At 48.0% G+C, this 1,098,656-nt stretch overlaps 3 protein-coding genes and 7 pseudogenes across 10 annotated transcripts; 4 read left to right on the top strand and 6 right to left on the bottom strand.

Annotated features, from left to right (window-relative positions):
• The first annotated feature begins 134,183 nt into the window (after window positions 1-134,183).
• LOC311167571 (olfactory receptor 11L1-like) lies at window positions 134,184-135,192 on the top strand (annotated as a pseudogene). The gene has a single exon. The product of its transcript is annotated as an olfactory receptor 11L1-like (transcript).
• Window positions 135,193-230,323: 95,131 nt separating this feature from the next.
• LOC311188283 (class I histocompatibility antigen, Gogo-OKO alpha chain-like) lies at window positions 230,324-242,606 on the bottom strand (the record flags this gene model as incomplete). Its single annotated transcript, XM_084259419.1, has 4 exons — window positions 230,324-230,377; window positions 240,763-241,319; window positions 241,894-242,169; window positions 242,528-242,606. 4 exons carry the CDS (start codon window positions 242,604-242,606, stop codon window positions 230,324-230,326), a joined length of 966 nt encoding a protein of 321 aa, XP_084115545.1.
• A 17-nt stretch (window positions 242,607-242,623) lies between these two features.
• On the bottom strand, window positions 242,624-364,320 carry LOC311188282 (class I histocompatibility antigen, Gogo-C*0101/C*0102 alpha chain-like; annotated as a pseudogene). Its single transcript has 6 exons — window positions 364,260-364,320; window positions 351,451-351,560; window positions 351,345-351,390; window positions 350,814-351,082; window positions 349,949-350,238; window positions 242,624-242,638 (listed from the first exon to the last, which is right to left on the bottom strand). The product of its transcript is annotated as a class I histocompatibility antigen, Gogo-C*0101/C*0102 alpha chain-like (transcript).
• Window positions 364,321-374,571: 10,251 nt separating this feature from the next.
• Window positions 374,572-1,053,282, top strand: LOC311188281 (HLA class I histocompatibility antigen, alpha chain G-like; annotated as a pseudogene). Its single transcript has 5 exons — window positions 374,572-374,635; window positions 955,007-955,428; window positions 1,038,599-1,039,074; window positions 1,052,600-1,052,875; window positions 1,053,272-1,053,282. The product of its transcript is annotated as an HLA class I histocompatibility antigen, alpha chain G-like (transcript).
• Window positions 545,118-547,410, bottom strand: LOC311167653 (class I histocompatibility antigen, Gogo-OKO alpha chain-like; the record flags this gene model as incomplete). Its single annotated transcript, XM_084228718.1, has 5 exons — window positions 545,118-545,161; window positions 545,602-545,721; window positions 545,836-546,111; window positions 546,686-546,961; window positions 547,173-547,410. 5 exons carry the CDS (start codon window positions 547,408-547,410, stop codon window positions 545,118-545,120), a joined length of 954 nt encoding a protein of 317 aa, XP_084084844.1.
• On the top strand, window positions 591,764-592,377 carry LOC311167583 (large ribosomal subunit protein eL21-like; annotated as a pseudogene). The gene has a single exon. The product of its transcript is annotated as a large ribosomal subunit protein eL21-like (transcript).
• LOC311167573 (mitochondrial carrier homolog 2-like) lies at window positions 631,821-632,725 on the bottom strand (annotated as a pseudogene). Its single transcript has one exon. The product of its transcript is annotated as a mitochondrial carrier homolog 2-like (transcript).
• On the bottom strand, window positions 648,478-670,963 carry LOC311167652 (class I histocompatibility antigen, Gogo-OKO alpha chain-like; the record flags this gene model as incomplete). The annotated part of the gene is made up of 7 exons (XM_084228717.1): window positions 648,478-648,521; window positions 648,644-648,676; window positions 648,932-649,048; window positions 649,168-649,443; window positions 650,019-650,294; window positions 650,494-650,772; window positions 670,873-670,963. 7 exons carry the CDS (start codon window positions 670,961-670,963, stop codon window positions 648,478-648,480), a joined length of 1,116 nt encoding a protein of 371 aa, XP_084084843.1.
• LOC311167651 (class I histocompatibility antigen, Gogo-C*0101/C*0102 alpha chain-like) lies at window positions 690,865-779,429 on the bottom strand (annotated as a pseudogene). Its single transcript has 5 exons — window positions 779,312-779,429; window positions 778,826-779,101; window positions 777,975-778,250; window positions 777,724-777,855; window positions 690,865-690,876 (listed from the first exon to the last, which is right to left on the bottom strand). The product of its transcript is annotated as a class I histocompatibility antigen, Gogo-C*0101/C*0102 alpha chain-like (transcript).
• Window positions 911,814-914,015, top strand: LOC311167650 (olfactory receptor 11L1-like; annotated as a pseudogene). Its single transcript has 2 exons — window positions 911,814-913,118; window positions 913,580-914,015. The product of its transcript is annotated as an olfactory receptor 11L1-like (transcript).
• Window positions 1,053,283-1,098,656: the final 45,374 nt, after the last annotated feature.

The following is a 1,098,656-nucleotide window of genomic DNA, read 5'->3' as shown; positions in this document are numbered from 1 at the left end:
GTCCTCGCTCGGAATTCCACACTCCCCGCCTGGAACGCGAGTGTGGCCAGTGGCTCCAAGGACAACTGAAGAAAGGGAACCGGACACTGCGTGCAAGTAAGAGTTGCCTCGGGCCTCCCCTAGGGCCAAGGCTGGCGTCCAGCACAGGGAAGCAGAGTGGGCTCAAGGCCAGATACCACCCTCCTATGGCCCCAGAAGGTGAGGAGTCCTCCTTGGTGTCCAGATCCTGGAAAGTGACCCCTAGAGTGCCAGCCCTTCCTGGGGGCAATTAAGGAAGGCGCTCTCTCCAGGTGAGGAACAGTCCTGAAATAACTGATCTCTCTGATCCTGGCGGTGTTCTGGTGAACCATGTATTTCTTGCTCACATCTGATTCTCAGAGGTCTTGGATCCTGACTCCAACTTTCCTGAGTCACTTGGGCCTCTATCCAGGTCAAGACGAGAAGTCTCTAGTCTCTCCCTCAGAGCCCTGCAGCCTGCCACCCTGCACCCTGCACCCTGATTCTAGAACTTTCCAAGGATTAGGAGACTATCCCAGTGATCCAAGGCCAGGCTGGTGTTCCAGTTTTGCACTCTGTCCACCCAGTGCAATTATCTGTCCATTCTCAGGATGGTCACATGAGGCTGCTTCAGTGGCCTATGAAAGTAACCTAAAGTATGAATTTTCAGAACTCCTAAAGACACTCGTGACCCACCATGCTACCTCTGACCATGAGGTCACCCTGAGGTGCTGGGCCCTGGGCTTCTACCCTGTGGACATCATCCTGACCTGGCAGTGAGATGGGGAGGACCTGACCCATGACATGGAGCTGGTGGACACCCAGCCTGGGGGGGATGGAACCTTCCAGAAGTGGGCGGCTGTGGTGGTGCCTTCTGGAGAGGAGCAGAGATACATGTGCCGTGTGCAGCATGAGGGGCTGCTGGAGCCCCGAGTCCTGAGATGGGGTAAGGAGGGGGTCATGGGCACAGAGCTTCTCAGGGGCATCAGGAGCCCTTCTGGAGCCCTCCAGCAGGATGGAGGCTGAGGCCTGAAAGTCAGAGTTGCAACTTTTCCCTTCCAGAGCCACCTCCTCAGTCCTCCTTACCCACTGTGGACATCATTGCTGTCCTGGTTCTCCTTGGGGCTGTGCTCACTGGACCTGTGATTTGGAGGAAGAGGCTCTCAGGTAGAGAAGACCTCATATGAGGTCTGAGATTTCTTGTCTAACATCTGCTTGATACTGTGAGGCATGGTCTCACATACATGCACTTTCTCAGCTGAGAGCCAGGTTTGCTGACACTTTTTTGTAAAGCTCATGAAACTCCTTGGTATGAAAAATGAAGGACAAATATTTCAACTGATGACTTTGGTCATGGGGACCTCACTTGAGTAGCTGCAGGTAAAAAGGAAATGTCCCTGCTAAGGACGGAGGAGGCTGGCCCAGCTCCCACACGTGCTTTCTCCTCATGTTCCCTGATCCTGTCCTGAAGACCAGGACAGGCCAGTTCCTCAGGACTTCTTGGTCCTGCCTCCTCCCTGACCTCTCACAAAATGTTTTCTTCCTATAGGAAGAGAAGGAGAGAAATACTAAGTCTGGATATGTGGGGTAGGAAGGCCCTTAGAAAAGTGTAGATGGTGGGCCTCCCTGGTGGCACATGGGCTTGGGCACGGCACTATGGGGTGGTCTGCTGCCTCTGCAGAGCGAGTTCAGTCCCCAACCGGCCAGGGTGCATCTCACATGGCGAGACAGACCTCTCCTGTCACGCCCGCTGCTCCCCTCAGCAGTGTATTTCAGTCAATCTGCCTGTTCTGTTCCCCACTCTGTCTCTGGTGAATCCTCTCACCCCCCGCATCTCTGGCCTTTATCCCAGCTCTTATATGCATAAATGAATAAATCTTTAAAAAAAGAAAAGAAAAGTGTAGATGGAGTCCATGGGGGAGCTCACCCACCCCATAATCGCTCCTTAGTCTCATCTTCTGGGCACTCTAACCAGGGTCTGTCTTCTGGTTTTGCCCCAACCAACTTTTAAAGTAAAACTCTGGGGCCTCCCTGGTGGTGAAAGGGTTTAAGATACAACCTATGAAGCTCGCCACAGCCACTACAGCACGAGTTCGATCCCCAGCCAGGGAGCTACCCACATGGCACAGCAGACCTCTCCTGATTCACCCGCTGCTGCCCTCAGCAGTGTATTTCAGCAGATCTGCCTGTTCTGTTCCTCACTCTGTCTCTGGTGAATCCTCTCACCCCCCCCCCACAACTCTGGCCTGTATCCCAGCTCTTATATGCACAAATAAATAAATCTTTAAAAAGAAAAGACCACCTAACTTCTCTTGTTGCAAAGGGTACCTGCATGTGTCTGTCTGTGCTCCTACTAGCATAATGTGAGGAGGTGGGGAGACTGGCCCAGCCCTGCCCACCAGATCCCTCCCCACACTGACCTGTGTCTCTCCCTGATGACTTTCCTGCTCCAGCAGAGGCGGGACTGGGTCGTCTTCATCCCTGTCTTAACTTCTATTGCACTGAGCTGCAGCTTCTCCTCTGTTAAAATAGAGAATCTAAATAAATCTTAAAAAAAAATAAAATAGAGAATCTGATACTAAACAGAAGGGGCTGGGAAAGGCCACATGCAGTCAGATTCTGGCAGCAGCCGTAGCAGCTCTTGCCTTTCCTGGCTCTCCTTGCTTTCTCGGGAAACATGGCTTCCAGCGTGGCTGTCTCTGAAGGTGTCAGGAAAGTGTCCAAGGACATGAAGGTGTGTAAGTCATCAACGCCACAGGAAGTGAAGAGGCGCAAGAAGGTGGTGCTCTTCTGCCCGTGTGAGGACAAGAAGAACATCATCCCGGAGGGCAGAGAAATCCTGGTAGCTGATGTGGGCCAGGCCATGAACAACCCCTACCCATCTTTGTCAAGATACTGCCAGACCAGGACTGTGCCCTCCATGACGCAACCTAACAGACCAAGGAGAGCAAGAAGGAGGCCTTGATGCTTATCTTCTGGGCCCCTGAGTGTGCACCCTTAAGTGCAAAATCATCTCTGCCAGCTCCAAGGAGAAGCTGACATGGATCAAGTATGAATTACAAACTGCTGGGGCCTCCCTGGTGGTGTAAGGGGTTATGTCTCCGCGGTATGAAGCTATCTGCAACCACTGCAGCACGAGTTCGATCCCTGGCCAGGGAGTTACCCACATGGCGCAGCAGACCTCTCCTGTCTCGCCCGCTGCTCCCCTCAGCAGTGTATTTCAGTCAGTCTGCCTGTTCTGCTCCCCACTCTGTCTCTGGTGAATCCTCTCACTCCCCACCCCACACCTCTGGCCTGCACCCTAGCTCTTGTATGCATAATTAAAAAAAAAAAAAACTCTACCCTGGCAGAGAAGCTGGGGGTAGCGTGTCATCTTCCTGGAGGGCAAGCCCCTTCCAACCCCTGCCTAAAACATCTGGCTTCCCCAGACCTGCCCACAGGGGTTGCAGGCTGCCCCCTTCCTGCCAGACCAGAGGGACTAGGGAATCCCAGCAGGGGGAGGACGAAGCCTCCACCTAGTTGCCAAACCCCCCCCCACCCCCAGAACTTTTTCCAACCTCCATCCCTGACAGATCTGGCCTTCCCAAACCACCTTTGATCTGATCCCTCTTGGGTTTAAGCAGACCACGTTCCCCCCAGAAGGGAATTATGACTGTTTTGTGCTCAGTTCTGTTCTCCTCCTCTGGGTGCCCCCATCTCCAGCAGCAAGAGGTATATTGGGGTATTTTTTATAAAGATTTATTTATTTATTTATTTATTTATACAAGAACTGGGGTACAGGCCAGATGCGCGGGAGGGTGAGAGGCTTCACCAGAGACATATATACACAGTTTTCTTTTAATTGTTGTGCTTTTCCTTTGTAATAGAATGTCCCTTACTAGTCCTGCCTCCATGAGTGGCCATGACCAGAGAGGGGGAGGGGAACCAGGCAGTGTGGGGAGTGGGTCATCTCCACGACATCCCGTTTCTACACAGAATCAGACAGCACAGGGTTGCTACTGCGGTTGAAAGGTGGCAGCACGGAAGAGAAGGAACAGTGAGGGCTTGGAGTATTATTAAAAAAAAATAAATACCCCGGGACTCCCCTATGGCGCAGGTGGTTGAGCACAGCGCTGTGAAGCTGTCTGCAGCCTCTGCAGCGCCAGTTCGATCCCAGCCGGCGGGTGAGGGTCCCACATGGCACAGCAGACCTCTCCTGTCTCGTGCGCTGCTCCTCTCAGCAGCGTATTTCATCAGTCTGCCTGTTCTGCTCCCCACTCTGTCTCTGGTGAATCCTCTCACCACCCCTTCCCCCGTACCTCTGGCCTGTACCCCAGTTCTGGTATGCATTAATAAATAAATCTTTAAAAAAAAAAAAGGAAAAAATAAAATGAAAAAAAAAAAAGGAAATGCAGGACTCATCTGGGAGATGAGTCATCAAGATAAATCTCTCAAACAAGGGGGAAATTGCAACAAATGGGGGGAAGACAAACTCTTAGTCTTGCTAATGCCCATCAAAGACAAACCTGTAGGGACATAGGGGAAAGACAACCTTGTTAATGCCTGTCTAAGAGACTAGTCATTTGTAACTGTATCACCCCCACCTGTAGAGGGGCTGAGAGGAGGTCAGGCAGGGAGCAGGTCGGGCAGCAGGGGAGGGAGGGATGTGGAGGTTCCTGTGTCCATTAAGGGGGTCAGTGTAGATGGTGGGATGGGAGCAAAGCCCTGGGGAGGAGTGATGGGGTGAGGGTCCCATGGAGGGAACAGCCTGTGGGGGGCTGGCTGGTGCCCGGTGAGCAAGGACAGAGGGGGTCGCCCGGCTCATTACTTACAGGAAGGACATGAGAGGTGAGCCTCAACTAGTGACTTGATGGTCGTAAGTTATATCTCAATTAAGTGGCTTTAGAACCATATTAAGAAATGGGTCTACAAGTTGCCCTGTGTCTGTCCTCCACTGTATCCACAGTGAGGGCTTGTGGGGCAGGAAACTGCCTCAGCCCACGAGGAGCTGAGCACAGACGGCTTCACTGCACAGATGCTCTCAAGGAACTTCCTCTGCATGGTCCTGAGTCACGTGATGAGATGCTGACATTACGCTGCTTCTGTGATGGGAGAGACTTTTGGGGGCCTTGGGTGGGAGGCAGCTTATTTTTCATGTGGGCAGAATGGAAATAATGAGTGCCCAGAAGTTCTTCTGTGTTGATTTTTGATTTTCCACCAATTCTGTGATAAACATGAGGGGAGACAACTCCCCCCTGTGAGTGTGTCTGACTCTCTGGCTCTTCCTTGTGAGGAGAATGAAGCAGAAGGGACGTGCAGAGTCAGGCTCACAGGGGCTGAGACTTCCCGCCCGGGCTCCCCTCCTGGTCCCTCTCTGGGGTGACTCCCTGCACACGGTGGACCCTCAGCTAAGGGGATGCCCCCAGGACAAGGACCTGAGGGTTTTCTCCAGGAGCCACATGCATGAGCTCTGAGGCAGGTCCTTCCACGCTGATCACGGCCGTTCAGATCCGCCAACATCTCGTCCCCATCGCAGCCTCGTGGGACCCAGAGCTGGAGCCTCTGAGGGAGGCCCCTCCTGCCGCCTCCCCCTCAGAGACTGTGGAGACGCCAGATCTTTGTTTTAGGTGCAAAGGAGGAAAGATTTGGTACAAACCAGTAAAATATTCAGGCGATAAAGTGATCAGTGGCTGTTTTCTCACAAGAAACAGTGGAGGCCAGAGTAGCTCACGTGACGGTCAAGGTCCTGATTGCAATGAGCTGTCAGACAAGGATTCCACATCCTCTGAAGTGTCCTTCAAAATATGTGATTTTAAAAAATGAGTTCTACCGTTTTTAGATTCCCATTTAGTTTTACTCTTTTTTCTTTATACTATCCCCAGAGCGGTGTCTGCAGGGTCATGGCACAGAGGGGCTGTCAGCAGCCTGGAGCTGTAAGCAGGGCTGACTCTGACCCGCCTGCAGGGAGTGGGGCCCTGGAGCCCCAGAATCAGCCCCCAGGGCTGGCCCTCCAGAGCAACACAGGCCTTTCTCCTCTTGATTCCCTGAATCACCTCCTCTTGATTCCAGGAATCTCCCTGCCACCCGAGCATTGGGGAGTTGGGGAGGATGTTGAGGCTCAGGAAATGGGGGCCTCCTCCAAACCATCTGTCCTCTCCTCCTCTCTCTCCTTCATCAGCCTGAGTGTGTGTGTTTGAGTCACACCAGCCCTGCACGGACAGGAGAGGCCCAGAACTTAAGTGATTCCCTGGTCAGTTACAGCACCAGCCCCTCTGCAGTCCCACCAGGGGAGACAGAGACTCTCCCAGCCCCAGCCAGAGCCGTGTCACCCACACAGACCTTCCCCTCACAGTGTCCCCAATGCTGCCCCTTCCTGGCCCCACCCTCCCTGGTGCCCCCACCACTCCTTTTGGGCCCCATTTTCCTAGTCCCCATTTTCATCCTCTGCTCCATTTCCAGGAGCCTCCCTGTCTTCCTAGTCATGCCCTGGGGGCTCTCCTCAACCTCCCCTCATTCAGGGATGGAAAATTTTTTAAATATGTATATTTATTTCCTTACAGCGTGGGTCATCTTTCTATAGTTATTGTTTCTCTTAGGTGCGGCCCTTTCACCAATGATCCACCACACACCACCACCAGCTCCTCGTGTCTCTCCCCGGCTCTGATCACTCCTGCTCCCCTCTGCTGTAAGACGTGGATGGGTGGTTGGCCCACGGGTCTTGGCGTTTTCCTGGAACCTTGTCCTTTTCCTAGGTGAGGACCTGGGCTCCAGGGTAGAATTGAATGTTAATTCCCAGGTGGAAGTGATTTCACCTCTGGAAGCAGAAGCAGAAACAAATGACAGAGACTCTGGAGTCCAAGGATCCATCCAAGACTAAAGGAAACTCTGTATTTGGGAAATCAGCCCATAATCTGGGAATCAGCTGTTATGACCTGGAAACCAGCTTTGTCCTTTGGCCATAGGACAAGAAAATTTGAGGACTTCAGACCTGACACTGGACTTGGGCGCCCCCTTGTGAGCAGATCCCTGTCCTGCCGCTGGGGGCCCAGGGAGCCTGGGGAGGGCCTGGCTGAGCAGGAGAAAGGGCGGCTCTGGGCTCCTGTGCTCAGCCCTGTGGCCACACGGGGGCGCTGCCGCCTGTTCCGGATTCTGGTGGAGCCGCCAGGACGGGGCGGGGGCTGAGGTGGGCAGAGTTGGGGGTCCTGGAGGGCGGCGGCGTGGGGGTGAAATGCTCTGTGAGGAGTCAGAGCAGCAGGGCTCAGAGGAGAGGAGACTCCGGAGCCTGCCCTGTGTGTGAGGTTTCCAGCTTTTCTACTCAGAACCCCTCTCTCCAGTCCCTGGACGGTGATTCCTGGGACCAATGGAAAAAGAGAAAATATTTCCTTCTATAACCTATTAAATATTGAGAGTATTTTAAAAAATAACATTTAAAGAATACTATCAGATTTACAGAAAAGTTGCAAAGGCAGTACAGGTCTTGTTTATCCCACACCATTTCCATGTTAACATCCTACACGAGTACAATTTTTTTTTTTTAACAACTACTGCAGCAATGTTGACATAATAACTAAACGCCATACTTTCATTTCAGTTTTTGCTAATGTCCATTTGATGCTCCATAATCCCATCCAGTTTGCCTGGATGACAGTTCCTCAGACTTTCCTTGTTTTTATAACATTGACACTGGTGAGGAGTGATGTTCGGGAGAGGTGTTGGGGTCACAGATGGAGGTTCTTGGGTCACCTGTAAGAAAAGCTTCACCAGAGTCCTCCTCTCAGTGGCGTGAGGGGACACACACACACACGGAAAGAAGATGATGCTTGTGCAGACACCAGTAGACCGGAGGAGCTGCCCTTGGAGAGGGCGGGTGTGTGAGGAGAAGCCTGCAGGCCCCAGGCGGAGCCTTGGGAGCAGAGCTGCGTCTTCCTGGGGCAGAAAAGGCACTGAGGTCGTGTTCTAGTTGGGAGGGCTCATTCCTTTGTGGAATTGTCATCTGTTGTTAAATTAATTACTTCTATGGTGTGACTAGGCTGATTTGTCAGGAGCAGCGAGTCTCTGCAGTGGCTCCATCCCTGTATCCCGCCTCTGGTCTGCACCTCCTTATACTTCCTGTAGCATCTGATACTTGCTATAGCAGTTGGCCCACAGCGATTTTCATTTCCATAATTGATTTAATGACTATGTTAATCACTTCTACCCCCACCTCCAGTTTCAGGTCTTATGACCCCTCCACCCTAAATTTCCTACTCTTAGCCTCCATCAAGGAGCACTGCTCAGGAGTATTGTCCCTCAATTTAGGTTTTTTGTTTTGACTGGGACTGTGGGTTTGGGGAAGCAGACTCCAGGGGTGCAGGGACATTGTCCACTCACCACGGCAGTGCTCATTATGTCCACCTGACTCATCACTGATGGTGTTAACCTTCAACACCTGGCTAAGTCACACTTCCCCAGATTTCTTCCTGAAAAGCTTCTTTTTCCCATTTATTTAGAGGCTGTTGTCTTTGGAAGGAAGTCACTATGGGCAGCTCACACTTACGGGTGTGCTGCTATAAACATTTACATGCATGATTCTACTCCTAGGCATTGACCCAAATGACACAGAAACATTCATTTCAAGGGCACCTGCACCCCTATGTTTATAGCAGCACTATTTACAATAGTTAAGTTATGGAAACAACCCAAATGCCCAAAAATAGGTGACTGGATCAAGAAGATGTGGTACATATACACCATGGAATATTACTCAGCAATCGAAAAAGGTAAACACATGCAGTTTGCAGCAACATGGATGGAGCTGGAAGGGATCATGCTCAGCGAAATAAGCCAGAAAGAAAAAGAAAAATACCAGATGGTCTCACTCATAGCAGGAATCTAGAAAACCTAAATAAGGGACTAGGAAAAAGAATAACTATAATAAAGAAAAAATCAAAATCAACAAGCAACTATAAACCAGAGACACACTATGGGGGGGAGGGGAGAAGAGGGATTGGGGTCAAAATGAGGGGGGTGCAATTGTATGGGGAATATAAAAAAATAAATCTTAATAAAAAATAAAGTAGAAAAAACCATTTACATGCATGCAGAGTTTTTTAATATAAGTTTTCATTTTTTTTAAAGATTTATTTATTCATGCATACAAGAACTGGGGTACAGGCCAGGGATGAGTGGGTTGAGAGTATTCACCAGAGACAGAGTGGGTGGCAGAACAGGCAGCTAACTGAAATACACTGCTTGAGGGAGCAGTGGACGAGTCAAGAGAGGTCTGCTGTGCCATGTGTGTCACCTCCCCAACTGCACACAGCTTCATAGGTTGCGTCTTAACCACTTGTGCCTCCAGGGAGGCCCCCAAATGTGTTTTCAAAATATTTGGGTAACTAGCTGGGGCAGTGATCGCTGGGCTGTATGTCAGGTTTTTGGGTTTTCAAAGAAACTGTCAAAGATCTTTGACAGTGACCGCACCCTTTAGCATTCCTGCAGGCAGTGTTGAGGCTCCTGTTGTCCACATCCTGGGCAGCACCTGTGCAGGGTTTGCATTTTTCTGCCCCTACCAGGTGTGATGGTGTCACTGTTGTTCCCTTTGTCTTTCCCTAGTGCCCTGTGATGCTGAGCATCTGTTCATGTTCTTCCTTGTCGTCTGTGTCTCTTCTTGGTGACGTGTCTGTTAAAGTCTTTTGTCCATTTTTCAAATGAGGCACCACTCATTTACAACACTGTTTTTGTCCCTTTTAAAATTGTGTTATTTCTCTCTGCTCATTGAGTTTTAAGCGTTATTTTGTAAATTCTAGATACAGTCCTTGATCAGATTCATGATTTGCAAATGTTTCCCCCACTCTGTGTCCTGAACTCCTGTACTGACAGGAAAACAAGCATTGTTGTCCAGACAGAAGCTTGGAGATATATATATATATATATATATATATATATATATATATATATATACATATTTTTTTTTTTTAAAGAAGAGAAATGATAAATCACTAACTGGCTTTGAGCAGATGTCCTAGCTGACTGGGTGTTGGGGGGGGGTGACTTACCTATGTGTGTCCTTGAGTGTTATTTAAATGTTCTTGTATGTGCATGAAATATGCTTTCAAAAGTAAATTACACTACATTACTCAATTTATAACACTCCTCACACATCACGACCAAATCACGTGTTAAGACCAGACTGGCACGTGTGTTACCAGTGATGGACCCGCACGTCACAGTCGCCAAACTCATGGTTTCCCTTTGGGTTCACTCTGGTGTTGTCCGTTCTGTGGGTGTTGTTGGACAAATGTACAATGACCTGTGTCCATCAGAGTATTTTCACTGCCCATAATGTCTTCTGTGCCCCAATGAAACAAAAGCAAAAAAAAACCAAAAACCCAATGGAATCACATGGGACTAAAAAGCTTCTACATAGTGAAGCAAACTATCATTAAAATGAAAAGACAATATAGAGTCAGAGAAAATATTTGCACATCATCAATCCAACAAGGAGTTACTATCCAAGATCTACAAAGAACTCCAAAACAAGGAAACAACCCAATCAAAACAGGGGCAGAGAAGCTAAATAGGTACTTTTCTAAAGAAGACACACATGTGGCCAACAGGTACATGGATACATGTTTATCATCATGTGCTGTCAGGAAAATGCCAATTAAAACCACAATGAGTTACCACCTCACACCTGTGAGAATGACCCGTTGAAGGGTGTGGAGGGAAAGGAACTCTGGCACATGAGGATGAAGTCTGGTCCTGTTAGCGGTCTGAATGAGGGGTTCCCAGGGGCCCTCAAACCTGTACACTCTACATGGGATCTGCATCAGCTGCCTAAAGACAAAATCTAACGCATAACATCTTTGTTAGAAAAGAACTTGAACACAATGTGTGTGCAATAGAGAATTAGTGTGCAATAGGGAAAGAGAAGAGAAAGAACATAGATAAATAATTCCCAATTAAGCACCCAAAGCTACCTGTCCCCTCATGGGTAAATGTCCAGCCAAACAGACTTGGCTCCAAGCAGAACCACTGAGGCCCAAAAGCCTGCCACAATCTATGGCACCTACTGGTGACCCATGGGACAGGGGCAAGAGGGGCCAGGCAAGTCTGGAAGGACAAGAGCAATGTCAAATCCACATCAAGATAACAGCTGCCATTGTCAGGCTCCCCTGGGTCTCTCACCCACATCTCTGTCTCTTTCACGTGTCTCTGACCCTACATAGGTCCTCACACGTGTGCTCACAGGCTGCACCTGCAGAACTTCCTCTTGCACCTGTGCGTGTCCACAGGGCGTCTGTCCTGAAATCCTCCATGTCGCTTCAATAATGATGTATTGTATCGCCTCAGTACCCCGGACTCATAAGTATCCTTTTGCTTTAAACTTGATTCCTCATTTTCCCTCTATATTAACATCCTTTCAGTGAGAAGGTTTGAAGTGTTTGGGGAGAAACAGGAACCCTCTGCTGCATGGTCCCCCTCCTAGATGATGTTGTCATCAGGGCTCACAGCCTTATGGTCACATCTCCTAGCGCACAGCCCTCCCCGGGCAAGGACTGGTCATGGGAGACAGACATACAGCTTCCCGTGGCCTGAACTTTTCTCACCATTTGGCTCCTGCTTTTTCCATGAGGGCCGAGCAGGAGGAGGGGAGTGTCCAGCTCCTCTCCGGACCCTCAGCCTCTGTCCTCCCTCAGGCGTCAGGGCATGAACAAGGACAGGGAGTCGGGGTACCTGCTGTGTCTAGGTTCTGCCATCACTGGCCTGATGCTCTTTTCATTATTTACCCTCATCTAGAAAATAAGAATGAATTTGAAGTTCTTTTTAGCTCAAATCCTAACACTCTGGCAGGCATGGATTTTGTTTTTAAGATTTATTTAATTATTTTTAAATGTATGTGTTTATGCATACAAGAACTGGGGTACAGACCAGAGGTGGGGGTGAGAGGGCTCACCAGAGACAGCGGGAACAGAACAGGCAGAGTGACTGAAATACATTGCTGAGGGGAGCAGTGGGCAAGTCAGGAGAGGTCTGCTGCGCCATGTGGGTATCTCCATGGACAGGGATTGAACTCGTGCTGCAGAGACTGCGGACAGCTTCATAGGTTGCATCTTAAGCCCTTGTGCCACTGGGAGGCCCAAGATTTATTTATTCATGCTTATAAGAACTGGGATACAGGGCAGAGGTGTGGGGGGTAATAGGATTCACCAGAGGCAGTGGGGAGCAGGACAGGCAGACTGACTGAAATCCACTGCTGCGGGGAACAGTGGGTGAGACAGGCGAGGTCTGCTGCACTATGTGGGTTGCTCCCTGGCCTGGGATCTAACTCACGCTTCAGAGTCTGTGGATGGCTTCACAGTGCTGTGCTTAACCCCTTATGCCACCAGGGAGGACGAGGCATGAATTTTTGCAGCTTCACTTGTCACTTTCTCAAGACAGAACAGAGAAGGGGGGGTCAGGTGGGCGCAGGACACCACACCCTGCAGCGGGACAGTCACCAGTTCCACTCTCAGGTTATGTTAAAACAGGGCAATGTTGGGGACAGTCACTGTCTCTGGGTCCTCATCCACGTATTCACACTTGCAAGACAACACTCAGGCTCAGGATGTAAAAGCAACAGGGTTTATTAAAAAGGGGAGACTGCAAACAAGGAAGGAGTGTCTAAGCCCAGAAATGGCCATCCATCCTACCTCAGACAGTGTCCTCAGTGTCCAGTGGTCCAAAACAAAGGCTACTCATACAAGCTGTGCTGTGACAGCCTGGAGCTGGTGACAACAGGTAAGCAGTGGAGCAGGATCCAACTCCCGGTGGCAGCAGGAGGTGATCCCAGGTGGGGCTGCTCAGGTGATGCTGCAGCAGCCAGCAACAGCTGTCCAAAGGCCAGGCGAACAGCACCAGACCCTGGACTGGACACTGTCAAATGCAACAGCACCAGGAGATAGTGCCAAAGAATGAGAAGTGGTGGACAGCTCTCAGAGGAGGCCGGATACAGGTCAGCAGTGCTGGTCAGCACTGGTCCAGCAGGCAATGGTGCCAGAGATGCCAGTTTACATCTTAATCAAGATGCCATTGTACCAACAGCAAACAGCCTTAGAGAGGCTGGACATAAGCCACCAGCAAACAGCCCCTTTAGAAACCCCAGGGACAGCCTGACGATGTTCTCTGCAGGCGGTGTTAGAGCCAGGGCCAGAGGCAGGTGTAGCCATCAGGTCTCAGAAAGGTGTCTGGAAAGGTCTCACACTCTGCAGAGGGCTTGGCAAAGATCTTTCTAGGAGTACCGACAAATCTGACCAGGAGCTGTCTATCAAGTGGCTCAGGCTGGCTGCTGCTCTGGCTTGTATCCTCTTCAGGGTGCCACCTTTCAAGCTTGATTGGCCCCTTTATAATGCCAGCTGTTTGGTTGGTGCCAGTGGAGCTCCAATCAGATTGGTCCATTTAGAGGCCTGGATGGTCTCAAAAACCTTGAATAGTGGGGTGCTCCCTGGCGGTACAGGGGTTAAAGACACAGCACAATCAAGCTATTGCCAGCCACTACAACATGAGTTCGATCCCTGGCCAGGGAGCCAATCCACGTGGCACAGCAGGCCTCTCCTGTCTAGCCCGATGCTCCCCTTAGCAATGTATTTCAGTAGATCCTCCTGTTCTGCTCCCTACTCTGACTCTGGTGAATCCTCTTACCCCTGACCTCTGGCCTAAACCCCCATTCTTGTGTGCATACATAAGTAAAAATAAAAATCTCTTTTAAAACAAACAAACAAAACAAAAAATATCTTGAATGACACCTGTCAGAGCCTGAATCTGTTTGGTCCATTACAATTCTGGCACTGTGTTCTCAAATGAAACACATGCCAGTGTGTCCAGATGCCTGAGGTCAGATAGTCTCACCCTGGAGTGCGGGCTGCTGTCACTCAGAGGGCATCAAACAGGCCCATAGGCTGCACGCAGTAAGGTCCCCTCTCCCCCCAGCATCAGGGATCACAGTGGGTGTGGGCTTCAGCAGGGCCAGATGCTCACCTGAGCATCCAGAGCAGGCACCCCTCTATCACAGGCCACCAGGCCGGTCTCCCACCTGCCACAGCACAGCCCAGGCCAACGCTGCCAGAGCTCAGGGAGGCCCACAGTCCACATGCTGAGTTTGGGCCTAGAATGCCATGGGCCTCTCTCCCCATGGCTTCTGTCAAGGCTTGCTACTGAAGCGGGCCTCAGCAAAGCTGGTCATACCCCACCACTTGCACCAGGCTGCAGGGATCCAGATTAAATGTAAAAGCAGGAAAATGACCTCTGGGCAAGTTTGCTCCCAGAGGACAAACTGACCAGAATAAAACTGAACCTGCTGTTCCCTCTTGTGGTGGCTCCTGGCAGCATGGACAGCACACAGTGACCTCGGCGGGTCAGAGAGTCACTCAGCTGAGAGCAGGCCTGGCAGAAGCTGTGGACACAGGAGATGCTCCCAGGGGCCTCCTGTCTCCAGGCAGATGCTGCAGGTCACTTCTTCCAGGAGGGGTCCAGTAGTGACCCCAAGGCCATGACTGTCCTGCAAGGTGGGTGAGGAAGTTGAACAAGGGAGGGCAGAGGAGACGCTCAGGGAGGAGGTGACCACACCTGCCCTGGTCAGACCGCAGGAGCCTCCTCCCTGCCCCGCACACTCTCACCCTCTCCAGTCTCTGCTCCCCACGGTGCCCCAGGCCTTTCTCAAACTGGACCCTCAGCTGCCTTCTCTGCTCCCCACACCAGGCAGGGAGGGCTCACAGGGCCTGGCATCACCTCCACTTTCTCTCCCACCTCACCTGCCTCCAGCACCAGAGCAACATCAGGAGGAATGTTTTTTAATTTGACTTGTCAGTAGAAGGGCGCCTGGGCAGGTAGTGGGTGGCCATCACTAAGAGGACCCAACCCTCACTCTGGATGTTTCCAGTGGATGTGACCACACTGAGGCCTCAGCCTACTCAGCTCGGAGACCCTTCCTCACTGCAGCTGCCACAGCAGGGGGCCCTGGGTGGTCAGAACCCCGGGTCTCCCGATGTGCGGCCTGGGCTGCGCTTCTGAGTCTCACTCCCCACAGTCATGAGTTACCCTGGGATCATGGTATCTGACAACTCACAGGGTGTCGTGGGTTAACTGAATAATTCATGCAAATGTTTCTCTTATTTTCACTGTTGACTTTTTTTCTTTTTTTTTTTTTTTGGTTGTATTATGAAAACTCAGTTCAACACTTTCTCCTTCTCCCAGGTGTTTTTCTAATTGCACAGCCTTGTTACAGCAACAACCCAAATAAAAGATCTTTTATTGTAAAAAAAAAAAAAATTACCTCCAATCCCAGTAGCAAATATCATGATGATACTTACCTTTCCGTGCTCTCCTCCAGCGTGGCCATGCGGACAAGCAGATGCATCCTGAACACTAGTGGGGAGAGGCATGGGGGAAGCAGCCTGGGTTTGACCTGACATCCTCTCCCTGCTGCACGTGGAGGGTTATGCTGGGGAGACGGGAGAGCCCCAGAATGAGAAAGAAACGTCAGTTCGCCCCTCTAACATTACATCTTCCCCTAAGAGCTGAGGGAGACCCTGGCGGGTCCGCTAAACTTGAGCAGCCTGTTCAGGTGCCATTTGTGTGACCTGCAGTTCTGCATTCCTGCACAAGGTCAGAGCTGCCGGGTCACTCAGTCACGGGAGCCAAGCCTTACAAGGTGCCTTTCAAATCTTTCCAGAGAGAAAGCTTGATCTCCCTGGAAGGCGATGCATCACGAGGTGGGACAAGGGAGCCCAGAAGCTGACCAGGGGACCGCCTTGTTGATAAGATTAGGCCCATGGTCCAGGGTCTGGGGTCTGGTTTCGATTCCAACACGTGATCATCAAGCAGATAAGAATTATCTGGTCAGCAGACTCCTGTGCCCCCAAAGCCCAAGATGACATTCCTTATTTCACCCATCCTTTCCTCCTCGTCCTCCTACCCCACGTAACTGACGCTGTATGATTATTCTAGCAATAAAAACGGCCCAGATCTTCCTCTTCCGCAGCATCCTGCATCATGTAGCCTGCTCCACGACTCCCGTTTCTTTATCAGTGTGATGTTGCCTGACGCAACAGACCCTGCTCCATCTCCCCTCCATTCCTGGACTGTGGACAAAGGCTCAGCTCAGGAACTGGGGTGACTCGGGCTAATCCTGCCCCTGGGCCAGGCCAGTGGGGGGACACACATTCCTCCCTCCCCCTGTGTGGCTCCCTCCAGTTCTGGTTTAGAGAAAAAGTAGCTGAAGCGCATGGAACAACCTCATTTTGAGGCCCGTGGGTTTTCTATGGTGAGTCCAAAGAAGATGAACGTCGGGGACTGAAGATGAACATTGGCGACTGGGGGAGGGAGCTGTCAGGGGTGAAGTTACCACCACATCCTAGCAGGGGTCTGGAGCAGGGGTCCTGCCCAGCTCCTTACACCTCAAGCCAACCATGAGATAGTTCTAAACCTCAGCCTCTTCAGGTCCAATGCCTTTTCAGTCCTGCTTGGAAACTGCTTCTCCACAGAACTGCATTTACTGAGGTGTTGTTCTCACACTCTTTACTCTGTGTGCGATTTCAATTCATTCATTCTGGGGCTTGATGTTAATTGTCTTCCCATCATCTTGTGTTGTATATCCTGTCATTCTTGTTACACACACACACACACACACACACACACACACTCCCCTCTCCTTGGGAACCAGACCCTCACTCAGCACTGGGGTTACTCTGACCCTCTGTCTCTGGTCCCCTCAGAGCCGCCCTCTCTGCAGTGTCTCTACTCAGCAGGGTCTGAGCAGCCCCAGGAGTCCCTGCACCTCCTGCCTCTGACCTTGTGGGAAACCAGCCCCTAAGCCTGCGTGACAATGAGGAGGCGAAGGCAAAGTCCTGAGGTCAGTGACTGCTGGAGGAGACAATTTTTTTTTTCGTTTCTTTTTCCCCTCATTGTACTACTCAGTTGAGGTAACATTGCTTTACACACCGTATGTGTTCAGAGGCCCAGGGTCACCCCTCTTCAGATGTTTGTTACCACATCACGCCTACCATAAGGGCACCCACAGTCTTCACCATAGTTCACTGGGCTCTTTTCCTACCTTGTTTCCTGCTCTTACCCCACTCCATACCTTCAATTCCACCGTCATATTTCTAGAGTTTGTTTTGGTTTAGTTTCACCTGTGCCTGTTTTGTTTCTTTATATTCCACATATGAATGAAATCATCCAGTATTTAACTTTCTCCTTCAAACTTATTTTACTTAGCATAATCCCATCCATATCTATCCTTGTTGCAAAGTCAGTATTTTTCTTTTTCATGACTGAGTAGTATTCCATTGTGTATACGGTTTGTGTTCTTTATCCCCTCACCTGCCGTTGGGCACTTAGGTAGTCTCCATTGCTTGTTTATGGCAGACAGTGCTGCAGTGACCATAGGAGGCGCATATTCCTTTGAATTAGCATTTTACATTCTTTGGATAAATACCAAGGAATGGAATGCTTGACCATGGGACAGGTCTATTTTGAATATTTTGAGGAAACTTCATTTGTTTTCCATAGGGGCAGGACCAATGTGCTATCCGTAGAAAAGAGAGGTTCCAGGTTACCGCCCCACCCAAGGAAATGTGGGGCTGAGCAGGGATGAGAAGCTAAGGAACAGGAGGAAGACGTGGATTGAGATGAGGAAAGAAGACTGGAGGTGTGGTACATATACACCACGGAATATTACTCAGCAATCAGAAAGGATAAACTCATGCCATTTGCAGCAACATGGATAGAGCTAGAAGGGATCATGCTCAGCGAAATAAGCCAGAAAGAAAAAGAAAAATACCGGATGGTCTCACTCATAGCAGGAATTTAGAAAACCAAAATAAGGGACCAGGAAAAAGACTAATTGCAATAAAGTAAAAATCAAAATCAATAAGCACCTCTAGACCAGAGACACACTACAGTGGGGGGCGGGGGGGAGGAGAAGAGGGATTAGGGTCAGAATAAGGGGGGTGGGAATTGTGTGGGGAATATAACCAAAATAAAAATGCATACACTATGCAAAAATGAAAAATGATGTAAGAATTATATAAAATTCAAAAAAAGCCTGCAATTCTCAGATTGGATAATATCAAGGAGATTTGTATTCTGTGTGTGTTAGAAAGACTTTCTATACAAACAAATGTAGTTTAAAAGTGAAAGGGTGAAAGGATATGCCAAGGAAATAGAAAGTAGAACCACAAACCTTTACTGTCATTGCAGAAGGTGGCAGGAGCGAGGCCTGAGGGACCCAGACAGCAGGTCCCTGCCTCTCTGTCCAGGAGGGAGGGTGAGAGCAGAGTGTGGGGGGCACAGTGGATCTGGAAAAGGACTCTGGGCACTGGGGTGGAGGGGTGGTGTGGTCACTACCTCTGAAGAGATGGGAGCCTGTTCCCTACATGAATTGTAAATCAATGTTACTGCAATTTGAAAAACAGCCCTCAGCAAAGGGACAGGGAGTGGAAGAGAAACATATCTGCTTTGGTAATTTCACATCGAAGAGATGTGAAATTATTCCCCTAAATCACACACAGTACTGTAAATCAGTGTTGCTTCAATTAAAAAAAAAAAAATAGGCCTCATGAAAGTAACAGGGCGTTGAAGGGAAAAGCATCTGCTTTGCAGTCTCCAGGGTGTTGTCATCAAGGGGCTCAGAGAGAGGCTGTGGGGAGAGAAGATGGCAGCTCCAGAGCCTCCTCTCCTCACTACCCCCACCCCAGCCTGGTGCCAGGGTTGCTCACAGGGCATCTCACGGCTCCCCTAGTGATGCTCAGCCCCAGCTCACCCTCTCAGCCTGAGTCACACACACCCAGCCTCTCCCCTGGCTGCCAGACTAGGACAGCGCCGCAGCGCCCCCGTGTGGCCACGGGGCAGAGGACAAGGGGCGAGAACCCTTAGGTCTCTCCAGGTTCTCATGGAGCTCCCAGAAGGACAGGGCTGTGCACAAGAGGGGGAACCCCACACAGCTTCAGGTTCTCAGTCTGACCTGTTTCCTAATACACGCTGACATGATGAAGGTCTCCTGTCTCGCCCGCTGCTCCCCTCAGCAGTGTATTTCGTCAGTCACCTATTCTGTCCCCTGCTCTGTCTCTGGTGAATCCTCTCCCGCACATCTGGCCTGAACCCCGGTTCTTGTATGCATGAATAAATAAAACTTTTTTAAAAAAGGGTCTAGAAGTACAGATGATGACTTGAGCTGCAGTATCATCACTGGTCCATACAAGGTGTTTAACCTTAATAAGATCCTTAACGGATCACTGGAGGAGGGGGAGGTTAAGGCAATGCACCAAGAACGCTTTCTGAAGGGACACATTGGAGAGTGATATGATTCTAAATAAAGGCCCAGCTAAACCTGGATTCCAGTGTCTAGGACAGCCATACTAGTTAAATGGAAAGTCCCAGCTCCAGGTTGTGTTGGTATCCTGTGATGAATCCCTGTCTCATTCACCCCCAGGTGCTCTCCAGTGTATCACCCTCTTTTCTCTCTGTTTTATGACTTACTACTCTCCAACATTTTCTAGTTGTTCCACCATTCACTAGTGCATTGTCCATGTTTTCACTGTCATTTGAGATCGTTGAAGTCAGGAGAATTGTCCCATGAACACATTTCCTCAAATGTAGTCATTGGCTAGAAATATCCATTAAAGTAATGAAGAAATGTACTGGCTCCTCTCTCATTACTTCTTGGTTCACATCCTAATCCACTGTCAGTTCTCCCCTGTATCTCTTCTGATTTTTCTATCTCTGTGCCTTCCCCAGACCTCATCTCCTCCCTTAGGCTCCTGCCCCAGACTAACAACTTTTCCTAGATGATCCTGGAGGGGAGGGTTTTAGACCCTTCCTTCCATCTGGAGGACATTAGGTTGAAATAATCCAACCTCAAAAGGAAACACTGAGAATAGTCAACCTTTCATAGGCTAATATTGCTAAATATACAGCTCATGCATTATTATGCCCATAGTTGTTCCTTCTCATCAAAAATGGAATTCTGACCAGGGAATGAGGATGAGGTAGGAGGAGAAAACTCCATCCTGCCACATTATCCAACAAGCATTACTGGTGATATGTTGGAACCCAAAGTGAAAGCCCTCCAAGAAAATGAAGGAGGAGGAAAGTAAGATTACCTTCAGACAGGTGTACAGGAAACGCACTAGTGCTGGAAGCCAGAGGAGGAAGGTAAATCTCAGGTGGAGGCATTACCATGTCTAAGCAAAGAATTTATCCCTGATGAAGGGCTGATCAAAACTGGAATTAGGGGCCTCCCCGGTGGCGCAGCGGTTGAGCGCTGGGTTGCAAAGCTGCCCACAGCCTCTGCAGCGCTGGTTCGATCCCCGGCTGCTCCCCAGCCACCAGAGGAGGGTCCTGCATGGCGCGTACACCTCTTCTGTCGCCCGCTGCTCCCCTCAGCAGTGTACTTTGGTCCTTCTGCCTGCTCTGCTCCCCGCTCTGGCTCTGGTGAATTCTCTCACCCTCCTGCGCTTCTGACTGTACCCAGTGCTTGTATAAGTAACTAAGTAAGTAAGTAAATAAATAAATCTTAAAAAAAAAACTGGAATTAGACTAAATATTTACTTAGCCTCATTATTTCCAAACACCTTACTAAGAGATTTCCTTGTATTATCTCTTGTAATCCTCCAAAGAGCCCATTGGTCACTGATCTTATCATCAGAGCTAGATTACTAAGACCAAGGGAACAGGAACCATGTCTTTTGTTCTCTTAATTCTTTCGCTTGATATTTGTCCAAACATCACAGCACAAAACACAGTAATTGGAAGGAACAACCAACACTGGTTGATTGATTAGTTCCTCTAGTCAGCAATTTCCCTCCCCTCTGAAAATACTCTCCTCCTTTAGCTTTTATCTCTGTAACGGTTATATGCATAGCCTCCTCCTTGCCCTTAACTTTGGGGTCTTCCTTCCCTCTGTGAGAAATGCCTCTTCCATCTTTATTTGGCAGACATCACCTATCTGAAAACAATATAACTTGGTCACTGGGTGTGTGGACTTGTAAGAACAAGATCCACAAAATAGCCATGTGACATTGGGCACATTAACACTTTATGTCTGTTTCCCTTCAGTGAAATGGTACTAAAAATAAATAATTCTAGAATGATTGTAAGAGTTGTTGTAAAGAGTTGAAATATAAAGAGTTATCATAGAGTTAAAACCTAATTACAGACAAAGCATAATACCTCAAATGCAAAGTCAACTGAAGAGAATATTTGGGGGAGAAGAAAATAAGTTCTCACTAAATGATAGCTGGTAGGGTATTTTGATTGTAGGCAAAAGAAATTGCATTTGACTGGTTTAAACCCCCAAGCCCACACCAAATGGCATTTACTAGCATTCTTACTGGCTCAGAGGTAACCAGTCAACATTGGGAAGGATAGACATACAGGGGTCTCAAGTGTTGAAATTCATTTAAGATATCCTGGGGGATGCACTGGCATGATTTTGATCCAACTGTCTTCCATTCTGATCTTGGTCTAGAAAATGTGGGTTATGTCTTTTCTTTGAAGAAGAAGAAAGAGTGGAAAAGTACATGATTAATAGTCACCAAAATCATGTAGAATGGGGCAGGGGTTGAAATCTCTATTGCTATGGAAATAAATTACCACACAGCCAGTGGCTTAAAATAACACAAATCTGTTATTTTGTTGTTATTTTATTGTTCTGGAGATCAGAAGTTCAAAATCAATCACAGTGGACCAAAATCAAGAACCCCTGTAGCGCAGTGTCCCTGCCACCTGCTCTGAAAATCTTATAGAACATTATAGAACATTATATTATTCCCTCATCTTTGTCATATAAAGTAACCTGATCCATGGGACAATAACCCTCCTTAAGCGCAAGTCCTGCCCATATGCAAAGGAAGAGGATTATACACACCCTTTGTGCGTCTAAAAATGAACCCTTTAGTAAGTAGAATGGGTATAGACTGTGACACAGATTGTAGTTCAACCTAGGAGGTGTAGGCACAAAGGTGTGTATGTGAACTTAAGAGCAATTTTGTGTAAAAGTGTCTGAGGAAGGAGAGGGGAAAATTGGGTTCAGAAATGAGGTGATTTCTGAGCTGAGTTTTAATAGACAAGAATTCATCTCTAATGAGTGCTACACATGTAAACCTAAGAGAAGCCAAATTCAGATTTCTGAGTAAAAGACTAATGCTTTACTCTAGACCACAGATGAATTCCCAAAAGAGCCAGAAATTAAATCCAGGCAGAAATAATCATTTAATCAGTCAGTCAGGCCACCTTGCCTTGCTTTGTGATTTAAAAGGGCTTAAAGAATACATCTGGATCCCATTTTGAAAGCTTATTGAATCTTGAAATTCTTGTTATCTTAGGATTACTAGTGATTTTCAGGATCTTTTTGCTAAAAAATGCCATAAAAGAGCAGGCATATGTGGTGTTGCTGGGAGGAAAAGTAGTCATACTATTGTCTAGATGGCACAGTAGTTGAATTCAATGATCAGCCAGTTGCCTTGGGCTTACTAATTTCTTTTTAATCTTACACTGCAATGAAGAATTGCAGGGTGGCGTGAAATGTGAGAAGGGAAAAGGGGGAGAAGACTAGTAAGTCAAACACAAAATAGAAAGGGAGCAAGTAAAAGCAGTGCATGACGTTCCAGCTGGCTAGCAGCGATTCACCACTGCTCCGTTTGCTATTAGAATTCCGGAGGCTTGGAGGGTAAAGGAATGTCCCCAGATATTCCTTTTTCAATGGTTCTAGGGTTGGTTGAATCTAGTGTTCACCTAGTCTGAACACTTTTCCGTATTCAAAGGTTTTTTTTTTTTTGTATTTGCAATTTTTATCCAGCTAGTATATTAACATTTTTTTAAAATCAGGTTTTATAAGGAATTCTCAAGTAGACATGAATTCTCATGTCTCAAGTAGTGTACTAGAGGTATACTAAAAACACTATTCATTTTTTATCTGACACTCTTTTTTGTTCTAGTATTCAACTAGCCTACAGTTAATCAAACAATGAAAAACAGCAGCCTGTCTTGTGCTCTCCCCTGACCGGTTTCAGTATTTTGGATATATTCTATGCTACCTACAGATAATGTATTTATGTCACTCTTGCTTTGTGAGCTTATTTGAGAAATATTTCCTGACACCAGTAGCTTTTTATCACTATTTGTACTTCCTCTCTTGATTAATTTTGCAATAGTAAATGATATCCCCCTTTTACATAGTGTTGGATTATCTGTACAATAGTACCTCTTGACTTTCTCTCTGGCCTTAAAAGGACTTAATAGGAATGATGACAGATGAAAATACTTACACAGAATATTAATAGATGGGTCATAAAGAATGGTGTTTCATGTATAAATGAGTTTAAGAAATTCTGGGTAAATAAGTAGAAGTTGTTTATAATGGAGCATATAGAAGCTTTGATGTGCAAATATGTGCTGTAAAGCTTCAAAAGAGCATGTGATATGCAACATTTTCCAAACTTCTGATGATAGAAACTTTTTCACAGCACATCCAGTGATATCTTAAGGAAATGTTTATAAAAAGGTCCAGGAGACAATCTCCTCTTTGATGTGATGGAAGGAACACAAAGTTACCTTTTAGTGAAACAGTAGTGATCTGCTAGGGCGTTGAGAACTGGATACCTGCAGTGCTATACTGAGTGCTAGCTGTGCTAACAGTACCTCAACTTTACAAAGAGAGAGGCTGAGGTATAGAAATGGCAAATAGTTTGTACAGTGTCCCACCACATTAAGTGGCAGTCATGATTCAAATCGAGGACTCAGGTTTAGAAATCCCCCAGGACACTCTTCTGCCTCCCCCAATGACAGCTAAACTGCCTAAAAGGAAAGCAGTGCAAAAGGACTGTTTAAAGACCCAGGCACATTAATTAGATTCTGTCATTTTCTGTAATCATCATGCTGACTTTTACCTCTGTAGAGCAACTTATTTTACACCAACATCATTTACATTTATTATCTCCTAGAGTCTCACCCAACCCTGTCAGTGGACTGAGAAGTCCACTGGATACAAAAAGTTTGAAGGAAACAAAAGTTTGAATGTGCTGGCTAACTCAACATCACTAATCAAGGACTAAAATAGTCAGGGGTTTGCCTTTTTACTATCTCTATCCTAGCGAGAAGAGTGTCCAAATTTAATGAATAAAAATACAGGAATCTACGATTAAAAAAATAAAAATAAGAATAAAAATCTTTGAATAGTCTAAATTATCAGGTTTGATTAACTCTAGGCTAGTTGAATAGTAGAACAAAAAAGAATGTCAGATAAAGAATGACTAGTGGTTTTAGTATATGTCTAGTACACTACTTGAGACATGCTTACAGTAAGATTTCACATGCATTGTTGATGTAAAAATTTTTATATGCATTTTATCTGGCAACTTGATAACTGGAAACAGAGCTCAGAACACAGGATTGAGTAAAAGTAGAGATGGAAGCTAAGTGACCTGGAAGCAGTGGGACATTAAGCTCTGTCTCTGAGCTTCTCAAGTGGTGTGTGCTGATGGTTTCACAAGATGGAGAGGTACTTGTTCCCTCAGCCCCCTGCACAGTTAAGGAAGTCAGAAGTGGTAGAAACACAAGTTCTTTCCAGGACTCCTTGAAGGGTGACCCAAGCATGATGAGGTCTAAAGGGGGCCCAACATTCTCTCGGATGACTTTCAGAATAGTTCCATCTACATCGGCAGCCAGCTGCAAAGCATGCCACTGCCCATCATGGACAAGGAGACCCATGCACCTTCAAGTTTGTATTCCAAATGCTCGAAGAGCAGGTCTCACAGCCCAAGGTGCAAGTTGTCGGGGTGAAGGTGGTCAGGACATCTTTCAGGTATGGGCCCACACAATATAACTTCAAATCTCTTTCACATATATTGGATAAATGTTGCTTTGTGGCCCATGTGCTCTTACTGGCAATCTAGCAAGCTTCTCAGACGACTGTATTCATGTTCTGTAAATTAGAGTTTCATTGTTACTTTCAAATACTTGATATGTAAAATATAGTTTTTGCACTCTGATTGCATTATTGTAAGCTAAAATTTAACATATCATTTGTCAACAAGGAAAAGGAAAAACTATTTGAAGTCTTTAAATATAAATTTACCCTTGCAAGTGTTTGAATAGGCTGTGAAATAATGGTTTCAAAGTGTTATCACCTATGTGCAAAACTGTTTTTAAGGGTGATGATGAGAATTTCAAGAGAATGCATTAAAAAGTCAATTAGGGTTCACTTGTAATCATTTCAACATAAAACATGATAGAAAAAGCTATCTTGACTTTCACATCCACAAGAGAACACTGCTCCTACCTTAAGAAGAGCAACCCAGATAATCTACAAAAATCATGTTTTTTTAAGCCTGAAGAGAATTCAGGTTGTAAAAAAAGCCTAATGAACCGGATCCAAAAAGTGACAACAACCTCCTAGGAGAGCGGCTTTTATCCTGGGCAGCAAATCCAATGGAAAAGGAAGCTGAAAAAAAAAGCAGCTGAGCCTTCAAGGCAATTTTAAAGGGTTTAGAATCCTCAAGAGCTCAGACACAGGGGGCCTGCATCTATCCTTTGGCCCTTTTCCATGGACCTTCACAGGACAGCTTGAGGGGGCAGGGAGAAAACTGAGAGACCCTGAACTCAGGCATGGAAATCCTGCTGAAGTCAGAGAGGAAGAACTAGGGGAAGTCCCCAACACCCACGTCATGGTGCTGCTGATGAGCAGCATGTATGTCTGGGTGAGGAGCTGCAGAACTGAGAAAAACATCTACTCTCTGCCCCCAGGTACAGATGGGAGTCTAAGGAAAACTGAGAGTGATTCCAGGAGAACTCAGAGTCATCCCAGAGATACACATGGGCCTTACCCTGGGTTAGGTTCTTCTCCCCACTGAGGGAAGGACCAGGAAGTTGAGGTAGACAGCTCACCCCAAACACAACTACAAAAGACCTCCTGAAGACTAAGGGCAGAACAGGGATATGGAGAGAAACCCCAGACCTTGCACTGAGTACTAGGAAGGGACCATATACAGTTGGTAGAGGGCAGGAGCGTGGATACCTGTGTTAGGATACAGGGGGAAATTTTTCCCCACCCCCCTGGGTTCTTCTGACACTAGACAAATACATTTATATCAAACAGATAAGTAGGAGAAAATAGCAAATTTAATAACAGATATATGGAGATTTACATTATAAATTCTAAAATAAATGATGCAAGTCTGGGGTTTATATTCTGTGTGAAGGGATCTAAAGTATAAGGTGGTTGGAGGTCATTTCACATGACGAGGAGGGAACAACTTCATATGACAAAATCTCCCCTCTGGATGTTTGCCCTGCCTTAAGGTAGGTTCCTCTGATTTTAAAAAGGAAAAAAAAAAAAAAAAAGGTTGTTTCTGGAAATATCCTAAATTTAGTAAATCTAGGTAATCATTCTTGAAGAAGTAGTAACAGTTTCAGTTGAGGATCTCAATTGATCCTAGTTCTACATATCAAGATAACATATATGGGGGGGCGGGAATCTAGATATCTTAGAAAAAGTCTATGTGAACCCTTTTCAAGAGACTACTACCACAGAGGAATAAAGCAAAAGCAAACAGATCTTGTTAAAAATGAAGGTATGAAAGAAGTGATTGGCCTCCCTGGTGGCGCAGGGGTGAAGACGTAACCTATGACGCTGCCCACAGCCACTGCAGCATGAGTTTGATCCGGAGCCAGGGAGCAACCTACATCGCACAGCAGACCTCTCCTGACTCGCCTGCTGTTCCCCTCAGCAATGTATTTCAGTCAGTCTGCCTGTTCTGTGCCCGGCTCTGTCTCTGGTGAATCCTCACACCCCCCACAACTCTGACCTGTACCCCAGTTCTTGTATTCATAAATAAATGAATCTTGAAAAAAAAAAAAAAGAAGTGATTAAATACTCCCAGGTGTTCACATCCCAGTTCCTGCTAAAGGGAAGTGGAGGATAGGCCTCTGTAAGTGTTTTAGAAGAGGCTTGATGGAGATGTGTCAATTTGGCATGTGGATTATTTCAAACTAAGGTTAATAAAGACCCTGCAGGTTCTCATAGGAGAAACCTTTACCACTCCCTTAACTATCTTGAAAAATGAAAATTGAGACTATTGCTCAGAATTAGGCTTTTTACCAGAAAGAACCCTTCGATGGTAGAAACCTATCTACAAGGCAGGGCAAACATCTAATTCAAAAATCTGGTCTTTGTCATATGAGTCACCCACTCCTCATAATGTGAGTTCCCTTCCTCTCTCCTTGAAGGCCCTGGCCTCTATCTTATTCCTTAGCTAAGGACATAGACCCTCATTTGCCCCCATTGACCCTGGAATTCACATCCACTTAAATTCTCCATATGTGGGCCTCCCCAGTGGCTCAGCGGCTGAGTGCTGGGTTGCTAAGCTGCCCGCAGCCTCTGCAGCACCAGTTCGATTACCGGCCGCAGGGCGAGGGTCCCACCTGGCGCGCAGACCTCTCCTGCCGCCTGCTGCTCCCCTCAGCAGTGTACTTCGGTCCTTCTGCCTGCTCTGCTCTCTCCTCTGGCTCTGGTGAATTCTCTTACCCTCCCGCGCTTCTGACTGTACCCAGTACTTGTATAAATAAATAATAAATCTTTTAAAAAAATTCTCCATATGTATGTAACTCAATTTTGTTTTTTTTTGTCCTATTGATGTATCTGACATTGCTTTGTTGTTCAGTCAGTCTAAAAGAACCCAAAGGGGTAGGGAGAAACTTCCTCTCTTCCCCTACAGGAAGTTGTGATTCCTCTACCATGTAACATGAAACCTATAATGAACTAAATAACTAAAGCCACAAAACCTTACAGGCCTAGCTCCACTACTGACTAGATTGTCTCAAATCGTCTCACTAATGGTGAGCCAGATAACAAAAGTCAGCCTTTTCTCTAGAGATGATTGCTGTTTTCTTCAGACGCTACTATTTCTTTATAATTGATGATGTCTGAATTTAATCTTTATCAAAATCAAATTATAAAACACATAGAAAAAGTAAGAAAACTAATATGTCCTCAAAGAGAAAACAGTAAATGAAACCTTCCCTACAGAATAAAATTGTTGTTGGAATTATAAGTCAGACACTTTAAAATAATGCTTATAAATATTTAAGATGAAAGAAATAGAATAAGTGAACATGTTTGGATAATTTCAGAGTCAAATGCAAATGCTAGAAATGAAAGATGTATTACAGATAAATAATACTGTCAATGAGTTTATTATGTTGTATACAGCAGAAGAAGGAATCAGTGTCATTGAAAACAGACAATGTGATTTTAAAACATATTTGCGTTCAGGATAAACATGCTAATAAATACATAACTTGATTTCCAGGAGAAATACTTTAATGGCCCAGAACATATGAAAGCCATTGACCCAAGATTCAATAGACTCAGAAACCTAAAGAAGAATAAATACAAAGAAATACCAAAATTATACATCACCGTCTAACTGCTTAAAATCAAACATGAAAAGAAAAATCTTAAAAGCCACAAGAGAAAACAAAACACATTCCAGAAAGGAGAAAAACAATAGAAATTATATCTCCTCATCAGAATCAATAGAGACCAGAAGACACAGCCATGACAACTTTAAAGTGTTAAACAGAAAAACATATTAGTCTAGAATTCTAGAACTAGTTAAATTATCTTTCAAAAATAAAGATATTTCCCCAAGGAAAAGGTGAAAGAAATTGTCTTAAATAGACTTCGATAAGGAATACTAAAATGTATTAGTTCAAGGAATACTAAAGGAACACTAAAATGTTTAGTTCAAAAAGAAAAATACCAAGTAGAGACCCAGTTATTTGGGAAGGTGTGAAGAACACTGGAAAGAGAAAAGACATATCAGTAGATATAAGTAACAAACACATACACACACAAATACATACATTTTAAAGACTATTAATCTTATAAGGTAAAAACAGTAACAACGTAATGTTAGGTTGTACCATATTTAGAAATAAAAAAATGTGTGGCAAGACAGAGCACAGGGGAAGAGAGAGCGATCATTAAAATATGCTATTTTAATATCCTTACATTGTAAAGTAGCAGAATTTTGTTATTATATACATATGACAAGTTAGAGATATATAATGTAATCTTTAAATCAACCACTAAGAACATAACATAAAATGATATAACTAAAGATAATACCTAACATAGAAAATGAAAATAAAAGTAAAGACCTAAAAATACTTAATTAACAATAAAAAGGGAGGAACAAAGAAAGAGCAAATGCAACAATAAAAATCTAATATCAGCATTGTAGTTTAAAACCCACATATACTAATAATAACTAATAATAACTAAAAAAAGAAATTAAAAGATGCAGACTCAGACTGGCTAAAGAATGCAACATCAAAGTAGATGTTTTGACAAGTAACACTCTTTAAACATAGCGACAACAGAAAAGGGGGCCTCCCTGGTGGCGCAGGGGTTAAATACACGCACTATCGAGCTCTCCCCAACCACTGCATCATGAGTTCTACCCTCAGCCAGCCAGGGCGCAACCCACATGGCACAGCAGACCTCTCCTTGTCTTGCCCACTTCTCCCCTCAGCAGTATATTTCAGTAGATCTTCCTGTTCTGCTCCCCACTCTCTCTGGTGAATCCTCTCACCACCCCTCACCCCCCCACACCTCTGGTCTACACCCCAGTTCTTGTGTGCATAAATAAATAAATCTTAAAAAAAAAAGTCAACAGGAAAATTGAAAATGAAAGAATGGAAAATACACAGCATTGAAATACTAATCATAACACATCGTCCATTACCGTATTTTTTATAATAGAAGTAGATTTCAAAGAGTATTACCAAGATAGGCATTTCATAATGATAAAAGGGTTAAGTCATCAAGAAATCTTAAAAATTTTAAAGCTGTCATATTACTAGTTCTGTTATGAACTAATAAAAAGTATAGACAGATCCAAATTATTGTTGCAGATTTTAGAACCTATATCTCAGCAGTTGATAACAAGACAAAAATTTAACAAAGACATCGGAGATATAAATCAACTTAGTTGAAAGTTATAGAACACTACACCCAAGAACCGAAAGGAATTGTATAATCTTCTCATGTGCACTTGAATAATTCACCAAGGTAGACTATACTCTGAGACATAAAACAAGTCTCAATAAATGTCAAAAGTCAAAATCATACAAACAAAGCATGTTCTAAGGCTGTAACAGTATTAGATTAGAAATCATTAACAAAATATTATAATAGAATTTTCTGTAATGATGAAAAGGTTCTATATCTGTACCACCCAAATATGGTACCCATTATCCATATATGACTTTCAAGCAATTAAAATTTGGCTAGAATGCCTTAGCCACTGAATTTTATTTTTTTTTCTAAAAGACACTTCAGTCTTTTTTTTTTTATAATTGCTCTTTTTTGTTTGTTTGTTTTAAAGATTTATTTATTTATTTATACAAGCACTGGGTACAGTCAGAAGCGCAGGAGGGTGAGAGAATTCACCAGAGCCAGGGCAGGGAGCAGAGCAGGCAGAAGGACCAAAGTACACTGCTGAGGGGAGCAACAGGCGGCAGGAGAGGTCTGTGCGCCATGTGAGACCCTCCTCCTGCGGCCGGGGAGCAGCCGGGGATCGAACCGGCCCTGCAGAGGGCAACTCAGCACTCAACCACTGCGCCACCTGGGAGGCCCTGAATTTTAATTTAAATTCATTTAAATAAATTAAATATCCACAACTGACCAATGAATATCATATTGGACAGTTCAGATCCATTAAATCTCCAAATATTCAGAAATTTAAAAGACACATTTTTAATACACTTAATACACAAAACCACATTTTCTTGGGTCAAACAAATCACAAGCAAAACTAGAAAATATTTTGAACAAACTCATAATAAAACACACGATGTCAAATTTCATGGAATACACATAAAGCAGTTCTCAGAGGGTACTTCATAATTTGCAGACTTGTAGATATCACCTAACTTCTCTGAACCTCCATTCTGATTTCTTAATGGGGAAAATAATGCTACCTACCTAGATATTTTTGGAGGAATTAGATGAGAAAATCTTGCATTGGTTTGTGATTATAAAGTGCTATTACTTTAAGACAAACTTAATAAAGATAAGATATCCAAAAAAGCTTATTTAGGAACAAAATATCACCCATGTTTGAATTATTATCTCGCCATTACCTAGTTGGGTGACTGTGGATACTTTGCATAAGGTCACTTGACCTCAGTTTAAAAAAAAGATAAAAACAAAAGCAATGCAATTTTAAAGTTATTTTCAAACTCTAATTTTTAAGAACTATGAAAGTGACACATTTCCTTTGTCATGTCTACATGACTACAAAGTGCACTGCGTTATCATCACCAGGATTCCCTTCTTTCCTGTGGGATCAGGAAAGAGAATGGTGGAACCATCTGCTGCCAAACACTGCACTCACTTCTTCACACGCATCATTCCATTTCTTCCTCACACTCCTCCTGGGGGGCTGGTATTTTAAGAAAAGTGTTACTGAAGAATCTGAGGTTCAGAGAAATAAAATGATTTGCCTAAGTCTGCACAGTTACACAAGAAGGCGCAGTTCTCAAATTTACCCCCCCCCCTTCTCTCTCTCTCTCTCTAACTTCATATTCACCCTGGAAAGTGACCTCGAGGACCCGCCAAGCTCACCAGGGAGCAGGACCCAGGGAGTCTCTGCTCCAGAAGTGGACACGCCCGTCCAGTCACCCGCATCCCCGCGGGGAGCGTCCGGGCCTCGCGCGTCCCCGTCTGTCTCGGGCCCAGGCCCGGGGACTCGCGCTGGGCGGGGCGGGGACGCGAGAACCACGAGGAGCCGCGACCCGCCGCCGGGTGACCGCGAAGACGGTCACGAGCACCAGCGCGGGCGCGTCACGCAGAGACGGGAACAGGGGTTTTCTCTGAGAGAACGTGTGACGTCCCCCAAGGACACCTTCTGTTGGGGCAAATGTTTTCTTTCTAAAGATTTATTTATTTACACACGCAAGAACTGGGCAACCCGCCACCCCGGGGAGGTTCATTACCGGCTCCAGCAGCCCCGGTGGTGTCGTCACGCTCTCCGCGCTCAGCCGTCGCCGCGCTCCGTCTGCTCGGCCGCTCCAGCCCCTCCTCCGGCCTCGGCACCGCACCACACTGCGCTGCGCTGCGCCACGCCACGCCACGCACGCCACGCCACGCACGCCACGCCTGTTACGCATGCCACACACGCCACGCCACGCCACGCCACGCATGCCACGCCGTGCCACAGGGTGCGCCACGCCGTTCTGCCGAGTGCGCATGTGCAGTGGGAGGGGGGCAAAGCCTGAAGCTTCCCCCTCTTCTTACCGGCACACCCCTTCAGATGCATATTGTTATTCCACACCAACCACCAAAGCACCCACAACCCTCCACCAGTCCATTGTGGTTCCCCCTTTCTCTCCCCCAACACGCCCTCTGGTAACCTCAATTCTATAGTAGGATTTCTAGGGTTTGATTTAATTGTGTCCGTTCCTTGGTTTTGATGTTCCGTATATGAGTATAATCATCCAGTATTTGTCTTTCTCCAACTTACTTAGTGTAATCCCCTCCAGTTCCATCAGTTCCCTCCATGTTGTTGCAAATGGCATGACTGCATTTTTTTGTGTAGTTGAACAGTATTTCATTGTGTAAATTTACCATAAATTCTTTATTCACCCATCAGTCCTCGGAAACTTAGACTACTTCCACAACTCAGCTGTTATAAATAGTGCTGGATTTAGCATAGGAATTCATCTATCTCTTTAAGTTAGTGTTTTTGCATTTTGGGAAATAGATACTTAGGAATGGAATTGCCAGACCATATGGAAGATGTATTTTACTTTTTTGAGAAACCTCCATACTGTTTCCGTAAAGGCTGAACCAGTGTACAGTCCCACCAACAGTATATGAGGGTTTCTTTTTCTCCTCATCGATATTGTTGTTTCTGATATTTTTGTTATGGGCCATTCTCACAGGTGTGAGGTGGGTGATATCTTGCCAAATCAATCCAAACCAAAAAGAACAGAAGAATTACACTACTAGACTTCAGACTATACAACAAAACTATAGTAATAAAAATAGTAATTGAATAAAACAGACAAGTAGACCACTGGAATACAATTAAACACCCAGAAAAAAACCCATGCTTATACAGACAAGTAATCTTCAACAAAAGAGCCAAGACTATACATTGGGAAAAGGAAAGCCCCTTCAATAAATGACACTGGGAAAAGTGGACAACCAAATGCAGAGAAATTACACTAGACCACTGTTTCACACCATACACAAAAGTAAACTCAAAATGTATTAAAGACATGAAGGTAAGACCTTAAGTCATAAAATACATAGAAGAAAAACATAGACAAAACACTCCACAACATTGGCTTCAAGGATGTTTTGGGGGACTTGACTCCAAAGGCAAGGTAAACAAAAGCAAAATAAACAAATGGCATTATATCAAACTAAAAGCTTCTGCACAGTGAAATAAATATCATTAAAATAAAAGATATCTACTGAGAGGGAGAAAGTATTTGTACATCACACATTCTACAAAGGACTGATTACCAAAATCTACACAAAATCTACAAAGAACTCATGCAATTTAGTAAAAAGAATGCAAATAACCTAATCAAAAAATGGGCAGGAGAACAAAATAGACACTTCTCCAATTAAGACATGCAGATGGCGAACAGACACAGGGGGAAAATGTGGAGGAGTGAGGGTGCCTGGTGGTGGGTGTGGTGTGGTAAAATATACCTAAAGAGGTGTAAACCTATACCTCTGAATCATACACAGTGTTGTGAGCCAATGTTATCTCAGTGGAAAACTAAACTTTGGTTTTTGTTCTCATTCAGTGAACATACAAAAATATGAGATAGCAAAAGAAGACATCAAAGGAAAAGAATATTCATTGTCTCTTATCATCATTGTTTATTTCTCTGTATTTCATATACGAATCAAATCATCCAGTATTTGTCTTTCTTCTTCTTAGTTCCTTAGCATAATCCCCTCCAGTTCTATGCATGTTGTTCTGGCAAATTTTCATCTATTTTTAAACTGAGTAATATTCATTGTACATGTATGCCACAACTTCTTTACCCACTCATCTATCCTTGGGCACTGAGGTTATTTCTATAACCAATGCAAATAGTGCTGTAGCGAACATAGGAGTGCAAATATCCCTTTGAATTAGTCTTTTTGTAATTCTTCTAGTGCATACCTAAGTAACTTCAGATAGATACCTAGGAATGTTGCATCAACCATCAGATCTGTTTTTAATATTTTGAGCAAACTCCATACTGTTTTCTATAAGGGCTAGCCCTGTCTGCATCCCACCAACATCCTCCCCAACACTTGTTCTGGTCTTATCAATATGGGTCATTCTCACAATGTAAGGTGGTAACCCACTGTGGTTTTGATTTACATATGATGAAAAGTGATGATGAACATTTCTTCATGTTCCTGCTGGTCATCTATATGTTTTCTTTGGAGAAGTGTCTATTTTATTGGATAATTTTTGTTGCTGAATTTTGTAGATCTTTGATATTAGTCCCCTTTGATATTAGAAAATACAAATATTTTCTTCCACTCAGTGGGGCATCTTTTTATTTTAATGATAGTTTATTTCACTGTGCAAAACTTTTCAGTTGGGTGTCATCCCATTTGTTTATTTTTGCTTCTGTTTACCTTGCCGTTGGAGTCAATTCCCCAAATACATCCCTGAAGTCAATGTAGTAGAGTGTTCTGCTTATGTTTTCTTCTATGTATTTTTTACGATTTCAGATCTTACATCCACATCTCTATTCCATTTTGAGTTTTTTGTATGTGGTATGAGACAGTGGTCTAATTTCATTTTTCTGCATGTGACTGTCCAGTTTTCCTAGTGCCATTTGTTGAAGAAAGTTTCCTTTCTCTAATCTATACTTTTGGCTCCTTTGTCATAGATTAATTGTCCATATAAGTATGGGTTTATTTCTGTAGTCTCTAAAAAATGTATGTTAGAAGTTAGTGTGATAGATAATATTTTGTTATTTTATAAAGAACATGGTAAGTTGGGCTAGTTATCTACTTTGGGTTATCTTCCCTCCACATTCAATCTGATGTTAAGCAGACCACTTAGTAGTTTGTTTTGGAATCTTTATGGAGCAGATAAATTTAAAGATTTGGGAATTTGATCCGTAGTAAAGCAAATAAGTATAACTCCATGTCTTACCTACCTATGAAAGATGAAATAATTGAATTTCACAACTCTGAAATATTAAGACAAGAGTCAGTTTTCCTACTATGTAAAAAAATGAAAGGACATTATTCACCACATTATTCACCACTTCCTGAAAGCACAACAGGGAGTTAATTGAGTAATTATAACTAACTTAATCATAATGGAAATGAAAGTGCTATAGCTTATATTTATTAAAAATCTGAAAGGTTACAATTTGCTATAGAATTGAGTCAAAATTGAGAACTATCTATTAACCTAAAATATTCCATGTAATGGTAAAATTACAAGTACTTATGACAATTGAAACTAACAGTAGCATCATTCCATAAATTAGCTTTTGCATTTTAAAAATTGCCACAGTATTATCCTTTGTCACAATAGTTGATAAATAATTTTAATGGATATGGCAATCCTTATTTCATATGATCATTATGAAGTTTACATGATTAAATTCATATAAAGCATATGTCAAACAACAGTTCACGAGTGGAAAATCTTCAATAAATTATAAACTAATAATTAATTGCTACCTATTTCAAATTACCAAATAAGTGAATATCCAAATCGTGATGCAATCTTCCCATTGATGATGGCCTTGATCTTCCACTAGATAATCCATCCATTATTGGATAGCTCTAATGCTGAGAAAGGAAACTTGTATATTACATTCCAGCCTTCAACTTTTGCTGTAAATTTTGTTCATTGGACAACACAGACCAGCTTTCCTGTTTTCCACATGACAACTCTTCAAACATTTCTGTACAGCTACATCCTCTTCCTTCAGACCTATCCCTTGACAGTCATCTTTAGAAAACTGAACCTGGAAATGACCACTGTAGTCCACCCAGTATAATCAGGGCAGAGCTTAGATTTAATACTTTATTAGTACTACCTAGAGATTTAATACTTTATTATTATTCCACCCTTATTCCAGACACGATGTTGGAGGTCAAGTTTAAATATTATTACTGACATTTTGTGTTGCAAATGACAGAATCTTAATTAGCTTGAGTTAAAAGGGAATTTACTAGATTCTGTCAGGTTATTACAGTAGAATGGCACTAAGAGATAAAGATGCACCTCAGCCACAGAAGCAACTGACCCAAGGAAACTAAAAATAGAAAGAAGTCTCTCCTGTTCCTGTCTATACAGATCAGATCCCTGTGTTGCCCCCATAGTGGAGATATGGCTACCACCCAACCCAAGGTTTTACCTCTTAGACCCCAGACTTCCTAAAAGGGACTGTCTTACCATTCTCCGATCTGATTTTGGAATCCTCCGAAACAGATTCTCTTTCTTGTTCAAGTGTCCACTTCTGGTCTTATCACCTACGCCACGTTGTACCTTAAGTGCTTATGTGGCTACCATTCTGTATAGGTAGAGAGTTAATTTCTGGAAAAGATGTGCTAGAAGGACAGCCCTGCCAGTGTTCACTGGAGAACACATTGTTTTAGTTTTCTTTTCTTTTTTTTTTTTTGAATAGCAATTAGTTTAACCCACTTTAACATTTATATTTAAACCTCAGTTTAGTCTCATGTCCTGTTCTATTCTTGTGATTGTGACATCGTTTTTACTAACTGAACTTCAGAACACCTTTGCAGCCTATATCCATTGCTTTTGTATTCTACTTATCCAGAGTCTGACTTTCACATCTTCGTGAGTGAATGATAAAGTTTAGAGAGTTACAGATAGAACCTTGTTGCAGCCCATTAGAAATTTCTTTGGGGGTGAACATGGATCCATTTATCAATACCTTTTGGGTACAATCATTCAAACAACCACGATGTCTTAGAAGTGAATCTTTGTAGGAGCTCATGGATGTAATGTCAGAGACACTGAGGTTAGAACACTCAACATCTCCTCATCCCACGGGCGAAAACTATTTGAGGAGCAATGTTCCTGCTGCACCAAAAGAATAAAAGCATTTCTTTTTTTTCTTTTTTTTAATTAATATTTTATTTTATATAATTCTTATATCATTTTTCATTTTTGCACAATGTCTGCATTTTCATATTGGTTATATTCCCCATACAATTGCACCCCCCCCTTGTTTTGACCCAGTCCTTCCTTTCCCTGCCCGCCCCCCATAGTGTGTCTCTGGTTTATAGTTGCTTGTTGATTTTGATTTTTACTTTGTATTAATTAGTCTTTTTCCTGGTCCCTTATTTAGGTTTTTAAATTCCTGCTTTGAGTGAGGCCATGTGGTATTTTTCTTTTTCTTTCTGACTTATTTCGATGAGCATGATCCCTTCTAGCTCCATCCATGTTGCTGCAAACTGCATGTGCTTATCTTTTTTGATTGCTGAGTAATATTCCATTGTGTATATGTACCACATCTCCTTGATCCAGTCATCTATTTTTGGGCATTTGGGTTGTTGCCATAGCTTAGCTATTGTAAATAGTGCTGCTATAAACAAAGGCGTGCAGGTGCCCTTTGGAATGACTGTTTCTGTGTCATTTGGGTAAATACCTAGGAGTGGAATTGCTGGATCATATGGAAGCTCTATCTTTAGTAGGTCAAGTAACCTCCACACAGCTCTCCATAGTGGTTGGACCAGTTTGCACTCCCACCAGCAATGCAGGAGAGTTCCTTTTTCTCCACAACCTTACCAACATTTGTTGTTGCTAGTTTTTTAATATGTGCCATTCTCACTGGTGTAAGATGGTATCTCATTGCAGTTTTGATTTGTATTTTCCTGATTGCAAGTGATGTTGAACATTTTTTCATATGCCTGTTGGCCATTTGCATTTCCTCTTTGAAGAAGTTTTTTTTAGCTCTTCTGCCCATTTTGTCACTGGAATATTTTCTTTGTTTTTGTTGAGTCTCATCAGCTCTTTGTAGATTTTTGTGATCAGTCCTTTATCATTAGTGTCGTGTGCAAAAATTTTCTTCCAATTGGTGGGATTTCTCTTTGTTTTGGTTATTGCCTCTTTTGCTGTGCAGAAGCTCTTTAATTTGATGTCGTCACAGCTATTCATCTTTTTTTTTAAATTCTCTTTTTTTTTTATAGAGGCACTTTTTTTTATTTACTTATTATTCATTTATTTGTTTGTTTGTTTGTTTGTTTTATACATGCACTGGGTACAGTCGGAAGCACGGGAGGGTGAGAGAATTCACCAGAGCCAGAGCAGGGAGCAGAGCAAGCAGAAGGACCAAAGTACACTGCTGAGGGGAGCAGCGGGCAGCAGGTAGGTCTGCGCGCCATGTGGGACCCTCCTCCTGTGGCCGGGGAGCAGCCGGGGATCGAACCGGCGCCGCAGAGGCCGCGGGCAGCTTCGCAACCCAGCGCTCAACCGCTACACCACTGGGGAGGCCCCCAGCTGTTAATCTTTGCTTTCACTCTCACTGCTTTGGGTGATGTGTCTGTAAAGATGTCTTTGAGGTGCATGTCATGTAGTGTTTCGCCTGTATTTCCTTCTATGTATTTTCAGGTCTTATGTCTAGTTCTTTAATCCATTTTGAGTTGGTTTTTGTGCATGGTGTGAGGTAGTAGTCAAGCTTCATTCTTTTGCATGTAGCGACCCAGTTTTCCCAGCACCATTTATTGAACAAACTTTCTTTGCTCCAATGCATATTCTTTGCTCCTTTGTCAAAGATTAGCTGACCATAAATCTGTGGGCTTATTTCTGGATTTTCTATTCGGTTCCATTGGTCCATTTATCTGTTCTTGGTCCAATACTATGCAGTTCTGATGATTATGGCTTGTTAGTATAGTTTGAAGTCTGAGAGTGTGATGCCTCCATTCCCTTCTTTTTTATTTCAAGCGAGCTTTGGCTATTTGGGGTTTCTGGTGATTCCATATGAATTTCATCAATAATTGTTCTATTTCTTTGAAGAATGTCATTGAAATTTTTATTGGAATAGCATTGAATCTGTAAATTGCTTTTGGTAGGATGGCCATTTTAATAATGTTAATTCTTCCAATCCATGAGCAGGGGATGTCTTTTTTTATTTCAAGATGGGCTTTCCTCTTGGGCATGAAGTGGTGCCTCATTGTGGGTTTACCTTTAAATTTTTTTTTCTCCACTAAAGTGAAAGGCATTTTTTTTAAAGATTTATTTATTTATTTATACAAGCACTGGGTACAGTCAGAAGTGTGGGAGGGTGAGAGAATTCACCACAGCCAGAGCGGAGAACAGAACAGGCAGACTGACGAAATACATGGCTGAGGGGAGCAGCGGGCGGCAGGAGAGGTCTGTGCGCCACGTGGGACCTTCACCAGTGGCTGGGATCGAACTGGTGCTGCAGAGCCTGCAGGCAGCTTCACAGCCCAGCGCTCAACTGCTGTGCCACCAGGGGAGGCCCATGAGAAAGGCATTTTTTAAAAATGAAATCCAAAGCAGCGGAAAAATAATTTTCCACCAATTTTCCCTTGGAAGCAAATTCACTTCCTGCTTATATTTCATTCCTTCACTGTTTTGTGTGCTCACTGAGGAGACTCATTAGCCACCCCCTGTCTTCCTGCCTTCTTTCTCACTGTCCCCCCCACCCCCACCCACTGCTTTTCCAGGCCTGCTAAGTTCTGGTAGCCAACAAGGAATTATTGACAATCCGCCCAGTAATGCCTAATGAAAAAAGTGCAGGCAGTCACAGATGGCCTACTTGAATAAGTGCCGCAGACCAGCTTTTGGCAAAATATTGGGTCAGAAGTCCTTGAACGGAAAAGACGGCCTAGGTGTGGTGTATAGGACTGAGGGGAAGGGGATGAGGCAGTAAGGAGACACTGACACTGGATGAGGTGCAAGTATCTTCTGCTGAGAGACTCAGCAGGTCTTTCTTTAATCAATTTTAGTAATCAGGAAAAAAATGCATTATCATGTGTAAAGCAGAGACAATCAGAGTATTCTATTCCCATGGACTACTGGCTCCTACAGGTTTCAGCTCGACGGTAGCCTTCAAGGTTAATAGATAAAAAACCAAACCTAACACTAAAACTTATGATTTCAGCTAGACAATTACCTAAGACAGTGGATAGACGCCAGTACATCCCTATCAGCTAAAGCTTAAGCAAGAAAAGACTTTCCTTATTCGCATGGCCTTCAGCCGGCACCGGCTGCTACTCAGTTATCAGAACTTTTTCTACCTAGAAACTTAACACAGTTAACTTCATTTTAAAACTTTCCTAAGAAACTTCTAAATAAAAAGGAACTTCTAAAAAAGCAAAAGAAGGACTTACTATAATAGTTGTGCTGGTTTGCTTGTCAGATATGTACAATAAATTGTCTCCCATTGTCAAGTGGGTCAAATTGTTTAATAACTAATTTCTAAACAGACAATTTTCCACACCATCCACCCACAGTCTGCTGACACGTACAATCCACTGCCCAATATACTCTCTAATAAATTTTTCTCTCTCTATGACCAAGAACAAAAAACGAAGGGATGCCAGATCTTCAGCCCCACGGTGTGAGGCCCTTTCTCTTTGCTGATTGTCAGTATCCTATCCGGCTGGGGCAACAAGACCCCCTGCAGCAAATAAGCAAGAGCAGGACCCCTGTAAGAATCTCTCCAGGGAGGGAGAACAATGAATCAGTTTCTCAGCTACCTGGGGTTTCCTCATGCAGGCTTGTCTCCCACCAGCAACCCTATGACACTTTCATTATTGAGGAATCCCAACTCCAATCCTTCAGAGGAATGACATTTTAGGAGCCTTCAAGGAGAAGCAGATGTTTCTCTAGTGAAGAAGGCAGAGAAAGATGGTCCAGGCAAAGGGACCAGCATATACTAAGGGACGAGAAGGCCTAGAAAAGAATGAACATTTAGGAAGTGTCTAGAGGTCAGCTAAGTTAGAGGGTTCCCAGGTAGGGCATGGCAGGGCGTGATGGGAACACACTGGCCATGGAGGGCCAGGTCAAGTCCAGATGTGAAAAGTGAAGGAATCCCTTTGTTACAGGAGGACGAGGGGTACCCCAGGACCTCCAAACCTGTCTACTCTAAATAGGTTCTGCCACCCAGCACATCAAGACAAAACATGCCCCAGTGCATGAAAGTTTCAATGGAAAACAACTTTAATACAATTAGTGTGCAATAAAGAGAAGAAAAACAGGAAGAATACAGTTTCCAAATCAAGCACCAAAAACTACTACCCATGCGCTTGTGGGTAAATGCCCAGCCAAACAGAGTTAGCTCAAAACAGGACCCGAGTCTAAGGCATTTCCTGGTGGGGGCCCATAGGAAAGGGGCAAAAGGGGCCAGGAAAGTCTAGAAGGAAAAGAGCAAAATCAGGGCCTCCCCGTGGTGCAGCGGGTTGAGCGCAGGGCTGTGAAACTGTCTGCAGCCTCTGCAGTGTGGGTTCGATTCTGGCAGGCCAGGGAGATACCCACATGGCGCGGCAGACTTCTTCTGCATCGCCCGCTGTTCCCCTCAGCAGTGTCTTTGGTCCGTCTGCCTGTTCTGCTCCCCACTCTGTCTCTGGTGAATTCTCTCACCCTCCCCTGCACCTGGCCTGTACACCAGATCTTGCATAAAAATAAAATGAAAAACGAACTAACTAAATAAATAAATAAAAAGAAACAAGCAAAATCAAACTCAAAACCCAAATCAGTATAAAGGCTGCCAGTGTCAGCCTCCCCACAGGTCTCTTCCCCACATCTCTGTCTCTTTCAATTGTTTCCTTCCATATCCCCCAAGTTCCTGATACAAGCCCCAGGCCAAGGAGCAAGTACAGCTTCTTCACGTGTCTCCTGCTCACTGTCTCCTCCAGGTGCTGGTCTTGGTATCCCCTTCCTTCCTTCTCCTGCCTTCTCTTGCTCCCCATCGCTGCTCAGCTCCGCACTTCCATGACGGGGCAAGTGAGACACAGGGCAAGCTAGAAATTAGGCAGTTTTAGGGACAGCGCAGGAGGGGACCTCTGAAGAATTTAGGGATTTTCTCCTCAATAAACTTTTTCTTTCTCAAAACAAACCTACCTTTTCTTGCTTGCTTGCCTGAGAGTCTGCGAAGTTCCTGCTGCGGCTTCGGAGACACCATCCCGTGGGGGTCTAGTGGCTGGTACTCAGCCCTGCACCTGCAGCCTGGGATCTGTTCCAGGCTGGAAGACTAGGCCTGACAATTCCGGTATCACAAGGAACCTGGAAACTCCCCTTTCCTGGGGATTGCCTTGTTACACCTTCAGCTCTAAAATCATTCCTGTGTATTGGCAGCAAGGTAGTTTCTCCCTGTTTGGATAATATTAAGTATTCAACTGCAGGAGGGTGGGGGAAGGACTTTCAACAATGCTTAAGAGAAACCCACACCTTGACCATTCTCTCTGCTATCTGATGAGCACTAAATTAATTTCCATATGAACGCATGATGTGGAGGTAAGACACAGAAACGCGAATTACAAGAGACACTGCCAGCTCTTATTAAATTTCCCAGAAACACAGTGTGTGCATTAATTAGTCTAAAGCACCTGGAACCTAATGCAAGAGAGATTTACAGAGAGCAGCTGTACAGAGATGGATTAACCCCAGAAATAGGTTTGGCTCTGAGGCTGATGTTTTCTTTTCCTCTCTGAATGGAACAAGATAAGACACATTACTTACAAAATGTAACCATTTCTGGCAGTTTTACCTCTGATTCCTGCCTCCTAACCCCCATCCCAAGTGCTGCCAGGCACAGAGACTGGTTCTGAACACAAACCCCTGGGGCCTCTTCAGCTCAAGCCCCAGAGACACTTGTGGGTGAATTGTGCAAATCGGGGGGGGGGGGGGGAATATGCCAGTTCCTGATCCTCTCAGGCTTGGCCCTGTTTTCTGTCAATCCAGCTTTGCATGAGGAATTGAAGAATTTCCCATATGGCCGAAGGCACCAAGGCACCATCACCACTGGGCTTAATCCTAATGCATTTTTAACTTCCCCTTTTTTAACCAGGCGCCAAGGAGAAAAGACCAACTTGAAAAAATTCCCTGAACAGGCACCAAGGAAGCAAGAGGCATGAATGCCACTTTCTTTGAAAGGCTGAGGCACTGGGAGTAGAAGAGTTGTCATAAAATGCAGGCTAGAGCTCCAGACCCCCTGGGCTGTGACTGCGGCCAAGGCCAGTGTGGCACCCTCAGGACAGTTGTGACCTGCCTCTTTATGCTCCTGTGGAGAGTTCAGCAGGTGTGATGGGATTTTTTTGGAGTTACTGGGTTTGGAGTGCGGGGTCCTTGGGCTCACTCTGGGAAAGGTTTCACCAGAGCTCCCGTTTCAGCAATACGCGGTGAGTTTCCCAGGCAAGTTCCTCCACGAGAACAGAGACATTGGTTATATTTAAAAAGCAGGTTTGTTAGGGAAAGGGACAGAAGAATAAAGGACACTTGCATAGACACAAGCAGGCAGGAAGAGCTGCCCTGAAAGGGACAGGTTGGCTAAGAGAGGCCTGCATGTTTGCAGGCAGGTGGCCTTGAGGAGAGCGGCCTCCGCTGAAGGAGGTCAATGAGGGGAAGTACAGGTCACGGGCAGGTAGGGAGCTGCTGCCCTGCAGAAGGAGAGGGTTGGTAAAAAGAAGCACCTGCATAGGCACAGATGGGCAGAGAGATGGCTCCCAGAGCCTGTGCAGAGACTGCACTGATAAAGTCTTCTCTTGTTTGGGAGGGGCTCACTCCTTGTGAGCCTTAGGTTAGTTGCTTATTTTTTTTTTAAGATCTATTAATTTATGCATACAAGAGCTGGGGTACAGGCCAGAGGTGTGGGGGGTAAGAGGTTTCACCAGAAACAGAGTGGGGAGCAGAACAGTCAGACTGACAGAAATACACTGCTGAGGGAAGCAGCGGGCGAGTCAGGAGAGCTCTACTGCGCCATGTGGGTTGCTCCCTGGCTGGGGATGGAACTCGTCCTGCAGTGGCTTCAGATAGCTTCATAGGTTGCATCTTAACCCCTTGTGCCACCAGGAAGGCCCATTTGCTCATTTTGGATAACTATGTAGAATCTGAAAAGGACAGGAGATTCCACAATGGACTTGATCTCCATATCTTTACCCCTGAACCTTTGCTCTGGACACTGCCTACAGCAGCTTGATACCTGCTTGGATCTTATGCTTTGTAAATTGGGCTTTGGCACCTAAGGATCTTGGTTTCCATAGCTGTGTCAACAGCTATGCTAATCTCTTCTACCCCCAATTCCTGTGTGAGCCAGGTCGCTGGTCTTGTGGGGCCGCCTTTGCAGTTTTGCTATTCCTGTCCTCCATCAGGTGTATACCATGTGAACAGTCTTGTTCTGGAAAGAACAGACTTATTTTGCTGTAATCTTGCTGAGTGATCATGGGCAAGTCACTGAACCCCACATTTTCCTCCACTGTTCAACAGAGAGGTAGACTGGCATGATCTCCAATATCCGCATGATGTTACGATCCTATTATTTTACTAACAGCAACCTTATGCTTTCACATTGTGGTGGACATGGTGATGGGCCTCCCAGATGGTCCTTCTGTAACAGGGAGCTTCCCAGGAAAAGGGTAAGTGCCAGATTCCCTGCCCCACCCAAGGGAGGTTATAGCTGATCAGGGAAGAGAAGAAGCTGAAGAGGAGACTGGAGAAGGAAGGAAGCAGGATGGAGAGCCAGAAGGAGACCTAGAGGAGGCACATGGAGTGAAGAGACATGTGAAGAAGCTGTGCTTGATGTTTGGTCCTAGACGGACTGAAACAGATGTGGGTGAGAGACCAATGGCAGCATTGATTTTGATTTTGATTTTGCACTTTTCCTCCAGACTTGTCTGGCTGTTTCTGACCCTTTTCTATGGGTCCCCACCAGAAGGTGCTTTAGACTTGTGGCAGAATTTTGGGCCTCAGTGGCCCTGCTTTGGTTCAACCCAGTTTGGCTGGGCATTCACCCATGAGGGCATGGGTAACTTTAGGTGCTTGATTTGGAAACTATATTCTTTGTCTTTTCTGTACTGCACACTAATTGTATTAAAGTTACTTTCAATTAAAGGTCTTGTATGTTTTGTCTTGGTGTGGCAGACGGCAGAACGTATTTAGAATGGGCAGGTTTGGTGGTTCTAGGGTGTCCCTCTCTTGCCCTGTAACACTTAAGTGAAGACCTTATTGTCCAGAGTTGGAAAGTGTCACCAGGAAAAATTGCCTCAAATTGCATAAAACTATATACCAGAGTCAATGATGCTCCTCAGTTCCTCCTGAATAAGCAGCCTTCCTGCTAAGCCCCTTCATGGAGTCAGCTTCCGAGAAAGCCCAGCCTGTCAAGGTCACTCCATAGAGTTGTACAGTTTGAGCCTCTGACTGCGCGTCACCCCAGCCTTCCTCCCTCATTGTAGAGGAAATGATGTCTCAGATAATGACTTGCCAAGTTCATTCTATAAGCAGGGCTGGGACTAAGTCTTCAGTTTCCCACATCTCAACCAAGCCCTCCTATCATTACTCACTGATTTCCTCAACTTAAACCACTTTTCTTTGCATATGGAGAGAGAGAGATGTGTAGACAGAGAGATAAATAGAGTCATCCATCCATCTCCTCTGCGAGGAAGAATAATAAGCAAATGCATGCATTCATGAGCTCATTGCCTCTACTTTATATAAATAAACCATTGGCTTTTGTTTGAGGGAATTTTTTTATGTCCTTGAGAAGCCATATCACATAAAGACAATAAGCTGTAGCTCAGGAACCAGGAAAGGCTTCTTATTCTCAGATCCTCATTCTTGTGCTGCAAATATGCTGCCATTTGAGAGTAGGATTTTTTCAGAATCCAAGACTGATGGCTGGAGGATAAGAGTGGGGAAGGGGTAATCATGTTATGAAATGATGGTTCCACAAAGATTGATGTCATTGGGGAAATCAGAGTGAAGGAGAAATAGGAATTTCTGTATACACACACATATTTGTATATATTTATATACATATATTTTTATATACACATTTATATTTTATATATGTATTTTTAGCAATATCTTGTGGTCAAAATTATTTCATAAACATTTGATAATAATAATAACTCTCAATGGTTTCAGTTATTCTCACAAAGAGTGGATGACTTGAGGGGTGGGGGAGGGATGGGCAAGATACAGAGCATACTCACAGCACCTCATTGCCAAGATAGTGTATTTTGAGTGCCACTCAGTGAGGTAGAGGTGATGAAACTTGTTGCACCAGGCATGTGTTTTTGAAAAACATGCTCTCTATGAAAAAGCTAAGGGACGGATATTCTTTAACCAAAGCACTGAACACTGTCTGCTACAGCACCTGTTTTCTTGTTTGGGTTATATCACCCCAGGTGATTTAAGTCAGACCAGCTCCTTCATTTCATAGGTGAACAAAAACAGAAACCCTGAGAAGAAAACAGCTTTTGCAGGTCGGCCAAAGAGTGACTGATTTAACAAAAGCAAACAATTCCAATTTGGAAATACATACCTGGTCCGTGGTCTGGAGAGCACCCTCTTCTGTTTCAAGAGCCCGGGGTGCATGGGTGGGGAGGAGAGCAAAAGCCAGCTGCCGCTAGGCTCCCCGCCATGTGCACTGGCATCGGGACTGCCCCATGCAGGCTGCAGGCTCCAGCCAAGAGTTGCCTGCAGCATGGTCAGCAGGTTGTCCAAGGACGGTCATGGAAGTCACGTCCTAAGAAAGGAGCCAGAAAGCAAGAATTAAGCATTTCCAGTTTTATAACTAAATAGCATTCCAAGGTACTATCAACTATAAATCAAATGTGATGTTAAAAAGGAAAAGAAACGAATCACCTAAATGGAAATAACTGTCTCCGATCAAAATATCTTGCAATTAAATATCCATTTCTTCTCTAAGTTCTAATTTTCTCTTAGGAGAAGTCAATGTTTTTGCAGTGACAGTCCAAAGTCATGAGGAGAACAGTGTGAGGTTTTATCCCTGGCACTGAACATTTTAAAGGTATATGTTTTTAATAGCGCTTTAAACTGAAATATATCTTATTTATAATCAAGTGCATGGAAATTGGTTTTTACGTTTTATAAACCTGATAACCACTGCCCCGCTGACCAAGACCAAGAGGACATTTCCTGCTCCCTAGAAGCTTCCTGGAGTGCTTGGATATCTAAATAACATTAAAATATTACGAAAATGGAAACCTCCACCATCCGGGTGGCTAGCTCATCCCAAACCCGGCATTTATCCTGAAGACAGGCCTCCTAAGACATTCAGGCACCCGAGCTCAGAACGCCCCACCCACTGCCTTCTCAAAACAGGACCATGCCTTGAGAACATCTTATTGACAAGGTAAAGGAAGGCTAAGGCCTAGGGTAAGGCAAAACTTTATTCTTTGCTCCCTCTAAGGAGCCATGTGGAATGGGGGATTGCCGCAGACCAGCTTTCAGCAAAATGTCAGGTCTGAAGTCCTTGAAAGGAAAAGACGGTCTAGGTGCAGCGAAAAGGACTGAGGGGAAGGGGATGAGGCAGTGAGGAGACACTGACACTGGATGAGGTGCAAGTATCTTCTGCCGAGAGACTCAGCAGGTTCTTTATACTTTTTTAGCAAGCCGTGAGATGACAATATCATGTGCATAGAAACAAAGCAGAAACAATCAGTGCATCCTTTTTTCCATAGACTTTTGGCCACTATGTGCTCTCAGTAAGAAGGCAACCTTCAAGGTTAATAAAAAACTAAGCCTTACACTAAAACTCATTGTTTCAGTTAAACAATAACCTAAGACAGTGGATAGCCGCCAGGACACCCCTATCAGCTAAAGCCTAAGCAAGAAAAGACTTTTCTTATTCGCATGGCCTTCAGCCAGGGGACAGGCTGCTACTCAACTATCAGGACTTTTTCTACCTAGAAACTCCTTAACTCAAATAGCTTCATTAAAAAACTTTCCCAAGAAGCTTCAAGAGAAGGCAAAAGAAGGACCTACTATAATTGTTGTGCTGGATTGCTTGTCAGGCATGTACAATAAATTGTCTCCCATTGTCAAGTGGGCCAAATTGTTTAATAACTAATTTCTAAACAGATAATTTTCCGTGCTGTTCACTTACAATATGCTGATACGTGTAATTTATTGCCTAATAAATTTTTCTCTTTTTGTGACCAAGAACAACAAGCAAAGGGTTGTTAAATCTTCAGCCCCACGGTGTGAGGCCCTTTTTCTTAGCTGCTTGCTAGTACCTTATCTGACTGGGCCAAAAAGGCCCCCTGCAGCCGGGGATGGTGAGAACCTGAGGTTTAAGGAAAACCCGGCGTTTGGGGATGACCTGATAGTTTGTCTTATAAGTTATGGTTTTCAATAAAGAATATTGAATTTAAAAGAGTGTTCATCAGTTTGTTTAATCGCCACTGGGTGGTAGAAACATACACCTTGAAGTTGAAAAACGATGCTTCTGGTCTGTTTAAGTCCCTAAACTGATGTTTGCAGGAAGTTTGCCTTTTCTTTCTTCTGGATTGTAGAATCAAGTGCCAGGTATCAACTTCCATTCCATTTTTTTTTTCCCCCAGTGGGAAATTCTCTTCAATTCACAAGTCAGGATTTACTAATATTTGAAGCTGCTGTCACCTGATGATTTTGGAACGGATTTCCCCAACCTTCTTCATTCCAGTACACATTTCAAAATCCTTCATACTTAGAATCTTCACCCTGAAGATTTCTTCTGTGAGGGGTGTGAAATAGAAAGTTGTGGGCCTCCCTGGTGGTGCAGTGGGTGGAACACTGCACTGTGAAGCTGTCCGCAGCCTCTGCAGTGTGGGTTCGATTCCCGGCCGCCCAGGGAGAAACCCACATGGCACGGCAGACCTCTCCTGCCTCTCCCGCTGCTGCCCTCAGCAGTGTCTTCTGTCTGGCTGCCTGTTCTTCTCCCTGCTCTGTCTCTGGTGAATTCTTTCACCGTCCCATGCCTCTGACTAAACTCCAGTTCTTATATAAATAAAAAAAAATCTTTAAAAAGAAATAGAAAGTTGCCTATATTTTCCAAAATTCAAATCCTAGTTCATAAAAGGGCTTCAATCACTTTCCCCACCTCTCAAAAACACTGTCTCAATTCCTTCCCAGTGCACGTTCTAGTTAGGAACTGAACCAAACTATATTAAGGACAATTATAAATAAAAGACTTGAAACTGTGGATCAGAGGGAGGGATAGTGGAGGAAAGATAATTGTAAATAGATGCCATCATTCCTCATAGGGCCCAAATCAGCCTTTGGAACAAATAAGCCAATTTAATTCCTCTTGTTATCTCTCATAAGTAAGAATTTTGAGGAAATACCAAATGCCTAAGAGTTTAGGACATTTTTTTTCTTTTTCTCCAAGTGGGAGTTGGAGTTATGTGATTTCAGCAAGGTTGGAGGATGGTGTGTGAGGAGAGCAAGAGGTTCCAGTGGAGCTCAGACTGAAGTCCAGCCCTTGCTATGCAACTAGTGGGCTCTGCTCATGCCTTGACACTTGTTTTGACAAGGTAAAACTTCTATTTACTTCTATAGAGATGGGTTTGCTTTCTGGCTTCAGGAAAAAAAGATTGTTATGTGTAGATGTCCAAAGCGAGAAATACCACCTTGGCCCAAAGATCTATTTATTGTCTCATTATTTGTACTCCCATTTTTACTACGTTTCTCTAATTATATAATGTAAATATCACACATTCATTGTGAACAACTCAAACCATTTATAAAATATGAAACTTTTGAAATATAATAAAAATTATCTTGTCATCTTACCATAATAATAAGCATTAATATTTTCGTGACATTTTTGCATGCATCTCTTTACATATCTATGTGTTTTTACATAAACAGCATTTAGCATAAATGATAATTTTCCTGGGATATCTTTCCACACCCATGTCAGCAGATTTATCCCCATCTCCATTTTCCCCAAGTAACACATGTATCTTAGCCAGAAAAAAAACTTGAGGTTTTGCATGCAAATAGTTTGTTTGGGTTCTTTACCATGGGAACAGGAAACATAAAGCAGGGAGTGGAAGAAAAGTTGATACCAGGGTGCTTTACTGACCTGGGTACTGCCATGGGCAACTGGGGTTCAGTCTCCCTGGGGCTCTCGAAGGAGCTAATTCTGTGGAATACAGAAAATTATCCACCGATGGAAGGAAAGATGGAGGGACCTATTAACCCGCTGATTTCTATCTCCCATAGATTGAGGGTCGCCACATGGGCTATTAATTCCCTCTCCTAGGTTGTACATGAGTGAGCAGGTGCCAGACCAGTGCAGCAGTCATCTCACAGAATGGCTTCAGAAAGGACCTGAGGCAGCAAGTGACACATACGGTGCAACTGGACTAAGGTGGTGGAAGGTTATACCTGCATGAAACTGCTCACTATGAAACAATAAACTATAGCAGTAAAAAGGTGAACTGAAGGGATAGAAGACATGAGGCCTGAGAAATTTCCCATACAGTCTACTCCTTACACCACTCAGATCTATTCACGCACTCTGTGGAGTCCAGTCAGTCACAGTCTTTGATGTGGTGGCCAGTGACAAGCTCTACAAAAGACTCTGTTAATGGACCAAGCCTCCACAGATGCATGTGGTCACAACACCATTATTAATGTGCTTTGTCTCTTTCCCACACAGTCATTCCAGATTCCACTCTCCCTGGAGCAAACCTATATTCTTCATCCCTGCAGAGTGGGAGACTGAGTCCCTCACCCCCATCAGGACATGGTTGCTGCATGGCCCGTTTGTATTTCTATTTGGCAAGAAGCCCCAGTTCTCCAGAGTTTCTACATGAGCTCCTTTCTTACTCCATTGTGCAGCAGCAACCCTAGCTCATCATAGTAATCAGGGTCAATTATTCTGAAAACGATCACAATAGAGTTCATTATGGCTCACTGGCTCAAGGAATATAAATGCTTAGGCAGTAGATATAACATCAAATCCAGCAGAACCTTGCTGGTACAAATATGCCTCCCAACCTCCCACCTCACGTCCCTGGAGAGCCTCTAATCTAATAGGGTGAAGGCGTGGGGTGAAAAGTATAAATTCCTCCAGTGCATCATTAGGAGTAATGGTGAGAGTGGCTGATCCTTCTTCACCTCTTAGTTGCAGGATCCATGCTTTCTCAATATTGGAACACAGATTATATATTGGCCATTACTTCAATGTGTATAGCACATGTTGAAAGCTGTCTTCCACCATCTCAGAGTGTTTTGCCCAAGATAAAATGTTAAAAGTTTTTAATGTCTCTCATACTTCAATTATGCTGTCAACTTCCAGGTGACATGCTGTGTGGTAGAATCAGTGATTCCTGCAGACACGCTGCCAATGTCATACTTACTTCACCATAAAATGTGCCCCTTATCAGAGGCAATGTTATATAGGCTCTATGCTGGTGAATCAGGCAATCTGTTGGCTCTTGAAAGGAGATGCTGGCAGTCAGGGAAGGGAATCTTACATCCAGAATGGATGTCAATTCTTGAGAACAAATCACTCTCCATAACAGAGTAAACTGAGTGAAGAAATCCACCTGTTACCATGTAGCTGTCTGGTCTACTTAAGTGATGTTATCACAGCAAGAGCTTGACTGTGATTTCTTTGACTGGAAATCTGGGTATTCGTGAGTGACAGTGACTGATGAATCACCCATGATGAGAAGAAACTCATGCTACTGGACTCAGGTATGATTAAATCACCCTTGATCTCGATTTCTATGACTTTCAGGGACTGTTGAATAAGCCCTGGGGTGACCAACGAGAGAGGCTGAGTGTTATCCACACGAAGGGGACATGATCTGTGGTAGGTGCTCTCTGAGGTGAGAACTAACATGAGACACAAAGGTCTTAAACCCTGTGTCCACTCCCATGGACAAAAATGCCTCATTTCCTAAATTCCTTTGACGTTCATCTTCTCATCTTTCGCCTTCTCAGCACTGAATCATTCAGAAAGTCACAAACCACTGCCAGGAGTCTATTTTATAGCCATAACGGAGGGAGGTCAACATTGGGAGGTCAACATTGCCACCATTCAAATTAAGTCATCAGGGCACTGCCTGCAGCTCTTGCCACTCCTCACTGTCTCATTGGGTGTTCCTGGGTAAGGCTATTTAATGAAATTGTAGCCCTGGATATCCCATTACATCTCTAATCTTAATATCTTCCTCCTAAAACATATGTTCTTATAAATGGATGTCCTAACATGGACTGATATAGACATTAATAATGATTCCTTGATTATACTTATGTAATGACATATGGCTGATTTGATAGATATTGCTCATTTACAAAACCCTACTGTTTAACTAAAATTCAATATCCCCAATTTTTTTTTTCTTTCGGCATAGGGATAAGAGGATTCAGCAGAGACAGACTGGGAAGCAGAACAGGTAGATTTACTGAAATACACTGCTAAGGGGAGCATCTGGTGAGATAGGAGAAGTCTGCTGAGCCCTAGCAGGGTCAGCTACCTGAGCTGGCCTAGATTCAGGCCTCAGTGGTGCAGCACTGAGACTTCACCCCTAGGACACCAGGGAGGCCCAACAAACCAAATTTGCATTACACCTACCATGTGTACTACCTCTATTGTGTACTTTGGAAGATCCCAGGTCACCACTTATTTGGTTCCTGCTCTGTAAAACGCCCGGGTAGAATTCAGAACAGAGGCAGCAGACATGTGAAGGAATCAGGGCCTGAGGGGCCTGGGCAGTGAGTGGTTTGGCTAAAGGGTTTACACTAGTTGTAGATCTTCTGCATAGGCCATAGCAAGAAGGAGGCCAGCACTATGACAGAACTGGACGCAAAAGGAGTGAAAAAATTTGGGTGATACAAAACAAACTTTATTAGTATTTCTATAATGAACAAGAAACCCTGGAGGAAATAAAATGAAAAAAACGTGAAATCAATTAGGAAACAAAGATTTTTGAATTACAAGAGGAGGGCCAGGTGTCAGTGGGTGGAGGGATAGTAGAAGTTAAACGAGGATATGTGGCTAGAGAGGTGGGTGAGGAGAGGTTTGGGGTCAGCGGTGCTTAGTCAATACCAGAGGTGGGCAGGCAGGACAGGGGTCAGGGGATGGGACCCTGGAGGAATGGCATCAGGTGAGCACCCTCTGCATATGTTGTTCCAGAGCAACAGGAGAGCCCAGCAGGCCTGCTGGGTCAGACAGACAATGCCCAGGGTACTGTAGCTGTTCCTGGGCACTCTGAGCTCACTAAACCCCTACATAGCCTGAAACCCTCCAGATTCCAGCAGGATGTCCCCAGGCTGCTGAGCTAATACCAGCCCTGCTGGGGAAACCAGTCCAGGACCTGAAACCTGTGGGACAACCTGCTGGGCATAAGCACACACCACCTGTTTGTGGGGAGCCAGGCCCTAGCCAGGCCATAGCAGGGCATGTTGGCAGTGGTGTGTTTACACCAGCCCCACCGCAGGAGACAGGTAGAGGCCAGGATGCTTCAGGAGCTGCCCAGTGTGGGCAGTTCACACCCCACCCCTTCTGGGGAAGCCAAGACTGGCGCAGGATCCCAAAGACTTCTTTGAGGATTTTGAGATAAGAGGAGTGCTGCAGGAGGAACCAGACAATGACCAGGATGCTGCACCCCATGGGGACATTGCTGAGCTCACTCCACCCTGCTGGAAAAGCCAGGCCCTGGCCAGGAGAATGCAGCCTACGCAAGAGCGTCCTGAGCTCGAACCACACCTGTGGGAGGAAGCCACCTCTGGCCAACATCCTGCAGGTTCAAGTGAGGGTGCGAAGGCAGCAGCAGCCCTGCCTGGGGAACCAGCCCCTGCAGGGATCCTGCAGCACAAGCAGAGACAACCCCGGTGTCTGCTTCTCTCCAATCAGCAACTTGGCCGGGCTCTGGCCTGTCCCATGGGCTGCAGGGGAGCCCGACTGTGCTCCTTGAGAAGCGGCTACAGATGCAAGAGGACAGGCCATCAGCCACACGCCAGATTGCCTCTTGCCTTTTCAAACAGACCACATGCTAGAGCCCTGAGCAGGGACCACCCTAAAATAGGGGGCCCTTGGGATTCTGTTCCTCAAATGAGGCAGTTGCAGATGCCAGGTCAGACTGCTCGTGGTCCAAATCTAGCCCGTGTGGTCTCCTCCAAGAGCCACCTGACCCTACCCCGCCCAGCCGGGCCCATGCACCAGCCTGGGCCACTCACCCTCGGACGGCTCCTCCAGGGATTTCGGGTACTGCAGCCAGTTCCTTTGGACATGTGCCCGAATCTCAAAGTTGCAGGTGCACTTCAACCTGGGCTCTGTGCTGGGACAGATCCCACACTGGGCTGTGGGAGGACAGTCGGGGAATTGCACTGTCTGGATCTCTTCACCTTCCTGGACACAAAAGACCTCCTGGGAGTAAACAGACGCACCTGCTGGGTAGCAACCAGCTGGGGCAAGAGGGAGCAGCCATGACGGTTTGGGTCCCACCACCAGCCAGGCTGGTTCTGGTGTAGACATGAGCAGACTCCTGGGTGGGCCAGACCCTCCTTCCTGGAGCATGCACACACTCACTCTCACCGCACGCACACCCGCACTCACAGGGGGAAGGGAGGGGTGGGGGCATCAGAGCCCTGGCGTGGTCTTACCTGTCCCCAGGGCCCCCCTAGTTACCTGAGGGGCAGTGCTGGCGCTGGCCCGAGGCGTACACACAGGCTCCTCATGCCTTTCGGCAGAGTGTGACACGAGTTTCGTGGACCTTTTTTGGGTCCACTGCGGGGAGACCTGGGCAAACAGCAAGAAAACGTGGGGCCGGGTCCAGGCCCACCAGGCAAGTGAGCTGGGTCAGGTTTGGTTCAGAACCAACTGCCTGGGGACCAGGGTTCCGAGGTCATGTGTGCCCTGTCATCTCGCGGAGGTGATGTCACTTCCTGGGTCCCCTTCCCTGGACTTCCTGCTCAGACAGATGCCCCCCCCGCTCCCCCCCCCCCCGGCCCGCCACATGGCTACCTGGGCCACTTCCTGTTGGCCCTCCATACCAGGCTCATCTCACAACACTGACAGCAGCACAGCCTCCCAGAGACCTTGGATGGAGCCATGCAGCCAGGGACAACCTGGGGACCCAGGTCTCTGGCTGCTGACCTGGCTCATCCTCCCTGCCAGGGAGCAGGCCCTGCAGCATCGGCAACTCCAGGCTCCTGTCTCTCATGGGCCCAGAGGAGCTCCAGAGTGTGGAGCCTCTCCCTGGGGAGTGGGCCACACCTCTCTGCTGCCCTTGGAGGGGAGGCTGGTGTCAGGCTCACAGCACTTGGAGGGTCCCACCCGGGGAAGGGCACCTGCACACGCCTCACCCAGGCCTGGCCAGCCCTGCTGGGGGCAGAGACATCTCCCACCCGGGGTGCCTGTCCTCCCACCCAGTGTACCTGTCAGCCCTGCTCCTCTCTGGCCGTGCCCTACAGGGCTTTGCGGTCCCAGTCAAGGTGCCAGGGCCACAGACAGTGCACACGTGCCGGCCACAGATTTCTCAGGGCCCCCAACCTGCTCACACACCTGCCCACCTGCCTGGAGGTTGTATTGACTTGGGACTGGGTTCTGACGGGGACGAGGCCACCCAAGGCAGGGGGTGTCCACTCCAACAGTGACTGATGCCAGCGAGGCTTCTTCTGTCTCCTTCCCTGTCCTCACTGGCTGACTCTCCCTTTCTCTTTCTGTATGTCCCTCTGATGTTCTCTCTCCCCCTCCTGGTCTGTCCTCATCTCACTCTCTGTGTGTGTCCCTGTCCCTCTTGGCCTCTCTGTCCCTGCCCCATTCCTCTGTGTCCCTGTCTCAGTCTCTCTCTGATCCCCAGTGTGCAGAGGACCAGAGGGAGGGAGGGAGGAGCACAGGGGACTGAGGTGATGGTGCACGGGTGCCTTGGAGAAGGAAACTCTATGGGGACTACACCTGAGGGGGTAGGTGGAAAACAAATAGTCTTTACAAGTGAAAAGTGAAGTTAAAAAATAAAAAAAAGAAGAATATAAAAAAAAATACAATCACGCCTGCAGGATCCTCATCCTGGTCCTGGTTTCTGCAGCAGTGGGGGTGTGAACTGTCCACACTGGGCAGTTCCTCAAGCATCCTGGCCTATACCTGTCTCCCACAGTGGGGCTGTTTTGATCCTGTCTCCTGGAGACAGCATAAAATTGGGTTTTGTTTTTTGGTACAACCAGTCACTCTGTGTCTTTCTCTTTGGTGAGTTCAATTCATTTCCATGAAGGGTGATGACATGATGACTTTCTACTGTGCTTTTGTCTTTAGTCAAATCCAGGCAAGAAATGTGTGGTAGGGCCTCCCCGGTGGCGCAGCGGTTGAGCGCTGGGTTGCAAGGCTGCCCGCAGCCTCTGCAGCATCGGTTCGATCTCTGGCTGCTCCCCGGCCACCTGAGGATGGTCCCACATGGCGCGCAGATCTCTCCTGCTGCCCGCTGCTCCCCTCAGCAGTGTACTTCGTCAGTCTGCCTGTTCTGCAACCTGATCTGGCTCTGGTGAATTCTCTCACCCTCCTGCACTTCTCACTGTACCCAGTGCTTGTATAAATAAATAAATAAATAATTTTTTTTAAAAAGTTATATCTCAATAAATTTGCTTTAAAAACATAACAAATAGGGTCTACAAGTTGCCCTGTGTCTGTCCTCCACAGTATCCTCATCAAGGGCTTGTGTGGCAGGGAACTGCCTGAGCCCATGAGGAGCTGAGCACAGACGGTTTCACTGGACAGAAGCTGTCAAGGCGCCTCCTTTGCGTGGTCCTGAGTCACGCGATGAGATGCTGACATCACGCTGCTTCTGTGATGGGAGAGACTTTAGGGGCCTTGGGTGGGAGGCAGCTTATTTTTCATGTGGGCAGAATGGAAATAATGAGTGTCCAGAAGGTCTACTGTGTTGGTTTTCAATTCTCCACCAGTTCTGGGATACACAGGAGGGGAGACAGCTCCCCCCGTGAGTGTGTCTGACTCCCTGGCTCTTCCTCGTGAGGAGAATGAAGCAGAAGGGACGCGCCACGTCACAGAGTCAGGCTCACAGGGGCTGAGACTTCCCGCCCGGGCTCCCCCTCTCTGGGGTGACTCCCTGCACACGGTGGACCCTCAGCTAAGGGGACGCCCACAGGACAAGGACCTGAGGGTTTTCTCCAGGAGCCACATGCAGGAGCTCTGAGGCAGGTCCTTCCACGCTGATCACGGCCATTCAGAGTCGCCAACATCTCGTCCCCATCACAGCCTCGTGGAACCCAGAGCTGGAGCCTCTGAGTGAGGCCCCACCTGCCGCCTCCCCCTCAGAGACTGTGGAGATGCCAGATCTTTCTTTTAGGTGCAAAGGAGGAAGAGATTTGGTACAAACCAGTAAAATATTCAGGCGATAAAGTGATCAGTGGCTGTTTTCTCACAAGAAACAGTGGAGGCCAGAGTAGCTCACGTGACGGTCAAGGTCCTGATTGCAATGAGCTGTCAGACAAGGAATCCAAGTCCTCTGAAGTGTCCTTCAAAATATGTGATTTTTAAAAATCAGTTCTACCGTTTTCAGATTCCCATTTAATTTTGCTGTTTTGTTTTCTTTATACTATCCCCAGAGCGGTGTCTGCAGGGTCACGGCACAGAGGGGCTGTCAGCAGCCTGGAGCTGTGAGCAGGGCTGACTCTAACCTGCTAGCAGGGAGTGGGGCCCTGGAGCCCCAGAATCATTCCCCACAGATGGCCCTCCAGGGCAGCACAGGCCTTTCTCCTCTTGATTCCCTGAATCACCTCCTCTTCATTGCAGGAATCTCCCTGCCACCCCAGCATTGGGGAGTTGGGGAGGATGTTGAGGCTCAGGAAATGGGGGCCTCCTCCTAACCATCTGTCCTCTCCTCCTCTCTCTCCTTCATCAGCCTGAGTGTGCGTGTTTGAGTCACACCAGCCCTGCACTGACAGGAAAGGCCCAGAACCTAAGTGATTCCCTAATCAGTTACAGCACCAGCCCCTCTGCAGTCCCACCAGGGGAGACAGAGACTCTCCCAGCCCCAGCCAGAGTCGCATCTCCCACACAGACCTTCCCCTCACAGTGTCCCCGATGCTGCCCCTTCCTGGCCCCACCCTTCCTGGTGCCCCCACCACTCCTTTTGGGCCCCATGCCCTAGTCCCCATTTTCATCCTCTGCTCCATTTCCAGGAGCCTCCCTGTCTTCCTAGTCATGCCATGGGGGCTCTCCTCAACCTCCCCTCATTCAGGGATGGAAAATTTTTAAAAGATGTATATTTGTTTATTTATTTCCTTACAGCGTGGGTCATCTTTCTATAGTTATTGTTCCTCTTAGGTGCGGCCCTTCCACCAATGATCCACCACACACCACCACCAGCTCCCCGGGTCTCTCCCCGGCTCTGATCACTCCTGCTCCCCCTTGCTGCAAGACGTGGATGGTGGTTGGCCCCGGGTCTTGGTGTTTTCCTGGAACCTTGTCCTTTTCTTGGGCGAGGCCCTGGGCTCCTGGGTAGAATTGAATGTTAATTCCCTGGAAGCAGAAGCAGAAACAAAGTACAGAGACTCTGGAGTCCAAGGATCCATCCGAGACTGAAGGAACCTCTATATTTGGGGATCAGCCCATAGTCTGGGAATCAGCTGTAATGACCTGGAAACCTGCTTTTGTCCTTTGTCCATAGGACTAAGAAAATTTGGGGACTTCTGACCTGACACTGGACTTGGGCGCCCCCTTGTGAGCAGATCCCTGTCCTGCCGCTGGGGGCCCAGGGAGCCTGGGGAGGGCCTGGCTGAGCAGGAGAAAGGGCGGCTCTGGGCTCCTGTGCTTAGCCCTGTGGCCACACGGGGGCGCTGCCGCGCTGCTCTGGATTTGGTGGCACTGCCAGGACGGGGCGGGGGCTGAGGTGGGCACAGCTGGGGATGCTGGAGGGTGGCGACCTGGGGGTGAGATGCTCTGTGAGGAGTCAGAGCAGCAGGGCTCAGAGGAGAGGAGACTCCGGAGCCTGCCCTGTGTGTGAGGTTTCCATCTTTTCTCCCAGAACCCCTCTCTCCAGTCCCTGGACGGTGATGCCTGGGAAAACTGGAAAAGAAAAAAATTTTTCTTTATATAACCTATTAAATATTGAGAGTATTTTAAAAAATAACATTTAAAGAATACTGTTCGATTTACAGAAAAGTTGCAAAGGCAGTACAGGTCTTGTTTATCCCACACCATTTCCCTTTTGTTAACATCCTACATGAGTACAGATTTTTTTTTTTTGCCACTAATGCAGCAATGTTGACATAATAACTAAACGCCATACTTTAATTCGTTTTTGCTAATGTCCATTTTATGCCCAGTAATCCCATCCAGTTTGCCTGGATGACAGTTTCTCAGACTTTCCTTGTTTCCTTGGGAGAGGTGTTGGGGTCACAGATGGGGGTTCTTGGGTCACCTCTAAGAAAAACTTCACCAGAGTCCTCCTTTCAGTGGGGTGAGGGCACACACACACACGCACACATATGAAAAGAAAGAAGTCCATGCTTGCACAGACACAAATTGTCAGGAGGACCTGATCCTGGAGTGGGGGGGGGTGTTGGGGAAGCCTGTTAATGGAGGCTCATTAGAAATCTGTTGGTGTGTGTGGTGTGGAATTACACATTTTAATAGGTGTGAAGCTGTACTCCAAAAATTTATACAGTGTTATAAACTAGTGTAACACACGCATATATATATTAATTATTGCTTTTGGGTGTTTTGCTTACATTACTGCTAAAAGCCATGATCCATTACGGAGGTCTTACTATGTGGGCCTCTTAGTTGAATCATAGTCTCTGGTATACTATCAGCTTTCCAATCCTCAGATATGGAGGAAATTTCTAATTCCATTTATACCACATCTAGGTCATGGGTAAGAAAATGTTTGCTCCTCAGTTGATCTATGTAGCCAACATCTGCATCAGTAATATAGAGAATCCTTGAATTTCCTCAAATTATGTCCTGGAAAATGTTCCTCAAATTATGTCCCCTGCAGTTATTTCATTGTTTTCCTTTCCTTTCCAGTCTGATTTGGCTAATTTTAATGCCATTCCAATAGGGAACAGTGGTAGAGAAAGAAATAGATGAGATAGTAACACATCACTCCTTAATTCTTGTAGCCCTATGAAAATCAAGTGTTCTCTATGGTGGTGAAAAGAGGAGATTATTTCCTGATGCAGGAGCACTCACAATGTAATGGAAATGCAGGGTTGTATTGCCATGGTTTGATCCATAGCACATTTTGGAATAGTGCCCAAGTCCTGTTTCATAAGCCTAAATAACTAACCTAGACCCGGGTTCCAAGGAGGACCATGAATTTGTGGCTCATGCGTGCACACTCCTCTGCCCCACAGGGGGCATATTGTGGCAACACCCTTGTACAGACTTTGTTTCCTGTGGTTTCCTGAGGGGAGGTTCCCCGAACTGTGTTTGCATGGAATAGCTGTGAGCCATCTACAAACTTCCATAATGGAGTTTCCCTTCATATATTTAAGTTGTATTCTGTTGTATAGTGATTTGTGGACTAGACAATGTAGCAGAAGTACACTGAAGCAAGTTGATTAAGAGTTGATAAATGAATGTAATGTAACAGAATTAGCTGACTGCTTTATTCTCAAAATGTTTATACTTCAGTTAGTTTATGCTTTAGTTGGAATTACCATGTTAATCCCTTCATCATATTGCTCTGTACTATTCTCAAATAGTTTCTCATTAAAGTCTTTTCTCCTTGATCTGCTTTGCAGACTTTCCAAACAAAGACTGCCACCTTTTTCCAATGTATGTTTTTCAAGCATCACAGAACTGGGGTGTAGACCAGAGGTGCAGTGGTTGAAAGGATTCACCAGAGAGAGTGGGGAGCAGAACAGGCAGATGTACTGAAATACACTGCTCCAGGGAGCAGCAGGCATGACAGGAGAAGGCTGCTGTACCCTATGTGGCTTAGCTCCCTCGTGGGGAATTGAACTCAGTCCACAGCAGTGATAGAGCTGAGACTTACTCTCAAAGCCAACAGCGTGGCCCCTTTCCCAATAATTTCTCACTGCACCATTGGCCATATAGAATTTAATATAAAATGAATGTGTCTTTACTGATCAATGAATCATGTCACAGGCAAGTTTTAGATTTAAATTAATTGGTATGCATGTGTAAGGACTACATACTACATGGTTACTATGAATAGTTTTTTCTGAAATTGAAAAGACTCTTTTTGGTAAATGTCAAAGTAAAAACTAATATGAAAATATTTAACCTTTCGTTCTTATTATAACAAAATGGAAAATAACAAATGACAGGGTTTCACATGGTAGCCCTGAAGGATAATGCTTTTCAGATCCCTTTTATCCATCTCTTTTAATAAATAGCCCTTCATTACCTTTTTATGTTACAAGTTTGCATACTGAACCAGATTGCAATGAAATAACAGTCTAATAAAAAACATTATGTTTGAAATAGATGTAGTTCATTCTGTGCCCATAAATTTTTAAGTAGTTGATGGAAAATTGGTCTCTCTAAGTAAGAGATTTTTGTTTTATTTTCAAGTTAGGCTATAGTTTTGGATCTGTGGACAAACCATTTACTCTCCCTGGTATTATCTTTCTTCTAGCTAATTCTGTGAGTCATAGTCTCTTCTGGTACCATCGATATTATTGCAAAGAGGAAGATTTAATCCGGTGGGGTTTTTTTAGTAGCTGAGTAGTATTTGTGTATTGTGCGCCATATTTTTGTAACCAACTCATCTATTGTTGGACCCTTAGGTTGCTTCTAACACTTTGGTATTGAAAATACTATTACAATGAACATAGGAGTGCACATATCCCTTCATATTAGTGTTTTTGTATACTTCAGAGAGATATCTAAGAATGGGATTGCTGGATCATCAGGTAGAACTATTTTTAGTGTTTTCAGAAATACCTATCCTACTTTTCTAGGAAAGGAAACAGTCTTCATTTCCACCAACAGTGGAGTAAAGACATGGATATAAGTTCTGAAATCACAAAATACACAGAAAAACAAAAATGACACAGTTCCTTAATCAGCCTTAGAGATGACTTTTGTCAATCGGATTACATTGGCAAAGGAAACAAAAGCAAATATAAACAAATGGGACAATATTAAACTAAAAGGTTTCTATAGAGTGAAAGAAACCACCATTAAAAAAGCTAATGATTTGGAGAAAATACTTACATATGTCAGACAAGGGCTTAATATAGAAATTTTATAAAGAACTCATTAAACTCATCACCAAAAGAACAAATGTCCCCATTGAAAAGTGGACAGAGATGTTGAAGAGAGCCTTGTCCACAGGAGACAGAGATGGCAGCAGGCACATGAACGTGGTTCCTCCTCTCCTATTCAGAAAGCAAATCAGAAGCAAAATGAGCGATCATCTCCTATCTGTTAAGAGGGTTATTATCAAAATAGACAAGAAACAAGTGATGGTAAAGTTGTGGAGAGAAAAAATTCTTTGTAGATTATTGTTACAAATTTAAACTGTTCTAATCATGGAAATAGTGTAGCAATCCCTCAACAAAATTAAGAAAATAAATATCACATGACCCAGCTAGCTGACTTCTCTTTAGTTGTCAAGCTTTACCACAAAAATATACAAACTTAAATTCAAAGAGATATATGGAACACCATGTTCATCATAACATTATTCACAACACTCAAGACAGAGAAACAAACTCAGAGCCCACTGATAGATGATAAAATAAAAAAAAAGTGACATATATGATATATATATATATCATATATATATACAGTGGGAGACTACTCAGCTATAAAGAAGATGAAATCCTGCCATTTGCAACAACATGGATTGACCTAGAGTATTTATATTTTGCTATCTAAAATAAGTCAGAGGGATAATAAAAGCACCATATCATTTTGTTACAGGGCAATGAGAGGAGCAGCCCAGACACCACAAACCTACCTGTTCTAAATGGGTTCTGCCGTCCACCGCATCACCACAAACATATGAGACTTTACTGGGAAGGAACTTCAATACAATTAGGAAACAATACAGGAAAGGCAGAGACTACAGTTTCTTTTTTTTTAAATATTTTATTTTATATAATTCTTACATCATTTTTCCTCTTGGCACAATGTATGCATTTTCATTTTGGTTATATTCCCAATACAATTGCACCCCCCCCCTTATTTTGACTCTAGTCCTTCCTCTCCCTGCCCTCCCTCCCTCCCCCCACCCCGCACCCCCTCCCCCTGCAGTGTGTCTCTATAGTTTCTAAATAAAGTATCCAATGTTACCAGTCCCCTTGTTGGTAAAAGTCCATCCAAAAGGGATTGGCCCAGAATAAGGTCCCAAAGTCTGCCACAGGTCTAAGGCATCTTCCAGTGGGGACCCATAGAAAAGGATCAGAAACCACCAGACAAGTCTGGAAGGAAAAGAGTAAATTATCAAAAGCAAGACAAAAACCGCCATTGCCACCTCCCCATGGGTCTCTCGCCCACATCTGGGTCACCCAGTCCACGACCAAAAGGCAAGCGTGGTTTCTTCACGCGTCTCTCTGCTCTACGTGCCTCCTCTGGGTCTCCTTCTGGCTCCATCCTGCTTCCTTCCTTCCTCAGTTTCCTCTGCAGCTTCTTCTCTCCCTGCTCAGCTCCACCCTCCCTTGGGTGGGGTGGGAACCTGGAACCTCCCCTTTCCTGGGGACCACCCTGTAACAATTTCACTCCTATATAGATGATAAAGAAACAAAACAAAAGAACAAACAAAACAAACCAAAAACAACATCTTAGTTTGTAAGAACCAAATATTTGCTGCCAGAGGGAAACAGGAAAAGGGGCTGAGGAATTTGGGTAAAGGAGTTCTTGTATGGTGAAGAATAGAAACTGTTTATTCAAATGTTAATTTTCAATGTACACCAAAACCTATCCCTATATAATGGTACAAACCAGTGGAACTTCAGTAAAAATTAAAAGAAAATGAAGTGAAACACAAAGATGTTTATTAGAGCTCATGAAATTTGTGATAATTCCGAAGCTCCATTTGTATATATATGTAAAAAAGTAAAAGCTATTCTGAGATATTTTGACTTGCTCTCTTAGATGCAATCCTCATACTTTTCCTTTTTTAAATTTTTTCTCCCTCAGCAGTTAATTTTTAAAAACAATGGAATCAACTGATGGCCTATGAAGGGACATTTCAAGGTCTTAATTTCAGAGGACATTTATTCTGATTGCTGTGTGTTCTTTACAGTTTTTGCTATAATACATGGGAGTCAGAATCTCCAAGATGGATGAGGGTTGCTCAAAGACTCACATTTTGATGCAAATTTCCTAAGTCATCCTAAATTCCAGCCACTTCAAAATTCATGGAGCAAACCCAAAGATGTAAAATTGTGGAGAAAAGGGAAATGATTTCCTTAGAACAAGAAAATGACACCTCAGGCTAAATTCAACCTTGTAAATACAATGAAAAACCAGCCACATTCATTTGTTAATTGTCCTTGGCTATCTCCTTGCTGTAGTGCAGATTTTAGTAGTTGCAAAAGGAACTACAATATATGGTAAATAAAGTTTGAAATATTTATTCTTTGAGGAGAGAGAAATTTGTCAATCCTTGTTCTACAGTCATGATTTGTAAACATTCACGCCCAGCTTCTCTGGCATAGGGAGGGTGAAGAAAGAGATCTGAGCCTGTGTTCTTCTTCCCTTAGCAGGTCTCTGAATCTACAGAAAATAAAGGAACTTTTTAGAGTTTGAAAATCAGTGAATTTATCTTTGATTGCCCCATCAATATTAGCTTGCTAATGCTGTTAATAACATTTATATCAGAAATAATAATAATTCAGGGTCAGTGATATAAGCGATGATTGGATAGTTCGTTAAGTGGAACAAACATTATTAAGCAGTCTTTGTGGTGGAACCATAGCTGGGGGAGGCGTGAGGTATGGGGGTGTAAGAGTGCAGCAGAGATGGATTAGAGAACAGAAAAGGAGGATATATTGAAATACCCTGCAAGGGAACAGGGGGCAAGAGGGAGCTATACAGCTGTGTGTGAAGGATTTGAGACTTTTACACTAGGGTTCCATAGGGTTTCTTACTTGGGGAGCCAGTTTGCACAGGTTATCGGCTGGGATGTCTGCTCTTGGGTGCAGACCCTTGACACAGACACATGTGCAGGCCCTGCCTCTGCATTCCTGGAGTTGGGCTGGTTTATCTGCCATGGTGGTCAGTCTAGCGGCCCAGTTCCCGTGGCAGCCTTATTGATGCCCTTCTCTGCTCAAGTCTCTCAAACATGACTGTGGGGTAAGAGTGAGAGCTTAGTTTTTAACCTTATGAAATGACACCCTGACACCCGTGTTGGGCCAGATGTATACTGCAGGAGTGACAACATGATCCTTTCTCTGGAAATCACAGTATTTTCTTTCCTTTTTCCAGAATTTATACTATTTTTGCTGATTTGATGGGCTCATGTTTTAATATTTGGTAATTAAACATGGTTTTGACAGGGAATGAGTAATAAAAAAATAAAGCAACCCAATACAACCCCCTTTTGCTCTTTTGATTGTACCATAACTTACAACTTAATTGTCAGAAATTCTCTCTTAAGAAAATGTAGAATTGCTTCCGTGTTTAGCCTTTGGGGATTTGGGGTTCCCTTTTTGGTAATTTACTTGACATTCATTGATATAAGAGTGTTAAGTCATAAAGTGCATGCTTTGGATTGTTTCTGTCAGTAGAGACTTCCAAATTTAATGGATGCAGACAGGTGAAGACCAAGAAGATGGAATGTAAATCGCATATAGGAAATTACCCACTGTGGCAGAAAAACAGAAACCAAATGGTGGGGTAGTGTTAAATAAGGTTAAAATTAAGCCCCTACCCCTTGCCCAGCAGGAAGGTTTGGGAGGCTTCAACACAGAGAGAACTGATGAGGCTGCTCTGGGTCCCAATCTGTAAGATGGATCCCTTTGACCAGGAATGTGGAGGCAAGGCCAGGACACATTCTGGGTCAAAGATCAAGCCCCCAGGATCAGACACCCCTGTACTAACCAGCCCAAAACTAACTCCCCAAAGCAAAACTGACAAAACTATTTATAAAAGGGAGCCCAAAATCTTTCTTCACTTGCAGATCTTTCCTGTCTCCCTAGCTGCTTCTCTTAGCAGTGTATTTGAACAAATGTGCCTTTTCTGTTCTCCACTCTGCCTCTGGTGAAATTTTTCACCCCTGCACCTCTGGTCTGTCAAGGTATCGTTAAGAATTTGAAAACCAAGCCCCCACTCCTTGGCCAGAGGCAAGTTTGGGAGGCTGGAATGATAAAGGGAGTGGATGGAACTGCCATGGAAACATGGACATTAAGCTAGTGAGGCCCAGAACTGATGATCCTCTATGCTGATTCAGATCATCAGTCAGGACACACCCAAGACTAGTCACCCTAACCAGTCAATGGTTCTAAAGCGTAGAGACTTGGGACCCAAACTCTGAGCAGTCCACCCTTCCTGTTTCGCCCTCTGCTTCTTTTAGCAGTGTATTTCAATAAATTCACCTGGTATTTCCCATCTGTATCTGGTGAACTCTTTCACCCTGCAACAGGGCCTCCACCTTGATTCTTCCCCACAACATTCTATATCAATAATCTTTGTTAGATAGAGTGGTGTGATTTCTTATAAAAGAAGATGGAACCTAACCTCTTCAACTACACCAATCTTCCATCTACCCAAACCTCTACTCTTTGTTCTCTGAATTCAGCAAATAAAAATAAAACTTAAAAAAAAAAAAGCATGGGCCTCCCCTGGTGGCGCAGCGGTTGAGTGCTAGGTTGCGAAGCTGCCCGCAGACTCTGCAGTGCCGGTTCGATCCCTGGCCACCAGCGAGAGTCTCACATGGCACCACAGAACTCTCCTGTTGTGCCCGCTGCTCCCCTCAGCAGTGTATTTTGTCACTCTGCCTATTCTGTTCTCTGCTCTGGCTCTGGTGAATTCTCTTACCCTCCCCCACTTCTGACTGTACCCAGGTCTTGTATAAATAAATACATAAATCTTTAAAAAAAAAAAAAAGCAAATAGCAATTACATCTACCAAGTTGCTCAGGATAGAAAGTTTGGCAGCATCTTTAATTTCTGTCTTTCCCTCACTTTCTATATCCATCCAAAGCAGCCCTATTAGCTAACATCCTAAGCAAAGTACCATTCTGACCCACACCTCTCTCTTTGTCTACTGCAAGTTTCTCTGTTGTTTTCCCTGTTGCATCTTGTTCTCCTACAATCTAGTTTCCCCAATGCAAAGAGATTTTCCTCAAACACAAATTATTCAATTCACTCCACTCGCCAACACCTCTCTCCATTTTCACAATTAGCATGAAGTTCAGGCCATCCCCCTGAATTAGGAAGTTCTGAGTGACTAGTTTCTGTGAATATCTTTGACCTTGTCTCACAATTCCTTATCCTTTGTCCACATGAAACACTGACCTGCTTTTTCTTACTGCAGGGTGATTCAGTCCTTTCTGCCTCTCTGTGCTCCCCTCTGCAATTGTGCTTTCTCCCAAACTTTGCTGTATGCATCCTGGTCTGTAAATAGAGTTCATATTGTCATTTATTGAAGTCTTATAATTTCCATGAAAGAATAATGTTTTCATAGCTTTACAGATACATACATTTTATTAAAAATATCTTGATGGGTTTCATATTTTGATGTTATCCTAAATGGCATTGAAAATTCAATTGGTTTGTTTCGATCCTTTGTACAGATCCTATCACCATTTGTTATTTCTCTGTTGGATATTTTAAAACTTATTTATATTGCTTTTATTCCCTGCCACTGAAAAGTCAGTTTTATCACAACAATCTCTCTATATCTTGATCACTAGAACACTATCAATTCTACAAAAGTACAGTGTAGTTTCTCAATAATTAGTCATTGTTTCTTTTGAGTGAATATCATATATAGGTAACCTTGGAAAAAGTAATTAGCCTCTCTAAATCTCCTTCCTCAGATATTAATATATATGTAAGTGCACATATTGATATATGTAATATACATAGAATTAAAACAATGATACTTATACTTCCTGATATTTATCACTATTAAATCACTTTATTTTGGTTGAAGTGTTAAAAGCAACCTAAAAAATAAAGTATTCTGAATTTCCTAACATTTTTGTTTAGTTTGAAGCACACTGGTACTGTTATGACCTATTGGATTTGTTAGTATATTCCTTCTCAAAGGAACTTTTGTGCATATAGTATTATTATTTAATGTTATTTTTCTACTAAACTGACTGCATGACACAATTACAGCCCCCCAAAAAGAAAGACAGGCTGAAAAAGAATCCTGAAATTACCTCTTGAAAATTTTAGAATTTAAACCTTACTAGTTCATTGCAACAGCAGTAACTGTGCCTTTATTTTTTTTTTAATTTTCTTAAAGATGTATTTTATTTATGCAAGCACCGGGGTGCAGGCCAGATGCGCGGGAGGGTGAGAGGATTCCCCAAAGACAGCCTGGAACAGAACAGACAGACTGACTGAAATCCACTGCTGAGGGGAGCAGCGGGCGGGGCAGGAGGGTTCTGCGCGCCACGTGGACCCTCGCGGGCGCGGCAGAGGCTGTGGACAGCTCCCCAGCGCGCGCCCAACCGCCTGCGCCCCCTGTTTGCTGTTCTCCCCACAGTGTGAGCGCGACAGTAAAGCATCTGCACAAGGCAGGGCCAGGATGGGGACGCCTGGAAAAGCCAAAACCCAGGCCGGGATTGCTCAGGACAGATGAAAGGGCCTCCCGGGCATTCCAAGGGTTGTCGTTAAGCGGCAGCTTTTTCGTTAAGGCTGAGAAACCGCTGGCGGTTCCCTCTGCCAATGGCTGTGGCCTGTGGCTCTGACGTCACAAAGAGCCCTTGTGACGGCACCGGCACCGCCTGCATCAGGCCCGCCCGGACTGCGCCTGTGTCCTCAGGAGCCGGGAAGCTTTGGACAGTGACCTGTGCACTCCGGACGACGTGAGAGATAGTGAGAGCCTGTTTTGGTTCTCTTTTGTTTTATTTATCGGTTTATTTATTTAATTATTTGTTTAGGCTATTTATTTTAGTTATTTTATTTTTCTTTCTTTGTTTTTTACGTTATTTTCCTTGTTTTGTTTTTTTTTTTTTTTGTATTTGCTTATACTCAGGGCTGGTGAGGGTGGTCAGCGTAGTCAAGCGCACAGGCGCTATGTCCCAGGGACGGCAAGGGCAAAGCTACCTGGTGCTGCGGGAGCTGGGGCGGGGCTCCCACGCCAAGGTGATGTTGGCGCTGCACGCGCTCACGGGCACGAAGGTGCTCATCAGGGGCGTCCGCAAGTCCGAGGTGCCCGACCTCCGCCTCCTGGCCCGCGAGATGGGGTGCATGAAGGCCCTTCACCACCCGAACATCGTGGAGCTCTTCCAGGTGGTGGACACCGGGCCGGAGCTGCAGCTCGTCATGGAGTACGTGTAGGGGGAGGACCTGCAGGCCTTCCTGGACAGGCGTGGGCGCCTGGGCGAGCGCGAGGCCCGCCCGCTCTTTCGGCAGATCCTCGCGGCCCTCAGCTACTGCCATGCCAAAGGCATCGCGCACAGGGATGTGAGGCCTGAGAACATTCTGCTGACCCGAGAGGGGAAAGTCAAGCTGGTGGACTTTGGGCTCAGCGTCCAGGCCTTCAACCGGGCGCTGAGCACGTGCTGCTGTCGCCCAGAATACAGGGCCCCCGAGGTCTACCTTGGCCAGCGCTACAATGGCCCCAAGGTGGACGTGTGGAGCCTGGGCGTCGTGTTCTATAAAATGGTGACCGGCACACTGCCCTTCAGGGGCCCAAACCTCTGGGCGATCAGGGTGCGCGTCGTGGGCAGGCGGGTCCAGCTGCCCGACTATCTCACGGAGCAATGCCAGGACCTACTGGCCAAAATGCTGGCACCAGACCCCTGGAGGCGCAGCACCCTGGAGAGCATCCGGCAGCACGCCTGGGTAGCAGAAAAGACTGAGGGACTCCTGCCCTTCAGCGAGCCGTCCCTCAGCCCCCAGGACCCGGCCATAATCAAAGGTATGGAGCGCCTGGGCTACCAGAGGCAGGAAATTCGGGAGGCCATTGACGCTAACAAGTACGACAAGGTCATGGCCACCTACCTGATCCTCCGCTCCAGGAAGCAGGCGGGGGAGGAGGACTATGAGGAGGAGGGCCAGGAGCGGCCCAGGCGCGTCACTTTCCAGGTGCCAAAGCTCGTCACCTTCCGGGAGCCCGGTGACCCCGATTCCAAGGACAGCCTCCCGCAGCCTGAGGTTTCGGGGAATACCCCAAGGCCGGGTATCCTGCGAAAGCAGGAAGTCCAAAAGAGGGCAAAGGATGCCACCCCGGGCACCAGGGTCATCTCCGCAGGAGTCCCTGAGCTGGAGGACGCCCAGAAGCACACCACCGCCGCAGGGCCAGGCCGCCTGTTAGATGATGCCCCGAAGGGCAGACCCTCTGCGCTAGGCCCGGTACTGGAGGACGCCTGGGGGGACACCAGCACCTCTGTGGCCAGACCCCAGCAGGAGGACACCAGGGAGCACAGTAGCACCTTGGTGTCAGTCCTCCAGCTGGAGGACACTGGGGAGCACGGCAGCACCACTGAGACAGGCCCCCAGCTGGAGAGGGACCAGGAAAGCAGGGCCAGCACGATCTGTCCAGCTCCACAGGCCTCCAGCACCCCCCTAAGACCTCCCCCAAGACGTGGCTGGCCTTCCAGTGCAGTGGCCCCTTCAGCAATCATCAGGGCCAGAGACAGGGTATTAGATATTATCCTAGAATTTTGTTGCTGCTGTGCAACATTCGAATTGCAGAGCAACAAAGACTAAAAATAGCACCACACCAGACAAAAGCCTCCCCACCCCAAAGCACAAAGTGGCCATGGGGAACAGGAGTACACCAGGGAAGGTTGAGGCTCTGGAGAGGCTCAGGGACTGGGCCCAGTCACAGGAGCCAGGAGCAGCATGAGACCCATGGGACTGCAGCACAGAAATCTGGGCAAAACTGATGTCCCTGAGCAGAGCAGGTGAAGGGCCAGGAGGGCCACGGAACTGGTGAAACACCTGGAGGGGAGCAGAGTGGGTGAGTGGTGGGGTGTGGAGGGGCTGGGGAGAGCTGAGCAGGTACAGGGCCCAGGAGGGGTATGAGGCTGTGTGGGTGGCCCCAGGGCCAGAGGCAGGAAACCCTGGGCCTCTCTCCCCCATCATAGGCTCAGTTCCCTGAGGACCATACTGCCCCCTTGCTGGGAGAGACCTGCTGCTCTATCCTGGGCACAGGGATGGCATAGAGGATGCAGGAGCTCTCGCAAAGGCTTGGGTCCAGGTGGTAAAACGTGCAGATTGCAAGGAGCAGATAGAGAAGGTCTCTAGCTCCCCTTAAGAAAGACTCGGGGACCAGTATATTAGAATCCAAACAGGACTCTTCAAGGTGGACAGAGTTTATGCACAGACCAACCTTACTCCACACGACCTGCTCAGCTGGAAAATCTGCACATCTTCCTACACCAGGAAGCCCTAGGCTGTGACCAAACTCAGTCCCACAGTGAGCATTGTCACCTCAAATTTTTGCAGCTTGGGATTCTTACACAGTGTCAGCCCAACTGGTATTTCCCCTTTTAAAAATCCTCTCCAGAAGGCCACCCACCCCTCCTCCTCCCTGGATTCAAACCCTGCAGGGTGACCTTAGCCAAATTGGAAACGTTAATATCGCCCAACAGATGCGGGCTTTGGACACCAGTCTCTGTCAAGTAAATCACTGGGTCCAGGAACGAAAAGCTACAGGGGCTGTCTACCTTAAATTTGTGTTTTTTATCATTGTTTAGATGGTGTTCAAGATGGGTAAAATGAAATGGCATAAGAAAGAAAGCAAAAGAAAGTGTTGAAGGTCTGAGAGAGATTTTGGTGAGAAATCATGTGTACTCAGGTGTCTCCCCCTCCTCCAACACATTCATGGACTTGCTCATCTGACCAGCAAAGTCCCCTCTGATCGATACTTCGTCAGCCGAAGCTGGGGCCAGGACATCCAAATGTGGACCAGCTCTCCCTTACTGCCATGGATCCTGCCCCTAGTAGGCCCAGTGATTATGATGATGCTTTTCTTTGTTTCTACACCCTGTTTTCTCTGCTTTATCCACGCAAAGCTCTCTGAGATGAGCCTTCGCTCTCCCAGACCCGGGAAAGCCATTCCTGTTATTGACAGATGAGCAACAGGGCATTGCTCTAGGGGTTCTGGGCCAACCTGGGCTGTCCAGCGACCAGTTACTTATTTCCCTAAACAAAGGGATCCCACTGTAAGAGGATGGCAGCCCTGCCTGCACGCACTTGCGGCAGCTGCTCGTCTCGCTAGACAGGCCTTAAAACCCACACTGGGCCAATCTGTAGATGTTAATTCTCCACATCGGCTCCAGGACCTACTCAAGCAGTATGTATGCAAGTGCTGGGCCCAACTCGGGCACGCATCACTGCTCCCCTGGTCCAGGTTCCACTCAGCCTACAGAGCAGAGACCCACTGTTTCTAATCCCATCACTTCAAGCCACTTCCCGTTCTTCTGTCTATACCTGGAAATTCCAGATCAGCGCAGCCTCAGGCAAAGTATTAGCACTCACAGGGCCTCTGAACCTAACCTTATTTTTTTCTTTTTGCCCCATGCTTACTGCATTTCATCCAACACGGGATCCAAGATCCGCCCCGTAGCACCTTTAACCAACTCCTCCACCCATGTCCTCCTCTCCCTGCAAAGACCTTCTCATAACCAGGCCTGAGCCCCCACCCCGGTCTTCGCCCCCGTCCAGCAGGAAGTAGCCAAAGAAAGAACCGTCGCCCCTTTTCCTATCAACAAAAGGCTGGTATGAAAGGTCGATGCAGGGGCCAGGAATGGGGAAGCCCACATACAAACAACAAGATGGCCCTGACACCAGTACCCCTGATTCCATCAAACTGAAACTGAAGCCATAAGCAGGGGAAAACAACTCGGCTCCACGAAAAAACAACTTTGTTCCACCTAAACCTGTTCCCCCCTGCCAACCCAGTTTTCCTGCCTAACCTCTCCTCACCCTATGAAATGACATCTCCCCCCACGACGGGCGTGACTTCAGGGACACCCCACCTTGAATCAGCAAAGCTCGCCTGGGGGCACAATGAATGTCCCTTCCTTTGAGAAAGTTTAGCCTGGCTCCCCTTTTCTTTACCGCGCCAAACCTTTCATCTTGGTGCCCGAAACCTGGAAGGCTGTGTCCCCTGGCGCTGGGGCCGCCTTCCCGTCCCTGGGACCTCTCCTCTCCATGGCAGACGCCTCACATCCACCACCGGCCTTGATCCTCGGGGTGAGTCACCTGCCTGACCCTCCTTCCTAGGAGGCCCTCACCCCTGGTTACCTGGCTCCTCTCCTCACCCCCATCCTGGTCGACTGTTCCATAAACCGCGGGCCTACACCAGCCGACCCCCATTGCTCCTGGTTCTGATTTGGGGAAGCCCATCCAGTCCAGGTGTCCCTTTCTCATGCCCTCCCATCTCTCCCTCCTGCAAACCAGTTGTACTTTCCAAGTCTCCAGTCTCCTCTCCCTCTTCGCCCTCTCCTCTTCTGCGTTCTCTGATCCTCTAGATGTTCAGTCTTCACCTCCTTCAGCTCCCCAGGCCTGCCCCCGCTTCCACCTCCCAGCTACCACACCTGCTCTCACAGTCGTCCTCTTTGTCCCCTTAGGGAGGTTGCGGGGACTGAAGGAGCAGGTGGAGTCCACGATCCTTTCCCTCTGTCTGATCTCTCCCAGATTGAAAAGCATCTCGGCTGTTTCACTAAGGACCCCACTACCTACACCAAAGAATTTCGTTATCTTACCCAAGGTTACACCTAAGGTTACACCTATAACCTTCGGTGTCATGACTACACGTTATCCTCTCTTCCACCCTGACCTCTAATCAAAGAGAACTTGTTTTTCAGTCTGCTCAAGGCCACCCAGATCAGGCCACTTCACTGACACAACCATGCCCCAGGCCCTGAAGCAGGTCCCCGCCAGGAGCCTGGCTGGGAATCCCAGACTGACACTGATGCGGGTCGCAGGGGCAGGGCTCGCTGCCTCTTAGCCAGGCTCCAAGCAGCAGCCTGTCTCCAAGGCAGTTAATTTTGACAAGCACGGGAGATCACCCAGTTCCACCCCATACGAGGAGGACGGTGACTACAAACAGCGATGAAGAGCATGTGGGTGCTAGATCTGTTCATAAACCTACCCGGGATGGGTTGGTTGCACTACAACTAGCGTAGACGGCAGGATGGTTCAAAGCAGGACGGCTCTACGCAGACGAAACCCTTTGGAACCTGGGGAGGGGTTGCCAGGTGGCCAGCCACGAGCAGATGGTACTCGGTGGCCAACCTCCTCGCCCTGTGGGCACCTCTCCAGGAATGGCCAGAGGTAGATGGATCCCCAGGGCAGTTGGAACAGGCCCTGTATGAAATAGAAGAAACCCTGAGTGGATGTGTTATAGGACAGGGAGAGGGGCAGCCCAAACCCCGCAAACCTGCCTATTCTACATGGGTTCTGCCATCCGCCGCATCAACACAAAACATAGGAGACTTTAATGGGAAGGAACTTTAATAAAACTAGGAAACAATACAGGGAAGGCAAAGAGTCTAGTTTCTAAATGAAACATCCAGAGATACCCGTCCCCTCGTGGGTAAAAGTCCATCCAAATGGGATTGGCCCAGAACAAGGCCCCAAAGCCTGCTACAAGTCTAAAGCATCTTCCAGTGGGGACCCACAGAAAAGGGTCACAAACAACTGAACAAGCCCGGAAGGAAAAGAGCAAAATCAACATCAAGATAAAAGCTGCCATTGTCACCTCCCCACGGGTCTCACCCACATCTGTGTTACCCAGTCCACGACCAAAAGACAAGCACAGTTTCTACACATGTCTCTAGGCTCCATGCGCCTCCTCCAGGTCTCCTTGCTCCATCCTGCTTCCTTCCTCAGTCTCTTCTTCAGCTTCTCCTCTTCCTGCTCAGCTCCACCCTCCCTTGGGTGGGGCAGGGAACCTCCCCCTTTCCTGGGGACCACCCTGTTACAGATGCAGTTCCCGCGAGGTGGCAGGAGCAGTGGGATGGGTGTTTCTCACAGCTCTGCTTGAGTCCAGGCAGAAAGAGCAATCTAGAGTCCAGCGAGTATGGGATGAGAAGAGGGAAGAGATGCGAAAACTACAATGTTTGAGGATTCTGGAGGAAGAAGTTCAGAGAAACCAACCCACCATTCTGGAGATGCCAGACTCCAGCTCAGAAAGGAAGGAGAGGGAGGCTGGCCCTTTGCCCGAATCGCAGCTGGTGGTGGGAAACCAACCCATGACTCCAGAGATGCCAGACCCCTCCTCAGGACAGGAGGAGAGGGAGGCTGGCCCTTTGCCCGAGTCACAACCAGCAATGGCAAACCAACCTGCGACCCCTGAGATGCCGGACTCCTCTGGAGAGGAGGTGGAGGCTGGTCCCATGCTCCGGGCCCGCTGAGTGGTGACTCAGAAATAAAGCGGCAGCCACCCATGGCCCCAGGTGGGTGGTCAGGCTGCTGGACCACCACAAATGACAGAATTTACTTCCTATCAACCATACACCCAGGCGGAACTGGTGGACTTGGACAAACAGTTTCCACCAGAAACCAGGGGAACCCTTGGCAGCCTGGCTGCTACATTTGTGGGGCCTGGGGCTGGATGGGATCATTTGCACGGCACAAGTGATGGAGAGACTGGCCTCCATGGTTTACACCCATCCTTGCGACAGAGGCTACAGAACAGACAGCAGTATGGCCAGGGCGACCACACCCTCCGGGAATGGATAATGGCTGCCACACGGACAGTCTGGCTGATGCAGGAGACGTGCCGGACACAGTAAGTGGATGGCAGACGTACGCCGAGCTGGTACAGGTCCTTCGGGAATTGGGGATGCAGCAGGCCATGTTTAATGTGAATTCCCGTGGTCCTGATGATGAGCGTTTCACAGCAGGGATGAGAGACTTGGTATTAAAAAATGTCCCCTCATCCTCATTCGGATCCCTCATGGCAGTTGTAGCACCCCATGTGAGTCGTCAGCTACACGACGTCACAACAGTGATAGCCAGCTTGGGCGAAGTTGAGAACTGGCGCTCTCAAACTCAGGAGGGAATATGGGTAGTTGTTGAAAAGTCAAAAGGAATGCCAAGGAGGGAAAGGAATCTACTTGGCACCACCGAATTTATTAAAGTCACTCATAACCAAATGTGGACAGATTTAGTGAGAGCAGGTGTAGATAGCACTAAAATACACGCACAGCCCAATCTATATTTGTTGGAATTATGGCAGCAGCTGCAAGAAGACCAGAGGTTCACGCCCATGAGAAGGACTGCTGCTCAGAGGGAGCCTGGAAGCTCCAGGCCTCAGGCACATGTCCTGCGCCTGGAAGACACTTGCTGCCAACCCTATCCTCGGGTGAGGCCTGATCGCTTTCAAATAGGGTGAGGGCCAAGGAACCTGTCCACAGGGGACGGGCGGGGACCGGAGGCCACATGTGGAGCTTGCCATCCACTGGTCCCCAACTAACATGCAAAGGGTTTTAGCTCTGGTAGACACAGGAGCAGAATGTACTCTGCTCTATGGAAATCCAGAAAGATTTCACAGGTCTACTTGTATTGATGGCTATGGAGGCCAGAGTGTCAAGGTGACAGCAGTGAGACTATCTCTGGGGATTGGGCCATTACCCCCCAAAAGAGTATAAAGTATATGTGTTGCCCGTCCTGGAGTACATCCTGGGGGTGGATGTACTATGTGGCTTATGGCGAGAGACCACAGCCGGAGAGTTTCACCTTAGAGTGCGTGTGGTAAAGGCAGTGGTGAGAGGACACGCTAAGCATCTGCCCACACAACTGCCAGTCCCTAGGCGAGTGACTAATACCAACCAATATCAGTTGCCCGGAGTCTACAAGGAAATTGGGCACAATATCAGAACTGGAGAAAGCGGGCATTGTGCGTACTGCCCACAGCCCCGACAATTCACCGGTGTGGCCAGTGAAGAAGCCGATGGCTCTTGGCGCATGACGGTAGATTATCATGAGTTAAATAAGCTAGTTCCCACTTTGCATGCTGCAGTGCCTTCGGCAGCAGATTTGGGGATCATCTGCTGGTGCCAATGAATGTCTTTTGCCACTAGGTTGGTACCTCGCCTGGACTAACTTGTGTTCTGTTGTATTTTGTTGTTATAGTGTGATGTGTACTATTTACTTTTATGGGACATGGCTGCGTTGTTTATGTTTGCTAAGAAACAAAATTGTCTATATGTAGATGGTCTGGCAGAAAACCCTGCGGGGGTGGATTGTAGGGTAAGGTAAAAAGTATCAGGCTTTTCTGCTCTCCCGCCATTAGGAGAGATGACGCATCTGTGCGGGCCTGAGCGCAGGCCTGATGGCGGCACCTGGAGTAGGGTGGGGGTGCGGTGTCGAGGGTGGAGGAGGACAGTGGAGTGTGTGGAGGAGAGCGGCGACTACAAACAAGAGCAAGGAGCATGTGGCTGCTAGAACCGTTCATAAACACACCTGGAATGGGTTGGTTGCGTTACAGCGGGGTCCTGGGCTTCACTCTGGGATAGGTATCTGCAGAGCTCCCCTGTCAGTGGCACGCGGCGAGTTTCCCAGGCGAGTTTCTCCACGAGACAGAGACGGTAGTTACATTTAAAAAACAGGTTTATTGGGGAAAGGGAAAGGGGCAGGTTTTGCTGAGAGAGGCCTGCATGGTTGAAGGCTGGCAGCCTTGACAGGTCATAGGCGGGCAGGAAGCTGCTGCCCTGCAGAGGGAGAGAGTTGGTAAGAAGAGGAACCTACACAGTCCCAGGTGGGCAGAGGGAGTGCTGCCCCGAGCCAGTGCAGAGACTTTACAGACACAGTCCTCTTCTGTTTGGGGGGGTCACTCCTTGTGAGCCGTCAGTTGGTTGCTGATTTTGGATAACCACGCAGAATCCAAGAGGCACTGGAGATACCAGGATGGGGAGTGGAGATTCCAGGATGGGCCCAATCTCCAAATCTTTCCCCTCAGGCCTGTGCTCCACTCCCTAGAGCATCTGATCCTGCTTGGGTCTCATGCCTTGTGATAAGGCCCTGGTGCCTAAGGGTCACGACCTCTACCGCTGAGTTAATGGTCATGCTATTTCCCTCTATCCCTACCTCCTTGTGAGTCAGGTTCTGGTGTCAGGGTACCTCCTTTCCAATCTTTCTATTCTGTCTGCTATTAAGGTATTCCTATTTTGTGAGGAGGGGAAGCTGGGTCCCGAATGCTGGGTGAGTATGGAGTAAGTGGCTCCTATAGCAATCAGAGAATTAATATCTTACCTGTGACATCCAGGGTTACTCTAGGCTTAACCACAGAGACCATGACATTGGGGACCTGGTGACGTCCTTGGGCCCTATCACTTGTCATCCAGGAGGTGTCAGTAGTCAGTCTACTACAGGGCAGGGAGAGGGGCACCCCAGAACCCCCAAAGCTGCTTGCTCTAAATAGTTTCTGCCATCTGCCGCATGGACACAAAACATTTAAGACTTTAATGGAAAGGAACTTTAACACAATTAGTAAACAATACAGAAAAGACAAAGAATCTGTTAGAGGTCAGGGAGAAGGGCAGCCCAGACACCACAAACTTGCCTGCTCTAAATAGGTTCTGCCATCCGCCGCATCAACAGAAAACATATGAGACTTAAATGAAAAGGAACGTTAATACAATTAGTAAACAATGCAGGAAAGGTAAAGAATATAGTTTCTAAAATAAGCATCCAAAGTTACCCATCCCCTTGTGGGGAAAAGTCCACCCAAACAGGATTGGCCTAGAGCAAGTCCTGAAAGCCTCTCCAAAGTCTAAAGCGCCTTCCAGTGGGGACCCACAGAAAAGGATCAGAAACAACCAGACAAGTGTGGGAGGAAAACAGCAAAATCAAAATCAAGACAAAAACCACCATTGTCACCTCCCCACAGGTCTCTTGCCCATGCTGATGTCACCCAGTCCACGACCAAAAGGCAAGTGCAGTTTCTGCACGTGTCTCTCGGCTCCATGTGCCTCCTCCAGGTCTCCTTCTGGCTCCATCCTGCTTCTTTCCTTCTCAGTCTCCACTGCAGCTTCTTCTCTCCCTTCTCAGCTCCCTTCTCTCTCTTCCTTTGGGTTGGGCAGGGAACCTGGAACTTCCCCTTTACCTGGGGACCACCCTATTATCTTGGATATCTCATACAGAAACACATATTTTAACTGTCTTAATTTGTTTAGGTGAGATGTCATTAAATTTTAGTTTTCTTATAATAACAAGCAAAAAAATAAACCTGCAAGCTCAACAATATTTAGAGAAAGTGATATTGTTTAACATTCTCATTCTTAAACTTAATAAGACCTTAGTTTTATATGAAATTTGGCCACCATTTAAATAGTGATAAAAGAAAAAATTTAAGGGAGAGATACCAATTGTAGCTGTTAGTTTTTCTTAGGACAGGAATTTTAAATTAATTTCAGAGTTGCAAATTCTAACATCCCAAAAACCAAATTTCTTTCTTAGGCAAGTACTAGATAGATTGATGAAAACCAAGAAAAATAAGAGAGACTTAATATCATATACATTTCCTACATACCTGTGAGGAACACAGTGTTGCTAAGGAACTTGCCCATGAGGCTAGATTTTGCTAGGACAAGGGGAAAGAAAGAAGTCAATCTGGGATTTTTCTGGAAAAGAATTTTATCAAGAGATTTAGGACTAACCATCAAAATGCAAACTTATCTTTTTTGATGTAGACTAGGTCAATTACTCTTTTTTTTTTCCTGAATACTGTGTGCTTCCTTTTGAAAATAGAGACATTTCAACATAAAATATTGATACTCAACATGAAAACTGTAAGGCTTGAATGCTACAAATTCAACCATTAAGTTTTGATCTAGTTTTTGATTACCAAAATCTTAAATCCTGATCTCAAAATTGGGAATTTTTTATTAGACTTTATATAGTTGTCATTTATAACTAATACTCCTAAGGCATTAGATAGTGATACAAACAGATTTTTTGATTTTTTTTTTTTAAACTTTGGTCATGTGCATTAGTTTTAAAAAGTAGTTATTCTTTTTTTTAATAATAAATTTTATTTTTATATTCCCCAACAATTGCAACCCCCCCCCATTCTGACCCCAATCCCTCCCCTCCCGCCACCCACCCCCAAAAAAGTGTCACTGGTTCAAAGTTTTTTGTTGATTTTGATTTTTACTTTCATATAGTTACTCATTTTCCTGGTCCCTTATTTAAGTTTTCTAGATTCCTGCTATGAGTGAGTCCATCCAGTAGTTTTGCTTTTCTTTCTGGCTTATTTCGCTGAGCATGATCCCTTCCAGCGCCATCCATGTTGCTGCAAACTGCATGTGTTTATCTTTTTTGAATGCTGAGTAATATTCCATGGTATATATGTACCACATCTTCTTGATCCAGTCATCTATTTTTGGGCATTTGGGCTGTTTCCAAAGCTTAGCTATTGTAAGTAGTGCTGCTATAAACGTAGGGGTGCAGGTGTTCTTTGGAATTGATGTTTCTGTGTCCTTTGGGTAAATACCTAGGAGTGGAATTGCTGGATCATATGGAAGCTCTATGTTTAGTAGGTCCAGAAATCTCCACACAGCTCTCCATAGTGGTTAGACCAGTTTGCACTCCCACCAACAGTGCAGAGAGTTCCTTTTTCTCCACACCCTCGCCAATATTTGTTGTTGCTAGTTTTTTTAATATGTGCCATTCTCACTGGTGTAAGATGGTATCTCATGGTAGTTTTGATTTGCATTTCCCTGATTACAAGTGATGTTGAACATTTTTTCATATGTCTGTTGGCCATTTGCATTTCCTCTTCAGAGAAGTTTCTTTTTAGCTCTTCTGCCCAATTTTTGACTGGATTATTTTCTTTGTTGTTGTTGAGTCTCATCAGCTCTTTGCAGATTTTTGTGATCAGTTCTTTATCATTAGTGTTGTGTAAAAAAATGTTCTCCCGCAACATGGATGGCGCTGGAAGGGATCATGCTCAGCGAAATAAGCCAAAAAGAAAAAGAAAAATACCGGATGGTCTCACTCATAGCAGGAATCTAGAAAACTTAAATAAGGGACCAGGAAAATGAATAACTATAAGAAAGTGAAAATCAAAATCAACAAAAAACTATGAACCAGAGACACTTTTAGGGGGGCGGGGGCGGGAGGGGAGGGATTGGGGTCAGAATGGGGGGACAGCAATTGTATGGGGAATATAACAATAAAATTTATTATTAAAAAAATAAATAAAAAACAAAATTAAAAAAAAAATAAAAATAAAAAAAAATGTTCTCCCAGTTGGTGGGGTTTCTCTTTGTTTTTGTTATTGTCTCTTTTGCTGTGCAGAAGCTCTTTAATTTGATGTAGTCCCAGCTGTTTATCTTTGCCTTCACTATCACTGCTTTGGGTGATGTGTTTGTAAAGATGTCTTTGATGTGCAAATCATGTAGTGTTTCGCCTATATTTCCTTCTATGTATTTTGTGGTTTCAGGTCTTATGTCTAGTTCTTTAATCCATTTTGAGTTGATTTTTGTGTATGGTGTGAGGTAGTGGTCAAGCTTCATTCTTTTGCATGTGGCAACCCAGTTTTCCCAGCACCATTTATTGAACAAACTTTCTTTGCTCCAATGCATAGTCTTTGCTCCTTTGTCAAAGATTAGTTGACATAAATCTGTGGGTTTATTTCTGGATTTTCTATTCGATTCCATTGGTCTGTGTGTCTGTTCTTCTTCCAATACCATGCAGTTTTGATGATTATGGCTTTGTAGTAGAGTTTGAAGTCTGGGAGTGTGATGCCTCCATTCCCTTCTTTTTTTTTTTCAGGAGAGCTTGGCTATTCGGAGTTTTTTGTAATTCCATATGAATTTCATCAATAATTGTTCTAGTTCTTTGAAGAATGACATTGAGATTTTGATTGGAATAGCATTGAATCTGTATATTGCTTTTGGTAGGATGGCCATTTAATAATGTTTATTCTACCAATCCATGAGCAGGGGATGTCTTTCCATTTATTTGTGTCTTCTTCTATTTCTTTTAATAGTGTTTTATAGTTTTCTTTGTATAGGTCCTTTACCTCTTCGGGCTCAGTGTCCAAGGCTTCCCCCAGGCGCTGAGCACGTGCTGCTGTCGCCTAGAATACAGGGCCCCCAAGGTCTACCTTGGCCAGCAGTACAACGGCCCCAAGGTGGACGTGTGGAGCCTGGGCATCATGCCCTACGAAATGGTGACCGGCACACTGCCCTTCAGGGGGCCCAGCCTCAGGGCAATCAGGGAGTGCGTCCTGGGTGGGAACGTCCACCAGACCACCTACTTCATGGTCCAGGGCGGGGACCTGCTGGCCAAAATGCTGGCACGGGACCCCTGGAAACGCAGCACCCTGGAGAGCATCCAGCAGCACGCCTGGGTAGCAGAAACGAGCAGGGGACTCCTGCCCTTCAGCGAGCCGTCGCTCTGCCCCAGGACCTGGCCATAACCAAAGGTATGGAGCGCCTGGGCTACCAGAGGCAGGAAATTCGGGAGGCCATTGACACTAACAAGTACCGCGAGGTCATGGCCACCTACCTGATCCTCCGCTCCAGGAAGCAGGCGGGGGAGGAGGACTATGAGGAGGAGGGCGAGGAGCGGCCCAGGCGCGTTACCTTCCAGGTGCCGAAGCGCGTCACCTTCCGGGATCCCGGTTACCCTGATTACAAGGACTCCCCACCCACACCCACCCCGCCGGCACCTGAGGTTTCGGGGAATACCCCAAGGCCGGGTATCCTGGGAAAGCACCCAGTGCAGAAGATTGGAAAGGATACCCACCCCACTCCCTCAGCCTGAGGTTTTGGGGAATGCCCCAAGGCCAGGAATCCTGCGAAAGCAGGAAATCCAAAAGAGGGGAAAGGATGCCACCCCGGACAACAGGGTCAACTCCACCAGGTCCCTGAGCTGGAGGATGCGCAGCAGCACACCACTGCTGCAGGTCCAAGCCCCCTGCTAGAGGACACCCCAAAGGGCAGTCCCTCTGCGCTAGGCCCAGAGCTGGAGGATGCCTGGGGGGACACCAGCATCTCTGTGGCTAGACCCCAGCAGGAGGACCCTGGGGAGCACAGGAGCACCGCGGTGTCAGTCCTCCAGCTGGAGAACACTGGGGAGCACGGCAGCACCACTGAGACAGGCCCCCAGCTAGAGAGGGACCAGGAAAGCAGGGCCAACCCAATCAGTCCAGCTCCCCAGCCCTCCAGCACCACCCTAAGACGTCCCCCAATATGTGACTGGCCTTCCAGTGCAGTGGCCCCTTCAGCAATCATCAGGGCCAGAGATAGAGTATTAGAAATTATCCTAGAATTTTGTTGCTGCTGTGCAGCATTGGAACTGGAGAGCAACAAAGATTAAAAATAGCGCCATACCCTGCAGAAGACCCCCCACCCCCAAAGAACAAGCACTCAGTGGCCATGGTGAACAGGAGTACACCAGGGAAGGTTGAGGCTCTGGAGAGGCTCCGGGGCTGGGCCCAGTCAGAGGGGCCAAGAGCAGCATGAGACTCACAGGACTGCAGCACAGAAGTCTGGGCAGCACTGATGTCCCTGGAGCAGAGCAGGTGAAGGACCAGGCAGGCAACGAAACTGGTGAAGCATCTGGAGAGGAGCAGAGCGGGTGAGGGTTGGTGTGTGAAGGGGTTGGGGAGAGTTGAGCAGGTACAGGACCAGGAGAGGGGTGTGGGGCTGTGTGGGCAGAGCCTCCAGAGGTCCCAGGGCCACAGGCGAAGAACCCTAGGCCTCTCTCCCCCATCTTAGGTACTGCCCCCTTGGTGGGAGAGACCTGCTGCTCACCCCTGGGCACACAGATGGTGCAGAGGATGCAGGAGCTCTTGCAAAGGCTTGGGCCTGGGTGGTAAATCGTGCAGATTGCAAGGAGCACAAAGATAGGCTCTCTAGTTCCCCTTAAGAAAGACTCTGGGACCAGTATATTAGAATCCAAACGGGACTCTCCAAGGTGGGCAGAGGTTATTCACAGAGCAGCCCTAATCCACCATGACCTGCTCAGCTGGAAAATCCGCACATCTTCCTGCTCCACGAAGCCTAGGCTATGATCAGTCTCAGTCCCGCAGTGAGCACACCTAGGTGTCCAGTGTCCCCTGGGCTGAAGCTGCAGCTCGTCATGGAGTACGTGCAGAAGGGATTTTGCAACTTGGGATTCTTACACAGTGTCAGTCCAGTTGGAATTTCTCCTTTTAAAAATCCTCTCCAGAGGGCTACCCACCCTTCCTCCTCCCTGGATTCAAACCCTGCAGGGTGACCTTAGCCAAATTGGAAACATTAATATGCCCAACAGATGCAGGCTTTGGACACCATTCCCTGCCAATTAAATCACTGGGTACAGGAATGAAAAACTACAGGGGCTGTCTACCTTAAATTGGTGTTTTTTCATCATTGTTTAGATGGTGTTCAATTCTCTTCTAAAACTAAGGTTTTGCTAAGTCTGGTAAATGCAAGTGAGGTGATTATGTGTGTTTGAAAAAAGAAATGTATGGAAGAGGGATATTCTGAAGGGCCTTAAGATAATGTAAAGCCGGATGGGTAAAATGAAATGGCATTAGAATGAAAGCAAGCAAAAGAAAGTGCTGAAGGTCTGAGAGGGAGGTTTTGGTGAGAAATCGTGTGTACTCAGGTGTCCCCCTCCTCCAACACATTCCTGGGCTTGCTCATCTGACAAGCAAAGCCCCCTCTGACTGACCTTTTGTCAGCTGAAGCTGGGGCCAGGACATCCAAACTTGGACCAACTCTCCCTTACTGCCATGGATCCTTCCCATAGTAGGCCTGGTGATCATGATCATGCTTTTATTTGTTTCTACACCCCATTTTCTCTGCTTTATCCAGGAAAAGCTCTCTGAGATGAGCCTTCGCACTCCCAGACCCGGGAAAGCCATTCCTGTTATTGACAGATGAGGAACAGGGCGTTGCTCTAGGGGTTCTGGGCCAACCTACACCAGTCCAGCGAGCAGTTGCTTATTTCTCTAAACAAATGGATCCCACTGTAAGAGGATGGCAGCCCTGCCTGCGTGCACTTGCGACAGCTTCTCGTCTCGCTAGACCTAAGGCCTTAAAACCCACACTGGGCCAACCTGTAAATGTTAGTTCTCCACATTGGCTCCAGGACCTGCTCACTCATCAGGCTCTCTCCCCTCCATCACCCTCTTGTCTGTTAGATTTCTACTCTCTTTGTCAAAGACCCTCTCATCTCCCTCTCCCAATCCTCGACTCTCCATCCTGCCAGGCTTCACGGGTGTTCCACTCCCTAACGCAGGTAACACCCTCTTCTTACTACGGGGGACACCATCACCATTCGGACAGTGGACCTGCCTTTATCTCAAAGATTACTCCACAGGTCTCCTCCCTGGGCATCACCTGGGAACTACACATTCCCTCCCGACTGCAATCCTCTGGTAAGGTAGAACGGGTAAATGGTCTGACCAGAGACCACCTAGCCAAACTCTCCACAGAGCCCACAAATCCTGGGTGGAGCTGCTCCCACTGGCTTTAGTGCACCTCCGAACCACTCCCCATGGCCCCTTGTTCCTGAGCCCCCTTGAACGGATGTATGGCAGACCTCTTCTTACTAACCATGAGCTCCGCGTCCAACCTACACTGTTGGCTGGATATTTTCCATACTTCTCTTTGCTCAGACAGCTGCTCCAAGAACACGCAGACCTTTGTCTGCCACAACCTGTGCCTCTGTCCCCTGATGCACCTGTCAACCTGCTGTGCCCTGGAGACCAGGTTCTTCTGAAAGCCATCTCTCCAAAACCACTTCCGCCAAGTGGATGGGTCCACACACGATCATCCTGACTACACCAATGGCTGTCAAGGCATCAGCTGTCCAGGGTCAAAGTGGTCCCTGTGGACAAGCAGTATGTATACAAGCACATGGGCCCAACTCGGGTTTGCATCAATGCATCCCTGGTCCACATCCCACTCAGCCTATAGAGTAGAGGCCCTCTGATTCTCCTTCCTCTGTTTCTTTTTTTTTTTTCTTTAAAGATTTATTTATGCAAGCACTGGGTACAGTCAGAAACACAAGAGGGTGAGAGAACTCACCAGAGACAAAGCGAAGAGCAGAACAGGCAGACTTGACGAAGCACACTGCTGAGGGGAGCAGTGGGCGGCAGGAGAGGTCTGCCCGCCATGTGGGACCCTCGCCTTGAGGCCAGGGATTGAACCAGTGCTGTAGAGGCTGTGGGCAGCTTCACAACCCAGCGCTCAACCGTCAACCGCTGCACCACCGGGGAGGCCCCTCTCCTTCCTCTGTTTCTAATCCCATCTCTTCAAGCCACTTCCAGTTCTTCTGTCTATGCCCAGCAATTCCAGATCAGCACAGCCTCGGACCAGGTATTACCACTCACGGGGCTTCTTATCCTAATCTCCTCATTTTTTCTTTTTGCCCCATGCTTAGTCCATTTCATCCAACACCGGATCCAAGAATTGTCCCATACCACCTTTAACCAACTCCTTCTCCACCCATATCCTCGCGCTGCAAAGACTGTCTCATAACCAGGCCTGAGCGCCCACCCTGGTCTTTGCCCCTGTCCAGCAGGAAGTAGCCAAAGAGAGAACCATTGCCCTTTTTCAACAAAAGGCTGGTATGAAAGGTCGATGCAGGGGCCAGGAATGGGGAAGCCCACATACAAACAACAAGATGGCCCTTACACCAGTACCCCTGATTCCATCAAACCGAAACTGAAGCCATAAGCAGGAGAAAACAACTCGGCTCCACGAAAAAACAACTTAGTTCCCCCTAAGCCTGTTTCCCCCCCGCTACCAACCCAGTTTTCCTGCCTAACCTCTCCTCACCCTATGAAATGACATCTCCCCCCACAACGGGCACGATTTCAGGGGCACCCATCTTGGGTATGACGCTTGCCTGGGGGCGCAATGAATTGTCCCTTCCTTTGAGGAAGTTTAGCTTGGCTCCCCGTTTCTTTACTGCGCCAAACTGTTACAGGGCAGCCCTGGTATAAAAAGGGTTGTCTGACTGTTTCCCGATTCTGGTGGAGTGTTTCGGATTCTGGTGCAGCTGCCCGGACAGGGCCGGTTCTGAGATGGGCAGAGTTGGGGGTCCTGGAGGGCGGCATCCTGGTGGTGAGATGCTCTGTGAGGAGTCAGAGAAGCAGGGCTCAGAGGACAGGAGACTCGGGGGAATGCCCTGGGTGTGAGGTTTCCAGCTTTTCTCCCCAGGACCCCTCTCTCCAGCCTCTGGATAACAAAACCTTGGGAAACAGGAAAGTAGATCATTTTTTCCTTTTACAACCTATTTAGTATTGAGGACTTAAAAAAAAAAAAACATAACATTTAATGAATACTGTTAAATTTACAGAAAAGTTGCAAAGATAGTACAGTTCTTATTCATCCCACACCATTTCCACTTTGTTAACATCTTACATGAATACAGTTGTCTTTTTTTTTTTTCACAGCTAATGAAGCAATGTTGACACAGTGACCAAACTCCGTGCTTAATTTCATCAGTTTTTCCTAATGCACATTTTATGTTCCATAATCCAAATTGCCTCACTCAGTTACAGCCAGTTCTCCTCGATGTGCCTCTTGCTGACTGTTTCTCTGACTTTGCTTGTTTTTATAACGTTGACATTGGTGAGGAGTGATATTTTGGAGAGGTGTTGGGTTCACAGTTGGGGTTCTTGGGTCACGTCTGAGAAAAGTTTCACCACCCTCCCCCACCCACTGAGTAGGCTCTCTCCGACCAACGGAAAGGAGGGGAAAAAAAAACTGCAAGAGCGAACTACAGATCAAGTGGGACACTGAGTAGAGAGGAACTATTTCAGGCACCACACCCCACAAATGGGAACTGTGGAGAACGGTGAAGAAATCACCACAGAGGTGATCGAGCGGCTCCGGGCGCCATCAGAGGAAGACAAGGATTCCACGGTGACCTACAAATAGCCTAAGGCCAGCCGAGAACCACTGGGAAAAAGCAAAGGTCAGCAAGGACAGGTCTCTCTGCCACCTCATGACCAGAACAAAATCACCAACTAACTGATTCCCTGTTGGAACTAAGTAAATACAGAGGGAGGGAACAGTAAGGGACAGTGCCCAGCAACACAGCATCAACACTCTGGTGGAGTGTTGTCTCCAGTGCTAGTCTCAGTCTGGTGAACAGTTTCTGACACCCCTAAAGGAGCACTCCAAAGAGATGGAAGCCACCCTTAGGACAACTTGGATCCTTCTCCTTTGGGGAATTGCTGGCGCGGGGTTGCACAGAGAGGAGGGGGCAGAGCTTGCTGGCTTTCAGGGCTGCTTCAGAACCCAGGGGTTCTCTGAGCCCCTCTGGCTGCCCCCCCCAACAGTAAATGGACTGAACGGTGAAGAGGAGGAGGAAGAGGAGGACAAGGGTCCCCTGACAAAACTAAGCATCCCGGATGATCTAGACAGCTGCGAGGCCATGGTGAGCTTGGCCCTGGGGCCCCTTCCCTGACCCACCTTCCCCCTCCCACCAGCACACCCTTCTTCTTGGTTCCCCTCCCTTTGATTAAGCTTTCACCCACCTCTGCTGGGAGCCAGTGGGTAGACACCAACACCATCCTCGAATCTCAGGTGTGCCCACGGAGGCCCTGAGAGGTGTGCCTCCCAACCTCCTGCCGGGCCCACAGGGGCACCCTGCACCTCTGGCCCACAGGTGGCATTTTGTGACTCGGCCTTGGCCAGTGCTGAGGAAGAACAGGCGCGGCTGCACAGACAGCTAAAGGAGCAAAAGCTGCTCTGCTGGCTCCTGGCTCAGCAGGTAGCCCCATGGGACCAGGAGCCTGAGAAGATGGAGGCCCCAGCCCCCGGGGGGAAAGTGTGCCTGGGGAGACCCACCAGGCCCTTCAGGGAGCCTGGTGAGAAGAAGAAACTGCAGGTGAGTGTGTGTAAGGCAGGAAGGAATGGCCACAGGGCAGGTTTTCTGATCCAGCAGACCAGGTACAGGAGAAGTGAGTCCTGGAAGCCTCAGTGAATTTTGCAGACTTTATTGGGATTTACCAGATACATGGCAGGTAGGGGTGCTAGGGGGCCAGAAGGCTGACAGGCCTCCCAGCCCCCAGCAAGTCTTCACTCTTTCTGGGCTCTCTGGCATTCTCTGGTGGTCTCTGCTGCTCTGCTCTCTCGGTTCTGCTTCTGCTTCTCTGCTTCTGCTGGCATCCCCGTGACGCCACCCTTAAAAGCCCATCTTAGCCCAGGTGAATCCCATCTACCTATGCCCACACCCTACTCCAGGTGCCCGCATCAGGCATGCATTCGGGACCACAGGGTTCCATCATCCATCCTATGGGCGGGAGAGCAGAAAAGCCTGATACTTTTACCTTACCCTACAATCCACCCCCTCAGGGTTTTCTGCCAGACAGTCTATACAAGTGATACACACGTTTCTCTTGACGAATATGAACACTGCAGCCATGGCCCACAAAAGCAAATGAAATATATCACAATGAAATATAACAGAACACAAATAAGTCCAGGCAGGGCATCAACCTAGTGCAAAAGACAATTATTGGCACCAGTAGATGATCCACCACTTCCGCTGCCGAAGGCACTGCTCATGCGAGGGAGGGAACCACTCAGGCATCAGCTGTCACACGCCGGGAGCCATCAGGCCTCCCGGCCCCCTCCGGCTGCAGTCTCGGCCACAAGCCACACACCGCATCCACCCCCAGGATGCACTCACTCTTGGGTTGGTGATTCTGTACTCTTTGGGGGTAATCGCCCATCCCTCAGTGTTTTCTATCTGTGGTCGCTCCAACGCTCCAACATGCAGGCCCCTGCACTCAGGCCAACCCACTGCACAAGCACATGGGTCGGGGATCCGTGGATACAAGTCCACATGCGGCCTCTCTTGGGTCCCCTCTTTGGCTGTGGGCTCCACCACAAGCCACGTTCCCTACCCATCCCCCAAAGATGGGCTCCTCAGCTCCTCACCCTCACTCAACTATGAGCAGGGCATCACCCACAGGTGATTTTAAAAGACTCACTGGCCTTTAGCTTACGTAGTGCTTAACAGCCGCTCAGGGCTTCCCGAACTTAGCACAAGCTTTTGCCTTCTCAGTTGGCTTTTCTCCTCTGCTTAGCCGCTGGGCAGTACACCGGCTGCCTTTGGCCACCAAGGCCCACTGACACCCCCAGACTCCCATCTCTGGGGGTGTACAATCCCATCCTTCCTCAGGGTCCCCAAAACATATCAAACTTGCCAAGGTCCTCCCCCTTCTGGCGGGATTGTTAGTCCATTAGTCCAAGTTCATCGTCTTTTCCCTTTGTCCACACTGGGGAGCTCTGAGTCGTGGTCCTTTCTCCCCCGACGATTCTTGCTGCCTAGGCGGGGATTGTTGGCTGGTCCTCTCGGGCATCTCCTCCTCCAGGCGAGGTCTCATCCCGCAGGTCCCGCACCTTTCCCTTCCCCTGTCCCGCCATGACACGTCCAGCGCTGTCACAGGCAAACACTGTCTGCTGCTCCTCAGTCCCTCCCGGTCTTCGGAGGGCTCCATACCGGTCTACATGGATCATCTTGCTGACTTACACCAATTGTAAGAGAGGAAGGAATGGACACGGGGCAGATTTTCTGATCCAGCAGACTCGGTCTTGGAGAAGAGTGTCCTGGAAGCCTCAGTGGCTTTTGTAGGCTTTTATTGGGATTTACTGGATACATGGCAGGTAGGGGTGCTAGGGGGTCAGGAGGCTGGCAGGCCTCCCAGCCCCCAGCAAGTCTTCACTCTTTCTGGGCTCTCTGGCGTTCTCTGGTGGTCTCTGCTGCTCTGCTCTCTCGGTTCTGCTTATGTTTCTCTGCTTTTGCTGTGAATGCCACCCTTAAAAGCCCGGTCTTAGCCCAGGTGAATGCCATCTACATATGCCCACACCCTACTCCAGGTGCCTGCATCAGGCTTGCATTCAGACCACAGGGTTCCCTCATCTATCCTAAAGGCGGGAGGGCAGAAAAGCCTGATAGTTTTATCTTTCCCTACAGTGTGGTTTTCCAGAGGGCTGGGCGGGCTGGGTGCTGGGCAGGACAGCACTGCTGAGCCCCTGAGCCCGCTGTCTGGCTGAGGGCCGATTTACCGAGCTCATGCAGGAAAAAGTGGGCTTACAGGACTGGATGGAGGAGCTGGAGCATCGAAGTATCCAGATGTCTGGAGAGACTGACACCATCGGTGAGCAGGGAGGCTTGTGCCCTGCAGCTGGGGTGCTATGCAGAGGCTGGGGAGACCCCAGCAGCTGAGCTGTCTGCGCGCCCTCCCCCTAGGAGAATACATCGCTCTCTACCAGAACCAGAGAGCAGTGATGAGGGAGGAGCACCAAGAGAAGGAGGAGTCCATAAGGCAGCTGGCCCAGGACAAAGAGGAGATGAAGGTAGTCAGAGCTCTGGCTCCATGGTGGTGCGGCTGGGGGCGGGGCGGGCTTCTGAGCATCTCTGCTTCCAGGTGAAGCTGTTAGAGCTGCAAGAGTTGGTTTTGCGGCTGGTGGAGGCACGCAACGAATGGCGGGCAAAGCCCTGAGCACCCACCCAGAACCCTGCTGCTGAGCCCACTAGCGCATGCCTAGTCCCCAAGAAGCTTGGCACCGCCAACGTCCAAGGTGAGGAAAGCCCCTAACGGGCAGCTGGTCAGGAAGAGCACACTCCGCCAGGCACACAGCATCCTGTCTCTGTCTCTCTGTAGGGTAAAGAAAATATCAGGCTTTTCTGCCCTTCCGCCATCAGGATAGATGATGGATCCTTGTCCTGAATGCATGCCTGATGGCGGGCACCTGGAGTAGGGTGTGGGCATAGGTAGATGGGATTCAGCTGAGCTAAGACTGTGCTTTTAAGGGCGGTGTGACGGGGACGCCAGCAGCAGCAGTAGAAGCCGAAGCTGAAGCCGGTAGAGAAGCCAAGATCACCAGAGAGCCCAGATAAAGTGAAGATTTGCTGGGGGCCGGAGGCCTGCCAGCCTCCCAACCCCCCAGCCAGCACCCCTGCCTGCCATATGCCTGGTGAACCCCAATAACAAACCTGCAAAACCACTGAGGACTCTGACTCCTCCTTTACCCGGTCTGCATGGGATCAGAAAACCTGCGCTGTGCCCTGCTCATGCCCTTACTCTCTCTAAAGAACCAAGTAAGGTGAGCCTTGTCCACGATGTGCAGCCGACCCCGGGTGAGGCCCAGCTGGGCCTGACTCCCCTTGAGAACGCCTCTGCGCAGCAGGTCGTTCAGCTGCTTCAAGAAATGCAGAACTCCCAGGAAGGCGTCACCATTGGAAACAGCCCATGCCTTCCCTTCTTCTACCAGGCTGACGACAACGAGGTGAAGATAATGGTGGTCTAGGCCACCGGCATGGGGCCGGAGGCTCTGCCCCCACCTGGCCCTCACCAACCCATCCCTGTTCCCCAGGCTTTCCCCCCCCATCCTTTGGCTCTCCTTCCCAGTCGTCCTTTCATCCCTCGGCTTAAAAAAGGGGTACAACAACTCCCCTATCTAATAGGGTGAAATAGGTGCAGACCCTAGCCTCTGAGGTTAGGGCTGTGTCTTCATTTAACTCTGGACTAATCATACTTCCAGAGGCAAGGAGCTAGAAATATCCAGCTAGTTATTTAGGGGGCTCCGTTCTACAATATAGGGGCTCCTTGAATGACCAATTGAATCCTTACCAGGCCTTCTTGCAGAGGGCCTAGGTTATATTAGGCAATTTTGGGCCACGTGCCCCCCACCTCACCCCAACCATGTCGAGCGGGGCAGCACTTTGAAAGCCCAGCACGGGGGCTAAGTACAGACAGAGATACCAGCTGGGGCAGGTGGGCACCAACACCTGTCTAGAGTGTAGCCACAGAGATAGCAGTGGTTTATTTGAGACCACCCAGATCCACAAAGGGGTGGCCTCCCCTGCTCCCTTTTGAAATTTCCCCATGGGCCTTTGCACCCAATTTTGTTTTTGTTTTTCTTTGTTTTGTTTTGTTTTTAATTTTTTGTTGGACCCAATAATTGTTTTGATTTTTCTTTATTTTTTTTATTTTTACTTTTTGTTGCACCCAATTATTCTGGAGGTGATCCCTATCTGCAAAGGGGAGGCCTCTCCTACTACCTAGCAAAAGTCCCCATGGGACTGTGTGCCCGATTATTTTGTGGGAACCCACCTGTTAAGGGTGGGCTCTGCTCACTACACATGTCTTGCAGCTTGAGGTTAACCTGTCCCACTCACAAAAGGCCCGCGGGCATGAGGCCACCCCAATCTGCAAAGGGGTGGCCTCCCCCATCACCCCTCAAGTCCTGCGGGCATGAGGCTACCCCAATCCACAAAGGGGTGGCTTCTGCTGTCCTCCTCACAAAAGTCCCACGGGCATGAGGCCACCCCAATGTGCAAAGGGGTGGCCTACTCCTTCCCGCCTCACAAAAGTCCCATGGGCATGAGGCCACCCAATCTGCAGAGGAGTGGCCTCTCCCGTCCCGCCCCTCACAAAAGATCCACAGGCCTGAAGCCACCCCAGTGCACAAAGGGGTGGTCTCCCCCTTGCCCCCTCACAAAAGTATGAGGCCACCCCAATCCACAAAGGGGAGAACTCCCCCATCCCCCTCCTCACATAAGTCCTGCAGGCATGAGGCCACCCCAATCCGCAAAGGGGTGGCCTCCCCCGTCGCTCCTCTCGAATGCCCCACAGGTATGAGGCCACCGCAGTCCACAAGGGGGTGGCCTCCACTTGCTGTCTTTGCAAAAGTCCCGTGGGCCTCTGTGCCTGATTATCTTGGGACCACCCCGGATTTGCACAGAGGTGGCCTTCACTGCTTCTTTTACAGAAAGTACCCATAGAGGGGATGCATGGCTTACTGAGGCAATTTGGGGGTACACACTCCCCCAACCCTGTGGAAAACTGGGCTTGACCAGAAGCCGGGCCGGGGTGGCTGGTGGAGGCCAGGCGGAAGGCGCGCGGGCGCCCCGCGGTGTACATACTGTGCTGGGACATGTGTACATGGGACTGAGATGGCCCCTGTATCACAGCGGAGGCTGGGGTGGCCCCTGGGAGAGGAGGTTTCTATGAATCAGTTGACATCGAGGAAACTTATTTATAGATCGCCCAGGACAGAGGAAGGAGGCAAGGCCAGGGAGTGGTTCCTGGTGTTTCACTTTTGTTTCTGAATAAACCGAACTCACCACGTGGTGGGGCCCTGGGTTCTGGGCTCAGGCGCTGCACTGGGTGTGGGGCCTGCCAGCAGAGGGCAGGCTTCGGGGTGCAAGGTGCGCATTGGCACTGCCTGTCAGGGCATCTAATCCCCCTCAGCTCTCTGACCTGTAGGGCCTGTGGGCTGCTTGCTGCCCCGGGAGGGCCAGAGTACTGGCTTCCAGCCTAGGCATTTCTCCTCTCACCCTGTTCTTCTGGGGCTCCCACCCAGGCCCCATGAGTCCTCCAGGCTGGCACTCTACCCCTGATGGCCACAGCAGGGTTCAGATGAAGACCAGCTAAGTGCAGGTGCTTTCCCGAGCAGCCTGGGAAAAACTGGTGCCTCCCAGGCACCCCTGCGCCCCCATGCTTAAACCTTCCCTTCCCCCTGAACGCCACAGAACACAACCAGCTCACAACACGTTGCTCCCCATTGTTCAGAAATGGGTTTCATTCTCAGCCAAGAGACAGCAGGACTGGTCGTGGCCAGAAGCACACAGCTGCCGGAACAGCACCCCCATGCTCGGGGAAGGGGCAGGAAGGTGGCTGTGGGGGCTGACTGTGCACAGGCCGGGAATGGCAGGGAGGCTTGTCGGAGGCGGCACGTGTTGGCGGGGGTGGCTGGGGTGACAGTGTTTGCTTGTAGTTGGGCCACAAGACTCAGAAGGACAGCACAGCCAGCGGTTCCCAGCACCAGATATGCGCGCTTGCACGTGTGTGTGTGCCCGTGTATTTATAGACATGCATAGAGCAGGGCAGGAGCAATACCACCGAGGAGGCACAAGAGTCACCGAGGTCACGCCTGGGGTGTCAGCTCACCACCACAACAGACTAAAGTCACAGATGAAGGGGGAGGCTTGGGGGCTGGGGGCCAAGTCACAGAACAGTCACCCAGGCAGGCCTGGGAAGAGAGGTGTCCCAGGAAGAGGAGGGGTCTGGTTAGAGGCCGAAGGGGGCCCTGGGTCTCTCAGGTTGGATGGACTTGCCTGACCCGATCAGCTGGCAGCTGGAGAGAAGCAGAGAGAAAACGGGGGAGGGCAGAGAAGGGGGAGAGCTGGGAAGGCAGGTGCAGCCTGGGCTGCAGCGCTGGGGGGGAGGTGGGGAGGGAAGACGAAGCAGGGGAGGGTGTGGGCAGGGGTTCTGGATGAGAGGGGAGGGGGACAGGGAGGGGGGATGCAGGAGCAGGAGCTGGAGCCTCTCCCTGCTCACTCGCCGGCCTCTCACGCACACGAGACAGTGCACCCGTGGGCCAGACATGTGACCGGCCCCCTCCGGCTCCCTCCTCTCTGTTCCCCTGTCTTTCAACCCGCCAGCCCAGGGTCACCCTTAGTGTCAGGAGTAGGGGGCCTCGGGCCCCACGTGACTCCACCATTTCTGATGGAGAAAGACAGGCGGAATACCACTGTTTGCCCCGGGAGGGCAGAGCTGAGAGGATGGCTGGAGGGAGCACCGGGGGCCCCCTGGGGTGGGCAGAAAGCACAGTAGTTCCCCATATGGACCCTGGGGAGGCAGGGAGGGCAGGAGGCCAGATGCTAGTGGCCACAGGCTTATAAGTCTAAGAGGGGAGCCTCAGCTGGCTGGGGGACCACAGGTCGTGTAGGTGAGGCTGGGCCCTTCCTGGTGTGGAAAAGCAGACGAGCAAGCATCAGTGTAGGGGTGCGGGGGCAGGCAGGTCTGTGGGGCAAGTTTTACTGACCAGCTTGGGTAGAACTCAGAGAAGCCGACTTGCCCAGGTCAGCCGACACTGAGGTCCCCTGGCTGAAAAAGGAGAGGTGACACTATGGAACAACAGGCCCAGGTCCACGGGCCTGCAGGCAGGCTTCGGTGCTTCACCTGGGGCACAGGGACTGCGTGGCCCTGTGCTGGCGGAAACAGCAACAGCAGGCACGGAGGGCAAGGCGCTCTGTGGCCTGCCTGGTTGCAAGGTGGCTGCGGGCCGAGGGTGTGGCTTGGACCCTCAGGCTTTCCAAAGCCATCAGACAACCTGAGCCTTCCTGAAGGGACTCAGTTGCCACAATAAGGAGGAGGGGTCAGACCTCCTCTGCCCTGTGGTGGATCCGGTTCCAAAGCTCCCAAGGCGGCTGCCCTGCCCCAGCAGCAAGCTCACATAGGGGGATGGGGGCCGCACCCCCAGCATGAATTTCGAAGGCTCCCTGACAGCCTGCTCCCTGACAGCGGCACAAGCGGCCTATCAGCTCAACACCCTGCGTGACCATCTGCACTGCAGGTCCTCGAGCCTAGAGACTTCCACAGCCAGAGAACATCCACCTAGGTGGAAGGCCCGGGTAAGACAAGTCTCAGTGGCTGTCTTCAGTCGGAGGTACTTTGGGAACCTGGGGTTGGCTTGCCTGTATGAACTTAAGTGTGTGTGTGACCAATATAGGAATCAAATTCTCTCTGAGAGCCAACTTCTGACTGAAGCTTATCTATCACCCTCGCGGCAGATGCCTTCTCTCAAACCTCGGACCCCTGGGGCTTAGGCCAGATATGTGCCCTAAGCGTCTCATCTTTTACTGCAGCGCTGCGTGGCCTCAATACCAATTGGACAATGGCTCCCACGGGCCGAGCATGGCGCTTTTGACTTCTCCATCCTTACAGACCTAAAGAGTTCTGTCACCGCAATGGAAAATGGTCAGAGATCCCTTAGGGCCAGGCTTGCTTTCTCTTGTGCTCCCGTGCCCCCCTCCAGCCCCTCCCTCCTGAAAACCTGCCACACTCTCCAAGTCTTGAGACTCCTCTCACTCTTCCCCTCTCTGGACCCTCTTCAACGTTTTCTGATCCTCTAGATTCTCAGTCTTCACCTCCTCCAGCTCCCCAATCCGGCCTCCCCTCTTTTTTTCACCTCCTAGCCACCACACCCATTCTGGGTGGTTCTCTTCTGGGTCCCCTCAGGGAAGTGGCAGGGACTGAAGGAGGAGTTAGAGTCCATGGTCCTTCCTCTCTGTCTGGTCTCTCCCAGACTGAAAAGCCTCCAGGTTCTTTCACTAACAATCCCACCACCTACACCAAAGAGTTTCCTTGTCTTACCCAAGCCTGTGACCTTACTTGTCATGATTACATGTGATCCTCTCTTCCACCCTGACCTCTGACAAAAGGGAGCAGGTTTTTAGGTCTGCCCAAGACCAAGCAGATCAGGTCCCTGTGACTGACACAACCATGGCCCCAGGCTCTGCAGCAGTTCCCAGCCCAGAGCTGGGGTGGGGCTACCAGACTGACACAGGCAGGGCCCCCAGGGCAGGACTCACCAAGACCATTTTATTACCTGTCTCCTAGCTGGTCTCCAAGAGGCTGTGCACAAAAGTGTAAATTTTGCTAAGCTCAGGGAGATCACCCAGTCTGCCTCAGAAAACCCTGCTGCCTTCCTTAGTCGCCTGACGGAGGCGTTCCAGCGCCATACCAGGCTTGACCCTGACTCAAATGGAGGCTCAACAGTTCTGGCTACCCATTTTATATCTCAGTCAGCTCCTGACATTAATAGAAGCTTAAGAAGTTTGAGAGGACTCCCCTGATGGCGCAGATGGCAAAGCGCCGCGCTGTGAGTCTCTCCGAGGCCTCTGCAGTGCCGGTTCCATGCCGGCCGGCCAGCAAGGGTCCCACATGGCACAGCAGACCTCTCCTGCCTCGCCCGCTACTCCCTTCAGCAGTGTATTTCGTCAGTCGGCCTGATCTGTTCCCCACTCTGTCTCTGGTGAATCCTCTCACCCTCCCACATATCTGGCCTGGACCCCTGTTCTAGTGTAAATGAATAAATAAACCTTTTTTTTTTTTTTTTAAAGAAGGCTGAGGACTGTCCTCAAACCCCTATCCAGGATCTGCTGAATATGGCCTTGACAGTTTTTAAAAACCGGAAGGAACAGGACAGGGCAGAGAGGGAACCCCGTAGTCTCCAGAAGGCTGGGCTTCAAGCTCAGGCCCTGGTAGGGCCTTGAGACTGCCAGGCCATGTTCCTTCAACCACCGCAGTGCCTGCCGGCCGACAGAGGACGACAACGGGCCCCATGGCCCCCAACCGACCACCGCTGGGAGCCTTCTTCAAATGTGGTCGAGAAGGCCACTGGACCAGACAATGCCTCAACACCTGCCAGGACCATGCCCCATCTGCAACGTCCAGGGTCACTGGAAAAGTGACTGTCCCTCCATGCCTGGCTGCGGTGGACCAGTCCTTCCAGCCCCTGCAACTCTTGCCACCGGCGGTCTTCGGTTTGGCAGCTGAGGACTGAAGAGGCCCGGACTCATCGACCCCGATAGACTTCAAGGAGCCCAGGGTAACAGTCAAGGTAGCAGGTAAGTCCAACTCCTTTCTGGGCTCTCCTTTAATATGTTGCTGGCCTCCTTCTCTGCAGACCTTCTCTGCCACAATCTCAGCAACACACTGCACAACTCCTCACCTTCCTGGGCTCAAAAGGATACCGTGTCTCCCCGTCCAAAGCCCAACTTTCAGTTCCCACAGCCGTCTATCTGGGTCTTCCACTAACTCCTTCCTCCAAACAGCTGACGGTGGACCACAAACAGGCCATCCGGGACCTTCCCTCCCCTGAATCGGCAGAACAAATCCTTTCCTTCCTAGGTTTGGTCGGATTCTTCCGTCACTGGATCCCTAATTTTGCTTTCCTAGCCAAGCCACTGTACGACACAGCAAAAGCCTCCCTCGAAGGACGTCTCCAATCTCCCGGGGAGGTCTGCAGGGCCTTCCTTTTACTCACACATATCCTCCTTAGGGCACCTGTCCTTGGCCTTCCTGACCCAGAAAAGCCTTTCCTCCTGTGCACAGACGCACATAGGGGTATGGCGGCAGGTGGCCTTTCCCAGCCTCTGGGCCCAGCCCTGTGTCCTGTCGCTTATCTCTCCAAGCAGATGGATCCCACCGTCAGGGGCTGGCAACCTTGCCTTAGAGCCCTGGCGGCGGCAGCTCTACTCATCCGGGAACCCCTCAAACTTACTCTGGGAGGACCTGTCCAAGCACATTCCTCGCACAGCCTTCAGGCCCTCCTGTCTCCCCGCCCGCTCTCCACTCTCCCTCCTGCCCACTCACAGGACTTCCACGTGCTCTTTATCGAAAACCCTCTGGCGAGTCTCACTCAGTCAACTTCTCTCAACCCAGCCCCTCTTCTGTCTCTGGCCCCCCTTCTGCCGCTCATTCATGCCCTGAAATCCTGGGCGAAATGCAAACCTCCAGACTGGGTTTGGCCAACTCCCCTTTGTCAGCTGCCTACTGGGCTCTGTCTGTAGACTGCAGCTCTTGCGAAGGTGCGCGAGGTCAGCGGAGGGCTGCCTAGGCCATGGTTACCCTCGATCAGGTCATCGAGGCAGGAAAGCTGCCCGGGGGAACCACCTTCTGAAAGGCAGAATTCAGAGCACTTACCGGGGCCCTGACCCTCAGCAACCATAAGAAAGTCACGATCTATACGGATTCAACATATGCCTTCCTTATGGCTCACAGTCCTGCTGCGATTTGGCAGGAAAGGGGGTTCCTCTCCACCCAGGGGTCCCCCATCATGAACGTTAAACTTGCCCTTAAGCTTCTAGCGGCCTTGCAGCTTCCAACTGAAGTCGCCATGATCCACTGTGAAGGACACCACACGGACAATTCTTACGTGACCACAGGGAATAACAAGGCTGATGCAGCAACAAGGGCTCCCACCACTCACTCTGCTGCAGATCCTGGTCCTATTCTCTCTCTATCTGTCCCCTCCATCTCTCCGACTTAGAACCTAATGAACGCCAAATCCTGAGTCTGCTTTTCCACCCCTCCTTGAATGCAAAAGTCTGGCAGCTGTGTTCCCATCGTCAAACCGGTGCTCCTGGATCACCTCAAGGGGGAATTCGCCAACCTCCTTCTTCTGCAGCTCACCAGCTGCGTGGACACTTACCTGGACAGGATTGGCAGGTTGATTTTACTCACCTCCCTACTCACAAAAAAGTTAAATATCTGCTCACAACGGTTGATACAATAACAGGTTGGGTCAAGCCCTTCCCCGCAGCTAGAGAAACGGCTCAGGGGGTAACCGAGGCCCTTCTTAACCACATTATCCCATGCGTTGGCCTCCCCACATCTGTCCTATCTGACAATGGTCCAGCTTTTATCTCAAAGATTACTCAGCAGGTCTCCGCAGCTCTGGGTATCACCTGGAAGCTTCACATTCCCCACCACCAGCAATCCTCAGGGAAAGTGGAGCGCGCCAATGGGCTCATCAAGGGTCACCTGACTAAACTCTCCTGAGAGCTCTGCAACTGCTCCAGGAACATGCAGACCGGTACTTACCCAGTCCTGCCCGAATCTCGACCTCCTCAACTGACCTTCCCCACCACTGAATCCAGGAGACAAAGTTCTGCTCAAACCGCTTCAGCCAAAGCCACTGCAGCCTCCATGGACTGGTCCGCACACAGTCATTCTCACCACGCCTATAGCGGTAACACCTCTGGGAGACCCCTGCTGGCACCATCTCTCTTGGGTCAAACGTGCGCCCGAAGACAAACAGTATGTATGTTGTAACCTGGGTCCTACTAGGATGCGCATTTCTTGTCAAAATCTCCCCTAGCTCAGTGTCCTATGTGTGGAAATTCAAAGTTAGGGAGACCTTTGTCTCAGGATCCACGGAGAGTACCCACTTGGTGGGTACTGCGGATGCCCACAGGCCGGATGCACAGCACCCATCACTCTCACCCTAACTCTTTCATCAATGAACAACACTATGAACACCATGTTTTCTTTCTTTTACCATCAAACCTTATCATTGCAAGAATACCTACAAAGAATATGGGGGGTGCCCTTGCCCGTCATGTGCAGTGCACCTTCCAGACAAAGGCCGAATGTTCTCTCCATCTGTCATAATACAGGTTTCAATACGAATCAAGTTAACTATACTATTTCAGGTCCTTGGGACCTACGCTGGGTACAGGGAGTCCAAGCCACAGGGTACACGGGCTGGCATTCCTACACAGTGGCAACATTTTCCCATCTCAAGGGACTATGTCCCGACACAAAATGCCACAGTCCAAGTCTCCCAGGACATCCTCCATTCAGAGCAAGTCCTACAAAATCAGCTAACATCATCAGAAAAGACTGAGACACCCCCAACCTGGATTCGTAAAATACAAAACGCTATACTATTCCTACATAACTCTTTTGGATCTAATACCTTTCTTGTTTCCTCTGTGCTTCCCTTCAGAGGCCTCTACTGGCAGCAGCTCCAATTCATCTCAATACCACTATGATCAAGATTACAGACGCTGCTTGCCAGACTCCCCAACTCTCAGTCCACCTATGGGACTCCAATCACAGCTACCCCTGCTATCCAACTGATGCCCTTGTCGGCTTTCTTTCCTGCACTTCTAACATTTCGGTTAAAGGTATCTACCCCTCCTTAGAAAAAACCTCTGTGTCTTTAGCATCATCACAAAGACAGCTCCCCTCCCTGGCACAGGCCATGCTCCAAAACCGGCGGGCTCTGGACCTGTTGACGACTAACAAGGGGGGCACCTGCCTGTTCCTCAGGGAAGAATATTGTTATTGTATCAATGAATCAAAGATTGTAGAACAAAATGTGGAAGCCTTCATGAAACTACGCAAAGACATGGAAAGGGAAATTGGGGGCTCCAATTCCCCGCTGACATGGTTTCAAAATCCTATAGTGTCATGGCTCCTCCCACTCTTGGGGCCAATACTAATGATGACTTTACTTTTTTTTTTCTTTTTGCTCCTTGCCTCCTGAAATTCACACAGGCTCACATTCAGGAAATGTCTCCTACCACCTTTGACCAACTCCTTCTCCACCCACGTTATCGCATCCCTGCAGAAGACCCTCATAACCAGGCCTGAGCCACCCCCTTGGCTCTCTGCCAGACCAGAGAGCAGTAATGAGGGAGCAGCACCTAGAGAAGGGGTTCTCATAAACGGGCTGGCCCAGGACAAAGAGGAGCGGCGAATGTGCGTGGAGGGGCAAAGGGTGGAAAGTAGCTACGTCACAATCCCTGGGAACCATCCTTATGTCACATCAAGAGCTGGGTGCTTGATTTGTTGCCCCAGCCCCCAGGACTAACCCCCTTTCAGGTTTCTCTTGTGGCTGCAGATTACCAACTTGAAGGGGACCCAAGACCTGACCCTGGGAGAGGGTTCAGGCTCGCTTGCTCTGTACTGTACCCCACCTTTAAACACTGAGCGCCTACAAAGCCTACGCTTCCCTAGTAAACTTGAAACGCTGGCAACTGCTCTGGGAGACACTGGGAAGAACTGTTTAGTTTGGTTTTCTGCGGGGTTTCTACTTCTCCACGGAGACTTTCCAATTTTTGTCTGACTCCTCCATCTCACATTCTAATTCCTTATGACCCTGGGGCCAGAGTGCCCCCCAATCAGTGCTCTTTGGAGTGATCTGTTTACCCTCTGTGGATCAGATCCCAGCAAACTGACCTTCCCAGTTGGGAATCTTCCCCCAGTCGTCTCAACATGGGTTGCTCTGCTCGCCACAGGATAAACAGGCGACTGAAGCATCAATTCTGCTTGAGTCTCCTGAGAAAAAAAAGCCTTCTGTGTTAATGCACGTATGCAGACATATGTGAGATTGTAACAGATTGCTCTGAAATGGGCCTGGCTGTGCCCCTGGCTGTCCCCTCACTGCCTCCTGCCATCAGCATCCACTGGTGCAGGAGCTTGAGCAGCGCTGCCTGCTGGCAGCTACTGAGTCATGGCATCCCAGAAGTTCGAGTCTGAAGACTGAGTGAAAATTCCTAAACATTTTTTTCTTTAAACCAAGTTATCAGTCCATTTCTTCTGTCATTGGGAGGATGGGACGGGGGGACTACTCACAGCACCTGGTGGAGATGTTGGTGGCATGACGTCAGATGGCAAATCTAACTTGTAAAGTGGGGTGTGAGTACAGTGGCTTGCCGTTCTCGTGAGCCTCAACTCTCTTTTTCCTCTCCACAGTGGAGAGACTACCAAAGGAAAAACATCTTGGGGTCTCCTGCAAGAGACCACTGGAAGTGGTTGTAAGTCATCTGAAGATGTAAGTCTTGCTCAGCCAGGCTGGGAGAGGGGTGCTCCAGGGGCAGCTCAGTGAGAGGTGAAGAGCATGAAAGAAGTGGGTAAGAACCCTGGGTCTGAGTGCGGCCTTTCCATAGCACTGCTGGGGATCTGATTTGGGGCAACACTGTTTAAGCTCTTTGTCCACCTGTGAGTCAGGGTGCTACAGCTCTACTTAAATCTAGGCAGCATCCGTGAGAGGATTGTGCGTTCATCCCTTCGCGTGGGGCCTGGTGCGCAGTGAGCCTTCAGTACAGGGCGTCGCTATGGACTTCTTGCTCTGGCAATTTCCCTCATCCCCAGCCTCAAGGGGAAGCCAGTCAGTGAGGACACCCTCTCCCTTTAGGGCGGCAAAGATGAGCCCCAGGTGCTTGGGATTAGGTGACCTCTGAGGTGGGAGTCCGTCTTTGCCACCGGCTTGCTGGGTGATCCCAGGGAAAGTCACGTCCTTCTCAGGCCTCAGTTTCCTCAACTGGAAGATGAAGTTGTTGGGCCAGATCAGTGTCTTTCAGACTGATTTGGTAGCTTTGATCATCTCTTGGTTCATGTTGCTTTCTGCCTCGGGCGAGGTGGTGAGTGGCCGTTTGGAAAGAAGGCAAGGGCCATGTTATGATCCGTCACCCATGTCTCCATCATCCATCGTCCAGAGCTGCTCTCTCTTTCCTTCTCTGACCTTCTTGTCTTCTCTAAGTCGCTTTTCTCTTCCTCCCCTTGCCCTTGTTTTTCTCTTTTCACCTCCTGTAGATTCAGGACATTCTGCAGGTGCTGTGTCCGACCTTAACCGCTCCAATGGGGTAGCGCTCCCCCCATTGGACAGGAGGAAGGTGAGGCCGTGCCGAGACCCCCTCTCTGGCTTGGCCTCTCCGAGCGTGCATGCCCGAGGCTTGTCTGGTTGAGGTACTTGGCCTCTGGCTGATTTTATGTTGCCATCATTAACCCTCGGTGTGTCCATGTCTGCTGTTTCACCTGCTTGGTTGATCGTTGTTTTCCTTCCCGCACATCTTTATCATCTTGGAGAAGATACAATACACCGTGAAGGGTGAGAGGTCATTTGTGAAGAGCTTCCACAGCAGGAGTGTGAGATTTGGGCCTTCCAAGCCTCCAGGGTGAATGCTCAGGGGCCCGTCCTACTAGGAGAGCCTCAAACCCCCGCCCCAAACACGGGGCTTGCCCTCTGGTCATGTCCCGCAACAACCAACAGTCCACACTGCAGTTGATTTTCCAAAGTGATGAATTCATTTTAGCTTAGGAATGGGAAATGCAGGCTTAGGAGAAAGGGAGCTTTTGTTATAGGTGCAAGGACTAAGGTGAGTTTTGTAGCAGAACTGCATGTGCGTGAGGTTCACCAGAGATGAGTGGCTGGGACATCCTCCCCCACTGTCTTTTAAAAATCAACTGGACACTTACCCATCTCCCATGGGCCCTTGGCAGCAGACACTTTGCTAGGCGGCAAGGTGGGATGTGGCAACTGAGGGAGCAGTTGGCTCTGAAGGGTTTGGAGGCTGGAGGGGTGGCTTTTGAGACTGATGTGTAGAGGTGGGCAGTGTTCATCCCCGTGGAGAGCGGGTGACCTGGGAGTCCCGGGCAGAGGGTGGGTGCAGGAGATGATCAGATTCGGAGCCCAGAGAGTGGTTGGCAAGAAGGTAAGGTGCCTGGGGTGCCCTGGCCTGGGGGATGACCTCTTCCTGATGTGGGAGGGGACACCGAGCTCTGGGTCTCCAGCTGTATTGGGTGGCGTCTCATTGTTACTTCTGTCTGTCCTGGCCCATCAGAGTATGGAGGTGACCGGCTCCCTCCAAACAGAGCAACACACCAAGAGCGAGCTGGCCATGAAACTCGGCCAGGTACGGGAGAAGCTGGCAGAGTTGAAGGAGCTGGTAAGGCCTGCGCTAGCTGGGAAGGGCTCGGAGGCCTCCGGGAGGGAGGTCCTTAGGCCGGGACAGAGATGGCTCCAACTCAGGGCTGGGGGGCACTGAGGACCCTGCAATCCTGCCAGGTCCGTGACCACCTGTGCCCTAGGCTCTGACATGGAGTGGTGGGTTCCTCGGGACTGCAGGTCACCTCCCTGCTGGAGGCATGAGCCAGTAGGGGAGAGACGAGGAGATGTGGAGACATCCTGGTTCCAGAATTGGCTCTGGCTTGCGCTTCACTGAACAGGGCTGAGCCTCAGCATCCTTCACTTCAGAGTGCACTAGAAAGCAGTTCTGCTTCGGTGAGGGAAGGGGTCTGGGCAGGTGGCAAAGTCCCACAGTGCCTGCCTCAGGAAGAGGGGTCCGTGCCTGTCCCCCGCATCTGTGGGCGCAGATCTGGGAGATGACTTGGTGGCGGGAGCCAGTAGCAGCGGTGGTCTCCACTCTGCTGTTCCACCACAAGTCCGTTGTAGCAGTTGCTCTTCATAACTGCCCTTTTCTGCATGCTTCCTGGGTTATGGGCAGGACCAATCAGGTGGTCCAGTCAGCCAAGGATGAAGATGGTCCAGGGCCTCCCTGGTGGCCTAGAGGTTAAGTCTCGGCACCATCACCACTGCTGCCTGAGTTTGATCCCTGGCCGGGTGCTGACCCACAGGGCGTAGCAGACCTCTCCTGCCTTGCCGGCTGCTCCCCTCAGCAGTGTGTTTCAGTCAGTCTGCCTGTTCTGCTCACTCTACACCTTTGGCCAATACCCCAGTTCTTCTGCACAAAAAAAGAAAAATAGTCCAACCAGACTTGATGTTGGGACACCCTGAAGAGTGATATAAGCCAGGGTTAGAGGGAGCTGAGGGGCTCTGTTCCAACCTCCAAAGAAAGAAGGGGAAGACTCTGTTCCTGGCCTCTCAAGAAATGAGGGCCAGAAGCTAAAAGAAGAAAAGCAGCATCCAGTAGCCAACCTCTGTGGGAGGAAGAGAGGATGAAGACCTCTGTCAGAGACTGGGCCTCCAGTCCTCAGTCTGACATCACCGGAAAGGAGCAAAGGCTCCGGGCCTCATGTCTGAAAGAGCTGTTCGTTGTTGGTGTTGTCCAGCAACTCATAAAGAGCTTTTAACACTTGGTGTCTCTGACACCGGCTGGGATCCCAACTGAAATGGGTATTCACGGGGCATGAGGATGGGATGCCAGGATAGGCTGCAGTGGCACCCACCTGCCCGGGCTCTAAGACAAGAGAGCCACCAAAAGCCCCAAAGCTAAAACCAAGGGCTGGAGCATTACAGTACCCATACGATAGGGGCCTACATGCTAGAGCCGATGGAAGGATAGTGCCCAGTAGGGGACTCATCACCGTGGTTCTCAACCGTGTGCACAATTGCAAGAGACTTCAGTCTGGAAACAACCACCTTGAGGGCCTCTGCTGGTGGTGCAGCAGTTGAGTGCTGGGCTGTGAAGCTGCTGCCTCTGCTGCCCGCAGCCTCTGCAGTGCCGGTTCACCGGCTCGATCCCTGGCCGCTGATGAGGGTCCCACATGGTGCGAAGGACCTCTTCTGCCACCCGCTGCTCCCCTCAGCAATATACTTCAGTCCTTCTACCTGTTCTGCTCCCTGCTCTGGCTCTGGTGAATTCTCTCACCCTCCCCCGCTTCTGACTTTACCCAGTGCTTATATAAATAGAAAAAAGTTCTATTTGCAGAACTTCTAACCTCCTGGAATCCCCTGTGCAGAGTAAGCAGGTGCTCTCAGAGACTCCAGCTCCCTTTAGGGTGGCAGGTGCCAGCACACCAGCAGAGGACCTTACACTACTTCAAAGGAAATTGGCACCCCCTGATCACTGCAGCACTATTTACAGTAGCCAGGCTGTGGAAGGGGTCGTACATTGATAATAGAATATTACTCATCAAGAAATATAAACTCATGCCATCTGGGGCAACATGGATGGAGCTAATGGAAATAAGCCCAAAGGAGAAAGACAAAAACATCACTTAGATATGGATATAGAGAAATTAAACAAAGGACTAGATTAAGCTATACCTTGAGTCTCCCAGGTGGTGCCTGACTACTGGCTGGGGCTGCAGACCAGCCTAGACTTCCTGGCCTGGCAGCACTGGATGGTGGACTGACCCTCTCTAGTTTGACATCAAACTTATTTGACGACAAAGCCTGACTCCTGCTGACTGAGTGCCCCATTGTCTTGTTTCACTTACACCACCACTGGGTCCCCAGCCTCTGCTATTTACTGGGTCTGAGATGGATCTTGTACTTGATGCTGCATGTAATTTTTTGTTTCTTTGTTTTTAGATGCATTTTTAATTTATTTATGCATACGAGAACTGGGGTACAGGCCAGAGGTACAGAGGGTGAGAGGATTCACCAGACACAGAGTAGGGAGCAGAATAGGCCGATCCACTGAAATCCACTGCTGAGGGGAGTGGTGGGTGAGACAGGAGAGGTCTGCTGCCCCTGTGGGTTGCTCCCTGGTCAGGAATCAAACTCAGGTGTAAGAAGTGATAGCACTCAGACTTAAACCTTATGCCCCCACGGAGGCCCTGTTTTTTTTTTTTTTTTTTTTTTACATCTTTTGATATTATTTAAAATAATAGAAGCACTCCTTCTGCTCTAATTTCATAATAAACACGCTCCAGCCCTTGGCTCAGGTCAGGTTTACACGTGTCTTTGTCACCTTTACTCAGTGTCCATCTCTCATGACAGTGCAAGCTCCATGTCTCCAGGGTCCTCTCTCTGCTGCCATTGTGTCTGCAGGGGAGGCAGCTTGGGGAGGCAGGAGCCAGCCAGGGAGAGGGATGCTGGGAAGTGAAGAGGAGGCAAAGGCAGAGAACACTTGGGAGATGTTCCCTGGTTCACTGAGAAAAGCATTTCTCAAAGTGTGGTTGTGGAATCCTTGAAGTCACCCAGAGCCTGTCATAGGAGCCACGAGGTCAAAACTATTTTCTAAATGTCACTTAGACACCATTGGCTTTTTCACTATTTTGACATCTGCTGAGGTAAAACTTACTAAAAATGGAGCTTATATTACTAACTGCAGTTATTCTTCACAACTTCTTACCTCAGAAACACAACTCAAAGGCAGTGTCTTTCAAAGTGTCTTGGTTGAAGTATTAAAAATTATCTTCATTATTCTGTCATCCTCAAATCCACATTTTACAGCACCTGATGCGATGACACGCAAGTGCACACACAACACTCCTGTTGCGTCCCCAACTACCATGTGCCAAGGAAAATATTTGCATGAGATGAATTAGACTGTTTTTCTTTTTTTGTAGGCAATACCATCTTCACATGAAGGAATGATTGATAAAATCTGTGGCTATTTGATCTGGTTAATTAGCAGACATTGTCCTGAAAATGAGTGTGTGCTCCTTTGAGAAAATCAACTGACAATTGCTAACTGAGACTAACTTCAACTTGACCAAATGCAAGTGCTCAGAAAAAAAACAGAATCATGGAAAATTGTGTCCTATCACTAACTTGACAACTTCCAGTACTACTTTTACTTTTTGGATTTGTGGTGAAAAATAAAATAAATTTTTTAAAATAATTTGATTCCAGTGTAATGAACATTGAAGAGCTTTATAATTTGTGGAACAATATATTACTTTAAAAAAATCACACATTAAAACTAACTGCAGTTAGTTTTATGCAAGAGAGAACTATGGAAATGTAAGAAATATTTAATGATATTGTTTCAGGTTTGACTTTGCAAATAACCTGGGAGAAAATGCCAGCTGTATAGATTTTTTTTTTATTTGTTTGTTTGTTTGTTTTGTTTATACATGCACTGGGTACAGTCAGAAGCGCGGGAGGGTGAGAGAATTCACCAGAGCCAGAGCGGGGAGCAGAGCAGGCAGAAGGATCGAAGTACACTGCTGAGGGGAGCAGCGGGTGGCAGGAGAGGTCTGCGTGCCATGTGGGACCCTCCTCCGGTGGCGGGGAGCAGCCGGGGATCAAACTGGCGCCGCAGAGGCCGTGAGCAGATTCGCAACCCAGCGCTCAACCGCTGTGCCACAGGGGAGGCCCCAGCTGTATAGATTTAATTTAGTATCCAAGTGGAATATTCACAATAATGTGAAAACACTACTTCAACATATTTGTGTGAGGCTGTAGACATTTTTTTTAATAATAAATTTTATTTTTATATTCCCCATACAATTTCAACACCTCCATTCTGAGCTGTAGACATTTTTTCATAGACTTCAACCAGAACCACAGCTAAATGCAGAAGGAAACATGAAAATCCTACTCTCTTCTAATGAGACAGACAAGAAAAAACAATGAGACAGACAAGAAAGACAACTGCAAACATAAACCACGTGAAAGATCCACTCTTCCCATTGCCCTGATTAAAAGAAGTTATTTAACAGGCATTGGTTATTGATTATCTATTAACAGGCATTGGATTATTATTATTATTCTAAATGAAACAACTACATGATCAAACTCGCTTTATTCCCAGTGTGGTAAGTATGGGGAGTGATACCTCCTAAACAAGATTATGCTTGGCGTCCTCCCTAATTTGTAAGACTGGACACGGATCCGGAAGGAAAATACTGAGAATCGCAGACCCAGTGCTTGGGTCATGGAGACAGGGTGAGGAAGCTTTGGGTGAGGACAGGAGGGGCCAGAGCAAAGCCCCAGGTCCCTAGTCTGGTTCTCATAGTTCCAGGCCCCAGGACTGTGTCTAGGGCAGGAAGGTTACTGTTGGGGATACCCCACTGCCCCCTTAGCCTCCCTTCTGTCTCCACCACCTGTGCTGGGCCCTGGACACTTGTGACTCCTCCCCAGTTCTCATCCCCAGTGCCTAGATGGTTCCCAGGGAAGCCAATCAGCATGGCCCCCGGGTAAGTCTCCACCCACCAGCCTAGAGTCAGGAGCTCCCCAGACCCCAGTAGTGCTGGTCATGGGGTCCCCAACCCTCCTCCTGCTGCTTCTCTCCAGGGCTGTGGCCCAAACCTGGGCTGGTGAGAGCAGGGAGGAGGGAAAAGCCTTCTCTGGAGGAGGCTGTTGCCTTAGGCTCCTCTGTCCCCCCACGCTTCCTCTCAATCCTAGTCCCTTTCTGTCCCCCCACCCTAGCGCCCTCTTCTGTCCCCCTGAGTCCCTCTCCTTCTCCACCTGATGCCCCTTTTCAAGCTCTCGAGCCTCCTCCCTTCCTGAACACGTTCTCCCCTCATGCCCCATCTCCCTGGGACTCAGGACCAGTGCAGGGAGGAGGTTCAGCCCAACTTTCACCCCTTCCTGCCCCCAGGCTCCCACTCTTTAAGGCTTTTAGAAATAAAGACCTCCCAGCCCAGCCTCCAGGAGCCCCGGTACATCACAGTGGGCTACATGGACCACGCACAGTTCAGGCGGTTTGACAGCAACTCTCCAGGTCACAGTGTGGAGATGCTGCAGCCCAGGGCAGAGCAGGTGGGGCAGGAGGACCTGGACTAGGAGACAGAACCAAAGACAATAGGCACAGAGGTTCAAAGCTGCCCTAATGGCTCCTGGAGGACCTGCATGGCTGCTACAACCAGAGCTAGGACAGTGAACAATGCTTGCCCAGGGCCAGGTCACAGCTCCCATTCGCCAGACCTTTGCCCCTAGTCAGGGTCGCAGTGATTCCCAGAGGCTATGGCACCTGCCATAGTGGAGGAGGGAGTTTGGGTAAAGCACGAAATGAACAACCCGGAGGGCAGGTATTTGGAGTGGATCCCAAGTCTCCTGGAGATGGGGAAGGAGGCGCTGCAGCTCAGTGGTAAGAGGGGCTACAGGGCTTTTGATCTCCCTGAGGCTCACACCCTACAGGGAAAACTGAATGGTCAGAAAAGCGCCCCCTTCTGGTCAGAAAGAGAACTGTCTCTCAAGTTTTCAAGCTCTGGGATGGAGACTGGCCCAGAGGGTCCTATTGTTTCTGAAGGACACTTAAGGAATCCAGTTTCTCCCGAGAAAGAGGGGAGACCACCCCTGAAATCACCCTGCACAGGACCCTTTTCACCAGCAGCCATCGTAGGAACAATGAGTTTCTCTCTTGAGATCTTGTTTTTTGGTCAGAGAGCATTTTTGGAGATCTCACTCCTACCTGTGTCCTCACCCTCCACCCAAGTCAGCAACAAAATGTTTAGAGACCTGCATCCCACCCTGGGCTCTCACCTACTATCCCAGACTCCCAGACCAGGCTGGTTTCTGGGGTTTGTGCTACCTCGCTCCAAGCATGTTTTCCTGTCCATTCTGAGGATGGCCATGAGGCTGCTTCAGTGACCATAGAGGAAATAGCAACCATAAAATGTCCGATTCTTCCTGCTCAGACCCCCAAAGGGCATGTGTGACCCAGTACCCCATCTCTGAGCATGACATCACCCTGAGGTTCTGGGTCCTGGGCTTCTACCCTGACCTGGCCCCGTACATGGAGCTGGTGGAGACCAGGCTTGGCGGATGGAAACTTCCGGAAGTGGGCGGCTGTGGTGGTGCCTTCTGGAGAGGAGCAGAGATACATGTGTATCTTCAGCATGAGGGGCTGCTGGAGCCCCTTATCTTGAGATAGGGTAACTAGGGGGACTTGGGCACGGAGCCCATTCTCAGGAGTATTAGGAGCCCTTTGAGAACTTCTAAGGGTCAGACTAAGGACTGGGGTCTCCCCTTCCCTTCCCTTCCAGTGCCCCCTCCTCAGCCTTCCATCCCCACTGTGGGCATCACTGCTGGCCTGGTTCTCCTTGGAGCTCTGCTCACTGGAGCTGCGGTGGCTGCAGCTGTGATGTGGAGGAAGAAGCGCTCAGGTGGGGAAGGGAGTGGGGGAATCTTGTCCACTGGGGGCTTTCATGTCCCAGGGAGAACTTGCCCTGCCTGGTTAATGGGATGTACCATCCACGCATGTGTGTTGCCCAGAGGGCATTTTGTCCAGTCCCCCCTCACCTCCTTTCTTCATTTTTCCCAGTCCTGACCTGGGTCTTTAGTCACAGTATTCCAGGATTAGAAGATTCCTTAAAGACTGCAAGGGCTGACTCCTCCCTTGTCTCACATGATGATTCTTCCCACAGGAAGACAAGGAGGAAGCTACACTCAGGTTGCAGGTAAGTGTGGATCAGGGGTTTGATCCCTGAGGCCCTGTGGATAGTGTTGATGAAGCCATTCAGTTTCCATTCATGATGGTGATATTCATGTCTTCAAATCTTAAGGCCACTTATTAATGGCTCACCTCACCATGCAGACGTTCACCTCTTTGACTTCAACTGTGGACAATAATTTACATTGTGGGGTAGAATTGGAGGGGCATTCTTCCTTGGAAGGAAAGAGACCACAGTTATGTGAAGAAGGTGACGAAGGAAAGCACAGCAGCAAGCAGGGAATGGTTGTAAAAATGAGAAATTAGGGCATCGCTGGTGGTGCAGGCAGTTGAGTGCAGTGCTGTGAAGCAGTCCGCACCCTCTGCAGTGGCACGGCAGACCTGTCCTGTCTTGCCCGCTGCTCCCCTCAGCAGTGGATTTCAGTCAGTCTGCCTGTTCTGTTCCCCACTCTGTCCCTGCTGAATCCTCTCACCCTCCCCCACATCTGGCCTGCACCCTACTTCTTGTATAAATAAATCTTTAAAAAGAAAAGAGAGAGAGAAATGACTCAACGCTGACTTTTCAAAGACTGAGCACATTATTTTTTTTTTTTGGTATGTCATGGCGTGTTCTGTCCTTGTTGTCTTCCATGGATTTTATGGTTTCTTGTCTTAAGTCCCATCCTGTTATCCATTTTGAGTTGATTTTTGTGTGAGGTGGGAGACAGTGGTCTAGTTTCATTCTTTTGCACGTGGCTGTCCAGTGTCCCCAGCACCGTTTATCGAAGAGCCTTTCCTTGTGACCCCCTCATCTTAACCTTGTCTACATAAACTTCACTGGATGGCACGTTGGAGAAAGGGGTTTACTTCTTCCCATCCATAGTTGTATTTTAAAATTACAATTCATTTTACGTTCTCCATTGTCTTTCAGCAACCTTAGGTATTTACCTGGAACTATTTCAAAAGCACTTGAAACAATTGAAAGATTAGCGGCATATGTCCTTTAAAGAGGAAAGTAAATGATGAACCCATCTGGATCAGGACCATTAATATCTGACAAGACAGAACAGGGAACAGTGTGGGCTGACAGAACAGCAGGAACAGGCCCTGAAGGGCTGGGAGATGCAGTGAGGGGGTGAGTGTCCTTCCTGCAGGGTGTCCAGGATCCCCTAGTGTTGTCCAGGGACACCTGCCCTGTGCTCTGTACCCCCCTCTTTTCCCTCTCCACTTGGAACAAAAGGAAGCACTAATGGGGAGACATGTGTCCTCCTGGGGCAGTTTTGATTCCAAGTCACTTCCTGCTCCCCTCCCCATGAGGTGGGTGGATTTAGGGGCTGTACTGTGCTGAGAGCTGGGGTGGGGGTGGTTTATATCCTGCAGCTGCAGCCCTGCCCCCCAAGAAGTCTGGCTGGTCATCTACCCTGGGGAGAGGGGGCATGGTAGTGCCAGAAAGGCACAGAGCTGATTCTCTATGATCTGAGCAAACGTGTAAAGAAAAGTTTGCCCTGGAGCCCTCAGTGGCTTTCTCAGGCTTTTATTGATCTTTTACATGTAGTGCAGAAACCAGGTACACGGCAGACAGGGGTGCTGGGGTGCCAGGAGCTGGCACTCTTTACTGGGCTCTCTGGCAGTTGTCCCTCTCCTGTGTTCTTTGCTTCTCTTGCCAATATAAATACTGCAGCCCCGGCCCACAGAAGTAAACAATACAACTGAATATAACAGTGTAACAAAATGCAGGCGTCCATCAGGCATGCGATGCTAATGGCGGGAGGGCAGAAGCCTGGCAATCATTTACCCCACAGGGTGGGTAACTTTCAGTGTTTTGTTGGGAAACTGTTATCCCACTGTAATAGGATGGTCTCCAGGAAATGGGGAGGTTCCAGGTTTCCTGCCCCACCCAAAAGGAGGGTGGAGCTGAGCGGGGAGAGAAAAAGCTGCAGAGGAGACTGAGGAAAGAGGATGGAGCCAGAGGAGACCTGGAGGAGGCACATGGAGCGGAGAGAAACGTGAAGAAACTGCGCTTGCCCATTGGTCGTGGACTGGGTGACACAGATGTGGGTGAGACCCGTGGGGAGGTGACAATGGCAGCTTTTATCTTTGATTTTGATTTTGCTCTTTTCCTCCCATACTTGTCTGGTTGTTTCTGATCCTTTTCTGTGGGTCCCCACTGGAGGATGCTTTAGACTTGGGGCAGGTTTTGGGGCCTTGCTCGGGGCCAATCCCGTTTGGGTAGACTTTTACCCACGAGGGGATGGATAACTTTGGTTGCTTGATTTAGAAACTATATTCTTTGTCTTTTTTGTACTGTTCCCTAATTGTATTAAATTTACATTTCATTAAAATCTCATATGTTTTGTGTTGATGGGCGCATGGCAGAACCTATATAGAGCAGGCAGGTTAGCGGGGTCAGGGTGCCCGTCTCCCTGCCCTGTAACACCATCTTCCCTTCCCCTCTGGCGCTCCTCTGGTGTGTTCTTTCACACTCAGAGTGTGCTCTGCCTTTATGAGGCAGATGGCAAAAGCCATTTGGAGCATACAGATTTGGGTGTCCCAGGGTGCCCCTCATTCTGCCTAACTGATTGAGGTTGTTTTCTCTGATCAGGACTCATTTCACTTCTCTACTGCTCTGCCTCCACTGGATCCTCACCCAGAGGCAGGAATCCCCCAGGAGGAATAAGCCCTCAGTGGGGATCTGAGCAGGTTCCTGCTGTTTGAGGCAGGACCTTGTCTTCAGCCCTGGCAGGTCAGGGCTGGGGAGGGACTGACCTTCAGGTAAACTAAAGGAGCAGACAGAGCAGAATAGAATAGAGGCCTGTGGGGGGTACCCCAACTCCTTGGGGACAATATTGTGTGTCCTGATGCTTCTCCATGACACCTGCTCACACTGAGGGGCATAGGACCACAAGCAGGTGCTGGCCTGTCCTTCATGGGGGGCCTGGGTCTGGGCCTCTGACCTGGGAAGTCACTGGGTGATGAGGAGGAGGGAAGAGCAGTTTGCAGCCGGGACCAGGTGCTGGGAATGAAGGGGTCCAGTGTTTTGAGCAGAGTGGGTCTGGGGTGTGGGTTCCACGGGGTGGGAAGGGAAGGGAGGATGTTTTTTCCCAATAAACCTCTTGGTCTCTAGCAGCACAGAGGCTCAGCAGCCCTGAGAGTAGCCAGGTGTGTCCTTGGTCTCAGGGCCTAAGGAGTCACCAGAAGGGCCCTGCTCCTGCTGGTGGGGGTCCCTGGGCCCTTCTCCCCCCTGAGCCCAGAGCTCCTGGCTGCCCTGCTCCTCTGTGTGGCCCTGGCTGCCTCTTGCCCTGTTTCTCCCCAGCCCTGAGGAGATGGCGCCTGCTCTTGTCCCAGCTCTGTGCTCCTTGGGGACAATAGCATTAGCCTTGTCCCAGCTCTTCCTCCTCCCCTCCCTGCTGCTCCTCCTCCAGCTGCTCCCCGGGGTCCAAACGTGAGTGTGATGACCGAAGGGCATGATGGCTCAGAGTAGGATCTCTATGAACCCATGCAGAAGTGTGAAGGAGTCCTTGAGCCCTCAGTGGCTTTTTCAGGCTTTTATTGGGATTTTCAGGCTCTTACTGGGCACACCCCTGCCTGCCATGTGCCTGGGGGCCAGGAGGCTGGCAGGCCTCATAGCTCCCGGTGAATCTTCACTTTTTTTTTTTTGCTCCCCACAGCAGTGTATTTCAGTCAATCTGCCACTCTGGTGGATCTCTGGTGGATCCTCTCACCCCCCACCCCTTTCCTCATCGCAGGCCTTACCCCAGCTCTTGTATGCATAAATAAATAAATCTTTAAAAAAAAAAAGAAAAAGAATCTTCACTCTTTCTGGGTGCTCCAGCATTCTCTCATGGTCTTGTTCTCTCACTTCTGGTCGTTTTCCATTCTGCGACACCGCCCTTACAAGCCCCGTCTCAGCACAGGTGCACCCACCTGCGCATGCCCACACCCTTCTCAGGTGCCCGCCATCAGACATGCATTCAGGACCGCAGGGATCCATCATCAATCCTAATGGTGGAAGAGCAGAAAAGCCTGACAATCATTTACCCTACAGTGTCCCTCCGTGTTCTGTGGAAGTGGAAACTGTCCAAAGTAATGTTGAAACTGATGGTGAAGGGGAAAGCAATGAAACAACTGATGCAGTAAAAGGGCCCATCACACCCGCCTGGCACAATTATCACGTTTACCATCTTAGCATTTGCAAGTTCCCCTCTGAGCAATTTATGACTTGACTCTTTTTTTTTAAAGATTTTTATTTTATTTATACAAGAACTGGGGTACAGGCCAGATGCGCGGGAGGGTGAGAGGATTCACCAGAGACAGAGCGCGGAACAGAACAGGCAGACTGACGAAATACTCTGCTGAGGGGAGCAGGGGGCGAGACAGGAGAGGTCTGCTCGCCAGGTGGGTTGCTCCAAGGCTGGCGGGGATCAAAGCGGCACTGTAGTGTCTGCGGACAACTTCACAGCGCTGCGCTCAACCGCCTGAGCCACCAGGGAGGCCCTGGTCTCTATCTTAACTGGGCCTCATTCCAAAAGAAAGGAGTCAAGTGGCTGGCTCCTTCCCCCTCCCATAGCACAGATCCTTGTCTAACCACCCCCCCCCCCCGCCTTTGTCTAAACAGCCCTGTGCTCTACCAAATGGCCTGTGCACTACAAAAAAAATGAAATCTGTCAAATTTATCAGCGTAATGAATGCTGAAATTCCTGAGTATAAATGGAAATCTTTGTGTATGTTGGTGGCCCAGATCTTAGGGGGAGACTCTCCTGTCTGGTGTCCACTAGTGTGATAATAATGAAACCTGTACCCACCTGTCCTTGGAGTGCCCTTTGTTCCTTTCTAGCCTGGCAAAATAGTTTTCGAGTAGGTAGGGCCCTGGGGTCTGGAGCTCTTCCTTCAGGAATGATGGCTGTGTGAGGGGACCCTGGCTCTAGAAAAATTGGGGTACTTCCCAGGGGAGGGAGAGGGATCGAAACAGAAGAGGGAAGAACACAAAGGACAATGCTGATGGTGCGTGGGTGAACTGGTGGTGGGAATTTTAAGGGGACTACACCTGAGAGTGTTACAGGGCAGGGAGAGGGGCACCCCAGAACCCCCAAACCTGCCTGCTTTAAATAGGTTCTGCCATCTGCCTCATCAACACAAAACATATAAGACTTTAATGGAAAGGAGCTTTAATACAATTAGTAAACAATACAGAAAAGACAAAGACTATAATTTCTCAATCAAGCACCTAAAGCTACCCGTCCCCTCGTGGGTAAAAGTTCATCCAAACAGGATTGGCCTCGAGCAAGGCCTGAAAGCCTGCCCCAAGTCTAAGGCACCTTCTGGTGGGGACCCACAGAAAAGGATCAGAAACAACCAAACAAGTCTGGAAGGAAAAGAGCAAAATCAAAATCAAGACAAAAAATACCACTGTCACCTCCCCATGAGTCTCACCCACATCTGTTTCAACCAGTCCACGACCAAAAGGCAAGCACAGTTTTTTCACAGTTCTCTCTGCTCCATGTGCCTCTTCCAGGTCTCCTTCTGGCTCTCTGTCCTGCTTCCTTCCTTCTCCAGTTTCCTCCTCCAGCTTCTGCTCCTCCCTGCTCAGCTCCACCCTACCTTGGGTGGGGCAGGGAACCTGGAACTTCCCCTTTTCGTGGGCACTACCCCGTTACAAGAGGAGAAAGCATACATTCCACAAAAATGTAGAATGATGTGGTAGATAGATAGATAGATAGATAGATAGATAGATAGATAGATAGGTAGATAGATAGATATAAAAGATGGGGGTGCTCTCCAAAAACTATTGTGATGACACAGTTAAGAGCAGTCTCTGAGCTGCAACAAGAGGGGGAGGGATGACCATTGCTCAGTCAGGGGTTATGATGTTTCAAAAAGTGAACTATCAAAAATGTGAACATACCTATCCCCTCATTTTTTACTTTTGATTTATTTGTATCAAACACTTGTCAGTTAACTTAGGGGGAAGAAACAGACACCTTATAAGGGAAAACCAATCAGGTTAACTTCAGACTTCTCTGAAGAAACAATAACAATAATAACAGTACGAAACAATAAAGCAAAAACAGACAATTATAAATGAGAGACATCCTACAGGGGAGGAGGAGGGAGAGGGATCAGAGGGAGGGAGGGAGGAGCACAGGGGACTGTGGTGATGGTGCACGGATACATCGGTGAAGGAAATTCTATGGGGACTACACCTGAGGGTGGGGGAGCAAATATTTTTTTTTTTAAAAATGAACAATGTTGTAAAAAATAAAAAAAAATTAAAAATTAAAAAGAAAAGAAACACTTGTCAGTTACTAATTCATTTAACTCCACCAATATTTGTATGTTATGTGCTTGGTGCTGTGTACAAAACAGAGACATTCCCTAACTTCAGAGAGCTGCTTTCATGCAGGAGGCAGTGAATAATAAAGACAAGAAACCCACCCCATCCTGTAGAGGGGCTGAGGGGAGGGACAGGCAGGGAGCAGGTGGGGCAGCAAGAAAGGGGGGTATGGGGGCAGCTGTGTCCATCAAGGGGGTCAGTGCAGAAGGTGGGATGGAAGCAAAGCCCTGGGAAGGGGATGTTCGGGAGTGAGGTTCCCATGGAAGGAACATCCTGTGGGGGGCTGGCTGGTGCCCGGGGTGCAAGGGCAGAGGGGATGAGGATCAGCTAGAGCAGAGGGAAAGGGAGGGACACAGGAGTGGGTGTCATAGGCCTGGGAAGGGGCCACCTTGTGAGGATGGGGGTGACTGTGGGGTTGGGGCGCCCCTGCCAGGCTGTGAACAGACCAGGGCCTGGTTCAGCTCCCAGGTGGCAGGAGAGACTAGTCTGTGTGTCTCCAGGTGAGAGAGGAGGGGCTCAGGTCAAGCTGGGTGAGAAGTGGCTCTTTGGAGGTGCAGGGGGCTCCCAAGGACAGCACAGTCCTGTCCTGTCTTCCTAGGCCTCATCATCAGGTGAAGGGCCCTGACTGGGGAGCAGGCTGGGTGAAGCTTTTTCTTCTTCTTCTTCTTCTTCTCTCTCTCTCTTTTTTTTTAAAAGATTTATTTATTTATTTATACAAGCACTGGGTACAGTCAAAAGCACGGGAGGGTGAGAGCCAGAGCGGGGAGCAGAGCAGGCAGACTGACGAAGTACACAGCTGAGGGGAGCAGGGGGCAGCAGGAGAGGTCTGCGTGCCATGTGGGACCCTCCTCCGGTGGCCGGGGAGCAGCCGGGGATCAAATCGGTGCTGCAGAGGCTGTGGGCAGCTTGGCAACCCAGCGCTCAACTGCTGCGCCACCGGGGAGGCCCTCCTCTTCTTTTTTTAATTGAGGTAACATTAAATTACACACTGCATAGATGTGAGGTGTAGAGCTTCTCATCAGGCAACTGTATATTTCACACATACCCATTAGCAAAAGTCCAATCACAATCCTTCACCAAGATATTCCCTCTACCCTCCGTCTCCTCTGGTCACTGCCATTTTGTTGTGGTTGTTGATTGCTTTTTTCCCTTCATAGTCCACAAATAAGTACAATCCTATGTTTTCTGTCTTTCTCAATTTGACATAGCATAATTCCCTGAAATTCTATCCACATTGCTGAAAATGGCGAGATTTCTTCTTTTTGCAGTATCTGAGTACTATTCCATTATGTGTGTGTATGATGTATGTAAATCACATTTTGTTAATCCTTTCATCTGTTCTTTAGAACTTGGGTTGTTCCCTATTTTGGCTATTGTAAATAGCACTGCAATGAAAATAGGGGCCCTGTCTCGTTTTGAATAAGTGTTTTCTTATTCATTAGGTCAATATCCAGAGGTGGAAATCCTGTATCATATTGCAATTCTTTTTTATTTTCTTGAGAACCACCGTATTGTTTTTCCAAATGGCTGTACCAATTACATCCAACCATTAGTGCAAAGGGTCCTTTAACCCTTGTTCCTCACAGAATTTATTTCTTGACTTTTGATAATAGACATTTTTACTGGTGTGAGCAGAAATCTAATTGATTTTTTCAAATGTTGACCCATCCTTGTGTTGCTGAGATAAACCCCACTCTGTCATGATGTGTGATCCTTTTTCATGTGTGGTTGAATTTGGTTTGCTAAGGTCTTGTTGAGGATGTTTGCATCTATGTTCATCAGGGATTAGTCTGTAGCTTTCTTTTTGTGTGATGTCCTTCTCTGCTTTTGGATCAAGGGAATGTTGGGCTCATGAGATGTGATGGCAGCATTCCCTCTTCCTCTGTGTTTTTGAAGAGTTGAGAAGTCAGGTGTTAGTTCATCTTTAAAGAGTTTGTAGAAGTGACTGAAAATGTCTGGTCCTGGACTTTGTTTTTCAGGAAACTTTTGATTCATGTTTTAGTGTCTTTGCTTGTAGTTGCTTTGTTCTGAATCTTCCTGACTCAGTCTCAGAAGGTTTGTATACTTCTAAGAATTTGTCACTTTTTTCCAGGTTATTTGAGGTCATTCAATTTATTGACATATAGATATTTGGTATTATGACATATAGATATTTGGTATTATGATCTTTTGTATCCTAATGTGTCTGTTGTAACTTCTCCCCTTTTGTTTCTTATTCTATTAGGTTTTTTTTTCCTTTTTTCCTCCTTGAAAGTGTAGTAAAATATTTGTCTGTTTTGTTTATTTTTTTCAAAGAACCATATTTTGGTTTCATTGATTTTTTTGTCTCTCTTTGATTTCTTTGTCATTTATTTCTGCTTTAATATTTTTTTCCTTATACTGTCTCTTGGTTTCAATTGTTCTTTCTAGCTGTTTAGATTCTTTACCTGAGCTCTGTCTTGACTCTAGGTGTGGCCTGTATTGCTCTGTATTGCCCTCTTAGTGCTGCTTGTGCTGTGTCATTTGTCTCAAGGTATTTTTAAATTTCTTGGTTGTTTTCCTTCTTAACCCAAGAGTGATTTGGTAGTGTGTCGTTCAATATTCACATGTTATTTTTCCCCCTGGTTTCTTTTTATGGTTGATTCGAGTTTGATACCATTGTTATCAGAGAGATAATTGTATGATTTCAGTCATCATGAATTTATGACACTTGTTAGATGACCCAACAAGTGATGTATTCTGGAGGCTATTCCATGTGCACCTGACAAGAATATTATTTAGCTTTTTGGAGTATAGCGCCCTATAAATATCTATTCAGCCCAGATGGTCTAATTTCTCACTTAAAGTTATAGTTTCCCGGAGTTCTGTAGGGTGATGTGTCCTTGATGAAAGTGGAGTGTTGAATTTCTTTACCACTGTTGTGTTGCTGCCAATATCTGTTTTCAGATGTGTTAATATTTGCCTTATGCATTTTGCTGCTCCTTTGTTTGGTGCATGTGTGTTGATGAGTGTTATGTCTTCCTGATGTAGGATTCCTTAATCGTATGATGTTCATCTCTGTCTCTTGTTACCTTTTTTTCTGGAAGCTTATTTTATCTTATATGGCAGCCCCTGCAATTTTGGGGGTGCCCCATTTTCTTGTGTTTTTCCCAAGAACTGTTTTGATCCAGTCTCCTGGAGACAGCATAAAGTTGGGTTTTATTTTTTGGTACAACCAGTCACTCTGTGTCTTTCTCTTTGGTGAGTTCAATTCATTTGCATAAAGGGTGATGACATGATGACTTACTACTGCCCTTTTGTCTTTAGTCAAATCCAGCCCAGAAATGTGTGGTATCTGGAGAGGTTGGTGAGGGCTCCAGGGAACCTGCCTCATAGGTTCCCCGGTCAGATTGCAGGATGGTGTCAGGCGAGAGGCCCAGACATTAACCAGGCAGCTGGGGTTCAGACCTGGACACTGCCATAACCCCTCAGGCTCCATGTCCTTGTTTCTGAAGGGGAATGTGGGGAGGGGTGTCAGGATAGTATCAATTCCCAATTCACAGAGTGCTGGGGAAGAATCCCCGAGGTGACACAGAGAAAGTAACTGCTGAGGTATGTAGCTGGCCTTCAGTCAGCACCCTGAGCCACTTCTGTTCCTGTGCCCACCTCTGGCTTTTGAGACCCAACTCCCATGTCCCCTTCCTGCTGAGGAAGGAACCTCCCTGGCTCTGTGTTGGCCCCCTCTGAGGCAACTACTGCAGCCCTTGTCTCCTCACACACCCCAGGCGGCAGGACCTCCAGGGCGGGGTCACCAGTTCTCTGTGACCCCAGCACCCTGTGGAGTATGTTCCTGGGCAACAGCATGCATTGGGCTTGGGGACCCCAAATGCCTGACTGCAAGTCTGCGCCATCAGAGTCACCTGGGGTGTATTTAGAGAGAAGTTCCCAGGCCTGTCCCCAGAGGCAGAGAGTGGGCTCTGGCTGCCCAGGGCTGGGGAAGGGAAGATCCTTCCAAACTGATCACAGCCCTTCAGATCCACCAACATCTCATCCCCATCGCAGCCTCCTGAGACCCAGAGCAGGAGCCCCTGAGCACGGACCCTCCTGCTGCCTCCCCCTCAGAGACTGTGCGAATTGCCAGATCTTTGTTTAATGTGCAAAGGATGAAGTGATTGGTACAAACTATTAAAAAAATTAAGGCAATAAAGTGATCAGTGTCTGTTTTCTTACAAGAAATAGTGGAGACTGAATAAGTCACGTGACAGTCAAGGTCCTGATAGCAATGAGCTGTCAGACAAGGATTCCACATCCCCTGAAGTGTCTTTCAAAATAAACCTGATTTAAAAAAATTATTCCTAGTGTTTTAAGATTCCATTTAATGTTGCTGTTCATTTTTTTTCACATTATCCTCAGAGCGGTGTCTGCAGGATCACGGCACAGAGGGACTGTCAGCAGCCTGGGGCTGTGAGCAGGGTTGACTCTGACCCACCTGTAGGGAGTGGGGCCCTGGAGCCCCAGAATCAGTCCCAAGGTCTGGTCCTCCAGGGAGGCACAGGCCTTGCTCTGCCTTCCTCTTGGATCCCTGAATCTCCCAGACACCCCAGCATTGGGGAACTGAACGGGGATGTTCCGGATGAGGAAGGGGACTCCCCTTAACTATTATCTCCCCCATCTCCCTGCCATCTGCAGCATCAAGACAAAACATGGAAGACCTTTCATGGAAAGGATTTTTAATACAGTTAGTGTGCAACAAAGACAAATGAAAGAATAAAGTTTCCAAATCAAGCACCAAAGTCACCATCCCTTGTGGGTAAATGTTCAGCCAAACAGGGTTGGCCCAAGCAGGGCCTGAAAGCCTGTCACAGTCTAAAGCACCTCCTGGCGGGACCCATAGAAAAGGGGGGACAGGGCTGTCAAGTCTGGAAGGAAAAGAGCAAAATCAAGATAGAAGCTGCCATTGTCACCTCCCATGGATTTCTCACCCATGTCTGTGTCACCCAGTCCAAGGCCAAGAAGCAAGTGCAGCTTCTTCACGTGTCTCTGCCCCATGCGCCTCCCCCAGGTCTCCTTCTGGTTCTGTCCTGCTTCCTCCCTCCTCAGCCTCCTCTCAAGCTTCCTCTCCCTGCTCAGCTCCACCCTTCTTGGGTGGGGCACGAACCCAGATCCTCCTTGGGGGCCCCCCTGTTACAGTCCTCTCCGTCACCAGCATGTGCATATGTGTGGGTGACACCTGCCCTGCAAGGACAGGCAAGGCCCCAGATGTGCGCAGTTCCCTGGGCAGTTACAGGCCAGCACTGCTGCATCCCCCAGGGGAGACAGACGCTCCAGCTCCCCAGTGAGAGCCTATGTCACCCACGCAGACCTTCCCCCTCAGTGTCCCCCCTGTGGCCCCTTCCCTGCCCGGTCCTCTCTGGCTCTCCCTGCACCCCTTTCCACCTCTGTCCCCTAAAGTCCCCATTTCCATCCTCTGCTCTCTTTTCCAGGAGCTTCCCCATCTTCCTAGCCAGTGCCCTGGGGGCTCTCCTAGGCCCCTCCCCTCCTTCAAAGGATGGAGAATGTAAGGTGATTCCCAGGAGGAGGGGCTTTCGTCCTTGGAAGCAGAGGCAGAAACAAATGACAGGGACCCTGGAATCTAAGTTTTCATATAAAGAGACTGAGGCAATCTATATATTTGGGGATTTGCCCAGAACCTAGGAACCAATTATGTCCTGGAGACCACTGCAGACTAAAAATAAGGACACTGAAACTGACGCAGACTTGGGCGCCCCCTTGTGTGCAGATCCCTGTCCTGCCGCTGGGGGCCCAGGGAGCCTGGGGAGGGCCTGGCTGAGCAGGAGAAAGGGCGGCTCTGGGCTCCTGTGCTCAGCCCTGTGGCCACACGGGGGCGCTGCCGCGCTGCTCCGGATTCTGGTGGAGCCACCAGGACGGGGCGGGGGCTGAGGTGGGCAGAGTTGGGGGTCCTGGAGGGCGGCGTCCTGGGGTGAGATGCTCTGTGAGGAGTCAGAGAAGCAGGGCTCAGAAGAGAGGAGACTCCGGAGCCTGCCCTGTGTGTGAGGTTTCCGTCTTTTCTCCCCAGAACTCCTCTCTCCAGTCCCTGGAAAGTGATACCTGGGAGAATCGGAAAAGAGAAAATTTTTTTCTTCTACAACCTATTCAATATTGAGGGCATTTTTAAAAAAATAATATTTAGGGCCTCCCTGGCGGCTCAAGGAGCTAAGACATAGCACTATGAAGCTCTCCGCAGCCACTACGGCATGAGTTTGATCCCCAGCCAGGGAGCTGCCCATACGGCACGTCAGGCCTCTCCTATCTCGCCCGCTCCTCCCCTCAGCAGTGCATTTCAGGACATCTGCCTGTTCAGCTCCCCACCCTATCTCTGGTGAATCCTCTCACCTCCACATTTCTGGCCTGCACCCCAGTTCTTGTATGCATAAATAAATCTTTATAAAAAATAAATTGATCTTAAAAAATAACATTTAAAGAATACTATCAGATTTATAGAAAAGTTGCAAAGGCAGTACAGGTCTTGTTTATCCCACACCATTTCCATGTTGTTAACATCCTACATGAATACTTTTATTTTTTTACAACTAATGCAGCTATGTTGACATAATTACTAAATGCCATCTTTGCTACTGTCCATTTTATGCTCCATAATCCCATCCAGTTCGCCTGGATGACAGTTTCTCAGATTTTCCTTGTTTTTATAACATTGACACTGGTGAGGAGTGATGTTTGGGAGAGGTGTTGGGGTCACAGATGAGGGTTCTTGGGTCACCTCTAAGAAAAGCGTCACCAAAGTCCTCCTTTCAGTAGCGTGTGGGCACACACACACACACACAAGGAAAGAAGATGATGCTTGCGCAGACACCAGCAGGCAGGAGGAGCTGCCCCTGGAGAGGGTGGGTGTGTGAGGAGAAGCCTGTTAGTAGAGGCTCATTAGAACTCTGTTAGTGTGTGTGGTGTGGAATTACACATTTTAATAGATGTGAAGCTGTACTCCAAAGATTTATACAGTGTTATAAAGTAGTGTAACACACACACACACACACACACACACACATATATATTAATTATTGCTTTTGGGTATTTTGCTTACATAACTGCTAAAAGCCATGATCCATTACGGAGGTCTTACTATGTGGGCCTCTTAGTTGAATTATAGTCTCTGGTATACTATCAGCTTTCCAATCCTCAGATATGGAGGAAATTCTAATTCTGTTTATACCACATCTAGGTCATGGGTAAGAAAATGTTTACTCCTCCGTTGATCTATGTAGCCAACATCTGCATCAATAATATAGAAAATCCTTGAATTTCCTCAAATTATGCCCTGGAAAATGTTCCTCAAATTATGTTCCCTGCAGTTATTTCATTGTTTTCCTTTCCTTTCCAGTCTGATTTGGCTAATTTTAATGCCATTCCAATAGGGAACTGTGGGAGAGAAAGAAATAGATGAGATAGTAATAAATCACTCCTTGAGTCTTGTAGCCCTAGGAAAATCAAGTGTCCTCTGTGGTGGCGAAAAGAGATGATTTCCCGATGCAGGAGCACTCACAGTGTAATGGAAATGCAGGGTTGGATTGCCTTGGGTTTGATCCCTAGCACATTTTGGAACAGGGCCCGAGTCCTGTGTCATAAGCCTATATAACTGACCTGGGACCTGGGTTCCAAGGAGGACAATGGACTTGTGACTCATGCATGCACACTTCTCTGCCCCACCGGGGGCATTTTGTGGCACCACCCTTGTAGAGATTTGGGCCCAAGACCTGTTTCCTGAGGTGAGGTTCCCCAAACTGTGTGTGCATGGAATAGCTGTGAGCCATCCACAAACTTCCACAATGGAGTTTCCCTTCATGTATTTAAGTTTCATTCTATTGTGTAGTGATTTGTGGACTAGACAGTGTAGCAGAAGTACACTGAAGCAAGTTGAATAAGAGTGGATAAATGAATAAAGTGTAACAGAATTAGCTGATTGATTTATTCTCAAAATGTTTATACTTCAGTTAGTTTATGCTCTAGTTTGAGTTACCATGTTTATCCCTTCATCATATTGCTCTGTTAGTATTGTTGGTAGAGTTAAGTTAGCATTGCTAGTATTTAGTGAGGTTAGTGAATACTTTTTGAGTACTATTAATGCTAGATTAATAGTACATTTGTTAATATCGTAGGAGAGTCAGTTGTCAGCAGAGGTAGCGCAAGGGCTGGGAGCACAGTCAGGGCTGGTGAGTGTAGTCAGCGTAGTCCAAGTGCATAGGCGCTATACATAGGCCACCTCCCTGCTGACCTCTGCAGGATTCAGAGGGCAGCAAGCCACTCCTGGGGAGTGGGAGGGGACCCTGACCCCGGCGACCCTGAGCTGGTCCTCAGCCTGCCCCTGCCCACTGCCCACAGGGGCACCCAGGAGCCCCAGGTACGCACACCTGTCAGGTGTGTTCACTCTATGGTGGGTGCCTGGTGTGCACTGTGTGTCACTCCCGCCTGGAGCCATGCACCGCCTGCCCGCCCCTCTGGCCACCCCCACTCTGCTGTCAGGTGCCTGTCCCTCACCCCAGCAGTGAGGCGACACCTGTCTTACCTCAAGAGCAGCTCCCTTGCTCTTTTAAGTGATTCGATGATTCGAGAATGTCTCCTGTGCACATTTTATTCAGAGGCCTCTCTGGCCGGCGTGCTGCCAGGGTCGGCAGGGCTTCAGAGGACAGCACTGCAGGTCTTGTCCTGAGGGACAGCCCGTGTCCCCGCGGACTGTGGGGCCAGCCCCACCTGGGTATTGGACACCAGCCAGCGCTGCCCAGACACCAAACCCTGCCTGCCCGCAGGCCCTGCCCTGCACCCCACCTTCTCCCTGTGGGGACCACGGCCTGGCCCTCGGGGCACAGCCCCTGCTCACCTCAGTGAGCACCGAGAATGGGAACCCCAGGTCCTCCCGGACCCAGCAGGCGAGCATGGGGGTGCAGAGAGAAGCCCTCCCCGCTGCAGGACACAAAGGGAGAGCGACTGGCCAGCTGGTGCGGAGGCGGCGGCCTATGAAGAGGGTTTTCCAAGAGGGAAATCAGCATGAGGCAAAGCACTCAAAAAAAGTACAAGTTTATCTTCAGTTATTTTGCTTAGAAATAAGCACATTTTCAAAGTTTGTAAGAAGTAATGTGATCAGAGCTGGACCCTTAAAAAGCAAAATCAAAAAATACTGTTTGGGAAATTGAAGGTGAAATCCTAACCATTACAGGCGCGGGGCGCACGGCCCTGCTCTGACTTTCTTTCCAGGCGAGGCCAGGGCCTGTGGCCGCCGCCAGGGACTGTTGGGCGGGGAGGCACCCACGGGCGGTCACTGGGCAGCCCCGGGCTCGCAGGCCCTCTCTGGGGGCTGGGGATGTGGCTCGTTGGGCTGCTGGGTAGGGTTCCCAGCTTCCCTGCCGTGGGAATCAAACGTCCTGGTAGTTTCACGCTTTTCCTGGGGAGACCCTGATGAATGGAAAGCAGCTCCCCCAGGTGGACGTGGGGCCGGCACAGGGTGCACCCCACCCGTGAGCAGGCTGCTAGGCCCGCAACTCAGCTGACAGGCTCCGACCTGCCCTACCCATGTGCAGCGACGTTTATGTGCACGATTCCTTGGTGGCCCTATGAGCGGGACTCTACTATCACCCTGCGGTTGCCCCGAAAGCCTGCATGATGGTGAAGGACCTGGAGGCAAGACCTCCCTTCTGACCCTGGTCTAACGCCCCCTCTGCTCCCTGGCACCCCCTCTGTGCCCTAGCACTCCCTCTGCGCCCTGGCACCCCCTCTTCGCCCAGGCACACCCCCTCTGTGCCCTGGTACCCCCTCTGTGTCCTGGCACACCCCCCTCTGTGCCCTGGCGAACCCCCTCCTAGCCCTGGCGCCCCCTCTTCCCCGGGAGCCTCCACTCTCTCCGCCTACAGCTGGTGGGCCCTGGGCCTTGGGCTGGCCTGGGTGGTATGGTGGGGTCTGGCATCTGACCTGCATTGAATAAACGCAAACCCATCACCCGCAAACTCATCGCCCCCGCACACACTGTGCCCCAGAGGAAGGAAGGAAGGAAGGCGGTACCCTGGGACTTGCCTGCCCGGGCTAATTGTTCTGAGCTGGCTCCTCCCGCTGGGTGCTCAGCCTGGGGAGGAGGGAGGCCCCAGCCTGCGGAGGAGGGTGGCCCCAGCCTGGGGAGGAGGAGGTTCTCCTCTTAATAACTTGGGGGGGGGCTGGTGAAGATGCTACCTCCATGTGGTGGCCTTGGAAGTTGTGCCCACGCTTCACTCGCTTGATTCCAGAGGGGGTTTAAATGATAAAAGAAGTCTCTCTCGCTGGGCCTCAAAGGGTCCAAACTGCAGAATCCCCCAGGGAGAGGGAGCAGAGAGGCCTCTGGCTCCCCTGAGGCCCACCCCCAGGGCCCTCAGCACTCTGGGGAAGGCACATCTGAGGTAACCAGCAGGCCTGGGGTACTGGACCCTCCCCCGCACAGAGCCCACGCCCAGGGCCCTTGGGTCTGGGAGTGGTTCTGAGAGCAGGTCTAGACAGACCATCGGGCACCCCCTCACCCTGTTCAGAGGCGGGGTTTGCACTGCTGGAGCTGGATCCAGACTTTGTCCACACTGTGCTCTGATGAATAACTGTCATCTATGAAACTTCCGAAGAAACGCAGGAGTTTTATAATCATTCCCTTTTTCATACCGAACCCAGTGATGCTCCGTGCGGGGCTTCAAGTGTGAGTCTTAGAATTTCCTTCCATGGACCCGGAAGACCTCCTCCTGAAGGCCCGTCTGGAGCGGCGCCTCTACCCTTACGGGTAGAGATTCCACCCCTCCTGTAACGGCCGAGTCCCTGGAGTGACCCCACATAAAGCTCCTGGCCGGGCTTCCTCTGCTGACTGCCACGTCCCCAGCGAGCACAACACACCCTGGCCCCCAGACCCCGGCCTGGGCCCGCGGGGTGGCAGCCCCCACAGCTCGCCAGGGCTCCCCCTGGACTCCTGCTTCCCCTTCCCTGCCTCACAGACCTGCCCCTGCCTGGGCGGCCCTCCCACCCTGGGCCTGGTGCACCCCACATGCCCCAATCCCTGGGCTCCGGCCACGTTGCTCTGGGGCCCACCATGGGATGAGCAAAGCCCCAACTCAGCCGCCCCAGGAAATGGCCGGCCTGGACCACGCACCGTCGCGCCAAGGGGGCAGGTCACTTTGCCTAGACTGAGGTGACTTCAGCACATCTGGTCAGCTTGAGAGTGACCACCGATGGCAGTTTCCGGCACCCCTGCCCGGCCCCTGTGCAGGATGGAGGGGCTGACCGCGTGGGCGTGGGAAAGAGGAAGGAGGGATTCTGGAAGGTACTTCCGGGTGAGGATTTGAACATCTCAAAGTATCTGTGAGCTTGTCTTGGTGGAGACGGATACACAGATGCCGACTTGTAGCCGATGGTGCACCCGCACCCAGGGGCGCCCGCCTGAGTGAGAGCAGGCCGTTGTGCTGGGGACGAGGGCGCGTGCCAGGGTGAGGACGCGTGCCGGAGTGGTGCTGCGGGGATGGCACGGGCGCCTGGGGCTGGTCAGGCAGTGGAGGCTGGGGCCTGGGGAGTGGGGAGGACAGCCTGGGGCGCAGAGAGGTCTTGAGGCCAGTCCTGGGCCTGCATGTGCTCCCAGGGCCGGGACTGGAAGCCTGGGGAAGCCTGCTCTGGCCAGCCGGCTCGGGATGCAGCTGGGGCGCGCGTCTGCCATGGCCCTGCTGCCTCTTGGAGGTGACGTTTTCCGGCCTCTCCTCCGTCGCACGTCTGCCGGGGCGAGGGGCCCCTCGGATGTCAGCACACCTGAGCCGGGCGCTCCCCCCAGGCTCCTCAGGCCAAAACTCAGGCTGGTCGCCTGCTGGCACGTGAGTGCTGGGGTGACCTTGTGAGGCTTGCGTGCCAGCGCCCTTTGCCGGCCACCCTCACATGGCAGCGCTGATGGGGTGGGTGGCCTGGGCGTCCCCAGGTCCCACTGTACCTTGTGCTCTCACCTGCTGGAACCCACCCACCTGCCTGCTCGCCTGCTCCCTGGGTGCCTGCACTGCTCTCCACCCCTGGCTGTGGCGTGCCAGGCAAAGAGTAGGGGCCCAGTGTGAAGACCTCATGGAAGAAGCCTGCCCACAGGCCGGGGTGCAGCTTGTTTTCTTCCCCACCTCTAGCAGTGATAAAGACGGTGATGGAGAGGGGCTAAGGCCAGCCAAGGCCGCAGCCGCAGGGCACGTGCTGCCCGCAAGGAACAGGAGAGCTGGGGGGTGGGCCATCAGGGGGCCAACTCGGGTGGAGCGTAGTGGACTCCACCCTGCCCAGGACCCTGCCCGGGACCCCATCCAGGAGCCTGGACACTCTTCCCCGCAGCCTCGCCCCCATGAACTCAGGTTTCCTGGTGCCGCGTGCACCCCAAGACCCGGTGGTGCCAGCTAGAGCTTGCAGCGGCTCCTCACCCAGTGCCCCAAAATGCACCTGTGTGTGTGCAACCGCCCGTGCCCCTGAGCGTGTTCACAGCGGGCACTCATGCACGCGCCGTGCCCTGGCCGTCTTCTGTCTGCAAGTTTTCTGAAAAATATACACACGGATAACATTATTTTGGAAAATAAGTTATTAAGTCAAGCACAAGTGCGTTGTGAGGCAGTGCCCCCCCATGTAGCGGCCTCTGGTCCTGCTGGTAAGAGGGGGGCGGGGGCACGTGGAGGGCTCCACTCAGGCCTTTCCAGGCTGAGATGCTGCGTTTTCCTTGAGTTGGGAGACGCCCTCGGCGCAGGTGCTCTGGTCGCTGGAAGTTGGCCTAGGTGGGGGTCTCACCGCGTGGGTGCGTGGATGTGCTCTCGTGGGCACACCTGAAACTGCAGTGTGAAGCGGAAGGCCGCTGGCACCTGTCTGTCCTCAGGATGGGCTCCTGGGTACCTGCTCCCTAGATTTTCAAGAAACACCCATTTGTTTGAGTCAGTCCAGTTCAGCATCTCCGGGGCCATCCTAAGCTACGTTTTAAAAAAGTTTTCCAAAGAACTGCTTGGGTCCCAGGGGTGCTGCCCGTGCCTGAGCCCCCTGGGCAGCGGGGAGTCTCAAAAGTTTGCTTTTGCTGCTTATTAACTCGGTTGGCAAATCGTGGAAGAATACCTGGGAGGAGGATTCCCCGAAGGCCAGGCCCCAGGAGACCTGGGTTGTTGAAAGGTGGAGCGTGTTCCAGCCACATCACCCGCAGAAGATGGCCAGTCGCAGCTCACAGGAGGGAGCCAGGGCCGGTGTGCGGGGTGGAGGGCAGCAGGGCCGAGCTGGCAGCAGGGAGGATCGTGGGCACCATGTGCCGGGGAGATGGACAGGTAGGCCCAGGGCTCAGAAGGCCACCAGGAGAGGTGTGTTTGGAGCCAGAGGCCATGCCTGTGGGCGAGGGGCTGCGAGCCTGAGGCTGCAGGCCCTGCGGATGCTCTGTCCAGGTGGGATCGCCGGCCCTGTGGTGCCTGGAGAGCAGCAGGGAGGCCCTAGCCCAGAGGCGCCTGGTGGCCCTGGATGGCGGGAGGTCTGTGGTACTGGGGCCTGTTTATTTCCATAAAGGCTCCAGGGAAGCTGTGAAATGAGATGTGGGGCTGGCGCCTGGGAGGTTCTGTCTCGGGGCGGGTCTTGTTGGCTGAGCTCATTGTAAATCAGGTGATCCAGTCCCTGGAATAGCCAGGACTTTATGTCAGCCCCAAGCAGGTCTGCACCCCCACCCCCATCCCCCCACCACCTGCTCGCACCTCCACCCCTGCCACCCCCCACCCCCGCCAACCCCCCACCCTGTCACCCCGGCACCCCGTCCTGCCGCAAAGGGCTAGGCCCAGCAGGTCCTTTTTCCCTTGTGTCCTTGACTGCGTTTGAGGGGGACTTTAGGTGACTCAGAAATGGGGCCAAATGCCCTGTGACCCAACCACGTTGCCCATGCTGACCCCGTCAACCAGGTCCTGGTGGTCTCGGCATTTAAATTTGTCCGGTCACTGCTCATGTCATGGAAGTGGAAGCAATGTCAGGAATGGACCATGTTCCAAAGTGAATTGCATCACTCGCTGCCCTGTGGGGTCATGCTTCCCCTCAGCCTGGGCTCCTGGACTGGCCTGGGGTCAGCCTGCCCTGGGGCAGGGCCCAGGAACAGTAGTGAGCAGAGAAGGTCAGAGACTGCGGTCTGTGCTGTGCGCAGGAGCTGAGATGGGGTCAGAACAGAGACCCAGAGGTCTGGTGCCTCTGAGGAGGGTGGGGAGTGGCTGGGAGGGAGCAGGGCAGGCCGGCCCTAGGCACAGAGAGCAGACACCACGCAGCAGGGCCAGCTCCTGGGCGCAGCCAGCAGGTGGAGCCAGGGGCCTTTTTCACAGCAGAGCTCCAGGGACCATGGCTCCTTAGCCCTGAACTGGCCGCTCCCTGCAGCCTCATGCCCAAGCCCCTCGCCAAAGCGTTTGCTTTACACTCTGGTTTCCAGCCTAGCAGAGGCCTCTGCTGTGGCAGCTGCTCTGTCCACTTTCCCAGGAGGAAGGACGGGTGTGCCTGGGGCGCAGGGAGACTGGAGCAGTCGGGTGGGAGGGGCGGCGCTCCTTGGGGGGATGCGGCATTTCCAGGGGGGTGTCTGTTAATTTGGGCAAGAGACCAAATAAAGCCACAGCCGGCTCAGGTGCAGCCTCTGCGGGAGAGGGGGGGAGGACAGGGTGATGCACCACCCATCGGGCTCCCTGGGAGACAGAGGGGGGCGGTGAAGGAGGGCCTCCGGGTACTTCAACTTCATCACTTTCCTACACAAAAAGTCTTGGAAGGTTTTGGAGAAGCGCCTGAAATAGTCACTAGGGGAGAAGGAGGGACGTGGAAGGGCCTGCGGCTGGAGTCCTGGGCCTGGGCATTACAGAGGTGACATCACGCTCAGTCCTTGGTGAGGGAAGCCCCTGTTGGCAGGCAGATGCTGGCTTCATCCAGAACTAGGCTAGACCTTGAAAAAAGGGAGGGGTGACTTGTTGACTGGACACAAAGTCCGATCACTAAGCTGGTGTCCACCTGGGTGAGAAGGTACCAGTGGAGATGCAGGCTGGCTCAGCCCTGGCCACACAGACACACACAGACACACTCAGATGCTCAAGTGCCCGGAGGAGGTGTCCATAAACACTGAGGGCAGAACACAGTCTCCCGGGGCTGGGAGACGGGCCAGGTGTGACCTGTTTCCAGATGAGGGTCACCTGTGGGAGGAAAGGGCCCAGGCCCTTTCCAGGAAAACATAGCTATTAATTTTTTTAAAGGTTTATTTATTTATGCATAAAGAACTGGGGTACAGGCCAAAGGTTGGGGGTGGGTGGGTGAGAGGATTTACCAGAGACCAGAGACAGAGTGGGGAGTAGAACAGGCAGATCTACTGAAACACGCTGCTGAGGGGAGCAGCGGGGAGACAGAAGAGGTCTGTCTCGCCCTGTGGGTCACTCCCTGGCTGGGGATTGAACTCATGCCTTAGTGGCTGGCGACAGCTTCACAGTGCTGAGACTTAACCCTCGCGCCACCAGGGAGGCCCGGCTATTAATTGTATTTCCTGTGTTTGGCTCAGTGAGCCCCTTCTTACCTGGGGTGTTGAACCTGAAACTTCTAGATCTCAGAGAGCCTGGTGAGTGGAGCTTGCTGAGGCCCTCCCCCAACTCTTGCGCCCCTTTCGCCTAATGGGTTGAAACCACAGTGGTCTAAAAGCCAGGGGGAGCCGCGCACGTTCTTCCAGAAAGCTGTCGTGGAGACGGGAGTGCTCGAAGACAGTCTCTCATGTTCCAGATAGCACCGAGGATTTTCATGCCTTGTCCGCAGTGCTTTCCAAGGTCCCTTCCCCTCCGCAGGCGATGGAGCCCCCAAATGTGTCTGCTGTCACTGAGTTTCAGCTGCTGGGGTTCCAGAACCTTCTCGAGTGGCAGTCCCTGCTGTTTGCCATCTTTCTGTTCATCTACGTGCTCTCGGTGGTGGGGAACGTCATCATCATCGCCATGGCGAGCCATGACCGGCGGCTGCACACGCCATGTACACGTTCCTCAAGCACCTGTCCTTCCTGGAGGTCTGGGACACCTCCACCGTCGTGCCGCCGCTGCTCGCCGGCCTGCTGTCCCCGGGCCGTGCCATCTCCTTCCCCGCCTGCATGGCCCAGCTCTACTTCTTTGTGTTTTTCGGGGCCACCGAGTGCTTCCTCCTGGCCACGATGGCCTATGACCGCTACCTGGCCGTCTGCAGCCCCCTGCACTACCCCCTCCTGATGCGCCCCAGACCTGCACCAAGCTGGTGGCCGTCTCCTGGGTGACCAGGGTGGGCACGGGGTCCTGCCCTGCCTGATGATCTCCAGGCTGGACTTCTGTGGCCCCAACCGGATCAACCACTTCTTCTGCGACCTGCCCCTCCATGCGGCTATCCTGCTCCCGCGTCTACCTCACCGAGATGGTCATCTTCGCCCTGTCCATCGCCGGCTGCGCGTGTGCCTCCTCCCCACCCTCGTGTCCCACGTCTTCATCGTGGCCGCCATCGTAAGGATCCCCTCCGCCTCCGGCCCGCGAAGACCTTCTCCACGGCGGCTCCCACCTGGCCGTGGTCACTGTCTACTCCGGAACCACGATCTCCATGTACGTGCGCCCCAATGCCCACCTGTCCCCTGAAATCAACAAGATCATTTCCGTCTTCTACACCATGGTCACCCCACTGCAGAACCCCGTCATCTACCATCTACGGTTTGAGGAACAAAGACTTCCAAGAGGCCATCAGGAAAGCGATGACGAGGAGGGGCCGTGTCTGAGGCCTCAGAGTGCAGGGCAGCTTCTCCCTCAGGTGCGGCCAGTGGGCGGGGCCAGGCGCGGCCCAGTGCGGTGGGGCCCTGGGCGGGCGCTGCCCGGGCTGCTGCAGGTGGGGGCTGCTCCCCGCCCCCCGTCCGCCGGCCGCTCGCTGCGGCCCCTGCCGGCCCTGCTGTCCTCGCTCTGCCCTCCGGGGTCCCGCCGTGTGGCCGCGGGCTCCGCACGTCCCGTCCCCGTGCACGGCCGGCCGAGCTCGTGGGGCCGCGGACAGAAGCCGCCCGGGGGCCCGCGCGGGGTGTCCTGGCGTCCCCCGGCCCGCGGCAGGCGGCCCAGGGGCGCTTCCAAACGCCAGGCTGGTCTGCAGAGACTCAGATCCCGGGTGTGTGTTGAATGGAATCTTAGGAAAAGCAGTCACGGCGGGAGGAGAGGGCGGGGCGGGTGAAGGGGGCAGAGGCGAGAGATGGACGGGCGGGGGGAGGAGGGAACCGAGGGGGAGGGCGGGAGGGGCGGGGGGGCGGGGGAGGGACAGGCCGCTGTGGCCCGCGTGGCCGCCCCGTGCAGCTGCCGTCCCCGCCGACTCTGGACCCGCCGTCGACGCGCCGCTGCTGACCGGCTGCCCCTCCCCGGGTGCCTGTCCCCGCCGGCGTGGGGGCCGGGGCGGCCTGGGGCGTCTCTGCCTCGGTGGCGTCTGTCTCTGGCCTGCAGCGGAGGCCGGCAGTGCCCGCGGCGCCCCCGCCCCCGCCTGGCTCAGGCCGCCCGCCGCCCTCCAGCTCGCCCCGGCCCCAGCGCGGGCAGCCAAGCTGCTCCCGCCTCTCCTGGGCCGCCACCCCCCGACGACGTCAGGCCCGCTCGGCGAGAGACACCGGCGCCCGCAGCTGCGTGAGTGGTGGGGTGACACCTGCAGCAAGCGACACCCCAAGACCCCGGACCCCGGGGCGCCTTCCGAGGGCGCCAAAGAAAGAGCAAAGCCTGCTGCCTGCGCCCCCCGCCGGTGTCTGAGCGCCGCCAGCCCTGCTTATAGCTGCTCTCAGGCTGCCCCGCCCACACAGCTGATTGGACCGTTTTTCAATCCTGCGGCTGATTGGACCGTTTAGCACCAGTCAGCTGGTAGCTCACACCTGATTGGGCCAGCCCACAAGCCGGGAAGCACAGGTTGCATAAAAAGGCGCTGAGGCGCCTGTCGGCTCTGGCCCCGCTGCCCCGATGCCGGGGCCGGGCGTGGGGCGGGGCTTGGCCAGGCTCTGCGGGGAGTAGCGGGAGGGGTGACCCGCCGCGCCTGGCGGATGCCCAGCGGTGGTCAGCGGCCTGCCAGGCCAGCGCTGTGGGCCTGTCCCTGACCCCCTACCCTGGCGCCCGCTGTACGGGGAGCAGGCGGGGCTCCCTGCGGACCGAAGAGAGACCTGCGGGCTGAGGCGGGGCTTCCCCGGGTCGGGTCGGGGTGGCGCTGGGGCTTGGAAATCCTCGGAGTTCCCGGGAACAGGACGCGCCCCTGAGCTAACCTGGGGCCGGGCCAGGGCCTCTCGGGCTTGACTGAGCACGGGGCCAGGGCGGGCGGCTGCGTGGACCTGCTGGGCGGGGGGTTGGGGGCGGGCGTGGGGGCTCCGGGGGCGCCATCCTGCGGCATCCGGGACGCACGGGGCTCTGCGGGGCCGGGAGACGCGTGGGTCGCGAGGAACGCTGCGAAGGCGAAGGCGCCCGCGCGGGCTGCGGGTCGGGCGAGGGGCGCGGCGGGGGCGCCCGGGGTGCCCGAGTCCTCGGCGGAGGGGCGTCCCTGCGCCCGGCGACCCCGCCGAGCCCGCACCGAGGCCTGAGGACTCGCGGGCGCGGTGCCGGGTTCCGGGCCCCGAGCGGCCCTGCCTGGCGAGCTGCCTGCGCCCGCCCTGGCGCCGCTGTCCGCGTCCCGGGCGCCCGGGGCGCAGTCCCCCGCCCCCGCTCTTTGGGGCACGGAGTTCTGTGACACCAGCCCCGTCGCCCGAGCCCGTCCCCCGCGAGGTCCGGCTCCGCGCGGCCGGGGCGGGGGGCGCAGCCCAGGTGGCCAGGGGCGCTGCTTCCCCCCAGGCGCGTCGACCCCGGAGCCACCGGGAACGCCCCTCCGCCGGCGGGGGCCGCGGGGCGAGCCGGGTCTGACCCCCTGGCGGGCGGACGCGCCCTGGGCGCTGCCCTGTCCTCTGCAGCCGGCCCGGCCGAGCCGCGGGCCCGGGATGTCCTCGGAGGCTCGGACGCGCGCCCGCCCGCCCCTCGGGCTTCTCTGCGGCCCTGGAGGAGGGTCCTCGCCGGCCGGGCTGGACAAGCGGCAGACGGACCGAGGGGCCCGAGGAGCCGAACCTGCGGGGCGGGGGCGCCTCGGGAAGCACCCGCGGTTTTTGAAAAAAGACATTTATTTATTTATTCATGCGCACAAGAGCCGGGGTGCAGCCAGCGGCGGGGGTGGCGGTGGGGAGACTCCCCAGGACAGCGAGGGGCGGAGCGGGCGGATGGGCTGAGGCGCCGCTGCAGGGCGGCGGGGCCAGAGCATCGGCTGCCCCTGGGGTCTGCGCCAGGCCGACCCACTCGGCGCCCGCCTGAGCCTCGGCCCGCGCGCCCTCGGCGCTCCCCGCCTCGGAGCCGGACTTGGGGACTCTGGGGCGCGTCCCTCAACGCCCGCCTTGGCGCTGCTTCTCCTGATTTTCCCTGCAGCCCCCCACCCCTTGCGCGGAGGGGGCCCCGCCGCGCCCACCCCGCCTGCGTCCAGTCCTCCTGACGCGTGACCCGAGCGGGGGGGGGGGTGCGCGGGGAGCGCCAGAGCCCCTCGGAGCGGGGGCCTGGGCCTGGGAACTGAAGCAGCGGGTGGAGGACACGCGTCTCAGGGGCGTCCCGTTCATCCCTCACGTTGGGTCCTCACCGGACACACCCCCTTCTGCTAACTGGTTCCCCTCACCGCCCCCCTCCCCACCAGCTCCTGGCGGGACCGTCCCCACAGGGGACAGACAGGCTGCTAGGGAGCCAAGGGGCCCTTTTGGTGTCTGCAGCGCGCGCCAGCGCCTCCTCTGCGGCTCCTCACCCGGGCGCCCTGGCGGGGTGAGCAAATGAGCGCGCACCCCCGCCCGCCCCATCACCCCCTCCCCAGCGCGCCCTGCTCTGGGGCTCCCCTGCGGGGCACGGCCATAGTTTCGCAGTTGAGCGTGGCCCCACGATGGGTCTCAGTCCCCCAGCCCCCCCCCTCCGTCACGGGTGCCCCCAGGCGCCCCGAGGAGCCCAGGAAGACCCCGGGCGCGCCGCGGGCGCTGAGGAGGCGTCCAGTTCGCCTAACAAGCCCCGGGCCTCACAGGGGCGGTTTGGAAAGGGGGGGGCTCCGCGCCTTGCTGTCCCCAGCGCGCCTCCCCTGCGCTCCCTCCGCGCGGCCGGGGTAGCTGTTCCCCAGGATGGAAGAAGACCCTGGGGACCCCAGGGGCGCCCATAGACACCGACCTGCGCCGTCCCCGGCTCGAGCTGCTGTCCCGGGTCCCATGGGGGCCTCCAGCAGGGCGTGGAGTCCCCAGCCTGGACCCGGGCCCGGTGGGCGGCAGCGCCCCCCCAGCCCCCGGCCCCCACCCGCGCAGGGGACGGCTAAGGCCGCCTTACCGGGAGAGGGGAGCAGGACAGGGGAGCAAGCCCTGGGCGCCCAGCCGCCCGCGGGCCCCTGGGGGACGGTCCCGGGGAGCCCCCGCTGCTGCCCGGGCTCGGCTCCCGCCTTGTGGTCAGCGCCGAGCTCCCCGGCCGCGGTCACTCCGTCCCCCCAAGACCGTAGTCACCTCCCCGTCCCGGGGGATCCCTCGCGTCCACCTCGCCCCTCACTGACGAGATGGGGGTCGCTACGCCCCCAACCCAGCGCGGGCCCTGACCCGGGGAGGCGGCGTCTACGCGGACCCTTCTCCCGCGGGGTACCTGGCCTGGCGGGTGCGGCGGCCTGAGGCTCCTCCCCTGCCTTGTGTGTGGCCCCGGGCTCCTGCGCCACATGGAACCCAGACAGCAGGGGTGTCGGCACCCTGCTGCGCATCCTCCCTCCTCTGGGCTCCTGCCGGCCTCGGCTCCCCGAGAGGGCGGGATGGGGGCCCCAGGGGCCCTGGTGGGGCAGAGAGCGCGGCCAGGCCCAGCGCCCAGGGATGGCTGGTCTGCGCCGGCTGGGGCGCCACACCTCCTGGACGCACGGCTGGGCGGCTCTGGGGCCTGAGCCCCTGGGCGGGCGAGCAAGGTCCGGGAAGTGGGGCGCGCGCAGAGCAGCGCGGGGTGCGGGCCTTTCCTAAACCGCGGTGCAGCAGGGTCAGCCCAGGACGCTGCCCGCGGCGGAGCTGCCCCTCCTGCGGGCCAGGAAGGGCCGGGAGCCCTGGAAGTGGCTCGGCTCGGGCTCGGACTCGGGGGCGGCCCTCCAGGGGCAGGGCCGGGAACCCCCCTTTCGGGCAGCGGTGGGGCCGGCGGGGCGGAGCTGGTGGGCGGGTGGCGGGCGCTGCAGGGGCCGCGGAGCTGGTCTCCACAGTGACCCGCGCCCCTGCGCACCAGAAAACAGGAGGTGAGTTCTGCTTCCTGTGGTCCAGCTTCTTGTGGTTAATAATTATCTTCCTTCCTTTTTGGCTTTTGATACTTTCTAGTGAATTTAAGTTCGTAATATATTTCTTGACCTTCTAGATCAACAGTTGGAATGTACGACTTCTGGCACATTGAGAATTTATAAAAATGTTATTTAATACCCACAACTGTGCTAGCAGCAAGTTACCATGATAAAAAGAAATAGTGATATAAATCATTTAGTAACGCCAAGTAAGAAAAAAAATCAGAAATCAACGGTTTTAATTGTGATTAAATGTTTGAATTCATACAACTTAGAGCAGTTAATGTTTTATCAACTTATATATCTAATTATGTTGTACAAGGTTGGCAAAAATGTTGGCAGTGAAGAGTATGTGTTTAGAATGGTCTGATCCAGTTTCTTGTTCAATGCACACACTGGATTCTCATTATATTCCATAACGTTTATTGACCAGTGTAACAGCATCATGAATTAATATTAACAGAGTCACTTATCGGCACTAAAAATAAAAAGGCCAATCACTTAAAAGAGCAGTAGGCCTTGTCAGCCCAGAAGTTCAAAGGTCAGGATTCCCCCACCTCTTCTACCGACCCTGGCTGGTCTCCAGATTTGCCTGGTTCCACCTGGAACTCCCCCAGCTGGACGCAAGGTCAGCCTGACTCAGCCCCTCCCAGGTGAGTGCTTGAGAGTGACTGAATGTCTGATATCCAATTGAAACTGCATTTCATCATGAAATATTTGGTGTGAAATTTTCAAAGATGGAACATCACAGATGGGAAAGTAAAGGATGATGCAGTCAGTGGAGAGGAGCTGAAGCCAGACAGCAGCCACAACCAAGGGGCACTTCACTTCCCAAATGAGATCTTCTTCAAATCCTTTGCATGTCTATGAACACACCAAATGATAGTGTTACTTTTTGCACGTAAATCCGACGGCTTTTTTCACTTCAACGAGTTCATAAAAATGCAGACACTCTGTGTGAGATTCCTGTTGATGACCTGCCCAGCCAGGGCATTGTCCTGCCATTCCCACCCGCCCACTCTAGGTGATGAAATAAATGGGGACAACACTCCTGTGAAGTGTGGTGTGAGTCATGGATGGCATCCCTAACACATTTCTAGGAATATTAGATATGAGGTAGACTACTAGCTACCGTTTTGTTTTGAGCAGATTGTTTCTCAAAAATTCCCACCCAATGATTTTTGTAATATTTTAGTAATTATACTGCACAGGAACTTAACTTTCTTATTTCTGCTGTCCACCAAGCGCTGAGTGTGTTTATGGTAAATGTGGTGACACCCATGCCAGAGCTTCCAGAGGGTCTCCACCACATCACGTGTGTGGGTCCTTCTCTACAGTGGATCGCAACTGCTCAGATTCTAACTTGGACCCTAAGACCTTGTTTATTCTGTGAAGGCCTCACTCACTAAGTACAGGGGCCTCTGTCCTACCATGACCCCTGATCCCACATGTGACCGTGAGGGTCAGTGACATTAGAGGGGAAGCCGCCTTAGAGACTGGAGATGCTGCCCCAGGGACAACTAAGATGACAACAGATGAAACTGCTGCTGACAACTGCTGACAACTGAGATGAAACCCAGCCATCTTCTCTCTTGGCCGGGAGCTACAGAAATGGAGAACAGCAAAGAGTGGCTGAAAGTTCAGTTACTCCAGTATACACGGAATATCACATGGCACCTAAGAGGTAAAAAGAGCAACAACTAAAACTAAGGGTATATGAAGTTATCTTAATATACATATTATTATTTATTTTATTTAATATTTATTTTATAATTTATTACATTATTAATATATATTTTATAATTATAAGAATATAGAGTAGTATAATGTGAAAATTTAAAATAATTGTCTTGTAAAGAGTAATGAACTCATCTTCCCTATTATATTTTGGTGAGTCTCCCCTTCATTATTCTCCCCACAGCTGACTTCATGGCTTGGCTCCTCAGACTGTATATAATGGGAGTAAAGGTGGGGGTCACCACCGTGTAGAACATAGAAATGACCAGGTCAGAGATGGACGGGGTTTCTGTGGTCGGCTTCAGATAAGCAAAGCATCCAGTGGAGAAAACCAGCACCACAACCAGCAGGTGGGGAAGGCACTTGGAGTAGACCTTGGCCTTATCTTCAGTGGATGCAATCTTCCTGACAGCAGAGAAGATGTGGACATAGGAAATGATGATGAAAATAAAACAGCAGATACTCAACAGCGAATTAGTGAGAATGGGGACAAGTTCATTGATTAAATTTCCTGAGCAGGAAATAGCCATTAACTGGGGCATGTCACAGAAGAACTGGAGGACCACGTTGGACCCACATAGGACAAAGAGAAGGTTCCAGCTGTGTGTATCACAGCATGGAGACCCCCACCCAGCCAGGACACAGCTGTCAGCTGCACACACCTGTCCCTGCTCATGATGATGTCATAGTGCAGGGGGTGGCAGATGGCTGCATAGCGGTCAAGGCTCATCACCGTGAGCAGGTGCAACTCTGTGGTTGTCGTAAAAACCATCATGAAGACCTGGAGGACACAGCCTGGGAACAAGATGGAGTTGCTGTGCCTCAAAGAGTTGGCAGTGGACTTGGGGACCATGGCTGAGATGAGGCAGAGGTCTGTGAAGGACAAACTCCTCAGGAAGAAGTACATGGGGGTGTGGAGGTGCCGGTCCAGGGTGGTGACGAGGACGATGAGCCCGTTCCCCAGCAGGGAGCACAGGTAGACCAGGGAGAAGAGCAGCGGGTGCAAGAAGCCCATGGTCCCTTGGGTGGGGAACCCCAGGAGGACGAATTCTCTCATAGTCGTGAGATTCATCCCCCCAGAGCCATCATCTGTATAAAAAAAATAAAGAGGAAGAAAACATTGTTAAATCTTCTAATATTGAACATAAGTGGGTTGTCAGCATAGGATAATGATTCAGTCTATCTCCTTCTAGGTCCCATGGCATCTACTATCTTCATCTGTGTGTGCTGCTGTGTTCAACTTTCATTTCCATCTCATGTGAAGGGGACATTATCACACTGTCCAAACATGTCCTGAAAATTGGTGAAGACTTGAAGATTTCCATTGACCCTACAGAACTTTAAGAATTACAGTCTCAAACCTCTCAACAAACCCGACTGACTGTACTTCCTGACTGCCCCACTTTTGCTGCTCCCACCTACTGCCCAGGCCCCAGCATCTCCGCCCAGCACACCTCCCAGAGGTTGTCCAGGGCACAGTCCCAGAGGACACGTGACCATGCCCAGTACCCCCCACCCTAGAGACCCTGTCCCTGCTCCTCCAGCACAGCCCTGGTCAGTGACAGGTGTTCAGGGTATGGGGTGTGCGGGTCCCTGTTTTCCTGCTCCCCGGAACCTGACACTGTCCTGGAACTGAATGATCTGAGCTCAGCATCCCCGTGTGGCGTGTCCTGACGCCTCCTCTGTCAGATTCCTGTGGCCTCACTGCTGACTCCTGGTCCGTCCCCTCGTTTCCTCATCTCCCTGCCCCTGACTCCCCACATCTGAGGACTCAGAGACCACGTTTCCCACAGAGTCTCCTCCTGGGTCACACCCACACGTCCCTCCTGCAGGATGGGCTAGTCCACCCCCGGGTTCCTCCCCGGCCCCTCTGTCCCCCACAGACTCATGCACATCTGTGCAGGGAGGAGGCCGCTCTGGGGCTGAGCCGGATGGTCTGTGCGTGTGGCTGTCCCTGCCGGTCCCAGGGACCCGGGTCCCCCAGGTGCAGGTTTGTTCCTCACCCAGGCCCGTGGGTGAGTGGGGACGTCTGGACACGGGGCAGCCCTGCCCACTCCACTTCCCCTCCCCAATGTCATCCTCTCCCCCCTCTGTGGGGTGACAGAGGGGAAGGCCCTGGGGAGGCAGGATTTTTAAGGTCACATAGTAACATAAAATAATTACAACACATTGGTGGAATCTTCCTAATAATTTAATAAAAACAGGAAAATAAATCGTGTAATGAGATGGTCCAAGATGTAGATACCTTTGGACTGATATTGGTAATGATGACAGAAGCTCTGGCATATTCTCTTCCTGTGCAATATCACTAAACACTCCTGAGTGGTGGAATTGGGGGAAAAAAAACCCAAGTCCATGTCTGTAAAGAGACATTCTTCATCACAAAGTAATTCCATTAATTGTTGTCTTTTATGTAGTGCCCAGAACAACTCAGTGTGCTGAATGCTCAAATCCAGTTATGAAGCATTAATTGTCACATATACGATGCACCACAACGTTCTGTTCAATCCTTTGAACACTTTAAATTCCAGGAGAGTATATTTCCTCTCGCTGAGACTCATCCAGCATGATAAGGCAGTGGGGCACTGAGAAACTTGTACACCTTCAGAATTTAATAGTTTTCATGATTTATAAAACAAATATTTTATTTACTGTGCTTTCTCAGATCTAAAATGAAGCTTGAAATCTAAAAACAGTCAAATCTGAATGATTTCCATTCGAAAACTGTTTAAGAACAGAATACCTGCAGTCTGGGGGGGGGAGTTCCCACTGCCGTGTCGAGTCTCTGTCCTGAGGTTGTCCCCATGGCAAGATAGATGGCATCCCGGCCTCTCACTCCATGGCGGGGATCCTGGGGACACCTCTGAGCACTCACGGGATGTTCCACCCCATCCTGCGCCGCCTCATGGATAGAGCAGGGCCTCAGGGCTGGGCTATTTGAGCTGTGGAGCTGGTGTCCACGTGTTGGACACTGTCCAGATTCCAGCCCTCAGGGACCTTCCTCCAGAGGGAAAGTGCGTGTTTACTTGACTGTGTTAATTGGAGCGTCCTGCAGTGCTTCTCGGGGAGTAAATATCACACTCAGTGTGTAGATGTGATTTTGTGTCTGGCTCACGCCTCTATGGAAGTGAATAGACAAATCCTCATTTCCAGGTTCCATTTCCCACCTGTCGTGTCCACCGTGGTGGGCACCATCAGTCATGACAGTGCCCTGAGTCCCTGTCTAGACAGCTGGAGAGTCGCCCGTCACCCACTGTTGCCCTTCACGGAGAGGCCCTGGGGATGGGCATGAGGGGGATGCAGAAAGGCTGGAGGCGGGAGGGAAGGGACAAGGAGAGAGGCAGGAGGGAGTCAAGGGAGGGGAGTGGGGAGGAAAGACAATGGACGTCCAGCAGAAGTGAGTGACCACGGGGGTCACCAGCCCTTCGGGAAGAGAAACTTTACTCGTCTCTGAAATTATGTATCCTGCGGTTCTTTTCCACCCCAGCACCTGTCACTGCACTTACATTAGAACTGTTATTAGGTTTGAATAATTTTACTTTTAACCTTAACAAAATGGAGTAGAATATTAGGGTTTCTGCACATGATGTCATGTACTTAGGTTTGCAGCATGACTATCATGACACATTTGCTAAGAGGCGTTTATCTGTTTGAGTCTATTCTGTAGGGTGTGGGGCAGTGACCTGCTTCATTCTGCTGCGTGTGTCTGTCTGCTTCTCCCAGCACCATTTCCCCACTTTCCCTCTCCAGTGCCTGCTCTGGCTCCTCTGTCGTAGAGTCACTGGCTGTCCTGATGAGGGTGGGTTCCTGGGCCCTCATTATATTCCAGAGTTCCGTCTGTCTGTTTTGGTCCCAGTACCATGCTGCTTTAATTATTAGAGCTTTATTGTATGGACTGAAGTCTGGAGTGAGCTGCCTCCATTCTTCCTTTTTTTGTCAGTGTTGTTTTGGGTGTTCGGGGCCTTTTATGGTTCCACATACATTTCAGTAATTTTTTTTTTATATCCTTGGAGAATGTCATTGAAGGTCTTATTGGGATTAAGTTGAATCTGTAAGTTGCTTTGGGTCAGATGGGCATTTGGTAATGTTGATTCTTCCAAGCCAAGGGCAGGGAATATCTTTCCATTTCTCTGTCTTTTCTATTTCTTTTGACAATGTCTTTCTCTTTTCTTGTATCTTCACCTCCTTTGTTATGTCTACTCCGTGGTACTTAGTCTCGTGATTATAAGTGGGTTTGTTTTCTTAACTTCTCTTCTAGTTCATTATGTGCATATAGAAGGCAATTGATTTTCGTGTGTTGATTTTGTCAGCTTCCAGCTACACTGATGTGGCTCATTGAGTTAATTTGTTGTTTTCAGTGGAGTCTTTAGTGTTCTTAGTGGATATTATGTTGTACAACTGTTTAAAATGTGCTTAAATGTTTAAATTCATGCGATCTTGAGGCAGTTAATATTTTATTATTTTAAATTTTTATTTATTTTATACACTAGTGGCAAAATGTAGGCAATGAATAGTCTCAGCATATGTTTATAATACCCTGATTCAGGTTCTTAATTCAATACATGTATTGAATTCTCCTTATATCTCGTAACTTTATTGTCATTATGCCCCATAAATTTTATTGACCAGTAAACTATGACAGTATCAAGAATTAATTTTAACAAAGTTATTTATCATCAGATAAATAAAAATGCCAATGATTTAAAATAACAGTAGCAAGTTGTCAACCCAGATATTTATGTATCAAGATGATGTCATCTTTTAACCATTGCTGGCTGCCTCCAAATTTGCCATGTGCCTTACGGGACTCGCCTGGGCTGAAGGCAAGGTCAGCCTGATTCCCTCAGAGGGTGACCTGTTTGAGAAACAGTTAAAGGGCCTGATGTCCAATTGAGACTACATTTTATATTGAAATATTTTGGTGTGAAATTTTCAAACCTTGGAAATCACAACGGGAAACCAAAGGTGGATACAGTCAGCAGAGAGGAGCTGAGGCCAGACAGCAAAGGCACTCAGGGGCTTTTCACTTCCCCAATTTAAACCCTCAAATTCTTTATGTCTTTCCGTCTACACTAAATGATAATATCATTCATGATATGTAAATCTGACGAGTTTTCTTGTTTGAAGAACTCCATATGGAAACGCAAACACTCTGGGTGAGATCCCTGTAATAACGTGCCCAGAAGGACACTGTCATCAAATTCTAAGGCATTCTAGGTAATTAAATAAATGTGGATAATCACACGTGTAAAGTGTGGTGTGATGTGAGTGCCGTTCCTCAACTCTTCCTGGAAATATTAGAATATTGTGCAGTCCATGAGCTATTATTTTGATTTTACCATTATAGTTTCCTAAGTTCCTTTATTGTTTCTTTTTTTAAAAAAGATTTATTTATTTATACAAGAGCTGGGGTACAGGACAGAGGTGTGGGGGGTGAGAGCTGGCATGAGAGGTGTGGGGGGTGAGAGCCAGACTGACCGAAATACACTGCTGAGGGAAGCAGCGGGTGAGGCAGGAGAGGTCTGCAGCGCCATGTGGGTAGCTCCCTGGCTGTCTGGGAACTCAACCCGTGGTGCAGAGGCTGCGGACAGCTTTACAGCACTGTGCTGTACCCACTGTACCACCAGGGACTCCCCTATTACTGTTTCTTAAAAAACCCTACCCACTATATATTGTCAGTTTTTAGTCATTATACTGCACCTGAAATTAACAGCTTTCAAGTCCCTGTCTTATTTCTGGTGTCCACTGTGCTTGGCGTGTTTATGGTAAATGATGGAGGCACCCACACCAGAGCTTCCAGGAGGGGCTCCACCACGTCACGTGTGGTCCTTATCGACAGAAGGTCATGACTACTCGATTCACTATGAATCTTTGGGCCTTATTTATGCTGTGAAGGCCTCACTCACCAACTAAAGGGGCCTCTATCCTACCCGAGTCCCCTGATCCCACAAGTGACCATGCAGGTCAGTGACATTAGAGGGGAAGCTGCCTTAGAAAGACTGGAGATGCTGCCCCAGTGAGAAAACATCTGCTGACGACCGAGATGAAACCCAACCATTGCCCCTATCGGCTGGGAGCACAGAAATGGAGAACAGCAAAGAGTGGCTAGAAATTCAAACACCAGTACACACAGAACATCAAAGAACATCTAAGTGTTAACAAGAGAAACAATTAAAGCTATAGGGGTATATGGAGTTATCTTAAATATAACTTAAAAATAAGAACATATCTTTAATTATACAATGGAATTACATGTAACTATACAAATATAAAGGGGAGAATGATGTGAAGATTTAAAATATGTGTCTCATAATGGAGTCATGAAGTCATCTTCTCTATTACATTTTGGTGAGTCTCCCCTTCATCAGTCTCCCAACAGCCGACTTCATGGCTTGGTTTCTCAGACTGTATATGACCGGATTAAAGGTGGGGGGCACCATCGTGTAGAACATAGAAATGACCAGGTCAGACATGGACGGGGTCTCTGAGGTCGGCTTCAGATAAGCAAAGAATCCAGTGGAGACAAACAGCACCACAACCAGAAGGTGGGGCAGGCAGGTGGAGTAGACTTTGGCCTTACCTTCTGTGGATGGGATCTTCCTGACAGCAGAGAAGATGTGGACATAGGAAATGATGATGAAAATGAAATAGCAGGTGCTCAACACCACACTAATGAGAATGGGGACAAGTTTGTTCATTAGATTTCCTGAGCAGGAAATAGCCAATAACTGGGGAACGTCACAAAAGAACTGGTGGACCACGTTGGACCCACAGTAGGACAAGGAGAAGGTTCCAGCTGTGTTCATCACAGCATAGAGACCCCCACCCAGCCAGGACACAGCTGTCAGCTGCACACACCTGTCCCTGCTCATGATGACATCATAGTGCAGGGGTTGGCAGATTGCAGCATAGCGGTCAAGGCTCATCACCGTGAGCAGGTCATCTCTGCACCTGCCGAAAAAACCATCATGAAGACCTGGACGACACAGCCCGGGAAGGAGATGGAGCTGCTGTGCCTCAGAGAGTTGGCAATGGACTTGGGCACCGTGGTTGTGATGAGGCAGAGGTCCGAGAAGGACAGACTCCTCAGGAAGAAGTACATGGGGGTGTGGAGGTGCCGGTCCAGGGTGGTGATGAGGACGATGAGTCCGTTCCCCAGCAGGGCGCACAGGTAGACCAGGGAGAAGAGCAGCGGGTGCAAGAAGCCCATGGTCCCCTGAGTGGGGAACCCCAGGAGGACGAATTCTGTCACGGCCGTGAGATTGGTCACCTCTGGAGACATCATCTGTACTGGGAAAGGAGAAGGAAAGAAAATGTCTAACTTCCAACGTGGAGCATGTGTGTTATCATAATAGAGTAATGATTCAATGTATTTTCTACATAATTATTCCTTCTAGGTTCTATTGAGTCAAAAATCATCATCTATATAAACTTCATTATTCAGCCCATTTATTTCCACTTCATGTGAATGTGCATGATAACTTTTTCCAGAAGACCTGAAAATTGGTGAAAATTTCCATTATCCCCTACAAATCTTGCATAAATTAAAATCTCATATCTCTCAACAAACCCTACTGACAGCCCCTCCCTACTGCTCCAATCTCTCTGCTCCGGCCTCCTGCCAGGCCCCAGCATCTCGGCCCAGCGACCTCCCAGAGGTCGTCCAGGGCACAGTCCCAGAGGACACGTGACCATGCCCAGCACCCCCCACCCTAGAGAGCCTGTCTCTGCTCCTCCAGCACAGCCCTGGTCTGGGGAGGCCCCACAGTGACAGGTGTGCAGGGAGATGGGGTGTTTAGGTCCCTGTTTTCCTGCTCCCCAGGACCCGACACTGTCCTGGAACTGAATGATCTGGGCTCAGCATCCCCGTGCGGCGTGTCCTGACACCTCCTCTGTCAGATTCCTACCCCTGTGGCCTCACTCCTGACTCTTGGTCTGTCCCCTCGTCTCCTCATCTCCCTGCACCTGACTCCCCACATCTGAGGACTCAGAGACCATGTTTCCCACAGAGTTTCCTCCTGGGTCACACAAACACGTCCCTCCTGCAGGATGGGCTCGTCCACCCCCGGGTCTCTCCCCGGCCCCTCTGTCCCCCTCAGACTCATGCACATCTGTACAGGGAGGAGGCCGCTCCAGAGCTGAGCCGGACGGTCTGTGCGTGTGGTTGTCCCGCCAGTCCCAGGGACCCGGTTCCCCCAGGTGCAGGTTTGTTCCTCACCCCAGGCCTGTGCATGAGTGGTGACGTCTGGACATTGGGCAGCCCTGCCCTCTCCCCTCCTCCCCATCTCATCCTCTCCAACCTCTGTGGGATGAGGGAGGGGCAGCCCCTGGGGAGGGCAGGACTTTTAAGGTCACATGGTAATGTAAAACAATTGCAACACATTGGTAGAAATCTTCCCAGTAATATCATAAAAACAAGGAAATAAATCAGGATATGAGGTGATCCAAGTTGTCGACATCTTTCGAGTATTATGAAACATATATTTATTGATAACAGAAGCTCGACATTTTCTCTTCCTGTGCAGTATCAGTGATAATCCCTGAGTCGTAGAGTTGGGGAAAAATACCCAAGTTCATGTTTGTAAAGAGACCTGAGTCCACACCCAACTTGTCTTTAATGCCAGAGCCATGAAATAATCAACCATGTTGCTGTAAAATTTGCAGAATTTATATTTGACTCTTAGGTCTGTCATAATATGTAGGCAAAAGGCATAACATTCTGATTTTTAACAATAAGTATTACATTAAATTTCCCCCGGAATTTCTTCATCACAATGTATTTCCATTAGCTGTTGTCTTTTATACCGTGCCCAAAACAACTCAGTGTGCTGAATGCTCAAATGCCAGTTATGAAGCATTAATTGTCACATACAATAAATCTTCTAATATATAAAGGTACTACAAGTCAATCTTTTGAACACTTTAAACTCAAGGAGAGTATATTTCCTCTGATTGAGACTCATCCAGCATGATAAGGCAGTGGGGCACTGAGAAGCTTGTGCATCTTCAGAATTTATTAGTTTTCATGATTTATAAAATGAGTATTTTAATTACCTTGCTTTCTCACATCTAAAATGAAGCTTGCATTCTAAAAACATTCAAGTCTGAATGATTTCCATTCTGAAAACTGCCTAAGACTGAATACTTGCAAATTGTGTAGGAAAGTTCCCGCTGCTGTGTCCATCTGTGTCCTGAGGTTGTCCCCGTGGTGCGGACAGAGGGCGTTCTGGCCTCTCACTCCATGGTCGGGGCTCCTGGGGACGCCTCTGAGCACTCACAGGATGTACCACCACGTCCTGCTGCCGCCTCATGGACAGAGCAGGGCCTCAGGGCTGGGCTATTTGAGCTGTGGAGCTGGTGTCCGCGTGTTGGACACTGTCCAGATTCCAGCCCTCAGAGACCTTCCTCCAGAGGGAAAGTGCATGTTTACTTGACTGTGTTAATTGGAGCGTCTTGCAGTGCTTCTCGGGGAGTAATTATCACACTCGGTGTGTAGATGTGATTTTGTGTCTGGCTCACGCCTCTATGGAAGTGAATAGACAAATCCTCACTTCCAGGTTCCATTCCCCACCTGTCGTGTCCACCATGGTGGGCACCATCAGTCATAACAGTGCCCTGAGTCCCTGTCTAGACAGCTGGAGAGTCGCCCGTCACCCACCGTTGCCCTTCACAGAGAGGCCCTGGGGATGGGCGTGAGGGGGATGCAGAAAGGCCTGAGGCGGGAGGGAAGGGACAAGGAGAGAGGCAGAAGGGAGCCAAGGGAGGGGAGTGGGCCGAAAGACAATGGACGTCCAGCAGAAGTGAGTGACCACGGGGATCACCAGCCCTTCAGGAAGAGAAACTTTACTCGTCTCTGAAATTGTGTCTCCTGCGGTTCTTTTCCACCCCAGCACCTGTCACTGCACTTACATTAGAATTGTCCTTTTGTTGGGATAATTTGCTTTTAATCTTTAGGAAATAGTATTTTAGGGTTTCTGCTCATGGTGTTATATACTTAGGTTTGCTGCGTGACGATGGTGACGTCACACATGGAAACAGGTGTTTATTTGTTTGAGTCTATTCTTCTGTAGGGTGTGGGGCAGTGACTGCTTCACTCTGCTGCGTGTGTCTGTCTGCTTCTCCCAGCACCATTTCCCCACTTTCCCTGCTCCAGTGCCTGCTCTGGCTCCTCTGCCGTAGAGTCACTGTCCCTCCTGACGAAAGGAGGATTCCTGGGCCTCATTATATTCCAGTGGCCTGTCTGTCTGTTTTTGTCCCAGTGTCATGCTGCTTTAACTTTTAGAGCCTTATTGTATGGACTGGAGTCTGGAGTGAGCTGCCCCCATTCTTCCTCTTTTTGTCAGTGTTGTTTTGGGTGTTCGGGGTCTTTTACATTTCAGTATTTTTTTTTTATATCCTTGGAGAATGCCACTGAAGTTCTTATTGGCATTGCATTGAATCTGTAAACTGCTTTGGGTCAGATGGGCATTTGGTAATGTTGATTCTTCCAAACCAAGGGCAGGGAATTTCTTTCCATTTCTCTGTACTTTCTATTTCTTTGGACAATGCCTTACTCTTTTCTTGTATCTTCACCTCCTTTGTTATGTCTACTCTGGGGTACTTAGTCTTGTGATTATGAGTGGGATTGTTTTCTTAACTTCTCTTTTGGCTCAATTTTTGCATATAAGAAGGCAATTGATTTTTGTATGTTGATTTTTTAAGCTTCCAACCACACTGAAGTGGCTTATTGTTTTATTTTTCCAGTGGAATCTCTTGTTTTCTTAGTGTATATTATGTTGTCTACAACAGTTTTAATTGTGCTTAAATGTTTAAATCCATACAACCGAGAGACAGTTAATGTTTTTATTATTTTAAAATTTTAATTATGTTACACAAAACTGACAAATTGTAAGCAATGAATAGTCTCAGTATATGTTAATAATAGTCTGATTCAGCTTCTTCATTCATTTATAACTTTCTTCTCTTGATATCCCATAAATTTTATTGACAGTAAACTATGAGAGTATCAAGAATTAATATTAAGAAAGTTATTTATCATCAGAAAAACTACAATGCCAATGATTTAAAAGAACAGCAACAGGTTGTTAACCCAAATATTGAAAGATGGAGATGCTGCCAGTTTTAACCATTCCTGGCTGCCTCCAAACTGACATTGTGCCCACATGGGCCTCACCTGGGCTGAAGGCAAGGGTCAGTCTGAGTAGCACCCTCAGAGGGTGAATGTCTGAGAATGAGTTAAATGTCTGATATCCAATGGGAGCTACATTTTATCATGAAATATTCTGGTGTGAAATTTTCAAACATTGGACATCACAGATGGGACAGCAAAGGTGGATGCTGTCAGCAGAGAGGAGCTGAGGCCAGACAGCAAGTGACAATCATGGGGCCACTTCACTTCCAAATTTAAATCTCCTTCAAGTTCTTTATGTCTTTGCATCTACACTAAATGATAGTGTTATTTATGATATGTAAATCTGATGAGTTTTCTCTTTTGAACTACTCCCGTGGAATCACAAACACTCTGAAATCCCATAATAATGTGGCCAAAAGGACATTGTCCTCAAATTCCCAGAAATTCTAGGAAATTAAATAAATGGGGATAAACACATGAGGAAAGTGTGGCGTGCTGTTGTGGGTGCCCTTCCTCAACTATCTCTTCAAATACTAGAACATGGTTCAGTCCACTAGCTATTATTTTGTTTTTACCATTATAGCTTCCTAAGTTCCTTTATTGTTTCTTGAAAAACCCTACCCAATGTATTTTAGTAAATTTTTGGTAATTATACTGCACATGAAAGTAATAGCTTTCACAGCCACTGTCTTATTTCTGGTGTCCACCATGCACTGAGTGAGTTTATGGTAAATGCCAGCGGCACCCACGCCAGAGCCTCCGGGGGGGGGGTCTCTACCCAATCATGTGTGTGGGTCTTTGTTCACATAAGTTCGTGACTACTGAGATTCCAACTTGGACCAAAGGCCTTATTTATGCTGTGAAGGGGCATAAGTACAGGGGCCTCTGTCCTACCCATGGCCCCTGATCCTACCCGTGACCACGAGGGTCAGTGACATGAAAGGAGAAGCCGCCTTAGAGACTGGAAATGCTGCCCAAGTGAGAGATCTGCTGACCACTGAGATGAAGCCCAACCTCTCTTGGCCCGGAGCACAGAATGGAGAACAGCAGGCAGTGGCTAAAGCTCAGTGATCTCCATCATACAGAGAATATCAAAGTGGAACTAAGTTAAAAAGAGGAACAATCAATGCTAATAAGACTATATGAGCAGCAGAATATATGAAGTCATCGTAAATGTATTTTAAAAAAGAGCATATATTTTTAAATTTTACGATGGAATTATATGAACTTAGAAAAACATAAAGGCCAGTATTATGTGAAATTTTAAAATATGTGTCTCATAATGGAGTTATGAAGTCATCTTCTCTATTACATTTTGGTGAGTCTCCCCTTCATCAGTCTCCCCACCGCCGACTTCATGGCTTCGTTCCTCAGACTGTATATGACGGGATTAAAGGTGGGGGGCATCACCGTGTAGAACATAGAAATGACCAGGTCAAACATGGATGGGTTCTCTGAGGTAGGCTTCAGATAAGCAAAGAATGCAGTACAGACAAACAGCACCACAACCAGCAGGTGGGGAAGGCAGGTGGAGTAGACTTTGGCCTTACCTTCTGTGGATGGGATCGTCTTGACAGCAGAGAAGATGTGGACATAGGAAATTACGATGAAAATAAAACAAGAGGAATCCATCACCGCACTAATGAACATGGGGACAAGTTTGTTCATTAAATTTCCTGAGCAGGAAATAGCCATAAGTTGGGGGATGTCACAGAAGAACTGGTGGACCACGTTGGACCCACAGTAGGACAAAGAGAAGGTTCCAGCTGTGTTCATCACAGCCAATAGACAGCCATCCAGCAAGGACACAGCTGTCAGCTGCACACACCTGTCCCTGCTCATGATGACATCATAGTGCAAGGGGTGGCAGATGGCAGCATAGCGGTCAAGGCTCATCACCGTGAGCAGGGTCAGCTCTGCACCTGCTGACAAATCCAGCATAAAGACCTGGAGGACACAGCCCGGGAAGGAGATGGAGCTGCTGTGCCTCAGAGAGTTGGCAATGGACTTGGGGACCGTGGCTGAGATGAGGCAGAGGTCCGTGAAGGACAGACTCCTCAGGAAGAAGTACATGGGAGTGTGGAGGTGCCGGTCCAGGGTGGTGATGAGGACGATGAGCCCGTTTCCCAGCAGGGCACACAGGTAGACCAGGGAGAAGAGCAGCGGGTGCAAGAAGCCCATGGTCCCCTGAGTGGGGAACCCCAGGATGACGAATTCTGTCACGGCTGTGAGATTCATCCCCCCTGGAGCCGTCATCTGTATAAATGAAAAAGAGGAAAAAAAACATTGTCATATCTTCCAATATTGAACACAAAATGGGTTATTAACACATAATCATCATGCAATCTATGCTTTATTGTTATCTGAGTAATTCATATTTTATCTCATGTGAATGTGCTATTGATGTATTGTCCAAACATGTGTCCATAAATTCATGAAGAAATGAAAATTTTAAATGACCATGATAAAACCTGCATATCAGGTCTCTCAGTGAACTGAATCGACAGAACACCAGTGCCCAGTCATTCCCAGGCCTGCGGCTCCCTCTCCTGCCCGGGCCCCTAGCACCTCTGCCCAGCACACCTCCCAGAGGTTGTCCAGGGTACAGTCCCAGAGGACACGTGACCATGCCCAGCCCCTCCCCACCCCAAAGACCTTGTCCCTACTCCTCCAGCACAGACCTGGTCTGGGGAGGCCCCACAGTGACGGGTGTGCAGGGAGATGAGGTGTGTGAGTCTCTATTTTCCTGCTCCCCAGCACCCGACACTGTCCTGGAACTGAATGATCTGGGCTCAGCATACCCGTGCAACATGTCCTCTGTCAGATTCCTGCCCCTGTGGCCTCACTCCTGACTCCTGGTCTGTCCTCTCATCTCCTCATCTTCCTGTGCCTGACTCCCAACATCTGAGGACTCAGAGACCATGTTTCCCACAGAGTCTCCTCCTGGGTCACACCCACATGTCCCTCCTGCAGGATGGGCTCGTCCACCCCCGGGTCTCTCCCTGGCCCCTCTGTCCCCCTCAGACTCATGCACATCTGTACAGGGAGGAGGCCGCTCTGGAGCTGAGCCGGACGGTCTGTGCGTGTGGTTGTCCCTGCCGGTCCCAGGGACCCAGGTCCCCCGGGTGCAGGTTTGTTCCTCACCCCAGGTCTGTGCGTGAGTGGGGAAGTCTGGACACGGGGCAACCCTGCCCTCTCTCCTCCCCCCAATCTTACCTCTCGCCCCTCTGTGGGGTGACGGAGGGGCAGGCCCTGGGGAGGCAGGGTCACATAGTAACATAAAATAATTGCAACACATTGGTGGCATCTTCCTAATAATTTAATAAAAACAGGAAAATAAATCAGAATATGAGGTGGTCCAAGATGCAGACATCTTGTGACTGATATGAAACATACTGGTAATGATGACAGAAGCTCTAAAGTATTCTCTTCCTGTGCCGTATCATTCACGATCCCTGAGTGGTGTAGTTGGGAAAAACCCCAAGTCCATGTCTATAAAAAACAGGTGTCCACACCCTTCTTCTCTCTAGTGCCAGAGCCTGAAATGGTGAACAATGTTGTGTAGAAGTGAGATAATTTATTTGACTCTTAGGTCTGTCATAATATGTAGGCAAAAGGCACAACATTCTGACAATAAATATTATATTAACTTTCTCCTGGAATTTCTTCATCACGATGTAATTCCATTAATTGTTGTGCTTTTACATAGTACCCAAAACAACTCAGTGTGCTGAATGCTCAAATGCCAGTTATGAAGCATTCATTGTCACATATACGATGCATCACAATCCTTTGAACCCTTTAAAGGAGAGTATATTTCTTCTCGTTGAGACTCATCCAGCATGATAAGGCAGTGGGGCACTGAGAAACTTGTGCACCTTCAGAATTTATTAGTTTTCATAATTTATTAAATGACTATTTTAATTAATGTACTTTCTCACATCTAAAATGAAGCTTGAATTCTAACAACTTTCAAGTCAGAGTGATTTCCATTCTGAAAACTGCCTAAGAACCGAATACCTGCAAATTGCGGGGGAAAGTTCCTGCTGCTGTGTCCATCTGTGTCCTGAGGTTGTCTCCATGGCATGGACAGAGGGTGTCCCGGCCTCTCATTCCATGGTCGGGGCTCTTGGGGACGCCTCTGAGCACTCACAGGATGTTCCACCCTGTCCTGCTGCCGCCTCATGGACAGAGCAGGGCCTCAGGGCTGGGCTATTTGAGCTGTGGAGCTGGTGTCCGCGTGTTGGACACTGTCCAGATTCCAGCCCTCAGAGACCTTCCTCCAGAGGGAAAGTGCGTGTTTACTTGACTGTGTTAATTGGAGCGTCCTGCAGTGCTTCTCGGGGAGTAATTATCACACTCGGTGTGTAGATGTGATTTTGTGTCTGGCTCACACCTCTATGGAAGTGAATAGACAAATCCTCATTTCCAGGTTCCATTCCCCACCTGTCGTGTCCGCCGTGGTGGGCACCATCAGTCATAACAATGCCCCGAGTCCCTGTCTAGACAGCTGGACAGTCGCCCGTCACCCACTGTTGCCCTTCACGGAGAGGCCCTGGGGATGGGCGTGAGGGGGATGCGGGAAGGCCTGAGGTGGGAGGGAAGGGACAAGGAGAGAGGCAGGAGGGAGCCAAGGGAGGGGAGTGGGGAGGAAAGACAATGGACGTCCAGCAGAAGTGAGTGACCACGGGGATCACCAGCCCTTCGGGAAGAGAAACTTTACTCGTCTCTGAAATTGTGTCTCCTGCGGATCTTTTCCACCCCAGCACCTGTCACTGCACTTACATTAGAATTGTCCTTTTGCTGAGATAATTTGCTTTTAATCTTTAGGAAATTTAATGTTTATGAAATGACACCTGCTCATGGTGTCATATACTTAGGTTTGCTGCGTGACGATGGTGACGTCACACATGGAAACAGGCGTTTATCTCTTTGAGTCTATTCTTCTGTAGGGTGTGGGGCAGGACCTGCTTCACTCTGCTGCGTGTGTCTGTCTGCTTTTCCCAGCACCATTTCCCCACTTTCCCTCCTCCAGTGCCTGCTCTGGCTCCTCTGTTGTAGAGTCACTGTCCCTCATCAGGATTGCCTTCAAATTTCTTCTCTTCTGATTCATTTTTTGCACATAGGAAGGCAATTGATGTTCATGTGTTGATTTTGTACTTCTCTCTTTTTTGAAATTTTACTTTTATATTCCCCATACAATTGCAACCCCCTTGTTCATAGTTGTTTGTTGATTTTGATATTTTCTTTCTTATAGTTATTCTTTTTCCTGGTCCCTTATTTAAGTTTTCTAGATTCCTGCTCTGAGTGAGACCATCTGGTATTTTTCTTTTTCTTTCTGGCTTATTTCGCTGAGCATGATCCCTTCCAGCGCCATCCATGTTGCTACAAATTACATGTGTTTATCTTTTTTGAATGCCAAGTTAATAGTCCATGGTGTATATGTACCACATCTTCTTGATCCAGTCATCTATTTTTGGGCATTTGGGTAGTTTCCAAAGCTTAGCTATTGTAAATAGCGCTGCTATAAACATAGGGGTGCAGGTGCTCTTTGGAATTGATGTTTCTGTGTCCTTTGGGTAAATACCTAGGAGTGGAATTGCTGGATCCTATGGAAGCTCTATGTTTAGTAGGTCCAGAAATCTCCACACAGCTCTCCATAGTGGTTGGACCAGTTTGCACTCCCACCAGCAGTGCAGGAGAGTTCCTTTTTCTCCACATCCTCGCCAACATTTGTTGTTGCTAGTTTTTTTTAAAATGTGCCATTCTCACTGGTGTAAGATGGTATCTCATGGGAGTTTTGATTTACATTTCCTGATTACAAGTGATGTTGAACATTTTTTCATATGCCTGTCTTTGTTGGGTTTTGGTATTAATGTAATGTTGGCTTTGTAGAACATATTTGGTAGTATTCCTTCTTTTTCAATTTTTTGAGAGAGTTTGTGTAGGATAAGCAGTAATTCACTGCTGTCTGGGCCTGGGCTTTCGTTTTTTGGGGAGTGCTTGGATTACTGCTTCAATTTCGCTGCTCGTAATTGGTCTATTTACTTGTTCTATTTCTTCTTTGTCTAGCTTTGGATGATTATATCGTTCTAGGAATTTGTCCATCTCTTCTTGGTTGCCGAATTTGTTTGCATATTAGTCTTCATAGTAATCTCTGATTTTTCTTTTGATTTCTACTGAATCTGTTGTAATTTCTCCTCTTTCACTTGTAATCCTATTTATATGTGTTTTTTTCCTTTGTGAGCCTTGGTAGAGTTTGTCTATTTTGTTTATTTTTTCAAAGAACCAACTTTTGGTTTCATTGATCTTTTGGATTTTTTTTTAATTTCGAATTCATTTATTTCTGCTTTGATTTTTATTATTTCCTTTCTTCTACTGGCTTTAGTTTTTTTTGTTGTTGTTGTTCTTTTTCTAGTTCTTTGAGATGTGAGATGAGGTTGTTTCTTTGAGTTCTTTCTTGTTTGTTGATGTGAGCCTGTATTGCTATGTATTTTCCTCTTATAACTGCTTTTGCTGCATCCCATACATTCTGGAAAGTGGTGTCCTCCTTGTCATTCAACTCAAAGTATTTTTTAATTTCTTCTTTGATCCCCTCATTAGTCCAGTGGTCTTCCAGTAGTGTGGATTTCCATCTCCATGAAGTGGGAGGGTTCCTTGTTTTCTTTTTATGATTTATTTCTAGCTCGATGCCTTCATGATTGGAGAAGATAGTTGGAGTGATTTTGATTTTCATGTATTTGTTGATGTTTGTCTTGTGGCCCAGTATGTGATTGATTCTAGAGAATGATCCATGTGCACGTGAGAAAAATGTGTACTCGGATTTTTTTGGGTGCCAGTGTCCTATAGATGTCTGTTAAGTCCATGAGTTCTATGTCTTTATTTAGGGCTCTAGTGTCTTTGTTTATTTTTTGTCTCGTTGATATGTCCATTGGTGAGACTGGGGTGTTGAAATCTCCCACTATATATGTATTTTCTTTAATATCTGCTTTCAGAGCTGATAATAATTGTCTAATATATTTTGGTGCCCCTTCATTTAGTGAGTGTATGTTGATGAGAGTTATATCTTCCTGATGTATTGTACCCTTGATCATAATGTAGTGTCCATCTATGTCTATTTTTACTTTTTTTAATTTGAAGTCTATAGACTTCTGTTCCTGCCTTCTTTTTTGGTCCATTTGCTTGTAGGATTGTTTTCCAACCTTTTACTTTCAGGCTGTGTTTATCTTTTGTGGTTAAATGTGTTTCCTGGAGACAGCAGAAGGTTGGATTTTGTTTTTTAATGCAGCCTGCTACTGTGTGTCTTTTTATTGATGAGTTTAATCCATTTACATTTAGAGTTAATATTGATATGTTGGCATCTGTGTTTGCCATTTTGTTTGTCTTTTTTTTTTTGTGATTTTATTCCTTGCTTTATTCTGTTCTTATTGTTCATTCCTCTGTTGGCTTTGGCTTTAGGACTTCTTGTAGAATTTTTTGGAGTGGGGGTTTAGTTGTGATGAATTTCTGGGGTTTCTGTTTGTCTGGGAAGGGCCATATTTTTTCTTCATAGAGGAAGGAGAGCTTTGCAGGGTAAAGTATTCTTGGTTGGCATTTGCTGTCATGAAGTTTACTAAATATGTTACTCCACTCTCTTCTTCCCCGTAATGTTTCTTTGGAGAAGTCTGAAGTTAACCTGATTGGTTTTCCCTTATAAGTTCTCTGTTTCTTCCCCCTTGCCAGTTTCATTATTTTTTCCTTGTCTTGGACTCTTGCAAGCTTTACTATTCGGTGTCTTGCTGCAGTTTTCTTTTCGTTATGGTGATTGGGGGTTCTTCTCGCTTCTTATATGTCTATATTCATCTCTTTTTTCATGCTTGGGAAGTTTCCTTCAATTATCTCCTTGAATAATTTCTCAGTTCCTTTGTCTCTCTCCTCACCTTCTGGAATACCTATAACTCTTACATTTCCTCTCTTCATGGAGTCTGATAATTGTCTAAGAGTCTCCTCATACTGCTTCATTTTCACTTCTCTCCCTTTCTCTTTTGGCTCTTTTTATTTCTGTATCTTCAATAGTACTGATCCGTTCTTCCATTTCATTGATTCTGTTTTCATTGATTTTCCAGAGTTCTTTATCTCCTCTAGTAATATTTTAACCTCCTGTGCTTCTTTTCTTTCCTTTCTTAAGGTCTCAATTTCATTCTTCAGTTCAGTGATTATTTGTCTCAAATCATTTTTTTTCCTTTTCATTTTCTTTCTGCTTTTTAATGATTATGATTATCAATTCTCTATCTGATAGGCCAAAAAGTTCTTCCTTGTCATTTTTGAGCTTTGGTAATTGTATTTCTTTTTGTGGTATGTCCTCCTGCTGGTTTGCTTGGTTATTTATATTTTTTCTTCTCCTGTTGTTTGCTTTCTAATTAGTTCTATGTGTTGGGATGTTGTGCCACTGGTGTTGGAGGGCATCTCTTTGGAATGCTCCTTTAGGGGTATCAGAAACTGTTTACCAGACTGAGACCAGCACTGGTAGGCAAAAATTCCAGCAGGGTGTTGATGCTGTGTTGCTGGGCTCTGTCCCTTACAGTTCCCTCCCTCTGTATTTACTCAGTTCCAACATGGAATCAGCTAGTTGGTGATTTAGTTCTGGTCACAGGGTGGCACCAGAGGCCTGTACTTGCTGATATGTGCTTTTTCCCAGTGGTTCTCTGAGTTACAGGGGGGGGGGGGGGAGCACCTCAACACAGGGGCTCTTATTCCAGCCAGGTGCTGTGTCTGCCTATGTTCACCCTGTGTTGTGCCCACAGCTGTATGGATCCCATGCCCTAAAGTTTGCACTCTAGGTCTCAGTTCCAAGGCTATCAGATCCAAAATGCCGGCTGTCACCCTGTGCATTGCCCACTACGGATGGTGCGGCCCATGTTCCAGATCCTGTGCCTAGCTCTCAGTACCAGAATGGGATCTTGCTCCATGCCTTATTTCCTCCCTTACCCCCGTTTGCTTGGCCCACCCTCTCTCAGGGCCTGAGGGTGTTTTGGGGTCCCTGGTTTCCAACTATAAGGTGTTGGTGATTTTTTTTGTGGTCACTAGGTGGCGCCAGAACTCTTTCCTGGTGTCCTTCGGTAACTTTTTTACCCCATGGGTCCCGGGGAACAGAATGGGAGTGGAGTGGAGAGCCTCAATGGCGTGGGGGTGCTGTGTCTGCCCTGTGCCCCACCGTCGTGGGGATCCCATGCCCCGAATTTCGTGCCCTGGGTCTCAGTTCCAAAGCCCTCAGGTCCAGGACATGGGCTGTAGCCCAGTTCAGTGTCCGCAGAAATGGCGCCTTTTGCACCCCGCTCCCATGTCGGGCACCTGGTTTCTGATTACTCAGTGAGGGACATTCACCTCAATGAGGGTCCCCGCGTGTCTCCCAGCAGGCCTAGGTCGCAGGCACCACGACCTGGGCAGCCAGGATTCCCAATCTGCATATGCTCTTTGAGCACTGCTTTTCCGCACAAGCTTACCAGCTGGCCTTGGGTTATTTGTAGGTCATCATGGAGTCCTTGTTTTCCTCTAATGGCACCTGGAGCCGTTCGCTCACCTCCATAGCAATTACTGCACCATTCTCCACAGTTCCAGTTCACAGGGTGCAGTGCCTGAAACAGTTCCTTTCCATTCACAGTCCCCCTTGATGCATAGTTTGTTCTTGTTGGTTGTTTTAGTTTTTTTCCCTCCTTTCTGTTGATGGGAGAGTGCCGACTTTTTGTGGGGGGGAGGGTAGCAGGGGTCTGAGCGATCCTCCCTTTTAGTCCTCTTTTATGGCTACTTTCTTTTTCGGGCAGTTTGCCAGAGTTGCCCGTTTATCTTCGTGTCCCAGTTCTTGCAGGGACCTGCTGCTTTTCCTCCCTATTAACTTTATTTTTTATGGGAGGTCTTACTCACAGCATTTCCTGACTGCCATGTTCAATTTTGTACTTTTCAAGTATACTGAAGTGGCTTATTTAATTTAATTTATTTTTCAGTGGAGTCTTTAGAGTTCGCAATGTATATTACCTTGGTGCCCACAACAATTTTCATTGTGCTTACATTTTTAAATTCATAGAATCTTGAGACATTTAATGTTTATTACTTAAATATTTTAATAATAACAACGTTGGCAATGAATATTCTAATAAATGTGTATAATGCTCTGATTCAGGTTATTAATACACATATTAAATTCTCATTATGTCCCGCCAGTGAACTATAACAGTATCAAGAATTGATATTAAGAAATTAATTTATCAGAGAAAAGTTAAAAATACCATTCACTTAAAAGAACAGCACCAAGTTGTCATCCCAGATTTCAAATATCCAGATGTTGCCATTTTCTAACCTTTCCTGGCAGCCTCCATATTTACTTTGTGCCACATGGATCTCACCTGAGCAAGGTCAGCCTCCTTGCAAGGTGAACTGTTTGATAATGATTTAAATGTCTGATATCCAGTTGGAACTATATTTTTGTCATGAAATATTTTGGTGTGAAATTTCCAAATATTGGCCATCACAGACGGGAAAGCAAAAGTGGATGCAGTCAGCAGAGAGGAGCTGAGGCCAGACAGCAAGTGACAATCATGGGGGCATTTCACTTCTCAAATTTAAATCTCCTTCAATTCCTTACATGTCTTTACAAGTATACTAAATGATAGTATCATTTCATTGTACGTAAATCTGATGAGTTTTTTCCATTTCAATGTGCTTTTAAAAAATGCAGATATTCTAGGTAAGATTTCTCTTGATGACCTGCCCAGCCAGGGCATTGTCCTGCCATCCCGCTCACTCTAGGGGATGAAATAAATGGGATAACACTTCTGTAAATTGTGGTGTGAGGTCATGGATGGCATTCCTAACACATATCTGGAAATACTAGATACGAGGCAGGCTACTAGCTATCATTTTGTTTTGACCATCATAACTTGTTAAATTCTCTTATTGTATCTCAAAAATTCCTATCCAGTGCATTTTGGAATTATTTTTGTAATTATACTGCACATGAACCTAACTTTCTTATTTCTGGTGTCCACCATGGGTGAGTGTGATTTTGGCAAATGCGGGTGGCGCCCACACCAGAGCTTCCAGGTTGTCTCCACCACGTCATGTGTCTGTCCTTATCGACAAAGGTCTTGACTACTCAGATTCTAACTTCAGATCCTCAGGCCTTATTTATGCTATGAAGGCCCCACCTACTAAGTAAAGGGATCTCTGTCCTGCCCGTAGCCCCTGATCCCACCCATGATCAAGAAAACATTAAAGGGGAAGCTGCCTTAGAGACTGGAGATGCTGCCCCCGTGAAAGAACTTCTGCTCATGACTGCGATGAAACCCAACCATCGCCTCTCTTGCCAGGAGCACAGAAATGGAGACTAGCAAAGAGTGTCTGGAAGTTCAGTGACCTGCATTGTACAGAGAATATAAAAAAGCATCTAAGTGTAACAAAGAGGAGCAATCAATGCAAATAGAGTCTACGAGCAGCAGACTATATGAAGTCACTGTAAATATAATTTTAAAATGTGCATATATTTTTAAATTGTGCAATGGAATTATATGTAATTAGACAAATATGAAAGGAGTATATTTCAATAACTTAAAATAAATGTCTTGTCATAGAGTCATGAAGTCATCTTCCCTATTACATTTAGGTGCGTCTCCCCTGCATCAGTCTCCCCAAAGCTGACTTCCTGGCTTGGTTCCTCAGACTGTAAATGACGAGATTAAAGGTGGGGGGCACCAGCGTGTAGAACATAGAAATGACCAGGTCAGACATGGACGGGGTCTCTGAGGTCGGCTTCAGATAAGCAAAGCATCCAGTACAGACAAACAGCACAACAACCAGCAGGTGGGGAAGGCAGGTGGAATAGACTTTGGCCTTACCTTCTGTGGATGGGATCTTCCTGACAGCAGAGATGATGTGAACATAGGAAATAATGATGAAAGTAAAAAGCAGGAATCCATCACTGCATTAATGAGAATGGAGACAAGTTCGTTCATTAACTTTCCTGAGCAGGAAATAGCCAAAAGTTGGGGGATGTCACAGAAGAACTGGTGGACCACGTTGGACCTGCAGTAGGACAAGGAGAAGGTTCCAGCTGTGTTCATCACAGCATAGAGACCCCCACACAGCCAGGACACAGCTGTCAGCTGCACACACCTGTCCCTGCTCATGATGATGTCATAGTGTGGGGAGTGGCAGATGGCAGCATAGCAGTCAAGGCTCATCACTGTGAGGAGGGTCATCTCTGCACCTGCTGAAATAACCATCATGAAGAAATGGAGGACACAGCCCGGGAAGGAGATGGAGCTGCTGTGCCTCAGAGAGTTGGCAATGGACTTGGGGACCATGGCTGTGATGAGGCAGAGGTTTGAGAAGGACAGACTCCTCAGGAAGAATTACATGGAGGTGTGGAGGTGCCGGTCCAGGTGGTGATGAGGACGATGAGCCCGTTCCCCAGCAGGGCATACAGGCAGACCAGGGAGAAGAGCAGCGGGTGCAAGAAGCCCATGGTCCCCTGGGTGGGGAACCCCAGGAGGATGAATTCTGTCATGATGGTGAGATTCATCCCCCCTGGAGCCATCACTGCATGAAAGTCTAGAGGAATAAAACTCCAGGACCATCCGCCAGTGCCTGGCCCACGGTGTCTCTCTGCGGATGACCAGTGCTGTCCTTCCCCACTGACCACTCTCCATGCCCTGTCCAGCGTCTCCCAGCAGGGATCTCAGCTCCTGCTCTGCTTGGCCTCTCAAGCTTGTGACCCGCAGGTGCCACTGTACACGCCGCCTGTGGGAGATGCCGAAGTGCAGAGAGTTCAACTGACCACAGCTCCCTGAGCAGTCTCCTCACATCTCACCATGTCCCATGCAAGGGCACCCCTGAAACCCTGAGCCCGGTCCATCTTCTGCCGACTGCAAGCCCCAGTCCATATACCTTTCAAGTGCGGGACCTCCAAGAACTCCCAGGAACATGAACTGTCAAGGATGCCCCAAATCTAGCCTGTGGGGTTCCAACGCCCAGTCCCTGCAAAACACTGGCCAGTTGCAGCTCCAGGCACACGTTTTGGACCAAGTGGACACTGATGGCCCCGAGTCTGTTCCTGGTCGGTGCCTACCTCACTCATTAGGGCAGTGGGTGGGTTGTCCCCGCCCCGTGTCGCGTCGCCGTCTGATGACTGTCTGGCCTTCACCCCTGCTCGTAGGCGCTGAGAAGTTGACCTCCCGCTGCTGCCCTCCCGGTCATTGTCCTGCCCCTCCCCTCACCTGAGGAGCTGAAGTGGTTTCTCCTGCAGCTACTTCCCGCAGGGCTCAGGCGTGGCGGCGGACAGGGCGGGAGGGACGGTCCACCCTATGGTGACAGCCACACGCTCGGGGCTCCCAAGCGGCGACTCTCGCCTGGTCCCCGCCAGACAGACCTGCCGCGGAGTCTGCGACATCCCCCTCCTGCGCCCTGGCCTGACGCGTCCTCGCCCGCTGCTCAGGGGCCTCCCCGGGCCGCTGTCCTGTCCCCATGGGCTTCTCGGCAGCCCCGGTAATGAGCCCCCCAGGTCAGGCGCATCAGGGCCTGGGAGGCTCCGCGGGCAGGACCTGGTCCGCCCTCAGCCCCATCACCCCCCTGACCCCGCAGGGATGGGGTGGCCCCGGCTTGAGAGCCAGGACAAGCCCTGTCCACAGGGAGCGGGAAAGTCACCGCCACCCCGAGGCACACCCTGGGCCTGGCAGGTGGACGGGATGTGGGAAGGAGGGGAGGGAGGGCAACCAAGAAATCCCCCAGGAGCGAGACGGGGAAGCACCTGGGTCTTCTGACATGGGAATTTGTTTGTGTCTCTCAGAATTATTTTATTTAAAAAGGCCGATTATCTCAGCGCCTGGAAATGTAACAACATTTGAACTGTTGTGTCTGATGGAGGCTGGTGTTGACCTTACAATGGGGGGTCAGGCCCGCGGCGGCGCTGTCCGGCATGTCCTCGGGGTGGATGTGTCTTGGGCTCTAACACAGCAGAGTAGGGGACCCTCTCCCAGGTGTGGGTCTCCCCGAGTCCTCACAGGCCCCCCAGGTCTGGGTCACAGACAACAAATGAGCTCATGGGCGGGCACGCTGGGGACTCGTCCCCTGCACGCGCAGGAGGGAAGGCGGAGGCCGGAGCAAGCGTGAGGGACCCGCCCTGATGAGCAGTCCCAGAAGCTGCAGCCCCACAAACTGATGGTGATTCTGGAGTTTCTTGCAGACAATGAGGGGAGGGCCTCACCCCCACAGGCCCTGTCAATGGAAACAGATGCCCCTGCCCCTCTATTCTGGCCGGCACACAGCCCAGCCAGGGATTCGTGTCCACTGGCCCCGGTCCCGTTCGGGCTCTGGTGTCCTGCACCTCAGGGACACAGGTGACACCCATCACGTGGGCTCGTGGGCTGTGGCTTGGAACACCCAGGGGTTCTCGTGCATGGGCAGAGGACAGGGAGGGTCAGCATGGGGGAACCCAGGAATCAAGATCAAATCCCCATGTCCCTGGAGGTAGCCCACGTGGGCAGAGCCCACAGCAATAGTCCGCAGACCAGGCTGGACAGCACCAGATGCCGGGCCAGACATGGCTGGACCATCGAGAGTTCTCAAGGAGGCCAGACACAGGCACCAGCCACCAGGAAATAGGTAGGTGAGCACCCGGCCCCGCAGGCGGTGACAGCAACACCAGTGTTCCAGCTCTTGGGGTGTTCGCGTCCGCCAACTGCAAACAGTCGGCAGAGACCGGGCTGAGGCCCAGGCGCTCTTTGCAGGAGATGCCAGAGGCAGGGCCTGAGGCAGGTGCAGGAGCAGGGTCTCTGTGGAGGTCTCCGGGGGTCTTCAAGTCTATAGAGGTCCTGAAGCCATGACAACTCTGTCTGGGGAGGGTGTGCAGCCATCAGCTCTTGCTTCTCTTCTGAAGCCGCCACGTGCATCCTCTTCTGAAGCCAATTTATCTGTCCGAGCTGGCGCCTGCACGGCTTATATCCTCTCATGGTCCTGCCTTCAAGCCTGATGGATCATTTCCAGTGCTCGCCTTTGTTGTTGTTGGTGAAGCACCCATTGGATGCTCCATGTTCAGTGCTCAGGGGTTCCAGCCCTGCATGCAGCTGGTGAGAGCTCAGCCCTGTGGGTTCTGGAGGGCACTGCCCATTGGGTTCATTTACTATCCTGGCACCTTGTTCCCAAGTGAAACCCCAGCCCCTGCCCAGACCCAAACTGCCCTGAGCTCGGGGCAGGCTCTTGGGCCATTTGCTCAGGGGAGGCGCGGCCAGAGCCAGTTTCAGTGGGCCTGACGCTGCCTGCCCTGAGCACTTCAGGGTATCTGGGCCGGATGCAGGGGCCTCACTGCCGAGCTGAGACATGGGTCCAGCAGCTGCGTCTGGGTTCGGAGGCACCATGATGACAGGGAGTGCCCTGGGCCTGCTCTCCTGTGGCTCATGCCAGGCTGGGTACAGCTGCACTTCAGCCCCAGGGCTAGTGCCCCAGCCAAGCCTACATTCCTTGGGCTCCTCCTGTGGGCAAGGCCCCTGGAACACTGAGACTGGGCAGAGGGACACTGAGGACTCACGAGGCTGAGGAGACTCTAGTGACTCAAGGCCAGCTCTGAGGTCTGTTGGTGGCGTGACCTCGGGGGACCCCCTCCAGCAGCAGGAGGCACAGAGCTTTGCCCTTTGTCTTCTGCCAGATCTGCTTCCTCCTGCTTCTGCCCACGGTGCTGTCCCTGAGGTGCAGGTCACTGTCCTCCTGCACTGCACGTGTCTGGGAGTCCACCTGCCCCCAGCTGAGGCCTCGTCACTTTCTCTTCCTCCACCCTTCAGTGTGGAACGGACAGTGTCCCCCTCGCTGGGCACTCCCGGTGGGCACGGACGCATCACTCTCCCTGCCTCCTCCGCAGTGGCCGGTTGTTTTGAGTTCGTTCCCTGAGGACATCGCCCGCCACCCCCTCTGTTGTGTCCTTGACCGAGCGACCGGCCCTGTGAGTGGGCACCATGGGGACTGCACTGGCCACTGGGGGACGGCGACCTCTGCGGCTCATTCTCCAATCCCAGCTGAGGTTTGGTCTGAGGATGGTCACTGTGGCGTCACCCTCCTGCTGGGCACCTGTCTCGGCCCTGGTGCTTCTGTCTTCACTTTTCCCAGGCACCGCATGCACTCTGAGTCATGGACATCAGCTGGCACCTTTGGGAACAAACACATCGACTCCTGACGGGGTGCTGGAACAAGTCCCTCTGCCCTGGGTAAGGCACCTCGGGGTCCAGGAGCTGGAGACCTCACCCTGGTCTCGGCCAAGCCTCCGTCTCAGGACCCCAGGGCCAGGCCCGAGCAAACAGCCGTCCAGGGAGAGCGGCCAGGCCCACTGCACTCGGGAGGAAGAAAATATTAACGTTGTCTGCTCGAGTGTGAGCAAGTTTCTCCTTGATGGACGTGAAAGTGTGGGGAAATGCAGTTTAGGGTTCCACATGTTCTGCCTTTGAAATCATCTCCTTTATGCTTTTAAATACACCCCACAGTCTCTTTTCATACAAGATAAAGCAAAAACTTTTTCCATTTTGTCTCATTTGTTGTTTGTGTGACAGAGGAACAATCTGTCAGCTGCTCTGAGGAGACAGGGGCAGGGACAAGGCCCACCCGGGTCTGTGAAGGCCACGCTGAGGGGCTGCGGGTGGCGACCCTCACTTCCCTGACACGCCGTGGGTGCCACGGAGCTTGGTGTGTGGTGGGGCCTGGGGTCAGGGCAAACAGCAAAAGCAAAAGTTGGACTGAGTGCAAAAATTTGCTCTTTACCAGACAGAACAGGGGAGGAGAGTAGGAGTGTGGACGGAGGGGCCGGGCACTGCAGGGCATTTAGTAGATTCTGAGTGGACACTGGTGCATGTGGGGGAGTGAAGAGTGACCCACAGTGAAAACAGTAAAAAGTCTAAATGAGTCTTCTCCTTTGATAAGAACAAATAACAAATTAAGGTGAATCTGGGATGAAACACTCATGGTAAACATCCCTTCTCAACAGACACTTACTGGATTTATTCAAGGAAAAATAGAAAATACATCCACAGGAATCTGACCAGGGAAAGACGTCATATCCTGAGGGGATGGGGACTGTGACCTCATACTATCATTGAAATGAGTATTACTTTGAGTGACTTTCTAGTGCAGGTTTCATTCTGAAATTTGAATGGACGAGTCATATCTTGTGATTAACTACATTTTATTATCATAAATAGTTTCATGGATAAAATGTGCTCATCGGTCAGGAGAGTTTGGAGACACAGTGACCTGCTCCCGGAGAGGAGGAACGTCACCCCCAGCTCACGTTCTCAGTGTTAGGATGACAAGAGTGATATCTTCCGACATACAGTACAGACGTGTAGAATTATAAAAAAAAATTGCAAATACGCCATGCTTTAGTTTACATAATAAAATAATAATATAGTTCCCAAGTAGAATAAAAGTGCACTTTAGTTTAATCTACAAGAAGTTGGAGATGAATACCTTGTATAGAATTAAGATAGAAATTGGAAAACTAAGGAACCTAAAAATGAACACAGCAAATTAAAAATTATAAATTTTTAACTAGAAGTGTAGTTCTTCAAAGATAATTCATATAACTTTACTTTTGAAAACACCACATCGAGATTGTGCAGTCACATTGACATCAAAACAGGCATCACAGAAATTAATATTCCCTCAATTCCAGTTTTCAGTCATAGATTCCTACTAACCAAGGAAGCTTCCATCCTTCCACCTCTGGCAGAGTAAAGTGTGGTTTCCCTTGTCCTTTGAGCAGGAACAGGAACTTCTCCTAGAGGAAGATGCCCCGTGAGGAATTGTGAAGGATGGGGGGCCTCACTCTCTCTCTCCCCTGCCATCAACGAGGACAAGGCCCTTGGTGGAGACATACACAGGCTGTGGGAACCGAGCCCCAGGACTGGGGTCCCGTGGCTGTGTGGTCCTGAGGACAGACCCCTTTACCACTGCTTCATGTTATGTAAATGTTGGTGAATGTGAGTTCTAGAACATTCTTTCTACACCAAATACAAGTTTTTAACCACGAGATGGATTCAGTTTATGAACATCACACAGGGAGGGCTTAGGGGAAGGATTGCAGTATTTAGGAAACAGGAGTATAGTGAGGGTTATGAGAATATGAATTTGTGACAAGGGAATAATCCTAATGCAAGAAATCTATGCTAATAAATGATGACATGTAAGAGTTAGGGGGGAAAACCTGAATTAATGAGGGGCTATAAATTTAGGTTGTGGTATCTCACATCTTGGAGTATTGGCCTTTCATCAGTCTCCCCACAGCCGTCTTCAAGGCTTGGCTCCTCAGACTGTATATGACGGGATTAAAGGTGGGGGGCACCATCGTGTAGAACATAGAAATGACCAGGTCAGACATGGATGGAGTGTCTGAAATCGGCTTCAGATAAACAAAGAATCCAGTACAGAGAAATTACATCACAACCAGCAGGTGGGCAAAGCAGGTGGAGTAGACTTTGGCCTTACCTTCTGTGGATGGGATCTTCCTGACAGCAGAGAAGATGTGGACATAGGAAATGACAATGAAAATAAAGCAGCAGATACTCCAGACCACACTAATGAGAATGGGGACAAGTTTGTTCATTAAATTTCCTGAGCAGGAAATAGCCAATAACTGGGGGACGTCACAGAAGAACTGGTGGACCACGTTGGACCCACAGTAGGACAAGGAGAAGGTTCCAGCTGTGCGCATCAAAGAGATGACACCCTCACCCAGCCAGGACACAGCTGTCAGCTGTACGCACCTGTCCCTGCTCATGATGATGTCACAGTGCAGGGGGTGGCAGATTGCAGCATAGCGGTCAAGGCTCATCACTGTGAGGAGGCTCATCTCTGCACCTGCTGACATAACCACCGTGAAGACCTGGAGGACACAGCCCGGGAAGGAGATGGAGCTGCTGTGCCTCAGAGAGTTGGCAATGGACTTGGGGACCGTGGCTGAGATGAGGCAGAGATGGACAGAATCCTCAGGAAGAAGTACATGGGGGTGTGGAGGTGCCGGTCCAGGGTGGTGATGAGGACGATGAGCCCATTCCCCAGCAGGGCGTACAGGTAGACCAGGGAGAAGAGCAGCGGGTGCAAGAAGCTCATGGTCCCCTGGGTGGGGAACCCCAAGAGGACGAATTCTGTCACGGCCTTGAGATTGGTCACCCCTTGAGTCATCATCTGCATAAAATTATCGAGCAGAATACAACATGAGTGAAGCCTTCCAGTCTGAGTCTAGATGACACCGACAAGGACAGTCACAGGCATGTCCCAGCAGTCACTCTCAGGGTGTGGAGTGGAGAGGCTCCTCATGGGATTCTGCTCTAGTTGATCTCATAGCCTGACTGACAGCCCCTCCCCACTGCCCCAATCTTGCTCTCCCACCTCCTGCCCAGGCCCCAGTGTCTCAGCCCAGCACACCTCCCAGAGGTTGTCCAGGGAACAGTCCCAGAGGACACGTGACCATACCCAGCCCCTCCCCACCCTAGAGAGCCTGTACCTGCTCCTCTAGAACAACCCTGGTCTGGGGAGGCCCCACAATGACGGGTGTGCAGGGAGATGGGGTGTGCGGGTTTCTGTTTTCCTGTTCCCCAGGACCCGACACTGTCCCGGAACTGAATTATCTGGGCTCAGCGTCCCCGTGCAGCGTGTCCTGACACCTCCTCTGTCAGATTCCTGCCCCTGTGGCCTCATTGCTGACTCCTGGTCCATCCCCTCATCTCCTCATCTCCCTGCCCCTGACTCCCCACATCTGAGGACTCAGAGACCACGTTTCCCACAGTCTCCTCCTGGGTCACACCCACACGTCCCTCCTGCAGGATGGGCTCGTCCACCCCCAGGTCCCTCCCCGGCCCCTCTGTCCCCCTCAGACTCATGCACATCTGTGCAGAGAGGAGGCCACTCCGGCGCTGAGCCAGACGGTCTGTGCGTGTGGCTGTCCCTGCCAGTCCCAGGGACCTGGGTCCCCCGGGTGCAGGTTTGTTCCTCACCCCAGGCCCGTGCGTGAGTGGGGACGTCTGGACATAGGGCAGCCCTGCCCACTCTCCTCCCCTCAATCTCATCCTCCCCCATGCCCCCATGGGATGACGTGCTGCAGGAGGCCTTGTTGCTCTAGCCAGATAGGATACTGACAAGCAGCAAAGAGAAAGGGCCTCACACCGTGGGGCTGAAGATCTGGCATCCCTTTGCTTTTTGTTCTTGGTCATAGAGAGAGAAAAATTTATCAAAAAGTATATTAGGCAATAAATTATATGTATCAGCATATTGTAAGTAAATAGCATGAAAAATTGTTTGTTTAGAAATTAGTTGTTGGGCAGTTTGGCCCACTTGACAATGGGAGATGGTTTATTAAACATGCCTGACAAGCATTACAATACAATAATTATAATAGGTCCTTCTATTTTGTTTTCTCTTGAAGTTTCTTGGAAAAGTTTTTAATATAAAGCTATTTGAGTTAAGGAATTTCTAGGTAGAAAAAGTTCTGATAGCTAAGCAACAGCTGGTCTCCGGCTGAAGGTCATGTGAATAAAATAGTCCTTTGATGCTTAGGCTTTAGCTGATAGGGATGCACTGGCGGTTACTCACTGTTTTAAATAATTGTCTAAATGAAAAAATAAGTAGCTTTAATGTTAGGTCTGGTTTATTATCTATTAACCTTGAAAGCTGCCATCTAGCTGAGACCTGTAGGGGCCAGTAGTCTATGGGAAACATAATATACTAATTGTTTTTGCTTTACACATGATAATGTATTTCCTTATTATTATTACTAATAATGAATAAAAAAAGACCTGCTGAGTCTCTTGGCAGAAGATACTAGCACCTCAGCAAGTGTCAGTGTCTCCTCATTCTACCTCATCCCCTTCCCCTCAGCCCCTAAGTTTCAGATCATTCGTATTTGCCTTTCAGGAACCCCTGACACGACATTTTGCCTGAGGCTGGTCCCTGGCAATGACGGATGGGAGGCCCTGGTGAGGCAGGATTTTTAGGGGAATGTGGTGATATATAATTATTGTATGAGACTAGAGGAACAATTTTTGCTATTGTAATGGAAACAAGAAAATAAATTCAGAACCTGCTGTTTCGTGCCCTCTGCCAAAACCTTTTCAGTGACTTAAAATAATATTTATATTGATAATACTATTTTTTATATAGCTGTGTTGCTGTGTGGAGTCACGTAAAATGTTCACATCCATGATATCCTGATTTCTACATGTGACCTTCACTTCAGTGTGAAGGAAAAAAAGATCAATATTTATCGCCTCAAAAGTTTATGAATTTCTGTGACTCATGATTGTGTTGTATTCTGGGGATGAACATGTGAAGCTTTCCCTTTTAAACTAGTGTGAATTTTAACTTCTTCTTAAGATTTTTCCTCACTGTTCCTAAATAGCTCTCGTACGTGTGATATTCAACATGTAATGCACTTTCATCTCAATGTTCTCAATGCCGAAATATCATGGCTATGAACAATAATTGTCAGATATACCATAATTAAAATATTATATGACCACAAATATATTAAAAACCTAAGCTGCAGAACTCCTTTAGTTGAAGAAAAGTAAAAAAATATTTTCCCTCTTTGAAATTCATCCCAGAAAATATGGCACTGTGAAATTGAACTGTGCAGTTTTAAATATTAGCTTTCATTTATAAGAAGAATATATTAACTACTGAGACTCTGAAATGCAAAATGCATTGTGAAATGATACTGGGTTGTAAAACATGTTACCTCAAAAGAGAAAAAATAAAATTCCCTTTTGTAGACAAAAAAATAAGGTCAGTTGTTCATATTGAAATGCTAACACTTTAAAATGCAGTTCAATGGAATATATATTTATACTGAATATAAAACATTTAATTAAAGGGGAACTTCTCCACCTTATTTGACAAATGCGTCCAGTCTGCCGTGACATGCCTGTGGGCCCAGAAGTGGCTTCCCACAAAACTTACCCTCACAGAGACGGGAGGAAATGCAAACCTCTCTCGATGGCCCGGTCACCCGCCTCCCTCTGCGGTGCTGGCCTCTGACATCTGGGGTCCAGGCCTCCGGCTCACTGACTCCACAGACAGGCCACAGGGCTCGCTCTCTCCGTCACCGCCACTCCCCCCCATCCAGGCCCTGACACCGTCCCCAGCTCCCCTTCCTCAGGGACCTCACCCGAGGGGCCCGGGTGTTCCTTGTCCCCATGTACTTCTCGGCGGTGTCCCTGATAATGAGCCTCCTGAGTCAGTGGTGCTATCAGGGGGTCCGAGGGGACTCTGTGAGCAGGACCTGGACCCCCTCATCCCCATCAGCCTCCCCTGATCGCCGCGGGGATCTGGGTATGGCCCCGTCAGAGCCACAGATGAGCCCCGTCCATAGGGAGCTGGAAAGTCACCGCCACCCCCTGTGCATCCTCCTGGGGTCCCGGGGGGGGGGCAGGAGGAGGGAATAGACAGGAAGAAAGGAGCACAGGGAGGAACGCCGGGGAGAGACAGGAAGGGCAGCAGAACCGGAGGGCAGCAGGATGGAGCCGGCGCCTGGGACCAGGAATGTTCCTGTCACTGTAGAAACCCTGTGTCACCCCCACGCTGCCGCCTCAGCGCCACCTGCGCCTGAGCCGAGCTGTGCCTGGCGGGTGTGTCTCCCCTTGGCCAGCGCAGCCTGCATGTGTGCCCCGGGGTGGCCGTCGCTGGGCTCTCCCTGGGCTGGTGTCACGTTGGGTCCTGCGTGCATCTGGACGGGGCTTATTTGTGGTTCCCGTCGTGGGACATGCCCAGGAGTTGTCCAGACACTGGAGATACTTGTTGGCCTGGATGGTGACAGGCCCCGTGGGTGGTGTCGTGACCATCGGCACCGCGTCCTGCGTGGTCACCGAGGGCCAGTAAGAAAGGACCTTGTCAAGGGTGGGTCCTGAACCCCAGTGAGCCCTGAGCTGTAGTGACCACTGCAGCCCCAAACTCTGAACCCCAGTGACTTCTGCACTCCAAAGATCTCAGAAACCCAGTGGCCCCGGAACCCCGGTGGCACCTGAGCCCCAGTGACATCACAACCCCAGTGACCCCTGCACCCCAATGACCCCTGAACCCCAGTGACCCCTGGACTCCAGTGACCCCAGAACCCCAGCGACACTGGAGGCCCCGTGGCTTCAGAACCTCTCCTGAGAGTGAGCACGCGTGCACTGTGCATTAAGGCCACAGCTGAATATTAATGAATTTGTAAAATCTTGGGTTCTCTTGCAAAATAATTCCGCAAGTGTCATATGTGCTCATTTGGTTTGGGAAAAGATTTATTTAGTGGAGACCATTACCGGAATGTTTTAATCCACGTGGAATGAGAAGATATCTGAGTACAAAGCTGGTGACTTCATATGAGTTAAAATGCAAACTAAAGACTGAGGTACATGGGAAAACAAAGAACTGGCAACAGGACTCTGAGCCCAAGCGGGGAGGGTGTTCATGTCTGGGCTGGAGAACCCTGCTGCGGCGGCCAGGGGAGGCAGAGGCGTCTTGATGGAGACGAGCCTGCATGCAAAGGGCCCAGGTCCCAGAGGACATGCCTGAGGCAGACCATGGGGCTGCTCGGAGTGGGAGGAGACGAGCTGTCAGCAGCAGGGGCAGAGGAGCTAGGGAGGCTCAGAGGCCTGGATGGTCGTGTGTCCAGCTCTTCCCACTCCGTGACATCCTGCTACAACAAAACTACCAAGACAATCAAAAGGCCGGGGTGGGGGATTGGGGGAGAAATGGGGAGCAGAGAGCTCTGTGGGCCTCCTGTAATATTAGGATACCTACTAAGGCCAAGTGGGGTTGTCTAAACCCACAGAGCGTGGCACCCCGAGAGGGCGCTGAGAGTGACGTGTGCGGGGCCCTAAGACGTGCCAGTGCAGGAATGTGCTTGATTCCTCTGAAAACTTAATTTTCAAAATTCTGGCTTCTCTGACACCCAGACAGACAGACACAGGGCCTGCAGCGCGCGGCTACTTCACCCTCCTATTGCTCCCTCTGGCCCTGAACACTTTCTGGAACGGCCCTCAGTGACCACGTGACCTGCTCCTCAGGACAGTGCCCGCTGCGCCTGTGGGCTGCTCAGTGGCAGCCTCCTGCAGTAAATCTCAGCGAGTGGTTGACGTGCGGGGCCTTCCCAGCTTCCTATCACCGCTGCGCTCTTTCCTGCGGGCAGGTCTGCAGTGGGCCCCAGTTTCCTGGGGGCTGCTTCATTCATCCCAGGTTGAGGCCAGACCCTCCCGTGGCACCGCCTCACAAAACTTACAGTGTCCTGTGTCCGAAATGGGGTTGTGAGGTCACCAGAGGCCGAGACCAGGGGGTGGGACAGAATGGTGGGAGACTCAGAGGTGGCCCAGCAGGAGGGCACGGCCAGTGACGGGTGACCCCTGCACCCCAATGACCGCCTCCCAGATGACGTCAGCTTTGGATTTGAAGACGAGAAGTTGGTGCCTCCAGCTTCATCCTTTCTCAGGATTTCCTTGACCGGCCCAGGGTTGTGCTTCTGTAACGTTTTCAAATTACCTATTCTGGATCTGTGAAAGGGCTCAGAATTCTCACAGGGTGTGCTGTGAATTGGTAGATGGCTCTTGGCCTTTTGACACTTTCTTCTGATTCATAAACTTGGGGTCTCTTTCCATGCAGTGTATCTTCTTCAATTTTATTTGTTGGTGTCTATAGTTTTTAGCATGTAGATTTTCTACCCCTTTGGTTAAACATCTCCCTCAATATGTACTCTTTTTGAGGTTTGTCCAAATGGAATTGCTTTCTTTCTTTTTGGATCATTAGTATAGAAACATAACTATTTTTTGTAAATTGGTTTTGTATCCCGTAACCTTCCTGAGTTTATCAGTTGTGATTGTCTTTGGAGGGAGTTTCTTGGGCAGCCTATAAAAGGCTATTCTGTTTCCAAAGAGACATAATTTTAATTCTTCTTTTCTGATGTTGTATTCCTTTTATTTATTTTTTTTTCTTGCCTTATTGGCCTTCCAGTAAGATACACCATGGGGAAATAACAGTCTCTTCAATAAGTGGAAAAACTGTGACCTCACCTTTTCACATTATTGAACGGCTTTTCCTTCCCTCCCAGCCAAAAAATCATCTATCTACTTATTTTTCTCAAAGATGTTCCTTATTACAAAAAGGCCATTTCCCTTGTCAGTCCTTATCCGGCTGCGATCCCAGCTCTATTAACACAGGCCTCTGCGAGCAGGACACAGAATGGCTCCTCGCTCAGTCACAGCAATTTCAGATTGTTGTCCAGGATTATGTCGGCTCATGCTTCTCTTCCACCCCACCCGATAAACGCATTCAATCCCCACAGCTTCTCCCTCGTCATTCCTTCAATGCCGTGGTCAGTTCTCCCATCCCCAGGCTCTCCTGACCCTCGTGGACGGCGCCTCCGCCCCAGGCCGCCAGGGCAGGGTCCGGCGCCCAGGCTGCTGCCCCGCGGCCGACTGCCCGCCCGCGCCTTCCGCTTCGGCCCCACGCGCTGAACGAGCAGCTGCTATTTTGGCTCTTTCTTCATTTCCTTCACAGTCACTTAATATCATTTCGGACTCCTCATCTGTAACCTCCCAGTACGAGACGTCCCCTCTGCTCTGCTTAACACTGACATTGATGAAGCCCCGTTAGGGCTTTTATCTCTTTACAAACTTTGCTTCGTCACCGTGTCCATCCCCTTCTTATTGCTCACATTCGCGTCATTCCGGCCTCCCAGGCCCCTGTCTGGGGTGATGACAGGGCTGATGCAGCCCTGAGGTGTGGAACGTGTTTGCAGAGCCTATACCTTGCCATTCCTTCTGTCACCAAGGAGCTCGCAGTCGAGCAAAACATGGAACATCCCCCCGCACAAGCACGGGGCATTGTTAGCGCTCGCCTGTTGGTCAGTGCCCCGGCCCTACTTTTCCCTCGGCTGTTAACCTGCGGGCCCCTCAAACCACTGACTTACGGCAGGTGGATGTCACCCCCTTCCATTCTCTTGGTCACTTATCTTGTCTCCATGCCACAGTAGATACCTTTTCAGGATTTCTATGGGCCACGGCTCAGCCCAGTGAACGTTCTTCTCATGTTATTCGTCATCTCTACTTGGCATTTGCAGTAATGGGCCGGCTTCCCCGTATTCAAACTGATAATGGCCCAGCTTATACTTCTAAATCTCTTACTACCTTTTTATCTCAGTGGCACGTTCACCACACTGCCGGGATTCCTTATAACCCCACAGGTCAAGCTATTGTGGAACGAGCTAATGGACTTCTTAAACTTTTCCTTACAAAACAAAAGGGGGAATGATCCTTCCCTCATGCTCAACTTTTGAAAGCTCTATTCACATCAAATCATCTACAGTATAGAGGCACAGATCGGAACCTAGTCACTCCAGTTACACTCCATTTCTCCACATCTAAAAAAAATGATCATAAACCTTTAGAGTTATACAAACAGTTGCCTAATCCTCACTGGTTAGGCCCAGATCCTTTACTCTCCTGGGGAGAGGGTATGCAGCAGTTATGTCTCCACAGGGTGTCCAGTGGATTCCTGCCCGGTGCGTTAAACCTTACCATGATTCGGCACAACCCCACGAACAATCTGATCCCAAACATGCAGAATTTGAGACTCACCTTTCCATCGATGGAGAACCAGTCTTCAAAAAGTAAGCACAAAAATCCTGATTCTCCGGCCCTAATGGGGAGATGTCAAACGCAACTTTGCTGAAGTTTGCACCTCCCGCCCCTATTTGTTTGCTTATCTCCTCCTCTGCCCTTATGCTCACAGGATAATATTTCTTTTCCAAAAGATACTACAGTCACTTCATGTATTGATTCTTCGGTTTTATCTGAACATTCAATTTTCTTTATTAAACAACATATGCATGCAGGGATTCCAGTCAATCTGACCCGTCCATGGGACGGTGGCTCCCCTTTAAATCTATTAGTTCAGGCTTTAGACCGAGTCTGCCGTGTGCAATGCTTTTTAGGCACATTGATTGCTGGGATCATGTTCTTAGTCTCCTTGGCTGCTACTGCAGCAATGGCATCTACTGCATTGGCCAAATCATTACAAACTGCCAGTGAGGTACATCAATACTACTCAGGACTTGCTGGAACAGGCGCACATTGACCAGCAGATTTGAACTAGATTAGATGCTCTTGAATCAGCAGTGCTATGGCTTGGTGAACATCAACAAGCCTTATGGACTTGTTCTCTTCTGAGATGTGATTCCGGATTTACCTGATTATGTGTCACTAATTATACTGCTAAAAATTTAGCTTCATATTCCTGGGATATTCATGAAAAGGATTTGTTACAAGCTTTCCACTCTCCACTGGCTTCCTCTGCTGATGATGTGCAAGAATGATTGTCAATCCAGTTGGACCAGTTTAAAAGGCAAACATCTCAAGAAACCATTGATGTCCTTTTGGCTTTTTCATCCCTTGCAAATCCAAACACTTGGGTGACCAGCCTATCCCTGCAATCACTTATTCAATTGCTGCTCGTTATTTTTCTTGCTGTTATCCTTTTTTTAATAGGATGCTCCTGCTATCGCTGGATACAAGACAGAAGACAAAAACAAGCAATGAGGGCACTTTGCCTGGCCTATCGTCCACCTGGAAGTCCATCCTACTCCCCCTCCGCTTGTCTTTCCTCTCTTTAAATAAAATAAAAAAGGGGGACATGAGGGTCTGCTAGACTTAAGCGGCCTGCTCAGCAACCATTATGGTTACCTGCAGTTCTGCATTCCTATACAAAGGTCAGGACTGTCCAGTCACAACATATGAGCCAAAACTTACAAGGTGCCTTTCATATCAATCAAGAGCAGAAAGCTTGATCACTCTGGGAAGTGTGTGCATCAAGAGGTATGACAGGAACACCCAGGAGGCTGAGGACAGATGCATAAACTTACTCCCAACTCATACATCATGAGGTATGACCAGGAATGCCCAGGGAGCCGAGGACCAATGCATAACAAGGGACCCCAGAAGCTGATCAGTGGAAAGCCTTGTTGATATGATTAGGACCATGGCCGCAGGTCTGGGGTCTAATCTCGATGACAACACCTGCTCATCAAGCTGATAACATGTTCAGCAGACTCGTGTACCCCCAAACTCCAGATAACATTCCTGAGTTTCACCCATCCTTTTCTCCTTGTCCTCCTAACACACGTAACTGATGCTCTAAGATTATTCTATCAATAAAAATGGCCAGGATCTTGCTCTCAGCAGCATCCTGCCTTGTGCAACCTGCTCCATGACTCCCCTTCTTTATCAGTGTGGTGTTGCACAATGCAACATCCACAATCAATAGATTATATTGGACTCTAATCTCAAACTGTACATAAAAGTCATCTCAAATGAATTAAACACTAAACATAAGAGGTGGAATTGTAACAATCCTAGAGGAAACACGGGAAAGCAATCTTTACATTGGCGTTGGGAATGATCTCTGGAAAGTGCTACCAAAAGCACAATCCGCAAGAACAAAATAAATGCTCTGGGCTACATGAAAGTACAACGTTTCTGCATGGCAAAGGGAGCAGCATCAGCAGAATGTGAAGGCTTCCAGGCAGTTGGAGAAAAGGTTGCAAACCATATATTTGATAAATGATTAATATATAAGTGTAGAAGGATCTCAACAACTCAGCAGGGAAAAGCTAAATTCCCCACTTTGAAGTGACAAGGAATATGAATACACTTTTCTAAGCCTTTTTCTTCTGTTCACTGCAACACATTATTTCCACTGGGTTTCTTCTGTCAGTTAATATCAAGTTACTTTTCCCTTTGCTTTCAAATCAGAAGCTTCACACACTCCCTGTGCAACCCTAGTCTCTCAGTTCATAACTGGAGGTGGGACGTTGGCAGGGGAGTCTGCGTCATGGGCAGAGCTGGTGCGCAGCTGAGCTACCTTGGGAAGGGATACAGAGGTTTTAAAAGGTCTTGAATACTCATTTTTAAAGGAGTCAGTTTTTTCCAGAAAGGACCTCCACCCATTATCATACCAATTTAATATAAAGCTGCTCATTTGAATTTTGTAAAAGATCTTGAGATGCAACCAAGGGCTTCAAGATAGAGCCTCTTTTCAATGAAGACCTCTATTGTGGATAACCCACCCCTGCTGCCACTTTGCAAAGCCCGGTATCTCCAAGGCTGCTGTCTGCTGCCACCTCTGTCATTTCAAGAACTGTTTCCCTTAACTGCACTTGGTTTTCATTCCTCTTGGGGAACTTTCTAATTAGTGCTTCAATCTCATGTTCTCTTAATTGGCTTGTCTGGTCCATTTTTCCATTATTCAATGTTGGCACAAAGCATGCTTCAGGGACTCAGGCATTCCTGCCAGGTTACACGATACATAATTGTTCACAATCAGCCATTATTCTCTTTTTTTATTTCTGTGGTAACAGTTGCAATCCCCCTTTTATTTTTTATTTTATTCAGCTCCTGTCTTTTCCCCCCTGGTCTCACTAAGGGTTTGTCTATCTTATCTTTTAAAGAAAAGCTCTCATTTTTTGTGGATTTTTTTTCTACTATCTATTTCATTTATTTGTTGTACTGACACAGGGGTTTGTGTTTCTTTATTGTCCAATATGCGTATATCTGTAGAGTGGAATTACCAGGTCATATAATGCCGCGGACCAGCCCAGCAGTGGCGGGAGATTGAGACAATCTCAGGGTTGAATGTGAATGAGCAAAAGGTGATCGAAGGAATTAGGGATAGGGACAAGAAGGAATGACACACAGACACACTCAAGGGAGAGTGAAAATCTGAGTGCGATTTATTGAAAGCAATCTTCTCTTTTTATACATTTTTACAGTAATTACTTCATTGTGTTTTGCACAGTGTCTGGTTAATCATTTACCAAGGCATAGGTGCATATTGTGTCATATATCATTACATCTTGCTTACTATCTATCAAGAAATCAAGTGCAAATCAAGAACATTTCATATTCTATCCTCCATACTGGAGGTTCGCTCTAGAACATCTGAATTATGATTACATTATTATTATTACTTTATTCATTATGTCTTCCATATACTATTATCTATTCTCGTACCTGTGTTTGGCTATTTTATTTACTAAGTAATAGTTTCTGTTTCCATAGTTGCATTCCTTTACTCTGGCGCCTAGTTGCTGGCAATGAGTAACAACATATTTTGGTGGTGCCTTAACAACGCCCAGGCCTAATTGTTCCAATTATTCGTCATGGCTGCAAAGGTGGGAACCAAATTCCCCTCGGGGACTGCGTCTGTCTTAGGTTGTCAGAATTCACTTCCTGATCTTACCCGTCATTGACTGTCCAGTCCAGCGCACAGGGGCAGGGGGCTTATTATGCCAAACTAGCACAGCCACCCAATTAATGTGAAATTGTGGCAATTGTCACATTGCTCTCAGGAGCCGCCACAATATAACATTTATGTTCTTAATTTTTAAAAGAAACCTCCACAGCTTTCCACATGAGGGCACTGATCTGTACCCTCACCAGCAGTGTCCAGGAGCTCCCTTCTCCCCACATCCCTTGACTCCCAGATGACCTGCGGTGTCCTTATGATTTGACTGTGTTCCCTGGGGATGAGTGATGTCAAGCACTTTCTCAAGGGCCTGTCGGCCATGTCTGTTCAGATCTTCTGCCTGTTTTTTAGTCTGATTGTTGAGGCTTTGCTACTGGGTGTATGAGTTGTTAATATTTTTGGAAATTATGTCTTATGAATTATATAATTTGCAAATACCTTCCCCCATTTGATCAGTTACAGTTTCATTTTGCTGATGGATAATACTTCTTTTATTTAATGATTTTTAGCTATTTTCTTAAAATCAACAAAGAAACTGTATTTATGTTCAATATAGTACTTTTTCTTGAGATGTAATGATTCTCTTAAGTCCCTGAGAGTCCAGAAATGTTATTGCATGAAGAGATTTATCGGGGCTCCCTGGTGGCACAGCGGTTGAGCGCTGGGTTGGGAAGCTGCCCGTAGCCTCTGCAGTGCCAGTTCGATCCCTGGCTGCTTCCCGGAGGGTCCCACATGGCACGCAGACCTCTCCTGCCGCCCGCTGCTCCCCTCAGCAGTGTACTTCGGTCCTTCTGCCTGTTCTGCTCCCCGCTCTGGCTCTGGTGAATTCTCTCACCCTCTCGTGCTTCTGACTGTACCCAGTGCTTGTATAAATAAATAAATCTTTTTTTTAAAAAAGAGATTTATCGTGCTAAAAACAGACATATTGCCTAAATATACTTAATATACTTTAATATACTTAAATGATATTTTGGTCACTTAGACGCGGGTTTATATTCCTGCACATGGAGCCGGGTCCAGGCCGCGCTCCCCCACAGCATGAATAAAAGGGGAGCGCCGGGGTGACGCTGCCCAGGGAGAGGCAACAAAGGTCCAGGGGTGGCTTGAGGAGGGGGTATGGGGGAGCTCCCGCGCGCCCCACGCCCTTGGGGGCCCAAGCCGGGTTTCAACCTCCGGGGGACACTCTCCCCAGGGGCTGTGCTGTGTGCGCCCGCGGGGCCTCCTGTCGGGGTGCGGGGCGGGGGGGGGGGGGGTGCGGGGCCAGTGTGTCTGAGCGCACCTGAGAGACCTCCGCGCGCCACGGGGCTCCAGCCACAGTGTCCACCAGGCGCAGGGCCCGCGGGCCTCACTGGGCCTCACGGAGCGGCCCAGGTCCCGCCTCGACGCGGACAGAGCGCGGGGCGTGTCCAGCCGCTGCCTGCGGGCAGGTGGGGCCTGCGCGCTGCTCCTGTGGACAGCCCTGGGGACCCCGCTGGCCGCAGGCGCCCGCCAGGACGTGTCCCGCAGCCGCGAGCCCCTGAAAACGGAGACTCAGCGGGGAGAGGACATGACCACGCGCTGGACGGGCGAGGAGGCTGGGGTGGTGGCCGCGGGAGCCGGAGCTGAGGCCGGCGGCTCAGAGCGCTTGTTGGCCGCGGCGGGAGCCCCTGGCTGCCGGGAAGGAGGGGGACGCCCAGGGATGAGCTCCCTGGTGCGCAGAGGCGCCCCTTGGGCTCCAGGCGCCCAGCCCTGTGCCCAGCCCAGGCGCCCCATCCAGCCTCCCGCCCCCGAGCGTGTTCCCCGCAATGCCCGCGGCCCAGCCCCAGAGCTCCAGGGCGGCTGCCTTCGCGGGTGGTCCTTGTCCACAGAGGCTGTGACGGCGCAGATGCCAGCTTGACCCTCAGCCCCTCTCATGCTGGGAGGGCCCCACTCACCACGTGCAGGGCCTCTGGCCTCCCCGGCCCGGGTCCCACCGTGACCGCGGGGGTCGCGACATCAGAGGGGAAGTGCCTCAGAGGCCGGGAGGCTGCCCGTGAGGGAACTTCTGCGGACCCCTGAGAGGACACCCCACTGTCGCCTCTCTCGGCCGAGCACAGAATGGAGAACAGCAGACAAGGCTGAAGCTCAGTGCCCTCCCGCCACAGACTGTTGAAGAGCACCAAAGAGTTAACAACAGGAACAACTAAAGCAACGACTGAAACCAAGACCATATGAAGTTATCTTACTACATATTTTAAAAACGAGCATATATTTTAAATTATTCAATGGAATTACATATAATTATAAGAATATAAAGGGGCGTGTGCCTCCCAGGTAGCAGAGTGGGTTGAGCGCAGCACTCTGAAGCTGTCCACAGCCTCTGCCGTGCGGGTTCCATTCCTGGCCAGCCAGGGAGAGTCCCACATGGTGCGGCAGACCTCTCCAGTCTCCCCACTGCTCCCCTTAGCAGTGTCGTCGGTCTATCTGTCTGTCTGTTCTGCTCCCAGTTCTGTCTCCAGTAAACTCTCTCACCATCCCATGCCTCTGGCCTGTACCCCAGCTCTTGTATAAAGAAAAAAAATATGAAGAGGCATATAATGTGAAAACTTAAAATATGTGTCTCATAATGGACTCATGAAGTCAACATCTCTATTACATATAGGTGAGTCTCCTCTTCATCAGAGTCCCCACAGCTGTCTTCAAGGCTTGGTTCCTCAGACTGTATATGGCAGGATTAAAGGTGGGGGGCACCATCGTGTAGAACATAGAAATGACCAGGTCAGACATGGACGGGGTCCCTGAGGTCAGCTTCAGATAAGCAAAGAGTCCAGTGGAGACAAATAGCACCACAACCAGCAGGTGGGGAAGCAGGTGGAGTAGACTTTGGCCTTCCCTTCTGTGGATGGGATCTTCCTGACAGCAGAGAAGATGTGGACATAGGAAATGATGATGAAAATAAAACAACCCATATTCAATATCACACTAATGAGAATGGGGACAAGTTTGTTAATTAAATCTCCTGAACAGGAAAAAGCCAATAACTGGGGGATGTCACAGAAGAACTGGTGGACCACGTTGGACCCATAGTAGGACAAGGAGAAGGTTCCAGCTGTGTGCATCACAGCATAGAGACCCCCACCCAGCCAGGACACAGCTGTCAACTGCACACACCTGTCCCTGCTCATGATGATATCATAGTGCAGGGGGTGGCAGATGGCAGCATAGCAGTCAAGGCTCATCACTGTGAGCAGGTGAAGCTCCGCAGTTGCTGAAATAACCAGCATGAAGACCTGGAGGACACAGCCCAGGAAGGAGATGGAGCCTGTGCCTCAGAGAGTTGGCAATGGACTTGGGGACCGTGGCCGTGATGAGGCAGAGGTCCGTGAAGGACAGACTCCTCAGGAAGAAGCTCATGGGGGTGTGGAGGTGCCGGTCCAGGGTGCTGATGAGGACCATGAGCCTGTTCCCCAGCAGGGTACACAGGTAGACCAGGGAGAAGAGGAGTGGGTACAAGAAGCCCATGGTCCCCTGGGTGGGGAACCCCAAAAGGACGAATTCTGTCACAGCCGTGAGATTCGGCACCACTGGAGCCATCATCTGTGTAAACAAAGAGGAATAAAATGCCACCTTCCAGTCTCCCCATGTTGGACCTAAGTATGCATGTCTATGTGATAACCTCACCATCCATTCACCACTCATCATTCCTTCCTTCCCTTGAGCCTCAGCACCTTTCATCACCTGAGTGGTGCTCTGCTGAGCTATGCACTGTTGCTTGTCCAGTGTAATCTGCGAAAGGCACTGAAGGCTATGAAGTTTCAACCCACCCCATCAGAACCTTAGCATAGCCTTCCCAGTTCTTTCAATAAAATGACGGGGCGACCACCACTGCAACATTGTGCCCCGATCTTCCTGTCCCCATATCCTCACCCATCTTCAAACAGCCGAGGTCAGCACAATGTCCAAGAAGCTAAACTGTCAACAAGCCTTAGGGACCGTGAGCTATCACAGAACCCTCGGTCTCTCCCCCCAAATCTTTCATTTACTGAGTATCCTCAAAGCTTCAATTTAGAGAAACTCTAACATCCAAAATTTCAAGAGAGATTTATGTAGCTGTGTCTTCCTCATTTGCACCACACAGCCTCTCCTGAAATGACTTGTCTTACTGTCCAGATCCCTGTCACGCTTCTCTGGGCACTGGAGTCCTACAATTCCACACTCCCTGAGCTGAGATTGCTGGACCCCTGGACACTAAGTAATTCACTTTGTTATTTTGCCATTCAAACAACCCTCCTCCCATCTCTGATGCCTTAACAACTTTTTCTTGCAGAGTCTCCTCCTGGGTCACATCCACACGTCCCTCCTGCAGGATGGGCTCATCCACCCCCGGGTCCTTCCCTGGCCCCTCTGTCCCCCTCAGACTCATGCACATCTGTGCAGGGAGGACACTGCTCAGTGGCTGAGCCAGACAGTCTGTGTGTGTGGCTGTCCCTGCCAGTCACAGGGACCAGGGCCCCCCGTGTGCAGGTTCTGTCAGTATCGCCCACACGTAAGTGAGGGAGGTGTTAATCCTGTGCTATGTGACATTCCTGCTCTCTCTTTACGGTTTGACCCTCGAATGTTGTGCTCGAGCTCTCTGCTCGATGGAACGTGGGGAGCGACAGTAGGTGCTGGTGGGTGGGTCAGGGGAAGCTGTGACATGACATGGTTATAATTATTAGAGGACCCAACGGGTCACATTGTACTGAAACAACAAAACAACGTGGGATGAATTCTAGTCAGAGACGTAAAAGTCTTGAATGACTTAAATCTTTTTTGCACCAATGACATGAGACGGGGTGCATCCTTGTCGGACATTAGGACCTATGAGATGACAGCAGCCCTGATGACAGAGCCAGATGCATGTCCACCGGTGGTCAAACTCCACTGCTGACCACCACGTCCAGTGAGAGCTAAACCGAGCAGGAAATAGCCCCTCAGAGAGCCCATGATCTTCTCCCTGACTCACATGTATGTCATTACTGTTTCGGGACTGGAAAGTATAACACCAGCGTTTTTTGTTTTTTTTTAAAGATTTACTTATTGATTTATACAAGCACTGGGTACAGTCAGAAGTGCGGGAGGGTAAGAGAGTCCACCAGAGCCAGAGCAAGGAGCAGAACAGGCAGACTGATGAAGTACACTGCTGAGGGGAGCAGCAGGTACAGCAGGAGAGGTCTGTGCGCCTTGTGGGACCCTCACCCGGCAGCCAGGGATCAAACTGGCACTGCAGAGGCTGCAGGCACCTTCGCAGCCCAGCGCTCAACCGCTGTGCCACCAGGGAGGCACTATTAAATATTTTTAATGAGAGAAAATAATCTACATCCAGCCGGGAGATTTGGTAGCGTTTGAAACTCCGCATTGAGGGCCCTGCTGAGAGATGGTCATGCTGAGAGACCAAGAGAAACCAACCTCCTGCATAAACACCAGGGGTGACCTAAGAGGTGACTGTGTCTTTCCAGCCAGTGAATCTGTAACTCATATTGTCTCAACACTAATTTTTAAAAAGGTGGAGAGAAAGTAAATGATTAAGGGGACCAGGTTATGTCCTTTTCTGTTAACCCACCACGTTCATTAAGAAAATCTCATTGTGTTTAATAACACCAAGGCTCAGCGCCATAACAAGGAAACACAAACACATGGTTCAGGTGGTGCCTGGTGTCAGGAGTGAGCTCCGTCTTCCGTGCTGGCCCGGCAGTGACCACTTGTCATACTTTGCTCACGGGGAAGCCTCAGCATGGCAGCAGGTCTGATAGAATCCAGTAGTGACTGTGCAAGTGACCCACTTCCTAGCAGGTGTGATGACACTGTCATCTCCCCACACACAGGAAGCTTCTTCTCTGATCATTGTCAAATGTTACATGTTACTGATCAATAAATAAACTGGAATTTAAAAAAATATCCATACGTCCAGATGTGGGATTATATAGCTAAAGATTTTGATGGTTTATATTTAAAACCTTTATGTAATAAGCTTAAAATTATGTGAATCTAAATGTATTTTCAAAGGGAAACTTGACGGCCACGTAGTATATTTGGTTGCTGGATTTTTCACTAAACTGATACACTGGGCTTTTGCTATGTTTCAAGGTGAAAAACCTACAATTTTCTATAAAAGGAAATAATTGCCAAATATTTGGGCTTGTCACTGAAGATTGGTTTGGAATTCATAACCTTTTCTCTGAGTAAGATGTGGGATTAACAGACCTTTCTGGACAGAGAGCGACATGGTGCAACTTCTCTTTAGAAGCCTCCGTCTGGCTGCTGTGCAGAATCAAGAGGGGAAGGTGAGAGGTGGGAAGATACATGTAGGAAATTAGCACAGATTCTAGGATGGAAAAATTTGGTAGCTTTATGGGGTGTGATCAGGAAAATAACAGGAAGTCGTTTGATCTGGATATATTTAGAGGTGGACTTTACATCACATCCTAATGTAACATCTGGGTTGTAAGAAAGGGGTGAGGATGCCACCCAACATTTCAGACTGTGAAGCATGTGAAGGAGAGATGCGGAGGGCCTGCTACTATCCCTAGATGGATTTCTCACTCATTTGATACAAATTTATGATGCAATTTTTTCAAGTAAAATTTACTAAAGGCATTAATAGATATGTGTGAATGTGTGTATGTTTGTATATAATAGTATAGTGTGTGACACTGACTCCAGACCCCTGTGCCTTACCCAGCTCTGTCCTGCCCCCTGAGTGGTGGGACATGCAGGCTTTGTTCGTGGGGCTGCCCCAGTGGGCATAGCCAGAGGCCAGTGGGAGCAGGAGGCTGAAAGGGCTGGCAGCAGCAGTGGGGGTTTCCTGCCCTGGTACCCTATGTGTGTGGGTGGGAGATGGTGGGCACAGCTCTAGAGGTGGTGGCAGAGGGGGGTTTCCTGCCAGTGGCAGGCAGCCTTCAGACGGCCCCTCCCCCAGAGCAAGCCAGGGTTAAGCACAGGAGCCCCTAGGGCTTAGGCTCCCCCTCCCCTGCCCCCAGAGGAGCTGCTTCTGGGCAGCTCCAAGGCCGCCCTGCAGTGGGTGCCACGGGACAGCTTCGCTGAGGCCACCTCGTGGGCTAGGGATGATAGCTATGGGGGCCTCAGCTGGGTTTGAATGGACCCCGCCTGCCCTGGCAGGCTCCAGGAGGCTGCTGCTTGAGGACAGGGCCCAGGACACCCTGACAGCTGTGTCCACTGCAACCAGCAGAGGGAATGGCAGAGGGTGACAATAGGTGGGCACTTCACCACCAGCCCCCATTAGTGTCATGGACAAAGGCCGCAGCCAGTCTGGCAGCAGAGGCTCTCTGTCCCCCCCACACCACCCCAGGGCATGCAGCCCACTGGGGCTACAGCAGCAAGTTCCCCTTTGAGACCTGTCATGCTGTTGTCTGTCTGGCACCACCTCCTATTACTGTTGCCTCCTTCTAGTCCAGCCTGGAATTCAGACTGTGGCTGTGCCTGTTGGGGTGTCACCTCAGAGGGGAGCACCCCCTGCGAGCACCTCCCGATGCCACTGTGAGTTGGATCCTGGCCCAGTGCTTGTGGCTGTGCCCCACCTCCAGGCCCTCCCTGACAGGACTGTACTACCTTGCACGGCAGCCTTAATTTGGGACTATTGGACACTGCGGACACTATCTGGGGTGAACAGCTGCCACTGAGCCCTTAGAAACTCCTTATTTCCCTGCTCTCCTGTTCGTTAAAGAAACCTCATTGCTGTTCCCTGAGCCTGAGTGGTTGCAATTGAGCACATGGGTGAGAACCACAGACAGTGCCCTGTGCTCTACCTCAGCTCTGTCCTTCTGAGAGGGGGCCAGGGTGGAAGGGCCCATACCTAGTACAGGAACCTGCAAACACACAGGCTGCACACACACACTACATGACTCATGATCTGTTTTCTTTGAACTAAAGCTCTTGTTTTAAACTGAGATCCTGCCCTGCTGATGCCCCAAAGAGTGCCGGACACTGACGCCCTTTGATGTACCAGGGGCAGGATACCCAGGAGGCTGACGGCAAGTTCTGGGGCTGAACAGGACGGACACCAGGAGGGTCAGCTGTGACGGGCTGTTCTGGTGGGCTGTTTGCTCGGAACATAAAGGTTTGTCAGTGCAGAGAGCACCCGGAGACGCACAGGAGAGAGACGTGTGGAGAAAGCCCCTTGCTTCTTGGCTTTGGACTTGCACCAAGAACTTAGAGACGTGGAAGGAAACACCTGGAAGAGACACCGTGATGGCCTGAGATGGACCCCCTGCCAGGGAGCTGCACACATGGTGCAGCAGACCTCTTCCTACTTGCCCGCTGCTCCCCTCAGCAGTGATTTCAGTAGATCTGCCTGTTATGTTCCCCACTCTGTCTCCGGTGAATCCTCTCACCAGCCTCCCCACCACCTCTGGCCTATACCCCATCTCTTCTATGCATAAATAAATCTTAAAAAAAAAAAAGTTTGCTTAAATCCAGTAAAGTTCTTTTTCCCCTTCTCTTAAATAGACAATTGGAAATACGGATATGTTACCTAGGCTTTGTCTGGAATGTTGTGTTTCCAGAAACCAGACTGATCTCAGAGGCTGCAAGACAACAATAAACTGGCACCTGTTTTAGGGGTACAAGGGTCTGTCATGAGGGTAAAGAAAGCAACCCCTTGGCAGGTCCAGAAACCCCAAATGTCATGGGAGCCTCATGAGGAATTTTCCCAATGATACAGGTACTGCAGGCCAATTCTGGAGGTGAGAACTTGGCGTGGTCCTGAGCCCTGACTCCTGGCTGTTAGGAGCTCTCAGTCTGAGGGTTCCTGTATGAAGGTCTGACAAAGCAAGATTAAAAAGTCTGCATAATAATTTCTGTTCCTGATGAATTCATGCAAACTGACTGTGGCAGTGTAGTGTCTGGGTGAGGCCGGGGGCTGATAACCAGTACTGGAGGCTGAACATAATGGATACCAGGAGCACCAGCTGTGACGGGCTGTTTGCTGTAACTGACTGTGTGTGACTGATTATAACGAGGCCAGCTGGAGATGAGATGGGGAAACAGGCCCTTCAGGGTGCGATGCCCCCCCATTTTCTCAGATCAATGGCCTGTAATCTGAGAAGTGAAAGTGTTACAGGGAATCCCCGATATAAAATGGGTTGCCTGACTGTGGGTCTTCACCCGCGCGCTAAAAAGGGACCTATTAATACTCCACTGCAGGCACACACAAAGGTTAATAAAAGGTTTATTTATAAGGGAAGGGGAAATGAGGAAATGTACAACTCGGGAGAAAAGAGGGAGATAAAGTCTTAAATGCGTCTTACCCGTGTTCGCTGACCTGGAATCCCAATGGCACACTGAGAAGCGGCGGTGAGCCAAGAGCCATGAAGACAAGGGACGCCCCCACCCCCGCACCCCGCAAGGACCATGTGTCTGGTTTTATACCAAACCTGGCTGCTTAACTCCACCCTCAGGTCCCAGCAACCCTCCCTTGTGTGATGATGGGATTTGTAGTTCCCAGTGTCTTCACAGCTTTGACTGGAGTGGGGGTGGGGTCCACAAAGCCTGTATGGAATTAGCTCAGTACATCCTTTCCCCCCAGCAATTCCCCCCTTTCACTTTTTGCCACCATTTCCATGGTGATGAAGATCAGTTATATGGATGCTGGGATACAGTCTCAGATGAAAATTTTTCAGGGTTCCAGTGTGAAAGAAAACCAGTCTTTCCAGGTATAGTCCATTGTGGAAAGCAAAAGTCCTCCATTCCTAGAAAAAGAGTTCATCAGTGCAAGCCAAAACAAAAAACAAAAACAAACAAAAAAAAAATCTGGAGGCATTAGTCAAAACAAGACAGCAAACATGTTAAAATCACAAGAAAAAAGCTTAAAATTGGTTCAAATTATGTAAAAACCATGTTCTCTCAACCTTGAGCCCAAATTCTTTTGACGGCACAGCAAAAGTTTGCAAACTAAATCTACTTGTAAGCTATATTACCTATTTTTGCATAAAATCATAGGGCAGAATAACTAAACAGCAATTTTAGCTGGCTTTTGGAATACTCCATATAGGATCAGAGTGAACTCTTGACATTTGGTCCATGTAGGCTTCAGGAACAAAGTTGGTCTCATCAGACTCCACCTGGGTTTTCCTCTTCTTGAAGATACCAGGACTTTTTCATTTGCCAGGTTGTCCAGTCCTGCCAATGGAGGCAAGCTCCCTCACCTTCTTTGGAGGTCTCTGGAACACTATGAACAAAGCAACAGGTTCTCCTCTTCTTGGTTCAGCTCTGCTTCAACTTCCTGGAAGAACTCCACTCAAAGCCACACAATGAAACTCATGTCCAATTTTTTTTAGTTTAAGCAGACAAAATCCCTACAGAAGTTATGCAAAAACAGTCTCTGAGATAAGTAGTAAAAAAAAATTACTACCACTATTTTTATGCTGTGTTGGTATCAAGGGGAGAGAAAATGTGAACACAAGTTAGCTCTGCTGAAAAAAGAAAAAATTCAACATTGCTGCACATCCTGGTCAGTCAAAACAAAATTTTTGTGGATTCAGAACAAAAGGCAAAAAAAAATTTGCCGATATTATGTCAAAACTTAGTAAAAATCAGGTGAATCTCCAGATCAATTTAGTCCTTTGTAGGAAATTTTTACACTCAACAATTCCATCACTAGGAATCCGTTGAGGCCTTTTACCCCTATTTTCTCCAGAAACAATTTCTGTCGATAAACAATTGAAGTATACAATATTACAAGGCGACAATCACCATTGACAATTTACATACATAATCAGGTCAAGGTGTTACCCGCTTTCCCAAGTGACAATGCTTCCCTTCTAGTTTTCTCTACTAGGTAAGCCAAATAGGACAAATTCATCTAATACCTTTCCCAGGAGGAAAGGGAGGAAATGTGGAGTGTCTCAGGAGCTCTACTGAGGTTCCACAAAATTTCCTTGCATAGGCCAATGACAGGCTACCAAATTTGTACTTGAATTTAGATTTCTGGGAAGCTTTGCCATAAATATCAGAAAACAGCAAGAAACAACAATATTCAATCTTATGAAGGCACCGGCTTAGTTCAGTTTTATAATGTTGACAATCAAACCATAACCTTTAGCTTTTCCTCATAACTGAAGACTTTTTTTTTCAATGTCTATAGGAATTATGCATACCAGTTTGTCAACCACTAGAGGCCAAGACAAGGACACAAGGAAAGGACATACAGACATACAACATATAGACACAAAGAGCTCTTTAGTAACAATTTATCACGCATGGGGTATCTTATACAACTGCAGTTTCACTCAGACCAAAGTAACAAAAACAAGCAGAAAATCAACCTTGAAGTTAAAAAAAAAAAGCAAAAAGTTAAAAGGAAATACCAAAATCAAGATTGAAAGTCTATCTGTGTAAAAAAAAAAAAATACTGCCAGCATATGCATGATTCTAGATGTTATTTCACATCTCTTAAATTTTGAAAGGAAGAAGATTGGTTTGATCATGTTAGTCATCTTAGGGTTTCTTCAGAAAAGTGAATCCGGGCCTCCCCTGGTGGCACAGTGGTTGAGCGCTGGACTGTGGGGCTGCCCGCAGCCTCTGCAGTGCCGGTTCAATCCCCGGCCAATGGGGAGGGTCCCACATGGCATGACAGACCTCTCCTGCCGCACCCGCTGCTCCCCTCAGCAGTGTATTTCGTCATTCTGCCTGTTCTGTTCCCCGCTCTGGCTCTGGTGAATTCTCTCACCCTCCCGCACTTCTGACTGTACCCAGTGCTTGTATAAATAAATAAATAAATAAATAAATCTTTAAAAAAAAAATCCAGAAAAGTGTATCTTTGGACATCCTGCAACAATAACTGGAAAAGAAGTCAGTAACATTCAAGTTTTTGTCTTTTTCTTAAATATACATCTCAAGTCCTCAATGAGTTCACAAGACCAGTGGGACTTTGTCTCTGGGTCAGTTCCTTCTGGTGCTTGCTTAACTCTGGAATGATGTACCCAGGGTTTTATGCCTGCAAGTTTCAAAGAAGTATGTATGCTCAGCAAAACGTCATGTGGACCAGTGCATTTTTCTGACAGCTGGTTTTTGGCATGCCCACTCTGCCAAGTCTTGAGTAAGATCTGCTCTCCATGTCGGAAGGGATACAATGGTTGATCAGGAGGCATAGAGATCCTTAAGGTTGCAAAGTTGTGCCAGAACCTCCTGGATATGTTTCGCATATTGTATGATCCGGCAATCTTGTGCTATTTCTGGACCGCCTTTCCGAACTGAGGCCTGGAAAGGTCTTCCAAACACAGTTTCAAAGGGGTTTAATTGTAGCCCACTTCTAGGTGCTACTCTTATCTGGAGGAGGGCAAGGGATAGTACTTGGTCCCAACGAAGGTGTGTTTCTTGGCACCGTTTTGCCAAGGTTTTCTTTTAGGCGTGGTTCATTTTTTCCAGAAGACTGTGGTCTCCATGCAGCATGGAATTTCCAGCTGATCTGTAACACATTGCTTACTGCATGAGTAAAGTCAGAGATGAATGTTGGCCCATTATCACTCTGGATGGAGCTGGGCAACCCAAAGCGAGGGATTATCTCCTTCAGCAGCTCTTTTGCCACCTTGGAAGCTTTCTTCGTCTTTGTGGGAGAAGCTTCCACCCATCCGGAGAATGTGTCCACAAAATCCAGTAGGTATTTGAAACTGCCTGTTTTTCTAAGTATTTGTGTAAAGTCCACCTGCCAGTCCTCAAAAGGGCACTTGCCCCAATATTGAACCCGAATGGCTTTAGGGTGGGAGTCAGTCTTGGGGTTATTCCTGGCACATAGTTGACAGCCCCAGGTGTGCTATTTTATGTAAATATGGGTCCTTCAAATATGGGCACACTGTTTCTAATAAGGCATCTCTTCTATAGTGAGATCCTCCATGAAGACGTCTTAGCATTGGATATACCAGGGCCTCAGGGAGGAGTATCATCCCATGGGAGTTTACTCTCCAAGTGGAGCTGGGGTCAAACTCAGTAAATCCCCATGCACGAGCTCTCTCCTCATCCCGCTCAGTGTAGTCAGGAGCATACTGAGTCAGGTCCACAAGAGGGATGAGTGCACTCTGAGGAAAGGGGAAATGAGGGAATGTACAACTCAGGGAGAAAATAGGGAGATAAAGTATTAAATGCGTCCTACCCGTTCCGCCGACCTGGAATCCCAATGGTACTCTGAGATCTGGCCGCGAGCCAAGAGCCGTGAAGCCAAGAAGGGGGCCCCCAAGACCCATGTGTCTGGTTTTATATCAAACCTGGCTGCTTAACTCCACCCTCAGGTCCCAGCAACCCTCTTTTGGTGGTGATGGAATTTGTCTTTCCCAATGTCCTGATGGCTTTGGTCTGGAGTGGGGGTGGAGTCCACAAAGCCTGTATGGAATTAGCTCAGGACTTCCTTTCCCCCTAACACTTTGATGGGCACATGTTTTAATATTTGGTAATTAAGCATATGGCTTTGACAGGGAATTAGCAATAAAACATAAAGCAACCCTATTCAACCCCTTTTGTGCTGCTTTAGATTTCACCATAACTTACAATTTAATTGTCAGAAATTCTCTTAAGAAAATGTAGCTTCCGTGTTTAGCCTTTGGGGATTTGGGGTTCCCTTTTTGGTAATTTACTGGACACTTATTGATATAAGAGTGTTAAGTCATAAAGTGCATGCTTTGAATCGTTTCTGTCAGTAGAGACTTCCAAATTTAACAGATGCAGACAGGTGAAGACCAGGAAGAGGGAATGTAAATCGCATATAGGAAAGTATCCACTGTGGCAGGAAAACAGAAATCAAATGGTATCTGGTGAGGTAGTGTTAAATAAGGTTAAAATTAAACCCCACCCCTTGCCCAGCAGGAAGGTTTGGGAGGCTTGAACACAGAGAGAACGGATAAGGCTGCTCTGGGTCCCAATCCGTAAGATGGATCCCTTTGACCAGGAATGTGGAGGCAAGGCCAGGACACATTCTGGGTCAAAGATCAACCCCCCAGGATCAGACACCCCTGCACTAACAGCCCAAAACTTACTCCCCAAAGCAAAACTGACAAAACTAGTTATAAAAGGGAGCCCAAAATCTTTCTTCACTTGCAGATCTTTCCTGTCTCCCCAGCTGCTTCATTAGCAGTGTATTTGAACAAATGTGCCTTTTCTGTTCTCCAGTCTGCCTCTGGTGAAATTTTTCACCCCTGCACCTCTGGCCTGTCAAAGTATCATTAAGAATTTGAAAACCAAGCTCCCACTCCTTACCCAGCAGGCAAGTAGGGGAGGCTGGAATGATAAAGGGAGTGGATGGGACTGCCATGGAAACATGGTCCTTAAGCTGGTGAAGCCCGGAACTGATGACCCTCTATGCTGATTCAGATCATCAGTCAGGACACACCCAAGACTAGTCACCCTAACCAGTCAATGGTTCTAAAGCGTAGAGACTTGGGACTCAAATTCTGAGCAGTACACCCTTCCTGTTTTGCCCTCTGCTTCTTTTAGCAGTGTATTTCAATAAATTCACCTGCTATTTCCCATCTCTCTCTGGTGAACTCTTTCTCCCCTGCAACAGGGCCTTCACCTTGATTCTTCCCCACAACATTCTATATCAATAATCTTTGTTAGATAGAGTGGTGTGATTTCTTATAAAAGAAGATGGAACCTAACCTCTTCAACTACACCAATCTTCTATCTACCCAAACCTCTACACTTTGTTCTCTGAATTCAGCAAATAGAAATGAAACTTTAAAAAAAAAGCAAATAGCAATTACATCTACCAAGTTGCTCAGGATAGGAACTTTGGCAGCATCTTTAATTTCTGTCTTTCCCTCACTTTCTATACCCATCCACATCAGTCCTATTAGCTAACAACCTGTGCAATGCACCACTCTGACCCACCCCTCTCTCTTTGTCTCCTGCAAGTTTCTTGGTTGTTTTCCTGTTGCATTCTTGATCTCCTACAATCTAGTTTCCCCAATGCAAAGAGATTTTTCTCAAACACAAATTATTCAATTCACTCCACTCTCCAACACCTCTCTCCATTTTCACAATTAGCATGAAGTTCTGAGTGACTAGTTTCTGTGAATATCTTTGACCTTATCTCACAATTCTTTCTTCTTTGTCCACATGAAACACTGACCTCCTTTTTCTTACTGCAGGGTCATTCAGTCATTTCTGCCTCTCTGTGCTCCCCTCTGCAATTGTGCTTTCTCCCAAACTTTGCTGTATGCATCCTGGTCTGTCAATAGAGTTCATATTGTCATTTATTGAAGTCTTATAATTTCCATTAAAGAATAATGTTTTCATAGCTTTACAGATACATACATTTTATTAAAAAGATCCTTAAGGGTTTCATATTTTGATGTTATCCTGAATGGTATTGAAAATTCAACTGGTTTGTTTCGATCCTTTTAACAGATCCTATAACCATGTGGTATTTCTCTGTTGGATTATTTTAAAACTTATTTATATTGCTTTTTTTTTTCCCTGTCACTGAAAAGTCATTTTTATCACATTCTCTCTATATTTTAATCACTAGAACACTATCAATTCTACAAAAGTACAGTGTAGTTTCTCAATAATTAGTCATTGTTTCTTTTGAGTGAATATCATATATAGGTAACCTTGGAAAAAATGATTGACCTCTCTTCTCAAAATCTCCTTCCTCAGATACTTATTAATGTATTTGTAAGTGCACATATTGATATATGTAATATATATAGAATTAAAACAATGATACTTATACTTCCTGATATTTATCACTATTAAATCAATTTTGGTAAAAGTGTTAAAAGCATCGTAAAAAAACGAAGTATTCTGAATTTCCTAACATTTTTGTTTAGTATTTAAGCACATTGGTATTGTTATGACCTATTGTGTTTGTAGTTTGTTCCTTCTCAAAGGAAATATTGTGTATATAGTATTATTATTTAATGTTATTTTTCTACTAAACTAGACTCCATGACACAATTATAGCCCCCCAAAAGAAAGACATGCTGAAAAAGAAATCTGAAATTACCTCTTGAAAATTTTAGAATTTAAACCTTACTAGTTAACTCCAACAGTAGTAACTGTGCCTCATTTAAAAAAAAAAAAAATTAAGATTTATTTTATTTATACAAAAACTGTGGTAAAAGCCAAATTCGCGGGAGGGTGAGAGGATTCCCCAGAGACAGCCTGGAACAGAACAGGCAGACTGACTGAAATCCACTGCTGAGGGGAGCAGCGGGCGGGGCAGGAGGGGTCTGCGCGCCACGTGGACCCTCGCGGGCGCGGCAGAGGCTGTGGACAGCTCCCCAGCGCGCGCCCAACCGCCTGCGCCCCCTGTTTGCTGTTCTCCCCACAGTGTGAGCGCGACAGTAAAGCATCTGCACAAGGCGGGGCCAGGATGGGGACGCCTGGAAAAGCCAAAACCCAGGACGGGATTGCTCAGGACAGATGAAAGGGCCTCTCGGGCATTCCAAGGGTTGTCGTTAAGCGGCAGCTTCTTCCTTAAAGCTGAGAAACCCCTGGCGGTTCCCTCTGCCAATGGCTGTGGCCTCTGGCTCTGACGCCACAAAGAGCCCTTGTGATGGCACCGGCACCGCCTACATCAGGCCCGCCCGGACTGCACCTGTGTCCTCAGGAGCCGGGAAGCTCTGGACAGTGACCTGTGCACTCCGGACGCCGAGAGAGAGAGAGTGAGAGCCTGTTTTGGGGTATTTGGTTTTCTTTGGGTTTATTTATTGCTTTACTTATTTAGTTATTTGTTTAGGCTATTTATTTTAGTTATTTTACTTTTTTTTCTTTGTTTTTTCCATTATTTTCCTTGATTTTTTTTTTTTGTATTTGCTTATACTTTTTTCTATTTTTTTTTCTTTTTCCTTTTATTTCCTTGTTTATTTTCCTTTATTGTTTTGTTATTGGCTTTTTTTTTCTTTTTTATGTCAGTTTTTAGTTTTTTGATTTTATTTTTTGAATGATCTCCCCCATTTTCCCTTCTGTTCTTGTTTCATTGCTTGTTCTTTCTTCCCCTTTGTCGTTTCTCTGGTTTTTTGTTCGTTTGTTTTTTCCAGTTTTTAGTTTCTAATTGTGGTTTGTTCTGTTGTTTATTCTATTGGTCTTTGTTGTTCTGTTTTATTCTTCAATTTAGTGGTTAGTTTGTAATTGGTTTGTTATATTTTTACATTTTTGTCTCATTTGTAATTTTTTTGATTGTGTATTTTTATTTATTTGTAGTGTAGTTAGTATTGCTAGTAAGGTTAGTGAAGTTAGTATTGCGGGTTGAGTTAAGTTAGCATTGTTAGTATTTAGTGAGGTTTAGTGAATACTTTTTGAGTACTGTTAATACTAGTACATTTGTTAATATCGTAGGAGAGTCAGTTGTCAGTGGAGGTAGCGCAAGGGCTGTGAGCACAGTCAGGGTTGTGAGTGTAGTTGGCGTAGTCCAAGTGCACAGGCGCTATGTGCAATCGCCTCAGTCCCCAGGGACATAAAGTAAAAAGCTACCAGGCGTTGCGGGCACTGGGGCGGGGCACCCACACCAAGGTTATGCTGGCGCTGCACGCGCTCATGGGCATGAAGGTGCTCATCAGGGAAGTCCGCAAGTCCGAGCTGCCTGACCTCCGCCTCCTGGCCCGCGAGATGGGGTGCATGAAGGCCCTTCACCACCCGAACATCGTGGAGCTCTTCCAGGTGGTGGACACTGGGCCGAAGCTACACCTCGTCATGGAGTACGTGCAGAGGGAAGACCTGCAGGACTTCCTGAGCGAGCGTGGGCAGCTGGAGGAGAGCATGGCCTGCCAGCTCTTTCAGCAGATCCTCGTGGCCCTCAGATACTACCATGCCAAGGGCTTTGCACACCGGGATGTGAGGCCCCGAGAACGTTGTGCTGATCTGAGAAGGAAAAGTCAAGCTGGCAGACTTCTGGCTCAGCGTCCAAGGCTTCCCCTAGGCACTGAGCACGTGCTGCTGTCACCCAGAACACAGGGCCCCCGAGGTCTACCTTGGCCAATGGTACAACGGCCCCAAGGTGGACATGTGGAGCCTGGGCATATTGTGACCGGCATACTGCCCTTCAGGGTGCCAAGCCTTAGGGCGATCAGGGAGCGCGTCCTGGGCGGGAACGTCCACCTGACCTCCTACTTCACAGTCCAGGGCGGGGACCTGCTGGCCAAAATGCTGGCACAGGACCCCTGGAGGCGCGGCCCCTGGAGAGCATCCAGCAGCATGCCTGGGTAGCAGAAAGAGCGAGGGACTCCTGCCCTTCAGCGAGCCGTCCCTCAGCCCCCAGGACTCAGCCATAAACAAAGCTATGGAGCGCCTGGGCTACCAGAGGCAGGAAATTCGGGAGGCAATTGATGCTAACAAGTACGACTAGGTCATGGCCACCTACCTGATTCTCCACTCCAGGAAGCAGGAGGGGGAAGAGGACCACAAAGAAGAGGGGGAGGAGCGGCCGAGGCACATCACCTTCCGGGAGCCTGGTGACCCCGATTCCAAGCACTGCCCCCCCCACCCCCCACAACCTGAGGTTTCGGGGAATACCCCAAGCCAGTTATCCTGCGAAAGTACCCAGTTGAAAAGAGCGGAAAGGATGCCCCCACCCCACCTCCTGCAGCCTGAGGTTTTGGGGAATACCCGAAGGCCAGGTATCCTGCGAAAGCAGGAAGTCCGAAAGAGGGGAAAGGATGCCACCCCGGACAACAGGATCATCTCCGCCAGGCACCTGAGCTGGAGGACGCCCAGGAGCACACCACTGCTGCAGGTCCTAGTGCCCTGCTAGAGGACACCCCAAGGGCAGACCCTCCGCGCTAGGCCCAGAGCTGGAGGACGCCTGGGGGGACACCAGCACCTCTGTGGACGGACCCCAGCAGGAGGACACCAGGGAGCACAGCAGCACCTCGGTGTCAGTCCTCCAGCTGGAGGACGCTGGGGAGCACGGCAGCACCACTGAGACAGGCCCGCAGCTGGAGAGGGACCAGGAAAGCAGGGCCAGCACGATCAGTCCAGCTCCCCAGCCCTCCAGCACCACCCTAAGACCTCCCCCAAGACGTGGCTGGCCTATCAGTGCAGTGGCCCCTTCAGCAATCATCAGGGCCAGAGACAGGGTATTAGAAATTATCCTGGAATTTTGTTGCTGCTGTGCAGCATTGGAACTGGAGAGCAACAAAGATTGAAAATAGCGCCATACCCGGCAGAAGACCCCCACCCCCAAAGCACAACCACTCAGTGGCCATGGGGAACAGGAGTACACCAGGGAAGGTTGAGGCTCTGGAGAGGCTCGGGCTGGGCCCAGTCAGATGGGCCAGGAGCAGCATGAGACTCACAGGACTGCAGCATAGAAGTCTGGGCAGCACTGATGTCCCTGGAGCAGAGCAGGTGAAGGGCCAGGCAGGCAACGAAACTGGTGAAGCACCTGGAGGGGAGCAGAGCGGGTGAGGGGTGGGGTGTGGAGGGGTTGGGTAGAGTTGAGCAGGTACAGGACCAGGAGAGGGGTGTGGGGCTGTGTGGGCAGAGCCTCCAGAGGCCCCAGGGCCAGAGGCGGGGAACCCTGGACCACTCTCCCCCATCTTAGGTTCTGCCCCCTTGGTGGGAGAGACCTGCTGCTCACTCCTGGGCACATGGATGGTGCAGAGGATGCAGGAGCTCTTGCAAAAGCTTAGGTCCAGGTAGTAATACATGCACATTGCAAGGAGCAGATAGAGAGGCTCTCTAGCTCCCCTTAAGAAAGACTCGGGGACCAGTATATTAGAATCCAAATGGGACTCTCCAAGGTGGGCAGAGGTTATTCACAGACCAGCCCTACTCCTCCACCACCTGCTCAGCTGGAAAATCCGCACATCTTCCTGCTCCATGAAGCCTAGGCTATGATCAATCTCAGTCCCGCAGCGAGCACAACTAGGTGTCCAGTGTCCCCTGGACCGAAGCTGCAACTCGTCATGGAGTACGTGCAGGAGGGATTTTGCAGCTTGGGATTCTTACACAGTGTCAGCCCAGCTGGAATTTCTCCTTTTAAAAATCCTCTCCAGATGGCCACCCACCCCTCCTCCTCCCTGGATTCAAATCCCCCAGTGTGACCTTAGCCAAATTGGAAACATATCACCTCATAGATGCAGGCTTTGGACAACATTCTCTGCCAATTAAATCACTGGATACAGGAATGAAAAGCTACAGTGGCTATCTACCTTTTTTCATTATTGTTTAGATGGTGTTCAATTCCCTTATAAAACTAAGGTTTTGCTAAGTCTGGTAAATGCAAGTGAGGTGAGGTATGTGTGTTTGAAAAAAGAAATGTATGGAAGAGGGATATTCTGAAGGGCCTTAAGATAATGTAAAGCAGGATGGGTAAAATGAAATGGCATTAGAAACAAAGCAAGCAAAAGAAAGTGTTGAAGGTCTGAGAGGGAGGTTTTGGTGAGAAATCGTGTGTACTCAGGTGTCTCCCCCTCCTCCAATACATTCATGGGCTTGCTCATCTGACCAGCAAAGCCCCCTCTGACTGACCCTTCTTCAGCCGAAGCTGGGACCAGGACATCCAAACATGGACCAGCTCTCCCTTACTGCCATGGATCCTTCCCATAGTAGGCCCAGTGATCATGATCATGCTTTTCTTTGTTTCTACACCCTGTTTGCTCTGCTTTATCCAGCAAAAGCTCTCTGACATGAGCCTTCACTCTCCCAGACCCGGGAAAGCCATTCCTGTTATTGACAGATGAGCAACAGGGCGTTGCTCTAGGGGTTCTGGGCCAACCTGGGCCAGTCCAGTGACCAGTTGCTTATTTCTCTAAACAAATGAATCCCACAGTAAGAGGATGGCAGCCCTGCCTGCGTGCACTTGCGGCAGCTGCTCATCTCGCTAGACAAGCCCTAAAACCCACACTGGGCCAACCTGTAAATGTTAGTTCTCCACATCGGCTCCAGGACCTGCTCATTCACCAGGCTCTCTCCCCTCCATCACCCTCTTGTCTGTTAGATTTCTACTCTCTTTGTCAAAGACCCTCTCATCTCCCTCTCCCAATCCTCGACTCTCCATCCTGCTAGGCCTCACGGGTGTTCCACTCCCTAACGCAGATAACACCCTCTTCTTACTATGGTGGACACCATCACCAGTCGCACAATGGACCTGCCTTTATCTCAAAGATTACTCCACAGGTCTCCTCCCTGGGCATCACCTGGAAACTACACATTCCCTCCCGACCACAACCCTCTGGTAAGGGAGAATGGGTAAATGGTCTTACCAGAGACCACCTAGCCAAACTCTCCACTGAGCCCGCAAATCCTGGGTGGAGCTGCTCCCACTGGCTTTAATGCACCTCCGAGCCACTCTCTGTGGCCCCTTGTTCCAGAGCCCCCTTGAAAGGATGTATGGCAGACCTCCCCTTACTAACCATGAGCTCCCCATCCAACCTACACCGTTGTCTGGATATTTTCCATACTTCTCTTTGCTCAGACAGCTACTCCAAGAACATGCACAACCTGTGCCACAACCTGTGCCTCCGTCCCCTGATGCACCGGTCAACCTGCTGTGTCCTGGAGACCAGGTTCTTCTGAAAGCCATCTCTCCAAAAGCACTTCCGCCAAAGTGGATGGGTCCACACACGATCATCCTGACTACACCAACAGCTGTCAAGCTCTTGGGCAACACATTCTGGCATCAGCTGTCCAGGGTCAAACCGGTCCCTGTGGACAAGCAGTATGTATGCAAGTGCTGGGCCCAACTCGGGTATGCATCAATGCTTCCCTGGTCCACATCCCACTCAGCCTAAAGAGTAGAGGCCCTCTGATTCTCCTTCCTCTGTTTCTTTTCTTTTTTTTTTTTTAAAGATTTATTTATGCAAGCACTGGGTACAGTCAGAAGCACAGGAAGGTGAGAGAACTCACCAGAGACAAAGCGAAGGGCAGAACAGGCAGACTTGACGAAGCACACTGCTGAGGGGAGCAGTGGGCGGCAGGAGAGGTCTGCCCGCCATGTGGGACTCTCGCCTTGAGGCCAGGGATTGAACCGGTGCTGTAGGGGCTGTGGGCAGCTTCACAACCCAGAGCTCAACTGTCAAACACTGCACCACTGGGGAGGCCCCTCTCCTTCCTCTGTTTTTAATCGCATCTCTTCAAGCCACTTCCCATTCTTCTGTCTATGCCCAGCAATTCCAGATCAGCACAGCCTCGGGCAAAGTATTACCACTCATAGGGCTTCTTATCCTAATCTCCTCATTTTTTCTTTTTGCCCCATGCTTACTCCGTTTCATACAACACCGGATCCAAGAACTGTCCCATACCACCTTTAACCAACTCCTTCTCCACCCATATCCTCACATCCCTGCAAAGACTGTCTCATAGCCAGGCCTGAGCCCCCACCCTGGTCTTCGCCCCTGTCCAGCAGGAAGTAGCCAAAGAAAGAACCATTGCCCCTTTTCAACAAAAGGCTGGTATGAAAGGCTGATGCAGGGGCCAGGAATGGGGAAGCCCACATACAAACAAGATGGTCCTGACACCAGTACCCCTGATTCCATCAAACAAAAACTGAAGCCATAAGCAGGAGAAAACTACTCGGCTCCATGAAAAAACAACGTTGTTCCACCTAAACCTGTTTCCCCCCCACCCCTGCAAACCCAGTTTTCCTGCCTAACCTCTCCTCACCCTATAAAATGACATCTCCCCCCACAACGGGCATGACTTCAGGGACCCCCACCTTGGGTCCACGAAGATCGCCTGGGGGCGCAATGAATTTTCCCTTCCTTTGAGAAAGTTTAGCTTGGCTCCCCTTTTCTTTACTGCACCAAACTGTTACAGGGCAGCCCCGGTATAAAAAGGGTTGTCTGACTGTTTCCTGATTCTGGTAGAGTGTTTCAGATTCTGGTGGAGCTGCCAGGAGAGGGCCGGTTCTGAGATGGGCAGAGTTGGGGGTCCTGGAGGGTGGCATCCTGGTGGTGAGATGCTCTGTGAGGAGTCAGAGAAGCAGGGCTCAGAGGAGAGGAGCCTTGGGGGAATGCCCTGGGTGTGAGGTTTCCAGCTTTTCTCCCCAGGATCCCTCTCTCCAGCGTCTGGATAACAAAACCTGGGAAAGTAGATCATTTTTTCCTTTTACAACCTATTTAGTATTGAGGACATTAAAAAAATATATAACATTTAATGAAAACTGTTAAATTTATAGAAAAGTTGCAAAGATAGTACAGTTCTTATTTATTCCACACCATTTCCACTTTGTTAACATCTTACATGAATTTTTTTTGTATTTTTTTTTACAGCTAATGAAGCAATATTGACACAATTACCAAACTCTGTGCTTAATTTCATTACTTCTTCCTAATGTACATTTTATGTTCGATAATCCAAATTGCCTCATTCAGTTAGAGCCAGTTCTCTTCGATGTGCCTCTTGCTGACTGTTTCTCTGACTTTGCTTGTTTTTATAACATTGACATTGGTGAGGAGTGATATTTTGGAGAGGTGTTGGGTTCACAGTTGGGGTTCTTGGGTCATGTCTGAGAAAACTTTCACCAGATTCCCCCTTTCACATACACAGTGAGTTTCCCCACAAGACAGAGACTTTTAGTCTCTGCCAAGAGAAGTTTTATTATTTATTTTTTTTAAAAAAAAGGGAAAGAGTCAGAACTCTGCTACCCTCCTCCACCCACTGAGTAGGCTCTCTCCGACCAACGGAAAGGAGGGAAAAAAAAAAAAAAAACAAACCAGCAAGAACAAACTACAGATCAAGTGGGACACTGAGTAGAGAGGAACTATTTCAGGCACCACACCCCACAAATGGGAACTGCGGAGAATGGTGAAGAAATCACCACAGAGGTGATCTAGCGGCTCTGGGAGCCATCAGAGGAAGACAAGGATTCCACGGCGACCTACAAATAGTCTAAGGCCAGCCGAGAACCACTGGGAAAAAGCAAAGTTCAGCAAGGACAGGTCTCTGGTGCCACCTCATGACCAGAACAAAATCACCAACTAACTGACTCCCTGTTGGAACTAAATAAATACAGAGGGAGGGAACTGTAAGGGACAGTGCCCAGCAACACAGCATCAACACTCTGGTGGAGTTTTGGTCTACCAGTGCTAATCCCAGTCTGGTGAACAGTTTCCGACACCCCTAAAGGAGCACTCCAAAGAGATGCTCGCCAACACCAGTGGCACATGTCCCAATGAATAGAACTAAATTGAAAGCAAACAACAGGGAGAAGAAAACATAAATAACCAAGCAAGCCTGCAGGGGAAGGACACACCACAAAAAGAAATACAGTCACCAGAGCTCAACAATGACATGGAAGAACTTCTCGGCCTATCAGATAGAGAATTAATGCTCATCATGATCAAAAACAAAGAAAACAAAAATGAAAAAATGATTTGAGACAAATAATCACTGAAGAATGAAATTGAGACCTTAAGAAAGGAAAGAAAAGAAACAGGAGATTAAAAGATTACTAGAGGAGATAAACAACTCTGGGAAAAGCAATGAAAACAGAATTGATGAAATGGAAAAATGGATCAGTACTATCGAAGGTACAGAAATAAAAAGAGTCAAAAGAAAAGAGATAGAAGAGCAAATAAAGAAGTATGAAGATACTCTTAGACAATTATCAGACTCCATGAAGAGAGGAAACATAAGAGTTATAGGCATTCCAGAAGGTGAGGAGACAAAGGAACAGAGAAATTATTCAAGGAGACAATTGAAGAAAATTTCCCTAGTATGAAAAAGGAGACGAACATAGACATACAAAAAGCGAGAAGAACTACCAATTACCACAATGAAAAGAAAACTACAGCAAGACACCAAATAGTAAAGCTTGCAAGAGTCCAAGACAAGGAAAAAATAAAACAGGCAAGGGGAAGAAAAAGATAACTTTAAAGGGAAAACCAATCAGATTAACTTCAGACTTCCCCAAAGAAACATTACGGACAAGAAGAGAATAGAGTAACATATTCAGCAAACTTCAACACAGCAAATGCCAACCAAGAATACTTTACCCTGCAAAGCTCTCCTTCCTCTACAAAGAAAAGATATGGACCTTCTCAGACAAACAAACTCCAGAAATTCATTACAATTAAACCACCACTCCAAAAAAATTCTACAAGTCCTAAAGCCACAACCAACAGAGGAATGAACAAGAAGAACAGAACAAACCAAGGAATAAAATCACAAAAAAAGACAAACAAAATGGCAAATACAGATGCCAACATATCAATATTAACTCTAAATGTAAATGGATTAAACTCAACAATAAAAAGACAGAGTAGCAGGCTGGATTAAAAAAATAAATCCAACCTTTTGCTGTCTCCAGGAAACACATTTTAACCACAAAAGATAAACATAGACTGAAAGTAAAAGGTTGGAAAATAATCCTACAAGCAAATGGACCAAAAAAGAAGGCAGGAACAGCCATACTTATATCAGTTGAAATTGACTTCAAATTAAAAAAGGTAAAAAGATGCATAGACGGACACTAAATTATGATCAAGGGGATAGTACATCAGGAAGATATAACACTCATCAAAATGTACTCACCAAATGAGGGGGCACCAAAATATATTAGACAATGATTATCAGTTCTGAAAACAGACATGAAAGAAAATACATATACAGTGGGATACTTCAACACCCCACTCTCACCAATGGACAGATCAATGAGACAAAAACAAAGACTATAACCCTAAATAAAGACATAGAACTCATGGACTTGACAGACACTTATAGGACACTGCACCCAAAGAAATCTGAGTACACAATTTTCTCAAGTGTGCATGGAACATTCTCCAGAATTGATCACATACTGGGCCACAAGACAAACATCTACAGATACACAAAGATCAAAATCATTCCAACTATCTTCTCTGATCATAAAGGCATCAAGCTAGAAATAAATCATGAAAAGAAAACAAGGAACATTCCCACTTCATGGAGATTGAAATCCATACTATTGGAAGACCACTGGACTAATGAGGGGATCAAAGAAGAAATTAAAAAATACTTTGAGTTGAACAACAAGGAGGACATCACTTTTCAGAATGTATGGGATGCAGCAAAAGCAGTAATAAGAGGAAAATATATAACAATCCAGGCTCACATCAAGAAACAAGAAAGAATTCAAAGAAACAACCTAATCTCACATCTTAAAGAGCTAGAAAAAGAACAAAAAAAAAACCCTAAAGCCAGTAGAAGAAAGGAAATAATAAAAATCAAAGCAGAAATAAGCAGATTGGAAATTAAAAAAAAAATTATCCAAAAGATCAATGAAACCTAAAGTTGGTTCTTTGAAAAAATAAACAAAATAGACAAACCTCTAGCCAGGCTCGCAAAGAAAAAATGGGAGAAACATATAAATATGATTATAAATGAAATAGGAGAAATCTCAACAGAATCAGTAGAAATCAAAAGAGTAATCAGAGATTACAGTGAACACTTACATGCAAACAAATTCAACAACCTAGAAGAGATGGACAAATTCCTTGAATGATATAATCATCCAAAGCTGGACAAAGAAGAAATAGAACTACTAAACAGACCAATTACAAGCAGTGAAATTGAGGCAGTGATCATAGCACTCCCCCAAAACAAAAGCCCAGGCCCAGACGGTTTCACAAATGAATTCCACCAAAAAATAAGCAGAGAATTAGTACCTATCTTACACAAACTCTTTCAAGAAATTGAAAAAGAAGGAATACTACCAAACACGTTCTGCAAAGCCAACATTACAATAATACCAAAACCAAACAAAGACAGCACAGAAAAAGAAAATCCTTGCCAACAGAATCCAACAATACATCAAAGAAATAATTCCCCATAATCAAGTGGGATTCATCCCAGGGACACAAGGATGGTTCAACATATGAAAATTGGTAAGTGTAATCCAACACATCAAGAAAAAGAAAAAGAAAACCCATATGATCATATCAATAGATGCTGAGAAAGCATTTGACAAAGTCCAACATCCATTTATGATGAAGGCCCTTGAAATTCTCGGGATAGAAGGAACATACCTTAACATGATAAAAGCCATATACAACAAACAGTCAATATTATTCACAATGGTGAAAAGCTGGAGGCCTTTCCTTTAAGATCAGAAACAAGACAAGGATGTCCTCTCTCACCACTGCTCTTCAATATAATACTGGAGGTCCTAGCCAGGGCAATAAGACAAGAGAAAGACATACAAGGAATTCAAATAGGGAAAGAAGAAGTAAAACTATCACTATTTGCAGACAATATGATACCATACATAGAGAACCCTAAAAACTCCACAGAAAAACTACTCAAAATAATCAACCAGTTCAGTAAAGTAGCAGGATACAAAATCAACACAGAAGCATCAGTAGCCTTCCTATATACAATCAACCTGAAGGAGAAATCAAGAACACCATCCCTTTTATAATTGAAACAAAAAAAAAATCAAATACTTGGGAATAAACCTAACAAAAGAGGTGAAAGACCTATACAAAGAAAATTATAAAACACTGTTAAAAGAAATTGAAGAGGACACAAAGAAATGGAAAGACAGTCTCTGCTCATGGATTGGAAGAAATAACATTATTAAAATGGCCATCCTCCCAAAAGCAATATAAAGATTCCATGCTATTCCAACAAAAATCTCAATGACATTCTTCAAAGAAATAGAACAAATACTGATGAAATTTATATGGAACCACAAAAAAACCTCAAATTGCCAAAGCCCTACTGATGAAAACAAAGGAGAAAGGAGGTATTGCCCTTCCAAACTTCAAGCTATACTACAAAGCCATAATAATTAAAACAGTTTGGTATTGGAACAAAAATAGACACACAGACCAATGGAACCAAATAGAGAGCCCAGAAATAAAGCCATACTTTTATGAACAACTAATCTTTGACAAAGGAGTAAAGAATATGCAATGGAACACGGACAGTTTGTTCAATAAACTGTGCTGGGAAAACTGGACCTCCACATGTTAAAAAAATGAAACTAGACCACTACCTCTCACTCTGCACAAAAATCAACTCAAAATGGATAAAAGAACTGGACATAAGATCTGAAATCATAAAATATATAGAAGAAAATATAGGTAAAACACTGCAAGACATACATCTCAGAAATATCTTTAAAGACATCACTCAAAGCAGTGATAGTGAAGACAAAGATAAACACCTGGGATTACATCAAACTGAAAAGCTTTTGTACAGTCAAAGAGACATTAACCAAAATAGGGAGCCACCCCAGTGATTGGGAAAACATCTTTGCACTCCATTCAACTGGTAAGGGACTGATCACAAATTTATACAAAGAACTCACACGGCTCAACAAAAACAAAATAAACAATCCAGTCAAGAAACAGGCAGAAGAACTTAAAAGACATTTCTGCAAAGAGGAAATGCAAATGGCCAACAGGCACATGAAAAAATGTTCAACGTCCCTTATAATCAGGGAAATGCAAATCAAAACCACACTGAGATACCACCTTACACCAGTAAGAATGGCACATATCAAAAAACAAGCAACAACATATGTTGGCGAGGATGTGGTGAAAAAGGAACTCTCCTACACTGCTGGTGGGAGTGCAAAGTGATCCAACCACTATGGAAAGCTGTCTGGAGTTTCCTCAGTCTACTAAAAATGGAGCTACCATACAACCCGGAAATTCCACTACCAGGGAATCTACCCAAAGGAAACAAAAATATTGATTCAAAAGAACACCTGTACACCTATGTTTATTGCAGCACTATTTACAATGGGTAAAACCAGAAACAACCCAAATGCCCAAAAACAGATGACTGGATCAAGAAGATGTGGTATATATATAAAATGGAATATTATTCAGCAATCAAAAAAAGATAAACTCATGCCATTTGCAGCAATGTGGATGGAGCTAGAAGGAATTATGCTCAGTGAAATAAGACAGAAGGAAAAAGAAAAATATAGGATGATTTTACTTATAACAGGAATATAGGGGAGCCTAATAAGACATCAGTGTAAAAAAATAAAAGCAATACAAAAGACAACAAAACAAAAACAGACAATTATAAATCAGAGACATCCTGCAGGAGAGGAGGAGGAAGAGGCATCAGAGGGAAGGAGGGAGGAGCACAGGGGACTGTGGTGATGGTGCACAGGTGCCTTGGGGAAGGAAATTCTGTGGAGACTCAAACTGAAGGGATGGGGGGAAGCAGATCAACTGGACACTTACCCATCTCCCATGGGCCCTTGGCAGCAGACACTTTGCTAGGCGGCAAGGTGGGATGTGGCAACTGAGGGAGGAGTTGGCTCTGAAAGGTCTGGAGGCTGGAGGGGTGGCCTTTGAGACTGATTTGTAGAGGTGGGCAGTGTTCATCCCCGTGGATAGTGGGTGACATGGGAGTCCCAGACAGAGGGTGGGTGCAGGAGATGATCAGGATCTGGAGCCCAGAAAGCGCTTGGCAAGAAGGTAAGGTGCCTGGGGTGCCCTGGGCTGGAAGATGACCTCGTCCCGATGTGGGAGGGGACACCGAGCTCTGGGTCTCCAACTGCATTGGGTGGCATCTCATTGTGTCTTCTGTCTGTCCAGTCCCATCAGAACATGGAGGTGACCGGCTCGCTCCAAATGGAGCAGCACACCAGGAGCGAGCTGGCCATGAAACTCGGCCAGCTGCAGGAGAAGCTGGCAGAGCTGAAGGAGATGGTAAGTCCTGTGCCAGCTGGGAAAGGCTCGGAGGCCTCCGGGAGGAAGGTCCTTAGGCCAGGACATAGGTAGCTCCAACTCAGGGCTGGGGGGCACTGGTGACCCTGCAGTCCTGCCAGGTCCGTGACCACCTGTGCCCAGGGTCTGACATGGACTGGTGGGTTCCCCGGGACTGCAGGTCACCTGCCCTGCTGGAGGTTGAGCCACTAAGGGAGAGACGAGGAGACGTGGAGACATCCTGGTTCCAGACTTGGCTCTGGGGTTGTGCTTCACTGAACAGGGTTGAGCCTCAGCATCCTTCACTTCAGAGAGCACTGGAAAGCAGTTCTGCTGCAGTTGAAGGAAGGGGCCTGGGCAGGTGGCAAAGTCCCACAGTGCCTGTCCCCCCCCCCTTTGTGGGTGCAGATCTGGGAGTTGCCTCGGTGGTCTCCACTCTGTTGCTCCACCACAAGTCCGTTGAGACAGTTGCTGCTCAGAACTGCCCTTTTCTGCATGCTTCCTGGGTTATGGGCAGGACCAATCAGGTGGAAGCTATGAGCTGATTGGTGCTAAGTGGTCCAGTCAGCCAAGGATAAAAATGGTCCAGGGCCTCCCTGGTGGCCTAGGGGTTAAGTCTTGGCACCCATCATCACTACTGCCTGAGTTTGATCCCTGGCTGGGATCTGACCCACAGGGCGCAGCAGACCTCTCCTGCCTTGCCGGCTGCTCCCCTCAGCAGTGTGTTTCAGTCAGTCTGTCTGTTCTGCTCACTCTACACCTCTGGCCAATACCCCAGTTATTCTGCACAAAAAAAGAAAAATGGTCCAACCAGACTTGATGTTGGGACACCCTGAAGAGTGATACAAGCCAGGGTTAGAGGGAGCTGAGGGGCTCTGTTCCAACCTCCAAAGAAAGAAGGGGAAGACTCTGTTCCTGGCCTCTGAAGAAAGGAGAACCAGAAGCTGAAAGAAGAAAAGCAGCATCCAGTAGCCAACCTCTGCAGGAGGAAGAGAGGATGAAGACCTCTATCAGACACAGGGCCTCCAGTCCTGGGTCTGACATCACCGGAAAGGAGCACCAAAGGCTCCGGGCCTCATGTCTGAAAAAGCTGTTTGTTGTTGGTGTTGTCCAGCAACTCACAAAGAATGTTTTAACACTTTGTGTCTCTGACATCAGCTGGGATCCCAACTGAAAAGGGTATTCACAGGGCATGAATGGGATGCCAGGATAGGCCGCAGTGGCACCCACCTGCCCAGGCTCTAAGATAAGAGAGCTGCCAAAAAGCCCCAAAGCCAAAACCAAAGGCTGGAGCAATACAGACCCCATACGCTAGGGGCCTACAGGTTAGAGCCAATGGAAGGATAGTGCCCGGTAGGGGACTTATCACTGTGGTTCTCAACCATGTGCACAATTGCAAGAGACTTCAGGCTCTGGAAACAACCACCTTGGGGTTTATTTTACAAATGGGAAACGGAGCTTACTGTAGCCACAAGTGGTGTCTACCTCAGCCAGGTACTGTCCACCAGAAGTACAAGTAGGGTTCCAATCCCCTGTCACCAGGAGTGCTGAGCAGCACTGGTCAGTAGTGATGGTCACTACTGGTCTCCCTGAGGTAGCGTCTAGCAGAGGCAGCTGGGTTCCAGTGACAATTTGGAGGCCAACTGCCACCTGTCCTCACCCCCCCGCGTCCTCCCTGCAGGTGGAGGAGAAATATCATGAGGCTCAGGAGCTGCAGCAGCAGCGGAACCACTACCTTAGTCACCTTCAGCAGTACATGGCCGCCTACGAGCAGCTCATGGCCGCCTACCAGCAGCTGGCCAACGAGAAGGAAGTCCTGCAGAAGCCAGTGCTACTTAACACCCAGCTTGGCAACTGGATGCAGCATGAAGAGCAGGGCAAGATGGAGGTCGAGTTGGCCCGCCAAGAGCTGCTGGAAACACAAGTGGGGCAGTTGGAGTGCCAGACACCCTGTGGCCGCCCGAGCAGGAAGACCTGCGAGCAGCATCCCTTCTCACTCTTACCTGCCAGCCCCACTGAACCTCCTGGCTCGGACTGGAGAAAGTGAGTGGGACTTCAGCAGAGGAGAGGTTTGCAAGAGTGGAAGCCACCCTTAGGACAACTTGGATCCTTCTCCTTTGGGGACTTGCTGGCGCAGGGTTGCACAGAGAGGAGGGAGCAGAGCTTGCTGGCTTTCAGGGCTGCTTCAGAACCCACGTGTTCTTTGAGCCCCTCTGGCTGCCCCCCAACAGTAAATGGACTGAGCAGTGAGGAGGAGGAGGAAGAGGAGAACAAGGATCCCCTGCCAAAGCTAAGCATCCCTGACGACCTAGACAGCCGCGAGGCCATGGTGGGGAGAGTGTGCCTGGGGAGACCCACCAGGCCTTTCAGGGAGCCATGGAGAAACTGCAGGTGAGTGTGTGTAAGGCAGGAAGGAATGGCCACAGGGCAGGTTTTCTGATCCAGCAGACCAGGTACAGGAGAAGAGAGTCCTGGAAGCCTCAGTGGCTTTTGCAGGCTTTTATTGGGATTTACCAGGTACATGGCAGGCAGGGGTGCTGGGGGGGTCAGGAGGCAGACAGCCCTCCCAGCCCCCAGCAAGTCTTCACTCTTTCTGGGCTCTCTGGCGTTCTCTGGTGGTCTCTGCTGCTCTGCTCTCTCGGTTCTGCTTCTGCTTCTCTGCTGCTGCTGGCGTCCCCGTGATGCCGCCCTTAAAAGCCCAGTCTTGGGCCTCCCTGGTGGCGCAGTGGTTGAGCGCTGGGTTCTGAAGCTGCCCACAGCCTCCGCGGCGCTGGTTTGATTTCTGGCCGCAGGGCGAGGGTCCCACACGGTACGCAGACCTCTCCTGCCGCCCGCTGCTCCCCTCAGCAGTGTACTTCGGTCCTTCTGCCTGCTCTGCTCCCCGCTCTGGCTCTGGTGAATTCTCTCACCCTCCCGCGCTTCTGACTGTACCCAGTGCTTGTATGAATAAATAAATCTTTAAAAAAAAAGAGACTGACTTCACAAAGTTCATTTAAAAAAATAGATAAATAAATAAATAAAAGTCCAGTCTTAGCCCAGATGAATCCCATCTACCTATACCCACACCCTATTCCAGGTGCCCGCATCAGGCATGCATTTGGGACCACAGGGTTCCGTCATCCATCCTAATGGCGGGAGGGCAGAAAAGCCTGATACTTTTACCTGCCAGACAGTCTATACGAGTTATACACACGTTTCTCTTGGCGAATATGAACACTGCAGCCATGGCCCACAAAAGCAAATGAAATATATCACAATGAAATATAACAGAACACAAATAAGTCCAGGCAGGGCACCGACCTAGGGGCAAAAGACTATAGGCACCAGTACGTGATCCACCACTTCAGCTGCCAAAGGCACTGCTCATGCAAGGGAGGGAACCACTCAGGCATCTGCCGTCACACGCCAGGAGCCCTCAGGTCTCCCGGCCCCCTCCAGCTGGGGTCTCGGCCACAAGCCACACACCGCATCCACCCCCAGGATGCACTCACTCTTGGGTTGGCGATTCTGTACTCTTTGGGGGTAATCACCCAACCCTCAGGGTTTCTGTCTGCGGTCACTCCAACACTCGCCTTTCATAGCCACCAATGCGACACGCAAGCCCCGGCACTCAGGTCAGCCCACTGCACAAGCACATGGGTCGGGGATCCGTGGATGCAAGGTCCACATGCAGCCTCTCTTGGGTCCCTTCTTTGGCTGTGGGCCCCACCACAAGCCATGTTCCCTGCCCGTCCCCCAAGGATGGGTTCCTCAGCTCCTCACTCTCACTCAGCAATGAACAGGGCAACACCCACAGGTGATTTTAAGAGACTCACTGGCCTTCTTTAGCTTACGTAGTGCTTAGCAGTCACTCAGGGCTTCCCGAACTTAGCACCAGCTTTTGCCTTCTCAGTTGGCTTTTTCTCCTCTGCCTGGCTGCTGGGCAATACACTGGCTGCTTTTGGCCACCAAGGCCCACTGGCCACCCCCAGATTCCCATCTCCGGGGATGTACAATCCCATCCTCCCCCAGGGCCCCCAAAACATATCAAACTTGCCAAGGTCCTCCGCCTTCTGGCGGGATTGTTAGTCCATTAGTCCAAGTTCATCGGCTTTTCCCTTTGTCCACACTGGGGAGCTCTGAATCGTGGACCTTTCTTCCCTAACGATTCTTGCTGCCTCGGGGATCATTGGCTGGTCCTCTTGGGAGTCTCCTCCTCCAGGCAAGGTCTCATCCTGCAGCTTCCGGACCTTTTCCATCCCCTGTGCCGCCATGACACGTCCAGCGCTGTCACAGGGAAACAGTCTGCTGCTCCTCAGTCCCTCCCAGTCTTCGGAGGGCTCCATTCCCGTCTGCATGGATCACCTTGCCGACTTACGTCAATTGTAAGGCAGAAAGGAATGGACACGGGGCAGGTTTTCTGATCCAGCAGACCGGGTCCAGGAGAAGAGAGTCCTGGAAGCCTCAGTGGCTTTTGCAGGCTTTTATTGGGATTTACCAGGTACATGGCAAGTAGGGGTGCTGGGGGGCCGGGAGGCTGACAGGCCTCCCAGCCGCCAGCAAGTCTTCACTCTTTCTGGGCTCTCCGGTGTTCTCTGGTGGTCTCTGCTGCTCTGCTCTCTCGGTTCGGCTTCTGCTTCTCTGCTTCTGCTGGCGTCCCCGTGATGCCGCCCTTAAAAGCCCAGTCTTAGCCCAGGTGAATCCCATCTACCTATGCCCACACCCTACTCCAGGTGCCTGCATCAGGCATGCATTCAACCGCAGGGTTCCGTCTTCTATCCAAATGGCGGGAGGGCAGAAAACCTGATAGTTTTTTCTTACCCTACAGTGTGGTTCTCTGGAGGGCTGGGCGGACTGGGTGCTGGGCAGGCCAGCACTGCTGAGCCCCTGAGCCCGCTGTCTGGCTGCAGGGTCACTTTACCGAGCTCATGCAGGAGAAAGTGGCCTTACAGGACTGGATGGAGGAGCTGGAGCATCGATGTATCCAGATGTCTGGAGAGACTGACACCATCAGTGAGTGGGGAGGCCTGTGCCCTGAAGCTGGGGTGTTATGAAGAGGCTAGGGAGACCCCAGCAGCTGAGCTATCTACACACCCTCCCCCTAGGAGAATACATCGCTTTCTACCAGACCCAGAAAGCAGTGATGAGGAAGGAGCACCTAGAGAAGGAGGAGTCCATAAGGCAGCTGGCCCAGAAAAAAGAGGAGATGAAGGTAGTTCAGAGCTCTGGCTCCATGGTGGTGCAGGTGGGGGCGGGATGGGTTTCTGAGTGTCTCTGCTTCCAGGTGAAGCTGTTAGAGCTGCAAGAGCTGGTTTTGTGGCTGGTGGAGGTGCACAACGAATGGCGGGTGAAGCTCCAAGCACCTGCCCAGAACCCTGCTGCTGAGCCCACTAGCGCATGACTAGCCCCCAAGGAGCTTGGTGCTGCCAGCGGCCAAGGTGAGGAAAGCCCTGCACGGGCATCTAGGCAGGAGGAGCACACTCCGCCAGGCACACAGCATCCTGTCTCTGTCTCTCTAAATCACAGAGTGAGGTGAGCCTCGTCTACGACTTACAGCCGACCCAGGGGGAGGCCCAGCTGGGCCTGACTCCACTCAAGAACACCTCTGTGCAGCAGATCATTCAGCTGCTTCAAGAAATGCAGAACCCCCAGGAAGGCATCACCATTGGAAACAGCCCATGCCTTCCCTTCTTCTACCAGGCTGATGACAACAAGGTGAAGATAATTGTGGTCTAGGCCACCAGCATGGGCCGGAGGCTCTGCCCCCACCTGGCCCTCACCAACCCATCCCTGTTCCCCAGGCTTTCCCCCCCTGTCCTTTGGCTCTCCTTCCCAGTCTTCATTTTATCCCTTGGCTTAAAAAAGGGGTACAACAACTCCCCTATCTAATAGGGGGAAACAGGTGCAGACCCTAGCCTCTTAGGTCAGGGCAGTGTCTTAATCTCTGGGCTATTCATACTTCCAGAGACAAGGAGCTAGAAACATCCAACTAGTTATTTAGGGGACTCCCTTCTACAACATTGGGGCTCCTTGATGACCAATTGAATCCTTACCAGAGGGCCTAGGTTATATCAGGCAATTTGGGGCCACGTGCCCCCCCACGCTACCCCAACCATGTGGAGTGGGGCAGCATTTTGAAGGCCCGGCACGGGGGCTAAGTCCAGACAGAGATACCAGCTGGGGCAGGTGGGCACCTACACCTGTCTAGAGTGTAGCCAAGAGATAGCAGTGGTTTATTTGAGACCACCCAGATCCACAAAGGGGTGGCCTCCCCTGCTCCCTTTTGAAATTTCCCCACGGCCCTTTACACCCAATTTTTTTTTAAATTTTTTGTTGGACTCAATAATTGTTTTGATTTTTCTTTATTTTTTTTTTCTTTTTACTTTTTGTTGCACCCAATTATTTTGGAGGTGATCCCTATTTGCAGAGGGGAGGCCTCTCCTACTACCTAGCAAAAGTCCCCATGGGAATGTATGCCCGATTATTTTGTGGGCACCCACCTGTTAAGGGTGGGGGTGCTCTGCTCACTACACAAGTCTTATGGCTTGAGGTTACCCTGTCTCCCTCACAAAAGTCCCGCGAGCATGAGGGCACCACAATCCTCAAAGGGGTGTCCTCCCCTGTCCCAGCTCACAAAAGGCCCGCGGGCATGAGGCCACCCCAATGTGCAAAGGGGTGGCCTCCTCCTTCCCCCCTCACAAAAGGCCCATGGGCATGAGGCCACCCCAATCCACAGAGGAGTGGCCTCTCCTGTCCCGCCCCTCACAAAAGACCCGTGGGCATGAGGCCACCCCAATGCACAAAGGGGTGGCTTCCCCCCTGCCCCGTCACAAAAGTCCTGCAGGCGTGAGGCCACCCCAATCTGCAAAAGGGTGCCTCCCCTTCCCTCCTCTCAAATGTCCCGCAGGTATGAGGCCACCGCAGTCCACAAGGGGGTGGCCTCCACTTGCTGTCTTTACAAAAGTCCCGTGGGCCTCTGTGCCTGATTATCTTGGAGGCCACCCTGGATTTGCACAGAGGTGGCCTTCACTGCTTCTTTAATAAAAGGTCCCCATAGAGGGGATGCATGGCTTACTCAGGCAATTTGGGGGTACACATTTACTCCCCCAACCCTGTGGAAAACTGGGCTTGGCCAGAAGCTGGGCCAGGGTGCCTGGTGGAGGCCAGGCGGAAGATGTGCGGGCACCCCGCAGTGTACATACTGTGCTGGGACGTGTGTCCATGGGGCTGAGACGGCCCCTGTATCACAGCGGAGGCTGCGGTGGCCCCTGGGAGAGGAGGTTTCTATGAATCATTTGACATCGAGGAAACTTATTTATGGGTCGCCCAGGACAGAGGAAGGAGGCAAGGCCAGGGAGTGGTTCCTGGTGTTTCACTTTTGTTTCTGAATAAACGGAACTCACCCTGTGGTCAGGCCCTGGGATCTGGGCTCAGGGGCTGCGCTGGGTGTGGGTCCTGCCAGCAGAGGGCAGACTTTGGGGTGCGAGGTGCTCTCTGCAGCTGCCTGTCAGGGCATCCAACCCAGCTCAGCTCTTAGGCCCTACAGGTGCCACCCATCCACTGCGTGCCACCCCGGGAGGGCCAGGTCCTGCTCTGATGACCAACACTGGGAAACCTGGTCTACTTCTGTGGGAGGAAAGCAGGGTGCCAGCACCCCAGACTACTGGCTTCCAGCCTAGGCATTTCTCCTCTCACCCTGTTCCTCTGGGGCCCCCACCCAGGCCCCATGAGTCCTCCAGGCTGGCACTCTACCCCTGGTGGCCACAGCAGGATTCAGATGAAGACCAGCTAACATCCAGGTGCTTTCCAGGGCAGCCCGGGAAGGACTGGGGCATCCCAGGCACCCCTGCGTCCACATGCTTAAGACTTCCCCTCCCACTGAATGCCACAGAACACAACCAGCACACAACACGTTGCTCCCCATTGTTCAGAAATGGTTTTCATTCTCGGCCAAGAGACAGCAGGACTGGTCACGGCCAGAAGCACACAGCTGCCCGGACAGCACCCCCATGCTCGGGGAAGGGGAGGAAGGTGGCTGGGGGGGCTGACTGTGCACAGGCCGGGAATGGCAGGGAGGCTCGTCGTCGGAGGTGGCACGTTTTGACGGGAGCAGCTGGGGTGACGGTGTTTGCTTGTAGTTGGGCTGCAAGACTCAGAAGGACAGCACAGCCGGCAGTTCCCAGCACCAGAGATGCACGCTTGCACGTGTGTGTGTGCCCGTGTATTTATAGACATGTATAGAGCAGGGCAGGAGAAATACCACCGAGGGGGCACAAGTGTCACTGAGGTCACGCCTGGGGTGTCAGCTCACCACCACAACAGACTAAAGTCACAGATGAAGGAGGAGGCTTGGGGGCTGGGGGCCAAGTCACAGAACAGTCACCCAGGCAGGCCCGGGAAGAGAGGTGTCCCAGGAAGAGGAGGGGTCTGGTTAGAGGCTGAAGGGTGCCCTGGGGCTCTCAGGACAGGATGGACTTGCCTGACCCGATCAGCTGGCAGCTGGAGAGAAGCAGAGAGAAAACGGGGGGAGGGCAGAGAAGGGGGAGAGCTGGGAAGGCAGGTGCAGCCTGGGCTGCAGCACTGGGGGGGAGGTGGGGAGGGAAGACGAAGCAGGGGAGGGTGTGGGCAGGGGTTCTGGATGAGAGGAGAGGGGGGACAGGGAGGGGGGATGCAGGAGCAGGAGCTGGAGCCTCTCCCTGCTCGCTCAACGGCCTCTCACACACAGGAGACAGTGCACCCGTGGGCCAGACATGTGATCGGCCCCCTCTGGTCCCCTCCTCTCTGCTCCCCTGTCTTTCAACCTACCGGCCCAGGGTCACCCTTAGTGTCAGGAGTAGGGGCCCGCGGGCCGATGCGACACCACCATTCCTGATGGAGAAAGACAGGCGGAATACCACTGTACCCGGAGGGCAGAGCTGAGAGGATGGCTGGAGGGAGCACTGGGGGCCCCCTGGGGTGGGCAGAAAGCCCAGGAGTCCTCCATATTGACCCTGGGGAGGCAGGGAGGACAGGAGGCCAGATGCCAATGGCCACAGGCTTATAAGTCTAAGAGGGGAGCCTCAGCTGGCTGGAGGACCGCAGGTTGAATAGGTGAGGCTGGGCCCTTCCTGGAGTGGAAAAGCAGAAGAGCCAGCATCCGTGTAGGGGTGCGGGGGCAGGCAGGTCTGTGGGGCGAGTTTTACTGACCAGCTTGGGTAGAACTCAGAGAAGCCGACTTGCCCAGGTCAGCCGACACTGAGGTCCCCTGGCTGAAAAAGGAGAAGTGACACTATGAACAACAGGCCCAGGTCCACGGGCTGCAGGCGGGCTTCGGTGCTTCACCTGGGGCACAGGGACTGCCGTGGCCCTGTGCTGGCGGGAACAGCAACAGCAGGCACGGAGGGCAAGGCGCTCTGTGGCCTGCCTGGTTGCAAGGTGGCTGCGGGCCGAGGGTGTGGCTTGGACCCTCAGGCTCTCCAAAGCCATCAGACAACCTGAGCCTTCCTGAAGGGACTCAGTTGCCACAATAAGGAGGAGGGGTCAGACCTCCTCTGCCCTGTGGTGGATCCTGTTCCAAAGCTCCCAAGGCAGCTGCCCTGCCCCAGCAGCACGCTCACATAGGGGGATGGGGGCTGCACCCCCAGGATGAATTTCGAAGGCTCCCTGACGGCCTGCTCCCTGACAGCGGCACAAGCGTCCTATCAGCTCAACACCCTGCGTGACCATCTGCTCTGCGAGCCCTCGAGCCTAGAGACTTCCACAGCCAGAGAACATCCACCTAGGTGGAAGACCCGGCTGAGACAAGTCGCAGTGACTGTCTTCAGTCAAAGGTACTTTGAGAACTTGGGGTTGGCTTGCCTGTATAAACGTAAGTGTGTGTGTGACCAATATAGGAATAAAAATTCTCTCTGAGAGCCAACTTCTGACTGAAGAATATCTATCACGCTCGCAACAGATGCCTTCTCTCAAACCTCGGTCCCTTGGGCCTTAGGCCAGATATGTGCCCTAAGCGTCTCATCTTTCACTGCAGCGCTGCGTGGCCTCAATACCAATTGGACAATGGCTCCCACGGGCCCGAGCGTGGCGCTTGTGACTTCTCGTCCTTACAGACCTAAACAGTTCTGTCACCGCAATGGAAAATGGTCAGAGATCCCTTAGGGCCAGGCTGGCTTTCTCTTGTGCTCCCGTGCCCCCCTCCAGCCCCTCCATCCTGAAAACCTGCCACACTCTCCAAGTCTTGAGACTCCTCTCACTCTCCCCCTCTCTGGACCCTCTTCAACGTTCTCTGATCCTCTAGTTCTCAGTCTTCACCTCCTCCAGCTCCCCAATCCAGCCTCCCCTCTTTTTTTCACCTCCTATCCACCACACCCGCTCTGGGTTGTCCTCTTCTGGGTCCCCTCAGGGAAGTGGCAGGGACAGAAGGAGGAGTTAGAGTCCATGTTCCTTCCTCTCAGTCTGGTCTCTCCCAGACTGAAAAGCTTCTTGGCTCTTTCACTAACAATCCCACCACCTACACCAAAGAGTTTCCTTGTCTTACCCAAGCCTGTGACCTTACTTGTCATGATTACATGCGATCCTCTCTTCCACCCTGACCTCTGACAAAAGGGAGCAGGTTTTTAGGTCTGCCCAAGACCAAGCAGATCAGATCCCTGTGACTGACACAACCATGGCCCCAGGCTCCGCAGCAGTTCACAGCCCAGAGCTGGGTGGGGCTACCAGACTGACACAGGCAGGGCCCCCAAGGCAGGGCTCACCAAGACCGTTTTATTGCCTGTCTCCTAGCTGGTCTCCAAGCCGCTGTGCACAAAAGTGTAAAGTTTGCTAAGCTCAGGGAGATCACCCAGTCTGCCTCAGAAAACCCTGCTGCCTTCATTAGTCGCCTGAGGGAGGCGTTCCAGCCCCATACCAGGGTTGACCCTGACTCAAATGAAGGCTCAACAGTTGTGGCTACCCATTTTATTTCTCAGTCAGCCCCTGACATTAGGTAGAAGCTTAAGAAGTTTGAGAGGCCTCCCCTGGTGGCACAGGTGGTTGAGTGCCACGCTGTGATGCTCTCCCAAGCCTCTGCAGTGCCGGTACCATGCCGGCCCGCCAGTGAGTGTCCCACATGGCACACTGTTGCACCCACTGCTCCCCTCAGCAGTGTATTTCCTCAGTCTGCCTGTTCTGTTCCCCGCTCTGTCTCTGGTGAATCCTCTCACCCTCCCACGTATCTGGCCTGTACCCTGGTTCTTGTGTAAATGAATAAATAAATCTTTTTTTTTTTTTTTAAAAAAAAAAAAAAAGAAGGCTGAGAACTGTCCTCAAACCCTATCCGGGATCTGCTGAGTATGGCCTTGACAGTATTTAACAACCGGAAGGAACAGGACAGGGCAGAGAGAGAACTCCGTAGTCGCCAGAAGGATGGGCTTCAAGCTCAGTCCCTGGTAGCTGCCTTGAGACCGCCAAGCCCTCCTCCTCCAACCACCACAGCACCTGTCACCCCACAGAGTACGACAACGGGCCCCATAGCCTCCAACCGACCACCGCTGGGAGCCTGCTTCAAATGTGGTCAAGAAGGCCACTGGTCCAGACAATGCCCCAACCCCTGCCAGGACCGTGTCCCACCTGCAACATCTGGGGTCACTGGACAAGTGACTATGCCTCCACGCCTGGCTGTGGTGGGCCAGTCCTTCCAGCCCCTGCAACTCTTGCCACCGGCAGTCTTGGGTTTGGCAGCTGAGGACTGAAAAGGCCCGGACTCGTCGACCCCGATAAACTTCAAGGAGCCAAGGATAACAGTCAAGGTAGCAGGTAAGTCCATCTCCTTTCTGGACTCTCCTCCAGGATGTTGCTGGCCTCCTCCTCTGCAGTCCTTCTCCGCCACAATCTCAGCAGCACACTGCACAACTCCTCACCTTCCTGTGCTCAAAAGGAAATTGTGTTTCCCCATCCAAAGCCCAACTTTCAGTACCACAGTTGTCTATCTGAGTCTTCGACTAACTCCTTCCTCCAAACAGCTGACGGTGGACCACAAACAGGCCATCTGGGACCTTCCCTCCCCTGAATCGGCAGAACAAATCCTTTCCTTCCTAGGTTTGGTCGGATTCTTCCATCTTGGATCCCTAATTTTGCATTCCCAGCCAAGCCACTGTACAAGGCAGGAAAAGCCTCCCCTGAAGGACATCTCCAATCCCCAGGGAGGTCCGCAGGGCCTTCCTTTTACTCACACATATCCTCCTTAGGGCACCTGCCCTCGGCCTTCCTGACCCAGAAAAGCCTTTCCTCCTATGCACAGACGAACGTCAGGGTATGGCGGCAGGTGGCCTTTCCCTGCATCTGGGCCCAGCCCTGCATCCTGTTGCTTATGTCTCCAAGCAGATGGATCCCACCGTCAGGGGCTGGCAACCTTGCCTTAGAGCCCTGGCGGCGCAGCTCTACTCACCCGGGAACCCCTCAAATTACTCTGGGAAGACCTGTCCAAGCACATTCCCCGCACCGCCTTCAGGCCCTCCTGTCTACCCGCCCACTCTCCACTCTCACTCCTGCCCGCTCACAGGACTTCCACGTGCTCTTTATCGAAAACCCTCTGGCAAGTCTCACTCAGTCAGAGTGAGTCTCACTCAACCCAGCCCCTCTTCTGTCTCTGGCCCCCCTTCTGCCGCTCATTCGTGTCCCGAAATCCTGGAAAAAATGCAAACCTCCAGACTGGGTTTGGCCGACTCCCCTTTGTCAGATGCCTACTGGACTCTGTCTGTAGACGGCAGCTCTTGCGAAGGTGCACGAGGTCAGCGGAGGGCTGCCTAGGCCCTGGTTACCCTCGATCAGGTCATCGAGGCAGGAAAGCCGCCCGGGGGAACCACCTCCCATAAGGCAGAACTCAGAGCACTTACCGGGGCCCTGACCCTCAGCAACCATAAGAAAATCACCATCAATACGGATTCAACATATGCCTTCCTTATGGCTCACAGTCCTGCTGCGATTTGGCAGGAAAGGGGGTTCCTCTCCACCAAGGGGTTCCCCATCATGAACGCTAAACTTATTCTTAACCTTCTAACGGTCTTGCAGCTTCCAACTGAAGTCGCCATGATCCACTGTGAAGGACACCACACGGACAGTTCTTACGTGACCACAGGGAATAACAAGGCTGATGCAGCAGCAAGGGCTCCCACCACTCTCTCTGCTGCAGACCCTGCCTCTATTCCCAATCTGTCCCCTCCATCACTCTGACTTAGGAGCCTAATGAATGCCCATTCCTGAGTCCGCTCTTCTTCCACCCCTCCTTGAATGCAAAAGTCTGGCAGATATGTTCCCGTCGTCAAACCTGTGCTCGCGTGTCACCTCAAGGGGGAGTTTGCCCACCTTCTTCTTTTGCAGTTCACCAGCTGCGTGGACACTTACCCGGACAGGATTGACCTCTCCCTACTCAGGCAACTGCTCCAGGAACACGCAGACCGGTACCTACCCAGTCCTGCCTCGGATCCTGACCTCCTCAGCTGACCTTCCCCTCCGTCCACACACGGTCATTCTCCCCACGCCTATAGTGGTAACACTTCTGGGACACCCCTCCTGGCACCATGTCTCTTGGGTCAAACGTGCCCCCGAAGACAAACAGTATGCATGTCATAACCTGGGTCCTACTCGGATGCGCATTTCTTGTCAAAATCTCCCCTAGCCCAGTGTCCTGTGCATGGATTTTCAAAGTTAGGGAGACCTTTGTCTCAGGATCCACGGAGAGTACCCACTTGGTGGGTACTGCGGATGCCCACAGGCCGGATGCACAGCACCCATCACCCTCACCCTAACTCTTTCATCAATTACTAACCCTATGAACATCTTCTTTTGTTCCTTTTACCATCAAACCTTAGATCACTGCAAGAACACCTACAAATGTACACTCATGTACAGTGCACCTTCCAGACAAAGGCCGAATGTTCTCTCCAGTCTGTCATAATACGGGTTTGAATACAAAACAGGTTAACTATCTTTTTCAGATTCTTGGGACCAACGCTGGGTACAGGGAGTCCAAGCAGCAGTGCACACTGGCTGGCATTCCTACCCAGTGGCAACATTGTCCATCTCAAGGGACTATGTCCCAACACAAAATGCCACAGTCCAAGTCTCCCAGGACATCCTCCATTCAGAGCAAGTCCTACAAAATCAGCTAACATCATCAGAAAAGACAGAGACACCCTCAACCTGGATTCATATAATCCAAAGTGCTATACCCTTCCTAAACGACTCTTTTGGGACTAATACCTCCTCTTATTTCCTCTGTGCTTCCCTTCAGAGGCTTCTACTGGCGGCAGCTCCAATTAATCTCAATACCACCATGACCAAGATAATGGACGCTGCTTGCCAGACTCCCCAACTCTCAGTCCCCCTATGGGACTCTAATCACAGCTACCCCTGCTAGCAAACTGGCGCCCTTGTTGGCTTTCATTCCTGCACTTCTAACATTTCGGTTAATGAATAGATACCTCCTTAGAAAAAAACTCTGTGTTTTTAGCATTATCACAAAGACAGCTCCCCTCCCTGGCACAGGCCATGCTCCAAAACCGACGGGCTCTCGACCTGTGAATGGCTGCTAAAGGGGGCACCTACCTGTTCCTCAGGGAAGAATGTTGTTACTATATCAGTGAGTCAAGGATTATAGAAGAAAATGTGGAAGCCTTCATGAAACTACGCAAGGACATGGCAAGGGAAAGCGGGGGCTCCAAGTCTCCACTGACATGGTTTCAAAATCCTGTAGCCTCATGGCTCCTCCCACCCTTGGGGCCAATACTAATGATCACCTTATTTTTTTTCTTTTTGCTCCTTGCCTCCTAAAATTCACACAGGCTCGCATTCAGGAAATGTCTCCTACCACATTTAACCAACTCCTCCTCCACCCGTATTCTCGCATCCCTGCAGAAGACCCTCATAACCAGGCCTGAGCCACCCCCTTGCCTCCTGCCAGACCAGGGAGCAGTGATGAGGGAGGAGTTTGAGAGTCCATAAGCAGGCTGGCCCAGGACAAAGAGGAGCAGCTAATATGCAGGGGGGTGGGGGAGTGGGGGGACTAGGGGTGGAATGTAGTTAAATCACAGTCCCCTAGGAATCATCCTTACAGTCACCTAAAGAGCTGGGTGCTTGATCTGTTGCCCCAGCCCCCCAGGACTAACCCCCTTTCAGGTTTCCCTTGTGGCCTAGAACACCAACCTGAAGGGGGACTCAAGACCCTGGAACCCAACCCTGGGAGAGGATTCAGGCTCGCTTGCTCTGTTCTGTACCCCACCTTTTAACACTGAGCACCTACTAAGCCTGCACTTCCCTAGTAATCCTGAAGCATTGACAACCACTCTGCATGACACTGGGAAGAATTGTTTCCTTTGGTTTCCTGGGGGGTTTCTACTTCTCCACGGAGACTTTCCAATTTTTGTCTGACTCCTCCATCTCACATTCTAATTCCTTATGACCCTGGGGCCAGAGTGCCCCCCAATCAGTGCTCTTTGGAGTGATCTGTTTACCCTCTGTGGATCAGACCCCAGCAAACTGACCTTCCCAGTTGGGAATCTTCCCCCAGTCGTCTCAACATGGGTTGCTCAGCTCACCACAGGATAAACAGGCGACTGAAGCATCAATTCTGCTTGAGTCTCCTGAGAAGAAAAAAAGCCTTCTGTGTTAATGCACGTATGCAGACATATGTGAGATTGTAACAGACTGCTCTGAAATGGGCCTGGCTGTGCCCCTGGCTGTCCCCTCAATGCCTCCTGCCATCAGCATCCATTGGTGCAGGAGCTTGAGCAGTGCTGTTAATGGGTAACATGTACAAGAAAGGGCCCTGACGTCTGAGTACTCACATGCTTGCTTTTCCACCCCGCGCTGGCTTTGCCCGCTGGCAGCTACTGATTCATGGCATCCCAGAAGTTGGAGTCTGAAGACTGAGTGTAAATTCCTAAATATTTTTTCTTTAAACCATGTTATCAGTCCATTTCTTCTGTCATTGGGAGGGAGGTGGGGGGGGGACTACTCACAGCACCTGGTGGAGATGTTGGTGGCATGACGTCAGATGGCAAATCTAACTTGTAAAGTGGGATGTGAGTACAGGGGCTTGCAGTTCTTGTGAGCCTCAACTCTCTTTTTCCTCTCTGCAGTTGAGAGACTACCAAAGGAAAAACATCTTGGGTTCTCCTGCAGGAGTTAAGAAAAAGAAGAAGAAACATGGTAGTAAGCCAGAGACAACTGCATCTGGTGGCTATGAGTCATCAAAAGATGTAAGTCTTGCTCTGCCAGGCTTCCTGGGAGAGGGGTGCTCCAGGGCAGCTGAGTGAGAGGTGAAGAGCATGAAAGAAGTGGGTAAGAACCCTGCGTCTGAGTGCGGCCTCTCCGTAGCTCTGCTGGAGATCTGATTTGGGGCGACACTGTTTAAGCTCTTTGTACACCTGTGAGTCAGGGTGCTACAGCTCTACTTAAATCTAGGCAGCATCCTGAGATGATTGTGCGGGGGCCTGGTTCGCAGTAAGCCTTCAGTACAGGACTTCTTGCTCTGGCAATTTCCCTCATCCCCAGCCTCAAGGGGAAGCCAGTCAGCGAGGACATCCTCTCCCTTTAGAGCTGCACAGATGAGCTCTGGGTGCTTGGGATTAGGTGACCTCTGAGATGGGAGTCTGTCTTTGCCACCTGCTTGCTGGGTGATCACAGGGAAAATCATGTCCTTCCCAGGTCTCAGTTTCTCACCTGGAAGATAATATTGTTGGGCCAGATCAGTGTCTTCCAGACTGATTTGGTAGTTTTGATCATCTTTTGGTTCACGTTGCTTTCTGCCTCAGGCGAGGCAGTGAGTGGCCATTTGGAAAGATGGCACAGGCCGTGGTATGGATCCGTCACCCTTGTCTCCAGCATCCATCATCCACAGCTGCTCTTTTTCCTTCTCTTACCTTCCTGTCTTCTCTAAGTCACTTTTCTCTTTCTCCCCTTGCCCTTGTTTTTCCCTTTTCACCTGTAGATTCAGGATATTCTGCAGGTGTTGGTGTCTGACCTTAACCACTCCAATGGGGTAGCGCTGCCCCCATTGGACAGGAGGCCGTTCTGAGACCCCCTCTCTTGCTTGCCCTCTCCCAGCGTGCATGCTGGAGGCTTGTCTGGTTGGGGTACTTGGCCTCTGGCTGATTTTATGTTGCCATCATTAACTCTTGGTGTGTCCATATCTGCGATTTCACCTGCTGGGTTGGTTGTTGTTTTCCTTCCCGCACATCTTTATCATCTTGGAGAAGATACAATACACCAAGAAGCATGGGAGGTCATTTGGGAAGAGCTTCCAGAGCAGGGGTGTGAGAATGGACCTTCCAAGCCTCCAGGGTGAATGCTCAGGGGACCGTCCTACTGGGAGAGCGTCAATAAACGCCTCCCCCCAAACATAGGCTTGCCCTCTGGGCATATCCCCCAAAGACCAACAGTCCACATAGGAGTTGATTGGGCAACATAATGAATTTAGTTTAGCTTAAGAGTGGGAAATGCAGGCTTAGGAGAAAGGGGGCTTTTGTTATAGGTGCAAAGATTAAGGTGAGTTTTATAGAAGAAGTGCAAAGTACATGAGGTTCACCAGAGATGAGTGACTGGGACATTCTCCCTCACTGTCTTTCAAAAATCAACTGGACACTTACCCATCTCCCATGGGCCTTGGCAGCAGACACTTTGCTAGGCGGCAAGATGGGATGTGGCAACTGAGGGAGGAGTTGGCTCTGAAGGGTCTGGAGGCTGGAGGGGTGGCCTTTCAGACTGATGTGTAGAGGTGGGCAGTATTCATTCCTGTGGAGAGCGGGTGACGTGGGAGTCCCAGGCAGAGGGTGGGTGCAGGAGATGATCAGGATCCGGAGCCCAGAGAGCGCTTGGCAAGAAGGTAAGGTGCCTGGGGTGCCCTGGGCTGGGGGATGACCTCTTCCTGATGTGGGAGGGGACACCGAGCTCTGGGTCTCCAACTGCATTGGGTGGCGTCTCATTGTTTCTTCTGTCTGTCCAGTCCCATCAGAACATGGAGGTGACTGGCTCACTCCAAACGGAGCAGCACACCAAGAGCGAGCTGGCCACGAAACTTGGCCAGCTGCGGGAGAATCTGGCAGAGCTGCAGGAGCTGGTAAGGCCTGCGCCAGCTGGGAAGGGCTTGGAGGCCTCTGGGAGGGAGGTCCTTAAGCCAGGACAGAGGTAGCTCCAACTCAGGGCTGGGGGGCACTGAGGACCCTGCAGTCCTGCCAGGTCCGTGACCACCTGTGCCCTAGGCTCTGACATGAAGTGGTGGGTTCCTCGGGACTGCAGGTCACCTCCCTGCTGGAGGCATGAGCCAGTAGGGGAGAGACGAGGAGACGTGGAGACATCCTGGTTCCAGAATTGGCTCTAGGTCGCGCTTCAGTGAACAGGGCTGAGCCTCAGCATCCTTCACTTCAGAGAGCACTAGAAAGCAGTTCTGCTGCGGTGAAGGAAGGGGCCTGGACTGGTGGCAAAGTCCCACAGTGCCTGCCTCAGGAAGAGGGGCCTGTGCCTGTCCCCCGCATCTGTGGGCACAGATTGGGAGGTGCCTCGGTGGCAGGAACCAGCAGCAGCGGTGGTCTCCACTCTGCTGCTCCACCACTAGTCCATTGAGGCAGTTGCTCCTCAGAACTGCCCTTTCCTGCACGCTTCCTGGGTTATGGCAGGACCAATCAGGTGCAAGCTATGAGCTGATTGGTGCTAAGTGGCCCAGTCAGCCAAGGATGAAAAATGGTCCAGGGCCTCCCTGGTGGCCTAGGGGTTAAGTCTTGGCACCATCACCACTACTGCCTGAGTTTGATCCCTGGCCGGGAGCTGACCCACAGGGCGCAGCAGACCTCTCCTGCCTTGCCAGCTGCTCCCCTCAGCAGTGTGTTTCAGTCAGTCTGCCTGTTCTGCTCACTCTACACCTCTGGCCAATACCCCAATTCTTCTGCACAAAAAAAGAAAAATGGTCCAAACAGACTTGAGGTTGGGACACCCTGAAGAGTGATATAAGCCAGGGTTAGAGGGAGCTGAGGGGCTCTGTTCCAACCTCCAAAGAAAGAAGGGGAAGACTCTGTTCCTGGCCTCTCAAGAAAGGAGGACCAGAAGCTGAAAGAAGACAAGCAGCATCCAGTAGCCAACTTCTGCGGGAGGAAGAGAGGATGAAGACCTCTGTCAGAGACTGGGCCTCCAGTCCTGCGTCTGACATCACCTGAAAGGACCACCAAAGGTTCCGGGCCTCATGTCTGAAAGAGCTGTTTGTTGTTGTTGTTGTTGTCCAGCAACTCACAAAGAGCTATTAACTCTTGGTGTCTCTGATACCGGCTGGGATACCAACTGAAAAGGGTATTCACGAGGCATGAGGATGGGATGCCAGGATAGGCCACAGTGGCACCCACCTGCCCGGGCTCTAAGACAAGAGGGCTGCCAAAAAGCCCCAAAGCCAAAACCAAGGGCTGGAGCAATCCAGTACCCATACGAGAGGGCCCTACAGGCTGCAGCCGATAGTGCCCAGTAGGGGACTCATCATGTGGTTCTCAACCATGTGCACAATTGCAAGAGACTTCAGGCTCTGGAAACAACCAACTTGGGGGCCTCCCCTGGTGGCGCAGTGGTTGAGTGGTGGGCTGCATAGCTGTTTGAAGCCTCTGCTGCCCGCAGACTCTGCAGCGCCGTTTGATCCCTGGCCACCAACGAGGGTCCCACATGGCGTGACAGTCCTCTCCTGCTGCCTGCTGCTCCCCTCAGCAGTGTACTTCGGTTTTTCTGCATGTTCTGCTCCCTGCTCTGGCTCTGGTGAATTCTCTCACCCTCCTGCACTTCTGACTGTACCCAGTGCTTGTATAAATAAAATTAAAAAAAAAAAAGAAGTTCTGTTTGCAGAACTTCTAACCTCCTGGAACCCCCTGTGCAGAGTAAGCAGGTGTTCTCAGAGACTCCAGCTCCCTTTAGGGCGGCAGGTGCCAGCACACCAGCAGAGGACCTTACACTACTTCAAAGGAAACCGGCACCCCCCTGATCACTGCAGCACTCTTTACAGTAGCCAAGCTGTAGAAGGGATGGTACATAGATAATAGGATACTACTCATCAAGAAACATAAACTCATGCCATCTGGGGCAACATGGATGGAGCTAATGGAAATAAGCCCAAAGGAGAAAGACAAATACGTCACTTAGATATAGAAAAATTAAACAAAGGGCTAGTTTAAGCTATCCTTTGAGTCTCCCCGGTGGTGCCTGACTACTGGCTGGGGCTGCAGACCAGCCCAGACTTTCTGGCCTGGCAGCGCTGGATGGTGGACTGACCCTCTCTAGTTTGACATCAAACTCATTTGACGACAAAGCCTGACTCCAGCTGACTGAATCCCCCATTGTGTCTTGTTTCACCTGCACCACCGCTGGGTCCCCAGCCTCTGCTGTTTGCTGGGTCTGAGATGGATCTTGTACTTGATGCTGCTCGTAATTTTTTGTTTGTTTGTTTTTAAGATTCATTTTTTATTTATTTATGCATACAAGAACTGGGGTATAGGCCAGAGGGGCAGAGGGTGAGAGGATTCACCAGACACAGAGTAGGGAGCAGAATAGGCTGATCCACTGAAATCCACTGCTGAGGGGAGGGGTGGGTGAGACAGGAGAGGTCTGCTGCCCCCTGTATGTTGCTCTCTAGCCAGGGATCAAACTCAGGTCTAAGCAGTGATAGCACTCAGACTTAAACCTTATGCCACCAGGGAGGCCCTCTTTTATATATTTTTTACATCTTTTGATATTATTTAAAATAATAGAAGTGCTCCTACTGCTCTACTTTCATAATAAACACGCTCCTTCCTCCCAGCCCTTGGCTCAGGTCGGGTTTACACGTGTCTTTGTCACCTTTACTCAGTGTCCATCTCTCATGACAGAGCAAGCTCCACGTCTCCGGGGTCCTCTCTCTGCTCCCCATTGCATCTGCAGGGGAGGCAGCTTGGGGAGGCAGGAGCCAGCCAGGGAGAGGGATGCTGGCAAGTGAAGAGGAGGCAAAGGCAGAGAACACTTGGGAGATGCTCCCTGGTTCCCTGAGAAAAGCATTTCTCAAAGTGTGGTTGTGGAATCCTTGAAGTCACCCAGAGCCTGTCACAGGAACCACGAGGTCAAAACTATTTTCAAAACGTCACTAAGACACCATTGGCTTTTTCACTATTTCGCCATCTGCTGAGGTAAAACTTACTAAAAATGGAGCTTAAATTACTAACTGCAGTTATTCTTCACAACTACCTACCACAGAAACACAGCTCCAAGCCAGTTTCACTTCAAAGTGTTTTGGCTGAAGCATTAAAAATTATCTTCATTATTCTGTCATCCTCAAATCCACATTTTACAGCACCTGATGCGATGACACGCAAGTGCACACACAACACTCCTGCTGGGTCCCCAACTACCATGTGCCAAGGAAAACATTTGCATGAGATGAATTAGACTGAGAACTGGGGAGGAGTCACAAGTGTCCAGGGCCCAGCACAGGTGGTGGAGACAGAAGGGAGGCCCCCTGTGCTGGGCCCTGGACACTTGTGACTCCTCCCCAGTTCTCAGTCCCCAGTGCCTGGAGGTTCCCAGAGAACCAGTCAGCATCACTGCCTGTCTAGGTAAGTCTCCACCCACCAGCCTAGGGTCAGAAGCTCCCCAAACCCCAGCAGTGCTGATCACGGGGCCCCCAACCCTGCTCCTGCTGCTTCTCTCCAGGGCTCTGGCCCAGACAGACACCTGGGCTGGTGAGTGCAGGGTGGAGGGAAAAGGCTTCTGCAAAGGAAGCTGCTGCCTTAGGCCCCTCTGTCACCCCCGTGGCCCCCTCAGTCCTGGTCCCTTTCTGTCCCCCCACCCTGCCTCCTCCTTTTGTCCCCTGAGTCTTGCCCCCTCTGGACCCACTGCCCATGTTCAGTCTCTGGAGCTCCCTCCCTCCTGGACACTTTCTCCCCTGCCCCATCTCCCCGGGACTCAGGACCTGCCCCGGGAGGAGGGTCCGCCAGGCTTCACCCCTCCCCGCCCCCAGGCTCCCCTTCTCTGAGGGTGTTAGAAATGGTGATGTCCCGCCCGGCCTCGGGGAGCCCCGGTGCATCGCGGGGGGCTACGTGGACGACCCGCAGTTCGGGGGCTCGGCAGCGACTCCCCGGGCCAGAGCGCGGAGCCGCGGGCCCCTGGGCGGGCGGGCGGGGCGGGAGGGTCGGGCGAGGAGACGCGGCTCCGCAGACACTCGGCGCGGAGGCTCCAAGCGCTCCTGGAGGCCCCGCGCGGCCACCGCAGCCAGAGCCGAGCTGGGAGCAGCGCGGGCCGGGGCGGGTCACCGCTCCCGCCCCACCCCCCGCCCCGAGACTCGGGGCCCCGTGACCCCCGAGGCCGTGGCCCCTGCCAGGCCCCTTGACCAGGGAGGAGCCCGCGGGACTTTCACCCTTTAGGTTTCATTTAAGTTTGGGATTATTCAGGGCGGGAGATCGGGTGCGGGCGGGAGACCACGGGGTGACTGCAGGGCGGGCTCAGGGTCTCCCACGATCCAGAGGACACTGGGCTGCGCCGCGGGGCCCGACGGCGCCTCCCCCGCGGGCACGACCAGCTCCCCACGACGGCGCCGGGGACGCGCCCTGGGCGGGGACCTGCGCGCCTGGACCCGGCGGGCCCGCGGCTCAGCTCCCCGGCGCGAGGGGGAGGGGGAAGGTCGGGCAGAGCAGGACGGGAGCAGCCTGGGGGGCGGGTGCGTGGTGGGGCCCCCAGACTCCTGGGGGTGGGGAAGGAGGCGCCGCGGCTCAGAGGTGAGAGGGCTGCGGGGCCTTTGATCTCCCTGAGGCGCGCACCCCGCAGGGAAATGGAATCATGGTGAGGAAGCGCCCCCTTCTGGCCAGAGAGGGAGCTGTCGGCCTCGTTTTCCAGCTCTGGGATGGAGACTGGCCCAGAGGCTCCTACTTTTTCTGAAGGACAATTAAGGAATCCAGTTCCTCCTGAGAAAGAGGGGAGACCACCCCTGAAATCACCCTGCACAGGATCCTTTTGACCGGCAGCCATCTTAGGAACAATGAGTTTCTCTCTCGAGATCTTGTTTTTTGGTGAGAGAGCATTTTTGGAGATCTCACTCCTGCCTGTCTGTGTCATCACCCTCCACCCAAGTCAGCAACAAAATGCTCAGAGACCTGCATCCCACCCTGGGCTCTCACCTGCTATCCCGGACTCCCAGACCAGGCTGTTTTTGGGGGTTTGTGCTCCTCCCTCCAAGCATAGTCTTCTGTCCACTGGAGTATGGTCACATGAGGCTGCTTCAGTGTCCATGGAGGAAACACAAAGCATGAAATGTCTGATTCTTCCTACTCAGGCCCCCAATCGCCCTATGTGACCCATCACCCCATCTCTGAGCATGAGGTTACCCTGAGGTGCTGACCCTGGGCTTCTACCCTGCGGACATCACCCTGACCTGGCAGCAAGATGGGGAGAACATGACTCCAGGAAATGGAGCTGGTGAACACCAGGCTGGGGGTGGCGGGGTATGGAAATTACCAGAAGTGGGCAGCTGTGGAGGTGTCTTCTGGAGAGGAGAAGAGATATACATGCCATGTGCAGCATGAGGGGCTGATAGCACCCCGAGTCCTGAGATGGGGTAAGGAGGGGGATATGGGCACCCGGCTGACTCAGGGGCATCAGAAGCCCTTCTGGAGACCTTCAGAGGATCACACTGAGGCCTCAGGTTCAGGGTCTGACCTTCTCTTCCATTCCAGTTCCCCCTCCTCAGTTCTCCATCCTTGCTGTCGTCCTCATTTCCAGCTTGGTTCTCTTTGGAGGTGTGCTCACTGGACACAAGGTGGCTTCATGTGAGGGGCTAGAAGAAGTGCTCAGGTAGGGAAGGGAGTGGGGGATCTTGTCCACTGGGGGCTTTCATGTCCCAGGGAGAACTTCCTACCCTGTTAATGGGCAGTACCATCCACACGTGTGTGGCCCAAAGGGCATCTGGTCCAGTTCCCTCTCACCTCCGTTCTTCATTTTTCCCAGTCCAAACCTGGGTCTTTACTCACAGTTCTGGAAACTTCCCTGTGGTGCAGGATTAGAAGATTCCTTTAGGCTTCTGACCTGATTCATCCCTGGTCTCACATGATGCTTCTTCCCACAGGAGGACAAGGAGGAAGCTACACTCAGGCTGCAAGTAATTGTGGTCAAGGGTTGGATCCCTGAGCCCCTGGGAACAGTGTAGCTGGAGCCCATGGGGGAGTCACCCTCATCTGTTCCTCCTGTGGTCTCATCTCTGACCAAGTTTTGTTGTGTTCTCCCCCAGCAGCCACAGTCCCAGTGCTCTGAAATTTATCTCAGCCCCTAAAAGGTGAGACCCTTGAAGACTGCTGGGGGGGTTGGGGTTTGTGGCAGAGAGGCTGGGACAAGATTTTGGGGATGCTTTCAGGAGGACATCTTGAGAATGCAGTGGACCATTGATATTGTTAACACTGAGGTAATTCACCTGAATTTCTTCCTCATTATTTTCTTTTGGGGTATTAGACAGCTTTCCGTGGGCCTGAGTGTTACAGGATTTATTTTTGCCCACATTTTGTGGCTTTATGATCCCCTGGTTTAAACCACTTCACACCTTTGAGAACGGCCCATATCCAAAAGACCAGAAACAACAAGTGCTGGCAAGGATGTGGAGAAAAGGGGACAGTCCTGCATTGTTTTTGGATATAGACTGAGCCAGCCCTTCTGGAAACAGTACTGAGGTTTCTTAAAGAGTAAGTGTGGTTCTGTCATTGGACCCAGCAATTCTACACTGAGGATCTCCTCAGAGAGGATAAATACTCTCCTGTGAAGGAATCTGCACTCCCGTCACGCCACCAGTGCAGCAGTATTTACAGTAGCCAAGCTATGGTAACCACCTAAACGCCTCCAAACAGGTGACAAATCAAGAATTTGGGATTATATGTATACATATATGTACATATACAGGTGACTCCAAAGGACATGAACTTTGGGGTTTGGGGGAGGGAGCTGTCAGGGGTGAAGATGCCACCACATCCTAGTAGGGGCCAGGGTGGGGGGAGGGGAGTCCTGCCCAGCTCTCTACACCTCAAGCCAACTATGAGATACTTCTCAACCTCCTCCACTTCCTCAGGTCCTGTGCTTTTTCAGTCCTGCTCAGAAGCTGCTTCTCCATGGAACTGCATTTATAGAGGTGTTGTTCTGACACTCTCTACTCTGTGTGCAATTTGAATTAATTTATTCTGGAGCTTGATGTTATTTGATTTCCCATCATCTTATGTTGTGTATCCTGTCATTCCTGTTACACACACACACACACACACACACACACTCACTCCCCTCTCCTTGAGAACCAGACCCTCACTCAGCACTGGGGTTACTCTGACCCTCTGTCTCTGGTTCCCTCAGAGTCGCCCTCTCTGCAGTGTCTCTACTCAGCAGTTTCTGAGCAGCCCCAGGAGTCCCTGCACCTCCTGCCTCTGACCTTATGGGAAACCAGCCTCTCAGCCTGCATGACAGTGAGGAGGCGAAGGCAAAGTCCTGAGGTCAGTGACTGATGGAGGAGACAGTTTACTTTTTTTTCTTTTTACCTTCATTGTATTATTCAACTGAGGTTAGCATTGGTTTACAACACTGCATGTGTTCAGAGGCAAGGGTCACACCTCTTCAGATGTTTGTTACATCACACCCACCCTAACGGCACCCACAGTCTTAACCATAGTCCATTGGACCCTCTTCCTACTTTGTTTCCTACTCTTACCCCCAGCCCATAGCTTCCATTCTGCAGTCATATATATAGAGTATGTTTTGGTTTAGTTTCATCTGTCCCTGCTTTGTTTCTTTATATTACAAATATGAAATCATCCAGTATTTAACTTTCCCCTTCAAACTTATTTCACTTAGTATCATCCCATCCATATCTATCCATGTTGTTGCAAATCTAATATTTCATCTTTTTCACGGCCGAGTAGTATTCCATTGTGTATATAGCTTGTATTCTTTATCCCTTCACCTACCGCTGGGCACGTAGGTTGTCTTCATTGCTTGGTTATGGTAGACAGTGCTGCAGTGACCATAGGAGGTGCATATTCCTTGGAATTAGTGTTTTTACCTTCTTTGGGTAAATACCAAGGAATGGGATGCCTGACCATGTGACAGGTCTATTTTGAGGAACCTTCATTTTTTTTTTTCTATAGGGGCAGGACCAATCTGCTATCCATTGAAAAGAGAGGTTCCAGGTTACCGCCCCGCCCAAGGAAAGGTGGATCTGAGCAGTGATGAGAAGCTAAGGAAGAGGAGGAAGATGTGGAGTAAGATGAGGAAAGGAGACTGGAGGGGGAGCATGGAGCAAAGAGACATGTTAAGAAGAAACCACACTTGCTTCTCACTTGGACTTGTGCCAGGGAGTTGGGGACATGGAAAGAGACATGTGAAAGAGACAAAAATGTGAATGAGAGACCCATCAGGAGGCTGACAATGGCCGCTTTTATCTTGATGTGGATTTTGATTTTGTTCTTGTCCTTCCAGACTCACCTGGCCCTTCCTGCCCCTTTCCCATGGGTCTCTACCTGTAGGTGCCTTAGCCTTGTGGCAGGCGTTCAGGCCCCAATGGGCCTGCTTTGGGCCAAGCCTGTTTGGCTGGGCATTTACCCATGAGGGGGACGGGTAACTTTGAGTGCTTCACTTGGGAACTATTCTAACTATATTCTTTCTCTTCTCTCTCTCTATTGCACACTGATTTTTTATTTTATACTAATTGTATTAAAGTGCTTTTCTATTGACGATCTTACACTTTAGAGTAGTTTTGTCTTTATGCAGCTGATGGCAGATCCCATGTAGAATGTGCAGTTTTGAGGGCCCAGGGAACCCCTCATTCTGCCCACTAACAAGACGAGACATCATTCCCACCCACCATGTGCCAGAGTTCCTTTTCCTCCACACCCTTCAATGGGCCATTCTCACAGTGTGAGGTGGTAACTCATTATGGTTTCAATTGGCATTTTCCTGACAGCACATGACCAGCATTTATCCATGTACCTATTGGCCACGTGTGTGTCTTCTTTAGAAAAAGTATCTATTTAGCTCCTCTGCCCCTGTTTTGACTTGTTTTCTTGTTTTGGAGTTCTTCGTAGATTTTGGATATTAACTCCTTGTTGGATTGATGATGTGCAAATAGTTTCTCCGATTTGATATTGTCTTTTCATTTTAACGATAGTTTCCTTCACTATGTAGAAGCTTTTTTCTGATGTGATTCCATTGGTTTCTTTTTGCTTTTGCTTCCTTGGAGCACAGAATGCATTATGGGCAGTGAAAATACTCTGTATGATATTCTCATGATGGACACAGGTCATTATACATTTGTCCAACACCCCGAGAATGGACAATACCAGAGTGAACCCTGAGAGAAACCATGACTTTGTGACTGTGACATGCAGGTCCATCACTTGTAGTCGACGTGTCAGTCTGGTCTTCACACATGATTTGGACATGATGTGTGAAGAGTTTTATAAGTTGAGGAATGAAGTGTAATTTACTTTAGAAAGCATATTTCATGCTCATACAAGAACATTTAAATAACACTCAAGGATACTCATCAGTCATTCCCCTCCACCCCCAACACCCCAGTCAGCCAATGTCTGCTCAAAACCAGTTAGCAATTTATCTTTTATCTTCTAATACATATATATTGGAGATATATATATCTCCATGCTCCTGTCTGGGCGATAGTGTTTGTTTTCCCATCAGTAAAGGAGTTCAGGTCACAGATGCGGGGAAACATTTGCAAATCACGAATCTGATAAAGGACTGTATCTACAAATAATGCCTAAAACTCAATGATCAGAAAGAAATAACCCAATTTTAATAAGGACAAAAATAGTGTAATAAATGAATGGCAACTCATTTGTAAAAATGTACAAAACTTCCACACAAACAGCAACTGTAGTCATAGAAAAGTAAAAATATGAACAAATGTTCAATATCACAGTTAAGAACAACAGTGACACCATCACCCTGCTGCCCAGGGTGTGCACAACAGGAGCCTCATCAGGTTCATTGTAAAAGATCCTTAGGGGCTGAGAGACACATCAGAGCCCTGGGCACTGTCGCTGCCTGGTTGAGAACAAAACAGAGTCTGGTCAGAGATGAGACCACAGGAGGGAGTGATAATGGTGACTCCCCCATGGAGTCCATTTACACTGTCCCCAGGGGCTCAGGGATCAAACCACTGATCCACACTTACCTGCAGCCTGAGTGTAGCTTCCTCCTTGTCCTCCTGTGGGAAGAAACATCATGTGAGACCAGGGAGCAGTCAGGTCAGAAGACCTAAAGGAATCTTTTAATCCTGCAGAACAGGGAAGTTTCCAGAACTGTGAATAAAGACCCAGGTCAGGACTGGGAAAAAATGAAGAAAGGAGGTGAGGGGGACCAAATGCCCTCTGGGTACCATACATATGTGAGGATGGTAATTCCCATTAACCAGGTAGGGCAAGTTCTCCCTGGGACTTGAAAGCCCCCAGTGGAGAAGACGCCCCCAGTCCCTTCCCTACCTGAGCCTTTCTTCCTCCACATCACAGCTGCAGCCACCGCAGTTCCAGTGAGCAGAGCTCCAAGGAGAACCAGGCCAGCAATGATGCCCGCAGTGGGGATGGAGGACTGAGGAGGCACTGGAAGGGAAGGGAAGATCATACCCTGAGCCCCAGACCTTATCCAGACCCTCTGAAGGGCTCCAGAAGGGCACCTGAAGGCCCTGAGAATGGCCTCTGTGCCCACATCCTTCTCCTTACCCCATCTCAGGACTTGGGGCTCCAGCAGACCTTCATGCTGCACATGGCATATGTATCTCTGCTCCTCTCCAGAAGGCACCACCACCGCCGCCCACATCTGGAAGGTTCCATCTCCCCCAGGCCTGGTCTCCACCAGCTCCATCTCCTGGGTCAGGTCCTCCCCATCTCGCTGCCAAGCTAGGGTGATGTCCGCAGGGTAGAAGCCCAGGGCCCAGCACCTCAGGGTGACCTCATGCTCAGAGGTGGGGTGGTGGGTCATGTGTGTCTTTGGGGGATCTGAGGTGGTAAATCAGAAAATTCACTTTGTGTTTCCTCCATGGACACTGAAGAATCTTCATGAGACCATCCTCACAATGGACAAGACAACTGGTGTGGCAGGAAGAAGCATAAAATGTAAAAAACAGGATAATCTGGGGAAATCTGTGAGATTCTCCTATTATTAGAAAGTTCTAGAATGAGGAATTAAACCCAGGGTAGGATGAAACAGATGGAGAAGAACAAAGACTTTTTACTCCTGACCTGGGTGGAAGGTGAATGACACAGAAAAGCAGGAATCACATAAATGAAAATGTTCTCAGACCAGAAACAAGACTGAGAGAGAAACTCGTGGTTCTCAAACAGGCCCCTGGTCAAAAGGACCCGGTGACGTGTGATGTCAGGGACTGTCTGTCTTTCTCAGGAGAGACTGGATCCCTTCACTGTCCTTCAGGAGAAGCCGGAGTCTGTGGGAGTCTCTCTAGTGCAGAACATGAAACCCAGGGGAGTCCCCCTCTCGGGACTAGAGAGAGGACTCATTTCCCGCAGTGACTCCAGGCAGGGGGGGACCGGGAGGCCTCCAGGCCCCTCTTACCCGTGCGCTGCAGAGTCTCCTTCCCGTACTCCAGGAATCTGTGCAGCCACCTCAAGCACCTGCCCTTCACATAGTTCCTGATGTGATTTGCCATGCCCTGGGCCTCCGACTGGCTCCGGGTGGTCTGAGCTGCCATGTCCACTGCGGTCCAGGAGCTCAGGTCCTCGTTCAGGGCGATATAATCAGCACCGTCATAGGCGAACTGCTCATACACACGGAGGAGGCAGCCGTCGGGCCCCACCTCGCAGCCAAACATATCCTGGAAGGTGTGAGACCCTGTCCCCGCCCGTGTCACCCCATGGTCACCCCGCCCGCAACCCCTCCCGCCGGCAATAAACTAAACAGAATGAAATGGGATGAAAGTCCTGCTGGCTGTTCCCAGGCAGGTTGCAGAGAAGCCTGGAGGGGGAGACCCCGAGCGACCCCCATCAGTGGGGATGGGGGGGCTGACCGGCCCGGACCCGCGCCAGCTCACGGTCTCGCTCTGGTTGTAGAGGCCGCGCAGGGAGTCCAGCTGCACGCGGTACCACAGTGTGCGCTCCCTTGAGATCTGTGTCTCCCAGTCCCACTCCTCCTGCTCCACCTGCTCCGCCCAGTGCGCCCTGGGCTCCACTCTCTGGTCAGGGGTAGTCACTGTCGAACCGCCCGAACAGCATGTCATCCACATAGCCCACCGAGATGAAGCGGGGCTCCCTGAGGCCGGGCCGGGACATAGCGGTGTGGAAAACCCTCATGGAGTGGGGGCCTGGGGGCGGGAGGGGAGACCCAGGCTATTCTTCTCCCTTTCCAGGGCTCGAGTCCCAGGGGGCGCCCACGAGACAGAAAGTGGGTGAAAGACGAGTGAGACCGAAAAGCGGCTGCGGGATGAAAATGGCCGGGACTCGGGGGGCCAGAGGAGGCTGGGGTCTCGGGGGGGACGGAAAGGGGCCAGGCCAGGGCGGGGCCGAGGTGGGGGGACAACTAGGGCTGCGGTGAGGTCGCGCCTTTCCCACGCCCGCCCGCGCCCTCACTCCCGCCTCTGGGAGCGCCCTGTCCCCTCCCGACCCGCACTCACCCGCCCGGGTCTCCCTCGGGGCCGCGGCCCCGCGAGCAGGAGCAGGAGGGCTACGCCCCCCATCCCCCAGGACGCGCCCCCACCCGGGCTGGGGAGACGGAGTCCCGGCGGGCGGGCGAGGGCTTTGGAAAGGGAGCCGCGGGGCTGCTGATTGGCTGCTCTGGAGACCTCCAGGCAATGGGGAGTGAGCCCTGGGGTGACGCACCAGTATCCAGGAAGGAGGACCCGACAAGAGCTGTGAGAAGTGAAACTGGGGAGGTGAGGAAGCCCCAACAGTCACCTTCCAGCCCCTGGGGACTGAGACCTTGGGAGCCACACCTGAGACACTCCTCTCCTGCACCAAGACCTTTGTCACACGGTCTTCCTGAGTCCAGGCCCAGGAATTGGGTCAGCGATTCTCAAACATTTTTCTTTCAGGATGTCTCTACAGTCTCACAATTTATTATGGATCCCATGTATAATTTTTTAGGTGGGTTATAGCTTTAAATATTTACTAGAATAAAACCTTTCAAAATGATGTTATTACTTCTTTACTTTAGAATATTAATAACCAATGTATGCTAACAAAGCATTTTTAAGAAAATAACTTTCTGCAAATGTAAGGATAATTGCACAATTGTATGAATTTTTTTTTTTAAAGTTACCTATTGTTTCACTACACTTTATATATAGTGTTAATTACACTGGGATCAAGTTATCAAAAATCATGTGTTTTACTTTTTACCACAGATCCCAAATGAAAAATTAGTCCATACTGTAAGTTGTCAAGTTTATAGTGATAGGACTCAATTTTCCATAATTTTGGTTTTCTCTGGGAGTTTACATTTTATTAAGGCAACAAGTGCCCTCAGTTAATTTTTATTTATTTTTTTTAAAAAAATTTATTTATTTATACAAGCATTGGGTACAGTCAGAAGCATGGGAGGGTGAGAGAATTCACCAGAGCCAGAGCGGGGAGCAGAGCAGGCAGAAGGACCGAAGGACACTGCTGAGGGGAGCAGCGGGCGGCAGGAGAGGTCTGCGCGCCATGTGGGACCCTCCTCCGGTGGCCAGGGAGCAGCCGGGGATCGAATCAGCGTCCCAGCCCTGCAGAGGCTGCGAGCAGCTTCACAACCCAGCACTCAACCACTGCGCCACTAGGGAGGCCCTCAGTTGATTTTTATTTTTATTTTATTTTTTTTATATAGGCATGTTTTATTTATTTGTTTGTTTGTTTGTTTTGTTTTTTGTTTATACATGCACTCATACAGTCAGAAGCACTGGAAGATGAGAGAATTCACCAGAGCCAGAGCGAGGAGCAGAGCAGGCAGAAGGACCCAAGTACACTGCTGAGGGGAGCAGTGGGCGGCATTTTTATTTTTATTTATTTTTTTTGTATTATCTTTTATTTTTACATATGTAGCTGCTTTTTTTTTATAATAAATTTTATAGTTATATTCCCCATACAATTGTAGCCCCCCCCATTCTGACCCCAATCCCTCCCCTCCCACCCCTGCCCCCTAAAAGTGTCTCTGGTTCATAGTTTTTTGTTGATTTTGATTTTCACTTTCTTATAGTTATTCATTTTCCTGGTCCCTTATTTAAGTTTTCTAGATTCCTGCTATGAGTGAGACCATCCGGTATTTTTCTTTTTCTTTTTGGCTTATTTCGCTGAGCATGATCCCTTCCAGCGCCATCCATGTTGCTGCAAATTGCATGTGTTTATCTTTTTTGAATGCTGAGTAATATTCCATGGTATATATGTACCACATCTTCTTGATCCAGTCATCTATTTTTGGGCATTTGGGTTGTTTCCAAAGCTTAGCTATTGTAAACAGTGCTGCTATAAACATAGGGGTGCAGGTGTTCTTTGGAATTGATGTTTCTGTGTCCTTTGGGTAAATACCTAGGAGTGGAATTGCTGGATCATATGGAAGCTCTATGTTTAGTAGGTCCAGAAATCTCCACACAGCTTTCCACAGTGGTTGGACCAGTTTGCACTCCCACCAACAGTGCAGAAGAGTTCCTTTTTCTCCACACCCTCGCCAGCATTTGTTGTTGCTAGTTTTTTTAATATGTGCCATTCTCACTGGTGTAAGATGGTATCTCATGGTAGTTTTGATTTGCATTTCCCTGATGGCAAGTGATGTTGAACATTTTTTCATATGCCTGTTGGCCATTTGCATTTCCTCTTCAGAGAAGTTTCTTTTTAGCTCTTCTGCCCATTTTTTGACTGGATTATTTTCTTTGTTGTTGTTGAGTCTCATCAGCTCTTTGCAGATTTTTGTGATCAGTCCTTTATCATTAGTGTTGGGTGCAAAAATGTTCTCCCAGTTGGTGGGGTTTCTCTTTGTTTTTGTTATTGTCTCTTTTGTTGTGCAGAAGCTCTTTAATTTGATGTAGTCCCAGCTGTTTATCTTTGCCTTCACTATCACTGCTTTGGGTGATGTGTTTGTAAAGATGTCTTTGATGTGCAAATCACGTAGTGTTTCGCCTATATTTCCTTCTATATATTTTATGGTTTCAGGTCTTATGTCTAGTTCTTTAATCCATTTTGAGTTGATTTTTGTGTATGGTGTGAGGTAGTGGTCAAGCTTCATTCTTTTGCATGTAGCGACCCAGTTTTCCCAGCACCATTTATTGAACAAACTTTCTTTGCTCCAGTGCATAGTCTTTGCTCCTTTGTCAAAGATTAGTTGACCATAAATCTGTGGGTTTATTTCTGGATTTTCTATTCGATTCCATTGGTCTGTATGTCTGTTCTTGTTCCAATACCATGCAGTTTTGATGATTATGGCTTTGTAGTATAGTTTGAAGTCTGGGAGTGTAATGCCTCCATTCCCTTCTTTTTTTTTCAGGAGAGCTTTGGCTATTCGGGGTTTTTTGTGATTCCATATGAATTTCATCAATAATTGTTCTATTGCTTTGAAGAATGACATTGAAATTTTGATCGGAATAGCATTGAATCTGTATATTGCTTTTGGAAGCATGGCCATTTTAATAATGTTTATTCTTCCAATCCACGAGCAGGGGATGTCTCTCCATTTCTTTGTGTCTTCTTCTATTTCTTTTAACAGTGTTTTATAGTTTTCTTTGTACAGGTCCTTTACCTCTTTTGTTAGATTTATTCCCAAATATTTGATTTTTTTTGTTTCAATAACAAAAGGGATGGTTTTTTTGATTTCTTCTTCTTCAGATTTATTGTTTGTGTATAGGAAGGCTACTGACTTTTGCGTGTTGATTTTGTATCCTGCCACTTTACTGAACTGATTGATGAGTTGAATTAGCTTTTCTGTGGAGTTTTTGGGGTTCTCTATGTATAATATCATATCGTCTGCAAATAGTGATAGTTTGACTTCTTCTTTTCCTATTTGGATTCCTTGGATGTCTTTCTCTTGTCTTATTGCCCTGGCTAGGACTTCCAGTATTATATTGAAAAGCAGTGGTGAGAGTGGACATCCTTGTCTTGTTCCAGATCTTAATGGAATTGCTTTCAGCTTTTCACCATTGAGAATGATACTGGCTGTTGGCTTGTCATAGATGGCCTTTATGATGTTGAGGTATGTTCCTTGTATCCCAAGAATTTCAAGGGCTTTTATCATGAATGGGTGTTGCACTTTGTCGAAAGCTTTCTCAGCATCTATTGATATTATCATATGGTTTTTATATTTCTTTTTGTTGATGTGTTGGATAACGTTGATTGATTTTCGGATGTTAAACCATCCTTGTGCCCCTGGAATGAATCCTACTTGGTCGTGGTGAATTATCTTATGGATACATTGTTGGATTCTGATGGCTAAAATTTTATTGAGGATTTTTGCATCAGTGTTCATTAGGAGATTGGCCTGTAGTTTTCCTTTTTTGTGTTGTCCTTGTTAGGTTTTGGTATTAGTGTAATGTTGGCTTCATAGAACGTGTTTGGTATTGTCCCTTCCTTCTCAATTTTTTGGAAGAGTTTGTGAAGGATAGGCACTAATTCGTCTCTGAATGTTTGGTAGAATTCATTTGTAAATCCATCAGGTCCTGGGCTTTTGTTTTTGGGGAGGTTTTTGATTACCATTTCAATTTCGCTAATTGTAATTGTCTGTTTAGTTGTTCTATTTCTTCTTTATCTAGCTTTGGGTGATTGTAGAGTTGTAGGAATTTGTCCATCTCCTCTAGATTGTTAAACTTGTTTCCATATAACTGTTCATAGTAGTTACTTATTATTCTTTTGATTTCTGCTGTGTCCGTTGTGATTTCTCCTCTCTCATTGATGATCCTTTTTATTTGTGCTTTCTCCCTTTTTTCCTTTGTGAGCCTGGCTAGGGGTTTGTCTATTTTATTGATTTTTTCAAAGAACCAGCTCTTGGTTTCATTGATCTTTTGGATTGTTTTTTTTTTTTTAGTTTCAATTTCATTTATTTCTGCTTTGGTTTTTATTATTTCTTTTCTTCTACTGGTTTTGGGGTTTTTTTGTTGTTCTTTTTCTAGATCTTTGAGCTTCGAGATTAGGTTGTTTCTTTGAGTTCTTTCTTGTTTCTTGATGTGAGCTTCTATTGCTATATATTTTCCTCTTATTACTGCTTTTGCTGCATCCCATACATTTAGGATATTGGTGTCCTCCTTGTCATTCAATTCAAAAAATTTTTTAATTTCTTCTTTGATCTCCTCATTAGTCCAGTGGTCTTCCAGTAGTGTGGTTTTTAATCTCCATGAGGTAGGAAAGTTCCTTGCCTTCTTTTTATGGTTTATTTCTAGTTTGATGCCTTCATGGTCAGAAAAGATGGTTGATATGATTTCAATCTTGGTGTATCTGTTGATGTTTGTCTTGTGAGTGGGCGGCATTTTTAAAAGGGACAGACGCACATTCATTTTCAGGAAAGTGTTGCCAATTCAACTAGTCTAAGTAAACGTGTTTTTAGCCATTCATTCCTTCAATTAAAAATGATATTGCCTGAATTCACTTCATACATTTCCCCCCCCTGAGACACAGCTCTTTGGACGGTAGCAGACACGCCTTATGTGTACTTCCTTGTCATCGTTTCAGACCTTTATAAAAATGTGGATTTCAGGATGATAAATAGAAAATATGCTTTCATGATTTAACCAGGACATTTTGAAGTAAAACTGGTCTGGATTTTTTTTTTTTCTGCAAGAAAGTGGTGGTAAAAATAACTACTACTGCAGTTGGTACTATAATTTCCATTCTTACTAAGTTTTATCTTAGCAAATGTCAAAATACTGAAAGGCAAATGGTATCTAAGTGATGTTATAAAAATAGTTTTGACCTCCTGGATCCCGTGAAAGGTTCTGGGTGACCTCAACAGTTCCACAGACCAACTTGAGAAATGCTTTTCTCAGTGAACAAGGGAGAGTCTCTGCCTTTGTCATTTGTCAAGTGTCCTCTACCTTTGTCTCTTATTGAGCTCTCAGGATGCATCTCCTTGGTTTGGATTTCCAATTTCCAAAGTTTTTCTTAGAGTTTTGTCCCTGGAATCTCTGGATGAGCACTCATTCCTCAGAGATGATGAGAGAGTGCTCAGTCTGAGAAGGGAGGTGGAGAGACAGGTGCTTCCCTTTGGAAATGGGACAGTTTATGTCTGGAGGCACCAGACCCACTTAATATACATTTCCATCCAATGACCTTGCCTAATCTTTAAGAGAGATATAGTATTGACCCCTTGATTTTACATGTGTTTAATGCATCTGACTTGATGCTCCCAAAGCATGAAGAGCAGTGCTGTCCAACAGAATGTTCAGGAAGAAAGAAATGTTCTATATATGCACTGACCAATATGGTGCCTCTAACTGTTGAATACTTGAAATGTGGTTCATGAGCTGAGATGTTGCATATTTTACTATGTATCATTTAAAATTAAGAAGCCATATGTGGCTAGTAGCTACCATATTGACGGTACATATCTAGAATGTTCTTAACTTTCAATACTTTGAAAGTATTGAAATACTTTACTGTCCCCCAATACTGCCCCCCAATACTTTGTTGTATAATAAAATAGTATAATAAAATATAATGTACAATAAAATTACCTTCATGTGGAAATCATGGATTTTTCTACATGGGTTTTAGGTATATCCTTAAAATATGGCATGTCCAAATAGTTTAATTAACATGTATTTTAACAACAGATGGAGAGGTGAGATCCCAAATCTGAATACAAACACTGTCAAATCGATGGCTGATGACTAAACTGTGCTGAGGTGTGGGACGTTCAAGAGAAACTGTCAGAAAACCAGAAGGAACTTAGAGGGCGTTCTACCCTTGAGTGACAGACTCATCCTGGTGCAATCTTTGAGTCTGCACCTATGACTGACGACTTCCCCAATCCACACAAGCTCAGAGAACCAGAAGAAAAATCTTACTGACTTGAGAAATCAAACATCAGATCTGGTGGTGGCATTTGGGTATTTGGGTACGCCAGGAAAAAGGTAACCAACAAGTGAATGCCAACATCTGGCAGACACTGTCCAAAACCTTTGTTGACCACTGAATTCCATGGAGACAAGTCAAACCCTTCAAGACCCAGGATGAAAATGCAGCAAGTGGAGACTGAAGCAACAGAGCAGGGGCCCAGCTGTGCTCACTGCAGGGACAGATTTGGCCTTGTTCAGGCAAATGTCCAACTTCAGTGGGGAAGAAAAGGAATCCCCAGAAAAATAAAAGAGTCCAGATGTGTTAAATCTTACATCTTTCATGTATTTAGAATTAAACCTGCTTTCTCCATGGCGCTTGTTTGAATAAAGCCTGACTACTCTCTACAAGGTATCGGCATAATTTTCTTTCTTTGACAAAAGGATATAAATATTTTGTGGCCAGATGATGAACAATAGAAGTGTTTCAAATGTCCACAATTTTTTAATACACTCAAGAGGTCAAGACCAATTCCCCTCCTGTGAGTCCCTGGACTTGCTGGCTCCCTGCTCCTGGAGGAGGCTGGGGTGCCCGCACCACTTCACAGTGAGGCTCAAAAGGCATCGCGATCTCCTGCTTGATCTCTCCTGCTCCTCTCTGGGGGAAAGACATTTGCCGCGCTGGATGGGCACTCAGATAAGGAGACGCTCACATGGTGAGGAACTGAAGCTTTTTTCCAGCAGCCACATGCATGAGCCTCTATGTAGATCCTTCCATGTCCACCAAGCCTTTTCTTCAGCATGACGTTGTGATTGCATAATGTGAGGCCCTGAGCTGGAACCACCACTGGAGCAGAGGCCAGAGGTGTGGAGGGTGAGAGGATGCACCAGAGACAGAGTGGGGAACAGAACAGGCAGATTGACTGAAATACATTGCTGAGGGGAGCAGCAGTCGAGTCAGGAGAGGTCTGCTGCGCCATGTGGGTAGCTCCCTGCCCGGGGATCGAACTGGTGCTGCAGAGGCTGTGGACAGCTTCATAGGTCATGTCTTAACCCCTGCGCCACCAGGGAGGCCCATAAATAAATAAATCTTAGACAACAACAAAAGAAGTCTTGGAGAAAGAAGTTATGAGGGTGGAAGCCCTGGGCTTGGGTCCTAGATCTGTGTCATGCTAAATATGGGAATGTTGCCACTCTCGCCTGTAAAATGGGACTAATAGAGTCTTGGTTGTCTGCCTCACACAGTTGATAAGAGGATTAAGCTTAAACTTACAGTACTGTAGAAGTGAACTATATATTGCTTACAAGAGATGAAGTTTCAATATAAAGACACATTGAAGGTAAATTGATGGGAAAAAGATAAGCTATGAAGATAGACATCATAAGGAGATTGGAGTGGTTCTACTAAAATCAGCCATAAAAAATTTTATAATAGAATTCATTGGCAGATATAGAGAACTCCCTCATGATGATAACATCTAATAGAGTGAGAAACTCCAGAGTACAGATAGAAAGGAGACACGTTGCCTGGCTAGGGTAGGGAGAGGGATCAAATATAAAGGTGCAGCTATTGACAAGAGCTAAGATATGCAAACAACATAAATGCCCAAAATCAGATGTCTGGATCAAGAAGATGTGCTATATATACACAAGGGAATACTTTAAGGCAATTTTAAAGGGTTTAGAATCCCCAAGAGCTCAGACACAGGGAGCCTGCACCTATCCTTTGGCCCTTTTCCATGGACCTTCACAGGACAGTTTGAGGGGGCAGGGAGATAACTGAGAGACCTGAACTCAGGCATGGAAATCCTGCTGAAGTCAGAGAGGAAGAACTAGGGGAAGTCCCGAACACCCACGTCATGGTGCTGCTGATGAGCAGCATGTACCTCTGGGTGAGGAGCTGCAGAACTGAGAAAAACATCTACTTTCTGTCCCCAGGTACAGATGGGAGTCTAAGGAGAACTGAGAGTGATTCCGGAAGAACTCAGAGTCACCCCAGAGATACACATGGGCCTTACCCTGTGTTAGGTTCTTCTCCCCACTGAGGGAAGGACCAGGAAATGGAGGTAGACAGCCCACCCCAAACACAACTACAAAAGACCCCCTGAAGACTAAGGGCAGAACAAGGATCTGGAGAGAAACCCCAGACCTTGCACTGAGTACTAGGAAGGGACCATGTACAGTTGGTAGAGGGCAGGAGCGTGGATACCTGTGTTAGGATACAGGGGGAAATTTTTCCCCACCCCCCTGGGTTCTTCTGACACTAGACAAATACATTTATATCAAACAGATAAGTAGGAGAAAATATCAAATTTAATAACAGATATGGAGAATTTACATTATAAATTCTAAAATAAATGATGCAAGTCAGCGGTTTATATTCTGTGTGAAGGGATCTAAAGTATAAGGTGGTTGGGGGTCATTTCACGTGATGAGGAGGGAACAACTTCATATGACAAAATCTTCCCTCTGGATGTTTGCCCTGCCTTAAGGTAGGTTCCTCTGATTTTAAAAAGGAAAAAAAAAAAAAAAAAAAGGTTGTTTCTGGAAATATCCTTAATTTAGTAAATCTAGGTAATCATTCTTGAAGAAGTAGTAACAGTTTCAGTTGAGGATCTCAACTGATCCTAGTTCTACATATCAAGATAACATATATGCGGGGGGGGGGATCTAGATATCTTAGGAAAAGTCTATGTGAACCTTTTTCAGGAGACTACTACCACAGAGGAATAAAGCAAAAGCAAACAGATCCTGTTAAAAATGAAGGTATGAAAGAAGTGATTGGCCTCCCTGGTGGCGCAGGGGTTAAGACATAACCTATGACGCTGCCCACAGCCACTGCAGCATGAGTTTGATCCGGAGCCAGGGAGCAACCTACATAGCACAGCAACCTCTCCTGACCCGCCTGCTGTTCCCCTCAGCAATGTATTTCAGTCAGTCTGCCTGTTCTGTGCCGGGCTCTGTCTCTGGTGAATCCTCACACCCCCCACAACTCTGGCCTGTACCCCAGTTCTTGTATGCATAAATAAATGAATCTTGAAAAAAAAAAAAAAGAAGTGATTAAATACTCCCAGGTGTTCACATCCCAGTCTGTAAGTGTTTTAGAAGAGGCTTGATGGAGATGTGTCAATTTGGCATGTGGATTATTTCAAACTAAGGTTAATAAAGACCCTGCAGGTTCTCATAGGAGAAACCTTTACCACTCCCTTAACTATCTTGAAAAATGAAAATTGAGACTATTACTCAGAATTAGGCTTTTTACCAGAAAGAACCCTTCGATGGTAGAAACCTATCTACAAGGCAGGGCAAACATCTAATTCAAAAATCTGGTCTTTGTCATATGAGTCACCCAGTCCTCATAATGTGAGTTCCCTTCCTCTCTCCTTGAAGGCCCTGGCCTCTATCTTATTCCTTAGCTAAGGACATAGACCCTCATTTGCCCCCACTGACCCTGGAATTCACATCCACTTAAATTCTCTATATGTGGGCCTCCCCAGTGGCTCAGTGGCTGAGTGCTGGGTTGCTAAGCTGCCCGCAGCCTCTGCAGCACCAGTTCGATTCCCGGCCGCAGGGCGAGGGTCCCACATGGCCCGCAGACCTCTCCTGCCGCCCGCTGCTCCCCTCAGCAGTGTACTTCGGTCCTTCTGCCTGCTCTGCTCTCTCCTCTGGCTCTGGTGAATTCTCTCACCCTCCCGCGCTTCTGACTGTACCCAGTACTTGTATAAATAAATAATAAATCTTTTAAAAAAATTCTCCATATGTATGTAACTCAATTTTGTTTTTTTTTTTTTTTTTTTTTTGTCCTATTGATGTATCTGACATTACTTTGTTGTTCAGTCAGTCTAAAAGAACCCAAAGGGGTAGGGAGAAACTTCCTCTCTTCCCCTACAGAAAGTTGTGATTCCTCTACCATGTAACATGAAACCTATAATGACCTAAATAACTAAAGCCACAAAACCTTACAGGCCTAGCTCCACTACTGAGTAGATTGTCTCAAATCGTCTCACTAATGGTGAGCCAGATAACAAAAGTCTGCCCTTTCTCTAGAGATGATTGCTCTTTTCTTCAGACTCTACTATTTCTTTATAATTGATGATGTCTGAATTTAATCTTTATCAAAATCAAATTATAAAACACATAGAAAAAGTAAGAAAACTATTATGTCCTCAAAGAGGAAACAGTAAATGAAACCTTCCCTACAAAATAAAATTGTTGTTGGAATTATAAGGCAGACACTTTAAAATAATGTTTATAAATATTTAAGATGAAAGAAATAAAATAAGTGAACATGTTTGGACAATTTCAGAGTCAAATGCAAATGCTAGAAATGAAAGATATATTACAGATAATACTGTCAATGAGTTTATTATGTTGTATACAGCAGAAGAAGGAATTAGTGTCATTGAAAACAGACAATGTGATTTTAAAACATATTTGCTTTCAGGATAAACATGCTAATAAATACATAACTTGATTTCCAGGAGAAATACTTTAATGGCCCAGAACATATGAAAGCCATTGACCCAAGATTCAATAGACTCAGAAACCTAAAGAAGAATAAATACAAAGAAATACCAAAATTATACATCACCGTCTAACTGCTTAAAATCAAACATGGAAAGAAAAATCTTAAAAGCCACAAGAGAAAACAAAACACATTCCAGAAAGGAGAAAAACAATAGAAATTATATCTCCTCATTGGAATCAATAGAGACCAGAAGACACGGCCATGACAAATTTAAAGTGTTAAACAGAAAAACGTATTAGTCTAGAATTGTAGAACTAGTTAAATTATCTTTCAAAAATAAAGATATTTCCCCAAGGAAAAGGTGAAAGAAACTGTCTTAAATAGACTTCAATAAGGAATACTAAAATGTATTAGTTCAAGGAATACTAAAGGAACACTAAAATGTTTAGTTCAAAAAGAAAAATACCAAGTAGAGACCCAGTTATTTGCGAAGGTGTGAAGAACACTGGAAAGAGAAAAGACATATCAGTAGATATAAGTGACAAACACATACACACACAAATACATACATTTTAAAGACTATTAATCTTATAAGGTAAAAACAGTAACAAGGTAATGTTAGGTTGTACCATATTTAGAAATAAAAAAATGTGTGGCGGGCCTCCCCAGTGGCGCAGCGGTAGAGCACTGGGTTGCGAAGCTGCCCGCAGCCTCTGCGGCTCCAGTTCCATCCCCGGGTGCTCCCCGGCCACCGGAGGAGGTTCCCACATGGCGCGCAGACCTCTCCTGCCGCCCGCTGCTCCCCTCAGCAATGTACTTCAGTCCTTCTGCCTGCTCTGCTCCCCGCTCTGGCTCTGGTGAATTCTCTCACCCTCCCGGCTTCTGACTGTACCCAGTGCTTGTGTAAACAAAACAAATAAACAAATAAATAAATAAAAACATGCCTCTATTTAAAAAAAAAAAATTAAAAAAAAATGTGTGGCAAGACAGAGCACAGGGGAAGAGAGAGTGATCATTAAAATATGCTATTTTAATATCTTTACATTGTAAAGTAACAGAACTTTGTTATTATATACATATGACAAGTTAGAGATATATAATGTAATCTTTAAATCAACCACTAAGAACATAACATAAAATGATATAACTAAAGATAATACCTAACATAGAAAATGAAAATAAAAGTAAAGACATAAAAATACTTAATTAACAATAAAAAGGGAGGAACAAAGAAAGAGCAAATGCAACAATAAAAATCAAATATCAGCATTGTAGTTTAAAATCCACATATACTAATAATAACTAATAATAACTAAAAAAAGAAATTAAAAGATGCAGATTCAGACTGGCTAAAAAATGCAACATCAAAGTAGATGTTTTGACAAGTAACACTCTTTAAACATAGCAACAACAGAAAAGGGGGCCTCCCTGGAGGCGCAGGGGTTAAATACACACACTATCAAGCTCTCCCCAACTACTGCAGCATGAGTTCTACCCTCAGCCAGCCAGGGCGCAACCCACATGGCACAGCAGACCTCTCCTGTCTCGCACACTTCTCCCCTCAGCAGTATATTTCACTCGATCTTCCTGTTCTGCTCCCCACTGTCTCTGGTGAATTCTCTCACCCTCCCCCACCCCCCGCACCTCTGGTCTACACCCCAGTTCTTGTGTGCATAAATAAATAAATCTTAAAAAAGAAGACAACAGGGTCTCCCCGGAGGCGCAGCGGTTGAACGCTGGGTTGCAAAGCTGCCCTCAGCCTCAGCAGCGCCGGTTCGAGCCCCGGTTTCTCCCCGGCGACAGGAGGAGGGTCCCACATGGCGCGCAGACCTCTCCTGCCACCCGCTGCTCCCCTCAGCAGTGTACTTTGGCCCGTCTGCCTGCTCTGCTCCCCGCTCTGGCTCTGGTGATTCTCTCACCCTCCTGCGCTTCTGACTGTACCCAGTGCTTGTATAAATAAATAAATAAATCTTTAAAAAAAAAAAGACAACAGAAAAATTGAAAATGAAAGAATGGAAAATATATAGCATTGAAATACTAATCATAAAACATCTTCCATTACCATATTTTATAATAGAAGTAGACCTCAAAGAGTATTACCAAGATAGGCATTTCATAATGATAAAAGGGTTAAGTCATCAAGAAAACTTAAAAAATTTAAAGCTGTCATGTTATTAGCTCTGTTATGAACTAATAAAAAGTATAGACAGATCCAAATTATTGTTGCAGATTTTAGCACCTATCTCTCAGCAACTGATAACAAGACAAAAATTTAACAAACACATCGGAGATATAAATCAACCTAGTTGAAAGTTACAGAACACTACACCCAAGAACTGAAAAGAATTGTATAATCTTCTCATGTGCACTTGAAAAATTCACCAAGGTAGACTATACTCTGAGACATAAAACAAGTCTCAATAAATGTCAGAAGTCAAAATCATACAAACAAAGCATGTTCTTAGGCTGTAACAGTATTAGATTAGAAATCATTAACAAAATATTACAATAGAATTTTCTGTAATGATGAAAACATTCTATATCTGTACCGCCCAAATATGGTGCCCATTATCCATATATGACTTTTAAGCAATTAAAATTTGGCTAGAATGCCTTAGCCACTGAATTTTATTTTTTTTTCAAAAAGACACTTCAGTCTTTTTTTTATAATTGCTCTTTTTTTTGTTTGTTTGTTTTAAAGATTTATTTATTTATTTATACAAGCACTGGGTACAGTCAGAAGTGCGGGAGGGTGAGAGAATTCACCAGAGCCAGGGCGGGGAGCAGAGCAGGCAGAAGGACCAAAGTACACTGCTGAGGGCAGCAACGGGCGGCAGGAGAGGTCTGCGCGCCATGTGGGACCCTCCTCCTGTGGCCAGGGAGCAGCCGGCGATCTAAGCGGCGCTGCAGAGGGCAACTCAGCGTTAGACCACTGTGCCACCGGGGAGGCCCTGAATTTTAATTTAAATTCATTTAAATAAATTAAATATCCACAATTGAGTAATGAATATCATATTGGACAGTTCAAATCCATTAAATCTCCAAATATTCAGAAATTTAAAAGACACATTTTTAATACACTTAATACACAAAACCACATTTTCTTGGGTCAAACAAATCACAAGTAAAACTAGAAAATATTTTGAACAAAGTCATAATAAAACACACGATGTCAAATTTCATGGAATACACACAAGCAGTTCTCAGAGGGTACTTCATAATTTGAAGACTTGTAGATATCACCTAACTTCTCTGAACCTCCATTCTGATTTCTTAATGGGGAAAATAATGCTACCTACCTAGATATTTTTGTAGGAATTAGATGAGAAAATCTTGCATTGGTTTGTGATTATAAAGTGCTATTACTTTTAGACATACTTTATAAAGGTAAGATATCCAAAAAAGCATATTTAGGAACAAAATATCACCCTTGTTTGAATTATTATCTCGCCATTACCTAGTTGGGTGACTGTGGATACTTTCCATAAGGTCACTTGACCTCAGTTTAAAAAAAAGATAAAAACAAAAGCAAGGTAATTTTAAAGTTACTTTCAAACTCTAATTTTTAAGAACTATGAAAGTGACACATTTCCTTTGTAATGTCTACATGACTACAAAGTGCACTGCATTATCCTCACCAGGATTCCCTTCTTTCCTGTGGGATCAGGAAGGAGAATGGTGGAACCATCTCCTGACAAACACTGCACTCACTTCTTCACACGCATCATTCCATTCCTTCCTCACAATCCTCCTGGGGGGCTGGTATTTTAAGAAAAGTGTTACTGAAGAATCTGAGGTTCAGAGAAATAAAATGATTTGCCTAAGTCTGCACAGTTACACAAGAAGGGGCAGTTCTCAAATTTACCCCCCCCTTCTCTCTCTCTAACTTCATATTCACCCTGGAAAGTGACCTCGAGGACCCGCCAAGCTCACCAGGGAGCAGGACCCAGGGAGTCTCTGCTCCAGAAGTGGACACGCCCGTCCAGTCACCCGCATCCCCGCGGGGAGTGTCCGGGCCTCGCGCGTCCCCGTCTGTCTCGGGCCCAGGCCCGGGGACTCGCGCTGGGCGGGGCGGGGACGCGAGAACCACGAGGAGCCGCGACCCGCCGCCGGGTGACCGCGAAGACGGTCACGAGCACCAGCGCGGGCGCGTCACGCAGAGACGGGAACAGGGGTTTTCTCTGAGAGAACGTGTGATGTCCCCCAAGGACACCTTCTGTTGGGGCAAATGTTTCTTTCTAAAGATTTATTTATTTACACACGCAAGAACTGGGCAACCCGCCGCCCCGGGGAGGTTCATTACCGGCTCCAGCAGCCCAGTTGGTGTCGTCACGCTCTCTGCGCTCAGCCGTCGCCGCGCTCCGCCCCGCTCGGCCACTCCAGCCCCTCCTCCGGCCTCTGCGCTGCGCCACGCCACGCACGCCACGCACGCCACGCACGCCACGCACGCCACGCACGCCGCGCACGCCACGCACGCCACGCACGCCACGCACGCCACGCACGCCACGCACGCCACGCACGCCACGCACGCCACGCCACATGGCGCGCCACGCCGTTTGGCCTAGTGCGCATGCACAGTGGGAGGGCAGAAAAGCCTGAAGCTTCCCCCCTACTTACCCCCACACCCCTTCAGATGCATATTGTTATTCCACACCAACCACCAAAGCACCCACAACCCTCCACCAGTCCATTATGGTTCCTCCCTTTTTCTCCCCCAACACCCCATCTGATAACCTCAATTCTATAGTAGGATTTCTAGGGTTTGATTTGTGTCTGTTCCTTGGTTTTGATGTTCCGTATATGAGTATAATCATCCAGTATTTGTCTTTCTCCAACTTACTTCCCTTAGTGTAATCCCCTCCAGTTCCATCAGTTCCCTCCATGTTGTTGCAAATGGCATGACTTCATTTTTTTGTGTAGTTGAACAGTATTTCATTGTGTAAATTTACCATAAATTCTTTATTCACCCATCAGTCCTCGGGAACTTAGACTACTTCCACAACTCAGCTGTTATAAATAGTGCCGCAATTAGCATAGGAATTCATCTATCTCTTTAAGTCAGTGTTTTTGCATTTTGGGAAATAGATACTTAGGAATGGAATTGCCAGACCATAAGGAAGATATATTTTACTTTTTTGAGAAACCGCCATACTGTTCCCATAAAGGCTGAACAGTGTACAGTCCCACGAACAGTATATGAGGGTTTCTTTTTCTCCTCACCAATATTGTTGTTTCTGATATTTTTGTTATGGGCCATTCTCACAGGTGTGAGTTGGATGATATCTTGCCAAAGCAACCCAAACCAAAAAGAACAGAAGAATTACACTACTAGACTTCAGACTATACCACAAAGCTATAGTAATAAAAATAGTATGGTAACTGAATAAAACAGACAAGTAGACCACTGGAATACAATTAAACACCCAGAAATAAACCCATGCTTATACAGACAAGTAATCTTCAACAGAAGAGCCAAGACGATATATACATTGGGAAAAGGAAAGTCTCTTCAATAAATGACACTGGGAAAAGTGGACAACCAAATGCACAAAAATTAAACTGGACCACTGTTTCACACCATACACAAAAATAAACTCAAAATGTATTAAAGACATGAATGTAAGACCTTAAGTCATAAAGTCCATAGAAGAAAAACATAGACAAAACACTCCACAATATTGGCTTCAAGGATGTTTTGGGGGACTTGACTCCAAAGGCAAGGTAAACAAAAGCAAAATAAACAAATGGTGGGCCTCCCCGGTGGCGCAGCGTTTGAGCGCTGGGTTGCGAAGCTGCCCGCGGCCTCTGTGGCGCCGGTTCGATCCCTGGCTGCTCCCCGGCCACCAGAGGAGGGTCCCACATGGAGACCTCTCCTGCCGCCCGCTGCTCCCCTCAGCAGTGTACCTCTGTCTTTCTGCCTGCTCTGCTCCCCTCTCTGGCTCTGGAGAATTCTCTCACCCTCCCACTCTTCTGACTGCACCCAGTGCTTGTATAAATAAATAAACAAATCTTTAAAAAAAATAAATAAAATACATCATTCATAGATTTAAAAATAAATAAATAAACAAATGGCAATATAACAAACTAAAAGCTTCTGCACAGTGAGTTAAATATCGCTAAAATAAACTATCATTAAAATAAAAGATATCTACTGAGGGGAAGAAAGTATTTGTACATCACACATTCTACAAGGGATTGATACCAAAATCTGCACAAAATCTACAAAGAACTCATACAACTTAGCAAAAGGAAAGCAAATAACCTAATCAAAAAATGGGCAGGACAACAAAATAGACACTTCTCCAATTAAGACATACAGATGGCGAACAGTCACAGGGGAATCATGTGGAGGAGTGAGGGTGCCTGGTGGTGGGTGTGGTGTGGTAAAATATACCTAAAGAGGCGTAAACCTATACCTCTGAATCATAGACAGTGTTGTGAGCCAATGTTATCTCAGTGGAAGACAAAACATTGGTTTTTGTTCTCATTCAGTGAAAATACAAAAATATGAGATAGCAAAAGAAGACATCAAAGGAAAAGAATATTCATTGTCTCTTATCATCAGGAAAATGCAAATCAAAACTGTAATAAAAAGTTCTTGGAATTATCATTGGATTACAATACCATGTAGATTTTTTGAACAATTTTCCACACCTTAATATAAAGATGCCTCACCATACCCACTAACAAAGTTCTAGAGCAAGTCTAAATAATTCGAGTCTATAAATATTTCTAAAACATTTTTTTTTAAAGTAAGTAGTAGAACACTATATACTTTTTTTTTATAGAGGCATGTTTTTATTTATTTATTTGTTTGTTTGTTTGTTTTGTTTATACATGCACTGGGTACAGTCAGAAGTGCGGGAGGGTGAGAGAATTCACCAGAGCCAGAGCAGGGAGCAGAGCAGGCAGAGGGAGCGAAGGACACTGCTGAGGGGAGCAGCGGGCGGCAGGAGAGGTCTGCGTGCCATGTGGGACCCTCTTCCGGTGGCCGGGGAGCAGCCGGGGATCGAACCGGCGCCGCAGAGGCCGTGGGCAGCTTCGCAAGCCAGCGCTCAACCTCTGCGCCACTGGGGAGGCCCTCTAAAACATTTTTCAGACACTATTTTCTCAGTACCTTCTATTGTATACTTAAAAAAGGAATTTTTATGAAATAAATTTAAGACAAAACAGTGCTACCTTGCCTAACAAAAGTAGTTATCTTGCCTTCATTTGATTACTTTCTAAATAGTGACCACCTTGGCAACAGCAATATTCATCTGCTTGAGAACAAATATTATCCACATGTATGAGCATGTATCTCAAACACATATTGCAGCATATCTCTGATGACTCACTTCATTTGTGTTTCACAAACATCTTAAAATGCTTCTGAGGTCCTTAGCTTCTGGGTGAAGTCAAACTACATGGACAGTTCATTTACTACATGCAGCTGTAAGGCACCAAATACTAGCATTTGTCCTAAGCATTAATTTTGAAAAGAAATTTTACAAATTGCAAAAACATTTCCCTTTTGTATAGGAGTGAATAAATGATTTAACTTAATTTCACTTTTACTTTGATTTCAAATCCTTCTTACATGCTTTCATTAAATAACTTAATTTTATCCAAATGAGAACTAGTTCTTCTTACTCCATCTTTGTAACCCTCATAAGCATGTGTTCTTTTGTTAGGCCTATTCAGCCACCTGGTCCTCAATATTTAACTGGAAAAGAATCTCCAGCATTTGTCATTAACTGTTAGTCTCTCTGCATCTGGTTTAGCTATGATCTTTGTATATTTATGTATAGTCTTTTAAGCAGACATTTTAAAAAGAAAAAAAAAATGTAGGACAAACGAGGAAAAGAGAATGAGGAAATCAAGCAAAAATCTTGTACTGTAGCAGAATTTTTATAGTGTCTGGTAAAAAAATTGGGTTTAAAATTAAATTGATAATTACAGAGTTTCTCTAAGCTAAAATATAATTTTAATGTTTCTATAACTTTTTGAGGGAACATTGATTTACAACACTGTATATAATTTAGGGATATAGGTTCACGCCTCATAAGCTATATGTTTCCACACCATGCCTACCACACATGTATACCCAGAATCCTCTCCGTAGACCACTGAGCCTCCTTCCCACTCATCCCCTCTGTAGCCTCTATTCTGCAGCCATATTTCTAGTTTGTTTATATTAGTTTTGTCTGTTCCTTTTGTTTATTTCTCTGTATTTCATATATGAATCAAATCATCCAGTATTTGTCTTTCTTCTTCTTAGTTCCTTAGCATAATCCCCTCCAGTTCTATGCATGTTGTTCTGGCAAATTTTCATCTATTTTTAAACTGAGTAATATTCATTGTACATGTGTGCCACAACTTCTTTACCCACTCATCTATCCTTGGGCACTGAGGTTATTTCTATAACCAATGCAAATAGTGCTGTAGCGAACATAGGAGTGCAAATATCCCTTTGAATTAGTCTTTTTGTAATTCTTCTAGGGCATATCTAAGTAACTTCAGATAGATACCTAGGAATGTTGGATCAACCATCAGATCTGTTTTTAATATTTTGAGCAAACTCCATACTGTTTTCTATAAGGGCTAGCCCTGTCTGCATCCCACCCACATCCTCCCCAACACTTGTTCTGGTCTTATCAATATGGGTCATTCTCACAATGTAAGGTGGTAACCCATTGTGGTTTTGATTTACATATGATGAAAAGTGATGATGAACATTTTTTCATGTTCCTGCTGGTCATCTATATGTTTTGTTTGGAGAAGCGTCTATTTTATTGGATAATTTTTGTTGCTGAATTTTGTAGATCTTTGATATTAGAAAATACAAATATTTTCTTCCACTCAGTGGGGCATCTTTTTATTTTAATGATAGTTTATTTCACTGTGCAAACTTTTCAGTTGGGTGTCATCCCATTTGTTTATTTTTGCTTCTGTTTACCTTGCCGTTGGAGTCAATTCCCCAAATACATCCCTGAAGTCAATGTAGTAGAGTGTTCTGCTTATGTTTTCTTCTATGTATTTTTTACGATTTCAGATCTTACATCCACATCTCTATTCCATTTTGAGTTAACTTTTGTATGTGGTATGAGACAGTGGTCTAGTTTCATTTTTCTGCATGTGACTGTCCAGTTTTCCTAGTACCATTTGTTGAAGAAAGTTTCCTTTCTCTAATCTATAATTTTGGCTCCTTTGTCATAGATTAATTGTCCATATAAGTATGGGTTTACTTCTGTAGTCTCTAAAAAATGTATGTTAGTATTTAGTGTGATAGATAATATTTTGTTATTTTATAAAGAACATGGTAAGTTGGGCTACTTATCTACTTTGGGTTATCTTCCCTCCACATTCAATCTGATGTTAAGCAGACCACTTAGTAGTTTGTTTTGGAATCTTTATGGAGCAGATAAATTTAAAGATTTGGGGATTTGATTCATAGTAAAATAAATAAGTAAAACTCCATGTCTTACCTACCTATGAAAGATGAAATAATTGAATTTCACAACTCTGAAATATTAAGACAAGAGTCAGTTTTCCTACTATGTAAAAAAATGAAAGGACATTATTCACCACATTATTCACCACTTCCTGAAAGCACAACAGGGAGTTAATTGAGTAATTATAACTAACTTAATCATAATGGAAAGGGAAGTGCTATAGCTTATACTTATTAAAAACCTGAAAGGTTACAATTTGTTATAGAATTGAGTCAAAATTGAGAACTATCTATTAACCTAAAATATTCCATGTAATGGTAAAATTACAAGTACTTATGACAATTGAAACGAACAGTAGCATCATTCCAGAAATTAGCTTTTGCATTTTAAAAATTGCCACAATATTACCCTGCGCCACAATAGTTGATAAATAATTTTAATGGATATGGCATTCCTTATTTCATATGATCATTATGAAGTTTACATGAGTAAATTCATATAAAGCATATGTCAAACACAACAGTTCACGTATGGAAAATCTTCAATAAATTATAAACTAACAATTAATTGCTACCTATTTCAAATTACCAAATAAGTAAATATACGAATTGTGAGGCAATCTTCCCATTGATGATGGCCTTGATCTTCCACTAGATAATACATCCATTATTGGATAGCTCTAATACTGAGAAAGGAAACTTGTATATTACATTCCAGCCTTCAACTTTTGCTGTCAGTTTTGTTCATTGGACAACACAGACCAGCTTCCCTGTTTTCCACATGACAACTCTTCAAACATTTCTGTACAGCTACATCCTCTTCCTTCAGACCTACCCCTTGACAGTCATCTTTAGAAAACTAAACCTGGAAATGACCACTGTAGTCCACCGTAGTATAATCAGGGTAGAGCTTAGATTTAATACTTTATTAGTACTACCTAGAGATTTAATACTTTATTATTATTCCACCCTTATTCCAGACACGATGTTGGAGGTCAAATTTAAATATTATTACTGACATTTTGTGTTGCAAATGACAGAAACTTAATTAGCTTGAGTTAAAAGGGAATTTACTAGATTCTGTCAGGTTATTACAGTAGAATGACACTAAGAGATAAAGATGCACCTCAGCCACAGAAGCAACTGACCCAAGGAAACTAAAATTAGAAAGAAGCCTCTCCTGTTCCTGTCTATACAGATCAGATCCCTGTGCTGCCCCCATAGTGGAGACATGGCTACCTGCCAACCCAAGGTTTTACTTCTTAGACCCCAGACTTCCTAAAAGGGACTGTCTTACCATTCTCAGATCTGATTTTGGAATCCTCCGAAATAGATTCTCTTTCTTGGGTAAAGTGTCCACTTCTGGTCTTATCACCTACGTCATGTTGTAACTTAAGTGCTTATGTGGCTACCATTCTGTATAGGTAGAGAGTTAATTTCTAGAAAAGATGTGCTGGAAGGACAGCCCTGCCAGTGTTCACTGGAGAACACATTGTTTTAGTTTTCTTTTTTTTTTTTTTTTTTTGAATAGCAATTAGTTTAACCCAATTAACATTTATGTTTAAACCTCAGTTTAGTCTCAAGTCCTGTTCTATTCTTATGATTATGACATCATTTTTACTAACTGAACTTCAGAACACCTTTGCAGCCTATATCCATTGCTTTTGTATTCTAATTATCCAGAGTCTGACTTTCACATCTTCGTGAGTGAATGATAAAGTGTACAGAGTTACAGATAGAACCTTGTTGCAGCCCATTAGAAATTTCTTTGGGGGTGAACATGGATCCATTAATCAATTCCTTTTGGGAACAATCATTCAAACAACCATGATGTCTTAGAAGTGAATCTTTGTAGGAGCTCATGGATGTAAATGTCAGAGACACTGAGGTTAGAACACTCAACATCTCCTCATCCCACAGGCGAAAACAATTTGAGGAGCAATGTTCCTGCTGCACCCAAAGAATAAAAGCATTTCTTTTTTTTTTCTTTTTTTAAATTAATATTTTATTTTATATAATTCTTATATCATTTTTCATTTTTGCACAATGTCTGCATTTTCATTTTGGTTATATTGCCCATACAATTGCACCCCCTCCTTTATTTTGACCCGAGTCCTTCCTCTCCCTGCCCCCCCATAGGGTGTCTCTGGTTTATAGTTGCTTGTTGATTTTGATTTTTACTTTGTATTAATTAGTCTTTTTTCCTGGTCCCTTATTTAGGTTTTTAAATTCCTGCTCTGAGTGAGACCATCTGGTATTTTTCTTTTTCTTTCTGACTTATTTCGCTGAGCATGATCCCTTCTAGCTCTATCCATGTTGCTGCAAACTGCATGTGTTTATCTTTTTTGATTGCTGAGTAATATTCCATTGTGTATATGTGCCACATCTCCTTGATCCAGTCATCTATTTTTGGGCATTTGGGTTGTTTCCATAGCTTAGCTATTGTAAATAGTACTGCTATAAACAAAGGCGTGCAGGTGACCTTTGGAATTACTGTTTCTGTGTCATTTGGGTAAATACCTAGGAGTGGAATTGCTGGATCCTATGGAAGCTCTATCTTTAGTAGGTCAAGTAATCTCCACACAGCTCTCCATAGTGGTTGGACCAGTTTGCACTCCCACCAGCAATGCAGGAGAGTTCCTTTTTCTCCACAACCTCACCAACATTTGTTGTTGCTAGTTTTTTAATATGTGCCATTCTCACTGGTGTAAGATGGTATCTCATTGTAGTTTTGGCTTGCATTTCCCTGATTACAAGTGATGTTGAACATTTTTTCATATGCCTGTTGGCCATTTGCATTTCCTCTTTGAAGAAGTTTCTTTTTAGCTCTTCTGCACATTTTTTCACTGGATTATTTTCTTTGCTTTGTTGAGTCTCATCAGCTCTTTGTGGATTTTTGTGATCAGTCCTTTATCATTAGTGTTGTGTGCAAAAATTTTCTCCCAGTTGGTGGGATTTCTCTTTGTTTTGGTTATTGTCTCTTTTGCTGTGCAGAAACTCTTTAATTTGATGTCGTCCCAGCTGTTAATCTTTGCTTTCACTCTCACTGCTTTGGGTGATGTGTCTGTAAAGATCTCTTTGAGATACATGTCATGTAGTGTTTCACCTGTATTTCCTTCTATGTATTTTCAGGTCTTATGTCTAGTTCTTTAATCCATTTTGAGTTGGTTTTTGTGCATGGTGTGAGGTAGTAGTCAAGCTTCATTCTTTTGCATGTAGTGACCCAGTTTTCCCAGCACCATTTATTGAACAAACTTTCTTTGCTCCAGTGCATATTCTTTGCTCCTTTGTCAAAGATTAGCTGACCATAAATCTGTGGGTTTATTTCTGGATTTTCTATTTGGTTCCATTGGTCCGTGTGTCTGTTCTTGGTCCAATACTATGCAGTTCTGATGATTATGGCTTTGTAGTATAGTTTGAAGTCTGGGAGTGAGATGCCTCCATTCCCTTCTTTTTTATTTCAGGAGAGCTTTGGCTATTTGGGGTTTTTGGTGATTCCATATGAATTTCATCAATACTTGTTCTATTTCTTTGAAGAATGTCATTGAAATTTTGATTGGAATTGCATTGAATCTGTAAATTGCTTTTGGTAGGATGGCCATTTTAATAATGTTTATTCTTCCAATCCATGAGCAGGGGATGTCTTTTTTTATTTCAAGATGGGCTTTTCTCTTGGGCATGAAGTGGTGCCTCATCGTGGGTTTACCTTTAAATTTTTTTTTTCTCCACTAAAGAGAAGGTATTTTTTAAAAAAGATTTATTTATTTATTTATTTATGCAAGCACTAGGTACAATCAGAAGTGCAGGAGGGTGAGAGAATTCACCACAGCCAGAGTGGAGAACAGAACAGGCAGACTGACGAAATACATGGCTGAGGGGAGCAGCGGGCGGCAGGAGAGGTCTGTGCGCCATGTGGGACCTTCACCGGTGGCTGGGATCAAACTGGTGCTCCAGAGCCTTCAGGCAGCTTCACAGCCCAGCGCTCAACTGTTGCGCCACGAGGGGAGGCCCAAGAGAAAGGCATTTTTTAAAAATGAAATCCAAAGCAGAGGAAAAATAATTTCCCACCCATTTTCCCTTGGAAGCAAATTCACTTCCTGCTTATATTTCATCCCTTCACTGTTTTGTGTGCTCACTGAGGAGACTCATTAGCCACCCCCTGTCTTCCCCCTCTTCTTTCTCATCGTCCCCCCCCCCCCCACTGCTTTTCCAGGCCTGCTAAGCTCTGGTAGCCAACAAGGAATTATTGACAATGCGCCCAGTCATGCCTAATGAAAACAGTGCAGGCAGTCACAGATGGCCTACTTGAATAAGTGCCGCAGACCAGCTTTCGGCAAAATGTCCGGTCAGAGTCCTTGAAAGGAAAAGACGGCCTAGGTACGGTGTAAAGGACTGAGGGGAAGGGGATGAGGCAGTGAGGAGACACTGACACTGGATGAGGTGCAAGTATCTTCTGCTGAGAGACTCAGCAGGTCTTTCTTTATTCAGTTTTAGTAATCAGAAAAAAAATGCATTATCATGTGTAAAGCAGAGACAATCAGAGTATTCTATTCCCATGGACTACTGGCTCCTACAGGTTTCAGCTCGACGGTAGCCTTCAAGGTCAATAGATAAAAAACCAAACCTAACACTAAAACTTATGATTTCAGCTAGACAATTACCTAAGACAGTGGATAGCCGCCAGTACATCCCTATCAGCTAAAGCTTAAGCAAGAAAAGACTTTCCTTATTCTCATGGCCTTCAGCCGGCACCGGCTGCTACTCAGTTATCAGAACTTTTTCTACCTAGAAACTTAACACAGTTAACTTCATTTTAAAACTTTCCTAAGAAACTTCTAAATAAAAAGGAACTTCTAAAAAAGCAAAAGAAGGACTTACTATAATAGTTGTGCTGGTTTGCTTGTCAGGCATGTACAATAAATTGTCTCCCATTGTCAAGTGGGTCAAATTGTTTAATAACTAATTTCTAAAGAGATAATTTTCCGCGCCATCCACCCACAGTCTGCTGACACGTACAATCCACTGCCCAATATACTCTCTAATAAATTTTTCTCTCTCTATGACCAAGAACAAAAAACGAAGGGATGCCAGATCTTCAGCCCCACGGTGTGAGGCCCTTTCTCTTTGCTGATTGTCAGTATCCTATCCGGCTGGGGCAACAAGACCCCCTGCAGCAAATAAGCAAGAGCAGGACCCCTGTAAGAATCTCTCCAGGGAGGGAGAACAATGAATCAGTTTCTCAGCTACCTGGGGTTTCCTCATGCAGGCTTGTCTCCCACCAGCAACCCTATGACACTTTCATTATTGAGGAATCCCAACTCCAATCCTTCAGAGGAATGACATTTTAGGAGCCTTCAAGGAGAAGCAGATGTTTCTCTAGTGAAGAAGGCAGAGAAAGATGGTCCAGGCAAAGGGACCAGCATATACTAAGGGACGAGAAGGCCTAGAAAAGAATGAACATTTAGGAAGTGTCTAGAGGTCAGCTAAGTTAGAGGGTTCCCAGGTAGGGCATGGCAGGGCGTGATGGGAACACACTGGCCATGGAGGGCCAGGTCAAGTCCAGATGTGAAAAGTGAAGGAATCCCTTTGTTACAGGAGGACGAGGGGTACCCCAGGACCTCCAAACCTGTCTGTTCTAAATAGGTTCTGCCACCCAGCACATCAAGACAAAACATGCTCCAGTGCATAAAAGCTTCAATGGAAAACAACTTTATTTTTTTTTAAAGATTTATTTATTTATCTATTTATACAAGCACTGGGTACAGTCAGAAGCGCGAGAGGGTGAGAGAATTCACCAGAGCCAGAGCGGGGAGCAGAACAGGCAGACTGACCAAGTACACTGCTGAGGGGAGCAGCGGGCGGCAGGAGAGGTCTGCGGGCCATGCGGGACACTCCTCCGGTGACCGGGAGCAACTGGGGATCGAACCAGCACTGCAAAGGCTGCAGGCAGCTTCGCAACCCAGCGCTCAACCGCTGCTCCACCGGGGAGGCCCTGAAAAACAACTTTAATACAATTAGTGTGCAATAAAGAGAAGAAAAACAAGAAGAATACAGTTTCCAAATCAAGCACCAAAAACTACCACCCATGCGCTTGTGGGTAAATGCCCAGGCAAGCAGAGTTAGCTCAAAACAGGACGCAAGTCTAAGGCATTTCCTGGTGGGGGCCCATAGGAAAGGGGCAAAAGGGGCCAGGAAAGTCTAGAAGGAAAAGAGCAAAATCAGGGCTTCCCCGTGGCACAGCGGGCTGAGCGCAGGGCTGTGAAACTGTCTGCAGCCTCTGCGGTGTGGGTTCAATTCTGGCAGGCCAGGGAGATACCCACATGGCGCGGCAGACTTCTCCTTCATCGCCCGCTGCTCCCCTCAGCAGTGTCTTTGGTCCTTCTGCCTTTTCTGCTCCCCACTCTGTCTCTGGTGAATTCTCTCACCCTCCCCTGCACCTGGCCTATACCCCAGATCTTGCATAAAAATAAAATAAAAAACTAAATAAATAAATAAATAAAAAGAAACAAGCAAAATCAAAATCAAAACCCAAATCAATATAAAGGCTGCCGGTGTCAGCCTCCCCACAGGTCTCTTCCCCACATCTCTGTCTCTTTCAATTGTCTCCTTCCATGTCCCCCAAGTTCCTGATACAAGCCCAGGCCAAGGAGCAAGTACAGCTTCTTCACGTGTCTCCTGCTCACTGTCTCCTCCAGGTGCTGGTCTTGGTATCCCCTTCCTTCCTTCTCCTGCCTTCTCTTGCTCCCCGTCCCTGCTCAGCTCCACACTTCCATGACAGGGCAAGTGAGACACAGGGCAAGCTAGAAATTAGGCAGTTTTAGGGACAGTGCAGGAGGGGACCTCTGAAGAATTTAGGGATTTTCTCCTCAATAAACTTTTTCTTTCTCAAAACAAGTTTCCTAAGAAACTTCTAAATAAAAGTAACTTCTAAAAAGCAAAAGAAGGACTTACTATAATAGTTGTGCTGGTTTGCTTGTCAGGCATGTACAATAAATTGTCTCCCATTGTCAAGTGGGTCAAATTGTTTAATAACTAATTTCTAAAGAGATAATTTTCCGCGCCATCCACCCACAGTCTGCTGACACGTACAATCCACTGCCCAATATACTCTCTAATAAATTTTTCTCTCTCTATGACCAAGAACAAAAAGCAAAGGGATGCCAGATCTTCAGCTCCATGGTGTGAGGCCATTTCTCTTTGTTGCTTGTCAGTATTGTATCTGGCTGGGGCAACAAGACCCCCTGCAGCAAATAAGCAAGAGCAGGACCCCTGTAAAAGTCTCTCCAGGGAGGGAGAACAATGAATCTGTTTCTCAGCCACCTGGGGTTTCCTCATGCAGGCTTGTCTCCCACCAGCAACCCTATGACACCTTCATTATTGAGGAATCCCAACTCCAATCCTTCGGAGGAGTGACATTTTAGGAGCCTTCAAAGGAGAAGCAGATGTTTCTCTAGTAAAGAAGGCAGAGAAAGATGGTCCAGGCAAAGGGACCAGCATATACTAAGGGACAAGAAGGCCTGGAAAAGAATGAACATTTAGGAAGCATCTAGAGGTCAGCTAAATTAGAGGGTTCCCAGGTAGGGCATGGCAGGGCGTGATGGGAACACACTGGCCATGGAGGGCCAGGTCAGGTCCAGATGTGAAAAGTGAAGGAATCCCTTTGTTACAGGAGGACGAGGGGTACCCCAGGACCTCCAAACCTGTCTGCTCTAAATAGGTTCTGCCACCCAGCACATCAAGACAAAACATGCTCAAGTGCATAAAAGCTTCAATGGAAAACAACTTTAATACAATTAGTGTGCAATAAAGAGAAGAAAAAACAGGAAGAATACAGTTTCCAAATCAAGCACCAAAAACTACTACCCATGCACTTGTGGGTAAATGCCCAGCCAAACAGAGTTAGCTCAAAACAGGACCCGAGTCTAAGGCATTTCCTGGTGGGGGCCCATAGGAAAGGGGCAAAAGGGGCCAGGAAAGTCTAGAAGGAAAAGAGCAAAATCAGGGCCTCCCCGTGGCTCAGCGGGCTGAGCACAAGGCTGTGAAACTGTCTGCAGCCTCTGCAGTGTGGGTTCGATTCTGGCAGGCCAGGGAGATACCCACATGGCGCGGCAGACCTCTCCTGCATCGCCTGCTGCTCCCCTCAGCAGTGTCTTTGGTCCGTCTGCCTGTTCTGCTCCCCACTCTGTCTCTGGTGAATTCTCTCACCCTCCCCTGCACCTGGCCTGTACCCCAGACCTTGCATAAAAATAAAATAAAAAACTAAAAACTAAATAAATAAATAAATAAATAAATAAATAAATAAAAGAAACAAGCAAAATCAAAACCCAAATCAATATAAAGGCTGCCATTGTCAGCCTCCCCACAGGTCTCTTCCCCACATCTCTGTCTCTTTCAATTGTCTCCTTCCATATCCCCCAAGTTCCTGATACAAGCCCCAGGCCAAGGAACAAGTAAGTACAGCTTCTTCACATGTCTCTCTGCTCCACTGTCTCCTCCAGGTGCTGGTCTTGGTATCCCCTTCCTTCTTTCTCCTGCCTTCTCTTGCTCCCCGTCCCTGCTCAGCTCCACACTTCCATGACAGGGCAAGTGAGACACAGGGCAAGCTAGAAATTAGGCAGTTTTAGGGACAGTGCAGGAGGGGACCTCTGAAGAATTTAGGGATTTTCTCCTCAATAAACTTTTTCTTTATCAAAACAAACCTGCCTCTTCTTGCTTGCTTGCCTGAGAGTCTGCGAAGTTCCTGCTGCGGCTTCAGAGACACCATCCCGTGGGGGTCTAGTGGCTGGGACTCAGCGCTGCACCTGCAGCCTGGGATCTGTTCCAGGCTGGAAGACTAGGCCTGACAATTCCGGTATCACAAGGAACCTGGAAACTCCCCTTTCCTGGGGATTGCCTTGTTACACCTTCAGCTCTAAAATCATTCCTGTGTATTGGCAGCAAGGTAGTTTCTCCCTGTTTGGATAATATTAAGTATTCACCTGCAGGAGGGTGGGGGAAGGACTTTCAACAATGCTTAAGAGAAACCCACACCTTGAGGATTCTCTCTGCTATCTGATGAGCACTAAATTAATTTCCATATGAACGCATGATGTGGAGGTAAGACACAGAAACGCGAATTACAAGAGACACTGCCAGCTCTTATTAAATTTCCCAGAAACACAGTGTGTGCATTAATTAGTCTAAAGCACCTGGAATCTAATGCAAGAGAGATTTACAGGGAGCAGCTGTACAGAGATGGATTAACCCCAGAAATAGGTTTGGCTCTGAGGCTGATGTTTTCTTTTCCTCTCTGAATGGAACAAGATAAGACACATTACTTACAAAATGTAACCATTTCTGGCAGTTTTACCTCTGGTTCCTGCCTCCTACCCCCATCCCAAGTGCTGCCAGTCACAGAGACTGGTTCTGAACACACTCCAAAGTTAACTATTAGCCGCCTGGGGCCTCTTAAGCTCAAGCCCCAGAGATGCTTGCGGGTGAATTGTGCAAATCTGGGGGGAAAATGCCAGTTCCTGATCCTCTCAGGCTTGGCCCTGTTTTCTGTCAATCCAGCTTTGCATGATGAATTGAAGAATTTCCCATATGGCCGAAGGCACCAAGGCACCATCACTACTGGGCTTAATCCTAATGCATTTTTTAAGTCCCCCTATTTTAACCAGGCACCAAGGAGAAAGGATCAACTTGAAAAAATTCCCTGAACAGGCACCAAGGAAGCAAGAGGCATGAATGCCACTTTCTTTGAAAGGCTGAGGCACTGGGAGTAGAAGAGTTGTCATAAAATGCAGGCTAGAGCTCCAGACCCCCTGGGCTGTGACTGCGGCCAAGGCCAGTGTGGCACCCTCAGGACAGTTGTGACCTGCCTCTTTATGCTCCTGTGGAGAGTTCAGCAGGTGTGATGGGATTTTTTGGAGTTAGTGGGTTTGGAGTGCGGGGTCCTTGGGCTCACTCTGGGAAAGGTTTCACCAGAGCTCCCATTTTAGCAATACGCGGTGAGTTTCCCAGGCAAGTTCCTCCACGAGAACAGAGACATTGGTTATATTTAAAAAGCAGGTTTGTTAGGGAAAGGGACAGAAGAATAAATGACACTTGCATAGACACAAGCAGGCAGGAAGAGCTGCCCTGAAAGGGACAGGTTGGCTAAGAGAGGCCTGCGTGTTTGCAGGCAGGTGGCCTTGAGGAGAGCGGCCTCCGCTGAAGGAGGTCAATGAGGGGAAGTACAGGTCACGGGAAGGTAGGGAGCTGCTGCCCTGCAGAAGGAGAGGGTTGGTAAAAAGAAGCACCTGCATAGGCACAGATGGGCAGAGAGATGGCTCCCAGAGCCTGTGCAGAGACTGCACTGATAAAGTCTTCTCTTGTTTGGGAGGGGCTCACTCCTTGTGAGCCTTAGGTTAGTTGCTTATTTTTTTTTTTAAGATCTATTTATTTATGCATACAAGAGCTGGGGTACAGGCCAGAGGTGTGGGGGGTAAGAGGTTTCACCAGAAACAGAGTGGGGAGCAGAACAGTCAGACTGACAGAAATACACTGCTGAGGGAAGCAGCGGGCGAGTCAGGAGAGCTCTACTGCGCCATGTGGGTTGCTCCCTGGCTGGGGATGGAACTCGTCCTGCAGTGGCTTCAGATAGCTTCATAGGTTGCATCTTAACCCCTTGTGCCACCAGGAAAGCCCATTTGCTCATTTTGGATAACTATGTAGAATCTGAAAAGGACAGGAGATTCCACAATGGACTTGATCTCCATATCTTTACCCCTGAACCTTTGCTCTGGACACTGCCTACAGCAGCTTGATACCTGCTTGGATCTTATGCTTTGTAAATTGGGCTTTGGCACCTAAGGATCTTGGTTTCCATAGCTGTGTCAACAGCTATGCTAATCTCTTCTACCCCCAATTCCTGTGTGAGCCAGGTCGCTGGTCTTGTGGGGCCGCCTTTGCAGTTTTGCTATTCCTGTCCTCCATCAGGGGTATACCATGTTCTGGAAAGAACAGACTTATTTTGCTGTAATCTTGCTGAGTGATCATGGGCAAGTCACTGAACCCCACATTTTCCTCCACTGTTCAACAGAGAGGTAGACTGGCATGATCTCCAATATCCGCATGATGTTACGATCCTATTATTTTACTAACAGCAACCTTATGCTTTCACATTGTGGTGGACATGGTGATGGGCCTCCCAGATGGTCCTTCTGTAACAGGGAGCTTCCCAGGAAAAGGGTAAGTGCCAGATTCCCTGCCCCACCCAAGGGAGGTTATAGCTGATCAGGGAAGAGAAGAAGCTGAAGAGGAGACTGGAGAAGGAAGGAAGCAGGATGGAGAGCCAGAAGGAGACCTAGAGGAGGCACAGGGAGTGAAGAGACATGTGAAGAAGCTGTGCTTGATGTTTGGTCCTAGACGGACTGAAACAGATGTGGGTGAGAGACCAATGGCACCATTGATCTTGATTTTGATTTTGCACTTTTCCTCCAGACTTGTCTGGCTGTTTCTGACCCTTTTCTATGGGTCCCCACCAGAAGGTGCTTTAGACTTGTGGCAGACTTTTGGGCCTCAGTGGCCCTGCTTTGGTTCAACCCAGTTTGGCTGGGCATTCACCCATGAGGGCATGGGTAACTTTAGGTGCTTGATTTGGAAACTATATTCTTTGTCTTTTCTGTACTGCACACTAATTGTATTAAAGTTACTTTCCATTAAAGGTCTTGTATGTTTTGTCTTGGTGTGGCAGACGGCAGAACGTATTTAGAATGGGCAGGTTTGGTGGTTCTGGGGTGTCCCTCTCTTGCCCTGTAACACTTAAGTGAAGACCTTATTGTCCAGAGTTGGAAAGTGTCACCAGGAAAAATTGCCTCAAATTGCATAAAACTATATACCAGAGTCAATGATGCTCCTCAGTTCCTCCTGAATAAGCAGCCTTCCTGCTAAGCCCCTTCATGGAGTCAGCTTCCGAGACAGCCCAGCCTGTCAGGGTCACTCCATAGAGTTGTACAGTTTGAGCCTCTGACTGCGCGTCACCCCAGCCTTCCTCCCTCATTGTAGAGGAAATGATGTCTCAGATAATGACTTGCCAAGTTCATTCTATAAGCAGGGCTGGGACTAAGTCTTCAGTTTCCCACATCTCAACCAAGCCCTCCTATCATTACTCACTGATTTCCTCAACTTAAACCACTTTTCTTTGCATATGGAGAGAGAGAGATGTGTAGACAGAGAGATAAATAGAGTCATCCTTCCATCTCCTCTGCGAGGAAGAATAATAAGCAAATGCATGCATTCATGAGCTCATTGCCTCTACTTTATATAAATAAACCATTGGCTTTTGTTTGAGGGAAATTTTTTATGTCCTTGAGAAGCCATATCACATAAAGACAATAAGCTGTGGCTCAGGAACCAGGAAAGGCTTCTTATTCTCAGATCCTCATTCTTGTGCTGCAAATATGCTGCCATTTGAGAGTAGGATTTTTTCAGAATCCAAGACTGATGGCTGGAGGATAAGAGTGGGGAAGGGGTAATCATGTTATGAAATGATGGTTCCACAAAGATTGATGTCATTGGGGAAAGCAGAGTGAAGGAGAAATAGGAATTTCTGTATACACACACATATTTGTATATATTTATATACATATATTTTTATATACACATTTATATTTTGTATATGTATTTTAGCAATATCTTGTGGTCAAAATTATTTCATAAACATTTGATAATAATAATAACTCTCAATGGTTTCAGTTATTCTCACAAAGAGTGGATGACTTGAGGGGTGGGGGAGGGATGGGCAAGATACAGAGCATACTCACAGCACCTCATTGCCAAGATAGTGTATTTTGAGTGCCACTCAGTGAGGTAGAGGTGATGAAACTTGTTGCACCAGGCATGTGTTTTTGAAAAACATGCTCTCTATGAAAAAGCTAAGGGACGGACATTCTTTAACCAAAGCACTGAACACTGTCTGCTACAGCACCTGTTTTCTTGTTTGGGTTATATCGCCCCAGGTGATTTAAGTCAGACCAGCTCCTTAATTTCATAGGTGAACAAAAACAGAAACCCTGAGAAGAAAACAGCTTTTGCAGGTCGGCCAAAGAGTGACTGATTTAACAAAAGCAAACAATTCCAAATTGGAAATACATACCTGGTCCGTGGTCTGGAGAGCACCCTCTTCTGTTTCAAGAGCCCAGGGTGCATGGGTGGGGAGGAGAGCAAAAGCCAGCTGCCGCTAGGCTCCCCGCCATGTGCACTGGCATCGGGACTGCCCCATGCAGGCTGCAGGCTCCAGCCAAGAGTGGCCTGCAGCATGGTCAGCAGGTTGTCCAAGGACGGTCATGGAAGTCACGTCCTAAGAAAGGAGCCAGAAAGCAAGAATTAAGCATTTCCAGTTTTATAACTAAATAGCATTCCAAGGTACTATCAACTATACATCAAATGTGATGTTAAAAAGGAAAAGAAACGAATCACCTAAATGGAAATAACTGTCTCCGATCAAAATATCTTGCAATTAAATATCCATTTCTTCTCTAAGTTCTAATTTTCTCTTAGGAGAAGTCAATGTTTTTGCAGTGACAGTCCAAAGTCATGAGGAGAACAGTGTGAGGTTTTATCCCTGGCACTGAACATTTTAAAGGTATATGTTTTTAATAACGCTTTAAACTGAAATATATCTTATTTATAATCAAGTGCATGAAAATTGGTTTTTACGTTTTATAAACCTGATAACCACTGCCCCGCTGACCAAGACCAAGAGGACATTGCCTGCTCCCTAGAAGCTTCCTGGAGTGCTTGGATATCTAAATAACATTAAAATATTACGAAAATGGAAACCTCCACCATCCGGGTGGCTAGCTCATCCCAAACCTGGCATTATCCTGAAGACAGGCCTCCTAAGACATTCAGGCACCCGAGCTCAGAACGCCCCACCCACTGCCTTCTCAAAACAGGACCATGCCTTGAGAACATCTTATTGACAAGGTAAAGGAAGGCTAAGGCCTAGGGTAAGGCAAAACTTTATTCTTTGCTCCCTCTAAGGAGCCATGTGGAATGGGGGATTGCCGCAGACCAGCTTTCAGCAAAATGTCAGGTCTGAAGTCCTTGAAAGGGAAAGACGGTCTAGGTGCAGCGAAAAGGACTGAGGGGAAGGGGATGAGGCAGTGAGGAGACACTGACACTGGATGAGGTGCAAGTATCTTCTGCCGAGAGACTCAGCAGGTTCTTTATACTTTTTTAGCAAGCCGTGAGATGACAATATCATGTGCATAGAAACAAAGCAGAAACAATCAGTGCATCCTTTTTTCCATAGACTTTTGGCCACTATGTGCTCTCAGTAAGAAGGCAACCTTCAAGGTTAATAAAAAACTAAGCCTTACACTAAAACTCATTGTTTCAGTTAAACAATAACCTAAGACAGTGGATAGCCGCCAGGACACCCCTATCAGCTAAAGCCTAAGCAAGAAAAGACTTTTCTTATTCGCATGGCCTTCAGCCAGGGGACAGGCTGCTACTCAACTATCAGGACTTTTTCTACCTAGAAACTCCTTAACTCAAATAGCTTCATTAAAAAACTTTCCCAAGAAGCTTCAAGAGAAGGCAAAAGAAGGACCTACTATAATTGTTGTGCTGGATTGCTTGTCAGGCATGTACAATAAATTGTCTCCCATTGTCAAGTGGGCCAAATTGTTTAATAACTAATTTCTAAACAGATAATTTTCCGTGCTGTTCACTTACAATATGCTGATACGTGTAATTTATTGCCTAATAAATTTTTCTCTTTTTGTGACCAAGAACAACAAGCAAAGGGTTGTTAAATCTTCAGCCCCACGGTGTGAGGCCCTTTTTCTTAGCTGCTTGCTAGTACCTTATCTGACTGGGCCAAAAAGGCCCCCTGCAGCCGGGGATGGTGAGAACCTGAGGTTTAAGGAAAACCCGGCGTTTGGGGATGACCTGATAGTTTGTCTTATAAGTTATGGTTTTCAATAAAGAATATTGAATTTAAAAGAGTGTTCATCAGTTTGTTTAATCGCCACTGGGTGGTAGAAACATACACCTTGAAGTTGAAAAACGATGCTTCTGGTCTGTTTAAGTCCCTAAACTGATGTTTGCAGGAAGTTTGCCTTTTCTTTCTTCTGGATTGTAGAATCAAGTGCCAGGTATCAACTTCCATTCCATTTTTTTTTTCCCCCAGTGGGAAATTCTCTTCAATTCACAAGTCAGGATTTACTAATATTTGAAGCTGCTGTCACCTGATGATTTTGGAACGGATTTCCCCAACCTTCTTCATTCCAGTACACATTTCAAAATCCTTCATACTTAGAATCTTCACCCTGAAGATTTCTTCTGTGAGGGGTGTGAAATAGAAAGTTGTGGGCCTCCCTGGTGGTGCAGTGGGTGGAACACTGCACTGTGAAGCTGTCCGCAGCCTCTGCAGTGTGGGTTCGATTCCCGGCCGCCCAGGGAGAAACCCACATGGCACGGCAGACCTCTCCTGCCTCTCCCGCTGCTGCCCTCAGCAGTGTCTTCTGTCTGGCTGCCTGTTCTTCTCCCTGCTCTGTCTCTGGTGAATTCTTTCACCGTCCCATGCCTCTGACTAAACTCCAGTTCTTATATAAATAAAAAAAAATCTTTAAAAAGAAATAGAAAGTTGCCTATATTTTCCAAAATTCAAATCCTAGTTCATAAAAGGGCTTCAATCACTTTCCCCACCTCTCAAAAACACTGTCTCAATTCCTTCCCAGTGCACGTTCTAGTTAGGAACTGAACCAAACTATATTAAGGACAATTATAAATAAAAGACTTGAAACTGTGGATCAGAGGGAGGGATAGTGGAGGAAAGATAATTGTAAATAGATGCCATCATTCCTCATAGGGCCCAAATCAGCCTTTGGAACAAATAAGCCAATTTAATTCCTCTTGTTATCTCTCATAAGTAAGAATTTTGAGGAAATACCAAATGCCTAAGAGTTTAGGACATTTTTTTTCTTTTTCTCCAAGTGGGAGTTGGAGTTATGTGATTTCAGCAAGGTTGGAGGATGGTGTGTGAGGAGAGCAAGAGGTTCCAGTGGAGCTCAGACTGAAGTCCAGCCCTTGCTATGCAACTAGTGGGCTCTGCTCATGCCTTGACACTTGTTTTGACAAGGTAAAACTTCTATTTACTTCTATAGAGATGGGTTTGCTTTCTGGCTTCAGGAAAAAAAGATTGTTATGTGTAGATGTCCAAAGCGAGAAATACCACCTTGGCCCAAAGATCTATTTATTGTCTCATTATTTGTACTCCCATTTTTACTACGTTTCTCTAATTATATAATGTAAATATCACACATTCATTGTGAACAACTCAAACCATTTATAAAATATGAAACTTTTGAAATATAATAAAAATTATCTTGTCATCTTACCATAATAATAAGCATTAATATTTTCGTGACATTTTTGCATGCATCTCTTTACATATCTATGTGTTTTTACATAAACAGCATTTAGCATAAATGATAATTTTCCTGGGATATCTTTCCACACCCATGTCAGCAGATTTATCCCCATCTCCATTTTCCCCAAGTAACACATGTATCTTAGCCAGAAAAAAAACTTGAGGTTTTGCATGCAAATAGTTTGTTTGGGTTCTTTACCATGGGAACAGGAAACATAAAGCAGGGAGTGGAAGAAAAGTTGATACCAGGGTGCTTTACTGACCTGGGTACTGCCATGGGCAACTGGGGTTCAGTCTCCCTGGGGCTCTCGAAGGAGCTAATTCTGTGGAATACAGAAAATTATCCACCGATGGAAGGAAAGATGGAGGGACCTATTAACCCGCTGATTTCTATCTCCCATAGATTGAGGGTCGCCACATGGGCTATTAATTCCCTCTCCTAGGTTGTACATGAGTGAGCAGGTGCCAGACCAGTGCAGCAGTCATCTCACAGAATGGCTTCAGAAAGGACCTGAGGCAGCAAGTGACACATACGGTGCAACTGGACTAAGGTGGTGGAAGGTTATACCTGCATGAAACTGCTCACTATGAAACAATAAACTATAGCAGTAAAAAGGTGAACTGAAGGGATAGAAGACATGAGGCCTGAGAAATGTCCCATACAGTCTACTCCTTACACCACTCAGATCTATTCACGCACTCTGTGGAGTCCAGTCAGTCACAGTCTTTGATGTGGTGGCCAGTGACAAGCTCTACAAAAGACTCTGTTAATGGACCAAGCCTCCACAGATGCATGTGGTCACAACACCATTATTAATGTGCTTTGTCTCTTTCCCACACAGTCATTCCAGATTCCACTCTCCCTGGAGCAAACCTATATTCTTCATCCCTGCAGAGTGGGAGACTGAGTCCCTCACCCCCATCAGGACATGGTTGCTGCATGGCCCGTTTGTATTTCTATTTGGCAAGAAGCCCCAGTTCTCCAGAGTTTCTACATGAGCTCCTTTCTTACTCCATTGTGCAGCAGCAACCCTAGCTCATCATAGTAATCAGGGTCAATTATTCTGAAAACGATCACAATAGAGTTCATTATGGCTCACTGGCTCAAGGAATATAAATGCTTAGGCAGTAGATATAACATCAAATCCAGCAGAACCTTGCTGGTACAAATATGCCTCCCAACCTCCCACCTCACGTCCCTGGAGAGCCTCTAATCTAATAGGGTGAAGGCGTGGGGTGAAAAGTATAAATTCCTCCAGTGCATCATTAGGAGTAATGGTGAGAGTGGCTGATCCTTCTTCACCTCTTAGTTGCAGGATCCATGCTTTCTCAATATTGGAACACAGATTATATATTGGCCATTACTTCAATGTGTATAGCACATGTTGAAAGCTGTCTTCCACCATCTCAGAGTGTTTTGCCCAAGATAAAATGTTAAAAGTTTTTAATGTCTCTCATACTTCAATTATGCTGTCAACTTCCAGGTGACATGCTGTGTGGTAGAATCAGTGATTCCTGCAGACACGCTGCCAATGTCATACTTACTTCACCATAAAATGTGCCCCTTATCAGAGGCAATGTTATATAGGCTCTATGCTGGTGAATCAGGCAATCTGTTGGCTCTTGAAAGGAGATGCTGGCAGTCAGGGAAGGGAATCTTACATCCAGAATGGATGTCAATTCTTGAGAACAAATCACTCTCCATAACAGAGTAAAATGAGTGAAGAAATCCACCTGTTACCATGTAGCTGTCTGGTCTACTTAAGTGATGTTATCACAGCAAGAGCTTGACTGTGATTTCTTTGACTGGAAATCTGGGCATTCGTGAGTGACAGTGACTGATGAATCACCCATGATGAGAAGAAACTCATGCTACTGGACTCAGGTATGATGAAATCACCCTTGATCTCGATTTCTATGACTTTCAGGGACTGTTGAATAAGCCCTGGGGTGACCAACGAGAGAGGCTGAGTGTTATCCACACAAAGGGGACATGATCTGTGGTAGGTGCTCTCTGAGGTGAGAACTAACATGAGACACAAAGGTCTTAAACCCTGTGTCCACTCCCATGGACAAAAATGCCTCATTTCCTAACTTCCTTTGATGTTCATCTTTCGCCTTCTCATCTTTCGCCTTCTCAGCACTGAATCATTCAGAAAGTCACAAACCACTGCCAGGAGTCTATTTTATAGCCATAACGGAGGGAGGTCAACATTGGGAGGTCAACATTGCCACCATTCAAATTAAGTCATCAGGGCACTGCCTGCAGCTCTTGCCACTCCTCACTGTCTCATTGGGTGCTCCTGGGTGAGGCTATTTAATGAAATTGTAGCCCTGGATATCCCATTACATCTCTAATCTTAATATCTTCCTCCTAAAACATATGTTCTTATAAATGGATGTCCTAACATGGACTGATATAGACATTAATAATGATTTCTTGATTATACTTATGTAATGACATATGGCTGATTTGATAGATATTGCTCATTTACAAAACCCTACTGTTTAACTAAAATTCAATATCCCCAATTTTTTTTTTCTTTCGGCATAGGGATAAGAGGATTCAGCAGAGACAGACTGGGAAGCAGAACAGGTAGATTTACTGAAATACACTGTTAAGGGGAGCATCTGGTGAGATAGGAGAAGTCTGCTGAGCCCTAGCAGGGTCAGCTCCCTGAGCTGGCCTAGATTCAGGCCTCAGTGGTGCAGCACTGAGACTTCACCCCTAGGACACCAGGGAGGCCCAACAAACCAAATTTGCATTACACCTACCATGTGTACTACCTCTATTGTGTACTTGGGAAGATCCCAGGTCACCACTTATTTGGTTCCTGCTCTGTAAAACGCCCAGGTAGAATTCAGAACAGAGGCAGCAGACATGTGAAGGAATCAGTGCCTGAGGGGCCTGGGCAGTGAGTGGTTTGGCTAAAGGGTTTACACTAGTTGTAGATCTTCTGCATAGGCCATAGCAAGAAGGAGGCCAGCACTATGACAGAACTGGACGCAAAAGGAGTGAAAAAATTTGGGTGATACAAAACAAACTTTATTAGTATTTCTATAATGAACAAGAAATCCTGGAGGAAATAAAATGAAAAAAACGTGAAATCAATTAGGAAACAAAGATTTTTGAATTACAAGAGGAGGGCCAGGTGTCAGTGGGTGGAGGGATAGTAGAAGTTAAACGAGGACATGTGGCTAGAGAGGTGGGTGAGGAGAGGTTTGGGGTCAGCGGTGCTTAGTCAACACCAGAGGTGGGCAGGCAGGACAGGGGTCAGGGGATGGGACCCTGGAGGAATGGCATCAGGTGAGCACCCTCTGCATATGTTGTTCCAGAGCAACAGGAGAGCCCAGCAGGCCTGCTGGGTCAGACAGACAATGCCCAGGGTACTGTAGCTGTTCCTGGGCACTCTGAGCTCACTAAACCCCTACATAGCCTGAAACCCTCCAGATTCCAGCAGGATGTCCCCATGCTGCTGAGCTAATACCAGCCCTGCTGGGGAAACCAGTCCAGGACCTGCAACCTGTGGGACAACCTGCCGGGCATAAGCACACACCACCTGTTTGTGGGGAGCCAGGCCCTAGCCAGGCCTAGCAGGGCAGCTGGCAGTGGTGTGTTTACACCAGCCCCACCGCGGGAGACAGGTAGAGGCCAGGATGCTTCAGGAGCTGCCCAGTGTGGACAGTTCACACCCCACCCCTTCTGGGGAAGCCAAGACTGGCGCAGGATCCCAAAGACTTCTTTGAGGATTTTGAGATAAGAGGAGTGCTGCAGGAGGAACCAGACAATGACCAGGATGCTGCACCCCATGGGGACAGTGCTGAGCTCACTCCACCCCTTCTGGAACAGCCAGGCCCTGGCCAGGTGAATGCAGCCTACGCAAGAGCGTCCTGAGCTCGAACCACACCTGTGGGAGGAAGCCACCTCAGGCCAACATCCTGCAGGTTCAAGTGAGGGTGCGAAGGCAGCAGCAGCCCTGCCTGGGGAACCAGCCCCTGCAGGGATCCTGCAGCACAAGCAGAGACAACCCCGGTGTCTGCTTCTCTCCAATCAGCAACTTGGCTGGGCTCTGGCCTGTCCCATGGGCTGCAGGGGAGCCCGACTGTGCTCCTTGAGAAGCGGCTACAGATGCAAGAGTACAGGCCATCAGCCACACGCCAGATTGCCTCTTGCCTTTTCAAACAGACCACATGCTAGAGACCTGAGCAGGGACCACCCTAAAATAGGGGGCCCTTGGGATTCTGTTCCTCAAATGAGGCAGTTGCAGATGCCAGGTCAGACTGCTCGTGGTCCAAATCTAGCCCGTGTGGTCTCCTCCAAGGGCCACCAGACCCTACCCCGCCCAGCCGGGCCCATGCACCAGCCTGGGCCACTCACCCTCGGACGGCTCCTCCAGGGATTTCGGGTACTGCAGCCAGTTCCTTTGGACATGTGCCCCAATCTCAAAGTTGCAGGTGCACTTCAACCTGGGCTCTGTGCTGGGACAGATCCCACACTGGGCTGTGGGAGGACAGTCGGGGAATTGCACTCTCTGGATCTCTTCACCTTCCTGGACACAAAAGACCTCCTGGGAGTAAACAGACGCACCTGCTGGGTAGCAACCAGCTGGGGCAAGAGGGAGCAGCCATGACGGTTTGGGTCCCACCACCAGCCAGGCTGGTTCTGGTGTAGACATGAGCAGACTCCTGGGTGGGCCAGACCCTCCTTCCTGGAGCACGCACACACTCACTCTCACCACACGCACACCCGCACTCACAGGGGGAAGGGAGGGGTGGGGGCATCAGAGCCCTGGCGTGGTCTGACCTGTCCCTAGGGCCCCCCTAGTTACCTGAGGGGCAGTGCTGGTGCTGGCCCGAGGCGTACGCACAGGCTCCTCATGCCTTTCGGCAGAGTGTGACACGAGTTTCGTGGACCTTTTTTGGGTCCACTGCGGGGAGACCTGGGCAAACAGCAAGAAAACGTGGGGCCGGGTCCAGGCCCACCAGGCAAGTGAGCTGGGTCAGGTTTAGTTCAGAACCAACTGCCTGGGGACCAGGGTTCCGAGGTCATGTGTGCCCTGTCATCTCGTGGAGGTGATGTCACTTCCTGGGTCCCCTTCCCTGGACTTCCTGCTCAGACAGATGCACCCCCCCCGCTCCCCCCCCAGCCCGCCACATGGCTACCTGGGCCACTTCCTGTTGGCCCTCCATACCAGGCTCATCTCACAACACTGACAGCAGCACAGCCTCCCAGAGACCTTGGATGGAGCCATGCAGCCAGGGACAACCTGGGGACCCAGGTCTCTGGCTGCTGACCTGGCTCATCCTCCCTGCCAGGGAGCAGGCCCTGCAGCATCGGCAACTCCAGGCTCCTGTCTCCCATGGGCCCAGAGGAGCTCCAGAGTGTGGAGCCTCTCCCTGGGGAGTGGGCCACTCCTCTCTGCTGCCCTTGGAGGGGAGGCTGGTGTCAGGCTCACAGCACTTGGAGGGTCCCACCCGGGGAAGGGCACCTGCACACGCCTCACCCAGGCCTGGCCAGCCCTGCTGGGGGCAGAGACATCTCCCACCCGGGGTGCCTGTCCTCCCACCCAGTGTTCCTGTCAGCCCTGCTCCTCTCTGGCCGTGCCCTACAGGGCTTTGCGGGCCCAGTCAAGGTGCCAGGGCCACAGACAGTGCACACGTGCCGGCCACAGATTTCTCAGGGCCCCCAAACTGCTCACACACCTGCCCACCTGCCTGGAGGTTGTATTGACTTGGGACTGGGTTCTGACGGGGACGAGGCCACCCAAGGCAGGGGGTGTCCACTCCAACAGTGACTGATGCCAGCGAGGCTTCTTCTGTCTCCTTCCCTGTCCTCACTGGCTGACTCTCCCTTTCTCTTTCTGTATGTCCCTCTGATGTTCTCTCTCCCCCTCCTGGTCTGTCCTCATCTCACTCTCTGTGTGTGTCCCTGTCCCTCTTGGCCTCTCTGTCCCTGCCCCATTCCTCTGTGTCCCTGTCTCAGTCTCTCTCTGATCCCCAGTGTGCAGAGGACCAGAGGGAGTTAGGGAGGAGCACAGGGGACTGAGGTGATGGTGCACGGGTGCCTTGGAGAAGGAAACTCTATGGGGACTACACCTGAGGGGGTAGGTGGAAAACAAATAGTCTTTACAAGTGAAAAGTGAAGTTAAAAAATAAAAAAAAAGAAGAATATAAAAAAAAAATACAATCACGCCTGCAGGATCCTCATCCTGGTCCTGGTTTCTGCAGCAGTGGGGGTGTGAACTGTCCACACTGGGCAGTTCCTCAAGCATCCTGGCCTATACCTGTCTCCCGCAGTGGGGCTGTTTTGATCCTGTCTCCTGGAGACAGCATAAAATTGGGTTTTGTTTTTTGGTACAACCAGTCACTCTGTGTCTTTCTCTTTGGTGAGTTCAATTCATTTCCATGAAGGGTGATGACATGATGACTTTCTACTGTGCTTTTGTCTTTAGTCAAATCCAGGCAAGAAATGTGTGGTAGGGCCTCCCCGGTGGCGCAGCGGTTGAGCGCTGGGTTGCAAGGCTGCCCGCAGCCTCTGCAGCATCGGTTCGATCTCTGGCTGCTCCCTGGCCACAGGAGGAGGGTCCCACATGGCGCGCAGACCTCTCCAGCCGCCTGCTGCTCCCCTCAGCAGTGTACTTCATCAGTCTGCCTGTTCTGCAACCTGATCTGGCTCTGGTGAATTCTCTCACCCTCCTGTACTTCTCACTGTACCCAGTGCTTGTATAAATAAATAAATAAATATTTTTTTTAAAAAAACTTATATCTCAATAAATTTGCTTTAAAAACATAACAAATAGGGTCTACAAGTTGCCCTGTGTCTGTCCTCCACAGTATCCTCATCAAGGGCTTGTGTGGCAGGGAACTGCCTGAGCCCATGAGGAGCTGAGCACAGACGGTTTCACTGGACAGATGCCGTCAAGGCGCCTCCTCTGCGTGGTCCTGAGTCACGCGATGAGATGCTGACATCACGCTGCTTCTGTGATGGGAGAGACTTTAGGGGCCTTGGGTGGGAGGCAGCTTATTTTTCATGTGGGCAGAATGGAAATAATGAGTGTCCAGAAGGTCTACTGTGTTGGTTTTCAATTCTCCACCAGTTCTGGGATACACAGGAGGGGAGACAGCTCCCCCCGTGAGTGTGTCTGACTCCCTGGCTCTTCCTCGTGAGGAGAATGAAGCAGAAGGGACGCGCCACGTCACAGAGTCAGGCTCACAGGGGCTGAGACTTCCCGCCCGGGCTCCCCCTCTCTGGGGTGACTCCCTGCACACGGTGGACCCTCAGCTAAGGGGACGCCCACAGGACAAGGACCTGAGGGTTTTCTCCAGGAGCCACATGCAGGAGCTCTGAGGCAGGTCCTTCCACGCTGATCTCGGCCATTCAGAGCCGCCAACATCTCGTCCCCATCACAGCCTCGTGGAACCCAGAGCTGGAGCCTCTGAGTGAGGCCCCACCTGCCGCCTCCCCCTCAGAGACTGTGGAGATGCCAGATCTTTGTTTTAGGTGCAAAGGAGGAAGAGATTTGGTACAAACCAGTAAAATATTCAGGCGATAAAGTGATCAGTGGCTGTTTTCTCACAAGAAACAGTGGAGGCCAGAGTAGCTCACGTGACGGTCAAGGTCCTGATTGCAATGAGCTGTCAGACAAGGAATCCACGTCCTCTGAAGTGTCCTTCAAAATATGTGATTTTTAAAAATCAGCTCTACCGTTTTCAGATTCCCATTTAATTTTGCTGTTTTGTTTTCTTTATACTATCCCCAGAGCGGTGTCTGCAGGGTCACGGCACAGAGGGGCTGTCAGCAGCCTGGAGCTGTGAGCAGGGCTGACTCTAACCTGCTAGCAGGGAGTGGGGCCCTGGAGCCCCAGAATCATTCCCCACAGATGGCCCTCCAGGGCAGCACAGGCCTTTCTCCTCTTGATTCCCTGAATCACCTCCTCTTCATTGCAGGAATCTCCCTGCCACCCCAGCATTGGGGAGTTGGGGAGGATGTTGAGGCTCAGGAAATGGGGGCCTCCTCCAAACCATCTATCCTCTCCTCCTCTCTCTCCTTCATCAGCCTGAGTGTGCGTGTTTGAGTCACACCAGCCCTGCACGGACAGGAAAGGCCCAGAACCTAAGTGATTCCCTAATCAGTTACAGCTCCAGCCCCTCTGCAGTCCCACCAGGGGAGACAGAGACTCTCCCAGCCCCAGCCAGAGTCGCATCTCCCACACAGACCTTCCCCTCACAGTGTCCCCGATGCTGCCCCTTCCTGGCCCCACCCTTCCTGGTGCCCCTACCACTCCTTTTGGGCCCCATCCCCTAGTCCCCATTTTCATCCTCTGCTCCATTTCCAGGAGCCTCCCTGTCTTCCTAGTCATGCCCTGGGGGCTCTCCTCAACCTCCCCTCATTCAGGGATGGAAAATTTTTAAAAGATGTATATTTGTTTATTTATTTCCTTACAGCGTGGGTCATCTTTCTATAGTTATTGTTCCTCTTAGGTGCGGCCCTTCCACCAAGGATCCACCACACACCACCACCAGCTCCCCGGGTCTATCCCCGGCTCTGATCACTCCTGCTCCCCCCTGCTGCAAGACGTGGATGGTGGTTGGCCCCGGGTCTTGGTGTTTTCCTGGAACCTTGTCCTTTTCTTGGGCGAGGCCCTGGGCTCCTGGGTAGAATTGAATGTTAATTCCCTGGAAGCAGAAGCAGAAACAAAGTACAGAGACTCTGGAGTCCAAGGATCCATCCGAGACTGAAGGAACCTCTATATTTGGGGAACAGCCCATAGTCTGGTTATCAGCTGTAATGACCTGGAAACCTGCTTTTGTCCTTTGTCCATAGGACTAAGAAAATTTGGGGACTTCTTACCTGACACTGGACTTGGGCGCCCCCTTGTGTGCAGATCCCTGTCCTGCCGCTGGGGGCCCAGGGAGCCTGGGGAGGGCCTGGCTGAGCAGGAGAAAGGGCGGCTCTGGTCTCCTGTGCTCAGCCCTGTGGCCACACGGGGGCGCTGCCGCGCTGCTCCGGATTTGGTGGCGCCGCCAGGACGGGGCGGGGGCTGAGGTGGGCACAGCTGGGGATGCTGGAGGGTGGTGACCTGGGGGTGAGATGCTCTGTGAGGAGTCAGAGCAGCAGGGCTCAGAGGAGAGGAGACTCCGGAGCCTGCCCTGTGTGTGAGGTTTCCATCTTTTCTCCAGAACCCCTCTCTCCAGTCCCTGGACGGTGATACCTGGGAAAACTGGAAAAGAAAAAAATTTTTCTTTATATAACCTATTAAATATTGAGAGTATTTTAAAAAATAACATTTAAAGAATACTGTTCGATTTACAGAAAATTTGCAAAGGCAGTACACGTCTTGTTTATCCCACACCATTTCCCTTTTGTTAACATCCTACATGAGTACAGATTTTTTTTTTTTACCACTAATGCAGCAATGTTGACATAATAACTAAACGCCATACTTTAATTCGTTTTTGCTAATGTCCATTTTATGCCCAATAATCCCATCCAGTTTGCCTGGATGACAGTTTCTCAGACTTTCCTTGTTTCCTTGGGAGAGGTGTTGGGGTCACAGATGGGGGTTCTTGGGTCACCTCTAAGAAAAACTTCACCAGAGTCCTCCTTTCAGTGGGGTGAGGGCACACACACACACGCACACATATGAAAAGAAAGAAGTCCATGCTTGCACAGACACAAATTGGCAGGAGGATCTGATCCTGGAGGGGGGGGGTGTTGGGGAAGCCTGTTAGTGGAGGCTCATTAGAACTCTGTTGGTGTGTGTGGTGTGGAATTACACATTTTAATAGGTGTGAAGCTGTACTCCAAAAATTTATACAGTGTTATAAACTAGTGTAACACACGCATATATATATTAATTATTGCTTTTGGGTGTTTTGCTTACATTACTGCTAAAAGCCATGATCCATTACGGAGGTCTTACTATGTGGGCCTCTTAGTTGAATCATAGTCTCTGGTATACTATCAGCTTTCCAATCCTTAGATATGGAGGAAATTTCTAATTCCATTTATACCACATCTAGGTCATGGGTAAGAAAATGTTTGCTCCTCAGTTGATCTATGTAGCCAACATCTGCATCAGTAATATAGAAAATCCTTGAATTTCCTCAAATTATGTCCCTGTAAACGTTCCTCAAATTATGTCCCCTGCAGTTATTTCATTGTTTTCCTTTCCTTTCCAGTCTGATTTGGCTAATTTTAATGCCATTCCAATAGGGAACAGTGGTAGAGAAAGAAATAGATGAGATAGTAATACATCACTCCGTAATTCTTGTAGCCCTAGGAAAATCAAGTGTTCTCTATGGTGGTGAAAAGAGGAGATTATTTCCTGATGCAGGAGCACTCACAATGTAATGGAAATGCAGGGTTGTATTGCCATGGTTTGATCCATAGCACATTTTGGAATAGTGCCCAAGTCGTGTTTCATAAGCCTAAATAACTAACCTGGACCCGGGTTCCAAGGAGGACCATGAATTTGTGGCTCATGCGTGCACACTCCTCTGCCCCACGGGGGGCATATTGTGGCAACACCCTTGTACAGACTTTGTTTCCTGTGGTTTCCTGAGGGGAGGTTCCCCGAACTGTGTTTGCATGGAATAGCTGTGAGCCATCTACAGACTTCCATAATGGAGTTTCCCTTCATGTATTTAAGCTGTATTCTGTTGTATAGTGATTTGTGGACCAGACAATGTAGCAGAAGTACACTGAAGCAAGTTGATTAAGAGTTGATAAATGAATGTAATGTAACAGAATTAGCTGACTGCTTTATTCTCAAAATGTTTATACTTCAGTAAGTTTATGCTTTAGTTGGAATTACCATGTTAATCCCTTCATCATATTGCTCTGTACTATTCGCAAATAGTTTCTCATTAAAGTCTTTTCTCCTTGATCTGCTTTGCAGACTTTCCAAACAAAGACTGCCACCTTTTTCCAATGTATGTTTTTCAAGCATAACAGAACTGGGGTGTAGACCAGAGGTGCAGTGGTTGAAAGGATTCACCAGAGAGAGTGGGGAGCAGAACAGGCAGATGTACTGAAATACACTGCTCCAGGGAGCAGCAGGCATGACAGGAGAAGGCTGCTGCACCCTATGTGGCTTAGCTCCCTCGTGGGGAATTGAACTCAGGCCACAGCAGTGATAGAGCTGAGACTTACTCTCAAAGCCAACAGCGTGGCCCCTTTCCCAATAATTTCTCACTGCACCATTGGCCATATAGAATTTAATATAAAATGAATGTGTCTTTACTGATCAATGAATCATGTCACAGGCAAGTTTTAGATTTAAATTAATTGGTATGCATGTGTAAGGACTATATACTACATGGTTACTATGAATAGTTTTTTCTGAAATTGAAAAGACTCTTTTTGGTAAATGTCAAAGTATAAACTAATATGAAAATATTTAACCTTTCGTTCTTATTATAACAAAATGGAAAATAACAAATGACAGGGTTTCACATGGTAGCCCTGAAGGATAATGCTTTTCAGATCCCTTTTATCCATCTCTTTTAATAAATAGCCCTTCATTACCTTTTTATGTTACAAGTTTGCATACTGAACCAGATTGCAATGAAATAACAGTCTAATAAAAACATTATGTTTGAAATAGATGTAGTTCATTCTGTGCCCATAAATTTTTAAGTAGTTGATGGAAAATTGGTCTCTCTAAGTAAGAGATTTTTGTTTTATTTTCAAGTTAGGCTATAGTTTTGGATCTGTGGACAAACCATTTACTCTCCCTGGTATTATCTTTCTTCTAGCTAATTCTGTGAGTCATAGTCTCTTCTGGTACCATCGATATTATTGCAAAGAGGAAGATTTAATCCGGTGGGGTTTTTTTAGTAGCTGAGTAGTATTTGTGTGTTGTGCGCCATATTTTTGTAACCAACTCATCTATTGTTGGACCCTTAGGTTGCTTCTATCACTTTGGTATTGAAAATACTATTACAATGAACATAGGAGTGCACATATCCCTTCATATTAGTGGTTTTGTATACTTCAGAGAGATATCTAAGAATGGGATTGCTGGATCATCAGGTAGAACTATTTTTAGTATTTTCAGAAATACCTACCCTACTTTTCTAGGAAAGGAAACAGTCTTCATTTCCACCAACAGTGGAGTAAAGACATGGATATAAGTTCTGAAATCACAAAATACACAGAAAAACAAAAATGACACAGTTCCTTAATCAGCCTTAGAGATGACTTTTGTCAATCGGATTACATTGGCAAAGGAAACAAAAGCAAATATAAACAAATGGGACAATATTAAACTAAAAGGTTTCTATAGAGTGAAAGAAACCACCATTAAAAAAGCTAATGATTTGGAGAAAATACTTATATATGTCAGACAAGGGCTTAATATAGAAATTTTATAAAGAAGTCATTAAACTCATCACCAAAAGAACAAATGTCCCCATTGAAAAGTGGACAGAGATGTTGAAGAGCGCCTTGTCCACAGGAGACAGAGATGGCAGCAGGCCCATGAACGTGTGTTCTTCCTCTCCTATTCAGAAAGCAAATCAGAAGCAAAATGAGCGATCATCTCCTATCTGTTAAGAGGGTTATTATCAAAATAGACAAGAAACAAGTGATGGTAAAGTTGTGGAGAGAAAAAATTCTTTGTAGATGTTGTTACAAATTTAAACTGTTCTAATCATGGAAATAGTGTGGCAATCCCTCAACAAAATTAAGAAAAGAAATATCACATGACCCAGCTAGCTGACTTCTCTTTTGTTGTCAAGCTTTACCACAAAAATATACAAACTTAAATTCAAAGAGATATATGGAACACCATGTTCATCATAACATTATTCACAACACTCAAGACAGAGAAACAAACTCAGAGCCCACTGATAGATGATAAAATAAAAAAAAAGTGATATATATGATATATATATCATATATATATATACAGTGGGAGACTACTCAGCTATAAAGAAGATGAAATCCTGCTGTTTGCAACAACATGGATTGACCTAGAGTATCTATATTTTGCTATCTAAAATAAGTCAGAGGGATAATAAAAGCACCATATGATTTTGTTACAGGGCAAGGAGAGGGGTAGCCCAGACACCACAAACCTACCTGCTCTAAATGGGTTCTGCCGTCCACCGCATCACCACAAACATATGAGACTTTACTGGGAAGGAACTTCAATACAATCAGGAAACAATATAGGAAAGGCAGAGACTACAGTTTCTTTTTTTTAAAATATTTTATTTTATATAATTCTTACATCATTTTTCATCTTTGCACAATGTATGCATTTTCATTTTGGTTATATTCCCAATACAATTGCACCTCCCCCTTATTTTGACTCTAGTCCTTCCTCTCCCTGCCCTCCCTCCCTCCCCCCACCCCGCACCCCCTCCCCCTGCAGTGTGTCTCTATAGTTTCTAAATAAAGTATCCAATGTTACCAGTCCCCTTGTTGGTAAAAGTCCATCCAAAAGGGATTGGCCCAGAATAAGGTCCCAAAGCCTGCCACAGGTCTAAGGCATCTTCCAGTGGGGAGCCATAGAAAAGGATCAGAAACCACCAGACAAGTCTGGAAGGAAAAGAGTAAATTATCAAAAGCAAGACAAAAACCGCCATTGCCACCTCCCCACGGGTCTCTCGCCCACATCTGTGTCACCCAGTCCACGACCAAAAGGCAAGCGTGGTTTCTTCACGCGTCTCTCTGCTCTACGTGCCTCCTCTGGGTCTCCTTCTGGCTCCATCCTGCTTCCTTCCTTCCTCAGTTTCCTCTGCAGCTTCTTCTCTCCCTGCTCAGCTCCACCCTCCCTTGGGTGGGGTGGGAACCTGGAACCTCCCCCTTTCCTGGGGACCACCCTGTTACAATTTCACTCCTATATGGATGATAGAGAAACAAAACAAATGAACAAACAAAACAAACCAAAAACAACATCTTAGTCTGTAAGAACAAAATATTTGCTGCCAGAGGGAAACAGGAAAAGGGGCTGAGGAATTTGGGTGAAGGAGTTCTTGTATGGGGAAGAATAGAAACTGTTTATTCAAATGTTAATTTTTAATGTACACCAAAACCTATCCCTATATAATGGTACAAACCAGTGGAACTTCAGTAAAAATTAACAGAAAATGAAGTGAAACACAAAGATTTTTGTTAGAGCTCATGAAATTTGTGATAATTCCGAAGCTCTGTTTGTATATATATGTAAAAAAATAAAAGCTATTCTGAGATATTTTGACTTGCTCTCTTATATGCAATCCTCATACTTTTCCTTTTTTAAATTTTTTCTCCCTCAGCAGTTAATTTTTAAAAACAATGGAATCAACTGATGGCCTATGAAGGGACATTTCAAGGTCTTAATTTCAGAGGACATTTATTCTGATTGCTGTGTGTTCTTTACAGTTTTTGCTATAATACATGGGAGTCAGAATCTCCAAGATGGATGAGGGTTGCTCAAAGACCCACATTTTGATGCAAATTTCCTAAGTCATCCTAAATTCCAGCCACTTCAAAATTCATGGAGCAAACCCAAAGATGTAAAATTGTGGAGAAAAGGGAAATGATTTCCTTAGAACAAGAAAATGACACCTCAGGCTAAATTCAACCTTGTAAATACAATGAAAAACCAGCCACATTCATTTGTTAATTGTCCTTGGCTATCTCCTTGCTGTAGTGCAGATTTTAGTAGTTGCAAAAGGAACTACAATATATGGTAAATAAAGTTTGAAATATTTATTCTTTGAGGAGAGAGAAATTTGTCAATCCTTGTTCTACAGTCATGATTTGTAAACATTCAAGCGCAGCTTCTCTGGCATAGGGAGGGTGAAGAAAGAGATCTGAGCCTGTGTCCTTCTTCCCTTATCAGGTCTCTGAATCTACAGAAAATAAGGGAACTTTTTAGAGTTTGAAAATCAGTGAATTTATCTTTAATTGCCGCATCAATATTAGCTTGGTAATGCTGTTAATAACATTTATATCAGAAATAATGATAATTCAGGGTCAGTGATATAAGCGATGATTGGATAGTTCATTAAGTGGAACAAACATTATTAAGCAGTCTTTGTGGTGGAACCATAGCTGGGGGAGGCGTGAGGTATGGGGGTGTAAGAGTGTGGCAGAGATGGAGTAGAGAACAGAAAAGGAGGATTTATTGAAATACCCTGCAAGGGAACAGGGGGCAAGAGGGAGCTATACAGCTGTGTGTGAAGGATTTGAGACTTTTACACTAGGGTTCCATAGGGTTTCTTACTTGGGGAGCCAGTTTGCACAGGTTATCGGCTGGGGTGTCTGCTCTTGGGTGCAGACCCTTGACACAGACACATGTGCAGGCCCTGCCTCTGCATTCCTGGAGTTGGGCTGGTTTATCTGCCATGGTGGTCAGTCTAGCGGCCCAGTTCCCATGGCAGCCTTATTGATGCCCTTCTCTGCTCAAGTCTCTCAAACATGACTGTGGGGTAAGAGTGAGAGCTTTGTTTTTAACCTTATGAAATGAAACCCTGACACCCGTGTTGGGCCAGATGTATACTTCAGGAGTGACAACATAATCCTTTCTCTGGAAATCACAGTATTTTCTTTCCTTTTTCCAGAATTTATACTATTTTTGCTGATTTGATGGGCTCATGTTTTAATATTTGGTAATTAAACATGGTTTTGACAGGGAATGAGTAATAAAAAAATAAAGCAACCCAATTCAACCCCCTTTTGCTCTTTTGATTGTACCATAACTTACAACTTAATTGTCAGAAATTCTCTCTTAAGAAAATGTAGAATTGCTTCCGTGTTTAGCCTTTGGGGATTTGGGGTTCCCTTTTTGGTAATTTACTTGACACTTATTGATATAAGAGTGTTAAGTCATAAAGTGCATGCTTTGAATTGTTTCTGTCAGTAGAGACTTCCAAATTTAATGGATGCAGACAGGTGAAGACCAAGAAGAGGGAATGTAAATCGCATATAGGAAATTATCCACTGTGGCAGAAAAACAGAAACCAAATGGTGGGGTAGTGTTCAATAAGGTTAAAATTAAGCCCCTACCCCTTGCCCAGCAGGAAGGTTTGGGAGGCTTGAACACAGAGAGAACTGATGAGGCTGCTCTGGGTCCCAATCTGTAAGATGGATCCCTTTGACCAGGAATGTGGAGGCAAGGCCAGGACACATTCTGGGACAAAGATCAAGCCCCCAGGATCAGACACCCCTGTACTAACCAGCCCAAAACTAACTCCCCAAAGCAAAACTGACAAAACTATTTATAAAAGGGAGCCCAAAATCTTTCTTCACCTGTAGATCTTTCCTGTCTCCCTAGCTGCTTCTCTTAGCAGTGTATTTGAACAAATGTGCCTTTTCTGTTCTCCAGTCTGCCTCTGGTGAAATTTTTCACCCCTGCACATGTGGTCTGTCAAGGTATCATTAAGAATTTGAAAACCAAGCCCCCACTCCTTGGCCAGAGGCAAGTTTGGGAGGCTGGAATGATAAAGGGAGTGGATGGAACTGCCATGGAAACATGGACCTTAAGCTGGTGAGGCCCAGAACTGATGATCCTCTATGCTGATTCAGATCATCAGTCAGGACACACCCAAGACTAGTCACCCTAACCAGTCAATGGTTCTAAAGCGTAGAGACTTGGGACCCAAACTCTGAGCAGTCCACCCTTCCTGTTTCGCCCTCTGCTTCTTTTAGCAGTGTATTTCAATAAATTCGCCTGGTATTTCCCATCTGTCTCTGGTGAACTCTTTCACCCCTGCAACAGGGCCTCCACCTTGATTCTTCCCCACAACATTCTATATCAATAATCTTTGTTAGATAGAGTGGTGTGATTTCTTATAAAAGAAGATGGAACCTAACCTCTTCAACTACACCAATCTTCCATCTACCCAAACCTCCACTCTTTGTTCTCTGAATTCAGCAAATAAAAATAAAACTTAAAAAAAAAAAAAAAAAAGCATGGGCCTCCCCTAGTGGCGCAGGGGTTGATTACTAGGTTGCGAAGCTGCCCACAGAATCTGCAGTGCCGGTTCAATACCTGGCCACCAGCGAAGGTCTCACATGGCACCACAGAACTCTCCTGTTGTGCCCGCTGCTCCCCTCAGCAGTGTATTTCGTCACTCTGCCTATTCTGTTCTCTGCTCTGGTTCTGGTGAATTCTCTTACCCTCCCGCACTTCTGACTGTACCCAGGGCTTGTATAAATAAATACATAAATCTTAAAAAAAAAAAAAAAAACAAATAGCAATTACATCTACCAAGTTGCTCAAGATAGAAAGTTTGGCAGCATCTTTAATTTCTGTCTTTCCCTCACTTTCTATATCCATCCAAATCAGCCCTATTAGCTAACATCCTAAGCAAAGTACCACTCTGTCCTACTCCTCTCTCTTTGTCTACTGCAAGTTTCTCCGTTTTTTTTTCCCTGTTGCATCTTGTTCTCCTACAATCTAGTTTCCCCAATGCAAAGAGATTTTTCCTCAAACACAAATTATTCAATTCACTCCACTCGCCAACACCTCTCTCCATTTTCACAATTAGTTGAAGTTCAGGCCATCCCCCTGAATTAGGAAGTTCTGAGTGACTAGTTTCTGTGAATATCTTTGACCTTGTCTCACAATTCCTTCTCCTTTGTCCACATGAAACACTGACCTCCTTTTTCTTACTGCAGGGTGATTCAGTCCTTTCTGCCTCTCTGTGCTCCCCTCTGCAATTGTGCTTTCTCCCAAACTTTGCTGTATGCATCCTGGTCTGTCAATAGAGTTCATATTGTCATTTATTGAAGTCTTATAATTTCCATGAAAGAATAATGTTTTCATAGCTTTACAGATACATACATTTTATTAAAAATATCCTGATGGGTTTCATATTTTGATGTTATCCTAAATGGCATTGAAAATTCAATTGGTTTGTTTCGATCCTTTGTACAGTTCCTATCACCATTTGTTATTTCTCTGTTGGATATTTTAAAACTTATTTATATTGCTTTTATTCCCTGCCACTGAAAAGTCAGTTTTATCACAACAATCTCTCTATATCTTGATCACTAGAACACTATCAATTCTACAAAAGTACAGTGTAGTTTCTCAATAATTAGTCATTGTTTCTTTTGAGTGAATATCATATATAGGTAACCTTGGAAAAAGTAATTAGCCTCTCTAAATCTCCTTCCTCAGATATTAATATATATGTAAGTGCACATATTGATATATGTAATATACATAGAATTAAACCAATGATACTTATACTTCCTGATATTTATCACTATTAAATCACTTTATTTTGGTTGAAGTGTTAAAAGCAACCTAAAAAACAAAGTATTCTGAATTTCCTAACATTTTTGTTTAGTTTTAAGCACACTGGTACTGTTATGACCTATTGGATTTGTTAGTATATTCCTTCTCAAAGGAACTTTTGTGCATATAGTATTATTATTTAATGTTATTTTTCTACTAAACTGACTGCATGACACAATTACAGCCCCCCAAAAAGAAAGACAGGCTGAAAAAGAATCCTGAAATTACCTCTTGAAAATTTTAGAATTTAAACCTTACTAGTTCATTGCAACAGCAGTAACTGTGCCTTTATTTTTTTTTAATTTTCTTAAAGATGTATTTTATTTATGCAAGCACCGGGGTGCAGGCCAGATGCGCGGGAGGGTGAGAGGATTCCCCAAAGACAGCCTGGAACAGAACAGACAGACTGACTGAAATCCACTGCTGAGGGGAGCAGCGGGCGGGGCAGGAGGGGTCTGCGCGCCACGTGGACCCTCGCGGGCGCGGCAGAGGCTGTGGACAGCTCCCCAGCTCGCGCCCAACCGCCTGCACCCCCTGTTTGCTGTTCTCCCCACAGTGTGAGCGCGACAGTAAAGCATCTGCACAAGGCGGGGCCAGGATGGGGGCGCCTGGAAAAGCCAAATCCCAGGACGGGATTGCTCAGGACCGATGAAAGGGCCTCTCGGGCATTCCAAGGGTTGTCGTTAAGCGGCAGCTTTTTCGTTAAGGCTGAGAAACCGCTGGCGGTTCCCTCTGCCAATGGCTGTGGCCTGTGGCTCTGACGCCACAAAGAGCCCTTGTGACGGCACCGGCACCGCCTGCATCAGGCCCGCCCGGACTGCGCCTGTGTCCTCAGGAGCCGGGAAGCTTTGGACAGTGACCTGTGCACTCCGGACGACGTGAGAGACAGTGAGAGCCTGTTTTGGTTCTCTTTTGTTTTATTTATTGGTTTATTTATTTAATTATTTGTTTAGGCTATTTATTTTAGTTATTTTATTTTTCTTTCTTTGTTTTTTACCTTATTTTCCTTTTTTTTTTTTTTTTTTTTGTATTTGCTTATAGTCAGGGCTGGTGAGGGTGGTCAGCGTAGTCAAGCGCACAGGCGCTATGTCCCAGGGACGGCAAGGGCAAAGCTACCTGGTGCTGCGGGAGCTGGGGCGGGGCTCCCACGCCAAGGTGACGCTGGCGCTGCATGCGCTCACGGGCACGAAGGTGCTCATCAGGGGCGTCCGCAAGTCCGAGGTGCCCGACCTCCGCCTCCTGGCCCGCGAGATGGGGTGCATGAAGGCCCTTCACCACCCAAACATCGTGGAGCTCTTCCAGGTGGTGGACACCGGGCCGGAGCTGCAGCTCGTCATGGAGTACGTGCAGGGGGAGGACCTGCAGGACTTCCTGGACAGGCGTGGGCGCCTGGGCGAGCGCGAGGCCCGGCCACTCTTTCGGCAGATCCTCGCGGCCCTCAGCTACTGCCATGCCAAAGGCATCGCGCACAGGGATGTGAGGCCTGAGAACATTCTGCTGACCCGAGAGGGGAAAGTCAAGCTGGTGGACTTTGGGCTCAGCGTCCAGGCCTTCAACTGGGCGCTGAGCAGGTGCTGCTGTCGCCCAGAATACAGGGCCCCCGAGGTCTACCTTGGCCAGCGCTACAATGGCCCCAAGGTGGACGTGTGGAGCCTGGGCGTCGTGTTCTATAAAATGGTGACCGGCACACTGCCCTTCAGGGGCCCAAACCTCTGGGCGATCAGGGTGCGCGTCGTGGGCAGGCGGGTCCAGCTGCCCGACTATCTCACGGAGCAATGCCAGGACCTACTGGCCAAAATGCTGGCACCAGACCCCTGGAGGCGCAGCACCCTGGAGAGCATCCGGCAGCACGCCTGGGTAGCAGAAAACACTGAGGGACTCCTGCCCTTCAGCGAGCCGTCCCTCAGCCCCCAGGACCCGGCCATAATCAAAGTTATGGAGCGCCTGGGCTACCAGAGGCAGGAAATTCGGGAGGCCATTGACGCTAACAAGTACGACAAGGTCATGGCCACCTACCTGATCCTCCGCTCCAGGAAGCAGGCGGGGGAGGAGGACTATGAGGAGGAGGGCCAGGAGCGGCCCAGGCGCGTCACTTTCCAGGTGCCAAAGCTCGTCACCTTCCGGGAGCCCGGTGACCCCGATTCCAAGGACAGCCTCCCGCAGCCTGAGGTTTCGGGGAATACCCCAAGGCCGGGTATCCTGCGAAAGCAGGAAGTCCAAAAGAGGGCAAAGGATGCCACCCCGGGCACCAGGGTCATCTCCGCAGGAGTCCCTGAGCTGGAGGACGCCCAGAAGCACACCACCGCCGCAGGGCCAGGCCGCCTGTTAGATGATGCCCCGAAGGGCAGACCCTCTGCGCTAGGCCCGGTACTGGAGGACGCCTGGGGGGACACCAGCACCTCTGTGGCCAGACCCCAGCAGGAGGACACCAGGGAGCACAGTAGCACCTTGGTGTCAGTCCTCCAGCTGGAGGACACTGGGGAGCACGGCAGCACCACTGAGACAGGCCCCCAGCTGGAGAGGGACCAGGAAAGCAGGGCCAGCACGATCTGTCCAGCTCCACAGGCCTCCAGCACCCCCCTAAGACCTCCCCCAAGACGTGGCTGGCCTTCCAGTGCAGTGGCCCCTTCAGCAATCATCAGGGCCAGAGACAGGGTATTAGATATTATCCTAGAATTTTGTTGCTGCTGTGCAGCATTCGAGTTGCAGAGCAACAAAGAGTAAAAATAGCACCACACCAGACAAAAGCCTCCCCACCCCAAAGCACAAAGTGGTCATGGTGAACAGGAGTACACCAGGGAAGGTTGAGGCTCTGGAGAGGCTCAGGGGCTGGGCCCAGTCACAGGAGCCAGGAGCAGCATGAGACCCATGGGACTGCAGCACAGAAATCTGGGCAAAACTGATGTCCCTGAGCAGAGCAGGTGAAGGGCCAGGAGGGCCACGGAACTGGTGAAACACCTGGAGGGGAGCAGAGTGGGTGAGTGGTGGGGTGTGGAGGGGCTGGGGAGAGCTGAGCAGGTACAGGGCCCAGGAGGGGTATGAGGCTGTGTGGGTGGCCCCAGGGCCAGAGGCAGGAAACCCTGGGCCTCTCTCCCCCATCATAGGCTCAGTTCCCTGAGGACCATACTGCCCCCTTGCTGGGAGAGACCTGCTGCTCTATCCTGGGCACAGGGATGGCATAGAGGATGCAGGAGCTCTTGCAAAGGCTTGGGTCCAGGTGGTAAAACATGCAGATTGCAAGGAGCAGATAGAGAAGGTCTCTAGCTCCCCTTAAGAAAGACTCGGGGACCAGTATATTAGAATCCAAACAGGACTCTTCAAGGTGGACAGAGTTTATGCACAGACCAACCTTACTCCACACGACCTGCTCAGCTGGAAAATCTGCACATCTTCCTACACCAGGAAGCCCTAGGCTGTGATCAAACTCAGTCCCACAGTGAGCATTGTCACCTCAAATTTTTGCAGCTTGGGATTCTTACACAGTGTCAGCCCAGCTGGTATTTCCCCTTTTAAAAATCCTCTCCAGACGGCCACCCACCCCTCCTCCTCCCTGGATTCAAACCCTGCAGGGTGACCTTAGCCAAATTGGAAACGTTAATATCGCCCAACAGATGCAGGCTTTGGACACCAGTCTCTGCCAAGTAAATCACTGGGTCCAGGAACGAAAAGCTACAGGGGCTGTCTACCTTAAATTTGTGTTTTTCATCATTGTTTAGATGGTGTTCAAGATGGGTAAAATGAAATGGCATAAGAAAGAAAGCAAAAGAAAGTGTTGAAGGTCTGAGAGAGATTTTGGTGAGAAATCATGTGTACTCAGGTGTCTCCCCCTCCTCCAACACATTCATGGACTTGCTCATCTGACCAGCAAAGTCCCCTCTGATCGATACTTCGTCAGCCGAAGCTGGGGCCAGGACATCCAAATGTGGACCAGCTCTCCCTTACTGCCATGGATCCTGCCCCTAGTAGGCCCAGTGATTATGATGATGCTTTTCTTTGTTTCTACACCCTGTTTTCTCTGCTTTATCCACGCAAAGCTCTCTGAGATGAGCCTTCGCTCTCCCAGACCCGGGAAAGCCATTCCTGTTATTGACAGATGAGCAACAGGGCATTGCTCTAGGGGTTCTGGGCCAACCTGGGCTGTCCAGCGACCAGTTGCTTATTTCCCTAAACACACGGATCCCACTGTAAGAGGATGGCAGCCCTGCCTGCACGCACTTGCGGCAGCTGCTCGTCTCGCTAGACAGGCCTTAAAACCCACACTGGGCCAATCTGTAGATGTTAATTCTCCACATCGGCTCCAGGACCTACTCAAGCAGTATGTATGCAAGTGCTGGGCCCAACTCGGGCACGCATCACTGCTCCCCTGGTCCAGGTTCCACTCAGCCTACAGAGCAGAGACCCACTGTTTCTAATCCCATCACTTCAAGCCACTTCCCCTTCTTCTGTCTATACCTGGAAATTCCAGATCAGCGCAGCCTCAGGCAAGGTATTAGCACTCACAGGGCCTCTGATCCTAACCTTATTTTTTTCTTTTTGCCCCATGCTTACTGCATTTCATCCAACACCGGATCCAAGACCCACCCCGTAGCACCTTTAACCAACTCCTCCACCCATATCCTCGTGTCCCTGCAAAGACCTTCTCATAACCAGGCCTGAGCCCCCACCCCGGTCTTCGCCCCCGTCCAGCAGGAAGTAGCCAAAGAAAGAACCGTCGCCCCTTTTCCTATCAACAAAAGGCTGGTATGAAAGGTCTATGCAGGGGCCAGGAATGGGGAAGCCCACATACAAACAACAAGATGGCCCTGACACCAGTACCCCTGATTCCATCAAACCGAAACTGAAGCCATAAGCAGGGGAAAACAACTCGGCTCCACGAAAAAACAACTTTGTTCCACCTAAACCTGTTCCCCCCTGCCAACCCAGTTTTCCTGCCTAACCTCTCCTCACCCTATGAAATGACATCTCCCCCCACAACAGGGGAGACTTCAGGGACACCCCACCTTGAATCAGCAAAGCTCGCCTGGGGGCACAATGAATGTCCCTTCCTTTGAGAAAGTTTAGCCTGGCTCCCCTTTTCTTTACCGCGCCAAACCTTTCATCTTGGTGCCCGAAACCTGGAAGGCTGTGTCCCCTGGCGCTGGGGCCGCCTTCCCGTCCCTGGGACCTCTCCTCTCCATGGCAGACGCCTCACATCCACCACCGGCCTTGATCCTTGGGGTGAGTCACCTGCCTGACCCTCCTTCCTAGGAGGCCCTCACCCCTGGTTACCTGGCTCCTCTCCTCACCCCCATCCTGGTCGACTGTTCCATAAACCGCGGGCCTACGCCAGCCGACCCCCATTGCTCCTGGTTCTGATTTGGGGACGTCCATCCAGTCCAGGTGTCCCCTTCTCATGCCCTCCCATCTCTCCCTCCTGCAAACCAGTTGTACTTTCCAAGTCTCCAGTCTCCTCTCCCTCTTCGCCCTCTCCTCTTCTGCGTTCTCTGATCCTCTAGATGTTCAGTCTTCACCTCCTTCAGCTCCCCAGGCCTGCCCCCGCTTCCACCTCCCAGCTACCACACCTGCTCTCACAGTCGTCCTCTTTGTCCCCTTAGGGAGGTTGCGGGGACTGAAGGAGCAGGTGGAGTCCACGATCCTTTCCCTCTGTCTGATCTCTCCCAGATTGAAAAGCATCTCGGCTGTTTCACTAAGGACCCCACTACCTACACCAAAGAATTTCGTTATCTTACCCAAGGTTACACCTAAGGTTACACCTATAACCTTCGGTGTCATGACTACACGTTATCCTCTCTTCCACCCTGACCTCTAATCAAAGAGAACGTGTTTTTCAGTCTGCTCGAGGCCACGCAGATCAGGCCACTTCACTGACACAACCATGCCCCCAGGCCCTGAAGCAGGTCCCCGCCAGGAGCCTGGCTGGGAATCCCAGACTGACACTGATGCGGGTCGCAGGGGCAGGGCTCGCTGCCTCTTAGCCAGGCTCCAAGCAGCAGCCTGTCTCCAAGGCAGTTAATTTTGACAAGCACGGGAGATCACCCAGTTCCACCCCATACGAGGAGGACGGTGACTACAAACAGCGATGAAGAGCATGTGGGTGCTAGATCTGTTCATAAACCTACCCGGGATGGGTTGGTTGCACTACAACTAGCGTAGACGGCAGGACGGTTCAAAGCAGGACGGCTCTACGCAGACGAAACCCTTTGGAACCTGGGGAGGGGTTGCCAGGTGGCCAGCCACGAGCAGATGGTACTCAGTGGCCAACCTCCTCGCCCTGTGGGCACCTCTCCAGGAATGGCCAGAGGTAGATGGATCCCCAGGGCAGTTGGAACAGGCCCTGTATGAAATAGAAGAAACCCTGAGTGGATGTGTTATAGGACAGGGAGAGGGGCAGCCCAAACCCCGCAAACCTGCCTATTCTACATGGGTTCTGCCATCCGCCGCATCAACACAAAACATAGGAGACTTTAATGGGAAGGAACTTTAATAAAACTAGGAAACAATACAGGGAAGGCAAAGAGTCTAGTTTCTAAATGAAGCATCCAGAGTTACCCGTCCCCTCGTGGGTAAAAGTCCATCCAAATGGGATTGGCCCAGAACAAGGCCCCAAAGCCTGCTACAAGTCTAAAGCATCTTCCAGTGGGGACCCACAGAAAAGGGTCACAAACAACTGAACAAGCCCGGAAGGAAAAGAGCAAAATCAACATCAAGAAAAAAGCTGCCATTGTCACCTCCCCACGGGTCTCACCCACATCTGTGTTACCCAGTCCACGACCAAAAGACAAGCACAGTTTCTACACATGTCTCTAGGCTCCATGCGCCTCCTCCAGGTCTCCTTGCTCCATCCTGCTTCCTTCCTCAGTCTCTTCTTCAGCTTCTCCTCTTCCTGCTCAGCTCCACCCTCCCTTGGGTGGGGCAGGGAACCTCCCCCTTTCCTGGGGACCACCCTGTTACAGATGCAGTTCCCGCGAGGTGGCAGGAGCAGTGGGATGGGTGTTTCTCACAGCTCTGCTTGAGTCCAGGCAGAAAGAGCAATCTAGAGTCCAGCGAGTATGGGATGAGATGCGGGAAAAGATGCGAAAACTACAATGTTTGAGGATTCTGGAGGAAGAAGTTCAGAGAAACCAACCCACCATTCTGGAGATGCCAGACTCCAGCTCAGAAAGGAAGGAGAGGGAGGCTGGCCCTTTGCCCGAATCGCAGCTGGTGGTGGGAAACCAACCCATGACTCCAGAGATGCCAGACCCCTCCTCAGGACAGGAGGAGAGGGAGGCTGGCCCTTTGCCCGAGTCACAACCAGCAATGGCAAACCAACCTGCGACCCCTGAGATGCCGGACTCCTCTGGAGAGGAGGTGGAGGCTGGTCCCATGCTCCGGGCCCGCCGAGTGGTGACTCAGAAATAAAGCGGCAGCCACCCATGGCCCCAGGTGGGTGGTCAGGCTGCTGGACCACCACAAATGACAGAATTTACTTCCTATCAACCATACACCCAGGCGGAACTGGTGGACTTGGACAAACAGTTTCCACCAGAAACCAGGGGAACCCTTGGCAGCCTGGCTGCTACATTTGTGGGGCCTGGGGCTGGATGGGATCATTTGCACGGCACAAGTGATGGAGAGACTGGCCTCCATGGTTTACACCCATCCTTGCGACAGAGGCTACAGAACAGCCAGCAGTATGGCCAGGGCGACCATACCGGGAATGGATAATAGCTGCCATACGGACAGTCTGGCTGATGCAGGAGACGTGCTGGACACAGTAAGTGGATGGCAGACGTACGCCGAGCTGGTACAGGTCCTTCGGGAATTGGGGATGCGGCAGGCCATGTTTAATGTGAATTCCCGTGGTCCTGATGATGAGTGTTTCACAGCAGGGATGAGAGACTTGGTATTAAAATGTCCCCTCATCCTCATTTGGATCCCTCCTGGCAGTTGTAGCACCCCATGTGAGTCGTCAGCTACACGACGTCACAACAGTGATAGCCAGCTTGGGCGAAGTTGAGAACTGGCGCTCTCAAACTCAGGAGGGAATATGGGTAGTTGTTGAAAAGTCAAAAGGAATGCCAAGGAGGGAAAGGAATCTTCTTGGCACCACAGAATTTATTAAAGTCACCCATAACCAAATGTGGACAGATTTATTGAGAGCAGGTGTAAATAGCACTAAAATACACGCACAGCCCAATCTATATTTGTTGGAATTATGGCAGCAGCTGCAAGAAGACCAGAGGTTCACGCCCATGAGAAGGACTGCTGCTCAGGGGGAGCCTGGAAGCTCCAGGCCTCAGGCACATGTCCTGCGCCTGGAAGACACTTGCTGCCAACCCTATCCTCGGGTGAGGCCTGATCGCTTTCAAATAGGGTGAGGGCCAAGGAACCCGTCCACAGGGGACGGGCGGGGACCGGAGGCCACATGTGGAGCTTGCCATCCACTGGTCCCCAACTAACATGCAAAGGGTTTTAGCTCTGGCAGACACAGAGCTAATGTACTCTGCTCTATGGAAATCCAGAAAGATTTCACAGGTCTACTTGTATTGATGGCTATGGAGGCCAGAGTGTCAAGGTGACAGCAGTGAGACTATCTCTGGGGATTGGGCCATTACCCCCCAAAAGAGTATAAAGTATATGTGTCGCCCGTCCTGGAGTACATCCTGGGGGTGGATGTACTAAGTGGCTTATGGCTAGAGACCACAGCCGGAGAGTTTCACCTTAGAGTGCGTGTGGTAAAGGCAGTGGTGAGAGGACACGCTAAGCATCTGCCCACACAACTGCCAGTCCCTAGGCAAGTGACTAATACCAACCAATATCAGTTGCCCGGAGTCTACAAGGAAATGACGGGCACAGTATCAGAACTGGAGAAAGCGGGCATTGTGCGTACTGCCCACAGCCCCGACAATTCACCGGTGTGGCCAGTGAAGAAGCCCGATGGCTCTTGGCGTATGACAGTAGATTTATCATGAGTTAAATAAGCTAGTTCCCACTTTGCATGCTGCAGTGCCTTTGGCAGCAGATTTGGTGGATCATCTGCTGGTGCCAATGAATGTCTTTTGCCACTAGGTTGGTACCTCGCCTGGAATAACTTGTGTTCTCTTGTCTTTTTTGTTATAGTGTGATGTGTACTATTTACTTTTGTGGGCCATGGCTGCGTTGTTTATGTTTGCTAAGAAACAAAATTGTCTATATGTAGATGGTCTGGCAGAAAACCCTGAGGGGGTGGATTGTAGGGTAAGGTAAAAAGTATCAGGCTTTTCTGCTCTCCCGCCATTAGGAGAGATGACACATCCCTGCGAGCCTGAACACAGGCCTGATGGCGGCACCTGGAGTAGGGTGGGGGTGCGGTGTCGAGGGTGGAGGAGGACAGTGGAGTGTGCGGGGGAGAGCGGTGACTACAAACAAGGGCGAGGAGCATGTGGCTGCTAGAACCGTTCATAAACACACCTGGAATGTGTTGGTTGCGTTACAGCGGGGTCCTGGGGTTCACTCTGGGAAAGGTGTCTGCAGAGCTCCCCTGTGAGTGGCACGCGGCGAGTTTCCCAGGCGAGTTTCTCCACAAGACAGAGACGGTAGTTATATTTAAAAAACAGGTTTATTGGGGAAAGGGAAAGGGGCAGGTTTTGCTGAGAGAGGCCTGCATGGTTGAAGGCGGGCAGCCTTGACAGGTCATAGGCGGGCAGGAAGCTGCTGCCCTGCAGAGGGAGAGAGTTGGTAAGAAGAGGAACCTACACAGTCCCAGGTGGGCAAAGGGAGTGCTGCCCCGAGCCAGTGCAGAGACTTTACAGACACAGTCCTCTTCTGTTTGGGGGGGTCACTCCTTGTGAGCCGTCAGTTGGTTGCTGATTTTTGGATAACCACGCAGAATCCAAGAGGGACTGGAGATACCAGGATGGGGAGTGGAGATTCCAGGATGGGCCCAATCTCCAAATCTTTCCCCTCAGGCCTGTGCTCCACTCCCTAGAGCATCTGATCCTGCTTGGCTCTCATGCCTTGTGATAAGGCCCTGGTGCCTAAGGGTCACGACCTCTACCGCTGAGTTAATGGTCATGCTATTTCCCTCTATCCCTACCTCCTTGTGAGTCAGGTTCTGGTGTCAGGGTACCTCCTTTCCAATCTTTCTATTCTGTCTGCTATTAAGGTATTCCTATTTTGTGAGGAGGGGAAGCTGGGTCCCGAATGCTGGGTGAGTATGGAGTAAGTGGCTCCTATAGCAATCAGAGAATTAATATCTTACCTGTGACATCCAGGGTTACTCTAGGCTTAACCACAGAGACCATGTCATTGGGGACCTGGTGACATCCTTGGGCCCTATCACTTGTCATCCAGGAGTTGTCAGTAGTCAGTCTACTACAGGGCAGGGAGAGGGGCACCCCAGAACCCCCAAAGCTGCTTGCTCGAAATAGTTTCTGCCATCTGCAGCATGGACACAAAACATTTAAGACTTTAATGGAAAGGAACTTTAACACAATTAGTAAACAATACAGAAAAGACAAAGAATCTGTTAGAGGTCAGGGAGAAGGGCAGCCCAGACACCACAAACCTGCCTGCTCTAAATAGGTTCTGCCATCCGCCGCATCAACAGAAAACATATGAGACTTAAATGAAAAGGAACGTTAATACAATTAGTAAACAATGCAGGAAAGGTAAAGAATATTGTTTCTAAAACAAGCATCCAAAGTTACCTGTCCCCTTGTGGGGAAAAGTCCACCCAAACAGGATTGGCCTAGAGCAAGGCCTGAAAGCCTCTCCAAAGTCTAAAGCGCCTTCCAGTGGGGACCCACAGAAAAGGATCAGAAACAACCAGACAAGTGTGGGAGGAAAAGAGCAAAATCAAAATCAAGACAAAAACCACCATTGTCACCTCCCCACCGGTCTCTTGCCCATGCTGTTGTCACCCAGTCCACGACCAAAATGCAAGTGCAGTTTCTGCACGTGTCTCTCGGCTCCATGTGCCTCCTCCAGGTCTCCTTCTGGCTCCATCCTGCTTCTTTCCTTCTCAGTCTCCACTGCAGCTTCTTCTCTCCCTTCTCAGCTCCCTTCTCTCTCTTCCTTTGGGTTGGGCAGGGAACCTGGAACTTCCCCTTTACCTGGGGACCACCCTATTATCTTGGATATCTCATACAGAAACACATATTTTAACTGTCTTAATTTGTTTAGGTGAGATGTCATTAAATTTTAGTTTTCTTATAATAAGAAGAAAAAAATTAAACCTGCAGGGCCTCCCCCGTGGCGCAGCGGTTGAGCGCTGGGTTGCGAAGCTGCCCGCGGCCTCTGCAGCGACGGTTCAATCCCCGGCTGCTCCCCGGCCACAGGAGGAGGGTCCCACATGGCGCGCAGACCTCTCCTGCCGCCCGCTGCTCCCCTCAGCAGTGTACTTCGGTCCCTCTGCCTGCTCTGCTCCCCGCTCTGGCTCTGGTGAATTCTCTCACCCTCCCGTGCTTCTGACTGTACCCAGTGCATGTGTAAACAAAACAAACAAATAAATAAATAAGTAAAACATGCCTCTATTAAAAAAAAAAAAGGAGTGCTAAAAAAAAAAATAAAAAAAAAAATAAACCTGCAAGCTCAACAATATTTAAAGAAAGTGATATTGTTTAACATTCTCATTCTTAAACTTAATAAGACCTTAGTTTTATATGAAATTTGGCCACCATTTAAATAATGATAAAAGAAAAAATTTAAGGGAGAGATACCAATTGTAGCTGTTAGTTTTTCTTAGGACAGGAATTTTAAATTAATTTCAGAGTTGCAAATTCTAACATCCCAAAAACCAAATTTCTTTCTTAGGCAAGTACTAGATAGATTGATGAAAACCAAGAAAAATAAGAGAGACTTAATATCATATACATTTCCTACATACCTGTGAGGAACACAGTGTTGCTAAGGAACTTGCCCATGAGGCTAGATTTTGCTAGGACAAGGGGAAAGAAAGAAGTCAATCTGGGATTTTTATGGAAAAGAATTTTATCAAGAGATTTAGGACTAATCATCAAAATGCAAACTTATCTTTTTTGATGTAGACTAGGTCAATTACTCGTTTTTTTTCCTGAATACTGTGTGCTTCCTTTTGAAAATAGAGACATTTCAACAAAAAATATTGATACTCAACATGAAAACTGTAAGGCTTGCATGCTACAAATTCAACCATTAAGTTTTGATCTAGTTTTTGATTACCAAAATCTTAAATCCTGATCTCAAAATTGGGAATTTTTTATTAGACTTTATATAGTTGTCATTTATAACTAATACTCCTAAGGCATTAGTGATACAAACAGATTTTTTGATTTGTTTTTTTTTTAAATTTTGGTCATGTGCATTACTTCTAAAAAGTAGTTATTCTTTTTTTCAATAATAAATTTTATTTTTATATTCCGCAACAATTGCAACCCCCCCCATTCTGACCCCAATCCCTCCCCTCCCGCCACCCACCCCCAAAAATGTGTCTCTGGTTCAAAGTTTTTTGTTGATTTTGATTTTTACTTTCTTATAGTTACTCATTTTCCTGGTCCCTTATTTAAGTTTTCTAGATTCCTGCTATGAGTGAGACCATCCGGTAGTTTTCTTTTTCTTTCTGGCTTATTTCGCTGAGCATGATCCCTTCCAGCGCCATCCATGTTGCTGCAAACTGCATGTGTTTATCTTTTTTGAATGCTGAGTAATATTCCCTGGTATATCTGTACCACATCTTCTTGATCCAGTCATCTATTTTTGGGCATTTGGGCTGTTTTCAAAGCTTAGCTATTGTAAACAGTGCTGCTATAAACCTAGGGGTGCAGGTGTTCTTTGGAATTGATGTTTCTGTGTCCTTTGGGTAAATACCTAGGAGTGGAATTGCTGGATCATATGGAAGCTCTATGTTTAGTAGGTCCAGAAATCTCCACACAGCTCTCCATAGTGGTTGGACCAGTTTGCACTCCCACCAACAGTGCAGAGAGTTCCTTTTTCTCCACACCCTCGCCAATATTAGTTGTTGCTAGTTTTTTTAATATGTGCCATTCTCACTGGTGTAAGATGGTATCTCATGGTAGTTTTGATTTGCATTTCCCTGATTACAAGTGATGTTGAACATTTTTTCATATGTCTGTTGGCCATTTGCATTTCCTCTTCAGAGAAGTTTCTTTTTAGCTCTTCTGCCCAATTTTTGACTGGATTATTTTCTTTGTTGTTGTTGAGTCTCATCAGCTCTTTGCAGATTTTTGTGATCAGTTCTTTATCATTAGTGTTGTGTAAAAAAATGTTATCCCAGTTGGTGGGGTTTCTCTTTGTTTTTGTTATTGTCTCTTTTGCTGTGCAGAAGCTCTTTAATTTGATGTAGTCCCAGCTGTTTATCTTTGCCTTCACTATCACTGCTTTGGGTGATGTGTTTGTAAAGATGTCTTTGACGTGCAAATCATGTAGTGTTTCGCCTATATTTCCTTCTATGTATTTTATGGTTTCAGGTCTTATGTCTAGTTCTTTAATCCATTTTGAGTTGATTTTTGTGTATGGTGTGAGGTAGTGGTCAAGCTTCATTCTTTTGCATGTGGCAACCCAGTTTTCCCAGCACCATTTATTGAACAAACTTTCTTTGCTCCAATGCATAGTCTTTGCTCCTTTGTCAAAGATTAGTTGACCATAAATCTGTGGGTTTATTTCTGGATTTTCTATTTGATTCCATTGGTCTGTGTGTCTGTTCTTCTTCCAATACCATGCAGTTTTGATGATTATGGCTTTGTAGTAGAGTTTGAAGTCTGGGAGTGTGATGCCTCCATTCCCTTCTTTTTTTTCTCAGGAGAGCTTGGCTATTCGGAGTTTTTTGTAATTTCATATGAATTTCATCAATAATTGTTCTAGTTCTTTGAAGAATGACATTGAGATTTTGATTGGAATAGCATTGAATCTGTATATTGCTTTTGGTAGGATGGCCATTTAATAATGTTTATTCTACCAATCCATGAGCAGGGGATGTCTTTCCATTTCTTTGTGTCTTCTATTTCTTTTAATAGTGTTTTATAGTTTTCTTTGTATAGGTCCTTTACCTCTGCGGGCTCAGTGTCCAAGGCTTCCCCCAGGCGCTGAGCACGTGCTGCTGTCGCCCAGAATACAGGGCCCCCAAGGTCTACCTTGGCCAGCAGTACAACGGCCCCAAGGTGGACGTGTGGAGCCTGGGCATCATGCCCTACGAAATGGTGACCGGCACATTGCCCTTCAGGGGGCCCAGCCTCAGGGCAATCAGGTAGTGCGTTCTGGGTGGGAACGTCCACCAGACCACCTACCTCATGGTCCAGGGCGGGGACCTGCTGGCCAAAATGCTGGCACGGGACCCCTGGAAGCACAGCACCCTGGAGAGCATCCAGCAGCACGCCTGGGTAGCAGAAACGAGCAGGGGACTCCTGCCCTTCAGCGAGCCGTCGCTCTGCCCCCAGGACCTGGCCATAACCAAAGGTATAGAGCGCCTGGGCTACCAGAGGCAGGAAATTCGGGAGGCCATTGACACCAACAAGTACCGCGAGGTCATGGCCACCTACCTGATCCTCCGCTCCAGGAAGCAGGCGGGGGAGGAGGACTATGAGGAGGAGGGGGAGGAGCGGCCCAGGCGCGTTACCTTCCAGGTGCCGAAGTGCGTCACCTTCCGGGATCCCGGTTACCCTGATTACAAGGACTCCCCACCCACCCCCACCCCGCCGGCACCTGAGGTTTCGGGGAATACCCCAAGGCCGGGTATCCTGGGAAAGCACCCAGTGCAGAAGATTGGAAAAGATACCCACCCCACTCCCTCAGCCTGAGGTTTTGGGGAATGCCCCAAGGCCAGGTATCCTGCGAAAGCAGGAAGTCCAAAAGAGGAAAGGATGTCACCCCAGGCAACAGGGTCATCTCCACCAGGTCCGTGAGCTGGAGGATGCGCAGCAGCACACCACTGCTGCAGGTCCAAGCCCCCTGCTAGAGGACACCCCAAAGGGCAGTCCCTCTGCGCTAGGCCCAGAGCTGGAGGATGCCTGGGGGGACACCAGCACCTCTGTGGCTAGACCCCAGCTGGAGAACACTGGGGAGCACGGCAGAACCACTGAGACAGGCCCCAAGCTGGAGAGGGACCAGGAAAGCAGGGCCAACACAATCAGTCCAGCTCCCCAGCCCTCCAGCACCACCCTAAGACGTCCCCCAATATGTGACTGGCCTTCCAGTGCAGTGGCACCTTCAGCAATCATCAGGGCCAGAGATAGAGTATTAGAAATTATCCTAGAATTTTGTTGCTGATGTGCAGCATTAGGAACTGGAGAGCAACAAAGATTAAAAATAGTGCCATACCCGGCAGAAGACCCCCCACCCCCAAAGAACAAGCACTCAGTGGCCATGGTGAACAGGAGTACACCAGGGAAGGTTGAGGCTCTGGAGAAGGCTCCGGGGCTGGGCCCAGTCAGAGGGGCCAGGAGCAGCATGAGACTCACAGGACTGCAGCACAGAAGTCTGGGCAGCACTGATGTCCCTGGAGCAGAGCAGGTGAAGGACCAGGCAGGCAACGAAACTGGTGAAGCATCTGGAGAGGAGCAGAGCAGGTGAGGGTTGGCGTGCGGGGGGGTTGGGGAGAGTTGAGCAGGTACGGGACCAGGAGAGGGGTGTGGGGCTGTGTGGGCAGAGCCTCCAGAGGTCCCAGGGCCACTGTCGAGGAACCCTGGGCCTCTCTCCCCCATCTTAGGTACTGCCCCCTTGGTGGGAGAAACCTGCTGCTCACCCCTGGGCACACAGATGGTGCAGAGGATGCAGGAGCTCTTGCAAAGGCTTGGGCCTGGGTGGTAAATCGTGCAGATTGCAAGGAGCACATAGATAGGCTCTCTAGCTCCCCTTAAGAAAGACTCTGGGACCAGTATATTAGAATCCAAACGGGACTCTCCAAGGTGGGCAGAGGTTATTCACAGAGCAGCCCTAATCCACCATGACCTGCTCAGCTGGAAAATCCGCACATCTTCCTGCTCCACGAAGCCTAGGCTATGATCAGTCTCAGTCCCGCAGTGAGCACACCTAGGTGTCCAGTGTCCCCTGGGCTGAAGCTGCAGCTCGTCATGGAGTACATGCAGGAGGGATTTTGCAACTTGGGATTCTTACACAGTGTCAGTCCAGCTGGAATTTCTCCTTTTAAAAATCCTCTCCAGACGGCCACCCACCCTTCCTCCTCCCTGGATTCAAACCCTGCAGGGTGACCTTAGCCAAATTGGAAACATTAATATGCCCAACAGATGCAGGCTTTGGACACCAGTCTCTGCCAATTAAATCACTGGGTACAGGAATGAAAAGCTACAGGGGCTGTCTACCTTAAATTTGTGTTTTTTCATCATTGTTTAGATGGTGTTCAATTCCCTTCTAAAACTAAGGTTTTGCTAAGTCTGGTAAATGCAAGTGAGGTGAGGTATGTGTGTTTGAAAAAGAAATGTATGGAAGAGGGATATTCTGAAGGGCCTTAAGATAATGTAAAGCCGGATGGGTAAAATGAAATGGCATTAGAATGAAAGCAAGCAAAAGAAAGTGTTGAAGGTCTGACAGGGAGGTTTTGGTGAGAAATCATGTGTACTCAGGTGTCTCCCCCTCCTCCAACACATTCCTGGGCTTGCTCATCTGACCAGCAAAGCCCCCTCTGACTGACCTTTTGTCAGCTGAATCTGGGACCAGGACATCCAAACTTGGACCAATTCTCCCTTACTGCCATGGATCCTTCCCATAGTAGGCCTGGTGATCATGATCATGCTTTTATTTGCTTCTACACCCCATTTTCTCTGCTTTATCCAGGAAAAGCTCTCTGAGATGAGCCTTCGCACTCCCAGACCCGGGAAAGCCATTCCTGTTATTGACAGATGAGCAACAGGGCGTAGCTCTAGGGGTTCTGGGCCAACCTACGCCAGTCCAGCGAGCAGTTGCTTATTTCTCTAAACAAATGGATCCCACTGTAAGAGGATGGCAGCCCTGCCTGCGTGCCCTTGCGGTAGCTGCTCGTCTCGCTAGACCTAAGGCCTTAAAACCCACACTGGGCCAACCTGTAAATGTTAGTTCTCCACTTTGGCTCCAGGACCTGCTCACTCATCAGGCTCTCTCCCCTCCATCACCCTCTTGTCTGTTAGATTTCTACTCTCTTTGTCAAAGACCCTCTCATCTCCCTCTCCCAATCCTCGACTCTCCATCCTGCCAGGCTTCACGGGTGTTCCACTCCCTAACGCAGGTAACACCCTCTTCTTACTACGGTGGACACCATCACCAGTTGGACAGTGGACCTGCCTTTATCTCAAAGATTACTCCACAGGTCTCCTCCCTGGGCATCACCTGGGAACTACACATTCCTTCCCGACCACAATCCTCTGGTAAGGGAGAACGGGTAAATGGTCTGACCAGAGACCACCTAACCACTGAGCTGCGCAAATCCTAGGTGGAGCTGCTCCCACTGGCTTTAATGCACCTCTGAGCCACTCCCTGTGGCCCCTTGTTCCTGAGCCCCCTTGTATGGATGTATGGCAGACATCCTCTTACTAACCATGAGCTCCCCGTCCAACTTAAACTGTTGGCTGGATATTTTTCATACTTCTCTGCTCAGACAGCTGCTCCAAGAACACACAGACCTTTGTCTGCCACAACCTGTGCCTCCGTCCCCTGATGCACCTGTCAACCTGCTGTGCCCTGGAGACCAGGTTCTTCTGAAAGCCATCTCTCCAAAAGCACTTCCGCCAAAGTGGATGGGTCCACACACGATCATCCTGACTACACCAATGGCTGTCAATGCATCAGCTGTCCAGGGTCAAAGCGGTCCCTGTGGACAAGCAGTATGTATACAAGCACATGGGCCCAACTCGGGTTTGCATCAATGCATCCCTGGTCCACATCCCACTCAGCCTATAGAGTAGAGGCCCTCTGATTCTCCTTCCTCCGTTTCTTTTTTTTTTTTTTTTTAAAGATTTATTTATGCAAGCACTGGGTACAGTCAGAAACACAGGAGGGTGAGAGAACTCACCAGAGACAAAGCGAAGAGCAGAACAGGCAGACTTGACGAAGCACACTGCTGAGGGGAGCAGTGGGCGGCAGGAGAGGTCTGCCCGCCATGTTGGACCCTCGCCTTGAGGCTAGGGATTGAACCGGTGCTGTAGAGGCTATGGGCAGCTTCACAACCCAGCGCTCAACCGTCAACCGCTGCGCCACCGGGGAGGCCCCTCTCCTTCCTCTGTTTCTAATCCCATCTCTTCAAGCCACTTCCAGTTCTTCTGTCTATGCCCAGCAATTCCAGATCAGCACAGCCTCAGACCAGGTATTACCACTCATAGGGCTTCTTATCCTAATCTCCTCATTTTTTCTGTTTGCCCCATGCTTACTCCATTTCATCCAACACCGGATCCAAGAACTGTCCCATACCACCTTTAACCAACTCCTTCTCCGCCCATATCCTCGCGCTGCAAAGACTGTCTCATAACCAGGCCTGAGCGCCCACCCTGGTCTTCGCCCCTGTCCAGCAGGAAGTAGCCAAAGAGAGAACCATTTCCCCTTTTCAACAAAAGGCTGGTATGAAAGGTTGATGCAGGGACCAGGAATGGGGAAGCCCACATACAAACAACAAGATGGCCATGACACCAGTACCCCTGATTCCATCAAACCAAAACTGAAGCCATAAGCAGGAGAAAACTACTCAGCTCCACGAAAAAACAACTTAGTTCCCCCTAAGCCTGTTTCCCCCCGCTACCAACCCAGTTTTCCTGCGTAACCTCTCCTCACCCTATGAAATGACATCTCCCCCCACAACGGGCACGATTTCAGGGACACCCATCTTGGTTACGACACTTGCCTGGGGGCGCAATGAATTTTCCCTTCCTTTGAGAAAGTTCAGCTTGGCTCCCCTTTTCTTTACTGCGCCAAACTGTTACAGGGCAGCCCTGGTATAAAAAGGGTTGTCTGACTGTTTCCGGATTCTGGTGGAGTGTTTCGGATTCTGGTGGAGCTGCCCGGACAGGGCCGGTTCTAAGATGGGCAGAGTTGGGGGTCCTGGAGGGCGGCATCCTGGTGGTGAGATGCTCTGTGAGGAGTCAGAGAAGCAGGGCTCAGAGGAGAGGAGACTCGGGGAATGCTCTGGGTGTGAGGTTTCCAGCTTTTCCCCCCAGGACCCCTCTCTCCAGCCTCTGGATAACAAAACCTGGGGAAACAGGAAAGTAGATCATTTTTTCCTTTTACAACCTATTTAGTATTGAGGACTTTAAAAAAAAAAAAAACATAACATTTAATGAATACTGTTAAATTTACAGAAAAGTTGCAAAGATAGTGCAGTTCTTATTCATCCCACACCATTTCCACTTTAACATCTTACATGAATACAGTTGTCTTTTTTTTTTTTCACAGCTAATGAAGCAATGTTGACACAGTTACCAAACTCCGTGCTTAATTTCATCAGTTTTCCCTAATGCACATTTTATGTTCCATAATCCAAATTGCCTCACTCAGTTACAGCCAGTTCTCCTCGATGTGCCTCTTGCTGACTGTTTCTGACTTTGCTTGTTTTTATAACGTTGACATTGGTGAGGAGTGATATTTTGGAGAGGGGTTGGGTTCACAGTTGGGGTTCTTGGGTCACGTCTGAGAAAAGTTTCACCAGATTCCCCCTTTCACATACACAGTGAGTTTCCCCACAAGACAGAGACTTTTTGTCTCTGCCAAAGAGAAGTTTTATTATTTCTTTTTTTAAAAAAAGGGAAAGAGTCAGAACCCTGCTACTCTCCCCCACCCACTGAGTAGGCTCTCTCCGACCAATTGAAAGGAGGGGAAAAAAAAAAAAAAACTGCAAGAACGAACTACAGATCAAGTGGGACACTGAGTAGAGAGGAACTATTTCAGGCTCCGCACCCCACAAATGGGAACTGTGGAGAACGGTGAAGAAATCACCACAGAGGTGATCGAGCGGCTCCGGGCGCCATCAGAGGAAGACAAGGATTCCACGGAGACCTACAAATAGCCTAAGGCCAGCCGAGAACCACTGGGAAAAAGCAAAGGTCAGCAAGGACAGGTCTCTGGTGCCACCTCATGACCAGAACAAAATCACCAACTAACTGATTCCCTGTTGGAACTGACTAAATACAGAGGGAGGGAAATGTAAGGGACAGTGCCCAGCAACACAGCATCAACACTCTGGTGGAGTGTTGTCCCCAGTGCTAGTCTCAGTCTGGTGAACAGTTTCCGACACCCCTAAAGGAGCACTCCAAAGAGATGGAAGCCACCCTTAGGACAACTTGGATCCTTCTCCTTTGGGGAATTGCTGGCGCGGGGTTGCACAGAGAGGAGGGGGCAGAGCTTGCTGGCTTTCAGGGCTGCTTCAGAACCCAGGGGTTCTCTGAGCCCCTCTGGCTGCCCCCCCCAACAGTAAATGGACTGAACAGTGAAGAGGAGGAGGAAGAGGAGGACAAGGGTCCCCTGACAAAACTAAGCATCCCGGACGATCTAGACAGCTGCGAGGCCATGGTGAGCTCGGCCCTGGGCCCCCTTCCCTGCCCCACCTTCCCCCTCCCACCAGCACACCCTTCTTCTTGGTTCCCCTCCCTTTGATTAAGCTTTCACCCACCTCTGCTGGGAGCCAGTGGGTAGACACCAACACCATCCTCGAATCTCAGGTGTGCCCACGGAGGCCCTGAGAGGTGTGCCTCCCAACCTCCTGCCGGGCGCACAGGGGCACCCTGCACTTCTGGCCCACAGGTGGCATTTTGTGACTCGGCCTTGGCCAGTGCTGAGGAAGAACAGGCGCGGCTGCACAGGCAGCTAAAGGAGCAAAAGCTGCTCTGCTGGCTCCTGGCTCAGCAGGTAGCCCCATGGGACCAGGAGCCTGAGAAGATGGAGGCCCCAGCCCCCGGGGGGAAAGTGTGCCTGGGGAGACCCACCAGGCCCTTCAGGGAGCCATGGAGAAACTGCAGGTGAGTGTGTGTAAGGCAGGAAGGAATGTCCACAGGGCAGGTTTTCTGATCCAGCAGACCAGGTATAGGAGAAGTGAGTCCTGGAAGCCTCAGTGAATTTTGCAGACTTTTATTGGGATTTACCAGATACATGGCAGGTAGGGGTGCTAGGGGGCCAGGAGGCTGACAGGCCTCCCAGCCCCCAGCAAGTCTTCACTCTTTCTGGGCTCTCTGGCGTTCTCTGGTGGTCTCTGCTGCTCTGCTCTCTCGGTTCTGCTTCTGCTTCTCTGCTGCTGCTGGCGTCCCCGTGATGCCACCCTTAAAAGCCCATCTTAGCCCAGGTGAATCCCATCTACCTATGCCCACACCCTACTCCAGGTGCCCGCATCAGGCATGCATTAGGGACCGCAGGGTTCCATCATCCATCCTATGGGCGGGAGAGCAGAAAAGCCTGATTCTTTTACCTTACCCTACAATCCACCCCCTCAGGGTTTTCTGCCAGACAGTCTATACAAGTGATACACACGTTTCTCTTGACGAATATGAACACTGCAGCCATGGCCCACAAAAGCAAATGAAATATATCACAATGAAATATAACAGAACACAAATAAGTCCAGGCAGGGCATCAACCTAGTGGCAAAAGACAATTATTGGCACCAGTAGATGATCCACCACTTCCGCTGCCGAAGGCACTGCTCATGGGAGGGAGGGAACCACTCAGGCATCAGCCGTCACATGCCAGGAGCCATCAGGCCTCCCGGCCCCCTCCGGTTGCAGTCTCGGCCACAAGCCACACACCGCATCCACCCCCAGGATGCACTCACTCTTGGGTTGGCGATTCTGTATTCTTTGGGAGTAATCGCCCATCCCTCAGGGTTTTCTATCTGTGGTCGCTCCAACGCTCCAACATGCAGGCCCCTGCACTCAGGCCAACCCACTGCACAAGCACATGGGTCGGGGATCCGTGGATACAAGTCCACATGCGGCCTCTCTTGGGTCCCCTCTTTGGCTGTGGGCTCCACCACAAGCCACGTTCCCTACCCATCCCCCAAAGATGGGCTCCTCAGCTCCTCACCCTCACTCAACTATGAGCAGGGCATCACCCACAGGTGATTTTAAAAGACTCACTGGCCTTTAGCTTACGTAGTGCTTAACAGCCGCTCAGGGCTTCCCGAATAGCACCAGCTTTTGCCTTCTCAGTTGGCTTTTCTCCTCTGCTTAGCTGCTGGGCAGTACACCGGCTGCCTTTGGCCACCAAGGCCCACTGACACCCCCAGACTCCCATCTCTGGGGGTGTACAATCCCATCCTTCCTCAGGGTCCCCAAAACATATCAAACTTGCCAAGGTCCTCCCCCTTCTGGCGGGATTGTTAGTCCATTAGTCCAAGTTCATCGGCTTTTCCCTTTGTCCACACTGGAGAGCTCTGAGTCGTGGTCCTTTCTCCCCCGATGATTCTTGCTGCCTCGGCGGGGATTGTTGGCTGGTCCTCTCGGGCATCTCCTCCTCCAGGCGAGGTCTCATCCCGCAGCTCCCGGACTTTGCCCTTCCCCTGTCCCGCCATGACACGTCCAGCGCTGTCACAGGCAAACACTGTCTGCTGCTCCTCAGTCCCTCCCGGTCTTCGGAGGGCTCCATACCGGTCTACATGGATCATCTTGCTGACTTATACCAATTGTAAGAGAGGAGGGAATGGACACGGGGCAGGTTTTCTGATCCAGCAGACTGGGTACAGGAGAAGAGAGTCCTGGAAGCCTCAGTGGCTTTTGTAGGCTTTTATTGGGATTTACTGGATACATGGCAGGTAGGGGTGCTAGGGGGTCAGGAGGCTGACAGGCCTCCCAGCCCCCAGCAAGACTTCACTCTTTCTGGGCTCTCTGGCATTCTCTGGTGGCCTCTGCTGCTCTGCTCTCTCGGTTCTGCTTAGGTTTCTCTGCTTTTGCTGTGAATGCCACCCTTAAAAGCCCAGTCTTAGCCCAGGTGAATCCCATCTACATATGCCCACACCCTACTCCAGGTGCCTGCATCAGGCTTGCATTCAGACCACAGGGTTCCCTCATCTATCCTAAAGGCGGGAGGGCAGAAAAGCCTGATAGTTTTATCTTACTCTACAGTGTGGTTTTCCGGAGGTCTGGGCGGGCTGGGTGCTGCGCAGGCCGGCACTGCTGAGCCCCTGAGCCCGCTCTCTGGCCGAGGGCCGCTTTACCGAGCTCATGCAGGACAAAGTGGGCTTACAGGACTGGATGGAGGAGCTGGAGCATCGATGTATCCAGATGTCTGGAGAGACTGACACCATCGGTGAGCGGGGAGGCTTGTGCCCTGCAGCTGGGGTGCTATGCAGAGGCTGGGGAGACCCCAGCAGCTGAGCTGTCTGCGCGCCCTCCCCCTAGGAGAATACATCGCTCTCTACCAGAACCAGAGAGCAGTGATGAGGGAGGAGCACCAAGAGAAGGAGGAGTCCATAAGGCAGCTGGCCCAGGACAAAGAGGAGATGAAGGTAGTCAGAGCTCTGGCTCCATGGTGGTGCGGCTGGGGGGGGGGGGTGGGCTTCTGAGCATCTCTGCTTCTAGGTGAAGCTGTTAGAGCTGCAAGAGTTGGTTTTGCGGCTGGTGGAGGTACGCAACGAATGGCGGGCGAAGCCCTGAGCACCTGCCCAGAACCCTGCTGCTGAGCCCACTAGCGCATGCCTAGTCCCCAAGAAGCTTGGCACCGCAAACGTGCAAGGTGAGGAAGGCCCCTAACGGGCGGCTGGTCAGGAAGAGCACACTCCACCAGGCACACAGCATCCTGTCTCTGTCTCTCTGTAGGGTAAAGAAAATATCAGGCTTTTCTGCCCTTCCACCATCAGGATAGATGATGGATCCTTGTCCTGAATGCATGCCTGATGGCGGGCACTGGAGTAGGGTGTGGGCATAGGTAGATGGGATTCAGCTGAGCTAAGACTGTGCTTTTAAGGGCGGTGTCACGGGGACGCCAGCAGCAGCAGTAGAAGCCGAAGCCGAAGCTGGAAGAGAAGTCGAGATCACCAGAGAGCCCAGATAAAGTGAAGATTTGCTGGGAGCTGGGAGGCCTGCCAGCCTCCCAGCCCCCCAGCCAGCACCCCTGCCTGCCATATGCCTGGTGAACCCCAATAAAAAACCTGCAAAACCACTGAGGACTCTGACTCCTCCTTTACCCGGTCTGCATGGGATCAGAAAACCTGCGCTGTGCCCTGCTCCTGCCCTTACTCTCTCTAAAGAACCAAGTAAGGTGAGCCTTGTCCACGATGTGTAGCTGACCCAGGGCGAGGCCCAGCTGGGCCTGACTCCCCTCGAGAACGCCTCTGCACAGCAGGTCGTTCAGCTGCTTCAAGAAATGCAGAACTCCCAGGAAGGCGTCACCATTGGAAACAGCCCATGCCTTCCCTTCTTCTACCAGGCTGACGACAACGAGGTGAAGATAATGGTGGTCTAGGCCACCGGCATGGGGCCGGAAGCTCTGCCCCCACCTGGCCCTCACCAACCCATCCCTGTTCCCCAGGCTTTCCCCCCCCCATCCTTTGGCTCTCCTTCCCAGTCGTCCTTTCATCCCTCGTCTTAAAAAAGGGGTACAACAACTCCCCTATCTAATAGGGTGAAATAGGTGCAGAGCCTAGCCTCTGAGGTTAGGGCTGTGTCTTCATTTAACTCTGGACTAATCATACTTGCAGAGGCAAGGAGCTAGAAATATCCAGCTAGTTATTTAGGGGGCTCCGTTCTACAATATAGGGGCTCCTTGAATGACCAATTGAATCCTTACCAGGCCTTCTTGCAGAGGGCCTAGTTTATATTAGGCAATTTTGGGCCACGTGCCCCCCACCTCACCCCAACCATGTCGAGCGGGGCAGCACTTTGTGGAAGCCCAGCACGGGGGCTAAGTGCAGACAGAGATACCAGCTGGGGCAGGTGGGCACCAACACCTGTCTAGAGTGTAGCCACAGAGATAGCAGTGGTTTATTTGAGACCACCCAGATCCACAAAGGGGTGGCCTCCCCTGCTCCCTTTTGAAATTTCCCCATGGGCCTTTGCACCCAATTTTGTTTTTGTTTTTTTTTTTTGTTTTGTTTTGTTTTTAATTTTTTGTTGGACCAAATAATTGTTTTGATTTTTCTTTATATTTTTTTATTTTTACTTTTTGTTGCACCCAATTATTCTGGAGGTGATCCCTATCTGCAAAGGGGAGGCCTCTCCTACTACCTAGCAAAAGTCCCCATGGGCCTGTGTGCCCGATTATTTTGTGGGAACCCACCTGTTAAGGGGGGGCTCTGCTCACTACATATGTCTTGCAGCTTGAGGTTACCCTGTCCCACTCACAAAAGTCCCGCGGGCATGAGGCCACCACAGTCCTCAAAGGGGTGTCCTCCCCTGTCCCCACTCACAAAAGGTCCGCGGGCATGAGGCACCCCAATCTGCAAGGGGGTGGCCTCGCCCATCACCCCTCAAGTCCTGCGGGCATGGGGCTACCCCAATCCACAAAGGGGTGGCTTCTGCTGTCCTCCTCACAAAAGCCCCATGGGCATGAGGCCACCCCAATGTGCAAAGGGGTGGCCTCCTCCTTCCCCCCTCACAAAAGGCCCATGGGCATGAGGCCACCCAATCTGCAGAGGAGTGGCCTCTCCCGTCCTGCACCTCACAAAAGATCCACAGGCATGAAGCCACCCCGGTGCACAAAGGGGTGGTCTCCCCCTTGCCCCCTCACAAAAGTATGAGGCTACCCCAATCCACAAAGGGGAGAACTCCCCCATCCCCCTCCTCACAAAAGTCCTGCAGGCATGAGGCCACCCCAATCCGCAAAGGTGTGGACTCCAGCGTCGCTCCTCTCGAATGTCCCACAGGTATGAGGCCACCGCAGTCCACAAGGGGGTGGCCTCCACTTGCTGTCTTTGCAAAAGTCCCGTGGGCCTCTGTGCCTGATTATCTTGGGGCCACCCCGGATTTGCAGAGGTGGCCTTCACTCTTCTTTTACAGAAAGTCCCCATAGAGGGGATGCATGGCTTACTCAGGCAATTTGGGGGTACACACTCCCCCAACCCTGTGGAAAACTGGGCTTGGCCAGAAGCCGGGCCGGGGTGGCTGGTGGAGGCCAGGCGGAAGGCGTGCGGGCACCCCGCGGTGTACATAATGTGCTGGGACATGTGTACATGGGACTGAGATGGCCCCTGTATCACAGCGGAGGCTGGGGTGGCCCCTGGGAGAGGAGGTTTCTATGAATCAGTTGACATCGAGGAAACTTATTTATAGATCGCCCAGGACAGAGGAAGGAGGCAAGGCCAGGGAGTGGTTCCTGGTGTTTCACTTTTGTTTCTGAATAAACCGAACTCACCACGTGGTCGGGCCCTGGGATCTGGGCTCAGGTGCTGCGCTGGGTGTGGGTCCTGCCAGCAGAGGGCAGGCTTCGGGGTGCAAGGTGCTCATTGGCGCTGCCTGTCAGGGCATCCAATCCCCCTCAGCTCTCTGACCTGTGGGGCCTGTGGGCTGCGTGCCGCGCCGGGAGGTCCAGAGTACTGGCTTCCAGCCTAGGCATTTCTCCTCTCACCCTGTTCTTCTGGGGCTCCCACCCAGGCCCCATGAGTCCTCCAGGCTGGCACTCTACCCCTGGTGGCCACAGCAGGATTCAGATGAAGAACAGCTAAGTCCAGGTGCTTTCCCAAGCAGCCTGGGAAAAACTGGGGCCTCCCAGGCACCTCTGCGCCCCCATGCTTAAACCTTCCCTTCCCCTTGAACACCACAGAACACAACCAGCACACAACACGTTGCTCCCCATTGTTCAGAAATGGGTTTCATTCTCAGCCAAGAGACAGCAGGACTGGTCGCAGCCAGAAGCACACAGCTGCCAGGACAGCACCCCCATGCTTGGGGAAGGGGCAGGAAGGTGGCTGGGGGGCTGACTGTGCACAGGCCGGGAATGGCAGGGAGGCTCGTCGGAGGTGGCACATGTTGGCGGGGGTGGCTGGGGTGACAGTGTTTGCTTGTAGTTGGGCCACAAGACTCAGAAGGACAGCACAGCCGGCGGTTCCCAGCACCAGAGATGCGCGCTTGCACGTGTGTGTGTGCCCGTGTATTTATAGACATGTATAGAGCAGGGCAGGGGCAATACCACCGAGGGGGCACAAGAGTCACCGAGGTCACGCCTGGGGTGTCAGCTCACCACCACAACAGACTAAAGTCACAGATGAAGGGGGAGGCTTGGGGGCTGGGGGCCAAGTCACAGAACAGCCACCCAGGCAGGCCTGGGAAGAGAGGTGTCCCAGGAAGAGGAGGGGTCTGGTTAGAGGCCGAAGGGGGCCCTGGGGCTCTCAGGTTGGATGGACTTGCCTGACCCGATCAGCTGGCAGCTGGAGAGAAGCAGAGAGAAAACGGGGGAGGGCAGAGAAGGGGGAGAGCTGGGAAGGCAGGTGCAGCCTGGGCTGCAGCGCTGGGGGGGAGGTGGGGAGGGAAGACGAAGCAGGGGAGGGTGTGGGCAGGGGTTCTGGATGAGAGGGGAGGGGGGACAGGGAGGGGGGATGCAGGAGCAGGAGCTGGAGCCTCTCCCTGCTCACTAGCCAGCCTCTCACACACAGGAGACAGTGCACCCCTGTGCCAGACATGTGATCGGCCCCCTCCGGCTCCCTCCTCTCTGTTCCCCTGTCTTTCAACCCCCCAGCCCAGGGTCACCCTTAGTGTCAGGAGGAGGCGGCCTCGGGCCCCACGTGACTCCACCATTTCTGATGGAGAAAGACAGGCGGAATACCACTGTTTGCCCCGGGAGGGCAGAGCTGAGAGGATGGCTGGAGGGAGCACCGGGGGCCCCCTGGGGTAGGCAGAAAGCACAGTAGTTCCCCATATGGACCCTGGGGAGGCAGGGAGGGCAGGAGGCCAGATGCTAGTGGCCACAGGCTTATAAGTCTAAGAGGGGAGCCTCAGCTGGCTGGGGGACCACAGGTCGTGTAGGTGAGGCTGGGCCCTTCCTGGTGTGGAAAAGCAGAAGAGCAAGCATCAGTGTAGGGGTGCGGGGGCAGGCAGGTCTGTGGGGCAAGTTTTACTGACCAGCTTGGGTAGAACTCAGAGAAGCCGACTTGCCCAGGTCAGCCGACACTGAGGTCCCCTGGCTGAAAAAGGAGAGGTGACACTATGGAACAACAGGCCCAGGTCCACGGGCTGCAGGCAGGCTTCGGTGCTTCACCTGGGGCACAGGGACAGCCGTGGCCCTGTGCTGGCGGGAACAGCAACAGCAGGCACGGAGGGCAAGGCGCTCTGTGGCCTGCCTGGTTGCAAGGTGGCTGCAGGCCGAGGGTGTGGCTTGGACCCTCAGGCTTTCCAAAGCCATCAGACAACCTGAGCCTTCCTGAAGGGACTCAGTTGCCACAATAAGGAGGAGGGGTCAGACCTCCTCTGCCCTGTGGTGGATCCGGTTCCAAAGCTCCCAAGGTGGCTGCCCTGCCCCAGCAGCACACTCACATAGGGGGATGGGGGCTGCACCCCCAGCATGAATTTCGAAGGCTCCCTGACGGCCTGCTCCCTGACAGCGGCACAAGCGGCCTATCAGCTCAACACCCTGCGTGACCATCTGCACTGCAGGTCCTCGAGCCTAGAGACTTCCACAGCCAGAGAACATCCACCTAGGTGGAAGGCCCGGGTAAGACAAGTCTCAGTGGCTGTCTTCAGTCGGAGGTACTTTGGGAACCTGGGGTTGGCTTGCCTGTATGAACTTAAGTGTGTGTGTGACCAATATAGGAATCAAATTCTCTCTGAGAGCCAACTTCTGACTGAAGCTTATCTATCACCCTCGCGGCAGATGCCTTCTCTCAAACCTCGGTCCCTTGGAGCTTAGGCCAGATATGTGCCCTAAGCGTCTCATCTTTTACTGCAGCGCTGCGTGGCCTCAATACCAATTGGACAATGGCTCCCATGGGCCGAGCATGGCGCTTTTGACTTCTCCATCCTTACAGACCTAAAGAGTTCTGTCACCGCAATGGAAAATGGTCAGAGATCCCTTAGGGCCAGGCTGTCTTTCTCTTGTGCTCCCGTGCCCCCCTCCAGCCCCTCCCTCCTGAAAACTTGCCACACTCTCCAAGTCTTGAGACTCCTCTCACTCTTCCCCTCTCTGGACCCTCTTCAACGTTTTCTGATCCTCTAGATTCTCAGTGTTCACCTCCTCCAGCTCCCCAATCCGGCCTCCCCTCTTTTTTTCACCTCCTAGCCACCACACCCGTTCTGGGTGGTCCTCTTCTGGGTCCCCTCAGGGAAGTGGCGGGGACTGAAGAGGAATTAGGGTCCATGGTCCTTCCTCTCTGTCTGGTCTCTCCAAGACTGAAAAGCTTCTTGGCTCTTTCACTATCAATCCCACCACCTACACCAAAGAGTTTCCTTGTCTTACCCAAGCCTGTGACCTTACTTGTCATGATTACATGTGATCCTCTCTTCCACCCTGACCTCTGACAAAAGGGAGCAGGTTTTTAGGTCTGCCCAAGACCATGCAGATCAGGTCCCTGTGACTGACACAACCATGGCCCCAGGCTCTGCAGCAGTTCCCAGCCCAGAGCTGGGGTGGGGCTACCAGACTGACACAGGCAGGGCCCCCGGGGCAGGGCTCACCAAGACCATTTTATTACCTGTCTCCTAGCTGGTCTCCAAGCGGCTGTGCACAAAAGTGTAAATTTTGCTAAGCTCAGGGAGATCACCCAGTCTGCCTCAGAAAACCCTGCTGCCTTCCTTAGCCGCCTGACGGAGGCGCTCCAGCGCCATACCAGGCTTGACCCTGACTCAAATGGAGGCTCAACAGTTCTGGCTACCCATTTTAATCTCAGTCAGCTCCTGACATTAATAGAAGCTTAAGAAGTTTGAGAGGCCTCCCCTGAAGGCGCAGATGGCAAAGCGCCGCGCTGTGAGTCTCTCCGAGGCCTCTGCAGTGCCGGTTCCATGCCGGCCGGCCAGCGAGGGTCCCACATGGCACAGCAGACCTCTCCTGCCTCGCCCGCTACTCCCTTCAGCAGTGTATTTCGTCAGTCGGCCTGATCTGTTCCCCACTCTGTCTCTGGTGAATCCTCTCACCCTCCCACATATCTGGCCTGGACCCCGGTTCTAGTGTAAATGAATAAATAAAACTTTTTTTTTTTTTTAAAGAAGGCTGAGGACTGTCCTCAAACCCCTATCCAGGATCTGCTGAATATGGCCTTGACAGTATTTAAAAACCGGAAGGAACAGTACAGGGCAGAGAGGGAACCCCGTAGTCTTCAGATGGCTGGGCTTCAAGCTCAGGCCCTGGTAGGGTCTTGAGACCGCCAGGCCATGTTCCTCCAACCACCGCAGTGCCTGCCGCCCGACAGAGGACGACAACGGGCCCCATGGCCCCCAACCGACCACCGCTGGGAGCCTGCTTCAAATGTGGTCGAGAAGGCCACTGGTCCAGACAATGCCCCAACACCTGCCAGGACCGTGCCCCATCTGCAACGTCCAGGGTCACTGGAAAAGTGACTGTCCCTCCATGCCTGGCTGCGGTGGACCAGTCCTTCCAGCCCCTGCAACTCTTGCCACCGGCGGTCTTTGGTTTGGCAGCTGAGGACTGAAGAGGCCCGGACTCATCGACCCCGATAAACTTCAAGGAGCCCAGGGTAACAGTCAAGGTAGCAGGTAAGTCCAACTCCTTTCTGGGCTCTCCTTTAATATGTTGCTGGCCTCCTCCTCTGCAGACCTTCTCTGCCACAATCTCAGCAACACACTGCACAACTCCTCACCTTCCTGGGCTCAAAAGGATACCGTGTCTCCCCGTCCAAAGCCCAACTTTCAGTTCCCACAGCCGTCTATCTGGGTCTTCCACTAACTCCTTCCTCCAAACAGCTGACGGTGGACCACAAACAGGCCATCCGGGACCTTCCCTCCCCTGAATCGGCAGAACAAATCCTTTCCTTCCTAGGTTTGGTCAGATTCTTCCGTCACTGGATCCCTAATTTTGCTTTCCCAGCCAAGCCACTGTACGACACAGCAAAAGCCTCCCTCGAAGGACTTCTCCAATCCCCCGGGGAGGTCTGCAGGGCCTTCCTTTTACTCACACATATCCTCCTTAGGGCACCTGCCCTTGGCCTTCCTGACCCAGAAAAGCCTTTCCTCCTGTGCACAGACGCACGTCGGGGTATGGCGGCAGGCGGCCTTTCCCAACCTCTGGGCCCAGCCCTGTGTCCTGTCACTTATCTCTCCAAGCAGATGGATCCCACCGTCAGGGGCTGGCAACCTTGCCTTAGAGCCCTGGTGGCGGCAGCTCTACTCACCCGGGAAACCCTCAAACTTACTCTGGGAAGACCTGTCCAAGCACATTCCTTGCACCGCCTTCAGGCCCTCCTGTCTCCCGGCCCACTCTCCACTCTCACTCCTGCCCGCTCACAGGACTTCCACGTGCTCTTTCTCGAAAACCCTCTGGCGAGTCTCACTCAGTCAACTTCTCTCAACCCAGCCCCTCTTCTGTCTCTGGCCCCCCTTCTGCCGCTCATTCATGCCCTGAAATCCTGGGCGAAATGCAAACCTCCAGACTGGGTTCGGCCGACTCCCCTTGGTCAGATGCCTACTGGACTCTACCTGTAGGCGGCAGCTCTTGTGAAGGTGTGCGAGGTCAGCGGAGGGCTGCCCAGGCCATGGTTACCCTCGATCACGTCATCGAGGCAGGAAAGCCGCCCGGAGGAACCACTGCCACGGACCAGCGCAGCGGTAGACTTGCAGGACTGTCTCAGGATTGAGAAACTGTGAGGATGCTCAAGGAATCGGCGCATAAATGACAGACAGACACACAAATGACAGACAGACACACTTCAAGAGTGAAGATCTGAATGTAATTTGCTCAAAATCATCATACACTTTTATACCTTTTCCAACAATAGATGATTTCATACAATTTAATTCTTTCTCAGCATAAAATACTTTGTAAGGCATAAGACATCTACTTTGTTATTCATGTTCATGTGATCGCTGTTCCATGACTTGGCACAGTAAACGATCTCCAGGTACTGAATCTACACAATCATTTTTGCTTATACAGAACAGCACTCTTTAAGCTAGTTTTTCTTGATTTGTTTCCCAAGACCTCAATTATCAGAAAGCATTGATATTTACCTACTGGCACCTTTTACTTTTAGTGATCACGAGCAATATATTCTCTACATAAGCATTTTGATTTTTATGGTGTTGTCTCATGTGAGAAGTATTATGATTATTATAAAACTACCATTGCCACACACTATTTTCTTTATCATGCATTTCCTGAAACTGATTGTACACATATAAAGAAAAAGCAAAGTAAGTGAAAAGTTGTATGATTATGGACAGGTTGCTAAGTTGTTGCTATTTCTGAAACAATGTCTATCTGGTTAATGGTTAAACTGCTTTGTAGGTAATTCCATCAGGCTTGTTTGCAGGTGACGCCCTTAGCAGCCTTGTTTCCATCAAAGGAGGGGTTAATTACTGGGGGCTTGTTGCCTAAATTAGGCTTATAGGCATGTGTGCCTTGTTTGATCTGAACGCCAAAGTTTATCATGATGAAGCCCCTCGGGGACTGCGCCTGTCTTAGGTCGTCAGGAGTCACAGACATGAGGCTGGCCAGTGCCTTCTTTAGTCTGCCCCCGATCTTACCCGTCATTGACTGTCCAGTCCAGCGCACAGGGGAAGGGGGTCTTACTGTAAGGGCAGGAACTGGACACAGAGCAGGTTTTCTGATCCCATGCAGACTGGGTAAAGCAGTCAGAGTCCTTAGTGGGTTTTTGCAGGTTTTTTATTTGGGGTTCACCAGGCATATGGCAGGCAGGGGTGCTGGCTGGGGGGCTGGGAGGCTGGCAGGCCTCCCAGCCCCCAGCAAGTCTTCACTCTATCTGGGCTCTCTGGCGTTCTTTCTGCTGCTTTTCCGCTTCGGCTTCTACTGCTGCTACTGCTGCTGCTGCTGGCTGGGGCTGCTGGCGTCCCCCCGTGACGCCGCCCTTAAAAAGCACAGTCTTAACTCAGCTGAATCCCATCTACCTATGCCCACATCCTATTCCAGGTGCCCGCCATCAGGCATGCATTCAGGAAAAGGATCCATCATCTATCCTGATGGCGGAAGGGCAGAAAAGCCTGACATTTTCTTTACCCTACAGTCCACCCCCTCAGGGTTTTCTGCCATACAGTCTATACATATATATACAATTTTCTAAGCAAACAAACAATGCAGCCATGGCCCACAAAAGCAAATACATCAAATATAACAAAATACAATATAACAAAATACAACAGAACACAAATAAGTCCAGGCAGGGCACCAACCTAGCGCAAAAGACAATTATTGGTACCAGCAGATGAGCCACCAAATCTGCTGCCGAAGGCACTGCTCATACGAGGGAGGGGAATCACTCACGGCATCTACTATATCACACCAGGAGCCGTCAGGCTTCCTGGCCTTCTCTGGCTGTAGTCTCGGCTACAAGGCACACACAGCATCCACCCCCAGGATGCACTAGCTCTGGGATTGGCAATTTTATTCTCTTGGGGGTAATCACCAACCCTCAGGGTTTCTGTCTGCAGTCGCTCCAACACTCGGCCTTCATAGCCACCAATGCGACTCGCAGACCCCTGCACTCAGGCCAACCCACTGCACAAGCACATGGGTCGGGATCCAAACTCTGCATTCGGCTTGGGCTCCACCCCAAGCCACGTTCCCCACCCGTCCCCCAAGGACAGGTTCCTCAGCTCCTCACCCTCACTCAAGAATGAGCAGGGCATCACCCACAGGTGATTTTACGAGACTCACAGGGCTTCAGCATAGTCAGGCTGCTTAACAGCCGCTTAGGGCTTCTCAACTTAGCATCAGTACCAGCTTTTGCTGCCTTAGTTGGCTTTTCTCCTCCACCTGGCTGCTGGGCATGCACAGGCTGCTTTTGGCCATCAAGGCCCACTGGCCACCCCCAGATTCTCAAAAAAAAAAAAAAAAAAAAACATAACCTGCCAAGGTCCTCCGCCTTCTGGCAGGATTGTCAGTCCAAGTTTATCAGTCCATGTCCATTGGCCTCTCCCTGCGTCAGCAGCGGCCTGCTGCCTCAGGGGTCATTGCCTGGTCCTTTCCGGTGTCGTTGGCTGGTCCTTTCCGGTATTGTTGCCTGGTCCTCTCGGGCATCTCCTCCATGCGAGGTCTCGTCCCACAGCTCCCGGACCGTATCCATCTTCTGTGCCGCCATGGCGCCTCCAGCGTCGTCACAGGCAAACACACAGTCTGTTCTCCTTAGTCCCTCCAGGTCTTCGGAGGGCTCCAATACCCGTCTGCATGGATCTTGCCGACTTACGCCAATTGTAAGGGCAGGAACTGGACACAGAGCAGGTTTTCTGATCCCATGCAGACCGGGTAAAGCAGTCAGAGTCCTTAGTGGGTTTTTGCAGGTTTTTTATTTGGGGTTCACCAGGCATATGGCAGGCAGGAGTGCTGGCTGGGGGGCTGGGAGGCCTGCCAGCAAGTCTTCACTCTATCTGGGCTCTCTGGCGTTCTTTCTGCTGCTTTTCCGCTTCGGCTTCTACTGCTGCTACTGCTGCTGCTGCTGGCTGGGGCTGCTGGCGTCCCCCCTTGACGCCGCCCTTAAAAAGCACAGTCTTAACTCAGCTGAATCCCATCTACCTATGCCCACACCCTACTCCAGGTGCCCGCCATCAGGCATGCATTCAGGAAAAGGATCCATCATCTATCCTGACAGCGGAAGGGCAGAAAAGCCTGACATTTTCTTTACCCTACACTTACTCACTCTGATGTGTCTGAGTGAAAGCCTCCCTCTTTCCAGTAAGTTCACTGGCGTTCAGCGGCAGAGGCTGCCGCAGTTCCCCCTCTATTTTTAAGTTTAAGCTGCATGGCGTACATGTCACGTTTTACCGTTAACCACCTCCCGAAAGGCAGAACTCAGAGCACTTACCGGGGCCCTCACCCTCAGCCACCATAAGAAAGTCACCATCTATACGGATTCAACATATGCCTTCCTTATGGCTCACAGTCCTGCTGCGATTTGGCAGGAAAGGGGGTTCCTCTCCACCCAGGGGTCCCCCATCATGAACGTTAAACTTGCCCTTAAGCTTCTAGCGACCTTGCAGCTTCCAACTGAAGTCGCCATGATCCACTATGAAGGACACCACACGGACAATTCTTATGTGACCACAGGGAATAACAAGGCTGATGCAGCAACAAGGGCTCCCACCACTCACTCTGCTGCAGATCCTGGTCCTATTCTCTCTCTATCTGTCCCCTCCATCACTCCGACTTAGGAGCCTAATGAACGCCAAATCCTGAGTCTGCTCTTCCACCCCTCCTTGAATGCAAAAGTCTGGCAGCTGTGTTCCCATCGTCAAACCGGTGCTCATGGATCACCTCAAGGGGGAATTCGCCAACCTCCTTCTTCTGAAGCTCACCAGCTGCGTGGACACTTACCCGGACAGGATTGGCAGGTTGATTTTACTCACCTCCCTACTCACAAAAAAGTAAAATATCTGCTCACAACGGTTGATACAATAACAGGTTGGGTCAAGCCCTTCCCCGCAGCTAGAGAAACGGCTCAGGGGGTAACCGAGGCCCTTCTTAACCACATTATCCCATGCGTTGGCCTCCCCACATCTGTCCTATCTGACAATGGTCCAGCTTTTATCTCAAAGATTACTCAGCAGGTCTCCGCAGCTCTGGGTATCACCTGGAAGCTTCACATTCCCCACCACCCGCAATCCTCAGGGAAGGTGGAGCGCGCCAATGAGCTAATCAAGGGTCACCTGACTAAACTCTCCTGAGAGCTCTGCGACTGCTCCAGGAACACGCAGACCGGTACTTACCCAGTCCTGCCCGAATCTCGACCTCCTCAACTGACCTTCCCCACCACTGCATCCAGGAGACCAAGTTCTGCTCAAACCGCTTCAGCCAAAGCCACTGCAGCCTCCATGGACTGGTCCGCACACAGTCATTCTCACCATGCCTATAGTGGTAACACCTCTGGGAGACCCCTCCTGGTACCATCTCTCTCGGGTCAAACGTGCGCCCGAAGACAAACAGTATGTATGTTGTAACCTGGGTCCTACTAGGATGCGCATTTCTTGTCAAAATCTCCCCTAGCTCAGTGTCCTATGTGTAGAAATTCAAAGTTAGGGAGACCTTTGTCTCAGGATACACGGAGACTACCCACTTGGTGGGTACTGCGGATGCCCACAGGCCGGATGCACAGCACCCATCACTCTCACCCTAACTCTTTCATCAATGAACAACACTATGAACACCATGTTTTCTTTCTTTTACCATCAAACCTTAGATCATTGCAAGAATACCTACAAAGAATATGGGGGGTGCCCTTGCCCGTCATGTGCAGTGCACCTTCCAGACAAAGGCCGAATGTTCTCTCCATCTGTCATAATACGGGTTTCAATACGAATCAAGTTAACTATACTATTTCAGGTCCTTGGGACCTACGCTGGGTACAGGGAGTCCAAGCCACCGGGTACACAGGCTGGCATTCCTACACAGTGGCAACATTTTCCCATCTCAAGGGACTATGTCCCGACACAAAATGCCACAGTCCAAGTCTCCCAGGACATCCTCCATTCAGAGCAAGTCCTACAAAATCAGCTAACATCATCAGAAAAGACTGAGACGCCCTCAACCTGGATTCGTAAAATACAAAACGCTATACTATTCCTACATAACTCTTTTGGATCTAATACCTTTCTTGTTTCCTCTGTGCTTCCCTTCAGAGGCCTCTACTGGCGGCAGCTCCAATTCATCTCAATACCACTATGATCAAGATTACAGACGCTGCTTGCCAGACTCTCCAACTCTCAGTCGCCCAATCACAGCTACCCCTGCTATCCATCTGCTGCCCTTGTCGGCTTTCATTCCTGCACTTCTAACATTTCGGTTAAAGGTATCTACCCCTCCTTAGAAAAAACCTCTGTGTCTTTAGCATCATCACAAAGACAGCTCCCCTCCCTGGCATAGGCCATGCTCCAAAACCGGCGGGCTCTGGACCTGTAAATGGCTAACAAGGGGGGCACCTGCCTGTTCCTCAGGGAAGAATGTTGTTATTGTATCAATGAATCAGAGATTGTAGAACAAAATGTGGAAGCCTTCATGAAACTACGCAAAGACATGGAAAGGGAAATTGGGGGCTCCAATTCCCCGCTGACATGGTTTCAAAATCCTATAGTGTCATGGCTCCTCCCACTCTTGGGGCCAATACTAATGATGACTTTACTTTTTTTTTTCTTTTTGCTCCTTGCCTCCTGAAATTCACACAGGCTCACATTCAGGAAATGTCTCCTACCACCTTTAACCAACTCCTTCTCCACCAACGTTATCGCATCCCTGCAGAAGACCCTCATAACCAGGCCTGAGCCACCCCCTTGGCTCTCTGCCAGACCAGAGAGCAGTGATGAGGGAGCAGCACCTAGAGAAGGGGTTCTCATAAACGGGCTGGCCCAGGACAAAGAGGAGCGGCGAATGTGCGTGGCGGGGCAAAGGTTGGAAGGTAGTTCCCTCACAATCCCTGGGAACCATCCTTATGTCACATCAAGAGCTGGGTGCTTGATTTGTTGCCCCAGCCCCCCAGGACTAACCCCCTTTCAGGTTTCTCTTGTGGCTGCAGATTACCAACTTGAAGGGGACCCAAGACCATGGGACCCGACCCTGGGAGAGGGTTCAGGCTCGCTTGCTCTGTACTGTACCCCACCTTTAAACACTGAGCGCCTACAAAGCCTACGCTTCCCTAGTAAACTTGAAACGTTGGCAACTGCTCTGGGAGACACTGGGAAGAATTGTTTAGTTTGGTTTTCTGCGGGTTTCTACTCCACGGAGACTTTCCAATTTTTGTCTGACTCCTCCATCTCACATTCTAATTCCTTATGACCCTGGGGCCAGAGTGCCCCCCAATCAGTGCTCTTTGGAGTGATCTGTTTACCCTCTGTGGATCAGATCCCAGCAAACTGACCTTCCCAGTTGGGAATCTTCCCCCAGTCGTCTCAACATGCGTTGCTCAGCTCACCACAGGATAAACAGGCGACTGAAGCATCAATTCTGCTTGAGTCTCCTGAGAAAAAAAAAGCCTTCTGTGTTAGTGCACGTATGCAGACATATGTGAGATTGTAACAGATTGCTCTGAAATGGGCCTGGCTGTGCCCCTGGCTGTCCCCTCACTGCCTCCTTCCATGAGCATCCACTGGTGCAGGAGCTTGAGCAGCGCTGCCTGCTGGCAGCTACTGAGTCATGGCATCCCAGAAGTTCGAGTCTGAAGACTGAGTGAAAATTCCTAAACATTTTTTCTTTAAACCAAGTTATCAGTCCATTTCTTCTGTCATTGGGAGGATGGGACGGGGGGACTACTCACAGCACCTGGTGGAGATGTTGGTGGCATGACGTCAGATGGCAAATCTAACTTGTAAAGTGGGGTGTGAGAACAGGGGCTTGCCGTTCTCGTGAGCCTCAACTCTCTTTTTCCTCTCCGCAGTTGACAGACTACCAAAGGAAAAACACCTTGGGGTCTCCTGCAGGAGTTAAGGAAAAAAAGAAGAAACATGGCAGTAGGCCAGAGACAACCACTTCCAGTGATTGTAAGTCATCTGAAGATGTAAGTCTTGCTCAGCCAGGCTGGGAGAGGGGTGCTCCAGGGGCAGCTGAGTGAGAGGTGAAGAGCATGAAAGAAGTGGGTAAGAACCCTGGGTCTGAGTGCGGCCTCTCCGTAGCTCTGCTGGGGATCTGATTTGGGGCAACACTGTTTAAGCTCTTTGTCCACCTGTGAGTCAGGGTGCTACAGCTCTACTTAAATCTAGGCAGCATCCGTGAGAGGATTGTGCATTCATCCCTTCGTGCGGGGCCTGGTGCGCAGTGAGCCTTCAGTACAGGGCGTCGCTATGGACTTCTTGCTCTGGCAATTTCCCTCATCCCCAGCCTCAAGGGGAAGCCAGTCAGTGAGGACACCCTCTCCCTTTAGGGCGGCACAGATGAACCCTGGGTGCTCGGGATTAGGTGACCTCTGAGGTGGGAGTCCGTCTTTGCCACCTGCTTGCTGGGTGATCCCAGGGAAAGTCACGTCCCTCCCGGGCCTCAGTTTCCTCACCTGGAAGATGAAGTTGTTGGGCCAGATCAGTGTCCTCCAGACTGATTTGGTAGCTTTGATCATCTCTTGGTTCATGTTGCTTTCTGCCTCAGGTGAGGTGGTGAGTGGCCGTTTAGAAAGATGGCGCAGGCCGTGGTATGATCCCTCGACCATGTCTCCAGCATCCATCGTCCAGAGCTGCTCTCTCTTTACTTCTCTGACCTTTTTGTCTTCTCTAAGCCACTTTTCTCTTCCTCCCCGCATACTCTTGCTTTTCTCTTTTCACCTCATGTAGATTCAGGACATTCTGCAGGTGCTGGTGTCCGACCTTAACCGCTCCAATGGGGTAGCGCTCCCCCCATTTGACAGGAGGAAGGTGAGGCTGTGCTGAGACCCCCTCTCTGGCTTGCCCTCTCCCAGCATGCATGCCCGAGGATTGTCTGCTTGGGGTACTTGGCCTCTGGCTGATTTTATGTTGCCATCATTAACCCTCGGTATGTCCACGTCTGCTATTTCACCTGCTTGGTTGATCGTTCTTTTCCTTCCTGCACATCTTTATCATCTTGGAGAAGATACAATACACCGTGAAGGGTGAGAGGTCATTTGGGAAGAGCTTCCAGAGCAGGGGTGTGAGATTTGGGCCTTCCAAGCCTCCAGGGTGAATGCTCAGGGGCCCATCCTACTGGGAGATCCTCAATAAACCCCCGCCCCAAACACAGGGCTTGCCCTCTGGGCATGTCCTGCAAAGACCAACAGTCCACACTGCAGTTGATTTTCCAAAGTGATGAATTCATTTTAGCTTAGGAGTAGGAAATGCAAGATTAGGAGAAAAGGGGCTTTTGTTACAGGTGCAAGGACTAAGGTGAGTTTTGTAGCAGAACTGCAAGTGCGTGAGGTTCACCAGAGATAAGTGACTGGGACATCCTCCCCCACTGTCTTTTAAAAATCAACTGGACACTTACCCATCTCCCATGGGCCCTTGGCAGCAGACACTTTGCTAGGCGGCAAGGTGGGATGTGGCAACTGAGGGAGCAGTTGGCTCTGAAGGGTCTGGAGGCTGGAGGGGGTGGCCTTTGAGACTGATGTGTAGAGGTGGGCAGTGTTCATCCCCGTGGAGAACGGGTGACGTGGGAGTCCCGGGCAGAGGGTGGGTGCAGGAGATGATCGGATTTGGAGCCCAGAGAGCGCTTGGCAAGAAGGTAAGGAGGCTGGGGTGCCCTGGGCTGGGGGATGACCTCGTCCTGATGTGGAAGGGGACACTGAGCTTTGGGTCTCCAGCTGTATTGGGTGGCGTCTCATTGTTACTTCTGTCTGTCCTGGCCCATCAGAGTATGGACCGCTCCCTCCAAACAGAGCAACACACCAAGAGCGAGCTGGCCATGAAACTCGGCCAGCTATGGGAGAAGCTGGCAGAGCTGAAGGAGCTGGTAAGGCCTGCGCTAGCTGGGAAGGGCTCGGAGGCCTCTGGGAGGGAGGTCCTTAGGCCAGGACAGAGGTAGCTCCAACTCAGGGCTGGGGGGCACTGATGACCCTGCAGTCCTGCAAGGTCTGTGACCACCTGTGCCCTAGGTTCTGACATGGAGTGGTGGGTTCCTCAGGACTGCAGGTCACCTCCCTGCTGAAGGCATGAGCCAGTAGGGGAGAGACGGAGGAGACGTGGAGACATCCTGGTTCCAGACTTGGCCCGGGTCATGCTTCACTGAACAGGGCTGAGCCTCAGCATCCTTCACTTCAGAGAGCACTAGAAAGCAGTTCTGCTGCGGTGAAGGAAGGGGCCTAGGCAGGTGGCAAAGTCCCACAGTGCCTGCCTCAGGAAGAGGGGCCCGCGCCTGTCCCCCGCATCTATGGGCATAGATCTGTGAGATGACTTGGCGGCAGGAGCCAGCAGCGGCGGTGGTCTCCACTCTGTTGCTCCACCACAAGTCTGTTGTAGCAGTTGCTCCTCAGAATTGCCCTTTTCTGCATGCTTCCTGGGTTATGGGCAGGACCAATGAGGTGCAAGTTCTGAGCTGATTGGTGCTAAGTGGTCCAGTCAGCCAAGGATGAAGATTGTCCAGGGCCTCCCTGGTGGCCTAGATGTTAAGTCTCGGCACCCATCATCACTACTGCCTGAGTTTGATCCCTGGCTGGGATCTGACCCACAGGGCACAGCAGACCTCTCCTGCCTTGCCAGCTGCTCCCCTCAGCAGTGTGTTTCAGTCAGTCTGCCTGTTCTGCTCACTCTACACCTTTGGCCAATACCCCAGTTCTTCTGCACAAAAAAGGAAAAATAGTCCAACCAGACTTGATGTTGGGACACCCTGAAGAGTGATATAAGCCAGGGTTAGAGGGAGCTGAGGGGCTCTGTTCCAACCTCCAAAGAAAGAAGGGGAAGACTCTGTTCCTGGCCTCTGAATAAAGGAGAACCAGAAGCTGAAAGAAGAAAAGCAGCACCCAGGAGCCAACCTCTGCAGGAGGAAGAGAGGATGAAGACCTCTGTCAGAGACTGGGCCTCCAGTCCGCTGTCTGACATCACCGGAAAGGAGCAAAGGCTCCGGGCCTCATGTCTGAAAGAGCTGTTTGTTGTTGGTGTTGTCCAGCAACTCATAAAGAGCTTTTAACACTTGGTGTCTCTGACACCGGCTGGGATCCCAACTGAAAAGGGTAGTCACGGGGCATGAGGATGGGATGCCAGGATAGGCCGCAGTGGCACCCACCTGCCCGGGCTCTAAGATAAGAGAGCCGCCAAAAAGCCCCAAAGCCAAAACCAAGGGCTGGAGCATTACAGTACCCATACGATAGGGGCCTACAGGCTGGAGCCGATGGAAGGATAGTGCCTGGTAGGGGACTCATCACTGTGGTTCTCAACTGTGTGCACAATTGCAAGAGACTTCAGTCTGGGAACAACCACCTTGGGGGCCTCCCCTGGTGGCGCAGCGGTTGAGTGCTGGGCTGTGAAGCTGCTGCCTCTGCTGCCTGCAGCCTCTGCAGCGCCGGTTCCCCGGCTCTATCCCTGGCCGCTGGTGAGGGTCCCACATGGCGGGACAGACCTCTCCTGCCACCCACTGTTCCCCTCAGCAATGTACTTGGGTCCTTCTGCCTGTTCTGCTTCCTGCCCTGGCTCTGGTGAATTCTCTCACCTTCCCGCGCTTCTGACTTTACCTAACGCTTATATGAATAAAAAAAAGAAAAAAGTTCTATTTGCAGAACTTCTAACCTCCTGCAACCCCCTGTGCAGAGTAAGCAGGTGCTCTCAGAGACTCCAGCTCCCTTTAGGGTGGCAGGTGCCAGCATACCAGCAGAGGACCTTACACTACTTCAAAGGAAACTGGCACCCCCTGATCACTACAGCACAATTTACAGTAGCCAGGCTGTGGAAGGGGTTGTACATAGATAATAGAATACGACTCATCAAGAAACATAAACTCATGCCATCTGGGGCAACATGGACGGAGCTAATGGAAATAAGCCCAAAGGAGAAAGACAAAAACGTCACTTAGATATGGATATAGAGAAATTAAACAAAGGGCTAGATTAAACTATCCCTTGAGTCTCCCAGGTGGTGCCTGACTACTGGCTGGGGCTGCAGACCAGCCTAGACTTCTTGGCCTGGCAGCACTGGATGGTGGACTGACCCTCTCTAGTTTGACATCAAACTCATTTGATGACAAAGTCTGACTCCTGCTGACTGAGTGCCCCATTGTCTTGTTTCACCTACACCACCACTGGGTCCCCAGCCTCTGCTGTTTACTGGGTCTGAGATGGATCTTGTAGTTGATGCTGCATGTAATTTTTTATTTCTTTGTTTTTAGATGCATTTTTAATTTATTTATGCATACGAGAACTGGGGTACAGGCCAGAGGTGCAGAGGGTGAGAGGATTCACCAGACACAGAGTAGGGAGCAGAATAGGCCAATCCACTGAAATCACCTGCTGAGGGGAGTGGTGGGTGAGACAGGAGAGGTCTGCTGCCCCATGTGGGTTGCTCCCTGGTCAGGAATCAAACTCAGGTCTAAGAAGTGATAGCACTCAGACTTAAACCTTATGCCCCCACGGAGGCCCTGGTTTTTTTTTTTTTTTTAACATCTTTTGATATTATTTAAAATAATAGAAGCACTCCTACTGCTCTACTTTCATAATAAACACGCTCCAGCCCTTGGCTCAGGTCAGGTTTACACGTGTCTTTGTCACCTTTGCTCAGTGTCCATCTCTCATGACAGTGCAAGCTCCATGTCTCCAGAGTCCTCTCTCTGCTGCCATTGTGTCTGCAGGGGAGGCAGCTTGGGGAGGCAGGAGCCAGCCAGGGAGAGGGATGCTGGCAAGTGAAGAGGAGGCAAAGGCAGAGAACACTAGGGAGATGCTCCCTGGTTCACTGAGAAAAGCATTTCTCAAAGTGTGGTTGTGGAATCCTTGAAGTCACCCAGAGCCTGTCACAGGAGCCACGAGGTCAAAACTATTTTCTAAACGTCACTTAGACACCATTGGCTTTTTCACTACTTCGCCATCTGCTGAGGTAAAACTTACTAAAAATGGAGCTTAAATTACTAACTGCAGTTATTCTTCACAACTACTTACCTCAGAAACACAATTCAAAGGCAGTGTCATTTCAAAGTGTCTTGGTTGAAGCATTAAAAATTATCTTCATTATTCTGTCATCCTCAAATCCACATTTTACAGCACCTGATGCGATGACACGCAAGTGCACACACAACACTCCTGTTGCGTCCCCAACTACCATGTGCCAAGAAAAATATTTGCATGAGATGAATTAGACAGTTTTTCTCCTTTTGTAGGTAATTCCATCTGCACATGAAGGAATGAATGACAAAATCTGTGGCTATTTGATTCGGTTAATTAGACAGACATTGTCCTTAAAATGAGTGTGTGCTCCTTTGAGAAAATCAACTGACAATTGCTAACTGAGAGTAACTTCTCCTTGACCAAATATAAGTGCTCAGAAAAAACCAGAATCATGGAAAATTGTGTCCTATCACTAACTTGACAATTTCCAGTACTACTTTTACTTTTTGGATTTGTGGTGAAAAATAAAATGAATTTTTTAAAATAATTTGATTCCAGTGTAATGAACATTGAAGAGCTTTATAATTTGTGGAACAATATATTACTTTACAAAAATCACACATTAAAACTAACTGCAGTTAGTTTTATGCAAGAGAGAACTAAGGAAATGTAACAGAATAAGAAATATTTAATGATATTGTTTCAGGTTTCACTTTGCAAATAACCTGGGAGAAAATACCAGCTGTATAGATTTAATTTAGTATCAAAGTGAAATATTCACAATAATGTGAAAACACTACTCCAACATATTTGTGTGAGGCTGTAGACATTTTTTCATAGACTTCAACCAGAACCACAGCTAAATGCAGAAGGAAACTTGAAAATCCTACTGTCTTCTAATGAGACAGACAAGAAAAAACAATGAGACAGACAAGAAAGACAACTGCAAACATAAACCACGTGAAAGATCCACTCTTCCCATTGCCCTGATTAAAAGAAGTTATTTAACAGGCATTGGTTATTGATTATCTATTAAGACATTGATTATTACTATAATTCTAAATGAAACAACTACATGATCAAACTCGCTTTATTCCCAGTGTGGTAAGTATGGGGAGCGATACCTCCTAAACAAGATTATGCTTGGCGTCCTCCCTAATTTGTCAGACTGGACACGGATCCGGAAGGAAAATACTGAGAATCACAGACCCAGTGCTTGGGGCACAGAGACAGGGTGGGGAAGCTTTGGGTGAGGAGAGGAGGGGCCAGAGCAAAGCCCCAGGGCCCCAGTCTGGTTCTCATAATTCCAGGCCCCAGGGCTGTGTCTAGGGCAGGAAGGTTACTGTTGGGGATACCCCACTGCCCCCTTAGCCTCCCTTCTGTCTCCACCACCTTTGCTGGGCCCTGGACACTTGTGACTCCTCCCCAGTTCTCAGTCCCCAGTGCCTGGAGGTTCCCAGAGAACCAGTCAGCATCACTACCTGCCCAGTTAAGTCTCCACCCACCAGCCTAGGGTCAGAAGCTCCCCAGACCCCAGCAGTGCTGGTCTTGGGGCCCCCAACCCTCCTCCTGCTGCTTCTCTCCAGGGCTCTGGCCCAGACAGACACCTGGGCTGGTGAGTGCAGGGTGGAGGGAAAAGGCTTCTGCAGAGGAAGCTGCTGCCTTAGGGCCCTCTGTCACCCCTGTGGCCCCCTCAGTCCTGGTCCCTTTCTGTCCCCCCACCCTGCCTCCTCCTTTTGTCCCCTGAGTCTTGCCCCCTCTGGACCCACTGCCCATGTTCAGTCTCTGGAGCTCCCTCCCTCCTGGACACTTTCTCCCCTGCCCCATCTCCCTGGGACTCAGGACCTGCCCTGGGAGGAGGGTCCGCCCGGCTTTCACCCCTCCCCGCCCCCAGGCTCCCCTTCTCTGAGGGTGTTAGAAATGGTGATGTCCCGCCCGGCCTCGGGGAGCCCCGGTGCATCGCGGGGGCTACGTGGACAACACGCAGTTCGGGGTTCGACAGCGACTCCCCGGGCCAGAGCGCGGAGCCGCGGGCCCCTGGGCGGGCGGGCGGGGCGGGAGGTCGGGCGAGGAGACGCGGCTCCGCAGACACTCGGCGCGGAGGCTCCAAGCGCTCCTGGAGGCCCCGCGCGGCCGCCGCAGCCAGAGCCGGGCCGGGGAGCAGCGTGGGCCCGCCCCACCCCCCGCCCCGAGTCTCGGGGCCCCGTGACCCCTGAGGCCGTGGCCCCTGCCAGGCCCCTTGACCAGGGAAGAGTCCGCGGGACTTTCCCCCTTTAGGTTTTATTTAAGTTTGGGATTATTCAGGGCGGGAGATCAGGTGCGGGCGGGAGACCACGGGGTGACTGAAGGGCGGGCTCAGGGTCTCCCACGATCCAGAGGACACTGGGCTGCGCCGCGGGGCCCGACGGCGCCTCCCCCGCGGGCACGACCAGCTCCCCACGACGGCGCCGGGGACGCGCCCTGGGCGGGGACCTGCGCGCCTGGACCCGGCGGGCCCGCGGCTCAGCTCCCCGGCGCGAGGGGGAGGGGGAAGGTCGGGCAGAGCAGGACGGGAGCAGCCTGGGGGCGGGTGCGTGGTGGGGCCCCCAGACTCCTGGGGATGGGGAAGGAGGCGCCGCAGCTCAGAGGTGAGAGGGCTGCGGGGCCTTTGATCTCCCTGAGGCGCGCACCCCGCAGGGAAATGGGATCATGGTGAGGAAGCGCCCCCTTCTGGCCGGAGAGGGAGCTGTCGGCCACGTTTTCCAGCTCTGGGATGGAGACTGGCCTGGAGGCTCCTGCTTTTTCTGAAGGACAGTTAAGGAATCCAGTTCCTCCTGAGAAAGAGGGGAGACCACCCCTGAAATCACCCTTCACTGGATCCTTCTGACCAGCAGCCATCGTAGGAGCAATGAGTTTCTCTCTCGAGATCTTGTTTTTGGTCAGAGAGCATTTTTGGAGATCTTACTCCTGCCTGTCTGTGTCATCACCCTCCACCCAGGTCAGCAACAAAATGCTCAGAGACCTGCATCCCTCCCTGGGCTCTCACCTACTACCCCAGACTCCCAGACCAGGCTGGTTTCTGGGGTTTGTGCCCCTCCCTCCATCTACACTGTTCTCTCCACTGGAGGATGGTCACATGAGGCTGCTTCAGTGTCCATGGAGGAAACAAAAAGCATTAAAATTCCATTTCTTCCTACTCAGGCCCCCCAATCGCCATATGTGACCCATCACCCCATCTCTGAGCATGAGGTCACCCTGAGGTGCTGGGCCTTGGGCTTCTACCCTGATGACATCACCCTGACCTGGCAGCAAGCTGGGGAGGACCTGACCCAGGACACAGAGCTGGTGAACACCAGGCGGGGGGCAGTGGGGACTGGAAACTTCCAGAAGTGGGCAGCTGTGGAGGTGCCTTCTGGAGAGGAGCAGAGATACACATGCCATGTGCAGCATGAGGGGTTGATAGCACCCCTAGTCCTGAGATGGGATAAGGAGGGAAATGTGGGCACAGAGGCTGACTCGGGGCCATCAGAAGCCCTTCTGGAGACCTTCAGAGAGTCAGACCGAGGCCTCAGGCTCAGGGTCTGACCTTCCCTTCCCTTCCAGTGCCGCCTCCTCAGTTCTCCATCCTTGCCGTGGTCCTCATTTCCAGCTCGGTTTTCTTTAGAGGTGCTCATTGGACACAAGGTGGCTTCATGTGTGAGGGGGTAGAAGAAGTGCTCAGGTAGGGAAGGGAGTGGGGGATCTTGTCCACTGGGGGCTTTCATGTCCCAGGGAGAACTTGCCCTGCCTGGTTAATGGGAAGTACCATCCACACACACGGGTGTTGCCCAGAGGGCATTTGGTCCAGTCCCCCTTCATCTCCTTTCCTCATTTTTCCCAGTCCTGACCTGGGTCTTTAGTCCCAGTTCTGGAAACTTCCCTGTTCTGCAGGATTAGAAGATTCCTTTAGGACTTCTGACCTGACTACTCCCTGGTCTCACCTGATGCTTCTTCCCACAGGAGGACAAGGAGGAAGCTACACTCAGGCTGCAAGTAAGTGTGGTCAAGGCTTGGATCCCTGAGCCCTGGGAATGGTGTAGATGGAGCCCATGAGAGAGTCACTCTCATCAGTTTCTCCTGTGGTCTCACCTCTCACCAAGTTTTGTTGTGTTCTCCCCCAGGCAGCCACAGTCCCTGTGCTCTGAAGTGTATCTCCGCCCCTATAGGTGAGACCCTGGAGAATTGCAGTGGGGGTGGGGATTGAGGCAGAGAGGCTGGGACTATGCAATGGGGATGCTTTCAGGAGGACATCTTGGATGCAGTGGACCATTGATAATGTTAACACTCGGGTAATGAGTGAGCTGTCAGGGGTGAAGATGCCACCACATCCTAGCAGGGGCCAGGACAGGCGGAGGGGTCCTGCCCAGCTCCTTACACCTCAAGCCAACCATAAACCTCCTTCTCTTCTGCAGGTCCAATGCTTTTTCAGTCCCACTCAGAAGCTCCTTCTCCATGGAACTGTATTTATTGGGGTGTTGTTCTGACACTCTTTACACTGTGTGAAATTTGAATTACTTTATTCTGGGGCTTGATGTTAATTGACTTCCCATCATTTTATATTGTGTACCCTGTCATTCTTGTTACACACACACACACACGCACACACACACACACACACACACGCGCACATTCCCCTCTCCTTGGGAACCAGACCCTCACTCAGCACTGGGGTTACTCTGACCCTCTGTCTCTGGTCCCCTCAGAGCCTCCCTCTCTGCAGTGTCTCTACTCAGCAGTGCCTGGGCAGCCCCAGGAGTCCCTGCACCTCCTGCCTCTGCCCTTGTGGGCAACCAGCCCCTCACCCTGCATGGCAGTGAGGAGGCAAAGGCCAAGTCCTGAGGTCAGTGACCAATAGAGGAGACAATTTACCTTTTTCTTTTCTTTTCCCCCTCATTGTATTATTCAGTTGAGGTTAGCATTGGTTTACACACTGTATGTGTTCAGAGGCAAGGGTCACATCTCTTCAGATGTTTGTTACCACATCACACCCACACTAAGGGCACCCATAGTCTTCACTACAGTCCATCGGGCCCTCTTCCTACTTTGTTTCCTACTCTTACCTCCAGCCATAGCTTCAATTCTACAGTCATAGATATAGAATATGTTTTGGTTTAGTTTCATCTGTCCCAACTTTGTTTCTTTATATTCCAAATATGAATGAAATCATCTGTATATAACTTTTTCCTTCAAATTTATTTCACTTAGCATAATCCCATCTATATCTATCATGTTGATGCAAATTCAATATTTCATCTTTTTCACAGCTGAGTAGTATTTCATAGTGTGTATAGCTTGTGTTCTTTATCCCCTCATCTGCCGTTGGGCACTTAGATTGTCTCCATAGCTTGGTTATAGTAGACAGTGCCGCAGTGACTGTAGGAGGTGCATATTCCTTGGAATTAGTGTTTTAATTTCTTTGGATAAATACCATGGAATGGGATCCTTGACCATATGACAGGTCTATTTTGAGGAACCTTCATTTTTTTTTTCCCCATAGGGGCAGGACCAATGTGCTATCCATAGAAAACAGAGGTACCAAGTTACCGCCCCGCCTAAGGAAAGGTGGGGCTGAGCAGGGATGAGAAGCTAAGGAAGAGGAGGAAGACATGGAGCAAGATGGGGAAAGGAGACTGAGGAGGTGCATGGAGCAGAGAGACATGTGAAGAAGAAACCACGCCTTGCTTCTCACTTGGACTTGTGCCATGGAGTTGGGGACATGGAAAGAGACATGTGAAAGGGATTAAAAACATGGGTGAGAGACTCATGGGGAGGCTGACAATGACCGCTGTTATCTTGTCATGGATTTAGATTTTGTTCTTTTCCTTCCAGACTTGCCTGGCCCCTCCTGACCCTTTCCCATGGGTCTCTACCAGTAGGTGCCTTAGCCTTGTGGCAGGCGTTCGGGCCCCAGTGGGCCTGCTTTGGGCCCAGCCTGTTTGGCTGGGCATTGACCCATGAGGGGACGGGTAACTTTGGGTGCTTCACTTGGGAACTATACTAACTATATTCTTTCTCTTCTTCTCTCTCTATTGCACACTGATTCTCTATTTTATAGTAATTGTATTAAAGTTCTTTTCTATTGAAGGTCTTACACTTTAGTGTATGTTTTGTCTTTATGCAGCTGATGGCAGATCCCATGTAGAGTGTGCAGTTTTGAAGGTCCAGGGAACCCCTCATTCTGCCCACTGACAGGACAAGACATCATTCCCACCCACCATGTGCCAGAGTTCCTTTTTCTCCACACCTTTCAATGGGTCATTCTCACAGATGTGAGGTGGGAACTCACTGTGGTTTTATTTATTTTTTAAAGATTTATTTATTTATTTATACAAGCACTGGGTACAGTAAGAAGCGCAGGAGGGTGAGAGAATTCACCAAAGCCAGAGCAGGGAACAGAATAGGCAGGCTGACGAAGAAATACACTGCTGAGGGGAGCAGCAGGAGGGGCAGGTGAGGTCTGTTGCACCATGTGGGACCCTCGCCTGCGGCCGGGGATCAAACTGGCTTGCAGAGGCTGCTGGCAGCTTCGCAGCCCAGTGCTCAACCGCTGCGCCACCAGGGGAGACCTTCATTGTGGTTTGAATTGGCATTTTTCTGACAGCACATGATGATAAACTTGTATCCATATATCTAATGGCCACATGTGTATCTTTTTTAGAAAAGTACCTATTTAGCTCCTCTCCTCTGTTTTGAGGTGTTTTCTTGTTTTGGAGTTCTTTGTAGATCTTGGATATTAAATCCTTATTGGATTGATGATGTACAAATAGTTTCTCTAATTTGATATTGTCTTTTCATTTTAATGATAGTTTCCTTCACTATGTAGCTTTTTAGTCTGATGTGATTCCACTGGTTCCTTTTTGCTTTTGAATCCTTGGAGCACAGAAGACACTATGGGCAGTGAAAATCCTCTGTATGATATTCTCATGATGGACACAGGTCATTACACGTGTCCAACACCCCAAGAATGGACAATACCAGAGTAAACCCAAAGGGAAACCATGACTTTGCAACTATGACGAGCAAGTCCATTACTTGTAACCCACATTTCAGTCTGGTCTTAACACATGATTTGGTCATGATGTGTGAAGAGTTTTATAAGTTGAGGAATGAAGTGTAATTTACTTTAGAAAACATATTTCATGCTCATACAAGGACATTTAAATAACACTCAAGGATACGCATAAGTCATTCCCCTCCACCCCCAACACCCCAATCAGCCAGTATCTGCTCAAAACCTAGCAATTTATCTTTTCTCTTCCAAATATATGTATCTCCATGCTCCTGTCTGGGCAACAGTGTTCGTTTTCCCATCAGTAAAGGAGTTCAGGTCACAGAGTTGGGGGGAAACATTTGCAAATCACGAATCTGACAAAGGACTGTATCTACAAATAATGCCGAAAACTCAATGATCAGAAAGAAATAACCCAATTTTAATAAGGACAAAAATAGTGTAATAAATGAATGGCACCTCATCTGTAAAAAATGTACAAAACTTCTATACAAACGGCAACTGTATTCATAGAAAAGTGAAAATATGAACAAATGCTCACTATCACAGTTAAGAACAGTGACACCATCACACCTAGGAGAGACTGAAAATGCAAACTCTGCACAATACCAGGTGCTGTCCAGGGTGTGAACAACAGAAGCCTCATTACATTCATTTTTTAAAATTGTTTTATTTATATAAGAGCTGGGGTACAGGCCCAAGTCGCGGGAGAGTGAAAGGGTTCACCAGAGACCTGATTCACCAGATCTGATGAATCAGGATTCACCAGAGTGGGGAGCAGAACAGACAGACGAACTGAAAGCACTGCTGAGGGAAGCAGCGGACGAGAGAGGAGATGTCTGCCCTGCCAAGTGGGAGTCTTCCTGGCTGGCCAGGAATCGAACCTGCACTGTGAGGCTGCGGACAGCTTCACAGCACTACGTTCAACCCACTGTGCCACCGTGGAGGGCCCTCATCACATTCATTTTAAAAGATGCTTTAGGGGCTGAGAGACACATCAGAGCCCTGGGAACTATTGTTGCCTGGTTGAGAACAAAACGGAACCTGGTAAGAGATGACACCACAGGAGGGACTGATGAGGGTGACTCCCCCATGGAGTCCATTTACACTGTCCCCAGGGGCTCAGGGTCAAACCACTGATCTACACTTACCTAGAGCCTGAGTGTAGCTTCCTCCTTGTCTCCCTGTGGGTAGAAAAATCATGTGAGACCAGGGAGCAGTCAGGTCAGAAGCCTAAAGGAATCTTCTAATCCTGCACCACAGGGAAGTTTCCAGAACTGGGACTAAAGACCCAGGTCAGGACTGGGGAAAAAGAAGAAAGGAGGTGAGGGGGGACTGGAGCAAATGCCCTCTGGGCAACACATGTGTGTGGATGGCACTTCCCAATAAACAGGCAGGGCAAGTTCTGCCTGGGACATGGAAGCCCCCAGTGGACAAGATCCCTCACTCCTTTCCCTACCTGAGTGCTTCCTCCTCCACATCACAGCTGCAGCCACCGCAGCTCCAGGGAGCACAGCTCCAAGGAGAACCAGGCCAGCAATGATGCCCGCGGTGGGGATGGAGGACTGAGGAAGGGGCACTGGAAGGGAAGGGAAGATCATACCCTGAGCCCCAGACCTTATCCTGACTCTCTGAAGGTCTCCAGAAGGGCTCCTGATGGCCCTGAGAACAGCCTCAGTGCCCACATCCTCCTCCTTACCCCATCTCAGGACTTGGGGCTCCAGCAGTCCCTCATGCTGCACATGGCACGTGTATCTCTGCTCCTCTCCAGAAGGCACCACCAGAGCCGCCCACTTCTGGAAGGTTCCATCTCCTCCAGGCCTGGTCTCCACCAGCTCCATCTCCTGGGTCAGGTCCTCCCCATCTCGCTGCCAGGTCAGGGTGATGTCCGCAGGGTAGAAGCCCAGGGCCCAGCACCTCAGGGTGACCTCATGCTCAGAGGTGGGGTGGTGGGTCACATGTGTCCTTGGAGGATCTGAGGTGGTAAATCAGAAAATTCACTTTGTGTTTCCTGCATGGACACTGAAGAATCCTCATGAGAGCATCCTCACAATGGACAAGACAACTGGTGTGGCAGGAAGAAGCAGAAACTGTAAAAAACAGGCTAATCTGGGGAATCTGTGTGATTCTCCTATTCCTAAGAAAGTTCTGGAATGAGGAGGAAAGCCCAGGGTAGGATGAAGCAGAGGGAGTGGAACACAGACTTTTTATTCCTGACCTGGGTGGAAGGTGAATGACACAGAAAAGCAGGAATCACATAACTGAAAATGTTCTCAGACCAGAAACAAGACTGAGAGAGAAACTCGTGGTTCTCAAACAGGCCCCTGGTCAAAAGGACCTGGTGATGTGTGAGGTCAGGGGCTGTCTGTCTTTCTCAGGAGAGACGGGATCCCTTCCCTGTCCTTCAGGAGAAGCCAGAGTCTCTGGGAGTCTCTCTAGTGAAGAACATGAAACCCAGGGGAGCCCCCCTCTCGGGACTAGAGAGAGGACTCATTTCCCGCAGTGACTCCAGGCAGGGGGGGGACCGGGAGGCCTCCAGGCCCCTCTTACCCATGTGCTGCAGAGTCTCCTTCCCGTACTCCAGGCATGTGCGCAGCCACCTCAAGCACCTGCCATCCGCATAGTTCCTGAATTTCTCTGCCTCACCCTGGGCCTCCCACTCGCGCCGGGTGATCTGAGCAGCCATGTCCGCAGTGGTCCAGGAGCGCAGGGTCTAGTTCAGGGCCAGGTAATCAGCGCCGCGAACTGATCATACCCGCGGAGGAGGCGCCCGTTGGGCCCCAAGTCGCAGCCAAACATGTTCTGGAAGGTGTGAGAGCCTGTCCCCGCCCCGTCACCCCGGGATCTCCCCGCCCACGCCCCCTCCCGCCGGGAATAAACTAAACAGAATGAAATGGGGTGAAAGTCCCGCGGGCTGTTCCCAGGCAGGTTGCAGAGAAGCCTGGAGGGGGAGACCCTGGGCGACCCCCGTCCGTGGGGATGGGGGTGCTGACCCGGCCCGGACCCGCGCCAGCTCACCGGTCTTGCTCTGGTTGTAGAGGCCGCGCAGGGAGTCCAGGTGCTCTCAGTACCTCAGTGCGCTGTCCCTTAGGATCCGCGTCCTCCCGTCCTGCTCCTCCTGCTCCTCCTGCTCCACCTGCCCCGCCCAGGGCGCCCGCGGCTCCGCACTCTGGCCCGGAGAGTCGCTGTCGAACCGCCCGAACTGCGTGTCGTCCACGGAGCCCACGGCCATGAAGCGGGGCTCCCCGAGGCCGGGCCGGGTCATCGCGGTGTAGAAAGTCCTCAGGGAGTGGGGGCCTGGGGGCAGGAGGGGAGACCCGGCCTGTTCTTCTCCCCTTCGGGGGCTCGAGTCCCAGGGGGCGCCCACGAGACAGAAAGTGGGTGAAAGACGAGTGAGAGTGAAAAGCGGCTGCGGGACGAAAATGGCCGGGACTCGGGGGCCAGAGGAGGCTGGGGTCTCGGGGGACGGAAAGGGGCCAGGACGGGGCGGGGCCGAGGTGGGGGGACAACTAGGGCGGCGGCGAGGTCGCGCCTTTCCCACGCCCGCCCGCGCCCTCGCTCCCGCCTCTGGGAGCGCCCTGTCCCCTCCCGACCCGCACTCACCCGCCCGGGTCTCCCTCGGGGCCGCGGCCCCCGCGAGCAGGAGCAGGAGGGCTGCGCCCCCCATCCCCCAGGACGCGCCTCCACCCGGGCTGGGGAGACGGAGTCCCGGCGGGCGGGCGAGGGCTTTGGAACGGGAACCGCGGGGCTGCTGATTGGCTGCTCTGGAGACCTCCAGGCAATGGGGAGTGAGCCCTGGGGTGAGTCACCAGTATCCAGGCAGGAGGACCCGCCCAGGCTGTGAGCCCAGAAGGGGAACCGAGGGGAGAGGGCGAATCCCCAGCAGTCACCTTCCAGCCCTGCACCCCGCGCTGGGGACAGAGACCCAGACAGCCACACCCCGAGACCTGGGACTTTGCCGCCCCCTCCTCTCCTGCTCCGAGACCTTTGCCACACCGTGTCCCTGAGTCCAGGCCCAGGGACTGGGTCCGCAAGTCTCAGACATTTTTCTTTCAGAAACTCTGTTCAGTCTCACAAATTATTACGGATCCCATGTATAATTTTGTTACGTGGGTTACAGCTTTAAATATTTACTTTACTAGAATAAAACCTTTTTAAAAGATGTTATTGCTTCTTTACTTTAGAATATAAATAACCTGGGGCCTCCCTGTTGGCACAAGGGGTTAAGCATCAGCACTGTGAAGTGACCTGTAGCTGCAGCAGCACAAGTTGGCCAGGGAGCAACTCATATGGCACCGCAGACCTCTCCTGCCTCACCTGCTGCTCCCCTCAGCAGTGGATTTCTGTAGATCTGCCTGTTCTGCTCCCCACTCTCTGTCTTTGGTGAATCCACTCACCTGCCACACCTCTGGCCTGTACCCCAGTTCTTGTATGCATAAATAAATAAATCTTTTTTAAAAAGAATACTAATAACCTATGATATGCTAATGATGGAGTTTTTGAGTCAGTGGGTTTGGAGTGAGGGATTCTTGGGGTCACTCTGGGAAAGATGTCACCAGGGCTCCCATTTCAGCAGTACGTGGAGAGTTCCCCAGGCAAGTTTCTTCACGAGACAGAGACACTAGTTATATTTAAAGGGAAGGTTTTTTCCGGGGAAAAGGATGTCCTAAAGCTAATTCCATACAGGCTTTGTGGACTCCACCCCCACCCCAGGCCAAAGCCAAAGACACTGGGAACTCCAAATCCCATCACCACCCAAGGGAAGGTGGCTGGGACCTGAGGGTGGGGTTAAGCAGCCAGGTTTGGTATAAAACCAGACACGTGGGCTTTGGTGGGGGGCTCTTTTTTTGGCTCTCCGCCAGCTGGCAGTGCTTGGCCAGCTCTGAGAGTGCCTTTGTGTTTCCAGGTTGGCGAATAGGGTAGGACGCATTAAAGACTTTATTTCCCTATTTTCTCCCTGAGTTGTACATTTCCTCATGTCCCTTTCCCTTTTATTAACCTTGTGTGTGCCTGCAGTGGAGTACAAATAAGTCCCTTTTATGCGCGCAGGTGAGAAGCCACAGCCAGGCAACCCATTTTTATATCGGGGCTGCTCAGGTTTATTAGGGAAAGGTTTATTAGGGAAAGGGACAGAAGAGTAAAGGATATTTGCATAGACACAGGTGGGCAGGAAGAGCTGCCCAGAAAGGGACAGGTTTGCTGAGAGAGGCCTGCATGGTTGCAAGTGGGCAGCCTTGAGGAGAGCTGCCTCCACTGAGGGAGGTCAATGAAGAGAAGTGCAGGCATGATACAGGTCATGGGCAGGCAGGAGGCTGCTGCCCTGCGGAGGAGAGAGTTGGTGAAAAGAGGCACCTGCATAGTCACAGGTGGACAGAGGGAGTGCTACCCCAGCCTGTGCAGAGACCGCACTAATACAGTCTTCTGTTGGGGAGGGGCCACTCCTTGTGAGCCTTTGGGTTAGTTGCTGATTATGGATAACTGTGCAGAATCTGAAAGCGACCAGAGATTCCACCATGGGCTCAATCTCCATATCTTTACCCTTGGGCCTGTGCTCTAGACAGCAGTCTGATACCTGCTTGGATTTTCTGTTTTGTAATCTAGGCTTTGGTGCCTAAGGATCTTGGTTTCTAGATCTGTGTCAGTGGCTGTGTTAATCCCTTCTACCCCCTGCTCCTTGTGTGAGCCAGATTTCTGGTCTTGGGGAACCTCCTTTCCAGTCTTTTTCTATTGCTGTTCTCCATCATTTACTAACTTGACAACTTCCAGTACTATTTTTACTATTGGGATTTGTGGTGCAAAATAAAGTGAAAAAAATTTTTTTAAATAATTTGATTCCAGGGACCTCCCTGGTGGCGCAAGGGGTTAAGACGCAACCTATGAGGTAATCAGAAGCCTCTGCAGCCTCAATCTGCTCTGGATTCCCAGGCCAGCCAGGGAGCAACCCACATGGCATAGCAGACCTCTCCTGACTAGCCCACTGCTACCCTCAGCAGTGTCCTTTGGTCAATCTGCCTGTTCTGTTCCCCACTCTGTGTCTGGTGAATCCTCTCACCCCCCACACCTCTGGTCTGTTCTCCAGCTCTTGTATGCATAAATAAATAAATCTTTTAAAAAAATAAATAATTTGATTCCAGTGTAATGAATACTGAAGAGCTTTATGAAAGGTTTGGCCTGGTAAAGAAAAGGAGATCCAGGCTAAACTTTCTCAAAGGAAGGGAAAATTTATTGCGCCCCGGGCGGACTTCACGGACCCATGGTGGGGGTCAGTGAAGCCTGGTGGGCTGTTCCCAGGTGGGCTGCCTGGTGGGTTTTTGCATTTGGCCTCCTGCATGGACCTTGACTTTATAACTTAGTGGAACAATATATTACTTTAAAAAAAAAATCACACATTAGCACAAGACCCAACCAATATGCAAGAGAGTGATGAGAAAATATATTATTGAGCAAATGAATATAAAGATTCCAGCAGAATTTCCAGTCTAGGTGCAATTGTAATAGAGTGGTGCCCAGGAAAATGTTCCCTCGCCCCACCCAAAGGAGGGTGGAGCTAAAGAGAAGAGAAGAAGCTGGAGAGGAGACAGAAGAAGAAATGAAGCAGGATGGAGCCAGAAGGAGACATGGAGGAGGCACATGGAACAGAGAGACACGTGAAGAAACTGCGTTTGCCTTTTGGTCCTGAAACAGACGTGGTTGAGAGACCCATGGGGAGGAGAGCAATGTTAGCTTTTATCTTGATTTTGATTTTGCTCTTTTCCCTCCAGACTTGTCTGGTTATTTCTGATCCTTTTCTGTGGGTCCCCACTAAAAGATGCTTTAGATTTGTGGCAGGCTTTTGGGCCTCGCTCTGGGCCAATCCCATTCGGGTGGTCTTTTACCCATGAGGGGACGGGTAACTTTGGGTGCTGGATTTAGAAACTATATTCTTTGTCTTTTCTATATAGTTTACTAATTGTATTCAATTTCCTTTCCATTACAGTCTTAAATGTTTTGTCTTGATATGGCCGATGACAGAACCTATTTAGAGCAGGCAGGTTTGCGGGGCCTGGGGTGCTCCTCTCCCTGCCCTGTAACACAATGAACACTCCCATGCAGGCATAATTAACAAGTTTGCTTACTCACAGCTCTTTCCCTTCTAAGATGCATGGCCAGGGCCTGAGCACTCTTATCTACAACGTTGGGCAGTAAACCAGCTGGCCTGTCTCTTAAAGGGCATCCTCAAATACCTCATCTTGCCCCCTTTGCCTGGCGCCCCTTGTCTGGGGACTTTGCAGCAAATGGTTGTGCCTGCTTGTAGGGTAAAGAAAATATCAAGCTTTTCTGCCCTTCCGCCATCAGGATAGATGATGGATCCTTGTCCTGAATGCGTGCCTGATGGCGGGCACCTGGAATAGGGTGTGGGCATAGGTAGATGGGATTCAGCTGAGCTAAGACTGTGCTTTTAAGGGCGGCATCACGGGGATGCCAGCAGCAGCAGTAGAAGCCGAAGCCGAAACCGAAAGAGAAGCCGAGATCACCAGAGAGCCCAGATCGAGTGAGGATTTGCTGGGGGCTGGGAGGCCTGCCAGCGTCCCGCCCCCCCCAACACCCCTGCCTGCCATATGCCTGGTGAACCCCAATAAAAGACCTGCAAAAAACCCACTGAGGACTCTGACTCCTCCTTTACCCGGTCTGCATGGGATCAGAAAACCTGCACTGTATCCAGTCCTGACCCTGTACTGCTGAAAACGATGCTATTGATGGAGGACAGGAAAGAAAAAAACTGAAGAAAGGAAGCACCACAAGACCAGAAACCTGGCTGTAGGATAAATGGTTTTCAGGCTTTTCTGCCCTTCCACTATCAGGATTGCCTTGCCTGATGGGGCACCTGCAGTTGTTACATTGTTGCAAGCTGTCTGTTTACTTCTGTGGGCCGTGGGAGGGGTATTGAGATAGGCTCCAGAGAAGCAGAAGCAGGAGAGCAGCAGAAGAGAAAAGGGGAGAAAGTAGCCAGAGAAGCCCAAAGTGAAGACTTGCCAGGGGCTAGGAGGCCTGCAGGCTTTCTGGCCCCCTGGCACCCCTGCCTACCCTGTACCTGTTTGCCACACTACATGTAAAGCTCAATAAAAGCCTAATAAAACCAATGCGGGCTCCAGGACTCTCCTTTACCCCATCTGCCGAATGATAAATAACCTGCTCTGTGGCCATCCTGGTCCTACACTGGCTCTCACAAGGATGGGGGTAGAAGAGATTAGCATAACCATCAACACAGTTGTGGAAACTAGGATCCTTCTGCACAGACTACACAGTTGTGAAAACTAAGATCCTTTGGCGCCAAAGCCTAGATTACAAAGCATAACATCCAAGCAGGTATCCCAGGGTGCATCCAAAGGTAAAGATAGGGAGATTGAGCCCATTGTGGAATTTCAGGTCTTTTTCAGATTCTGCAAAGTTATCCCAAATCAGCCACTAACCCTAAAGCTTACAAGGAGTGGCCCCTCCCAACAGAAAAGGACTATATCCCTCTGCCCACCTGTGACAGATACCTCTCTCCGCAGGGCAGCAGCCTCCCTGCCTGCCATGACCTGTACCTGCCAAGGCTTCTCCTCACTGACTTCCCTCAGTGGAGGCAGCTCTCCTCAAGGCCGCTCGCCTGCAACCACGCAGGCCTCTCTCAGCAAACCTGTCCCTTTCGGAGCAGCTCTTCCTGCCCACCTGTGTCTATGTAAGTGTCTTACTCTTCTGTCTCTTGCCCTAATAAACCTTCCCTTTAAATATAACTAGTGTCTCTGTCCCGTGGAGAAACTCGCCTGGAGAATTCTCCATGTGTCGCTGAAATAGGAGCTCTGGTGAAACCTTTCCCAGAGTGACCCCAAGGACCCCACATTCTAAACCCACAGACCACAAAAACCACATCACTATCAATGTAAGAGATATGGACACAGTTGTGTATAAAAGGAACCCTTGGTCTTTATTTTTTGTTTTGTTTTGTTTTGTTGATTTTTTTAAAATAAATTTTATTTTTATATTCCCCATACAATTGGAACCCCCTTATTTTGACCCCAATCCCTCCCCTCCCCGCCCCCCAACCCCCATAGAGTGTCTCTGGTTCATAGTTGTTTGTTGATTTTGATTTTCACTTTCTTATAGTTATTCATTTTCCTGGTCCCTTATTTAAGTTTTCTAGATTCCTGCTATGAGTGAGACCATCCGGTATTTTTCTTTTTCTTTCTTGCTTATTTCGCTGAGCATGATCCCTTCCAGCTCCATCCATGTTGCTTCAAATTGCATGTGTTTATCTTTTTTGAATGCTGAGTAATATTCCATGGTGTATATGTACCACACCTTCTTTATCTCTGAAGAGTAAATGCAAATGGCCAACAGGCATATGAAAAAATTTTGAACATCACTTGTCATCAGGGAAATGCAAATCAAAACTACCATGAGATACCATCTTACACCAGTGAGAATGGCACATACTAAAAAAACTAGCAACAACAAATGTTGGCGAGGATGTAGAGAAAAAGGAACTCTCCTGCACTGCTGGTGGGAGTGCAAACTGGTCCAACCACTATGGAGAGCTGTGTGGAGATTTCTGGACCTACTAAACATAGAGCTTCCATAGGATCCAGCAATTCCACTCCTAGGTATTTACCCAAAGGACACCGAAACATCAATTCCAAAGAGCACCTGCACCCCTATGTTTATAGCAGCACTGTTTACAATAGCTAAGCTTTGGAAACAAACCAAATGCCCTTGGTCTTTAAACCGGTGCTCAAACCTTATGGGGCTACCCAGGTCTGGGACCTCATACATGAATAATAAAGCTGCTGACCTCACCATTCCTGAAGTACCGATTTTTCTTCCTCTGCCTGGATAAAAGGCCAGAATTTATTTCTACAAGAACACTATGGAAATGTAACAGAATAAGAAATATTCAATGATACTGTTTCAGGTTTCACTTTGCAATTAACCTTGGAGAAAATACCAAAACACCACCTGTATAGTTTTAATGTAGTATCAAAGTGGAATATTTCAAATTGTCTGAAAACACTACTTCAACATATTTGTGTAAGGCAGTGTCTGCATAGTTATAGTAAGGCAGTGTGTATTTTTTCATAGACTTCAACCAGAACAACAGACCAAATGGAGAAGAAAATATGAAAATGCAAAGGTCTTCTAATGAGACAGACAAGAAAGACAATTGCAAAAATATAAAATGCAAAAGATCCACTCTTCTCATTGCCCCGATTATTTTCAGAAATATTATTTCTGTTAAGAACACTTTCTGTTAACATGCATTGGGTTATACATATTATTCTAAATGAAATAGTTACATGATTAAACACAGCTTTATTCCTAGGGTGGTAAATAGGGGTAGTAATACCTCATAAACAAAAGTATACTTGGCGTCCTCACTTATCTGTAAGACTTTATGCAGATTCTGAAAGGAAAATGACTGAGAAGCACTGACCCAGTCCTTGGGCCTGGAATCGGGGAGACAGTGTGAATATGTGACAAAGCTCTGGGTGAGGAGAGGAGGGGGCAGAGCAAAGCCTCAGGGCCCTAGTCTGGTTCCCATAGTTCCAGGCCCCAGGGCTGTGTCCAGGGCAGGAAGGTTACTGTTGGGGATACCCCACTGCCCCCTTAGCCTCCCTTCTGTCTCCACCACCTGTGCTGGACCCTGGACACTTGTGACTCCCCCCCAGTTCTCAGTCCCCAGTGCCTGGAGGTTCCCAGAGAAGCCAATCAGCATGGCCCCCAGTTAAGTCTCTGTCCACCAGCCTAGAGTCAGAAGCTCCCCAGACCCCAGCAGTGCTGGTCATGGGGCCCCCAACCTCCTCCTGCTGCTTCTCTCCAGGGCTGTGTCCCAGGCCCAGGCTGGTGAGTGCAGGATGGGGAGAGAAAAGGCTTCTCTGGTGGAGGCTGTTGCCTTAGGCCCCTCTGTCCCCCCACGGTTCCTCTCAGTCCTAGTGCCTTTCTGTCCCTCCCACACTAGCGCCCTCTTCTGTCCCCCTGAGTCCCACTCCTTCTCCACCTGATGCCCCTTTTCAAGCTCTGGAGGCTCCTCCTTCCCTGAACACTTTCTCCCCTCATGCCCCATCTTCCTGGGACTCAGGACCCAGGGAGATGGGTCAGCCTGGCTTTCACCCCTTCCTGCCTCCAGGCTCCCACTATCTAAGGCTTTTCGAAACCAAGATCTCCCAGGGCCTCCGGTGGCACAGTGGTTGAGCGTCGCACTGCAAAGCTGTCTGCAGGCTCTGCAGCACTGGTTCAATTCTACGCTGGCCAGGGAGAAGCCCACATGGCACAGCAGTCCTCTCCTGTCTCGCCCACTGCTCCCCTCAGTAGTGTCTTCGGTCCGTCTGCCTGTTCTGCTCCCTACTCTGTCCCTGGTGAATCCTCTCACCCTCCCACGCTTCTGACCTGTACCACCAAGACCTCCCTGCCCAGCCTCAAGGAGCCCCAGCACATCGCCGTGGGCTACATGGACGACACACACAGTTCAGGCGGTTTGACAGCGACTCTCCAGGTCACAGTGTGGAGGTGCTGGAGCCCAGGGTAGAGCAGATGGGACAGGAGGATCTGGACAATGATACAGAACCAAAGACAAGAGGCACAGAGGTTCAAAGCTGCCCTACATGGCTCCTGGAGGACCTGCGCAGCTACTACAATCAGAGCTAGGATGGTGAACAATATTTGCCCAGGGCAGGTCACAGATCCCATTCCACAGTGATTTCGAGAGGCTATGGCACCTGTCATAGTGGAGGAGGAGTTTGGGCAAAGCACAAAATGAACAACCTGGAGGGTAGGTGCGTGGAGTGACTCCCAAGACTCCTGCAGATGGGGAAGGAGGTGCTGCAGCTCAGAAGTAAGAGGTGCTGAGGAGTCTTTCATCTCCCTGAGGCTTACACCCCTCAGGGAAAACGGAATCATGGTCAGAAAAGCGCCCCCTTCTGGTCAGAGAAGGAGCTGTCTGTCACATTTCAAAACTGTAGTAGAGACTGGTCCAGCGGCTCCTATTTTTTCTGAGGGACAGTTAAGGAATCCAGTTTCTCCTGAGAAAGAGGGGAGACACCCCCTGAAATCACCCTGCATAGGATCCTTTTCACTGGCAGTCTTCTTAGGAACAATGAGTTTCTCCCTCAAGATCTTGATTTTTAGTCAGAGAGCATTTTTGGAGATCTCACTCCTGCCTGTCTGTGTCATTACCCTCCACCCAAGTCAGCAACAAAATGCTTAGAGACCCGCATCCTACCCCAGGCTCTCACCTACTCTCCCGGACTCCCAGACCAGGCTGGTTTCTGGGGTTTGTGCTTCCTTCTTCCAAGCATATTGTCCTGTCCATTCTGAGGATCGTCATGAAGCTGCTTCAGTGTCCATGGAGAAAATATAAACCATAAAATTTCCGATTCTTCCCACTCAGACCCCCAAAGGGCACATGTGGCCCACAACCCCATCTCTGAGCATGAGGTCACCCCGAGGTGCTGGGCCCTGGGCTTTTACCCTGTGGACATCAGCCTGAACTGGCAGAGAAATGGGGAAGAGCTGATGCAGGACATGGATTGGGTGGACGCCAGGCCTGCAGGTGATGGAAGCTTCCAGAAGTGGTTGGCTGTGGTGGTGCCTTCTAGAGAGGAGCAGAGAGACACATACTATGTGCAGCATGAGGGGCTGCTGGAGCCCCTTATCTTGAGATGGGGTAAGGAGGGGGACTTGGGCACAGGACCTCTTCTCAAGGGAATCAGGAGCCCTTCTGAGAACTTCAAAAGCATCATTGCTGACCTGGTTCTCCTTGGAGCTGTGCTCACTGGAGCTGCAGTGGCTGCAGCTGTGATCTGGAGGAAGAAGCACTCAGGTAGGGAAGGGACTGGGGGGATCTTGTCCACTGGGGGCTTTCAAGTCCGAGGGAGAACTTGCCCTGCCTGGTTAATGGGAAGTACCATCCACACACATGTTGCCCAGAAGGCATTTGGTCCAGTCCCCGCACTTCCTTTTTTCATTTTTCCCAGTCCTAACCTGGGTCTTTAGTCAAAGTATTCCAGGATTAGAAGATTCCTTTAGGACTGCACGGGCTGACTCCTCCCTTGTCTCACATGATGATTCATCCCACAGGAGGACAAAGAGGAAGCTACACTCAGGTTGCAGGTAAGTGTGGGTCAGGGGTTTGATCCCTGAGGCCCTGGGGATAGTGTTGATGAAGCCATTCAGTTTCCATTCATGATGGTGATTTTCATGTCTTCAGATCTTAAGGCCACTTATTAGTGGCTCAGCTCACCATACAGACATTCACCTCTTCTTTTGACTTCAGCTGTGAACAATAATTTACATTGTGGGGTAGAATTGGAGGCTCATTCCTCCTTTGAAGGAAAGAGACCACAGTTATGGAAGAAGGTGACAGAAGAAAAGCACAGCAGCAAGCAGGAAATGGTTGTGAAAAATGAGAAATTAGGGCCTCCCTGATGGTGCAGAAGGTTGAGCGCAGCACTGTGTAGCTGTCTGCAGCCTCTGCAGTGCCGGTTCGATCCTCGCCAGCCACAGAGCAACCCACATGGCATGGCAGACTTCTCCTGTCTCGCCCGCTGTGCCCCTCAGCAGTGTATTTCGTCAGTCTGCCTGTTCTGTTCCCTGCTCTGGCTCTGGTGAATCTTCTCACCTCCCATGCATCTGGCCTGTGCCCCGGTTCTTCTGTGCATGAATAAATCTTTCAAAAAAAGAGAGAGAGAAATTATTCAATGCTGACTTTACAAAGACTGAGCACATTATTTTTTCTTTAAAGATTTATTTATTTATACAAGAAATAGGGTATAGGCCAGAGGTGCGGGAAGGTGAGAGAATTCACCAGAGACAGAGTGGGGAGCAGAACAAACAGACGGACTGAAAGCACTGCTGAGGGGAGCAGCAGGTGAGACAGGGGTCTGCCATGCCATGTCAATAACTCTCTGGTGGGCCAGGAATTGAACCTGCGCTGCATAGGCTGTGGACAGCTTCGTAGCACTGTGCACAACCTGCTGCACCACCGGGGACACCCTGAGCACATTATTGCTCCATTATTAAATATTTTTAATGAGGGGAAATAATCTATATCCAGCCAGGAGACATAGCAATGACAGCATTTGAAACTCCACATTGAGGGCACTGCTGACAGATAGATGATGGTCATGGTGAGAGACCAAGAGAAACCAACCTCATGGGTAAACACCAGGGTTTGACCTAAGAGGTCACTGTGTCTTCCTAGCCAGTGAATCCATAACTTATATAGTCTCATCAATAATTTTTAAAAAGTTGGAGAGATAGTAAATTATTGAGGGAGCCAGGTAATATACCTTTGCTTTAACTCCCAAAATTCATTAAGGAAAACTCATTGTGCTTAATAGCACCAAGGCTCAGCACCATGACAAGGGAACATAAGTACAGGATTCAGGTGGTGTCTGGTGTCAGGAGTGAGCTCCGTCTTCCTGCTGGTCTGGCAATGACCACTTGTAGTACTTTGTTCACGGGAAGCCTCAGTATGACAGCAGGTCTGATGGAATCTAGTAGTGACTGTGCAAGTGACCCACTTCCTAGCAGGTGTGATGACACTGTCAACTCCTGACACACAGGAAGCTTCTTCTTTGGGGACATTGTGAAATGCATTTTACTGATGAATAGATAAACTGGAATTTCTTTATTTTTTAAGATTTATTTATTTATGTATACAAGAACTGGGGTACAGGCCAGAAGCGGGGGAGTGAGAGGATTCACCAGAAACAGAGTGGGGAACAGAACAGGCAGATTGACTGAAGTACACTGCTGAGGGGAGCAGCAGGCAAGTCAGGAGAGGTCCGCTGCACCATGTGGGTAGCTCCCTGGCTGGCCGGGGATCGAAGTCTTGCTGCAGTGGCTGAGGATAGCATCATAGGTTGTGTCTTAACCCCTTGCACCACCTGGGAGGCCCTACACTGGAATTTCTAAAAAATATCTATACTACCATGATTCAGTCCAGATGTGGGGTTATTTAACTAAAGATTTTATGGTTTTTATTTCAAACCATCATGAAATAATTGTAAAATATTGTGAAATAATTGTAAAATATTGTGCATCTAAATGTATTTTCCTAAAAAGAAATAACTGCCAAATATTTATTCTTGTCACTGAAGACTGGTTTTTCTCTGAGTAAGATGTGGGATTACCGGACCTTTCTGGGCAGAGATTGACATGGTGCAACCTCTTTTTGGAAGCCTCAGTCTGGCTGCTGTGCAGAATCAAGAGGTGAAGGTGATAGGTGGGAAGATAGATGTGGGAAACTAGCACAGGTTCTAAGATGGAACATTTGGTAGCTTTATGGGGTATGATGAGGAAAGTAACATAAAGTGTTTGCATCTGGATATATTTAGAAGTGGACTTTACAGCATTTCCTAATGTAACATCTGGGTTGTGAGAAAGATGGGTCAGGATGCCACCCAACATCTCAGACTGTGAAGTAGAGATGTGGAGCCCTCAGTGACATGGGCAGGCTTCAGAAGTAGCACATTTGTGGAAATGGCATCCGAGGTGTTCATTAGGAGAGTTGAAGCTGAGGGTTACTGAAAATACAGTGATGGTGGCAAAGGTCAGACAAGCCTGGAGCACAGGTGAAATATGTAAACTGAGAAATAGATCTGGGAGGTGATATGATGTAATGATATTTGTTGGGTGACCTGATCAGACCAAAGCCCCACTCACTGCACAGTCTGACCCCACGTGGAGAAGACACAAAGATCAAAGAGCCCCACTTCAGTGAGCCCAGGAGTCACTGGGATGCTTATGAAGACTGAGAAGGTCTAGAACAGAGCCCGAGAGTCTGTGTTTATAACAGCGCTGGTGCTGATGTGCTGGTTTCAGATCACACTTTTAGCAGCAGGTCAAAACCATGACTCCCACCTGGCTGTGCATCAGCCTCACACGCAGGGCATGTTGAAGAAGAGATTCCCAGGCTCCCTGTTCATCACTCTGAGCTGCTGGATCTGGGCGAGACCTGAGCGTTTGTAACACGCCCACATACATCCTGGGGCTCAACTATGTGGGTCTGCCAGACTTCAGTGGCCCGTTCAGCCACCATTACGGTTACCTGCAGTTCTGCATTCCTATACCAAGGTCAGAACGGTCCAGTCACAGTCATATGAGCCAAACCTTACAAGGTGACTTTCATACCAATCAAGAGCAGAAAGCTGGATCACTCTGGAAAGGGTGTGCATCAAGAAATAGGACCGGGAACACCCTGGGCGCTGAGGACTGATGTATGACAAGGGACCCCAAAGGCTGATCAGTGGAATGCCTTCTTTTTTTTTTTTTTTTAAAAAGATTTGTTCATTTATTTGTTTGTTTGTTTTGTTTATACATACAAGCACTGGGTACAGTCAGAAGCACAGGAGGGTGAGAGAACTCACCAGAGCCAGAGTGGGGAGCATAGCAGGCAGAAGGACCGAAGCACACTGCTGAGGGGAGCAGCGGGTGGCAGGAGAGGTCTGCGCACCATGTGGGACCCTCCTCCAGTGGCCGGGGAGCAGCCGGGGATCGAACCGGCGCCTCAGAGGCTGCGGGCAGCTTCGCAACCCAGCACCCAACCACTGCGCCACCAGGGAGGCCCTGGAATGCCTTCTTAATAAGATTAGAAACATGGCCGGGGGTTTGGGGTCCAGTTTTCGATTACAACACTTGGTCATCAAGCTGATAACATAGTCAGCAGACTCATGTCCCCCCAAGCCCTTGATGACATTCCCGAGTTTCACCCATCCTTTCTCCTTGTCCTCCTAACGCACGTAGCTGATGCTCTATGATTATTCCACCAATAAAAACGGTCAGGATCTTGCTCGCAGCGGCAGCCTGCATTATGCAGCCTGCTCCACGGCTCCCGCGTCTTTGTCAGTGTGGGGTTGCCCGATGCCACACAGCCAAATTGGGATCCCCCTGATGCCGGTGATCAGGGAGCTGTGAGGACCTGGGAGGAAAAAGACAAGACATGTGCTGGGGGGTCTGTTTTGCTTTCTCTCCCAGAAGGCATATCCAGGTGGACATGAGGAAGTGGTTCAGCATAAGGAAAATCTGTCACTATTCCTGGATGGATTTCTTACTCGTTTCATACAAATTTACAACATAGATTTTTCAAGTAAAATTTACTAAAGGCATTAATAGGTACATGTGAATGTGTATATGTCTGTATATAATAGTGTAGTGTGTAACACTGACTCCAGATCCCTGTGGCTTACCCAGCTCTGTCCTGCCCCCTGAGTGGTGGGACATGTGGGCTTTATTGGTGCAGCTGCCCCAGTGGGCACAGCCAGAGGCCAGTGGGAGCAGGAGTCTGAAAGGGCTGGCAGATGCAGTGGGGCTTTCCTACCCTGGCACCCTGTGTGTGCAGGTGGGAGCTGGTGGGCGCAGCTCTAGAGGTGGTGGCAGAGGGGGAGTTTCCTGACAGGGGGCAGACAGACTCAGAGGGCCCCTCCCCCAGAGCAAGCCAGGGTTAAGCACAGGAGCCCCTAGGGCTTGGCTCCTCCACCCCTGGCCCCTCAGAGGAGCTGCTTCTGGGCAGCACCAAGGCCGCCCTGCAGTGGGTGCCACAGGACAGCTTCGCTAAGGACCTCCTCACTGAGCTAGGGATGATAGCTGGGGGGCATCAGCTGGGTATGAATGGACCCCACCAGCTCTGGCAGGCTCCAGAAGGCCGCTGCTTGAGGACAGGGCTGAGGCCACCCTGACAGCTGTGGCCACTGCACTCAGCAGCGGGAGTGGCAGTGGGTACAGTAGGTGGGCACTTTACCAGCAGCCACCGTCAGTGTCATGGAAATGGCGGCAACCAATCTGGCAGCAGAGGCTCTCTGTCCCCACACACCACCCCAGGGCATGCAGCCCACTGGGGCTACAGCAGCAAGGTCAGCTTTGAGACCTGTCATTGCTGCTGACTGTCCGGCACCACCTCCCGGTGCTGTTGCCTCCTTCCCTTCAGGCCCAGCATTCAGACTGTGGCTGTGCCTGCTGGGGTGATGCTCAGAGGGGAGCACCCCCTGGGAACACCTCCTGCTGCCACTATGGGTTGGGTCCTGGCCCAGTGCTTCCGGCTGTTCCACCAGCTCCAGGCCCTCCCTGATGGGACTGTACCACCTTACACAGGCAGCCTTAATTTGGGACTATTGGACACAGCGGACACTATCTTGGGTGACACAGCCGGCCACTGAGGCCTTAGAAACTCTTTATTTCCCTGCTCTCCTGTTTGTTAGAGAAACCTCATTGCTGTTCCCTGAGCCTGAGTGGTTGCAATTGAGCACAGGGGTGAGAACCACAGTGTCCTCTCCCCTACCTTAGCTCTGTCTTTCTGAGAGGGGGCCAGGGAGGAAGGGTCCATACCTAGTAGAGGAATCTGCACACATGCAGGTTGCACATACATGCTACATGACTCATGATCTGTTTTCTTTGAACTAAAGCTCTTGTTTAAACTGAGATCCTGCCCTGCTGATGCCCCAAAGAGTGCCGGACACTGATGCCTTCTGATGTACCAGGGGCAGGATACCCAGGAGGTTGATGGCAAGTTCTGGGGCTGCTCATGACAGACACCAAGAGTGTCAGCTGTGACAGGCTGTTCTGATGGATGATTTGCTCAGAACATAAAGGTTTGTCAGCGCAGAGAGCCCCGGGAGACACACAGGAGAGAGGCGTGTGGAGAAGCCGCCTTGCTTCTTGGCTTTGGACTTGAACCAGGAACTTAGAGACGTGGAAGGAGACTCCTGGAAGAGACCCAGGGGGGAGACAGACCTTTCCCTTGTACTTTAATTTTGCTCCTTTTGGCCCAGACTTACTGGCTCCTTTCATCCACTTCCCAGGTCCCCACCTGAAGGTGCCTTAGCATTGGGGGACCTTTCAGGCCACAGTGGCCTGCTTTGGGCCAAGGCTGTGTGTTTGGGTCTTTACCCACGAGGGGCTGGGGAACTTTGGGTGTTTTATTCCTAATGTTATTTCTTCCTTTCTCTCTATGAACATTAATTCTTTTAAACTTCTTTCACACTAAGAAATAAAACTACAGTTTTGTCATGAAACTAAAGAAAACTACAAAACTTATGCAAAGCTGGGCCCATAAATATATCTTTTGATATATATCTTTTTTTAAAAGATTTATCTATTCATTTACACAAGAACCAGGGTACAGGCTAGATGTGCAGGAGGGTGAGAGGATTCACCAGAGACAGAGCGGGGAACAGAACAGGCAGACTGACAAAATACACTGCTGAAGAGAGCAGCGGGCATGACAAGAGAGTTCTGCTGCACCATTTGGGACCATCGCCAGCCGGCCGGGATAGAACCGGCGCTGCAGAGGCTGCAGACAGCTTCACAGCACAGGGCTCAACCACCTGCGCCACCAGGGGAGGCCCGATATATCTTTTTTTAAAAAGATTTATGTATTTATCCATATAAGAACTGGGGTACAGGCCAGAGATAGGGGGGCGAGAGAATTCACCAGAGAAAAGTGGGGAACAGAACAGGCAGATTGACGAAGTACACTGCTGAGGGGAGCAGCAGGCAAGTCAGGAGAGGTCTGCTGCACCATGTGGGTAGCTCTCTAGCTGGGGATCAAACTAGTGCTGCAGTGGCTGCAGATAGCTTCATTGATTGTATCTTAACCCCTGCACCACCAGGGAGGCCCTGATATATCTTTCAATAAAAATATATATATATATAAAAGCTAACTGAAATATTTCCTTTCTTTCTCTCTCCCGAGGATGTAAAATGCTGGAAGCCATGCTACTCATGTTGTCTGACAATGGTCCGGGTCGCACCCTGATTAAGTGTTTGCATCTCATCCTCACTCATTTTCTACAATTGCGCCGGCGCTGTCCCATATTTCAGGAACCCCTGACACCCAGACTGTTGCGGCTGGTTTGCAGCAGTAAAACTTTTACTAAGTATTCTATTTTCTCATGTCAAAATGTTAGTTTGCATATATCCAATAAGGTTCTTTTTTCCCTTCTAGTTGACTGGCTATTGGAAATATGGGTGTTTTACCAAGTGTTGCATCTGGCAACACCACACTGATAAAGAAATGGGAGTCATGGAGCAGGCTACATAATGCAGCATGCTGCTGAAGAGCAAGATCCTGGCCTTTTTATTAATAGAATAATCATACAGTAGCAGTTGTAAGGGGAAGGAAAAAAGAAAAAGGGGAAGAAGGTGACTAGAAAATGTGCTCCACATCTATATTTTCAGGGGTTGTGAGTCTGCTCTTCAGGCACTTCTCATCTGCTGGTTGACTGGGTATTGTAATTGAGATCAGCCCACACAGACCTTCCCCCCACAGTGTCCCCGATGCTGCCCCGTCCCTGCCCGGTCCTCTCTGGCTCCCCACTGTACCCCTTTCCACCTCTGTCCCCTAAATTCCCCATTTCCATCTTCTCTCTCTTTTCCAGGAGTCTCCCCATCTTCCTAGTCAGTGCCCTGGGGGCTCTCCTAGGCCCTCCCCTCCTCCAAGGATGGAGAATGTCAGGTGATTCCCAGGAGGAAGGCCTTTTGTCCTTGGAAGCAGAAGCAGAAACAAATTACAGGGACCCTGGGATCTAAGTTTCCATCCCAAGAGACTGAGGCAACCTTTATATTTGGGGATTTTCTCAGAATCTAGGAACCAGTTGTCATGTCCACTGGAGACTAAAAATGAGGACACTAAAACTGACACAGACTTGGGCGCCCCCTTGTGGCAGATCCCTGTCCTGCCGCTGGGAGCCCAGGGAGCCTGGGGAGGGCCTGGCTGAGCAGGAGAAAGGGCGGCTCTGGGCTCCTGTGCTCAGCCCTGTGGCCACACGGGGGCGCTGCCGCGCTGCTCCGGATTTTGGTGGAGCCGCCAGGATGGGGCGGGGTGTGAATTGGGCAGAGTTGGGGGCTCTGGGGTCCGGTGTCCTGGGGTTAGATACTCTGTGAGGAGTCAGAGAAGCAGGACTCAGAGGAGAGAAGACTCTGGAGCCTGCCCTGTGTGTGAGGTTTCCAGCTTTTCTCCCCAGGACCCCTCCAGTCCCTGGATAACAAAACAAGTCCCTGGATTCCAGTCTCTGGAAAACAGGAAAGTGGATCATTTTTTCCTTCTACAATCTATTTAGTATTGAGGACATTAAAAAAAAATAACATTTAAAGAATACTGTTAAATTTACAGAAAAGTTGCAAAGGTAGTACAGTTCTTGTTTACCCCACACCATTTCCACTTTGTTAACATCTTGCATGACTAAAGTTGTTATTTATTTTATAGCTAATAAAGCAATGGTGACACGATTACCAAACTCCATGCTTAATTTCCTTGAATAGTGTCTCAGTGCCTTGGTCTCTCTCCTCACCTTCTGGGATACCTATAACTCTTTTTTTTTTTTTTTTAAGATTTATTTATACATATAAGAACTGGCGTATGGGCCAGAGGCGTGGAGGGTGAGAGAATTCACTGGAGACAGAGTGGGGAGTAGAACAGGCAGACTGACTGAAATACACTGCTGAGGGGAGTAGCTGGCAAGTCAGGAGAGGTCTGCTGTGCCATGTGGGTAGCTCCCTGGCTAGGGCTAGAACTCCTGCTTCAGTGGCTGCTGATAGCTTCATAGGTTGCGTCTTAACTCCTTGCACCACCAGGGAGGTCCTGTGGAAGCACAGGCCGGCAATACCGGAGGGTGCTCTTGGACTTAGGGTCTTGCCATTCAAAGGCAAAAAGCAGTTGATCCTGGGCCTCCCTGGTGGTGCAGCAGTTGAGCGCTGGGTTGCGAAGCTGCCCGCGGCCTCTGCAGCACCGGTTCGATTCCCGGCTGCTCCCCGGACACCGGAGGAGGGTCCCACATGGTGCGCAGACCTCTCCTGCTGCCCGCTGCTCCCCTCAGCAGTGTACTTCGGTCCTTCTGCCTGCTCTGCTCCCCGCTCTGGCTCTGGTGAATTCTCTCACCCTCCCGCGCTTCTGACTGTACCCAGTGCATGTATAAACAAAACAAACAAACAAATAAATAAAAATACATACCTCTTTAAAAAAAAAAAAAAGCAGTTGATCCTGAACATCTATTGGGATACAGAAAAAGTCATCTTTAAGATCTAATATAGAAAACCATCCAAAGTCACCAGGTATGGCAGTTAATAAGGTGTAGGGATTAGGCACAGTCGGGATATAAATCCTGGACAATGTCATTAATGGCCCAAAAATCTTGGACAAAACGGCCTGTATGGGGTTTCCTCACTGGCAACATCGGAGTGTTGTATGGTGAGCGGCAGGGCCTAATGAGTCCAGATTGAAGGAAACTTTTTAACACTGGCTCAATTCCCCTCAAGGCCTCCTTCTTTAAGGGGTATTGCTTCCTCCTTGGGGTTTTGTTCCCTTCTCTCACTTCTTTTTTTTTTTAAATATTTATTTATTTTTATACAAGAACTGGGGTACAGGACACAAGCGAGGGATGGTGAGAGGATTCACCAGAGACAGAGAGGGGAACAGAACAGGCAGAAATACACTGCTGAGGGGAGCAGTGGGCAAGGCAGGAGAGGCCTGCCCCGCCATGTGGGCATCTCCCTGGCCGGCCAGGAATCGAACCAGCGGAGCAGAGGCTGCGGACAGCTTCACAGCGCAGCACTCAACACACTGTGCCACCAGGGAGGCCCCCTTCAATCACTTCTATCTTTACAGGCTCTGCATTTTTCGCACGTCCTGGGGTCCCACCAGCCCATACCCATTTACTTCTTCATTTCCCATTCTTGTAGGCCTTTGGTCCTTTTGTCTCTGTTCTCTTTACCTCTTTGTTCACAAAGCTAGGCATTCTATATTCTCATCAATATTGGAGGCTGGCTCTACTCCACAGGCCAAGAACTTGAACTCAAGACACTGTGCTTGTGAGAAAGAGTGCTGGCTCATAAGTTTAGAATACCCACGGCTTCAACAAGATAGAAGTTTGTGGCTTCTCACCAAACGTCTGAGTAGGTTGGTTGTAAGAAGGCTTTCTGTTGTGGCCTTCCTGGGATCCCAGTGACTGCTGCGGTCTCTTTGCGCACTTTAGTCAATTTAGAATTCAGAACTGAGAATGTCGCTCCAGTGTCCACCAAGAAATCGATCAGACGATCCCCCACAACGAGTGTTACCGGGGCTCTGAGGGGGTTATTGTAATGGGCTTCTTTAGATCTAGTGGAGCCCCCGGGCACCCCTATTCTTCATCTGAACCTTCTCCCTGTACTATCATTTGTCTCCTTTCCTCAGCTCTTGGCTCTAGATTCCTTCTACTCTCCGTCTTCCCTCCTATCTTCACCTGAGCCTCTACTCTGGGCTACCATTTCTGTCCTTTCCTCTCTCCACGGCTCTGGGTTCCGTGTGCTCCGTCTATATTCCATCCAGTCACCCCTGCGTGAATCGTCATGTCGTGGTGTCCTCAGTCTTCTGTCCTGTCTTCTGTCATTATTACCTCTGCCGCATCCCTGTAATCTGGGACAGCTGCACTTCAAATGTCCCTCTTCCCTGCAGTGAGCACACTGATTTCTCCCTAGGGGTTCTCTTCTCCTGGGTTCACTTCTGGGTTCACGTCTCAGTCTGTGACTGTTTCCCTGAAACCCTGTCCTGTGCTCTCTTTGTACAAAAACCGCTACAGGCTTCGGTCTCCTGTCCTGTCTATTATTATAAACCCTAAATGTCCACTACCTGGGACGGACTCATCTCTGTGACGCCGTCCACCTTTGCTTACTTTCTCCTTATGTCTGGGGCACTATGTGTGATGAACGCCATAGTGATCAGACGAGCATTTTCTGGGGCATCTGGGTTAGTATCCGTGGGGTTGGTTCACGTCTGAATAATTCTCTCAAGGAACTTCAATGGGTTCTCGTTAGCTCCTTGTTCAAGTTGTAATATTTTGTTAATTTTTTTTTGCTTGGGGACTCCCTGCTGCAGTCCTACCAGTAAACATTTTTTGTAGAGCTCTAACATCGCCATTCCTCCATTGTTGGGGTCCCATTCAGGATCTACCACTATGGCTCTGGGGACAACCATCTCTGGCTCTGGGGATTCTCTGTCCTGTTGGTGGAGACAGTCAGCCTCCTCCCTGGCTTTCCTGAAAACCATTCTCTGCTTGTGCAGAGTCAGCAAAGTTTGAGGCATGGACTGTATGTCTGCCCAGTTAGAGCGGTGGGGGAGGAACACAGAGGTAAACAAGTTCGCCATCCTCTTAGGAGCCTGCCGATATGAGGGGACAGAGCTCCTCCAAGTTAGGAGGTCTGCGGTGCTTAAGGGATGGTGTGACCAAAAGTACCCAGCAGGTCGCCCATGTTCATTTAAGCCACCCATCGGCATCTGTCAGAGAGGAAATTGTCCTGCTTCAGGGTGACTCTTCCTGCCAAAGTGGGTGCCCCATCTAGTGTGGGGGGAGATGCCTTTTTTTTTTCTTCCCTGGAGCGCAGTGGAGGCTGTGAAACCTCTGGAGTCTGCGTGGGAGGGGCCTTGTCACACGGAAACGGTGTTTGTCCTGATGTGTTTAAGGTGTTTAACACGTGATAATCCTCCTCTTCTAACTCTGCCCTCTTGCAGTCCTCATGGGAAGGGGAAGGTTTATCCCTTCTCTGTGCCATCAGCTGAACCTCTGCCATATCCAATTTATGGAGGGCAGCCTGTAGCTGGTCCTGCATACTTTTAAAAGCTTGATCCTGCATGCTTTTAAAAGCTGACTCAAAAACACTACGGTTTTCATCCCTCATACTCTTAATAGTTAAATCAAGAGCCTGATTTTGTTGTTGCATAGCTAAGCTAAGAGCCTGAATTTGTTGTTGCATAGCTAAGTTAAGAGCCTGAATGTGTTCTTGCACATTCTCAGTATGTGAAGTAGAACATCTACCTCTCATGGAAACAAGAATGTAGCAAATGGCGCTTATGCACATTACCAAAAAAAAAAAAAAACCCAGAAGCAAAGATTGTAAAGTAGGGATGGCTTGTAAACCACCCACATATGTGTACAGGAGTAAAAAAATGTACCATATACCAGGTTTTATCAAATTATGTACATTTATAAAACTGGTGATAATATTTAATGGAAAAAGGCTACTTAAACTCAAGGCTGGAAAAAACTGAAAGAACTCAAAGTAGGGATAAAACTGCTTAAGCTCATGGTTGAGGCCGGGCTTTACTAAAAAATACACCCACAAGAGAGAGCTGTACACAAGGGGGAAAAAAAGCAGACTTTTCAAGACCTGAGACAGAGATTACACCATGCATCCTGCAGACCCAGTGGCACTTGCAGTGACCATCGCAAGGAAAGTTACTTTGGGCTGGTCAACCAGAGGTGTAACCTGGTCAACCACGTTGAACACCAAACTTTTACAGGACAACCCCCATATGAAATGGGTTGTGTGACTGGGTCCTCACCTGCGCGCTTAAAAGGGCCTTATTAAGACTTGACTGCAGGCACACACAAATGGTTAATAAAAGGTTTATTTACAAAAGAAGGAGAAATTTAGAAATGAATAACTCAGGGAGAAAAAGAGGGAGATAAATTCATGAATGCGTCCTACAAGTTCTGCTGACCTGGAATCCCAATGGCACGCTGAGAGCTGGCGACGAGCCAAGAGCTATGTGCGGCCAACACAAGCCCATGTGTCAGGTTTCATACCAAATCTGGCAGCTTAACCCCACCCTCAGGTCCCAGCAACCCTCTCTGTGGTGATGAAGGGATTTGTCATTCCCAGTGTCCTGATGGCTTTGGTCTGGAGTGGGGGTGGAGTCCACAAAGCCTGTATGAAGCTTGCTCAGGACATCCTGTCCCCCTAACATTGTCACTATACTTTTTATTTTGTAATAAAAGTTTTCATAAAAATATTTTATTCCTATTAACATGTAGGGTTGCTAATATCGTTCTAAATGAATAAGTATTTTTTAATTTTCGATCTCTAGTATGGCAAATATTGATAGATATAATCCACAAAATTATCGTGGATCCTCATTCATCTGTGAGAGTGTATTCAGATCATAAAGACAAAAATTTTGAGAATCGCTGATTTAAACAGACCCTGGTACTCAGAGAGACGGTGTGAGAAAGGCTCCTCAATGCAGAAGCAAAGACGCCAGAGCCAAGAGCCACCTGCAGGAGGGTCGGTCGGGACCCACTCCCAGCTCTCAGGCTGGTTCTCAGGGCTTCAGGCCTCAGGACAGTGTTTGGGTGGGGAGCCAAGCGCAGGGAATATTCATCTCCACTTTGCCCTATCACAGGCTGCGCCAAGTCCTTCACCCTGTACATGCCCAGCTCTAATTCCCTGTACACGACCGTCCGCATAAGTCAGTCAGCGTCAAGGTTTTCGGGGTGTAAGTCTGCACTGGGTTTTGGAGTCTTCCCAGACCAGGAGGATCCGGAATATGCCGCCCCCAACCTTCCTCCTGCTGCTGTCCGGGGCCCTGGTCGTGACTGAGACCTGGGCAGGTGAGTGCGAAGTTCGGAGGGGAAAAGTTCGGAGGAGAAAAGTCCTTCCAGGCTTTGGCCTGGAAGGAGTGAGAGGACCCTGCAGTGGCCAGGACCCAGGAAGAGTCCCCCGACCGCCCTCTCCTCAACCCACATCAAACCCCACACCTCGGTGTCCTGCTCCTCCCTTCCACCCACTCCTGTGCCCTGACCTTTTCCTGCCACCCCTTTTTACTCTCAAGAATCCCCTTGCTCTCTCCCCCTGCCCGGCCCCTTCATCCTCGGACCCAGACACTGGCGCCCAGAGGAGAGTTGGGGTCTCAGCCCCTCCCCTCCCCCAGGCTCCCACTCTGTAATGTATTTGCACACCGCGATGTCCTGGCCTGGCCCCGGGGAACCCCGCTTCATCTGCGTGGGCTACGTGGACGACACGCAGTTCCTGCGGTGCCACAACAATGACCCGAGTCTGAAAATGGAGGCAACAGTGCCCTGGATGGAGCTAGAGGGGTTGGGAGAGCCAAAAGCGGATTGTCGAGAGCCACGTACACCTGTCCAGGCTCCAACTGAGCAACCTGCGGATACACTACAACCAGAGCGGAACAGGTGCGTGATCCCCGCCTATGGACAGGGGTTCCCTCCAGTCTCTGGGTCCGAGCTTCCCCCGAGGCCTTGGAACTTTTACCCTGTTTCTATTTTAGTTTATTACAAATCCCCAGCAGCTGCGCTTGCCTGGGGATGGGAGGTGCTAAGTGGGTGCGGCTGACGTGGCGGGGGCGGCCGGTGCCTCACACCTTGCAGGTGAGGGATGGCTGTGAAGTGGGCCTGGACGGTAGCCTAAGCCGCTTCAATCAGTTCGCCTACGACGGCGTTGATCCCCTCACCCTGATGGAGGAGCTGCGCGCCAGGACCCCAGCGGGCATGGAGGTGCAGACCTGGGAGGGTGAGTGGGAGGAGGTCCTCGCTCGGAATTCCACACTCCCCGCCTGGAACACGAGTGTGGCCAGTGGCTCCAAGGACAACTGAAGAAAGGGAACCGGACACTGCGTGCAAGTAAGAGTTGCCTCGGGCCTCCCCTAGGGCCAAGGCTGGGTCCAGCACAGGGAAGCAGAGTGGGCTCAAGGCCAGATACCACCCTCCTATGGCCCCAGAAGGTGAGGAGTCCTCCTTGGTGTCCAGATCCTGGAAAGTGACCCCTAGAGTGCCAGCCCTTCCTGGGGGCAATTAAGGAAGGCGCTCTCTCCAGGTGAGGAACAGTCCTGAAATAACTGATCTCTCTGATCCTGGCGGTGTTCTGGTGAACCGTGTATTTCTTGCTCACATCTGATTCTCAGAGGTCTTGGATCCTGACTCCAACTTTCCTGAGTCACTTGGGCCTCTATCCAGGTCAAGACGAGAAGTCTCTAGTCTCTCCCTCAGAGCCCTGCAGCCTGCTACCCTGAACTGCTGCACCCTGATTCTAGAACTTTCCAAGGATTAAGAGACTATCCCAGTGATCCAAGGCCAGGCTGGTGTTCCAGTTTTGCACTCTGTCCACCCAATGCAATTATCTGTCCATTCTCAGGATGGTCACATGAGGCTGCTTCAGTGGCCTATGAAAGTAACCTAAAGTATGAATTTTCAGAACTCCTAAAGACACTCATGACCCACTATGCTACCTCTGACCATGAGGTCACCCTGAGGTGCTGGGCCCTGGGCTTCTACCCTGTGGACATCATCCTGACCTGGCAGTGAGATGGGGAGGACCTGACCCATGACATGGAGCTGGTGGACACCCGGCCTGGGGGGGATGGAACCTTCCAGAAGTGGGCGGCTGTGGTGGTGCCTTCTGGAGAGGAGCAGAGATACACGTGCCGTGTGCAGCATGAGGGGCTGCTGGAGCCCCGAGTCCTGAGATGGGGTAAGGAGGGGGTCATGGGCACAGAGCTTCTCAGGGGCATCAGGAGCCCTTCTGGAGCCCTCCAGCAGGATGGGGGCTGAGGCCTGAAAGTCAGAGTCTCAACTTTTCCCTTCCAGAGCCACCTCCTCAGTCCTCCTTCCCCACCGTGGACATCATTGCTGTCCTGGTTCTCCTTGGGGCTGTGCTCACTGGAGCTGTGATTTGGAGGAAGAGGCTCTCAGGTAGAGAAGACCTCATATGAGGTCTGAGATTTCTTGTCTAACATCTGCTTGATACTGTGAGGCATGATCTCACATACATGCACTTTCTCAGCTGAGAGCCAGGTTTGCTGACACTTTTTTGTAAAGCTCATGAAACTCCTTGGTATGAAAAATGAAGGACAAATATTTCAACTGATGACTTTGGTCATGGGGACCTCACTTGAGTAGCTGCAGGTAAAAAGCAAATGTCCCTGCTAAGGACGGAGGAGGCTGGCCCAGCTCCCACAAGTGCTTTCTCCTCATGTTCCCTGATCCTGTCCTGAAGACCAGGACAGGCCAGTTCCTCAGGACTTCTTGGTCCTGCGTCCTCCCTGACCTCTCACAAAATGTTTTCTTCCTATAGGAAGAGAAGGAGAGAAATACTAAGTCTGGATATGTGGGGTAGGAAGACCCTTAGAAAAGTGTAGATGGTGGTCCTCCCTGGTGGCACATGGACTTGGGCACGGCACTATGGGGTGGTCTGCTGCCTCTGCAGAGCGAGTTCAGTCCCCAACCAGCCAGGGTGCATCTCACATGGCGAGACAGACCTCTCCTGTCACGCCCGCTGCTCCCCTCAGCAGTGTATTCCAGTCAATCTGCCTGTTCTGTTCCCCACTCTGTCTCTGGTGAATCCTCTCACCCCCCGCATCTCTGGCCTTTATCCCAGCTCTTATATGCATAAATGAATAAATCTTTAACAAAAGAAAAGTGTAGATGGAGTCCATGGGGGAGCTCACCCACCCCATAATCGCTCCTTAGTCTCATCTTCTGGGCACTTTAATCAGGGTCTGTCTTCTGGTTTTGCCCCAACCAACTTTTAAAGTAAAACTCTGGGGCCTCCCTGGTGGTGAAAGGGTTTAAGATACAACCTATGAAGCTCGCCACAGCCACTACAGCATGAGTTCGATCCCCTGCCAGGGAGCTACCCACATGGCACAGCAGACCTCTCCTGATTCACCCGCTGCTGCCCTCAGCAGTGTATTTCAGTAGATCTGCCTGTTCTGTTCCTCACTCTGTCTCTGGTGAATCCTCTCACCCCCCCCCCCACAACTCTGGCCTGTATCCCAGCTCTTATATGCACAAATAAATAAATCTTTAATAAGAAAAGACCACCTAACTTCTCTTGTTGCAAAGGGTACCTGCATGTGTCTGTCTGTGCTCCTACTAGCATAACGTGAGGAGGTGGGGAGACTGGCCCAGCCCTGCCCACCAGATCCCTCCCCACACTGACCTGTGTCTCTCCCTGATGACTTTCCTGCTCCAGCAGAGGCGGGACTGGGTCGTCTTCATCCCTGTCTTAACTTCTATTGCACTGAGCTGCAGCTTCTCCTCTGTTAAAATAGAGAATCTAAATAAATCTTAAGAAAAAATAAAATAGAGAATCTGATACTAAACAGAAGGGGCTGGAAAGGCCACATGCAGTCGGATTCTGGCAGCAGCCGTAGCAGCTCTTGCCTTTCCTGGCTCTCCTTGCTTTCTCGGGAAACATGGCTTCCGGCGTGGCTGTCTCTGAAGGTGTCAGGAAAGTGTCCAAGGACATGAAGGTGCGTAAGTCATCAACACCACAGGAAGTGAAGAGGCGCAAGAAGGTGGTGCTCTTCTGCCCAAGTGAGGACAAGAAGAACATCATCCCGGAGGGCAGAGAAATCCTGGTAGCTGATTTGGGCCAGGCCATGAATCTTTGTCAAGATACTGCCAGACCAGGACTGTGCCCTCCATGACGCAACCTAACAGACCAAGGAGAGCAAGAAGGAGGCCTTGATGCTTATCTTCTGGGCCCCTGAGTGTGCACCCTTAAGCGCAAAATCATCTCTGCCAGCTCCAAGGAGAAGCTGACATGGATCAAGTATGAATTACAAACTGCTGGGGCCTCCCTGGTGGTGTAAGGGGTTATGTCTCCGCAGTATGAAGCTATCTGCAGCCACTGCAGCACGAGTTCGATCCCTGGCCAGGGAGTTACCCACATGGCGCAGCAGACCTCTCCTGTCTCGCCCGCTGCTCCCCTCAGCAGTGTATTTCAGTCTGCCTGTTCTGCTCCCCACTCTGTCTCTGGTGAATCCTCTCACTCCCCACCCCACACCTCTGGCCTGCACCCTAGCTCTTGTATGCATAATTTAAAAAAAAAAAAACTCTACCCTGGCAGAGAAGCTGGGGGTAGCGTGTCATCTCCCTGGAGGGCAAGCCCCTTCCAACCCCTGCCTAAAGCATCTGGCTTCCCCAGACCTGCCCACAGGGGTTGCAGACTGCCCCCTTCCTGCCAGACCAGAGGGACTAGGGAATCCCAGCAGGGGGAGGACAATGCCTCTACCTAGTTGCCAAAAGCCCCCCCACCCCCAGAACTTCTTCCAACCTCCATCCCTGACAGATCTGGCCTTCCCAAACCACCTTTGATCTGATCCCTCTTGGGTTTAAGCAGACCACGTTCCCCCCAGAAGGGAATTATGACTGTTTTGTGCTCAGTTCTGTTCTCCTCCTCTGGGTGCCCCCATCTCCAGCAGCAAGAGGAATATTGGGGTATTTTTTATAAAGATATATTTATTTATTTATTTATTTATTTATTTATTTATTTATACAAGAACTGGGGTACAGGCCAGATGCGCAGGAGGGTGAGAGGCTTCACCAGAGACATATATACACAGTTTTCTTTTAATTGTTGTGCTTTTCCTTTGTAATAGAAGGTCCCTTACTAGTCCTGCCTCCATGAGTGGCCATGACCAGGGAGGGGGAGGGGAACCAGGCAGTGTGGGGAGTGGGTCATCTCTACGACATCCCGTTTCTACACAGAATCAGACAGCACAGGGTTGCTATTGCGGTTGAAAGGTGGCAGCACGGAAGAGAAGGAACAGTGAGGGCTTGGAGTATTATTAAAAATAAATAAATACCCCGGGACTCCCCTTATGGCGCAGGTGGTTGAGCACAGCGCTGTGAAGCTGTCTGCAGCCTCTGCAGCGCCAGTTCGATCCCAGCCGGCGGGTGAGGGTCCCACATGGCACAGCAGACCTCTCCTGTCTCGTGCGCTGCTCCCCTCAGCAGCGTATTTCATCAGTCTGCCTGTTCTGCTCCCCGCTCTGTCTCTGGTGAATCCTCTCACCACCCCTTCCCCCGTACCTCTGGCCTGTACCCCAGTTCTGGTATGCATTAATAAATAAATCTTTAAAAAAAAAAGAAGGAAAAAAATAAAATGAAAAAAAAAGGAAATGCAGGAACATTCATCTGGGAGATGAGTCATAAAGATAAATCTCTCAAACAAGGGGGAAATTGCAACAAATGGGGGGAAGACAAACTCTTAGTCTTGCTAATGCCCATCAAAGACAAACCTGTAGGGACATAGGGGAAAGACAACCTTGTTAATGCCTGTCCAAGAGACTAGTCATTTGTAACTGTATCACCCCCACCTGTAGAGGGGCTGAGAGGAGGTCAGGCAGGGAGCAGGTCGGGCAGCAGGGGAGGGAGGGATGTGGAGGTTCCTGTGTCCATTAAGGGGGTCAGTGTAGATGGTGGGATGGGAGCAAAGCCCTGGGGAGGAGTGATGGGGTGAGGGTCCCATGGAGGGAACAGCCCATGGGGGACTGGCTGGTGCCCGGTGAGCAAGGACAGAGGGGGTCGCCCTGCTCATTACTTACAGGAAGGACATGAGAGGTGAGCCTCAACTAGTGACTTGATGGTCGTAAGTTATATCTCAATTAAGTGGCTTTAGAACCATATTAAGAAATGGGTCTACAAGTTGCCCTGTGTCTGTCCTCCACTGTACCCACATCCAGGGCTTGTGGGGCAGGAAACTGCCTCAGCCCACGAGGAGCTGAGCACAGACGGCTTCACTGCACAGATGCTCTCAAGGAACTTCCTCTGCATGGTCCTGAGTCACGTGATGAGATGCTGACATTACGCTGCTTCTGTGATGGGAGAGACTTTTGGGGGCCTTGGGTGGGAGGCAGCTTATTTTTCATGTGGGCAGAATGGAAATAATGAGTGTCCAGAAGTTCTTCTGTGTTGATTTTTGATTTTCCACCAATTCGGTGATAAACATGAGGGGAGACAACTCCCCGCTGTGAGTGTGTCTGACTCTCTGGCTCTTCCTTGTGAGGAGAATGAAGCAGAAGGGACGTGCAGAGTCAGGCTCACAGGGGCTGAGACTTCCCGCCCGGGCTCCCCTCCTGGTCCCTCTCTGGGGTGACTCCCTGCACACGGTGGACCCTCAGCTAAGGGGATGCCCCCAGTACAAGGACCTGAGGGTTTTCTCCAGGAGCCACATGCAGGAGCTCTGAGGCAGGTCCTTCCACGCTGATCACGGCCGTTCAGATCCGCCAACATCTCGTCCCCATCGCAGCCTCGTGGGACCCAGAGCTGGAGCCTCTGAGGGAGGCCCCTCCTGCCGCCTCCCCCTCAGAGACTGTGGAGACGCCAGATCTTTGTTTTAGGTGCAAAGGAGGAAGAGATTTGGTACAAACCAGTAAAATATTCAGGCGATAAAGTGATCAGTGGCTGTTTTCTCACAAGAAACAGTGGAGGCCAGAGTAGCTCACGTGACGGTCAAGGTCCTGATTGCAATGAGCTGTCAGACAAGGATTCCACATCCTCTGAAGTGTCCTTCAAAATATGTGATTTTAAAAAATGAGTTCTACCGTTTTTAGATTCCCATTTAGTTTTACTCTTTTTTCTTTATACTATCCCCAGAGCGGTGTCTGCAGGGTCATGGCACAGAGGGGCTGTCAGCAGCCTGGAGCTGTAAGCAGGGCTGACTCTGACCCGCCTGCAGGGAGTGGGGCCCTGGAGCCCCAGAATCAGCCCCCAGGGCTGGCCCTCCAGAGCAACACAGGCCTTTCTCCTCTTGATTCCCTGAATCACCTCCTCTTGATTCCAGGAATCTCCCTGCCACCCGAGCATTGGGGAGTTGGGGAGGATGTTGAGGCTCAGGAAATGGGGGCCTCCTCCTAACCATCTGTCCTCTCCTCCTCTCTCTCCTTCATCAGCCTGAGTGTGTGTGTTTGAGTCACACCAGCCCTGCACGGACAGGAGAGGCCCAGAACTTAAGTGATTCCCTGGTCAGTTACAGCACCAGCCCCTCTGCAGTCCCACCAGGGGAGACAGAGACTCTCCCAGCCCCAGCCAGAGCCCTGTCACCCACACAGACCTTCCCCTCACAGTGTCCCCAATGCTGCCCCTAACTGGCCCCACCCTCCCTGGTGCCCCCACCACTCCTTTTGGGCCCCATTTTCCTAGTCCCCATTTTCATCCTCTGCTCCATTTCCAGGAGCCTCCCTGTCTTCCTAGTCATGCCCTGGGGGCTCTCCTCAACCTCCCCTCATTCAGGGATGGAAAATTTTTTAAATATGTATATTTATTTCCTTACAGCGTGGGTCATCTTTCTATAGTTATTGTTTCTCTTAGGTGCGGCCCTTTCACCAATGATCCACCACACACCACCACCAGCTCCTCGTGTCTCTCCCCGGCTCTGATCACTCCTGCTCCCCCCTGCTGTAAGACGTGGATGGGTGGTTGGCCCACGGGTCTTGGCGTTTTCCTGGAACCTTGTCCTTTTCCTAGGTGAGGACCTGGGCTCCTGGGTAGAATTGAATGTTAATTCCCAGGTGGAAGTGATTTCACCTCTGGAAGCAGAAGCAGAAACAAATGACAGAGACTCTGGAGTCCAAGGATCCATCCAAGACTAAAGGAAACTCTATATTTGGGAGATCAGCCCATAATCTGGGAATCAGCTGTTATGACCTGGAAACCTGCTTTGTCCTTTGGCCATAGGACAAGAAAATTTGAGGACTTCAGACCTGACACTGGACTTGGGCGCCCCCTTGTGAGCAGATCCCTGTCCTGCCGCTGGGGGCCCAGGGAGCCTGGGGAGGGCCTGGCTGAGCAGGAGAAAGGGCAGCTCTGGGCTCCTGTGCTCAGCCCTGTGGCCACACGGGGGCGCTGCCGCCTGTTCCGGATTCTGGTGGAGCAGCCAGGACGGGGCGGGGGCTGAGGTGGGCAGAGTTGGGGGTCCTGGAGGGCGGCGGCGTGGGGGTGAAATGCTCTGTGAGGAGTCAGAGCAGCAGGGCTCAGAGGAGAGGAGACTCCGGAGCCTGCCCTGTGTGTGAGGTTTCCAGCTTTTCTACTCAGAACCCCTCTCTCCAGTCCCTGGACGGTGATTCCTGGGACCAATGGAAAAAGAGAAAATTTTTCCTTCCATAACCTATTAAATATTGAGAGTATTTTAAAAAATAACATTTAAAGAATACTGTTCGATTTACAGAAAAGTTGCAAAGGCAGTACACGTCTTGTTTCTCCCACACCATTTCCATGTTAACATCCTACACGAGTACAGTTTTTTTTTTTAACAACTACTGCAGCAATGTTGACATAATAACTAAACGCCATACTTTCATTTCAGTTTTTGCTAATGTCCATTTGATGCTCCATAATCCCATCCAGTTTGCCTGGATGACAGTTCCTCAGACTTTCCTTGTTTTTATAACATTGACACTGGTGAGGAGTGATGTTCGGGAGAGGTGTTGGGGTCACAGATGGAGGTTCTTGGGTCACCTGTAAGAAAAGCTTCACCAGAGTCCTCCTCTCAGTGGCGTGAGGGGACACACACACACACACACACACAAGGAAAGAAGACGATGCTTGTGCAGACACCAGTAGACAGGAGGAGCTGCCCTTGGAGAGGGCGGGTGTGTGAGGAGAAGCCTGCAGGCCCCAGGCGGAGCCTTGGGAGCAGAGCTGCGTCTTCCTGGGGCAGAAAAGGCACTGAGGTCGTGTTCTAGTTGGGAGGGCTCATTCCTTTGTGGAATTGTCATCTGTTGTTAAATTAATTACTTCTATGGTGTGACTAGGCTGATTTGTCAGGAGCAGCGAGTTTCTGCAGTGGCTCCATCCCTGTATCCCGCCTCTGGTCTGCACCTCCTTATACTTCCTGTAGCATCTGATACTTGCTATAGCAGTTGGCCCACAGCGATTTTCATTTCCATAATTGATTTAATGACTATGTTAATCACTTCTACCCCCACCTCCAGTTTCAGGTCTTGTGACCCCTCCACCCTAAATTTCCTACTCTTAGCCTCCGTCAAGGAGCACTGCTCAGGAGTATTGTCCCTCAATTTAGGTTTTTTGTTTTGACTGGGACTGTGGGTTTGGGGAAGCAGACTCCAGGGCTGCAGGGACATTGTCCACTCACCACGGCAGTGCTCATTATGTCCACCTGACCCATCACTGATGGTGTTAACCTTCAACACCTGGCTAAGGCACACTTTCCCAGATTTCTTCCTGAAAAGCTTCTCTTTTTCCCATTTATTTAGAGGCTGTTGTCTTTGGAAGGAAGTCACTATGGGCAGCTCACACTTACGGGTGTGCTGCTATAAACATTTACATGCATGATTCTACTCCTAGGCATTGACCCAAATGACACAGAAACATTCATTTCAAGGGCACGTGCACCCCTAAGTTTATAGCAGCACTATTTACAATAGTTAAGTTATGGAAACAACCCAAATGCCCAAAAATAGATGACTGGATCAAGAAGATGTGGTACATATACACCATGGAATATTACTCAGCAATCGAAAAAGGTAAACACATGCAGTTTGCAGCAACATGGATGGAGCTGGAAGGGATCATGCTCAGCGAAATAAGCCAGAAAGAAAAAGAAAAATACCAGATGGTCTCACTCATAGCAGGAATCTAGAAAACCTAAATAAGGGACTAGGAAAAAGAATAACTATAATAAAGAAAAAATCAAAATCAACAAGCAACTATAAACCAGAGACACACTATGGGGGGGAGGGGAGAAGAGGGATTGGGGTCAAAATGAGGGGGGTGCAATTGTATGGGGAATATAAAAAAATAAATCTTAATAAAAAATAAAGTAGAAAAAACCATTTACATGCATGCAGAGTTTTTTAATATAAGTTTTCATTTTTTTTAAAGATTTATTTATTCATGCATACAAGAACTGGGGTACAGGCCAGGGATGAGGGGGTTGAGAGGATTCACCAGAGACAGAGTGGGGGGCAGAACAGGCAGCTAACTGAAATACACTGCTTGAGGGAGCAGTGGACGAGTCAAGAGAGGTCTGCTGTGCCATGTGTGTCACCTCCCCAACTGCACACAGCTTCATAGGTTGCGTCTTAACCACTTGTGCCTCCAGGGAGGCCCCCAAATGTGTTTTCAAAATATTTGGGTAACTAGCTGGGGCAGTGATCGCTGGGCTGTATGTCAGGTTTTTGGGTTTTCAAAGAAACTGTCAAAGATCTTTGACAGTGACCGCACCCTTTAGCATTCCTGCGGGCAGTGTTGAGGCTCCTGTTGTCCACATCCTGGGCAGCACCTGTGCAGGGTTTGCATTTTTCAGCCCCTACCAGGTGTGATGGTGTCACTGTTGTTCCCTTTGTCTTTCCCTAGTGCCCTGTGATGCTGAGCATCTGTTTATGTTCTTCCTTGTCGTCTGTGTCTCTTCTTGGTGACATGTCTGTTAAAGTCTTTTGTCCATTTTTCAAATGAGGCACCACTCATTTACAACACTGTTTTTGTCCCTTTTAAAATTGTGTTATTTCTCTCTGCTCATTGAGTTTTAAGCGTTATTTTGTAAATTCTAGATACAGTCCTTGATCAGATTCATGATTTGCAAATGTTTCCCCCACTCTGTGTCCTGAACTCCTGTACTGACAGGAAAACAAGCATTGTTGTCCAGACAGAAGCTTGGAGATATATATATACATATATATATATATATATATATATTTTTTTTTTTTTTAAAGAAGAGAAATGATAAATCACTAACTGGCTTTGAGCAGATGTCCTAGCTGACTGGGTGTTGGGGGGGGTGACTTACCTATGTGTGTCCTTGAGTGTTATTTAAATGTTCTTGTATGTGCATGAAATATGCTTTCAAAAGTAAATTACACTACATTACTCAATTTATAACACTCCTCACACATCACGACCAAATCACGTGTTAAGACCAGACTGGCACGTGTGTTACCAGTGATGGACCCGCACGTCACAGTCGCCAAACTCATGGTTTCCCTTTGGGTTCACTCTGGTGTTGTCCGTTCTGTGGGTGTTGTTGGACAAATGTACAATGACCTGTGTCCATCAGAGTATTTTCACTGCCCATAATGTCTTCTGTGCCCCAATGAAACAAAAGCAAAAAAAAAACCAAAAACCCAATGGAATCACATGGGACTAAAAAGCTTCTACATAGTGAAGCAAACTATCATTAAAATGAAAAGACAATATAGAGTCAGAGAAAATATTTGCACATCATCAATCCAACAAGGAGTTACTATCCAAGATCTACAAAGAACTCCAAAACAAGGAAACAACCCAATCAAAACAGGGGCAGAGAAGCTAAATAGGTACTTTTCTAAAGAAGACACACATGTGGCCAACAGGTACATGGATACATGTTTATCATCATGTGCTGTCAGGAAAATGCCAATTAAAACCACAATGAGTTACCACCTCACACCTGTGAGAATGACCCGTTGAAGGGCGTGGAGGGAAAGGAACTCTGGCACATGAGGATGAAGTCTGGTCCTGTTAGCGGTCTGAATGAGAGGTTCCCAGGGGCCCTCAAACCTGTACACTCTACATGGGATCTGCATCAGCTGCCTAAAGACAAAATCTAACGCATAACATCTTTGTTAGAAAAGAACTTGAACACAATGTGTGTGCAATAGAGAATTAGTGTGCAATAGGGAAAGAGAAGAGAAAGAACATAGATAAATAATTCCCAATTAAGCACCCAAAGCTACCTGTCCCCTCATGGGTAAATGTCCAGCCAAACAGGCTTGGCTCCAAGCAGAACCACTGAGGCCCAAAAGCCTGCCACAATCTATGGCACCTACTGGTGACCCATGGGACAGGGGCAGGAGGGGCCAGGCAAGTCTGGAAGGACAAGAGCAATGTCAAATCCACATCAAGATAACAGCTGCCATTGTCAGGCTCCCCTGGGTCTCTCACCCACATCTCTGTCTCTTTCACGTGTCTCTGACCCTACATAGGTCCTCACACGTGTGCTCACAGGCTGCACCTGCAGAACTTCCTCTTGCACCTGTGCGTGTCCACCGGGCGTCTGTCCTGAAATCCTCCATGTCGCTTCAATAATGATGTATTGTATCGCCTCAGTACCCCGGACTCATAAGTATCCTTTTGCTTTAAACTTGATTCCTCATTTTCCCTCTATATCAACATCCTTTCAGTGAGAAGGTTTGAAGTGTTTGGGGAGAAACAGGAACCCTCTGCTGCATGGTCCCCCTCCTAGATGATGTTGTCATCAGGGCTCACAGCCTTATGGTCACATCTCCTAGCGCACAGCCCTCCCCGGGCAAGGACTGGTCATGGGAGACAGACATACAGCTTCCCGTGGCCTGAACTTTTCTCACCATTTGGCTCCTGCTTTTTCCATGAGGGCCGAGCAGGAGGAGGGGAGTGTCCAGCTCCTCTCCGGACCCTCAGCCTCTGTCCTCCCTCAGGCGTCAGGGCATGAACAAGGACAGGGAGTCGGGGTACCTGCTGTGTCTAGGTTCTGCCATCACTGGCCTGATGCTCTTTTCATTATTTACCCTCATCTAGAAAATAAGAATGAATTTGAAGTTCTTTTTAGCTCAAATCCTAACACTCTGGCAGGCATGGATTTTGTTTTTAAGATTTATTTAATTATTTTTAAATTTATGTGTTTATGCATACAAGAACTGGGGTACAGAACAGAGGTGGGGGTGAGAGGGCTCACCAGAGACAGCGGGAACAGAACAGGCAGAGTGACTGAAATACATTGCTGAGGGGAGCAGTGGGCAAGTCAGGAGAGGTCTGCTGCGCCATGTGGGTATCTCCATGGCCAGGGATTGAACTCGTGCTGCAGAGACTGCGGACAGCTTCATAGGTTGCATCTTAAGCCCTTGTGCCACTGGGAGGCCCAAGATTTATTTATTCATGCTTATAAGAACTGGGATACAGGGCAGAGGTGTGGGGGGTAAGAGGATTCACCAGAGGCAGTGGGGAGCAGGACAGGCAGACTGACTGAAATCCACTGCTGAGGGGAACAGTGGGTGAGACAGGCGAAGTCTGCTGCACCATGTGGGTTGCTCCCTGGCCTGGGATCTAACTCACGCTTCAGAGTCTGTGGATGGCTTCACAGTGCTGTGCTTAACCCCTTATGCCACCAGGGAGGACGAGGCATGAATTTTTGCAGCTTCACTTGTCACTTTCTCAAGACAGAACAGAGAAGGGGGGGTCAGGTGGGCGCAGGACACCACACCCTGCAGCGGGACAGTCACCAGTTCCACTCTCAGGTTATGTTAAAACAGGGCAATGTTGGGGACAGTCACTGTCTCTGGGTCCTCATCCACGTATTCACACTTGCAAGACAACACTCAGGCTCAGGATGTAAAAGCAACAGGGTTTATTAAAAAGGGGAGACTGCAAACAAGGAAGGAGTGTCTAAGCCCAGAAACGGCCATCCATCCTACCTCAGACAGTGTCCTCAGTGTCCAGTGGTCCGAAACAAAGGCTACTCATACAAGCTGTGCTATGACAGCCTGGAGCTGGTGACAACAGGTCAGCAGTGGAGCAGGATCCAACTCCCGGTGGCAGCAGGAGGTGATCCCAGGTGGGGCTGCTCAGGTGATGCTGCAGCAGCCAGCAACAGCTGTCCAAAGGCCAGGCGAACAGCACCAGACCCTGGACTGGACACTGTCAAATGCAACAGCACCAGGAGATGGTGCCAAAGAATGAGAAGTGGTGGACAGCTCTCAGAGGAGGCCGAATACAGGTCAGCAGTGCTGGTCAGCACTGGTCCAGCAGGCAATGGTGCCAGAGATGCCAGTTTACATCTTAATCAAGATGCCATTGTACCAACAGCAAACAGCCTTAGAGAGGCTGGACATAAGCCACCAGCAAACAGCCCCTTTAGAAACCCCAGGGACAGCCTGACGATGTTCTCTGCAGGCGGTGTTAGAGCCAGGGCCAGAGGCAGGTGTAGCCATCAGGTCTCAGAAAGGTGTCTGGAAAGGTCTCACACTCTGCAGAGGGCTTGGCAAAGATCTTTCTAGGAGTACCGACAAATCTGACCAGGAGCTGTCTATCAAGTGGCTCAGGCTGGCTGCTGCTCTGGCTTGTATCCTCTTCAGGGTGCCACCTTTCAAGCTTGATTGGCCCCTTTATAATGCCAGCTGTTTGGTTGGTGCCAGTGGAGCTCCAATCAGATTGGTCCATTTAGAGGCCTGGATGGTCTCAAAAACCTTGAATAGTGGGGTGCTCCCTGGCGGTACAGGGGTTAAAGACACAGCACAATCAAGCTATTGCCAGCCACTACAACATGAGTTCGATCCCTGGCCAGGGAGCCAATCCACGTGGCACAGCAGGCCTCTCCTGTCTAGCCCGATGCTCCCCTTAGCAATGTATTTCAGTAGATCCTCCTGTTCTGCTCCCTACTCTGACTCTGGTGAATCCTCTTACCCCTGACACCTCTGGCCTAAACCCCCATTCTTGTGTGCATACATAAGTAAAAATAAAAATCTCTTTTAAAACAAACAAACAAAACAAAAAATATCTTGAATGACACCTGTCAGAGCCTGAATCTGTTTGGTCCATTACAATTCTGGCACTGTGTTCTCAAATGAAACACATGCCAGTGTGTCCAGATGCCTGAGGTCAGATAGTCTCACCCTGGAGTGCGGGCTGCTGTCACTCAGAGGGCATCAAACAGGCCCATAGGCTGCACGCAGTAAGGTCCCCTCTCCCCCCAGCATCAGGGATCACAGTGGGTGTGGGCTTCAGCAGGGCCAGATGCTCACCTGAGCATCCAGAGCAGGCACCCCTCTATCACAGGCCACCAGGCCGGTCTCCCACCTGCCACAGCACAGCCCAGGCCAACGCTGCCAGAGCTCAGGGAGGCCCACAGTCCACATGCTGAGTTTGGGCCTAGAATGCCATGGGCCTCTCTCCCCATGGCTTCTGTCAAGGCTTGCTACTGAAGCGGGCCTCAGCAAAGCTGGTCATACCCCACCACTTGCACCAGGCTGCAGGGATCCAGATTAAATGTAAAAGCAGGAAAATGACCTCTGGGCAAGTTTGCTCCCAGAGGACAAACTGACCAGAATAAAACTGAACCTGCTGTTCCCTCTTGTGGTGGCTCCTGGCAGCATGGACAGCACACAGTGACCTCGGCGGGTCAGAGAGTCACTCAGCTGAGAGCAGGCCTGGCAGAAGCTGTGGACACAGGAGATGCTCCCAGGGGCCTCCTGTCTCCAGGCAGATGCTGCAGGTCACTTCTTCCAGGAGGGGTCCAGTAGTGACCCCAAGGCCATGACTGTCCTGCAAGGTGGGTGAGGAAGTTGAACAAGGGAGGGCAGAGGAGACGCTCAGGGAGGAGGTGACCACACCTGCCCTGGTCAGACCGCAGGAGCCTCCTCCCTGCCCCGCACACTCTCACCCTCTCCAGTCTCTGCTCCCCACGGTGCCCCAGGCCTTTCTCAAACTGGACCCTCAGCTGCCTTCTCTGCTCCCCACACCAGGCAGGGAGGGCTCACAGGGCCTGGCATCACCTCCACTTTCTCTCCCACCTCACCTGCCTCCAGCACCAGAGCAACATCAGGAGGAATGTTTTTTAATTTGACTTGTCAGTAGAAGGGCGCCTGGGCAGGTAGTGGGTGGCCATCACTAAGAGGACCCAACCCTCACTCTGGATGTTTCCAGTGGATGTGACCACACTGAGGCCTCAGCCTACTCAGCTCGGAGACCCTTCCTCACTGCAGCTGCCACAGCAGGGGGCCCTGGGTGGTCAGAACCCCGGGTCTCCCGATGTGCGGCCTGGGCTGAGCTTCTGAGTCTCATTCCCCACAGTCATGAGTTACCCTGGGATCATGGTATCTGACAACTCACAGGGTGTCGTGGGTTAACTGAATAATTCATGCAAATGTTTCTCTTATTTTCACTGTTGACTTTTTCTCTTTTTTTTTTTTTTTGGTTGTATTATGAAAACTCAGTTCAACACTTTCTCCTTCTCCCAGGTGTTTTTCTAATTGCACAGCCTTGTTACAGCAACAACCCAAATAAAAGATCTTTTATTGTAAAAAAAAAAAAAATTACCTCCAATCCCAGTAGCAAATATCATGATGATACTTACCTTTCCGTGCTCTCCTCCAGCGTGGCCATGCGGGCAAGCAGTTGCATCCTGAACACTAGTGGGGAGAGGCGTGGGGGAAGCAGCCTGGGTTTGACCTGACATCCTCTCCCTGCTGCACGTGGAGGGTTATGCTGGGGAGACGGGAGAGCCCCAGAATGAGAAAGAAACGTCAGTTCGCCCCTCTAACATTACATCTTCCCCTAAGAGCTGAGGGAGACCCTGGCGGGTCCGCTAAACTTGAGCAGCCTGTTCAGGTGCCATTTGTGTGACCTGCAGTTCTGCATTCCTGCACAAGGTCAGAGCTGCCGGGTCACTCAGTCACGGGAGCCAAGCCTTACAAGGTGCCTTTCAAATCTTTCCAGAGAGAAAGCTTGATCTCCCTGGAAGGCGATGCATCACGAGGTGGGACAAGGGAGCCCAGAAGCTGACCAGGGGACCGCCTTGTTGATAAGATTAGGCCCATGGTCCAGGGTCTGGGGTCTGGTTTCGATTCCAACACGTGATCATCAAGCAGATAAGAATTATCTGGTCAGCAGACTCCTGTGCCCCCAAAGCCCAAGATGACATTCCTTATTTCACCCATCCTTTCCTCCTCGTCCTCCTACCCCACGTAACTGACGCTGTACGATTATTCTAGCAATAAAAACGGCCCGGATCTTCCTCTTCCGCAGCATCCTGCATCATGTAGCCTGCTCCACGACTCCCGTTTCTTTATCAGTGTGATGTTGCCTGACGCAACAGACCCTGCTCCATCTCCCCTCCATTCCTGGACTGTGGACAAAGGCTCAGCTCAGGAACTGGGGTGACTCGGGCTAATCCTGCCCCTGGGCCAGGCCAGTGGGGGACACACATTCCTCCCTCCCCCTGTGTGGCTCCCTCCAGTTCTGGTCTAGAGAGAAAGTAGCTGAAGCGCATGGAACAACCTCATTTTGAGGCCCGTGGGTTTTCTATGGTGAGTCCAAAGAAGATGAACGTCGTCGGGGACTGAAGAGGAACATTGGCGACTGGGGGAGGGAGCTGTCAGGGGTGAAGTTACCACCACATCCTAGCAGGGGCCTGGAGCAGGGGTCCTGCCCAGCTCCTTACACCTCAAGCCAACCATGAGATAGTTCTAAACCTCAGCCTCTTCAGGTCCAACGCCTTTTCAGTCCTGCTTGGAAACTGCTTCTCCACAGAACTGCATTTACTGAGGTGTTGTTCTCACACTCTTTAATCTGTGTGCGATTTCAATTCATTTATTCTGGGGCTTGATGTTAATTGTCTTCCCATCATCTTGTGTTGTATATCCTGTCATTCTTGTTACACACACACACACACATACTCCCCTCTCCTTGGGAACCAGACCCTCACTCAGCACTGGGGTTACTCTGACCCTCTGTCTCTGGTCCCCTCAGAGCCGCCCTCTCTGCAGTGTCTCTACTCAGCAGGGTCTGAGCAGCCCCAGGAGTCCCTGCACCTCCTGCCTCTGACCTTGTGGGAAACCAGCCCCTAAGCCTGCGTGACAGTGAGGAGGCGAAGGCAAAGTCCTGAGGTCAGTGACTGCTGGAGGAGACAATTTGCTTTTTTCGTTTCTTTTTCCCCTCATTGTACTACTCAGTTGAGGTAACATTGCTTTACACACCGTATGTGTTCAGAGGCCCAGGGTCACCCCTCTTCAGATGTTTGTTACCACATCACGCCTACCATAAGGGCACCCACAGTCTTCACCATAGTTCACTGGGCCCTTTTCCTACCTTGTTTCCTGCTCTTACCCCACTCCATACCTTCAATTCCACAGTCATATTTCTAGAGTTTGTTTTGGTTTAGTTTCACCTGTGCCTGCTTTGTTTCTTTATATTCCACATATGAATGAAATCATCCAGTATTTAACTTTCTCCTTCAAACTTATTTTACTTAGCATAATCCCATCCATATCTATCCTTGTTGCAAAGTCAGTATTTTTCTTTTTCATGACTGAGTAGTATTCCATTGTGTATACGGTTTGTGTTCTTTATCCCCTCACCTGCCGTTGGGCACTTAGGTAGTCTCCATTGCTTGGTTATGGCAGACAGTGCTGCAGTGACCATAGGAGGCGCATATTCCTTTGAATTAGCATTTTACATTCTTTGGATAAATACCAAGGAATGGAATGCTTGACCATGGGTCAGGTCTATTTTGAATATTTTGAGGAAACTTCATTTGTTTTCCATAGGGGCAGGACCAATGTGCTATCCGTAGAAAAGAGAGGTTCCAGGTTACCGCCCCACCCAAGGAAATGTGGGGCTGAGCAGGGATGAGAAGCTAAGGAACAGGAGGAAGACGTGGATTGAGTTGAGGAAAGAAGACTGGAGGTGTGGTACATATACACCACGGAATATTACTCAGCAATCAGAAAGGATAAACTCATGCCATTTGCAGCAACATGGATAGAGCTAGAAGGGATCATGCTCAGCGAAATAAGCCAGAAAGAAAAAGAAAAATACCGGATGGTCTCACTCATAGCAGGAATTTAGAAAACCAAAATAAGGGACCAGGAAAAAGACTAATTGCAATAAAGTAAAAATCAAAATCAATAAGCACCTCTAGACCAGAGACACACTACAGTGGGGGGCAGGGGGAGGAGAAGAGGGATTAGGGTCAGAATAAGGGGGGTGGGAATTGTGTGGGAATATAACCAAAATAAAAATGCATACACTATGCAAAAATGAAAAATGATGTAAGAATTATATAAAATTCAAAAAAAGCCTGCAATTCTCAGATTGGATAATATCAAGGAGATTTGTATTCTGTGTGTGTTAGAAAGACTTTCTATACAAACAAATGTAGTTTAAAAGTGAAAGGGTGAAAGGATATGCCAAGGAAATAGAAAGTAGAACCACAAACCTTTACTGTCATTGCAGAAGGTGGCAGGAGCGAGGCCTGAGGGACCCAGACAGCAGGTCCCTGCCTCTCTGTCCAGGAGGGAGGGTGAGAGCAGAGTGTGGGGGGCACAGTGGATCTGGAAAAGGACTCTGGGCACTGGGGTGGAGGGGTGGTGTGGTCACTACCTCTGAAGAGATGGGAGCCTGTTCCCTACATGAATTGTAAATCAATGTTACTGCAATTTGAAAAACAGCCCTCAGCAAAGGGACAGGGAGTGGAAGAGAAACGTATCTGCTTTGGTAATTTCACATCGAAGAGATGTGAAATTATTCCCCTAAATCACACACAGTACTGTAAATCAGTGTTGCTTCAATTAAAAAAAAAAAAATAGGCCTCATGAAAGTAACAGGGAGTTGAAGGGAAAAGCATCTGCTTTGCAGTCTCCAGGGTGTTGTCATCAAGGGGCTCAGAGAGAGGCTGTGGGGAGAGAAGATGGCAGCTCCAGAGCCTCCTCTCCTCACTGCCCCCACCCCAGCCTGGTGCCAGGGTTGCTCACAGGGCATCTCACCGGCTCCCCTAGTGATGCTCAGCCCCAGCTCACCCTCTCAGCCTGAGTCACACACACCCAGCCTCTCCCCTGGCTGCCAGACTAGGACAGCGCCGCAGCGCCCCCGTGTGGCCACGGGGCAGAGGACAAGGGGCGAGAACCCTTAGGTCTCTCCAGGTTCTCATGGAGCTCCCAGAAGGACAGGGCTGTGCACAAGAGGGGGAACCCCACACAGCTTCAGGTTCTCAGTCTGACCTGTTTCCTAATACACGCTGACATGATGAAGGTCTCCTGTCTCGCCCGCTGCTCCCCTCAGCAGTGTATTTCGTCAGTCACCTATTCTGTCCCCTGCTCTGTCTCTGGTGAATCCTCTCCCGCACATCTGGCCTGAACCCCGGTTCTTGTATGCATGAATAAATAAAACTTTTTTAAAAAAGGGTCTAGAAGTACAGATGATGACTTGAGCTGCAGTATCATCACTGGTCCATACAAGGTGTTTAACCTTAATAAGATCCTTAACGGATCACTGGAGGAGGGGGAGGTTAAGGCAATGCACCAAGAACGCTTTCTGAAGGGACACATTGGAGAGTGATATGATTCTAAATAAAGGCCCAGCTAAACCTGGATTCCAGTGTCTAGGACAGCCATACTAGTTAAATGGAAGGTCCCAGCTCCAGGTTGTGTTGGTATCCTGTGGTGAATCCCTGTCTCATTCACCCCCAGGTGCTCTCCAGTGTATCACCCTCTTTTCTCTCTGTTTTATGACTTACTACTCTCCAACATTTTCTAGTTGTTCCACCATTCACTAGTGCATTGTCCATGTTTTCACTGTCATTTGAGATCGTTGAAGTCAGGAGAATTGTCCCATGAACACATTTCCTCAAATGTAGTCATTGGCTAGAAATATCCATTAAAGTAATGAAGAAATGTACTGGCTCCTCTCTCATTACTTCTTGGTTCACATCCTAATCCACTGTCAGTTCTCCCCTGTATCTCTTCTGATTTTTCTATCTCTGTGCCTTCCCCAGACCTCATCTCCTCCCTTAGGCTCCTGCCCCAGACTAACGACTTTTCCTAGATGATCCTGGAGGGGAGGGTTTTAGACCCTTCCTTCCATCTGGAGGACATTAGGTTGAAATAATCCAACCTCAAAAGGAAACACTGAGAATAGTCAACCTTTCATAGGCTAATATTGCTAAATATACAGCTCATGCATTATTATGCCCATAGTTGTTCCTTCTCATCAAAAATGGACTTCTGACCAGGGAATGAGGATGAGGTAGGAGGAGAAAACTCCATCCTGCCACATTATCCAACAAGCATTACTGGTGATATGTTGGAACCCAAAGTGAAAGCCCTCCAAGAAAATGAAGGAGGAGGAAAGTAAGATTACCTTCAGACAGGTGTACAGGAAACGCACTAGTGCTGGAAGCCAGAGGAGGAAGGTAAATCTCAGGTGGAGGCATTACCATGTCTAAGCAAAGAATTTATCCCTGATGTAGGGCTGATCAAAACTGGAATTAGGGGCCTCCCCGGTGGCGCAGCGGTTGAGCGCTGGGTTGCAAAGCTGCCCACAGCCTCTGCAGCGCTGGTTCGATCCCCGGCTGCTCCCCAGCCACCAGAGGAGGGTCCTGCATGGCGCGTACACCTCTTCTGTCGCCCGCTGCTCCCCTCAGCAGTGTACTTTGGTCCTTCTGCCTGCTCTGCTCCCCGCTCTGGCTCTGGTGAATTCTCTCACCCTCCCGCGCTTCTGACTGTACCCAGTGCTTGTATAAGTAACTAAGTAAGTAAGTAAATAAATAAATCTTAAAAAAAAAACTGGAATTAGACTAAATATTTAATTAGCCTCATTATTTCCAAACACCTTACTAAGAGATTTCCTTGTATTATCTCTTGTAATCCTCCAAAGAGCCCATTGGTCACTGATCTTATCATCAGAGCTAGATTACTAAGACCAAGGGAACAGGAACCATGTCTTTTGTTCTCTTAATTCTTTCGCTTGATATTTGTCCAAACATCACAGCACAAAACACAGTAATTGGAAGGAACAACCAACACTGGTTGATTGATTAGTTCCTCTAGTCAGCAATTTTCCTCCCCTCTGAAAATACTCTCCTCCTTTAGCTTTTATCTCTGTAACGGTTATATGCATAGCCTCCTCCTTGCCCTTAACTTTGGGGTCTTCCTTCCCTCTGTGAGAAATGCCTCTTCCATCTTTATTTGGCAGACATCACCTATCTGAAAACAATATAACTTGGTCACTGGGTGTGTGGACTTGTAAGAACAAGATCCACAAAATAGCCATGTGACATTGGGCACATTAACACTTTATGTCTGTTTCCCTTCAGTGAAATGGTACTAAAAATAAATAATTCTAGAATGATTGTAAGAGTTGTTGTAAAGAGTTGAAATATAAAGAGTTATCATAGAGTTAAAACCTAATTACAGACAAAGCATAATACCTCAAATGCAAAGTCAACTGAAGAGAATATTTGGGGGAGAAGAAAATAAGTTCTCACTAAATGATAGCTGGTAGGGTATTTTGATTGTAGGCAAAAGAAATAGCATTTGACTGGTTTAAACCCCCAAGCCCACACCAAATGGCATTTACTAGCATTCTAACTGGCTCAGAGGTAACCAGTCAACATTGGGAAGGATAGACATACAGGGGTCTCAAGTGTTGAAATTCATTTAAGATATCCTGGGGGATGCACTGGCATGATTTTGATCCAACTGTCTTCCATTCTGATCTTGGTCTAGAAAATGTGGGTTATGTCTTTTCTTTGAAGAAGAAGAAAGAGTGGAAAAGTACATGATTAATAGTCACCAAAATCATGTAGAATGGGGCAGGGGTTGAAATCTCTATTGCTATGGAAATAAATTACCACACAGCCAGTGGCTTAAAATAACACAAATCTGTTATTTTGTTGTTATTTTATTGTTCTGGAGATCAGAAGTTCAAAATCAATCACAGTGGACCAAAATCAAGAACCCCTGTAGCGCAGTGTCCCTGCCACCTGCTCTGAAAATCTTATAGAACATTATAGAACATTATATTATTCCCTCATCTTTGTCATATAAAGTAACCTGATCCATGGGACAATAACCCTCCTTAAGCACAAGTCCTGCCCATATGCAAAGGAAGAGGATTATACACACCCTTTGTGCGTCTAAAAATGAACCCTTTAGTAAGTAGAATGGGTATAGACTGTGACACAGATTGTAGTTCAACCTAGGAGGTGTAGGCACAAAGGTGTGTATGTGAACTTAAGAGCAATTTTGTGTAAAAGTGTCTGAGGAAGGAGAGGGGAAAATTGGGTTCAGAAATGAGGTGATTTCTGAGCTGAGTTTTAATAGACAAGAATTCATCTCTAATGAGTGCTACACATGTAAACCTAAGAGAAGCCAAATTCAGATTTCTGAGTAAAAGACTAATGCTTTACTCTAGACCACAGATGAATTCCCAAAAGAGCCAAAAATTAAATCCAGGCAGAAATAATCATTTAATCAGTCAGTCAGGCCACCTTGCCTTGCTTTGTGATTTAAAAGGGCTTAAAGAATACATCTGGATCCCATTTTGAAAGCTTATTGAATCTTGAAATTCTTGTTATCTTAGGATTACTAGTGATTTTCAGGATCTTTTTGCTAAAAAATGCCATAAAAGAGCAGGCATATGTGGTGTTGCTGGGAGGAAAAGTAGTCATACTATTGTCTAGATGGCACAGTAGTTGAATTCAATGATCAGCCAGTTGCCTTGGGCTTACTAATTTCTTTTTAATCTTACACTGCAATGAAGAATTGCAGGGTGGCGTGAAATGTGAGAAGGGAAAAGGGGGAGAAGACTAGTAAGTCAAACACAAAATAGAAAGGGAGCAAGTGAAAGCAGTGCATGACGTTCCAGCTGGCTAGCAGCGATTCACCACTGCTCCGTTTGCTATTAGAATTCCGGAGGCTTGGAGGGTAAAGGAATGTCCCCAGATATTCCTTTTTCAATGGTTCTAGGGTTGGTTGAATCTAGTGTTCACCTAGTCTGAACACTTTTCTGTATTCAAAGGTTTTTTTTTTTTTTTTTTGTATTTGCAATTTTTATCCAGCTAGTATATTAACATTTTTTTAAAATCAGGTTTTATAAGGAATTCTCAAGTAGACATGAATTCTCATGTCTCAAGTAGTGTACTAGAGGTATACTAAAAACACTATTCATTTTTTATCTGACACTCTTTTTTGTTCTAGTATTCAACTAGCCTACAGTTAATCAAACAATGAAAAACAGCAGCCTGTCTTGTGCTCTCCCCTGACCGGTTTCAGTATTTTGGATATATTCTATGCTACCTACAGATAATGTATTTATGTCACTCTTGCTTTGTGAGCTTATTTGAGAAATGTTTCCTGACACCAGTAGCTTTTTATCACTATTTGTACTTCCTCTTTTGATTAATTTTGCAATGGTAAATGATATCCCCCTTTTATATAGTGTTGGATTATCTGTACAATAGTACCTCTTGACTTTCTCTCTTGCCTTAAAAGGACTTAATAGGAATGATGACAGGTGAAAATAGTTACACGGAATATTAACAGATGGGTCATAAAGAAAGGTGTTTCATGTATAAATGAGTTTAAGAAATTCTGGGTAAATAAGTAGAAGTTGTTTATAATGGAGCATATAGAAGCTTTGATGTGCAAATATGTGCTGTAAAGCTTCAAAAGAGCATGTATGTGATATGCAACATTTTCCAAACTTCTGATGATAGAAACTTTTTCACAGCACATCCAGTGATATCTTAAGGAAATGTTTATAAAAAGGTCCAGGAGACAATCTCCTCTTTGATGTGATGGAAGGAACACAAAGTTGCCTTTTAGTGAAACAGTAGTGATCTGCTAGGGCCTTGAGAACCGGATACCTGCGGGTGCTATGCTGAGTGCCAGCTGTGCTAACAGTGCCTCAATTTCACAAAGAGAGAGGCTGAGGCATAGAAATGGCAAATAGTTTGGACAGTGTCCCACCACATTAAGTGGCAGTCATGATTCAAATCGAGGACTCAGGTTTAGAAATCCCCCAGGACACTCTTCTGCCTCCCCCAATGACAGCTAAACTGCCTAAAATGAAAGCAGTGCAAAAGGACTGTTTAAAGACCCAGGCACTTTAATTAGATTCTGTCATTTTCTGTAAACATCATGCTGACTTTTACCCTGTAGAGCAACTTATTTTACACCAACATCATTTACATTTATTATCTCCTAGAGTCTCACCCAACCCTGTCAGTGGACTGAGAAGTCCACTGGATACAAAAAGTTTGAAGGATACAAAAGTTTGAATGTGCTGGCTAACTCAACATCACTCATCAAGGACTAAAATAGTCAGGGGTTTACCTTTTTACTATCTCTATCCTAGCGAGAAGACTGTCCAAATTTAATGAATAAAAATACAGGAATCTACGATTAAAAAAATAAAAATAAGAATAAAAATCTTTGAATAGTCTAAATTATCAGGTTTGATTAACTCCAGGCTAGTTGAATAGTAGAACAAAAAAGAATGTCAGATAAAGAATGACTAGTGGTTTTAGTATATGTCTAGTACACCACTTGAGACATGCTTACAGTAAGATTTCACATGCATTGTTGATGTAAAAATTTTTATATGCATTTTATCTGGCAACTTGATAACTGGAAACAGAGCTCAGAACACAGGATTGAGTAAAAGTAGAGATGGGAGGCTAAGTGACCTGGAAGCAGTGGGACATTAAGCTCTGTCTCTGAGCTTCTCAAGTGGTGTGTGCTGATGGTTTAACAAGATGGAGAAGTACTGGTTCCCTCAGCCCCCTGCACAGTTAAGGAAGTCAGAAGTGGTAGAAACACAAGTTCTTTCCAGGACTCCTTGAAGGGTGACCCAAGCATGATGAGGTCTAAAGGGGGCCCAACATTCTCTCGGATGACTTTCAGAATAGTTCCATCTACATCGGCAGCCAGCTGCAAAGCATGCCACTGCCCATCATGGACAAGGAGACCCATGCACCTTCAAGTTTGCATTCCAAATGCTCGAAGAGCAGGTCTCACAGCCCAAGGTGCAAGTTGTCGGGGTGAAGGTGGTCAGGACATCTTTCAGGTATGGGCCCACACAATATAACTCCAAATCTCTTTCACATATATTGGATAAATGTTGCTTTGTGGCCCATGTGCTCTTACTGGCAATCTAGCAAGCTTCTCAGATGATTGTATTCATGTTCTGTAAATTAGAGTTTCATTGTTACTTTCAAATACTTGATATGTAAAATATAGTTTTTGAACTCTGATTGCATTATTGTAAGCTAAAATTTAACATATCATTTGTCAACAAGGAAAAGGAAAAACTATTGAAGTCTTTAAATATAAATTTACCCTTGCAAGTGTTTGAATAGGCTGTGAAATAATGGTTTCAAAGTGTTATCACCTATGTGCAAAACTGTTTTTAAGGGTGATGATGAGAATTTCAAGAGAATGCATTAAAAAGTCAATTAGGGTTCACTTGTAATCATTTCAACATAAAACATGATAGAAAAAGCTATCTTGACTTTCACATCCACAAGAGAACACTGCTCCCACCTTAAGAAGAGCAACCCAGATACTCTACAAAAATCATGTTTTTTTAAGCCTGAAGAGAATTCAGGTTGTAAAAAAAGCCTAATGAACCGGATCCAAAAAGTGACAACAACCTCCTAGGAGAGCGGCTTTTATCCTGGGCAGCAAATCCAATGCAAAAGGAAGCTGAAAAAAAAAGCAGCTGAACCTTCAAGGCAATTTTAAAGGGTTTAGAATCCTCAAGAGCTCAGACACAGGAGGCCTGCACCTATCCTTTGGCCCTTTTCCATGGACCTTCACAGGACAGCTTGAGGGGGCAGGGAGAAAACTGAGAGACCCTGAACTCAGGCATGGAAATCCTGCTGAAGTCAGAGAGGAAGAACCAGCGGAAGTCCCCAACACCCACATCATGGTGCTGCTGATGAGCAGCATGTACGTCTGGGTGAGGAGCTGCAGAACTGTGAAAAACATCTACTCTCTGCCCCCAGGTACAGATGGGAGTCTAAGGAAAACTGAGAGTGATTCCAGGAGAACTCAGAGTCATCCCAGAGATACACATGGGCCTTACCCTGGGTTAGGTTCTTCTCCCCACTGAGGGAAGGACCAGGAAGTTGAGGTAGACAGACCACCCCAAACACAACTACAAAAGACCTCCTGAAGACTAAGGGCAGAACAGGGATATGGAGAGAAACCCCAGACCTTGCACTGAGTACTAGGAAGGGACCATGTACAGTTGGTAGAGGGCAGGAGCGTGGATACCTGTGTTAGGATACAGGGGGAAATTTTTCCCCACCCCCCTGGGTTCTTCTGACACTAGACAAATACATTTATATCAAACAGATAAGTAGGAGAAAATAGCAAATTTAATAACAGATATATGGAGAATTTACATTATAAATTCTAAAATAAATGATGCAAGTCTGGGGTTTATATTCTGTGTGAAGGGATCTAAAGTATAAGGTGGTTGGAGGTCATTTCACATGACGAGGAGGGAACAACTTCATATGACAAAATCTTCCCTCTGGATATTTGCCCTGACTTAAGGTAGGTTCCTCTGATTTTAAAAAGGAAAAAAAAAAAAAAAAGGTTGTTTCTGGAAATATCCTAAATTTAGTAAATCTAGGTAATCATTCTTGAAGAAGTAGTAACAGTTTCAGTTGAGGATCTCAATTGATCCTAGTTCTACATATCAAGATAACATATATGGGGGGGCGGGAATCTAGATATCTTAGAAAAAGTCTATGTGAACCCTTTTCAAGAGACTACTACCACAGAGGAATAAAGCAAAAGCAAACAGATCTTGTTAAAAATGAAGGTATGAAAGAAGTGATTGGCCTCCCTGGTGGCGCAGGGGTGAAGACGTAACCTATGACGCTGCCCACAGCCACTGCAGCATGAGTTTGATCCGGAGCCAGGGAGCAACCTACATCGCACAGCAGACCTCTCCTGACTCGCCTGCTGTTCCCCTCAGCAATGCATTTCAGTCAGTCTGCCTGTTCTGTGCCCGGCTCTGTCTCTGGTGAATCCTCACACCCCCCACAACTCTGACCTGTACCCCAGTTCTTGTATGCATAAATAAATGAATCTTGAAAAAAAAAAAAAAGAAGTGATTAAATACTCCCAGGTGTTCACATCCCAGTTCCTGCTAAAGGGAAGTGGAGGATAGGCCTCTGTAAGTGTTTTAGAAGAGGCTTGATGGAGATGTGTCAATTTGGCATGTGGATTATTTCAAACTAAGGTTAATAAAGACCCTGCAGGTTCTCATAGGAGAAACCTTTACCACTCCCTTAACTATCTTGAAAAATGAAAATTGACACTATTACTCAGAATTAGGCTTTTTACCAGAAAGAACCCTTCGATGGTAGAAACCTATCTACAAGGCAGGGCAAACATCTAATTCAAAAATCTGGTCTTTGTCATATGAGTCACCCAGTCCTCATAATGTGAGTTCCCTTCCTCTCTCCTTGAAGGCCCTGGCCTCTATCTTACTCTTTAGCTAAGGACATAGACCCTCATTTGCCCCCACTGACCCTGGAATTCACATCCACTTAAATTCTCCATATGTGGGCCTCCCCAGTGGCTCAGCGGCTGAGTGCTGGGTTGCTAAGCTGCCCGCAGCCTCTGCAGCACCAGTTCGATTACCGGCCGCAGGGCGAGGGTCCCACATGGCGCGCAGACCTCTCCTGCCGCCCGCTGCTCCCCTCAGCAGAGTACTTCGGTCCTTCTGCCTGCTCTGCTCTCTCCTCTGGCTCTGGTGAATTCTCTCACCCTCCCGCGCTTCTGACTGTACCCAGTACTTGTATAAATAAATAATAAATCTTTTAAAAAAATTCTCCATATGTATGTAACTCAATTTTGTTTTTTTTTGTCCTATTGATGTATCTGACATTACTTTGTTGTTCAGTCAGTCTAAAAGAACCCAAAGGGGTAGGGAGAAACTTCCTCTCTTCCCCTACAGGAAGTTGTGATTCCTCTACCATGTAACATGAAACCTATAATGAACTAAATAACTAAAGCCACAAAACCTTACAGGCCTAGCTCCACTACTGACTAGATTGTCTCAAATCGTCTCACTAATGGTGAGCCAGATAACAAAAGTCAGCCCTTTCTCTAGAGATGATTGCTGTTTTTCTTCAGACGCTACTATTTCTTTATAATTGATGATGTCTGAATTTAATCTTTATCAAAATCAAATTATAAAACACATAGAAAAAGTAAGAAAACTAATATGTCCTCAAAGAGAAAACAGTAAATGAAACCTTCCCTACAGAATAAAATTGTTGTTGGAATTATAAGGCAGACACTTTAAAATAATACTTATAAATATTTAAGATGAAAGAAATAGAATAAGTGAACATGTTTGGATAATTTCAGAGTCAAATGCAAATGCTAGAAATGAAAGATGTATTACAGATAAATAATACTGTCAATGAGTTTATTATGTTGTATACAGCAGAAGAAGGAATCAGTGTCATTGAAAACAGACAATGTGATTTTAAAACATATTTGCGTTCAGGATAAACATGCTAATAAATACATAACTTGATTTCCAGGAGAAATACTTTAATGGCCCAGAACATATGAAAGCCATTGACCCAAGATTCAATAGACTCAGAAACCTAAAGAAGAATAAATACAAAGAAATACCAAAATTATACATCACCGTCTAACTGCTTAAAATCAAACATGAAAAGAAAAATCTTAAAAGCCACAAGAGAAAACAAAACACATTCCAGAAAGGAGAAAAACAATAGAAATTATATCTCCTCATCAGAATCAATAGAGACCAGAAGACACAGCCATGACAACTTTAAAGTGTTAAACAGAAAAACATATTAGTCTAGAATTCTAGAACTAGTTAAATTATCTTTCAAAAATAAAGATATTTCCCCAAGGAAAAGGTGAAAGAAATTGTCTTAAATAGACTTCGATAAGGAATACTAAAATGTATTAGTTCAAGGAATACTAAAGGAACACTAAAATGTTTAGTTCAAAAAGAAAAATACCAAGTAGAGACCCAGTTATTTGGGAAGGTGTGAAGAACACTGGAAAGAGAAAAGACATATCAGTAGATATAAGTAACAAACACATACACACACAAATACATACATTTTAAAGACTATTAATCTTATAAGGTAAAAACAGTAACAACGTAATGTTAGGTTGTACCATATTTAGAAATAAAAAAATGTGTGGCAAGACAGAGCACAGGGGAAGAGAGAGCGATCATTAAAATATGCTATTTTAATATCCTTACATTGTAAAGTAGCAGAATTTTGTTATTATATACATATGACAAGTTAGAGATATATAATGTAATCTTTAAATCAACCACTAAGAACATAACATAAAATGATATAACTAAAGATAATACCTAACATAGAAAATGAAAATAAAAGTAAAGACCTAAAAATACTTAATTAACAATAAAAAGGGAGGAACAAAGAAAGAGCAAATGCAACAATAAAAATCTAATATCAGCATTGTAGTTTAAAACCCACATATACTAATAATAACTAATAATAACTAAAAAAAGAAATTAAAAGATGCAGACTCAGACTGGCTAAAGAATGCAACATCAAAGTAGATGTTTTGACAAGTAACACTCTTTAAACATAGCGACAACAGAAAAGGGGGCCTCCCTGGTGGCGCAGGGGTTAAATACACGCACTATCGAGCTCTCCCCAACCACTGCATCATGAGTTCTACCCTCAGCCAGCCAGGGCGCAACCCACATGGCACAGCAGACCTCTCCTTGTCTTGCCCACTTCTCCCCTCAGCAGTATATTTCAGTAGATCTTCCTGTTCTGCTCCCCACTCTCTCTGGTGAATCCTCTCACCACCCCTCACCCCCCCACACCTCTGGTCTACACCCCAGTTCTTGTGTGCATAAATAAATAAATCTTAAAAAAAAAAGTCAACAGGAAAATTGAAAATGAAAGAATGGAAAATACACAGCATTGAAATACTAATCATAACACATCGTCCATTACCGTATTTTTTATAATAGAAGTAGATTTCAAAGAGTATTACCAAGATAGGCATTTCATAATGATAAAAGGGTTAAGTCATCAAGAAATCTTAAAAATTTTAAAGCTGTCATATTACTAGTTCTGTTATGAACTAATAAAAAGTATAGACAGATCCAAATTATTGTTGCAGATTTTAGAACCTATATCTCAGCAGTTGATAACAAGACAAAAATTTAACAAAGACATCGGAGATATAAATCAACTTAGTTGAAAGTTATAGAACACTACACCCAAGAACCGAAAGGAATTGTATAATCTTCTCATGTGCACTTGAATAATTCACCAAGGTAGACTATACTCTGAGACATAAAACAAGTCTCAATAAATGTCAAAAGTCAAAATCATACAAACAAAGCATGTTCTAAGGCTGTAACAGTATTAGATTAGAAATCATTAACAAAATATTATAATAGAATTTTCTGTAATGATGAAAAGGTTCTATATCTGTACCACCCAAATATGGTACCCATTATCCATATATGACTTTCAAGCAATTAAAATTTGGCTAGAATGCCTTAGCCACTGAATTTTATTTTTTTTTCTAAAAGACACTTCAGTCTTTTTTTTTTTATAATTGCTCTTTTTTGTTTGTTTGTTTTAAAGATTTATTTATTTATTTATACAAGCACTGGGTACAGTCAGAAGCGCAGGAGGGTGAGAGAATTCACCAGAGCCAGGGCAGGGAGCAGAGCAGGCAGAAGGACCAAAGTACACTGCTGAGGGGAGCAACAGGCGGCAGGAGAGGTCTGTGCGCCATGTGAGACCCTCCTCCTGCGGCCGGGGAGCAGCCGGGGATCGAACCGGCCCTGCAGAGGGCAACTCAGCACTCAACCACTGCGCCACCTGGGAGGCCCTGAATTTTAATTTAAATTCATTTAAATAAATTAAATATCCACAACTGACCAATGAATATCATATTGGACAGTTCAGATCCATTAAATCTCCAAATATTCAGAAATTTAAAAGACACATTTTTAATACACTTAATACACAAAACCACATTTTCTTGGGTCAAACAAATCACAAGCAAAACTAGAAAATATTTTGAACAAACTCATAATAAAACACACGATGTCAAATTTCATGGAATACACATAAAGCAGTTCTCAGAGGGTACTTCATAATTTGCAGACTTGTAGATATCACCTAACTTCTCTGAACCTCCATTCTGATTTCTTAATGGGGAAAATAATGCTACCTACCTAGATATTTTTGGAGGAATTAGATGAGAAAATCTTGCATTGGTTTGTGATTATAAAGTGCTATTACTTTAAGACAAACTTAATAAAGATAAGATATCCAAAAAAGCTTATTTAGGAACAAAATATCACCCATGTTTGAATTATTATCTCGCCATTACCTAGTTGGGTGACTGTGGATACTTTGCATAAGGTCACTTGACCTCAGTTTAAAAAAAAGATAAAAACAAAAGCAATGCAATTTTAAAGTTATTTTCAAACTCTAATTTTTAAGAACTATGAAAGTGACACATTTCCTTTGTCATGTCTACATGACTACAAAGTGCACTGCGTTATCATCACCAGGATTCCCTTCTTTCCTGTGGGATCAGGAAAGAGAATGGTGGAACCATCTGCTGCCAAACACTGCACTCACTTCTTCACACGCATCATTCCATTTCTTCCTCACACTCCTCCTGGGGGGCTGGTATTTTAAGAAAAGTGTTACTGAAGAATCTGAGGTTCAGAGAAATAAAATGATTTGCCTAAGTCTGCACAGTTACACAAGAAGGCGCAGTTCTCAAATTTACCCCCCCCCTTCTCTCTCTCTCTCTCTAACTTCATATTCACCCTGGAAAGTGACCTCGAGGACCCGCCAAGCTCACCAGGGAGCAGGACCCAGGGAGTCTCTGCTCCAGAAGTGGACACGCCCGTCCAGTCACCCGCATCCCCGCGGGGAGTGTCCGGGCCTCGCGCGTCCCCGTCTGTCTCGGGCCCAGGCCCGGGGACTCGCGCTGGGCGGGGCGGGGACGCGAGAACCACGAGGAGCCGCGACCCGCCGCCGGGTGACCGCGAAGACGGTCACGAGCACCAGCGCGGGCGCGTCACGCAGAGACGGGAACAGGGGTTTTCTCTGAGAGAACGTGTGACGTCCCCCAAGGACACCTTCTGTTGGGGCAAATGTTTTCTTTCTAAAGATTTATTTATTTACACACGCAAGAACTGGGCAACCCGCCGCCCCGGGGAGGTTCATTACCGGCTCCAGCAGCCCCGGTGGTGTCGTCACGCTCTCCGCGCTCAGCTGTCGCCGCGCTCCGTCTGCTCGGCCGCTCCAGCCCCTCCTCCGGCCTCGGCACCGCACCACACTGCGCTGCGCTGCGCCACGCCACGCCACGCACGCCACGCCACGCACGCCACGCCTGTTACGCATGCCACACACGCCACGCCACGCCACGCCACGCATGCCACGCCGTGCCACAGGGTGCGCCACGCCGTTCTGCCGAGTGCGCATGTGCAGTGGGAGGGGGGCAAAGCCTGAAGCTTCCCCCTCTTCTTACCGGCACACCCCTTCAGATGCATATTGTTATTCCACACCAACCACCAAAGCACCCACAACCCTCCACCAGTCCATTGTGGTTCCCCCTTTCTCTCCCCCAACACGCCCTCTGGTAACCTCAATTCTATAGTAGGATTTCTAGGGTTTGATTTAATTGTGTCCGTTCCTTGGTTTTGATGTTCCGTATATGAGTATAATCATCCAGTATTTGTCTTTCTCCAACTTACTTCACTTAGTGTAATCCCCTCCAGTTCCATCAGTTCCCTCCATGTTGTTGCAAATGGCATGACTGCATTTTTTTGTGTAGTTGAACAGTATTTCATTGTGTAAATTTACCATAAATTCTTTATTCACCCATCAGTCCTCGGAAACTTAGACTACTTCCACAACTCAGCTGTTATAAATAGTGCTGGATTTAGCATAGGAATTCATCTATCTCTTTAAGTTAGTGTTTTTGCATTTTGGGAAATAGATACTTAGGAATGGAATTGCCAGACCATATGGAAGATGTATTTTACTTTTTTGAGAAACCTCCATACTGTTTCCGTAAAGGCTGAACCAGTGTACAGTCCCACCAACAGTATATGAGGGTTTCTTTTTCTCCTCATCGATATTGTTGTTTCTGATATTTTTGTTATGGGCCATTCTCACAGGTGTGAGGTGGGTGATATCTTGCCAAATCAATCCAAACCAAAAAGAACAGAAGAATTACACTACTAGACTTCAGACTATACAACAAAACTATAGTAATAAAAATAGTAATTGAATAAAACAGACAAGTAGACCACTGGAATACAATTAAACACCCAGAAAAAAACCCATGCTTATACAGACAAGTAATCTTCAACAAAAGAGCCAAGACTATACATTGGGAAAAGGAAAGCCCCTTCAATAAATGACACTGGGAAAAGTGGACAACCAAATGCAGAGAAATTACACTAGACCACTGTTTCACACCATACACAAAAGTAAACTCAAAATGTATTAAAGACATGAAGGTAAGACCTTAAGTCATAAAATACATAGAAGAAAAACATAGACAAAACACTCCACAACATTGGCTTCAAGGATGTTTTGGGGGACTTGACTCCAAAGGCAAGGTAAACAAAAGCAAAATAAACAAATGGCATTATATCAAACTAAAAGCTTCTGCACAGTGAAATAAATATCATTAAAATAAAAGATATCTACTGAGAGGGAGAAAGTATTTGTACATCACACATTCTACAAAGGACTGATTACCAAAATCTACACAAAATCTACAAAGAACTCATGCAATTTAGTAAAAAGAATGCAAATAACCTAATCAAAAAATGGGCAGGAGAACAAAATAGACACTTCTCCAATTAAGACATGCAGATGGCGAACAGACACAGGGGGAAAATGTGGAGGAGTGAGGGTGCCTGGTGGTGGGTGTGGTGTGGTAAAATATACCTAAAGAGGTGTAAACCTATACCTCTGAATCATACACAGTGTTGTGAGCCAATGTTATCTCAGTGGAAAACTAAACTTTGGTTTTTGTTCTCATTCAGTGAACATACAAAAATATGAGATAGCAAAAGAAGACATCAAAGGAAAAGAATATTCATTGTCTCTTATCATCATTGTTTATTTCTCTGTATTTCATATACGAATCAAATCATCCAGTATTTGTCTTTCTTCTTCTTAGTTCCTTAGCATAATCCCCTCCAGTTCTATGCATGTTGTTCTGGCAAATTTTCATCTATTTTTAAACTGAGTAATATTCATTGTACATGTATGCCACAACTTCTTTACCCACTCATCTATCCTTGGGCACTGAGGTTATTTCTATAACCAATGCAAATAGTGCTGTAGCGAACATAGGAGTGCAAATATCCCTTTGAATTAGTCTTTTTGTAATTCTTCTAGTGCATACCTAAGTAACTTCAGATAGATACCTAGGAATGTTGCATCAACCATCAGATCTGTTTTTAATATTTTGAGCAAACTCCATACTGTTTTCTATAAGGGCTAGCCCTGTCTGCATCCCACCAACATCCTCCCCAACACTTGTTCTGGTCTTATCAATATGGGTCATTCTCACAATGTAAGGTGGTAACCCACTGTGGTTTTGATTTACATATGATGAAAAGTGATGATGAACATTTTTTCATGTTCCTGCTGGTCATCTATATGTTTTCTTTGGAGAAGTGTCTATTTTATTGGATAATTTTTGTTGCTGAATTTTGTAGATCTTTGATATTAGTCCCCTTTGATATTAGAAAATACAAATATTTTCTTCCACTCAGTGGGGCATCTTTTTATTTTAATGATAGTTTATTTCACTGTGCAAAACTTTTCAGTTGGGTGTCATCCCATTTGTTTATTTTTGCTTCTGTTTACCTTGCCGTTGGAGTCAATTCCCCAAATACATCCCTGAAGTCAATGTAGTAGAGTGTTCTGCTTATGTTTTCTTCTATGTATTTTTTACGATTTCAGATCTTACATCCACATCTCTATTCCATTTTGAGTTAACTTTTGTATGTGGTATGAGACAGTGGTCTAATTTCATTTTTCTGCATGTGACTGTCCAGTTTTCCTAGTGCCATTTGTTGAAGAAAGTTTCCTTTCTCTAATCTATACTTTTGGCTCCTTTGTCATAGATTAATTGTCCATATAAGTATGGGTTTATTTCTGTAGTCTCTAAAAAATGTATGTTAGAAGTTAGTGTGATAGATAATATTTTGTTATTTTATAAAGAACATGGTAAGTTGGGCTAGTTATCTACTTTGGGTTATCTTCCCTCCACATTCAATCTGATGTTAAGCAGACCACTTAGTAGTTTGTTTTGGAATCTTTATGGAGCAGATAAATTTAAAGATTTGGGAATTTGATCCGTAGTAAAGCAAATAAGTATAACTCCATGTCTTACCTACCTATGAAAGATGAAATAATTGAATTTCACAACTCTGAAATATTAAGACAAGAGTCAGTTTTCCTACTATGTAAAAAAATGAAAGGACATTATTCACCACATTATTCACCACTTCCTGAAAGCACAACAGGGAGTTAATTGAGTAATTATAACTAACTTAATCATAATGGAAATGAAAGTGCTATAGCTTATATTTATTAAAAATCTGAAAGGTTACAATTTGCTATAGAATTGAGTCAAAATTGAGAACTATCTATTAACCTAAAATATTCCATGTAATGGTAAAATTACAAGTACTTATGACAATTGAAACTAACAGTAGCATCATTCCATAAATTAGCTTTTGCATTTTAAAAATTGCCACAGTATTATCCTTTGTCACAATAGTTGATAAATAATTTTAATGGATATGGCAATCCTTATTTCATATGATCATTATGAAGTTTACATGATTAAATTCATATAAAGCATATGTCAAACAACAGTTCACGAGTGGAAAATCTTCAATAAATTATAAACTAATAATTAATTGCTACCTATTTCAAATTACCAAATAAGTGAATATCCAAATCGTGATGCAATCTTCCCATTGATGATGGCCTTGATCTTCCACTAGATAATCCATCCATTATTGGATAGCTCTAATGCTGAGAAAGGAAACTTGTATATTACATTCCAGCCTTCAACTTTTGCTGTAAATTTTGTTCATTGGACAACACAGACCAGCTTTCCTGTTTTCCACATGACAACTCTTCAAACATTTCTGTACAGCTACATCCTCTTCCTTCAGACCTATCCCTTGACAGTCATCTTTAGAAAACTGAACCTGGAAATGACCACTGTAGTCCACCCAGTATAATCAGGGCAGAGCTTAGATTTAATACTTTATTAGTACTACCTAGAGATTTAATACTTTATTATTATTCCACCCTTATTCCAGACACGATGTTGGAGGTCAAGTTTAAATATTATTACTGACATTTTGTGTTGCAAATGACAGAATCTTAATTAGCTTGAGTTAAAAGGGAATTTACTAGATTCTGTCAGGTTATTACAGTAGAATGGCACTAAGAGATAAAGATGCACCTCAGCCACAGAAGCAACTGACCCAAGGAAACTAAAAATAGAAAGAAGTCTCTCCTGTTCCTGTCTATACAGATCAGATCCCTGTGTTGCCCCCATAGTGGAGATATGGCTACCACCCAACCCAAGGTTTTACCTCTTAGACCCCAGACTTCCTAAAAGGGACTGTCTTACCATTCTCCGATCTGATTTTGGAATCCTCCGAAACAGATTCTCTTTCTTGTTCAAGTGTCCACTTCTGGTCTTATCACCTACGCCACGTTGTACCTTAAGTGCTTATGTGGCTACCATTCTGTATAGGTAGAGAGTTAATTTCTGGAAAAGATGTGCTAGAAGGACAGCCCTGCCAGTGTTCACTGGAGAACACATTGTTTTAGTTTTCTTTTCTTTTTTTTTTTTTGAATAGCAATTAGTTTAACCCACTTTAACATTTATATTTAAACCTCAGTTTAGTCTCATGTCCTGTTCTATTCTTGTGATTGTGACATCGTTTTTACTAACTGAACTTCAGAACACCTTTGCAGCCTATATCCATTGCTTTTGTATTCTACTTATCCAGAGTCTGACTTTCACATCTTCGTGAGTGAATGATAAAGTTTAGAGAGTTACAGATAGAACCTTGTTGCAGCCCATTAGAAATTTCTTTGGGGGTGAACATGGATCCATTTATCAATACCTTTTGGGTACAATCATTCAAACAACCACGATGTCTTAGAAGTGAATCTTTGTAGGAGCTCATGGATGTAATGTCAGAGACACTGAGGTTAGAACACTCAACATCTCCTCATCCCACGGGCGAAAACTATTTGAGGAGCAATGTTCCTGCTGCACCAAAAGAATAAAAGCATTTCTTTTCTTTCTTTTTTTTAATTAATATTTTATTTTATATAATTCTTATATCATTTTTCATTTTTGCACAATGTCTGCATTTTCATATTGGTTATATTCCCCATACAATTGCACCCCCCCCTTGTTTTGACCCAGTCCTTCCTTTCCCTGCCCGCCCCCCATAGTGTGTCTCTGGTTTATAGTTGCTTGTTGATTTTGATTTTTACTTTGTATTAATTAGTCTTTTTCCTGGTCCCTTATTTAGGTTTTTAAATTCCTGCTTTGAGTGAGGCCATGTGGTATTTTTCTTTTTCTTTCTGACTTATTTCGATGAGCATGATCCCTTCTAGCTCCATCCATGTTGCTGCAAACTGCATGTGCTTATCTTTTTTGATTGCTGAGTAATATTCCATTGTGTATATGTACCACATCTCCTTGATCCAGTCATCTATTTTTGGGCATTTGGGTTGTTGCCATAGCTTAGCTATTGTAAATAGTGCTGCTATAAACAAAGGCGTGCAGGTGCCCTTTGGAATGACTGTTTCTGTGTCATTTGGGTAAATACCTAGGAGTGGAATTGCTGGATCATATGGAAGCTCTATCTTTAGTAGGTCAAGTAACCTCCACACAGCTCTCCATAGTGGTTGGACCAGTTTGCACTCCCACCAGCAATGCAGGAGAGTTCCTTTTTCTCCACAACCTTACCAACATTTGTTGTTGCTAGTTTTTTAATATGTGCCATTCTCACTGGTGTAAGATGGTATCTCATTGCAGTTTTGATTTGTATTTTCCTGATTGCAAGTGATGTTGAACATTTTTTCATATGCCTGTTGGCCATTTGCATTTCCTCTTTGAAGAAGTTTTTTTTAGCTCTTCTGCCCATTTTGTCACTGGAATATTTTCTTTGTTTTTGTTGAGTCTCATCAGCTCTTTGTAGATTTTTGTGATCAGTCCTTTATCATTAGTGTCGTGTGCAAAAATTTTCTTCCAATTGGTGGGATTTCTCTTTGTTTTGGTTATTGCCTCTTTTGCTGTGCAGAAGCTCTTTAATTTGATGTCGTCACAGCTATTCATCTTTTTTTTTAAATTCTCTTTTTTTTTTATAGAGGCACTTTTTTTTTATTTACTTATTATTCATTTATTTGTTTGTTTGTTTGTTTGTTTTATACATGCACTGGGTACAGTCGGAAGCACGGGAGGGTGAGAGAATTCACCAGAGCCAGAGCAGGGAGCAGAGCAAGCAGAAGGACCAAAGTACACTGCTGAGGGGAGCAGCGGGCAGCAGGTAGGTCTGCGCGCCATGTGGGACCCTCCTCCTGTGGCCGGGGAGCAGCCGGGGATCGAACCGGCGCCGCAGAGGCCGCGGGCAGCTTCGCAACCCAGCGCTCAACCGCTACACCACTGGGGAGGCCCCCAGCTGTTAATCTTTGCTTTCACTCTCACTGCTTTGGGTGATGTGTCTGTAAAGATGTCTTTGAGGTACATGTCATGTAGTGTTTCGCCTGTATTTCCTTCTATGTATTTTCAGGTCTTATGTCTAGTTCTTTAATCCATTTTGAGTTGGTTTTTGTGCATGGTGTGAGGTAGTAGTCAAGCTTCATTCTTTTGCATGTAGCGACCCAGTTTTCCCAGCACCATTTATTGAACAAACTTTCTTTGCTCCAATGCATATTCTTTGCTCCTTTGTCAAAGATTAGCTGACCATAAATCTGTGGGCTTATTTCTGGATTTTCTATTCGGTTCCATTGGTCCATTTATCTGTTCTTGGTCCAATACTATGCAGTTCTGATGATTATGGCTTGTTAGTATAGTTTGAAGTCTGAGAGTGTGATGCCTCCATTCCCTTCTTTTTTATTTCAAGCGAGCTTTGGCTATTTGGGGTTTCTGGTGATTCCATATGAATTTCATCAATAATTGTTCTATTTCTTTGAAGAATGTCATTGAAATTTTTATTGGAATAGCATTGAATCTGTAAATTGCTTTTGGTAGGATGGCCATTTTAATAATGTTAATTCTTCCAATCCATGAGCAGGGGATGTCTTTTTTTATTTCAAGATGGGCTTTCCTCTTGGGCATGAAGTGGTGCCTCATTGTGGGTTTACCTTTAAATTTTTTTTTCTCCACTAAAGTGAAAGGCATTTTTTTTAAAGATTTATTTATTTATTTATACAAGCACTGGGTACAGTCAGAAGTGTGGGAGGGTGAGAGAATTCACCACAGCCAGAGCGGAGAACAGAACAGGCAGACTGACGAAATACATGGCTGAGGGGAGCAGCGGGCGGCAGGAGAGGTCTGTGCGCCACGTGGGACCTTCACCAGTGGCTGGGATCGAACTGGTGCTGCAGAGCCTGCAGGCAGCTTCACAGCCCAGCGCTCAACTGCTGTGCCACCAGGGGAGGCCCATGAGAAAGGCATTTTTTAAAAATGAAATCCAAAGCAGCGGAAAAATAATTTTCCACCAATTTTCCCTTGGAAGCAAATTCACTTCCTGCTTATATTTCATTCCTTCACTGTTTTGTGTGCTCACTGAGGAGACTCATTAGCCACCCCCTGTCTTCCTGCCTTCTTTCTCACTGTCCCCCCCACCCCCACCCACTGCTTTTCCAGGCCTGCTAAGTTCTGGTAGCCAACAAGGAATTATTGACAATCCGCCCAGTAATGCCTAATGAAAAAAGTGCAGGCAGTCACAGATGGCCTACTTGAATAAGTGCCGCAGACCAGCTTTTGGCAAAATATTGGGTCAGAAGTCCTTGAACGGAAAAGACGGCCTAGGTGTGGTGTATAGGACTGAGGGGAAGGGGATGAGGCAGTAAGGAGACACTGACACTGGATGAGGTGCAAGTATCTTCTGCTGAGAGACTCAGTAGGTCTTTCTTTAATCAATTTTAGTAATCAGGAAAAAAATGCATTATCATGTGTAAAGCAGAGACAATCAGAGTATTCTATTCCCATGGACTACTGGCTCCTACAGGTTTCAGCTCGACGGTAGCCTTCAAGGTTAATAGATAAAAAACCAAACCTAACACTAAAACTTATGATTTCAGCTAGACAATTACCTAAGACAGTGGATAGACGCCAGTACATCCCTATCAGCTAAAGCTTAAGCAAGAAAAGACTTTCCTTATTCGCATGGCCTTCAGCCGGCACCGGCTGCTACTCAGTTATCAGAACTTTTTCTACCTAGAAACTTAACACAGTTAACTTCATTTTAAAACTTTCCTAAGAAACTTCTAAATAAAAAGGAACTTCTAAAAAAGCAAAAGAAGGACTTACTATAATAGTTGTGCTGGTTTGCTTGTCAGATATGTACAATAAATTGTCTCCCATTGTCAAGTGGGTCAAATTGTTTAATAACTAATTTCTAAACAGACAATTTTCCACACCATCCACCCACAGTCTGCTGACACGTACAATCCACTGCCCAATATACTCTCTAATAAATTTTTCTCTCTCTATGACCAAGAACAAAAAACGAAGGGATGCCAGATCTTCAGCCCCACGGTGTGAGGCCCTTTCTCTTTGCTGATTGTCAGTATCCTATCCGGCTGGGGCAACAAGACCCCCTGCAGCAAATAAGCAAGAGCAGGACCCCTGTAAGAATCTCTCCAGGGAGGGAGAACAATGAATCAGTTTCTCAGCTACCTGGGGTTTCCTCATGCAGGCTTGTCTCCCACCAGCAACCCTATGACACTTTCATTATTGAGGAATCCCAACTCCAATCCTTCAGAGGAATGACATTTTAGGAGCCTTCAAGGAGAAGCAGATGTTTCTCTAGTGAAGAAGGCAGAGAAAGATGGTCCAGGCAAAGGGACCAGCATATACTAAGGGACGAGAAGGCCTAGAAAAGAATGAACATTTAGGAAGTGTCTAGAGGTCAGCTAAGTTAGAGGGTTCCCAGGTAGGGCATGGCAGGGCGTGATGGGAACACACTGGCCATGGAGGGCCAGGTCAAGTCCAGATGTGAAAAGTGAAGGAATCCCTTTGTTACAGGAGGACGAGGGGTACCCCAGGACCTCCAAACCTGTCTACTCTAAATAGGTTCTGCCACCCAGCACATCAAGACAAAACATGCCCCAGTGCATGAAAGTTTCAATGGAAAACAACTTTAATACAATTAGTGTGCAATAAAGAGAAGAAAAACAGGAAGAATACAGTTTCCAAATCAAGCACCAAAAACTACTACCCATGCGCTTGTGGGTAAATGCCCAGCCAAACAGAGTTAGCTCAAAACAGGACCCGAGTCTAAGGCATTTCCTGGTGGGGGCCCATAGGAAAGGGGCAAAAGGGGCCAGGAAAGTCTAGAAGGAAAAGAGCAAAATCAGGGCCTCCCCGTGGTGCAGCGGGTTGAGCGCAGGGCTGTGAAACTGTCTGCAGCCTCTGCAGTGTGGGTTCGATTCTGGCAGGCCAGGGAGATACCCACATGGCGCGGCAGACTTCTTCTGCATCGCCCGCTGTTCCCCTCAGCAGTGTCTTTGGTCCGTCTGCCTGTTCTGCTCCCCACTCTGTCTCTGGTGAATTCTCTCACCCTCCCCTGCACCTGGCCTGTACACCAGATCTTGCATAAAAATAAAATGAAAAACGAACTAACTAAATAAATAAATAAAAAGAAACAAGCAAAATCAAACTCAAAACCCAAATCAGTATAAAGGCTGCCAGTGTCAGCCTCCCCACAGGTCTCTTCCCCACATCTCTGTCTCTTTCAATTGTTTCCTTCCATATCCCCCAAGTTCCTGATACAAGCCCCAGGCCAAGGAGCAAGTACAGCTTCTTCACGTGTCTCCTGCTCACTGTCTCCTCCAGGTGCTGGTCTTGGTATCCCCTTCCTTCCTTCTCCTGCCTTCTCTTGCTCCCCATCGCTGCTCAGCTCCGCACTTCCATGACGGGGCAAGTGAGACACAGGGCAAGCTAGAAATTAGGCAGTTTTAGGGACAGCGCAGGAGGGGACCTCTGAAGAATTTAGGGATTTTCTCCTCAATAAACTTTTTCTTTCTCAAAACAAACCTACCTTTTCTTGCTTGCTTGCCTGAGAGTCTGCGAAGTTCCTGCTGCGGCTTCGGAGACACCATCCCGTGGGGGTCTAGTGGCTGGTACTCAGCCCTGCACCTGCAGCCTGGGATCTGTTCCAGGCTGGAAGACTAGGCCTGACAATTCCGGTATCACAAGGAACCTGGAAACTCCCCTTTCCTGGGGATTGCCTTGTTACACCTTCAGCTCTAAAATCATTCCTGTGTATTGGCAGCAAGGTAGTTTCTCCCTGTTTGGATAATATTAAGTATTCAACTGCAGGAGGGTGGGGGAAGGACTTTCAACAATGCTTAAGAGAAACCCACACCTTGACCATTCTCTCTGCTATCTGATGAGCACTAAATTAATTTCCATATGAACGCATGATGTGGAGGTAAGACACAGAAACGCGAATTACAAGAGACACTGCCAGCTCTTATTAAATTTCCCAGAAACACAGTGTGTGCATTAATTAGTCTAAAGCACCTGGAACCTAATGCAAGAGAGATTTACAGAGAGCAGCTGTACAGAGATGGATTAACCCCAGAAATAGGTTTGGCTCTGAGGCTGATGTTTTCTTTTCCTCTCTGAATGGAACAAGATAAGACACATTACTTACAAAATGTAACCATTTCTGGCAGTTTTACCTCTGATTCCTGCCTCCTAACCCCCATCCCAAGTGCTGCCAGGCACAGAGACTGGTTCTGAACACAAACCCCTGGGGCCTCTTCAGCTCAAGTCCCAGAGACACTTGTGGGTGAATTGTGCAAATCGGGGGGGGGGGGGGGGGGAATATGCCAGTTCCTGATCCTCTCAGGCTTGGCCCTGTTTTCTGTCAATCCAGCTTTGCATGAGGAATTGAAGAATTTCCCATATGGCCGAAGGCACCAAGGCACCATCACCACTGGGCTTAATCCTAATGCATTTTTAACTTCCCCTTTTTTAACCAGGCGCCAAGGAGAAAAGACCAACTTGAAAAAATTCCCTGAACAGGCACCAAGGAAGCAAGAGGCATGAATGCCACTTTCTTTGAAAGGCTGAGGCACTGGGAGTAGAAGAGTTGTCATAAAATGCAGGCTAGAGCTCCAGACCCCCTGGGCTGTGACTGCGGCCAAGGCCAGTGTGGCACCCTCAGGACAGTTGTGACCTGCCTCTTTATGCTCCTGTGGAGAGTTCAGCAGGTGTGATGGGATTTTTTTGGAGTTAGTGGGTTTGGAGTGCGGGGTCCTTGGGCTCACTCTGGGAAAGGTTTCACCAGAGCTCCCGTTTCAGCAATACGCGGTGAGTTTCCCAGGCAAGTTCCTCCACGAGAACAGAGACATTGGTTATATTTAAAAAGCAGGTTTGTTAGGGAAAGGGACAGAAGAATAAAGGACACTTGCATAGACACAAGCAGGCAGGAAGAGCTGCCCTGAAAGGGACAGGTTGGCTAAGAGAGGCCTGCATGTTTGCAGGCAGGTGGCCTTGAGGAGAGCGGCCTCCGCTGAAGGAGGTCAATGAGGGGAAGTACAGGTCACGGGCAGGTAGGGAGCTGCTGCCCTGCAGAAGGAGAGGGTTGGTAAAAAGAAGCACCTGCATAGGCACAGATGGGCAGAGAGATGGCTCCCAGAGCCTGTGCAGAGACTGCACTGATAAAGTCTTCTCTTGTTTGGGAGGGGCTCACTCCTTGTGAGCCTTAGGTTAGTTGCTTATTTTTTTTTTAAGATCTATTAATTTATGCATACAAGAGCTGGGGTACAGGCCAGAGGTGTGGGGGGTAAGAGGTTTCACCAGAAACAGAGTGGGGAGCAGAACAGTCAGACTGACAGAAATACACTGCTGAGGGAAGCAGCGGGCGAGTCAGGAGAGCTCTACTGCGCCATGTGGGTTGCTCCCTGGCTGGGGATGGAACTCGTCCTGCAGTGGCTTCAGATAGCTTCATAGGTTGCATCTTAACCCCTTGTGCCACCAGGAAGGCCCATTTGCTCATTTTGGATAACTATGTAGAATCTGAAAAGGACAGGAGATTCCACAATGGACTTGATCTCCATATCTTTACCCCTGAACCTTTGCTCTGGACACTGCCTACAGCAGCTTGATACCTGCTTGGATCTTATGCTTTGTAAATTGGGCTTTGGCACCTAAGGATCTTGGTTTCCATAGCTGTGTCAACAGCTATGCTAATCTCTTCTACCCCCAATTCCTGTGTGAGCCAGGTCGCTGGTCTTGTGGGGCCGCCTTTGCAGTTTTGCTATTCCTGTCCTCCATCAGGTGTATACCATGTGAACAGTCTTGTTCTGGAAAGAACAGACTTATTTTGCTGTAATCTTGCTGAGTGATCATGGGCAAGTCACTGAACCCCACATTTTCCTCCACTGTTCAACAGAGAGGTAGACTGGCATGATCTCCAATATCCGCATGATGTTACGATCCTATTATTTTACTAACAGCAACCTTATGCTTTCACATTGTGGTGGACATGGTGATGGGCCTCCCAGATGGTCCTTCTGTAACAGGGAGCTTCCCAGGAAAAGGGTAAGTGCCAGATTCCCTGCCCCACCCAAGGGAGGTTATAGCTGATCAGGGAAGAGAAGAAGCTGAAGAGGAGACTGGAGAAGGAAGGAAGCAGGATGGAGAGCCAGAAGGAGACCTAGAGGAGGCACATGGAGTGAAGAGACATGTGAAGAAGCTGTGCTTGATGTTTGGTCCTAGACGGACTGAAACAGATGTGGGTGAGAGACCAATGGCAGCATTGATTTTGATTTTGATTTTGCACTTTTCCTCCAGACTTGTCTGGCTGTTTCTGACCCTTTTCTATGGGTCCCCACCAGAAGGTGCTTTAGACTTGTGGCAGAATTTTGGGCCTCAGTGGCCCTGCTTTGGTTCAACCCAGTTTGGCTGGGCATTCACCCATGAGGGCATGGGTAACTTTAGGTGCTTGATTTGGAAACTATATTCTTTGTCTTTTCTGTACTGCACACTAATTGTATTAAAGTTACTTTCAATTAAAGGTCTTGTATGTTTTGTCTTGGTGTGGCAGACGGCAGAACGTATTTAGAATGGGCAGGTTTGGTGGTTCTAGGGTGTCCCTCTCTTGCCCTGTAACACTTAAGTGAAGACCTTATTGTCCAGAGTTGGAAAGTGTCACCAGGAAAAATTGCCTCAAATTGCATAAAACTATATACCAGAGTCAATGATGCTCCTCAGTTCCTCCTGAATAAGCAGCCTTCCTGCTAAGCCCCTTCATGGAGTCAGCTTCCGAGACAGCCCAGCCTGTCAGGGTCACTCCATAGAGTTGTACAGTTTGAGCCTCTGACTGCGCGTCACCCCAGCCTTCCTCCCTCATTGTAGAGGAAATGATGTCTCAGATAATGACTTGCCAAGTTCATTCTATAAGCAGGGCTGGGACTAAGTCTTCAGTTTCCCACATCTCAACCAAGCCCTCCTATCATTACTCACTGATTTCCTCAACTTAAACCACTTTTCTTTGCATATGGAGAGAGAGAGATGTGTAGACAGAGAGATAAATAGAGTCATCCTTCCATCTCCTCTGCGAGGAAGAATAATAAGCAAATGCATGCATTCATGAGCTCATTGCCTCTACTTTATATAAATAAACCATTGGCTTTTGTTTGAGGGAAATTTTTTATGTCCTTGAGAAGCCATATCACATAAAGACAATAAGCTGTGGCTCAGGAACCAGGAAAGGCTTCTTATTCTCAGATCCTCATTCTTGTGCTGCAAATATGCTGCCATTTGAGAGTAGGATTTTTTCAGAATCCAAGACTGATGGCTGGAGGATAAGAGTGGGGAAGGGGTAATCATGTTATGAAATGATGGTTCCACAAAGATTGATGTCATTGGGGAAAGCAGAGTGAAGGAGAAATAGGAATTTCTGTATACACACACATATTTGTATATATTTATATACATATATTTTTATATACACATTTATATTTTATATATGTATTTTTAGCAATATCTTGTGGTCAAAATTATTTCATAAACATTTGATAATAATAATAACTCTCAATGGTTTCAGTTATTCTCACAAAGAGTGGATGACTTGAGGGGTGGGGGAGGGATGGGCAAGATACAGAGCATACTCACAGCACCTCATTGCCAAGATAGTGTATTTTGAGTGCCACTCAGTGAGGTAGAGGTGATGAAACTTGTTGCACCAGGCATGTGTTTTTGAAAAACATGCTCTCTATGAAAAAGCTAAGGGACGGATATTCTTTAACCAAAGCACTGAACACTGTCTGCTACAGCACCTGTTTTCTTGTTTGGGTTATATCACCCCAGGTGATTTAAGTCAGACCAGCTCCTTCATTTCATAGGTGAACAAAAACAGAAACCCTGAGAAGAAAACAGCTTTTGCAGGTCGGCCAAAGAGTGACTGATTTAACAAAAGCAAACAATTCCAATTTGGAAATACATACCTGGTCCGTGGTCTGGAGAGCACCCTCTTCTGTTTCAAGAGCCCGGGGTGCATGGGTGGGGAGGAGCGCAAAAGCCAGCTGCCGCTAGGCTCCCCGCCATGTGCACTGGCATCGGGACTGCCCCATGCAGGCTGCAGGCTCCAGCCAAGAGTTGCCTGCAGCATGGTCAGCAGGTTGTCCAAGGACGGTCATGGAAGTCACATCCTAAGAAAGGAGCCAGAAAGCAAGAATTAAGCATTTCCAGTTTTATAACTAAATAGCATTCCAAGGTACTATCAACTATAAATCAAATGTGATGTTAAAAAGGAAAAGAAACGAATCACCTAAATGGAAATAACTGTCTCCGATCAAAATATCTTGCAATTAAATATCCATTTCTTCTCTAAGTTCTAATTTTCTCTTAGGAGAAGTCAATGTTTTTGCAGTGACAGTCCAAAGTCATGAGGAGAACAGTGTGAGGTTTTATCCCTGGCACTGAACATTGTAAAGGTATATGTTTTTAATAGCGCTTTAAACTGAAATATATCTTATTTATAATCAAGTGCATGGAAATTGGTTTTTACGTTTTATAAACCTGATAACCACTGCCCCGCTGACCAAGACCAAGAGGACATTTCCTGCTCCCTAGAAGCTTCCTGGAGTGCTTGGATATCTAAATAACATTAAAATATTACGAAAATGGAAACCTCCACCATCCGGGTGGCTAGCTCATCCCAAACCCGGCATTTATCCTGAAGACAGGCCTCCTAAGACATTCAGGCACCCGAGCTCAGAACGCCCCACCCACTGCCTTCTCAAAACAGGACCATGCCTTGAGAACATCTTATTGACAAGGTAAAGGAAGGCTAAGGCCTAGGGTAAGGCAAAACTTTATTCTTTGCTCCCTCTAAGGAGCCATGTGGAATGGGGGATTGCCGCAGACCAGCTTTCAGCAAAATGTCAGGTCTGAAGTCCTTGAAAGGAAAAGACGGTCTAGGTGCAGCGAAAAGGACTGAGGGGAAGGGGATGAGGCAGTGAGGAGACACTGACACTGGATGAGGTGCAAGTATCTTCTGCCGAGAGACTCAGCAGGTTCTTTATACTTTTTTAGCAAGCCGTGAGATGACAATATCATGTGCATAGAAACAAAGCAGAAACAATCAGTGCATCCTTTTTTCCATAGACTTTTGGCCACTATGTGCTCTCAGTAAGAAGGCAACCTTCAAGGTTAATAAAAAACTAAGCCTTACACTAAAACTCATTGTTTCAGTTAAACAATAACCTAAGACAGTGGATAGCCGCCAGGACACCCCTATCAGCTAAAGCCTAAGCAAGAAAAGACTTTTCTTATTCGCATGGCCTTCAGCCAGGGGACAGGCTGCTACTCAACTATCAGGACTTTTTCTACCTAGAAACTCCTTAACTCAAATAGCTTCATTAAAAAACTTTCCCAAGAAGCTTCAAGAGAAGGCAAAAGAAGGACCTACTATAATTGTTGTGCTGGATTGCTTGTCAGGCATGTACAATAAATTGTCTCCCATTGTCAAGTGGGCCAAATTGTTTAATAACTAATTTCTAAACAGATAATTTTCCGTGCTGTTCACTTACAATATGCTGATACGTGTAATTTATTGCCTAATAAATTTTTCTCTTTTTGTGACCAAGAACAACAAGCAAAGGGTTGTTAAATCTTCAGCCCCACGGTGTGAGGCCCTTTTTCTTAGCTGCTTGCTAGTACCTTATCTGACTGGGCCAAAAAGGCCCCCTGCAGCCGGGGATGGTGAGAACCTGAGGTTTAAGGAAAACCCGGCGTTTGGGGATGACCTGATAGTTTGTCTTATAAGTTATGGTTTTCAATAAAGAATATTGAATTTAAAAGAGTGTTCATCAGTTTGTTTAATCGCCACTGGGTGGTAGAAACATACACCTTGAAGTTGAAAAACGATGCTTCTGGTCTGTTTAAGTCCCTAAACTGATGTTTGCAGGAAGTTTGCCTTTTCTTTCTTCTGGATTGTAGAATCAAGTGCCAGGTATCAACTTCCATTCCATTTTTTTTTTCCCCCAGTGGGAAATTCTCTTCAATTCACAAGTCAGGATTTACTAATATTTGAAGCTGCTGTCACCTGATGATTTTGGAACGGATTTCCCCAACCTTCTTCATTCCAGTACACATTTCAAAATCCTTCATACTTAGAATCTTCACCCTGAAGATTTCTTCTGTGAGGGGTGTGAAATAGAAAGTTGTGGGCCTCCCTGGTGGTGCAGTGGGTGGAACACTGCACTGTGAAGCTGTCCGCAGCCTCTGCAGTGTGGGTTCGATTCCCGGCCGCCCAGGGAGAAACCCACATGGCACGGCAGACCTCTCCTGCCTCTCCCGCTGCTGCCCTCAGCAGTGTCTTCTGTCTGGCTGCCTGTTCTTCTCCCTGCTCTGTCTCTGGTGAATTCTTTCACCGTCCCATGCCTCTGACTACACTCCAGTTCTTATATAAATAAAAAAAAATCTTTAAAAAGAAATAGAAAGTTGCCTATATTTTCCAAAATTCAAATCCTAGTTCATAAAAGGGCTTCAATCACTTTCCCCACCTCTCAAAAACACTGTCTCAATTCCTTCCCAGTGCACGTTCTAGTTAGGAACTGAACCAAACTATATTAAGGACAATTATAAATAAAAGACTTGAAACTGTGGATCAGAGGGAGGGATAGTGGAGGAAAGATAATTGTAAATAGATGCCATCATTCCTCATAGGGCCCAAATCAGCCTTTGGAACAAATAAGCCAATTTAATTCCTCTTGTTATCTCTCATAAGTAAGAATTTTGAGGAAATACCAAATGCCTAAGAGTTTAGGACATTTTTTTTCTTTTTCTCCAAGTGGGAGTTGGAGTTATGTGATTTCAGCAAGGTTGGAGGATGGTGTGTGAGGAGAGCAAGAGGTTCCAGTGGAGCTCAGACTGAAGTCCAGCCCTTGCTATGCAACTAGTGGGCTCTGCTCATGCCTTGACACTTGTTTTGACAAGGTAAAACTTCTATTTACTTCTATAGAGATGGGTTTGCTTTCTGGCTTCAGGAAAAAAAGATTGTTATGTGTAGATGTCCAAAGCGAGAAATACCACCTTGGCCCAAAGATCTATTTATTGTCTCATTATTTGTACTCCCATTTTTACTACGTTTCTCTAATTATATAATGTAAATATCACACATTCATTGTGAACAACTCAAACCATTTATAAAATATGAAACTTTTGAAATATAATAAAAATTATCTTGTCATCTTACCATAATAATAAGCATTAATATTTTCGTGACATTTTTGCATGCATCTCTTTACATATCTATGTGTTTTTACATAAACAGCATTTAGCATAAATGATAATTTTCCTGGGATATCTTTCCACACCCATGTCAGCAGATTTATCCCCATCTCCATTTTCCCCAAGTAACACATGTATCTTAGCCAGAAAAAAAACTTGAGGTTTTGCATGCAAATAGTTTGTTTGGGTTCTTTACCATGGGAACAGGAAACATAAAGCAGGGAGTGGAAGAAAAGTTGATACCAGGGTGCTTTACTGACCTGGGTACTGCCATGGGCAACTGGGGTTCAGTCTCCCTGGGGCTCTCGAAGGAGCTAATTCTGTGGAATACAGAAAATTATCCACCGATGGAAGGAAAGATGGAGGGACCTATTAACCCGCTGATTTCTATCTCCCATAGATTGAGGGTCGCCACATGGGCTATTAATTCCCTCTCCTAGGTTGTACATGAGTGAGCAGGTGCCAGACCAGTGCAGCAGTCATCTCACAGAATGGCTTCAGAAAGGACCTGAGGCAGCAAGTGACACATACGGTGCAACTGGACTAAGGTGGTGGAAGGTTATACCTGCATGAAACTGCTCACTATGAAACAATAAACTATAGCAGTAAAAAGGTGAACTGAAGGGATAGAAGACATGAGGCCTGAGAAATTTCCCATACAGTCTACTCCTTACACCACTCAGATCTATTCACGCACTCTGTGGAGTCCAGACAGTCACAGTCTTTGATGTGGTGGCCAGTGACAAGCTCTACAAAAGACTCTGTTAATGGACCAAGCCTCCACAGATGCATGTGGTCACAACACCATTATTAATGTGCTTTGTCTCTTTCCCACACAGTCATTCCAGATTCCACTCTCCCTGGAGCAAACCTATATTCTTCATCCCTGCAGAGTGGGAGACTGAGTCCCTCACCCCCATCAGGACATGGTTGCTGCATGGCCCGTTTGTATTTCTATTTGGCAAGAAGCCCCAGTTCTCCAGAGTTTCTACATGAGCTCCTTTCTTACTCCATTGTGCAGCAGCAACCCTAGCTCATCATAGTAATCAGGGTCAATTATTCTGAAAACGATCACAATAGAGTTCATTATGGCTCACTGGCTCAAGGAATATAAATGCTTAGGCAGTAGATATAACATCAAATCCAGCAGAACCTTGCTGGTACAAATATGCCTCCCAACCTCCCACCTCACGTCCCTGGAGAGCCTCTAATCTAATAGGGTGAAGGCGTGGGGTGAAAAGTATAAATTCCTCCAGTGCATCATTAGGAGTAATGGTGAGAGTGGCTGATCCTTCTTCACCTCTTAGTTGCAGGATCCATGCTTTCTCAATATTGGAACACAGATTATATATTGGCCATTACTTCAATGTGTATAGCACATGTTGAAAGCTGTCTTCCACCATCTCAGAGTGTTTTGCCCAAGATAAAATGTTAAAAGTTTTTAATGTCTCTCATACTTCAATTATGCTGTCAACTTCCAGGTGACATGCTGTGTGGTAGAATCAGTGATTCCTGCAGACACGCTGCCAATGTCATACTTACTTCACCATAAAATGTGCCCCTTATCAGAGGCAATGTTATATAGGCTCTATGCTGGTGAATCAGGCAATCTGTTGGCTCTTGAAAGGAGATGCTGGCAGTCAGGGAAGGGAATCTTACATCCAGAATGGATGTCAATTCTTGAGAACAAATCACTCTCCATAACAGAGTAAAATGAGTGAAGAAATCCACCTGTTACCATGTAGCTGTCTGGTCTACTTAAGTGATGTTATCACAGCAAGAGCTTGACTGTGATTTCTTTGACTGGAAATCTGGGCATTCGTGAGTGACAGTGACTGATGAATCTCCCATGATAAGAAGAAACTCATGCTACTGGACTCAGGTATGATGAAATCACCCTTGATCTCGATTTCTATGACTTTCAGGGACTGTTGAATAAGCCCTGGGGTGACCAACGAGAGAGGCTGAGTGTTATCCACACAAAGGGGACATGATCTGTGGTAGGTGCTCTCTGAGGTGAGAACTAACATGAGACACAAAGGTCTTAAACCCTGTGTCCACTCCCATGGACAAAAATGCCTCATTTCCTAACTTCCTTTGATGTTCATCTTTCGCCTTCTCATCTTTCGCCTTCTCAGCACTGAATCATTCAGAAAGTCACAAACCACTGCCAGGAGTCTATTTTATAGCCATAACGGAGGGAGGTCAACATTGGGAGGTCAACATTGCCACCATTCAAATTAAGTCATCAGGGCACTGCCTGCAGCTCTTGCCACTCCTCACTGTCTCATTGGGTGCTCCTGGGTGAGGCTATTTAATGAAATTGTAGCCCTGGATATCCCATTACATCTCTAATCTTAATATCTTCCTCCTAAAACATATGTTCTTATAAATGGATGTCCTAACATGGACTGATATAGACATTAATAATGATTTCTTGATTATACTTATGTAATGACATATGGCTGATTTGATAGATATTGCTCATTTACAAAACCCTACTGTTTAACTAAAATTCAATATCCCCAATTTTTTTTTTCTTTCGGCATAGGGATAAGAGGATTCAGCAGAGACAGACTGGGAAGCAGAACAGGTAGATTTACTGAAATACACTGTTAAGGGGAGCATCTGGTGAGATAGGAGAAGTCTGCTGAGCCCTAGCAGGGTCAGCTCCCTGAGCTGGCCTAGATTCAGGCCTCAGTGGTGCAGCACTGAGACTTCACCCCTAGGACACCAGGGAGGCCCAACAAACCAAATTTGCATTACACCTACCATGTGTACTACCTCTATTGTGTACTTGGGAAGATCCCAGGTCACCACTTATTTGGTTCCTGCTCTGTAAAACGCCCAGGTAGAATTCAGAACAGAGGCAGCAGACATGTGAAGGAATCAGTGCCTGAGGGGCCTGGGCAGTGAGTGGTTTGGCTAAAGGGTTTACACTAGTTGTAGATCTTCTGCATAGGCCATAGCAAGAAGGAGGCCAGCACTATGACAGAACTGGACGCAAAAGGAGTGAAAAAATTTGGGTGATACAAAACAAACTTTATTAGTATTTCTATAATGAACAAGAAATCCTGGAGGAAATAAAATGAAAAAAACGTGAAATCAATTAGGAAACAAAGATTTTTGAATTACAAGAGGAGGGCCAGGTGTCAGTGGGTGGAGGGATAGTAGAAGTTAAACGAGGACATGTGGCTAGAGAGGTGGGTGAGGAGAGGTTTGGGGTCAGCGGTGCTTAGTCAACACCAGAGGTGGGCAGGCAGGACAGGGGTCAGGGGATGGGACCCTGGAGGAATGGCATCAGGTGAGCACCCTCTGCATATGTTGTTCCAGAGCAACAGGAGAGCCCAGCAGGCCTGCTGGGTCAGACAGACAATGCCCAGGGTACTGTAGCTGTTCCTGGGCACTCTGAGCTCACTAAACCCCTACATAGCCTGAAACCCTCCAGATTCCAGCAGGATGTCCCCATGCTGCTGAGCTAATACCAGCCCTGCTGGGGAAACCAGTCCAGGACCTGCAACCTGTGGGACAACCTGCCGGGCATAAGCACACACCACCTGTTTGTGGGGAGCCAGGCCCTAGCCAGGCCTAGCAGGGCAGCTGGCAGTGGTGTGTTTACACCAGCCCCACCGCGGGAGACAGGTAGAGGCCAGGATGCTTCAGGAGCTGCCCAGTGTGGACAGTTCACACCCCACCCCTTCTGGGGAAGCCAAGACTGGCGCAGGATCCCAAAGACTTCTTTGAGGATTTTGAGATAAGAGGAGTGCTGCAGGAGGAACCAGACAATGACCAGGATGCTGCACCCCATGGGGACAGTGCTGAGCTCACTCCACCCCTTCTGGAACAGCCAGGCCCTGGCCAGGTGAATGCAGCCTACGCAAGAGCGTCCTGAGCTCGAACCACACCTGTGGGAGGAAGCCACCTCAGGCCAACATCCTGCAGGTTCAAGTGAGGGTGCGAAGGCAGCAGCAGCCCTGCCTGGGGAACCAGCCTCTGCAGGGATCCTGCAGCACAAGCAGAGACAACCCCGGTGTCTGCTTCTCTCCAATCAGCAACTTGGCTGGGCTCTGGCCTGTCCCATGGGCTGCAGGGGAGCCCGACTGTGCTCCTTGAGAAGCGGCTACAGATGCAAGAGTACAGGCCATCAGCCACACGCCAGATTGCCTCTTGCCTTTTCAAACAGACCACATGCTAGAGACCTGAGCAGGGACCACCCTAAAATAGGGGGCCCTTGGGATTCTGTTCCTCAAATGAGGCAGTTGCAGATGCCAGGTCAGACTGCTCGTGGTCCAAATCTAGCCCGTGTGGTCTCCTCCAAGGGCCACCAGACCCTACCCCGCCCAGCCGGGCCCATGCACCAGCCTGGGCCACTCACCCTCGGACGGCTCCTCCAGGGATTTCGGGTACTGCAGCCAGTTCCTTTGGACATGTGCCCCAATCTCAAAGTTGCAGGTGCACTTCAACCTGGGCTCTGTGCTGGGACAGATCCCACACTGGGCTGTGGGAGGACAGTCGGGGAATTGCACTCTCTGGATCTCTTCACCTTCCTGGACACAAAAGACCTCCTGGGAGTAAACAGACGCACCTGCTGGGTAGCAACCAGCTGGGGCAAGAGGGAGCAGCCATGACGGTTTGGGTCCCACCACCAGCCAGGCTGGTTCTGGTGTAGACATGAGCAGACTCCTGGGTGGGCCAGACCCTCCTTCCTGGAGCACGCACACACTCACTCTCACCACACGCACACCCGCACTCACAGGGGGAAGGGAGGGGTGGGGGCATCAGAGCCCTGGCGTGGTCTGACCTGTCCCTAGGGCCCCCCTAGTTACCTGAGGGGCAGTGCTGGTGCTGGCCCGAGGCGTACGCACAGGCTCCTCATGCCTTTCGGCAGAGTGTGACACGAGTTTCGTGGACCTTTTTTGGGTCCACTGCGGGGAGACCTGGGCAAACAGCAAGAAAACGTGGGGCCGGGTCCAGGCCCACCAGGCAAGTGAGCTGGGTCAGGTTTGGTTCAGAACCAACTGCCTGGGGACCAGGGTTCCGAGGTCATGTGTGCCCTGTCATCTCGTGGAGGTGATGTCACTTCCTGGGTCCCCTTCCCTGGACTTCCTGCTCAGACAGATGCACCCCCCCCCGCTCCCCCCCCAGCCCGCCACATGGCTACCTGGGCCACTTCCTGTTGGCCCTCCATACCAGGCTCATCTCACAACACTGACAGCAGCACAGCCTCCCAGAGACCTTGGATGGAGCCATGCAGCCAGGGACAACCTGGGGACCCAGGTCTCTGGCTGCTGACCTGGCTCATCCTCCCTGCCAGGGAGCAGGCCCTGCAGCATCGGCAACTCCAGGCTCCTGTCTCCCATGGGCCCAGAGGAGCTCCAGAGTGTGGAGCCTCTCCCTGGGGAGTGGGCCACTCCTCTCTGCTGCCCTTGGAGGGGAGGCTGGTGTCAGGCTCACAGCACTTGGAGGGTCCCACCCGGGGAAGGGCACCTGCACACGCCTCACCCAGGCCTGGCCAGCCCTGCTGGGGGCAGAGACATCTCCCACCCGGGGTGCCTGTCCTCCCACCCAGTGTTCCTGTCAGCCCTGCTCCTCTCTGGCCGTGCCCTACAGGGCTTTGCGGGCCCAGTCAAGGTGCCAGGGCCACAGACAGTGCACACGTGCCGGCCACAGATTTCTCAGGGCCCCCAAACTGCTCACACACCTGCCCACCTGCCTGGAGGTTGTATTGACTTGGGACTGGGTTCTGACGGGGACGAGGCCACCCAAGGCAGGGGGTGTCCACTCCAACAGTGACTGATGCCAGCGAGGCTTCTTCTGTCTCCTTCCCTGTCCTCACTGGCTGACTCTCCCTTTCTCTTTCTGTATGTCCCTCTGATGTTCTCTCTCCCCCTCCTGGTCTGTCCTCATCTCACTCTCTGTGTGTGTCCCTGTCCCTCTTGGCCTCTCTGTCCCTGCCCCATTCCTCTGTGTCCCTGTCTCAGTCTCTCTCTGATCCCCAGTGTGCAGAGGACCAGAGGGAGTTAGGGAGGAGCACAAGGGACTGAGATGATGTTGCACGGGTGCCTTGGAGAAGGAAACTCTATGGGGACTACACCTGAGGGGGTAGGTGGAAAACAAATAGTCTTTACAAGTGAAAAGTGAAGTTAAAAAATAAAAAAAAAGAAGAATATAAAAAAAAAATACAATCACGCCTGCAGGATCCTCATCCTGGTCCTGGTTTCTGCAGCAGTGGGGGTGTGAACTGTCCACACTGGGCAGTTCCTCAAGCATCCTGGCCTATACCTGTCTCCCACAGTGGGGCTGTTTTGATCCTGTCTCCTGGAGACAGCATAAAATTGGGTTTTGTTTTTTGGTACAACCAGTCACTCTGTGTCTTTCTCTTTGGTGAGTTCAATTCATTTCCATGAAGGGTGATGACATGATGACTTTCTACTGTGCTTTTGTCTTTAGTCAAATCCAGGCAAGAAATGTGTGGTAGGGCCTCCCCGGTGGCGCAGCGGTTGAGCGCTGGGTTGCAAGGCTGCCCGCAGCCTCTGCAGCATCGGTTCGATCTCTGGCTGCTCCCCGGCCACCTGAGGATGGTCCCACATGGCGCGCAGATCTCTCCTGCTGCCCGCTGCTACCCTCAGCAGTGTACTTCATCAGTCTGCCTGTTCTGCAACCTGATCTGGCTCTGGTGAATTCTCTCACCCTCCTGTACTTCTCACTGTACCCAGTGCTTGTATAAATAAATAAATAAATATTTTTTTTAAAAAAACTTATATCTCAATAAATTTGCTTTAAAAACATAACAAATAGGGTCTACAAGTTGCCCTGTGTCTGTCCTCCACAGTATCCTCATCAAGGGCTTGTGTGGCAGGGAACTGCCTGAGCCCATGAGGAGCTGAGCACAGACGGTTTCACTGGACAGATGCCGTCAAGGCGCCTCCTCTGCGTGGTCCTGAGTCACGCGATGAGATGCTGACATCACGCTGCTTCTGTGATGGGAGAGACTTTAGGGGCCTTGGGTGGGAGGCAGCTTATTTTTCATGTGGGCAGAATGGAAATAATGAGTGTCCAGAAGGTCTACTGTGTTGGTTTTCAATTCTCCACCAGTTCTGGGATACACAGGAGGGGAGACAGCTCCCCCCGTGAGTGTGTCTGACTCCCTGGCTCTTCCTCGTGAGGAGAATGAAGCAGAAGGGACGCGCCACGTCACAGAGTCAGGCTCACAGGGGCTGAGACTTCCCGCCCGGGCTCCCCCTCTCTGGGGTGACTCCCTGCACACGGTGGACCCTCAGCTAAGGGGACGCCCACAGGACAAGGACCTGAGGGTTTTCTCCAGGAGCCACATGCAGGAGCTCTGAGGCAGGTCCTTCCACGCTGATCACGGCCATTCAGAGTCGCCAACATCTCGTCCCCATCACAGCCTCGTGGAACCCAGAGCTGGAGCCTCTGAGTGAGGCCCCACCTGCCGCCTCCCCCTCAGAGACTGTGGAGATGCCAGATCTTTGTTTTAGGTGCAAAGGAGGAAGAGATTTGGTACAAACCAGTAAAATATTCAGGCGATAAAGTGATCAGTGGCTGTTTTCTCACAAGAAACAGTGGAGGCCAGAGTAGCTCACGTGACGGTCAAGGTCCTGATTGCAATGAGCTGTCAGACAAGGAATCCACGTCCTCTGAAGTGTCCTTCAAAATATGTGATTTTTAAAAATCAGCTCTACCGTTTTCAGATTCCCATTTAATTTTGCTGTTTTGTTTTCTTTATACTATCCCCAGAGCGGTGTCTGCAGGGTCACGGCACAGAGGGGCTGTCAGCAGCCTGGAGCTGTGAGCAGGGCTGACTCTAACCTGCTAGCAGGGAGTGGGGCCCTGGAGCCCCAGAATCATTCCCCACAGATGGCCCTCCAGGGCAGCACAGGCCTTTCTCCTCTTGATTCCCTGAATCACCTCCTCTTCATTGCAGGAATCTCCCTGCCACCCCAGCATTGGGGAGTTGGGGAGGATGTTGAGGCTCAGGAAATGGGGGCCTCCTCCTAACCATCTATCCTCTCCTCCTCTCTCTCCTTCATCAGCCTGAGTGTGCGTGTTTGAGTCACACCAGCCCTGCACTGACAGGAAAGGCCCAGAACCTAAGTGATTCCCTAATCAGTTACAGCTCCAGCCCCTCTGCAGTCCCACCAGGGGAGACAGAGACTCTCCCAGCCCCAGCCAGAGTCGCATCTCCCACACAGACCTTCCCCTCACAGTGTCCCCGATGCTGCCCCTTCCTGGCCCCACCCTTCCTGGTGCCCCTACCACTCCTTTTGGGCCCCATCCCCTAGTCCCCATTTTCATCCTCTGCTCCATTTCCAGGAGCCTCCCTGTCTTCCTAGTCATGCCCTGGGGGCTCTCCTCAACCTCCCCTCATTCAGGGATGGAAAATTTTTAAAAGATGTATATTTGTTTATTTATTTCCTTACAGCGTGGGTCATCTTTCTATAGTTATTGTTCCTCTTAGGTGCGGCCCTTCCACCAAGGATCCACCACACACCACCACCAGCTCCCCGGGTCTATCCCCGGCTCTGATCACTCCTGCTCCCCCCTGCTGCAAGACGTGGATGGTGGTTGGCCCCGGGTCTTGGTGTTTTCCTGGAACCTTGTCCTTTTCTTGGGCGAGGCCCTGGGCTCCTGGGTAGAATTGAATGTTAATTCCCTGGAAGCAGAAGCAGAAACAAAGTACAGAGACTCTGGAGTCCAAGGATCCATCCGAGACTGAAGGAACCTCTATATTTGGGGAACAGCCCATAGTCTGGTTATCAGCTGTAATGACCTGGAAACCTGCTTTTGTCCTTTGTCCATAGGACTAAGAAAATTTGGGGTCTTCTGACCTGACACTGGACTTGGGCGCCCCCTTGTGTGCAGATCCCTGTCCTGCCGCTGGGGGCCCAGGGAGCCTGGGGAGGGCCTGGCTGAGCAGGAGAAAGGGCGGCTCTGGTCTCCTGTGCTCAGCCCTGTGGCCACACGGGGGCGCTGCCGCGCTGCTCCGGATTTGGTGGCGCCGCCAGGACGGGGCGGGGGCTGAGGTGGGCACAGCTGGGGATGCTGGAGGGTGGCGACCTGGGGGTGAGATGCTCTGTGAGGAGTCAGAGCAGCAGGGCTCAGAGGAGAGGAGACTCCGGAGCCTGCCCTGTGTGTGAGGTTTCCATCTTTTCTCCAGAACCCCTCTCTCCAGTCCCTGGACGGTGATACCTGGGAAAACTGGAAAAGAAAAAAATTTTTCTTTATATAACCTATTAAATATTGAGAGTATTTTAAAAAATAACATTTAAAGAATACTGTTCGATTTACAGAAAATTTGCAAAGGCAGTACACGTCTTGTTTATCCCACACCATTTCCCTTTTGTTAACATCCTACATGAGTACAGATTTTTTTTTTTTACCACTAATGCAGCAATGTTGACATAATAACTAAACGCCATACTTTAATTCGTTTTTGCTAATGTCCATTTTATGCCCAATAATCCCATCCAGTTTGCCTGGATGACAGTTTCTCAGACTTTCCTTGTTTCCTTGGGAGAGGTGTTGGGGTCACAGATGGGGGTTCTTGGGTCACCTCTAAGAAAAACTTCACCAGAGTCCTCCTTTCAGTGGGGTGAGGGCACACACACACACGCACACATATGAAAAGAAAGAAGTCCATGCTTGCACAGACACAAATTGGCAGGAGGATCTGATCCTGGAGGGGGGGGGTGTTGGGGAAGCCTGTTAGTGGAGGCTCATTAGAACTCTGTTGGTGTGTGTGGTGTGGAATTACACATTTTAATAGGTGTGAAGCTGTACTCCAAAAATTTATACAGTGTTATAAACTAGTGTAACACACGCATATATATATTAATTATTGCTTTTGGGTGTTTTGCTTACATTACTGCTAAAAGCCATGATCCATTACGGAGGTCTTACTATGTGGGCCTCTTAGTTGAATCATAGTCTCTGGTATACTATCAGCTTTCCAATCCTTAGATATGGAGGAAATTTCTAATTCCATTTATACCACATCTAGGTCATGGGTAAGAAAATGTTTGCTCCTCAGTTGATCTATGTAGCCAACATCTGCATCAGTAATATAGAAAATCCTTGAATTTCCTCAAATTATGTCCCTGTAAACGTTCCTCAAATTATGTCCCCTGCAGTTATTTCATTGTTTTCCTTTCCTTTCCAGTCTGATTTGGCTAATTTTAATGCCATTCCAATAGGGAACAGTGGTAGAGAAAGAAATAGATGAGATAGTAATACATCACTCCGTAATTCTTGTAGCCCTAGGAAAATCAAGTGTTCTCTATGGTGGTGAAAAGAGGAGATTATTTCCTGATGCAGGAGCACTCACAATGTAATGGAAATGCAGGGTTGTATTGCCATGGTTTGATCCATAGCACATTTTGGAATAGTGCCCAAGTCCTGTTTCATAAGCCTAAATAACTAACCTGGACCCGGGTTCCAAGGAGGACCATGAATTTGTGGCTCATGCGTGCACACTCCTCTGCCCCACGGGGGGCATATTGTGGCAACACCCTTGTACAGACTTTGTTTCCTGTGGTTTCCTGAGGGGAGGTTCCCCGAACTGTGTTTGCATGGAATAGCTGTGAGCCATCTACAGACTTCCATAATGGAGTTTCCCTTCATGTATTTAAGCTGTATTCTGTTGTATAGTGATTTGTGGACCAGACAATGTAGCAGAAGTACACTGAAGCAAGTTGATTAAGAGTTGATAAATGAATGTAATGTAACAGAATTAGCTGACTGCTTTATTCTCAAAATGTTTATACTTCAGTAAGTTTATGCTTTAGTTGGAATTACCATGTTAATCCCTTCATCATATTGCTCTGTACTATTCGCAAATAGTTTCTCATTAAAGTCTTTTCTCCTTGATCTGCTTTGCAGACTTTCCAAACAAAGACTGCCACCTTTTTCCAATGTATGTTTTTCAAGCATAACAGAACTGGGGTGTAGACCAGAGGTGCAGTGGTTGAAAGGATTCACCAGAGAGAGTGGGGAGCAGAACAGGCAGATGTACTGAAATACACTGCTCCAGGGAGCAGCAGGCATGACAGGAGAAGGCTGCTGCACCCTATGTGGCTTAGCTCCCTCGTGGGGAATTGAACTCAGGCCACAGCAGTGATAGAGCTGAGACTTACTCTCAAAGCCAACAGCGTGGCCCCTTTCCCAATAATTTCTCACTGCACCATTGGCCATATAGAATTTAATATAAAATGAATGTGTCTTTACTGATCAATGAATCATGTCACAGGCAAGTTTTAGATTTAAATTAATTGGTATGCATGTGTAAGGACTATATACTACATGGTTACTATGAATAGTTTTTTCTGAAATTGAAAAGACTCTTTTTGGTAAATGTCAAAGTATAAACTAATATGAAAATATTTAACCTTTCGTTCTTATTATAACAAAATGGAAAATAACAAATGACAGGGTTTCACATGGTAGCCCTGAAGGATAATGCTTTTCAGATCCCTTTTATCCATCTCTTTTAATAAATAGCCCTTCATTACCTTTTTATGTTACAAGTTTGCATACTGAACCAGATTGCAATGAAATAACAGTCTAATAAAAACATTATGTTTGAAATAGATGTAGTTCATTCTGTGCCCATAAATTTTTAAGTAGTTGATGGAAAATTGGTCTCTCTAAGTAAGAGATTTTTGTTTTATTTTCAAGTTAGGCTATAGTTTTGGATCTGTGGACAAACCATTTACTCTCCCTGGTATTATCTTTCTTCTAGCTAATTCTGTGAGTCATAGTCTCTTCTGGTACCATCGATATTATTGCAAAGAGGAAGATTTAATCCGGTGGGGTTTTTTTAGTAGCTGAGTAGTATTTGTGTGTTGTGCGCCATATTTTTGTAACCAACTCATCTATTGTTGGACCCTTAGGTTGCTTCTATCACTTTGGTATTGAAAATACTATTACAATGAACATAGGAGTGCACATATCCCTTCATATTAGTGGTTTTGTATACTTCAGAGAGATATCTAAGAATGGGATTGCTGGATCATCAGGTAGAACTATTTTTAGTATTTTCAGAAATACCTACCCTACTTTTCTAGGAAAGGAAACAGTCTTCATTTCCACCAACAGTGGAGTAAAGACATGGATATAAGTTCTGAAATCACAAAATACACAGAAAAACAAAAATGACACAGTTCCTTAATCAGCCTTAGAGATGACTTTTGTCAATCGGATTACATTGGCAAAGGAAACAAAAGCAAATATAAACAAATGGGACAATATTAAACTAAAAGGTTTCTATAGAGTGAAAGAAACCACCATTAAAAAAGCTAATGATTTGGAGAAAATACTTATATATGTCAGACAAGGGCTTAATATAGAAATTTTATAAAGAAGTCATTAAACTCATCACCAAAAGAACAAATGTCCCCATTGAAAAGTGGACAGAGATGTTGAAGAGCGCCTTGTCCACAGGAGACAGAGATGGCAGCAGGCCCATGAACGTGTGTTCTTCCTCTCCTATTCAGAAAGCAAATCAGAAGCAAAATGAGCGATCATCTCCTATCTGTTAAGAGGGTTATTATCAAAATAGACAAGAAACAAGTGATGGTAAAGTTGTGGAGAGAAAAAATTCTTTGTAGATGTTGTTACAAATTTAAACTGTTCTAATCATGGAAATAGTGTGGCAATCCCTCAACAAAATTAAGAAAAGAAATATCACATGACCCAGCTAGCTGACTTCTCTTTTGTTGTCAAGCTTTACCACAAAAATATACAAACTTAAATTCAAAGAGATATATGGAACACCATGTTCATCATAACATTATTCACAACACTCAAGACAGAGAAACAAACTCAGAGCCCACTGATAGATGATAAAATAAAAAAAAAGTGATATATATGATATATATATCATATATATATATACAGTGGGAGACTACTCAGCTATAAAGAAGATGAAATCCTGCTGTTTGCAACAACATGGATTGACCTAGAGTATCTATATTTTGCTATCTAAAATAAGTCAGAGGGATAATAAAAGCACCATATGATTTTGTTACAGGGCAAGGAGAGGGGTAGCCCAGACACCACAAACCTACCTGCTCTAAATGGGTTCTGCCGTCCAACGCATCACCACAAACATATGAGACTTTACTGGGAAGGAACTTCAATACAATCAGGAAACAATATAGGAAAGGCAGAGACTACAGTTTCTTTTTTTTAAAATATTTTATTTTATATAATTCTTACATCATTTTTCATCTTTGCACAATGTATGCATTTTCATTTTGGTTATATTCCCAATACAATTGCACCTCCCCCTTATTTTGACTCTAGTCTTCCTCTCCCTGCCCTCCCTCCCTCCCCCCACCCCGCACCCCCTCCCCCTGCAGTGTGTCTCTATAGTTTCTAAATAAAGTATCCAATGTTACCAGTCCCCTTGTTGGTAAAAGTCCATCCAAAAGGGATTGGCCCAGAATAAGGTCCCAAAGCCTGCCACAGGTCTAAGGCATCTTCCAGTGGGGAGCCATAGAAAAGGATCAGAAACCACCAGACAAGTCTGGAAGGAAAAGAGTAAATTATCAAAAGCAAGACAAAAACCGCCATTGCCACCTCCCCACGGGTCTCTCGCCCACATCTGTGTCACCCAGTCCACGACCAAAAGGCAAGCGTGGTTTCTTCACGCGTCTCTCTGCTCTACGTGCCTCCTCTGGGTCTCCTTCTGGCTCCATCCTGCTTCCTTCCTTCCTCAGTTTCCTCTGCAGCTTCTTCTCTCCCTGCTCAGCTCCACCCTCCCTTGGGTGGGGTGGGAACCTGGAACCTCCCCCTTTCCTGGGGACCACCCTGTTACAATTTCACTCCTATATGGATGATAGAGAAACAAAACAAATGAACAAACAAAACAAACCAAAAACAACATCTTAGTCTGTAAGAACAAAATATTTGCTGCCAGAGGGAAACAGGAAAAGGGGCTGAGGAATTTGGGTGAAGGAGTTCTTGTATGGGGAAGAATAGAAACTGTTTATTCAAATGTTAATTTTTAATGTACACCAAAACCTATCCCTATATAATGGTACAAACCAGTGGAACTTCAGTAAAAATTAACAGAAAATGAAGTGAAACACAAAGATTTTTGTTAGAGCTCATGAAATTTGTGATAATTCCGAAGCTCTGTTTGTATATATATGTAAAAAAGTAAAAGCTATTCTGAGATATTTTGACTTGCTCTCTTAGATGCAATCCTCATACTTTTCCTTTTTTAAATTTTTTCTCCCTCAGCAGTTAATTTTTAAAAACAATGGAATCAACTGATGGCCTATGGGGACATTTCAAGGTCTTAATTTCAGAGGACATTTATTCTGATTGCTGTGTGTTCTTTACAGTTTTTGCTATAATACATGGGAGTCAGAATCTCCAAGATGGATGAGGGTTGCTCAAAGACCCACATTTTGATGCAAATTTCCTAAGTCATCCTAAATTCCAGCCACTTCAAAATTCATGGAGCAAACCCAAAGATGTAAAATTGTGGAGAAAAGGGAAATGATTTCCTTAGAACAAGAAAATGACACCTCAGGCTAAATTCAACCTTGTAAATACAATGAAAAACCAGCCACATTCATTTGTTAATTGTCCTTGGCTATCTCCTTGCTGTAGTGCAGATTTTAGTAGTTGCAAAAGGAACTACAATATATGGTAAATAAAGTTTGAAATATTTATTCTTTGAGGAGAGAGAAATTTGTCAATCCTTGTTCTACAGTCATGATTTGTAAACATTCAAGCGCAGCTTCTCTGGCATAGGGAGGGTGAAGAAAGAGATCTGAGCCTGTGTCCTTCTTCCCTTATCAGGTCTCTGAATCTACAGAAAATAAGGGAACTTTTTAGAGTTTGAAAATCAGTGAATTTATCTTTAATTGCCGCATCAATATTAGCTTGGTAATGCTGTTAATAACATTTATATCAGAAATAATGATAATTCAGGGTCAGTGATATAAGCGATGATTGGATAGTTCATTAAGTGGAACAAACATTATTAAGCAGTCTTTGTGGTGGAACCATAGCTGGGGGAGGCGTGAGGTATGGGGGTGTAAGAGTGTGGCAGAGATGGAGTAGAGAACAGAAAAGGAGGATTTATTGAAATACCCTGCAAGGGAACAGGGGGCAAGAGGGAGCTATACAGCTGTGTGTGAAGGATTTGAGACTTTTACACTAGGGTTCCATAGGGTTTCTTACTTGGGGAGCCAGTTTGCACAGGTTATCGGCTGGGGTGTCTGCTCTTGGGTGCAGACCCTTGACACAGACACATGTGCAGGCCCTGCCTCTGCATTCCTGGAGTTGGGCTGGTTTATCTGCCATGGTGGTCAGTCTAGCGGCCCAGTTCCCATGGCAGCCTTATTGATGCCCTTCTCTGCTCAAGTCTCTCAAACATGACTGTGGGGTAAGAGTGAGAGCTTAGTTTTTAACCTTATGAAATGAAACCCTGACACCCGTGTTGGGCCAGATGTATACTTCAGGAGTGACAACATAATCCTTTCTCTGGAAATCACAGTATTTTCTTTCCTTTTTCCAGAATTTATACTATTTTTGCTGATTTGATGGGCTCATGTTTTAATATTTGGTAATTAAACATGGTTTTGACAGGGAATGAGTAATAAAAAAATAAAGCAACCCAATTCAACCCCCTTTTGCTCTTTTGATTGTACCATAACTTACAACTTAATTCTCAGAAATTCTCTCTTAAGAAAATGTAGAATTGCTTCCGTGTTTAGCCTTTGGGGATTTGGGGTTCCCTTTTTGGTAATTTACTTGACACTTATTGATATAAGAGTGTTAAGTCATAAAGTGCATGCTTTGAATTGTTTCTGTCAGTAGAGACTTCCAAATTTAATGGATGCAGACAGGTGAAGACCAAGAAGAGGGAATGTAAATCGCATATAGGAAATTATCCACTGTGGCAGAAAAACAGAAACCAAATGGTGGGGTAGTGTTCAATAAGGTTAAAATTAAGCCCCTACCCCTTGCCCAGCAGGAAGGTTTGGGAGGCTTGAACACAGAGAGAACTGATGAGGCTGCTCTGGGTCCCAATCTGTAAGATGGATCCCTTTGACCAGGAATGTGGAGGCAAGGCCAGGACACATTCTGGGTCAAAGATCAAGCCCCCAGGATCAGACACCCCTGTACTAACCAGCCCAAAACTAACTCCCCAAAGCAAAACTGACAAAACTATTTATAAAAGGGAGCCCAAAATCTTTCTTCACCTGTAGATCTTTCCTGTCTCCCTAGCTGCTTCTCTTAGCAGTGTATTTGAACAAATGTGCCTTTTCTGTTCTCCAGTCTGCCTCTGGTGAAATTTTTCACCCCTGCACATGTGGTCTGTCAAGGTATCATTAAGAATTTGAAAACCAAGCCCCCACTCCTTGGCCAGAGGCAAGTTTGGGAGGCTGGAATGATAAAGGGAGTGGATGGAACTGCCATGGAAACATGGACCTTAAGCTGGTGAGGCCCAGAACTGATGATCCTCTATGCTGATTCAGATCATCAGTCAGGACACACCCAAGACTAGTCACCCTAACCAGTCAATGGTTCTAAAGCGTAGAGACTTGGGACCCAAACTCTGAGCAGTCCACCCTTCCTGTTTCGCCCTCTGCTTCTTTTAGCAGTGTATTTCAATAAATTCGCCTGGTATTTCCCATCTGTCTCTGGTGAACTCTTTCACCCCTGCAACAGGGCCTCCACCTTGATTCTTCCCCACAACATTCTATATCAATAATCTTTGTTAGATAGAGTGGTGTGATTTCTTATAAAAGAAGATGGAACCTAACCTCTTCAACTACACCAATCTTCCATCTACCCAAACCTCCACTCTTTGTTCTCTGAATTCAGCAAATAAAAATAAAACTTAAAAAAAAAAAAAAAAAGCATGGGCCTCCCCTAGTGGCGCAGGGGTTGAGTACTAGGTTGCGAAGCTGCCCATAGAATCTGCAGTGACGGTTCAATACCTGGCCACCAGCGAGGGTCTCACATGGCACCACAGAACTCTCCTGTTGTGCCCGCTGCTCCCCTCAGCAGTGTATTTCGTCACTCTGCCTATTCTGTTCTCTGCTCTGGCTCTGGTGAATTCTCTTACCCTCCCGCACTTCTGACTGTACCCAGGGCTTGTATAAATAAATACATAAATCTTAAAAAAAAAAAAAAAACAAATAGCAATTACATCTACCAAGTTGCTCAAGATAGAAAGTTTGGCAGCATCTTTAATTTCTGTCTTTCCCTCACTTTCTATATCCATCCAAATCAGCCCTATTAGCTAACATCCTAAGCAAAGTACCACTCTGTCCTACTCCTCTCTCTTTGTCTACTGCAAGTTTCTCCGTTTTTTTTTCCCTGTTGCATCTTGTTCTCCTACAATCTAGTTTCCCCAATGCAAAGAGATTTTTCCTCAAACACAAATTATTCAATTCACTCCACTCGCCAACACCTCTCTCCATTTTCACAATTAGTTGAAGTTCAGGCCATCCCCCTGAATTAGGAAGTTCTGAGTGACTAGTTTCTGTGAATATCTTTGACCTTGTCTCACAATTCCTTCTCCTTTGTCCACATGAAACACTGACCTCCTTTTTCTTACTGCAGGGTGATTCAGTCCTTTCTGCCTCTCTGTGCTCCCCTCTGCAATTGTGCTTTCTCCCAAACTTTGCTGTATGCATCCTGGTCTGTCAATAGAGTTCATATTGTCATTTATTGAAGTCTTATCATTTCCATGAAAGAATAATGTTTTCATAGCTTTACAGATACATACATTTTATTAAAAATATCCTGATGGGTTTCATATTTTGATGTTATCCTAAATGGCATTGAAAATTCAATTGGTTTGTTTCGATCCTTTGTACAGTTCCTATCACCATTTGTTATTTCTCTGTTGGATATTTTAAAACTTATTTATATTGCTTTTATTCCCTGCCACTGAAAAGTCAGTTTTATCACAACAATCTCTCTATATCTTGATCACTAGAACACTATCAATTCTACAAAAGTACAGTGTAGTTTCTCAATAATTAGTCATTGTTTCTTTTGAGTGAATATCATATATAGGTAACCTTGGAAAAAGTAATTAGCCTCTCTAAATCTCCTTCCTCAGATATTAATATATATGTAAGTGCACATATTGATATATGTAATATACATAGAATTAAACCAATGATACTTATACTTCCTGATATTTATCACTATTAAATCACTTTATTTTGGTTGAAGTGTTAAAAGCAACCTAAAAAACAAAGTATTCTGAATTTCCTAACATTTTTGTTTAGTTTTAAGCACACTGGTACTGTTATGACCTATTGGATTTGTTAGTATATTCCTTCTCAAAGGAACTTTTGTGCATATAGTATTATTATTTAATGTTATTTTTCTACTAAACTGACTGCATGACACAATTACAGCCCCCCAAAAAGAAAGACAGGCTGAAAAAGAATCCTGAAATTACCTCTTGAAAATTTTAGAATTTAAACCTTACTAGTTCATTGCAACAGCAGTAACTGTGCCTTTATTTTTTTTTAATTTTCTTAAAGATGTATTTTATTTATGCAAGCACCGGGGTGCAGGCCAGATGCGCGGGAGGGTGAGAGGATTCCCCAAAGACAGCCTGGAACAGAACAGACAGACTGACTGAAATCCACTGCTGAGGGGAGCAGCGGGCGGGGCAGGAGGGGTCTGCGCGCCACGTGGACCCTCGCGGGCGCGGCAGAGGCTGTGGACAGCTCCCCAGCTCGCGCCCAACCGCCTGCACCCCCTGTTTGCTGTTCTCCCCACAGTGTGAGCGCGACAGTAAAGCATCTGCACAAGGCGGGGCCAGGATGGGGGCGCCTGGAAAAGCCAAATCCCAGGACGGGATTGCTCAGGACCGATGAAAGGGCCTCTCGGGCATTCCAAGGGTTGTCGTTAAGCGGCAGCTTTTTCGTTAAGGCTGAGAAACCGCTGGCGGTTCCCTCTGCCAATGGCTGTGGCCTGTGGCTCTGACGCCACAAAGAGCCCTTGTGACGGCACCGGCACCGCCTGCATCAGGCCCGCCCGGACTGCGCCTGTGTCCTCAGGAGCCGGGAAGCTTTGGACAGTGACCTGTGCACTCCGGACGACGTGAGAGACAGTGAGAGCCTGTTTTGGTTCTCTTTTGTTTTATTTATTGGTTTATTTATTTAATTATTTGTTTAGGCTATTTATTTTAGTTATTTTATTTTTCTTTCTTTGTTTTTTACCTTATTTTCCTTTTTTTTTTTTTTTTTTTGTATTTGCTTATAGTCAGGGCTGGTGAGGGTGGTCAGCGTAGTCAAGCGCACAGGCGCTATGTCCCAGGGACGGCAAGGGCAAAGCTACCTGGTGCTGCGGGAGCTGGGGCGGGGCTCCCACGCCAAGGTGACGCTGGCGCTGCATGCGCTCACGGGCACGAAGGTGCTCATCAGGGGCGTCCGCAAGTCTGAGGTGCCCGACCTCCGCCTCCTGGCCCGCGAGATGGGGTGCATGAAGGCCCTTCACCACCCGAACATCGTGGAGCTCTTCCAGGTGGTGGACACCGGGCCGGAGCTGCAGCTGGTCATGGAGTACGTGCAGGGGGAGGACCTGCAGGACTTCCTGGACAGGCGTGGGCGCCTGGGCGAGCGCGAGGCCCGGCCGCTCTTTCGGCAGATCCTCGCGGCCCTCAGCTACTGCCATGCCAAAGGCATCGCGCACAGGGATGTGAGGCCTGAGAACATTCTGCTGACCCGAGAGGGGAAAGTCAAGCTGGTGGACTTTGGGCTCAGCGTCCAGGCCTTCAACTGGGCGCTGAGCAGGTGCTGCTGTCGCCCAGAATACAGGGCCCCCGAGGTCTACCTTGGCCAGCGCTACAATGGCCACAAGGTGGACGTGTGGAGCCTGGGCGTCGTGTTCTATAAAATGGTGACCGGCACACTGCCCTTCAGGGGCCCAAACCTCTGGGCGATCAGGGTGCGCGTCGTGGGCAGGCGGGTCCAGCTGCCCGACTATCTCACGGAGCAATGCCAGGACCTACTGGCCAAAATGCTGGCACCAGACCCATGGAGGCGCAGCACCATGGAGAGCATCCGGCAGCACGCCTGGGTAGCAGAAAACACTGAGGGACTCCTGCCCTTCAGCGAGCCGTCCCTCAGCCCCCAGGACCCGGCCATAATCAAAGGTATGGAGCGCCTGGGCTACCAGAGGCAGGAAATTCGGGAGGCCATTGACGCTAACAAGTACGACAAGGTCATGGCCACCTACCTGATCCTCCGCTCCAGGAAGCAGGCGGGGGAGGAGGACTATGAGGAGGAGGGCCAGGAGCGGCCCAGGCGCGTCACTTTCCAGGTGCCAAAGCTCGTCACCTTCCGGGAGCCCGGTGACCCCGATTCCAAGGACAGCCTCCCGCAGCCTGAGGTTTCGGGGAATACCCCAAGGCCGGGTATCCTGCGAAAGCAGGAAGTCCAAAAGAGGGCAAAGGATGCCACCCCGGGCACCAGGGTCATCTCCGCAGGAGTCCCTGAGCTGGAGGACGCCCAGAAGCACACCACCGCCGCAGGGCCAGGCCGCCTGTTAGATGATGCCCCGAAGGGCAGACCCTCTGCGCTAGGCCCGGTACTGGAGGACGCCTGGGGGGACACCAGCACCTCTGTGGCCAGACCCCAGCAGGAGGACACCAGGGAGCACAGTAGCACCTTGGTGTCAGTCCTCCAGCTGGAGGACACTGGGGAGCACGGCAGCACCACTGAGACAGGCCCCCAGCTGGAGAGGGACCAGGAAAGCAGGGCCAGCACGATCTGTCCAGCTCCACAGGCCTCCAGCACCCCCCTAAGACCTCCCCCAAGACGTGGCTGGCCTTCCAGTGCAGTGGCCCCTTCAGCAATCATCAGGGCCAGAGACAGGGTATTAGATATTATCCTAGAATTTTGTTGCTGCTGTGCAGCATTCGAGTTGCAGAGCAACAAAGAGTAAAAATAGCACCACACCAGACAAAAGCCTCCCCACCCCAAAGCACAAAGTGGCCATGGTGAACAGGAGTACACCAGGGAAGGTTGAGGCTCTGGAGAGGCTCAGGGGCTGGGCCCAGTCACAGGAGCCAGGAGCAGCATGAGACCCATGGGACTGCAGCACAGAAATCTGGGCAAAACTGATGTCCCTGAGCAGAGCAGGTGAAGGGCCAGGAGGGCCACGGAACTGGTGAAACACCTGGAGGGGAGCAGAGTGGGTGAGTGGTGGGGTGTGGAGGGGCTGGGGAGAGCTGAGCAGGTACAGGGCCCAGGAGGGGTATGAGGCTGTGTGGGTGGCCCCAGGGCCAGAGGCAGGAAACCCTGGGCCTCTCTCCCCCATCATAGGCTCAGTTCCCTGAGGACCATACTGCCCCCTTGCTGGGAGAGACCTGCTGCTCTATCCTGGGCACAGGGATGGCATAGAGGATGCAGGAGCTCTTGCAAAGGCTTGGGTCCAGGTGGTAAAACGTGCAGATTGCAAGGAGCAGATAGAGAAGGTCTCTAGCTCCCCTTAAGAAAGACTCGGGGACCAGTATATTAGAATCCAAACAGGACTCTTCAAGGTGGACAGAGTTTATGCACAGACCAACCTTACTCCACACGACCTGCTCAGCTGGAAAATCTGCACATCTTCCTACACCAGGAAGCCCTAGGCTGTGATCAAACTCAGTCCCACAGTGAGCATTGTCACCTCAAATTTTTGCAGCTTGGGATTCTTACACAGTGTCAGCCCAGCTGGTATTTCCCCTTTTAAAAATCCTCTCCAGACGGCCACCCACCCCTCCTCCTCCCTGGATTCAAACCCTGCAGGGTGACCTTAGCCAAATTGGAAACGTTAATATCGCCCAACAGATGCAGGCTTTGGACACCAGTCTCTGCCAAGTAAATCACTGGGTCCAGGAACGAAAAGCTACAGGGGCTGTCTACCTTAAATTTGTGTTTTTCATCATTGTTTAGATGGTGTTCAAGATGGGTAAAATGAAATGGCATAAGAAAGAAAGCAAAAGAAAGTGTTGAAGGTCTGAGAGAGATTTTGGTGAGAAATCATGTGTACTCAGGTGTCTCCCCCTCCTCCAACACATTCATGGACTTGCTCATCTGACCAGCAAAGTCCCCTCTGATCGATACTTCGTCAGCCGAAGCTGGGGCCAGGACATCCAAATGTGGACCAGCTCTCCCTTACTGCCATGGATCCTGCCCCTAGTAGGCCCAGTGATTATGATGATGCTTTTCTTTGTTTCTACACCCTGTTTTCTCTGCTTTATCCACGCAAAGCTCTCTGAGATGAGCCTTCGCTCTCCCAGACCCGGGAAAGCCATTCCTGTTATTGACAGATGAGCAACAGGGCATTGCTCTAGGGGTTCTGGGCCAACCTGGGCTGTCCAGCGACCAGTTGCTTATTTCCTTAAACAAAGGGATCCCACTGTAAGAGGATGGCAGCCCTGCCTGCACGCACTTGCGGCAGCTGCTCGTCTCGCTAGACAGGCCTTAAAACCCACACTGGGCCAATCTGTAGATGTTAATTCTCCACATCGGCTCCAGGACCTACTCAAGCAGTATGTATGCAAGTGCTGGGCCCAACTCGGGCACGCATCACTGCTCCCCTGGTCCAGGTTCCACTCAGCCTACAGAGCAGAGACCCACTGTTTCTAATCCCATCACTTCAAGCCACTTCCCCTTCTTCTGTCTATACCTGGAAATTCCAGATCAGCGCAGCCTCAGGCAAGGTATTAGCACTCACAGGGCCTCTGATCCTAACCTTATTTTTTTCTTTTTGCCCCATGCTTACTGCATTTCATCCAACACCGGATCAAGACCCACCCCGTAGCACCTTTAACCAACTCCTCCACCCATATCCTCGTGTCCCTGCAAAGACCTTCTCATAACCAGGCCTGAGCCCCCACCCCGGTCTTCGCCCCCGTCCAGCAGGAAGTAGCCAAAGAAAGAACCGTCACCCCTTTTCCTATCAACAAAAGGCTGGTATGAAAGGTCTATGCAGGGGCCAGGAATGGGGAAGCCCACATACAAACAACAAGATGGCCCTGACACCAGTACCCCTGATTCCATCAAACCGAAACTGAAGCCATAAGCAGGGGAAAACAACTCGGCTCCACGAAAAAACAACTTTGTTCCACCTAAACCTGTTCCCCCCTGCCAACCCAGTTTTCCTGCCTAACCTCTCCTCACCCTATGAAATGACATCTCCCCCCACAACAGGCGAGACTTCAGGGACACCCCACCTTGAATCAGCAAAGCTCGCCTGGGGGCACAATGAATGTCCCTTCCTTTGAGAAAGTTTAGCCTGGCTCCCCTTTTCTTTACCGCGCCAAACCTTTCATCTTGGTGCCCGAAACCTGGAAGGCTGTGTCCCCTGGCGCTGGGGCCGCCTTCCCGTCCCTGGGACCTCTCCTCTCCATGGCAGACGCCTCACATCCACCACCGGCCTTGATCCTTGGGGTGAGTCACCTGCCTGACCCTCCTTCCTAGGAGGCCCTCACCCCTGGTTACCTGGCTCCTCTCCTCACCCCCATCCTGGTCGACTGTTCCATAAACCGCGGGCCTACGCCAGCCGACCCCCATTGCTCCTGGTTCTGATTTGGGGACGTCCATCCAGTCCAGGTGTCCCCTTCTCATGCCCTCCCATCTCTCCCTCCTGCAAACCAGTTGTACTTTCCAAGTCTCCAGTCTCCTCTCCCTCTTCGCCCTCTCCTCTTCTGCGTTCTCTGATCCTCTAGATGTTCAGTCTTCACCTCCTTCAGCTCCCCAGGCCTGCCCCCGCTTCCACCTCCCAGCTACCACACCTGCTCTCACAGTCGTCCTCTTTGTCCCCTTAGGGAGGTTGCGGGGACTGAAGGAGCAGGTGGAGTCCACGATCCTTTCCCTCTGTCTGATCTCTCCCAGATTGAAAAGCATCTCGGCTGTTTCACTAAGGACCCCACTACCTACACCAAAGAATTTCGTTATCTTACCCAAGGTTACACCTAAGGTTACACCTATAACCTTCGGTGTCATGACTACACGTTATCCTCTCTTCCACCCTGACCTCTAATCACAGAGAACGTGTTTTTCAGTCTGCTCGAGGCCACGCAGATCAGGCCACTTCACTGACACAACCATGCCCCAGGCCCTGAAGCAGGTCCCCGCCAGGAGCCTGGCTGGGAATCCCAGACTGACACTGATGCGGGTCGCAGGGGCAGGGCTCGCTGCCTCTTAGCCAGGCTCCAAGCAGCAGCCTGTCTCCAAGGCAGTTAATTTTGACAAGCACGGGAGATCACCCAGTTCCACCCCATACGAGGAGGACGGTGACTACAAACAGCGATGAAGAGCATGTGGGTGCTAGATCTGTTCATAAACCTACCCGGGATGGGTTGGTTGCACTACAACTAGCGTAGACGGCAGGACGGTTCAAAGCAGGACGGCTCTACGCAGACGAAACCCTTTGGAACCTGGGGAGGGGTTGCCAGGTGGCCAGCCACGAGCAGATGGTACTCGGTGGCCAACCTCCTCGCCCTGTGGGCACCTCTCCAGGAATGGCCAGAGGTAGATGGATCCCCAGGGCAGTTGGAACAGGCCCTGTATGAAATAGAAGAAACCCTGAGTGGATGTGTTATAGGACAGGGAGAGGGGCAGCCCAAACCCCGCAAACCTGCCTATTCTACATGGGTTCTGCCATCCGCCGCATCAACACAAAACATAGGAGACTTTAATGGGAAGGAACTTTAATAAAACTAGGAAACAATACAGGGAAGGCAAAGAGTCTAGTTTCTAAATGAAGCATCCAGAGTTACCCGTCCCCTCGTGGGTAAAAGTCCATCCAAATGGGATTGGCCCAGAACAAGGCCCCAAAGCCTGCTACAAGTCTAAAGCATCTTCCAGTGGGGACCCACAGAAAAGGGTCACAAACAACTGAACAAGCCCGGAAGGAAAAGAGCAAAATCAACATCAAGAAAAAAGCTGCCATTGTCACCTCCCCACGGGTCTCACCCACATCTGTGTCACCCAGTCCACGACCAAAAGACAAGCACAGTTTCTTCACGTGTCTCTAGGCTCCATGCGCCTCCTCCAGGTCTCCTTGCTCCATCCTGCTTCCTTCCTCAGTCTCTTCTTCAGCTTCTCCTCTTCCTGCTCAGCTCCACCCTCCCTTGGGTGGGGCAGGGAACCTCCCCCTTTCCTGGGGACCACCCTGTTACAGATGCAGTTCCCGCGAGGTGGCAGGAGCAGTGGGATGGGTGTTTCTCACAGCTCTGCTTGAGTCCAGGCAGAAAGAGCAATCTAGAGTCCAGCGAGTATGGGATGAGATGCGGGAAAAGATGCGAAAACTACAATGTTTGAGGATTCTGGAGGAAGAAGTTCAGAGAAACCAACCCACCATTCTGGAGATGCCAGACTCCAGCTCAGAAAGGAAGGAGAGGGAGGCTGGCCCTTTGCCCGAATCGCAGCTGGTGGTGGGAAACCAACCCATGACTCCAGAGATGCCAGACCCCTCCTCAGGACAGGAGGAGAGGGAGGCTGGCCCTTTGCCCGAGTCACAACCAGCAATGGCAAACCAACCTGCGACCCCTGAGATGCCGGACTCCTCTGGAGAGGAGGTGGAGGCTGGTCCCATGCTCCGGGCCCGCCGAGTGGTGACTCAGAAATAAAGCGGCAGCCACCCATGGCCCCAGGTGGGTGGTCAGGCTGCTGGACCACCACAAATGACAGAATTTACTTCCTATCAACCATACACCCAGGCGGAACTGGTGGACTTGGACAAACAGTTTCCACCAGAAACCAGGGGAACCCTTGGCAGCCTGGCTGCTACATTTGTGGGGCCTGGGGCTGGATGGGATCATTTGCACGGCACAAGTGATGGAGAGACTGGCCTCCATGGTTTACACCCATCCTTGCGACAGAGGCTACAGAACAGCCAGCAGTATGGCCAGGGCGACCATACCGGGAATGGATAATAGCTGCCATACGGACAGTCTGGCTGATGCAGGAGACGTGCTGGACACAGTAAGTGGATGGCAGACGTACGCCGAGCTGGTACAGGTCCTTCGGGAATTGGGGATGCGGCAGGCCATGTTTAATGTGAATTCCCGTGGTCCTGATGATGAGTGTTTCACAGCAGGGATGAGAGACTTGGTATTAAAATGTCCCCTCATCCTCATTTGGATCCCTCCTGGCAGTTGTAGCACCCCATGTGAGTCGTCAGCTACACGACGTCACAACAGTGATAGCCAGCTTGGGCGAAGTTGAGAACTGGCGCTCTCAAACTCAGGAGGGAATATGGGTAGTTGTTGAAAAGTCAAAAGGAATGCCAAGGAGGGAAAGGAATCTTCTTGGCACCACAGAATTTATTAAAGTCACCCATAACCAAATGTGGACAGATTTATTGAGAGCAGGTGTAAATAGCACTAAAATACACGCACAGCCCAATCTATATTTGTTGGAATTATGGCAGCAGCTGCAAGAAGACCAGAGGTTCACGCCCATGAGAAGGACTGCTGCTCAGGGGGAGCCTGGAAGCTCCAGGCCTCAGGCACATGTCCTGCGCCTGGAAGACACTTGCTGCCAACCCTATCCTCGGGTGAGGCCTGATCGCTTTCAAATAGGGTGAGGGCCAAGGAACCCGTCCACAGGGGACGGGCGGGGACCGGAGGCCACATGTGGAGCTTGCCATCCACTGGTCCCCAACTAACATGCAAAGGGTTTTAGCTCTGGCAGACACAGAGCTAATGTACTCTGCTCTATGGAAATCCAGAAAGATTTCACAGGTCTACTTGTATTGATGGCTATGGAGGCCAGAGTGTCAAGGTGACAGCAGTGAGACTATCTCTGGGGATTGGGCCATTACCCCCCAAAAGAGTATAAAGTATATGTGTCGCCCGTCCTGGAGTACATCCTGGGGGTGGATGTACTAAGTGGCTTATGGCTAGAGACCACAGCCGGAGAGTTTCACCTTAGAGTGCGTGTGGTAAAGGCAGTGGTGAGAGGACACGCTAAGCATCTGCCCACACAACTGCCAGTCCCTAGGCAAGTGACTAATACCAACCAATATCAGTTGCCCGGAGTCTACAAGGAAATGACGGGCACAGTATCAGAACTGGAGAAAGCGGGCATTGTGCGTACTGCCCACAGCCCCGACAATTCACCGGTGTGGCCAGTGAAGAAGCCCGATGGCTCTTGGCGTATGACAGTAGATTTATCATGAGTTAAATAAGCTAGTTCCCACTTTGCATGCTGCAGTGCCTTTGGCAGCAGATTTGGTGGATCATCTGCTGGTGCCAATGAATGTCTTTTGCCACTAGGTTGGTACCTCGCCTGGAATAACTTGTGTTCTCTTGTCTTTTTTGTTATAGTGTGATGTGTACTATTTACTTTTGTGGGCCATGGCTGCGTTGTTTATGTTTGCTAAGAAACAAAATTGTCTATATGTAGATGGTCTGGCAGAAAACCCTGAGGGGGTGGATTGTAGGGTAAGGTAAAAAGTATCAGGCTTTTCTGCTCTCCCGCCATTAGGAGAGATGACACATCCCTGCGAGCCTGAACACAGGCCTGATGGCGGCACCTGGAGTAGGGTGGGGGTGCGGTGTCGAGGGTGGAGGAGGACAGTGGAGTGTGCGGGGGAGAGCGGTGACTACAAACAAGGGCGAGGAGCATGTGGCTGCTAGAACCGTTCATAAACACACCTGGAATGTGTTGGTTGCGTTACAGCGGGGTCCTGGGGTTCACTCTGGGAAAGGTGTCTGCAGAGCTCCCCTGTGAGTGGCACGCGGCGAGTTTCCCAGGCGAGTTTCTCCACAAGACAGAGACGGTAGTTATATTTAAAAAACAGGTTTATTGGGGAAAGGGAAAGGGGCAGGTTTTGCTGAGAGAGGCCTGCATGGTTGAAGGCGGGCAGCCTTGACAGGTCATAGGCGGGCAGGAAGCTGCTGCCCTGCAGAGGGAGAGAGTTGGTAAGAAGAGGAACCTACACAGTCCCAGGTGGGCAAAGGGAGTGCTGCCCCGAGCCAGTGCAGAGACTTTACAGACACAGTCCTCTTCTGTTTGGGGGGGTCACTCCTTGTGAGCCGTCAGTTGGTTGCTGATTTTTGGATAACCACGCAGAATCCAAGAGGGACTGGAGATACCAGGATGGGGAGTGGAGATTCCAGGATGGGCCCAATCTCCAAATCTTTCCCCTCAGGCCTGTGCTCCACTCCCTAGAGCATCTGATCCTGCTTGGCTCTCATGCCTTGTGATAAGGCCCTGGTGCCTAAGGGTCACGACCTCTACCGCTGAGTTAATGGTCATGCTATTTCCCTCTATCCCTACCTCCTTGTGAGTCAGGTTCTGGTGTCAGGGTACCTCCTTTCCAATCTTTCTATTCTGTCTGCTATTAAGGTATTCCTATTTTGTGAGGAGGGGAAGCTGGGTCCCGAATGCTGGGTGAGTATGGAGTAAGTGGCTCCTATAGCAATCAGAGAATTAATATCTTACCTGTGACATCCAGGGTTACTCTAGGCTTAACCACAGAGACCATGTCATTGGGGACCTGGTGACATCCTTGGGCCCTATCACTTGTCATCCAGGAGTTGTCAGTAGTCAGTCTACTACAGGGCAGGGAGAGGGGCACCCCAGAACCCCCAAAGCTGCTTGCTCGAAATAGTTTCTGCCATCTGCAGCATGGACACAAAACATTTAAGACTTTAATGGAAAGGAACTTTAACACAATTAGTAAACAATACAGAAAAGACAAAGAATCTGTTAGAGGTCAGGGAGAAGGGCAGCCCAGACACCACAAACCTGCCTGCTCTAAATAGGTTCTGCCATCCGCCGCATCAACAGAAAACATATGAGACTTAAATGAAAAGGAACGTTAATACAATTAGTAAACAATGCAGGAAAGGTAAAGAATATTGTTTCTAAAACAAGCATCCAAAGTTACCTGTCCCCTTGTGGGGAAAAGTCCACCCAAACAGGATTGGCCTAGAGCAAGGCCTGAAAGCCTCTCCAAAGTCTAAAGCGCCTTCCAGTGGGGACCCACAGAAAAGGATCAGAAACAACCAGACAAGTGTGGGAGGAAAAGAGCAAAATCAAAATCAAGACAAAAACCACCATTGTCACCTCCCCACCGGTCTCTTGCCCATGCTGTTGTCACCCAGTCCACGACCAAAATGCAAGTGCAGTTTCTGCACGTGTCTCTCGGCTCCATGTGCCTCCTCCAGGTCTCCTTCTGGCTCCATCCTGCTTCTTTCCTTCTCAGTCTCCACTGCAGCTTCTTCTCTCCCTTCTCAGCTCCCTTCTCTCTCTTCCTTTGGGTTGGGCAGGGAACCTGGAACTTCCCCTTTACCTGGGGACCACCCTATTATCTTGGATATCTCATACAGAAACACATATTTTAACTGTCTTAATTTGTTTAGGTGAGATGTCATTAAATTTTAGTTTTCTTATAATAAGAAGAAAAAAATTAAACCTGCAGGGCCTCCCCCGTGGCGCAGCGGTTGAGCGCTGGGTTGCGAAGCTGCCCGCGGCCTCTGCAGCGACGGTTCAATCCCCGGCTGCTCCCCGGCCACAGGAGGAGGGTCCCACATGGCGCGCAGACCTCTCCTGCCGCCCGCTGCTCCCCTCAGCAGTGTACTTCGGTCCCTCTGCCTGCTCTGCTCCCCGCTCTGGCTCTGGTGAATTCTCTCACCCTCCCGTGCTTCTGACTGTACCCAGTGCATGTGTAAACAAAACAAACAAATAAATAAATAAGTAAAACATGCCTCTATTAAAAAAAAAAAGGAGTGCTAAAAAAAAAAATAAAAAAAAAAATAAACCTGCAAGCTCAACAATATTTAAAGAAAGTGATATTGTTTAACATTCTCATTCTTAAACTTAATAAGACCTTAGTTTTATATGAAATTTGGCCACCATTTAAATAATGATAAAAGAAAAAATTTAAGGGAGAGATACCAATTGTAGCTGTTAGTTTTTCTTAGGACAGGAATTTTAAATTAATTTCAGAGTTGCAAATTCTAACATCCCAAAAACCAAATTTCTTTCTTAGGCAAGTACTAGATAGATTGATGAAAACCAAGAAAAATAAGAGAGACTTAATATCATATACATTTCCTACATACCTGTGAGGAACACAGTGTTGCTAAGGAACTTGCCCATGAGGCTAGATTTTGCTAGGACAAGGGGAAAGAAAGAAGTCAATCTGGGATTTTTATGGAAAAGAATTTTATCAAGAGATTTAGGACTAATCATCAAAATGCAAACTTATCTTTTTTGATGTAGACTAGGTCAATTACTCGTTTTTTTTCCTGAATACTGTGTGCTTCCTTTTGAAAATAGAGACATTTCAACAAAAAATATTGATACTCAACATGAAAACTGTAAGGCTTGCATGCTACAAATTCAACCATTAAGTTTTGATCTAGTTTTTGATTACCAAAATCTTAAATCCTGATCTCAAAATTGGGAATTTTTTATTAGACTTTATATAGTTGTCATTTATAACTAATACTCCTAAGGCATTAGTGATACAAACAGATTTTTTGATTTGTTTTTTTTTTTAAATTTTGGTCATGTGCATTACTTCTAAAAAGTAGTTATTCTTTTTTTCAATAATAAATTTTATTTTTATATTCCGCAACAATTGCAACCCCCCCCATTCTGACCCCAATCCCTCCCCTCCCGCCACCCACCCCCAAAAATGTGTCTCTGGTTCAAAGTTTTTTGTTGATTTTGATTTTTACTTTCTTATAGTTACTCATTTTCCTGGTCCCTTATTTAAGTTTTCTAGATTCCTGCTATGAGTGAGACCATCCGGTAGTTTTCTTTTTCTTTCTGGCTTATTTCGCTGAGCATGATCCCTTCCAGCGCCATCCATGTTGCTGCAAACTGCATGTGTTTATCTTTTTTGAATGCTGAGTAATATTCCCTGGTATATCTGTACCACATCTTCTTGATCCAGTCATCTATTTTTGGGCATTTGGGCTGTTTTCAAAGCTTAGCTATTGTAAACAGTGCTGCTATAAACCTAGGGGTGCAGGTGTTCTTTGGAATTGATGTTTCTGTGTCCTTTGGGTAAATACCTAGGAGTGGAATTGCTGGATCATATGGAAGCTCTATGTTTAGTAGGTCCAGAAATCTCCACACAGCTCTCCATAGTGGTTGGACCAGTTTGCACTCCCACCAACAGTGCAGAGAGTTCCTTTTTCTCCACACCCTCGCCAATATTAGTTGTTGCTAGTTTTTTTAATATGTGCCATTCTCACTGGTGTAAGATGGTATCTCATGGTAGTTTTGATTTGCATTTCCCTGATTACAAGTGATGTTGAACATTTTTTCATATGTCTGTTGGCCATTTGCATTTCCTCTTCAGAGAAGTTTCTTTTTAGCTCTTCTGCCCAATTTTTGACTGGATTATTTTCTTTGTTGTTGTTGAGTCTCATCAGCTCTTTGCAGATTTTTGTGATCAGTTCTTTATCATTAGTGTTGTGTAAAAAAATGTTATCCCAGTTGGTGGGGTTTCTCTTTGTTTTTGTTATTGTCTCTTTTGCTGTGCAGAAGCTCTTTAATTTGATGTAGTCCCAGCTGTTTATCTTTGCCTTCACTATCACTGCTTTGGGTGATGTGTTTGTAAAGATGTCTTTGACGTGCAAATCATGTAGTGTTTCGCCTATATTTCCTTCTATGTATTTTATGGTTTCAGGTCTTATGTCTAGTTCTTTAATCCATTTTGAGTTGATTTTTGTGTATGGTGTGAGGTAGTGGTCAAGCTTCATTCTTTTGCATGTGGCAACCCAGTTTTCCCAGCACCATTTATTGAACAAACTTTCTTTGCTCCAATGCATAGTCTTTGCTCCTTTGTCAAAGATTAGTTGACCATAAATCTGTGGGTTTATTTCTGGATTTTCTATTCGATTCCATTGGTCTGTGTGTCTGTTCTTCTTCCAATACCATGCAGTTTTGATGATTATGGCTTTGTAGTAGAGTTTGAAGTCTGGGAGTGTGATGCCTCCATTCCCTTCTTTTTTTTTCTCAGGAGAGCTTGGCTATTCGGAGTTTTTTGTAATTTCATATGAATTTCATCAATAATTGTTCTAGTTCTTTGAAGAATGACATTGAGATTTTGATTGGAATAGCATTGAATCTGTATATTGCTTTTGGTAGGATGGCCATTTAATAATGTTTATTCTACCAATCCATGAGCAGGGGATGTCTTTCCATTTCTTTGTGTCTTCTATTTCTTTTAATAGTGTTTTATAGTTTTCTTTGTATAGGTCCTTTACCTCTGCGGGCTCAGTGTCCAAGGCTTCCCCCAGGCGCTGAGCACGTGCTGCTGTCGCCCAGAATACAGGGCCCCCAAGGTCTACCTTGGCCAGCAGTACAACGGCCCCAAGGTGGACGTGTGGAGCCTGGGCATCATGCCCTACGAAATGGTGACCGGCACATTGCCCTTCAGGGGGCCCAGCCTCAGGGCAATCAGGTAGTGCGTTCTGGGTGGGAACGTCCACCAGACCACCTACCTCATGGTCCAGGGCGGGGACCTGCTGGCCAAAATGCTGGCACGGGACCCCTGGAAGCACAGCATCCTGGAGAGCATCCAGCAGCACGCCTGGGTAGCAGAAACGAGCAGGGGACTCCTGCCCTTCAGCGAGCCGTCGCTCTGCCCCCAGGACCTGGCCATAACCAAAGGTATAGAGCGCCTGGGCTACCAGAGGCAGGAAATTCGGGAGGCCATTGACACCAACAAGTACCGCGAGGTCATGGCCACCTACCTGATCCTCCGCTCCAGGAAGCAGGCGGGGGAGGAGGACTATGAGGAGGAGGGGGAGGAGCGGCCCAGGCGCGTTACCTTCCAGGTGCCAAAGTGCGTCACCTTCCGGGATCCCGGTTACCCTGATTACAAGGACTCCCCACCCACCCCCACCCCGCCGGCACCTGAGGTTTCGGGGAATACACCAAGGCCGGGTATCCTGGGAAAGCACCCAGTGCAGAAGATTGGAAAAGATACCCACCCCACTCCCTCAGCCTGAGGTTTTGGGGAATGCCCCAAGGCCAGGTATCCTGCGAAAGCAGGAAGTCCAAAAGAGGAAAGGATGTCACCCCAGGCAACAGGGTCATCTCCACCAGGTCCGTGAGCTGGAGGATGCGCAGCAGCACACCACTGCTGCAGGTCCAAGCCCCCTGCTAGAGGACACCCCAAAGGGCAGTCCCTCTGCGCTAGGCCCAGAGCTGGAGGATGCCTGGGGGGACACCAGCACCTCTGTGGCTAGACCCCAGCTGGAGAACACTGGGGAGCACGGCAGAACCACTGAGACAGGCCCCAAGCTGGAGAGGGACCAGGAAAGCAGGGCCAACACAATCAGTCCAGCTCCCCAGCCCTCCAGCACCACCCTAAGACGTCCCCCAATATGTGACTGGCCTTCCAGTGCAGTGGCCCCTTCAGCAATCATCAGGGCCAGAGATAGAGTATTAGAAATTATCCTAGAATTTTGTTGCTGATGTGCAGCATTAGGAACTGGAGAGCAACAAAGATTAAAAATAGTGCCATACCCGGCAGAAGACCCCCCACCCCCAAAGAACAAGCACTCAGTGGCCATGGTGAACAGAAGTACACCAGGGAAGGTTGAGGCTCTGGAGAAGGCTCCGGGGCTGGGCCCAGTCAGAGGGGCCAGGAGCAGCATGAGACTCACAGGACTGCAGCACAGAAGTCTGGGCAGCACTGATGTCCCTGGAGCAGAGCAGGTGAAGGACCAGGCAGGCAACGAAACTGGTGAAGCATCTGGAGAGGAGCAGAGCGGGTGAGGGTTGGCGTGCGGGGGGGTTGGGGAGAGTTGAGCAGGTACGGGACCAGGAGAGGGGTGTGGGGCTGTGTGGGCAGAGCCTCCAGAGGTCCCAGGGCCACAGTCGAGGAACCCTGGGCCTCTCTCCCCCATCTTAGGTACTGCCCCCTTGGTGGGAGAAACCTGCTGCTCACCCCTGGGCACACAGATGGTGCAGAGGATGCAGGAGTTCTTGCAAAGGCTTGGGCCTGGGTGGTAAATCGTGCAGATTGCAAGGAGCACATAGATAGGCTCTCTAGCTCCCCTTAAGAAAGACTCTGGGACCAGTATATTAGAATCCAAACGGGACTCTCCAAGGTGGGCAGAGGTTATTCACAGAGCAGCCCTAATCCACCATGACCTGCTCAGCTGGAAAATCCGCACATCTTCCTGCTCCACGAAGCCTAGGCTATGATCAGTCTCAGTCCCGCAGTGAGCACACCTAGGTGTCCAGTGTCCCCTGGGCCGAAGCTGCAGCTCGTCATGGAGTACATGCAGGAGGGATTTTGCAACTTGGGATTCTTACACAGTGTCAGTCCAGCTGGAATTTCTCCTTTTAAAAATCCTCTCCAGACGGCCACCCACCCTTCCTCCTCCCTGGATTCAAACCCTGCAGGGTGACCTTAGCCAAATTGGAAACATTAATATGCCCAACAGATGCAGGCTTTGGACACCAGTCTCTGCCAATTAAATCACTGGGTACAGGAATGAAAAGCTACAGGGGCTGTCTACCTTAAATTTGTGTTTTTTCATCATTGTTTAGATGGTGTTCAATTCCCTTCTAAAACTAAGGTTTTGCTAAGTCTGGTAAATGCAAGTGAGGTGAGGTATGTGTGTTTGAAAAAGAAATGTATGGAAGAGGGATATTCTGAAGGGCCTTAAGATAATGTAAAGCCGGATGGGTAAAATGAAATGGCATTAGAATGAAAGCAAGCAAAAGAAAGTGTTGAAGGTCTGACAGGGAGGTTTTGGTGAGAAATCATGTGTACTCAGGTGTCTCCCCCTCCTCCAACACATTCCTGGGCTTGCTCATCTGACCAGCAAAGCCCCCTCTGACTGACCTTTTGTCAGCTGAATCTGGGACCAGGACATCCAAACTTGGACCAATTCTCCCAACACCTGTCTAGAGTGTAGCCACAGAGATAGCAGTGGTTTATTTGAGACCACCCAGATCCACAAAGGGGTGGCCTCCCCTGCTCCCTTTTGAAATTTCCCCATGGGCCTTTGCACCCAATTTTGTTTTTGTTTTTTTTTTGTTTTGTTTTGTTTTTAATTTTTTGTTGGACCAAATAATTGTTTTGATTTTTCTTTATATTTTTTTATTTTTACTTTTTGTTGCACCCAATTATTCTGGAGGTGATCCCTATCTGCAAAGGGGAGGCCTCTCCTACTACCTAGCAAAAGTCCCCATGGGCCTGTGTGCCCGATTATTTTGTGGGAACCCACCTGTTAAGGGGGGGCTCTGCTCACTACATATGTCTTGCAGCTTGAGGTTACCCTGTCCCACTCACAAAAGTCCCGCGGGCATGAGGCCACCACAGTCCTCAAAGGGGTGTCCTCCCCTGTCCCCACTCACAAAAGGTCCGCGGGCATGAGGCACCCCAATCTGCAAGGGGGTGGCCTCGCCCATCACCCCTCAAGTCCTGCGGGCATGGGGCTACCCCAATCCACAAAGGGGTGGCTTCTGCTGTCCTCCTCACAAAAGCCCCATGGGCATGAGGCCACCCCAATGTGCAAAGGGGTGGCCTCCTCCTTCCCCCCTCACAAAAGGCCCATGGGCATGAGGCCACCCAATCTGCAGAGGAGTGGCCTCTCCCGTCCTGCACCTCACAAAAGATCCACAGGCATGAAGCCACCCCGGTGCACAAAGGGGTGGTCTCCCCCTTGCCCCCTCACAAAAGTATGAGGCTACCCCAATCCACAAAGGGGAGAACTCCCTATCCCCCTCCTCACAAAAGTCCTGCAGGCATGAGGCCACCCCAATCCGCAAAGGTGTGGACTCCAGCGTCGCTCCTCTCGAATGTCCCACAGGTATGAGGCCACCGCAGTCCACAAGGGGGTGGCCTCCACTTGCTGTCTTTGCAAAAGTCCCGTGGGCCTCTGTGCCTGATTATCTTGGGGCCACCCCGGATTTGCAGAGGTGGCCTTCACTCTTCTTTTACAGAAAGTCCCCATAGAGGGGACGCATGGCTTACTGAGGCAATTTGGGGGTACACACTCCCCCAACCCTGTGGAAAACTGGGCTTGGCCAGAAGCCGGGCCGGGGTGGCTGGTGGAGGCCAGGCGGAAGGCGCGCGGGCACCCCGCGGTGTACATACTATGCTGGGACGTGTGTACATGGGGCTGAGACGGCCCCTGTATCACAGCGGAGGCTGCGGTGGCCCCTGGGAGAGGAGGTTTCTATGAATCAGTTGACATCGAGGAAACTTATTTATAGATCGCCCAGGACAGAGGAAGGAGGCAAGGCCAGGGAGTGGTTCCTGGTGTTTCACTTTTGTTTCTGAATAAACCGAACTCACCACGTGGTCGGGCCCTGGGATCTGGGCTCAGGTGCTGCGCTGGGTGTGGGTCCTGCCAGCAGAGGGCAGGCTTCGGGGTGCAAGGTGCTCATTGGCGCTGCCTGTCAGGGCATCCAATCCCCCTCAGCTCTCTGACCTGTGGGGCCTGTGGGCTGCGTGCCGTGCCGGGAGGTCCAGAGTACTGGCTTCCAGCCTAGGCATTTCTCCTCTCACCCTGTTCTTCTGGGGCTCCCACCCAGGCCCCATGAGTCCTCCAGGCTGGCACTCTACCCCTGGTGGCCACAGCAGGGTTCAGATGAAGAACAGCTAAGTCCAGGTGCTTTCCCAAGCAGCCTGGGAAAAACTGGGGCCTCCCAGGCACCTCTGCGCCCCCATGCTTAAACCTTCCCTTCCCCTTGAACACCACAGAACACAACCAGCACACAACACGTTGCTCCCCATTGTTCAGAAATGGGTTTCATTCTCAGCCAAGAGACAGCAGGACTGGTCGCAGCCAGAAGCACACAGCTGCCAGGACAGCACCCCCATGCTTGGGGAAGGGGCAGGAAGGTGGCTGGGGGGCTGACTGTGCACAGGCCGGGAATGGCAGGGAGGCTCGTCGGAGGTGGCACATGTTGGCGGGGGTGGCTGGGGTGACAGTGTTTGCTTGTAGTTGGGCCACAAGACTCAGAAGGACAGCACAGCCGGCGGTTCCCAGCACCAGAGATGCGCGCTTGCACGTGTGTGTGTGCCCGTGTATTTATAGACATGTATAGAGCAGGGCAGGGGCAATACCACCGAGGGGGCACAAGAGTCACCGAGGTCACGCCTGGGGTGTCAGCTCACCACCACAACAGACTAAAGTCACAGATGAAGGGGGAGGCTTGGGGGCTGGGGGCCAAGTCACAGAACAGCCACCCAGGCAGGCCTGGGAAGAGAGGTGTCCCAGGAAGAGGAGGGGTCTGGTTAGAGGCCGAAGGGGGCCCTGGGGCTCTCAGGTTGGATGGACTTGCCTGACCCGATCAGCTGGCAGCTGGAGAGAAGCAGAGAGAAAACGGGGGAGGGCAGAGAAGGGGGAGAGCTGGGAAGGCAGGTGCAGCCTGGGCTGCAGCGCTGGGGGGGAGGTGGGGAGGGAAGACTAAGCAGGGGAGGGTGTGGGCAGGGGTTCTGGATGAGAGGGGAGGGGGGACAGGGAGGGGGGATGCAGGAGCAGGAGCTGGAGCCTCTCCCTGCTCACTCGCCAGCCTCTCACACATAGGAGACAGTGCACCCCTGTGCCAGACATGTGATCGGCCCCCTCCGGCTCCCTCCTCTCTGTTCCCCTGTCTTTCAACCCCCCAGCCCAGGGTCACCCTTAGTGTCAGGAGGAGGCGGCCTCGGGCCCCACGTGACTCCACCATTTCTGATGGAGAAAGACAGGGGAATACCACTGTTTGCCCCGGGAGGGCAGAGCTGAGAGGATGGCTAGAGGGAGCACCGGGGGCCCCCTGGGGTAGGCAGAAAGCACAGTAGTTCCCCATATGGACCCTGGGGAGGCAGGGAGGGCAGGAGGCCAGATGCTAGTGGCCACAGGCTTATAAGTCTAAGAGGGGAGCCTCAGCTGGCTGGGGGACCACAGGTCGTGTAGGTGAGGCTGGGCCCTTCCTGGTGTGGAAAAGCAGAAGAGCCAGCATCAGTGTAGGGGTGCGGGGGCAGGCAGGTCTGTGGGGCAAGTTTTACTGACCAGCTTGGGTAGAACTCAGAGAAGCCGACTTGCCCAGGTCAGCCGACACTGAGGTCCCCTGGCTGAAAAAGGAGAGGTGACACTATGGAACAACAGGCCCAGGTCCACGGGCCTGCAGGCAGGCTTCGGTGCTTCACCTGGGGCACAGGGGCTGCCTTGGCCCTGTGCTGGCGGGAACAGCAACAGCAGGCACGGAGGGCAAGGCGCTCTGTGGCCTGCCTGGTTGCAAGGTGGCTGCGGGCCGAGGGTGTGGCTTGGACCCTCAGGCTTTCCAAAGCCATCAGACAACCTGAGCCTTCCTGAAGGGACTCAGTTGCCACAATAAGGAGGAGGGGTCAGACCTCCTCTGCCCTGTGGTGGATCCGGTTCCAAAGCTCCCAAGGTGGCTGCCCTGCCCCAGCAGCACACTCACATAGGGGGATGGGGGCTCCACCCCCAGCATGAATTTCAAAGGCTCCCTGATGGCCTGCTCCCTGACAGCGGCACAAGCGGCCTATCAGCTCAACACCCTGCGTGACCATCTGCACTGTGGGCCCTCGAGCCTAGAGACTTCCACAGCCAGAGAACATCCACCTAGGTGGAAGGCCCGGGTAAGACAAGTCTCAGCGGCTGTCTTCAGTCGAAGGTACTTTGGGAACCTGGGGTTGGCTTGCCTGTATGAACTTAAGTGTGTGTGTGACCAATATAGGAATCAAATTCTCTCTGAGAGCCAACTTCTGACTGAAGCTTATCTATCACCCTCGCGGCAGATGCCTTCTCTCAAACCTCGGTCCCTTGGAGCTTAGGCCAGATATGTGCCCTAAGCGTCTCATCTTTTACTGCAGCGCTGCGTGGCCTCAATACCAATTGGACAATGGCTCCCACGGGCCGAGCATGGCGCTTTTGACTTCTCCATCCTTACAGACCTAAAGAGTTCTGTCACCGCAATGGAAAATGGTCAGAGATCCCTTAGGGCCAGGCTGTCTTTCTCTTGTGCTCCCGTGCCACCCTCCAGCCCCTCCCTCCTGAAAACTTGCCACACTCTCCAAGTCTTGAGACTCCTCTCACTCTTCCCCTCTCTGGACCCTCTTCAACGTTTTCTGATCCTCTAGATTCTCAGTCTTCACCTCCTCCAGCTCCCCAATCCGGCCTCCCCTCTTTTTTTCACCTCCTAGCCACCACACCCGTTCTGGGTGGTCCTCTTCTGGGTCCCCTCAGGGAAGTGGCGGGGACTGAAGAGGAATTAGGGTCCATGGTCCTTCCTCTCTGTCTGGTCTCTCCAAGACTGAAAAGCTTCTTGGCTCTTTCACTAACAATCCCACCACCTACACCAAAGAGTTTCCTTGTCTTACCCAAGCCTGTGACCTTACTTGTCATGATTACATGTGATCCTCTCTTCCACCCTGACCTCTGACAAAAGGGAGCAGGTTTTTAGGTCTGCCCAAGACCATGCAGATCAGGTCCCTGTGACTGACACAACCATGGCCCCAGGCTCTGCAGCAGTTCCCAGCCCAGAGCTGGGGTGGGGCTACCAGACTGACACAGGCAGGGCCCCCGGGGCAGGGCTCACCAAGACCATTTTATTACCTGTCTCCTAGCTGGTCTCCAAGCGGCTGTGCACAAAAGTGTAAATTTTGCTAAGCTCAGGGAGATCACCCAGTCTGCCTCAGAAAACCCTGCTGCCTTCCTTAGCCGCCTGACGGAGGCGCTCCAGCGCCATACCAGGCTTGACCCTGACTCAAATGGAGGCTCAACAGTTCTGGCTACCCATTTTATATCTCAGTCAGCTCCTGACATTAATAGAAGCTTAAGAAGTTTGAGAGGACTCCCCTGATGGCGCAGATGGCAAAGCGCCGCGCTGTGAGTCTCTCCGAGGCCTCTGCAGTGCCGGTTCCATGCCGGCCGGCCAGCGAGGGTCCCACATGGCACAGCAGACCTCTCCTGCCTCGCCCGCTACTCCCCGCAGCAGTGTATTTCGTCAGTCGGCCTGATCTGTTCCCCACTCTGTCTCTGGTGAATCCTCTCACCCTCCCACATATCTGGCCTGGACCCCTGTTCTAGTGTAAATGAATAAATAAACCTTTTTTTTTTTTTTTTAAAGAAGGCTGAGGACTGTCCTCAAACCCCTATCCAGGATCTGCTGAATATGGCCTTGACAGTATTTAAAAACCGGAAGGAACAGTACAGGGCAGAGAGGGAACCCCGTAGTCTTCAGATGGCTGGGCTTCAAGCTCAGGCCCTGGTAGGGTCTTGAGACCGCCAGGCCATGTTCCTCCAACCACCGCAGTGCCTGCCGCCCGACAGAGGACGACAACGGGTCCCATGGCCCCCAACCGACCACCGCTGGGAGCCTGCTTCAAATGGGGTCGAGAAGGCCACTGGTCCAGACAATGCCCCAACACCTGCCAGGACCGTGCCCCATCTGCAACGTCCAGGGTCACTGGAAAAATGACTGTCCCTCCATGCCTGGCTGCGGTGGACCAGTCCTTCCAGCCCCTGCAACTCTTGCCACCGGCGGTCTTTGGTTTGGCAGCTGAGGACTGAAGAGGCCCGGACTCATCGACCCCGATAAACTTCAAGGAGCCCAGGGTAACAGTCAAGGTAGCAGGTAAGTCCAACTCCTTTCTGGGCTCTCCTTTAATATGTTGCTGGCCTCCTCCTCTGCAGACCTTCTCTGCCACAATCTCAGCAACACACTGCACAACTCCTCACCTTCCTGGGCTCAAAAGGATACCGTGTCTCCCCGTCCAAAGCCCAACTTTCAGTTCCCACAGCCGTCTATCTGGGTCTTCCACTAACTCCTTCCTCCAAACAGCTGACGGTGGACCACAAACAGGCCATCCGGGACCTTCCCTCCCCTGAATCGGCAGAACAAATCCTTTCCTTCCTAGGTTTGGTCAGATTCTTCCATCACTGGATCCCTAATTTTGCTTTCCCAGCCAAGCCACTGTACGACACAGCAAAAGCCTCCCTCGAAGGACTTCTCCAATCCCCCGGGGAGGTCTGCAGGGCCTTCCTTTTACTCACACATATCCTCCTTAGGGCACCTGCCCTTGGCCTTCCTGACCCAGAAAAGCCTTTCCTCCTGTGCACAGACGCACGTCGGGGTATGGCGGCAGGCGGCCTTTCCCAACCTCTGGGCCCAGCCCTGTGTCCTGTCACTTATCTCTCCAAGCAGATGGATCCCACCGTCAGGGGCTGGCAACCTTGCCTTAGAGCCCTGGCGGCGGCAGCTCTACTCACCCGGGAAACCCTCAAACTTACTCTGGGAAGACCTGTCCAAGCACATTCCTTGCACCGCCTTCAGGCCCTCCTGTCTCCCGGCCCACTCTCCACTCTCACTCCTGCCCGCTCACAGGACTTCCACGTGCTCTTTCTCGAAAACCCTCTGGCGAGTCTCACTCAGTCAACTTCTCTCAACCTAGCCCCTCTTCTGTCTCTGGCCCCCCTTCTGCCGCTCATTCATGCCCTGAAATCCTGGGCGAAATGCAAACCTCCAGACTGGGTTCGGCCGACTCCCCTTGGTCAGATGCCTACTGGACTCTACCTGTAGGCGGCAGCTCTTGTGAAGGTGTGCGAGGTCAGCGGAGGGCTGCCCAGGCCATGGTTACCCTCGATCACGTCATCGAGGCAGGAAAGCCGCCCGGAGGAACCACTGCCACGGACCAGCGCAGCGGTAGACTTGCAGGACTGTCTCAGGATTGAGAAACTGTGAGGATGCTCAAGGAATCGGCGCATAAATGACAGACAGACACACAAATGACAGACAGACACACTTCAAGAGTGAAGATCTGAATGTAATTTGCTCAAAATCATCATACACTTTTATACCTTTTCCAACAATAGATGATTTCATACAATTTAATTCTTTCTCAGCATAAAATACTTTGTAAGGCATAAGACATCTACTTTGTTATTCATGTTCATGTGATCGCTGTTCCATGACATGGCACAGTAAACGATCTCCAGGTACTGAATCTACACAATCATTTTTGCTTATACAGAACAGCACTCTTTAAGCTAGTTTTTCTTGATTTGTTTCCCAAGACCTCAATTATCAGAAAGCATTGATATTTACCTACTGGCACCTTTTACTTTTAGTGATCACGAGCAATATATTCTCTACATAAGCATTTTGATTTTTATGGTGTTGTCTCATGTGAGAAGTATTATGATTATTATAAAACTACCATTGCCACACACTATTTTCTTTATCATGCATTTCCTGAAACTGATTGTACACATATAAAGAAAAAGCAAAGTAAGTGAAAAGTTGTATGATTATGGACAGGTTGCTAAGTTGTTGCTATTTCTGAAACAATGTCTATCTGGTTAATGGTTAAACTGCTTTGTAGGTAATTCCATCAGGCTTGTTTGCAGGTGACGCCCTTAGCAGCCTTGTTTCCATCAAAGGAGGGGTTAATTACTGGGGGCTTGTTGCCTAAATTAGGCTTATAGGCATGTGTGCCTTGTTTGATCTGAACGCCAAAGTTTATCATGATGAAGCCCCTCGGGGACTGCGCCTGTCTTAGGTCGTCAGGAGTCACAGACATGAGGCTGGCCAGTGCCTTCTTTAGTCTGCCCCCGATCTTACCCGTCATTGACTGTCCAGTCCAGCGCACAGGGGAAGGGGGTCTTACTGTAAGGGCAGGAACTGGACACAGAGCAGGTTTTCTGATCCCATGCAGACTGGGTAAAGCAGTCAGAGTCCTTAGTGGGTTTTTGCAGGTTTTTTATTTGGGGTTCACCAGGCATATGGCAGGCAGGGGTGCTGGCTGGGGGGCTGGGAGGCTGGCAGGCCTCCCAGCCCCCAGCAAGTCTTCACTCTATCTGGGCTCTCTGGCGTTCTTTCTGCTGCTTTTCCGCTTCGGCTTCTACTGCTGCTACTGCTGCTGCTGCTGGCTGGGGCTGCTGGCGTCCCCCCGTGACGCCGCCCTTAAAAAGCACAGTCTTAACTCAGCTGAATCCCATCTACCTATGCCCACACCCTATTCCAGGTGCCCGCCATCAGGCATGCATTCAGGAAAAGGATCCATCATCTATCCTGATGGCGGAAGGGCAGAAAAGCCTGACATTTTCTTTACCCTACAGTCCACCCCCTCAGGGTTTTCTGCCATACAGTCTATACATATATATACAATTTTCTAAGCAAACAAACAATGCAGCCATGGCCCACAAAAGCAAATACATCAAATATAACAAAATACAATATAACAAAATACAACAGAACACAAATAAGTCCAGGCAGGGCACCAACCTAGCGCAAAAGACAATTATTGGTACCAGCAGATGAGCCACCAAATCTGCTGCCGAAGGCACTGCTCATACGAGGGAGGGGAATCACTCACGGCATCTACTATATCACACCAGGAGCCGTCAGGCTTCCTGGCCTTCTCTGGCTGTAGTCTCGGCTACAAGGCACACACAGCATCCACCCCCAGGATGCACTAGCTCTGGGATTGGCAATTTTATTCTCTTGGGGGTAATCACCAACCCTCAGGGTTTCTGTCTGCAGTCGCTCCAACACTCGGCCTTCATAGCCACCAATGCGACTCACAGACCCCTGCACTCAGGCCAACCCACTGCACAAGCACATGGGTCGGGATCCAAACTCTGCATTCGGCTTGGGCTCCACCCCAAGCCACGTTCCCCACCCGTCCCCCAAGGACAGGTTCCTCAGCTCCTCACCCTCACTCAAGAATGAGCAGGGCATCACCCACAGGTGATTTTACGAGACTCACAGGGCTTCAGCATAGTCAGGCTGCTTAACAGCCGCTTAGGGCTTCTCAACTTAGCATCAGTACCAGCTTTTGCTGCCTTAGTTGGCTTTTCTCCTCCACCTGGCTGCTGGGCATGCACAGGCTGCTTTTGGCCATCAAGGCCCACTGGCCACCCCCAGATTCTCAAAAAAAAAAAAAAAAAAACATAACCTGCCAAGGTCCTCCGCCTTCTGGCAGGATTGTCAGTCCAAGTTTATCAGTCCATGTCCATTGGCCTCTCCCTGCGTCAGCAGCGGCCTGCTGCCTCAGGGGTCATTGCCTGGTCCTTTCCGGTGTCGTTGGCTGGTCCTTTCCGGTATTGTTGCCTGGTCCTCTCGGGCATCTCCTCCATGCGAGGTCTCGTCCCACAGCTCCCGGACCGTATCCATCTTCTGTGCCGCCATGGCGCCTCCAGCGTCGTCACAGGCAAACACACAGTCTGTTCTCCTTAGTCCCTCCAGGTCTTCGGAGGGCTCCAATACCCGTCTGCATGGATCTTGCCGACTTACGCCAATTGTAAGGGCAGGAACTGGACACAGAGCAGGTTTTCTGATCCCATGCAGACCGGGTAAAGGAGTCAGAGTCCTTAGTGGGTTTTTGCAGGTTTTTTATTTGGGGTTCACCAGGCATATGGCAGGCAGGGGTGCTGGCTGGGGGTCTGGGAGGCCTGCCAGCAAGTCTTCACTCTATCTGGGCTCTCTGGCGTTCTTTCTGCTGCTTTTCCGCTTCGGCTTCTACTGCTGCTACTGCTGCTGCTGCTGGCTGGGGCTGCTGGCGTCCCCCATTGACGCCGCCCTTAAAAAGCACAGTCTTAACTCAGCTGAATCCCATCTACCTATGCCCACACCCTACTCCAGGTGCCCGCCATCAGGCATGCATTCAGGAAAAGGATCCATCATCTATCCTGACAGCGGAAGGGCAGAAAAGCCTGACATTTTCTTTACCCTACACTTACTCACTCTGATGTGTCTGAGTGAAAGCCTCCCTCTTTCCAGTAAGTTCACTGGCGTTCAGCGGCAGAGGCTGCCGCAGTTCCCCCTCTATTTTTAAGTTTAAGCTGCATGGCGTACATGTCACGTTTTACCGTTAACCACCTCCCGAAAGGCAGAACTCAGAGCACTTACCGGGGCCCTGACCCTCAGCCACCATAAGAAAGTCACCATCTATACGGATTCAACATATGCCTTCCTTATGGCTCACAGTCCTGCTGCGATTTGGCAGGAAAGGGGGTTCCTCTCCACCCAGGGGTCCCCCATCATGAACGTTAAACTTGCCCTTAAGCTTCTAGCGGCCTTGCAGCTTCCAACTGAAGTCGCCATGATCCACTATGAAGGACACCACACGGACAATTCTTATGTGACCACAGGGAATAACAAGGCTGATGCAGCAACAAGGGCTCCCACCACTCACTCTGCTGCAGATCCTGGTCCTATTCTCTCTCTATCTGTCCCCTCCATCACTCCGACTTAGGAGCCTAATGAACGCCAAATCCTGAGTCTGCTCTTCCACCCCTCCTTGAATGCAAAAGTCTGGCAGCTGTGTTCCCATCGTCAAACCGGTGCTCATGGATCACCTCAAGGGGGAATTCGCCAACCTCCTTCTTCTGCAGCTCAACAGCTGCGTGGACACTTACCCGGACAGGATTGGCAGGTTGATTTTACTCACCTCCCTACTCACAAAAAAGTAAAATATCTGCTCACAACGGTTGATACAATAACAGGTTGGGTCAAGCCCTTCCCCGCAGCTAGAGAAACGGCTCAGGGGGTAACCAAGGCCCTTCTTAACCACATTATCCCATGCGTTGGCCTCCCCACATCTGTCCTATCTGACAATGGTCCAGCTTTTATCTCAAAGATTACTCAGCAGGTCTCCGCAGCTCTGGGTATCACCTGGAAGCTTCACATTCCCCACCACCCACAATTCTCAGGGAAAGTGGAGCGCGCCAATGAGCTAATCAAGGGTCACCTGACTAAACTCTCCTGAGAGCTCTGCGACTGCTCCAGGAACACGCAGACCGGTACTTACCCAGTCCTGCCCGAATCTCGACCTCCTCAACTGACCTTCCCCACCACTGCATCCAGGAGACCAAGTTCTGCTCAAACCGCTTCAGCCAAAGCCACTGCAGCCTCCATGGACTGGTCCGCACACAGTCATTCTCACCATGCCTATAGTGGTAACACCTCTGGGAGACCCCTCCTGGTACCATCTCTCTCGGGTCAAACGTGCGCCCGAAGACAAACAGTATGTATGTTGTAACCTGGGTCCTACTAGGATGCGCATTTCTTGTCAAAATCTCCCCTAGCTCAGTGTCCTATGTGTAGAAATTCAAAGTTAGGGAGACCTTTGTCTCAGGATACACGGAGACTACCCACTTGGTGGGTACTGCAGAGTGCCCACAGGCCGGATGCACAGCACCCATCACTCTTACCCTAACTCTTTCATCAATGAACAACACTATGAACACCATGTTTTCTTTCTTTTACCATCAAACCTTAGATCATTGCAAGAATACCTACAAAGAATATGGGGGGTGCCCTTGCCCGTCATGTGCAGTGCACCTTCCAGACAAAGGCCGAATGTTCTCTCCATCTGTCATAATACGGGTTTCAATACGAATCAAGTTAACTATACTATTTCAGGTCCTTGGGACCTACGCTGGGTACAGGGAGTCCAAGCCACCGGGTACACAGGCTGGCATTCCTACACAGTGGCAACATTTTCCCATCTCAAGGGACTATGTCCCGACACAAAATGCCACAGTCCAAGTCTCCCAGGACATCCTCCATTCAGAGCAAGTCCTACAAAATCAGCTAACATCATCAGAAAAGACTGAGACGCCCTCAACCTGGATTCGTAAAATACAAAACGCTATACTATTCCTACATAACTCTTTTGGATCTAATACCTTTCTTGTTTCCTCTGTGCTTCCCTTCAGAGGCCTCTACTGGCGGCAGCTCCAATTCATCTCAATACCACTATGATCAAGATTACAGACGCTGCTTGCCAGACTCTCCAACTCTCAGTCGCCCTATGGGACTCCAATCACAGCTACCCCTGCTATCCATCTGCTGCCCTTGTCGGCTTTCATTCCTGCACTTCTAACATTTCGGTTAAAGGTATCTACCCCTCCTTAGAAAAAACCTCTGTGTCTTTAGCATCATCACAAAGACAGCTCCCCTCCCTGGCACAGGCCATGCTCCAAAACCGGCGGGCTCTGGACCTGTAAATGGCTAACAAGGGGGGCACCTGCCTGTTCCTCAGGGAAGAATGTTGTTATTGTATCAATGAATCAGAGATTGTAGAACAAAATGTGGAAGCCTTCATGAAACTACGCAAAGACATGGAAAGGGAAATTGGGGGCTCCAATTCCCCGCTGACATGGTTTCAAAATCCTATAGTGTCATGGCTCCTCCCACTCTTGGGGCCAATACTAATGATGACTTTACTTTTTTTTTTCTTTTTGCTCCTTGCCTCCTGAAATTCAGACAGGCTCACATTCAGGAAATGTCTCCTACCACCTTTAACCAACTCCTTCTCCACCAACGTTATCGCATCCCTGCAGAAGACCCTCATAACCAGGCCTGAGCCACCCCCTTGGCTCTCTGCCAGACCAGAGAGCAGTGATGAGGGAGCAGCACCTAGAGAAGGGGTTCTCATAAACGGGCTGGCCCAGGACAAAGAGGAGCGGCGAATGTGCGTGGCGGGGCAAGGGTTGGAAGGTAGTTCCCTCACAATCCCTGGGAACCATCCTTATGTCACATCAAGAGCTGGGTGCTTGATTTGTTGCCCCAGCCCCCCAGGACTAACCCCCTTTCAGGTTTCTCTTGTGGCTGCAGATTACCAACTTGAAGGGGACCCAAGACCATGGGACCCGACCCTGGGAGAGGGTTCAGGCTCGCTTGCTCTGTACTGTACCCCACCTTTAAACACTGAGCGCCTACAAAGCCTACACTTCCCTAGTAAACTTGAAACGTTGGCAACTGCTCTGGGAGACACTGGGAAGAATTGTTTAGTTTGGTTTTCTGCGGGTTTCTACTCCACGGAGACTTTCCAATTTTTGTCTGACTTCTCCATCTCACATTCTAATTCCTTATGACCCTGGGGCCAGAGTGCCCCCCAATCAGTGCTCTTTGGAGTGATCTGTTTACCCTCTGTGGATCAGATCCCAGCAAACTGACCTTCCCAGTTGGGAATCTTCCCCCAGTCGTCTCAACATGGGTTGCCCAGCTCACCACAGGATAAACAGGCGACTGAAGCATCAATTCTGCTTGAGTCTCCTGAGAAAAAAAAAGCCTTCTGTGTTAATGCACGTATGCAGACATATGTGAGATTGTAACAGATTGCTCTGAAATGGGCCTGGCTGTGCCCCTGGCTGTCCCCTCACTGCCTCCTGCCATCAGCATCCACTGGTGCAGGAGCTTGAGCAGCGCTGCCTGCTGGCAGCTACTGAGTCATGGCATCCCAGAAGTTCGAGTCTGAAGACTGAGTGAAAATTCCTAAACATTTTTTCTTTAAACCAAGTTATCAGTCCATTTCTTCTGTCATTGGGAGGATGGGACGGGGGGACTACTCACAGCACCTGGTGGAGATGTTGGTGGCATGACGTCAGATGGCAAATCTAACTTGTAAAGTGGGGTGTGAGAACAGGGGCTTGCCGTTCTCGTGAGCCTCAACTCTCTTTTTCCTCTCCGCAGTTGACAGACTACCAAAGGAAAAACACCTTGGGGTCTCCTGCAGGAGTTAAGGAAAAAAAGAAGAAACATGGCAGTAGGCCAGAGACAACCACTTCCAGTGGTTGTAAGTCATCTGAAGATGTAAGTCTTGCTCAGCCAGGCTGGGAGAGGGGTGCTCCAGGGGCAGCTGAGTGAGAGGTGAAGAGCATGAAAGAAGTGGGTAAGAACCCTGGGTCTGAGTGCGGCCTCTCCGTAGCTCTGCTGGGGATCTGATTTGGGGCAACACTGTTTAAGCTCTTTGTCCACCTGTGAGTCAGGGTGCTACAGCTCTACTTAAATCTAGGCAGCATCCGTGAGAGGATTGTGCATTCATCCCTTCATGCGGGGCCTGGTGCGCAGTGAGCCTTCAGTACAGGGCGTCGCTATGGACTTCTTGCTCTGGCAATTTCCCTCATCCCCAGCCTCAAGGGGAAGCCAGTCAGTGAGGACACCCTCTCCCTTTAGGGTGGCACAGATGAACCCTGGGTGCTCGGGATTAGGTGACCTCTGAGGTGGGAGTCCGTCTTTGCCACCTGCTTGCTGGGTGGTCCCAGGGAAAGTCACGTCCCTCCCGGGCCTCAGTTTCCTCACCTGGAAGGTGAAGTTGTTGGGCCAGATCAGTGTCCTCCAGACTGATTTGGTAGCTTTGATCATCTCTTGGTTCATGTTGCTTTCTGCCTCAGGTGAGGTGGTGAGTGGCCGTTTAGAAAGATGGCGCAGGCCGTGGTATGATCCCTCGACCATGTCTCCAGCATCCATCGTCCAGAGCTGCTCTCTCTTTACTTCTCTGACCTTTTTGTCTTCTCTAAGCCACTTTTCTCTTCCTCCCCGCATACTCTTGTTTTTCTCTTTTCACCTCATGTAGATTCAGGACATTCTGCAGGTGCTGGTGTCCGACCTTAACCGCTCCAATGGGGTAGCGCTCCCCCCATTTGACAGGAGGAAGGTGAGGCTGTGCTGAGACCCCCTCTCTGGCTTGCCCTCTCCCAGCATGCATGCCCGAGGATTGTCTGCTTGGGGTACTTGGCCTCTGGCTGATTTTATGTTGCCATCATTAACCCTCGGTATGTCCACGTCTGCTATTTCACCTGCTTGGTTGATCGTTCTTTTCCTTCCTGCACATCTTTATCATCTTGGAGAAGATACAATACACCGTGAAGGGTGAGAGGTCATTTGGGAAGAGCTTCCAGAGCAGGGGTGTGAGATTTGGGCCTTCCAAGCCTCCAGGGTGAATGCTCAGGGGCCTGTCCTACTGGGAGAGCCTCAATAAACCCCCGCCCCAAACACAGGGCTTGCCCTCTGGGCATGTCCTGCAAAGACCAACAGTCCACACTGCAGTTGATTTTCCAAAGTGATGAATTCATTTTAGCTTAGGAGTAGGAAATGCAAGATTAGGAGAAAAGGGGCTTTTGTTACAGGTGCAAGGACTAAGGTGAGTTTTGTAGCAGAACTGCAAGTGCGTGAGGTTCACCAGAGATAAGTGACTGGGACATCCTCCCCCACTGTCTTTTAAAAATCAACTGGACACTTACCCATCTCCCATGGGCCCTTGGCAGCAGACACTTTGCTAGGCGGCAAGGTGGGATGTGGCAACTGAGGGAGCAGTTGGCTCTGAAGGGTCTGGAGGCTGGAGGGGGTGGCCTTTGAGACTGATGTGTAGAGGTGGGCAGTGTTCATCCCCGTGGAGAACGGGTGACGTGGGAGTCCCGGGCAGAGGGTGGGTGCAGGAGATGATCGGATTTGGAGCCCAGAGAGCGCTTGGCAAGAAGGTAAGGAGGCTGGGGTGCCCTGGGCTGGGGGATGACCTCGTCCTGATGTGGAAGGGGACACTGAGCTTTGGGTCTCCAGCTGTATTGGGTGGCGTCTCATTGTTACTTCTGTCTGTCCTGGCCCATCAGAGTATGGACCGCTCCCTCCAAACAGAGCAACACACCAAGAGCGAGCTGGCCATGAAACTCGGCCAGCTATGGGAGAAGCTGGCAGAGCTGAAGGAGCTGGTAAGGCCTGCGCTAGCTGGGAAGGGCTCGGAGGCCTCTGGGAGGGAGGTCCTTAGGCCAGGACAGAGGTAGCTCCAACTCAGGGCTGGGGGGCACTGATGACCCTGCAGTCCTGCAAGGTCTGTGACCACCTGTGCCCTAGGTTCTGACATGGAGTGGTGGGTTCCTCAGGACTGCAGGTCACCTCCCTGCTGAAGGCATGAGCCAGTAGGGGAGAGACGGAGGAGACGTGGAGACATCCTGGTTCCAGACTTGGCCCGGGTCATGCTTCACTGAACAGGGCTGAGCCTCAGCATCCTTCACTTCAGAGAGCACTAGAAAGCAGTTCTGCTGCGGTGAAGGAAGGGGCCTAGGCAGGTGGCAAAGTCCCACAGTGCCTGCCTCAGGAAGAGGGGCCCGCGCCTGTCCCCCGCATCTATGGGCATAGATCTGTGAGATGACTTGGCGGCAGGAGCCAGCAGCAGCGGTGGTCTCCACTCTGTTGCTCCACCACAAGTCTGTTGTAGCAGTTGCTCCTCAGAATTGCCCTTTTCTGCATGCTTCCTGGGTTATGGGCAGGACCAATGAGGTGCAAGTTCTGAGCTGATTGGTGCTAAGTGGTCCAGTCAGCCAAGGATGAAGATTGTCCAGGGCCTCCCTGGTGGCCTAGATGTTAAGTCTCGGCACCCATCATCACTACTGCCTGAGTTTGATCCCTGGCTGGGATCTGACCCACAGGGCACAGCAGACCTCTCCTGCCTTGCCAGCTGCTCCCCTCAGCAGTGTGTTTCAGTCAGTCTGCCTGTTCTGCTCACTCTACACCTTTGGCCAATACCCCAGTTCTTCTGCACAAAAAAGGAAAAATAGTCCAACCAGACTTGATGTTGGGACACCCTGAAGAGTGATATAAGCCAGGGTTAGAGGGAGCTGAGGGGCTCTGTTCCAACCTCCAAAGAAAGAAGGGGAAGACTCTGTTCCTGGCCTCTGAATAAAGGAGAACCAGAAGCTGAAAGAAGAAAAGCAGCACCCAGGAGCCAACCTCTGCAGGAGGAAGAGAGGATGAAGACCTCTGTCAGAGACTGGGCCTCCAGTCCGCTGTCTGACATCACCGGAAAGGAGCAAAGGCTCCGGGCCTCATGTCTGAAAGAGCTGTTTGTTGTTGGTGTTGTCCAGCAACTCATAAAGAGCTTTTAACACTTGGTGTCTCTGACACCGGCTGGGATCCCAACTGAAAAGGGTAGTCACGGGGCATGAGGATGGGATGCCAGGATAGGCCGCAGTGGCACCCACCTGCCCGGGCTCTAAGATAAGAGAGCCGCCAAAAAGCCCCAAAGCCAAAACCAAGGGCTGGAGCATTACAGTACCCATACGATAGGGGCCTACAGGCTGGAGCCGATGGAAGGATAGTGCCTGGTAGGGGACTCATCACTGTGGTTCTCAACCGTGTGCACAATTGCAAGAGACTTCAGTCTGGGAACAACCACCTTGGGGGCCTCCCCTGGTGGCGCAGCGGTTGAGTGCTGGGCTGTGAAGCTGCTGCCTCTGCTGCCTGCAGCCTCTGCAGCGCCGGTTCCCCGGCTCTATCCCTGGCCGCTGGTGAGGGTCCCACATGGCGGGACAGACCTCTCCTGCCACCCACTGTTCCCCTCAGCAATGTACTTGGGTCCTTCTGCCTGTTCTGCTTCCTGCCCTGGCTCTGGTGAATTCTCTCACCTTCCCGCGCTTCTGACTTTACCTAACGCTTATATGAATAAAAAAAAGAAAAAAGTTCTATTTGCAGAACTTCTAACCTCCTGCAACCCCCTGTGCAGAGTAAGCAGGTGCTCTCAGAGACTCCAGCTCCCTTTAGGGTGGCAGGTGCCAGCATACCAGCAGAGGACCTTACACTACTTCAAAGGAAACTGGCACCCCCTGATCACTACAGCACAATTTACAGTAGCCAGGCTGTGGAAGGGGTTGTACATAGATAATAGAATACGACTCATCAAGAAACATAAACTCATGCCATCTGGGGCAACATGGACGGAGCTAATGGAAATAAGCCCAAAGGAGAAAGACAAAAACGTCACTTAGATATGGATATAGAGAAATTAAACAAAGGGCTAGATTAAACTATCCCTTGAGTCTCCCAGGTGGTGCCTGACTACTGGCTGGGGCTGCAGACCAGCCTAGACTTCTTGGCCTGGCAGCACTGGATGGTGGACTGACCCTCTCTAGTTTGACATCAAACTCATTTGATGACAAAGTCTGACTCCTGCTGACTGAGTGCCCCATTGTCTTGTTTCACCTACACCACCACTGGGTCCCCAGCCTCTGCTGTTTACTGGGTCTGAGATGGATCTTGTAGTTGATGCTGCATGTAATTTTTTATTTCTTTGTTTTTAGATGCATTTTTAATTTATTTATGCATACGAGAACTGGGGTACAGGCCAGAGGTGCAGAGGGTGAGAGGATTCACCAGACACAGAGTAGGGAGCAGAATAGGCCAATCCACTGAAATCACCTGCTGAGGGGAGTGGTGGGTGAGACAGGAGAGGTCTGCTGCCCCATGTGGGTTGCTCCCTGGTCAGGAATCAAACTCAGGTCTAAGAAGTGATAGCACTCAGACTTAAACCTTATGCCCCCACGGAGGCCCTGGTTTTTTTTTTTTTTTTAACATCTTTTGATATTATTTAAAATAATAGAAGCACTCCTACTGCTCTACTTTCATAATAAACACGCTCCAGCCCTTGGCTCAGGTCAGGTTTACACGTGTCTTTGTCACCTTTGCTCAGTGTCCATCTCTCATGACAGTGCAAGCTCCATGTCTCCAGAGTCCTCTCTCTGCTGCCATTGTGTCTGCAGGGGAGGCAGCTTGGGGAGGCAGGAGCCAGCCAGGGAGAGGGATGCTGGCAAGTGAAGAGGAGGCAAAGGCAGAGAACACTAGGGAGATGCTCCCTGGTTCACTGAGAAAAGCATTTCTCAAAGTGTGGTTGTGGAATCCTTGAAGTCACCCAGAGCCTGTCACAGGAGCCACGAGGTCAAAACTATTTTCTAAACGTCACTTAGACACCATTGGCTTTTTCACTACTTCGCCATCTGCTGAGGTAAAACTTACTAAAAATGGAGCTTAAATTACTAACTGCAGTTATTCTTCACAACTACTTACCTCAGAAACACAATTCAAAGGCAGTGTCATTTCAAAGTGTCTTGGTTGAAGCATTAAAAATTATCTTCATTATTCTGTCATCCTCAAATCCACATTTTACAGCACCTGATGCGATGACACGCAAGTGCACACACAACACTCCTGTTGCGTCCCCAACTACCATGTGCCAAGAAAAATATTTGCATGAGATGAATTAGACAGTTTTTCTCCTTTTGTAGGTAATTCCATCTGCACATGAAGGAATGAATGACAAAATCTGTGGCTATTTGATTCGGTTAATTAGACAGACATTGTCCTTAAAATGAGTGTGTGCTCCTTTGAGAAAATCAACTGACAATTGCTAACTGAGAGTAACTTCTCCTTGACCAAATATAAGTGCTCAGAAAAAACCAGAATCATGGAAAATTGTGTCCTATCACTAACTTGACAATTTCCAGTACTACTTTTACTTTTTGGATTTGTGGTGAAAAATAAAATGAATTTTTTAAAATAATTTGATTCCAGTGTAATGAACATTGAAGAGCTTTATAATTTGTGGAACAATATATTACTTTACAAAAATCACACATTAAAACTAACTGCAGTTAGTTTTATGCAAGAGAGAACTAAGGAAATGTAACAGAATAAGAAATATTTAATGATATTGTTTCAGGTTTCACTTTGCAAATAACCTGGGAGAAAATACCAGCTGTATAGATTTAATTTAGTATCAAAGTGAAATATTCACAATAATGTGAAAACACTACTCCAACATATTTGTGTGAGGCTGTAGACATTTTTTCATAGACTTCAACCAGAACCACAGCTAAATGCAGAAGGAAACTTGAAAATCCTACTGTCTTCTAATGAGACAGACAAGAAAAAACAATGAGACAGACAAGAAAGACAACTGCAAACATAAACCACGTGAAAGATCCACTCTTCCCATTGCCCTGATTAAAAGAAGTTATTTAACAGGCATTGGTTATTGATTATCTATTAAGACATTGGATTATTACTATAATTCTAAATGAAACAACTACATGATCAAACTCGCTTTATTCCCAGTGTGGTAAGTATGGGGAGCGATACCTCCTAAACAAGATTATGCTTGGCGTCCTCCCTAATTTGTCAGACTGGACACGGATCCCGAAGGAAAATACTGAGAATCACAGACCCAGTGCTTGGGTCACAGAGACAGGGTGGGGAAGCTTTGGGTGAGGAGAGGAGGGGCCAGAGCAAAGCCCCAGGGCCCCAGTCTGGTTCTCATAATTCCAGGCCCCAGGGCTGTGTCTAGGGCAGGAAGGTTACTGTTGGGGATACCCCACTGCCCCCTTAGCCTCCCTTCTGTCTCCACCACCTTTGCTGGGCCCTGGACACTTGTGACTCCTCCCCAGTTCTCAGTCCCCAGTGCCTGGAGGTTCCCAGAGAACCAGTCAGCATCACTGCCTGCCCAGGTAAGTCTCCACCCACCAGCCTAGGGTCAGAAGCTCCCCAGACCCCAGCAGTGCTGGTCTTGGGGCCCCCAACCCTCCTCCTGCTGCTTCTCTCCAGGGCTCTGGCCCAGACAGACCCCTGGGCTGGTGAGTGCAGGGTGGAGGGAAAAGGCTTCTGCAGAGGAAGCTGCTGCCTTAGGGCCCTCTGTCACCCCCCTGGCCCCCTCAGTCCTGGTCCCTTTCTGTCCCCCCACCTGCCTCCTCCTTTTGTCCCCTGAGTCTTGCCCCCTCTGGACCTGCTGCCCATGTTCAGTCTCTGGAGCTCCCTCCCTCCTGGACACTTTCTCCCCTGCCCCATCTCCCCGGACTCAGGACCTGCCCTGGGAGGAGGGTCCGCCCGGCTTTCACCCCTCCCCGCTCCCAGGCTCCCCCTCTCTGAGGGTGTTAGAAATGGTGATGTCCCGCCCGGCCTCGGGGAGCCCCGGTGGATCGCGGGGGCTACGTGGACAACACGCAGTTCGGGGTTCGACAGCGACTCCCCGGGCCAGAGCGCGGAGCCGCGGGCCCCTGGGCGGGCGGGCGGGGCGGGAGGTCGGGCGAGGAGACGCGGCTCCGCAGACACTCGGCGCGGAGGCTCCAAGCGCTCCTGGAGGCCCCGCGCGGCCGCCGCAGCCAGAGCCGGGCCGGGGAGCAGCGCGGGCCCGCCCCACCCCCCGCCCCGAGTCTCGGGGCCCCGTGACCCCTGAGGCCGTGGCCCCTGCCAGGCCCCTTGACCAGGGAGGAGCCCGCGGGACTTTCCCCCTTTAGGTTTTATTTAAGTTCAGGATTATTCAGGGCGGGAGATCAGGTGCGGGCAGAGACCACGGGGTGACTGAAGGGCGGGCTCAGGGTCTCCCACGGTCCAGAGGACTCTGGGCTGCGCCGCGGGGCCCGACGGCGCCTCCCCCGCGGGCACGACCAGCTCCTCACGACGGCGCCGGGGACGCGCCCTGGGCGGGGACCTGCGCGCCTGGACCCGGCGGGCCCGCGGCTCAGCTCCCCGGCGCGAGGGGGAGGGGGAAGGTCGGGCAGAGCAGGACGGGAGCAGCCTGGGGGCGGGTGCGTGGCGGGGCCCCCAGACTCCTGGGGATGGGGAAGGAGGCGCCGCAGCTCAGAGGTGAGAGGGCTGCGGGGCCTTTGATCTCCCTGAGGCGCGCACCCCGCAGGGAAATGGAATCATGGTGAGGAAGCGCCCCCTCCTGGCCAGAGAGGGAGCTGTCGGCCACGTTTTCCAGCTCTGGGATGGAGACTGGCCTGGAGGCTCCTGCTTTTTCTGAAGGACAGTTAAGGAATCCAGTTCCTCCTGAGAAAGAGGGGAGACCACCCCTGAAATCACCCTTCACTGGATCCTTCTGACCAGCAGCCATCGTAGGAGCAATGAGTTTCTCTCTCGAGATCTTGTTTTTGGTCAGAGAGCATTTTTGGAGATCTTACTCCTGCCTGTCTGTGTCATCACCCTCCACCCAGGTCAGCAACAAAATGCTCAGAGACCTGCATCCCTCCCTGGGCTCTCACCTACTACCCCAGACTCCCAGACCAGGCTGGTTTCTGGGGTTTGTGCCCCTCCCTCCATCTACACTGTTCTCTCCACTGGAGGATGGTCACATGAGGCTGCTTCAGTGTCCATGGAGGAAACAAAAAGCATTAAAATTCCATTTCTTCCTACTCAGGCCCCCCAATCGCCATATGTGACCCATCACCCCATCTCTGAGCATGAGGTCACCCTGAGGTGCTGGGCCTTGGGCTTCTACCCTGATGACATCACCCTGACCTGGCAGCGAGTTGGGGAGGACCTGACCCAGGACACAGAGCTGGTGAACACCAGGCGGGGGGCAGTGGGGACTGGAAACTTCCAGAAGTGGGCAGCTGTGGAGGTGCCTTCTGGAGAGGAGCAGAGATACACGTGCCATGTGCAGCATGAGGGTTGATAGCACCCCTAGTCCTGAGATGGGATAAGGAGGGAAATGTGGGCACAGAGGCTGACTCAGGGCCATCAGAAGCCCTTCTGGAGACCTTCAGAGAGTCAGACCAAGGCCTCAGGTTCAGGGTCTGACCTTCCCTTCCCTTCCAGTGCCACCTCCTCAGTTCTCCATCCTTGCCGTGGTCCTCATTTCCAGCTCGGTTTTCTTTAGAGGTGCTCATTGGACACAAGGTGGCTTCATGTGTGAGGGGGTAGAAGAAGTGCTCAGGTAGGGAAGGGAGTGGGGGATCTTGTCCACTGGGGGCTTTCATGTCCCAGGGAGAACTTGCCCTGCCTGGTTAATGGGAAGTACCATCCACACACACGGGTGTTGCCCAGAGGGCATTTGGTCCAGTCCCCCTTCATCTCCTTTCCTCATTTTTCCCAGTCCTGACCTGGGTCTTTAGTCCCAGTTCTGGAAACTTCCCTGTTCTGCAGGATTAGAAGATTCCTTTAGGACTTCTGACCTGACTACTCCCTGGTCTCACCTGATGCTTCTTCCCACAGGAGGACAAGGAGGAAGCTACACTCAGGCTGCAAGTAAGTGTGGTCAAGGCTTGGATCCCTGAGCCCTGGGAATGGTGTAGATGGAGCCCATGAGAGAGTCACTCTCATCAGTTTCTCCTGTGGTCTCCTCTCTCACCAAGTTTTGTTGTGTTCTCCCATGGGCAGCCACAGTCCCTGTGCTCTGAAGTGTATCTCCGCCCCTATAGGTGAGACCCTGGAGAATTGCAGTGGGGGTGGGGATTGAGGCAGAGAGGCTGGGACTATGCAATGGGGATGCTTTCAGGAGGACATCTTGGGAATGCAGTGGACCATTGATAATGTTAACACTCGGGTAATGAGTGAGCTGTCAGGGGTGAAGATGCCACCACATCCTAGCAGGGGCCAGGACAGGAGGAGGGGTCCCGCCCAGCTCCTTACACCTCAAGCCAACCATAAACGTCCTCCTCTTCTGCAGGTCCAGTGCTTTTTCAGTCCCACTCAGAAGCTCCTTCTCCATGGAATTGTATTTATTGGGGTGTTGTTCTGACACTCTTTACACTGTGTGAGATTTGAATTACTTTATTATGGTGATGTTAATTGACTTCCCATCATTTTATATTGTGTACCCTGTCATTCTTGTTACACACACACACACACGCACGCACATTCCCCTCTCCTTGGGAACCAGACCCTCACCAGCACTGGGGTTACTCTGACCCTCTGTCTCTGGTCCCCTCAGAGCCGCCCTCTCTGCAGTGTCTCTACTCAGCGGTGTCTGAGCAGCCCCAGGAGTCCCTGCACCTCCTGCCTCTGCCCTTGTGGGCAACCAGCCCCTCACCCTGCATGGCAGTGAGGAGGCGAAGGCCAAGTCCTGAGGTCAGTGACCAATGGAGGAGACAATTTACCTTTTTCTTTTCTTTTCCCCCTCATTGTATTATTCAATTGAGGTTAGCATTGGTTTACACACTGTATGTGTTCAGAGGCAAGGGTCACATCTCTTCAGATGTTTGTTACCACATCACACCCACCCTAAGGGCACCCATAGTCTTCACTATAGTCCGTTGGGCCCTCTCCCTACTTTGTTTCCTACTCTTACCCCCAGCCATAGCTTCAATTCTGCAGTTATATATATATAGAATATGTTTTGGTTGAGTTTCATCTGTCCCAACTTTGTTTCTTTATATTCCAAATATGAATGAAATCATCTGTATGTAACTTTTTCCTTCAAATTTATTTCACTTAGTATAATCCCATCCACATCTATCCATGTTGTTGCAAATTCAATTATTTCATCTTTTTCACAGCTGAGTAGTATTCCATAGTGTGTATAGCTTGTGTTCTTTATCCCCTCATCTGCCGTTGGGCACTTAGTTTGTCTCCATCGCTTGGTTATGGTAGACTGCGCTGCAGTGACCGTAGGAGGCGCACATTCCTCGGAATTAGTGTTTTTACCTTCTTTGGATAAATACCATGGAATGGGATGCTTGACCATGTGACAGGTCTATTTTGAGGAACCTTCATTTTTTTTTTTTTTCCATAGGGGCAGGACCAATGTGCTATCCATAGAAAACAGAGGTACCAAGTTACTGCCCTGCCTAAGGAAAGGTGGAGCTAAGCAGGGATGAAAAGCTAAGGAAGAGGAGGAAGACGTGGAGCAAGATGGGGAAAGGAGGCTGGAGGAGGGGCATGGAGCAGAGAGACATGTGAAGAAGAAACCACGCCTTGCTTCTCACTTGGACTTGTGCCACGGAGTTGGGGACATGGAAAGAGTCATGTGAAAGAGATTAAAAACATGGGTGAGAGACTCATGGGGATGCTGACAATGACCGCTGTTATCTTGTTGTGGATTTTGATTTTGTTCTTTTCCTTCCAGACTTGCCTGGCCCCTCCTGCCCCTGTCCCATGGGTCTCTACCAGTAGGTGCCTTAGCCTTGTGGCAGGCGTTCGGGCCCCAGTGGGCCTGCTTTCGGCCCAGCCTGTTTGGCTGGGCATTTACCCATGAGGGGTGGGTAACTGTGGGTGCTTCACTTGGGAACTATTCTAACTATATTCTTTCTCTTCTTCTCTCTATTGCACACTGATTTTCTGTTTTATAGTAATTGTATTAAAGTTCTTTTCTATTGAAGGTCTTACGCTTTAGTGTATGTTTTGTCTTTATGCAGCTGATGGCAGATCCCATGCAGAGTGTGCAGTTTTGAGGGTCCAGGGAACCCCTCATTCTGCCCACTGACAGGACAAGACATCATTCCCACCCACCATGTGCCAGAATTCCTTTTCCTCCACACCTTTCAATGGGTCATTCTCACAGATGTGAGGTGGGAACTCACTGTGGTTTTATTTATTTTTTAAAGAATTATTTATTTATTTAGTTCTCCACATCGGCTCCAGGACCTTCTCAGGCTCATTCACCAGGCTGAGAGCAGTTCTTGGAACGATGTGGAGAACTAACATTTACAGGTTGGCCCAGTGTGGGTTTTAAGTCCTGTCTAGCGAGACGAGAAGATGCCGCAAGTGCACGCAGGCAGGGCTGTCATCCTCCTACTGTGGGATTCATTTGTATAGAGACATAAGCAACTGGTCACTGGACTGGCCCAGGTTGGCCCAGAACCCCTAGAGCAAAGCCCTAGTGTCAAAGACCCTCTCATTTCCCTCTCCCAATCCTCGACTCTCCATCCTGCTAGGCCTCACGGGTGTTCCACTCCCTAACACAGATAACACCCTCTTCTTACTATGGTGGACACCATCACCAGTCGAACAATGGACCTGCCTTTATCTCAAAGATTACTCCACAGGTCTCCTCCCTGGGCCTCACCCGGGGAACTACACATTCCTTCCCGACCGCAATCCTCTGGTAAGGGAGAACGGGTAAATGGTCTGACCAGAGACCACCTAACCACTGAGCTGCACAAATCCTGGGTGGAGCTGCTCCCACTGGCTTTAATGCACCTCTGAGCCACTCCCTGTGGCCCCTTGTTCCCGAGCCCCCTTGTATGGATGTGTGGCAGACCTCCTCTTACTAACCATGAGCTCCCCGTCCAACTTAAACTGTTGGCTGGATATTTTTCATACTTCTCTGCTCAGACAGCTGCTCCAAGAACACACAGACCGTTGTCTGCCACAACCTGTGCCTCCATCCCCTGATGCACCTGTCAACCTGCTGTGCCCTGGAGACCAGGTTCTTCTGAAAGCCATCTCTCCAAAACCACTTCCGCCAAAGTGGACGGGTCCACACACGATCATCCTGACTACACCAATGGCTGTCAAGGTCTTGGGCAACACGTCCTGGCATCAGCTTTGCAGGGTCAAACTGGTCCCTGTGGACAAGCAGTATGTATGCGAGTGCTGGGCCCAACTCGGGTACACATCACTGCGCCCCTGGTCCAGGTTCCACTCAGCCTACAAAGCAGAGGCCCTCTGACTCTCCTCCTCTGTTTCTAATCCCATGACTTCAAGCCACTTCCTGTTCTTGTGTCTATACCTGGAGATTCCAGACCAGCACAGCCTCAGGCAAGGTATTAGCACTCACAGGGCCTCTGATCCTGATCTTATTTTTTCTTTTTTGCCCCATTTCATCCAACGCTTACTGTATTTCATCCAACGCTGGATCCAAGACCCGTCCCGTAGCACCTTTAACCAACTCCTCCACCCATATCCTCGCGTCCCTGCAAAGACCTTCTCATAACCAGGCCTGAGCCCCCACCCCGGTCTTCGCCCCCGTCCAGCAGGAAGTAGCCAAAGAAAGAACCGTCGCCCCTTTTCCTATCAACAAAAGGCTGGTATGAAAGGTCGATGCAGGGGCCAAGAGACTCTTCTCACTCCTCGCCCTCTCCGGACCCCTCTTCTGCGTTCTCTGATCCTCTAGATGTTTAGTCTTCACCTCTTTCAGCTCCCCAGTCCAGCCCCCGCTTCCACCTCCCAGCCAGCACACCTGCTCTCACAATCATCCTCTTTGTCCCCTTAGGGAGGTTGTGGGGACTGAAGGAGCAGGTGGAGTCCACGATCCTTTCCCTCTGTCTGATCTCTCCCAGATGGAAAAGCGTCTCGGCTGTTTCACTAGGGACCCCACTACCTACACCAAAGAATTTCGTTATCTTACCCAAGGTTACACCTAAGGTTACACCTATAACCTTCGGTGTCATGACTACACGTTATCCTCTCTTCCACCCTGACCTCTAATCAAAGAGAACGTGTTTTTCAGTCTGCTCGAGGCCAAGCAGATCAGGCCACTTCACTGACACAACCATGCCCCAGGCCCTGAAGCAGGTCCCCGCCAGGAGCCTGGCTGGGAATCCCAGACTGACCCTGACGCGGGTCGCGGGGGCAGGGCTCGCTGAGACGCTTCATCCCCTGCCTCTTAGCTGGGCTCCAAGCAGCAGCCCGTCTCCAAGGCAGTTACTTTTGACAAGCTGCGCGAGATCACCCAGTTCCACCCCGTACAGAGGAGGACGGTGACTACAAACAATGGCGAAGAGCATGTGGCTGCTAGAACTTTTCATAAACCTACCCAGGATGCGTTGGTTGCGTTACAACTGGCGTAGACAGAGGGACAGTTCAAAGCAGGACGGCTCTACGCAGACGAAACCCTTTGGAACCTCTGGAGGGATTGCCGGGTGGCTGGCTAAGAGCAGATGGTACTCCGTGGCCAACCTCCTCGCCAAGTGGGCACCTCCCCAGGAATGGCCAGAGGTAGATGGATCGGCGGGGCAGTTGGAACAGGCCCTGTATGAAATAGAAGAAACCTTGAATGCATGCAGTGCCCGCGAGGCGGCAGGAGCCATGGGATGGGTGTTTCTCACAGCTCTGCTTGAGTCCAGGCAGAAAGAGCAATCTAGAATCCAGCAAGTATGAGATGAGATGCGGAAAGAGATGCAGAAACTGCAACAACATTTGAGGATTCTGGAGGAAGAAGTTCTGAGAAACCAACCCACCATTCCGGAGATGCCAGACTCAGAAAGAAAGGAAGGAGAGGGAGGCTGGTCCTTTGCCCCAATCTCAGCCGTTAATGGCAAACCAACCTGCAATGCTGGAGATGCCAGATTCCTATGGAGAGGAGGAGGAGGCTGGTCCCATGCTCTGGGTCCGCCTGGTGGTGACTCTGAAAATGAAGCAGCAGTGATCTGTGGCCCCAAGGGGTCAGGCTGCTGGACCACCACAAATGACAGAATTTACTACCTATCGACCATACACCCAGGCAGAACTGGTGGACCTGGGCAAACATTTCCACCAGAAACCAGGGGAAACCCTTGGCAGCCTGGCTGCTATGTTTAGGGGACTGGGGGTGGATGGGATTATTTGCACAGCACAAGAGATGGACATACTTGACTGACTTTACACCCATCCTTGCAACAGAGGCTGCAGAACAGCCCATGGTGTTGCCAGGGCAACCACACCCTCCTGGAATGGATAATGGCTGCCATACGGACAGTATGGGCTGATGCGGGACACGTGCCTGACACAGTAAGCGGATGGCAGACGTACGCCCAGCTGGTACAGGTCCTTCGGGAATTGGGCATGTGGCAGGCCATGTTTTATGTGAATACCTGTGGTCCTGATGACGAATGTTTCACAGCAGGGATGAGAGACTTGGTATTAAAGAATGCCCCCTCATCCTCATTTGGATCCCTCCTGGCAGTTCTGGCACCCTATGTGGGACGTCAGATACACGACGTCACAACAGTGATAGCCAGCTTGGGCGAAGTAGAGAGCCGGCACTCTCAAACTCAGAAGGGAAAACGGGTACTTGTTGAAAAGTCAAAAGAAATGCCAAGGAGGGAAAGGAAACCTCTTGGCATCAAAGAACCTATTAAAGTCACCCGTAACCAAATGTGGACAGATTTAGTGAGAGCAGGTGCACATAGCACTAAAATACACGCACAGCCCAATGCATATTTGTTGGAATTATGGCAGCAGCTGCAAGAAGACCAGAGGGTCACGCCCATGAGAAGGACTGCTGGTCAAGTGCAGCCTGGAAGCTCCAGGCCTCAGGAGTGCGCCCTGCGCCTGGAAGACCATTTGCTGCCAACCTCATCCTCGGGTAATGGCCTGATCACCTTCAGTAGGGTGAGGGCCAAGGAACCCGTCCACAGGGACGGGCGGGGACTGGAGGCCACATGTGGAGCTTGCCATCCACTGGTCCCCAACTAACGTGCAAAGCGTTTTAGCTCTGGTAGACACAGGAGCAGAATGTACTCTGCTCTATGGAAATCCAGGAAGATATCATTGGTCTATTTGTTGTATTGATGGCTATGGAGGCCAGAGTGTCAAGGTGACAACAGTGAGACTATCTCTGGGTATTGGGCGATTACCCCGGAAAGAGTATAAAGTATATGTATCGCCCATCCCGGAGTACATCCTGGGGGTGGATGTACTATGTGGCTTATGGCTAGAGACCACAGCCGGAGTGTTTCGCCTTAGAGTGCGTGTGGTAAAGGTAGTGGTCAGAGGACATGCTAAGCATCCAACCATACAACTGCCAGTCCCTAGGCGAGTGACTCATACCAAGCAATATCAGTTGTCTAGAGGGAACAAGGAAATTACGGGCACAATATCAGAACTGGAGAAAGCAGGCATTGTGCGTACTGCCCACAGCCCTGACAATTCGGCGGTGTGGCAGGTGAAGAAGCCGATGGCTCTTGGCGCGTGACAGTAGATTATCATGAGTTCAATAAGCTAGTTCCCGCCTTGCATGCTGCAGTGCCTTCGGCAGCAGATTTGGTGGATCATCTGCTGGTGCCAATAAATGTCTTTTGCCGCTAGGTTGGTACCTCGCCTGGACTAACTTGTGTTCTGTTGTATTTTGTTGTTATAGTGTGATGTGTACTATTTACTTTTGTGCGCCATGGCTGCGTTGTTTATGTTTGCTAAGAAACAAAATTGTCTATATGTAGATGGTCTGGCAGAAAACCCTGAGGGGGTGGATTGTAGGGTAAGGTAAAAAATATCAGGCTTTGGGCCTCCCCGGTGGCACAGCGGTTGAGCGCTGGGTTGCGAAGCTGCCAGCGGCCTCTGCATAGCCGATTCTATCCCGGCTGCTCCCCGGCCACCGGAGGAGGGTCCCACATGGCGCGCAGACCTCTCCTGCCGCCCGCTGCTCCCCTCAGCAGTGTACTTCGGTCCCCTCAGCAGTGTACTTCAGTCCTTCTGCCTGCTCTGCTCCCCGCTCTGGCTCTGGTGAATTCTCTCACCCTCCCGCGCTTCTGACTGTACCCAGTGCATGTATAAACCAAACAAACAAACAAATAATAAATAAATAAATAAATAAATAAATAAGACATGCCTCTAGAAAATTTAAAAAAAAAAAAAAAATCAGGCTTTTCTGCCCTCCCGCCATTAAGAGAGATGACAGATCCCTGCGGGCCTGAATGCAGGCCTGATGGCAGCACCTGGAGTAGGGTGGGGGTGCGGTGTGGAGGGTGGAGGAGGGCAGTGGAGTGTGCGGAGGAGAGCGGCGACTACAAACAAGGGCGAGGAGCATGTGGCTGCTAGAACCGTTCATAAACCCACCCGGAATGGGTAGGCTGCGTTACAGCGTGGTCCTGGGGTTCACTCTGGGAAAAGTGTCTGCAGAGCTCCCCTGTCAGTGGCACACGGCGAGTTTTCAGGGCGAGTTTCTCCATGAGACAGAGACGGTAGTTACATTTAAAGACCAGGTTTATTAGGGAAAGGGGCAGGTTTTGCTAAGCAAGGCCTGCATGGTTGCTGGCGGGCAACCTTGACAGGTCACAGGCGGGCAGGAAGCTGCTGCCCTGAGGAGGGAGGGAGTTGGTAAGAAGAGGCACCTGCACAGTCCCAGGTGGGCAGAGGGAGTGCTGCCCTGAGCCAGTGCAGAGACTTTACAGACACAGTCCTCTTCTGTTTGGGGGGGGTCACTCCTTGTGAGCCCTCAGTTGGCTGCTGATTTTGGATAACCACGCAGAATCCAAGAGGGACCGGAGATACCAGGATGGGGAGTGGAGATTCCAGGATGGGCCCAATCTCTGTATCATTTCCCTCAGGTCTGTGATCCACTCCCTAGAGCATCTGATCCTGCTTGGGTCTCATGCCTTGTGAGAAGGCCCTGGTGCCTAAGGGTCACGACCTCTACAGCTGGGTTAATGGTCATGCTATTACCCTCTATCCCCACCTCCTTGTGAGTCAGCTATGGTCTTAGGGCACCTCCATTCCAGCCTTTCTATTCTGTCCGCCATCAAGGCCATTCCTATTATATTTTGTGAGGAGGGGAAGGTGGGTCCAGAATGCTGGGTGAGTACAGAGTATGCGGCTCTCGTAGCAATCAGGAAATTCATATCTTGCCAGTGACATCCAGGATTACCCCAGGCTCAACCACAAAGACCTCGTCACTGGGGAGCTGACGACATCCTTGGGCCCTGTCACTTGTCTTCCAGGAGGTGTCAGTAGTCAGTCTGTTACAGGGCCGGAGAAGGACCCCCCAGAACCCCCAAAGCTGCTTGCTCTAAATAGGTTCTGCCATCTGCCACATCAACACAAAACATGTAAGATTTTAATGGAAAGGAACTTTAACACAATTAGTAAACAATACAGAAAAGACAAAGAATCTATTGGAGGTCAGGGAGAAGGGCAGCCCAGACACCACAAACCTGCCTGCTCTAAATGGGTTCTGCCATCCGCCGCATCAACATAAAACATGAGATTTTAATGAAAAGTAACGTTAATACAGTTAGTAAACAGTACAGGGAAGGTAAAGAATATAGTTTCTAAATCAAGCACCCAAAGTTACCTGTCCCCTCGTGGGTAAAATTCCACCCAAACAGGATAGGCCCAGAGCAAGGCCCAAAGCCTGTCCCAAGTCTAAAGCCCCTTCCAAGGGGACCCACAGAAAAGGATCAGAAACAACCAGACAAGTTTGGGAGGAAAAGAGTAAAACGAAAATCAAGACAAAAACCGCCATTGTCACCTCCCCATGGGTCTCTCACCCACATCTGTGTCACCCAGTCCACGACCAAAAGGCAAGGATAGTTTCTTCATGTGTTTCTTGGCTCCATGCGCCTCCTCCAGGTCTCCTTCTGGCTCTATCCTGCTTCCTTCCTCAGTCTCCTCTGCAACTTCTTCTCTCCCTGCTTAGCTCCACCTTCCTTCGGGTAGGGCAGGGAACCTGGAACTTCCCCTTTGCCTGGGGACCACCCTATTATCCTGGATATCTCATACAGAAACACATATTTTAATTGTCTTAATTTTTTTAGGTGAGATGTCATTAAATTTTAGTTTTCTTATAATTAGAAGCAAAAAGTAAACCTGCAAGCTCAATGATTTTTAGAGAAAGTGATATTATTTAACAAATTCTCATTCTTAAACTTAATAAAACCTTAGTTTTATATGAAATTTGGTCACCATTTAAATAATGATAAAAAAATACACACACCAGACTTTGCAACAGACCACATGCTAGACCCTGAGAGGCGACCAGGCCAGGATATTGAGCCCTTGGGGGATCTAGTTCCCTACATTTGGCAATTACAAGTCCCAGCTCATACTGCTTATGGTCCAAATCCAGCCCGTGTGGTCTCTACCCATAGCACCTGACCCTACCACTCCCAGTCCAGACAGGGCACCAGCCTGGGTCACTCACCCTCAGGCTGCTCCTCCATGGGCTTGATGTATTTGGTGACCCCAGAGCCCACAGGATAACCATGGGCATTTTCTGTCTGACCCAGCAGGCCTGCTGGGCTCTCCTGTTGCTCTGGAACCGCACATGCAGGAGCAGATTATAGTGTCCCTTCAGGTCCCCTGGTGACTGTTGGCTTCCAATCAGCAAATTGGCTGGGTTCTTGGCCTGTCCCCTGGGCTTCAGGGGAGCCCTGTTAACTCCTGGAGAAGGCGCTGGAGATGCAAGAGGACAATCAGCCGCACACCAGACTTTGCAACAGACATGTTGCACATGCTAGAGCCTGAGAGGAGACCAGCCCAGGATAGTGGGCCCTTGGGGGTCTCGTTCCCTGCATTTGGCAACTGCAAGTCCCAGGTCATACTGCTTAGGGTCCAAATCCAGCCCGTGTGGTCTCCTCCCATGGCACCTGACCCTACCCCTACCAGTCAAGCCACGGCCCCAGCCTAGGCACTCACCCTCAGGCAGCTCCTCCATGGGCTTTATGTACTCTAGCCAGTTCCTTTGGACATGTGCGACAAGCTCAATGTTGCGGGTGCACTTCAAACTGGGCTCTGCTCTGGGTGGGATCCCACAGGGATGGGAGGGCTATGGGCGGGCAATGGGAGGGGCTACGGGAGGCCAGCTGCTGAAATGCACTCCCTGGGCCTCCTCAGTTTCCTGGACACAGAGCACCTTCTGGGAGCAAACAGACACACCTGCTGGGTAGCACCGAGCTGGGGCAAGAGGGAGCACCATGACTCTCAGGGTCCCACCACCATCCAGGCTGACCCTGGTGTAGACATCACACACCTCCTGGGTGGGCCAGACCCTCCTTCGTTGAGCACGCACACACTCACTCTCACAGCTTGCAACCCACACTCACAGGGGGAAAGGGCGGGGTGGGGGGCATCAGAGCCCTGGCCTGGCCTCACCTGTCCCCAGGGTCCCCCTAGTTACCTTAGGGGCAGTACTGCCTGCTAGCCTGAGATGTCAACACAGGCTCCTCATGACTTTCCTCATGACTTTACCCCTAGGCTACCATGAAGGCCCAGCAACCCCAAATTTACATGTTCCATGTATACCACCTCTATTGTGTATTTGGGAAATTCCTAAAATGACAACTTATTTGGTTCCTTCGCTGGGAATCCCCCCGCAGGATTAGCAACAGAGGCAGCAGGCAGGTGAGATCATTGGGAATTGAAGGGCCAGGGAAGTGAGTGGTTTGGCTAAAGTGTTTCCACTGGGGAGATGATTTTCTGCAAGTAAAAGGAGGCCAGGCCTATGAAGAGACTGGACTTCAAAGCATTAGACAACTTGAGTGAAATGAAACAAACTTTATTAGTATTTCCACAATGAACCAGAAACCTGAATGGAAAGAAAATGAAACCTCAACTTGAAACAATTAAAACCAAAAGATTTTGAACAACTAGACAAGACCCAGTTGTCTTGGGTGGAGACACGGTAGAAGCTAAACAAGGCATGTGGCTAGGGAGGAGGGCGAGGACAGGTTTGGGGTCAGCAGTGCTGAGTGGAGGCACCAATTGCATTGGATGTGGACAGGCAGGTCCAGGGCCATAGGCCGTGTCCTTGGAGGGGTGGTGTCAGGTGAGCACCCTCTATTGTGCTGCAGGATCCCTGCAGGGGCTGGTTCCCCAGGCAGGGCTGCTGCTGGCTTAGAACCCTCTCTTGAACCTTCAGGATGTTGGCCAGAGGTGGCTGGCCATTGTCTGGTTCCTCCTGCAATACTCCTGTTGCCTCAGAATCCTCAAAGAAGTGTGCAGGATCCCAAGTCAGAGGCCTTAATCAGAGACATCCTGCAGGGGAGGAGGCAGAAGAAGGACCAGAGGGAGGGAGGGAGGAGCACTGGGGACTGCGGTGATGGTGCACGGGTGCCTTGCAGAAGGAAACTCTAGGGGACTGTAATTGATGGGGTGAGGGGGAAGCAAAGAGTGTTTGTAAGTGAAAAATGATGTAAAAAAAAAAAAAAGAATATCAAAAACAATACAATGAAGCCTGCGGGCTCCTGCTTCTGTCTTGGCTGCCCCAGCAGTGGGGGTGTGAACTGCCCACACTGGGCAGCTCCTGAAGCATCCTGGCCTATACCTGTCTCCCGCAGTGGGGCTGGTATGAACACACCAATGCCAGCATGCCCTGCTGGGGCCTGGCTCGGGCCTGGCTCCCCACAAACTGGTGGTGTGAGTTTGTGCCCACCAGGTTGTCCTGCAGTTTGTAGGTCCTGGCCTGGCTTCCCCAACAGGGCTGGTATTAGTTCAGCATCTTGGAGACCTCCTGGGGAACTCTGGGGAGTTTCAGGCTGACTGTGCAGGGGTTCAGTGACCTCGGAGGCACCGGGATCATCCTGGGCATTTTCTGCCTGACTCAGTAGGCCTGCTTGGGCTCTCCTATTGCTCTGGAACCGCATATGCAGAAACAGATTCTCCTGTCCCTTCAGGACCCCTGGTGACTATTGGCATCCAACCCGCCAGGATAGTGGGCCCTTGGGGGTCTCGTTCCCTATATTTGGCAACTACAAGTCCCAGATCATACTGCTTAGGGTCCAGATCCAGCCCGTGTGGTCTCCTCCCATGGCACCTGACCCTACCCCTCCCAGTCAAGCCAGGGCACCAGCCTAGGCCACTCGCACTTGGGCTGCTCCTCCATAGGCTTTATGGACTCCAGCCAGTTCCCATGGACAGCAAGCTCAATGTTTGGGGTGCGCTTCAAACTGGGCTCTGCTCTGTGTGGGATCCCACACTAGGCTGAGGGAGGCCTGTCGCTGAAATGCACTCCTTGGGCCTCCTCAGTTTCCTGGACACAGAGCACCTTCTGGGAGCAAGGAGATACACCTGCTGGGTAGCACCGAGCTGGTGCAAGAGGGAGCGGCCATGACTCTCAAGGTCCCACGACCATCCAGGCTGACCCTGGTGTAGACATCACGCACCTCCTGTGTGGGCCAGATCCTCCTTCCTTGAGCACGCACACACTCACTCTTACAGCTCGCACACCCGCACTCATGGGGGAAAGGGAGAGGTGGGGTCATCAGAGCCCTGGTGTGGCCTGACCTGTCCCCAGGGCCCCCCTGATTTCCTTAGGGTCAGTGCCGCCTGCTGGCCTGAGACGTCGTCACAGGCTCCTCATGCCTTTCAGCAGAGGGTGACATGCATTTCAGGGACCTCTTTTTGGGTCACTGTGGGGGGACCTGGGCATACAGCAAGAAAGCATGGTGCCTGGACCAGGAATACCAGTCACGTGAGCCGGGTAGAGTTTGTGTTCAGAACTCAGCTGCCTGGGGACCAGCGTTCTGAGTTCTGTGCCGTGTCATCCCATGGAGGTGATGTCATTTCCTGGGTCCCCTTCTCTGGACTTCCTGCTCAGACAGATGCCCCCCCCCCCCATCCCTATGGCTACCTGGGCCCTTCCTGTTCACCCTCCATGCCAGGCCCAGTCCACAACACAGCAGAACAGCCTCCCCGAGCCCTTGGATGGTGAGTCTTAGCCAGGGCCCCTGCTGGGTACTCTGGCCTCTGGCTGCTGACCTGGCTCATCCTCCCTGCCAGGGAGCAGGCCCGGCAGTATCAGCAACTCCAAGCTTCTCTCTTCCATGGACCCGGAGGAGCTCCAGTGTATGGATCCTCTCCCTGGGGCAGTCCTGGGGAGTGGGCCACTCCTCTCTGCTGCCCTTGGAGGCTGGTTGGTGTCAGGCTACAGCACTTGGAGGGTTCCCCCTTGGGGAGGGCACCTGCACACGCCTCACCCAGGCTCGGCCAGCCCTGCTGGGGGCAGAGTCATCTCCCACCCGGTGTGCCTGTTCTCCTGAGAGGTGGAATCCATCCAAACTCAGCCCTGCTCCTCTCTGGCCGTGCCCTACAGGGGTCTTGTGGGCCCGAATCAAAGGGCCAGAGCCACACACATCCTGCGAGTGCCGGCCACAGTGTTCCCAGGGCGCCCTCCTTGCTCGCAGATGTCTGCTGACCCTGCCCGGTAGTGTTATTTACTGAGGGCTGGGTTACGGCTGGATGATGAGGCCCGAGGCATGGGGTGTCCACTCCTACAGTGATTAGCTCCTTGCTGTCCTGTCCACGCTAGCTGACTCTCCCTTTCTTCTGTCTCTGTGTTCCTCTCACTCTGATTTTCTCTCTGCCTTTTTGGTCCGTCCTCAGCTCCTTCTCTGTTTGTCCCGGTCCTTCTCTTCATGCCCGTTTCTGCCCCAGTGTTCTGTGTCCCCCTCTGTTTCTCTCTGGGTTCCCCGAGTGGTGCTGACTCTAGCTCAGCTCCCCTTAGGTGATCAGACAGTCCCCAGGCCCTGCGGCATCCCCGTGAGAACAAGTTGGAGATGCCAGGGTTCTTCTGCCGGTCGGGCAGAGTTCATACAGCTGAGGGGCTGTGGGGCAGGGTTGCTGGGAGGGGAGGACTGGGTGTGCCCTGTGCTCTCCAGTGAGGGCAGTGAGAGTGAGTGAGGGGATAGGTGCACCCCATGGGGACAGAGGCCCTTCCTGGCTCCAGGTTGCCTGAATGTTGATGAAAATGACCTGGACGGCCACAATCCATATTGCATGTGAACAAACTGGGCCCTGGGAGGAGGCCCTGAATTTGTCCCTGGAGTCTGAGGTAAGGTTTTATTGATGGAACCGCCATCTAAACACGTGGGTTGAGCTATCACGAAGCACAGAACCTGAACAGAGGGCCTGCTGGGAGGCACAGGACAGCTCTGTGCTCTGGCTGTTCTGGCCACGGTCCAGGCACCAACCCTGAGGGCTGCTGATCCAACTCTGGCCACGCGGAGCCACTGTTTGCAGGGCTTGACAACAGGGTTCAGCAGAAACATGGCCCAAAAGGCGAGTTATCTGCAAATATTAACCACTGGATGCTTCCAGATCTGCAGACTAAATCCGGCAATATGTGCTGCCATCTACACATCACAAGGTTTACCCAATGACATACAACCTGACATCAAGACATCTATAATTCAACAATGATCATTTGTGTCCTAATAATTGTAATTCCATAATAGACAATCTATTCAATGAAATTGTGAAGTTGGATATTCCATTACAGCTCCACTCTGGATGACACCCTCTTCCTAAACTACATTCTTCTATGGACACATGTTCAGAACATGGACTGTTGGATACAATAGTAATACTGTCCTGATTACACTGATATAGTGATATAAATCTGATTTCATTAGTTATTGGTCATTTACCCTACTCTACTGTATACCTAAAATTCAAGAGATCTCAAATAATCATTTTTCTTTGGGTGTGGAAAAACTGGGGTGTAGGCCAGAGGTGTGGAGGGATTTCAGGATTCAGCAGAGACAGAGTGTGATTCACAACAGGCAGATTGACTGAATTACACCACTGGGGGGAACTGTGGGCAAGACATGCAAGCAAGACATGCACCATAGATGGGTTGGCTCCCTGGCCTGGGCTCGACTCAGGACTCAGCCATGACAGTGCTGAGACTTTACCCCTAGGCCACCACAGAGGTCCAACTAACCCAAATGAACAGATACCATGTATGTTACCTCAATTGTGTGGTTGGGATGATCCCAAAGTCACCATTTATTTGGCTCCTTCCCTGGGAATCCCCAGGCAGCAATGGGAAGAGAGGTGGCAGGCAGGTGAGGGCATCATGGGCCTTAGAGTGTTACAGGGCAGGGAGAGGGGCAGCCCAAACCCCGCAAACCTGTCTATTCTAAATGGGTTCTGCCATCCGCTGCATCAACACAAAACATATGAGACTTTGATGGGAAGGAACTTTAATACAACTAGGAAACAATACAGGAAAGGCAAAGAATCTAGTTTCTAAATCAAGCACCCAAAGTTACTCGTCCCCTCATGGGTAAAACTCCATCCAAATGGGATTGGCCCAGAGGAAGGCCCCAAAGCCTGCACAATCCTAAAGTGTCTTCCAGTGGAGACCCACAGAAAAGGGTCAGAAACAACAAGACAAGTCCGGAAGGAAAAGAGCAAAATCAAAATCAAGATAAAAGCTGCCATTGTCACCTCCCCATGGGTCTCACCCACATCTGTGTCACCCAGTCCACGACCAAAAGACAAGCACAGTTTCTTCACGTGTCTCTAGGCCCCATGTGCCTCCTCCAGGTCTCCTTCTGAATCTCCATCCTGTTTTCTTCCTTCCTCAGTCTCCTCTGCAGCTTCTTCTCTCCCTGCTCAGCCCCACCACACCCCCACTTGAGACCAAAGCCAAAAGACACTGGGAACTGCAAATCCCATCCCCACCAAAGGGAAGTTTGCTGGAACATGAGGGTGGGGTTAAGCAGCCAGGTTTGGTATGAAACCAGACATATGGGCTTTGGGGGATTCCCCTTTTTGACTCTGCCAGCTCGCAGCGCTCGGCCAGCTCTGAGAGTGCCTTTGGATATCCAGATCAGGTAGGACACATTAAAAACTTTATTTCCCTATTTTCTCCCTGAGTTGTACATTTCCTCAATTCCCTTTCCCTTGTAAATAAACCTTTTATTAACCTTTTGTGTGTGCCTGTAGTGGAATATTAATAAGTTCCTTTTAAGCACGCGGGTGAGGACCCACAGCCAGGTAACCCGTTTTATATCGGGGCTGCTCCATAACAAGAGGACTGAGCAGTAGTGGTTTGGCTAAATGAGGAGTTGGTCATCTGCAAGGCCATAGTGAGGAGGAGGCCAGCCCTGTGAAGGGAATGGACATCAAAGGAGTAGACGACTTGGGTGAAGAGGAGAACAACTTTATTAGCATTTGTACAGTGAACAAGAAACCTTGGAGGAAATACATGAAAATAACTTGAAATGAATTAGGAGACCAAGATTTGGAACTACAAGAGAAGGGCCAGGTGTCTGTGGGTAGAGGCCTTGTAGAAGTTAAAGGAGGGCATGTGGCTAGGGAGGTGGAGGAGGAGAGGTTGGGGGTGCAGCAGTGCTGAATGGTCAGCTGCCCCTGATGTGGCTGGGTCCCCGGAGGGGTGGTGTCAGGTGAGTACCCTCACCTTGTGCTATGGGCCCCTGCAGGGCCTACTTCCCCAGGCAGAGCTGCTGTTGCCTTAGCTCCCTCACTTTAACCTGCATTTCTCCAGCAGGCCTGGTGTGAGCTCAGGATCGCCTGCACAGGCTGCATTCTCTGGGGCACAGCCTTACTCTCCCAGAGAGGGTGGGGTGAGCTCAGCGCCATCCTCATGGGGTGCAGCAACCTGGTCATTGTCTAGTTCTTCCGGCAGCACTCTTCTTGCCTCAGAATCCTCAAAGAAGTGTGTGGGATCCTAAGTCAGAGGCCTTAATCAGAGACATCCTGCAGGGGAGGAGGCAGTAGAAGAACCAGAGGGAGGGAGGGAGGAGATAGGGGACTGATGTGATGGTGCACGGGTGCCTTGCAGAAGGAAACTCTATGGGGACTACACCTGAGGGAGTGGGGGAAGCAAATAGTGTTTACAAGTGAAAAGTGAAGTTAAAAAATGAAAAAAGAAGAATATTAAAAAAAAAATACAATCACTCCTGTAGGATCCTCCCCCTGTCTTGGCTTCTCCAGCAGTGGGGGTGTGAACTGCTCACACTGGGCAGCTCCTGAAGCATCCTGGCCTATACCTGTCTCCCACAGTGGGGCTGTTTTGTTCCTGTCTCCTGGAGGCAGCATAAAGTTGGGTTTTGTTTTTTGGTGCAATCAGTCACTCTGTGTCTTGTTCTTTGGTGAGTTCAATTCATTTCCATGAAGGGTGATGACATGATGACTTACTACTGCGCTTTTGTCTTTAGTCAAAACCAGCTAAGAAATGTGTGGTATCTGGAGCGGGTGGTGAGGGCTCCAGGGTCACTGCCTCCTTGGTCCCCTGGTCAGTTTGGAGGATGGTGTAGGTCCAGAGGCCCAGACATTAGCCAGGTGGCTGGGGTTCTGACCTGGGCACTGCCATAACCCCTCAGTCTCCATGTCCCTGTTTCTGAGAGGATATGGGGGAGGGGTGTCAGGACAGTATCACTTCCCAGTTCACAGAGTGCTGGGGAGGGATCTCCAAGGTTACACGGAGAAAGTAACTGCTGGGGTCATGTAGTCGGCCTTTCATCAGCTCCCTGAGCCACTTCTGTTCCTGTGCCCACATCTGGCTTTCAAGACCCAGCTCCCATGTCCCCTTCCTGCTGAAGAAGGAACCTCCCTGGCTCTGCCCTTGGCCCCCTCTGAGGCAGCTACTGCAGCCCTTCTCTCCTCACACACCCCAGGCTGCAGGGCCTCCTGGGTGGGGTCATGTGGTTCTCTGTGACCTTAACACCCTGTGGAGTATGTTCCTGGGCACCAGCAAGCATTGGGTTAGCGTACCCCAATGTCCACTGTAGGTCTGTGTCAGCAGAGTTGCCTGGGATGTGTTTAGAGAAAAGTTCCCTGGCCCATCCCCAGAGGCAGAGAGTGGGCTCTGGCTGACCAGGGCAGGGGAGGGGAAGGTGGGGGTGGTGCCCATGGGCCCAGGACCAGGAAACAAGGTTGCTGTGGTGATGGAGATGTTCTCAAGGTAGAGTATGGGATGATTGCCCTGCTCTGCACTTACCAAAAGGGCATGACAGGTGAGCCTTCAACAAATGACTCAATGGTCAAAAGTTATATCTCAATAAATTTACTTTAAAAACATTAAAACATGGGTCTACAAGTTGCCCTGTGTCTGTCCTCCACTGTATCCTCCTCCAGGGCTTGTAGGGCAGGAAACTGCCTCAGCCCATGAGGAGCTGAGCACAGACAGTTTCACTGCACAGAAGCTCTCAAGGCGCCTCCTCTGCGTGGTCCTGAGTCACGTGATGAGATGCTGACGTCACTCTGCTTTGTGATAGGAGAGACTTTTAGGGAACTTGGGTGGGAGGCAGCTTATTTTTCATGTGGGCAGAATGGAAATAATGAGTGTCCAGAAGGTCTACTGTGTTGGTTTTCAATTTTCCACCCATTCTCTGATACACAGGAGGGGAGACAGTGCCCCCCGTGAGTGTGTCTGACTCGCTGGCTCTTCCTCGTGAGGAGAATGAAGCAGAAGGGACGTGCCACGTCACAGAGTCAGGCTCACAGGGGCTGAGACTTCCCGCCCGGGCTCCCCTCCTGGTCCCTCTCTGGGGTGACTCCCTGCACACGGTGGACCCTCAGCTAAGGGGACGCCCACAGGACAAGGACCTGAGGGTTTTCTCCAGGAGCCACATGCAGGAGCTCTGAGGCAGGTCCTTCCACGCTGATCACGGCCGTTCAGATCCGCCAACATCTCGCCCCCATCGCAGCCTCGTGGGACCCAGAGCTGGAGCCTCTGAGTGAGGCCCCTCCTGCCGCCTCCCCCTCAGAGACTGTGGAGATGCCAGATCTTTGTTTTAGGTGCAAAGGAGGAAGTGATTTGGTACAAACCAGTAAAATATTCGGGCGATAAAGTGATTAGTGGCTGTTTTCTCACAAGAAACAGTGGAAGCCAGACTAGCTCACGAGATGGTCAAGGTCCTGATAGCAATGAACTGTCGGACAAGGATTCCATGTCCTCTGAAGTGTCCTTCAAAATACGTGATTTTAAAAAATTAGTTCTACCCTTTTTAGATTCCCATTTAGTTTTGCGGTTTTGTTTTCTTTATACTATCCCCAGAGCAGTGTCTTTGGGGTCAGGGCACAGAGGGTCTGTCAGCAGCCTGGAGCTGTGAGCAGGGTTGACTCTGACCCGCCTGCAGGGAATAGGGCCCTGGAGCCCCAGAATTGTGCCCCAGGGCTGGCCCTCCAGGGCAACACAGGCCTTTCTCCTCTTGATTCCCTGAATCACCTCCTCTTGATTCCAGGAATCTCCCTGCCACCCCAGCATTGGGGAGCTGGGGAGGATATTATGGCTCAGGAAATGGGGGCCTCCTCCTAACCACTGTCCTCTCCTCTCTCTCCATCAGCCTGAGTGTGCATGTTTGAATCACACCAGCCCTGCATGGACAGGAAAGGCCCAGAACTTAAATGATTTTCCCTGGTCAGTTACAGCACCAGCCCCTCTGCAGTCCCAACAAGGGAGACAGAGACTCTCCCAGCCCCAGCCAGAGCCGCGTCACCAACACACACCTTCCCCTCACAGTGTCCCGGATGCTGCTCCTTCCTGGCTCCACCCTTTCTGGTGCCCCCACCACTCCTTTTGGGCCCCATCCCCTAGTCCCCATTTTCATCCTCTGCTCCATTTCCAGGAGCCTCCCCATCTTCCTAGTCATACCCTGGGAGCTCTCCTCGACCCTCCCCTCATTTAGGGATGGAAAATTTTTAACAGATGTGTATTTATTTATCTATTTCCTTACAGCGTGGGTCATCTTTCTATAGTTATTGTTCCTCTTAGATGCAGCCCTTCCACCAATGATCCACCACACACCACCACCAGCTACCCAGGTATCTCCCCGGCTCTGATCACTCCTGCTCCCCCCTGCTGCAGACATGGATGGGTGGTCGGCCCACGGGTCTTGGCGTTTTCCTGGAACCTTGTCCTTTTCTTGGGCGAAGACCTGGGCTCCTGGGTAGAATTGAATGTTAATTCCCAGGAGGAGGCGCTTTCACCCCTGGAAGCAGAAGCAGAAACAAAGTACAGAGACTCTGGAGTCTGTGGAACCAAGCTTAAGTATTCTTAGCCAATGTTTTGTGTAACTGCCATTTTCGAATTTTAGGTTTTGCTGCATTCCAGAGGTTTTGACCCCTACCCCACTCTGGCCTTATCTCGGACGGCCAGCCACAGCGGAGCCGAGAAATGGGTCTAACTAGCCATAAAATAGAGCCAAGCAATTCGGGCCACTAATGGGGTCAAACTAGCCATAAAGTAGAGCTGCATCTCGATGTGAACAATCAGCTCAAAAACTGAAACTGTGCACCCACCGTTGTTAAGAAATGCTCCTGTGTAACCAATGAATGATTGCCAACATGATTTAATTTTTAGGAATCTACTTGTAACCCTATTAAAATCCCTTTGTTCAGCAAGCTCGGTATCTGCCACTGTGTTGGTAGGTGCCATGAGCCCGGACTCGAGTCTGTAATAAATTCCCTTTTGTATTTACATCGGCTTTCTTTGGATTCTTGGAGGCTATGCTCGCCGAGTCTGCTGACCTTGGGCACAACAGAGTCCAAGGATCCATCCAAGACTGAAGGAAACTCTATAATTGGGGGATCAGCCCATAATCTGGGAATCAGCTGTTATGATCTGGAAACCTGCTTTTGTCCTTTGGCCATAGGACAAGAAAATTTGAGGACTTCTGACCTGACACAGACTTAGGCGCCCCCTTGTGGCAGATCCCTGTCCTGCCACTGGGTTCCCAGAGAGCCTGGGGAGGGCCTGGCTGAGCAGGAGAAAGGGCAGCTCTGGGCTCCTGTGCTCAGCCCTGTGGCCACACGGGGGCGCTGCCACGCTGTTCCAGATTCTGGTGGAGCCACCAGGACAGGGCAGGGGGCTGAGGTGGGCAGAGTTGGGGGTCCTGGAGGGCGGCGTCCTGGGGTGAGATGCTCTGTGAGGAGTCAGAGAAGCAGGACTCAGAGGAGAGGAGACTCCGGAGCCTGCCCTGTGTGTGAGGTTTCCAGCTTTTCTCCTAGAATCCTTCTCTCCAGTCCCTGGACGGTGATACCTGGGAAAACTAGAAAAGAAAAAAATTCTCCTTCTATAACCTATTAAATATTGAGAGTATTATAAAAAATACCATTTAAAGAATACTGTTCGATTTACAGAAAAGTTGCAAAGTCTGTACAGGTCTTGTTTATCCCACACCATTTCCATTTTGTTAACATCCTAAATGAGTACAGAATTTTTGTTTTTACAACTAATGCAGCAATGTTGACATAATAACTCAACGTCATACTTTCATTAGTTTTTGCTAATGTCCACATTTTATGCCCAATAATCCCATCTAGTTTGCCTGGATGACAATTTCTCAGAATTTCCTTGTTTTTATAACACTGACACTGGTGAGGAGTGATATTTGGGAGAGATGCTGGGGTCACAGATGGGGGTTCTTGGGTCACCCCTAAGAAAAGCTTCACCAGAGTCCTCCTTTCAGTGGCATGAGGGCGCACACACACACACACACACACACACACACACAAGGAAAAAAGACGATGCTTGATGCTTGCACAAACACAATTAGCAGGAGGAGCGGCCTCTGTAGAGGGTGGGTGTGTTAGGAGAAGCCTGTTAGTGGAGGTTCATTAGAACTCTGGTGGTGTGTAAGGTGTGAAATTACACATTTTAATAGGTATGAAGCTGTACTCCAAAAATTTATACAGTGTTATAAACTAGTGTAACACACACATATGTATTAATTATTGTTTTGAGGAGTAGCTGGCGTGACAGGAGAACACTGCTGCATCCTATTTGGCTTAGCTACCTTGTGGGGAATTGAACTCAGGCCATAGCAGTGACAGAGCTGAGACTTAATCCCTAAGCCACAAGCGAGGTCCCTTTCCCAATAATTTCTCACTGCAGTATTGGCCATATAGAATTTAATATAAAATTAATGTGTCTTTACTGATCAATGAATCATGTAACAGGCAAGTTTTAGATTTAAATTAATTGGCATGCACGTGTAAGGAATATATACTATATGGTTTATATGAACAGCTTTTCTGGTTTTTAAGTGACTCTGAAATTGAAAAGAGTCTTTTTGGTAATTGTCAAAGTTAAAACTAATATAAAAATATTTAACCTTTCATTCTTCTTATAACAAAATGGAAAATAACAAATGGCAGGGTTTAACATGGCAGCCCTGAAGGATAATACTTTTCAGATCCCTTTTATCCATCTCTTTTAATAAATAGCTCTTCATTATCTTTTTTATGTTACAAGTTTGCATACTGAACCAGATTGCAATGAAATAACAGTCTAATGAAAAACATGATGTAGGTCATTCTGTGCCCATAAATTTTTAAGTAGGTGATGAAAAATTGGTCTCTAAGTAAGAGATTTTTGTTTTATTTTCAAGTTAGGCTATAGTTTTATATCTGTGGGCAGACATTTACTCTCTCTAGTATTACCTTTCTTCTAACTAATTCTCTGAGTCATAGTCTCTTCTGGTACCATTGCAAATAGTAAGATTTAATCTGGTGGGTTTTTTTTTTTTTTTTTTTTTGGTTGCTGAGTAGTATTCATGTGTGTGTGCACCGTATCTTCTTCATCAACTCATCTGTTGTTGGACCCTTAGGTTACTTCCATCACTTTAGTATTGAAAATACTGTTACAATGAACATAGGAGGACACATATCCCTTCATATTAGTGTTTTTGTATACTTTAGATAGATATCTAAGAATGGATCATAAGGTAAAACCATTTTTGGTGTTTTCAGAAATATCTATCCTACTTTTCTAGGAAAGGAAACAGTTTTCATTTCCACCAACAGTGGAGTAAAAACATGGATATAAGTTCTGAAATCACAAAATACACAGAAAAACAAAAATGACTGAGTTCTTAATCAACCTTAGAGATGACTTTTGTCAACCGGATTACATTGGCAAAGGAAACAAAAGCAAATATAAACAAATGGGACAATATTAAACTAAAAAAGTTTCTATAGAGTGAAAGAAACCACCATTAAAAAAAGACAAGCTAATGATTTGGAGAAAATACTTAAATATGTTAGACAAGGGCTTAATACAGCAATTTTATAAAGAACTCATTAAACTCATCACCAAAAGAACAAATATCGCCATTAAAAAGTGGACAGAGATGTTGAAGAGCGCCTTGTCCACAGGAGACAGAGATGGCAGCAGGCGCATGAACGTGTGTTCCTCCTCTCCTATTCAGAAAGCAAATCAGAAGCAAAGTGAGCGATCATCTCCTATCTGTCAAGAGGGTTATTATCAAAATAGAGAAGAAACAAGTGATGGTAAAGTTGTGGAGAGAAAAAATCTTTGTAGATTGTTGTTACAAATTTAAATTGTTGCAATCATGGAAATTGTGTGGCAATCCCCAACAAAATTAAGAATAGAAATACCATATGACCCAGCTAGCTGACTTCTCTTTTGTTGTCAAGCTTTACCACAAAAATATACAAACTTAAATTCAAAGAGATATATGGAACACCATGTTCATCATAACATTATTCACAACACTCAAGACAGAGAAAAAAACTCAGAGCCCACTGATAGATGATAAAATAAAAAAAAGATGTGATGTATATATACAGTGGGAGACTACTCAGCTATAAAGAAGATGAAATCCTGCCCTTTGCAACAACATGGATTGACCTAGAGTATATATATTTTGCTATATAAAGTAAGCCAGAGGGATAAAGAAAAGCACCATATGATTTTGTTACAGGGCAGGGAGAGGGGCAGCCCAGACCCGGCAAACCTGCCTGTTCTAAATAGTTTCTGCCATCTGCTGCATCAGCACAAAACGTAGGAGACTTTACTGGGAAGGAACTTTAATACAATTAGGAAACAATATAGGAAAGGCAAAGACTATAGTTTCTAAATCAAGTACTCAAAGTTACCAGTCCCCTCGTGGGTAAAAGTCCATCCAAAAGGGATTGGCCCAGAATAAGCTCCCAAAGCCTGCCACAGGTCTAAGGCATCTTCCAGGGGGGACCCACAGAAAAGGATCAGAAACCACCAGACAAGTCTGGAAGGAAAGGAGCAAAATCAAAAGCAAGACAAACACCACCATTGTCACCTCCCCACAGGTCTCTCGCCCATATTTGTGTCACCCAGTCCATGACCAAAAGGCAAGCACAGTTTCTTCACTCATCCCTCGACTCCACGTGCCTCCTCCGGGTCTCCTTCTGGCTCCATCCTGCTTCCTCCCTTCCTCAGTCTCCTCTGCAGCTTCTTCTCTCCCTGCTCAGCTCCACCCTCCCTTGGCTGGGGTGGGAACCTGGAACCCCCCACTTTCCTGGGGACCACCCTGTTACAAATTCACTCCTATATAGATGATAAAGAAACAAAACAAATGAACAAACAAAACAAACCAAAAACAACATCTTAGTCTGTAAGAACCAAATATCTGCTGCCAGAGGGAAACAGGAAAAGGGGCTGAGGAATTTGGGTGAAGGAGTTCTTGTATGGTGAAGAATAGAAACTGTTTATTCAAATGTTAATTTTCAATGTACACCAAAACCTATGGATATATAATGGTACAAACCAGTGGAACTTCAGTAAAAATTAAAAGAAAATGAAGTGGAACACAAAGATGTTTATTAGAGCTCATGAAATTTGTGATAATTCCGAAGCTCCATTTGTATATATATGTAAAAAAGTAAAAGCTATTCTGAGATATTTTGACTTGCTCTCTTATACGCAATCCTCATCCTTTTCCTTTTTTAAATTTTTTCTCCCTCAACAGTTAGTTTTTAAAAAACAATGGAATCAACTGATGCCATATGAAGGGACATTTAAAGATCTTAATTTCAGAAGGCATTTATTCTGATTGCTGTGTGTTCTTTACAGTTTTTGCTATAATACATGGGAGTCAGAATCTACAAGATGGATGAGGGTTACTCAAAGACCCACATTTTGATGTAAATTTCCTAAGTCACCTTAAATTCCATCCACTTCAAAATTCATGGAGCAAACCCAAAGATGTAGAATTGTGGAGAAAAGGGAAATGATTTCCTTAGAACAAGGAAATGACACCCTCAGGCTAAGTTCAAACTTGTAAATACAGTGAAAAAAGGCCAATTCATTTGTTAATTGTCCTTGGCTATCTCCTTGTTATAGTGTAGATTTTAGCAGTTGCAATAGAAACTAGAATATATGGTAAATAAAGTTTGAAATTTTAATCCTTGACACTTTACAAAAAAAAAGAGAGAGAGAGAGAGAAATTTGTCAATCCTTGTTCTACAGACATGACTTGTAAACATTCAAGTGCAGCTTTTCTGGCAAAGAGTGTGAAGAAAGATCTGAACCTGAGTGTACTTCTTCCCTTATCAGGTCTCTCAATCTGCAGAAAATAAGGGAACTTTTTAGAATTTGAAAAGCAGTGAATTTGTCCTTAATTGCCCAATCAATATTGGCTTGCTAATGTTGTTAATAACATTTATATCAGAAATAATAATTAATCAGGGTCAGTGATATAAGCAATGACTGGCTAGAGTTAGTTAATTTGAACAAACATTATTAAGCAGTCTTTGTGGTGGAACCATAGCTGGGGGAGGCATGAGGTATGGGGGTGTAAGTGCAGCAGAGATGGAGTAGAGAACAGAAAAGGAGGATTTATTGAAATACCCTGCAAGGGAACAGGGGGCAAGAGGGAGCTATACAGCTGTGTGTGAAGGATTTGAGACTTTTACACTAGGGTTCCATAGGGTTTCTTACTTGGGGAGCCAGTTTGCACAGGTTATCGGCTGGGGTGTCTGCTCTTGGGTGCAGACCTTTGACACAGACACATGTGCAGGCCCTGCCTCTGCATTCCTGGAGTTGGGCTGGTTTATCTGCCATGGTGGTCAGTCTAGGGGCCCAGTTCCCGTGGCAGCCTTATTGATGCCCTTCTCTGCTCAAGTCTCTCAAACATGCCTATGGGGTAAGAGTGAGAGTTTCGTTTTTAACCTTATGAAATGATACCCTGACACCTGTTTTGTGCCAGATGTATACTACAGGAGTGATAACATAGTCCTTTCTCTGGAAATCACAGTGTTTTCTTTCTTTTTTCCAGGATTTATACTATTTTCGCTGATTTTGTTACAGGGCAACTCCTATATAAAACGGGTTGCCTGAGTGTGGGTCCTCACCCATGCACTTAAAAGGGACTTATTTTACTGAACTGCAGGCACACACAAAAGGCTAATAAAAGGTTTATTTACAAGGGAAAGGGAAATGAGGAAATGTACAACTCAGGGAGAAAATAGGGAGATAAAATCATAAATGCGTCCTACCCATTCCACCGACCTAGAATCCCAATGGCACGCTGAGAGCTGGTCGCGAACCTTGAAGCCAAGAAGGAGGCCCCCAAGATCCACGTGTCTGGTTTTATATCAAACCTGGCTGCTTAACTCCACCCACAGGTCCCAGCCACCTTCCCTTTGGTGGTGACGGGATTTGTCTTTCCCAATGTCCTGATGGCTTTGGTCTGGAGTGGGGGTGGAGTCCACAAAGCCTGTATGGAATTAGCTCAGGACATCCTTTCCCCCCAACAATCCCCCCTTTCACTTTTTGCCACCATTTCCATGGTGATGAAGATCAAATATATGGATGCTGGGATACAGTCTCAGATGAAAATATTCCAGTGTTCCAGTGTGACGGAAAACCAGTCTCTCCAGGTATTGTCCATTGTGGAAAGCAAAAGTCCTCCATTCCTGGAAAAAAATTTCATCAGTGGAAACCAAAAAAAAAAAATCTGGAGGCATTAGCCAAAACGACAGCAAATATGTCAAAATCACAGGGAAAAAAATCTTAAAATTTGTTGAACTTATGTAAAAAACAAGTTCTTTCTTTTTTTTTTAATAATAAATTTTATTTTTATATTCCCCATACAATTGCAACCCCCCCATTTTGACCCCAATCCCTCCCTTCCCGCCCCCCACTCCCCAAAAAGTGTCTCTAGTTTATAGTTGTTTGTTGATTTTGATTTTCACTTTCTTATAGTTATTCATTTTCCTGGTCCCTTATTTAAGTTTTCTAGATTCCTGCTATGATTGAGACCATCCGGTATTTTTCCTAAAAAACAAGTTCTTTCAACCTTGATCCCAAAGTTTCAACAGCATAGCAAAAGTTTGCAAACTAAATCTACTTTTAAACCATATTACCCATTTTTGCATGAAATCAAAGGGCAGAATAACTAAACAGCAATTTTAGCTGGCTTTGTTGGATACTCCATATAGAATCAGCACAAACTCTTGACATCCGGTCCATGCAGGCTTTAAGAACAAAGTTGGTCCACCTGGGCTTTCCTCCTCTCAAGGGTACCAGGACTTTTTCATTTGCCAGGTTGTCCAGTCCTTCTTTGGAGGTCTCTGGAACCATTCAAACAAAGCAACAGGTTCTCCTCTACTTCATTCAGCTTATTTCAATTTCCTGGAAGAACTCCACTCAAAGCTACACAATGAAACTCATGTCCAATTTCTTTAGTTTAAGCAGACAAAATCCCTATGGAAGTTATGCAAAAACAGACTCTAAGATAAGTAGTAAATATTACTATCACTATTTTATGCCATGTTGGTATCAAGGGGAGAGAAAATGCAAACAAAAGTTAGCTTTGCTGAAAGAAAAAAAATGCAACCTTGCTGCAGATCCCAGTCAGTCAAAACAAGAAAACTTTGTGAATTCAGAACAAAATGCAAAAAAATTACCAGTATTATGTCAAAACTTAGTAAAAATCAGGTGAATCTCCAGGTCTATTCAGTCCTTTGTAGGAAATTTTTACTCTCAACTGTTCCATGAATAGGAATCTGTGGAGGCCTTTTCCCCTATTTTCTCCAGAAACAACTTCTATCAATAAACAATTGAAGTATACAGTATTACAAGGCGACAATCACCATTGACAATGTACATACATATCAGGTCAAGGTGTTACCCGTTTTCCCAAGTGACAAAGCTTCCCTTCTAGATTTACTCCAAACTTCCCTTCTAGTTTTAAGCCAAATAGAACAAATTCATCTAATGCCTTTCCCAGGAGGAAAGGGAGAAACTTTGTGGAGTGTCTCAGAAGCTCTACTGAGGTTCCACAAAATTTCCTTGCATCGGCCAAATGACAGGCTACCAAATTTGTACTTGAATTTAGATTTCTGGGAAGCTTTGCCATAAATATCAGAAAAACAACAGAAACAATATTCAATCTCTATGAAGGCACTGGCTTAGTTCAGTAGTACAATGTTGATAATCAAACCATAACCTTTAGTTTTTTTTTTTTTTTTCTCATAACTGGAGACTCTTCTTTTTCTCCCCAATGTCTATGGGCACCATGTACACCAATTTGTCAACCACTAGAGGCCAAGACAAGGACACAAGGAAAGGACATACAGACATAAAACATATAGACATAGAGAGCTCTTTAGTTGCCATGTATCACACGTGGGATATCTCATACAACTGCAGTTTCACTCATAGGCCAAAGTAACAAAAACAAGCAGGAAAAAACTCAAAGTTACAAAAAAAACCACAAAAAGTTAAAAGGAAATACCAAAATCAAGATTAAAAGCATTTCTGTGTAAAAAAAAAAAAAAATACTGCCAGCATATGTGTGATTCTAGATGTTATTTCATGTCTCCTAGACTTTGAAAGGAAGAAGGCTGCTTAGAACATGTTAGTCTTCTCAGGGTTTCTTTAGCAAAGTGAATCCTTGGGCATCCTGTAACAATAACTGGAAAAGAGTCAGTAACATTCAATTTCTTGTCTTTTTCTTAAATAAACATCTTAAGTCCTCAATGGGTTCACAAGACCAGTGGGACTTCGTCTCTGGGTCAATTCCTCCTGGGGCTTTCTTAATTCTGGAATGATGTACCCAGGGTTTTATGCCTGCAAGTTCCAGAGAAGTATGTGTGCTCAGCAAAACGTCATAGGGACCAGTCCATTTTTCTGACAGCTGGTTTTGGGCATCCCCACTGCCAGGTCTTCAGTAAGACCTGATCTCGAAGTCTGAAGGGATACAATGGTTGATCAGGAGGCATAGAGATCCTTGAGGTTGCAAAGTTGTGGATTACTGCCAGAAACTCCTGGATGTGTTTCACATATTGTGTGATCCGGCAATCTTGTGCTATATCCAGACTGGCTTACAGAACTGAGGCCTGGAAGGGTCTTCCGAACACAATTTCAAAGGGGCTTAATTGTAGCCCACTTCTAGGTGCCACTCTTATCCAAAGGAGGGCAAGGGATAGTACCTGGTCCCAATGAAGGTGTGTTTCTTGGCACAGATTTGCCAAGGTTTTCTTTAAGGTGTGGTTCATTTTTTCTCTCTGTCCAGAAGACTGTGGTCTCCATGCAGCATGCAATTTTCAGTTAATCTGTAACGCACTGCTTACTGCATGAGTAATGTCAGAGAAAAATGCTGGCCCATTATTACTCTGAACAGAGTCAGGCAACCCAAAGCAAGGGATTATCTCCTTCAGTAACTGTTTTGCCATCTCGGAAGCTTTTTCCGTCTTTGTGAGAAATGCTTCCACCCATCCCAATAATGTGTCCACAAAAACCAGTAGGTATTTGAAATTGCCTGTTGTTCTAGGCATTTGTGTAAGTCCATCTGCCAGTCCTCAAAAGGGCACTTGCCCCAATATTGAACCCCAAAGGCTTTAGAGTGGGAGTCAGTCTTGGGGTTATTCCTGGCACATAGTTGACAACCTCCGGTGATCCGTTGTGCTATTTTATGTAAACATGGGTCCTTCAAATATGGGCGCTCTGTTTCTAATAAGGCATCTCTCCCATAGTGAGATCCTTCGTAATGATGTTTTAGCACCGGATATACCAGGGCCTCCGGGAGGAGTATCATCCCATGGGAGTTTACTCTCCAAGTGGAGCTGGCATCAAACTCAGTGAATCCCCATGCACAAGCTCTCTCCTCATCCTGCTCAGTGTAGTCAGGAGCATACTGAGTCAGGTCCACAAGAGGGATGAGTGCCCCTGGAGGGCAGAATGGGCAGCGGCCTTAGCCACCCGATCAGCTGCCCTGTTGCTGTTTGCCATGTCAGACCCACCCTTTTTGTGGCCAGGACAATGCATCATGGCAACAGCTGATGGTAAAGCTACTGCCTTTAACAAGGCCAGGATTTCTAATGGGTGTTTGACGTCCTTGTTACTGGCAGTAAGGAGTCCCCGCTCCTTCCAAATGGCCCCGTGCATGTGAAGAATCATAAAAGAGTACTTGGAGTCAGTAAATTTATTGACTCTTTTACCTTTCAAGAGTTCCAAGGCACGGGTCAGGGCTATTAATTCGGCTTTCTGCACTGATGTACCTGCTGGAAGGGCCTTGGCTTCCACGGTGTTCTGGAGCGTCACCACTATGTATCCCGTGCATCAACGGCCTTAGTCTATGAAGCTGCTGCCATCTGTAAATAGCTCCCACTCTGGATGTGGCAGAGGCTGGCATACACTGTGTCTATGGTGTAGAAGGTCACAAGTGGCAGCCACAGCACGCAAACATGGAGGCCATCCCTTAGTGGTGTGGTCCAATTGTTTGGACAGATATGCAACAGGCTGCATGTCTGGCCCGAAAAATTGGATTAGCACTCCTAGGCCAACCCCTTGTCTCTCATGTACATAAAGTCTGAATGGCTTCCTAAGATCTGGAAGCCCTAATGCTGGTACTGAGATCAACCTTACTTTTGTTTCATCAAAGTCCTTTTGACATTCTGGAGTCCAAAACAAAGGTTCAGAGTCCAGGCCTTTGGGAGCATCATATAAAGGTTTTGCTATTAATCCAAAGTTGGGAATCCAAATCCTACAAAACCCAGCCATACCTAAAATCCGCGCAACTGTCGCCAGTTTGCTGGGGACTTTAAGGGCTGAAATTACCTGTTTTCTTTCCGTCATCAGGCTCCGTCTGCCTTTCTTAATTTTAAACCCCAAATACATTAATGTTTGTTTACATATGTGTGCCTTGTTAGGTGACACCTTATAGCCACATTCTGGCAGGTGGTTCACTATGGTACCACCATACCACTATGGTATTTTCCAGACAAGATTCGTAGTCTGGACTTGCAATCAATAAATCATCTACAGGGGGGCGGAGCAACATGGCGGGGAGGAGACGCTGCAAGTAAGATCTCCCATTAAAAAAAGTTAATAGGGAGGAAAAGCGGCAGGTCCCAGTGAAAACTGGGACACGGAAGATAAACGGACGACTCCAGCAAACTACCCGAAGAAGAAAGTTGCCAAAAAAAGAGTACTAGAAGGGAGGAAAGCTCAGAACCCTGCTCCGCTCCCCCATCCACAGAGTCTGCACTCTCCGACCTGCAGAGAGGAGGAAAAAAACAAACTAAAACGACCAACAAGAACAAACTACGCATCAGGCGGGACTGGGAGTGGAAAGGAACTATTGCAGCCACCACACCCCGTGAACAGGAGCTGTGGAGAACCCTGCAGGATTCGCCCCGGCGGTGAGCGAACAGCTCCCAGAGCCATTAGAGAACAAAGAGACTCTGGAGGAGACCTGCACTCAGCCCTGGGCCGGCCGGTAAGCTTGCGCGGAAAAGCTGCGAGGTGCGCTTGAAAAGCAAATGCGGATCGCGGCTGCCCAGGTCCCCACGCCTGCGAACTAGGCTTGCAGGGAGACACGCGGGGTCCCTCACTGAGGTGAAAACCCCTCACTGAGTAATCAGGAACCAGGCACCCAGGCACGGGAGCTGGGTGCAAAAGACTCCATTTTTGCGGACACTGAACTGGGCTACGGCCCGCGTCCTGGACCTGAGGGCTTTGGAACTGAGACCCAGGGCACAAAATTTGGGGCGTGGGTTCTCCTAGACGGTGGGGCACAAGGAAGACACAGCACCCCAAAGCTGTTGAGGTTTACCCTACCATTCCCACTCTGTTCCCTGTCCCACTGGGTGGAAAAATCAGCTCCCCAAGAGCTCTAGGAGAGATCTCTGGCGCCACCTAGCGACTTGAAACGAGCAGAAGGCTCCTGGAGGTGCCAGTGGCCAGCTGGGAAGTTAGCCCACGCCAGGCCCCTTCCGACCAGTAGTCTGAGCCCACAAGGGGAGCGGGCACCCACAGCCGGGGCAGACCGGGCGCGCAGAAGAGTGTGCCCGAGACCGGACACGCAGGGAGTGCGTCCCGCATCGCCATTTTAGAACAGGGACATTTCTTCAGTAAAGACTGCCTGCAGAAGGCTCCCTCAGGAGCCAGAGGTAAGCGGGGAAGCTCTCCCATGCCAGGCCCCTTCTGGCCTGCAGTCCAAACCCAGAGGGGGAGTGGGAACCCACCGCCGGGGCAGACCAAGCGCACAGGGGAGTGTGTCCCCACATCGGCATTTTAGAACAGGGACCTTTTTTCCGTAAAGTCTGCTTGAAACAGACAGATGGCCCCTGGAGGAGCCAGAGGGGAGCGGAGAGGCTCACCCAAGATGCCGGCCAGTCCCAGCAACACAGTGTCCCAATGCATACGACAAATTAGAAAACAGACAGTAGGGAGTAGAAGAACCACACACAACATAGCAACTCCTCAGGGAAGAAGCACACCACAAAAAGAAAACCACCCCCCAGATTGCAACGACAGTAACTTGGAAGAACTTCTGAGCCTTCCAGCAAGAGAATTTAAAATTGCCGTGATTAAAAAACTGACAGAAGTCATAAAGGAAAACAATGATCAGAAGAAGGAAATTGACTCCCTAAAGAGGGAAAACAATGGTCAGAAGAATGAAATTGAGTCCCTAAAGAGGGAAGCAAAAGAAACGCAAGAGATCAAAGAATTAATGGAGGAACTAAAGAACTCTGGGAAAAGCAATGAAAGCAGAATAGATGAAATGGAAGAATGAATAAGTACTCTTGAAGACACAGAAATAAAAAGAACCAAAACAGAAAAGGAAAGAGAAGTACGAAGGAAAAAGAACGAAGAAAGACTTCGGGAACTATCTGACTCCATGAGGAAAGGAAATATAAGAGTTATAGGAATACCAGAAGGAGAGGAGAGAGATGTGGGAACAGAGAAAATATTCAAAGAGATAATTGAAGAGAACTTCCCAAATGTGAAGAAGGAGCTGAAAATTGATATACAAGAAGCAAGAAGAACACCAAACTTCCACGATGAAAGGAAAAATACAGCAAGACACATAATAGTAAAGCTCCCAAGAATCCAGGACAAGGAAAAAATAATGAAGCTGACAAGAGAGAAGAAACAGATAACATTCAAAGGAAAACCAATCAGACTGACATCAGACTTCTCTGAAGAAACACTACAGGCAAGGAGAGAGTGGAGGGACATAGTCAACAGACTCTAAGAAAACAGATGCCAACCAAGAATACTCTATCCCGCAAAGCTCTCCTTCCTATATGAAGAAAGAATAAGGACCTTCTCAGACAAACAGAAAATCCGGAATTTCATTACGACTAAACCCCCACTCCAGAAAATACTACAAGGAATCCTAAAGCCAGAACCTCAGAGGGACGAATAACAACGAAAGAAGGCCAAAAAAAAAAAAAAAAGATATTAAAAGAATAAATAAATAAAATCAAAGGAAAGACAAACACAATGGCAAATACAGATGCTAACATATCAATATTAACTCTAAATGTAAATGGACTAAACTCTTCAATAAAAAGACACAGAATTGCAGCCTGGATTAAGAAACAAAACCCAACCTTTTGCTGTCTCCAGGAAACACATTTAGCTACAAAAGATAAAAATAGGCTCAAAGTTAAAGGATGGAAAACAATCCTACAAGCAAATGGACCCAAAAAGGAAGCAGGAACAGCTATACTTATATCAGATAAAACAGATTTCAAACTCAAAAAAATAAAAAGAGACCCCAATGGTCACTACATTATGATCAAGGGGACAATACTTCAAGAAGAATTAATACTCATTAACATATACTCAACAAACGAAGGAGCACCAAAATATATCAGACAACTATTGTCATCTATGAAAACAGACATCAGAGAAAACACATACATAGCGGGAGATTTCAACACACCACTATCAACAATGGATAGATCAACAAGACAAAAAATAAGCAAAGAAACTAAAGCTCTAAATAAGGACCTAGAGCATTTGGGCTTAACAGACATCTATAGAACACTAAACCCCCCAAAAAAACGGAGTACACATTTTTCTCAAGCGCACACGGATCATTCTCCAGGATCGATCACATACTGGGGCACTAGACAAACATCAACAGATACACCGAGATTGAAATCATACCAACCATCTTTTCTGACCATGAAGGCATCAAACTAGAAATAAACCATAAAAAGAAGGCAAGGAACTTTCCTACCTCATGGAGATTAAAAACCGCACTACTGGAAGACCACTGGACTAATGAGGAGATCAAAGAAGAAATTAAAAAATTCTTTGAATTGAATGACAAGGAGGACACCAATATCCTAAATGTATGGGATGCAGCAAAAGCAGTAATAAGAGGAAAATATATAGCAATAGAGGCTCACATCAAGAAACAAGAAAGAACTCAAAGAAACAACTTAATCTCGAAGCTCAAAGATCTAGAAAAAGAACAACAAAAAAACCCCAAAACCAGTAGAAGAAAAGAAATAATAAAAACCAAAGCAGAAATAAATGAAATTGAAACTAAAAAAACAATCCAAAAGATCAATGAAACCAGGAGCTGGTTCTTTGAAAAAATCAATAAAATAGACAAACCCCTAGCCAGGCTCACAAAGGAAAAAAGGGAGAAAGCACAAATAAACAGGATCATAAATGAAAGAGGAGAAATCACAATAGACACAGCAGAAATGAAAAGAATAATCAGAAACTACTATGAACAGTTATATGGAAACAAGTTCAACAATCTAGAGGAGATGGACAAATTCCTACAACTCTACAATCACCCAAAGCTAGATAAAGAAGAAATAGAACACCTAAACAGACCAATTACAAGCAGCGAAATTGAAATGGTAATCAAAAACCTCCCCAAAAACAAAAGCCCAGGACCTGATGGATTTACAAATGAATTCTACCAAACATTCAGAGATGAATTAGTGCCTATCCTGCACAAATTCTTCCAAAAAATTGAGAAGGAAGGGACAATACCAAACACGTTCTGTGAAGCCAACATTACACTAATACCAAAACCAAACAAGGACAACACAAAAAAGGAAAACTACAGGCCAATCTCCCTAATGAACACTGATGCAAAAATCCTCAATAAAATTTTAGCTATCAGAATGCAACAATGTATCCATAAGATAATTCACCACGACCAAGTAGGATTCATTCCAGGGACACAAGGATGGTTCAACATCCGAAAATCAATCAACGTTATCCAACACATCAACAAAAAAGAAATATAAAAACCATATGATAATATCAATAGATGCTGAGAAAGCTTTCGACAAAGTGCAACACCCATTCATGATAAAAGCCCTTGAAATTCTTGGGATACAAGGAACATACCTCAACATCATAAAGGCCATCTATGACAAGCCAACAGCCAGTATCATTCTCAATGGTGAAAAGCTGAAAGCAATTCCATTAAGATCTGGAACAAGACAAGGATGTCCACTCTCACCACTGCTTTTCAATATAATACTGGAAGTCCTAGTCAGAGCAATAAGACAAGAGAAAGACATCCAAGGAATCCATATAGGAAAAGAAGAAGTCAAACTATCACTATTTGCAGATGATATGATAATATACATAGAGAACCCCAAAAACTCCACAGAAAAACTAATTCAACTCATCAATCAGTTCGGCAAAGTGGCAGGATACAAAATCAACACGCAAAAGTCAGTAGCCTTCCTATACACAAACAATAAATCTGAAGAAGAGATAAAAAAAAAAATCCCTTTTATTATTGAAACAAAAAAAAATCAAATATTTGGGAATAAATCTAACAAAAGAGGTAAAGGACCTATACAAAGAAAACTATAAAACACTGTTAAAAGAAATAGAAGAAGATACAAAGAAATAGAAAGACATCCCCTGCTCATGGATTGGTAGAATAATCATTATTAAAATGGCCATCCTACCAAAAGCTATATACAGATTCAATGCTATTCCAATAAAAATTTCAATGTCATTCTTCAAAGAAATAGAACAATTATTGATGAAATTCATATGGAATCACAAAAAACCCCAGATAGCCAAAGCTCTCCTGAAAAAAAAAGAAGGGAATGGAGGCATCACCCTCCCAGACTTCAAACTCTACTACAAAGCCATAATCATCAAAACTGCATGGTATTGGAACAAGAACAGACACACAGACCAATGGAATCGAATAGAAAATCCAGAAATAAACCCACAGATTTATGGTCAACTAATCTTTGACAAAGGAGCAAAGTATATGCATCGGAGCAAAGAAAGTTTGTTCAATAAATGGTGCTGGGAATACTGGGTCGCTACCTGCAAAAGAATGAAGCTTGACCACTACCTCACACCATACACAAAAATCAACTCAAAATGGATTAAAGAACTAGAAATAAGACCTGAAGCCATAAAATACATGGAAGGAAATATAGGCGAAACACTACGGGATTTGCACATCAAAGACATCTTTACAGACACATCACCCAAAGCAGTGATAGCGAAGACAAAGATAAACAGCTGGGACTACATCAAATTAAAGAGCTTCTGCACAGCAAAAGAGACAATAACAAAAACAAAGAGAAACCCCACCAACTGGGAGAACATTTTTGCACCCAACACTAATGATAAAGGACTGATCACAAAAATCTGCAAAGAGCTGATGAGACTCAACAACAACAAAGAAAATAATCCAGTCAAAAAATGGGCAGAAGAGCTAAAAAGAAACTTCTCTGAAGAGGAAATGCAAATGGCCAACAGGCATATGAAAAAATGTTCAACATCACTTGTCATCAGGGAAATGCAAATCAAAACTACCATGAGATACCATCTAACACCAGTGAGAATGGCACATATTAAAAAAACTAGCAACAACAAATGTTGGCGAGGGTGTGGAGAAAAAGGAACTCTCCTGCACTGCTGGTGGGAGTGCAAACTGGTCCAACCACTATGGAGAGCTGTGTGGAGATTTCTGGACCTACTAAACATAGAGCTTCCATATGATCCAGCAATTCCACTCCTAGGTATTTACCCAAAGGACACAGAAACATCAATTCCAAAGAACACCTGCACCCCTATGTTTATAGCAGCACTATTTACAATAGCTAAGCTTTGGAAACAGCCCAAATGCCCAAAAATAGATGACTGGATCAAGAAGATGTGGTACATATACACCATGGAATATTACTCAGCATTCAAAAAAGATAAACACATGCAATTTGCAGCAACATGGATGGCGCTGGAAGGGATCATGCTCAACGAAATAAGCCAGAAAGAAAAAGAAAAATACCGGATGGTCTCACTCATAGCAGGAATCTAGAAAACTTAAATAAGGGACCAGGAAAATGAATAACTATAAGAAAGTGAAAATCAAAATCAGCAAACAACTATGCACCAGAGACACTTTTTGGGGGGTGAGGGGTGGGAGGGGAGGGATTGGGGTCAAAATGGGGGGGTTGCAATTGTATGGGGAATATAAAAATAAAATTTATAACAAAAAAATAAAAAAATAAAATATTCATTATCCCCTTAAAAAAAAAAAATAAATCATCTACATATTGCAATAAGACACCCTGGTTTAATTGAACCTTCCAGAGATCCCTGGCCAGTATTTCCCCAAAAATAGTTGGGGAGTTCTTAAACCCCAGTGGAAGCACAGTCCAGCAATACTGGAGAGTGCTCTTGGACTTAGGGTCCTGCCACTCAAAGGCAAAAAGCAGTTGATCCTGGACATCTATTGGAATACAGAAAAAGGCATCCTTCAGGTCTAATACAGAAAACCATCCAAAGTCACCAGGTGTGGCAGTTAATAAGGTGTAGGGATTAGGCACGGTGGGATATAAATCCTGAACAATGGCATTAATGGCCCTTAAATCTTGGACAAAATGGTACTGGCAGAATGGGGTTTCTTCACTGGCAGAATCAGAGTGTTGTACAGTGAACAGCAGGGCCGAATGAGCCCAGATTGAAGGAACCTTTTCAATACTGGCTCAATTCCCCTCAAGGCCTCCTCCTTTAAGGGGTATTGCTTCCTCCTCGGGGTTCTTCTCCCCTCTATCACTTCTGTCTTTACAGGCTCTGTATTTATCACACGTCCTAGGGTGCCATCAGCCCATACCCATTTACTTACTCATTCAACAATTTCGGAAGGTAAAAGTTCACCTTTCGGTTGGAACATCTTGAATAAGTAACATCTGGAACTGCAGAGCATGCAGTAGGTGAAGACTCTGATTTTTTTTTTTTAAGATTTATTTATTTTTTTATACAAGCACTGGGTACAGTCAGAAGCGCGGGAGGGTGAGAGAATTCACCAGAGCCAAAGCGGGGAGCAGAGCAGACAGAAGGACCGAAGTACACTACTGAAGGGAGCAGCGGGAGGCAGGAGAGGTCTGCGAGCCATGTGGGACCCTCCTCCGGTGGCCGGGGAGCAGCCGGGGATCAAACGGACGCCACAGAGGCTGCGGGCAGCTTTGCAACCCAGCGCTCAACTGCTGCGCCACCGGGGAGGCCCAAAGACTCTGATTTTTGGGTGAGAATATAATTCATGCGTTGAGCTTACTTAAAAGGTCACGACCAAGTAGAGGGATTGGACACTCTTCCATGGAAAGGAAGCTGTGCTGGAGCTGTGTGGTGCCCAGCCGGCACTCCAGAGGTTGTAAGAAGGCTTTCTGTTGTAGCTTTCCTGTAATCCCGGTGACTGCTACAGTCTCTTTGCTCACTCTAGTCAATTTAGTATTCAAAACCAAATATGTCACTCCAGTGTGCACCAAGAAATCAATCAGATGATCCCCCACAGCGAGTGTTACCCAGGGCTCTGAGGGGGTTATTCTAATGGGCTTCTTCAGATCTAGTGGAGCCCCGGGATCCCCTATTCTTCATCTGAACCTTCTCCATGAACTATCATTTGTCTCCTTTCCTCTGTGCTTGACTCTAGATTCCTTCTACTCTGTCTGTATTCCCTCCTGTCTTCACCTGAGGCTCTTCTCTGTGCTAACATTTGTCTTCTTTCCTCTCTCCTTCGTTCCTGGTTCTGTGTGCTCCTTCTATATTCCCTCCTGTAACCCTGTGTGAATCATCATATCGTGGTGTCCTCGGTCTTCTATCCTGCCTTCTGTAATTATTGCGTCTGTCGCTTCCCTGTAATGTGGGGCAGCCGTACTTCCAATGTCCCTCTTCCCTGAAGAAAGCACACTGATTTCTTCCTAGGGGTTCAAGTCTCAGCCCATTACTGTTTCCCTGAAATCCTTTCCTGTACTCTCTTTTACGAAAGCAGTAGCAAGTTTCAGTCTCCTGTCCACTCTGTTATTATAAACCCTAAATGCTAAGTCCACTACCTGGGACAGACTCATCTCTGTGATGCCGCCCACCTTTGCTAACTTTTTCTTTATGTCTGGGGCACTATGTGTGATGAACGCCATAGTGATCAGACGAGCATTTTCTGTGACATCTGGGTTTATATCCATGTGGCTTGTGCAGGTCTGAATAATTCTTTCAAGGAACCCTGATGGATCCTCATTAGCTCCTTGTTCAAGTTGTAATATTTTATTAAAATTTCCCTGTTGCATTCCTACCAATAAATATTTTTTATACGGTTCTAACATTGCCATTCCTCCATTGTTTGGGTCCCATTCAGGATCTACCACTGGGACAACCATCTCTGGCTCTGGAGATTCTCTATCCTATTGGTGTTGATGGTCAGCATCCTCCCAGGCTTTCCTGAAAACCATTCTCTGCTCATCCAGAGTTAGTGAAGTATGTAACATTGACTGTATGTCTGCCCAGTTAGGGCGGTGGGAGACGAAGATAGAGGCAAACAAGTTTGCCATCCTCTTAGGAGCCTGCCGGTACGAGGTGACAGAGCTCCTCCAATTTAGGAGGTCCGTGGTGCTAAAAGGATGGTGCAACCAAAAGTACCCAACAGGTCGCCCATGTTCATTCAAGCCACCAATCAGCATCTGGTGAAGAGTCCTGCCTCAGGGTGACCCTTTCTGCCAAAATGGGTGGCATATCTAGTGTAGGGAGGAGAGCCATTTTAGTTTCCTCCCCAGAGGGCAGTGGAGGCTGTGAAGCCTCAGGAGGTCTGCGTGGGAGGGGACTTGTCACATGGAGAAGGACTTTGTCCTGATGTATTTAAGGTATTTAACATATGATGCTCCTGCTCTTCTAACTCTGCCCTCTGGCAGTCCTCATGGGAAGGGGAAGGTTTTTCTCTTCTCTGTGCCATCAGCCAAGCCTCCGCCATATCCAACTTATGGAGGGCAGCCTGTATCTGGTTCTGCATACTTTTAAAAGCTTGATCCTGCATGCTTTTAAAAGCTGACTCAAAAATGTTATGGTTTTCATCCCTCATACTCTTAATAGTTAAATCAAGAGCCTGAATTTGTTGTTGCACATTCTCAGTATGTGAAGTAGAACATCTACCTCTCATAGAACAAGGAATATAGCAAACAACACTTACACACATTACCAAAAAACACCCAGAAGCATGGACTGTAAAGGGATGGCTTGTAAACCACCCATGTATGTATATAGACGTCAAATCATGTGCCATACACCAGGTTTTATCAAATTATTTACATTTATAAAACTGATGGTAATATTTAACGGAAAAAGGCTACTTAAACTCAAGGCCTGAAAAAACTGAAAGAACTCAAGCTAGGGATAAAACTGTGTAAGCTCATAGTTGAGGCCATGTTTGGGTCAAAAACACACCCACAAGAGACGTACGCATGGGAAAAAAGCAGACTTTTCAAGACTTGAGACAAAGATTACACTGTGAGTCCTGTAGATCTACTCCACTTTTAGTGTCCAATGCAAGGAAAATTAGTTTGGGCTGGTCAACCACTGGTGTAGCTTGGAAACCACATTGGGTGCCAAACTGTGCGCCCCAATATAAAATGTGTTGCCTGACTGTGGGTCCTCACCCATGTGCTTAAAAAGGACTTATCAATACTCTACTGTAGGCACACACAAAAGGTTAATAAACGTTTATTTACAAGGGAAGAGGAAATGAGGAAATGTACAACTCAGGGAGAAAAGAGGGAAATAAAGTCTTAAATGTGTCCTACCCTTTCCGCTGCCCTGGAATCCCAATGGCACTCTGAGAGCTGGTCGCGAACCGTGAAGCCAAGAAGGAGGCCCCCAAGGACCATGTGTCTGGTTTTATATCAAACCTGGCTGCTTAACTCCACCCTCAGGTCCCAGCAACCTTCCCTTTGGTGGTGACGGGATTTGTCTTTCCCAGTGTCCTGACGGCTTTGGTCTGGAGTGGGGGTGGAGTCCACAAAGCCTGTATGGAATTAGCTCAGGACATCCTTTCCCCCTAACAATAGGATTTCTCTCACCCCCATTTTGTAACTTCAGGATCCTCTGGTTTATTGAATTTTGTTTTCTAGCTGTCAATGATTGATAATTTTTTAAATTAAATCTATTCATTTGTTTTCTTACATCATTTTAAAATTTTGTATAATATTTGATTTCTCTTTCAGATGTAGTCCTTACAGTTCTCACCACCATAGCACCCATTATCCATCACTACACCATTGTGCTCTTCCCTCCCTGTTTGGAACCATCTCTCTCCTTTCCCCCTGCTGTAGGCCTCAGATCTATGATCAGGTTGCAAGCTGTCCCAGCAGGACCTGTGATCATAGGGACTCAGACCCCACCTGGGCCTGTCCTGTCTCCAGGATGTGGGTGGAGGCTGCATGTGGCTGGATCGGCCTAGCCTCAGGCCAGGGCTGGGTCTTCAGATCTCATAGTTGTTTATCTTTTATTCTTTGTGCTTTACTGGAGCACACCTGTTTTTTCTCATGTGTAAAGATCAAGATTCATATTTTCTGGAAGTCCCTGTCTCTGACAGCAGCAGGAGGTGTTACAGGGCAGGGAGAGGGGCACCCCAGACCCTGCAAACCTGTCTTCTCTAAATAAGTTCTGCCATCCGCCGCATCAACACAAAACATATGAGACTTTAATGAAAAGGAACTTTAATACAATTAGTAAACAACACAGGAAAGGCAAAAAATATAGTTTCTAAATCAAGCACCCAGAGTCACCCATCCCCTCATGGGTAAAAGTCCACACAAGCGGGATTGGCCCAGAGCAACGCCCCAAAGCCTGCCACAAGTCTAAAGCACCTTCCAGTGGGGACCCACAGAAAGGATCAGAAATAGCCAGACAAGTGTGGAAGGAAAGAGCAAAACCAACATCAAGATAAAAGTTACCATTGTCACCTCCCCATGGGTCTCTCACCCACATCTGTGTCACCCAGTCCACGACAAAAAGCCAAGCGCAGTTTCTTCGCGTGTCTCTCTGTTCCTTGTGCCTCCTCCAGGTCTCCTTCTGGCTCCATTCTGCTTCCTTCCTTCTCAATCTCCTCTCCAGTTTCTTCTCTCTCCTGCTCAGCTCCACCCTCCTTTGGTTGGGGCAGGAAACCTAGAGCTAACCCCTTTCCTGGGGACCACCCTCTTACAAAGGCATCTGTCATTGTCCCCACAAGGCCCAGCGTGGACCCTGCTCACACGAGCATCTGGTCAGAGAAGAATTTTCAGACTCATCCAGTTTTTGGTAAGAACGGTGGGGAAAGTGACCCAGAGTGCGTGTGTGGGGACAGGTAAGATGGCTATTTCCTGAGTGGTCAGCGTGGGCCTAAGAAGGTGACCTTTGAGAAGAGACTTGATGGACACTACATGCCCATGAAGATGTGTGGGGATGTCCAGGCATGGCGACCTCCAGCCCATACACAGCAGGATGGAAATGTCTGTGTGTCTGAGATGAGGCTGTGCACCCTCATCATGTAGGTCTTGATATTGGAAGGGTTTTGCCTCTTTGCTGAGTAAGATGCGGGGCTACACGACCTTTCTGGACACAGATTCAGCTATGAAACATCCACTTGGGAGCATCAGTCATAAGACACAGGCTTGTTGGAGGAGAGAACACTTGGAGAGAGGCCATGGGGACGACACAGGAGAGGGCATGTGGAAAAACCCCCCTTTCTGGTGTGTGTATGTGCATGTGTATACATATATCTATGTACAGTTGTGAGAACATGTCACATTTTGTTATTCTATTCATCTGCCCTCCATCACCTAGGGTGTTCTATACTTTGACGATTGTAAATAGTGCTATAGTGAAAACAGGGGGCTTGTCTCATTTTGAATCTGTGTTTTCATATTCTTCATATAAATGCCAAAATGTGGAATTACTAGATAACCTGGAAATTCTATTTTATTTTTTTGAGAACCCACCTTATTGTTTCCCAAAATGGTGGCACCGATTACATTCCCACCAATAGTGAACAAGGGTCCTTTATACCCTGATCCTCAGTAACATTTATTATTTTGTGACTTATTGATAATAGATGTTCTAGCTTGTATGAGCAGAAATCTCACTGATTGATTTTAAAGTGTGGAAACAGCAGACCAGTCTCTCCTGCCAATCCCAGTCTGGGCCCCTTTCAACTGGGGCCTTGTGTTGCTGGGATAAATCCCACTTGATAATGGTGTGTGATCCTTTTCATGTATTTTTTAATTTAGTTTGTAAGATAGCGTTGATTTTTGTGTTTATGTTCATTAGGGATATTGTTCTTTTTGGTGATGTCTTTCTTATTGTTGGTATCAAGATAGTGTTGGCCTCATAAAATGTATGGGGAAGGATTCCCTCGGCCTCCATTTTTTTTAAGAATTGAGAACAGGCTATGGCTGGGCAGAACTCATTAGTGAAAATGTCTGCTCCCGGGCTTGGTTTTTTGGGGAAATTTTTGATTACTATTTCAATTCCTTACTTGGAATTGGTCTGTTCAGGTTTTCTATTTCTTTCTGATTCAGCCTCACCAGGTTATGTACTTCTAAGACTGGGGACTCTCCTGGGTGGGGAATGGGGGGTGGGGGGTGGGGGGGAGATTCTTTCATCCTTGAAAACCCAAGCAGGAAAAAGTTACAGGGATATTGGAGTCCAAGTTTCCATCCCAAGAGAGAGACTGAGGAAACCTGTATATTTGGGCATCTGGGATTCCCAGAACCTAAGAACCAGCTGTTTTTCCTGAAGGCCTGGTTGTGTCCCAAGTCCAAAGTCACTCAATGGAAACCCAAAATGAGGACCCTGAAACTGACGCAGGACTTGGGCGCCCCCTTGTGTGCAGATCCCTGTCCTGCCGCTGGGGGCCCAGGGAGCCTGGGGAGGGCCTGGCTGAGCAGGAGGAAGGGCGGCTCTGGGCTCCTGTGCTCAGCCCTGTGGCCACACGGGGGCGCTGCCGCGCTGCTCCGGATTCTGGTGGCACTGCCAGGTCGGGGCGGGGGCTGAGGTGGGCAGAGTTGGGGGTCCTGGGGGGCGGCGTCCTGGGGTGAGATGCTCTGTGAGGAGCCAGAGCACCAGGGCTCAGAGGAGAGGAGACTCCGGAGCCTGCCCTGTGTGTGAGGTTTCTAGCTTTTCTCCCAGAACCCTTCTCTCCAGTCCCTCCCTAGATTACAAACCTTGGGAAAACTGGAAAGTAGATTATATTTTCCTTCTACAACCTATTAATTATTGAGAGCATTTAAACAATAACATTTAAAAACAATGTTACATTTACAGATATGTTGCAAAGGTAGTAGAAGTCTTGTTACCCCACACCATTTCCACTTGGGTAATATCTTACACAACTAACATATTTTTTACAGGCCATGAAGCAATGTTGACACAACTGCTAAACCCCATAGTTAATTCATGACTTCTTCCTAATGCCATTTTATGGTGAACCCCATGCAGGTGCCTGCTCAGTTCCCAGCATGTCCCCTCACCTCTCTGGCTGATGCTCCTCTCACCATCGCCATTGCTGAGAAGTCATGCTGTTTTGGAAAGGGGTTGGGTTCAGGGGTGTTGGGCCACCTCAGAGTAAAGTCTCATGAGAGCTTCCCTTTCGGTTGCACGTAGTGGGTTACCACATGAGCCAGAGATCTTTAGTTATAGCCAAAAGTACAGGTTTATAACGGAAAAAAAAGGGGGGGTGAGAAGATGCTTGCACAGATACCAGCAGGCAGGAGGAGCTGCCCCTGGAGAGGGCGGGTGTGTGAGGAGAAGCCTGCAGGCCCCAGGTGGAGCCATGGGAGCAGAGCTGCCTCTTCCCGGTGCAGAAGGGGCACTGAGGTAGTGCTCTAGTTGGGAGGGCTCATTCCTTTGTGGGACTGTATCTATCATTAATTACTTCTATGGTGTGACTGGGTTCATTTGTAAGGACAGGTGAGTCTCCTCAGTGGCCTCCACCACCATATCCCACCTGTGGTCTGAGCCTCCAGATACTTTCTCTAGCGGTTGGTGCTCATTCTTGCTATAGCAGTTGATGCCTAAGGATTTTTTCAAATTTCTATAGCTGCCTTAAAAAGAATGTTCATCATTTCTACACCACCTCCAGGTTCTGGTCTTGTGACCTCTCCATCCTATATTTTGTGCTCTTAGCCTTCATCAAGGAGTACTCTCAGATATATTGTCCCTCAGGTTCAGATTTTTTTTTTTTTTGAATGGGACTGTGGGATTGGGAAAGAAGACCACAGAGGTGGGTGACAGTCTCCATTCAACACATCAAGTGCACGTAATGTCTATTGTGGGAGAAAATCAGGGTAAGGCTGGAGGCACTGAGGTGAAAGATTTCACCAGAGACAGAGTAGAGAACAGACAGGGGGATTTATTGAAATTCACTGCTAAGGGGAGCAGGGGGAGACAGGAGAGGTCTGCATGTGAAGGAGGATTTGAGACTCTCTTCTATACCCTGTGTGTGCGGGCTCTCTAACTTGGGGTGCACTTTGCACCAGCTGTCTGCTGGGATGTCTGGGCGGGCATTGGTCTTTAACACAGAATGAATCCTGCCTCTGTGTTTGCCTTCCTGGAGCTGGGCTGGTTTTTCTGGCCATGGTGGACAGTTTTATGGCCTATCCCCAAGGCAGCCTTATCCATTCCCTCACCTATCCCCGCCTCTGACACCTCCCTGCTGGGCCAGGAGCAGGGACTTGGCTTTTAACCTTACTGAACTGTACCTGACAATGTCCACCTGATGGATCACTGATGGTGTTAGCCTTCCACTACCTAAAGTGGAGTTTCCCGGATTTCTTACTGCTAACATTGGTTTGGAGAGCTGTTGGGTTCAGATAGTGGGGCCCGTGGGTTACCTCTGAGCAAGTTTCCTCTGATTTCCCCTTTCAGTGGCACAGGAGGAGTTTCCCCAGGAGGCAGCGCCATTTAGTTCTATTCAAAAGGGCAGGTTTATTACAGAAGGGAAGGAGAGGACACTTGCACAGATACTCGCGGGCAGAAGGAGCAACCCAGTAAGGGACAGGTTTGCTGAGGGAGTCCTGCGGGGTCACAGGGGGGCGGCTTTGAGGAGAGCTGCTCCTGCTGAGAGGTCAGTGAGGAGAAGCCCCACCCCGGCAGGTGCAGGTCACAGGCAGGCAGGAGGCTGCTGCCCTGGGGGGGGGAGAGAGAGGGTGAAAAGCCATACTTGCATAGGCACAGGTGGGCAGAGGGAGGGCTGCCTCTTGCCAGTGCAGAGACTGCGCTCATCTAGTCTTCTCTTTGGGAGGGCTCACTCCTTTGTGGAGTTATCTTAGCTTTTTAAAATTTGAATAACTAGGAGGAGTTTGAAAGAACCTGAGATTCTTTAATTGTTCAGTCCCCATTCCCGGCCTGCAATCTTTGTTTCCCCTCCTCTGATCTGTTTTCCCTCCTCCTATCTGGGCTTTGAAATTACAGCAGTCTGGCACTTGCTATCAGTAGGAGCTTTAGAGAATTTCTTCAGTGGGTTCGCCTAAGCGGATGGCTTTGGGATTTATAGCAGTCTGAAGTTGGCTATCAGTTGGCAACTAAAGAATTTCTTTAATTGGCTTTACTGAGTGGATTGGAAAAGATAGGAGATTTTATTTTCTTACAATGGCCCTCAATTTTCATATCCCTTCCCACAATCTGTGCTCTGGATATTATCTATAGCTAGTTTACCAACTCTGTTGATCACTTTTACCCCCACCTCTAGCTTTTGGCCCTGTGTGATCCAGTTTCTGGTCTTGTGATGCCTCCTTTCCAAATTTTCTACTCTTAGCCTCCATCATTATCATCATATATCATCAGGAAAATGCCAATTAAATCCACAATGAGATACCCTGTCATACCTGGGACAATGGCTTCTATCAAAAAGACCAGAAACAAAAGGTATTGCAAGGGTGTGGGAAAAAGGACTCTGCTGCATTATGGTGGGAATGGAGACTGGTCCTGTGACCCGTGGCTGACAAGCAAGACTGTTACAGGTGCTGGTGAGGATGGGTGGCCCAGGCACAATGCATACCAAGTATGGGTGGGGGTGGAGACTCTGATAAGGAACATCAGGGACTGCAGAAGCAGCCCTGGGCAGTCAGTGTTCCAGGACAACAACTGGGATTTCAGTGTTCTTGGATCATTAGCTATTCTAGGGTCAGTGATTTCTGCTCCCACATATCGATCATCCAGAAGTCTCTGAAGAATGTTGGAGAAGCTTTCTGCAGCCAACCTCAGAGAGGAAATGTTTGGAGGCTTTGCAAGTAGCCAAGTGACTGAAACTATTCCTGGTTTTGCTGCTGTTACAGCCTGGCAGGGAAGGAGAGGCCTGAAGCCGGGCGCCTTGCTGCGATTTGAGTGTGGAGATTTGTCAGGTCTTTTGGCTGCTGCAGCAGCTATTTTGAGTGTTGCTTGTCTGGTGCTGTGCTGGGGCATCTCGGCAGCTCCACTGAGCATCTCCTGTTGTGTCTTCTGCTGTCTTCATGAGTTGGATCCCAGCCTATAGCATGGCGGCCACGTTCTCCAGGCCCTCAGTGTCAGGAAGATGCCATCTTAGGAACATTTGTGTTTAGGACTTTAAAAACCTGGACACTGCTTCAGGTGAAGTAAATGGCCATTTGTGGTCTCAATAACTCTTTGTTTTTCCCTGGTTTTTAAATAAACCCCATTATTGTTGTCCTCTGAACTTGGGTGGTCTTGTAATTGTGTGCATGGGGGAAGAACTCAGACTGGTAAACTATTTGGGCAGTGTCCTTGGCCAGGTTTAGTGCCCCTTGCTGCCCCGTATCAGTCCAGCTAGTGAGCTGCATGAGAGGCACCCAAGACCTTCACACCTGCACATTTAAATGGATTCTGCCACCCATTGCTTAAAGACGTACTCTAATGCATAAGATCTTCAAGAAAAAGACTTTAATACACTTAGTGAGCAATAAAGAGAACAGAAAGACTGTAGTTAAAGAGTTACTAAATGAAACACCCAAAGTCACCATCCCATCTGGTGTAAATGCCCAACCAAAGAGGGTTGGCCCAGAGCAGGACCACCAAGGCCTGAAAGCTTACAATAAGACTAAGGCACCTTTTGGTGGAGACCCATAGGAAAGGGCAGAAGGGGACAGGCAAGTCTGGAAGGAAAAGAGGCAAATAAAAATGACACTGGGTGGTAAGGGGCACTAAAACTGGCCAAGGACAGTACTCACAGAGTTTACAGGTCACTGTGTGAGTTCTTCACCTGCATGTACAATTGCAACATCGCTCACGTTCAAAGAACAACAATAACAGGATTTATTTAACAAACAGCAAAACAAAGAATTGCTGAGGACACAAGGGCTGTTTATCTCACCCCAAGCAGTGTCTAGGGTTTTGAAGTCCTAAAAAAAAAGCATCTAAGATGGCGTCCAGCTGTGTTCTAAGATGTTCAAACCTATGCTGAAAAAAGGCATTGCTCCCAAAAGGACATCTTCCTGCCATTGATGGCATGGAGCTTGTGGCATCCAGACAATAGGCCAGTATCCAGCTCGCTAAGGCAGCAGAAAACACAACATGAGATGCTCCATGGAGCTGCTGAGAGGGGCCAGCACAGCAACAGACAATCAGCATTGAAACAGCAGCTGCAGTAGCCAAATGGCCTGATCAACTGCCCATATCACACACAGCTCAGGAGGCACCCAGTTCCAGGTCTTTACCTTCCCTTCCAGGCTCCAACAGCAGCAAAGCTGGGAGCAGGTGAAGAAGCTGTGATTGCTTCTCAGAGACTTGGGGGACATGGAAGGAGACACTGGGAACAGATGTGGGTGAGACACCTATGGGGAGATTACAGTGGCAACATTTATCTTGATTTTGGTTTTGCTCTTTTCCTTCCAGAATTGTCTGGCTCTTTCTGCCCCTTTCCCACGGGTCCCCGCCAGAAGGTGCCTTAGACTTTTGACAGGTTTTTGGGCCTCAGTGTCCTTGTTTTGGGTCAAACTGTTTGGCTGAGGTGACCCACAAGGGGATGAGTAACTTTGGGTGCTTGATTGGGAAACCATGTTCTCTATTCTTTCCCTTCGTTCTATTCTTACACAGTGATTGTATTAAAGTTCCTTCCCATTAAATATCTTATACACTAGAGTATGTTTTGTTTTCATGTGGCTGATGGCAGAACCCATTTAGAGTGGCAGGTTTGGGGGTCCTGGGTTCCCTTACCCTGCCTGGTAGCAGAACCTCTCTTTACTGTGAATACCACACTGCCACAGTCCTGCCCCTAAGCAAAAAAAAAAAAAAAAAAAAAGAAGGTTTCTCAAAATATCGAAAATACACCTTCCATATGGTCAAGTATTCCATTCCTTGGTATATATCCAAAGAAGGTAAAAACACTAATTCCAAAGGATATGTGCCTCCTGTGCTCACTGCAGCCTGTGCACAATAACCAACTATGGAAACACCTCAGTGCCCAATGACAGATGAGTGGGTTAAGAAGAGGTGGTAGACAGACATAGTGGAATATTGCTCAGCTGTGAAAAAGTTGAATTTGGAACGACATTGGTAGAGGTAGAGGGAATTATGCTAAGTTAAATATATTAGAATGAGAAAGTCAAATGCTGAGTGATGTCACTCATTAGTGGAATATAATGAAACCAAGCAGGGACAGATGAAACTAAACCAAAACATACTCTAGAAATATGACTGCAGAACTGAGGCTATGTGGGAAGGGAGGGAGTGGGTGTGATGTAGGAAACAAAGTGGGAAAAGGGCCTGCTGGTGGTGGTGAGGACTGTGGTGCCCTTAGGTGGGTGTTAAATGGTAACAAACACCTGAAGAGGTGTGACCATGTGCCTCTAACACATACAGTGTGTAAACCCATGTTACCTCAGTAGAAATAATACAGTCATGGGGGAGGGGAGAAACTATCTTGAGCAAAAGAAAAATTATCTTTTCCATCACTCACTGACCTCAGGACTTTGCCTTTGCCTCCTCACTGTCATGCAGGCTGAGGGGCTGGTTTCCCACAAGGGCAGAGGCAGGAGGTGCAGGGACACCTGGGGCTGCTCAGACCCCGCTGAGTAGAGACACTGCAGAGAGGGCGGCTCTGAGGGGACCAGAGACAGAGGGTCAGAGTAACCCCAGTGCTGAGGGAGGGTCTGGTTCCCAAGGAGAGGGGAGTGTGTGTGTGTTTGTGTGTGTGTAACAGGAGAGACAGGGCACACAACATAAGAAAATGGGGGAGAATTATACATTAAGCCCCAGCATAAATAAATTAAAATCTCACAGAGTGGGAGAATGTCAGCACCACACCTCAGTAAGTACAGTTCCATGAAGAAGCTGTCTTTGAGCAAGATGTGAAGAAGCACTGGGTCTCAGGATAGAAGGAAGTTTAGAAATATGTTGCGGTTGGACTGAGCTGAAGTTGCTGGGTAGGACCCCCTTGAGGTCCCTGCTAGGATGTCATTGCATCTGACAGCTCGTTCCCCAAACCCCCAGTGTTCATTTCAAGCTCTTCTTCTTTGGGGTCACTGTAGAAAACACACAGGCCTTAGAGTCAGGATGCTCCAGCATGGCAGCCCCTCTGTTTCCCAGGGGTCACTGCCTCCATGGGCTGCAGCTACTTTCTCTCTAGACCAGAACTGGAGGGAGTCATACAGAGGGAGGGGGGAGTGTGTGCCTGCTGGCCTGGTCCAGGGGCAGGATTAGACCAGGTCACCCCAGTTACTGAGCTGAGCCTTTGTCCACAGTCCAGGAAGGGAGGGAGAGATGGGGCAGGGTCCATCAGCTCCTGGAAGATGTAATGTTACCCCAGGTAACCCTCCATGTGCAGCAAGGAGAGGGTCTCAGATAAACCCAGCCTGCTTCCCCCACTTCCCTCCCCACTAGAGCGTTCAGGATGAATCTCCTTGTGCTCATGGCCACACTGGAGGAGAGCACAGAGAGACAAGCACTGTTACTGTATTTGTTACCAGGATTGGAGATAAGACTTTTATTTTTGCTGTATAAGCTCTTTTATTTTTATTTTTAAAAATAAATTATTTATGTATATTTTACATCATTGTTCCTTTTTAAACAATGTTTGCCTTTTTTTTCCTCCTCAGGTGTAGTCCCCATAGAAGTTCCTCCACCAATGCAGCCGTGCACCATCCCCACAGCCCCCTGTGCGCCTCCCTCCTTCCCATCCCTCTCCCTCAGGCTCCCCTGCGGGATGTCTCTGGTTTATAATTGTCTGTTTGTTTTTTTGTTTTGTTTTGTTTTGCTTTGTTGTGCTTTGTACTGTTGTTATTTTTCCCCTATGTCTTATTTGTTTACCCTATATTCCTCCTATATGTGGAACCATCTCTTATTTTTCTTTTTCCTTCTGACTTATTTCACTGAGCGTAATTCCTTCCAGCTCCTTCCACGTTGCTGCAAATCGGATGAGTTTGTCTTTTTTCATCACTTAGTAATATTCTATTGTCTAAATATACCAAAACCTTTTGACTCATTTGTTGATTTGGGGGCATTAGTTTGTTTCCATAGCTTGGCTACTGTAAATATTGCTGAAATAAACATAGCAGTGCAGTTTTCCTTTTGAATTAGTGTTTTTGTGTCCTTTGGGTAGATTCCTAGGAATGGAATTGCTGGATCATTAGGTAGATCTATTTTTAGTAATTTGAGAGTCCTCCACACAGCTCTGAATAATGGTTGGACCAGTTTGCATTCCCACCAGCCATCCTCTCCAGCAATTGTTGTCTCTCTTTTTTTCATTTTTAACGTGGGCATTCTCATTGGAGTAAGTATACCCCATCTTCTTGATCCATTCAAGATCCCCTGATTTAAAACATAATGAGAAACCACTTCACACCTGTGAGAATGGCCCATATCAAAAAGACCAGTCACAAAAAGAGCTGGCAGGACCTGGAGACAAGGGAAGGTCCTGCACTGATTTGGGGAATATAGACTGGTTCATCCCTCATGGAAAACAGTGTCCAGGTTTCTTAGAAAATTAACTGACCATCTGCCATAGGACCCAGCAGGCCCATTCCAAGGTATCTACCCTGCCTCAGATGGCCCATGAGAAGTTCTCAGCTTTGAACTGGACTCGAAGTCTAAATGAATTAGCAGCAGGGTAGGCTGGGGAGAGCCCTCTAGGGAAGCTCTGCCTCTCACTCTCCTGGCCCAAGCTCTTATTAAAGATATGAACAAAGGGATAAGGAAATAGCGTGCAATTGTGTTCATGCTTATGCACATTAGTAAGTTACTGCTGGAACAAGTTTTTCTAATTAGGGATCATGCACACAAGTCAGCATGTCCTCAGGGAACAGGAGTTCATTTGGGGAAGAAGTTCTGTTTGCAGCACTTCTAACCTCCTGGACCCCCCCTTGTAGAGTAAGCAGGTGCTCTTAGAGACTCTGACTTCCTTTAGGGCGGCAGGACACCCGCAGAGGACTTTACACTACTTCGAAGGAAAGCAGCACTCCAGTGATAACTGCAGCACTGTCTATAATAGCCAAGCTGTGGGAGAGGTGGAATATAGATAATAGAATACTATTTATGAAGAAACATAAACTCATGCCATCTGGGGCAGCATAGACGGAGCTAATTGAAATAAGCTTAAAGGAGAAAGGCAAACATGTCACTTAGATATAGATATAGAGAAATTAAACAAAGGGCTAGATTAAGCCAAACTAAAAAGCTATCCCTTGAGTCTCCCAGGCAGTGCCTGACTGCTGACTGGGGCTGCAGACCAGCCCAGACTTCATGGCCCAGCAGTGCTGGGTGGTGGACAGACCCTCTCTAATTTGGCAGCAAACTCATTTGAAGACAAAGCCTTACTCCCGCTGACTGAATCCCTCATAGTGTCTTGTTGCAGCTACACCACCACTGGGTCCCCAGCCTCTGCTGTTTGCTGGGTCTGAGATGGATCTTGTACTTGATGCTGCAGGTTATTATTTTATTTTTATAAGATTTTTTTCATTTATGCATACAAGAACTGAGGTGCAGGCCAGAGGTGCAGAGGGTGAGAGGATTCACCAGAGACAGAGTGCGGAGCAGAACAGACCAATCCACTGAAATCCACTGCTGAGGGGATTTGTAGGTGAGAAAGGAGAGGTCTGCTGCACCATGTGGGTTGCTCCCTGGCAGGGTGTCAAACTCAGTCCTACCCAGTGATAACACTGATACTTAACCCTTATACCACCAGGGAGGTCATGTTTTTAATATATTTTTTACATCTTTTGATATTATTTAAAATAATAGAAGGGGACCTGTTAGGGCTCCTGCTTCTGCTTTCACAGTAAACACGCTCCTTCCTCCCAGCACAGGGCTCAGGTGGGGTTTTCACGTGTCTTTGTCACCTTTACTCAGTGTCCATCTCTCATGACAGTGCAAGCTCCATGTCTCCAGAGTCTTCTATCTGCTCTCCATTGCATCTGCAGGGGGTGCAGCTTTGGGATTCAGGAGCCAGCCAGGGAGAGGGATGCTGGGAAGTGAAGAGGAGGCAAAGGCAGAAAACATTTAGGAGATGCTCCCTGGTTCACTGAGAAAAGCATTTCTCAAAGTGTGGTTGTGGAATCCTTGAAGTCACCCAGAACCTGTCACAGGAACCATGAGGTAAAACGATTTTCAAAACGTCACTTAGACACCATTGGCCTTTTCACTATTTTGACATTTGCTGAGGTAAAACTTCATAAAAATGGAGCTTATATTACTAACTATGGCAGTAATTATTCTTCACCACTTCTTACCTCAGAAAAAAAATTCCAAGCCAGTTTCATTTCAATGTGTCTTGGCTGAAGCATTGAAAATTATCTTCATTGTTTTATTAACCTCAAATGCACATTTTACAGTTCCTGACGTGATGACACACAAGTACACACAGAGCACTTCTGCTGTGTCCCAACTACCATGTATCATGGAAAATATATGCATGAGATGAGTTAGACTGTTTCTCTTTTTTGTAGGCAATACCATCTTCACATGAAGGAAGGAATGACAAAAACTGTGGCTATTTGATTTGGTTAATTAGCAGACATTGTCCTGAAAATGAGTGTGTGCTCCTTTAAAAAAATCAACTGACAATTGATAATTGACAGTAACTATTTTTTTAAAGATTTATTTATTTATTTGTTTGTTTCTTTGTTTCTTTGTTTGTTTATACAAGCACTGGGTACAGTCAGAAGTGCAGGAGGGTGAGAGAATTCACCAGAGCCAGAGCAGGGAGCAGAACAGGCAGACTGATGAAGTACACTGCTGAGGGGAGCAGGGGGCTGCAGGAGAGGTCTGCGCACCATGTGGGACCCGCCACGTGGGACCCTCGCCAGGCAGCTGGAGATTGAACCGCCGGTGATCCAAAGGGCGCTGCAGAGGCTGCAGGCAGCTTTGCAACCCAGCGCTCAACCACTGCGCCACCAGGGAGGCCCAATTGACGGTAACTTTGCCTTGACAACATGTAAGTGCTCAGAAAAAAACCAGAATTATGGAAAATTGTGTCCCATCATTAACTTGACAATTTCCAGCACTACCTTTACTTTTGGGATTTGTGGTGAAAAATAAAATGAATTTTTTTTTTAAATAATTTGATTCCAGTGCAATGAACACTGAAGAGCTTTATAACTTAGTGGAACAATATATTTCTTAAAAAAAAAAAAATCACACATTAGCACAAGACCCCATTATATGCAAGAGAGGACTATGGAAATATAACAGAATAAGAAATATTCAATGATATTGTTTCAGATTTCACTTTGCAAATAACCTTCCAGAAAATACCACCTGTATAATTTTAATTTAGTATCAAAGTGGAAAATTCATAATTATGTGAAAACACTACTACAACATATTTGTGTGAAGCTGTATACATTTTTCATAGACGTCAACCAGAATCACAAACTAAATACAGGAGGGCCTCCCTGGTGACACAGGGGGTTAAGCACTGCTCTGTGAAGCAGTCCGCAGCTTCTGCAGCACAGAGTTCGATTCCAGGCCAGCCAGGAAGCAACCAACATGGCTCAGCAGACCTCTCCTGACTTGCCTGCTGCTCCCCTTGGCAGTGTATTTCAGTCAGTCCGCCTGTTCTGTTCCCCACTCTGTCTCTGGTGAATCCTCTCACACCCTGCATCTCTGCACTGTACCCCAGCTCTTGTATGCATAAAAAAAAAAAATCTTAAAAAAAATTAAATGCAGAAGGAAACATGAAAATCCTGTCTTCTAATGAGACAGACAAGAAAGACAATTGCAAAAATAAAAAATGTAAAATATCCACTCTTCTTATTGCTATGATTATTTTCGGATATAAATTATTTTTCTTAAGAACACTTCTATTACCATGCATTGGATTATTACTATTATTCTAAATGAAATAGCTACATGATTAAACACAGCTTTATTCCCAGTGTGGTAAATATAGGTAGCAATACCTCCTAAATAAAATTATACTTGGAGTCCTCCCAAATTTGTAAGACTGGACACGGATCTGGAAAGGAAAATAACAGAATCACTGACCCAGTCCTTGGGCCTGGAATCAGGGAGACAGGGTGACAAAGCTTTGGGTGAGGAGAGGAGGGGCCAGAGCAAAGCCCCAGGTCCCTAGTCTGGTTCTCATAGTTCTAGGCCCCAGGGCTGTGTCTAGGGCAGGAAGGTTACTGTTGGGGATACCCCACTGCCCCCTTAGCCTCCCTTTTGTCTCCACCACCTGTGCTGGGCCCTGGACACTTGTGACTCCTCCCCAGTTCTCAGTCCCCAGTGCCTGGAGGTTCCCAGAGAACCACTCAGCATCACTGCCTGCCCCAGGTGAGTCTCCACCCACCAGCCTGGAGTCAGAAGCTCCCCAGACCCCAGCAGTGCTGGTTACTGGGCCCCCAACCTCCTCCTGCTGCTTCTCTCCAGGGCTCTGGCCCAGACAGACACCTGGGCTGGTGAGTGCAGGGTGGAGGGAAAAGGCTTCTGCAGAGGAAGCTGCTGCCTTAGGCCCCTCTGTCACCCCCGTGGCCCCCTCAGTCCTGGCCCCTTTCTGTCCCCCCACCCTGTCTCCTCCTTTTGTCCCCTGAGTCTTGCCCCTTCTGGACCCGCTGCCCATGTTCAGTCTCTGGAGCTCCCTCCCTCCTGGACACTTTCTCCCCTGCCCCATCTCCCTGGGACTCAGGACCTGCCCAGGGAGAAGGGTCCCCGGCTTCACCCCTCCCCGCCCCCAGGCTCCCCCTCTCTGAGGGTGTTAGAAATGGTGACGTCCCGCCCGGCCTCGGGGAGCCCCGGTGCATCGCGGGGGGCTACGTGGACTACACGCAGTTCGGGGTTCGACAGCGACTCCCCGGGCCAGAGCGCGGAGCCGCGGGCCCCTGGGCGGGCGGGCGGGCGGGGCGGGAGGGTCGGGCGAGGAGACGCGGCTCCGCAGACACTCGGCGCGGAGGCTCCAAGCGCTCCTGGAGGCCCCGCGGGGCCGCCGCAGCCAGAGCCGGGCCGGGGAGCAGCGCGGGCCGGGGCGGGTCACCGCTCCCGCCCCACCCCCCGCCCCGAGTCTCGGGGCCCCGTGACCCCCGAGGCCGTGGCCCCTGCCAGGCCCCTTGACCAGGGAAGAGCCCGCGGGACTTTCCCCCTTTAGGTTTTAAGTTCAGGATTATTCAGGGCGGGAGATCGGGTGCGGGCGGGAGACCACGGGGTGACTGAAGGGCGGGGCTGAAGAGGGGCTGCGGGGCCTTTGATCTCCCTGAGGCGCGCACCCCGCAGGGAAATGGAATCATGGTGAGGAAGCGCCCCCTTCTGGCCAGAGAGGGAGCTGTCGGCCACGTTTTCCAGCTCTGGGATGGAGACTGGCCCGGAGGCTCCTACTTTTTCTGAAGGATCATTAAGGAATCGAATTTCTCCTGAGAAAGAGGGGAGACCACCCTGAAATCACCCTTCACAGGATCCACAGCAGCCATCGTAGGAACAATGAGTTTCTCTCTCGAGATGTTGTTTTTTGGTCAGAGAGCATTTTTGGAGATCTCCCTCCTGCCTGTCTGTGTCATCACCCTCCACCCAAGTCAGCAGCAAAATGCTCAGAGACCTGCATCCCACCCTGGGCTCTCACCTGCTATCCCGGACTCCCAGACCAGGCTGATTTCTGGGGTTTGTGCTTCCTCCCTCCAAGCATACTGTTCTGTCCACTGGAGGATGGTCACAAGAGGCTGCTTCAGTGTCCATGGAGGAAACACATGGTATGAAATTTCCAATTCTTCCAACTGAGGCCCCCAAAGGGCACATGTGACCCATCACCCCATTTCTGAGCATGAGGTCACCCTGAGGTGCTGGGCTCTGGACTTCTACCCTGTGGACATAACCCTGGCCTGGGCGAGATGGGGAGGACCTGACCCAGGTCATGGAGCTGGTGGATACGAGGCCTGGAGGGGACAGAACCTTCCAGAAATGGGCAGCTGTGGAGGTGCCATCTGGAGAGGAGCAGAGATACACGTGCCATGTGCAGCATGAGGGGCTGATAGCACCCCGAGTACTGAGATGGTGTAAGGAGGGGGATGTGGGCACATGGCTGACTCAGGGGCATCAGAAGCCCTTCTGGAGACCCTCAGAGGGTCAGACTGAGGCCTCAGGTTCAGGGTCTGACCTTCCCTTACCTTCCAGTGCCACCTCCTCAGTTCTCCATCCTTGCCGTGGTCCTCATTTCCGGCTCGGCTTTCTTTGGAGGTGCTCCTTGGACAAAAGGTGGCTTCATGTGTGAGGGGGTAGAAGAAGTGCTCAGGTAGGGAAGGGAGTGGGGGATCTTATCCACTGGGGACTTTCATGTCCCAGGGAGAACTTGCCCTGCCTGGTTAATGGGAAGTACCATCCACACACGTGTGTTGCCCAGAGGGCATTTGGTCCAGTCCCCCCTCACCTCCTTTCTTCATTTTTCTGAGTCCTGACCTGGGTCTTTACTCACAGTTCTGGAAACTTCCCTGTTCTGCAGGACTAAAAGATTCCTTTAGGCTTCTCACCTGACTGCTCCCTGGTCTCACATGATGTTTCTTCCCACAGGAGGACAAGGAGGAAGCTACACTCAGGCTACAGGTAGGTGTGGATCAGGGGTTTGGTCCCTGAGCCCCTGGGGACAGTGTAGATGGAACCCATGGGGGAGTCACTTTCATTAGTTCCTCCCCCGGTGTCATCTCTGACCAAGTTTTGTTGTGTTCTCCCCCAGGCAGCCACAGTCCCTGTGCTCCGAAGTGTATCTCAGTCCCTATAGGTGAGACCCTGGAGGACTGCAGTGGGGGTGGGGGTTGAGGCAGAGAGGCTGGGACTAGGTGATGGGGATGCTTTCAGGAGGACATCTTGAGAATGCAGTGGACCATTGATAATGTTAACACTCAGGTCATTCACCTGAATTTCTTCATCATTTTTTTTCACAGTGTGATACAGCCTTGTGTTGGCCTGAGTGTTACAGGATTTCTTTTTGCCCACATTTTCTGGCTTTATGATCTCCTGGTTTAAACCTTCACACCTGTGAGAATGGCCCATATCCAAAAGACCAGAAACTCAAGTGCTGGCAAGGATGTGGAAAAAAGGGGGCAGTCCTGCATTGTGTTTGGATAAAGACTGAGCCAGCCCTTATGGAAACAGTACGGAGGTTTCTTAAAAGAGTGAATGTGGTTCTGCCATTGGACCCAGCAATTCTACACTGAGGATCTCCTCACAGAGGATAAATACTCTCCTGTGAAGGGACCTGCACTCCCGTCACCACTGCAGCACTATTTACAGTAGCCAAGCTATGGGAACCTCCTACATGCCTCCAAAGAGGTGGGAAATGAAGAAGAAGCTGGGATTACGTGTATACATATATGTACATATACAGGTGATGCCAAAGGAGATGAACGTTGGGTTTTGGGGGAGGGAGCTGTCAGGGGTGAAGCTGTCAGCTGTCAGGATGTGCCACCACATCCTAGCAGGGGCGAGGGTGGGGGAAGGGTTACTACCCAGCTCCTTACACTTCAAGCCAACCATGAGATGTTCCTAAACCTCCTCCTTTTCTTCAGGTCCAATGCTTTTTCAGTCCTGCTCAGAAGCTGCTTCTCCATGGAACTGTATTTATTGAGGTGTTGTTCTGACACTCTTTACTCTGTGTGCAATTTGAATTATTCTGGGGCTTGACGTTAATTGACTTTCCATCATCTTATGTTGTGTATACTGTCATTCCTGTTACACACACACACACACACACACACACACACACACACTCTCCTCTCCTTGGGAACCAGATCCTCACTCAGCACTGAAGTTACTCTGACCCTCTGTCTCTGGTCCCCTCAGAGCCACCCTCTCTGCAGTGTCTCTACTCAGCAGTATCTGAGCAGCCCCAGGAGTCCCTGCACTTCCTGCCTCTGCCCTTGTGGGAAACCAGCCCCTCAGCCTAAATGACAGTGAGGAGGTGAAGGCAAAGTCCTGAGGTCAGTGACTGATGGAGGAGATAATTTACTTTTTTCTTTTCTTTTTCCCCTCTTTGTATTATTCAATTAAGGCTAGCATTGGTTTACACACTGCATGTGTTCAGAGGCAAGGGTCACACCTCTTCAAATGTTTCTTACCACATCACACCCACCCTAAGGGCACCACAGTCTTCATCATAGTCCATTGAGCCCTCGTCCTACTTTGTTCATACTCTTACTCCCAGACCATAACTTCAATTCTGCAGTCATATATATTGAGTCTATTTTGGTTTAGTTTCATCTGTCCCTGCTTTGTTTCTTTATATTCCAAATATGATTTAAATCATCCAGTATTTAACTTTCTCCTTCAAACTTATTTCACTTAGAATAATCCCATCCATATCTATCCTTGTTGCAAAGTCAGTATTTTTCTTTTTCATGGCTGAGTAGTATTCCACCGTGTATATATCTTGTGTTCTTTATCCCCTCATCTGCCATTGGGCACTTAGGTTGTCTCCATTGCTTGGTTATGGTGACAGTGCTACAGTGACTGTAGGAGGCGCATATTCCTCACAATTAGTGTTTTTACCTTCTTTGGATAAATACCAAGGAATGGGATGCTTGACCATGGGACAGGTCTATTTTGAGGAACCTTCTTTTTTTTTCCATAGGGGCAGCACCAATGTGCTATCCATAGAAAAGAGAGGTTCCAGGTTACTTCCCCACCCAAGGAAAGGTGGAGCTGAGCAGGGATGAGAAGCAAAGGAAGAGGAGGAAGACGTGGAGCAAGATGGGGAGAGGAGACTGGAGGAGGCGCATGGAGCAGAGAGACTTGTGAAGAAACCACACTTGCTTCTCACTTGGACTTGTGCCGGGGAATTGGGGACATGGAGAGAAACACGTGAAAGAGACAAAAACGTGGATGAGAGATTCATGGGGAGGCTGACAATGGCAGCTGTTATCTTGATGTGGATTTTGATTTTGTTCCTTTCCTTCCAGACTCACCTGGCCCCTCCTGCCCCTGTCCCATGGGTCTCTACCAGTAGGTGCTTTAGCCTTGTGGTAGGCCTTCGGGTCCCAGTGGGTCTACTTTGGGCCAAGCCTGTTTGGCTGGGCATTTACCCATGAGGGGACGGGTAGCTTTGGGTGCTTCACTTGGGAACTATTCTAACTATATTCTTTCTCTTCTCTTTCTCTATTGCACACTGATTCTCTATTTTATAGTAATTGTATTAAAGTTCTTTTCTACTGAAGGTCTTACGCTTTAGAGTATGTTTTGTCTTTATGCAGCTGATGGCAGATCCCATGTAGAGTGTGCAGGTTTGGGGTCCTGGGAACCTCTTCTTCTGCCTGCTAACAGGACCAGTCTCCATTCCCACCCATCATGTACTGGAATTCCTTTTCCTTCATACCCTTCAATGGGTCATTGTCACAAGTCTAAGGTGGTAACTTACTGTGGTTTTAATTAGCATTTTCCTGACAGCACATGACAAACATTTATCCATGTACCTATTGGCCACATGTGTGTCTTCTTTAGAAAAGTACCTATTTAGCTCCTCTGCCCCTGTTTTGAGTTGTTCTCTTGTTTTGGAATACTTTGTAGATTTTGGATATTAACTCCTTGTTGGATTGATGATGTGCAAATTTGATATTGTCCAATTTGATACTGTCTTTTCATTTTAACGATAGCTTCCCTCACTATGTAAAAGCTTTTTAGTCTGATGTGATTCCATTGGTTTCTTTTTGCTTTTGCTTCCTTGGAGCACAGAAGACATTAGGGGCAGTGAAAATACTCTGCATGATATTCTCATGATGGACACAGGTCATTATACATCTGTCTAACACCCACAGAGTGGACAGCACCAGAGTGACCCCTGAGAGAAGCCATGACTGTGTGACTATGACATGCGGGTCCCTCACTTGTAGCCCACGTGCCAGTCTGGTCTTATGACGTGATGTGTGAAGAGTTTTACAAATTGAGGAATGAAGTGTAATTTACTTTAGAAAGCATATTTCATGCTCATACAAGGACATTTAAATAACACTCAAGGATACGCATAAATCATTCCCTTCCACCCCCAACACCCCAGTCAGATATATATCTCCATGCTCCTGTCTGGGCAATAGTGTTTGTTTTCCCATCAGTAAAGGAGTTCAGGTCACAGAGTAGGGGGGAAACATTTGCAAATCACGAATCTGATAAAGGACTGAAACTACAAATAATGCCTAAAACTCAATGATCAGAAAGAAATAACCCAATTTTAATAAGGATAAAAATAATGTAATAAATGAACAGCACTTCAGCTGTAAAAATGTACAAAACTTCCATACAAACAGCAACTGTAGTCATAGAAAAGTAAAAATATGAACAAATGCTCAATATCACAGTTAAGAACAGTGACACCTTCACACCTAGGAGAGACTGAAAATGCAGATTCTGCACAATACAGGTGCTGTCCATGGTGTGCACAACAGGAGCCTCATCAGATTCACTGTAAAACATGCTTAGGGGCTGAGGGACCCGTTGGAGCCCTGGGCACTGCTGCTGCCTGGTTGGGAACAAAACAGAAACTGGTGAGAGATGAGACCAAAGGAGGGACAGATGAGGGTGACTCCCCCACAGAGTCCATTTATACTGGTCCCAGGGGCTCAGGGATTAAACCACTGATCCACACTTTCCTCAGTCTGAGTGTAGCTTCCTCCTTGCCCTCCTGTGGGAAGAAACATCGTGTGAGTCCAGGGAGCAGTCAGGTCAGAAGACCTAAAGGAATCTTTTAATCCTACAGAAGAGGGGAGTTTCTAGAACTGTGAGTAAAGACCCAGGTCAGGACTCAGAAAAATGAAGAAAGGAGGTGAGGGGGGACTGGACAAAATGCCCTCTGGGCAACACACATGTGTGTGGATGGTACTTCCCATTAACCAGGCAGGGCAAGTTCTCCCTGGGACATGAAAGCCCCCAGTGGACAAGATCCCCCACTCCCTTCCCTACCTGAGCGCTTCTTCCTCCACATCACAGCTGCAGCCACCGCAGCTCCAGTGAGCACAGCTCCAAGGAGAACCAGGCCAACAATGACGCCCACGGTGAGGATGGAGGACTGAGGAGGGGGCACTGGAAGGGAAGGGAAGATCATACCCTGAGACCTTATCCTGACCCTCTGAAGGTCTCCAGAAGTGCTCCTAATGGCCCTGAGAACAGCCTCTGTGCCCACGTCCCCCTCCTCACCCCATTTCAGGACTTGGGGCTCCAGCAGCCCCTCATGCTGCACATGGCATGTGTATCTCTGCTCCTCTCCAGAAGGCACCACCACAGCTGCCCACTTCTGGAAGGTTCCATCCCCCCCAGGCCTGGTCTCCACCAGCTCCATGTCCTGGGTCAGGTTCTCCCCATCTTGCTGCCAGGTCAGGGTGATGTCCGCAGGGTAGAAGTCCAGGGCCCAGCACCTCAGGGTGACCTCATGCTCAGAGGTGGGGTGGTGGGTCACACTTGTCTTTGGGGGATCTGAGGTGGTAAATCAGAAAACTAACTTTGTGTTTCCTCCACGGACACTGAAGAATCCTCATGAGACCATCCTCACAATGGACAAGACAACTGGTGTGGCAGAAAGAAGCATAAAATGTAAAAAACAGGCTAATCTGGGGGAATCTATGAGCTTCTCCTATTCCTTAGAAAGTTCTAGAATGAGGATGAAAACCCAGGGTAGGATGAAGCAGAGGGAGTGGAACACAGACGTTTTATTCCTGACCTGGGTGGAAGGTGAATGACACAGAAAAGCAGGAATCACATAACTGAAAATGTTCTCAGACCAGAAACAAGACTGAGAGAGAAACTCGTGGTTCTCAAACAGGCCCCTGGTCAAAAGGACCCGGTGACGTGTGATGTCAGGGACTGTCTGTCTTTCTCAGGAGAGACGGGACCCTTCCCTGTCCTTCAGGAGAAGCCGGAGTCTCTGGGAGTCTCTCTGGTGCAGAACATGAACCCCAGGGGAGCCCCCCTCTCGGGACTAGAGAGAGGACTCATTTCCCGCAGTGACTCCAGGCAGGGGGGGACCGGGAGGCCTCCAGGCCCCTCTTACCCGTGCGCTGCAGAGTCTCCTTCCCGTACTCCAGGAATGTGCGCAGCCACTTCAAGCACTTGTCCTCCACATAGTTTCTGAATCTCTCTGCCCGACCTTCCTCCTCCCACTTGCGCAGGGTGATCTGTGCCGCCATGTCCGCAGCGGTCCAGGAGCGCAGGTCCGGGTTCAGGGCCAGGTAATCGGCGCCGTCGTAGGCGACCTGACTGTACCCGCGGAGGAGGCGCCCATCGGGCCCCACTTCGCAGCCAAACATCCCCTGGAGGGTGTGAGAGCCTGTCCCAGGCCCCTGTCACCCCGTGATCACCCCGCGGTCACCCCGACCTCCCGCCCCACGCCGGGAATAAACTAAACAGAATGAAACTGGGTAAAAGTCCCGCGGGCTGTTCCCCGGCAGGTTGCAGAGAAGCCTGGAGGGGGAGACCCTGAGGGAACCCCGTCCGTGGGGATGGGGGTGCTGACCCGGCCCGGCCCCGCGCCAGCTCACCGGTCTCGCTCCGGTTGTAGAGGCCGCGCAGGGTGTGCAGCTGCGCTCGGGACCACAGTGCTTGGTCCCTTAGGATCCGCGTCTCCTCGTCCCACACCTCCTGCCCCAGCTGCTCCGCCCAGGGCGCCCGCGGCTCCGCACTCTGGCCCGGAGAGTCGCTGTCGAACCGCGCGAACTGCGTGTCGTCCACGTAGCCCACGGCCATGAAGCGGGGCTCCCCGAGGCCGGGCCGGGACATTGTGGTGTCGAGAGTCCTCATGGAGTGGGGGCCTGGGGGCGGGAGGGGAGACCCGGGCTATTCTTCTCCCATTCGGGGGCTCGAGTCCCGGGGGGCGCCCACGAGACAGAAAGTGGGTGAAAGACGAGTGACAGTGAAAAGCAGCTGCGGGACGAAAATTGCCGGGACTCGGGGGCCAGAGGAGGCTGGGGTCTCGGGGGACGGAAAGGGGCCAGGACGGGGCGGGGCCGAGGTGGGGGGACAACTAGGGCGGCGGCGAGGTCGCGCCTTTCCCACGCCCGCCCGCGCCCTCGCTCCCGCCTCTGGGAGCGCCCTGTCCCCTCCCGACCCGCACTCACCCGCCCGGGTCTCCCTCGGGGCCGCGGCCACCGCGAGCAGGAGCAGGAGGGCTGCGCCCCCCATCCCCCAGGACGCGCCCCCACCCGGGCTGGGGAGACAGAGTCCCGGCGGGCGGGGGCTTTGGTACGGGAGCCGCGGGGCTGCTGATTGGCTGCTCTGGAGACCTCCAGGCAATGGGGAGTGAGACCTGGGGTGAGTCCAGGCAGGAGGACCCGCCCAGGCTGTGACACGTGAAACTGGGGTGGTGAGGAAGCCCTGACAGTCACCTTCCCCCCACAGACAGCGCCTGGGGTACTGAGACTTTGAAAGCCACACCCCGACACCCCTCCTCTCCTGCACCAAAACCTTTGTCACACAGTCTCCCCGAGTCCTGGCCCAGAAACTGGGTCAGCGATTCTCAAAACATTTTTCTTTCAGGATGTCTCTACAGTCTCACAAATTATTACGGATCCCATGCATAATTTTTACGTGGGTTATAGCTTTAAATATTTACTTTACTAGAATAAATGCTTTTTAAGATGGTATTACTTCTTTACTTTAGAATATTAATAACCAATGTATGCTAACAAAGCATTTTTTAAAAAAGATTTATTTATGCATACAAGAGCTGCCGTGCAGGCCAGAGATGCTTGGGGTGAGAGAATTCACCAGAGACAGAGTGGGGAGCAAATCAGGCAGATGTACTGAACACAATGCTGAGGGGAGCAGCCGGCTAGACAGGAGAGGTCTGCTGCACCATGTGAGTAACTTCCTGGCCAGGGATTGAACTCATGCTGCAGTGGCTGCAGGTAGCTTCATAGGTTGAGTCTTAACCCCTTGCACCACCAGGAGACCCTAACAAAGCATTTTTCAGAAAATAACTTTCTGTCAATATAAGGATAATTAAAAGAGGGGAAATTTTACATTTTATATTGTTGTGTCATTTTTGCCTCATTAGAAGATCTTTTATTTTCATAGTTTCTTCTACATTTAATGTTTTGTTTGAAATCTATGAAAAAATATACAATCTCATGGAAATATGTAGGAATTTTAATATTTTAATAACCTTTTTAATATTAGCGTATTTTAATAACCTTTTCAGATTATGAATATTCAACTTTGTTACAACTTTCATACGAAATCATAACTATATAAGCAATATTTTCTCAAAGGTTATTTGCAAAGTGAAACCTGAAACCATGTCATTGAATATTTCCTATTCTGTTATATTAACTCCCTAGGCTTCTCTTGTATATTAATGGATTTTACAATTGTATGATTTTTAAAAAAAAGTTACCTATTGTTTCACTGCGTGTGATACAGCTATATAGTGTTAATAACACTGGGGTCAAGTTATCAAAAATCACATGTTTTATTTTTTACCACAGATCCCAAAAGAAAAATTAGTCCATACTGTAAGTTGTCAAGTTTATAGTGATAGGACACAATTTTCCATAATTCTGATTTTCTCTGGGAGTTTACATTTTATCAAGGCAACAAGTGGCATCAGTTGATTTTTAAAAGGGACAGACTCACCTTCATGTTCAGGAAAGTGTCTGCCAATTCAACTAGTCTAAGTAACCGTGGTTTTAGCCATTCCTTCCTTCAATTAAAAATGATATTGCCTAAAAGAAGAGGTGAATTCACTTCTTACATTTTTCCCTCTGGGACCCGGCCCTTTGGACTGTAGCAGACATGCCTTATGTGCACTTCCTTGTCATCATTTCAGACCTTTAAAAAATGTGGATTTCAGGATGATAAATAGAAAATACGCTTTTGTGATTTAACCAGGACATTTTGAAGTGACACTGGTCTGGATTTTTTTTCCTGCAAGAAAGTGGGGTGAACAATAACTACTATTGCAGTTGGTACTATAATTTCCATTTTTACTAAGTTTTACCTTAGCAAATGTCAAAATAGTGAAAGGTGAATGGTGTCTAAGAGATGTTATAAAAATAGTTTTGACCTCCTGGATCCCATGAAAGGTTCTGGGTGACCTCAACAGCTCCACAGACCTACTTTGGAAATGCTTTTCTCAGTGAACCAGGGAGAGTCTCTGCCATCTCCTTGGTTTGGATTTCCAGTTTCCTAAGTTTTTCTTAGAGCTTTGCCCCTGGACTCGCTGGAAGAGCACTCATTTCTCAGAGATGATGAGAAAGTGCTCAGTCTGAGAAGGGAGGTGGAGAGACAGGTGCTTCTTTTTGGAACTGGGACAGTTAGTGTCTGGAGGCACCAGACCCACTGATAATCTTTTTTTATTTTGTTTTTCACCTGCTTAATATGTATTTCCATCCAGGGACCTCACCTCATCTTTGAGAGAGATAATATTGGCCCCTTGATTTTATATGTGTTTAATGCATCTGACTTAATGCTCCCAAAGCATGAAGAGCTCTGCTGTCCAATAGAATATTCAGGAAGAAAGAAATGTTCTACATATGCACTGATCAATATGGTGCCTCTAACTGTTGAACACTTGAAGTGTGGCACAGGGTGCAGCAGGCTGCGCCTCCCATACTGTCTCTTGACAAGGTCTGGGCATTGGGGAGTCCCACTGAGACCCTCAGTAGGAGATACTTGTACGAACTAAAGTGTTTGTGTCTTCCTCACTTCTACCTCGCTCCACTTCCCTTCAGCCCTGCGAGAGAAACTTGGCCGATGCCGTCCTCTCCTCTCTGAGACCCCTGACACAATTTCTAGCTGGGGCTGGTCTCCAGCAACAGGGAGTGGAAAGGAAAAGCATCTGCTTTACAGTCTCCAGGGTGTGGTCAAGTGGCTGCAGAGAGAGGCTGTGGGGAGAGAAGATGGCGCCTCAGACACAGGGCAGCTCCAAGGCCTCCTCTCCTCTCCTTCACTCCCCCCACCCCAGCCTGCAGCTAGGGCTGCTCACAGGGCATCTCATCCCCTCCCCAGTGATGCTCAGACAAGGAGAGTGGCTACTATAAGCTCGCTAGACACTGGGAATGGGTGCCCTTTGTAGAAAGACAGGGTCGGGGTCACCAGTAGAGTCCCACAAAGTCCAGGACCCCTCCCCTTGTGTTGGGTGTGAGACAGATAGGTCCATATATTGTGTTCCAGTCACACTGGCAAGGGAGTGATTAAGCCCAATAGACCCCTGTGAGCAAGAAGACTGTTCATCACCCACGGCTAGAGTTTAAGAGAAGGGATGCCTCCTGTAGATAGGGGTTGGTGTTGGACACCGCCTTCCTGTTGTGGATGGGAACTTCCTCTTTGTCTTGAAAAAGGGTGCACCTCTCTTCTGCATGCTAAAGTTGAAACCAATTTTCAGGTGCAGTCTTCTCTGGTTGCACCTGTTGCTTCTCTTACTTAGTAAGTCACTTAGACTTGAGTCTTGACATAGCCAATCAAGAGGCCAAAGTGCATGGTCCTGGTCTGACTGGAGGGCCTCCTACTTAGCTATGGGGATGCCCCTGCTTCGTCTCTGCACCGTTCTTGTGGGTACTTTTCTTTTATTGCTGCAGAAATCATAAAATGCTCTATCTCAATTCCATGGGACATGCCCTTGAGCTGCATTTTTGAAAACCAGCCCAATTGGCTCAGGCTCTAAAAAAAAAAAAAAAAAAAAAAAAAAAGCGTCTGTAAATACTTCCTGGCCCCAGTACAAAAGTACAAAACATCCAGCCCAGCATCCTGAGCTGTGACACTCCTCTCCAGCTAAACTGAACTCTCCCTTTGTCCACCTTGAGATACTATTTTGGTTCATTCTGTGGGAAAAAAATCTATTTCCTTGTATCTTCCTAATCTTGGTCATGCTGATAGACCAAGAGAAATCAACCTCTTGCATAAATACCAGGGGTGACATAAGAGGTGACTGTGTCTTTCCTGACAGTGAATCTATAACTTATATTGTCTCATCAATAATTTTTAAGGGTCTGAAATTCTCGGGATGCAAGGAACATACCTCAACATCATAAAGTCATATATGACAAGCCAACAGCCAGTATCATTTTCAATGGCGAAAAGCTGAAAGCATTTCCATTAAGATCTGGAACAAGACAAGGATGTCCACTCTCACCACTGCTTTTCAATATAATACTGGAAGTCCTAGCCAGAGCAATAAGACAAGAGAAAGACATGCAAGAAATACAAATAGGAAAAGAAGAAGTCAAACTGTCACTATTTGCAGATGATAAGATAACATACATAGAGAACCCAAAAAATTCACAGAAAAACTAATTCAACTAATCAATTAGCTCAGTAAAGTGGCAGGATACAAAATCAACATGCAAAAGTCAGTAGCCTTCCTATACACCCACAATAAATCTGAAGAAGAAGAAATAAAAAAAAATCCCTTTTATTATTGAAACAAAAAAAAATCAAATACTTGGGAATAAATCTAACAAAAGAGGCAAAGAACCTATACAAAGAAAACTATAAAATACTGTTAAAAGAAACAGAAGAAGACACAAAGAAATGGAAACACATCCCCTGCTCATGGATTGGAAGAATAAACATTATTAAAATGGCCATCCTACCAAAAGCAATACACAGATTCAATGGTATTCCAATAAAAATTTCAATGTCATTCTTCAAAGAAATAGAACAATTGTTGATGAAATTCATATGGAAACATCAAAAACCCCAAATAGCCAAAGCTCTCCTGAAAAAAAAAAAAAAAAAAAGAAAGGAATGGAGGCATCACACTCCCAGACTTCAAACTATACTACAAAGCCATAATCATCAAAACTGCATGGTATTGGAACAAGAACAGACACACAGACCAATGGAATCGAATAGAAAATCCAGAAGTAAATCCACAGATTTATGGTCTACTAATCTTTGACAAAGGAGCAAAGAATATGCATTGGAGCAAAGAAAATTTGTTCAATAAATGGTGCTGGTAAAACTGGGTCGCTACATGCAAAAGAATGAAGCTTGACCACTACCTCACACCATATACAAAATCAACTCAAAATGGATTAAAGAACTAGACATAAGACCTGAGACAATAAAATACATAGAAGGAAATATAGGCGAAACACTACGTGATATGCACATCAAAGACATCATTACAGACACATCACCCAAAGCAGTGATAGTGAAGGCAAAGATCAACAGCTGGGACTACATCAAATTAAAGAGTTTCTGCACAGCAAAAGAGACAATAACAAAAACAAAGAGAAACCCCACCGACTGGGAGAACGTTTTTGCACACAACACTAATGATAAAGGACTCATCACAAAAATCTACAAAGAGCTGATGAGACTCAACAAAAACAAAGAAAATGATCCAGTCAAAAAATGGGCAGAAGAGCTAAAAAGAAACCTCTCTGAAGAGGAAATGCAAATGGCCAACAGGCATATGAAAAAATCTTCAACATCACTTGTAATCAGGGAACTGCAAATCAAAACTACAATGAGGTACCATCTTACACCAGTGAGAATGGCACATATGAAAAAAACTAGCAACAACAAATGTTGGCGAGGTTGTGCAGAAAAAGGAACTCTTTTGCACTGTTGGTGGGAGTGCAAACTGGTCCAACCACTATAGAGAGCTGTGTGGAGATTTCTGGACCTGCTAAACGTAGAACTTCCATATGATCCAGCAATTACACTCCTAGGTATTTACACAAAGGACACAGAAACATCAATTCCAAAGAGCACCTGCACCCCTATGTTTATAGCAGCACTATTTATAATAGCTAAGCTTTGGAAACAACCCAAATGCCCAAAAATAGATGACTGGGTCAAGAAGATGTGGTACATATACACCATGGAATATTACTCAGCACTCAAAAAAGATAAACACATGCAATTTGCAGCAACATGGATGGAGCTGGAAGGGATCATGCTCAGCGAAATAAGCCAGAAAGAAAAACAAAAATACCGGATGTTCTCACTCATAGCAGGAATCGAGAAAACTTAAATAAGGGACCAGGAAAAAGAATAACTATAAGAAAGAAAATATCAAAATCGACAAACAGCTATGAACCAGAGGCACTCTATGGCGGGTGGGGGGCAGGGAAAGGAGGGCTTGGGGTCAAAATAAGGGGGTTGTAATTGTATGGGGAATATAAAAAATAAAATTAAAAAAATAATAATTTTTAAGGGTCTCCCTGGTGGCACAGGCGGTTGAGCAACAGCACTGTGAAGCTGTCCACAGCCTCTGCAGTGCGGGTTAGATCCCCATCGGCCTTGGAGCAACCCACATGCCCACATGGCATGGCAGACCTCTCCTGTCTTGCCCGCTGCTCCCCTCAGCTGTGTATTTTGTCAGTCTGCCTGTTCTGTTCCCCGCTCTGTCTTTGGTGAATCCTCTCACCCTCTCACGCATCTGGCCTGTTCCCTGGTTCTTGTATAAATAAAATAAATATTTAAAAATAATAATAAGAGGGCCTTCCCAGTGGCGCAGCGGTTGAGCACTGAATTGCGAAGCTGCCTACAGCCTCTGCAGTGCTGGTTCTATCCCTGGCTGCTCCCCGGCCACCAGAGGAGGGCCCCACTTGGCGCGCAGACCTCTCCTGACGCCTGCTGCTCCCCTCAGCAGTGTGCTTCAGTCCTTCTGCCTGCTCTGCTCCCGGCTCTGGATCTGGTGAATTCTCTCACCCTCCCGTGCTTCTGACTATGCCCAGTGCTTGTGTAAATAAATAAATAAATAAAATCTTAAAAAAAAAATAATAATTTTTTAAAAGGTGGAGGGAAAGTAAATGATTGAGGGGACCTTTTGTTTCAACCTACCACATTCATTAAGAAAAACTCCTTGTGCTTAATAGCACCAAGTCTCAACACCCTAACATGGAAACATAAATACAAGATTCAGGTGGTGCCTGGTGTCAGGAGTGAGCTCCGTGTTCCATACTGGTCTGGAAATGACCGCTTGTCATACTTTGTTCACGGGGAAGCCTTAGTATGAGAGCAGTTCTGCCATAATCTAGTATTGACTGTGCAAATGACCCACTTCACAGCAGGTGTAATGACACTGTCATCGCCCTACACACAGGAAGCTTCTTCTATGGTAATATTGTCAAATATTACATTTTACCAATGAATAAATAAACTGGAATTTATAAAAAAATATCCATACTACCATGATTCAGTCCAGATGTGGTATTATTTAACTAAAGATTTTGATGGTTTTTATTTTTAAAAGCATTATGTAATAAGCGTAGAATTATGTGAATATAAGTGAATTTAGAAAGGGAAACTTGATGGTCAGGTAGTATATTTGGCTGCTGGATTTTTAACTAAACTGTGCTTTTGCTATGTTTCAAAGTGAAAAACCTATCCTTTTCTATAAAAGGAAATAATTGACAAATATTTAGGCTTGTCACTGAAGTTTGGTTTGGATTTCATAATCTTTTCTCTGAGTAAGATGTGTTATCAATGGAACTTTTTGGACAGAGTGACATGGTGCAACTTCTCTTCAGAAGCCTCAGTCTGGCTGCTGTGCAGAATCAAGAGGTGAAGGTGAGAGGTGGAAGATAAATGTCGGAAACTAGCACACATTCTAGGATGGAAAATTTGGTAGCTTTTTGGGGTGTGATCAGGAAAATAATAGGAAGTCATTGGAGCTGCATATTTTTAGAGACAGACTTTAACATCTGGGGTGTGAGAAAGGGGTCAGGAGGCCACCCAACATTTCAGACTGTGAAGTAGAGATATGAAGGGCTTGACACTATCCCTGGATGGATTTCTCACTCATTTGATACAAATTTACAACAGAAATTATTCAAGTAAAATTTACTAAAGGCATTAATAGATATGTGTGAATGTGTGTATGTTTGTATATAATAGTATAGTGTGTGACACTGACTCCAGACCCCTGTGGCTTACCCAGCTCTTTCCTGCCCCCTGAGTGCTGGGAAAATGGGGCTTTGTTGGTGGAGCTGCCCCAGGGGGCACAGCCAGAGGCCAGTGGGAGCAGGAGTCTGAAAGGACTGGCAGCAGCAGTGGTGGTTTCCTGCCCTGGCACCCTGAGTGTGCAAGTGGGAGCTGGTGGGCACAGCTCTAGAGAGAGTGGCAGAGGGGGGTTTCCTGCCAGGGGTCAGGCAGACTTCAGAGGGCCCCTCCCCCTGAGCAAGCCAGGTTTAAGCAAAGAACCCCTAGGGTTTAGGCTCCTCCTCCCCTGCCCCCCCAGAGGAGCTGCTTCTGGGCAGCCCCAAAGCTGCCCTGCAGTGGGTGCCACAAGACAGCTTCACTGAGGCCACATCCCTGGGCTAGGCATGAGAGCTGGGGGGCATCAGCTGGGTTTGAATGGAACCCCACCCACTCTGGCAGGCTGCAGGAGGCCACTGTTGAGGACAGGGCCCAGTCCTCCCTGACAGCTGTGCCCACTGTGCAACCAGCAGCGGGAATGGCAGTGGTTGACAGTATGTGGGCACTTTACCACCAGCCACCATCAGTGTCTTCGACAAAGGTGGCAGCCAATCTGACAGCAGAGCCTCTCTGTCCCCACTACACCACCCCAGGGCATGTTGCCCACTGGGGTACAGCAGCAAGGTCACCTTTGAGACCTGTCATTGCTGCTGACTGTCCGGCACCACCTCATGGTGCTGTTGCCTTCTTCTTGTCCCGTGGTGTTAAGACGGTGGCTGTGCCTGCTGGGGTGTCTCCTCAGAGGTGAGCACCTCCTGGGAGCACCTCCCGCTGCCACTGTGAGTTGGAGCCTGGCCCAATGCTTGCAGCTATGCCACCAGCTCCAGGCCCTCCCTGATGGGACTGTACCACCCTACATGGGCAACCTTATTTAGGACTATTGGACACTGCGGACACTAACTGGGGTGACATAGCTGGTCACGGAAGCCTTAGAAACTCTTTATTTCCCTGCTCTCCTGTATGTTAAAGAAACCTCATTGTTGTTCTCTGAGCCTGAGTGGTTGCAATTGAGCGCATGGGTGAGAACCACAGACAGTGCCCTGTGCTTTACCTCAGCTCTGTCCTTCTGAGAGGGGGTCAGGGAGGAGGGGCCCATACCTAGGACAGGAACCTGCACACACACAGGCTGCACGCACACGCTATATGACTCATGATCTGTTTTATTTGAACTAAAGCTCTTGTTTGACACTGAGATTCCTGCCCTGCTGATGCCCCAAAGAGGAGGAGGCTGGACACTGATTGCCTCTGATGTACCAGGGTCAGGATTACGGGGAGGCTGACGACAAGTTCTGGGGCTGAACAGGATGGACACTGGGAGTGTCAGCTGTGATATTGGGCTGTTCTGATGGACTGTTTGCTCAGAACATGAAGGTTTCTCAGAGCAGAGAGCACCAGGAGGACACACAGGAGAGACGTGTGGAGAAGCTGCCTTGCTTCTTGGCTTTGTACTTGGAACTGGGAACTTACGTTATAGGGCAGCCCCAATACAAAACGGGGTGCCTGACTGTGGGTCCTCACCTGCGCGCTTAAAAGGACTTATCAGTACTCTACTGCAGGCACACACGAAAGGTTAATAAAAGGTTTATTTACAAGGGAAGGGGAAATGAGGAAATGTACAGCTCAGGGAGAAAAGTGGGAGACAAAGTTTTAAATGCGTCCTACCCGATCCGCGGATCTGGAATCCCAACTGGCACTCTGAGAGCTGGCCATGAGCCAGGAGCCAAGAAGCCAGGAGGCGAGTGACAGAGCAAGAGACCCCAAGGCCCACATGTTTGGTTTTTCTACCCAACCTGGCTGCTTAACTCCACCCTCAGGTCCCAGCCACCTTCCCTTTGGTGGTGCTGGGATTTGTCTTTCCCAATGTCCTGATGACTTTGGTCTGGAGTCGGGGTGGAGTCCACAAAGCCTGTGTGGGATTAGCTCAGAACATCCCTTCCCACTAACACTTAGAGATATAGAAGGAGACGCCTGGAAGAGACACCGTGATGGCCTGAGTTGGATCCCTAGCCAGGTAGCTGACCCCCATGGCGCGGCAGACCTCTCCTGTCTTGCCTGGTGCTCCCCTCAGCAGTGTATTTCAGGAGATCTGCCTGTTCTGTTCCCTACTTTGTCTCTGATGAGTCCTCTCACCATCGCAACCTCCACCACCTCTGGCCTTCACTCCAGCTCTTCTACACATAAATAAATATATCTTAAAAAAGTGTTTGTTTTCACAAATCCAATAAAGTTCTGTTTCCCCTTTTCTTTAATAGATAATTGGAAATATGGGTATTTTACCAAGGTTTTGTCTGGGATGATGTGTTTTTGTTGTAGAGCAACCCCGATACAAAACGGGGTGCCTGACTGTGGGTCCTCACCCGCGCGCTTAAAAGGACTTATCAATGCTCTACTGCAGGCACACGTGAAAGGTTAATAAAAGGTTTATTTACAAGGGAAGGGGAAATGAGGAAATATACAGCTCTGGGAGAAAAGCGGGAGACAAAGTTTTAAATGAGTCCTACCCGATCCGCCGATCTGGAACCCCAAAATGGCGCTCTGAGAGCTGGCCGCCAGCCAGGAGCGGTGAAGCCGGGAGGCGAGCGATCGCGAGCCAGAGAGAGCCCTAGGCCCACGTGTTTGGTTTTTTATATCCAACCTGGCTGCCCAACTCCACCCTCAGGTCCCAGCCACCCTCCCCTTGGTGGTGATGGGATTTGTCTTCCCCAATGTCCTGATGGTTTTAGTCTGGAGTGGGGGTGGAGTCCACAAAGCCTGTATGGGATTAACTCAGGACATCACTTCCCCCTAACAATTCTCCCCTTTCACTTTTTGCCACCATTTCCATGGTGATGAAGATCAAACATATGGATGCTGGGATACAGTCTCAGATGAAAGTTTTCCAGGGTTCCAGTCTGAAAGAAAACGAATCCCTCCAGGTATTGTCCATTGTGGAAAGCAAAAGTCCTCCATTCCTGGAAAAACAGTTCATCAGTCCCAGCCGAAAGAAAACATCTGGAGGCATTAGCCAGAACAAGACAGCAGATATGTCAAGATCACAGGAAAAAAAATGTTAAAATGGTTCAACTTATGCAAAAATGAATTCTCTCAACCTTGATCCCAAACTTTAACAGCATAGCAAAAGTTTGCAATTAAGTCTACTTTTAAACCATTTTGCCTATTTTTGCATAAAATCACAGGGCAGAATAACTAAGCAGCAATTTTAGCTGGCTTTGTTGAAATACTCCATATAGGATCAGAGCGAACCATTGGCATCCGGTCAATGTAGGCTTCAGGTACAAAGTTAGTCTCATCAGACTCCACCTGGGCTTTCCTCTTCTCGAGGGTACCAGGGCATTTTCGTTGGCCGGGTTGTCCAGTCCTGCCAATGGAGGCAAGCTTCCTCACCTTCTTTGGAGGTCTCTGGAACCCTACAAACAAGGCAAACAGGTTCTCCTCTTCTTGGTTCAGCTCTGTTTCAACTTTCTGGAAGAACTCCACACAAAGCCACACAATGAAACTTATGTCCAATTTTTTTCAGTTTAAACAAAATCCCTATGGAAGTTATACAAAAACAGACTCTGAGATAAGTAGTAAAAGATTACTACCACTATTTTTATGCTGTGTTGGTATCAAGGGGAGAGAAAATGCAAATACAAGTTAGCTTTGTTGGAAAAAAAAAAATTACAACCTTGCTGCAGATCCTGGTCACCAAAACAAGAAAACTTTGTGGATTTAGAGCAAAATGCAAAAAAAATCATCAGTATTATTATGTCAAGGAAAACTTAGTAAATATGAGGCGTATGTCCAAGTCTATTCAGTCCTTAGTAGAAAAGTTTTACTCTCAACAGTTCCATCAATAGGAATCTGTTGAGACCTTTTCTCCCTATATTTTCAGAAACAATTTCTGTAGATGTGAAACAATTGAATTATATAATATTACAAGGTGACAATCACCATTGACAATTTACATACATACCAGATACTGCTGTTAACATTTTGTACATACCAAAGTTTTACCATTTTCCCAAGTGACAATGCTTCCCTTCCAGTTTTACTTCATTAGGTAAAATCCAAATAGAAAAAAATTCATCTAATGCCTTTCCCAGGAGGAAAGGGAGAAACTTTGTGGAGTGTCTCAGGAGCTCTACTGAGGTTCCACAAAATTTCCTTGCATCAGCCAAATGACAGGCTACCAAATTTGTACTTGAATTTAGATTTCTGGGAAGCTTTGCCATAAATATCAGAAAAATAACAGAAACAACAATGTTCAATCTCTATGAAGGCACCGGCTTAGTTCAGTAGCACAATGTTGACAATCAAACCATAACCTTTAGTTTTTTTCTCATAACTGGAGACTCTCTTTTTTTTTTTTTTTTTTTTTCAACGTCTATGGGCACCATGTATACCAATTAGTCAATCACTTGAGGTCAAGACAAGGACACAAGGAAAGGACATACAGACATACAACATATAGACACAAAGAGCTCATTAGTTACCATTTATCACGCGTGGGATATCTCATGCAACTGCAGTTTCACTCATTGGCCAAAGTAACAAAAAGAAAGCAGAGAAAAAAATCTCAAAGGTAAAAAAAAAAGCAGAAAGTTAAAAAAATAACAAAATCAAAATCAAGATTGAAAACCTTTCTGTGTAAAAAAAAATAGTGGCACCATATGCATGATCCTAGATGTTATTTCACGTCTCCTAAACTTTGAAAAGAAGAAGATTGGTTAGAGCATGTTAGTTTTCTCAGGGTTTCTTCAGGAAAAAAAAATGAGTCCTTGGGTATCCTGTAACAATAACTGGAAAAGAAGTCAGTAACATTCAAGTTTTTGTCTGTTTCTTAAACAAATACCTCAAGTCCTCAATGGGTTCACAAGACCAGTGGGACTTCGTCTCTGGGTCAGTTCCTCCTGGGGCTTTCTTAACTCTGGAATGATGTACCCAGGGTTTTATGCCTGCAAGTTTCAGAGAAGTATGTGTGCTCAACAAGACATCATAGGGACCAGTCCATTTTTCTGACAGCTGGTTTTGAGCATCCCCGCTCTGCCAAGTCTTCAGTAAGACCTGATCTCCAGGTTTGAAGGGATGCAATGGTTGATCAGGAGGCATAGAGATCCTTGAGGTTGCAAAGTTATGAATCACTGCCAGAACCTCCTGGATGTGTTTCACATATTGCGTGATCCGGCAATCTTGTGTTATTTCCGGACTGGCTTTCAGAACTGAGGCCTGAAAAGGTCTTCCAAACACAATCTCAAAGGGGCTTAATTGTAGCCCACTTCTAGGTGCCACTCTTATGCGGAGGAGGGCAAGGGATAGTACCTGGTCCCAACGAAGTTGTGTTTCTTGGCACAGTTTTGCCAAGGTTTTCTTCAAGGTGTGGTTCATCTTTTCTGTTTGCCCGGAAGACTGCGGTCTCCAAGCAGCATGCAATTTCCAGTTTATCTGTAACGCACTGCTTACTGCATGGGTGACGTCAGAGACAAATGCCGGCCCATTATCACTCTGGATAGAGTCCGGCAACCCAAAGCGAGGAATTATCTCTTTCAGTAGCTGTTTGGCAACCTCGGAAGCTTTTTCCGTCTTTGTGGGAAATGCTTCCACCCATCCCGAGAACGTGTCGACAAAAACCAAGAGATATTTGAAATTGCCTGTTGTTCTAGGCATTTGTGTGAAGTCCACCTGCCAGTCCTCAAAAGGACACTTGCCCCGATATTGAACCCCAATGGCTTTAGGGTGGGAGTTAGTCTTGGGGTTATTCCTGGCACATAATTCACAACCTCTGCTGATCCGTTGTGCTATTTTGTGTAAATATGGGCCCTTCAAATATGGGCGCACTGTTTCTAATAAGGCATCTCTCCCATAGTGAGATCCCTCGTGAAGATGTTTTAGCACCGGATATACCAGGGCCTCCGGGAGGAGTATCATCCCATGAGAGTTTACTCTCCAAGTAGAGCTGGGATCAAACTCAGTAAATCCCCATGCACGAGCTCTCTCCTCATCCCGCTCGGTGTATTCAGGAGCATACTGAGTCAGGTCCACAAGAGGGATGAGTGCACCCTGGAGGGCAGAATGGGCAGAACGGGCAGCGGCCTTAGCCACCCGATCGGCTTCCCTGTTGCCCTTTGCCATGTCAGACCCACCCTTTTGGTGGCCAGGACAATGCATCACGGCAACAGCTGATGGTAAAGCTACTGCCTTTAACAGGGCCAGGATTTCTAATGGATGTTTGACATCCTTGTTACTGGCAGTAAGAAGTCCCCGCTCCTTCCAAATGGCCCCATGCATGTGGAGAATCATAAAAGAGTACTTGGAGTCGGTAAATATATTGACTCTTTTACCTTTCGAGAGTTCCAATGCACGGGTCAGGGCTATTAATTCAGCTTTTTGCGCTGATGTACCTGCCGGAAGAGCCTTGGCCTCCACGGTGTTCTGGAGCGTCACCACTGCATATCCAGCACATCGACGGCCTTGGTCCATGAAGCTGCTGCCATCTGTAAATAGCTCCCACTCTGGGTCTGGCAGAGGCTGGTCAGTTAGATCTGGTCGGCTGGCATACACTGTGTCTATGGTTTCTAAACAATTGTGGATTAAAGTGTCATCCTCAGGTCCATCTGCATTGCTTGGAAGCAGTGTGGCGGGATTCAGGGAGTTAGAAACCTGCAGCTTCACATTAGGATTGTCTAACAGAGCTGCTTGATATTTTCCCATTCGCCCGGCAGTCAACCAAAGTCCACCCTTCTGCTCCAGCAATGTCAAGACCTGATGTGGCACACACACAGTGATGGGCTGACCCAATGTAAACTTCTCTGCCTCATGTAGGAGGTCACAAGTGGCAGCCACAGCACGCAAACATGGAGGCCATCCCTTGGTGGTGTGGTCCAATTGTTTGGACAGATATGCAACGGGCTGCATTTCTGGTCCCAACAATTGGATTAGTACTCCAAGGCCAACACCCTGTCTCTCATGTACATAAAGTTTGAATGGCTTCCTAAGATCTGGAAGCCCTAATGCTGGTGCTGAAATCAACTTTACTTTTATTTCTTCAAAGGCCTTTTGACATTCTGAGGTCCAAGACAAAGGTTCAGAGTCCAGGCCTTTGAGAGCATCGTACAAGGGTTTTGCTATTAATCCAAAGTTAGGAATCCAAATCCTGCAAAACCCAGCCATACCCAAAAATCCACGCAACTGTCGCCGGTTGCTGGGGACTTTAAGGGCTGAAATTACTTGTTTCCTTTCTGTCATCAAGCTCCGTCTGCCTTTCCTAATTTCAAACCCCAAATACGTCACCGTTTGTTTACAGATCTGTGCCTTTTGGGGTGACACCTTATAGCCACATTCTGCCAGGTGGTTCAGTACCACTATGGTATTTTCCAGACAAGATTTGTAGTCTGGACTTGCAATCAATAAATCATCTACGTATTGCAACAAGACGCCCTGGTTTAATTGAACCTTCCTGAGATCCCTGGCCAGTATTTCCCCAAAAATAGTTGGGGAGTTCTTAAACCCCTGTGGAAGCACAGTCCAGCAATACTGGAGAGTGCTCTTGGACTTAGGGTCTTGCCACTCGAAGGCAAAAAGCGGTTGATCCTGGACATCTATTGGGATACAGAAAAAGGCATCCTTCAGGTCTAATACCGAAAACCACCCAAAATCACCAGGTATGGCAGTTAATAAGGTGTAGGGATTAGGCACAGTGGGATGTAAATCCCGAACAATGTCATTAATGGCCCTTAAGTCTTGGACAAAACGGTACTCGCCTGTATGGGGTTTCTTCACTGGCAGAATCGGAGTGTTATACGGTGAGCGACAGGGCCGAATGAGTCCAGATTGAAGGAACCTTTTCAATACTGGCTCAATTCCCCTCAAGGCTTCCTCCTTTAAGGGGTATTGCTTCCTCCTCGGGGTTCTACTCCCCTCTATCACTTCTATCTTTACAGGTTCAGCATTTTTCGCACGTCCTGGGGTTCCATCAGCCCATACCCATTTACTTACTCTTTCAACAATTTCTGGAGGTAAAATTTCACCTTTCGGTGGAACATCTTGAGTAAGCAACATCTGGAACCGCAGAGCATGCTCTGGAGGCACCTGTAGGTGAAGCCTCTGATGTTTTGGTGAGAATATAATTCGTGCGTTGAGCTTACTTAAAAGGTCACGACCAAGGAGAGGGATTGGACACTCTTCCATGTATAGGAAGCTGTGCTGGAGCTGTGTGGTGCCTAGCCGGCACTCCAAAGGTTGCAGGAAGGGTGTCTGTTGTGACTTCCCTGTAACCCCAATGACTGCTGCAGTCTTTTTGCTCATTTTAGTTAATTTCGAATTCAAAACTGAGTATGTTGCTCCAGTGTCCACCAAGAAATCAATCAGACGATCCCCCACAGCGAGGGTTACCCGGGGCTCTGAGGGGGTTATTCTAATGGGCTTCTCTAGATCTAGTGGAGCCCCCGGGCACCCCTATTCTGCATCTGAACTTTCTCCATGAACTATCATTTGTCTCCTTTCCTCTGCACTCGACTCTAGATTCCTTCTACTCTGTCTGTATTCCCTCCTATCTTCACCTGAGGCTCTACCCTGTGCTGTCATTTGTCTCCTGTCCTCTGTACTGGGCTCTCGATTCCTTCTCTGTCTGTATTCCCTGTCATCATCTGAGCCTCCACTCTGTGCTAACATTTGTCTTCTTTCCTCTCTCCTTGGTTCCTGGTTCTGTGTGCTCCTTCTATATTCCCTCCTGTAACCCCTACGTGAATCATCATGTCTTGGGGTTCTCTGTCTTCTATCCTGTCTTCTATAATTATTGCGTCTGCCGCTTCCCTGTAACCTGGGACAACTGTACTTCCAATGTCCCTCTTCCCTACAGAAAGCACACTGATTTCTTCCTAGGGGTTCACGTCTCTGTCCATTATTGTTTCCCTGAAACCCTGTTCTGTGTTCTCTTTGTAAAAAAACAGTCGCAGGTTTCGGTCTCCTGTGCTCTCTATTATTATAAACCCTGAATGCCAGGTCCACTACCTGGGACGGACTCATCTCAGTGACGCCGTCCACCTTAGCTAACTTTTTCTTTATGTCTGGGGCACTATGGGTAATGAAAGCCGTAGTGATCAGACGAGCATTTTCTGGGGCATCTGGGTTTATGTCCGTGTGGTTAGTGTAAGTTTGAATAATCCTCTCAAGGAACTCTGACGGATCCTCATTAGCTCCTTGCTCGAGTTCCAATATTTTGTTAAAGTTTTTTTGTTTGGGGATCCCCTGCTTCAGTCCTACCAATAAGCATTTTTTATAGAGATCCAACATCGCCGTTCCTCCATTGTTAGGGTCCCATCCAGGATCTCTCTCTGGGACAACAACCTCCGGCTCTGGGGACTGCCTATCCTGTTGGTGGAGACGGTCAGCCTCCTCCCTGGCTTTCCTGAATACCATCCTCTGCTCATCCAGCGTTAATAAAGTATGCAGCATGGACTGTATATCTGCCCAGTTAGGGCGGTGGGAGACAAAGATAGAGGCAAACAAGTTCGCCATCCTCTGAGGAGCCTGCCGGTACGAGGGAACAGAGCTCCTCCAATTTAGGAGGTCCGCAGTACTGAACGGATGGTGCGACCAAAAGTACCCAGCAGGTCTCCCATGTTCATTTAAGCCACCCATTGGCATCTGGCGAAGGGGAAACTGCCCTGCCTCAGGTTGATCCTTCCTGCCAAAATGGGTGCTGAGTCTAGTGTGGGGAGGGGACGCCATTTTAGTGTCCTCCCCAGAGGGCAGTGGAGGCTGTGCAGCCTCAGGGGTCTGTACGGGAGGGGCTTTGTCACGTGGAAGAGGATTTTGTCCTCGTGTATTTAAAGTATTTAAAATATGATGCTCCTCCTCTTCTAACTCTGCTCGCTGGCTGTCCTCATGGAAAGGGGAAGGTCTATCCTTTCTCTGCACCATTAGCCTAGCCTTCGCCTCCGCCATATCTAATTTATGGAGGGCGGCCTGCATCTGGTCCTGCATACCTTTAAAAGCTGACTCAAAAGTCCGATTTTGTTGTTGCACTTGAGACAGCATGCTTTGATAAGCTGACTCAAAAACGTTACGATTTTCATCCCTTATACTCTTAATAGTTAAATCAAAAACCTGATTTAGTTGTTGTATGGCCACGTTAAAAGCCTGAATTTGTTGTTGCACATTCTCAGTATGTGAAGTAGAACTTCTACCTCTCACAGAAACAAGAATGTAGCAAACTGCGCTTACACATATTACCAAAAAACCACCCAGAAGCACAGTCTGTAAAGGGATGGCTTGTAAACCACCCATGTATGTATACAATAGTAAAATCACGTGCCATACACCAGGCTTCATCAAATTATTTATATTAATGAAACTGGTGGTGATATTTAATGGAAGAAGGCTGCTCAAATTCAAGGCCGGAAGGAAACTGAAAGAACTCAGGCTAGGGATGAAACTGTATAGGCTCATGGTTGAGGCCATATTTGAGTCAAAACACACCCACAAGGGCTGTACGCACAGGGAAAAAAAAAAAAACAGACTTTTCAGGACTGGAGACAAATATTATACTGCTAGTCCTGCAGAACTAGTGCGCTTATGGTGACCAACGCAAGGAATGTTACTTTGGGCTGGTCAACCGCGGGTGTAACTTGGAAACCACGCTGGGCGCCAAACTGTTGTAGAGCAACCCCGATACAAAACGGGGTGCCTGACTGTGGGTCCTCACCCGCGCGCTTAAAAGGACTTATCAATGCTCTACTGCAGGCACACGTGAAAGGTTAATAAAAGGTTTATTTACAAGGGAAGGGGAAATGAGGAAATATACAGCTCTGGGAGAAAAGCGGGAGACAAAGTTTTAAATGAGTCCTACCCGATCCGCCGATCTGGAACCCCAAAATGGCGCTCTGAGAGCTGGCCGCCAGCCAGGAGCGGTGAAGCCGGGAGGCGAGCGATCGCGAGCCAGAGAGAGCCCTAGGCCCACGTGTTTGGTTTTTTTATATCCAACCTGGCTGCCCAACTCCACCCTCAGGTCCCAGCCACCCTCCCCTTGGTGGTGATGGGATTTGTCTTCCCCAATGTCCTGATGGTTTTAGTCTGGAGTGGGGGTGGAGTCCACAAAGCCTGTATGGGATTAACTCAGGACATCACTTCCCCCTAACATTTTCAGAAGCGAGACTGATCTCAGAGTCTACAAGGAAACAATAACCTGGCACTTGTTTTAGAGATACAAAAGGTCTGTCATGAGTGTAAAGAACAATCCCTTGTGAGGCCCAGAAACCCCAGATGTCTTGGAAACCTCAAGAGGGATTTCCCCTAAGATACAGGTACTGCAGGCCACGTCTGATGGTGAGATCTTGGCGTGGTCCTGAGCCCTGACTCCTGGCTTTTAGGAGCTCTCAGTCTGAGGATTCTTATAAGTTCCAACAAATCAAAATTAAAAGGTCTGCATAATAATTTCTGTTCCTGTTGAATTCATACAAACTGACTGTGGCGGTGTAGTGTCTGGGTGAGGCCGGGGCTGATAACAGTCTGGAGGCCTGAACATACTGGATACAGGAGCACCAGTTGTGACGCGCTGTTCTGACGGCTGTTTGCTGAAACTGTCTGTGTGTAACTGATTATAACAAGGCCCGCTGGAGATGAGATGGGGGGACGGGCCTTCAGGGTGCGACAGCCCCCATTCTCTCAGATCAATGGCCAGTGATCTGAAAAGTGAAAGTGCTTGTAGATTCCATTCCTGGCACTGCTTGTGGCTTTCTGGTGCTGATGGCAGCAGCACCCAGGCCTATCCCACCAACAGTTGTAGATATTTGCTGTCTGTGCTTTTAGGGGTGTGGTGTACAAGTAATTCCTCCCCCTCCGCAGGGGTCTATGCATTATGCATTATGCCTTCCTGTGCAGCCGCTGTTGAGTGTGCTGGGGCCCCTGCTGTTTGAAAGGTCAATACAGGGGCAAGAATGAGGAAGCCCACCTAGGGGCAGGAGACAATGAGGGCCTGCTGATACCATCAGAAAACAGCTCTGTTCTTCCTCAAACCAGTTCCCCCCACTGCAAGCCTGGCTTCCCTCCCCCTATCCTGCCTTCCCCTGACAATGGGTGTGGCTTCACCGACCCACCCCCACCTTGGGTCCATGAAGCTTCCCCTGGCGCACAACAAATTTTCCCTGTCTTTGAGAAACTTAGCCTGGCTCTTCTTTACCGTGCTGAACCTTTCAATATCATTTAAGTCATCATGAATTTATGACACTTGTGTAACCAAACAAATGGTGTATTCTGGAGACTATTCCAGGTGCACCTGACAAGAATATGTATTCAGCTTTTTTGGAGTGTAGCGCCCTGTGAATATCTATTCAGCCCACATGGTCTAATTCCTCACTTAAAGCTAGAGTTTCCCTGATTCTGTCAGGTGATGTGTCCTGGATAAAAGTGGGGTCTTGAATTTCTTTACCACCATTGTGTTGCTGCTCATATCTGTTTTCAGATCTGTTAATAGTTGCCTTATCTATTTTGCTGCTCCTTTGTTTGGTGCACGTGTATTGATGAGTGTTATGTCTTCCTGATGTAGGATTCCTGAATCAGATGATGGTCATCCCTGTCTCTTGTTATCCTTTTTAGCTGGAAGTTTATTTTATCTTATAGAGCAGCCCCTGCAATTTTGGGGATGCCCCAATTAAATTGTGTTTTTTCCTAAGAACTTTTCAATCCTGTTTGTTTATCTTAGTAGCTCCAATGGGTGTCCTGGAGAGGCATAAAGTTGGGTTTTATTTTTTGGTACAATCAGGCACTGTGCCTTTTTGTTTAGTAAGTTCAATTCATTTACAAAAAAGTGACTAAATGATGAGCTACTATTGCCATTTTGTCTTTAGTCAAATCCAGGCAAGAAATGTGTGGTGTCTGGAGCGGGTGGTGAGGGCTCCAGGGTCACTGCCTCCTTGGTCCCTGGTCCGTTTGGAGGATGGTGTCGGTCCAGAGGCCCAGGCATTAGCCAGGTGGCTGGGGTTCAGACCTGGGCACTGCCATAACCCCTCAGTCTCCATGTCCTTGTTTCTAAGAGGGTGTGGGGGAGGGGTGTCAGGACAGTATCACTTCCCAGTTCACAGAGTGCTGGGGAGGAATCTCCGAGGTCACACAGAGAAAGTAACTGCTGAGGTCATGTAGTTGGTCTTCCCTCAGCACCTGAGCCACTTCTGTTCCTGTGCCCACATCTGGCTTTCAAGGCCCAGCTCCCATGTCCCCTTCCTGCTGAGGAAGGAACCTCCCTGGCTCTGTCCTTGGCCCCCTCTGAGGCAGCTACTGCAGCCCTTTTCTCCTCACACACCCCAGGCAGCAGGGCCTCCATGGTGGGGTCATGTGGTTCTCTGTGACCCCAGCACCCAGTGGTGTACGTTACTGGGTACCAGTATGTGTTGGGCTAGGGGAACCCAAATGCCCAACTGCAGGTCTGTGTCAGTAGAGTCACCTGGGATGTGTTTAGAGAGAAGTTCTCCAGTCTGTCCCCAGAGGCAGACAGTGGGCTCCTGGGTGCCCAGGGCTGGGGAGGGAGAGATGGGGGTGGTGCCCATGGGTCCAGGCCCAGGAAACAAGGTTATTGTGGTGACGGAGATGTTCTCAAGCTAGAAAACGTGATGGTTGCCCTGTTTTGTGTTTACCAAAAGGACATGAGAGGTTGAGCCTTCAACAAGTGACTCGATGGTCATAAGTTATATCTCAAATTCCTTTAGAAACATATTTAAAAATGTGTCTGCAAGGTATCCTGTGTCTGTCCTCCACTGTATCCACATCCAGGGCTTGTGGGGCAGGAAACTGCCTCAGCCCACGAGGAGCTGAGCACGGACGGCTTCACTGCACAGATGCTCTCAAGGCACCTCCTCTGAGTGGTCCTGAGTCACGTGATGAGATGCTGACGTCACGCTGCTTCTGTGATATGAGCGACTTTTAGGGACCTTGGGTGGGAGGCAGCTTATTTTTCATGTGGGCAGAATAGAAATAATGAGTGTCCAGAAGGTCTACTGTGTTGGTTTTCAATTTTCCACCAATTCTGGGATACACAGGAGGGGAGACAGTTCCCCCCGTGAGTGTGTCTGACTTGCTGGCTCTTCCTCGTGAGGAGAATGAAGCAGAAGGGACGCGCCACGTCACAGAGTCAGGCTCACAGGGGCTGAGACTTCCCGACCAGGCTCCCCCCCACCCCGGTCCCTCTCTGTGGTGACTCCCTGCACACGGTGGACCCTCAGCTAAGGGGACGCCCACAGGACAAGGACCTGAGGGTTTTCTCCAGGAGCCACATGCATGAGCTCTGAGGCAGGTCCTTCCACGCTGATCACGGCCATTCAGATCCGCCAACATCTCGTCCCCATCGCAGCCTCGTGGGACCCAGAGCTGGAGCCTCTGAGTGAGGCCCCTCCTGCTGCCTCCCCCTCAGAGACTGTGGAGATGCCAGATCTTTGTTTTAGGTGCAAAGTAGGAAGTGATTTGGTACAAACCATTCAAAAATTAAGCAATAAAGTGATTAGTGGCTGTTTTCTCACAAGAAACACCGGAGACCAGAGTAGCTCATGTCACAGTCAAGTCTTGATAGCAATGAGCTGTCAGAGGAAATTCCACATTCCCTGAAGTGTTCTTCAAAATGAATGTGATTTTAAAAAATTATTTCTACTGTTTTCAGATTCCATTTAATTTTGCTGTTCATTTATTTTTCACACTGTCTCCAGAGCAGTGTCTGCAGGGTCACTGCACAGAGGGGCTGTCAGCAGCCTGGAGCTGTGAGCTGAGCTGACTCTGACCCACCTGCAGGGAGGGGGGCCCTGGAGGCCCAGAATCAGCCCCCAGGGCTGGTCCTCCAGGGCGGCACAGGCCTAGCTCTGCCCTCCTCTTGGCTCCCTGAATCTCCCTGATGACCCAGCATTCAGGAGCTGAGTGGGGATATTCTGGATAAGGAGGGGGACTCCCCTTAACCATCTATCTCCCCCATCTCTCTGCCATCCCCCACATCAAGACAAAATATGTAAGACCTTTAATGGAAAGGATCTTAACTACAATTAGTGTACAGCAAAGAAAAAGGAAAGAATAAAGTTTCCAAATCAAGCACCAAAGTCACCATCCCCTCGTGGGTAAATGTTCAGTCAAACAGGGTTGTCCCAAGCAGGGCCTGAAAGCCTGTCACAGTCTAAAGCACCTCCTGGCAGGACCCATAGGAAAGGGGTGGACAAGGCCGACAAGTCTGGAAGGAAAAGAGCAAAATCAAGATAGAAGCTGCCATTGTCACCTCCACATGGATTTCTTACCCACGTCTGTGTCACCCAGTCCAAGGTCAAGAAGCAAGTGCAGCTTCTTCACATGTCTCTGCCCCATGCGCCTCCCCCAGGTCTCCTTCTGGCTCCATCCTGCTTCCTCCCTCCTCAGCCTCCTTTCCAGCTGCTTCTCCCTGCTCAGCTTCACCCTCCTTGGGTGGTGCAGGAACCCAGATCCTCCCCTGGGGACCCCCCGTTACAGTCCTCTCCGTCACCAGCCCTGCAAGGACGGGCAAGGCCCCGGATGTGCGTAGTTCCCTGGGCAGTTACAGGCCAGCACTGCTGCGTCCCCCAAGGTGAAACAGAGGCTCCAGCCCCCCAGTGAGAGCCCGTGTCACCCACACAGACCTTCCCTCCACAGCGTCCCCTATGCTGCCCCTTCCCTGCCCGGTCCACTCTGGCTCCCCCTGCACCCCTTTCCACCTCTGTCCCCTAAAGTCCCCATTTCCATCCTCTGCTCTCTTTCCAGGAGTCTCCCCATCTTCCTAGCCAGTGCCCTGAGGCTCTGCTAGGTTCCTCCCCTCCTCCAAGGATGGAGAATGTCAGGTGATTCCCAGGAGAAGGGGCTTTGGTCCTTGGAAGCAGAAGCAGAAACAAATTACAGGGACCCTGGGATCTAAGTTTCCATCCCAAGAGACTGAGGCGACCTATATATTTGGTACTTGCCGAGAACCTAGGGGCCAGTTGTTATGTCCAGGAGACCAGTGGAGGCTAAAAATAAGGGCACTTAAACTGACACTGGACTTGGGCGCCCCCTTGTGTGCAGATCCCTGTCCTGCCGCTGGGGGCCCAGGGAGCCTGGGGAGGGCCTGGCTGAGCAGGAGAAAGGGCGGCTCTGGGCTCCTGTGCTCAGCCCTGTGGCCACACGGGGGCGCTGCCGCGCTGCTCCGGATTCTGGTGGAGCCGCCAGGACGGGGCGGGGGCTGAGGTGGGCAGAGTTGGGGGTCCTGGAGGGCGGCGGCGTGGGGGTGAAATGCTCTGTGAGGAGTCAGAGCAGCAGGGCTCAGAGGAGAGGAGACTCCGGAGCCTGCCCTGGGTGTGAGGTTTCCAGCTTTTCTCCCCAGGTCCTCTCTCTCCTGTCCCTGGATAACAAAACCTGGGGAACCAGGAAAATAGATCGTTTTTTCCTTCTACAACCTATTTAGTATTGAGGACATTAAAAAATAACATTTTAAGACTACTGTTAAATTTACAGAAAAGTTGCAAAGGTAGTGCAGTTCTTGTTTATCCCACACCATTTCCACTTGGTTAACATCTTACATGACTAAAGTTGTCATTTTTTTTTTACAGCTGATGAAGCAATGTTGACACAATCACCAAACTCCATGCTTAATTTCATTAGTTTTCCTAATGTCCATTTTATGTTCCAGAATCCCATCTAGTTTGCCTCATTCAGTTCCAACCAGGTCTCCTTGATGTGCCTCTGGCTGACAGTTTCTCTGACTTTCCTTGTTTTTATATAACATTGACAGTGGGGAGGAGTGATGTTTGGGAGAGGTGCTGAGGTCACAGTTGGCGGTTCTTGGGTCACCTCTGAGAAAAGTTTCACCAGATTCCCCCTTTCACATACACAGTGTGTTTCCCTTTTTAGTCTCTGCAAAAAAGAAGGTTATTATATTTTAAAAAAAAAGGAGGGGGGAGAAGTAGCTGCTTGTGCAGACACCAGCAGGCAGGAGGAGCTGCCCCTGGGGAGGGCGGGTGTGTGAGGAGAAGGCTGCAGGCCCCAGGTGGAAACTTGGGAGCAGAGCTGCATCTTCCCAGGGCAGAAAGGGCACTGAGGTAGTGTTCTAGTTGGGAGGGCTCATTCCTTTGTGCAATTGTCATTTGTCGTTAAATTAATTACTTCTGTGGTGCAATAAGGTTCCTTTGGTTCATTTGTAAGGACGTGTGATTTTTTGCAATGGCTCCATCCCCACATCCCACCTCTGGTCTGCGCATCTGGGTCTTTTCCAGAGCAGTTGGTGCTCCCTTGAGCAGCTGCCCTAAGCATCATTCCTTTCTATACAGGGTTTAATGCCTATGTTAATCCCTTCTCCCCCCCACCTCCACTTTCTGGTCTTGTGACCCCTCCATCCTCAATTTTCTGCTCTTAGCCTCTATCAAAGAGCACTGCTCAGGAATGTTGTCCCTCAACTTAAGTGTTTTTTTTTTTTTTTTTTTTTTTTTTTTTCTGACTGGGACTGTGGCTTGGGAAAGCAGACCACAGAGATGCAGGCCACTGTCCACTCAACACATCAGTCACGTCAGTCACCACGCAGTCATGCCCCCCTGACTGATCACTGAGGGTGTTTACCTTTAACACCAGGCTTAGGTAGAGTCTCCCAGCTTTCTTCCTGCAAAGCTTCTTTTTGTTTCATTTCTTTAGTTACCGTTGTCTTTTGAAATTAGTCACTGTGGGCAGCTCACACTTATGGGTGTTCTGCTATAAACATTTACATGCATACAGGGTTTTGTGCAAATATAAGTTTTAAATTAGGTAACTAGTGGGTAACTAGTGAGGCCTGGATCACAGGGCTGTATAATCAGGTTTTTTTGGTTTTCAAAGAAACTGTCTAGTATCTTCCACAGTGATGGTCCGTTTTGTATTCCTCCAGTGGTGATGAGGATCCTGTTGTCCACACCCTGGGCAGCACCTGGTATTGTGCAGGGTTTGCGTTTTCAGCCTCTCCTCGGTGCGATGGCATCACTGTTGTTCTTTTTGTCTTTCTCTAGTGCCCTGTGATGCTGAGCATCTGTTCATGTTCTTTCTTGTCGTCTGTGTCTCTTCTTGGTGAAATGTCTGTTAAGGCCTTTTGTCCACATTTTTACTGCGGAAACATTGATTTACTTCACTGTCTTTTTTTAAATTGGGTTATTTCTTTCTGATACTGAATTTTAAGGGCTATTTTGTAAATTCTAGATCTAGTCCTTTCTCAGATTCATGATTTGCAATGTTTTCTCCCACTTTGTGTCCTGAACTCCAGTGGTGACAGGAAAACAAACACTGTTGTCTAGACAGAAGCATGGATATACTGTTTTGAGAAGAAATGTGATAAATTGTCAACTAGTTTTGAGCAGATACTACCTGATTGGGCAAGGGGAATGACTTGTCTATGTGAATCCTTGAGTGTGATTTAAATGTTCTTGCATGCACTAGAAGTAACGTTTTCAAAAGTAAATTATGCTAGGGCCTCCCCTGGTGGTGCAGGTGGTTGAGCACAGCACTGTGAAGCTGTCCTCAGCCTCTGCAGCTCTGGTTAGATCCCGGCCAGCTGGTAAGGGTCTCACATGGCGCAGCAGTCCTCTCCTGCCTTGCTCACTGCTCCCCTCAGCAGTGTACTTCGTCAAGTCTGCCTGTTCTGTTCTCCACTCTGTCTCTGGTGAATCCTCTCATCCTCCCACACATCTGGCCTGTACCCCAGTTCTTATATAAATAAATAAATAAATCTTTTTTTTTAAAAAGTAAATTACGCTAAATTCCTCAACTTATAAAACACTTCACAAGTCACGTCCAAACCACGTGTTAACACCAGAGTGGCACGTGTGTTACAAGTGAGGGGCCCGCACGTCATCCCCTCTCAGAGTCCGTGGTTTCCCTTTGGGTTCACTCTAGTGTTGTCCGTTCTCGGGGTGTTGGACAAACGTATAATGACCTGTGTCCATCGTGAGAACTTCATGAAAGAGTATTTTCACTGCCCATAATGTCCTCTATGCTCCAAGGAAACAAAAGCAAAAAAAAAAAAAATCACCAGTGGAGTCACATCAGAATAAAAAGCTTCTACATAGTGAGGGAAAGTAGTGAGGGAAAGTATCGTTTAAATCAAAAGACAGTATCGAGTGGGAGAAAATATTTGTACATCCTATATCCAACAAGGGATTAATAGCCAAGATCTACAAATGACTCCAAAACAAGAAAGCAAACAACCCAATCAAAACAAGAGCTAAAAAAGCACTTCTCTAAAGAAGACACACATGTGGCCAATAAGTACATGGATCAGTGTTACCATGTGCTGTCAGGAAAATGCCAATTAAAACCATAATGAGATACCACCTCACACCTGTGACAATGACCCATTGTGGGGGGGGGAAGGAACTCTGGGACATAGTGGGTGGGGGTGGAGACTGCTCCTGTTAGCAGGCAGAACAAGGGGTTCCCCAGATCCTCAAGCCCGATCAATCTAAGTGGGAACTGTCATTGGTTGCATAAAGATAAAACATACTGTAGTGTGTAAGAACCTTAATAGAAAAGAATGATAATATAATTAGTGTGCAATAGACAATTAGGGTGAAAAAGAGAAGAGAAAGAATATAGTTAAAATAGTTTCCAAATTACCAAAGTTACCTGTCCCCTCATGGGAAATGCCCAGACAAACAGGGTTCACCGAAAGCAGGACTGCGGAGGCCCAAAAGCCTGCCACAGTCTAAGGCGCCTCTGGTTGGGACTCCCCGGAAAGGGGCAGGAGGAGCCAGACAAGTCTGGAAGGACAAGAGCAAAATCAAAATCCACATCAAGATAAAGGCTGCCATTGTCAGCCTCCCCTGGGTCTCTCACCCACGTCTTTGTCTCTTTCACATGTCTCTTTTCATGTCCCCCAGGTCCCTGGCCCCAGCCCAAAGCTCAGAAGCGAGCATGGTTTCTCCTTTCCACGTCCCTCTGCTCCATGTGCCTCCTCCAGTCTCCTTTCCCCACCTCGTTGCTTCTACCTCCCCTTTAGCTTTCCATTCCTGGTGGGCTCCACCCTTCCTGGGGTGGGGCAGGAAAACTGGAACCTTCCTTTTCTATGGATGCCACACTGTTATAGTCCTGCCCCTGTGGAGAACAGAATGAAGGTTCCTCAAAATATTCAAAATACACCTTCCACATGGTCAAGCATTCCACCCCTTGGTATTTATTCAAAGGAGGTAAAAACACTAATTCCAAAGGATATGTGCCTGCTGTGTTCACTGTGCACAATAACCAACTGTGGAAACAACCTAAGTGCCCAACAACAGATGAGTGGACAAAGAAGAGGCGGTAGATAGACACAATGGAATACTACTCAGCTGTGAAAAAGTTAAAGCCTTGAATTTGCAATTCATGGATGGATGTGGAGGGGATGATGCTAAGTGAAATACGTTTGAAGGAGAAAGTCAAATACTAAATGATTTCATTCATATGTGGAATATACAGAAACAAAGCAGGGACAGAGGAAACTAAACCAAAAAAACTCTAGAACTATTAATGAAAAATTGACCCTATGGGTGAGGGAGGGTGAGAGCAGGATACAAAGCAGAAAGGGGCCTCATGGACTATGGTGGGGGACTGTGGGTGCCCTTAGGTGGGTGTGATGTGGTAACAAACATCTGAGGAGGGTGACCCTGTGCTTCTGAAAAAATGCAGTGTGTAAACTGATGTTGCCTCAGTAGAAATAATACAGTAATGAGGGAAAAAAGAAAGTAAAAAAAAAGGTAAATTGTCTCCTCCATCCATCACTGACCTCAGGACTTTGCCTTCGCCTCCTCACTGTCATGCAGGGTGAGGGGCTGGTTTCCCACAAGGTCAGAGGCAGGAGGTGCAGGGACACCTGGGGCTGCTCAGACACCACTGAGTAGAGACACTGCAGAGAGGGCGGCTCTGAGGGGACCAGAGACAGAGTGTCAGAGTAACCCCAGTGCTGAGTGAGGGTCTGGTTCCCAAGGAGAGGGGAGTGTGTGTGTATGTGTCGGGGACCAGCTGCTGGCAAAATGTCGTGTCAGGGGTTCCTGAAAGGATGAGATGGCCTCGGCGACCTGTAAGGGGCTGAAACTTAAGGGCTGAGAGGAAGGGGATGAGGTAGTGAGGAGACACTGACACTGGATGAGGTGCAAGTATCTTCTGCCGAGAGACTCAGCAGGTCTTTATTCATTTTTAGTAAGCAGAAAAAAAAAACATTATCATGTGTAAAGCAGGAACAATTAGTATATTTTATTCCCATGGACTACTGGCTCCTACGGGTCCCAGCTAGACAGTAGCCTTCAAGGTTAATAGATAAAAAACCAAACCTAACACTAAAACTTATGATTTCAGCTAGACAATTACCTAAGACAGTGGATAGCCGCCAGTACGCGCCTATCAGCTAAAGCCTAAGCATCAAAAGACTTTTCTATTCGCATGGCCTTCAGCCAGAGACCAGCTGCTGCTCAGCTATCAGAACTTTTTCTACCTAGAAACGTCTTAACACAGTTAACTTCATTTAAAAACTTTCCTAAGAAACTTCTAAATAAAAAGGAACTTCTAAAAAAGCAAAAGAAGGACTTACTATAATAGTTGTGCTGGATTGCTTGTCAGGCATGCACAATAAGTCATCTCCCATTGTCAGGTGGGCTGAATTGTGTAGTAACTAATTTCTAAACAGGTAATTTTCCGTGCCAATTGCTTGCAGTCTGCTGATACTTATAATTTATTGCCTAATTTACTTTTCTGATAAATTTTTCTCTTTTCATGACCAAGAACAAAAAGTGAAGGGATGTTAAATCTTCAGCCCCACTGTGTGAGGCACAAGGAATCTTCGCCCCACAGAGTGAGGCCCTTTGAGTTTCGCTGCTTGCCAGTGTCTTATCTGGCTGGGGCAACAAGGCCCCCTGCAGCATGTGTGTGTGTGTGTGTGTGTGTGTGTGTGTGTGTGTGTGTGTGTGTGTGTGTGTGTGGAGAGACAGGGCACACAGCACAGACAGTGGGAGAACAATTACACATCAAGCCCAGCATAAATGAATTCAAATCCCACAGAGTAGAGAATGTGAGGACAACACCCCAACAGGTACAGTTCAAAAAAGAAGCAGTTTTTGAGCAGGGCTTGGAAAGGCAGGACTGGCAAAAAGGAGCAAGTTTATAACTGTTCTCTTGGTTAGAATGTAAGGAGGGACCCCTCTCAAGGCCTCCTGCTGGGTTGTGGTGGCACCCCCACTCCTGACATCTCCGTCCCCCACTACCCAACAGTCACTTCAAGCTCTTCTCCTTTGGGGTCACTGTAGAAAACCCACTGGCCTCAGAGTCAGGGAGCTCCAGCCTGGCAGCCCCTCTGTTTCCCAGGGGGTCACTGCCTCCGCGTGCTGCAGCTTCTCTCTCTCTAGACCAGAGCTGGAGGGAGTCCCACAGGGGGAGGGAGGAGTGTGTGTCCTGCTGGCCTGGCCCAGGGGCAGGATTAGCCCAGGTCACCCCAGTTCCTGAGCTGAGCCTTTGTCCACAGTCCAGGAAGGGAGGGAGAGATGGAGCAGGGTCCACCTCAGCTCCTGGAAGGTGTAACATTAGAGGAGGTGAAATTATTGTTTCTTTCTCATTTTCTCATCATCACAATCCACTGGACAACGTCCAGAGTGAGGGTTGGGTCCTCTCAGTGACCGGGGCCCACTACCTGCCGAGGTAGTCATATGTTATTAAGTTGAATTTAAAAATTCCTCCTGATGTTGCTCTTGTGGTGGAAGGAGATAGGTGGGGAGAGAGGGGAGGTGATGACAGAGGCTGGACTGCAGACCTACAGAATGACCAATTTCTGACCTCTCCTCAAACAGAATACGGACACTTTTTCACATCATAGCCCTGGAAATGTCTGAAACCTCTGTGTGCATAAGCAGGGCAAATCGCAACACAATACATGGTTGTTTTCAGCATGTTGGTTGGTGTGAAAGTCCTAACCCGCCATGACCAGAAACAAGAGTCCTCCGGAGCTGCTCTTTGCATAACCTTATTAATTTCTTAACTTAAATGACATATATTGGGTGCCATCCACCAGACAGAGTGAGCCGTCCTGGGACTCTGTGTTTGTAATTCAGAGTCCAGCTGGAGATGGACCCAGGGTGTACAGAGCGAGGGGCCCCTGACCTGGGAGCCACTGGGCCTCCTCCCTGAGGAGGTGACAGGTGACCTGAGCCCCAGGGGGAGCGGGAGGTGACAGGGAGATGAGTCATCCTGAGGAGACAGGGTGTTGGTGTTGGGCACGGGGCGGGTCCAGGGCTGGGCTGGGCAGGAGCTGGAGCTGCTGCAGCAGGTGCTGAGGGGTGTGGGCCTCTCTCTGGGCCTACACTCCAGCCCGTCCCCCCAGCATGCGGGTGGGACCTACACAGGGACTCCCCCCCAGATCCTCAGTTTCCTCACCTGTGTGTGGTGAGGTTAGGGACTTGGTGAGGGTGGGGAGCTGATGCCTGTGAGTCTCAGCTCAGGGCCTGGCACATCGTGGACGCTCAGCCCCTGTCTGCTCCCCTGGCTGCAGGGAAAGGGGGTGGGGGGAAAGTGGAGGTGATGACAGGCCCTGTGAGCCCTCCCTGCCTGGTGTGGGGAGCAGAGAAGGCAGGTGAGGGTCCATGTTGAGAAAGGCCTGGGCCGCTGTGGGGAGCAGAGACTGGAGAGGGTGAGTGTGTGCGGGGCAGGGAGGAGGCTCCTGCGGCCTGACCAGGGCAGGTGTGGTCACCTCCTCCCTGAGCGTCTCCTCTGCCCTCCATTTGTTCCCCTTCCTCACCCATCTTGCGGGACACTCGTGACCTCGGGGCCACAACTGGACACCCCTGGCAGAGGTGGCCTGAAGCATCTGCCTGGAGACAGGGGCCCCTGGGAGCACCTCCTGTGGCCACAGCTTCTGCCAGACCTGTCCCACCGAGGGCCACATGCTGTCCACGCTGGCAGGAGCCACCCCAGAGGAATAGCAGCCCCAGTGGGTTTGTCCTCTGGGGGGCAGATTGTCCTCTGGGGGCAGAATTGGCCAGTGATCATTTTCCAGGAGCTACATAAATGAGGATCCCTGCAACCTGTCGTAAGCAGTGGGGTATGACCGGCTTTGCTGAGGCCGCTTCAGCAGCAAGGTTTGACACAAGCTACGGGAGAAGAGGCCCATGGTGTATCAGGCCCCAAGCTCAGTGTGCAGCCTGTGGACATGCTTGAGCTCTGGCAGCCTTGACCTGGGCTGTGCTGCGGCAGGTGGGAGACTGGCCTGGTGGGCTGTGATAGAGGGGAGGGGTGCCTGGGTGCTCAGGTGAGCATCTGGCCCTCCTGAAGCCCCCTCCCACTATGATTCCTGTAGGTAGAGGGGACCTTATTGTTTGCAGCCTGTGGGGCCATCTGATGGATTCTGAGTGGCAGCAGCCTGCACTGCAGGGTGAGACTACCTGACCTCAGGTATCTGACATACAGGCAGGCGTTTCACTTATGAATATGGTGCCAGAATTGTAAACAGACCAATCAAGTTCAAGCTCCCAATAGACCAATCAGATTCGAGCTCTCACAGGTGCCATTCAAAGTTTTTGAGACCATTCAGGGCCATAAATGGACCAATCCGATTGGAGCTTGACTGGTACCAATCAAACAGCTGGGATTATAAAGGGACCAATCCATCTCGAAGAGCTGGGACCCTGAAGAGGATACAAGCCAGTTTGAGTTACTTGATTTGAGGCTATAGATCAGATTCGTCAGTACACCTAGAAGACATGCTCAGACCTCCGCAGACTTTGAGACCTCATATATTGATGCCTTTGAGACCTTTGCTGAGACCTGAACTTTGCACATGCCTACAGCCCTGCCTCTAACATCGCCTTCAGAGAGCATCATTGGCCTGTCCCTCATGCTTCTAAAGGAGTTGGCTTATGCTCAACATCTCTAAGGCTGTTTGCTGTTGGTACAGTGGCATCTCTATGAGCTGTGACACTGGCATCTCTAGCACCATTGTCTGCTGACCAGCACCGCTGACCTGTAGCTGGCCACCTTTGAGAGCTGTCCACCACCTCTGATCCTCTGGCACCATCGCTTGGTGCTGTTACATCTGGCACTGTCCAGTCCAGTGTCTGGTGCTGTCCTCCTGGCCTTTGGACTTTGTTGTGGTTGCTGCAGTGTCACCTGAACAGCCCCACCTCCTGCTGCCACTGTGATCACCTCCAGCTTGTCCACTGCTTACCTATGAGCTCCATGCTCTCACTGAAGGGCCAGCACCACCAAACCTGAGTAGCATTTGTTTGGACAGCTGGGCACTGTGGACACTATCTGAGGTAGGACAGATGGTCATTTATGGCCTTAGACACTCCTCCCTTTTGCAGTGTCTCTTTGTTAACAGACCCTGTTGTTGCACCTTGAACCTGACAGCTGTCCTGCAATTGTGAACGCATGAGTGAGGACCAGAAACAGTGACCTGTCCCCCACTTTTGTGCTGTTTTAACATGACCAGAAATTGGAACTGGTGACTGTCCCGCTGCAGGGTGTGATGTCCTGCACCCACCTGACACTTTCTCTGCTCAGTCCTGAGAAAGTGACACTAAATACAGAAGTGAAGGTATGTAAGTCATGACTTCCAGAAAGTGTTAGGATTTCAGGTAAATAGACCTTCACAGTCATTCTCACTATACCCATGAGGGTGATCAATGAAAAGACTGTCAGGGCCAGTGATGGCAGAACCTGGACACAGCTGGGACCCTGAGTCCCCGTCCCTGCTCATCCCCTGATTCCTGAGGGAGGACAGAGGGTGAGTGTCCAGAGGAGCTGGACACTCACCTCCTCCTGCTGGGTGTGAGGGTCCCTCCCTGCCAGGGTCCCACTGCTGTGGTGACACTGTCATAGGAGAGCACTGCAGCTGGGGTGCTGGAGAGTCATTAAGAATAAAGGGCCGACTCTCCCTCTGCAGGAGGAGGGCATCTGGGCTGTGAGGGTCACCAGGCGACAGGTCTGGACTCTCACACCCCAGAAACCAAACTGATCCTGTATGAAAATCCCCAATGACAGAGGTGACCTTGAATTTCAAAAAGGACAGGTGACGTTCACTAGTGCAGGAAGAACAGGCCATCATTTTTCCTTTTCAGGAAATTTCACAGGGAAAACAGCCCCATTCCTTGGCCTCTGTGGACCAGGGCACAGCTGAGCCTGTGATGCTGGCAGGGACACAGCTTTCCCACGGCCTCTCATGAAAACCTGCTCAGTTAACTAACTACCAGCTCAGGGCTCCTATCATGTTCGTCCCACATTGGATGAGTGTGAGGACAGGTGTGGCATCCTCCCTGCATCACATCTGTGTGGTTCATGAGGATGGAAGGTCTGTGTCATCTGGTGTCAGTGGATCTGCCCACTGATGAAAGTAGGATCCATGGCAGGTGCTCCAGGTCCTAATCACTGTCCACACAGATCTCACCCCGATTCCCCACCATCTAAAGTGGTTCTGAAACCTGAGGTTTCAGAAAATTTAGGATGATTGTCAAAATGTAGATTCCTGGACCTCCCCAACCAGATGCAGCACCTCTGGACAGAGCTTGAGAATCTTCTCTCTGAGATGAGCTCCAGATGTCTGGGGATCCTACTTTAGAGAATCATGGTCCTAGAGCAGAGCTTCTGAAACTCTAGCAGTTACGCAAATAAGAAGGATCTTGTTAAAATGTAAAGCCTGATCCTGTGACTTGGGGGCTGGTCCTGAAATCCATTATCATGGCATGAAAGTTGTATCATAAAGATTAAGTTTTATTCTAGTTCATTTAGCTTTCTTCTTTTTTTTTAAGACTTTTTATGCATAAAAGAGCTGTGGTATAGGCCAGAGGTGTGAGGGGTGAGAGGATTCATCAGAGACAGAGTGGGGAGCAGAACAGGCAGATCTACTGAAATACACTGCTGAGGGGAGCAGCAGGTGAGTCAAGTGAGGTCTGCTGCACCATGTGGGTCATCTCCTTGGCCGGGGATCAAACTTTTGCTGCAGTGGCTGAGGACTGCTTCATAGTGCTGAGGCTTACCCTTTTGTGCCACCAGGGAGACCCCATTTAACCTTATTTATAAAAGTGTTCACTTTATAATGTGTCCTTCAAAATCCAGTGTGGAGAGCCCAATGATGCGAAGGTTGGGAAGTAGCCAAAAAGATGCTAAAGAAGGCAGGGGGGCCTCTTAAAATCACCTGTGGGTGAAGCCCTGTTTGTTTTGAATAAGGGTGAGGAGCTGAGGAACCGTCCTTGGGGGATGGATGGGGAACGAGGCTATAGTGGAGTCCATGGCCAAAGAACTGAGGCCTCGAGAGAGAAGTTGCATGTGGAGCTTGTATACATGGATCCCCGACCCATGTGCTTGTGCGATGGGCTGGCCTTAGTGCAGGGGTCTGCATGTCACTCTGGTGGTTATGAAGGCCAAGTGTTGGAGTGACAGCAATGAGTACCCCTGGGGATTTGTGGTTACCCACAAAAGAGTACAGATTGTGTCATCAGTCTCAGAATGAGCACATCCTGGGGGTGGATGTGGTGTGTGGCTTGTGGCTGAGACCACAGTCAGAGAAGGCCAGGAAGCTGATGGCTTCTGGAGTGTGACAGCAGATGCCGTGAGTGAAGAGTGGTTCCCCATCACATAAGCAGCACCTTCTATCGGGAGCCTGCTGCACTAAAGGGAGCCTGAGTATTTGGAGAGCACCTGTTCACTCTGCACACGGAGCTCCAGGATGTTAGAAGTGCTGCAAACAGAACTTCCCATGACTGACCCCTATTCTCTGAGGACGTGCTGGCATGTGTGCATGATCCCCACTAACCAGGAAAGCTTGTTCCAGCAGTAACTTATTCATCTGTGTAAGCACAAACACTATTGTGTGCTGGTTTCTTGTTCTTTTGTATCTTTAATGAAAGCTTGGGCTGGGAGAGTAAAAGGTAGAGCTGCTCTCGATGGCTCTCCCCAGGTCCCCCCACTGCAAATTCATTTGGACTCTGAGTCTTTGTTAATGGCAGAGAACTTCATCGGCTGTCCTGTCTGCAGCAGTGGCATCTGAACAGGGTCACGGACCCTGGAACCTCAAGGAAGGTGCGTGTGGTAAGTGTGTTCTCTAGCTCCTCTATAGTCATGGGTTGCAACTGACCGAGAGGGGATTATCTAAGGTTGGGTAACAAATGGGGCCGAATTCGGCTCATCGTCATTATATAAGCCTTTTAAAATGCCTATTAGAACAGAGTGGAGCCGCTGTCTCCACCGATAGCTTAAATGAGCTGTTAGATTGGGTCCTTCAGACCCCTCCATGGTTCCCGGGTGAAGGTGTTTTGGATGTAGAACTTGGCAACGAATCGGTGACACTTTGAAAAGGCATCATGAACAAGGTATGAAAATCCCTACTGTAGATTTTTCAACATGGGCGTTGGTATGAACGGCTCTGGAACCCTTCTAGGAAACTTTAAAAAAGGAAACTAAACATAAATATGAGGTACCTGATATTTCTCAGCCTTCCACACCTTCAGCAACACTAAATGAAAGGGAACTTGCTCTGAAAGTAAAATCCCTAGAAATAAATGGTCCCACAATCATCCTTTACAGAAGGAATACGTTGTTGGTTCAACTTCCTTAGCCAAAGCAATGAAGGAACAACAGACAATTTTTGCAGATGGCCCAAAAATGGCTTCTGTATTGATGACTTTTCCAGTATTAAAAAAAAAAAAAAGGGCGAGTTGACCACCAGGCATATCAACAGGTCACTTTAGCAGCACGTAGAGATGGACTGAGCTTGCCTCAACCCAGAACACCGGATTGCTCTTTCGTGTGTATATTGCAGGAGCCCAGGCAGTTCCCTTGGTAGGCCCAGGCTAAAACTTTAATAATAAAACTCACATGTTCTTGCAAGACAAAAACAAAAACAAAAACAAAAACAAAAAAAAAAAAGGGACGTGGTGATCTTGGATCCACTGGGAGGCACTGCGTAAATATACAAACATAGACCCAGAGTCCTATGAGGGCCAGATTTACTGAAAGATAATTAATCTACAGGCAGCCCCTAATATCAGGAAAAAATAACAAAAAATGGCTGTAGGCCCTCAACAACCATTGGAAAATCTCCTGACTGTTGTCACCCAAGTCTTTCACAGCAGGGATCAGGAGGAGGCACAGAAAAAGACCCAAAAGGCCCGTATCAAGGTGGAGGCTCCAGTGGCCGCTCTCAGAACTTCAGGGGGGGCTTCACGAGCGGGGGCAAGAGCTGTCAGTGCGGCTGCTCGGGGCGTGTCCAGAGAGCGCCTGGCCAAGCGGTGGCTTCCGGAGAGCGGGCAGTTGCCTCTCAGACACGCCCGAGTGTCAGGGTCATCACTGGGGAAGACACGGGCCCAGGCTGCTCTGAACGCAGACGGCCCCGGAGGCTCTGACGGCCCCGCCCTCCCCGCTTCCTCCTCCGCGCCCAGGCCCGCCCTGCGGTGGAGACCGTGCAGCAGCCTTTCTGCCGGCTCCTGGGCCACGTCCTCCGTCCTCCAACCTTGTCCCTTGTCATTAACATCTAATGGGGTGACAGTTAAGGAGGTAGCCAGAAAAACTATTACTAGGTGTTTTACCCCTGTGGGGTGCCTCTGGGACTCCTTTTGTTTTCTGCATGTCTTCCTAGTGATCCCCAAATGCCCAACCCTGCCTCTGGGACAAAATATCTTGGCCAAGGGGGGTGCTTCACTTTTGTTCACCAGCCAGAACAGCGGGCCGCTCCCTCATGCATCCTTATTTTGCCTGTAAGGGTAGAAATTGACCCATCGGTCTGGTCTGATGGGTCACAGCTGGGGAGAGCAGTTTCCAGCATTCCCGTTAAAATCAAGTTACGCTGCTGTCCCAGGTGCCAGGAGATTCAAAGTTCTTCTCAGTCATGGACCTAAAAGATGTATTTTTTTTTTTAATTCCCTTACATCCAGAATCATGGTTTCTTTTTGCCTTCTAGGAGCCTCCATAATTCACTCCAAACTTGCTTGGCCCCTTGCCATACTCCTGCCCTCCTTCTCTTCGGTCTGTGCATTCTGAACCTCTTGGTTAGTTTTGTCTCCCACAGGTTAAAAGCTACAAACCTTCAGCTTGCAGGTATCTCCAGTCCACTGACTATGCACCAGCCCCCTGGACAGACCCGCTCTGATCCGGTTGCCCTGCCCTACTCTGTGCCTTCCAGGAGGAAGTAGCCAGATAGACTCAACGCCCCCTTCCCTAGGACTGCTCGGTGTCTTGCTCTCTCTGGGGGGACTGAGAAAATCTGAAACCAGGAGAACTTGGGGAACCATAAAGGCTGAAACACGGGCCTATGCAAAAAGAGTCCATCTAAAAGCTGGGTCTGGTACAACCTCCCCTACATGTGTGGGAGGCTTACAGCATCCGGGAAAAGGTCCCAAACTCGTATAAACATGACCTTCCCAACAGAAACTTTTTTTTTTTTTTAAGGAAAGTTCCTCTATTTTTTTCTTTTTTTTTTTATAGAGGCATTTTTTATTTATTTGTTTGTTTATACATGCACTGGGTACAGTCAGAAGCGCGGGAGGGTGAGAGAATTCACCAGAGCCAGAGCAGGGAGCAGAGCAGGCAGAAGGACCGAAGTACACTGCTGAGGGGAGCAGCGGGCGGCAGGAGAGGTCTGGACGCCATGCGGGACCCTCCTCCGGTGGCCAGGGAGCAGCCGGGGATCGAACCGGCGCCACAGAGGCCGTGGGCAGCTTCCCAACGCAGCGCTCAACCTCTGCGCCACCGGGGAGGCCCAGAAACTTTTTGATTTCTGCCTGTGTGCTTCATCCATATGTTTTGTTGTCAGGAAAAGTTCATGTTAGTTACAATGCATCCTATTCCAAGTATCATGTTACTTGTAGTGTCTCTTATCTGCAACAATGTATTAACTGGACATATTGGGTAATTATCACATTCTTAATACTCAAATGGCTGGTAGCCACTTGGGTTCCAGTTGAACTCCAGATCTGTTGCAACAGACCCTTCTATCACATTCATACAAGAGTTGCTGCATCACTTAAAACACCACACCAAAAGATTCATATAAGCTTTACCGAAACTAGTTATGCTTACTCTGCTTTGGAAACAAAAAGGAGGATCTGTTTGGAGCCTGCTGCCTTAAAGGGAGCTGGAGTTTTTGGAGAGCACCTGCTTGCTCTGCACACGGAGTTTCAGGACATCAGAAGTGCTATAAATGGAACTTCCCATGACTGATTCCTTCTCTCCGGAACGGACTCCTGTTCTCTGAGGACGTGCTGGGGTGTGTGCATGTTCCCTGCTAACCAGGGAAACTTGTTTTCAGCAGTACCTTATTGATCTGTATAAGCACAAACACAATTGTGTGCTATTTTCTTGATCCTTTGTTCATATCTTCCATAAAGCTTGGGCTGGAGAGTGAGAGGCAGAGCTGCTCTCGATGGCTCTCCCCCGCCTCCCCTGCTGCAAAATCATTTAGACTCTGAGTCTGCTTTAATGGTAGAGAACTTCATCAGCTGTCCTGTCTGCAGCAACGTTCGGCAGCAGAATTGGTGGATCATCTGCTGACGACAATAATCTTGTCTTGTTGCCCCTTGGTTGGTGCCCTCCCTGGGCTTAGTTGCATTCCTATATTCAGTTGTATTGTTTACTTTTGTGGGTCATGGCTGCAGTGCTCATATTCACCAGAGGGAAACTATTGTGTAGATTGTACGGAGGAAACCCTGAGGGGGTAGATTGTAGGGTGAATGGGAGGGATCAGGTTTTTCCCGCCCTCCTGCCATTAGCATCCGTGATCCACACCTGTGGGCTTACACGCGTGCCTGATGGTGGCACCTGGAATGTGGTGCAGGCATGCATGAGTGCCTGAGCTGAGACTGAGCATATAAAGGCAGCGTCACAGAGGACCATGCAGCAGAGGGCAGTAGAGACCAGCCGAGAGACCACAAGAGAATGCCAGAGAGCCCAGAAACAGTAAAGATTCACCAGAGGCTGGGACACCTACCAGCTTCCTGGCCCCCAGGCTCCCCTGCCAGCCCTGCACCTGCACACCTCACTGCAAATGATGTAGAAAGATCAGTAAAAGCCTGAGGAAGCCGCTGAGGGCTCTAGACTCCTCCTCTACCCATCTGTCTGGGTCATAGAGAAACTGCTCTGTGCCTTCCTGGTGCTACAGTATTCATTAGGCTCCTGACCCATGGGATTATGCAGTCACTTCTCAAAATGCCTGTGCTCCTCAGAGGTGGAGGGATCCCTATTCAAGAGGCCCAGCACCCATGAGTAATGGGGCTTCTCACTGTCAGAGCCCACAAGCATCTGTCAGATTGATGAGACACATGTGATTTCATGGTTTGGGGAAGATGAGACAAATGCAGAGACAGTTCAGATGTGAGCTAACCACTTCCAGGGCTCCTTTCAAACTTGACTGTATTTCTGGTGACTTAGATAATGCAGGGACATCCTCAGTCTGCAGGTGCTGCCTCCAAACTAGTGAGGCCAGAGGGACTGTCCTCCATTGTCATGCTGGCTGTGCACGGTCAGTGGTTCCTGAGTGGGTTTGGTGCTTCCCAGTCCCTGGTCCAGTCTCATGTCAGTTTGAGAACTTAAGCAGGGATCCTAAGGCCTGGATGCACATTAGTTTCACACAATTAACTCATGGACTGTGACCTTCTCCCCCAAATCCTCTGTCAGGTGGGACTGCTGATGGCAGGGTAGAGAGGTTCAGCAAGTGTGGGAATATAAACTGGTGCAGCCACTATGGAGGCTGTGGGGAGTTTCCTCCAAACACTAAAAATGGATCTGCCATATGATCCAGCAATTCCACTCTTAGGAATTTACACTAATACCCAGGACACACTAATGTAAAAGGAAACCTGCACTCCTATGTTTGTTGCATCACTATTTATAATGGTCAAGATATGGAAACAATCCAAATACCCCAAGCAGAAGAATGGATAAAAAAGGTGTGGTATATATGCACAAGTGAATACTACTCAGCAATCAAAAATGACAAACTCATGTTATTTGAGGCAAAAGGGAAGACACTGGAAGGGATTATGCTAGGCACAATAAGTAGAAAGGACAAAGATAAATGTAGGATGGCTTCACTTACATGTGGCATGTAGAGAAACTGAACAAAACATCAAGAACAAGACAAAAGTTGCAAGCTGACTATAGACCAGAGTCATACAGCAGGGGAGGGTAAGGAGGGCTTCAAAACAGGGGAAGGAAGAGCACACGGCTATGGTGAGCATTCCCAGATGCTGGGGTGGTGGGAGAGCTATGGGGACTACACCTGAGGGAAGAAACTGCACAAAAATGAACAACCTTGTATGAAATACATTTTGAAAATCGATATGTGAAAGTACAAAACAATAGTTTGAGCAAGTCTTTGACAGAAAATAATTACAATTGAACAAAAGTATAAAAATGAATATTTGAAGTAACCAGAAAAATAAACCAACACAGCAGAAATATGGGAAGAAATTTCATCTTGAAGAGCTCCTGCAATGAGTAGAAACAGCAATGTGCAGCCTTCTCACCCCAGGGTGCTCTCCTCTCCCACAGACACTGCAGCCCAGTGTCTCAGGGGCAGAGCAGAGCAGCCAGACATTCCAGGGGAAATACAAACCTGAGAGAGCAGAAGGGTTGAAACCAAATCTGAATACAAACTGTGCCCAGGTGTGGGGGCCTCAAGAAAACTGCTAGAAAAGCCACAATACCACAATACCAAGCCACAACACCAAGAGGTATTTTTGCCTTGAAAGAGACAGAGTGATCCTGGTGAAATCGGTGAGTCTCCACCTTTCACTGATTTTTGTCCATTCCCGCAAAGCTCAGGCTGTCAAAAGCAAAAATCCTACTGGATTGAGATATTGAGGGTGGGACTTTATGGAGAGACATTTGGAAATTTGGGGTAAAAGCCAGGAGCAAGGCAACAGCTGAGAGGGAGATCGACACGGTTGGAGTAGAAACTGCCCAAACCTCGGTTGACTTTTCAATCTCACAGATGTGGTTAAATCCTTCAAGCCCAGGATAAAGGCGTTGCATGTGGACCCTGGAGGAGAGAACACAGCAGCTGCGCACACTGCAGGCTTCCCTAGGGTCCAGGGAAGGGTCCATGGGGGGTGGGGTGGAGGGAAATGTACCCCAGGAAAGTAACATAGATTCCAGATGTGCTAAATCTTATCTTCCATGTATTCGGAATTAAAGCTGATTTCTCACGGGGCTCATTGGAGTCAAGCCAAGGCTTGTCCTTAGAGATAGTATGTGGGGGAGCCTGTCTCACCTCTGGGCTCCTTTAGAGAAGGTCTTTTCCTCCTGCACTGGGGTCTTCACAGCCAGAGGCAGCTTATGGTCCATTTGTCCTCCAGTCTGACCTCTGTAGAGAGAGCCTCTTCCAAAGCCCTGTGTGATGGCACAGAAGGCATGGCCCTGGGGAGGTCTCTTTGGACACTTGTGGCTGAAATGTCCTGGTTGCTTCAGGCTCTTTAAGCGGGTGAGGTCCCAAGCACCCTGGGCACACATGGGGTCTGGGGTGTCTAAGGTGGCGGTACTGCCAATGGCTGCCAACATACTGATTCTTTCTTCCTCTCCTTTTTTAGTCTGCCTGGTCTCCCTGTTACTATTGGCCTTGAAGTTTATACCCAAAAGTGTGAGAAAGAGGTTTGAGGCTCTTGATCCAGGGCAAGACTGGCTAATGAAGGGGCTGCTAGAATGGCTTCATTTTTTACAGTCCCTGGGGCCAGATTAGTATATATTTTTTATGGCCTCAGCAAGTCTAGCCTGAAATAATGCAGGATTTTTATCAGGCTCCTGAGTAACCTTGCTCCATTTGTTATTATTGAAGGGCTTAACAATTGTTTTTAAAGTAGCATTTATTATTATTATTATTATTATTATTATTATTATTATTTTAATCTTATATGTTTTTATATCATTTTTCATTTTTGCACAATGTATGTATTTTCATCTTGGTTATAGTCCCCTTACAATTCCCACCACCCCTTATTTTGATTGTACTCCCTCCTCACCTCCCCCGCTGTAGTGTGTCTTTGGTTTATAGTTGCTCGTTGATTTATGGAAACAACCCAAATGCCCAAAAATAGATGACTGGATCAAGAAGATGTGGTACATATACACAATGGAATATTACTCAGCAATCAAAAAGATAAACTCATGCAATTTGCAGCAACATGGATGGAGCTGGAAGGGATCATGCTCAGCAAAATAAGCCAGAAAGAAAAAGAAAAATACCGGATGGTCTCACTCATAGCAGGAATTTAGAAAACCTAAATAAGGGACCAGGAATAAGACTAATTATAATAAAGTAAAAATCAAAATTAACAATTGTTTTGTGTTCCCTGAAGGAGGCAGGTGATCACTTGGTCGCTGCTTTAAGGCCAGTTCTAGGGACCACCCACCAGAAAGTATGAATTTTTAAGAACACATAAATTCTAGAATCACTCATATTCGGATATTTTTATGCTGAAAATGTGTAACCATTTTTTTCAAAAATATTTATTTATTTATACAAGAACTTGGGGTATAGGCCAGAGGCATGGGCAGGTGAAAGGAGAGCAGAACAGGCAGACGGACCGAAAACACTGCTGAGGGAAGCAGCGGGTGAGAAAAGAGAGGTCTGCCACGCCATATGGGTATCTCCCTGGCCAGCGGGGAATCGAACTCACACTGGTGAGGCTGCGGCCAGCTTCATAGTGCTGCGCTCAACATGCTGCGCCACTGGGGAGGCCCATGTAACCATTTTTTAAATGGTAATAAATGTTTCTTTACTGGTTTTAATACACTCAAATTGATCCAATTTGTTTTTCACAAGAAAAACTACTTTATCAGATGTCTTAGGTGTCCTTTCAAGACTTTCAAAGAAAATCTTTACTATTTTAGAATATTTGATATTATGGCAGTCTGCATAGGATTAAGAAATGTACAGATTTTTATAACATATTTAATTACCTGGAGTGACAAAGATTTTCCAGAGCAGATCTTATTTTTCTGACAAGGCTTAGCAATGCTGACCAGATTATTAAAAATTAGTAAAGACAGTCCAAGAATACTTTAGTTCTTCTTGCAAATCAGAAATTTAAGTTTGGTATCAATACGCACACTAGAAATATTAAAGTTTAATTTAATTGCTATTATAGTGAGTTAGAGGACCACATAACATTTTTTTTAGGATGCCTTTAACTTTAAATATTTTCTTTTGCTTTTCTGTTTTATGGGACTTTATTTCAAAGATAATGAGTTTTAATTTGATAGTAAACCCTTTTTTAGCTTTTCAGCCTGAACCGCCATCTCTCAGTAAGTCGCCAAAATGACTAACACAAAGGGAAAGAGAACAGGGACCCACTATATGTTCTCTAGGCCTTTTAGAAAACATGGAGTTGTTCCTCTGGCCCCATACATGTGAATCTGTAAGAAAGATGATAATTGTAGACATCAAGGGGATGGGCACTGTTCAGAAAGGAGTGCCCCACAGGTGTTACCATGGCAAAACCGGAAGAGTCTATAATGTTGCCCAGCATGCAGTTGACATTGTTGTAAACAAGCAAGTAAAGGGCAAGATTCTTGCAAAGAGAATTAATGTTCGTACAGAGCACATTAAGCACTCTAAGAGCCGAGATAGCTTCCTGAAACGGGTGAAAGAAAATGATCAGAAGAAAAAGGAAGCCAAAGAGAAGGGTGCTTGCGCCACCTGGAGAAGCACACTTTGTGAGAACCTGTGGGAAGGAGCCTGAGCTGCTAGAACCTATTCCCTATGAATTCATGGCATGATAGGTGTGCAAAAAGAAATAAAAGAGATCTGGACTATAAAAATGTTTCTCCTAATTGAGCAGAGGTGTGGTGTCCCCTCTCTAAAAAAATATTTAAAGCAGACTTTTAATTATATCGTAATTCATTGGAAAAAAAATAAACCTTTTTTTAAAAACACACATTTTACTTTACCTCTGTTGAAATTTATAACACCCTAGTTTTTTTTTTTCTAGAATGTAAAATATTGAAGCAATGATTGTACTATCATCCCTTTGCACTGAATGTCTTACACTTAAACACATGGTTTAAGTTTTGTCCTTTCAGTTACATGACATTAAAATTTCAGCTTCTTTAAAATAAGGAGCAAAATGTAAACCTGAAATTTTAGTAATTTTAAATAAAATAATTTTAGATATTTAACAAATTTTTATAACTCAATACAACTTTACGTAATGATAAGTGGATTTGTCTTTTGGAATATAATTTCATAAAGAGAAGTTTTGGTATTAACATCAAAAAGCAAATTTATCTTTGTCGACATAGAGCAGGTTAATCACTTTTTTTTTTTTTGCTGAATACCATGAGCTTTTTTTTTTTTAAGTAATCACATTTAAACACAGAATCAAGTACTAATTCTCAACATCATAACTTTAAGGCAAATATGTTTTTAATTAAACTACTAAATTTTGAATTGTTTTTTATTTGTGGAAGCATGGAGAACTTTTATTAATTTAACTTTAAGCAGTTTTTACTGACTTGAGGATTTTATTTAGGTCTAGGATACGGGACGGCCTCCAAGATGATGAGTGAGATCAGGAGTAGCAGAGCCCTGGGCCTGTGGTTAAGATGGACAGTCAGAGTATAAATAGAAAGTGGTGCAAGAGAGGACAACTTCCCGCCTCAAAAGACTCCAGGAGTTTCTACTCTACAGCACACAGCCTACCCTGAGACTTTGCTGCCTACAGTCACTGTAGTGTTGTTGTTTTTTTTTAAAATTTATTCATGCATACAAGAATTGTGGTGTAGGCCAGAGGTGTGGGGGGTGAGAGGATTCACCCATGGCAGAGTGGGGAGCAGAATAGGCAGATCTACTGAAACACACTGCTTAAGGGGAGCAGCAAGCGAGACAGGAGAAGTCTGCTGTGCCATGTGGGTCAGCTCCCTGACTGGGGATTGAACTCATGCTACAGTGGCTGATAGCTTGATAGTGCTGAGACTTTAACCCTTTTGCCACCAGGGAGGTCCCTACCCCAGTGGTCTTTAAAAAAATTATATATATATATATATATATATATATATTACATCATTGTTCATTTTTGTACAATGTTTGCTTTCTTTTCTCAGGTGTGGTCCCAATAAAACTCCCACCAACAATTCACCTATGCACCATCACCATAGTCCCTTCTGCTCTTCACACCCTTGTTTTGATCCCTCGCCCTCCCCTCCCCTGCAGAATGTCTCTGACTTATAGTCGCCTGTTTGTTTGTTTTTTTTTTTTTTCATTGTTATCATTTTTTCTCTGATCCCTTATTTGGTTACCCTTTATTCTTCCTATAAGTGAAACCATGCGATGTTTTTCTTTTTCCTTCTGATTTATTTCACTGAGCATAATTCCTTCTAATTTCATCCATGTTGCTGTGAATGGCATGAGTTTATCTTTTTTGGTTGCTGAATAGTATTCCATTGTGTATATATAACACATCTTCTTGATCCAGTCATCTATTTGGGCATTTGGGTTGTTTCCAAACCCAAGCCCCTATTATAAAAAGTGCTGCCATAAACATGGGGGTGAAGATATACTCACCAAATGAAGGAGAACCAACATATATAAGACAATTACTACCAGCTCTGAAAACAGACATTACAGAAAATGCATATATAGAGACTTCAACATCCCTCTCTCATCAATGGACATATTGAAGAGACAAAAAATGAGCAAGGACACTAGAGCCCTAAATAAAGACCTAGACCTTATGGGTTTAACAGATATCTATAGGATTCTGCACCCAAAAAAATATCCAAGCACACATTTTTCTCAAGTGTGCACAGATCATTCTTCAGAATCGATCACATACTGGCTACAAGACAAGCATCAACAGATACATTAAGATAAAAATCATTCCAACTATCTTCTCTGATCATAAAGGTATCAACCAGAAATAAACTATGAAAAGAGGAGCCTCTCCGGTGGTACAGCTGGTTGAGCACAGAGCTGTGAATCTGCCTCAGCCTCTGCAGCGAGGGTCAATTGCCGGCAGGCCAGGGAGATTCCCACATCGTGAGGCAGACCTCTCCTGTCTCTCCTGCTGCTCCCCTCAGCAGTACTTTCAGTCTGTCTGTCTGTTCTGCTCCCCGCTCTGTCTCTGGTGAATCCTCTCACCTTCCTGCGACTTTGGCCTGTACCCCATCTCTTGTAAAAATAAAATAAATCTTTTTTTTTTTTTTAAAGAAAGAAACCATGAAAAGAAAGCAAGGAACCTGCCCACTTCATGGAGATTGAAACCCACACTACGGGAAGAAGACCATTGGATTAAAGAGGAGATCAAAGAAGAAATTAAAAAATGCTTTGAGTTGAACGACAATGAGGACAAAACTTTCCAGAGTATACGGGACACCCTAATGGATTTTAACTGGCCCACAGGGCCCTGGTAATCTTAGGATCCTGGTAATTTTCTTTAATAAGAAAACATTTGTTTTAAGGTTGCATTTAAAATAAATTATTGTTTTATGGCTTTAAATTGAGACAAAAGATTTACATTAGTTTCCCAAAGTCCTTGTGTTTCACTTGGTCTCATGAGAACAGAGGCAGCTTCCCCAGCAGCTGCTGTGAGTCTCTCACTTTAGTCTCCAGCATTTTCCCTCCTGACTCAGTTGTGGCGTAAGATTTTAAATTTACACTCTCAACTTCGGCCAGGATTTCTTTGTTCTCTAGTTTATGAGCTGGCCAGGCAGGAGTTCAGAAGAAGATCTGAGGACACAGTCCACGGATGAGCAGGCAGTGGAGGCCTCCTTACACACCTGGATGAGAATGACAGGAAAAGCACCCTCTTTTTGGTCAACTCTGACCTGTAGCCAAAAAGTACCCCCTTTTGGGTCTCAGAATTGTGGGGGGAGGGTGACCTTCACTGACAAGTTGGAGGGGAAAGATCCTCTGGATTAGTCACCCTTTTTCATGCCCAGAGGTCTCGTCCTGTCCCGACTCCTTTCCACTGGTCTGAACAAGCAGTTGGGCACCTGCCTGGAGGGCGGGTCTCAGGAGCTGGTGGACACGGAGGGGGAACCTTTCCCAGCTTCCAGGACAATATCTGTGGTGACTGAATAAAGGAGCAGGGAAACCAAGGAGGGGATCTAGGGGCCTGTCCAGGTGGGTCAGAAAATCTGTGAGGGCAGACTCGGCTGGCTAGGACCGGTATAGTTTCCAGGGTTATGTCCCAAGTGGTGTGTGGGAAAAGGTGGGTGGGACTCAGGACTTGGGACAGATTTAAGAGTCACAGATTATTGATGCAAAGCCATGACCGCGAGTCAGGGACATGGACAGAGACCATCCTGTCCAGCATGAAGAGCTGTGGGGTCCTGGACGGGGAGGCTCAGGAAAGCAGGGAGCATCTCCTCAAGGCTGAGAGAAAGAATCTTGAGACAAAGTAAACTCATTTGTTTTTCTAGAAAGTGCAGTAACAAACCACAGGAAATGACATGAAGCAACTGCTCACGCTCAGTCATTGTACAGGGGGTGTTTCGTTTCCATTTGAGGCCTAAAGACCCAGAGCCCCATTTACACCACATTGTCAGTGAGGATCATTTATGGATTTTAATATTGTCCTCTGCTTAGGCTCAAGGAGGCAAATTGCCTAAAAACGAGGTGGATACAATCTGAACACTTTTGATGCTCATTTCAGTGAAAGCCTAGGAAATAGTTTGACTGTCCCACACTTTACAAAGGTATGTCATTTGCATGCTGTTATATGAAATGCTTTTTATTTTTATGTCTTCAAATAACTAAGAAAAGTTGATGGTTGATTTGAAGTTTAAGGTTATAAGGTTTCTGGCTTGTTTGTTTTCTGTTAATAGCTTGTTATGTAATGTTAAAGTATTACACATATAAAGGAATTGCTGTGACTTGGGTGACTGCATACAGACTAATTATAAAATTAAATCATTATTTCCTGCTCTTTTTTAAAAAAAATTATTTATTTTTTTATAGAGGCATGTTTTATTTATTTATTTGTTTGTTTGTTTGTTTTTGTTTATACATGCACTGGGTACAGTCAGAAGCACGGGAGGGTGAGAGAATTCACCAGAGCCAGAGCGGGGAGCAGAGCAGGCAGAGGGACCGAAGTACACTGCTGAGGGGAGCAGCGGGCGGCAGGAGAGGTCTGCGTGCATTGCGGGACCCTCCTCCGGTGGCCGGGGAGCAGCCGGGGATCGAACCGGCGCCGCAGAGGTCCCGGGCAGCTTCGCAACCCAGCACTCAACCGCTGCGCCACCGGGGAGGCCCTAAAAGATTTATTTTTATTTATTTATATATACAAGAAATTGGGTGTCGGCCAGAGTTATGTGTGGGGGGAGGGGGTGATGAGATTCACCAGAGACAGAGTGGGGAGCAGAACAGGTGCATCTAGTAATATACACAGCTGAGGGGAGAAGTGGGTGAGACAGGAAAGGTTTGCTGCTTCATGTGAGTCAGCTCTCTGGCTGGGGTCCAATTTGTGCCGCAGTGGCTGGTGATACCTTCACAGTGCTGACACTTTAACCCCTGGCCAGCAGGGAGGCCCTATTTCCTTGTCTTTCATCTAATTTCAAACATTCATTTTTCTAGAAGAAATGACCATCTCTTGAGGTAATGAAATGATGCTTCAGGTATTGCTTGTAAATACAAGTTTGTCTAATAAAACTGATAATAAAATAATATAAATGATAATAAAAATTACCATAGATACATATGGTAATATATGGCTGTAAAGATATGAAAACAGCTAAACTGCTCTTGTGATTGACAAATAGTCTTGTGGATGAAAGGAAAAGGGAGAATTAGATAACTTATTTGTTGAAAGATCAAAATGAATAACATCATATATTGATATATCAATTTATATTGGGTGATAACATATATTTTGGAGTTTTACCTATAAACCCTAAAAAATGTATATATGGTTGAAAAATCAAAGTTATCCAAATAAATAGAATAAGAATAAATAACTATGAAGATGAATCTGGCCTGGGATCTGTTCCAAGGAGAGTGTGTTCACAGGAACGTGCTGAGAATGGAGGGGTCAGGGAGGCTTCAGATTGGACTGTGGTAGTTACTCAAAAGATGGGGGGACCAATAAATTATATTGTTAAGTGTGACACATTATTAAATTATTCGAATGTTCATTGTTTCCAAGAGAAGAACGGAATAATATACATAATGTTCTTGACAAGGGTCAAAATTCCTCTAATAGTATACTTAAGGTTTGTGCCTTTCTCCAAATATTTATCTCAAAGAAAACTCTTAACCCAATTTGAGCTCTAGTTGTTAATTGGAATGCTCAAATGTTGAGAAATGAAAGGTGCTGACATGTGCAACTAACTTTGAAATGCATCAGAGGGCCTCCCCGGTGGCGCAGCGGTTGAGCGCTGGGTTGCGAAGCTGCCCGCAGCCTCCACAGCGCCGGTTCGATCCCCGGCTGCTCCCTGGCCACCGGAGGAGGGTCCCGCAATGCACGCAGACCTCTCGTGCCGCCCGCTGCTCCCCTCAGCAGTGTACTTCGGTCCTTCTGCCTGCTCTGCTCCCCGCTCTGGCTCTGGTGAATTCTCTCACCCTCCCGCGCTTCTGACTGTACCCAGTGCTTGTATAAATAAATAAATAATTAATAAATAAATAAAGCTTGCCTCTTCAAAATAAATAAATAAATAAATAGGAATTTGTCTTTAAAAAAAAAAAAAAGAAATGCATCAGAGTAATAAGATGGATGAATAGAGAGACAGATCCATGGATAAAGATAAGTGATAAAGCAAATGTGGCAAATGCTAATGCTGGGGTCTAGGCGGTGTGCTCTGCCCTGTTATTTCCGTTTTTCTTTGTGCTTGAAAATATTCATAAGAGATCACAGACTGAGCAGTGAATGTGTGTCTCATTATGATGTGTGGCAGGATGAAAAAGGATTACCTAGAGTCCATGTGCAGAACAATTAGAAGCCTAGAGGGGCCACACCATGAAGGAGCAGCCCAGCTCCAAGGGCAGACTCGTTTTAATTTAGAATCAAACAGAAAATAAAAAATATCAAAGAAGCAAGCAGACAAATGGGGAATGCACAAGTATGTAGGGGGACTAGTAACCAGCTGGCCCAGCCAAGGCTGGGAAATCAGGGAGTCAGTGGTTTGCTTTTCTAAGCACAACATCTATTGCTGTTTTCAGCACATGCTGAGACAGGACTCTCGGGACTTTTGCCCAGAGAGGTTCCTTATCTCAAACTCTCCCTGTTCATATTCTGAGAAGCACAAATTAGTCAAGGCAAAGAATAATCCAAGTTCCCACATGTCCTTTCCTTTTGTTTTATGAGAATCAGGAGAGGAGTCAGGAAGGGATTGATATGGTGATGGCTGTAGAAGGGTCAGCCTGGCCTCAGCTTGTCTGGGGTCTGCCTGAGCAAGGGACAGTGGGCCTTTAGCACTGAAAGAAAACATAATATACCCAGTCCAGTCAGACCCCATATTCTGATATTGAGACCTGAAATCCATTTGTTGGGTTTAGCCAGTGGGCTAGATGATTTAGATGGCTTACGGTGGCATTTTTTGCCTCTTGTTGGAGTTGAGCTATTTGTTGCTGAAGTTTGTTTCTGAGTATCTCGTCCCAGATGATCGTGGACGGCACCGTGAAGGCGCCATTGGACGTCTTCCCAAGAGGAAGTGGTGGTAAAAGGAACAGGAGTAACGCACACTGACTGGTACTGGGCATCACCACTAAGCCTGGTGCGAGTCCTGAGGGCTTGTTGATGTTCTCCAAGCCAGGACGCTGCAGTCTTGAGGGCATCCAGTCACTGTAAGATTTCCTGATCACTGGTGGTTTGAGTCAGGAGTTCCAAAGTAACATTTTGAAAACATTGATTCATTTGCTGTGCAGTGTGAATGGAGTGAGGTGGGCCACTATAGCAGTAGCAGCAGCAGCAGCCATAACAGTGGCAGCAATAACAGCAGCTATGAGGACACCTGAAAGATCATGTTCTAAAGCACTGGTAATTTGTTCAAGAGCAGATTCTCAATCCACTCACGGGTAAGATTAACTGGCAGCCAGACTTCAGCTCTTTGTTTTAGAAGGAACAGATGAGTAATGTTAAGGCTAGTGATGTTATGGTGAGTGAAGAGAGGGGTTAACCATATGGCATCCGCATGAAAGGTGGTGTTAACACCTTTAACCCTTTGCTGGTAGAAGCAGAATAAGTAGTCACCATCATGTTAGGTGTTCTGGAGGTCATAATAAAAATATAGGGTCTAGAAGTACAGATCATGACCTGAGCTGTAGTGTCATTACTGGTCCATACAAGACATCTAGCCTTAATAAGCGCCTCAACATCACTGAGGGAGGGTGGGAAGGTTAAGGTGATGGTCCAAAATGCTTTTTTAAGGGAGACATTTGAGAGTGATATCTGATTCTTAATAAAGGACCAGCTAAACCTGGATTCTAGTGTCCAGAATAGCCATAATAATTAAATGGAAGGGCCCAGTCCCAGGTTGTGTTAGTTTCCTGGACCAATATATTTCAAGATCCCCAGTTTCTAGGGACTGGTTAGCAAACAAAGAATTTACTGTAAGATTAGCTGATGTACAGATGACCCAATTTAGGTCCAGGTCTTCTCCAAGAGGTAGCCAGGAGGAGAACAGATGGGACATTAGGTTTAGGCAAGTTTTCCCCCAATATTGATGTGCCTCCTACTCCTGCTGTTTGAATGAAAATTTGATGTTTCAATAGTTTTCTATGATTTTCACCATCTGTATCTAGATAAATGTGATTCATGTACCACTGAGGTGAAAAGGAATGCATAATGACCAGAGCTGTGGGGAGCAAGGGTGAAAATGGGCAGATCTACTGTGAGGAAAAACCAATCATGAACAAGGAAATGCCATCCACCCTGAAAACCTTCTTGCATATAGCACCATGATTTCTTAGTGGACCCACAGGAGGAAGCCAATTCCCTCCAGTAAAGTAATTAATTCATGCAGAATAGGTGCCTTTACCTCCCTCAAACCTTCAACATGGGAGTAAACTAAACACTTCAACATGGGAGTAAACTAAACACACCTACGTGTTCAACAGGTGATATTTTTACAGGGCAGGGAAAGAGGTACCTTAGACCCCCCCGAATGTGCCTGATCAAAATGTGCCTGCCATCCGCCATATCAACACAAAACATGTAAGACCTTAACGAAATGGAACTTTAATACAATTAGGGAACAATATAGAATATATTGTTATAATATATAATATATAAAGAATATAGTTTCTAAATCAAGCACCCACGGCTACCCATCCCCCTCATGGGTAAAAGTCCAGTCAACAGGATTGGCCCAGAGCAAGGTCTGAAAGCCTGACACAAGTCTAAAGCACTTTCTAGTGGGACCCACAGAAAAGGATCAGAAACAACCAGACAAGTCTGGGAAGAAAAGATCAAAATCAAAATCAAGATAAAAGCTGCCATTGTTAACCTCCCTGCAGGTCTCTCACCCACATCTGTTTCAACCAGTCCATGACCAAAAGGCAAGTGCAGTTTCTTGATATGTCTCTCTGCTCCATGTGCCTCCTCCAGATCTCCTTCTGGCTCCCCATCCTAATTCCTACTTTCTCCAGTCTCTTCTCTAGCCTTTCTTCTCCCTACTCAGTTCTACCCTCCTTCGGGTGGGGCAGGGAACCCGGAACTTCCCTTTTCCTGGGGACCACCCTGTTACAATATTACTTACAATAGAGGGAATGGAACATAATAGTTCTGAGAGCAAGAGCAGCCTGCTACTGAGTCCTAGGGAAAGTTAGGGATAATTAGGCAGCCTCAAGGGCAGTGCAGGAGAGTTAAGGAAGGCTCCAGAGATAAGGGCAACACATTCCAAGGGGATAATCTCACACCAGGGCAACATTCCTGAACAAGGATGATAAAGAAAAAGATAAGGGCTGGGACACAGACACTCAGTTCTGGGTACAGAGACATTCAGGCAGTGAATGAGACCACAGAGAAGTAACCAATCACAAAGAGACAGGTGGAGCTTTAGGGTAATCAGGGAACGAAGGTCTATATTCCCTGAGGACCAACTCCACTTGGGCTTCCTTGCCCCTCCCTGGCCTGGTTCTGTAACAGGGTGGTCACCAGGAAAAGAGGAAGTTCTGGGTTCCCTGCCCCACCCAAAGGAGGGTGATGCTGAGCAGGGAGAAAAAGGAAGCTAGAGAAGAGACTGAGGAAGGAAGGAAGCAGTATGGAACCAGTAGGAGACCTGGAGGAGGCACATGGAGCAGAGAGACACATGAAGAACCTGCACTTGCCTTTTGGTCATGGACTGGTTGAAACAGATGTGGGCAAGAGACCTATGGAGAGGATAACAACAGCAGCTTTTAGCTTGATTTTGATTTTGCTCTTTTCTTCCCAGACTTGTGTGGTAGTTTCTGATACTTTCCTGTGGATCCCCACTGGAAGATGCCTTTGACTTGTGTCTGGCTTTTGGGCCTTGCTCTGGGCCAATTCCATTTGAGTGGACTTTTACCCACGAGGGGATGGGTAACTGTGAGTGCTTGATTTAGAAACTGTATTTTTTTTTCTTTTCTGTATTGTTTCCTAATGGTATTAAAGTTCCTTTCCATTAAAGATCTTCTATGTTTTGTCTTGATGTGGCAGATGGCAGAACCTATTTAGAGGAGGCAGGTTTGGGGTGCCCATCTCCCTGCCCTGTAACAGAAGGATAAAATGGTGACCACACCACACAAGGGGATTAGCCCATCTGCCAGTTGGAAAAATAAAAGTCTGGTTGTCATCGTTGTCGTATGAGGGACTGCGGTCTGTGAAGAGCTGGGCACATACATCATCTGGAGGCCATGCGGGAGCTGCACAGAAGGGCTGATCTCCCAGCAGCTGGGTCCATCATCCCCCACCCTCAGCAGTGGAGGAGATGCCGAGACCCAGTAGAAGATGGATGATCCAAGTGTGACATTGGGATCATTTCTCACTAAGCACTACACAGGATCCGACACAGAACCCCACTCTAGCTTCAGATCCCCATCAGGATTATTTAAATGGTTCCCCTTATCTTCCCTTACTCCCTTTCTCTCTCTCTCTCTCCTCCCCATTCATCCCTCTCTTCCAGTGTAGCTGATTTATTTCTCTGTTACCCATGGGGTTTCAGACAGGCTGTAGACATTTCACAAACTTTCTGTCCTTTATTTGGCTGCAAAATTAATGGGCTCCTGTCAGCCTGGTAAAAGCCAATCTTAAAGTCTAGGGTGACACGTTGCTCAGTTGACAAGGCTTCCTGATCCCTCACATTCTGAGTGGGAATGTCAGGATTCTCCTGTCACTGATTCCTTGCTTTTCTCTATCATCCATGGACTCTGATGGTGCTCAGGATGACCGAACTATGGCTCCTAGACCCATGGACATCCAGGAGATCCAATGGTACAGACAAGGCATTCTGCTAGGCTGGCACCTGGCGAGAGTCACAGAGGTTGCACAACTGCAACATCACTCATGTTCAGAGAACAATAATAATGGGATTTATTTAACAAACAGGAAAAACAAAGAATCTCTGAGGCCATAAGGGCAGTTTGTCTCACCCCAAGCAGTGTCCAGTGTTTTGAACTCCTAAACAACATGCATCTAATATGGCATCCACCTGCCACTGAAGTTGTTCAAAACTATCCTGAAAAAAGGCATTGCTCCCAAATGGACATCTTCCTGCCACTGATGGCCTGGAGGCTGTGACATCCAGATAATAGGCCAGTATCCAACTCACTAAGGTAGCAGAAGTCACAACACGAGATGGTCAGTGGAGCTGCTGAGAGGGGCCAGCACAACACCAGACAATCAGCATTGAAACCACAGCTGCTGTAGCCAAATGGCCTGACAAACTACCCACATCGCACACAGCTCAGTGAGATGCCCAGTTCTGGGTCTTCACCTTCCCTTCTAGGCTCTACAGCAAAGCTGGGAACAGGTGAAGAAGCTGTGATTGCTTCTCAGCCTTGGGCTTGTGCCAGAGACTTGGGAGACATGGGAGGAGACACGTGAAACAGATGTGGGTGAGAGACCTGTGGGGAGATTACAATGGCAGCATTTATATTGATTTTGATTTTGCTCTTTTCCTTCCAGACTTGTCTGGCTCTTTCTGTCCCTCTCCATGAGTCCCCATTGGAAGGCACCTTAGACTTTTGACATGTTTTTGGACCTTAGTGTCCCTATTTTGGGCCAAACTGTTTGGCTGAGGTGACCCACAAGGGGATGGGTAACTTTGGGTGCTTGATTGGGAAACCATAGTCTCTATTCTTTCCCTTCATTCTCGCTCTTGCACAGTGATTGTATTAAAGTTTGTTTCCATTAAATGTCTTGTTTGTTTTGTTTCGATGCAGCTGATGGCAGAACCCATTTAGCGTGGCAGGTTTGGGGGTCCTGGGTTTCCTTACCCTGCCTGGTAACAGAACCTCCTTTTACTATGGATACCACACTGCCACAGTCCTGCCCCTAAGCATATATATATTTCTCAAAATATCCAAAATACACTTTCTATATGGTCAAGTATTCCATACCTTGGTATTTATCCAAAGGAGGTTAAAACACTAATTCCAAAGGATATGCGCCCCCTGTGCTCACTGCAGCCTGTGCATAATAACCAAGTTATGGAAACACCTCAGTGCCCAACAACAGATGAGTGGGTTAAGAAGAGGTCCTAGACAGACACAGTGGAATACTGCTCAGCTGTGAAAAAGTTGAATTTGCAACAACATTGACAGATGTGGAGGGGATTATGCTAAATGAAATAAGTTAGAATGAGAAAGTCAAATGCTGAGTGATGTCACTCATTAGTGGAATATAAAGAAACCAAGCAGGGACAGATGAAACTAAACCAAAACATACTCTAGAAATATGAGGCTATGTGGGAGGGGAGGGAGTGGGTGTGATGTAGGAAACAAAGTGAGAAGAGGGCCCGGTGATGGTAGTGAAGACTGTGGGTGCCCTTAGGTGGGTGTGAAGTGGTAACAAACATCTGAGGAGGTGTGACCCTGTGCCTCTAACACATACAGTGTGTAAACTGATGTTTCCTCAATGGAAATAATACAATAATGGGGGCTGGGGAAAGAAACTGTCTTCAGCAAAAGAAAGATAAGTTGTCGCCTCCATCAATCACTGACCTCAGGACTTTGCCTTCACCTCCTCACTGTCATGCAGGTTGAGGGGCTGGTTTCCCACAAGGTCAGAGGCAGGAGGTGCAGGGACATACTGTTGAGTAGAGACACTGCAGAGAGGGTGGCTCTGAGGGGACCAGAGACAGAGGGACAGAGTATCCCCAGTGCTGAGTGAGGGTCTGGTACCCAAGGAGAGGGGTGTGTGTGTGTGTGTGTGTGTGTGTGTGAGAGAGAGAGAGAGAGAGAGAGAGAGACAGGAGAGAAGGGACACACAACACAAGAAAATGGGGGAGAATTATACATCAAGTCCCAGCATAAATAAATTCAAGCCTCACAGAGTAGGAGAATGTCAGCACAACACCTCAGTAACTACAGTTCCGTGAAGAAGCTGTCTCTGAGCAGGATGTGAAGAAGCACTGGGTCTCAAGAATAGAGGAAGTTTAGAAATATGTCATGGTTGGACGGAACTGAAGGAGCTGGGTAGGACCCCCTCAAGGTCCCCTGCTAGGATATGGTTGCACCTGACAGCTCCCTCCCCCAGTACCCAATGTTCACTTCAAGCTTTTCTCCTTTGGGGTCATTGTAGAAAACCAACAGGCCTCAGAGTCATGGAGTTCCAGCCTGGAAGCTCCTCTATTTCATTTCCTCTGTGGGCTGCAGCTTCTCTCTAGAGCAGAGCTGGAGGGAGTCCCACACTGGGAGGGAGGAGTGTGTGCCCTGCTGGCCTGGCCCAGGGTCAGGATTGGCCCAGGTCACCCCAGTTACTGAGCTGAGCCTTTGACCACAGTCCAGGAAGGGAGGGCGAGATGGAGCAGGGTCTACCTCAGTTGCTAGAAAATGTAATGTTAGAGTGGGTGAAATTATTGTTTCTTTCTCATTCTGGGGCTCTCCCATCTCCCCAGGGTAACCCTCCGTGTGCAGCAGGGAGAGGCTTTCAGATAAACTCAGGCTGGTTCCCCACCTCCCTCCCCACTATAGTGTCAAGATGAATCTCCTTGTATTCATGGCCACACTGGATGGGAGCACAGACAGATAAGCATTGATACTGTATTTGTTAGCAGGATTGGAGGTAAGATTTTTTTTTTTACTGTAAAGATACTTTCATTTTTATTTTTTAAAATTAATTAATTTACATATATTTTACATAATTTTTCCATTTTTAAAATGGAAAAATTTGCTTTTTTTCCCCCTCAGGTGTAATCCCCATAAAATTTCCTTCACTAATGCACCACAGTCCCCTGTGCTCCTCACTCCCTCCCTTCCTCCCTCTGATCCCTCCCCCACTCCCTCCCCTGCAGGATGTCTCTGGTTTATAATTGTCAGTATGTTTCTCTTATTTTTGTGTGTGTGTCAGTATGTTTCTCTTTTTTGTGTGTGTGTTTCTCTTTTTTTTGTGTGACTCACACAAAAAAAAAATACAATACTCATTTGTATTGTTATTATTCCCCCCCCCCCATGTCTTATTTGGTTCCCCTATATTCCTCCTATAAATGAAACCATCTGGTACTTTTCATTTTCCCTCTGACTTATTTAACTGAGCCTAATTCCTTCTAGCTCTACCACGTTGCTGCGAAGGGCATGAGTTTATTTTTTCTGATTGCTGAACAGTATTCCGTTATGTATCTATAACACATCTTCTTGATTTAGTCATCTATTTTTGGGCATTTGGATGGTTTCCATATCTTACACGTTGCAAATAGTGCTGCAATAAACATAGGTGTACAGGTGTTCTTTTGAATCAATGTTTTTGTGTCCTTTGGGTAGATCCCTAGGAGAGGAATTGCTGGGTCTTATGGTAGCTCCATTTTTAGCAGACGGAGGACCCTCCAGACAGCTTTCCACAGTGGTTGGACCAATCTGCACTCCCACCAGCAGTGTAGGAGAGTTCCTTTTTCACCTCATCCTCCCCAGCATTTGTTGTTAGTTTTTTTGATATGTGCCATTCTTCCTGGTGTAAGGTGGTATCTCATTGTAGCTCTAATTTGCATTTCCCTGATTATATGGGATGTTGTACCTTTTTTCATATGCCTGTTGGCCATTTGCACTTCTTCTTTGGAGAAGTGTCTTTTAAGTTCTTCTGCCCATTTCTTGACTGAATTGTTTACTTTGTTTTTGTTGAGTCCTGTGAGTTCTTTGTGGATCTTTGTGATCACTCCCTTATCAGTTGTATGGAGTGCAAAGATTTTTTTCCCAATCAGTGGGGTGTCTCTTTGTTTTGGTTAATGTCTCTTTTGCTGTACAGAAGCTTTTCAGTTTGATGTAATCCCAGGTGTTTATCTTTTCCTTCACTTTCTTTGCTTTGGATGATGAGGCTTTAAAGGTGTTACTGAGATGGATGCCTTGTTTTACCTATATTCTATATATTTTGTGGTTTCAGGTCTTATGTCCAGATCTTTTATCCATTTTGAACTGACTTTTGTGCACGGTGAGAGGTAGTGGTCTAGCTTCATTCTTTGGCATGTGATGGTCCAGTTTTCCCAGCACCATTTATTGAACAAACTGTCCTTGTTCCATTGCATATTCTTTGCTCCCTTGTCAAAGACTAGTTGTCCATTTATATGTGGCTTTATTTCTGGGCTTTCTATTTGTTCCATCCATGCCCCTGGTTGCTTCCAATTAGCCTTGATTTTGACCTGTCAGTCTGACTGGTGCAGCATGAACTTGTTGGTTTCCTTTTGATGAACCTGGACTTCCTGATGGGTCTGAGGGCAGCAGTGCTGCTGGGTGGGAGACGGCTGGGTGACCCCCAACCCATGAAAGTGCTTCACATCCTCACACCGCAGGCTCTTATGTCACTGGGGCTCCCTGACACTGAGGTCTGTCTGGGGATCATCCTCAAAGGTGAGGAGCCAAGGTCAGGATGAGACTGTGTCTCCACAGACAACACCGTGACTGAGGCACCCGGGGAATTGGGGTCTTTTGTTTGGAAGATCTCATCCAGGAATTTGCCTTCCGGTGAAGCATTCCCAGGGGGTGTCTGTGCACCCTCAACTGTAAAGAGACAAGGGGCTTCCTCAAGAAGATGCTGCCTGGCTGCTGAGGCGGGGGACCATCAGTGCCTCCAGCAACTCAGCTCAGCCCGGAGCCCCGGAAAGCACAAAGCTTTGAAAGCATGTGTTTTTATTTGGAAAATGTAGGAAAAGATTTGGATTACTTTCTGCTGTATCTTAAGAAACTGGAGGTAACATGTCAGGGAAAGGTGGTGGTGTCCATGCAGGCCCTTCCCTCACAGCCCGGCCCAAGGAGAGTCCCCGAGTGTCTCCTCAGGGGCCTCTGCTGCCTCCTCTAGTGAGCAGAGGACTCACGTCATGGGGGAGGGAGACCTGTCCTGCATGTCTTCCCTCCTGGGGATGATGTGCTTAGTGAGCCCCCAAGCACGTGTGCAGACAGCACGGGACCCAGCACAGGGCGTGCTTGAACCTGAGGGCTCCTAGGGCGTTTTTTTGGGAAGGAACTTGAAATAGAATTCAAAAGAAGAGCATAAAACAGTATTCAGCTGCCTCTGCTGAGAGCCCAAGTTCTAACACTCTGGTGACAGCTGAGACTCAGACAGGCTGGCTCACATGCATCTGGTGGCTTCCTTAGCCTGGCCGGGCCCTGGCCTAGTCCTTTCCCTGAGCTCAGGGTTTTCATCTGTTCTTGGGTCTGTGAGAAGGAAGTTCCTTCCTCAGCACAGCATCGTGCACCCAGGTTTTTGTTGGGGGTTCAGGGTGCTCATAGGCCCTTCCCAGAGACCCAGGCTCCTTATGTGAGGACGCCCTGCACGGCCAGGATCTGGGTGGGGAGGGAGGGCTGTGGCTGGAAATGGACAGTGATTAGGACCTGGAGTACCTGCCATGGCTCCTACTGGCGTCAGTGGGTAGATCTGGGGGACCCGCAGGTAACAGAGACCTTCTACCCTCATGACCCACATGATGTGATGCGGGGGGCTAACACACCTGTCCCTTCACTGATGCCAACATTGGACTAATATGGTAGGACCCCTGATGCCCAATTCTCAGCAGGTTCTAATGAGCGTCTGTGGGGAAGCTGTGTCTCTGGCGGGAGACAAGGTCAGGTCTGCCTGAGTCCTCCAAAACCAAAGATTGGGGCTCTTTTCTCTTTAAAATTTCTTAAAAGAAAAAATATAATAGCCTGTTTTTCTGCACTAGTGATGGTCACCTGTCCGTTTCGAAATCCAAGCTCACCTCTAAATTTGGGATTTTTCTGGGGTGTGAGAGCCCAGAACTGACTCACAGGAAGGTGATCCACAGGACCCAGATGCCCTCCTCCTGCAGAGAGAGAATTTTCCCTTTCACTCAAGGACTCTCCAGTCACCCCAGGGTGCATAACACAGTGTCGCCATGAGTGGTGTGTGCGAGGAGCAGCCTCTCCCCCAGCACAGGGGCCTGCTGTCCAGGTTCTAGGGTGCAGCATGTAACTCAGTAGAGAGACTCCCATAGTTCCCACCTGTGGGGACCCAGAGCTTCGAGTGAGGTGCATCCCTCCAGGACCTCTTCCCTCGCTAGAGATAAGACTGAGGTCAGTGAGTCACTCATGGAAACAGGAGTCCCAGGCCCTGCCCTTAGGTAGGGGCAGATCATGTTAGCTACCTGTGGCTTAGTTTCTCCTTTTGTTATAATTATTTTTTAAAGATTTATTTTTATTTATTTATGCATACAAGAACTGGGGAGTAGGCCAGAGGTGTGGGGGGTGAGAGGATTCACTAGAGACAGAGTGGGGAGCAGAACAGGCAGATTGACTGAAATATACTGCTGAGGGGAGCAGCAGGCGAGTCAGGAGAGGTCTGCTGTGCCATGAGGGTCAACTCCCTGGCCAGGGATTGAACTCGTGCTGCAGTGGCTGGTGACAGCTTGATAGTGCTGATACTTGAACCCCTGCACTACCAGGGGGGCCCATGCCATTATTATTCACGAGGAGTACTGAAACAATTTATCACCATCTTACAACGCACAGAGCTCCTTTACCTCTTCTTTACCTCTCATGGCCACTCTGGAGGCAAAGGGGAAAGTGTGGCTTCTCCTCCCAGGAGAGAAGTGGGTTTCAGGAGGGGGGTCTGTGGGTCACTTGCTCCCTCGGATAGAAGAGCAGCTCTAATGGGGCCCTGGGGTGACCTTACCCCATGTCTGCAGTGTCCACATGGGGAGAGGGGTCTCTAGGCATCTCTGCCCTTAAAGTCCATCCTCACTGTGGTTGCAGAGGTCGTGTCTGCCTGATGTGGACACTGGCTGTGTAGACGACTGATTGGAGGCTGGCTTGGAATGTGGTTATGTGATCTTGCCCCAGGAATGGGACAGGAAGTCAAATCAACCCTCAGTGTATAACATCAGCCTTGCAGTGAGCAGGGAAGGGCACTGTCAAGCAGCCTGGCTTGGGTTGGCATTGATGCCAGTGAAAGGACAGCTGACCAGTAGGTTGGGGTGGAAAATCAGAGCAAGGCTGAACAAGTGGCCCCTGTATCCACCAGGAAGGTCTCTCTCTCTTTGTGATTTATGGGGTCACCGAGGCTTGTCCTTAGAGATAGTACCTGGGGGAGCCTGTCTCACCTCTGGCTCCTTTAGAGAAGGTCTTTTCCTCCTGCACTGGGGTCTTCACAGCCAGAGACGCTTATGGTCCATTTGTCCTGCAGTCTGGCCTATGGTTTGGTCGGCCCCTCCCTCTATAGAGAGTGGGACAGTCCCTCTTCCAGCGCCCTGTGTGATGGCACAGAGGGCATGGCCCTAGGCGGTCTCTTTGGACACTTGAGGCTGAAATGTCCTGGTTGCTTCAGGCCCTTTTAGAGAGACAGAAGATTTACATTAGTTTCCCAAAGTCCTTGTGTTTCACTTGGTCTCATGAGAACAGAGGCAGCTTCCCCAGCAGCTGCTGTAAGTCTCTTACTTTAGTCTCCAGCATTTTCCCTCCTGCCTCAGTCGTGGCGTAAGAATTGAAATTTATACTCCCAACTTCGGCCAGGATTTCTTTGTTCTCTAGTTTTCGAGCTGGCTAGGCAGGAGTTCAGAAGATGTGAGTACACAGTCCAGGGATGAGCAGGCAGTGGAGGTCTCATTACCCACCTGCAAGAGAATGACAGGAAAAGCACTCCTCTTTTTTGTCATCTCTTACCTGTAGCCGAAAGGCACCCCTTTTGTCTCGGAATTGTCAGGCGGGGAGGTGACCTGCACCCACCAGTTGGATGGGACAGAATCCGTGGCTTAGTCACCCTTACCCACGCCCAGCATCTCTCGTCCTGCCCCTACTCCTTTCCAGGGGTCTGAACACGCAGTCGGGCACCTGCCTGGAGGGCGGGTCTCAGGGGCTGGTGAGACTCCAGGACATGGAGGAGGAGCCTTTCCCAGCTTCCAGGACAATATCTGTGGTGACTGAATGGAGGAGCAGGGAAACCAAGAAGGGGATCCAGGGGCCAATCCAGGGGGGTCAGAAAATCTGTGAGGTCAGACTCTGAGGTGGACTGGTACAACGCAGCAGTTTCAACTGTTATGTTCTCAGTTTGTGTGGGGAAATGTCACCACAGACCAACATTTTTTGCAGAGCTGTGGTAACAGTAATTAATTAAAAATGAGATTTTCTGTCCAGTTCATTTCCTCAGTGTTCGTGGGGATATTCTTCCTCTCCCCACCCCGTGGAATGGTTCCTCTTTTCTCTTTGAGTCACAAAAAACCAGACACTCACTACACCACAGTGTCAGTGGGAATCATTCAGGTATTTTAATATTGTCCTCTGCTTAGGCTCAAGAAGGCAAATTGCCCAAAAACAAGCTGAATACAATCTGAGCACTCTTGATGGTCATTTCAGCTAAAACCTGGGAAATAATTTGACTGTCCCACCACTTTACAAAGGTATGGAATTTTCATGCTGTTATAAAAGATTTTTATTTTTAGGTCTTCAAAAATTAAGAAAAGTTGATGGTTAATTTGATGTTTAAGGCTATAAGTTTCTGGCTTGTGTATTTTCTGTTGAATAACTTGTTATACAATGTTAAGATAGTACTCATATAAAGGAATTGATGTGATTTGGGTGACTGCATATAGGATAATATAAAGTAAAAGCATTATTTTCTTGTCTTTCTTTTTCATGAAAGATTTATTTTTATTTATTTATACATACAAGAACCAGGGAATAGGCCAGAAGTGTAGGGGTGACAAGAGTCACTAGATACAGAGTGGGGGAGCAGTACAGGCAGATCTACTGAAATACACTGCTGAGGGGAGCAGCATGCGAGACAGGAGAGGTCTGCTGTGCCATGTGGACCAGCTCCCTGGTTGGGGATCAAATTCATGCCATTGTGGCTGCTGATAGCTTGATAGTGCTGCGACTTAAAACCCTGTGCTACCAGGGGTGCTCTATTTCCTTGTCTTTCATCTAACTCCAGACATTTGTTTTTCTAGAAGAAACAATCATTTATTGCTCTAATGAAATTATACTTAAGACATTTTCTGTAAATACAAGTTTCTCTAATAAAACTGATAATTAGAATATTTACCATGGATATAAAAGGTAATATATGGCTGTGAAGGTATGAAAACAGCTAAGCTGCTGCTTATGATTGACTTATAGTTTTGCGGATGAAAGGAAAAGGGAGAGTTAGATAAACTTATTTGTTGAAAGGTTAAAGATGAATAACCTTTTATATATATTGATATATCACATTTATATGGGACAATAAGATGTATTTTGGAGTTTTGCACCTGTAGCCCCCCAAAAAATATGAAAAATAACTTTGAAAAATCAAAGTTATCTGAATAAATACAATAAAAAATAAATAACTATGAAAATGACTCAGGCCTGGGCTCTGTTCCAAGGAGCATGTGGCCACAGGAACGTGCTGAGAATGGAGGGGCCAGAGAGGCTTCAGATTGAACTGTGGCAGTTACTCAAAAGGAGGGAGGGCAGATAAATTGTACTGGTAAGTGAGACACATCATTCAATTATTTAAATGTTCTTTGTTTCCAAGAGAAGAAAAGCACAATATACATAGTGTTCTTGACAAAGTACAGTAGTGTACTTAAAGATTTGTGCATTTCTCCAGATAGTTTTATCTCAAAAAAAAAAAGGATGACTCATGACAAAGATCAGATGTTCTATGTTTGCCCTGACATATAGGGAAGTTTCTCGGGTACAAAGCTTATTTCTGGTAATAACCCTAATTTTGGGTAAGACCACCAATTTTCATACTAGGTAGTTCTAGAAGTGGTAACCGTTTCTTAAGATGAACCCCTGATGAACCTCAGATGGAAATAATTCACACACCAAGTGGCCTGTCTTGGGGACACCTTTCTTAACATCTTGGGGAGGCCTGACCTTCAGCGCATAATAAATGAGGGAAGAGCAGATGAGGGGGAGGATGGGGCCAGGACCAGGCTGTAGATTAGGCTACAGGCCTCCTCAGTATGGTTGGTTGCTGGGGCAGGACGTGGAGGGGGGCTGAGGAAGAGGGGACAGGCTGGTTCTATGAGGCCAGAGTATGTGTGTCAGGGGCAGGAGTAACAGTTATGGGAAGAGATAAAATCTTTTCCTTATGCTTAATTTGTTTTTAACATATATATTTTTTGATACTATTGATAGTAGTGGTCGGGTCCTGTTAGGGCTCCTGCTTCTCTGCTTTCACAATAAACACACTCCTTCCTCCCAGCACAGGGTTCAGGTAGGGTATACACATGTCTTTGTCACCTTTACTCAGTGACCATCTCTCATGACAGTGCAAGCTCCACGTCTCCAGGGTTCTCTCTCTGCTCCCCATTGTATCTGCAGGAGAGGCAGCTTGGGGAGGCAGGAGCCAGCCAGGGAGAGGGATGCTGGGAAGTGAAGAAGAGGCAAAGGCAGAGAACACTTGAGAGATGTTCCCTGGTTCACTGAGAAAAGCATTTCTCAAAGTGTGGTTGTGGAGCCCTTGACGTCACCCAGAATCTTTCATGGGATCCATGAGGTAAAACTAGTTTCAAAACATCACTTAGACACCATTTGTCTTTTCACTATTTGGCATTTGCTGAGGTAAAAATTCATAAGAGTGGAGCTAGAGTCAAAATAAGGGGGGGATGCAATTGTATGGGGAATATAACCAAAATGAAAATGCACACATTGTGCGAAAATGAAAAAAGATGTAAGAATTATATAAAATAAAATACGTAAAATAGAAAAAAAAAAAAAGAGTGGAGCTTATAGTACCACTGCAGAAGTAGTAATTCTTCACCAGCACTTACCTGCAGGAACAAAAATCAAAGCCAGTTTCACTTGAAAATGTCCTGAAAAAAAGCATTAGAAGTTATCCTCATTATTGCATCTTCCTCAACTCCACATTTGAAATTATCTGGTGTGCTGACCTGGAAGGACACACAGAGCACCTCTGTGGCATCCCAAGCCCTGTGTCTTGAGGAAAATATTTGTTACGAGATGAATTAGACTCTTTTTATTTGTGGGCAACACCAATCTTACCTGAGGGATGAATGACACAAACTAAGGTTATTTAAATTTGGTTAATTAGCAGACACTTTCCTCAAAATGAGTGTCTGTTTCTTGAAGAAAATCAACAATTGACAAATGACAGTAACTTTGCCTGATAAAATATAAGCTCTCAGGGAAAACCAGAATTATGAAAAACTGAGTGCATCACTACTTGACAATTTACAGCACAAATTTTTCTTTTGGGATTTGTGATTAAAAAAATAAAACTTTTTTGATCATTTGATTCCAGTGTAATTAACACTAAAAATCTATGTAACTTAGTGAAACAACATATCACCTTAAAAAATCATACATTAGCACAAGTCCCAACCAATATGCAAGAGAGGCCCATGGACATTTAACAGAATAGGAAATATTCCCTGATATTATTTCAGGTTTTACTTTGCAAATAACCTTTGAGAAACTACCGTGTGTACAGTTTTAATTTAGTATCAATATTCACAATTATTTGAAAATACTACTAGTTTTCTTCATTCCTCCAGGCTGCTGCTTCTCCCAGCCCAAATCCACTCCTCCCTAAGGTGAGGAAGAGAATTTGGAGCCTCCCCTTTCTGTGGATGTCACACTGTCACAGCATCACGTCTCCCTCTCACAGGCTCTGTGGGGTGGTGCAGCCTTGATGACCCCACACTCACCCCCATTCTCTCTCCCCATTTCCTGGGGGGTGTCCAGGGAAGACAATCAGCATCATCCTGCTCCAGTTACAAAGTCTCCAAGGACCCTCCTGGACTCCTTCTCCCCAGGCCCCTGGATGAGTGTGATGCCCCTCCCCCTCCTGCTGCTGCTCTGGGGGCCCCTGGCCCTGATGGAGACCCGGGCGGGTGAGTGCGTGTCCAGCTGGACACTGTTGCCCCAGGAGGGAGGAGCAAGGAGCCCCCTGCGGGTGCAGGACCCCAGGAAAGGCTCATCTCCCCCCAACCTCTTGTACCCCTGCAGGCCCCTTGTGTTCTGGCCCCTTCTGTCCCTCCCGCCTCCCCTGAGTGCTCTGGGCCCCTGAGTCTGGGCCCTTCTTGGCCCACCGCCCCTTTTCACTCTCACGGCCCCGCCCCTTTCTCCCCTCCAGGCCCATCTCCCTGGGCCCTGGGCCTGAGCTGAGAGGAGGGTCAGCCCGGGTCTCCCCCTCCAGCACCCAGGTTCCTACTCCCTGAGGCTTTTCTACACTGTGATGGCCCGGCCTGGCCTCGGGGAGCCCCGCTACATCGCCGTGGGCTACGTGGACGACACACAGTTGGGGGGTTCAACAGCGACTCCCCGGGCCAGAGTGCGGAGCCGCGGGCGCCCTGGGCGGGGCAGGTGGGGCAGGAGGACCTGGACGAGGAGACTCAGAGCCAAAGGGACAACGCGCAGTGGTTCAAAGCGCTCCTGAGGGACCTGCGCGGCCGCTACAACCAGAGCGAGGACGGTGAGCTTCGCGGAGCGGGGCCAGGGTCAGGTCACCCCCCATTCCCACCATAAGGCCGGGGTGTCCCGAGTCTCAGGGTCCGCTGACCCCTCGAGGCTGGTGGATCTGCCAGGACCCTCCCCCGGGAAGAGCCCGCGGGACTTTCCTGCCTGCCCATTCGTTTTCAGTTTAGGTTTATTCAGGGTAGGGGGTGAGTGATTAGGGAGTGACCTCGGGGCTGACCGCTGGGCGGGGCTCAGGGTCTCACACTCTCAGAAAATGTGTGGCTGTGAAGTGGGGCCCCACGGAAACCTCCTCGGCGGGTATGACCAGTTCGCCTAGGACGGCGCGGATTCCATCTCCCTGAGCGAGGACCTGCGCTCCTGGACCCCGAGGACTCGGGGGCTCAGATCACCCAGTGCGCGTGGGAGGCGGCGGGCAGGGCCGAGCGTGTCAGGCACCGTGTGCAGAGCAGGTGCTTCCCGTGGCTCCTCAGACTCCTGGAGACGGGGAAGGAGGTGCTGCAGCGCGCAGGTAAGAGGGGCCACGAGGCCTCGGATCTCCCCTCTCCTGGCGCCCCACAGGGAACATGGAATCATGGGCAGAACAGCAGCTGCTTTCTGGGCAGAGAGGGAGAGTCCCCCTGGGTTGCATGTTCTGTGCTAGAGAGACTCGCCCAGAAGACACCGCTTTTCTGGACGGTTAAGGAATCCAGTCTCTCCTGAGGGAGGGGAGGCTGCCACAGACCAGCTCAGCGGTGGCGGGAGATCGAGACAGTCTCAGGGTTGAGTGAGAACGAGCAAAAGGTGGTCGAAGGAATTAGGGCGGGGGACAAGAAAGAATGACACACAGACACACTCAAGGGAGAGTGAAAATCTGAGTGTAATTTGCTCTAATCATTACGCATATTTATACATTTTCAAAAGGCATTAGGTCACACAAAATCTATTTTCCCAGCATAACAATGTTTCTTGTTACCTAAGCATAGAATACAATTTTCTAGCTAATAGTTTACAAGTTGCTAAGCATATGTGGTTACATTTCCTGAAACTGATTTTTACATATATAGAAAAAGTCAGGTAAGAAAATTAATTATGGACAAGTTGCTAAGTTACTACTTATTCAGAAACAATGATTAACTGGTTAATGGTTAAACTGCTTTGTAGGTAATTCCATCAGGCTTGTTTGTAGGCAACGCTCTCAGCAGCCTTGTTTTCAAGCAAAGAAGGGGTTTTTTACTGCAGGCTTATTGCCTAGATTGGGCTTATAGGCTTGTAGGCCTTGTTTGATCTGAACGCCAAAGTTTATTATGATGAAGCCCCTCGGGGACTGCGTCTGTCTTAGGTCGTCAGGAGTCACAGACATGAGGCTGGCCAGTGCCTTCTTTAGTCTGCCCCCAATCTTACCCGTCATTGACTGTCCAGTCCAGCGCACAGGGGAAGAGGGTCTTACGTACTCTATTTGTGAGCATCCACAGTACAGCCACTCTTTATTTCATCCAATTACTGACGAGCAATGGTGGCAACAGTGGCATTGCCAACCATGGAGGCAGGAGCTGCCACAGGAGGCCATCCTGAAATAACTCTTCCTGGATCCGTTTGACCCAGCAGCCATCCTGGGAACCAAGAGTTTCTCTTTCAAGGCCTTGTTTTTGGTCTGAGGACATTTCTGGATCTGACTCCTGCCTTTCTGTGTCATTCACCCTCCACCCAGGTCAGGAGCAAAAGTCTGTGTTCTCCTTAGAGACCTGAATCCTCCTACCCTGGGCTCCTACCAGATTATCCCAGATTCTTCAGACTAGGCTGGTTTCTGGGCTTTGTGCTTCCTCCCTCCAAACCAATTGTCATGTTCATTCTGAGGATGGTCAGTGAGGCTGCTTCAGTGTCCAGGAAGGAAAAACCTGAAGTGTGAACATTTTGTCCGTTCTCCTCAGATCCCCCAAAGACACATGTGACTCGCCACCCCACCTCTGAGCATGAGGTCACCCTGAGGTGCTGGGCCCTGGGCTTCTACCCTTCGAACATTACCCTGACCTGGCAGCAAGATGGGGAGGACCTGACCCAGGACACAGAGCTGGTGGAGACCAGGCCTGGTGGGGATGGAAACTTCCAAAAGTGGGCGGCTGTAGTGGTGGCTTCTGGAGAGGAGCCAGAGATACATGTGCCGTGTGCAGCATGAGGGGCTGCTGGAGTCCCGAGTCCTGACTTGGGTTAAGGAGGGAACGTGAGCACAGAGCTTCTCAGGGGCATCAGGAGCCCTTCTGGAGACCTTCAGAGGGTCAGGTTGAGGCCTGGGGCTCAGGGTCTCCCCTTCCCGTCCCTTCCAGTGCCCCTTCCTCAGTCCACTGTCCCTACTGACTCCACCGACTCCACCATGGGCCACATTGTTGGCCTGGTTCTCCTTGGAGCTTTGCTCACTGGAGCTGCGGTGGCTGTAGCTGTGATGTGGAGGAAGAAGCGCTCAGGTAGGGAAGGGAGTGGGGGATCTTGTCCACTGGGGGATTTCATGTCCGGGGAGAACTTGCCCTTCCTGGTTAGTAGGGAGTATGATCCGCACACATGTGTTGCCCAGTCTGGAGCTGATTGCGAACACTCACTCTTTGTAAAGCACTTATGAAAATGCATCACCAATTGTTCACCTTATAACTGTGGTGATGGGGATCTGTTTCCCAGTAAATGTCATAAGGGAAGGATCCTGCTAAGGAAAGACTCCAATTCCCTTTCATATCCATTCTTCATATATCCCAGTCCTGACCTGGGTCTTCAGTCACAGTTCTAGAAAATTCCCTGTGACCCAGACTTGGGGATTCCTTTAGGACTCCATGGGCTGACTCCTCCCTTGTCTCACATGATGTTTCTTCCCACAGGGGGACACGCAGTCAACTACAGTCAGGCTACAGGTATGTGTGGATTAAGGGTTGGGTCCTGAGCCCCAGAGGACAGCTTAGAGGGAACTCTCACCCCCTGGGACACACCAGAGGATGGGGCCAGGTTGTGGGGAGCTGTGAGTGGGACAGTCTTAGGATGCACTGGACTACTGAAAATGTTATCACTTAATGTAATTCACCTGAATTTCTTCAATATTAGAATATCTCAGAGAATGAGAGCTCTGCCTTATGTGGGACTGAATGTTATAGGATTTCTCCCCCCCCCCATTTTGTAACTTCAGAATCCTCTGCTTTATTTAATTTTATTTGTTTTCTAGCTGTCATGATTGATATAAAAGTTTTTATTCAATCTATTTATTTGTTCCCTTACATCACTGTTAATTTTTGTATAATATTTGATTTCTCTCTCAGGACTACAGTCCTTATGGTTCTCTTACCACCATAGCACCCATGATCCATCACTACAGTCCCTTGTGCTCTTCCCTCCCCTATTTGGAACCATCTCTCTCCTTTCCCCTGCTGTAGGCCTCAGATCTAAGATAAGGCTGCAAGTTTTGTCTTTAATCTGACCCTTTGTTTGATTTCTGTATATCCCACATATAAGGGAAACCATGATATTTATTTTTTCCTTCTGACTTATCAAGCTTAGTATCCCTTCCGATCCCAACCATATTTCCCAAATGGCATGAGTTTCTGTTTTTGATCACTGAGTAGTATTCCACCATATATATGGACCACACCTTCTTGATATATTCACGATCCCCTGATTTAAAACACAGTGATAACTGAAGCAGGACATTTCCCAAGCCTGCTGCTTGGGGGAGTCTGATGCTTAGTTTCTGTTGCCTTCCCAAATCTGCTGCTTTGGTTCTGCTGCTTGCTGGAGTGGAGAAGTTGCTGGTGTACTCACTGCTTGCCTGAGGTGGTAGCCATGACACCCTTGAACCTCCTTCCCAAACAATAAAGAACACTTATACCATGAAAGATGGGATAGCAAGTATCTCATACAAACTATATAAAACCTTGCCATTCTTGTTCCTGGGTGCTCAGCTCTTTGGGGAGCCATCCCACTGAGCCCACCGGTGTGACAATTAAATCTCTCTCTCTCTACCTCTCTGAGTGCCCTCTGATTTCTCTGGGAAACTGCCAGAACATTTTTGGTTCCCTGGTTCTAGTTCAGTGCGTCCCAAGGGACTGAAGGAGAGCATGGTCACCTCTCACACCCCCTCGTGGGACCAGGTAGAGTTGTCGGGTGGGTGGAATGCATAGCCAGATGCCAGATCTTTGTTTTAGGTGCAAAGTAGGAAGTGATTTTGTACAAACCATTAATAAATTAAGGCAATAAATTGATAAGTGGCTGTTTTCTCACAATAAACACGTGCGCCAGAGTAACTCCGTGACAGTCAAGGTCCTGATAGCAATGAGCTGTCAGACAAGGATTCCATGTCCCATGAAGTGTCTTTCAAAATAAACAGATTTTAAAAAATTATTTCTACGTTTTTAAGATTCCATTTAATTTTGCTGTTCATTTCTTTTTCTTCACACTATCCCAAGTGGTGTCTGCAGGGTCAAAGCACAGAGGAGTTGTCAGTGGCCTGGAGCTGTGAGTGGGGCTGACTCTGACCCGCCTGCAGGGATTGCGGTCCTGGAGCCCCAGAATCAGCCCCCAGGGCTACTCCTCCAGGGTGGCTCAGGCCTTTCTCTCCTCCTCTTGGCCCCCCTGAATCTCCTTGACACCCCAGCATTGGGGAACTGAGGGGGATGTCCTGGGTAAGGAGGGGTTAAGGACACCCCTTAACCATCTATCTCCCCCATACTCTGCCATCTGCTGCATCAAGACAAAACATGTAAGACCTTTAATGGAAAGGAACTTTAATACAATTAGTGTGCAACAAAGAAAAAGGAAAGAATAAAGTTTCCAAATCAAACATTCAAAGTCACCATCCCCTTGTGGGTAAATGTTCAACCAAACAGGGTTGGCCCAAACAGGGCTTGAATGCCTGCCACCTAAAGCACCTCCTGGCGGGGACCCATTGTAAAGGGGTGGATGGAGCTGACAAGTCTGGAAGGAAAAGAGCAAAATCAAGATAGAATCTAACATTGTAACCTCCCCACGGGTCTCTCCCCACATCTGTGTCACGCAGTCCAAGGTCAAGAAGGAAGTGCAAGTTCTTCACGTGTCTCTCTGCTCCGTGTGCCTCCTCCAGGTCTCCTTCTGGCTCCATCCTGCTTCCTTCCTTCTCCAGTCTCCTCTCCAGCTGCTTCTTCTCCCTGCTCAGCTCAACCCTGCTTAGGTAGGTCAGGGAGCTTGGATATTCCCCTGGGGCCCCCCTGTTACAGTCTCTCCCTCACCAGCATGTGCGTGTGTGTGTGGGTGACACCAGCCCTGCAAGGACGGGCAAGGCCCCGGATGTGCGCAGTTCCCTGGGCAGTTACAGGCCAGCACTGCTGCATCCCCCCAGGGAAGACAGACACTCCAGCCCCGCAGTGAGAGCCCCATGTCACTCACACAGTACTTCCCCTCACAGGGTCCCCTATGCTGCCCCTTCCCTGCCCGGTCCTCTCTGGCTCCCCTAGACCCCTTTCCACCTTTGTCCCCTAAAATCCCCATTTCCATCCTCTGCTCTCTTTTCCAGGAGCCTCCCCATCTTCCTAGTAAGTGCCCTGGGGGGTCTCCTAGGCCCCGCCCCTCATCCAAGGATGGAGAATGTAAGGTGATTGTCTATTTGGGGATTTGCCTAGAACCTAGGAGCCAGTTGTTATGTCCAGGAGACAACTGGAGACTAAAAATAAGGATAAACTGACACATACTTGGGCGCCCCCTTGTGTGCAGATCCCTGTCCTGCCGCTGGGGGCCTATGGAGCCTGGGGAGGGCCTGGCTGAGCAGGAGAAAGGGCGGCTCTGGTTTCCTGTGCTCAGCCACGTGGCCACACGGCCACACGCTGCCGCGCTGATCTGGAGTCTGGAAAAGACCTAATCACACAAAGAATTCTAAAGAATTCTCAGAGTTGGGTCTCCTGGAGGGCGGCGTCTTGGGGGCTGAGATGCTCTGTGTGCAGCAAGAAAACTAGGGCTCAGAGGAGAGGAGACTCCAGAGCCCTGCCCTGTGTGTGAGGTTTCCATCTTTTCTCCTCAGAAGGCCTAGGAAAATTGGAAATTAGATTTTTCCTTCTACAACCTATAAAATTTGGAGGGCATTAAAAAAAAAATTACATTTAGGGCCTCCCTGGTGGTGCAAGGGGTTAAGATGCAGCCTATGAAGCTATCTGCAGCCACTGCAGCACAAGTTCGATCCCCAGCCAGGAAGCTACCAACATGGCGCAGCAGACCTCTCCTGACCTCCCAGCTGCTCCCCTCAGCAGTGTGTTTCAGTCAGTTTGCCTGTTCTGCTCCCCACTCTGTCTCTGGTGAATCCTGTCACCCCGACACCTCTGGTCTGTACCCCAGTTATTGTATGCATAAATAAATAAATCTTTTAAAAAATAACATTTAAAAAATACTGTGAGACTTACAGAAAAGTTGCAAAGGTAGCACAGTTCTTGTTTATACCACAGCATTTCTATTTTGTTAACATCCTACATGAGTAAAGTTTTTTTTTTTTACAACTAATGAAGCAACATTGACATAATTCCTAAACGCCATACTTTCATTAGTTTTTGCTAATGTCCATTTTATGCTCCATAATCCCATCCAGTGTGCCTGGATGACAGTTTCTCAGACTTTCGTCATTTTTGAAACATTGACTTTGGTGAGGAGTGATGTTTTGGGGAGGTCATGGGTTCATAGATGGAGGTTCTTGGGTCACCTCTGAGAAGAAAAGTTTCATCAAAAACAAAGTCCTCCTTCAGTGGTGTGCGTGTCCACACCCCACACTCTGCCCCCAACCCCCACACACAAAAGGAAGGAAGAAGATGCTTGTGCAGACCCCAGCAGGTAGGAAGAGCTGCCCCTGGAGAGGGCGGGTGTGTTAGGAGAAGCCTGCAGGCTCCAGGTGGCAGCCTTGGGAGCAGAGCTGTGTCTTCCCAGGGCAGAAAGGGCACAGAGGTGGTGTTCTAGATGGGAGGGCTCATTCCTTTGCGCAATTGTCATCTGTCTTTACATGAATTACTTCTATGGTGTGACTAGGCTGATTTGTCAGGACCAGTAATTCTCTGCAGTGGCTCCATGTGCGTATCCCAGCTCTGGTCTGTACACGTCCTATTGCATCTGATACTTGCTATAGCAGTTGCCCCTAAGCATTTTTCATTTCTATAGTTGGTTTAGTAACTATGTTAATCACTTCTACCCCCACCCACAGTTTCTGGTCATGTGACCCCTCCACCCTAATTTTTCTACTCTTTTTTTAAAAATATTTATTTATTTATGCATATAAGAATTGGGGCACAGGCTAGAGGTATGGGGGGAGAGATGATTCACCAGAGACAGTGTGGGGTGCAGAACACACAGATTGACTGAAATGCATTGCTGAGGGGAGCAGCGGGGAGTCAGGAGAGGTCTGCTGTGCCATGTGGGTATCTCCCTGGCCAGGGATCGAACTTGTGCTACAGAGGTTAAGTATAGCTTCATAGGTGGAGTCTTAACCCCTGGAGCCACCAAGGAACCTAATTTTTTATTCTTAGCCTCCATCAAGGAGGACTGCTCAGGAACATAGTACCTCAATTTAGGTATTTTTTTGTTTTTGTTTTTTTTCAGTGGGACTGTGGGTTTGGGGACGCAGACCACAGGGGTACAGGTCATTGTCCATTCAACATGTCAGTGCTCATCATGTCCACCTGACTGATCACTGATGGTGTTAACCTTCAACACCAGGCTAAAGCAGTGTTTCCTAGATTTCTTCCTGCCAAACTACTTTTTGTTCCATTTATTTAAATGCTGTTGTCTTTGGAAGGAAGCACTATGTGCAGCTCACACTTACGGGTATTCTGCTATAAACATTTGCATGCATGCAGGGTTCTGTGCAAATATAAGTTAGTTGGTAACCAGCTGGGGCAGTGATCACTGGGCTGTATGTCAGGTTTTCTGGTTTTCAAAGAAACTGTCAAAGATCTTCCACAGTGACCGTGCCATTTTGCACTCTTGCTGGCAACGATGAGGCTCCCATTGTCCACATCCTGGGCAGCACCTGTGCAGGGTTTGCATTTTTCAGCCCCTACCAGGTGTGATGGCGTCACTGTTGTTCTTTTTGTCTTTCCCTAGTGCCCTGTGATGCTGAGCATCTGTTCATGTTCTTCCTTGTCGTCTGTGTCTCTTCTTGGTGACGTGTCTGTTAAAGTCTTTTGTCCATTTTTCAAACGAGGCACCACTCATTTACAACACTGTTTTGTCCTTTTTAAACTTGGTTTGTTCTTTTTGCTCATTGAGTTTTAAGTGTTATTTTGTAAATTCTAGATACAATCCTTAATCAGATTCATGATATGCAAATGCTTCCCCCACTCTGTCCTGAACTCCTTTACTGACAGGAAAACAAACACTAGTGTCCATACAGAAGCATAGATATACTTTTTATTGGAAAAGTGAAATGATAAATCACTAACTGGTTTTGAGCAGATACTGGCTGCCTGGGGTGTTGGGGGTGGAGGCAATACACATACTTAACTTATGTGTATCCTTGAGTGTGATTTAAATGTTCTGATATGTGCATGAAATATGCTTTCAAAAGTCAATTACACTACACTGCTCAACTTATAACACTCTTCATATGTCACATCCAAATCATATAAGACCAGACCAGTATGTGTGTTACCAGTGATGGACCCACACGTCATAGACGCCAAAGTCATGGTTTCCTTTAGGTTCACTCTGGTGTTGTCTGTTCTGTGGGTGTTGGACAAATGTACAATGACCTATGTCCATCATTAGATTATCATGCAGAGTATTTTCACTGCCCATAATGTCTTCTGTGCTCCAAGGAAACAAAAGCAAAAAGAAACCAATGGATAACATCAAACTAAAAAGCTTCTACATTGTGAAGGAAAAATCATTAAAATGAAAAGACAATATCAATTTGGAGAAAATATTTGCACATCATATATCCAGCAAGGAGTTACTATCTACAAAAAACTCCACAACAATAAAACAAGCAAATCAAAACAGGGGGCAGAGGAGCTAAATAGGTACTTTTCTATAGAAGACACGCATGTGGCCAAAAGGTACATGGATAAAAGTTTATTGTCATGTGCTGTCAGGAAAATGCCAATTAAAACCACAGTGAGTTACCATCTTACACCTGTGAGAATGACCCATTGAAGGGTGTGGAGGAAAAGGAACTCTGGTACACGGTAGGTGGGAATGGAGACTGGTCCTGTTAGCAGGCAGGAGAGGTTCCCTGGACTCCCAAACCTGTACACTCTACATGGTTTCTGTCATCAGCTGCTTAAAGATAAAACGTACTCTAATGCATAAGACCTTCAATAGAAAAGAATTTTAATTTGTGTGCAATAGAGAATAAGTGTGCAATAGCGAAAGAGAAGAGAAAGAACATAGTTAAAATAGTTCCCACATGAATTAATTAAAGTTACCCGTCCCCTCATGGGTAAGGCCCAGCAAAGCAGGCTTGGCCCAAAGCAGGCCCACTGAGGCCCAAAAGCCTGCCACAAGGCTAAGGCACCTACTGGTAGAGACCCATGGGACAGGGACAGGAGGGGCCAGGCAAGTCTGGAAGGACAAGAGCAAAATCAAAATTCGCATCAAGATAACAGCTGCCATTGTCAGCCTCCCCATGGATCCCTCACCCACGTCTTTGTCTCTTTCAAGGGTCTCCATGTCCCCAACTCCCTGACACAAGTCCAAGCCTGAGGAGCAAGCCTGAATTCTTCTTCACATGTCTCTCTGCTCCATGCGCCTCCTCCAGTCTTCTTTCCCCATCTTACTCCATATCTTCCTCCTATTCGTTAGCTTCTCATCCCTGCTCAGCTCCATCTTTCCTGGGGCGGGGTGGGGGGGATTGGGGGTGGGCAGGACTCCTGGAACCTCCCTTTTCTATGGATATCACATGGGTACAGCCCTGCCCTGTGGAGAACAAATGAAGATTCCTTAAAATATTCAAAATAGACCTGTCCCATGGTACCTGTCCATTCCTTGGTATTTATCCAAAGGAAGTAAAACACTAATTCTGAGGAATATGTGCCTCTTATGGTCACTGCAGTGCTGTCTACCATAACCAAGCAATGGAGACAACTTAAGTGCCCAACGACACATGAGGGGATAAAGAACACAAGCTATACACACAATGGAATACTACTCAGCTGTGAAAAAGATGAAATACTGAATTTGCAGCAACATGGATAGATACAGATGGGATTATACGAAGTGAAATAAATTTGAAGGGGGAAGTTAAATATTAGATTTCATTCATATGTGGAATATAAAGAAACAAAGCAGGGATTGATGAAACTAAACCAAAACAAACTAGAAATATGACTGCAGAATTGAAGCTATGGGGTGGGGGTAAGAGCAGGAAACAAGGTAGGAAGAGGGCCCAATAGGCTATGGTGGAGGACTGTGGGGTCCTTATGTTGGGTGTTAAGTGGTAACAAACATCTGAAGAGGTGTGACCCTGTGCCTCTAACACATACAGTGTGTAAACCAGTGTTGCCTCAACTGAATAACACAATGAGGGCAAAAAGGAAAGTTCTTAAGCAAAAAAAAAAAGTAAATTATCTCCTCCATCAGCCACTGACCTCAGGACTTTGCCTTCGCCTCCTCACTGTCATGCAGGCTGAGGGGCTGGTTTCCCACAAGGTCAGAGGCAGGAGGTGCAGGGACAATATCTCTACAATCCAGTTGTTGAAATAAGTGTTAATTAAATTTCCTTGGGCATGTTATATTTTAACAATGTGTCTCAGACCCACACAGACTAACCCATGACAACCATATGAAGATAATTTCAATACACATTTTCCTTTGAGTCACACAGTATTTCGAGGAGACAGATGCTGAAAACTAAGGACATCATAGGTATGCATTTCCAATACGGTACCTAGTAGTCATATATAGGGAATTTTTGGTTTAAATAAAATAAAATAAAATAAATAATTCAGGGCCTTCCCAGTGATGCAGCAGGTTGAGTGCAGTGCTGTGAAGCTGTCTGCAGTCTCTAGAGTGTGGGTTCGATTCCCGGCCGTCTAGGGAGCTACCCACATGGTGCAGCAGACCTCTCCTATCTCAACCTCTGCTCCCCGCAGCAGTGTTTTCGGGCATCTGCCTGTTCTGCTCCCTGCTCTGTTTGGTGAATCTTCTCACCCTCCCACGCATCTGGCCTGTACCCCAGCTCTTGTATAAATAAAAACAAATCTTTTAAAAAATAAAAAAATTCAACTTCTCAGCTAAAAAACTCACATTTCAAGTGCTCAATAACCAATGAGCTAGAGGCATCACAGTGTTCCGTGCACACATAGAATTATCCCTTGTCTCAGAGTATCTTGTGGGACAGCACAGCTCTTCATGCTCTGTGGCCATCAAGTCAAATGCATTAGACACATGAAAAATAAAAGGGCCAGTAGTATTCCTCTTAAAGAATATGTCAGATCTCTCTCTGAGCTGAGATGCCATATTAAGCTGGTATAAAACAAAACCCAAACAGGCACAAACTTCCCAGTCCCAAAGGGAAGCACCGTCCCTCCATCTCCTGTCTCAGGCAGTGGACACGCTCTGGCATCCCGTTTCTGAGGGGTGAGTTGTAGAAGAGTTCAGGGCAAAGATCTAAAACAAGCTTTGGAAGTCAGGGAATCCAACCCAAAGAGAGGGATTTTAGGAAATGAAGAGGAGGCAAAGACATAGAAGAACACTTGGAAAACTCTCCTAGTTGACCAGAAAAGCATTTCTCAAAGTGTGGTCTGTGGAACCCTTGAAGTCCCCAGGAACTTTGCGGGGAATCCATGGGTCAAAACTATTTTCAAAATATTATTCAGACATCATTTGTTTCTTCATTATTTTGCCATTTGCACTTGTTAGAGAACCACAACCCAAAAGAGTGGGTTCTTTGCACTCTAGGGAAAGAATTCACCAGAGAGTGCTAATGGTAGTTGAACCGGGTAAGGATTTATTAGACTCATGTATGAGGGAGCCAGTTTGGGAAAGCAGAATATGACCCAGTTCTCCTAAGGGAGTTAGGAGGAGCTATTTAAAGGGTAAGTTTGGGCTCCCTTTGCAGCACGAATTTGATCAACAAACAAACTAGAAATATGACTGCAGAACTGAAGCTATGGGGTGGGGGTAAGAGCAGGAAACAAGGTAGGAAGAGGGCCCAATGGGCTATGGTGGAGGACCCCCTTTGCAGCACGAGTTTGATCCCGGCCGGCATAAGTTCGATCCCAGTGGCGGGCAAGATTCCCACATGGTGCAGCAGACCTCTCCTGTCTCACCCGCTGCTCCCCTCAGCAGTGTATTTCGTCAGTCTGCCTGTTCTGTTCCCTGCTCTGTCTCTGGTGAATCCTCTTACCCTCTCGCGCATCTGGCCTGTACCCTGGTTTCTGTATGCATGAATAAATAAACCTTTCAAAAAAAAAAAAGGTAAGTTCCAGAGGTAGAGAGGAGGGAGCTACTTCTGGGTTGGGCTCTGCCTGTGCCTGTGCACATGATGATGTTCCTGCTGTGTGTGGTTGCTCAGTTTCCTCCCTCCAGGAAATGAGGAGATAATCATTAGTTGTGTCCTTAGACTGTGTGGTGCAGGAGAAAAAAAATTACTGAGAGTCCATGTGCAGAGCAATGAGAAGCCTAGAAGGACCACACCATGAAGGTGCCAGGATGTAATTTTTATCTCCCAGGGTGCTTCACGTCAGTGTAGCGGGCCCAATTGCTTGGTCAGGACTGGCCAGTCCGTGATTTAGTCCACCTGTTCAAATAGGACTGGGACAACTCATCCTACTGCCCACAATTTCTTTTATCTTGGCTGTCGAACACTGAGGTGAGGCTAGTAAGAATGCAGATTATAGTAACGACTGAGTAGTAGTGAAACGGGTCCACACGGCACAAGCCACAGGACAAAACAGGCTCCCCCCACAGCCTAAGAAGCAGGTGTGTTGCCTGTGCTAGAGCCAGTGTCCCCGCATGTACACCTGTTACACAACAAGGTGAGGGACAGCCTAGAACCCCCAAACCTGCCTGCTCTAAATAGTTTCTGCCATCCACCGCATCAACACAACACATACTCTAGTGCAAAAGACCTCTAATAGAAAGGAACTTTGATATCATTAGTGAGCAATAAAAAGAAGAGGAGGGAAAGAATAGATAATACAGTTTCCAAATCAAGCACCCAAAGTTACCCACCCCTTCATGGGTAAATGCCCAGTCAAGCACGTTGGGCCAAAACAAGGCCAGTGCAGTGAAGCCTGAAACTTGCCACAAGTCTAAGGTACCTTCTGGGGGGGACCCATAGGAAAGGGCAGAAGAAGCCCTGCATGTCTGGGACAGAAGCTGCAAAATCAAAATCAAGATAAAAGCTGCCATTGTTAACCTCCCCATGGTCCTCTCACCCACATCTAGTGTTTTAACCAGAACAAGACCAAGAAGCAAGGCAAGTGCAGCTTCTTCGCATATCTCTGCTCCATGTGCCTCCTCCAGGCCTCCTTCTGGCTCTCCATCTTCCTTCTTTCTCCCAGTCTCTCTCCAGTTTCTCTTCCTCCCTGCTCAGCTTCACTCTTCCTTGGGTTGGGCAGGGAAACTGGAACCTCCCCTTTCCTGGGGACCACCCTTTTGTGTAGCTTGTGGTCAGCCAGCACAGGCAGCTCTGAAAGCAGCAGCAGAGAAGGGAGTTTCCCTGCCCACTGCCCACGTGTGCTGCCTGTGGGCCAGGGGCCCAGCCACTCACAGCAGAGGCAGCAGTGGCCATGGTTCCCATGTCCTGCTGTCCCAGAGGGCACAGCCCTGGGTCTCTGGTACCAGAGGCAGCCCTGAGCCCTATGGCCTCTGGCCCAGGGGGACTTGGAGGAGCATTGGGCCCCTCTAGGGAAGTTCTGGTGCTGCTGATCCTTGGAGCTGCAGGCAGAGGGACCCACAGAGTGCCAGGTCAACATAGCAGGCTCCCAGCAGAGCCCACTTTGCAGCCATTTCCTCCTCCCTACACCCCCCCAACCCCCATTCCTTCCTGCTGCAGTTAAACTGGCCCATCCAAGGTCCCTGGGTATGGTGCGCCTCCATCCCCACCGTGCCCACTCCAGCCCAAAAGCCTGCCCTGACCTCTGTGCAGGTTCCAGGCTTTTCCCTTTTAAATTTGGCACCAATGTCATAAATGGACTAATCAGGCAACGGACCAATCGAGTTTGAGCTCAGTTTCACTCATGGTGATGATTAATTAAATAAACATCTTCTTGCTGTTGGACCCAAGCCTCAGTGCTTATACAATTGTGCACACAGATGACAACCCATTATTAGTGACCTGTCCCCTCCTTGGCACTGTTTTGCTACTGTTGTTAGTACTGTTGTAGTAGTTATTCTTCACCACCACTTATTTATGGAATAAAAATACCCGAGGACTTCAGTTCAAAATGTCCTGGTTGAAGCAATAAAAATTGCCTTCCTTATTTTATCATTCTGAGAGCCAAATTTTAATAATATCTGATATGATGAGATGAAAGTACACATATGGGGGCTTCTCTGGTGCCCTAGGGGTTATGTCTCAGCACTATCACTGCTGTGGCCTGAATTGGAACCCTGCCAGGGAGCTGACCCACATATGGTGCAGCAGACCTCTCCTGTATAACCTGCTGCTCTCCTCAGCAGTGTATTTCAGTCAATCTGCCTGTTCTGCTCCCCACTCTGTTTCTGGTGAATCCTCTTACCCCTCACACCTCTGGCCTATATCCTAGTTTTTGTATGCATATATAATTAAGTCTTTAAAAAATTGGATTAGTGCCCTTATGAGAAGAAACTTTTCACAGATGATCGCCCTCTGACAGGTGAGGATATAGTGAGAGGGTAGCTAGCTAAAATGCCTCTCACCAATGTGAATTGATCTTGGATGTCCTGGCCTCCAAAATAGTCATAAATAAATACTTGTTGTTTAAGCACCCAGTCTATGGAATTTTGTTATAGCAGCACGAGCTGACTAAAAGAAATCACCACCTAAGCACCAGACAGGACACTAGCAGTGGCAAATAATGGGGGATAGCTTCAACTAGTGCTGCAAAGACTTTGACAGCATAATCCACAGAATACTGGTCTGAACTTGTGTTTATGACTTAACCACACCGATGGCTGACTTAAAAAAAAAAAAAGTCAATATTCTCAATAAAATGTAAACAAGGTACAGAGTCTAATCAAAATAGCCAAGTAATCTAAATAGTCATCCCAAATTACTGGATATGTGAATTGGCAGGATAATTTCAGTTCTCATGGGAGAGACAATCAACAGGCATCAGCTCAGGAGGGCATGATGGTCTAGTGCAAACATGTACAGGGCCGGTTCACTGTGGATTCAGGCAGACGAGTCACAAGAGTCCAGAAGTCCTAGTGGATTTTACAGGTACACAGGCACACCAGGCAGGGAAGCTGGCATGCAAGGAGGCAGGCATGGGCCAGACAGGGTGTCCCGGGTTGCCTAGAGGCTGACAAGCTTTCCAGCTCCTTGCAAATCTTTGCTCTCTTTCTCTGATCTCTCTCTGGTGTTCTCTGGCATTCTCAGTCTCCTGTAATCTCGTGGTCTCACCTCAAAGTGGTCCCCCAGTCCATGTGGTGCTTGTAGTGTCGCTGCCCTTACAGCCCCGTCAGCACAGGTGCCTGCGGTCACACATGCAAGTCCTGTGCTCCTGGGCCCAGGTGTCCATAATCAAAGGCTTGCGTGCCCCTTCCTCACCCATCAGCCCTGGGCATCCACAGAGGCCAGAGGATATAAAATGGCCTGATTACTTCATTTACCCTACACGTGGAATTTGGAATCATCTGAAAACTTTAAAGCAGCCCTTATGAAAATGCTCAAGCCAGTAACTGCAAACGATTTTAATGAGAGAATAGAAGATATAAAAAAGTTATAAATGAAAATTTTAGAACTGGAAATACAGTAACATTGGTTGGCTGTATGACAGTGTTCCACTCCAGGGCAGGATGTTGAGAGTAGGGAGGGCTGCCATGTTGGTGGGCAGAGTATGTGGAGACACTGTGCTTTCTGTTCACTTTTGTTTTTTTGTTTTTTTGTTTTTTTTTTCCTGCGACACAGTTTGCTTTATTCATTTTCTTAAATTTTACAGAATTATTTCTCTTCTTGGGATTGTATTCTTCATTTTACAAAGCTTTAAAATGAGACTCAAATCATATGACAATTTGCCTGTCCCTTTAGGAAAACGTAACTTTTTTTTTTCGCTTAAGTTAAATAGAGTCTGGAGCAAAAATGTCCATTTCAGAATGACCCAAGGGAAAGTACCAGTGGTAAATTATGCTACATTGGGATAAAGAACACAAAAGGCAGACACCAAACACCTCCATTTTCCCAAGATTAAATGATTATTAAAAAAGCACGCCACACTGTATATAAATCAACATTCTCTCCCATAATTCTGTGCATCTGGGACTATAGTAACATCACTGTCCCTGTCCCACATCTTCAAATTAACATTCTCAGGTCACAACAATGTCTTCCCAAAGGGGACTTTCCGGAAAAACAAGCTATTTCCTCGGCTCATATTTCCCTCTTTTTGTAGCATACACCAGCAACCTATCCAAGAATTATATATTGGGGAGTAAGGAGGGCACTGAACAGCAAGCCCACAGTTGTTGAGAGCCATAAGATTAGAGACAAGCACAAAGGGATAGGTCAACATACTGGCAAAAAATCCTGTGACAGCTTGGGAATAACTTTTCATTTCATTCAGGGTGGAAACCCCACTGTCCAGTGCATAGGTATTGACGGGGTAAGCCAGTGAGTTACAGAGTCACAAAGAAATGATGTCACCTAGAAGGCGAGAAATAAGACCTGCAAAAAATCCTAGGATGCCCTCTTCCCGATAGATGGTTGCAATGGAGTCACAAAGTCCACAGTACTTGGATTCTCTGCCAATAAATTGTACCATAGATCTCAGAGTGATCACATGGAAGGGTGTGTGATGAGGGCAGCAGCAGAACGGGCCATCATCTCTCGAAGTTGTCTCCTTGATAACTCCGTCAAAGCAAAATGAAACTTCTTTCTGTGCATTTCCAGGTCCTAACTCCTCATTCTTATCACACTCCTGGTAATGCTGTAAAACTTTACCATGGACCACAGTTCCAAGGACTCCTGAACACAGTCTTGGTGTTAAGCCTGTGAACAACCCATGCTTCCCATCGATGCTCGCAATGTGCTGAGCATAACAAAAGAGCCCAGGAAGCTGACATACTTGCCACCCAAAAATATTTCGGCCTATTGTTGGAGGCAGAGGCTCATATCCCACCTGGATGAGCACCTTCACGTACATGAGCGGCTGGGATAGGATGGTATGAACCTAAAACCGCTATTAAAAAACATAGGATATTTAAATGTACATCAAAAAATGCAATAACTTAAATTAAAATATCATGGAATGGGCTTGATAATAGAAAGCTTATGGTAGATTTATTCACAAGCACCAAAAACTGGAAACAACCCAATATCCTTCGATGTGTAAATGGATGAAAAATATGTACAAACCATCCAATACTACTCAATAGTAAATAGATAAAAACCTACTGATGCACTCAACAACCCAGACAGAGCTTAAGGTGATATGCAGAGGGGAAACAAAGTCTATCTCAAAAGGTTGCCTATTGCATCATTCCATGTGTATGACCTTCTTCCAGACAAAAGGGTAGCAACTGAAAATTGCTCAGTTCTTAAACTTTGCAGTGAAGGAGCGTGTGACAAAAGATTTAACAGAAGGGAATTGTTTGATTGCTCTATAATTTTATTGTATGGTGCGCCCATAAATCTTTACCAGGATGGACAAAGATTATTTTCTTTCCCGACACCTGCATTCCAGCAGCACCACCATTCTGGCTCTCCCTGGGGCCCTCCAGACATGGTCCCTCCCAGGACGCTTGCAATCACTCATCTTCTGTCTGGAACACTCCACGCCCCGAGGTCCACACTCATTGCCCCCTCACTAATTCCCCTTAAAAAAAAAATTGACGTATGCTAACTCAAAATATTATTTTTCACCTATATTTCATTAGTCAAAATAATGTCATGTGTGAGCCTTCCCGGTGGCGCAGCGGTTGAGCGCTGGGCTGCGAAGCTGCCCGTGGCCTCTGCAGCGCCGGTTCGATCCCCGGCTTCTCCCCAGCCAATGGAGGAGGGTCCCGCATGGCGCGCAGACCTCTCCTGCCGCCCGCTGCTCCCCTCAGCAGTCTACTTCGCTCCTTCTGCCTGCTCTGCTCCCCGCTCTGGCTCTGGTGAATTCTCTCACCCTCCCGCGCTTCTGACTGTACCCAGTGCTTGTATAAATAAATAAATAAATCTTTAAAAAAAAAATAATGTCATGTGGTCTGTTATAGGTACAGAGGGAACTGGGAAATGTGACTTTGGAAAAACATGGGCATATTGACTCCAAAGAAAATTAAAATCTTTTCATAAAAAAAAGAGAACGGTGAATGGTTTTTACAATAGGCAAACATTAGGGTCTCCCACTGTCCTCCATGGGAGCAGGCACTGCCTGATTGTTCATTGGTTTCTCGCTAGCACCTATGGCCATACCTGGCACAGAGTATCTTAAAAACTCTAGAATAAATTACTGTCATCTCACTGGTCCTCTATAAAATAATAGCCAAAACCCCTATTTAAACGATCTCATTAAATTTCACATCTTTTTATTATTAATTAAAGTGATAACTTTTTTTTAATATATTTTTTATAGAGGCATGTTTTATTTATTTATTTGTTTGGTTGGTTTTTTTTTTTGTTGTTTATACATGCACTGGGTACAGTCAGAAGCGTGGGAGGGTGAGAGAATTCACCAGAGCCAGAGCGGGGAGCAGAGCAGGCAGAAGGACCGAAGTACACTGCTGAGGGGAGCAGCGGGCGGCAGGAGAGGTCTGCGCGCCATGTGGGACCCTCCTCAGTTGGCCGGGGAGCAGCCGGGGATCGAACCTGCGCCGCAGAGGCCGCGGGCAACTTCACAACCCTGCGCTCAGCCGCTGCGCCACCGGGGAGGCCCTAAAGTTATAACTTTTGATGATAGAGGTTTAGTCAAAGGAGATAAATTTTTACCCACTAAGGTAAGAGAAATGAGGCTTTCTCCAGATGATGGAGTTGTGTTGGGGCAAAGGAGAATTCCCCCCACCCCATCAGGGTTCTTCTAAGACTCAATGGATGAGCAAATCCACAACAGACAGATTCGTGGGCGAACAGACCAAAATTTAAAAGCATGTGTGTGGGGAATTACATGCTTATGAATTCTAAAGAATAATGGTGTGAACCTGTGATGTTTACTTTGTGTTTAGGGCCCTGAGGCATCTGGAGAGAGGGGGAGAGATGTTCCAGGATGGGCAGATAAGAAGGGGGTGACTCAGCTTCTCTCTGAGAGTAAAGGTGAGATTCTCGGGGGAGCAGACATGGTCACTGTACACGTGACCAGTTTGGTTCCCTCCAAACTACTGAAACATTCTTGTGGGATCTAAAAGGTGGGACCATGATTACATCTTTTCTCAGGAAAAGGGAAAAGGACAAAAAGCTCCTAAGTCCTCAGGACTCTTAATTTAAAATATTCTGCACTATTGAAGTGACAGTAATAGCTTCCTTAGGCATAGGGTCTCCACGCTGGTGACATCCCTGGAGGAGACCCTCCCTGGGCGTGTGGAGAGAAACCCACCCAACCCTTTTGGGGAGACAGGTCAGCAAAGTGGGGCTCCTGTAAGAGTGAAGAAATTGGGAGCAAGATTTAAAAATAGAGGGAAGTTAAGCATGATGGGGACAGACAGGACCTGAGAAGAGAAATGGCCAGTGAGAAGGTCCCTGTGACGGAAAGATGGATGACGATGCCCTAAAACCCGCGTTCCCAGAGAGTTGCTGCTTTTCTTGCACCATCAGCACCTTATGTTTCTTTAGATGACAGTGTGGGGAGAATGCTGGGGTGCAGAGGAAGAGTTTAAAACAGGAGCGAAGAAATGTAGTTTCAGAAAAGAGAACTGAGAGGAGACTGAGAACAGGAGAACCATGAGGTTAATGAAAACGACCATTAAACACAGAGCCCCGCCCTGTCCCCAGCATGGGACAGATACAGAAATAGTGGTGGAAAAGAGGGCGGCACTGATGCCCAACTGTACACAGCAGTTTAGCTAAAAATGAAAGGGTAGATGTATTAGAGTTGTCCATACAAATAGTCCTATAGATTGTGTGTGTGTGTGTGTGTGTGTAAATGATTTCTTACAAGTATTATAAGGAACCGGCCAACATAATTATGTTGACTTAGGTTGCCTTTAGTCATTTTTCCCTTCAAGTTCTAAGTATACCTTCAGTCCCCAAATCAAATCCCACCCCTTCTCTCTAACCACTTCAGCTTGGATTCTTTCCAGTGGCGCCCCAAAAAGGGAAGAAGAGAAAAGTTGCCAGAAGTGAAAGGTGTACGTTTCTTCATGTATTATTCTTCGCTTCTGTTTTCTTTTTCAGTTTGTTTCTGTCTCCTCATCTCATAACTTAAAAAAGAAAATCAGCACACACTTCACTCTATATTGTCCTGTTTTATCACTATAGCTTTATAGATTCCCCAGCTACTTTACCAGGTAAAGGAGGGCAAAGAACACATCTTATCTTTTTTTTTCCTAAATCATCCACAGCATCTGGAAGAGTGCTAAATATTTAACGAACAGTATTTGCTTGAGTTACTTGTTCTTTTTTAAAAGATTCATTTATTTAGGCATATAAGAGCTGGGGTACAGGCCAGAGATGCGGGGGGGTGGGGGCGGTGGTGGTGAGAGGATTCACCAGAGACAGAGTGGGGAACAGAACAGGCAGATTGACCAAAGTACACTGCCGAGGGGAGCAGCGGGCAAGTCAGGAGAGGTCTGCTGTGCCATGTGGGTTGCTCTCTGGCTGGCGGGGACAAACTCATGCTGCAGAGGCTGCAAACTGCTTCATAACGCGGTGCTTAACCCCTTGCACCATCAGAGAGGCCCGGGTTACTTCTTTTAATAAATGTTCACAATAGTTTAAGAGTGGGTGTTTTACAGAAGTATAGAGAAATCAAGTGTCTAAAACCTAATATAATATATCAATAAACTTGTTTAAAGTTAAAAATATCTCATACAAAGTAGACAGAATTGCCAAATGAATTGAAAAGATAATTTTCTTGGTCATATGAGAGAAAAATTCATATCAGGATATTTTAGAGTTGTGTTAATTTTAGACATATCTTTATGATTTTATTGTCTTTCTGGACATACCGTTCAGCTATATGGATCAATAAAAATTGCACTGGTAATACTAAAATATTTTAACATTGTTAGTGAATATGATTCTTCTTGTAGTCACTGAAAATATGCCATGTAAATTTATGTTTCACCCAACAAAAATTTTGAAAACAGATTGACATTCAAAAATCAACAAATGCTTCCTTCTCAGAGTATTACAATTATTGGCTACATTGGGAACAATAATAGAGCAAATTAAATTTGATTTCATTTCCAAGATTAGAAAGGGACTAGAATTAAGCTACTTGAAGGAGTCACTGATTATTGAATCTTATGCATTCTGATAAAGCTATTTTCTCAAGCCAGGAAAATATGCATACGAATTTGACACTGAGACTTCAGGAAAGCAGATCTCTGACCTGGGTAATTCTATCAGCACCTCAGTATGTGAGCTGGAAACACTAAGTTTATAGCTCACAGGGACCCTTAGGTTGAAGGACAAAATCTCTCCAAGGGCAAAGTCAAAGAATATGCTAAACATGAGGAGGGTTGGTTGCTGATGAGAGAAAATCTCCCACAAGTCATATTCATTTTGTATTATATGGGCCCCTTTAACAGAAACTTGATTTGACATAAAGTAGGTTGGGAGCTGGGTATTGCAATGATTGAGAAGTTTCACAGAGTTTAAAGGCAGGAATGCGCTGGAGTTCTGGAAGGTAGTGAAACCCAACTAAGCTGATAGATTCTAGGAAGGAAGTGCTCTTGGTCCAAATCTGCTTCTCCTTTTTGCATTTCCTCCTGTCTTCTTTCTCCCTGATGTTTGCCTCTTTCTGGTCTTCACTTCACAAAGTGGGCTATAGTGGAAGGCACATGAAGTGGCCCACTTTATTCCTGTACATAATGTTGAAATTCCTGGATGAGACCATAGCTGGTCAGTTAGTTCATATTGCCTGAACTTCAACAGTCAGCAGTGGCCTTGGACCATCGTACCTGTCATCCATTTGACTGCCTGGAGACTGCTTCTGTGGTTTTTCTTGGAACAGGATGCTTGAATATAATTTTGAAATGCTCAGTTTTGAAACCTACCCTAAATTTCCTAGTGGTCAGTGTTAAAACAAAGTATACAAAGTACACAAAATATGTGTAACATAACAAAAAAATAAATTTTCTCCACCCTTGCTTCCTTGCTTGCTCAACAGTCAAATTACGTTTTTGATAGAGGATTGTGAAATGGGCAATTTCCATAGAAGAGTCATGAGTTTGTTCGATACTCTAGAAATAGATGTTTATTAGATATGCAATTTGGATATAGCTTGCAGTTAAAATTTATTTCTTTGGGAAACAAAATGTTGTAAAAATGACATACAAATGTCATAAGTTGAAATGGAATGGTCACATTACATTCAAACAAAAATAGTAAAATTTCAAGAAATCACAAAAAAGAGAAGCACATGCAAAATAGTATTAGGTAAAAAAGGCATTATACAAATTTTATGATATCATTTGTAGAAGCTTAAAAACATCATCTCAATTTCAGTGATTCCTGAGTTGTATGATAATGGACAATGCACTTTTTCTTTAATACTGGAACTGTTATTAATGACTACTGCTATTTTAATAATTTAAAAAGTTTTTTTTTTTAATAAAGAGAAGGTGCTATCCCTGTAGGAGGAATAGCACTGGAATAGTGGAAACACTGTCTTGATTGCTGACACGAATCAGTAGTGATACATTACTAATGCATCACTAGAAAAGGGTAACAGAGAGTGTGGTGCTGGATGAGAGCAATGCTGAAGAATATTCAGGTTCCTTTTAAATAAACTTTCCAGTTGAATATCTGATTGTTCCCGTACCTTTCATTGAAAAGGTTTTCCTTGACCCCAATGCATTACTTTGCTGTTTGTTAAAAATTAAGTGATTGCCCAAGTGTATCTATTTCCGGACACTCTAATCTGTTCTGTTGATGCCTGTCAGGACTTAGGCCAGGATCACACTGTCCCGATTAATGCAGCATTAGTAAATTTTGAATTCAGGTACTGTAAATTTTGCAATTTGTTCTTTTTTAAAAGGAAAAGGTATATATGTCCATTTATTTGTGTTTTCTGCAGCCAACCTCAGAGAGGAAATGTTCGGAGGCTTTGCAAGTAGCTGAGTGACTGAAACTGTTCCCCGTTTTGCTGCTGTCACAGCCTGGCAGGGAAGGCGAGACCTGGACCTGGGAGCCTCTCTAAGATTTCAGTGTGGCCATTTGTCAGGCCTTTCGGCTGCAGCAGCTATTTTGAGTGTCGCTTGTCTGGTGCTGTGCTGGGGCATCTCGGCAGCTCCGTTGAGCATCTCCTGTTGTGTCTTCTGCTGTCTTCGTGAGTTGCATCCCGGCCTATAGTCTGGTGGCCACGTGCTCCAGGCCCTCAGTGGCAGGAAGATGCTACTTGGGAACATTTGTGTTTAGGACTTTAAAACACTGGACACTGCTTCAGGTGAGGTAAACGGCCATTTGTGGTCTCAGGAACTCTATGTTTTTCCCTGGTTTTTAAATAAACCCCATTATTGTTGTCCTCTGAGGCTGAGTGGTCTTGTAATTTTGTGCACGGGGGAGGAACTCAGATTGGTAAACTATTTGGGCAGTGTCCTGGGACAGCTTTAGTGTCTCTCTTGCCCTGTATCATTTTTATTTTGCTCTTTTCCTTTCAGACTTGCCTGGCCGCTTCTGCCCCTCTCCTCTGGGTCTCCACCAGAAGGTGCCTTAGTCTTGTTGTAAGCTCTCAGGCCTCAGCGGTCCTGCTCTGGGCCAACCCTGTTTGGCTGGACATTTACATGCAATGGAATGGTAACTTTGGGTGTTTCATTTAGAAACTACTTTAACTATAGTCTTTCGTTCTCTTTATTAAACACTAAGTGTATTGAAGTCCTCTTCTATTGAAGACCTTATGCATTAGAGTAAATTAATTAATTAATTAATTAACTAAATAAATCCCAGTTCCAGGTCTTCACCTTCCCCCAGGCTCTAACAGCAGCAAAGCTGGGAACAGGTGAAGAAGCTGTGATTGCTTCTCAGCCTTGGACTTGGGGGACATGGGAGGAGACACTGGGAATAGATGTGAGTGAGAGACCTGTGGGGAGATTACAGTGGCAACATTTATTTTGATTTTGATTTTGCGCTTTTCCATCCAGATTTGTCTGGCTCTTTCTGCCCCTTTCCTATAGGTCCCCACAAGAAGGTACCTTAGACTTTTGACAGGTTTTGGGGCCTCAGTGTCCCTGTTTTGGATCAAACTGTTTGGCTGAGGTGACCCACAAGGGGATGGGTAACTTTGGGTGCTTGATTGGGAAACATATTCTCTACTCTCTCCCTTCATTCTCTTTCTTTTCTTTTTTTTTTTTTTATAGAGGCATGCTTTATTTATTTGTTTGCTGGTTTGTTTGTTTGTTTTGTTTATACATGCACTGGGTACAGTCAGAAGCGCGGGAGGGTGAGAGAATTCACCAGAGCCAGAGCGGGGAGCAGAGCAGGCAGAAGGACCGAAGGACACTGCTGAGGGGAGCAGCGGGCGGCAGGAGAGGTCTGCGCGCCATGTGGGACCCTCCCCTGGTGGCCGGGGAGCAGCCGGGGATGGAACCGGCACCGCAGAGGCCACGTGCAGCTTCGCAACCCAGCGCTCAACCGCTGCGCCACCGGGGAGGCCCCCTTCATTCTCTTTCTTACACAGTGATTGTATTAAAGTCCCTTCCCATTAAATGTCTTATGCACTAGAGTGTGTTTTGTTTTCATGTGGCTGATGGCAGAACCCATTTAGCGTGGGCAGATTTGGGAGTCCTGGGTCCCTCACCCTGCCTGGTAACAGAACCTCCTTTTACTATGGATATCACACTGTTACAGTCCTGCCCTTAGGCAAAAAAAAAAAAAAAAGGAAGGTTTCCCAAAATATCCAAAATACACCTTTCATATGGTCAAGTATTCCATTCCTTGCTATATATCCCAAGGTAAAAGCACTAATTCCAAAGGATATGCACCTCCTGTGCTCACTGCAGCCTGTGCACAATAACAAACTATGGAAACACCTCAGTGCCCAACGACAGATGAGTGGGTTAAGAAGAGGTGGTAGACAGACACAATGAAATATTACTCAGCTGTGAAAAGTTATATTTGCAGCAACATTGACAGATGTGGAGGGGATTATGCTAAGTGAAATAAGTTAGAATGAGAAAGTCAACTACTGAGTGATGTCACTCAGTGGAATATAACGTAACCAAGCAGGGACAGATGAGACTAAACCAAAACTTACTCTAGAAATATGAGGCTATGTGGGAGGGGAGGGAGAGGGTGTGATGTAGGAAACAAAGTGGGAAGAGGGCCCAGTGACGGTGGTGAGGACTGTGGGTGCCCTTAGGTGGGTGTGAAGTGGTAACAAACACTTGAAGAGGTGTGACCCTGTGCCTCTGCACACATACAGTATGTAAACCTATGTTACCTCAGTAGAAATAATACAATCATGGCTGGGGGGAGAAACTATCTTGAGCAAAAGAAAAATTGTCTTTTCCATCCATCACTGACCTCAGGACTTTGCCTTCGCCTCCTCACTGTCATGCAGGGTGAGGGCCTGGTTTCCCACAAGGGCAGAGGCAGGAGATGCAGGGACTCCTGGGGCTGCTCAGATCCGGCTGAGTAGAGACACTGCAGAGAGGGCGGCTCCGAGGAGACCAGAGACAGAGGGTCAGAGTAACCCCAGTGCTGAGTGAGGGTCTGGTTCTTTAGGGGAGGCGAGTGTGTATGTGTGTGTGTGTGTGTGTGTGTGTGTGTGTGTGTGTGTAACAGGAGACACAGGGCACACAAGATAAGAAAATAGGGGAGAATTATACATCAAGTCCCAGAATAAATAAATTCAAATCTCACAGAGAGGGAGAATGTCAGCACAACACCTCAGTAAGTACAGTTCCATGAAGAAGCTGTCTTTGAGCAGGACGTGAAGAAGAACTGGGTCTCAGGATAGAAGGAAGTTTAGAAATATGTTGTGGTTGGACTGAGCTGAAGGAGCTGGGTAGGACCCCCTCGAGGACCCTACCAGGATGTGGTTGCACCTGACAGCTCCCTCCCCAACCCCCAATGTTCACTTCAAGCTCTTCTTCTTTGGGGTCACTGTAGAAAATACACAGGCCTCAGAGTCAGGGAGGTCTACCCTGGCACCCCCTGTTTCCCAGGGGTCACTGCCTCCGTGGGCTACAGCTACTTTCTCTCTAGACCAGAGCTGGAGGGAGTCACACAGTGTGTGTGCCCTACTGGCCTGGCCCAGGGACAGGATTAGCCCAGGTCACACCGGTAACTGAGCTGAGCCTTCATGGAAGGTGCAGGAAGGGAGGGAGAGATGGGGCAGGGTCCATCAGCTCTTGGAAGATGTAATGTTACCCCAGGGTAACCCTCCATGTGCAGCAGGGAGAGGATCTCAGATAAACCCAGGCTGGTTCCCCACCTCCCTCCCCACTATAGTGACAGGATAAATCTCCTTGTATTCATGGCCACACTGGAGGGGAGCACAGACAGACAAGCATTGTTACTGTGTTTGTTACCAGGATTGGAGGTCAGACTTTTTTTTTAACTGTAAAAGTTCTTTTATTTTTAAAATTAATTTATTTATATATATTTTACATCATTGTTCCTTTTTAAACAATGTTTGTTTGTTTTTTCCTCCTCAGGTATAGACCCCATAGAAGTTCCTCCACCAATGCAGCTGTGCACCATCCCCACAGCTCCCTGTGCTCCTCCCTCCCTCCTTCCCATCCCTCTCCCTCAGGCTCCCCTACAGGATGTCTCTGGTTTATAATTATCTGTTTTTTTGTTTTGTTTTGTTTTGTTTTGCTTTGTTGTGCTTTGTACTGTTATTATTTTTCCCCTACATCTTATTTGTTTCCCCTATATTCCTCCTATATGTGAAGCCGTGAAGCCACCTGTTATTTTTCTTTTTCCTTCTGACTTATTTCACTGAGCTTAATTCCTTCTAGCTCCTTCCACGTTGCTGCAAATTTGATGAGTTTGTCTTCTTTCATCACTTAGTAATATTCTATTGCCTAAATATACCAAAACCTTTTGACTCATTTGTTGATTTGGGGGCATTGGGTTTGTTTCCATATCTTGGCTACTGTAAATATTGCTGAAATAAACATAGCAGTGCAGTTTTCCTTTTGAATTACTGTTTTTGTGTCCTTTGGGTAGATTCCTAGGAATGGAATTGCGGATCATTAGATAGATCCATTTATAGTAATTTGAGGGTCCTCCTCACAGCTCTGAATAATGGTAGGACCAGTGTGCATTTCCACCAGCAGTGCAGGAGAGTTCCTTTTTCTCCACATCCTCTCCAGCATTTGTTGTTTCTGGGGTTTTTTTGTTTTGTTTTGTTTTGTTTTGTTTTTCATTTTTAATGTGGGCATTCTCATGGGACTGAAGTGTACCCCATCTTCTTGATCCATTCAAGATCCCTGATTTAAAATACAATGAGAAACTACTTCACACCTGTGAGAAGGGCCCATATCTAAAAGACCAGACCTAACAAGAGCTGGTAGGACATGGAGACAAGGGACGGCCCTGCACTGATTTGGGGAATATAGACTGGTTCATCCCTGATGGAAAAAAGTGTCCAGGTTTCTTAGAAAATTAACTGAGCATCTGCCATAGGACCCAGCAGTCACATTCCAAGGTATCTACCCTGCCTCAGACGGCCCATGAGAAGTTCTCAGCTATGAACTGGATTGAAGTCTAAATGAATTAGCAGCAGGGGGGAGGCTGGGGAGAGCCCTCTAGAGTGGCTCTGCCTCTCCCCCAGCCTGAGCTCTTATTAAAGATATGAACAAAGGGACAAGGAAACAGCGTGCAATTGTGTTTATGCTTATACACATGAATTAGTTACTGCTGGAACAAGTTTTTCTAATTAGTAGGGATCATGCCACAAGTCAGCATGTCCTCAGGGAACAGGAGTTCATTTGGGGAAGAAGTTCTGTTTGCAGAACTACTAACCTCCTGGAACCTCCTGTGCAGAGTAAGCAGGGGCTCTCAGGGACTCCAGCTTCCCTTAGGGCGGCAGGTGCCAGCATTCCCAGAGGATGTTACATTACTTCAAAGGAAACCTACACCCCCATGATCACTGCAGCACTGTTTATAATTGCCAAGCTGTGGAAGGGGTGGTACACAGATAATAGAATACTGCTCATCAAGGAACATAAACTAATGCCATCTGGGGCAACACGGATGGAGCTAATTGAAATAAGCCTAGCGGAGAAAAACAAATGTATCACTTAGATATGGATATAGAGAAATTAGACAAAGGGCTAGATGGGGAGGACATGACCCCAGGAAATGGAGCTGGTGAACACCAGGCTGGGGGTGGGGAGGTGGAAACTACCAGAAATGGGCTGCTGTGGAGGTGCCTTCAGGAGAGGAGAAGAAATACACATGCCATGTGCAGCATGAGGGGCTGATAGCACCCCAAGTCCTGAGATGGGGTAAGGAGTGGGATGTGGGCACACAGCTGACTCAGGGTCATCAGAAGCCCTTCTGGAGACCTTCAGCGGGTCAGATTGAGGCCTCAGGTTCAGGGTCTGGCCTTCTCCTCCCTTCCAGTTCGCTCTCCTCAGTTCTCCATCCTTGCTGTCATCCTCATTTCCGGCTTGGTTCTCTTTGGAGGTGTGCTCATTGGATACAAGGTGGCTTCATGTGTGAGGGGCTAGAAGACGTGCTCAGGTAGGGAAGGGAGTGAGGGGATCTTGTCCACTGGGGGCTTTCATGTCTCAGGGAGAAGTTGCCCTACCTGGTTAATGGGAAGTACCATCCACACATGTGTGTTGCCCAGAGGGCATTTGGTCCAGTCCCCCCTCACCTCCTTTCTTTTTTTTCCCAGTCCTGACCTGGGTTTTCACTCACAGTTCTGGAAACTTCCTTGTGGTCCAGGATTAGAAGATTCCCATAGGCTTCTGACCTGACTCCTCCCTCACCTGACATGATGCTTCTTCCCATAGGAGGACAAGGAGGAAGCTACACTCAGGCTGCAAGTAGGTGTGTTCAAGGGTTGGATCCCTGAGCCCCTGGGAACAGTGTAGATGGAGCCCGTGGGGGAGTCACTCTCACATGTTCCTCCCGTGGTCTTATCTCTGACCAAGTTTTGTTGTGTTCTCCCCCAGCAGCCACAGTCCCAGTGCTCTGAAATGTATCTCAGCCCCTAAAGGTGAGACCCTCGAAGACTGCTGGGGGGCTGGAATTTGTGGCAGAGAGACTGGGACAAGATTATGGGGATGCTTTCAGGAGGACATCTTGAGAATGCGGTGGACCATTGATATTGTTAACACTGAGGGAATTCACCTGAATTTCTTCATCATTATTTTCTTTCAGGGTATTAGACAGCCTTGTGTGGGCCTGAGTGTTACAGGATTTCTTTTTGCCCACATTGTGTGGCTTTATGATCCCCTGCTTTAAACCTTCACACCTGTGAGAATGGCCCATATCCAAAAGACCAGAAACTCAAGTGCTGGCAAGGATGTGGAAAAAGGGGACAGTCCTGCACAGTTTTTGGATAAAGACTGAGCCAGCCCTTCTGGAAACAGTACTGAGGTTTCTTAAAGAGTAAATGTGGTTCTGCCATTGGACCCAGAAATTCTACACTGAGGATCTCCTCACAGAGGATACTCTCCGGTAAAGGGACCTGCACTCCCGTCACCACTGAAGCACTATTTACAGTAACCAAGCTATGGAAACAACCTAAATGCCCCAGACAGGTGGGAAATTAAGAAGCAGCTGGGATTACACGTGTACATATATGTACATATACAGGTGACCCCAAAGGAGATGAACGTTGGGGTTGGGGGAGGGAGCTGTCAAGGGTGAAGATGCCACCACATCCTAGCAGGGGCCACGGTGGGGGGAGTGGTCCTGCCCAGCTCTTTACACCTCAAGGCAACCATGAGATATTTCTAAACCTCCTCCTCTTCTTCAGGGCCAATGCTTTTTCAGTCCTGCTCAGAAGCTGCTTCTGCATGGAACTGTATTTACTGAGGTGTTGTTTTGACACTCTCTACTCTGTGTGCAATTTGAATTAATTTATTCTGGGGCTTGATGTTAATTGACTTCCCATCATCTTATGTTGTGTATCCTGTCATTCCTGTTACACACACGCGCAAACACACACACACTCCCCTCTCCTTGGGAACCAGACCCTCATTTAGCACTGGCGTTACTCTGACCCTCTGTCTCTGGTCCCCTCAAAGCCGCCCTCTCTGCAGTGTCTCTACTCAGCGGGGTCTGAGCAGCTCCAGGAGTCCCTGCACCTCTTGCCTCTGACCTTATGGGAAACCAGCCCCTCAGCCTGCATGACAGTGAGGAGGCGAAGGCAAAGTCCTGAGGTCAGTGACTGATGGAGGAGACAATTTACTTTTTTTTCTTTTTACCTTCATTGTATTATTCACCTGAGGTTAGCATTGGTTTACAATACTGCATGTGTTCAGAGGCAAGGGTCACACCTCTTCAGATGTTTGTTACCACATCACACCCACCCTAAGGGCACGCACAGTCTTAACCATAGTCCATTGGGCCCTCTTCCGACTGTTTCCTACTCTTACCCCCAGCCCATGGCTTCCATTCTGCAGTCATATATATAGAGAGTATGTTTTGGTTTAGTTTCATCTGTCCCTGCTTTGTTTCTTTATATTCCAAATATGAAATCATCCAGTATTTAACTTTCCCCTTCAAACTTATTTCACTTAGCACAATCCCATACACAACTATCCATGTTGTTGCAAATACAATATTTCATCTTTTTCACAGGCGAGTAGTATTCCATTGTGTATATAGCTTGTATTCTTTATCCCCTCATCTGCCATTGGGCACTTAGGTTGTCTTCATCGCTTGGTTATAGTAGACAGTGTTGCAGTGACCAGAGGAGGCGCATATTCCTTGGAATTAGTGTTTTTACCTTCTTTGGATAAATACTACGGAATGGGATGCTTGACCATGTGACAGGTCTATTTTGAGGAAACTTCATTTTAATTTTTTTTTATATAGGGGCAGGACCAATGTGCTATCCATAGAAAACAGAGGTTCCAGGTTACTGCCCCGCCCATGGAAAGGTGGAGCTGATCAGGGATGAGAAGCTAAGGAAGAGGAAGAAGACGTGGAGTAAGACGAGGAAAGGAGGCTGGAGGAGGTGCATGAAGAAGAGAGACATGTGAAGAAGAAACCACACTTGCTTCTCACTTGGACTTGTTCCAGGGAGTTGGGGACATGGAAAGAGACAAGTGAAAGAGGCAAAAATGTGAGTGAGAGACCCATGGGGAAGCTGACAATGGCTGCTGTTATCTTGATGTGGATTTTGATTTTGTTCTTTTCCTTCCAGACTTGCCTGGCCCCTCCTGCCCCTGTCCCATGGGTCTCTACCAGTGGGTGCCTTAACCTTGTGGCAGGCTTTTGGGCCCCAGTGTGCCTACTTTGGGCCAAGCCTGTTTCTCTGGGCATTTACCATTGAGGAAACGGGTAACATTGGGTGCTTCACTTGGTTAACTATTCTAATTATATTCTTTCTCTTCTCTCGCTCTATTGCACACTGATTCTCTATTTTATACTAATTGCATTAAAGTTCTTTTCTGTTGAAGGTCTTATACTTTAGAGTATGTTTTGTTTTTATGCAGCTGATGGCAGATCCCTTGTAGAGTGTACAGTTTTTAGGGTCCAGGGAACCCCTCATTCTGCCCACTAACAGGACCAGACATCATTCCCACCATGTGCCAGAGTTCCTTTTCCTCCACACCCTTCAGTGGGTCATTCTCACAGTGTGAGGTGGTAACTCATTATGATTTCAATTGGCATTTTCCTGACAGCACATGGCAAACATTTATCCATCTACCTATTGGCCACATGTGTGTCTTCTTTAGAAAAAGTACCTATTTAGCTCCTCTGCCCCTGTTTTGAGTTGTTTTCTTGTTTTGGAGTTCTTTGTAGATTTTGGAGATTAACTCCTTGTTGGATTGATGATGTGCAAATAGTTTCTCTGATTTGATATTGTCTTATCATTTTAATGATAGTTTCCTTCACTATGTAGAAGCTTTTTAGTCTGATGTGATTCCATTGGTTTCTTTTTGCTTTTGCTTCCTTGGAGCACAGAAGACACTATGGGCAGTGAAAATACTCTGCATGATATTCTCATGGTGGACACAGGTCATTATACATTTGTCCAACACCCCGAGAATGGACAACACCAGAGTGAACCCTGAGAGAAACCATGACTTTGTGACTGTGACATGCAGGTCCATCACATGTAATCCACGTGTCAGTCTGGTCTTAACACATGATTTGGACATGATGTGTGAACAGTTTTATAAATCGAGGAATAAAGTGTAATTTACTTTAGAAAGCATATTTCATGCTCATACAAGGACATTTAAATAACACTCAAGGATACGCATAAGTCATTCCACTCCACCCCCAAGACCCCAGGCAGCCAGTGTCTGCTCAAAAACAGTTAGCAATTTATCTTTTCTCATATATATATATATATATATATATATATATATATATATCCATGCTCCTGTCTGGGCAATAGTGTTTATTTTCCCAACAGTAAAGGAGTTCAGGTCACAGAGTGGGGAGAAACATTTGCAAATCACGAATCTGATAAAGGATGGTATCTACAAATAATGCCTAAAAATGATCAGAAAGAAATAACCCAATTTTAATAAGGACAAAATAGTGTAATAAATGAATGGCAACTCATCTGTAAAAATGTACAAAATTTCCTTACAAACAGCAACTTTAGTCATAGAAAAGTAAAAATATGATCAAATGCTCAATATCACAGTTAAGAACAACAGTGACACCATCATCCTTCTGTCCAGGGTGTGCACAACAGGAGACTCAACAGGTTCATTGTAAAAGATCCTTAGGGGCTGAGAGATACATCAGAGCCCTGGGCACTGCTGCTGCCTGGTTGAGAACAAAACAGAACCTGGTCAGAAATGAGACCATAGGAGGGAGTGATGATGGTGACTCTCCCATGGAGTCCATTTACACTGTCCCCAGGTGCTCAGGGATCAAACCACACTTACCTGCAGCCTGAGTGTAGCTTCCTCCTTTTCCTCCTGTGTGAAGAAACATCATGTGAGACTAGGGTGTGGTCAGGTCAGGAGACCTAAAGGAATCTTTTAATCCTGCAGAACAGGGAAGTTTCCAGAACAGTGAGTAAAGACCCAGGTCAGGACTGGGAAAAATGAAGAAAGGAGGTGAGGGGGACCAAATACCCTCTCGGTACCACACATATGTGTGGATCGTACTTCCCATTAACCAGGTAGGGCAAGTTCTCCCTGGAACTTGAAAGCCCCCAGTCCCTTCCCTACCTGAGCGTTTCTTCCTCCACATCACAGCTGCAGCCACCGCAGTTCCAGTGAGCACAGCTCCAAGGAGAACCAGGCCAGCAAAGATGCCCGTGGTAGGGATGGAGGACTGAGGAGGCACTGGAAGGTAAGGGAAGATTATACCCTGAGCCCCAGACCTTATCCTGGCCCTCTGAAGGGCTCCAGAAGTGCCCTGATGGCCCTGAGAACAGCCTCTGTGCCCACATCCTCCTCCTTACCCCATCTCAGGACTTGGGGCTCCAGCAGGCCTTCATGCTGCACGTGACACGTGTATCTCTGCTCCTCTCCAGAAGGCACCACCACAGCCGCCCACTTCTGGAAGGTTCCATCTCCCCCAGGCCTGGTCTCCACCAGCTCCATCTCCTGGGTCAGGTCCTCCCCATCTCGCTGCCAGGTCAGGGTGATGTCCGCAGGGTAGAAGTCCAGGGCCCAGCACCTCAGGATGACCTCATGGTCACTGGAGGGGTGGTGGGTCATGTGTGTCTTTGGGGGATCTGAGGTGGTAAATCAGAAAACTCACCTTGTGTTTCCTCCATGGACACTGAAGAATCCTCATGAGAGCATCCTCACAATGGACAAGACAACTGGTGTGGCAGCAAGAAGCATAAAATGTAAAAAACAGGCTAATCTGGGGGAATCTATGAGATTCTCCTATTCCTTAGAAAGTTCTAGAATGAGGACGAAAACCCAGGGTACGATGAAGCAGAGGGAGTGGAACACAGACTTTTTATTCCTGACCTGGGTGGAAGGTGAATGACACAGAAAAGCAGGAATCACATAACTGGAAATGTTCTCAGACCAGAAACAAGACTGAGAGAGAAACTTGTGGTTCTCAAACAGGCCCCTGGTCAACAGGACCCGGTGACGTGGGATGTCAGGGACTGTCTGTCTTTCTCAGGAGAGACGGGATCCCTTCACTGTCCTTCAGGAGAAGCAGGAGTCTCTGGGAGTCTCTCTAGTGCAGAACATGAACCCCAGGGGAGTCCCCCTCTCGGGACTAGAGAGAGGACTCATTTCCCCCAGTGACTCCAGGCAGGGGGGGACCGGGAGGCCTCCAGGCCCCTCTTACCCGTGCGCTGCAGAGTCTCCTTCCCTTGCGCCAGGAATCTGAGCAGCCACCTCAGGCACCTGCCCTCCACAAAGTTCCTGATCTTCTCAGCCTCACCCCGGGCCTCCCACTGGCGCCGGGTGATCTGAGCGGCAGTGTCCACAGCGGTCCAGGAGCGCAGGTCCTCATTCAGGGCCAGGTAATCCGCGCCTTCGTAGGCGAACTGCACATACCCACTGAGGAGGCGCCCGTCGGGCCCCACGTCGCAGCCAAACATCTCCTGGAGGGTGTGAGACCCTGTCCCTGCCCCGTGTCACCTCTTGTCACCCCGCACGCATCCCCTCCCGCCGGGAATAAACTAAACAGAATGAAAAGGAGTGAAAGCCCCGTGGCTGTTTCCGGGCAGGATGCAGAGAAGCCTGGAGGGGGAGACCCTGAGCGACCCCCGTCCGTGGGGATGGGGGTGCTGTCCCGGCCCGGACCCGCGCCAGCTCACCGGTCTCGCTCTGGTTGTAGAGGCCGCGCAGGGCGTCCAGGTGCGCTCGGGACCACCGTGTGTTGTCCCTTTGGTGCCGCGTCTCCTTGTCCCAGTCCTCCTGCTCCTCCTGCACCGCCTGCCCCGCCCAGGGCGCCCGCGGCTCCGCGCTCTGGCCCAGAGAGTCGCTGTCGAACCGCCCGAACTGCGTGTCCTCCACGTAGCCCACGGCGATGTAGCGGGGCTCCCCGAGGCCGGGCCGGGCCAACGTGGTGTAGAAAAGCCTCAGGGAGTGGGGGCCTGGGGGCGGGAGGGGAGACCCGGGCTATTCTTTTCCCCTTCGGGGGCTCGAGTCCCAGGGGGCGCCCACGAGACAGAAAGTGGGTGAAAGAGGAGTGAGAGTGAAAAGCGGCTGCGGGACGAAAATGGCCGGGACTCGGGGGGCCAGAGGAGGCTGGGGTCTCGGGGGACGGAAAGGGGCCAGGACGGGGCGGGGCCGAGGTGGGGGGACAACTAGGGCGGCGGCGGGGTCGCGCCTTTCCCACGCCCGCCCGCGCCCTCGCTCCCGCCTCTGGGAGCGCCCTGTCCCCTCCCGACCCGCACTCACCCGCCCGGGTCTCCCTCGGGGCCGCGGCCACCGCGAGCAGGAGCAGGAGGGCTGCGCCCCCCATCCCCCAGGACGCGCCTCCACCCGGGCTGGGGAGACGGAGTCCCGGCGGGCGGGCGAGGGCTTTGGAACGGGAGCCGCGGGGCTGCTGATTGGCTGCTCCGGAGACCTCCAGGCAATGGGGAGTGAGCCCTGGGGTGAGTCACCAGTATCCAGGAAGTAGGACCCGCCCAGGCTGTGAGCCCAGAAGTGGAACCAAGGGGAGAGGGCAAACCCCCAGCAGTCACCTTCCAGCCCTGCACACTGCACTGGGGACTGAGACCCAGACAGCCACACCCCGAGACCTGGGACTTTGCCGCCCCCTCCTCTCCTGCTCCGAGACCTTTGCCACACCGTGTCCCTGAGTCCAGGCCCAGGGACTAGGTCCACAAGCCTCAAACATTTTTCTTTCAGAAACTCTGTACAGTCTCACAAATTATTACGGATCCCATGTATATATATTTTTTTTAGGTGGGTTATAGCTTTAAACATTTACTTTACTAGAATAAAACCTTTTTAAAAGATGTTATTGCTTCTTTACTTTAGAATATAAATAACCTGGGGCCTCCCTGGTGGCGCAAGGGGTTAAGCATCAGCACAATGAAGTGACCTGTAGCTGCAGAAGCACCAGTTCAATCCATGGCCAGGGAGCAACCCACATGGCACAGCAGACCTCCCCTGTCTCACCTGCTGCTCCCCTCAGCAATGTATTTCTGTAGTTCTTCCTGTTCTGCTCCCCACTCTGTCTTTGATGAATCCTCTCACCCGCCACACCTCTGGCCTGTACCCCAGTTCTTGTATGCATAAATAATTTTTTTAAAAAAGAATATTAATAACCTATGGTATGCTAATGATGGAGTTTTTGGAGTCAGTGGGTTTGGAGTGCGGGGTCCTGGGGTTCACTCTGGGAAAGGTTTCACCAGAGTTCCTGTTTCAGCAACACACGAAGAATTCCCCAGGTGAGTTTCTCCACAAGACATTAGTTATATTTAAAGAGCAGATTTATTAGACAAGGGACAGAAGAGTAAAGGACACTTGCATAGACACAAGCGGGCAGGAAGATCTGCCTCCCGAAAGGGGCAGGTTTGCTGAGAGAGGCCTGCATGGTTGCAGGCAGGTGGCCTTGAGGAGAGCTGCCTCCACTGAGGGAGGTCAATGAAGAGAAGTGCAGGCATGATGCAGGTCACAGGCAGGCAGGAGGCTGCTGCCCTGCAGAGAAGAAAGTTGGTGAAAAGATGCACCTGCATAGTCACAGGTGGGCAGAGGGATTGCTGCCCCCAGCCTGTGCAGAGACTGCACTGACATAGTCTTTTTCTGTTTGGAAGGGGTCACTCCTCATGAGCCTTCTGGTTAGTTGTTGATGTTGGACAACTATGCAGAATCTGAAAGGGACAGGAGAGTCTACAAAGGGCTCAATCTCCATATCTTTACCCTTGGGCCAGTGCTCTAGACAGCAGTCTGATACCTGCTTGGATTTTCTGCTTTGTAATCCAGGCTTTGGAGCCTAAGGATCTTGGTTTCTCTATCTGTGTCAATGGCTGTGTTAATCCCTTCTACCCCCTGCTCCTTGTGTGAGCCAGGTTTCTGGTCGTGGGCCATCTCCTTTCCAGTCTTTTTCCATTGCTCTCCTCCATCTTTCACTAACTTCACAACTTCCAGTACTACTTTTACTTTTGGGATTTGTGGTGAAAAATTAAGTGAAAAAAAATTTTTTTTAATAATTTGATTCCAGTGTAATGAATACTGAAGATCTTTATAACTTAGTAGAACAATATATTACTTTAAAAAAATCACACATAAGCACAAGACCCAACCAATATGCAAGAGAGTGATGAGAACATATATTATTGAGCAAATGAATATAATAAAGATTCCAGCAGAATTTCCAGTCTTGGTGCAATTGTAACAGGCTGCTGCCCAGGGAAAGGAGAAGTTCCAGGTTCCCTTATCCCACTCAAAGGAGGGTGGAGCTAAAGAGAAGACAAGAAGCTGCAGAGGAGACTGAGGAAGGAAAGAAGCAGGTGGAGCCATAAGGAGACCTGGAGGAGGCACATGGAACAGAGAGACACGTGAAGAAACTGCGCTTACCTTTTGGTGCTGAAACTGATGTTGGTGAGAGACCTGTGGGAAGGTGACAATGGCAGCTTTTATCTTGATTTTGAATTTGCTCTCTTTCTCCCAAGCTTGTCTGGTTATTTCTGATCCTTTTCTGTGGGTTCCCACTAAAAGATGCTTTAGATTTGTGGCAGGCTTTCGGGCCTTGCTCTGGCCCAAAAGACCATTCCTGTGGTCTTTTACCCACAAGGGGATTGGTAACATGGGTGCTTGATTTAGAAACTATATTCTTTGTCTTTTCTGTATTGTTTACTAATTGTATTTGAAAGGTCCATGCAGCAGGCCTGAATGCAGGAGCCAACCAGGAAGCCCACCTGGGGGGCAGGAATGTGGATACCTGCCTGGAGGACTCAGACAATGAGCCTCCCCCCTCCCCCTACCAGTCTCCTCTCAAACAAAGAACCTCTACCTGCCCTACAAACTTTTCCCACCATAGGAGCCCAACTACCCACCTGACCTCTCCTCACCCTATAAAACCCTGCTTCCCTCTAACTACGTGCGCGACTTCACTGACCCCCCCACCTTGGGTCTGTGAGATCCGCCTGGGGCGCAATAAACTTTCCCTCCCTTTGAGAAATGTAGCCTGGCTCTCCTCTCCTTTACTGCGCCGAACCTTTCAGTATTCAAGTTCCTTCCCATTACAGTCTTACATGTTTTGTGTGGATGCAGTGGATGGCAGAGCCTATTTAGAGCAGACAGGTTTGCAGGGCCTGGGGTGCTCCTCTCCTTGTCCTGTAACACAATGAACACTCCCATGCAGGCATAATTAACAAGTTTGCTTACTCACAGCTCTTTCCCTTTTAAGATGCATGGCCAGGGCCTCAGCACTCTTATCTACAAGGTTGGGCAGTCAGCCAGCTGGCCTGTCTCTTAAAGGGCATCCCCAAATGCCTGCATCTTCACCCCCTTGCCTGGCCCCCCTTGTCGGGGGACTTTGCAGCAAATGGTTGTGCCTGCTGAAAAACGATGCTATTGATGGAGGACAGGAATGAAAAAAATAAATAAATAAACTGCAAAAGGAAGCACCACAAGACCAGAAACATGGCTCTCACAAGAAGATGGAGGTAGAAGAGATTAGCATAACCATCAACACAGTTATGGAAACTAGGATCCTTAGGCACAGACTACACAGTTGTGAAAACTAAGATCTTCAGGCACCAATGCCTGGATTACATAACATCCAAGCAGGTATCAGAGCTCACATCCACAGGTAAAGACATGGAGATTGAGCCCATGGTGGAATCTGCTGTCCCTTTCAGATTCTGCTTAGTTATCCAAAATCAGCCACTAACCCTAAAGCTCACAAGGAGTGGCCCCTCCCAAACAGCAGAGGACTATATCAGTGCAGTCTCTGCACAGGCTCAGGGCAGCAAGCCCACTGCCCACCTGTGTCTATGCAGATGCCTCTTTTTACCAACCCTCTCCCTCCGCAGGACAGCAGTTTCCTGCCTGCCTGCCCGTGACCTGCACCATGCCTGGACTTCTCTGCACTGACCTCCTTCAGCAAAGGCCGCTCTCCTCAAGACTGCCCGCCTGCAACCACGCAGGCCTCTCTCAGCAAACCCGTCCCTTTCGGGGCAGCTCTTCCTGCCCACTTATGTCTATGCAAGTGTCTTCTACTCTTCTGTCCCTTTCCCTAATAAACCTATCTTTTAAATATAACTAGTGTCTTTGTCTCCTGGAGAAACTCGCTGGGGACCCCACCACGTGTCGCTGAAAGGGGAGCTCTGGTGAAACCTTTCCCAGAGTGACCTCAAAGACCCCGTACTCCAAACCCACAGACTCCACAAAAACCACGTCACTATCAATGTAACAGATATGGACACAGTTGTGTATAAAAGGAAACCTTGGTCTTTAAACTGGTGCTGTGCTCACTGGAGCTGTGGTGGCTGCAGCTGTGATGTGGAGGAAGAAGCACTCAAGTGGGGAAGGGAGTGGGGGATCTTGTCCACTGGGGGCCTCCATGTCCCAGGGAGAACTTGCCCTGCCTGGTTAATGGGAAGTACCATCCACACACATGTGTGTTGCCCAGAGGGCATTTGGTTCAGTCCCCCCTCACCTCCTTTCTTCATTTTTCCCAGTCCTGACCTGGGTCTTTAGGCACAGTATTCCAGGATTAGAAGATTCCTTAAAGACTGTGTGGGCTGACTCCTCCCTTGTCTCACATGATGATTCTTCCCACAGGAAGACAAGGAGGAGGGAAGCTACACTCAGGTTGCAGGTAAGTGTGGATCAGGGGTTTGATCCCTGAGGCCCTGGGGATAGTGTTGATGAAGCCATTCAGTTTCCATTCATGATGGTGATTTTCATGTCTTCAAATCTTAAGGCCACTTATTAATGGCTCAGCTCACCATGCAGACGTTCACCTCTTTGACTTCAACTGTGGACAATAATTTACATTGTGGGGTAGAATTGGAGGAGCATTCTTCCTTTGAAGGAAGAGACCACAGTTATGTGAAGAAGGTGACAGAAGAAAAGCACGGCAGCGAGCAGGAAATGGTTGTAAAAATGAGAAATTAGGGCATTGCTGGTGGTGCAGGCAGTTGAGCACAGTGCTGTGAAGCTGTCCGCAGCCTCTGCAGTGGCACGGCAGACCTCTCCTGTCTTGCCCGCTGCTCCCCTCAGCAGTGTATTTCAGTCAGTCTGCCTGTTCTGTTCCCCACTCTGTCCCTGGTGAATCCTCTCACCCTCCTGCACATCTGGCCTGCACCCCAGTTCTTGTATAAATAAATCTTTTTAAAAAAAAAGGAGAGAGAGAGAGAAATGACTCAATGCTGACTTTACAAAGACTGAGCACATTATTTTTTTTTGGTATGTCATGGCGCGTTCTGTCCTTGTTGTCTTCCATGGATTTTATGGTTTCTGGTCTTAAGTCCCAGCCTATTATCTATTTTGAGTTGATTTTTGTGTGAGGTGGGAGACAGTGGTCTAGTTTCATTCTTTTGCACGTGGCTGTCCAGTGTCCCCAGCACCGTTTATCGAAGAGCCTTTCCTTGTGAACCCCTCATCTTAACCTTGTCTACATAAACTTCACTGGATGGCACGTTGGAGAAAGGGGTTTACTTCTTCCCATCAGTAGTTGTATTTTAAAATTACAATTCATTTTATGTTCTCCATTGTCTTTCAGCAACCTTAGGTATTTACCTGCAACTATTTCAAAAGCTATTGAAACGATCGAAAGATTAGAGGCATATGTCCATTAAAGAGGAAAGTAAATGATGAACCCATCTGGATCAGGACCATTAATATCTGACAATGTTATAGGACAGGGAGAGGGGCAGCCCAAGCCCCGCAAACCTGCCTATTCTAAATGGGTTCTGCCATCCACCGCATCAACACAAAACATAGGAGACTTTAATGAAAAGGAACTGTAATAAAACTAGGAAACAATACAGGTAAGGCAAAGAATCTAGTTTCTAAATCAAGCACCCAAATTTACCCATCCCCTCGTGGGTAAAAGTCCATCCAAATGGGATTGGCCCAGAGCAAGGCCCCAAGGCCTGCCACAAGTCTAAAGCATCTTCCAGTGGGGACCCACAGAAAAGGGTCACAAACAACCCGACAAGCCCGGAAGGAAAAGAGCAAAATCAACATCAAGATAAAAGCTGCCATTGTCACCTCCCCACGGGTCTCACCCACATCTGTGTCACCCAGTCCACGACCAAAAGACAAGCGCAGTTTCTTCACGTGTCTCTAGGCTCCATGCGCCTCCTCCAGGTCTCCTGGCTCCATCCTGCTTCCTTCCTCAATCTCTTCTGCAGCTTCTCCTCTTCCTGCTCAGCTCCACCCTCCCTTGGGTGGGGCAGGGAACCTCCCCCTTTCCTGGGGACCACCCTGTTACAACAAGACAGAACAAGGAACAGTGTGGGCTGACAGAGCAGCAGGAACAGGCCCTGAAGGGCTGGGAGAGGCAGTGAGAGGGTGAGTGTCCTTCCTGCAGGGTGTCCAGGATCTCCTAGTGTTATCCAGGGACACCTGCCCTGTGCTCTGTACCCCCCTCTTTTCCCTCTCCACTTGGAACAAAAGGAAGCACTAATGGGGAGACCTGTGTCCTCCTGGGGCAGTTTTGAGTCCCAGTCACTTCCTGCTCCCCTCCCCATGAGGTGGGTGGATTTAGGGGCTGCACTGTGCTGAGAGCTGGGGTGGGGGTGGGGTACATCCTGGAGCTGCAGCCCCGCCCCCCAGGAAGTCTGGCTGGTCATCTACCCTGGGGAGAGGGGGCGGGGTCCTGGTAGTGCCAGAAAAGCATGGAGCTGATTCTCTATGACCTGAGCAAACCTGTAAAGAAAAGCCCTGGAGCCCTCAGTGGCTTTCTCAGGCTTTTATTGATCTTTTACATGCAGAGAGGCAACCAGGTACACAGCAGACAGGGGTGCTGGGGTGCCAGGAGCTGGCACTCTTTACTGGGCTTTCTGGCAGTTGTCCCTCTCCTGTGTTCTCTGCTTTTCTCAGCCAATATAAATACTGCAGCCCTGGCCCACAGAAGTAAACAAGCAACTGAATATAACAATGTAACAAAATGCAGGCTTCCATCAGGCATGGATGCTAATGGCAGGAGGGCAGAAAAACCTGACAATCATTTACCCTGCAGGGTGGGTAACTTTCAGTGTTTTGTTGGGAAACTGTTATCTCACTGTAACAGGATGGTCTCCAAGAAAGGAGGAGCTTCCAGGTTTCCTGCCCCACCCAAAAGGAGGGTGGAACTGAGCTGGGAGAGAAGAAGCTGCAGAGGAGACTGAGGAAGGAACGAAGCAGGATGGAGCCAGAGGAGACCTGGAGGAGGCACATGGAGCGGAGAGACATGTGAAGAAACTGCGCTTCCTTTTGGTCGTGGACTGGGTGACACAGATGTGGATGAGAGACCCGTGCGGAGGTGACAATGGCAGCTTATCCCTTTATTGTGATTTTGCTCTTTTCCTCCCATACTTGTCTGGTTGTTTCTGATCCTTTTCTGTGGGTCCCCACTGGAGGATGCTTTAGACTTGTGGCAGGCTTTGGGGCCTTGCTCGGAGCCAATCCCATTGGGGTAGACTTTTACCCACGAGGGGATGGATAACTTTGGGTGCTTGATTTATAAACTATATTCTTTGTCTTTTCTGTATTGTTCCCTAATTGTATTAAATTTACTTTTCATTAAAGTCTCATATGTTTTGTTTTGATGGGGCAGATGGCAGAACCTATTTAGAGCAGGCAGGTTTGCGGGGTCAGGGTGCCCGTCTCCCTGCCCTGTAACACCATGTTCCCTTCCCCTCTGGCGCTCCTCTGGTGTGTTCTTTCACACTCAGAGTGTGCTCTGCCTTTATGAGGCAGATGGCAGAAGCCATTTGGAGCATACAGATTTGGGTGTCCCAGGGTGTCCCTCATTCTGCCTAACTGATTGAGGGTGTTTTCTCTGATCAGGACTCGTTTTCCTTCTCTACTTCTCTGCCTCCACTGGATCCTCACCCAGAGACAGGAATCCGCCAGGAGGAGGACTAAGCCCTCAGTGGGGATCTGACCAGGTTCCTGCTGTTTGAGGCAGGACCTTGTCTTCCGCCCTGGCAGGTCAGTGCTGGGGAGGGACTGACCTTCAGGTGAACTAAAGAAGCAGACAGAGCAGAATAGAACAGGGGCCTGTGGGGGGGACCCCAACTCCTTGGGGACAATATTGTGTGTCCTGATGCTTCTCCATGACACCTGCTCACACTGAGGGGGACAGGACCACAAGCAGGCGCTGGCCTGTCCTTCATGGGGGGCCTGGGTCTGGGCCTCTGACCTGGGAAGTCACTGGGTGATGAGGAGGGTAGAGCAGTTTGCACCCGGGACCAGGTGCTGGGAATGGAGGGGTCCAGTGTTTTGAGCAGAGTGGGTCTGGTGTGTGGGTTCCACAGGGTGGGAAGGGAAGGGAGGATGTTTTTTCCAATGAACCTCTTAGTCTCTAGCAGCGCAGAGGCTCAGCAGCCCTGGGAGGAGCCAGGTCTGTCCTTGGTCTCAGGGCCTAAGGAGTCACCAGGAAGGGCCCTGCTCCTGTTGGTGGGGGTCCCTGGGCCCTTCTCCCCCCTGAGCCCAGAGTCCTGGCTGCCCTGCTCCTCTGTGTGGGCCTGGCTGCCTCTTGCCCTGTCTCTCCCCAGCCCTGAGGAGATGGCGCCTGCTCCTGTCCCAGCTCTGTTCTTTGCCTCCTCCCCTCCCTGCTGCTCCTCCTCCAGCTGCTCCCCGGGGTCCAAACATGAGTGTGATGACCAAAGGGCATGATGGCTCAGAGTAGGATCTCTATGAACCCATGCAGAAGTGTGAAGGAGTCCTCGAGCTCTCAGTGGCTCATCCCAAACCTGGCATTTATCCTAAAGACAGGCCTCCTAAGACATTCAGGCACCCTAGCTCAGAACGCCCCACCCACTGCCTTCTCAAAACAGCACCATGCCTTGAGAACATCTTATTGACAAGGTAAAGGAAGGCTAAGGCTTAGGGTCAGGCAAAACTTTATTCTTTGCTCCCTCTAAGGAGCCATGTGGAATGGGGGATGGTGAGAACCTGAGCTTTAAGGAAAACCCGGCGTTTGGGGATGACCTGACAGTTTGACTTATAAGTTATGGTTTCCAATAGAGAACATTGAACTTAAAATAGTGTTCATAAGTTTGTTTAATCGCCACTGGGTGGTAAAAACATCCATCGTGAGGTTGAAAAACGACGCCTCTGGTGTGTTTCAGTCCCTAAACTGATGTTTGCAGGAAGTTTGCCTTTTCTTTCTTCTGGATTGTAGAATCAAGTGCCAGGTATCAACTTTCATTCCATTTTTTTCCCAGTGGGAAATTTTCTTCAATTCTCAAGTCAGGATTTACTGATATTTGAAGCTGCTGTCACCTGATGATTTTGGAACTGATTTTCCCAACCTTCTTCATTCCAGTACACATTTCAAACTCCTTCATACTTAGAATCTTCACCCTGAAGATTTCCTCTGTGAGGGCTGTGATAACTGACTCTTTGAAATAGAAAGTTGCGGGCCTCCCTGGTGGTGCAGCGGGCGGAGCACTGCGCTGTGAAGCTGTCCCCAGCCTCTGCAGTGTGGGTTCGATTCCCGGCCGCCCAGGGAGAAACCCACGTGGCACGGCAGACCTCTCCTGCCTCTCCCGCTGCTCCCCTCAGCAGTGTCTTCTGTCTGTCTGCCTGTTCTGCTCCCCACTCTGTCTCTGGTGATTTCTTTCACCCTCCCAAGCCTCTGACTATACTCCAGTTCTTATATAAATAAATAAATCTTTAAAAAGAAATAGAAAGTTGCCTATATTTTCCAAAATTCAAATCCTAATTCATAAAAGGGCTTCAATCACTTCCCCCACCTCTCAAAAACACTGTCTCAATTCCTTCCCACTGCACGGTCTGGTTAGGAACTGAACCAAACTATATTAAGGACAATTATAAATGAAAGACTTGAAACAGTGGATCAGAGGGAGGGATAGTGACGGAAAGAAAATTCTGAATAAACGGCATCATTCCTCATAGGGCCCAAATCAGCCTTTGAAACACATAAGCCAATTTAATTCCTGTTGTTATCTCTCACAAGTGAGAATTTTGAGGCAATACCAAATGTCTGAGAGTTTAGGACATTTTTTTTTTCTTTTTCTCCAAGTGGGAGTTGGAGTTATGTGATTTCAGCAAGGTTGGAGGATGGTGTGTGAGGAGAGCAAGAGGTTCCACTGGAGCTCAGATTGAAGTCCAGCCCTTGCTACGCAACTAGTGGGCTCTGTTCATGCCTTGACACTTCTTTTGACAAGGTAAAACTTCTATTTACTTCTATAGGGAAGGGTTTGCTTTCTGGTTTCAGGAAAAAAGATTTTTATGTGTAGATGTCTAAAGTGAGAAATCCCACCTTGTCTCATTATTTGTGCTCCCATTTTTATTGTGTTTCTCTAATTATATTATGTAAATATCACACATTCATTGTGAACAACTCAAACCATTTATAAAATATGAAACTTCTGAAATATAAAAATGTAATAAAAAAATCTTGTCATCTTACCATAATAATAAACATTAATATTTTGGTGACATTTTTGCATGCATCACTTTACATATCTATGTGTTTTTAATAAACAGCATTTAGCATAAATGATAATTTTCCTGTGGATACCATTCTACACCCATCTCAGCAGCTTAATCCCCATCTCCATTTTCCCCAAGTAACACACATATCTTAGCCAGAAAAAAAACTTGAGATTTTGCATGCGAATAGTTTATTTGGGTTCATTACCATGGGAACAGGAAACATAAAGCAGGGAGTGGAAGAAAAGTTGATACCAGGGAGCTTTACTGACCTGGGTACTGCCATGGGCAACTGGGGTTCAATCTCCCTGACAAATAAGGTGCAACTGGACTAAGGTGGTGGAAGTTGATACCTGCATGAAACTGGTTACTATGAAACAATAAACTATAGCAGTAAAAAGGTGAACTGAAGGGATAGAAGACATGAGGACTGAGAAATGTCCAATACAGTCTACTCCTTACACCACTCAGATCTTTTCATGGGCTCTGTGGAGTCCAGTCAGTCACAGGGTCTTTGATGTGGTGGCCAGTGACAAGCTCTACAAAAGATCAGTTAATGGGCCAAGCCTCCACAGATGCATGTGGTCACAACACCATTATCAATGTGCTTTGTCTCTTTCCCACACAGCCATTCCAGATTCCCCTCCCCCTGGAGCAAACCTACATTCTTCATCCCTGCAGAGTGGGAGGCTGAGTCCCTCACCCCCATCAGGACATGGTTGCTGCATGGCCCGTTTGTATTTCTACTTGGCAAGAAGCCCCAGTTCTCCAGAGTTTCTACACGTGCTCCTTTCTTATTACATTGTGCAGCAGCAACCCTAGCTCCTCATAGTAATCAGGGTCAGTTTTTCTGAAAACAATAACAATAGAGTTCATTGTGGCTCACTGGCTCAAGGAATATAAATGCTTAGGCAGTAGATATAACATCAAATCTAGCAGAACCTTGCTGGTACAAATATGCCTCCCAACGTCCCACCTCACGTCCCTGGAGAGCCTCTAAACTAATAGGGTGAAGGTGTGGGGTGAGAAGTATAAATTCCTCCAGTGCATCATTAGGAGTAATGGTGAGAGTGGCTGATCCTTCTTCACCTCTTAGTTGCAGGATCCATGCTTTCTCGATATTGGAACACAGATTATATATTGGCCATTACTCAATGTGTATTACACATGTTGAAAGCTGCCTTCCACCATCTCAGAGTGTTTTGCCCAAGATAAAATGTTAAAAGTTTTTAATGTCTCTCCTCCTTCAATTATGCTGTCAACTTCCAAGTGACATGCTGTGTGGTAGAATCAGTGATTCCTGCAGACATGCTGCCAATGTCATACTTATTTCACCATAAAATGTGCCCCTTATCAGAGGCAATGTTATATAGGCTCTATGCTGGTGAATCAGGCAATCTGTTGGCTCTTAAAAGGAGATGCTGGCAGTCAGGGAAGGGAATCTTACATCCAGAATGGATGTCAATTCTTGAGAACACATCACTCTTCATAACAGGGTAAACTGAGTGAAGAAATCCACCTGTTACCATGTAGCTGTCTGGTCTACTTAAGTGATGTTATCACAGCAAGAGCTTGACTGTGATTTCTTTGACTGGAAATCTGGGCATTCGTGAGTGACAGTGACTGTGAATCTCCCATGATGAGAAGAAACTCATGCTACTGGACTCATGTATGATCAAATCGCCCTTGATCTCGATTTCTATGACTTTCAGGGACTGTTGAATAAGCCCTAGGGTAACCAACAAGAGAGGCTGAGTGTTATCCACACAAAGGGGACATGATCTGTGGTAGGTGCTCTCTGAGGTGAGAACTAACATGAGACACAAAGGTCTTAAACCCTGTGTCCACTCCCATGGACAAAAATGCCTCATTTCCTAACTTCCTTTGACGTTCATCTTCTCATCTTGCTCCTTCTCAGCACTGAATCATTCAGAAAGTCACAAACCACTGCCAGGAGTCTATTTTATAGCCATAATGGAGGGAGGTCAACATTGCCACCATTCAAATTAAGTCATCAGGGCACTGCCTGCAGCTCTTGCCACTCCTTGCTGTCTCATTAGGCACTCCTGGGTGAGGCTATTTAATGAAATTGTAGCCCTGGATATCCCATTACATCTCTAATCTTAATATCTTCCTCCTAAAGCATATGTTCTTATAAATGGATGTCCTAACATGGACTGATATAGACATTAATAATGATTTCTTGATTATACTTATGTAATGACCTATGGCTGATTTGATAGATATTGCTCATTTACAAAACCCTACTGTTTAACTAAAATTCAATATCCCCAATTTTTTTTTTCTTTCTGCATAGAAGAAGTAGAGTATAGAGGTCCCCTGGCTGAAAAAGGAGAAGTGACACTATGGAACAACAGGCCCAGGTCCACGGGCCTGCAGGCAGGCTTCGGTGCTTCACCTGGGGCACAGGGACGGCCGTGGCCCTGTGCTGGCGGGAACAGCAACAGCAGGCACTGAGGGCAAGGCGCTCTGTGGCCTGCCTGGTTGCAAGGTGGCTGCGGGCCGAGGGTGTGGCTTGGACCCTCAGGCTTTCCAAAGCCATCAGACAACCTGAGCCTTCCTGAAGGGACTCAGTTGCCACAATAAGGAGGAGGGGCCAGACCTCCTCTGCCCTGTGGTGGATCCGGTTCCAAAGCTCCCAAGGCGGCTGCCCTGCCCCAGCAGCACGCTCACATAGGGGGATGGGGGCTGCACCCCCAGCATGAATTTCGAAGGCTCCCTGACGGCCTGCTCCCTGACAGCGGCACAAGCGGCCTATCAGCTCAACACCCTGCGTGACCATCTGCCCTGCAGGTCCTCGAGCCTAGAGACTTCCACAGCCAGAGAACATCCACCTAGGTGGAAGGCCCGGGTAAGACAAGTCTCAGTGGCTGTCTTCAGTCGGAGGTACTTTGGGAACCTGGGGTTGGCTTGCCTGTATGAACTTAAGTGTGTGTGTGACCAATAAAGGAATAAAATTCTCTCTGAGAGCCAACTTCTGACTGAAGCTTATCTATCACCCTCGCGGCAGATGCCTTCTCTCAAACCTCGGTCCCTTGGAGCTTAGGCCAGATATGTGCCCTAAGCGCCTCATCTTTTACTGCAGCACTGCGTGGCCTCCATACCAATTGGACAATGGCTCCCACGGGCCGAGCATGGCGCTTTTGACTTCTTGATCCTTACAGACCTAAAGAGTTCTGTCACCGCAATGGAAAATGGTCAGAGATCCCTTAGGGCCAGGCTGGCTTTCTCTTGTGCTCCCGTGCCCCCCTCCAGCCCCTCCCTCCTGAAAACCTGCCACACTCTCCAAGTCTTGAGACTCCTCTCACTCTCCCCCTCTCTGGACCCTCTTCAACGTTTTCTGATCCTCTAAATTCTCAGTCTTCACCTCCTCCAGCTCCCCAATCGGGCCTCCCCTCTTTTTTTTCACCTCCTAGCCACCACACCCGTTCTGGGTGGTCCTCTTCTGGGTCCCCTCAGGGAAGTGGCGGGAGTGAAGGAGGAATTAGGGTCCATGGTCCTTCCTCTCTGTCTGGTCTCTCCCAGACTGAAAAGCTTCTTGGCTCTTTCACTAACAATCCCACCACCTACACCAAAGAGTTTCCTTGTCTTACCCAAGCCTGTGACCTTACTTGTCATGATTACATGTGATCCTCTCTTCCACCCTGACCTCTGACAAAAGGGAGCAGGTTTTTAGGTCTGCCCAAGACCATGCAGATCAGGTCCCTGTGACTGACACAACCATGGCCCCAGGCTCTGCAGCAGTTCCCAGCCCAGAGCTGGGGTGGGGCTCCCAGACTGACACAGGCAGGGCCCCCGGGGCAGGACTCACCAAGACCATTTTATTACCTGTCTCCTAGCTGGTCTCCAAGCAGCTGTGCACAAAAGTGTAAATTTTGCTAAGCTCAGGGAGATCACCCAGTCTGCCTCAGAAAACCCTGCTGCCTTCCTTAGCCGCCTGACGGAGGCTCTCCAGCGCCATACCAGGCTTGACCCTGACTCAAATGGAGGCTCAACAGTTCTGGCTACCCATTTTATATCTCAGTCAGCTCCTGACATTAATAGAAGCTTAAGAAGTTTGAGAGGACTCCCCTGATGGCGCAGATGGCAAAGCGCCGCGCTGTGAGTCTCTCCGAGGCCTCTGCAGTGCCGGTTCCATGCCGGCCGGCCAGCGAGGGTCCCACATGGCACAGCAGACCTCTCCTGCCTCGCCCGCTACTCCCTTCAGCAGTGTATTTCGTCAGTCTGCCTGATCTGTTCCCCACTCTGTCTCTGGTGAATCCTCTCACCCTCCCACATATCTGGCCTGGACCCCTGTTCTAGTGTAAATGAATAAATAAACCTTTTTTTTTTTTTTTTTAAAGAAGGCTGAGGACTGTCCTCAAACCCCTATCCAGGATCTGCTGAATATGGCCTTGACAGTTTTTAAAAACCGGAAGGAACAGGACAGGGCAGAGAGGGAACCCCGTAGTCTCCAGAAGGCTGGGCTTCAAGCTCAGGCCCTGGTAGGGCCTTGAGACCACCAGGCCATGTTCCTTCAACCACCGCAGTGCCTGCCGCCCGACAGAGGACAACAACGGGCCCCATGGCGCCCAACCCACCACCGCTGGGAGCCTGCTTCAAATGTGGTCGAGAAAGCCACTGGTCCAGACAATGCCCCAACACCTGCCAGGACCATGCCCCATCTGCAACGTCCAGGGTCACTGGAAAAGTGACTGTCCCTCCATGCCTGGCTGCGGTGGACCAGTCCTTCCAGCCCCTGCAACTCTTGCCACCGGCGGTCTTCGGTTTGGCAGCTGAGGACTGAAGAGGCCTGGACTCATCGACCCCGATAAACTTCAAGGAGCCCAGGGTAACAGTCAAGGTAGCAGGTAAGTCCAACTCCTTTCTGGGCTCTCCTTTAATATGTTGCTGGCCTCCTTCTCTGCAGACCTTCTCTGCCACAATCTCAGCAACTCACTGCACAACTCCTCACCTTCCTGGGCTCAGTAGGGGACTCATCACTGTGGTCCTCGACCGTGTGCACAGTTGCAAGAGACTTCAGGCTCTGGAAACAACCACCTTGGTGGCCTCCACTGGTGGCGCAGTGGTTGAGTGTTGGGCTGCGAAGCTGCTTGCAGCCTCTACTGCCCGCAGCCTCTGCAGCGCTGGTTCAATCCCTGGCCACAGGTGAGGGTCCCACATGGCGCGACAGTCCTCTCCTGCTGCCCACTGGTCCCCTCAGCAATGTACTTCGGTCCTTCTGCCTGTTCTGCTCCCTGCTCTGGCTCTGGTGAATTTTCTCACCCTCCCGCGCTTCTGACTGTACCCAGTGCTTGTATAAATAAAATTAAAAAAAAAAAAAGTTCTGTTCGCAGAACTTCTAACCTCCTGGACCCCCCTGTGCAGAGTAAGCAGGTGTTCTAGGAGACTCTGGCTCCCTTTAGGGCGGCAGGTGCCAGCACACCCGCAGAAGATCTTACACTACTTCAAAGGAAACCTGCACCCCCCTGATCACTGCAGCACTTTTTACAGTAGCCGAACTGTAGAAGGGATGGTACATAGATAATAGGATACTACTCATCAAGAAACATAAACTCATGCCATCTGGGGCAACATGGATGGAGCTAATTGAAATAAGCCCAAAGGAGAAAGACAAATATATCACTTAGATATATGGATATAGAAAAATTAAACAAAGGGCTAGTTTAAGCTATCCCGTGAGTCTCCCAGGTGGTGCCTGACTACTGGCTCGGCTGCAGACCAGCCCAGACTTTCTGGCCTGGCAGCTGGATGGTGGACTGACCCTCTGTAGTTTGGCATCAAACTCATTTGATGACAAAGCCTGACTCCAGCTGACTGAATCCCCCATTGTGTCTTGTTTTACCTGCACCAACTACTGTTCCCCAGCCTCTGCTGTTTGCAGAGTCTGAGATGGATCTTGTACTTGATGCTGCATGTAATTTTTTGTTTGTTTGTTTTTAAGATTCATTTTTTATTTATTTATGCATACAAGAACTGGGGTATAGGCCAGAGGGGCAGAGGGTGAGAGGATTCACCAGACACAGAGTAGGGAGCGGAATAGGCCGATCCACTGAAATCCACTGCTGAGGGGAGGGGTGGGTGAGACAGGAGAGGTCTGCTGCCCCATGAGGGTTGCTCCCTGGCCAGGGATCAAACTCAGATCTAAGCAGTGATAGCATTCAGGCTTAAACCTTATGCCACCAGGGAGGCCCTGTTTTTATATTTTTTTATATCTTTTGATATTATTTAAAATAATAGAAGCACTCCTACTGCTCTACTTTCATAATAAACATGCTCCTTCCTCCCTGCCTTTGGCTCAGGTCGGGTTTACACGTGTCTTTGTCACCTTTACTCAGTGTCCATCTCTCATGACAGAGCAAGCTCTATGTCTCCAGGGTCCTCTCTCTGCTCCCCATTGTGTCTGCAGGGGAGGCAGCTTGGGGAGGCAGGAGCCAGCCAGGGAGAGGGATGCTGGGAAGTGAAGAGGAGGCAAAGGCAGAGAACACTAGGGAGATGCTTCCCGGTTCACTGAGAAAAGCATTTCTCAAAGTGTGATTGTGGAATCCTTGAAGTTACCCAGAGCCTGTCACAGGAGCCACGAGGTCAAAACTATTTTCAAAATGTCACTTAGATACATACCACTGACTTTTTCACTATTTTGCCATCTGCTGAGGTAAAACTTACTAAAAATGGATCTTATATTACTAACTGCAGTTATTCTTCACAAGTACTTACCTCAGAAACACAACTCCAAGCCAGTTTCATTTCAAAGTGTCTTGGTTGAAGCATTAAAAATTATCTTCATTATTCTATCATCCTCAAATCCACATTTTACAGCACCTGATGCGATGACACGCAAGTGCACACACAACACTCCTGCTGCGTTCCCAGCTATTATGTGCCAAGAAACATATTTGCATGAGATGAATTAGACTATTTTTCTTTTTTTTGTAGGCAATACCATCTTCACATGAAGGAATGAATGACAAAATCTGTGGCTATTTGATTTGGTTAATTAGCAGACATTGTCCTGAACTTGAGTGTGTGCTCCTTTAAGAAAATCAACTGACAAGGGCCTCCCCTGGTGGCATAGCAGTTGAGGGTTGGGCTGTGATCCTGGCCACTGGTGAGGGTCCCACATGGCAAGCAGACCTCTCTTGCTGCCCAGTGCTCTCCTCAGCAGTGTATTTCCTTGTTCTGCCTGTTCTGCTCCCCACTCTGGCCCTGGTGAATTCTCTCACCTTTCAGCTCTCTGACTGTACCCAGTTCTTGTGTAAATAAATAAATAAATCTTTAAAAAAAAAAAAAGAAAATCAACTGGCAATTGATAACTGAGAGTAACTTCACCTTGACCAAATATAAGTGCTCAGAAAAAAACAGAATCATGAAAATTGTGTCCTATCACTTGCCAACTTCCAGTACTACTTTTACTTTTTGGATTTGTAGTGAAAAATAATTTTTTCATAGACTTCAACCAGAACCACAGTTAAATGCAGAAGGAAGCATGAAATTCCTACTGTCTTCTAATGAGACAGACAAGATAAACAACGAGACAGACAAGAAGACAACTGCAAACATAAAACACGTGAAAGATCCACTCTTCTCATTGCCCTGATTATTTTCAGAAATAAGTTATTTTTCTTAAGAACACTTTCTATTAACATGCATTGGATTATTACTATTATTCTAAATAAACAGCTACATGATCAAACTCAGCTTTATTCCCAGTGTGGTAAGTATGGGGAGCGATACCTCCTAAACAAGATTATACTTGGCGTCCTCCCTAATTTGTAAGACTGGACACAGATCCGGGAAGGAAGACTGAGAATCGCAGACCCAGTGCCTGGGTCATGGAGACAGGGTGAGGAAGCTTTGGGTGAGGAGAGGAGGGGCCAGAGCAAAGCCCCAGGGCCCTAGTCTGGTTCTCATAGTTCCAGGCCCCAGGGCTGTGTCTAGGGCAGGAAGGTTACTGTTGGGGACACCCCACTGCCCCCTTAGCCTCCCTTCTGTCTCCACCACCTGTGCTGGGCCCTGGACACTTGTGACTCCTCCCCAGTTCTCAGTCCCCAGTGCCTGGAGGTTCCCAGAGAACCAGTCAGCATCACTGCCTGCCCAGGTAAGTCTCCACCCACCAGCCTAGGGTCAGAAGCTCCCCAGACCCCAGCAGTGCTGGGCATGGGGCCCCCAACCTCCTCCTGCTGCTTCTCTCCAGGGCTCTGGCCCAGACAGACACCTGGGCTGGTGAGTGCAGGGTGGAGGGAAAAGGCTTCTGCAGAGGAAGCTGCTGCCTTAGGCCCCTCTGTCACCCCCGTGGCGCCCCTCAGTCCTGGTCCCTTTCTGTCCCCCCACCTGCCTCCTCCTTTTGTCCCGAGTCTTGCCCCTTCTGGACCCGCTGCCCATGTTCAGTCTCTGGAGCTCCCTCCCTCCTGGACACTTTCTCCCCTGCCCCATCTCCCGGGGACTCAGGACCCGCCCCGGGAGGAGGGTCCGCCCGGCTTCACCCCTCCCCGCCCCCAGGCTCCCCCTCTCTGAGGGTGTTAGAAATGGTGATGTCCCGCCCGGCCTCGGGGAGCCCCGGTGCATCGCGGGGGGCTACGTGGACGACACGCAGTTCGGGGGTTCGACGGCGACTCCCCGGGCCAGAGCGCGGAGCCGCGGGCCCCTGGGCGGGCGGGCGGGCGGGAGGGTCGGGCGAGGAGACGCGGCTCCGCAGACACTCGGCGCGGAGGCTCCAAGCGCTCCTGGAGGCCCCGCGCGGCCGCCGCAGCCAGAGCCGGGCCGGGGAGCAGCGCGGGCCGGGGCGGGTCACCGCTCCCGCCCCACCCCCCGCCCCGAGTCTCGGGGCCCCGTGACCCCCGAGGCCGTGGCCCCTGCCAGGCCCCTTGACCAGGGAGGAGCCCGGCGGGACTTTCACCCTTTAGTTTTTTTTTTTTTTTGTTTTTTGTTTTTGTTTTTTTGTTTGTTTTTTAACCAAAGAGTAATGTGTTTATTTCACTTGAATTCTTAAAAATACTTTTTTTTTGTCAGTTGTCACATAAAATGTCCTAATGTAAAAAATTTCATTGAAAAAGGAAAGCATGAAAAAACAGACCCAAAATGTTAAGATTTTACTTACAAAGCTTCTTCGTTGTACAGAAAGTAAAAACGCTGTTCCAACTTGGGCATAACCGGTGGTCACAGATGGGGATTCACCCACCACGGCTGTCCCCGCTGCAGCAAGTCTCACATGACAACCTAACACGCTTACAGTTTTGTTGGGGTGAAGTCCCCAGGCTCGGTGGTGGATTTCCAAGAGGGACTCAATGGGGGGCGGAAAGTCACAGGAACTGTTCCTTGGCTCTCTGGGTGGGGGGTGCCCTGGGGTTTGTGTCACAGCCGCCTTTTTAAAAAAAAAAAAAAAAAAATCTACCAAATCCTTCTGCGCAGTCCAACCAATACCGAACAGTTCGCTCTTTTTTAAAAAGTTTATTTGGGTTTTAATCATCTTGTCCTTCATCATCTGTTTCCCGCTTCCTTTTTTCTGCTTTTCCGCTCTCTTCCTCCTCCTCCTCCTCATCCTCATCTCGTCATCTTCATCTTCATCAGCTCCTCCATCCTGCCCAAAATCTCCTTCCTCCCACTGACTTCGTCCTCGTCTTTGTCCCCTTCTACATCTTCATCCTCGTCCTCGTCCTCCTCACACTCTTGCTCCTCACCATCCCGTCTTCCCATCCTGGGCATCTCCCCCTTCTCCGTCCCCCTCCTCCTCCTCACACCACGCGCCGCAGCATCTGGGCCGGGGCTTCTCCCCTCGGGTCACAGCCGCCCAGACAGGCCAGCCGAGGGGAAGCGTGGACACGCCCTCTGGGGGTCATTCGGGTCAGCGACCCACAGTCACACAGGCCCAGGCGCTTCAGACCCGCCAGCCTTTTCAACGGCTCCGAGGTGCTGGTGTCCTTCAGTTTATTTCCACTTAAGTTAAGATGTCTGAGATCTGGAGGTTTTTCTGCTAACATGTCCAGAACGCCAGATTCTATTGTCACTGAGCTCAAGCCTTTTCAATTTAGGGAGTTTGGGGAGATTTGAGACTGAAATCCCGCCTGCACTTATCAAACTGAGGAACTCTAAGTCCACACATTCACCTGTCAGGCCCTCAATGTTCCGTCCTGTGCTTTGCAGTTGTCCAGGACAAGCGGCCGGGCCCGGTTCCTCGGCTCCGGGTGGATCCTCTTCTTCGTTTCCACGATTCCCTCTTCCCCCCTCTTCAAACTTCACTGTCCGCGGCAGAGGCGGAGCGGGGAGAGGCTCCCGCCCGCGCGGCGAGGGCCTCAGGAGGGGTCTGCGCGCGGCAGCGGCCGGCGGCGCGATCCGGCGAGCGGAGCCCCCGGAGCCACGTTACTCGCGGGAGCGGAGAGAAACCATGGAGGGAAAAAGCACCCTTAGGTTTTATTTAAGTTCAGGATTATTCAGGGCGGGAGACCGGGTGCGGGCGGGAGACACGGGGTGACTGAAGGGCGGGGCTGAAGAGGGGCTGCGGGGCCTTTGATCTCCCTGAGGCGCGCACCCCGCAGGGAAATGGCATCATGGTGAGGAAGCGCCCCCTTCTGGCCAGAGAGGGAGCTGTCGGCCACGTTTTCCAGCTCTGGGATGGAGACTGGCCCAGAGGCTCCTACTTTTTCTGAAGGACAGTTAAGGAATCCAGTTTCTCCTGAGAAAGAGGGGAGACCATCCCTGAAATCTCCCTTCACTTTTGACCGGCAGCCATCTTAGGAACAATGAGTTTCTCTCTCAAGATCCTGTTTTTTGGTCAGAGAGCATTTTTGGAGATCTCACTCCTGCCTGTCTGTGTCATCACCCTCCGCCCAAGTCAGCAACAAAATGCTTAGAGACCTGCATCCCACCCTGGGCTCTCACCTGCTATCCCCCCTCCCAGACCAGGCTGGTTTCTGGGGTTTGTGCTTCCTCCCTCCAAGCATACTGTGCTGTCCACTGGAGGATGGTCACGTGAGGCTGCTTCAGTGACCATGCAGGAAACATAAAGCATGAAATTTCCGGTTCTTCCCACTCAGGCCCCCAATCGCCATATGTGACCCATCACCCCACCTCTGAGGATGAGGTCACCCTGAGGTGCTGGGCCCTGGGCTTCTACCCTGCGGACATCACCCTGACCTGGCAGCGAGGTGGGGAGGACCTGACCCAGGAATCAGAGCTGGTGGAGACCAGGCCTGGGGGAGATGGAACCTTTCAGAAGTGGGCAGCTGTGGTGGTGCCTTCTGGAGAGGAGCAGAGATACACGTGCCATGTGCAGCATGAGGGGCTGATAGCACCCTGAGTTCTGAGATGGGGTAAAGAGGGAGATGTGGGCACACGGCTGACTCAGGGGCATCAGAAGCCCTTCTGGAGACCTTCAGAAGGTCAGACTGAGGCCTCAGGTTCAGGGTCTGACCTTCCCTTCCCTTCCAGTGCCACCTCCTCAGTTCTCCATCCTTGCCATGGTCCTCATTTCCCGCTCGGTTTTCTTTGTCGGTGTGCTCACTGCACACAAGGTGGCTTCATGTGTGAGGGGGTAGAAGAAGTGCTCAGGTAGGGAAGGGAGTGGGGGATTTTGTCCACAGAGGGCTTTCACGTCCCAGGGAGAACTTGCCCTGCCTGGTTAATGGGAAGTACCATCCACACATGGGTGTTGCCCAGAGGGTATTTAGTCCAGTCCCCCTTCATCTCCATTCTTCATTTTTCCCAGTCCTGACCTGGGACTTTACTCACAGTTCTGGAAACTTCCCTGTGGTGCAGGATTAGAAGATTCTTTTAGGCTTCTGACCTGACTCCTTCCTGGTCTCACATGATGCTTCTTCCCACAGGAGGACAAGAAGGAAGCTACACTCAGGCTGCAGGTAAGTGTGGATCAGGGGTTTGATCCCTGAGCCCCTGGGGACAGTGTAGATGGAGCCCATGGGGCAGTCACTCTCATCAGTTCCTCCTGTGGTCTCATCTCTGACCAAGTTTTGTTGTGTTCCCCCCCAGGCAGCCACAGTCCCTGTGCTCTGAAGTGTATGTAAGACCCTAAAGGTGAGACCCTGGAGGACTGCAGTGGGGGTGGGGGTTGAGGCAGAGAGGCTGGGACTAGGTGATGGGGATGCTTTCAGGAGGACATCTTGAGAATGCAGTGGACCATTGATAATGTTAACACACAAGTAATTCACCTGAATTTCTTCATGATTATTTTCTTTCACAGTGAGAGACAGCCTTGTGTTGGCCTGAGTGTTACAGGATTTCTTTTTGCCCACATTTTGTGCCTTTATGATGCCCTGGCTTAAACCTTCACACCTGCGAGAATGGCCCATATCCAGAGGACCAAAACAACAAGTACTGGCAAGGATGTGCAAAAAAGGGGACAGTCCTGCGTTGTTTTTGGATAAAGACTGAGCCAGCCCTTCTGGAAACAGTACTGAGGTTTCTTAAAAGGGTGAATGTGGTTCTGCCTTTGGACCCAGCAATTCTACAGTGAGCATCTACTCACAGAGGATAAATACTCTCCTGTGACTGGACCTGCACTCCCGTCACCACTGCAGCACTATTTACAGTAGCCAAGCTATGGGAACCACCTACATGCCCCAGACAGGTGGGAAATTAAGAAGCAGCTGGGATTACACGTGTACATATATGTACATATACTGGTGACTCCAAAGGAGATGAACATTGGGGTTTGGGGGAGGGAGCTGTCAGGGGTGAAGATGCCACCACATCCAGCAGGGGCCAGGGTAGGGGGAGGGTTCCTGCCCAGCTCTTTACACCTCAAGCCAACCATGAGGTATTTCTAAACCTCCTCCTCTTCTTCAGAGCCAATGCTTTTTCAGTCCTGCTCAGAGGCTGCTTCTCCATGGAACTGTATTTATTGAGGTGTTGTTCTGACACTCTTTACTCTGTGTGCGATTTGAATTAATTTATTCTGGGGCTGGATGTTAATTGACTTCCCATCATCTTATGTTGTGTATCCTGTCTCTCCTGTTACACACACACACACACACACACACACACACACACACTCAAGGGGGCACACGCATGCACTCCCCTCTCCTTGGGAACCAGATCCTCACTCAGCACTGGGGGTTACTCTGACCCTCTGTCTCTGGTTCCCCTCAGAGCTGCCCTCTCTGCAGTGTCTCTACTCAGCAGTGTCTGAGCTGCCCCAGGAGTCCCTGCACCTCCTGCCTCTGATCTTATGGGAAACCAGCCCCTCACCCTGCATGATAGTGAGGAGGCAAAGGCAAAGTCCTGAGGTCAGTGACTGATCTAAGAGATAATTTACAGAAGGAAACGGGGTGAAAGTCCCTGGGGCTGTTCCAGGGCAGGTTACAGAGAAGCCTGGAGGGGGAGACCCTGAGCGACCCCCACCTCCTCCCCTGGACCCGCGCCAGCTCACCAGTCTCGCTCTGGTTGTAGAGGCTGCGCAGGGAGTCCAGGTGCACTCGGAACCACACTATGTTCTGCCTTAGGATCTTAGTCCTCCAGTCCCACTCCTCCTGCCCTGTCTGCTCCGCCCAGGGCGCGCGGCTCAGCGCTCTGGCCCGGAGAGTCGCTGTCGAACCACCCGTACTGCGTGTCGTCCACGTAGCCCACGACGATGTACCGGGGCTCCCCGAGGCCGGGCCAGGACATCGCAGTGTGTAAAGTCCTCATGGAGTGGGGGCCTGGGGGCGGGAGGGGAGACCCGGGCTATTCTTCTCCCCTTCGGGGGCTCGAGTCCCAGGGGGCGCCCACGAGACAGAAAGTGGGTGAAAGACGAGATTGAAAAGCGGCTGCGGGACAAAAATGGCCGGGACTCGGGGGGCCAGAGGAGGCTGGGGTCTCGGGGGACAGAAAGGGGCCAGGATGGGGCGGGGCCGAGGTGGGGGGACAAATAGGGTGGCGGCGAGGTCGCGCCTTTCCCACTCCCACCCACGCCCTCGCTCCCGCCTCTGGGAGCGCCCTGTCCCCTCCCGACCCGCACTCACCCGCCCGGGTCCCCCTCGGGGCCGCGGCCACAGCGAGCAGGAGCAGGAGGGCTGCGCCCCCCATCCCCCAGGACGCGCCTCCACCTGGGCTGGGGAGAGGGAGTCCCGGCGGGCGGGTGGGGGCTTTGGAACGGGAGCCGCGGGGCTGCTGATTGGCTGCTCTGGAGACCTCCAGGCAATGGGGAGTGAGCCCTGAGGTGAGTCACCAGTATCCAGGAGGGAGGACCCGACGCAGGCTGTGAGAAGTGAAACTGGGGAGATGAGGAAGCCCCGACAGTCACCTTCCAGCCCCAGACAGCGCCCTGGGGACTGAGACCTTGAGAGCCACACCCCGACACCCCTCCTCTCCTGCACCAAGACCTTTGTCACACTGTTGCCTCCCTGAATCCAGGCCCAGGAATTGGGTCAGCGATTCTCAAACATTTTTCTTTCAGGATGTCTCTACAGTCTCAGAAACTATTACGGATCCCATGTATAATTTTCTACGTGGGTTAGAGCTTTAAATACTTTACTAGAATAAAGGCTTTTTAAGATGGTATTACTTCTTTACTTTAGAATATTAATAACCAATGTATGCTAACAAAGCATTTTTTTAAAGATTTATTTATTTATGCATAGAAAAGGTGGGGTGCAGGCCAGAGATGCTTGGGGTAAAAGGATTCACCAGAGACAGAGAGGGGGGCACATCAGGCAGATGTACTGAAACACACTGCTGAGGGGAGCAGGGGGCTAGACTGGCAGAGGTCTGCTGTACACTGTGGGGTGGCTCCCTGGCCAGGGATTGAACTCATGCTGCAGTGGCTGCAGGTAGCTTCATAGGTTGTGTCTTAACCCCTTGCATCACCAGGGAGGCCCTAACAAAGCATTTTTAAGAAAATAACTTTCTGTAAATATAAGGATAATTAAAAGAGGGGAACTTTTACATTTTATATTTTTGCAAGTGTCATTTTTGTCTCATTAGAAGATCTTTTAGTTTTCAGTTTCTTCTACATTGAATGTTTTGCTTGAAATCTATGAAAAAATACACAATCTCATGGAAATATGTAGGAATAGTATTTTAATAACCTTTTCAGATTATGAATATTCAACTTTGTTTCAACTTTCATACTAAATCATAACTATATAAGTAATATTTTCTCAAAAATTATTTGCAAAGTGAAACCTGAAACAATGTCATTGAATATTTCCTATTCTGTTATATTAACTCCATAGGCCTCTCTTGTATATTAATGGATCTTGTACAATTGTATGATTATTTATTTATTTATTTATTTATTTATTTATTTATACAAGCACGGGGTACTGTCAGAAGCGCAGGAGGGTGAGAGAATTCACCAGAGCCAGAGCAGGGAGCAGAACAGGCAGAAGAACAGAAGTACACTGCTGAGGGGAGCAGCGGACGGCAGGAGAGGTCTGCAGGCCATGTGGGACCCTCGCCAGGCAGCCAGGGATTGAACCGGCGCTGCAGAGGCTGCTGCAGAGGCTGCTGCAGAGGCTGCTGCAGAGGCTGCGGGCAGCTTCGCAACCCAGCGCTCAACCACTGTGCCACCGGGGAGGCCCAATTGTATGATTTTTTTTTAAAGTTACCTATTGTTTCACTATGGGTTATATAGCTATATAGTGTTAATTACACTGGGGTCAAGTTATCAAAAATCACGTTTTATTTTTTACCACAGATCCCAAAAGAAAAATTGGTCCATACTGTAAGTTGTCAAGTTTATAGTGATAGGACTCAATTTTCCGTAATTCTGGTTTTCTCTGGGAGTTTACATTTTATTTTATTTTTTTAAAGACTTATTTATTTATGCATACAAGAGCTGGGGTACAGGCCAAAGGTGTGGGGAGTGAGAGGATTCCCCAGACCGAAGTACTGCTAAGAGGAGCAGCAGGTGAGTCAGGAGAGGTCTGGTGCAGGGTGTGGGCTGCTCCCTGGCCAGACTGCTTCACTGGTTGCGTCTTAACCCTTGCGCCACCAGGGAGTTTACATTTTATCAAGGCAACAAGTGCCATCAGTAGATTTTTAAAAGGGACAGACTCACATTCATTTTCAGGAAAGTGTCTGCCAATTCAACTAGTCTAAGTAACCATGGTATTAGCCATTCCCTCCTTCACTTAAAAATGGGATTGCCTAAAAGAAGAGGCTAATTCACTTCATACATTTTTCTCCCTTCGGACTGTAGCAGATGTGCCTTATGTGCACTTCCTTGTCATTGTTTCAGAGCTTTAAAAATGTGGATTTCAGGATGATAAAATAGAAAAGATGCTATTGTGATTTAACCAGGACTTTTCTTTGTTAAGATTTATTTATTTATTTATACAAGCACTGGATATAGTCAGAAGTGCGGAGGGTGAGAGAATTCACCAGAGCTAGAGCGGGGAACAGAACAGCCAGACTGATGAAATACACTGCTGAGGGGAGCAGCGGGTGAGACAGGAGAGGTTTGCGTGCCATGTGGGACCCTCACAGGTGGCAGGGGATGGAACCAGTGCTGCAGCAGCTGCAGGGCAGCTTCGCAGACCAGCGCTCAACTGCAGCACCACCAGGGGAGACCCGACCAGTACATTTTGAAGTGAAATTGGTTTGGATTTTTTTTCTGCGAGAAAGTGGTGGTGAAGAATAACTACTACTGCAATTGGTACTATAATTTCCATTCTTACTAAGTTTTATCTTAGCAAATATCAAAATAGTGAAAGGCAAATGGTGTCTAAGTAATGTTATAAAAATAGTTTTGACCTCCTGGATCCCGTGAAAGGTTCTGGGTGACCTCAAGTGTTCCACAGGCCGACTTTGGAAATGCTTTTCTCAGTGAACCAGGAAGAATCTCCCAAGTGTCCTCTGCCAGAATCCATCTCTTTGGTTTGGATTTCCTATTTCCAAAGTTTTTCTTAGAGTTTTGCCCCTGGACTCCCTGGAAGAGAACTCATTTCAGAGATGAGGAGAGAGAGTTTTCAGTCTGAGAAGGGAGGTGGAGAGACAGGTGCTTCCCTTTGGAACTGGGACAGTTTGTGTCCGGAGGCACCAGACCCACTGATAATCTTCTTTGATCTTGTTTTTTGCCTGCTTAGTATGTATTTCCATCCAGGGACCTCACCTCATCTTTAAGAGAGATAATATTGGCCCCTTGATTCTACATGTGTTTAATGCATCTGACTTGATGCTCCCAAAGCATGAAGAGCTGTGCTGTCCAACAGAATGTTCTGAAAGAAAAAAATGTTCTATATATGTACTGACCAATATGGTGCCTCTAACTATTGAACACTTTAAATGCGGCTCATGAGCTGAGATGTTGCATATTTAACTATATATCATTTAAAATTAAAAAGCCATATGTGGCTAGTAGCTACCATATTGACAGTACGTATCTAGAATGTTCTTAACTTTCAGTATCTGCCCCCCAATACTTTGTTGTACAATGAAATAGTATAATAAAATATAATATACAATAAAATTACCTTCATGTGGAAATAATGGATTTTTCTACATGGGGTTTAAGTATATCCTTAAAATATGGTATGTCCAAATAGTTTAATTAACATGTATTTTAACAATAGATAGAGAGGTGCAATCCCAAATCTGAATACAAACTCTGTCAAATCCCTGAATGACCACTAAACTGTGCTGAGGTATGGGACACTCAAGAGAAACTGCTGGAAAACCAGAAAGAACTTAGAGGGCGTTCTACCCTTGAGTGACAGACTCATCTCAGTGCAATCTGTGAGTCTGCACCTAAAACTGATGACTTCCCCAATCCACACAAGCTCAGAGAACCAGAAGAAAAATCTTACTGACTTGAGGAATCAAACACCAGATTTGGTGGCGGTATTTGGGTGCACCAGGCACAAGGTAACCAATAAGTGAGTGAATGCCAACATCTGGGTAGACACTGTCCAAAACCTTGGTTGACCATTGAATCGCATGGAGACAAAAAACCTTGGTTGACCATTGACTCACACGGAGACAAGTCAAATTCTTCAAGACCTAGGATGAAAATGCAGCACTTGGAGACTGAAGCAGCAGAGCAGGGGCCCAGCTGTGCAGGGGCAGATTTGGCCTCGATCTGGCAAATGTCCAACTTCAGTGGGGAAGAAAAGAAATCCCCAGAAAAATAAAAGAGTCTAGATGTGTTAAATCTTATAGCTTTCATGTATTTAGAATTAAGCCTGTTTTCTTCATGGTGCTTGTTTGAATAAACCCTGACTATTCTCTACAAGGTATCAGCATAATTTTCTTTCTTTGACAAAAGGATATAGTGCCAGATGATAGACAGTAGAAGTTTTTCAAATCTTCACAGGTTTTTTTATATTCTCAAGAGGTCAAGAACAATTCCCCTCCTGTGAGTCCCTGGACTTGCTGGCTCCCTGGTCACGGAGGAGGCTGGGGCACCTGCGCCACTTCACAGTGAGGCTCAAACGGCTCCATGACCCCCTGCTTGATCTCTCCTGCTCACTCTCAGGGGAAGACATTTGCTGCACTGTATGGGCACTCAGATAAGGAGACACGCACATGGTGAGAACTGAAGCTTTTTTCCAGCAGCCACGTGCATGAGCCTTTATGTAGATTCTTCCATGTCCATCAAGCCTTTTCTTCGGCCTGACATGGTGACTGCAGCCTTGTTAGACCCCGAGCAGGAACCACCACTGGGGTACAGACCAGAGGTGTGGAGGGTAAGTGGATTCACCAGAGGCAGAGTGGGAAACAGAACAGGGAGATTGACTGAAATACACTGCTGAGGGGAGCAGTGGGCGAGACAAGAGAGGTCTGCTCTCTGGCTGGGGATCAAACTTGTGCTGCAGAGGCTGTGGAGAGCTTCATAGGTTGTGTCTTAACCCCTTGCACAATCAGGGAGGCCCATAAATAAATACATCTTAGAAAACAGCAAAAGAAGTCTTGGAAAAAGAAGTTATGAGTGTGGAAGCCCTGGACTTGGGTTCTAGATCTGTGTCATGCTAAATATGGGAATGTTTCCACTCTCTCCTATAAAATGGGACTAATAGAGTCTTGGTTGTCTGCCTCACACAGGTGATAAGAGGATTAAGCTTAAACTTACAGTTCTGTAAAAGTGAACTATATATTGCTTACAAGAGATGAAGTTTCAATATAAAGACACATTGAAGTAAATTGATGGAAAAAAGATAAGCTATGAAGATAGATATCATAAGGAGATTGGAGTGGTTCTATTAAAATCAGCCATAAAAGATTTCAAAATAGAATTCATTGGCAGATATAGAGATCTCCCACATGATGATAAAATCTAATAGAGTGAGAAACTCCAGAGTACAGATAGAAAGGAGTCACGGTCGCCTGGCTAGGGTAGGGAGAGGGATCAAATATAAAAGTGCAGCTATTGACAAGAGCTAAGACATGGAAACAACCTAAATACCCAAAACCAGATGTCTGGATCAAGAAGATATGCTATATATACACAAGGGAATACTACTCGGCAATTAAAAAAGATAAAGATGCCATTTGCAGTGACATAGATGGAGCTGGAAGGGATTATGCTCAGTGAAAAATAAGTCAGAAGGAAAAGGAAATATACTGGATGGTTTCACTTAGAGGAGGAACACAGGGAAACCATACAAGGGATGGGGGGAAAAAGACAAAACTAGCAGCAAACTGTAAATTGGAGACATTCATGGGGGGGGGGGAGGGATCAAAATGGGAGGGAAGAGCAGCAGAGTCTGCGGTGATGTTCCCGGGTGTCCTGGTGGAGGTACTTTCATGGGGACAACACCTGAGAGGAGAATTCAAACACTGTACAAAAATGAAGACCAATGTAAAAATATATAAATAAATAAATTTCAAAAAATCAATATAAAGGAGCAGGAGACACTTTAGGACGAGGGGGCTGTGCTGTCTGTTCTCTATGGCAGTTCCAGGATTCTATTTATTTAGTGTTTATTTACCTGTCTACTTATTCTATTATTTACATTTACCTAACTGTCCATGTAAAATTTGCAAATTTCATTTCATGTAAAGATCTTAAGAAATAAAAGCGGGGAGAAAGAAGACAAAGTAAATACACTAGAGTTAATTAAAACAGAGAATTCATTGCTAGCAGTTCTGTCCCAAGGAATGTTAACGGATTTCTTCCAGGCCTCGGGAATGACAGTAGATGATAACTCACACATTACAGCAATAACTAGCAACAGAGACGCGCAGAATACTCTTTTTTGTAGCTTGTCTTAACTTATTGAACAGATATGACTGCTTACATTTTTTGTTTTACAGCTTTATTTGGCTTCTGTTTATTTTGGTTTATTATACATATTACATGAACAACATTAAGGTGGTTAAATAGAACTATATTGCTGTAAATTTCCTATATGTTACAGAAAGTGGTTCAATTAAGTAGATATTGAAAAATGAAAGATAGATTTAAGTATTTACAACAATAAAAAGTACTGAAACAAATACATCTAAAGCCACAAGAAAAATTAATTTCACAGAAAAATATTTGCTTGAATCAAAGAAAGGGAGAAAATGATGAAATGGAATGAAAAAGATGTGAGACAATGAAAAAATAAACATCAAAACGATAGACAAATCTAACCATATCAAATACCGGATAGTCTCACTCATAGCGGGAATTTAGAAAACCTAAATAAGGGACCAGGAAAAAGACTAAATATAATAAAGTAAAAATCAAAATCAACAAAGCAACTATAAACCAGAGACACACTGTGGGGGGGGGAGGAGAGGGGGGATTAGGGTCAAAATAAGGGAGGGGGGAATTGTACGGGGAATAAAACCTAGATGAAAATGCATACATTGTGCAAAAATGAAAATGAAAAATGATGTAAAAAATAGATAAAATAATAATAATAAAGAAATTAGGCACTGCCGGCGCCCTAAGAGTCAGCCCCCTGGGCGGTAGCTTAGGGGCCTGAGAGGCTTGGGTCCGGCAGAGTCCAGACCCCGCCAGGAGGGCGGCTCGTGATGCAGCTGGGCTCAGGGACCTTTGCCACTGGCCTTGTAGTTATTGAGGTGCTGGGGTCATGCTGTTCCTTTGAGGTTTCGCCCCAACCCCCCCCCCCCCGGTTTGTTCTGCTCCCAGGACCTAGAACCAAACAGAGCCCCCAGTCCCCGAGCCTGCGGCTAGGGCAGCTTCCAACCGGACCAAGCTCCCACCACCCGTCTTCAGTAAAGTTGTTATACTGAAAAAAAAAAAAAAGTTAACTAAATCCCAATCAAAAGCCTGCGATTCTCTGGCACATATTAAAAAAACTAGCAACAACAAATGTTGGCAAGGATGTGGAGATAAAGGAACTCTCCTGCACTGCTGGTGGGAGTGCAAAATGGTCCAACCACTATGGAGAGCTGTGTGGAGATTCCTCAACTTACTAAAGATAGAGCTTCCATAGGATCCAGCAATTCCACCCCTAGGTATTTACCCAAAGGACACAGAAACATCAATTCCAAAGGGCACCTGCATCCCTATGTTTATAGCAGCACTGTTTACAATAGCTAAGCTTTGGAAACAACCCAAATGCCCAAAGATAGATGACTGGATCAAGAAGATGTGGTACATATATACCATGGAATATTACTCAGCATTCAAAAAAGATTAACTCATGCCATTTGCAGCAACATGGATGGCGCTGGAAGGGATCATGCTCAGTGAAATAAGCCAAAAAGAAAAAGAAAAATACCGGATGGTCTCACTCATAGCAGGAATCTAGAAAACTTAAATAAGGGACCAGGAAAATGAGTAACTATAAGAAAGTGAAAATCAAAATCAATAAAAAACTATGAACCAGAGACACTTTTTGGGGGGTGGGGGGCGGGAGGGGAGGGATTGGGGTCAGAATGGGGGGTTGCAATTGTATGGGGAATATAAAAATAAAATTTATTATTAAAAAAAAAAAGTAAAAAAAAAATAAAGAAAAAAAAAAAGAAAAAGAAAAATACCGGTTGGTCTCACTTATAGCAGGAATTTAGAAAACCTAAATAAGGGACCAGGGAAAAGACTAAAGCAATAAAGTAAAAATCAAAATCAACAAGCAACTATAGACCAGAGACACACTACAGTGGAGGTTGGGGGGAGAAGAGGGATTAGAGTCAGAATAAGGGGGGTGGAAATTGTATGGGGAATATAACCAAAATGAAAATGCATACATCATGCAAAAATGAAAAATGATGTAAGAATAATAATTTTTTTTAAAGCCTGCAGTTATCAGATTGGACAATATCAAGGAGATTTGTATTCTATGTGTGTTAGAAAGACTTTCTATACAAACAAAAATAGGGTAAAAGTGAAAGGGTGAAAGGATATGCCAAGGAAATAGAAAGCAGAACCACAAACCTTTACTGTCATTGCAGGAGGTGGCAGGAGCAAAGGCTGAGGGACCCAGTCAGCAGGTCCCTGCCTCTCTGTCCAGGAGGGAGGGTGAGAGCAGAATGTGGGGGGCACGATGGATCTGGGGAAGGACTCTGAGTGCTGGCGGGGAGGAGGTGGTATGGTCACTACCTCTGAAGAGATGTGAGCCTGTTCCCTACAAGAATTGTAAATCACCATACTGCAATTTGAAAAACAGCCCTCAGCAAAGGGACAGAGAGTGGAATAGAAAAGTATCTGCTTTGGTAATTTCACATCGAAGAGATGTGAAATTATTCCCCTAATTCACACACAGTACTGTAAATCAATGCTGCTTCAATTAAAAAAAAAATTAAAATAGGCCTCAGGAAAGGCACCGGGAGCTGAAGGGAAAAGCTTTGCAGTCTCCAGGGTGTGGTCATCAAGGGGCTGCAGAGAGAGGCTGTGGGGAGAGAAGATGGCGCCTCAGACCCAGGCAGCTCCAGAGCCTCCTCTCCTCTCCCCCACTCCCCCCACCCCAGCCTGGTGCCAGGGCTGCTCACAGGGCATCTCACCCCCTCCCCCAGCGATGCTCAGCCCCAGCTCACCCTCTCAGCCTGAGGCACACACACCCAGCCTCTTCCCCTGGCTGCCAGACTAGGACAGCGCCGCAGCGCCCCCGTGTGGCCACGGGGCTGAGGACAAGGGGCAAGAACCATTAGGTCCCCCCAGGTTCTCCTGGAGCTCCCAGAAGGACAGGGCTGTGCACAGGAGGGGGAGCCCCACACAGCTTCAGGTTCTCAGTCTGACCTGTTTCCTAATACACGCTGACATGATGAAGGACTCCTGTCTCGCCCGCTGCTCCCCTCAGCAGTGTATTTCATCAGTCCACCTGTTCTGTCCCCTGCTCTGCCTCTGGTGAATTCTCTCACCCTCCCGCACATCTGGCCTGCGCCCAGGTTCTTGTATGCATGAATAAATAAATCTTTAAAAAAAATAGGGTCTAGAAGTACAGATCATGACCTGAGCTATAGTGTCATCACTGGTCTATACAAGGTGTTTAGCCTTAATAAGATCCTTAACGGATCACTGGAGGATGGGGGAGGTTAAGGCAATGCACCAAGAACACTTTTTTCAAGGGACACATTGGAGAGTGGTATCTGATTCCTAATAAAGGTCCAGCTAAACCTGGATTCCAGTGTCTAGGACTGAAATGGAAGGTCCCAGCTCCAGGTTGTGTTTGTGTCCTGTGACAAGTCCCTGTTTCATTCACCCCCACGTGCTCTCCAGTATATCACCCTCTTTTCTCTCTGTTTTATGTCTTACTACTCTCCAACATTTTCTAGTTGTCCTACCAGTTCACTCGTGTATTGTCCATGTTTTCACTGTCATTTGAGATCCTTGATGGTAGGAGAATTCTTCTCCCATGAACACATTTCCTCAAATGTAGTGATTGGCTAGAAATATCCGTTAAAGTAATGAAGAAATGTACTGGCCTCTCTCTCATTACCTCTTGGTTCACATCCTATTCCACTATCAGTTCTCCCCTGTATCTCTTTTGATGTTTCTATCTCCGTCCCTTCCCCAGACCTCATCTCTTCCTGTAGGCTTCTGACCCAGACTAACAACTTCTCCTAGATGATCCTGGAGGGGAGGGTTTTAGACCCTTCCTTCCATCTGGAGGACATTAGGTTGAAATAATCCAACTTCAAAAGGAATCACTGAGAATAGTCAACCTTTCACAGGTTAATATTGCTAAATATACAGCTCATGCATTATTATGCCCATAGTTGCTCCTTCTCATCAAAAATGGACTTCTGACCAGGAATGAGGAGGAGGTAGGAGGAGAAAACTCCATCCTGCCACATTATCCAACAAGCATTACTGGTGATATGTTGGAACTTAAAGTGAAAGCCCTCCAAGAAACTGAAGGAGGAGGAAAGTACAGACAGGTGTACAGGAAACGCACCAGTGTTGGAAGCCAGAGGAGGAAGGTAAATCTCAGGTGGAGGCATTACCATGTCTAAGCGAAGAATTTATCCCTGATGAAGGGCTGATCAAAACTGGAATTAGAGGGCCTCCCCGGTGGCGCAGTGGTTGAGCGCTGGGGTGAGAAGCTGCCCGCAGCCTCTGCAGCGCCAGTTGGATCCCGGGCTGCTCCCCGGCCACTGGAGGAGGGTCCCACATGGCGAGCAGACCTCTCCTGCCGCCCGCTGCTCCCCTCAGCGGTGTACTTCGGTCCTTCTGCCTGCTCTGCTCCCCTCTCTGGCTCTGGTGAATTTTCTCACCCTCCCTTGCTTCTGACTGTACCCAGTGCTTGTATAAATAAATAAAAAAATCTTAAAAAAAAGTTTGATAAAAAAAACCAAAAAACTGGAATTAGACTAAATATTTACTTAGCCTCATTACTTCCAAACACCTTACTAAGAGATTTCCTTGCATTATCTCTTGTAATCCTCCAAAGAGCCCTTTCCTTTGTTACCATTGGTCAATGGTCTTATCATCAGAGCTAGATTACTAAGACCATGGGAACAGGAACCAAGTCTTTTGTTCCTCTTAATTCTTTCGCTTGATATTTTGTCCAAACATCACAGCACAAAACACAATAATTGGAAGGAACAACCAACACTGGTTGATTGATTAGTTCCTCTAGTCAGCGATTTTCCTCCCCTCTGAAAATACTCTCCTCCTTTAGCTTTTCTATCTTTAACAGTTATATGCATAGCCTACTCCTTGCCCTTAACTTTGGGGTCTTCCTTCCCTCTGTGAGAAATGCCTCTTCCATCGTTCTTTGGCAGACATCATCTATTTGAAAACAGTATAACTTGGTGGCTGGGTGGGTGGACTTGTAAGAACAAGATCCACAAAATAGCCATGTGACATTGGGCACATTAATCTTTGTGTCTGTTTCCCTTCAGTGAAATGGTACTAAAAATAAATAATTCTAGAATTATTGTAAGAGTTGTTGTAAAGAGTTGAAATATAAAGAGTTATCATAGAGTTAAAACCTAATTACAGACAAAGCATAATATCTCAAATGCAAAGTCAAACTGAAGAGAATATTTGGGGGAGAAGAAAATAAGTTCTCACCAAATGATAGCTGGTAGGGTATTTTGATTATAGGCAAAAGAAATTGCATTTGACTGGTTTAAACCCCCAAGCCCACACCAAATGGAATTTACTAGCGTTCTAACTGGCTCAGAGGTAACCAGTCAACATTGGGAAGGATGGACATACAGGGGTCTCAAGTGTTGAAATTCATTTAAGATATCCTGGGGGAGCCACTGGGATGATTTTGATCCAACTGTCTTCCACTCTGATCTTGGTCTAGAAAATCTGGGTTATGTCTTTTCTTTGAAGAAGGAGTGGAAAAGAATATGATTAATAGTCACCAAAGATCATGTAGAATGGGGGCAGGGGTTGAAATCTCTATTGCTATGGAAATAAATTACCACACAGCCAGTGGCTTAAAATAACACAAATCTGTTATTTCATTGTTCTGGAGATCAGAAGTTCAAAATCAATCTCAGTGGACCAAAATCAAGACCTTGGTAGTGCAGTGTCCCTGCCACCTGCTCTGAGAATCTTATAGAACATATGGTAATCACAGCAGGATTATTCCATCATCTTTGTCATATAAAGTAACCTGAACCATGGGGCAATAACTCACCTTAAGCACAAGTCCTGCCTATATGCAAAGGAAGAGGATTATACCCACCCTTTGTGCGTCTAAAAATGTACCCTTTAGTATGTAGAATGGATATAGATTGGTACACAGATTGTAGTACAACCTAGGAGGTGTAGGCACAAAGGTGTGTATGTGAATTTAAGAGCAATTATGTGTAAAAGTGTCCGAGGAAGGAGAGAAAATAGGGTTCAGAAAGGAGGTGATTTCAGAGCTGAGTTTTAATAGACAAGAATTCATCTCTAATGGAGCTACACATTCAGATTTCTGAGTAAAAGACTAATCCTTTACTCTAGACCACAGAAAATTCCCAAAAGAGCCAGAAATTAAATCCAGGCAGAAATAATCATTTAATCAGTCAGTCAGGCCACCTTGCCTTGCTTTGTGATTTAAAAGGGCTTAGAGAATACATCTGGATTCCATTTCGAAAGCTTACTGAATCTTGAAATACTTGTTATCTTAAGATTACTAGTGATTTTCAGGATCTTTTTGCTAAAAAAGGCCATAAAAGAGCAGGCATATGTGGAGTTGCTGGGAGGAAAAGTAGTCACACTATTGTCTAGATGGCACAGCAGTTGAATTCAATGATCAGCCAGTTGCCTTGGGCTTACTAATTTATTTTTAATCTTACATTGCAATGAAGAATTGCAGGGTGGTGTGAAATGTGAGAAGGAAAAAGGTGGAGAAGACTATTAAGTCAAACACAAAATAGAAAGGGAGCAAGTAAAAGCAGTGCGTGAAGTTCCAGCTGGCTAGCAGTGATTCATCACTGCTCCATTTGCTATTAGAATTGTGGAGGATTGGAGGGTAAAGGAATGTCCCCAGACATTCCTTTTTCAATGGTTCTAGGGTTGGTTGAATCTAGTGTTCACCTAGTCTGAACACTTTTCAATATTCAAAGGTTTTTTTTTTTTTTCGTATTTGTAATTTTTTATGCAGCTAGTATATTAACATTTTTTTAAATCAGATTTTGTAGAGGAATTCTCAAGTAGAATTCTCATGCCTCAAGTTTTGTACTAGACATACACTATAAACATTATTCATTTTCTTTATCTGACATTCTTTTTCGTTCTAGCATTCAACTAGCCTAGAGTTAATCAAACAATGAAAAACAGCAGCCTGTCTTGTGCTCTCCCCTGACCGTATTCAGTACTTTGGATATATTCTATGCTACCTACAAATAATGTATTTATGTCACTCTTGCTTTGTGAGCTAATTTGAGAAATATTTCCTGACGCCAGTAGCTTTTTATCACTATTTGTACTTCCTCTCTTAATTTTGCAATGGTAAATGATATCCCCCTTTTATTTAGTGTTGGATTATCCATACAATAGTACCTCTTGACTTTCTCTCTTGCCTTAAAAAGACTTAACAGGAATGTTGACAGGTGAAAATATTTACACAGAATATTAATAGATGGGTCATAAAAAAGGTGTTTCATGTGTAATTGAGTTTAAGAAATTCTGGGTAAATAAGTAGAAGTTGTTTATAATGGAGCATATAGAAGCTTTGATGTGCAAATATGTGCTTGTAAAGCCTCAAAAGAGCATGTGATATGCAACATTTTCCAAACTTCTGATGATAGAAACTTTTTCACAGCACATCCAGTGATATCTTAAGGAAATGTTTATAAAAAGGTCCAGGAGGCAATCTCCTCTTTGATGTGATGGAAGGAACACAGAGTTGCCTTTTAGTGAAACAGTAGTGATCTGCTAGGGCCTTGAGAACCGGATACCTGCGGGTGCTATGCTGAGTGCCAGCTGTGCTAACAGTACCTCAATTTCACAAAGAGAGAGGCTGAGGCATAGAAATGGCAAATAGTTTGTACAGTGTCCCACCACATTAAGTGGCAGTCATGATTCAAATCGAGGACTCAGGTTTAGAAATCCCCCAGGACACTCTTCTGCCTCCCCCAATGACAGCTAAACTGCCTAAAATGAAAGCAGTGCAAAGGACTGTTTAAAGACCCAGGCACTTTAATTAGATTCTGTCATTTTCTGTAATCATCATGCTGACTTTTACCTCTGTAGAGCAACTTATATGACACCAACATCATTTACATTTATTATCTCCTTGAGTCTCACCCAACCCTGTCAGTGGACTGAGAAGGACACAAAAGTTTGAATGTGCTGGCTAACTCAACATCACTCATCAAGGACTAAAATAGTCAGGGGTTTACCTTATTACTATCTCTATCCTAGTGAGAAGAGTGTCCAAATTTAACGAATAAAAATACAGGAATCTATAATTTAAAAAAATAAAAATAAGAATAAAAATCTTTGAATAGTCTAAATTATCAGGTTTGATTAACTCTAGGCTAGTTGAATGCTAGAATGAAAAAGAATGTCAAATAAAGAATGAATAGTGTTTTTAGTATATGTCTAGTACACTACTTGAGACATGCTTATATAGTAAGATTTCACTTGCATTGTTGATGTAAAATTTTTATATGCATTTTATATGCCAACTTGATAACTGGAAATAGAGCTCAGAACACAGGATTGAGTAAAAGTAGAGATGGGAGGCTAAATGACCTGGAAGCAGTGTGACATTAAGCGCTGTCTCTGAGCTTCTCAAGTGGTGTGTGCTGATGGTTTAACAAGATGGAGAGGTACTGGTTCCCTCAGGCCCCTGCACAATTAAGGAACTCAGAAGTGGTAGAAACACATGTTCTTTCCAGGACTCCTTGAAGGGTGACCCAAGCATAATGAGGTCTAAAGGGGGCCCATTGTTCTCTCGGATGACTTTCAGAATAGTTCCATCTACATCGGCAGCCAGCTGCAAAGCATGCCACTCCCCATCATGGACAAGGAGACCCTGCACCCACAAGTTTGTATTCCAAATGCCCAAAGAGCGGGACTCACAGCCCAAGGGGCAAGTTGTCGGGGTGAAGGTGGTCAGGACACCTTTCAGGTATGGGCCCACACAATATAACTCCAAATCTCTTTCACATATATTGGAAAAATGTTGCTTTGGCCAATGTGCTCTTACTGGCAATCTAGCTAGCTTCTCAGATAACCATATTCAAGTTCTATAAATTAGAGTTTCATTGTTACTTTCAAATATTTGATAGGTAAAATATAGTTGTTGAACTCTGATTGCATTATTGCAAGCTAAAATTTAACGTATCATTTGTCAATAAAGGAAAAGGAAAAACTACTAAAGTCTTTAAATATAAATTTACTCTTGCAAGTGTTTGAACAGGCTGTGAAAAAAATGGTTTCAAGGTGTTATCACCTATGTGCAAAACTGTTTTTAATGGTGATAATGAGAATTTCAAGGGAATGCATTAAAAAGTCAATGAGGGTTCACTTGTAACCATTTCAACATAAAACATGATAGAAAAAGCTATCTTGACTTTCACATCCACAAGAGAACACTGCTCCTACCTTAAGAAGAGCAACCCAGATAATCTACAAAAATCAAGTTTTTTTAAGCCTGAAGAGAATTCAGGTTGTAAAAAAGCCTAATGAACCAGATCCAAAAGGTGACAACAACCTCCTAGGAGAGCTGCTTTTACCCTGGGCAGCAAATCCAGTGGAAAAGGAAGCTGAAAAGAAAAAGCAGCTGAGCCTTTAATGCAATTTTAAAGGGTTTAGAATCCCCAAGAGCTCAGACACAGGGGCCTGCACCTGTCCTTTGGCCCTTTTCCACGGACCTTCACAGGACAGTCTGAGGGGGCAGGGGGATAACTGAGAGACCGTGAACTCAGGCATGGAAATCCTGCTGAAGTCAGAGAGGAAGAACTAGGGGAAGTCCTGAACACCCACGTCATGGTGCTGCTGATGAGCAGCATGTACCTCTGGGTGAGGAGCTGCAGAACTGAGAAAAACATCTACTCTCTGTCCCCAGGTACAGATGGGAGTCTAGGGAGAACTGAGAGTGATTCCGGGAGAACTCAGTCACCCCAGAGACACACATGGGCCTTACCCTGGGTTAGGTTCTTCTCCCCACTGAGGGAAGGACCAGGAAATGGAGGTAGACAGCCCACCCCAAACACAACTACAAAAGACCTCCTGAAGACTAAGGGCAGAACAGGGATACGGAGAGAAACCCCAGATCTTGCACTGAGTACTAGGAAGGGACCATGTATAGTTGGTAGAGGGCAGGAGCGTGGATACCTGTGTTAGGATACATGGAGGAATTTTTCCCCACCCCCCTGGGTTCTTCTGACACTAGACAAATACATTTATATCAGACAGATAAGTAGGAGAAAATATCAAATTTAATAACAAATATATGGAGAATTTACATTATAAATTCTAAAATAAATGATGCAAATCTAGGGTTTATATTCTGTGTGAAGGGATCTAAAGTATAAGGTGGTTGGTGGTCATTTCACATGACGAGGAAGAAACAACATCATATAAAAAAATCTTCCCTCTAGATGTTTGCCCTGCCTTTAAGTAGGTTCCTCTGATTTAAAAAAAAAAAAAAAAGGTTGTTTCTGGAAATATCCTTAATTTAGTAAATCTAGGTAATCATTCTTGAAGAAGTAGTAACAGTTTCAATCGAGATCTCAATTGATCCTAGTTCTACATATCAAGATAACATATACTGGGGCGGGGGGGAATCTAGATATCTTGGAAAAAGTCTATTTGAACCCTTTTCAGGAGACTACTACCACAGAGGAATAAATCAAAAGCAAACAGATCCTGTTAAAAATGAAGGTATGAAAGAAGTGATTGGCCTCCCTGGTGGCACAGGGGTTAAGATGTAACCTATGAAGCTACCCACAGCCACTGCAGCATGAGTTTGATCCCCAGCCAGGGAGCAACCTACAAGGCACAGCAAACCTCTCCTGACTCACCTGCTGTTCCCCTCAGCAATGTATTTCAGTCAGTCTGCCTGTTCTGTGCCCGGCTCTATCTCTGGTGAATCCTCACAGCCCCCCCACAAATCTGGCCTGTACCCCAGTTCTTGTATGCATAAATAAATAAATCTTTTAAAAAAAAAAAAAAGAAAGAAAGGAGTGATTAAATACTCCCAGGTGTTCATATCCTAGTTTCTGCTAAAGGGAAGTGGAGGATAGGCCTCTGGAAGTGTTTTAGAAGAGGCTTGATGGAGATGTGTCAATTTGGCATGTGGATTATTTCAAACTAAGGTTAATAAAGACCCTGCAGGTTCTCATAGGGGAAACTTTTACCACTCCCTTAACTAGCTTGAAAAATGAAAATTGAGACTATTATTCAGAATGAGGCTTTTTACCAGAAAGAACCCTTCGATGGTAGAAACCTACGTACAAGGCAGGGCTAACGTCTAATTCAAAAATCTGGTCTTTGTCATATGAGTCACCCAGTCCTCATAATGTGAGTTCCCTTCCTCTCTCCTTGAAGTCCCTGGCCTCTATCTTATTCCTTAGCTAAGGATGTATACCCTCATTTGCCCCCACTGACCCTGGAATTCACATCCACTTAAATTCTCCATAGGAATGTAACTCAATTTTGTTTTTTCCCTACGGATATATCTGACATTAATTTGTTGTTCAGCCAGTCTAAAAGAACCCAAAGGGGTAGGGAGAAACTTCCTCTCTTCCCCTACAGAAAGTTGTGATTCCTCTACCACGTAACATGAAACCTATAGTGAACTGAATAACTAAAGCCACAAAACCTTACAGGCCTAGCTCCACTACTGACTAGATTGTCTCAAATTGTCTCACTAATGGTGAGCCAGATAACAAACGTCTGCCCTTTCTCTAGAGATGATTGCTGTTTTCTTCAGAATCTACTATTCCTGTATAATTGATGTCTGAATTTAATCTTAATCAAAATCAAATTATAAAACACATAGAAAAAGTAAGAAAACTAATATTTCCTCAAAGAGAAAACAGTAAATGAAACCTTACCTACAGAATAAAATTGTTGTTGGAATTATAAGGCAGACACTTTAAAATAATGTTTATAAACATTTAAGATGAAAGAAATAGAATAAGTGAACATGTTTGGGCAATTTCAGAGTCAAATGCAAATGCTATAAATGAAATCTATATTACAGACAAATAATACTGTCAATGAGTTTATTATGTTGTCTACAGCAGAGGAAGGAATCAGTGTCACTGAAAACAGACAATGTGATTTTAAAACATATTTGTGTTCAAGATAAACATGCTAATAAATACATAACTTGATTTCCAATAGAAATACTTTAATGGTCCAGAACATATGAAAGCCATTGACCCAAGATTCAATAGACTCAGAAGAATAAATACAAAGAAATACCAAAATTATACATCACTGTCTAACTGCTTAAAATCAAACATGAAAAGAAAAACTTAAAAGCCACAAGAGAAAACAAAACACATTACAGAAAAGAGAAAAACAATAGAAATTATATCTCCTCATTGGAATCAATAGAGACCAGAAGACACGGCCATGATAACTTTAAAGTGTTAAACAGAAAAACCTATTAGTCTAGAATTCTAGAACTAGTTAAATTATCTTTCAAAAATAAAGATATTTCCCAAAGGAAAAGGTGAAAGAAATTGTCTTAAATAGACTTCTATAAGGAATACTAAAATGTATTAATTTAAGAAATACTAAAGGAATACTAAATTGTTTAGTTCAAAAAGAAAAATACCAAGTAGAGACCCAGTTATTCAGGAAGGTGTGAAGAACACTGGAAAAAGAAAAGACATATCAGTAGATATAAGTGACAAACTCATACACACACAAATAAATACATTTTAAAAACTATTAAGCTTATAAAGTAAAAATAGTAACAATGTAATGTTAGGTTGTACCATATTTAGAAATAAAAAAATGTGTGGCAAGACAGAGCACAGGGGAAGAGAGAATGATAATTAAAATATGCTATTTTAATATGCTTACATTGTAAAGTAACAGAATTTTGTTATTATATACATATGACAAGTTGGAGATGTATAATGTAATTTTTAAATCAACCACTAAGAACATAACATAAAATGATATAACTAAAGATAATACCTAATATAGAAAATAAAAATAAAAGTGAATACCTAAAAATACTTAATTAACAATAAAAAGGGAGGAACAAAGAAAGAGCAAATGCAACAGTAAAAATCAAATATCAGCATTGTCATTTAAAACCCACATATGCTAATAATAACTAATAATAACTAAAAAAAGAAATTAAAAGATGCAGACTCAGACTGGCTAAAGAATGCAACATCAAAGTAGATGTTTTTGACAAGTAACACTCTTTAAACATAGTGATAACAGAAAAGGGGGACTCCCTGGTGGCGCAGGGGTTAAAGACATGCACTATCAAGCTCTCCCCAACCACTGCAGCATGAGTTCTACCCTCAGCCAGCCAGGGTGCAACCCACATGGCACAGCAGACCTCTCCTGTCTCGCCCACTTCTCCCCTCAGCAGTATATTTCAGTAGATCTTCCTGTTCTGCTCCCCACTCTCTCTGGTGAATCCTCTCACCACCCCACACCCTTTGCACCTCTGGTCTACACCCAATTTCTTGTGTGCATAAATAAATAAATCTTAAAAAAAAAGAAAAATTGAAAATGAAAGAATGGAAAATATACAGCATTGAAATACTACATAACACATCTTCCATTACCATATTTTATAATAGAAGTAGACTTCAAAGAGTATTATCAAGATAGGCATTTCATAATGATAAAAGGGTTAAGTCATCAAGAAATCTTAAAAATTTTAAAGCTGTCATATTACTAGTTCTCTTATGAACTAATAAAAAGTATAGACAGATTCAAATTATTGTTGCAGATTTTAGCATCTATATCTCAGCAATTGATAATAAGACAAAAATTTAACAAAGACATAGCAGATACAAATCAACTTAGTTGAAAGTTATAGAACACTACACCCAAGAACAGAAAAGAACTGCATAATCTTCTCATGTGCACTTGAAAAATTCACCAAGGTAGACTATATTCCGAGACATAAAACAAGTCTCAATAAATGTCAAAAGTCAAAATCATACAAACAAAGCCTGTTCTTAGGCTGTAACAGTATTAGATTAGAAATCATTAGCAAAATATTACAATAGAATTTTCTGTAATGATGAAAAGGTTCTATATCTGTCCTGCCCAAATATGGTACCCATTATCCATATATGACTTTTAAGCAATTAAAATTTGGCTAGAATGGTTTAGCCACTGAATTTTAATTTAAATTCATTTAAATAAATTAAATATCCACAATTGACGAATGAATATCATATTGGACAGTTCAAATCCATTAAATCTCCAAATATTCAGAAATTTAAAGGCACATTTTTAATACCCTTAATACACAAAACCATATTTTCTTGGGTCAAACAAATCACAAGCAAAACTAGAAAATATTTTGAACAAACTCATAATAAAACACACGATGTCAAATTTCATGGAATACACATAAAGCAGTTCTCAGAGGGTACTTCATAATTTGCAGACTTGTAGTTATTACCTAACTTCTCTGAACCTCCATTCTGATTTCTTAATGGGGAAAATAATGCTACCTACCTAGATATTTCTGTAGGAATTAGATGAGAAAATCTTGCATTGGTTTGTGATTATAAAGTGCTATTACTTTAAGACAAACTTAATAAGATAAGATATCCAAAAAAGCATATTTAGGAACAAAATATGACCCCTGTTTGAATTATTATCTCGCCATTACCTAGTTGGGTGACTGTGGATACTTTCCATAAGGTCACCTGACCTCAGTTCAAAAAAAAGATACAAACAAAAGCAAGGTAATTTTAAAGTTATTTTCAAACTCTAGTTTAAGAACTATGACAGTGTGACATTTCCTTTGTAATGTCTACATGACTACAAAGTGCACTGCGTTATCATCACCAGGATTCCCTTCTTTCCTGTGGGATTAGGAAGGAGAATGGTGGAACCATCTCCTGACAAACACTGCACTCACTTCTTCACACGCATCATTCCATTTCCTCCTCACACTCCTCCTGGGGGGCTGGTATTTTAAGAAAAGTGTTACTGAAGAATCTGAGGTTCAGAGAAATAAAATGATTTGCCTAAGTCTGCACAGTTACACAAGAAGGGACAGTTCTCAAATTTCTCTCTCTCTCTCTCTCTCTCTCTCTCTCTCTCTCTCTCTCTAACTTCATATTCACCCTGGAAAGTGACCTCGAGGACCCGCCAAGCTCACCAGGGAGCAGGACCCAGGGAGTCTCTGCACCAGAAGTGGACACGCCCGTCCAGTCACCCGCATCCCCGCGGGGAGTGTCCGGGCCTCGCGCTTCCCCGTCTGTCTCGGGCCCAGGCCCGGGGACTCGCGCTGGGCGGGGCGGGGACGCGAGAACCACGAGGAGCCGCGACCCGCCGCCGGGTGACCGCGAAGACGGTCACGAGCACCAGCGCGGGCGCGTCACGCAGAGACGGGAACAGGGGTTTTCTCTGAGAGAACGTGTGATGTCCCCAAGGACACCTTCTGTTGGGGCAAATGTTTTCTTTCTAAAGATTTATTTATTTACACACGCAAGAACTGGGCAACCCGCCGCCCCGGGGAGGTTCATTACCGGCTCCAGCAGCCCCGTTGGTGTCGTCACGCTCTCCGCGCTCAGCCTTCGCCGCGCCCCGTCCGCTGGGCCACTCCAGCCCCTCCTCCGGCCTCGGCACCGCACCACACTGCGCTGCGCTGCGCTGCGCCACGCCACGCCACGACACGCACAAATGACCACTGTAGTCCACCCTAGTATAATCAGGGCAGAGCTTAGATTTAATACTTTATTTATTTAAAGATTTATTTTTATTTATTTATTATTTATACAAGCACTGGGTACAGTCAGAAGCACAGAAGGGTGAGAGAATTCACCAGCGCCAGAGCGGGGAGCAGAGCAGGCAGAAGGACCGAAGTACACTGCTGAGGGGAGCAGCGGGCGGCAGGAGAGGTCTGCGCGCCATGTGGGACCCTCCTCAGGTGGCCGGGGAGCAGCCGGGGATCGAACCAGCGCTGCAGAGGCTGCGGGCAGCTTCACAACCCAGCGCTCAACCGCTGCGCCACCGGGGAGGCCCTTTAATACTTTATTAGTACTACCTAGAGATTTAATACTTTATTACTATTCCACCCTTATTCCAGACACTATGTTGGAGGTCAAGTTTAAATATTATTACTGACATTTTGTGTTGCAAATGACAGAAACTTAATTAGCTTGAGTTAAAGGGAATTTACTAGATTCTGTCAGGTTATTACAGTAGAATGACACTAAGAGATAAAGATGCACCTCAGCCACAGAAGCAACTGACCCAAGGAAACTAAAATTAGAAAGAAGCCTCTCCTGTTCCTGTCTATACAGATCAGATCCCTGTGTTGCCCCCATAGTGGAGACATGGCTACCTGCCAACCCAAGGTTTTACCTCTTAGACACCAGACTTCCTAAAAGGGACTGTCTTACCATTCTCAGATCTGATTTTGGAATCCTCCGAAATAGATTCTCTTTCTTGTTCAAGTGTCCACTTCTGGTCTTATCACCTACATCACGTTGTACCTTAAGTGCTTATGTGGCTACCATTCTGTATAGGTAGAGAGTTAATTTCTGGAAAAGATGTGCTGGAAGGACAGCCCTGTCAGTGTTCACTGGAGAACACATTGTTTTAGTTTTCTTTTCTTTTTTTTTTTTTTGAATAGCAATTAGTTTAACCCACTTTAACATTTATATTTAAACCTCAGTTTAGTCTCATGTCCTGTTCTATTCTTGTGATTGTGACATCGTTTTTACTAACTGAACTTCAGAACACCTTTGCAGCCTATATCCATTGCTTTTGTATTCTACTTATCCAGAGTCTGACTTTCACATCTTCGTGAGTGAATGATAAAGTTTAGAGAGTTACAGATAGAACCTTGTTGCAGCCCATTAGAAATTTCTTTGGGGGTGAACATGGATCCATTTATCAATACCTTTTGGGTACAATCATTCAAACAACCACGATGTCTTAGAAGTGAATCTTTGTAGGAGCTCATGGATGTAATGTCAGAGACACTGAGGTTAGAACACTCAACATCTCCTCATCCCACGGGCGAAAACTATTTGAGGAGCAATGTTCCTGCTGCACCAAAAGAATAAAAGCATTTCTTTTTTTTTTCTTTTTTTTAATTAATATTTTATTTTATATAATTCTTATATCATTTTTCATTTTTGCACAATGTCTGCATTTTCATATTGGTTATATTCCCCATACAATTGCACCCCCCCTTGTTTTGACCCAAGTCCTTCCTCTCCCTGCCCCCCCATAGTGTGTCTCTGGTTTATAGTTGCTTGTTGATTTTGATTTTTACTTTGTATTAATTAGTCTTTTTCCTGGTCCCTTATTTAGGTTTTTAAATTCCTGCTCTGAGTGAGACCATGTGGTATTTTTCTTTTTCTTTCTGACTTATTTCGCTGAGCATGATCCCTTCTAGCTCCATCCATGTTGCTGCAAACTGCATGTGTTTATCTTTTTTTGATTGCTGAGTAATATTCCATTGTGTATATGTACCACATCTCCTTGATCCAGTCATCTATTTTTGGACATTTGGGTTGTTGCCATAGCTTAGCTATTGTAAATAGTGCTGCTATAAACAAAGGCGTGCAGGTGCCCTTTGGAATGACTGTTTCTGTGTCATTTGGGTAAATACCTAGGAGTGGAATTGCTGGATCATATGGAAGCTCTATCTTTAGTAGGTCAAGTAACCTCCATACAGCTCTCCATAGTGGTTGGACCAGTTTGCACTCCCACCAGCAATGCAGGAGAGTTCCTTTTTCTCCACAACCTTACCAACATTTGTTGTTGCTAGTTTTTTAATATGTGCCATTCTCACTGGTGTAAGATGGTATCTCATTGTAGTTTTGATTTGTATTTTCCTGATTACAAGTGATGTTGAACATTTTTTCATATGCCTGTTGGCCATTTGCATTTCCTCTTTGAAGAAGTTTTTTTTTTTTAGCTCTTCTGCCCATTTTGTCACTGGATTATTTTCTTTCTTTTTGTTGAGTCTCATCAGCTCTTTGTAGATTTTTGTGATCAGTCCTTTATCATTAGTGTCGTGTGCAAAAATTTTCTTCCAGTTAGTGGGATTTCTCTTTGTTTTGGTTATTGCCTCTTTTGCTGTGCAGAAGCTCTTTAATTTGATGTCGTCCCAGCTGTTAATCTTTTTTTTTTTAAATTCTCTTTTTTTTTTTATAGAGGCACTTTTTTTTATTTACTTATTATTTATTTATTTGTTTGTTTGTTTGTTTTATACATGCACTGGGTACAGTCGGAAGCACGGGAGGGTGAGAGAATTCACCAGAGCCAGAGCAGGGAGCAGAGCAGGCAGAAGGACCAAAGTACACTGCTGAGGGGATCAGTGGGCAGCAGGTAGGTCTGCGCGCCATGTGGGACCCTCCTCCTGTGGCCGGGGAGCAGCCGGGGATCGAACCGGCGCTGCAGAGGCCGCGGGCAGCGTCGCAACCCAGCGCTCAACCACTGCGCCACTGGGGAGGCCCCCAGCTGTTAATCTTTGCTTTCACTCTCACTGCTTTGGGTGATGTGTCTGTAAAGATGTCTTTGAGGTGCATGTCATGTAGTGTTTCGCCTGTATTTCCTTCTATGTATTTCAGGTCTTATGTCTAGTTCTTTAATCCATTTTGAGTTGGTTTTTGTGCATGGTGTGAGGTAGTAGTCAAGCTTCATTCTTTTGCATGTAGCGACCCAGTTTTCCCAGCACCATTTATTGAACAAACTTTCTTTGCTCCAATGCATATTCTTTGCTCCTTTGTCAAAGATTAGCTGACCATAAATCTGTGGGCTTATTTCTGGATTTTCTATTCGGTTCCATTGGTCCATGTGTCTGTTCTTGGTCCAAAACTATGCACTTCTGATGATTATGGCTTTTTAGTATAGTTTGAAGTCTGAGAGTGTGATGCCTCCATTCCCTTCTTTTTTATTTCAAGCGAGCTTTGGCTATTTGGGGTTTCTGGTGATTCCATATGAATTTCATCAATAATTGTTCTATTTCTTTGAAGAATGTCATTGAAATTTTTATTGGAATAGCATTGAATCTGTAAATTGCTTTTGGTAGGATGGCCATTTTAATAATGTTAATTCTTCCAATCCATGAGCAGGGGATGTCTTTTTTTATTTCAAGATGGGCTTTTCTCTTGGGCATGAAGTGGTGCCTCATTGTGGGTTTGCCTTTATTTTTTTTTTTCTCCACTAAAGAGAAAGGCATTTTTTTTTAAGATTTATTTATTTATTTATACAAGCACTGGGTACAGTCAGAAGTGCAGGAGGGTGAGAGAATTCACCACAGCCAGAGCGGAGAACAGAACAGGCAGACTGACGAAATACACGGCTGAGGGGAGCAGCGGGCGGCAGGAGAGGTCTGTGCGCCACGTGGGACCTTCACCAGTGGCTGGGATCGAACTGGTGCTGCAGAGCCTTCAGGCAGCTTCGCAGCCCAGCGCTCAACTGCTGTGCCACCAGGGGAGGCCCATGAGAAAGGCATTTTTTAAAAATGAAATCCAAAGCAGAGGAAAAATAATTTTCCACCAATTTTCCCTTGGAAGCAAATTCACTTCCTGCTTATATTTCATCCCTTCACTGTTTTGTGTGCTCACTGCGGAGACTCATTAGCCACCCCCTGTCTTCCCCCTCTTCTTTCTCACTGTCCCCCCCCCCCACCCACTGCTTTTCCAGGCCTGCTAAGTTCGGGTAGCCAACAAGGAATTATTGACAATCCGCCCAGTCATGCCAAATGAAAACAGTGCAGGCAGTCACAGATGGCCTACTTGAATAAGTGCCGCAGACCAGCTTTCGGCAAAATGTCCGGTCAGAAGTCCTTGAAAGGAAAAGACGGCCTAGGTGTGGTATAAAGGACTGAGGGGAAGGGGATGAGGCAGTGAGGAGACACTGACACTGGATGAGGTGCAAGTATCTCCTGCTGAGAGACTCAGCAGGTCTTTCTTTATTCAATTTTAGTAATCAGAAAAAAAATGCATTATCATGTGTAAAGCAGAGACAATCAGAGTATTCTATTCCCATGGACTACTGGCTCCTACAGGTTTCAGCTAGACGGTAGCCTTCAAGGTTAATAGATAAAAAACCAAACCTAACACTAAAACTTATGATTTCAGCTAGACAATTTACCTAAGACAGTGGATAGCCGCCAGTACATCCCTATCAGCTAAAGCTTAAGCAAGAAAAGAATTTTCTTATTCGCATGGCCTTCAGCCGGGACCGGCTGCTACTCAGCTATCAGAACTTTTTCTAACTAGAAACGTCTTAACACAGTTAACTTCAATTAAAAACTTTCCTAAGAAAAATCTAAATAAAAAGGAACTTCTAAAAAAGCGAAAGAAGGACTTACTATAATAGTTGTGCTGATTTGCTTGTCAGGTATGTACAATAAATTGTCTCCCATTGTCAAGTGGGTCAAATTGTTTAATAACTAATTTCTAAACAATTTTCCATGCCATCCACCCACAGTCTGCTGACACGTACAATCCACTGCCCAATATACTCTCTAATAAATTTTTTCTCTCTCTATGACCAAGAACAAAAAGCGAAGGGATGCCAGATCTCAGCCCCATGGTGTGAGGCCCTTTCTCTTTGCTGCTTGTCATATCCTATCTGGCTGGGGCAACAAGACCCCCTGCAGCAAATAAGCAAGAGCAGGACCCTTGTAAGAATCTTTCCAGGGAGGGAGAACAATGAATCAGTTTCTCAGCTACCTGGGGTTTCCTCATGCAGGCTTGTATCCCACCAGCAACCCTATGACACCTTCATTATTGAGGAATCCCAACTCCAATCCTTCAGAGGAACGACATTTTAGGAGCCTTCAAAGGAGAAGCAGATGTTTCTCTAGTGAAGAAGACAGAGAAAGATGGTCCAGGCAAAGGGACCAGCATATACTAAGGGACGAGAAGGCCTGGAAAAGAATGAACATTTAGGAAGCATCTAGAGGTCAGCTAAATTAGAGGGTTCCCAGGTAGGGCATGGCAGGGCGTGATGGGAACACACTGGCCATGGAGGGCCAGGTCAAGTCCAGATGTGAAAAGTGAAGGAATCCCTTTGTTACAGGAGGACGAGGGGTACCCCAGGACCTCCAAACCTGTCTGCTCTAAATAGGTTCTGCCACCCAGCACATCAAGACAAAACATGCCCCAGTGCATGAAAGTTTCAATGGAAAACAACTTTAATACAATTAGTGTGCAATAAAGAGAAGAAAAACAGGAAGAATACAGTTTCCAAATCAAGCACCAAAAACTACTACCCATGCGCTTGTGGGTAAATGCCCAGCCAAACAGAGTTAGCTCAAAACAGGACCCGAGTCTAAGGCATTTCCTGGTGGGGGCCCATAGGAAAGGGGCAAAAGGGGCCAGGAAAGTGTAGAAGGAAAAGAGCAAAATCAGGGCCTCCCCGTGGTGCAGCGGGTTGAGCGCAGGGCTGTGAAACTGTCTGCAGCCTCTGCAGTGTGGGTTCCATTCTGGCAGGCCAGGGAGATACCCACATGGCGCGGCAGACTTCTCCTTCATCGCCCGCTGCTCTCCTCAGCAGTGTCTTTGGTCCGTCTGCCTGTTCTGCTCCCCACTCTGTCTCTGGTGAATTCTCTCACCCTCCCCTGCACCTGGCCTATACCCCAGATCTTGCATAAAAATAAAATAAAAAACTAACTAAATAAATAAATAAAAAGAAACAAGCAAAATCAAAATCAAAACCCAAATCAATATAAAGGCTGCCAGTGTCAGCCTCCCCACAGGTCTCTTCCCCACATCTCTGTCTCTTTCAATTGTCTCCCTCCATATCCCCCAAGTTCCTGATACAAGCCCCAGGCCAAGGAACAAGTAAGTACAGCTTCTTCACATGTCTCTCTGCTCCACTGTCTCCTCCAGGTGCTGGTCTTGGTATCCCCTTCCTTCTTTCTCCTGCCTTCTCTTGCTCCCCGTCCCTGCTCAGCTCCACACTTCCATGACGGGGCAAGTGAGACACAGGGCAAGCTAGAAATTAGGCAGTTTTAGGGACAGTGCAGGAGGGGACTTCTGAAGAATTTAGGGATTTTCTCCTCAATAAACTTCTTCTTTCTCAAAACAAACCTGCGTCTTCTTGCTTGCTTGCCTGAGAGTCTGCGAAGTTCCTGCTGCGGCTTCAGAGACACCATCCCGTGGGGGTCTAGTGGCTGGGACTCAGCGCTGCACCTGCAGCCTGGGATCTGTTCCAGGCTGGAAGACTAGGCCTGACAATTCCGGTATCACAAGGAACCTGGAAACTCCCCTTTCCTGGGGATTGCCTTGTTACACCTTCAGCTCTAAAATCATTCCTGTGTATTGGCAGCAAGGTAGTTTCTCCCTGTTTGGATAATATTAAGTATTCACCTGCAGGAGGGTGGGGGAAGGACTTTCAACAATGCTTAAGAGAAACCCACACCTTGACCATTCACTCTGCTATCTGATGAGCACTAAATTCATTTCCATATGAACGCATGATGTGGAGGTAAGACACAGAAACACGAATTACAAGAGACACAGCCGGCTCTTATTAAATTTCCCAGAAACACAGTGTGTGCATTAATTAGTCTAAAGCACCTGGAACCTAATGCAAGAGAGATTTACAGAGAGCAGCTGTACAGAGATGGATTAACCCCAGAAATAGGTTTGGCTCTGAGGCTGATATTTTCTTTTCCTCTCTGAATGGAACAAGATAAGACACATTACTTACAAAATGTAACCACTTCTGGCAGTTTTACCTCTGATTCCTGCCTCCTAACCCCCACCCCAAGTGCTGCCAGGCACAGAGACTGGTTCTGAACACAAACTCCTGGGGCCTCTTCAGCTCAAGCCCCAGAGACACTTGCTGGTGAATTGTGCAAATGGGGGGGGGGGAATGCCAGTTCCTGATCCTCTCAGGCTTGGCCCTGTTTTCTGTCAATCCAGCTTTGCATGATGAATTGAAGAATTTCCCATATGGCCAAAGGCACCAAGGCACCATCACCACTGGGCTTAATCCTAATGCATTTTTAACTTCCCCTTTTTTAACCAGGTGCCAAGGAGAAAAGATCAACTTGAAAAAATTCCCTGAACAGGCACCAAGGAAGCAAGAGGCATGAATGCCACTTTCTTTGAAAGGCTGAGGCACTGGGAGTAGAAGAGTTGTCATAAAATGCAGGCTAGAGCTCCAGACCCCCTGGGCTGTGACCTAGGCCAAGGCCAGTGTGGCACCCTCAGGACACTTGTGACCTGCCTCTTTATGCTCCTGTGGAGAGTTCAGCAGGTGTGATGGGATTTTTTTGGAGTTAGTGGGTTTGGAGTGCGGGGTCCTTGGGCTCACTCTGGGAAAGGTTTCACCAGAGCTCCCGTTTCAGCAACACGCGGTGAGTTTCCCAGGCAAGTTTCTCCACGAGACAGAGACATTGGTTATATTTAAAAAGCAGGTTTGTTAGGGAAAGGGACAGAAGAATAAAGGACACTTGCATAGACACAAGCAGGCAGGAAGAGCTGCCCTGAAAGGGAAGGTTTGCTAAGAGAGGCCTGCATGTTTGCAGGCAGGTGGCCTTGAGGAGAGCGGCCTCCGCTGAGGGAGGTCAATGAGGGGAAGTACAGGTCACGGGCAGGTAGGGAGCTGCTGCCCTGAAGAGGGAGAGAGTTGTTAAAAAGAAGCACCTGCATAGGCACAGGTGGGCAGAGAGATTGCTCCCTGAGCCTGTGCAGACACTGCACTGATATACTCTTCTCTTGTTTGGGAGGGGCTCACTCCTTGTGAGCCTTAGATTAGTTGCTTATTTTTTTTTTTTAAGATCTATTTATTTATGCATACAAGAGCTGGGGTACAGGCCAGAGGTGTGGGGGGTGAGAGGATTCACCAGGAACAGAGTGGGGAGCAGAACAGGCAGACTGACTGAAATACACTGCTGAGGGGAGCAGCGGGCGAGTCAGGAGAGGTCTACTGCGCCATGTGGGTTGCTCCCTGGCTGGGGATGGAACTCGTCCTGCAGTGGCTGCGGATAGCTTCATAGGTTGCATCTTAACCCCTTGTGCCACCAGGGAGGCCCAATTGCTTATTTTGGATAACTATGTAGAATCTGAAAAGGACAGGAGATTCCACAATGGACTTGATCTCCATATCTTTACCCTTGAACCTTTGCTCTGGACACTGCCTACAGCAGCTTGATACCTGCTTGGATCTTATGCTTTGTAATCTGGGCTTTGGCACCTAAGGATCTTGGTTTCCATAGCTGTGTCAACAGCTATGCTAATCTCTTCTACCCCCACCTCCTGTGTGAGCCAGGTTGCTGGTCTTGTGGGGCCGCCTTTGCAGTTTTGCTATTCCTGTCCTCCATCAGGTGTATACTATGTGAACAGTCTTGTTCTGGAAAGAACAGACTTATTTTGCTGTAATCTTGCTGAGTGATCATGGGCAAGTCACTGAACCCCACATTTTCCTCCACTGTTCAACAGAGAGGTAGAGTGGCATAATCTCCAATATCCGCATGATGTTAAGATCCTATTATTTTACTAACAGCAACCTTATGCTTTCACATTGTGGTGGACATGGTGATGGGCCTCCCAGATGGTCCTTCTGTAACAGGGAGCTTCCCACGAAAAGGGGAGGTGCCAGATTCCCTGCCCCACCCAAGGGAGGGTATAGCTGAGCAGGGAAGAGAAGAAACTGAAGAGGAGACTGGAGAAGGAAGGAAGCAGGATGGATAGCCAGAAGGAGACCTAGAGGAGGCACATGGAGTGAAGAGACATGTGAAGAAGCTGTACTTGATGTTTGGTCCTAGTCGGACTGAAACAGATGTGGGTGAGAGACCAATGGCAGCATTGATCTTGATTTTGATTTTGCACTTTTCCTCCAGACTTGGCTGGCTGTTTCTGACCCTTTTCTATGGGTCCCCACCAGAAGGTGCTTTAGACTTGTGGCAGACTTTTGGGCCTCAGTGGCCCTGCTTTGGTTCAACCCTGTTTGGCTGGGCATTCATCCATGAGGGCATGGGTAACTTTAGGTGCTTGATTTCAAAACTATATTCTTTGTCTTTTCTGTACTGCACACTAATTGTATTAAAGTTACTTTCCATTAAAGGTCTTGTATGTTTTGTCTTGGTGTGGCAGACGGCAGAACGTATTTAGAATGGGCAGGTTTGGGGGTTCTGCGGTGTCCCTCTCTTGCCCTGTAACACTTCAGTGAAGACCTATTGGCCAGAGTTGGAAAGCATCACCAGGAAAAATTGCCTCAAATTGCCTAAAGCTATATACCAGAGTCAGTGATGCTCCTCAGTTCCTCCTGAATAAGCATCCTTCCTGCTAAGCCCCTTCATGGAGTTAGCTTCTGAGAAAGCCCAAACTGTCAAGATCACTCCATAGAATTGTAGAGTTTGAGCCTCTGACTGCACGTCCCCCCAGCCTTCCTCCCTCATTGTAGAGGAAATGAAGTCTCAGATAATGACTTGCCAAGTTCATTCTATAAGCAGGACTGGGACAAAGTCTTCAGTTTCCCACATCTCAACCAAATCCTCCTATCATTCCTCACTGACTTCCCCAACTTAAACCACTTTTCTTTGCATATGGAGAGAGAGAGATGTGTAGACAGAGAGATAAATAGATTCATCCATCCATCTCCTCTGCGAGGAAGAATAATAAGCTAATGCATGCATTCATGAGTTCATTGCCTCTACTTTACACAAATAAACCATTGGTTTTTGTTTGAGGGAATTTTTTTTATGTCCTTGAGAAGCCATATCGCATAAAGACAATAAGCTGTGGATCAAGAACCAGGAAAGGATTCTTATTCTCAGTTTCTCATTCTTGTGCTGCCAATATGCTGCCATTTGAGAGTAGGATTTTTTCAGATTCCAAGACTGGCTGGGGGATAAGAGTGGGGAAGGGGTAATCATGTTATGAAATGATGGTTCCACAAAGATTGATGTCATTGGGGAAAGCAGTGTGAAGGAGAAATAGGAAATTTCTGTATATGCACACACACACACATTTGTATATATTTATACACATATATTTATATGTACACATTTATATATATGTTATATATGTATTTTTTAGCAATATTTTGTGGTCAAAATTATTTCATAAACATTTGATAATAATAATAATAACTCTCAATGGTTTCATTTATTCTCACAAAGAGTGGATGACTTGAGGGATGGGGGAGGGATGTGCAAGATACAGAGCATACTCACAGCACCTCATTGCAAAGCTAGTGTATTTTGAGTGCCACTCAGTGAGGTAGAGGTGATGAAACTTGTTGCACCAGTCATGTGCTTTTGAAAAACATGCTCTCTATGAAAAAGCCAAGGGACGGGCATTCTTTAGACCAGAGCCCTGAACACTGTCTGCTACAGCACCTGTTTTCCTGTTTGGGTTATATCACCCCAGGTGATTTAAGTCAGACCAGCTCCTTCATTTCATAGGTGAACAAAAACAGAAACCCTGAGAAGAAAACAGCTTTTGCGGTCGGCCAAAGAGTGACTGATTTGACAAAAGCAAACAATTCCAAACTGGAAATATATACCTGGTCCGTGGTCTGGAGAACATCCTCTTCTGTTTCAAGAGCCCAGGGTGCATGGGTGGGGAGGAGAGCAAAAGCCAGCTGACTCTAGACTCCCCGCCATCTGCACTGGCATCGGGACTGCCCCATGCAGGCTGCAGGCTCCAGCCAAGTGTTGCCTGCAGCATGGTCAGCAGGTTGTCCAAGGACGGTCATGGAAGTCACGTCCTAAGAAAGGAGCCAGAAAGCAAGAATTAAGCATTTCCAGTTTTATAACTAAATAGCATTCAAAGGTGCTATCAACTATAAATCAAATGTGATGTTAAAAAGGAAAAGAAACAAATCACCTCAATGGAAATAACTGTCTCCTATCAAAATATCTTGCAATTAAATATCCATTTCTTCTCTAAGTTCTAATTTTCTCTTAGGAGAAGTCAATGTTTTTGCAGTGACAGTCCAAAGTCATGAGGAGAACAGTGTGAGGTTTTATCCCTGGCACTGAACATTGTAAAGGTATATGTTTTTAATAACTTTTTAAACTGAAATATATCTTATTTATAATCAAGTGCATGAAAATTGGTTTTTACTTTTTATAAACCTGATAACCACTGCCCCGCTGACCAAGACCAAGAGGACATTGCCTGCTCCCTAGAAGCTTCCTGGAGTGCTTGGATATCTAAATAACATTAAAATATTACGAAAATGGAAACCTCCACCATCCGGGTGGCTAGCTCATCCCAAACCTGGCATTATCCTGAAGACAGGCCTCCTAAGACATTCAGGCACCCGAGCTCAGAACGCCCCACCCACTGCCTTCTCAAAACAGGACCATGCCTTGAGAACATCTTATTGACAAGGTAAAGGAAGGCTAAGGCCTAGGGTAAGGCAAAACTTTATTCTTTGCTCCCTCTAAGGAGCTATGTGGAATGGGGGATTGCCACAGACCAGCTTTCAGCAAAATGTCAGGTCTGAAGTCCTTGAAAGGAAAAGACGGTCTAGGTGCAGCGAAAAGGACCGAGGGGAAGGGGATGAGGTAGTGAGGAGACACTGACACTGGATGAGGTGCAAGTATCTTCTGCCAAAAGACTCAGCAGGTTGTTTATACTTTTTCAGCAAGCCGTGAGATTAGAATATCATGTGCATAGAAACAAAGCAGAAACAATCAGTGCATCCTTTTTTTTCCATAGACTTTTGGCCACTACGTGCTCTCAGCAAGAAGGCAACCTTCAAGGTTCATAAAAAACTAAGCCTTACACTAAAACTCATTGTTTCAGTTAAACAATAACCTAAGACAGTAGATAGCTGCCAGGACACCCCTATCAGCCAAAGCCTAAGCAAGAAAAGACTTTTCTTATTTGCATGGCCTTCAGCCGGGGACCAGCTGCTACTCAACTATCAGAACTTTTTCTACCTAGAAACTCCTTAACTCAAATAGCTTCATTAAAAAACTTTCCCAAGAAGCTTCAAGAGAAGGCAATAGAAGGACCTACTATAATAGTTGTGCTGGATTGCTTGTCAGGCATGTACAATAAATTGTCTCCCATTGTCAAGTGGGCCAAATTGTTTAATAACTAATTTCTAAACAGATAATTTTCCGTGCTATTTACTTACAATATGCTGATACGTGTAATTTATTGCCTAATATACTTTCTGATAAATTTTTCTCTTTTTATGACCAAGAACAACAAGCAAAGGGATGTTAAATCTTTAGCCCCACGGTGTGAGACCCCTTTTCTTAGCTGCTTGCTAGTACCTTATCTGACTGGGCCAACAAAGCCCCCAGCAGCAGGGGATGGTGAGAACCTGAGGTTTAAGGAAAACCCGGCGTTTGGGGATGACCTGATAGTTTGTCTTATAAGTTATGGTTTTCAATAGAGAACATTGAACTTAAAAGAGTGTTCATAAGTTTGTTTAATCGCCACGGGGTGGTAGAAGCATCCATCTTGAAGTTAAAAAAAGATGCTTCTGGTGTGCTTAAGTCTCTAAACTGATGTTTGCAGGAAGTTTGCCTTTTCTTTCTTCTGGATTGTAGAATCAAGTGCCAAGTATCAAATTTCATTCCATTTTTTTTCCCCAGTGGGAAATTTTCTTCAATTCTCAAGTCAGGATTTACTAATATTTGAAGCTGCTGTCACCTGATGATTTTGGAACGGATTTCCCCAACCTTCTTCATTCCAGTACACATTTCAAAATCCTTCATACTTAGAATCTTCACCCTGAAGATTTCCTCTGTGAGGGATGTGAAATAGAAAGTTGTGGGCCTCCCTGGTGGTGCAGCGGGTGGAGCACTGTACTGTGAAGCTGTATGCAGCCTCTGCAGTGTGGGTTTGATTCCCAGCCGCCCAGGGAGAAACCCACATGGCACGACAGACCTCTCCTGCCTCTCCCGCTGCTCCCCTCAGCAGTGTCTTCTGTCTGTCTGCCTGTTCTTCTCCCTGCTCTGTCTCTGGTGAATTCTTTCACCCTCCCATGCCTCTGACTATACTCCAGTTCTTATATAAATAAAAAAATTTTAAAAAGAAATAGAAAGTTGCCTATATTTTCCAAAATTCAAATCCTGGTTCATAAAAGGGCTTCAATCACTTTCCCCACCTCTCAAAAATACTGTCTCAATTCCTTCCCAGTGCACGTTCTAGTTAGGAACTGAACCAAGCTATATTAAGGACAATTATAAATAAAAGACTTGAAACTGTGGATCAGAGGGAGGGACAGCGGAGGAAAGAAAATTGTAAATAGATGGCATCATTCCTCACAGGGCCCAAATCAGCCTTTGGAACAAATAAGCCAATTTAATTACTCTTGTTATTGCTCATAAGTAAGAATTTTGAGGAAATACCAAATGGCTAAGAGTTTAGGACATTTTTTTCCTTTTTCTCCAAGTGGGAGTTGGAGTTATGTGATTTCAGCAAGGTTGGAGGATGGTGTGTGAGGAGAGCAAGAGGTTCCAGTGGAGGTCGGATTGAAGTCCAGCCCTTGCTATGCAACTAGTGGGCTCTGCTCAGGCCTTGACACTTGTTTTGACAAGGTAAAACTTCTATTTACTTCTATAGAGAAGGGTTTGCTTTCTGGCTTCAGGAAAAAAAGATTTTTATGTGTAGATGTCTAAAGTGAGAAATACCACCTTGGCCCAAAGATCTATTTATTGTCTCATTATTTGTACTCCCATTTTTACTGCATTTCTCTGATTATATTATGTAAATATCACACATTCATTGTGAACAACTCAAACCATTTATAAAATATGAAACTTTTGAAATATAAAAATATAATAAAAATTATCTTGTCATCTTACCATAATAATAAGCATTAATATTTTGGTGACATTTTTGCATGCATCTCTTTGCATATCTATTTGTTTTTACATAAACAGCATTTAGCATAAATGATAATTTTCCTGGGATACCTTTCCACACCCATATCAGTAGCTTTATCCCCATCTCCATTTTACCCAAGTAACACACGTATCTTAGCCAGAAAAAAACCTGAGGTTTTGCATGCAAATAGTTTATTTGGGTTCATTACCATGGGAACAGGAAACATAAAGCAGGGAGTGGAAGAAAAGTTGATACCAGGGTGCTTTACTGACCTGGGTACTGCCATGGGCAACTGGGGTTCAATCTCCATGGGGCCCTCTAAGGAGCTATGTGGAATACACCTCAGAATTGTCCACCGATGGAAGGAAAGATGGAGGGACCTATTTACTCGCTGATTTCTATCTCCCATAGATCAAGGGTCGCCACAGGGGCTATTAATTCCCTCTCCTAGGTTGCACATGAGTGAGCAGGTGCCAGACCGGTGCAGCACTCATCTCACAGAATGGCTTCAGAAAGGACCTGAGGCAGAAAGTGACACATAAGGTGCAACTGGACTAAGGTGGTGAAAGCTTATTATACCTGCATGAAACTGCTCACTATGAAACAATAAACTATAGCAGTAAAAAGGTGAACTGAAGGGATAGAAGACATGAGGCCTGAGAAATGTCCCATACAGTCTACTCCTTACACCACTCAAATGTTCTCACGCCCTCTGCGGAGTCCAGTCAGTCAGAGGGTCTTTGATGTGGTGGTCAGTGACAAGCTCTACAAAAAACTCAGTTAATGGGCCAAGCCTACACAAATGCATGTGGTCACAACACCATTATCAATGTGCTTCGTCTCTTTCCCCCACACCCATTCCAGATTCCCCTCTCCCTGAAGCGAACCTACATTCTTCATCCCTGTGGATTTGGAGGCTGAGTCCCTCACCCCCATCAAGACATGGTTTCTGCATGGGCTGTTTGTATTTCAACTTGGCAAGAAGCCCCAGATCTCCAGAGTTTCTACGTGTGCTCCTTTCTTACTCCATTGTGCAGCAGCAACCCTAGCTCCTCATAGTAATCAGGGTCAATTATCCTGAAAACGATCACAATAGAGTTCATTGTGGCTCACTGGCTCAAGGAATATAAATGCGTAGGCAGTAGATATAACATCAAATCCTGAAGAACCTTGCTGGTACAAGTATGCCTCCCAACCTCCCACCTCACGTCCCTGGGAAGCCTCTAATCTAATAGGGTGAAAGGCGTAGGGTGGGAAGGATAAATTCCTCCAGTGGATCATTAGGAGTAATGGTGAGAGCAGCTGGTCCTTCTTTCACCTCTAAGTTGCAGGATCCATGCTTTCTCGATATTAGAACACAGATTATATATTGGCCATTACTTCAATGTGTATAACACATGTTGAAAGCTGCCTTCCACCATCACAGAGTGTTTTGCCCAAGATAAAATGTTAAAAGTTTTTAATGTCTCTCCTCCTTCAATTATGCTGTCAACTTCCCAGGTGATATGCTGTATGGTAGAATCAGTGATTCCTGCAGACGTGCTGCCAATGTCATACTTATTTCACCATAAAATGTGCCCAGAGGCACATGTTATATATCAGAGGCAATGTTATATAGGCTCTATGCTGGTAAATTAGGCAATCTGTTGGCTCTTGAATAGTGATGCTGGCAGTCAGGGAAGGGAAACTTACATCCAGAATGGATGTCAATTCTTGAGAACAAATCACTCTCCATAACAGGGTAAACTGGGTGAAGAAATGCACCTGTTACCATGTAGCTGTCTGGTCTACTAAGTGATGTAATCACAGCAAGAGCTTGACTGTGATTTCTTTGACTGGAAATCTGGGCATTCATGAGTGGCAGTGACTGATGAATCACCCATGATGAGAAGAAACTCATGCCTCTGGACTCAGGTATGATCAAATCACTCTTGATCTCAATTTTATGACTTTTTTAGGGACTGTTGAATCAGCCCTGGGGTGACCAAGGAGACAAGTTCACTGTTGTCCACACAAAGGGAACATTCTCTGTGGAGATGCTCTCTGAGGTGAGGACTCACATGAGACACAAAGGTCTTACACCCTGTGTCCACTCCCATGGACAAAAATGCCTCAATTCCTAACTTCCTTTGACGTTCACCTTCTCATCTTGCTCCTTCTCAGCACTGAATCATTCAGAAAGTCACAAACCACTGCCAGGAGTCTATTTTATAGCCATAACGGAGGGAGGTCAACATTGCCACCATTCAAATTAAGTCATCAGGGCACTGCCTGCAACTCTTGCCACTCCTCACTGTCTCATTGGGCGCTCCTGGGTGAGGCTATTTAATGAAATTGTAGCCCTGGATATCCCATTACATCTCTAATCTTAATATCTTCCTCCTAAAACATATGTTCTTATAAATGGATGTCTTAACATGGACTGATGTAGACATTAATAATGATTTCTTGATTATACTTATGTAATGACATATGGCTGATTTGATAGATATTGCTCATTTGTAAAACTCTACCAATTAACTTAAATTGAGCATCCCCATTTTTTTTTTCTTTCTGCAGAGAAGAACTAGAGTGTAGACTTGAAGCTACACCGGAATGAGAGGATTCACCGGAGACAGAGTAGGAAGCAGAACAGGTAGATTTACTGAAAGACACTGCTAAGGGGAGCATCTGGTGAGATAGGAGAAGTCTGCTGAGCCCTAGGAGGGTCAGCTCCCTGGCCTGGGCTAGACTAAGGCCTCAGTGGTAACAGTGCTGAGACTTCACCCCTGGGACACCAGGGAGGCCCAACAAACCAAATTTGCATTACACCTACCATGTGTACTACATCTATTGTGTACTTGGGAAGATCCCAGGTCACCACTGATTTGGTTCCTTCTCTGTAAAACGCCCAGGTAGAATTCAGAATAGAGGCAACAGGCATGTGAGGGAATCAGGGCCTGAGGGGCCTGGGCAGTGAGTGGTTTGACTAAAGAGTTTACACTAGTTGTAGATCTTCTGCAAGGCCATAGCAAGAAGGAGGCCAGCACTATGACAGAACTGGACTCAAAAGGAGTAAAAAAACTTGGGTGATACAAAACAAACTTTATTAATGAACAAGAAACCTTAATGAACAAGAAACCTTGGAGGAAATAAAACGAAAACAACTTGAAATTAATTAGGAAACAAAGATTTGAACTACAAGAGGACGGCCAGGTGTCTGTGGGTGCAGGGTTAGTAGAAATTAAATGAGGACATGTGGCTAGGGAGGTGGGTGAGGAGAGGTTTGGGGTCAGCGGTGCTTAGTCTGCACCAGAGGTGGACAGGCAGGACAGGGGTCAGGCATGGGACCCTGGAGGAATGGTATCAGGTGAGCACCCTCTGCTTGTGCTGCCGGATCCCTGCAGGGGCTGGTTCTCCAGGCAGGGCTGCTGTGGCTTAGCACCCTCACTTGAACCTGCAGGATGTTGGCCAGAAGTGGCTTCCTCCCACAGGCGTGGTTTGAGCTCAGGACGCTCTTGCATAGGCAGCATTCTCCTGACCAGGGCCTGGCTGTCCCGCAGGGGTGGAGTGAGCTCAGCACTGTCCCCATAGGGTTCAGTATCCTGGTCATTGTCTGGTTCCTCCCACAGCACTCCTCTTATCTCAGAATCCTCAAAGAAGTCTTGGGGATCCTGCACCAGTCTTGGCTTCCCCAGAAAGGAGGGGTGTGAACTGCCCACACTGGGCAGCTCCTGAAGCATCCTGGCCTATACCTGTCTCCCACAGTGGGGCTGGTGTAAACACACCACTGTCAGCTGCCCTGCTGGGGCCTGGCTAGGGCCTGGCTCCCTGCAAACAGGTGGTGTTTGCTTGTGCCCAGCAGGTTGTCCCACAGGTTGCAGGTCCTGGCCTGGTTTCCCCAGCAGGGCTGGTATTAGCTTAGCAGCCTGGGGACATCCTGCTGGAATCTGGGGAGTTTCAGGCTGACTATTCAGGGGTCACAAAGCTCAGAGTGCCCAGGACGCCTACAGCATCCTGGGCATTGTCTGTCTGACCCAGCAGGCCTGCTGGGCTCTCCTGTTACTCTGGAACAGCATATGCAGGAGCGGCTTCTCCTGTCCCTTCAGGACCCCTAGTGTCTGCTTGTCTCCAATCAGCAACTTGGCTGGTCTCCTGGCCTGTCCCATGGGCAGCAGGGAAGCCTGGCTGTGCTCCTTGAGAAGGGGCTAGAGATGCAAGAGGACAGGCCATCAGCCACATGCCAGATTGCCACTTGCCTTTGTAAACAGACCACATGCTAGAGCCCTGAGCAGAGACCAGCCCAAGATAGGGGGCCCCTGGGATTCTGTTCCCCAAATTCGGCAGCTACAGATGCCAGGTCATACTGCTCGTGGTTCGAATCTAGCCCGTGTGGTCTCCTCCAAGGGCCACCTGACCCTACCCTGCCCAGTCGGGCCCATGCACCAGACTGTGCCACTTACCCTCGGACAGCTCCTCAAGGGCCTTTGTGTACTCCAGCCAGTTCCTTTGGACATGCGCCCCAATCTCAAATTGCGGGTACACTTCAACCAGGGCTCTGTGAGGGGACAGATCCCACACTGGGCTGTGGGAGGACAGTCGGGGAAATGCACTCTCTGGATCTCTTCACCTTCCTGGACACAGAACACCTTCTGGGAGCAAACAGACATACCTCCTGGGTAGCAACCAGCTAGGGCAAGAGGGAGCAGCCATGACTCTCTGGGTCCCAACACCAGCTAGGCTGGTTCTGGTGTAGACATGACCCACCTCCTGGGTGGGCCAGACCCTCCTTCCTTGAGCACGCACACACTCACTCTCACCGCTCGCACACCCACACTCACAGGGGGAAGGGAGGGGTGGGGGCATCAGAGCCCTGGCATGGTCTGACCTGTCCCCAGGGCCCCCCTAGTTTCCTCAGGGGCAGTGCTGGTGCTGGCCAGAGACGTCGACACAGGCTCCTCATGCCTTTCAGCAGAGTGCGACACGAGTTTCGGGGACCTTTTTTGGGTCCACTGCAGGGAGACCTGGGCAAACAGCAACAAAATATGGTGCCGGGTCCAGGCCCACCAGGCAAGTGAGGTGGGTCAGGTTTGGTTCAGAACCAACTGCCTGGGGACCAGGGTTCCGAGGTGATGTGTGCCCTGTCATCTTTTGGAGGTGATGTCACTTCCTGGGTCCCCTTCCCTGGACTTCCTGCTCAGACAGATGCCCCCCATCCCATGGCTGCCTGGGCCACTTCCTGTTCACCCTCCATGCCAGGCCCAGCCCACAACACTGACAGCAGCACAGCCTCCCTGAGCCCTTGGATGGCGAGACATGGCGAGACGTAGCCAGGGCCCCTGCCGGGCACTCTGGTCTCTGGCTGCTGACCTGGCTCATCCTCCCTGCCAGGGAGCAGGCCCTGCAGCATCGGCAACTCCAGGCTCCCATCTCCCAAGGGCCCAGAGGAGCTCCAGAGTGTGGAGCCTTTCCCAGGGCGGTCCTGGGGAGTGGGTCACTCCTGTCTGCTGCCCTTGGAGGGGAGGCTGGTGTCAGGCTCACTGCACTTGGAGGGTCCCACCCGGGGAAGGGCACCTGCATATGCCTCACCCAGGCCTGGCCAGCCCTGCTGGGGGCTGAGACATCTCCTACCCGGGGTGCCTGTCCTCCCACCCAGTGTGCCTGTCAGCCCTGCTCCTCTCTGGCTGTGCCCTACAGGGCCTTGCGGGCCCAGTCAAGGTGCCAGGGCTATAGACAGTGCACACCTGCCGGCCACAGATTTCTCAGGGCACCCTGCCTGCTCACACACCTGCCCACTTGCCTGGAGGTTGTATCGACTTGGGACTGGGTTCTGACTAGGACGAGGCCACCCAGGGCATGGGATGTCCACTCCAACAGTGACTGATGCCAGCGAGGCTTCTTCTGTCTCCTTCCCTGTCCTCACTGGCTGACTCTCCCTTTCTCTTTCTGTATGTCCCTCTGATGTTCTCTCTCCCCCTCCTGGTCTGTCCTCATCTCACTCTCTGTGTGTGTCCCTGTCCCTCTTGGCCTCTCTGTCCCTGCCCCATTCCTCTGTGTCCCTGTCTCAGTCTCTCTCTGATCCCCAGTGTGCGGAGGACCAGAGGGAGGGTGGGGGGAGCACAGGGGACTGAGGTGATGGTGCACGGGTGCCTTGGAGAAGGAAACTCTATGGGGACTACACCTGAGGGGGTGGGGGAAAGCAAATAGTGTTTACAAGTGAAAAGTGAAGTTAAAAAATAAAAAAAGAAGAGTATCAAAAATAATACAGTCACGCCTGCAGGATCCTCATCCTGTCTTGGCTTCTCCAGCAGTGGGGGTGTGAACTGCCCACCCTGGGCAGCTCCTGAAGCATCCTGGCCTATTCCTGTCTCCCGCAGTGGGGCTGTTTTGATCCTGTCTCCTGGAGGCAGCATCAAGTTGGGTTTTGTTTTTGGTACAACCAGTCACTCTGTGTCTTGTTCTTTGGTGTGTTCAATTCCTATCCATGAAGGGTGATGACATGATGACTTACTACTGCGCTTTTGTCCTTAGTCAAATCCAGCCAAGAAATGTGTGGTATCTGGAGCGGGTGGTGAGGGCTCCAGGCTCACTGCCTCCTTGGTCCCCTGGTCAGTTTGGAGGATGCTGTCGGTCCAGAGGCCCAGAAATTAGCCAGGTGGCTGGGGTTCTGACCTGGGCACTGCCATAACCCCTCAGTCTCCATGTCCTTGTTTCTGAGAGGGTGTGGGGGAGGGGTGTCAGGACAGTATCACTTCCCAGCTCACAGAGTGCTGGGGAGGAATCTCCAAGGTCACATGGAGAAAGTCACTGCTGAGGTCATGTAGTCGGCCTTTCATCAGCTCCCTGAGCCACTTCTGTTCCTGTGCCCACATGTGGCTTTCAAGACCCAGCTCCCATGTTCCCTTCCTGCTGAGGAAGGAACCTCCCTGGCTCTGCCTTGGCCCCCTCTGAGGCAGCTATTGCAGCCCTTCTCTCCTCACACCCCAGGCTGCAGGGCCTCCTGGGTGGGGTCATGTGGTTCTCTGTGACCTTAACACCCTGTGGAGTATGTTCCTGGGCACCAGCATGCATTGGGTTAGGGTACCCCAAATGTCCACTGCAGGTCTGTGTCAGCTGAGTCGCCTGGGATGTGTTTAGAGAGAAGATCCTTGGCCCATCCCCAGAGGCAGAGAGTGGGCTCTGGCTGCCCAGGGCTGGGGAGGGGAGGGTGGGGGTGGTGCCCATGGGCCCAGGCTCAGGAAACAAGGTTGTTGTGGTGATGGAGATGTTCTCAAGGTAGAGTATGGGATGATTGCTCTGCTCTGCACTTACCAAAAGGAAATGACAGTTGAGCCTTCAACAAATGACTCAATGGCCAAAAGTTATATCTCAATAAATTTGCTTTTAAAACATGAAAAAATGGGTCTACAAGTTGCCCTGTGTCTGTCCTCCAGAGTATCCTGATAGAGGGCTTGTGGGGCAGGAAACTGTCTCAGCCCACGAGTTGCTGAGCACAGACGGCTTCACTGCACAGATGCTCTCAAGGCGCCTCCTCTGCGTGGTCCTGGGTCCTGCAATGAGATGCTGACGTCACGCTGCTTCTGTGATGGGAGAGACTTTAGGGGCCTTGGGTGGGAGGCAGCTTATTTTTTATGTGGACAGAATGGAAATAATGAGTGTCCAGAAGGTCTACTGTGTTGGTTTTCAAATTTCCACCAGTTCTGGGATACACAGGAGGGGAGACAGTTCCCCCCGTGAGTGTGTCTGACTTGCTGGCTCTTCCTCGTGAGGAGACTGAAGCAGAAGGGACGCGCCACGTCACAGAGTCAGGCTCACAGTGGCTGAGACTTCCCGCCTGGGCTCCCTTCCTGGTCCCTCTCTGGGGTGACTCCCTGCACACGGTGGACCCTCAGCTAAGGGGACGCCCACAGGACAAGGACCTGAGGGTTTTCTCCAGGAGCCACATGCATGAGCTCTGAGGCAGGTCCTTCCACGCTGATCACGGCCGTTCAGATCCACCAACATCTCGTCCCCATCGCAGCCTCGTGGGACCCAGAGCTGGAGCCTCTGAGTGAGGCCCCTCCTGTTGCCTCCCCCTCAGAGACTGTGGAGACGCCAGATCTTTGGTTTAGGTGCAAAGGAGGAAGAGATTTGGTACAAACCAGTAAAATATTCAGGCGATAAAGTGATCAGTGGCTGTTTTCTCACAAGAAACAGTGGAGGCCAGAGTAGCTCACGTGACGGTCAAGGTCCTGATTGCAATGAGCTGTCAGACAAGGATTCCACGTCCTCTGAAGTGTCCTTCAAAATATGTGATTTTTAAAAATCAGTTCTACCGTTTTTAGATTCCCATTTAATTTTGCTGTTTTGTTTTCTGTATACTATCCCCAGAGCGGTGTCTGCAGGGTCACGGCACAGAGGGGCTGTCAGCAGCCTGGAGCTGTGAGCCAGGCTGACTCTAACCTGCTAGCAGGGAGTGGGGCCCTGGAGCCCCAGAATCATTCCCCACAGATGGCCCTCCAGGGCAGCACAGGCCTTTCTCCTCTTGATTCCCTGAATCACCTCCTCTTGATTCCAGGAATCTCCCTGGCATCCCAGCATTGGGGAGTTGGGGAGGATGTTGTGGCTCAGGAAATGGGGGCCTCCTCCTAACCATCTGTCCTCTCCTCCTCTCTCTCCTTCATCAGCCTGAGTGTGCGTGTTTGAGTCACACCAGCCCTGCACGGACAGGAAAGGCCCAGAACTTAAGTGATTCCCTGGTCAGTTACAGCACCAGCCCCTCTGCAGTCCCACCAGGGGAGACAGAGACTCTCCCAGCCCCAGCCAGAGCCGCGTCACCCACACAGACCTTCCCCTCACAGTGTCCCCGATGCTGCCCCTTCCTGGTCCCACCCTTCCTGGTGCCCCCACCACTCCTTTTGGGCCCCATCCCCATGTCCCCATTTTCATCCTCTGCTCCATTTCCAGGATCCTCCCGTCTTCCTAGTCATGCCCGGGGGATCTCCTCAACCTCCCCTCATTCAGAGATGGAGAATTTTTAAAAGATGTATATTTATTTATTTATTTCCTTACAGCGTGGGTCACCTTTCTATAGTTATTGTTCCTCTTAGGTGCGGCCCTTCCACCAATGATCCACCACATACCACCACCAGCTCCCCGGGTCTCTCCCCGGCTCTGATCACTCCTGCTCCCCCTGCTGCAAGACGTGGATGGATGGTCGGCCCACGGGTCTTGGTGTTATCCTGGAACCTTGTCCTTTTCTTGGGCGATGACCTGGACTCCTGGGTAGAATTGAATGTTAATTCCCTGGAAGCAGAAGCAGAAACAAAGTACAGAGACTCTGGAGTCCAAGGATCCATCCGAGACTGAAGGAACCTCTATATTTGGGGATCAGCCCATAATCTGGGAATCAGCTGTTATGACCTGGAAACCTGCTTTTGTCCTTTGTCCATAGGACTAAGAAAATTTGGGGACTTCTGACCTGACACTGGACTTGGGCGCCCCCTTGTGAGCAGATCCCTGTCCTGCCGCTGGGGGCGCAGAGAGCCTGGGGAGGGACTGGCTGAGCAGGAGAAAGGGCAGCTCTGGGCTCCTGTGCTCAGCCCTATGGCCACACGGGGGCGCTGCCGCGCTGCTCCGGATTCTGGTGGAGCCGCCAGGGTGGGGCGGGGGCTGAGGTGGGCAGAGTTGGGGGTCCTGGAGGGCGGTGTCCTGGGGTGAGATGCTCTGTGAGGAGTCTGAGCAGCAGGGCTCAGAGGAGAGGAGACTCCGGAGCCTGCCCTGTGTGTGAGGTTTCCAGCTTTTCTCCTAGAACCCCTCTCTCCAGTCCCTGGATGTTGATACCTGGGAAAACTGGAAAAAAAAAATTTCCTTCTATAACCTATTAAATATTGAGAGTATTTTAAAAAATAACATTTAAAGAATACTGTTCTATTCACAGAAAAGTTGCAAATGCAGTACAGGTCTTGTTTATCCCCCACCACTTCCATTTTGTTAACATCCTACATGAGTACAGATTTTTTTTTTTTTACCACTAATGCAGCAATGTTGACATAATAACTAAACAACATACTTTAATTCGGTTTTGCTAATGTCCATTTTATGCCCAATAATCCCATCCAGTTTGCCTGGATGACAGTTTCTCAGACTTTCCTTGTTTCCTTGGGAGAGGTGTTGGGGTCACAGATGGGGGTTCTTGGGTCACCTCTAAGAAAAACTTCGCCAGAGTCCTCCTTTTAGTGGGGTGAGGGCACACACACACACGCACACATATGAAAAGAAAGAAGTCCATGCTTGCACAGACACAAATTGGCAGGAGGACCTGATCCTGGAGGGTTGGGGTGTGTTAGGGGAAGCCTGTTAGTGGAGGCTCATTAGAACTCTGTTGGTGTGTGTGGTGTGGAATTACACATCTTAATAGGTGTGAAGATGCACTCCAAAAATTTATACAGTGTTATAAACTAGTGTAACACATGCATATATATATTAATTATTGCTTTTGGGTGTTTTGCTTACATTACTGCTAAAAGCCATGATCCATTACGGAGGTCTTACTATGTGGGCCTCTTAGTTGAATCATAGTCTCTGGTATACTATCAGCTTTCCAATCCTCAGATATGGAGGAAATTCCTAATTCCGTTTATACCACATCTAGGTCATGGGTAAGAAAATGTTTGCTCCTCAGTTGATCTATGTAGCCAACATCTGCATCAATAATATAGAAAATCCTTGAATTTCCTCAAATTATGTCCTGGAAAATGTTCCTCAAATTTTGTCCCCTGCAGTTATTTCATTGTTTTCCTTCCTTTCCAGTCTGATTTGGCTAATTTTAATGCCATTCCAATAGGGAACAGTGGTAGAGAAAGAAATAGACGAGATAGTAAAACATCACTCCTTAATTCTTGTAGCCCTAGGAAAATCAAGTGTTCTCTATGGTGGTGGAAAGAGGACATTATTTCCTGATGTAGGAGCACTCACAATGTAATGGAAATGCATGGTTGTATTGCCATGGTTTTGATCCCTTGCATATTTTGGAATAGGGCCCAAGTCCTGTTTCACAAGCCTAAATAACTAACCTGGACCTGGGTTCCAAGGAGGACCATGGATTTGTGGCTCACGGGTGCACACTTCTCTGCCCCACTGGGGGCATATTGTGGCACCAACCTTGTAGAGACTTTGGGCCCAAGACCTGTTTTCTGTGGTTTCCTGAGGGGAGGTTCCCCAAACTGTGTTTGCATGGAATAGCTGTGAGCCATCTACAAACTTCCATAATGGAGTTTCCCTTCATATATTTAAGTTGTATTCTGTTGTATAGTGATTTGTGGACTAGACAATGTAGCAGAAGTACACTGAAGCAAGTTGATTAAGAGTTGATAAATGAATGTAATGTAACAGAATTAGCTGACTGCTTTATTCTCAAAATGTTTATACTTCAGTTAGTTTATGCTTTAGTTTGAATTACCATGTTAATCCCTTCATCATATTGCTCTGTACTATTCTCAAATAGTTTCTCATTAAAGCGTTTTCTCCTTGATCTGCTTTGCAGACTTTCCAAACAAAGACTGCCACCTTTTTCCAATGTATTTTTTTTAAGCATAGAAGAACTGGGGAGTAGACCAGAGGTGCAGTGGTTGAGAGGATTCACCAGAGAGAGTGGGGAGCAGAACAGGCAGATGTACTGAAATACACTGCTCAAGGGAGCAGCAGGCATGGCAGGAGAAGGCTGCTGCACCCTATGTGGCTTAGCTCCCTCGTGGGGAATTGAACTCAGGCCACAGCAGTGACAGAGCTGAGACTTACTCCCTAATCCACCGGCGAGGCCCCTTTCCCAATAATTTCTCACTGCAGTATTGGCCATATAGAATTTACTATAAAATGAATGTATCTTTACTGATCAAGGAATCATGTCACAGGCAAGTTTTAGATTTAAATTAATTGGTATGCATGTGTAAGGACTATATACTACATGGTTGATATGAACAGTTTTTCTGGTTTTTAAGTGACTCTGAAATTGAAGAGTCTTTTTGGAAAATGTCAAAGTAAAAACTAATATGAAAATATTTAACCTTTCCTTCTTATTATAACAAAATGGAAAATAACAAATGACAGGGTTTCACATGGTAGCCCTGAAGGATAAAGCTTTTCAGACCTCTTTTATCCATCTCTTTTAATAAATAGCCCTTCATTACCTTTTTATGTTTCAAGTTTGCATACTGAACCAGATTGCAATGAAAGAACAGCCTAATGAAAAACACTATGTTTGAAATAGATGCAGGTCATTCTGTGCCCATAAATTTTTTTTTTTCCTGAGGACTGTTTGCATTTTATCTATTTATTTATTTTTTTAATAAATTTTATTGTTATATTCCCCATACAATTGCAGCCCCCCCATTCTGACCCCAATCCCTCCCCTCCCGCCCCCGCCCCCCTAAAAGTGTCTCTGGTTCATAGTTTTTTGTTGATTTTGATTTTCACTTTCTTATATTCATTTTCCTGGTCCCTTATTTAAGTTTTCTAGATTCCTGCTATGAGTGAGACCATCCGGTATTTTTCTTTTATTTTTTGGCTTATTTCGCTGAGCATGATCCCTTCCAGCGCCATCCATGTTGCTGCAAATTGCATGTGTTTATCTTTTTTGAATTCTGAGTAATATTCCATGGTATATATGTACCACATCTTCTTGATCCAGTCATCTATTTTTGTGTGCCCATAAATTTTTAAGTAGTTGATGGAAAATTGGTCTCTCTAAGTAAGAGATTTTTGTTTTATTTTCAAGTTAGGCTATAGTTTTGGATCTGTGGACAAACCATTTACTCTCCCTGGTATTATCTTTCTTCTAGCTAATTCTGTGAGTCATAGTCTCTTCTGGTACCATCGATATTATTGCAAAGAGGAAGATTTAATCCGGTGGGGTTTTTTTAGTAGCTGAGTAGTATTTGTGTATTGTGCGCCATATTTTTGTAAGCAACTCATCTATTGTTGGACCCTTAGGTTGCTTCTAACACTTTGGTATTGAAAATACTATTACAATGAACATAGGAGTGCACATATCCCTTCATATTAGTGTTTTTGTATACTTCAGAGAGATATCTAAGAATGGGATTGCTGGATCATCAGGTAGAACTATTTTTAGTGTTTTCAGAAATACCTATCCTACTTTTCTAGGAAAGGAAACAGTCTTCATTTCCACCAACAGTGGAGTAAAGACATGGATATAAGTTCTGAAATCACAAAATACACAGAAAAACAAAAATGACACAGTTCCTTAATCAGCCTTAGAGATGACTTTTGTCAATCGGATTACATTGGCAAAGGAAACAAAAGCAAATATAAACAAATGGGACAATATTAAACTAAAAGGTTTCTATAGAGTGAAAGAAACCACCATTAAAAAAGCTAATGATTTGGAGAAAATACTTACATATGTCAGACAAGGGCTTAATATAGAAATTTTATAAAGAACTCATTAAACTCATCACCAAAAGAACAAATGTCCCCATTGAAAAGTGGACAGAGATGTTGAAGAGAGCCTTGTCCACAGGAGACAGAGATGGCAGCAGGCACATGAACGTGGTTCCTCCTCTCCTATTCAGAAAGCAAATCAGAAGCAAAATGAGCGATCATCTCCTATCTGTTAAGAGGGTTATTATCAAAATAGACAAGAAACAAGTGATGGTAAAGTTGTGGAGAGAAAAAATTCTTTGTAGATTGTTGTTACAAATTTAAACTGTTCTAATCATGGAAATAGTGTAGCAATCCCTCAACAAAATTAAGAAAATAAATATCACATGACCCAGCTAGCTGACTTCTCTTTAGTTGTCAAGCTTTACCACAAAAATATACAAACTTAAATTCAAAGAGATATATGGAACACCATGTTCATCATAACATTATTCACAACACTCAAGACAGAGAAACAAACTCAGAGCCCACTGATAGATGATAAAATAAAAAAAAGTGACATATATGATATATATATATCATATATATATACAGTGGGAGACTACTCAGCTATAAAGAAGATGAAATCCTGCCGTTTGCAACAACATGGATTGACCTAGAGTATTTATATTTTGCTATCTAAAATAAGTCAGAGGGATAATAAAAGCACCATATCATTTTGTTACAGGGCAATGAGAGGAGCAGCCCAGACACCACAAACCTACCTGTTCTAAATGGGTTCTGCCGTCCACCGCATCACCACAAACATATGAGAGTTTACTGGGAAGGAACTTCAATACAATTAGGAAACAATACAGGAAAGGCAGAGACTACAGTTTCTTTTTTTTTAAATATTTTATTATATATAATTCTTACATCATTTTTCCTCTTGGCACAATGTATGCATTTTCATTTTGGTTATATTCCCAATACAATTGCACCCCCCCCTTATTTTGACTCTAGTCCTTCCTCTCCCTGCCCTCCCTCCCTCCCCCCACCCCGCACCCCCTCCCCCTGCAGTGTGTCTCTATAGTTTCTAAATAAAGTATCCAATGTTACCAGTCCCCTTGTTGGTAAAAGTCCATCCAAAAGGGATTGGCCCAGAATAAGGTCCCAAAGCCTGCCACAGGTCTAAGGCATCTTCCAGTGGGGACCCATAGAAAAGGATCAGAAACCACCAGACAAGTCTGGAAGGAAAAGAGTAAATTATCAAAAGCAAGACAAAAACCGCCATTGCCACCTCCCCATGGGTCTCTCGCCCACATCTGTGTCACCCAGTCCACGACCAAAAGGCAAGCGTGGTTTCTTCACGCGTCTCTCTGCTCTACGTGCCTCCTCTGGGTCTCCTTCTGGCTCCATCCTGCTTCCTTCCTCAGTTTCCTCTGCAGCTTCTTCTCTCCCTGCTCAGCTCCACCCTCCCTTGGGTGGGGTGGGAACCTGGAACCTCCCCTTTCCTGGTGACCACCCTGTAACAATTTCACTCCTATATAGATGATAAAGAAACAAAACAAAAGAACAAACAAAACAAACCAAAAACAACATCTTAGTTTGTAAGAACCAAATATTTGCTGCCAGAGGGAAACAGGAAAAGGGGCTGAGGAATTTGGGTAAAGGAGTTCTTGTATGGTGAAGAATAGAAACTGTTTATTCAAATGTTAATTTTTAATGTACACCAAAACCTATCCCTATATAATGGTACAAACCAGTGGAACTTCAGTAAAAATTAAAAGAAAATGAAGTGAAACACAAAGATGTTTATTAGAGCTCATGAAATTTGTGATAATTCCGAAGCTCCATTTGTATATATATGTAAAAAAGTAAAAGCTATTCTGAGATATTTTGACTTGCTCTCTTAGATGCAATCCTCATACTTTTCCTTTTTTAAATTTTTTCTCCCTCAGCAGTTAATTTTTAAAAACAATGGAATCAACTGATGGCCTATGAAGGGACATTTCAAGGTCTTAATTTCAGAGGACATTTATTCTGATTGCTGTGTGTTCTTTACAGTTTTTGCTATAATACATGGGAGTCAGAATCTCCAAGATGGATGAGGGTTGCTCAAAGACTCACATTTTGATGCAAATTTCCTAAGTCATCCTAAATTCCAGCCACTTCAAAATTCATGGAGCAAACCCAAAGATGTAAAATTGTGGAGAAAAGGGAAATGATTTCCTTAGAACAAGAAAATGACACCTCAGGCTAAATTCAACCTTGTAAATACAATGAAAAACCAGCCACATTCATTTGTTAATTGTCCTTGGCTATCTCCTTGCTGTAGTGCAGATTTTAGTAGTTGCAAAAGGAACTACAATATATGGTAAATAAAGTTTGAAATATTTATTCTTTGAGGAGAGAGAAATTTGTCAATCCTTGTTCTACAGTCATGATTTGTAAACATTCACGCCCAGCTTCTCTGGCATAGGGAGGGTGAAGAAAGAGATCTGAGCCTGTGTTCTTCTTCCCTTAGCAGGTCTCTGAATCTACAGAAAATAAAGGAACTTTTTAGAGTTTGAAAATCAGTGAATTTATCTTTGATTGCCCCATCAATATTAGCTTGCTAATGCTGTTAATAACATTTATATCAGAAATAATAATAATTCAGGGTCAGTGATATAAGCGATGATTGGATAGTTCATTAAGTGGAACAAACATTATTAAGCAGTCTTTGTGGTGGAACCATAGCTGGGGGAGGCGTGAGGTATGGGGGTGTAAGAGTGCGGCAGAGATGGAGTAGAGAACAGAAAAGGAGGATTTATTGAAATACCCTGCAAGGGAACAGGGGGCAAGAGGGATCTATACAGCTGTGTGTGAAGGATTTGAGACTTTTACACTAGGGTTCCATAGGGTTTCTTACTTGGGGAGCCAGTTTGCACGGGTTATCGGCTGGGGTGTCTGCTCTTGGGTGCAGACCCTTGACACAGACACATGTGCAGGCCCTGCCTCTGCATTCCTGGAGTTGGGCTGGTTTATCTGCCATGGTGGTCAGTCTAGCGGCCCAGTTCCCGTGGCAGCCTTATTGATGCCCTTCTCTGCTCAAGTCTCTCAAACATGACTGTGGGGTAAGAGTGAGAGCTTAGTTTTTAACCTTATGAAATGACACCCTGACACCCGTGTTGGGCCAGATGTATACTGCAGGAGTGACAACATGATCCTTTCTCTGGAAATCACAGTATTTTCTTTCCTTTTTCCAGAATTTATACTATTTTTGCTGATTTGATGGGCTCATGTTTTAATATTTGGTAATTAAACATGGTTTTGACAGGGAATGAGTAATAAAAAAATAAAGCAACCCAATACAACCCCCTTTTGCTCTTTTGATTGTACCATAACTTACAACTTAATTGTCAGAAATTCTCTCTTAAGAAAATGTAGAATTGCTTCCGTGTTTAGCCTTTGGGGATTTGGGGTTCCCTTTTTGGTAATTTACTTGACATTCATTGATATAAGAGTGTTAAGTCATAAAGTGCATGCTTTGGATTGTTTCTGTCAGTAGAGACTTCCAAATTTAATGGATGCAGACAGGTGAAGACCAAGAAGATGGAATGTAAATCGCATATAGGAAATTACCCACTGTGGCAGAAAAACAGAAACCAAATGGTGGGGTAGTGTTAAATAAGGTTAAAATTAAGCCCCTACCCCTTGCCCAGCAGGAAGGTTTGGGAGGCTTGAACACAGAGAGAACGGATAAGGCTGCTCTGGGTCCCAATCTGTAAGATGGATCCCTTTGACCAGGAATGTGGAGGCAAGGCCAGGACACATTCTGGGTCAAAGATCAAGCCCCCAGGATCAGACACCCCTGTACTAACCAGCCCAAAACTAACTCCCCAAAGCAAAACTGACAAAACTATTTATAAAAGGGAGCCCAAAATCTTTCTTCACTTGCAGATCTTTCCTGTCTCCCTAGCTGCTTCTCTTAGCAGTGTATTTGAACAAATGTGCCTTTTCTGTTCTCCACTCTGCCTCTGGTGAAATTTTTCACCCCTGCACCTCTGGTCTGTCAAGGTATCGTTAAGAATTTGAAAACCAAGCCCCCACTCCTTGGCCAGAGGCAAGTTTGGGAGGCTGGAATGATAAAGGGAGTGGATGGAACTGCCATGGAAACATGGACATTAAGCTAGTGAGGCCCAGAACTGATGATCCTCTATGCTGATTCAGATCATCAGTCAGGACACACCCAAGACTAGTCACCCTAACCAGTCAATGGTTCTAAAGCGTAGAGACTTGGGACCCAAACTCTGAGCAGTCCACCCTTCCTGTTTCGCCCTCTGCTTCTTTTAGCAGTGTATTTCAATAAATTCACCTGGTATTTCCCATCTGTATCTGGTGAACTCTTTCACCCTGCAACAGGGCCTCCACCTTCATTCTTCCCCACAACATTCTATATCAATAATCTTTGTTAGATAGAGTGGTGTGATTTCTTATAAAAGAAGATGGAACCTAACCTCTTCAACTACACCAATCTTCCATCTACCCAAACCTCTACTCTTTGTTCTCTGAATTCAGCAAATAAAAATAAAACTTAAAAAAAAAAAAAGCATGGGCCTCCCCTGGTGGCGCAGCGGTTGAGTGCTAGGTTGCGAAGCTGCCCGCAGACTCTGCAGTGCCGGTTCGATCCCTGGCCACCGGCGAGAGTCTCACATGGCACCACAGAACTCTCCTGTTGTGCCCGCTGCTCCCCTCAGCAGTGTATTTTGTCACTCTGCCTATTCTGTTCTCTGCTCTGGCTCTGGTGAATTCTCTTACCCTCCCCCACTTCTGACTGTACCCAGGTCTTGTATAAATAAATACATAAATCTTTAAAAAAAAAAAAAAAGCAAATAGCAATTACATCTACCAAGTTGCTCAGGATAGAAAGTTTGGCAGCATCTTTAATTTCTGTCTTTCCCTCACTTTCTATATCCATCCAAAGCAGCCCTATTAGCTAACATCCTAAGCAAAGTACCATTCTGACCCACACCTCTCTCTTTGTCTACTGCAAGTTTCTCTGTTGTTTTCCCTGTTGCATCTTGTTCTCCTACAATCTAGTTTCCCCAATGCAAAGAGATTTTCCTCAAACACAAATTATTCAATTCACTCCACTCGCCAACACCTCTCTCCATTTTCACAATTAGTTGAAGTTCAGGCCATCCCCCTGAATTAGGAAGTTCTGAGTGACTAGTTTCTGTGAATATCTTTGACCTTGTCTCACAATTCCTTATCCTTTGTCCACATGAAACACTGACCTGCTTTTTCTTACTGCAGGGTGATTCAGTCCTTTCTGCCTCTCTGTGCTCCCCTCTGCCATTGTGCTTTCTCCCAAACTTTGCTGTATGCATCCTGGTCTGTAAATAGAGTTCATATTGTCATTTATTGAAGTCTTATCATTTCCATGAAAGAATAATGTTTTCATAGCTTTACAGATACATACATTTTATTAAAAATATCTTGATGGGTTTCATATTTTGATGTTATCCTAAATGGCATTGAAAATTCAATTGGTTTGTTTCAATCCTTTGTACAGATCCTATCACCATTTGTTATTTCTCTGTTGGATATTTTAAAACTTATTTATATTGCTTTTATTCCCTGCCACTGAAAAGTCAGTTTTATCACAACAATCTCTCTATATCTTGATCACTAGAACACTATCAATTCTACAAAAGTACAGTGTAGTTTCTCAATAATTAGTCATTGTTTCTTTTGAGTGAATATCATATATAGGTAACCTTGGAAAAAGTAATTAGCCTCTCTAAATCTCCTTCCTCAGATATTAATATATATGTAAGTGCACATATTGATATATGTAATATACATAGAATTAAACCAATGATACTTATACTTCCTGATATTTATCACTATTAAATCACTTTATTTTGGTTGAAGTGTTAAAAGCAACCTAAAAAACAAAGTATTCTGAATTTCCTAACATTTTTGTTTAGTTTGAAGCACACTGGTACTGTTATGACCTATTGGATTTGTTAGTATATTCCTTCTCAAAGGAAGTTTTGTGCATATAGTATTATTATTTAATGTTATTTTTCTACTAAACTGACTGCATGACACAATTACAGCCCCCCAAAAAGAAAGACAGGCTGAAAAAGAATCCTGAAATTACCTCTTGAAAATTTTAGAATTTAAACCTTACTAGTTCATTGCAACAGCAGTAACTGTGCCTTTATTTTTTTTTTAATTTTCTTAAAGATGTATTTTATTTATGCAAGCACCGGGGTGCAGGCCAGATGCGCGGGAGGGTGAGAGGATTCCCCAAAGACAGCCTGGAACAGAACAGACAGACTGACTGAAATCCACTGCTGAGGGGAGCAGCGGGCGCTGCAGGAGGGGTCTGCGCACCACGTGGACCCTCGCGGGCGCGGCAGAGGCTGTGGACAGCTCCCCAGCGCGCGCCCAACCGCCTGCGCCCCCTGTTTGCTGTTCTCCCCACAGTGTGAGCGCGACAGTAAAGCATCTGCACAAGGCAGGGCCAGGATGGGGGCGCCTGGAAAAGCCAAATCCCAGGACGGGATTGCTCAGGACCGATGAAAGGGCCTCTCGGGCATTCCAAGGGTTGTCGTTAAGCGGCAGCTTTTTCGTTAAGGCTGAGAAACCGCTGGCGGTTCCCTCTGCCAATGGCTGTGGCCTGTGGCTCTGACGCCACAAAGAGCCCTTGTGACGGCACCGGCACCGCCTGCATCAGGCCCGCCCGGACTGCGCCTGTGTCCTCAGGAGCCGGGAAGCTCTGGACAGTGACCTGTGCACTCCGGACGACGTGAGAGACAGTGAGAGCCTGTTTTGGTTCTCTTTTGTTTTATTTATTGGTTTATTTATTTAATTATTTGTTTAGGCTATTTATTTTAGTTATTTTATTTTTCTTTCTTTGTTTTTTACCTTATTTTCCTTGTTTTTGGTTTTTTTTTGTATTTGCTTATACTCAGGGCTGGTGAGGGTGGTCAGCGTAGTCAAGCGCACAGGCGCTATGTCCCAGGGACGGCAAGGGCAAAGCTACCTGGTGCTGCGGGAGCTGGGGCGGGGCTCCCACGCCAAGGTGATGCTGGCGCTGCATGCGCTCACGGGCACGAAGGTGCTCATCAGGGGCGTCCGCAAGTCCGAGGTGCCCGACCTCCGCCTCCTGGCCCGCGAGATGGGGTGCATGAAGGCCCTTCACCACCCGAACATCGTGGAGCTCTTCCAGGTGGTGGACACCGGGCCGGAGCTGCAGCTGGTCATGGAGTACGTGCAGGGGGAGGACCTGCAGGACTTCCTGGACAGGCGTGGGCGCCTGGGCGAGCGCGAGGCTCGCCCGCTCTTTCGGCAGATCCTCGCGGCCCTCAGCTACTGCCATGCCAAAGGCATCGCGCACAGGGATGTGAGGCCTGAGAACATTCTGCTGACCCGAGAGGGGAAAGTCAAGCTGGTGGACTTTGGGCTCAGCGTCCAGGCCTTCAACCGGGCGCTGAGCAGGTGCTGCTGTCGCCCAGAATACAGGGCCCCCGAGGTCTACCTTGGCCAGCGCTACAATGGCCCCAAGGTGGACGTGTGGAGCCTGGGCGTCGTGTTCTATAAAATGGTGACCGGCACACTGCCCTTCAGGGGCCCAAACCTCTGGGCGATCAGGGTGCGCGTCGTGGGCAGGCGGGTCCAGCTGCCCGACTATCTCACGGAGCAATGCCAGGACCTACTGGCCAAAATGCTGGCACCAGACCCCTGGAGGCGCAGCACCCTGGAGAGCATCCGGCAGCACGCCTGGCTAGCAGAAAACACTGAGGGACTCCTGCCCTTCAGCGAGCCGTCCCTCAGCCCCCAGGACCCGGCCATAATCAAAGGTATGGAGCGCCTGGGCTACCAGAGGCAGGAAATTCGGGAGGCCATTGACGCTAACAAGTACGACAAGGTCATGGCCACCTACCTGATCCTCCGCTCCAGGAAGCAGGCGGGGGAGGAGGACTATGAGGAGGAGGGCCAGGAGCGCCCCAGGCGCGTCACTTTCCAGGTGCCAAAGCTCGTCACCTTCCGGGAGCCCGGTGACCCCGATTCCAAGGACAGCCTCCCGCAGCCTGAGGTTTCGGGGAATACCCCAAGGCCGGGTATCCTGCGAAAGCAGGAAGTCCAAAAGAGGGCAAAGGATGCCACCCCGGGCACCAGGGTCATCTCCGCAGGAGTCCCTGAGCTGGAGGACGCCCAGAAGCACACCACCGCCGCAGGGCCAGGCCGCCTGTTAGATGATGCCCCGAAGGGCAGACCCTCTGCGCTAGGCCCGGTACTGGAGGACGCCTGGGGGGACACCAGCACCTCTGTGGCCAGACCCCAGCAGGAGGACACCAGGGAGCACAGTAGCACCTTGGTGTCAGTCCTCCAGCTGGAGGACACTGGGGAGCACGGCAGCACCACTGAGACAGGCCCCCAGCTGGAGAGGGACCAGGAAAGCAGGGCCAGCACGATCTGTCCAGCTCCACAGGCCTCTAGCACCCCCCTAAGACCTCCCCCAAGACGTGGCTGGCCTTCCAGTGCAGTGGCCCCTTCAGCAATCATCAGGGCCAGAGACAGGGTATTAGATATTATCCTAGAATTTTGTTGCTGCTGTGCAACATTCGAATTGCAGAGCAACAAAGACTAAAAATAGCACCACACCAGACAAAAGCCTCCCCACCCCAAAGCACAAAGTGGCCATGGGGAACAGGAGTACACCAGGGAAGGTTGAGGCTCTGGAGAGGCTCAGGGACTGGGCCCAGTCACAGGAGCCAGGGGCAGCATGAGACCCATGGGACTGCAGCACAGAAATCTGGGCAAAACTGATGTCCCTGAGCAGAGCAGGTGAAGGGCCAGGAGGGCCACGGAACTGGTGAAACACCTGGAGGGGAGCATAGTGGGTGAGTGGTGGGGTGTGGAGGGGCTGGGGAGAGCTGAGCAGGTACAGGGCCCAGGAGGGGTATGAGGCTGTGTGGGTGGCCCCAGGGCCAGAGGCAGGAAACCCTGGGCCTCTCTCCCCCATCATAGGCTCAGTTCCCTGAGGACCATACTGCCCCCTTGCTGGGAGAGACCTGCTGCTCTATCCTGGGCACAGGGATGGCATAGAGGATGCAGGAGCTCTTGCAAAGGCTTGGGTCCAGGTGGTAAAACGTGCAGATTGCAAGGAGCAGATAGAGAAGGTCTCTAGCTCCCCTTAAGAAAGACTCGGGGACCAGTATATTAGAATCCAAACAGGACTCTTCAAGGTGGACAGAGTTTATGCACAGACCAACCTTACTCCACACGACCTGCTCAGCTGGAAAATCTGCACATCTTCCTACACCAGGAAGCCCTAGGCTGTGATCAAACTCAGTCCCACAGTGAGCATTGTCACCTCAAATTTTTGCAGCTTGGGATTCTTACACAGTGTCAGCCCAGCTGGTATTTCCCCTTTTAAAAATCCTCTCCAGACGGCCACCCACCCCTCCTCCTCCCTGGATTCAAACCCTGCAGGGTGACCTTAGCCAAATTGGAAACGTTAATATCGCCCAACAGATGCAGGCTTTGGACACCAGTCTCTGCCAAGTAAATCACTGGGTCCAGGAACGAAAAGCTACAGGGGCTGTCTACCTTAAATTTGTGTTTTTCATCATTGTTTAGATGTTGTTCAAGATGGGTAAAATGAAATGGCATAAGAAAGAAAGAAAGCAAAAGAAAGTGTTGAAGGTCTGAGAGAGATTTTGGTGAGAAATCATGTGTACTCAGGTGTCTCCCCCTCCTCCAACACATTCATGGACTTGCTCATCTGACCAGCAAAGTCCCCTCTGATCGATACTTCGTCAGCCGAAGCTGGGGCCAGGACATCCAAATGTGGACCAGCTCTCCCTTACTGCCATGGATCCTGCCCCTAGTAGGCCCAGTGATTATGATGATGCTTTTCTTTGTTTCTACACCCTGTTTTCTCTGCTTTATCCACGCAAAGCTCTCTGAGATGAGCCTTCGCTCTCCCAGACCCGGGAAAGCCATTCCTGTTATTGACAGATGAGCAACAGGGCATTGCTCTAGGGGTTCTGGGCCAACCTGGGCTGTCCAGCGACCAGTTACTTATTTCCCTAAACAAAGGGATCCCACTGTAAGAGGATGGCAGCCCTGCCTGCACGCACTTGCGGCAGCTGCTCGTCTCGCTAGACAGGCCTTAAAACCCACACTGGGCCAATCTGTAGATGTTAATTCTCCACATCGGCTCCAGGACCTACTCAAGCAGTATGTATGCAAGTGCTGGGCCCAACTCGGGCACGCATCACTGCTCCCCTGGTCCAGGTTCCACTCAGCCTACAGAGCAGAGACCCACTGTTTCTAATCCCATCACTTCAAGCCACTTCCCGTTCTTCTGTCTATACCTGGAAATTCCAGATCAGCGCAGCCTCAGGCAAGGTATTAGCACTCACAGGGCCTCTGAACCTAACCTTATTTTTTTCTTTTTGCCCCATGCTTACTGCATTTCATCCAACACGGGATCCAAGATCCGCCCCGTAGCACCTTTAACCAACTCCTCCACCCATGTCCTCCTGTCCCTGCAAAGACCTTCTCATAACCAGGCCTGAGCCCCCACCCCGGTCTTCGCCCCCGTCCAGCAGGAAGTAGCCAAAGAAAGAACCGTCGCCCCTTTTCCTATCAACAAAAGGCTGGTATGAAAGGTCGATGCAGGGGCCAGGAATGGGGAAGCCCACATACAAACAACAAGATGGCCCTGACACCAGTACCCCTGATTCCATCAAACTGAAACTGAAGCCATAAGCAGGGGAAAACAACTCGGCTCCACGAAAAAACAACTTTGTTCCACCTAAACCTGTTCCCCCCTGCCAACCCAGTTTTCCTGCCTAACCTCTCCTCACCCTATGAAATGACATCTCCCCCCACGACGGGCGTGACTTCAGGGACACCCCACCTTGAATCAGCAAAGCTCGCCTGGGGGCACAATGAATGTCCCTTCCTTTGAGAAAGTTTAGCCTGGCTCCCCTTTTCTTTACCGCGCCAAACCTTTCATCTTGGTGCCCGAAACCTGGAAGGCTGTGTCCCCTGGCGCTGGGGCCGCCTTCCCGTCCCTGGGACCTCTCCTCTCCATGGCAGACGCCTCACATCCACCACCGGCCTTGATCCTTGGGGTGAGTCACCTGCCTGACCCTCCTTCCTAGGAGGCCCTCACCCCTGGTTACCTGGCTCCTCTCCTCACCCCCATCCTGGTCGACTGTTCCATAAACCGCGGGCCTACACCAGCCGACCCCCATTGCTCCTGGTTCTGATTTGGGGAAGCCCATCCAGTCCAGGTGTCCCTTTCTCATGCCCTCCCATCTCTCCCTCCTGCAAACCAGTTGTACTTTCCAAGTCTCCATTCTCCTCTCCCTCTTCGCCCTCTCCTCTTCTGCGTTCTCTTGTCCTCTAGATGTTCAGTCTTCACCTCCTTCAGCTCCCCAGGCCTGCCCCCGCTTCCACCTCCCAGCTACCACACCTGCTCTCACAGTCGTCCTCTTTGTCCCCTTAGGGAGGTTGCGGGGACTGAAGGAGCAGGTGGAGTCCACGATCCTTTCCCTCTGTCTGATCTCTCCCAGATTGAAAAGCATCTCGGCTGTTTCACTAAGGACCCCACTACCTACACCAAAGAATTTCGTTATCTTACCCAAGGTTACACCTAAGGTTACACCTATAACCTTCGGTGTCATGACTACACGTTATCCTCTCTTCCACCCTGACCTCTAATCAAAGAGAACGTGTTTTTCAGTCTGCTCGAGGCCACGCAGATCAGGCCACTTCACTGACACAACCATGCCCCAGGCCCTGAAGCAGGTCCCCGCCCGGAGCCTGGCTGGGAATCCCAGACTGACACTGATGCGGGTCGCAGGGGCAGGGCTCGCTGCCTCTTAGCCAGGCTCCAAGCAGCAGCCTGTCTCCAAGGCAGTTAATTTTGACAAGCACGGGAGATCACCCAGTTCCACCCCATACGAGGAGGACGGTGACTACAAACAGCGATGAAGAGCATGTGGGTGCTAGATCTGTTCATAAACCTACCCGGGATGGGTTGGTTGCACTACAACTAGCGTAGACGGCAGGATGGTTCAAAGCAGGACGGCTCTACGCAGACGAAACCCTTTGGAACCTGGGGAGGGGTTGCCAGGTGGCCAGCCACGAGCAGATGGTACTCGGTGGCCAACCTCCTCGCCCTGTGGGCACCTCTCCAGGAATGGCCAGAGGTAGATGGATCCCCAGGGCAGTTGGAACAGGCCCTGTATGAAATAGAAGAAACCCTGAGTGGATGTGTTATAGGACAGGGAGAGGGGCAGCCCAAACCCCGCAAACCTGCCTATTCTACATGGGTTCTGCCATCCGCTGCATCAACACAAAACATAGGAGACTTTAATGGGAAGGAACTTTAATAAAACTAGGAAACAATACAGGGAAGGCAAAGAGTCTAGTTTCTAAATGAAGCATCCAGAGTTACCCGTCCCCTCGTGGGTAAAAGTCCATCCAAATGGGATTGGCCCAGAACAAGGCCCCAAAGCCTGCTACAAGTCTAAAGCATCTTCCAGTGGGGACCCACAGAAAAGGGTCACAAACAACTGAACAAGCCCGGAAGGAAAAGAGCAAAATCAACATCAAGAAAAAAGCTGCCATTGTCACCTCCCCACGGGTCTCACCCACATCTGTGTCACCCAGTCCACGACCAAAAGACAAGCACAGTTTCTTCACGTGTCTCTAGGCTCCATGCGCCTCCTCCAGGTCTCCTTGCTCCATCCTGCTTCCTTCCTCAGTCTCTTCTTCAGCTTCTCCTCTTCCTGCTCAGCTCCACCCTCCCTTGGGTGGGGCAGGGAACCTCCCCCTTTCCTGGGGACCACCCTGTTACAGATGCAGTTCCCGCGAGGTGGCAGGAGCAGTGGGATGGGTGTTTCTCACAGCTCTGCTTGAGTCCAGGCAGAAAGAGCAATCTAGAGTCCAGCGAGTATGGGATGAGATGCGGGAAAAGATGCGAAAACTACAATGTTTGAGGATTCTGGAGGAAGAAGTTCAGAGAAACCAACCCACCATTCTGGAGATGCCAGACTCCAGCTCAGAAAGGAAGGAGAGGGAGGCTGGCCCTTTGCCCGAATCGCAGCTGGTGGTGGGAAACCAACCCATGACTCCAGAGATGCCAGACCCCTCCTCAGGACAGGAGGAGAGGGAGGCTGGCCCTTTGCCCGAGTCACAACCAGCAATGGCAAACCAACCTGCGACCCCTGAGATGCCGGACTCCTCTGGAGAGGAGGTGGAGGCTGGTCCCATGCTCCGGGCCCGCTGAGTGGTGACTCAGAAATAAAGCGGCAGCCACCCATGGCCCCAGGTGGGTGGTCAGGCTGCTGGACCACCACAAATGACAGAATTTACTTCCTATCAACCATACACCCAGGCGGAACTGGTGGACTTGGACAAACAGTTTCCACCAGAAACCAGGGGAACCCTTGGCAGCCTGGCTGCTACATTTGTGGGGCCTGGGGCTGGATGGGATCATTTGCACGGCACAAGTGATGGAGAGACTGGCCTCCATGGTTTACACCCATCCTTGCGACAGAGGCTACAGAACAGACAGCAGTATGGCCAGGGCGACCACACCCTCCGGGAATGGATAATGGCTGCCATACGGACAGTCTGGCTGATGCAGGAGACGTGCCGGACACAGTAAGTGGATGGCAGACGTATGCCGAGCTGGTACAGGTCCTTCGGGAATTGGGGATGCAGCAGGCCATGTTTAATGTGAATTCCCGTGGTCCTGATGATGAGCGTTTCACAGCAGGGATGAGAGACTTGGTATTAAAAAATGTCCCCTCATCCTCATTTGGATCCCTCATGGCAGTTGTAGCACCCCATGTGAGTCGTCAGCTACACGACGTCACAACAGTGATAGCCAGCTTGGGCGAAGTTGAGAACTGGCGCTCTCAAACTCAGGAGGGAATATGGGTAGTTGTTGAAAAGTTAAAAGGAATGCCAAGGAGGGAAAGGAATCTTCTTGGCACCACAGAATTTATTAAAGTCACCCATAACCAAATGTGGACAGATTTAGTGAGAGCAGGTGTAGATAGCACTAAAATACACGCACAGCCCAATCTATATTTGTTGGAATTATGGCAGCAGCTGCAAGAAGACCAGAGGTTCACGCCCATGAGAAGGACTGCTGCTCAGAGGGAGCCTGGAAGCTCCAGGCCTCAGGCACATGTCCTGCGCCTGGAAGACACTTGCTGCCAACCCTATCCTCGGGTGAGGCCTGATCGCTTTCAAATAGGGTGAGGGCCAAGGAACCTGTCCACAGGGGACGGGCGGGGACCGGAGGCCACATGTGGAGCTTGCCATCCACTGGTCCCCAACTAACATGCAAAGGGTTTTAGCTCTGGTAGACACAGGAGCAGAATGTACTCTGCTCTATGGAAATCCAGAAAGATTTCACAGGTCTACTTGTATTGATGGCTATGGAGGCCAGAGTGTCAAGGTGACAGCAGTGAGACTATCTCTGGGGATTGGGCCATTACCCCCCAAAAGAGTATAAAGTATATGTGTTGCCCGTCCTGGAGTACATCCTGGGGGTGGATGTACTATGTGGCTTATGGCGAGAGACCACAGCCGGAGAGTTTCACCTTAGAGTGCGTGTGGTAAAGGCAGTGGTGAGAAGACACGCTAAGCATCTGCCCACACAACTGCCAGTCCCTAGGCGAGTGACTAATACCAACCAATATCAGTTGCCCGGAGTCTACAAGGAAATTGGGCACAATATCAGAACTGGAGAAAGCGGGCATTGTGCGTACTGCCCACAGCCCCGACAATTCACCGGTGTGGCCAGTGAAGAAGCCGATGGCTCTTGGCGCATGACGGTAGATTATCATGAGTTAAATAAGCTAGTTCCCACTTTGCATTCTGCAGTGCCTTCGGCAGCAGATTTGGGGATCATCTGCTGGTGCCAATGAATGTCTTTTGCCACTAGGTTGGTACCTCGCCTGGACTAACTTGTGTTCTGTTGTATTTTGTTGTTATAGTGTGATGTGTACTATTTACTTTTATGGGACATGGCTGCGTTGTTTATGTTTGCTAAGAAACAAAATTGTCTATATGTAGATGGTCTGGCAGAAAACCCTGAGGGGGTGGATTGTAGGGTAAGGTAAAAAGTATCAGGCTTTTCTGCTCTCCCGCCATTTTGAGAGATGACGCATCAGTGCGGGCGTGAACGCAGGCCTGATGGCGGCACCTGGAGTAGGGTGGGGGTGCGGTGTCGAGGGTGGAGGAGGACAGTGGAGTGTGTGGAGGAGAGCGGCGACTACAAACAAGAGCGAGGAGCATGTGGCTGCTAGAACCGTTCATAAACACACCTGGAATGGGTTGGTTGCGTTACAGCGGGGTCCTGGGCTTCACTCTGGGATAGGTATCTGCAGAGCTCCCCTGTCAGTGGCCCGCGGCGAGTTTCCCAGGCGAGTTTCTCCACGAGACAGAGACGGTAGTTACATTTAAAAAACAGGTTTATTGGGGAAAGGGAAAGGGGCAGGTTTTGCTGAGAGAGGCCTGCATGGTTGAAGGCTGGCAGCCTTGACAGGTCATAGGCGGGCAGGAAGCTGCTGCCCTGCAGAGGGAGAGAGTTGGTAAGAAGAGGAACCTACACAGTCCCAGGTGGGCAGAGGGAGTGCTGCCCCGAGCCAGTGCAGAGAATTTACAGACACAGTCCTCTTCTGTTTGGGGGGGTCACTCCTTGTGAGCCGTCAGTTGGCTGCTGATTTTGGATAACCACGCAGAATCCAAGAGGCACTGGAGATACCAGGATGGGGAGTGGAGATTCCAGGATGGGCCCAATCTCCAAATCTTTCCCCTCAGGCCTGTGCTCCACTCCCTAGAGCATCTGATCCTGCTTGGGTCTCATGCCTTGTGATAAGGCCCTGGTGCCTAAGGGTCACGACCTCTACCGCTGAGTTAATGGTCATGCTATTTGCCTCTATCCCTACCTCCTTGTGAGTCAGGTTCTGGTGTCAGGGTACCTCCTTTCCAATCTTTCTATTCTGTCTGCTATTAAGGTATTCCTATTTTGTGAGGAGGGGAAGCTGGGTCCCGAATGCTGGGTGAGTATGGAGTAAGTGGCTCCTATAGCAATCAGAGAATTAATATCTTACCTGTGACATCCAGGGTTACTCTAGGCTTAACCACAGAGACCATGACATTGGGGACCTGGTGACGTCCTTGGGCCCTATCACTTGTCATCCAGGAGGTGTCAGTAGTCAGTCTACTACAGGGCAGGGAGAGGGGCACCCCAGAACCCCCAAAGCTGCTTGCTCTAAATAGTTTCTGCCATCTGCCGCATGGGCAAAAAACACTTAAGACTTTAATGGAAAGGAACTTTAACACAATTAGTAAACAATACAGAAAAGACAAAGAATCTGTTAGAGGTCAGGGAGAAGGGCAGCCCAGACACCACAAACTTGCCTGCTCTAAATAGGTTCTGCCATCCGCCGCATCAACAGAAAACATATGAGACTTAAATGAAAAGGAACGTTAATACAATTAGTAAACAATGCAGGAAAGGTAAAGAATATAGTTTCTAAAATAAGCATCCAAAGTTACCCATCCCCTTGTGGGGAAAAGTCCACCCAAACAGGATTGGCCTAGAGCAAGTCCTGAAAGCCTCTGCAAAGTCTAAAGCGCCTTCCAGTGGGGACCCACAGAAAAGGATCAGAAACAACCAGACAAGTGTGGGAGGAAAACAGCAAAATCAAAATCAAGACAAAAACCACCATTGTCACCTCCCCACCGGTCTCTTGCCCATGCTGTTGTCACCCAGTCCACGACCAAAAGGCAAGTGCAGTTTCTGCACGTGTCTCTCGGCTCCATGTGCCTCCTCCAGGTCTCCTTCTGGCTCCATCCTGCTTCTTTCCTTCTCAGTCTCCACTGCAGCTTCTTCTCTCCCTTCTCAGCTCCCTTCCCTCTCTTCCTTTGGGTTGGGCAGGGAACCTGGAACTTCCCCTTTACCTGGGGACCACCCTATTATCTTGGATATCTCATACAGAAACACATATTTTAACTGTCTTAATTTGTTTAGGTGAGATGTCATTAAATTTTAGTTTTCTTATAATAAGAAGCAAAAAAATAAACCTGCAAGCTCAACAATATTTAGAGAAAGTGATATTGTTTAACATTCTCATTCTTAAACTTAATAAGACCTTAGTTTTATATGAAATTTGGCCACCATTTAAATAGTGATAAAAGAAAAAATTTAAGGGAGAGATACCAATTGTAGCTGTTAGTTTTTCTTAGGACAGGAATTTTAAATTAATTTCAGAGTTGCAAATTCTAACATCCCAAAAACCAAATTTCTTTCTTAGGCAAGTACTAGATAGATTGATGAAAACCAAGAAAAATAAGAGAGACTTAATATCATATACATTTCCTACATACCTGTGAGGAACACAGTGTTGCTAAGGAACTTGCCCATGAGGCTAGATTTTGCTAGGACAAGGGGAAAGAAAGAAGTCAATCTGGGATTTTTCTGGAAAAGAATTTTATCAAGAGATTTAGGACTAACCATCAAAATGCAAACTTATCTTTTTTGATGTAGACTAGGTCAATTACTCTTTTTTTTTTCCTGAATACTGTGTGCTTCCTTTTGAAAATAGAGACATTTCAACATAAAAGATTGATACTCAACATGAAAACTGTAAGGCTTGAATGCTACAAATTCAACCATTAAGTTTTGATCTAGTTTTTGATTACCAAAATCTTAAATCCTGATCTCAAAATTGGGAATTTTTTATTAGACTTTATATAGTTGTCATTTATAACTAATACTCCTAAGGCATTAGATAGTGATACAAACAGATTTTTTGATTTTTTTTTTAAAACTTTGGTCATGTGCATTAGTTTTAAAAAGTAGTTATTCATTTTTTTTAATAATAAATTTTATTTTTATATTCCCCAACAATTGCAAACCCCCCCCCATTCTGACCCCAATCCCTCCCCTCCCGCCACCCACCCCCAAAAAAGTGTCTCTGGTTCAAAGTTTTTTGTTGATTTTGATTTTTACTTTCATATAGTTACTCATTTTCCTGGTCCCTTATTTAAGTTTTCTAGATTCCTGCTATGAGTGAGTCCATCCGGTAGTTTTGCTTTTCTTTCTGGCTTATTTCGCTGAGCATGATCCCTTCCAGCGCCATCCATGTTGCTGCAAACTGCATGTGTTTATCTTTTTTGAATGCTGAGTAATATTCCATGGTATATATGTACCACATCTTCTTGATCCAGTCATCTATTTTTGGGCATTTGGGCTGTTTCCAAAGCTTAGCTATTGTAAGTAGTGCTGCTATAAACGTAGGGGTGCAGGTGTTCTTTGGAATTGATGTTTCTGTGTCCTTTGGGTAAATACCTAGGAGTGGAATTGCTGGATCATATGGAAGCTCTATGTTTAGTAGGTCCAGAAATCTCCACACAGCTCTCCATAGTGGTTAGACCAGTTTGCACTCCCACCAGCAGTGCAGAGAGTTCCTTTTTCTCCACACCCTCGCCAATATTTGTTGTTGCTAGTTTTTTTAATATGTGCCATTCTCACTGGTGTAAGATGGTATCTCATGGTAGTTTTGATTTGCATTTCCCTGATGACAAGTGATGTTGAACATTTTTTCATATGTCTGTTGGCCATTTGCATTTCCTCTTCAGAGAAGTTTCTTTTTAGCTCTTCTGCCCAATTTTTGACTGGATTATTTTCTTTGTTGTTGTTGAGTCTCATCAGCTCTTTGCAGATTTTTGTGATCAGTTCTTTATCATTAGTGTTGTGTAAAAAAATGTTCTCCCGCAACATGGATGGCGCTGGAAGGGATCATGCTCAGCGAAATAAGCCAAAAAGAAAAAGAAAAATACCGGATGGTCTCACTCATAGCAGGAATCTAGAAAACTTAAATAAGGGACCAGGAAAATGAATAACTATAAGAAAGTGAAAATCAAAATCAACAAAAAACTATGAACCAGAGACACTTTTAGGGGGGCGGGGCGGGAGGGGAGGGATTGGGGTCAGAATGGGGGGACTGCAATTGTATGGGGAATATAACAATAAAATTTATTATTAAAAAAATAAATAAAAAACAAAATTAAAAAAAAAATAAAAATAAAAAAAAATGTTCTCCCAGTTGGTGGGGTTTCTCTTTGTTTTTGTTATTGTCTCTTTTGCTGTGCAGAAGCTCTTTAATTTGATGTAGTCCCAGCTGTTTATCTTTGCCTTCACTATCATGGCTTTGGGTGATGTGTTTGTAAAGATGTCTTTGATGTGCAAATCATGTAGTGTTTCGCCTATATTTCCTTCTATGTATTTTATGGTTTCAGGTCTTATGTCTAGTTCTTTAATCCATTTTGAGTTGATTTTTGTGTATGGTGTGAGGTAGTGGTCAAGCTTCATTCTTTTGCATGTGGCAACCCAGTTTTCCCAGCACCATTTATTGAACAAACTTTCTTTGCTCCAATGCATAGTCTTTGCTCCTTTGTCAAAGATTAGTTGACATAAATCTGTGGGTTTATTTCTGGATTTTCTATTCGATTCCATTGGTCTGTGTGTCTGTTCTTCTTCCAATACCATGCAGTTTTGATGATTATGGCTTTGTAGTAGAGTTTGAAGTCTGGGAGTGTGATGCCTCCATTCCCTTCTTTTTTTTTTCAGGAGAGCTTGGCTATTCGGAGTTTTTTGTAATTCCATATGAATTTCATCAATAATTGTTCTAGTTCTTTGAAGAATGACATTGAGATTTTGATTGGAATAGCATTGAATCTGTATATTGCTTTTGGTAGGATGGCCATTTAATAATGTTTATTCTACCAATCCATGAGCAGGGGATGTCTTTCCATTTATTTGTGTCTTCTTCTATTTCTTTTAATAGTGTGTTATAGTTTTCTTTCTATAGGTCCTTTACCTCTTCGGGCTCAGTGTCCAAGGCTTCCCCCAGGCGCTGAGCACGTGCTGCTGTCGCCCAGAATACAGGGCCCCCAAGGTCTACCTTGGCCAGCAGTACAACGGCCCCAAGGTGGACGTGTGGAGCCTGGGCATTATGCCCTACGAAATGGTGACCGGCACACTGCTCTTCAGGGGGCCCAGCCTCAGGGCAATCAGGGAGTGCGTCCTGGGTGGGAACGTCCACCAGACCACCTACTTCATGGTCCAGGGCGGGGACCTGCTGGCCAAAATGCTGGCTCGGGACCCCTGGAAGCGCAGCACCCTGGAGAGCATCCAGCAGCACGCCTGGGTAGCAGAAACGAGCAGGGGACTCCTGCCCTTCAGCGAGCCGTCGCTCTGCCCCAGGACCTGGCCATAACCAAAGGTATGGAGCGCCTGGGCTACCAGAGGCAGGAAATTCGGGAGGCCATTGACACTAACAAGTACCGCGAGGTCATGGCCACCTACCTGATCCTCCGCTCCAGGAAGCAGGCGGGGGAGGAGGACTATGAGGAGGAGGGCGAGGAGCGGCCCAGGCGCGTTACCTTCCAGGTGCCGAAGCGCGTCACCTTCCGGGATCCCGGTTACCCTGATTACAAGGACTCCCCACCCACACCCACCCCGCCGGCACCTGAGGTTTCGGGGAATACCCCAAGGCCGGGTATCCTGGGAAAGCACCCAGTGCAGAAGATTGGAAAGGATACCCACCCCACTCCCTCAGCCTGAGGTTTTGGGGAATGCCCCAAGGCCAGGAATCCTGGGAAAGCAGGAAATCCAAAAGAGGGGAAAGGATGCCACCCCGGACAACAGGGTCAACTCCACCAGGTCCCTGAGCTGGAGGATGCGCAGCAGCACACCACTGCTGCAGGTCCAAGCCCCCTGCTAGAGGACACCCCAAAGGGCAGTCCCTCTGCGCTAGGCCCAGAGCTGGAGGATGCCTGGGGGGACACCAGCACCTCTGTGGCTAGACCCCAGCAGGAGGACCCTGGGGAGCACAGGAGCACCGCGGTGTCAGTCCTCCTGCTAGAGAACACTGGGGAGCACGGCAGCACCACTGAGACAGGCCCCCAGCTGGAGAGGGACCAGGAAAGCAGGGCCAACAGGATCAGTCCAGCTCCCCAGCCCTCCAGCACCACCCTAAGACGTCCCCCAATATGTGACTGGACTTCCAGTGCAGTGGCCCCTTCAGCAATCATCAGGGCCAGAGATAGAGTATTAGAAATTATCCTAGAATTTTGTTGCTGCTGTGCAGCATTGGAACTGGAGAGCAACAAAGATTAAAAATAGCACCATACCTGGCAGAAGACCCCCCACCCCCAAAGTACAAGCACTCAGTGGCCATGGTGAACAGGAGTACACCAGGGAAGGTTGAGGCTCTGGAGAGGCTCCGGGGCTGGGCCCAGTCAGAGGGGCCAAGAGCAGCATGAGACTCACAGGACTGCAGCACAGAAGTCTGGGCAGCACTGATGTCCCTGGGGCAGAGCAGGTGAAGGACCAGGCAGGCAACGAAACTGGTGAAGCATCTGGAGAGGAGCAGAGCGGGTGAGGGTTGGCGTGTGAAGGGGTTGGGGAGAGTTGAGCAGGTACAGGACCAGGAGAGGGGTGTGGGGCTGTGTGGGCAGAGCCTCCAGAGGTCCCAGGGCCACAGGCGAAGAACCCTAGGCCTCTCTCCCCCATCTTAGGTACTGCCCCCTTGGTGGGAGAGACCTGCTGCTCACCCCTGGGCACACAGATGGTGCAGAGGATGCAGGAGCTCTTGCAAAGGCTTGGGCCTGGGTGGTAAATCGTGCAGATTGCAAGGAGCACATAGATAGGCTCTCTAGCTCCCCTTAAGAAAGACTCTGGGACCAGTATATTAGAATCCAAACGGGACTCTCCAAGGTGGGCAGAGGTTATTCACAGAGCAGCCCTAATCCACCATGACCTGCTCAGCTGGAAAATCCGCACATCTTCCTGCTCCACGAAGCCTAGGCTATGATCAGTCTCAGTCCCGCAGTGAGCACACCTAGGTGTCCAGTGTCCCCTGGGCTGAAGCTGCAGCTCGTCATGGAGTACGTGCAGAAGGGATTTTGCAACTTGGGATTCTTACACAGTGTCAGTCCAGTTGGAATTTCTCCTTTTAAACATCCTCTCCAGAGGGCTACCCACCCTTCCTCCTCCCTGGATTCAAACCCTGCAGGGTGACCTTAGCCAAATTGGAAACATTAATATGCCCAACAGATGCAGGCTTTGGACACCATTCCCTGCCAATTAAATCACTGGGTACAGGAATGAAAAACTACAGGGGCTGTCTACCTTAAATTGGTGTTTTTTCATCATTGTTTAGATGGTGTTCAATTCCCTTCTAAAACTAAGGTTTTGCTAAGTCTGGTAAATGCAAGTGAGGTGAGGTATGTGTGTTTGAAAAAAGAAATGTATGGAAGAGGGATATTCTGAAGGGCCTTAAGATTATGTAAAGCCAGATGGGTAAAATGAAATGGCATTAGAATGAAAGCAAGCAAAAGAAAGTGTTGAAGGTCTGAGAGGGAGGTTTTGGTGAGAAATCGTGTGTACTCAGGTGTCTCCCCCTCCTCCAACACATTCCTGGGCTTGCTCATCTGACAAGCAAAGCCCCCTCTGACTGACCTTTTGTCAGCTGAAGCTGGGGCCAGGACATCCAAACTTGGACCAACTCTCCCTTACTGCCATGGATCCTTCCCATAGTAGGCCTGGTGATCATGATCATGCTTTTATTTGTTTCTACACCCCATTTTCTCTGCTTTATCCAGGAAAAGCTCTCTGAGATGAGCCTTCGCACTCCCAGACCCGGGAAAGCCATTCCTGTTATTGACAGATGAGGAACAGGGCGTTGCTCTAGGGGTTCTGGGCCAACCTACACCACTCCAGCGAGCAGTTGCTTATTTCTCTAAACAAATGGATCCCACTGTAAGAGGATGGCAGCCCTGCCTGCGTGCACTTGCGACAGCTTCTCGTCTCGCTAGACCTAAGGCCTTAAAACCCACACTGGGCCAACCTGTAAATGTTAGTTCTCCACAGGACCTGCTCACTCATCAGGCTCTCTCCCCTCCATCACCCTCTTGTCTGTTAGATTTCTACTCTCTTTGTCAAAGACCCTCTCATCTCCCTCTCCCAATCCTCGACTCTCCATCCTGCCAGGCTTCACGGGTGTTCCACTCCCTAACGCAGGTAACACCCTCTTCTTACTACGGGGGACACCATCACCATTCGGACAGTGGACCTGCCTTTATCTCAAAGATTACTCCACAGGTCTCCTCCCTGGGCATCACCTGGGAACTACACATTCCCTCCCAACTGCAATCCTCTGGTAAGGTAGAACGGGTAAATGGTCTGACCAGAGACCACCTAGACAAACTCTCCACAGAGCCCACAAATCCTGGGTGGAGCTGCACCCACTGGCTTTAGTGCACCCCCGAGCCACTCCCCATGGCCCCTTGTTCCTGAGCCCCCTTGAACGGATGTGTGGCAGACCTCTTCTTACTAACCATGAGCTCCGCGTCCAACCTACACTGTTGGCTGGATATTTTCCATACTTCTCTTTGCTCAGACAGCTGCTCCAAGAACACGCAGACCTTTGTCTGCCACAACCTGTGCCTCTGTCCCCTGATGCACCTGTCAACCTGCTGTGCCCTGGAGACCAGGTTCTTCTGAAAGCCATCTCTCCAAAACCACTTCCGCCAAAGTGGATGGGTCCACACACGATCATCCTGACTACACCAATGGCTGTCAAGGCATCAGCTGTCCAGGGTCAAAGTGGTCCCTGTGGACAAGCAGTATGTATACAAGCACATGGGCACAACTCGGGTTTGCATCAATGCATCCCTGGTCCACATCCCACTCAGCCTATAGAGTAGAGGCCCTCTGATTCTCCTTCCTCTGTTTTTTTTTTTTTTCTTTAAAGATTTATTTATGCAAGCACTGGGTACAGTCAGAAACACAAGAGGGTGAGAGAACTCACCAGAGACAAAGCGAAGAGCAGAACAGGCAGACTTGACGAAGCACACTGCTGAGGGGAGCAGTGGGCGGCAGGAGAGGTCTGCCCGCCATGTGGGACCCTCGCCTTGAGGCCAGGGATTGAACCGGTGCTGTAGAGGCTGTGGGCAGCTTCACAACCCAGCGCTCAACCGTCAACCGCTGCGCCACCGGGGAGGCCCCTCTCCTTCCTCTGTTTCTAATCCCATCTCTTCAAGCCACTTCCAGTTCTTCTGTCTATGCCCAGCAATTCCAGATCAGCACAGCCTCGGACCAGGTATTACCACTCACAGGGCTTCTTATCCTAATCTCCTCATTTTTTCTTTTTGCCCCATGCTTAGTCCATTTCATCCAACACTGGATCCAAGAATTGTCCCATACCACCTTTAACCAACTCCTTCTCCACCCATATCCTCGCGCTGCAAAACTGTCTCATAACCAGGCCTGAGCGCCCACCCTGGTCTTTGCCCCTGTCCAGCAGGAAGTAGCCAAAGAGAGAACCATTGCCCCTTTTCAACAAAAGGCTGGTATGAAAGGTCGATGCAGGGGCCAGGAATGGGGAAGCCCACATACAAACAACAAGATGGCCCTGACACCAGTACCCCTGATTCCATCAAACCGAAACTAAAGCCATAAGCAGGAGAAAACAACTCGGCTCCACGAAAAAACAACTTTGTTCCCCCTAAGCCTGTTTCCCCCCCTGCCAACCCAGTTTTCCTGCCTAACCTCTCCTCACCCTATGAAATGACATCTCCCCCCACAACGGGCACGATTTCAGGGACACCCATCTTGGGTATGACGCTTGCCTGGGGGCGCAATGAATTGTCCCTTCCTTTGAGGAAGTTTAGCTTGGCTCCCCTTTTCTTTACTGCGCCAAACTGTTACAGGGCAGCCCTGGTATAAAAAGGGTTGTTTGACTGTTTCCCGATTCTGGTGGAATGTTTCGGATTCTGGTGGAGCTGCCCGGACAGGGCCGGTTCTGAGATGGGCAGAGTTGGGGGTCCTGGAGGGCGGCGTCCTGGTGGTGAGATGCTCTGTGAGGAGTCAGAGAAGCAGGGCTCAGAGGAGAGGAGACTCGGGGGAATGCCCTGGGTGTGAGGTTTCCAGCTTTTCTCCCCAGGACCCCTCTCTCCAGCCTCTGGATAACAAAACCTTGGGAAACAGGAAAGTAGATCATTTTTTCCTTTTACAACCTTTTTAGTATTGAGGACTTAAAAAAAAAAAAAACATAACATTGAATGAATACTGTTAAATTTACAGAAAAGTTGCAAAGATAGTACAGTTCTTATTAATCCCACACCATTTCCACTTTGTTAACATCTTACATGAATACAGTTGTCTTTTTTTTTCACAGCTAATGAAGCAATGTTGACACAGTTACCAAACTCCGTGCTTAATTTCATCAGTTTTTCCTAATGCACATTTTATGTTCCATAATCCAAATTGCCTCACTCAGTTACAGCCAGTTCTCCTCGATGTGCCTCTTGCTGACTGTTTCTCTGACTTTGCTTGTTTTTATAACGTTGACATTGGTGAGGAGTGATATTTTGGAGAGGGGTTGGGTTCACCGTTGGGGTTCTTGGGTCACGTCTGAGAAAAGTTTCACCACCCTCCCCCACCCACTGAGTAGGCTCTCTCCGACCAACGGAAAGGAGGGGAAAAAAAAACTGCAAGAACGAACTACAGATCAAGTGGGACACTGAGTAGAGAGGAACTATTTCAGGCACCGCACCCCACAAATGGGAACTGTGGAGAACGGTGAAGAAATCACCACAGAGGTGACCGAGCGGCTCCGGGTGCCATCAGAGGAAGACAAGGACTCCACGGTGACCTACAAATAGCCTAAGGCCAGCTGAGAACCACTGGGAAAAAGCAAAGGTCAGCAAGGACAGGTCTCTCTGCCCCCTCATGACCAGAATAAAATCACCAACTAACTGATTCCCTGTTGGAACTAAGTAAATACAGAGGGAGGGAACAGTAAGGGACAGTGCCCAGCAACACAGCATCAACACTCTGGTGGAGTGTTGTCTCCAGTGCTAGTCTCAGTCTGGTGAACAGTTTCCGACACCCCTAAAGGAGCACTCCAAAGAGATGGAAGCCACCCTTAGGACAACTTGGATCCTTCTCCTTTGGGGACTTGCTGGCGTGGGGTTGCACAGAGAGGAGGGGGCAGATCTTGCTGGCTTTTAGGGCTGCTTCAGAACCCAGGGGTTCTCTGAGCCCCTCTGGCTGGCCCCCCCAACAGTAAATGGACTGAACGGTGAAGAGGAGGAGGAAGAGGAGGACAAGGGTCCCCTGACAAAACTAAGCATCCCGGACAATCTAGACAGCTGCGAGGCCATGGTGAGCTTGGTCCTGGGGCCCCTTCCCTGCCCCACCTTCCCCCTCCCACCAGCACACCCTTCTTCTTGGTTTCCCTCCCTTTGATTAAGCTTTCACCCACCTCTGCTGGGAGCCAGTGGGTAGACACCAACACCATCCTCGAATCTCAGGTGTGCCCACGGAGGCCCTGAGAGGTGTGCCTCCCAACCTCCTGCCGGGCCCACAGGGGCACCCTGCACCTCTGGCCCACAGGTGGCATTTTGTAACTTGGCCTTGGCCAGTGCTGAGGAAGAACAGGCGCGGCTACACAGACAGCTAAAGGAGCAAAAGCTGCTCTGCTGGCTCCAGGCTCAGCAGGTAGCCCCATGGGACCAGGAGCCTGAGAAGATAGAGGCCCCAGCCCCCGGGGGGAAAGTGTGCCTGGGGAGACCCACCAGGCCCTTCAGGGAGCCTGGTGAGAAGAAGAAACTGCAGGTGAGTGTGTGCAAGGCAGGAAGGAATGGCCACAGGGCAGGTTTTCTGATCCAGCAGACCAGGTACAGGAGAAGTGAGTCCTGGAAGCCTCAGTGAATTTTGCAGACTTTATTGGGATTTACCAGATACATGGCAGGTAGGGGTGCTAGGGGGCCAGGAGGCTGACAGGCCTCCCAGCCCGCAGCAAGTCTTCACTCTTTCTGGGCTCTCTGGCGTTCTCTGGTGGTCCCTGCTGCTCTGCTCTCTGGGTTCTGCTTCTGCTTCTCTGCTTCTGCTGGCATCCCCATGATGCCACCCTTAAAAGCCCATCTTAGCCCAGGGGAATCCCATCTACCTATGCCCACACCCTACTCCAGGTGCCCGCATCAGGCATGCATTCGGGACCACAGGGTTCCATCATCCATCCTATGGGCGGGAGAGCAGAAAAGCCTGATACTTTTACCTTACCCTACAATCCACCCCCTCAGGGTTTTCTGCCAGACAGTCTATACAAGTGATACACGTTTCTCTTGACGAATATGAACACTGCAGCCATGGCCCACAAAAGCAAATGAAATATATCACAATGAAATATAACAGAACACAAATAAGTCCAGGCAGGGCATCAACCTAGTGGCAAAAGACAATTATTGGCACCAGTAGATGATCCACCACTTCCGCTGCCGAAGGCACTGCTCATGCAAGGGAGGGAACCACTCAGGCATCAGCTGTCACACGCCGGGAGCCATCAGGCCTCCCGGCCCCCTCCGGCTGCAGTCTCGGCCACAAGCCGCACACCGCATCCACTCCCAGGATGCACTCACTCTTGGGTTGGCGATTCTGTACTCTTTGGGGGTAATCGCCCATCCCTCAGGGTTTTCTATCTGTGGTCGCTCCAACGCTCCAACATTCAGGCCCCTGCACTCAGGCCAACCCACTGCACAAGCACATGGGTCGGGGATCCGTGGATACAAGTCCACATGCGGCCTCTCTTGGGTCCCCTCTTTGGCTGTGGGCTCCACAACAAGCCACGTTCCCTACCCATCCCCCAAAGATGGGCTCCTCAGCTCCTCCCCCTCACTCAACTATGAGCAGGGCATCACCCACAGGTGATTTTAAAAGACTCACTGGCCTTTAGCTTACGTAGTGGTTAACAGCCGCTCAGGGCTTCGCGAACTTAGCACCAGCTTTTGCCTTCTCAGTTGGCTTTTCTCCTCTGCTTAGCTGCTGGGCAGTACACCGGCTGCCTTTGGCCACCAAGGCCCACTGACACCCCCAGACTCCCATCTCTGGGGGTGGACAATCCCATCCTTCCTCAGGGTCCCAAAACATATCAAACTTGCCAAGGTCCTCCCCCTTCTGGCGGGATTGTTAGTCCATTAGTCCAAGTTCATCGGCTTTTCCCTTTGTCCACACTGGGGAGCTCTGAGTCGTGGTCCTTTCTCCCCCGACGATTCTTGCTGCCTAGGCGGGGATTGTTGGCTGGTCCTCTCGGGCATCTCCTCCTCCAGGCGAGGTCTCATCCCGCAGCTCCCGGACTTTGCCCTTCCCCTGTCCCGCCATGACACGTCCAGCGCTGTCACAGGCAAACACTGTCTGCTGCTCCTCAGTCCCTCCCGGTCTTCGGAGGGCTCCATACCGGTCTACATGGATCATCTTGCTGACTTACACCAATTGTAAGAGAGGAAGGAATGGACACGGGGCAGGTTTTCTGATCCAGCAGACTGGGTACAGGAGAAGAGTGTCCTAGAAGCCTCAGTGGCTTTTGAAGGCTTTTATTGGGATTTACGGGATACATGGCAGGTAGGGGTGCTAGGGGGTCAGGAGGCTGGCAGGCCTCCCAGCCCCCAGCAAGTCTTCACTCTTTCTGGGCTCTCTGGCGTTCTCTGGTGGTCTCTGCTGCTTTGCTCTCTCGGTTCTGCTTACGTTTCTCTGCTTTTGCTGTGAATGCCACCCTTAAAAGCCCGGTCTTAGCCCAGGTGAATGCCATCTACATATGCCCACACCCTACTCCAGGTGCCTGCATCAGGCTTGCATTCAGACCACAGGGTTCCCTCATCTATCCTAAAGGCAGGAGGGCAGAAAAGCCTGATAGTTTTATCTTTCCCTACAGTGTGGTTGTCCGGAGGGCTAGGGCGGAGGGCTAGGAGGGCTCAGCAGTGCTGTCTGGCCGAGGGCCAATTTATCGAGCTCATGCAGGAGAAAGTGGGCTTACAGGACTGGATGGAGGAGCTGGAGCATCGATGTATCCAGATGTCTGGAGAGACTGACACCATCGGTGAGCGGGGAGGCTTGTGCCCTGCAGCTGGGGTGCTATGCAGAGGCTGGGGAGACCCCAGCAGCTGAGCTGTCTGCGCGCCCTCCCCCTAGGAGAATACATCGCTCTCTACCAGAACCAGAGAGCAGTGATGAGGGAGGAGCACCAAGAGAAGGAGGAGTCCATAAGCCAGCTGGCCCAGGACAAAGAGGAGATGAAGGTAGTCAGAGCTCTGGCTCCATGGTGGTGCGGCTGGGGCAGGGCGGGCTTCTGAGCATCTCTGCTTCCAGGTGAAGCTGTTAGCGCTGCAAGAGCTGGTTTTGTGGCTGGTGGAGGTGCACAACGAATGGTGGGCGAAGCCCTGAGCACCTGCCCAGAACCCTGCTGCTGAGCCCACTAGCGCATGCCTAGTCCCCAAGAAGCTTGGCACCGCCAACGTCCAAGGTGAGGAAAGCCCCTAACGGGGGGCTGTTCAGGAAGAGCACACTCCGCCAGGCACACAGCATCCTGTCTCTGTCTCTCTGTAGGGTAAAGAAAATAACAGGCTTTTCTGCCCTTCCGCCATCAGGATAGATGATGGATCCTTGTCCTGAATGCATGCCTGATGGCGGGCACCTGGAGTAGGGTGTGGGAATAGGTAGATGGGATTCAGCTGAGCTAAGACTGTGCTTTTAAGGGCGGTGTCACGGGGACGCCAGCAGCAGCAGTAGAAGCCGAAGCTGAAGCCGGAAGAGAAGCCGAGATCACCAGGGAGCCCAGATAAAGTGAAGATTTGCTGGGGGCCGGAGGCCTGCCAGCCTCCCAACCCCCCAGCCAGCACCCCTGCCTGCCATATGCCTGGTGAACCCCAATAACAAACCTGCAAAACCACTGAGGACTCTGACTCCTCCTTTACCCGGTCTGCATGGGATCAGAAAACCTGCGCTGTGCCCTGCTCATGCCCTTACTCTCTCTAAAGAACCAAGTAAGGTGAGCCTTGTCCATGATGTGCAGCCGACCCCGGGTGAGGCCCAGCTGGGCCTGACTCCCCTCGAGAACGCCTCTGCGCAGCAGGTCGTTCAGCTGCTTCAAGAAATCAGAACTCCCAGGAAGGCGTCACAATTGGAAACAGCCCATGCCTTCCCTTCTTCTACCAGGCTGACGACAACGAGGTGAAGATAATGGTGGTCTAGGCCACCGGCATGGGGCCGGAGGCTCTGCCCCCACCTGGCCCTCACCAACCCATCCCTGTTCCCCAGGCTTTCCCCCCCATCCTTTGGCTCTCCTTCCCAGTCGTCCTTTCATCCCTCGGCTTAAAAAAGGGGTACAACAACTCCCCTATCTAATAGGGTGAAATAGGTGCAGACCCTAGCCTCTGAGGTTAGGGCTGTGTCTTCATTTAACTCTGGACTAATCATACTTCCAGAGGCAAGGAGCTAGAAATATCCAGCTAGTTATTTAGGGGCTCCGTTCTACAATATAGGGGCTCCTTGAATGACCAATTGAATCCTTACCAGTCCTTCTTGCAGAGGGCCTAGGTTATATTAGGCAATTTTGGGCCACGTGCCCCCCACCTCACCCCAACCATGTCGAGCGGGGCAGCACTTTGAAAGCCCAGCACGGGGGCTAAGTGCAGACAGAGATACCAGCTGGGGCAGGTGGGCACCAACACCTGTCTAGAGTGTAGCCACAGAGATAGCAGTGGTTTATTTGAGACCACCCAGATCCACAAAGGGGTGGCCTCCCCTGCTCCCTTTTGAAATTTCCCCATGGGCCTTTGCACCCAATTTTGTTTTTGTTTTTTTTTTTTTGTTTTGTTTGTTTTTAATTTTTTGTTGGACCCAATAATTGTTTTGATTTTTCTTTATTTTTTTTATTTTTACTTTTTGTTGCACCCAATTATTCTGGAGGTGATCCCTATCTGCAAAGGGGAGGCCTCTCCTACTACCTAGCAAAAGTCCCCATGGGACTGTGTGCCCGATTATTTTGTGGGAACCCACCTGTTAAGGGGGGGCTCTGCTCACTACACATGTCTTGCAGCTTGAGGTTAACCTGTCCCACTCACAAAAGGCCCGCGGGCATGAGGCCACCCCAATCTGCAAAGGGGTGGCCTCCCCCATCACCCCTCAAGTCCTGCGGGCATGAGGCTACCCCAATCCACAAAGGGGTGGCTTCTGCTGTCCTCCTCACAAAAGTCCCACGGGCATGAGGCCACCCCAATGTGCAAAGGGGTGGCCTACTCCTTCCCGCCTCACAAAAGGCCCATGGGCATGAGGCCACCCAATCTGCAGAGGAGTGGCCTCTCCCGTCCCGCCCCTCACAAAAGATCCACAGGCCTGAAGCCACCCCAGTGCACAAAGGGGTGGTCTCCCCCTTGCCCCCTCACAAAAGTATGAGGCCACCCCAATCCACAAAGGGGAGAACTCCCCCATCCCCCTCCTCACAAAAGTCCTGCAGGCATGAGGCCACCCCAATCCGCAAAGGGGTGGCCTCCCCCGTCGCTCCTCTCGAATGTCCCACAGGTATGAGGCCACCGCAGTCCACAAGGGGGTGGCCTCCACTTGCTGTCTTTGCAAAAGTCCCGTGGGCCTCTGTGCCTGATTATCTTGGGGCCACCCCGGATTTGCAGAGAGGTGGCCTTCACTGCTTCTTTTACAGAAAGTCCCCATAGAAGGGATGCATGGCTTACTGAGGCAATTTGGGGGTACACACTCCCCCAACCCTGTGGAAAACTGGGCTTGGCCAGAAGCCGGGCCGGGGTGCCTGGTGGAGGCCAGGCGGAAGTCGCGCGGGCACCCCGCGGTGTACATACTGTGCTGGGACATGTGTACATGGGGCTGAGACGGCCCCTGTATCACAGCGGAGGCTGCGGTGGCCCCTGGGAGAGGAGGTTTCTATGAATCAGTTGACATCGAGGAAACTTATTTATAGATCGCCCAGGACAGAGGAAGGAGGCAAGGCCAGGGAGTGGTTCCTGGTGTTTCACTTTTGTTTCTGAATAAACCGAACTCACCACGTGGTCGGGCCCTGGGTTCTGGGCTCAGGCGCTGCGCTGGGTGTGGGTCCTGCCAGCAGAGGGCAGGCTTCGGGGTGCAAGGTGCGCATTGGCGCTGCCTGTCAGGGCATCTAATCCCCCTCAGCTCTCTGACCTGTGGGGCATGTGGGCTGCGTGCCGCCCCGGGAGGGCCAGAGTACTGGCTTCCAGCCTAGGCATTTCTCCTCTCACCCTGTTCTTCTGGGGCTCCCACCCAGGCCCCATGAGTCCTCCAGGCTGGCACTCTACCCCTGGTGGCCACAGCAGGGTTCAGATGAAGACCAGCTAAGTCCAGGTGCTTTCCCGAGCAGCCTGGGAAAAACTGGTGCCTCCCAGGCACCCCTGCGCCCCCATGCTTAAACCTTCCCTTCCCCCTGAACGCCACAGAACACAGCCAGCACACAACACGTTGCTCCCCATTGTTCAGAAATGGGTTTCATTCTCAGCCAAGAGACAGCAGGACTGGTCGTGGCCAGAAGCACACAGCTGCCGGGACAGCACCCCCATGCTCGGGGAAGGGGCAGGAAGGTGGCTGGGGGGGCTGACTGTGCACAGGCCGGGAATGGCAGGGAGGCTCGTCGGAGGTGGCACGTGTTGGCGGGGGTGGCTGGGGTGATAGTGTTTGCTTGTTGTTGGGCCACAAGACTCAGAAGGACAGCACAGCCGGCGGTTCCCAGCACCAGAGATGCGCGCTTGCACGTGTGTTTGTGCCCGTGTATTTATAGACATGCATAGAGCAGGGCAGGAGCAATACCACCGAGGGGGCACAAGAGTCACCGAGGTCACGCCTGGGGTGTCAGCTCACCACCACAACAGACTAAAGTCACAGATGAAGGGGGAGGCTTGGGGGCTGGGGGCCAAGTCACAGAACAGTCACCCAGGCAGGCCTGGGAAGAGAGGTGTCCCAGGAAGAGGAGGGGTCTGGTTAGAGGCCGAAGGGGGCCCTGGGCCTCTCAGGTTGGATGGACTTGCCTGACCCGATCAGCTGGCAGCTGGAGAGAAGCAGAGAGAAAACGGGGGAGGGCAGAGAAGGGGGAGAGCTGGGAAGGCAGGTGCAGCCTGGGCTGCAGCGCTGGGGGGTGAGGTGGGGAGGGAAGACGAAGCAGGGGAGGGTGTGGGCAGGGGTTCTGGATGAGAGGGGAGGGGGGACAGGGAGGGGGGATGCAGGAGCAGGAGCTGGAGCCTCTCCCTGCTCACTCGCCGGCCTCTCACACACACGAGACAGTGCACCCGTGTGCCAGACATGTGATCGGCCCCCTCCGGCTCCCTCCTCTCTGCTCCCCTGTCTTTCAACCCGCCAGCCCAGGGTCACCCTTAGTGTCAGGAGGAGGCGGCCTCGGGCCCCATGAGACTCCACCATTTCTGATGGAGAAAGACAGGGGAATACCACTGTTTGCCCCGGGAGGGCAGAGCTGAGAGGATGGCTGGAGGGAGCACCGGGGGCCCCCTGGGGTGGGCAGAAAGCACAGTAGTTCCCCATATGGACCCTGGGGAGGCAGGGAGGGCAGGAGGCCAGATGCTAGTGGCCACAGGCTTATAAGTCTAAGAGGGGAGCCTCAGCAGGCTGGGGGACCACAGGTCGTGTAGGTGAGGCTGGGCCCTTCCTGGTGTGGAAAAGCAGAAGAGCAAGCATCAGTGTAGGGGTGCGGGGGCAGGCAGGTCTGTGGGGCGAGTTTTACTGACCAGCTTGGGTAGAACTCAGAGAAGCCGACTTGCCCAGGTCAGCCGACACTGAGGTCCCCTGGCTGAAAAAGGAGAAGTGACACTATGAACAACAGGCCCAGGTCCACGGGCTGCAGGCGGGCTTCGGTGCTTCACCTGGGGCACAGGGACTGCCGTGGCCCTGTGCTGGCGGGAACAGCAACAGCAGGCACGGAGGGCAAGGCGCTCTGTGGCCTGCCTGGTTGCAAGGTGGTTGCGGGCCGAGGGTGTGGCTTGGACCCTCAGGCTTTCCAAAGCCATCAGACAACCTGAGTCTTCCTGAAGGCGACTCAGTTGCCACCATAAGGAGGAGGGGTCAGACCTCCTCTGCTGTGGTGGATCCGGTTCCAAAGCTCCCAAGGTGGCTGCCCTGCCCCAGCAGCACGCTCACATAGGGGGATGGGGGCTGCACCCCCAGGATGAATTTCGAAGGCTCCCTGACGGCCTGCTCCCTGACAGCGGCACAAGCGGCCTATCAGCTCAACACCCTGCGTGACCATCTGCACTGCAGGTCCTCGAGCCTAGAGACTTCCACAGCCAGAGAACATCCACCTAGGTGGAAGGCCCGGGTAAGACAAGTCTCAGTGGCTGTCTTCAGTCGGAGCTACTTTGGGAACCTGGGGTTGGCTTGCCTGTATGAACTTAAGTGTGTGTGTGACCAATATAGGAATCAAATTCTCTCTGAGAGCCAACTTCTGACTGAAGCTTATCTATCACCCTCGAGGCAGATGCCTTCTCTCAAACCTCGGTCCCCTGGGGCTTAGGCCAGATATGTGCCCTAAGCGTCTCATCTTTTACTGCAGCGCTGCGTGGCCTCAATACCAATTGGACAATGGCTCCCACGGGCCGAGCATGGCGCTTTAGACTTCTCCATCCTTACAGACCTAAAGAGTTCTGTCACCGCAATGGAAAATGGTCAGAGATCCCTTCGGGCCAGGCTGGCTTCTCTTGTGCTCCCGTGCCCCCCTCCAGCCCCTCCCTCCTGAAAACCTGCCACACTCTCCAAGTCTTGAGACTCCTCTCACTCTCCCCCTCTCTGGACCCTCTTCAACGTTCTCTGATCCTCTAGATTCTCAGTCTTTACCTCCTCCAGCTCCCCAATCCGGCCTCCCCTCTTTTTTTCACCTCCTAGCCGCCACACCCGCACTGGATGGTCCTCTTCTAGGTCCCCTTAGGGAAGTGGCGGGGACTGAAGGAGGAGTTAGAGTCCATGGTCCTTCCTCTCTGTCTGGTCTCTCCCAGACTGAAAAGCTTCTTGGCTCTTTCACTAACAATCCCACCACCTACACCAAAGAGTTTCCTTATCTTACCCAAGCCTGTGACCTTACTTGTCATGATTACATGTGATCCTCTCTTCCACCCTGACCTCTGACAAAAGGGAGCAGGTTTTTAGGTCTGCCCAAGACCAAGCAGATCAGGTCCCTGTGACTGACACAACCATGGCCCCAGGCTCTGCAGCAGTTCCCAGCCCAGAGCTGGGGTGTGGCTACCAGACTGACACAGGCAGGGCCCCCGGGGCAGGACTCACCAAGACCACTTTATTACCTGTCTCCTAGCTGGTCTCCAAGCAGCTGTGCACAAAAGTGTAAATTTTGCTAAGCTCAGGGAGATCACCCAGTCTGCCTCAGAAAACCCTGCTGCCTTCCTTAGTCGCCTGACGGAGGCGTTCCAGCACCATACCAGGCTTGACCCTGACTCAAATGGAGGCTCAACAGTTCTGGCTACCCATTTTATATCTCAGTCAGCTCCTGACATTAGATAGAAGCTTAAGAAGTTTGAGAGGACTCCCCTGATGGCGCAGATGGCAAAGCGCCGCGCTGTGAGTCTCTCCGAGGCCTCTGCAGTGCCGGTTCCATGCCGGCTGGCCAGCGAGGGTCCCACATGGCACAGCAGACCTCTCCTGCCTCGCCCGCTACTCCCTTCAGCAGTGTATTTCGTCAGTCTGCCTGATCTGTTCCCCACTCTGTCTCTAGTGAATCCTCTCACCCTCCCACGTATCTGGCCTGGACCTCGGTTCTAGTGTAAATGAATAAATAAATCTTTTTTTTTTTTTTTTAAAGAAGGCTGAGGACTGTCCTCAAACCCCTATCCAGGATCTGCTGAATATGGCCTTGACAGTATTTAAAAACCGGAAGGAACAGGACAGGGCAGAGAGGGAACTCCGTAGTCTTCAGATGGCTGGGCTTCAAGCTCAGGCCCTGGTAGGGTCTTGAGACCGCCAGGCCATGTTCCTCCAACCACCACAGTGCCTGCCGCCCGACAGAGGACGACAACGGGCCCCATGGCCCCCAACCGACCACCGCTGGGAGCCTGCTTCAAATGTGGTCGAGAAGGCCACTGGTCCAGACAATGCCCCAACACCTGCCAGGACCATGCCCCATCTGCAACGTCCAGGGTCACTGGAAAAGTGACTGTCCCTCCATGCCTGGCTGCTGTGGACCAGTCCTTCCAGTCCCTGAAACTCTTGCCACCGGCGGTCTTCGGTTCGGCAGCTGAGGACTGAAGAGGCCCGGACTCATCGACCCCGATAAACTTCAAGGAGCCCAGGGTAACAGTCAAGGTAGCAGGTAAGTCCAACTCCTTTCTGGGCTCTCCTTTAATATGTTGCTGGCCTCCTCCTCTGCAGACCTTCTCTGCCACAATCTCAGCAACACACTGCACAACTCCTCACCTTCCTGGGCTCAAAAGGATACCGTGTCTCCCCGTCCAAAGCCCAACTTTCAGTTCCCACAGCCGTCTATCTGGGTCTTCCACTAACTCCTTCCTCCAAACAGCTGACGGTGGACCACAAACAGGCCATCCGGGACCTTCCCTCCCCTGAATCGGCAGAACAAATCCTTTCCTTCCTAGGTTTGGTCAGATTCTTCCGTCACTGGATCCCTAGTTTTGCTTTCCTAGCCAAGCCACTGTACGACACAGCAAAAGCCTCCCTCGAAGGACTACTCCAATCTCCCGGGGAGGTCTGCCGGGCCTTCCTTTTACTCACACATATCCTCCTTAGGGCACCTGTCCTTGGCCTTCCTGACCCAGAAAAGCCTTTCCTCCTGTGCACAGACGCACGTCGGGGTATGGCGGCAGGCGGCCTTTCCCAGCCTCTGGGCCCAGCCCTGTGTCCTGTCGCTTATCTCTCCAAGCAGATGGATCCCACCGTCAGGGGCTGGCAACCTTGCCTTAGAGCCCTGGCGGCGGCAGCTCTCCTCACCCGGGAACCCCTCAAACTTACTCTGGGAAGACCTGTCCAAGCACATTCCTCGCACCACCTTCAGGCCCTCCTGTCTCCCCGCCCGCTCTCCACTCTCACTCCTGCCCGCTCACAGGACTTCCACGTGCTCTTTATCGAAAACCCTCTGGCGAGTCTCACTCAGTCAACTTCTCTCAACCCAGCCCCTCTTCTGTCTCTGGCCCCCCTTCTGCCGCTCATTCATGCCCTGAAATCCTGGGCGAAATGCAAACCTCCAGACTGGGTTTGGCCGACTCCCCTTGGTCAGATGCCTACTGGACTCTGCCTGTAGACGGCAGCTCTTGCAAAGTTGCGCGAGGTCAGCGGAGGGCTGCCTAGGCCATGGTTACCCTCGATCAGGTCATCGAGGCAGGAAAGCTGCTCGGAGGAACCACATCCCGAAAGGCAGAACTCAGAGCACTTACCGGGGCCCTGACCCTCAGCAACCATAAGAAAGTCACCATCTATACGGATTCAACATATGCCTTCCTTATGGCTCACAGTCCTGCTGCGATTTGGCAGGAAAGGGGTCACTGGAAAAGCGACTGTCCCTCCATGCCTGGCTGCGGTGGACCAGTCCTTCCACCCATCATGAACGTTAAACTTGCCCTTAAGCTTCTAGCGGCCTTGCAGCTTCCAACTGAAGTCGCCATGATCCACTGTGAAGGACACCACACGGACAATTCTTACGTGATCACAGGGAATTACAAGGCTGATGCAGCAACAAGGGCTCCCACAACTCGCTCTGCTGCAGATCCTGGTCCTATTCTCTCTCTATCTGTCCCCTCCATCACTCCGACTTAGGAGCCTAATGAACGCCAAATCCTGAGTCTGCTCTTCCACCCCTCCTTGAATGCAAATGTCTGGCAGCTGTGTTCCGTCAAACCGGTGCTCGTGGATCACCTCAAGGGGGAATTTGCCAACCTCCTTCTTCTGCAGCTCACCAGCTGCGTGGACACTTACCCGGACAGGATTGGCAGGTTGATTTTACTCACCTCCCTACTCACAAAAAAGTTAAATATCTGCTCACAACGGTTGATACAATAACAGGTTGGGTCAAGCCCTTCCCCGCAGCTAGAGAAACGGCTCAGGGGGTAACCGAGGCCCTTCTTAACCACATTATCCCATGTGTTGGCCTCTCCACATCTGTCCTATCTGACAATGGTCCAGCTTTTATCTCAAAGATTACTCAGCAGGTCTCAGCGGCTCTGGGTATCACCTGGAAGCTTCACATTCCCCACCACCCACAATTCTCAGGGAAAGTGGGGCGCGCCAATGGGCTAATCAAGGGTCACCTGACTAAACTCTCCTGAGAGCTCTGCTACTGCTCCGGGAACATGCAGACCAGTACTTACCCAGTCCTGCCCGAATCTCGACCTCCTCAACTGACCTTCCCCACCACTGCATCCGGGAGACCAAGTTCTGCTCAAATTGCTTCAGCCAAAGCCACTGCAGCCTCCATGGACTGGTCCACACACAGTCATTCTCACCACGCCTATAGTGGTAACACCTCTGGGACACCCCTCCTGGCACCATCTCTCTCGGGTCAAACGTGCGCCCGAAGACAAACAGTATGTATGTTGTAACCTGGGTCCTACTAGGATGCGCATTTCTTGTCAAAATCTCCCCTAGCTCAGTGTCCTATGTGTGGAAATTCAAAGTTAGGGGGACCTTTGTCTCAGGATCCAGGGAGACTACCCACTTGGTGGGTACTGCGGATGCCCACAGGCTGGATGCACAGCACCCATCACTCTCACCCTAACTCTTTCATCAATTAACAACACTATGAACACCATGTTTTCTTTCTTTTACCATCAAACCTTAGATCATTGCAAGAATACCTACAAAGAATATGGGGGTTCCCTTGCCCGTCATGTACAGTGCACCTTCCAGACAAAGGCCGAATGTTCTCTCCATCTGTCATAATACGGGTTTCAATACGAATCAAGTTAACTATACTATTTCAGGTCCTTGGGACCTACGCTGGGTACAGGGAGTCCAAGCCACAGGGTACACTGGCTGGCATTCCTACACAGTGGCAACATTTTCCCATCTCAAGGGACTATGTCCCGACACAAAATGCCACAGTCCAAGTCTCCCAGGACATCCTCCATTCAGAGCAAGTCCTACAAAATCAGCTAACATCATCAGAAAAGACCGAGACACCCCCAACCTGGATTCGTAAAATACAAAACGCTATACTATTCCTACATAACTCTTTTGGATCTAATACCTTTCTTGTTTCCTCTGTGCTTCCCTTCAGAGGCCTCTACTGGCGGCAGCTCCAATTAATCTCAATACCACTATGACCAAGATAACGGACGCTGCTTGCCAGACTCCCCAACTCTAAGTCCCCCTATGGGACTCCAATCACAGCTACCCCTGCTATCCAACTGATGCCCTTGTCGGCTTTCATTCCTGCACTTCTAACATTTCGGTTAACGAATAGATACCTCCTTAGAAAAAACCTCTGTGTCTTTAGCATCATCACAAAGACAGCTCCCCCGCCCTGGCACAGGCCATGCTCCAAAACCGGCGGCTCTGGACCTGTTAACGGCTAACAAGGGGGGGCACCTGCCTGTTCCTCAGGGAAGAATGTTGTTATTGTATCAATGAATCAAAGATTGTAGAACAAAATGTGGAAGCCTTCATGAAACTACGCAAAGACATGGACAGGGAAATTGGGGGCTCCAATTCCCCGCTGACATGGTTTCAAAATCCTATAGTGTCATGGCTCCTCCCACTCTTGGGGCCAATACTAATGATGACTTTACTTTTTTTTTTTTCTTTTTGCTCCTTGCCTCCTGAAATTCACACAGGCTCACATTCAGGAAATGTCTCCTACCACCTTTAACCAACCCCTTCTCCACCCACATTCTCGCATCCCTGCAGAAGACCCTCATAACCAGGCCTGAGCCACCCCCTTGGCTCTCTGCCAGACCAGAGAGCAGTAATGAGGGAGCAGCACCTAGAGAAGGGGTTCTCATAAATGGGCTGGCCCAGGACAAAGAGGAGCGGCGAATGTGCATGGAGGGGCAAGGGGTGGAAGGTAGTTCCCTCACAATCCCTGGGAACCATCCTTATGTCACATCAAGAGCTGGGTGCTTGATTTGTTGCCCCAGCACCCAGGACTAACCCCCTTTCAGGTTTCTCTTGTGGCTGCAGATTACCAACTTGAAGGGGACCCAAGACCATGGGACCCGACCCCGGGAGAGGGTTCAGGCTCGCTTGCTCTGTACTGTACCCCACCTTTAAACACTGAGCGCCTACAAAGCCTACGCTTCCCTAGTAAACTTGAAACGCTGGCAACTGCTCTGGAAGACACTGGGAAAAATTGTTTAGTTTGGTTTTCTGCGGGGTTTCTACTTCTCCACGGAGACTTTCCAATTTTTGTCTGACTCCTCCATCTCACATTGTAATTCCTTATGACCCTGGGGCCAGAGTGCCCCCCAATCAGTGCTCTTTGGAGTGATCTGTTTATCCTCTGTGGATCAGACCCCAGCAAACTGACCTTCCCAGTTGGGAATCTTGCCCCAGTCGTCTCAACATGGGTTGCTCTGCTTGCCACAGGATAAAAAGGCGACTGAAGCATCAATTCTGCTTGAGTCTCCTGAGAAAAAAAAGCCTTCTGTGTTAATGCACGTATGCAGACATATGTGAGATTGTAACAGATTGCTCTGAAATGTGCCTGGCTGTGCCCCTGGCTGTCCCCTCACTGCCTCCTGCCATCAGCATCCACTGGTGCAGGAGCTTGAGCAGCGCTGCCTGCTGGCAGCTACTGAGTCATGGCATCCCGGAAGTTCGAGTCTGAAGACTGAGTGAAAATTCCTAAACATTTTTTTCTTTAAATCAAGTTATCAGTCCATTTCTTCTGTCATTGGGAGGATGGGACGGGGAATACTCACAGCACCTGGTGGAGATGGTGGTGGCATGAAGTCAGATGGCAAATCTAACTTGTAAAGTGGGGTGTGAGTACAGGGGCTTGCCGTTCTCGTGAGCCTCAACTCTCTTTTTCCTCTCCGCAGTTGAGAGACTACCAAAGGAAAAACATCTTGGGGTCTCCTGCAAGAGACCACTGGAAGTGGTTGTAAGTCATCTGAAGATGTAAGTCCTGCTCAGCCAGGCTTCCTGGGAGAGGGGGTGCTCCAGGGGCAGCTGAGTGAGAGGTGAAGAGCATGGAAGAAGTGGGTAAGAACCCTGGGTCTGACTGCGGCCTCTCCGTAGCTCTGCTGGGGATCTGATTTGGGGCAACACTGTTTAAGCTCTTTGTCCACCTGTGAGTCAGGCTGCTACAGCTCTACTTAAATCTAGGCAGCATCCGTGAGAGGATTGTGCATTCATCCCTTCGTGCGGGGCCTGGTGCGCAGAGAGCCTTCAGTACAGGGCGTCGCTATGGACTTCTTGCTCTGGCAATTTCCCTCATCCCCAGCCTCAAGGGGAAGCCAGTCAGTGAGGACACCCTCTCCCTTTAGGGCAGCACAGATGAGCCCCAGGTGCTTGGGATTAGGTGACCTCTGAGGTGGGAGTCCGTCTCTGCCACCGGCTTGCTGGGTGATCCCAGGGAAAGTCACGTCCTCCTCAGGCCTCAATTTCCTCAACTGGAAGATGAAGTTGTTGGGCCAGATCAGCGTCTTCCAGACTGATTTGGTAGCTTTGATCATCTCTTGGTTCACGTTGCTTTCTGTCTCAGGCGAGGTGGTGACTGGCCGTTTGGAAAGAAGGCACAGGCCATGGTATGATCCGTCACCCATGTCTCCAGCATCCATCGTCCAGTGCTGCTCTCTCTTTCCTTCTCTGACCTTCTTGTCTTCTCTAAGCCGCTTTTCTCTTCCTCCCCTTGCCCTTGTTTTTCTCTTCACCTCCTGTAGATTCAGGACATTCTGCAGGTGCTGTGTCCGACCTTAACCGCTCCAATGGGGTAGCGCTCCCCCCATTGGACAGGAGGAAGGTGAGGCCGTGCCGAGACCCCCTCTCTGGCTTGGCCTCTCCCAGCGTGCATGCCCGAGGCTTGTCTGGTTGAGTTACTTGGCCTCTGGCTGAGTTTATGTTGCCATCATTAACCCTCGGTGTGTCCACGTCTGCTATTTCACCTGCTTGGTTGATCGTTGTTTTCCTTCCCGCACATCTTTATCATCTTGGAGAAGATACAATACACCGTGAAGGGTGAGAGGTCATTTGGGAAGAGCTTCCAGAGCAGGGGTGTGAGATTTGGGCCTTCCAAGCCTCCAGGGTGAATGCTCAGGGGCCCGTCCTACTAGGAGAGCCTCAAACCCCCGCCCCAAACACGGGACTTGCCCTCTGGGCATGTCCCGCAAAGACCAACAGTCCACACTGCAGTTGATTTTCCAAAGTGATGAATTCATTTTAGCTTAGGAGTGGGAAATGCAGGCTTAGGAGAAAGGGGGCTTTTGTTACAGGTGCAAGGACTAAGGTGAATTTTGTAGCAGAACTGCAAGTGCGTGAGGTTCACCAGAGATGAGTGACTAGGACATCCTCCCCCACTGTCTTTTAAAAATCAACTGGACACTTACCCATCTCCCATGGGCCCTTGGCAGCAGACACTTTGCTAGGCGGCAAGGTGGGATGTGGCAACTGAGGGAGCAGTTGGCTCTGAAGGGTCTGGAGGCTGGTGGGGTGGCTTTTGAGACTGATGTGTAGAGGTGGGCAGTGTTCATCCCCGTGGAGAGCGGGTGACGTGGGAGTCCCGGGCAGAGGGTGGGTGCAGGAGATGATCAGATTCGGAGCCCAGAGAGTGCTTGGCAAGAAGGTAAGGTGCCTGGGGTGCCCTGGGCTGGGGGATGACCTCTTCCTGATGTGGGAGGGGGACACCGAGCTCTGGGTCTCCAGCTGTATTGGGTGGCGTCTCATTGTTACTTCTGTCTGTCCTGGCCCATCAGAGTATGGAGATGACCGGCTCCCTCCAAACAGAGCAACACACCAAGAGCGAGCTGGCCATGAAACTCGGCCAGGTACGGGAGAAGCTGGCAGAGCTGAAGGAGCTAGTAAGGCCTGCACCAGCTAGGAAGGGCTCGGAGGCCTCCAGGAGGGAGGTCCTTAGGCCGGGACAGAGATGGCTCCAACTCAGGGCTGGGGGGCACTGAGGACCCTGCAGTCCTGCCAGGTCCGTGACCACCTGTGCCCTAGGCTCTGACATGAAGTGGTGGGTTCCTCGGGACTGCAGGTCACCTCCCTGCTGGAGGCATGAGCCAGTAGTGGAGAGACGAGGAGACGTGGAGACATCCTGGTTCCAGACTTGGCTCTGGGTCGCGCTTCACTGAACAGGGCTGAGCCTCAGCATCCTTCACTTCAGAGAGCACTAGAAAGCAGTTCTGCTTCGGTGAGGGAAGGGGCCTGGGCAGGTGGCAAAGTCCCACAGTGCCTGCCTCAGGAAGAGGGGCCTGTGCCTGTCCCCCGCATCTGTGGGCGCAGATCTGGGAGATGACTTGGTGGCGGGAGCCAGCAGCAGCGGTGGTCTCCACTCTGCTGCTCCACCACAAGTCCGTTGTAGCAGTTGCTCTTCAGAACTGCCCTTTTCTGCATGCTTCCTGGGTTATGGGCAGGACCAATCAGGTGGTCCAGTCAGCCAAGGATGAAGATGGTCCAGGGCCTCCCTGGTGGCCTAGAGGTTAAGTCTCGGCACCATCACCACTGCTGCCTGAGTTTGATCCCTGGCCGGGAGCTGACCCACAGGGCGCAGCAGACCTCTCCTGCCTTGCCAGCTGCTCCCCTCAGCAGTGTGTTTCAGTCAGTCTGCCTGTTCCCCTCACTCTACACCTTTGGCCAATACCCCAGTTCTTCTGCACAAAAAAAGAAAAATAGTCCAACCAGACTTGATGTTGGGACACCCTGAAGAGTGATATAAGCCAGGGTTAGAGGGAGCTGAGGGGCTCTGTTCCAACCTCCAAAGAAAGAAGGGGAAGACTCTGTTCCTGGCCTCCGAAGAAAGGAGGGCCAGAAGCTGAAAGAAGACAAGCAGCATCCAGTAGCCAACCTCTGCGGGAGGAAGAGAGGATGAAGACCTCTGTCAGAGACTGGGCCTCCAGTCAGTGTCTGACATCACCTGATAGGAGCACCAAAGGCTCTGGACCTCATGTTTGAAAGAGCTGTTTGTTGCTAGTGTTGTCCAGCAACTCATAAAGAGCTTTTAACCCTTGGTGTCTCTGACACCGGCTGGGATCCCAACTGAAAAGGGTATTCACAGGGCATGAGGATGGGATGCCAGGATAGGCCGCAGTGGCACCCACCTGCACAGGCTATAAGACAAGAGGGCTGCCAAAAAGCCCCAAAGCCAAAACCATGGGCTCGAGCAATACAGTACCCATACGATAGGGGCCTACAGGCTAGAGCCGATGGAAGGATAGTGCCCAGAAGGGGACTCATCACTGTGGTTCTCAATCGTGTGCACAATTGCAAGAGACTTCAGGCTCTGGAAACAACAACCTTGGGGGCCTCCCCTGGCGGCACAGTGGTTGAGTGTTGGGCTGCGAAGCTGCTTGCAGCCTCTACTGCCCGCAGCCTCTGCAGCGCTGGTTCGATCCCTGGCCACAGGTGAGGGTCCCACATGGTGAGACAGTCCTTTCCTGCCGCCCGCTGCTCCCCTCAGCAGTGTACTTCTTCATTCTGCCTGCTCTGCTCTCCACTCTGGCTCTGGTGAATTCTCTCACCCTCCCGCGCTTCTGACTGTACCCAGTGCTTGTATAAATAAAATTAAAAAAAAAAAAAAGTTCTGTTTGCAGAACTTCTAACCTCCTGGAACCCCCTGCGCAGAATAAGCAGTTGCTCTCAGAGACTCTGGCTCCCTTTAGGGCGGCAGGTGCCAGCACACCCACAGAGGACCTTACACTACTTCAAAGGAAACTGGCACCCCCCTGATCACTGCAGCACTATTTACAGTAGCCGAGCTGTGGAAGGGATGGTACATAGATAATAGGATACTACTCATCAAGAAACATAAACTCATGCCATCTGGGGCAACGTGGATGGAGCTAATGGAAATAAGCCCAAAGGAGAAAGACAAATATGTCACTTAGATATAGATATAGAAAAATTAAACAAAGGGCTAGTTTAAGCTATCCCTTGAGTCTCCCAGGTGGTGCCTGACTACTGGCTGGGGCTGCAGACCAGCCCAGACTTTCTGGCCTGACAGCTGGATGGTGGACTGACCCTCTCTAATTTGACATCAAACTCATTTGATGACAAAGCCTGACTCCAGCTGACTGAGTCCCACATTGTGTCTTGTTGCACCTGCACCACCACTGGGTCTCCAGCCTCTGCTGTTTGCTGGGTCTGAGATGGATGCTGCATGTAATTTTTTGTTTGTTTTTAAGATTCATTTTTATTTATTTATGCATAGAAAAACTGGGGTATAGGCCAGAGGTGCAGAGGGTGAGAGGATTCACCAGACACAGAGTAGGGAGCAGAATAGGCCAATTCCACTGAAATCCACTGCTGAGGGGAGTGGTGGGTGAGACAGGAGAGGTCTGCTGCCCCATGTGGGTTGCTCCCTGGCCAGGGATCAAACTCAGTTCTAAGCAGTGATAGCACTCAGACTTAAACCTTATGTCACCAGTGAGGCCCTGTTTTTAATATATTTTTTACATCTTTTGATATTATTTAAAATAATAGAAGTGCTCCTACTGCTCTACTTTCATAATAAACACGCTCCTTCCTCCCAGCCTTTGGCTCAGGTCGGGTTTACATGTGTCTTTGTCACCTTTACTCCTTGTCCATCTCTCATGACAAAGCAAGCTCCATGTCTCCGGGGTCCTCTCTCTGCTCCCCATTGCATCTGCAGGGGAGGCAGATTGGGGAGGCAGGAGCCAGCCAGGGAGAGGGATGCTGGGAAGTGAGGAGGAGGCAAAGGCAGAGAACACTTGGGAGATGCTCCCCGGTTCACTGAGAAAAGCATTTCTCAAAGTGTGGTTGTGGAATCCTTGAAGTCACCCAGAGCCTGTCACAGGAGCCACGAGGTCAAAACTATTTTCAAAATGCCACTTAGACACCATTGGCTTTTTCACTATTTTGCCATCTGCTGAGGTAAAACTTACTAAAAATGGAGCTTATATTCCTAATTGCACTTATTCTTCACGACTACTTACCTCAGAAACACAACTCCAAGCCAGTTTCATTTGAAAGTGTCTTGGTTGAAGCATTAAAAATTATCATTATTCTGTCATCCTCAAATCCACATTTTACAGCACCTGATGCGATGACAGGCAAGTGCACACGCAACACTCCTGCTGCGTCCCCAATTACCATGTGCTAAGGAAAATATTTGCATGAGATGAATTAGACTGTTTTTCTTTTTTTTGTAGGCAATACCGACTTCACATGAAGGAATGAATGACAAAATCTGTGGCTATTTGATCTGGTTAATGAGCAGACATTGTCCTGAAAATGAGTGTGTGCTCCTTTGAGACAATCAACTGACAATTGCTAACTGACAGTAACTTCACCTTGACCAAATATAAGTGCTCAGAAAAAAACTAGAATCATGGAAAATTGTGTCCTACCACTAACTTGACAACTTCCAGTACTACTTTTACTTTTTGGATTTGTGGTGAAAAATAAAACGAATTTTTTAAAATAATTTGATTCCGGTGTAATGAACATTGAAGAGCTTTATAACTTGTGGAACAATATATTACTTTAAAAATATCACACATTAAAACTAACTGCAGTTAGTTTTATGCAAGAGAGGACTTTGCAAATAACCTTGGAGAAAATACCATCTGTATAGATTTAATTTAGTATCAAAATGGAATATTCACAGTAATGTGAAAACACTACTCCAACATATTTGTGTGAGGCTGTAGACATTTATTTCATAGACTTCAACCAGAACCACAGGAGGGTCTGGCGAGGAGATGCGGCTCAGCAGACACTAGGCTGAGGCTCAAAGTGTCCAAGCCAGAGCCAGGCCAGGTTGTAGTGCTGGCCGGGGGTGGGGTGGGGGGGGGTGGTCACCGCTCCCGCCCCCACCCCCCACCCCTAGTCTCGGGGCCCCGTGACCCCTGAGGCCTTGGCCCCTGCCAGGCCCCTTGACCAGGGAAGAGCCCGCGGGACTTTCACCCTTTAGGTTTCATTTAAGTTTGGGATTATTCAGGGCGGGAGACCACGGGGTGACTGCAGGGCGGGCTCAGGGTCTCCCAAGGTCCAGAGGACTCTGGGCTGCGCCGCGGGGCCCGACGGGGCCTCCCCCGCGGGCACGACCAGCTCCCCACGAGGGCGCCTGGGACGCGCCCTGGGCGGGGACCTGCGCGCCTGGACCCGGCGGGCCCGCGGCTCAGCTCCCCGGCGCGAGGGGGAGGGGGAAGGTCGGGCAGAGCAGGACGGGAGCAGCCTGGGGGCGGGTGCGTGGAGGGGCCCCCAGACTCCTGGGGATTGGGAAGGAGGCGCCGCAGCTCAGAGGTGAGAGGGCTGCGGCCTTTGATCTCCCTGAGGCGCGCACCCCGCAGGGAAATGGAATCATGGTGAGGACGCGCCCCCTTCTGGCCAGAGAGGGAGCTGTCGGCCACGTTTTCCAGCTCTGGGATGGAGACTGGTCCAGGGGGTTCTACTTTTTCTGAAGGACAGTTTAAGAATAGAAATTCTCCTGAGAAAGAGGGGAGACCATCCCTGAAGTCACCCTTCGCTGGATCTTTTTGACCGGCAGCCATCGTAGGAACAATGAGTTTCTCTCGCGAGATCTTGTTTTTTGGTCAGAGAGCATTTTTGGAGATCTCACTCCTGCCTGTCTGTGTCATGGCCCTCCACCCAAGTCAGCAACAAAATGCTTATAGAGACCTGCATCCCACCCTGGGCTCCCACCTGCTATCCCGGACTCCCAGACGAGGCTGGTTTCTGGGTTTGTGCCCCTCCCTCCAAGCATACTGTTCTGTCCACTGCAGGATGGTCACATGAGGCTGCTTCAGTGTCCATGGAGGGAACAAAAAGCATTCAATTTCCATTTCTTCCTACTCAGGCCCCTCAATCGCCATATGTGACCCATCACCCCATCTCTGAGCATGAGGTCACCCTGAGGTGCTGGGCCTTGGGCTTCTACCCTGTGGACATCACCCTGACCTGGCAGCGAGTTGGGGAGGACATGGCCCCAAGAAATGGAGCTTTGAACACCAGGCTGGGAGTAGGGGGGAATGGAAACTACCAGAAGTGGGCGGCTGTGGAGGTGCCTTCTGGAGAGGAGCAGAGATACACATGTCATGTGCAACATGAAGGCCTGATAGCACCCCTAGTCCTGAGATGGGGTATGAAGGGAAATGTGGGCACAAAGGCTGACTCGGGGCCATCAGAAGCCCTTCTGGAGACCTTCAGAGAGTCAGACCGAGGCCTCAGGCTCAGGGTCTGACCTTCCCTTCCCTTCCAGTGCCACCTCCTCAGTTCTCCATCCTTGCCGTGGTCCTCATTTCCAGCTCGGTTTTCTTTAGAGGTGCTCATTGGACACAAGGTGGCTTCATGTGTGAGGGGGTAGAAGAAGTTCTCAGGTAGGGAAGGGAGTGGGGGATCTTGTCCACTGGGGGCTTTCATGTCCCAGGGAGAACTTGCCCTGCCTGGTTAATGGGAAGTACCATCCACACACACGGGTGTTGCCCAGAGGGCATTTGGTCCAGTCCCCCTTCATCTCCTTTCCTCATTTTCCCCAGTCCTGACCTGGGTCTTTAGTCCCAGCTCTGGAAACTTCCCTGTTCTGCAGGATTAGAAGATTCCTTTAGGACTTCTGACCTGACTACTCCCTGGTCTCACCTGATGCTTCTTCCCACAGGAGGACAAGGAGGAAGCTACACTCAGGCTGCAAGTAAGTGTGGTCAAGGCTTGGATCCCTGAGCCCTGGGAATGGTGTAGATGGAGCCCATGGGGGAGTCACTCTCATCAGTTTCTCCTGTGGTCTCATCTCTCACCAAGTTTTGTTGTGTTCTCCCCCAGGCAGCCACAGTCCCTGTGCTCTGAAGTGTATCTCCGCCCCTACAGGTGAGACCCTGGAGAATTGCAGTGGGGGTGGGGATTGAGGCAGAGAGGCTGGGACTATGCAATGGGGATGCTTTCAGGAGGACATCTTGGGAATGCAGTGGACCATTGATAATGTTAACACTCGGGTAATGAGTGAGCTGTCAGGGGTGAAGATGCCACCACATCCTAGCAGGGGCCAGGACAGGAGGAGGGGTCCCGCCCAGCTCCTTACACCTCAAGCCAACCATAAACCTCCTCCTCTTCTGCAGGTCCAATGCTTTTTCAGTCCCACTCAGAAGCTCCTTCTCCATGGAACTGTATTTATTGGGGTGTTGTTCTGACACTCTTTACACTGTGTGAGATTTGAATTACTTTATTCTGGGGCTTGATGTTAATTGACTTCCCATCATTTTATATTGTGTACCCTGTCATTCTTGTTACACACACACACACACACACACACACACACACACACGCACATTCCCCTCTCCTTGGGAACCAGACCCTCACTCAGCACTGGGGTTACTCTGACCCTCTGTCTCTGGTCCCCTCAGAGCCGCCCTCTCTGCAGTGTCTCTACTCAGCGGGGTCTGAGCAGCCCCAGGAGTCCCTGCACCTCCTGCCTCTGCCCTTGTGGGCAACCAGCCCCTCACCCTGCATGGCAGTGAGGAGGCGAAGGCCAAGTCCTGAGGTCAGTGACCAATAGAGGAGACAATTTACCTTTTTCTTTTCTTTTCCCCCTCATTGTATTATTCAGTTGAGGTTAGCATTGGTTTACACACTGCATGTGTTCAGAGGCAAGGGTCACACCTCTTCAGATGTTTGTTACCAAATCACACCCACCCTAAGGGCACCCATAGTCTTCACTATAGTCCGTTGGGCCCTCTCCCTACTTTGTTTCCTACTCTTACCCCCAGCCATAGCTTCAATTCTGCAGTCATATATATAGAGAATATGTTTTGGTTTAGTTTCATCTGTCCCAACTTTGTTTCTTTATATTCCAAATATGAATGAAATCATCTGTATGTAACTTTTTCCTTCAAATTTATTTCACTTAGTATAATCCCATCCACATCTATCCATGTTGTTGCAAATTCAATTATTTCATCTTTTTCACAGCTGAGTAGTATTCCATAGTGTGTATAGCTTGTGTTCTTTATCCCCTCATCTGCCGTTGGGCACTTAGTTTGTCTCCATCGCTTGGTTATGGTAGACAGTGCTGCAGTGACCGTAGGAGGCGCACATTCCTCGGAATTAGTGTTTTACCTTCTTTGGATAAATACCATGGAATGGGATGCTTGACCATGTGACAGGTCTATTTTGAGGAACCTTCATTTTTTTTTTTTCCATAGGGGCAGGACCAATGTGCTATCCATAGAAAACAGAGGTACCAAGTTACCGCCCTGCCTAAGGAAAGGAGGAGCTAAGCAGGGATGAAAAGCTAAGGAAGAGGAGGAAGACGTGGAGCAAGATGGGGAAAGGAGGCTGGAGGAGGTGCATGGAGCAGAGAGATATGTGAAGAAGAAACCACGCCTTGCTTCTCACTTGGACTTGTGCCACGGAGCTGGGGACATGGAAATTCATGTGAAAGAGATTAAAAACATGGGTGAGAGACTCATGGGGAGGCTGACAATGACCGCTGTTATCTTGTTGTGGATTTTTATTTTGCTCTTGTCCTTCCAGACTTGCCTGGCCCCTCCTGCCCCTTTCCCATGGGTCTCTACCAGTAGGTGCCTTAGCCTTGTGGCAGGCGTTCGGGCCCCAGTGGGCCTGCTTTGGGCCCAGCCTGTCTGGCTGGGCATTTACCCATGAGGGGTGGGTAACTGTGGGTGCTTCACTTGGGAACTATTCTAACTATATTCTTTCTCTTCTTCTCTCTATTGCACACTGATTCTCTGTTTTATAGTAATTGTGTTAAAGTTCTTTTCTATTGAAGGGCTTACGCTTTAGTGTATGTTTTGTCTTTATGCAGCTGATGGCAGATCCCATGTAGAGTGTGCAGTTTTGAGGGTCCAGGGAACCCCTCATTCTGCCCACTGACAGGACAAGACATCATTCCCACCCACCATGTGCCAGAATTCCTTTTCCTCCACACCTTTCAATGGGTCAGTCTCACAGACGTGAGGTGGGAACTCACTGTGGTTTTATTTATTTTTTAAAGAATTATTTATTTATTTTTTTAAAGATTTATTTATTGATTGATTTATACATACATACATACAAGCACTGGGTACAGTCAGAAGAGCGGGAGGGTGAGAGAATCCACCAGAGCCAGAGCGGGGGGCAGATCAGGCAGAAGGACCAAAGTACACTGCTGAGGGGAGCAGCGGGCGGCAGGAGAGGTCTGCGCGCCATGTGGGACCCTCCTCTGGTGGTCGGGGAGCAGCCGGGGATCGAACCGGCACTGCAGAGGCTGCGGGCAGCTTCGCAACCCGGCGCTCAACCGCTGCGCCAGCTGGGAGGCCCAAGATTTATTTATTTATTTATACAAGCACTGGGTACAGTCAGAAGCACAGGCAGGTGAGAGAATTCACCAAAGCCAGAGCAGGGAACAGAACAGGCAGGCTGTCGAAGAAATACACTGCTGAGGGGAGCAGCAAGAAAGGCAGGTGAGGTCTGTTGCGCCATGTGGGACCCTCGCCTGCGGCCGGGGATCAAACTGGCTTGCAGAGGCTGCTGGCAGCTTCGCAGCCCAGTGCTCAACCGCTGCGCCACCAGGGGAGGCCTTTATTGTGGTTTGAATTGGCATTTTTCTGACAGCACATGATGATAAACTTGTATCCATATATCTATTGGCCACATGTGTATCTTTTTTAGAAAAGTACCTATTTAGCTCCTCTCCTCTGTTTTGAGGTGTTTTCTTGTTTTGGAGTTCTTTGTAGATCTTGGATATTATATCCATATTGGATTGATGATGTACAAATAGTTTCTCCAATTTGATATTGTCTTTTCATTTTAAGGATAGCTTCCTTCACTATGTAGAAGCTTTTTAGTCTGATGTGATTCCATTGGTTTCTTTTTGCTTTTGCTTCCTTGGAGCACAGAAGACACTATGGGCAGTGAAAATACTCTGTATGATATTCTCATGATGGACACAGGACATTACACATGTGTCCAACACCCCAAGAACGGACACAAGGGAAACCATGACTTTGCAACTATGACGAGCAGGTCTATTACTTGTAACCCACATGTCAGTCTGGTCTTAACACCTAGTTTGGTCATGATGTGTGAATAGTTTTACAAGTTGAGGAATGAAATGCAATTTACTTTAGAAAGCATATTTCATGCTCATACAAGGACATTTAAATAACACTCAAGGATACGCATAAGTCATTCTTCTCCACCCTCAACACCCCAGTTAGTCAGTATCTGCTCAAAACCTAGCAATTTATCTTTTCTCTTCCAAATATATGTATCTCCATGCTCCTGTCTGGGCAATACTGTTTGTTTTCCCATCAGTAAAGGAGTTCAGGTCACAGAGTTGGGGGGAAACATTTGCAAATCACGAATCTGACAAAGGACTGTATCTACAAAAAATGCCGAAAACTCAATGATCAGAAAGAAATAACCCAATTTTAATAAGGACAAAAATAGTGTAATAAATGAACAGCACTTCATCTGTAAAAATGTACAAAACTTCTATACAAACAGCAACTGTATTCATAGAAAAGTAAAAATATGAACAAATGCTCAATATCACAGTTAAGAACAGTGACACCATCACACCTAGGAGAGACTGAAAATGCAAACTCTGCACAGTACCAGGTGCTGTCCAGGGTGTGAACAACAGAAGCCTCATTACATTCAGTTTTTAATTTTTTTTTTATTTATATAAGAGCTGGGGTACAGGCCCGAGTCGTGGGAGAGTGAGAAGGTTCACCAGAGACCTGATTCACCAGATCTGGTGAATCAGGATTCACCAGAGTGGGGAGCAGAATAGACAGACGGACTCAAAGCTGAGGGGAGCAGCAGGCGAGAGAGGAGATGTCTGCCCCGCCATGTGGGAGTCTTCCTGGCTGTCCGGGAATCGAACCTGCACTGCGGAGGCTGGGGACAGCTTCATAGCACTGCGTTCAACCCACTGTGCCACCGTGGAGGGCCCTCATCACATTCATTTTAAAAGATGCTTTAGGGGCTGAGAGACACATCAGAGCCCTGGGCACTGTTGTTGCCTGGTTGAGAACAAAACAGAACCTGGTAAGAGATGACACCACAGGAGGGACTGATGAGGGTGACTCCCCCATGGAGTCCATTTACACTGTCTCCAGGGGCTCAGGGTCAAACCACTGATCTACACTTACCTAGAGCCTGAGTGTAGCTTCCTCCTTGTCTCCCTGTGGGTAGAAAAATCATGTGAGACCAGAGAGCAGTCAGGTCAGAAGCCGAAAGGAATCTTCTAATCCTGCACCACAGGGAAGTTTCCAGAACTGGGACTAAAGACCCAGGTCAGTACTGGTGAAAAAGAAGAAAGGAGGTGAGGGGGGACTGGAGCAAATGCTCTCTGGGCAACACATGTGTGTGGATGGCACTTCCCAAAAAACAGGTAGGGCAAGTTCTGCCTGGGACATGGAAGCCCCCAGTGGACAAGATCCCCCACTCCCTTCCCTACCTGAGAGTTTCTTCCTCCACATCACAGCTGCAGCCACCACAGCTCCAGGGAGCACAACTCCAAGAAGAACCAGGCCAGCAATGATGCCCGCGGTGGGGATGGAGGACTGAGGAGGGGGCACTGGAAGGGAAGGAAGATCATACCCTGAGCCCCAGACCTTATCCTGACCCTCTGAAGGGCTCCAGAAGGGCTCCTGATGGCCCTGAGAACAGCCTCAGTGCCCACATCCTCCTCCTTACCCCATCTCAGGACTTGGGGCTCCAGCAGCCCCACATGCTGCATGTGGCACGTGTATCGCTGCTCCTCCCCAGAAAGCACCACCATAGCCGCCCACTTCTGGAAGGTTCCATCTCCCCCAGGCCTGGTGTCCACCAGCTCCATCTCCTGGGTCAGGTCCTCCCCATCTCGCTGCCAGGTCAGGGTGATGTCCGCAGGGTAGAAGCCCAGGGCCCAGCACCTCAGGGTGACCTCATGCTCAGAGGTGGGGTGGTGGGTCATGCGTGTCTTTGGGGGATCTGAGGTGGTAAATCAGAAAACTCACTTTATGTTTCCTCCATGGACACTGAAGAATCCTCATGAGACCATCCTCACAATGGACAAGACAACTGGTGTGGCAGGAAAAAGCATAAAATGTAAAAAACAGGTTAATCTGGGGAATCTGTGAGATTCTCCTATTCCTTAGAAAGTCCTAGAATGAGGATGAAAACCCAGGGTAGGATGAAGCAGAGGGAGGGGAACACCGACTTTTTATTCCTGACCTGGGTGGAAGGTGAATGACACAGAAAAGCAGGAATCACATAACTGAAAATGTTCTCAGACCAGAAATAAGACTGAGAGAGAAACTCGTGGTTCTCAAACAGGCCCCTGGTCAAAAGGACCCGGTGACGTGTGAGGTCAGGGACTGTCTGTCTTTCTCAGGAGAGACGGGATCCCTTCACTGTCCTTCAGGAGAAGCCGGAGTCTCTGGGAGTCTCTCTCGTGCAGAACATGAAACCCAGGGCAGTCCCCCTCTCGGGACTAGAGAGAGGACTCATTTCCCCGCAGTGACTCCAGGCAGGGGGGGACCGGGAGGCCTCCAGGCCCCTCTTACCCGAGCGCTGCAGAGTCTCCTTCCCGTACTCCAGGAATCTGCGCAGCCACTCCACGCACCTGACCCCCACATAGTTCCTGAATCTCTCTGCCACACCCCGGGCCTCCCACTCTCGCCAGGTGATCTGAGTGGCCGTGTCCGCTGCGGTCCAGGAGCGCAGGTCCTCGTTCAGGGCGATGTAATGGGCACCGTCGTAGGCGAACTGGCTGTATCCGCGGAGGAGGAGCCCGTCGGGCCCCACATCGCAGCCAGACATCCTCTGGAAGGTGTGAGAGCCTGTCCCCGCCCGAGTCACCCTGAGATCACCCTGCCTGCACCCACCCTGAATAAACTAAACCGAATGAAACCGGGTGAAAGTCCCGCCTACTGTTCCCAGGGACCCGGGCAGGTTGTGGAGAAGCTTGGAGGGGGAGACCCTAAGTGAAGCCCCAACCCCCGTCCGTGGGGATGGGGGTGCTGACCTGGCCCGGACCCGCACCAGCTCACCGGTCTCACTCTGGTTGTAGAGGCCGCGCGGGGTGTCCACTTGCACTCGGAACCTCAGTGTGTTGTCCCTTTGGTGCTGCGTCTCCTCGTCCTGCTCCTCCTGCCCGACCTGCTCCATCCAGGGCGCCCGTGTCTCCACACTCTGGCCCGGGGAGTCGCTGTCAAACCGCCCGAACTGCGTGTCGTCCACGTACCCCACGGCGATGAAGCGGGCCTGACCGGGACCAGGCCAGGATATCACGGTGTAGAAAAGCCTCATGGAGTGGGAGCCTGGGGGCGGGAGGGGAGACCCGGGCTATTCTTCTCCCCTTCTGGGACTCGAGTCCCAGGGGGCGCCCACGAGACAGAAAGCGGGTGAAAGATGAGTGAGACCAAAAAGCGGCTGCAGGACGAAAATGGCCGGGACTCGGGGGGCCAGAGGAGGCTGGGGTCTCGGGGGGACGGAAAGGGGCCAGGACGGGGCGGGGCCGAGGTGGGGGGACAACTAGGGCGGCGGTGAGGTCGCGCCTTTCCCACGCCCGCCCACGCCCTCGCTCCCGCCTCTGGGAGCGCCCTGTCCCCTCCCCACCCGCACTCACCCGCCCGGGTCTCCCTTGGGGCCGCGGCCACCGGCCACCGAAAGCAGGAGCAGGAGGGCTGCGCCCCCCAGGACGCGCCTCCACCCGGGCTGGGGAGACGGAGTCCTGGCGGGCGGGCGAGGGCTTTGGAATGGGAGCCGCGGGGCTGCTGATTGGCTGCTCCGGAGACCTCCAGGCAATGGGGAGTGAGCCCTGGGGTGAGTCACCAGTATCCAGGAAGGAGGACCCGACAAGAGCTGTGAGAAGTGAAACTGGGGAGGTGAGGAAGCCCCGACAGTCACCTTCCAGCCCCAGACAGCGCCCTGGGGACTGAGACTTTGAGAGCCACACCCCGACACCCTCCTCTCCTGCACCGTCTCCCGAGTCACACCGTCTCCCGAGTCCAGGCCCAGGAACTGGGTCAGCGATTCTCAAACCTTTTTCTTTCAGGATGTCTCTACAGTCTCACAAATTATTACGGATCCCATGTATAATTTTTATGTGGGCTATACCGTTAAACATTTACTTTACTAGAATAAAGGCGCTTTAAGATGGAATTACTTCTTTACTTTAGAATATTAATAACCAATGTATGCTAACAAAGCATTTTTAAGAAAATAACTAAGTTTTACCTTAGCAAATGCCAAAATAGTGAAAGGCAAATGGTGTCTAAGTGATGTTATAAAAATAGTTTTGACCTCCTGGATCCCGGAAAAGGTTCTCGGTGACCTCAAGGGTTCCACAGACCGACTCTGGAAACGCTTTTCTCAGTGAACCAGGGAGAGTCTCCCAAGTGTCCTCTGCCAGCATCCATCTCTTTGGTTTGGATTTCCTATTTCCAAAGTTTTTCTTAGAGTTTTGCCCCTGTACTCCCTGGAAGAGAACTCATTTCAGAGATGATGAGAGAGAGTCTTCAGTCTGAGAAGGGATTTGGAGAGACAGGTGCTTCCCTTTGGAACTGGGACAGTTTATGAGTCCGAGGCACCAGACCCACTGATAATCTTCTTTGATTTTGTTTTTCACCTGCTTAGTATGTATTTCCATCCAGGGACCTCACCTCCTCTTTAAGAGAGATAATATTGGCCCCTTGACTTTACATGTGTTTAATGCATCTGACTTGATGCTCCCAAAGCATGAAGAGCTGTGCTGTCAAACAGAATGTTCTGGAAGAAAAAAATGTTCTATATATGTACTGACCAATATGGTGCCTCTAACTATTGAACACTTGAAATGTGGCTCATGAGCTGAGATGTTGCATATTTAACTATGTATCATTTAAAATTAAGCCATATGTGGCTAGTAACTACCATATTGACAGTACATATCTAGAATGTTCTTAACTTTCAGTATCTGCCCCCCAATACTTTGTTGTATAATGAAATATAATGTATAATAAAATTATCTTCTTGTGGAAATCATGAATTTTTCTACATGGGGTTTAAGTATATCCTTAAAATATGGCATGTCCAAATAGTTTAATTAACATGTATTTTAACAACAGAGAGAGAGAGGTGCAATCCCAAATCTGAATACAAACTCTGTCAAATCCCTGAATGACCACTAAACTGTGCTGAGGTGTGGGACACTCAAGAGAAACTGCTGGAAAACCAGAAAGAACTTAGAGGGTGTTCTACCCTTGAGTGACAGACTCATCCTGGTGCAATCTGTGATTCTGCACGTATGACTCATGACTTCCCCGATCCACACAAGCTCAGAGAACCAGAAGAAAAATCTTACTGACTTGAGGAATCAAACATCAGATTTCGTGGCAGCCTTTGGGTATTTGAGTACACCAGGACTAAGATAACCAACAAGTGAGTGAATGCCAACATCTGGGTAGACACTGTCCAAAACCTTGGTTGACCATTGAATCGCATGGAGACAAAAAACCTGGGTTGACCATTGAATCACATGGAGACAAGTCAAACCCTTCAAGACCTAGGATGAAAATGCAGTAAGTAGAGACTGAAGCAACAGAGCAGGAGCCCAGCTGTGCACACTGCAGGGGCAGATTTCGCCTGGTTCAGGCAAATGTCCAACTTCAATGGGCAAGAAAAGGAATCCCCAGAAAAATAAGAGTCCAGATGTGTTAAATCTTGTATCTTTCACGTATTTAGATTTAAGCCTGTTTTCTTCATGGTGCTTGTTTGAATAAAGCCTGACTATTCTCTACAAGGTATCGGCATAATTTTCTTTCTTTGACAAAAGGATATAAATATTTAGTGGCCAGATGATAGACAGTAGAAGTTTTTTCAAATCTTCACAGGTTTTTTTTATATACTCAAGAGGTCAAGACCAATTCCCCTCCTGTGAGTCCCCGGACTTGCTGGCTCCCTGCTCATGGAGGAGGCTGGGGTACCTTTGCTACTTCACAGTGAGGCTCAAAAGGCTCCACGATCTCCTGCTTGATCTCTCCTGCTCCTCTCTGGGGAAGACATTTGCTGTGCTGCGTGGGCACTCAGATAAGGAGATGCTCACATGGTGAGGAACTGAAGCTTTTTCTAGCAGCCACATGGATGAGTCTTTATGAAGATCCTTCCATGTCCATCAAGCCTTTTCTTCGGCCTGACATCGTGATTGCAGCCTCGTGAGACCCCGAGCTGGAACCACCACTGGGGTACAGGCCAGAGGTGTGGAGGGTGAGAGGATTCACCAGAGACAGAGTGGGGAACAGAACAGGGAGACTGACTGAAATACACTGCTGAGGGCAGCAGTGGGCAAGACAGGAGAGGTCTGCTGTGCCATGTGGGTAGTTTCCTGGCCGGGGATCAAACTTGTGCTGCAGAGGCTGTGGAGAGCTTCATAGGTTGTATCTTAAACCCTTGCACAACCAGGGAGGCCCATAAATAAATAAAATCTTAAACAACAAAAGAAGTCTTGGAAAAAGAAGTTATGAGTGTGGAAGACCTGGGCTTGGGTCCTAGGTCTGTGTCATGCTAAATATGGGAATGTTTCCACTCTTACCTGTAAAATGGGACTAATAGAGTCTTGGTTGTCTGCCTCACACAGGTGATAAGAGGATTATGCTTAAACTTACAGTAATGTAGAAGTGAACTATATATTGCTTACAAGAAATGAAGTTTCAATATAAAGACACATTGAAAATAAATTTATGGAAAAAAGATAATCTATGATGATAGACATCATAAGGAGATTGGAGTGGTTCTATTAAAATCAGCCATAAAAGATTTCAAAATAGAATTCATTGGCAGATATAGAGAACTCCCTCATGGTGATAAAATCTAACAGAGTGAGAAACTTCAGAGTACAGATAGAAAGGAGACACGGTTGCCTGGCTGGGGTATGGAGAGAGGATCAAATATAAAGGTGCAGCTATTGCCAAGAGCTAAGACATGGAAACAACCTAAATGCCCAAAACCAGATGTCTGCATCAAGAAGATGTGCTATATATACACAAGGGAATACTACTCGGCAATCAAAAAAAGATAAAGTTGCCAGTTGCAGTAACATAGATGGAGCTGGAAGGGATTATGCTCAGTGAAAAATAAGTCAGAAGGAAAAGGAAAAATACTGGATGGTTTTACTTAGAGGAGGAACATAGGAAACCATACAAGGGATGGGTGAAAAAAGACAAAACTAGCAGCAAACGATACATTGGAGACATTCATCTGGGGAGGGAAGAGCAGCAGAGTCTGTGGTGATGTTCCCAGGTGTCCTGGTGGAGGCACTTTCATGGGGACAACACCTGAGAGGAGAAATCAAACATTGTATAAAATTGAAGAACAATGTAAAAATACATAAATAAATTTCAAAAAATATATAAAGGAGCAGGAGACATTTTGGGATGAGGGGGCTGTGCAGTCTGTGTTCTATGGTAGTTCCAGGATTATATTTATTTAGAATATTCATTTATCTGTCTATTTATTCTATTATTTATATTTACCTAACTGTCCATCTAAAATTGGTAAATTTTATTTCATGTAAAGATCTTAAGAAATAAAAGCAGGGAGAAAGAAGACAAAGTAAATACACTAGAGTTAATTAAAAACAGAGAATTCATTGCTAGGAGTTCTGTCCCAAGGAATGTTAACGGATTTCTTCCAGGCCTCGGGAATGACAGTAGATAATAACTCACACATTACAGCAGTAACTAGCAACAGAGACATGCAGAGTTCTTTTTTTGAGGCTTGTCTTAACATACTGAATAGATATGATTGCTTACATTTTTTGTTTTAAACTTTTATTTGGCTTGTGTTTATTTTGGTTTAACATATATATTACATAAATAACATCACGGTGGTTAAATAGAACTATATTGCTGTAAATTTCCTATATGTTATGGGATGTAGTTCCATTAAGTAGATATTGAAAAATGAAAGATAAAGTATTTACAACAATAAAAAGTACTGAAATAAATATATTTAAAGCACATGAAGAATTAATTTCACAGAAAAATATTTCCTTAAATCAAAGAAAGGTAGAAAATGATGAAATGGAATGAAAAAGTTGTGAGACAATGAAAAAATAAACATCAAAACGACAGACAAATCTAACCATATCAAATACCGGATGGTCTCACTCATAGCAGGAATTTAGAAAACCTAAATAAGGGACCAGGAAAAAGACTACTTATAATAAAGTAAAAATCAAAACCAACAAGCAACTATAAACCAGAGACACACTGTGGGGCGGGGGCGTGAGGAGAGGCGGGATTAGGGTCAAAAAAAGGGGGGCGGGAATTGTACGGGGAATATAACCAAGATGAAAATGCATACATTGTGCAAAAATGAAAATGAAAAATGATGTAAAAAATAAATAAAATAAAATAATAATAAAAATAAAGAAATTAGGCACTGCCGGCGCCATGAGATGTGGCCCCCTGAGCGCCCAGCTTAGTGGCCTTAGAGGCTTGCTTGGGTCAGGCAGAGTCCAGACCCCGCCAGGAGGGCGCGCGCGATGCGGCTGGGCTCAGGGACCTTCGCCGCTGGCCTCGTAGTGATCGTGGTGCTGGGGTCGCGCTGTTCCTTTGGGGTTTCTCCACGGCCCCAAGTTTGTTCTGCTCCTAGAACTGAGCACCTAACAGAGCCCCCAGTGCCCGAACCCGCAGCCAGTGCAGCTTCCGACTGAACCAAGCTCCCACCACCCGTCCTCAGTAAAGTTGTTATTATACAAAAAAAATAAAAAAATAAAAAAAATAACTAAATCCCAATGAAAAGCCTGTGATTCTCTGGCACATATTAAAAAAAAACTAGAAACAACAAATGTTGGCGAATATGTGGAGATAAAGGAACTCTCCTGCACTGCTGGTGGGAGTGCAAACTGGTCCAGCCACTATGGAGAGTTGTGTGGAGAGTTCTGGACCTACTAAAGATAGAGCTTCCATATGATCCAGCAATTCCACTCCTAGGTATTTACCCAAAGGACACAGAAACATTAATTCCAAAGGGCACCTGCACCCCTATGTTTATAGCAGCACCATTTACAATAGCTAAGCTTTGGCAACAACCCAAATGTCCAAAATAGATGACTGGATCAAGAAGATGTGGTACATATACACCATGGAATATTACTCAGCATTCAAAAAAGATAAACTCATGTCATTTGCAGCAACTTGGATGGAGCTGGAAGGGATCATGCTCAGCAAAATAAGCCAGAAAGAAAAAGAAAAATACCAGATGGTCTCACTCATAGCAGGAATCTAGAAAACCTAAATAAGGGACCAGGAAAAATACTAATTGCAATAAAGTAAAAATCAAAATCAGGGCCTCCCCGGTGGCGCAGTGGTTGAGCGCTGGGTTGCCAAGCTGCTCGCAGCCTCTGCAGTGCCAATTGGATCCCCGGCTGCTCCCCAGCCACCACACAAGGATCCCACATGGCAGCGCAGACCTCTCCTGCCGCCCGCTGCTCCCCTCAGCAGTGTACTTCGGTCCTTCTGCCTGTTCTGCTCCCTGCTCTGGCTCCGGTTAATTCTCTCACCCTCCCGCTCTTCTGACTGTACCCAGTGCTTGTATAAATAAATAAATAAATCTTTAACAACAACAACAACAAAAAAAATCAAAATCAACAAGCAACTATAGACCAGAGACACACTACAGTGGGGGGCAGGGGGAGGAGAAGGGGGATTAGGGTCAGAATAAGGGGGATGGGAATTGTATGGGGAATACTACCAAAAAGAAAATGCATACATTATACAAAAATGAAAAATGATGTAAGAATTATATAAGATGTTTTAAAAAGCCTGTGATTATCAGATTGGACAATATCAAGGAGATTTGTATTCTATGTGTGTTAGAAAGACTTTCTATACAAATATAGAACCAAAACAAATATAGGTTAAAATTGAAAGGGTGAAAGGATATGCCAAGGAAATAGAAAGCAGAACCACAAACCTTTATTGTCATTGCAGGAGGCGGCAGGAGCAAGGCCTGAGGGACCCAGACAGCAGGTCCCTGCCTCTCTGTCCAGGAGGGAGGGGGAGAGCAGAATGTGGGGGCCACAGTGGATCTGGGGAAGGACTCTGGGTGCTGGGGGAAGGGGGTGGTATGGTCACTACCTCTGAAGAGATGGGAGCCTGTTCCCTACATGAATTGTAAATCAATGTTACTGCAATTTGAAAAACAGCCCTCAGCAAAGGGACAGGGAGTGGAAGAGAAAAATATCTACTTTGGTAATTTCGATGGGAAATTATTGCCCTAAATCACACACAGTACTGTAAATCAGTGTTACTTCAATTAAAAAAAAATTAAAATAAGCCTCAGGAAAGGAACGGGGAGCTGAAGGGAAAAGCATCTGCTTTGCGGTCTCCAGGGTGTGGTCATCGAGGGGCTGCAGAGAGAGGCTGTGGGGAGAGAAGATGGCGCCTCAGACACGGGGCAGCCTCAGAGCCGCCTCTCCTCTCCCCCACTCCCCCCACCCCGGCCTGGTGCCAGGGCTGCTCACAGGGCATCTCACCCCCTCCTCCAGTGATGCTCAGCCCCAGCTCACCCTCTCAGCCTGAGTCACACACACACCCAGCCTCTCCCCTGGCTGCCAGACTAGGACAGCGCCGCAGCGCCCCCGTGTGGCCACAGGGCTGAGGACAAGGGGAGAGAACCCTGTGATCTCCCAGGTTCTCCTAGAGCTCCCACAAGGACAGGGCTGTGCACAGGGTGGGGAGCAGCATACAGCTTCTGGTTCTCAGTCTGACCTTTTCCTAATACACGCTGATGTGATGAATGTCTCCTGTCTTACCCGCTGCTCCCCTCAGCAGTGTATTTCATCAGTCACCTGTTCTGTTCCCCGCTCTGTCTCTGGTGAGTCCTCTCACCCTCCCGCACATCTGGCCTGCGCCCTGGTTCTTGTATGCATGAATAAATAAATCTTTAAAAAAATAGGGTCTAGAAGTACAGGTCATGACCTGAGCTGTAGTGTCATCACTGATCCATACAAGGTGTTTAGCCTTAATAAGATCCTTAACGGATCACTGGAGGAGGGGGGAGGTTAAGGCAATACACTAAAAACGCTTTCTTAAGGGACACATTGGAGAGTGTTATCTGATTCTTAATAAAGGCCCAGCTAAACCTGGATTCCAGTGTCTAGGATGCAAGGGCCGAGCTCCAGGTTGTGTTTGTGTCCTGTGATGAGTCCCTGTCTCATTCACCCGCAGGTGCTCTCCAGTCTATTACCCTCTTTTCTCTCTGTTTTATGGCTTATTGCTCTCCAACATTTTCTACTTGTTCCACCAGTTCACTCGTGTATTGTCCATGTTTTCACTGTCATTTGAGATCCTTGAAGGTAGCATAATTCTTCTCCCATGAACACATTTCCTCAAATGTAGTGCATGGCTAGAAATATTTGCTGAAGTAATGAAGAAATGTACTGGCCTCTCTCTCATTACCTCTCCATTCACATTCTATTCCACCATCAGTTCCCCCCTGTATCTTTTGAGTCTTCTATCTCTGTCCCTTGCCCAGACCTCATCACTTCCCTTAGGCTCTTGACCCAGACTAACAACTTCTCCTAGATGATCCTGTAGGGGAGGGTTTTAGACCCTTCCTTCCATCTGGAGAACATTAGGTTGAAACAATCCAACCTCAAAAGAAATCACTGAAAATAGTCAACCTTTCACAGGCTAACACTGCTAAATATACAGCTCATGCATTATTATGCCCATAGTTGCTCCTTCTCGTCAAAAATGGACTTCTGACCAGGGAATGAGGATGAGGTAGGAGGAGAAAACTCCTTCCTGCCACATTATCCAACAAGCATTACTGGTGATATGTTGGAACGCACCAGTGTTGGAAGCCAGAGGAGGAAGGTAAATCTCAGTGGAGGCATTACCATGTCTAAGCGAAGAATTTATCCCTGATGAAGGGTTGATCAAAACTGGAATTAGACTAAATATGTATTTAGCCTCATTACATCCAAACACCTTACTAAGAGATTTCTCTTCCATTATCTCTTGTAATCCTCCAAAGAGTCCTTTCCTTTACTACCATTGGTCACTGGTCTTATCATCAGAGCTAGATTACTAAGACCATGGGAACAGGAACCAGGTCTTTTGTTCTTTTAATTCTTTTCACTTGATATTTTGTCCAAACATCACAGCACAAAACACAATACTGGGAGGAACAGCTAGTCAGCGATTTTCCTCCCCTCTGAAAATACACTCCTCCTTTAGCTTTTCTATCTTAAACAGTTCTATGCATAGCCTACTTCTTGCCCTTAACTTTGGGGTCTTCCTTCCCTCTGTGAGAAATGCCTCTTCCATCGTTCTTTGCAGACATCACCTATTTGAAAACAATATAACTTGGTGGCTGGGTGGCGGACTTGTAAGAACAAGATCCACAAAATAGCCATGTGACATTGGGCACATTAACACTTTGTGTCTGTTTCCCTACAGTGAAATGGTACTAAAAATAAATAATTCTAGAATTGTTGTAAGAGTTCTTGTAAAGAGCTGAAATAGAAAGAGTTGATTATCATAGAGTTAAAACCTAATTAAAGACAAAGCACAACATCTCAAACGTAAAGTCAAACTGCAGAGAATATTTGGGAGAGAAGAAAATAAGTTCTCACCAAATGATAGCTGGTAGGGTATTTGGATTGTAGGCAAAAGAAATTGCATTTGACTGGTTTAAACCCCCAAGCCCACACCAAATGTTATTTACTAGCGTTCTAACTGGCTCAGAGGTAACCAGTCAACATTCGGAAGGATGGCCATACAGGGATCTCAAGTGTTGAAATCCCCCTGGGGGATGCACTGGGATGATTTTGATGCAACTGTCTTCCATTCTGATCTTGGTCTAGAAAATCTGGGTTATGTCTTTTCTTTGAAGAAGAAGAAGGAGTGGAAAAGTACATGATTAACAGTCACCAAAGATCATGTAGAATGGGGCAGGGGTTGAAATCTCTATTGCTATGGAAATAAATTACCACACAGCCAGTGGCTTAAAATAACACAAATTTGTTATTTTATTGTTCTGGAGATCAGAAGTTCAAAATTAACCTCAGTGGACCAAAATCAAGACCTTGGTAGTCCAGTGTCCCTGCCATCTGCTCTGAGAATGTTATAGAACATATGGTAATCACAGCAGGATTATTCCCTCATCTTTGTCATATAAAGTAACCTGATCCATGGGACAATAACCCACCTTAGGCACAAGTCCTGCCCATATGCAAAGGAAGAGGATTATATACACCCTTTGTGCATCTAAAAATGTACCCTTTAGTAAGTAGAATGGGTATAGACTGTTACACAGATTGTAGTAAAACCTAGGAGGTGTAGGCACAAAGGTGTGTATGTGAATTTAAGAGCAATTCTGTGTAAAAGTGTCGAAGGAAGGAGGAGAGAAAATGGGGTTCAGAAAGGAGGTGATTTCTGAACTGAGTTTTAATAGACAAGAATTCATCTCTAATGGGAGCTACACATGTATACCTAAGAGAAGCCAAATTCAGATTTCTGAGTATAAGACTAATGCTTTACTCTAGACCACAGATGAATTCCCAAAAATGCCAGAAATTAAGTCCAGGCAGAAATAATCATTTAATCAGTCAGTCAGGCCACCTTGCCTTGCTTTGTGATTTAAAGGGGCTTAGAGAATACATCTGGATCCCCTTTCAAAAGCTTATTGAATCTTGAAATTCTTATTATCTTAGGATTACTAGTGATTTTCAGGATCTTTTTGCTAAAAAATGCCATAAAAGAGCAGGCATGTGTGGTGTTGCTGGGAGGAAAAGTAGTCATACTATTGTCTAGATGGCACAGTAGTTGAATTCAATAATCAGCCAGTTGCCCTGGGCTTACTAATTTTTTTAATCTTACATTGCAATGAAGAATTGCAGAGTGGTGTGAATTGTGAGAAGGAAAAAGGGGGAGAGGACTATTAAGTCAAACATAAAATAGAAAGGGAGCAAGTAAAAGCAGTGCATGCAGTTCCAGCTGGCTAGCAGCGATTCATCACTGCTCCATTTGCTATTAGAATTGTGGAGGATTGGAGGGTAATGGAATGTCCCCAGACATTCCTTTTCCAATGGTTCTAGGGTTGGTTGAATCCAGTGTTCACCTAGTCTGAACACTTTTCAGTATTCAAAGGTTTTTTTTTTTTTTTTGTATTTGTAATTTTTTTATCCAGCTAGTATATTAACATTTTTTAAAATCAGGTGTTGTAGAGGAATTCTCAAGTAGACATGAATTCTCATGTCTCAAGTAGTGTACTAGACATATGCCAAAACCACTATTCATTCTTTATCTGACATTCGTTTTCATTCTAGCATTCAACTAGCCTAGAGTTAATCAAACAATGAAAAACAGCAGCCTGTCTTGTGCTCTCCCCTGACCGTTTTCAGTATTTTGGATATATTCTATGCTACCTACAAATAGTGTATTCATGTCACTCTTGCTTTGTGAGCTTATTTGAGAAATATTTCCTGACACCAGTAGCTTTTTACACTAATTGTACTTCCTCTCTTGATTAATTTTGCAAAGTTAAATGATATCCCCCTTTTATTTAGTGTTGGATTATCTGTAGAATAGTACCTCTTCACTTTCTCTCTTGCCTTAAAAGGACTTAACAGGAATGTTGACAGGTGAAAATAGTTACATAGAATATTAACAGATGGGTCACAAAAAAAGGTGTTTCATGCATAAATGAGTTTAAGAAATTCTGGGTAAATAAGTAGTTGTTTATAATGGAGAATATCAGAAGCTCTGATGTGCAAATATGTGCTGTAAAGCTTCAAAAGAGCATGTGATATGCAACATTTTCCAAACTTCTGATAATAGAAACTTTTTCACAGCACATCCAGTGATATCTGGTTTTTTTTTTGGTTTTGTTTTGTTTTGTTTTGTTTTTTAATACAAGCACTGGGTACAGTCAGAAGCAGGGGAGAGTGAGAGAATTCACCAGAGACAGAGTGGGGAACAGAACAGGCAGAGTGATGAAATGCACTGCTGAGGGGAGTGGCATGTGCGGCAGGAGAGTTCTGAGCGCCATGCGGGACCGTGGCCGATGGCCAGGGATCCAACCGGTGCTGCAGAGGCTGCAGGCAGCTTCACAGCCCAGTGCTTAACTGCTGCTCCACAGGGGAGGCCCATCCAGTGATATCTTAAGGAAATGCTTATAAAAAGGTCCGGGAGGCAATCTCCTATTTGATGTGATGGAAGGAACACAAAGTTGCCTTTTAGTGAAACAGTACTGATCTGCTAGGGCCTTGAAAACCGGATACCTGCAGGTGCTATACTGAGTGCCAGCTGTGCTAACAGTACCTCAATTTTACAAAGAGAGAGGCTGAGGCATAGAAATGGCAAATAGTTTGTACAGTGTCCCACTACATTAAGTGGCAGTCATGATTCAAATCGAGGACTCAGGTTTAGAAATCCCCAGGACACTCTTCTGTCTCCCCCAATGACAGCTAAACTGCCTAAAAGGAAAGCAGTGCAAATGGACTGTTTAAAGACCCAGGCACTTTAATTAGTCTGTCATTTTCTGTAATCATCATGCTGACTTTTACCTCTATAGAGCAACTTTTACTACATTTATTATCTCCTTGAGTCTCACCCAACCCTGTCAGTGGACTGAGAAGGATACAAAAGTTTGAATGTGCTGGCTAACTCAACATCACTCATCAAGGACTAAAATAGTCAGGGGTTTACCTTATTACCACCTCTATTCTAGTGAGAAGAGTGTCCAAATTTAACAAATAAAAATACAGGACTCTACGATAAAACAAATTAAAAATAAGAATAAAAATCTTTGAATAGTCTAAATTATCAGGTTAGATTAACTCTAGGCTACTTGAATGCTAGAACGAAAAAATATGTCAGATAAAGAATGAATAGTGTTTTTAGTATATGTCTAGTACACTACTTGAGACATGCTTATAGTAAGATTTCATCTGCATTGTTGATCTAAAATTTCTATATGCACTTTATCTGGCAACTTGATAACTGGAAACAGAGCTCAGAATACAGGATTAAGTAAAAGTAGAGATGGGAGGCTAAGTGACCTGGAAGCAGTGTGACATTAAGCTCTGTCTCTGAGCTTCTCAAGTGGTGTGTGCTGATGGTTTCACAAGATGGAGAGGTACTGGTTCCCTCAGCCCCCTGCACAATTAAGGAAGTCAGAAGTGGTAGAAACACAAGTTCTTTCCAGGACTCCTTGAAGGCTGACCCGAACATGATGAAGTCTAAAGGGGGCCCATTGTTCTCTCGGATGACTTTCAGAATAGTTCCTTCTATATTGGTAGCCAGCTGCAAAGCATGCCACTGTCCATCATGGACAAGGAGACCCATGCACCCACAAGTTTGTATTCCAAATGCCCAAAGAGCAGGGCTCACAGCCCAAGGTGCAAGTTGTCGGGGTGAAGGTGGTCAGGACACCTTTCAGATATGGGCCCACACAATATAACTCCAAATCTCTTTCATATATATTGGATAAATGTTGCTTTGTGGCCCATGTGCTCTTACTGGCAATCTAGCTAGCTTCGCAGATGACTGTATTCATGTTCTATAAATTAGAGTTTCATTGTTACTTTCAAATACTTCATATGTAAAATACAGTTTTTGAACTCTGATTGCATTATTGCAAGCTAAAATTTAACATATCATCTTTCAATAAATTAAAAGGAAAAACTATTAAAATCTTTAAATATAAATTTACTCTTGCAAGTGTTTGAATAGGCTGTAAAAATGATTTCAAAGTGTAATCACCTATGTGCAATTTTTTTTTAAGATTTATTTATTTATACAAGAACTTGGGTACAGGCCAGATGTGCAGGAGGGTGAGCGGATTCACCAGAGATAGAGCGGGGAACAGAACAGGCAGACTGACTGAAATAAACTGCTGAGGGGAGCAGCAGGCGAGACAGGAGAGGTCTGCCGCTCCATGTGGGTAGCTCCCAGGGTGGCTGGGATTGAACCTGCATTGCAGAGGCCATGGTCAGCTACACAGCGCTGCACTCAACTGCCTGCTCCACCAAATTTTTAATGGGTGATGATGAGAATTTCAAGAGAATGCATTAAAAAGTTAATCATAGTTCACTTGTAACCATTTCAACATAAAACATGATAGAAAAAGCTATCTTGACTTTCACATCCACAAGAGAACACTGCTCCTACCTTAAGAAGAGCAACCCAGATAATCTACAAAAATCATGTTTTTTTTTTTAAGCCTGAAGAGAATTCAGGTTCTAAAAAAGCCTAATGAACCAAAATCAAAAAGTGACAACAACCTCCTAGGAGAGCTGCTTTTATCCTGGGCAGCAAATCCAGGGGAAAAGGAAGCTGAAAAGAAAAAGCAGCTGAGCCTTTAATGTAATTTTAAATGGTTTAGAATCCCCAAGAGCTCAGACACAGGGGCCTGCACTGTCCTTTGGCCCTTTTCCACGGACCTTCACAGGACAGTCTGAGGGAGCAGGGAGATAACTGAGAGACCCTGAACTCAGGCATGGAAATCCTGCTGAAGTCAGAGAGGAAGAACTAGGGGAAGTCCCGAACACCCACGTCATGGTGCTGCTGATGAGCAGCATGTACCTCTGGGTGAGGAGCTGCAGAACTGAGAAAAACATCTACTCTCTGTCCCCAGGTACAGCGGGAGTCTGAGGAGACCTGAGAGTGATTCCGGGAGAACTCAGAGTCACCCCAGAGATACACATGGGCCTTACCCTGGGTTAGGTTCTTCTCCCCACTGAGGGAAGGACCAGGAAATGGAGGTAGACAGCCCACCCCAAACACAACTACAAAAGACCTCCTGAAGACTAAGGGCAGAACAGGGATACGGAGAGAAACCCCAGACCTTGCACTGAGTACTAGGAAGGGACCATGTACAGTTGGTAGAGGGCAGGAGCGTGGATACCTGTGTTAGGATACAGGGGGGAATTTTTCCCCGCCCACCTAGGTTCTTCTGACAATAGACAAATACATTTATATGAAACAGATAAGGAGGAGAAAATATCAAATTTAATAACAGATACATGGAGAATTTACATTATAAATTCTGAAATAAATGATGCAAGTCTGGGGTTTATATTCTGTGTGAAGGGATCTAAACTATAGGTGGTTGTGGGTCATTTCACATGACGAGGAGGGAACAACTTCATATGACAAAATCTTCCCTCTGGATGTTTGCCCTGCCTTAAGGTAGGTTCCTCTGATTTTAAAAAGGAAAAAAAAAAAAAAAAGGTTGTTTCTGGAAATATCCTAAATTTAGTAAATCTAGGTAATCATTCTTGAAGAAGTAGTAACAGTTTCAATTGAGGATCTCAATTGATCCTAGTTCTACATATTAAGATAACATATATGGGGGGGGATCTAGATATCTTAGAAAAAGTCTATGTGAACCTTTTTCAGGAGACTACCACCATAGAGGAATAAAGCAGAAGCAAACAGAATGTGTAAAAATGAAGGTAAGAAAGAAGTGATTGGCCTCCCTGGTGGCGCAGGGGTGAAGACGTAACCTATGACGCTATCCACAGCCACTGCAGCATGAGTTTGATGCCCTGCCACAGAGCAACCTACATGGCACAACAGACCTCTCCTGACTCGCCTGCTGTTCCCCTCAGCAATGTATTTCAGTCATTCTTCCTGTTCTGTGCCCAGCGCTGTCTCTGGTGAATACTCACACCCCTCACAACTCTGGCCTGTACCCCAGTTCTTGTATGCATAAATAAATCTTTAAAAAAAAAAAGTGGTTAAATACTCCCAAGTGTTCATATCCCAGTTCCTGCTAAAGGGAAGTGGAGGATAGGCCTCTGTAAGTGTTTCAGGAGAGGCTTGATGGAGATGTGTCAATTTGGCATGTAGATTATTTCAAAGTAAGAGTAATAAAGACCCTGCAGGTTCTCATAGGGGAAAACTTTACCACTCCCTTAACTATCTTGAAAAATGAAAATTGAGACTATTATTCAGAATTAGGCTTTTTACAGAAAGAACCCTTCGATGGTAGAAACCAATCTACAAGGCAGGGCAAACATCTAATTCAAAAATCTGGTCTTTGTCATGTGAGTCACCCAGGCCTCATAATGTGAGTTCCCTTCCTCTCCTTGAAGGCCCTGGCCTCTATCTTATTCCTTAGCTAAGGACATAGACCCTCATTTGCCCCAACTGACCCTGGAATTCACATCCACTTAAATTCTCCATATGGGGGCCTCCCCAGTGGCTCAGCAGCTGAGTGCTGGGCTGCGAAGCTGCCCGCAATCTCTGCAGTGCCAGTTTGATTCCCGGCCGCAGGGCGAGGGTCCCACATGGTGCTCAGATCTCTCCTGCTGCCCGCTGCTCCCCTCAGCAGTGTATTTCGTCAGTCTGCCTGCTCTGCTCTCTCCTCTGGCTCTGGTGAATTCTCTCACCCTCCCGCGCTTCTGACTGTACCCAGTACTTGTATAAATAAATAAATAAATCTTTAAAAAAAGAAATTCTCCATATGCATGTAACTCAATTTTGTTTTTTTCCTACTGATGTATCTGACATTACTTTGTTGTTCAGTCAGTCTAAAAGAACCCAAGGGGGTAGGGAGAAACTTCCTCTCTTCCCCTACAGAAAGTTGTGATTCCTCTATCACGTTACATGAAGCCTACAGTGAACTAAATAACTAAAGCCACAAAACTTTACAGGCCTAGCTCCACTACTGACTAGACTGTCTCAAATTGTCTCACTAATGGTGAGCCAGATAACAAAAGTATGTCCTTTCTCTAAAGATGATTGCTGTTTTCTTCAGACTCTACTATTCCTTTATAACTGATGATGTCTGAATTTAATCTTAATCAAAATCAAATTATAAAACACAGAAAAAGTAAGAAAACTAATATTTCCTCAAAGAGAAAACAGTAAATGAAACCTTACCTACAGAATAAAATTGTTGTTGGAATTATAAGGCAGACACTTTAAAACAATGTTTATAAATATTTAAGATGAAAGAAATAGAATAAGTGAACATGTTTGGACAATTTCAGAGTCAAATGCAAATGCTAGAAATGAAAGATATATTACAGATAAATAATACTGTCAATGAGTTTATTATGTTGCATACAGCAGAGGAAGGAATCAGTGTCACTGAAAACAGACAATGTGATTTTAAAACATATTTGCGTTCAAGATAAACACGCTAATAAATACATAACTTGATTTCCAGGAGAAATACTTTAATGGCCCAGAACATATGAAAGCCATTGACCCAAGATTCAATAGACTCAGAAACCTAAAGAAGAATAAATACAAAGAAATACCAAAATTATACATCACTGTCTAACTGCTTAAAATCAAACATAAAGAGAAAAATCTCAAAAGCCACAAGGGAAACAAAACATATTCCAGAAAGGAGAAAAACAATAGAAATTATATATCTTCATTGGAATCAATAGAGACCAGAAGACACGGCCATGACAACCTTAAAGTGTTAAACAGAAAAACATATTAGTCTAGAATTCTAGAACTACTTAAATTATCTTTCAAAAATAAAGATATTTCCCCAAGGAAAAGGTGAAAGAAATTGTCTTAAATAGACTTCGATAAGGAATACTAAAATGCATTAGTTCAAGGAATGCTAAAGGAACACTAAAATGTTTAGTTCAAAAAGAAAAATACAAAGTAGAGACCCACTTATTTGGGAAGGTATGAAGAACACTGGAAAGAGAAAAGACATATCAGTAGATATAAGTAACAAACACATACACACACAAATACATACATTTTAAAGACTATTAATCTTATAAGGTAAAAATAGTAACAAGGTAATGTTAATTTGCACCATATTTAGAAATTAAAAAAAAATGTTTGGCAAGACAGAGCACAGGGGAAGAGAGAGTGATCATTAAAATATGCTATTTTAAGCTAAGCTTAGGAAACAACCCAAATGCCCAAAAATAGATGACTGGATCAAGAAGATGTGGTACATATATACCATGGAATATTACTCAGCATTCAAAAAAGATAAACACATGCAATTTGCTGCAACACGGATGGCGCTGGAAGGGATCATGCTCAGCGAAATAAGCCAAAAAGAAAAAGAAAAATACCGGATGGTCTCACTCATAGCAGGAATCTAGAAAACTTAAATAAGGGACCAGGAAAATGAATAACTATAAGAAAGTGAAAATCAAAATCAACAAAAAACTATGAACCAGAGACACTTTTAGGGGGGCGGGGGCGGGAGGGGAGGGATTGGGGTCAGAATGGGGGGCTGCAATTGTATGGGGAATATAACAATAAAATTTATAAAAAAAAATGCTATTTTAATATCCTTACAGTGTAAAGTAACAGAATTTTGTTATTATATACATATGGCAAGTTAGAGATGTATAATGCAATTTTTAAATCAACCACTAAGAACATAACATAAAATGATATAACTAAAGATAATACCTAACAGAAAATAAAAATAAAAGTGATTACTTAAAAATACTTAATTAACAATAAAAAGGGAGGAACAAAGAAAGAGCAAATGCAACAATTAAAATCAAATATCAGCATTGTAGTTTAAAACCCACATATATTAATAATAACTAGTAATAACTAAAAAAAGAAATTAAAAGATGCAGACTCAGACTGGCTAAAGAATGCAACATCACAGTAGATGTTTTTGACAAGTAACACTCTTTAAACATCGCGACAACAGAAAAGGGGGCCTCCCTGGTGGCGCAGGGGTTAAAGACACGCACTATCACGCTCTCCCCAACCACTGCAGCATGAGTTCTACCCTCAGCCAGCCAGGGCGCAACCCACATGGCACAGCAGACCTGTCCTGTCTCGCCCACTTCTCCCCTCAGCAGTATATTTCAGTAGATCTTCCTGTTCTGCTCCCCACTCTCTCTAGTGAATCCTCTTACTCCCCCCCACCCCTCGCAACTCTTGTCTACACCCCAGTTCTTGTGTGCATAAATAAATAAATCTTAAAAAAAGAAAGACAAAGGAAAAATTGACCAGCACGGGAGTTTTGACCTGCTCCGTTTCCAACCTGGGCCGCTTCACCCCTCCTTAGGCAACTTGGTGGTCCCCCGCTCCCGGGAGGTCACCATATTGATGCCGAACTTAGTGCGGACACCCGATCGGCATGGCGCACTGCAGCCCCGAACTCCTGGGCTCAAGCGATCCTCCAGCCTCAGCCTCCTGAGTAGCTGGGACTACAGGCGCGCGCCACCACGCCCGGCATACAACAGAAAAATTGAAAATGAAAGAATGGAAAATATATAGCATTGAAATACTAATTATAAAACATCTTCCATTACCATATTTTATAATAGAAGTAGACCTCACAGAGTATTACCAAGATAGGCATTTCATAATGATAAAAGGGTTAAGTCATCAAGAAATCTTAAAAAATTTAAAGCTGTCATATTACTAGTTCTCTTATGAACTAATAAAAAGTATAGACAGATTCAAATTATTGTTGCAGATTTTAGCATCTATATCTCAGCAATTGATAATCAGACAAAAATTTAACAAAGACATAGGAGATACAAATCAACTTAGTTGAAAGTTATAGAACACTACACCCAAGAACAAAAAAGAACTGTATAATCTTTTCACGTGCACTTGAAAAATTCACCAAGGTAGACTATATTCCGAGACATAAAACAAGTCTCAATAAATGTCAAAAGTCAAAATCATACAAACAAAGCATGTTCTTAGGCTGTAACAGTATTAGATTAGAAATCATTAGCAAAATATTACAATAAAATTTTCTGTAATGATGAAAAGGTTCTATATCTGTACCACCCAAATATGGTACCCATTATCCACATATGACTTTCAAGCAATTAAAATTTGGCTAGAATGGTTTAGCCACTGAATTTTAATTTAAATTCATTTAAATAAATTAAATATCCACAATTGACGAATGAATATCATATTGGACAGTTCAAATCCATTAAATCTCCAAATATTCAGAAATTTAAAGGCACATTTTTAATACCCTTAATACACAAAACCATATTTTCTTGGGTCAAACAAATCACAAGCAAAACTAGAAAATATTTTGAACAAACTCATAATAAAACACACGATGTCAAATTTCATGGAATACACATAAAGCAGTTCTCAGAGGTACTTCATAATTTGCAGACTTGTAGTTATTACCTAACTTCTCTGAACCTCCATTCTGATTTCTTAATGGGGAAAATAATGCTACCCACCTAGATAGTTTTGTAGGAATTAGATGAGAAAATCTTGCATTGGTTTGTGATTATAAAGTACTATTACTTTAAGACAAACTTAATAAAGATAAGATATCCAAAAAAGCATATTTAGGAACAAAATATCACCCATGTTTGAATTATTATCTCGCCATTACCTAGTTGGGTGACTGTGGATACTTTGCATAAGGTCACTTGACCTCAGTTTAAAAAAAAGATACAAACAAAAGCAATGCAATTTTAAAGTTATTTTCAAACTCTAATTTTTAAGAACTATGAAAGTGACACATTTCCTTTGTCATGTCTACATGACTACAAAGTGCACTGCATTATCATCACCAGGATTACCTTCTTTCCTGTGGGATCAGGAAGGAGAATGGTGGAACCATCTCCTGACAAACACTGCACTCACTTCTTCACACGCATCATTCCATTTCCTCCTCACACTCCCCCTGGGGGGCTGGTATTTTAAGAAAAGTGTTACTAAAGAATCTGAGGTTCAGAGAAATAAAATGATTTGCCTAAGTCTGCACAGTTACACAAGAAGGGGCAGTTCTCAAATTTACCCCCCCCTTCTCTCTCTCTCTCTCTCTCTCTCTCTAACTTCATATTCACCCTCGAAAGTGACCTCGAGGACCCGCCAAGCTCACCAGGGAGCAGGACCCAGGGAGCCTCTGCACCAGAAGTGGACACGCCCGTCCAGTCACCCGCATCCCCGCGGGGAGTGTCCGGGCCTCGCGCGTCCCCGTCTGTCTCGGGCCCAGGCCCGGGGACTCGCGCTGGGCGGGGTGGGGACGCGAGAACCACCAGGAGCCGCGACCCGCCGCCGGGTGACCGCGAAGACGGTCACGAGCACCAGCGCGGGCGCGTCACGCAGAGACGGGAACAGGGGTTTTCTCTGAGAGAACGTGTGATGTCCCCCAAGGACACCTTCTGTTGGGGCAAATGTTTTCTTTCTAAAGATTTATTTATTTACACACGCAAGAACTGGGCAACCCGCCACCCCGGGGAGGTTCATTACCGGCTCCAGCAGCCCCTTGGTGTCGTCAAGCTCTCCGCGCTCAGCCGTCGCTGCGCTCGCGCGCTTGGCCACTCCAGCCCCTCCTCCGGCCTCGGCACCGCACCACACTGCGCTGCGCTGCGCCACGCCACGCACGCCACGCACACCACGCACGCCACGCACACCACGCACGCCACGCCACGCACGCCATGCCACGCACACCACGCACGCCACGCCACGCACGCCACGCACGCCATGCCACGCACGCCACGCCACACACGCCACGCCACGCACGCCACGCCACGCACGCCAGGCCACATGGCGCGCCACGCCATTTGGCCAAGTGCGCATGCACAGTGGGAGGGCGGCAAAGCCTGAACCTTCCCCCCTGTTTACCCCCACACCCCTTCAGATGCATGTTGTCATTCCACACCAACCACCAAAGCACCCACAACCCTCCACCAGTCCATTGTGGTTCCCCCCTTTTTCTCTCGCAACACCCCCTCTGATAACCTCAATTCTGTGGTAGGATTTCTAGGGTTTGATTTAATTGTGTCCGTTCCTTTATTTTGATGTTCCATATTTGAGTATAATCATCCAGTATTTGTCTTTCTCCAACTTACTTCACTTAGTGTAATCCCCTCCAGTTCCATCAGTTCCCTCCATGTTGTTGCAAATGGCATGACTGCATTTTTTTGTGGTAGTTGAACAGTATTTCATTGTGTAAATTTACCATAAATTCTTTATTCACCCATCAGTCCTCGGGAACTTAGACTACTTCCACAACTCAGCTGTTATAAATAGTGCCACAATTAGCATAGGGATTCATCTATCTCTTTAAGTTAGTGTTTTTGCATTTTGGGAAATAGATACTTAGGAATGGAATTGCCAGACCATATGGAAGATGTATTTTACTTTTTTGAGAAACCTCCATACTGTTCCCATAAAGGCTGAACCAGTGTAATGTCCCACGAACAGTATATGAGGGTTTCTTTTTCTCCTCATCAATATTGTTGTTTCTGATATTTTTGTTATGGGCCATTCTCACAGGTGTGAGTTGGGTGATATCTTGCCGAAGCAATCCAAACCAAAAAGAACAGAAGAATTACACTAGTAGACTTCAGACTATACCACAAAGCTATAGTAATAAAAATAGTATGGTGACTGAATAAAACAGACAAGTAGACCACTGGAATACAATTAAACACCCAGAAATAAACCCATGCTTATACAGACAAGTAATCTTCAACAAAAGAGCCAAGACGATATATACATTGGGAAAAGGAAAGTCTCTTCAATAAATGACACTGGGAAAAGTGGACAACCAAATGCACAAAAATTAAACTGGACCACTGTTTCACACCATACACAAAAATAAACTCAAAATGTATTAAAGACATGAATGTAAGACCTTAAGTCATAAAGTACATAGAAGAAAAACATAGACAAAACACTCCACAATATTGGCTTCAAGGATGTTTTGGGGGACTTGACTCCAAAGGCAATGTAAACAAAAGCAAAATAAACAAATGGTTGGCCTCCCCAGTGGCGCAGCGGTTGAGCGCTGGGTTGCGAAGCTGCCTGCAGCCTCTGTGGCGCCGGTTCGATCCCCGGCTGCTCCCCGGCCACCAGAGGAGGGTCCCACATGGCGCGCAGGCCTCTCCTGCCGCCCGCTGCTCCCCTCAGCAGTGTACTTTGGTCCTTCTGCCTGCTCTGCTCCCCACTCTGGCTCTGGTGAATTCTCTCACCCTCCCACCCTTCTGACTGTACCCAGTGCTTGTATAAATAAATAAACAAATCTAAAAAAAAATAAATAAAATACATATTTCATAGATTTAAAAATAAATAAATAAATAAACAAATGGCAATATAACAAACTAAAAGCTTCTGCACAGTGAGTTAAATATCGCTAAAATAAATTATCATTAAAATAAAAGATATCTACTGAGGGGAAGAAAGTATTTGTACATCACACATTCTACAAGGGATTGATACCAAAATCTGCACAAAATCTACAAAGAACTCATACAACTTAGCAAAAGGAAAGCAAATAACCTAATCAAAAAATGGGCAGGAGAACAAAATAGACACTTCTCCAATTAAGACATGCAGATGGCGAACAGACACAGGGGAAAAATGTGGAGGAGTGAGGGTGCCTGGTGGTGGGTGTCGTGTGGTAAAATATACCTAAAGAGGTGTAAACCTATACCTCTGAATCATAGACAGTGTTGTGAGCCAATGTTATCTCAGTGGAAAACTAAACATTGGTTTTTGTTCTCATTCAGTGAAAATACAAAAATATGAGATAGCAGAAGAAGACATCAAAGGAAAAGAATATTCATTGTCACTTATCATCAGGAAAATGCAAATCAAAACTGTAATAAAAAGTTCTTGGAATTATCATTGGATTACAATACCATGTAGATTTTTTGAACAATTTTCCACACCTTAATATAAAGATGCCTCACCATACCCACGAACAAAATCCTAGAGCAAGTCTAAATAATTTGAGTCTATAAATATTTCTAAAACATTTTTTTTAAGTAAGTAGTAGAACACTATATACTTTTTTTTTTTTTATAGAGGCATGTTTTATTTATTTATTTATTTGTTTGTTTGTTTTGTTTATACATGCACTGGGTACAGTCAGAAGTGCGGGAGGGTGAGAGAATTCACCAGAGCCAGAGCAGGGAGCAGAGCAGGCAGAGGGAGCGAAGTACACTGCTGACGGGAGCAGCGGTCGGCAGGAGAGGTCTGCGTGCCATATGGGACCCTCTTCCGGTGGCCGGGGAGCAGCCGGGGATCAAACCGGTGCCGCAGAGGACGCGGGCAGCCTCGCAAGCCAGCGCTCAACCTCTGCGCCACTGGGGAGGCCCTCTAAAACATTTTTGAGACACTATTTTCTCAGTACCTTCTATTGTATACTTAAAAAAGGAATTTTTATGAAATAAATTTAAGACAAAACAGTGCTACCTTGCCTAACAAAAGTAGTTATCTTGTCTTCATTTGATTACTTTCTAAATAGTGACCACTTTGGCAACAGCAATATTCATCTCCTTGAGAACAAATATTATCCACATGTATGAGCATGTATCTCAAACACATATTGCAGCATATCTCTGATGACTCACTTCATTTGTGTTTCACAAACATCTTAAAATGCTTCTGAGGTCCTTAGCTTCTGGGTGAAGTCAAACTACATGGACAGTTCATTTACTACATGCAGCTGTAAGGCACCAAATACTAGCATTTGTCCTAAGCATTAATTTTGAAAAGAAATTTTACAAATTGCAAAAAACATTTCCCTTTTGTATAGGAGTGAATAAATGATTTAACTTAATTTCACTTTTACTTTGATTTCAAATCCTTCTTACATGCTTTCATTAAATAACTTAATTTTATCCAAATGAGAACTAGTTCTTCTTACTCCATCTTTGTAACCCTCATAAGCATGTGTTCTTTTGTTAGTCCTACTCAGCCGCCTGGTCCTCAATATTTAACTGGAAAAGAATCTCCAGCATTTGTCATTAACTGTTAAGTCTCTCTGCATCTGGTTTAGCTATGATCTTTGTATATTTATGTATAGTCTTTTAAGCAGACATTTTAAAAAGAAAAAAAAAATGTAGGACAAATGAGGAAAAGAGAATGAGGAAATCAAGCAAAAATCTTGTACTGTAGCAGAATTTTTATAGTGTCTGGTAAAAAAATTGGGTTTAAAATTAAATTGATAATTACAGAGTTTCTCTAAGCTAAAATATATTTTTAATGTTTCTATAACTTTTTGAGGGAACATTGATTTACAACACTGTATATAATTTAGGGATATAGGTTCACGCCTCATAAGCTATATGTTTCCACACCATGCCTACCACACATGTATACCCAGAATCCTCTCCGTAGACCACTGAGCCTCCTTCCCACTCATCCCCTCTGTAGCCTCTATTCTGCAGCCGTATTTCTAGTTTGTTTATATTAGTTTTGTCTGTTCCTTTTGTTTATTTCTCTGTATTTCATATATGAATCAAATCATCCAGTATTTGTCTTTCTTCTTCTTAGTTCCTTAGCATAATCCCCTCCAGTTCTATGCATGTTGTTCTGGCAAATTTTCATCTATTTTTAAAATGAGTAATATTCATTGTACATGTATGCCACAACTTCTTTACCCACTCATCTATCCTTGGGCACTGAGGTTATTTCTATAACCAATGCAAATAGTGCTGTAGCGAACATAGGAGTGCAAATATCCCTTTGAATTAGTCTTTTTGTAATTCTTCTAGGGCATACCTAAGTAACTTCAGATAGATACCTAGGAATGTTGGATCAACCATCAGATCTGTTTTTAATATTTTGAGCAAACTCCATACTGTTTTCTATAAGGGCTAGCCCTGTCTGCATCCCACCAACATCCTCCCCAACACTTGTTCTGGTCTTATCAATATGGGTCATTCTCACAATGTAAGGTGGTAACCCATTGTGGTTTTGATTTACATATGATGAAAAGTGATGATGAACATTTTTTCATGTTCCTGCTGGTCACCTATATGTTTTGTTTGGAGAAGCGTCTATTTTATTGGATAATTTTTGTTGCTGAATTTTGTAGATCTTTGATATTAGAAAATACAAATATTTTCTCCCACTCAGTGGGGCATCTTTTTATTTTAATGATAGTTTATTTCACTGTGCAAACTTTTCAGTTGGGTGTCATCCCATTTGTTTATTTTTGCTTCTGTTTACCTTGCCGTTGGAGTCAATTCCCCAAATACATCCCTGAAGTCTATGTAGTAGAGTGTTCTGCTTATGTTTTCTTCTATGTATTTTTTATGATTTCAGATCTTACATCCACATCTCTATTCCATTTTGAGTTAACTTTTGTATATGGTATGAGACAGTGATCTAGTTTCATTTTTCTGCATGTGACTGTCCAGTTTTCCTAGTACCATTTGTTGAAGAAAGTTTCCTTTCTCTAATCTATAATTTTGGCTCCTTTGTCATAGATTAATTGTCCATATAAGTATGGGTTTATTTCTGTAGTCTCTAAAAAATGTATGTTAGTATTTAGTGTGATAGATAATATTTTGTTATTTTATAAAGAATATGGTAAGTTGGGCTACTTATCTACTTTGGGTTATCTTCCCTCCACATTCAATCTGATGTTAAGCAGACCACTTAGTAGTTTGTTTTGGAATCTTTATGGAGCAGATAAATTTAAAGATTTGGGGATTTGATTCATAGTAAAATAAATAAGTAAAACTCCATGTCTTACCTACCTATGAAAGATGAAATAATTGAATTTCACAACTCTGAAATATTAAGACAAGAGTCAGTTTTCCTACTATGTAAAAAAATGAAAGGACATTATTCACCACATTATTCACCACTTCCTGAAAGCACAACAGGGAGTTAATTGAGTAATTATAACTAACTTAATCATAATGGAAAGGGAAGTGCTATAGCTTATACTTATTAAAAACCTGAAAGGTTACAATTTGTTATAGAATTGAGTCAAAATTGAGAACTATCTATTAACCTAAAATATTCCATGTAATGGTAAAATTACAAGTACTTATGACAATTGAAACGAACAGTAGCATCATTCCAGAAATTAGCTTTTGCATTTTAAAAATTGCCACAATATTACCCTTTGCCACAATAGTTGATAAACAATTTTAATGGATATGGCATTCCTTATTTCATATGATCATTATGAAGTTTACATGAGTAAATTCATATAAAGCATATGTCAAACACAACAGTTCACGTATGGAAAATCTTCAATAAATTATAAACTAACAATTAATTGCTACCTATTTCAAATTGCCAAATAAGTAAATATACGAATTGTGAGGCAATCTTCCCATTGATGATGGCCTTGATCTTCCACTAGATAATCCATCCATTATTGGATAGCTCTAATACTGAGAAAGGAAACTTGTATATTACATTCCAGCCTTCAACTTTTGCTGTCAGTTTTGTTCATTGGACAACACAGACCAGCTTCCCTGTTTTCCACATGACAACTCTTCAAACATTTTTGTACAGCTACATCCTCTTCCTTCAGACCTACCCCTTGACAGTCATCTTTAGAAAACTGAACCTGGAAATGACCACTGTAGTCCACCGTAGTATAATCAGGGTAGAGCTTAGATTTAATACTTTATTAGTACTACCTAGAGATTTAATACTTTATTATTATTCCACCCTTATTCCAGACACTATGTTGGAGGTCAAGTTTAAATATTATTACTGACATTTTGTGTTGCAAATGACAGAAACTTAATTAGCTTGAGTTAAAAGGGAATTTACTAGATTCTGTCATGTTATTACAGTAGTATGACACTAAGAGATAAAGATGCACCTCAGCCACAGAAGCAACTGACCCAAGGAAACTAAAATTAGAAAGAAGCCTCTCCTGTTACTGTCTATACAGATCAGATCCCTGTGTTGCCCCCATAGTGGAGACATGGCTACCTGCCAACCCAAGGTTTTACTTCTTAGACCCCAGACTTCCTAAAAGGGACTGTCTTACCATTCTCAGATCTGATTTTGGAATCCTCCGAAATAGATTCTCTTTCTTGGGTAAAGTGTCCACTTCTGGTCTTATCACCTACGTCATGTTGTACCTTAAGTGCTTATGTGGCTACCATTCTGTATAGGTAGAGAGTTAATTTCTAGAAAAGATGTGCTGGAAGGACAGCCCTGCCAGTGTTCACTGGAGAACACGTTGTTTTAGTTTTCTTTTCTTTTTTTTTTGAATAGCAATTAGTTTAACCCACATTAACATTTATATTTAAACCTCAGTTTAGTCTCAAGTCCTGTTCTCTTCTTATGATTATGACATCATTTTTACTAACTGAACTTCAGAACACCTTTGCAGCCTATATCCATTGCTTTTATATTCTAATTATCCAGAGTCTGACTTTCACATCTTCGTGAGTGAATGATAAAATGTACAGAGTTACAGATAGAACCTTGTTGCAGCCCATTAGAAATTTCTTTGGGGGTGAACATGGATCCATTAATCAATTCCTTTTGGGAACAATCATTCAAACAACCACGATGTCTTAGAAGTGAATCTTTGTAGGAGCTCATGGATGTAAATGTCAGAGACACTGAGGTTACAACACTCAACATCTCCTCATCCCACGGGCGAAAACAATTTGAGGAGCAATGTTCCTGCTGCACCCAAAGAATAAAAGCATTTCTTTTTTTTTTCTTTTTTTAAATTAATATTTTATTTTATATAATTCTTATATCATTTTTCATTTTTGCACAATGTCTGCATTTTCATTTTGGTTATATTGCCCATACAATTGCACCCCCTCCTTTATTTTGACCCGAGTCCTTCCTCTCCCTGCCCCCCCATAGGGTGTCTCTGGTTTATAGTTGCTTGTTGATTTTGATTTTTACTTTGTATTAATTAGTCTTTTTTCCTGCTCCCTTATTTAGGTTTTTAAATTCCTGCTCTGAGTGAGACCATCTGGTATTTTTCTTTTTCTTTCTGACTTATTTCGCTGAGCATGATCCCTTCTAGCTCTATCCATGTTGCTGCAAACTGCATGTGTTTATCTTTTTTGATTGCTGAGTAATATTCCATTGTGTATATGTACCACATCTCCTTGATCCAGTCATCTATTTTTGGGCATTTGGGTTGTTTCCATAGCTTAGCTATTGTAAATAATACTGCTATAAACAAAGGTGTGCAGGTGACCTTTGGAATTACTGTTTCTGTGTCATTTGGGTAAATACCTAGGAGTGGAATTGCTGGATCCTATGGAAGCTCTATCTTTAGTAGGTCAAGTAATCTCCACACAGCTCTCCATAGTGGTTGGACCAGTTTGCACTCCCACCAGCAATGCAGGAGAGTTCCTTTTTCTCCACAACCTCACCAACATTTGTTGTTGCTAGTTTTTTAATATATGCCATTCTCACTGGTGTAAGATGGTATCTCATTGTAGTTTTGGCTTGCATTTCCCTGATTACAAGTGATGTTGAACATTTTTTCATATGCCTGTTGGCCATTTGCATTTCCTCTTTGAAGAAGTTTCTTTTTAGCTCTTCTGCCCATTTTTTCACTGGATTATTTTCTTTGCTTTGTTGAGTCTCATCAGCTCTTTGTAGATTTTTGTGATCAGTCCTTTATCATTAGTGTTGTGTGCAAAAATTTTCTCCCAGTTGGTGGGATTTCTATTTGTTTTGGTTATTGTCTCTTTTGCTGTGCAGAAACTCTTTAAATTGATGTCGTCCCAGCTGTTAATCTTTGCTTTCACTCTCACTGCTTTGGGTGATGTGTCTGTAAAGATCTCTTTGAGATACATGTCATGTAGTGTTTCACCTGTATTTCCTTCTATGTATTTTCAGGTCTTATGTCTAGTTCTTTAATCCATTTTGAGTTGGTTTTTGTGCATGGTGTGAGGTAGTAGTCAAGCTTCATTCTTTTGCATGTAGTGACCCAGTTTTCCCAGCACCATTTATTGAACAAACTTTCTTTGCTCCAGTGCATATTCTTTGCTCCTTTGTCAAAGATTAGCTGACCATAAATCTGTGGGTTTATTTCTGGATTTTCTATTTGGTTCCATTGGTCCGTGTGTCTGTTCTTGGTCCAATACTATGCAGTTCTGATGATTATGGCTTTGTAGTATAGTTTGAAGTCTGAGAGTGAGATGCCTCCATTCCCTTCTTTTTTATTTCAGGAGAGCTTTGGCTATTTGGGGTTTTTGGTGATTCCATATGAATTTCATCAATAATTGTTCTATTTCTTTGAAGAATGTCATTGAAATTTTGATTGGAATTGCATTGAATCTGTAAATTGCTTTTGGTAGGATGGCCATTTTAATAATGTTTATTCTTCCAATCCATGAGCAGGGGATGTCTTTTTTTATTTCAAGATGGGCTTTTCTCTTGGGCATGAAGTGGTGCCTCATCGTGGGTTTACCTTTAAATTTTTTTTTTCTCCACTAAAGAGAAAGGTATTTTTTTAAAAAAGATTTATTTATTTATTTATTTATGCAAGCACTAGGTACAATCAGAAGTGCAGGAGGGTGAGAGAATTCACCACAGCCAGAGTGGAGAACAGAACAGGCAGACTGACGAAATACACGGCTGAGGGGAGCAGCGGGCGGCAGAAGAGGTCTGTGCGCCATGTGGGACCTTCACCGGTGGCTGGGATCAAACTGGTGCTCCAGAGCCTTCAGGCAGCTTCGCAGCCTAGCGCTCAACTGTTGCGCCATGAGGGAAGGCCCAAGAGAAAGGCATTTTTTAATAATGAAATCCAAAGCAGAGGAAAAATAATTTCCCATCCATTTTCCCTTGGAAGCAAATTCACTTCCTGCTTATATTTCATTCCTTCACTGTTTTGTGTGCTCACTGAGGAGACTCATTAGCCACCCCCTGTCTTCCCCGCCTTCTTTCTCATCGTCCCCCCGACCCCCACTGCTTTTCCAGGCCTGCTAAGTTCTGGTAGCCAACAAGGGTAAAGCAGGTCTCCATAAGGAATTATTGACATTCCGCCCAGTCATGCCAAATGAAAACAGTGCAAGCAGTCACAGATGGCCTACTTGAATAAGTGCCGCAGACCAGCTTTCGGCAAAATGTCGGGTCAGAAGTCCTTGAAAGGAAAAGACGGCCTAGGTGTGGTATAAAGGACTGAGGGGAAGGGGATGAGGCAGTGAGGAGACACTGACACTGGATGAGGTGCAAGTATCTTCTGCTGAGAGACTCAGCAGGTCTTTCTTTATTCAATTTTAGTAATCAGAAAAAAAATGCATTATCATGTGTAAAGCAGAGACAATCAGAGTATTCTATTCCCATGGACTACTGGCTCCTACAGGCTTCAGCTAGACGGTAGCCTTCAAGGTCAATAGATAAAAAACCAAACCTAACACTAAAACTTATGATTTCAGCTAGACAATTACCTAAGACAGTGGATAGACGCCAGTACATCCCTATCAGCTAAAGCTTAAGCAAGAAAAGACTTTCCTTATTCTCATGGCCTTCAGCCGGCACCGGCTGCTACTCAGTTATCAGAACTTTTTCTACCTAGAAACTTAACACAGTTAACTTCATTTTAAAACTTTCCTAAGAAACTTCTAAATAAAAAGGAACTTCTAAAAAAGCAAAAGAAGGACTTACTATAATAGTTGTGCTGGTTTGCTTGTCAGATATGTACAATAAATTGTCTCCCATTGTCAAGTGGGTCAAATTGTTTAATAACTAATTTATAAACAGACAATTTTCCACACCATCCACCCACAGTCTGCTGACACGTACAATCCACTGCCCAATATACTCTCTAATAAATTTTTCTCTCTCTATGACCAAGAACAAAAAACGAAGGGATGCCAGATCTTCAGCCCCACGGTGTGAGGCCCTTTCTCTTTGCTGATTGTCAGTATCCTATCCGGCTAGGGCAACAAGACCCCCTGAAGCAAATAAGCAAGAGCAGGACCCCTGTACGAATCTCTCCAGGGAGGGAGAACAATGAATCAGTTTCTCAGCTACCTGGGGTTTCCTCATGCAGGCTTGTCTCCCACCAGCAACGCTATGACACTTTCATTACTGAGGAATCCCAACTCCAATCCTTCAGAGGAATGACATTTTAGGAGCCTTCAAGGAGAAGCAGATGTTTCTCTAGTGAAGAAGGCAGAGAAAGATGGTCCAGGCAAAGGGACCAGCATATACTAAGGGACGAGAAGGCCTAGAAAAGAATGAACATTTAGGAAGTGTCTAGAGGTCAGCTAAGTTAGAGGGTTCCCAGGTAGGGCATGGCAGGGCGTGATGGGAACACACTGGCCATGGAGGGCCAAATCAAGTCCAGATGTGAAAAGTGAAGGAATCCCTTTGTTACAGGAGGACAAGGGGTACCCCAGGACCTCCAAACCTGTCTGCTCTAAATAGGTTCTGCCACTCAGCACATCAAGACAAAACGTGCTCCAGTGCATAAAAGCTTCAATGGAAAACAACTTTATTTTTTTTTAAAGATTTATTTATTTATCTATTTATACAAGCACTGGGTACAGTCAGAAGCGCGAGAGGGTGAGAGAATTCACCAGAGCCAGAGCGGGGAGCAGAACAGGCAGACTGACCAAGTACACTGCTGAGGGGAGCAGCGGGCGGCAGGAGAGGTCTGCGTGACATGTGGGACCCTCCTCCGGTGACCGGGAGCAACCGGGGATCGAACCAGCACTGCAAAGGCTGCAGGCAGCTTCGCAACCCAGCGCTCAACCGCTGCTCCACCGGGGAGGCCCTGAAAAACAACTTTAATACAATTAGTGTGCAATAAAGAGAAGAAAAACAGGAAGAATACAGTTTCCAAATCAAGCACCAAAAACTACCACCCATGCGCTTGTGGGTAAATGCCCAGGCAAACAGAGTTAGCTCAAAACAGGACGCAAGTCTAAGGCATTTCCTGGTGGGGGCCCATAGGAAAGGGGCAAAAGGGGCCAGGAAAGTCTAGAAGGAAAAGAGCAAAATCAGGGCTTCCCCGTGGCGCAGCGGGCTGAGCGCAGGGCTGTGAAACTGTCTGCAGCCTCTGCGGTGTGGGTTCAATTCTGGCAGGCCAGGGAGATACCCACATGGCGCGGCAGACTTCTCCTGCATCACCCACTGCTCCCCTCAGCAGTGTCTTTGGTCCTTCTGCCTTTTCTGCTCCCCACTCTGTCTCTGGTGAATTCTCTCACCCTCCCCTGCACCTGGCCTATACCCCAGATCTTGCATAAAAATAAAATAAAAAACTAAATAAATAAATAAATAAAAAGAAACAAGCAAAATCAAAATCAAAACCCAAATCAATATAAAGGCTGCCGGTGTCAGCCTCCCCACAGGTCTCTTCCCCACATCTCTGTCTGTTTCAATTGTCTCCTTCCATGTCCCCCAAGTTCCTGATACAAGCCCAGGCCAAGGAGCAAGTACAGCTTCTTCACGTGTCTCCTGCTCACTGTCTCCTCCAGGTGCTGGTCTTGGTATCCCCTTCCTTCCTTCCTTCTGCCTTCTCTTGCTCCCCGTCCCTGCTCAGCTCCACACTTCCATGACAGGGCAAGTGAGACACAGGGCAAGCTAGAAATTAGGCAGTTTTAGGGACAGTGCAGGAGGGGACCTCTGAAGAATTTAGGGATTTTCTCCTCAATAAACTTTTTCTTTCTCAAAACAAACCTGCCTCTTCTTGCTTGCTTGCCTGAGAGTCTGCGAAGTTCCTGCTGTGGCTTCGTGAGACACCAACCCGTGGGGGTCTAGTGGCTGGGACTCAGTGCTGCACCTGCAGCCTGGGATCTGTTCCAGGCTGGAAGACTAGGCCTGACAATTCCGGTATCACAAGGAACCTGGAAACTCCCCTTTCCTGGGGATTGCCTTGTTACACCTTCAGCTCTAAAATCATTCCTGTGTATTGGCAGCAAGGTAGTTTCTCCCTGTTTGGATAATATTAAGTATTCAACTTCAGGAGGGTGGGGGAAGAACTTTCAACAATGCTTAAGAGAAACCCACACCTTGACCATTCTCTCTGCTATCTGATGAGCACTAAATTAATTTCCATATGAACGCATGATGTGGAGGTAAGACACAGAAACACGAATTACAAGAGACACTGCCAGCTCTTATTAAATTTCCCAGAAACACAGTGTGTGCATTAATTAGTCTAAAGCACATGGAATCTAATGCAAGAGAGATTTACAGGGAGCAGCTGTACAGAGAAGGATTAACCCCAGAAATAGGTTTGGCTCTGAGGCTGATGTTTTCTTTTCCTCTCTGAATGGAACAAGATAAGATACATTACTTACAAAATGTAACCATTGGGCACTCTCCGACCGGCAGAGAGGAGGGAAACTACAAACCAAAACGGCCAACAAGAAAAACGGACACAGCAAGTGGGACTGTGAGTGGAAAGGAACTAGTTCAGCCACCACACACCGTGAACGGGAGCTGAGGCGAACCCTGTAGGATCCACCGCGGAGGTGAGCTCCAGGCGCCATTAAAGAGAGCCCCGCCCCCCAGGAGGAGACCAGCACCAGCACACAGCCCCGGCCGCCCGGTAAGCTTGCGCGGAAAGTGGCGCGGATCCGGACCGGATCGCAGCTGCCCAGGTCCCCGCGCCTGCGACCTAGGCTTGCGGGGAGAAGGCGGAGGCCCTCCCTGAGTGAGCAGGTACAAGGCGCCCAGGCAGGGGAGCGGGATTCAAAAGGAGCCATTCCCGCGCCACTGATCTGGGCTACAGCCCGCGTCCTGGAACTGAGGGCTTTGGAACTGAGACCCGGGGCATGAAATTAGGGGCGTGGGATCCCCACGACGGTGGGGCACAAGGCAGACACAGCACCCCAAAGCCGTTGAGGTGTACCCTACCATCCCCGCTCTGCTCCCTGTCCCACGGGGTGGAAAATCAGCTCCCCAAGGGCTCTAGGAGAGATCTCTGGCGCCACCTAGCGACTTGACCCCAGCACAGGCTCCTGAAGGAGCTAGTGGCCAGCTGGGGAGTTAGCCCACACCGGGCCCCTTCCGAACAAGTAGTCTGAGCCCACAGGGAGAGCGAGCACCCACAGCCGGGGCAGACCAGGCGTGCAGAAGAGTGTGCCTGAGACCAGACGCGCAGGGAGTGTGTCCCACATCACCATTTTAGAACAGGGACATTTCTTCAGTAAAGACTACCTGCAGAAGGCTTCCTCAGGAGCCAGAGGTGAGCGGGGGAAGTTCGCCCACGCCAGACCCCCTCTGGCCTGCAGTCCAAGCCCAGAGGGGAGCAGGAACCCACCGCCGGGGCAGACCAGGCGCACAGGGGAGTGTGTCCCCACATCGGCATTTTAGAACAGGGACCCTTCTCCAGTAAAGGCTGCTTGAAACTGACAGATGACTCCTGGAAGAACCAGAGGGGAACAGAGAAGCCCACCCAAGATGCCGGCCAGTCCCAACAACACAGTGTCCCAACGCATACGGCAAATTAGAAAACAGACAGTAGGGAGGAGAAGAACCACACGCAACCTAGCAACTCTCCAGAGAAAAAGCACACCACAAAAAGAAAGCCAGCCCCCAGATTGCAAAGACAATAACTTGGAAGAATTTCTGAGCCTTCCAGAAAGAGAATTTAAAATTGCCGTGATTAAAAAACTGACAGAAGTCATAAAGGAAAACAATGATAAGGGAAAAATAATCAACGATCAGAAGAATGCAATTGAGTCCCTAGAGAGGGAAAACAATGGTCAGAAGAAAGAAATTGAGGGAAGTAAAAGAAATGCAGGAGATCAAAGAATTAATGGAAGAACTAAAGAATTCTGGGAAAAGCAATGAAAGCAGAATAGATGAAATGGAAGAACGAATAAGTAATCTTGAAGACACAGAAATAAAAAGAACCAAAACAGAAAAGGAAAGAGAAGTACGAAGGAAAAAGAACGAAGAAAGACTTCGGGAACTATCTGACTCCATGAGGAAAGGAAATATAAGAGTTATAGGAATACCAGAAGGAGAGGAGAGAGATGTAGGAACAGAGAAAATATTCAAAGAGATAATTGAAGAGAACTTCCCAAATGTGAAGAAGGAGCTGAAAATTGATATACAAGAAGCAAGAAGAACACCAAACTTCCACGACGAAAGGAAAAATACAGCAAGACACATAATAGTAAAGCTCCCAAGAATCCAGGACAAGGAAAAAATAATGAAGCTGGCAAGAGGGAAGAAACAGAAAACATTCAAAGGAAAACCAATCAGGCTGACATCAGACTTCTCCGAAGAAAAACTACGGGCAAGGAGAGAGTGGAGGGACATAGTCAACAGACTCCAAGAAAACAGATGCCAACCAAGAATACTCTATCCCGCAAAGCTCTCCTTCCTCTTTGAAGAAAGAATATGGACCTTCCCAGACAAACAGAAACTCCGGAATTTCATTGCAACTAAACCCCCACTCCAAAAAATACTACAAGGAGTCCTAAAGCCAGAACCTCAGAGGGACGAATAACAATGAAAGAAGGCCAAAAAAAAAAAAGTTATTAAAAGAATAAATAAATAAAATCAAAGGAAAGACAAACACAATGGCAAATACAGATGTTAACATATCAATATTAACTCTAAATGTAAATGGACTAAACTCTTCAATAAAAAGACACAGAGTTGCAGCCTGGATTAAGAAACAAAACCCAACCTTTTGCTGTCTCCAGGAAACACATTTAGCTACAAAAGATAAAAATAGGCTCAAAGTTAAAGGATGGAAAACAATCCTACAAGCAAATGGACCAAAAAAGAAAGCAGGAACAGCTATACTTATATCAGATAAAACAGATTTCAAACTCAAAAAGATAAAAAGAGACCCCAATGGTCACTATATTATGATCAAGGGGACAATACTTCAAGAAGAAATAACACTCATTAACATATACTCACCAAACGAAGGAGCACCAAAATATATCAGACAACTGTTGTCCTCTCTGAAAACAGACATCAGAGAAAACACATACGTAGTGGGAGACTTCAACACACCACTATCAACAATGGATAGAACAACAAGACAAAAAATAAGTAAAGAAACCAAAGCTCTAAATAAGGACCTAGAGCAATTAGGCTTAACAGACATCTATAGAACACTAAACCCCAAAAAAACGGAGTACACATTTTTCTCAAGCGCACACGGATCATTCTCCAGGATCGATCACATACTGGGGCACAAGACAAACATCAACAGATACACCAAGATTGAAATCATATCAACCATCTTTTCTGACCATGAAGGCATCAAACTAGAAATAAACCATAAAAAGAAGGCAAGGAACTTTCCTACCTCATGGAGATTAAAAACCACACTACTGGAAGACCATTGGACTAATGAGGAGATCAAAGAAGAAATTAAAAAATTTTTTGAATTGAACGACAAGGAGGACACCAATATCCTAAATGTATGGGATGCAGCAAAAGCAGTAATAAGAGGAAAATATATAGCAATAGAAGCTCACATCAAGAAACAAGAAAGAGCGCAAAGAAACAACCTAATCTCGAAGCTCAAAGATCTAGAAAAAGAACAACAAAAAAACCCCAAAACCAGTAGAAGAAAAGAAATAATAAAAACCAAAGCAGAAATAAATGAAATTGAAACTAAAAAACAATCCAAAAGATCAATGAAACCAAGAGCTGGTTCTTTGAAAAAATCAATAAAATAGACAAACCCCTAGCCAGGCTCACAAAGGAAAAAAGGGAGAAAGCACAAATAAACAGGATCATCAATGAAAGAGGAGAAATCACAACGGACACAGCAGAAATCAAAAGAATAATCAGTAACTACTATGAACAGTTATATGGAAACAAGTTTAACAATCTAGAGGAGATGGACAAATTCCTACAACTCTACAATCACCCAAAGCTAGATAAAGAAGAAATAGAACACCTAAACAGACCAATTACAATTAGCGAAATTGAAATGGTAATAAAAAACCTCCCCAAAAACAAAAGCCCAGGACCTGATGGATTTACAAATGAATTCTACCAAACATTCAGAGACGAATTAGTGCCTATCCTTCACAAACTCTTCCAAAAAATTGAGAAGGAAGGGACAATACCAAACACGTTTTATGAAGCCAACATTACACTAATACCAAAACCGAACAAGGACAACACAAAAAAGGAAAACTACAGGCCAATCTCCCTAATGAACACTGATGCAAAAATCCTCAATAAAATTTTAGCTATCAGAATCCAACAATGTATCCATAAGATAATTCACCACGACCAAGTTGGATTCATTCCAGGGGCACAAGGATGGTTTAACATCCGAAAATCAATCAACGTTATCCAACACATCAACAAAAAGAAATATAAAAACCATATGATAATATCAATAGATGCTGAGAAAGCTTTCGACAAAGTGCAACACCCATTCATGATAAAAGCCCTTGAAATTCTTGGGATACAAGGAACATACCTCAACATCATAAAGGCCATCTATGACAAGCCAACAGCCAGTATCATTCTCAATGGTGAAAAGCTGAAAGCAATTCCATTAAGATCTGGAACAAGACAAGGATGTCCACTCTCACCATTGCTTTTCAATATAATACTGGAAGTCCTAGCCAGGGCAATAAGACAAGAGAAAGACATCCAAGGAATCCAAATAGGAAAAGAAGAAGTCAAACTATCACTATTTGCAGACGATATGATATTATACATAGAGAACCCCAAAAACTCCACAGAAAAGCTAATTCAACTCATCAATCAGTTCAGTAAAGTGGCAGGATACAAAATCAACACGCAAAAGTCAGTAGCCTTCCTATACACAAACAATAAATCGGAAGAAGAAGAAATCAAAAAGACCATCCCTTTTGTTATTGAAACAAAAAAAATCAAATATTTGGGAATAAATCTAACAAAAGAGGTAAAGGACCTATACAAAGAAAACTATAAAACACTGTTAAAAGAAATAGAAGAAGACACAAAGAAATGGAGAGACATCCCCTGCTCATGGATTGGAAGAATAAACATTATTAAAATGGCCATCCTTCCAAAAGCAATATACAGATTCAATGCTATTCCAATCAAAATTTCAATGTCATTCTTCAAAGAAATAGAACAATTATTGATGAAATGCATATGGAATCACAAAAAACCCCGAATAGCCAAAGCTCTCCTGAAAAAAAAAGAAGGGAATGGAGGCATCACACTCCCAGACTTCAAACTATACTACAAAGCCATAACCATCAAAACTGCATGGTATTGGAACAAGAACAGACATACAGACCAATGGAATCGAATAGAAAATCCAGAAATAAACCCACAGATTTATGGTCAACTAATCTTTGACAAAGGAGCAAAGAATATGCATTGGAGCAAAGAAAGTTTGTTCAATAAATGGTGCTGGGAAAACTGGGTCGCTACATGCAAAAGAATGAAGCTTGACCACCACCTCACACCATACACAAAAATCAACTCAAAATGGATTAAAGAACTAGACATAAGACCTGAAACCATAAAATATATAGAAGGAAATATAGGCGAAACACTACGTGATTTGCACATCAAAGACATCTTTACAGACACATCACCCAAAGCAGTGATAGTGAAGGCAAAGATAAACAGCTGGGACTACATAAAATTAAAGAGCTTTTGCACAGCAAAAGAGACAATAACAAAAACAAAGAGAAACCCCACCAACTGGGAGAACATTTTTGCACCCAACACTAATGATAAAGGACTGATCACAAAAATCTGCAAAGAGCTGATGAGACTCAACAACAACAAAGAAAATAATCCAGTCAAAAAATGGGCAGAAGAGCTTAAAAGAAACTTCTCTGAAGAGGAAATGCAAATGGCCAACAGGCATATGAAAAAATGTTCAACATCACTTGTCATCAGGGAAATGCAAATCAAAACTACCATGAGATACCATCTTACACCAGTGAGAATGGCACATATTAAAAAAGCTAGCAACAACAAATGTTGGCGAGGGTGTGGAGAAAAAGGAACTATTCTGCACTGTTGGTGGGAGTGCAAACTGGTCCAACCACTGTGGAAAGCTGTATGGAGATTTCTGGACCTACTAAACATAGAGCTTCCATATGATCCAGCAATTCCACTCCTAGGAATTTACCCAAAGGACACAGCAACATCAATTCCAAAGAACACCTGCACCCCTATTTTTATAGCAGCACTGTTTACAATAGCTAAGCTTTGGAAACAACCCAAATGCCCAAAAATAGATGACTGGATCAAGAAGATGTGGTACATATATACCATGGAATATTACTCAGCATTCAAAAAAGATAAACACATGCAATTTGCAGCAACATGGATGGCGCTGGAAGGGATCATGCTCAGCGAAATAAGCCAAAAAGAAAAAGAAAAATACCGGATGGTCTCACTCATAGCAGGAATCTAGAAAACTTAAATAAGGGACCAGGAAAATGAATAACTATAAGAAAGTGAAAATCAAAATCAACAAAAAACTATGAACCAGAGACACTTTTAGGGGGGCGGGGGTGGGAGCGGAGGGATTGGGGTCAGAATGGGGGGGCTGCAATTGTATGGGGAATATCACAATAAAATTTATAAAAAAAAAATAAAAATAAAATAAAAAAAACAAAATGTAACCATTCCTGGCAGTTTTACCTCTGGTTCCTGCCTCCTACCCCCACCCCAAGTGCTGCCAGTCACAGAGACTGGTTCTGAACACACCCCAAAGTTAACTATTAGCCGCCTGGGGCCTCTTAAGCTCAAGCCCCAGAGATGCTTGCGGGTGAATTGTGCAAATCTGGGGGGAAAATGCCAGTTCCTGATCCTCTCAGGCTTGGCCCTGTTTTCTGTCAATCCAGCTTTGCATGATGAATTGAAGAATTTCCCATATGGCCGAAGGCACCAAGGCACCATCACTACTGGGCTTAATCCTAATGCATTTTTTAAGTCCCCCTTTTTTAACCAGGCGCCAAGGAGAAAGGATCAACTTGAAAAAATTCCCTGAACAGGCACCAAGGAAGCAAGAGGCATGAATGCCACTTTCTTTGAAAGGCTGAGGCACTGGGAGTAGAAGAGTTGTCATAAAATGCAGGCTAGAGCTCCAGACCCCCTGGGCTGTGACTGCGGCCAAGGCCAGTGTGGCACCCTCAGGACAGTTGTGACCTGCCTCTTTATGCTCCTGTGGAGAGTTCAGCAGGTGTGATGGGATTTTTTGGAGTTAGTGGGTTTGGAGTGCGGGGTCCTTGGGCTCACTCTGGGAAAGGTTTCACCAGAGCTCCCGTTTCAGCAATACGCGATGAGTTTCCCAGGCAAGTTCCTCCACGAGAACAGAGACATTGGTTATATTTAAAAAGCAGGTTTGTTAGGGAAAGGACAGAAGAATAAAGGACACTTGCATAGACACAAGCAGGCAGGAAGAGCTGCCCTGAAAGGGACAGGTTGGCTAAGAGAGGCCTGCATGTTTGCAGGCAGGTGGCCTGGAGGAGAGCGGCCTCCGCTGAAGGAGGTCAATGAGGGGAAGTACAGGTCACGGGCAGGTAGGGAGCTGCTGCCCTGCAGAGGGAGAGGGTTGGTAAAAAGAAGCACCTGCATAGGCACAGAAGGCCGAGAGATTGCTCCCAGAGCCTGTGCAGAGACTGCACTGATAAAGTCTTCTCTTGTTTGGGAGGGGCTCACTCCTTGTGAGCCTTAGGTTAGTTGCTTATTTTTTTTTTAAGATCTATTTATTTATGCATACAAGAGCTGGGGTACAGGCCAGAGGTGTGGGGGGTGAGAGGTTTCACCAGAAACAGAGTGGGGAGCAGAACAGGCAGACTGACTGAAATACACTGCTGAGGGGAGCAGCGGGCGAGTCAGGAGAGGTCTGCTGCGCCATGTGGGTTGCTCCCTGACTGGGGATGGAACTTGTCCTGCAGTGGCTGTGGATAGCTTCATAGGTTGCATCTTAACCCCTTGTGCCACCAGGGAGGCCCATTTGCTCATTTTGGATAACTATGTAGAATCTGAAAAGGACAGGAGATTCCACAATGGACTTGATCTCCATATCTTTACCCTTGAACCTTTGCTCTGGACACTGCCTACAGCAGCTTGATACCTGCTTGGATCTTATGCTTTGTAATTTGGGCTTTGGCACCTAAGGATCTTGGTTTCCATAGCTGTGTCAACAGCTATGCTAATCTCTTCTACCCCCAATTCCTGTGTGAGCCAGGTTGCTGGTCTTGTGGGGCCGCCTTTGCAGTTTTGCTATTCCTGTCCTCCATCAGGTGTATACCATGTGAACAGTCTTGTTCTGGAAAGAACAGACTTATTTTGCTGTAATCTTGCTGAGTGATCATGGGCAAGTCACTGAACCCCACATTTTCCTCCACTGTTCAACAGAGAGGTAGAGTGGCATGATCTCCAATATCCGCATAATGTTAAGATCCTATTATTTTACTAACAGCAACCTTATGCTTTCACATTGTGGTGGACATGGTGATGGGCCTCCCAGATGGTCCTTCTGTAACAGGGAGCTTCCCAGGAAAAGGGGAAGTGCCAGATTCCCTGCCCCACCCAAGGGAGGGTATAGCTGATCAGGGAAGAGAAGAAGCTGAAGAGAAGACTGGAGAAGGAAGGAAGCAGGATGGAGAGCCAGAAGGAGACCTAGAGGAGGCACATGGAGTGAAGAGACATGTGAAGAAGCTGTGCTTGATGTTTGGTCCTAGACGGACTGAAACAGATGTGGGTGAGAGACCAATGGCAGCATTGATCTTGATTTTGATTTTGCACTTTTCCTCCAGACTTGTCTGGCTGTTTCTGACCCTTTTCTATGGGTCCCCACCAGAAGGCGCTTTAGACTTGTGGCAGACTTTTGGGCCTCAGTGGCCCTGCTTTGGTTCAACCCAGTTTGGCTGGGCATTCACCCATGAGGGCATGGGTAACTTTAGGTGCTTGATTTGGAAACTATATACTTTGTCTTTTCTGTACTGCACACTAATTGTATTAAAGTTACTTTCCATTAAAGGTCTTGTATGTTTTGTCTTGGTGTGGCAGACGGCAGAACGTATTTAGAATGGGCAGGTTTGGGGGTTCTGGGGTGTCCCTCTCTTGCCCTGTAACACTTAAGTGAAGACCTTATTGTCCAGAGTTAGAAAGTGTCACCAGGAAAAATTGCCTCAAATTGCATAAAGCTATATACCAGAGTCAATGATGCTCCTCAGTTCCTCCTGAATAAGCAGCCTTCCTGCTAAGCCCCTTCATGGAGTCAGCTTCCGAGAAAGCCCAGCCTGTCAAGGTCACTCCATAGAGTTGTACAGTTTGAGCCTCTGACTGCACGTCCCCCCAGCCTTCCTCCCTCATTGTAGAGGAAATGATGTCTCAGATAATGACTTGCCAAGTTCATTCTATAAGCAGGGCTGGGACTAAGTCTTCAGTTTCCCACATCTCAACCAAGTCCTCCTATCATTACTCACTGATTTCCTCAACTTAAACCACTTTTCTTTGCATATGGAGGGAGAGAGATGTGTAGACAGAGAGATAAATAGAGTCATCCATCCATCTCCTCTGCGAGGAAGAATAATAAGCAAATGCATGCATTCATGAGCTCATTGCCTCTACTTTATATAAATAAACCATTGGCTTTTGTTTGAGGGATTTTTTTTATGTCCTTGAGAAGCCATATCACATAAAGACAATAAGCTGTGGCTCAGGAACCAGGAAAGGCTTCTTATTCTCAGATTCTCATTCTTGTGCTGCAAATATGCTGCCATTTGAGAGTAGGATTTTTTCAGAATCCAAGACTGATGGCTGGTGGATAAGAGTGGGGAAGGGGTAATCATGTTATGAAATGATGGTTCCACAAAGATTGATGTCATTGGGGAAAGCAGTGTGAAGGAGAAATAGGAATTTCTGTATACACACACATATTTGTATATATTTATATACATATATTTATATATACACATTGATATTTTATATATGTATTTTTAGCAATATCTTGTGGTCAAAATTATTTCATAAACATTTGATAATAATAATAACTCTCAATGGTTTCAGTTATTCTCACAAAGAGTGGATGACTTGAGGGGTGGGGGAGGGATGGGCAAGATACAGAGCATACTCACAGCACCTCGTTGCCAAGCTAGTGTATTTTGAGTGCCACTCAGTGAGGTAGAGGTGATGAAACTTGTTGCACCAGGCATGTGCTTTTGAAAAACATGCTCTCTATGAAAAAGCTAAGGGACAGATATTCTTTAACCAAGCACTGAACACTGTCTGCTACAGCACCTGTTTTCTTGTTTGGGTTAAATCACTCCAGGTGATTTAAGTCAGACCAGCTCCTTCATTTCATAGGTGAACAAAAACAGAAACCCTGAGAAGAAAACAGCTTTTGCAGGTCGGCCAAAGAGTGACTGATTTAACAAAAGCAAACAATTCCAAATTGGAAATACATACATGGTCCGTGGTCTGGAGAGCACCCTCTTCTGTTTCAAGAGCCCAGGGTGCATGGGTGGGGAGGAGAGCAAAAGCCAGCTGACTCTAGACTCCACACCATCTGCACTGGCATCGGGACTGCCCCATGCAGGCTGCAGGCTCCAGCCAAGAGTGGCCTGCAGCATGGTCAGCAGGTTGTCCAAGGACGGTCATGGAAGTCACGTCCTAAGAAAGGAGCCAGAAAGCAAGAATTAAGCATTTCCAGTTTTATAACTAAATAGCATTCCAAGGTACTATCAACTATACATCAAATGTGATGTTAAAAAGGAAAAGAAACGAATCACCTAAATGGAAATAACTGTCTCCGATCAAAATATCTTGCAATTAAATATCCATTTCTTCTCTAAGTTCTAATTTTCTCTTAGGAGAAGTCAATGTTTTTGCAGTGACAGTCCAAAGTCATGAGGAGAACAGTGTGAGGTTTTATCCCTGGCACTGAACATTTTAAAGGTATATGTTTTTAATAACGCTTTAAACTGAAATATATCTTATTTATAATCAAGTGCATGAAAATTGGTTTTTACGTTTTATAAACCTGATAACCACTGCCCCACTGACCAAGACCAAGAGGACATTTCCTGCTCCCTAGAAGCTTCCTGGAGTGCTTGGATATCTAAATAACATTAAAATATTACGAAAATGGAAACCTCCACCATCCGGGTGGCTAGCTCATCCCAAACCTGGCATTATCCTGAAGACAGGCCTCCTAAGACATTCAGGCACCCGAGCTCAGAACGCCCCACCCACTGCCTTCTCAAAACAGCACCATGCCTTGAGAACATCTTATTGACAAGGTAAAGGAAGGCTAAGGCCTAGGGTAAGGCAAAATTTTATTCTTTGCTCCCTCTAAGGAGCCATGTGGAACGGGGGATTGCCGCAGACCAGCTTTCAGCAAAATGTCAGGTCTGAAGTCCTTGAAAGGAAAAGACGGTCTAGGTGCAGCGAAAAGGACTGAGGGGAAGGGGATGAGGCAGTGAGGAGACACTGACACTGGATGAGGTGCAAGTATCTTCTGCCGAGAGACTCAGCAGGTTCTTTACACTTTTTTAGCAAGCCGTGAGATGACAATATCATGTGCATAGAAACAAAGCAGAAACAATCAGTGCATCCTTTTTTCCATAGACTTTTGGCCACTATGTGCTCTCAGTAAGAAGGCAACCTTCAAGGTTAATAAAAAACTAAGCCTTACACTAAAACTCATTGTTTCAGTTAAACAATAACCTAAGACAGTGGATAGCCGCCAGGACACCCCTATCAGCTAAAGCCTAAGCAAGAAAAGACTTTTCTTATTCGCATGGCCTTCAGCCAGGGGACCGGCTGCTACTCAACTATCAGAACTTTTTCTACCTAGAAACTTCTTAACTCAAATAGCTTCATTAAAAAACTTTCCCAAGAAGCTTCAAGAGAAGGCAAAAGAAGGACCTACTATAATTGTTGTGCTGGATTGCTTGTCAGGCATGTAAAATAAATTGTCTCCCATTGTCAAGTGGGCCAAATTGTTTAATAACTAATTTCTAAACAGATAATTTTCCGTGCTGTTCACTTACAATATGCTGATATATGTAATTTATTGCCTAATATACTTTCTGATAAATTTTTCTCTTTTTGTGACCAAGAACAACAAGCAAAGGGTTGTTAAATCTTCAGCCCCACGGTGTGAGGCCCTTTTTCTTAGCTGCTTGCTAGTACCTTATCTGACTGGGCCAAAAAGGCCCCCTGCAGCCGGGGATGGTGAGAACCTGAGGTTTAAGGAAAACCCGGCGTTTGGGGATGACTTGATAGTTTGTCTTATAAGTTATGGTTTTCAATAAAGAATATTGAACTTAAAAGAGTGTTCATCAGTTTGTTTAATCGCCACTGGGTGGTAGAAACATACACCTTGAAGTTGAAAAACGATGCTTCTGGTGTGTTTAAGTCCCTAAACTGATGTTTGCAGGAAGTTTGCCTTTTCTTTCTTCTTTAGACATCTACATGTCTAAAGAAGTTGATACCAAGTGCCAGGTATCAACTTCCATTCCATTTTTTTTTTCCCCCAGTGGGAAATTTTCTTCAATTCTCAAGTCAGGATTTACTAATATTTGAAGCTGCTGTCACCTGATGATTTTGGAACGGATTTCCCCAACCTTCTTCATTCCAGTACACATTTCAAAATCCTTCATACTTAGAATCTTCACCCTGAAGATTTCTTCTGTGAGGGGTGTGAAATAGAAATTTGTGGGCATCCCTGGTGGTGCAGCGGGTGGAACACTGCACTGTGAAGCTGTCCGCAGCCTCTGCAGTGTGGGTTCGATTCCCGGCCGCCCAGGGAGAAACCCACATGGCACGGCAGACCTCTCCTGCCTCTCCCGCTGCTGCCCTCAGCAGTGTCTTCTGTCTGGCTGCCTGTTCTTCTCCCTGCTCTGTCTCTGGTGAATTCTTTCACCCTCCCATGCCTCTGACTACACTCCAGTTCTTATATAAATAAAAAAAAATCTTTAAAAAGAAATAGAAAGTTGCCTATATTTTCCAAAATTCAAATCCTGGTTCATAAAAGGGCTTCAATCACTTTCCCCACCTCTCAAAAACACTGTCTCAATTCCTTCCCAGGGCACGTTCTAGTTAGGAACTGAACCAAACTATATTAAGGACAATTATAAATAAAAGACTTGAAACTGTGGATCAGAGGGAGGGATAGTGGAGGAAAGATAATTGTAAATAGATGCCATCATTCCTCATAGGGCCCAAATCAGCCTTTGCAACAAATAAGCCAATTTAATTCCTCTTGTTATCTCTCATAAGTAAGAATTTTGAGGAAATACCAAATGCCTAAGAGTTTAGGACATTTTTTTTCTTTTTCTCCAAGTGGGAGTTGGAGTTATGTGATTTCAGCAAGGTTGGAGGATGGTGTGTGAGGAGAGCAAGAGGTTCCAGTGGAGCTCAGACTGAAGTCCAGCCCTTGCTATGCAACTAGTGGGCTCTGCTCATGCCTTTGTAACAGGGTGGTCCCCAGGAAAGGGGGAGGTTCCCTGCCCCACCCAAGGGAGGGTGGAGCTGAGCAGGAAGAGGAGAAGCAGCAGAAGAGACTGAGGAAGGAAGCAGGATGGAGCCAGGAGACCTGGAGGAGGCGCATGGAGCCTAGAGACACGTAAAGAAACTGTGCTTGTCTTTTGGTCGTGGACTGGGTGACACAGATGTGGGTGAGACCCGTGGAGAGGTGACCATGGCAGCTTTTATCTTGATGTTGATATTGCTCTTTTCCTTCCGGGCTTGTTCATTTGTTTGTGACCCTTTTCTGTGGGTCCCCACTGGAAGATGCTTTAGACTTGTGGCAGGCTTTGGGGCCTTGCTCTGGGCCGATCCCATATGGATGGAGTTTTACCCACGAGGGGACGGGTAACTTTGGGTGCTTCACTTAGAAACTAGACTCTTTGCCTTCCCTGGATTGTTTCCTAGTTTTATTAAAGTTCCTTCCCATTAAAGTCTCCTATGTTTTGTGTTGATGCGGCGGATGGCAGAACCCACTTAGAATAGACAGGTTTGCGGGGTTTGGGCTGCCCCTCTTCCTGTCCTATAACACCTTGACACTTGTTTTGACAAGGTAAAACTTCTATTTACTTCTATAGAGATGGGTTTGCTTTCTGGCTTCAGGAAAAAAAGATTGTTATGTGTAGATGTCTAAAGCGAGAAATACCACCTTGGCCCAAAGATCTATTTATTGTCTCATTATTTGTACTCCCATTTTTACTACGTTTCTCTAATTATATAATGTAAATATCACACATTCATTGTGAACAACTCAAACCATTTATAAAATATGAAACTTTTGAAATATAAAAATATAATAAAAATTATCTTGTCATCTTACCATAATAATAAGCATTAATATTTTCGTGACATTTTTGCATGCATCTCTTTACATATCTATGTGTTTTTACATAAACAGCATTTAGCATAAATGATAATTTTCCTGGGATATCTTTCCACACCCATGTCAGCAGATTTATCCCCATCTCCATTTTCCCCAAGTAACACACGTATCTTAGCCAGAAAAAAACTTGAGGTTTTGCATGCAAATAGTTTATTTGGGTTCATTACCACGGGAACAGGAAACATAAAGCAGGGAGTGGAAGAAAAGTTGATACCAGGGTGCTTTACTGACCTGGGTACTGCCATGGGCAACTGGGGTTCAATCTCCCTGGGGCCCTCGAAGGAGCTAATTCTGTGGAATACAGAAAATTATCCACCGATGGAAGGAAAGATGGAGGGACCTATTAACTCGCTGATTTCTATCTCCCATAGATCGAGGGTCGCCACATGGGCTATTAATTCCTTCTCCTAGGTTGTACGTGAGTGAGCAGGTGCCAGACCAGTGCAGCAGTCATCTCACAGAATGGCTTCAGAAAGGACCTGAGGCAGCAAGTGACACATAAGGTGCAACTGGACTAAGGTGGTGGAAGGTTATACCTGCATGAAACTGCTCACTATGAAACAATAAACTATAGCAGTGAAAAGGTGAACTGAAGGGATAGAAGACATGAGGCCTGAGAAATGTCCCATACAGTCTACTCCTCTTCCTGTCACCACTCACCACTCAGATCTATTCACGCACTCTGTGGAGTCCAGTCAGTCACAGAGTCTTTGATGTGGTGGCCAGTGACAAGCTCTACAAAAGACTCTGTTAATGGACCAAGCCTCCACAGATGCATGTGGTCACAACACCATTATTAATGTGCTTTGTCTCTTTCCCACACAGTCATTCCAGATTCCACTCTCCCTGGAGCAAACCTATATTCTTCATCCCTGCAGAGTGGGAGACAGAGTCCCTCACCCCCATCAGGACATGGTTGCTGCATGGCCCGTTTGTATTTCTATTTGGCAAGAAGCCCCAGTTCTCCAGAGTTTCTACATGAGCTCCTTTCTTACTCCATTGTGCAGCAGCAACCCTAGCTCCTCATAGTAATCAGGGTCAATTATCCTGAAAACGATCACAATAGAGTACATTATGGCTCACTGGCTCAAGGAATATAAATGCTTAGGCAGTAGATATAACATCAAATCCAGCAGAACCTTGCTGGTACAAATATGCCTCCCAACCTCCCACCTCACGTCCCTGGAGAGCCTCTAATCTAATAGGGTGAAGGTGTGGGGTGAAAAGTATAAATTCCTCCAGTGCATCATTAGGAGTAATGGTGAGAGTGGCTGATCCTTCTTCACCTCTTAGTTGCAGGATCCATGCTTTCTCAATATTGGAACACAGATTATATATTGACCATTACTTCAATGTGTATAGCACATGTTGAAAGCTGCCTTCCACCATCTCAGAGTGTTTTGCCCAAGATAAAATGTTAAAAGTTTTTAATGTCTCTCATACTTCAATTATGCTGTCAACTTCCAGGTGACATGCTGTGTGGTAGAATCAGTGATTCCTGCAGACACGCTGCCAATGTCATACTTACTTCACCATAAAACGTGCCCCTTATCAGAGGCAATGTTATATAGGCTCTATGCTGGTGAATCAGGCAATCTGTTGGCTCTTGGAAGGAGATGCTGGCAGTCAGGGAAGGGAATCTTACATCCAGAATGGATGTCAATTCTTGAGAACAAATCACTCTCCATAACAGAGTAAGCTGAGTGTAGAAATCCACCTGTTACCATGTAGCTGTCTGGTCTACTTAAGTGATGTTATCACAGCAAGAGCTTGACTGTGATTTCTTTGACTGGAAATCTGGGCATTCGTGAGTGACAGTGACTGATGAATCTCCCATGATGAGAAGAAACTCATGCTACTGGACTCAGGTATGATTAAATCACCCTTGATCTCGATTTCTATGACTTTCAGGGACTGTTGAATAAGCCCTGGGGTGACCAACGAGAGAGGCTGAGTGTTATCCACACAAAGGGGACATGATCTGTGGTAGGTGCTCTCTGAGGTGAGAACTCACATGAGACACAAAGGTCTTAAACCCTGTGTCCACTCCCATGGACAAAAATGCCTCATTTCCTAACTTCCTTTGACGTTCATCTTTCGCCTTCTCATCTTTCGCCTTCTCAGCACTGAATCATTCAGAAAGTCACAAACCACTGCCAGGAGTCTATTTTATAGCCATAACGGAGGGAGGTCAACATTGGGAGGTCAACATTGCCACCATTCAAATTAAGTCATCAGGGCACTGCCTGCAGCTCTTGCCACTCCTCACTGTCTCATTGGGTGTTCCTGGGTGAGGCTATTTAATGAAATTGTAGCCCTGGATATCCCATTACATCTCTAATCTTAATATCTTCCTCCTAAAACATATGTTCTTATAAATGGATGTCCTAACATGGACTGATATAGACATTAATAATGATTTCTTGATTATACTTATGTAATGACATATGGCTGATTTGATAGATATTGCTCATTTGCAAAACCCTACTGTTTAACTAAAATTCAATATCCCCAATTTTTTTTTTCTTTCGGCATAGGGATAAGAGGATTCAGCATAGACAGACTGGGAAGCAGAACAGGTAGATTTACTGAAATACACTGTTAAGGGGAGCATCTGGTGAGATAGGAGAAGTCTGCTGAGCCCTAGCAGGTTCAGCTCCCAGAGCTGGCCTAGATTCAGGCCTCAGTGGTGCAGCACTGAGACTTCACCCCTAGGACACCAGGGAGGCCCAACAAACCAAATTTGCATTATACCTACCATGTGTACTACCTCTATTGTGTACTTGGGAAGATCCCAGGTCACCACTTATTTGGTTCCTGCTCTGTAAAACGCCCAAGTAGAATTCAGAACAGAGGCAGCAGACATGTGAAGGAATCAGGGCCTGAGGGGCCTGGGCAGTGAGTGGTTTGGCTAAAGGGTTTACACTAGTTGTAGATCTTCTGCATAGGCCATAGCAAGAAGGAGGCCAGCACTATGACAGAACTGGACGCAAAAGGAGTGAAAAAATTTGGGTGATACAAAACAAACTTTATTAGTATTTCTATAATGAACAAGAAACCCTGGAGGAAATAAAATGAAAAAAACGTGAAATCAATTAGGAAACAAAGATTTTTGAATTACAAGAGGAGGGCCAGGTGTCAGTGGGTGGAGGGATAGTAGAAGTTCAACGAGGATATGTGGCTAGAGAGGTGGGTGAGGAGAGGTTTGGGGTCAGCGGTGCTTAGTCAGCACCACAGGTGGGCAGGCAGGACAGAGGTCAGGGGATGGGACCCTGGAGGAATGGCATCAGGTGAGCACCCTCTGCATATGTTGTTCCAGAGCAACAGGAGAGCCCAGCAGGCCTGCTGGGTCAGACAGACAATGCCCAGGGTACTGTAGCTGTTCCTGGGCACTCTGAGCTCACTAAACCCCTACATAGCCTGAAACCCTCCAGATTCCAGCAGGATGTCCCCAGGCTGCTGAGCTCATACCAGCCCTGCTGGGGAAACCAGTCCAGGACCTGCAACCTGTGGGACAACCTGCTGGGCATAAGCACACACCACCTGTTTGTGGGGAGCCAGGCCCTAGCCAGGCCATAGCAGGGCATGCTGGCAGTGGTGTGTTTACACCAGCCCCACCGCGGGAGACAGGTAGAGGCCAGGATGCTTCAGGAGCTGCCCAGTGTGGGCAGTTCACACCCCACCCCTTCTGGGGAAGCCAAGACTGGCGCAGGATCCCAAAGACTTCTTTGAGGATTTTGAGATAAGAGGAGAGCTGCAGGAGGAACCAGACAATGACCAGGATGCTGCACCCCATGGGGACAGTGCTGAGCTCACTCCACCCCTGCTGGAACAGCCAGGCCCTGGCCAGGATAATGCAGCCTACGCAAGAGCGTCCTGAGCTCGAACCACACCTGTGGGAGGAAGCCACCTCTGGCCAACATCCTGCAGGTTCCAGTGAGGGTGCGAAGGCAGCAGCAGCCCTGCCTGGGGAACCAGCCCCTGCAGGGATCCTGCAGCACAAGCAGAGACAACCCCGGTGTCTGCTTCTCTCCAATCAGCAACTTGGCTGGGCTCTGGCCTGTCCCATGGGCTGCAGGGGAGCCCGACTGTGCTCCTTGAGAAGCGGCTACAGATGCAAGAGGACAGGCCATCAGCCACACGCCAGATTGCCTCTTGCCTTTTCAAACAGACCACATGCTAGAGCCCTGAGCAGGGACCACCCTAAAATAGGGGGCCCTTGGGATTCTGTTCCTCAAATGAGGCAGTTGCAGATGCCAGGTCAGGCTGCTCGTGGTCCAAATCTAGCCCGTGTGGTCTCCTCCAAGGGCCACCTGACCCTACCCCGCCCAGCCGGGCCCATGCACCAGCCTGGGCCACTCACCCTCGGACGGCTCCTCCAGGGATTTCGGGTACTGCAGCCAGTTCCTTTGGACATGTGCCCCAATCTCAAAGTTGCAGGTGCACTTCAACCTGGGCTCTGTGCTGGGACAGATCCCACACTGGGCTGTGGGAGGACAGTCGGGGAATTGCACTCTCTGGATCTCTTCACCTTCCTGGACACAAAAGACCTCCTGGGAGTAAACAGACGCACCTGCTGGGTAGCAACCAGCTGGGGCAAGAGGGAGCAGCCATGACGGTTTGGGTCCCACCACCAGCCAGGCTGGTTCTGGTGTAGACATGAGCAGACTCCTGGGTGGGCCAGACCCTCCTTCCTGGAGCACGCACACACTCACTCTCACCGCACGCACACCCGCACTCACAGGGGGAAGGGAGGGGTGGGGGCATCAGAGCCCTGGTGTGGTCTGACCTGTCCCCAGGGCCCCCCTAGTTACCTGAGGGGCAGTGCTGGTGCTGGCCCGAGGCGTACGCACAGGCTCCTCATGCCTTTCGGCAGAGTGTGACACGAGTTTTGTGGACCTTTTTTGGGTCCACTGCGGGGAGACCTGGGCAAACAGCAAGAAAACGTGGGGCCGGGTTCAGGCCCACCAGGCAAGTGAGCTGGGTCAGGTTTGGTTCAGAACCAACTGCCTGGGGACCAGGGTTCCGAGGTCATGTGTGCCCTGTCATCTCGCGGAGGTGATGTCACTTCCTGGGTCCCCTTCCCTGGACTTCCTGCTCAGACAGATGCCCCCCCCCCCCGCTCCCCCCCAGCCCGCCACATGGCTACCTGGGCCACTTCCTGTTGGCCCTCCATACCAGGCTCATCTCACAACACTGACAGCAGCACAGCCTCCCAGAGACCTTGGATGGAGCCATGTAGCCAGGGACAACCTGGGGACCCAGGTCTCTGGCTGCTGACCTCGCTCATCCTCCCTGCCAGGGAGCAGGCCCTGCAGCATCGGCAACTCCAGGCTCCTGTCTCCCATGGGCCCAGAGGAGCTCCAGAGTGTGGAGCCTCTCCCTGGGGAGTGGGCCACTCCTCTCTGCTGCCCTTGGAGGGGAGGCTGGTGTCAGGCTCACAGCACTTGGAGGGTCCCACCCGGGGAAGGGCACCTGCACACGCCTCACCCAGGCCTGGCCAGCCCTGCTGGGGGCAGAGACATCTCCCACCCGGGGTGCCTGTCCTCCCACCCAGTGTACCTGTCAGCCCTGCTCCTCTCTGGTCGTGCCCTACAGGGCTTTGCGGGCCCAGTCAAGGTGCCAGGGCCACAGACAGTGCACACGTGCCGGCCACAGATTTCTCAGGGCCCCCAACCTGCTCACACACCTGCCCACCTGCCTGGAGGTTGTATTGACTTGGGACTGGGTTCTGACTGGGACGAGGCCACCCAAGGCAGGGGGTGTCCACTCCAACAGTGACTGATGCCAGCGAGGCCTCTTCTGTCTCCTTCCCTGTCCTCACTGGCTGACTCTCCCTTTCTCTTTCTGTATGTCCCTCTGATGTTCTCTCTACCCCTCCTGGTCTGTCCTCATCTCACTCTCTGTGTGTGTCCCTGTCCCTCTTGGCCTCTCTGTCCCTGCCCCATTCCTCTGTGTCCCTGTCTCAGTCTCTCTCTGATCCCCAGTGTGCAGAGGACCAGAGGGAGGGAGGGAGGAGCACAGGGGACTGAGGTGATGGTGCACGGGTGCCTTGGAGAAGGAAACTCTATGGGGACTACACCTGAGGGGGTAGGGGGAAAACAAATAGTCTTTACAAGTGAAAAGTGAAGTTAAAAAATAAAAAAAAGAAGAATATAAAAAAAAATACAATCACGCCTGCAGGATCCTCATCCTGGTCCTGGTTTCTGCAGCAGTGGGGGTGTGAACTGTCCACACTGGGCAGTTCCTCAAGCATCCTGGCCTATACCTGTCTCCCGCAGTGGGGCTGTTTTGATCCTGTCTCCTGGAGACAGCATAAAATTGGGTTTTGTTTTTTGGTACAACCAGTCACTCTGTGTCTTTCTCTTTGGTGAGTTCAATTCATTTCCATGAAGGGTGATGACATGATGACTTTCTACTGTGCTTTTGTCTTTAGTCAAATCCAGGCAAGAAATGTGTGGTAGGGCCTCCCCGGTGGCGCAGCGGTTGAGCGCTGGGTTGCAAGGCTGCCCGCAGCCTCTGCAGCATCGGTTCGATCTCTGGCAGCTCCCCGGCCACCTGAGGATGGTCCCACATGGCGCGCAGATCTCTCCTGCTGCCCGCTGCTCCCCTCAGCAGTGTACTTCGTCAGTCTGCCTGTTCTGCAACCTGATCTGGCTCTGGTGAATTCTCTCACCCTCCTGCACTTCTCACTGTACCCAGTGCTTGTATAAATAAATAAATAAATAAATATTTTTTTTTTTAAAAAGTTATATCTCAATAAATTTGCTTTAAAAACATAACAAATAGGGTCTACAAGTTGCCCTGTGTCTGTCCTCCACAGTATCCTCATCAAGGGCTTGTGTGGCAGGGAACTGCCTGAGCCCATGAGGAGCTGAGCACAGACGGTTTCACTGGACAGAAGCTGTCAAGGTGCCTCCTTTGCGTGGTCCTGAGTCACGCGATGAGATGCTGACATCACGCTGCTTCTGTGATGGGAGAGACTTTAGGGGCCTTGGGTGGGAGGCAGCTTATTTTTCATGTGGGCAGAATGGAAATAATGAGTGTCCAGAAGGTCTACTGTGTTGGTTTTCAATTCTCCACCAGTTCTGGGATACACAGGAGGGGAGACAGCTCCCCCCGTGAGTGTGTCTGACTCCCTGGCTCTTCCTCGTGAGGAGAATGAAGCAGAAGGGACGCGCCACATCACAGAGTCAGGCTCACAGGGGCTGAGACTTCCCACCCGGGCTCCCCCTCTCTGGGGTGACTCCCTGCACACGGTGGACCCTCAGCTAAGGGGACGCCCACAGGACAAGGACCTGAGGGTTTTCTCCAGGAGCCACATGCAGGAGCTCTGAGGCAGGTCCTTCCACGCTGATCACGGCCATTCAGAGTCGCCAACATCTCGTCCCCATCACAGCCTCGTGGAACCCAGAGCTGGAGCCTCTGAGGGAGGCCCCACCTGCCGCCTCCCCCTCAGAGACTGTGGAGATGCCAGATCTTTGTTTTAGGTGCAAAGGAGGAAGAGATTTGGTACAAACCAGTAAAATATTCAGGCGATAAAGTGATCAGTGGCTGTTTTCTCACAAGAAACAGTGGAGGCCAGAGTAGCTCACGTGACGGTCAAGGTCCTGATTGCAATGAGCTGTCAGACAAGGAATCCAAGTCCTCTGAAGTGTCCTTCAAAATATGTGATTTTTAAAAATCAGTTCTACCGTTTTCAGATTCCCATTTAATTTTGCTGTTTTGTTTTCTTTATACTATCCCCAGAGCGGTGTCTGCAGGGTCACGGCACAGAGGGGCTGTCAGCAGCCTGGAGCTGTGAGCAGGGCTGACTCTAACCTGCTAGCAGGGAGTGGGGCCCTGGAGCCCCAGAATCATTCCCCACAGATGGCCCTCCAGGGCAGCACAGGCCTTTCTCCTCTTGATTCCCTGAATCCTCCTCTTCATTGCAGGAATCTCCCTGCCACCCCAGCATTGGGGAGTTGGGGAGGATGTTGAGGCTCAGGAAATGGGGGCCTCCTCCTAACCATCTGTCCTCTCCTCCTCTCTCTCCTTCATCAGCCTGAGTGTGCGTGTTTGAGTCACACCAGCCCTGCACGGACAGGAAAGGCCCAGAACCTAAGTGATTCCCTAATCAGTTACAGCTCCAGCCCCTCTGCAGTCCCACAAGGGGAGACAGAGACTCTCCCAGCCCCAGCCAGAGTCGCATCTCCCACACAGACCTTCCCCTCACAGTGTCCCCGATGCTGCCCCTTCCTGGCCCCACCCTTCCTGGTGCCCCCACCACTCCTTTTGGGCCCCATCCCCTAGTCCCCATTTTCATCCTCTGCTCCATTTCCAGGAGCCTCCCTGTCTTCCTAGTCATGCCCTGGGGGCTCTCCTCAACCTCCCCTCATTCAGGGATGGAAAATTTTTAAAAGATGTATATTTGTTTATTTATTTCCTTACAGCGTGGGTCATCTTTCTATAGTTATTGTTCCTCTTAGGTGCGGCCCTTCCACCAATGATCCACCACACACCACCACCAGCTCCCCGGGTCTATCCCCGGCTCTGATCACTCCTGCTCCCCCTGCTGCAAGACGTGGATGGTGGTTGGCCCCGGGTCTTGGTGTTTTCCTGGAACCTTGTCCTTTTCTTGGGCGAGGCCCTGGGCTCCTGGGTAGAATTGAATGTTAATTCCCTGGAAGCAGAAGCAGAAACAAAGTACAGAGATTCTGGAGTCCAAGGATCCATCCGAGACTGAAGGAACCTCTATATTTGGGGAACAGCCCATAGTCTGGGAATCAGCTGTAATGACCTGGAAACCTGCTTTTGTCCTTTGTCCATAGGACTAAGAAAATTTGGGGACTTCTGACCTGACACTGGACTTGGGCGCCCCCTTGTGTGCAGATCCCTGTCCTGCCGCTGGGGGCCCAGGGAGCCTGGGGAGGGCCTGGCTGAGCAGGAGAAAGGGCGGCTCTGGGCTCCTGTGCTCAGCCCTGTGGCCACACGGGGGCGCTGCCGCGCTGCTCCGGATTTGGTGGCGCCGCCAGGACGGGGCAGGGGCTGAGGTGGGCACAGCTGGGGATGCTGGAGGGTGGCGACCTGGGGGTGAGATGCTCTGTGAGGAGTCAGAGCATCAGGGCTCAGAGGAGAGGAGACTCCGGAGCCTGCCCTGTGTGTGAGGTTTCCATCTTTTCTCCCAGAACCCCTCTCTCCAGTCCCTGGACGGTGATACCTGGGAAAACTGGAAAAGAAAAAAATTTTTCTTTATATAACCTATTAAATATTGAGAGTATTTTAAAAAATAACATTTAAAGAATACTGTTCGATTTACAGAAAAGTTGCAAAGGCAGTACACGTCTTGTTTATCCCACACCATTTCCCTTTTGCTAACATCCTACATGAGTACAGATTTTTTTTTTTTTACCACTAATGCAGCAATGTTGACATAATAACTAAACGCCATACTTTAATTAGTTTTTGCTAATGTCCATTTTATGCCCAATAATCCCATCCAGTTTGCCTGGATGACAGTTTCTCAGACTTTCCTTGTTTCCTTGGGAGAGGTGTTGGGGTCACAGATGGGGGTTCTTGGGTCACCTCTAAGAAAAACTTCACCAGAGTCCTCCTTTCAGTGGGGTGAGGGCACACACACACACGCACACATATGAAAAGAAAGAAGTCCATGCTTGCACAGACACAAATTGGCAGGAGGACCTGATCCTGGAGGGGGGGGGGGTGTTGGGGAAGCCTGTTAGTGGAGGCTCATTAGAACTCTGTTGGTGTGTGTGGTGTGGAATTACACATTTTAATAGGTGTGAAGCTGTACTCCAAAAATTTATACAGTGTTATAAACTAGTGTAACACACGCATATATATATATTAATTATTGCTTTTGGGTGTTTTGCTTACATTACTGCTAAAAGCCATGATCCATTACGGAGGTCTTACTATGTGGGCCTCTTAGTTGAATCATAGTCTCTGGTATAGTATCAGCTTTCCAATCCTTAGATATGGAGGAAATTTCTAATTCCATTTATACCACATCTAGGTCATGGGTAAGAAAATGTTTGCTCCTCAGTTGATCTATGTAGCCAACATCTGCATCAGTAATATAGAAAATCCTTGAATTTCCTCAAATTTTGTCCTGGTAAACGTTCCTCAAATTATGTCCCCTGCAGTTATTTCATTGTTTTCCTTTCCTTTCCAGTCTGATTTGGCTAATTTTAATGCCATTCCAATAGGGAACAGTGGTAGAGAAAGAAATAGACGAGATAGTAATACAACACTCCTTAATTCTTGTAGCCCTAGGAAAATCAAGTGTTCTCTATGGTGGTGAAAAGAGGAGATTATTTCCTGATGCAGGAGCACTCACAATGTAATGGAAATGCAAGGTTGTATTGCCATGGTTTGATCCATAGCACATTTTGGAATAGTGCCCAAGTCCTGTTTCATAAGCCTAAATAACTAACCTGGACCCGGGTTCCAAGGAGGACCATGAATTTGTGGCTCATTCGTGCACACTCCTCTGCCCCACGGGGGGCATATTGTGGCAACACCCTTGTACAGACTTTGTTTCCTGTGGTTTCCTGAGGGGAGGTTCCCCGAACTGTGTTTGCATGGAATAGCTGTGAGCCATCTACAAACTTCCATAATGGAGTTTCCCTTCATGTATTTAAGCTGTATTCTGTTGTATAGTGATTTGTGGACCAGACAATGTAGCAGAAGTACACTGAAGCAAGTTGATTAAGAGTTGATAAATGAATGTAATGTAACAGAATTAGCTGACTGCTTTATTCTCAAAATGTTTATACTTCAGTTAGTTTATGCTTTAGTTGGAATTACCATGTTAATCCCTTCATCATATTGCTCTGTACTATTCGCAAATAGTTTCTCATTAAAGTCTTTTCTCCTTGATCTGCTTTGCAGACTTTCCAAACAAAGACTGCCACCTTTTTCCAATGTATGTTTTTCAAGCATAACAGAACTGGGGTGTAGACCAGAGGTGCAGTGGTTGAAAGGATTCACCAGAGAGAGTGGGGAGCAGAACAGGCAGATGTACTGAAATACACTGCTCCAGGGAGCAGCAGGCATGACAGGAGAAGGCTGCTGCACCCTATGTGGCTTAGCTCCCTCGTGGGGAATTGAACTCAGGCCACAGCAGTGATAGAGTTGAGACTTACTCTCAAAGCCACCAGCGATGCCCCTTTCCCAATAATTTCTCACTGCACCATTGGCCATATAGAATTTAATATAAAATGAATGTGTCTTTACTGATCAATGAATCATGTCACAGGCAAGTTTTAGATTTAAATTAATTGGTATGCATGTGTAAGGACTATATACTACATGGTTACTATGAATAGTTTTTTCTGAAATTGAAAAGACTCTTTTTGGTAAATGTCAAAGTAAAAACTAATATGAAAATATTTAACCTTTCGTTCTTATTATAACAAAATGGAAAATAACAAATGACAGGGTTTCACATGGTAACCCTGAAGGATAATACTTTTCAGATCCCTTTTATCCATCTCTTTTAATAAATAGCCCTTCATTACCTTTTTATGTTACAAGTTTGCATACTGAACCAGATTGCAATGAAATAACAGTCTAATAAAAAACATTATGTTTGAAATAGATGTAGTTCATTCTGTGCCCATAAATTTTTAAGTAGTTGATCGAAAATTGGTCTCTCTAAGTAAGAGATTTTTGTTTTATTTTCAAGTTAGGCTATAGTTTTGGATCTGTGGACAAACCATTTACTCTCCCTGGTATTATCTTTCTTCTAGCTAATTCTGTGAGTCATAGTCTCTTCTGGTACCATCGATATTATTGCAAAGAGGAAGATTTAATCCGGTGGGGTTTTTTTAGTAGCTGAGTAGTATTTGTGTGTTGTGCGCCATATTTTTGTAACCAACTCATCTATTGTTGGACCCTTAGGTTGCTTCTATCACTTTGGTATTGAAAATACTATTACAATGAACATAGGAGTGCACATATCCCATCATATTAGTGGTTTTGTATACTTCAGAGAGATATCTAAGAATGGGATTGCTGGATCATCAGGTAGAACTATTTTTAGTGTTTTCAGAAATACCTATCCTACTTTTCTAGGAAAGGAAACAGTCTTCATTTCCACCAACAGTGGAGTAAAGACATGGCTATAAGTTCTGAAATCACAAAATACACAGAAAAACAAAAATGACACAGTTCCTTAATCAGCCTTAGAGATGACTTTTGTCAATCGGATTACATTGGCAAAGGAAACAAAAGCAAATATAAACAAATGGGACAATATTAAACTAAAAGGTTTCTATAGAGTGAAAGAAACCACCATTAAAAAAGCTAATGATTTGGAGTAAATACTTATATATATCAGACAAGGGCTTAATATAGAAATTTTATAAAGAAGTTATTAAACTCATCACCAAAAGAACAAATGTCCCCATTGAAAAGTGGACAGAGATGTTGAAGAGCGCCTTGTCCACAGGAGACAGAGATGGCAGCAGGCCCATGAACGTGTGTTCTTCCTCTCCTATTCAGAAAGCAAATCAGAAGCAAAATGAGCGATCATCTCCTATCTGTTAAGAGGGTTATTATCAAAATAGACAAGAAACAAGTGATGGTAAAGTTGTGGAGAGAAAAAATTCTTTGTAGATGTTGTTACAAATTTAAACTGTTCTAATCATGGAAATAGTGTGGCAATCCCTCAACAAAATTAAGAAAAGAAATATCACATGACCCAGCTAGCTGACTTCTCTTTTGTTGTCAAGCTTTACCACAAAAATATACAAACTTAAATTCAAAGAGATAAATGGAACACCATGTTCATCATAACATTATTCACAACACTCAAGACAGAGAAACAAACTCAGAGCCCACTGAAAGATGATAAAATAAAAAAAAAAGTGATATATATGATATATATATCATATATATATATAGTGGGAGACTACTCAGCTATAAAGAAGATGAAATCCTGCTGTTTGCAACAACATGGATTGACCTAGAGTATCTATATTTTGCTATCTAAAATAAGTCAGAGGGATAATAAAAGCACCATATGATTTTGTTACAGGGCAGGGAGAGGGGTAGCCCAGACACCACAAACCTACCTGCTCTAAATGGGTTCTGCCGTCCACCGCATCACCACAAACATATGAGACTTTACTGGGAAGGAACTTCAATACAATTAGGAAACAATATAGGAAAGGCAGAGACTACAGTTTCTTTTTTTTAAAATATTTTATTTTATATAATTCTTACATCATTTTTCATCTTGGCACAATGTATGCATTTTCATTTTGGTTATATTCCCAATACAATTGTACCCCCCCTTATTTTGACTCTAGTCCTTCCTCTCCCTGCCCTCCCTCCCTCCCCCCACCCCGCACCCCCTCCCCCTGCAGTGTGTCTCTATAGTTTCTAAATAAAGTATCCAATGTTACCAGTCCCCTTGTTGGTAAAAGTCCATCCAAAAGGGATTGGCCCAGAAGAAGGTCCCAAAGCCTGCCACAGGTCTAAGGCATCTTCCAGTGGGGAGCCATAGAAAAGGATCAGAAACCACCAGACAAGTCTGGAAGGAAAAGAGTAAATTATCAAAAGCAAGACAAAAACCGCCATTGCCACCTCCCCACGGGTCTCTCGCCCACATCTGTGTCACCCAGCCCACGACCAAAAGGCAAGCGTGGTTTCTTCACGCGTCTCTCTGCTCTACGTGCCTCCTCTGGGTCTCCTTCTGGCTCCATCCTGCTTCCTTCCTTCCTCAGTTTCCTCTGCAGCTTCTTCTCTCCCTGCTCAGCTCCACCCTCCCTTGGGTGGGGTGGGAACCTGGAACCTCCCCCTTTCCTGGGGACCACCCTGTTACAATTTCACTCCTATATGGATGATAGAGAAACAAAACAAATGAACAAACAAAACAAACCAAAAACAACATCTTAGTCTGTAAGAACAAAATATTTGCTGCCAGAGGGAAACAGGAAAAGGGGCTGAGGAATTTGGGTGAAGGAGTTCTTGTATGGTGAAGAATAGAAACTGTTTATTCAAATGTTAATTTTTAATGTACACCAAAACCTATCGCTATATAATGGTACAAACCAGTGGAACTTCAGTAAAAATTAACAGAAAATGAAGTGAAACACAAAGATGTTTATTAGAGCTCATGAAATTTGTGATAATTCCGAAGCTCCGTTTGTATATATATATGTAAAAAAGTAAAAGCTATTCTGAGATATTTTGACTTGCTCTCTTATATGCAATCCTCATACTTTTCCTTTTTTAAATTTTTTCTCCCTCAGCAGTTAATTTTTAAAAACAATGGAATCAACTGATGGCCTATGAAGGGACATTTCAAGGTCTTAATTTCAGAGGACATTTATTCTGATTGCTGTGTGTTCTTTACAGTTTTTGCTATAATACATGGGAGTCAGAATCTACAAGATGGATGAGGGTTGCTCAAAGACCCACATTTTGATGCAAATTTCCTAAGTCATCCTAAATTCCAGCCACTTCAAAATTCATGGAGCAAACCCAAAGATGTAAAATTGTGGAGAAAAGGGAAATGATTTCCTTAGAACAAGAAAATGACACCTCAGGCTAAATTCAACCTTGTAAATACAATGAAAAACCAGCCACATTCATTTGTTAATTGTCCTTGGCTATCTCCTTGCTGTAGTGCAGATTTTAGTAGTTGCAAAAGGAACTACAATATATGGTAAATAAAGTTTGAAATATTTATTCTTTGAGGAGAGAGAAATTTGTCAATCCTTGTTCTACAGTCATGATTTGTAAACATTCAAGCGCAGCTTCTCTGGCATAGGGAGGGTGAAGAAAGAGATCTGAGCCTGTGTCCTTCTTCCCTAATCAGGTCTCTGAATCTACAGAAAATAAGGGAACTTTTTAGAGTTTGAAAATCAGTGAATTTATCTTTAATTGCCCCGTCAATATTAGCTTGCTAATGCTGTTAATAACATTTATATCAGAAATAATAATAATTCAGGGTCAGTGATATAAGCGATGATTGGATAGTTCATTAAGTGGAACAAACATTATTAAGCAGTCTTTGTGGTGGAACCATAGCTGGGGGAGGCGTGAGGTATGGGGGTGTAAGAGTGCAGCAGAGATGGAGTAGAGAACAGAAAAGGAGGATTTATTGAAATACCCTGCAAGGGAACAGGGGGCAAGAGGGAGCTATACAGCTGTGTGTGAAGGATTTGAGACTTTTACACTAGGGTTCCATAGGGTTTCTTACTTGGGGAGCCAGTTTGCACAGGTTATCGGCTGGGGTGTCTGCTCTTGGGTGCAGACCCTTGACACAGACACATGTGCAGGCCCTGCCTCTGCATTCCTGGAGCTGGGCTGGTTTATCTGCCATGGTGGTCAGTCTAGTGGCCCAGTTCCCGTGGCAGCCTTATTGATGCCCTTCTCTGCTCAAGTCTCTAAAACATGACTATGGGGTAAGAGTGAGAGCTTAGTTTTTAACCTTATGAAATGAAACCCTGACACCCGTGTTGGGCCAGATGTATACTTCAGGAGTGACAACATAATCCTTTCTCTGGAAATCACAGTATTTTCTTTCCTTTTTCCAGAATTTATACTATTTTTGCTGATTTGATGGGCTCATGTTTTAATATTTGGTAATTAAACATGGTTTTGACAGGGAATGAGTAATAAAAAAATAAAGCAACCCAATTCAACCCCCTTTTGCTCTTTTGATTGTACCATAACTTACAACTTAATTGTCAGAAATTCTCTCTTAAGAAAATGTAGAATTGCTTCCGTGTTTAGCCTTTGGGGATTTGGGGTTCCCTTTCTGGTAATTTACTTGACACTTATTGATATAAGAGTGTGAAGTCATAAAGTGCATGCTTTGAATTGTTTCTGTCAGTAGAGACTTCCAAATTTAATGGATGCAGACAGGTGAAGACCAAGAAGAGGGAATGTAAATCGCATATAGGAAATTATCCACTGTGGCAGAAAAACAGAAACCAAATGGTGGGGTAGTGTTAAATAAGGTTAAAATTAAGCCCCTACCCCTTGCCCAGCAGGAATGTTTGGGAGGCTTGAACACAGAGAGAACTGATGAGGCTGCTCTGGGTCCCAATCTGTAAGATGGATCCCTTTGACCAGGAATGTGGAGGCAAGGCCAGGACACATTCTGGGTCAAAGATCAAGCCCCCAGGATCAGACACCCCTGTACTAACCAGCCCAAAACTAACTCCGCAAAGCAAAACTGACAAAACTATTTATAAAAGGGAGCCCAAAATCTTTCTTCACTTGTAGATCTTTCTTGTCTCGCTAGCTGCTTCTCTTAGCAGTGTATTTGAACAAATGTGCCTTTTCTGTTCTCCAGTCTGCCTCTGGTGAAATTTTTCACCCCTGCACATCTGGTCTGTCAAGGTATCATTAAGAACTTGAAAACCAAGCGCCCACTCCTTGGCCATAGGCAAGTTTGGGAGGCTGGAATGATAAAGGGAGTGGATGGATCTGCCATGGAAACATGGACCTTAAGCTGGTGAGGCCCAGAACTGATGATCCTCTATGCTGATTCAGATCATCAGTCAGGACACACCCAAGACTAGTCAACCTAACCAGTCAATGGTTCTAAAGCGTAGAGACTTGGGACCCAAACTCTGAGCAGTCCACCCTTCCTGTTTTGCCCTCTGCTTCTTTTAGCAGTGTATTTCAATAAATTCGCCTGGTATTTCCCATCTGTCTCTGGTGAACTCTTTCACCCCTGCAACAGGGCCTCCACCTTGATTCTTCCCCACAACATTATATATCAATAATCTTTGTTAGATAGAGTGGTGTGATTTCTTATAAAACAAGATGGAACCTAACCTCTTCAACTACACCAATCTTCCATCTACCCAAACCTCTACTCTTTGTTCTCTGAATTCAGCAAATAAAAATAAAACTTAAAAAAAAAAAAAAGCATGGGCCTCCCCTAGTGGCACAGGGGTTGAGTACTAGGTTGCGAAGCTGCCCACAGAATCTGCAGTGCCGGTTCAATACCTGGCCACCAGCGAGGGTCTCACATGGCACCACAGAACTCTCCTGTTGTGCCCGCTGCTCCCCTCAGCAGTGTATTTCGTCACTCTGCCTATTCTGTTCTCTGCTCTGGCTCTGGTGAATTCTCTTACCCTCCCGCACTTCTGACTGTACCCAGGGCTTGTATAAGTAAATACATAAATCTTAAAAAAAAAAAAAGCAAATAGCAATTACATCTACCAAGTTGCTCAAGATAGAAAGTTTGGCAGCATCTTTAATTTCTGTCTTTCCCTCACTTTCTATATCCATCCAAATCAGCCCTATTAGCTAACATCCTAAGCAAAGTACCACTCTGACCCACTCCTCTCTCTTTGTCTACTGCAAGTTTCTCCGTTGTTTTCCCTGTTGCATCGTGTTCTCCTACAATCTAGTTTCCCCAATGCAAAGAGATTTTCCTCAAACACAAATTATTCAATTCACTCCACTCGCCAACACCTCTCTCCATTTTCACAATTAGTTGAAGTTCAGGCCATCCCCCTGAATTAGGAAGTTCTGAGTGACTAGTTTCTGTGAATATCTTTGAGCTTGTCTCACAATTCCTTCTCCTTTGTCCACATGAAACACTGACCTGCTTTTTCTTACTGCAGGGTGATTCAGTCCTTTCTGCCTCTCTGTGCTCCCCTCTGCAATTGTGCTTTCTCCCAAACTTTGCTGTATGCATCCTGGTCTGTCAATAGAGTTCATATTGTCATTTATTGAAGTCTTATCATTTCCATGAAAGAATAATGTTTTCATAGCTTTACAGATACATACATTTTATTAAAAATATCCTGATGGGTTTCATATTTTGATGTTATCCTAAATGGCATTGAAAATTCAATTGGTTTGTTTCGATCCTTTGTACAGATCCTATCACCATTTGTTATTTCTCTGTTGGATATTTTAAAACTTATTTATATTGCTTTTATTCCCTGCCACTGAAAAGTCAGTTTTATCACAACAATCTCTCTATATCTTGATCACTAGAACACTATCAATTCTACAAAAGTACAGTGTAGTTTCTAAATAATTAGTCATTGTTTCTTTTGAGTGAATATCATATATAGGTAACCTTGGAAAAAGTAATTAACCTCTCTAAATCTCCTTCCTCAGATATTAATATATATGTAAGTGCACATATTGATATATGTAATATACATAGAATTAAACCAATGATACTTATACTTCCTGATATTTATCACTATTAAATCACTTTATTTTGGTTGAAGTGTTAAAAGCAACCTAAAAAACAAAGTATTCTGAATTTCCTAACATTTTTGTTTAGTTTTAAGCACACTGGTACTGTTATGACCTATTGGATTTGTTAGTATATTCCTTCCCAAAGGAACTTTTGTGCATATAGTATTATTATTTAATGTTATTTTTCTACTAAACTGACTGCATGAAACAATTACAGCCCCCCCAAAAGAAAGACAGGCTGAAAAAGAATCCTGAAATTACCTCTTGAAAATTTTAGAATTTAAACCTTACTAGTTCATTGCAACAGCAGTAACTGTGCCTTTATTTTTTTTTTTTAATTTTCTTAAAGATGTATTTTATTTATGCAAGCACCGGGGTGCAGGCCAGATGCGCGGGAGGGTGGGAGGATTCCCCAAAGACAGCCTGGAACAGAACAGACAGACTGACTGAAATCCACTGCTGAGGGGAGCAGCGGGCGCTGCAGGAGGGGTCTGCGCGCCACGTGGCCCCTCGCGGGCGCGGCAGAGGCTGTGGACAGCTCCCCAGCGCGCGCCCAACCGCCTGCGCCCCCTGTTTGCTGTTCTCCCCACAGTGTGAGCGCGACAGTAAAGCATCTGCACAAGGCAGGGCCAGGATGGGGACGCCTGGAAAAGCCAAATCCCAGGACGGGATTGCTCAGGACCGATGAAAGGGCCTCTCGGGCATTCCAAGGGTTGTCGTTAAGCGGCAGCTTTTTCGTTAAGGCTGAGAAACCGCTGGCGGTTCCCTCTGCCAATGGCTGTGGCCTGTGGCTCTGACGCCACAAAGAGCCCTTGTGACGGCACCGGCACCGCCTGCATCAGGCCCGCCCAGACTGCGCCTGTGTCCTCAGGAGCCGGGAAGCTCTGGACAGTGACCTGTGCACTCCGGACGACGTGAGAGACAGTGAGAGCCTGTTTTGGTTCTCTTTTGTTTTATTTATTGGTTTATTTATTTAATTATTTGTTTAGGCTATTTATTTTAGTTATTTTATTTTTCTTTCTTTGTTTTTTACCTTATTTTCCTTGTTTTTGTTTTTTTTTTGTATTTGCTTATAGTCAGGGCTGGTGAGGGTGGTCAGCGTAGTCAAGCGCACAGGCGCTATGTCCCAGGGACGGCAAGGGCAAAGCTACCTGGTGCTGCGGGAGCTGGGGCGGGGCTCCCATGCCAAGGTGACGCTGGCGGTGCATGTGCTCACGGGCACGAAGGTGCTCATCAGGGGCGTCCTTAAGTCCGAGCTGCCCGACCTCCACCTCCTGGCCCGCGAGATGGGGTGCATGAAGGCCCTTCACCACCCGAACATCGTGGAGCTCTTCCAGGTGGTGGACACCGGGCCGGAGCTGCAGCTCGTCATGGAGTACGTGCAGGGGGAGGACCTGCAGGCCTTCCTGGACAGGCGTGGACGCCTGGGCGAGAGCGCGGCCCGGCCGCTCTTTCGGCAGATCCTCGCGGCCCTCAGCCACTGCCATGCCAAAGGCATCGCGCACAGGGATGTGAGGCCCAAGAACATTCTGCTGACCGGAGAGGGAAAAGTCAAGCTGGCGGACTTTGGGCTCAGCGTCCAGGCCTTCAACCGGGCGCTGAGCACGTGCTGCTGTCGCCCAGAATACAGGGCCCCCGAGGTCTACCTTGGCCAGCGCTACAATGGCCCCAAGGTGGACGTGTGGAGCCTGGGCGTCCTTCTCTACAGAATGCTGACCGGCAAACTGCCCTTCAGGGCGCCCCACCTCCCGGCGGTCAGGGTGCGCGTCCTGGGGGCGTACCTCCAGCTGCCCCACTACCTCACGGAGCAGTGCCAGGACCTGCTGGCCAAAATGCTGGAAAAGGACCCCTGGAGGCGCCGCCCCCTGGAGTGCATCCAGCAGCACCCCTGGGTCGCAGAAACGAGCGAGGGACTCCTGCCCTTCAGCGAGCCGTGGCTCAGCCCCCAGGACCCGGCCATAATCAAAGCTATGGAGCGCCTGGGCTATGAGAGGCAGGAAATTCGGGAGGCCATTGACGCTGACAGGTACGACGAGGTCATGGCCACCTACCTGATCCTCCGCTCCAGGAAGCAGGAGGAGGAGGAAGACTATGAGGAGGAGGGGGAGGAGCGGCCCAAGCGCGTCACCTTCCGGGTGCCAAAGCGTGTCACCTTCCGGGAGCCCGGTGACCCCAATTACAAGGACAGCCTCCCACAGCCTGAGGTTTCGGGGAATACCCCAAGGCCAGGTATCCTGCGAAAGCAGGAAGTCCAAAAGAGGGGAAAGGAAGCCACCCCGGGCAAAAGGGTCACCTTTGCAGGAGTCCCTGAGCTGGAGGACGCCCAGAAGCACACCACCGCCGCAGGGCCAGGCTCCCTGTTAGAGGACGCCCCGAAGGGCAGACCCTCTGCGCTAGGCCCGGTGCTGGAGGACGCCTGGGGGGACACCAGCACCTCTGTGGCCAGACCCCAGCAGGAGGACACCAGGGAGCACAGCAGCACCTCGGTGTCAGTCCTCCAGCTGGAGGACGCTGGGGAGCACGGCAGCACCACTGAGACAGGCCCCCAGCTGGAGAGGGACCAGGAAAGCAGGGCCAGCACGATCTGTCCAGCTCCCCAGGCCTCCAGCACCCCCCTAAGACCTCCCCCAAGACGTGGCTGGCCTTCCAGTGCAGTGGCCCCTTCAGCAATCATCAGGGCCAGAGATAGGGTATTAGATATTATCCTAGAATTTTGTTGCTGCTGTGCAACATTCGAATTGCAGAGCAACAAAGACTAAAATAGCACCACACCAGACAAAAGCCTCCCCACCCCCAAAGCACAACCACTCAGTGGCCATGGGGAACAGGAGTACACCAGGGAAGGTTGAGGCTCTGGAGAGGCTCAGGGACTGGGTCCAGTCACAGGAGCCAGGAGGAGCATGAGACCCACGGGACTGCAGCACAGAAATCTGGGCAAAACCGATGTCCCTGGAGAACAGATGTCCCTGGAGCAGAGTAGGTGAAGGGCCAGGAGGGCCACGGAACTGGTGAACCACCTGCAGGGGAGCAGAGCGGGTGAGTGGTGGGGTGTGGAGGGGCTGGGGAGAGCTGAGCAGGTACAGGGTCCCTGGAGGGTTATGAGGCTGTGTGGGTGGCCCCAGGGTCAGAGGCCCCAGGGCCAGAGGCAGGAAACCCTGGACCTCTCTCCCCCATCATAGGCTCAGTTCCCTGAGAACCATACTGCCCCCTTTCTGGGAGAGAACTGCTGCTCTATCTTGGGCACAGGGATGGCATAGAGGATGCAGGAGCTCTTGCAAAGGCTTGGGCCCAGGTGGTAAAACGTGCAGATTGCAAGGAGCAGATAGAGAAGGTCTTTAGCTCCCCTTACGAAAGACTCGGGGACCAGTATATTAGAATCCAAACAGGACTTTTCAAGGTGGACAGAGTTTATTCACAGACCAGCCCTCCTCCACACGACCTGCTCAGCTGGAAAATCTGCACATCTTCCTACACCAGGAAGCCCTAGGCTATGATCAATCTCAGTCCCGCAGTGAGCATTGTCACCTCAAACTTTTGCAGCTTAGGATTCTTACACAGTGTCAGCCCAGCTGGAATTTCCCCTTTTAAAAATCCTCTCCAGACAGCCCCCTGCCCCTCCTCCTCCCTGGATTCAAACCCTGCAGGGTGACCTTAGCCAAATTGGAAACGTTAATATCGCCAAACAGATGCAGGCTTTGGACACCAGTCTCTGCCAATTAAATCACTGGGTCCAGGAACGAAAAGCTACAGGGGCTGTCTACCTTAAATTGGTGTTTTTTCATCATTGTTTAGATGGTGTTCAATTCCCTTCTAAAACTAAGGTTTTGCTAAGTCTGGTAAATGCAAGTGAGGTGAGGTATGTGTGTTTGAAAAAAGAAATGTATGGAAGAGGGATATTCTGAAGGGCCTTAAGATTATGTAAAGCCGGATGGATAAAATGAAATGGCATTAGAATGAAAGCAAGCAAAAGAAAGTGTTGAAGGTCTGAGAGAGAGATTTTGGTGAGAAATCGTGTGTACTCAGGTGCCTCCCCCTCCTCCAACACATTCGTGGGCTTGCTCATCTGACCAGCAAAGCCCCCTCTGATCACTACCTCGTCAGCCAAATGTGGGGCCAGGACATCATGGACCCTGCCCCTAGTAGGCCCAGTGATCATGATTATGCTTTTCTTTGTTTCTGCACCCTGATTGCTCTGCTTTATCCAGGCAAAGCTCTCTGACATGAGCCTTCACTCTCCTAGACCGGGAAAGCCATTCCTGTAATTGACAGAGAGCAACAGGGCGTTGCTCTAGGGGTTCTGGGCCAACCTACGCCAGTCCAGCGAGCAGTTGCTTATTTCTCTAAACAAATGGATCCCACTGTAAGAGGATGGCAGCCCTGCCTGCGCGCACTTGTGGCAGCTGCTCGTGTCGCTAGACAAGCTTTAAAACCCACACTTGGCCAACCTGTAGATGTTAGTTCTCCACATCGGCTCCAGGACCTACTCATTCACCAGGCTCTCTCCCCTCCATCACCCTCTTGTCTGTTAGATTTCTACTCTCTTTGTCAAAGACCCTCTCATCTCCCTCTCCCAATCCTCGACTCTCCATCCTGCTAGGTCTCACGGGTGTTCCACTCCCTAACGCAGATAACACCCTCTTCTTACTATGGTGGACACCATCACCAGTCGCACAATGGACCTGCCTTTATCTCAAAGATTACTCCACAGGTCTCCTCCCTGGGCATCACCTGGAAACTACACATTCCCTCCCGACCGCAATCCTCTGGTAAGGGAGCACGGGTAAATGGTCTGACCAGAGACCACCTAACCAAACTCTCCACTGAGCTGCAGAAATCCTGCGTGGAGCTGCTCCCACTGGCTTTAATGCACCTCCGAGCCACCCCTTGTGGCCCCTTGTTCCTGACCCCCTTGAACGGATGTGTGGCAGACCTCCTCTTACTATCCTTGAGCTCCCCGTCCAACCTTCGCTGTTGGCTGGATATTTTTCATACTTCTCTTTGCTCAGACAGCTGCTCCAAGAACATGCACACCATTGTCTGCCACAACCTGTGCCTCCGTCCCCTGATGCACCTGTCAACCTGCTGTGTCCTGGAGACCAGGTTCTTCTGAAAGCCATCTCTCCAAAACCACTTCCGCCAAAGTGGATGGGTCCACACACGATCATCCTGACTACAGCAATGGCTGTCAAGGTCTTGGGCAACACGTTCTGGCATCAGCTTTGCAGGTTCAAACCAGTCCCTGTGGACAAGCAGTATGTATGCGAGTGCTGGGCCCAACTCGGGTACACATCACTGCGCCCCTGGTCCAGGTTCCACTCAGCCTACAGAGCAGAGGCCCTCTGACTCTCCCTCCTCTGTTTCTAATCCAATCACTTCAAGCCACTTCCAGTTCTTCTGTCTATGCCTGGAGATTCCTATCAGCACAGCCTCAGGCAAGGTATTAGCACTCACAGGGCCTCTGATCCTAACCTTATTTTTTCTTTTTGCCCCATGCTTACTGCATTTCATCCAACACGGGATCCAAGATCCGCCCCGTAGCACCTTTAACCAACTCCTCGCCCACGTCCTCGTGTCCCTGCAAAGACCTTCTCATAACCAGGCCTGAGCCCCCACCCCGGTCTTCGCCCCCGTCCAGCAGGAAGTAGCCAAAGAAAGAACCGTCGCCCCTTTTCCTATCAACAAAAGGCTGGTATGAAAGGTCGATGCAGGGGCCAGGAATGGGAAGCCCACATACAAACAAGAAGATGGCCCTGACACCATTACCCCTGATTCCATCAAACCGAAACTGAAGCCATAAGCAGGAGAAAACAACTCGGCTCCACGAAAAAACAACTTAGTTCCCCCTAAGCCTGTTTCCCCCCCGCTACCAACCCAGTTTTCCTGCCTAACCTCTCCTCACCCTATGAAATGACATCTCCCCCCACAACGGGCGTGACTTCAGGGACACCCCACCTTGGGTCAGCAAAGCTCGCCTGGGGGCACAATGAGTTTTCCCTTCCTTTGAGAAAGTTTAGCCTGACTCCCCTTTTCTTTGCCACGCCAAACCTTTCATCTTGGTGCCTGAAACCTGGAAGGCTGTGTTCCTTGGCGCCGGGGCCGTCTCCCCGTCCCTGGGACTCTCCTCTCCATGGCAGACGCCTCACATCCACCACTGGCCTTGATCCTTGGGGTGAGTTGCCTGTTGACCCTCCTTCCTGGGAGGCCCTCACCCCTGGTTACCCGGCTCCTCTCCTCACCCCCATCCTGGTTACTGTTCCATAAACCGCAGGCCTATGCCAGCCGACCCCCATTGCTCCTGGTTCTGATTTGGGGACGCCTGTCCAGTCCAGGTGTCCCAGTCCAGGGGACAACCGAGCGGTGGGGACGTCACCCTCGCTCGCCTGCCCCCATTCCATAGGCCAGGACCAGGTCGTGTGTTGCTGCGATTCGGGGTCTGGGCCCCCAAAGGTCAGATCAGGTCGTGGGACGCTCTGGTCCTGAGTCTGTACCCCCATTTGTTGGGGAGAGGAGTCGACTTAACCAGGAGTCCACAAATTCCAAGCCGAGCCCGGCCACCCCTCTGGGACGCCTTCTCTCAAACCTCGATCCTCTGGGACTCAGGCCAGATCTGCACCTCAGCGTCTCATCTTCTGCAACACTGCCCGGCCTCAGTGCCCATTGGAGAATGGCTCTCACTGGCCGGGACATGGCACTTTCCATTTCACGGTCCTTACAGACCTAAACAGTCTCTGTCACTGCAATGGAACATGGTCAGATCCCTCATGTCCAGGCTTGCTTTCTCGTGCGCTCCCGTCCCTCCCTCCTGCAAACAAGTTCTACTTCCCAAGTCTCGAGACTCTTCTCACTCCTCGCCCTCTCCAGACCCCTCTTCTGCGTTCTCTGATCCTCTAGATGTTCAGTCTTCACCTCCTTCAGCTCCCCAGGCCTGCCCCCCCTTCTACCTCCCAGCCAGCACACCTGCTCTCACAATCGTCCTCTTTGTCCCCTTAGGGAGGTTGCGGGGACTGAAGGAGCAGGTGGAGTCCACGATCCTTTCCCTCTGTCTGATCTCTCCCAGATTGAAAAGCGTCTCGGCTGTTTCACTAGGGACCCCACTACCTACACCAAAGAATTTCGTTATCTTACCCAAGGTTACACCTAAGGTTACACCTATAACCTTCGGTGTCATGACTACACGTTATCCTCTCTTCCACCCTGACCTCTAATCACAGAGAACGTGTTTTTCAGTCTGCTCGAGGCCACGCAGATCTGGTCACTTCACTGACACAACCATGCCCCCAGGCCCTGAAGCAGGTCCCCGCCAGGAGCCTGGCTGGGAATCCCAGACTGACACTGACGCGGGTCGCGGGGGCAGGGCTCGCTGAGACACTTCATCCCCTGCCTCTTAGCCGGACTCCAAGCAGCAGCCGGTCTCCAAGGCAGTTAATTTTGACAAGCTGCGAGAGTTCACCCAGTTCCACCCCGTACAGAGGAGGACGGGGACTACAAACAGCGATGAAGAGCATGTGGCTGCTAGATCCGCTCATAAACCTACCCGGGATGGGTTGGTTGCTTTACAACTGGTGTAGAGGGCAGGACGGTTCAAAGCAGGACGGCTCTACGCAGACGAAACCCTTTGGAACCTGGGGAGGGATTGCCAGGTGGCCGGCCACGAGCAGATGGTGCTCGGTGGCCAACCTCCTCGCCCTGTGGGCACCTCTCCAGGAATGGCCAGAGGTAGATGGATCGGCGGGGCAGTTGGAACAGGCCCTGTATGAAATAGAAGAAACCCTGAATGCATGCAGTGCCCGCGAGGCGGCAGGAGCCGTGGGATGGGTGTTTCTCACAGCTCGGCTTGAGTCCAGGCAGAAAGAGCAATCTAGAGTCCAGCGAGTATGGGATGAGATGAGGAAGAGATGCGGAAACTGCAACAATGTTTGAGGATTCTGGAGGAAGAAGTTCGGAGAAACCAACCCACCATTCTGGAGATGCCAGACTCCCGCTCAGAAAGGAAGGAGAGGGAGGCTGGCCCTTTGCCCGAGTCACAACCAGCAATGGCAAACCAACCTGTGACCCTGGAGATGCCGGACTCCTCTGGAGAGGAGGTGGAGGCTGGTCCCATGCTCCGGGCCCACCAAGTGGTGACTCAGAAATAAAGCGGCAGCCACCCATGGTCCCAGCGTGGGGGGTGGGGGGGGGTCAGGCTGCTGGACCACCACAAATGACAGAATTTACTTCCTATCAAACATACACCCAGGCAGAACTGGTGGACTTGGGCAAACAGTTTCCACCAGAAACCAGGGGAACCCTTGGCAGCCTGGCTGCTACATTTGTGGGGCCTGGGGCTGGATGGGATTATTTGCACAGCACAAGTGATGGAGAGACTGGCCTCCATGGCTTTACACCCATCCTTGCGACAGAGGCTACAGAACAGCCAGCGGTATGGCCAGGGCGACCACACCCTCCGGGAATGGATAATGGCTGCCACACCGACAGTCTGTCTGATGCAGGAGACGTGCCGGACACAGTAAGTGGATGGCAGACGTACGCCGAGCTGGTACAGGTCCTTCGGGAATTGGGGATGCGGCAGGCCATGTTTAATGTGAATTCCCGTGGTCCTGATGATGAGCGTTTCACAGCAGGGATGAGAGACTTGGTATTAAAAAATGTCCCCTCATCCTCATTTGGATCCCTAATGGCAGTTGTAGCACCCCATGTGAGTCGTCAGCTACACGACGTCACAACAGTGATAGCCAGCTTGGGCGAAGTTGAGAGCTGCTGCTCTCAAAGTCAGAAGGGAATATGGGTAGTTGATGAAAAGTCAAAAGGAATGCCAAGGAGGGAAAGGAAGCCTCTGGCATCACAGAACTTATTAAAGTCACCCATAACCAAATGTGGACAGATTTAGTGAGAGCAGGTGTAGATAGCAGTAAAATACATGCACAGCCCAATCTATATTTGTTGGAATTATGGCAGCAGCTGCAAGAAGACCAGAGGTTCATGCCCATGAGAAGGACTGCTGCTCAGGGGGAGCCTGGAAGCTCCAGGTCTCAGGCACACGCCCTGTGCCTGGAACACACTTACTGCCAACCCCATCCTCGGGTGATGGCCTGATCGCTTTCAAATAGGGTGAGGGCCAAGGAACCTGTCCACAGGGGATGGGCGGGGACCAGAGGCCACATGTGGAGCTTGCCATTCACTGGTCCCCAACTAACATGCAAAGGGTTTTAGCTCTGGCAGACACAGGAGCAGAATGTACTCTGCTCTATGGAAATCCAGAAAGATTTCACAGGTCTACTTGTATTGATGGCTCTGGAGGCCAGAGTGTCAAGGTGACATCAGTGAGACTATCTCTGGGGATTGGGCCATTACCCCCCAAAAGAGTATAAAGTATATGTATCACCTGTCCTGGAGTACATCCTGGGGGTGGATGTACTATGTGGCTTATGGCGAGAGACCAAAGCTGGAAGTTTCACCTTAGAGTGCGTGTGGTAAAGGCAGTGGTGAGAGGACACGCTAAGCATCTGCCCACACAACTGCCAGTCCCTAGGCGAGTGACTAATACCAAGCAATATCTGTTGCCCAGAGGCTACAAGGAAATGACGGGCACAATATCAGAACTGGAGAAAGCGGGCATTGAGCGTACTGCCCACAGCCCTGACAATTCACCAGTGTGGCCAGTGAAGAAGCCCGATGGCTCTTGGCGCATGACAGTAGATTATCATGAGTTAAATAAGCTAGTTCCCGCCTTGCATGCTGCAGTGCCTTAGGCAGCAGATTTGGTGGATCATCTGCTGGTGCCAATGAATGTCTTTTGCCACTAGGTTGGTACCTCGCCTGGACTAACGTGTGTTCTGTTGTCTTTTGTTATTATAGTGTGATGTGCACTATTCACTTTTGTGCGCCATGGCTGCATTGTTTATGTTTGCTAAGAAACAAAATTGTCTATATGTAGATGGTCTGGCAGAAAACCCTGAGGGGGTGGATTGTAGGGTAAGGTAAAAAGCATCAGGCTTTTCTCTCCTCCCGCCTTTAGGAGAGATGACGGTTCCCTGGGAGCCTGAACGCAGGCCTGATGGCAGCACCTGGAGTAGGGTGGGGGTGCGGTGTCGAGGGTGGAGGAGGGCAGTGGAGTGTGCGGAGGAGAGCGGCGACTACAAACAAGGGCGAGGAGCATGTGGCTGCTAGAACCGTTCATAAACCCACCTGGAATGGGTTGGTTGCGTTACAGCGGGGTCCTGGGGTTCACTCTGGGAAAGGTGTCAGTGCTCCCCTGTCAGTGGCACGCGGCGAGTTTCCCAGGCGAGTTTCTCCACGAGACAGAGACGGTAGTTATATTTAAAAAACAGGTTTATTGGGGAAAGGGAAAGGGGCGGGTTTTGCTGAGAGAGGCCTGCATGGTTGCTGGCGGGCGGCCTTGACAGGTCACAGGCGGGCAGGAAGCTGCTGCCCTGCAGAGGGAGAGAGTTGGTAAGAAAAGGAACCTACACAGTCCCAGGTGGGCAGAGGGAGTGCTGCCCGGAGCCAGTGCAGAGACTTTACAGACACAGTCCTCTTCTGTTTGGGGGGGGGGGGTCACTCCTTGTGAGCCGTCAGTTGGCTGCTGATTTTGGATAACCACGCAGAATCCAAGAGGGACCGGAGATACCAGGATGGGAAGTGGAGATTCCAGGATGGGCCCAATCTCTGTATCTTTTCCCTCTGGTCTGTGCTCCGCTCCCTAGAGCATCTGATCCTGCTTGGGTCTCATGCCTTGTGATAAGGCCCTGGTGCCTAAGGGTCACGATCTCTACAGCTGGGTTAATGGTCATGCTATTACCATCTATCCCCACCTCCTTGTGAGTCAGCTATGGTCTTAGGGCACCTCCTTTCCAGTCTTTCTATTCTGTCCACCATCAAGGCCATTACTATTATATTTTGTAAGGAGTGGAAGTTGGGTCCAGAATGGTGGGTGAGTACAGAGTATGCGGCTCTTGTAGCAATCAGAAAATTCATATCTTGCCATTGACATCCAGGATTACCCCAGGCTCAACCACAAAGACCTCGTCACTGGGGAGCTGACGACCTCCTTGGTCCCTGTCACTTGTCTTCCAGGAGGTGGCAGTAGTCAGTCTGTTACAGGGCAGGAGAAGGACACCCCAGAACCCCCAAAGCTGCTTACTCTAAATAGGTTCTGCCATCTGCCGCATCAACACAAAACATGTAAGATTTTAATGGAAAGGAACTTTAACACAATTAGTAAACAATACAGAAAAGACAAAGAATCTGTTAGAGGTCAGGGAGAAGGGCAGCCCAGACACCACAAACCTGCCTCCTCTAAATAGGTTCTGCCATCCGCCGCATCAACAGAAAACATATGAGACTTAAATGAAAAGGAACGTTAATAAAATTAGTAAACAATGCAGGAAATGTAAAGAATATAGTTTCTAAAGCAAGCATCCAAAGTTACCTGTCCCCTTGTGGGGAAAAGTCCACCCAAACAGGATTGGCCTAGAGCAAGGCCTGAAAGCCTCTCCAAAGTCTAAAGCACCTTCCAGTGGAGACCCACAGAAAAGGATCAGAAACAACCAGACAAGTGTGGGAGGAAAAGAGCAAAATCAAAATCAAGACAAAAACCACCATTGTCACCTCCCCACCGGTCTCTTGCCCATGCTGTTGTCACCCAGTCCACGACCAAAAGGCAAGTGCAGTTTCTGCACGTGTCTCTCGTCTCCATGTGCCTCCTCCAGGTCTCCTTCTGGCTCCATCCTGCTTCTTTCCTTCTCAGTCTCCACTGCAGCTTCTTCTCTCCTTCTCAGCTCCCTTCTCTCTCTTCCTTTGGGTTGGGCAGGGAACCTGGAACTTCCCCTTTACCTGGGGACCACCCTATTATCTTGGATATCTCATACAGAAACACATATTTTAACTGTCTTAATTTGTTTAGGTGAGATGTCATTAAATTTTAGTTTTCTTATAATAAGAAGCAAAAAAATAAACCTGCAAGCTCAACAATATTTAGAGAAAGTGATATTGTTTAACATTCTCATTCTTAAACTTAATAAGACCTTAGTTTTATATGAAATTTGGCCACCATTTAAATAATGATAAAAGAAAAAATTTAAGGGAGAGATACCAATTGTAGCTGTTAGTTTTTCTTAGGACAGGAATTTTAAATTAATTTCAGAGTTGCAAATTCTAACATCCCAAAAACCAAATTTCTTTCTTAGGCAAGTACTAGATAGATTGATGAAAACCAAGAAAAATAAGAGAGACTTAATATCATATACATTTCCTACATACCTGTGAGGAACACAGTGTTGCTAAGGAACTTGCCCATGAGGCTAGATTTTGCTAGGACAAGGGGAAAGAAAGAAGTCAATCTGGGATTTTTCTGGAAAAGAATTTTATCAAGAGATTTAGGACTAATCATCATAATGCAAACTTATCTTTTTTGATGTAGACTAGGTCAATTACTCTTTTTTTTTTCCTGAGTACTGTGTGCTTCCTTTTGAAAATAGAGACATTTCAACATAAAATATTGATACTCAACATGAAAACTGTAAGGCTTGCATGCTACAAATTCAACCATTAAGTTTTGATCTAGTTTTTGATTACCAAAATCTTAAATCCTGATCTCAAAATTGGGAATTTTTTATTAGACTTTATATAGTTGTCATTTATAACTAATACTCCTAAGGCATTAGTGATACAAACAGATTTTTTGATTTTTTTTTTAAACTTTGGTCATGTGCATTACTTTTAAAAAGTAATTATTATTTTTTTTAATAATAAATTTTATTTTTATATTCCCCAACAATTGCAACCCCCCCCATTCTGACCCCAATCCCTCCCCTCCCGCCACCCACCACCAAAAATGTGTCTCTGGTTCAAAGTTTTTTGTTGATTTTGATTTTTACTTTCTTATAGTTACTCATATTTCCTGGTCCCTTATTTAAGTTTTCTAGATTCCTGCTATGAGTGAGACCATCCGGTAGTTTTCTTTTTCTTTCTGGCTTATTTCGCTGAGCATGATCCCTTCCAGCGCCATCCATGTTGCTGCAAACTGCATGTGTTTATCTTTTTTGAATGCTGAGTAATATTCCATGGTATATCTGTACCACATCTTCTTGATCCAGTCATCTATTTTTGGGCATTTGGGCTGTTTCCAAAGCTTAGCTATTGTAAATAGTGCTGCTATAAACCTAGGGGTGCAGGTGTTCTTTGGAATTGATGTTTCTGTGTCCTTTGGGTAAATACCTAGGAGTGGAATTGCTGGATCATATGGAAGCTCTATGTTTAGTAGGTCCAGAAATCTCCACACAGCTCTCCATAGTGGTTGGACCAGTTTGCACTCCCACCAACAGTGCAGAGAGTTCCTTTTTCTCCACACCCTCGCCAATATTTGTTGTTGCTAGTTTTTTTAATATGTGCCATTCTCACTGGTGTAAGATGGTATCTCATGATAGTTTTGATTTGCATTTCCCTGATTACAAGTGATGTTGAACATTTTTTCATATGTCTGTTGGCCATTTGCATTTCCTCTTCAGAGAAGTTTCTTTTTAGCTCTTCTGCCCAATTTTTGACTGGATTATTTTCTTTGTTGTTGTTGAGTCTCATCAGCTCTTTGCAGATTTTTGTGATCAGTTCTTTATCATTAGTGTTGTGTAAAAAAATGTTCTCCCAGTTGGTGGGGTTTCTCTTTGTTTTTGTTATTGTCTCTTTTGCTGTGCAGAAGCTCTTTAATTTGATGTAGTCTCAGCTGTTTATCTTTGCCTTCACTATCACTGCTTTGGGTGATGTGTTTGTAAAGATGTCTTTGACGTGCAAATCATGTAGTGTTTCGCCTATATTTCCTTCTATGTATTTTATGGTTTCAGGTCTTATGTCTAGTTCTTTAATCCATTTTGAGTTGATTTTTGTGTATGGTGTGAGGTAGTGGTCAAGCTTCATTCTTTTGCATGTGGCAACCCAGTTTTCCCAGCACCATTTATTGAACAAACTTTCTTTGCTCCAATGCATAGTCTTTGCTCCTTTGTCAAAGATTAGTTGACCATAAATCTGTGGGTTTATTTCTGGATTTTCTATTCGATTCCATTGGTCTGTGTGTCTGTTCTTGTTCCAATTCCATGCAGTTTTGATGATTATGGCTTTGTAGTAGAGTTTGAAGTCTGGGAGTGTGATGCCTCCATTCCCTTCTTTTTTTTCTCAGGAGAGCTTGGCTATTCGGAGTTTTTTGTAATTTCATATGAATTTCATCAATAATTGTTCTAGTTCTTTGAAGAATGACATTGAGATTTTGATTGGAATAGCATTGAATCTGTATATTGCTTTTGGTAGGATGGCCATTTAATAATGTTTATTCTACCAATCCATGAGCAGGGGATGTCTTTCCATTTCTTTGTGTCTTCTATTTCTTTTAATAGTGTTTTATAGTTTTCTTTGTATAGGTCCTTTACCTCTGCGGGCTCAGTGTCCAAGGCTTCCCCCAGGCGCTGAGCACGTGCTGCTGTCGCCCAGAATACAGGGCCCCCAAGGTCTACCTTGGCCAGCAGTACAACGGCCCCAAGGTGGACGTGTGGAGCCTGGCCATCATGCCCTACGAAATGGTGACCGGCACATTGCCCTTCAGGGGGCCCAGCCTCAGGGCAATCAGGGAGTGCGTCCTGGGTGGGAACGTCCACCAGACCACCTACCTCATGGTCCAGGGCGGGGACCTGCTGGCCAAAATGCTGGCACGGGACCCCTGGAAGCGTAGCACCCTGGAGAGCATCCAGCAGCACGCCTGGGTAGCAGAAACGAGCAGGGGACTCCTGCCCTTCAGCGAGCCGTCGCTCTGCCCCCAGGACCTGGCCATAACCAAAGGTATAGAGCACCTGGGCTACCAGAGGCAGGAAATTCGGGAGGCCATTGACACTAACAAGTACCGCGAGGTCATGGCCACCTACCTGATCCTCCGCTCCAGGAAGCAGGCGGGGGAGGAGGACTATGAGGAGGAGGGCGAGGAGCGGCCCAGGCGCGTTACCTTCCAGGTGCCGAAGCGCGTCACCTTCCGGGATCCCGGTTACCCTGATTACAAGGACTCCCCACCCACACCCACCCCGCCGGCACCTGAGGTTTCGGGGAATACCCCAAGGCCGGGTATCCTGGGAAAGCACCCAGTGCAGAAGATTGGAAAAGATACCCACCCCACTCCCTCAGCCTGAGGTTTTGGGGAATGCCCCAAGGCCAGGTATCCTGCGAAAGCAGGAAGTCCAAAAGAGGGGAAAGGATGTCACCCCGGGCAACAGGGTCATCTCCACCAGGTCCCTGAGCTGGAGGATGCGCAGCAGCACACCACTACTGCAGGTCCAAGCCCCCTGCTAGAGGACACCCCAAAGGGCAGTCCCTCTGCGCTAGGCCCAGAGCTGGAGGATGGCTGGGGGGACACCAGCACCTCTGTGGCTAGACCCCAGCTGGAGAACACTGGGGAGCACGGCAGCACCACTGAGACAGGCCCCCAGCTGGAGAGGGACCAGGAAAGCAGGGCCAACAGGATCAGTCCAGCTCCCCAGCCCTCCAGCACCACCCTAAGACGTCCCCCAATATGTGACTGGCCTTCCAGTGCTGTGGCCCCTTCAGCAATCATCAGGGCCAGAGATAGAGTATTAGAAATTATCCTAGAATTTTGTTGCTGATGTGCAGCATTGGAACTGGAGAGCAACAAAGATTAAAAATAGTGCCATACCCGGCAGAAGATCCCCCACCCCCAAAGAACAAGCACTCAGTGGCCATGGAGAACAGGAGTACACCAGGGAAGGTTGAGGCTCTGGAGAGGCTCCGGGGCTGGGCCCAGTCAGAGGGGCCAGGAGCTGCATGAGACTCACAGGACTGCAGCACAGAAGTCTGGGCAGCACTGATGTCCCTGGAGCAGAGCAGGTGAAGGACCAGGCAGGCAACGAAACTGGTGAAGCATCTGGAGAGGAGCAGAGCGGGTGAGGGTTGGCGTGCGGAGGGGTTGGGGAGAGTTGAGCAGGTACAGGACCAGGAGAGGGGTGTGGGGCTGTGTGGGCAGAGCCTCCAGAGGTCCCAGGGCCACAGGCGAGGAACCCTGGGCCTCTCTCCCCCATCTTAGGTACTGCCCCCTTGGTGGGAGAGACCTGCTGCTCACCCCTGGGCACACAGATGGTGCAGAGGATGCAGGAGCTCTTGCAAAGGCTTGGGCCTGGGTGGTAAATCGTGCAGATTGCAAGGAGCACATAGATAGGCTCTCTAGCTCCCCTTAAGAAAGACTCTGGGACCAGTATATTAGAATCCAAACAGGACTCTCCAAGGTGGGCAGAGGTTATTCACAGAGCAGCCCTAATCCACCATGACCTGCTCAGCTGGAAAATCCGCACATCTTCCTGCTCCACGAAGCCTAGGCTATGATCAGTCTCAGTCCCGCAGTGAGCACACCTAGGTGTCCAGTGTCCCCTGGGCCGAAGCTGCAGCTCGTCATGGAGTACGTGCAGGAGGGATTTTGCAACTTGGGATTCTTACACATTGTCAGTCCAGCTGGAATTTCTCCTTTTAAAAATCCTCTCCAGACGGCTAACCACCCTTCCTCCTCCCTGGATTCAAACCCTGCAGGGTGACCTTAGCCAAATTGGAAACATTAATATCGCCCAACAGATGCAGGCTTTGGACACCAGTCTCTGCCAATTAAATCACTGGGTACAGGAATGAAAAGCTACAGGGGCTGTCTACCTTAAATTTGTGTTTTTTCATCATTGTTTAGATGGTGTTCAATTCCCTTCTAAAACTAAGGTTTTGCTAAGTCTGGTAAATGCAAGTGAGGTGAGGTATGTGTGTTTGAAAAAAGAAATGTATGGAAGAGGGATATTCTGAAGGGCCTTAAGATAATGTAAAGCCGGATGGGTAAAATGAAATGGCATTAGAATGAAAAACAAGCAAAAGAAAGTGTTGAAGGTCTGACAGGGAGGTTTTGGTGAGAAATCGTGTGTACTCAGGTGTCTCCCCCTCCTCCAACACATTCATGGGCTTGCTCATCTGACCAGCAAAGCCCCCTCTGACTGACCTTTTGTCAGCTGAATCTGGGACCAGGACATCCAAATTTGGACCAACTCTCCCTTACTGCCATGGATCCTTCCCATAGTAGGCCTGGTGATCATGATCATGCTTTTATTTGTTTCTACACCCCATTTTCTCTGCTTTATCCAGGAAAAGCTCTCTGAGATGAGCCTTCGCACTCCCAGACCCGGGAAAGCCATTCCTGTTATTGACAGATGAGCAACAGGGCGTTGCTCTAGGATTTCTGGGCCAACCTATGCCAGTCCAGCGAGCAGTTGCTTATTTCTCTAAACAAATGGATCCCACTGTAAGAGGATGGCAGCCCTGCCTGCGTGCACTTGCGGCAGCTTCTCGTCTCGCTAGACCTAAGGCCTTAAAACCCACACTGGGCCAACCTGTAAATGTTAGTTCTCCACATCGGCTCCAGGACCTGCTCACTCATCAGGCTCTCTCCCCTCCATCACCCTCTTGTCTGTTAGATTTCTACTCTCTTTGTCAAAGACCCTCTCATCTCCCTCTCCCAATCCTCGACTCTCCATCCTGCCAGGCTTCACGGGTGTTCCACACCCTAACGCAGGTAACACCCTCTTCTTACTACGGTGGACACCATCACCAGTCGGACAGTGGACCTGCCTTTATCTCAAAGATTACTCCACAGGTCTCCTCCCTGGGCATCACCTGGAAACTACACATTCCCTCCCGACTGCAATCCTCTGGTAAGGTAGAACGGGTAAATGGTCTGACCAGAGACCACCTAGCCAAACTCTCCGCAGATCCCACAAATCCTGGGTGGAGCTGCTCCCACTGGCTTTAGTGCATCTCCGAGCCACTCCCCATGGCCCCTTGTTCCTGAGCCCCCTTGAACGGATGTATGGCAGACCTCTTCTTACTAACCATGAGCTCCGCGTCCAACCTACACTGTTGGCTGGATATTTTCCATACTTCTCTTTGCTCAGACAGCTGCTCCAAGAACACGCAGACCTTTGTCTGCCACAACCTGTGCCTCCGTCCCCTGATGCACCTGTCAACCTGCTGTGCCCTGGAGACCAGGTTCTTCTGAAAGCCATCTCTCCAAAACCACTTCCGCCAAAGTGGATGGGTCCACACGATCATCCTGAAAACACCAATGCTGTCAAGGCATCAGCTGTCCAGGGTCAAAGCGGTCCCTGTGGACAAGCAGTATGTATACAAGCACATGGGCCCAACTCGGGTTTGCATCAATGCATCCCTGGTCCACATCCCACTCAGCCTATAGAGTAGAGGCCCTCTGATTCTCCTTCCTCTGTTTCTTTTTTTTTTTTTTTTAAGATTTATTTATGCAAGCACTGGGTACAGTCAGAAACACAGGAGGGTGAGAGAACTCACCAGAGACAAAGCGAAGGGCAGAACAGGCAGACTTGACGAAGCACACTGCTGAGGGGAGCAGTGGGTGGCAGGAGAGGTCTGCCCGCCATGTGGGACCCTCGCCTTGAGGCCAGGGATTGAACCGGTGCTGTAGAGGCTGTGGGCAGCTTCACAACCCAGCACTCAACCGTCAACCGCTGCGCCACCGGGGAGGCCCCTCTCCTTCCTCTGTTTCTAATCCCATCTCTTCAAGCCACTTCCAGTTCTTCTGTCTATGCCCAGCAATTCCAGATCAGCACAGCCTCGGACCAGGTATTACCACTCTTAGGGCTTCGTATCCTAATCTCCTCATTTTTTCTTTTTGCCCCATGCTTACTCCATTTCATCCAACACCGGATCCAAGAACTGTCCCATACCACCTTTAACCAACTCCTTCTCCACCCATATCCTCGCGCTGCAAAGACTGTCTCATAACCAGGCCTGAGCGCCCACCCTGGTCTTCGCCCCCGTTCAGCAGGAAGTAGCCAAAGAGAGAACCATTGCCCCTTTTCAACAAAAGGCTGGTATGAAAGGTCGATGCAGGGGCCAGGAATGGGGAAGCCCACATACAAACAACAAGATGGCCCTGACACCAGTACCCCTGATTCCATCAAACCAAAACTGAAGCCATAAGCAGGAGAAAACAACTCAGCTCCACGAAAAAACAACTTAGTTCCCCCTAAGCCTGTTTCCCCCCGCTACCAACCCAGTTTTCCTGCGTAACCTCTCCTCACCCTATGAAATGACATCTCCCCCCACAACGTGCACGATTTCAGGGACACCCATCTTGGGTACGACACTTGCCTGGGGGCGCAATGAATTTTCCCTTCCTTTGAGGAAGTTTAGCTTGGCTCCCCTTTTCTTTACTGCGCCAAACTGTTACAGGGCAGCCCCGGTATAAAAAGGGTTGTCTGACTGTTTCCCGATTCTGGTGGAGTGTTTCGGATTCTGGTGGAGCTGCCCGGACAGGGCCGGTTCTGAGATGGGCAGAGTTGGGGGTCCTGGAGGGCGGCGTCCTGGTGGTGAGATGCTCTGGGAGGAGTCAGAGAAGCAGGGCTCAGAGGAGAGGAGACTCGGGGGAATGCTCTGGGTGTGAGGTTTCCAGCTTTTCCCCCCAGGACCCCTCTCTCCAGCCTCTGGATAACAAAACCTGGGGAAACAGGAAAGTAGATCATTTTTTCCTTTTACAACCTATTTAGTATTGAGGACTTAAAAAAAAAAACATAACATTTAATGAATACTGTTAAATTTACAGAAAAGTTGCAAAGATAGTACAGTTCTTATTCATCCCACACCATTTCCACTTTGTTAACATCTTACATGAATACAGTTGTCTTTTTTTTCACAGCTACTGAAGCAATGTTGACACAGTGACCAAACTCCGTGCTTAATTTCATCAGTTTTCCCTAATGTACATTTTATGTTCCATAATCCAAATTGCCTCACTCAGTTACAGCCAGTTCTCCTCGATGTGCCTCTTGCTGACTGTTTCTCTGACTTTGCTTGTTTTTATAACGTTGACATTGGTGAGGAGTGATATTTTGGAGAGGTGTTGGGTTCACAGCTGGGGTTCTTGGGTCACGTCTGAGAAATTTACACCAGATTCCCCCTTTCACATACACAGTGAGTTTCCCCACAAGACAGAGACTTTTTGTCTCTGCCAAAGAGAAGTTTTATTATTTCTTTTTTCAAAAAAAGGGAAAGAGTCAGAACCCTGCTACCCTCCCCCACCCACTGAGTAGGCTCTCTCCGACCAACGGAAAGGAGGGAAAAAAAAAAAAAAACTGCAAGAACGAACTACAGATCAGGTGGGACACTGAGTAAAGAGGAACTATTTCAGGCACCGCACCCCACAAATGGGAACTGTGGAGAACGGTGAAGAAATCACCACAGAGGTGATCGAGCCGCTCCGGGCGCTGTCAGAGGAAGACAAGGATTCCATGGTGACCTACAAATAGTCTAAGGCCAGCCGAAAACCACTGGGAAAAAGCAAAGGTCAGCAAGGACAGGTCTCTGGTGCCACCTCATGACCAGAACAAAATCACCAACTAGCTGATTCCCTGTTGGAACTAAGTAAATACAGAGGGAGGGAACTGTAAGCGACAGTGCCCAGCAACACAGCATCAACACTCTGGTGGAGTGTTGTCCCCAGTGCTAGTCTCAGTCTGGTGAAGAGTTTCCGACACCCCTAAAGGAGCACTCCAAAGAGATGGAAGCCACCCTTAGGACAACTTGGATCCTTCTCCTTTGGGGACTTGCTGGTGCGGTGTTGCACAGAGAGGAGGGGGCAGAGCTTGCTGGCTTTCAGGGCTGCTTCAGAACCCAGGGGTTCTCTGAGCCCCTCTGGCTGCCCCCCCAACAGTAAATGGACTGAACAGTGAAGAGGAGGAGGAAGAGGAGGACAAGGGTCCCCTGACAAAACTAAGCATCCCGGACGATCTAGACAGCTGCGAGGCCATGGTGAGCTCGGCCCTGGGGCCCCTTCCCTGCCCCACCTTCCCCCTCCCACCAGCACACCCTTCTTCTTGGTTCCCCTCCCTTTGATTAAGCTTTCACCCACCTCTGCTGGGAGCTAGTGGGTAGACACCAACGCCATCCTCGAATCTCAGGTGTGCCCACGGAGGCCCTGAGAGGTGTGCCTCCCAACCTCCTGCCGGGCCCACAGGGGCACCCTGCACCTCTGGCCCACAGGTGGCATTTTGTAACTCGGCCTTGGCCAGTGCTGAGGAAGAACAGGCGCGGCTGCACAGGCAGCTAAAGGAGCAAAAGCTGCTCTGCTGGCTCCTGGCTCAGCAGGTAGCCCCATGGGACCAGGAGCCTGAGAAGATGGAGGCCCCAGCCCCCGGGGGAAAGTGTGCCTGGGGAGACCCACCAGGCCCTTCAGGGAGCCATGGAGAAACATCAGGTGAGTGTGTGTAAGGCAGGAAGGAATGGGCACAGGGCAGGTTTTCTGATCCAGCAGACCAGGTACAGGAGAAGTGAGTCCTGGAAGCCTCCCCTGAATTTTGCAGACTTTATTGGGATTTACCAGATACATGGCAGGTAGGGGTGCTAGGGGGCCAGGAGGTTGACAGGCCTCCCAGCCCCCAGCAAGTCTTCACTCTTTCTGGGCTCTCTGGTGTTCTCTGGTGGTCTCTGATGCACTGCTCTCTCGGTTCTGCTTCTGCTTCTCTGCTTCTGCTGGCGTCCCCGTGACGCCACCCTTAAAAGCCCATCTTAGCCCAGGGGAATCCCATCTACCTAGGCCCACACCCTACTCCAGGTGCCCGCATCAGGCATGCATTTGGGACCGCAGGGTTCCATCATCCATCCTATGGGCAGGAGAGCAGAAAAGCCTGATACTTTTACCTTACCCTACAATCCACCCCCTCAGGGTTTTCTGCCAGACAGTCTATACAAGTGATACACACGTTTCTCTTGACGAATATGAACACTGCAGCCATGGCCCACAAAAGCAAATGAAATATATCACAATGAAATATAACAGAACACAAATAAGTCCAGGCAGGGCATCAACCTAGTGGCAAAAGACAATTATTGGCACCAGTAGATGATCCACCACTTCCGCTGCCGAAGGCACTGCTCATGCGAGGGAGGGAACCACTCAGGCATCAGCCGTCACACGCCAGGAGCCATCAGGCCTCCGGGCCCCCTCCGGCTGCAGTCTCTGCCACAAGCCACACACTGCATCCACCCCCAGGATGCACTCACTCTTGGGTTGGCGATTCTGTACTCTTTGGGGGTAATCGCCCATCCCTCAGGGTTTTCTATCTGTGGTCGCTCCAACGCTCCAGCATGCAGGTCCCTGCACTCAGGCCAACCCACTGCACAAGCACATGGGTCGGGGATCCGTGGATACAAGTCCACATGCGGCTTCTCTTGGGTCCCCCTCTTTGGCTGTGGGCTCCACCACAAGCCATGTTCCCTACCCATCCTCCAAAGATGGGCTCCGCAGCTCCTCACCCTCACTCAACTATGAGCAGGGCATCACCCACAGGTGATTTTAAAAGACTCACTGGCCTTTAGCTTACGTAGTGCTTAACAGCCGCTCAGGGCTTCCCGAACTTAGCACCAGCTTTTGCCTTCTCAGTTGGCTTTTCTCCTCTGCTTAGCTGCTGGGCAGTACACCGGCTGCCTTTGGCCACCAAGGCCCACTGACACCCCCAGACTCCCATCTCTGGGGGTGTACAATCCCATCCTTCCTCAGGGTCCCCAAAACATATCAAACTTGCCAAGGTCCTCCCCCTTCTGGCGGGATTGTTAGTCCATTAGTCCAAGTTCATCGGCTTTTACCTTTGTCCACACTGGGGAGCTCTGAGTCGTGGTCCTTTCTCCCCCGACGATTCTTGCTGCCTAGGCGGGGATTGTTGGCTGGTCCTCTCGGGCATCTCCTCCTCCAGGCGAGGTCTCATCCCGCAGCTCCCGGACTTTGCCCTTCCCCTGTCCCGCCATGACACGTCCAGCGCTGTCACAGGCAAACACTGTCTGTTGCTCCTCAGTCCCTCCCGGTCTTCGGAGGGCTCCATACCGGTCTGCATGGATCATCTTGCTGACTTACACCAATTGTAAGAGAGGAAGGAATGGACATGGGGCAGGTTTTCTGATCCAGCAGACTGGGTCCAGGAGAAGAGAGTCCTGGAAGCCTCAGTGGCTTTTGTAGGCTTTTATTGGGATTTACTGGATACATGGCAGGTAGGGGTGCTAGGGGGTCAGGAGGCTGATAGGCCTCCCAGCCCCCAGCAAGACTTCACTCTTTCTGGGCTCTCTGGCGTTCTCTGGTGGTCTCTGCTGCTCTGCTCTCTCGGTTCTGCTTACGTTTCTCTGCTTTTGCTGTGAATGCCACCCTTAAAAGCCCAGTCTTAGCCCAGGTGAATCCCATCTACATATGCCCACACCCTACTCCAGGTGCCTGCATCAGGCTTGCATTCAGACCACAGGGTTCCCTCATCTAGCCTAAAGGCGGGAGGGCAGAAAAGCCTGATAGTTTTATCTTACCCTACAGTGTGGTTTTCCGGAGGGCTGGGCGGGCTGGGTGCTGGGCAGGCCGGCACTGCTGAGCCCCTGAGCCCACTGTCTGGCCGAGGGCCGCTTTACCGAGCTCATGCAGGAGAAAGTGGGCTTACAGGACTGGATGGAGGAGCTGGAGCATCGATGTATCCAGATGTCTGGAGAGACTGACACCATCGGTGAGCGAGGAGGCTTGTGCCCTGCAGCTGGGGTGCTATGCCGAGGCTGGGGATACCCCAGCAGCTGAGCTGTCTGCGCGCCCTCCCCCTAGGAGAATACATCGCTCTCTACCAGAACCAGAGAGCAGTGATGAGGGAGGAGCACCAAGAGAAGGAGGAATCCATAAGCCAGCTGGCCCAGAACAAAGAAGAGATGAAGGTAGTCAGAGCTCTGGCTCCATGGTGGAGCGGCTGGGGCAGGGCGGGCTTCTGAGCATCTCTGCTTCCAGGTGAAGCTGTTAGCGCTGCAAGAGCTGGTTTTGTGGCTGGTGGAGGTTCACAACGAATGGCGGGCGAAGCCCTGAGCACCTGCCCAGAACCCTGCTGCTGAGCCCACTAGCACATGCCTAGTCCCCAAGAAGCTTGGCACCGCCAACGCCCAAGGTGAGGAAAGCCCCTAACGGGCAGCTGGTCAGGAAGAGCACACTCCGCCAGGCACACAGCATCCTGTCTCTGTCTCTCTGTAGGGTAAAGAAAATATCAGGCTTTTCTGCCCTCCGCCATCAGGATAGATGATGGATCCTTGTCCTGAATGCATGCCTGATGGCGGGCACTGGAGTAGGGTGTGGGCATAGGTAGATGGGATTCAGCTGAGCTAAGACTGTGCTTTTAAGGGCGGTGTCACGGGGACGCCAGCAGCAGCAGTAGAAGCCGAAGCTGAAGCCGGAAGAGAAGCTGAGATCACCAGAGAGCCCAGAAAAAGTGAAGATTTGCTGGGGGCTGGCAGGCCTCCCAGCCCCCCAGCCCGCACCCCTGCCTGCCATATGCCTGGTGAACCCCAATAAAAAACCTGCAAAGCCACTGAGGACTCTGACTCCTCCTTTACCCGGTCTGCATGGGATCAGAAAACCTGCGCTGTGCCCTGCTCCTGCCCTTACACTCTCTAAAGAACCAAGTAAGGTGAGCCTTGTCCACGATGTGCAGCCGACCCAGGGTGAGGCCCAGCTGGGCCTGACTCCGCTCGAGAACGCCTCTGCGCAGCAGGTCGTTCAGCTGCTTCAAGAAATGCAGAACTCCGAGGAAGCCGTCACCATTGGAAACAGCCCATGCCTTCCCTTCTTCTACCAGGCTGACGACAACGAGGTGAAGATAATAGTGGTCTAGGCCACCGGCATGGGGCCGGAGGCTCTGCCCCCACCTGGCCCTCACCAACCCATCCCTGGTCCCCAGGCTTTCCCCCCCATCCTTTGGCTCTCCTTCCCAGTCGTCCTTTCATCCCTCAGCTTAAAAAAGGGGTCCAACAACTCCCCTATCTAATAGGGTGAAATAGGTGCAGACCCTAGCCTCTGAGGTTAGGGCTGTGTCTTAATTGAACTCTGGACTAATCATACTTCCAGAGGCAAGGAGCTAGAAATATCCAGCTAGTTATTTAGGGGGCTCCATTCTACAATATAGGGGCTCCTTGAATGACCAATTGAATCCTTACCAGGCCTTTTTGCAGAGGGCCTAGGTTATATTAGGCAATTTTGGGCTGTGTGCCCCCCACCTCACCCCAACCATGTCGAGCGGGGCAGCACTTTGAAAGCCCAGCACGGGGGCTAAGTGCAGACAGAGATACCAGCTGGGGCAGGTGGGCACCAACACCTGTCTAGAGTGTAGCCACAGAGATAGCAGTGGTTTATTTGAGACCACCCAGATCCACAAAGGGGTGGCCTCCCCTGCTCCCTTTTGAAATTTCCCCATGGGCCTTTGCACCCAATTTTGTTTTTGTTTTTTTGTTTTGTTTTGTTTTGTTTTGTTTTTAATTTTTTGTTGGACCCAATAATTGTTTTGATTTTTCTTTATTTTTTTTTTATTTTTACTTTTTGTTGCACCCAATTATTCTGGAGGTGATCCCTATCTGCAAAGGGGAGACCTCTCCTACTACCTAGCAAAAGTCCCCATGGGCATGTGTGCCCGATTATTTTGTGGGAATCCACCTGTTAAGGGCGGGCTCTGCTCACTACACATGTCTTGCAGCTTGAGGTTACCCTGTCCCACTCAAAAGTCCTGCGGGCATGAGGCCACCACAGTCCTCAAAGGGGTGTCCTCCCCTGTCCCCGCTCACAAAAGGTCCGTGGGCATGAGGCCACCCCAATCTGCAAAGGGGTGGCCTCCCCCATCACCCCTCAAGTCCTGCGGGCATGAGGCTACCCCAATCCACAAAGGGGTGGTTCCACTGTCCTCCTCACAAAAGTCCCACGGGCATGAGGCCACCCCAATGTGCAAAGGGGTGGCGTCCTCCTTCCCCCCTCACAAAAGGCCCATGGGCATGAGGCCACCCAATCTGCAGAGGAGTGGCCTCTCCCGTCCCGCCCCTCACAAAAGATCCACAGGCATGAAGCCACCCCAGTGCACAAAGGGGTGGTCTCCCCCTTGCCCCCTCACAAAAGTATGAGGCCACCCCAATCCACAAAGGGGAGAACTCCCCCATCCCCCTCCTCACAAAAGTCCTGCAGGCATGAGGCCACCCCAATCCGCAAAGGGGTGGCCTCCCCCGTCGCTCCTCTCGAATGTCCCACAGGTATGAGGCCACCGCAGTCCACAAGGCGGTGGCCTCCACTTGCTGTCTTTGCAAAAGTCCCGTGGGCCTCTGTGCCTGATTATCTTGGGGCCACCCCGGATTTGCAGAGAGGTGGCCTTCACTGCTTCTTTTACAGAAAGTCTGCAAAGAGGGGATGCATGGCTTACTCAGGCAATTTGGGGGTACACACTCCCCCAACCCTGTGGAAAACTGGGCTTGGCCAGAAGCCGGGCCGGGGTGGCTGGTGGAGGCCAGGCGGAAGGCGCGCGGGTGCCCCGCGGTGTACATACTGTGCTGGGACATGTGTACATGGGGCTGAGACGGCCCCTGTATCACAGCGGAGGCTGCGGTGGCCCCTGGGAGAGGAGGTTTCTATGAATCAGTTGATATCGAGGAAACTTATTTATACATCGCCCAGGACAGAGGAAGGAGGCAAGGCCAGGGAGTGGTTCCTGGTGTTTCACTTTTGTTTCTGAATAAACTGAACTCACCTCGTGGTCGGGCCCTGTGATCTGGGCTTAGGCGCTGCACTGGGTGTGGTTCCTGCCAGCAGAGGGCAGGCTTCGGGGTGCAAGGTGTGCATTGGCACTGCCTGTCAGGGCATCCAATCCCCCTCAGCTCTCTGACCTGTAGGGCCTGTGGGCTGCGTGCCGCCCCGGGAGGGCCAGAGTACTGGCTTCCAGCCTAGGCATTTCTCCTCTCACCCTGTTCCTCTGGGGCCCCCACCCAGGCCCCATGAGTCCTCCAGGCTGGCACTCCCTGGTGGCCACAGCAGGGTTCAGATGAAGACCAGCTAAGTCCAGGTGCTTTCCCAAGCAGCCTGGGAAAAACTGGGGCCTCCCAGGCACCCCTGGGCCCTCATGCTTAAACCTTCCCTTCCCCCTGAACGCCACAGAACACAGCCAGCACACAACACGTTGCTCCCCATTGTTCAGAAATGGGTTTCACTCTCAGCCAAGAGACAGCAGGACTGGTCGCGGCCAGAAGCACACAGCTGCCGGACAGCACCCCCATGCTCGGGGAAGGGGCAGGAAGGTGGCAGGGGGGGCTGACTGTGCACAGGCCGGGAATGGCAGGGAGGCTCGTCGAGGTGGCACGTGTTGGCGGGGGCGGCTGGGGTGACAGTGTTTGCTTATAGTTGGGCCACAAGACTCAGAAGGACAGCACAGCCGGCGGTTCCCAGCACCAGAGATGCGCGCTTGCACGTGTGTGTGTGCCCGTGTATTTATAGACATGTATAGAGCAGGGCAGGAGCAATACCACCGATGGGGCACAAGAGTCACCGAGGTCACGCCTGGGGTGTCAGCTCACCGCTACAACAGACTAAAGTCACAGATGAAGGGGGAGGCTTGGGGGCCGGGGGCCAAGTCACAGAACAGTCACACAGGCAGGCCCGGGAAGAGAGGTGTCCCAGGAAGAGGAGGGGTCTGGTTAGAGGCCGAAGGGGGCCCTGGGGCTCTCAGGATGGGATGGACTTGCCTGACCCGATCAGCTGGCAGCTGGAGAGAAGCAGAGAGAAAACGGGGGAGGGCAGAGAAGGGGGAGAGCTGGGAAGGCAGGTGCAGCCTGGGCTGCAGCGCTGGGGGGAGGTGGGGAGGGAAGACGAAGCAGGGGAGGGTGTGGGCAGGGGTTCTGGATGAGAGGGGAGGGGGGACAGGGAGGGGGGATGCAGGAGCAGGAGCTGGAGCCTCTCCCTGCTCACTCGCCGGCCTCTCACGCACACGAGACAGTGCACCCGTGGGCCAGACATGTGATCGGCCCCCTCCGGCTCCCTCCTCTCTGCTCCCCTGTCTTTCAACCCACCAGCCCAGGGTCACCCTTAGTGTCAGGAGTAGGCGGCCTCGGGCCCCACGAGACTCCACCATTTCTGATGGAGAAAGACAGGGGAATACCACTGTTTGCCCCGGGAGGGCAGAGCTGAGAGGATGGCTGGAGGGAGCACCGGGGGCCCCCTGGGGTGGGCAGAAAGCACAGTAGTTCCCCATATGGACCCTGGGGAGGCAGGGAGGGCAGGAGGCCAGATGCTAGTGGCCACAGGCTTATAAGTCTAAGGGGAGCCTCAGCAGGCTGGGGGACCACAGGTCGTGTAGGTGAGGCTGGGCCCTTCCTGGTGTGGAAAAGCAGAAGAGCCAGCATCAGTGTAGGGGTGCGGGGGCAGGCAGGTCTGTGGGGCAAGTTTTACTGACCAGCTTGGGTAGAACTCAGAGAAGCCGACTTGCCCAGGTCAGCCGACACTGAGGTCCCCTGGCTGAAAAGGGAGAAGTGACACTATGGAACAACAGGCCCAGGTCCACGGGCCTGCAGGCAGGCTTCGGTGCTTCACCTGGGGCACAGGGACTGCCGTGGCCCTGTGCTGGCGGGAACAGCAACAGCAGGCACGGAGGGCAAGGCGCTCTGTGTCTGCCTGGTTGCAAGGTGGCTGCGGGCCGAGGGTGTGGCTTGGACCCTCAGGCTTGCCAAAGCCATCAGACAACCTGAGCCTTCCTGAAGGTGACTCAGTTGCCACAATAAGGAGGAGGGGTCAGACCTCCTCTGCCCTGTGGTGGATCCGGTTCCAAAGCTCCCAAGGCGGCTGCCCTGCCCCAGCAGCACACTCACATAGGGGGATGGGGGCTGCACCCCCAGGATGAATTTCGAAGGCTCCCTGACGGCCTGCTCCCTGACAGCGGCACAAGCAGCCTATCAGCTCAACACCCTGCGTGACCATCTGCACTGCGGGTCCTCGAGCCTAGAGACTTCCACAGCCCGAGAACATCCACCTAGGTGGAAGGCCCGGGTAAGACAAGTCTCAGTGGCTGTCTTCAGTCGGAGGTACTTTGGGAACCTGGGGTTGGCTTGCCTGTATGAACTTAAGTGTGTTCATACCAATATAGGAATCAAATTCTCTCTGAGAGCCAACTTCTGACTGAAGCTTATCTATCACCCTCGAGGCAGATGCCTTCTCTCAAACCTCGGTCCCTTGGAGCTTAGGCCAGATATGTGCCCTAAGCATCTCATCTTTTACTGCAGCGCTGCGTGGCCTCCATACCAATTGGACAATGGCTCCCACGGGCCGAGCATGGCGCTTTTGACTTCTCGATCCTTACAGACCTAAAGAGTTCTGTCACTGCAATGGAAAATGGTCAGAGATCCCTTCGGGCCAGGCTGGCTTTCTCTTGTGCTCCTGTGCCACCCTCCAGCCCCTCCCTCCTGAAAACCTGCCACACTCTCCAAGTCTTGAGACTCCTCTCACTCTTCCCCTCTCTGGACCCTCGTCAACGTTTTCTGATCCTCTAACTTCTCAGTCTTCACCTCCTCCAGCTCCCCAATCGGGCCTCCCCTCTTTTTTCCACCTCCTAGCCACCACACCCGTTCTGGGTGGTCCTCTTCTGGGTCCCCTCAGGGAAGTGGCGGGAATGAAGGAGGAATTAGGGTCCATGGTCCTTCCTCTCTGTCTGGTCTCTCCCAGACTGAAAAGCTTCTTGGCTCTTTCACTAACAATCCCACCACCTACACCAAAGAGTTTCCTTGTCTTACCCAAGCCTGTGACCTTACTTGTCATGATTACATGTGATCCTCTCTTCCACCCTGACCTCTGACAAAAGGGAGCAGGTTTTTAGGTCTGCCCAAGACCAAGCAGATCAGGTCCCTGTGACTAACACAACCATGGCCCCAGGCTCTGCAGCAGTTCCCAGCCCAGAGCTGGGGTGGGGCTTCCAGACTGACACAGGCAGGGCCCCCGGGGCAGGACTCACCAAGACCATTTTATTACCTGTCTCCTAGCTGGTCTCCAAGCAGCTGTGCACAAAAGTGTAAATTTTGCTAAGCTCAGGGAGATCACCCAGTCTGCCTCAGAAAACCCTGCTGCCTTCCTTAGCCGCCTGACGGAGGCGCTCCAGCGCCATACCAGGCTTGACCCTGACTCAAATGGAGGCGCAACAGTTCTGGCTACCCATTTTATATCTCAGTCAGCTCCTGACATTAATAGAAGCTTAAGAAGTTTGAGAGGACTCCCCTGATGGCGCAGATGGCAAAGCGCCGCGCTGTGAGTCTCTCCGAGGCCTCTGCAGTGCCGGTTCCATGCGGCCCGGCCAGCAAGGGTCCCACATGGCACAGCAGACCTCTCCTGCCTCGCCCGCTATTCCCTTCAGCAGTGTATTTGTCAGTCGGCCTGTTCTGTTCCCCACTCTGTCTCTAATGAATCCTCTCACCCTCCCACGTATCTGGCCTGGACCCCGGTTCTAGTGTAAATGAATAAATAAATCTTTTTTTTTTTTTAAAGAAGGCTGAGGACTGTCCTCAAACCCCTATCCAGGATCTGCTGAATATGGCCTTGACAGTTTTTAAAAACCGGAAGGAACAGGACAGGGCAGAGAGGGAACCCCGTAGTCTCCAGAAGGCTGGGCTTCAAGCTCAGGCCCTGGTAGGGCCTTGAGACTGCCAGGCCCTGCTCCTCCAACCATCACAGTGCCTGCCGCCCGACAGAGGACGACAACGGGCCCCATGGCCCCCAACCGACCACCGCTGGGAGCCTGCTTCAAATGTGGTCGAGAAGGCCACTGGACCAGACAATGCCCCAACACCTGCCAGGACCATGCCCCATCTGCAACGTCCAGGGTCACTAGAAAAGTGACTGTCCCTCCATGCCTGGCTGTGGTGGACCAGTCCTTCCAGCCCCTGCAACTCTTGCCAGAGGCGGTCTTCAGTTTGGCAGCTGAGGACTGAAAAGGCCTGGACTCATTGACCCCGATAAATTTCAAGGGGCCCAGGATAAAAGTCAAGGTAGCAGGTAAGTCCAACTCCTTTCTGGACTCTCCTTTGATATGTCGCTGGCCTCCTCCTCTGCAGACCTTCTCTGCTACAATCTCAGCAACATACTGCACAACTCCTCACCTTCCTGGGCTCAAATGGATACCGTGTCTCCCCGTCCAAAGCCCACTTTCAGTTCCCACAGCCGTCTATCTGGGTCTTCCACTAACTCCTTCCTCCAAACAGCTGAAGGTGGACCACAAACAGGCCATCCGGGACCTTCCCTCCCATGAATCGGAGTACAAATCCTTTCCTTCCTAGGTTTGGTCAGATTCTTCCGTCACTGGATCCCTAATTTTGCTTTCCTAGCCATCCACTGTACGACACAGCAGAAGCCTCCCCCGAAGGACTTCTCCAATCTCCCGGGGAGGTCTGCAGGGCCTTCCTTTTACTCACACATATCCTCCTAAGGGCACCTGCCCTTGGCCTTCCTAATCCAGAAAAGCCTTTCCTCCTGTGCACAGACGAACGTCGGGGTATGGCGGCAGGCGGCCTTTCCCAGCCTCTGGGCCCAGCCCTGTGTCCTGTCGACATCTCTCCAAGCAGATGGATCCCACCATCAGGGGCTGGCAACCCTGCCTTAGAGCCCTGGTGGCGGCAGCTCTACTCACCCAGGAACCCCTCAAACTTACTCTGGGAAGACCTGTCCAAGCACATTCCTCGCACCACCTTCAGGCCCTCCTGTCTCCCGGCCCGCTCTCCACTCTCACTCCTGCCCGCTCACAGGACTTCCACGTGCTCTTTATCGAAAATCCTCTGGCGAGTCTCACTTAGTCAGAGTGAGTCTCACTCAACCCAGCCCCTCTTCTGTCTCTGGCCCCCCTTCTGCCGCTCATTCGTGACCTAAAATCCTGGGCGAAATGCAAAACTCCAGACTGGGTTTGGCCGACTCCCCTTTGTCGGATGCCTACTGGACTCTGTCTGCAGATGGCTTCTCTTGTGAAGGTGCACGAGGTCAGCGGAGGGCTGCCTAGGCCATGGTTACCCTCGATCAGGTCATCGAGGCAGGAAAGCTGCCCAGGGGAACCACCTCCCGAAAGGCAGAACTCAGAGCACTTACCGGGGCCCTGACCCTCAGCCACCATAAGAAAGTCACCATCTATACGGATTCAACATATGCCTTCCTTATGGCTCACAGTCCTGCTGCAATTTGGCAGGAAAGGGGGTTCCTCTCCACCCAGGGGTCCCCCATCATGAACGTTAAACTTATCCTTAAGCTTCTAGCGGCCTTGCAGCCTCCAACTGAAGTCGCCATTATCCACTGTGAAGTACACCACACGGACAATTCTTATGTGACCACAGGGAATAACAAGGCTGATGCAGCACCAAGGGCTCCCACCACTCTCTCTGCTGCAGATCCTGGTCCTATTCTCTCTCTATCTGTCCCCTCCATCACTCCGACTTAGAACCTAATGAACGCCAAATCCTGAGTCTGCTCTTCCACCCCTCCTTGAATGCAAAAGTCTGGCAGCTGTGTTCCCATCGTCAAACCGGTGCTTGTGGATCACCTCAAGGGGGAGTTCGCCAACCTTCTTCTGCAGCTCACCAGCTGCGTGGACACTTACCCGGACAGGATTGGCAGGTTGATTTTACTCAACTCCCTAGTCGCAAAAAAGTTAAATATCTGCTCACAACGGTTGATACAATAACAGGTTGGGTCAAGCCCTTCCCCGCAGCTAGAGAAACGGCTCAGGGGGTAACCGAGGCCCTTCTTAACCACATTATCCCATGCTTTGGCCTCCCCACATCTGTCCTATCTGACAATGGTCCAGCTTTTATCTCAAAGATTACTCAGCAGGTCTCCGCAGCTCTGGGTATCACCTGGAAGCTTCACATTCCCCACCACCCGCAATCCTCAGGAAAGTGGAGCGCCAATGAGCTAATCAAGGGTCACCTGACTAAACTCTCCTGAGAGCTCTGCAACTGCTCCAGGAACATGCAGACCGGTACTTACCCAGTCCTGCCTGAATCTCGACCTCCTCAACTGACCTTCCCCACCGCTGCATCCAGGAGACCAAGTTCTGCTCAAATCGCTTCAGCCAAAGCCACTGCAGCCTCCAAGGACTGGTCCGCACACAGTCATTCTCATCACGCCTATAGTGGTAACACCTCTGGGAGACCCCTCCTGGCACCATCTCTCTCAGGTCAAACGTGTGCCCGAAGACAAGCAGTATGCATGTTGTAACCTGGGTCCTACTAGGATGCGCATTTCTTGTCAAAATCTCCCCTAGCTCAGTGTCCTATGTGTGGAAATTCAAAGTTAGGGAGACCTTTGTCTCAGGATCCACGGAGACTACCCACTTAGTGGGTACTGCAGAGTGCCCACAGGCCGGATGCACAGCACCCATCACTCTCACCCTAACTCTTTCATCAATTAACAACACTATGAACACCATGTTTTCTTTCTTTTACCATCAAACCTTAGATCATTGCAAGAATACCTACAAAGAATATGGGGGGTACCCTTACCCGTCATGTACAGTGCACCTTCCAGACAAAGGCCGAATGTTTTCTCCATCTGTCATAATACGGGTTTCAATACGAATCAAGTTAACTATCTTTTTCAGTTCCTTGGGACCTACGCTGGGTACAGGGAGTCCAAGCCTCAGGGTACACTGGCTAGCATTCCTACCCAGTGGCAACATTGTCCATCTCAAGGGAATATGTCCTGACACAAAATGCCACAGTCCAAGTCTCCCAGGACATCCTCCATTCAGAGCAAGTCCTACAAAATCAGCTAACATCATCAGAAAAGACCGAGACACCCCCAACCTGGATTCATATAATCCAAAACGCTATACCCTTCCTAAACGACTCTTTTGGGGCTAATACCTCCTCTTGTTTCCTCTGCGCTTCCCTTCAGAGGCTTCTACTGGCGGCAGCTCCAATTAATCACAATATCACTGCGACCAAGACAACAGACGCTGCTTGCCAGACTCCCCAACTCTCAGTCCCCCTATGGGACTCCAATCACAGCTACCCCTGCTATCCAACTGACACCCTTGTCGGCTTTCATTCCTGCACTTCTAACATTTCGGTTAAAGTTATCTATCCCTCCTTAGAAAAAAACCTCTGTGTCTTTAGCATCATCACAAAGACAGCTCCCCTCCTTGGCACAGGCCATGCTCCAAAACCGGCGGGCTCTGGACCTGTTAACGGCTAACAAGGGGGGCACCTGCCTGTTCCTCAGGGAAGAATGTTGTTATTGTATCAATGAATCAAAGATTGTAGAACAAAATGTGGAAGCCTTCATGAAACTACGCAAAGACATGGAAAGGGAAATTGGGGGCTCCAATTCCCCGCTGACATGGTTTCAAAATCCTATAGTGTCATGGCTCCTCCCACTCTTGGGGCCAATACTAATGATGACTTTACTTTTTTTTTTCTTTTTGCTCCTTGCCTCCTGAAATTCACACAGGCTCACATTCAGGAAATGTCTCCTACCACCTTTAACCAACTCCTTCTCCACCCACGTTATCGCATCCCTGCAGAAGACCCTCATAACCAGGCCTGAGCCACCCCCTTGGCTCTCTGCCAGACCAGAGAGCAGTGACGAGGGAGCAGCACCTAGAGAAGGGGTTCTCATAAACGGGCTGGCCCAGGACAAAGAGGAGCGGCGAATGTGCGTGGAGGGGCAAGGGGTGTGATGTAGTTCCCTCACAATCCCTAGGAACCATCCTTATGTCACATCAAGAGCTGGGTGCTTGATTTGTTGCCCCAGCCCCCCAGGACTAACCCCCTTTCAGGTTTCTCTTGTGGCTGCAGATTACCAACTTGAAGGGGACCCAAGACCATGGGACCCGACCCTGGGAGAGGGTTTAGGCTCGCTTGCTCTGTACTGTACCCCACTTTTAAACACTGAGCCCCAACAAAGCCTACGCTTCCCTAGTAAACTAGAAACGCTGGCAACTGCTCTGGGAGACACTGGGAAGAATTGTTTAGTTTGGTTTTCTGCGGGGTTTCTACTTCTCCACGGAGACTTTCCAATTTTTGTCTGACTCCTCCATCTCACATTCTAATTCCTTATGACCCTGGGGCCAGAGTGCCCCCAATCAGTGCTCTTTGGAGTGATCTGTTTACCCTCTGTGGATCAGATCCCAGCAAACTGACCTTCCCAGTTGGGAATCTTCCCCCAGTCGTCTCAACATGGGTTGCTCAGCTCGCCACAGGATAAACAGGCGACTGAAGCATCAATTCTGCTTGAGTCTCCTGAGGAAAAAAAGCCTTCTGTGTTAATGCATGTATGCAGACATATGTGAGATTGTAACAGATTGCTCTGAAATGGGCCTGACTGTGCCCCTGGCTGTCCCCTCACTGCCTCCTGCCATCAGCATCCACTGGTGCAGGAGCTTGAGCAGCGCTGCCTGCTGGCAGCTACTGAGTCATGGCATCCCAGAAGTGCGAGTCTGAAGACTGAGTGAAAATTCCTAAACATTTTTTCTTTAAACCAAGTTATCAGTCCATTTCTTCTGTCGTTGGGAGGATGGGACGGGGGGACTACTCACAGCACCTGGTGGAGATGTTGGTGGCATGACGTCAGATGGCAAATCTAACTTGTAAAGTGGGGTGTGAGTACAGGGGCTTGCCGTTCTCGTGAGCCTCAACTCTCTTTTTCCTCTCCGCAGTTGAGAGACTGCCAAAGGAAAAACATCTTGGGGTCTCCTGCAAGAGACCACTGGAAGTGGTTGTAAGTCATCTGAAGATGTAAGTCTTGCTCAGCCAGGCTGGGAGAGGGGTACTCCAGGGGCAGCTCAGTGAGAGGTGGAGAGCATGAAAGAAGTGGGTAAGAACCCTGGGTCTGAGTGCGGCCTCTCCGTAGCTCTGCTGGGGATCTGATTTGGGGCGACACTGTTTAAGCTCTTTGTCCACCTGTGAGTCAGGGTGCTACAGCTCTACTTAAATCTAGGCAGCATCCATGAGAGGATTGTGTGTTCATCCCTTCGTGCGGGGCCTGGTGCGCAGTGAGCCTTCAGTACAGGGCGTCGCTATGGACTTCTTGCTCTGGCAATTTCCCTCATCCCCAGCCTCAAGGGGAAGCCAGTCACTGAGGACACCCTCTCCCTTTAGGGCGGCACAGATGAGCCCTGGGTGCTCGGGATTAGGTGACCTCTGAGGTGGGAGTCCGTCTTTGCCACCTGCTTGCTGGGTGATCCCAGGGAAAGTCACATCCTTCTCAGGCCTCAGTTTCCTCAACTGAAGATGAAGTTGTTGGGCCAGATCAGTGTCTTCCAGACTGATTTGGTAGCTTTGATCATCTCTTGGTTCATGTTGCTTTCTGCCTCGGGCGAGGAGGTGAGTGGCCGCTTGGAAAGAAGGCACAGGCCGTGGTATGATCCCTCGACCATGTCTCCAGCATTCATCGTCCAGAGCTGCTCTCTCTTTCCTTCTCTGACCTTCTTGTCTTCTCTAAGCCGCTTTTCTCTTCCTCCCCTTGCCCTTGTTTTTCTCTTTTCACCTCCTGTAGATTCAGGACATTCTGCAGGTGCTGTGTCCGACCTTAACCGCTCCAATGGGGTAGCGCTCCCCCCATTGGACAGGAGGAAGGTGAGGCCGTGCCGAGACCCCCTCTCTGGCTTGGCCTCTCCCAGCGTGCATGCCCGAGGCTTGTCTGCTTGGGGTACTTGGCCTCTGGCTGATTTTATGTTGCCATCATTAACTCTCGGTGTGTCCACGTCTGCTGTTTCACCTGCTTGGTTGATCGTTGTTTTCCTTCATGCACATCTTTATCATCTTGGAGAAGATACAATACACCGTGAAGGGTGAAAGGTCATTTGGGAAGAGCTTCCAGAGCAGGGGTGTGAGATTTGGGCCTTCCAAGCCTCCAGTGTGAATGCTCAGGGGCCCGTCCTACTAGGAGAGCCTCAAACCCCCCCCCCCAAATATGGGGCTTGCCCTCTGGGCATGTCCCGCAAAGACCAACAGTCCACACTGCAGTTGATTTTCCAAAGTGATGAATTCATTTTAGCTTAGGAGTGGGAAATGCAGGTTTAGGAGAAAGGGGGCTTTTGTTACAGGTGCAAGGACTAAGGTGAGTTTTGTAGCAGAACTGCAAGTGCGTGAGGTTCACCAGAGATTAGTGGCTGGGACATCCTCCCCCACTGTCTTTTAAAAATCAACTGGACTCTTACCCATCTCCCATGGGCCCTTGGCAGCAGACACTTTGCTAGGCGGCAAGGTTGGATGTGGCAACTGAGGGAGCAGTTGGCTCTGAAGGGTCTGGAGGCTGGAGGGGTGGCTTTTGAGACTGATGTGTAGAGGTGGGCAGTGTTCATCCCCGTGGAGAGCGGGTGACGTGGGAGTCCCGGGCAGAGGGTGGGTGTAGGAGATGATCAGATTCGGAGCCCAGAGAGCGCTTGGCAAGAAGGTAAGGTGCCTGGGGTGCCCTGGGCTGGGAGATGACCTCTTCCGGATGTGGGAGGGGACACCGAGCTCTGGGTCTCCATCTGTATTGGGTGGCGTCTCATTGTTACTTCTGTCTGTCCTGGCCCATCAGAGTATGGAGATGACCGGCTCCCTCCAAACAGAGCAACACACCAAGAGCGAGCTGGCCATGAAACTCGGCCAGGTACGGGAGAAGCTGGCGGAGCTGAAGGAGCTGGTAAGGTCTGCGCTAGCTGGGAAGGGCTCGGAGGCCTCCGGGAGGGAGGTCCTTAGGCCGGGACAGAGATGGCTCCAACTCAGGGCTGGGGGGCACTGAGGACCCTGCAGTCCTGCCAGGTCCGTGAACACCTGTGCCCTAGGCTCTAACATGAAGTGGTGGGTTCCTCAGGACTGCAGGTCACCTCCCTGCTGGAGGCATGAGCCAGTAGTGGAGAGACGAGGAGACGTGGAGACATCCTGGTTCTAGACTTGGCTCTGGGTTGCGCTTCACTGAACAGGGCTGAGCCTCAGCATCCTTCACTTCAGAGAGCACTAGAAAGCAGTTCTGCTTCGGTGAGGGAAGGGGCCTGGGCAGGTGGCAAAGTCCCACAGTGCCTGCCTCAGGAAGAGGGGCCTGTGCCTGTCCCTCACATCTGTGGGCACAGATCTGGGAGATGACTTGGTGGCAGGAGCCAGCAGCAGCGGTGGTCTCCACTCTGCTGCTCCACCACAAGTCCGTTGTAGCAGTTGGTCTTCAGAGCTGCCCTTTTCTGCATGCTTCCTGGGTTATGGGCAGGACCAATCAGGTGGTCCAGTCAGCCAAGGATGAAGATGGTCCAGGGCCTCCCTGGTGGCCTAGAGGTTAAGTCTCGGCACCATCACCACTGCTGCCTGAGTTTGATCCCTGGTCAGGAGCTGACCCACAGGGCGCAGCAGACCTCTCCTGCCTTGCCAGCTGCTCCCCTCAGCAGTGTGTTTCAGTCAGTCTGCCTGTTCTGCTCACTCTACACTTTTGGCCAATACCCCAGTTCTTCTGCACAAAAAAAGAAAAATAGTCCAACCAGACTTGATGTTGGGACACCCTGAAGAGTGATATAAGCCAGGGTTAGAGGGAGCTGAGGGGCTCTGTTCCAACCTCCAAAGAAAGAAGGGGAAGACTCTGTTCCTGGCCTCCGAAGAAAGGAGTGCCAGAAGCTGAAAGAAGACAAGCAGCATCCAGTAGCCAACCTCTGCGGGAGGAAGAGAGGATGAAGACCTCTGTCAGAGACTGGGCCTCCAGTCCTCAGTCTGACATCACCGGAAAGGAGCAAAGTCTCCGGGCCTCATGTCTGAAAGAGCTGTTTGTTGTTGGTGTTGTCCAGCAACTCATAAAGAGCTTTTAACACTTGGTGTCTCTGACACCGGCTGGGATCCCAACTGAAATGGGTATTCACGGGGCATGAGGATGGGATGCCAGGATAGGCTGCAGTGGCACCCACCTGCCCGGGCTCTAAGACAAGAGAGCCGCCAAAAGCCCCAAAGCCAAAACCAAGGGCTGGAGCATTACAGTACCCATACGATAGGGGCCTACAGGCTAGAGCCTATGGAAGGATAGTGCCTGGTAGGGGACTCATCACTGTGGTTCTCAACCGTGTGCACAATTGCAAGAGACTTCAGTCTGGGAACAACCACCTTGGGGGCCTCTGCTTGTGGTGCAGCAGTTGAGTGCTGGGCTGTGAAGCTGCTGCCTCTGCTGCCCGCAGCCTCTGCAGTGCCGGTTCGCCGGCTCGATCCCTGGCCTCTGGTGAGGGTCCCACATGGCGCGAAGGACCTCTCCTGCCACCCGCTGCTCCCCTCAGCAATATACTTCGGACCTTCTACCTGTTCTGCTCCCTGCTCTGGCTCTGGTGAATTCTCTCACCCTCCTGCTCTTCTGACTTTACCCAGTGCTTATATAAATAGAAAAAAGTTCTATTTGCAGAACTTCTAACCTCCTGGAATCCCCTGTGCAGAGTAAGCAAGTGCTCTCAGAGACTCCAGCTCCCTTTAGGGTGGCAGGTGCCAGCACACCAGCAGAGGACCTTACACTACTTCAAAGGAAATTGGCACCCCCTGATCACTGCAGCACTATTTACAGTAGCCAGGCTGTGGAAGGGGTTGTACATTGATAATAGAATATTACTCATCAAGAAATATAAACTCATGCCATCTGGGGCAACATGGATGGAGCTAATGGAAATAAGCCCAAAGGAGAAAGACAAAAACATCACTTAGATATGGATATAGAGAAATTAAATAAAGGGCTAGGTTAAGCTATACCTTGAGTCTCCCAGGTGGTGCCTGACTACGGGCTGGGGCTGCAGACCAGCCTAGACATACTGGCCTGGCAGCACTGGATGGTGGACTGACCCTCTCTAGTTTGACATCAAACTTATTTGACGACAAAGCCTGACTCCTGCTGACTGAGTGCCCCATTGTCTTGTTTCACTTACACCACCACTGGGTACCCAGCCTCTGCTATTTACTGGGTCTGAGAAGGATCTTGTACTTGATGCTGCATGTAATTTTTTGTTTCCTTGTTTTTAGATTCATTTTTAATTTATTTATGCATACGAGAACTGGGGTACAGGCCAGAGGTGCACAGGGTGAGAGGATTCACCAGACCCAGAGTAGGGAGCAGAATAGGCCAATCCACTGAAATCACCTGCTGAGGGGAGTAGTGGGTGAGACAGGAGAGGTCTGCTGCCCCATGTGGGTTGCTCCCTGGTCAGTAATCAAACTCAGGTCTAAGAAGTGATAGCACTCAGACTTAAACCTTATGCCCCCACGGAGGCCCTGGTTTTTTTTTTTTTTTTTTTTTTTTACATCTTTTGATATTATTTAAAATAATAGAAGCACTCCTACTGCTCTACTTTCATAATAAACACGCTCCAGCCCTTGGCTCAGGTCAGGTTTACACGTGTCTTTGTCACCTTTACTCAGTGTCCATCTCTCACGACAGTGCAAGCTCCATGTCTCCAGGGTCCTCTCTCTGCTGCCATTGTATCTGCAGGGGAGGCAGCTTGGGGAGGCAGGAGCCAGCCAGGGAGAGGGATGCTGGCAAGTGAAGAGGAGGCAAAGGCAGAGAAGACTTGGGAGATGCTCCCTGGTTCACTGAGAAAAGCATTTCTCAAAGTGTGGTTGTGGAATCCTTGAAGTCACCCAGAGCCTGTCACAGGAGCTACGAGGTCAAACTATTTTCTAAACATCACTAAGACACCATTGGCTTTTTCACTATTTTGACATCTGCTGAGGTAAAACTTACTAAAAATGGAGCTTATATTACTAACTGCAGTTATTCTTCACAACTACTAACCTCAGAAACACAACTCAAAGGCAGTGTCTTTCAAAGTGTCTTGGTTGAAGCATTAAAAATTATCTTCATTATTCTGTCATCCTCAAATCCACATTTTACAGCACCTGATGCGAGGACACGCAAGTGCACACAGAACACTCCTTTTGTGTCCCCAACTACCATGTGCCAAGGAAAATATTTGCATGAGATGAATTAGGCTGTTTTTCTTTTTTTGTAGTCAATACCATCTTCACATGAAGGAATGAATGATAAAATCTGTGGCTATTGGATCTGGTTAATGAGCAGACCTTGTCCTGAAAATGAGTGTGTGCTCCTTTGAGAAAATCAACTGACAATTGCTAACTGACAGTAACTTCACCTTGACCAAATATAAGTGCTCAGAAAAAACCAGAATCATGGAAAATTGTGTCCTGTCACTAACTTGACAACTTCCAGTACTACTTTTACTTTTTGGATTTGTGGTGAAAAATAAAATAAATTTTTTAAAATAATTTGATTCCAGTGTAATGAACATTGAAGAGCTTTATAATTTGTGGAACAATATATTACTTTAAAAAAATCACACATTAAAACTAACTGCAGTTAGTTTTATGCAAGAGAGAACTATGGAAATGTAACTGAATAAGAAATATTTAATGATATTGTTTCAGGTTTCACTTTGCAAATAACCTGGGAGAAAATGCCAGCTGTATAGATTTAATTTAGTATCCAAGTGGAATATTCACGATAATGTGAAAACACTACTTCAACATATTTGTGTGAGGCTGTAGACATTTTTTTAATAATAAATTTTATTTTTATATTCCCCATACAATTTCAACACCTCCATTCTGAGCTGTAGACATTTTTTCATAGACTTCAACCAGAACCACAGCTAAATGCAGAAGGAAACATGAAAATCCTACTGTCTTCTAATGAGACAGACAAGAAAACACAATGAGACAGACAAGAAAGACAACTGCAAACATAAAACACATGAAAGATCCACTCTTCCCATTGCCCTGATTAAAGGAAGTTATTTAACAGGCATTGGTTATTGATTATCTATTAACAGGCATTGGATTATTATTATTATTCTAAATGAAACAACTACATGATCAAACTCGCTTTATTCCCAGTGTGGTAAGTATGGGGAGCGTTACCTCCTAAACAAGATTATACTTGGCGTCCTCCCTAATTTGTAAGACTGGACACGGATCCGGAAGGAAAATACTGAGAATCACAGACTCAGTGCTTGGGTCATGGAGACAGGGTGAGGAAGCTTTGGGTGAGGAGAGGAGGGGCCAGAGCAAAGCCCCAGGTCCCTAGTCTGGTTCTCATAGTTCCAGGCCCCAGGGCTGTGTCTAGAGCAGGAAGGTTACTGTTGGGGATACCCCACTGTCCCCTTAGCCTCCCTTCTGTCTCCACCACCTGTGCTGGGCCCTGGACACTTGTGACTCCTCCCCAGTTCTCAGTCCCCAGTGCCTGGAGGCTCCCAGGGAAGCCAATCAGCATGGCCCCCAGGTAAGTCTCCACCCACCAGCCTGGAGTCAGGAGCTCCCCAGACCCCAGAAGTGCTGGTCATGGGGTCCCCAACCCTCCTCCTGCTACTTCTCTCCAGGGCTGTGGCCCAAACCTGGGCTGGTGAGAGCAGGGAGGAGGGAAAAGGCTTCTCTGGTGGAGGCTGTTGGCTTAGGCTCCTCTGTCCCCCCACAGTTCCTCTCAATCCTAGTCCCTTTCTGTCCCCCCACCCTAGCGCCCTCTTCTGTCCCCCTGAGTCCCACTCCTTCTCCACCTGATGCCCCTTTTCAAGCTCTCGAGCCTCCTCCCTTCCTGAACACGTTCTCCCCTCATGCCCCATCTCCCTGGGACTCAGGACCAGTGCAGGGAGGAGGTTCAGCCCAACTTTCACCCCTTCCTGCCCCCAGGCTCCCACTCTTTAAGGCTTTTAGAAATCAAGACCTCCCAGCCCAGCCTCCAGGAGCCCCGGTACATCACAGTGGGCTACATGGACCACACACAGTTCAGGAGGTTTGACAGCAACTCTCCAGGTCAGTGTGGAGATGCTGGAGCCCAGGGCGGAGCAGGTGGGGCAGGAGGACCTGGACAAGGAGAGAGAACCAAAGACAATAGGCACAGAGGTTCAAAGCTGCCCTAATGGCTCCTGGAGGACCTGCATGGCTGCTACAACCAGAGCTAGGATAGTGAACAATGCTTGCCCAGGGCCAGGTCATGCTCCCATTCCCCAGAGACCTTTGCCCCTAGCCAGGGTCGCAGTGATTCCCAGAGGCTATGGCACCTGCCATAGTGGAGGAGGGAGTTTGGGTAAAGCACGAAATGAACAACCTGTAGGGCAGGTACTTGGAGTGGATCCCAAGTCTCCTGGAGATGGGGAAGGAGGCGCTGCAGCTCAGAGGTAAGAGGGGCTACAGGGCCTTTGATCTCCCTGAGGCTCACACCCTACAGGGAAAACTGAATGGTCAGAAATGCGCCCCCTTCTGGTTAGAAAGAGAACTGTCTCTCAAGTTTTCAAGCTCTGGGATGGAGACTGGCCCAGAGGGTCCTATTGTATCTGAAGGACAGTTAAGGAATCCAGTTTCTCCTCAGAAAGAGGGGAGACCACCCCTGAAATCACCCTGCACAGGACCCTTTTCACCAGCAGCCATCGTAGGAACAATGAGTTTCTCTCTTGAGATCTTGTTTTTTGGTCAGAGAGCATTTTTGGAGATCTCACTCCTGCCTGTCTGTATTATCACCCTCCACCCAAGACAGCAACAAAATGTTTAGAGACCTGCATCCCACCCTGCGCTCTCACCTGCTATCCCAGACTCCCAGACCAGGCTGGTTTCTGGGGTTTGTGCTACCTCCCTCCAAGCATGTTTTCCTGTCCATTCTGAGGATGGTCATGAGGCTGCTTCAGTGACCATAGAGGAAATAGCAACCATAAAATGTCCGATTCTTCCCGCTCAGGCCCCCAAAGGGCATGTGTGACCCAGCACCCCATCTCTGAGCATGACTTCACCCTGAGGTTCTGGGCCCTGGGCTTCTGCCCTGACCTGGCCCTTTACATGGAGCTGGTGGAGACCAGGCTTGGCAGATGGAAACTTCCGGAAGTGGGCGGCTGTGGTGGTGCCTTCTGGAGAGGAGCAGAGATACATGTGTATCTTCAGCATGAGGGGCTGCTGGAGCCCCTTATCTTGAGATAGGGTAACTAGGGGGACTTGGGCACGGAGCCCATTCTCAGGAGAATCAGGAGCCCTTTGAGAACTTCTAAGGGTCAGACTAAGGACTGGGGTCTCCCCTTCCCTTCCCTTCCAGTGCCCCCTCCTCAGCCCTCCATCCCCACTGAGGGCATCACTGCTGGCCTGGTTCTCCTTGGAGCTGTGCTCACTGGAGCTGCAGTGGCTGCAGCTGTGATGTGGAGGAAGAAGCGCTCAGGTGGGGAAGGGAGTGGGGGAATCTTGTCCACTGGGGGCTTCTATGTCCCAGGGAGAACTTGCCCTGCCTGGTTAATGGGAAGTACCATCCACGCATGTGTGTTGCCCAGAGGGCATTTGGTTCAGTCCCCCCTCACCTCCTTTCTTCATTTTTCCCAGTCCTGACCTGGGTCTTTAGTCACAGTATTCCAGGATTAGAAGATTCCTTAAAGACTGCGTGGGCTGACTCCTCCCTTGTCTCACATGATGATTCTTCCCACAGGAAGACAAGGAGGAAGCTACACTCAGGTTGCAGGTAAGTGTGGATCAGGGGTTTGATCCCTGAGGCCTTGGGGATAGTGTTGATGAAGCCATTCAGTTTCCATTCATGATGGTGATTTTCATGTCTTCAAATCTTAAGGCCACTTATTAATGGCTCAGCTAACCATACAGACATTCACCTCTTTGACTTCAACTGTGGACAATAATTTACATTGTGGGGTAGAATTGGAGGGGCATTCTTCCTTTGAAGGAAAGAGACCACAGTTATGTGAAGAAGGTGACGAAGGAAAGCACAGCAGCAAGCAGGAAATGGTTGTAAAAATGAGAAATTAGGGCATCACTGGTGGTGCAGGTAGTTGAGTGCAGTGCTGTGAAGCAGTCCACACCCTGTGCAGTGGCACGGCAGACCTCTGCTGTCTTGCCCGCTGCTCCCCTCAGCAGTTTATTTCATCAGTCTGCCTGTTCTGTTCCCCACTCTGTCCCTGGTGAATCCTCTCACCCTCCCGCACATCTGGCCTGCACCCTAGTTCTTGTATAAATAAATCTTTAAAAAGAAAAGAGAGAGAGAGAAATGACTCAACGCTGACTTTACAAAGACTGAGCACATTATTTTTTTTTGGTACGTCATGGCGTGTTCTGTCCTTGTTGTCTTCCATGGATTTTATGGTTTCTGGTCTTAAGTCCCAGCCTGTTATCCATTTTGAGTTGATTTTTGTGTGAGGTGGGAGACAGTGCTTTAGTTTCATTCTTTTGCACGTGGGTGTCCAGTGTCCCCAGCACCGTTTATCGAAGAGCCTTTCCTTGTGACCCCCTCATCTTAACCTTGTCTACATAAACTTCACTGGATGGCACGTTGGAGAAAGGGGTTTACTTCTTCCCATCAGTAGTTGTATTTTAAAATTACAATTCATTTTACGTTCTCCATTGTCTTTCAGCAACCTTAGGTATTTACCTGGAACTATTTCAAAAGCACTTGAAACAATTGAAAGATTAGAGGCATATGTCCATTACAGAGGAAAGTGAATGAAGGGTCCATCTGGATCAGGACCATTAATATCTGACAAGACAGAACAGGGAACAGTGTGGGCTGACAGAACAGCAGGAACAGGCCCTGAAGGGCTGGGAGAGGCAGTGAGGGGGTGAGTGTCCTTCCTGCAGGGTGTCCAGGATCCCCTAGTGTTGTCCAGGGACACCTGCCCTGTGCTCTGTACCCCCCTCTTTTCCCTCTCCACTTGGAACAAAAGGAAGCACTAATGGGGAGACATGTGTCCTCCTGGGGCAGTTTTGAGTCCAAGTCACTTCCTGCTCCCCTCCCCATGAGGTGGGTGGATTTAGGGGCTGTACTGTGCTGAGAGCTGGGGTGGGGGTGGTTTATATCCTGCAGCTGCAGCCCCACCCCCCAGGAAGTCTGGCTGGTCATCTACCCTGGGGAGAGGGGGCGTGGTAGTGCCAGAAAGGCACAGAGCTGATTCTCTATGATCTGAGCAAACGTGTAAAGAAAAGCCCTGGAGTCCTGGGGGGCTTTCTCAGGCTTTTATTGATCTTTTACATGTAGTGCGGCAACCAGGTACACAGCAGACAGGGGTGCTGGGGTGCCAGGAGCTGGCACTCTTTACTGGGTTCTCTGGCAGTTGTCCCTCTCCTGTGTTCTTTGCTTCTCTTGCCAATATAAATACTGCAGCCCTGGCCCACAGAAGTAAACAATACAACTGAATATAACAGTGTAACAAAATGCAGGCTTCCATCAGGCATGCGATGCTAATGGCGGGAGGGCAGAAGCCTGACAATCATTTACCCCACAGGGTGGGTAACTTTCAGTGTTTTGTTGGGAAACTGTTATCCCACTGTAATAGGATGGTCTCCAGGAAATGGGGAGGTTCCAGGTTTCCTGCCCCACCCAAAAGGAGGGTGGAGCTGAGCAGGGAGATAAAAAGCTGCTGAGGAGACTGAGGAAAGAGGATGGAGCCAGAGGAGACCTGGAGGAGGCACATGGAGCGGAGAGAAACGTGAAGAAACTGCGCTTGCCTATTGGTCGTGGACTGGGTGACACAGATGTGGATGAGACCTGTGGGGAGGTGACAATGGCAGCTTTTATCTTTGATTTTGATTTTGCTCTTTTCCTCCCATACTTGTCTGGTTGTTTCTGATCCTTTTCTGTGGGTCCCCACTGGAGGATGCTTTAGACTTGGGGCAGGCTTTGGGGCCTTGCTCGGGGCCAATCCCATTGGGGTAGACTTTTACCCACGAGGGGATGGATAACTTTGGGTGCTTGATTTAGAAACTATATTCTTTGTCTTTTTTGTACTGTTCCCTAATTGTATTAAATTTACTTTTCATTAAAGTCTCATATGTTTTGTGTTGATGGGCGCATGGCAGAACCTATATAGAGCAGGCAGGTTTGCGGGGTCAGGGTGCCCGTCTCCCTGCCCTGTAACATCATCTTCCCTTCCCCTCTGGCGCTCCTCTGGTGTGTTCTTTCACACTCAGAGTGTGCTCTGCCTTTATGAGGCAGATGGCAAAAGCCATTTGGAGCATACAGATTTGGGTGTCCCGGGTACCCCTCATTCTGCCTAACCGATTGAGGGTGTTTTCTCTGATCATGACTCATTTCCCTTCTCTATTGCTCTGCCTCCACTGGATCCTCACCCAGAGACAGGAATCCCCCAGGAGGAGGACTAAGCCCTCAGTGGGGATCTGACCAGGTTCCTGCTGTTTGAGGCAGGACCTTGTCTTCAGCCCTGGCAGGTCAGGGCTGGGGAGGGACTGACCTTCAGGTAAACTAAAGGAGCAGACAGAGCAGAATAGAATAGGGGCCTGTGGGGGGGGACCCCAACTCCTTGGGGACAATATTGTGTGTCCTGATGCTTCTCCATGACACCTGCTCACACTGAGGGGCATAGGACCATAAGCAGGTGCTGGCCTGTCCTTCATGGGGGGCCTGGGTCTGGGGGGTCTGACCTGGGAAGTCACTGGGTGATGAGGAGGAGGGAAGAGCAGTTTGCACCCGGGACCAGGTGCTGGGAATGGAGGGGTCCAGTGTTTTGAGCAGAGTGGGTCTGGGGTGTGGGTTCCACGGGGTGGGAAGGGAAGGGAGGATGTTTTTTTCCAATAAACCTCTTGGTCTCTAGCAGCACAGAGGCTCAGCAGCCCTGAGAGGAGCCAGGTCTGTCCTTGGTCTCAGGGCCTAAGGAGTCACCAGGAAGGGCCCTGCTCCTGCTGGTGGGGGTCCCTGGGCCCTTCTCCCCCCTGAGCCCAGAGCTCCTGGCTGCCCTGCTCCTCTGTGTGGGCCTGGCTGCCTCTTGCCCTGTTTCTCCCCAGCCCTGAGGAGATGGCGCCTGCTCTTGTCCCAGCTCTGTGCTCCTTGGGGACAATAGCATCAGCCTTGTCCCAGCTCTGCCTCCTCCCCTCCCTGCTGCTCCTCCTCCAGCTGCTCCCCGGGGTCCAAATGTAAGTGTGATGACCGAAGGGCATGATGGCTCAGAGTAGGATCTGTATGAACCCATGCAGAAGTGTGAAGGAGTCCTTGAGCCCTCAATGGCTTTTTCAGGCTTTTATTGGGATTTTCAGGCTCTTATTGGGCACACCCCTGCCTGCCATATGCCTGGGGGCCAGGAGGCTGGCAGGCCTCATAGCTCCCGGTGAATCTTCACTTTTTTTTTTTTGCTCCCCGCAGCAGTGTATTTCAGTCAGTCTGACACTCTGGTGGATCTCTGGTGGATCCTCTCACCCCCCACCCCTTTCCTCATCGCAGGCCTTACCCCAGCTCTTGTATGCATAAATAAATAAATCTTTAAAAAAAAAAAAAGAAAAAGTATCTTCACTCTTTCTGGGCGCTCCAGCATTCTCTCATGGTCTTGTTCTCTCACTTCTGGTCGTTTTCCATTCTGCGACACCGCCCTTACAAGCCCCGTCTCAGCCCAGGTGCACCCACCTGCGCATGCCCACACCCTTCTCGGGTGCCCGCCATGAGACATGCATTCAGGACCACAGGGATCCATCATCAATCCTAATGGCGAAAGAGCAGAAAAGCCTGACAATCATTTACCCTACAGTGTCCCTCCCTGTTCTGTGGAAGTGGAAACTGTCCAAAGTAATGTTGAAACTGATGGTGAAGGGGAAAGCAATGAAACAACTGATGCAGTAAAAGGGCCCATCACACCCGCCTGGCACAATTAGCACGTTTACCATCTTAGCATTTGCAAGTTCCTCTCTGAGCAATTTATGACTTGACTCTTTTTTTTTTTTTAAGATTTTTATTTTATTTATACAAGAACTGGGGTACAGGCCAGATGTGCGGGAGGGTGAGAGGATTCACCAGAGACAGAGCGCGGAACAGAACAGGCAGACTGACGAAATACACTGCTGAGGGGAGCAGGGGGCGAGACAGGAGAGGTCTGCTCGCCAGGTGGGTTGCTCCAAGGCTGGCGGGGATCAAACCGGCACTGCAGAGGCTGTGGACAGCTTCACAGCGCTGCGCTCAACCGCCTGAGCCACCAGGGAGGCCCTGGTCTCTATCTTAACTGGGCCTCATTCCAAAAGAAAGGAGTCAAGTGGCTGGCTCCTTTCCCCTCCCATAGCACAGATCCTTGTCTAACCACCCCCCACCCCCGCCTTTGTCTAAACAGCCCTGTGCTCTACCAAATGGCCTGTGCACTACAAAAAAAAATGAAATCTGTCAAATTTATCAGCGTAACGAATGCTGAAATTCCTGAGTATAAATGGAAATCTTTGTATATGTTGGTGGCCCAGATCTTAGGGGGAGACTCTCCTGTCTGGTGCCCACTAGTGTGATAATAATGAAACCTGTACCCACTTGTCCTTGGAGTGCCCTTTGTTCCTTTCTAGCCTGGCAAAATAGTTTTCAAGTAGGTAGGGCCCTGGGGTCTGGAGCTCTTCCTTCAGGAAGGATGGCTGTGTGTGGGGACCCTGGCTCTAGAAAAATTGGGGTACTTCCCAGGGGAGGGAGAGGGATCAAAACAGAAGAGGGAAGAACACAAAGGATAATGCTGATGGTGCGTGGGTGAACTGGTGGTGGGAATTTTAAGGGGACTACACCTGAGAGTGTTACAGGGCAGGGAGAGGGGCACCCCAGAACCCCCAAACCTGCCTGCTCTAAATAGGTTCCGCCATCTGCCTCATCAACACAAAACATATAAGACTTTAATGGAAAGGAGCTTTAATACAATTAGTAAACAATACAGAAAAGACAAAGACTATAATTTCTCAATCAAGCACCTAAAGCTACCCGTGCCCTCGTGGGTAAAAGTTCACCCAAACAGGATTGGCCTCGAGCAAGGCCTGAAAGCCTGCCCCAAGTCTAAGGCACCTTCTGGTGGGGACCCACAGAAAAGGATCAGAAACAACCAAACAAGTCTGGAAGGAAAAGAGCAAAATCAAAATCAAGACAAAAAACACCATTGTCACCTCCCCGTGAGTCACCCACATCTGTTTCAACCAGTCCACGACCAAAAGGCAAGCACAGTTTTTTCACAGTTCTCTCTGCTCCATGTGCCTCTTCCAGGTCTCCTTCTGGCTCTCTGTCCTGCTTCCTTCCTTCTCCAGTTTCCTCCTCCAGCTTCTGCTCCTCCCTGCTCAGCTCCACCCTACCTTGGGTGGGGCAGGGAACCTGGAACTTCCCCTTTTTGTGGGCACTACCCTGTTACAAGAGGAGAAAGCATACATTCCACAAAAATGTAGAATGATGTGGTAGATAGATAGATAGATAGATAGATAGATAGATAGATAGATATAAAAGATGGGGGTGCTCTCCAAAAACTATTGTGATGACATAGTTAAGAGCAGTCTCAGAGCTGCAACAAGAGGGGGAGGGATGACAATTGCTCAGTCAGGGGATATGATGTTTCAAAAAGTGAACTATCAAAAATGTGAAAATACCTATCCCCTCATTTTTTAATTTTGATTTATTTGTATCAAACACTTGTCAGTTAACTTAGGGGGAAGAAACAGACACCTTATAAGGGAAAACCAATCAGGTTAACTTCAGACTTCTCTGAAGAAACAATAACAATAATAACAGTACAAAACAATAAAGCAAAAACAGACAATTATAAATGAGAGACATCCTGCAGGGGAGGAGGAGGGAGAGGGATCAGAGGGAGGAAGGGAGGAACACAGGGGTCTGTGGTGATGGTGGACGGATACATTGGTGAAAGAAATTCTATGGGGACTACACCTGAGGGTGGGGGAGCAAATATTTTTTTAAAAATGAACAATGTTGTAAAAAATAAAAAAAAATTAAAAAATTAAAAAGAAAAGAAACACTTGTCAGTTACTAATTCATTTAACTCCACCAATATTTGTATGTTATGTGCTTGGTGCTGTGTACAAAACAGAGACATTCCCTAACTTCAGAGAGCTGCTTTCATGCAGGAGACAGTGAATAATAAAGACAAGAAACCCACCCCATCCTGTAGAGGGGCTGAGAGGAGGGACAGGCAGGGAGCAGGTGGGGCAGCAAGAAAGGAGGGTGTGGGGGCAGCTGTGTCCATCAAGGGGGTCAGTGCAGAAGGTGGGATGGAAGCAAAGCCCTGGGAAGGGGATGTTCGGGAGTGAGGTTCCCATGGAAGGAACATCCTGTGGGGTGCTGGCTGGTGCCCGGGGTGCAAGGGCAGAGGGGATGAGGATCAGCTAGAGCAGAGGGAAAGGGAGGGACACAGGAGTGGGTGTCATAGGCCTGGGAAGGGGCCACCCTGTGAGGATGGGGGTGACTGTGGGGATGGGGAGCCCCTGCCAGGCTGTGAACAGACCAGGGCCTGGTTCAGCTCCCAGGTGGCAGGAGAGACTAGTCTGTGTGTCTCCAGGTGAGAGAGGAGGGGCTCAGGCCAAGCTGGGGCAGCACAGGTGAGAAGTGGCTCTTTGAAGGTGCAGGGGGCTCCCAAGGACAGCACAGTCCTGTCCTGTCTTCCTAGGCCTCATCAGGTGAAGGGCCCTGACTGGGGAGCAGGCTGGGTGAAGATTTTTCTTCTTCTTCTTCTTCTCTCTCTCCTTTTTTTTAAAGATTTATTTATTCATTTATACAAGCACTGGGTACAGTCAAAAGCACGGGAGGGTGAGAGCCAGAGCGGGGAGCAGAGCAGGCAGACTGACGAAGTACACTGCTGAGGGGAGCAGCGGGCAGCAGGAGAGGTCTGCGCGCCATGTGGGACCCTCCTCCGGTGCCCGGGGAGCAGCCGGGGATCAAATCAGTGCTGCAGAGGCTGTGGGCAGCTTGGCAACCCAGCGCTCAACCGCTGCGCCACCGGGGAGGCCCTCCTCTTCTTTTTTTAATTGAGGTAACATTAATTTACACACTGCATAGATGTGAGGTGTAGAGCTTCTCATCAGGCAACTGTATATTTCACACATACCCATTAGCAAAAGTCCAATCACAATCATTCACCAAGATATTCCCTGTACCCTCCGTCTTCTCTGGTCACTGCCATTTTGTTGTGGTCGTTGATTGCTTTTTTCCCTTCATAGTCCACAAATAAGTACAATCCTATGTTTTCTGTCTTTCTCAATTTGACAAAGCTTAATTCCCTGAAATTCTATCCACATTGCTGAAAATGGCGAGATTTCTTCTTTTTGCAGTATCTGAGTACTATTCCATTATGTGTGTGTATGATGTATGTAAATCACATTTTGTTAATCCTTTCATCTGTTCTTTAGAACTTGGGTTGTTCCCTATTTTGGCTATTGTAAATAGCACTGCAATGAAAATAGGGGCCCTGTCTCGTTTTGAATAAGTGTTTTGTTATTCATCAGGTCAATATCCAGAGGTGGAAATCCTGTATCATATTGCAATTCTTTTTTATTTTCTTGAGAACCACCGTATTGTTTTTCCAAATGGCTGTACCAATTACATCCAACCATTAGTGCAAAGGGTCCTTTAACCCTTGTTCCTCACAGAATTTATTTCTTGACTTTTGATAATAGACATTTTTACTGGTGTGAGCAGAAATCTAATTGATTTTTTCAAATGTTGACCCATCCTTGTGTTGCTGAGATAAACCCCACTCTGTCATGATGTGTGATCCTTTTTCATGTATGGTTGAATTTGGTTTGCTAAGGTCTTGTTGAGGATGTTTGCATCTATGTTCATCAGGGATTAGTCTGTAGCTTTCTTTTTGTGTGATGTCCTTCTCTGCTTTTGGTATCAAGGGAATGTTGGGCTCATGAGATGTGATGGCAGCATTCCCTCTTCCTCTGTGTTTTTGAAGAGTTGAGAAGTCAGGTGTTAGTTCATCTTTAAAGAGTTTGTAGAAGTGACTGAAGATGTCTGGTCCTGGACTTTGTTTTTCAGGAAACTTTTGATTCATGTTTTAGTGTCTTTGCTTGTAGTTGCTTTGTTCTGAATCTTCCTTACTCAGTCTCAGAAGGTTTGTATACTTCTAAGAATTTGTCACTTTTTTCCAGGTTATTTGAGGTCATTCAACTTATTGACATATAGATATTTGGTATTATGACATATAGATATTTGGTATTATGATCTTTTGTATCCTAATGTGTCTGTTGTAACTTCTCCCCTTTTGTTTCTTATTCTATTAGTTTTTTTTTTCCTTTTTTCCTCCTTGAAAGTGTAGTAAAATATTTGTCTGTTTTGTTTATTTTTTTCAAAGAACCATATTTTGGTTTCATTGATTTTTTTGTCTCTCTTTGATTTCTTTGTCATTTATTTCTGCTTTAATATTTTTTTCCTTATACTGTCTCTTGGTTTCAATTGTTCTTTCTAGCTGTTTAGATTCTTTACCTGAGCTCTGTCTTGACTCTAGGTGTGGCCTGTATTGCTCTGTATTGCCCTCTTAGTGCTGCTTGTGCTGTGTCATTTGTCTCAAGGTATTTTTAAATTTCTTGGTTGTTTTCCTTCTTAACCCAAGAGTGATTTGGTAGTGTGTCGTTCAATATTCACATGTTATTTTTCCCCCTGGTTTCTTTTTATGGTTGATTCGAGTTTGATACCATTGTTATCAGAGAGATAATTGTATGATTTCAGTCATCATGAATTTATGACACTTGTTAGATGACCCAACAAGTGATGTATTCTGGAGGCTATTCCATGTGCACCTGACAAGAATATTATTTAGCTTTTTGGAGTATAGCGCCCTATAAATATCTATTCAGCCCAGATGGTCTAATTTCTCACTTAAAGTTATAGTTTCCCGGAGTTCTGTAGGGTGATGTGTCCTTGATGAAAGTGGAGTGTTGAATTTCTTTACCACTGTTGTGTTGCTGCCAATATCTGTTTTCAGATGTGTTAATATTTGCCTTATGCATTTTGCTGCTCCTTTGTTTGGTGCATGTGTGTTGATGAGTGTTATGTCTTCCTGATGTAGGATTCCTTAATCGTATGATGTTCATCTCTGTCTCTTGTTACCTTTTTTTCTGGAAGCTTATTTTATCTTATATGGCAGCCCCTGCAATTTTGGGGGTGCCCCATTTTCTTGTGTTTTTCCCAAGAACTGTTTTGATCCAGTCTCCTGGAGACAGCATAAAGTTGGGTTTTATTTTTTGGTACAACCAGTCACTCTGTGTCTTTCTCTTTGGTGAGTTCAATTCATTTGCATAAAGGGTGATGACATGATGACTTACTACTGCCCTTTTGTCTTTAGTCAAATCCAGCCCAGAAATGTGTGGTATCTGGAGAGGTTGGTGAGGGCTCCAGGGAACCTGCCTCATAGGTTCCCTGGTCAGATTGCAGGATGGTGTCAGGCGAGAGGCCCAGACATTAACCAGGCAGCTGGGGTTCAGACCTGGACACTGCCATAACCCCTCAGGCTCCATGTCCTTGTTTCTGAAGGGGAATGTGGGGGAGGGATAGTATCAATTCCCAATTCACAGAGTGCTGGGGAAGAATCCCCGAGGTGACACAGAGAAAGTAACTGCTGAGGTATGTAGCCGGCCTTCAGTCAGCACCCTGAGCCACTTCTGTTCCTGTGCCCACCTCTGGCTTTTGAGACCCAACTCCCATGCCCCCTTCCTGCTGAGGAAGGAACCTCCCTGGCTCTGTGTTGGCCCCCTCCGAGGCAACTACTGCAGCCCTTGTCTCCTCACACACCCCAGGCTGCAGGACCAGGGCGGGGTCACGTGGTTCTCTGTGACCCCAGCACCCTGTGGAGTATGTTCCTGGGCAACAGCATGCATTGGGCTTGGGGACCCCAAATGCCTGACTGCAAGTCTGCGCCATCAGAGTCACCTGGGGTGTATTTAGAGAGAAGTTCCCAGGCCTGTCCCCAGAGGCAGAGAGTGGGCTCTGGCTGCCCAGGGCTGGGGAAGGGAAGATCCTTCCACACTGATCACAGCCCTTCAGATCCACCAACATCTCATCCCCATCGCAGCCTCCTGAGACCCAGAGCAGGAGCCCCTGAGCACGGACCCTCCTGCTGCCTCCCCCTCAGAGACTGTGCGAATTGCCAGATCTTTGTTTAATGTGCAAAGGATGAAGTGATTGGTACAAACTATTAAAAAAATTAAGGCAATAAAGTGATCAGTGTCTGTTTTCTTACAAGAAATAGTGGAGACTGAATAAGTCACGTGACAGTCAAGGTCCTGATAGCAATGAGCTGTCAGACAAGGATTCCACATCCCCTGAAGTGTCTTTCAAAATAAACCTGATTTAAAAAAATTATTCCTAGTGTTTTAAGATTCCATTTAATGTTGCTGTTCATTTTTTTTCACATTATCCTCAGAGCGGTGTCTGCAGGATCAAGGCACAGAGGGACTGTCAGCAGCCTGGGGCTGTGAGCAGGGTTGACTCTGACCCACCTGTAGGGAGTGGGGCCCTGGAGCCCCAGAATCAGTCCCAAGGGCTGGTCCTCCAGGGAGGCACAGGCCTTGCTCTGCCTTCCTCTTGGATCCCTGAATCTCCCAGACACCCCAGCATTGGGGAACTGAACGGGGATGTTCCGGATGAGGAAGGGGACTCCCCTTAACTATTATCTCCCCCATCTCCCTGCCATCTGCAGCATCAAGACAAAACATGGAAGACCTTTCATGGAAAGGATTTTTAATACAGTTAGTGTGCAACAAAGACAAATGAAAGAATAAAGTTTCCAAATCAAGCACCAAAGTCACCATCCCTTGTGGGTAAATGTTCAGCCAAACAGGGTTGGCCCAAGCAGGGCCTGAAAGCCTGTCACAGTCTAAAGCACCTCCTGGCGGGACCCATAGAAAAGGGGGGACAGGGCTGTCAAGTCTGGAAGGAAAAGAGCAAAATCAAGATAGAAGCTGCCATTGTCACCTCCCATGGATTTCTCACCCATGTCTGTGTCACCCAGTCCAAGGCCAAGAAGCAAGTGCAGCTTCTTCACGTGTCTCTGCCCCATGCGCCTCCCCCAGGTCTCCTTCTGGTTCCGTCCTGCTTCCTCCCTCCTCAGCCTCCTCTCAAGCTTCCTCTCCCTGCTCAGCTCCACCCTTCTTGGGTGGGGCACGAACCCAGATCCTCCCTTGGGGGCCCCCCTGTTACAGTCCTCTCCGTCACCAGCATGTGCATATGTGTGGGTGACACCTGCCCTGCAAGGACAGGCAAGGCCCCAGATGTGCGCAGTTCCCTGGGCAGTTACAGGCCAGCACTGCTGCATCCCCCAGGGGAGACAGACGCTCCAGCTCCCCAGTGAGAGCCTATATCACCCACACAGACCTTCCCCCTCAGTGTCCCCCCTGTGGCCCCTTCCCTGCCCGGTCCTCTCTGGCTCCCCCTGCACCCCTTCCCACCTCTGTCCCCTAAAGTCCCCATTTCCATCCTCTGCTCTATTTTCCAGGAGCTTCCCCATCTTCCTAGCCAGTGCCCTGGGGGCTCTCCTAGGCCCCTCCCCTCCTCCAAAGGATGGAGAATGTAAGGTGATTCCCAGGAGGAGGGGCTTTCGTCCTTGGAAGCAGAGGCAGAAACAAATGACAGGGACCCTGGAATCTAAGTTTTCATATAAAGAGACTGAGGCAATCTATATATTTGGGGATTTGCCCAGAACCTAGGAACCAATTATGTCCTGGAGACCACTGCAGACTAAAAATAAGGACAGTGAAACTGACGCAGACTTGGGCGCCCCCTTGTGTGCAGATCCCTGTCCTGCCGCTGGGGGCCCAGGGAGCCTGGGGAGGGCCTGGCTGAGCAGGAGAAAAGGCGGCTCTGGGCTCCTGTGCTCAGCCCTGTGGCCACACGGGGGCGCTGCCGCGCTGCTCCGGATTCTGGTGGAGCCGCCAGGTCGGGGCGGGGGGCTGAGGTGGGCAGAGTTGGGGTTGCTGGAGGGAGGCGTTCTGGGATGAGATGCTCTGTGAGGAGTCAGAGCAGCAGGGCTCAGAGGAGAGGAGACTCCGGAGCCTGCCCTGTGTGTGAGGTTTCCGTCTTTTCTCCCCAGAACTCCTCTCTCCAGTCCCTGGACAGTGATACCTGGGAGAATCGGAAAAGAGAAAATTTTTTTCTTCTACAACCTATTCAATATTGAGGGCATTTTTTAAAAAATAATATTTAGGGCCTCCCTGGCGGCTCAAGGAGCTAAGACATAGCACTATGAAGCTCTCCGCAGCCACTACGGCGTGAGTTTGATCCCCAGCCAGGGAGCTGCCCATATGGCACGTCAGACCTCTCCTGTCTCGCCCGCTCTTCCCCTCAGCAGTGCATTTCAGGACATCTGCCTGTTCAGCTCCCCACCCTATCTCTGGTGAATCCTCTCACCTCCACATTTCTGGCCTGCACCCCAGTTCTTGTATGCATAAATAAATCTTTATAAAAAAATAAATTGATCTTAAAAAAATAACATTTAAAGAATACTATCAGATTTATAGAAAAGTTGCAAAGGCAGTACAGGTCTTGTTTATCCCACACCATTTCCATGTTGTTAACATCCTACATGAATACTTTTATTTTTTTACAACTAATGCAGCTATGTTGACATAATTACTAAATGCCATCTTTGCTACTGTCCATTTTATGCTCCATAATCCCATCCAGTTCGCCTGGATGACAGTTTCTCAGATTTTCCTTGTTTTTATAACATTGACACTGGTGAGGAGTGATGTTTGGGAGAGGTGTTGGGGTCACAGATGAGGGTTCTTGGGTCACCTCTAAGAAAAGCGTCACCAAAGTCCTCCTTTCAGTAGCGTGTGGGCACACACACACACACACACACACACACAAGGAAAGAAGATGATGCTTGCGCAGACACCAGCAGGCAGGAGGAGCTGCCCCTGGAGAGGGTGGGTGTGTGAGGAGAAGCCTGTTAGTAGAGGCTCATTAGAACTCTGTTAGTGTGTGTGGTGTGGAATTACACATTTTAATAGATGTGAAGCTGTACTCCAAAGATTTATACAGTGTTATAAAGTAGTGTAACACACACACACACACACACACATATATTAATTATTGCTTTTGGGTATTTTGCTTACATAACTGCTAAAAGCCATGATCCATTACGGAGGTCTTACTATGTGGGCCTCTTAGTTGAATCATAGTCTCTGGTATACTATCAGCTTTCCAATCCTCAGATATGGAGGAAATTTCTAATTCCATTTATACCACATCTAGGTCATGGGTAAGAAAATGTTTACTCCTCCGTTGATCTATGTAGCCAATATCTGCATCAATAATATAGAAAATCCTTGAATTTCCTCAAATTATGTCCTGGAAAATGTTCCTCAAATTATGTTCCCTGCAGTTATTTCATTGTTTTCCTTTCCTTTCCAGTCTGATTTGGCTAATTTTAATGCCATTCCAATAGGGAACTTTGGGAGAGAAAGAAATAGATGAGATAGTAATAAATCACTCCTTGAGTCTTGTAGCCCTAGGAAAATCAAGTGTCCTCTGTGGTGGCGAAAAGAGATGATTTCCCGATGCAGGAGCACTCACACTGTAATGGAAATGCAGGGTTGGATTGCCTTGGGTTTGATCCCTAGCACATTTTGGAACAGGGCCCGAGTCCTATGTCATAAGCCTATATAACTGACCTGGGACCTGGGTTCCAAGGAGGACAATGGACTTGTGACTCATGCATGCACACTTCTCTGCCCCACTGGGGGCATTTTGTGGCACCACCCTTGTAGAGATTTGGGCCCAAGACCTGTTTCCTGAGGTGAGGTTCCCCAAACTGTGTTTGCATGGAATAGCTGTGAGCCATCCACAAACTTCCACAATGGAGTTTCCCTTCATGTATTTAAGTTTCATTCTATTGTGTAGTGATTTGTGGACTAGACAGTGTAGCAGAAGTACACTGAAGCAAGTTGATTAAGAGTGGATAAATGAATAAAGTGTAACAGAATTAGCTGATTGATTTATTCTCAAAATGTTTATACTTCAGTTAGTTTATGCTCTAGTTTGAGTTACCATGTTTATCCCTTCATCATATTGCTCTGTTAGTATTGTTGGTAGAGTTAAGTTAGCATTGCTAGTATTTAGTGAGGTTAGTGAATACTTTTTGAGTACTATTAATACTAGATTAATAGTACATTTGTTAATATCGTAGGAGAGTCAGTTGTCAGCAGAGGTAGCGCAAGGGCTGGGAGCACAGTCAGGGCTGGTGAGTGTAGTCAGCGTAGTCCAAGTGCATAGGCGCTATACATAGGGCACCTCCCTGCTGACCTCTGCAGGATTCAGAGGGAAGCAAGCCACTCCTGGGGAGTGGGAGGGGACCCTGACCCCGGCGACCCTGAGCTGGTCCTCAGCCTGCCCCTGCCCACTGCCCACAGGGGCACCCAGGAGCCCCAGGTACGCACACCTGTCAGGTGTGTTCACTCTATAGTGGGTGCCTGGTGTGCACTGCGTGTCACTCCCGCCTGGAGCCATGCACCGCCCGCCCGCCCCTCTGGCCACCCCCACTCTGCTGTCAGGTGCCTGTCCCTCACCCCAGCAGTGAGGCGACACCTGTCTTACCTCAAGAGCAGCTCCCTTGCTCTTTTAAGTGATTCGATGATTCGAGAATGTCTCCTGTGCACATTTTATTCAGAGGCCTCTCTGGCCGGCGTGCTGCCAGGGTCGGCAGGGCTTCAGAGGACAGCACTGCAGGTCTTGTCCTAAGGGACAGCCCGTGTCCCCGCGGACTGTGGGGCCAGCCCCACCTGGGTATTGGACACCAGCCAGCGCTGCCCAGACACCAAACCCTGCCTGCCCGCAGGCCCTGCCCTGCACCCCACCTTCTCCCTGTGGGGACCACGGCCTGGCCCTCGGGGCACAGCCCCTGCTCACCTCAGTGAGCACCGAGAATGGGAACCCCAGGTCCTCCCGGACCCAGCAGGCGAGCATGGGGGTGCAGAGAGAAGCCCTCCCTGCTGCAGGACACAAAGGGAGAGCGACCGGCCAGCTGGTGTGGAGGCGGCGGCCTATGAAGAGGGTTTTCCAAGAGGGAAATCAGCATGAGGCAAAGCACTCAAAAAAAGTACAAGTTTATCTTCAGTTATTTTGCTTAGAAATAAGCACATTTTCAAAGTTTGTGAGAAGTAATGTGATCAGAGCTGGACCCTTAAAAAGCAAAATCAAAAAATACTGTTTGGGAAATTGAAGGTGAAATCCTAACCATTACAGGCGCGGGGCGCACGGCCCTGCTCTGACTTTCTTTCCAGGCGAGGCCAGGGCCTGTGGCCGCCGCCAGGGGCTGTTGGGCAGGGAGGCGCCCACGGGCGGTCACTGGGCAGCCCCGGGCTCGCAGGCCCTCTCTGGGGGCTGGGGATGTGGCTCGTTGGGCTGCTGGGTAGGGTTCCCAGCTTCCCTGCTGTGGGAATCAAACGTCCTGGTAGTTTCACGCTTTTCCTGGGGAGACCCTGATGAATGGAAAGCAGCAACCCCAGGTGGACGTGGGGCCGGCACAGGGTGCACCCCACCCGTGAGCAGGCTGCTAGGCCCGCAACTCAGCTGACAGGCTCCGACCTGCCCTACCCATGTGCAGCAACGTTTATGTGCGCGATTCCTTTGTGGCCCTATGAGCGGGACCCTACTATCACCCTGCAGTTGCCCCGAAAGCCTGCATGATGGTGAAGGACCTGGAGGCAAGACCTCCCTTCTGACCCTGGTCTAACGCCCCCTCTGCTCCCTGGCACCCCCTCTGTGCCCTAGCACTCCCTCTGCACCCTGGCACCCCCTCTTCGCCCAGGCACACCCCCTCTGTGCCCTGGTACCCCCTCTGTGTCCTGGCACACCCCCCTCTGTGCCCTGGCGAACCCCCTCCTCGCCCTGGCGCCCCCTCTTCCCCGGGAGCCTCCACTCTCTCCGCCTACAGCTGGTGGGCCCTGGGCCTTGGGCTGGCCTGGGTAGTATGGTGGGGTCTGGCATCTGACCTGCATTGAATAAATGCAAACCCATCACCCGCAAACCCATCACCCTCGCACACACTGTGCCCCAGAGGAAGGAAGGAAGGAAGGCGGTACCCTGGGACTTGCCTGCCCGGGCTAATTGTTCTGAGCTGGCTCCTCCCGCTGGGTGCTCAGCCTGGGGAGGAGGGAGGCCCCAGCCTGGGGAAGAGGGTGGCCCCAGCCTGGGGAGGAGGGTGGCCCCAGCCTGGCGGGGGGCTGGTGAAGATGCTACCTCCATGTGGTGGCCTTGGAAGTTGTGCCCACGCTTCACTAGCTTGATTCCAGAGGGGGTTTAAATGATAAAAGAAGTCTCTCTCTATCTGGGCCTCAAAGGGTCCAAACTGCAGAATCCCCCAGGGAGAGGGAGCAGAGAGGCCTCTGGCTCCCCTGAGGCCCACCCCCAGGGCCCTCAGCACTCTGGGGAAGGCACATCTGAGGTAACCAGCAGGCCTGGGGTACTGGACCCTCCCCCGCACCGAGCCCACGCCCAGGGCCCGTGGGTCTGGGAGTGGTTCTGAGAGCAGTTCTAGACAGACCATCGGGGCACCCCCTCACCCTGTTCAGAGGCGGGGTTTGCACTGCTGGAGCTGGATCCAGACTTTGTCCACACTGTGCTCTGATGAATAACTGTCATCTATGAAACTTCCGAAGAAACACAGGAGTTTTATAATCATTCCCTTTTTCATACCGAACCCAGTGATGCTCCATGCGGGGCTTCAAGTGTGAGTCTTAGAATTTCCTTCCATGGACCCGGAAGACCTCCTCCTGAAGGCCCGTCTGGAGCGGCGCCTCTACCCTTACGGGTAGAGATTCCACCCCTCCTGTAACGGCCGAGTCCCTGGAGTACCCCCACGAGAAAGCTCCTGGCTGGGCTTCCTCTGCTGACTGCCCCATCCCCAGCGAGCACAACACACCCTCGCCCCCAGACCCCGGCCTGGGCCCGTGGGGTGGCAGCCCCCACAGCTCGCCAGGGCTCCCCCTGGACTCCTGCTTCCCCTTCCCTGCCTCACAGACCTGCCCCTGCCTGGGCAGCCCTCCCACCCCTGGGCCTGGTGCACCCCACATGCCCCAATCCCTGGGCTCCGGCCACGTTGCTCTGGGGCCCGCCATGGGATGAGCAAAGCCCCAACTCAGCCGCCCCAGGAAATGGCCGGCCGGGACCACGCACCGTCGCGCCAAGGGGGCAGGTCACTTTGCCTAGACTGAGGTGACTTCAGCACATCTGGTCAGCGTGAGAGTGACCACCGATGGCAGTTTCCGGCACCCCTGCCCGACCCCTGTGCGGGATGGAGGGGCTGACCGCTTGGGCGTGAGGAAGGGTCCCAGCGACTACGCGGGAAAGAGGAAGGAGGGATTCGGGAAGGTACTTCCGGGTGAGGATTTGAACATCTCAAAGTATCTGTGAGCTTGTCTTGGTGGAGACGGATACACAGATGCCGACTTGTAGCCGATGGTGCACCCGCACCCAGGGGCACCCGCCTGAGTGAGAGCAGGCCGTTGTGCTGGGGACGAGGGCGCGTGCCAGGGTGAGGACGCGTGCCGGAGTGGTGCTGCGGGGATGGCACGGGCGCCTGGGGCTGGTCAGGCAGTGGAGGCTGGGGCCTGGGGAGTGGGGAGGACAGCCTGGGGTGCAGAGAGGTCTTGAGGCCAGTCCTGGGCCTGCATGTGCTCCCAGGGCCGGGTCTGGAAGCCTGGGGAAGCCTGCTCTGGCCGGCCGGCTCGGGATGCAGCTGGGGCGCGTGTCTGCCATGGCCGTGCTGCCTCTTGGAGGTGACGTTTTCTGGCCTCTCCTCCGTCGCACGTCTGCCGGGGCGAGGGGCCCCTCGGATGTCAGCACACCTGAGCCGGGCGCCCCCCCAGGTTCCTCAGGCCAAGCCTCAGGCTGGTCGCCTGCTGGCACGTGAGTGCTGGGGTGACCTTGTGGGGCTTGAGTGCCAGTGCCCTTTGCCAGCCACCCTCACGTGGCAGCGCTGATGGGGTGGGTGGCCTGGGCGTCCCCAGGTCCCGCTGTACCCTGTGCTCTCACCTGCTGGAACCCGCCCACCTGCCTGCTCGCCTGCTCCCTGGGTGCCTGCACTGCTCTCCTCCCCTGGCCGCGGCGTGCCAGGCGAAGAGTGGGGGCCCAGTGTGAAGACCTCACGGAAGAAGCCTGCCCACAGGCCGGGGTGCAGCTTGTTTTCTTCCCCACCTCTAGCAGTGAGAAAGACGGTGATGGAGAGGGGCTAAGGCAGCCAAGGCCGCAGCCGCAGGGCGCGTGCTGCCCGCGAGGAACAGGAGAGCTGGGGGGTGGGCCATCAGGGGGCCAACTCGGGTGGAGTGTAGTGGACCCCACCCAGCCCAGGACCCTGCCTGGGACCCCATCCAAGAGCCTGGACACTCTTCCCCGCAGACTCACCCCCATGAACTCAGGTTTCCTGGCGCCGCGGGCACCCCAAGACCCGGTGGTGCCAGCTAGAGCTTGCAGCGGCTCCTCACCCAGTGCCCCAAAATGCACCTGTGCGTGTGCAGCCACCTGTGCCCCTGAGCGTGTTCACAGCGGGCACTCGTGCACGCGCCGCGCCCTTGCCGTATTCTGTCTGCAAGTTTTCTGAAAAATATACACACGGATAACATTATTTTGGAAAATAAGCTATTAAGTCAAGCACAAGTGCGTCGCGGGACAGTGCCCCCCCATGCAGCAGCCTCTGGTCCTGCTGGTAAGAGGGGGGCGGGGGCACGTGGAGGGCTCCGCTCAGGCCTTTCCAGGCTGAGATGCTGCGTTTTCCTTGTGGAGTTGGGAGACGCCCTCGGTGCAGGTGCTCTGGTCTCTGGAAGTTGGCCTGGGTGGGGGGGTCTCACCGTGTGGGTGAGTAGATGTACTCTCGTGGGCACACCTGAAACTGCAGTGTGAAGCTGAAGGCCGCTGGCACCCGTCTCAGGATGGGCCCCTGGGTACCTGCTCCCTAGATTTTCAAGAAACACCCATTTCTTTGAGTCAGTCCAGTTCAGCATCTCCGGGGCCATCCTAAGCTACATTTTAAAAAAGTTTTCCAAAGAACTGCTTGGGTCCCAGGGGTGCCCCCCGTGCCTGAGCCCCCTGGGCAGCAGGGAGTCTCAAAAGTTTGCTTTTGTTGATTATTAACTCGGTTGGCAAACCGTGGAAGAATACCTGGGAGGAGGATTCCCCGAAGGCCAGGCCCCAGGAGACCTGGGTTATTGAAAGGTGGAGCGTGTTCCAGCCGCGTCACCCGCAGAAGATGGCCAGTCGCAGCTCGCAGAAGGGAGCCAGGGCTGGCGTGCGGGGCGGAGGGCAGCAGGGCCGAGCCGGCAGCAGGGAGGACCGTGGGCGCCCTGTGCCAGGGAGATGGACAGGTAGGCCCAGGGCTCAGAAGGCCACCAGGAGAGGTGTGTTTGGAGCCAGAGGCCATGCCTGTGGGTGAGGGACTGCGAGCCTGAGGCTGCAGGCCCTGCGGATGCTCTGTCCAGGTGGGATCGCTGGCCCTGTGGTGCCTGGAGAGCAGCAGGGAGACCCTAGCCCAGAGGCGCCTGGTGGCCCTGGATGGCGGAAGGTCTGTGGTACTGGGGCATGTTTATTTCCATAAAGGCTCCAGGGAAGCTGTGAAATGAGATGTGGGGCTGGCGCCTGGGAGGTTCTGCCTCGGGGCGGGTCTTGTTGGCTGAGCTCATTGTAAATCAGGTGATCCAGTCCCTGGGATAGCCAGGACTTGATGTCAGCCCCAAGCAGGTCTGCACCCCCACCCCCATTACCCCACCACCTGCTCGCACCCCCACCCCTGCCACCCCCCACCCCCGCCAACCCCCCACCCTGTCACCCCAGCACCCCGTCCTGCCCCAAAGGGCTAGGCCTAGCAGGTCCTTTTTCCCTTGTGTCTTTGACTGCGTTTGAGGGGGACTTTAGGTGACTCAGAAATGGGGCCAAATGCCCTGTGACCCAACCACGTTGCCCATGCTGACCCCGTCAACCAGGCCCTGGTGGTCTCGGCATTTAAATTCTGCCTTTGTCCGGTCACTGCTCATGTCACGGAAGTGGAAGCAATGTCAGGAAAGGACCATGTTCCAAAGTGAATTGCATCACTCGCTGCCCTGTGGGGTCACACTTCCCCTCAACCTGGGCTCCTGGACTGGCCTGGGGTCAGCCTGCCCCGGGGCAGGGCCCAGGAACAGCAGTGAGCAGAGAAGGCCAGAGACTGTGGTCTGTGCTGTGCGCAGGAGCTGAGATGGGGTCAGAACAGAGACCCAGAGGTCTGGTGCCTCTGAGGAGGAAGGGGAGCGGCTGGGAGGGAGCAGGGCAGGTCGGCCCTAGGCACAGAGAGCAGACACCACGCAGCAGGGCCAGCTCCTGGGCGCAGCCAGCAGGTGGAGCCAGGGGCCTTTTTCACTGCAGAGCTCCAGGGACCATGGCTCCGGAGCCCTGAACTGGCCACTCTCTGCAGCCTCATGCCCAAGCCCCTGGCCAAATCGTCTGCTTTGTGCTCTGGTTTCCACCCTAGCAGAGGCCTCTGCTGTGGCAGCTGCTCTGTCCACTTTCCCAGAAGGAAGGATGGGTGTGCCTGGGGCGCAGGGAGACTAGAGCAGTCGGGTGGGAGGGGCGGTGCTCCTTGGGGGGATGCGGCATTTCCGAGGGGGGGGGTTGTCGGTTAATTTGGACAAGAGACCAAATAAAGCCACAGCCAGCTCAGGTGCAACCTCTGGGGGAGAGGGGGGGGGAGGGTGTGATGCACCACCCATGAGGCTCCCGGGGAGACAGAGGGGGGCAGTGAAGGAGGGCCTCCGGGTACTTCAGCTTCATCACTTTCCTACACAAAAAGTCTTGGAAGGTTTTGGAGAAGCGCCTGAAATAGTCACTAGGGGAGAGGGAGGGACATGGAAGGGCCTGCGGCTGGAGTCCTGGGCCTGGGCATTACAGAGGTGACATCACGCTCAGTCCTTGATGAGGGAAGCCCCTGATGGCAGGTGGATGCTGGCTTCATCTAGAACTAGGCTAGACCTTGACAAAAAGGAGGGGTGACTTGTTGACTGGACACAAAGTCCGATCACTAAGCTAGTGTCCACCTGGGTGAGAAGGTACCAGTGGAGATGCAGGCTGGCTCAGCCCTGGCCACACAGACACGCACAGACACACTCAGATGCTCAAGTGCCTGGAGGAGGTGTCCATAAACACTGAGGGCAGAACACAGTCTCCCGGGGCTGGGAGACGGGCCAGGTGTGACCTGTTTCCAGATGAGGGTCACCTGTGGGAGGAAAGGGCCCAGGCCCTTTCCAGGAAAACATAGCTATTAATTTTTTAAAGGTTTATTTATTTATGCATACAAGAACTGGGGTACAGGCCAAAGGTTGGGGGTGGGTGGGTGAGAGGATTTACCAGAGACCAGAGACAGAGTGGGGAGCAGAACAGGCAGATCTACTGAAACACGCTGCTGAGGGGAGCAGTGGGGAGACAGAAGAGGTCTGTCTCGCCTTGTGGGTCACTCCCTGGCTGGGGATTGAACTCATGCCTTAGTGGCTGGCGACAGCTTCATAGTGCTGAGACTTAATCCTTGCGCCACCAGGCTATTAATTGTATTTCCTGTGTTTGGCTCAGTGAGCCCCTTCTCACCTGTGGTGTTGAACCTGAAACTTCTAGATCTCAGAGAGCCTGGTGAGTGGAGCTTGCTGAGGCCCTCCCCAACTCTTGCGCCCCTTTCGCCTAACGGTTGAAACCACAGTGGTCTAAAAGCCAGGTGGAGCCGTGCACGTTCTTCCAGAAAGCTGTCGTGGAGACGGGAGTGCTCGAAGACAGTCTCTCATGTTCCAGATAGCACCGAGGATTTTCATGCCTTGTCCGCAGTGCTTTCCAAGGTCTCTTCCCCTCCGCAGGCGATGGAGCCCCCAAATGTGTCTGCTGTCACTGAGTTTCAGCTGCTGGGGTTCCAGAACCTTCTCGAGTGGCAGTCCCTGCTGTTTGCCATCTTTCTGTTCATCTACGTGCTGACGGTGGTGGGGAACGTCGTCATCATTGCCGTGGCGAGCCATGACCGGCGGCTGCACACGCCCATGTACACGTTCCTCAAGCACCTGTCCTTCCTGGAGGTCTGGTTCACCTCCACCGTCGTGCCGCCGCTGCTCGCCGGCCTGCTGTCCGGGGCCGGGCCATCTCCTTCCCTGCCTGCATGGCCCAGCTCTACTTCTTTGTGTTTTTCGGGGCCACCAAGTGCTTCCTCCTGGCCACGATGGCCTATGACCGCTACCTGGCCGTCTGCAGCCCCCTGCACTACCCCCTCCTGATGCGCCCCAGACCTGCGCCAAGCTGGTGGCCGTCTCCTGGGTGACCAGGGTGGGCACGGGGTCCTGCCCTGCCTGATGATCTCCAGGCTGGACTTCTGTGCCCCCAACCGGATCAACCACTTCTTCTGCGACCTGCCCCTCCATGCGGCTCTCCTGCTCCCGCGTCTACCTCACCGAGATGGTCATCTTCGCCCTGTCCATCGCCGGCTGCGCGTGTGCCTCCTCCCCACCCTCGTGTCCCACGTCTTCATCGTGGCCGCCATCGTAAGGATCCCCTCCGCCTCCGGCCCGCGAAGACCTTCTCCACGGCGGCTCCCACCTGGCCGTGGTCACCACCTACTCCGGGACCACGATCTCCATGTACGTGCGCCCCAAAGCCCACCTGTCCCCTGAAATCAACAAGATCATTTCCGTCTTCTACACCGTGGTCACCCCACTGCCGAACCCCGTCATCTACCATTTGAGGAACAAAGACTTCCAAGAGGCCGTGAGGAAAGTGATGACGAGGAGGGGCCGCGTCTGCGGCCTCAGAGCGCAGGGCAGCTTCTCGCTCAGGTGCGGCCAGTGGGCGGGGCCAGGCGCGGCCCAGTGCGGTGGGGCCCTCGGCGGGCGCTGCCCGGGCTGCCGCAGGTGGGGGCTGCTTCCCCGCCCCCTGCCCGCCGGCCACATGCTGCGGCCCCTGCCGGCCCTGCTGTCCTCGCTCTGCCCTCCGGGGTCCCGCCCTGTGGCCGCGGGCTCCGCACGTCCCGTCCCCGTGCACGGCCGGCCCGAGCTCGTGGGGCCGCGGACAGAAGCCGCCCGGGGGCCCGCGCGGGGTGTCCCGGCGTCGCCCCGGCCCGCGGCAGGCGGCCCAGGGGCGCTTCCAAACGCCAGGCTGGTCTGCAGAGACTCAGACCCCGGGTGTGTGTTGAATGGAATCTTAGGAAAAGCAGTCACGGCGGGAGGAGAGGGCGGGGCGGGTGAAGGGGGCAGGGGCGAGAGATGGACGGGCGGGGGAAGGAGGGAACCGAGGGGGAGGGCGGGGGGGGGGCGGGGGAGGGACAGGCCGCCGTGGCCCGCGTGGCCGCCCCGTGCAGCTGCCGTCCCCGCCGACTCTCTGGACCCGGCAGTCGACGCGCCGCTGCTGACCGGCTGCCCCTGCCCCTCCCCGGGTGCCTGTCCCCGCCGGCGTGGGGGCCGGGGCGGCCTGGGGCGTCTCTGCCTCGGTGGCGTCTGTCTCCGGCCTGCAGCGGAGGCCGGCAGTGCCCGCGGCGCCCCCGCTCCCGCCCCCGCCCGGCTCGGGCCGCCCGCCGCCCTCCAGCTCGCCCCGGCCCCAGCGCGGGCCGCGGAGCTGCTCCCGCCTCTCCGGGCCCGCCCCCCAGGACGTCGTCGGGCCCGGGCGAGGCCTTCGGGCCGGGTGAGCGTGGACCAGGGCAGCGCGGGAGGGAGGCCGAGGCCGGGGCCCGCCAAGGGGCAGCGCGAGGGCGCACGGGGCGGCGGACGCCCAGGACCCCCGGCCGCCGCTTCCCGCCCGCCGCTCACCGCGGGCGCCGGCCAGCCACGGGGGCCGCCGCGGGCCGCTCGGCGAGAGTCACTGGCGCCCGCAGCTGCGTGAGTGGTGGGGCGACACCTGCAGCAAGCGACGCCCTGAGACCCCGGGGCGCCCTTGGGGGCCGCCAGAGAAGAGGCGGGGCCTGCAGCCCGCACCCCCGCCCGTGTCTGAGCGCCGCCAGCCCTGCTTATAGCCGCTCTCAGGCTGCCCCACCCACACAGCTGATTGGACCGTTTTTCAATCCTGCGGCTGATTGGACCGTTTAGCACCAGTCAGCTGGTAGCTCACACCTGATTGGGCCAGCCCACAAGCCGGGAAGCACAGGTTGCATAAAAAGGCGCTGAGGCGCCGGTCGGCTCTGGCCCCGCTGCCCGGATGCCGGGGCCGGGCGTGGGGCGGGGCTTGGTCAGGCTCTTGCGGGGAGTAGCGGGAGGGGTGACCCGCCGCGCCCGGCGGATGCCCAGCGGTGGTCAGCGGCCTGCCAGGCCAGCGCTGTGGGCCTGTCCCTGACCCCCTGCCCTGGCGCCCGCTGTACGGGGAGCAGGCGGGGCTCCCTGCGGACCGAAGAGAGACTGGCGGGCTGAGGCGGGGCTTCCCCGGGTCGGGGTGGCGCTGGGGCTCGGAAATCCTCGGGGTTCCCGGGAACAGGACGCGCCCCTGAGCTAACCTGGGGCCGGGCCAGGGCCTCTCGGGCTTGACTGAGCGCGGGGCCGGGGCGGGCGGCTGCGTGGACCTGCTGGGCGGGGGGTGAGGGGCGGGCGTGGGGGCTCCGGGGGCGCCATCCCGCGGCAGCCGGGACGCACGGGGCCCTGCGGGGCCGGGAGACGCGTGGGTCGCGAGGAACGCTGCGAAGGCGAAGGCGCCCGCGCGGGCTGCGGGTCGGGCCAGGGGCGCGGCGGGGGCGCCCGGGGTGCCCGAGTCCTGGGCGGAGGGGCGTCCCGGCGCCCGGCGCCCCCGCCGAGCCCGCACCGAGGCCTGAGGACACGCGGGCGTGATGCCCGGTTCCGGGCCCCGAGCGGCCCTGCCTGGCGAGTTGCCTGCGTCCGCCCTGGCGCCGCCCTCCGCCCCCGCTCTTTGGGGCACGGAGTTCTGTGACACCAGCCCCGTCGCCCGAGCCCGTCCCCCGCGAGGTCCGGCTCCGCGCGGCCGGGGCGGGGGGCGCAGCCCAGGTGGCCAGGGGCGCTGCTTCCCCCCCGGCGCGCCGACCCCGGAGCCGCCGGGAACGCCTCTCCGCCGGCGGGGGCCGCGGGGCGAGCCGGGCCTGACCCCCGGGCGGGCGGACGCGCCCTGGGCGCTGCCCTGTCCTCTGCAGCCGGCCCGGCCGAGCCGCGGGCCCGGGATGTCCTCGGAGGCTCGGACGCGCGCCCGCCCGCCCCTCGGGCTTCTCTGCGGCCCTGGAGGAGGGTCCTCGCCGGCCGGGCCGGACAGGCGGCAGACGGACCGAGGGGCCCGAGGAGCTGAACCTGCGGGGCGGGGGCCCCTCGGGAAGCACCCGCGGTTTTCGAAAAAAGACATTTATTTATTTATTCATGCGCACAAGAGCCGGGGTGCAGCCAGCGGCAGGGGTGGGGGTGGCGGTGGGGAGACTCCCCAGGACAGCGAGGGGCGGAGCGGGCGGATGGGCTGAGGCGCCGCTGCGGGGCGGCGTGGCCAGAGCATCGGCTGCCCCTGGGGTCTGCGCCTGGCTGACCCACTCGGCGCCCGCCTGAGCCTCGGCCCGCGCGCCCTCGGCGCTCCCCGCCTCGGAGCTGGACTTGGGGACTCTGGGGCGCGTCCCTTAACGCCCGCCTTGGCGCTGCTTCTCCTGATTTTCCCTGCAGCCCCCCACCCCTTGCGCGGAGGGGACCCCGCTGCGCCCACCCCGCCTGCGTCCAGTCCTCCGGGCGCGTGACCCGCGCGGGGGGGGGGTGCGCGGGGAGCGCCAGAGCCCCTTGGAGCGGGGGCCTGGGCCTGGGAACTGAAGCGGCGGGCGGAGGACACGCGTCTCAGGGGCGTCCCGTTCATCCCTCACGTTGGGTCCTCACCGGACACACCCCCTTCTGCTAGCTGGTTCCCCTCACCGCCCCCCTCCCCATCAGCTCCTGGCGGGACCGTCCCCACAGGGGACAGACTGAGGCTGCCAGGGAGCCTAGGGGCCCTTCTGGTGTCTGCAGCGCGCGCCAGCCTCCTCCGCGGCTCCTCACCCGGGCGCCCTGGCAGGGTGAGCAACGAGTGCGCACCCCCGCCCGCCCCATCACCCCCTCCCCAGCGCGCCCTGTTCTGGGGCTCCCCTGCGGGGCGCGGCCATAGTTTCGCAGTTGAGCGTGGCCCCACGATGGGTCTCAGTCCCCCAGCCCCCCCCCTCCGTCACGGGTGCCCCCAGGCGCCCCGAGGAGCCCAGGAAGACCCCGGGCGCGCCGCGGGCGCTGAGGAGGTGCCCAGTTCGCCTAATGAGCCCTGGGCCTCACAGGGGCGGTTTGGAAAGGGGGGGCTCCGCGCTCCGCTGTCCCCAGCGCGCCTCCCCTGCGCTCCCTCCGCGCGGCCGGGGTAGCTGTGCCCCAGGATGGGAGGAGACCCCGGGGACCCCAGGGGCGCCCACAGACACCAGGAGGGCTCTGGGCGCGCCTGAAAGACCGACCTGCGCCGTCCCCGGCTCGAGCTGCTGTCCCGGGTCCCATGGGGACTCCAGCAGGGCGCGGAGTCCCCAGCCCGGACCCGGGCCCGGTGGGCGGAAGCGCCCCCCCAGCCCCCGGTCCCCACCCGCGCAGGGGACGGGCAAGGCCGCCTTACCGGGCGAGGGGAGCGGGGCGGGGAGCCTTGCGGTCAGCGCCGAGCTCCCCGGCCGCGGTCACCCCGTCCCCCCAAGACCGTAGTCACCTCCCCGCCCCGGGGAATCCCTCGCGTCCACCGCGCCCCTCACTGACGGGACAGGGGTCGCTGCCCCCCCAACCCAGGGCGGGCCCTGACCAGGGGAGGCGGCGTCTACGCGGACCCGTCTCCCGCGGGGTACCCGGCCTGGCGGGGGCGGCGGCCTGAGGCTCCTCCCCTGCCTCGAGTGTGGCCCCAGGCTCCTGCGCCACACGGACTCCAGACGGCGGGGGTGTCGGCACCCTGCTGCGCATCCTCCCTCCTCTGGGCTCCTGCCCGGCTGTCGGCTCCCCGAGAGGGCGGGATGGGGGCCCAGGGGGGCCCTGGAGGGGCCGAGAGCGCGGGCAGGCCCAGCGTCCAGGGATGGCCGGTCCACGCCGGCCGGGGCGCCACACCTGCTGGACGCACGGCTGGGCGGCTCTGGGGCCTGAGCCCCTGGGCGGACGAGCAAGGTCCGGGAAGTGGGGCGAGCGCAGAGCAGCGCGGGGTGCGGGCCTTTCCTAAACCGCGGTGCAGCAGGATCAGCCCGGGTCGCTGCCCGCCGCGGAGCTGCCCCTGCCGCGGGCCAGGAAGGGCCGGGAGCCCTGGAAGCGGCTCGGCTCCGGCTCGGGGGGCGGCCCTCGAGGGGCGGGGCCGGGAACCCCCCTTTCCGGCAGCGGTGGGGCCGGCGGGGCGGAGCTGGTGGGCGGGTGGCGGGCGCTGCCAGGGCAGCGGAGCCGTGGTGGGGGGAGGGGGTGGCCTGGCGCTCCAGCTCGATTTCAGCTTCGGTCTCCACAGTGACCCGCGCCCCTGCGCGCGCGAGAAAACAGGAGGCGAGTTCTGCTTCCCGCGGTCCAGCTTCTTGTGGTCAATAATTATCTTCCTTCCTTTTTAGCTTTTGATACTTTCTAGTGAATTTAAGTTCGTAATGTATTTCTTGACCTTCTATATCAACAGTTGGAATGTACGACTTCTGGCACATTGAGAATTTATAAAAATGTTATTTAATACCCACAACTGTGCTAGCAGCAAGTTAACATGATAAAAAGAAATAGTGAGATAAATCATTTAGTAACGCCAAGTAAGAAAAAAAAAATCAGAAATCAATGGTTTTAATTGTGATTAAATGTTTGAATTCATACAACTTAGAGCAGTTAATGTTTTATTAACTTATATATCTAATTACGTTGTACAAGGCTGGCAAAAATGTTGGCAGTGAGGAGTATGTGTTTAGAATGGTCTGATCCAGTTTCTTGTTCAATGCACACTGGATTCTCATTATATTCCATAACGTTTATTGACCAGTGTAACAGCATCGTGAATTAATGTTAAGAGTCACTTATCAGCACTAAAAATAAAAAGGCCAATCACTTAAAAGAGCAGTAGGCCGTTGTCAGCCCAGAAGCTCAAAGGTCAGGATTCTGCCACCTCTTTTAAGCCCCTGGCTGGTCTCCAGATTTGCCTGGTTCCACCTGGAACTCCCCCGGGGCTGGACGCAAGGTTAGCCTGACTCAGCCCCTCCCAGGTGAGTGTTTGAGAGTGACTGAATGTCTGATATCCAGTTGGAACTGCATTTCATCATGAAATATTTGGTGTGAAATTTTCAAGTATGGAACATCACAGATGGGAAAGTAAAGGATGATGCAGTCAGTGGAGAGGAGCTGAGGCCAGACAGCAGCCACACCCACGGGGCACTTCACTTCCCAAATGAGATCTTCTTCAAATCCTTTGCATGTCTATGAACACACCAAATGATAGTGTTACTGTTTGCACGTAAATCCAACGGCTTTTTTCAATTCAATGAGTTCATAAAAATGCAGACACTCTGTGTGAGATTCCTGTTGATGACCTGCCCAGCCAGGGCATTGTCCTGCCATTCCCACCAGCCCACTCTAGGTGATGAAATAAATGGGGACAACACTCCTGTGAAGTGTGGTGTTAGGGATGGCATCCCTAACACATTTCTAGGAATATTAGGTACGAGGTAGACTACTAGCTACCATTTTGTTTTGAGCAGATTGTTTCTCAAAAATTCCCACCCAATGATTTTTGTAATATTTTAGTAATTATACTGCACAGGAACTTAACTTTCTTATTTCTGCTGTCCACCAATCGCTGAGTGTGTTTTTGGTAAATGTGGTGGCACCCACACCAGAGCTTCCAGAAGGTCCCCATCACATCACGTGTGTGGGTCCTTCTCTACAGTGGATCGCAACTGCTCAGATTCTAACTTGGACCCTAAGACTTTGTTTATGCTGTGAAGGCCTCACTCACTAAGTACAGGGGCCTCTGTCCTACCATGACCCCTGATCCCACATGTGACCGAGAGGGTCAGTGACATTAGAGGGGAAGCCGCCTTCGAGACTGGAGATGCTGCCCCAGGGACAACTAAGATGACAACAGATGAAACTGCTGCTGACAACTGCTGATAACTGAGATGAAACCCAACCATCTCCTCTCTTGGCCGGGAGCTACAGAAATGGAGAACAGCAAAGAGTGGCTGAAAGTTCAGTTACTCCAGTATACACGGAATATCACATGGCACCTAAGAGGTAAAAAGAGCAACAACTAAAACTCAGGGTATATGAAGTTATCTTAATATATATATTATTATTTATTTTATTTAATATTTATTTTATTATTTATTACATTATTTATATCTTTTGTAATTATAAGAATATAGAGTAGTATAATGTGAAAATTTAAAATAATTGTCTTGTAAAGAGTAATGAACTCATCTTCCCTATTATATTTTGGTGAGTCTCCCCTTCATTAGTCTCCCCACAGCCGACTTCATGGCTTGGTTCCTCAGACTGTATATGATGGGAGTAAAGGTGGGGGTCACCACCGTGTAGAACATAGAAATGACCAGGTCAGACATGGATGGGGTTCCTGTGGTCAGCTTCAGATAAGCAAAGCATCCAGTGGAGAAAAACAGCACCACAACCAGCAGGTGGGGAAGGCACGTGGAGTAGACCTTGGCCTTATCTTCAGTGGATGCAATCTTCCTGACAGCAGAGAAAATGTGGACATAGGAAATTATGATGAAAATAAAACAGCAGATACTCAACAGCGAAGTAGTGAGAATGGGGACAAGTTCATTGATTAAATTTCCTGAGCAGGAAATAGCCACTAACTGGGGGATGTCACAGAAGAACTGGTGGACCACGTTGGACCCACATAGGACAAGTAGAAGGTTCCAGCTGTGTGTATCACAGCATGGAGACCCCCACCCAGCCAGGACACAGCTGTCAGGTGCACACACCTGTCCCTGCTCATGACGACGTCATAGTACAGGGGATGGCAGATGGCAGCATAGCGGTCAAGGCTCATCACTGTGAGCAGGTGCAACTCTGTGGTTGTTGTAAAAACCATCATGAAGACCTGGAGGACACGGCATGGGAACAAGATGGAGCTGCTCTGCCTCAGAGAGTTGGCAATGGACTTGGGGACTGTGGTTGTGATGAGGCAGAGGTCTGTGAAGGACAGACTCCTCAGGAAGAAGTACATGGGGGTGTGGAGGTGCCGGTCCAGGGTGGTGACGAGGACAATGAGCCCGTTCACCAGCAGGACGCACAGGTAGACCAGGGAGAAGAGCAGTGGGTGCAAGAAGCCCATGGTCCCCTGGGTGGGGAACCCCAGGAGGACGAATTCTGTCATAGTCGTGAGATTCACCCCCCCAGAGCCATCATCTGTATAAAAAAAATAAAGAGGAAAAAAACATTGTCAAATCTTCTAATATTGAACATAAGTGGGTTGTCAGCATAAGATAATGATTCAGTCTATCTACCAGGTAGTTACTCCTTCTAGGTCCCATGGCATCTAGTATCCTCATATGCGTGTGCTGCTGTGTTCAACTTTCATTTCCATCTCATGTGAAGGGGACATTATCACACTGTCCAAACATGTCCTGAAAATTGGTGAAGGCTTGAAGATTTCCATTGACCCTACAGAACTTTAAGAACTACAGTCTCAAACCTCTCAACAAACCCAACTGACTGTACCTCCCGACTGCCCCACTTTTGCTGCTCCCACCTACTGCCCAGGCCCCAGCATCTCTGCCCAGCACACCTCCCAGAGGTTGTCCAGGGCACAGTCCCAGAGGACACGTGACCATGCCCAGTACCCCCCACCCCAGAGACCCTGTCCCTGCTCCTCCAGCACAGCCCTGGTCAGTGACAGGTGTTCAGCGTATGGGGTGTGCGGGTCCCTGTTTTCCTGCTCCCTGGAACCCGGCACTGTCCTGGAACTGAATGATCTGAGCACAGCATCCCCGTGTGGCGTGTCCTGATGCCTCCTCTGTCAGATTCCTACCCCTGTGGCCTCACTGCTGACTCCTGGTCCGTCCTCTTGTCTCGTCATCTCCCTGCACCTGACTCCCCCACATCTGAGGACTCAGAGACCACATTTCCCGCAGAGTCTCCTCCTGGGTCACACCCACACGTCCCTCCTGAAGGATGGGCTCATCCACCCCGGGTCCCTCCCTGGCCCCTCTGTCCCCCACAGACTCATGCACATCTGTGCAGGGAGGAGGCCGCTCCAGGGCTGAGCCGGACGGTCTGTGCATGTGGCTGACCCTGCCGGTCCCAGGGACCCGGGTCCCCCGGGTGCAGGTTTGTTCCTCACCCAGGCCCGTGGGTGAGTGTGGACGTCTGGACACGGGGCAGCCCTGCCCACTCCACTTCCCCTCCCCAATGTCATCCTCTCCCCCCTCTGTGGGGTGATGGAGGGGAAGGCCCTGGGGAGGCAGGATTTTTAAGGTCACATGGTAACATAAAATAATAATTACAACACATTGGTGGAATCTTCCTAATAATTTAATAAAAACAGGAAAATAAATCATGTAATGAGATGGTCCAAGATGTAGATACCTTTGGACTGATATCGGTAATGATGACAGAAGCTCTGGCATATTCTCTTCCTGTGCAATATCACTAATGACTCCTGAGTGGTGGAATTGGGAAAAAAAAACCAAGTCCATGTCTGTAAAGAGACATTCTTCATCACAATGTAATTCTGTTAATTGTTGTCTTTTATGTAGTGCCCAGAACAACTCAGTGTGCTGAATGCTCAAATCCAGTTATGAAGCATTAGTTGTCACATATACGATGCACCACAACGTTCTGTTCAATCCTTTGAACACTTTAAATTCCAGGAGAGTATATTTCCTCTCGCTGAGACTCATCCAGCATGATAAGGCAGTGGGGCACTGAGAAACTTGTGCACCTTCAGAATTTAATAGTTTTCATGATTTATAAAACAAATATTTTATTTACTGTGCTTTCTCAGATCTAAAATGAAGCTTGAAATCTAGAAACAGTCAAATCTGAATGATTTCCATTCGAAAACTGTTTAAGAACAGAATACCTGCAGTCTGGGGGGGGAAGTTCCCGCTGCCGTGTCGAGTCTCTGTCCTGAGGTTGTCCCCATGGCAGTATAGATGGCGTCCCGGCCTCTTACTCCATGGCGGGGCTCCTGGGGACACCTCTGAGCACTCATAGGATGTTCCACCCCGTCCTGCACTGCCTCATGGACAGAGCAGGGCCTCAGGGCTGGGCTATTTGAGCTCTGGAGCTGGTGTCCATGTGTTGGACACTGTCCAGATTCCAGCCCTCAGGGACCTTCCTCCAGAGGGAAAGTGTGTGTTTACTTGACTGTGTTAATTGGAGCGTCCTGCAGTGCTTCTCGGGGAGTAATTATCACACTCGGTGTGTAGATGTGATTTTGTGTCTGGCTCATGCCTCTATGGAAGTGAATAGACAAATCCTCATTTCCAGGTTCCATTCCCCAACTGTCATGTCCCCTGGGGTCAGCACCATCAGTCATAACAGTGCCCTGAGTCCCTGTCTAGACAGCTGGACAGTCGCCCATCACCCACCGTTGCTCTTCACAGAGAGGCCCTGGGGATGGGCGTGAGGGGGATGCAGAAAGGCCTGAGGCGGGAGGGAAGGGACACTGAGAAAGGCAGGAGGGAGCCAAGGGAGGGGAGTGGGGAGGAAAGACAATGGACGTCCAGCAGAAGTGAGTGCCCATGGGGGTCACCAGCCCTTTGGGAAGAGAAACTATACTCGTCTCTGAAATTGTGTCTCCTGCGGTTCTTTTCCACCCCAGCACCTGTCACTGCACTTACATTAGAATTGTCCTTTTGTTGGGATAATTTGCTTTTAATCTTTAGGAAATAGTATTTTAGGGTTTCTGTTCATGGTGTCATATACTTAGGTTTGCTGCGTGACGATGGTGACGTCACACATGGAAACAGGCGTTTATCTCTTTGAGTCTATTCTTCTGTAGGGTGTGGGGCAGGACCTGCTTCACTCTGCTGCGTGTGTCTGTCTGCTTCTCCCAGCACCATTTCCCCACTTTCCCTGCTCCAGTGCCTGCTCTGGCTCCTCTGTCGTAGAGTCACTGTCCATCCTGACGAGGGAGGATTCCTGGGCCTCATTATATTCCAGTGGCCTGTCTGTCTGTTTTTGTCCCAGTGCCATGCTGCTTTAACTTTTAGAGCCTTATTGTATGGACTGAAGTCTGGAAGTGTGCTGCCCCCATTCTGCCTCTTTTTGTCAGTGTTGTTTTGGGTGTTCGGGGTCTTTTACATTTCAGTATTTTTAATTCTTGATACTCTCATAGTTTACTGTCAATAAAATTTATGGGATATCAAGAGAAGAAAGTTATGAATGCCTTCTTATATGCAAAAATTGAACCAAAAGAGAAGTTAAGAAAACAATCCCACTCATAATCACAAGACTAAGTACCCCAGAGTAGACATAACGAAGGAGGTGAAGATACAAGAAAAGAGTAAGGCATTGTCAAAAGAAATAGAAAGTACAGTGTATTCAGGAGCATACTGAGTCAGGTCCACAAGCGGGATGAGTGCACCCTGGAGAGCAGAATGGGCAGCGGCCTTAACCACCAGATCAGCTGCCCTGTTGCCCTTTGCCATGTCAGACCCACCCTTCTGATGGCCAGGACAATGCATCACAGCAACAGCAAGGTCAGGATTTCTAATGGGTGTTTGACATCCTTTTTACTGCGGTGAGGAGTCCTCGCTCCTTCCAAATGGTCGTGTGCATGTGGAGAGTCATGAAAGAGTACTTTTTCTTTTTTCTTTTTTTTTTCTGACTTATTTCGCTGAGCATGATCCCTTCCAGCTCCATCCATGTTGCTGCAAACTGCATGTGTTTATCTTTTTTGTTTGCTGAGTAATATTCCATTGTGTATATGTACCACATCTTCTTGATCCAGTCATCTATTTTTGGGCTTTTGGGTTATTTCCAAAGCTTAGCTACTGTAAACAGTGCTGCTATAAACCTAGGAGTGCAGGTGCTCTTTGGAATTAATGTTTCTGTGTCCTTTGGGTAAATACCTAGGAGTGGAATTGCTGGATCATATGGAAGCTCTATGTTTAGTAGGTCAAGAAATCTCCACACAGCTCTCCATGGTGGTTGGACCAGTTAGCAGTTAGCACTCCCACCGACATTGCAGGAGAGTTCCTTTTTCTCCACAATCTTGCCAACACTTGTTGTTTTTTTAATATGTGCCATTCTCACTGGTGTAAGATGGTTTCTCATTGTAGTTTTGATTTGCATTTCCCTGATTACAAGTGATGTTGAACATTTTTTCATATGCCTGTTGGCCATTTGATTTCCTCTTTGGAGAAGTTTCTATTTAGCTCTTCTGCTCATTTATTTTTTTTAGAGGCATGTTTTATTTATTTATTTGTTTGTTTGTTTGTTTTTGTTTATACATGCACTGGGTACAGTCAGAAGAGCAGGAGGATGAGAGAATTCACCAGAGCCGGAGCAGGGAGCAGAGCAGGCAGAAGGACTGAAGTACACTGCTGAGGGGAGCAGCGGGTGGCAGGAGAGGTCTGCGCGCCATGTGGGACCCTCCTCTGGTGGCCGGGGAGCAGCCAGGGATCGAACCGGCACTGCAGAGTCTGCAGGCAGCTTCGCAACCCAGCGCTCAACCACTGCGCCACCGGGGAGGCCCTCTTCTGCCCATTTTTTGACTGGATTATTTTCTTTGTTTTTGTTGAGTCTCATCAGCTCTTTGTAGACTTTTGTCACCAGTCCTTTATCATTAGTGTTGTGTGCAAAAATGTTCTCCCAGTCGGTGGGGTTTCTCTTTGTTTTTGTTATTGTCTCTTTTGCTGTGCAGAAGCTCTTTAATTTGATGTAGTCCCAGCTGTTTATCTTTGCCTTCACTATCACTGCTTTGGGTGATGTGTCTGTAAAGATGTCTTTGAGGTGCATATCATGTAGTGTTTTGCCTTTATTTCCTTCTATGTATTTTATGGTTTCAGATCTTATGTCTAGTTCTTTAATCCATTTTGAGCTGGTTGGTGTGCATGGTGTGAGGTAGTAGTCAAGCTTCATTCTTTGCATGTATGATCCTGCATACCTTTAAAAGCTTGATCCTAAATGCTTCTAAAAGCTGACTCAAAAACAGTTCGATTTTCATCCCTCATGCTCTTAGTAGTTAAATCAAGAGCCTGAATTTGTTGTTGCATAGCTAAGTTAAGAGCCTGAATTTGTTGTTGCATAGCTATATTAAGAGCCTGAATGTGCGGGCCTCCCCGGTGGCGCAGCAGTTGAGCGCCAGGTGGCGAAGCCGCCTGCAGCCTCTGCAGCGCCAGTTCAATCCCTGGCTGCTCCCCGGCCACCGGAGGAGGGTCCCACATGGTGCGCAGACCTCTCCTGCTGCCACTGCTCCCCTCAGCAGTGTACTTCAGTCCTTCTGCCTGCTCTGCTCCCCGCTCTGGCTCTGCTGAATTCTCTCGCCCTCCCGTGCTTCTGACTGTACCCAGTGCTTGTATAAATAAATAAATAAATAAATCTTTAAAAAAAAAAAAGAGCCTGAATGTGTTGGTGCACATTCTCAGTATGTGAAGTAGAACATCTACCTCTCATAGAATCAAGAATGTAGCAAATGGCACTTACACACATTACCAAAAAAACACCCAGAAGCACAAACTGTAAAGGGATGGCTTGTAAACCACCCATGTATGTATTCAGAAGTAAAATCATGTACCACAGTCCTGGTTTCACCAAATTATTTATGTTTATAAAGCTGGTAGTGATGTTTATAAAGCTGGTAGTGAACAGGAAAAGACTACTTAAAGTCAAGGCCGGAATAAAACTGAAAGAACTTAAGCTTGGGATGAGATTGCTTAAATTCATGTTTGGAAAACCAGACAGAGCCATATGCAAGAGGAAACAAAACTGTTCAAGACCTGGTACAAAGACTTAACCAGTGCTCTGCAGACCTAGTGCATTTAAGGTGACCAACACAAGGAGTTAACTTTGGGCCGGGCAACCACGGGTATAACTTGAGAACCATGTTGGGTGTCAAACTGTTACTGGGCAATTCCAATATAAAACAGGTTGCCTGACTGGGGGTTCCTCACCTGCATGCTTAAAAGGGACTTAATTAATACTCAACTGCAGGTGCACACAAAAGGTTAATAAAAGGTTTGTTTACACGGGAAAGGGGAAATGAGGAAATGTACAACTCAGGGAGAAAAGAGGGAGATAAAGACTTAAATGGGTCCTACCTGTTCCGCTGACCTGGAATCCCAATGGCACGCGGAGAGCTGGTGGAGAGCCAAGAGCTCTGAAGCCAAGAGAGCACCCCAAGGTCCACCTGCTGGTTTTATACCACTCCTAGCTGCTTAACTCCACCCTCAGTTCCCAGTTACCCTCCCTTTGGTGATGATGGGATTTGTCATTCCCAGTGTCTTGATGGCTTTGGTCTGGAGTGGTGGTGAAATCCACAAAGCCTGTATGGAATTAACTCAGGACATCCTCTCCTCCTAACAGTATCACCTTAAAAATTGTACATTAGCACAAGTTTCAACCAATATGCAAGAGAGGCCTATGGAAATGTAACAGAATAGGAAATACTCTATGATATTATTTCAAGTTTCACTTTTTTTTTTTTTATACAAGAACCAAGGTACAGGCCAGAGGTGTGGAGGGTGAGAGGATTCACCAGAGAGAGAGTGGGGAACAGAACAGGCAGAATGGCAATATACATTGCTGAGGGGAGCAGCAGGCGAGTCAGGAGAGGTCTGCTCGCCATGTGCATTGCTCTGAGGCCCGCGGGGATCAAACTGGCACTGCTGAGGCTGTGGACAGCTTCACAGTGCTGCACTCAACAGCCTGTGCCACCAGGAAGGCCCCTCAAGTTTCACTTTCTTTCTTTTTTTTTTTTTTTAAAGATTTATTTATTTTATTTATACAAGCACTGGGTACAGTCAGAAGCGCGGGAGGGTGAGAGAATTCACCAGAGCCAGAGCGGGGAGCAGAACAGGCAGAAGGACCGAAGAACACTGCTGAGTGGAGCAGCGGGTGGCAGGAGAAGTCTGCGCGCCATGTGGGACCCTCACCCATGTGCCGGGGATCGAACGGGCGCTGCAGAGGTTGCGGGCAGTTTCACAACCCAGCGCTCAACCGCTGTGCCACCGGGGAGGCCCTCAAGTTTCACTTTCTAAATAACCTTTAAGATACTACCACCTGTACAGTTTTAATTTAGTATCAATATTCACAATTATCTGAAAATACTACTACCTTCTTCATTCCTCCAGGCTGTGTCTTCCTCCAGCCCAAATCCACTCCTCCCTAAGGTGGGGAAGGGAATTTGGAACCTCCCCTGTCTGTGGATGTCACACTGTCACAGCATCATGTCTCCCTCTCACGGGCTCTGTGGGGTGGTGCAGCCTTGATGACCCCACACTCACCCCCATTCTCTCTCCCCATTTCCTGGGGTGTGTCCAGGGAAGACAATCAGCATCAGCCTGCTCCAGTTACACAGTCTCCAAGGACGCTCCTGGACTCCTTTTCCCCAGACCCCTGGATGGGATGTGATGCCCCTCCCCCTCCTGCTGCTGCTCTGGGGGCCCCTGGCCCTGATGGAGACCCGGGCGGGTGAGTGCGTGTCCAGCTGGACACTGTTGCTCCAGGAGGGAGGAGCAAGGAGCCCCCTGCGGGTGCAGGACCCCAGGAAAGACTCATCTCCCAAACCTCTTGTACCCTTCAGGTGCTTTGTGTTCTGGTCCCTTCTGTCCCTCCCGCCTCCCCTGAGTGCTCTGGTCCCCTGAGTCTGGGCCCTTCTTGGCCCACAGCCCCTTTTCACTCTCACGGCCCCGCCCCTTTCTCCCCTCCAGGCCCATCTCCCTGGGCCCTGGGCCCCCGCTGAGAGGAGGGTCAGCCCGGGTCTCCCCTCCCTGCCCCCAGGCTCCCACTCCCTGAGGCTTTTCTACACTGCGATGTCCCGGCCCAGCCTCGGGGAGCCCCGGTACGTGGACAACACGCAGTTTGGGCGGTTGGACAGCGACTCTCCGGGCCAGAGTGCGGAGCCGTGGGCGCCCTGGGCGGGGCAGGTGGGGCAGGAGGACCTGAATGAGGAGACTCTGATCCAAAGGGACAACGTGCAGTGGTTCAAAGCGCTCCTGAGGGACCTGCGTGGCCGCTACAACCAGAGCGAGGACGGTGAGATTCGCGGAGCGGTGCCAGGGTCAGGTCACCCCCCATTCCCACCCTAAGGCCAGGGTGTCCCGAGTCTCAGGGTCCACTGACCCCTCGAGGCTGGTGGATCTGCCAGGACCCTCCACTGGCAACAGCCAGAGGGACTCGCCTGCCTGCAGTTTCATTTTCAGTTTAGGTTTATTGAGGGTGAGAGGGCGGGGTGACCTCATGGTGACCACAGGGGTGGGTTTCAGGGTCTCACACCCTCCAGAGGATGTTTGGCTGTGAAGTGGGGCCCCACGGGAACCTCCTCGGCGGGTATGATCTGTTCACCTATGACATGGCGGGGATTACATCTCCCTGAGCGAGGACCTGCACTCCTGGACCCCCGCAGACTCGGGAGCTCATGAGTCTGTGCTCTCCTTACTCTTAAATCCTTCAAACAACAAACTCCTGTTCTGGCTGTTTTCCTTTTTTCATTCCCTTACTAAAACTTTTTTTTTTTTTTTTTCATTTTCCTCTTGCTTGGGCCCTTGAATTCTCATTGCCCTCATCAGGATCATCTGCTCTGGAGGCCATCAAACTGCATATGGTCCTTCAATGAAACCCACTATGAAGCCACCACTGTCTTTCTTCCGAGGTCCTTACATTGTCATCCTGCGGTGGAGCCCTGTGTCCCTAAGTCACCCATGTTCAACAGGAAGCAGTCATCGATCTGATGGATAACCTTTGTCCTAACAGCAGTTAGGGTCTCCATCCATAGAATGGGGAATGAGTCCTAGGGCACGTTAGGATAATCAGGTAGCTTTAGGGACATGGTAGATGGGGACTTCGGCAGGTAAGGGAAGCTCCAGAGATAAGACCCAGGACTAGGGGAACAGGCCATTCATGGATAAGGACCATGAAGAAAAAAAGTTAAGAGCTGGGACACAGAGACTTAGTTCTGAGCACAGAGACATTCAGGCAGTGAGATCATAGAGAACTAAGCAATCACAAAGAGACAGGTGGAGCTTTAGAATAATTAGGGAAAGAAGGTCTATATTCCCTGAGGCACAACCCACTTGGGCTTCCTTGCCCCTCCCTGGCCTGGTACACAGGCCTGGGGGTGTCACTCTCTGTTCCTTTTCTCCCCAATAAACTTTTTTCTTTCTCTAAACACATCTGCTTCTTCTCCGTGCTTGCCTGAGAGTGTCAAGAGGAGTTCCTGCTGCTGTCTCATGAGACACTAACCCCAGGTGGTCTAGTGGGTGGGACTCAGTGCTGCCCCTGTAGCCTGGGATCCGTTCCTGGCTGTGACACTAGGCCTGAAAACCTACAATTCTAGTATCATTACCTTAAGGCCTTTAGAATTTATGGTGTTGTGAGCTAACATTGAGAAGAGCAAATTTTCTGCGAGTATCAGGAGTCCCCGTGAACTTTCAAGTCTTTTCTGCTTCACTAGTTAACTTTTTTTAGATCACCCAGGTCGGTTGAGCGGATGCTTCACTAAGTCCACAAGACCCACCTTCCTTTTCTGCCCACTCCTGGTAGGCAGATGTAGGGCAAGCATTTGAATCTCGGGAAGTCAGCTCATCAACATGGCGGCAGAGACATGCTTGAGTAAGTTCTCTCATATAAAGAATTAACAGGGAGCAAAAGCAGCAGGTCCCTGCAAGAACTGGGACAGGAGGGGAATGAGTCCTAGGGCGAGTTAGGATAATCAGGTAGCTTTAGGGACATGGTAGATGGGGACTTCGGCAGGTAAGGGAAGCTCCAGAGATAAGACCCAGGACTAGGGGAACAGGCCATTCATGGATAAGGACCATGAAAAAAAAAAGTTAAGGGCTGGGACACAGAGACTTAGTTCTGGGCACAGAGATATTCAGGCAGTGAGACCACAGAGAACTAAGCAATCACAAAGAGACAGGTGGAGCTTTAGAATAATTAGGGAAAGAAGGTCTATATTCCCTGAACAGAGGACAGCAAGAGAGGAAAGGAGCTCACTCCGACCTACAGAAAGGAGAAATAAAACAAGAACAAACTAGGGATCCAGCAGGACATTGAGCGGAAAGGAATTTCTGCAGGCTCTGTTAGGGGGAAAGGATGTCCTCAGCTAATTCCATACAGACTTTGTGGATTCCACCCCCATTTCAGATCAAAGCCATCAAGTTATTGGGAAAGACAAATCCCATCACCACCAAAGGGAAGGTTGCTGGGAGCTGAGGGTGGAGTTAAGCAGCCAGGTTTCGTATAAAAACCAGACACATGGGCCTTGGGCTCTCTTGCTCTGTCGCTTGCCTCTTGGCTTCATGGCTCCTCGCTTGCGGCCAGCTCTCAGAGTGCCATTTGGGTTTCCAGATCGGCAGATCAGGTAGGACACATTTAAGACTTTATCTCCCATTTTTTCTCCCTGAGTTATACATTTTTTTCATTTCCCCTTAACCTTGTGAATAAATCTTTTATTAACCTTTTGTGTGTGCCTGCAGTGGAGTATTAAGTCCCTTTTTAGCACGCGGGTGAGGACCCAGAGTCAGGCAACCCATTTTATATGGGGGCTGCCCTGTAACAGCTCCACGCCTTGTGGCCAGGAACTGTGGGGAACCGTGAGGGAGCCGCCAACGCAGTGAGTGAACAGCACCAGGGAATCGCAGACTGGCACCATCAGAGGAAGGTAGTAACTCCATAGAGAGACCTGTAAATAGCTAAGGGGCAGCTGGTGAGCGCATGGCCTGGGGCTGTGGGTAGATGCTGAAGCCATCACTGAGGTGAGTCTCCAGAACAGGGTTTACCCCTGTTGGACGCCAACTCATGGTCAGGGTGCACAGCCTGTGCCTGCGGGGACAGACAGAAGCGCCCCCTCTCCCGAGTCAGTGATGGGACAGGTCCAGCCAGTCTGGTCCTGGCAGCGGGGTTGGTGCAAACCGCAGGTCTTGTCCAGACTCAGCAGGAGTGAGAAGACTTCAACAGCTGTTAGGGCTGAGGAATTTCAATTTAAGAAGTTTAAAGTAAATAGAGCTTTATGTATTTGTTACTGTGGGGAGGATGTTGCTTTTGGAGTCAGTGGGTTAGAGTGCAGCGTCCTTGGGTTCACTCTGGGAATGGTTTCACGAGAGCGCCCCGTTCAGCGACACGCAGTGAGCTTCTCCACGAGGCAAAGACGTCGGTTATACTTAAAGAATAGGTTTATTATGGCAAGGGGCAGAAGAGTAAAAGATACTTGCATGGACACAAGCAGCAGGAAGAGCTGCCCCATAGGGACAGGTTTGCTGAGAGAGGCCTGCATAGTTGCAGGCGGGTGGCCTTGAGGAGAGCTGCCTTCGTGGAGGGAGGTCAGTGAGGACAAGCCCCGACATGGTACAGGTCACGGGCAGGCAGGAGGCTGCTGCCCTGTGGAAGAGAGAGTTGGTGAAAAGGAAGCACCTGCACAGTCACAGTGGAGTGGGGGGCAAATGGACTGCTGCCCTGAGCCAATACAGAGACTGCACTGATACAGTCTTCTATTTGGGAGGGGCCACTCCTTGTGAGCCTTTGGGTTAGTTGCTGATTTTGGATAACTATGCGGAATCTGAAAGGGACCAGAGATTCCACTGTGGGCTTAATCTCCATGTCTTTACCTTTGGGGTCTGTTGGCCTCAAAGGCCATATCTTTACCCTTGGGCCTGTGCTCTGGACACTACAGCAGTCTGATCCCTGCTTGGGTCTTATGCTTTGTAATTAGTCATTGGCACCTAAGGATCTTGGTTTCCATAGCTGTGTCCATGGCAATGCTAATCTCTTCTATCCCCACCTCCTTGTGTGAGCCGGGTTTCTGGTCTTGTGGAGCCTCCTTTTCAGTTTTTTCTATTCCTGTCCTCCATCATCCACCCTGACAATATCCAGCCCAAAACCTTTTGGGGAGTTGAAAGGAGGAGGTCCATTTTCTGTAGCTGCTTCCTGCTGGAGTGGGACATAGAGCTGGCCCAACCTACATGGGCCTGGGATATCGTCTCCCTAGCATTAGTCCCTGAGTTACCTGTTGTTACTGGTTTAGGAAGGAGGCATATACAGAAGGCCAAGGGGTGGGGCATCCTAGACAGGCTGCTCCTCTTGTATGGGTCAGCTGTTTTTTTTTTCCTTGGAGGACTTTAAACTTGAAAAGCGCACCCTAAGTTAGAAGAAACACATTTGACTAGGATATTGTGTATGTTAAGGTTTAAAGAGTAGAATGAGGGCTTCCCCGGTGACACAGTGGGTTTAGCGCAACACTACGAAGCCATGCACAACCTCTGTGGCTCTGGTTCAATTCCTGCCTGGCCAGGGAGATTCCCACATGGTGCAGGAGACCTCTCCTGTCTCGCCCGCTGCTGCCCTCAGCAGTATATTTCCGTCTTTCTGCCTGTTCTGCTCCCTGCTCTGTCTCTGGTGAATTCTCTTACCCTCCCGCACCTGTGGCCTGTACCACAGTGCTTGTATAAATAAATAAATCTTTAAAAAAAGAGTTATTAAAAAAATTAGGAGGAGAGTGAGAAGTATAGCACTGGCTAAGGGCCCTCAGTAACATGTACTGTCATTTGGGGCCAGGCATTGAGTGTCAGGTTTACTAACAAGGTGAGCAGCAGTAAAATAGTAAGTTTTGGCGTTGTGACATGGGAATAAATTTTACCAGGTAAACAACCCATTTTAGAGTGTTGTTAGACTAAAAAGAATGTTAATGGAATATTTGCTCCTAGCAAGAAACTGTTTTAAATCCCATGTATCCCTTGTTAGGGCAACACCCACCAGGGGAGCCCTGAAATGTGGAGTGAGGCAGATAGCCATGGACTCAGCGGGAGGGTTGGCTTGTGTGTGTGCAGAGCTGCAAGTCCAGTGAAAATGACTAGTTTTTTTTTTTTTTGTTTTTTTTTTTTGTTTTTTGCTTTGTTAGGGACACCAAGTGTCATGAGCATGATCACTGTGAGGCTAGCCAGGGAAGTTGAGTGAGCTTTATTTTTTTATTTTTTATTTTTTTAATTTTATTTTTATATTCCCAATACAATTGCAACCCCTTTATTTTGAACCCAATCCCTCCTTTCCCCACCCCCCACCCCCAAAGAGTGTCTCTGGTTCATAGTTGTTTGTTGATTTTGATATTTTATTTCTTATAGTTGTTCTTTTTCCTGGTCCCTTATTTAAGTTTTTTAGATTCCTGCTATGAGTGAGTGTCCGGAGCCGCATGGAGCATGCGCCATGTTGCGCATGCTCCCAAGTTAGGTTTCGGTTTCTGTTTCGCCTTCGGAGAAACCACTGCGCTTCCGGAAAATCACGTGGGACTGGGAGGTACGAGGAGAGGAGCGAGGGAGGATAAGAAGGGAACCACGGGAGAGACTGGAGAGACTGCGTAGAGGACAAGGAGAGAGACTGCGTAGAGGACAAGGAGAGAGACTGCGTAGAGGAGAAGGAGAGAGACTGAGTAGAGGATGAGGCGAGGAGACCTCGAGAAGGAGACTGTGGAAAGGAGACTGTGTAGAGACTTGGAGAGAGGAGACTGAGAAACGTACTGAGAGAGGAGCATAGAGAAGGCCAGGGAAGGTAGTAGGACAGGGAAAGGAAAAAACATGTAAAAGTAGGAAAAGGAAAAGGGAAAAATAAAGAAGCAAACGCTAGCGTCAATTTGTCAAGCCCCTCATTTCAATCCTCAGCCCTTCTCTTTTCGTGCCTCCAAATCCAGCGGGTCGGGACAAGTGAGACCATCCGGTATTTTTCTTTTTCTTTCTGGCTTATTTCGCTGAGCATGATCCCTTCCAGCTCCATCCATTTTGTTGCAAATTGCATGTGTTTATCTTTTTTGAATGCTGAGTAATATTCCATGGTGTATATGTACCACATCTTCTTGATCCAGTCATCTATTTTTGGGCTTTTGGGTTGTTTCCAAAGCTCAGATATTGTAAACAGTGCTGCTATAAACATAGGGGTGCAGGTGCTTTTGGAATCGATGTTTCTATGTCCTTTGGGTAAATACTTAGGAGTGGAATTGCTGGATCATATGGAAGCTCTGTGTTTAGTAGGTCAAGATATCTCCACACAGCTCTCCATAGTGGTTGGACCAGTTAGCACTCCCACCAACAGTGCAGGAGAGTTGCTTTTTCTCCACAACCTCGCCAACATTTGTTGTTGCTAGTTTTTTTAATATGTGCCATTCTCACTGGTGTAAGATGGTATCTCATGGTAGTTTTGATTTGCATTTCCCTGATTATATGTGATGTTGAACATTTTTTCATATGTCTGTTGGCCACTTGCATTTCCTCTTCAGAGAAGTTTCTTTTTAGCTCTTCTGCCCATTTTTTCACTGGATTATTTTCTTTGCTTTTGTTGAGTTTCATCAGCTCTTTATTGGTTTTTGTGATCAGTCCTTTATCATTAGCGTTGTGTGCAAAAATGTGCTCCCGGTCGGTGGGGTTTCTCTTTGTTTTGGTTATTGTCTCTTTTGCTGTGCAGAAGCTCTTTAATTTGATGTAGTCCCAGCTGTTTATCTTTGCCTTCACTATCACTGCTTTGGGTGATATGTCTGTAAAGATGTCTTTGAGGTGCATATCATGTAGTGTTCCACCTATATTTCCTTCTATGTATTTTATGGTTTCAGGTCTTATGTCTAGTTCTTTAATCCATTTTAAGTTGGTTTTTGTGCATGGTGTGAGGTTGTAGTCAAACTTCATTCTTCTGCATGTAGCGACCCAGTTTTCCCAGCACCATTTATTAAACACACTGTCTTTACTCCAATGCATATTCTTTGCTCCTTTGTCAAAGATTAGTTGACCATAAATCTGTGGGTTTATTTCTGGATTTTCTATTCGGTTACATTGGTTTGTGTGTCTGTTCTTGTTCCAATACCATGTGGTTTTGATGATTATGGCTTTGTAGTATAGTTTGAAGTCTAGGCGTGTGATGCCTCCATTCCCTTCTTTTTCTTTTCAGGAGAGTTTTGGCTATTCGGGGTTTTTGGTGAATCCATATGACTTTCATCAATAATTGTTCTATTTCTTTGAAGAATGACATTGAAATTTTTATTGGAATAGCATTGAATCTGTATATTGCTTTTGGCAGGATGGCCATTTTAATGTTTATTCTTCCAGTTCTTGAGCAGGGTATGTCTTTCCATTTCTTTGTGTCTTCTTCTATTTCTTTTAACAGTGTTTTATAGTTTTCTTTGTATAGGTCCTTTACCTCTTTTGTTAGATTTATTCCCAAGTATTTGATTTTTTTTGTTTCGATAATAAAAGGGATTTTTTTAAATTTATTCTTCTTCAGATTTATTGTTTGTGTATAGGAAGGCTACTGATTTTTGTGTGTTGATTTTGTATCCTGCCACTTTACTGAACTGAGTGATGAGTTGAATGAGTTTTTCTGTGGAGTTTTTGGGGTTCTCTATGTATATTATCATATCATCTGCAAATAGTGATAGTTTGACTTCTTCTTTTCCTATTTGAATTCCTTGTATGTCTTTCTCTTATCTTATTGCTCTGGCAAGGACTTCCAGTATTATATTGAAAAGCAGTGGTGAGAGTGGACATCTTTGTCTTGTTCCAGATCTTAATGGAAATGCTTTCAGCTTTTCGCCATTTAGAATGAGACTGGCTGTTGGCTTGTCATATATGGCCTTTATGATGTTGAGGTATGTTCCTAGTATCCCAAGAATTTCAAGAGCTTTTATCATGAATAGGTGTTGCACTTTGTCGAATGCTTTCTCGGCATCTATTGATCTTATCATATGCTTTTTATATTTCTTTTTGTTGATGTGTTGGATAATGTTTGATTTTCGGATGTTGAACCATCCTTGTGTCCCTGGCATGAATCCTACTTGGTCGTGGTGAATTATCTTATGGATACATTGTTGGATTCTGATAGCTAAAATTTTATTGAGGATTTTTGCATCAGTGCTCATTAGGGAGATTGGCCTGTAGTTTTCTTTTTTTGTGTTGTCCTTGTTCAGTTTTGGTATTAGTGTAATGTTGGCTTCATAGAACATGTTTGGTATTATCCCTTCCTTCTAAATTTTTTGGAAGAGTTTGTGAAGGATAGGCTCTAATTTGTCTCTGAATCTTTGGTAGAATTCATTTGTAAATCCATCAGGTCCTGGGCTTTTGTTTTGGGGGAGGTTTTTGATTACCATTTCAATTTTTCTGCTTGTAATTGGTCTGTTCAGGTGTTCTATTTCTTCTTTATCTAGCTTTGGGTGATTATAGAGTTGTAGGAACTTGCCCATATCCTCTAGATTGTTGAACTTGTTTCCATATAACTGTTCACATTAGTTTCTGATTATTCTTTTGATTTCTGCTGTGTCCATTGTGATTTCTCCTCTTTCATTTGTGATCCTGTTTATTTGTGCTTTCTCCCTTTTTTCCTTTGTGAGCCTGGCTAGGGGTTTGTCTATTTGATTTGTTTTTTTGAAGAACCAGCTCTTGGTTTTATTGATATTTTGGATTTTTTTTTTTTTTAGTTTCGATTTCATTTATTTCTGCTTTGTTTTTTATTATTTCTTTTCTTCTACTGGTTTTGGGGTTTTTTGGTTGTTCTTTTTCTAGTTCGTTGAGCTTCGAGATTAGGTTGTTTCTTTGAGTTCTTTCTTGTTTCTTGATATGAGCCTCTATTGCTTTATATTTTCCTCTTATTACTGCTTTTGCTGTGTCCCATACTTTTAGGAAATTGGTGTCCTCCTTGTCATTCAATTCAAAGAATTTTTTAATTTCTTCTTTGATCTCCTCATTAGTCCAGTGGTCTTCCAGTAGTGTGGGTTTTAATCTCCATGAGGTAGGAGAGTTCCTTGCCTTCTTTTTATGGTTTATTTCTAGTTTGATGCCTTTATGGTCAGAAAAGATGGTTGGTATGATTTCAATCTTGGTGTAGCTATTGATGTTTGTCTTGTGTCCCAGTATGTGGTCGATCCTGGAGAATGATCCGTGTGTGCTTGAGAAAAATGTGTACTCAGATTTTTTTGGGTTTAGTGTTCTATAGATGTCTGTTAAGCCCAAGCGCTCTAGATCCTTATTTAGAGTTTTAGTGTCTTTACTTATTTTTTGTCTCGCTGATCTATCCAAGGTTGACAGTGGTGTGTTGAAATCTCCCACTATATATGTGTTTTCTCTGATGTCTGTTTTCAAAGATGACAATAGTTGTCTGATATATTTTGGTGCTCCTTCGTTTGGTAAATATATGTTAATGTTATTTCTTCTTGAAGTATTATCCCCTTGATCATAATATAGTGACCATTGGGGTCTCTTTTTACCTTTTTGAGTTTGAAATCTGTTTTATCTGATATAAGTATAGCTGTTCCTGCTTTCTTTTTTGGTCCATTTGCTTGTAGGATTGTTTCCATCCTTTAACTTAACTTTGAGTGTAGTTTTATCTTTTGCAGCTAAATGTGTTTCCTGGAGACAGCAAAATGTTGGGTTTTGTTTTTTAATCCAGCCTGCGACTCTGTGTTCTTTTATTGAAGAGTTTAGTCCATTTACATTTAGAGTTAATATTGATATGTTAGCACCTGTATTTGCCATTGTGTTTGTCTTTCCTTTGATTTTATTTATTCTTTTAATAACTTTTTTTTTTTGGCCTTCTTCCATTGTTATTCGCCCCTCTGAGGTTCTGGCTTTAGGACTCCTTGTAGTATTTTTTGGAGTGGGGGTTTAGTTGTAATGAAATTCCAGAGTTTCTGGTTGTCTGGAAAGGTCCTTATTCTTTCTTCATAGAGGAAGGAAAGCTTTGCAGGATAGAGTATTCTTGGTTGGCATCTGTTGTCTTGAAGTCTGTTGACTATGTCCCTCCACTCTCTCCTTATCTGTATTGTTTCTTCGGAGAAGTCTGATGTTAGTCTGATTGGTTTTCCTTTGTGTGTTATTTGTTTCTTCTCTCTTGTCAACTTCATTATTTTTTCCTTGTCTTGTATTCTTGGGAGCTTTACTATTCTGTGTCTTGCTGTATTTTTCTTTTCATCATGGAAGTTGAGTGTTCGTCTTGCTTCTTGTTTATCAGTTTTCAGCTCCTTCTTCACATTTGGGTAGTTCTCTTCAATTATTTTCTTGAATATTTTCTCTGTTCCTAGGTCTCTCTCCTCTCCTTCTGGGATTTCTATAACTCTTATATTTCCTTTCCCCATGGTCAGATAGTTCCCGAAGTCTTTCTTCAGTCTGTTTTTTTTTTTTTTTTCCAATTTATTTATTTATTCATTTATTTATTAATTTATTTATACAAGCACTGGGTACAGTCAGAAGTGTGGGAGAGTGAGAGAATTCACCAGAGTGGAGAGCAGAGCAGAGCAGAGCAGGCAGACTGACGAAGTACACTGCTGAGGAGAGCAGCGGGTGGCAGGAGAGGTCTGCTCGCCATGTGGGACCCTCACCCAATGACCGGGGATCGAACCAACGTTGCAGAGGCTGCGGGCAGCTTCACAACCCACCACTCAACCGCTGCGCCACCAGGGAGGCCCTTTCTTCAGTCTTTTTCATTCATACTTCTCTTTCCTTTTCTGTTTTGGTTCTTTTTATTTCTGTGTCTTCGAGAGTGCTTAATCATTCTTCCATTTCCTCTATTTTGTTATCACTGCTTTTCCAAACATTCTTTAGCTCTTCTGTTAATCCTTTGATCTCCTGCATTTCCTTCATTTCCGTCTTTAGGGACTCAATTTCATTCTGAGCATTGTTTTCCTTGATGACTTTCATCAGTTTTTTCATCACAGCAATTTTAAATTCTTTTTCTGGACGGCTCAGAAGTTCTCCCAAGTCACTGCTGTTGCAAGATGGTGGTGGGTGGTTTTCATTTTGTGGTGTGTCTTTTTCCTGAGGTGTTGCTACGTTGTTGTAGTTTTTCTTTTCCTTGCTGCCTGTCTTCTAATTTGCCTTATGTGTTGGGTCACTGTGCCGCTGGTACTGGCCGGCATCTTTTTGGTGTGTTCTTTCGGGAGTTTCAGAAACTGGCAATCCAAATGAGTCAAATACTTTTATGCCAGAAGTCTAGTGAGGCAGTGGTACTTTGAGTATGCTAATCGTCAATGTCACAGAATATCTCCTCCTTCTGTGTTTAATTACAAAGGTGCGTCTTGAAGTCCCACAGACTTCCCTGGAGGTGGGGCAGCTGGATTGCACTCTGGGTTCCAAATCTCTGGATCCCCCTCTGGGCTCTGACTTCCTACCAGGTGGGACCAGGCTTGTGGGGGCCTTCAGCTCACCTCTGACTGCGCAGGGAACCTTCTCCCTCTGGCTCCACGGGGAGCCTTCTGCCAGTTTCAAGCAGTCTTTATTGGAGAAAGGTCCCTGTTCTAAAATGATGCTTTGGAGACAGATGCACTCTCCTGCGTGCCCAGTCTGCCCGGGGCCGTGGGTGCCCGCTCCCCCTCTGGGCTTGGACTGCTGGCCAGAAAGGTCCTGGCACGGGCGAACTTCCCAGGTCAAGTTGGGTGAGCTTTAAAGTTAAGTTAGAGTGAGGGACTGTAGTCCACTTTTTTAATGTTAAGATTTTACCCGAGTATGATGACTCCAAGATTTTATATCCTCCAATTGAGGTAGAAAAGGTATTAGAAAGATGGTTTCGAAGCCTTTTTGAGCCCCAGGATGAAGACAATTCCAAGTGTTCAGGAGCAACAATCATGTAAAGGGGAGTCTGTGGGAGACTGTCATCTGTTAGAAGGAAATTTATGTAAAACAGATAAAAAGTGCTAGTCCTATCTGTAGGTTGAAGAAGACCAGAAATTAAGTTACTGAAACATGTGCTTTGTCCTGTAAATAGACAAGTTTTCTTGGGCAGCAGTAAGCAGAGCCAGTGCCCTTTGACATTGTTCAGGCCATTCCTATTATATTTTGTGAGGAGGGCAATGTAGATCCAGAATGCGGGGTGAGTACAGAGAAAGTGGCTCCCACAGCAATCAGAAAACTAATATTCTTACCTGTGATTTCCAGGGTTACCCCAGGTACAGCCATGGAGAAGATAGCTGGGGAGCTGGCAACATCCTTGGGCCCTGTCACTTGTCATCCAGGTGTCAGTAGTCAATCTGTTACAGGGCAAGGAGAAGGACACCCCAGAGCCCGCAAACCTGCCTGCTCTAAATAGGTTTTGCCATCCACCACATCAACACAAAACATTTAAGACTAATGAAAGGGAACTTTAATACAATTAGGAAACAATACAGGAAAGGCAAAGAATATAGCTTCTAAATCAAGCACCCAGTTACCCATTCCCTTGTGGGTAAAAGTCCACCCAAGCAGGATTGGCCCAGAGCAAGGCCCAAAGCACCTTCCAGCGGTGACCCACAGAAAAGGGTCAGAAACCACCAGACAAGTCTGCAAGGAAAAGAGCAAAATCAAAATCAAGACAAAAACCACCATTGTCACCTCCCCACGGGTCTCTCACCCACATCTCTGTCACCCAGTCCACGACCAAAAGGCAAGCACAGTTTCTTCACGTGACTCTCAGCTCCATGTGCCTCCTCCAGGTCTCCTGGCTCCATCCTGCTTCCTTCCCTTAGTCTCCCCTGCAGCTTCTTCTCTCCCTGCTCAGCTCCACCCTCCTTTGGGTGGGGCAGGGAACCTGGAACTTCTCCTTTTCCTGGGCACCACCCTGTTACAATCCAGGCATCATCCAGGAGGAGCCTGCTGGCAGCTGAGGGACTGGTCCCTCCTCCCTTCAGAGAAGGGGACAATCCCTTATCCAGGGGCCTTCCTTGTTGTATCTGGGGCACGGCCCAGGTGAATTTCTGGGTTGTGTGCAATACCTACTCCAGTGTCCAGACTTGTTGCAGCTGTAGCCCAGGGCCATTGAAGCTCCTCAATTCTTTCTTCCAGGCAGGTCAGTCTTCTTTTTCTCTGAGCCTGGGTAAGCTGGGTCTGCAGGGTGCTGGCAATGGTGGCACCTTTTAATGGAGCCTGTATTCACTCACTCACCACGGCCTTCCTTTCCGTTTTTAGCCCTTCACTTTCATCCCTATTATTAAAGATTTTAAAAGCCACTTTTAAAACCTGGTGTGACTGAGTTTGGGTCCCATGGCTAGTGCTGGGGTTTTCTGCAAATTCTAAGAACATGAGTCCCCAGAACCACCTTGCCCTCTCATGTATTAGGATACAGGTTTGTGAACTTAACAATGGCTTCCACTACTCGCCCTTGATTTCACCCGGTATCTGAGTGATTTGCATTGTTGTAGATAACCTCTGCGAGTAGCAGTACTTAGAGTATTTATTTATTTATTTATTTATTTATTTATTTATTTATTTATTTAAAAAAGATTTATTTATATAAGCACTGGGTACAGTCAGAAGCATGGGAGGGCGAGAGAATTCACCAGAGCCAGAGCAGGGAACAGAACAGGCAGGCCGCTGAAGAAATACACTGCTGAGGGGAGCAGCGGGTGCGGCAGGAGAGGCCTTTTGTGCCATGTGGGACCCTCACAGGTGGCCAGGGATCAAACCGGTGCTGCAAAGGCTGTGGGCAGCTTCGCAGCCCAGCGCTCAACTGCTGTGCCATCAGGGGAGACCCAGGAGTTAGAGTGTTTTAAACTCTGAGTACTAGTTAGTAGGGAAGCATGTTTAATACTGTGACATACAAATTTAGAATAATTAGATTTGTCCAATGATACTGTATTAGAATATATTAGACATTAGGAAGTTTTACATACCTGAGAACATTTTTATTTATTTATACTTATGTTGATGACAATGTTACCTATGGAGCATCAATATATTTAAATTGGGCAAATTTGTTTTTCACAAGAAAAACTCATTAGGTTTTAGGAGTCCTTTTCAAAGATGTTAATGTTTTGGAAGTTATTAGCAGATTATATTAATATAATAATATATTAATATTATTATATTAATAATATAATATATAATAATATATTAATATACATTAATAACATCAGTTATTAGTAGATTTTTATAAAATACCCAGGGTGACAATGATTGGAGTACATCTACTTGTTGATAAGACTTGGCAATACTGATAAGATTTTTAGTTAACCAAATCTGAGAGTATAAGAGTAACAAGATTATTAGATTACTTAAGTAGTCTTTGTTAAAGTTAGTAAATTAAGTAACAAGTCATTAAAGCACATGAATTTTTAAAATACTTTTAGACATTTAACACTTTGTTTTGTCTTTCGTACAATAAGGAGCAAAATGTAGACCTGAAAGTTGTTTCCTTACAATAAGGAAAGTTATTTTATATATTTAACAAGGACAGATTTAAGATTGCTTTTGCATTATAGATTTTTGTTTTATTTTTTTTTAGGACTAGAATTTCAAATTGCAGGCTGTTAATGGAACAACTACACACACCAAGTTTTTTCCAGGCTGGAAAATAATCGGGGGAAAACACATTAGACAGGATGGTGAAAGCAAGAAAAATCAGAGACTTAATGTGACTCAGTACAACTGAGTAGTTTGTCCATTTGGCTGAGGATGTCATCTGGATTTGGGCTAGGACCATGGGGAAAAAAGTTAAGACTTTTTTTTTTAAGGAAAAACAAAAGTTTCTTTTAAAGAGATAAGCTAATTTGTGTTCCTGAAAGAGAACTTGGTTAAGGAGTGTCTAGGTATAGACATTGTAAAGCAAACCAGAATTACCTTTTTTAAAAATTTGAATACCATGAGCCTTATTTAGTGAACAGCGTTTGGGCAGAGTATTAATACACAACATTATAACTTTTAGGCATGTTTTGAATCATTAGATTGTGACTAGTTTTGTTTACCAAAATTCTTAGATCGAGATCTCAAAATTTGTTTTTGTCAGAATTTATATAGGCGCCAGTTTATAATTAACCCTCTGGGGGTAAAACAAGAGATCTCATGATTTGCATTTAAAATCATGGCCATGTGTATCAATTTTAAGAGATAGTTATTTTACCAATATTTGTGAAGACACTGATATACCTGTTACTGACTTAATCTTGGTTATTTAGCAACGCCTTTAAATTAAACACACCTGAAGTTTGTATTTTTAAGAGTGGCTCTGGCTTCACAGAACCTGTAAACAGAACTTACATTAGTTTTCTAAGGTCAGAAAAAAGTTTCTTTTTAAATCTCAGGAGAGGCTTAGAACACCTTAAACAACCTAATTTTGAAATAACTCAAGTTTTAGTTTGATATACCCGTTCACTGTGGGGTTGGTTGTTTTTTTTTTTGTAGGACCCTCGCGGATGGCCGGGAAACTGCACAGGCAGCGGTTAGCCTCACAGCCCAGCGTTCAACTGCTGTGCCACCAGGGGAGGCCCCACTGTGTTTTTGATGCACTTTTTGATAAACCTCAAGGTTTCTAATGAAATAGAAGTCAAAATCCTTACATAGGATAAGTATTCATTTTAATCATTACATAAGATGCAGAAATGAAAACAATTTTAAAGATAAGCAGAAAAAAAACTCTAGGATTTCATTTTAAGTTTCTGTTTTTGTCCAAACCAGGAGGGGAACAAGTTTTCTTAAGACAAGAGAGCACCTTATTTGCATATCATGAGGCCAGGATAGGCAACAGATTAATATCTCTTATGTTGTCTCTTAAGCAATAAAGCACCCTACATAGCCTGTTAGGAAGATCAATGTAATTTGACAGGCTTTTTTTTTTTTTTTAACTAACCAAACAGACCTTAAAAGTGGAGGGCATGGCAGAAATAGAAATTTCTACCAATGGAACTGGCCAGAAGAGATATCAATATGAAAAGGAGAAACCTAGTTAGTCCCCCATGGCTGGATGGTGGTGGACAAACTGTTACAGGGCACCCTGATACAAAACGGGTTGCCTGACTGTGGGTCCTCACCCACGCGCTTAAACGTACTTACCAATACTCTACTGCAGGCACACACGAAAGGTTAAAAAAAGGTTTATTTACAAGGGAAGGGAAAATGAGGAAATGTATAACTCAGGGAGAAAAGCGGGAGACAAAGTTTTAAATGCGTCCTACCCGATCGACCGATCTAGAATCCCAAACAGCACTCTGAGAACTGGCTGCAAGCCAGGAGCCCTGAAGCCAGGAGGCGAGAGAGAGCGAGAGACCTCAAGGCCCACATGTTTGGTTTTTATACCAACCCTGGCTGCTTAACCCCACCCTCAGGTCCCAGCCACCTTCCCTTTGGTGGTGATGGGATTTGTCATTCCCAATGTCCTGATGGCTTTGGTCTGGAGTGGGGGTGGAGTCCACAAAGCCTGCATGGAATTAGCTCAGGACATCTTTTCCCCCTAACAATACCAGTGAACTCAGCACAGAGCAAAGGTCCAGGCAGCAGCTAGCTGAGAACAATGGGGCACCCCACATGTGTCAGCCAGGGTGGTGTTCCCCACTTTATTTTCCAGCATTTTTATCTTTTTCCTCAGCCAAAGTAAGGGTTTAGTTAGAGAAAGCTGTTATAGCTGAGGGTAACTCTGCCTTTTGGGTTAACAAGCAAAGATGTCAGGCTGAATTAAGGTCTTTTAGAGCCCTGAGGCGAGTCCTCAGGAATGGAGGGAGAAGACCCCATCACAGATGAGAGCCTGAAAGAGTTGAATCTATCCTGGACAGATTATAGTGGGGGCAGCCATGGGCTACCCTCACGGGGTGGGGAGCAGCCCTATTTTTATGGGCATCTCCACCTTGAGGGACTCCCCAGGCCTGAGCATCCCCAGGCCTCAACTTACTATCTGTCCCTGCCATTCTCTGTCCTCTGGGTGGAAAGGAAGGCTGTCTCGGGCTCTTTTTCCTGTTTAGAAATGTTTTAAGAAAGATAGCTTGCATTTAGCCCATGTATGGCTGATCTCAACACCTGTTAACAAGGAAACCCTATTTAAGAAGATGATTTACAATGTAGGATCAGAGGCCTAGCTCTGAGGCTGTAGGATCTAATAGCTGCCTGGAGTTGTCTTAGTCACTCACGAGTCTTAAAGTTAAGGCAGATATAACAAGAAAGTTTAACCGAGGAGAGGAAATCTGGTCTCCATAACAAGGGAAGGAGACTATCAAATTACTGGTGATGTAGGAAAGCACTTAAAAGACAGATTCAGGGCCTCCCTGATGGCACAGGCGGTTGAGCACAGCGCTGTGAAGCTGTCTGCAGCCTCTGCAGCGTCAGTTCAATTCCTGCAGGCTGCAGAGATGTCCACATGGCGAGGCAGACTTCTCCTGTCTCGCCTGCTGTTCCCCTTAGCAGTGTGTATCGTCAGTCTGTCTGTTCTGTTCCCCACTCTGTCTCTGGTGAATCCTCTCACCCTCCTGCACATCTGGCCTGTACCCGGGTTCTTGTATAAATAAATAAATATTTACAAAAAAAAAAAAGACCGCCGCATCAACACAAAACATATGAGACTTTAGTGGGAAGGAACTTTAGCACAATTAGGAAACAATACAGGAAAGGCAAAGAATATAGTTTCTAAATCAAGCACCCAAAGTTACCCGTACACTCATGGGTAAAAGTCCACCCAAGCAGGATTGGCCCAGAGCAAGGCCCCAAAGCCTGCCCCTAGTCTAAAACATCTCCCAGTGGGGACCCACAGAAAAGGGTCAGAAACCACCAGACAAGTCTGCCAGGAAAAGAGAAAAATCAAAATCAAGACAAAACCGCCATTGCCACCTCCCCACGGGTCTGTCACCCACATCTGTGTCACCCAGTCCACGACCAAAAGACAAGCGCAGTTTCTTCACACGTCTCTCTGCAACACGTGCCTCCTCCAGGTCTCCTTCTGGCTCCATCCTGCTTCCTTCCTTCTCAGTCTCCTCTGTAGCTTTTCCTCCCTGCTCAGCTCCACCCTCCCTTGGGTGGGGCAGGAAACCTGGCACCTCCCCCTTTCCTGGGGACCACCTTGTTACATTTTCACCAGAGCTCCCGTTTCAGCCGCACACAGTGAGTTTCCCAGGCGAGTCTCTCCACGAGACAGAGACATTGGTTATATTTAAAGGGCAGGTTTAATAGGGCAAGGGACAGAAGAGTAAACGACACTTGCATAGACACAAGTGGGCAGGAAGAGCTGTCGCAGGAGGGACAGGTTTGCTGAGAGAGGACTGCGTGGTTGCTGGTAGGCAGCCTTGAGGAGACCTGCCTCCTCTGACAGAGGTCAGTGAAGAGAAGTCCCAGCAGGTACAGGTCACAGGCTGACAGGAAGCTGCTGCCCTGCAGAGGGAGAGAGCTGGTGAAAAGAGGCACCTGCATAGTTACAGGTGGGCAGAGGGAGTGCTGCCCCTGGTCTGTGCAGAGACTGCACTGATATAGTTGTTTGGGAGGGGCTCACTCCTTGTGAGTCTTAGGTTTGAGCTGATTTTAGGTTACTATGCAGATCCAAAACAGACAGGAGATTTCACAATGGGCCCAATATTTACCCTCAGGACTGTGCTCTGGACACTCCCTGCAACATCTGCTTGGGCCTTATGCCTTGCGATAAGGCACTGGAGTCTAAGGATCTTGATTTCTATAGCTAGATTAATGGTCACTTCAATCCTCTCTATCTCCACCTCCTGGTGAATCAGGTTTTAGTCTTGTGAGTCCTCCTTTCCAGTTTTTTTCACTCTTGTCCCCCATCAATAGTGCTGTGCTTAACCCCTTGTGCCACCAGGGAGGCCCCATGTGTTAATTTTCTGAAGTAGTTATTCTATCTGTGCAAACACTGAGACATTTTTATTGATTAAATTTACAAGCTGTTTTTACTAATTCCTTTAGATAAAACATGTCTCAAATTTGTATTTTTAAGAGTGACTTGTTTGCTTTAACTTATTTTATGGACCATGAGGTGTACAGGAGGACAGATTAAGATCTTATTTTATAGTTCGCTTGTTCCTGGACTGTCATCAGAAATCTGAGGTTTGGAATTTAACTCACAAGAGCTTCAATTTCACTCTATAGCAATTGTTAGGGGGAAAGGATGTCCTGAGCAAACTCCATACAGGCTTTGTGGACTCCACCCCCACTCCAGACCAAAGCCATCAAGACACTGGAAATGACCCCTGCACTCAGGCCAACCCACTGCACAAGCACATGGGTCATGGATCTGTGGATACAAGCTCCACATGCAGCCTCTCTTGGGTCCCCTCTTTGTCTTGGCTCCACCTCAAGTCACGTTCCCCACCCGTTCCCCAAGGACGGGCTCCTCACCAACTCACTCTCACTCAGCAATGAGCAGGGCATCATCCACAGGTGATTTTAAGAGATTCACTGGCCTTCTGGAGCTTACCTAGTGCTTAACAGCCACTCAGGGCTTCTCAATCTTAGCACTAGCTTTTGCTTTCTCCATTGGCTTTTCTCCTCTGCCTGGCTGCAGAGAACTTGGCGAGGGCTTCCCCCCTCAGCCAACTGTGAGCTCTTCTACCAAGGCCCAAAGGCCATGCCATTTTATCTCCTGGGGTTAACAAACGATACCATGCATCCCCAGGGTCCCCAAAACTTAACAACCTGCCAAGGTTCCTCCGCCTTCTGGAGGGATGGTCAGTCCAAGTGCATTAGTCCCAAGTCCATAGGCTTCTTCCTTGTGTCAGCACTGGTGAGCTCTGAATCGTGGTCCTTTCTTCCCTGATGATTCTGTTGCCTCAGGGGTCATGGGCTGGTCCTCTCAGGTGTCTCCTCCCCAAGGCGAGGTCTCGTCCTGTAGCTCCCAGACCTTGTCCACCTTGTGCCACCATGACACCTTTAGTGTCGTCACAGGCTCTCTGTCTGCTACTCCTCAGTCCCTCCAGAGGTCTTCAGAGGGCTTGTAGGGGCAGGAATGGACACAGAGCAGGTTTTCTGATCCAGCAGACCAGGTAAAGGAGGAGTTAGAGTCCTCAGTAGCTTTTGTAGGTCTTTTATTTATATTTACCAGGCATATAGCAGTCAGGGGTGCTGGGGGGCCGAGAGTCTGGCAGTCCTCCCAGCCTCCAGCAAGTCTTTATTTGGGCTCTCTCTGGCATTCTCTCATGGCCTTGCTTCTCTGTCACTCTCGGCTTCCGTTCGTTCTTCGCTTCTGCTGGTGTCCCCATGATGCTGCCCTTATAAATTCAGTCTTTCAGCCCAGGTGTACCCACTTCAGTTGCCCGCCATCAGGCATGCATTCAGGACCACAGGGTTCCTTCATCTATCCTAATGGCGGGAGGGCAGAAAATCCTGATACTTTTACCTTTTCCACAGGGCTCTACACCTGTCTGCTTCAAATCATTCTGCTGATTTACACCAAATGTAGCGGCAGGACTGGCCACCGGGCAGGATCTCTATGATCCAAGCAGACGGGGTGAAGGAGAGTCCTGGGGCCCTCAGTGTCTTTTTAGGTTTTTATTGGGATTTACCAGGTACATGGTAGGCAGGAGTGCTGGGGGGTCAGGAGGCTGGCAGGCCTCCCAGCCCCCAGCAAGTCTTCACTCGAGCTCTCCAGCGTTCTCTGGTGACCTTGGTATCTGCTCCTCTAGTGGTTCTGCTCTCTCGTGGTTCTTCTGGCATCCCAGTGACACCGCCCTTATAAGCGCAGTCTTAGCCCAGGTGAATCCCATCTACATATGCCCACACCCTACGCCAGGTGCCCGCCATCAGGCATGTATTCAGGACCGGCAAGGATCCATCATCAGTCATAATGGCTGGAGGGAAGAAAGGCCTGATACTTTTTTACCTTACCCTACACTTAACTCCTTGCACCACTGAGGGTGGGGGCAGTGGTTAGTATTATTGTTGATAAGGAGTTTCCAATTCCATGCAGTCATTTCATACCCATTTTCTATAGCTTCAAAAATTTCTTTTGTAAATGAACTTTGAATACTATTGTCAGAAAGTTTTTCTAAATTCTTTAAAAACAGCATATGGCAAACTTTCATGATAGAGACACTGGCCTCCTCCTCAAATAATATTTCTCCCTTCAATTGTCATCCTTCATGAAAACTTAATTCTATGAGTGTTTCAAAATTTGCTGGAGATGGCGGAGGAGGGAGGAGAGAAGAGGGACTAGTTGGGGCAGGAAGCCCTGGGCCCTTTGGGTGTAAGATCTTTTATCCCCTTGAGCGGGTCTCAGTGCTGATCCAGAGACTGCACGCGGGAACGGGAGACACTGTCCCGGTCCCGCTGATGGCCTCAGCCACTGCCCTGCCTTCCCCAGGCTTCCAGGCCCAACTCCCTCCTTTTGGGTGCTGAGAACTGTGTTGTCTAAGGATTAGACGTAGTTTATGGAGCTGGCACTTGGTTCTTTATATCCTGCTTTTAAAAGACTCTGTAATTGTAATTTATGCTGTTTCTCTTCACTTGTAAGTGCTTTCCTCATAGTTTAAAAGCAAAAGCAAAACTCAATGACACAAGCAGAGAAAAGGAAAACACCTCCAGGTGAAATACCTAACTTGGCCTCCCCTCAGGCTTGCAAGACCAGCCCTTTGCTGCCTGTGCGCCTCACCAGAATGAAGTAATGCCTTTCACCTGTGACGGGCTTCCCTTTTGTCGGGTTCAAGCTTGGAAAAGTCGCCCCAATTCCCACACCGGGTTCCTCACACGGGCACCAACTGTCTCCTTAGGATGTGTGGTGGCAGGATTGTTACCGGAACCAACCGTCTCAGCGGTGGGAGCGGCAGGACAGTGATGTCCTTTCCACCTGCTGCTCCACCACAGGCAGATGTGGCAGCTGCGTCTCAGAGCCCAGTAACTGCCCTTTGTAATGGGCCAATCAGGGGTGAGCTCATTGGTGCTAACTGGTCCCATCAGACTCGTGGGTGACAGAGGATAAAAGCCAGGGTTGGAAGGAGCTGAGAAAGACCCCCCAAGAAAGAAAAGGACAAGGGAGCCCCCAAAGGAAAGGAGACAATGACCAGAGCCCCCAAGAAAGGAGACGAGGACCCCAGCCCTGAGAGAAGAGGACAAGGGAGCCCCTGAAGACGGAGAGACGACGCCAGTCCAGGAGGAAAATAAGACAGTTCCAGCCTGCGAAGAAAGAAGAAAAGAAGCACCAGCAGCCGCCCTCTGAGGAGGGAGAGAAGCCTAAGGACCCTGTCACGGACTGTCACAGACAAATGTGGCCACAGTCTGGGAGCAGGTCAAGGTCTCCAGCCTGTCCTTCAAAGCCTCCAAGGGCACCCATTTTTCTGATTAGCCTGGAGAGTGGGGTCCACCAGTAAGCTGTTCTGTGTGCCTACCAGCCTGGCAGAAATCTCGGCTCTGACTGAGTTTTCAGTGTCTCCTCAGTGTCAGCTCCTACCATGCTCATGCATCTGCTTCTTGGAGGTTCTGCAGCAGCTGCTCTCTGGACTTGGCCTGGTCGGTCTCTACCGACACCTGTATCGGTTGAGATGTGTCCTGTTCCATTTTTTAATGTCCTCCTCACCCTGAATTGTGTCTTTCAGACAAGTTGTCTCCTATGTCAGGGCTTGGGCACCACAGAGCATGGGGGCATGTTCTGAAGGGCCTGGGGACTTGCTTCCTCCTGGTGCTTCAGCTCTTGGGTGAGCAGCTATAGCCTGCACCCCAGGGAGGCTTGTCACTGTCTCCCAGCAGCCTTTCTAGGGCTCCTGATGGTCGTCCTGCTCTCTCCTCCTTTACATGGGGTCTTTCAGCCAGGATCTTGGAGAAGTCCCTGCCCACACCGTCCAGGCCTCTTGCAGAGGCCTTGAGAGCTGGCTGAGTGGCAAGGAGGCCTCAAGGTGGCCCCTCAGATCCACAGCACAGGCACTTGCCCCTGAGGCCCCTCTGGCAGGTTGTTGAGATACACCCCAGGATCCAGGGTTTGCACATGAGAACCAGTGAGTAGACCAGGACACTTTTCCTTCTTGGATTGATTTTTTTAATTAGCCCTGGAGTTATAATTATCTTGTTCCCTCACTATCTTAGTTCCTGTTGTGCTCATTCCTAATCACCCCCAAGACCACTCCAGGGTCAGAATCTCCGTGGACACATTACACACACCAATTATTCTGCCTGCTTCATCCTGGGCAGACCCCTGTCCCCCAGCCTGGGGCCTGGGGACTGCTCACCTGGGCAGGGCTGAAGGCCTGGATCTCTCACCTCACCCTTGGCCTCTCTCTGTCCCCTCTCCCCTGTGGCTGATTTTCCTGTGTTCTGTTCTCTGTGTCCATCATCTTTGTCTCCCCTTTGCCCACCAGTGTCCTTTGCCCACTAGAGGAGGGACGTGGACAGTCACCCCTGAGACCACAAACAGCTGAAGTGAATGTTTGTGCTCCCAGCGCCTCCCTCACCTGGGCCTGACATGGGGTCTGGCTGGATTCCCCTGAGGACTGGGCAGGCCTGGCTCCAGGGCCTTCTGGCCTCCAGGCCTGAGTTGTCTCTTGAGGGCCCCAAGGTCTGTCCATCTCCAGCCTCTTTCTTAAAGTTCCTGGGGCAGGTCATGGTGTGGGGCTGCTCATCCTCTATAGGAGGAATCCGGGGAGGACACTCAGTGTGCACATTTTATCTGTGAGTGCTTAGGGATTTTCTTGAACTTTTTTCATCATTTCTACTGTCCATTCATTGACACACGTGTTATTAATTAGTTGGAATCTCCTGGTCGATAGACAGTTTTTCTTGTAGGTCTTCTCTCTACTTGTCATTTCTTTTCCATTTACATTATTTAGTGGAAGTGAGATTTTAATATTCCAATTCATCTACTGAATTATTCATTTTTTTGTGATTAAATCTCTAAATTTCAAAAACTCTGAGCACATGCAATTTTTATAAAAATTTTTTTCTTTCTTTTTTTTTTTTTTTAGTACTAGAAAACAACGAAATTTCCCTATGTATGCATAGGGAATCTACATCTAAATGAGTGTCTGAAATCCGTGCAGGGTGGGGGGGGTGACAGGGAACAAGGGTGTGCCGCGGACCAGCACAGCGATGGACGATGAGGCCGTCTCAGGGTTGAGAGACTGCGCAGGGTGGTCAGGGATTCGATGAATAAATGACACACAGACACACTTCAAGAGAGTGAAAATCTGAGTGCGTCTTTATTAAGCTAGTGGTCAGTATATATATGTTTTTCTAAAAGCATAGGAACAGTGAACATCAAAGAGATCAGTTTGCTCATAGGCTTAGCTTAATTGACAGGGCAGTGATTTATGTCCGAAGTTACATCTGGACCTAGCCTCATTCCTAATTGGACAGGCTATAAATTCTTTCTACTGTTTTATATAATTATTTTCTAGTTGCACTAACTATCATTTTTACTCATAATTAATTGTCATGGGTGAATTTATTTTATAATGCAGTTAATATCAAAGGTACTAAAGTTAAGCACATAATAGAAAGATTATTAAACTAACAATTCTATTATAACACAGTGTTTAGTAATGTTTCATTTGCATTAGCCTAATTATTAAATTATGTATGTTTTTTAATTAGCAATCAATGACCAGAAAAAGGAAAGATTTTAGAAAGACAGTTGTAGCAGAATAAAGTTTGTGGGCCTTGAGAAAGCGAGATAAGGTTCCAGGTGGTCAGCATTTCTTTTAATCATCTTTGTGGCAGCTTCTGGTGGTCATTATTTATTGGCAGGCATTCGGCTTCTCTGCATCTTAGGGAGTTTGCTGTTCTCCCCCTGCGCGCATGGTTCCTTGCCCACGCCGGACCTCAGGGACCATGGCAACAGCCATTAGCCCTGAGGGTCACTGCAGGGGGGGGGTGCAGCAAGGGTGTGTCTCCTGAGCTAAGGTGTGAAATAAGGGTCTGGGACCTCCAGGAGAGAGGAGGGGATCACATGGCAAGGAAAGGGTGGCTCATATGATGAAGACCAGATCTTCTATAATTATGTTTGCCCTGACATATAGGTAGGTTTCTCGGGTACAAAGCTTATTTCTGGTAATACCCTAATTTTGGGTTAGACCAGCAAATTTCATACTAGGTAGTTATAGAAGTGGTAACTGTTTCCTAAGATGAACCCCTGATGAACCTCAGATGGAAATAATTCACATGCCAAAGTGGCCTGTCTTGGGGACACCTTTCTGAACATCTGGGGGAGGCCTGTCCTTCAGAGCATCATAAATGAGGGGAAGAGCAGATGAGGGTGAGGATGGGGCAGGACCAGGAGGCAGATTAGGCTACAGGCCTCCTCAATATGGGTGGTCCTGGGGCAGGACGTGGAGGGGGGCTGAGGGAAGAGGGGACAGGCTGTTCTGTGGGGCCAGAGTACAATGTGTCAGGGGTAGAAGTGACAGATGTGGGAAGAAAAAATCTGATTTCCTTATACTTAATTTGTTTTTAATATGTATTTTTTTTTACATCATTTGATACTATAGACAATAGTGGTTGGGACCTGTTAGTGCTCCTGCTTCTCTGCTTTCACAACAAACACTCCTTCCTCCCAGAGCGGGGCTCAGGTAAGGTTTACACCTGTCTTTGTCACCTTTACTCAGTGTCCATCTCTCCTGACAGTGCAAGCTCCACGTCTCCAGGGGCCTCTCTATGCTCCCCATTGTATCTGCAGGGGAGGCAGCTTGGGGAGGCAGGAGCCAGCCAGGGAGAGGGATGCTGGCAAGTGAAGAGGAGGCAAAGGCAGAGAAGACTTGGGAGATGCTCCCTGGTTCACTGAGAAAAGCATTTCTCAAAGTGTGGTTGTGGAATCCTTGAAGTCACCCAGAGCCTGTCACAGGAGCCACGAGGTCAAAACTATTTTCAAAACGTCACTAAGACACCATTGGCTTTTTCACTATTTTAGCATTAGCTGAGGGAAAAATTAGTAAGAGTGGAGCTTATAGTACCACTGCAGAAGCAGTAATTCTTCACCAGCACTTACCTGCAGAGACAAACATTAAAGCCAGTTTCACTTGAAAAGGTTTGGAAAAAGCATTAAATGTTGCCTTCATTATTGCATCATCCTCAACTCCACATTCTAAAATGTGTGGTGTGCTGACCTGGAAGGACACACAGAGCACTTCTGCAGCATCCCCAAGCACTGTGTCCCAAGGAAAATATTTGTATGAGATGAATTATACTCTTTATTTGTGGGCAATACCATCCTTACCTGAAGGGATGAATGGCAAAATCTAATGTTATTTAAATTTGGTTAATTAGCAGATACTTTCCTCAAAATGAATGTCTATTTCTTGAAGAAAATCAACAGACAGTTAACAAATGTTAGTAATTTTGCCTGATAAAATATAAGCTTTCAGAGAAAACCAGAAATATGAATAATTGAGTGCATCACTACTTGATATCTTACCGTACAAATTTTTCTTTTGTGATTTGTGATTTAAAAATAAATATTTTTTGATTATTTGATTCCAGTGTCATTAACATTGAGTATTTATGTAACTTAAGAAACAATGTATCACCTTAAAAAAATCATACATTAGCAATATTCAGGAGAGGCCTATGGAAATGTAGCAGAATAGGAAATATTCCATGATATTATTTCAACTTTCACTTTGCAAATAACCTTTTAAAACTACCATCCTGTATAGTTTTAATTCAGTATCACAGTGGAATATTTGCAATTATCTGAAAATACTACTAGCTTCGTCATTCCTCCAGGCTGCTGCTTCTCCCAGCCCAAATCCACTCCTCCCTAAGGTGGGGAAGGGAATTTGGAGCCTCCCCTGTCTGTGGATGTCACACTGTCACAGCATCATGTCTCCCTCTCACAGGCTCTGTGGGGTGGGGCAGCCTTGATGACCCCACACTCACCCCCATTCTCTCTCTCCATTTCCTGGGGGGTGTCAAGGGAAGACAATCAGCATCATCCTGCTCCAGTTACAAAGTCTCCAAGGACCCTCCTGGACTCCTTCTCCCCAGGCCCCTGGATGGGGTGTGATGCCCCTCCCCCTCCTGCTGCTGCTCTGGGGGCCCCTGGCCCTGATGGAGACCCGGGCGGGTGAGTGCGTGTCCAGCTGGACACTGTTGCTCCAGGAGGGAGGGGCAAGGAGCCCCCTGCGGGTGCAGGACCCCAGGAAAGGCTCATCTCCCCAACCTCTTGTACCCCCTTCAGGCCGGTTGTGTTCTGGCCCCTTCTGTCCCTCCCGCCTCCCCTGAGTGCTCTGGTCCCCTGAGTCTGGGCCCTTCTTGACCCACCGCCCCTTTTCACTCTCACGGCCCCGCCCCTTTCTCCCCTCCAGGCCCATCTCCCTGGGCCCTGGGCCCGCTGAGAGGAGGGTCAGCCCGGGTCTCCCCTCCCGCCCCCAGGCCCCCACTCCCTGAGGCTTTTCTACACCGAGATGTCCCAACCCGGCCTCGGGGAGCCCCGCTACATCGCCGTGGGCTACGTGGATGACACGCAGTTCGGGCGGTTCGACAGCGACTCTCCGGGCCAGAGCGCGGAGCCGCGGGCGCCCTGGGCGGGGCAGGTGGGGCAGGAGGACCTGGACGAGGAGACTCAGAACCAAAGGGACAACGCGCAGTGGCTCAAAGCGCTCCAGAGGGACCTGCGCGGCCGCTACAACCAGAGCGAGGACGGTGAGCTTCGCGGAGCGGTGCCAGGGTCAGGTCACCCCCATTCCCATCATGAGGCCGGGGTGTCCCGGGTCTCAGGGTCCACTGACCCCTCGAGGCGGGTGGATCTGCCAGGCCCCTCCACCGGGAAGAGCCCGGGGACGTTCCTGCCTGAAGTTTCGTTTTCAATTTACATTTATTCAAGGAGGGGAGGGGAGGGGTGCAAGGGGGTGACCTCAGGCCTGACAGCAGATGTGGGTTTCAGGGTCTCACACCCTCCAGAGGATGTTTGGCTGTGAAGTGGGGCCAGACCTGAGCTTCCTCGGCGGGTGTGACCAGTTCGCCTACGACGGCGCGGATTCCATCTCCCTGAGCGAGGACCTGCGCGCCTGGACCCCGCGGACTCGGGGGCTCAGATCACCCAGCGCGCGTGGGAGGCGGCGGGCAGGGCCGAGCGCGTCAGGCACAGTGTGCAGAGCAGGTGCTTCCCGCGGCTCCGCAGACTCCTGGAGACGGGGAAGGAGGTGCTGCAGCGCGCAGGTAAGAGGGGCCACGAGGCCTCGGACCTCCCCTCTCCTTGCCCCATAGGGAAATGGAATCATGGGCAGAACAGCAGCTGCTTTCTGGGCAGAGAGGGAGAGTCCCCCTGGGTTGCATGTTCTGTACTAGAGAGAGACTCGCCCAGAAGACACCACTTTTCTGGACTGTTAAGGAATCCAGTCTCTCCTGAGGGAGGGGAGGCCATCCTGAAATAACTCTTTCCTGATCCTTTGACTTGGTAGCAACCTTGGGAACAATGAGTTTCTCTTTCGAGGTCTTGTTTTTGGTCTGAGAACATTTCTAGATCTGACTCCTGCCTTTCTGTGTCATTCACCCTCCACCCAGTTCAGGAGCAAAATGTCTGTGTTCTCCTACCCTGGGCTCTCACCTGATTATCACAGATTCCCCAGACTAGGCTGGGATCTGGGTTTTGTGCTTCCTCCCTCCAAACCAATTGTCATGTCTATTCTGAGGATGGTCAGTGAGGCTGCTTCAGTGTCCAGGAAGGAAAAACCCAGACTGTGAATTCTTTGACCCTTCTCCTCAGATCCCCCAAAGACACAGGTGACCCTCCACCTCACCTCTGACCATGAGGTCACCCTGAAGTGCTGGGCCCTGGGCTTCTACCCTGCGGAGATCACCATGACCTGGCGGGATAGGCAAGACCTGATCCAGGACATAGAGCTGGTGGATACCAGGCCTGGGGGGAATGGAACATTCCAGAAGTGGGCAGCAGTGATGGTGCCTTCTGGAGAGGAGCAGAGATACACTTGCCATGTGCAGCATCATGGGCTGCTGGAGCCCCAAGTCCTGAGATGGGGTGAGGAGGGGAATGTGGGCATTGAGTTTCTTCTCAGGGGAATTGGGAGCCCTTCTGGAGTCTTTCAGATGAGGCCTGTGGGTCAGGATCTCCCCTTCCCTTCCCTTTCAGTGCCCCCACCTCAGCCCTCCATCCCCACCGCGGGCATCATTGCTGGCCTGGTTCTCCTTGGAGCTGTGCTCACTGGAGCTGTGGTGGCTGCAGCTGTGATATGGAGGAAGAAGCACTCAGGTAGGGAAGGGAGTGTGGGATCTTGTCCACTTGGGGTTTTCATATCACAGGGAGAACTTGCCTACGTGATTAATGGGAAGTACCATCCACGCATGTGTGTTGCCCAGAGGGCATTTGGTCCAAATCCCCCCTCACCTCCTTTCTTTATGTGGGTAGGTCCCTGGCCTGGGATCCACTCAGGCTGTTGCAGTGGGCCTTCTCGGTGGTAGTGCTGAGACTTAACCCTTAGGACACCAGAGAGGCCCAACACCCACAATTTTTAAAGAGTCAAGTCTTGCAAGAAATTGTTTACTGTTATGTTATTACCTTGGATTAAGTATTCCCACCATTTCGCTGCTTCTGTGGACCTGAGAGGATACAGCAAATTATATGACAACATAGGAGAGTTTCCAAATGGCTGGATTCAACTCATTATTAGTGTATGGTCCACACGCTGGCTTATTTAGGTTGTACATCTTGGTCAATATCTGGACAGTTTCCATTCATGATGGGGATTTTTGTATCTTCAAATCTTAAGGCCATCTATAAAGGGCTCAGCTTACCATACACACCTTCACCTCTTCTTTGACTACAACTGTTGACAATATTTTACACTGTGGGATGGAATTGGAGGCTCATTCAAATATTTCTCCCCTTTGAAGGGAAGGACCACAGTTATGTGAAGAAGGTGACAAAAGAAAAGCACAGCAGCCAGGAAATGGTAAAAATGAAAAGTTACTCAATGGAGATATTACAAAGGCTGAGTAGATTATTGCCCAATTATTAATTTTTTTAAAGATTTTATTTATTTATTTATACAAGCACTGGATACAGTCAGAAGTGCAGGAGGGTGAGAGAATTCACCAGAGTCAGAGGGGAGAACAGAGCAGGCAGACTGACGAAGTACACTGCTGAGGGGAGCAGCGGGCAGCAGGAGAGGTCAGCGCGCCATGCGGGACACTTGCCTGGTGGCCAGGAATCGAACCAGCACTGCAGAGGCTGCAAGCAGCTTCGTAACCCAGCCCTCAACCGCTGTGCCACTGGGGAGGCCCTTATTAAATATTTTTAATGAGGGAAAATAATCTTCATCCAGCCAGGAGACATAGCAATGGTAGCTTTTGAAAGTCCACATTGAGGGCCCTGCTGAGGGATGGTCATGCTGAGAGACCAAGAGAAACCAACCTACTGTGTAAACACCAGGGGTGACCTAAGAGGTGACTGTGTCTTTCCAGCCAGTGAATCTGTAACTTATTTTATCTCAACAATAATTTTTAAAAAGGTGTAAAGAATGTAAATTATTAAGGGGACCAGGTTATGTCCTGCTTTAACTCACCACATTAATTAAGAAAAACTCATTGTGTTTATTAACACCAAGGCTCAGCACCATAACAAGGAAACACAGATACAGGATTCAGGTGGTGCCTGGTGTCAGGAGTGAGCTCTGTCTTCCGTGTGGGTCCGGCAATGACCACTTGTAGTACTTTGTTCAAGGGGAAGCCTCAGCATGACAGCAGGTCTGATAGAATCTAGTAGTGACTATACAATTGACCCACTTCCTAGCAGGTGAGATACACAGTGTCATCTCCCTGCTACCATGATTCAATCCAGATACGGGATTATTTAACTAAATATTTTGATGATTTTTATTTAAAAGCATTATGTAATAAGTATAGAATTATGTGAATCTAAATATATTTACACAGGGAAACTTGATTGGCTGCTGGATTTTTAACTAAACTGATACACTGCACTTTTGATATTTTTCAAAATGAAAAACCTATACTTTTCTATGAAAGAAAATAATTGCCAATATTTAGGCTTGTCACTGAAGATTGGTTTGGAATTCATAATCTTTTCTCTGAGTAAGTTATGGGATTAACAGACCTTTCTAGATAGAGAGTGGCATGGTACAACCTCTTTTTAGAAGGCTGAATCTGGCTGCTGTGCAGAATCAAGAGGTGAAGGTGACCAGTGGGAGGATAAATGTAAGAAACCAGCACAGATTCTAGGATGGAAAATTTGGTAGCTTTATGGGGTGTGATCAGCAAAATAATAGGAAGTCGTTGGAGCTGGATATATTAGAGATGGACTTTACAGCATTTCCTAATGTAACATCTGGGTAGTGAGAAAGAAGGGCCAGGATGCCACCCAACATTTCAGCCTGTGAAGTAGAGATGTGCAGGGCCTGTCACTATCCCTGGGTGGATTTCTCACTCATTTGATATAAATATATTATACAGATTTATCAAGTAAAATTTACTAAAGACATTAATAAATACGTATGAATGTGTATATGTTTGTATATAATAGTATAGTGTGTAACACTGACTCCAGACCCCTGTGGCTTACCCAGCTCTTTCCTGCCCCCTGAGTGTTGGGACACGCAGGCTTTGTTGGTGCAGCTGCCCCAGGGGGCACAGCCAGAGGCCAGTGGGAGCAGGAGTCTGAAAGGGCTGGCAGCAGCAGTGGGGGTTTCCTGCCCTGGCACCTGCGTCTGCACGTGGGGGCTGGTGGGCACAGCTCTAGAGGTGGCCGCAGAGGGTGTTTCCTGCCAGTGGGCAGGCAGCCTTCAGAGGGCCCCTCCCCCAGAACAAGCCAGGTTTAAGCAAAGGAGCCCCTAGGGCTTAGGCTTCCCCTCCCTTATCCACCAGAGGAGCTGATTCTGGGCAACCCCAAGGCCACCCTGCAGTGGGTGCCACAGGACAGCTTTGCTGAGGCCATCTCACTGGGCTACAAAGGATAGCTCAGGGGCATCAGCTGGGTTTGAATGGACCCCCACCCACCCTGACAGGATCCAGGAGGCTGCTGCTTGAGGACAGGGCCCAGGCCACCCTGACAGCTGTGCCCAATGCAACCAGCAGCGGGAATGGCAGTGGGTGACATTGGATGGGCACTTTACCACCAACCACCATCAGTGTCATGGACAAATGTGGCAGTCAATCTGGCAGCAGAGGCTCTCTGTCCCCCCATACCACCCCAGGGCATGCAGCCCACTGGGGCTACAGCAGCAAAGTCACCTTTGAGACTTGTCATTGCTGCTGACTGTCCGATACTACCTCCCGGTGCTGTTGCCTCCTTCCCATCCAGCCTGGCGTTCAGACTATGTCTGTGCCTGCTGGGGTGTCTCCTCAGAGGGGAGCCCCCCTGGGAGCACCTCCCACTGTCACCGTAAATTGGATCCTGGCCCATTACTTGCGGCTGTGCCACTAGCTCCAGGCCCTCCCTGATGGGACTGTACCACCTTACCCGGGCAGCCTTAATTTGGCACTACTAGACACTGCGGACTGTATCTGGGGTGAACAGCTGCCACTGAGGCCTTAGAAACAATTTCCCTGCTCTCCTGTTTATTAGAGAAACCTCATTGCTGTTCCCTGAGCCTGAGTGGTTGCAACTGAGCACAAAGGTGAGAACCACAGACAGTGCCCTGTGCTCTACCTTAGCTCTGTCCTTCTGAGAGGGGGCCAGGGAGGAAGGGCCCATACCTGGTATAGGAACCTGTACACACGCAGGCTGCATGCACACGCTACATGACTCATGATCTGTTTTCTTTGAACTAAAGCTCTTGTTTTAAACTGAGATCCTGCCCTGCTGATGCCCCAAAGAGTGCCGGACACTGACGCCCTCTGAAGTACCAGGGGCAGGACACCTGGGAGGCTGATGGCAAGTTCTGGGGCTGATCATGATGGACACCACAAGTGTCAGCTGTGACTGACTGTTCTGATGGACGATTTGCTCAGAACATGAGGGTTTGTCAGCGCAGAGAGCACTGGGAGACACACAGGAGAGAGACATGTGGAGAAGCCGCCTTGCTTCTTGGGTTTGGACTTGAACCAGGAACTTAGAGACGTGGAAGGATATGCCTGGAAGAGACACCGTGAAGGCCTGTGTTGGATCTACTGCCAGGGAGCTACCCACATGGGGCAACTATCTACTCTCGCCTGCTGCTCCATTTAGCAGTGTATTTCAGTAGATCTCCCTGTTCTGCTCCCCACTCTGTCTCTGGTGAATCCTCTCACCCTCTGTCCCCCACCACTTCTGGCCTATACCCCAGCTCTTCAACGCATAAATAAATCTAAAAAAAAGTTTGCTTTCATAAATCCAATAAAGTTATTTTTCCCCTTTTCTTTAATAGACTATTTTAAATACAGGTATTTTACCAAAGCTTTGTCTGGAATGTTATGTTTTCAGAAACCAGACTGATCTCAGAGCCTACAAGAAAACAAAAACCTGGCACTTCTTTTAGGGGTACAAAAGGTCTGTCATGAGGGTAAGAAGTCCCTTGACAGGCCCAGAAACCCCAGATGTCTTGGGAGCCTTGAGAGGGAGTTCCCCAAAGATACAGGTACCGCGGGCCACGTCTGATGGTGAGAGCTTGGCGTGGTCATGAGCCCTGACTCTTGGCTTTTAGGAGCTCTCAGTCTGAGGGTTCCTACATGAAGTTCCAACAAAGCAAAATTAAAAATCTGCATAATAATAATTTCTGTTCTTCCTGAATTCATGCAAACTCACTATGGTAGTGTAGTGTCGGGATGAGGCCAGGGGCTGATAATGAGTTCGGGGGTGAAAGTGCTGGATACCAGGAGCAGCAACTGTGACAGGCTGTTCTGATGGCTGTTTGCTGTGACTGTCTGTGTGTAACTGATTATAACAAGGCCAGCTGGAGATGAGATGGGGGAATGGGCCCTTCAGGGTGCGATGCCCCCCATTCTCTCAGATCAATGGCCAGTGATCTGAAAAGTGAAAGTGCTTGTAGATTCCATTCCTGGCTCTGCTTATGGCTTTCTGGGGGTGACAGCAGCAGTGCCCAGGCCTATCCCACCAACAGTTGTAGATATTTTCTGTCTGTGCTGTCAGGTGTGTGGTGTGCATGTGCTTCCTCCCTCTCCGCAGGGGTCTCTGCATTATGGTGCCTTCCTGTGCAGCAGCTGTTTAGCGTTCTGGAACCCCTACTGCCACATTCCTTGTTCTCCTCACTGCAGGGGACAGGGCCACACAGGTATTTCTGACGTGTGTCATGGCGCGTTCTGTCCTTGTTTTCTTCCATGGAATTTATGGCTTCTGGTCTTACATCCCAGCCTGTTATCCATTTTGAGTTGAATTTTGTGTGAGGTGGGAGACAGTGGTCTAGTTTCATTCTTTTGCACGTGGCTGTCCAGTGTCCCCAGCACCACTTATGGAAGAGGCTTTCCCTGTGAACCCCTCATCTTAACCTTGTCAACAAACTTTACTGGATTGCACATTGGAGAAAGGGGTTTACTTCTTCCCATCAGTAGTTTTTTTTTTTTTTTAAAGTTTTATTTATTTGTATAAGAACCGCGCCAGATGCACAGGAGGGTGAGAGGATTCACCAGAGACAATGCAAGGAACAGAACAGGCAGACTGATGAAATACACTGCTGAGGGGAGCAGCGGGCGAGACAGGAGAGGTCTGCCTCACCATGTGGGACCCTCACCGGCTGGGATCGAAACCACGCTGCAGAGGCTGTGGGCAGCTTCACAGTGTGGCGCTCAACTGCCTGCTCCACCAGGGGAGGCCCAGTAGTTTTATTTTCAATTCACAATTCATTTTACATTCTCCTCTGTCTTTTGGCAACCTTAGATATTTATCTGAAACTATTTCAAAAGCACTTGAAACAATTAAAAAGTAAGAGGTATCTGTCCATTAAAGAGGGAAGTAAATGATTAACCCATCAGTGTCAGGACAATTTGTATCTGGCAAGACAGTTCAGGGAACAGGGAACAGTGTGTGTTGACAAAGCAGCAAAAATAAACCCTGAAGAGCTGGAGAGGCAGGAGGGGGGTGACTGTCCTTCCTGCAGGGTGTCCAGTGTTCCCCAGAGTTGTCCAGGTGCTCTGTACCCCCCTCTTTTTCCTCCCCACATGGACTCAAGGGCAGTATTGGGGGGAGATGAGGTTTCTGGGTGTGTCCTCCAGGCATGGTTTTGAGTCCTAGTTTCCCCTCCTGGTCCCCTCCCCCTGCGGTGGATGGAGCTGGGGGCAGGGCTGGGCTGATAGCTGGGGTGGGCGGGGGTAACTTTCAGTGTTTTGTTGGGAAACTGTTATCCCATCTTCTCTTTCTCTCCATGGTGCTGCTCTATTGTGTTCTTTCACACTCAGAGTGTGCTCTGCCTTTATGTGGCAGATGGCAAAAGCCATTTAGAGAATACACATTTGGGGGCCCCGGGGGCCCCTCATTCTGCCTGCTGATTGAGCGTGTTTTCTCTGATCAGGACTCATTTCCCTTCTCTGCTGCTCTGTCCCACTGGGTCCCTGAAACCCTGGGCAGGAATCCCCCACAGAGTTAGAGAGGAGGAGTATGAAGCCCTCAGCGGGGATCTGACCCGGTTCCTGCTGTGTTTGGGGCAGGACCTTGTCCTTGTCCCTGGCAGGTCAGGGCTGGGGAGGGACTGACCTTCAGGTGAACTGAACAAGCAGACAGAGCAGGACAGGGGCCTTGGGGGGGACCCCGACTCCTTGGGGACAATGTCGTGTGTCCTGAGGCTTCTCAGGGACACCTGCTTACACTGAGGGGACAGGGCCACAGGCAGGCTCTGGCCTGTCCTTCATGGGGGCCTGGGTCTGGGCCTCTGTCCTGGGGAGTCACTGGGTATGATGATGGGGAGGGGAGGGCAGTTTGTACCCCGAGCCCAGGTGCTGGGAATGGAGGGGCCTGGTGCTCTGAGCAGAGCAGGTCTGGGGTGTGGGTTCCACGGGGTGGGAAGGGAAGGGAGGATGTTTTTCTCCAATAAACCTCATGGTCTCCAGCAGCACAGAGGCTCAGCAGCCCTGAGAGGAGCCAGGTCTGTCCTCTGCTTTTGGTATCAAGGGAATGTTGGCCTCGTGAGATGTGATGGCAGCGTTCCCTCTTCCTCTATGTTTTTTGAAGAGCTGAGAAGTCAGATGTTAGTTCATCTTTAAAGCTTTTGTAGAAGTCACTGAAAATGTCTAGTCCTGAACTTTGTTGTTTGGGAAAGTTTTGATCAGTGTTTCAGTGTCTTTGCTTGCAGTTGCTTTGTTCTGAATCTTCCTGATTTAGTCTCAGAAGCTTGTATATCTCTAAGAATTTGTCAGTTTCTTCTAGGTTGAAGTTATTAAATTTATTGACATATAGATATTTAGTATTGTCTTATGACTCTCTCTATTCCTAAAATGTCTGTTGTAACTTCTCCACTTTTGTTTCTTATTCTATTTATTAGAGTTTTTTCTAATTTTTTTCTCCTTGAAGGTGTAGCAAAAGATTTGTCTATTTTGTTTATTTTTTTTTCAACCAAACCAGCTTTTGGGTTCATTGATATTTTTGGTTTGTCTTTGATTTCTGTGTCATTTATTTCTGCTTTAATTTTTTTCCTTCCACTCTCTTTTGGTTTCATTTGTTATTTCTAACTGTTTTAGGTGTAAGGTTAGATTCTTTACTTGAACTCTGTCTTGCTTCTGGTGTGGCCTGTATTGCTTTATATTCCCCTCTTAGTACTGCTTTTGCTGTGCCCCATGGATAGGTTATTATTTGTCTCAAGGTAATTTTAAATTTCTTGGTTGTTTTCCTCCTTAACCCAATAGTCATTCGGTAGTATGTTCAGTCATTATGAATTTATTGACATTTGTTTTGTGACCTAACAAGTGGTTTATTCTGATAACTATTCCATGAGCACTTGAGAAGTCTGTGGAGTGCAGTGCCCTGTAGATATTTATAATGCCTCACTTAGAGCAACAGTTTCCTTGTGGATTTTCTGTCAGGTGGGTGTGTCCTTGATGAAAGTGGGACATTGAGTTTCTTTACCACTACTGTGTTGCTGCCAATATCTATTTTCAGGTGTGTTACTAGTTGCCTTATATGTTTTGCTGCTCCTTTTTTTGGTGCATGTATATTGATGAGTGTAATGTCTTCCTGATGTAGGATTCCTTAATCATATGATGCCCATCCCTGTCTCTTGTTATCTTTTTTAGCTGGAAGCTGATTTTATCTTATATGGCAGCCCCTGTAATTTTGGGGGTGCCCGAATCACTGGTGTTTTTAGCCAAGAACTTTTTCAAGTTTATTCTCTTTGTTTATCTTAGTAGCTCCAATGGGTCTCCTGAAGACAGGAGAAAGTTGGGTTCTGTTTTTTAGTCCAACCAGCCACTCTAAGCCTTTTTTATCTGTCAGCTCAGTCCATTTACATAAAAGGTGACTATTGATACATGATGATTTTACTGTCCTTTTGTCTTTAGTCACAATCCATCCAAGAAGTGTGTGGTATCTAGAGAAGGTGGTGATGGCTTCTGAGTCATTGCCTTCTAGTTCCCTTGCTCAGTCGACAGAGTGGTGTCAGGCAGCAGGCCTTGACTCCATAGCCAGGTGGCTGGGTTTCAGACCTGGGCACTGCCATAAACCCCCAGTCTTGTTTCTGAAAGGGAATGGGGGAGGGGTGTCAGGACAGTATCAATTCCCAATTCACAGAGTGCTGGGGAGGAATCTCCAAGGTTACACAGAGAAAGTAACTTCTGAGGTCATGCAGGCCTTCCATCAGCAACCTGAGCCACTTCTGTTCCTGTGCCCACATCTGGCTTTCAAGACCCAGCTCCCATGTCCCCTTCCTGCTGAGGGGGACATGGCTCTGCCCTTGGCCCCCTCTGAGGCAGCTATTGCCGCCCTTCTCTCCTCACACACCCCAGGCTGCAGGTCCTCGTGGGTGGGGTCACATGGTTCTCTGTGACCCCAGCACCCAGTGGAGTATGTTCCTGGGCACCAGCATGCATTAGGCTAGGGGACCCCAAATGCCCAACTGCAGGTCTGTGTCAGCAGAGTCACCTGGGGTGTGTTTAGAGAGAAGTTCCCAGGCCTGTCCCCAGAGGCAGAGAGAGGGCTCCGGCTGCCCAGGGCTGGGGAGGGGAAGGTAGGGGTGGTGCCCATGGGCCCAGGCCCAGGAAACAAGGTTGTTGTGGTGATGGAGATGTTCTCAAGGTAGAGTATGGGAGGGTTGCCCTGCTCTGTGCTTACCAAAAGGACATGACAGGTGAGACTTCAACAAGTGACTCGATGATCATAAGTTATATCTCAATAAATTTGCTTTAAAAATATGAGCAGCGGTTGAGCGCTGGGTTGCGAAGCTGCCCGCAGCCTCTGCAGTGCCGGTTCAATCCCCGGCTGCTCCCTGGCCACCGGAGGAGGGTCCCACATGGCGCACAGACCTCTCCTGCCGCCCGCTGCTCCCCTCAGCAGTGTACTTCGGTCCTTCTGCCTGCTCTGCTCCCCGCTCTGGCTCTGGTGAATTCTCTCACCCTCCCTCGCTTCTGACTGTACCCAGTGCATGTATAAACAAAACAAACTACAAACAAATAAATAAATAAAAACATGCCTCTATAAAAAAAAAAATCTTAAAAAAAATATATTAAAAAATGGGTCTACAAGTTTCCCTGTGTCTGTCCTCCATTGTATCCACATCCAGGGCTTGTGAGGCAGGAAATGGCCTCAGCCCATGAGGAGCTGAGCACAGACGGCTTCACTGCACAGATGCTCTCAAGGAGCCTCGTCTGTGTGGTCCTGAGTCACGCAATGAGATGCTGACATCACGCTGCTTCTGTGATGGGAGAGAGTTTTAGGGGCCTTGAGTGGGAGGCAGCTTATTTTTCATGTGGGCAGAATGGAAATAATGAGTGTCCAGAAGGTCTACTGTGTTGGTTTTCAATTTTCCACCAATTCTGTGATACATAGGAGGGGAGACAGCTCCTCCCGGGAGTGTGTCTGACTCCCTGGCTCTTCCTCGTGAGGAGAATGAAGCAGAAGGGACGTGCCACGTCACAGAGTCAGGCTCACAGGGGCTGAGACTTCCCGCCCCGGCTCCCCTCCTGGTCCCTCTCTGGGGTGACTCCCTGCACACGGTGGACCCTCAGCTAAGGGGACGCCCACAGGACAAGGACCTGAGGGTTTTCTCCAGGAGCCACATGCAGGAGCTCTGAGGCAGGTCCTTCCACGCTGATCACGGCCGTTCAGAGCCGCCAACATCTAGTCCCCATCGCAGCCTCTTGGGACCCAGAGCTGGAGCCTCTGAGTGAGGCCCCTCCTGCCCCCTGCCCCTCAGAGACTGTGGAGACGCCAGATCTTTCTTTTAGGTGCAAAGCAGGAAGTGATTTTGTACAAACCATCAAAAAAGTAAGGCAATAAAGTGATCAGTCGCTGTTCCCCACAAGAAACAGTTGTGCCAGAGTAAGTCACATGACAGTCAAGGTCCTGATAGAGGAGAATGCCACATCCCCTTAAAGTGTCCTTCAAAATAAACATGATTTAAAAAAAAAATATTTCTACTGTTTTTAGATTCTAATTAATTTCTCTGTTCATTTATTTTTCACATCATCTCCAGAGCGGTGTCTGCAGGGTCACAGCACAGAGGGGCTGTCAGCAGCCTGGAGCTGTGAGCAGGGCTGACTCTGGCCCACCTGCAGGGAGGGAGGCCCTGGAACCCCAGAATCAGCCCCCAGGGCTGGTCCTCCAGGGTGGCACAGGCCTTTCTCTGCTCTCATCTTTGGTCCCTGCACCTCCCTGACACTCCAGCATTGGGGAACTCAGGGGAATGTTCTGAATAAGGAGGGGGACTCCCCTTAACAATCTATCTCCCCCATCTCTCTGCCATCCCCACATCAAGACAAAACGTGTAAGACCTTTAATGAAAAGGATCTTTACTACAATTAGTGTGCAACAAAGAAAAGGGAAAGAAAAAAGTTTCCGGGTCTAGCACCCAATGTCACCATTCCCTCGTGGGTAAATATTCAGCCAAACAGGGTTGGCCCAAAGCAGAGCCTGAAACCTTCCATGAGTCTAAAGCCCTTCCTGGTGGGACCCATAGAAAACAGGTGGACTGGGTTGAAAACTCTGGAAGGAAAAGAGCAAAATCAAGATAGAAGCTGCCATTGTCACCTCCACATGGATTTCTTACACATATCTGTGTCACCCAGTCCAAGGCCAAGAAGCAAGTGCAGCTTCTTTATGTGTCTCTGCTACATGTGCCTCCCCCAGGTCTCCTCCTGGCTCCATTCTGCTTCCTCCCTCCTCAGACTCCTCTCAAGCTTCTCTCTCTGCTCAGCTTCACCCTCCTTGGGTGGGGCAGGGAACACGGACCCTCCCCTGGGGACCCCCCTGTTACAGTCCTCTCCATCACCAGCATGTGCGTGTGTGTGTGACACCAGCCCCACAAGGACAGGCAAGACCCCAGATCTGTGTAGTTCCCTGGGCAGTTACAGGCCAGCACTGCTGCATCCCCCCAGGTGAGACAGATGCTCCAGCCCCCCAGTGAGAGCCCGAGTCACCCACACAGACCTTCTCCCCACAGTGTCCCCCATGCTGCCCCTTCCCTACCCGGTCCTCTCTGGCTCCCCCTGCACCCCTTTCCACCTCTGTCCCCTAAAGTCCCCATTTCCATCCTCTGCTCTCTTTTCCAGGAGCCTCCCCTTCTTCCTAGCCAGTGCCCTGGGGGCTGTCCTAGGCCCCTCCCCTCCTCCAAGGATGGAGAATGTCAGGTGATTCCCAGGAGGAGGGGCTTTCCTCCTTGGAAGCAGAAGCAGAAACAAATTACAGGGACCCTGGGATCTAAGTTTCCATCCCAAGAGACTGAGGCGACCTATATGGGTATTTGCCCAGAACCTAGGAACCAATTTTGTCCTGGAGACCAAAATTAAGGACACTTAAACTGACACAGACTTGGGCGCCCCCTTGTGTGCAGATCCCTGTCGTGCCGCTGGGGGCCCAGGGAGCCTGGGGAGGGCCTGGCTGAGCAGGAGAAAGGGCGGCTCTGGTCTCCTGTGCTCAGCCCTGTGGCCACACGGGGGCGCTGCCGCGCTGCTCCGGATTCTGGTAGAGCCGCCAGGACGGGGCGGGGGCTGAGGTGGGCAGAGTTGGGAGTCCTGGAGGGCGGCCTCATGGGGTGAGATGCTCTGTGAGGAGTCGGAGAAGCAGGGCTCAGAGGAGAGGAGACTTCGGAGCCTGCCCTGTGTGTGAGGTTTCCAGCTTTTCTCCCCAGAATTCTTCTTTCAGTCCCTTGAAAGCAATACCTGGGAAAACTGGGAAGTTCATCATTTCCCCTTCTACAACCTATAACCATGTTGAGGGCTATTTTTTTAAATGTTATTTCAATTTAAAAATTAATTTCAAACAACATTTTAAAAAATACTGTTAGATTTACAGAAAAGTGGCAAAGGCAGTAGAGTTCCTATATAACCCACTTCATTTCCAAACAGTTAACATCTCACGTGACCACAGTGCATTTGAGCAGCTAAGAAAGCAACATTGAGGCATTTTCACTAAACTCTGTGCTGTATTTGGATTTTATTAATTTTCCTAATGTTCTTTTCATGCTCTGACATCCCAGCCAGGAACACCATATGAAGTTCCAGCCACGTGTCCTTAGTGCCTCTGGCTGACAGTTTCTCAAATTTTCCTCTGCTGATGACACCTGTGAGCAGAGCTGCTCAGGCACAATGGCCTCCATTTGAGGCTGGTCTCCATGCGCACATTAGGTGCACACACATTCACCTTCATTTTCTTTTCGTTTGTTATTATTGTCTTTGGAAGGAAGTCCCTATGGGCAGCTCACACTTAGTGGGGGTTCTGCTATAAACGTTTACTTCCATGCAGGGTGTTTTGGTTTGGTTTTCTGCTTGTTGTTTTACAAATAATGAGTTTTCAGATTAGTTGGGTAAATAGCAGGGACAGTGCTTGCTGGACTGTATGGTTGGTCTGTGTTTGGTTTTAAAAGAAATGTCCTATTCTTCCTAGTGATTGGGTCATCCAATCCTGCCAGCAGTGGATCATCCAATCCTGCTAGCACTTGGTGTTGCCCATTTTAGGGGGACCTTTGCCTTCTAATAAGCATGTAGTGGTATCACTGTTGTTTTTAGTCTGTCTTTCCCTAAGAACCTGTGATCTCAAGCATCACAGTTATTTGGCATCTGTATCCTTCATTGGTGAAGTCTTTTGTCCTTTTTTGCATTGGATCAATTCTTTTCTTATTGTTGAGTTGTAAGACTTCATTTATCCTATACATTCTAGATACAAGTCCTTTATCAGATACATGATTTGATTTGCAATTATTTCTCCCACTCTGTGTCTTACACTCTTGTACTTATACAATAGTAAACACTAGTGACTAGATACAGGCATAGATATATTTTTCTGGAAAGAGAAATGATAAATTGCTAACTGGTTTTGAGCAGATGACCTGTCTCACTGGAGGGCTGTGGTGTGATATAAATTTTGAGTGTAAAATTTTTTTTAACGCTCATGAAATAATACTTTCAAAATTAAATCCTACTAAAATCCCTTCAACTGCATCATGTCCTAATAACATGCTAAGCCCAGAGCGGCACGTCTGTCACATGAAGAACCTGCTCATCATTATCTCTCACTGCTGGTGGCTGCACGTTGGGGTCACTCTTGGCAGTGTCCAGGCTGTGGGTTTTAGACAAATGTACAATGACGTGGATACCATAGTGTGTCCTACACAGTAGACTCACTGCCCTCGATATCTTCTGTTCTCCAAGAAACAGAAGCAAAGATAGAACAGTGGGTACACATCAAACTGCAAGCTCCTGCCCAGCGAAGGACACTGTCATTAAATGTAAAAATACCCTATGGGGTGGGAGAAATAATTTTCATACCATGCATTCAGGATGTAACAATAATACATATAACTCAACAACCAGAAAACAACCCAATCAAACATGGGGAGAGGAGCTAAGTGGACACTTCTCCAAAGAAGATACAGATGGCCACAGGCACATGGAAAATGCTCCCATCACACGTCATTAGGGGATGCAGATCAGAACAGATAAAATCCAACCTGCCCTTGGAGTCTGGCTGCAGAATTGAGGCTACCAGAGGGGTTGAGGATGGGGAACAAAAGGAGTAGGAAGATCCAGAGGAACACAGGGGAGGACTCTGGGTGCACTGGTGGTGGGTGTGGTGAAGGAACGTGCATCTGAAGAGGTGAGTCTCCAACTTTGAGTCATGTTACAGTATGTAAACGAGTGTTACTTCAAAAAATACAGTAATAAAAAAAAAAAACTATTTTAAACCAAGAGAAAAAAATAACTTGTCTTCTCCATCCATCACTGACCTCAGGACTTTGCCTTCAACTCCTCACTGTCATGCAGGCTGAGGGGCGGGTTTCCCACAAGGTCAGAGGCAGGAGGTGCAGAGACTCCTGGGGCTGCTCAGACACTGCTGAGTAGAGACACTGCAGAGAGGGCGGCTCTGAGGGGACCAGAGACAGAGGGTCAGAGTAACCCCAGTGCTGAGTGAGGATCTGGTTCCCAAGGAGAGGGGAGTGCGTCGTGTGTGTGTGTGTGTGTGTGTGTGTTTGTGTGTGTGTCAGGAGAGACAGGGCACACAGCATAAGGCAAAGGGAGGACAACTGCACATCAAGCTCCAGCATAAATGAATTCAAATCCCACAGAGTGAAGAGTGTCAGGCAACACCCCAATAAGTACAGTTCCATGGAGAAGCAGGTTGGAGTAGGACTTGAGGCAGCAGAGGATCTGGAGACAGGAGGGAGTTGGGGACTATTCTCATGTTAGATGTAAGGAGACTGGGTGGGATCCTGCTGGGCTGTGGGGGAAACCCCCCCTGACAGCTCCCTCTCTCCTCCTCTAATGCTCACTCCAGGCTCATCTCCTTTGGAGTCAGGGAGCTCCAGCCTGGCAGCCCCTCTGTTTCCCAGGGGGTCACTGCCTCTGTGGGCTGCACTACTGTCTCTCTAGAGCAGAGCTGGAGGGAGTCCCACAGGGGGAGGGAGGAGTGTGTGTCCTGCTGGCCTGGCCCAGGGGCAGGATTAGCCCAGGTCACCCCAGTTACTGAGCTGAGCCTTTGTCCACTGTCCAGGAAGGGAGGGGAGAGATGGAGCAGGGGCTACCTCAGCTCCTGGAGGAAGGGAAAATGTTAGAGTGGGTGAAATTACTGTTTTTCATTTCTGGGGCTCTCCCATCTCCCCAGGGTCACCCTCTATGTGCAGCAGGGAGAGAATCTCAGATAATCCCAGGCTGGTTCCCCCACCTCCTCCCTCCCTTCCTCACCGCTGTGCTCAGGATGACTGTCCTTGTCCACACAGAAGAGGAGGCAGAAAAAGCGTGTTGTTACCACGTTAGCCACCAGAATTGGAGGTGTCTTCTTTTTTACTGTAAAAGTTGTATTATTTTTTGTGGTTATAATGATGTGAAATAGAAAATTGTGAGGAAGGGAGAAAATGTTAACCCAAGCAAGCAATAAAAGCAGGGCAAAAAGGCAAAAATGAAACAAAGTGAACATTTTGCCTCCTCCCACCACCACCCCCCCCACCCCGCTCTGGCAGCTGCAGTGAGGAAGGTTCTCCGAGCTGAGGGGGCTGAGGCCTCAGTGTGATCACATCCACTGGAAACATCCAGAGTGAGGGTTGGGTCCTCTTAGTGAGGGCGCTTACTACCTGCCCAGGCAGCCATATGTGATTAAGTGGAATTTAAAAATTCTCCTGCTGTTGCTCTTGTGGTGGAGGGAGACGAGGGGAGAGAGGAGGTGATGACAGAGGCTGGGCTTGAGACTGCTGCAGACATGACCAGTTTCTGACCTCTGTGTTCAAACAGAATAAATATAAATCTTCACATAATAGCCCTTGAAATATATGAAATCTTTGTGCTCTTAAGGAGGCTAAATGCCACCAATAGACATGGTTTTCAGCATGTGTTTGATGGAAATGTCCTAACTAGACATTACCCGAACAAGAGTTCTCCTGAGCCACTTTTTGTGTAACTGTTAATTTCTTAACTCAAATGACATGTATTGGGGTGCCACCTGCCAGGCACTGGGCTCAAAGTGAGCCATCCCGGGGCTCTGTGTGTCTGTAACTCAGGGTCCAGCTGGAGACGGGCCCGGGGAGCACAGAGCGAGGAGCCCTGACCTGCGACCCGCTGGGCTTCCTCCCTGAGGAGGTGACAGGTGAGCTGAGCCCCAGGGGGAGCAGGAGGTGACAGGGAGGTGAGTCACCCTGAGGAGACAGCGGTGAGGGTCCTGGGTGTTGGTCGCCGGGCAGGTCCAGGGCTGGGCACGGGCAGGAGCTGAAGCCCCTGCAGCGGGTACTGAGGGGCGTGGGCCTTGCCCTGGGCCTGGACTCCAGCCTGTCCCCACAGCACGCAGGTGGGACCCGTACAGGGATTCCCCTCCCCCCTGAGAGCCTCAGTTTCCTCACCTGTGTATGGTGAGGTCAGGGACCCGGTGAGGATGGTGACTTGATGCCTGTGAGTCTCAGCTCAGGGCCTGGCACATCGTGGGCGCTCAGCCCCTGTCTGCTCTCCTGGTTGCAGGGGAAGGGGGTGGGGGAGAAAGTGGAGGTGATGACAGGCCCTGTGAGCCCTCCCTGCCTGGTGTGGGGAGCAGAGAAGGCAGGTGAGGGTCCATGTTGGGAAAGGCCTGGGGCGCCGTGGGGAGCACAGACTGGAGAGGGTAAGAGTGTGTGGGGCAGGGAGGAGGCTCCTGCAGCCTGACCAGGGCGGGTATGGTCACCTCCACCCTGAGAGTCTCCTCTGCCCTCTGTTGTTCACCTTCCTCACCCATCTTGTGGGACAGTCATGACCTCAGGGCCACGACTGGTCCTCTTGGAGGAGGTGACCTGCAGCGTCTGCTTGGAGACAGGGCCCTGGGGAATATCTCCTGTGGCCACAGCTTCTGCCAGGCCTGTCACAGCTGAGTCACCCTCAGACCTACTGAGGGGCCACGTGCTGTCCACGCTGCAGGAGCCACCCAGGAGGGGACAGCAGCCCCAGTGGGTTTGTCCTCTGGGGACAGATTGTCCTCTGGGGGCAGAACTGGCCAGTGGTCATTCTCCAGTAGCTACATAAATGAGGATCCCTGCAACCTGGTGCACTCACTGGGGTGTAAGCGGCTTTGCTAAGGCTGCTTCAGCAGCAAGGTTTGACACAAGTCACAGGGTGAGAGGCTCATGGCATGCCAGGCCCCAAGCTCAGTATGCAGCCTGTGAGCATCCCTGAGCTCTGGCAGGGCTGACCTGGGTTGTGCTGTGGCAGGTGGGAGATCAGCCTGGTGGGCTGTGATAGAGGGGTGCCTGCTCTGGCTGCTCAGGTGAGTATCTGGCTCTGCTGAAGCCCACTCCCACTGTGATCCCTGATGCTGGGGGTAGAGGGGACCTTACTGTGGGTAGACTGTGGACCCATCAGATGGGCTCTGAGTGACAGCAGCCTACATTGCTGTGTGAGACTACCTGACCGCAGGCATCTGGACACACTGGCAGGTGTTTCATTTATGAATATAGTGACAGAATTGTAAATGGACCAATCAGATTCAAGCTCTCACCACTGCCATTCAAGGTTTATGAGACCATTCGGGGCTCCAAATGGACCAATCCGATGGAGATAAATTGGCACCCACCAAATGGCTGGGATTATAAAGGGGCCAGTCAGGCTCAAAAGGAGGCCTCCAGAAGAGGATACAAGCCAGAGCAGCAGCCAGCCTGAGCCACGTGATAGACAGCTGCAGGTCAGATTTATAAGTACTTCTAGAAAGATCTTTGTCAAGACCTCCGCAGACTTCAAGACCTCAATATACCTTTGGGACATTTCCCGAGACCTCATCATCACACCTGCCTCAGGCCCTGCCTCTAACATTGCCTGCAGAGAGCACTGTCAGCTGTCCCTGGTGTTGCTGTTTGTTGGTGGCTTCTGCCCAGCCTCTCTAAGGCTGTTTGCTGTTGGTACAATGGCATCTCTACGAGTTGTGACATTTTCTTTCATGTAAAGATCTTAAGAAATAAAAGTGTGGAGGAAGAAGACAAAGTAAATACACTAGAGATAATTAAAAACAGAGAATTCATTGCTAGCACTTCTGCCCAAAGGAACATTAAAGGATTTCTTCTAGCCCGAGGGAAATAACACTAGGTAATAACTCACACATTAGAGCAATAACTAACAACAGAGACACACAGAATCTCTTTTTGGTAGACTTGTCTTAATTTATTGAATAGATATGATTACTTAATTTTTTATTATAAAGTTTTATTTGGCTAAAATGTATTTTGGTTTAATATATATATTACAGTAATAACATTAAGGTGGCTAATTAGAACTATATTGCTGTAAATTTCCTACATGTTATGGGATGTAGTTCAATTAAGTAGATTTTGAAAATTTTAAAATGCAGATTTAAATACTTACAACAATTGAAAGTACTAAAATAAAAATATTTAAAGCCACATGAATAATTAATTTCACAGAAAAAAAATTTGTTTGAATCAAAGAAAGGTGGAAAAAGATGAAATGGAATAAAAAAGATGTTTGACAATTAAAAAATAAATATCAGAATAATAGACTCAATTCTGACCATATCAAAAACATGTTAAAAATAAATTAACTAAAATTCCACTCAAAAGTCTGAGATTCTTAGATTGGATAATATTAAGGAGACTTGTATTCTCCATGTGCTAGAAAGACTTTCTATACAAACAAAAATAATTAAAAGTGAAAGGGCGAAAGGACATGCCAAGGAAATAGAAAGTAGAGCCACAAACCCTTACTTTCATTGCAGGAGGTGGCAGAAACGAGGCCTGAGGGACCCAGAAAGCAGGCCCCTGCCTCTCTGTCCAGGAGGGAGAAGAGACAGGACCCCAGGCCTGGGATCCCAGGGCTAGGGAGGGGGACGGGCCACCCTCCAGGCTCCAAAGGTGGGTGGTCTCACCCTGGTCAGGAGGGTCCATCCTTGGCATCTTGGGTATGGAGTGCAGACACCTGGCCCTGGAGGCGGGACACATTTTGATCTGGGAAAAATTAGTCAGTAACCTAGGACCCGACTCCTGGCTGATCTGTGGCCACCTCAGACCCCACACTCCTCCCACCCCTGCCCTCAGTGCTCTAGAACATGGAGTCCAAAGCCTGGGCTACTCCTCCTGGTACAGGGACTCCTGGTGCCTGGAAGGTGTCCAGGGGCTGAGGGCTGTGAGCGGAGATGGACTCAGACTGGGCTGTGAGGTCCCAGCACAGGGAGAGGCTCTGGAATCCAGGGTCAGGGCCCAGGACCGCCCCTGCAGGTGGCACAGAACTTCTGTGCCCCCTCTCTGGGCTCCTTGCTTCACCCTGTCACCTCAGCATAAGGGAGCCCTGCTCTGGAAGAGGGGAATCCCTTCATCACCACTCCCCTCTTCCTTTCCCATCTTCACCTTGACTGTGAGTCACCCCACACCTGCAGTGCAGAGATGCCTTTAACTTCAGTACAGTTACCCTGTCAGCTACAGAGCTGTCAGCACAGAACCAGCAGATCCCGCACCCCCACACTCACGTCCCCTAGGGAGTCGCTGCTGGATGATAACACAGACTCTACAGCCAGAGCCTCTGGGCCTCCCACCACACCCCTCCCACCACACCCCTCCCTCTAGACCACCCCTCCCAACCAGTGTCTCCAAAGCTGACCCTTCCCTGCCCCCATCCTCTCTGGGTCCTCCTCCCCTCCTCTGGCCTCACTCCCCTAAAGCCCCTATTTCCTCCCTTTCTGCACCCCTCCAGGAGACACCTCTCTTGCCAGCCCGTGACCTCTTCCCTCCTTCAGTACATCCTAGGGGTGAAGAGTTTAGAGCTGAAAAAAAAAAAAAAAAAGAGTTTAGAGCTGATTCCCTGGGGAAGGAGCTTCAACCCTGGAGTCAGCAGGGAAACAAGTGACCCTGGGTCACGGTCTCATCCCAGGAGACTGAAAAGACTTGGTGTGTTTGTGGGCCCACCCTGGTCCTTGCATCCAGCTGTAATGGCCTGGAGACCTGCTCCTCCTGAAACAAAGTCTGTGGTTACTTGTGTAGAGGGACCGTCATGTCAGCGTGTGTTTGGGGAAACAATTCAGACACTGAATTTGAATCTAGATGGAGGTTCCCCCTTGTGTGCACAGCTCTGTCCCTCTGGGAGCCCCAGGAGGAACTGGGAGATCACAGGGTTCTCGCCCTCTGGCCCCAGCCCCGTGGCCACACGGGGGCGCTGCGGCGCTGTCCTAGTCTGGCAGCCAGGGGAGAGGCTGGGTGTGTGTGCCTCAGGCTGAGAGGGTGAGCTGGGGCTGAGCATCACTGGGGGAGGGGGTGAGATGCCAGGTGAGCAGCCCTGGCACCAGGCCGGGGGGGAGTGGAGGAGAGGAGAGGAGGCTCTGGAGCTGCCTGGGTCTGAGGCGCCATCTTCTCTCCCCACAGCCTCTCTCTGCAGCCCCTTGATGACCACACCCTGGAGACTGCAAAGCAGATGCTTTTCCCTTCAGCTCCCTGTGCCTTTCCTGAGGGCTATTTTAATTTTTTTTAATTGAGGCAACACTGATTTACAGTACTGTGTGAGATTTAGGGGAATAATTGCACATCTCTTCGATGTGAAATTACCAAAGCACATACTTTTCTCTTCCACCCCCTGTCCCTTTGCTGAGGGCTGTTTTTCAAATTGCAGTCACGGTGATTTACAATTCATGTAGGGAACAGGCTCCCATCTCTTCAGAGGTAGTGACCACCCCACCCCCTCCACCCCAGCACCCAGAGTCCTTCCCCAGATCCACTGTGCCCCCCACATTCTCTCTCACCCTCCCTCCCCCTCTAGCAGCCTCATTTCCGAAGTCGTGTCTAGGATTTGTTTGGTTTTTTTTAACCTGACCTTTTTTTTTTTGGTTTCTCTATATTCTGCATATGAGCAAAATGGTCTAATACATGCCTTTTTTTCTTTTGACTTATTTCACTTAGCTTAATCTCCTCCAGTTCCATCCATGGTGTTGCAATTGCAAAATTTCATCTTTTTTATGGCTGAGTAATATCCCATTGAGTAAATATACCACATGTTCTTACCCCAATCTCTGCTATTGGGCACGAAGATTGTTTCCATGACTCAGCTGCTGTACAGGGAGCTGCGGTGAGCACAGGATGCGTGTCTCCCTGCAGGGTAGTGCTTTTGTGCTCTTTGAAAAAATACCAAATGAATGGAATTGCTGGGTTACATGGTACATTATTTTTATTGTTTTGAGAAACCTCCACCTTATTTTTCACAGGATCTAGAAAAGGTCCACATTCATGAGGGTTATTCTTTTAAATAAACATTATTATTTTAGGATTGTTTGTAATTCATGGAAAACTTATAAAATTGATACAGCGTGGGCCTCCCTGGTGGAGCAGCGGTTGAGCGCTGGGTTGCGAAGCTGCCCGCAGCCTCTGCAGCGCCGGTTCGATCCCTGGCTGCTCCCCGGCCACCGGAGGAGGGTCCCACATGGCGCGCAGACCTGCCGCCCGCTGCTCCCCTCAGCAGTGTACTTTGGTCCTTCTGCCTGCTCTGCTCCCCACTCTGGCTCTGGTGAATTCTCTCACCCTCCCGCGCTTCTGACTGTACCCAGTGCTTGTATCAATCAATCAATCTTGTATAAATAAATAAATAAATAAATCTTTAAAAAAAATTGATACAGCGTTTCTGTCGTTCCCTCATACATTTCCCCTGTTGTTAACATCTTATATCGCTACCTTACTGCACAGCTAGTGAGGCAATGTTGATATGTTATTCATAAACTCCATGCTTATTTGTGTGTCATTAGCTTTTCTTCTTTCTGTCCCAGGATCCCATCCTGACACCACAGTAAGTAAAAACCCAGCATGTTTCCTAAGGCTGCTCTGGCTGAGTCAGTGTTTTGCAACCAGCCCAGGCCGGGTAGGTTCATTGTTGGTTCTCCCAGACGAAAAGGTTAATTTTGGAGCCTTCGGTAGATGTATACAGGCCTTTAGTGCTGGATCAGGGACAGGCCAGCTTCTCTCCCAGTGTTTCTCTGTGTCCTGTCTCTTGAGTCCGTCTCATGTTGTCTCACCTTGGAGCTGCTCATAGCTGTCGTCTTGCCTCAGCGTGACTCTGTCCTTTATCCCTGGCCTCTCTGCACAGCTGCCAACACTTCCACAGGCGCTCCTGCTCCCTGGGCCCAGGTGACCATGGGCATGTGCACGCTTCGGGCCAGGCCTCCTCCCTAACAGTGGGAGGATGGAAAAAATTCTGACCTTAAACTCATTTACTCTACAGTCAGTCACAGACTCTCCTGGGTTTTGATGACCTGGACATTTAGGGGAGTCCTGCTCAGGCAGGTTGTAGAAGATCCCTGAAATTGATTTTGTCTGACTGGGGTGATGGGCTTGGAAGACCACAGAGATGGGGTGTCATTCTCAAGAACATATTGATAGTTGGGTTAATAATTTGCTCCTGATCCCCCTGATGACATCACCTTCCCCACCTGGCTGTGGTCGGGTCTCTACTTCCTTCCAGTGAAGTTCTTTCTTACCTGTGTCCCTTCCCACACAGCAGTCTTTGGAAAGATCACCATGTGCAGCCCACACTTAAGGGCTTTTGTGCTACAAGCATTTGTCTGGAGGTTTTGTACAAACATGTTCTCCAATAAGTTGGGTATATACCCAGAAGAATGGTTAACAGCTTTTAGGTAAAATCTGTATTTAGCTTTATGAGAAACTGCCAAATACTGTCCATAGTGACTGTGCTATTTGCATTTCTCCCAGCAGTGAGTGGGGTGTTCCTGTGGCTCTGCATCTGATATGGACACTACCCGGTGCACAGCATCCCCCCTTTATCTGTAGTTTCACTCTCTAAGGTATCAGTTTCTGCAATCAACTGGGTCCAAAACTTTAACGTATAATGAGATATTTGGAGGAGATCACATTCACATAAACTTTATACAGTATATTGTTTTAATTGTCCTATTTTATTTTTTTCAAATAGGTGTATGTATATAAGTTCAGAAGTCCAATACTTGAGCAAAGCTTGTTGTGAAGACAGAGGTCCCCAGGCTTCCATCTCCCCATTTATATCTCAGACACATCCTGTTTTACTTCTTTTAGCTGATTCTCTACTTGTTGTTTCTGTGCCTCCAAATACCATCTACAAGGACTCTTTGTTGAGTTTTATGCCTCATCTTTAGTGAACTGACTCCTCTTTCACACAACCTCATCCTCCCAATATTATAATTTTGACTAGCTCAGTGCACAGTGTTTGCATTAATTTTTTTCAGAACATCTTATGATTTAATTTCCACACACACAAAAAAAGATGTCACATCCTTTAAACAAAACTGGTACAGGAGCCAGAGAAGGAAAAGATTTTCAGACAAGACCACTGTCAGCTGTTGTTAAAGATGAGAAACAGCAAAGTGTTGACTGAAATGAGGCCTTGAGTTTGGTGATAATGGGCCATTGTCAACCTCCCACAGGCAGGGCCAGCACCTGAGCCCAGAGGAGAAGGGCTGCACAGGAGGGAGCAGGAGGGAGGGAGCAGGGATGTGGACAGAGACCACCCTGTCCTCTATAAAGAGCTGTGGGGCCCTGGACAGGAAGGCTCAGGAAAGCAGGGAGCATCTCCCTCAAGATCTGAGCAAAAGACTGCAGTGACGTAAAACCGTTTCTGTTCTAGAAGCTCCAGGAAACTCAAACCACAGATTTTGATCTCAGATCAAGTGAAAGTAACTGAAAATATGTGAAACTCTTGGTTCAAGGGGTTTGTTGTTTCCACCCATGGCCTTAAACAGCTAGACACCCATTTACAGCACATTCTGAGTGGGTCATGAATATACTTTAATATTGTCCTCTGCTTAGGCCCAAAGGCAAGTTGCCCCCAAGCAAGCCAAATACTAACCTGAAACACTAAAGAGAGTCATTTCAGCCAAAACCTGGAAAATAGGATGCTGACAACTGATTGTTCCACCTCTTTACAAACATGCATGCAGTTAGAGCACAGTTACTTGAAATGCTTTTTATTTTTATGTCTTCAAAAATCTAAGAAAAGTTGATGATTGATTTAAAATTTAAGACTATATGATTTCTAACTTGTGTGTTTTCTGTTAATAAAATGTAATAGTAAAATAATAATCATATAAGGGAATTCATGTGCTCTGGATGGCTTGACAAAGGTAAAAGCTAAGGTGAAGTCCATTATTTTTGAGTCCCAGGGCAAGTAAATGTTAATTAGGCAGCTTCAGGAGCAGTACAGGAAGGGACTTCAGGAGAGATAAAGAGGCTTCTGAGATAAAAGCAGTACATTTTAAGAGGTGCTAACCATCTGATATTTTTCTTTTTCCTTCTGGCTTATTTCACTGAGCATAATTCCTTCCAGCGCCATCCATGTTGCTGCGAATGGCATGAGTTTATCTTTTTTGATTGCTGAGTAATATTCCATGGTGTATATGTACCACATCTTCTTGATCCAGTCATCTATTTTTGGGCATTTGGGTTGTTTCCAGGTTTTACCTGTTGTAAATAGTGCTGCAAAAAACATAGGTGTACAAGTGTTCTTTTGAATCAATGTTTTTGTGTCCTTTGTGGAGATCCCTAGTAGTAGAATTGCCGGGTCATAAGGTAGCTCCATTTTTAGTAGACTGAGGAACCTCCAGACAGCTTTCCATAGTGGTTGGACCAGTTTGCACTCCCACCAGCCATGTAGGAGAACTCCTTTTTCACTGCATCCTCGCCAACATTTGTTGTTGCTTGTTTTTTCGATATGTGCCAATTTTACTGGTGTGGTTTTGATTTGCATTTCCCTGATTATAAGGGATGTTGAACATTTTTTCATATGCCTGTTGGCCATTTGCATCTCCTCTTTGGAGAAATGTCTTTTGTGAATGGTTTCACTTATAGCAGGAATATAGGGGAACCAAATAAGACATCAGTGTAAAAAAAATAATAACAGTACAAAACACAACAAAGCAAGAACATACAATTACAAACCAGAGTCATCCTGCAGGGGAGAAGGAGGGAGAGAGGTGAGAGGGAGGGAGGGAGGAGCATAGGGGACTGTGGTGATGGTACATGGGTGCCTTGGGGAAGGGAATTCTACGGGGACTCGATTTAAGGGGGTTGGGGGAAGCAAATATTGTCAAAAAATGTAAAAAAATGATAAATGTTAAAATAAAAAAATAATTAAAAAAAAAAGAGGTACTAACCAAACATGCCCCAGAAATGAGGCCAGAGTGTCCAGGAGGACTCAACAAAGACAGTAAAACTGGAGAGAATAAGCCCTGGGACAGGGGAGGTAAAAGAGTCATATCTGCCTGGAGGAGGACAAAGAGCCAGTCATAAAGCAAGTTAATGGGATTTCAGAATGGAGGAAAAAAGGTCTAAGTCCCCCTAGACACAGGCCCACAGTGGCCTCCTTGTCCCTCCCAGGCACAGCGCTGTGGTGTTTTCCCCTGGTCATTCTCTGGGCCAGTCACCTGGCACGCCCCATGGTGTGGACACTCATGGAGATAACCACACCCCAGTGAACTGAGGCTTTTCCCCCAACAGTCACGTGAATGAGCTTTGAACCAGAAACTTCCAAACAGAGCCTTTCCCTTCTGGCCGAGATCCTGACCACCACTGAAATCCTGACCCAGGGTTGGCCCCACAGAAAAGTGTGAAATACCTAATCTCTGCTGTTTTTAGCTGCCTGGCTTTGGAGTAGTTTGTTGCAAATACTGAGGTGCCTAATGCACAGGGAGCAACAGTGTGGTCAGTGGTGGTTTCTTATAGATACAACAGAGACCAGAGACCCTGGGGGGACAGATTCAAGCTTCTCTAGTAAAGAGAGGCCAAACAAGGACTCTGTATCCTGTGAAAGTGTCCTTCAAAATAAAGGTGATTATTAAGACTGCTCCTTTTCTAGCATTCTGTTTCAATATCCTATCAGCATTTTTTTTTGTATTAGTTTCACTTTTGTGGTTTCATGGTTTTATTTGCACAACACACATCCACATCCTGGCTTTCTTCTCACTGAGTAGCCTGGCGTGGGGCTGGGCGACTCGGGCGCCAGCAGCGCTGCTCTCTCCACAGTGGCTTTGTGGCCCTTGGAGGGGGCGACCTCAGCACAGAAAGGGGGTTGCTCAGCAGCAGCACTTCAGGGTCCTTGACCTTGTGCACCAGGAACTTGCTGGAGCCTCTGAGCCACCTGCACTTTGTTTTCTTGTTGTGCAGTTGTAGGAACAGGAAGGATGGCCCTGAGCAGGTTTCTATGATCCAGCAGACAGGTAAAGGAGAGTCTCGGAGCCCTCGGTGGCTTTCTCAGGCTTTTATTGAGCTTTACATGCATTGCAGCAACCAGGTACACGGCAGGCTGGGGTGCTGGGGGGCCAGGAAGCCAGCAGGCCTCCAAGTCCCAGCACGTCTCCACTCTGGGCTTCTTTGGCTTCTTTTCTCCCCTTCTCTCTCTAGCCTCTCTCCTGCTACTTCTTCTCTTAGGCTTCTCTTGGTGATTATATCTCAATACTCCCATGGCCCACAGAAGTAAACAAGTCAGCTTACAACAGTGTAACAACTGAGCGTGTCCCTTCAAGAAGGGCAATCCTGATGGTGGGAGGGCAGAAAAGCCTGAAAAACCATTTACCCTACAGCAGTAAACCCAGCTGTGTGTCAGATCTGGCCAGTGAGTTTTCTGCGCCCCAAGTTATCAGTGCCCCTGGGTCGCTGCCGGTTACCCTTAATTATGTCGTGTCAGACTGTGTGCTGTGGGATGAACTTCTTGGTCCTCTTTTTGAAGAACCCGGGCTTCTTGAGGAGTCTAAGGACAGCCATGGTGCCTAGTGGGAGGTGGCTGCCACCGCCGCAGGCAGCGCCCGGGGACACAAGGTTGATCTTGTAGACCCCAGAATTACATCCCACATCCTTAATATAACAGTCCACTTCCTATTGCTAATATATTCATTTACATAATATAGGATCTCGTGACTATTTAGACATCTGTACTCTGTGAGTCTTTTATGTTGTTGGTGTTACATGTTATATATCTCTATAGGTGACAAGCCCTGAGGAGTGTTTTTGTTTCCATTTTAAACTGCTATATTTATAAAGTAATGAGAAAAGGGTAAAAAAAAAAAAGATGGTAATTTGCACGTAGTGAGATATTTGCATTCCTGATGCTTTTCCTCTTTCCTGAGATTCTGAGCTTCCATCTTGTATCATTTGCCTGCAGCCTAGAGAACGTCCTTTACCATTTCACACAGGGTGGGCCTTTGGGGACACAACCTGTTTTTTTTTTTTTTTTAATCTGAAGACCTATTTTGTCTTCCTCATGAAGGACATTTTTGGTGAATATAGAATTATGGGTGAACAATATTTTTCTTTCAGGAGAGGTATCCTACTTCCTTTGCACCCTCCCTTTTTTCATTATTGATGTGTCATTGGTTTAAGACCCTGTACATGACTTAGGGATCAGGCTCACACCTCCCAGATGCAGGTGCCCACACCACACCCACCACCCAAGGTCCTTCACCGTGGACCTTGTGGCCCGTGTTTTCTGCTGAGAGTCAGCAGACAGGAGAGGAGGCACAGAGGCCCCAACCAGAACTACCGTGGGGGAGGGAAGATCCATCACATCAGCCTCTGCCATCATCATCACAGTCACGCCAATTAAACGTAGAGGAAGCCTCACATGGGCAGTCCCTGCAGCACTGGGAGAGGCAGAGCCAGACGAAGAAGGAGGATCCCTTTGGTTCCAGAAAATTCCTTGAAAGAGAGGGAGGCTTATCAAGTCATCAAGGCCACCCAGACAAAGCAGGCACTTTTGGAAAAGAAGGATCAGGGGGAAGGAAAGAACTTGGACTGTAAAGTAAAATCAACAATAAAAGGGTCCGTCTGCCTGGTCTCATCCAAGGGCGCGCGCCCAAGAGCCAAGACACAGCGGGCCTGGCCTTGCTGAGAAGCCGCGTCAGCAACACCAAAAAGCTGTCTCCCTGCAGATCAGGAACTTCCAGTAAAGACAGAGCTCAAGTGGATGGCCCTGCTCGCGGAGATAAGGCTCCTTGTTCCCTTCAGTGCAGAGACAGGTCAAATAGTACATTAACTACACACCTGTTACAGACTGTTCTCTGTAAAAATCCTTGGAAGTGTAAGATGTTTTCCTTGTGGACTCTATAAAATTCTCATTGTGAGGCTCAGAATTTAAACAGCTTTGCCAGAGTGTCTGGAGACTGCAGCGGGCTCCAGTCTTCAGTTATTTATTTATTTATTTATTCATTCATTTATTTATTTATTGGGGGGGTCTTGTTTATTTATTTATTATTTATTTTTTATATGTTTTTACATCATTGTTGATTTTTAGACAATGTTTGCTTCCCCCCACCCCCAGGTGTAGTCCCCATAGAAATTCGTTCACCAATGCACCTGTGCACCATCACCACAGTCCCCTGTGCTCCTCCCTCCCTCCGTCCCTATGATCCCTCTCCCTCCTCCTCCCCTGCAGGATGCCTAATTTATAATTGTTTGTTTGTTTTTGATTTGTCGTGTTTTATATTGTTATTGTTTTTTCACCTGATGTCTTATTTGGTTCCCCTGTATTCCTGCTATAAGTGAAACCATCCGATATTTTTCTTTTTCCTTCTGACTTATTTCACCGAGCATAATCCCTTCTAGCGCCATCCATGTTGCTGTGAATGGCATGAGTTCATCTTTTTGGATTGCTGAATAGCATTCCATTGTGTATAAATACCACATCTTCTTGATCCAGTCATCTATTTTTGGGCATCTGTGTTGTTTCCAGGTTTTACCTATTGCAAATAGTGCTGCAATAAACAGGGGTACAAGTGTTCTTTTGAATCAGTGTTTCTGTGTCCATTGGGTAGATCCCTAGGAGTGGAATTGCCGGGTCTCATATGGTAGCTCCATTTTTAGTAGACTGAGGAACCTCCAGACAGTTTTCCATAGTGGTTGGACCACTTAGCACTCCCACCAGCAGTGTAGGAGAGTTCCTTTTTCACCACATCCTCACCAACATTTGTTGTTGCTAGTTTTTTTGATATGTGCCATTCCTACTGGTGTAGGGTGGTATCTCAGTGTGGTTTTGATTGACGTTTCCCTGATGATAAGGGATGTTGAACATTTTTTCATATGCCTGTTGGCCATTTGCATTTCCTCTTTGGAGAAGTGTCTGTTAAGTTCTTCTGCAAAATCTTTACTATTTTAGAATATTTGATATCATGGAAGTTTGCACAGGATTAAGAAATGTACAGATTTTTGTAAAATACTTAATTACCCAGAGTGACAAAGATTTTTCAGAGCATATCTATTTTTCTGAAAAGGCTTAGGAATAATGACAGGATTATTAAAAGTTAGTAAAGATAGTCCAAGAATACTTTAGTTCTTTTTTGCAGTGAAAAATTTAAGTTTGGTATCATATAATCACGCCAGGAATATTAAAGTTTAATTTAAATGCTATTATAGTTAGTTATAAAGACCACATATAATTTTTAAGAGGTCTTTCATTAACTTTAAATATTTTCTTTTGCTTTTCTGTTTTTATAATACCTTATTTCCAAGATAACCAGTTTTATTTTGCATTAAACCCTTTTTTAAAAACACATTTCACTTTACCTGCATTCAGATTGATAGTACCCTAGTTTTTTTTTTCTAGACTGTCAAATATTGAAGCAATTGTTATACTATCATCTCCTTGGATTGAAGTCTAACATTTAAACACATGTTTTAATTTTTTAATTTCTATTCCTGACATGAAAATTTCAGCTTCCTTAAAATAAGGAGCAAAAGGTAATTTTTAATAAAATGATTTTAGATGTTTACCAAATTTTTATAATTAAACTCAATAAAACTTTAAATGATAAGTGGATTTGTCTTTTGCAATATAATTTCATAAAGAGAAGTTTTGGTATTAATATCAAAAAACAAATTTATCTTTGTTGACATGGAGCAGGTTAATTACCCTATTTTTTCCTTTGCTGAATAGCATGAGCTTTTTTTTTTTTTTAAGTAATCACATTTAAACACAGAATCAAATACTAATTCCCCAAATCATAACTTTAAGGCAAATATGTTTTAAATTAAACTACTAAATTTTGCATTAGTTTTTATTTGTGAAGATATGGAGAACTTTTATTAATTTAACTATAAGCAGTTTTTACTAACTTGAGGATTTTACTTAGTTCTGGGACTACAGGACGGCCTCCAAGATGAAGAGTGAGGTCAGGAGTAGCAGAGCCCTGAGCCTGTGGCTAAGATGAACAGACTAGAAATAGAAAGTGGTGCAAGAGAGGACAACTTTGCTGCCTCAAAAGAGACTGGGGAGTCTCTACTCTACACCACACAGTCTACCCTGAGACTTTTAGACCTACGGTCACCCTAGTGGTTTTCTTTTTTTTTTTTTTTAATTAATTTATGCATACAAGAGCTGGGGTGTAGGCCAGAGGTGTTGGTGGTGAGAAGATTCACCAGAGACAGAGTGGGGAGCAGAATAGGCGAATCTACTGAAATACACTGGTGGGGGGAGCAGCGGGTGAGACAAGAGAGGTCTGTTGCACCATGTGGGTCAGCTCCCTGACTGGGGATTGAACTCATGCCTTAGTGGCTTGATATAGTTTGATAGTGCAGAGATTTTAACCTTTTTGTCACCAAGGAGGCCCACACCCTAGTGTTTTTTTAAATAATTTATTTATATATATTTTACATCATTATTTTTGTACGTTTGCTTTCTTTTCTCAGGTGTAGTCCCCATAGAACTCCCACCATCAGTTCACCCGTGCACCATCACCATGGTCCATTGTGCTCTTCCCACCCTTGTTTTGATACCACTCCTTCCCTTTTCCCCACAGAATGTCTCTGATATATAGTTGCCTGTTTATTTAATTAATTTATTTTTTATTGTTATTATTTTTCCTGATCCCTTATTTGGTCCCCCTATGTTTCTCCTAAAAAGTGAAACCATTTGATATTTTTCTTTTTCCGACTGACTTTTTTTTTACTGAGCATAATCCCTTCTAGTTCCATCTATGTAGACACGAATGGCATTAGTTTATCTTTTTGAGTTGCTGAATAGTATTCCATTGTGTATATATCTTCTTGATCCAGTGATATATTTTTGGGTATTCAGGTTGTTTCCAAATTTTACCTACTATAATATTGCTGCAATAAACATAGGTGTGCAGGTTCACCAAACGAAGGAGCACCGAAATATAGAAGACTATTATTATCAACTCTGAAAACAGACATTAGAGAAAATGCATATGTAGAAGGAGACTTCAACACCCCACTCTCACCAATGGACAAATCAAGGAGAAAAAAAATAAACGAGGACACCAGAGCCCTAAATTAAGACCTAGACGTGGGTTTAAAACAGACATTTACAGGACACTGCACACAAGAAAATCAAGTACATTTTTTTTCTCAAGTGCACTCGGATCATTCTCCAGAATCGATCATATTTTGGGCCACAAGATAAACATCAACAGATACATTCAGATCAAAAATCATTCCAACTATCTTCTCTGATCATAAAGGCATCAAGCCAGAAATAAACCATGAAAAGAAAGGAGGAACCTCCCACTCCATGGAGACTGAAACTCACACTACGGAAACACCATTGGATTAAAGAGGAGATCAAAGAAGAAATTAAAACATACTTTGAGTTGAACGACAATGAGGACACAAGTTTCCAGAATGTACAGACACCCTAATGGTTTTTAACTGACCCACAGGGCCCTGGTAATTTGGGGGTCCTGGTAATTTTCTTTAAGAAGAAAACATCTGTTTTAAGTTTATTTAATTATTATAAGAAATAATTGTTTTTTGGCTTTAAACCGAGACAGAAGATTTACATTAGTTTCCCAAAGTCTTTGTGTTTCACTTGGTTTCAAGAGAACAAAGGCAGCTTCCCTGTCAGCTGCCATGAATCTCTCACTTTAGTCTCCAGCATTTACCTCCTGCCTCAGTTGTGGTGTAAGAATTGAAATTCATACTTCCCTACTATGGCCAGGATTTCTTCGTTCTCTAGTTTAGGAGCTGGCCAGGCAGTAGCTCAAAAGAAGATTTGAGGACACAGTCCAGGGATGAGCAGGCAGTGGAGGCCTCATTACCCACCTGGAAGAGAATGACAGGAAAGGCACCCCCTTTTTTGTCATCTCTGACCTGTAGCCAAAAGGCACCCCTTTTGAGTATCGGAATTGTGGGGGAAGGTGACCTGGACCCACCAATTGGAGGGGAGCGATGTCGTGGATTAGTCACCCTTACCCACACCCAGCAGCCTCTCATCCTGCCCCTACTCCTTTTCCAGGAGTCTGAACACGCAGTCGGGCATCTGCCTGGAGGGCGGGTCTCAGTGAGACACCATGACACAGAGGAGGAACCTTTCCCAGCTTCCAGGACAATATCTATAGTGACTGAATGAGGAGGAAGGAAACCAAGGAGGGGATCCAGGAGCCAGTTTAGAGGGGACAGAAAATCTGTGAGGACAGACTCTGGGGCTGGCTAGGATCAGCCTAGTTTCCAGGATTATATCCCAAGTGGGGTGTGGGGAAAGTGGGTGGATCTCAGAGCTTGGGACAAATTTAAGAGACACAGATTATTGATGCAAAACCATGATCATGAGTCAAGGACTTGGTCAGAGACCATCCTGCCCTGTGTGAAGAGCTTTGGGGTCCTGGACAGAGAGGCTCAGGCATCCTCAAGCCCTGAGAGAAAGAATCTGGAGACAAACTAAACTCACTTGTTTTTCTAGAAGCTGCGGTAACAAAGCACAGACTACAGAGGAAATGATGTGGACAGGATGCTTAGCCTCACTCAGTGTTCGCGGGCTGTTTTGGTTTCCGTTTGAAGCCCAAAGAGCCAGACAACCATTTACACCACAGTGTCAGTGGAGATCATTCATGTATTTTAATATTGTCTTCTGCTTAGGCTTAAGGAGGCAAATTGCCCAGAAACAAGGTGGATATAATCTGAACACTTTTGATGGTCATTTCAGCTAAACCTAGGAAATAGTTTGACTGTCCCACCAGTTTACAAAGGTATGTCATTTGCATGCTGTTATATGAATGGATTTTTATTTTTATGTCTTCAAATATCTAAGAAAAGTTGATGGTTGATTTGAAATTTAAGGCTTTAAGTTTTCTGGCTTGTGTATTTTCTGTTACTAACTTGTTATATAATGTTAAAGTAGTATTCATGTAAAAGAACTAATGATTTGGGTGCATACATGTTAATTATAAAGTGAAATCGTTATTTCCTTCTCTTTTTTAAAAAAGATTTATTTTTTATTTATTTATGCATACAAAAACTCGGGTGTAGGCCAGAGGTGTGGGGGGTGACAAGATTCACCAGACACAGAGTGGGGAGCAGAACAGGTACATCTATTGAAATAAACTGCTGAGGGGAGCAGTGGGTGAGACAGGAGAGTTCTGCTCTGCCTTGTGGGTCAGCTCCCTGGCCAGGGATCCAATTCATGGTGCCGTGGCTGGTGATAGCTTGGTAGCACTGACACTTAATCCCTGGGCCACCAGGGAGGCCCTATTTCCTTGTCTTTCATCTAACTTCAGACATTCATTTTTTTTTTTTTTTTTTTTTTTTTTTAAGGTTTTTTTTTTTTTTTTTTTTTTTTTTTTAAATAAATTTTATTGTTATATTCCCCATACAATTGCAGCCCCCCCATTCTGACCCCAATCCCTCCCCTCCCGCCCCCCTAAAAGTGTCTCTGGTTCATAGTTTTTTGTTGATTTTGATTTTCACTATCTTATAGTTATTCATTTTCCTGGTCCCTTATTTAAGTTTTCTAGATTCCTGCTATGAGTGAGACCATCCGGTATTTTTCTTTTTCTTTTTGACTTATTTCGCTGAGCATGATCCCTTCCAGCGCCATCCATGTTGCTGCAAATTGCATGTGTTTATCTTTTTTGAATGCTGAGTAATATTCCATGGTATATATGTACCACATCTTCTTGATCCAGTCATCTATTTTTGGGCATTTGGGTTGTTTCCAAAGCTTAGCTATTGTAAACAGTGCTGCTATAAACATAGGGGTGCAGGTGTTCTTTGGAATTGATGTTTCTGTGTCCTTTGGGTAAATACCTAGGAGTGGAATTGCTGGATCATATGGAAGCTCTATGTTTAGTAGGTCCAGAAATCTCCACACAGCTTTCCACAGTGGTTGGACCAGTTTGCACTCCCACCAACAGTGCAGAAGAGTTCCTTTTTCTCCACACCCTCGCCAACATTTGTTGTTGCTAGTTTTTTTAATATGTGCCATTCTCACTGGTGTAAGATGGTATCTCATGGTAGTTTTGATTTGCATTTCCCTGATGACAAGTGATGTTGAACATTTTTTCATATGCCTGTTGGCCATTTGCATTTCCTCTTCAGAGAAGTTTCTTTTAAGCTCTTCTGCCCATTTTTTGACTGGATTATTTTCTTTGTTGTTGTTGAGTCTCATCAGCTCTTTGCAGATTTTTGTGATCAGTCCTTTATCATTAGTGTTGGGTGCAAAAATGTTCTCCCAGTTGGTGGGGTTTCTCTTTGTTTTTGTTATTGTCTCTTTTGCTGTGCAAAAGCTCTTTAATTTGATGTAGTCCCAGCTGTTTATCTTTGCCTTCACTATCACTGCTTTGGGTGATGTGTCTGTAAAGACAGACATTCATTTTTCTAGAAGAAATGACCATCTCTTGCTCTAATGAAATTATGCTTCAGGCATTGTGTGTAAATACAAGTTTGTCTAATAATACTGATAATAAAAATATTTACCATAGCTATATAAGTTAATATTTGGCTGTGCAGGTATGAAAACAGCTAAGCTGCTGTTATCCACAGAACTAATAGTCTTGTGGATGAAAGGAAAAAGGAAAATTAGAACAACTTATTTGTTAAGAGATCAAAGTGGAATGTCATATATTGATATGTCATATTTATATGGGATGATAAAATATTTTGGAGTTTTGTACCAATAACCCCTAAAAATGAAAAATCAAAGTTATCCAAATAAATATAATAAAAACAAATAATTATGTATATGAATCAGGCTTGGACTCTGTTCCAAGGAGAGTGTGGTCACAGGAACATGATGAGAATGGAGGGGCCAAGGAGGTCAAATTGGACTGTAGTAGTTACTCAAAAGGTAGGGGGACCAATAAATTACATTGTTAAGTGTAACACATCATTAAATTATTTAAATGTTCATTGCTTCCAAGAGAAGAAAATAGTAATATATCATAATGTTCTTGAAAAGGGTCAAAACTCCTCTAATAGTATTCTTAAGGTTTGTGCATTTCTCCGAATAAGGTTTTATCTCAAAGAAAAATCTTAACCCAATTTGAACTCTAGTTGTTAATTGGAATGCTCAGTTGTTAAGAAATGAAAGGTACTGACTCAGTTGTTTGAAATGCATCAGAAAAATAAGATGGATGAATAGAGAGATGTATCCATGGATAAAGATAAGTGATAAAGCAAATGTGGCAAATGCTAATGCTGGGATCTAGGTGGTGTGCTCTGCACTGTTATTTCAATTTTCTGTGTGCTTGAAAATATTCATAAAATACCACAGACGCCACTGGACATCTTGCCAAGAGGAGGTGGTGGTAAAAAGAACAGGAGTAATGCACATTGAGTGGTACTTGGCATCACCACTAAGTCTGGTGTGTGTCCTGAGGGCTCGTTGATACTCTCCAAGCCAGGACACTGTGCCTCGAGGGCATTAGTCACTGTCAGATTTCCTGATCAGTGGTGGTTTGAGTCAGGAGTTCAGAAGTAATATTTTGAAAATACCGATTCACTTGCTGTGCAGGGTGAATGGAGTGAGATAGGGCAACTGTAGCAGTAGCAGCAATAATAGCAGCTATGAGGACACCCGAAAAGAGCATGTTCTAAAGCCTTGGTAATTTGTTCAAGAGCAGATTCTGAATCCACTCACAGGTAAGATTACCTGTCAGCTCTTTGTTTTAGAATGAGCACATGTGCAACGTTAAGGCTAGTGATGTTATGGTGAGTGATGCAAGGGGTTAACCATGTGGCATTAGCATGAAAGGTGGTGTTAAAACGTTTAACCTTTTGCTGGCTAGAAGCAGAATAAGTGGTCACCATCATGTTAGGGGTGTTCTGGACGTCATAATAAAAATATAGGGTCTACAAGTACGGATCAAGACCTGAACTCATCCATACAAGACGTCTAGGCTTAATAAGATCCTTAATGGATCGCTGGGGGGAAAGGTTAAGGCGATGCACCAAAAATACTTTAAGGAAGACAATTGAGAGTGATATCTGATTTTTAATGAGGGCCCAGCTAAACCTGGATTCCTTGTCCAGGATAGCAATAATAATTTCATGGAAGGGCCCAGTTCCAGGTTGTGTTAGTTTCCTAGAACAATAAATTTTGAGGTCCCCAGTTTTCAGGGACTGGTTAGCAAACAAAGAATTTACTATAAGGTTAGTTGATCTACAGATGACCCAATTTAGGTCCAGCCCTTCTCCAAGTGGTACCTAGGGAGGAGAGCAGATGGGGACATTAGGTTTAGGCAAGTTTTTTCCCCCAATAGTGATGTACCTCTTACTCCTGCTGTTTGAATGAAAATTTGATGTTTCATTATTTTACTGTGATTTTCGCCATCCATACCTAAATAAATGTGATTCAGGTACAATTGAGGTTGAAAAGGGATGCAAAATAATGACCAGAGCTGTGGGTATCAAGGGCACAAATGGGCAGATTTCTGTGAGGAAAAAACAGTCATGAACAAGGAAATGCCATCCACCCTGATAACCTTCTGGGTTACATTTAGTACTGCAATTTCTTAGTGGACCACAAGGAGGAAGCCAGTTCCCTCTAGTAAATTAACTAATGCAGAATAGGTGCGCTTGCCTCTCTCAGACCTTCAACATGTGAGCAAACATAAACATAGGTGGATTTAATATATGTGTCCAATAGGTGGTGTTACTTACACTGGATGGAATGGAATATAATAGTCCTTAGAGCAAGAGCAGCCATGTTGCCTTAAGGCCTTTACAATTTATGGTGATGTGAGCTAACATTGAGAAGAACAAATTTTCTGGGGTCTTGGGCATCACTGTGACCTTTGAAGTATTTTCTGCTTCACTTTTTACCCATTTTTGATCAACCCTGGTCGGTAGAGTGGATGCTTCATTGAGCCCACAAGATCCATCTTCTTCATTTTCTGCCCCCTGCTGGGAAGGGGGTGTATGTAAGCTTTTGAATCTTCGAAACAGTCATGTGATCAACATGGCGGCGAAGAAACTCTAAAAGTAAGTTCTCCCATTGCAACAATTAATAGGAAGAAAAAGCGGCAGGTAGATAAACTGGCCACACTGGTGTAAGGTCAGTGCAGGGGTCCTGGTGAGGGCCCCACGCCATGGGCACAAGGAGCGGCCATGAAACTGCAGAGGCTCCTGAAACCAGAGGCCTCCACCCAACACAAACAGGACCTGATAGCGATCAACCAAAAACCACCAAAAAAAAAAAAAAGAAAAAGAAAAACACTTCGATTCCGCATATGCAGTTTCCCGCCTAACCTTTCCTCACCCTATAAAAGGACAGCTCTCCCCTGCAATGGGCACGACTTCTCCGACCTTGTGGAGGTCTCCGAACCTCACCCAGGGGCGCAATAAAGTTCCTGCCTGTCAGAAACTTGGCCTGGCTCTCCTCTTTACTGTGCTGATCCTTTCAGCTGGCAAACTGCAGGGAAGAGGAAAGTTGCTGTAACAGAGGCCGAGAATGGAGGAAAGCAGCAGAACCCTGCGACCTCCCCCACCCACAGAGCCGGCTCACTCGGACCTACAGAAAGGGGAAAAAAGCAAGAACAAACTAGAGATCCAGCAGGATGGTGAGCAGAAAGGGGCTACTGCAGGCACAGACCCGTGACCAGGAACTTTGGGGAACCAACGGGAACCACCACGGAAGTGAGCTAACAGCACAGGGAATCCCAGACTCGGCGCCCCCAGAGCAAGGCGGGGACCCAGCGGAGACCCGCAAACACCCAAGGGCAGCCGGGAGCGCGGGAAGCACCGGCGGGTGCGGCTGCCCAGGTCCCCGCCCGCGCCCTGGGGCTGTGGGAAGAAGCGGGGGGAGCTGGCGCTGGGGTGAGTCTCCTCCGGAGCGGGGTTCACCCCTGTTGGACCCAACTCCTGGTCAGGGCGCACAGCCCGTGCCTGCGGGGACAGACAGCAGCGCCCCCATCCCGGGTCAGGGATGGGACAGGCCCGGCCAGTCTGGTCCTGGCGGCGGGGTCGGTGCCAACCGCAGGTCTCGTCCAGACTCAGCAGGAGTGAGATGCCCGCACAGCTGTTAGGGCGGAGGGGTTGCAATTTAGGAAGTTTAAAGTAAATGGAGTTTTATGTATTTGTTCCCGTCGGGGCAACTTGCTCCCTGGATTCCCCCTTTTTGTTTAATAAGTTGTGTTTTAAGGAGCCTGTTGGCTCTTTTAACTGTAGCTTGTCCTGTAGGGCTACAAGGGACGCCAGGCACGTGTTGAATATTCCAAACTAGCAGGAAAGAGTTAAAGGCTTTGGAGATGTAAGCAGGTCCATTACCAGTTGTTTTTTTTTTTTTTAATATTATTTTTTTTAAAGAGGCATGTATTTTTATTTATTGGTTTATTTGTTTGTTTGTTTGTTTGTTTGTTTGTTTATACATGCACTGGGTACAGTCAGAAGCGCGGGAGGGTGAGAGAATTCACAGAGCCAGAGCGGGGAGCAGAGCAGGCAGAAGGACCGAAGTACACTGCTGAGGGGAGCAGTGGGCGGCAGGGGAGGTCTGCGCGCCATGTGGGACCCTCCTCCCGTGGCCGGGGAGCAGCCGGGGATCAAACCGGCGCCTCAGAGGCCGCGGGCAGCTTCGCAACCCAGCGCTCAATCGCTGTGCCACCGGGGAGGCCCATTACCAGTTTTTATTTGAGATGGGATTCCCATCACTGCAATGCCAGATAAAAGGGGTTTTTGAACACGTGTAACAGTTCACCCTGTTTGGGCCTAGGCTTGAATTTATGCAGAATAGATGTCTTTAGAGACATCAATGTAAGGTCTATTTGTTAAATATCATTACATTTGAGACCTCGGGCTTCTGTATTATTTCTGCCTTTTGTAGAAGTGGCTAGAAGAGCCAATGGGCTGTTAGTTTGGAATTTGGTTACCATGTCCTGTCCCCATAGAGGGATAGGAAGGAAGACTGAAATTTAATGTGTTATGTATTTTTTTCAATATATCCAGATTGTCCCAATTTGTTTTTACAAGGAAAACACTTTTATTCGTTGTATTAGGAGTCCTTTTAGGACAAAGACTTTAATATTTTATAATTTTTGTTATCAAGGAAGTTGTCATAGTGTTAGGGGGAAAGGATGTCTTGAACAAATACCATACAGGCTTTGTGGACCCCACCCCCACTCCAGACCAAAACCATCAAGACACTGGGAAAGACAAATCCCATCATCACCAAAGGGAGGGTTGCTGGGACCTGTGGGTGGAGTTAAGCAGCCAGGTTTGGTATAAAACCAGACATGTAGTAAGCCTTAGCTCTCCCTTTTACCTCAGGGCTCTTGGCTCTTGGCCAGCTCTCAGTGTGCCATTGGGATTCTGTTACAGGGCAACCCCACTCTAAAACGGGTTGCCTGACTGTGGGTCCTCACCTGTCGGCTTAAAGGGGACTTATTAATACTCAATTGCAGGCACACAGGAGGTTAATAAAAGGTTTATTTAAAAAATAAAGGGAAAAATGAAGAAATTAATCATTCAGGGAGAAAAAGAGGCAGATAAACTCATGAATGGGTCCTACCTGTTCTGCTGACCTGGAATCCCAATGGCATTCTGAGAGCTGGTGGAGAGCCAAGAGCCGTGAAGCCAAGAGCAAGAGCCCCAAGGCCCACGTGTCTGGTTTTATACCAAACCTGGCTGTTTAACTCCGCCCTCAGGTACCAGCAACCTGCCTTTTGTTGATGATGGGATTTGTTATTTCCAGTATCTTGACGGCTTTGGTCTGGAGTGGGGGTGGAGTCCACAAAGCCTGTATGGAATTTGCACAGGAAATCCTTTTCCCCTAACAATTATAGGTCAGTAGAACTGGTGGGACGCTTTCGCAAATTTATCTCCCTCTTTTTCTCCCTGAGTTATTCATTTCTTCATTTCCCCTTCTTTTGTAAATAAACCCTTTATTAACCTTTGTGTGTGCCTGCAGTTGAGTAATAATAAGTCCCTTTTAAGCACACAGGTGAGGACCCACAGTCAGGCAACCCCTTTCATATTGGGGTGCCCTGTAACAGTTGAATTAAAATACTTACAGATTTTTATAAAATAATTAATTACTCAGAGTGATCAGAATTTTTAAGAACAGAGCTATTTCTTTAATGAGGGTAGGCAATGCTGATAGGAAAAGATTTTTTCTCCTATAGCCCAAGGGTAAAAAAGCACCAAGATTTTAGATTACATAAACAGTCCTTAATTTGTCATCATAAACTAGTGAGAGCAGTTGAAGAATACTTGAGTGTTTACTGTAAATGAAAAGGAAATTAAAGTTTGGTTTCACATAAGTACATAACTGATGATAAACTTAAATATTTCTATAAAGTCATTCAAGCACCTAGCGTTTTTTCCAGATACCTCTCTCAAACCTTCAACATTTTCTTTTGCCTTCCTATTTTTATACCGTTTCTTTTTAAATGTAGCAATTTTATTTTGACATTCAATGTTTCCTAATACCTTCATCATATCCATTTCAAATAAATTCCTTAACAAAAATACTTTATTTACATTTAGAGTTATGGCATCCTAGTTTTTAATTTTTAGATTGTAAGACATTCTTTTATTTTTGATGATGATATTCTAAATTTAATTTTATTTTTTAATTTTATTTTTATATTCCCCATACAATTGCAACCCCCTTATTTTGACCCCAAGCCCTCCTTTCCCAACCCTCCACCCCCCATAGTGTGTCTCTAGTTCATAGTTCTTTGTTGATTTTGATTTTTTCTTTCTTATAGTTATTCTTTTTCCTGGTCCCTTATTTAGGTTTTCTAGATTCCTGCTATGAGTGAGACCATCTGATATTTTTCTTTTTCTTTCTGGCTTATTTCGCTGAGCATGATCCCTTCCAGATCCATCCATGTTGCTGCAAATTGCATGTGTTTATCTTTTTTGAAAGCTGAGTAATATTCCATGGTGTATATGTACCATATCTTCTTGATCCAGTCATCTATTTTTGGGCATTTGGGTTGTTTCCAAAGCTTAGCTATTGTAAACAGTGCTGCTATAAACATAGGGGTGCAGGTGCTCTTTGAAATTGATGTTTCTGTGTCCTTTGGGTAAATACCTAGGAGTGGAATTGCTGGATCATATGGGAGCTCTATCTTTAGTAGGTTGAGAAATCTCCACACAGCTTTCCATAGTGGTTGGACCAGTTTGCACTCCCACCAGCAGTGCAGGAGAGTTCCTTTTTCTCCACATCCTTGCCAACATTTGTTGTTGCTAGTTTTTTTAACATGTGCCATTCTCACTGGTGTGAGATGGTATCTCATTGTACTTTTGATTTGCATTTCCCTGATTGCAAGTGATGTTGAACATTTTCTTATATACCTGTTGGTCATTTGTATTTCCTCTTCGGAGAAGTTTCTTTTTAGCTCTTCTGCCCATTTTTTGACTGGATTATTTTCTTTGTTTTTGTTGAGTCTCATCAGCTCTTTGTAGATTTTTGTGATCAGTCCTTTATCATTAGTGTTGGGTGCAAAAATGTTCTCCCAGTTGGTGGGGTTTCTCTTTGTTTTTGATATTGTCTCTTTTCCTGTGCAGAAGCTCTTTAATTTGATGTAGTCCCAGCTGTTTATCTTTGCCTTCACTATCACTGCTTTGGGTGATGTGTCTGTAAAGATGTCTTTGAGGTGCATGTCATGTAGTGTTTCGCCTGTATTTCCTTCTATATATTTTATGGTTTCATGTCTTATGTCTAGTTCTTTAATCCACCTTGAGTCGGTTTTTGTGCATGGTGTGAGGTAGTGGTCAAGCTTCATTCTTTTGCATGTAGCAACCCAGTTTTCCAAGCACCATGTATTGAGCAAACTTTCTTTGCTCCAGTGTATATTCTTTGCTCCTTTGTCAAAGATTAGTTGACCATAAATCTGTGGGTTTATTTAGATTGTAAGACATTCTAAGAGCTGTTATGCTATGCTATTATTCCTTTGTACTGGATGTTTTAATTGGTTTAAATTTTTTTAGTTGAGATGACATTAAATTTTAGTTTGCTTATAATAAGAAGCAAAAAGTAAACCTGCAAGCTCAATGATTTTAGCAAAAGTAATTGTAATTATTTAACACATTCTCATTGTTAAACTTAGTAAAACCTATGAAATTTGGCCACCATTTAAATTATGATAAAAAACAAATTTAAGAGAGAGATACCAATTGTAGCTGTTGGTTTTTTCTTAGGATTGGAATTTTAAATTAATTCCAGAGTTGATAATTATAATCTATAACCAAGTTTCTTTCTTAGGCAAGCACTAGATAGATTGATGAAAAACAAGAACAACCAGAGAGACTTAATATCATATACATTTCCTACATACATGTGAGGAACTCAGTACTGCTAAGTAACTTGCCCGTGAGGCCATAGGCATCCTCTTGAAATTATTGCTAAGACAAGAGTAAAGAAACAAGTCAGCTGGGGATTTTCCTGGAAATAATTTTATCAAGAGAAGTTTAGTTATAATTATCAAAATGCAAACTTATCTTTTTTGATGTAGACTAGATAAATTATGCTTTTTTTTCTGAATACTGTGCACTTCCTTTTTAAAATAAAGACATTTAAACATATTGATACCCAACATTACAACCGTAAGGCATGCGTGCTTCAAATTCAACCATTAAGTTTTTTTTTTTTTTTTAAGATTTATTTATTTATTTATACAAGAACCAGAGTACAGGCCAGGTGCGTGGGAGGGTGAGAGGATTCACCAGAGACAGAGCTGGGAACAGAACAGGCAGACTGACAAAATACACTGCTGAGGGGAGCAGCAGGTGAGACAGGAGAGGTCTGCCGCACCATGTGGGATTCTTGCCGGCCGGCCAGGATGGAATAAGCTGGGCAGAGTCTGCAGACAGCTTCACAGTGTTGCACTCAATCGCCTGCGCCACCAGGGGAGGCCCTCAACCATTAAGTTTTGAACTAGTTTTTGATTACCAAAATTTTAGATTGTGATCTCAAAATTGTTTTTTTCATTAGAATTTATATAGGCACCATTATAATTAACCCTCCAGAGGCATAAGACAGTGATAGACATAGATTTTTTTATTCTCATTTTAAAACTTTGGCCACACATATTAATTTTATTTATTTTTATTTTTTTATATTTTATTTTATTTTAAAGATTTTTATTTATGCATACAAGAGCTGGGGTACAGGCCAGAGATGCTGGGGGGCTTCTACCCTGCGGACATCACCCTGATCTGGCAGCGAGATGGGAAGAACCTGACCCAGGACACAGAGCTGGTGGACACCAGGCTGGAGGGTGATGGAATCTTCCAGAAGTGGGCAGCTGTGGTGGTGCCTCCTGGAAAGGAGCAGAGATACATGTACATGTGCCATGTGCAGCATGAGGGACTGCTGGAGCCCCGAGTCCTGAGATGGGGTAAGGAAGGTGACGTGTGCACTGAGCTTCTGCTCAGAGTAATCTGGAGCCTTTCAGAGGGTCAGGATGAGGCCTGGGGCTCAGGGTCTCACCTTCCTTTCCCTTCCAGTGCCCCCTCCTCAGTCCACCATCCCCACTGTGTGCCTCATTACTGCGTTGGTTCTCCTTGGAGCTGTGCTCACTGGAGCTGCGGTGGCTGCAGCTGTGATGTGGAGGCAGAAGTGGTCAGGTAGGGAAAGGAGTGGGGGATCTTGTCCGCTGGGGACTTTCATGTCCCAGGGAGAACTTGCCCTACCTGCCTAGTAGGAAGTACCATCCACACACATGTGTTGCCCAGTCTGGAGCTGATTGCTATCACTCACTCTTTTGAAAAGCGCTTATGAACATAAATCACCAATTGTTCACCCTATTACTGTGGTAATGGGGATCTGCTTCCCAGTAAATGTCATAGGGGAAGGACCCCGCTGAGGAAAGACTCCAATTCCCTTTCATATCCATTCTTCATATATCCCAGTCCTGACCTGGGTCTTTAGCCACAGTTCTAGAAACTTCCCTGTGACCCAGATTTGGGGATTCCTTTAGGACTCTATGGGCTGACTCCTCCCTTGTCTCACATGATGTTTCTTCCCACAGGGGGATAAGGAGGAAGCTACACTCAGGGTGCAGGTAAGTGTGGAACAGAGGTTGGATCCCTGAGCCCCTGAGGACAATGTAGAGGGAACTCTAGGGAGAGTAACTCTCATCATTTCCTCTGAGGGTCTCATCTCTGGGCTCTGACCAGGTCTCTTCTGTGCTTCCTCAGGCAGCAACAGTCCCCAGGACTCTGGGATGTCTCTCATCCCCTGGAACACACCAGAGGGGAGCTGTGAGTGGGACTTTCTGAGGATGCAGTGGACTATTGAGAATGTTATCACTTCAGGTGATTCACCTGAATTTCTTCAATATTATTTTCCTTCACAGAGTGAGAGAGGGACTGAAAGTTTTAGTAGTTTTCTCACCTCCATTTTGTAACTTCAGGATCCTCTGGTTTATTTAATTTTATTTTCTAGTTGTCAGTTATTGATATATTTTTTAATTAAATCTATTTATTTTTTTTACATCATTGTTAACTTTTGTATAATATTTGATTTTTTCCTCAGATATAGTCAATATATATGTTCTATATATTTAGCTCTTTCACTACCATAGCACCCATGGTCCATCACTACAGTCCCTTGTGCTCTTCCCTCCCCTGTTTGTAGCCATCTCTTTCCCTTTCCCCTGCTGTATGCCTCAGATCTAGGATCAGGTTACAAGTGTTGTCTTTATTCCGACTCTGTTTGTTTCCTGTGTATCCCATATACAAGGGAAACCATCTGATATTTTTTTTTCCTTCTGACTTATCAAGTTTAGTATAATCCCTTCCTATTCCATCCATATTTCCCAAATGGTAAAAGTTATGTTTTTGATCATTGAGTGGTATTCCACTGTATATATGTACCACACCTTCTTGATCCATTCACAATACCCTGATTTAAAACACAATGATAAATCACTTCATGTCTGTCAGAATGGCCTATATCAGAAAGATCAGATATTAACAAGTGCTGGTGAGGACATGGAGAATAGGGAACAGTCCTATATTGTTTTGGGGAATGTAGACTGGTTCAGTTTTGATGGAAACAGTATCAAGGTTTCCACAAATAGCCAAAGTTCTCCTGACTAAAAAGAAGGAAAATGGAGGCATCACACTCCCAGACTTCAAACTTATACTACAAAGCCATAATAATTACAACAGTGTGTTACTGGAACAAAAACAGATACACAGAGGCCAATGGCATTGAATAGAAAACACAGAAATAAACCCACATATTTATGGACAACTAGTCTTTGTCAAAGGAGCAAAGTATATGCAATGAGACAAGTACAGTTTATTCAATAAACGGTGCTGGGAAAACTGGACTGCTACATGCACAAAATGAAGCTAGACCACTACCTCACACCATGCATAAAAACCAACTCAAAATGGATAAAAGAATTCAACATTAGACGTGAAACCATAAAATACATCGAAGAAAATTTAGGCAAAACACTACATGACATACACCTTAGAAACATCTTTAACGACTCATCCCTCAAATCAAGGAAAGTGAAGGTAAACAGTTGGGATTACATCAAACTAAGAAGGATTTGTACAGCAAAAGAGACATTAACCAAAACAAAGAGACACCCCACTGATTGGGAGAAAATTTTTGGACACAATGCAACTGATAAGGGAATGATCACAAAGATATACAAGGAGCTCACATATCTCAACAAAAATAAACACTTACTCAAAAAATGGGCAGAAGAGCTAAAAAAATTTCTCTAAAGAGGACATGCAAATGCCAACAGGTATATGAAAAAATGTTCAACATCACTTAAATCAGGGAAATGCAAATCACAACCACAATGAGATACCACCTTACACCAGTAAGAAAGGCACATATTAAAAAAACCTGGCAACAACAAATGTTGGCAAGGATATGTAGAAAAAGGAACTCTCCTGCACTGCTGGTGGGAATACGAACTGGTCCACCATTATGGAAAACTGTGTGGAGTTTCCTCAAACTACTGAAAATGGAGATATCATATGACCCAACAATTCCACTCCTAGGAATCTACCCAAAGGATAAAAAAGCATTAATTGAAAAGGACACCTGCCCCCCTATGTTTATTTTGGCAATGTTTACAATAGGTAAGATGTGGAAACAACCCAAATGCCTCAAAATAGATGACTGGATCAAGTAGATGTGCTACATATACACAATGGACTATTTTACAGCAATCAAAAAAGATAAACTCATGACATTCACAGCAACAAGGATGGAACTAGAAGGAATTATGCTCAGTGAAATAAATCAGAAGGAATAAGAAAAATACCAGATGGTTTCACTTATAGGAGGAATATAGATGATCTAGGAGGGGAAATGATAACAACAACAACAACAAAAATCCCGCAACAAAACAAAATCAAACACACAACTATAAATCAGAGACATTCTACAGGAAGGGGAAGGAAAGGGAGGGAAGAGCCCAGGGGACTATGATGATGGTTCACAGGTGTTGGTGCTGGGAATTCTATGGGGACTACACCTGAGAAAAGGAAGCAAACATTGTAAGAATAAAAAATAAATTAATAAAAAAGGGTGATTTTAAAAATGGGTCTTTGTTTTTTAGCAATTTGTTTTAATTTTCCTTTGTTTTTTTGACATTACTTTTACTTTTTGGTGTTTCGTGATTTTACTTGCACAACACTCGTGCACAGCCTATCTTCCTTCTCGCTGCACAGCCTGGTGTCAGGCGACTCCGGTGCCAGCACCGGAGTGCTTTCTTTACAGTGGCTTTGCGGTCCTTGGAGGAGACCCGGGGAGTGACCTCAGCACAGGTATGTGGTTGTTCATCAGCAGCACTTCCAGCTCCTTGACCTTGTGCACCAAGAATTTGCTGAAGCCACTGGGGTGCTTGAACTTTGTTTTCTTGTTGTGCCAGTAAACCCCCTTGTGCATCAGATCTGGTCTGTGAGCCTTTTGCGCACCCTGTTATCCATGCCCCTGGGTTACTGCTGCCTGATACCCTTAATTTTGATGTGTCAGTCAGACTGGTGCTGGGTGAACTTCTTGGTCCTCTTTTTTTTTTTAAAGGTTTATTTATTTATGTGTACAAAAACCGGGGTACAGGCCAGAGGTCGGGGGGAGGGTGGTGAGAGGATACACCAGAAACAGTGGGGTATACAGAACAGGCGGATATATTGAAGTGCACTGTTGAGGGGAGCTGAGGGGAGCAGTGGGCAAGACAGGAGAGGTCTGCTGTGCCATGTGGGTCACCTCCCTAGCTGGGGATTAAACTTGTGCTGCAGTAGCTGTGGATTGCTTCTAATGCTGACACTTAACCCCATGTGCCACCAGGGAGGTCCCTTGGTCCTCTTTTTGAGGAACCTGGGCTTCCTGGGGCATCTGATGGCGGCTGTGGTGCCAGGTGGGAGATGGCTGTCACTTCTGCAGGCAGCGCCCAGGAAGAGGCATGATTATTTTCATAGTCCTCGGAATTACACATCCTTAACTTAATAGTTCACTTCCTATTACTAATATATAGGTTTAGAGAAGTATAGGAATCTTGCAACTATTTAGACACCTGTACTCTGTATCTTTTATGTTGCTGGTGTTACATGTATCTCTGTAGGTGACAAAGCCCTAGGAATGTTTTCATTCCCATTTTAAACCACCTTATGTATATATTAAGTAATGAGAAGACAGAAAAAGAAAAAAAGGAGGGCCTGGTGGCAAAGGGGTTAAGTCACAATCTATGAAGCTGTCCACAGTCATTGCAGCACAAATTTGATCCCCGGCCAGGGAGCTACCCACATGGTGCAGCAGACCTCTCCTGACTTGCCTGCTGCTCCCCTCAGCAGTGTACTTTGGTTAATCTGCCTATTCTGTTCCCCACTTTGTATCTGGTGAATCTTCTCACTCCCCACACCTCTGGCCTGTACCCCAGCTCTTGTATGCATAAATAAATAAATCTTTTTTTAAAAAAGGGAGAGAGAGAGACATTTGCATTTCTGATCCTCTGTCTTCTCCCTGAGATTCTGAGTTTCCATCTTGTACCCCTTGACTTCAGCCTGGAGAATGTCTTTTACCCTTTCACACAGGGTAGACCGTTTTTTTTGTTGTTGTTGTTTCTCTAAAGACCTATTTTGCCTTCACTCTTAAACATTTTTGGTGAACATAGAATTATGGGTAGACATTTTGTTTCTTTTGGGAGAGGTGTTTTACTTTCTTTGCCCTGTTCCCCCCGCCCCCAATTATTGAGGTGTCATTGGTTCAAGACCCTGTATATGACTTAGGGATCAGGCTCACACCTCCCAGATGCAGGTGCCCACACCACACCCACCACCCAAGCACCCACAGTCCTTCCCCGTGGACCTCTGTGGCCTGTGTTTTCTGCCGAGAGTCATCAAATGGGAGAGGAGGCCCAGAGGCCCCAACCAGAACTACCATTGTGGAGGGAAGATCCATCACATCAGCCTCTGCCATCATCCTCATGGTCACGTCAATTACAAGCAGAGGAGGCAGTGCATGAGCAGTCCCTGCAGCACTGGGAGAGGCAGAGCAAGACAAAGAAGGAGGATCCCTTTGGTTCCAGAAAATTCCCTGAAAGAAAGAAGCTTATCAAGTCATCAAGGCCACCCAGACAAAGCAGGCACTTTTGGAAAACAAGGAGCAGGGGGAGGGAAAGAACTTAGGACTGTAAAGTAAAATCAATAATAAAAGGGTCCATCTGCCTAGTCTCAACTAAGGGCCTGGCCTTGCTGAGAAACCGCGTCAGCAACACCAAAAAGCTGTCTCCCCGCAGATCAGTAACTTCCAGTAAAGACAGAGCTCAAACGGATGGCCCTGCTCACACCCCCGCTCCCGGAGATAAGGCTTCTTGGAGTGTAGGACATTTTCCTTGTGGACTCTATAAAATTCTCATCATGAGGCTTGGAATTTGAACAGCTTTGCCAGAGCATCTGAGACTGCACCAGGCTCCAGTCCTCAGTCTTATTCTTCAGTAAACTCACCTTTACTCCCTTCATCTTATTGAAACCACATCCTTCAAGGACAAGGGTGATTTCTGCATGATATCTGGGGACAACAGCGTCCCCAAGACTCAGACAATAGAAGTGAAACCCCAGGACTTGGGTAAATAAATAAATCTTAAAAAAAAAAAAAAAGAACTGTAGTACAGGCCAGAGGTGCAGGGGGTGAGACGATTCACCAGAGTAGAGCAGGGAACAGAACAGGCAGACTGACTGAAATACACTGCTGAGGGGAGCAGTGGGTGAGTCAGAGAGAGCTACAGCGACATGTGGGTTGCTCCCTGGCCAGGGATTGAACTCGTGCTGCTGTGGCTGTGGATAGCTTCATAGTTCTGTGTCTTAACTCCTTGCGCCACCAGGGAGGTCCCCTATTAGTTTATTTTTATGCTGAAAAGGTATAACCATTTTTTTTAATGACCAAAAAATGTTTCCTGTTTTTTTTTTTTTTTTTTTTAAGATTTATTTATTTATTTATACAAGCACTGGGTACAGTCAGAAGCGCGGGAGGGTGAGAGGATTCACCAGAGCCAGAGTGGGGAACAGAACAGGCAGAGTGATGAAATACACTGCTGAGGGGAGCAGCGGGCATGGCAAGAGAGGTCTGTCGTGCCATGTGGGACCCTCGCCGGGGGCTGGGGATCGAACAGGCACTACAGAGGCTGCGGGTAGCTTCGCAGCCCGGTGCTCAACTGCTGCGCCACCAGGAGAACCCCCCTAACTGGTTTTAATGCACTATCATTGACCCGATTTTTTTTTTCACAAGAAAAACAATTTCATCAGATATCTTAGGAGTCTTTTCAAGACTTTCAAGCCAAAACTTTACTTTTTTAGAATATTTGATATCATGGGAGTTTGTATAGGATTAAGAAATGTACAAATTGTTATAAATAATTAATCAGGGTGAAAAAGATTTTTAAGAGCAGATACATTTTACTGACAAGGCTTAGCAATGTGGACAGGGTTATTAAAAGTTAGTAAAGACAGTTCAAGAATACTTTAGTTCGTCTTACAAATGAAAAAGTTAAGTTTGATATCACCTAAGCACACTAGAAATAGTGAATTTTAACTTAAATGCTATTATAGTGAATTAGAAGACCACATAAAATTTTTTTATGTTCCCTTTCTTAGACTTTAAATATTTTCTTTTTCTTTTCCATTTTTATGATACTTTATTTCAAAGATAACCAGTTTTATTTTGATATTAAACCTTTTTTTAAAAACACACATTGACCTTTACTTGTATTCAGATTTATAACACCGTTTTTTTTTCTAGATTGTAAAATTTTGAAGTAATTGTTATACTATCATCTCTTTGAATTGACTATCTTACAATTAAACACATGTTTCAATTTTTTGCTTTCAGTTACATGACACCAAAATTTCAGCGTCCTTATAAAAAGGAGCAAAAAGTAAACCTGAAAGTAATTTTAGATAAAATAATTTTAACTTTAGAACAAATTTTTATAATTAAACTCAAGAAAACTTTAAATAACAAGTGGATTTGTCTTTTGGAAAATATTTCATAAAGAGAACTTTTGGTATTAACATAAAGGAGCAAATTTATCTTTGTTGACATAGAGCAGGTTAATTACTCTTTTTATATGCTGAATAACAATGAACTCTTTTTTTCAGTAATCACATTTACAGAATAAAGTACTAAATCCCAACATCATAACTTTGAGGCATATATATTTTAATTTAAACTACTAAATTTTGAATTAGTTTTTATTTGTGAAGACAGGGAAAACTTTTATTAATTCAACTTTTAAGCAGTTTTTACTGACTTGAAGTCTTTTCTTAGGTCCAGACCTAGTAATGGTCTCCAAGGTGGTGAGAAAGGTCAGGAGTAGCAGAGCCCTGGGCCTGTGATTAATATGCACAAAGTGGAAATAGAAAGTGATTGTAAAGAGGACAGCTTCCCCACCTTGGAAAATACCCAAGAGTTTCCATTTTACACCACACAGAAAACCTAATTTAAAAAAAAAAAAATTATTCATGCATACAAGAACTGGGGTATAGGCCAGAGGTGTGTGTGTGGGATAGGGGTGGGAGTGAGAGGATTCACCCGTGGCAGAGTGGGGAGCAGAAGAGGTGAATCTACTGAAATACACTGCTAAGGGGAGCAGTGGGCAAGACAGGAGAGGTCTACTGTGCCATGTGGGTAGCCCCCTGGCAAGGGATTGAATAGAGTCTGCAGTGGTTGGTGATAGCTTGATAGTGCTGAGACTTTAACTCTTGTGCCACCAGAGAGGCCCCCACCCTAGTGATTTCTTTTTAATAATTTGATTTATAAAACTTTTTAATCATTTTTCATTTTATACATTGTTTGCTTTCTTTTCTCAGGTCTCGTCCCCCTAGAATTCCCACAACCAATTCACCTGTGCATCACCTCCATAGTTCCTTGTGCTCTTTCCACCTTTGTTTTGATTCCTGTCTCTTCCACTTCCCTACAGAATGTCTCTGATTTATACTTGCCTGTTTTTTTTTGTTGTTGTTGTTACTGTATTTTCCCCTGATCCCTTATTTGTTTCCCCTATATACCTCCTATAAGTGAAACCATGCTATATTCTGACTTATTTTACTGAGCATAATCTCTTCCAGTTCCATCCATGTTGCTGTGAATGGCATTAATTTATCTTTTTTGATTGCTGGATAGTATTCCATTTTGGAATATATACCATATCTTCTTCATCCAGTAATCTTTTTTTGGGTATTTGAGTTGTTTCCAAATCTTACGTATTGTAAATAATGCTGCAATAAACATAGGAGTGCAGGTATACTCACCAAATGAAGGGGCACCAACATATATAAGACAATTATTATGAGCTCTGAAAACAGACATTAGAAAAAATGCATAAATAGGAGACTTCAACACCCCACTCTCACCAATGGACAGATCAACAAGACAATAAATGAACAAGGACACTAGAGCCCTAAATAAAGACCTGCACCTTGTGGGTTTAATAGACATTTACAGGACTCTGAACCCCCAAAAATCAAAGTACACATTTTCTCAAGTGTGCTTGGATCATTCTCCAGAATCAATCACATATTGGGTCACAAGACAAACATCAACAGATACATTAAACAGATAGCTGGAGTTATTCTCTGATCATAAAGGCATCATATTCACTGATCATAAAGGCATCGAACCAGAAATAAACCATAAAAGAAAGTAACCTGACCACTTCATGGAGATTCCACACTACAGGATGACCATTGGATTAAAGAGAAGATCAAAGAAGAAATTAAAAAGTACTTTGAGTTGAACGACAATGAGGATACAACTTTCCAGAATGTATGGGACACCCTAATGTTTCTTTTTTTAAAGATTTATTTATTTATTTATACAAGCACTGGGTACAGTCAGAGGCGCCAGAGGGTGAGAGAATTCACCAGAGACAGAGTGGGGAACAGAACAGGCAGAAGGACCCGAAATACACTGCTGAGAGCAGCGGCGGGTGGCAGAAGATGTCTGCACGCCATGTGGGACCCTCGCCCAGTGGCTGGGGATGGAACTGGCGCTGCAGAGGCTGCGGGCAGCTTCGCAACCCAGTGCTCAACCGCTGTGCCACTGGGGAGGCCCCACCCTAATGGTTTTTAACTGGCCCACAGGGCCCTGGTAATTTTGGGGTCCTGATAATTTTCTTTAAGAAGAAAACACTTGTTTTTATGTTTGCATTTATAAGAAATAATTGGTTTTTGGCTTTAAGCTGAGACAAAAGATTTACATTAGTTTCCCAGAGTCCATGTTTTATACTTGGTCTTACTAAGAAAAAAGCTGCCGTGAGTCTCTCACTTTAGTCTACAGCATTTTCCCTCCTGCCTCAATTGTGGCGTGAAAATTGAAATTTATACTCCCAACTTCAGCCAGGATTTCTTTGTTCTCTAGTTTATGAGCTGGCCAGGCAGGAGTTCAGAAGAAGATCTGAGGACACAGTCCAGTGATGAGCAGGTAGTGGAGGCCTCATTATCCACCTGGAAGAGAATGATCCCCTTTTTTGTCATCTCTGACCTATAGCCAAAAGGCACCCCTTTTGTCTCGGAATTGTGGGGGGAAGGTGACCTGCACCCACCAGTTGGAGGAGAGAGATGCCGTGGATTAGTCACCTTACCCACGCCCAGCAGACTCTCATTCTGCCCCTACTCCTTTCCAGGAGTCTGAACACGCAGTCGGGCACCTGCCTGGAGGGCGGGTCTCAGGGGCTGATGAGACGCCAGGACATGGAGGAGGAACCTTTCCCAACTTCTAGGACAATATCTGTGGTGACTGAATGGAGGAGTAGGGAAACCAAGGAGGGGACCCAGGGGCGAGTCCAGGGGGGACAGAAAATCTGTGAGGACAGACTCTGGGGCAGGCTGGGACCAGGGATTTTCTAGGGTTATGTTCCAAGTGGGGTGTGGGGAAAGGTGGGTGGGACTCAGGACTTGGGACAGATTTAAGAGTCACAGATTATTGATGCAAATTCTTGACCCCAAGTCAGGGACATGGACAGAGATCACCCTGTCCAGTATGAAGAGCTGTGGGGTCCTGGATGGGGAGGCTCAGGAGAGTAGGGAAACATCTCTTCAAGCCCTGAGAGGAAGAATCTGAAACAAAGTAAACTCACTTGTATTTCTAGAAGTTGCAGTAAGATCAAACCACAGGCCTTATAAAAATGAAAACCATGAGGGAAATACCACTCAGAATCTTTACTCGCGGGTTGTTTTTGTTTCAATTTCAGCCCAAAGAGCCCACCCACTGTTAACACTGCAGTATCAGTGAGCATCATTCATGGATTATAATATTGTCCTCTGTTTAGGCTCAAGGAAGCAAATTGCCCCAAAACAAGCTGGATTCCATCTGAACACTTTTGATGGTCATTTCAGTAAAAACCTAGGAAATAGTTTGTCCCACCACTTTACAAAGGTATGTAATTTGCCTGCTGTTATATGAAATGATTTTTATTTTTATGCCTTCAAAAATCTTAGAAAAGTTGATGGTTGATTTGAAGTTTAAGACTATAAGGTTTCTGGCTTCTGTGTTTTTTGTTAATAACTTGTTATAATGTTAAAGTGGTATTCATTAAGAATTGATATGATTTGGGTGACTGGATACAGGTTAATTATAAGGTGAAATTATTATTTCCTTGTCTTTCTTTTTTTTAAAGTTTTATATTTATTTATTTATGCATGCAAGAACTGGGGTGTAGGCCAGAGGTGTGGGGGTGAGACAGAGTGAGGGATCTACTGAAATACACTCCTGAGAACCAGTGGGCAAGAGAGAAGAGGTCTGCTGCTTTGTTATGTGGGTCAGCTCCGTGGCTGGGGATCCAATTCATTCCACTGTGGCTGGTATTAGCTTGATAGTGCTGACACTTTAACCCCTGGGCCACCAGGGAGGCCCTATTTCCTTGTCTTTCATATAACTTCAGACATTTGTTTTTTTGAGAAATAATCATCTCTTGCTTTAATGAAATTATACTTCAGACATTGCCTGTAAATATAAGTTTGTCTAATAAAACTGATAATAAAAATATTTACCATAGATACATATGGTAATATATGGCTATGAAGGTATGAAAACAGCTAAGCTGCTGCTTGTGATTGACTAATAGTCTTGTGAATGAAAGGAAAAGGGAGCATTAGATGAACTTATTTGTTGAGAGACCACCAATGAATAACATATCATGTATTGATATATCATACTTAAATGGGGTGATAACATATATTTTAGAGTTTTGCATCTATAACTCCTGTAAAGTATATGTTGTTGAAAAATCAAAGTTATCAGACAAAATATAATAAGAATAAATAGCTGAAGATGACTCAGGCATGGACTCTGTTCCAAGGAGAGTGTGGTCACAGGAACGTGCTGAGAATGGAGGGGTCAGGGAGGTTTCAGATTGGACTGTGGTAGTTATTAAGAGGAGGGAGGGTTGATAAATTATATTGTTAAGTGAGACAATCATTAAATTATTGAAATATTCATTGTTTTCAAGAGAAGAATAATATATTATAATGTTCTTAACAAGGGTCAAAACTCCTCTACAGTATACTTAAGATGTGTGCATTTCTCCAGGTTCTTTTGAAAATTTCCTGGAAAAAGCATTAAAAGTTATCTTCATTATTGCGTTATTCTCAAATTCACATTTTAAAATCTGGTGTGCTGACCTGAAAGTACACAGAGCACTTCTGCAGCATTCCCAAGCACTGAGTCCTGGGGAAAATATTTGTATGCAATAAATTAGACTCTTTATTTGTGGGCAACACCAGCCTTACCTGAAGGGATGAATAACAAATACTAAGGTTATTTAGATTTGGTTAATTAGCAAACACTTTCCTCAAAATGAATGTCTGTTTCTTTAAGAAAATCAACAGACAATTGACAAATGACAGTAATTTTGCCTGAGAAAATATAAGCTCTCAGAGAAAACCAGGATTTGGAAAAATGAGTGCCATCACTACTAGACAACTTACAATACTAATTTTTCTTTTGGGATTTGTGATTAAAAAATAAAACTTTTTTTTTTGATAATTTGATTCCACTGTAATTAACACTAAAGATCTATGGAACTTAGTGAAACAATGTATCACCTTAAAAAATCATCCATTAGCACATTTTCCACCCAATATGCAAGAGAGACCTAAGGAAATGTAACAGAATAGGAAATATTCCATGATATTATTTCAGGTTTCATTTTGCAAATAACCTTTGAGAAACTACCACCTTTATAGTTATAATTCAGTATTAAAGTGGAATATTCACAATTATCTGAAAATACTGCTACTTTGTTCATTCCTCCAGGCAGCTGATTCTCTCAGCCCAAATCCACTCCTCCCTAAGGTGGGGAAGGGAATCTGGAGCCTCCTCTGTCTGTGGATGTCACACTGTCACAGCATCATGTCTCCCTCTCACAGGCTCTGTGGGGTGGTGCAGCCTTGATGACCCCACACTCACCCCATTCTCTCTCCCCATTTCCTGGGGGTGTCCAGGGAAGACAATCAGCATCATCCTGCTCCAGTTACACAGTCTCCAAGGACCCTCCTGGACTCCTTCTCCCCAGGCCCCTGGAAGGAGTGTGATGCCCCTCCCCCTCCTGCTGCTGCTCTGGGGGCCCCTGGCCCTGATGGAGACCCGGGCGGGTGAGTGCGTGTCCAGCTGGACACTGTTGCTCCAGGAGGGAGGAGCCAGGAGCCCCCTGCGGGTGCAGGACCCCAGGAAAGGCTCATCTCCTCCCCAACCTCTTGTACCTCCTGCAGGCCCGTTGTGTTCTGGCCCCTTCTGTCCCTCCCGCCTCCCCTGAGTGCTCTGGTCCCCTGAGTCTGGGCCCTTCTTGGCCCACCGCCCCTTTTCACTCTCACGCCCCCGCCCCTTTCTCCCCTCCAGGCCCAACTCCCTGGGCCCTGGGCCTGCGCTGAGAGGAGGGTCAGCCCAGGGCTCCCCTCCCGCCCCCAGGCTCTCACTCCCTGAGGCTTTTCTACACCGTGATGTCCTGGCCCGGCCTCGGGGAGCCCCGCTACGTCGCCGTGGGCTACGTGGACAACACACAGTTCGGGGGTTCGACAGCGACTCTCCTGGCCAGAGCACGGAGCCCCTGGGTGGGGCAGATGGGGCAGGAGGCCCTGGACGAGGAGACTCAGAACCAAAGGGAAAAGGCACAGTGGTTCAAAGCGCTCCTGAGGGACCTGCGTGGCCGCTACAACCAGAGCGAGGACGGTGAGCTTCGCGGAGCGGGGCCAGGGTCAGGTCACCCCCCATTCCCACCTTAAGGCCGGGGTGTCCCGAGTCTCAGGGTCCACTGACCCCTTGAGGCTCGTGGATCTGCCAGGAACCTCCCCCGGGAATACCCCGCGGAACGTTCCTGTCTGCGTTTCTTTTACAGTTTAGGTTTATTCAGCTGGGAGGTAGGGGTGCGGGAGGGTGACCTCTGGGCTGACCACAGGGGTGGATTTCAGGGTCTCACACCCTCCAGAGGATGTTTGGCTGTGAAGTGGGGCCAGACCTGAGTCTCCTCGGCGGGTATGACAAGTTCGCCTACGACGGCGCGGATTCCATCTCCCTGAGCGAGGACCTGCGCTCCTGGACCCCGCGGACTCGGGGGCTCAGATCACCCAGCGCGCGTGGGAGGCGGCGGGCAGGGCCGAGCGCTTCAGGCACAGTGTGCAGAGCAGGTGCTTCCCGTGGCTCCGCAGACTCCTGGAGACGGGGAAGGAGGTGCTGCAGCGCGCAGGTAAGAGGGGCCACGAGGCCTTGGACCTCCCCTGTCCTGGCCCCCACAGGGAAATGGAATAATGGGCAGAACAGCAGCTGCTTTCTGGGCAGAGAGGGAGAGTCCCCCTGGGTTTCACGTTCTGTGCTAGAGAGAGACTCGCCCAGAAGACACCACTTTTCTGGACTGTTAAGGAATCCAGTCTCTCCTGAGGGAGGAGAGGTCATCCTGAAATAACTCTTCCTTGATCCGTTTGACCCAGCAGCCATCCTGGGAACCATGAGTTTCTCTTTCAAGGTCTTGTTTTTGGTCTGAGAACATTTCTGGATCTGACTCGTGCCTTTCTGTATCATTCACCCTCCACCCAGGTCAGGAGCAAAAGTCTGTGTTCTCCTTAGAGAGCTGTGTCCTCCTACACTGGGTTCTCACCTGATTATCCCAGACTAGGCTGGTGTCTGCATTTTGTGCTTCCTCCTTCCAAACAAATTGTCATGTCCATTCTGAGGATGGTCAGTGAGGCTGCTTCACTGTCCAGGAAGGAAAAACCCAGAGTGTGAATTCTTTGACCCTTCTCCTCAGATCCCCCAAAGACACATGTGACCCTCTACCTCGCCTCTGAGCATGAGGTCACCCTGAGGTGCTGGGCCCTGGGCTTCTACCCTGCGGACATCACCCTGACCTGGCAGCGAGATGGGGAGGACCTGACCCAGGAGATGGAGCTGGTGGATACCAGGCCTGGGGGCAATGGAACCTTCCAGAAGTGGGCGGCTGTGGAGGTGCCTTTTAGAGAGGAGCAGAGATACACATGCCATGTGCAGCATGAGGGACTGCTGGAGCCCCAAGTCCTGAGATGGGGTGAGGAGGGGGATATGGGCACTGAACTTCTTCTCACAGCAATTGGGAACCCTTCTGGAGTCTTTCAGATGAGGCCTGTGGATCAGGGTCTCCCTTTCCCTTCCCTTGCAGAGTCCCCTCCTCAGTCCACCATCCCTACTGACTCCACCTACTCCTCCACTGGCATCATTGCTGGCCTGGTTCTCCTTGGAGCTGTGCTCACTGGAGCTGCGGTGGCTGCAGCTGTGATGTGGAAGAAGAAACACTCAGGTAGGGAAGGGAGTGGGGAATTTTGTCCACTGGGGGCTTTCATGTCCCAGGGAGAATATGCCCTACATGGTTAATGGGAAGTACAATCCACACACATATGTTTCCCTGAGGGCATTTTGTCCAGTCCCCCCTCACCTCCTTTCTTCATGTGGGTAGCTCCCTGGCCTGGGATCCACTCAGGCTGTTGCAGTGGGCCTTCTCGATGGTAGTGCTGAGACTTAACCCCTAGGCCACCAGAGAGGCCCAACACCCACAATTTTTAAAGAATCAAGTCTTGCAAGAAATTATTTACTGTTATGTCATTACCATGGATTAAGTATTCCCACCATTTCACTGCTTCTGTGGAGCTGAGAGGATACAGCAAATTATATGACAACATAGGAGAGTTTCCAAATGACTGGATTCAACTCATTATTAGTGAATGGTCCACAAGCTGGCTTATTTAGGTTGTACATCTTGGTCAATATCTGGACAGTTTCCATTCATGATGTTGATTTTGTATCTTCAAATCTTAAGGCCATTTATTAATGTCTCAGCTCAGCAGACACACCTTCACCTCTTCTTTGACTACAACTGTGGACAGTATTTTAAATTGTGGAATAGAATTGGAGGCTCATTCAAATATTTCTCCTCCTTTGAAGGGAAAGGACCCTAGTTATGTGAAGAAGGTGACAGAAGAAAAGCACAGCAGCCAGCAGGGAATGGTAAAAATGAAAAGCTACTCGATGGAGAGGTTACAAAGGCTGAGCAGATTATTGCCCAATTATTAAATATTTTTAATGAGGGAAAATAATCTACACCCAGCCAGGACACATAGTGATGGCAGCATTTGAAACTCCACATTGAGGGCCCTGCTGAGGGATGGTCATGCTGAGAGACCAAGAGAAACCAACCTCCTGCGTAAACAACAGGGGTGACCTAAGAGGTGACTATGTCTTTCCAGCCAGTGTCTCTGTAACTTATTTTATCTCAACAATAATTTTTAAAAAAGGTGGAGAGAAAGTAAATGATTGAGGGGACCAGGTTATGTTCTTCTGCTTTAACTCACCACATTCATTAAGAAAAATTCATTGTGTTTAATAACACCAAGGCTCAGCACCATAACAAGGAAACACAAATATAGGATTCAGGTGGTGCCTGGTGTCAGGAGTGAGCTCTGTCTTCCGTGCGGGTCCGGCAGTGACCACTTGTAGTGTTTTGTTCATGGGGAAGCCTCAGCATGATAGTAGGTCTGATAGAATCTAGTAGTGACTGTGCAAATGACCCACTTCATAGCAGGTGTGATGACACTGTCATCTCCCTACACACAGGAAGCTTCTTCTCTGGGGACATTGTCAAATGTTACATGTTACTGATCAATAAAATAAGGAGGAATTTCTGAAAAATATCCATACTACCATGATTCAATCCAGATGTGGGATTATTTAACTATTTATTTTGATTTTTTTATTTAAAAGCATTATGTAATAAGTGTAGAATTATGCAAATCTAAATGTATTTACACAAGGAAAATGATTGGCTGCTGGATTTTTAACTGAACTGGTACACTGTACTTTTGATATTTTTCAAAATGAAAAATCTATACTTTTCTATAAAAGGAAATAATTGCCAATATTTAGGCTTGTCACTGAAGATTAGTTTGGAATTCATAATCTTTTCTGAGTAGATGTGGGATTAACAGAACTTTCTGGACAGAGAATGACTTGGTACAGCTTCTCTTTAGAAGCCTCCATCTGGCTGCTGTGCAGAATCAAGAGGTGAAGGTGACAGATGGGAAGATAAATGTAGAAAACTAGCACAGATTCTAGGATGGAAAATTTGGTAGCTTTATGGGGTGTGATCAGGAAAATAATAGGAAGTCATTGGAGCTGGATATATTTAGAGATGGACTTTACAGCATTTCCTAATGTAACATCTGGGTTGTGAGAAAGAGGGGTCAGGATGCCGCCCAACATTTCAGACAGTGAAGTAGAGATGTAGAGGTCCTGTCACTATCCCTGGATGGATTTCTCACTTGTTTGATACAAATACACTACACAGATTTATTAAGTAAAATTTACTAAAGGCATTAATAGATACATGTGAATGTGTATATGCCTGTATATAATAGTATAGTGTGTAACACTGACTCCAGACCCCTGTGGCTTACCAAGCTCTTTCCTGCCCCCTGAGTGGTGGGGCATGCAGGCTTTGTTGGTGCGGCTGCCCCAGGGGGCACAGCCATAGGCCAGTGGGAGCAGGAGTCTGAAAGGGCTGGCAGCAGCAGTGGTGGTTTCCTGCCCTGGCACCTGTGTGTGTGGATGGGAGCTGGTGGGCACAGCTCTAGAGGTGGTGGCAGAGGGGGGGTTTCCTGCCAGGGGCAGGAAAGCAAGCCTGTGCTTACACAGGAGCCCCTAGGGTTTAGGCTCCCTTCCACCACCCCACAGAGGAGCTGCTTCTGGGCAGCACTAAGGCTGCCCTGCAGTGGGTGCCACAGGACAGCTTTGCTGAGGCCACCTCGCTGGGCTACGGATGATAGTTCAGGGGCATCAGCTGGGTTTGAATGGTGCCCACCCACCCTGGAAGGCTCCAGGAGGTGCTGCTTGAGGACAGGGCCCAGGCCACCCTGACACTGTACCCACTGCACCCAGCAGCAGGAGTGGCAGTGGGTGACAGTAGGTGGACACTTCACCATCAGCCCCTGTCAGTGTCATGGACAAAGGTGGCAGCCAATCTGGCAGCAGAAGCTCTCTGTCCCCCCACACTGCCCCAGGGCATGCAGCCCACTGGGGCTACAGCAGCAAGGTCACCTTTGAGACCTGTTATTGCTGCTGACTGTCCAGCACCACCTCCAGAGGTGTTGCTTCCCCGTCCAGCCTGGCATTCAGACTGTGGCTGTGCCTGCTGGTGTGTCTCCTCAGGGGGAGCCCCTACTGGGAGCACCTCCCACTCTCACCGTGAGTTGGATCCTGGCCCATGCTTGCGGCTGTGCCACTAGCTCCAGGCCCTCCCTGATGGGACTGTACCACCTTAAACGGGAAGCCTTAATTTGGGACTATTGGACACTGCGGACTCCATCTGGGGTAACACAGTCAGCTACTGAGGTCCTTAGAAACTATTTCCCTGCTCTCCTGTTTGTTAGAGAAACCTAATTGCTGTTCCCTGAGCCTGAGTGGTTGCAATTGAGCACACGGGTGAGAACCACAGACAGTGCCCTGTGCTCTACCTTAGCTCTGTCCTTCTGAGAGGGGGCCAGGGAGGAAGGGCCCATACCTAGTACAGGAACCTGCACACACATAGGCTGCACACACAAGCTATATGACTAACGATCTGTTTTCTTTGAACTAAAACTCTTGTTTTAAACTGAGATCCTGCTCTGCTGATGCCCCAAAGAGTGCCAGACACTGACGTCCTCTGATGTACCAGGGGCAGGATAACTGGGAGGCTGACAGCAAGTTCTGGGGCTGATCATGACGGACACCAGGAGTGTCAGCTGTGACTGGCTGTTCTGATGGACGATTTGCTCAGAACATGAAGGTTTGTCAGTGCAGAGAGCACCGGGAGACACGCAGGAGAGAGACGTGTGGAGAAGCCGCCTTGCTTCTTGGGTTTGGACTTGAACCAGGAACTTAGAAATGTGAAAGGAAACACCTGGAAGAGACACCGTGTTGGCCTGAGTTGGATCCATTGCCAGGGAGCTACCCACATGGGGCAGCAGACCTCTCCACTCTCTCCTGCTGCTCCCCTCAGCAGTGTATTTCAGTAGATCTCCCTGTTCTGCTCCCCATTCTATTTCTGGTGAATCCTCTCACACACACCCCTTCCCCCACCACTTCTGGCCTACATTCTTCTATGCATAAATAAATCTTAAAAAATGTTTGTTTTCATAAGTCCAATAAAGTTCTTTTTCCCCTTTTCTTTAATAGACAATTTTAAATACAGGTATTTTACCAAGGCTTTGTCTGGAATATTGTGTTTTCAGAAATCAGGCTGATCTCAGAGCCTACAAGAAAACAATAACCTGGCACTTCTTTTAGGGGTACAAAAGGTCTGTCATGAGGGTAAGAAGGTAATCCCTTGACAGGCCCAGAAACCCCAGATGTCTTGAAATCCTCGAGAATGATTTCCCCAAAGATACAGGTACCGCAGGCCACATCTGATGGTGAGAGCTTGGTGTGGTCCTGAGCCCTGACTCCTGGCTTTTAGGAGCTCTCGGTGTGAGGGTTCTTTTTTTTTTTTTTTTTTAAAGATTTATTTATTTATCTATACAAGCACTGGGTACAGTCAGAAGCGCAGGAGGGTGAGAGAACTCCCCAGAACCAGTGCAGGGATCAGAACAGGCAGAAGGACAGAAGTACACTGCTGAGGGGAGCAGCAGGCGGCAGGGGAGGTCTGCGCGCCATGTGGGACCCTCGCCCAGTGGCTGGGGATCGAACTGGCGCTGCAGAGGCTGCGGACAGCCTGGCAACCCAGCGCTCAACCGCGGTGCCACCAGGGAGGCCCAGTCTGACGGTTCTTATATGAAATTCCAACAAAGCAAAATTAAAAGGTCTGCATAATAATTTCTGTTCCTATTGAATTCATGCAAACTGACTGTGGCGGTGTAGTGTCTGGGTGAGGCTGGGGACTGATAAGAGTTCTGGGGGCTGAACATGATCGATACCGGGAGTGCAACTGTGACAGGCTGTTCTGACGGCTGTTTGCTGTGACTGTCTGTGTGTAACTGTTTATAACAAGGCCAGCTGGAGATGAGATGGGGTGTGATGTGCCCCCCTATTCTCTCAGATCAATGGCCAGTGACCTGAAAAGTGAAGGTGCTTGTAGATTCCATTCCTGTCTCTGCTTATGGCTTTCTGCTGGTGATGGAGCAGCGCCCAGGCCTATCCCACCAACAGTTGTAGGTATTTGCCGGCTGTGCTGTCAGGTGTGTGGTGTGCAGGTGCTTCCTCCCTCTCTGCAGGGCTCTCTGCGTTATGGCGCCTTCCTGTGCAGCAGCTGTTGAGTGTGCGGGAGCCCCTGGGTCACATTCCCTGTTGTTCTCCTCCCTGCAGGGGACCGGGCCACAGAGATATCTCTGATGTGTGTGTCATGGCGCGTTCTGTCCTTGTTTTCTTCCGTGCATTTTATGGCTTCTGGTCTTACATTTCAGCCTGTTATCCATTTTGAGCTGATTTTTGTGTGAAGTAGGAGACAGTGGTCTAGATTCATTCTTTTGCACGTGGCTGTCCAGTGTCCCCAGCCCTGTTTATGGAAGAGACTTTCCCTGTTACCCCTCATCCTAACCTTGTCAACATAAACTTTACGGGATTGTACGTTGGAGAAAGGGGTTTACTTCCTCCCATCAGTAGTTTTCTTTTCTTTTTTTTTAAAGATTTATTTATTTATACAAGAACCGGGATACAGGCCAGACGCGCAGGAGGGTGAAAGGATTCCCCAGAGACAGAGTGGGGAACACAACAGACAGACTGATGAAATACACTGCTGAGGGGAGCAGCGGGTGAGAAGGAGAGGTCTGCCTCGCCATGTGGGACCCTTGCCGGCCGGGATCGAACCCATGCTGCAGAGGCTGCGGGCAGCTTCACAGTGTGGCACTCAACTGCCTGTGCCACCAGGGGAGGCCCAGTAGTTTTATTTTCAATTCACAATTCATTTTACATTCTCCTCTGTCTTTTGACAACCTTAGGTATTTATCTGAAACTATTTCAAAAGCACTTGAAACAATTAAAAAAGTTAGTGGTATCTATCCATTAAAGAGGGAAGTAAATGATTAACCCACTAGCATCAGGACAATTTGTATCTGGCAAGACAATTCAGGGAACAGGGAACAGTGTGTGTTGGCAAAGCAGCAAAAACAGACCCTGAGGAGCTGGAGAGGCAGGAGGGAGGTGAGTGTCCTTCCTGCAGGGTGTCCAGTGTCCCGCAGAGTTGTCCAAGGATACCTGCCCTATGCTCTGTAGCCCCCCGTCTTTTTCCTCGCCATATGGACTCAAGGGCAGTATTGGGGGGAGATGAGGTTTTTGGATATGTCCTGCAGGCATGGTTTTGAGTCCTAGTTTCCCCTCCTGCTCCCCTCCCCCTGGTGTGGGTGGAGCTGGGGGCTGGGCTGGGCTGAGAGCTGGGGTGGGATGGGACTTTCAGTGTTTTTTTGGGAAACTGTTATCCCATCTTCTCCTTCTCTCTATGGCACTGCTCTATTGTGTTCTTTTTTAAAGATTTATTTATTTCATTTATACAAGCACTGGGTACAGTCAGAAAGCGCAGGAGGGTGAGAGAATTCACCAGAGCCAGAGCATAGAGTAGAACAGGCAGAGTGACAAAGTACACTGCTGAGGGGAGCAGTGGATGGCAGGAGAGGTCTGCATGCCATGTGGGACCCTCTACTGGCAGCCGGGGATCGAACCGGCGCTGCAGAGGCTGCAGGCAGCTTCGCAGCCCAGCGCTCAACTGCTGCACCACCAGGGAGGCCCTGCTCTACTGTGTTCTTTCACACTCAGCGTGTGCTCTGCCTTTATGTGGCAGAAGGCAGAAGCCATTTAGCGAATACACACTTGGAGGTTCCAGGATGCCACTCATTCTGCCTGCTAAATGATTGAGGGTGTTTTCTCTGACCAGGACTCATTTCCCTTCTTTGCTGCTCTGTCACAATGGGTCCCTGACACCCTGGGCAGGACTCTCCCCCAGAGTTAGAGAGGAGTATGAAGCCCTCAGTGGGGATCTGACCCGGCTCCTGCTGTGTTTGGGGCAGGACAGGGCTGGGGAGGGTCTGACCTTCAGGTGAACGGAACAAGCAGACAGAGCAGGACAGGGGCCTGTGGGGGAACCCTGACTCCTTGGGGACAGTGTCGTGTGTCCTGATGCTTCTCAGGGACACCTGCTCACATTGAGGGGACAGGCCACAGGCTGGCCTGTCCTTCATTGGAGGTCTGGGTCTGGGCTTCTGTCCTGGGGTGTCACTGGGTGTGATGATGGGGAGGGGAGGGCAGTTTGCACCCCAGGCCCAGGTGCTGGGAGTGGAGGGTTCTGGTGCTCTGAGCAGAATGGGTCTGGGGTGTGGTTTCCACGAGGTGGGAAGGGAAGGGAGGATGTTTTTCTCCAATAAACCTCATGGTCTAGAAGCACAGAGGCTCAGCAGACCTGAGAAGAGTCAGGTCTGTCGTTCTCTGCTTTTGGTATCCAGGGAGTGTTGGCCTCGTGAGATGTGATCGCAGCGTTCCCTCTTCCTCTGTTTTTATTTTGAAGACTTGAGAAGTCAGGTGTTAGTTCATTTTTAAAGATTTTGTAGAAGTCACTGAAAATGCCTGGTTCTGGGCTTTGTTGTTTAGGAAATTTTGGTTACTGTTTCAATGTCTTTGCTTGTAGTTGCTTTGTTCTGAATCTTCCTCATTCAGTCTCAGAAGCTTGTGTGCCTCTAAGAATTTGTCAGTTTCTTCTAGGTTGAGGTTATTCAATTTATGGACATATATATTTAGTATTGTCTTATGACCCTCTCTATTCCTAAAGTGTCTGTTGTAACTTCTCTACTTTTTTCTTATATTATTTATTAGTGTTTTTTTTTCCCTTTTTTCCTCCTTGAAGATGTAGCAAAAGATTTGTCTATTTTGCTTATTTTTTTTTCAAGAACCAGCTCTTGGTTTCATTGATATTTTTGCTCTGTCTTTGATTTCTGTGTCATTTATTTCTGCTTTAAAATTTTTCCTTCCACTCTCTTTTGGTTTCATTTCTTCTTTCTAACTGTTTTAGGTGTAAGGTTAGATTCTTTACTTGAGCTCTGTCTTGCTTCTAGGTGTGGCCTGTATTTCTCTATATTCCCCTCTTAGTACTGCTTTTGCTGTGCCCCATGGATAGGTTATCATTTGTCTCAAGGTATTTTTAAATTTCTTGGTTGCTTTCCTCCTTACCCAATAGTCATTCAGTAGTGTGTTCAGTCATTATGAATTTATTGACATTTGTTTTGTGACCTCACGAGTGGTTTATTCTGGTAACTATTCCATGAGCACTTGAGAAGACTGTGGAGTGCAGTGCCCTGTAGATACTTGTAATTGCTGCAGGCTGCGCCTCCCATGCTGTCTCTTGACAAGATCCGGGCATTGGGGGAGACTCCCGAGAAGCAGGGAGTTCCTGTGCTCCCTCTAAGAGGGAAAGTTGTGCTTCCCAGAAGAAGGAAGTTCTTGCACTTCCCAAAGAAGATCTGAACTAGGGAGTCTCCATGGCAGTGCCTGCTAATTCTCTCCTCTTTGTTCTTGGTTAATGCGGAAGTTAGGTAGTTATAAATTGGCCTGTGAAAACCTTAATTCGGACCCAGGTGACAATTGGCTTATTGTTCTTACGCATGTACTATCACAAAAGAAGTAAAAAATTGTTTAAGGTATGGTTAGGAAAGAAATATTTTGGCCCTGAGAACTATGGAGAACAAGCTGCCCTGAACCAGCTGTGCTTGGAAAGCATAGCCTAACATGGGGGGTACCTGTTTGCAGCAACAGTACATCTCCTGGTGTATGAGGTCAATAATTCACAGGCCATTTGGAGGTTAGGGATTTCTAGTTAAGAGTTAGACGTTAGTAGAACTTACATAGATTTGATGAATTATTTTAAACCACTTTGAAGTAATTAATATATTAACCAAGTTAATTGAGTGCTAGGAAATAGATTGATTTTAGTACTTGAATATAGAATAGGAATTTTATACCCATGTTTGTAATTGGGAAAGTTTAAATGTTGCCAAATGTTGTGCTGTTGATCATGCTAGTAAATGAGCTGTACCTAGGAAACTAATTGTTCTTAGGTTACCAAAGAAATGGCCTACAGGTGTAAGGCCAAGGGAGTCTTCACATGATCATGGGAAAGTATGTGTTGATTGTCTTTGCTCTGCTTCAATGCTCACGCTGATGTAATCCCACTGCTCGCCTTAAGGTATAAATAAAGACCCGTTGAGACCCTCAGCAGGAGATCCTTGCACGAACTAAGGTGTCTATGTCTACCTCACCTCTACCTCGCTCCACTTTCCCTCAGCCCTCTAGGGAAAGAGAAAAAACTTCACCGACGCCGTCCTCTCCTTTCTGAGACGCTTGACACAACTTCTAGCTGGAGCTGGTCTCCAGCATATAATGACTTACTCACAGCAACAGTTTCCTTGTGGATTTTCTGTCACGTGGGTGAGTCCTTGATGAAAGTGGGGCATTGAGTTTCTTTACTACTACTGTGTTGCTGCCAATATCTGTTTTCAGATGTGTTAATAGTTGCCTTATGTATTTTGCTGCTCCTTTGTTTGGTGCATGTGTATTGATGAGTGTTATGTCTTCCTGATGTAGGATTCCTTAATCATATAATGTTCATCCCTGTCTCTTGTTACCTTTTTTAGTTGGAAGTTAGTTTTTTCTTATATGGCAGACCCTGCAATTTTTGGGGTGCCCAAATCACTTGTGCTTTTAGCCAAGAACTTTTTCAAGTTTATTCTCTTTGTTTATCTTATTAGCTTCAATGGGTCTCCTGAAGACAGGAGAAAGTTGGGTTTTGTTTTTTGGTCCAACCAGCCACTTTATGCCTTTTTTAATCTGTCAGCTCAGTCCATTTACATAAAGGGTGACTACTGATACATGATGATTTTACTGTCCTTTTGTCTTTACCTTTTTTAATGTCCTTTTGTCTTTTGTCTTTACTCACAATCCATCCAAGAAGTGTGTGGTATCTGGAGAGGGTGGTGATGGCTTCTGGGTCACTGCCTTCTAGTTCGCTTGGTCAGTCGACAGGATGGTGTCAAGCAGGAGGCCTGGACTTCATAGCTAGGTGGCTGGGGTTCAGACCTGGGCACTGCCATAACCCCTCAGTCTGCATGTCCTTGTTTCTTTTCTTTTTTTTTCAGGATTTTTTTTTTTAATAGAGGCATGTTTTTATTTATTTATTTATTTATTTGTTTGTTTGTTTTGTTTATACATGCACTGGGCACAGTCAGAAGCGCGGGAGGGTGAGAGAATTCACCAGAGCCAGAGCGGGGAGCAGAGCAGGCAGAAGGACCAAAGTACACTGCTGAGGGGAGCAGCGGGTGGCAGGAGAGGTCTTCGCACCATGTGGGACCCTCCTCTGGTGGCCGGGGAGCAGCCAGGGATCAAACCGGCGCTGCAGAGGCCGTGGGCAGCTTCGCAACCCAGGGCTCAACTGCTGCGCCACCGAGGAGGCCCTCCATGTCCTTGTTTCTGAAGGGGAATGTGGGGGTGGAGGTGTCAGGACAGTATCAATTCCCAATTCACAGAGTGCTGGGGAGGAATCTCCGAGGTCACACAGAGAAAGTAACTGCTGAGGTCACTTAGTCGGCCTTCCCTCATCTCCCTGAGCCACTTCTATTCCTGTGCCCACATCTGGCTTTCAAGACCCAGGTCCCATATCCCCTTCCTGCTGAGGGAGGAACCTCCCTGGCTCTGCCCTTGGCTCCCTCTGAGGCAGTTACAGCAGCCCTTCTCTCCTCACACCCCCAGGCTGCAGGTCCTTGTGGGTGGGGTCACGTGGTTCTCTAACCCCAGCACCCAGTGGAGTATGTTCCTGGGCACCAGCATGCATTGGGCAAGGGTACCCCAAATGTCCACTGCTGGTCTGTGTCAGCAGAGTCACCTGGGGTGTGTTTAGAGAGAAGTTCCCTGGCCCATCCCCAGAGGCAGAGAGTGGGCTCCGGCTGCCCAGGGCTGGGGAGGGAAAGGTGGGGGTGGTGCCCATGGGCCCAGATCCAGGAAACAAGGTTGTTGTGGTGATGGAGATGTTCTCAAGGTAGAGTATGGGATGGTTGCCCTGCTCTGTACTTACCAACAGGACATGCAAGGTGAGCATTCAACAAGTGACTTAATGGTCATAAGTTATATCTGAATAAATTTGCTTTAAAAATATATTAAAAAATTGCGTCTACAAGTTGCCCTGTGTCTGTCCTCCACTGTATCCACATCCAGGGCTTGTGGGGCAGGAAACTGCCTGAGCCCACGAGGAGCTGAGCGCAGATGGCTTCACTGCACAGATGCTCTCAAGAAGCCTCCTCTGCGTGGTCCTGAGTCACGTGATGAAATGCTGACTTTACACTGCTTCTGTGATGGGAGAGACTTTTAGGGGCCTTGTGTGGGAAGCAGCTTATTTTTCATGTGGGCAGAATGGAAATAATTAGTTTCCAGAATGGAAATAATTAGTGTCTTCTGTGTTGGTTTTCAATTTTCCACCAACTCTCTGATACACAGGAGGGGAGACAATTCCCCCCCATGAGTGTGTCTGACTTGCTGGCTCTTCCTCGTGAGGAGAATGAAGCAGAAGGGACGCGCCACGTCACAGAGTCAGGCTCACAGGGGCTGAGACTTCCTGCCCCGGCTCCCCTCCTGGTCCCTCTCTGGGGTGACTGCCTGCACACGGTGGACCCTCAGCTAAGGGGACGCCCACAGGACAAGGACCTGAGGGTTTTCTCCAGGAGCCACATGCATGAGCTCTGAGGCAGGTCCTTCCACGCTGATCACGGCCATTCAGATCTGCCAACATCGCGTCCCCATGGCAGCCTCGTGGGACCCAGAGCTGAAGCCTCTGAGTGAGGCCCCTCCTGCTGCCTCCCCCTCAGAGAACGTGGGAGATGCCAGATCTTTGTTTTAGGTGCAAAGTACGAAGTGATTTGGTACAAACCATTAAAACAGTAAAGTGATAAAGCAATCAGTGGCTGTTTCCCACAAGAAACAGTGGAGGCCAGAGTAACTCACGTGACAGTCAAGGTCCTGATTGCAATGAGCTGTCAGACAAGGATTCCATGTCCTCTGAAGTGTCTTTCAAAATAAACGTGATTTTAAAAAATAATTTCTACTGTTTTTAAATTCCATTTAATTTTGCTGTTCATTTATTTTTCACATTGTCTCCAGAGCAGTGTCTGCAGCGATACAGCACAGAAGGGCTCTCTGGCATCCTGGAGCTGTGAGTGGGGCTGACTCTGGCCCGCCTGCAGGAAGTGGGGCCTTAGAGCCCGAGAATCTGCCCCCACGGCTGGTCCTCCAGGGCAGCACAGGCCTTGCTCTGCCCTCATCTTGGGTCCAAGCACCTCCCTGACACCCCATCATTGGGGAACTGAAGGGGGATGTTCTGAATAAGGAGGGGGACTCCCCTTAACCATCTCTCTCCCCCATCTCTCTGCCACCTCCCACATCAAGACAAAACATGTAAGACCTTTAATGGAAAGGATCTTAACTACAATTAGTGTGCAACAAAGAAAAAGGAAAGAATAAAGTTTCCAAGTCTAGCACTCAAAGTCACCATCCCCTCGTGGGTAAATGTTCAGCCAAACAGGGTTGTCCCAAGCAGGGCCTGAAAGCCTGTCACAGTCTAAAGCACCTCCTGGCGGGGGCCCATAGAATAGGGGTGGACGGGGCTGACAAGCCTGGAAGGAAAAGAGCAAAATCAAGATAGAAGCTGCCATTGTAACCTCCAGCTGGGTCTCTCATCCACATCTGTGTCGCCCATTGCAAGGCCAAGAAACAAGTGCAGCTTCTTCATGTGTCTCTGCCCCGTGTGCCTCCCCCAGGTCTCCTTCTGGCTCCATCCTGCTTCCTTCTTCCTCAGCCTCCTCTCCAGCTTCTTCTCTCTGCTCAGATTTACCCTCCTTGGGTGGGGCAGGGAATCTGGACCCTCCTCTGGGGACCCCCCTGTTACAGTCTCTTTGTCACCAGCATGTGCGTGTGTGTGGGTGACACCAGCCCTGCAAGGACGTAGTTCCCTGGGCAGTCACAGGCCAGCACTGCTGCATCCTCCCAGGTGAGACAGATGTTCCAGCCCCCAGTGAGAGCCCGTGTCACCCACACAGATCATCCCCCCACAGTGTCCCCCGTGCTTCCCCTTCCCTGCCCGGTCCTCTCTGGCTCCCCCTGCACCCTTTCCCACCTCTGTGCCAGAAAGTCCCCATTTCCATCCTCTGCTCTCTCTTCCAGGAGCCTCCCCATCCTCCTAGCCAGTGCCCTGGGGGCTCTCCTAGGCCCTCCCCTCCTCCAAAAGGTGGAAAATGTCAGGTGATTCCCAGGAGGAGGGGCTTTAGTCCTTGGAAGCAGAAGCAGAAACAAATTACAGGGACCCTGGAATCTAAGTTTCCATCCCAAGAGACTGAGGCAAACTTTATATTTTGGGATTTGCCCAGAACCTAGGGGCCAGTTGTTATGTCCTGGGAGACCCCTGGAGACTAAAAATGAGGACACTTAAACTGACACTGGACTTGGGCGCCCCCTTGTGAGCAGATCCCTGTCCTGCCGCTGGGGGCCCAGGGAGCCTGGGGAGGGCCTGGCTGAGCAGGAGAAAGGGCAGCTCTGGGCTCCTGTGCTCAGCCCTATGGCCACACGGGGGCGCTGCCGCGCTGCTCCGGATTCTGGTGGAGCCGCCAGGACGGGGCGGGGGGCTGAGGTGGGCAGAGTTGGGGGTCCTGGCGGGCGGCGTCCTGGGGGTGAGATGCTCTGTGAGGAGTCAGAGCAGCAGGGCTCAGAGGAGAGGAGACTCTGGAGCCTGCCCTGGGTGTGAGGTTTCCAGCTTTTCTCCCCAGGTCCTCTCTCTTCAGTCCCTGGATAACAAAACCTGGGGAAACAGTAAAGTAGATCGTTTTTTCCTTTTACGACCTATTTAGTATTGAGGACTGAAAAAAAAAAAATTAAAGAATACTGTTAAATTTACAGAAAAGTTGCAAAGGTAGTACAGTTCTTGTTTATCCCACACCATTTCCACTTGGTTAACATCTTACATGAGTAAAGTTGTTATTTTTTTTACAGCTAATGAAGCAATGTTGACATAATTACCAAGCTCCATGCTTAATTTCCTTGAATAGTTTCTAGGTGCCTTGGGCTCTCTCCTTGCCTTCTGGGATACCTATAACTTTTTTTTTAAGAAATGATTTATTTATTTATGCATACAAGAACTGGGGTACAGGCCAGAGGCGTGGGGGGCAAGAGGATTCACCAGAGACAGAGTGGGGAACAGATTGACTGAAATACACTGCTGAGGGGAGCAGCGGGTGAGACAGGAGAGGTCTGCTGCTCCATGTGGGCAGCTTCCTGGCTTGGGATAGAACTCCTGCTTCCGTGGCTGTAGATAGCTTCATAGGTTGCATCTTAACCCCTTGGGCCACCAGGGAGGTCTGATACCTATAACTCTTATATTTGCTTTGCTCATGGTGTCAGATAGTTCTTGAAGTGCTTCTTCATTCTTTTTCCTTTGTACCTCTCTTTCCTTGTCTTTTTTGGTCCTTTTTATTTCTGTATCTCCGAGAGTGCTCATTTGTTCTATTTCATCAATTCTGTTTTCGTTGCTTTTCTCAGAGTTCTTTAGCTCCTTCACTAATTTTTTCATCCCCTTCCTTCCTTCCTTCATTTCCTCCTTTCAGGTGTCAGTTTCATTCTTAATTCATTCATTATGTTTCTCATATCATTCTTTTCCTTTTCATCTTCTTTACATATTTTAATCATGACAATTTTAAATTCTCTCTCTGGGAGGCATAGAAACTCTTCCATGTCATTGTTGTCGAGCTCTGGTGGCTGATTTTCTTTTTGTGGTGTGTCCTTCCCCCGAGGGCTTCTTGGTTGTTTGTATTTTCCCTTCTCCCTGTTGTTTGCTTTCTAATTTGTTCTATGCATGGGGACACTGACGCTGGTTCTGGTAGGCCTCGCTTTTGAGTGCTCCTTCTGGGATTTGGGAACTGGTGGCCAGACCAAGTCCAGCTCTGCTACAGAGGACTCCACAAGGGTAGTGATGTGGTGGAAGATCCCCTCCCCCTGTATTTACTCAATTTCAGAGGGGCTGCACTTCCCAGTGCCCACAGTTCACCTTGATGGCGGATCTTTCCTTGTCTCTACTCAGTCCAAAACAGTGAGCAGCCTTGCTCGGTGTGCACACTGTCCTGCTCACATTTGTGACACCCCCCCCCCCGCCTCAGCTCCAGAGGGGAATCGTGAGGTCCCTGACTTCCAACAACAATGGTTCAGGGGCTACACTCTCCCGGCCTTACACTATTTTCATTTAAACTCTTTTTTAGTAGTTGTTTTATTTGTGCATTATCCTTTTTGGGTTCATTAATTTTCTCCATTACTTGTGTTTCTCTGTTATTGAAACCCTGTATTTTTTAGTTTGGTGTTAATATTTTTGATCCTGGTTCTAACTGTAACAGTATCATATTTTCTCAGTATTTATTCTGTTCCTGATTTACATCATGCATTTTTTTTTTTTTTAAGATCGTGGTATTGTTATAACTGTTTACTTGAGCTCCTCTTCAGGCAGATGCACAGTTCTGCTGGATTGAGGCTTCCCTCAGGATTTTCGTTGTTGTTTGCCTCATCCTTTGTGATTTGTTCTCTGTCTCTTCATTGTAGTGTTTATAGCAGGTACCAGACTGCCCCTTTTGTACCTGTTTGGGCGACTGGAAAACTGTCACTAACAAGGAGTAACAGGGGGAGAGGACTGAGGGCAGGAGGCCTGAAGAATCACCTCCAGTAAGTGTAAGGGTCTCAAGCTTCCTCCTGTGCTGTAGGTAGCAGAGTCCACAGTGATCCCCTCTTCTAGGTCAACTCACCCTAAATATCTTGAATAGACTTATGCTAACGTCAACCCCTAAGCTAAGTGTGAGAACTTAATTCAGCAGTGGACACAAACTGAGCTTTCTGTTGCGCAGGTTTCTCCTGGGTTGCATTCTCCTAGGGTTAAAATCCAGTTGATATTAAATACCAGCTGGTGAATGTATTTAGTTGTGTGTTGACCTTGTTTGGGGCATGTGGGAGGGGATGTGGAGAGTGGGGATATGGGATGGTGGGAGTTGGTGGGCAGGGGGAGTAAGGAGGTTGAGTGATGCCTGTTGTTTAGAGTATCACAACCTCTCACTACAAGTAACAGTCTCTTAGAGGAGAAACAGGTGATCCCATCTGGCACTTCTCTCCAGTTTGGGCTCTAGCTGTTCTGTATTGGGAGCATCAGTGTCATCAGTCATCACTCTGTACCCTGCCCCTGTGGTCTCCAACATTGCACCCCCCCCAAAGTCCCCAGTGCTGGATCTCCAAAGTCCCCAGCGTAGTTAAGCCCCTGTGGACAGTCTCTGTGGAGACCTGTTAAGCCCTGTAGAGGGTCCCTCTTATGATTTATACCCCCTGTATTACTGCACACACAGTTCAATTAAAGATTTCCCCACCCAGTTCTGCTGGACTTTTGCTCCTGTCACATGCTGCAGGTGTTGCTTTATCTTTCAGGGGTTATGATTTTGTTCTGTTGTAATTTAGTGTGAATATAAGAAGGTGAACCCAGTATCTTCACTCTGCTGCCAGCTTGCCAGGCTCTTCTTGTCAAATCCTTTATAACACATTCTGAGATGTTTGAGATTTTGTTTTTTATTACATTAGTTATGTGTATTACAGTAAATGAATTGAATGTTCACTCAGGCTTGATTTATTGGAATAAATTCTACTTAGTTTTGCCACATAATTCTTTTATGTTGCTGGATTGGATTTACTATCTTTTCTTGAGTATTTCTTGAGCTTCTATCCATAAGAGATATTGGCCTGCAGTTTTCTTTTCTTTTTTCTTTCTTTTTTTTTTTAAGATTTATTTATTTATACAAGCACTGGGTACAGTCAGAAGCACGGGAGGGTGAAAGAATTCACCAGGGCCAGAGCGGAGAGCAGAACAGGCAGACTGACGAAGTACACTGCTGTGGAAGGAGAGGTCTGCGCGCCATGTGGGACCCTCACCTGGCGGCCAGGGATCAAACCGACGCTGCAGAGGCTGCGGGCAGCTTTGCAACCCAGCGCTCAACCACTGCACCACCAGGGAGGCCCTGCAGTTTTCTTTTCTTGTAACAACTTGATCTGTTCTGGTATCTGAACAGTATTGGCCCCATATAATGAATTGGATAGTTTTAATAACTGATTCAATCTTGTAATTATTATAGGTATGTTTAGATTGCCTGTTTCATCTTGAACTGCATTAGTAGTTGATATTTTTCTATGAATCTGTCTTTCATCTAAGTTCTCTAATACTTGGAATATCCTTTTTCATTGAGTTCTTTCATAATTTCTTTTTGGTATGGTTGCATAGTCTCTCTTTTACTACACACATGAAAAATTTGATTTTTTTCTTTTTCTAGTGTGTCTACTTATAAATATGTCACTTTCATTACACTTTGAAAAGAACACATTTGACTTAGTTATTTTTATGTATTGTGTTTCTTTTCTCTATTTCATTCATTTCTGAATCATTTATTTTTTTTTCTTTCTTTTGCCTGTTTTGGGTTTAGCCTGCTCCTCTTTTTCCTTTGATTTAAAGAGGACCTTTTGGTAATTGATTATAGAATTTTCTTTATTAATTTAGTCTTTACAGCTATATACTTCACTCTACAAGCTTTAATACATCCAATAAATTTTAACATGCTGTTTCTTCATTGTCATTATTCTGAAAGTATTTTCTAATTTCCATTTTGATTTCTTTTTCATCCTTTGATTATGTAGAAGTGCATTTCCACATATTTGTTAATTTCCCATATTCCTTTTAGTTATTTTATTTCCTGCCCTGTGTGTGAACATACTTTATATTATTATGTCCTTTTAAACTTATTAGGTTTGGGAGAATGATGTCAAAAACATGGTGGAAAAGAGCCAAGAATTCTTTATCCTACAAAGCTCTCCTTCCTAAATGAGGGAAAAATAAGGACCTTTTTACAAAAACACAATCTTAGAAATTCACTACGATTAAGCCCCACTCCAAGAAATATTACAAGAAGTCTTAAAATCTAAACCAACAGAGGAATGAACAGGAAGAACTGAACAAGATAGTGAAGAAAATCATGAAACAATCACCAAATGGCAATAGCAGACCTCCATGTACCTAAGTGTTAATGGACTAAACTCACCAGTTGCATGCTGCATTCAAACACAGAACCCACACTCCAGCAATTCCACTCCTAGGAAAATACCCAAAACACAAAAATACTAACTCAAAAGGAAGCCTGCACTCCTATGTTTATTGCAGCACTAATTACAATGGCTGAAATATGAAAGTTACCCAAATGTCCCAAAACAGAGGAATGCATCAAAAAGTTATGATATACTACTCAACAATCAAAAAGGATAAACTCATGCCATTTGTGGCAATGAAGGTGGAGCTAGAAGGGATTATGCTAAGCAAAATAAGTCAGAAGGAAAAAAATCAGTATCATTTGGCTTCACTTATATGTGGAATACAGAGATATCAAACAAAGGGTCAGAAAAAAGACAAAATTTACAAGCTGACCATAAATCTAAGGGATTCAGCAGAGGAGAGGGAGAGAGGGTCAAAACAGAGAAAGTAAAAGCACAAGGGACTGTGACGATGGATCACAGTGGTGGGAAACTATGGGGACTACGCCTGAGAGGATAAAACAAATACTGTATAAAAATTAATGGTGTAAGAAAATAAACAAATATTTAATATATATATTTTTTTTAAGTGCAAGGAGTCAGTCTAAGGCAGACCACCAGCCTCTGCAGATTCTTGCATTGGGGAGGTCGCCCTGGCCAGGTAGTAGGTTTGTTAGGCATTAAAGTCCTTCTGGCCCCAGTCTTATGTCCAGATTCCTGTGATTCTGCCCTGCTGGAAGGCCAGGTGCAGCTGCCACCTATGGGGCCCTGGGAACTCTTCCCCTGACAGTCAACCCCTAGGTCAATATTGAAGGTCAAAAAGTTGATTTGGGTCCAGGATCACCAGGCCTTTAACTTAAGAGTCAGGAGCCAGAGGGCATCTCTTTGGCCCAGGAAGGGGATGAAGAGACAGAACACCAAGTTCTGGCTCCCAGGTATGGAGAGGGGAGAAGGGGCCATTCTATAGACTCCAAAGGCTGGGTGGTCTCACCCTGGGCACCTTGGGTATGAAGTGTGGACACCTGCCCTGGAGCATGGGGATGGGGAGACACTTTCCCTTTTAGGGAGAAGGGAGACAGCAGTCATGGCCCCTTCTCCTGGCTGATCTCCTTGTGCCCACCTCAGACTCCAGGCTCCTCCTAACTCCTGTTCTCTGTGCTCTACAATATGGAGTCCAAGGCCTGGGCCACTCCTCCTGGTGCCTGAGACGGTGTCCAGGGTGTGAGGGCTATGAGGGCTGTGAGCTGAGATGGACTTAGACTGGGCTGTGAGGTCCCAGCACAGGGAGGGGCTCTGGAATCTCGGGGTCAAGGCCCAGGGCTGCCCCCAGCAGGCGGCACAGGCCTGTGCTCCCCCTCTCTGGGCCTCTTGATTCTCCCTGTCACCCCAGCATAAAGGCACTTTGCTCTGGAAAAGGGGAGCCCTAAATTACCCCTTTTATCTTCTTTTCCCTTTCTTCCCTGTGTGTTTGAATTATACCATATGTCTCTGCATGGAGAAGGCCTATACACTTAAGTACAGTTTCCCAACTGATCACAGAGCTACCTCTGTGTGGTCATAGCCCAACTGACAACAGAGACTCTCCCAGGCCCAGCTAGAGCTCCTGTACCTCTCCCCACACAGACCACCCCTCCCACCCAGGTGCCCACTAAGCTGATCCTTCCCTGCCCCACCCTCTGGGTCCTCCCCTATTCCTTCCTGTTGGCCTCCCTTCCCTAAAGCCCCTATTTCCTTCTCTCCTCACTCCTCCAGGAGCCTCCCCTCTTCTTAGCCCATGACCCTGGGGGTCTCTCCTCCTTACCCTCTTCCAGCCCAGCCTAGGGATGGAGGGATTAGTGTTGATTCCCTGGAGAAGGAGGCTTTATCCCTGGAGTCAGCAGCTGGAACAAGTGACAGGGACTCTGGGGTCAAGGTCTCATCCCAGGAGACTGAGGGCACCTGTTATGTTTGTGGGTCCCAACCTGGTCTTTAGATCTAGCGGTTATGGCCTGGAGATCGGCTCCTGCCTGAACCAAAGTCTGTGGTGATTGGTGGAGAGGGACCATCATGTCAGCGTGTATTCGGAAACAGGTCAGACACAGAACCTGAAGCTGTATGGGGCTCTCCATTGTGGGCACAGCCCTGTCCTGGGAGATCCTGAGAACCTGGGAGATCACAGGATTCTCGACTCTGTCCTCAGCCCCGTGGCCACACGGGGGCGCTGCGGCGCTGTCCTAGTCTGGCAGCCAGGGGAGAGGCTGGGTGGTGTGTGTGACTCAAGCTGAGAGGGTGAGCTGGGGCTGAGCATCACTGGGGGGGGGGGTAATGATGCCCCCGTGAGCAACCCTGGCACCAGGCTGGGGTGGGGGGAGTGGGGGAGAGGAGAGGAGGCTCTGGAGCTGCCTGGGTCTGAGGTGCCATCTTCTCTCCCCACAGCCTCTCCCAGTCCCTTAATGACCACACCCTGGAGACTGCAAGCAGATGATTTTCCCTTCCACTCCCCGTGCCTTTCCTGAGGGCAATTTTAATGTTTTTATTTTTAAATAATTTAATTTATGTAAAAATTGGCACAAGATTCCTGTATATCCCACACCCCTATTCTGTTAACATGGACATCTCTGTCTTATCTGTACAGCCAATGAAGCAATAGTCACATTATGAATAATCCCCATACTTGACTTGGATGTCATTAGTGTTTCTTTTGATTTCTCCAGGCTCCCATCCTGATGTCACATTATGTCCCAGTCGTGTCTCCTGAGGCTCCTCTGGCTGAAGCTTCACTTTCCAAGGCTTCAGTTTCCCAAAATTATCCTAGGTTCAAAGTTTTTTCATAATAAGATATTTAGAGAGAGATCCCATTCACATAAATTTTATTACAGTGCATTGCTGTGATTTTGACTGTTTTAAAGTTATTGTTCTTAATCACACGGTGCCTAATTTAAATAGGAAATGTATCATATGTATGTCTGTGCAGGGAAATCTTCATGTATAGAGGGCTCCACACTATTGGTTCTGGTATCCACTGGGGGTCTTGGAATACATCCCATGTGGATAAAGGGGGCTGCTGTACTAGATTTGGATTTAGGCCATATAATAGGTGTATATTGCATGTCCTTGTTGCTTTAATTGGCACTTGCATTTATATATGTCTTTCCTCATATTACGTTGAGTTTCTGTTCATATGCCTAGCTGCTGTCAATATAGCGTCCTTGGAAACTGTTCAGAGTTTGCTCAATTTAAAAAGTTACTTATTGAAGTTTAAGGGTCCCATGCATATTCTAAAGCACATATTATATTAGAGTCATATTTTGCAAATATTTTCTCCTTGTCTGTGACCCAAGCTCTTTTACAGACGTAACACTCACATTAATGCATACATAGACTTTTCTGGGAAGAGAAATGAGAAGTTGCTGACTGCAGTGGGTTCAGAGAAGAGGAGACTTGGTTGACTGAGGATGATGTGACTTATGTATTTATGCATGTGTTTTTTTTTTAAAAGATTGATTTATTTATGCATACAAGAACTGGGGTACAGGCCAGAGGTGTGGTGGGTGAGAGGATTCACCAGAGACAGAGTGGGGGACAGAACAGGCAGATGGGCAGAAATACACAGCTGAGGGGAGCAGCGGGCATAACCGGAGAGGTCTGCTGCGCCATGTGGGTAGCTCCCTGGTTGGGGATCGAACTCGTACTGCAGTGGCTGTGAACAGCTTCATAGGTTGTGTCTCAACCCCTTGCGCCAATAGGGAGACCCTGTATTTGTTTATGTTCTTGAGTATTTATGAATCCTCTGTGTGTGTGAATAACACATATTAGTAATCATCAAAATCATTTATTATCAAAAATAAATTACACAACAATCCCTGACAGTATGAAACACTTGGCAGATCCCCCTCAGTCACGTGTTCTCAGGCTCTGACCCTCAGCTCTAGGGTTGGGTGGATGGACACACCTTCCCACTAAAAAGAGCTAAAAATGTGAGATACATGTGAGATACAAAACTATCTTCTTAAAAGCATTAGAACTGACAATATAGTAATAAACAGCCACAACCAGAAGAGAAGAGCAAGACCCTGCGTGGGCCCCACAGAGAGCAGCCTCCTGAGGAGGGAGGAAGGGCTGTGAGGGCCCTGCCCAGAGCAGACAGGAAGCCCAGCCCTTCAGCCCTGTGCTGAGCCTGACCACCACAGGGGAAGACCTGCTTTATTCGCCTATGATGTGTGTGTGTGTGCGTATACACACATATTTATATAGTACAGTCCTTAGGATATAATCTGTGTTCACTATAAACAATACAAAATGTTACAAACAAAGCACTTTCAGACCAGGAGGGAGTAAAAAACACTGTCATGTGTTGTTAACAATGGGAAACAGAAAAGTATTGAAATGAGGCCTCAAGTGTGGAGATGACTCATCATTGTCAGCCTCCCACAGGCAGGTCCAGCACCTGAGCCCAGAGGAGAAGGGCTGCACAGGAGGGGGCAGGAAGGAGGGAGCAGGACGTGGGCATAGACCACCCTTTCCAGTGTGAAGAGCTGTGGGGCCCTGGACAGGGAGGCTCAGGAAAGCAGCGAGCATCCTCTAAGCCTGAGAGAAAGAATCTGGACACAAAGTAAACCCAGTTTCTGATGACATAGAGCACATGTAAGTCACTTGTGCTACAATACGAAGTGCTATGTCCCAAGGAAACCAATTGGTATCAAGTGAATTAGAATTTTTTATTGGGGGGGGGAAGGGGGAGGGCACTACCATCTTTACTAGAAGAGATGAATGACAAACTATCAGTATTTAAGCTGTCCCTTTACGAGAATCAACTGACAGTTGATAAATGATAGCAATTAACTGCCTTGATAAAGTACAAGCTCCAAGTGAAGACCAAATAGTGAAAAGTTGTGTCCCATCACTGTAAACTTGACAACTTCCAGCAGCCACTTACTTTACTTTGGGGATCTTTGGAACATAAAACATGTATGATTTTCAAAATTTGATTCTTGAATTATTAACATAAAGATCATATAACCTGGCAAAACAATGCATCACTTTTTAAAATCATGTATTGGTTCAAGATTTATAATCAATGGAGGCCTATGGAATTAATGTAACAAGATAGAAAACATTCAGTGATACTGTTCTACCACTCACTTTGCAAATAACATTTGAGAAACCACCACTTGTATAGTTTCAATTTACTGTAGAAGTGGAACAAATTGAATATTCACAATTATCTGAAAGGTAGTTAAAAGGCTATTTTCAACTATTTCAGAGAGGCTGTGTAGCTTTTCATTGACCAACCAAAGCAAAGAGTAAATGCAGGAGAAAATATGACAATCTGACATTCCTCTAGTGAGACACAGAAGAAAAATAATTACACAAATAAAGCTAAAAGATCCACACATGACTGTAAAGATCCACACATGACTCTGATTATTTTCATTAAATATCGGGCTGGACGCCCACTGCTCCCCTCAGCAGTGTACTTCTGTCCTTCTGCCTGCTCTGCTCCCCGCTCTGGCTCTGGTGAATTCTCTCACCCTCCCGCGCTTCTGACTGTACCCAGTGCTTGTATAAATAAATAAATAAATAAATCTTAAAAAAAAAAAAAAGAATACATTAAAAAAAATAATAAATAAATATCGGGCTGGAGACTAGGACAACAAAGGGCAGCGCGCAGATATTCTGAGTGAACCTGCGCGCCCTGCGCGGCTACTACAACCAGAGCGCGGCCGGTGAGCGGGGCGGGCCCCGGGCGCTCACGACCCCACCCCCGCGGGCGGGCGGGAACCCAGACCCCGGCCCGAGAGTCCCCCAGACAGGGGGACCCGCCGGACCCTCGACCCGAGCCCCGGGACGTTCCCCGCGGGGTTCCCGCGTCAGTTTCGGTTTATTCCCGGCGGGGGCGGGCGGGGTGACCGCGGGGTGACGCGGGGTGACGGGGCGGGGACAGGCTCTCACACCCTCCAGGGGATGTCTGGCTGCGACGTGGGGCCCGACGGGCGCCTCCTCCGCGGGTACCGTCAGGTCGCCTACGACGGCGCCGATTACCTGGCCCTGAACCGGGACCTGCGCTCCTGGACCGCGGCGGACACGGCCGCGCAGATCTCCAGGCGCAAGTGGGAGGCGGCCAGGGAGGCGGAGGAACTACCTGGAGGGCAGGTGCGTGCAGTGGCTGCGCAGGTACCTGGAGAACTGGAAGGAGACGCTGCAGCGCTCAGGTAAGAGGGGCCACGAGGTCTCCCACCCCCCTCAGGCCGGCACCGCGGGGAGGGTGGAGTCAGGGTCACAGCAGCGCCCCCTCTCTGGTCAGGGGAGGAGGAGCCCCCTGGGTTTCCTTACTCCCCAGAGGACCCCACTTTTCCTCAGAACAGTTAAGGAATCCAGTCTCTCCTGAACCTGAGCCTGAACTCGTCCTTCACCGGATTCTTTTGACCCACCAGCCCTCTTGGGAACCATCAGTTTTCCCCTCAGGGTCTTGTGATTGGTCAGAGGACATTTTTCAGATCTGACTCCCCCCTAGATACCTGGGAACTAAGGTATCTCTCCTCCTTAGAGAACTGTGTCCTCCTACACAAAGTTGTCTCCCTAATTCTAGAACTTTCTAAGGAATAAATATAATGCCTGACTCCCCAGGCCAGGCTGCTTTCTAGATTTTGTGCTTCCTCTTTCCAAACCCATTGCCCTGTCCATTCTGAGGATGGTTACATGAGGGTTTTTCTGGCACATGAGAGAAAAACTCAAAGTGTGGAATTCTCACCCTTCTCCTCAGATCCCCCAAAGATACACATGACCCACCATCACTTCTCAGACCAGAAGGTCACCCTGAGGTGCTGGGCCCTGGGCTTCTACCCTACAGAGATCACCTGACCTGGCAGCTAGATGGGGAGAACCTGACCCAGGACACAGCTGGTGGAGACCAGGCCTGCGGGGGACAGAAACTTCCAGGAGTGGGTGGCTGTGGAGGTGCCTTCTGGAGAGAAGCAGAGATACACGTGCCATGTGCAGCATGAGGGGCTGCTGGAACCCAGAGGCCTGTCTTGGGGTAAGGAGGGAACGTGGGCACAGAGCTTCTCAGGGGCATCAGGAGCCCTTCTGGAGACCTTCAGAGCATCACATGGAGGCCTGGAGCTCAGGGTCTCCCCTTCCCTTCCCTTCCAGTGCCCCCTCCTCAGGCCACCATCCAAACTTACTCCACCAACCCCACAGTGGGCATCATTGCTGGCCTGGTTCTCCTTGGCTGTGCTCACTGGAGCTGCGGTGGCTGCAGCTGTGAGGTGGAGGAAGAAGCTCTCAGGTAGGGAAGGGAGTGGGGAGATCTTGTCCACTGGGGGCTTTCGGGCCACAGGGAGAACTTGCCAACCCTAGTAATAGGTAAGTACCATACACAAACTTGTGTTGCCTGGTCTGGAACTGATTGCTAACTCTCTTTTGTAAAGCATTTTTGAAAATGAATTGCGTAGTTCACCTTGATAATTCTCATGCTGGGGCCTTGATTCCAGCAAATGGAAGAGGGGAAGGTCCCTGCTGAGGGCAGACCCAGGAGGTAGTTGATCCAGTCCCCTCTCTTCTGCTTTCTTCATACTTCCTGTTCTTGCCCTAAGTCACCACTCACAGTTCTGGAAACATCCCTGTAGTCTAGACTTGGAGATACCTTTAGGATGTCATAACCTGACTCCTTCCTGGTCTCACATGATTCTTCTTCCCACAGGAGGATAAGGAGGAAGCTACACTCAGGCTACAGGTAAGTGTGGATCAAGGGTTTGTTCCCTGAATGCTTGGAACCAGTGTAGATGGAGCCCATGTCGGGGGGAGGGTCACCCCCATCAGTCCCTTCTGTGGTCTCATCTCGGCGACTCTGACCAGGTTCTGTTTTGCTCTTGGCAGTGACAGTGCCCAGGGCCCTCATGTGTCTCTCAGCCCCTAAATGTGAGACCCTGGAGTCCTGTAGTAGGAGGGGCTGGGGCAGAGAGGATGGGACCAGGTTGTGGGGAAGCTGTGAGGGGGACATTCTGAGGATGCGGTGGATTACTGAGAATGTTGACACGTATATGTTTCTTTGAATTTTTTTATTATCCTTTTCCTTCGCAGTGTGAGCCAGTTGCCTTGTCGGGGCTGAATGATGCAGGATTTCTTCTCATCCCCACTTTGTAACTTCAAGATCTTCTGGTTTTCTTTGCTCCAGAAGGCAGCAGAATGTGTCTCTGTTCTTATGAGATAACATGAGGAGGTGGGGAGACTGGCCCAGCCCTGCCCACCCGACCCCTCCCCACACTGACCTGTTCTCTCCTTGATGACTTTCCTGCTCCAGTAGAGGCAGCTTAGTTCGCGTCTACCCCTGTCTTTGTGTTTTCCTCAAGAATAGTAACTACTTCCCTTTTAAAATAATAATTGAGTTCTGAAATTACTCTTTGTAAGCTTGCCTGATGGATTTGGGGGCCTAATAAAAATGATTCCCAAAATTTGAGATGAAATGAATGGGAAACCTTCCAGAATCATGTGTTTGTTGTGCTGAGTCTGCGCAGGTGGGGGCGGGAGAGGTTGTGAGGGGCCGAGGGGGACAGGGCCTGTGTCCAGTCTGTGCTCAGTGCATCGTGGGCTTTGACATGGCCACTCCTCAGGGGTCGTATCTCTTCTCCTTTGTCCTTGTCCTTCGGAGCACCTGTCCCAGCAGGGCCTGTGATCACAGGGGCTCAGACCCCACCTGGCCTTGTGCTGTCATATCTGGGCAGGGAGTGCTTGTGTGGCCAGGTCAGCCCAGGCTCAGCTCAGGGTCTAGCTTTTCTATGGATTCCTATTTGCTGCTTTGTTTTTTTTTTCTTTATGCCTGTTCTCCTAGATGTTGGAGACCAGGCCTCGTGTCCTCTGGGTCCCTGTCTCTGACAGCAGCTGGAGCATCTGTCATTGTCCCCACAAGGCCCAGGGTGTTCCCTTGCACACAGGAGTCTGGTGAGATGAATTTCCAGACTCATCTGATTTTTGGCCTCATTTAGGACTTTTTTCCAGATTGTTCTTTCCATCTTTTCCAACAAAATCCTGGTCTTACTAGAGACAAGGATTTGATAATTTCCTGATGGATTTAGATAAGTTCCTGATAGATTTCTATTTTTCTCTACAGCCACTCCCTGTAGCCCTGCCCTTCAATGTAGTAACCCCAGTGCTGGTGCTAATCAAGACCCATGGGTTGATGGAGTCAGTTACCTTCAGAGTTGGCTGAAAAATAGGACCCATAAGCCTAGGAACCTGGGCCTCCCCGGTGGCCCAGGGGTTAAGTCTCAGTGCTATCACCTCTACACCAGAGTTCTATCCCCAGCCAGGGAGCTAACCCACATATGGCGCAGAAGACCTCTCCTGTTTCGCCCGCCACTCCCCTTAGCAGTGTATTTCAGTCAGTCCACATGTTCTGCTCCCCACTCTGTGTCTGGTGAATCCTCTTGCCAAGCCCACACATGTGCTTCTGACCTACACCCCAGTTCTTCTACACAAAAATATATAAATCTAAAAATAAACCCTAGGAACCCCTTTCAAAAGAAATAAACCTGTGTAATGTGCCACATTAGTAAAGGCACAGTCTCTAGAACAGGGAGGTGCTCTACACTCATGACACAACTGGTAACTGTTGCACAAGATGTGTGACTGACTGTTTATGCTTCTAGGAAACCTCAGTGATCTAAAAACATGCACAACTTGTGGACTGTTCCTAGTGGGGAGGGGAGATTGGGGACTGTGTGACAGAAGATCAGACAGTAAATCATGCATGTCTGGTTAGAAGTGGGTAAGGGGTGTGGGAAGGCTACAGGATGTTTTTTTTTTCCCAGCGTGGTCAGTGTGGGTCTCAATGAAGTGACCTTTGAGAAAACGTCTGATGGACATGTTGCCCATAGGGATGTGATGTGCAGGGAAGTTCAGTCCAGGCAGGACAACCTCCTTGCAGATGCCTGAGCAGGAATGTGTCTGTGTGACTGACATGAGCAAGGAAGCCAAGGGCTGGAGCAGAGGCCAATTGAGATGGGGTCTCTGTGCACCTGGGTCATTCAGGCCTGAGGATGTTGGGAGGGTTTGACTCTCTGAGTAAGATGTGGGGCGACAAGACCTGAACAGATACACACCTGTGGGACTTCTCTCTGGTAGCCTCAGTCTGGCTGCTGTGCAGCATGGAAGGGTGAGAGGTGGGAAGAGAAATGGAGGAAACCAGTGCAGGTCCCTGGACAGAGAGGTTGGTGGCTCATTGGGGGTGAGCAGGGAAATAATAGGCAGTGACAGGACTGTACATATGCAGACATGGACTTTACATTGTTTCCTAAGCTGGGCTGTGAGAAAGGGGTCAAGGATGACACTCAGTGTCTCAGACTGTGCAGGCAGAGAGGTGGAGCCTCAGTGACATGGGGAAGACCCCAAAAGACCCATATGTGGGCATCCTAGTCATTCAATTTAGGAAAGTTGGATCAGATCTATTAGAATTGAAAGTGATGTTGGCAATTGGACAGACAAGTCCGGGGCACGGGTGAAATGTCTGAGGTAAGAAATAGATCTGGGAGTTGATGTGATATAAATCATATGCAAAGTCTTGAGCATGTAAGGGGCACCTAGAAAGTGATGACTATGCAAGAGAAAGGAGCAGAATTGAACTCCAGATTCCACAGTGATGAGCAATCTGAGCAGATGCCCCCCAGAGCCAACTGCACAGTCTGACCCCACATGGAGAAGACATGGAGCCCAGGGAGCCCCCACTTCAGTGAGCACAGGAGTCACCTGGACACTCATGAAGACTCAGAAGGTCTAGAACAGAGCCTGAGTGTCTGTTTTTTGGCCCCTCCCCTCACCCTATGATGGAGAATTTGGGGCTGATGCTCAGGAAGAGGCACTTTCATCCCTGGAAGCAGGAACAGATAACAGGGACTCTGGAGTCCAAGTTCCCATCCAAAGAGATTGAGGGAACTGTATAATTTGGGGACCCAGAACTGGGAGAGCAACTGCTATGACCTAGACACCTGGCTCTTCCCTGAGGCCTGTACCCATAGTTACCCACCAGGTGGTCAATTTGAGGACCCATAACCTGACAGTGGACCTGTCCTGCCCCTGGGGGCCCAGGGAGCCTGGGGAGGGCCTGGCTGAGCAGGAGAAAGGGCGGCTCTGGGCTCCTGTGCTCAGCCCTGTGGCCACACGGGGGCGCTGCCGCGCTGCTCCGGATTCTGGTGGCGCCGCCAGGACGGGGCGGGGGCTGAGGTGGGCAGAGTTGGGGGTGCTGGAGGGCGGCGTCCTGGGGGTGAGATGCTCTGTGAGGAGTCAGAGAAGCAGGGCTCAGAGGAGAGGAGACTCCGGAGCCCGCCCTGGTTGTGAGGTTTCCAGCTTTTCTCCCCAGAACCCCTCTCTCCAGTCCCTTGAAAGCAATACCTGGAAAACTGGGAAGTTCATCATTTTTCTTCTACAACCTATAACTTTTTTGAGGGCTATTTTTTAAAATGTTATTTTAATTTAAAATTTAATTTCAAACAACATTTAAAAAAATACTGTTAGATTTACAGAAAAGTGGCAAAGGTAGTAGAGTTCCTATACAACCCACTTCGTTTCCAAATTATTAACATCCCATGTGACCACAGTGCATTTGAGCAGCTAAGGAAGCAATACTGATGCACTTTCACTAAACTCTGCGCTGTATTTGGATCATTAATTTTCCTAATGCTCTTTTCATGCTCCCACATCCCACCCAGGACACCACATGAAGTTTCAATCGCAATTCCTTAGTTCCTCTGACAGACAGTTTCTCAAACTTTCCTCTGCTGATGACATCTGTGAGCAGAGCTGCTCAGCACAATGGCCTCCATTTGAGGCTGTTCTCCATCAGCACATCAAGTGTACAAATATCCACTTTTATTTTCCTTTCTTTAGTTATTGTTGTCAGGAGGAAATCACTATGGCAGCTCACACTTAGTGCAGGTTCTGCTATAAACATTTAATCCATGCAGGATTTTTTGGTTTGGTTTTCTTTGTTGCTTTGCAAATACAAGTTTTTGGATTAGTGGGGTAAATAGCAGGGACAGTGCTCACAAACTGTATGGTTATTCTGTGTCTGGCTTTAAAAGAAACTGTCAGATCCTCCCCCTCCCTAGTGACTGGGTCATCCTATCCTGCCAGCAGTATGAGGGGTCCTGTTGCTGCAGACAGCACTTGGAGTTGCCCATTTTAAAGCTATTTCTTTGACGAGGCTCAGCAATGCTGTTAGGAAAAGATTTTTTTCTCATGTAACCTGAGGGTAAAAAAGCACCAAGATTTTAGACGACATGAACAGTCCTTAATTTGTTACCAAAACTAGTAAGAGCAGTTTAAGGATACTTGAGTGCTTATTACAGATGAAAAATAGTTTGGTTTTTCATAAGCATGCTACTGATACTAAACTTAAATATTTCTATAGCAAGTCATTTGAGCACATAACATTTTTTTCAGATACTGTGACAGGGTGGTCCTCAGTAAAGGGGAAGTTCCAGGTTCCCTGCCCCACCCAAGGGATGGTGGAGCTGAGCAGGGAGAGAAGAAGCTGTAGAGGAGACTGAGGAAGGAAGGAGTAAGATGGAGTCAGAAGGAGACCTGGAGGAGGCACATGGAGCAGAGAGACACGTGAAGAAACTGCTCTTGCCTTTTGGTCGTGGACTGGGTGACACAGATGTGGGTAAAACTCGTGGGGAGGTGACAGTGGTGGTTATTGTCTTGATTTTGATTTTGCTCTTTTCCTTCCAGACTTGTCTGGTTGTTTCTGATCCTTTTCTGTGGGTCCCCACTGGAAGATGCTTTAGACTTGGAGCAGGCTTTGAGGCCTCGCTTTAAGCCAATCCTGCTTGTGTGGACTTTTACCCATGAGGGGATGGGTAATGTTTGGTGCTTGATTTAGAAACTATATTCTTTGCCTTTCCTGTATTGTTTACTATTTGTATTAAAATTCCTTTTCATTAAAGTCTCATATTTTATGTTGATGTAGCAGATGGCAGAACTTATTTAGAGCAGGCAGGTTTGGAGCTTCTAGGGTGCCCCTCTCCCTGCCCTCTCTCAGATCTTCAACACTTTCTGTTGCTTTCCTATTTTTATAGGATTTCTTTTTAAAGCTAGCCATTTTATTTTGACACTCAGTGTTTCCCAATACCTTCACTGAATCCATTTCAGATACATTCCTTAACACAACTCACTTTATTTACTTTTATGACATCCGAGTTTTTAGTTTTTAGATTGTAAGTCTTTTTTAGAGCTGTTATGCTGTCATTCCTTTGTACTGGTGTTACAGGGCAGGGAGAAGGTGCCCTCAGAGCCCCCAAACCTGCCTACTCTAAACAGGCTCTGCCATCCACCACATCAAGACAAAACATAGGAGACCTTTAATGGAAAGGAACTTTAATGCAATTAAAGAAGTATACAGAAAAGACAAAGAATATAGTTTCCAAGTCAAGCACCCACAGTTATCTGTCCCCTCGTGGGTAAAAGTCCACCCAAAGGGGATTGGCCAGAAGCAAGACCCAAAAATCTGCCCCAAGTCTAAAACACCTTTCAGCAGGGACCCACAGAAAAGGATCAGAAAAAGTCACACAAGTCTGGAAGGAAAAGAGCAAAATCAAGGTAAAAGCTGCCATTGTCCCCTCCTCATGGGTCTCTCACCCACATCTGTGTCACCCAGTGGACTGCCACCCAGTCCACGGCCAAAAGGCAAGTGCAGTTTCCTCACGTGTTTCACTGCCCATATGCCTCCTCCAGGTCTCCCTCTGGTTCCATCCTGCTTCCTTCCTTCTCTAGTCTCTGCAGGTTCTTCTCCTCCCTGCTCAACTCCACCTTCCCTTGGGTGGGGCTGGAACTTCCCCTTTTCCTGGGGACCACCCTGTTGCCCTGGATAACTTATACAGAAACACACATTTTAATTAGTTTTATTTTTTTAGTTGACATGACATTAAATTTTAGTTTTCTTTTAATAAGAAGCAAAAAGTAAACCTGAAAGCTCAATGATTTTAGAGAAGGTGATTTTAATTATTTAACAAATTCTCATTGTAAAACTTAGTAAAACCTTAGGTTTATGTGAAATTTGGCCACCATTTAAATAACGATAAAATAACTAATTTATGAGAGAGATACCGATTGTAGCTGTTAGTTTTTCTTAGGACTGGAATTTTAAATTAATTCCAGAGTTGCACATTGTAATAATCCCATAAACCAAATTTCTTTCTTAGGCAAGCACTAGATAGATTGATGAAAACCAAGAAAAATCAGAGAGACTTAATATCATATACATTTCCTACATACCTTTGAGGAACTCAGTACTGCTAAGTAACTTGCGCATGAGGCTAAAGACGTCCTCTTGAAATTTTTGCTAGGACAAGGGGAAAGAAGGAAGTCACTTGGGACTTTTCCTGGAAAAGCATCTTATCAAGAGAAATTTAGGTATAATCATCACAATGTAAACTTATCTTTTTTGATGTAGACTAAGTTAATTGCTCTTTTTTTCTGAATACTGTGCATTTCCTTTTTAAAATAAAGACATTGAAACATAAAGCATTGATACCCAATATTGTAACCTTAAGGCATGCATGTTTCAAATTCAACCATTAAGTTTTGAACTGGTTTCTGATTACCAAAATTTTAGATCACGATCTCAAAATTGAGGACTTTTTATTAGATTTTTTATAGGCACCATTTATAATTAACCCTCCAGAGGCATAAGACAGTGATAGACACAGATTTTTTTATTCTAAATTTATTATTTTTAAAAAAGATTTATTTATGCGTGCAGGAACTAGGGTATAGGCCAGAGGTGTGGGGTCGGGGGGTGGTGGTGAGAGGATTCACCAGAGACAGAGCGGGGAACAGAACAGGCAGACTGACTGAAATGCACTGCTAAAGGGAGCAGCAGGCGAGCCAGGAGAGGTCTGCTGCGCCATGTGGGTTGCTCCCTGGCTGGAAGGGGATTGAACTCGTGCTGCAGTGGCTACAAAAAAAAAAAAAATTCATAGGTTGTGTCTTAACCCCTTGCATCATCAGGGAGGAACTGATTCTCATTTTTAAACTTTGGCCATGTGTGCTAGTTTTTAAGAAGTAGTTATTTTTTTATGGTTTTTAAGATTTATTTATTTATGCATCCAAGAGCTGGGGTAGAGGACAGAGGTGTGGGAGGTGAGAGGATTCACCAGAGAGAGTGGGGAGCAGAACAGGCAGATCTACTAAAACACACTGCTGAGGGGAGCAGAGGCAAGGCAGGAGAGGTCCACTGCACCATGTGGATTGCTCCCTGGCCAGCTGGGGATTGAACTTGTGCTGCAGAGGCTGGCCATAGACAGTGCTGTCTTTAATCCTTGCGCCACCATGGAGCCCCAAGAAGTTGTTATTCTATCTATGAAAACACTGAGACATTCTTATTGATTAAATTAACAAGCGCTGTTTTTTACCAATTCCTTTAGATGAACATATCTCAAATTTGTATTTTTAAGAGTGAGGGAGGCTTGTCACTGTCTTCCTGGCAGCCTTTCTAGGGTCCCCTGAGACCATGCTCTCTATTCCTTCACACTAAAATTTTTTGTACCCATCTTGGAGAAATCCCTGCCCACACCACCCAAGCCTCTTGCCCAGGCCTTGAGAGCTGGCAAAGTGGCAAGGAGGCCTTGAAGGTGGCCCCTCAGATCCACAGCACAGGCATTTGCCCCCTGAGTCCCCTCTGGCAGGTTGTTCAGATATACCCCAGGATCTAGGGTTTGCATCATAATTGTTAGGGGGAAAGGATGTCCTGAGCTAATCCCATACGGGCTTTGTGGACTCCACCCCCACTCCAGACCAAAGCCATCAGGACATTGGGAAAGACAAATCCCGTCACCACCAAAGGGAGGGTGGCTGGGACTTGAGGGTGGAGTTAAGCAGCCAGGTTGGGTATAAAAACGAAACACGTGGGCCTTGGGGTGGCTCGCTATTGCTCGCCTACTGGCTTCATGGCTCCTGGCTCGCGGCCAGCTCTCAGAGTGCCATTTGGGATTCCTGATCGGCGGATCGGGTAGGACTCATTTAAAAACTTTGTCTCCCACTTTTCTCCCTGAGCTGTACATTTCCTCATTTCCCCTTCCCTTGTAAATAAACCTTTTATTAACCTTTCACGTGTGCCTGCAGTAGAGCGTTGATAAGTCCTTTCAAGTGCGTGGGTGAGGACCCACAGTCAGGCACCCCGTTTTGTATCAGGGCTGCCCTATAACATTATGAACTCGTAAGAGCCAGTCACAGCTGAGTTGTGTGACAGACCAGTATACTTTCCCTTGTTGGATTGATTATTGCCCCTGGCATTACAATTATCTTATTTCCTCACTAGCTTAGTTCCTGTTGTGCTCATTCCTAATCACTCCCAAGACCACCCCAGGATCAGAATCTCCATAGACATATCACACACACCAGCTATTCTGCCTGCTTCATCCTGGGCAGACCCCTGTCCCACAGCCTCACTTCTGCCTCCCGGGGCCTGGGACTTGCTCACCTGGGCAGGGCTGAAGGCCGAGATCCCTCACCTCACCCTTAGCCTCTCTCCTGTTCCTGCTCCCCTGTGGTTGATTTTCCTGTCTCCTGTTCTGTGTCCATCATCTTTGTTCCCCCTTTGCCCACCAGTGTCCTTTGCCCACTAGAGGAGGGATGTGGACAGTAACCCCTGAGACCACGAACAGCTGAAGTGAATGTCTGTGTCCCCAACGCCTCCCTCACCTGGGCCTGACATGGGGTCTGAGCTGGATTCCCCTGAGGACTGGGCAGCCCTGGCTCCAGGGCCTTCTGGCCTCCAGGTCTGAGTTGTCTCTTGAGGGCCCCAAGGTCTGTCCTTCTCCAGCCTCTTTCTGAAAGTCCCTGGGGTGAGTCATGGTGTGGGGCTGCTCATCCTCTGTAGGAGGAACCTGGAGAGGACACTCAGCGTGCACATTTTATCTGTGAGTGCTCAGGGATTTTCTTCAGTGTTTTTCATTTCCACTGTCCATTCTTTTAGACACATGTATTTTTAACTAGTAGGAATCCCCTGGTCGATAGACTTAGTTTCTTGTAGGTCTTCTCTCTGCTTGTCATTTCATCTCCATTTGCATTTTTTAGTGGGAGTGAGTCTTTAATAGTCCAGTTCATCTACTGATTTATTCATTTCTGTGATTCAATCTCTAATTTTCAAGAACTCTTATTCTGAGCACATGAAATTTTATAAGATCTCTTTTTTTCCTTTTTTCAGTACTAGGAAATAACCAAATTAACCTATATAAGTGTAGGGAATCTACATCTAAATGAGTGTGAAATCCCTGCAGGAAAGAGGGTGTGTCTCCTGGCTAAGGAGTGAGATGGGGCCTGGGGCCTCCAGGAGAGAGGAGGGGATCACATGGCAAGGACAGGGTGGCTCATATGATGAAGACCGGATGTTCTACAATTATGTTTGCCCAACATATTTATAACTTTCTCAGATAGAAACCTCGCTGTTGGTAATAACACTTTTTTTGGGTAAGACCACTAATTTCATACTAGGAAAATACAGAAATGGAAAATGTTTCTTAAGATGAAACCCTGGTGAACCTCAGATGCAAATAATTCACATGCCAACATGGCCTATCTTGGGGACACCTTTCTGAACACCTTGGGGAGGCCTGTCCTTCAGAGCATAAAAAAGGAGGGGGAGAGCAGATGATGGTGAGGATGAGGCAGGACCAGGAAGTAGATTAGGCTACAGGCCTCCTCAATATGGCTGGATCCTGGGGCAGGACATGGAGAGGGGCTGAGGGAAGAGGGGACAGGCTGGTCTATGGGACCAGAGCACATGTGTCAGGGGTGCGAGTGACAGCTATGGGAAGAGATAAAATCTTTTTCCATGCTTAATTTGTTTTATATATATATTTTATATTTGTTTTTTTTTATTGATAATAGTGGCTGGGACCTGTTAGGCTCCTGTTTCTCTGCTTTCACAATGAACACACTCCTTCCCAGCACATGGCTCAGGTAAGGTTTTCATGTGTCTTTGTCATCTTTACTAAGAATGTCCGTCTCTCATGACAGTGCAAGCTCCACGTCTCCAGGGTCCTCTCTCTGCTCCCCATTGTATCTGCGTGGGATGCAGCTTGGGGAGGCAGGAGCCAGCCAGGGATTGGGATGCTGGGAAGTGAAGAGGAGGCAAAGGCAGAGAACACTTGGGAGATGCTCCCTGGTTCACTGAGAAAAGCATTTCTCAAAGTGTGGTTGTGGAATCCTTGAAGTCACCCAGAGCCTTTCATGGATCCATGAGGTAAAATTATTTTCAAAACATCACTTAAGACACCATTTGTCTTTTCACATTTTGGCATTTGCTGAAGTAAAATTTAGTAAGAGTAGAGCTTATAGTACCACTGCAGAAGTAGTAATTCTTCACCAGCACTTACCTGCAGGAATAAACATTAAAGCCAATTTCACTGGAAAATGTTCTGGAAAAAACATTAAACATTATCTTCATTATTGCGTCAAACTCAAATCCACATTTTAAAATATGTGGTGTGCTGACCTGGAAGGACACAGAGCCACTCTCCAGATTAGAAGGTGGAGCCGCGGGCGCCCTGGGCGGGGCAGGTGGGGCAGGAGGACCTGGACGAGGAGACTCAGAACCAAAGGGACAACGCGCAGTGGCTCAAAGTGCTCCTGAGGGACCTGCGCGGCCGCTACAACCAGAGCGAGGACGGTGAGCTGCGCGGAGCGGTGCCAGGGTCAGGTCACCCCCCATTCCCACCATAAGGCCGGGGTGCCCCGGGACTCAGGTCCACTGACCCCTCGAGGCTGGTTGGTCTGCCAGGCCCCTCCACCAGGAAGGGACGTTCCTGCCTGCCCTTTCATTGTCAGTTTAGGGTTATTCAGGGTGAGAGGCCTGGTGACTGCGGGGTGACCTCAGGACTGACCACAGGGGTGGGTCTCAGGGTCTCACACCCTCCAGAGGATGTTTGGCTGTGAAGTGGGGCCAGACCTGAGTCTCCTCGGCGGGTATGACAAGTTCGCCTACGACGGTGCGGATTCCATCTCCCTGAGCGAGGACCTGCGCGCCTGGACCCCGCGGACTCGGGGGCTCAGATCACCCAGCGAGCGTGGGAGGCGGCGGGCAGGGCCCAGCGCGTCAGGCACAGTGTGCAGAGCAGGTGCTTCCCGCGGCTCCGCAGACTCCTGGAGACGGGGAAGGAGGTGCTGCAGCGCGCAGGTAAGAGGGGCCACGAGGCCTCGGACCTCCCCTCTCCTGGCTCCCACAGGGAACATGGAATAATGGGCAGAACAGCAGCTGCTTTCTGGGCAGAGGGAGAGTCCCCCTGGGTGTCATGTTCTGTGCTAGAGAGAGACTCGCCCAGAAGACACCACTTTTCTGGACGGTTAAGGAATCCAGTCTCTCCTGAGGGAGGGGAGGCCATCCTGAAATAACTCTTCCCTGGAACCTTTTGACCCGGCAGCCATCCTGGGAACCATGAGTTTTTCTTTCAAGGTCTTGTTTTTGGTCTGAGAACATTTCTGGATCTGCCTCCTGACTTTCTGTATCATTCACCCTCCACCTCGGTCAGGAGCAAAAGTCTGTGTTCTCCTTAGAGACCTGCATCCTCCTACCCTGGGCTCTCACCTGATTATCCCAGATTCTCCAGATTAGCTGGATTCTGGGTTTTGTTCTTCCTCCCTTCAAACCAATTCTCATGTCCATTCTGAGTTTGGTCAGTGAGGCTGCTTCAGTGTTTAGGAAGGAAAAACCCCAAATGTGAATTTTTTGACCTGTTTCCTCAGATCCTCCAATGACACACATGACCCTCCACCCCACCTCTGACCGTGATGTCACCCTGAGGTGCTGGGCCCTGGGCTTCTACCCTGTGGACATCACCCTGACCTGGCAGCAAGATGGGGAGAACCTGACCCAGGACACGGAGCTGGTGGAGACCAGGCCTAGGGGGGACAGAACCTTCCAGAAGTGGGCGGCTGTGGAGGTGCCTTTTAGAGAAGAGCAGAGATACACATGCCATGTGCAGCATGAGGGGCTGCTGGAGCCCCGAGTCCTGATGTGGGGTGAGGAGGGGGATGTGGGCACTGAGCTTCTGTTCAGAGGAATTAGGAACCCTTCTGAGACCTTCAGAGGGTCAGGATGCGGCCTGGGGCTCAGGGTCTCCCCTTCCCTTCCCTTCCAGTGCCCCCTCTTCAGTCCTCCATGCCCACCATGGACATCACTGCTGGCCTGGTTCTCCTTGGAGCTGTGCTCACTGGAGCTGCAGTGGCTGCAGCTGTGATGTGGAGGAAGAAGCGCTCAGGTAGGGAAGGGAGTGGGGTATCTTGTCCACTGAGGGCTTTCATGTTCCAGGGAGAACTTACCATTCTTAGTTAATGGGAAGTACCATCCACACATGTGTGTTGCTCAGGGGGCATTTGGTCCAGTCCCCCCTCATCTCCTTTCTTCTTTTTTTCCAGTCCTGACCTGAGTCTCTAGTCCCAATTCTGGAAACTTCCCTGTTCTGCAGGATTAGAAGATTCCTTTATGACTACTGATGTGTCTCCTTCCTGGTCTCGCATGATTTTCTTTCCACAGGGAGACAAAGAGGAAGTTATATTTTTGCTCCAGGTAAGTGTGGATCAGTGGTTGGATCCCTGAGCCCCTGGGGACAGTGTAGATGGAGCCCATGGGGGAGTCTCACACATCAGTCCCTCTTGTGGTCTCATCTCTGACCAAGTTTTGTTGTGTTCTCCCCTGGGCAGCTGCAGTGCCCAGGGCTCTGAAGCTATCTCAGCCCTTAAAGGTGAGACCTGGAGGACTGCAGCGGGGGGTGGGTTTTGTGACAGAGAGGCTGGCACTAGGTGATGGGGATGCTTTCAGGAGGACATCTTGAGAATGCAGTGGACCATTGATAATGTTAACACTCAGGTAATTCACCTGAATTTCTTCATCATTATTTTCTTTCATGGTGAGAGACAGCCTTGTGTGGGCCTGTGTGTTACAGGATATCTTTTTGCCCACATTTTGTGGCTTTATGAGCCCCTGGTTTAAACCTTCACACCTGTGAGAACGGCCCATATCCAAAAGTCCAGAAAGGACAAGTCTGGCAAGGATGTGGAAAAAGGGGACAGTCCTGCATTGTTTTTGGATAAAGACTGAGCCAACCCTTATGGAAACAGTATTGAGGTTTCTTAAAAGAGTGAATGTGGTTCTGCCATTGGACTCAGCAATTCTACTCTGAGGATCTCCTCACAGAGGATAAATACTCTCCTGTGAAGGGACCTGCACTCCCGTCACCACTGTAGCACTATTTACAGTAGCCAAGCTATGGGAACCACCTGAATGCCCCAGACAGGTGCCAAATCAAGAAGAAGCTGGGATTACATGTATGCATATATGTGCATGTACAGGTGATATATGTCCCTTTATAATGAAATAGCATCCACGGTCAGAAAACATAACTCATGCCACTGCGGCAACATGGATGGAAGACGGAAAAGTCAGAGGGAAAAAGAGAAATACTTATATATGGATGTGGAGAAAGCAGACGAAGAGCCAGGTTAAGTCAAACTTCAAAATTAACCCTTGAGGCCCGCCAGGCTGCGCCTATTGCTGACGAGGGCTGCAGACCAGCCCAGGCTTCCTGGTCCAGCAGCACTGGATGGTGGACAGACCCTCTAGTTTGGCATCAGACTCATTTGATGACAAAGCCTGACTCCTGCTGACTGAGTGCCCCACTGTGTCTTGTTGCACCTGCACCACCATTGGGTCCCCAGCCTCTGCTGTTTGCTGGGTCTGCGATGGATCTGGTACTTGATGCTGCAGGTTATGACTTTTTTACACCACTTATATATCCCCACATGGCCAGAAGGTGATATCTTCTGACAAACTGTTATTCTCCTGATAGTAACAAACCTTGATGCTTTTATCTTTTATTTTCTATTTGCAGCACTGAGATATTATTTATCTATAATTCCCTAATGAAACGGCCACAATTTTTTTGTTTTGTTTTTTGTTTTTAATTTTGGTGTAGAAGAACTGGGGTGTAGGCCAGAGGTATATGTCTGGGGGTTGGGGGAGGCAGTGAGAGGATTCACCAGAGACAAAGTAGGGAGCAGAAGAGGCAGATATATTGAAATACACTGCTGAGGGGACTAGCAGGGGAGACAGGAGTGTTTATTTGCATACAATACTATAGTATGTAACACTGACTCCAGACCCCTGTGGCTTACCCAGCTCTTTCCTCCTGACCCCTGAGTGGTGGGATGTGAGAGTTTGTTGGTGCAGCTGCCCCAGTGGGAGCAGGAGTCTGAAAGGGCTGGCAGCAGTAATGGTGATTTCCTGCCCTGGCACCTGCATGTGCAGGTGGGAGCTGGTGGGCACAGTTCTAGAGGTGGTGGCAGAAGGGGCTTTCCTACCAGGGGGCAGGCAGCCTCCAAAGGACCCCTCCCCTAGAGCAAGCCAGGTTTAAGCAAAGGAGCCCCCTAGGGCTTAGGCTTCCAGTCCCCTGCCCCCAGAGGAGCTGCTTCTGGGCACACCAAAGCTGCCCTGCAGTGGGTGCCACAGGACAGCTTCTCTGAGGCCCTCCTCACTGGGCTAGGGATGATAGCTGGGGGTGGGGGCAATCAGCTGTGTTTGAATGGACCCCCAGTCACTCAGGAAGGCTCCAGGAGGTGCTGCTTGAGGACAGGGCCCAGACCATCCTGACAGCTGTGCCCACTGCAGGCAGCAGCAGGAGTGGCAGTGGGTGACAGTAGGTGGGCACTTTACTACCAGCCACCGTCAGTGTCATGGACAAAGGCGGCAGCCAACCTGGCAGCAGAGGCTCTCTGTCCCCTCCACCCCCACTGCTCCAGGACATGCAGCCCACTAGGGCTACAGCAGCAAGGTCACCTTTGAGACCTGTCATTGCTGCTGACTGTCCGGCACCACCTCCCAGTGCCGTTGTCTGGCATTCAGGCTGTGGCTGTGCCTGCTGGGGTGTCTCTTCAGAGGTAAGCACCCCCTGGGAGTACCTTCCGCTGCCACTGTGAGTTGTATCCTGGCCCAGTGCTTGTGGCTGTGCCACCAACCCCAGGCCCTCTCTGATGGGACTGTAGCACATTTCATGGGCAGCCTTCATCGGGACTATTGGACACCGCGGACACTATCTGGGGTGACGCAGTCGGCCAATGAGGCCTTCAAAACTCTTTATTTCCTTGCTTTCCTGTTAGTTAAAAAAACCTCATTGCTGCTCCCTGAGCCTGAGTGGTTGCAACTGAGCAAATGGCTCAAATACACAGATACTGCCCTGTGCTCTGCCTTAGCTCTGTCCTGAGAGGGGGTACGGGGGGAAGGGCCCATACCTAGTACAGGAACCTGCACACACACAAGCTGCACGTACACGCTAAATGACTCATGATGTGTTTTCTTTGAACTAAAGTTCTTGTTTAAACTGAGATCCTGCCCTGCTGATGCCCCAAAGAGTGCCGGACACTGATGCCCTCTGATGTACCAGGGGCAGGATAACCAGGAGGCTGATGGCAAGTTCTGGGCTGATCATAACGGACACCAGGAGTATCAGCTGTGATGGGCTGTTCTGGTGGATGATTTGCTCAGCACATAAAGGTTTGTCAGCGCAGAGAGCCCCTGGGAGACATACAGGAGAGAGACGTGTGGAGAAGCCACCTTGTTCTTGGCTTTGGACTTGAACCTGGAACTTAGAGGCGTGGAAAGAAATGCCTGGAAGAGACTCATGGGGAGATCAACCTTTCCTTGCCTTGCACTTTAATTTTTCTCCTTTTGGCCCAGACTTGCTGGCTCCTTCCGTCCACTTCCTAGGTCCCCACCTGAAGGTGCCTTAGACTCGGGGGACCTTTCAGGCCACAGTGGCCCTGCTTTGGGCCAAGGCTTTGTGATTGGGTCTTTACCCACGAGGGGATGGGGAACTTTGGGTGTTTTATTCCCAGTGTTCTTTCTTCTCTTTCTTTCTATGAACATTAATTCTTTTAAAGTTTTTTCACACTAAAAAAAAAAAAAAAGATGTCTCATGAAACTAAAGAAAACTGCAAAACTTGACTCATAGATATTACATCTATTTATGAGCAAGCTGAAACAACTGCTTTTCGCTCTCTCACCCCAAAATGTAAAATTTTTATGAAATATTCTGATTTCTCATTTCAAAATGTGATTTGTGTGGATCCAATAATGTTCTTTTCACCCCTCACTTTAATAGACAATTGGAAATATGGGTGTTTTATCAAGGCTTTGTCTGGAATGTTGTGTTTTCAGAAACCAGACTGATTTCAGAGCCAGTAAGGAAACAATAAACTGGCACCTGTTTGGGGGTGCAAGGGGGCCTGTTGTGAGGGTAAGGAAGGTAACCCCCTGGCAGACTGGGCACGCAGGAGAGTGTGTCTCTGTCTCGCCATTTCAAAACAGGGACCTTTCTTCAATAAAGACTGCTTGAAACTGGCAGAAGGCTCCCCAAGGAGCCAGAGGGAGAAGGTTCCCTGCGCAGTCAGAGGTGAGCTGAAGGCCCCCACAACCCTGGTACCGCCTGGCAGGAAGTCGGTGCCCAGAGTGGGATCCAGTAATTTGGAACCCAGAGTGCAATCCAGCTGCCCCACCTCCAGGAAAGTCTGTGAGACTTCAAGACACACCTTTGTAATTAAACACAGAAGGAGGAGATATTCTGTGACAGTGACCATTAACATATTTAAAGTACCACTGCCTCACTAGACTTCTGGCATAACAGTATTTGACTCGTTTGGATTGCCAGTTTCCAAAACCCCACAAAGAACACACCAAAAAGATGCCGGCCAGTACCAGCAACACAGTGTCCCAATGCATACAGCAAATTAGAAAACAGGCAGCAGGGAGAAGAAAAACTACATGCAACCTAGCACTCCTCAGGAAAAAGACACACCATCAAAGGAAACCACCCACCAGATTGCAACAACAGTGACTTGGAAGAACTTCTCAGCCTTCCAGAAAGAGAATTTAAAATTGCCATGATTAAAAAACTGAAGGAAGTAAAAAATGACATGGGAAAAATAATCAGCGATCAGAAGAATAAAATTGAGTCCCTACAGAGAGAAGTAAAAAAAAAGCAGGAGATCAAAGAATTAATGGAGGTGCTACAGAACTCTGGGAAAAGCAGTGAAAGCAGAATAGGTGAAAAGGAAGAACGAATAAGTAATCTTGAAGACACAGAAATAAAATGAACCAAAACAGAAAAGAAAAGAGAAGTATGAAGGAAAAAGACTGAAGAAAGGCTTCGGGAACTATCTGACTCTGTGAGGAAAGGAAATAGAAGAGTTATAGGAATCCCAGAAGGAGAGGAGAGAGACGTAGGAACAGAGAAAATATTCAAGGAAATAAAGAAGAGAACTTCCCAAATGTGAAGTAGCTGAAACTAGACATACAAGATGCAAGAAGAACACCAAACTTCCATGATGAAAGGAAAAATACAAGACAAGTAATAGTAAATCTTCCAAGAATCCAAGACAAGGAAAAAATAATGAAGCTGACAAGAGAGAAGAAACAGATAACATTCAAAGGAAAATCAAACAGACTGACACCAGACTTCTCCGAAGAAACATTACAGACAACGAGAGAGTGGAGGGATATAGTCAACACACTCCAAGACAACAAATGGCAACCAAGAATACTCTATCCTGCAAAGCTTTCCTTCCTCTATGAAGGAAGAATAAGGACCTTCCCAGACAAACAGAAACTCTGGAATTTCATTATGACTAAACCCTCACTCCAAAAAATACTACAAGGAGTCCTAAAGCCAGAACCAACAGAGTGATGAATAACAACGGAAGAAGGCCCCCAAAAATGTTATTAAAAGAATAAATAAATAAAATGAGGAAAGACAAACAAAATGGCAAATACAGATACTAACCTATCAATATTAACTCTAAAGGTAAATAGACTAAAACTCTTCAATAAAAAGACACAGAGTTGCAGGCTGGATTAAGAAACAAAACCCAACCTTTTCCTGTCTCCAGGAAACACATTTAACTACAAAAAGTAAAGATAGATTCAAAGGATGGAAAACAACCCACAAGCAAATGGACCAAAAAAGAAGGCAGGAACAGCTATACTTATATCAGATAAAACAGATTTCAAACTCAAAAGGTAAAGAGCGATCCCAACAGTCACTACATTATGATCAAGGGGACAATACTTCAAGAAGAAATAACACACATTAACATATACTCACCAAATGAAGGAGCAACAAAATATATCAGATAACTATTATCATCCTTGAAAACAGACATCAGAGAAAACACATATGTAGTAGGAGACTTCAACACACCAATATCAACAATGGATAGATCAATGAGACAAAAAATAAGTAAAGACACTAAAGCTCTAAATAAGGATCTAGAGCTCTTGGGCTTAATAGACATCTATAGAACACTAAACCCCAAAAAGTCTGAGTACACAATCGCACACGGATCATTCTCCAGGATGGATCACATACAGGGACACAAGACAAATATCAACAGATACACCAAGATTGAAATCATACCAACCATCTTTTCTGACCATGAAGCCATCAAACTAGAAATAAACCATAAAAGGAAGGCAAGGAACTCTCCTACTTCATGGAGATTGAAACCTACACTATTGGAAGACCACTGGACTAATGATGAGATCAAAGAAGAAATTAAAAAATTCTTTGAATTGAAAGACAAGGAGGACACCAATTTCCTAAATGTATGGGACTCAGCAAAAGCAGTAATAAGAGGAAAATATATAGCAATAGAGGCTCACATCAAGAAACAAGAAAGAACTCAAAGAAACAACCTAATCTCAAAGCTCAAAGAACTAGAAAAAGAACAACAAAAAAACCCCAAAACCAGTAGAAGAAAAGAAATAATAAAAAAGCAGAAATCAATGAAATCAAAACTGAAAAAAACAATCCAAATGATCAATGAAACCAAGAGCTGGTTCTTTGAAAAAATAATTAAAATAGGCAAACCTCTAGCCAGGCTCACAAAGGAAAAACGGGAGAAAGCACAAATAAACAGGATCACAAATGAAAGAGGAGAAATCACGACGGACACAGCAGAAATCAAAAGAATAATCAGAAACTACTATCAACAGTTATATGCAAACAACTTCAACAATCTAGAAGAGATGGACAAATTCCTACAACTCTGCAATCACCCAAAGCTAGATAAAGAAGAAATAGAACACCTAAACAGACCAATTACAAGCAGCAAAATTGAAATGGTAATCAAAAACCTCCCCAAAAACAAAAGCCCAAGACCTGATGGATTTATAAATGAATTCTACCAAACATTCAGAAATGAAGTGCCTATCCTTCACAGACTCTTCCAAAAAATTGAGAAGGAAGGGATAATACCAAGCATGTTTTATGAAGCCAACATTACACTAATACCAAAACTGAACAAGGACAACACAAAAAAGGAAAACTACAGGCCAATCTCCCTAATGAACACAGATGCAAAAATCCTCAATAAAATTTTAGCTATCAGAATCCAACAATGTATCCATAAGATAATTCACCACGACCAAGTAGGATTCATTCCAGGGACACAGGATGGTTCAACATCCGAAAATCAATCAATGTTATCCAACACATCAACAAAAAGAAATATAAAAAGCATATGATAATATCAATAGATGCTGAGAAAGCATTTGACAAAGTACAACACCCATTCATGATAAAATCCCTTGAAATTCTTGGGATGCAAGGAACATTCCTCAACATCATGAAGTCCATATATGAGAAGCCAACAGCCAGTATCATTCTCAATGGTGAAAAGTTGAAAGCATTTCCTTTAAGATCTGGAACAAGACAACGATGTCCACTCTCACCACTGCTTTTCAATATAACACTGGAAGTCCTTGCCAGAGCATTAAGACAAGAGAAAGACATGCAAGGAATCCAAATATGAAAAGAAGTTAAACTATTCCTCTTTGCAGATGATATGATAATATACACAGAGAACCCCAAGAACTCCACAGGAAAACTAATTCAACTAATCAATCAGTTTAGTAAACTGGCACAATACAAAATCAACACACAAAAATCAGTAGTCTTCCTATACACAAACAATAAATCTGAAGAAAAAGAAATAAAAAAAATCCCTTTTATTTATCGAAACAAAAAAAATCAAATACTTGGGAATAAATCTAACAAAAGAGGTGAAGGACCTATACAAAGAAAACTATAAAACACTATTAAAAGAAATAGAAGACGACACAAAGAAATGGAAAGACATCCCCTGCTCATGGATTGGAAGAATAAACATTATTAAAATGGCCATCCTAACAAAAGCAATATATAATGCTATTCCAACAAAAATTTCAATGACATTCTTCAAAGAAATAGAACAATTATTGATGAAATTCATATGGAAGCACCAAAAGCCACAAACAGCCAAAGTTCTCCTGAAAAAAAAAAAGGAATGGAGGCATCACACTCCCAGACTTCAAACTATACTACAAAGCCATAATCATCAAAACTGCATGGTATTGCAACAAGAACAGACACACAGACTAATGGAATTGGCCAACAGGCATATGAAAAAATGTTCAACATCACCTGTAATCAGGGAAATGCAAATCAAAACTACCATGAGATACCATCTTACACCAGTGAGAATGGCACATATTAAAAAAACTAGCAACAACAAATGCTGGTGAGGTTGTGGAGAAAAAGGAACTCTCCTGCACGGCTGGTGGGAGTGCAAACTGGTCCAACCACTATGGAAAGCTGTGTGCAGATTTCTTAACCTACCAAAGATAGAGCTTCCATAGGATCCAGCAATTCCACTCCTAGGTATTTACCCAAAGGACACAGAAACATTAATTCAAAAGGACACCTGCACCCCTATGTTTATAGCAGCACTATGTACAATAGCTAAGCTTTGGAAACAACACAAATGCCCGAAATAGATGACTGGATCAACAAGATGTGGAATATATACAAAATGGAATATTACTCGGCAATCAAAAACAATAAACTCATGCAATTTGCAGCAATGTGGATGGAGCTGGAAGGGATCATGCTCAGTGAAATAAGCCAGGAAGAAAAAGAAAAATACCAGATGGTCTCACTCATAACAGGAATTTAGAAAACTTAAATAAGAGACCAGGAAAAAGATTAATCAATTCAAAGTAAAAATCAAAATCAACAAACCACTATAAACCAGAGACACACTATGGAGGTGGGGGGAGGAGGGAAGGGCAGGGAGAGGAAGAACAAGAGTCAAAGTAAGGGGGGGTGCAACTGTATGGGGAATATAACCAAAATGAAAATGCATACATTGTGCAAAGATAAAGAATGATGTAAGAATTATATAAAATAAAATATTAAAAAAAGAAGGTAAACCCCTATAAGTCCAGAAACCCTAGATGTCTTGGGAGCCTCGAGAGGGATTTCCCTGCGATACAGATACCGCAGGCCAAGTCTGATAGCGAGATCTTGGCGTGGTCCTGAGCCCTGACTCCTGGCTTTAGGAGCTCTCAATCTGACGTTCATATAAGTTCCAACAAAGCAAAATTAAAAGTTCTGCATAATAATTTCTGTTCCTGTTGAATTCATGCAAAGTGACTGTGGTGGTGTAGTGTCTGGGTGAGGCCAGGGACTGATAACAGTCTGGAGGCTGAACGTGCTGGGTACCAGAAGCAGAAATTATGATGGACTGTTCTGACGGCTGTTTGCTGTGACTGTCTGTGTATAACTGATTATAACAAGGTCAGCTGGAGATGAGATGGGGGAACGGGCCCTCACGGTGCGATGCCCCCCATTCTCTCAGATCAATGGCCAGAGATCTGAAAAGTGAAAGTGCTTATAGATTCAATTCCTGACTCTGGTTATGGCTTTCTGGTGGTGACGGGCATCAGAGAAGGGACCCCCAAACCTTTAAGCTCTAAATGGCTCTGCCTATTCTGCAGAATAGGCAACACCAACACCAACGGTTGCAGATATTTGCTCTCTGTGCTGTCAGGGGTATGGTGTGCACGTGCTTCCTCCCTCTCCGCAGGGGCTCTGCGTTATGGCGCCTTCCTGTGCAGCAGCTGTTTAGTGTGCTGGAGCCCCTGTTGTCACATTCCCTTTTGTTCCACAGAGATATCTCTGTCATGTGTGTCATGGCGTGTGCTGTCCTTGTTTTCTTCCATGTATGTTATGGCTTCTGGTCTTACATCCCAGCCTATTATCCATTTTGAGTTGATTGTAGTGTGAGGTGGGAGACAGTGGTCTAGTTTCATTCTTTCGCACGTGGCTGTCCAGTGGCTCCAGCACGGTTTATCGAAGAGGCTTTCCCTGTTGAACCCCTCATCTTAACTTTTGAACCTAAACTTTACTGGATGGCACGTTGGAGAAAGGGGTTTACTTCTTCCCATTAGTAGTTGTATTTTCAATTCACAATTCATTTTACATTCTTCTCTGTCTTTTGGCAAACTGAGGTATTTACCTGAAACTATTTCAAAAGCACTTGAAACAATTAAAAAAGCTAGAGGTATATGCCCATTAAAGAGGGAAGTAAATGATTAACCCATCAGGATTAGGACATTTGTATCTGACAAGACAGTGCAGTGAACACGGAACAGTGTGTGTTGACAAAGCAGCAGGAATAGTCCCTGAGGAGCTGGAGAGGCAGAGAGTGGGTGAGTGTCCTTCCTGCAGGGTGTTCAGTGTCCCCCAGGGTTGTCTAGGGACACCTGCCCTGTGCTCTGTACCCCCTTCTTTTTCTACCCCACATGGACACAAGGGCAACACTGGGGGAAGATGAGGTTTCTGGGTATGTCCTCCTGGGGCAGTTTTGAGTCCAAGTTTCCCCTCCTGCTCCCCTCCCCTTGGGTGGGTGAAGCTGGGGGCTGGGCTGAGCTGAGAGCTGGGGTGGGGCACATCCTGTAGCTGCAGCCCCTCCCCTCATGAAATTTGGCTGGTCCTCTACCCCGGAGTCGGGGTGGTGGGGTAACTTTCAGTGTTTTGTTGGGAAACTTGTTATCCCATCTTGCCTTCCTCTCTATGGCGCTGCTCTACTGTGTTTTTTCACACTCAGATTGTGCACTGCCTTTATCAGCAAAAGGCAGAAGCCATTTGGAGCATACAGGTTTGGGGATCCTGGGGTGCCCCTCATTCTGCCTAACTGACTGAGGATGTTTTCTCTGATCAGGACTCATGTCCCTCCTCTGCTGCGCTGTCTCCACTGGGTCCCTCACCCTGAGGCAGGATTCTAATCCCCCCAGAGTTAGAGAGGAGGAGGAAGTCCTCCATAGGGATCTGACCCAGCTCCTGCTGTGTTTGGGGCAGGACCTTGTCCTTGTCCCTGGCAGGCCAGGGCTGGGGAGGGACTGACCTTCAGGTGAACCAAACAAGCAGAAAGAGCAGGATAAGGGCTCCTGGGGAACCCAGACTCTTTGGGGACAATGTTGCATGTCCTGAGTCTTCTCAGGGACACCTGCTCACACTGAGGGGACAGGACTACAGGCAGGCTCTGGCCTGTCCTTTCTGGGGGCATGGGTCTGGGCCTCTGTCCTGGGGAGTCACTTGGTGTGATGATGGGGAGGGGAGGGCAGTTTGCACCCCGGGCCCAGGTGCTGGGAATGGAGGGTCCTGGTGCTCTGAGCAGAGTGGGTCTGGGGTGTGGGTTCCACAGGGTGGGAGGGGAAGGAGGATGTTTTTCTCCAATAAACCTCATGGTCTCCAGCAGCACAGAGGCTCAGCAGTCCTGAGAGGAGCCAGGTCTGTCCTACTCTGCTTTTGGTATCAAGGGAATGATGGCCTCGTGAGATGTGATGGCAGCATTACCTCTTCCTCTGTTTTTATTTTGAAGAGTTGAGAAGTCAGGTGTTAGTTCATCTGTAAAGATTTCGTATAAGTCACTGAAAATGCCTGGTCCTGGGTTTTGTTGCTTGGGAAACTTTTTGATTACTGTTTCAGTGTCTTTGCTTGTAGTTGCTTTGTTCTGAATCTTCCTCATTCAGTCTCAGAAGGTTGTATACTGCTAAGAATTTGTCAGTTTCTTCTAGTTTATTTGAGGTTATTCAATTTCTTGACATATAGATATTTAGTGTTGTCTTATGATCCTCTCTATTCTGAATGTGTCTGTTGTAGCTTCTGCACTTTTGTTTCTTATTCTATTTATTAGAGCTTTTCCCTGTTTTTTCCTCCTTTAAAATGTAGCAAAAGATTTGTCTATTTTGTTTATTATTTTTCAAGAACCATTTTTTGGTTTCATTGATTTTTTGGATGTCTTTGATTTCTGTTTCATTTATTTCAGCTTTAATATTTTTCCTTCTACTGTCTCTTTGTTTCATTTGTTCTTTCTAGCTCTTTTAGGTGTAAGGTTAGATTCTTTCCTTGAGCTCTGTCTTGACTCTAGGTGTGGCCTGTATTGCTCTATATTCCCCACTTAGTGCTGCATGTGCTGTACCCACTGATAGGTTGTCATTTGTCTCAAGGTATTTTTAATTTTCTCCTTTGATTTCCTTCTAAACCCAATAATCATTTGGTAGTGTGCTGTTCAATCTCCACATATTATTTTTACCCCTTGGTTTCTTTTTATGGTCGATTCAAGTTTGATACTTACATGATTTTAGAGAGATACTTACATGATTTCAGTCATCAGGAATTTATAACACTTGTTGTGTGTCCCAACAAGTGGTGTATTGTGGATATTATTTCATGTGCACCTGACAAGAATAGGTGTTCAGCTGTTTTGGAGTGTAGTGCCCTATAAATATCTTTTCAGCCCACATAGTCTAATTCCTCACTTAAAGCTGTAGTTTCCCTGAGTTCTGTCATGTGGGTGTGTCCTTAATGAAAGTGGGGTGTTGAATTTCTTTACCACCATTGTGTTGCTGCTGATATCTGTTTTCAGATTTGTTAATAGTTGCCTTATATATTTTGCTGCTCCTTTGTTTGGTTCATGCATATTGATGAGTGTTATGTCTTCCTGATGTAGGATTCCTTAACCATATGGTGTTCTTCCCTGTCTCTTGTTACCTTTTTTAGGTGGAAATTTGTTTTATCTTATATGGCAGCCCCTGCAATTTTGGGGGTGTCCCAATTACTTGTGTTCTTTCCCAAGAACTTTTTCAATCCTGTTTGTTTATCTTAGTAGCTCCAATGGGTCTCCTGGAGAGTCATAAAGTTGGATTTTACTTTTTGGTACAATCAGTCACTGTGCCTTTTTGTTTAGTAAGTTCAATTCATTTCCATAAAGGGTGATGATATGATGAGTTACTACCGCCCTTTTGTCTTTAATCAAATCCAGCTCAGAAATGTGTGGTATCTGGAGCAGGTGGTGACGGCTCCAGGGTCACTGCCTCCTTGGTCCCTGGTCAGTTTGCAGGATGGTGTCAGGTATGATGCCCAGACATTAGCCAGATGGCTGGGGTTCAGAACTGAGCATTGCCATAACCCCCCAGTCTCCATGTCCTAGTTTCTAAAGGGGAATGGTGGGGGCAAGGGGTGTCAGGACAGTATCTCTTCCCAATTCACAGAGTGGTGGGGAGGGATCTCCAAGGTCACACAGAGAAAGTAGTTGCTGAAGTCACGTAGCCGGCCTTCCCTCAGCTCCCTGGGCCACTTCTGTTCCTGTGCCCACATCTGGCTTTCAAGACCCACCTCCCATGTCCCCTTCCTGCTGAGGAAGGAACCTCCCTGGCTCTGCCCTTGACCCCCTCTGAGGCAGCTACTGCAGCCCTTCTCTCCTCACACACCCCAGACTGCAGGGCCTCCTGGGTGGGGTCACATGGTTCTCTGTGACCTCAGCACCCAGTGGAACATGTTCCTGGGCACCAGCATGTGTTGGGCTAAGGGACCCCAAATGCCCAACTACAGGTCTGTGTCAGCAGAGTCACCTGGGGTGTGTTTAGAGAGAAGTTCCTCGGCGGGTCCCCAGAGGCAGAGAGTGGGCTCCAGCTGCCCAGGGCTGGGGAGGGGAAGGTGGGGGTGGTGCTCATGGGCCCAGGCCCAGGAAACAAGGTTATAGTGGTGATGGAGATGTTCTCAAGGTAGAGTATGGGATGGTTGCCCTGCTCTGTGCTTACCAAAAGGACATGACAGGTGAGCCTTCAACAAGTGACTTAATGGTCATAAGTTATATCTCAATTAAGTGGCTTTAGAACCATATTAAAAAAATGTGTCTACAAGTTGCCCTGTGTCTGTCCTCCACTGTATCTACATCCAGGGCTTGTGGGGCAGGAAACTTCCTCAGCCCACGTGGAGCTGAGCACAGACGGCTTCACTGCACAGATGCTCTCAAGGCGCCTCCTCTGCATGGTCCTGAGTCACGTGATGAGATGCTGACGTCACGCTGCTTCTGTGATGGAAGAGACTTTTAGGGGCCTTGAGTGTGAGGGAGTTTATTTTGTCGATGGGAGGCATGAAAATAATTAGTGTCCAGAAGGTGGACTGTGTTGGTTTTCAATTATCTACAAATTCTGTGATACACAGGAGGGGAGACAGTCCCCACCGCCACTTCCCCCCCACCACACCCCCCACCCTATGAGTGTGTCTGACTCGCTGGCTCTTCCTCCTGAGGAGAATGAAGCAGAAGGGATGCGCCACGTCACAGAGTCAGGCTCACAGGGGCTGAGACTTCCCGCCCGGGCTCCCCTCCTGGTCCCTCTCTGGGGTGACTCCCTGCACACGGTGGACCCTCAGCTAAAGGGACGCCCACAGGACAAGGACCTGAGGGTTTTCTCCAGGAGCCACATGCAGGAGCTCTGAGGCAGGTCCTTCCACGCTGATCACGGCCGTTCAGATCCGCCAACATCTCATCCCCGTCGCAGCCTCGTGAGACCCAGAGTTGGAGCCTCTGAGTGAGGTCCCTCCTGATGCCTCCCCCTCACACCAGAGACTGTGCCAGATGCAGAGTTTTGTGGTTTAGCTGCTAAGTTTGAAGTGATTTTGTATAAACTGTTACCAGAACACAGGGTCTCAGTGGTGGGAGTGGCAGGACAGTGGTGTTTTCAACCTGCTACTCCACCACAAGGCAGATGTGGCAGCTGCTCCTCAGAGCCCAGTCACTGCTCTTTGTATTGGGCCATCAGGTGTGAGCTGTGAGCTGATTGGTGCTAACTGGCCCCAACAGACTTGTGGATGAAAGAGGATAAAAGCTAGGGTTGGAGGGAGCTGAGGAGATCCCTTCCCCTGAAGGAAAGGAGATGAGGACCCCAGCCCTGAGAGAAGAGGACAAGGGAGCCCCCGAAGGCAAATGAGAGACGATGCCGGAAGCCCCTGAAGAAAAGAAGACATTCCATACTCCGAAGAGAGAGGAAAAGCAGCACCAGCAGCCGCCCTCCGAGGAGGGAGAGAGGCCGAAGGACTCTATCACAGACTGGGCCTTGGTCCTGTCCCTGACATCGCATGAGAGGAGCCCAAAGGCCCTGGGCCTGGCGTCTCAAAGAGCTGTTTGGTGCTGGTGTAACCCATCCCCTCACAAAGAGCCTTTAACACTGGGCGTCTCTGACACCACCTCTGCGGGACCCGTCGTGGCCATCACTACTGGCCGGTGCTGTCCAGCGCCCCTGGGGACCAGTGGCGACCATCACTGATGCTCCCTGGGTGAGGCAACAGCCACTGTGGGTATAGTGGCTCTTTGTTTCCCCTGTTTGTAAACAAACCCCATGGTTGTGTGAAGGCAATTTCCCAGAGAAATCAGACGGCACTCAGAGAGGTGGAGAGAGACATTTAATGATCACATGGCGGGCTCAGTGGGATCACTCCCAAAAGGCTGAGCACCCAAGAGTAAAAATGGCAGGGTTTTATAGAGTTTGTATGAGAAACTTGCTGTCCCATGCATCATAGCATAAGCCTTCTTTATTTTTCAGAAAGGGGCTTCAAGGGTGTCATGGCTGCCACAGTGAACAAGCAGTGCAGCACACCCAGCAGCTTCTCCGCACTGCAAGCAGCAGAATCAAAGTGGTAGACCCCCCTGAAGCAGCAGGCTTGGGAAAGCAACAGAAACTAAGCATCAGACTCCCCCAAGAAGCAGGCTTGGGTAACATCCTGCTTTAGTTGTTTTTCCTGGAGCCTGAGGTCTCCTGCGATTGTGTGTGCAGGTGAGAACTGCAGACAGTGACCTGTCCTCTTACTGGGCACTGTCCTTTGTTAGGCTGTAGCTTTTAGTTTTGGGCCTTTTGGCCTTTTGGCATTTTGGGGCTTTTTGGTGGCTCCCTGGTCTCAGATCCTGGGCAGGGGGTGGCTGTTCCTTCCATCCGGGCTCCTGCTTTGTGGCCTCTTGGTGGCCCTCTCCACCCCTGCTTCAAAACCACTGGAAAGTTCAGGCAATAAAGTGATCAGTGGCTGTTTTCTCACAAGAAACAGTGGAGACCAGAGCAGATGGAGTGACCTTGTCAAAGTCCTGATAGAAATAAGGTGTCAACAAGAATTTTACGTCCCCTGGAAGTGTCCTTCAAAATAAAGGTTATTAAAAAAATTATTTTTATTGTTTTTAGATTCCATTTAATCTTGCTGTTCATTTCTTTTTCTTCAAGCCATCCCCAGAGCGGTGTCTGCAGGGTCACGGCACAGAGGGGCTGTCAGCAGCCTGGAGCTGTGAGTGGGGCTGGCTTTGACCCGCCTGCAGAGTGTGGGGCCCTGGAACCCCAGAATCAGCCCCCAGGGCTGGTCCTCCAGGGCAGCCCAGGCTTTTCTCTGCCCTCCTCTTGGCTCCCCGAATCTCCCTGACACCCCAGCATTGGGGAACTGAGGGGGGATGTTCTGGAACAAGAGGGGGACTCTCCTTAACTGTCTGTTTCTCCCATCTCTCTGCCATCCTCTGCATTAAGACAAAACATGTAAGACCTTTAATGGAAAGGAGATCAAATGCAATTCATGTGCAACAAACAAAAGGGAAAGAATAAGGTTTCCAAACCTAACACCCAAAGTCACCATCCCCTTGTGGGTAAATGTTCAGCCAAACAAGGTTGGCGCAACGCAGGGCCCAAAGGCCTGTCACAGTCTACAGCACCTTCCTGCAGGGACCCATAGAAAAGGGTCAGAAACAGGCAAGTCTGCAAGGAAAAGAGAAAAACCAAGACAAAAGCTGCCATTGTCACCTCCCTGTGGGTCTCTCACCCATGTCTGTGTCACCCAGTCCAGGACCAAGAAGCAAGTGCAGCTTCTTCACGTGTCTCTCTGCTTCACATGCCTCCCCCAGGTCTCCTCTTAGCTCTTTCCTTTCTCCAGTCTCTCCCAGCTGCTTCTCCTCCCTGCTCAGCTCTACCCTCCCTTGGGAGGGACAGGGAAACTGGAACCTCCCCTCCCCTGGGCCTCCTGTTACAATCCTCCCTGTCACCAACATGTGCGTGTGTGGGTGACACCAGCCCTGTGGGACAGGCAAGACCCCAGATGTGCGCAGTTCCCTGAGCAGTTACAGGCCAGCACTGCTGCATCCCCCCAGGTGAGACAGATGCTCCAGCCCCCAGTGAGAGCCCGTATCACCCACACAGACCTTCCCCCTACAGTGTCCCCCATGCTGCCCCTTCCCTGCCCGGTCCTCTCTGGCTCCCCCTGCACCCCTTTCCACCTCTGTCCCCTAAAGTCCCCATTTCCATCCTCTGCTCTCTTTTCCAGGAGCCTCCCCATCTTCCTAGCCAGTGCCCTGGGGGCTCTCCTAGGCCCCTCCCCTCCATCCAAGGATGGAGAATGTCAGGCGATTCCCAGGAGGAGGGGCTTTCGTCCTTGGAAGCAGAAGAAGAAACAAATTACAGGGACCCTGGGATCTAAGTTTCCATCCCAAGAGCCTGAGGCAACCTATATATTTGGGGATTTGCCCAGAACCTAGGAACCAGGAGACCTGGTTATCTCCTAACCCAAAGTCACCAACTGGCTAGGAAATATGACACTTAAACTGACACATGGAACAAGGACAGTTTGTTCAATAAGTGGTGCTAGGAAAATTGGACCACCACATGCCAAAGAATGAAACTAGACTACTACCTCTCACCATGCACACAAATCAACTCCAAATGAATAAAAGATCTGGACATAGACCTGAAACCTATATGAAAACATATAGAATACAGGTAAAACACTCCAGGACATACATCTCAGTGACATTTTTAAAGTCTAGTCATCAAAAGCAAAGAAAGTGAAGGAAAAGATAAACATGTGGGATTACATCAAACTGATGTACAGCAAAAGAGTCATTAACCAAAACAAAGAGACAGCTCACCGATTGAGAAAAAAATCTTTGCAATCCATACAACTGATCACAAAGATATAAAAAGAGTTGATGAGACTCAACAAAAACAAAGTAAACAATCCAGTCAAGAAATGGGCAGAAGTCCGCCTCCCTGGTGGCTCAAGGGGTTAAGATGCAACCTATGAAGTTATCCACAGCCTCTGCATATGAGTTCGATCCCTGGCCAGGGAGATACCCACATGGTGCAGCAGACCTCTCCTGTCTTGCCTGCTGCTCCCTTCAGCAGTGTGTTTCAGTTAATCTGCCTGTTCCTCTCCCCATTCTGTCTCTGGTGAATCCTCTCAACCCATACACATCTAGCGTGTACCCCTGCTCCTGTATGCATAAATAAATCATTAAAAATGAACAATGATGTAAAATATATAGAAATAAATAATTTTTAAAAATGAAAGCAAAAAAAACAAAACAAAACAAAAAAAACTGACGCGGGACTTGGGCGCCCCCTTGTGTGCAGATCCCTGTCCTGCCGCTGGGGGCCCAGGGAGCCTGGGGAGGGCCTGGCTGAGCAGGAGAAAGGGCGGCTCTGGGCGCCTGTGCTCAGCCCTGTGGCCACACGGGGGCGCTGCCGCGCTGCCCCGGATTCTGGTGGCGCCGCCAGGACGGGGCGGGGGCTGAGGTGGGCAGAGTTGGGGGTCCTGGAGGGCGGCGTCCTGGGGGTGAGATGCTCTGTGAGGAGTCAGAGCAGCAGGGCTCAGAGGAGAGGAGACTCCGGAGCCTGCCCTGGGTGTGAGGTTTCCAGCTTTTCTCCCAGAACCCCTCTCTCCAGTCCCTGGATAACAAAACCTGGGAAAACCAGAAAGATAATTTTTTTCTTCTACAACCTAGTAAGTGTTGATGATAGCTTAAAAAAAAAATTAAACAATACTGTTAGATTTACAGAGGATTTGCAAAGGTAGGAGGGTTCTGTTAGGGGATAGGATGTCCTGAACACACTCCACAGACCAGTTTTATGGACCCTCCCCCAACCCCAAACCAGAGAGATCCAAGACACTGAGGACTAAAAATCCCACCAAAGACTCCGAAACAAGAAACAAACAACCCAATCAAAACAAGAGCTCAATAGGCACTTCTCTATTGGCCACATATGTGTGGCCAATATTTACATGGATAAATGTTTGTCACCATGTGCTGTCAGGAAAATACCAAGTAAAACAACAGTGAGATACCACCTCACACCTGTGACAATGACCCGTTGTAGGGTGAGATGGAAAAGGAACTCTGGTACATGGTGGGTGGGGATGGAGACTGCTCCTGTTAGCCGGCAGAGTGAGGGGTTCCCCAGATTCTCAAGCCTAATCTATCTAAGTGGGTGCTTTCATTGGTTGCATAAAGACAAAACATACTATTGTGGGTAAGACCTTTAATAAAAAAGAATTATAATAGAATTAGTGTACAATAGAGAATTAGTGTGCAATAGAGAAAGAGAAGAGAAAGAATGTAGTTAAAATAGTTCACAAATGAAACACCCAGAGTTACCTGTCCCCTCATGGGTAATGCCTAGTCAAACAGGGTTAGCCCAAAGCAGGACTGCTGAGGCCTAAAAGCCAGCCACAGTCTAAGGCACCTCTGGTGGGGACTCCCAGGAAAGGGGCAGGAGGGGCCAGGCAAGTCTGGAAGGACAAGAGCAAAATCAAAATCCACATCAAGATAAAGGCTGCCATTGCCAGCTTCCCCATGGGTCTCTCACCCACGTCTTTGTCTCTTTCACGTGCCTCTTTCCATGTCCCCCAGGTCCCCGGCACCAGCCCAAAGCTCAGAAGCAAGCGTGGTTTCTTCATCACATGTCCTTCTGCTCCTTGTGCCTCCTCCAGTCTCCTTTCCTCACCTCATTGCTTCTGCCTCCTCTTTAGCTTCTCATCCCTGGTGGGCTCCACCATTCCTGGGGTGAGGCAGGAGAACTGGAACCTTTTCTATGGCTGCCACACTGTTACAGTCCTGCCCCTGTGGAGAACAGAATGAAGGTTCCTCAAAATATTCAAAATATGCTTCCACCTGGTCAAGCATTCCACACCTTGGTATTTATCCAAAGGAGGTAAAAACACTAATTCCAAAGGATGTGTGCCTGCTGTATCCACTGCAGCACTGTGCACAATAACCAACTGTGGAAACAACCTAAATGCCCAACCACAGATGAGTGGACAAAGAAGAGGTGGTAGATAGATATAATGGAATACTACTCAGCTGTGAAAAAGATAAAGCCTTGAATTTGCAACAACATGGCTAGATGTGGAGGGGATGATGCTAAGTGAAATATGTTTGAAGGAGAAAGTGAAATACTAGATGATTTCATTCATATGTGGAATAGAAAGAAACAAAGCAGATGAAACTAAACCAAAACAAACTCTAGAACTATGACTGAGAATTCACCCTATGGGTGAGGGAGGGTGAGAGCAGGATACGAAGCGAAAGAGGGCCTCATGGACTATGGCGGAGGACTGTGGTGCCCTTAGGTGGGTGTGATGTGGTAACAAACATCTGAGGGGGTGACCCTGGGCCTCTGAGCACATACAGTGTGTAAACTGATGTTGCCTCAATAGAAATAGTGATGAGGGGAAAAAAGAAAATGCAAAAAAAGTAAATTGTCTCCTCCATCCATCACTGACCTCAGGACTTTGCCTTCGCCTCCTCACTGTCATGCAGGGTGAGGGGCTGGTTTCCCACAAGGGCAGAGGCAGGAGGTGCAGCGACTCCTGGGGCTGCTCAGACCCCGCTGAGTAGAGACACTGCAGAGAGGGCCGCTCTGAGGGGACCAGAGACAGAGGGTCAGAGTAACCCCAGTGCTGAGTGAGGGTCTGGTTCCCAAGGAGAGGGGAGTGTGTGTGTGTGTGTGTGTGTGTGTGTGAGAGAGAGAGAGAGAGAGAGAGAGAGAGAGAGAGAGAGAGAGAGAGAGAGAGAGAGAGAGAGGAGACACAGGGCACACAACATAAACAGAGGAAGGACAATCACACATCAAGCCCAGCATAAATGAATTCAAATCCCACACTGAGTAAAGAATGTCAGGACAACACCCCAACAGGTACAGTTCAATGAAGAAGCAGTTTTTGAGCAGGACTTGAAAAAGCAGAACTGGAGAAAAGGAGGAAGTTAAGAACCGTTCTCGTGGTTAGAATATAAGGAGCCTGGTGGCACCCCTCACAAAGCATCCTGCTGGGTTGTGGTGGCACCCCCACTCCTGACATCTCCCTCCCCCAGCCCCCAACATTCACTGCAAGCTCATCTCCTTTCGGTCACTCTAGAAAACCCACTGGCCTCAGGGTCAGGGAGCTCCAGCCTGGCAGCCCCTCTGTTTCCCAGGGGTCACTTCCTCCGTGGGCTGCAGCCACTTTCTCTCTAGACCAGAGCTGGGGGGAGTCCCACAGGGGGAGGGAGGAGTGTGTGCCCTGCTGGCCTGGCCCAGGGGCAGGATTAGCCCAGGTCACCCCAGTTCCTGAGCTGAGCCTTTGTCCACAGTCCAGGAAGGGAAGGGGAGATGGAGCAGGGTCTCCCTCAGCTCCTGGAGGAAGGTGTAATGTTAGAGGGGGTGAAATTATTGTTTCTTTCTCATTTTATCATCATCACCATCCACTGGACAACATCCAGAGTGAGGGTTGGGTCCTGTCAGTGACGGGCACCCACTACCTGCCCAGGCAGCCCTTTTGTTAATAAGTCTTACAAAAAAATTCCTCCTGATGTGGCTCTTGTGGTGGAGGGAGATGCGTGGGGAGAGAGGGGAGGTAATGACAGAGGCTGGGCCCCCAAACTTCTACAGAATGACAAATTGCTGACCTCTGCTCAAACAGAATTAGGATCCTTTTTCACACCATAGCCCTGGAAATGTCTGAAAACTCTGTGTGCATAAGCAGGGCAAATCCCAACACAATACATGGTGGTTTGCAGCATAATGGTTGGTGTGAAAGTCCTAACCCACCATTGCCAGAAACAAGAGTCCTCCTGAGCTGCTTTTGGCATAACTGTATTAATTTCTTAACTCAAGTGACCTGTATTTGGGGTGCCCTCTGCCAGGCACTGGGGTCCAGAGTGAGCCGTCCTGGGACTCTGTGTGTCTGTAACTCAGAGTCCAGTTGGAGACAGGCCCGGGGAGCACAGGGTGAGGGGCCCCTGACATGGGAGCTGCTGGGCCTCCTCCCTGAGGAGGTACAGGTGACCTGAGCCCCAGGGGGAGCAGAAGGTGACAAGCAGTAACCCAGAGGAGACAGGGTGAGGGTCCTGGGTGTTGGGTGCAGGGCAGGTCCAGGGCTGGGCACGGGCAGGAGCTGGAGCCACTGCAGCAGGTGCTGAGGGTCGTGGGCCTCGCCCTGGGCCTGGATTCCAGCCCGCACCCCCCCAGCACACGTGTGGGACCCACACAGGAACGCCCCCTCAGAGCCTCAGTTTCCTCACTTGCATGTGGTGAGGTTAGGGACACGGTGAGGACAGGGAGCTGATGCCTGTGAATCTCAGCTCAGGGCCTGGCACATCGTGGGCGCTCAACCCCTGTCTGCTCTCCTGGCTGCAGGGAAAGGGGGTGGGGGGGAAAGTGGAGGTGATGCCAGGCCCTGTGAGCCCTCCCTGCCTGGTGTGGGGAGCAGAGAAGGCAGGTGAGGGTCCATGTTGAGAGAGGCCTGGGGTGCTGTGGGGAGCAGAGACTGGAGAGGGTGAGAGTGTGCGGGGCAGGGAGGAGGCTCCTGCGGCCTGACCAGGGCAGGTGTGGTCACCTCCTCCCTGAGCATCTCCTCTACCCTCCATTTATTCCCCTTCCTCACCGACCTTGCAGGACAGGTATGACCTCGACTGGACCCTCCTTGCAGAGGGAAACGGCAGCGTCTGCCTGGAGACAGGGGCCCAGGGAGCACCTCCTGTGCTTCTGCCAGGCCTGTCACAGCCGAGTCACTCTCAGACCCACCGAGGGTCATGTGTTGTCCACGCTGCCAGGAGCCACCCAAGAGGGGACAGCAGCCCCCCTGGGTCGTGGTCACTCTGTGCTCTGGCCCCAGCACTGGAGCCGGGGGAGAGAACCCAGACAGGAATGGGGTCTGTGGGCAGCACAGGAAGAGGACATTTTCCATGTCTAGCAGGCCAGGAGGGTGTGGTTTGCAAAGACCTCAAACACAATGTCACCCCGTGCTGCAGAATGGAAGGTTCTAGATCTTATGTGACTGGTAAATTCTAGGACTATTATTCTGAGTTTTTAAATTGGCAAGTCTTGGTGCCTTGTTCTATTATCAATTACCAGGCACCCTCCTAGAGAGATAAACTCCTGCGTTCTCAAATCACCGCTGCTGGCAACACTAGAATCTCTTTGAATCTGGTTGTCTTGTTAAAATGACTTGTGAACATAAGTACCTGCATTATCAAAGGCCCCTCCTAGATGACAGCAGGGGGGTCCAGGCTTGAGGACCCCTGGCCCTGAAAAGGGATGAGTAAGAGTCACCGGATGACTGACCTTTCTTTCCCTCAGGTGGAAGCGGGTGCAGTTTCCACTCCCATACCTCTGTCCTCAATGACTTATTGCCCCTTATTTTAAACTGAGCCTGGAAAAACTGTATCACTTATTTCAAGGCTGCACAAGAGGGAGCAGAATTAGGATTATCTTGGTGTTTTCCTCGAGATCATGTGCTTTGCTGCATCATACTCTACAGACATTTTTGTTTTTGTTTTTTTTTAGTGAATTAATAATTTTTGTTTATTTTTTCACAATGCAGAATTTCTCCCCCCAGTTGGGGTCATACAGTTTTTCCATGACCAAAGCTCACACAGCCTCCTCCACCAGCCCCCCCCATTCCCTGTTCTCCCCCTTTCCTTCCCCTTCTGCTCCTGTGTGTCAGGTCTAAGGTCTGATTTCTAGGGTCAGACTTACTGTATGTCTTTGTCTGATCCTTGTTTCGTTTCACTACATTCTACATATAAGTGACACAATCTGTATTTCCTTTTTTTCTGCTGGCTCACTTCTCTTAGAATCATCCTTTCCAGCCCCATCCACGTTGCTGCAAATGGCATGAGTTTATCTTTTTTTTTGATCGTTGATAAAATTCCATTGAGTACATATGTCATGTCTTCTTGATCTACCCATAAGTACTTGGGAATTTAAGTTGCTTCCATATATTGGAATCCCTGGATCATATGATACATCTATTTTTCATCTTTTGAGAAATCTCCACACTTCCTTCCACAGGGGCTGGACCTGTCTACCAAGAGTGTGATAGGGTTCTATTCCCACCATGCCCTCACCAGCACTTGTTTGTTGTGTTTTCAATATGAGTCCTTCTCACAGGAGTGAGGTGATATCTCACTGTGGTTTTGATCTGAATTTCCCAGGTTGATGATGAGCATTTTTCACATGTCACGAGCCATCTTCATGTCTTCTCTGGAGAAGTGCCCGTTTAGCTCTTCTGCCCATGTTCTGATTGAGTTGTTTGTTTTTCTTCTGGTTGAGCTGCGCAAGTGCTCTGTAGGTCTTCTATGTCAATTCCTTGTCAGATTTGTGCTGTGCCAATATTTTCTACCATTCGGTAGGTAGGGTGCCTCTTTGTTTGGGTCACTGTCCCTTTCACTGTTCAGAAGCTTTTTTGTTTGATGTAGTCCCAGTTGTTTATTTTCTCCTTTATTTAACTTGATGCTAAAGATGAATCTATAGATATTTCTGAGGTTTACTTCATGGAGTGTTTTGCTTGTGTTTTCTTCTATGTATTTTATGGTTTCAGGTCTTACATCCAAGTCTTTTATCTATTTTGTGTTGTATGGTGTGAGAGAGTGGTCTAGTTTCATTCTTTTGCATGTGGCAGTCCAGTATTCCCAGTATCAATTACTGAAGAAGCATTCCTTGTTCCAGTGTTGATGCTTTGCTCTTTTGTCAAAGATTAATTAACATAAATCTATGGTCTTATTTCTGGGCTCTCAATTCTACTTCATTGGTCTGTGTGTCTATTATTTTCCCCCTATTTAAAACCATGCTGTTTTAAAACCATGTGTCTATTTAAAACCATGCTGTTTAAATTTTTGTGACTTTTTTTCCCTAGAAAACAAATTGTATTTTTATATTTGCATAAAAGTCCCAATTTTCTTTAAATTTTATTTTTATATTCCCCATATAATTGGAACCCCCTTATTTTGACCCCAATCTCTCCTTTCCCTGCACCCCCCCCCATAGTGTGTCTCTGGTTCATAGTTGTTTGTTGATTTTGATTTTTTTCTTTCTTATAGTTATTCTTTTTCCTGGTCCCTTATTTAGGTTTTCTAGATTCCTGCTATGAGTGAGACCATCAGTATTTTTCTTTTCTTTCTGGCTTATTTCGCTGAGCATGATCCCTTCCAGCTCCATGTTGCTGCAAATTGCATTTGTTTATTTTTTTGATTGCTGAGTAATATTCCATCCATTGTGTATAACACATCTTCTTGATCCAGTCATCTATTTTGGGGCATTTTGGTTGTTTCCAAAGCTTAGCTATTGTAAATAGTGCTGCTATAAACATAGGCATGCAGGTGCTCTTTGGAATTACTGTTTCTGTGTCCTTTGGGTAAATACCTAGGAGTGGAATTGCTGGATCCAATGGAAGCTCTGTCTTTGGCAGGTTAAGAAATCTGCACACAGCTTCCATAGTGGTTGAACCAGTTCGTACTCCCACCAGCAGTTCAGGAGAGTTCCTTTTTCTCCACAACCTCGCCAACATTTGTTGTTGCTAGTTTTTTTAATATGTGCCATTCTCACTGGTGTGAGATGGTATCTCATGGTAGTTTTGATTTGCATTTCCCTGATGACAAGTGATGTTGAACATTTTTTCATATGCCTGTTGGCCATTTGTATTTCCTCTTTGGAGAAGTTCCTTTTTAGCTCTCCTGCCCATTTTTTGACTGGATTATTTTCTTTGTTGTTGTTGAGTCTCATCAGCTCTTTGCAGATTTTTGTGATCAGTTCTTTATCATTAGTGTTGTGTAAAAAAATGTTATACCAGTTGGTGGGGTTTCTCTTTGTTTGGTTATTGTCTCTTTTGCTGTGCAGAAGCTCTTTAATTTGATGTAGTCCCAGCTGTTTATCTTTGCCTTCACTATCACTGCTTTGGGTGATGTGTCTCTAAAGATGTCTTTGAGGTGCATGTCATGTAGTGTTTTGCCTATATTTCCTTCTATGTATTTTATGGTTTCAGGTCTTATGTCTAGTTCTTTAATCCATTTTGAGTTGGTTTTTGCACATGGTGTGAGGTCGTAGTCAAGCTTCATTCTTTTGCAAGTAGCGACCAAGTTTTCCTAGCACCATTTATTGAACAAACTTTCTTTGCTCCAGTGCATATTCTTTGCTCCTTTGTCAAAGATTAATTGACCATAAATCTGTGGGTTTATTTCTGGGTTTTCTATTAAGTTCCATTGGTCTGTGTGTCTGTTCTGGAGCCAATATCATGCAGTTTTGATGATTATGGCTTTGTAGTATCGTTTGAAATCTGGGAGAGTGATGCCTCCATTTCCTTTTTTTTTTTTTTTTCAGGAGGGTTTTGGCTATTCGGGGTTTTTGGTGGCTCCCTATGAATTTCATCAATATTTTTTCTAGATAGGAGGGAGCGGAGCAACATGGCGGCGAGGGGACCCTGCGAGTAAGATCTCCCATTAAAAAAAGTTAATAGGGAGGAAAAGTGGCAGGTCCCAGTGAGAACCGGGACACGGAAGATAAATGGGTGATGCCAGCAAACTGCCCAAAGAAGAAAGTTGCCATAAAAGAGGACCAGAAGGGAGGAAAGCGCAGAACCCTGCTCCCCTGCCCCGCCCACAGAGGCGGCACTCTCCTACTGGCAGAGAGGAGGAAAACAACAAACCAAAACGACCAACAAGAACAAACGACGCAGCAAGCAAGACTGTGAGTGGAAAGGAACTATTGCAGCCACCACACCCCGTGAACGGGAGCTGTGGAGAACCCTGCAGGATCTGCCATGGAGGTGAGCTCCAGGCGCCATTAAAGAGAGACCCCGCCCCCGGGAGGAGGCCAGGACCAGCACACAGCCCCAGGCCGCCCGGTAAGCCTGCACGGAAAAGCGGCGCGCTGGAAAACCAAGTGCGGATCGGAATCGGGATCGCGCGCGGAAAAGCAGTGCAGTTGAAAAGCAAACGCAGATCCAGACCACAGCTGCCCAGGTCCCCGCGCCTGCGACCTAGGCTTGCGGGGACGCGCGGAGGCCCTCTTGAGTGAGCAGGAACAAGGCGCCCAGGCACGGGAGCGGGATTCAAAAGGCGCCATTCCCGTGCCACTGAACTGGGCTACAGCCCGCGTCCTGGAACTGAGGGCTTTGGAACTGACACCCGGGGCACGAAATTAGGGGTGTGGGTTCCCCACGACGGTGCGGCACAAGGCAGACACAGCACCCCAAAGCCGTTGAGGTTTACCCTACCATTCCCGCTCTATTCCCTGTCCCACGGGGTGGAAAATCAGCTCCCCAAGGGCTCCAGGAGAGATCTCTGGCGCCACCTAGCGACTTGAAGCCAGCAGAGGCTCCTAGAGGAGCCAGTGGCCAGCTGGGGAGTTAGCCCACGCCGGGCCCCTTCCGACCAGTAGTCTGAGCCCACAGGGGGAGCGAGCACCCACAGCCGGGGCAGACCAGGTGCGCAGAAGAGTGTGCCTGAGACCGGACGCGCAAGGAGTGTATCCCACATCACCATCTTAGAACAGGGACATTTCTTCAGTAAAGACTACCTGCAGAAGGCTTCCTCAGGAGCCAGAGGTGAGCGGGTGAAGTTCGCCCACACCAGACCCCCTCTGGCCTGCAGTCCAAGCCCAGAGGGGGAGCAGGAACCCACCGCCGGGGCAGACCAGGCGCACAGGGGAGTGTGTCCCCACATCGGCATTTTAGAACAGGGACCTTTCTCCAGTAAAGACTGCTTGAAACTGACAGATGACTCCGGGAGGAACCAGAGGAATGCAGAGAAGCTCACCCAAGATGCCGGCCAGTCCCAACTACACAGTGTCCCAACGCATACGGCAAATTAGAAAACAGACAGTAGGGAGGAGAAGAACCACACGCAACCTAGCAACTCCTCAGGGAAAAAGCACACCACAAAAAGAAAACCAGCCCCCAGATTGCAAAGACAGTAACTTGGAAGAACTTCTGAGCCTTCCAGAAAGAGAATTTAAAATTGCTGTGATTAAAAAACTGACAGAAGTCATAAAGGAAACCAATGATAAGGGAAAAATAATCAACGATCAGAAGAATGCAATTGAGTCCCTAAAGAGGGAAAACAATGGTCAGAAGAATGAAATTGAGTCCCTAAAGAGGGAAGTAAAAGAAATGCAGGAGATCAAAGAATTAATGGAAGAACTAAAGAATTCTGGGAAAAGCAATGAAAGCAGAATAAATGAAATGGAGGAACGAATAAGTACTCTTGAAGACACAGAAATAAAAAGAACCAAAACAGAAAAGGAAAGAGAAGTACGAAGGAAAAAGAACGAAGAAAGACTTCGGGAACTATCTGACTCCATGAGGAAAGGAAATATAAGAGTTATAGGAATCCCAGAAGGAGAGGAGAGAGATGTAGGAACAGAGAAAATATTCAAAGAGATAATTGAAGAGAACTTCCCAAATGTGAAGAAGGAGCTGAAAATTGATATACAAGAAGCAAGAAGAACACCAAACTTCCACGACGAAAGGAAAAATACAGCAAGGCACATAATAGTAAAGCTCCCAAGAATCCAGGACAAGGAAAAAATAATGAAGCTGGCAAGAGGGAAGAAACAGATAACATTCAAAGGAAAGCCAATCAGGCTGACATCAGACTTCTCCGAAGAAACACTACGGGCAAGGAGAGAGTGGAGGGACATAGTCAACAGACTCCAAGAAAACAGATGCCAACCAAGAATTCTCTACCCCGCAAAGCTCTCCTTCCTCTTTGAAGAAAGAATATGGACCTTCCCAGACAAACAGAAACTCCGGAATTTCATTGCAACTAAACCCCCTCTCCAAAAAATACTACAAGGAGTCCTAAAGCCAGAACCTCAGAGGGACAAATAACAATGAAAGAATGCCAAAAAAAAAAGTTATTAAAAGAATAAATAAATAAAATCAAAGGAGAGACAAACACAATGGCAAATACAGATGCTAACATATCAATATTAACTCTAAATGTAAATGGACTAAACTCTTCAATAAAAAGACACAGAGTTGCAGCCTGGATTAAGAAACAAAACCCAACCTTTTGCTGTCTCCAGGAAACACATTTAGCTACAAAAGATAAAAATAGGCTCAAAGTTAAAGGATGGAAAACAATCCTACAAGCAAATGGTCCAAAAAAGAAAGCAGGAACAGCTATACTTATATCAGATAAAACAGATTTCAAACTCAAAAAGATAAAAAGAGACCCCAATGGTCACTACATTATGATCAAGGGGACAATACTTCAAGAAGAAATAACACTCATTAACATATACTCACCAAACGAAGGAGCACCAAAATATATCAGACAACTGTTGTCCTCTCTGAAAACAGACATCGGAGAAAACACATACGTAGTGGGAGACTTCAACACACCACTATCAACAATGGATAGATCAACAAGACAAAAAATAAGTAAAGAAACCAAAGCTCTAAATAAGGACCTAGAGCAATTGGGCTTAAGAGACATCTATAGAACACTAAACCCCAAAAAATACGGAGTACACATTTTTCTCAAGTGCACACAGATCATTCTCCAGGATCGATCACATACTGGGGCACAAGACAAACATCAACAGATACACCAAGATTGAAATCATATCAACCATCTTTTCTGACCATGAAGGCATCAAACTAGAAATAAACCATAAAAAGAAGGCAAGGAACTTTCCTACCTCATGGAGATTAAAAACCACACTACTGGAAGACCACTGGACTAATGAGGAGATCAAAGAAGAAATTAAAAAATTCTTTGAATTGAACGACAAGGAGGACACCAATATCCTAAATGTATGGGATGCAGCAAAAGCAGTAATAAGGGGAAAATATATAGCAATAGAAGCTCACATCAAGAAACAAGAAAGAACTCAAACAAACAACCTAATCTCGAAGCTCAAAGATCTAGAAAAAGAACAACAAAAAAAACCCAAAACCAGTAGAAGAAAAGAAATAATAAAAACCTAAGCAGAAATAAATGAAATTGAAACTAAAAAAACAATCCAAAAGATCAATGAAACCAAGAGCTGGTTCTTTGATAAAATCAATAAAATAGACAAACCCCTAGCCAGGCTCACAAAGGAAAAAAAGGAGAAAGCACAAATAAACAGGATCATCAATGAAAGAGGAGAAATCACAACGGACACAGCAGAAATCAAAAGAATAATCAGTAACTACTATGAACAGTTATATGGAAACAAGTTTAACAATCTAGAGGAGATGGACAAATTCCTACAACTCTACAATCACCCAAAGCTAGATAAAGAAGAAATAGAACACCTAAACAGACCAATTACAAGCAGCAAAATTGAAATGGTAATCAAAAACCTCCCCAAAAACAAAAGCCCAGGACCTGATGGATTTACAAATGAATACTACCAAACATTCAGAGACGAATTAGTGCATATCCTTCACAAACTCTTCCAAAAAATCGAGAAGTAAGGGACAATACCAAACACGTTCTATGAAGCCAACATTACACTAATACCAAAACTGAACAAGGACAACACAAAAAAGGAAAACTACAGGCCAATCTCCCTAATGAACACTGATGCAAAAATCCTCAATAAAATTTTAGCTATCAGAATCCAACAATGTATCCATAAGATAATTCACCACGACCAAGTAGGATTCATTCCAGGGACACAAGGATGGTTTAACATCCGAAAATCAATCAACGTTATCCAACACATCAACAAAAAGAAATATAAAAAACATATGATAATATCAATCGATGCTGAGAAAGCTTTCAACAAAGTGCAACACCCATTCATGATAAAAGCCCTTGAAATTCTTGGGATACAAGGAACATACCTCAACATCATAAAGGCCATATATGACAAGCCAACAGCCAGTATCATTCTCAATGGTGAAAAGCTGAAAGCAATTCCATTAAGATCTGGAACAAGACAAGGATGTCCACTCTCACCACTGCTTTTCAATATAATACTGGAAGTCCTAGCCAGAGCAATAAGACAAGAGAAAGACATCCAAGGAATCCAAATAGGAAAAGAAGAAGTCAAACTATCACTATTTGCAGATGATATGATAATATACATAGAGAACCCCAAAAAGTCCACAGAAAAACTAATTCAACTCATCAATCAGTTCAGTAAAGTGGCAGGATACAAAATCAACACGCAAAAGTCAGTAGCCTTCCTATACACAAACAATAAATCTGAAGAAGAAGAAATCAAAAAAAACCATCCCTTTTTTTATTGAAACAAAAAAAATCAAATATTTGGGAATAAATCTAACAAAAGAGGTAAAGGACCTATACAAAGAAAACTATAAAACAGTGTTAAAAGAAATAGAAGAAGACACAAAGAAATGGAAAGACATCCCCTGCTCATGGATTGGAAGAATAAACATTATTAAAATGGCCATCCTTCCAAAAGCAATATACAGATTCAATGCTATTCCAATCAAAATTTCAATGTCATTCTTCAAAGAAATAGAACAATTATTGATGAAATTCATATGTAATCACAAAAAACCCCGAATAGCCACAGCTCTACTGAAAAAAAAAGAAGGGAATGGAGGCATCACACTCCCAGACTTCAAACTCTACTACAAAGCCATAATCATCAAAACTGCATGGTATTGGAACAAGAACAGACATACAGACCAATGGAATCGAATAGAAAATCCAGAAATAAACCCACAGATTTATGGTCAACTAATCTTTGACAAAGGAGCAAAGACTATGCATTGGAGCAAAGAAAGTTTGTTCAATAAATGGTGCTGGGCAAACTGGGTTGCTACATGCAAAAGAATGAAGCTTGACCACTACCTCACACCATACACAAAAATCAACTCAAAATGGATTAAAGAATTAGACATAAGACCTGAAACCATAAAATATATAGAAGGAAATATAGGCGAAACACTACGTGATTTGCACATCAAAGACATCTTTACAGACACATCACCCAAAGCAGTGATAGTGAAGGCAAAGATAAACAGCTGGGACTACATCAAATTAAAGAGCTTCTGCACAGCAAAAGAGACAATAACAAAAACAAAGAGAAACTCCACCAACTGGGAGAACATTTTTGCACCCAACACTAATGATAAAGGACTGATCACAAAAATCTGCAAAGAGCTGATGAGACTCAACAACAACAAAGAAAATAATCCAGTCAAAAAATGGGCAGAAGAGCTAAAAAGAAATTTCTCTGAAGAGGAAATGCAAATGGCCAACAGGCATATGAAAAAATGTTCAACATCACTTGTCATCAGGGAAATGCAAATTAAAACTACCATGAGATACCATCTTACACCAGTGAGAATGGCACATATTAAAAAAACTAGCAACAACAAATGTTGGCGAGGGTGTGGAGAAAAAGGAACTCTTCTGCACTGTTGGTGGGAGTGCAAACTGGTCCAACCACTGTGGAGAGCTGTGTGGAGATTTCTGGACCTACTAAACATAGAGCTTCCATATGATCCAGCAGTTCCACTCCTAGGTATTTACCCAAAGGACACAGAAACGTCAATTCCAAAGAGCACCTGCACCCCTATGTTTATAGCAGCACTGTTTACAATAGCTAAGCTTTGGAAACAACCCAAATGCCCAAAAATAGATGACTGGATCAAGAAGATGTGGTACATATATACCATGGAATATTACTCAGCATTCAAAAAATATAAACACATGCAATTTGCAGCAACATGGATGGCACTGGAAGGGATCATGCTCAGCGAAATAAGCCAAAAAGAAAAAGAAAAATACCGGATGGTCTCACTCATAGCAGGAATCTAGAAAACTTAAATAAGGGACCAGGAAAACGAATAACTATAAGAAAGTAAAAATCAAAATCATCAAAAAACTACGAACCAGTGACACTTTTAGGGGGGCTGGGGTGGGAGGGGAGGGATTGGGGTCAGAATGGGGGGGCTGCAATTGTATGGGGAATATAAACATAAAAAAAAATATTTTTTCTATATCTTTGAAGAATGACATTGAAATTTTTATTGGAATAGCACTGAATCTGTAGATTGCTTTTGGTAGGATGGCCATAATGATAATGTTAATTCTTCCAATCCATGAGCAGAGAATGTCTTTCCATTTCTTTGTGTCTTCTTCTATTTCTTTTAACAGTGTTTTATAGTTTTCTTTGTATAGGTCCTGTACCTCTTTTGTTAGATTTATTCCCAAGTATTTGATTTTTTGTTTCAATAATAAAAATGAATGGTTTTCTTGATTTCTTCTTCTTCAGATTTATTGTTTGTTTTTAGGAAGGCAACTGATTTTTGTGCATTGATTTTGTATCCTGCCACTTTACTAAACTGATTGACTAGTTGAATTAGTTTTTCTGTGGAGTTTTTTGGGTTCTCTATGTATATTATCATATCATCTGTAAAGAGTGATAGTTTGACTTCTTCCTTGCCTATTTGGATTCCTTGTATGTCTTTCTCTTGTCTTATTGCTCTGGTTAGGATTTCCAGTATTATGTTGAAAAGCAGTGGTAAGACTGGACATCCTTGTCTTGTTCCAGATCTTAATGGGAATGCTTTCAACTTTTCACCATTGAGAATGATACTGGCTGTTGGATTCTCATATATGGCCTTCATGATGTTGAGGCATGTTCCTTGCATCCCGAGAATTTCAAGGGCTTTTATCATGAATGGGTGTTGTACTTTGTCAAATGCTTTCTCAGCATCTATGGATATTATCATATGGTTTTTATATTTCTTTTTGTTGATGTGTTGGATTACATAGATTGATTTTCAGAGGTTGAACCATTCTTGTGTCCCTGGAATAAATCCTACTTGGTCGTGGTGAATTATCTTATGGATGCATTGTTGGATTTTGTTGAGGATTTTTGCATCAGTGTTCATTAGGGAGATTGGCCTGTAATTTTCCTTTTTTTGTGCTGTCTTTGTTGGGTTTTTGTATTAGTGTAATGTTGACTTCATAGAACATATTTGGTAGTATTCCTTCTTTTTCAATTTTTTGAAAGAGTTTGTGTAGGATAGGCACTAATTCACTGCTGATCGTTTGGTAGAATTCATTTGTGAAGCTGTCTGGGCCTGGGCTTTTGTTTTTGGGGAGTGCTTTGATTGCTGCTTCAATTTTGCTGCTTGTAATTGGTCTGTTTAGTTGTTCTATTTCTTCTTCATCCAGCTTTGGATGATTATATCATTCTAGGAATTTGTCCATCTCTTCTAGGTTGTTGAATTTGTTTGTGTATAAGTGTTCATAGTAATCTCTGATTATTCTTTTGATTTCTACTGAGTCTGTTGTGATTTCTCCTCTTTCATTTATAATCTTATTTATATGTGTTTTCTCCCATTTTTTCTTTGTGAGCCTTGCTAAAGGTTTGTCTATTTTGTTTATTTTTTCAAAGAATCAACTTTTGGTTTCATTGATCTTTTGGATTGTTTTTTTAATTTCTAATTCATTTATATCTGCTTTAATTTTTACTATTTCCTTTCTTCACTGGCTTTAGGGTTTTTTTGTTGTTCTTTTTCTAGCTCTTTGAGATGTGAGATTAGGTTGTTTCTTTGAGTTCTTTTTTGTTTCTTGATGTGAGCCTGTATTGCTATATATTTTCCTCTTATTACTGCTTTTGCTGCATCCCATACATTCTGGAAAGTGGTGTCCTCCTTGTCATTCAACTCAAAGTATTTTTTAATTTCTTCTTTTTTTATCTCATCATTAGTCCAGTGGTTTTCCAGTAGTGTGGATTTCAATCTCCATGAAGTGGGAGGGTTCCTTGTTTCTTTTCATGATTTATTTCTAGCTTGATGCCTTTATGATCAGAGAAGATAGTTGGAATGATTTTGATCTTCATGTATCTGTTGATGTTTGTCTTGTGGCCCAGTATGTGATTGACTCTGGAGAATGATCCATGCACACTTGAGAAAAATGTGTACTCAGATGTTTTTGGGTGCAGTGTCCTATAGATGTCTGTTAAATCCATTAGTTCTATGTCTTTATTTAGGGCTCTAGTGTCTTTGTTTATTTTTGTCTTGTTGATATGTCCATTGGTGAGAGTGGGGTGTTGAAGTCTCCCAGTATACATGTATTTTCTTTAATGTCTGTTTTCAGAGCTGACCATAATTGCCTAATATATTTTGGTGTCCCTTCATTTGGTGAGTATATGTTGATGAGTGTTGTATCTTCCTGATGTATTGTCCCCTTGATCATAATGTAGTGTCCATCTATGTCTCTTTTTACTTTTTTAAATTCAAAGTCTATTTCATCTGATATAAGTATGGCTGTTTCTGCCTTCTTTTATGGTCCATTTGCTTGTGAGATTGTTTTTCAACCTTTTACTTTCAGTCTGTGATTCTCTTTTGTGGTTAAATTTGTGTCCTGGAGACAGCAGTAGGTTGGATTTTGTTTTTAATGCAGCCTGCTACTCTGTGTCTTTTTTATTGATGAGTTTAATCCATTTACATTTAGTGTTAATATTGATATGTTGGCATCTGTGTTTCCCATTTTGTTTGTCTTTTTTGTGATTTTATTCCTTGCTTTATTCTGTTCTTCTTGTTTATTCCTCTGTTGGTTTTGGCTTTAGGACTTGTAGACTTTTTTGGAGTGGGGTTTAGTTGTAATGAATTTCTGGAGTTTCTGTTTGCCTGAGAAGGTCCATTTTTTTTCTTCATAGAGGAAGGAGAGCTTTGCAGGGTAAATTATTCTTGGTTGGCATTTTCTGTCTTGAAGCTTGCTGAATATGTTACTCCATTCTCTTCTTGCCCGTAATGTTTCTTCAGAGAAGGCTGAGGTTAACCTGATTGGTTTTCCCTTATAAGTTATCTGTTTCTTCCCCCTTGCCAGTTTCATTATTTTTTCCTTGTCTTGGACTCTTGCAAGCTTTACTATTAGGTGTTCTTGCTGTATTTTTCTTTTCATTATGGTATTTGGGATTTCTCGCTTCTTGTATGTCTATATTCATCTCCTTTTTCATGCTTGGGAAATTTTCTTCAATTGTCTCCTTGAATAATTTCTCAGTTCCTTTGTCTCTCTCCTCACCTTCTGGAATACCTGTAACACTTACATTTCCTCTCTTCATGGAGTCTGATAATTGTCTTAGAGTCTCCTCATACTGCTTCATTTGCACTGCTCTCACCCTTTATCTTGTGGCTCTTTTTATTTCCATATCTTCAATAGTACTGATCCATTCTTCCATTTCATCGATTCTGTTTTCATTGCTTTTCCCAGAGTTCTTTATCTCCTCTAGTAATGCCCCGAATTTCGTGCCCCAGGTCTCAGTTACAAAGCCCTCAGGTCCACGTTGCGGGCTGTAGCCCAGTTCAGCGTCCGCAGAAATGGCACCTTTTGCACCTCCCTCCCATGTCCGGGCACCTGGTTTCTGATTACTCAGTGAGGGACAGTCACCTCAATGAGGGCTCCTGCGCGTCTCCCCGCAAGCCTAAGTCGCAGGCACTGGGAACTGGGCAGCCGCGATCGCAATCTGCGTATGCTTTTCAAGTGCAATGCTTTTCCACACAAGCTTACTGGCTGGCCTTGAGCTATTTGTAGGTCTCCTGGGAGTCTTTGTTTTTCTCTAATGGTGCCTGGAGCCATTTTCACACCTCTGAGGCGGTTCCAGTTCACAGGGTGCAGTGGCTGAAATAGTTCCTTACTACTCACAGTCCTGCTTGATGCGTAGTTTGTTCTTGTTGGTCAATTTTTGTGACTTTTTAGTACAGATGTCAGGAGTACGATACTTCTTTTTTTCTCCATTTTGATCAGTAGAGCTTTGGCCATTAAAGTATTTTTGCGATTCCATATAAATTTCAAAATCTTTGTTACTTTTCTTTGAAGAATGCCATTTTTTATTGAGATTTCATTGAATCTGTGTAGTGGCAGGATGGCCTGTGTAGTGCAGGATCTCAATGATCTGAGCAGACTGGGTAGAGTCCTGGATCCCTCAGTGGCTTTCTCAGGTTTTTATTGAGCTTTTACATGTAGTGCTATAACCAGGTACAAAGCAGGCAGGGGTGCTGGGGTGCTGAAAAGTCCATGCAGGAGGCCTGAATGCAAAAACCCACCAGGTAGCCCACCTGGGGGCAGGAATGTGGAAAACCTGCCTGGAGGATTCAGACAATGAGCCTTCCCCCACCACCCACGGGTCTCTTCTCAGACAAAGAAACTCCCCCGCCTAACAAACGTTTTCCCGCTGTAGGAGCCCAGTTTCCCACCTGACCTCTCCTCACCATATAAAACCCTGCTTCTCCCTAACAACATGCACAGCTTCACTGACCCCCACCTTGGGTGTGTGAGGTCCACCTGGGGTGCAATAAACTTTCCCTCCCTTTGAGAAATTTAGCCTGGCTCGCCTTTTCTTTACCGCGCCGAACCTTTCATCTTGGTGCCGAAACCCGGGAAGGCTGTGTCCCCTGGCGCCGGGGCCGCCTTCTGGTCCCTGGGACCTCTCCTCTCCATTGCAGACACCTCACACCCACCACTGGCCTTAATCCTTGGGGTAAGTCACCTGCCTGACCCTCCTTCCTGGGAGGCCCTCACCTCTGGCTATTTGGTTCCTCTCCTGACCCCCTACCTTGGTTGGCTGTTCCGTAAACCGTGGGCCCACGTCAGCCAACTCCCATTACACCTAGACCTTGGGTCTGGGGACGCCCATCCAGACTAGGTGCCTGAATCCTAGGCAACAACCGAGAGGTGGAGACGTCCCCCTCACTTGTCTGCCTCCGTTCCAAGGAAAGGCCAGGACCAAATCGGGGGACGCCGTGATTCAGGGCCTGCGCCCCCGATGGCCAGATCAGGTTCGTGGGACACTGCGTCCTGACTCTGTGCCCCCGTTAGTTGGGAAAGGAGCCAACTTAGTCATGGGGTCCGCAAATTCCAAGCCAAGCCCTGCCACACCACTGGGATGCCTTCTCTCAAATTTCTATCCATTGGGATTAAGGCCACATAATGCCCTAAGCATCTCATCTTTTACTGCACACTGCATGGCCTCAATATCAATTGGACAATGGCTCCCACTGGCTCAAACATGGTACTTTTAACTTCTCGGTCCTTACAGACCTAAACAATTCTGTCACCACAATGGAAAATGGTCAGAGATCTTTAGGGCCAGGCTGTCTTTCTCTTGCGCTCTGCACCTTCCCTTCCTCCTGAAAACCTGCCATACTTTCTAAGTCTCGAGACTCCTCTCACTCTTCGCCCTCTCCAGACCCCTCTTCAAAATTCTCTAATCCTCTAAATTCTCAGTCTTCACCTCCTCCAGCTCCCCAATCCAGGCCCTCCCTCCCCTTTCTTTTCACCTCCCAGCAGCCACACCCTCTCCCTGCTGGTCCTCTTCTCCCTCCCCGCAGGGAAGTGGGTGGGAACTGAAGGAGGAGTTAGAGTCCATGTTCCTTTCTCTGTCTGATCTCTCCCAACTTGAAAAGCGTTTTGGCTCTTTCACAAATGATCTCACTACCTACACCTAAAAAAAAAAAAATTCATTATCTTACCGAAGCCTATGACCATACATGTCATAATTACATGTTATCTTCTCTTCCACCCTGACCTCTGACCTGTCCCCTAGCTGGTCTCTAACCGCAGCGCCTAAACCTATAAACTTTCATAAGCTCAGAGAGATTACCCAGTCTTCCTCAAAAAACCCTCCTGACTTCCAAAGACTGAGAACAGTCCTCAAACCCCTATCCAGAATCTGCTGAACATGGCCTTTACAGTATTTAACAACCGAGAGGAACGGGACAGCTCAGAGAGGGAACTCCATAGTCGCCAAAAGGCTGAGCTTCAAGCTCAGGCCCTAGTAGCTGCCTTGAGACTGCCAGGCCCTGCTCCTCCAACGAGCCCAACAGAGGACAACAATGGGCCCCATGGGCCCCAACCGACAGCCGCCGGGAGCTTGCTTCAAATGTGGCCAAGAAGGCCACTGGTCCAGACAATGCCCCAACCCCCACCCTCCAGGACCGTGCCTCATCTGAAACGTCCAGGGTCACTGGAAAAGTGACTGTTCCTCCACGCCTGGCTGTGTTGGGCCAGTCCTTCCAGTCCCTGCAACTCTTGCCACAGGCGGTCTTGGGTTTGGTGGCTGAGGACTGAAGAGGCCCGGACTCATCGACTCCGATAAACTTTGAGGAGCCCAGGGTAATGGTCAAGGTAGCAGGTAAGTACATCTCCTTTCTGGTTGACACGGGGGCTACCTTCTCTGTCCTCCCCTCCTATTCCAGTCAAGTTTATCCTTCTCAGGCCTCAGTTATGGGTGCTGACAGCCTTCCTTCTCATCTCAGGACCACTGGTCCTCTCTTTCCTAGTTATGCCTTCTTGCCCCACACCACTCCTGGGTCACAATCTCTTGACCAAACTCAGGGCTACTCTCTCATGGTTCCAACAGCCTAGCGCTGCTCTCATCCTCCCATGGCTCCAAACATCTCCTAATCCTTCTCAGGACTACCCACTGTCTCCTTCCACTGTCAACCCCCTGGTCTGGAATATCTCTATCCTAATTGTTGCCACCCATCGTATCCCAGTCCTCATTCGCCTTAAGGATCCCTCTTCTTTTCCCTCTCACCCCCAGTTTCCAATTTCCCTCACTCACCATCAGGGTCTCAAACCCATCAGCCAACGACTCCTGGGAAAGGGACTCCTTACTCCTATCAACTTGCCCTGTAATACTCCCATTCTCTCCATTAAAAAGCCTGATGGTTCTTATCCCCTAGTTCAAGACCTTTGCCTCATTAATGAAGTGGTGGTGCCTATCCATCCCGTAGTGCCAAACCCCTACACCCTTCTATTTCATACGCCGTCTTCTACCACACGCTTCTCTGTACTTCACCGCAAAGGTATTTTTTTTTTTTTTTTACCATCCCTCTCAGTCCTCAGTGTTACTTACTATTTGCTTTTACTTGGGAAAATCCGGACACACACCTCCCAGCAACTGGCCTGGACAGTCCTGCCTCAGGGTTTCCGGGACAGCTCTCATTTGCTTGGTCAGGCATGAGCTAGTGATCTCTCGTCATGTCATACTCCACCCAGCACTCTCCTCCAGGATGTTGCTGACTCCTCCTCTACCGTCCTTCTCTGCCACTATCTCAGCAACACACTGCACAACTCCTCACCTTCCTGTGCTCCAAAGGAAACCGTGTCTTCCCATCCAAAGCCCAACTTTCAGTTCCCACAGCCGTCTATCTGGGTCTTCCACTAACTCCTTCCTCCAAACAGCTAACGGTGGACCGCAAACAGGCCATCTGGGACCTTCCCTCCCCTTTCTTTCTTAGGTTTGGTTGGACTCTTCCGTCTTGGATCCCTAATTTTGCTTTCCCAGCCAAGCCACTGCACGACGCAGCAAAAGCCTCCCTGAAGGATGTCTACAATCCCCCGGGTAGTCCGCAGGGCCTTCCTTTTACTCACACATATCTTCCTTAGGGCACCTGCCTTTGCCCTTCCTGACCCAGAAAAGCCTTTCCTCCTGTGCACAGACGGACATCGGGGTATGGCGGCAGGTGGCCTTTCCCGGCCTCTGGGCCCAGCCCTGCATCCTGTTGCTTATCTCTCCAAGCAGATGGATCCCACAGTTAGGAGCTGGCAACCCTGCCTTAGAGCCCTGGTGGCGGCAGCTCTACTCACCCGGGAATCCCTCAAACTTACTCTGGGAAGACCTGTCCAAGCACATTCCCCGCACCGCCTTCAGGACCTCCTGTCTCGCCACTCGCTCTCCACTCTTACTACTTCCTGCTTACAAAATTTCCATATATTTTTTATCGAAAACCCTCTAGTAAGTCTCACTCAGTCTAATTCTCTCAACCCAGTCACTCTCCTGCCTGTCTCTGGTCCCCTTCTGCCACTCATTCATGTCCTAAAATCCTGGAAGAAATGCAAACCTCCAGACTGACTCTCCTTTGTCAGATGCCTAATGTGTTTGTAGATGGCAGCTCTTGCGAAGATGCGTGAGGTCAGCGGAGGGCTGCCTAGGCCACTGTTACCATCAATCAGCTCACCAACTGCGTGGACACCTACCCGGACAGGATTGACCTCTCCCTATTCAGGCAACTGCTCCGGGAACACGCAGACTGGTACTTCCCCTGTCCTGTCTCGGATCTCGACCTCCTCAACCAACCTTCCCCACCACTGCATCTGGGAGACCAAGGCCTGCTCAAATCACTTCAGCCAAAGCCATGGCAGCTTCGGTGGACCAGCCCACACACGGTTATTCTCACCACACTTACAGTGGTAACACTTCTGGGAGACCCCTCCTGGCACCAATTATCACGGGTCAAACGTGCCCCCGAAGACAAACAGTATGTATGTCATAACCTGGGTCCTACTAGGATGCGCATTTCTTGTCAAAATCTCCCCTAGCTCAGTGTCCTGCGTATGGAAATTCAAATTTAGGGAGACCTTTGTCTCAGGATCCACTGAGACCACCCACTAGGTGGGTACTGCGGATGCCCACAGGCCGGATGCACAGCACCCATCACTCTCACCCTAACGCTTTCATTGATTAATAACCTTGTTTTGTTTATGAACACCTTGTTTTGTTTATCATCAAACCTTAGATCACTGAAAAAATACCTATAGAGAATATAGGGGGTGCCCTTATCATTCATGTACAGTGCACCTTCCAGACAAAGGCCAAATGTTCTCTCTGGTCCATCATAATACGGGCTTCAATATGAATCAAGTTAGCTATGCTATTTCAGATCCTTGGGACCAACGTTGGGTACAGGGAGTCCAAGCTGCAGTGTGCACTGGCTGGCATTCCTATCCAGCGGCAACACTGTCCATCTCAAGGGACTATGTCCCGACACAAAATGCCACAGTCCAAGTCTCCCAGGACATCCTCCATTCAGAACAAATCCTATAAAATTAGCTAACATCATCAGAAAAGACCGAGAAACCCTCAACCTGGATTCATATAATCCAAAACGCTATAACCTTCCTAAATGACTCTTTTGGGACTAACACCTCCTCTTGTTTCCTCTATCATTCTCACCCTAACTCTTTCATCGATTAATAACCCTATAAACACCTTGTTTTGTTTCTTTACCATCAAACCTTAGATCACTGCAAAAATACCTATAGAGAATAAGGGGGGTAACTGCCTGTTCCTCAGGGAAGAATGTTATTACTAGTAAAACCTGGGACTCCAATTCTCCGCTGACATGGTTTCAAAATCTTATAGTGTCATGGCTCCTCCCACTCTTGGGGCCAATACTAATGATAACCTTATTTTTTCTTTTCGCTCCTTGCCTCCTAAAATTCATACAGGCTCGCATTTGGAAAATGTCTCCTACCACCTTTAACCAACTCCTTCTCCACCCATATTCTCGCATCCCTGCAGAAGACCCTCATAACCAGGCCTGAGTCACCCCCTTGGTCTTCGCCCCTTTCCAGTAGGAAGTAGCCAAAGAAAGACCCGTTGCCCCTTTTCCTATCAACAAAAGGCTGGTATGAAAGGTCCATGCAGGAGGCCGGAATGCAAAAACCCACCAGGTAGCCCACCTGGGGGACAGGAATGAGGATACCTGCCTGGAGGACTCAGGCAGTGAGCCTCCCCCCTCCCGCTACGAGTCTCTTCTCAGACAAAGAACCTCTACCTGCCCCATGAACCTTTTCGCACCCTACAAACTTTTCCCGCCATAGGAGCCCAACTTCCCACCTGACCCCTCCTTACGCTATAAAACCCTGCTTCCCCCTGTCAACGTGCGCAACTCCACTGACCCCCGCCTTGGGTGCGTGAGGTCCGCCCAGGGCGCAATAAACTTTCCCTCCCTTTGAGAAATTTAGCCTGGCTCTCCTTTTCTTTACCGCGCCGAACCTTTCAGTTGGCAGGCCTCCAAGCCCCAAGGAAGTCTTCACTCTGGGTTTCTTTCTCCCCTGCCTCTCTTCTGCTTCTGCTTCTTCTTGGCAGATATCTCTATACTCCAGCCATGGCCCACAGAAGTAAACAATACAATTGAATATATAACTGAAAGGTCCATGCAGGAGGCTGGAATGCAAAAGCCCACCAGGAAGCCCACCTGGAGGCAGGAATGTGGAAACCTGCCTGGAGGATTCAGACAATGAGCCTCCCCCCCCACACACACACAGGTCTCCTCTCAGACAAAGAACCTCTACCTGCCTCACGAATCTTTTCGCGCCGTACAAACTTCTTCCCACCTTACCAGCCCAACTTCCCACCTGACCTCTCCTCACCCTATAAAGGCCTGCATCCCCCTGACAACATGCACAGCTTTACTGACTCCCACCTTGGGTCCATGAGGTCCACCTGGGAGCAATGAACTTTCCCTTCCCCTGAGGAAACTTGGACTGACTGTTCTTTACCAACTGGTACCTTTCAATAACAATGTAACTAAATGCAGATGCCCCATCAGGCAGGGCAATCCTAATGCCCGAGGGCAGAAAAGCCTGAAAATCACTTACCCTACAATCTGTAAATTGCTCCTGATCGACCGCCATTTTGACAATGTTGATTCTACCAAATGATGAACACTGACTACCTCCTGCTTTCACCCCTGCAACACATATACACACATACACACCTCTGAAAGCTGAAGATCTGTGATTGGTTTTCAAGAATTGGTATTAAAGTCTGTCTTTGCGTGACTCGTTGGTACATTTATATTTCACATAGAAGTAAAACCATCAGTATTTGTCTTTCCCCTTAATTATTTTGTTTACTGTAAATCCTTCAAGTTCCATTCATGTTGCTGCAAATGGCATTGTTATAGAGCAGCCCCGATATAAAACGGGTTGCCTGGCTGTGGGTCCTCACCCATGCGCTTAAAAGGGACTTATTAATACTCCACTACAGGCACACACAAAAGGTTAATAAAAGGTTTATTTACAAGGTAAAGGGAATTAAGGAAATGTACAACTCAGGGAGAAAATAGGGAAATAAAGTCTTTAATGCATCCTACCTGATCCGCCGACCTGGAAACCCAAAGGCACTCTCCGAGCTGGCCGGACGCTGTGAGCTGGCAGAGCGACAAAATGGGGGAATCCCTCCAAAGCCCACGTGTCTGGCTTTATACCAACCTGGCTGCTTAACCCCACCCTCAGGTCCCAGCCACCTTCCCTTTGGTGGTGATGGGATTTGGAGTTCCCAGTGTCTTTGGCTTTGGCCTGGGGTGGGGGTGGAGTCCACAAAGCCTGTATGGAAATAGCTTTAGGACATCCTTTTCCCCCTAACAGCATGAGTTTATCTCTTTTGATGGCTGAGTAGTATTCCATTGTGTGTATATACCACATTTCTTGATCCATTCATTTGGCTATGGGCATTTTGGCTGTTTCCATATCTAGGCTGTTGTATAGTTTGAAGTCTGGAAGCCTAATACCCCACTTCCCCCTTTTTGTCAGAATAGCTTTGGTTATTTGGGGTCTTTTGTTATTTCTTATAAAGTTCCATAAGTTTTGCTCCATTTATTTGAAGAATTCCATTGAAATTTTATTGGGGTTGCTTGAATCTGTAAATTCCTTTCAGTTGGATGGCAATTTTGCGATGTTGATTTTTTCAACCCATGAGCAGGGAGTTCTTGCTTATTTCTTTGTGTCTTTTTAAATTTCTTTTAACAATGTCTCATAGTTTTCCTTTCATAGATAGATACTCTCTTTTGTTTGTTTTTTTTTTTCTAGGTGTGTAATTTTTCCTTGGTGTGATTACAAATGCATTCATTTTCTGAATTTCCTCATTTTCAAGCTCACTTTTTGCTTAAAGGATGGCAATTGCGTGTGCCTGTGTGTACTGATCTTGTACCCTGACACTGCTGAGCTGGTTTCTTGTTATTTTTAGTTTTCCCATGGATTTTTTAGGTTTCTGTATGTATATTATGTCATATTCAAATAATGACAGCTTTTCTTCATCTTTCCCAATTTGGATTCCTGTTATATCTTTCTCTTGCCTAAGTACTCTAGGTTCCAATACTATGTTGAATAGCAGAAGTAAGAGGATATCCTTGGCTTCTTCTGGATCTTAATGAAAAGCCTTTCAAATGTTTACCATTGAGAATGACACTAACTGTATGGTTGTAATATAGTTTTTATTGTATTAAAATATGTTCCACTTATCTCCAGTTTTTTGGTGGTTTTATTTTTTTTTAATTTAAATTTTATTTTTATATTCCCCAAACAATTACAACCCCCTTATTTTGACCCCAAGCCCTCCTTTCTCTGCCCCCCACGCCCCATAGAGTGTCTCTGGTTCATAGTTGTTTGTTGATTTTGATATTTTCTTTCTTATAGTTATTCTTTTTTCTGGTCCCTTATTGAAGTTTTCTAGATTCCTGCTATGAGTGAGACCACTCGGTATTTTTCTTTTTCTTTCTGGCTTATTTCGCTGAGCATGATCCCTTCCAGTTCCATCCATGTTGCTGCAAATTGCATGTGTTTATCTTTTTTGAATGCTAAGTAATATTCCATGGTGTATATGTACCACATCTTCTTGATCCAGTCATCTATTTTTGGGCATTTGGATTGTTTTCAAATCTTAGCTATTGTAAATCGTGCTGCTATAAACATAGGCAGGCAGGTGCTCTTTGGGATTGATGTTTCTGTGTCCTTTGGGTAAATACCTAGGAGTGGAATTGCTGGATCATATGGAAGCTCTATGTTTAGTAGGTCAAGAAATCTCCACACAGCTCTC

The sequence above is a fragment of the Talpa europaea genome, assembly GCF_964194135.1.
Source record: "Talpa europaea genome assembly, chromosome: 2".
In the NCBI taxonomy this organism is placed as follows: Eukaryota; Metazoa; Chordata; class Mammalia; order Eulipotyphla; family Talpidae; genus Talpa; species Talpa europaea.
Note: the sequence above shows the minus strand (reverse complement) of the source record. Positions and strands in the feature narration are given on the sequence as shown.